At 42.2% G+C, this 1,153,433-nt stretch overlaps 24 protein-coding genes, 4 long non-coding RNA genes, 1 other non-coding gene and 2 pseudogenes across 88 annotated transcripts; 17 read left to right on the top strand and 14 right to left on the bottom strand.

Moving 5' to 3' along the window:
• Positions 1 to 16,101: 16,101 nt before the first annotated feature.
• On the bottom strand, positions 16,102 to 47,195 carry ARL3 (ARF like GTPase 3). The gene is made up of 6 exons (XM_035133534.3): positions 47,050 to 47,195; positions 39,257 to 39,400; positions 37,159 to 37,275; positions 32,396 to 32,446; positions 30,923 to 31,108; positions 16,102 to 19,429 (listed from the first exon to the last, which is right to left on the bottom strand). The coding sequence occupies exons 1-6, from the start codon at positions 47,050 to 47,052 to the stop codon at positions 19,382 to 19,384; spliced, it is 549 nt and encodes a 182-aa protein (XP_034989425.1). The 5' UTR covers positions 47,053 to 47,195; the 3' UTR covers positions 16,102 to 19,381.
• A 72-nt stretch (positions 47,196 to 47,267) lies between these two features.
• Positions 47,268 to 71,236, top strand: SFXN2 (sideroflexin 2). 5 transcript variants are annotated; one of them, XM_088669644.1, is made up of 13 exons: positions 47,268 to 47,385; positions 49,780 to 49,902; positions 52,213 to 52,377; positions 52,864 to 53,014; positions 53,658 to 53,756; positions 54,606 to 54,681; positions 55,059 to 55,144; positions 59,504 to 59,564; positions 62,211 to 62,277; positions 63,998 to 64,047; positions 65,706 to 65,755; positions 66,104 to 66,151; positions 68,276 to 71,236. In XM_088669644.1, the coding sequence occupies exons 3-13, from the start codon at positions 52,338 to 52,340 to the stop codon at positions 68,373 to 68,375; spliced, it is 828 nt and encodes a 275-aa protein (XP_088525770.1). In that variant the 5' UTR covers positions 47,268 to 47,385; positions 49,780 to 49,902; positions 52,213 to 52,337; the 3' UTR covers positions 68,376 to 71,236. The 5 variants fall into 5 exon arrangements, with proteins under 5 accessions (XP_088525770.1, XP_088525768.1, XP_034989369.2 ...); XM_088669642.1 differs by having other exon boundaries at positions 52,844 to 53,014; XM_088669643.1 differs by lacking the exon at positions 47,268 to 47,385 and adding an exon at positions 47,412 to 47,902 and having other exon boundaries at positions 52,844 to 53,014.
• Positions 71,237 to 76,356: 5,120 nt separating this feature from the next.
• Positions 76,357 to 79,387, top strand: LOC148685680 (uncharacterized). The gene is made up of 3 exons (XR_015950007.1): positions 76,357 to 76,482; positions 76,639 to 76,745; positions 78,388 to 79,387. It is a non-coding gene; the product is annotated as an uncharacterized LOC148685680 (long non-coding RNA).
• A 1,848-nt stretch (positions 79,388 to 81,235) lies between these two features.
• Positions 81,236 to 127,446, top strand: WBP1L (WW domain binding protein 1 like). 10 transcript variants are annotated; one of them, XM_088669638.1, is made up of 5 exons: positions 81,965 to 82,099; positions 111,905 to 112,066; positions 113,630 to 113,732; positions 123,836 to 123,997; positions 125,120 to 127,446. In XM_088669638.1, exons 1-5 carry the CDS (start codon positions 82,013 to 82,015, stop codon positions 125,872 to 125,874), a joined length of 1,269 nt encoding a protein of 422 aa, XP_088525764.1. In that variant the 5' UTR covers positions 81,965 to 82,012; the 3' UTR covers positions 125,875 to 127,446. The 10 variants fall into 10 exon arrangements, with proteins under 10 accessions (XP_034989481.1, XP_034989474.2, XP_034989475.1 ...); XM_035133590.3 differs by lacking the exons at positions 81,965 to 82,099; positions 111,905 to 112,066 and adding an exon at positions 81,236 to 81,399; XM_035133583.3 differs by lacking the exons at positions 81,965 to 82,099; positions 111,905 to 112,066 and adding an exon at positions 81,748 to 81,924.
• A 3,049-nt stretch (positions 127,447 to 130,495) lies between these two features.
• On the top strand, positions 130,496 to 148,197 carry LOC148685679 (uncharacterized). 2 transcript variants are annotated; one of them, XR_015950006.1, is made up of 5 exons: positions 130,496 to 130,644; positions 140,765 to 141,023; positions 142,480 to 142,596; positions 144,860 to 144,983; positions 147,604 to 148,197. It is a non-coding gene; the product is annotated as an uncharacterized LOC148685679 (long non-coding RNA). The 2 variants fall into 2 exon arrangements; XR_015950005.1 differs by lacking the exons at positions 130,496 to 130,644; positions 140,765 to 141,023 and having other exon boundaries at positions 142,458 to 142,596.
• CYP17A1 (cytochrome P450 family 17 subfamily A member 1) lies at positions 140,791 to 150,197 on the bottom strand. The gene is made up of 8 exons (XM_060274709.2): positions 149,820 to 150,197; positions 147,930 to 148,068; positions 145,976 to 146,205; positions 145,132 to 145,218; positions 143,674 to 143,889; positions 142,509 to 142,678; positions 142,299 to 142,402; positions 140,791 to 141,068 (listed from the first exon to the last, which is right to left on the bottom strand). The coding sequence occupies exons 1-8, from the start codon at positions 150,126 to 150,128 to the stop codon at positions 140,791 to 140,793; spliced, it is 1,533 nt and encodes a 510-aa protein (XP_060130692.1). The 5' UTR covers positions 150,129 to 150,197.
• Positions 150,198 to 154,041: 3,844 nt separating this feature from the next.
• BORCS7 (BLOC-1 related complex subunit 7) lies at positions 154,042 to 161,712 on the top strand. Of its 2 annotated transcripts, none has more exons than XM_035133591.3 (5): positions 154,042 to 154,215; positions 157,084 to 157,146; positions 158,281 to 158,324; positions 159,049 to 159,069; positions 160,252 to 161,712. In XM_035133591.3, the coding sequence occupies exons 1-5, from the start codon at positions 154,066 to 154,068 to the stop codon at positions 160,301 to 160,303; spliced, it is 330 nt and encodes a 109-aa protein (XP_034989482.1). In that variant the 5' UTR covers positions 154,042 to 154,065; the 3' UTR covers positions 160,304 to 161,712. The 2 variants fall into 2 exon arrangements, with proteins under 2 accessions (XP_034989482.1, XP_088525772.1); XM_088669646.1 differs by having other exon boundaries at positions 160,163 to 160,302.
• Positions 161,713 to 164,380: 2,668 nt separating this feature from the next.
• AS3MT (arsenite methyltransferase) lies at positions 164,381 to 177,904 on the top strand. Its single transcript, XM_088669645.1, has 11 exons — positions 164,381 to 164,548; positions 164,779 to 164,815; positions 166,392 to 166,519; positions 167,689 to 167,839; positions 168,477 to 168,613; positions 169,041 to 169,110; positions 169,627 to 169,708; positions 170,374 to 170,505; positions 171,921 to 172,063; positions 172,222 to 172,356; positions 177,606 to 177,904. Exons 4-11 carry the CDS (start codon positions 167,708 to 167,710, stop codon positions 177,705 to 177,707), a joined length of 933 nt encoding a protein of 310 aa, XP_088525771.1. The 5' UTR covers positions 164,381 to 164,548; positions 164,779 to 164,815; positions 166,392 to 166,519; positions 167,689 to 167,707; the 3' UTR covers positions 177,708 to 177,904.
• A 12,517-nt stretch (positions 177,905 to 190,421) lies between these two features.
• On the top strand, positions 190,422 to 305,598 carry CNNM2 (cyclin and CBS domain divalent metal cation transport mediator 2). 2 transcript variants are annotated; one of them, XM_035132645.3, is made up of 8 exons: positions 190,422 to 193,054; positions 272,052 to 272,195; positions 275,777 to 275,914; positions 279,447 to 279,616; positions 287,773 to 287,866; positions 292,086 to 292,151; positions 299,202 to 299,383; positions 302,130 to 305,598. In XM_035132645.3, exons 1-8 carry the CDS (start codon positions 191,419 to 191,421, stop codon positions 302,337 to 302,339), a joined length of 2,640 nt encoding a protein of 879 aa, XP_034988536.3. In that variant the 5' UTR covers positions 190,422 to 191,418; the 3' UTR covers positions 302,340 to 305,598. The 2 variants fall into 2 exon arrangements, with proteins under 2 accessions (XP_034988536.3, XP_088525756.1); XM_088669630.1 differs by lacking the exon at positions 292,086 to 292,151 and having other exon boundaries at positions 302,130 to 302,756.
• On the bottom strand, positions 294,143 to 379,094 carry NT5C2 (5'-nucleotidase, cytosolic II). 11 transcript variants are annotated; one of them, XM_035132651.3, is made up of 20 exons: positions 378,992 to 379,094; positions 368,694 to 368,826; positions 353,495 to 353,568; positions 333,924 to 334,041; positions 330,710 to 330,805; positions 329,342 to 329,433; positions 329,112 to 329,169; positions 328,245 to 328,338; positions 327,455 to 327,517; positions 326,537 to 326,620; positions 325,316 to 325,357; positions 324,011 to 324,118; positions 323,012 to 323,078; positions 321,747 to 321,917; positions 320,345 to 320,396; positions 320,011 to 320,071; positions 316,082 to 316,258; positions 315,749 to 315,877; positions 313,974 to 314,007; positions 294,143 to 295,297 (listed from the first exon to the last, which is right to left on the bottom strand). In XM_035132651.3, the coding sequence occupies exons 2-19, from the start codon at positions 368,792 to 368,794 to the stop codon at positions 314,005 to 314,007; spliced, it is 1,590 nt and encodes a 529-aa protein (XP_034988542.1). In that variant the 5' UTR covers positions 368,795 to 368,826; positions 378,992 to 379,094; the 3' UTR covers positions 294,143 to 295,297; positions 313,974 to 314,004. The 11 variants fall into 11 exon arrangements, with proteins under 11 accessions (XP_034988542.1, XP_088525760.1, XP_034988540.1 ...); XM_088669634.1 differs by having other exon boundaries at positions 327,464 to 327,517; XM_088669636.1 differs by lacking the exon at positions 294,143 to 295,297 and adding an exon at positions 308,914 to 309,767 and having other exon boundaries at positions 327,464 to 327,517.
• A 6,751-nt stretch (positions 379,095 to 385,845) lies between these two features.
• INA (internexin neuronal intermediate filament protein alpha) lies at positions 385,846 to 396,399 on the top strand. Its single transcript, XM_035133103.3, has 3 exons — positions 385,846 to 390,411; positions 392,661 to 392,785; positions 394,155 to 396,399. The coding sequence occupies exons 1-3, from the start codon at positions 389,401 to 389,403 to the stop codon at positions 394,465 to 394,467; spliced, it is 1,449 nt and encodes a 482-aa protein (XP_034988994.1). The 5' UTR covers positions 385,846 to 389,400; the 3' UTR covers positions 394,468 to 396,399.
• A 3,993-nt stretch (positions 396,400 to 400,392) lies between these two features.
• On the bottom strand, positions 400,393 to 430,258 carry PCGF6 (polycomb group ring finger 6). Its single transcript, XM_035133104.3, has 10 exons — positions 429,771 to 430,258; positions 428,560 to 428,659; positions 426,951 to 427,047; positions 426,368 to 426,423; positions 424,992 to 425,051; positions 423,420 to 423,528; positions 418,737 to 418,764; positions 417,725 to 417,823; positions 407,205 to 407,291; positions 400,393 to 403,688 (listed from the first exon to the last, which is right to left on the bottom strand). Exons 1-10 carry the CDS (start codon positions 430,068 to 430,070, stop codon positions 403,620 to 403,622), a joined length of 1,005 nt encoding a protein of 334 aa, XP_034988995.1. The 5' UTR covers positions 430,071 to 430,258; the 3' UTR covers positions 400,393 to 403,619.
• A 79-nt stretch (positions 430,259 to 430,337) lies between these two features.
• Positions 430,338 to 443,462, top strand: TAF5 (TATA-box binding protein associated factor 5). Its single transcript, XM_035132635.3, has 11 exons — positions 430,338 to 431,591; positions 432,575 to 432,809; positions 433,667 to 433,982; positions 434,663 to 434,826; positions 435,768 to 435,903; positions 436,563 to 436,683; positions 437,488 to 437,617; positions 438,830 to 438,994; positions 440,069 to 440,246; positions 441,074 to 441,251; positions 442,286 to 443,462. The coding sequence occupies exons 1-11, from the start codon at positions 431,018 to 431,020 to the stop codon at positions 442,501 to 442,503; spliced, it is 2,415 nt and encodes an 804-aa protein (XP_034988526.1). The 5' UTR covers positions 430,338 to 431,017; the 3' UTR covers positions 442,504 to 443,462.
• A 1,145-nt stretch (positions 443,463 to 444,607) lies between these two features.
• Positions 444,608 to 448,376, bottom strand: ATP5MK (ATP synthase membrane subunit k). Of its 3 annotated transcripts, none has more exons than XM_088670642.1 (5): positions 448,266 to 448,376; positions 447,597 to 447,665; positions 446,779 to 446,876; positions 446,184 to 446,281; positions 444,608 to 444,893 (listed from the first exon to the last, which is right to left on the bottom strand). In XM_088670642.1, the coding sequence occupies exons 3-4, from the start codon at positions 446,863 to 446,865 to the stop codon at positions 446,189 to 446,191; spliced, it is 180 nt and encodes a 59-aa protein (XP_088526768.1). In that variant the 5' UTR covers positions 446,866 to 446,876; positions 447,597 to 447,665; positions 448,266 to 448,376; the 3' UTR covers positions 444,608 to 444,893; positions 446,184 to 446,188. The 3 variants fall into 3 exon arrangements, with proteins under 3 accessions (XP_088526768.1, XP_034988530.1, XP_060130695.1); XM_035132639.3 differs by having other exon boundaries at positions 448,329 to 448,376; XM_060274712.2 differs by lacking the exon at positions 447,597 to 447,665 and having other exon boundaries at positions 448,329 to 448,376.
• A 166-nt stretch (positions 448,377 to 448,542) lies between these two features.
• Positions 448,543 to 476,933, top strand: PDCD11 (programmed cell death 11). 3 transcript variants are annotated; one of them, XM_035132632.3, is made up of 36 exons: positions 448,543 to 448,689; positions 449,934 to 450,044; positions 451,059 to 451,190; positions 451,526 to 451,693; positions 452,374 to 452,535; positions 453,179 to 453,302; positions 453,657 to 453,838; positions 454,486 to 454,593; positions 454,805 to 455,011; positions 455,466 to 455,590; positions 456,752 to 456,812; positions 457,540 to 457,686; positions 458,880 to 459,131; positions 459,611 to 459,754; positions 460,801 to 460,995; positions 461,572 to 461,742; positions 462,589 to 462,808; positions 463,347 to 463,499; positions 463,879 to 463,994; positions 464,811 to 465,325; positions 465,825 to 465,887; positions 467,019 to 467,127; positions 467,622 to 467,711; positions 468,313 to 468,415; positions 469,600 to 469,777; positions 470,015 to 470,071; positions 470,679 to 470,801; positions 471,119 to 471,241; positions 471,595 to 471,745; positions 471,926 to 472,042; positions 472,141 to 472,284; positions 472,793 to 473,043; positions 473,626 to 473,794; positions 474,208 to 474,361; positions 475,013 to 475,178; positions 476,401 to 476,933. In XM_035132632.3, exons 2-36 carry the CDS (start codon positions 449,940 to 449,942, stop codon positions 476,570 to 476,572), a joined length of 5,457 nt encoding a protein of 1,818 aa, XP_034988523.3. In that variant the 5' UTR covers positions 448,543 to 448,689; positions 449,934 to 449,939; the 3' UTR covers positions 476,573 to 476,933. The 3 variants fall into 3 exon arrangements, with proteins under 3 accessions (XP_034988523.3, XP_034988521.3, XP_034988525.3); XM_035132630.3 differs by having other exon boundaries at positions 448,579 to 448,689; positions 449,930 to 450,044; XM_035132634.3 differs by having other exon boundaries at positions 448,663 to 448,796.
• Positions 476,934 to 478,136: 1,203 nt separating this feature from the next.
• On the bottom strand, positions 478,137 to 488,403 carry CALHM2 (calcium homeostasis modulator family member 2). Of its 2 annotated transcripts, XM_035132638.3 has the most exons (4): positions 488,159 to 488,376; positions 483,740 to 483,926; positions 482,186 to 482,812; positions 478,137 to 480,127 (listed from the first exon to the last, which is right to left on the bottom strand). In XM_035132638.3, exons 3-4 carry the CDS (start codon positions 482,726 to 482,728, stop codon positions 479,711 to 479,713), a joined length of 960 nt encoding a protein of 319 aa, XP_034988529.3. In that variant the 5' UTR covers positions 482,729 to 482,812; positions 483,740 to 483,926; positions 488,159 to 488,376; the 3' UTR covers positions 478,137 to 479,710. The 2 variants fall into 2 exon arrangements, with proteins under 2 accessions (XP_034988529.3, XP_034988527.3); XM_035132636.3 differs by lacking the exon at positions 483,740 to 483,926 and having other exon boundaries at positions 488,159 to 488,403.
• An 8,334-nt stretch (positions 488,404 to 496,737) lies between these two features.
• Positions 496,738 to 503,172, bottom strand: CALHM1 (calcium homeostasis modulator 1). Its single transcript, XM_035132431.3, has 2 exons — positions 502,228 to 503,172; positions 496,738 to 499,867 (listed from the first exon to the last, which is right to left on the bottom strand). The coding sequence occupies exons 1-2, from the start codon at positions 502,774 to 502,776 to the stop codon at positions 499,409 to 499,411; spliced, it is 1,008 nt and encodes a 335-aa protein (XP_034988322.2). The 5' UTR covers positions 502,777 to 503,172; the 3' UTR covers positions 496,738 to 499,408.
• A 7,206-nt stretch (positions 503,173 to 510,378) lies between these two features.
• On the bottom strand, positions 510,379 to 514,433 carry CALHM3 (calcium homeostasis modulator 3). The gene is made up of 4 exons (XM_035133719.2): positions 514,132 to 514,433; positions 513,618 to 514,029; positions 512,580 to 512,841; positions 510,379 to 511,193 (listed from the first exon to the last, which is right to left on the bottom strand). The coding sequence occupies exons 2-4, from the start codon at positions 513,902 to 513,904 to the stop codon at positions 510,717 to 510,719; spliced, it is 1,026 nt and encodes a 341-aa protein (XP_034989610.1). The 5' UTR covers positions 513,905 to 514,029; positions 514,132 to 514,433; the 3' UTR covers positions 510,379 to 510,716.
• Positions 514,434 to 590,740: 76,307 nt separating this feature from the next.
• Positions 590,741 to 687,317, top strand: NEURL1 (neuralized E3 ubiquitin protein ligase 1). Of its 6 annotated transcripts, none has more exons than XR_015950002.1 (7): positions 602,750 to 605,520; positions 608,137 to 608,378; positions 611,347 to 611,668; positions 637,083 to 638,018; positions 647,219 to 647,365; positions 648,761 to 649,022; positions 686,136 to 687,317. XR_015950002.1 is itself a non-coding variant. In XM_088669627.1 (7 exons), exons 1-6 carry the CDS (start codon positions 605,469 to 605,471, stop codon positions 649,000 to 649,002), a joined length of 1,686 nt encoding a protein of 561 aa, XP_088525753.1. In that variant the 5' UTR covers positions 605,300 to 605,468; the 3' UTR covers positions 649,003 to 649,022; positions 686,136 to 687,317. The 6 variants fall into 6 exon arrangements, 4 of the variants coding, with proteins under 4 accessions (XP_034989253.1, XP_060130700.1, XP_088525753.1 ...); XM_088669627.1 differs by having other exon boundaries at positions 605,300 to 605,520; positions 637,083 to 637,763; XR_004693686.3 differs by lacking the exons at positions 602,750 to 605,520; positions 686,136 to 687,317 and adding an exon at positions 590,741 to 591,051 and having other exon boundaries at positions 648,761 to 654,821.
• SH3PXD2A (SH3 and PX domains 2A) lies at positions 658,089 to 925,640 on the bottom strand. Of its 11 annotated transcripts, XM_088669619.1 has the most exons (16): positions 925,244 to 925,571; positions 924,534 to 924,802; positions 893,844 to 893,924; positions 842,446 to 842,521; positions 811,074 to 811,150; positions 803,709 to 803,800; positions 763,221 to 763,249; positions 747,817 to 747,861; positions 733,397 to 733,528; positions 692,273 to 692,386; positions 690,445 to 690,528; positions 680,684 to 680,801; positions 675,620 to 675,954; positions 673,906 to 673,955; positions 672,098 to 672,217; positions 658,089 to 671,949 (listed from the first exon to the last, which is right to left on the bottom strand). In XM_088669619.1, exons 2-16 carry the CDS (start codon positions 924,603 to 924,605, stop codon positions 670,069 to 670,071), a joined length of 3,306 nt encoding a protein of 1,101 aa, XP_088525745.1. In that variant the 5' UTR covers positions 924,606 to 924,802; positions 925,244 to 925,571; the 3' UTR covers positions 658,089 to 670,068. The 11 variants fall into 11 exon arrangements, with proteins under 11 accessions (XP_088525745.1, XP_088525746.1, XP_088525747.1 ...); XM_088669620.1 differs by lacking the exon at positions 747,817 to 747,861 and having other exon boundaries at positions 924,534 to 925,640; XM_088669621.1 differs by lacking the exons at positions 842,446 to 842,521; positions 893,844 to 893,924; positions 924,534 to 924,802; positions 925,244 to 925,571 and adding an exon at positions 833,740 to 833,904.
• Positions 840,300 to 840,374, top strand: TRNAN-GUU (transfer RNA asparagine (anticodon GUU)). The gene has a single exon. It is a non-coding gene; the product is annotated as a tRNA-Asn (tRNA).
• On the top strand, positions 850,050 to 850,116 carry LOC118094106 (U6 spliceosomal RNA; annotated as a pseudogene).
• Positions 854,536 to 864,714, top strand: LOC148685678 (uncharacterized). The gene is made up of 2 exons (XM_088669625.1): positions 854,536 to 854,790; positions 861,342 to 864,714. Exon 2 carries the CDS (start codon positions 861,367 to 861,369, stop codon positions 863,365 to 863,367), a length of 2,001 nt encoding a protein of 666 aa, XP_088525751.1. The 5' UTR covers positions 854,536 to 854,790; positions 861,342 to 861,366; the 3' UTR covers positions 863,368 to 864,714.
• LOC148685677 (uncharacterized) lies at positions 864,366 to 866,103 on the bottom strand. Its single transcript, XR_015950004.1, has 2 exons — positions 864,704 to 866,103; positions 864,366 to 864,440 (listed from the first exon to the last, which is right to left on the bottom strand). It is a non-coding gene; the product is annotated as an uncharacterized LOC148685677 (long non-coding RNA).
• Positions 925,641 to 928,241: 2,601 nt separating the features above from the next.
• Positions 928,242 to 954,180, bottom strand: STN1 (STN1 subunit of CST complex). Of its 2 annotated transcripts, XM_035133365.3 has the most exons (9): positions 954,048 to 954,180; positions 951,308 to 951,403; positions 949,495 to 949,566; positions 944,656 to 944,826; positions 943,751 to 943,862; positions 942,928 to 943,090; positions 936,345 to 936,467; positions 935,287 to 935,359; positions 928,242 to 934,460 (listed from the first exon to the last, which is right to left on the bottom strand). In XM_035133365.3, the coding sequence occupies exons 1-9, from the start codon at positions 954,178 to 954,180 to the stop codon at positions 934,303 to 934,305; spliced, it is 1,101 nt and encodes a 366-aa protein (XP_034989256.3). In that variant the 3' UTR covers positions 928,242 to 934,302. The 2 variants fall into 2 exon arrangements, with proteins under 2 accessions (XP_034989256.3, XP_060130704.2); XM_060274721.2 differs by lacking the exon at positions 949,495 to 949,566.
• On the top strand, positions 951,790 to 955,796 carry LOC148685676 (uncharacterized). The gene is made up of 2 exons (XR_015950003.1): positions 951,790 to 951,929; positions 954,082 to 955,796. It is a non-coding gene; the product is annotated as an uncharacterized LOC148685676 (long non-coding RNA).
• A 1,442-nt stretch (positions 955,797 to 957,238) lies between these two features.
• On the bottom strand, positions 957,239 to 959,644 carry LOC118093724 (ubiquitin-related modifier 1 pseudogene; annotated as a pseudogene).
• A 623-nt stretch (positions 959,645 to 960,267) lies between these two features.
• SLK (STE20 like kinase) lies at positions 960,268 to 1,007,833 on the top strand. 6 transcript variants are annotated; one of them, XM_088669618.1, is made up of 20 exons: positions 960,268 to 960,332; positions 960,772 to 960,912; positions 976,352 to 976,516; positions 977,907 to 977,955; positions 980,078 to 980,227; positions 982,667 to 982,739; positions 983,105 to 983,299; positions 984,358 to 984,439; positions 985,941 to 986,069; positions 987,983 to 989,425; positions 990,935 to 991,065; positions 991,665 to 991,788; positions 992,851 to 993,030; positions 995,484 to 995,576; positions 1,001,394 to 1,001,523; positions 1,001,974 to 1,002,098; positions 1,003,566 to 1,003,754; positions 1,004,373 to 1,004,498; positions 1,005,687 to 1,005,800; positions 1,005,963 to 1,007,833. In XM_088669618.1, the coding sequence occupies exons 2-20, from the start codon at positions 960,910 to 960,912 to the stop codon at positions 1,006,107 to 1,006,109; spliced, it is 3,648 nt and encodes a 1,215-aa protein (XP_088525744.1). In that variant the 5' UTR covers positions 960,268 to 960,332; positions 960,772 to 960,909; the 3' UTR covers positions 1,006,110 to 1,007,833. The 6 variants fall into 6 exon arrangements, with proteins under 6 accessions (XP_088525744.1, XP_088525743.1, XP_034989803.3 ...); XM_088669617.1 differs by having other exon boundaries at positions 987,980 to 989,425; XM_035133912.3 differs by having other exon boundaries at positions 960,772 to 961,607.
• Positions 1,007,834 to 1,014,251: 6,418 nt separating this feature from the next.
• COL17A1 (collagen type XVII alpha 1 chain) lies at positions 1,014,252 to 1,077,791 on the bottom strand. 5 transcript variants are annotated; one of them, XM_088669613.1, is made up of 53 exons: positions 1,077,637 to 1,077,791; positions 1,068,844 to 1,068,905; positions 1,067,827 to 1,067,871; positions 1,065,852 to 1,065,950; positions 1,063,338 to 1,063,469; positions 1,062,475 to 1,062,522; positions 1,060,984 to 1,061,019; positions 1,060,405 to 1,060,452; positions 1,059,579 to 1,059,722; positions 1,058,484 to 1,058,639; positions 1,057,594 to 1,057,665; positions 1,056,797 to 1,056,865; positions 1,055,464 to 1,055,544; positions 1,052,999 to 1,053,163; positions 1,052,190 to 1,052,279; positions 1,051,489 to 1,051,533; positions 1,050,269 to 1,050,418; positions 1,048,637 to 1,048,831; positions 1,047,895 to 1,047,924; positions 1,047,180 to 1,047,197; positions 1,046,054 to 1,046,107; positions 1,045,569 to 1,045,673; positions 1,044,022 to 1,044,084; positions 1,043,081 to 1,043,116; positions 1,042,798 to 1,042,851; positions 1,042,184 to 1,042,219; positions 1,041,977 to 1,042,012; positions 1,041,462 to 1,041,524; positions 1,040,336 to 1,040,371; positions 1,039,879 to 1,039,950; positions 1,039,130 to 1,039,156; positions 1,037,885 to 1,037,920; positions 1,036,941 to 1,036,976; positions 1,036,750 to 1,036,830; positions 1,035,686 to 1,035,721; positions 1,034,035 to 1,034,118; positions 1,032,574 to 1,032,627; positions 1,031,114 to 1,031,155; positions 1,028,966 to 1,028,998; positions 1,028,418 to 1,028,483; positions 1,027,697 to 1,027,738; positions 1,027,203 to 1,027,325; positions 1,026,436 to 1,026,561; positions 1,026,210 to 1,026,347; positions 1,024,349 to 1,024,450; positions 1,023,641 to 1,023,793; positions 1,022,505 to 1,022,761; positions 1,022,423 to 1,022,474; positions 1,022,231 to 1,022,368; positions 1,021,209 to 1,021,349; positions 1,020,419 to 1,020,481; positions 1,016,891 to 1,016,962; positions 1,014,252 to 1,016,272 (listed from the first exon to the last, which is right to left on the bottom strand). In XM_088669613.1, exons 2-53 carry the CDS (start codon positions 1,068,896 to 1,068,898, stop codon positions 1,016,223 to 1,016,225), a joined length of 4,185 nt encoding a protein of 1,394 aa, XP_088525739.1. In that variant the 5' UTR covers positions 1,068,899 to 1,068,905; positions 1,077,637 to 1,077,791; the 3' UTR covers positions 1,014,252 to 1,016,222. The 5 variants fall into 5 exon arrangements, with proteins under 5 accessions (XP_088525739.1, XP_088525738.1, XP_034989806.3 ...); XM_088669612.1 differs by having other exon boundaries at positions 1,022,423 to 1,022,761; XM_035133915.3 differs by having other exon boundaries at positions 1,022,231 to 1,022,761.
• An 18,504-nt stretch (positions 1,077,792 to 1,096,295) lies between these two features.
• Positions 1,096,296 to 1,099,304, top strand: SFR1 (SWI5 dependent homologous recombination repair protein 1). Of its 2 annotated transcripts, none has more exons than XM_035133490.3 (4): positions 1,096,296 to 1,096,538; positions 1,097,001 to 1,097,122; positions 1,097,563 to 1,097,973; positions 1,098,976 to 1,099,304. In XM_035133490.3, exons 2-4 carry the CDS (start codon positions 1,097,021 to 1,097,023, stop codon positions 1,099,165 to 1,099,167), a joined length of 705 nt encoding a protein of 234 aa, XP_034989381.1. In that variant the 5' UTR covers positions 1,096,296 to 1,096,538; positions 1,097,001 to 1,097,020; the 3' UTR covers positions 1,099,168 to 1,099,304. The 2 variants fall into 2 exon arrangements, with proteins under 2 accessions (XP_034989381.1, XP_088526767.1); XM_088670641.1 differs by lacking the exon at positions 1,096,296 to 1,096,538 and adding an exon at positions 1,096,546 to 1,096,695.
• Positions 1,099,305 to 1,099,950: 646 nt separating this feature from the next.
• CFAP43 (cilia and flagella associated protein 43) lies at positions 1,099,951 to 1,152,907 on the bottom strand. 3 transcript variants are annotated; one of them, XM_060274723.2, is made up of 39 exons: positions 1,152,709 to 1,152,907; positions 1,150,853 to 1,151,106; positions 1,148,883 to 1,148,979; positions 1,147,471 to 1,147,638; positions 1,145,805 to 1,145,955; positions 1,145,424 to 1,145,583; positions 1,144,128 to 1,144,178; positions 1,142,585 to 1,142,664; positions 1,141,107 to 1,141,238; positions 1,139,844 to 1,139,960; positions 1,137,046 to 1,137,126; positions 1,136,357 to 1,136,505; positions 1,135,550 to 1,135,653; positions 1,135,176 to 1,135,316; positions 1,134,056 to 1,134,225; positions 1,132,493 to 1,132,645; positions 1,130,160 to 1,130,290; positions 1,129,318 to 1,129,489; positions 1,126,801 to 1,126,899; positions 1,125,449 to 1,125,526; positions 1,121,979 to 1,122,104; positions 1,121,383 to 1,121,487; positions 1,119,873 to 1,119,989; positions 1,118,291 to 1,118,497; positions 1,116,640 to 1,116,846; positions 1,116,016 to 1,116,105; positions 1,115,834 to 1,115,914; positions 1,114,167 to 1,114,292; positions 1,112,137 to 1,112,256; positions 1,111,941 to 1,112,048; positions 1,107,153 to 1,107,239; positions 1,105,565 to 1,105,653; positions 1,104,428 to 1,104,635; positions 1,103,602 to 1,103,714; positions 1,102,994 to 1,103,153; positions 1,102,504 to 1,102,668; positions 1,102,024 to 1,102,104; positions 1,100,841 to 1,100,994; positions 1,099,951 to 1,100,320 (listed from the first exon to the last, which is right to left on the bottom strand). In XM_060274723.2, the coding sequence occupies exons 1-39, from the start codon at positions 1,152,771 to 1,152,773 to the stop codon at positions 1,100,145 to 1,100,147; spliced, it is 5,073 nt and encodes a 1,690-aa protein (XP_060130706.2). In that variant the 5' UTR covers positions 1,152,774 to 1,152,907; the 3' UTR covers positions 1,099,951 to 1,100,144. The 3 variants fall into 3 exon arrangements, with proteins under 3 accessions (XP_060130706.2, XP_088526766.1, XP_034989894.3); XM_088670640.1 differs by lacking the exon at positions 1,132,493 to 1,132,645; XM_035134003.3 differs by lacking the exon at positions 1,139,844 to 1,139,960.
• Between the last annotated feature and the right edge of the window lie 526 nt (positions 1,152,908 to 1,153,433).

Raw genomic sequence — 1,153,433 nt, 5'->3', positions numbered from 1 at the left:
TTTAATGGTTTGGACGAAGTGTCAATGAAGGGCACACATATTTCTTTTAACAGAATAGTGGCTTTTGGTTTTGCGAGTTATCTCACATTTTCTTCAGTACTGCAAAATATAGCTATATTGAACTTGTAGTACAAGAAGATTAAAGTTTAATGAATTGGCTGAAAAATGATAAATAATTATTTAGTTTGTGGACAGCCCAGCTTTTTCCAACCAAATGTTGCAGGAATGAGGGTCTGATTCTTGTGCTCATGCTTGCCCACTTCTGTAGTAATCTATCTGAGCTGCAAATAGTCAGGTTTGTCCTCTGGGGTACCAGAGCTGACTGATCAGTACCTGAGAATAATATCCATGCTGGGGAGAACACCTGGGACTTTGACCTTCATTGTGTGCCTGTGTTCCCAACAGCCTAGCTGCTTTCGTAACGGGGAGTTCTGAGCATCATGCCAGGCCTTGTCCAACAAATGAAATTGCAACTCGGAACGGACGCCAATAAAATGGATGATAAAAAACCGTTAGCCCCCACCATTCCCCTTCACACAGGCATCAAGGGCAATTAGCATCACAAATGAGCCACTTGGCTGGCTGTGCCAGGAAAGTTGTGTTCTGCTTGTGGTGGAGACAAGAGACTCATGGACATACCCTTGGAAATGGCCTGGTGCCATTACAGTGTCCTTCAAAGCCTGCACTAGTTTGTGCCGCTTATCATTCAAAACTAGAACATGATTACCTTGAAGAAAGACTCTGCAGTGTCACTGGTGGCTGTGATGTGATGTGTGAGAAGAGTTGGATGTAAACAAGGGCATATGAGCTTCTCTGGAGATGTCACAAATTAGTGGTGATGGTGAAAAGAGGAGAGTGAGAGGAGATATGATAACCATCTTCAACTCTCTGAAGGGTTGTCACATGGAAGATGGAACAAGCTTGTTTTCACCTGCTCTGGAGGGTAGGATCTGAATCATTCGGTTCAATTTGCAATAAAGGAGATTCTGACTAAACATCAGGAAGAATTTTCTGGCAGTAAGAGCTGTTTGACAGTGGAACAGGCTCTCTTGGAAGATGGTGGACTCTCCGTCACTGGAGGTTTTTAAGCAGAGGTTGGATGGCTATAGATGGCCATCTGTCATGGATGGTTTAACTGAGAATTCTGCGTTTCAGGGGGCTGGACTAGATGATCCCTGGGAACACTTCCAACTCTGCAATTCTATAATTCTATGATATTCTAGTCTGATCTTCCCACCACACTCCTGCAGCAGGACTGATCATGAGAGGATTATTGTTTCTCTCATAAGACATCTAAATTTAGCAGATATGAATTTTCTCCCAAAAAGTCTCCTCAAAAATTCTTCCTTGAAAATTTGAGTTGAATATTCTGTGAATAGTATTTAAGAATCCACAACTTACAATCTAAAGTAACATTTTAAACTTTGTATCACATCTTAGTTTAAGTCTGCCAAAACCAAAATAATCAAGGAGATGCCTACAAGTCTAAAGCATTAGATTTTTTTGTTAAAAATTTCACTGTCAAAATGTGAACATTAATTTTGCTTTGAGATTTCTCCTTCAAAAATGTGTACGGCAAAATTGGAAACATTAGTGATTTCAGACATTTGTAAATAATTTATTTCAGCTCCATATACATATTTGAAGTTAAGTTATGTTTCTTTCCTGATGACCAGTTTTACTCTTCTCTTCTGCCCCCCTGTAGCCATGGGCAATTTCTGGCTTCTGTTCAGTCAATCGACGTCTCTCACATGGCGTGTGCGCGGTTGCTGGTTGCTGGAGAGAATTGTGTTCCAATGGACTGAGACACTTGTCTGGGCATGGTTCAAGTCCTTCTTTAGGCCTAAACCTGTTTGGTGCATTTGGGAAAACATCACTGTCTGAGGTCCTTCATCATGTGCCCCTCCACAAAAATTCCAGGAGGATGGCAACATGATGATGGGCCTTTTCTGCAGTGACTCCTCATTTGTGGAATGCTGTCCCCAGGGAAGCCCATCTGTTGCCTTCATTACATATCTTTAGGCACCAGACAAAAATGTTTCTCTATTACTTGGCCTTTGGCTGATTGAACATTCTATTTGCTTGTAGGAGCAGGGTTATTGGTTTGTTTTCATTCTTGTTTTATTAAGTATTGTGTATTCTCAATTTGTATTTTTATGTTCCAAACCACCCTGTGATCTTTGGATGAAGAGTGGTATGCAAATTTAATAAATAATAATAATAATAATATCAGCTCTCATTAATCACAATGTCCTGCTTCACCACAATGTTGTGAGGACAACAAGACTGAGATTGCAAAGCACTTCAGACGGATGACAACTGGACACTAAATAAGAAATGATGCAGCTACAGGAGGAAACAGTCGACATACGTTTGCAAGAGGAGTGGGAAACCTGATTTTAAGAAATTGTATTAAATGAAAGTTATTTGGTTGGATTTAGAAAAAGAGAGAGAAAGAGAGATTGCAAAGCACTTTAAGGCTCCATAGGCACATGATAAGCAGGTTGTCATTTCTTTTGCAGCTGTAGGAGTAGATCTACTGAACGCACTGAATTTCTCTCGCATTAGAGTTGGTGTGACTTTGGCATGAGGAGCGAGTTTTTCTTTGCATTTTCTAGTGCCCAATATGTTTCAGAACAGGGATACTAAAGGTCCTCACATCTCACCATGCAACTGTCCCGAGTAGAGCTTTCAGCTTATAGAGAAAACACCAGCAATCAATACTGTGGAGAAACATGCCCCAGGAAGATGCTAACTAGCAACTTGCAGATTCCTGTTACTAGTTCCTTGTCTGAGATGTAGTGATTTGTAATCTGACCATGGATGTGCTTTGCCAAAACTATTCTATCATTTTAGTATTGGAGGGGGGAAACTACACAGGGAGGGGTATGTTCTTTGTGCGTAGGAGGGGGAGCCGGTTTTGATCTCCAGAATGAAGTATCAAACAGCAGGTGATGGGAAAGACTTTTTTTGTGCCTTTGATCCCAGAGAGCTGCTGTCGTACTGTGATACACCCATACCATACATCTAAAGCACCATACACTTTTAAAAAAGTTTCTATTGAAAGATTTTCATGGATAACAAAGGTACCTATAGCATCTCTGTTTTCAGTTCATAGAGTCCTTTCTACAGGTCAGTTACATTCGGTGTGAGACATAGCTATCATAGGCATTGTGAAGTTGGGGAGGGGAGAAAGATGTGGGGAAAGAGAAGTGGGGAAAAGAGGAGGGTAATGATTTTCCCTTCTGCATAGTTATGCATGTGGATAGGTTCTTCATCTGTGACATGGCAGGGTGTGTGTGTTGTTGGGTCAAATTAGCCATATCAAATCGTAGGCTGTTGGGGGGGGTGGTTATGTTGTTGTCTTGTCGGGCTGTGTATGCAATAAAAGGGAGCCACACCGGGGTGAAGGCATCCTCTTTTGTTTCTCCCCCAAAGTACCATACATTTAAATGATTCCTTGAAAAAATCCTAGGCGCTCTAGTTGTTTAAAGATACTGGGAATTGTAGCTCTGTGAGGGGTAGAGACTGCAGTTCCCAAGATTCTTTGGGGGAAGTCACATGCTTTAAATGTGTGTTAAATGTATGGCGTGGGTGTGCCTTTTGTGGTCTCAAAAATGGTTTGGTGAATCAGCCTGTAATTTAATGCCAGGAGAGAAGATCCTCCACAAAGGAAAAACAGGAACAAACCTTTTAAATACTTTCCCAAATCTGTGGTAGAAAAAACATTTTTTTGAGGGGAGGGGGTTGTTTCTAAAGTGAGCTGGATGCATGGTGAGTTTTCATCTGATGCCTAAGTAATGACCACTTTGAAGCCAGGAATTTGAGGTGAGGTATTGGGTAGGGCAGACATGTTAAACAGCTAAGAAAATGTTGGCAGAGGCTCAGCCAGCAGGTTTTGCTTTTTTTGCTTAGGAAGGGTTCATATTACTGTATTTGGGATTGGAGAGAAATCCCCCCCCCAAGATCAGATTGGTGGGGGCCTCTTTTCTCCTCCTCCTCCTATGGCATTTGGGACTGCTCCCTTCTTGAGGAATCTAGATTTATTTTATTAAACTTGTCCTGCAAGTATTTCTGGCACCTAGCTGGGGCCTGCTCTCTGCCTTCGTATTATGTCGGCTAATTAATGAAAATATTGCATGTGGAGGATCCTAGCTGCTTTCAGATTATTCAGCACCCATCCTAATTCGTTTGCACAAGGGAGATTATGGAACACCATTTATTAAGCATCATTCGGATTTGATTGGGGAGGGTTATATGACATCACATCAAGCAATTACCTCACACTTTCCAGTGCATCTTCCCACCAATTTCATTTTTGAAGGTGGGCTTGTTGCGCAAGAGACCAAATCCCATTTTAATTGCGCAGCAACCCGCATTTACCAATATGCAATCGAATCGCACACACAAATCAGTGACGACAGTCCAGAAGTGGCCCCAATTACAGCGGCAGGAGGCTCAGCTAGAATATCTTCGTGACCCTTCTAATTAGAAATGGCTGTCTTCATCACCATTGTCTTTATTTCAGTAACCCATCAAAGCAAGAAGAAAAATCAAGATGCACCCCAGCACTTAATTACTTGAAATCCTAAGAGGAGAAGAAACCAGGGCATGTATTTGGCCTCCATCCTGCCAGCTGAAGTTCATGCCTATAATTTTTAATTCGAACTCTGTTCTCTTCCTTGTCTCTTTGCCTCTGTTACTGTGCTGCAGAAGGAAAGTGCTGGGGAGGAGAATAAACAAAGGGACCACTGGAGCAGGTGGTCCTTTCTCATTACTTTCCAGACCTTTTCTTTTTTTTAAAAAAAAAGAAGATAGGAATGGCTTCTGGGGTGCACAGCTGACAGCTCAAGCTGGTACTGTCCCATAGCTTTGCTTAAAAAGCATTTAAACTAATATTATCCTGCCTGTAGCAATTTTTGCTTCAAAACAGATCAAAGGAACACCAGCCCTTCCTTCCTTCTGCTCCCCTCCCCAATAAAAGTATCCAGAATTTCCCCCTCACCCGCTTTCTGGCTAATCCCCCTCCATCTTGCAGCACTTTAAGTTATCACTCAGCTGTCTTCTGCTTCACAGATGGTGGGTGTGACTTTTTGAAATCTACGGGAGTATAAAGCAAAACAGCTGCTGTGGGGCTAGACAGCTTTGGCCCTGTTTGCCCAGCTGCGGAGATGCTCACTCTGCTGGGCATAACTTAAATTCCCCATAGCCTGCACCTGTTTGGAGGCAGCCATATCAGAGGGCAAGAGGAGGGAGAAACGTACCCACGTTCGGTGCTTTCTTGTCCTTCAACACTCCTGCTGCATCTTGAAAGGAGTTGTGAAGAGGTGGCAGTTGTTGACCACTACTGTTGTTGAGCTATCTTCCAGCGTGTTCAGAGGTTTTGTCCAGTTCTAATATGCAATTGTCTCCCCATATAATGCTCATCTGGTGATCCAATCAACATCAGTGCACACAGGGCTGGGCAACCTAAGACCCGGGGGCTGGATGCGACCCAATCGCCTTCTCAATCCGGCCTGCGGACAGCCCGGGAATCAGTGTGTTTTTACATGCGTAGAATGTGTCCTTTTATTTAAAATGCATCTCTGGGTTATTTGTGGGGCGTAGGAATTCGTTCACACACATACCCCCAAATACAGTCTGGCCCACCACATGGTCTGAGGAACGGTGGACCGGCCCACGGCTGAAAAACGTTGCTGAACCCTGGTGCACACCATGCTATATCCTTGCCAAGGCACTAACATTCACTGGACTCCAATCAATGGTTGATTTTGCTCAATGGCAACCCAGCGGCTTTTTTTGTCCATGAGAACTAAGCTGTTTGCCACCACAGATAAAGGTTGCCAACACTGTGACCTGAACTGCCATGCCTTTTAACATGTGCACAACACACAAAACATTCAATCGGTAAAACTTTCTCCATCTACTAGAAGAGTTCAGCTGGCAAACTTTTGTGAGTCACATAGCTATTTTTAGAAAACTTTTAGAAGACATCTGAAGGCAGCCCTGTTTAGGGAAGCTTTTAATGTTTAACAGACCATTGTATTTTAATATTTTGTTGGAAGCCAGATGGGTGGGGTATAAATAAATTGTTGTTGTTGTTGTTGTTAAACTGGCACAATAACTTTGGCAGGGTTTATTATTATTGGCATTGGAAATGGCAACCATTTGGGCTTTGGAAAAAGTGAGAATTTTGAACTAGACAATGCATCCATTTGGCAACCTCAGGGCTGGAAAGGATGGATGCTAAGGTGATACTGTGATGAGGCTCTGGGTCATGTTGACTGAGTGTAGCTACACTTTCTCTTGGCCATTATTGTGCAGCATGGTCATCCCATTGTTCAACAGCAAAAAAGAGAAGGGAATGCAGTGAGAAAAGGAAGTATGTACGCAGGTTCGAGAAGTGCAAAGTGGCCTTTGGCTTATTAACATTTGATGGTCATCTTAAGTGTGTTTGTGGGAGGGGGTTATTGGTTTGTTTTTGTTTTATTATATATTCAGTGTTTTCATTTTGTGTTTTTATGTTGTGAACCACCCTGTGATCTTTGGATGAACGGCAATTTACAAATTTAATAACAAACAAACAAAAGTTGAGTACATCATTTACGGGTCAGACCCCAAAATTGTGTGTTATTCTTTATACTTTGTAAGCCTAAGATAAAATAATACTGAGAAGCACTTTGCATTTAAAAAATTGTAGAGAGATCATCTCCACCTAGTACAAACATGTACGCTAGCACTCATGGTTGAAAGGGATGCCAGTTTGCAACTTTGAGAACATGTACTGTAACTTTAAATTCCTTAATGAACAAGAGAAGCAGCAGCCGTGGCTTCTTGGCACTCCCACCCTGCACCCCCAGTCCTACTGTCCATTACCACCAGCTGCTTGCTACACAGCGTACCTGGAGTCCTAGGAGATCATTGCAGCAGATAGGACACCCAACAGCATACGGTGCGCGGGGGAGATGCTTTTTCTCCTGTTGTTTCATAGACATTATCTGCGTGTGCTCTGGTTGGCACCTTGGGAACCCTACTGGTATACTAAACTGTAGCATATATGGTATATCTACAGCAATTTGATTTCCTGATAGTGCGGGAAACCACTTAACGGCTTCATATTCTCTCACTCCCCCACCCCCAAAGTCCAGTCAATGAGTGATTTTACTACAAGCCAAATCAAGTCTTAGATGTGATTGTTTCCACTCTGGAAGGCAGAGGGTGGAATAATCATTACTCAGCAGCATTCACTTGGTTGGTTCAATAACTTGGATGTGAGGGACAGGGGATATCGCGAAGTCCCTCCCCTCCTGAGTTCAAGCCCATCCCCGAGCACAGGGGAAAGCAGAGAGAGTTCCGATTCCAATGGGGAAGCAGGAAGTCGTGTCCGAGGCTCAGGCAAGGTAGAGGAGCCAGGGTCCCAGGTGGGACAGGAAGGGGCGAATAAGGGGGGGAGACCCATCCCCCCAACTCCGGAATTACGCAGAAAGAGGAGGGGAAAGAGGATGGGTCTGCCAAAGCTTTTGTGTTGGAGAAAGACGCGCCAAAAGCCATTCGGAGGTTCTGGAACCGACTGACCACATCACTCCGTGTAAATAGCAATGACTTCAGCACTGTAAATACGCAGCACCAATAAAAGAATAAAATGCAGAGCTGCGTAGCGTCGTTACTCTGAAGTAGCCCACTCCGGCCACTGTGACAGCAACCTCCGAATCCTTTTTTGGGCTACTTTGGAGTTGCCGGGATGAGCGTGTCAGAGGCGGAGAGATGGCGGCAGATCGCGGAGCAAGCCCAGCAAGAACTGCAGCAGCTGTCGCTGCAGGCGCAGGGGGAATTGAAGGCAGCTAAAGAAGAGACTAAGAAGGTCCAGGACGACCGGCTACAACTTGCGGAACAGGTGAGAGCGCTACAGGAAAGAGAGCAGGAATTAAGGGCGGTGGCGGTAGACCTCCAAAACAAGCTGGATGCAGAGAAAAACAAGGCGGGAGGGGCACCCCAAGTCCAAGTGCTGCCAGGAAGGAGAGCCGGGACCCTAGTAAGCAAGTTCAATGGAGACCCGAGGGAATATCAGGGCTTTGAGACTGAGATTGTGTATGCTCTTGAGCTGCACCACGATGAGTTCCCTGATGATGAGCACAGGGTAGCGTTTATTGTGGAGCACCTTACCGGGGCAGCCAGGGAGTGGCTAAGACCGTTAATCGCAACAAAGAATCCTTGCATGAAGAATGTCAAACTATTTCTAGAAGGTTTGAAAACGATGTATTCGTCCGATAGTCATATGGACCAGACTAAGGAGGAACTTCATAATTTACGCCAAGGAAATATGACAGTTCGCGCGTATTGGGCGAAATTCACCATGCTGGTGCACAGATTGGGGTGGGAACTGGAGTCACCCCCAATGCAAGCGGCGTTCTACTTGGGGTTGCATGAGGAGGTGAAGGATGAGCTCTCGAGAGGTCCCAAGCCCAGTAATATGGATCAGCTGAGCAAAGCGGCTCTGGCGGTGGGGGTGAGACAGGAATCCCGGTGGAGCGACAAGCAAGCAACGCGCGCAAAGCGGGCTTGGTTCCCACGGTCGCAGGAGAAGCCACTCCCCCAACAACCCTTTCAAGCCACGCCTGGGGCCAGCCAGGACCAGGAACCCATGCAGATTGATAGCGCGCGCGCGCGCGGGCTTTTCAAACCCCAGCGGCGCCAAGACGCAAGGAGGGAAGGGGTGGGAATTGCTTTCTCTGCAACTCCCCCCAGCATCTCGTCAGAGACTGCCCACATCGCAGGGAGTGGCAAGGAAAGGCGGGAACGGTTGTGCCCTCCCCCACTGACGCAGCACCACAGCAGGGAAACGGGAAAGCCTGGCTGCAGGAGACAAGGGGCAGCAGCCAGGCACAGTCAGCAGACAACAGCCCCAGCCCACCCACCCGCACAGAGAGGAGCAGAGCCAGCCCACCCCTCCCAGAGCAGGAGTGGTTCTAGAAGTGACGCTCACGCTCCCAAATGGCTATCCCCTGACGGTCCTCGCCCTAATTGACAGTGGGGCGTCAGCGAACTTCTTCTCGAGAAACTTTGCAGAAGAGCACCAGATCCAGCTTCTGCAGCTGGATTTTCCTCTGCACGTGGCGACCATTGACGGCAGAGAGCTGCTGGGAGGGGCCATCACTCATCAAACCCCCCCATGAAAATGACGGTGGGAAGGCACTCAGAGACACTGGCATTCAACGTCACCACCATCTCAGACCCCCCCATCGTCTTGGGCATGAGCTGGCTGGCGCGCCACGACCCCTCCATCAGTTGGCACCAGAGATGCATCACTTTTGGATCGGACTTTTGCCTGGAACATTGCATGCAGCACCAACCAGGGGAGGGGCCTCCGATAGCCACGGTGGCCACCATGCACGTCAAAGGGGGTGAGGCGATACCCAAGCCGTACTGGGACCTGCAGGAGGTCTTCAGCGAAGCGGAGTCCGACCACCTACCCCCACACAGGCCTTTTGACTGCCAGATCAACCTGGTGCCAGGGGCAACTATACCCCCAGCCAAGCTGTACGCCATGTCAGACCAGGAACTGGAGGATCTGCGCGCTTTCATCGACAAGAACCTCAAGTGGGGGTTCATCAGAGAAAGCAAGGCAGCAGGGGGCAGCCCAGTCTTCTGGGTGGACAAGAAAGACACGCAACAGCGCCGTCTTGTGGTGGATTTTAGACGGCTGAATTCAGTGACAGAGCCAGTGGCTTTCCCCATGCCCAGAGTGGACGATCTGTTGACAGCAGCGCGCAGGGGCAAGATTTTCACCAAGCTAGACCTGAGGGGGGCGTACAACTTAATCAGGATCCGGGAAGGCGATGAATGGAAAACCACGATGTTCACGCCTCTGGGCTCTTTTGAATATCTGGTGATGCCCTTCGGGTTGCAAGGGGGCTCAGCATGCTTCCAGGCCTTCATGCACCACGTCCTGGGGTCCCTCCTCTTCAGGAAATGCTTGGTCTTCCTGGATGACATCCTTATCTATTCCGATGACCCAGTGCAGCATGTGAAAGATGTCAGGGAGGTGTTGCAGCGCCTGAAGGAGAACCACCTGTATGTGAAGCTGGAGAAGTGCAAGTTTCACACCAAGGAGGTGGACTTCCTGGGCTACAAGCTGTCAGACAAGGGGCTGGCGATGGACAAGGACAAGGTGCAGGCCATCCTGGACTGGCACAGCCCCAGGACGCGCAAAGATGCCCAACGCCTACTAGGCTTCGCCAACTTCTACAGGAAGTTCATCAAGAACTTCTCTCGCGTTACGGCTCCCATCACTGACTGCCTGAGAGGCAAGCAGAAGTTCAGGTGGACACCAGAGGCGCAAGCAGCGTTCGAAAGCCTCAAGAGGGTGTTCGCCTCAGACCAGAACCTGTTCCACGTGGTTCAGGACGCGCCCCTACGCGTGGAGACAGATGCTTCTGATAAAGCTGTGGGCGCCATTTTGTTGCAACTGGACGCCAACAGAGAGTGGAGACCCTGTGCCTTCTTCTCCAGGAAGTTGACCCAGCCAGAGCGAAACTACACGGTGTTTGATCGGGAACTTCTTGCGATCCACGCTGCGTTCCAGCACTGGAGACACTTCCTGGTGGGCGCCAAGCACCCCATCCAGGTGTGCACAGACCACAAGAACCTGGAGTTCTGGAGAACTGCCAGGGTGCTCAACCAGCGGCAAATACGGTGGGCAGAGTTCTTCTCGAACTTCAACTTCTCCATACACTACATCCCGGGAGAGCAGAATGTCAGGGCGGATGCCCTCTCCCGCAAGCCAGAGTACATGGAGGAGGAGGCGCCACCGGCACCCAGACACATTTTCCCCCCGTCAGCATGGTCCTGCGGAGCAGCAGTGGTGAGCGAGGCGGAACTCACAGCACTGACGGCAGCAGATGAGTTTGCCAACCGCATCTTCAGAGAACTGAGAGGGGGGGGGGAGCAGGCAAAAGACTTTGCAGAACGCAGGGGGCTGCTTTTCTACAAGGGTGCACTGTACCTGCCCACCACCCAGCTTCGACGTACGGTCCTCAAGCAGATGCACGACAACCCAACGGCGGGTCATTTTGGGAGGGACAAAACCGCTCACCTAGTCATGAGACACTTCTGGTGGCCAGGGGTGCGGGAAGATGTTAGAGACTATGTACGGGGCTGTGACACCTGCCAGCGGGCAAAGGTGGTCAGAGCAGCGCCACCGGGATTGCTGGAGCCCTTAGCCACGCCACACAGGCCGTGGGAAGTGGTGTCCATGGACTTCATCACAGATCTGCCTTCTTCCAGGGGCAAGACCGCAGTGTTGGTGGTGGTGGACCTCATGTCCAAAATGTGCCACTTTATACCGTGTGCCAGGGCGGTCTCTGCAGAGGAGACAGCCAAACTGTTTGTGGATCACGTATTCAGACTGCATGGATTACCCTTAAGGGTTATTTCGGATCGTGGCCGCCAATTTGTTTCCAGGTTCTGGCGGCGGCGCATGAACCTCCTGCAGGTGGAGGTCAGCTTGTCGACGGCTAGACACCCGCAGACCAATGGACAGGCGGAGAGGGTCAACGCCATTCTGCAGCAGTACCTGAGATGCTACGTCAGCCAGCGGCAAACGGACTGGGTGGATCGCCTGCCACTGGCAGAATTTGCCTACAACAATGCGGTGCACGTCTCCACAGGGGTGTCGCCCTTTAAGGCCAATTACGGGCGCGACCTCAGATCTTTCCCAGAGAGGGAGGGGGAGGAGGAGGAGGAGGGCCCACAGGCTGAGGATTGGGCAGAGGAACTGGAGACGGTGCACCAGCAGCTTAGAGAACACTTGGAGAGAGCCAAGGAAGCGTACAAGAAGGGGGCAGATCGCCACAGGCGACCGGGGGAGGTCATTAGGGTGGGGGACAAAGTTTGGTTGTCCTCGGAGGGCCTTCCCATCAGAGGGAGGTGCAAAAAGCTGGCGCCCAGAAGGTTGGGCCCCTTCACGGTCACGCAACAGGTCAACCCGGTGGCATACAGGCTGGCACTGCCAGAGGACATGAGGGTGCACCCAGTGTTTCATAGATCGCTGCTGTCGCCGTACAGGGAAAGCAGCAGGCTCCGAGGCAGCGAACAAACCCCTGAGGGAGGGGGGGAGAGAGAAGGCAGGGAGCAACTCAATGAGGCCACGGCCATCCTGGACTCAAGGAGGGGGGTGGGGGGCCTGGAGTACCTCATGGCATGGGAGGATGCTCCACCGTCCCAGAATGAATGGGTCCCAGCCACTCAGATACAGGAGGAATTCCTGGTAGAAGAATTTCACGCCCTCTTTCCCCATAGACCCAAGCCCTGGCACATGGAAAGGGAGGGGGAGGGGGAGGAAGCACGGGAGAGCAGTTCACCATGGCGCTGGGAAGCGGAGTTTGAGGAACCAGAGGATGAGGTATGGGTGTCACCGAGATCCACCCAGTCAGAGGAAGGAGCAGATTGGCAGAACATTTTTACCCCTACCAGCTCTGCCGCCACGGACTTTTTGGGATTCCCGTCCTCCCAGGCGGAAGGGGGGGGGGCTCGCAGGACTGGGGGGAGGTGTTCACACCAATGGGCTCGGAAAGCACTGAGTTCTTAGGCTTCCAGTCGTCACCGACACCTGGGGGGGACCTGGGGAGGGGTGAAGGAGAGCTTGGGAGGGGGGTGGATGTGAGGGACAGGGGATATCACGAAGTCCCTCCCCTCCTGAGTTCAAGCCCATCCCCGAGCACAGGGGAAAGCAGAGAGAGTTCCGATTCCAATGGGGAAGCAGGAAGTCGTGTCCGAGGCTCAGGCAAGGTAGAGGAGCCAGGGTCCCAGGTGGGACAGGAAGGGGCGAATAAGGGGGGGAGACCCATCCCCCCAACTCCGGAATTACGCAGAAAGAGGAGGGGAAAGAGGATGGGTCTGCCAAAGCTTTTGTGTTGGAGAAAGACGCGCCAAAAGCCATTCGGAGGTTCTGGAACCGACTGACCACATCACTCCGTGTAAATAGCAATGACTTCAGCACTGTAAATACGCAGCACCAATAAAAGAATAAAATGCAGAGCTGCGTAGCGTCGTTACTCTGAAGTAGCCCACTCCGGCCACTGTGACAGCAGCCATGAAGGAGGCTTGGCCATTGCAAGAGAATGTCCGTGGCTATGCAGTTTGCAGTACAGTAAGCAGCTATGTGGGAAATGAGACTGCAGAAATGACTACCTAGCAGCTAGGAGGTGGATTTGCAAGGATGGAAACTGACCGTAATGCAGTCTTATGTTGTTTTGAAGGGCTTAGTCAAGGGTAGAAGAATTTTTCAGTCCAAACAATAGAGATGCACCAGCAACCACAGCAATAAAACATGCCTTCGGTTCTTCCTCAATCCTGAGTTTGAACATACAGGGCCAGACCAAATCCTTGTCATTTTAAGAGCACTCAATTTATCATGTAAATGTAAAAGCTTCTGGGTGTAATTCTCCCTACCTGGCACACAAACAAGGTCACACAGCAAACCCCTCGTAAATTACACAGCATTCTACGGGAAAAAGCAACAGGAAAAGAAAATGCAGAAACCTGGAAGCAAACAATAAATAACACCGTGACAAGTTAAACTACTCCCAGGGCATTTGTTTGCCAAAGGGTCATTTTCCATATCCAGTCCATTAGGAAAATTAGAAGTGAAAGAATGTGCTAGTTTGACTTAAAAACATTGAAGAAAGACCACCCTGCTCTCCCCCAAAATTAAGTAGGTCCATCTAATATTTCCTCCAGCGATTTGACATTATGCCAGATGTTGCATGTGTGAAGGAGATGGTCCTGATATATTTTTATAGCTCAGTTTACTGTTCTTCACTTCTTGCCCTGCATGTTTTCCTGTAAAATAATGCAAATTCTTGTACCTCCCTGATAAAAGCCCATGCTAAATAGAGTTTATGGGAATCTTGTGAAACTTGTGTGTGTTTTCCCCTGAGTGGTTATAATAATAAACATTTTAAACAACTGAGACAAATAGGAAGGAAAGCTTAGTGATAGTTAACATTTATATTATATTATGAAGTGTTTGAAGTGCTTCACACATTTTACCTTGGTCAATACTATTGTCCCCCACACTGAGAAAGCACCAGTGAGGCACCTGGTGGAAACAGGTGAGATTTGAAGAAGACATCCTTAGCTGCAGTTTGCCAACTCCGCAACTTGTGACATACCTGTGCTCCAGTCTAATTAGGGAGAGCCTGGATGTACAAGAAAGCTGTTGTGTGTATCACATGCTGGAAAAAGCACTACATGTGTACACTGAACATACATTCAAATATGCATGTAAGTGTGAGGATCATCTGCTCACAGTGCAACGTGTCCTATGTGGGGCTGCCTCTGTAGATGATTCGGAAGCTCCAGCTGGTGCAGAATTCAGAGGCCAAGTTGCTCACTGGGACAAGACAGTTGGAACATGTAACACTGATCCTGGCCAGACTGCACCGGCTTCCAATTGGCTTTCGGACCCAGTTCAAAGTGCTGGCTTTGACCTATAAAGCCTTGAATGGCCCAGGACCACAAGACCTCAAGGGCCGCCTCTCTCCATATAAACTGTCCTGGACTCTGTTCATCCTCCGAGGCCCATCTTCACGTGCCTCCTCCACCTGAGGTCCGGAGGGTGGCAACAAGAGAACAGCCCTTTTCTGTAGTGGCTCCCCATTTGTGCAATGCTCTCCCTAGGGAGGTCTGCTTGGTGCCTTCATTATATATTTTTAGCCACCAGGCGAAAACGTCCCTCTTCAACCAGGCCTTTGACCGATTAATATTCTACAGTCTTTTAAACATGTCTGTGAGAAGGGAGGGTTATTGCTTTGTTGCAATTATTTACTTGTGTTTTGCATTTTATTCTGTGAACTGCCCTGAGATCTTATGATGAAGGGCAGTATTTAAAAGAAGTGTGAAGAATCTGAAGAAGTGTGCATGCACACGAAAGCTCATACCAAAATAAAAACTTAGTTGGTCTTTAAGGTGCTACTGAAGGAATTTTTTTTTATTTTACTTCGATCCAGACCAACACGGCTACCTACCTGTAACTGGCAGTATTTAAATTTAATAATGATTTTTTTTGGGGGGGGGGATATAGACCTTCAAATGTGCATCACTATCCACATTGTGGCACAACTAGTCATTCACAAAACACCATTTTTAAATGGTGGATCATAACACAAGAGATACAAATTTCTTATAACATAATAGGATAGCATAGATGTCATCAGGGGCCCAATCTGAAACCCAGCCATGGTTTTTAAAAAATCATGTCTTCTTGCATGTAGTTCCTGTACAGCAAACCATAGCTCAGTGGTAGAGCACTGGCATTGTATGCAGAAAGTACCAGATTCAATCCCTGGCATCACCAGGTAGAACTGGGAATGTTTCTTGCCTCAAACCATAGAGCAGCTCCCCGTCAGCATAGACAACACTGAGCTGGGTTTGCCTCAGTATAAGGCCTCTTTCTGTGTTCCCTGGCCTCCCATGTACAACGCTATATCAGATTGTTAAAAGATGAGGTTCTAAGAAATCAACGCAGTGACAAGTGAAAGAGGGGCACATTCGCCTCCTGGAGATCGGGCTCTCCCAGTAGCACACACTAAACATTTACCCTGAAAAACAAGTATATCTTACTTAGTGGGATTTACTTCTTACCTACACTTTGCATTATATGATACCTGATACCTGAAGAACAGGATAAACCAATTTGGTACTCTCCATATGTTCTTGGACTACAACTCCCATCATCCCCAGCTATCGTGGCCAATGATTAGGGATCGTGGGGGTTATAGTACAATAAAATCTAGAGGGCACTGCATTGTCTATCCCTGCTACAGGTAAAAAATATTGTGACTCTCAGTACCTAGGGATCTATGGGAAGCAAGTTCCCAGAGATCACATATATTCAATAGCAGAGCCATTACGTTATAAAATCATAAACATACAGAAACAACAAACAGCACTAAATGTTCAAATGAACTGTATAGAGACAGAACATCACAGCATCCTGGAGGAATTATATGTACAGCCGTTTCAAACAGACTATTCAAATGGAGTTCCTTAAAAGAAAATCAAGACTTCATTCTGAAATAAAACAAAATCGTAAAGGCATCATCATTTCTACTAAATTTTATTCAAGTTTGCCAAACAACTAAACATATACACCAAGGCTTAGCATCACCAACTTATCATCACACACATCCTTTTCATGAACGTCAAAAAAAGAGAGAATAAAACTAAGAACTAAAATAATAATAAAAATAATAATAATCAGATGTACCCTATTGAGAGAACGGAAAAGGTGTAATGGATAACATTTGCAGCTATGGCTTTTTATCGCAACTGAGCATCATCTGGTATGTAAGAAAGAGAGCAAACCCTGCTATGTTTAATCAAAGAAACAATTAAACCACATCTGAAACATGCCTTCTTCATTCTAGTATGTTACATGAACAATACTACTCCGGTCTCTCAAGGCTATACTTTATCCATACTTGCTTACCTGTAAATGTAGCACAATATTCAGATAGGAAACATGTACCATATATACAGCAAAACAACTTGTCAAAGAGTCAATGTGGCTGTTGTACTTAAATGAAAACCCTTTCACATACTACATTCAGTGCAGAACTAGCTGAACCGGGGATATTGTGAAAGCCAATAACAGAGCTGGAATAAAATTATTTTTAAAAAAGGATTAGATAAAACAATGAAGATTGGTTTAAGAACTGTGAACTAAACAGTTAGAAGTTGCGAATTTGCCTGCTCAGGGCAGCCTTTTTCTATTTGTTAGAAATAACACAGAGAGATTGTTCTGTAACTGTTCTATGTTTTGCAACTTATTTGCGAAGCATCCATCTGGAAGAGGTCATTTTCAGAGCCAGGATATTGGCCTCTGGGGTCATTGGGTCAGCCCTGTCTTCTAGTTCTTAGAAGATCTAGTTAGGTCAAAATGATTCAAACTTGATGCAGGTATGATAGCTGCTTGTTGAAGTCGATGGACCATGGTAGTTCCTTTTGGCTCAGTGAGCTGCCCTGGTACCAGCGACATCCCATTTCCCACAAAAAATATGCTCAGCAAGAGATGAGAAAGAAACCGAAACAGGACAGCCCTTGGGCAATCTGCATTCACTGTCTGAGATAATAGAGAGCTGTATTTTGTGCTCAAAGATAGCAGAGAAGGCAGCATGGTCAGTTTGCTTCACAGTTCGTCAACTGGGTAGTAAGTATTGGGGGTGCTTCATTAGCTTGCTGCACACTGAAGGAAATGTACTCCTTCCTGAACTGAACAGGCCGACTTAGGCTTGTTGAATTTCAGGGGAGACGCTTCCAGACATTATGGCATGCGCAGACAGGCCTCTCTCTAACATCTGGACTGAATAGTTGCAGACATATTACTTTTAAAATTGGGCTGCAAGTGCTGCCACTTTTGCACACTGGACCTCTAAAGAGTAAAGGCCTTTTCTAAAACGTAAATCAGTATTTGCAACATGTCACCAGCTTCCCCATAGAAAGCAGTGTTGTTTTAGCAGTTTGTACAAGTATGTGTTTTAGCTGTCACACTTTGGGGTTCTCAGTGGATTGATTTGGATGGTTGTCTGTACTTTATTTTATTCTTGCTCATTGTTGCAATGTTTGCTTATGGATTTATTACCCTTACAAATCCGTTGAAGTAGGTGGGCTATAGACTTAATTTATCTAATCTAGAATTTATGTCTGTTGCAAACCACAAATTAAGAGCAAGACAGAATCCAAGTTGAGGTGGACTAGAAATTATTGCCGTTACTATCTTTAGATTAATAAGGGATAATAAAAAAGACAATATAGTGACAGTGGATAATATGGTCAAGAAATGTCTGAAAGCAGCTATTGTGCTCTGGCTCTCCACAATGTATACACATTGCCCAAGGTTTAGCAAGCAAGTTTACTCCCTCCCACTAGGAATGAGAAAGGGCATTATAGTTGCCATGGCATTTTCTGCCCTATACTCTGGTTATAATCTGCATGCTGCGTGCTAAATTCATTGCATGCAAGACTGCCCTCGCCAAATTACTTTGAACTTGGACAAATCTAGCAGATGACCCAGAGGCGAGAAGCAGCCTCCTATGTCATTTCCTGGTGTTGTAGCGATATGCTGAGATTTCGCAATCATACTATATGACTATTCCCTCAAAGGGGATAGTGCATCCTTCATGCATTTTTCTAACAAATATTCTGTATTTAAGAAGTTATAGACTCAGGGCTTTTCTTCTTAGGACTGATGGAGGAATGCTTCTCTATACCTTTCCCTCTAAACTGCAACTTAAATTGGTCTCATATTTCCTGAAGTGAGGGGCATCTCTTTTTGAACACACCCAGACTGTTACTTCCTGCACAGATTGTTCTGAAATGCAGTTCTAAACTAACAGTGCAGTAAGCAGTGCAGACTCACAAAAAAGCGATCCCAGACTATACACCCACATCAGTTCATTTGGATAGAGCCACTACACTGAACCTGTTAATCTCAGTCTATTACCGTTTGGACTACTTGGGAGAAGCACATTTGCTAGATGGCTTATAGGAGGCAGATGCAGCCTACCAAAAGCTCTTCTCAAAACACGCCCCCCTAAATTAACCAGTTCACTGCACTTAAGAGTTAAGAGCACTAAATTGACTACCACTATCTGCTGTTAAACTCCACCCTCATGGAGGGATTTTTACAGTGCAACGAGACTGAATGTCAAAGAGCTCTTGGTCTGTTTACACCAACCATAAAGGCAACACTGCACTGCAGTCTGACACTGTTTTATTTGATAAATGACAGCATCTCTAGCACTCTGATGCTTCTAACATTCAGACTGTTAAGAACATAGGTCTCTGTGAAAGGAAGGGCAGACACCTGGGTATCTCGCTATAATAAAGGCTCCTCATGAGGCCATAGGAGTGTCTTGCCAGCATTCTACAAAGCACAGATGCTAATAAAACATCAGCTCATTTGCTGATGAGAAAAGCTTTGAGTGGCACCAGGTGAGCATCCTGAGTGACTTCAGAACTGAAGCAGGCTCCCGTACACGTTGCTATGATCATCCCACACTCTGCGGAACCCACTGGAAGTCTTTATGGCAGACTTCAATCTGCTCCTGTTTTCAGATCTTATTCTTTAGTCAGATGAATGTGGAGACTCTCAGTACTATTTATGCCAAAAGGGGTAGGGGTGGGGGGAAGAAATGCATATATGTAGGGAAATGATACTAGAGAGAAGGTAAAGTTCCAATTTGGGCAGTAGGCATAGCTGCTGTTCCCATTTCTAACAGCTACAGCTGCACACAGATGGAAAAATATTTGGTCAGATGCTAGCAGCCAGCTAGCGTGTTCGGCTCCTGCAGCCCCTCCAATTCCATGCAACGCAGTTCATTTACTTCTTCTTTGCAATGACATTTCTGCAGACCCAGTTCATGCCATCCTTCAAAAACAAGACAACAAAGAAATGGAACATTAGATGAGAGGAAAGAGTCAGCTTTTGCCCAGCTCACAATAAACTCTCCCCTATCCCATTTTGCAAACACACATTCAAGTTTCGCTTTTCCCTATCCTATATAGTAGCATATGTGAAATGCTTTGTCTTGTTAGTGCAACTATGGTTTGGAAACCTGATCTACAAATGGTCCCTTCTTAATCTTACACCCCTTGTCTTGTTGGTAAAGTTATGGGACTAGGAATTACTGCCTTTTTATCAGGCTTTTTGTCAGCATAACCCTCTTTGGCTTTAATTGTGACATGGATCCACCCACTTACAACTGTGTGGTTGTTATTATCCTGATTTATTTTGAAGGGGATGGACTGTAAAGCTAAATGCGAAGGAATATCAAGGATCCTTTGCTAACTCAGCAGTATACTATCTTAGGATGTAACCACACAGAAACTCTTGTCACATTCAATTTAACTTTTGCACCATACATGTGTGCTTCCTAGTCCTGGGACTGCAGCTTTGAGATTTTCACCGTCTCCTCCCATTTATGAAATGCTAAATTTGCTCAGCTGCATCCATACACACCCTGATAAATATTCTGCAGTTGCCAAAAAAAGGGAGAAGAGAGATATACGCTAAGATGAGATCACGAAATAGCTTCCAAAAAAATAATAATTTTAAATAGATGAAATTAACAAGGTTGGGGGAACCCAGCAAGATGGACAGGGTATAAATAATAAAATCATCATCATCATCATCATCATTATTATGGCAGTGTAGGTGGCAAAATGCAAAGGTATAAAATATTAGCAAAAGAAACTGCACTTAGAAATGCACTAATAATGAAGGAGGCAGGGATGTAGAACTACCAAGAGCATAGCACCTCTGCCCATGTGAGCATATGAAGCTGCCTTAGTGACTAAGACAGCTGGCCCATCTATTAGTGATCCTCCCAAGTCTCAGGATGAAGTCCTCCTAGCCTTGCTGACATCCTTTTCATTTGAGAGCTTGGAGACTGGCCAGTCTAGTCCAATCAGAAATATCCAATGATGTACAAGATTTTGAATAAAGGAGAAAGCCTGGGAAATGACATACAAAGAATGTTGGTTTTCATGCACCTTTACCCAAGTCCCCAGACCTCTCTGATTTAACCTTAATAGCCCACAGTTTTGTGTCAGCAAGAATGAATGGTCGGGGCTGAGCATGTTGCTGTGTATACTGTAATGTCTTCAACATAACTGGAGGGCCTGCAGATTTCAGCTTCCTTTTTTTAATTAAAAAAAAGCACATGGATTAATCTGTTAAAGGATATGCATGCACAGCAAGTTCCAGTACAGTTGACTCATGTTCATTGTAGAAAATACCCCAGAAAAAAGGTTTGGGTGGGGTTCCCAAAAGTAATGGTAGAATGTTTCAGAACTCAACAAGTTGCCTGCTCCTCCCTACAGCTGCTTGTTTGCCCTTACAGCACCCAGGACACGTGCTCCCTTGATATCCAAGACCTTGTGAAGAAATTCTAAATGCTGAAAGAGCCTTACATACATCAGTCAAAATGCTGGAAGTTAATGTTTTGTAAAAATTAAGGGAGTTCTACAGCAATTAGGAAACAAACGTGCCAACTTCCTTTATTGCACCTTTTAGGAATCTGGTTGCATACAGCAGTTTTTAAAAAAATAACAGAGCTTTCTGCAAGAGTTTTTGCTGCTTCTGTTGCCTCTAAAGCAGTAATCGTGTTTGCACACGCAGCATGGAATACAAGGCAAGCAGCACTTCTCATTCATTTTGAATGTAGGTTTATATGCTGAAGCGGAACAGCTGAGACAGCTTAAAGTCATAAATATCTGCTGACACTCCTTTGATATTCAGCACAACAATCCCATAAACAATACATCCCTGCAAAACAACCACCAGGCACCCCATGTCCGAGGTAGAAGCAGACCAGAACCTACCCATACAGAGGGACTCTAACACTGCCCGATGCCACAAGGGAGCTCAGCCAAAGGGAAAGTCAGCTACCTGAACACTGCACAGCAGAGGCTCATAAAGCTGAGTTTATGATGGGATTTACTGTGGCTGTGAGCCTGACTGTATAACAAGGGCAAAAGAATGACAAGGCACTATGCAGGAGGAAAGGTGAACTCCAAATGGCTTTTCAATTCATATCTGGGTCACTTTACTTTGAAGGCAGGAACTCATCCAAAAATCACTTTCATAGCAAGAGCTGGTTCAAAGAGAATTCTGACTGTCCCTAATTGGTTTGTGGGGAATGAGTGTGTGAAATTAACACAGAGACTACAAGGGGGAAAGGATCAATTTCCCTGGATCAAAGAGGATAAAACACACACATATTTTTTTAATCTGCAGGTAAACCGTTTCCCATACTCCACACAAATAATTGTCAGTATCAAGTTCAATGATGGGAAATAAATGTTCTCATCAGATAGCTAAAATGCAGAGATCAGCTTAATGGGATCAAATTCTGGTAAAGAATTGGTGGCTATTTGCCAGCAGGGAAAGAAACAGGAAGCTAGTAATTAGAGAAGCAGAAATTTGAAAATAAAATCAGTAAGGCTGTTGTTACATCTGCCTTAGAATTTTATTTTATTTTATTTAACAGTAAGACGAGCTCAGCTAGATAAGACTAAAACCCTTCTAGACCAACATATTATTTCCAACAATGGAGAACCAGATGCGTTCAGAAAGCCCACAAACAGGGCATGAAAGACAACTACACTTCCCTTTCTGTATGTGCCCAACACCAGATATTCACAAGTGTACTGCCTCTGCATGTAATGGTTCCATTTAGCTCCCTATCCTCCCTGAATTTGTCTGGTTCCTTTTGAAGCCATCTAAACCAATGGCTGTTACCACCCCTTGTAGAGGTTAATAATGTATTATGTGGAATAGTACTTCCTTTTGTTTCTTCTTCTTTTTTGCATAATTTTTAATTGCAACTTTTTCACCATATAGTATAATGAAAAACAAACTAATTTAAGTAAAAATAAAGAAGAAAACAAAGAAAGGGGGCCCTCTCTCAAAGGAAGATCTTAAGCCTTGTCTCACACAGAAGAGGGTGGACCGCTCCCTGAAAGCTTCCCTTTCTTCTCCCAGCCTCCCACCTTGGGAGTTCTTCCCTTCCCTGCCTCTCACAAAGGGTCTTTCACCAGTCATCCATCACCTTTCTGTGTGTACTCTCAGAGTAGAGGACATTGACAAACAAAATAAAACATAAGCAAAGCAAAGTAGATGAAGAAAAAGAAAAAAGACAAGAAAAAGAAAAAGAGAGGACAGAAATAAAACGACTTCAGATTCTCCGTCTGTCAATTATATCTATAAAGATTATTCAAATAAATATCCAAAGTGTTTACTCCAGGATGGTATCCAGCTGTATTCCAGGAAAATATCCAGCTCTTCCTCAATCTGCAAGGCAATGTTTTTCCAATCTTCAGCCGCACACATTTCAAGTTCATTCCTTTTCCTTTTCACACAAAAAGTCTAAAAGGGGCTCTCCAATTGTTACTATCACTAAATGTTAAGAATAGTTTTCCTCCAGTCTGGTATGACAACTTTATCTCCATCAAATTCCAATTTCCATTATTAGAATAATAATCCATAGTTATTTACTTGTAGTATATTCATTGATTCATACCCACTTCCATATATTCCAATCTTGTTTCCTGTTGGCTGTGATTTTCCATCCTAATTTAACAAAAGAAAAATAGGGGGGGGGGGCTCCTTCTACCGGTATTTCCATTTCTTCCATTCTTTTTCCAAGTGCATCACCAGAAGTTTGGTAGATTTTTCCATTAAATTCACTCCAAATTGTACACAGAATACTTTCTGTCAGCCCTATCTCTGTCTCAAGATGTTTCTTAATCTCTTGGTCAATGGTTTCATTCCACTCCTCCAGCATCACACCTCCATCCTTTGTCTATTTTACTCCTCCAGGCACTTATGTGGTGCTCCTCTCCATTTTATCATTTACTGCCTCCAGCTTTACCATCTCACTCTCATGTTCTGGCAGTATTTCCCCGCCCCCAAAGGTTCTGTCTGATCTTTCTCTGGTCCATTTTAATTCAACATTTTATGCATCTCAGCTCTGAGCTCTTTCAATTCCTCACCCAATAATTGACTCATGACATTATAAGTCAATGGCATGTTCAACAGTATTTTTACCAAGTCTCTGCCTTGAAAATTTGTGTCTGTCTCTTTACCAAAGAACATTCCTTTCCCACGGTTAAGGGATTAAGTTTCACTTTTGCAGCCAACACTCCACAAAAGGTACAGAGTTTTGAAGGTAATATAAATGAATTTTTTTAACAACCACAGCTCCCTTATCTGTTTATAATCTTTCTTAGTCGCAAACAGTTAAAATAGGCATTTTGTTTTATTTTCAGCCTGTTAATTAATGCCTCTTCTTATGCCAGCAGTCAGTTCACATTCCAGGTGAAAGTTTAATTGGCAGATAGATCACTTCAGTCATAATTCATCATAGTCTTAGAGGTAATTAAAAGAAGGGAGGTTTAATTGACCTAATGCCCTGAGGGGTAACCTTCAGGGCTACTATGTGATGTCTGGGCATGGTGGCGGTTCCTCACTCCCAAGTTATTCACTGCGTCCGAAAACCTCCTGATCTCTGGAGGGAAGAACAGCTTTCTTTAGAGCATTAGAGCTTAATGCCTTTGATCCCCCTATTTTCAAAGAGAGAATGTGATAACCAAGATTTACGTCTTGGCTATCATTAATCACCATGTAATTATCTCTGTTGATGGCGTGTTGGCAGTAGACAACTAGTCAGCCATCTTTTCTCCCGGAAGTCTCACAAACACCCCTTTTGTTTCTTCTCAATCTACTGCCAATTAATGTCATTTAGGTAGCCCTAAGTAGCAGTGTGTCCACACCAGGGGTCAGCAAACTTTTTCAGCAGGTCCATTGGCCCTCAGACCTTGTGTGGGGCTGGACTATATTAAAAAAAATAATGAACGAATTCCTATGCCCAACAAATAACCCAGATGCATTTTAAATAAAAGGACACATTCTACTCATGTAAAAACACCAGGCAGGCCCCACAAATAACCCAGAGATGCATTTTAAATAAAAGGGCACATTCTACTCATGTAAAAACATGCTGATTGCCGGACCGTCCGCGGGCCAGATTGAGAAGGCGATTGGGCTGCATCCAGCCCCCGGGCCTTAGTTCGGGGACCCCTGGTCCACACTTTCCACAACATACATACTTTGTGAACCTGTATTATGTCCTTCCAGGGGTACTATTTTTTTAAAAAAACTAAAAATCATATAAATAGATTTCAAATAATGTTTATACCATAGCATTTATATTTTTGTGCCTATAGCCTACTCTATATACCACAATTTCAGCATAAGTGTATTTTATATGTGGCTAAACACAACATCACAAGTGCAGTTACAAACTGATAGAAAATATGAAAACAGAAGTAAGGGAATAGGATTGGCAACGTTTTCAGTACAGCCCCTATTCCATTCTGTTTAACCCTATTTAACTTAAATAGCAAGAGGCAGTTGCCTCCTAATAGTGATAGTGCATAAAGATCAAATGACTCCAGGTGTCAGTGTGTGTGTTTCTCAATGGCTGGAATCTGCCTTTACCAACTAGACTAGACGAGTTAAAAATAGTTAGAAAATCCAGTCATCTCCTTTTGTGCCTATTTGTACGATCACTATCCTGTCTTGGTCACCTGATGGCACGGACATCTCTCTGCTATGATACTGGCCTTTCTCTGCCTCTGTTAATATCTAAAACCCCAATAATTCCTTACCTGCTTGCACATTCCTTTGTCTCCTGGAATCGAGCAATCAAGCAGTCTCCCATGATCATAGACTCTTCAAGGCCTTTATACAATATTTGCAAATGTGTCAAGACAAGTGAACAGACTTCCCAATAACTTATTAAAAACAATGTTGAGTGAATTGTGAATTGTGAATTGTGAATTGAGTGAATTGTGCACACAAAGTAGTGGGAAAAGGAAGGACAATGGCTAGGGGATAAAAAGAGGTGAAAAAGTATTTCCCTCCCCCAACTATCATTGCCTGTAATAAAAGGTCACTGCAGTAAGAGTAGTACTAAAAAGGAAATTCAGAATATTCTTTTTTACAGTAAAACCTCCAAATCAGGATATCAGTAATCAGCTGGTGATGTGGAAAACTTCTTTTTAGAAGTTCAAGTTCAAGCTTTACCACTTTTGTAAGATCATAATACAAAAATATAAGCCTATAGATTAAGGCGAAGTAACTGCTCCCATTGCCATTTAGTTTGATTTAATACATGAATGGCAAACAATGAAATGAATGTTGAAATGAAAACACATTGGTAGCATAATTAATAAAATATATTGTGGCCTCCTTTTCTAAAAAAATAAAAAGGGCAGTCTTTTACAGTAACTCTATTTCTCTCTTACAGTGGTACCTCGGGTTACAGATGCTTCAGGTTACAGATTCCGCTAACCCAGAAATAGTACCTCAGGTTAGGAACTTTGCTTCAGGATGAGAACAGCGGCGGCAGCGGGAGGCCCCATTAGCTAAAGTGGTACCTCAGGTTAAGAACAGTTTCAGGTTAAGAACGGACCTCCAGAACGAATTTAGTTCTTAACCCAAGGTACCACTGTATTTCTGTTTAAATAAAACTCCGGAGCCAAATATACTTCAAATTCTATCCTAATTATGAAGGACTTAGATTTAAAAGATATTGGCATTTATTCAGCCGAGTACTGTCAGCTCCAGTTGCTTGTGGCCCTTACTGCTTGGAGGAAAACTACAGTAGCTTCACCCTGAAGACCGGCTCCTGTCCTGGGCTTCCTATCATGTGCCTGCAAACACATTTTCTATAGAATGGTGCTCACGGTGTGTGTGGGTGTCTGTGTGCTAATTGCACATGTGGATGTGGGGGTGGAGAAGCATAAATGCCACAAGTCTCTTTTGTGGCAATTCACATGTCAGCTTATGAACCTGAGTTGCGTACTGGCAAACAGAAGCGCTGAGCTGACTGATCCCTTACTCTGTAGTATGAGGGATATTTCTAGCCAGCCTGCTCCTGTCTCTCTTTAGCTTGTTAAGTGAGGAGAACAAAAGGCCTGGTACAAATCTGGGTATGGTAAAAAATAATCTTCTCTGAACAATGGCAGGAAGCCTGACTGGTGCATTGAAGGAGAGTGAGAGTCAATTATAAACAATGGGGCTGCTCTACATTACTGCTCGTGGAAATAAACCAGGGGCACTCTTTCCATTCAAAGCCTCTTGATCAGAACCTTTCACTGGTATCAAATAGATACAGGGCAAGCTCGCAGCGGATTTCTTTCTTAATTAACATTTTTATTTAAAGAAACCCCTTTCAAATAATAGTTACATTCTCTAAATGTATATAATTTATTAACCATAATGTAATCTCATTAACCTTGAAATCCCTAGCCTTAACTACTGAGTTCTGCAGACTATAGCTTAATCTACGAAACTAATTAAAATGACCTTCAAACCATTTCTCCTTCGTTTGCTGTCATTATTTATTCTTTTTTTGATACTCTGCCCTGGGGCTGTCACAAACCGTTCCCTATTAACTCATTCTCTGTACGTTTCTGTTCCACAGAAAGTCCTATTTTCTTTTCAAATCCACTGTTGCCAACTTGCACTCTTGTTATTCATGCAGCAGCCTCCTGGGTACCTTCCCTCCTCCCAGCTGGCATATTTACTTTCTCTTTATAGCCTTCTAAATAAATATCTGATAACACTTCCATGTTCTGTCACCAGCCTCTAGGGTGGTTCTCTAATGCTGTGAACTAGGACTGAAACACTACATCTCCTTTTCTTGAAGAGCTGAAGCAACAATTCTTCTATATTTACCTCAGCTTCAATGCGCGAATTAACTATTCTTTAAACTTCACATTTAGGGCACACTGGAATCTCTTGATTGCCAGGCCACTGGGCAAAGATGTGCCAGTGATTACTGGCTAAAGCTGTGTCGGAACATTCAACTCACTGCTAATAGTGGCAATACTTGAAAAGTGTACAAAGGCATCAAGAAAGCCTTTGGACCAATAGTCAGGAAAACTGCACCACTAAAAATCTTATCTGGAGAGTATCAGACCGCAGCAAGCAGACGAACCAATGGGCAGAGCACTATCAAGAACTGTACAGTACTGGCAAGAAAACATGGTTGCTAGCACAGCAATTGACAGCATCCAGACTCTGTCTTAGAAGAGCTGGATGCCCTTCCTTCCCTTGACAAGCTGAAGAACACCATCAACTCTCAGGCATGTGGTAAAGCCCCAGGACAGGACAGAATCCCAGAAGTGCTGAGCGCTGGCCTCAACTCCTCCCTCATGATGCACCTCCATGGGCTTCTCTTGCAGTGTTGGGAAACAGGATCTGCACCACAAGACATGCACTGCTCCAGCACTATGACCCTCGACAAGAACAAAGGTGACTGCCATGATTGTAACAACTACCAAGGAATCTTCCTGCTGATTACTAGGAGGAAAGCCTTCGCCCACAAAGTTCTCAACCGATTAAAGTCACTCACTGACAGGGTCTATCCCAAGTTGCAATGCAGCTTTAGAGCTCAGAGGTCAAGACTCAACATGATTTTTTCATTGCATCAGCTGCTGAGAGCAGAGATGTCCCTTTTGTGTCACCTTCATAGACCTGTCAAAGGCCTTTGACCACATCAGCCAAAAATGGTTCTTTACACTGCTCAGTAAGATAGGACACCCACCTAAGCTCCACAAGATGATTATGTCATTTCATAGGAACACATGCAGCACTGTCCAGTATGATGGCTCATCCTCGGACAAAGAATGGTGTGAAACAGGGCTGTGTTCTTGCCCCAACTTCTTCTCTCTGTTGCTCTCATATGCCTTCAGCTTGACTAAAGACGGTATGTAATCCATTCAAGGAGCAACGGGGGTCTGTTCAACCTGGCAAATCTACATGCCAAGACAAAAGTGCAGTGGGTCTTTATCCAAGAGATATTGTTTGCAGATGATGCAGACTTGACAGAGCACTCTGAGGAAGCTCTACAGAGTCTCATCAACTGTTTTGCCTAAGCTTGCATGGAGTGCGGTCTTATCGTTAGCCTGACAAAGAACAACATCCCGAGTCAGGACGTTGCCAACACTCCATGCATCAGCATTGGTGAGCATATGCTTGAGGTGGTAGATTATTTTGTCTACCGGGGGTCCACCATAACTAGCTACTTCTCCACCGATGTGAGCAGGTCAGGCTTATTGGCAAAGCAGCTACGTCAATGGCTTACCACTCCAAAAGAGTATGGGAGAATGTGATGCTAATAACCAGCACCAAGATGAAGGTCTATCAGATTTGCATATTGAGCAACACTGCTTTATGGAAGTGAGTTATGGGCAACTTACAACCACCAGGAGCAACGACATCTCAATGCCTTCTACATGCACCGCATCAGGAAGATTTGGGGCATTACATGGCAGGACAGCTTGTGCTCTCCCAAGCCCTCATTCCCAACATGTTCACATTCCTGTCTCAGTGATGTCTACACTGGATTGGTCCTGTCCACAGAATGGAAGATGGCAGGATCCATTAGGCTGGAAACATTAACCATGCTGCGTGGGAATTCCTTGCAGATGATTGCTGTGCCCGTGGACAATCAGATCATGTATCCACAGCAGTGAACAGAGGAGGAATGACCACTGGAAGGAGCACAGAAAGAAGAAACACCATGGTACACCTGTATCAGTACAACAAGATGCCTCCATCTGACCCAACTGCAACAAAACATGTCTCTCCCGTATCATTCTCTACAGCCACAGCAGGCACTTTAACTCTCCAATGGTTTGACTTCACCCCTGAAGGAGCACTTTCCATTGTCTCTCTAGCTAGATGGATGCCAACCAACAGTTGTAACTCAGCTTCCTTTGTATAAGTTGTTTCCTAAACCAACGAAAGCTCAAAGAGAGGCCCCAGATATCTGAGTGGACAGATGTGTACCATTCCAGCAAGGGATATTTCATGTGCAGAAATAACCTTCCACATGCATGACAGCTGCTCACTGGTCTCCCCATCCACACTGTGGTGCTCATCCAGGCCTCAATGATCTGTCGCGATCTGTGTATAGATCTGTATGCAATTATGCATCCTCATTCTGATTAAGCCACCAGAGTTTATAGTTAATTGCCTATGAATCAACCTGGATGGGGGCCATAGGGTTTAAGTTTTGTATCTGAAGCATAGGCAATGTTTCATTCTACCATCTGTGAGCAGTTTGTATGACTGGCTCACTGTCGGTGTCCAGTTTTCAAAGAAATGAAAGGCTGTCACATTCAAAAACAGAGACCAATTAAAATAGCTTATAGGATACTGCTCTCCATCGCTACCACCACAAGATACACAAAGCTAGCAAAATCCAATTTACTAATCTAATATGACATCAGTGTGGCCTCTTTCTTATTCCTTATCTAGTGATGTATGTGCATGTGTGTATGTAATTTATTTTGAGCAGCTAATGCTCAACTATTTTTGTTTTGATATTTTCTTTACACACTGCATTGAGGGCTTTGCACACTGCACTGATGGCAGCAGTTAAATACTATTATCAAGTTTTCCTATTTTATCAATTTATATACTGCTTAGCTACAATTGTCTCTAAGTGATGTAGATGAAATACAATGCAAAGGAAAGGTAAAATTCAGTTAAAACTCTAAAATCAGCCTACAATCAAAATGCCTGTTGGAACAAAAAAAGTCTTCAGTGGGTGCCAGAAGTTCCACAGTGAGGGGGCCTGTCTAACCTCAACTGGAAGAATGTTCCATTGGGCCCATGATATTATTAATATCAATATAATGCAAGGTATTTTGCCAAACAATACTTTTTTCATAGAAGAGTTTCCCAAAATGAAGTGTTTGTCTCCTCCCTTAAAGTATGTGTGTGTGAGTGAGTGAGAGAGAGAGAGAGACAGAGACAGACAGACAGAGAAACAGAGAGAGACAGAATGCTGCCTGGTGGGAAGTGGTCACTGGAAATAGAAAATTCATGGAAAGTTGTAGCTGACAAGTCAGCCTGACTATGGGTGGTAGTCAATTACCGTACGTTTTACTCAGCAAAGACCCATTGAAGTAAATGAAAATAGCCAAGTTAAGACTATTAATTTTGATTTACTCTGAATAAAACTTAGTTGAATGCCACCCTACAGTATATGTATATAGATCAGGCAAGCAATGTTGAAATAGCATCATGAGACCCTAATGATGTAATGGAGAATCTAAGTTTAAGGAGGAGGGAGAATCTCATGAGAGAGCCTGAGTCTGTGTTAGAAGTCTTTATCTCCCTCCACACACCAATCTACACATTTTTTGCTTTGTTTTGTTGAGTTTCCAGTTTTGCAATAAATACATCATACATTATGATCCAGAATTAGGGGGGGGGGGTGCATTTCTCATTCAGACCAGTGGAAAGGCTATTCTGCCAGAAAAAACATTGCCTCCTCACCGACACACCCTCTCCTGTGAGGGCCGAACAAGACTGAATCTGCCAAACTCTGTCACGAATCGTGTGCAAGTTCAGACCCTCTACAATCTCTGCAGCAGGGGCTGCCGTCAGCAAATCTTGTTTGTTCGCAAAGATGAGCACAGGAACACCACTTAGCTTCTCTTCATCTAAGAGTTCCGCTAGCTCCTGTAAGAATCATAAAGATGCAGCCAGTATTTTTAAAAAGCCTTTGGCAATGGGAGGCTGACTGTTGTATCTAAGTAGTTGTACATGTTTTAGTAACATATAGGACACAAACAGTAAATGCTAATGTTTCAGCAAAGCACAGATGTTATAGTAAAACAAGTAACTGGTACATACAATTACTGAGACAAATATTTAAAAGCAAATCCCTCTGTCTATGGAACGGAGAAAGTTTTAGCTCAGTCCGATATTACCAGTTGTTTTCAAGGCATTGTCAATCCCAACCCTCTAGAGATCAGCACTGATGACACAGCAAAAATACATGCTGGCACAGCTATAACTTGACTTGCCAGTAGAATGGAGTGGCCCTTGAAAACAGGTGGTTTTATCCTACATATGCTTCAAATTCTGCAGGAATGCTAACAGCAAGCTTTGAACTTTGTTCCAGTTTAATCAACTGTAATTCATGCATGGGGACAGCACTGATAAAATCTCTATCCAGAAACAAGCTCATCTTCATAAAAGGCAGCTGTTCTGGCTACTAAAATGGATGCAAAGCGCTCATAAAGACATCATTTGTTGATAATATCAATGAATGCGTTAGGGATTAGTTAGTTAAAGAAAATGGGAAATGGAGGCTGCTAAATCTCATTCTAAACTTGTCATAAGATGGCCTGGGAACTGTAAGGAAACAGGCCTACAATTAATGGGGCTGGTGCCCGGGAATGTAGCACCCTTCAGTCCTAAACTTGTGGTGAAAGGTACCAGAAGGAACAATACTGGCAGAGGTAGCACAGAATTCATAGATCAGTGGTTAGCAAGTCCTTTACAGATGATGTTGAAGATTATCAATGCATGATTATTTCTGATGCACTTTGTAGTCCACCACCACTAGCACATTATTATAGAAGCACATCCATGCTGTGTGTTCTGTAATTGAGCACTATGTCCCTGTGTGCTATACAAACCTCTGTAGTCTTAATTATGGTGGCCAGATAGCTGGAAATGGATATAGCTGTACCAGTCTTAACTGTCCCCGCAGAACAATCCTATTTTGGGGGGTTTTACTTGAGGAAAACAGAAAAGAGCTTAAAAACTCAGAAGAGAAGCCTAAACATTCATTAATTCATTTGGCAGAAAACAATAATTTAAACTTAACAAGGCTTAGCTTGCTTTTAAAATGGCAAACTGCACATCAGTCCATTTTCAAATGTCTGACAGTGTTCTATGTACTTACATACATTATAGAAAAATGCATACAGCCATTTCCTGAAGTTGTGCATTACATACCTGACCTGTTTCTTCAAATCTCTTTCTATCTGCACTATCAATGACATAAATCTAAAACAAAGGCAAAAGAGTTAAGAATGCAACATTAGCCTAGAAATAATCAATGTGAAAAAACAAGTCTTCACACTAGCCCATTTCCAATCACATTGACTTGGCATTACTTCCTTTTTAAGGAACCTGCAGTCAGGAAAACTCTTATTCACCTATACCTGTACATCATGTCTGAAAATTCTCATTATTCTGATAGTGGATGGTTATAGCTTGGCAAGATTCAGCACAGATATTTATTTTGGCGTGTGTGAATACAAACATCCATTTACCAAGTGTAAGTTACTAAAAAGTGTCTATAATAACATAATCTGTGTGCGCGGGGGTGGGGTGGGGGGTGGGGACTTACTGCACTTCCACACCTCAGCAGAAGGGGAAGCAGGGGGTGGGGGTCTTGAAAAATTGTTCATCACATAGCTCTTTATATCCCATCAGCGTTTTCTCACTCCCCATAATGCGGAGTTGTGGGTTGGATGGAAAATTTTCTTACCCCTGGCTATTGTCAGCCATTTACAACTTACAGCCAGTAAGAAGAGATTCCAGAAAACCAATGCATTCAGCCCAGATTTTAGCTCATATTATCCAACTGAAAATAAGATAGACAGTGGCCACATTTGGGTGATCATATCTTAACAAGCTGAAAGAGGAACAAGCCATTTTGAAACAGGCTGTCATTTCTCCCTTCATGTGAGTTGCAACTAAAGCAGGAAGTCTTTAATTCAATTTAAAAAAAAATAGTAGCACCTTATAGACCAACTAAGTTTGTTCTGGGGTAAGCTTTCATGTGCATGCACACTTCTTCAGACGAAAGCTTATACCAGAATAAACTTAGTTGGTCTATACGGTGCTACTGGACAATTTTTTTACTTTTTTATTTTTATTTTGACTGCGTCAGACCAACACGGCTACCTACCTGAATCTTTAATTCAAGGGTAGGCAATGTGGTACCCTCCAGACATTGTGGAGCTACAGCTCCCATCTGTCTCAGCCAGCTAAATGTCAGGAATGATGGAAGCTGCAGTCCAACAACATCTGGAAAACACCATGTTGGCTCCCCTTTTCTAATTAATTGTCTCTTTTTATTTTGTCCAGACTGAGAAATTATGGTTACCATCTTTGTAACAAGCCAGGAATGTAGACCACATATTGAAGTTGGTTTAGAATTATGGGTTTTTCCAAAGATAGGGTTTTTCCATGGTAGGGAGGAAAGGGGCCATGACCTTAGGCAAAAGGCTCACTCACATCTCAGCTTTATTAAGCCAAGATATGCTCATCAAAACTGGGTCACTGTAATACTTGGGCATATAGCCTGGCAACCAGCCTCAACAACTTTGATTCTTAGGATAGTTAGTAGTTACAGAACCAGCCATGGGGCAAAATGGTATATTACCCCAAAGAAGACAATGTTTATAGTAATGGGGCACTTTTGTTGTGCGGGTGAGACACTGGTTTAGTCCTCAGGCAAGAAGGCTGCACTTACAGAAGCATCCACCAGATCCCTGTAGCATCTGGCTGTTCCACAAGGACCTCTTATCTAATCGTAACTTGTGAAAAGCATCTCATTCAGAACTCGAGACTGCAGACCTTATGGCAATGCCACAGCGAACAGCACTGCACCAACCAAGGTAGATACACGTCAAGTGCCTACTTCCCATAACTAGAAGGCTTGATGCCAAATAGCTGCAGGTGTGTGTCTGAATATGCAATCATTCAAATATACACACCTTTATTTGGCTGTGCATAGCTTCCAAATAGCACAGGTGTGGGTAGCTGGAGTATCTCCCATTCAAGCACACCTGCATGTTTATGAATGTGCAATCACTTCATGTGTTAAAAATATTCTTGGACGGGCCTCTCACTTGTGTAATACTCTTCAGTTTAGAGCAGAGACAGGCATCTTAGTTAGCAAGATGTCTTGTTTCCAAGAGTCCCTTCAAGGCACACGGGGCTAGTTTGGATTCTGTGTTTCAGCATTTCCTTCAAAACATTTTTGTAAATGATAGATCAGAAAGGGGGAATGCCCCTGCTCATGGATTTAGGTTTGTTTTTTAAAAAGAAAGAATGCCCATAGGCAATCAAAGTGATGCCAGATAAATCAGATATAAAGGAAATCTGGGCAAATGAGGGCATAAATTATAAAATGGATTGAAGAGATAAAATTTATTTTACATTAATTTGCCTACTCTTGTGTTTGCAAAAGTCAAGGTTTTCTTGTTGAGCTTCCTAGAGTGGAGATGATGGGGGTTCCTAAGTATTCCTTTGCTCTTAGTTTAAACATACACTACTTCCTTTCTTGGGCAGTGGGGCTTTATGGGGATTGTTATATGTATTTTTAGAAACAGAAAAATAAATAAGTTTAAAAAGCACCTTCCTTCTTTGTCTCTATTCAAGAACTGCATAGATATATGAGAGGAATAGTTGATTAAATATTTGAAATCTTCATGAGTTAGCTAAACCTGCCAAGATACAGGATTTACAGACATTCGGTAGCATATGCTACCTCCCCTCAGTAGAAGAGGAGGCAGGGGGACTGGTAAAATGATCTTAATCACTTAGCAGCTAAGTTCTCCATCCCACAATCTTTTATCCTAGCTATAACAGATACTCTGCTTTTAGAATGGATGTGCCTGCAGTACTGCACTGGGAACATGTTCAGTTAATTGCTGCCATCAAAGAAAGGTGCAGAGTCCTGAAGCCTGCAGTTAACTTCCATAGAACCTCCCCAGTAATGTCAGTGATACACTTTTTTTACCAGATTGGAGTGTTTTTAAGATCTACTTTGGAAGTTCTCCTCAAGATTCCCTTGATGGAAGATGTTAAGACAGGTGCCAACCAGAGAGTGCACCTTTTCAGTGATAGTGCCCTGCAGGAGCAGCCAATCCAATGCTCCCACTGCCACACCCTACTTCCCACACCTTGCCATTACCCCCATTCGTAAGTCGAAAAATTCGGTTGTCGAGTCGTTCATAAGTCGAGGTACCACTGTACTACGTGGAACAAACCTGGGGCAGGGCAGCACAACTCGTCTGCTTCTGTGGCTGTGTAGAAAGGGAACTATTCTGCTCCCTTTTCTGCATCTGAATCACTGCTGCTGCCAGAATTATCAAAAGGTAAACTCTTCCTAAGGAGAATTCAACCATCCATCTTCTGGGTCCATTATTGTGCATGTGGACCCACTCTCATGAAAATGTGTTCCCATCATATAGGCCCTGGTATGACTGTATTCTCTGGAGTGTTTTGATGAGTTCCTGTGCAGAAGCATTGTACTCATAATAGGTTTTACCTATCATGGAGAGAGCATGGATTCTTCTCCACTGAGGTTTGGAGTTGGCATGGTGTTATGACTGACACTCCTTTTTCTGTGTGTGGCCCTTGAAAAAAATTTGCTTGTTTGTAGAAAGCCTGTCTTTGGCTCTCTGTTTGCAAGAAGCCCTAGGGTTTGTGATTATGGGTTCCAGTTGCTGCCCTCCACTCCACTGTGCTAATGTGTCTTTCTCTGTATTGGATATGATTACATCATGAGGTTGTTTGGCTATCTTGTTGGCATCTGTCTGTCTCAAGAGACAGTGTGCCTTCAAGGGTGAAGGCCAACCGTGTTATTTTTGCTGTGTTAGCAACACCAAAGTGACCTTTCTGGGGAGCAAGCCTGGGCAGTATGTATGGAGGTCCTGGGCTGCCTAGATGACAAGACCCCCCCCCCCGCCTCGCTGATGTGGCCCAAAGGAAAGCAGAGCAAAACGTTTACAGCAGCTTGGTTGCAAGAGTTGCCAGAAGCAGGCGTACAAGGTGCAGGCGTACAAGGTGCCATCAATCTGCCTTAGGGACTCCACTCTGTGTTCGTGTAGGGTTTACTCCTTAGCCTTTTTTTCTCCTGAAGATGTCCTGCAAGGCTATCACTGCATGTCAGTTGGGGGCATTCCCCCCACGAGTTATGTGGGGGAAATGTCAGTGGGCAACCTTATCATTAGAGGGCCATTAATGAATTTCCAGGGATACTATGGGCTATCTGTACATGTTGGTGTACTGCTGTTTGATTATACACCTGCTGTTATAGCATTGCCTCTGCTGCTGAGAGCAGCATTGCAGCTATGTCACATTGGTGACAGATCTGGCATAGCAGGACAGTTGGATTGCCCAGTTAGGCAGCAGTAATCTCTTAGCATCAGTTCACCACTTGCAACATGGAGATAATACTGATTTATCTTACATGACTGTTGTCATAAATATTACTAAGATAATGAATGTGAAGACTTTTGAACATTCAAAAAGGAAATGGCATCTGGGAGTCATATAAGTGTCCTTCAAAAGATGCCATGGAGGGAAGAGCTCCATAAAATGTTGTTTTAATTGTGCAATGCGGTTGTACTTTGGTGGCACCCTTACTGTGTGTTTTGTATAGTACTGAAGAAGAAAAGCATTTGAGCATTGCACCTAGTAATTTGGTTCATATTTTTCAGCCTGGAACACAGAGCTACTTCAAAGGGAAGGCAACACCAAATGGAACCGTCACATAGCACACTGTTGAGAGACCAGTTAAAAATAAATGTTTCTGCAGATTTCATAATTCAAGTGCACACACTGGCTCTGCAAGAATGTTCAGACTGGCTGACTGCTGCAAAACAAATGACTTTGATATTTATTAAGATTGCAGCATTTCTTAGCTGTTAAAGTCACTATGGTATTTAATGTAGCATTCAGCAGTAGCCAACGCTTACCAGGATATCGGTGTTCTCAAAATAATTCCTCCAGTATGGCCTGATCTTCCTCTGTCCACCAATGTCCCACACATTCAGCTTGAAACCTTGTGCTTGCACGCTTTTGATGTTAAAACCCTGTGGCAAGCAGAGATAAAGTATAACTGGTGTTAACGTGATGCCTGGCTTCAGATTCACAGGCACACATCAGTCACAGTTTATATATCACAACTCTGGAAACCCTAACAAAATAAACCCCGTGCTGCTATTCAGATGGATTGGCTGTGGGCAAGGTGAAGGCTATAGCAGCCTTGCACGGATCAGGGTCTGTTTCTGTCAAAGCTATAAAGATGTATGTTGCAGCTCATAACGAGAAAGGAAGGTGCAGTGGGAGGTGAGAGAACAATGCAGATAAGAAGAAATCACATAGCCTTGCAAGGAGTGATCCTCAGCCAGTGAAAGCTGAGGCCAATGTGCAGGCTAACGAGAAGCAGAAGTCTGTATGTGAGTTGATATGAGAAAACTAGAAGCAACAGCTGCACTTTTGAAGGGCCCATTTCATCATTTAAAGCTCCTACTGAAAGGGGAGTGCAACCGGAAAAACAGGATGTGGTGCAGGCTGGCAATGAGCTGCCACACAATACAGGGGATTGGCTTTAAGCTTGGAATCTGAGGGTGGGCTCTTTCTCTAAAGGCGTGGGAGCATCTCATAGGCAATGTGCTCCGTCTTGAGGACTGGGGGAAGGAGATCCAACCTTGTACAATCTCTAGCACCATCCACTGGCCAACATTGGGATGGTGTCAGCTGAGCAACTAATGAAAGATACTCTTAAAAAGCTCGGGAGAGTTGGTGCATGTAGAGGGGACAGAGGGACACTGTGTATGTTGCAGTTTTTATAAATACACGTGAAATATCTGCACTGTGTATGTGCTGAGCTGCAACACTGAAGGACGTAACAACATGCATCTTGGTTTAATCTTCCGATTCTCTAGTGTGTGTTCATAGCCTGAGAGAAGTTTTAAAGCAAGAAATGGATATACTCTACAATTGTTGCCATCCCATTGGGCACATGCACACCCCTTCAATCTACACACCACTATATTAACATGTGAAGGAAAGAGTCATAGCTCACTTGGAAAGCACATGCTCTGTATGCTAAAGGTCCCAGGTTGAATCCCTGCGATCTCTAGGTAAGGCTGGGAAAGAGTCCTGCCTGAAACCCTAGAGATCTGCTGCCAGTAAGTGTGGACTACAATGTGCGAGATGGAGCAATGGTCCAACTTAGTATACATGGGGTTACCTTTGAAAGTGACCCGGAAACTACAACTAATCCAGAATGTGGCAGCTAAGCTGGTGACTGGGGGTGGCCACCAAGACCATATAACACCGGTCCTGAAAGACCTACATTGGCTCCCAGTACATTTCCAAGCACAATTCAAAGTGCTGGTGCTGACCTTTAAAGCCCTAAACGGCCTCGCCCAGTATACCTGAAGGAGCATATCCCCCCCCCATTGTTCAGCCCGGACACTGAGATCCAGCTCTGAGGGCCTTCTGGCAGTTCCCTCCCTGTGAGAAGTGAGGTTACAGGGAACCAGGCAGAGGGCCTTCTCGGTAGTGGCCCCCATCCTGTGGAACGCCCTCCCATCAGATGTCAAGGAAATAAACAACTATCTGACTTTTAAAAGATATCTGAAGGCAGCCCTGTTTAGGGAAGTTTTTAATGTTTGATGTTTTATCGCTTTATTATTACTAATATTATTCTGTTGGGAGCCGCCCAGAGTGGCTGGGGAAACCCAGCCAGATGGGCATGGTAAAAATAATAAATTATTATTATTATTATTAGTAGAGTAGTAGTAGTAGTATAAGGCCATAGGAAGTGGCTGCATGAGGTAAAAGCTATACGAGTCCTAGAACTGTGGGTATACTACTATTGGAATCAAGGATTTTTTAAAAAAGTACATAGGTGTTGTGGCATCTGTAGCAGCTTTATTTTTTATTTTTATAAAAAAGATTATATTCTACTTTTGGTTGCAAGACAGATTCTGTTTGTAGCCACCCTTCCCTCTCCATCCTGCAGACTTCAAGATTTGGCAGAGCACCAAAAGCCTCTTTCCTTACCTGTGTGGGAGTAATGTGAGTGATGTCTTCAGATGCTAGTTGTTTCAAAAGTGTGGTCTTGCCTGCATTATCCAATCCCAGGAGGAGGATTCTTACCTCCTGGTCTGGTGCACTCTTCAATTTGCGCAGAATTGACAGCAAACCCTGTTAGTGAGAAAGGGCAGGAGATGTTACTTGCTAGATGTTATTTTTATCATTGCTCCCAAAAATCAATGGGAAACAGAAAGAAAGGAGATCATGAATAGCCTTATAACACATGACCAAAATGTACAAGTTGCTGCCTGTAGGTTGATGATCTGTGATACATGAGACAAAAAGAAAGGGGATTTGAAAGGGGGATTTTCCACTTAATGAGTGAGATTAAAAGGAAGCAGGAGAGTAAACACAGAACTATTTGGTAATTAACATAGCACTAAAATAATTATTTTTTAAAAGAACATCAATAAAGAAATGCAAAAGAGAATATAGAAGTTTTAATTTCCTAAAGTAGGATAATGAGGAGGTCAAGTGACTAGATAAAGGAAAAGAGTTCCTTACATTTGGGAGAGTGGAAACATTAAAATAAGAAAGAACACAGGGAGATGGGAGTTTAATACAGTCATTGTTTTTGATGAATGAAGGGGCTGCAGAGGAGACTAGAGTAAAGGGAGAAAGCAAGAAAGGCAGATTACAAGTGACAAGGCCACAAGTGGCTAAAATCACTGAAAGGTACCCCCCCCCCAAAAAAAAGGAAAGGGAAAAGGAAAATAAAGAGACGATAGCATAATCAGAACAATGAAAGAAGAATACAAGCAGCAGAAGGGAGAAGAAGATAAAGATGTTGAAAAATAAGAAAGAAAAATAATCAAAGTGGGTGAATCTATGCAATAACTTTGCAACAGAAGTAACGTATAAATAAAAAGATAGGTCAGAATCTGATAACACACCAGCACTATGAAAAGCAGAAGCAGCAAAATATATCTTTTTTAAATAAACAACAATAAAATTATGTTGTAGAATCCAGAATGAGATTACAGCTAGATAGTACATAACAAGTAAGTACGGTAGTAGAAACTATTTCCAGAAGGGTATCAGTGTTAGTTTGTTGCAACAACTATCATGTGGCACACCTTAAAGACTAACAAGTTAGTGATGGCATAAAACCTCATAGACCAGAATTCATCTCATCAGGTACGTAAGAACAAAAGAGAGCACTGAGGCAGAAAAATAAATGTGAATGCTATGAGCATAAATAGGGCAATTCAAACCAAATAAGTGAATTAAATGTCCAAGTGGGAGGCTGTACAAGGAAAAAAGTAACAAGTCCTAAAACCATGTTGGATGGGACAACAGACAATGGAAATAGAAATATATATGTCTGTAACATGATCAAAGCACAAATAAAGAAAAATTAAGAGAACAGAGAAAATAGGCTTAAGCTGAGAGACAAGAGATTGTCAAGCAAAACATGACAACAACCCATGCAGGATAGAATGAGAGTCTGAAATGAGGATTTTACTAGAATCAGGGTGGATTTTAAGAGATACTGTATATTATACAGAAAGAAATCTTAACTAGAACAGTAATACAAGCTGAGAAAGAAGAATGCCAAATTTCTTAACTTCATTTTCCATGTATGGACCTAACCCTTATTTTGGTGTGTCCATGAACCTATAGCAACAAATGATAGCACCTGCTCAGAGGGGGGTCCTCAGATTTATCACCACCTTCTCATTCTTCCCATTTGAAGGCCATTTTGCCCCCTCACGCAGCTCCCACTAGTGTTAAGAACTGCCATTAATATTAGATCGTATCAGCAGATCTGAAAAAGCACAGCACTAAATCATTCATATCAGAGTGTTAGGTCTCAAGATTTAGGGCAGTAAAGAATTTCAGGCAAGCTGCTGAATTAGTTTTATTACTTTTGCCACCAGCCAATCCTCATTTATACAAAATCCCATAATCCAAATCTTCCCTCTACATTCCGACTAGCCATGGCATGAATTCTTACCTACTAATGATTCGGATTATCCACAGCCCCTTTTATTTATTCTCTGAACCATTCTAGGCAAATGATAGATTCACATGTCAGCGTTTTCAGGATGTATCTATTGCAAACCTCTCAATTGCCTGCATTGTGTAGCTAAGAAAGTTCAGCAGATTTCAAGTGATAGATCCTTGAGCTGAGAGTAGCTTTCAGTGTCTGGGAACAGAAGATCCCTCTGAGTTTATTTGCATTGCAAAAATGCTAGAAATAATTGTGTGCATTGGTGGTGACAGCACTCAAACACCTGTACGGCTTTAAAAGAAGTGTCAGCTGGAAGGGCATGTTGGGCACTGATATGTAAATGTATCTGGGCTGCTTTCTTACATCTATATAAGATGCAGATCAGCCAGATTGGCCACTGGGCGAGAAAAATATTATTAAAGCCAAAAGATGTGCTTTCTAGTTGTCGCTTTGCTAGCAACCTCTTACAGGTTACCTGTGACATCTGCTGTTATTGCTTGCATTTTCCCTGTGCTTGTTTCTCCTCCAGTTTCATATGACTGACTGCAACATGCTTAAAGCCAACAGCATATCTTAGTAAATTACTAGGAAGTGCTCTTGGTCACATCACAGCCAACTATCCACTCTAAACTCTGGTTTTTGGTCTTTGTTTTAGGTACATAATATATTTTTCAAATAATTAATACTTGAGCTTCGTCTCATTGCTAATCCCTCCATAGCATTTAGAAAAAGTTATTCTGCGCCTCACCATGACTCATTTAAGAACCATAGCATATGTTTCTTTGGTCTAGGTGGAGAGCAGTATACACGTGTAAGCGAGGGTACATGGTAACAACTCCATTATTTTAATTTATCAGTTGTGGAAAGATGTTCTTTTCTCTCAAGGATGCATGTACTGTATTAATAATAAGTTCCATGGGATCATTGTTGGTTTTAATTTTAAATAATTAAAGATTTTGAGGGTGGGCAAAAACCAAACATATCTTACATTCCAAATATCCAATAACTGAACATCTTTAATGGCATTTTGTCAGGAAAAACTTTGCTGAAGCAAAATGAATTTTTTAGGCTGAAAACACAGTTATTTTGTTCTGAGCACACACTTGATAAGCAACATAAAAAAATTCCTTCAGTAGCACCTTAAAGACCAACTAAGCGATCTTCAGCCATCTCAACCCTTGCTTTTTCATGCAAAACCATTTGCAGTCGTTTGCGGTCATCAACAGCTATCAGTCAGTCAATCACCCATTTCCACCACCCTTCTGAGTGATCCCCCCTCCCCATCCCCACCCCTCCCCACCCCTTCTCTACATAAGTGCCTGGAAACTTCCATTTCACTGTATCTGAAGAAGTGTGCATGCACACGAAAGCTCATACCAAAATAAAAACTTAGTTGGTCTTTAAGGTGCTACTGAAGGAATTTTTTTATTTTACTTCGATCCAGACCAACACGGCTACCTACCTGTAACCAGAACCTTGATAAGCAACAGTTATTTCACAAAGGCCATAAAGGGAACCACTTAACCAGGGTCATCTCAAGCAGGTCGGGCGCCCTGGCGCTGAGGCGCAGAGATCGGTCCGGCGCCCTCGCAGCGCCCCGCCTACCGGCCCAGCGCCCTGGCACCCCGCACCACTGGGACTATACCTAGAGCCGGGCCTGCCACTAACATATACTTATTAATCTTGGACATGATCCAGCCATACATTTTAAATATTGAGACACTGAGATCTGGCAGAAACACTCTTGATGGTGTTGCATTTATACAGGCCATCCAACCATGGAATTCCCTTCCCCTCCAAATAATATTTGCAGCAACCATTATGAGTTTTTACCACTAGTTAAGAACTCATATTTTTTTGCCCAGGACTTTGGTTGATTTCCCACCACCACCACCTCCGCATTTGTATTTTTATTTGTACCTAGGTGCTCTTTATTTTAACTGTGCAGCATGATTTTAATTTTTTCATAATGCTTTAATTGTTGTTGGAAATCACCCTGGTAGGCATATTGCCTGAAAATTAGTCTATAAACCTAATTAACAACAACAATTATAATACTTTGAAGACATGCACTTATAAACATGTATTTAGTTATCCTGTTGAAATCAGTAGAACTTCAAAATATTTATTTTGGGATGGGTTTTGTCCCCTTTCTGTATAATTTTTAAAGTAGTAAAATATCTCATAGTAAATATTTATTTCAAAACAACAACCCTGTTATGACAAATACACAAACTAGGGCAGAGAGCAATTAAGCTGCCCAAGATCAGCAAGCAAGTTAAATAAGGCCTTGAACTCAGGTTGTCATGATCTAAGTATGTCATGAGCCAAGCCTATCCACTACTAGAGCACTCTGTCCCTTGAGCTCCACAAAATACTCTCCATATCCAAATATAAAGCATAAAGAGGGAGTACTGTACCAGATTGTCGGTTTATTTGAACAGTTACATGTGCTAATACAATGTTAAAGCATAGCATTAAGTAACTATAGTTCTTCTTTAAAACTTGCTACTCTATCAGTTTTCTGGTTGTAATCAGTGTCACATAACTGTTGACATCAAGAATGTATTTAGAGGACAAATGCATAAGATTTCAAATATGTACTTGGGGGAAAGCATCATGGAAAAAAAATACACATTTAAAAAATGCCTGTTATTTTCTACCGAAGTGACCCATATAAAAAATACCACAGAGAAAATTGCCACGCATGCTATTCTAGTAGTAGGGAGGCTTGCCAATCACTAAAGAACAGAGAGTGGAATCCCATTAGAGGAGAGAAAAAAATACCTGCTATTTATCTGGATTAGCCATAAAGCTTTGATAATGAATTTAGAGTGCAAGTACAAAGAAATCTGCCATTGGTAACCAGCAAATGTTTACTTAGTTGATGTGGTATTTCTCTAAAGATCAAGTCAAGTACAGCTGTCCTGTAAAATAGTCACTAAGGTTGCTTCCCCAATAGTAGATTTCTATCTTCTCTTTGTCCCAGAACTATCAGCCTTAGCAGCAATTGTAGTAAGGCAAGGGAGAAGTGTGTGACACAGTAACCAGTATATGGCTGACTCCTGTCTTGGAATGTGGGATTAGGATGGGAGGAAATCTACATGACATCAATCTAACACAGCTCAGGCTGAACTGTAATCTCTGCAAACCTTTCAGTCTGCCCCACCCTGAAATGCTATTTGTCTTTGCACCAACAGCAAAGGGGCAACAGTGTGGCCCTTTAAAAGGCAGCTGGCAGGGGACTACCGGTACTTGGGGAAAATACCCCTTCCTGTCAGCAAAGGAGATCCTCAAAATCTTATGCTCCCTGGTATGTCCTCCTGGAAACCATATAACTATACCCTTCGATGACTTTAAAAGATTAGACAAATTTATGGAAGATAGGTCTATATAGTCATTAATATTCAATGGTCCACTGTGTAATTAGGTTACAAAGTTCTGGGTGGAAGAGTGTGTGGAGTGAATTTGTCATGGCCTTAATAAACTAGCTGATGCCATGAAATGTACCGGTATTTTATTATCTTACTCTTGCATCTTAGGGCTGAGCTGCATACAGTATTAGTACTAGCTGCATTAGTAGCATAACTTTATGTGAACAAGCTGTGAGGGATAACAATTATCATACAGCTACAGTATTTTTCAAAATACTGATGAAGTGCAGAAGTTTCCCCATATTTCTGAAAAATACTATAGAAATTATGAATAATGATTTCGAATATTCATCCTCAGGCAAATCTATGGTACAACTTCAAATTAATTAATTAATTAATTAATTAATTAATGTTATTATCACTACTACTATTGCCTACCCCTCCACCCATAGGTCCCTGGGTGAGCTAATACAATTTAAATAGATTGTATTTCTTAACAAATTTTTAATCACAAAACCAGTGTGGAATCTAAAAATATACAATCTATTTGATATGATACCAAAGAGTAAGCTATCCTGTTAGGCTTAGCTATGTCATTTCCCCTCACCTTGGGAGGAAAGTGGTAAACAATCCCCCCTCCCTTTGTGAACCCAAGAAGCTCAGCATGTGAAGAGGTTTGAGTTGGTTGCTCCAGCAAAATTTCATGGCTCTCACCAGCCACTCTTGAGTTCCTATACCAATAATCTCTAGGCACTTTTATCACTTTGTAACTAAACTAAGTTTTACTGCCTGTGCAACTTTTCTGAATGCACATGAATCTGACCTTTGGAGAGTTTGTAGGTAAACCATTTTTAATTTTCCAAGTGTGTGGTATTTTTTTTGCTGGGGGAAATGGGAAACTTTGTAACTCACTTAGAAGGGGCTATTTTAAAGGTCTAACAGCCTATATTTCCACACTTTATAGGGAAGGAGGCAGTGTTGGAACACTTTGTACACCTCTGAGTCACCTCAAAAAGAATATTGTAACGCTGGAAAAGGTTCAGAAAAAGACAACCAAAAAAACCAAGGGGTTGCAGCAAAACCCCTTTCACCTTACAATGTTTAGGACTTTTTTCATTTACAAAAAAAAGGGGGGAGTAAGGGGTTTATGATACAGGTTTACAAGATTGTGCATACTGTAGATTGTGCAAAAGGCGGTAAACAGTGGTTCCTCAACTCCCTCATAATTCTGGAATCAAAGGTCATGAAATGAAAATGTGTGGTAGGAAACTCAGGAAAGACAAAAGGAAATACTTCTTCACACCATAGTTAAAACTATGGAATTTGCTGCCAAACTGGTTGGCTTTAAAAATGAATGAATACAAACTCATGGCGAGTAAAGTTATCATTGCTTGTTATTCACAATGGCAATTTACTACAGTACCTGAAAAAATCAGAGGCAAGGTGCTTCTAAATACTAGCTGTAGGGGAAAGATAATATGAAAGTGCTATATCATTCATGTTCCACTTGTAGGTTCCCCATGGCCATTTGGTTGGCCACTGACTGTGGGAACAGAATGCTGAATTAGAAGAGTTTTTGCTCTGATCCAGTTTGACTCTTCTTATTAGATAACGCTTGCTGCAGATCAAGTAAACGAGTAAGGAGATGAACACAAAGACCTGTAACACCAGAATTAAACAAACAAACAAACAAACTGCAATGTGTTCTTGCATATATTTAAATCCCTGTAACAAAGTGCATTTGACTTCTATTTCCCATCTTTCTTTGACCATCTGTGGGGAAAACTCCGGGATTCCTCATAACCCAATTCCACTTCGAAAATGAGTTATTTCAACAACCCACCCCACTCTCTTCTCCCCCTAAGGTCCCCCACTGAGAATCCCGCAAATCCCATCTCAACCTGTCCTGTTTACAGCTGCCACGTGTCATTATAAAACAACAACGAAGATATCGCCCCTTGAACAGCAACCTTTCAGTCTGTATCCCATAGCATTCCGGGGTGGGGGATGGGGACCGTGTTGCAATTCTTTACATGCTATTCTCACAGCTTCCCAGAGCACATCCAATAACTCGCAGTTTTGAAATAACAGATGAAGGGGTCCTTATTTCTGATTTTAAATAAATAAATAAAAATAAATTAAAAATAGAAATCTGGCGATCTCAGCCTCTCCGTCCCCATCGTCACCTGAGCGGTTCCTTCAGCTCCAGGTACACGACTCCCGCCCCTCCCTTCAGCCAGGCCCATTCATCGTCTCCTCATCCATCCCTTTAGAGCAGCATCGCCCTCCCTCAACACGGAGCGCTCCGCCGCCACAGGACGTATCCTGCCCCCTACCCAGCACAGGGCGGAGAGCCGGTTCTGCGCTCCCGCTTCCCCCAACGCCCTCCCGGGCCCCCCTCGGCCTTCTCCCCCGCCTAATCTCTCACTCACCATCCTCTACGCGGCTCCCGGTTACCATGGGCAACTGCGTCATGCGCGCGCGCGCACTACATTCCTCTCACGCAGAACGTCCGTCCGGAGTTCGACGCACAAGCTCCGCCCACTACCATATTCTCTCCCTCCCCGCCCCAACCCTCAAAAGAACCCAGCCTCCTTCTTCGTCAGATACATGCGGCCTGAGTCGACGCAGGCACCGACGCGACTAAACCAGCCATTCATTGGCTGACGAGAGCCACGCGTCCTCGGTGGGGCGGGGTTAGAAGCGGTGCCCATGTGCACGAGAAAGGAAGGCGGCGGCATTGCTGATTGGTGCTTGGCGAGCTGCAGGTAGGAGTGAGTGGTAGTCGGGAAGTGCCACTAGGAGTAAGAGAAAACCATAGAGGGGGCCTGGCTTGCTTTCCCGTGGAATGCAGGACACGCCGGGGAGGGAAGGACAACATGTAATAGTAATAATATTAATAATAATGTAGCAGAAGGGGAGAAATTTGGCAAGACGCGAGGCATGTGTGGTGCTGCGCTCTTAGGGCATTAATGACACTGAGGGTTTCTGCATTGTTAGAAGGAAAACCTGTTGTTGGTTATATATATGTGTATGTGTGTGTATGCATATGCAACTGTGAGAATGTTGCTCATTTTTGCGGGGTGTGAAGTGGAAGAGTTCAGCAGTGAAGTTGGGCATTGGCGTGCCAACTTCAGTGGCATGAGAGAAGAGCAGATTCAACAGAGGATGGAAATGTTTGGGGCTGCGTACTCACCATATAGTTAAAGCAGACGCGCACAGCCTCACTGAACTACAGTTCCCAGCAGCCTTCACAAACTGCAGTTCTCAGGAGACGTGTGTGCTGTAAGTGTACAGTGTGTGTACAAACAGTGATCCACAAGTGGTGCATAATGGGAATAGGTATCCCCTGTTGTTTGTGCTCTCATCTGGTAATTAGAGATAAACAGAGTTTTAGTTAATAGGCTTGTTCTACACTTGATACACAATATTTCCACAGAGCAGTAGAGTGAGAAGTCACTGCCAAGTTATGTTTTAAGGTGGTGAATAACAGCTGGCTGCTCCTGATGCGATTGTTGTAATTGTTTTTTAACCATCTGTGGCCCTGTTGATTATGTAGAAATTTAGCAGTTCTGCATCATGTAACAACTGGGTTGCCTCTTCATGCACCTTAAGTATTTACAGCAACTTTTTGTACAGTACTTTGTCAGTTTCTCTGCCCTTTACCTGTCACACTTTCAATCGCCAGGGTGGTTGATATCAAAAGGATTGTGTGTGTGGTAGAGCAATGATTGGTTGATTGGAGGGATATTGCCTGGGTAGTGTGCATAAGGAGGAGTTAGAGTGCCACTGTTATCAGGGTTTGTGGTGGAGGTGGAGGTTATCAGAGGAGTAGAGGACACAAAATATTTACTATCTGCAATTCTTCAGCCTCCCCCCCCCCCGTTTTTCAGTATTGGACTATCATGATAGTTGACCCTTCTACCTGCTGGTGTTTGTGAATGTCAAGCAAGGCTCACATGGCACCTGAAGTAATGAGTATGTATACTCAGTTATGCTTGGTTCATTGTCTACAGCCATTCTTGGACCAGGGTAACCTTGCTACAGTAATCCACGCTCTGTTAACCTCCTAATTGGACTGTACTCTGTACTCCTAATTGGACTCTCCCCTGGGCAGAGTCCAGAGCCTGCAGCTAGTGCAGAATGTGGCTGCTATTTGCTATCCGGAGCAGCAAGTTGGGATCCTATTGTACCAATCCTGAAAACAGTACACTGGCTGTCAGTGAGTTACTAGGCCCAATTCAAAGTGCTGGTACTCATGTATAAACCCCTGAATGGCTTAAAACCGAAATATTTGAATTAACACTTTCCATAGTATCAGCCAAACTAAGTTTTGAGATCTGCAGGGCCCGGGGAGACCCTGTTTATGGTACCCTTAATGAGTATTGTCCAGGAAATCGCTGTACAAAACAGGACCTTCTCAGTGGTGGCACCCCAATTACAGGACTCAACCCAATCTCACTTTGTCTTCATTCAAATGACAATAGTGTTCAGCTGCTCAGGAAACTAACTGGTTTGCAGTCCAACTTCTATGAAGGAACAGAAGGCTATCATTTTGACTGGGTTTTAATGCCACACAGGGGATGGCTAAAGAATGGCAAGATGTCTGTGATGTAGGGAAACAGCCCCCTACCCCAGTGCTTCCCAAACTGTGTGTCGCTACACATTAATGTGTTGGCTGCAGTGAGTAGGTATGTCCTGTGAACACTCCCCACGCTGCTTCTAGGGCTGGAAAGGGGTTAGTTTAACCCCCAGTTTGCTAGTAAAACTGAATTACTGTGTTGCGAAATGATGTATGTCTAAAAAGTGTGAAACCAACACGAAAACTTTGGAAAGCTTTTCCCCACCTATAAAGTACACTTGGAGAGAGGGACCTGAAGATGATGTGGTGAGGAATGGCAGAACTGGAAAGGGCTTAACCAGGGGGGTTATTTTGAACGTGACTTAAGATTTGGGCAGGGGCTGTATGCTATAAAGGGAAGGAGAGGGACCTACTAAGGCAGTTCAAGGAACAGGGACAAAGTAAGCAGTGTCTGAAAAGCAGGAAACTTCATGTTGGAGACATGAAGTTGAGAGAAATATGAGCTAAGTGAAAAGTAGTGTTTATTTGCTTCAGCTGTGAAAACTGTATCTTTTTGTGTGTGTTTTTAATCCAATTACAGTACTGCTCTATAAACAATTGCCCATGATTGCCAAGTATTCCTAGAAGTTCAGCCCAAGAATATACTGTCTACCATTTCAGCCTTGCTTACATCTTCATTGACTACCTCAAAGAATTCTAAAAGGTTGGTGACGCAAAACCTTCCAGTGAGGAAAACTAGACCGATAATTTCTCTGAAAAGTGTGAGACTAACTAGCATGTGACTGGTGTGTGCAGTTGTCTCTTTCTTATAGGTGGGGAGAATCTGACACCTGGAGAAAGGTATAGTTTGCTGAGGTAGTACTCGCATATAAATACTGGAGTTGATGATCCAGTTGATATCATTTTCTAATCCTCTCCTTTAGACAAAATTAGGGTTCAGAATCTGAAACAACCAGAGTTTTGACTGCAGTAGAAGCCTTCTCTACCTTTTCTAGGGATTCTCTCCCTTAATAGTGTGTCTCTTTCAATTTCTGGTAACTAAAAGATAATCAGCACTTGTGTGTTTTTCCTTTTGAGTCTAGCCTCATTTTCCTCAAATCTCCCATTTACAGTCCCAGCATAAATCCATTTAACTATACCGATATCCTCCTGTTTATTCCAGCCACTAGTTAGATTACAATTGCCTAATTGACAGAGACTGCTGCCTATTAACAGAAAGAGTTGAATATTTATCCAGAGGTCAAGGGCAGTTTGTGCCTATACACACTTAATTCTGTTTTGTCTTAGTCATGCCTTTGGAGATCTAATTATTCTGTAGCCACAAGGGTAAGCTATACTCTTGCTGAGCAAGGTATCTTGACTTAAAATATTCTACACATCTTGACTGTCAATGAAATTTTATAAATCTTGGATATCTTTTATTCTCCACACTACCTATCACCCTGTTGTTAGATGTGACTCTCAGAGAGGTTGATATTTTTCCTGTACAGCACAAGATATTTTAAATCTTGCCTGCCTTGTTAAATCTCCATTTCTTGCAGTAATTCTTTTTTTTACTATGTTCATTTAATTTTTCAATACATATATTGTGACTCTGATCCCTAAATAATTAACTTGGGGAATTCTCCAAGAAATTATATGTTGTTTAGTATTAGTTATTTTTCTTCATACTATGTTAAAATCCCATCCATTTCGATTTGGATATTATATATACAGATTTTGCTGAATTCCTTAACCAGAGTCAAAAACTTTCCAAAAGAATTCAAAGGATATACACAAATAGAGCTATAACTGGCACATAAGTTGATTTTAAACTCCTCTTGATCTGCTTCAACCCCAATGATTTCTTTAGTCAGAACACAATACAGTATTTGAAATGGGAACTGTAGTTGCTCCCAAGACTTCCAGATAGTTGGTAATGCCTTATACCTGGTCAGGATGCTGGCCAGGGGCTGTTTGCATAAGAAATTTCTCTTGGTTATGGTTAGTCCTAACCTTTCAATGGTGCTAAGGAGGGCTGCTGTTTAATATTTTAACAGAGTATGCATAGAACTTCTTTGGAATGTATAGCAATTGCCTTAGCAAAGATTGTGCTGCAGATTCCATGCGTGCTGAGTGTACAAAATGTGAACAACAAGGTAATAAAGTCCTCCCTCCCCTCTGTGTATTTCTGTGGCTGAAAATTCACAGTGTGATCCAGTTCATGCCAAAGTTCATAGCATGAACAAATAAATAACTTGTTCTTTGGAGAGTGGGATTTTCACAGAATTTCCCAGCCTCTTTTCTTAGTTGCATTCCTTTGAATCTAATAGTTTCATTTTTCAGGCACACCTTGAATACTCTGTATAACACACACACACCCCACCCCACCAATTTATAGGTTTCTAATTTGTAAAACTTGTGGAGACCACCAAGTTTTACACCAAAAACTGATATCAGTCACCACAATTCCGCCTTGCCATCATGGCTGTCACTTATGTACCAGGCATGTGCCACTCATTCCACACATCTTTATCCTTCCTGGACCTCTGTGTGTTTGTGGCAAAAGAGCCATAGGTGGATGAACTCTGGTTGCCTGGCACACACCATTTAAGCACTGTGCCCCCTCAATCTGTTCTAGCGGTTCCCTCAGTCCTCTGGAGCAGATTTGAGGAGCCCACAGGAGAGTTCTTTTGTGGAAGTGGATATGGTTGTGCTGATGGGGTGCATTATTGCCCTTCCTATGGCAATAGCACCCGTTTATTTAAAAGGAAAGTATTCAGCAGTTGCATTTCCTACCAGTGTCTTGCAGTGGTGGCGGGGCTTCCTCTATTTCACATAGGAGAATGGGCAGGACAGCTAGACCATCAGGGCAAGAGTTAACACAGATGCATCCTTTCTCAAACCTTTGTAGCTTTTAAAAGGGCAGTCGCCACCTCCAGGTGAACACACGTGCCAACCGTAATGCTTGGTTTTATTTGGGTAAACCATGGAGCTCATGCACTGACCTGTGGGTTCCTTTTCTACTCTGCAGTAAAATGGCAGCCAGTGTCGCCACATTTAACGTTGACATCCCTCGCTGGGACCAGAACACTTTTATGGGCCGTGTGAAGCACTTTTTCAACATCACGGACCCTAGGACGCTGCTGGTGTCAGAACATGAACTGGATTCAGCAAAGGCATTGGTGGAGAGCTGCAGGTAGGGTGGGCAACTAACCATGGCCTGTTGTTTGTTGTTGTCTTTTTTTTAAAAAAAACGCATTTGGGACTTGCATGATCCAAGCATAGATCGTATTCAGGTTTATTCACAAAATTGGTGGGTAAGGCACAGTGTCCTTGTTACTCTAGAGTCTATTACAGAAAATGTGAATACCTGGATACATTTTCAAACCTCAATCTGATGAGAGGGGCAACACTCTTTTAACAGAATTTCTCTATCCTGGACCTGGTGTTGAGAAAATACCACAAAGGACATGTAGGGATTTAGACACTGTTAAGAATACGTGTGTGTGTGTGTGTTTGTGTGTCTGCGCGCTCTGTGAGAGTTTCTCCCAGATTCTCAGTGCTTAACTTTGTAGCAGAGGGAGGGTGCTGCTATTCAGCTTGGAGGCTAGAGGTATTAGAAAAATGGTGCTGGAATAGTTACTTCTTTCTCATGCCTGCAGGGCAGGCATTGTGCCTCCAGGAACCAACCAAGAGCAGCTGTTCTATGCCAAGAAGCTTTATGACTCCGCTTTCCACCCTGACTCTGGTGAGAAGATGAATTTGATAGGGAGGATGTCATTTCAAGTCCCCGGGGGAATGGCTATCACAGGCTGCATGCTGCAGTTTTACAGGTATGAAGTGTTGTTTCAGGAAGTTGCTTTTGTGAGACATGGAATACTGGGTGTTTATTCCTTTCAAGCGCTGGTGATCTCAACTGAATTTTGAAATCTGTTCCTTATCGTGCCTGGGCTACTTTCTCCCATTTTTATTCCTGTTGTAGATCTGTCTTCAAGAGTTGCTGTCAGGTGCTACATTAACAATGAAATGTTTTTCAGGCAATTAATCAAAAGCGCTGTGCACCTGCTATTTTATTGCAGAAATTGGTGGCCAACAGTAATTGTAACTAAGGCTGCAATCTTAATCCCACTTGCATGTGAGTAGACGCGGGTAGGATTAAACTGTAAAGGAGACTTCCGAGAGGGTTTGAACACAGGCAGAGTCTATGCATGGGCTGAGCAGACAGACAGTGCTCTCACAAAGTCGTATCCCAAACCATGGTTTAGCTCAACCGAACAACCAGGAGCTTGCACGTTTGCTTGTTCACTGTAAGTCCTGCTTTGGCTTAGCGTTGCATGCAACTAAAGGCCAAGTCTGATAAAGGTGAACACCTTGGGCCAGAAAAACGGTAACCGTGTGTGACTTCTGGTTATTTAAATGGATGCACAATCCTTTTCTGGCTTCCGGATCTTTTCTCTCTCACTCCCTTCCCTACAGGACAGTTCCAGCTGTAGTTTTCTGGCAGTGGGTGAATCAGTCTTTCAATGCCATTGTGAACTACACCAACCGGAATGCTGCCAGCCCCATCTCTCTCAAGTGAGTACCTGTTTAGGGTTACCTGATGGCACGAGGCAGGATTCACCTAACCAACTCCATCAACAGAAGGCCTTCCACTTACACAGTGGTGCTTCCCCCCTCTCTCTTCCCATGTGCAACCCCGGAAATTGGCTCTGGGAAGTGGACAGGAGAATCTCCAGAATAGCATGCAGGGGAGGAAGGGGATGATTCCATCTGGAGAGCAGGTGGAATAACTGGAAGTGAGCAACACTGAATTCCACTCAGTCTTTTAGCATGTCAGGCTTGTTGTCTGGCTAAAGCTAGGATTTGCTCTATCAGCTTGAATAGGTTGACTATATTGGCAGGAAGCGCCCTCTGGGGAAATCGGACAATGCAAGCAAATTGCTGTGCATCCATTTATCATAGTAAACCTATCAAGTTGATAGGGTACTTGGCACTTCTGAAACGGGCTCTAGTGAACAGAGCATGGTGGTACTTTTGGAGTGGCAGAATCCAGATAGATTGCCCCTGTGTGTGATATTCTTAGCTTATTCACACGGATGGCTTAACTTCAGACTGTAGGATGGTAGATTTTTACCAGGCTGAAGTGGGGAAGAGGCTGTTGTTAGGCAACTTGATGCTCTGTCTACAGCAATAGACTTCGTGGTGGTTCTGTTTCCCCTCTCATTGGATCACGGAGCTAGAGTTGGAAAGATTCTTGATGTCTTGTGTCTATTGGAGAGCCACAGTGTAGGGATGGCAGATAGCGAATAAGCCTGCCACAGTAAGACCACACTGGTGGTGTGGAGGAGTCTCTCTGTTGCACAATTCATGAACTGAGATGGACTATCTGTGGACCTAACCTGTTTAACCTTTGGTTGATTCCAGGCAAATTGGAGTTGCTTATTTCACTGCTACCAGCACTGCCTTGGCAACTGCCGTAGGACTCAACCTTTACACCAAGGTACCGTAGGGAAATGCTTAGTTTTTCTAACCACAAAGGGGCAGCAAGACTGCAGGCGGGAGGCAATCTGGCATCTTCCTCCAGTGCCTTTGGAGCTGTGGAAGTGTGATTGTCTGCTTCTTATGCATCAGCCTTGGGAATTGTACAATGAGATAATGGGAAGGCACACCATCCTGGACGCAGCTTATTTTGGCTGTGAGATTGTAAGCAGATGTGTATTCATTATAAGAATTTGGGGGCAGTGGAATAACTCTTGGTGTTAGGCATACAGGGCCTATGGTCTCCGCAGCAATAGGCATTGTGTCCTTCCTGAAAACACACACAGAGTTCTGAAGATCTGGTCCTCCTCCTAATTGCACTCCTAACTTTCATTGCAGAGAGCGCCATCCCTTGTGGCACGCTGGGTCCCCTTTGCAGCGGTAGCTGCTGCCAACTGCGTCAACATCCCCTTGATGAGGCAGCAGTAAGTCTCTAGGTAGAGCTCAAGTGGCCTTTTAAGGTGGGGAGGGGTGAAGGGGTGAGCTGTAATGTAATGTAATGATGCTGTGCTCTGCTTGCCACCCACAACCCAGGCCTTTGCCCCAAAGGAGGAATTCTGCTTTACCTAACAGTAAAGGTATTTGCCTGGGAATAAGGACACTTGAGTTCTCCCCGCTCCTCCAGTATCTAATAATAACTCACTTGCTCGCTCATACAGCTGCTTTCCAAAGTCACTGCTGATAGCAGAAGAGGCAGCAGGGTAAACAAACCAGAAAGGAAGCTCCATTTCCTTCCCAAAGTGTATTTACTTCTCTGGAGCTGAATGGGCCTCCATTTCAACTACTAGTCTTAAAATGCTGGGCATTAGGTATCTAAACACAGACGCATTGAGTGCTGAGTCAAAAACATGATGGGTGGGACCATTTTTGTTGAAGAAAACCAAAGTGATTTCATATAGTGTGTCATGGAGTATGTCCTAAGATGTGGGTGATATGTCCTTGTTGTTCTTTCAACATCCTACTGTTTTTCACCATTTGCACTAAATTTCCGTGTGTGTGTGTGTGTGTGTGTTTTGTGTGTGTATGTGTTTAACCTTCAGATACAAGTTTGTACTCATTGAAGAGCTATAAGCTTTTGCATGATAGGTATGGACAGTGGTCTTCCACTGTTGCTCTTCCACTGTTGCAATGCTTTCCTGTCTCCCCGGACAGTAAACTTGCATCATCCCACTTACTTCCTGTACATTTTGCTAATATTGTATAACTTCTCTTAGCCTCAGCTGAACTTGTATATGTTATGACCCTACGAACCAGTTTCTTTGCAGCAGCATCCCAAGGTCCCTTGCTCCCTGCCCTGCTTCTTTCATGTGTGTGGAAATTAATTAGATTCATGAATTCTCTATATAGGTGCAGTTTCACAAATTCAGCATTTATTAAAAAACAACAGCAAGCCACTGTCCCTGGAGGAAGAAGCATACACATATATAGAACATGTGCAGAGGTTAGGTACCCAGACACAAATGCAACATAAGTGCTGTCTAGATGCATCCTTAAAGCAAAATGCAGGAAAATGACAGCTAATTATGTGGATTTGGCTGGTTGGTTCTAACCTATTCTATGGAAAATCCAGTACTACTGCCATTTTGACCTCTCTGCTCACATTTCCCCAGCCCACAATCCTGTATACTACAATAGTATGTTTTCCTCGTTCACTTACAAAATAAACAGTTGGAATGGTTTAAAACACAATATCAATTAATGTTATTTACCAGTTGTTAAAATGAGAGCAGCAGTAACCAGAGTCAGATACAATTTTAATATATTGCCTAAGGACTAAGTCAGCAGGGTAATTGAGGCATCAGTGATTCAGAGACAAATGGAAAAAAAATCAGTTCTACTAGGCTGAATTCTCATTGCTCTTTATTTTGGATTTGATGAGGTAATCATTATACTCTGGTTACACAAAATATAAATCAAATTTTCCCCATGATTGCCTTTTTACTTTTATGTACAACCAGTGATGGTGAAAGGGAAATAACTTGGCTCGCAATGAACCTAATTGCCATGTGAATGAGATTTCAGCACCCACCCTTAGTGGCATGTCAAAACCAGTTACTTAATTAGACATATGAAATACACAGCAGAGGGCATGCAGAACTGACCTGCCCAGAATAAAGAAATGCAATGATGGACATGAAAACAGGTGGTAGGCCCCAGGTAGAATGCATACAGAAGTCAAACCTTAAGATTACAGAAACATGTTAAAATTCTGCTCTGCTTACTGCTGATTACGCAGTTGTGGTGGGGTTTTAATGGCTGTGTAGTGTGCTACAAAGAGAGGTAGTCTATTCCTGCTCACAGCCACAACCACCTGGCATCCATTTCAAACACAGCTCCTTCTTGGCTCTCTGTGTCACCAGAATACTCTGATACCCCAGCTCCCTTCTGCCTCTGTCTGCAAAAATGAAATGGGCTCACAGTAATGCTTTTTGAGCCAGTAATGTCTTTTTGAACCAGAAACTAGTTGCAAGATGTTTCCTGTGGCTTTTGTTGATAGATTTTGCCCTTAAACCAATAAATGTTGCAGTGATAGGCTTCATTCAAATAGAGGCAACTGGGTTTTTTTTAAAAAAAATATGAACATAGCGGATAAGTGCTTTGTCCAGGCGTTTAATTTGCTGGAGGGGATGCTAGTTGCAGTAGTCCAAATGCTTCCTTTAGTTTTCCAAGTGTGTTCTGTCTTCCATATAAATATTCGGATAATATTTGGAATAAATCAATTTACAGTGGTACCTCGGTTACAGACGCTTTAGGTTACAGACTCCGCTAACCCAGAAATAGTACCTCAGGTTAAGAACTTTGCTTCAGGATGAGAACAGAAATTGTGTGGCGGCGGTGCAGCATCAGTGGGAGGCCCCATTAGCTAAAGTGGTACCTCAGGTTAAGAACAGTTTCAGGTTAAGAACAGACCTCCGGAACGAATTACAGTAAGTTCTTAACCCGAGGTACCACTGTGTTACAGAAATCCTATGACTCTTTGGAGATATGAATGCAGGGTTTTTTTCTCAACGGGGCCACTAGGAGGCAGCAGTGCACCATCAAGTTGGTTTCAGAGGCTCTGTGAGATACACCATTTCAGCAATAGGATGCTCCTCATACTGATGAAGCACAGTAGGCTGCAAGGGATTTAACAGCTTTTAGGGTATATTACCATGAGACCCTGCAATGTTCTGTGAGTGGATTTTTCCTAATTCATTAGTGAACAATGGAGCCTTGAGTTTGCAAAACGAGAAAGCACATCAACACAAAACAAGGCATGTGATTGGGAGGAAGATTGGGGAGAGAGTTCAGATCATGCCCTGCAGCAGGATCAAGTAACTCCACAAAAACCCATTTGGGGCCACAGTTGCTTGGGAGTAGATCTGGGGAGCGGGATATGCTTGGGGGGGGGGAGGTCAAATGTGGGTAGGCCTCTATCCCTTTTCACTTTCTCTTTCTCTCACCCTCTTTTCTCTTCTGGTTGCCCCTCTTTGTCCAGCAGGGTAGGCAAGTTGCAAGATCTACCTTATCTTTTATATAGAACCCCAAGGTCCATGAACTTGAGCGTGGTACAAATGGAGGCTTAGGGGACGTGTGTACACCTAGAACTAATGAACCAGAGTGCCTCTGGGTACGTGTGCAGCTCAAGAATTTGTTTTTGGTACCTGAGCTAAGCTCATACTCCTTTCATACACAAACACGCCCGTTACAGCTTTCTGCCTCAAGTTTTGTTTATTTCAGCAACTTAATTTCGAAGGGGTGAGTGGATTTCTTGCTTTTTGGAGCTGGGACTCACTTGGTGATCTACTGCAAATTGACCGTAGCTGTGCCAGTCGATTCTGACTGTCCTATAACCAACTCTAATGCTTCCCCACCACCGCCCTTATGTCATTTTAAGATGATGGCGGTTTAGGGTTTTCTCGGGATTGGGAATCTGGGTCCTTTTGCTGTTCTAGCCATCCCCTCATGTTTCATTTATTTATTTTATGTATTTATTAAATCGATATACCACCCTTCAACCGAGGATCACAGGCTGGTTTACAATATAAAAACAGGATAATATGTAAAATAATGGCAGACAAAATAATACCCCCTATGTTTAAATTAGCCAAATTACTTAGCTTAATTAGCCAATGGCCTGGGAGAAGAGGAATGATTTTGCCTGGTGCCTAACAATATATAATTGTCATAATTTCATGACATAACCAGAGAGCCTCAGACAATGTCTGAGTCAGTCATGGCCAGTGTCCATTTTTTGCACATACATAAAAAAGTGAAATGTAATGTTCTGAGGATCCACATGTAGCAGAGTCTTGCTATAGGAGTAGTTTCTATCTCCTCTGTTCTCTTTGAGCAGTTCTTTAGAGGGCCTTCTTGGTGGTGGTGCCCACCCTGTGGAACGCCCTCCCATTAGATGTCAAAGAGAAAAACAGTTACCAGATTTTTAAAAGACATCTGAAGGCAGCCCTGTTTAGGGAGGCTTTTAATGTTTAATAGATTATTTTCTTTTATTTTTCTGTTGGAAGCCGCCCAGAGTGGCTGGGGAAGCCCAGCCAGATGGGCAGGGTATAAATAAATTATTATTATTATTATTATTAGAAGGCTCTCTGTTTCAGTGGTTTGCTGTGAGGATCATGAGAATGAAGGCTGAATATCCTGACCAAAGCAGGGGTGTTTGTTGTGCAGAGGGAAGGAAGTAGCGTGCTTTGGATGCTGAGCGTGGTGGTCTCAAAAGTTGTGGGTGTTCTAAAGTTCAGCATGGTCGGTCGCAATGTCTGAGACGGTGTGGTTTTGTTCGCATTTAGGGAACTCATAAATGGGATCACAGTGACTGATGAGAACGACAACCCTCTGGGCAAGTCCAGGGTAAGTACCCCCATCTCAGGAGTTTGGAGATTGTAGTGTTTGGAGGAACAAAGCATTTGGAATTTGTCTTGCCTGTGTGGCTGACAGCCAAAGGAATTGAGAGACCTGGATATGCAGGCACTTCAGGATTTTAGAAGACGCTGCCCTTTTGGGGACTTGTGTTCTCCCCATCCTAGGGAGGATTTGGGAGTCAGGCACAATATCAGCATTTGGGGAGGGGGGAGGAGAGAAAAGGGCAACAGGGAGTTGTGAAAAGATGAAAGCTACTGTTATGTCCTACAGCTGGGCTTCTGGAACCTTTGGCCCCAGGCCTAATTAGGCCTGCCAGACCTCTGCATTTTGCTTCTTAGGCCGCTGCACCCAAGCCATGCCTACCTCTGCTACACCTGTTGTCATATATGGCATCAGATGTGGGGCAGCCAGTGACCTGACTCAGCCAAAATTATTAGTGTCTGCCAAGCACTCTGCAAGACCCGACTGCTGGCTGCTGGGTGGGTCTCGCCGTGCCCCTTTCAAAGTGCTCCACAAGATAGCACTTTTGCAAGGGGCTTTGCCTACCTGTCAATCACAGCCAGCAAGAGATGGAAGAACAGTCTGACCTGCCAGCCGGATCCAGATCCCCACCTCTGACTTTGAGTAGGCAGGGGGAACCTGCAGCTCTCTGGATGTTGTTGAACTCCCAACCTGCATCAGCTCCAACCAACATGACTATTTATCAGGTATAATAATGGGAATTGTAGTTAGTCCATTCTGCATCCTTGCCTTAAAGATGTATTTGTGTGCACGTCCAATAAACTTTCATAGGCAATAACCTTTCACCAGGTGATATTCTTGGGGAAGTGATGGCTGCTTCAAATAAGTGACTTTTGGCATCCCCAGAGAACCAAACCGATCTATCTTGTGGAGTTGGGGTGGTGGTCACTGGCTTTCACTACTGCCTGCTTATGATTTTAAGGGTTCTTGCTTTGAGCTTCTAATCTGCCTTCCGACCCCGAGAGCTGGAGCAGTACTCAAAAATTGCTTTAGCAGGGAACAAGATATGTTTCAGCTTGCATTGGCACACACCATGCATTCTTCATGACACAGATGTCTAAAGAAAGAACCCAGAATGCAGATGCGTTGCAGATTCTTTGTAGGTAGCATTGGACGCTTTGCTATTCCCAGTTCTGATACAAATAAAGCCCAAGCGGCATATTTTTGTATCTCTTGCTCTGCCGAAACAGGAAGCTTGTTGACCTTCAGTTAATACTTTCTAAAAGAAACATCCTTAGAGAACAGGCCCCTACTTGCAGTCTGAAATCTGGCACAGGGAAAACAATGGAGACAAGGGTCAATAGGGGGAGGATGTGCAATGATTTCAGTTAGTTACAGCATTCGGACAGCATTCTTCAGCTGGAACTCTGGTGAGACAATGTAAGCCCAGGCAAGAGATGACCAGGGCATAGTTCAGTTTTTGCTGAGATGCCAGAGAGGAAGGGCTGTGTTCCTGCAGTGTTGTAAATCAGGTGTGGGGAACATCTTTTCTCTGCCAAGGGCCACATTCCCTTGCTGTTTGGAGGTGGGACTCACTTGCTGATCCACTGCAAATTGTCCGAAGCTGTGACAGTCGATTCTGACTGTCCTATAATCAAGACTAATGCCTCCCCACCACTGCCCTTCTGGTGGTTTAGGGCTTTCTTGGGATTGGGCATCTGGGTCCTTTTGCTGTTCTAGCCATCCCCTCATGTTTCATTTATTTATTTTAGCTAAATGTAGTCCTTCTCTCCTTCCCTCTCTTTCTGCCAACCCCTTTTTCTCTTCCTTCTTGTGCAGCGAGCTGCTGGAGCAGGGTCAGGTCACTTGTTTCCCTTGCTTCATCCGTATGAGCTTCTTCCTTCTCTCTCCCACCAAGGGCTGCAGTTTCCCAACCTCTCTTGTAAAAGGGAGAAGTGACATGAGCTGGCTATAGACTGAGAAGTGCCCATCGTTATCTCCCAGTTTAACAGAACAGACAGTGCTGCTGTTGGTGTGGATACAAAGAGAGAATGGATTGGAATGAAAGATCAGAAGTTTGGTGTTGCACGTGTTGAGCTTGAGATGACAATGATGGATCCCTAAAGAAACATAAGTGACTTGGGCAGCAGTGTGGGATTTGATGATGTCACCCAAAGGCCGTATGTCAAGAAGAGCAGAGGGGCAAGAACATAGTCCTGTAGGGCACCAACAGAGAGAGGGAAAGCAGAAGATGGGCCCGCCACTGTAGCAGGAGTAGGAAACCTATGGATGTTGCTGGCCTACATCTTCCGTCATCCCTGACCTATGGTCATCCTGGCTGGGGCAGATAGGAGCTACAGTCCAACAACATCTGGAGGGCCACAGGTTCTGCACTCCTGTCCCATGGGAACATCAAGGTGCACTGGAGCATTTGTAGCTGATCCTCTTGCTGTTGGAGCCATGTTTAATGTATCCCTATTTTCGGTCAGAGGGTTGTGCTCTCTCTGTAGTCCTTCATTTCCCATCCTTTCTCAAAATTTAATAGCCATGAAAGTGCCATTCTGAGTGTTGGAGCCCAGGCATTTCCCCTCTTTGCCTGATGCCAGCCATTCTGAGATGATTGGTCCTCTGTGTATGTCATCATTTGAAGATCAACATGAATCTTTCTTTCAGAGAGCTGCGATCAAGGGGATAACTCAGGTGGTGGTTTCCCGCGTCGCCATGGCTGCTCCTGGCATGAGTAAGGCAAAGCCTTTGAACTATAGCTTGGCAAGTAGATTATGGGATGGGCACCAAAGATGACACATGGATTATTAATGTAAGGTAGCTTCAGCTGAGGAGGAGGAGGAGGAGGATAGGCATGAAGTTTTACCTCCAGTCGATGATCTCTCCTAAGAAGCAGACCAAACTATGGTCTGCAAGCTCCACTCAGGAAGATTGTAGAACACTTGAGAATACCTGTACCTCGGCCCTTTACTCAACTTCCCTCATTGTCCGCCCCAGCTGATTTGTTCTGATCCAGCTGATCAGGGCCATATTTACTGAACAGACTGGCAAGCTCTAGAGCAGGCATCCCCAAACTTCGGCCCTCCAGATGTTTTGGACTACAATTCCCATCTTCCCTGACCACTGGTCCTGTTAGCTAGGGATCATGGGAGTTGTAGGCCAAAACATCTGGAGGGCCGCAGTTTGGGGGTGCCTGCTCTAGAGCTTGTACTGTATTTTGTTTTATTTTCATAACACTGCATTGGTGCAGTGTACTAATCTCCCCCTATAATTTTACCAGTTCTGGGGCCAATGATTTTCATAATATGGTAATTGTTTTGCTAATGTTTTTTTTTGGGGGGGGGGGAGTTTATTTAAGTGAACTGCCACAATTCACAATTGGTCCTCAAGGGTGGGTAGGGGCGAAATTGAGAACCACTGCTCTAGTGAGTAATACTGTGGGCTTTTGAAACTGTATTTCACCTGGCTCTTGCTTTGATGTTCACAAAGCAAACTGCTCTAATGCAAAAGAGAATCATTATGCTAAGACCCCCCCCCCCGAAGTCTCTATAGTAAGGCCTGTCTCTACCTCGGGGAATCTGAGTAATTCCCTTCCCCGTGCCTCTCATCTGTATCTTACATGCTTAAAGCTGCAAGAGAATGCTTTCTGAGCATGTGGCTGTGTGCTGTTTGCTTATTGCACTGCAGGTCTAGGCTGAGGAAGAGTTTTTAAAACTAGTTGTACATGGAAATTTATTCATCATACTTTAATAGATGGTGCGTGCTAAAAAGTCGCCACTAGAGGAACCTTGCCATCTTTATCTCTTTGGGCATTCTAATGTGGCTAAGTCCTTCTGGACTCCCAACATAAAAGCGCTTGAAACCAGAAGAGGTTTGTTGCAGAGTACTTGAAATATCTTCAGTGCCATAAGCATTTGGACGTGTATTGATTATAAACCTTTTAAAGTGCTGTTAATAGGAGCACCTGCAAATGTGGTGAAAAGCTGCTCAGTGAAGAAGCTATTGCCCATTTCTATTACAAAGCAGGGTCTGCCGTTTGTTTGTTTTTTGCATCTTTCATGCCATTAGTTCCCTTGAGCTAGGATACATGGGCATTATCAAGAAAGAAGAGTCTTCCTGGGTGGAATCTAGGGAGAGATATTTTGTGTCTGTGTAGCTTCTTAAAATCAGGCTGCTCTGCTTTTTTTTATAATAATTTTTATTGATTTTTAAAGAAACAAAACATACAAAACATACAAAATAAGCTCAGTCCCTTCATTTGCCCTCCACCCACAAGACCACTTCTGCCACCAATGATACCCATGGGCATTGGGAAACAAAGGGGTTCATTTTAAGCTCTGCTGCTGAAGTTTACATAGCATGTATACATGGAGTGGCGGAGAAGGAGGGGAGGGAAGGCTCTTTAACATCTGACATCTCTTCTTAGAATAAACTGGTGCTCTCTTTTCCTCCAGTTTTGTTGCCCATCATAATGGAGAGACTAGAAAAATATCCTTTCATGAAGGTAAGTAGCTCTAGAAGTATACCTTAACACTATTTTCAGCCCTCTGTATGGAAAATGAGCCCCATTTCCCCAATTTAAAAGAGGGATAGGATGGATCCGGAAAACTATTGGCTGATTGGCTTGCAGGCCAACTTCTCAAAGCTATAGGCATGGTATCGCCTTCAAAAATTATCAGACTGGTTGCAAAGTAACATTATTCATGAATAACAAGCAGGATTCAGAGGAAGACACAGCCCCATTGATGAATGTTTTACTCTGAACCATATTGTAAGGAAATAAACTAAGAACATAAAGAATAATCTTTATTTTGCCTTTATTGATCTTTCTTCTGCATTCAACTCTATTAATTGAGACACACTGTGGAAGAAATTTCAGGTTGCAACCCTAACTGCAGACTTCTGCTATACAGCAATACAGAAAGGAGGGTCAGAGATGGTTTAAATGACTGCTGCTTAAAAAATTTCTTGAAGAGTGAAGCAAGTTGCATTCTGGCTTCCACTCTTTTAAATTTTTATAGTAATGATCTGTTGCCATATTTAGCCAATGCAAACTCCCTCTCTCCAGTACAAGTAATGGAAAGTGGATTAATCTGTTCCAGACGGGTCCGCGGAGTACTCAACCTGAAGCGTACTTAACCCGAAGCATGGGTGTAATTGGTTCCAGAAGTCTGTTCATAAACTGAAGTGTTCATAAACTGAAGCGAACTTTCCCATTGAAAGTAATGGAAAGTGAATTAATCCGTTCCAGATGGGTCTGCGGCGTTCGTAAACTGAAAATTCGTAAACCGAGGTGTTCATACACCGAGGTTCCACTGTAATTAGAAGTAGAAAGCTCTCAATATTGATGTATGCAGATGATTTAGTGCTCCTCTCCCTTTTCCGATTGGACCTCAAAAATCTCTTGGACATGTTCAACACATACTATAAACAGGAAAGCCCATCTGTACATTCCTCTAAGACCAATATTATGATTTTTTTGCAAACACATTTGTAGGTATAAATAGTGCTTAGATCAGCAAACTGTAGAACAAACGTGCTCATTTAGATACCAGGGTATACTCTTGAGTGAAACCTTCTCTTGGATGTGGCATATGGAAGCAATGAAAGTCTTGAAAGGGCCAAGAGAAAATGGATCTAGTTGTAGCAGCACAGAATTAGGTTGAATAGCAGAAAAAGCTTGTTCACCATGAGATCCACCGGGCAATGGAACAAGTTTCCACTGTAATGTGGTGGAGTTGCCAGCCCACTTTTACAGTGAAGTGGGGTAACCTGTGTCAGATTGATTGATGCTAGAGAACCTTTAATCAGTGCAGGATGCTAGATTGGGTCTATGGTTATCCCATTCAACCTAAACAATGTCTGATTTCCCACAAGCCTCTATCCTATAGCTTGTCTGTCTGAATTTTACACTAAAGCAAAACCTAGCCACTTTCTGACTTGCATAGTATGTGTTCAGCATTGTCAGCTCCCAACAGAGAAGAGGGCATAGATGGGGAACATGTGGCCCTCTAGATGTTTGCTGTACTATTGTTCCCATCATCCGTGACCGTTGGCCATGCTTGCTGGGGCAGATGGGAGTTGGCACCCAGCTTCAGGTGGAAGGCCACGGGTTCCCACTGTTTGGTTTCTTACTTTTCTTATCTGTTGCTTTCTTGGCAGAAAATCAAGGTTCTCCATGCTCCATTGCAAACGATACTTGTTGGAGGGTTGTAAGTATTATGTGTGTCATATTGCCTTCATGAGTTCTAACCTAAGACACAGACGGCAAAACTAGAATTGGTGGGTAATGGGTATGGTATAAAACAGCTCTTTGGATACCCACAAGAGACTTTACAGGTTACTTCTGAAGCACAACAGCTGTTTAGTGACCAGGTGATTTCAGATGAGGAAAAGCAATGGGGAGTAGCCAAGATGCAATACTAGTGTTTCTGTGTGAAAAATTCTTCCACGTGTATGGCCTCTGTCTTAGCAGTTTTGAAGGTGGAATAACAATGCTGGGTTTGCTGTCTTGAAAAAAAATTGAACCTTATTCTTAACAGTCTGCCTTTGCCTTGTAGCCTTGTGTTCATGGTCCCGGTTGCCTGTGCACTCTTCCCGCAACGAAGGTACAAGTCTCAGCCCTCTCTCTCTTTTCTTACATTCTCTCTGTTGACTTCCCTATACAATTCTGGTATCTTCCTGGCTTGGGAGGGCAGCATTGCCACATGTCTTCGACCACATGTGCCTTCAGCTAATTGATATTCACTCCTCATTTTGTTGAGCAGGCATAGTATAATTTAATAATTACCTCATCTTTCCCACACAGGAATTATTCACGTTGGTGTGTAGCCAAAATTGCAATTCACTCCTGTGCCATGTTTACTCTTAAAATGAAATCCCACAAGTTCAATAGGACTGGCTTCCTAATTGGTGACACTGAATTTTCTTGATAAAGAAGCCAGCAGAAGGATTCTGGACTAACTAAAGAGGTTCTCTGGCCTCTTAGCTTGGAGTGGGGGGGGCACTATGTGTGTGGCTCTTTAATTCAGGGTGGTCCCTCTGCACATCCATACACAAGCAAAACTGTGGACTCTGTACATAACTAGGTGAAACCATTTACTATGGCGCTGGTTCCCATACATTTTCTAAAGAAATGCACCCACACCATTTTGTCTTTTTTTTTTTAAACATAATTTTTATTGATTTTACAAATTACAAAAGATGGTACATACATATACACCTTTTCCACCTTCTTCCCACCCCCCTCCATGGGTCCTCCCCTGCCACAGAAGTATCCCACGCAGGTGAACAGTCAGAAGTGGTCCATTTTATGATTGGGTTTCTGTCCTCCTCCCCCTCCCCTGCCCCCGAAGCCCCCCCCTGCCACCAGGGAGCTCCAGTGAACCAGGGCAGTACGCAGGAGTTCATCCATCCAACCATCTATTGTCATACCAAAAAAAAAAAGAAAATACAAAAAGAGAAAAAGAGAAAAAAGAGAAGAAAAAAAAGACAAAAAGGAAAAAAGACAAAAAAAAATTCATCATAATTGTTAAATTCATAATTGTTAAACCATATTTTGTGGGCTTCCCCACCCTCCCCCCTTCCCCGGTTTTCCTCCCTTATTTATCATCTTCAACAGTTTCATAGTTCATATTTTATAACATACACCTTTATATCTTGTACCACTTTTAAACTAACTATTATCATTTTCGCCTATTGTCCAATCACTGAGAAATCAAACTCCCATTTTTTCTTCCCGTGCCTAATTTTTACCCCTCTGTAGGCCTCCATATTTTCACCTTTTTCCAGAATCAATTCACTTTTTAAACCTATAATTATTCCCAAACTAACCTTACACCCCCCCGAGTACTGGCTCCACCCCACCAATCCAGCAAGTTCCATAGTCAGCAGTCCAGTTATAGTCCTATTAACCCATCCTTACAATCACAACTTCACTTTCACCATTTTGTCTTTGACTGGGACTTAAGTGTCAGTTTCACTCAGGATGGGTTTTGCAGACAAGCCTTGTGATGCACCCACATAATTATGGAATCTACCATGTGGCCGAGTTTGCAAGAGAGCGTATTAAGTGATTCACTTAATACTGATTTCAATATCTGCCTCCATTTTTCTGTTCTCACTCTTTGGGAAAAGAAAGGCAAAGGCAGTTTTTGCTGCCAGATTGAAATCCACGTTGCCTAGACTCTCCTCTATGCTCTAGAAACGTGACACAAAGAGCCTGGCAGCAAGTGCAGCTGCAGACTGGCTCTCCTAAGCAAGCCTCTGCTTCATCAAACACTTCAGTTAAAATTTACAGCTAGTACCAGGAAAGCCGATTGTGAATGGTTTCTTTACCCATAACAGGTGAGTAGCCAGTCCTTGTCCCACCTGCTAGACTACAGTTCTCACTTCATTCCTTTAGGGCAGGCATGTCAAACCTGTGGCCCTCCAGGTGTTTTGGACTACAATTCCCATCTTCCCCAACCACTGGTCCTGCTAGCTAGGGATCATGGGAGTTGTAGGCCAAAACATCTGGAGGGCCGCAGGTTTGACATGCCTGCTTTAGGGGAAGAAGTGAGACCTGGCAAGATTAAGTGACTTGCCCAGAATTATACAAAAGTAGTGCATGGCAGGGTACAAAATCTTACTTGGCTTTTTTGCACCTAATTGGCTCCCATTCCCATGTCACTTTATACTAGGCCGTCTTGAGCTACATAGAGGACCAAGTATTTTCTTCTTTTCCTTTCCAGCTCCATTGCCCTTTCACATTTGGAGCCTGATCTCAGGCAATCGATTGTAGCCAGGCATGGAGACAATGTGCCTTATGTCTATTTTAACAAGGGATTGTGAATGAAGCCTCTCTTTTGGGAACTGCCTGGACCTGCACTCGTGCTCTGCCTTTGAGCTTCCAAGAAGCGTCTTGTTAGTCATTGTGAGAAATGGAGTGCTGGGCTAGTTGGACCTTTGGCCTGATCCAGTCTGGCTGTTATTAAGCTCTTAGCTGTACAGCACTGCTAATAGGGATAGGTGCTGTAACCTCACTATGGATTTTTCCTCCACCTTCCTGGCCATATAGTTCCTACTCCGTTCTGATACATTATCTGTGTTCTATGCAACTTTGGGATTTCCAACGGGGTGCTGCATTTTGTCTTTCCAATGCAATCTCTGCCAAGCTTATCTTTGTCAAAATCTGTCTTGGTACAAAACCTCCAAATAGATGTGAAATGGGGAAGTTACTGCGGGCTTCACACTGGATGACTCAAAATCAAAATATAGGTCTGTATCACTGTGGTGTTGATTTTCTCATGTGCCTTCAGATGGACCAATTTCCTCTGCTTAATCATTAAGATAAATCATGTAAAGGTAGTTGACTTGGGGTGGTCAACTTGTTGTTAGATTCCAACTCCCACCAGCTGTAGCTGAACCCTGCAACCTTGGTGTTATCAGGACCAAGCTCTAACCAACTGAGCTGTCCACATTCCCTTCTGGTCAACCTGCTGGGGCCCAAGGGCCAGTGGTGGATGGAGCCAGAGGTGAAAGTGGGCAGAGCAACAAATGTAAAGCACACCTTTTCACTGTAGGCTAGGGTCTACACACACACACACACACACACACACACACACACACACACACCCCTCCAACCTCCAACCTCCATCCAGGCATGCAAGAGGCAGTGTAAGAGTTCAAGAACACATTCCAGACAGGCATAAACACTCAAGGAGGGTGGGGAGCAGGGCAGGGGATGGTGTGTGACCTGGGAAGATTCTCAAGGACCAGCTAGAGATCCAGATGGAGGCCTAAGGGCATTTGGCCCTTAGGCTTCAGGTTGCCCATCCCTTTGTCTGGCCTGTACCACTTTAGAGTGTAGGTGAGTGTTCACATAACTGAATGCTTCTCTGTACAAAAAACACAAATACGCACACATATGGCACAGAAAAATAACATGAGAAGTGTAAGGCCTGAAAGGTCCCTAGAAGAACATTCATTATGTGTGTTCCCCCTGTTGGTGTATTTAAACTGAATAGCTGCACAGCAAAAAACATTCTGAGGAGACTGCAAAGTATAATTAGGAGTTGTTTTAATTAAAGAAAAATAACAGAAGTTACATTAACTACAAGAACGTTACAAAAACATAACCCTTCCATGAGTACTCTCTTCCAGAGTACTGAGAGAGGTATGCAGACCTCCTTATATACTGTATCCGATTGCTGACACGCCTTAAATCAGGGGTCCCCCAAACTAAGGCCCGGGGGCCAGATGCGGCCCAATCGCCTTCTCAATCCGGCCCGCGGATGGTCCAGGAATCAGCATGTTTTTACATGAGTAGAATGTGTCCTTTTATTTAAAATGCATCTCTCGGTTATTTGTGGGGCCTGTCTGGTGTTTTTACATGAGTAGAATGTGTCCTTTTATTAAAAATGCATCTCTGGGTTATTTGTGGGGTATAGAAATTCGTTCATATTTTTTTCGAAATATAGTCCGGCCCCCCACAAGGTCTGAGGGACAGTGGACCAGCCCCCTGCTGAAAAAGTTTGCTGATCCCTGCCTTAAATAATACAAACTTAACATCCCTTGCTGTACTGCCCCACAGCTGCAAAACTAGGTCATTACATTTCCTTCTTTCTTTTAAAGAGATACATATTTCTGTGGAACAGTAATGAACCTTAAACTATAAACCACTCAACACCCCCACCTGCACTCTGAAGTAATTTCCAAACACAGGTTTGCCACTTTATTGAGAAGTGCAAGTTACCCAGTTTGCTTAGGTATTAAGACTGACTCTAAATAGTTGACATTTCCCATGCTGATTCTTTGGCAGCACCCGGGGTTAACAGAAAAGCAGCTGTGGGGCCTACGTGCAGACACATGCTATCAGTGCAGCTGGTTAAGGATGCAAATAGCACATATTTTCTACCTCTCCCAAACCAGGGTGTTGCACTATTCTGGAGACAACACACATCTGATGCTCCCACTCTCTCAGGTGTAAGTTGAGCGCAGGTCCTTTACTGAAATCTTCTGTCAGCCACATACTCACCAGGTGGCTTTAGGTGAGCCTTAGTCCTGCATCTCAGCCTTAGACCCCCATCTTCAACCAATAGGTGATAATACGAACCAATCTTGAAGTTAACTGTTGTAATGATTATTGAGATAATGTGTGTGAAGTGTTCTGAAACTTGAAATGTCCTCTTTTAAAATAGTAAATACTGTCATTATGCAAATCAAGTTCTTGCATGCAGAAATTAGAATGCTTGAAGGGCGGGAGGACTCTGATGCAAGGTATTCATTTAAGGTACATGTGCCAAATCATGGTGAGAGGCTGTCCCTTGATGGTACATATTTTAAGCAGCAGTTTATTTTAAGGATCTGATTTGCCTTGCATTGAAAATGACTGTTTGAATCCAGGAGCTTACTGATTTTTAATGTGTTTTATTATTTTTATGTTAAATGTTGCCCAATTGTGTGTGTATGTATGCATGTATGTATGTATGTTTATGCTGGTGCTAGCCAAAGTCTGCCATATTGGATGGCAAAGTACTGGAAGATATTTTGCTTTTAGCCATTCTTGGATTTGGTCAGGAGGAACTGACATTCAGTGTTGCTTATTGGATCAGGAAAAGCTCACACCATTAAACCTGCCAGGGAAAGGCTTTGTTACATGTACAGGAAAGACAACAGAATAAACAGAATAAAACACACTGCAATCTTAGAAACTGTCCCTGGCTCTTCTCTTGTAAACATTTGGAGCCATGTTTTGGAGTGTCCTTTCTGCTTGTGGTATTTATTCAGCTGTGCAGCTAAGGCTTCTATAGACCCTACAAACCCATTAAGCCCACTGTGAGTCTCTCAGATGTCTTAGACTACAATTTCTATCCTCCACAGGATTGGCAAAAGCCTGATCTAAGCATTGGTGTTAAGAACAAATATTCTTAAATTGCTGTTGCTTTCCTTGATACGCACAGCCCAGGCATTCCATGATTTGAACTGGTGACATTCACAGAATCTTCAATGCAATATTCTGAGTCATGCTTAATACTCTACTGCACTGGGATTTCAAAAATGTTGGGGAACCCTGTGTAGATTCATAGCTGGAGCCTTCTGTAAAGCATGAGAAATCTTCCACTTTCCCAAGTAGTGAAATCTGCTGAGTGACAATATGGAAACAATATGGAAATCCCCATTGATTTTACTAGGGTTATTATTAGAGTCATTATCTTGGGCTGCTTGTGATATTGGGGTGGAATAGATTGAACTGGTTGTGTAAAACAGGTGAGTGGGTTGTGGCAAGCATTTCCAGAAGGATGGTGAGGTGATGAGTGTTTCTGCTTCTACTCCAGAACATTTCCCAGCTGCATCTCCCGCAATCTTATTTTATTTTTACTTTACTTAAAGGTAAAGGTACCCCTGACAGTTAGGTCCAATCGCGGACAACTCTGGGGTTGCCTATGCAGCTTCTGGCGAACCAGAGCAGCGCAAGGAAACACCGTTTACCTTCCCGCCGGAGCGGTACCTATTTATCTAGTTGCACTTGATGTGCTTTTGAACTGCTAGGTGGGCAGGAGCTGGGACTGAACAATGGAAGCTCACCCCATCACGGGGATTCGAACTGCCGACCTTCTGATCAGCAAGCCCTAGGCTCTGTGGTTTAGACCACAGCGCCACCCGTGTCCCTTTTGACTTTACTTACAGTAGTTTCCTTATTTTAAGCTACACCTCATGCCACCTTATTTTCCATATGCTTTGTGGACTCACTGTTGCTCCAGCTTTGTGCAGATGACTGTTAGATGCCCCTGTTTCTGTTTGAGGGAGGCCTGGGATGATAGACTGGTGACTCCCCAACCATTTGTCATCTGTTCTAAACTCCAAGGTCAGCCGATCTCGGACCAAGTGCAAACTGATTTCTTTACTCATACAAAAGTACTGCCCATCTATCTGACCCTCCACTGAGCTATACAGTTGGATAAGAGGGTCTGCAATCTGCAGCCTGGAGACCTCAGAAAAGGACAAAGAAGATGGCTGCAACACTCTGCAGTGTACTAGATGGTAAAGGCCATATATACCACTTGACAGCAGAGGTGATAATTTGCAGCATTGCAATTGTTTTCTGAGGAGCTGCTTGTGTTTCTGCTCTGCCTGCCAAATATGCTGTAGATCAGCAATTTTCAGAAGACAGAGCTGTACCTCAAGTCTCAATATTTACCTTGCATTGGCTTGACCGTTGGTCCACTCTGGCTGAATGTTGCAAGAGCTGATGTTCCCTAACTCTGGTAAACAACCTCCACCTCTCTCCGGCCTGATGGCTGAACTGCTTATCTGCTTCTCTATTCTCTTCCTGTCCCCCTTTTGTAATGAGTTGGTTTCCCTTCTCAGGTTTCCTAGATAGGTTTCAAATTCCACCTGACCTCACTGCCTCAGTTTGCAATGCAGCTCAAGAGTTAAGTTTACTCCTGCTGCCCATCTTTCAAATGGGTTATCCTTTATTTGAGTGCCCCCTTAAACATTTTTTGAGGCGGGCATAAAAAAGGCACACCCCAAACCACTTTCCCTACGACAATAAGTACAACTGCATGCCTACATGGTATTGCACAGAAACCCTCATTGTATTCTATCCCTGACCCTTTTCAGATAATTGGACGTAGATCAATCTAAATCCATACTGAGCAAAACACAAATAGAAGTCAATGGAAACTTCCCACCTGGGGCAAACAGAATATTTTTCAGCGGGATGGTAGCGGGGAGGAAGTAAAATGTTCCTCCATGTACACTGTGACTTTGATCTTGCTCGGAGGCCCTCCCTGTGGCTATCTCATAATATTTGAAATGCATATTGGTTGTTTGCATGCAGTCAGCATCATGTACAGTTTGGTTTCTAAAACACATAGCTTTGTTACCTGGGAAGGAGTGGTGTCTCAGGTGGATACATGAAGCAAGGGGCTTCTAAGCAGGTTGCAGAGTCCCATTAATTGAATGATAAAGGAAGTAATTTAGACTCCTTTTGCCTCAGAATTTTCAGAGCAGGCAAAGGTGGATATGGGAGGCAGCCTCATTGTCCCCTCCTCCTGGAAAGTGCTTCAGGTCATTTTGTTGTAAGGCTCTGTATGTGTGCCCTTTTAAAGCACATCCAAAACACATCATTTCCCCCCTCAGAATTCTGGGCACTGTAGTTTACCCCTCAGAGTTAAAATTCCCAGGAACCCTTAGCAAAATAATGCCCAGAACCCTTTGGGGGGAATGTGCTTTAAATGCACTTTAAAGGTATAGTATACCAGGTATAGCAGACTCCCTGAGTCTGCCTGAGAAGCCTTTCAGATATTCAAATCTCTGACTATTCTTTCCATCTGGATCTTTTGTTTTGCAAACATCACCAATCTAAGGGACTCTTGTTTTTTTACACCCACAGTTATGCCATGTTTTCTTTCTTACCTTCCATAATGTCCCCAAACTTGTTATTACTTTGTCTCATTCAGACTTTCCACTCACTAGACTGGGGCAAGGTGAGGAATTGTAGCCTTAGTTTTGCTTCTGGAGTACATTTTAGATTTACAAACCAAGCAGGTTCCATTTCTCTTGGGGGGGGGCAGGGAGATCAGTTGACAGACAAAGCATTTCATTTATTTTCTGGCTTCCTGCAAGTCAAACACAAGAGGTTTTTTTGTTTCTTAAATAGTGCTGATTCCCGTAGGAAAAACACCCAGGCCAAACCAAACCAAGTCTGGCATTGTGCATACAAGCCGTATCTGTACTCGTATCCAAAAGAGCTGTACAGCCTTTCATTAACAAGATAGTACTTGAAACATACACAGTGTGTGCCAATTGTATTTCAAGCTGATGTGCCAATCTCTGGGCTACATGACGTTAATCAGATAGCTTGTTTACAGAAACTTGGCAGGTACTAGTTTCATTGTTGGTAGTTGTAGATGACAGTGACGTTTCCTCAAGAACTGGAAGCTATAGCAGGACAAATTCAATTATGCATCAACTGCAGGAATAAATGTGTAACTACTGAGTCATGTTGAGGAGGGGTCTCTATCCTTTGCAATCTTCTCAATCCCAATGCCCTTCTAAAAAAATCAGGGAGTGGGATTACTAGTCTTGCATAGCTATATACATGTATATCCCTATAAATGTGTTTTAAATCAAAGCAATTGGGGGTGGTGACATCATTCCACCAAGATGGTGGCTTAGACCATAATTCCCTGCTCCCCACAGATGAATCAGTTAATTTGACAGATCCTAGAATTTGATTTGCTTCAGTTCCAGGCATGCCTGACCTAAGATGCATCAAGGATTTCAGTTCATATAAGAATGGGACGCTGCCTCAGTAATAGGCCCTTGAGGTAATTATGTGGGTTCTTCAATGGCGTTAAAAGGAACATTTATGGTAGATTTATGGCTGATTGGTTAAATTCAGGACTGATATAGTGGAAGACTGGTCAAAAGCATCAAAACCGCAACAAACAAAGGAATTGAAATGTTAAAAGATTGCAAAGTGAAGACCCTACGCTTGAAGTTGTTACGGTATTTGGGCCCTGTCAAAGGAGAAGCAAGAAGTCAGGTGGCAAACTGGTGGACCTCGAGGGCAGTAATATCCATAATAATCTTAGGGTGACATGGGGTCCTGGGGAGAAGGTTACTGTGGAGACAATAAAAAGCTTAGTAGCACAGCTTAATTAACTGTTTCCTGGTTTAATTTATTACCAGTACTGCAAGATATAGAGCAAGTCTGTCGAATACCTAACCCCAAGCTAAGAGGAGGAAAGATGCCAGGGGAATCTGATAGTTGGTTTTTATACAATATGGGATGAAGAAAGAAGTGTTTAAAAAAAAAAGCCAGAAGCTTGGAACCACTGGGATGCACACAAGTCTTTATCAGGATTGGAGCCAAAACATGCTACAATGCAGAAAAAGCTTTAAATCCTACATTGAGCAACTAAGAAAAGCAGGACTGGGACTGGAAATTCCACTTAAAATTTATAGTCAGCTTTGATGACCTAGTCTATCTACTCACAAAGAAGCAAACAAACTAATGCTGTTTCTGGGCCTGAAACCAAATAATGAATGAACGGGATGACTCCAGTTGTTTGGAAAATACCAAAGACACATTGAATCTGCTCAGACAAGCCTTTACCTAATAGCCCTGCAAAGGGGGTCAAATTCTAGGATCAGTCAAATTAACTAATTCATCTGTGGGGAGCAGGGAATTATGGTCGAAGACAATTGTGGAGGTAAATTTCCCTTCCCAGATGCATATGCTCATTATTGAAAGCCTGGTAATTTTAAACACAGTGTAACTTGTGAAAGCATGTTTTTAAAAAAGAAAATCACTCTTATACTAAGAATGAAATAGAAAACTATATAGAGGCATGAACTGATAAATTAGAACTCTGTGTGTGCCCAACCAGGTAGGCTTATCTGAGCTTCATCTGTACATCAAAGGAGAAAGATGCCAATTCTCCATCATGTTCAGAGCTACAAATTACCACACTACCTATGGAGAGCTGTATACATGTGCAATTTTATCCTCCTACGATAACCGGAAGTGGATCAGGAAATCTATAACCAGCAAGTCTCGTACACTGAATATTGTAAACCTGGGTGTTTTAGAAAAAGAAATGAGAATGGGCTTCCAACTTGTTGTTTATGAACCTATTTACAGAGTGAAAGGCTTGCTTAAGAATCAACAGTTTGGATTTGGGAATGTTGTCAATACATTGGTGCAAAACAAAGGTGTCCCCTGTCCCCAATATTATTTGCCCTAGTGATGGAGCTTTTAGCAAATGCCTTTCTATCTTTAAAGGGTATTAAAGTAGCTGACTAGATTTACTTGAACTTTTTTTTTTAATACTAATTATATTGCTTTAATGGTTCCAAATCTGAAGGCGCAATACCAGCTTTAATGGAGATTACACAAGAAGAAGAAAAAAGGGGGGCAGGATTGCAAGCGGCCTATTATATAAAGGTGAGGCTCACATCTTTTGCTCCACCCACTTTTGTCTCTGGCCCCAAGCACCATTGGAGTGCAAGCCCTGAAAGGTTGCCTATGTGGGAATGTGGCCCTCGGGCTGAAAAAGGTTCTCCACGCCTGGTGTCCTGGTTGCCTACTCCTGTTTTACAGGCACTGCACAGCTGTGATTGTAAAACCACATGCAAAGCAGATAATTGACTGAAATCAATGTGCCCTGCATCTGCAATCAAGCTACCAGAGTAATAACTAGCTCAAAGGTTAGTTAACACACTGCAACAATCGATGGTTACTAACGTGAAACGAATATGTTTTAATAACATGAATGTACTTCAGTATCGTTTTAGGGATTAACTGAGAGAAATCTGAAGTGCCTGTTGCTATTATTTCATGTTACTTCAATAGCAACCAATTTGGTCAGAGTATGTGCAACTCTGTAGTGAGGCATTTAACTCTACCCACTCCTCCAATAATTTTCCCAGTCTAGGTCAGCACCATGAATTAAAATACATGAATTTCTCCAACGAATCCTGGGAACTGTAGTTAAGAATGCCGGGGATTATTTCTGCGAGGGGAAAGCTATAGTTCCCAGGATTCTTTGGGGGAAGTCATGTGCTTTATATACCGGTATGTGCTAGATGTGCTTTAAATGTATGCTGTGAATTTGACCTAAACCACCTGCCCAGCCCCACCTGTTAGCCCTAGACACACAGAGAGAAACACTTTTGACACTGAACCATCAGCTTCAGTTCTGGAATTTGTCATAGGAACAGGCCATGTTGTTTTAACCATGTCCAGTACCGTACTTGTTGCATTACAAGTAACATGGACTTCCTGTGATGTAGAAGCATGTGCCAATTTTTGCGGAGGAACACAGAGTTCCATTCTGTTTCCCATCTCTTTGTTTGAACAGCAGAATTCAGACACTGATAACATCGTCACTACCTACCAAGTTTAGCAAACTAAACTTGGCTCTAAAATTTCCTTTCGATTAAACAATTGATTTCAAATCATTTCTATACTGATTTGTATCGTAGGATCCTTGCAGAATTCTTGCAAGATGATCACATTCTCAATCTCAAAATCTCTTTGGGCTAAACTGTTGCTGTATCCCTGAACATAAATGCAGAGTAAAGCCTAGGACACTTATCTCTGGCTGTCCATAATCTTATGAATTGGAGGGACTTTAAAATTTAAAATATTATTGACTTTTTATATTTGAAATAGTTTTGAAAGTGGCTTAGAGATCTGCACTAAAAACAGAATAAAAAGGAGCATGGAAAACCAATTAATAAGCAAGATATTTAAATGGTGGGTGGGATTGCCAACATAATTTTCCTGGAACCTCAGAAATTTTTTGAATTTTCTATTATTATTTTTGCCATGCTTGTAAATCTGTGCACAAGTTAAATGTGTGTAAGTTGCAGGCTTACTGTACTATATACAGGAGCAAACAAGAAGGATAACAGAAGCTGACCACTTAAATTCAGGAGTAACTACCGGTAGCTTTCTAAAAACTCGGTGTCACCAGCAAGTCATGGCTATTTTTATATTGTTACACTCACCGCACTGAGCATAACTGAGAAGGTTCAACAACACAGTGCTTTTGGTTTCATTTGGGAAAAGCACCCTAGAAGTTTACTGGTGTTCTGTAATTGTGCTTATTTACAAATATATAATTCGAGCATAGGTGGAGGCACAACTTAAACACTCCAAACAGAGAGCCAAAGTCCACTGTGCCCAAATCAGGTGATCAGGGAGACAGCCAGCACCCTGAAATACTGTTAGCTGGAACTCAAAATGTGAGCCCTCTGTGCCTGTATGTCTTCCTCAAACGGCAGTCTCTCTTCACACACAGGATATTTTGATCACATTATCCCTACTCCGGTTTGGGTATTTCAGGTATTTCCTAGCCACTTGAAAGGCTTGCCGTTGGTAGCAGTCAGCCAATCACTGACAGTGGTCTTTTGGGTCATATCAGCGGGGCCGAGTTGGAGGGGATCGTGTCATCTGGGCAGCCCTGGACCTCCATACACGCTGCCCAAGCTTGCACCCTGGAGAGGTCACTTTGGTGCTACAAATGCAGCAAAAACAATGTGTGAGGCAGCGGTTATGAGTTATGAACTCAATGTGATTGGCGTAAGGTATGAGCACAACAGGTTGCCTTGCCTTCATCGGTGGGAAAGTTCACAGTGTCTCACTGGTCAATGAAGTGCTGATCTGCCACTGTCTACCTGCTACAATGGGTGCTTGGAGCTCAGAGTATCACTCAACAAGCAGAGTGAACAACTGCACCAGGCACCTGCCAAAGAAGAAAAGGAACAACCCTGGTGTGTGGGAATCCCTTGCAGACAACACAGTGCCTGGAGACAGATCGTGTATCCGCAGACCGCAGCAGTGACCAGAGAAGGAAAGACAGCTGCAATAAACACAGAGAAGAAATGTCATGGTGCATCTGCAGTGGCATAACCGGATGCCGTATCTGCTTCAGTTGCAAGAAAACATGTCTCTCCGTATTGGTCTCTACAACCACAGCAGGCGCTGTAACTCCAACAGTTTGACTTCATCCACAAAGGTGTGATCCTCCATTGTCTCCCAAGACAGATGGATGCCCACAAGAAGTCTTCCAAAACAACTACTAGTTTCCTTCTCCTTTTTGACCCCCAATCCCACAACAATAGAATATGCCGTCAGCCCACCTATAAACATCAACTGTTCCTATATGGATTTTTGCATGTGTTAAGACATATTAACTGCCTATGAATTGGACTGTATGGATAAGCCCATTTATATTTCGAAACTGTAAAATGGGGCATCTTTCACTGATGAATTTTTTTCTGTATTGGTTTCATTTCATTTCTGGTATACTTGTATTTTATTTGCATTAAAGTGTGGGGTGTTTTGTTTTTGTAAAACTTCTTAATCCAACCCAGCACATTTTAGAATTTTATTTAGATCCAGGGATAGCAAAAGATTTCATTTCCATTGAAAGATGGAAATCAATAAAAGTTTCCTTTGTCTACAGTCAGTCTTACACACAGGGCAGTCTCGAGCAGGTCGCGCGCCCTGGTGCTGAGGGGCAGAGATCGCTCCGGCGCCCCCGCCCTCGCAGGGCGCAGCATGGTACACAAAGAAAGTGTACTTAAATGCTATTCAGTTACATGCTCAATAGAGCTTGAGCATGTAACTGAATTTGGAACTGCAACCTTTGTGAATTACATAGCAACAAAACAAAAAACAAGGCATTTTTAACTTCTATTTCTCACATATTTCAAGGGGTATGTTCTTGCTTTCCACATATGTGTTTAATCCTCCTTCTACATCCTCTCCCCTTCCCAGAAACACAGCTTTCCAGATCCTTTGAAGTGTTAGTCTGTTAAGATCTGTATTACTGCAGATGACGTCTCTTGTTTTCATACAAAACCTGGCTGGCAAGTGCATATTTGTATCTTTGGCTCACTACATTTCATTGCAGTTGGGATGGGTGTGTGGATGAGGGGGAAAGAAACCCAACAATATACATATGGATATATTTAGTTTGTGATATCTGGAGTGTTAAGGGTAACCAAAGCTGCCAAATACTATTTTGGGTGGGAGTGAGGAATAAAGAAATTGCAAAATGAAATAATAAGTGCCGTGATAAAGGGAAGGCAGAATTGGATAGCTCCAGATAGCTCAGCTGGTAGAACTTTATGTAACTGCAAAATGCTAAACCTGGTCTAATAACGTTTATTACTGTAGTAATCTTATAATAACAAATTTCAGATGCTCACTCCACCCCACCTCCAGTACCTGAAGTCAAGAATGCTACCTGAAGGAGAACAAAAATATTAGACTAAATGGGCTTTTGGCCTCATACAGATGAGCTCTTCTTAATGATGTTCTCATGTGAATACACAGCTCAAAGTGGATATTAGCATATAAAGATTCCAATTTCATAAAAGCTGTACAAATCAGTTACAAATGAGATGGGGCTGACGGTTAACAACAATAAAAAAAAACTTCATTAAAAAAAGACTGTCGGAATAAACAGGTCTTGGCTAACTGACTGAAAGCACCAACAAGGAGGGAGGGGGTTATATACATGGCATGGGAAGATGTGCTCCATAATGCTCATTACCATTTAATGGGGAGGACACAATACCATTTGAAGTAAGTGCAGTAATACATATTACATCTAAAGAGCCTCCCCTGCCCTCATGTGAGACCATTGTCTAATGCCTAAAATTACCTAAATGAACCACTGTTTGGAGGGGGAAGTTAAGGGTTAGATCTGTTGTTGTGAATTTCTAGGACAGCTAGTTCATACATACTGTACTGTACCTTTGTCTCAGTACAAACAGCAAGAGAATGCATTTTCATATCAGTGTATGTGAGCAACTGCCATACTAAAAAAAAAAGTATTGTGAGCATATGAATGGTACAGCATGGCACTGAAGGCTAACGTAGATGTCAGAAAAGGCCCACTTAAGCAGTTGAATGAATTGGATCTTATCTTTTGTTGCCTCCTAGAGTCCTGAGCTTATTTGAATGCACAGTTGGCTGTGCGTTCAGATGATCCCGTTTCTGCTGAATAGGTTAGTTTTCGTTCCTTCAAACCATTCAGAATGGCCACTACATTTTGGGTGGTGAGCTGAGCCACTGGCAGAGCTGTCCCTCAGCTTCCTGGCATGGTGATCAGTGGCCCCGTGCTTTCCTGAAAGGAACGCTGGATGGCTCATGCTCTCGGCCTGACCCGCCTTTCCCTCTCCTTTCTGCACCTCCTCAGTCACTGGAGGCCTCTCTTGCCAAAAACCAAGGTTGCTTCAGAGGCAGGTGCATTGAGACACAGGGCGCATAAAGACAGCCTGCATTCTCTCCAACCAAGAAATGCTGTGATTGTCACCGGCAATGGAAGGGACGGAAGATGCTTGGGTGAGTGTTTGGGTCATGGAGATTCAGGAAGTGAATTGAATGGAGTCGGCTGTGGGAGCTGTGCAGCGTGTGCTGAGAAGCAGAACAAGGATTCATGTTGGGCGTGTGAATGAGCATCTTACTCTAGTTAGAGCAACTGCCTTTTTAATCTTGCCTATCCTTTACTAATACTGTAATGCCAATATGTCTGATGGTCCTGGACCTATCAAAAGATCCCGCCGCGGTGGCGGGAGGCCGAACCCCCCCAAAAGGACCCTGCGCGCTCCTCTGCTCAGCTTTCAATCTGCTGCCCCTTTAAATGTATTTGATACCGGTAGTTGGCGGATTCTCTCGCTTTGCCCAACAGTTTCCGCCACACTTAACATGGCCGCCTCGCGGCTCCTTTCATTGGCCGACGCCCAAGAGGGCGGAACCTACGCCTCATGTCTTCTGCTTCTGCGGCGGTCTTTTAAAGAGCAGCGGAGGCGCCCAATGAAAGAAAAGAAGGCCCTCCTCCTGCCCAATGGGGAGCATGCCGTGGGCGGGGTAAGCCTCCCGGGGTACAGCAGTTCACGGGTCAGACTCCACAGTCGCCGGGTGAAGTGAGCTGGGGAGCGGGGGGTGGGGTGGGGGGATGGAGAGGAGGCTCCTCGGTGCAATGGCTCTGCTCCTCTTCCAGGCCTTGCCCGAGGGGCTCCCGGCCAGCGTGGAGCCCGCGCAGGTAGGAAGGAAGGGGCGAGGAGGAGGGGCCAAAGGGTGGGGAGGGAGGACTCCGGGGTTCGGGCCTCTGAGGTGAGGCGAGTGAAGGGCAGGGCGTGGAAGCCCAAAGGGGGTTGCGGAAGGAGCTGCAGAGAGGCCTCTGCCTCCGCTGCGGGAGGGCTTGAGGGTAGGTCCGGGGTCAGCTGCTCAGAAAGGCCCGCGAGGCGAAGGGAGCGCAAAACGGAGGGCTTGAGGGAGATGAAGGAGCACTCGTGTTGGAAAGGCTGGTGGGGTCATTTGCTGTGGCAAAGTGTGTAATACTTGGGATGTTGTGCTTCTCGCAGTAGAAAATGTCTGGCACATCAAGCCTCTCCTGGGCAAAACGAAATGTGCGTGTTAAGTTGTCATTCCTGATTTCATACATTTGTTTCCCTGAGTGTACAAGTGCAACTAGGGTTCACCCTCTGGCACTCTGTGGGCTGTTTATATCATGTGGAGGTTTTGCACTTTGGTTCACATACATGTACTGTATATACAACACACACACAGCCTCTCTTGTGAAGGATGTACAGGCATAGATAGCATTGCTTGCCACTATAGGGTGCAAGGCTCAGTCCGTATTCAGCTGATCTTACCGTTTACTGTATTTTGAAGGGCTAACCTGCAGCTAATAGACAGTGTCCTTAAGGTGGTGTGTATTCTGTGTGGTTGAGTATAAAGTATGGCATGAAAAGTGGTCCTGAGTAAGAAAAGTGTCATGTGTGAAGCAGTCCTAATTCCAGAATGCTAACTGTTCACATGTGTGGCAGCCAAATATATAGTGGCATCTTTTAAAACAGCAGTCAAACTTGCCATAGATAAGAGTTTTCATCAGATGTAACAAGTATGTAAGCCAAACAGGATAGTTTTTTCCCGGAAGAATGAATGGATGCAACTCAAACTTTGTAAATGGAAACCTACAGAAACTAGTGGGCGAACATTGTGTTCTCCCTAGGCATTTTATCTCTGACCTTAAGGTCGCTAAACCTAAAGTCTAGGACACAGAATTAGAGGCTACATAATGAGTGTCCAAATTTTTAATGAGTGCTCTCTCGTGGTCAAAATAAATGATTATCGCACAAAGGGTAATTTATCTCAAATACTGTTTTAGTGTTTCTCCTCCTATATTCTGCTAAATGCAGTTTATGTTTTTCCCCACTTTAGGAATTTGGGTTTTTTGCATGTTACTTGCTGAAGTAGTTTCTTTTACCCTTTTGTTTTTTTGTTTTCATATGTAGTGTTTATTTTCACTTGTAATAAACTGGTTTTGAAGATACCACAGAGTGCTCTTTTTTGCAAACATATCTCTGGGAAAGAGTGGAACTTTTTTTGGAAAAGGAGGAGAAGAAGGGATTGGCATTATTAGAGAGAGTTCAAAAATCTGAAACAGGGAGGTGGTTTTGTGAAAGAGGCATTTATTTTGTATATGGATTTTGGAAGGCAATTCTCTTATGGAGGAGCTGAATTGTAATCTTTACCATATCAAAGAGGTAAGGGGATTGATGGTCATAGGAGCAAGGCATGTTCAGCTTCATTTGCTTTTGTTAATGTTGTTACCAGTAATTTCATCATATGGGAATGTTGTATATGTGTTTTCTTTTTGTGCTGACTTCCTGTATTTGCATAAACATACTGGGTTTAAATTTGCTTGAACATGCTTTTACCATTCTATCTTTTCAGTTTCAGTGAACAAATAGTTTATGCCATAAACTTTTGGGGCATTACAAATCTTACAGATTTTGCTAAAGTATGTGGAAAGTTTATATGTATGTCCTGATCAAGGGAAGTAATAGTCTGGCTCTAGTCTGCTTTGGTCAGACCACACCTGAAATGCTGTGTCCAGTTCTGGGCACCACAATTGATAAGAAAGATATTGACAAGCTGCAATGTCTGCATAGGAGGGCAGCCAAGGTGATAAAGGGTCTGAAAGCCAAGCCTTAGGAATGGTTGAGGAAGTTGGGTATGTTCAACCTGGTAAAGAGGAGACTGAGAGGATATGTGATAGCCATCTTCAAATATCTAAAGGGCTAACATATGTCAGATGGAGCAAGCTTGTTTTCTTCTGCTCGGGGTGGGGGGTGGGTGGGATTCAAACCAATGGATTCAATTTATAATAAAGGGAGTCTCTGACTAAACATCAGGAAGAAATTTCTGGCAGTAAGAGCTGTTTGACAGTGGAACAGATTCCCATGAGAGGCTATATTCTGGAAGTAATGAAGGACCCCAAGGTATTCCTGGAGAGATTGTCCTAGATGCTATATGAGGGATACAGAGAGGAGGGCTGTTAGGGCAGTTTCTAGGAAGGATGATTGCAGGGTTTTTTTTTCTCTTGTTATTCTTGACCAGTTAGATATTTGAGGTTCTTTGTTTTAGGTAAAAAAAAATTCCTTCAGTAGCACCTTAAAGACCAACTAAGTTTTTATTTTGGTATCAGCTTTCGTGTGCATGCACACTTCATCAGATACACTGAAACAGGTGTTTAACACCTTTGCTGCGTGTCATAGCATTACAGTACTTGAGCACAGACACCTGCCATGTTGTTTTATTATTTACAAAGCACCTAAAATCGCTAAATACTGTATAAAAATGAAAAGTAACGCAGGCCTTTGCATAAGCTCACATTCTACAATCACATTTGTAGAGTCTTACCAACATGTAAGTTCTTGTTTTGAATTGCTGTTTTAGTTTGTTGGAACTTAGCTTAGAGGGGAATGTTCAGAGCCTTGAGTCTTTTGGATGAAATACATACAGTAGGTTCTAGGTAACAGGATGAAAACTGCCTGTCCTGAATAATCGCTCTTTGATGTTTGTTATGATGCGGTAAAACATATGCAAAGGGGGAAGAGAGGCAGCCCACTGCCAAACACTATAACTTTTGTGAGAGAAGTGCCTTGAAAAACATTCACACAGGACTTAGGCTGGGGTCTGTCCTGTTGCTAACAATTTGGGAACAATTTGGGAACAAAGCTCAAGTCAGTATAGTTGGAGGGTGTAGGAAGCTGGAGAGCCAAAGTGGGGACATATTCCTAGAGGCAGCAATATGGTGGGGGTGCAGCAGGTAGAGCTTCCATTGAGGTATGTGATGAAGGATGAATGGATGGGAGAGAAACAGGAGTTCTGTGTTGTTGGTAGGAAACTTTAACAGCTTGAGGCCAGTTTACTTGAAGGACATCCTTACACCATACACTCAGCCACTTCAATCCATGGAACCTGTACTTTTGCAAGTGCCACATTATGTTTGTTCTACGCTTGTAAATAATTGATCTTTTAGTGTGGCAGCTCTTGCACTCTGGAATTACCTGTCCATTGACATTAGGCAGACACCTTCACTGTATTCTTTTCAGCATGTGCTAAAAACTCTCCTGTTTAGGGAAGTCTAGCCAGACAGGTGAAATTAACCTGTATTTAAGCCTGTAATTTTAGCTTATAATGTATAATTTTAACTGCTGATTTTACTCATTTTCAGATTCTTTAAACTTGTTCTTAACTTTGAGTTTTATTATTATTATTATTAATAATAAATTATTTTTCTTTTTCTTTTAGATGTTAGTCACTTGTTACCCAAAAGTCTCTAACTGACTTACAACACTGTTAAAAACACAAATAAATATACCAGAAAACAGAACAAAAAACAACAAAATGTATATTTTTTGTAAATTGGTTGGAGGTTCCATATACAATTAAGCAGTATATAAATTTGATTAGATATATAAATAAAAGGTGTGGACAGAGAAGCAAAGGCCCTGGGGAGGCATAGAGATTGTTCTTGTTTGTGCATGTAGCTAAATTTCACATGCTGGAACTGAAATTTCATTTGTAATAATAATAGTTATTATTATTTCGATGTTTTTGTACCCAACCCTTCTTCCAATCTGGAGCAGAAGGTGCCTTTATGTAGTAAATCATTAAAATAAGCATGTAAATTAAACATAACTGTAAAATCATTACATTGTACAGTGCTAAAAAGTGGTGTGTGCACTGTACCCCAATGTAAAACAGATTTCAGATAAAAAACCTGGTTAAAGATAATTTTCAAATGGTGCTTAAACACGTCAACTGCAGGGTTTCAAGCCTCATAGAATATACTGTTGAAAGAGACTACTTCACATTCATTCTAAAGAGCCAGAATCTACTGTAGTTCAACTTTTGATACTTTCTGAACATGGTTTTGCCATTGTAATGGAAACTGCAGTTGTCTATTTGATGTGGAGATGTACAGTGGTCAGACTCTTTAGATTATCTGGAAGTGCAAATCTGCAAGCACAAAGAGCAACACATGTTAGATTTGATTCAAATTTATTTGCCTTTTTCTCCATGTTCCTTTTTATGGAGGTCGGTGCAGTTTAAGTAGATGACCTTAGTATTGCAATAAATAAGACTTTAGTAAGGCAATAAGTGTTGCGAGTAGCGTAAGCTGGATTCAGAAGGAATGCTTCAGCTGTGGTTGATATTAGAACAATGCAGAGGAAACTACTGATTTCATACAGTTCTAAAGAGGTAGAAAGAAGTTATATGTTTGTAATAATTATCTGACTATGAATTTGTAAATAGAAAAAAAGTTTGGGATATGTTGGTAAAGTATTGACAAAAAACATTGTAATAGGAGTGGGAAAAGGAATGCATGTAGATTGGGATTTTATAGTGGGTAACACCACAAAACTATGTTCCATGCTGGATGTGGCGATGGAAGAAAATATGCTCTTTAATGTGTTTCTTGGAGAAAAGAGGAGCATGTAAAACACAACTTTCCATAACCTCAATAAGACTGGATTGCAGTGTGGCAGCAATTCATAGTACTGACTGAGTGCTACTTCCTCAGGAATGGCTTGGGAGGACAACTGATGTTCTAATATGGAAACTTGAGCTCTAGCCTAGTAGCAACTACCGGTACCTTTGTTGTAGTGTGCATGTGCTGACCAGCGGCAGTTGCCATGAACTCTTGGTGGATGTGCCAGATGTATGTGAAACTTTGGCCCCTTTCTGCAGCTTTCTAAGAGCAATTTGGCATGGAGGAGCAGAGCTCATCAAACATGTTCAGTGCATAGTAAGATCTCATGGTGAGTAAGACAAAGTAAGAGACTTGAAAATCTTTCAAATTAAGTCATAGAAGTTCATTTAAGTTTGTGACTATAGCATCTTCTTCTGTCTGCTTTTGCATTCTTGCATGTAGGGTTGATGAAAGCTCTGGGGCACTAATTTCAAAACTTATTAGGAGTTCTGTATGTGGCAGTTCCATGACATTTTGGCTGAGTCCATCTTTACCTGTTTCCTTGTAGTATGATTTTGCAAAAACTAAATGCCTTTATGTTTTTCTCTCATACTTGTAAAATAAAGCATTAGTGTTAACTGGGTATTCCCCTTTCTCTTGATATCTCTCCAGACATTTTGTGTTGGAGTTAATTCACCTATAACTAATGTGGTTTTCTGATAAGCTGTTATCAGTAGCTAAGAATTCAACATTTTAACTTTTATGTAAGCCTGCATTCCAGCCAAGATAATCCTCCCTTTGACTAGCAGCAATAGTTCCCAGTTCTTTTGATCATGCCTCATCTTGTGAGCCAAAGCAGGGTCAAAACAAGTCAATCTTGAAGCACCAGGAACCAGCAGGTGGCATTCTTACCTCAAACTGAATGCTGAATGTAGTAGTTTTGTCTGATGTTGGGGAATCATATGCCGGTTTCTTTCCCAGCTATTTATTAGAAGTTGCTTTCTGAGAAGCAATGAGACTAGCCGCCATTTACTGAAGAAAATTATACAGTGGAACCTTTTGTTACGACACGTACTGTCCTCCTTGAGAACGCTTCTGGTTACGAGCTCTGCTTACCTGGAAGTAGATGCTCCCGGTTGCGAATTTTGCCCCGGGATGCTAGCAGAAGTCGCGCGCTGGCGGGAGGCGCCATTAGCAAAAGGCGCCTCATGTTAAGAACGGTTTCGACTTAAGAACGGACCTCTGGAACGAGTTAAGTTTGTAACCGGAGGTACCACTGTACCCTTCAGTGTTGCTGTTCTCAGTGCAGCTAACAAATCCTATGAGAATGAAAAGCAACTGTCCATCTGGTGTATAAGTGGAAGTCAGTGCAAGGGCTCCCTTTAATACAAGAGGGCTCTCCTCCTTCCATGTGCCTCCCTCCATCTCCCAAATCTGGTTCAGGAAAACTCCCAGAACAGCATGCAGAGAGAGGGAATCATTCCACCTGGCAGGCAGAAAGCTTGCACTGATTGGGAACGATCAGAATAATCTGATGTTGATTTCATCCCAATAAAATCAGTAGATTGACAAGACACGGTATCACAGCCAGGCCTTTTAAATGTTGTGGGATCAGAGGGTTATTGTTTTGTTTCTGTTATATCTATTTATTTTGTTTTTCTATATTGTATTTTTATCTTGTTAACCGCCCTGAGATCTTCGGATGAAGGATGGTATATTATCATTTATTAATATAAGATACGGAAAAGTCTTTGCCCTGATACCAAAGGGGCTTGAGTGGATTCTAGGCACACCATCTTTATTCCTATTGTGGCACTAATCCTAGTCCAGCATTAGTAGTTTGAAAACTGAACAAGTTGTTTAATGGACAAAAAGGGAAGAAAACGAAGGCATGGGGAAAGGCCTGTTTGCTTCCTCTTAGAAAGTTTCTTCTAGTGACTAGTTACTCCCAAACAAATCAATACAGGTATGGTGTTGAAATTATCCATATAGTATTGCAAGTAGCTTCATGCCAAAGGAAAATTTTCACTTTTTTTAAAAAAAAAAGCTGCATAAGTGCAGGTATGTTTATTGTCCTTTAAGGAAAGTCTGGTGTGTGTGTGTGTGTGTTTAATAGTTTCATACATGCTCTACAGTTAGATTGTGCTATTTCTCATGCGCACTCTCCAGTATTTGTCTGTGACAATCACTCAAATGTAAAGACACTTGCAGCTGGTCATGCTTCTGGGACTTACTTTCAACTTTTTCAAGAGTGTGCTGTGAAAGCCTGCAAAACCAGTTCGACCCAATACCAAACTTGGATGCTCAAATGAGTTTATGTGCTGCAGACATTGGTTCATGTAGTATCAACTGACATAAAAAAATAAGAATGCTGAGATGGTAATCATGCTGCTGTGTCTTATATTGCAGAATGTTCCCATAATGTATATGGGTCCTGGAGTAATAGATATCACCACATTGTTTATCTCTTTCACCATATGTATTTGCAGAATTATATTTACTGTATTGGAAAATGCTCAATTTATTTTTACAGTATATACTCTCCCATTCTGGAGTAATGGGGCATCTCTCATGATTTTATAGCAGCATTACAAAAGACTTGATTCATGTGAACAGTGGATTTGAAATCATCCATAATGTTTACTACAACAGGTCTGTATTAATATTTTGCTGTTCTGGAATGTGACTAAAGTGTTTTTATGTTTAGTCCATAGTGTCTCAGTGCTTTATTCTCTTTGATCATAGATTGAGATTAAATGCCAGTATTACTGGTTGTTGTTGCTGTAGGGCTGCTGAGATCAGGAGTTCTGTAATTCTGTGCCTCACGGTCTCAAACTCTAGACAGACTTGCTTCATTTGGATTATCCATTTTGCTTGTACAATTTGGGGCTTGTTCAGAATTTACAATTTGGTCTGGGATTAGGAGAAAGATTTGGATTTGGTATACAGTATTGTAGAAGGGAAGTTGGTATGTTGTAGAAGGTCAGGGATCTGTGGGAAAGAATTTGAGGACATATTGAAGGGTGGGGTGTAAAACGAAGTAATTTGCAAGATTCTGTACATACAACCTTATGAATTGTAGAAACAGAGTTTTCTAGACTCCCTGGCTGAGAGAATTGAAGCTTGGAATAAGACTGTTCAAGCTCTAGTGTTAAGAAATCTGTTCTGTTTCATTTTACTAATATGCAAGATAAATGAGTGTTTTTCAGTTTTTCATATGGCAACAGCTGTTTCAGTTTGATTTCCCCAAGACATGAGCGTAACTGTGGTTTGAAGCAAGGCCCCGATGTACAAAGTACAGAGTACAGGTCTACTGGCCTTGTACTTTGCCTTGCTTAAACAGTCTTGATCTGGATGAAATAGAGGTCACTTGAAGGCACACTGAATTGTGAAAAGTTTGCTTCTGAGTTCTTCTAGACTGAGAAACAGTAAAACTTGTGAGGTGGTGTGTTGTTTGATAAGAGATTGAGTGTTGGGGGGGGGAGGGAGGCTTGTTTTATTTCATTGTACACAGGTTGTACAATGACAATAAAGATATTATTATTATTATTAGTGCAGGATTTCTTTGCTAAAGACTCCTGTCCTGTTCACAAAACTCAAGTTCTCAGGATTCTTTGGCTAGCAGTCATGGCAATTTAAACAGATTTGAAGGTACAGTAGATTGATTTTGTGGTGTAGACACCCCTTAGCAGATACCGGTATGCTCTATATACTTCAGTGTAGCAAGCTTAATTTTATAGAGAGAGAACTTTTACATGTCTGGAAGGGTCCCAGGGACATAGTGCTCTACTGTAAACAAAAATAAGCATCCCACAGTGCTTTTAAGATCTAATTTGTATGGTCAGCGATTGGACAGCATGTGGTATGTCTTGCATAAAGTAGTAATAAAATCAAGAGTGAAAAATCTTTTTCCTCACAGCAGCTCATGTGTAACCTGATCCTGAAGGCCCATCAGAAAGATAAATTTCTTAGCTCATCAGGTTCTACAATTATAAAAGAGAGAGAGACTTTAAACCAGGCATAGGCAACCTTGGCTCGCCAGATGTTTTGGAACTACAACTCCCATGATCCCTAGCTAACAGGGCCAGTGGTCAGGGATCATGGGAGTTGTAGTTCCAAAACATCTGGAGGGCCAAGTTTGCCTATGCTTGCTTTAAACCAACAGGTTAAATTAGGCCACGGAATGAGAGCAAGTTTACTTAAACTGATAGTGTTATATTTGTACAGTATTTATGTTGGACTGACACAACCTCATCAAGCTGTTTTTATCTTCATTCTGGACATTTTTAAGGCCCAAGACAAATTGCTATAGCTAAACAAGTTGGGACAGGGGAGGGGGAAAGCATTTTGATTATTTGCTGTTCATTTTGACTAGGGTTGCCATATGTCCAGAATTTTCCAGACATATCTGGAATACTGCAGCCGCAAGCAGTACAGCTAAATGTATGGGAAATTTCAGGTGTATGGCAGCCCATGTCGGCAGTGTCAACAACTTTTCTGTCCAGATTTTCACTTTTTGAAATATGGCAACCCTAATTTTGTTGCTTTCTATTAAGAACAAGTTTTCTTCCTAAAACAGCACTGGGAAACCTATGGCTCTCCAGGTATTGGACAGCCAACTCCCATCTACCCTAGCCAGCATGGCCCAGTGGTCAGGGATGATGGAAGTTGTAGTCCAAAAACACCTGGAGGGCTGCAGGTTCTCAAGTGGTGTCATAATAGAAAAGTGGTTTGACTACCTTAACCTCTCATTTTTAATAACCAGCTACGAAAGAGGTGACCAAAATGAATAGGATGTTATTAGAAGAAATGGTGAAACTGACACTGCATTCTTAAAGGTACAGTAGTAAAAAGAAAGTCTTGGAAGAAAGGCAGCAAAACCCATGCGGATATTAACTGTCTCTGCATGCCTTGATGGCCTCTCCTATTTACATTGTGCAGGGTAGGAAAAGAGCAGGGAGAGGATGTCATGCAGTCCCATGCTTTTTCCTAAGGTAAAGGAAATACGTACAAACTATGCATGTGCATTGCAAATTGCTTAACATTTTGTTAAGAGATTGAGTAAGGAGTCAAGTGCAAATCCTTGCAGCTTACAGTTGGGAATGACATGTCCTTTGTACTTGCTGTGATTATTAAAGTGCTGAACAATCCGTACTCTTATTCCACCACTTGCCCTCACTTGTGAAGTATCTAATCTTTATGCTGTTCAATAGAATCCTGGGATACCTATCCTATATAATAATGTCCCTGTGTCCCTGCGTCCAGTTGTCCCGTGTGTCCCTGGGGTACTGCGCATGTGCCCCAGGGATACAGGGATTGGACAGCAGAGACTGCGCGCGCGCACTCTCCCCCCCCCTGCCTCCTCCAACCGCCGCTCCCGCCGGACACTGCCTCACTGCAGGGCACGTCAGGGAAGCGAGGGTGGAGGCCGGCGAAGGCCTCCTCACAACCCTCCCTGGCCCGTGAGAGGAGCGGCGGTTGGAGGAGGCGGGGGGGAGAGTGCACGCGTCCTTCCTGTCGGCGGCTGGGGGAGAGGAAGGAAGGAGGAGAAAGCGCTCCTCCGTTCCTGTCCCCCTGCCGCCGACAGCAAGGACGGGTCCCAGGGTTCGGAGAAGCGCTGCACAAGCGCTTCTCCGAACCGTGGGATGTCTGCTTCCTGTCGGCGGCTGCGGGAGAGGAACGGAGGAGGAGAAAGCAGCGCTTTCTCCTCCTTCGTTCCTGTCCCCCTGCCGCCGACAGCAAGGACAGGTCCCAGGGTTCAGAGAAGCGCTGTGCAAGTGCTTCTCCGAACTCTGGGATGTCTGCTTCCTGTCGGCGGCTGCAGGAGAGGAACGGAGGAGGAGAAAGCAGCGCTTTCTCCTCCTCCGTTCCTGTCCCCCTGCCGCCGACAGCAATGACAGGTCCCAGGGTTCGGAGAAGCGCTGCGCAAGCGCTTCTCCGAACCCTGGGAGGTCTCCTTGCTGTCGGCGGCTGCGGGAGAGGAACGGAGGAGGAGAAAGCAGCGCTTTCTCCTCCTCCGTTCCTGTCCCCTTGCCGCCGACAGCAATGACAGGTCCCAGGGTTCGGAGAAGCGCTGCGCAAGCGCTTCTCCGAACCCCAGGATTATCTAGAGCCCGTTATTGAACGGGCTGAAATACACTAGTAACAAATGATCTCTGATTTAATTATATTTGCCAAGTCTTCTTCTTCTTTGGCGATCACTCGTAGCCGAGTAAGATTGTCTTCCATAAACACGGTTTTAACAATGGGTCTGTAAGTGACTGTGGAGGCCAATTCTGGATCCACACGTCCTTCCTCAGTGGGGACATTGGTTTCCAGGTGGGAGCTGATCACGGTGTGGATTTGCCAAGCGTGCCTTCCTCTTAGCACGTTTCTCCCTTGCGTCCTGAGATCGAGTTTCTTCAAAGCCCATGACACCTTTGGTAAAGGCTGTTCTCCAACTGGAGCGCTCACAGGCCAGTGTTTCCCAGTTGTCAGTGTTTATACTACATTTTTTTAGATTTGCCTTGAGACAGTCTTTAAACCTCTTTTGTTGACCACCAGCATTACACTTTCAATTTTTAAGTTCGGAATAGAGTAGTTGCTTTGGAAGACGATCATCAGGCATCCGCACAACATGACCAGTCCAACGTAGTTGATGTTCTCCAAGTACCGTATTTTTCCGTCTATAAGACGCTTCCATGTATAAGATGCCCCCTCTTTTGGGGGACTCAGATTTAAGAAAATGGGGGGAGATGGCCCCATGTATAAGAAAAAAACAGTCTTATACACAGAAAAATACAGTACAGTATATAGAACCATAGAATCATATTTGCCTCTCTGTTGCAGTCTGAATCCGCTTCTATTCTTTACCGGAAGAAAGTGGCAAAGGGTACTTCTGGCCATGTTTCTCACTCCTGGCTAGTTATGCGGGGAATCTGTAATGAAATTGTAAACATGAACATGGAGTTCTCTTATATGGGAGGATCAAATGACATCTGCCCACTCATGGAAATTCTGACTGTTCTCTGTCTGCCTGGTCATTCCTCCCTCCTGGCAAATCTGATGTTGTGAAATAAAAGGGCGGATCTAAATTTTTCAGGTAACAAGTACTGTATGTTTACTTCCATCCTGCTGAGCTATGAGATGCACATGGTTTGGTTTCACTTCTTGAAGGTACTACTTGTTAGCTGAATATTAGATACCAAAAAACTGAGTTGTTTACAGCTGTGATTTGTCAGATCAATTGCATATTGATGTGGAAGTATGTTGTGTAAATATTACTGGAATTTGAGATGAGCTATGAAGGATGGAGCAAGCTTGGTGTTTATTGACTGGTATTGTTGGAAAGAAAGAGCCAGTTTAGCCACTATGACAATTGTTGTTGTCTGGGTGTACTTCTTTTATTTCTCTTAGAGCAGTGAATGTATGCCTTTCACTCTTATGGAGAAAAGTAAGTTGCTGTGCTTTGGGATGTGGTTGTGGTGAAAGCAAAATATAGCCTCAATCACTTACATTATATGGTACAAAACCTTCTGATGGGTACACTTATAATGCTTGTTCACAATGTGAAAGTGCACTGGACTTCTACCTTGGGATATTTGCTTATATAAATCTTCCTGAAAAATCTTGGTGTTTCTTTGAGCATGCTGATAACTCTCTTTTGTGGGTGTGGTGCCATTTTGCTTACATAAGGATCCATATTAGAATAATTGAGTTTACTATGGAATTCCTGCGAAATACTCTGCCAGTAGAAATTCAGAAGGCACCTTCTGTTTCAACCTTTAAACACCTGCTGAAAACTTTTCTATTTTATCTGGCCTATGCAGGAAATTAAGAATACATCTTTCCATAATTATTACTTGATCTCTGCTTTTATAATTTTATATGGTTTTATGTATGACTGTTGTAAACCACTGCTTTTTAAAAAAATGAATAGTGGTATATTTTATGAATATTTTAATAAAATAAATACAGAGGAAATGATGGGGAGAATCATAGGAGCCAACTACTCCTAGGGGCTTTGGGGGCTTCAGCCCCCTCCTAAAATATTTGAGGGGGCTGGGGGCCCCCAAAGCTTATGACCATTGCCATTCAAATAGAGTGTGTGCACTGCATCGTGTGATTAGTTATGCAGGACGGGGTTTACCTACCCCCCCCCAATATTTTATTCAAGTTGGCACCCCTGGGGAGAACTGAGGGCTGCTTGAATACTAGATGCCAGTTTGTACTGCAAAAGTCGAATTGCTAAGTTGAAAATGTGATATGTATGTGTCTTAAGAATGAAGGTTTATTAGGAAGAGAATTAGTGGAATAATAGTGAAATGAATGAATATCTGAAGAAGTGTATCTGAAGAAGTGTGCATGCACACGAAAGCTCATACCAAAATATAAACTTAGTTGGTCTTTAAGGTGCTACTGAAGGAATTTTTTTATTTTGAATGAATGAATGATAGCTTTGACGTTTTTGCTAGTTTGGAGTAATAGTTGTAGTATTATATCTGTGAAAGATGGCAAGTAAAATGGTTTGAAGTGTACAAATATTAGTTAATGTGGTTTTAATTGTTAAAATATGTTTTGCTATCTATGTACACAGTGATTAATATGAGGGTGAATGAGTTTTTCCTGGTGAAAGCAGCTGTTGGCTTCTTGCCTTAGATTTTGTAAAAACAAAGTAGGCAAGATTGCATGTATATATGCATGGCCCTGATCTTCAGAAGGGCATTTTACTGGTGGTGATAATGTTGGCATTTTATGCATTTATTTAAAAGCTTAATGATTGCAGAGCAGTGGATCAAAGGGTGTTAATGTTCTCTCTTGGGACAGCTGGCTGATAAAAAGGTAGTGGTCTGGACTATATCAGACTATCACTTCTTCACACTCACAGATGCAAAATATTGGAAACCATCCATGACTTGCTACTTTTTAAATTCCTCACAGCTGAGGAATACACTTGCTGATACCACTCTTGCAAAATCTTTGCCATGCATCTTGGACATGTACGGTAATTAGCTGAATATGAATACCCAGGACATTGTCTCTGTTCACGGCTAATATGCCTTCTGTTGCACTCTGTTCAGGTGAGGGACTTTGGAACTTCAGTGATTTAATAGCTATCTAGTAAGTTACCTGTAGTTAAGGAAATAAAAGTTATTTTTGTAAATTTGAGCCTGGTAGAGCATTGACAAGCTGGTTGACCACTAAATAAGCAGATAGGGACAACTTTATAATGGTTTGTATATCACAAGAGAACATTACAGAAAGGTTTGGTCAGTTCCCATTGGCTTTGATCTCAAGGCTTGGGTCCTGTGTACTTTGAAGGTCATGTTTCCTCCTTGCTGTGTGTGCCTTCCTCTCTGGGCCATGTATTTCTAGTTTAAGCAGCAATGGCATATAGGGAATTGTGTGACATGTAGGGAATTGTGTTCAGTGGCTGTCCCAAAGCTACAAAACTCTCTTCTAGTGATTGTCCAAACTTGAACCATAACATTTTCTGAAACAACGGTAAAACAATATTTGAACAGTTTTTAAAAAGTCAAGTGCACTAGAGAAATATGTTCAATGAATGATGCATACATTATGCAGCAGATAAGTATGTCCACAGTGCTTTGTACTGAACACCCATAATTTTGTGAATTCATAGTATAGGGTCGCCATATTCCAAAGAGCAAAAACCTGGAGACACACACACACACCATTGGTGCACCCCCCTCATTGCGCATCTCCATAGCTCGCCCCCTCCCTTAGGGTTGCCGGAGGCGGGGGAGGGACTGCAGGAGCTGGCGCATGAGAGAAAAAGAGAGCAACATCTGAGGGCACTGGGGAGAGCCGACCCCCGCTGCTGGCAGGAAAGGAAAGTGGCCACTCTGAGCTGCTGCTGCTTCCAGGGCACAAAAAACCACCCAGACATTTTTACATATTCTAAAAACAAACAAACCCAGACAGATATTTTTAACCCCCTAAATCCGGACATATGGCAATCCTATCATAGTAGACACTAGAACTCAGTTTTTTGCCTTTCATATTTATCCTGAGGGATCAAAAATGTTTCCTACATGCAGTACACAGGTTAGGAGGGTCAGGCCTGGGAGTCAAATATGGTCCTCCAGACATGCCTATCCAGCCCCTAGGACTCTCCTAGGCCACAAACCCTATTCTGGACCCTTCTTGAGCACTGTGGGCTAACCAAAATTGAACTGAGACTATGTTTCTTGTTTGTCTGATAGGAGGATAGAGATGCAAGTGGGGAGGTGTTTGTGAAGGTAAAATCCACTAGAATATGGTTAGAATATAGCCTCCTGTACAAAGGAAGAGTCACATACGTTCTGCCCAGTTTTGCCAATGGCCCCACCACCTGAGAAGGTTGCCAGTTTGGAAATGCTGCCCTAAGGCTGAAAAAGTTTGCCACGCCTGCATTAAGAACTTCAGAAAAAAATGCTTATAAATTTACTGTCCCAATCACCTGTTATTGGGTACATTAAAAAAAAACTTTATTACGTGATCCCAGCCAATTGAAGATCACATAGTGAATGGGATAACATCATAAAACAAATTGGATTTAAGTGTCCCTGTGGTATCCTTGGAGGTAAATAAAGCATTATTGCTCTCACTCTAGTGTCAGTCAAACCTGAATGGGTGGTTGGCAGAGATGTGCATTTAGATATGCTTGAATGTGAATTCTTATGTACATCACAGTGTGCTTCTATGTGTGAATACTTCCTTTCTTTTCACAGTCCTCTAGATTCTAGAATAGGAAGCAATACAGTACCTCAGTCTCACATGCTTAAAAAAAACCTCTCTCAAAAGTAGAGGGCAGCAAAAACATTTGCTAAATCCCCCCCTTCAATTCAGCTCTTGTTTACTAGCGATACTAAGAGGAATTGGAGAACAGTCTTTACAGCTTTGAAGACACTCGAACTCAGAATGCAAGGGGAAAACGTGGTAAGAGGAAGGCACCTCCCGCCCCAAAACCAATGCCCCCACTGTTGAAGGACGTGTGGATCCAGAATTGGCCTCCACAGTCACTTACAGACTCATTGTTAAAACCGTGTCTCGGCTACCAGTGATCGCCAAAGAAGACGAATAAAACATAAGAGGACAAGGTGACCTGTAGGTGACCTTGGAAGTGAGGGGTGGGGCTTCTGGTGAGTCAGTTGACTAGCTGTGGGCGGAGCTAGTCAGTGTTTGGAGTGCAGCGACTGAGGGGGGAGCACAAGGTGAGCTGAGCTTGAGCTGAACTTTCCAAAAACATGTAGTAATGAAGATGGGGATTCCTGTTCTTTTTAATTCAGTTCTTATTTCATGTGAAAACATGTATTTTCTTCCTTTTTAAACTTCGTAAAAATTGGCAGCTCTGGCAGAGAGCAGTTTACTACAACCCTGCAATGAAGCCCAAATCCTCTGTTAACCCTTCTGCAAGCCTGCAGTAGTGCCGGTTTGCATTTCCACCTTAAAATTTTCCAATCAGAACATCTCTCAGGTTGCAGCAAAGTCAATCTACCTAAATTTCCCCCTTGCACCCAACCCAACTCAGATCTAGCACTAAGTTGCAAACAAACTTACTTGTTTTCTGGTCATGCATGCTAACATATTATGCTTAAAGTTTTTAAAAACTACCTTCGTTTTGGAGTGGTTTTTTTGTGTGTGTGTGCGTGCGCGTGCGTGCGTGCGCGCTTACCAGCGTTATGTTCTCAATTCCGATATGCATCTACTCTTTCAAGAACAAGTCAGAGGAACAAGCAGTGAATCTCCTGTCACTGATCCCTAGCGGCTTATTGGAGGCACAAACAGCTGCCAACAAAGAGGTGACAGTGGCTGGGCATGGAATATACAACTTGGAACACAGCAAATCATATTAGTCTGTGTTTGCTTCCTTGCTCCAACCACTCTGATCATCATTTTTCTATGTTCAGCATTTTCCCCGCTTTCCCTTCAGACAGGAAAAAGAAGAGAAGGGGGGGGGAATATGATCTGAGAGAAATGATAGAAAAATGTGCTTGTAGTATTCTGCCCAAAGGCAAGCAGGCAGTCTTCACTTTGACCTTTGCCTTTTATTGTAAGCAAACTCCAGCCTTTATCTCGTTCTCTCTTATGTACATTGTCCTGATCCTGTGTTCCCTCACCATGGGTGCATTTCAAACACTGTGGGAATTTTCATAGTGAAGATGCAAGGGAGAATAAAAATCATGCCCTATTGTGCAGTAACTGTTCCTCCCTCTCCCCCTTTTTTGTTGTTGCTGTGAGTGTAATTAGAAAGGCTCTGAACAGATAAGGCTGAGGCAACTGGGTTTCTCATTGGAGTTCAAAAAGGATCACTTTGGCAAACAAAAAAACCCCACCAGCTCCATAAAGCAACAGTGAAGTGCCACTGGGCCCAGAGCTGCTGACAGATGGGTAGGAAGGGTCGGGTGGTGTTTCTTTGGGGTTGGGGCAAAGTTGTTAGGGGTTCTAGACTCTTAGCTGCCATTAAAAAAAAACTTTAAAAGTTCTTACGTGCTGTAGATCAAACTACAGTATATAAGCCAAAATGTGAAACCACCCCCCTTTCTGTGAAATGAGCGAACCTGGTTCATAGTCGCCACCTTACAAGGTTCTAGCCAATGAGTGAAGTTAGAGCTGCAATTGGCAAGTAACCATTTTGGAAGAGCTAGGAATTATTAAAGCTATGCTTTCCTGTTTCTGTCTCATTACTGCCCAGACATGGACTACAGTGGTGTGTGTGCGCTCATCATGTGAGTTGAGTGAGTTTGTGGCTTTCAGCAGCAGCATGTCTACCTGGCCGCCCACTGTTCTGTCTGTCCACATTCTTGCTCTGTGCTGGGATTATAATGAGCCCATGAATTGCACACAAGTTCCTAGTATAAAGGAATGTAGCCTATTCCATGGCTAACCATAAAGGATGACTGTAGCCCAACAAGAAAAGACAGAGATAGTACGCATATACTGTGCATTTTGTATATTTGTCTTGTCCTAGTACTTTGAGCAAAACATCTATTGCTGACAGTCCAGTTATGTAGCATTATGCCTTCTGTCTCTTGTCTCCTTTGTGCAGAAATACCAGTACTTAACGAAATGTGTTTTAAGTTTACAGTCAGTGCTAGATTCCCCCATACCTGAGCTTTTCATGCACCTCCCTACCCTTTCCAATTAAAACAAAGTTAGCTGAGGTTGTTTCTCAGGGTGTTGTTGGTTTTGAGGGAATGTTTGATTGGAAGGGGGTGTAACCTTTTCTTTTTGTTTTGTGTTTAGTTTGTTTTGGGGTATATGTAGGTCTTTCCCCTGCTTTTCATACGGGTTTTGAGCATCGTTGTGTTTCACCTGTGAAATGGGTGCATTCGTGGTGCCCATTGCAGTTTCTAAGATTTCCAAATGTGCCTTCATGCCTAAAAAGGTTGGGAACCCCAGATCATACAAAGCTAGATGGAGCAATGATTTTACTCAGTAAAAAATACCTTTCTACCTTCATATGTCTTTGTATGTGAAGTGGTAAAAGAAGGAAAGCTTTGTTACTGTTGCCTCTGTACTCAGCAGGGAGGCATAGAGATAATGTTTTTTGGGGGGGAGGGGGGAGATGCAGAGTAATAAAAAGACAATGGAAAAGAAGGGTGAGAAATTGGAGGGCACAGAGTGGATGAAGAGATTTGTGAGAGAAGGAGGGAGCCTTAAACCATCATTAAGACATCAGCACTGGGATGTGCTTTGGAATAAGTTTTCTTCCCCTTTTCAGTATTGACTAAGCTGTGTAACTGAATTTCCAGCAACTTTCAGGAGACCACTTTTTTTTTAATGGTAGATGAACTTATTGGAGTTCTTATGCAACATTTTTTTGCAACTTTGTAGAACTATTGATTTTTAAAGAGATCTGCAATAGACAAACAAACAAACAGAAAGAAACTTCCCAGTCTGGTAAATATGTATGCAATGTGTCCCGACATGGGGGAGTGGTGAGGCTTCTAGGCTGACATGTGACAGGCGAGAACAGCTGCTGATTTAAGAGAAGCACAAAAAAGATTCCTGAACTTTTAAAGTAGAGGTATAGCAAAAGTTAAATTTAGATCACTTTCTTTCATATCATCTCTATTACTTTGGAACTTGCTGTACCGCTGTACTCTATTGCTTACAAGAAGACAAACAGTTTTTGAGAAACTAGCTACCACTGGCATGAAACCTGAGAAGAGCTCTAAGGCCTAGGCGTAGAATCTCCTTTTGAACCACCTGTTTATGCTTCTGGACAGCAATATTGGGATTCCCTTTACCTCTCCTTTGTATGGGGAAGGTACCGTATTTGGACATTCCAAATTACCTTTCAAAAAAGAGTAAAAGAAGATACACAAATTCTGACAAGTTTATTACTGTATTGAATGAGCATTGCAAGAGAGCTGCCTATGAAACTGAGTGGAGCCTGGCCAGCAGATGTGAGAATCTAGTGGAGGTGTCTGTTGTCGGAGAGAGAGAATGTGTGTCCCAAGAGAGCCAAGGCTTGGGCAATGTGGAGATTTGAAAGTCAAAACCAGCACTTTGCATTAGGCTTGGAAACAAACTGGCAGTCAATGAAGATGTTTCAAAACTGTTCTCAACAGCTCATAAACAAATTGAGGCATTCTGTACCAGCTGATTTCCAGACAAATTATTAAAGTTGGACCCACACAGAACACTGAGGTCACTGGGACATGAATGGCAGTTTCTAAAATGGAAGATATATCTGGGATGCATTTTGCTAAACCTGAATGCAATAGCCAACCTAACCATCATTTTTTTTTATATAGTGTATAAAAAAACCTATGGACTCTAAGACAATCTTACTTGGCTATGAGTGATCACCAAATAATGAATACACACACACACACATTTCCCCCTTTAAAATGGCAGGATACCCTACTATATTCCAAATGGCCTTTAAAAATGACTGTTTCCAAAGACATTTGCCAGTGCAATGCAGGAGCTACAGTTAAAGACACTTTTGCTCAAATTGTCCAGAAAACCAGAGTTAATTCAGACTGGAAGAGGGTGAAAAATTAGCTTGAATTTAGCCTGTTGTTTGTTCAATTAATACTTTTCTAATATAATTGAATATAACTAAAAGTTTATCTTACAATTTTTTTAGAGCATTGAACAACCATAGTACAGTACAGTAGTCCGTAAATACCAGGTTTCCGGTGTAAGTGCTTTCTGTTTGCTAACTACTGTGCATTTTCTTCTATGCAGTAGGCCTCTTTGAGTTGTTAATCAGCAGCTGCCTGAAGCTTTTCCCCCCTCTTGCAGTGCTGCTACTGATGTCACTTCCCCCTTGGCAAACGCCTACGGAGGCTCTGCTGCTTTTGAGATTGGTCACAGGGAGGGGAGAGAGAGAGAGAAGCTGAGTGAGTGCATTCTATGTCCTGGGACCCTGTTTACTTAACATTCCCAGCCAAGGAAGCCCTGGTTTAAACAGGATTGCGGATGCAGCCTGTCCATTACAGATGAGGAAATTATTATTGTGGGATTCTAGAAATTCCTTTGTTTAAGCCCCTAGCGTGGATTATGAGAATGCAGAATGCCTTTCCTTTTGGGCCTGCGGCAGGTAACTTGTTTCTGGTTTGTTTGTTTTTTTACTAGCTAGGGTGGAGAATGTGAGATTTTGTTGGCTTAAAAGAGAAGAAAGAAAATCAGCTCTGCTTGCCTTGTGAAGTGAGCCACTCAAGTAAAATCCAATGTGATCTTTTGTCTTCCTCTGCTGTGTTTATGCTAGGGGGAAAACAAATCTATTTTACTTAACATTGAATAATGCTGCAGATAAAGGGAAGAAACTTTATTCATATTATTTGAAGCAAAAAAATTGTCCGTGTCCCCCCCCCCCTTCACTCTATTTTATGGCTTTCACTTTTGGTTTTTGTGTGCTTTAAGGACTTTTAGGGGTTTAAAGCTGATTTGTGTTTCCTGTTTGTGTTTGGCTAAGTTCTGGTTTAGAGTAAACAAGAAAGTCAACAGCTTCTAATCAGAAACTGTCAGAGCTAACGGTGCACATGCTTTTTAAACCCGTTTCTGATTTTGTGGTGTCTGTGCTGGAGTTTTAAAGTACTCATAATTTTATTACTACTAACCAACATACATACCCTGGAAAGAGTAAAGCTGCTCCCTGGTGGGCTGTAGCCGGCTTCTACCAAATTTGAATCATCTTAGTCCAGGAGCCATTTGTTCCAGGAACAACATCTGATTACTTGTACACATCACCTAGCCTATGTTATTAGGCAAATAAGTGTAGCAGATTAAGTTTGGAGGTATTGCAGGTACAGTATGTGAGCATTAAAGTTTTCTCTCTTACTTTTATTTTTTTGATGGTGAGTGTTGTCAGTTTTACTTTCCAAAAAGCACTCTAAAAAGTGAAAAACAGCTGTTTTGTTTGTAGCTACTGTACCTAGTTTATTTTTAAAAACCAAATCTTTTTTATTTGGGCTTACATAATGCTATTCAAGAATTGAGACAAGAACTACCTCTGGCGCAATGACCTTTTGCCACTGACTGCTCTGCTTACTTGAAGCGGACAGAATAAATTTAGGTTATATGTAAAGTGCTAAATAAAACTTAAGATTCGGTTATGGTTATAGTTCTATTGGAGAAGAGGAAAGTTGTGGGCTGCCAATTTAAGGGCATCAGTTTGGGGAGTTTTCATGTTAAGCCTCCAAAAAAATGTTGAAATTGAACCAATTGACCTTGTTGGAATTACGTCAGCAAAAGATGGCTACGTGTCTTTAGAAATCTTTCAGATCCATGTATATTTCCGTAAAGGAAATTTGGGTACCTTCTGGGCTTCAGTTATGTTAGCTTTGTGAAAGCTTTATTTACTGATGTAGGAAGCCACAAAGGAGGCAATCCAATTTCTGAAACCAGTTTGCTTACCTTTTCTTTGTTTCACTTGATTTTCCTCTTTGTTCCTGCTTAGTTGCTTACTGTTTGCTCCTGTCTGTGGTTCACAGGGCCAGTCTGAGTACTTGCCTTATTCCTTGCTGTCTACTTGAACTAATAGAATAGAGCTGTTTGGAAACTGCTATGTAAATGTAATAAGCTCCCTGTGCTGATTTAGCTACATATCTGCCAGTTTAGTGCATATGTTAGAAATAAAACTGATTTCTGAAGCTGTTTTAGAGCTGTAAACAATAGGATCTTATTTCAGTATGACTAGATCAAATAACTACAGTAAAGCATAGGCCCAGAAATAGTTCACAAGATACACCTTAGGCTGCTTATTATCTTTAAAGCAGCTACTGTATACTTTTTTCTTTCCTGATATTTGTCTTGGGCAAAATTTTCTAAAGTTCATCATTAACAAGTAGATGCTTGTGAAATTTAACTAAACATAATAATAATGAAGAAAATACTGTAAGTTTGAAGTTGTTATAAGAAAGCTCAGGGGAGACTTTTGGAAGTTCACTCCTTGCTCAAGGGACTCACGATCCCTCCCAAAGTCCTCTTGTTGGTCAGAGGTAAGAATCAGGATTGCAACCAAGCATAGAAAAAGCAAAGCAGCTAGGAAGCCTGATCTTTATTGGTCTGTTGAAACAGAGGTACCCCTTTCTAAAACGAGAAGAGGAAGAAGAACCCCAAACAGAAGCGTGTTACAATTTTTAAACGCTTGGACAGCGGCCACCCAACAAAAACACAACACACGGTCACAAAAATGGATGTAGAGTACAGTGGTACCTCGGTTTGCGACCGCAATCCGTTCTGCGGAGGCGGTTGCTCACCGAAGCGGTTTCTCGCTGAAGGCACGCTTCTGTGCATGCGCGAAGCGCCGATAGAGCACTTCTGCGCAGATCGCGTCTGCGCATCCGACGCTGCAGAACCCGGATGTAAACACTTCCGGGTCTGCGGTGGTCGCTCGCTGAAGTGGTCACTCACCAAGGTAGTCATAAACCAAGGTTTGACTGTACATGTAAATCATATCATGCTTAGAGTTCATGTTCAGCATATTTACCAGTCTGTCAATCAAGATGCCTGACAATACCTGATAATTGCCCTTCCTGGCCTATCTGAGACATCTTTTTGAAATGGTGAATGCCTTGATGCCAGAATCCATTGTCACAGTCCTGTCCCCATTCATACACAGGAATCTGTGATCCCTCTTTAAACTGGAAGAGGAGTGCAGATGTTGAGCAGCACAGTTATGCATTAAATTTGTTTTGTTGTAGCTTTTGCAGCTTTAGAGTAATGGCGTTCAGGCTATATGGCCATCAACATTAGCTTTTAAGTGCTCCTGCTGTGAAATGGTTTGTTGGTTTGCTACATTATGTATTTATGTGTTTTTATATTGTAAACTGCCCTGTGATCTTTGGATAAAGGGCAGTATATAAATCAAACAAACAAACAAACAAACAAACAAACAGTCTTTTTATCAACAATGCTCAGTGCAGAGCATTTCTTCCTAGCCCCTCCTCTTCTTCACTTGTGTACCACTTTAGGTCTTACTATCTGTTTGCCCATTATGTCTAAATCTGGGGAACTCTGGTTAAATATAAATTGATCAGCTAAAATCTGATGATTTATGAAGCTCAATCATCCAGCTAGGCCCCTGAGTTTGTTACTATTGGACAATTAAGCAGTTATTTTTAAAGTTGCAATTGAAAGTGTTCTGCTCAGTGTTTGAAACTGGGATAAAAAGCTAGGAACTAAATGGCTTCTGGGACCTGGGTTGTGGGCACCAAAATAGAATGTCTAGTCCAGGCATCCCCAAACTTCGGCCCTCCAAATGTTTTGGACTACAATTCCCATCATCCCTGACCACTGGTCCTCTTAGCTAGGGATCATGGGAGTTGTAGGCCAAAACATCTGGAGGGCCGCAGTTTGGGGATGCCTGGTCTAGTCGCTACTGGAAGGGGGGGAGTCAGCAACACTTTATTATTTTGATAAGCATGAATTAATATGCAATTCATATAAGTCACACATGGTTAATTTTTAGCAGAAATTGTTAATACATGTTTAATTTGGTGTTTACAATAAAAATATTGCTTTCATACTTTGGTTTTCAAAACACTCTACTCTTTATTGTTAAACTCCTCAACATATTGTCTATCCTTAACATATACTTCGAGGCTTCAAAGCACATACAGTGGAACCTCGTGTTACGTACCGTCCTCCTTACGAACGCTTCAGGTTACGAGCTCCACTAACCAGAAAGTAGATGCTCCTGGTAGCGAACTTTGCCCCAGAATGCGAGCGGGAGCCACCATTAACAAAAGCGTGTCTCAGGTTAAGAACGGTTTCGAGTTAAGAACGGATCTCTGGAACGAATTAAGTTCGGAACTGGAGGTACCATTGTACATTTCAGTAATCCTTGAGTGTCAGCCAGGCACAAAAAATGGCCCAAAGGTGCTCGCAAATGGAAAATATATAAGCGCAACATTTTCCTGGTGCCCTGCTAATTTCGAACCCTGGTTCTGCTTCGTTGTTTAACATGTCTCTTTCAGGTGAGATACCACAGTTGTGAAGGTAGTTTTCCCAGGGTGAGGCCCATCCAATGCAATCTGCGTCTGCTGACCCCTGCAATTTTTCCAAATGGAAGAAACGTGATTGCATAATTTCTGGTAATGGGGAACTGTGTTCTTGCTTTGCCTTCATCCTTGAGAAGGGCTGTAGCTCAGTGGTAGAGCAAGTGGTTTGCATGTACTGTAGAAGGTTCCCGGTCCAATCCTCAGCATATACAGGTAGGGCTGGGTGAGAGCCCTGTCTCCAGCCCTGGAAAACGGCTGCCAGTGAGTGTAGACAATAATGAGCTAGGTGGACCAATGGTCTGACATGGATGGTATAGGCAGCTTCCTATGTTCCATCTTCTAAGAAGGTTGGAGTTGAGCATCCTCACCCAAAACTCCCCCCAAAACTTTACCAAGATTGAACATCAATTCACTTGGTTGTGTAGAATATTCTGCAGTCTCTGGACAAGGGTCTACAAATGTACTGGTCACATAGCAGTGGTGAGTCTATCTCTGGGCAAGCTTAGTGGAAAGTGAGTGATGCTCCTGGGCTCGCTGGGTTTTGGAAGCACTTTGAAGCACTTAGGCTTCTCAATGCTTTCTGTGGTAGTTTCTTCTCTACTTTGTTTCTAAACTAAAATCTGTAATTAAAGAGAGAGGGAGAGAGAGAACTGTAACAGTGCATAGTACAAAGAAGAGATTCAGCACAGTCAAGACTCAGAGCACAAAGAAGTCAAGGCCATGAATATGACCTATATGCAATAAACTCTTTCCATAGAGATCTGTCAGGAGATAATAATCATGTAGAAGAGTCACTACTGTTAGCATATGAAATAAAGTGACACCACATAGATTAAATTCACATGGTTATGCCTATTCATTTAGAGCAGGGGTGGGGAATCTGTTGGACTGTTGGATCCCTGACTGTTGGCCATGCTGGGTGGGGCGGGGCTGACAGGGGTTAGGAGTCCGGGGGGGGGGCGGCAAAGATTCACTAACCTTGGTTTATAAAGATAGCTTTCAGGGTTGTGGGAGGAGCCAGAAGGTTGCAAACACTGAATTTCTGAATTTTGGCCTATAGTTGAAAGCAGTTGAGACGATGGAGCAGGAAATAGGCGACTGGGGGAGAAAGGAAATGGGCCTGCTCAAGCCCCTAACTATATCTTAGTGGGGATAGGGGCTGTGTGTCATGAGATATTTTTTTTAAAAGAAGCTTATTTTGAGCAGTTCTTATTCTGTGTTAGCTGGAGCCCTAAACAGAAGGACTGTTCGAGAATTGGGATGTGCTACAACAGGCATCCCCAAACTTCGGCCCTCCAGATGGTTTGGACTACAATTCCCACCATCCCTGGCCACTGGTCTTGTTAGCTAGGGATCATGGGAGTTGTAGGCCAAAACATCTGGAGGGCCGCAGTTTGGGGATGCCTGTGCTACAACATGTTGCAAGTCCATTTTTTCTGCTTTAGATGTAAGGGTAAGCTAGGGAGATAGTATCTTCCCTCAACAGAAAAGTGCACTCCAGGTTTTCCTCTTTTCTTTCCAGCCATCTCTTGTGCTGTTCTTGGGGTTTGTTGACTGTGGGAGTTTTTGCCACCAAACTTCATAGTGCATTTCTATACTAGTTAGTAAATTAAGGGGTTAGGGACTACAGAGCTGTAATTCTATAAAGTACAGCTAGGTCAGGGTCCCTCAACTTCCGGGAAGGAGGAAGTGTCGTCTGTTTTTTGTTCCTCTTTCTCCCTCTCTTCTGTTCAAACCATGTAAGCTGAGCATACATCTGATGCTGGGATTCAGACCACGAATTTGAGACTTAACTTTCTGTATTTTGCGATCAGTAATACCTTGCCTTCTGTATTTTGCAATCAATAATAACTTCTGCTGTAGCATTGAGTGATGTATGAGTGAGACCTGCGTTTCTTGGTCTTTTATAGTATTGCATATGAATAAAGGCAATGCTACTGTAGATAGAATTGCATGTGATTATCCATTTAGGTCTATTTTATGTTGTTTTGTAAAGTTGCACCGCATGACTAAGGAGCAAGACCCAGGATCCTTGCAGAGTCTTGCTGGAGTGCAACTCTGTTGCTGCCTGGAACCTGAAAGCTGAGCCCCAGCATTTTCTGTAACAGATCCTATAAACACTTTTGGATTGTGTGCTGCTTCATTGGCACCCCTAAAAATATTGCCTCCCCAAGCATCTGCTTGGGTTGCTTGTCCAGTCAGGTGTTCTTCCACATAGTACTGTTTAAGCAGTAGCTGAATATAGCCATAAGCCCCCATGAAAAACAAGAGGCCCTTACCCAGAAAGATGTCGCATAGCATCAAACATTTATTATTGATTTAGATTCGTATTGAAGCACATCTGAAAGGTTTGGTACCGTTAAAGCAATAAGATAAACCTTGTACTTCTAGTTAAATATTAACTCTACAGTCATACCTCGGTTTAAGTATGCTTCAATTCGAGTACTTTTAAGTGCTCCACGGAACCGTCTGGAACGGATTAATTCACTTTCCATTACTTTCAATGGGAAAGTTCGCTTCAGGTTAAGTACGCTTCAGTTTAAGTACAGACTTCCAGAACCAATTACACTCATACTTTGGGTTAACTACGCTTCAGGTTGAGTACTCCGTGGACGCGTCTGGAATGGATTAATCCACTTTCCATTACTTTCAATGGGAAAGTTTGCTTCAGGTTAGTACACTTCAGGTTAAGTACAGACTTACGGAACCAATTGTGTACTTAAACCGAGGTACCACTGTAGTAAAATTTATTTCACACTGGCTCATTGTGAATATGAAAAACCAGCTCAAGCTCTACCAGTTCTGCAAAGTGGTCTGAAGTGGATTAAGCTTCAGAGCTTTCTGCTGTAAGATATATTTTCCCAGCTGCACATCATGTCTACAGCTTTGTTGTGAATCAGGTAATCTTTCAACAGCTTTTTATGAAGTATCATAGCATAGAAGTACTCCAGACACAAGTACTCCTACGCAGATATACAAGTGCTTCTGTACATCCTAAGTGTAGTTTTAACTCATTTCTCCATACTTTTAAAGCCATTGTTAATTTTGCATGCAAATTGCCACATCTTTAAAAAAAAGTCTTCTTCAGAATATTTAATCTTCAGAATAAAAGCATCTTCAGAATATGCTATATTCACTAACTGCATCTTAATTTCTTAATTGAAGGTTATAAAACCATAATGTTCAGTTGGGGGCTATTCAGATCTAACACCCTTAATTTTCTCCTCTAGACCTAAAGTAATATGTGATCTGTAAAACTAATTACAGGTCTGGTGTAGTCGAAACAAAAAAATTATAAAAAAATATTTCTTCCAGTAGCACCTTAGATACCAACTAAGTTTGTCAATGACAAACTTAGATGGTCTCTAAGGTGCTACTGGAAGAAAAAAAATTATTATTTTTTATTCTGTAAAACTAAGTTTTAGTTGGTTCAAAAAGGCCCATAGAAATGATATTGAACAGGTTCCATTTTCTAGAAAATCATCCATATATGGACACGGTCATTGTTGGTACATTTCTGAGCATATACCTAAGATGCTTTAATTTCCCAAGGCCATACATTTTTGTAATCTCCCTCTTTGTGAGCGGAGCAGAAAGTCTGCCCATAGAGCAGGCATAGCCAAACTCGGCCCTCCAGATGTTTTGGGACTACAACTCCCATCATCCCTAGCTAACAGGACCAGTGGTCAGGGATAATTGGAGTTGTAGTCCCAAAACATCTGGAGGGCCAGTTTGGCTATGCCTGCCATATAGGACTTATTGTTGCAGCTACATAAATATTTCTATCTTTCCCTCCATCATAAGTACTCTAGTCATAAAGTTGGAATTTGGGGGCAGATCAGGGTAGGCTTTTGATCTGTTGGGATACAAAGGTTTCCCGTTCACCTGACACACCACCAGAACAGGAAAAGTACACCAGCCCTTGAGCTGGCATATTGATTTGCCTTTCCATTTGTTTGTTTATTATTTCAGTTTCTATCCCACCCTTCATCAATGGATGATTCAAGGTTGGGTAATCAAAAAGCTCAAATTAAAAGCACTAAACAAGTAAAATTTAACAACAGTATACTAAATATACTAAACAATATAATAAAATGTCAGGATAGCAAAATCAAATTGTACTTCATACATTAAATCAGCACTCCTTCTCTGCAAGCCTGGGCAAATAGTGACGTTTTCAGGCAGCACTGAAAGTGACCAATGGGAAAGGGAAAACTTTTTTTAAAAACACACACACAAAAACCCCTGAAGAATGGGGAGGAAAAGGGAGGCCTCCCCTGCCTTGTTTTCTCTGCCTTGGGTTCTTCCTTCCCCACTGCCTTCTGATTCACCTGTCCAAATATAAAATGCAAATGCAACAAATACACTCATTGTACAGGCACACTTGTCGGGAAGCTGTAACTGCCTGTGGCTTCATATTGTACTTGCCCCTGCATCATTCATGAATTTTTTATTTTTATTTTTTAGTGTAAGGGAGCCTGCATTTTAGAAATTAAAGGAAGCTGTAGTACGTTGCCATTCTTTGAAGGCTCTTAGGTCTTTATCTATCCTCCCATGACCAGTCCCCTATTCCACAGGCTAGTTTTGGAAAGTGCTTTGTCATACTCCTGGTAGATGTTCCAAGGGATGTCTGGACAGTACAGAATGTGACTACTTTGTTCATTGTTCTGGAAACCTTTTAAATTTTTGGATCTCTAAGAGTAAAATGGAATGCAGCTGTAGATAGCATTTCAGGGACCACAGGCAGCCTTGATGCTTAATTTCAACTGGAGTCTTAGCTCGAACTTCTGCTAAAGGCTACATGATTTCTTTGAACCCTGTTGTGGGTGAAATAGAGGAGTGCCCCTTCTGCTGTGAAAGGATGCAGGAGATGTTTCCTCTTTTAGAAACTATCTTAGCACTTTATGGGCACTTTGAAAATGAAGTCAGGTGTCTGGCTTTTGAGGGAGGGTGCTAACTCTAACTGGGGTAGTGGGTGTTGGTGGGAATGTTAATGCTGATGCCCATGTCTCTAGATCCAAAAATAGAATGTGTCTCCTTTAGGAATAACACAGCATGTAGCTTTATTTACTTGATCCAAAGCCAGGATGGTGGTTTTCAGGGAGGAACTTCAAAATAACAATGGAATGGGTAGGCTTAAACCTTTCAGAGGAATAACAATAACAATAACAATAATAATAGTTTTTAAGTACTTTAGTGGTGATTATGCTATAGCTAACTTGGCTTGGCTTTCATGTTGGGCATTCTGATGCCAAATGTTGTAATTTGGGCTACTCTACAGCTCTGCAGCCACTTGCCTGTATTGTATGTGTGTTTAAGCCACGGAATTTGTGACATTGTTTGACTACACATCCCCCCTTACCCTGCTAGGTAGGCCAGATGGAAGCTGGATACGTGTTCCTGATGACATAAATTGCCTTTCTGGAAGACAGGGGGATCTTCCTAGGCCTGAATCTTTCCAAATTTGATCACGCAACTGCACTTTTTCTCTTACACATAAAGCTTCAGGCATATTGATCCTACTACTGTATAAAAATACACCAACATCTCCTTGTTTTTGCTGTATGTTTTATACTATAACTTAGATTTGCACGGCTTTTCATAGTGCAATGGTTCAGTTGTGCATTTTTCTTTTCAGGACATAAAACAAAGGCTCCAGAAATTACTTCAACACCCATTATATCTCTGCCCTACATTACACTCTGGCAAGAGGGGTCATTGCCATTGGGTGGTAGCTGTTTTCCATCTCTTAACTGTCCACAGAGATGGCCTTCAGGGAGGATTATGTGATGATGAAAAAGTATGACTGACTTGGCTTCTGTCCTAGACTGCAGGAGTATTCCAGGAAGATATTTTGTTGGAATGTTTATTTTATTTTAAAAGTTCTGCAAATTAGGCAAGAATTACTTCAGAGTAGGATTATATGGCAGTAAATGTTATTTTGGTCTAACTGAGCCCAGATTGCCCTCTCTTCAATTATTACATTTTCTGATTCTATAAGTGCAAGACATGAAGCTGAAAAAACCACCCCTGTTAACAACAGTGGAATTGCGGTGTATTTGAAACACACACACCATGAGTGGGTCATAAAATTTTATGCCTCAGTATACCAAAGTTAAAATATCTATGGGTCCCTTCATCTCAGTGCATTAGGCATAAATTCATGTACCTAATCACAAGCCAAAAAACCAAAAATTGTTACATTAAAAATGAAAACCTTATATGATTTTAATGTAAAATATTCCTACTTGCAGAGGGGTGGAAATCTGAATGCTTGATTGCATTGTCTGACCTAAGTATCATTTTCTAAATTCTGATAATTTGGGCCACAATTTTAGCTATAGATTCCCAGGCATGAGGATCAGCAGTGAAGTGCAGAACAGGTGCCTGCATTATGCAAACTGCAAGTGGGAAACTATTTATCAAGGTATGGAAAAGATAGGTGCAGTTATTTAGAGCAACCTAGGAGCTGACAAGTCTAGAGAAAGGTGAAATGAGAACTAATCTAGACATACAGCAATAAGACAGTAAAATTTAGAGCAGAATGGTGCTAGTTCAAATTGAAGAAGGCGGATGCCATTTTTAATGTTTCCTCCAATTGTTCCCATACCCTACTGTGACTGAAATAACTGTAACATATTATCCCCACCCCCTTTACCTCTGCCTCCTCTACATCTGTTGTTTTCCTTGTGTGTCTCCTTTTAGAATGCAGAACCCTGGTTAAACACCATCCTGCATAGATGGCCCTATATAAATAGCATCTTAAGAAACCCCACGGCAGAAGAAAACTAGCGTAGCAGGGAGAAGTGTTCTAGTCCCATTCTCTATATCAGGCACCCCCAAACTGCGGCCCTCCAGATGTTTTGTCCTACAACTCCCATGATCCCTAGCTAACAGGAACAGTGGCTGGGGAAGATGGGAATTGTAGTCCAAAACATCTGGAGGGCCGAAGTTTGGGGATGCCTGCTCTATATGCTGCCCTAACTTTCTACTTAAAGAGCTGGCGGTGGGTAGGTTAATGCAGAGGGGTGTTCAGAACCCTCCCTCGCCCCCCCCCCCGGTAGACTGAAGAGATACAATCCATTCTACCATCTCATCTGTGCTTCTTCAGCATGTAGGAACCTAGCCTGGAAGGTTGATGGCGGATGGTAGGGTGTGGGAGCACCATGGAACTGACTGATATCCGGGAAAGTAGAGATACCTAAACAGCTGCAGGCAATCGGTGACCTTGAGCAGCTGTTTAAGCCCTGGGCCCATGCATGTCTTGCAAGCAACCGGAGGCTTAGTCCAAGTTTAATGTATTTGGGCCTTCCTCACATTTTAAAACGCAGTGTCACTAACCTATTCCTCTCTTACATTCTAGGACAAAGAACCCTGCATAGGAATCAACAATCAAAGCTACATCTGTGAAACAGGCCACTGCTGTGGACAGTCTCAGTGCTGCAATTACTATTATGAACTCTGGTGTAAGTTTCTTGTTTTTATAAATAGAAGTGAAATTCTTTTCATAATCTGAGTCATGGGCATTTCAGTTTCATCCACTTTTGACTTTATCCAGAGACAAGGTGTTAGAGTGGGTGATAGGTGTCCCTCCCCAGACTGAAACTGAAAAGGATTATGTTGACTCACTTCAGCCAGGCTGCCCTTGCCATAACCTTTGCTAGAGATGCACAGGGTGTGTGTGTGTGTGTGTGTGTGTGTGTGTGTGTGTGTGTCCTTGCTAATTCTCTAGTCATCCAGTGTACCTTTCTGCACCACCTGTCAGGTTTAGGGGTGTGCGATTTCCCACCCCAGGGGAATTATACTGTCTGGTGCCTCAAGTTTCTATTCTGTCTCACATGCTATTTAATATCAGCATGAAATTACTGGGAGAGGTTGTGCAAGGTTTAGCTGATGTCATCAGATGCCCACTTTCTTCTTGGATTCGGGTGAGGCAGCAGAGTTCTTGAACAGGTGTCTGGAGCCTGTAGTGGATGAGGGCCAGTAAAATGAAGCTCAAGTCAGAGATGTTCATGGCTGGTGGACCTATCAAGCTGGAGTACAACCGTTTCTGGATGAAGTTGTGCTCCCCCAACACATGGGGTTAATGGTTTAGGTATATTCCCTGAACAGCATTGCTGCTTGATAATCAGGTGATGACCATGGCAAGAATTCTCTCCTTCCAACTATGTGACATGTGCCAGCTATTTACAGTTCTGCAAGATTGACACTTAGCCTCCATCATTCATTCCTTGGGAACCCCAGTTTTAAATTATTTACAATGTGGGTTTGCCTTTGACTGGGACTGATGGGAATTGTAATCCAAAGCTGGGGGGGGGCACCAGGTTGGGAAAGGCTAGGGAAGCATCCAGCTTAATCAGCTGAAAGGAAGTGTGTTTTATCTTCCTGAAAATGTATGCAAAGTGTTTTAGCACATTGAGCAATTGATTAAGCACCAAAGTGGATTTTAGAAGGTGAACAATTCCTGTCGCCATTCTCAGTACCCTAGCACTGAAAGCTCCCTGCCTTTTCATAGGTCTTGCTGTTAATTTTAACTTTATTTACCATCTTAACTTGTGGGAAGGTGTATTGGGTTGAAACAGAGAATCTCTCTTCACCTGACATGCTTCATGAAAGATGATCCCATATATTAGCTGTTGGGAGTGGTTACGGACAACAGAATTTTCCCCTTTTGAAGAGCAAAGCTGATGGGAAACCAAATCAGTGGTGTTTGTTATGGGGTGGAGGGAAGAGTAAAATACATCATATGTCAAGCAGGTGGATTGGGTTTAAAGCTAGATGGTGCTAGCTAGATCCAAGTTCAATTTTGTTTTAAGATGAAGCGGGCATTGAAATATCTTGTTGCCAAAATCTATTGCTAAAACTCTTGAACACTTTGTATTGAGAACTAAAAATTAATAAAATAAACCATCATTTTTCTTTCTATGAGCAGGGCACCGGGGGGGGGGGGGACAAAAAGCCCTCTTGTGCTTGCACTGGCTTCCACTACGTAGCAGGGCTCATTAGTTGGCTCCAGTCCAATCTTTGTATCTGGGTTTCTTGTTTTGTGTCTTTTTCTGAACTCGATGTCTTGGCATGGCGTAGGTTTTTCGTTTGATACTGCTATTGGATAGTTTAGTCTGAAATGGAAAATACTGGGGTGCGGGGGAATCTATTCCTTGTTCATGTTGGAGCGAAATTCCATGTGACTTCCCTTCCTAACTTAATTTATAGCAGTTACAAAAAGATGCACATCTGGTAAAAACTATATTGTTCAGTACCATGCAGGAAAAGTCATCCAAGTAGGAAGGTGGTTCTGTTTTGCCCTCTGCTGTTTTGTCTTTTGTGATAATCTGCTCTGGAAATATTCATTATGTCAAATCTGGGGCATGTTAATCAGTTTGAAAAGTACCAGGAGCAGTTGGCCCACTCTTGCCCTAGACCAGACATCCCCAAACTTCGGCCCTCCAGATGTTTTTGGACTACAATTCCTATCTTCCCCGACCAGTAGTCCTGTTAGCTAGGGATAATGGGAGTTGTAGGCCAAAGCATCTGGAGGGCCACAGTTTGGGGATGCCTGCCCTAGACCCTGCATCCTTCCTAAATCACTGGGATACCTGCCTCACCGATTCCCCTCCCCACTGTGTTCATACACAGAAATGCTTCCCCATCATTGATTGATTATTTGTTTATTAATTTACATCCTGCCCTTCCTCACAAAGGAGCACAACGGCAAGTGATAAAACAACAAAACTTTATAAAATCAATTCCAATACAGATGTAGACTGGGGGAAACCTCAATTTTAAAAGGCTTGTGGAAAGAGGAAGGTCTTCAGGTGGTGCTGAAAACACAACAGAAAACACAGCCTGTCTAATATTAAAGCAGTTTGAGCATTTAACTTGAGGAGAAAAGGTTGTACCTGCTTTGGGGTGTATTTAGCTAAAGGAAAAGAAAAATCTGTGCTTCTCTTGTCCTGCTTACAGGTTACTTCCTCCTTTTGGAGGTAAGTGGGAAAGGGAAGGCAGTTTCCAGTTCACTTAAGCCAGTACAGTAGTTTTTTGGACTTTCTATAACCTTGCTTGGAAGTCCCAAGAGAAACTAGCCAGAGAAGAAACTAGCCAGCTTAAATGTTTCTTTGTTTTATAATTTATTTTTCTCTTGCTCTGACCTTCACACGTTCTCCTGATATTTATTCAGCTTATTTATGTAATAAGTCTGTCTGCAGGGATTAAAGGTTGCATTCTAGCTTCATAAAATAGGCTGCCCAGATGTCTTGGTTTTATGCTTTCTTGGAAAAGGTTGTATGCCCAGATCAGCAAGAAAAATCCAGAATTCTGGCTGGGGAAGATACATATCTTCCTCACATCTGATGCTTCCCCCCTTTCCTTCCTTCCTTCCTTCCTTCCTTCCTTCCTTCCTTCCTTCCTTCCTTCCTTCCTTCCTTCCTTCCTTCCTCCCTTCCTCCCTTCCTCCCTTCCTTCCTCCCTTCCTTCCTCCCTTCCTTCCTTTTGAGTGTCCAGTATACCTAAAAGACTCCTGATGGTTGACAAGTCACGGTCCTTGTTTAAACATAATGCTAAACCAGCTCATGTAGAACTCACACCACTGTTCCTACCCAGCATGGCTACAAGGAAGAATTCAAATATTTTGCTTCTGTTTTAGATTAAACACAGCTTGTTATGATATCTGAATCTGAACCAACTATAGTTAATCTTAACAATGGTATATTGAAACAAGCTAATTTAGAGCAGTAGTTTAGGAACCTGGTTTGTTTAAATAAACTACAGCTGACATTAACCACCTTTTTTGAGGAGAGAAATGTTTTAATGTAATTTAAAATTTAACAGAATACAAAAAAGAAAAAAATACAGTTAATGTCCTTTGTATGCATTCACAAAACAAAGATTTAGAAATTAGAGCATTAAATGTGACTCAAGGATTCTACACAATCTGAATATCAATGAGAGTTCACAAGAATACCTTTATCTTTATACCTGAGTATTTGGGATTATTATTATTATTGATTAAATTTTTATACCGCCTTTCATCTGTAGATCTCAGGGTGGTTCACAGCATAAAAATACAAGATAAAAACACAGAATACCTAATAAAAACAAGAACAAGAATAAAACAAACCAGTAACCCCCACCCCCTCCTGCCAACCTAGCAGTTCGAAAGCACGTCAAAGTGCAAGTAGATAAATAGGCATTTCCGTGTGCTGCTCTGGTTCGCCAGAAGCAGCTTTGTCATGCTGGCCACATGACCTGGAAGCTGTATGCCGGCTCCCTTGGCCAATAATGCGAGATGAGCGCGCAACCCCAGAGTCGGTCACGACTGGACCTAATGGTCAGGGGTCCCTTTAGCTTTACCTTTAACCCCCACCCCTTTTACAAGAACAGATTTACCACCCAGTGATAAACTGTATTTAATCTAAAAGTGAAGCAGATTCTTGCAGCCATGCTGGAGGAGAAGGTGCGTCACGATCCCAAGGTTCATTGAGATTCACAATCTTAATGCTAAATAATGGTTTTTTCATTATCTAGGAACATGGTCAATGTACAGCATTGGACTGCTTACTCCACTGAGAAGGTAGCTGTGGTCTAAACCAGTGTTTCTCAACCAGTGTGCCTCCAGATGTTTTGGGACTACAACTCCCATCATTCCTGACCACTGGTCTTGCTAGCTAGGGATGATGGGAGTTGTAGTCCCAAAACATCTGGAGGCACACTGGTTGAGAAACACTGGTCTAAACCACTCAGCCTCTTGGGGTTGCCGATTAGAAGGTCGGTGGTTCAAATCCACATAACAGGGTGAGATCCTGTTGCTCTGTTCCAGCTTCTGCCAACATAGCAGTTCAAAAGCACACCAGTGCAAGTAGATAAATAGGTACCGCTATGGTGGGAAGGTAAATGGTGTTTCTGTGCACTCTGGCACTCGTCACGGTATCCCGTTGTGCCAGAAGCAGTTTAGTCATGCTGGCCACATGACCCGGAAACCTGTCTGTGGACAAATGCCGGCTCCCTCGGCCTGAATTGAGATGAGCACCATACCCCTTGGTCGCCTTTCACTGGACTTAACCATCCAGGGGTCCTTTACGCTTTTACCTTTCCAATGAGAGCACACCTCATTCAGTTAAAAGCCATATCCCTGGGAGAAACATGTCTTTTGTTGATTCCCATTATTAAATCATGGAGGTTAAATCAATTGGGAGTTGCTGATTTAGAACACCTCATCCCCAGTTCTTATACTATCACGTGCACTGCATGCACAGTTAATTATGTGCAGAATATTTTACTGTCACAGAATTCTGTGGGAAATCATGATTTGATGCATCACATTAACCCTTGCTGAATCTAGATAAAGTTTCAAGCAGGGATTCAAGGAGTCCAGCATTTTCCGTAGCTGTCAGGTTTAGGTGTTTACTGCTGAGGATTCTGTGTTCAAGCCAGCAGTGTTATTAGAGAAAAAAGGAACAGTATTGAAATGCTGCTGTTGGTTTTCCCAACCATTGCACAACATAAATACCAGTGTTGACCAGCCTTTTCCAGACTGGTACCCTTCAGGTGTTTTGGAGTACAACTCTTGTCAATGTCAGTCAGCACAGCTTGCAAAATATCTGGAGGGCATGAGCTTAGCAGAAGATTGTATTGACTCTCCCAGGAAAACTGTTTAATAAAGTGTCCACCTTTCTCCTTCAGTCTCCAATGTGGGCTTCTGTTCCTGGTAACACTTGAGAAACTGAGGTACATCAGAGCTGAAGCATTGGCTTGCTCTTTGAAAGGAAACTATATACAGTACAGCCCTTCCTCCTCCAAGAGCGCTGATCATATTTAGCATTTACTAAGTGTTTCAGAGTATTCAAAGCTCTTCATGATAGATAATCTTAGCTATCTTTGCGACAACATTATAAGAGATAGGCCAGCATTATTCCCCCCATGTTTTAAAGTGGGCTGGGAGTGGTTTGTATAAGGCAGGGGTGGGGTACTTAGGCCTCTTGGGCATCCCCATTTGGCTCATGAAACTTCTGAAAACTGACAGCTGATTGTCAAGGGCTTCTGTGGACCTATCAAAGTGGTGTGCCTAAGATAGTGTAGTGCTTCAGAAGGGGCTTCTGCAAGACCCTTATAAGCAACAAAGCTACCTGATGTCGTGGTCATTTCTGGTGACTGACAGGTGGCATACTCCACCCACCTGTCAAACTTGGCCTGTGAAGGTTCGAGGAGATAATATTCCAGTCCACCAGTCAGATCCAGTTCTCCACCCATGCCCTAAGGCCATAATTAGCTGCATACATTTCTACCTGAGTTGCTTAGCTTAAAAAGGCGGCCTGCAGTTCAGCAGCTAATCACCGAGGAGAGATTTGAACCAGGACCTTTCACAGCTCAGTTCCAAGCACTGGCTCTTAGCAGCTGCCCCACACTTGCTCTACACTATTTCTAAAAAATGTCCTATTTCACCTTCTTTTAGGCCAGATAGCCTGAAGCCAAGGCCATCACCTAGCATGCTTCTAAGGCAGGCGGAGAAATGATTTGCTACATGTTTTGGCTTAGCTGCAATGAGGTTTCCTGCCAATAAAGCAGTGGCATCTACCCAAGTTTACTGTGAACTCTAGGGCAGACTATTCTGTTCCTGCTCTTGAGTGCTAAAGGGGAAAACATGTTTTCCCATTTTGCAAGAGTAAAAGGCACTTTCCTTTGTGAGATCTTGGCTTGGATTCTTGCCACTGGGGAAACATAGAAATATATCCTTCTGGTTGTTATATCCCCAAGGATCTATAGGACTGTTACACATGCAGTTTTGAGCATCATAGACCTTCCCCTGGTCTCCTCAAGAAAGGAGGTATTGTATTACAGTAAAGGCTGAAAAATTCTCATTGACAGTATTGGGAGAAATCACAAAAACTAGGTGGGGATTTGAGACATGGCTTGAGCCCCTGTCTGCCTCCAAATTGCTGCTCCATTGCTCTCCTCCTCACACAGCCTCCCTCCATGTTCCCACCTTGCCCTCCTTTTAGCCTTTCTAAAAAAATTAATGAATTCTGAACTCACTGGAATGCTTCATCTTGGAAGCAGAACAAGCTGTGCAAAATAAATGTATTACAAAGAAATGCTAAATTTCTATTATCTCAGCCTATCAGATGAATTATTTTTCCATAATTTGACTGTTGTTGTTTTGTTGAGATCAGATACTGGTTCCTAAAGCTGACAATATTTTCTGTGTTTGCCAAGGAATTAAACTCCAAGCCAAGGTAGCACTTTACAGTTTAAGTACACAATTGATTCCGGAGGTCTGTACTTAACCTGAAGCGTACTAAAAGCAAACTTTCCCATTGAAAGTAATGGAAAGTGGATTAATCTGTTCCAGACGGGTCCGTGGAGTACTTAAACTGAAAGTACTCAAACCAAAGCGTACTTAAACTGAGGTACGACTGTATTTTTACTTGCAGCCCAAAAGAGTGGAAACTATTTTAGTATCTTCCAGGACAAAGTTATATGGTGATACTAAGGCCTAATGCTACTCTGTGTCCAGAGATGACTACGTAGAGAGCAATGGCAGCTTTCTGTTTCTGCTAGAAACACTAGTTTAACACTAGTTGTTGTTGTCGTCTTCCCAAATCTATGTGCTTTGCACTGTTGCCTTAACATGGAATTGAGAAGGAAAGTAGTGAAAGAAAGTGCTATCAACTGTTATAGGGGTTTTGTGCAACTCTTGCTGATTTGGGCTTGCCACTGGCACTAACCCTGCTCAGGGCCGTCTTAAGCGGGTCGGGCGCCGTTTCTTCCCGCGGCTGGTGGGCGGGCGCAGCGCGGTTTCCGCGCGGCTTCGCCGTGCAGCGCCCCCTGCCGACCTGGCGCCCCGCGCCACCCAGCCTACCCCTAGAGCCGGCCCTGACCCTGCTAGATTATCTAGTTGAGATTCCTGCATTTCAGGAGGGTGGACTAGATGGTCCTCTTGGATCCCTTCCAACTCTACAATCCTATGAGTCTATGATGATTGAACTAGCAGGTTTCAGTACAGAGATTAGCATAACCTCCATGTGGGTAGCAGGTGGGAACGTTTACCCCCCCCCCAAAAAAAACCCAGCATCCCACTGTTTGGAAACACCCTGAGATTGGAAATTGATGGGCAGGGATGATAGAAGTTGTAGTCCAGCTACCTCTGTTGTATATTGTCTTCAGTGGTTTTGATCCTTTTTAATTTGCAAGGTTTCTTTGCAAGGTTTCAGATCCTTGAGGTTTTTTTCCTCTTGATAAGCTAAGCATCTTCTCATTGCCTCACTGCCAGCTGACTGCTGTATTCTCCAGAGACCCTACTGTTAGCACTGTGCAATATCTGCATCCAACCATTCCCAGGAACTTGGAGGTGTTTGTTTTTTCCCCTAGATTTAGCTATTCAACAAATAGGAAATCTTGCTGACTGGACAATATTCATCAGGTGTCTTTTAGCTTAGAGACATCCATGTTAGGATACTGTATTAATCTTTATTATAGACATAAGGGCAGACTAGAACTATGACCGTATTGTTATACAGTCAGTTCAGAATGCTGCACATTTCTTAGATCTGAGATTCCATGGTAGCCGTGATTATAGCATGGCAAACAGGCAGTGTTCTTAGGGTGATGTTAGGAAAAGTTATTGCACACTTTAATGACAATGTATTTTAATAATGTTATGCAATTGGTATTTATATATTGTAAAGCACTTAGAAGCCTGTTTGGCATTGTGGTATGTTAATTAATAAAAGTGAATTCAATTGTTAAAGAATACAGTCATACGCCTGGATATGAATGCTGCAGGTTGCATACAACACGGCTTACGAATGCGCAGAACCCGGAAGTAACGGAACGGGTTACTTTCAGGTTTGGCGGTTTGCGCATGCGCAGAAGCGCCAAATCGCGACCCATACTGCTCATGTTGCGAATGGGGCTTCGGAATGGATTCCGTTCGCAACCAGAGGTACCACTGTACACAACATATTCAGGTATTTAGTGTACGGCTGTGGTCTGGGAGTTTCCTGCATCATACTAGCAAAATCTTTTCTACAACATTGCCTCAGATTCCTCTCTTCTGTATTGTGAATGAAACCAATGTTTGAAAGTGAATGCACACAAAGGTGGAACAATATAACATGTGGAAAGAGTTGAGAAGCTAGCTTCAGTTTGTGCAAATGATCACTTATAGTTTCTCAAGTTAATGAAGCGTGTCTGATTAGATAAATAAACTTTGAGTTATGCTATTTTTTCAATAGATATCTTATTTAGTAGGGTAGACCAGGATATAAATCAATTAAATAAGGGTGAGCAAATTTTAAAGTGTAACATCAATATGTCTTTTAAAAGAGAGAGTAGCAAGTTATTGCTTCTCAGCTCCAATATAGCAGGGATGTAGTGTTAAAACATTGTGGGACTACAACTCCCATCATCCCTCTCCACTGGCTGTGTTGGCTGGAGCTGATGTAAGTTGGAGTCTAACAACATCTGGAATCTTGCAAGTTTCCCATCCCTGCAACATGTAGGCATGTTTATTTTCTGAATGCCTTTATAAAAAAAATATTTATTTTGTTTCTGCATGGTGCTGTTTATAAGTTGATATAGTAAAACTTGAAAATGGAATCAATCAGCATTGTAGCAAAGAAAATGAACTTTCTTCCCAACGAAAATATACTTTGGCTGCAAATCTGTGCACATTTACATGGGATTACTGTGTCCCACTGAACACAGTGAGACTTACATCCAAATAAATATGCATAGCATTTTGCCACATAGCATCTTAAGTACAGCAACTTGCAGAGCTATCTCTAAAATCAGTTATATCTTAAATATTCTAATAAAACAAAAGCATGTGTAAATTTCATAAATATACCCAACAGTACCTCTTGCATATATTTTAGTTTCCATAATATATAAACGTATAAATGTTTGCTTTTTGTATTAAATTGTTTAGAAGATTGGTGATTCCTCTTCATGCCTCCAAAATGTTTGGACACTTTACATCTCTGGGCGGGCTATTCATTTTGTAAGTCAGTCATCCACCAGGTGTCTTGGACTGCAATCCGCCTGCCCCCAGCTGCCATGACTCTACTGGCAGGAGCTAATGAAAATTATTAGTCCAAAACACCTGGAGGGTAATTGGTTCAGAAAGGCTGCTTCAAAGGAAGGTGCTTCTGACCTTTAAAACAGATTTCAGTCCTGCATTGGTAAAAGATGAGAATGCTTCCAATATACCGGGGGGGGGGCACTCAAGGATGGTGTGAAGTACAGTGAGGGACGTGGCCTATGAAGGGTCCCAAGGGCCACATTTGACCTGTGGGCCTGAGGTTCCTAACTTCTGAAGCATATATGGGAGATTAGGGTGAGATCTCCTGAGTCTATGTCTCTGAAAAATGCGTCTGATATCCTGTTACGGTGACCTGTGCCAAGATTGGCAGTAGGCGCACACTTGTTTCAAAAGGCCTTCATAGTGTTGAAACCTCTTTCTCCTGAAGAAGAAACACTGTTAGTAAAATTATTATTATTATTATTCTCTCTCTCTCTCTCTCTCTCTCTCTCCCCCCCCCCCACACCTTTATTACTCTTGGTTTTTCCATAGGGTTCTGGCTAGTATGGACGATCATCATCATACTGAGTTGCTGCTGTGTCTGCCATCACCGGCGTGCCAAACACAGACTTCAGGCACAACAACGACAGCATGAGATTAACCTGATTGCCTATCGTGAAGCTCATAACTACTCCACCCTGCCATTTTATTTCCGTATGTACTGCATGCAAGGAGCAAGCTGCCTTTCAAAGAGCAAGATGTTGGCATATTGGGTGGGGGTCGTGGACGCAACAGAGATTCACAGCAATGATGGTGGGGATGGGGGCAGAGATGTCTGCTGGTGGCTGGAGAGGACTATGTAGTATATTGCAGTATGTTGGGAGACTTCACACGGTCCTTCTTGTCACCTTGGCTACACTAGCTTGAAGCACAATCACAGATAACTCTGTGACTAGTGTGGGCACAATCTAAATCTTGTGGGTAAATTTCTGGGTCGCAGAGAGAGAGAGAGAGAGAGAGAGAGAGAGAGATTTGAATTTGTTTCCCTCTGAACAGTGTAGAGCAGTGCTTTCCTTGGACTTGTTTTCCAGCTCTAGTGGTTGGTTAGGCTGACATAAAAGGAGGAAGTGGATTGACAGATTTCTTCACGTTTTAATCTGCGCAGTGGCAGCAGCAGTGACGAGGCTGAGATATTTTTTTAAATAAAAAAACAACTTCCCACAGCTTTTCCTCTGCAGCTGATACAGCTTAAGAAAGAGGCACCACAGAATAGCTAATATGGTAGTGTGGCAGAGGGGCACCACAAGAATAAATGTGATGATGGGCAATGCTACTTCATTTTGCCCATGTCAATTTTAATTAATACTTTATTACTTTAAAACAAAACAAGACAAAACAAAACAAAACATTAGCCACCCAGTAGAAGGCAATGGAAAAAGGGAAGTATGACACCTGATAAAATGCTATAGAGGAGAGAGAACCAGCTCACTCTCTCTCTCCCTCCCTCTCCCTCTCCCTCCCTCCCTCCTTTTGCACAAAATCAGGGGGAAGACAATTTAAATCCGCTGCCAGTTGACTCTGGGATGTAACATTCCTTAATTTCATAGGTCTCTCTGAATACTACACACTGCTTTACTTTAGTTTCTTCCAGCTGTAACATACGGAAAATCGACTGCTTCCTTAGCCAAATCAGGATGGAATATTTTATTATTATTAATATAATTTGTTGAAAGTGTTGTTAAATTACTTTCAATTGTGCTTTCTGACAACATTTATAAAGTTGGAACTATTTAGGTTAACTAGAGGTTAACTTGTCCTCCCTGCCTCCCCATTTAGGATTTTTGCCAAATTATTTACTACCTCCCTATGAGGAAGTGGTGAACCGACCTCCGACCCCTCCCCCACCATATAGTGCCTTACATCAGCAATGCGTTCCACCTGGCGGCAGCAGCGCAGCACCAGATACAAGAAACCTACAGCCAGCCCAGGCAGGCTCTCTGTCAGGAGCAGGAAGCAATAATGGAAACACGGACAGCACTGCCTCCTCCAGCACCGGGAACTCCGAATCGTCCACCCCGCTAGCTGAGCGATCAACCACCAAAGCAACAAGTGGCGAGCGAAGGAACTCCAGCAGTGGGGCAGAGTTGGAAGAGACGGCCGGCCACGCACCCTGTTCCGACAAAGAGTCGGAGTGCAAGGAGGAATTGCTTAAGGATTACAACTCGGAAAGCTTAGACCACAACAACGCCTTCTCCGATGCTAAAGACAAGACGCCGGGCAGACACCGAAGGTTCACCGGTGACTCGGGCATTGAAATCTGCATCTGCAACCAAGGCCACCACGATGGTGATCTCAAGGAGTTGGATGGGTTCATTGATGATGGGCCCATGGACTTCTGCGATAGCTGCAGTGGTCGCCCTCCCCATGGAGATGAGGAAGAAGGGCTTTTCAATGGTGTTCAGCAGCATCATGATGAACAGCATCAAGAGCACAGCCACCACCACCTCCCTCGGCAGCCTGTTTGTGTGCTCTTGAACACCATAAATGAACAGGACTCACCAAACTCGCATGCCAATACCTCCCCCAGCTAAAATAAGCAAAGCGAGAAGGGATATTCTACAAAAGGATAAACATGACTTCAGCCAAAAACAAGTTGGTTCAGCTTTTTCTTCAGATGTAACTTTGGGAATAACCCCTAAATAATAGGTATGGAAGAGGGGGAAGAAGCTTCCGGGCCTTCCCTGCCTCCCCCCTCCCTTTAATAGCCTCCATCTGGTTAGGGTTTAGGATTAAGAGTGAGATCGTTTTTATACATATAACAAACGAGAGAAAAACTTTTCCTATTGCTGATTTTGGTGACGGTTTACCTGGTTGGTTGTTTTCTTAAAGGTTTTCAATACCTGCTTTATTTTATTATCAGAAAGACTTCACTTGACCCTGTGAGAACAAGGAGGGCTCATGTATCTCTTCCCACTCCCTCTCCTTTCCCAGGCGTCTTCCCAGAAGCCAGTGGCATTTGATGGCGCTGGCGGTTTGCCTAGTCAGTGCCGTTGAGGGGTTAAAATGAATCCACAGAGAGATGTGGGTGGGCTTTGGGGTTTTTTCCTGAATTGATACAGTGCCATACTCTCTGGTGCATTGTTGGTTAGAGCAACCTGTAGGAATTCCCCCCCCCCCTTTGAAGCTGGTGACTATAAAGGACCAGTTTCTTCCAGAGAAAAAAAACTGCTAGCCTGAAACATAGCAGTTTATGCAAAAAGCGGGTTGTGGATGGCGACTTTAGTTTTATTTTTATTTGGGGGGAAAGAAAGGCAAATGTATTCCTTCAGTTGATGACTATGAGTTGAGACTCCTGGCAGAGGACCTGCCTTTTTCCAGTACTGTGGTCTCTAAATCGCATTCAATTGGTGTGCTACAATGCAACAGAACAGGGACTTTGCAACTTTAGGCCAGCACGCTAGTTAAAATGACAAAACCAAACAAAACCAAACACACACAACAGGGCTGTCTTTTTGGCCAGCGTGCCTTCAGGTTTCAGCGATGCTTGTTGAACAAATGGAGGCAAGAACTCCATCCACCGCAGAAAGATAACTTGCAGCTTCAATGTGGAAGACCTGTGCAGTATTTTTCTTTTATCTTTCTTTCTTTATCTCTCTCTCTCTCTTTTTTAGTCCACAAGTTTAGCATGATCCTAATGGTGACCACTTAAAAGGATGGAGTGTCTGTGTTTCTCTCTTTTGATAGCGGCAACAGGCTACTGTATAACGTCTGTGAGTGTGTATGTGTGTCTGACTGCAGTACATGCATGTGTGTTTCCTACTGGTGATACGAAACTTGCTGCTGTAAGACTGCAAAAACAAAACAGAAAAGACTGTTGCTTTGCTTTAAACAAACAGTGGAGCTTTTGTTAGTAACAACCCCAAGGGGGAAGGAAAGGAAACAAACTCAAGCAGCTGAAACTAACATTCCCTGGAGCGTTCCTGTGGAAGAGTGCAAGCCTTGGTTTCTATATTAAGTGTGATAGAGATTTGTTTTCCCATTTCTTTAATTACGGTTGTCTGGGTCATTTATGTCACAAAATAGACTTTCAGATTTGATTGCTTGAAACCAAAATCAGTTTGAAATACGATGTAAGCCCAAATATAATGCCTTTTTTCTGATAATCCGTGGACTGTGTCTCATTTTGTTTGGGGAAAGATAGAGCAGTTGAGATATATCCTGAAGAAAGAAGAGGGTTGGGGCTTTATTTTTTTGCACTTCAAAGTGAACTTAACTCATGTCCAGAATTATACGGATTAACACGGGGTTGGTGAGAGCATATCTTTATGTTTCACTGTATACAAGGGAGGTGTTGGTGCGTGTACATTTCCATGTGAAAATGCAAATAGGAAGGCAGTCTTGCTCCTCTCCACTGACTTCCTTCAAATATCACCTATACTACAGGTAGGGAATCTGTGACTCTTCAGATGTTACTGGACTATAACTCACATCATCCTTGATCATTGGCCATTATGGTTGGTGTGGATGGGACTTGGAGTTCAACAACATCTGGAAGGCTACAGGTTCTCCAGCCCATGACCTGCCAGGGCAAGGTGACATGCTCCCTGCAGAAGATATTAAGGTACGCTTAAAGGGCAGCAACAATCCTGTAAAGACTCCAAGTCACCCAGTGATCTTTATGTCTGAGGAGGGATCTGAACCCAAGTGAAGTTCAGATCATGCTATCCATGACACCACACATTTAGATTTTCTGCTACCCAAATGTCCTGAGCCATCTCTGCCTACAGCTCTTAGGTGAATTCACCTAAAGAAACATAAAAAGAGCAAATTGTTTGAGCAGAGCTCTATCCTAGCAGCTCAGGGAAAAGGTGAATATATTACTGTGCATGTTTACTGCAGACCAAAGCCTGATAACCACTAAAAATGTCACAGTCGGGGATATAACGGCTCTTAGGAACTTAAAGTGGAATCAAACCCCTTTATCCCGAGTCCTCAGCTCTCCTGAGTTTCAACCCCTCTCACAAAACCAACTTCTACTTCGTGGAATGAAGCTCACTTTCAGATGTGGGAAAACCTCACTCTATATCTGCAATCCAGTTGGCACCTTTCTGCATGCCAGATGGAGACAATAAGGCTTTAATTTGATTTTGTTCTTCAGTTGATATTTGGGTTGCTTTTGATGTTTTCAATGCACATGCAGGAGCTGGGTTGAGCACTTGCAAATTGTAGTTGGGGTTTTGAGACACATCTTACCTTGCTGCTGGGTCAAGACACTCCTCAATGGACTTAAAACCTTGGGAACCCCACACATTTCCTTATGCTTACATCTGCAGCACATGGATGGTTTCAGATTTTATAGAACTAGTACATGTGTTCCAAAGCAGATTCAATATGTGCTCAAAGCTTTCCATGGGGCACAAACAGAGAAATGTCAGAGTTCCATGTTACAACAGAAAAATGAAACTTCCTGAAACTCTCTTCATTGTGTATTCAAACCCTGCACTATCAAACTGCTGCAAACACCAGATTCTTTGCCCAGGAAACCCACTTTCTGCACAAAATTACATGGTGGAAATAAAAATAAAGTATGTTTATAGTTCCATCAAGTTGCTGTGTTGTTCCATGTGTCAGAGCTTGTGTTATCTAGCTGAGGTTCCCTGAGACTCAGGGGTGGGATAAGGGTTTGAGTTCTCGTTTTACCAAGCAAGGATAGCAAGCCACTCTCCCTGTATTTTTGCCAGGTTGCTGTAGACGTCATACTGTACGTCAATCATTGGAGCTAATGTTGCACACCCCATATCCTTTCTGCTCCTGACGAAGATAAAAGGGTCAACAGGACGCTGTGCAAAAGTTCCTTCCCCAGATCCTTTAGAAAATGCTACTTGCCTGTTTAAGGATATATTCCGATCCTGGTTAAAGGAAGAAAAATATCCTTATAATACCAGCTTTCACAAAGATGTTTTAAAATGTGTCTGTGTCTTATTATTAGCTTACTTGTTTTTCCATTGCATAAAAAGCCAAACGCAACACACATCAGTTCTTGGTTTACAGGCCTGATTTTGGCAGATTGTCAAACTACATATGCTGAGCATTTTGGCAAGTTTTATCAGCATCTTGGTAAAATCAGCCTGCGTTATGGAGAGCAAGTCAGACAATATCTTTATTTAGGCCAGCAAATGAAATTTTGGAAGCGATCCTGAATCGGATCAAGGCTGCAGCATCTTTTACCCCCACAGCAGCCAGCCATGTGCTTCTAGGCAGCCCTCAAGCTGGCGTTTTAATGCAAGTGGAATGCCCTCCCACTAGAGGTCAAAGAGAACAACAATTACCAGACCTTTAGAAGGCATCTCAAGGCAGCCCTGTTTAGGGAAGCTTTTAATGTTTGATGGATTTCTGTAATTTAGTGTTTTCTTGGAAGCCGCCCAGAGTGGCTGGGGGAACCCGGCCAGATGGGCGGGGTATAAATAATAAATTATTATTATTATTATTATTATTATTATTATTATTATTATTATTATTATTAAGTGCCTTCTTCCATTGTTGCTCCCCAGAAGGTGGTGTTCAGTAGCTTCTTATGGTTTATTTAGGGTGGGAGGATCTCTCTGTTTCTCCTTTTTCCCAATCTTAAATTCAGCTTCTCTTGCAACAATTTGTGATTTTTAAAAAATGAATTAAAAAATCCCAATGAAAATTCACCAGCATTTTACTGCAAATTTCTTGTACGCATTTGTGCAAACAAGTTTCCCCAATATAATGTGCAAGCTGTTCCTCTTTAGGGGGCAATATTGACTTGGAATAATTAACATCTATGCCAATCTACAGTTTTTTAGATCCATAGGAAATTAAGAAATCCAAGATTATGGGGGTTGGATTAGATAACCCTCCGGTCCCTTCCAACTCTACAATTGTATGAATATGTATTTTCTGCACATACTCAGAGAGGTAAGTATGCTGTGGCAGCTTCCTCAGAGCCAGACTGTCAGCAAGACATTTGGAATATGAGAGGGAGAATATTTCTTTCTGGATTTGTTTGTGATTGAAGAGCAGCTGTGCTCTGAGGGTACATGGTTTCCCAGTTCATCTGGCCACATGCCCAGGTTGGAGGGCCCACAGGTATTTTGGTATTAATTCACCATGCTTTATTGCTTTTGTTCAGTGTCCGCTGCAAGAAAGTAACAACCTCCTGCTTACCATTGCTTCATATGTCCCTAGGGTGATTGTGTAACTTGGTATAATTACCTAGGGAGCCAGAAGCACACGAGGACTCAGCATGGGAAGCAACGGGAGAAGTTTATTCCCATCTGAAGGAACAGTAATAAACAGATTCCAGTGAAATCGACAGGCATTGCTCATTGACTTGGGTAGGTTCTCTCAGTGTTAGCAAGTTCAATTGTTGCTGAAGGGGAAGCACACATTCCCACAAATATTCATTAGTTGTTTGTGATGTAAATACATCATATCTTGTAATGCTATCCCCTAGCCATGGTTCTGTAATGCTATCCCCTAGCCTACGCTTTCTCTTTCTTGTTCCCTATCAGGTCCTCTGTAGGTGTGAAACTGCTTCTGGAAACCATTTCAGGTGTTGAATTCTCACTTCTGGCACATATTCAGGGCACTCCCTTGAAGCTGAGTGCTAAAATGAGTGGTGTTGATTTTAAATACAGTAACCCCAGGGCTGTCCATGACATTTTGCTCTTATACCGTCATGAAGAATTGTGTTTAATAAGATGTCTGTAAAGCCCTTAGCAGTAAGAATCAGTAACTCCACTTCTGGAAATTTCTGGTCTTAATTGTTCACCCTTTGGCATGAGGCACAAGGAATGCATTAACATAGTTCTAGTGAAAGGCATTGAGACTGTGAAAGTCAACCAATGTCAGAATGTGGAGACTGGAGAGTATGACAGAAGGTAAAGCATATGAAGGGAGTAAACGGACTCTGTCTCTTAATATAAGCAATAAGAGGACACTTAAAAAGACATGAAGCCAATTAATCAAATTGCATTGCCCCATGCAGCAAGTGGCTGAGGAGACCCAAGAGCTTGAGAAGATTCACAAAAGGAATGTGTTGGCATTGGCCAATGTTGTCAGAACCACCTGTTGTAAAGAGAAGTAATCTCTAATTATTTCAGGATGAGACCTTCCGGGGAAGATTAACCAGCATCTGTTCAGTGTATCTTTGCACCTGTCTCAATAGCAATGACCACTTTCAAACTGGGCTGTAGAATTTTGATGGATCTGTGTAGATGACAAGTTTCTATGCTTTTGTAATATTTCTAAATATATACTGATATAGAAAGTCTTCCCTGGAAAGTGTGTGGGGAGGGGGAGTATTTTGATATTGAAAATCGCTCTCAGTAGCGCAACATTGGATAATGCCCACCATATCCTTTGTAAGAGCTCCAATATGCTAAAATACTCCAATAGTATTTTTTTTTCCCAGGCTGCTTTGAGTGTTCAGGGATTTTCCACTTTTCCTGCTAAGTGTCATCCCAAGATAACACAGAGAAAGCTGGATTGCTTAATCCTGTTTGACATCAGTGACAGTGTAAATGGTACAGCGTATATTTCTGCACAAGGTGAACATGTTTCTCTATAACTGGGCATTCGACTGATTGAACATTCTATGGCCTTTTAAATAGGTTTGTGGGAGGGAAATTATTGGTTCATTTTTGTTCTTGTATTTTGTGTTCTCATTTTGTGTTTTTATGTTGCAAAATGCCCTGTGATCTCCAGATGAAGGGCAGTATACAAATTTAATAAATAATAAAATAATAATAATCTGCTTAGGGTGAGGCCTGGACAATGGCAACAGGAAAATACAAGGTGGCAGTACAACCAATGGCAGAAAGGCAGGGCATATCCCCTTTCACGCCATCCTATGAATCATTATTGACAAAGGAAAGTGTAAGGATACGTTTTCTCCAAGGGATAAGAATATTTTAGCACCTATGGACCTGCAAACAAATAGCTTGCTACTACTGGTTTTCCCAAGTAGTTCCAGGATACTGCAGGGCTGCCTGATCATGATAAATCTCTTATTTTGTTATATCCAGGCTCTACATTTTATAATTATTTTTGAAGCAATGCATTCTACCTTTTCCACCTAGCTAAATAATTTTTAAAAATAATCTTCTGTAACCTAGTATGGAAAGCGGAGAGACTTGATACTATCATCCGGTTTTGTTTCTCCCATTGTGCCCTGGTGATGTTTTAATCTATATATATGTGCCTACACCTATTGCAGGCTGCTAAATCTGAGCTTCAGCAAGCTGGGGTTATGGGACAGAGCCCTCAAGCTAAAATATGGGAATTTAAGCTGTGAGGCAGCTGGTGGGGATATAAATACTGATAGAAGTGATTTCAGAAGGAGTGTTTACCAGCGAATGGGAAATCCAAGGTCATTAAATCATAGGCCAAAGTGGCATCCCAGGTCTTGATATTACATCTGGAAGGATACTTTATTTCATGTCTATCTGGATAGCAAAGGAAGAAGGCAGAATTTAGGTTGAGCAAAAGGATGCAGGCTTCAGTGGGTGACATTTAGTTACCGGTAATACAAACAAAAGCTTGAAAGCAAACAGAGTTTGGCCACCTGGAAGATCATATTGGGGGTACTGAGCATTTTCCTCTTAGTTTAATCAGCAAGAGCCGCTGACCATGTTGCTTTATGTTGAAAACATTCTATACCTAGTCAGAAACTGGTGACTACAGTATATCAAGAGAAGAGCGGGCAAGGAAAGAGTGGAAGAATTTGCCAAAATCTGGTTTGTTTGAGCTTGTAAGGGCATTTGCAAACTGGCATAATTAACATGTGCATATCTCTTTCTGTCTGTCTGTCTGTCTGTCTGTCTGTCTGTCTGTCTCTCTCTCTCTGTGTGTGTGTGTGTGTGTGTGTCTGTCTAGGTGTAACCTTATTTTTGCTACAACAGCATGTTTCTTTGCAGTCTGATTTCAGAGGGAGAAGGGGAGCAAAGAAGGCCCCTGTGGGTGTATGTGTGAGTGCCTTGGTGGTTTTATAGAATGGTGAAAGTGGCATGAGTCTGTTTGGGAAAACTTGATGGCAGTTTTGTTCCTTACATAAAAGACACCCACTCATACACTTCCAGTGTTATTGGACATAATCCAGGTTATGAAACTCACGACTGGTGCTCACTAAAAACTTGCTCAAGTATAAGGACTAATAAGGACACCTTTTCAGAATGGTGGGTTTCATTTCTTAACTTTGTAGTCCCAAAAACCTCGTACACTGGACTGTGCTGTTAGGAGCCCTTGATCAATAAATCTCACACTTTACCAAGGCAAATAGATATTGACTGTGGTACACTCTGAGCTCTTCCTTGCAGTCCTTCCAAGACACACGCACACAGAGAGAGAGAGAGAGAGAGAGAGAGAGAGAGAGAGAGAGAGAGAGAGAGAGAGAGAGCCCTGTACCAGGAACTTCCCTCACAAAGATTGCATGGCTTGAGATTGATTTTTATTTTGCAACAGCCAATGCTTAGAGCTAGAGGTCTGAGGATGATCTCCATCTTGTGGCAATTGTAGAGTATTTATTCTCTTTCTACTCCTTATTTCACTGTGTCGAGCTTTTCTTAAGCTCTCTCTCTTGCTTAACCATTTTCCTTACTATGTACACTTAAAGAAAAAGATAAGAAAATTAAGAGTTTGGGTTTGTTTTTAAGTCAATCCACCATGAGCTATTTATAGGCCATGCATGGTGCACCTTGATAGACATGAGACTAGCATTTTGAACCAAGAGAAGTTAGCCACCACATAACAGGTCCTCAGTCCTCAGACTCCCTCTATATAGCTCAGTCAGTGAAACTTGAGGCTCTTAATCTCAGGGTCATGGGTTTGAGCCTCACATTGGGTGAAAGGTCCCTACATTGCAGGGGGGTTGGACTAGATCAGGCATCCCCAGACTTCGGCCCTCCAGATGTTTTGGACTACATTTCCCATCTTCCCTGACCACTGGTCCTGTTAGCTAGGGATCATGGGAGTTGTAGGCCAAAACATCTGGAGGGCCGCAGTTTGGGGATGCCTGGACTAGATGATCCTCTCTTTTTTTTTGACCAATAAATTTTTATTCAATTCAATTAAACAAGAATACAATAATGCATCTATACAACATAAGTCCAATACATTGTGACTTCCCTCCTCCCACCAAATGGTAAATCCTCTCTCGTATTATCTAACTTAATTACAATCTCAGCGATGTAGGAGTTATGCCATTACCGCTAACGATGTCATTCCCTTGTAATTGTTCTTAGCATAATCAATAAATTTACTCCATTCTAACCAAAATTTCTCATTGTCCTGGTCCCGAACTCTATGGGTTAATTTGGCCATTTCCATATACTCCAATACCTTCATTTGCCACTCTGTAATTGAAGGAATCTCCTGTGATTTCCATTTCTGGGCAATTAATATTCTAGCAGCCACAGTGGCGTACATAAAAAATCTTTGATCCACTTTTAAGATTTCTTTATCTACTAGCCCCAATAGAAAGGCCTCTGGCTTTTTTGGAAAAGTATATCTCAATATATATTTTTAATTCATTGTACACTGATTCCCAATTTTTTTAATCCTATCACACTCCCACCACATGTGATAAAATTCCCCAACTGATGTTTTGCATTTCCAACACAACTTATTTTGGTTCCTGTACATTTTAGCCAGTCTAGACTAGATGATCCTCATGGTCCCTTCCAACTCTACAATTATATTCTATTGACTTATTGCTTTGCACAAGTAATTTCCAGCTTTTCTAGCATAAGGACTACTTTCTCTTATTTCTCTTTTACACCAAACAAGGAGCCAGTGTGGTGTAGTTGTTAGTGTTGGACTAAGACCTGAGAGACCAGGGTTCATATCCTTACTCGATCATGAGGCTCATGTGGTGACCTTGGGCCAGTCACTGTCTACTGTGTTTTCAGAGATGAGGGTTCTGCCTCGTTACCCTTCTGTTTCCCAGCAGGCTTTGGTGCAAACTGACACCTGCACAACAGGCCAAAAATCCCATTTGAATCTCTGCTACCTCCTCCCCCTTTCTATTTTAAGACTTTGACCAGATAGAGAAAACATGTCTTCAGCATCACCCATAAGCTACTTTTCCCTCTCCTCACTGCTGTTTACCATCTAGCCTGATTTAGAGTTCTTAAGAACTCAAAAGCTTGCACATTGTTTTGTGATACGTTTGGTATTTTGGAATCTCTCATTTTTGGAATCTTTTAATATACTGCAACTGCAGCTGAGTGACTTGTATCATAATCACTAGGAACTGTTGTAAATATGTGTGTGCTGGTGCCATCTAGCGAGCTCCCCAGTATATGCAAACTGTTAGCAAGGCAGCTAATGTGCAGAAGAGTTGCTGAAACAGCCAGACTGATGCTCATTCACCCTGGCCAAGTTGACTAATTGTGGTAGACTATGGATGCTCATTCTGTTGAAATGTGCTTGCTGTTGAAAGATGAACAACACCTCTGAATGTGGGTATTGTCCACCTCTCTTGTACTAGTACTGCTTTCAGTGGGATGTGCATGCAGTTGTGGGTCTTCATCCACATTCTGCTTCAACTAGTCCTGCAACCGCATACTGTACACATATAGCTGGCCTGGGAGAGGGGAATGCTAATAGGCAACTAAACCAGGATGGCAAAACAGGAAGTGTTGATCCAGTTGACTGGATAAGGGTTGTGTTCCTTTCTCTCCTGCCCCTTCACATTGAAGGCAGTGTGAGGGTTTTGTTTGCCTCCAGTAATGCCACTGTGTAGCCAAATTTGATCAGTTTTGGAACTGCCGCCCATCAGAGAGACATTTGTTCTCCTGGTTGACGTCTTTTAGACATCAGTTAAAGCCTTCATCTGGCCTTTGGGGACTGAAGAAATGGTAGGATGGTTCCTTGCTTTCTTGGTTGGTTGATTCCTCTATTAGTATATTTGCCACTAGACCTACAGAACCCTTTCTCCATATTCCTTGTATGCATGGATGAACTTGTGTGCATATTTTACCATCATTGCTTCACACATCATTGCTTCACACTTCACACATCACACTGGCGAGAGCCAATGTGGTGTAGTGGTTAAGAGTGGTAGACTTGTAATCTGGGGGACCGGGTTCGCGTCTCCACTCTTCCACATGCAGCTGCTGGGTGACCTTGGGCTAGTCACACTTCTCTGAAGTCTCTCAGCCCCACCCACCTCACAGGTTGTCTGTTGGGGAGGAAGGGAAAGGAGATTGTTAGCCGCTTTGAGACTCCTTCGGATAGTGATAAAGTGGGATATCAAATCCAAACTCTCTTCTTCTCTATTCAGTGTGACTTCTGTTATTGGTGCTATTTTGTATACTGTGAGTTCAAATAATATAAAACAATCTCCAGCTTCTCTGCACACTTGCACCTTTTACCTTTTGCTTTTATGGCCAGGACAAAAGTACATGCTCTCTACTTCAGTGAAATGTGACATCAATTGCTGAGGGTTGTGTTTTAATTCAGCCAGAATCCATAATACATGTAGATCATAAAACCATGGTAAGTGTGAAGCAATGATGGTAAAATATGCACACAAGTTCATCCATGCATACAAGGAATATGGAGAAAGGGTTCTGTAGGTCTAGTAGCAAATATACTAATAAGTAGAGGAATCAACCAACTAAGAAAGCAATTGTGACTGTAGTTCTATAAACCTTTCAGTAACTTTGTAGAATTATACATCATCAACATGGAGTACGTCACGTTGAATATGGTGATCTTTGCTTCCAAGCAATTGTGAGTATGAGTATAGCAAAGATTCCCTTCTGAAATAGCTGAAGTGTCCTAATTTACTAGTTGGTATATTTTAATCATTTATTAGCAAAGTTACACTGCCATTCTATTGGAAGAAATTTCCAGTGTGGTTTGTTCCCAGGTAAATGAGTGTAGGATTGTTGCTTTTAGCGAGAAATCTTAGCATTTTAAAAAAGCAAAATTGGTTTGTGTTAATAAAACTAGGACAACTTTATTGAATCCTTTTTATTGGATCATCATCACCCCCCTCAATTTAAAGTCCCTGCTGCAAATGGTATGCAAACTAACCATGTTTAATCAGAAGCTTAATGGGGTTCACACCCTGTTACCCTTTGGCTGAATAAACAGTTCCCAAATCAGATTTATATATTCCAAAATAAGTACTGTAATAAAAATAAAACCCTTTTAGCATTTTTGGGGAGAATATTCATTTTATTGCTGAGATTCTCCCCATTATGATAATTGCATTCTGCTCCATATATCTAAGTCTTTTTTAATTTCTTTCTAAGTCCTCACATAATTATCTTTATAGATATTATGATTATTTACCCATAGCCACATTCCTAAGTACTCCGCTTTTTTCTCTATTTTCCAGCGGTAATTTCCCCCTCATTTCTTCTAATTCTATTCCTATTCCAAATGATCCCAATACTTAACAATATACGATGTCTGAAAAATTGGTGAAAAGATCTGTCTAAGTTTATCTGGAGGGGGAAGAAAACTAGGATAAAACATAAGATCCTTATCAACATAAAAGACAGAGGAGGTTTCGCATTCCCTGACTTAGAATTGTATTTTGAAGCTGCCTGCCTGTGTTGGATTAAAGACTGGGTATTGCTAAAAAATACACAGTTGCTAGACTTGGAGGACCATGATGTCAAATACGGCTGGCATTTGGTACGGCAAAGCTGAAATAAGTAAAAGCTTCGCCAATCATGTTATTAGAAAAAACTTAATTAGAGTATGGGGAAAATACAAAAAAAGAAAGAAAATGAAACACCAAAGTGGTTATTCCCAATAGAAGCTGAGACAAGGAAAAAAGTTAATATGAATGACAACTGGGATACCAATAATGAATTGCTAGACTTCTCAGAAGGAGAACCAAAAATGAAAATGAAGAGATTAAAGAGTACGTGTTGGACTGACAAAATTATCACCAAATCAATTCAAAATTTAAGATAGATAAGAATTTGGGATTCACAGAAAAACTATCAAAATTTGAAAAAGAAATATTAAGATTTAGAGTTAAAAATTTATCTAAAATGTATAGGATATTACTTGATTGGGAAACGAAAGAAGAATTTGTAAAATCATCTCAAATGGGCACAAGATGTGGGTCATAATATTGATCTGAACCTGTGGGAACAATTGTGGAAAACAAACTTAAAAATTCACTGCTAGTTATGTATTTAAAAAAGAACTACCTAAAAATTATCCACAGGTGCAAGCAAACTAGCCAAAATGTTTACATCGTAAAGTGACCTATGTTGGAAGTGCAAAGAAACAACTGATACATTTTATCAAAACCATGATGGTTTTGTAGAATAATAAAAGAATTCTGGGAGATGGAATACAACAAACTTAAGAAAATGTTTTAAAAACGTATCCCAAAAACCCAGAAGCTTTCCTTCTGGGAATAATAACAGAAATCCCCCCCCCAAAAAAATCAGATTATTCTATGGATGTATGTGGCCACAGCTGCCTGAATTCTGATAGTACTGCATCTGTTCTCTACTTTTGTGCTATCAAGAGAAGAATGGCACCTTAAAATATTAGAATATATAGAATTTGCCAGCCAGACAAATAGATTAAGAAGTAATAAGAATTTAAAAGAAGACTGGACATTATATATAGATTATATGGATAAATATAATCATAACAGGCTGACAAAAACACTCAGCAGTAGGTGTTACAATGTGGGGTAATATAAGGTACCGAAAACAGCTTAGTAGAGTAAGAAAACGCAGTTGAAAAGATAGCAGTTAGGAAACCAAGGAAAGAGTGGAAGGGGAGTAAAAACTAAGGTTTATAAGAGTCAAATAAACTGAAGGAATAAGCTATGTTACCATTATTATTCATATATATGTGTTGTATATATATGTTATTTTTTTCTTTTTTCCAATTGTCCTGTGTCTGACTGTAACACAGTATGCGTTGATGATATGATAAAACAGAAAAGCAAATTAGAAAAAGAAAAAGAAAAGAAAAAACCCTTTTGGCAGTTGTATTGAGCAAAACACCAGGTGGAAAATCAAAAATATGTGGGTGGAAGAAAAGCTGTATGTGAGAGTAATAGGATGCAGGTAACTAAACTCAATGGCATTTCTAGAGGGACGATATAGTGGGGTGGAAGTAAGCTGTACCAGATTTGGAAGTGGGTGAAATTAGTTTCTGGCTTTTTCTCTGTAGTAATATAAGTCAATAGCCCTATAAATCTGAGAAAGCCCTATCCTTGTAGCAGAAGGCTTTTACTGCAAGAATGGGAAGATGTGGCCTTCCAGATATTGTTAGACTCCTAACTCCCATCAGTCCCACCCAGAATGCCCAATGATTAGGGATGGGGCTTGTAGTCCACCAACATCCGGAAGACACAGATTTCTTAACTCTCCTGTACTGCATAGGCCTCAATTTTGAACAAATACATGTTGTGAACAGACTCCAGCTGAGGTATGAGGCTGTTGCTCTTCTCACGCACTGCAAATACAATTCTTTTGTAAAGCCAACTGATCAGACCTCCCTAACTATACCCTGGCTTTAAATGAGAGCTAATTTTCTTCCTTGAAGTAACCCCTTATAATTTGATGTTATATCCACAGCTTCTGCCTGCGCTCACCCTAGATAAGAACCAACCAGTTTGGCTTTTCATCCGACACACTTCCTAAAGCTATTTTAATCCCATCATTGGACAGCTAATGTTCTCCCCTCTCTACAAAAAGTACTAGGACATAAAATGGGTTGCATTCAAAGTTGTGGATTTTTTTCTTGCTGTCCACAGGTACTGGCAAACAACAGAGACATCACAGTAGTCCCATCTGCTTCTGGTGCTCATAGTTAAGTTACATAAGACCCATGGCAATGGTTTTGCAGTGCTCTGTCCTTGTTTTATGCATGCTCTCTCTTCTCAAACCAGTGCTTTCCCTAATGTGTTGTGCTAGTGCTTTGGCTGCTGTCTGTTGATTTCCTAACTAATCATGATCAGATCTTTCAGCACAAGCATTTGAGGACCCTGTGCTAAGGTCAATGGCGGCACCAAAAAAAAAAAAAAAAGAATGGGAGGACACAGAAGGGGCAAAGTACATATCTAAATGGGTGAGCTGTGTTCCACAGGTTAAGATCACTGAAAGAAAATTAACAGTATAGGTTAATGGCAGGAGTCCAGCAATGGGAGACAAGTGGGGTGACCTCTTTGTTTAGAGACACTTCAGAGTTGTCACTGCTCTGCCATGCAAAACATTGCATTCTCAGTTATTCCATTGGAGTCTGAGGGAGAGATGGAAGAAGATGCAACTTTTGATGTCAAGAAGAAGTTTCTTATGAACTGTGGTGTCCTTTCTGCCTTTGTCCAATGTGGCTAATATATTCTACTATGTGGATAGTGACTCGTGTCCTTTACCAAGCAGTTTACTTCCCCTTCTTGACACACTTATCCAGTAAATCTCTTACTGATCCAGCTGAAGTAATTTTTGGTCTCTTTCCATTTAGGGAGGCTGTTTGAGAGCCAAATGATGTCACTCATCTCTTACTTTGGCCTTCCAAGCTTCCCGCAGTGTGGCCTTCACTTTGAACTTTGGTACTTGAAGCACAACTCCAAATTTCCCCTCTGGTTCAGGCAGTGTGTGGCCTTGAGGGACGCTGAGTGTGAATCTCTGCAAGGTCCAAGCTATAAAGAGGAACAGCTCCATCTTGGCCAGGACTTCTCCCAAACAAACCCGGATACCAGCTCCAAAGGGAAGATAACTGGGTGAGGGAGAGGCGATTCTCTTCCCATCCTTATCCAGGAAACGTCCTGTGTGGGAGGAAGAACACACGTAAAACATAAACTGGTATCATACAAGAACTTGGCTGGAATATCTCTATAGTCCAGATGAAGGGAAACTTTGACCCATCATCCCTGGTCCTTGGCCATGCTTGCTGAGGCTGATGGGAGTTGTAGTTCCTATGCTACCAGATCATGTTCATGGTTTCTTGTATTCTTTAATGAGCCCCTTAACAAGTTGGGTCCAGGATACCTCGTACCTGATCCCTTATATCCCTGCTCAGGCTCCGGCTGCCTGGGGGAGTCACTATTAGTGATTCCTCATGGCTCAGATACATGGCTCGTACATTCAGTACTGTGGGTCCAGTTTTGTGGAACTCCTGTCTTCCTGTTGCACTTTTGGCACTTACTGAAGACGTTTTTAATTATTCCAGCAGGCTTTCTGAATGAATTCTGATTTTATTGTTTTAACTCATTTTTAGTCTTATTATAATGGTCCTCCACTATGCCGCTTAGGTATTGCTGTGATCAAACAGTATACAAAGTATTGAAATAAACAAATATTTGGAGGCCGAAGGCTCTTGACACAGACCCTTCCCAAATGTGCCCGTGGACAGTAATTCTATAACACAGGACCAGGGAGTCCCCCACACCTACCAGCCCCCTGTCCCCCCAAAACAGTACTTCTGTCTAGTCAGGGTTCAGCCTCAATCCGTTAGCTGCCATCTATCCTCCAACTGCCTCCAGACACTCACACAGGACATTCACCACCTTCACTGCTTCTGATTTAAAAGAGAGGTAGAGCTGGATATCATCCACATACTGATGAACACCCAGCCCAAACCCCGTGATGATCTCTCCAGCGGCTTCATGTGGATGTTAAAAATCATGAGGGAGAGGATGGAGCTCTGAGGCACCCCACAAGTGAGAGCCCAGAGGTCTGAACACTCATCCCCCAACACCACTTTCTGGACACTGCCCAGGAGGAAGGAGCAGAACCACTGTATAACAGTGTCCCCAGCTCCAGAAGGATGTAACGGTTGATGGTATCAAAGGCCGCTGAGAGATCCAGCAAAACTAGGAAACAGCTTTCACCTTTGTCCCTATCCCACCAGAGATGTGATCAAGGCAGTTTCAGTTACTGGGCTGGAAAAGGAATAGAAAAAGTGTGTTGAAAATCCACCCTGCCCAGACAAAAAGGGAATTTAAGCAACACACACACACACACACACATGCCAGGAGGCAGTGTGGCATACTCACCTGGATTAAATTCCTCTGGCTTGTCCCACTCTTTCTCATCATGGTGAATGGACCACAGGTTAATCATAACGTGAGCTCCCTTTGGAATGTCGTATTTCCCAATGCTGCAGAAAGACAAAGCCCATCAGTGACTTCCTCTTACTGATGCCCTTATGTCTCCTTCCGCACCTCAACTTTGCAGCAGATCTCACTTTTGGAAATGGAATTTACCTTGTATCTGCCAGTGCCTCGTGTGGGATAAGGAGTGGAGCTACAGGCCGGATGCGCAGAGTTTCACTAATGGTAGCGTCCAAATAAGGCAAGTGTTGCCGGTCATCAAGCTGAGGATATCTGTTAAAGCCAAGTTTCTGATCCAGTTCCTCTTGGATCTTTTGCTGCACCTGGGAAGTGTGGAAGAGTTAGACAAATCAGACAATGAGAGCAGCAGGTTAGGAAGTCTGCAATTCAGCTCTCTTCTTCCCCTAATTTCTTTAACTGTCGGCCTTACTCTTTTTCTTACAGTTGGGCGACTCAGCAGTGGAAAGAAAGCTACTGCCTCTTCAAGTACTTTTGAAATAGGGCTTCTTGTATTAATTCCTTTGCTCACGCAGTAGGTGTGAGAAACTACGCCGCTTTTTCTATTTCCCATTTACCAAGACCTCCTGTGCTAACAGAGGGGTGCGGGAAGCTATGGTATTGCTTGTTTGGGGAGGACTGGAACATATGCTGCTACAAGGGAGCCATTTTTAATTACTGTATGTGGTAGGTCAGTGTGTGGATTGGGTGATTTCTTTTTAAAGTCCTCGTGAAAATTCACTAGCATTTTAGCACAAATTTCTCCCAGTGTGCACATTTTTGTATACAATTTTGCCTAAATATACATTTTTTGCAAAGCAATTCCTCCCCCCAAATATAATGAACTTTTCTGTGTTATTTTAACTAATACATACATTTATATGTATACTTTACCCCAGTATATGCCCTTTTGGTACCCATTACTTAGCAGGAGAACTGCATTGCATAAAATTCAGCAAAGTGTTAATTTTGAAGGATGGCTTTCTTTTGGTTCACATATTGTTTCTGAAAGTGTGAATTAGATAGGTTCACCTTTAAATGAGAACTGCATCAAAATTCTCCCCCATCCCTACTTCCAGGTGACCTATTTATTGAGCATTCATCCTGACTTGTTTGCATTAGATGATATTGACTGTTTCATAGAATTGTAGGGTTGGAAGGTACCACGAGGGTCATTTAGCCCAACTCCCTGCAATGCAGGAATTGACGTGGGGCTTGAACCTGCACAGGATTGCACTTTATGCTACTCTTCTTTGTCTTGTTCACATAACACACTGTCAAGAATCCCCAGGAATTCAGGCAGGACTTAGAGGAGCTGTACCTCTGGGTAGTGCAGGAGGTAGAGCACAATCCACTTCAACACAGTTGTGGTCGTCTCCACACCAGCTCCAAAGATGTCAGCCACTGTCATGAGCAGGTGGTCGTCTGTCAGCTCCTGCCCAGGCAACAGATGACTATTGTTGTTTTCCATGTTGAGTTTGGCTCTCAGGAGTACGCTTATTAAACAATTGGCGGAATCCTCATTGCTGAACATTTCCTGGGTAGAAGATGAAAGCAACTGTGGGCTAAGATTGAGCGACAATTTAAGGTCTACGCCATCATCTACCTACCCCCAACCCCCAAAACAACTACTGTCAGTGGTCTTTAAGAACAGTTTAAAATGCCAGCTGCCAGCCACTGTCACTGTCACTGTCAGGCCTCCCCCCAAAACACGCAAGAGGGAAATAAAACATAAAATGCAAATATTGTTTTAAAATTCTGAAGCTGTGACCATATGCCCACTAACTTGAAAGGCTACCCTGAACAGCAATAAAAGATGAGCAAGGATTTGAAACTGTCTTTCCCGCAGCTAACCCCAAAAGTATAACCACTGTCTTGACATGAAGAACACAGTAATGGTTTGAACTCTATGAGGAAAGGCAGAATATACATATTTTAAATAAAGGAAGCTGCTGTCTAGTATTTCTACTTTGCCGTCACCAACTTTTGGGGGAGCAGAGCCAGGCCACACAATCCCATTGTTGATACCACTAACAGCACCTGATATTCCATATCTGTTATAGTGAGGGTAATATGGTTTGCCCATGAGTCTGATTGTTATTGTTGTGAACCATTCTGAGAAAGATTGTGGTTCACAAATGAAATATTGTATTTCTTCTTAAAAGCCTGGGCTTCAAAGGACATGACAGCAAAGCATGTAAGATATTTCTGTTCTATGTGCTCTGTCCACCTTAACATTTCTTACTGTGCCAACATCCCCCCATCTTCCTGATTTAGGAAATCTGGTGATTGAGAGCACCAGAACTGAGGCTGCTTCCCACTTGTGCGCCTATTGTTAAAAAGGTGGGAGAAGGTAAGGCTTAGAGACTTGAAGCAAGATCTTCCTTTATGCACATATCTTTCTCTCCTTCCCTTTTCTCTCATCATCCAAAATTGTGTCCTAATTGTGATTCATATTGGAGTACCATTTTCATTTTTGCTATGATGCTCATTGCTTTTATCCACAGATCCTTCCATCTCCATGAAGCAACTTTCTCTCTTTTGCTGGGTTTGCTACTCTATGCATCTCTTTACCATGGCTTTTGACACTTGAGGTGCATATTTTTAGGAACCAAACTTACTTCTGTGTGTGTAAGTTATTTTTAATTGTTTTTAATATTGTGTTTTAATTGTTGTAACCCACCCTAGGACCTTAGGGCGAAGGACAAGTAATTAACAACAACAACAACAACAACAACAGCAACAACAACAACAACAACAACAAGTGTATTCTACTTACTTTATGTTTTGCAAACTTCTGCTGTAGGAGCTGATCTCTTGCTTCCACACACTTCCTCAGGAGTGCCAAGTCTTTATTGGGAAAGAACTGGAGAAAGAAACAACCATAATGACAATTCCTTTCCTGTCTGCAGAAAATAATCCCTCTCCAGAACTCCTGTGTTAATCCCTGCCACTAAGGCAGGCATCCCCAAACTTCGGCCCTCCAGATGTTTTGGGCTACAATCCCCATCATCCCTGACCACTGGTCCTGTTAGCTAGGGATCATGGGAGTTGTAGGCCAAAACATCTGGAGGGCCGCAGTTTGGGGATGCTTGCACTAAGGTTTATGAAGCAGGCAGATCTGTTCCGTGCAATGTAGACTGTGATCTGACTAGATGCTTCTGGCATCCTGCACATGCCTCAAAATCCCTGTATAACTTAGTGTGATTTCTCTTCCAGTAAAACCTTATGGGTCCCTATTCTGACTTTCTATCCACTGCAAAGATTGACATGATGTGCATGGACATGGAAGTACGGAATATCTGCATCAAAGATATCCTATTGAAACAAGTAACTGTGGATTTTGCCCAATCAAAGTACACATTGTGTTCAATGAACACAAAGTGATTTCCCCCCTACCTCTCATAGAATTCTAGGTCAGGTGATCTATATGCTATTGGCCACTTGAATAACTGGCTACATCTATCTATCTATCTATCTATCTATCTATCTATCTATCTATCTATCTATCTATCTATCGTAAAAGAGTACCTAGCCCTCTCTCTTCAACCTTTCTTAATGAAGAATGGCAAATCAGGTGAATAGGTGTTATTTAGTTGCTAACCCTTCCCACCAGCTCTCACCTGAAGCCATGGGAAGATATCCAACATGCTCTCCTTGGCTACAGTATCCACAATGCCTTGGCTATATTGGAGCATGGACTCAAACTCGGGGTCTCCACGCTGGTAGGAGGAGTTAAAGCAGATGGTGCACACCACATTAGTAACGGCACGTGCCAGTTCAGGTGCCATGTCCAGGGGCAAATCCTGTTTAGCACTCAGAAGTTCACACAAAGTAGCTGCTTCTTGACAGACTAAAAGAAGAAATGCATGAAGGGATGTTAAAACCTTTAGGAACTAGAAGAAGGTGGTTATGCATAAAGATGAAAGTATGAAAGTGAGGGACATTGGCAACCCAGATTTGGAGATGGGGCAACTCTGAAATAGGGTAATCTAGTAGATAAGAATGCTGGTTCCACCTTGGGAGACAAGGGTTCAAAGCCATTTCCTTCACAAACTTGCTAATGGCTTTGTCGGGAGGTCATTATCTTTCTGAAGTGACTACACTACTTCCCTTATTAAGAATTCTTGCTGTCTGGGTAGCTATTCCATTGTTCCTGACATGCGCAGTATAATTTGAGACCTTGACTATTTTTGTTTTACTTTTTTTAAAATAGAAAGAGACTGATAAAGAGTATTTCTTTGGCCACACTGCAAGAAAGTTCTGACCACTACCACTAAGTGACAGTAAAGGGCAAAACAAGACAATGCCCAGTACTAAGAATTTTGTACAGTCTCCTTCCTGCTCCCCTCTTCTCTCATATGATAGTTCCAATCTGATGCAGGCTGAGAAAATTAACTCCTATACGTATAGAAGACAATCAGAATCATAGCTGCTCCTCCCTGCAAAGAGTTTTCTTCTTAACTGACCCCAAAGATTGGCTGCAATATATTAGGGGGTCATAGGGGCATGCCTAGAAGGGATATGGTCCAGTACATTATATCTAATTTTCTTTGGTCCAGTGATCATGTGTTTCCTATAGTTATTCAACTGGGACATCCTGCTTTATATATTTATTTTTGTTGCTCTTTGAGATTATTTGTATTCCATTAGACCTTTTCACATTATATCATACAGGTTAAAAAAACCCAAACACACCATTACACTACAAATCCATGATTCACCTGCACCCCAGTAGTCTGTGTGATGAGAAGAATATATAATACTGTACAAAGAAAATATTTGTAAGGAAATCTGATTGCTACTCCTAAAGTTGCAGATGCCTAATGCATGCCTGAAATTATTCAAAGTGTAGTTCTAGAAAGATAATGCCCACTCTTTCCCCAAAAGAGCACAGTTGCTCCAGCATAAACCAGCATATGGCTATAAGATGGAATTCTATCTTTGAAAGGTTTAGGCAACACAACTGCACCCAAACACTATACCAATGGTTGGAAACAGACTTAACATTCAGAGCAAGTATAGATCTGCTTAGAACTGGGAATGGGTGCAGACTTCCTCTAGTTCTTTTCCCCTGAATGGACACACATAATTTAATTTGGTTGCCACCGCTCTGCGCCCCCCTCCCCCAATGTTTCAGGTGGACTTTCACATTGCTTTATTTTTCAGGTACTTGAATTTATCTGCTAAAAAAAATGTTTTAAACTCTTTAAAAAAATTTTTGCACATAACTATCATTTTTCTATTTCAGTATCTGAGAAGGCAAGGAAGGAGGTGGTTTCAAGAGTGATGGAAGCACCAGTTGATCAGTGAGTGATGGCATAAATCCAGTTCAGCTGCAACCTGGAAAAACAGATTCCTCTCTAAGCTCAACCTGGGATTTGTGGTGTGTGCTTAAATTCTGGGGATGTGTATATATGCACTCTGGCTGGAGGAGAATGAAGATTTTATTCAGTGAAAGAGGAGCAAATTACCCTAATGTTTTGGCTACAAGAGTCATCATTAGGATCTTCTCTCCTCAGCTCCCTTCTTCGCATTCTCTTACAGCAATCCCAACATTTTCCTTTGTTTACTTACTGATTTTCTCCAGGGCCAGAGAACCCTTTCCAAACATGGAAAGTGCAGAATGTGCCAGCTTGCGCTGAACTTTCCAGACTGGGCTGTAATTGGCAAAGGCAATGTCTTTCCCGTTTCGAGTCAGCAAGTCTGTTGTCACCTTTAATCAATGAAGAAGAAAACTTAACAGCATTGTAGTTTTAGTTTACTTGGAAGGAGGAAAACACACACAACTATTTTCATCAGATTCATTCTCCTGCATTTGATTAAAATTTACTTTTTAAAGCCACTTCAGACCGAAAAGTTATTCACAATATCACTGATACAGGTTTGTTATTCCCTAATTACTATGGCATAAAATGGGCAAACATATCCAAACCAGCTTTGTATGTTAAAAGCCTATTTCCCCCCAGAATTGTTCTCTTTTTACAGAAGAGAGGATGTCGCTTGATCCTGGAATTAAAACAGATTTCGGCTGCAGTCCTACACTCGGCTGTAAGTCAGCTCTAGTGAATGTAATGAAACTTACTTCTGAATACAGTGGTACCTCGGTTTATGAACTTAATCTGTTCCAGAAGTCCGTTCTTAAACCAAAACCATTCTTAAACTGAGGTGCGCTTTCCCTAATGAAGCCTCCCGCCACCAGTGCCCTTCCACCATGCAGCTTCCATTTGTAGACGGAGGTAAAGTCCGCAAACCGGGACATTATTTCCGGTTTTGTGGAGTTCTTATACTGAATAGTTCGTAAACGGCTGTTCTTAAACCGAGGTACCACTGTTGACATAATACTGCAACATTAGTGCCTTTTCATCTGTATATTAGAGAACCTGCATTCATGCTGAAGAGGTATGAGGGTGTAATATAAGAGGTGCAGCAATTCATTTATTTATTAAAATTATTTTATTGAATTGTTAAAAAATGCTACCATAACAAGAAAACGAAGAATAAGACACTTTCTGGTTTACATTTCTGATTCTTTGTTTTCTTTATTTTCATTACGGCTGTACTTCCCCCCCCCCTTTTTTTAAAGCAAAACAAAAGGTGCAACAATTTATCTGGGTCATAAAATTGGGAATTTCTTTGAAAGGTTATTAAATGTTGCATATTACTCAAAGGCCAAGACCAATAAAGCATCTCTGGAACCATTCCAGCGCTGCAGATTCTACAATCAGCCTTGTTTTATGGCATAGTCAAGTAGTTTTGCTGTATACACACACACACGTCCCTCTTCAAAGTCAACATCCTAGGAGAAGAACCTAAATGATTCCCTGACATCAGAAAGGTAGGAAAACAAAATATATGAACATACCACTTTGTCTAAGGCCCTTGAGTGCTGCTGCAAATCAGAGTAGAGAATACTGTACTACAGGTATCAATAATCTTATTCAATAAACCAGTTCCAGAAATTTATAACCTGCAGTTAACTCAGCAACCCAAGTAGTAACTCTTCCTTAGGAACAAAATGGGTGATGCTTTTGTTCAAGGAGCACAGAAACCCACTTGTATCATGCTCTGAAGAGCAAGTGCATGAAGATGGAGAGTTCATACGGTAGAATTATAACAGTTTTCGCTGAGGGCAAAATGCAATGATGACTGCTCACCTCATTTCCCATGCAGAATCATTCATATAAATATCAGGTATATTTCTTCTAGCCTAGCTCAATCCTAGTACCCTGTTCTGGGCTGGAGATAATGTTTCTGGGATGACTGAACACAGGAGAGGTTAGAGGACTCAATGCTCATCACCTATATGTCCCTTTTCATGTTAAAACCACCCTGTTTTCTGCTGCAGACAATGGTGCCTCCGGTTACGAGCTTAAAAGAACATACTCGGTTGTTTCATCACCTCTTCCAATCTACCCACCAGATTTCATGGCTTAGAAATAAGGAAGACACTCGTAGCTTGCTTACCTTTTGAGGTCTGCCACCAAAGATCTTCCCTTTCTTAAGCAGCACCTCTTTGGCATGGGTATAGTCGTGGACCACTACTACATAACTGGAGCCCATGTACAAGGAGTAGAGGCTGCCGTACTTCTGCTGCAATCTGTGGAAAAAGAGATGGTACTGGGTATGTCCAATAAAATGAAAAAGGCTTCCGATGACTGGCAGGGATGGCATGCATCTGGGGTAGTTTGCCTTGGGCCCCGGTTTCCCTTTTGCCATCCTCCAGAAGGATAGGAGAGCCAGCACCAAGAGTAAGGCAGACAGTAGAACAGTCATTGCCTCTCAGTTGGTTTGCAGCTTGGTCAGCGATCAAGAAGACAAATGGAAACAATGCCCCTGCAACAGCCAAGTTACAGCTCTTATAACGGTTTGTAGTGGCATGCTTTTGCCTTGGAGGTGTGCCAGGCCTTGCTGGACAATCAATGGGAGATAGCAGTAATCTGAAGCACGAAGGCCAGCCTTGCCTCCTGCCAAAAAAAAAAAAAAAGTAAAGCGCAAAACTCTTTAGCTGATCTGAGCCAAATATACAATCAAAGATATGCATACCTAGTGGGAAACGCAGAAGTAATGGTTATTTGGTTTAATTAAAATGTATAATCTACTTTCCTGTTCCAAAAGCAGTCCTCAATATCCCCATAATATACTCCAATATGGGGTAGCCATATCCCCCCCCCCCAATTTGTTCATGAAAGAGACAAATCTAAGGTGTCAAACTCAATTCTCTATGGAAGTTCTAAACAGGTGTCTAAGGTTTCCTAATGCAAAGCAGAATTTATTAATTATCCCTCTATTTGCTGATATGTTTATACTCACAGCTTACTTTAAGAACAACATAAAGGGCATTAAAAGGTAAAAGATCTAAAAATGCTGCATAAAAATAATTCAATAGGACCAGTTCAAGAAAGGACACAGACATGGAAAATAAAATTACCTGGTGTGGTGAAAGTATCAGAGTGGGTGCTGTGTAAGCCTCTCTGGGACAGCATTCCAAGGCTGTGTGCTGCCACTGATGGCAGGCTAGTCACAGCACTTAATAAGTCCAGAATCCAAATGTTTTGCTAGTGCAAGGAGTTTTAGCTGTGTGATAGAACTCCCCTACGCTCTCATTTCTGCTTGTGGGTCCTGGGGATTTTAGGGGGTGGGTCATGGAAAGAAGAGAAGATGGGAAGGTTCTACTGTACAAATAAAACTTATCATGCTAGCGGAATTGTTGGTTAACACTTCAGTCTTAGCGTTGGCTGCCCTTACACAAAATCCACTACAAAAAGCTAGTCCATTTCTACCAGGTGTGCAGTGAAATTAACCCATTCACAAAGGCTACTTTTTAAGTTTGGAAAACTTGTGCCAGAAGTCCTGCTCCAGCTATCTCCCTCCCTTATCATTCCATCATTACAACATTACAACACCACCTCTCCTTTCAGAAAGGGAGCAGTTTGGGGAGTGGGATAAACATAGGGTTATGGATATATAGTGGATTTATATGGACCCAGGTGGCGCTGTGGGTTAAACCACAGAGTCTAGGGCTTGCTGATCAGAAGGTCGCCGGTTCGAATCCCTGCAATGGGGTGAGCTCCCATTGCTTGGTCCCAGCTCCTGCCCATCTAGCAGTTCGAAAGCACATCAAAGTGCAAGTAGATAAATAGGGACCGCTCTGGCAGGAAGGTAAACTGCGTTTCTGTGCGCTGTTCTGGTTCGCCAGAAGCAGCTTTGTCATGCTGGCCACATGACCCGGAAGCTGTCTGCAGACAAATGCTGGCTCCCTCGGCCTATAGAGCGAGATGAGCACTGCAACCCCAGAGTCGGACACGACTGGACCTGATGGTCAGGGGCCCCTTTACCTTTATAGCAGACCTAAGCAATTGCATGAAGAAATGTTACTAACTTGAAGGACAATAAACTAAACTGGTTTAAAGTCCATCAGATCTAACACATTGTCTCCTGTGCAACAGTTCGAGAACAGGCTAGAACAGTGGTCTTAAACTGGCCCAGACCTGAGAATGACCTGTGGACCCTTATCTGCAACCTAGGACCCACTTGCACGTTTTCACTTTTGATTTATAAATAGTGCTAATAATGCACATTATTAATCCTTAACTGCTCATTCACAGAACAATGTACATAGTGTTACTTTAGCATTACTACTAAATGAACACAAGTGATTTTCACACTTCAACTTAGCCAAAAGGTCAAAAAGTGATAGAAAGGCTCAGTCACAATTTCAGTGAGACTTCTGAGCATGTTTGTTCTTCAAGATTTCATTCCAGGGAGGGGTGATATTAGGAAAAACTAATTTCCTCTAATTCCCTATGGCCAAACAAGCTGTTTGTTTGTTTTGTGGGTCACCATAGTTGAGAATCCTTGATCGCAAAGATAGGTGGCTCCAAATAGCAGCTCATAGAGATGGTAGTTTCACTTGCCAATTCTGGATATTCTTCATGAACCCAAATATAAGACTTTGGCAATGTATGTTGCTGAAATTGCACTTCCAAGCTTGTGTCACAGGAGAGCTCAATGAATTGTTTCTGCAACTCATATCTTGTGGCACCTTAAAGACTTAACACATTTTGAAAAATGGTATAAGCTTTCAGGCACTTTACTTCATTGGATCATCTGATTAAGTGGACAATGGTCCATGGAAGCTTATCCCATAATAAATTTGTGAGTCTTTAAGATGGCACAAAATATCTTCCCCTTGAGACCAGCTTTCTATGACATCCTGATCTCCAGATGTCAGGGTCCATTTTGACAGTTGTGAACACTGCTATCCCTTGGGGGGGGGTGTCATTATTTCTTGATGCTTTTCAAGGTGACAGCTGAGGGACGCTGCCTTCTGAAGATCAAACCTGAATGTTCTGAGACCCCAGATAAGTTATGCATTTGGATACTGCTATGGCTAAGGCCAGTATTATCGTTTTCCCTAATCCATTCTGCCTGATTTTCATTGTAACCTTGAAACAGTCTTAGCTGAATTTGCTTAGGCAGATAAATATATAGCATTTTTATGTGTATTGTTTCTTGTAGATATCCATTTCTCCCATTTAGGCTTCTTAAGTTGGCCAAAATAGCAAATGGAAGCTTGCATGAAATTGAGGATGCAGAGGTGTCGATACCAGTAACAGTTGGTGAGGTGGGGCAGCGTTGCTCACCAGGCTTCCCAACACTGAGTGTCACTCCCAGTTACCAGGAGTGGGGAGGGTGCAGTGGCAGGGAGCTTGGTGCAGTGTGAGCATAGTGGCAGGAGCATCAGATTGATTCTGCCACTGCACTTGCCACTGCACTTGCACTATGCTCCCCACTTTCTCCCCTTCTTGGTTTCGGTAACGGGCAGGGATGCTTGATGTTGGGAAGACAGGTGAGCGGTGCTGCTTCTCCTGCAAGGAGAAAACTAGCCCAGCAAGGAGACTACTGGCACAGAACAGTTCTCCAGGATGTGTTCATTTTCTCCTTACAGGGAGTTTTTATATGCAGGCAAAGACAAAAGTGTTGTTTCCTATCATGAAATGCTGCAGTCCATTCATAGAATCATAGAATCGTAGAGTTGGAAGAGACCACAAGGGCCATCCAGTCCAACCCACTGCCAGCAGGAAACACCATCAAAGCATTCTTGACATATGCCATTCTTTCACCTCAGTGTTCTACCACCTCTGTTCACTGCAGGTTTAGCTGACAACTATTAATATTTTCATACAGTGTCATGTCAGCATTTTACAAAGAATGAGCGGAAAGGTCCCTGCCCCAAGGAGCTTAAAACAGTGGTTCTTGAAGGGTGCGGCACACCACACTGGTGTGATTGTGAGTGCCTCTCTGGGGTTTCTGCTTTGTTGTTTTTAATTTGATTAATCATTTGTACTTTATTGGCTGGGATTGTGATTCTGTTTTCTATTCTCATTTATATCTGAGTATCTTGGTTGAGGGGTGTGTGTGTGCACGCCCGCGCGCGCGCCCGCGCAGATAATAAATCACTTTGTGTGAAGAAGCGGTGATCCTGAGAAATAAAGAATAATAGGGAAGGGCATGTCCCCATTACTTCTTAATGTCTGACTCTGAGGGTATGGCAGACTTGAGAACACAGCATCCGTAAGATCGTGGTCTGGAGCTTCTGGGAGAGCGGCTTCGCCGTCTTGCCTTTTCATCTGGTTTGCCCTTTCTCGCTCGCCGTCGTTGCATCCTTCACGTGGGGGACGCGCTTGTCCGGGAGGGTAACGTTATCAAGATGGCGGCACCCCCAGCCGCGAGCGCCGTGGACGTTCAGGCTCGATTCGGCCACTCGGTGAAGGGACTGTTGACCGAGAAGGTGACCAGCTGCGGCACGGATGTCATAGCCCTCACCAAACAGGTGCTGAAGGGTTCGCGGAGCGCCGAGGTGAGAGAGACTAGAAAGCACTGCGCTGGGGAGCTTTAGACCGGCAGCAGGGGAGCGCAATGCATGGTGGGATTTGTATTCTCTGTGGGTTGCCGGCTGCTTTGGAACTGCTCCAGCTTCCTATCACTTTAAGAGGGGTGTAGTAGTAGTGCCCCAGGCATTTGGGGGCGGGGGTTGGACAGCAGCTGAGTAGTGCTTTCCGTTGTACTCCTTGTTCTGGTTTTAAAAACGGGTATTGAAACGGGGATTTAAAATGAAAACGTCTCAGTTAACACACTTGCTGTTTCCACCTCCTCTTAAAAAGCCGCAGTAGTTCTCTCTCACTAGCTGCCATCATAAAATACTGTGCTCCGCACTGTTCTGCCTGGCAAATGATTGGGAATAGAATCCTGGTCTGCCTTTCTGCTTTGCCTCATGCGAACATAAGAGGAGCTTGCAGGATTGGGCCAGCATCTTTTTCTCACAGTATCTTGCCAGATACCTGTGGGGAAAACCCAAGCTTGACATGAGAACAACCGCCTTCTGCCCACCTGTGATTCCCAGCAACAGACAAGTCTCCAAGTTGAGAAGGGGGTAGGGGTAGGGGTAGGGATTTGATACAAGTTGCTTGCATTTATTAAAGAACATAAGTGATGGTGCTTTTGAAAAGGACAAAATGCCCTTTTGTTTCTGCCTGGGAGGGAGGAAGTATTTTCACAGTAGTCACCTAGGCTTACAGCAACATAGGGACAATAAATTAGCACTAGATATTCTTTCCATTAATATTCTCTGGAATTCATAGAATCATAGGAAGGGATCCAGAGGGTCATCTAGACCAACCCCCTACAATGCAGCGACAAAATCCAGAAATGGAGTAACCTTAATCCAGGGCATTGCAGGGATAATAGCTAGGCACTAAATTTAGCACCTGTAGTTTCTAGATGCACTCTGGTTAAGCCACATGAACAGCATAAGGAAGTTGACATGGGAGTGGAGGTGTGAGAGGATGGGTTTATTTGGGTTTCTGCTCAGTGAGTCTTTTATTACAGCTCTGTCCAGTTGATTTTAAGTAATGCTGCACATTTCAGAATGGTTTGGAACTGTAAGTAATGCTCAGTTTTGCTGAGCATTGCTCCTGCCTGAGAGGCAAAATAGTGTATCCAAGTGTTCTGTTGGCAATTGGGCCTTGTGACTAACAGAGCTAGGAGACAAATCAGAACATTTCCTGACAGGAAGGCTTCCTTTAGATAGGAGGATGAATGGAATTTTAGTTCCTGACATATGAGAGAGAAAGTTTTGAAAAAGCAGACAGACATTCATACTCTATTTATCTGTATTTAATATTTTCTACTCTCAAATCAATGAAGCCTAAGTTCATGTAAATGCAAGTGCTCATCTTCACTTCCTGTGATCTTCCAGTGCCTACAGTTTCTATTGCTTTCTTGTCCTTGACTCCCTGCACTGTTGAAATTTAGATTGCATATGCTATTCTGTAAAGCACTGTGTCCACTGATATGTTTTATAAATAATAATCATTTGTGTATCATAACAGAGTATTGTGTTTGCCTGCTCACTAACCAAAATCCAAAATTTTGATAATATTAGTTGTGTCACAAGAGTGCTGAAGAAATTGTTTCTACAACTCATGTCTTAATTCCAGTGACTGTTGTTCCCACAATGAGTAGTGTTAGCATCTACTATATACCATCACACTAATTTTGGCGTAAATAAGCACTGACTCATTCAATTAATTGTTCTATATGTGCATAACATCTCCTTTGATAGAAGCAACATTTACTGATTGAACTTCCTCAAAAAATTCCACAAGTTGGAAAATTGTCAATGGAATGTTCTAATTAACATCTCAATCAGAGTTTCAGTATTTTTAATGCCTTTTTAACAGTCAAAATTTGTAAAATTTATTCCCTATATTGAGGTATTACATTCAAGTGGCTGAACACATCTGCAAGATATGTTGGCTTTAAAAGCAACGAGTTGTCAAATAAAGAAGCATATGGGTTGGGTGGGTTTGGAAGTACTTTTTATTTAATTTTTCACTGTGTAGCAACATAGTACGCTCTCATACAGAAAACATTAAAATTCCTCCACTCATGAGAATAAGGTATAATAGAGGTTAGCCAAATACATCCTTCCAGAGAACTTCTTCCAGAACGCAGGGAGGCAGTTGCAGCACTCAGTCCAGAAGGACATTTAACCTTGCCTGTGTAAAGGCTACCCTCATTTTAATGCTTGGTAGGTCTACCAGATATCTTAGAAGGTATAAGTTCAATGGAATAAAGGAAGCATACAAATTATTGGATTGTCAAGTCTCAATTTCAGCTGCTCGTGATTGCATTTCAACGTCCCTAAGCCTTTGGAGCAGGGGTCAGCAAACTTTTTCAGCAGTGGGCTGGTTCACTATCCCTCAGACCTTGTTGGGGGTCGGACTATATTTTGAAGGAAATTCCTATGCCCCACAAAATAAGTAAAAGGACACATTCTACTCATGTAAAAACACGCTGATTCCTGGACCATCTGCAGGCCAGATTTAGAAGGCTATTGGGCCGGATCTGGCCCCCGGGCCTTAGTTTGCCTACCCATGCTTTGGAGTATTAATTCTTTAGCTTACTTGAAACCTTGTGTCAAAAGAAAAGAGAATTCCAAACTCATGGCAGCTGACTGCATTTTACGCTTCCATGAGTTTGGGCCCAAATAATTTTTTTAAAAACCTCTGTATGTTAAGCCTGCAATAATTATTACATTTAGATTGCTTAAATGCTATTGCAGTAGTAAGCTCTAAGCAGAATTGCCACCTTTGAGGACCAGTGGAATGCTATATCACATACACAGGAAACTTGTGTATCTTACTGTGGCTTCCATGTGTTTCAGTTCTTAGGACAAGCTGCCAGAAACATGGTGATGCAAGAGGATGCCATTCTGCACTCAGAAGATGTAAGAAATACTTGAGCTACAAAAGTGGGGACTTTATCAGATAACTAGGTCCATCTCTGTGAACTGCAAGATATGCAAAAAAGAGGAGGGGACTCGTAAAGTGCAGGTTTAGGAATTGAAAGGTGTTTGTTTTTTCTTCATTCCTAACACGAGCTGGACTTCATCCCAGAAGCACTATAGGCTACCTGCCTTTACCATTTTCAGACAGTCTACATTAGTGTTCATGCGTTTATCAGAATAGCCTTGACATTAGTATTCATGGTCAGATTTAAGGAGAATTAAACAGTCATTGGCCTTATTGTTATCTGATACCAAGAACATTACCAGCTTTGAGCTAGACAAAAAAACAAACAAACCCACATTCATCTCTAGTTGTTCATCTTTGAAATATGGGACTGTGGACATTGCTACATAAGGCTGGCTTATATATCTGTGCATCCCCCTCCCCAATAATTCCAGTCTTGTGCCTTCATGATTTATGTTGGAATTTCAGTAAGTAATAATTCTTGAACAGTATTGGCAGTCTACAGACTTCTAGGTGAGCCAGTCTGTGTGGCAAGGGAGCTTGCTCAGCTTCTGTGGCTTAGAGGGGAACTCTGCTTCCTATGAAACTTAACCAGAACTAGAAAATGAGATTACATTTTTCCATAATTTATACAGTTGGTGTTGATGAATTTTTGGCCATGGCTGGTGGCAGATGGTGTGGTTGGTTACAGATGGTATGTGAGCTGTATGTTGTCCAACCCAAGCCTGGTAGATTTTTATTATTTATTTTAATCAAGCTTGCCAAATAGGAATTTGAAGGATCTTGCTTGTTGTTCTCAGGATTAGAATTCCAAAATTACTGAACTGAATCTGAAATCTAGTATTAAATAAAATTAAAAGGGAAGCTCCCAAGTGAGATCTAGGAGGGTGTGTCATGATCATAACTGAAAAATTTGGGAGAATGTATGAAGTGGCCAGGTATAGAGCTGAAAAAATAAAATTGTTAAATAAAGTTAATTTCAAAAGCTTTGAGATCATTCAGAACAACAGATACTCTAGGCTAGGAGAGTATAACATAAAATGCCACGAGTAATGATTGAGAAACATAGTGGGGAAAAATTACCATATTTCATATTTTCTCCTTTGCAGAGTTTAAGAAAAATGGCCATTATAACTACTCATCTGCAGTACCAGTAAGTATATGCACTGTGTACGCTTTATTTGATTGACTAGGACTATTAAAATCTCATCCCCTCTAATGTTTCCAGTGTCCAGGCTGTGATGCAACCAAAACTTCACTTCCCAAACACAGGAGTGACGTTTCAGCAAGCTTGGGGGAACTCCATGATTTGCAGAAGCAGAAAAACATTTAGGGGGGTGGAAAACCCTAAGGAGGGAATCTTCCCAAAAAGCTCAATGAGTACTGAACATGCTTATTGTCCAGTGAATGCTGACTGTTGGGGATTGTAGAATGGAACAAAAATTGCTGGAATCTTGAACAGCTACATTCCACACTGCATTATTTTGTTACTCTTGTCCTCTACTACCAGCATTCCAAGATTGCTTCTATTATTAACTACTGTACTAAGATAAAATAGCTAAATTGACTCTTAGGCTGTTTTACCCTACACATCTCTGAGAGACATGGGCATAATAAAAGGAATCTTCGGAAGTAAGATTTACCTTTTTGCAGCTTTACTTCACAAGCTTCTTTGCAACACTGGTAGCAATTTCAGGATGTCAATTAATTTCTATATCATGGCAGTGAAGTCATGATACCTCGTTCATTTATTTAGCCTTCTGAAATCAGGCCTTCTTTTATCAGTTCATAACTCAGTTCTATCTGTTTGTGTTCTTAAGCACCTTGCAGCCAATTTCCTTATAATTTATTTTATATTGACATCTTTTCTTTTCTAGGCAAGAAGCTATTCAGAAAAAGTAAGTTGGTTTGCTCTGCTTTATTTGAGTGGCTTTTACGCTTCCCCTCAACACATCCTTCTTGCTACTTTTGCCAGATGTTAACTCCTTTGTCCTTTTGTTCTGTTCATGTTATTTTGAATGTAAACCAAATAGGTTAGGACTATATCACCTCTGTACAAAACTGTACAAAGCTGGCATACTGCTGGTGCCAAATAAATGTTAAATAATAGTGATATTGCTTGATTTTTAAAGTGTAACATAGTAAAAACAGGTAAAATGTGTGATGAAATAAAAAAATACATAAATAAATAGTAACCCAGAGCCTTTAATTTATTAACTGCTTCCTATGAAGCATCTTGAAGCAGTTTACAATATAATAAAAGCATATATAAAATGTTTCATATATAAAAATGGTTTTAAAAAGGTGAGTGGACTAAGAAGGCTATACTCTTTACTGTTTTGGCTTTTCCCACTATGATTTCTGTTTCCTGCTCTACTGACCTCCATTTGTGAGAGTAAGACTTACTACTGGTGAGCAGTCCGTTTGACATGTTGGGACTTATTTCCAAGTAAACACCCACAGGATTGCACTCTCAAGGTTCCTCTCTCAGGTGACATCCTGATCACTCAAGCTCAGATTCATTCTGCCAATGAGCCTCATGCTTATGGCTTTCACTTTAAATTGTCCCCATTTACACCTCACTTCTTCCTCACCCTCATTTCTCAGTCAGAAAGATGTGCAGTCCAATCCTAGCCATGTTTAGTTGGAAGTAAGTCAGGACTCACTCCAAGGTAAGTATCTAGAATGTTGGATCTTTAGCTACTTGGTTGTTGATGCAATTGAATTGAGTCCTGGGTGTAAAGTAGTTTTGTTAGGTAAAAATTATAAACAAACATTATTTCTATTTTTTAAGCTGCTGCAAGAACCTTTTGGGTCAGTCAGTGGGGTATTAAATGTTAATCTTTAAAATGGAAGCATCTGTTCCCTTGACGGAGGGTGTCCTCTTCTTTCAATCTCTAAAGGATATTTTGGGAGGGGCAATTAGTGGACTAAATCAGCAGATACCTCCCCATTTTATTTTGACAACCCTGGTCCATCTTTGCATTGCAGAGGCAGCCCAGACTGGCCCATTTACAGTCAATATTTAATATATCCTAATATCCTTGAGTGTCTATTGAAGTCTTCCTTCTCATCTTCAGTGTTGAACAGTCTTCAAATTTGCGCGACCAACTGACTCACCTTCTGAAATGAAGAGAGACTGTTGCATGGTGTTAAAGAGCTGATAGAAACCAATGAGAGAATACATGTCTGAGGACTTATGGAGACCCTTCCTCTGTTCCTTCTTCACCAAATGCACTATGGGACTGATCTCATCCCCAAATATTCTGCCAGTTTGTAATGATGCAAAGTGTACATTGCTCAATGTACAAGATTCTGACCTGCAAATAGAGGAAACTCTTGGATTTTTTCCATCACCAATGTTGCAGTTATAAAATGCTGGCTGTTTTAATGTACAGTATTTAATTGCAGACTGCAATCCCATGTGTGCATCTTTTTAATTGATTAATTTTTCCAAGGATTTACACTTCTCATGATCACAAATGAAATATATCTTGTTTTGTTTTAGAGTGCTTTAAAGGATGAAACTCTTCTCTGTTCAGAGCTCAGTCAGATTACTGGTAATCAGTAGGCTGAAATTCCTCATGTTTCAGGGCTGAGGAATGCAATCTTATGTTAGTTGGATGAGCACTAGAAAGCTGTTTTAAAAAGCTGTGTATGGTTATTCTGTGTAGGGTCAACCATCACCTATACTGGCATTTTGCATCCCTGAAAATGAAAATCTATCTACTGTAGTTTTACTACTTAAGTAATTAAAGAAAGAGTTAGAGGACTGGATTTTTCCCCCTCCCAACTTGGTCTTTGTTTAGTGGGAGCTGAGTGTGCAGAGATGAAATTTGACAGCTTTAAAAGACTAAGTCATCCATTCCGCAAATAAATAAATCTATATACATCATTATATATAGCTGCCAATGGTTTCTAATTTAAGCTGCAATTCTGTGCACATTTATCTGGGAATAGTCCCCACTGAACACATGGAACTTAACTTTTGTATTAATATGCATGTGATTATACTTTAAATTTATTTCCCCTTATTTCTCAATGCAGTTTTAGCTACCTGAGTGTGAGGTGTGCTGAAACTACTTGAGTGTGTATATTTCCTTTGCAGAAAGAGTTTGGAAGAGTTTGGTCCCTTAAGTCTGTACATCTGCTGTCAGTTTTGGCCTTGGGCTACATTCCTACACACTCACTGCTGTTATGGCTCTTGATTAAGCAGCCTTGACTTCATTATGTACGGTAATAGCCTACAGAACCAGTAATCTATTCAGATATGCAGCTGCAGAGGTACGTGCAATATCTTATTTGTATAGTGCTGTGCCTTGAACCAATTTTAAGCCCATGGGAAACAGAACTGATCTAACATATGTATTTAAAATGTATTTGCATTTCCTTTTTATTTTTGTATTTTGTTCAGAGAATGGTACTCATGCTTCATTGACAAATTGCAAAAAGCTGAAGGAGTGAAGTATTTTGTACACAAAACCATGCAATATATGTTAAGATTGCTGTACCTCTTGCTAAATACATATCTCTGGATAGGAGTGATGCAGTCACTGTATTTGTGACATTCAGACATGAGTGCTGTTACTTATTTATCCAAAATTTACCCACTCACAAGAAGGAAATATCAGCAGGCTTGGGTTTGCAGAATACAACAATTCTTTATATATAAAAAAACCCAAATGGGGGAATCCTTCCCAAACAACCCAATGAGGACTGAGCATGCTCAGTGGCTATGGAATGCTGAGATGGACAATGGAAAATGGTGTGGGAAGAGATTGAGTGGCTGGCTGACATGAAAAGTGAACAGGAACACTCCATATTACAACAATTCATTGCAAGTCCCATTTACACTGTTCCGATGCTGACCATTCCATTCTTACACAAAAAATGAAATTGTTAAAGGGGGGTAGGGAGCTGTTTCAAAATTATTGTGATTGTTCTAAGATATATGTATGTATTTATAAAAATATTTATATACTGCTAAATCATAAAAAATCAGGGAATTAAAATCAAGCCATCAGCTGACTATTGCATCTGGTAAGTATCATCAGTTTGGGAAGGAGAAGTTCCTGCATATCAGTGGATGGTTTAAAATGTCAAACCTCGGTTGTTGAATGTCTCGGCTGCCAAACGCTTCAGGAGCCGAACGCAAACAACCCAGAAGTGACTAGAGTACTTCTGTTTTTGAACATGCCTTAGAAGCCAAATGGCTACTGAAGCACATTTCTCATTTTTTTAAAAAATAGATTTGCCGGCCGCCCTTTGATCCTTGGTTTTTGAATGTTTCGGAAGTCGAATGGACTTCCGGAATGGATTATGTTTGAAAACCGAGGTTCCACTGTACAGTATACTCTTTCTTTATTTACTCTGCAAGAGAGCATGTGCAGGAATATTTTTTCCAATGGCTCTCTTAACCTCACTAGTGTGTGGTTTAGGCAAGGATGAAAATCAGTGGGTTGAGGGTCTGTACAGTTGGCCTTAAACTGAAAACCCGCAAGGAAGTTAGACCAGCGTTTCTCAACCGCTGTTCCGCGGCACACTAGTGTGCCGCGAGACGCTGGCTGGTGTGCCGCGACGTGCGGTGACGAGAAGGGCGATTTGCATTGTCACGTGCCTGGCGGCCGCCAATAATCTACACTAACCCGCCGGAAAGGAAGCCAGACGGGTCACGATGCGGGGCGAGTGCAGCTCTCAACAGCCACCACCACGGCCTCGGACGTGAGAGGCGGCCGGCGGGTGCTGCTGCTGCTGTTTGTCTCGCTCTTGCTGCTCTTGCTGGCAGCGCCCAGGGCTTGATCGGCGCGAGGCCGCGGGCCGACAAGCAGAACAGCCTCCGGAGGGCAGCCAGCAGCGTCTACGAGGCAGTGAGCGGCCTCTTCGGCGAGGAGCACGTGCTGGCAGAGAAATCAGCGGCTTGTGAAGCTTTATTACAGGAGATTGCAACCAACACAGCAATTGGCAAGTGTTTCTTACAGTTATAATTCACTGAGATTTAGGACTTACCCCACAAACTAAACTGGTCTCTCTCTCTCTCTCTCTCTCTCTCTCTCTCTCTATATATATATATATATTCAATATAGGCACAGAGTTAAATTTTTTAACTTTTTTAATGGTGGTGTGCCTCGTGATTTTTTTCATGGAACAAGTGTGCCTTGGCCCAAAAAAGGTTGAGAAACACTGAGTTAGACTCTGTAAATTAGGTTATGTAAGCTGAGCATTAAATTGCCCTACTCCCACATTTAATGTGAATTGTCTTTTATTTCCAGAGGAGTAGCCACGGTAGTTCTGTGTAGCGAAGGCAACAAAATGCCTTGCTATGCCTCGCTATCTGCAACTCAAAACAACACTTAATGATGTGATGAATGAAACTCTCAAAAGCTTATCCTGTAATAATTTTTTTTTAGTCTGTAACTTTGATATTTGATATAGGCAAACTATTGGCCCTCATAATCTAAGTCAGCTTCCTTTTCAAGACTGGTAGCCATGATGACTATAATGCAACAGCTACAGAAGCAGCATGTTCATGAATACCAGCTGCTGAGAGGAAGGCGCCTTCCAGGAGCGGCAGCACCTCCAGGGTGTCAGGCGGGGAAGATGCTGGGGATTGAATTTGGCACCTCCTGCATACAAGGCAGGTGTTCTGCTTAAAGCTTCTCAGGGGCATCTCCTTAGCTGCTGTGGGAAACAGGATGTTGGACCAGACGGACTTTGGGTCTGATCCAGGGCCGGATTTAGGTTTGAGGAGGCCCTAAGCTACTGAAGGTAATGGGGCCCTTTATATGTCTAGTTGTCCTTTGTCAACAACAAATTGTTGCTGTTTTTTGTATTGAATATATGCTATATGGTAATGTATGGACCAATAGGTATCTAAAGCCATTTGCACATAACAAATAGGAACCCTAAGCTATACTGTAGCTTGTTTAGCTTATACATACGTAAATCCGGCACTTGGGGGGGGGGCGGGAGTTCCTAAATTTCCCAGATTCGTGAGTGGTCTGAGAACAGAACGGGGTCACAGACTGCGAAGCAAAGCCTTCGAAGCCTCTAATTCCAGCAAGGGCTACTTCTGCAGTCTCTTGTCCTATTCGGAAGCCACGAGAGGACCACCTGTACGGAGGAATAGCCGCGAGGCACCGCCTCTTGGCCGTGCGCCCTCTGTAGAAACAAGCCACATCTACTTCCTGTAACACACAATCCAATCGCTCCTCCTCCAATCGTGGCCAAAGGAGCTCTGGCTGCTCGCCGTGTACTGAGCTGCCTATTTTGCCAAACGATTCGAAAACGTTACCAGACCCTTGTCGCTCCGGTGCTTGCGTTGCCAGGGGCTTCGCTGGGGGAGCCAGAGCTTGTGACCGGCTTGAGGCGTCGCTCTAAGTAAGCTTTGCTGCTGGTTTCTTCTCGCGGGGCAGCTTGGGGGCTAGTGAGTCAGCGAGGAGGAGACCCGCCTAGAGTCCGTCTTTGGGGTTAAGCTCCCCCTTGGAGAAGGGCTGCATTTGGCTCTGGTAATCCCGCTGCAAAGCGGCGTCTTACGTCTGCAGCTCCCCCAATAACCCGGGTAAAGTGTGTTTACACGGACCGTGCTGACCTTTCCCTTTTCTTAACAGTGGCTGCGGAGCGGATATATACAGAGGTGCAGGTGAGGTACTGTAATTTGATGCTGAGACGTATCCTTCCTTCACCGGGATCCCAATGATCTGTTCCACATTAATGCACATTATTTTCACTTAATCTTGGCCTTATTATATAACACTTATATACACTTAAGTCTTGCCCACTCAGAACGAAGCCTTTCTGTATCTGATTTCCCTCATTCCTCGCCTGTGATCCATGGCTGCTTATCTTAACGTTGTCCTTATATATTCTCATTTCTCCAGCCTGGTGACCGTGTCCAGTATTACTCAATTAGCCAATCACCTTTTTTCCAATCCCTCATGAAAACAGTGTTTAAAACAGTACGAATTATGTACTATTGAAATGAATTTTGGGTCAAATTTCCTATATTTTAACACTCTGATTAAATACCCTGTTTCTCATATTTTAAGGCATCCCCATAAAATAAGCCATAGCAGGATTTTTAAGCATTCAAGGAATATAAGCCATACCCCGAAAATAAGACATAGTGATAGGAGCAGCAGCAATGCTGGCTGCGGCAGGAGGAGGAGGAAAAAAATAAGACATCCCTTGAAAATAAGCCATAGTGTGTTTTTTTGAGGAAAAAATAAATATAAGACGTGTCTTATAATATGAGAAACACGGTAAGCCCATTCCAAATGGTCAAAGGCTTAAAGAGTCTTTAAAGAGAGAACAGCCAAATGTACTTTACATTATTTGGAAATAATAAATTAAATTTAACAATTTTCTACTAAAAACAGTCATCATGAATAGAAACATTTGTAGAGTCTGCTTAGATTATATCAAGGGGGAGGCTGTTCATATATCCTGGAGCCATCACAGAAGAGGCCTTATCTTTTGTGCCAGTTGACATTGGGGGGGGGGCTCTTGGTATGGTGTTGATGAGGGTCCTCCCCAAATAGGACATGACAGTGGGCATTCTTCCTCTGTTGCCACAACTGTTTTGGTTCAGGAAGCATTTCCTGCCATCCAGGCCCTGGTCCTACTTCAGTGGCAGATGGGCAAAAGTGCTTTTAAATGGAAGCTAAAATTTTCTCCCATCCAAGGTGGCTACCTACCTTCTTCGTCATTGTTTAGTTGTCTTAGTCGTGTCTGACTCTGTGACCCCATGAACCAGAGCATGCCTTGGAAATTTCTTCTCAAAACTTCTCCTTCTTAATGCCCATGGAATTTTCATGGCAAAAATACTGGAGTGGGTTGCCAGTTCCTTCTCCAGGTGGATCACATTTAGTCTAAAAACTCTCGGCTATGACCTGTCCATCTTGGGTAGCCCTGCATGGCATAGCACATAGCTTCTTGAAATTATTCAAGCCCCTTCGCCATGACAAGGCAGTGATCCATGAAGGGGACCTACCCTCTTAAATTACCCCAAATGCCATGCCCCTGACACATAGATCTGTCAAATAAATAGATTTGGTGCCAGACTGCTGGGGGAACCCTGCCAATCCCATTGGACCCTCAGCCAGTTCCTGTCTTGGCCAACTGCTGGTGCCAGACATACCTGCCTTCATCACATGTGTTTCAACCATTCTTTATAAGCTACAAACGTGTTGTATATACCGGTAATTTCTGTTTCCTTTTTTAGGATTACTATGGCAAAGTGTTAAAGAAAAAAGAAGACCTAAAAACCAATGCCTGTTGTACTGTAGCAAGGCCTTTGCCCACATTCGCCAGAGAAGCCCTACAATGTGTGCATGAGGAGGTTTTGGCAAAGTACAGTACAGTACAGTATTGCTTTCTTGAGTGAACTTTGATCTCATGAGTTACTGCCCGTTGCGTTATGGAAAGTGGGGAGGAGATCTAATTTTCCCCTCATCCTTATTTAACCTTTTCCCTCTACGCCATATCAAGTATAAAATAAAGCCAAAAGATTAGGGCAGTTCATTTAACTGGAAGATTAAGCAAGTAAAGCTTTTAGTTGATTAATCAGTGAGGGTAAATTTTGATCAGTTAGTGTAAATTAGGTAGGCTGAATCTAAACAAAATAATAATAATATGAGAATAATATGTGTGTTGTTCTTAAGGTCACACAGTTTCAAGATTAGGGAAGAACTTGCAGTGCAATCCCATACACGGTTGCTCAGAAGTAAGTTCTGCTATATTCAGTGCAATTTACTCCCTAGTAAGTGTGTTTAGGGTTGCAGCATGTACTCATTTATGTAGGAGTAAGGGACCCAGGTGGCGCTGTGGGCTAAACCACAGAGCTTAGGGCTTGCTGATCAGAAGGTTGGCGGTTCGAATCCCTGTGACGGGGTGAGCTCCTGTTGCTTGGTCCCAGCTCCTGCCAATCTAGCAGTTCGAAAGCACATCAAAATGCAAGTAGATAAATAGGAACCGCTATAGCGGGAAGGTAAACGGCGTTTCCATGTGCTGCTATGGTTTGCCAGAAGCGGCTTTGTCATGCTGGCCACATGACCTGGAAGCTATACGCCGGCTCCCTCGGCCAATAATGCGAGATGAGCGTGCAACCCCAGAGTCGGTCACGACTGGACCTAATGGTCAGGGGTCCTTTTACCTTTACCTTTTAAGCACCATTGAACTTGATAGTGCTTATTTCTGAGCAGACATGCCTGGGATTGTGCTGTTAAATTGCAGGGGTCATAGGGCAACTATTGTTTTTCTATGTCCTTCATTGTATTTGTTTTAATTTGTCTGAATATGTAATATTGTGGTGACCCATACAGTGATTTAAAAACCAAAATATTCAGCAGTGGCAGACGTGTTAAAGAACAACAGATGCCAACATAACAGTTGTATTTATCTGATGAAGTGCTACTTGATTAGGATTGGCTCATCTTGCTGCTGATCTGAACCACCAAATCTGATCTGTCTCCATCAAAATGTGTTTCACTTCCACATTGCTTTATCCTTTGTTCCTTTAGGTACTATGGTTGTGGCCTGATGATCCCAGAATGCATAGAAGACTGCTGGATTTTGGATTTGGGCTGTGGGAGTGGAAGAGACTGTTATATGCTCAGTAAGATGGTTGGGGAGAATGGACATGTGACCGGGGTGGACATGACTGAATCCCAGGTAGGAGGTTGTTCTTTGCGTGCTGATTCAAGACTCTGATGTTTACCTTCAGATTGCTAAATGGAGGGCATAACTGTTGAGACTCCTTGGCATGCAGCTTCCTTCATGGCCTACCTTTTTCATACAAGCTCCCATTCTGGCATCTCACCCATGTGCAGCCTCCTCGTTTGCAGTCCTTAACCTAAGGGGTCACCAGCCTTTTCACTCCTGGACACCTTTGCAGACCAGAAAAACTGTCTTAGGCAACACACACACACACACACACTACACCCAAGCAAGACACATGCAACCTCTCAAACCTAATTTCAGTGGGGGGAGGGAGACCCTTTGGGTGCTAGGAAGGTCTCTGTGGGCACATCTGCACCCAGGAAAGATGCTGGGAAATACTTGTACTACTATATGCAATTTGGAACATGTACAGCAAGTCCAACTGGAATGAAATCATGTGTAGAGCAGGTGCACGAAGAGCAAGCTGGTATTCTGGCATAAGGAGAGTAGGTGGGATAGGTTTAATGGCAGAAAATATAAGCAAAGGTATATTTAAGCTTCTCTGCATGTGGTTAGTACTGCTTTATCCTGCACCATATACTTCTGTACTGAATTTCTATCTTTTACATCCTTGCTTTCCTTCCATCAGGTGGAAGTGGCAAAGAAACATATCGATTATCATATGAACAAATTTGGCTACCGGGAGCCCAATGTAAACTTTATCCAGGGCTACATGGAGAAACTGGGTGAAGCAGGCTTGAAGGACGAAAGCTATAACCTTGTAATGTAGGTCCTCTTTCTAGCCTAGCCCCTTTCTCTGCAAGCAGATAGGCTGGAGACTGGGGATTATATTTGAGTTTCTGGATTTAGCGCTGCATGCCATATTCCACACCGTGCTGCGATTGAGGCTTTGTGGATATCAGCAATACCTACATGAAGTGTGTTTGTCCCGTATGTTGCCATCATTTCAGATGTAGCCTGGAAATCTTTCTGTTCACAGGCATTTAGAACTTGAAGGGAGGGAGTGTGTGCAGCAGCTTGCAAATGCCTGTTTATATACACAAACTTGGTTTTAGTTGTTTTGACAGTTTTGCAATGTTTTTAATAACAATGTGTCATTTATGATGATGCACAGTTGCTCTGGGTTCCTTCGGGTGGAAGGGCAGGAGAACAAATAAATCAAATAAATAAGTTGGCTTTATCTCTTGTTTAGCTCCAACTGTGTGATCAATTTGTCCCCTGATAAAAGAGCTGCGCTGCATGAGGCTTATCGAGTATTAAAGGTAAACACTGGGCTGGTTGCAATAAGGCATGTTAGGCCAACTAAGGCCAACAGGGAGGACTCTGGGTGATGGCAGGAAAGGAGAATTTTCTTCTGCAAGTAGCTCTGCCCAGGTGTACACTAAAGAATAGGGGGGAAGTGTAATTGGAGTTGAGAGTTCTGGAATAGGAGAACCTATTCAGATCAGCATCTGGAAAGAAATCGCTAGAAAGTCAAAGACTTTAGAGGAAAAAGATATGTCAGGTCTGCATTTGGATTGCTTCTCCTCAATGTTCTTGAGTTTCCAGCCACTGCTGGGCCCTGTTTATACAAACAAAGGGAGGAGGAGGATTGAATTTACCTAGTAGGAATGGGTTGCCTCCCCAAGATTAGTTTAGGTGGTTGAATTGCTTTGCCTTTGAAGACACAACACATCCATAGCAAGCAACCAAACTGGCAGCAAACAGTGGCTCTCCTTTGCCTATCAAACCATGGAAACAGTAATTATTTGTTTCCTTGTTGTTCCCTGCTCTTTCAGGCAGGCGGGGAGATGTATTTCAGTGACGTCTATGCCAACCATGACCTGCCACAGGAAATCAGGAACCATAAAGTCTTGTGGGGTGAGTGAATTCTTCTCTTCTTCCCCACACTCAGTTGAAAAACGGTAGCCAGCATTGCATCTTCCCATCAGATAAACCATTTGAAGATTAACCCTTTTTTCCCATAGGCCAATGTCTTTCAATACCATACGGGCCTTAGGAGTAACAGAAACAATCAGATCTCATTAACACATTCCAGCTGGGCAGAAGCACTCCATGAGGGTGCATAGCATGTCTGCGGGTGGGATACAGTGTCATGAGAGTCCCAAGGGCCTGATAGAGAGGGATGCATGGCCATGTTCAGTTTTCAAACCTGAAGTTCACCAGCCCAGCTCTAACTTACGGGATCTTCTGGGTGCCTCCAGCATAGAACCAATGGTCAGTTTTATGGATGAGATCCTTGGAGAAGCCTGCTGCCACTTGTAAGGTTCTGTGGATTGGGGCAGCAATCCTACGCTGACACTAAAGAAGGGGTGGGAACCTTAAGTGTGGGGGCCAATCTTAGCCTGTGAGATTATTCCCCCCCCCAAACAAAACTCACCCACTCATCAGCTGATGGCACTTGTAGTGTCAGCTGATGGCTGGGTGGATAGGGTTAAATCCTGCATTAATTAGCTGCATGTGCCTGTTCCCATGCTACATGGAAATGATCATTTTGGTGACTTTTGCCATCCTGCCATCTGTAGGTGAATGCCTAGGGGGAGCCCTGTGGTGGAAGGATCTGTACAAAATTGCTGAGGAAGTTGGATTCTCGCCACCTCGGTTGGTTGCTGCCTCTCGAATAACCATTGCTAACAAGGAGCTGGAAAATACCGTGGGTAAGAGTGCTATTTTTCACCCTTAGTCAGCCTCCTCGGTCAACTTTCAGTGTCATTTTACTGAGCAAGCCATCCTAGCACCACAGCAGCTCTGTCTTGGGTGTGTGTGTGAGGCACTCTGCACGTGTATACGTGTGTGATGGGTACACCTTTGGCATGACTTGTTACATTGAAATGCCCAGATTCCATGTTCAGGGGGTAAAAAAGGTCTCATATATTTGCATAATTTCTGGACCTGGGATTCAGGCTGGTTTGGGTGACTTAGGTAATTAATCTTGCATGGTTTGTTGCTGTTTTCATTAGCCTGCAGAAGAATGTAGACCAGCCTACTCCAAACACCTAGCAGGTGTTTTGGGCTACAATTTCCATCAGACTCCTGGACATCATAGCTGGGAAGTATAGTCCAAAACACCTGTAAGACAGGCATATAAACTTCACATGGCACCATAAAAGAAAAACCAAATGTATTAGGACAAGGAGGCAATTTGAATTAGTCTGGGAGTGGACTGGTGGTGTGTTTGTGTGTGTACTGATATTTACTCCCCTATGCTAACTCTCCAGTGCAAATCCCTCTCCCCTCCCTGGTCAAAAAAAGGCTGCTAGGAACTGGCAACGGGAAACAACATTTTAAAACTGTTTTTAACTTGTTCCAATATATGTAACTGTTTTATATATGTCGTTATAATGTAATTTACTTTGGGACGCCTCATGGGAAGTGATTCATAAATGAAGTAAATAATAACAACAACCCAGAGATACTCACATTGGATTTGTGTTTCCCTCCTCTCCAGCTGAGAGCATCTTTTGGAGGGAGTGGGCAAATTGTACTAAGGAATTTGCATGGGTTGAAGAGTTAATTCTCCTTGTCCCTCCGTACTGCAGCCCCAGTCTAGATTGCCCCTCCTCCTTGCACTTTTTGTTTGTTTGAGGCAAATAAAAGCTGTTGGGAAATCGGATTGTGGTCTTCCCGCTATGCATGTCATTTGGCCCTAAGTCAGGGTTAATTAGTTTCAGATGCTTGCGACTTAGGGGCATGTTCCTGATACACACTTTGGTTGCCTGGTTAAATATTCCTATATTTTCTTCACCTGCATGCATAGCTTCGAGGAAAGCGGGACAAGGAATAAAATGTGCTAACCAAAGCGGGACAAGGAATAAAATGTGCTAACCTGAGAATTCTTGCTTGCAAAAATATTTTGTGAATATTTTGGTCCCTGAATCCACAGGCATGTACATCTTTGGGGGAGAGGGGAATCCAGGTGCATAAAACACAGCTAGTGTTTTAGTTGATGAGAGACTCTGAAAATTACCTACCTGGCTTCCCCTCTCCATGCGTCTGTTAGCCCACATCTGAGGTGGGAATTGTACTGTGACATTGCTCAGGAGTGACACAAGCCCCTCCACTTTGATTATAGGTGACTGCCAATTTGTTTCTGCTACTTTTCGCCTCTTCAAGATCCCCAAGGATGGGTCAGCTCAGCGGTGTGAAGCGATTTACAAAGGAGGGATCCCTGGGCATGAGAAGGAACTAGAGCTTGACATTAACTACAGGTTCAAGGTACAAGCCTGATGAGGCATTGGGGTTGAAGTGAAAGAGGGCTGTAGCCAACAAATGGTAAATATAATAAGCCCTTGCCTATACATACCCATCTGGCTTGTTTGTTGTTTGTTAATTGTGATGTGTCTTGCATTCACCCTCTTCCCCTCCTTTCTCAGCAGGGAGAAGTGGTGGATGTGGATGAGGAGACAGCAGCTATTCTACAGAACTCAAGATTTTCTAGGAAATTCCTGATCCATCCAGTGGGGCAGAAGGTCTCAGCCCCAGAAGGCTATATTCCTGGGAAGCAAAAGGTTGGTTAGACCCTATAGCAATACTAATAGAGCATTATTGTATCCTAAGTCATTTATGGTTTTAAACACTAGCACGAGCACCTTAAATTAAGCACAGAAATGAACTGTCGACCAATGCAACTGTTTTAAAGCAAGGGTTGTATGAGCTCTAAATGGAACCCTGAACAGTACAGTAATCTGGTGGGTGCATTTTGGGTCAGTTGAAGTTTCTGAGTTGTCTTCAAGGGCAGCACATTGCAATAATCCAATCTGGATTAATGCCTACTGAGCCTTATGCCAGACTAGTGATTTTTACTTTACAATGAAATTATAAAAGGAAATTTCTATTCTTAGGATTGTGATAAAACTACCGCACTCCTCATAAGCATGAACTGCACAGTTTATTTACATCTCTGCAGATTTCCAAAGTCTGTTTTCCCTTTAGCATGACATGGAAGTGTGGATTATCAGTGTCAAGTCTTACTCCTGTAGATGAGCAAACTGTGATAGTACTAGGAAAAAATGTGTTTGCCAAGCTTAATTCATTTTGGGGCTTAATCCAAGGTGCTCACTCTAGCGTGGTGCAAAGAGGAAAAACAAGTGAGGGCTCTTGTATGCTGTTTCTGAGCTTCAAAAGCTCCATGTGACAATAGACACAAAATCCTGTCCCTCCATTTGAGTTAGAGATTGAGGGTCAGTTTGGCAACCGGAAGTTTTAGCTGGCTAGCAGTGCCAGACAAAACTTGTAAATTGCTCTATATAGTCACATCCACACCATACATTTAAAGCACATGGCTTCCCCCAAATAATCTTGGGAACTTTAGTTTGTTAAGGGTGCTGGGAATAGTAGTTCTGTAAGGGGACGACAGTTCCTGGGATTCTTTCGGGGAAAGCCATGGCTGTTAAAGTGGTATAAATATGCTTTAGATGTGTAGTGTGGATACAACCTGTGTGCATGTAAATTATTTTGAAATGTGCTTCGTCAAGATTGAATGACTATGTTGATCCTCCCAGAATTAGATTTGGGGTCTCTGGCATCAACTACAAATTGCTAAGTATCTCGGTAGGTGATTCCATTGCAGCAGAGTCTGTGAAGCCATTCCAGCCTTGAAATTAACACATAGGCTGTTCAGAAGAGATGACGTGAACAAGCCCTGAATTAATCTGGTGTCACACCTGTGTAATTTGCACAGTGCATGTACATGGAGACTTAAAATGATTGCCTGCAGTAAGGGAGCCCGTTTGAGCAGTGCAGCACGTTGCAGCGGCAGATGAAAAGAGGACTAGTGCTTTGGATTCCCCAGGGGCTTTTCTGTATATCCAGCATGCTTAACTGAATCTTGATCCTTACCCTGCGGCCCTGACCCTATTTTGGAGCTGGTCTATCTATAAGAAGCCTATTCCCTCCTCCTGATTCATCTGATGACGGCAAACAGCTGTGTGTCCTAGAAAGGATAACCTTTTGCTTATTGGCGTATGGAAGAGGGAGGATGAGGGCACGAGAGGCATTTCTTAGATAAGCAGCAGAGCCCAAGGGGAGGTTTGCAGTCAGGTGCTTCAGGCTTAACTCCACTCCCCCCAACAGAAACAACTAAGTTTGGTTTCTGTAATAAAGATTCAGTGTCGTCACTGCAATGTAACCCAAGTTTATATAACACACCATAGAATTTCTAAGCCAGGACTGGATTAACCAGCAAGTCTAAAGCCAGTTCTTGGTTACTTTCTCCCCAATATCCTGCCTCTCGCTGTAAGCACTGGAAAATGTATGCTTTTTTCAGTCCAAGGTTTAAAATCTGTTTTGGAAGAAACAATGCAAGGATAGACTCTGCTATGCTTAGGAGAGGTTGCTCTCATGTGTGGATGAAAGGATTTCAGGTCAACAAAATACCAAGGTCAGGGGCAGCCTAAGTAAGATATTTTGCTGCTTGAGGCAGAAATATAAATGGTGCCCCCTTCCTCCCAAGTCAAGGTACATGTTACCCAAGACATTATTTGGGCACCTGGGGCAGAAGATCCCACAAGGGCTTCTCCTTCTCTCTGGTTGGGAAAATACAACAATAATATATTAAATAATTGTCCATTTCCTGCTGTCACATGATACTCGGAATTAGCTGCTTTTGCCTGCAGACACACCATCCCTAATGCTAGGGCTGGTCTTGTTGCCTGTGTGTGACCTGCATAGAAATCCCAAGGCTGCATGTGTTTGTGGATGACACTTTAAACTTGCTTGTTCATTTTTAAAAATTAGGTTGTAGGTTATGGTATTTTTTTGTGGGTGGGTGCGCACGCGCGCCCACACACACTTGTTTGTTAATTATTTATTGCTTTTATATCTTACTTTTCTCTCTAAGGAGCTCAGGGTGGTCCTCCCCCTTTTAATCCCCACAACCACCCTGTGAGGTAGGTTAGGCTGAGTGACAGTGACTGGCCCAGAGTCACTCAATGAGCTTAATGGTCAAGTGGGGATTTGCATCCTGCTCTCCCACATTTTAGTCCAGGGGTCCTCAGGCTTTTTCAGCAGGGGGCCGGTTCACTGTCCCTCAGACCTTGTGGGAGAAAAAAATTAACTGCCACCGGGGGGTGGGGGTGGGGAGAGGAAGAAGAAAGGGCCGGAGCCGGGAGCCCCCGCAGCCACAGTCCCCGCTGTGGGAGGAGGGCCCAAGCGCTGCCGCCTCCTTGCTAGCCACAACTCCCCGCTGGCCCCCTTGCTGCTCCCTGCCCCTTTCTCAGGCCTTGCCAATGCCACAGGCCTCAGCCTGGGTAGGGACAGCAGCCACTGCTGTTGCAGAAGCTGCTCCCTCCCGGCTTGCTGGCCCAGGCTAAAAAGGAAGGCGCCCAGGCAGAGAGAAAGAGGGCTTTGGCCTGGTACCTCCGAAGCGGGCAGGTGGCAGGCAGTGAAGGGAGAAGGGCCACCGGCGGGGGTGGGGGGGGCCACCGTCTGGGCGCAGGGACCCCGCCTCTTCCTCTGCCTTCCCTCACCTGGATCCTGTCCCCCCGGGCTGGGCTCTTTGGCACGGGGTGAAAGCAACGACCAGAGCAGCAGCAGCCCCAGGAAGGAGTCGAGCAGCAGCACTGCGCGCAGTGGAAGCACAGCTTCAGCTGCATCCTCGTCGCCAGCCCCAACGAGCTCGCCAAAGCCGCGGCTGACAAAGCCGCCGGCCCCCTTGCTGCTCCCTCCCGCATCACTCTGTGCTCAGCTGCTGTGGGAGCCAGTGGCTTTTCATTTGTTGAGCCGCTGCGTGTTGGCGGCGGCTCAATGAATGAAAGGCTGCGGCGGAGTTTACCTCAGCACGGCTCAGGGACTGACCACTCAGTCCCCGCGCCACTGAAATGCCGTGTCGCATATGCTTGTCACCCCACCCCGCGTTGAGGTAAACACCGACGCAGCCTTTTGGCCTTGGACACTTGGCGGGGGTTTTCAAATGGCCATGCGGGCCGGATTCGCGACCCTTTTGGGCCGCAACCAGCCCCCAGGCCGCAGTTTGCCGACCCCTGTTCTAGTCCAACACTAAAGGAGGAGCAGCACAGTAGTGCCCAGGAGGTGAGTCACTCCAAGGCATCTATCCGTGTTTAATGATAGGACGGTTAATTTCCCTTGAATGAGATAATGACTTTCATGTAAAGAAACCGGAAATTGCAGTTCTTATCGGGCACAGAAGGTGCAAGGACAAAGGATATGGTGCAATTATCCTTTTCAAAGAGAGGTCCTCTAAGAATGAGCTGGTGCAGACATACTTCCAAACTAAGTGGCCAGTCAAAGCCTGTTGTCAAAACCCTTTCAACTCGTTCATTCATTATCTCTGTGCTATATTTCCTTTTCTTTTACGTATCTATAGCATATAGCCTTGTAGCTTTATCTGTACCTACTCTAAATACCGCAAACAATGAGGAAAGACCTTGAGGCCTTCCTTTTGGTTTTGCCTCTTTTGGAAATGAAATGCTGGACTTGGTTGAGCCCTTGAAAGACACCATGTGCACAAGTTCAGAAGTATTTTGTTGCACTTCTTGGTGAACAGCTTGCAGTGATCCCTCTTGTATGCAGTTTGAATCAGTAGAATTGAATTTTTAGAAGCATTGGTTTGGATCCAGGCCACGTTAGTTCAAAATCAATGGAACAAGTTAGTGGCCCAGACTTCTTATTGAAACTGATACAACTTAAGGATGATTGACTTAGTCTGGATTACAACCCCTTTATTTTTACTGTGATAATCTTGCATATTAACCTTATGAAAAACTATGAAAATACTAGAGAAATGCTTAAAAACTTCTTTACTGGGTAGCAAAATTCTTCCTTGATATATAATAACAAGAATAACTTAATATAAAGTGTCTGCAAATGCAGAAATTAGGTAAGTGTAATGTATGCAATAATATGAAGATGTTAAAAACCTTATGAAATCTTAAAGAAGGCAATCCTCTTCTTATCTTGCTGGTGGTAGGAAGCTAAAAATTGGACATTTTTTGTTATTGCCCAGTTATTGGCTGCACCATTTGACAGAAAACATTTGTCTTCTACAGTAATACCTCGGGTTACGAACGCGATCCGTTCCGGATCGCAGTTCGTAACCCGAATAGTTCGCAAACCGAGCGCGATGGGCGCCGCCATTTTGCGCATGCGCAAAGCGCGATTTGCGCGATTTTCGCGCTTTGCGCATGCGCAAATCGCGCGATCGCGCGCGCGCAGCTTATGCGCGTGCGCGCGCGGCGAAAACACTTCCGGGTTTGCGCAGTTCGTAACCCGAACTGTTCGCAAACCGAGGTGGTCGTAACCCGAGGTACGACTGTACTGTAAAAGTGAGCACTTGGAATCAAATTGTAGAAGATTCTGTGCTGTAAAAAGCAGGATGGGGGGCTGAAGATCACTTTTGATGTGAAGATCATTTATTTTCACCACAGATGCCATATCTGATGAAGCCCTGGGTTAAAGTAGAAGCTGGCAAGAAGAATAGCCTCCCTCTCTCGCAGAAATTGCTTTGGTGTAAGGCCTTGGTTTGGGATGGTGTTTATTATCCAAATTGCAATCATACCATCCTGTTCTGACAATTACAAAACTGCCACCTTCTATATATTCATTACTTTCTCTGGTAATTTTACTTGCCGGTTAGTGGTAGTTTTGACACCATTAACTATTAAGTTTGCAAATATGCTAATAGTAGAAAGTAAAAAGAAACAGTGAAAACATGCCCTTTCTAGCTTAGGTAACACAGATCCTCATCACTTTTTTCGCTTTGACCTTGTTCTGTTTTTGCTTGTATTTTTTATTTTTTTAGCAGGAGAAACTCAGGGATCCATTTAAGTTAGCGGAGCAGATGGAGCCAAATGTCCCTGCACAAAATCCCTCAGGATGCTGTGGAGCCAAATCATGCTGCTGAATCTTTCAGTGTAAAGTCAAGAGTCTGAAAAGCTACAGTGGAACAAATCCAAAAATGAAAAGCAAGAAGAGAGATTGCAGTTTCTGAACAGTAGTGAGAGTAAAGGAATAAATTAAGGCATTTAGATGCTCTGCTGTGTTGGTGTATATTGTCTCAAGAGTGAAAATATCTTGTCTTAAAGCATTGGTGGAAAATCAGATGTGGCTGGACTATAATTGTTATCATTCCTGACTCATTTATTTAAGGAATTAGTACACTGTGTTTTGTTTTTTTAAGAAATCCACTGCAAAGCGGATTACAGTATTTTAGAACACAAATTCCGTAAAACTTAAAAAATCCATAGTTAGCAACAATAAACAATAATAACATTAAAATCACCAGCATAAAACAATAACCATAAACTACCCTCATTCATAGGGACGCAGGTGGCGCTGTGGGTTAAACCACAGAGCTTAGGGCTTGCTGATCAGAAGGTCGGCGGTTCGAATCCCCGCGACAGGGTGAGCTCCCGTTGCTTGGTCCCAGCTCCTGCCAACCTAGCAGTTCGAAAGCACATCAAAGTGCAAGTAGATTAATAGGTACCGCTCCGGCGGGAAGGTAAACGGCGTTTTCGTGTGCTGCTCTGGTCACCAGAAGCAGCTTTGTCATGCTGGCCACATGACCTGGAAGCTATACGCCGGCTCCCTCGGCCAATAACACGAGATGAGCGCTGCAACCCCAGAGTCGGTCATGACTGGACCTAATGGTCAGGGGTCCCTTTACCTTTACCTTTACCCTCATTCATACCTCCTCAGATCAAAAGCTATTGAGAAAAAATAGGTTGTTAAGGCCTTCTTTTTAAAAATGTGAGAGATGGGGCTTGCCTAATCTCAAGAGAAATTGCCTTCTAGAATTGAATTCCAAAATTGTGGAGCCACCACTAAGAAGACCTTACATGGCAGTCTAATTGCTTTTACTGGTGGGTATACTGGCTGGGGCTAAAGGAAGTGTAGTCCAACAACATATGGTGGTCCACAGGTTCACTATCCCTGCCTTAAAGAACTGCCAAAGATCCAACAGGAAGACAGTAGTAGTGGCTTATCACATGTGAGAGGTAGCAATACTGTTGCTTGGGACACTGATTCAGATCCTCTGTAAGTGAAGGGTACTGTTCTGTATCTCGGACTCTTGTACTCACAATACTCTTGAATGGCGTCATTGGGAAGTGGACATCCATAAACCTGTTCTTTTAGAAGGGGCTATATATATTAAATAATCTCCCTATGCTCTGTTACAGCCAACTTTGTCCTCTTTCTAAACTGTAGGGAGCTGCTGAGCTGACAAAATAGGAGCTTCAGATAGCGATAGATTGTTGTAGGCTTCAGCATTAGGACTTTGAACCAACATATTTCTGAGCTCGATCTGTATGAACTGAGATTACTGTGGCAGGGTTTGATTAAACAAGCAGCAGGAGGAAAGGCATTCAAAAAGGTATGTAGTATGAACACTAGAGGGAGCTGTAAGGCTTTTGAATGTTGAACTGGATTTAGAATTCCAAGATGAATGGGGACTGTACTTTGCAAATTCCTATAACCAGTTTTTTACCCTTTTATTGGGAGGGGGGTGGGGAAGAGACGATAATGAATGTTGCAGTTTAGCACTAAATTATGGAACCAAAAGTGTAGGCAGATATTTCTGAGGGCCACTGACAGGTCTTGTTCAAGATGGTGTCAAACACACATATTGCCTGCAGGGCAATCTAGACCAGTTGCTCTAGGATTAGGGCCAGCAAACTGTTTCAGCAGGGGGCCGGTCCACAGTCGCTCAGACCTTGTGGGGGGCCGGACTATATTTTGGAAAAAAAATGAATGAATTCCTATGCCCCACAAATAACCCAGAGATGCATTTTAAATAAAAGCACACATTCTACTCATGTGAAAACACCAGGCAGGCAGGCCCCACAAATAACCCAGAGATGGGTGGGGTATAAATAATAAATTATTATTATTATTATTATTACTATTACTATTATTATTTTAAATAAAAGGACACAATCTACTCATGTAAAAACACACTGATTCCCAGACCATCCGCGGGCCAGATTTAGAAGGCTATTGAGCCGGCCCCAGCCCCCAGGCCTTAGTTTGCCTACCCATGCTCTAGGAAGACACCCTCTTGGAGATGCCCCCTTTTCTTCCACAAAAGACCAACTGGATATATAGGGCAGAGCAGACACTAGTGGGTGGCCCAGCAACTTCCAGAATAATCAAGTGATAATGATGACATCAGGTTGCTGCCTGGAAACATCCTTCTTGGTTTTCATTTTGGTTCCTCTTCTTTGGGAATATCCAATGTGAAAAGCAGCAGTTGCCTTTTGTCCTTGTGTAAATATTATCGTTTCCCAGTTCAGTGAAAACATATGCAGTTTGATTGGTAATGCAAGTGTCTTGGCTAGGATTTTAGTAGTCTCTTAAACAGGATTGAGATGCCATTTTTATAATCTGAGAATGTTTAGCCTAAGGATGTTTGTCGAAACAAAATAAAAAAAATTCCTTCCAGCAGCACCTTAAAGACTAAGTTTTTTTTATTTTGGTATGAGCTTTCGTGTGCATGCACACTTCTTCAGGTACACTGAAATAGTATCTAATACACTGAAATAGCTATTTCAGTGTATCTGAAGAAGTGTGCATGCACTAGAAAGCTCATACTAAAATAAAAAACTTGGTCTTTAAGGTGCTGCTGGAAGGAATTTTTTTATTTTGTTTCGACTACGTCAGACCAACACGGCTACCTACCTGTAACTAAGGATGTTTGGTTATTCTGTAGAAATACAGCAATCCTACAATAAAATTATGTGTGTGTGAGTGCACAGTTTCACCATATTTAAATGTTTTAATTTCTAGCCAGAGCTTATGTCAAGGTCTGTCTGTGGATCAGTGAGAAACCAAGTGGCAGATAGAAGAACAAGTTCACATGTATCAGATGATTTTGTTTAAGCATTCATTAGTGGTGGTGGCTGGTAAGTATTTGAGTTGGTGAGATGGTGACCAGGGCAACTAATGGGAGGCAGAGGCAGGCAGTCCCTGGAGGCAGAGCCATACAAATGTAAGAATAGCCTGCTGGATCAGGCCAATGGCCCATCTAGTCCAGCATCCTTTCTCACAGTGGCCAAGCAGATGCCTGTGGGAAACCCACAAGCAGGACCAGGGCACAAGAAAAGCCTCCCCTCCTGTAGCTTCTGAGCAACTAGTATTCAGAAGTATTGCTGCCTTGGCATGTGTAGGCAGAGCATAGGCATCAGGGCTAGAAGCCATTGATAGCCTTATCCTCCATGAATTTGGCCAGTCCTCTTTGAAAGTTAACCAAGTTGGCAACCATCACTGCCTCCTGTGGGAGTGAGTTCCATAGTCTATGTGCTGTGTGAAGTACTTTGTTTTATCTGTCCTGAATCTTCCAACATTCGGCTTCAGACAACTTAATTCTGGTTTTCTCCCCATCCTCCCTTGAAAATATGCAGTGAGTTCTCAGACACAAACATCAGATATTATCATTTCTTTTTTAGTGATATTAATTTATTAATCACTTGCACAAATGTCTCAAGGCAATACATAACAACAACAAAACAGTTAAACCACACAAATCGGCAGGTATATGTGTGTTTGAAAAAGACACTAAAGAAACTAAAGACACATCAGAACAAAAATGTCTTTAGTCGTTTCCAGAAAGTGCAGACAGTGGATGCCTACTATATTTTGACTATATTATTCCACAGAACAAGGGCAATTCTGTGCTCCTGAAAGCCAGCTCTTGAGTTATTGTGGAGTGGACGCCTGAGAACTTTGGAACTTGCAGGACAAGCTCTACCATAGACCGCAGAGACCCACAGGATGAATTAGGGGTAAGGCAGTGTCTCAAGTTACCTAGTTCTGAGCTGGATAGGGCCTTTTGTGCTAGTACCAATACCTTGAGCTTTGTCTGATAGCAGATTGGCAAACGGTGCAAATCCTCAGAGCAAGGTGTTATATGCCAGCAGGAGTTTGACCCCAAAAGCAGCCCAGCCACTGTATTCTGCACCAGCTGCAGTCTCCAGATCAACCTCAAGGGTAGCCACTGCCACACATATAATGCAGTAATCCAACTGTGAAGTTACCAGTATATGGACAACTGTGGCCAAGGAGAAAAGTTGGACACCTAGAAATGTTACGTTTCTCCAAGTCTGCATCAAATGCCTAGATTTACCTGTGATTTTTCAGTTCTGCATATAAAAAGTTGGACAGAAAAGACTCCTGGGAGTCTCTGAATGGTAGAAAAAATTATGAATATGAGGCTATAGGACACAGGACTGCTGAGATTTAGCATTGGATTTTAGAGTGCAGGAAAAAACAATGGTAGGGCTCTGCCGCATTTGCCCTAGGGACCAGCCTCCCCTGTTTAGGGGTTTGGCTAAAAATAAACTCAGCACAGGAGCCCTGTTTGGTGCCAGAAATTACAGATGAAGAATGCAGGTGTCTAAATAGACCTCTTCAGCCATCCCCCCACCCTTTGCTATTATTCATAAATGCTTTTTGAAAACATTCCTGCTGGGATATTTTCTCTAATTAATTTTGGTATCAAAGATGATCTTTAGAGTACGAATGAAAGTGCTGATGGCTGTGAAAACTCTCTTCATTAAAAAGACATGAAATCTTAACCGCAGCTTTTCAAAACCCCTGTGGAGGCTACTAGAGAGTTTCATCAGTATGACTCCCTTTCAAGCGCACATTTGTTAAAAGGCCATTGTTAAATGCCAGGACATTTTGCTTTGCTTTCCTATTCTATTAGCACTTGGCATGTCAGCAAGGGCCAAAAAGTTTAAAAACTTCCTGGATCTTTCCTGGCATCGAAGCTTAGCACTGATTCTATAAACATGGCCTTAGATTTCTTGACGGCTACTGGTTGGTTCACGCATACAACCTTATCCACAATCACTATTACCGTGTAATCATTGCTTGCATGTGTGGATCCAGCACCCCAAGTTGAAGTTTTGCATTATCTGATATAACTTCAAACGTGGTGCATTTCAATTAAGTCAGCTAAAGTGTCAGCTTGCAGTCATGCATGTGTGACTCAGGCTCTGTTCTCCCCATACATTTAAAGACACCCTCCACAAGAATCCTGGGAACTGTAGTTTACCCACAGAGCTACAGTTCTGGCACCCTTAACAAACTACAGTTCTCAGAATTTGTGGAGGGGCAGGTAGAGATGTGCTTTAAATGCGCCTTTAAATTTGTATGCAGCATCAGTCTTTGCTTTTGGAAGAATAAACAGATTAAGGGTTAATATTATACCTTAGAGAACTGTGAAGTTGTTTTCTTTAATGTGTTTCACAACTGTTTTCACCACCTAGCTGTTTACATCAACAAGACTTCATTAGTGTCAGATTCGTTTCTGTGCACATCAAGGGGGTGCTAACAGGGCAGGGATATCTTTACACCTTGGCTAGAGACAAAATAAGAACAGCTTAAGGACTCATGAAGCTGGTTTGAGAAACAATGCATCAAACAGTAGTATTTTATGACAAAGTACAGGATATATATTCATATTTTGGATAGCATAGTGTAAACCAGGATTGAAAACCCAGCACTGGAAATGCCTGGAATGCATGGTAAACACAGCCTAGGCATGATTCCCTCATATATTGGGCTGACATACATTGATTGAGACCTGTAAACTCATTGCTACTGTGGAAACTGGCAGCTTAGTTAACTTTTGTGACATCTTTGCTTTGAAGTAAGTTGCATGTTTTTCACAATTGGCCTGAGAGCAGCAAAAGATGGAGAGATTGCAAGAGGGGGAAGGAAGTAACCAAACAGGTTAGCAACAACAGATTACAAACTGCTGGCTAAGAAATCTTGTGGTATCTCCAAACATCTGAACAGGTTCGCAATACTTTGCTCTTTGGCCCCTCAATTAAATCGAAGCAGTTGTTCCTGCTGCTTTGGTAGTAAAGACAACAAGCTGCGTTCTAAGAAAAAAAAATCTTATATAGCCCTTCAACCCATAACTTGTAGCCTGTGAATGATTTATTCCTAAACTGAGAATTACAAATCGAGTAACAGCATCTAACAATTCCAGAAATCAGTAATGCTGTTTAAATTTATGTGACAGATTTGAATTATATGTTTGCAACAGCAGCTTGATATTATGGATTGGAATTAGCAGGGAACAAATGGGGAATTTGCTCACACCAACCTCCCTGCAACCCCGGGGGCGGGGCTCTCAGAATAATGTGGATTGTGCATTGTTGGAGGTAGGGAATATCTGACACACATGTTGGTATTTGAGGGGCTAGTTGTTGTTTAGTCGTGTCCAACTCTTTGTGACCCCATGGACAAGAGCACGCTAGGCACTCCTGTCTTCTACTGCCTCCCGCAGTTTGGTCTGATTTATGTTGGTAGCTTCGAGAACACTGTCCAACCATCTCGTCCTCTGTCGTCCCCTTCTCCTTGTGCCCTCCATCTTTCCCAACATCAGGGTCTTCTCCAGAGAGTCTTCTCTTCCCTTGAGGTGGCCAAAATATTGGAGCCTTAGCTTCAGGATCTGTCCTTCCAGTGAGCACTCAGGGCTGATTTCCTTCAGAATGGATAGGTTTGATCTTCTTGCAGTCCATGGGACTCTCAAGAGTCTCCTCCAGCACCATAATTCAAAAGCATCAATTCTTCGGCGATCAGCCTTCTTTATGGTCCAGGTCTCACTTCCATACATCACTACTGGAAAAACCATAGGTTTAACTATACGGACCTTTGTCGGCAAGGTAATGTCTCTGCTTTTTAAGATGCTGTCTAGGTTTGTCATTGCTTTTCTCCCAAGAAGCAGGCCTCTCTTAATTTCGTGACTGCTGTCACCATCTGCAGTGATCATGGAACCCAAGAAAGTAAAATCTCTCACTGCCTCCATTTCTTTCTCTTCTATTTGCCAGGAGGTGATGGGACCAGCAGCCATGATCTTAGTTTTTTTTGATGTTGAGCTTCAGACCATATTTTGCACTCTCCTCTTTCACCCTCATTAAAAGGTTTCTTAATTCCTCCTCACTTCCTGCCATCAAGGTTGTGTCATCAGCATATCAGAGGTTGTTGATATTTCTTCCGGCAATCTTAATTCCGGCTTGGGATTCATCCAGTCCAGCCTTTCGCATGATGAATTCTGCGTATGTTAAATAAGCAGGGAGACAATGTACAGCCTTGTCGTACTCCTTTCCCAATTTTGAACCAATCAGTTATTCCATATCCAGTACTAACTGTAGCTTCTTGTCCCACATAGAGATTTCTCAGGAGACAGATGTGGTGATCAGGCACTCCCATTTCTTTAAGAACTTGCCATAGTTTGCTGTGGTCAACACAGTCAAATGCTTTTGCGTAGTCAATGAAGCAGAAGTAGATTTTTTTCTGGAACTCTCTAGCTTTCTCCATAATCCAGCGCATGTTTGCTATTTAGTCTCTGATTCCTCTGCCCCTTCGAAATCCAGCTTGCACTTCTGGGAGTTCTCGGTCCACATACTGCCTAAGCCTGCCTTGTAGAATTTTAAGCATAACCTTGTTAGCGTGTGAAATGAGCACAATTGTACGGTAGTTGGAGCATTCTTTGACACTGCCCTTCTTTGGGATTGGGCTGTAGACTGATCTTCTCCAATCCTCTGGCCACTGCTGAGTTTTCCAAACTTGCTGGCATATTGAGTGTAGCACTTTAACAGCATCATCTTTTAAAAATTTAAATAGTTCAGCTGGTATATCCTCACTTCCACTGGCCTTGTTATTAGCAGTGCTTTCTAAGGCCCATTTGACTTCACTCTCCAGGATGTCTGACCTCCATATCTTTCTGATATAATTCCTCTGCGTATTCTTGCCACCGTTTCTTGATGTCTTCTGCTTCTGTTAGGTCCTTTCTACTTTTGTCCTTTATTAAGGTAATCTTTGTACGAAATGTTCCTTTCACATCTCCAATTTTATAGAACAGATCTCTGTTTTTCCCCATTCTGTTGTTTTCATCTATTTCTTTGCATCGCTCATTTAAGAAGGCCCTCTTGTCTCTCCTTGCTATTTTTTGGAAATCTGCATTCTGTATCTTTCACTATCTCCCTCTCATTTTGCTTGCCTTCTCTCTGCCGCTATTTGTAAGATCTCATTGGACAGCCACTTTGCTTTCTTGCATTTCCTTTTCATTGGGATGGTTTTCTTTGCTGCCTCCTGTATAATGTTACGAGCCTTCATCCATAGTTCTTCAGGCACTCTGTCCACCAAATCTAAATCCTTAAACCTGTTCCTCACTTCTACTGTTTATTCATAAGGGATTTGATTTAGATTGTGTCTTACTGGCCCAGTGGTTTTTCTACTTTCTTCAGTTTAAGCTGGAATTTTGCTATAAGAGGGGCTAGAGACACTTTATTGGAAGGTCTTTCGCATGGGTACCACATGACTGGATAGAGGATATGAGTTCTGTACAAGATGGTTTGGAGAAGCCAGGGACAGATTGCTCCATTATGCCTTGCTTGTGCGCTTTCATGCAGCAAGTGGCTGTTCACTGTTGTCTCATGAACCTTTATCCTGATCCAGCAAGGGAAATCCTGGCATTCTTATGTTGCTTCACTGATGTTCGAAAAACCCAGATGTGGAGCATGTTTGAACAGCCTACTCTGGAAAGCTATTCTTCTCCCTTTAAGAATGGTAGATTAATAAAGATCCATTATAACACTAAAAATTGAAAATTGATGTTTAACTATGAATTATATTCACTCTGAAACTATGTTTATAGAATATCCGTCCATATTTCAGCTAACCCTAGAATTAGGTGTTTTTCTTGGCGAGAGCATTTTGGCCATCTTTTAAATTGGGTGGCAAACCTGTGGCCCTGCAGATGTTGCTGGACTACAGTTCCCAGAATGCCTGTCCATTTGTTATTCTGGCTAGGGCTGATAGGAATTGGAGTTCAACAACATATGGAAGGCCACTGGCTGCTCTTCCCTCCTCCCCACAACCCCTGTTTAAAGCCTTTTCAGATTTAGCACCTAAATCTGTAGCTTCCTCCAATTTGTACATTAATTAAGCCAAATGCTACCTTTAGAAAACAAATGATGGCTTTCATGGTCTCTTACTGCGAGATAAAACAGCAAGTATTATTTATGGTAATTCCTTGCATATCGCTTTTAAGATGCTGTTTTGATCTGGTTAGAACCCTGGGGCTGCCATATGCTAAGAAGTTGCTGTTAAGTGAATTGACCTTATCAATATTAAATGTCCAATCTCCCAGCAAGCAAGAAAAATAAATAAAATGTCAAATCAGGAGCAGGGGGCCAGATATACAGCAGGAAATCATTGAGACTGAAGCCTGTCAGGTTAATTTTTAATTGCTTTATTGTAGGGCCTCATAAAAACTCGGATAAGAAAGCAACAAAGGTGCTCCATATTTTTAGTACTGTTCTGTTCTTAAAAAGCACCAAGCAGTAAACCAGTCTGATTGCATTTTGAAACCAAGGGCTTGTTTGCACAATTGTGTATCAAGAGAGCAGCTTATCCCTTTTCAGTCTTGGAAGGAATGGACAAATGAACGAATGAACAACTGTTGGGATACCAAAAGATTCTGCAGGGGTTGGACTAGATGGCCCTTGTGGTCCCTTCCAACTCTAGAATTCTATGATTTGGAGGAAGGAAGGAAGGAATCAAATGGAGTAGAACTAGACTGAATAAGATAAGCCCCGGATAAACAGGGACATTTCCTGATATTTTAATGAGCAGTAACTCACACATGACAGATGGATAGAATTGATGAGCATTGTGAAGCTGATTCAGGTGTTTATCACTCAAATCTGATTCATGAGAGCGTTGTTTTAAATTGGGTTGATGTTCCAAACATTTCCCCTTCCTCATACTGCCTACAGTGGAAAGGAGAGTCTGAGGAGTGATGCCAGACCACCTGTTTTAAGTAAAAAACCAGGGAGAAACAAACCTCAAGAAATTATCACCACGATATCTCCCCAGTTACAGCTCCTGCCCCCCACTATTCAAGTGTAACCCTCCAATCCTTGTGCTATCTAATTTTGTGACTACAAATGCTCCAAAAGTGTCCAGTGCCCCCTCCCACATCCAAAGGAAACAAAAACTGAAAGGGAAATTCTCACTGCTCAGAGGAGTGGGGTGTGTACAACTAAGGCATTCAATGCTAGAGGCACTAGGCAAAAGAATATTGGACAGCCAACTGCCCTGATCCTGGTCAAGATAGAAAATCTAAATACAAAAACACCATAAAATCCAACTTTAATATTACTTACCTATTACAAATGCCTTGCAAATGCAGGTTACATGACCCACTGGAGAATGTTTTTATATGGCTGGCAAAGCAAAAGGAGCTGAGAGTGAATGAGGCATGACAAACCAGTGGCCTGCCAGATTTTGCTGGACTTCAGGTTCGTTAATCCCTTTCAATTGGTTGTGCTGGCTGGGGCTAATGGAATGTGGACATCTGGAGGTCCACTGGTTAGCCATTTTTGATGTACATGTTTGTACAACTTTAGTTATCTTTCCTATACCCACTTAAAAAGGTAAAGGGGACCCCTGACCATTAGGTCCAGTCGTGACCGACTCTGGGAGTAAATCCCACATATCTCGGTGGTACTTCCTTTTGAGTAGACAAATATAGGATTGTATTGTGATTAGTTTGGTGTTTGATTTTGGCACCAGAGGGAGCTGCACTGCAATAAAAAGAAGACCGAAGAGGTAAAATATCTGATCTAAACCACAGGGAAAAACAATATTAAGCTCCATACAAGTACATTTATGTTGCTAAATGTATGGAGGGGCAGTATATATGGCAGTATATATCATACCATATAAGTTTGTAAACTGCCAAAAGATTGGAATGGAAGGTGCTACATAAATGTTTAATATACTGTACAAATAAAGGAAATAAAAACAGACTTACTAGGTAGTGCTAAGTCTATTTATCAGTGAAGACAATGGGGCATTTCTGAATCAACATAGTTGGGCTATAAGTGTATATAGATCTGAAACAGCAATGATCTGAAGGAATTATATAATCTACACCCCACTGAAATAAATGGCACTGTTACCCCCAACAGACCTGATAGATATTGATTGCAATCTTTGGCCCACCAGATGTTATTGGACTACATCTCCCATCACCCCTGAGCATTTCCATATTGGCTGGGGCTGTCAGGAGTTGGGAGACCAAAAACATCTGGAGGGCCCCATGTTTTTCACCTCTGTGCTTCTGGAAAGATGGCTAGCCTTGAAGATGGTTTGGAAGCTACAGCTTTTGCGGAATGCAATTGTTAAAGTGCTAAATGCTAAGCAGTACAGCTCATTGGAACCACATAATACTGGTTCTTCAGGAGCTGCACCAGTTGCCTGTATTCTACTGAGTCCAGTTCAATGTGTTAATGTTAATTTACAAAGCCTTAAATGGCATAGGATCCAAATAGTTTCCTTATACCACCCTGTTTGGGACAGTCACACTCTCAACTATGGAATTTGCTTTGAGGTATTTTTTGCTGCCATTCTTATTTGGTTTCCAGCACAGCTGAAGATGTTCCCTTTTGTTTAGGCCTTTGTGGGAGTGTAATCGCTTCAAGGCTAGCTGCAATCTGATGAATATCTGTTTGCTACATAATATGGTAGTATTTTAGAGAAGCTTTAAACTGACATGTTGTGTGTTATAGTTATAATATGTAGCTCTTTTTGTTTGTAAACTGCCCTGGGATAAAAATCACTCAATTTTAAAATCACAGAGAGAGAGAGAGAGAGAGAGAGAGAGAGAGAGAGAGAGAGAGAGTGTTTAGCATTCCATTCCATGTGCAGTTTTGTTTGCTCTGTGTTGGAATGTTGGCTTCCATGATACCATAAACTTTGTGCCCTTTGTGTGTGAAAATGTCCCATTTTAGACTATCCTAGTAAACCAGGTGTCTTTAACTATACATTTCCACTTTCTAGATGTTGTCAGAATAGCTTAACTGTGAGTGTGTGCATGAACACAACTCGGTCATGTTTTGATACAGAAGTGTAAAAACATGCAACATTCACACTTTCATCATAACCACACCCTAACTTGCAGCTTTCCATTTAGCTTCAAATAACTATTTAGGTACTTCTTGTCTCCATTCTGAGAGATTTACAGATGTTGGACTTGCAGAGTTTTCTAGTAGCCAGTCTTGGGATTAAAAAGGTAAAGGGACCCCTGACCATTAGGTCCAGTCGTGACCGACTCTGGGGTTGCGCGCTCATCTCGCATTATTGGCCGAGGGAGCCGGCGTATAGCTTCCAGGTCATGTGGCCAGCATGACAAAGCCGCTTCTGGCAAACCAGAGCAGCACATGGAAACGCCGTTTACCTTCCCGCTGTAGCGGTTCCTATTTATCTACTTGCATTTTTACGTGCTTTCGAACTGCTAGGTTGGCAGGAGCTGGGACCGAGCAACGGGAGCTCACCCCGTCACAGGGATTCGAACCGCCGACCTTCTGATCAGCAAGCCCTAGGCTCAGTGGTTTAACCACAGCGCCTGAGTCTTGGGATTATTGTTTGCCAATTTTTATTTTGTGAATGATCTGGAAGTACTTCAGCCATTTTGGGATAGACATCTAGTCCTCAGATATCTGTATACAATACACATGACACTACAATTTATGGCAAAAAATAAAGAAAAAGTAGTTGAGGTTTTAAAAAAAGATTTCCAAACATTCTCATTGTACGTTATCTGTTAAATACACTTTTACCGCACAGTTGAAGACATTTATTACATGGACAATTGGGAGAGCAGGGTTTCACAGACCCATTGTCTCCGCAATCTATGAATGTGATATTTTTATGAGTTTTAATAGCCCGACCAGAACAGCCGCCTTAAAAGAGGAAAAACCGTCAAAGACCGTAAACAAAAATGCCCACAGGGGAAACGTGCCTTTGTGACAGTGAGGTCGAGGAGGGCGGACCTGAGGGAACGAGCGCATCCTTCATGCACGAGCAGTTTCGCGCTTAACATCTCAAGAGGAGCCGGCACAAAGCTCTCGCCTCTATTGGCCACTCTTCCCACCAATCGCCGCTCTCCTCTCTTCCAATTGGCTCGTCGTTCAGGCCGGCAAGTGCTCACACACATACACACAGCAGTCATGCGCTTCTTTAATTTGGGAAAAGGGGGCGGAGCGCACCGCGAACCCGCCCCCTTTTCGCGGACGCGGCTGTAATAAGAGTTACTGAATGAGGACGGAGCGCGCAAGCGGAGTCTCGCTTGCGTTGTTCATTCCCTGCAACATGCGCCGTTCCTCAGGCCTCGTTCCCCGTCCTGCTGGAGCCTCCGCCGGCGAGCCCGTAATCCCAGCGAAGCTCTCCTCCTCCTCCCACTGTGGCTCCCGTGCGCAGGCAGGCGGCCGGCCGGCTCTCTGCCTTTAGCCTCCCCCCCTACCTTATCGCATGCGCGCTCTCCGATTGGACGGTTGTTTTTTCTTCCCCTCCCTACTCCAGCTCGTTGCCCCGCTTGTACTCGCCTGATTGGCTGACGCGCACGCGCGGGCACTGTGCCCCCCTCCCCCCGTTCCCCTCAGGGGTAGGGGTTGGAGTAGCTCCTGGCCGAGGCCCGGCAGTCGCTTGGCATCCCTCGAGGGATTCGCAGCTCGCCGTGGCCGTTGAGCGTCGTCGCGATGGAGCTGCCCCGCTTACTGTGGCCGTGGTAGTGGCGACCTGTCCCTGACGGGAATATGGCCGCACCGCTGCCCGCGGCTGCCGCCTGGCTCCTAGCCGGTCCGGGGGGAGGCGGCGAGAGGGAGACGCGGGTCGCGCTGCGGTCGCCGCTGCTGCTGCCGCTGCTGCTGGGCATCCTCCTCAGCCGCTGCCTGGGAGAGCAGCCGCCGCGCGCCGCCTCAGCCTCAGCTGCCGGCGCCTCCTCCTCCTTACTGCCCGGCGCCTCCGACTCTGAGGAGACGGTGATCATCGGGCTGCGGCTGGAGGACACGAACGACGTGTCGTTCATGGAGAAGGGCGTGCTGCGAGTGAGCGAGAGGAGCCGGGTCAAGCTGCGGGTCTACGGGCAGAACATCAACAACGAGACCTGGTCCCGCATCGCCTTCACCGAGCATGTCCGGTGGAGGGATGGCGAAGGCAGGCGGCCGCCGGCTGAGCAAGAGGACGGCCCGGCCCCCGTGGGCTCTTCCTCCCCGGCCCCGCAACGCTGCGGCATTCGCACCTCGGACATCATCATCCAGCCGCACATCACCCTCAACCGCCGCACGTCGGGGGTCATCGAGATCGTTATCAAGCCGTTGCGAAAAACGGAGAAGAGCAAGTGCTATTACCTGTGCACCTCCGTGTCCTCCCCAGCTATCCTGGGTGGGCCAGGGAGCTCCGCCGGGGGCAGCGGTGGGGGAGGGAGCATTATTGGCCCCGATGGGGGCCCGTGGACCGAGACCACCTGGATCTACCATGATGGTGAGGATACCAGGATGATAGTGGGAGAGGAGAAGAAATTCTTGTTGCCCTTCTGGCTTCAGGTGATATTCATCTCCCTCTTACTGTGCCTCTCTGGCATGTTCAGTGGACTCAACCTGGGACTTATGGCCCTCGACCCTATGGAGTTGCGTATTGTGCAGAACTGTGGGACAGAAAAAGAGAAGAATTACGCTAAGCGTATTGAGCCTGTGCGCCGCCAGGGGAATTACTTGCTCTGCTCTCTGCTGTTGGGCAATGTATTGGTCAACACCACTCTGACCATCCTGCTTGATGATATTGCTGGTTCTGGACTGGTGGCCGTGGTGGCCTCCACTATTGGTATCGTCATCTTCGGTGAGATTGTGCCGCAAGCTATTTGTTCCCGGCACGGCCTTGCCGTAGGCGCCAACACCATCTTCCTCACCAAGTTTTTCATGATGATGACCTTCCCGGCCTCTTACCCGGTCAGCAAGCTTCTAGACTGTGTCTTAGGGCAGGAGATAGGTACTGTCTACAACCGTGAGAAACTACTTGAAATGTTGAGGGTTACTGACCCCTACAATGACCTAGTTAAGGAGGAGCTGAATATAATTCAAGGGGCGCTGGAACTGCGCACAAAGACGGTGGAGGATGTAATGACTCCACTACGGGACTGCTTCATGATTACTGCTGAGGCTGTGCTTGATTTCAACACTATGTCTGAAATCATGGAAAGTGGTTATACCCGTATTCCTGTATTCGAAGGGGAACGCTCCAACATTGTGGACCTCCTTTTTGTCAAGGACTTGGCCTTTGTGGATCCTGATGACTGCACTCCGCTCAAGACCATAACCCGTTTCTATAACCACCCACTGCACTTTGTCTTCAATGACACCAAGCTTGACGCCATGCTTGAGGAATTCAAAAAAGGTGGGATGGTGGTGGTTGGTGATGGGTGTGGGGAAGATGAATGCAAAAAGGAGCTTTAAGGGCTGGAATTTTTTTTTAATGAGAACAGAGATTCTTGGGATGCTGAATATTACTCAAAACAAATTTGCTGCTTGCATGGTGCAATTGTAGAGTAGCAAACAGTTTCTTTCGCCCTCACTTCCCCCCTGGTAATAATAGGATTTCATCTACTGCCCTACTCATTTCTGAGTCTGCATACTTTGTTGAGTATTATTATATTACTAAAGAGGTGATTTAACATTTTTCAGCAGACAACGTGTATAAGCATATGATATGGAATCCTTGCTCCCTCCTCTATGCATCTTTCTTATTTACCTTGTTACATATATTTTATGTGTCCACACTTTGGTTTTTTATATGTACATCTCCCTTTTCTGAAAAAGTGTCTCTCATGACACAAAAGTTGTATATGGGCCAAAGTCACGTGTTTGTGTAAAAAAGAGCATGAACAAATATGTAAGCACAAGATAATGGATCCCAAGATTTGTAGCAGTGTTCTTGGCTTACCATTCATGGTTTGTCTGAGAGAGACATATGACGAGTTCAGATTTGTTGTACCGGTAACACTTAAGAGCTATGGCTTGGCTCTGGGTACTGTGGCAGCAGGAGAATCTGGGGAGGAGTGAAGTAGCTGTGATTTTTGGGGTGAGTAGCTGCATGGTTGCACATTCATGCTTAGCCATGTTTGGCTTAGTATTACGTGCAAACTGAGACTTTGAATAACTCTAAAACAGAGTTCTGTGTTTAAAGCTAAGCGAAGTATTATTTATAGATAAGAATTAATTCTGAACTAAAGTTGTCACATGTTGCAAGATTCTTACCTGGAAGACCTTTGTGTGGGAATCAATAACATGTGGTCTAGATTGGTGCTTTTCACTCCTTGGCTTATACACATACTGAGAAGCTGCAATTGGCTGTGTTCTCCCACTTTCACACCCTGTGAATTTGGAGTAAAAATGTGTACAATACGGTCACATTATGATCAATGTGTAGTTTTTCCATTAAGTCTTGCACAGAAGTGTCTTTTGTATGACAATTCTGTCATAATGTGAAGTGGTCCTTCAGTTAAGGCTACACTATAAAATATTATTGGTATTTATAGTTTCTCTGTGTTTCCTGCTGCTGGTAAACCATGCATGGTAAGTGCTGACTCTAATCATGAACACTTAATGGGCAGCTTGGACCAAATGAGTTCTATGATTTCTGAATTCTGCAATATAGCTCCTTTAATCTTAGTATGATTAGAAAAAACACTTAGAAAACTCTCTAATTATCTGTTTCTCAAGTTCAATAAGAAAGGGCACAAAGGCTTATCTTTTATGGTTACCCATCAGTTGTGGAACTCCTCACTGCAGACTTACCAAGCATGAGCATCTTTGGAAAAACTGTACAACCCACCTGTTTGAGCTGGTCTTTAGCATCAGATATATTGGGAAGGCATAGCAAAAGATGCACATTGTTCTGTTTCACTTATTCATTCATTTTTTTGTTAAGCACCCTGAGCCTTCAAGTTGGAGCAGTCTAGAAATCTAAAGAAACAAATTATTGATTAAAAGTCCACAGATCAAATTTAGTGATCTGTGGCCCAGTGGAACATCTTTAAGAGTTGCATTTGCTATACAGCTGGGCAAACAGGTTACTGCTAGTGTTAACCTTTTCTCAAGGTAATTCCTGCACTGTGGCTGAACTTTTGCACTCAGTTTCTGATTGGTAGACAGTAAACTCTGCTAGTTAAATTACAGCACTATCTTGCAAGGCTTGCAGGAGAGGTTAATAATAATAAGGTTTCTATGCTTGAAGCAACAGAAAGAGCAGGCTAGTAGGTCCCTTGTGTGAAGATTGAGAAATGCTATTGAGTGACAGAAGATGGTACCGCTCAACACCTACTTTGCTTCTGTCTCCATCTAAAAGTAAAGCAGTGCCCGATCTGGTGATAACAGAATAAAGGATGCAAGGGAGGAAGCTGAAGCCCAAGCTAGGAAAACAGGTGGTAAGGGAACACCTGGTTATTTTAAATGAATTCAAATCTCCAGGGTCAGATGAGCTGCACCCAAGGTACTAAAGGAACTTGTGGGTGTGATCTCAGAGCCTCTATCTATAATCTCTTGAGAATTTTTGGAGAACAGGAGAGGTCCCTGCGGACTGGAGGTGGGCAAATGTTGTCCCCATCTTCTAAAAGAGAGAAAAAGAAGACGCAGGTAACTACTGACCTGTGAGCTCAACATCAATACTGGGAAAGGTTCTAGAACAGATATTTAAACAGCCTGTCTGTGAGCACTTAGAAAAGGATGCTGTGATTACTAAAACCCACCATGGTTTTCTCAAAAACAAGTCATGCAGACAAATCTTACTTTTTTTTAAATAGAGTTGCAAATTTGTTGGATCAGGAGAATGCTGTGGACATAGCTTATCTTGATTTCAGTACGGCTTTTGACAAAGTCTCCCATGATAATTTTGAACAGAAACTGGTAAAATGTGGACTGGACAAGATAACTGTTAGGTGATTTTGTAGCTGGTTGACTGACCGAACCCAAAGGGTGCTCACTAAAGGTTCCTTGTCATCCTGGGAAAAAGTGACAAGTGGAGTGCTACAGAGTTCTGTCCTGGGCCTGTTGTTGTTTAACAACTTTATAAACCACTTGGCTGAAGGTATTGAGGGGATGCTCATACAATTTGCAGATGACACCAAATTGGCAATGCCACTGAAGACAGAATCGGGATTCTAGATAATCTTAACAGATTGGCGAACTGGGCCCAAACTACCAAAATGAAATTCAAAACGGACAAATGTAAGGTTCTGCACTTAGATGGGAAGAACTAGCTGCACAAATATAAAATGGGGGGCACCTGGCTCTCCAGTAGTACATGTGAAAAGGATCTACGGGTCTTAGTGGACCACTACCTGAACATTAATCAACAACAGCAAAAAAGATCATAGAATCATAGAATTGGAAGAGACCACAAGGGCCATCCAGTCCAACCCCCTGCCGAGCAGGAAACACCATCAAAGCATTCTTGACATATGCCTGTCAAGCCTCTGCTTAAAGACCTCCAAAGAAGGAGCTACATTGAACACTGCATGACTGATTTCTGAGTAAAAATGTATAGGCTTACTTTTAGTGGTAGTGTAGAAGTGAAATACTGTTGTACCTTGGAAGTCCAAACATTTGGAAACCAAAGTACAGCTTCTGATTGGCTGCAGGAAGCTACTGCAGCCAATCAGAAGCCACAGAAGCCCTGTTGGACATTCGGCTCACAAAAATAGTTCACAAACTGGAACAGTCACTTCCAGGTTTGCGGTGTTTGGGAGCCAATACGTTCAAGAACTAAGCTGTTCGAAAACCAAGGTATGAATGTATGTTGCTATGAAAATGCTAGTACTATATTAAAGGTTTCTTTGTAGTAATCTGCAAGCCTGTCTAAATAGTGATTTGTACACATTTGTTTCGATTGGAGATGGGAATCTGCCTTGATCTGATCTGGTGTGTGTGTGTGTGTGTGAGAGAGAGAGAGAGAGAGAGAGAGAGAGAGAGAGAACTACTATGAAAAGCTGTAGTAAGGGCCTTATTCCATTGTAAAACAAAGCCTTATTGAATCTGGTAGGTTAGTAGTGAGGTATTGTATGGAGGGAGCCCATACCAAAATTGTTTAGGATATGATTTAAGCCATATTGTTTCCACATAACTTCCAGACCTTTTATGGGAACCATAGATGTTCCTGGTTATTGCACCAAAATGTACTTGGACTTGTGTATTAACATACCTCATTTTTGCTATTGTATCTGTATTATAGCAACTGTACTTCTTCATTAGTGATGCCTTATTAGCTTTGAGCTAGTTGGTTGAGCAATAGTTCTCTGATATATAATATCTTTGTAAAATAGCAAATTCCCTTTACTATTTTATCCCACATGCTAATAAGGTATCATGATTCCCGCCCCCACCACCAACAGTAGAAATATGTTGATGTCTATACTTTCCCCCACTTCAAATTAGTTGAGGAATACAGTGTTGGGCTGGCCCTACAGGGTGGATTTTGTAAATGGTGAAAGGGCACATTTTGATTTTGATCAGACTGGAAAGTTTAATCAGACTGCAAGTTTAACATTCAGTGCTTAATAATTAATTAAGGATTAATAATAAGAGCCATTTAAAGTATATTAAAAACTGATTGACATTCAGAGTTGCTGAGTATGTGACCCTGACTAGTTTGGGAAGATGAATTACTGTCTTTGTACTTTACAGCCTGAGGCTGTGGTGTTGTTTTAACTCTAATAATTTGACTGTAACTTAATGTACTGTATTTTCTTGGTAGGAGCTGAAATGACACAAAAGCTGCACTGTACATCCTGTCCATTTAGTCTATCCACTACGCAGAAGCACCATACATTGCCCATTGAAAGCCTTTCTCGCCCTCTCCCTGGCTTTGAACCCTTAACAGAGATAAGAAACATAGAATCATAGAATTGTAGAGTTGGAAGGGATCCCAAGGGTCATCTAGTCCAACTGCCTTCAATGCCTCTTTCAAAACTTTTCTCTGCCAGGTTTTGTTTCCCCTCTCTAATTCTATGTGATGCTCTGGCAGAGGTGCAGAAAATGATCCTCCAGAAAGGATAGAATAAAGACCATTGCCTTGGTTTGAACTTTTTTTGTGACTTCTAGAGGAAGAACTGTGGACATGGGTTATTAGGTTATTAGCACCCTGTAACACCATATACTGTATAATGTGACCATAGGACTAAGTTCTGTGTAAATAGCTTAGTTTTATCTCTAGAAAGAAGCTAGGTGTGCTCATTTGCAAAAAGCTGAGCAACTTGGCTTCAGTTCGACAGCATGGAGTGCATAAAAGCTTTGGTTTGGAAAGAAACTTGTGGGCAGTTCTTTGCTTGCCTCTCTTCCAATTGACAAGTGTGTTTTTAATGATCCTGTTTGCCTGAGCCTTGGCTAAAACCACTGGCATTCCTTCTTGTCGTTTTTCTTCACTGGCTGTTCTCAGCATGTATGATCCTAAATCCAAAGCCTTCTATTTCTAGCTTACTGCAAGAATTCAGCTTGAAATGCCTTGTGTTGTGACACTAATATTGTAAAGCTGGCACACTTAGCACAGACCATTCATTGTACAGCAGCTTTCCCAGTGCCCTTTACAGCCCTACAGTTCAGGAGTTTCTGTGAGTTACTCCTTATCTGCTGCAATAGTAGACCTGGAGAAGTTGAGTTTTGCTTCTTGTTCTTTTTAAAATCTTTCTATTTGCAACTGTATTACACTACAAGATTGCTGAGTTTGAATTAATAACCTGTTCCACAGAAAATGTGCCTGCATCATTCTGCTTTCGTGATCATTTGAGTGCACTAAAGTTTCTTTTCTTTTGAGCTCTACTCAAATCTGGTCAGAGTAGTTTCAAGACTTAAATGTTTCTAAAGTTATGTGATGGCAGGGAATGTTTGTTAGTGTAGATTACAGAAGAAGAAGAAGAAGAAGAAGAAGAAGAAGAAGAAGAAGAAGAAGAAGAAGAAGAAGAAGAAGAAGAAGAAGAAGAAGAAGAAGAAGAAGAAGAAGAAGAAGAAGAAGAAGAAGAAGAAGAAGAAGAAGAAGAAGAAGAAGAAGAAGAAGAAGAAGAAGAAGAAGAGGAAGAAGAAGAAGAAGAAGAAGAGTTTGGATTTGATATCCCGCTTTAACACTACCCGAAGGAGTCTCAAAGCGGCTAACAATCTCCTTTCCCCTCCTCCCCCACAACAAACACTCTGTGAGGTGAGTGAGGATGAGAGACTTCAGAGAAGTGTGACTAGCCCAAGGTCACCCAGCAGCTGCATGTGGAGGAGCGGAGACGCAAACCCGGTTTCCCAGATTACGAGCCTACCGCTCTTAACCACTACACCACACTGGCTCCCATGTCTGTGTTTTGTCTAAGGTGTTGGCCTTTAAAGAAATGGTACCTGTTGGTTGCTCAGAAATTGTGCTTTCATTGGATGTAACTATTATTGAATGGGTGCCCTGTTTCTCAGTTTTTTCATGTTGTAGGAGAAGTGAGTTTCTTGATCCTCCTGTGCCTCTGTTAATCTTGGAGTTCCGCTTTGGAAACTATTTAAATTCATCTGTTTCTTATTTTGGTTTGTGTTAGTTATTGCAAACTGTGTTCTTGTTTACACATTTAATTTCTTCTCTGTCGTTGTGTTGTGGTTTCTGCATGGTGAGGTGCAATTCATCTTAATCAAACCAAGTTTTCCATTTTGTAATTTATCTGTTTCATGAACAAGAAAGCATACCAATTGTTTCAACAGCCAGTTAGCATTTTGCTTTGTAAATAGAGCCTTGCCCATTAACATTATCTAAAACCTTTTGTTATGTTTTCTACTTCAAAATAGCAGAGCAATTCTTCTGGTTCTGGAGAAACCATTGTAGTTGTGGAGCCACCAATTCCAAACCCTTGCTGACTCCTTTGGCTTAAAAAAAATTCTTTCTCATTGACCCCAGTGGAAAGAAGCATTAGTATGCCAGTTTCAGGCTGGTGTGTACTTTTTCTCTATTCTTGGGGAGCTTTGTGGGAGGGCTTTGGGCCTAACATGCCTTTGGTATGCCCCATTTAACCCTTTACAGTTATTATGAGGAGCTTCCAGGCTATTGGTTTAATTCGGCCTGACATGGGTTCCAATTTGGCCTGTGAGACCATTTTCTCCCAAACCCACGTCCACTTGTCCCACACTTGATGTCATATCTGCTGCCAAGTGTGCAGCTGATAAGAATGGAGTAACAGTGGGACAACTGTTGAAGCACCAATGGCAGAAGAAAGCAAGCTGTGAATATTTCTGTAGCTACAAGAGGAGCCCCCGAGAGTGAACTTCCAGCAAAGGGGAAGAACCACAGCATTGTTGTCCCTGGGATGTCTTCTAATGGACTGTAGGATTGCTTCCTTAGTTACCAGGGAGGTAATTATGAAACAAATTAATTAGTTTAGTTCTCTCTCTAGCTATGCAAATACACTAAATAAGATCACTTACATGAAGACAGACTTAGATGTACATACTGCATTTTGGGCAAAAATATTCCAAACTTTTCATAAGCAAAGACAGGGTAACTGTACACAGTAGTATTTCTCTATGACACAGAATATAAATGCCCATGCTGTTTGGTTGATATGGTCATTTTTAATAAAATGGCTACAAAAATATAAAATGGCTACAAAAATATACTCTAGTTTATGATTTGTAGTTATTGTATCTTGGACCAAGCTTTAATTTGGTGTATTTTGATTTTTTGGGGGGGGGGGTCATAATTCATTTTTAAGAAACTATAAATAAAGGGTTATATGCTCAGAGTATACCCATTGAAATTAATGGATTTCAGTTAGTTATGCTTTTTAATTCTAGTGATTCTACCCTCTGACTAATGTTGGATGCAGCCCATAGATTTTAGAATGGATGCTTGTATAAAATGTGGGATCAATTTTTAATCAAGTTATTTTTAGACACGTTCTATTTAGAGTCACTTACAAAACTTTTTAAAACTCAAATTTATATACCCTGTCTTGCTACATAGTATTATTTCAATATCTGCATACATTCTTCTTGTTTATGAATTGGTCTTGCACAAGTTAATCTTCACCTTAACCTAGCCCTGGTTTGTGATATGAAATAAATATATACTGTATATTTCTTTATGCTGCCTTGAAGTAAGCAGCATAAAGAAATCTTCCAGAACCTATTGGCCAAAGCTGTCCAGCAAATTTGAAGCTGAATTCTCCATACCTGAATCTAATATTCTTTTTGCTTCACCATATTGATCCTTTTCCTTGTTTGGAAGGCTTCCCTGGTAATCTTGATAGATTTTTTTCTCAATGGTCTTTGCAATCTACTAAGTTCTTCTGGCTTCAGATATGATAGATGCTGTCAGTATCCTACTGGGCCACTTGCTATTGAAATATAAAGCCCTGAACAGCTTGGGACTAGGTTAGCTCTGGGAATGCCTTGCCTTGTATACCCCTGGCAGTTGCTTTGGTCCTTATGAGAGACACTCTTGGTGGTGCTGTTTGCTTCTGAGGTTTGTCTTATGTATACCGAAGCCAGGGCCATTAGTGGGGTGGCATCTGCTCCTTTGGAAAGTGTTCCCAGGGAGCATTAGGCAGGCACCTACAGTGCTGGAGTGGTATTCAACTAAATAGTTACACTACTGCCACAAACTTTAGCTGTGCAACATAACTTACTCTCTCTTCTCTCTGTGTCCCTTCTAAAACAGCTCTAGAGGGTTGAGGAATTTGTAAAACAATCATATAAATAATCATATTTTACATAATCAGTAAAATATTGTAAATATAACCATAAGGATTAATATCATCAAAAGAGACTTACTGCTCACTACTCATAACAATCAAGTTGTTGGAAAAATATTCACAGCAATTTGATTTTACAGCAACTTGTTATACGTAATGAGTCGTTATGTCAACAATATTTTACTGACTATGTATTACTGTGTATTTCATTTTTCATAGATACTGTAATTTGACCACATCACTTGGGCATATTGGCTAAGAGACCAGATTCATGTGACTAATTATTTGGTACTTCTTTAAACCACTAAGGAAGACCTGTATGGTTTCGATATATATTATTGTTTATCACAAGTTTGTTGGCCTGTTACTTATTGCCTACATTACTTATTGCCTACATTTATTTATTCTTAAGATTTGAGTAATATATGTTCATACAATTTCTACTTGTGTCCTTGCCCTTGTAGTTCATGCTTTGCCTTGAATTTATTCTCCTTTGTTTTGGTTTGTGCATAGGCAGCTATATTTCTACAAACAAGCCTTAAACAGATGCTATGCTGCTAGTGCAGTGACTCTTTCAAAGATGACAGAGAAATTATGTCAAGGATGCCATTAAATTAATTACTTTTCACTTTAGCCCTGTCAGGCCTAGCCATAACAAGTAATGGTTTGTCTTGTTTTGCCTTGTAGTCTAATAAATGAGAAATGTCCAGTTTCTGCCATATAAGCAATTTCTTCTCCCTCACTTCCCCAACAGCATTTAGTCTCATGATATAATTTGAGAGTTTACCAGACCTATAGAGAAGAATATTAATAAACCTCTTCTGAAGATTTGAGAGCTCTGTAAAAGAGTTTATTGAAACTGAAGTATTTTAACATTAATAAGCGGTTCCCCTGTGCTGAGATTGAGAAGCAGGTATAACTTTGTTTTATTGGGAAAAGCACATGTCTAGAGACTTGGAAATTATTCTTCTAATCTAAGCTGTTGTGTAGTTTCTGCCAAGGGCCGGTGTTGTTCCATGCTCTCTCTTGGTTGTAGCAATGCAGTAAATGCTTTGTCTCCAGTCTTTCTCTTTGTGCAACCACCCTTAATATCTGCTGGTTGCCACAGTTCATAGAATGGGGATGTGGGTTGCTCTACATAGCACTTGGTGGCATGAGGTGCGGGCTGGAGGGCAATAATTAGACATCCTTTGTTTCCATCAGAAGAATGAAAACTAAATTATTTGAATAGCCTACCGTACTTATAATTGGGATTCAGATAATACATTTAAATACATTTAAAGTATCTGTGCAAAATGGAAGCAAAACTTAACACAAATAACATCTTTAATTATTATCAACACTCATTCATTAAAACCACCACCACCTCACTGTTAACTTCTGATGGAATACACATCATGGGAAAATAGAGGCTGGAAAACACACTTACCATAAATGGCATCTTCCCATCACTCAGAGCCTTTGCTGCTTTCTCACTTCAGAGGTTCGACTTCCATATGACATAGCATCATTTGTAACTTGAATTTTGAAGAAGGCCAAAAAAGTGTCCACTCCTTTTGTGAGGCCATTAGTCTTAAATTATAGGGTGGTTACAATTTTAGAGATTTTTGGAGAAAGGAGGAATTCTTATACCTATTCCGGCGTATAAGACCCCCCCCCCCCAACTTTTCCAGTTAAAATATAGAGTTTGGGATATACTCGCCGTATAAGAAATACGACTTTTTGAATGGGGCTTACCATGATAGATGGGACGCAGGTGGTGCTGTGGGTTAAAACACAGAGCCTAGGGCTTGCCGATCAGAAGGTCTGCGGTTCGAATCCCCGTGATGGGGTGAGCTTCCGTTGCTCGGTCCCAGCTCCTGCTAACCTAGCAGTTCGAAAGCACATCAAAGTGCAAGTAGATAAATAGGTACCGCTACAGCGGGAAGGTAAATGGTGTTTCCATGTGCTGCTCTGGTTCGCCAGAAGCAGCTTTGTCATGCTGGCCACATGACCTGGAAGCTGTATGCCGGCTCCCTTGGGCAATAATGCGAGATGAGCGCCACAACCCCAGAGTCGGTCATGACTGGACCATTCCCTTTACCTTTACCTACCACGATAGATATGACATGGCAGAATGTTGCAAGCAACCTTCTTTTTAACTGTGGTTTTTGTTTTGTTTTTTAAAAAGCTTTGCCTCTGCTTCAAGGCAGTGGTGGAACTGGAATAAGTAGTATCCTGGCAATGTTCTTCATTGAAAATGGCTTGCGGGGAATAACACTACAAACACAAACCCCTGTGTTGCAAAATGTAACAATCTACAAAAATGCAAATGCAACATGCTGGCTAATAACTGTTAGTGAATATATAATTGGTTATGATGTCATTCAAAATACACAAACAAGCCACTTCAAAATGACGTACGTATCATACAACTCATTTCTCAAAATATATGAGTAACTACAAGTTGTTATATGTATCAGAGTCAAACAAAGAATCAAACAAATCAATGAATAGTGAGGCACGCCAAGCCGTCTCTCAAAGGAAGACGTCTCACAAAAGTCTCAAAAGGACAGTATATCCAGAATTGTTCAACTTTTTCGGAATAAAGTCTTCATCAGCGAATAATTATCAATGAAATATACACACTAGTAGGGATCATGCTAGTAGATCAGTGCTCACTGGTCAGGGATGATCGGTGTAGTAGTCCAAAGCACCTGGAGGTCACTGGGTTGTAGGAAGCTGACTTACAGAAATGCAAGTTAAATCTTTGGTAGAAAGGTATATACATAAGAATGCATTCAAAACAATTGGTATTTAAATGCATTTTTAGCAACCAGAACAAAATAGATTGATTCATAGCATTGTGTAATTTAAGCTGAAATTGAGACCCTGGAATGCTTGGTCCATTAATATATAAGATTTAAAAAAATAGTGCTTTGATGGGTACTTCCAAAGCAGTGTTGCAATTCTTGGTCTACAACCTGCTGATTAAACTTTTAATTTTGAGTCTCTCCCAGTTCCACTAATTAAGCTCATAAAACTAGCCCTTGACACTGGAGGACTGCAGTGCTGTGAACCATGCCGTGTCTAGTGAGCATGACCTGGCACACACACAATGATTTGACAAGGTCCCAAACTGCAGCCTGCCAGCTACAAACAGTAGCGTAAATACTAAACACTAATGAGCTGCAGATACCAGCATATGGCTAATGGCCTCAGATCAGCTGGCCACTGCAGCCTAGCTACTGTCAAGGTCATCTGACCAGCTCAGGTGCATTTGGTGGTGTGTGTTTTATTATTGTGATGCTGTTTAAAGGGGTGTGGAATGGTGCTGTGAATTGCAATTTCTCCTTTAACTTTGAGAGGGAACACTTCAGCTCTGAGATAAAATGGTAAGTTAAAAGTACTGCAATATGAATACAGTACAAGAATAAATAGCTTGTTCTGTATGGGAATTATAGGTAACCTACTCAGTGTATGGGGCAGTTTGTTCAGCGGATTTGTTGACTATTTGTAGGTAAATGAAAAGAAAAAAAGGAATGAAAAGGCCATAACCCGAGAGAGGGAAAATTGTTTGCTGAAATAAATTTGCCTAAAAATAATGAATGGTCATGAATACTAAGATTATATAGTTGTTTGTTTAGCCTAATTTTGTTTGTTTGAGTCTGTAAACTCAGTCTTTCAGATTAACCATATTGTGTATTACAATCTGTTTTAAGGCAGTGTTAAAATGATAAAGCACAGTATTATTAATAAAATACAAGTGATAACCCATTAAGCACCAGATAATAACGTTAAGCACCAGAAAATGCTTGAGTGAACAGGTATGTTTTTAGCATAGATTTAACACAATTTGCGTTGTGTGCACCCTAAATTGCATCTCAAGGTAAGCCAGTAGGGTAGTGGTTAAAATACCGGGTAACTGTTAGACTAGTGTCTAGGAAAATTGGTAGGAACCTCCAAACCAGGCATCCCCAACCTTCAGCCTTCCAGATGTTTTGGAATACAATTCCCATCATCCCTGACCACTGGTCCTGTTACCTAGGGATCATGGGAGTTGTAGGCCAGAACATATTGAGGGCCGCAGGTTGGGGATGCCTGCTTTAAACAGTCCTGAAGCTCCTTGGTGACCTTGGGCTTATACTGTCTTTCAGCCTTTGTAAGGATAATGTGGTGGTAGACCATGTGTACTATGCTTAGTTATTGGCAGAAAGTAGGATAAAAGTGGGATAAAGATGTAATAGTATTCATCGCTTTTTCTACCATATTTCATACTACAAAGGTGGGAATCGTCTGTAGATTTTATAGCGTTCATTTTTGTTGCAGAGGAACAGATACCTTGCAGTTGTAAACCACAAAACTACTAACACTATAGTGATGAGATATACATCCCCTATAGCTGTATATGAACACCTGTTACCTATTTAAAAGAATAGTGTATCCATTACATACATCTTTTTGCCCTTTTGTTCTTGGTGGCATGGCACCAACATGGCAACCCAGGGATATCACAGAATACATGTTTTGTGGAAACTGTTAGTATCAGGCCACTTCGGCTGTTAAGGGCAAACAATGAACAGAGTAGCAGTTGATGAGTACCAGCAGATCTTTGAAATCACAACAGAAATGTTTGCCTCAGGTTACCTGCACATTGCAAAATACAATACTGCTGCCTTTGTTCATACCCCTTGGACTTGCCATTTCTACAAGGTATCTGATTGTATCATGGCCATTTGATGCCAGTATACAGCCTCATGTTATCTAGCACTATGCTTTCCAGAGTATAGAGCAGGTGGAATGTGGTAATGATGTTAAAAAACTATATGTGTGATCATAGGCATGCCGTTTGGCACTGACTATCTCAAAGGTTAATCTTGCAAGTTCCATAATGGAATGCATAACATATGGGTGTGTAGGAATTTATATGTATGGATGGAGGAATTGTTTAAGGGTGGGTAGAAGGAAGGAAGGAAGGAAGCAGGGCCGTCCTGCCCATTGACTCTAGTGGCGTAGGGCGCCAGGGCGCTCAGGGGCACCCCAGCAAGTGGGGGAGCTGCACGGCAGCCTCCATTTTCCCTCCTCCTGTGCGCCCACCAGCCGCACCGCTCAGGGGAGAGCAGGGAGGTAAGCGAGCGGAGCAGGGGCACTAGGACCCTGTTCCGCTCTGCAGTGCCAGGGTCATCCCTCACCCCGGCGCTGCGTTTCATTGGTAGAGGCGACGCCACATGGCAGCAGCTCTACAAATGAAACGCAGCGCCAGGGTCATCCCTGTTGGTGGGAAGGCAGGGGTGTACCGGCCAGCCAGCCAGGGAGGAAGCGGCGCGCTGCGGGACCCGGAATTCGCCACTTGCCAGAGCTGCTGCCCCCTCTTCTTCCTCTTCCTTTTGCTAAGCAGCCTGGACGGGTCGCAAGCGCCTCGCGGTGAAGTCCCCGCCAGGCCCGGAGGAGGAGGCGCGCGCCAGGCGGCTTCCCCTCGCAGCCGCTTTCAAAGGTGGCTCATTGGCGTCGCTGCCCACGAAGCTGCTTGCGCTTGTTTCCTCCAGCGTGGATGGCGCCCGCTGGGCCACGCAGCCTCTGGGCCATGGAGATGGTGAGAGCCGGGGAGCTGCCTGTGCCCCGGCTAGGGCTGAGAGGGGTCAGTGGCATGACCTGGCAGCGGGACACCCCGGGCAACTGGATCTGGCGCCTGGAAGCACAGGTGAGGGACGGTGGGAAGCCTGGGCTGGTGGGCGGGAAGCCAGGGCGAGAGCTGCTCCGCTGCCCGACTTGGTGGCGAAATGAACCCGCCGTGCAGGGTGTCTCCTGCTGGCGCTGCTCTAGCTGCCCGCCTTGCTCTGCCTGGACGCGACACTGCCTTATATGGGCAGTGGCTCCCGGGGCCCCAAGTTCTAAATTTTGGGAAAGGGAGGGGTGCCGGAGGGACCTTTGCACCACGGCGCTGGATGTGCGTAAGACGGCCCTGGAAGGAAGCACTCCCAGCGGGCTCAATTTTCTGAAAGCCCAATGTATTTGAAACAAATGTACAGAGTAGAACAGGTATAGTAGATATTCAAACCTATTAAAACCTCGTTCATTTTGATTGTACCTTATAGGTGTAATGTTGGTGTAACATTAAATCTATTCATCTTTAAATCAGCGATAGAGTAATAAAGATAAAACGTACAATAATGGGTTTACAATGGAGTAGAATTGGAGGGTGCTTGATAGCAGTTTTGTCAGAAAAGGGAGAAAAAGTGAAATTTGAAGTGTTTTCTTTTTATAAAGAGAGAGATAAAAGAAAACCACTTGGGAAGTGGTGGTTCTTCAGTGTCCAGGATTGGGTGATACATGTAAATAAATCAAATGGAGCACTTCATGGAAATGTATGTATAAGGATGTCCCTTTAAAAAATAAAGCATGACTCCCCAGAAGAGTAAATTTTCTCTCTGTTCTTTCAGTTGGAGGATCTAATTGAATATTTCACATATCTATATATACAGTATATTAAAATGTAAAATGTCCATGTTTGTGTGCGATGACTTTTCTCTGAAACCACTTGACTGTTTGCGTTCAAATTTTGACACAATGTTCCATCCCAATATGCGAGTGTTTGCATAACCTTAGATTATACAGATGTCACACCTGTCACAGGTAAAAAGATGATTTTGTCTAAAAAACATAGCACCCTCCAGTGGTTGTCAAAGGAACAGGTGCCATATCCTTTTGTGTAGCAATAGCTCCATCTGTTGGATGCCGCCGACGTCGCGAGAGCCAGGGCAGGCCTCGCCGCGAGAGGCAGGCCGGGTCCCAAACCCAACACCTCATCCGCTGCCAACGTCGTGAGATGCAGGCCAGTCCTCTCATCTCACCCCCACCGCCGGGCAGAGAGAAAGGCCGGCAGGCAGGCCAGGCCTCGCCTACCATCACCTCCGCCGCTCCTCACCTCCCATGCTGACACCACGAGAGCCACAACAACGCATGACTGGGTACAGCTATATAATATATATTATCCTTATAACCCATCAGGATCTGCCGGGGGAACCGCCCAGAACCTCCCCGAAATGTAAATACAGTATGTGAGGGGGGAAAGGAGAGGGGTTGGGGTGGAGGTTGACGTGGCATGGGCAGAAGATGACATCACTCCCCAGGGGCAACAGGGAGAAGGGTGTCATTACGTCATTCACCTCTCCTGGGAAATGGCACTGACTGAGCCACAGCAACGCGTGGCCGGGTACAGCTAGTATTTATTAAATTTCTATACCACCCTTCATCCACGATCACAGGGCAGTTTACAGTTTAATAGAGGTGATACTTGTAGTTCATTCCATGCTGGCTGAATGCCAACCAGCTAATTACATGCTGCATATCTAACTTCAATAGCTTAGATTGCGTTCTTCCTTGAACTATGTGTGATGTGTTTATGTAAGAGGCAGTGCCAAGGTTAAGCTCCACTATGGCAGCTGTTCACTTTTCAGCAGTGTAAAAATGCTGAACAACATACACAACATGATAGGCTGTATGTAATTATATATATATTTTTAAAAAAATTCTTATTTAATTCTTATTTAATTCTTTTTAATTCTTTTTTTCTTTTTCTTTTTTAATTATTTCCCCCCTTTTTTCTTTTCTTTTTTTGATAGTATTTTTTTGGTTTGATAGTGTTTTGAACTTGTATAAATGCTGGCAAACAACTTTATTTTTCTAGAATATTGTGGTTTTTCTAAATACGTAATTTAAAAATGACCAGTAATGATAAATCAAAAGGTTCCCTCCATGCCCTCTATAGCTTTTTATGTCTATAAGGTTTTATCTTAGTAATGTAGAAATATAAACTTAGAAATTAGTCTCTGTTTTGGCAACTGTTAAACCGGGCATCCACAACCTTCGACCCTTCAGATGTTTTGGACTACAATTCCCATCTTCCCTGACCACTGGTCCTGTTAGCTAGGGATCATGGGAGTTGTAGGCCAAACAGGGCTGCAGGTTGGGGATGCCTGTGTTAAACAGAAGTGCTGTCAAGTTGTGGTTGATGTTCTAAATATGCACTCTGCATAATGGGTCAGTTCATGTGTAATGCCAAGCCATAGTTTGAAATTAGTCTTCCATTTGAGTTTGCAGGGCACGTAAAGACTATATCAGGCATAGGCAAACTCGGCCCTCCAGATGTTTTGGGACTACAACTCCCATCACCCCTGACCACTCGTCTTGTTAGCTAGGGATGATGGGAGTTGTAGTCCCAAAACATCTGGAGGGCCGAGTTTGCCTATGCCTGGACTATATGATTTGCTTGGACACACACACACAAACCCAAGGATGCTCAAACAAGTTTAGTGTTGGCTAATAGCGACTAGCCAAATTTAGAGTGGCGGAGCTCCTATATCGGCAGTGAAATGGGAATTATGAGTGAACACTCACCCACTTTACCTGATAGGTAATTCTATAGAAGTCATAATATGATCAAAAAGTATATATAAAAATGGAAAAGGGTTAAAATGTGGATTATTAATATTATTCCCAGGCAGTTCTTCAGGATTGATCCAGTCATCTTTCAGTGCTTTTTTCCTTAAAAAATGTTTTAGGGGTACTCTCATTTTGACTGAAGAAGATCACCATTTTATAGTTCAAATCGGGAGGAAAGTAAATGGACAAAGATTCACAAAATGTTTAGGGGTATGCATCCCCCTGCGTCGCCCCCCCCCGAAAAAAGCACTGTCATCGTTAGTTTATAACTTGTGTGTCCCTTTGTGGGGACAGGAAATCAAGATTTAAATGAGCTATTTAACTTTTTTAAAAAATGCTGGTATAATATTTTACAGAATGTGAAGAGTTGTTTGCTGTCGTCATTAGCTTTTATAAAGATCATGCAAAACTTTATCAATTTGTCTGTCAGCAGTCAGTAGGAAATTGCTGAGAGTGCTCTGATTGTTAACTGGACTGCGCTGGTTGTGAACAGATTTGAGAATGTCGAAGCAATCTAAGGTTGCTGGTTTTTTTTGCTTCCTATGGTGTTCTTTCCCCTCTGCCCCTCCTCCCATACTTTAAGTAGTCGGAGAGAATGTATTCTGTTTAACCTTTGCACTCACAGAGTCAACGCTAGGCTACATTGTCCCAGTTTTCTGATGGCAGCAGTCCCAGGCTAATACTAGTCAGCTAGCAGGCTATTTAAAATTTGTAGTTTGCAATATAAGTTCTGAAAAAGAATCAAGATTTCTGTGTAAATCTGAGACTGTTCCTGAATATTACTCTTCTAGTAATTGGAAGATAATTTTGAACACCTATTCTTATGTTTTGTTTGCATCAGCATGCTTTTGTTGCAGTTGTAAAGGGTTCTAAAAATTCCTATTTGTTTTTCACATGCAGTGTCTTGTAATTTACTGTACAAAATGGCTTTTTCCTGTAATGGGCATTTCTCTGTATTTTTGGGTAAGCTTAACTTCTTTTCAAAAGTCAAATGTTCACATAAAGTATACTTCTATAAACACTGCTAGTTTGGTGGGTATAAGGGGAGTTTTTAATATTTGATGTTTTACTGTGTTTTAATTTGTTGGAAGGTGGGTAGCATATAAAGAATAATAAATAATAATAATAATAATAATAATAATAATAATAATAACAACAACAACAACAACAACAACAACTGAAACATGAGAAATGTCTTAGATCAGGGACAGGAAACCTGTGGTCCTCCAGCTGTAGCTGCATTCCCATCATCTTCTTGACAGTTGCCCAAGCTGGCTGGGGATGGGAATTGGAGACCAACAACACAAGAGGGCCACACACTACCCGCCACTGTAACCACTATTTTACCAATAGCTGGAGTTGTGTGAGATGGAAGGGAAAAGTGAAAATTGTGCACACATTCTTGTATGTGTCAATCTGGTTTACAGGGTGGAAAAAACCAAAATAATGATGGAAAATGTTACATTTGAAGAGAATGTGAAGCATTTGCCCAAAGACCATGGATAATGTTAAGGACAATAATTTTAATAACAATAAATATTATCTCTAGTATTGCTGGAAATGAAACCATAACTGGGACAAACAATTAGCAGCCTTCCTCAGTATAAACTGCTAAGAGATAATCTAAGGGTTATATGAGGGAAAGAGTTCAAAGTGGAGCTGAATCTAGTATTGAGAACATTACCTGTACTGTCCTTTCCTCTTATCAGTTAATAGCAGTTGGGGGTGGGGGAAATGTTCATTGTTCCTCTGTTGCAGGGCCGGCTCTAGGTAGAGTCCCAGTGGTGCGGGGTGCCAGGGCACCGGGCCGGTAGGCAGGGCGCTGCGCAGCGAAGCCATGCTGCGCCCTGCGAGGGCGGGGGTGCCGGAGCGATCTCCGCCCCTCAGCACCAGGGCGCGCGACCTGCTCGAGACTGCCCTGCTCTGTTGTCACAATTCTATCCAGTTCATGCCCCCCCCCCTCATAATGCTTTCAAATGTTGGGGGAGGAGGTCTGATCACAGATCTTGTATGTTGCATTTAGTTTGGCCCCCTTTTTTGAATGGCATAACTTTAATGAACAGCTCATATCTAGTTATTTATTGCTATAGTAGTCTTAAATTCAATAATTCTCTCCATGCTGCCGTGTTAATAGTTCAAAATTGCAATCTAATTTAGTCTTATAAAATAAGCTCATAGAAGTTACTAATCTGCTCTCGGCAAGCTAGTATCAAACATTGTGGATGGGGGATGGAATGATCTGTCCCTCCTTGTTCAGCCTGCTCTTTCACCTGCATGGAATTATTGGTTGTCTAATCAGGTGAGATGTTAAATGCAAGACTGAACAAAATATATAAGCATATTAAAACTATTCTACACTGTGCTTATGTTGATTCTCACATACAAAGGCATTTAAAGAAACCTGCTTTGTTTCTGCCTGCTCTTCAGTGGAGTACTCTCCCCTAGTTCCACAGCTATATTTGCCCCAGTGGGACTGGGAACAGGACCCAAGTATGGTACCCTTCTTCACTAGTTATTCTAATCTTTCTTCTGTTCAATCTCTTCTTCAGGAACAGCCAGTGTTCGAAATTCCCCGTGTGCCAGGCACATTTTGTGACTGGTGCAGGTACAATTACACTCAAATGGAGAAGTCTTGTTGCAGGTTTGGCACCTGACATCTCCACCATCTGGCTAGCAAACAGCAGCGGTTTCTGCTGGCTCATGCACGAGCCAAGTGACATGTGTGGTGGCATGCTGCCCAAGACCGGACAGGAAAGGAGGCTGGAGACCAGTGGTCTCCCACAGCAGTTGAAGTCTGTTCTGAGGAGAGAGACTGAGAAAGAGCTGGGAAGGTAGGGAGCAAGTATGAGGGGCAGGTTGGCTGCTGAGTCTTCGCTGGAGAGGCAGTGTTGGGCACTCCCGCAGCAGGAACTATTGCTGTGGGGGCTTTCAGTGGCCACAACTCTTGACTCTTCTTCCTTTTCGCTCCCCTGTGACAAATTTATGGCCCCTTGCTGGAGCACAGAAGGGTCCCTTGGAGGTCAGTGCAACTCCTGCTCCTCGTCACCTCCTCTTGTGGTAGTATGTGGCCTCACCAAGGAGGATAGGAAGGAAGGAAGGAAGGAAGGAAGGAAGGAAGGAAGGAAGGAAGGAAGGAAGGAAGGAAGGAAGGAAGGAAGGAAGGAAGGAGTGCGTAAAAAAAAGCCAGCTAACCTGATCCATTTCCCCATTCTCTCTCTTTGACCCCACCCTAGCTCTTCCTGTTGGCCTAATAATAAAGTAAAGGTAAAGAACCCCTGAGGGTTAAGTCCAGTTGCAAATGACTCTGGGGTTGCGGCGCTCATCTCGCTTTAATGGCTGAGGGAGCCGACGTTTGTCCACAGACAGTTTTTCCGGGTCATGTGGCCAGCATGACAGCCACTTTTGGCGAAACCAGAGCAGCAGACAGCCTTCACCTCCTTCCCCCTCCCCAGTTTGCTTTTGTAGGAAAAAGGTTGATTTATTTTTCTCTTCACTACCGCCGTTCGCCCTTCTTGGCTTGCCCCCCCCCCACTCTTTCTCTCTCCTTTCTTCTTGGGGGTGGGCAGGAGCCCCCCAAGCAGCCCTTTTCATTCTGCTTATTTTTGTTCTTTTGGCATCAGTGCCATGATATCTTGCGTGGGACTTACTTCCAAGCAAATGAGCCAAGGGAGAAAGAAGGAATCTACAGTACATCCAACTCACCCAAGAAAGTGACTTCAATTAAAATGTTTCAAAAGGCCACAAAAGACACCTGAAATAACCCAAGGGAATCAAAATAGCAGCAAAAAGTGGGAAAACACCACATTATGCTTTTAAAATTTTGCCCAGGCATTCTGTTGCAGGGGCTGCAACCCAGGTTTAAGGGGATATTTGATGTTCACTGATTGTGTGAAAGGAATTAATTGTAGGGTGAAAAGTAAAAAAAAATCTAATTTGGATTGGCAGCCATAACGGTTTGAAAGAAACATAGAACTGAAATCTTTTGAATTTTCTTCACTCCATATATCGTATAAGCCCCATTTTTCGAAGAGTTGTAATATACTGTATGCATTTCTTGTCTTTATCTTTTAAAAAGTTCCTCCAGGTGGCGTCCCTCAGCAAATTTATTGAATTTACCTAATATACGGTATTTTGAATAATGTCAAGTTGCTTCAAGTTTGATGCATATACGGATCCAACAGTTAATTCATTCATTGTTTGTTTAATAAAAACATATCTAATATTCTTGTCTTTAAGTACTGAGTGGATTTTAAAGTTTATTCCTTTGCCAAAAATGACTTCTATCCCCCGGCCTTTACATGAATCTGGTGCTTCCACTTGCTGTTGAAACCAGTTGCCACTGAGGATTTTACCCCTAGGAGGTTCATGTATTTCTTTTAAAAAGGCAATTTTGGCTTCATTGCATGTATATATGAATTGATGTGTTTCTTTTTTATAGGATTACTAATTCCCCTCATGTTCAGGGAGTTGGACTGGATGGCCCTTGTGGTCTCTTCCAACTCTATGATTCTATGACTCTATAATGCTTTGATGGTGTTTCCTGCTTGGCAGGGAGTTGGACTGGATGGCCCTTGTGGTCTCTTCCAACTCTATGATTCTATGACTCAGGGTTATGACTTTTAGACATATCCAAAAGTTATTACTATAATGCATATATGCATCAATTTGGGCAATGCTAATGTTTCCCCTTTGGGGCTACTAACAATTAGTAAATTATAATATATAATAAATGATATAAAAACAGATATCTGACTTCCACTTGGAGTAACACATTTTTTAGGCAGACCTCTGACCCTGACAACTTTGGTAGGGGGAAATCAGTAAAAGACTTACAAACATTTCAACATTCTACATGCAATATAAAGCTGGTGTGGGTGTGGGTTATAAAGCATAATGTTAGAATTAAAGATATCTGGGCTCCACTGTTACCCACTTCACATTACACTTTCAGAGCCATCCTTCCCTTTTTTACTGGCGCATTGTACCAGGGCGCTGGGCACTCAGGGGCGCCCCATCAAGTGGCGGAGCTGCGTGGCTTCACCCAGCAGGGGCACAGAAGGGGTACCTAAGGCTGGGCGCGCGCCCTCCTCCAGTCCTGCGCAGTGGCAGGAAAGGGCTGGAGAAGCGCTCCGGCGACCAATTGCAGCCGAGAGGAGGAGCGCCCTCTGTGGATCGCGCCCGTGCTCGCTGCGGTGCCAAACTCCAGGTGCGAGTGGGCAGTCAGCGCTGCCAGCTGTGCGCGCTCGCTGGTGCGTTGTGCAAGCCGCGCATTCCTGCCTGGGCCATTGCCACTGCCACCACTAGGCTGCTCAGCCTCAGACAATAGAGGCAGGCAGGCAGGGGGAGGGGACAGGAGCACATGGGATCAGCGCCTTCCTGCTGCGCCGCTGGGTCCTAAAGTGCCTCTTGAGACCCTCCTTGATGATGAGCGACCCAGTGCCCCACTAGACGAGCCACTCCGGGAAAGGCTCGAAGCCAGATCCGAACAAGGTGGGGCCAGGGTGCGGCGAGGAAAAGGGGCTGCGGCGGGAGAGGGCGAGTAGCTGAGCGGATCTGGGAGGCCGAGGGCAGCGAGAGCGGCATGCCCAAAACGCGAAGGGGAGGAGGAAATCCAAGAAAGGGGATTCCCGTGAAAGAGCAGTGAGAAGGAAAGGGCGATCGTGGAGGGGACTCTTCCAGGCAGCTGTTTAACTTGAGTGTGCGGCGTTTCATTATCCAATACAGTACAGAACTGTTCGCACACTTCCCTTCTGCTGCTGTTTCCAGTGGTTTCCAATTTTCACCCTTTAAAATAATTGGAAAAGAAAGCCCCGCAAAGATGTCAGCAGCAAAGCTGGGGCGGGGGGGGGGCAGGGTGCTGGACGCTAGAGGAGGCTTAAGACAGCCCTGGCCTTGAGTCCTGTCCTTCAACTATTTCTCCCACATATTGGGTGGGGGGAAAGTATGCATTCAGCCACCTCGGCTCGTCTGCTTATCATTTCTGCAAAAAGCCTTCCACGGCATCTTGCGTGGAAGAAGGCACCGCAGACACCAGAGCCAGCCCTGCGTTCACCTGCCGCTCTGCGAAAGCGTGGCAACAGGTCTGGCACCTCACGAGGCACAGTTGCTTGAATGAAGTGCACGTGAGCCCAAGGCAGTGCGTGGCTCCGGCTTTCCAGCTGGGAAAGGGGGGGGCAGGGCGCCGGAGGGATCTCTGAACCACAGCGCTGGATAGGCTTAAGATGGTCCTCTACACTTTATATGGTTTTGGCTGCAGAAAGCCCATTTCCACTGTGGGAGATGTACTGTATTTTTCGCTCCATAAGACACACTTTTTCCCTCCCAAAAAGGAAGGGGGAAAGTCTGTGCGCCCTATGGAGCGAATGCAAGAGCCAGAGCCCATGCCAGAGCCATGAGCAGCGGGAAACCAGCTCTCAGGCTGCTTCCGTGACAGCGAGTGAGGTGAGAGGAGAGATGGAAGGGAGCCCCTTCCGCCCCTCCTCCCAGCTTCCTTCCTTCCTTCCTTCCTTCCTTCCTTCCTCTTTCTTTTACTCTCTCTCACCGCTTCCTCCCTTCCCTTCCCTTCCCTCCCTCCCTCCCTCTTTTTTCTCTCTCCCACCCCTTCCTTCCCCCCTCTTTCACCCCTTCCTTCCCCCCTCTCTCTTTCACACCTTCCTTCCTTCCTTCCTTCCTTCCTTCCTTCCTTCCTTCCTTCCTTCCTTCCTTCCTTCCTTCTCTCTCTCCCTCTCCCTCTCCCTCTCCCTCTCCCTCTCCCTCTCCCTCTCCCTCTCCCTCTCTCCTTCCTTCCCTCCCTCCCTCTTCCAACTTGAATAAAATATTGGGGGGGGGCAGGTAGGCCCCACCTCACATACCGTATCAGCCTTTCTCAACCTGTGGGTCCCCAGATGTTGTTGAACTACAACTCCCACCGCCCCTAGCTAGCAAGGCCAGAGCTCAGGGATGATGGGAGTTGAGGGATGATGGGAGTTGTAGTCCAACAACATCTGGGGACCCACAGGTTGAGAAATGCTGCAATTGATCTCAAGACAAAGTGCATGCACACTATATGAATGACAATGCCCATCAACATGGGGGGGGGACGACTTCCTCAAATATTTAATGGGGGGCAAAGGCACCTGGGTATCTGGGAGTTGGCTGCTATGCCTAGGACAATTCAAGAAAGCAAAAAAAATTCTCTTGTTTTCCTCCTCTAAAAACTAGCTGTGGTCAGGTGCATCGTATGGAGCGAAAAATATGGCACTTATTTCAGAGTTAAGGGTATTGGTATGATGTATTATACAGTGGTACCTCTGGTTACGAACTGAATTCGTTCCGGAGGTCCGTGCTTAACCTGAAACTGTTCTTAACCTGAGGTACCACTTTAGCTAATGGGGCCTCCCACTGCTGCTGGGTTGCCACTGCACGATTTCTGTTCTCATCCTCAGGTAAAGTTCTTAACCTGAGGTACTACTTCCGGGTTAGTGGAGTCTGTAACACGAAGTGATTATAACCCGAGGTACCATTGTACTGTAGTGCAGTGGTCCTCAACCTTGGGCCTCCAGATGTTTTTGGCCTACAACTCCCATGATCCCTAGCTAGCAGGACCAGTGGTCAGGGATGATGGGAATTGTAGTCTCAAAACATCTGGAGGCCCAAGGTTGAGGACCACTGCTGTAGTGCAATATAGTACAGTATAGCATAGTATGGCTTGAAGGACAGAAAAACAGAATTCCATTTTTTGTGTGAGAGGGGTAGGTGGTTAAGGTGGTGGGAAAGGGAAGGGGAGAGCTGAACTGAATGCAGAAGATAAGGGTTGGAATGTAGGAGAGGGGCTTGGGAGGAGGGGGCTGGGTGAATAGAAGTTAAGGACATGGGGAAGGGGTAGAGAAAGGGCAGAGGTTGGGTTAAAGGCTAACCTGCAACCAGGATACAGTTCTCTTTGAGATTTGGTTAAGAGTATCCATAATATCTGTAAGGTCTAGAATGTAGGAATTTGCTTGGTGTGCTGTAGGGGTCTCATTTGTTATTGTGTGTGAGGTGTTTACCAGATCTTTGCTCCTATTCACATCCTCCCAAGCTCCAATTCTTCCTTGCCTCTCCTTGCTGCCATTCTAGAGGTAGGTCGATTTCAAGATTGTTGAAGAGATCTGTTGCTTCTAGTCTATTTGTTGCTTTGAGCAGTGTTGATCCTCTCATGACAATAAGATGGAAGGGGAAGCCCCAGCAATATTTCATTCCAGCTTCATGCAGTTTCATCATGCATGCATGTAGAATTTTCCTTTTTTTCAGCGTTTCAGGAGCCAGATCCTTTGCTGTTTTTATAAGTTATAGATATTAAGGGGAACGGGTGGTGCTGTGGTCTAAACCAGTGGTCCTCAACCTTGGGCCTCCAGATGTTTTTGGCCTACAACTCCCATGATCCCTAGCTAGCAGGACCAGTGGTCAGGGATGATGGGAATTGTAGTCTCAAAACATCTGGAGGCCCAAGGTTGAGGACCACTGGTCTAAACCACTGAGCCTCTTGGACTTGCTGATTGGAAGGTTGGCAGTTTGAATCCACGCAACGGGGTGAGCTCCTGTTGCTCTGTGCCAGTTTCTGCCAACCTAACAGTTTGAAAGCACACCAGTGCAAGTAGATAAATAGGTACCGCTGTGTTGGTAAGGTAAACAAGTGTTTCCGTGCGCTCTGGCACTCATCACAGTGTCCCGTTGCACCAGAAGTGGTTTAGTTATGCTGGCCACATGACCCGGAAAACTAGTTGTGAACAAATGCCGGCTTCCTTGCCCTGAAAAACGAGATGAGTGCTGCAACCCCAAAGTCACCTTTGACTGGATGTAATCGTCCAGGGATCCTTTACCTTACCTTATAGATATTAGGTTCCTAATATCTCCTACTTCTTCTTGTATTGGGCAAAGCAGACAATTATATCTTGGGAGTGGGGTGGAGGGAAACTACCTCCCTCAGTTTGGGTCCAAGTGCTCTGTGTGCCTGTTATGTATTGGTTTAATATGTGTACATGAGTTTCATTGCTAGTTCTGTAACTGCCTTTCCCGCTCGAGGGTTATTCAAATGGGTGGAGTGACAGTTGCTATTGGTTAACTTGTTAGTACAATTTGGATCTCTGCTCGGATTGGGTCCCTCCCGCCAAAATTTGAATGTATCCTTTCCCCAACTCCTATTCCTGAGAGTATAAAAGGAGCTCGCCCTTTCCCTTTTCCCCAGTTAAGTTCCTACTGCAATAAAGAAGATTGTTCTTGTTACCGGTAGACTTGACTCCTAGTACTGTATATCCTTGCTAGCATGCTGAATCACTACACAGAGCTGATTACACGAAGAGCTGAATCTGCACTCATGACATAACAGTGCCCATTCAAAATCACAGCAAGAGATTATGAGGTTTGGAAGCATTGATTTACGGGTAAACCATGAGGCAATAAATTGTGCAGGATTATTCTCTTCTACCCTCTCCTAAACCCTCTCCCCCCAAAAACCCCAAAAATGGAAATATGAATAAATTCTCCTATTTTGTTTTTCTGCAACTTCAAGCTTGGTGCTTATATCTCTATTTAATTTTTCTGGTTGTTTGATCTTTTTGCTATGAATTTGGCTTAATTCTTTTGTTGCTGTAGTTGTTTCTGTTAAAAGAATCGAGCCTCGTGTTAAGTTCTGTCAGTTTCATTTCCATTGGAAGCGTTAGTTCTTTCCAAGTATTTTTAATAAGCTCCTTTATGGCTTCTTTTTGTGCTGCAAATATCTTCTCTTAAGATATTGTTACCATTTTCTTTCTCCAGCGAGGAAGAGGCTTCTTTTGAGGGCAGTGACATCTTGCTGCATCCTGCATTAGTGTCCTTGTTGAAATGAGCATTCTGTCTCAGAACAGGAAGAACTGAGTGAGGTCTTTTATTTTCCTCTTTTCTGAATCCTTTTGCATTCCCCTCTCCTTTTCAAGGTTAGGGTTGCTGGGGGTTTTTTTAGACAGCAGAAGCTTTTGCTTCAAGCTGTTTTTCTAGGCCTTCCATCATGACCATGCACCACTTATATATTTTGTTTTAAACAAGACAAACTTAATTTAAAAACTTAGGGGCAGATGTGAGAGAGGGACCTAGGAATGGAGGGAGGTGGAAGAAAGGAAAGGTAGATAACACTTGATTTCACAGAATGTGTGTATTTGCAAAAGGCACCCTGCACATGCTCAGAAGCACATAGAACTAGGTGTCATATTATTTTTGAATAAAACTTGGAATCGTACCCAGGACACAATGTATAGGGGTCAAAACTGCTACTGAGTTCTTTTTTAATATAGTTGGGCGCCTTCTGTGCCAACTACTGGCTGAAAATTCTCTATTCCACTAGGCCTATGCCAGCAATTAAGAGCACATCTCCCACAATGGTCTATTGGTGTTTATTTTTTAATTTCTTTTTGCTTTTAATTTCTTTTTAATTTTCTGTGATTTTATTCCGTGGTTTTATGTTTTTATATTGTTGTAAACTGCTATGATATATTTTTATGATAGTGATATATAAACATTTTAATAAATAATGTCAGCCTGTTCTTTGAGTTTACTTTTCAACCATAGTAACATTTTGCCGGCATATATTGAATGCAAATATGGTTAATTGCTCGAATAGCTACTTTAAAGGACCAAACCGAATGTGACAATATTTATGTGAATGCATTACTGATCTTCCCCCCTACCCCTTAGGCTTTTGTAATGATACTGTAAAGTGGGATCTTGGCATGTTGGAGGGCTCAGATGATCACATCTCCATATTCAGTCCAAGTTGATCAGATACACCACCTCCTCCAAATCCCTAGATATGAAGAATAAAACAAAAAAATTGTTACATAAATTTGCCCCAATTGCAGCCAGTATGGACTCAAACCCATCCTGCAGAAGACTACCTTCTTTTTCACTAAGCTTGAAATGCTATTTACTACTTCATTAAATCACTTGAAAATTGTAAATGACAACTGGAACTGTATTGTTTTCTCTAGATGGAGTCCCTTCATATACCAGAAGTTTTTTGATAATCTGCTGATAGCAGAGTGCTTTCCATGCTGCTAGCTGCTTGGGCTGCATTTAGAGAGGATTCCAGTATTTAACACAGTAAAGGTACTTCAATGACTATGTAGTTCTTAAACTTACTGATGATTTTTGGCATGGAAAGTAATGTATTTTGCACATACTGTACCTCTTTGTTTTTTTCTGCGTCCAGTTTTAAGGGTTAAGCTGAAAATATAAATGAATGTTATTGGAAACATAGTGTTACATGCACCACACGTGGTTCAGTTTCCTTGGAATGAAGGTCAGTGCATATATGGTTTTATTTAAACATACAGTGGTACCTTGGTTTACGAACTTTATCGGTTCCAGAAGTCTGCTCTACCCCGAGGCGCGCTTTCCCTAATGAGGCCTCCTGCCGCCGATGCCCTTCCACCATTCGAATTCCGTTCTTAGATCGAGGTAAAGTTCGCAAGCCGGGACACTACTTCCGGTTTTACGGAGTTCTTAAACCAAATACTTTGTAAACAGGACTGTTCTTAGCCGAGGTACCACTGTATGTATATACAACCTGAGCACCGACTGGAAGTGCTCACAGCATTAACAATTCAGTATGGTTTTCTTATTAGGCTTCATAGCTTTGGATCATGCACACAGCAATAAAAGGCAATGTGCTCCTTTTCCACTTCAGCCCAACCCACACACTAACTAGCCCTGGCTATGGTTATCTTGATTATAAGAAGATACTGCCTTGGACAGGTGAGAGAGTGAGGAAAATGCTATCTCCTCCTGGAGAACATCATCCCTCTGTAGGCTCCATGGCAACATGGTCCACTCTTTAGGATGCTAATGTGCTTATCTGGGACATTATCTTACAAAGAGACTAATTTGACCAGTTCAGCAGGCTCTCTCTACTGCAAACCGCTATCTCACAGATACTGCATCACAGGCTTGGTTGGGACCTACATGCATCATCCAAACCAGTCCCAAATCCTATAACAATATTCTTTTACTAGAGAAGAGTTATTCTTTTGCTTTAGAGCTTTGCCATGAAAATGGACATTTGGTAACTGCCTGTGTACTTTGCTTTCTGGGGCTTTTTATTAGATGTGTGCATTTTTGTTCAACTTGAAAATATTTTTCTTAGAAGTAAAGTAGTATAGTTTGAATAGTTATAATGTTTTCACTATTGACAATAGCCTGAAGTGTTAAGTTTGAACTTGTTGCTAAGCTGATGTTTTGAACAAGGTCCAGTTGAAAAGGCTTTGCTACGTTGCTCCCTTCCAAATCTAAATAATCACCCTCATGTTTTTCGCCAGGCTGAAATGCAAGTACAGCTACTAAGAATAACAATCTTGCAAGCTATGGGTCCTTGAAGGAAAAGAGAGGGGGATATCTTAAATGTATTCCTGGCTGCTTTAAATGCATGAAAAAAAGTCATTTGCTAATGAAATGTCTTATTTTTAATATTTTAAAAATAGTGGGTGGGATTCACCTAGCCATCCCCATCAGCAGAGGGGCTTTGCCCTTTCTCCTCTCCCCTGTGTGTACATTGCCCCCTAATTTGCTCTGGGATGTCAGGAGTACTCCCAGAACAGTGCAAATGTGGAGAAGACGGGGAGCTGAAATGCAGGTGAAACGAAGGAAGGAGGCCACAGTGCCACCATTCAAAATAAGCAGTAACAGCCGGAGTAAAGAGAAGAGTCTGCATGGCGCCTAAAAACAGATAACAATGGCACCAGGCATGCCTGCCTGGGGGAGAGTATTCCGCAAGTGGCAGGCCACTGCTATGAAAAGGCTCATTCTTGTATTGCTGCCTTTGAAACCTCCTGTGAAGGGGACAAACCAAGTAGGATCTCAGATGATGATTGCAGAGACCAGGACCAGGTGAGATAGGCAGTCCTTGAGGCACTGGGGTCCTGGGCTGTATAAACTTTTAAAATCACCATTTGAATTGAGCCTTGAAACTACTGTAACTGGTAGTCAGTATAGTCATGTCAGAATTGGTGTTATTTGTTTAGTCTGCCCTGCCCCAATCAACAATTGTGGTTGCCTAATAATAATAATAATAATAATAATAAATTGATTATTTATACCCCTCCCATCTGGCTGGATTTCCCCAGCCACTCTGGGCGGCTTCCAACAAAATATTAAAATACAATACAGTGGTACCTCAACTTCCAAAGGTTTCGACTTTTGGAAGTCTTTTCGCCGCACGTGCATTCTGCGCCTGCGCAGAAGCGGCGCGCGCAGTTGGTGCATGCGCAAAAACGCACTTCGCGCATTTGCAAAATGGGTTCTTCGACAACCGAAGACTTCAACTTACGAAGAGCGCCGTGGAACGGATCGCCTTCATAAGTCGAGGTACCACTGTAATCTGTTAAACATTAAAAGCTTACCTAAACAGGGCTGCCTTCAGATATCTTTTAAAAGTAAGATAGTTGCTTATTGCCTTGACATCTGGTGGGAGGGCATTCCACAGGGCGGGTGCCACTAGTGAGAAGGCCCTCTGCCTGGTTCCCTGTAACTTAGCTTCTCGCAGTGAGGGAATCGCCAGAGGGCCCTTGGTGCTGGACCTCAGTGTCTGGGCAAAACGGCGGGGGTGGAGACACTCCTTCAGGTATACTGGACCAAGGCCGTTTAGGGCTTTAAAGGTCAGCACCAACACTCTGAATTGTGCTCGGAAACATACTGGGATCCAATGTAGGTCTTTCAAGACCAGTGTTATGTGGTTTCGGCGGCCACTCCCAGTCACCAGTCTAGCTGCCGCATTCTGGATTAGTTGTTTCTGGGTCACCTTCAAACGTAGCCCCACATAGAGCGCATTGCAGTAGTCCAAGCGAGAGATAACTAGAGCATGCACCCCTCTGGCGAGACAGTCCGCAGGCAGATAGGGTCTCAGCCTGCATACTAGATGGAGCTGGTAAACAGCTGCCCTGGACACAGAATTGACCTGAGCCTCCATGGACAGCTGTGAGTCCAAAATGACTCCCAGGCTACGCACCTGGTCCTTCAGGGGCACAGTTATCCCATTCAGGACCAGGGAGTCCTCCACACCTGCCCGCCTCCTGTCCCCCCAAAACAGTACTTCTGTCTTGTCAGGATTCAACCTCAATCTGTTAGCCTCCATCCATGCTCCAACCGCCTCCAGACATTCACACAGGACCTTCACCGCCTTCACTGGTTCTGATTTGAAAGAGAGGTAGAGCTGGGTATCATCCGCATACTGATGAACACCCAGCCCAAACCCCCTGATGATCTCTCCCAGCGGCTGCATGTAGATGTTGGAAAGCATGGGGGAGAGGACAGAACCCTGAGACACCCCACAAGTGAGAGCCCAGGGGTCTTATCCCCCACCACCACTTTCTGAACACGGCCCAGGAGGAAGGAGCGGAACCACTGTATAACAGTGCCCCCAGCTCCCAGCCCCTCTAGACGGTCCAGAAGGATGTTATGGTCAATGGTAACAAAAGCCGCTGAGAGATCCAACAGAACTAGGAAACAGCTCTCACCTTTGTCCCTAGCCTGCCGGAGATCATTGACTAGTGCGACCAAGGCAGTTTCAGTCCCATGATGAGGCCTGAATCCTGACTGGAAGGGATCCAAATGGTCCGCTTTTCCAGGCGTGCCTGGAGTTGTTCAGCAACCACTCACTCAATCACCTTGCCCAAGAATGGAAGATTTGAGACAGGTCTAAGGCATGTCTGCGGCTATGAGTTGGGTCAGACTTATTCAGGGACAGCCCCATGGAGGCCATGCTTTCCACAAAGTCCCGAGCGGCCCCTTGTAACGTGTTGGTGTGGATGTTAAAATCCCCTAGGACAACCAAACTAGGTGTCTTCAGGAGAACATCCCCCAAGACCTGAAGCAGCTTGGGCAGGGAATCCTTGGTGCAGCGGGGAGGTCGGTACACCCAAAGGAATCCTGTACTGCCCCTATTGCCCAACTTCCAGAACATGCACTCAAAGAGCTGGGTCTTCCCAGTAGGACACCTGGTGCAAACTAATGATTTCCTAAAAATCACTGCAACCCTCCCTCCCCGACCACAAGGCCAGGGTTGCTGTGCGTAAGAGAAACCTGATGGACAAGCAGCGGCAAGGACAGGCCCATCTGCTTCATCCAATCAAGTCTCTGTTACACATGCCAGGTCAAGTCCTCCATCCATGATCAAGTCATGGATGGCAGTGGTCTTATGAATCATTGACCTGGCATTGCACAGCAGCACCTTCAGGTCATGTGGGTATCCTTTGCCGATTCCAGTATCCGTACGAACAAGACCAGACCCGGAGGCAGGGATAGTCCTCAAACAACAACTAAACCTGCCTCCTCAGTAATGACATGGTCCGGTTTTAGCGTAACTCCTCCTCCTACTGAGATCAGTTGTCCCAGTGTTGTACACGGTTGCAATGTTGCACACGGTTTCTGACATGTCTATCGCAGCCCAATAGTCGGTAGAGAATAAGACTTCATCTCAGAGGCGTGGCTATGAGCCCCACGTTAGGCAAAAGATTCCTGTGTTGCAAGTTGGATTAGGTGATCCTCGTGGGCCCAGCTCTACAATTCTGATACCTGGTACCCTTTATTGTTCTATGATATATAACACACTGTAATAGTCCATCCTGGAGGTTACCAGTGCATAGACAACAGAAAATGACATGATAAATATTTTTTGATGCCTATGGCCACTTAGGCTTATTGTACTACAATGTAGTAGATTGGTTTCCTCTTTATAAGGTGGCTTGTCTATTTAAGCAACAAAATTAACACCATACTAATGACCAAACTGCGGGAGGCAGTGCAAGGCAGGAGTGCCTGGCTTGCTCTGGTCCATGGGGTCACGAAGAGTCGGACACGACTAAACAACAACAAATTCTTCAGAAGTGTCCCATTGTGATTTGGTGCCTTTTTAAGCTTAGAGTTATTTTCACAACTGCCACACTTGGTTTGTGTGGGCAGAAATAAAAGCAGCAAATAAATGATAATAGAACTCAAAGGGTTCAAGATCATGCATAAATACCTTGTAGGGAAACATCCCCACTATTTCCCCCAGATATAGTAAAAACACTGATACAGTCAAGCATCCTTGAATTGAATTCAATAGGCCTTACTCCCGGGTAAGTGGGTATAGGATTACAGTCTTTTTCTAGGGTGCAGGTTAAAATATAGATGAGACCTAAAATTCTTGCACTTAAATGAAGTAGCTGGCTTGGTTTAGTTTAATAATGAGACTTGTGTCTAATACGTTTTACTGATAGCTTGCATAGCAGATGTGATAAATATAGTGTATTTGTGAGTGAGTGTGTGCGCGCATACATATACAGAGACAAAATGATAAAATATAGTCATATTAGAGGATATTAATTAAAATTAAAAATAAAGAGTTGAATGATCTGGTATTAGATTGGATCAGAAACAATTTATCGAAGTCATCTATGTAATATAACTAATAAGAATATTTTCAAATGAACAATTTGTGAATTTGTTAACCGGTGTTTGATTTATCACCTTTATTTCTATGTCATCAATATATACGGTACAGTATAGAAAAACATTCACACAATACAGTAGTTAATTGCATGAATTGCATTATGTCTCATTTGACCCTGAGTGAGTGTAGAATTCTCAGTGTAATGGGTTTCCTGGTGGGCCATTGTGTGTTGCAGCTCACACTTGTTTACTCACATATTCCCAGCATGCAGTGGTTCATGCCAGATCCAAGGAGAAAAAATAAGTGAGGTAACAATAGATAAAAGTTTGGAAATAATTGGAAACATTTAATATAGAACTCTTTCTTCTTGCAGGTCCTATTTCTTGTTTTGCATATCTTTTTCCTCCTCATAATGGTCATGGCTGATTGCAAATTGTTTTGTGTTCTCTAAGTACTTTTGACTTGTTGGGACAGAGTGGGGATCTGCCTAGATCTTTACCTGATTGTTATTTGAAGGTTAAAACTCTTAGGTTCACAAATATCCTGACCAGTATCTCTAGCACCATCTTTGCTGAAGCTGAATAAATTCTACAAATCCTTTCATACAACTAAATACATGATAGCTTTCAGAATATGGTACAGGGAGTCTTATTGCACCTTCGAAATGTATAACTCTTTGACCCTTGTGTGGTTGCCTTTCAGTGTTACAACATAAGCAAAAATATGTTGGAAACAATACTTCCTAGCTCTTTGGCTGAAATGTTGTGATGTCATGGAATATTCACAGGTATTATAATTGCTGTGAAAACGAAACTGTCATCGGTAGAAAGTTTGCCAAGATGAGAAGGTCCAAGATCTAAGGAAATGGGGTGGCCAAGGGCATGGGCGTAGGCAGGGGGGCACTTGCCCCCCTAGAAGCAAAAGGCTGAGGGGTGCAGCGTGGCGGCTCTAGGCTTACGCTCCCCGCGAGAGCCTGGGAACAGCTGGGAGGCGCGGAGGAGGCAGCCACAGGCTCACGCTCCCCACGCGCCTCTGGAGCTTTGCGCAGGGAGTGGGAGCCTGGGGCCGCTTCCTCGGAACAGCTGGGAGGCGCAGGCCACGTAGCCCCGCCCACATTATGACTGTGGCCCCTCCCGTGCCTTGGCCCCTCCCCTTGCCCCCCTAATTTTGATCCTGGGTACGCCCCTGGCCAAGGGAGAGGTAGGAAAGGGGAAAGGGGCAGAAGAGAGAGACCAGGAAGCTGAAACCTAAGTCAAGTGTCAGTTATATATTTATGTATATTTCCCCTTAACTTTGTCAAAGCAGTTTAGGTCAGGCATCCCCAAACTTCGGCCCTCCAGATGTTTTGGACTACAATTCCCATCTTCCCCAACCACTGGTCCTGTTAGCTAGGGATCATGGGAGTTGTAAGTCAAAACATCTTGAGGGCCGCAGTTTGGGGATGCCTGGTTTAGGTCATCATCTGGGTTAAACTGTGAAGTTCTCTATGCAAATATTTTTGCATCAGTAGAACCTATAACACTTGTGAACTAGTATGGTCTGCTTGGGTCCCAACAATGCCCTCACTAGGAAAGTGCCAGAAGGGTAGCCATAATCTTTTGCACCTAAAATGAGTATTGCGACCCCTTTAAAAGACTAGAAATTCATTATGGCATAATAGTCTCATTTCATCAGCTACATGAAGTGTTATCAATGGTTTTCAGGTATGTATACAAGTGCCAGATTGTTGCAAGTCTATGATAAGTAGGGTATAAATGTCTTAAATTAAAAAACACAGAACTTTTAAGACGCTTCTCAGACATTCACCAAAAATGCGAGCTGCCTCAGAAGAGAACTTCTGTGCTCTAATTACAGGCTCTGCTTGCTTTATTACTTAACTAGCTTTTGATCTGGCAGAACTGTTTGAATAGCATTAGTTGTATAGGTGAGTGTTATTTTTAGAAATCCCAATTAAAGCAAATCCTGACTCCTGCTGTTTCTAAAACCCATGAGAGCAAAATTAAAACTTGATATTTAACTTGACCACATGCAGACCTCTTGGCTCCAGACAGCTAACTCCCACTCCTTTCCCCCCTGCTTTCCCCCCAAATTCATTTTTGTTCCTGTTGTGCAAGACTTTAAATTGCTGCAATTTTGTGTTAGAAAAGAATATTTTCCTGGCTCCAAATGAAAAGAATAAAATATTTGTGTGTTGGAGAGGTATTGTTTGGTACTATGATATGTATGTATTTTTGTGCTTTTATATTATAAACTGCCCTGTGATGCTTGGATGATGTGTGGTATAGGAATTTAATTAATAAGTAAATAAATAAATAATTTAAAAAACCCATGTTAAGGGAGGAAAGTCTGTTGCTTTTCTCCACCTTCTTATTAAGATACAACTTAAATGGACAATTTTTACTAAACAACATTTTTTTGTTTAGTTCAATTTAATTTTTTTTAATTGAAGGGATGTCTCAGTGGTTCTTAACATAACAGTGGTTCTTATCAAGATAAACTTCATTTTTCTTACTATAGCCAGCTGGTTTCATGGAAAGGCCTATTTGATCACAAAGACAAATCATGTATGCTATGTTGTCATTAAGAAAGACTTCAAGTATGTATTTTGTATACAGTGGTACCTCGGTTTACGAACTTAATCCGTTCCGGAAGCCTGTTCTTAAACTGAGGCACGCTTTCCGTAATGAGGTCTCCTGCTGCCGGTGCCCTTCCGCCATTCGGCTTCCATTCTAAAGTTTGCAAACTGGGATACTACTTCTGGTTTTGCGGAGTTCTTAAACCGAATCGTTTGTAAACAGGGCTGTTCTTAAACAGAGATACTGCTGTATTTCATACTGAACTGTGTAGCACTTTGAAATTTGGAAGGCAATGCTGTAGCAATCTCATACACCTTCGGTCTGTTTTGGCTGAGTTCTGGTAGATAAATGTCCCTAAAGTGATAGTAACTGCTTTCTAGATGGCATTTACCCTAGTTCATTATTATACTTGCATATCTATTAGTGTAGTGTTAGGTTTACATTATTCTTCTGTTTTCCTTATTCTTTATCCCTTTAATTGATTTGAGTTCAGATACTCTGCTGGATTTTATAGTGTTTTCTTTTGCCTTTTGCCAGTGTTTTTTCCTGCTTCAAGCTATGTCCTCTAACACAGTTAAATATAAACTTGTAAACTGGTGGTCTCTTCAGATAGAATGGAGTCCTCTGTAAAAAGGTAAAGGTAAAGGTACCCCTGACCGTTAGGTCCAGTCGTGGACGACTTTGGGGTTGCGGCGCTCATCTTGCTCTATAGGTCGAGGGATCCGGCGTTTGTCCGCAGACAGCTTCTGGGTCATATGGCCAGCATGACTAGGCCGCTTCTGGCGAACCAGAGCAGCACACGGAAACGCCATTTACCTTCCCGCTGGAGCGGTACCTATTTATCTACTTGCACTTTGAAGTGCTTTCAAACTGTTGGGTTGGCAGGAGCTGGGACCGAACAACGGAAGCTCACCCCGTTGCAGGGATTCGAACTGCCGACTTTCTGATTGGCAAGCCCTAGGCTCAGTGGTTTAGACCACAGCGCCACCCGCGTCCCGGAGTCCTCTGGAACCTGTGCTTAATATTTTGTCTTTGGAGAATCCACGGCATTGACTGTATATTCTTCTCATCTTGTACTGTACTTTGTCTTTCCCATCCAGTGTACTCATGGCAAATAAACAATGTACATGTTTTCCCTCTCCACAGACATATTTGTGTGTGTTTAGGAAAATGTAATTTAGGAAGTGACTCTGCATACCGCATGACTTGAAACAGCCATGCCACTTCCTAATGGATTCTTCTGTTGTGCAGTAGAGCAGTTAGGGCTTTTGTTCCCTCTGTTTCTCATGACATTTCCAGTTGGTGTTTGTGTGACCTGCTTAGCACCTTTTCCTCTGTTTCATCTGATTCATACTTTACCAGAAGTATGGGTTGTACTTCTTTGTGGCTGGATCTTATGCTGCCCTGGTAACATTTGAAGAACAGAATTGCTAAGGATAAGCTGATCATGTGGATTCTAATTATGTGAGCATTTTCCCCACTTCCTATCCAGTAATGATGTGGGTATTATACATACCAACACCATCCTGGTATTCCCATTATTTAAACATTACTTAAAATGGCATATAATCCAACAACAAGGAAGAAGCAACCATGGTAATCCAATAACATCTGAATTAGGATTTATCACAATAGAATTTGTGGTTAGTTTTCCATCTGTGTCGTTCAGAGTTAATTTCATGTTCCCTCTGATTTATCTTTACAAACCTTCTTAACAAGTGGTTTGCAAGCCCGTTGGCTATTAATTTCTACTGAACTATGCAGGTAAGCCATGGTGCCTACGTATATTTGCCAAGCTTTTTGAAGAATACATTGAGATGGGAAAAGGTATTAGCACATTCATTCCTGTTACAAAATACTTGCATCTTTGTGTCTGAATGTGAAACTGTGAGCATGATATGCTCTGTTCTTGAGTTTACAATGAAGTAAATTGGCTCCTGTCTTCTAAGCACCAGCATTTTTAACATGCTCTTGAAATTCTGACCAATGCATCTTTAGGAAATATTTCAAATCCTTCATGAATTAATTGTCATAAATTAATATCTACCCTTTAAAATGACTTTCTGGTCCACCAAAGGGTATTTGAAGAGTGTAGGTGTTGGAGGGTGCAAGCAGATTCCACATTTCTCTTCTTAGTATATGAGATACAGGAGTTGATTCAAGAACCTTGCCATGTGATATATTTTATTTCAACTCTATTGTTCTAGAAAATTCTTCATAGTATTTTACATTTTAAAAAAACCAAACAGCACTTTTGAAGAATAGGGGTGAGGGGAAGCTTCTGTTCCTATGCAGATTCTGACTGTTTTGTAGTACTGTGTACATTTCACACAAGATTAGCTCATTTTTAAAGTCCTGTTAAGCTCTCTTAGAAGATGTAATGACCTAATTGGCTGAAATAAATCTGCAAACTATTGCTTGCATCAAGTACTTTGTGTCACAAGTCCCTAGAGAGAGCTATAAAGTAGGAGTTTCTGATTTATGAGCTGCTTCTCACATCACTACTACCGTGATCTTTGCTCACTGCTGAATTATTTGGGAATCCAAATATATCTTCATTCTAGATGTTCTCATGGAATTTTACAAAATATTTGCAGCAAAAGAAATTCTTAGTTTAGCAGCCAATAGTGAAGTATTCTCTGACTTTTCAGGACAGATGTCACCATGAACATTTCTAGTTTTACAATGTAATATTTGATTTATACTTTATGCAGCATACATGCTTACCATGCAAACACTTTAAAGATTGCTTAAATATGTGGTGGATAAATGCCAGGGACTCATGATCAACTGTAGCATTCTGCTGAAAAAGACCCTTTCTTCTCCTGTCTGCTGAGCCCTCCTGCCTCTAGGTGCAGTGGCTTCTGGAACAGTTGTAACTATGGTTTGTTGATATGGACATCACAGCAAACCACAGTTAGCAAAATAAAGGGTGGGGAAACTCCAGCAAGCTGGTTTAGTCAGGTTTGCCAGGCCTTCCCATTTGGTCTACCAGGCCATGTTGGCTTAACCATTCCTACCTGCCCTACACCTGATGTTATATAAATAGAAACCGCTACAGCGGGAAGGTAAACGGCGTTTCCATGTGCTGCTCTGGTTTGCCAGAAGCGGCTTTGTCATGCTGGCCACATGACCTGAAAGCTATACGCCGGCTCCCTCGGCCAATAATGCGAGATGAGCGCGCAACCCCAGAGTCGGTCACGACTGGACCTAATGGTCAGGGGTCCCTTTACCTTTACCTTTATATCATGTGTATGGCAGGAAACAAAGCATTTGCAGACCAAAAAGGGGGTTGTAGGCAATGTCAATCAGATCAGTGGTACTTGCAAAGCACTTCTTAACTGATTGTCAGGGCTTGAAGAGAACCCTGCACTGTCAAAGTCCTGACAGTCAGCTGGGATTGGCTGCATTAATTTGGGGAACTCCCTAGTGCAGCCAAATGGACCAGAGGAAGTGACTTGGATTCAGAATGCTTCCTCTGGATAGAGAGAAAAATGCTCCATTTAAAAATGAATTATTTTTTCCTTCCAGGGCATTAATGCAGTTTGTTTTTTGAATACAAATTGTTTTTTTTCTGCAGAGGGGGGAAATAGTCAATTTTTAAGAGCATTTTCCCATCTGCAGTGTCTTCAAAGAGGCACCCTGTAACCAAATATCAGCTGATGGACAGTTTAAGAGAGCCTCTTTGAAAGACATATGCCCTGGGCTAATCAGATTATTGGTGCAGAAAATGGATTTTCAAAGGAGTTTGCTGTAGGTGTCATACAGGTGAATTTGTCTTTTTGTTTAGTTGATCCATTACAAGCCATGATTTGTCAATTCTCTGTGCAGAAATGAAGTAGGAAAATTCTTTCTGTAAGATACAATAGTGTAATGAGTAGTTGCATGCCCTTGCCTTATAAATTCTGATTTGCATAGCGTGGAAGGGGGATTGAAAAGCTTTGCTGGTTTAGGAATAGATCACTAAACACCTTGCAGATGGTGCTGTGCAGTTAGTCTGTGGGCTTTCATATGATGCTCTGTAGTCTTACTTGAGGTATCATAGGAGTTGGTGCCATATGAACAGGACACACAAACTGGGATTCTTGTATATCTCAGATTCTTTCCTGGTTCCATGATTGAAACAGCGAAGGCAGTATTATTCCAGCAAACTTTTAGACTTCCCTATAATGATTGCCTCTTTGAAGTTTTGGGTTCATGCTACTGCTTTTTTGCCATTTGTTGTTGGTTTCATTATGTGTATTCTTTGTAATCCGCCTCTAATATATTTTATACAGAAAGGCAGGGTATTTATTCATAAACTAAACTAACTATGAACTAACTGGAGACAGTAACAAAAGTGTCATGCTCTAAACAGTAAAAGAGATGTAACTTCAGACCTTCTACTGAAGAGATCAGGATCAGGATCTAATTTTCCAAATTGAACTGGCACTTTGCCTGGCTCAGGACTTGGAGGGTTCAGTTCCTTAATGCTTAAATTAGGACTGTGAAAGCCTTTTGTTCAATCATCTGTAGAGTTAGACGTTTGTGTACTATAAACTCCAAATGCTGTTATACTTTTTCTGTTTGGAATTATCTGCAAGCTAGCTCTATTTGCATACATATAAATTTCTTCTAGTTTCAAAACTTATCCGCAGAAATTGGAATGTAAAAATATCATCATGAGACAATTTCACAACAAAAACTACAGTGTTTTACATTATTTCATCTGGTATTCAAATGTGTAAGTCAGAGATTTTCAACCTTTTAGAGTCCATGGCTCCCTTGACCAACTGAATTCTTTCTGTGGCACCCCTGGCCCTGTATGGGGTTCAGGAGCCCAGTTATGTCACTCCTTGTCTGCAAAGCTGGCAGCTTCTCACCCATTTTCAAACACCTTCCCTTGTGGAGTATTCCTCGGCCTCCTCTCCTTGAGAGTTCCCCGGGGAGCTGCTACTGCTACCCCTGGTCTCTGAGTTGCCCTCCTATGCAAAAAAGAAAGGTGCTTCCTCACACGGGCAGCAAGGGTTGGTGGATTGGCTGGTGGGCTCCCTTGCCAGCCTGCTTGCTCTGAGGCCACCTCAGCTCCTGGCAATCAGCACCACCTGACTAGCCCCAGAAACACAATTTGCCTGTAAAGCTTGTAGCCAGGGCTGCTGCAACAAACAGTTGTGTGAGCCTTTAGGATGCAGAGATGCAAGAAGGCTTCAGAGGAGGGACGGAAGGAAAGAGGGTCAGAGCCCAGTGTTGCTCACGGCACCCCTGACCATCATTCAAGGTACTCCAGGGTGACATGGCACATTGGTTGAAAACCACTGCCGTAAGTGATGAAATGTAATTAAAACTGAAAGTGAATTAAAGTAAGTTGATATTGTTATGGGGAACAGAGCCTAGGGCTTGCCAATCAGAAGCTTGGCGGTTCGAATCCCCGTGATGGGGTGAGCTCCCATTGCTCGGTCCCAGCTCCTTCCAACCTAGCAGTTCAAATGCACGTCAAAGTGCAAATAGATAAATAGGTACCGCTCCGGCAGGAAGGTAAACGGCATTTCCGTGTGCTGCTCTGGTTCACCAGAAGCGGCTTTGTCATGCTGGCCACATGACCTGGAAGCTGTACGCCGGCTCCCTTGGCCAATAACGCGAGATGAGCACCACAACCCCAGAGTCAGTCACGACTGGACCTAATGGTCAGGGGTCCCTTTACCTTTGCCTAATATTGTTATGAGTTTGGGGCTGCCAGACTCCCCTAAATTTCTGGATCCTGGAAGAGTGAGAATTTAATCAAGATTCCTAAACTTCTGGATCCAGTGAGGGTTAAAATATAAGCCAGGCCAATTTCCTGATGAGGTAATTACCTGGGAGATGAGTCATTAAAACAAAGGACTATTAAGAAAACCAAGGAGGGGGGCTCTATGCCAAATGGCAAATGGATGAGGCCCCTCGTCCAGCTCAGAGTTAGTTAGAAGACAGAGCCAGAGTCTTCAGGGTTGACTGTGATGTGACCTAGAGAAAGAAAAATTGCAGTCTGGGTAAAGGTAGCAAGCTGAAGAGAGGGTTAGAGCATGATGGTTGATTTCTACCGGTATTTGAATCCAAGTCTTCGGCTTTGGGAAAAACAAGACCCTGTTAATGCTGTGAATGCCTCCATCATAGGCTCATTTTCTATATATATGTAATTAAACCAAATATCATAATGACACCACAGTCTCTGCTGTGCCTCATTTCAAAAAGAGAACATGAACCCTGGGTAAGCGCCTGGAATCTGCACTACTCTGAGATTAGGGTGGCATGCAGTAGTATTAAGAATGGGATTTTTTAATTGCCTTCTGAAAAGATTTATCAGAATTTCTAATGTTTATGCTATGGTCACAGGCAGACACCCCCAATGTATAATAATGGCTACATTTCTTTATTGCTGACATTGGGACATACAGTACAAACTGAAAGAAAGTAAGTTAATGCATTGTACTCAGGGGAAGGATTATGGCATAGGTGAGGAACCTGTAGCCCATCAGATGATGATGGACCACACTCCCATCATCCTTGACCACTGCCCATGCCGGCTGGGGCATATGGGAGTCCAACAACTCTGGAGGACCACAGGTTTCCCACCCCTGGATTACAGGCAACTCCCCACTTACATGGGGGTTATGTTCCAGTACCCTGCACACATAAGTGAAAATAACACAAGTGAGGAGCACCCTTTAAATCAGGGGTTGGCAAGGCTTACAGAGCATGGGCTGGATCACTCCCACAGAGATCCTCCGTAGGCCAGACCGGTGCAGCACGAATCATTACTGTCCTTTAAAGTTAACTTCACAACAGTGTAGATTGAAAAAATACCCCAATGATTGGCTGACAGGATTATGATATCATGGTTTACCTTTCCAGTTATTACTGATAAATCAGTATCCTTTTTCATTGGTATTTCGCTCTAGTTTCTGTACCACTATCCACTATTCAGAAGAGGAAATGCCATTTAATCAGTCTCAATAATGACTTCAAACTGGGGAAGAAGGGGAAGGTACATTTTACCATATTGGGTGGGATTACACGATTATTTTAAAAAAGTGGGAAATGATATACAATGAATTGAAAAAAATGTTTAAAATAACATTTGTTTAAAAACCAGAAGCTTTTTTGTTGGGTATTTTAGGACAAGAGCTGCTGAAAGGAAACCAGACATTATTTATGTATGCTGCAACAACAGCAAGAATTTTAATAGCACAAAATTGGAAGATTGGAGAAGTACCATTCAAAGAACAATGGGAAGAAAAGTTGATGAATTATGCAGAGTTAGCAAAATTAACAGACAAGCTGCGTGAAAAGGACAATAGTGACTTTGAAAAAGAATAGGAACCTTTTATAACATATTTGCAGAAACAACAAAAAATATGAACTCCATGCCTGAATTTAAATAAACATTTACAACTTTATTTAAAGAGAACAAGAAGTATAACAATGGGACAACATAGTATTAAATACAAACAGCAGATTGTACAATTTGATGTAACAAACCAGAAATGGAAGCTGAGGGAAGTCAACAGGGAGGGGGGAAATCGGAAAATGGATATTTGTTGTAAGAAAGAATATCAATAAATATTATTTTAAAAACAACAACAAACTATGGTTTAGTAATACTATCATTCATGAACCATCATTTTGTGAGAGTGGGTGAGGACTTGTAATAAATAATAAATTACCTTCATTTTATGAACCAAGGCCAAAATAGATGTAGCTTGGTGTTGCATACCTAATTTTTGTTAAGCAAATAGCTGCTTTCGTGGTGTGTGGGGTGGCTCTAATTGTTGTGTCTCTGCCACTGTGTTTTTAGCTTATGTGTCTAACGTAAAGGCTTGTGAGGATTGGAAGGGGAAGGGAAAATATAAAACTATAGAATATTTACCCAAAAAAAGTCCAGAGGATTTAAACATTGCTCACCATTGGGCTATTTGCTGTGCATAGCGACATTCCCAAAGCTTAACTGAGACTGTAGAGCTTTTATTGGTAATTAGCTAGTTGTGGCTTTAGGGCTTTGACAAAAGTGATTGTTTCTCGTTGGGGGCATTAATTATGAATTACAAACCTGTAAAGGGCTATCATCAAGAATGTGCACGTCTGCAGATATGACTGTTGCCATTCAGCTCTGGGCTAAAACCACATTGCTCTCATTGTTATACTGAAGTGTATGGAAAACATGTTTTTAACCTCAGTTGTGGTCTAGGAAACTATAGAGAAACAAGTTATCCAGTTGCTGTATAAGCACTTTGACTTTGTGTACTGTTTTCAGAACAGGAACTGATAGAACTGATACAAGGTGAAGACTTTAAAAATAGTTTGGAGACCATGGTTTTTAACTACTCACCAGCCTCATAGATAAGTAATTCCACAAAATGTTTACAGTGTCACACATACCCATTTGCTTGTTTGACACACCTCTCTGCCATGATATATCCCTTGGAGGAATTTGCTTGCCTTGGTCAAGTGGATGACTAATGGCAAAGGTAAATTCTGCTTTCAGATACAGTGGTACCTTGTACCTTGAAGGAAAGAAGAGGGCAAGGGCATCCCAGGAAAAGTAGGAAACATGGCAGTAGCAAGGGGAAAATGCTTGGCCTGAGTTGGAGACTCCAAGGGGCTGGGCAAGGCTAATAGGGTCAAGGGGAAGGGCTCCTTCCCCCACTCTGGGGAGCTTTGGTATACGTGGTCCAAATTCTGGGGTAGAGAGTAGGGGCTGGGAAACCTGGAAGAACATTTTTCCCACCCCAAGAAGAGGATGAGATGGTATCCGAGGCAAGGAGCCCCAAGGACCCATGATAGTACCGTAGCACCTTATTCACAGAGATCATAAAATCATAGAATTGTGGAGTTGGAAGGGGCAATGCAGGAATCTTTTGGCCAATGTGGGGCTCAAACTCATGACCCTGAGTCTTACTACTGACAGAGCTATGTATAAGTTGTAGGTGATACAGAAGGAGCTCAAGCTCACACAGTGAAACTGCTATCGGAGGGCCCAATGAATTATAACACAAGTGCCATTAGGACAAAAAGTTCCCTCTAGCTTGAGCCTTTCCCCTCAAGACTTGTTTTCTTCAAGGCTTCCCCAGGTCACCAGAAAGTTCCCTGGGGTGACCTTGGAACCAATCACTGCCTCTCAGCCTAACCACATAGTTTTTAGAACAAACTGGAAAGGGGGAAACTCATGAATGCTACTTTGAGCTTCTTGGAGGAATGGTAATCACTGTGACATAACTAGGAGGAGCCAATAAAGATTTACCTTGTCAAACTGCTCTTCGGCTATTCGTTGAGAACCAACAGCAAAATCAAGTGTACTACTAACTTTAATTTAATGTCCCTGGAGAGCTACTTTATAATGCTAATTTTATGCTTGGTAAATACCTTGTTGCCTGGGTAACCTGTCACTGTACAAATATTCATTACTACATTACTGGTTAATAAGTCTCTAGAGTATGCAAAAATAGCATATTTCTTTAATCTTAAGTCATTCAGCAGCTGAAGAAACTTCATTGATTTTATTATACGTATTACTTTGAAAGTGCTTTGAGGTGCATTGTTTTTATTTCAGTCTTTGTAACAGCCACTTTGAGAAGTTATAATTTTATAGATGTGGAACTGAGGCCAAGAGAGACTTGTGTATCTTAAGCATACCTTAAATGTGATTAAGTCCAGTGCTTAATCTGCTTAATCACAGAAGGTAGGGGTTTAACTTTGGCAAATAAGGGGATTGCATTTACTTGATAAACAGACACAGAATGCAAGTAGCATGTTCTAGTCAGTGCATTGTGGAATGATCTATATTGGGTGGAGTAATGCTGTACTGGGCAAACTTGTAGTAACGTAAAATCATGCAACTTGATAATAAACAGGTGCTATTGGTAGAAGAGTTTTAAAGAACTTCAATTTAAGATGAGACATTACTGAGAGTTGCTTCTTCTACATGCTACCCATCCCTCTCAATTTGTTTTTTCTTATGTCAACTTTTCATTTTTTCTTTCTGAACTTCTTATTTTTTTTCAGGAAAGCAATGGTTCATATGCCAGACAGCACACATAATAATACAGTATAGAAGTTTTCATATTCTATTTTATGTTAGTGTAGCCCCCCAGAAACAGCCCTTGGAATCTGGTGCTTTGACACCCCTGGTTGACATAAGTTGAAAATGGATATTAGAATTTAGGAAATTCATCCTTTTTCACTTAAGCTCATGCTGGCTGAACCTGGTCGTATGTCAGCTTTCCATGCCACTTTCGGTACCTTTAAGTAATATTGTATGAGTCAGCCAATTTGATGTTGGATACAATTCTTTTAGCTGTATTGCTATTGTTTACTAAGAACTCTGTGAGTGGGAGTTTAGCTTGTTGGGTTTCTGTTATGGTTAAGATTGGATACTATGCTTGAAGTATCTGAAGCAAGTTTGGATCAGTATTCTGAACTTCTGCAGAAGGTTATTTACATGGTAACTGTGGCTCCTTTGAACAGATCCTAAAGTTGGTATATTCCCTTTGTGTCACATAACAGAAATTGAGCATATTTTTGTGCCTTGCAGAAAACAGGGTGATCCAGTAGTTTCATCTGGATGATCAGAACTTAGCTTAATAAACTGAGATATGAATGCATTTCACACAGCAGCATGGGTCTGCCTTAGTCCTCCCTTCATACAAGCTGAAATTAACAATAGCTTCTTGTTATGTCTGAATAGGGCACTATGGTTAATGACTTCTAAACAAGATAGGGTGGGGAAGTCAGTGACTTTATATTCTGCCTTGTCTGGATGCAACAATAAGCTATGGTTAACTGCAGCTTTTTGGTCTGTTTTGTAGGCCCAGGCACAGTGAAGCTGTGGTAGGGGGTTCAAGCAGTGAACAAAGACAGTGAGACAGGTGGTTGTAATTAGGTCATATCTTTATTGGTTATAGATGAATTGGCATTGCATAGCATTGGCATTGCATAGCATTGCATTAGCATAGGCATTGGGCAAGTATCCATTGATCAGCTATCCCACCCACTGGTTGATATGCTGTTGTTTGAAAGAAATGGGTTGACTGATGTTGAGGACCTTCATGGAGCGAATTGCTTCTAGGTGAACTTTGTTCAGCTAATAGGTGGTGCTGGGGCCTATTAGCCCACAACTGGGTTTCCAGACAGCAAATGCTGCCCTCCAAGATCTCTTAAAGGGATCACAACTCAGGATCCAGCCCAATGCCTCTTCCACCCTAAAAGTTGTGCCAATTGCTATGAGGTAGGCAAAGCCCCACAGATCTAGGCAATCTGTCTGTTGGCAAAATTCCTACCCAATGCTTCAGATGAAACATAGTATAATACAGAAAAAGATGGTGAAGACTAAAATATGTTTTGCCAGACATATTTTATACAGTGTAACCCCGGTTGTCGGAACATACAGTAATCTGTTCCGTAAGACCGTTCAACTTCCGAAACGTTCAACAGCTGAGGCGCAGTGGGCATTCAGCAATTTCAGTGGAGAAAATGGAGAAACGCCTCGGAAGCTGTTTGACTTCTGAGGAGCATTTGAAAATGTAAGCATTCACTTCCAGGTTTTCAGCGTTCAGGTTCCAAATCATTCAGCTTCCAAGACGCTCGAAAACCAAGGTTCCACTGTATCCCCTGGCATGGACCTGGTTGGGTTATATCCCAGGTCCACTCCGATGCCCCACCCCTTGAAAGCCTAGTACGGTTGCTGATTGTCTCCAAGGTTCTTGTGAGCATTTCTAGCCTCCTGTTCATCTCCCCTACTACACCAGAGGTCATAAATAGCAACAGCACCTCTCCATGCTGCCGAACCACAAAGATCACTTCTGGAGAGATGAGTAATGGTAATTCCCACTCATGAGAAGCATCTGCATGCAGGTGCATGGAACTAATTTATATCTCATCTTATTAAGATAAGATTTGATCAAATGTAGCCTGCATTAGTATGATTGAATACACTGAAAAGTTTTTATGCCGTTTTTAATAGCACATAACTTATGCTCATAACTATGAGAAAGAAAATTTCTATTTCTCTAATTTTACAGAGCAGATCCAAAAGAAAGGGTATTTCTATCTAGCAGAGATGGAGAACCTGCATCCAAACAATGCTTGAATCTAACTCCCATCAGCCCCAACCACCATGGTCAATGGCTAGGGCTGATGGAAGTTTTAGTTCAGCAACATTGAGAGAACCACAAGTTCTCTGCTCCTCCTCTGTAAGAAGGGAAGGGAGGCTACCTTTTTGTGTTCCATAGTGAACAAAGTTGCAAGATATTTACTTGTAATAATGCATTAGTTGCTTCATTTGAAAGATTGCATAATAATGCTTCATATTTCACACTCCTAGGCCACCTAGTTTAGTATTTTGTTATAATATAGCTCTTGAAAGCCAAGGTAAACTGACTTCAGGATAAAGGTATCAGTTAATGCTTGCCGCTTTTTAAAATGCTGAGAGTGGATGTTAAGGGTGATATAGAAATGTTGTTGTTTTTGTTGTTATTTATTATTATTGTAGGTTTGGAATAAGAAGTTAAATATTGGAAGTATTTTTAATCTTAATGGCTTAAGAATCCTAGCAGCTTGATCTAAAGCAAAGTCCGATGGCATAGTATGCCCCAAATTAATTTTCCCTAGGACTTTATTTGAATATATCAGCATAATAACTGGCCCTTTAGTGTGATGACACATATTATAGTCCTTAATTCGTCAAGGTCTAAATTAATTTGTCCCCTTCAAATGTATTCATTTCAGTGATGTATTAATAGCTTGCAAATCTCAGCACCTTCCTTTATGAGAGAGCTGGCTGATTCTCTTTAGATACTTTCTTCTGTGTCTCATAGCAAACTTGCTCTTTTCATTTAAATGTGTATTTCATGTGTGCAAGTGAGTGGATACTAGACTGCATATGATTTGTAGTTCCATGGTTCTTCTTCCCAGGGATCACCTGTATTTTCTGTGTGGAAGAAAGCTGTGTGTGTGTGCCTCTGTGTGTGCTGCTGCTGATTTTTCTGTTGGAAGCCGCCCATAATAATAATAATAATAATAATAATAATAATAATAATAATAATAATAAATTAATTAATTACTGTATACAATTGTCAAGAGAGGGTGCTAAGCAGTGTCTCACTGTTTATCTGTTCATTCTCTTACTGTTTATTTTACTTAAACTCATACATGTGGGTGTGTTGACATGCTGTGAGAAGGTAAGTGCATATTTTCTGTACTGTGTGTGCTTTGGAGAGTGGCAGCTAATTTCTAATCTATGGCATATGTATCCGGTTGTTAAATACAAATTTGTGATGAATTGGGATTATCTTCTTGTTTTAAACTATTTGAAAGTCTTCAATTTACAAAATGAAAATGGAGATTGTTTTTAGTTGACCACATCCATGTGTAGCTTAAAATCTATACAAAGCAATTGGGACATGTCATACAAAAATTGAAGTATGTTCTAGTTCCCAAAGCATAAAGCTAAGCAAAGCACTAAGGATTACATCCTAGTGCATTGTAGTCTTCTATGTCAGGATGAATTATTCACATTGCCACTGTGAGAGAAATGTGACCCTTCAGGAACTGTCCAAAGCTTTGTGTTTGGGAGGGGAAATCTTTCATGTAAAATCTACCAGAGCAAAACTTGAAGGGAGTGAACAAAATTACGGTACCATAGCAAGAGTGGCATAGAGAATGCTGCTGCTTTGTAAGCAGATTAACAGTTTCTGTTCCAAAGTGTACTTTATAAAAGATAAATTCTAGAGTTTAAATGGAGAAAATGGTATTACAAACCTAATCTGTTTATTCCTCTACAAATTCAAAAGCAGTTTTGCATTTTTTACAAAAAATCTGCTGTGCAAAAAATTAGCATACAGATGACTAGTCGTGCAATCTAAGCCAGCAGGTTGGATCACAGTGCAGGTGTAGTGCAATTTTCTTTTAAAGTAAGTGATACTATGTAGGAGTTAATTTGCAGAACATAATGCCTAAGGTATAAGCCATTTGGATGATATAAACTGGAGTATATACTTGATGTCTTATGCACCTTACACTTTCAGGTCAACAATAAGCACTCTCTCTTTCCCAAGTAACTGTATATGCCCTGAAACTGTATATATACAGCTACATAGGGTTTTTCTTCTAGGGCCATATCTTTACTTTGTTGAAAAACAAAACATAACAGGGGGAAAAAACTGGTTCTCTCAACTGGTTCTCTTTCATGGAGGAGAAATTGTCGTGCTTGGGTTTCCATTGTTCTTTAAGATTCAGGATGATGATTTTTACCGAGTGGTGAACTGTATCTTCGATACCTGACAAAATTATTGGTGCTTTTGAAAAACAATTGCATGTTTGTTAAAAGTTATTACAGTAGAATCCTCTTGAGCCTCTCTGCCTTTGTTTGTAATGTCAGTTTAACCTTCTAAGTACCGGTAAGTGCCGAAAGTTTAGACTGATGGAAGGGAGAGCTAGCTGGTCAGTGGCTATCACTCAATTTGTGCAGAATTGAACTAAATTGAACTAAAAAATTATACTGGGCAAATTTCAAACAAAAGAATGACAACTTATCCAGTGATTTGCTGTTTTTCTTTTAGTCCACCAGCCTTCAACTGGTGGGTTGGGCTCCACTATTGGGTCGCAGCCTGATCCAAGGTGGGTTGCAACAGGAGCACTGCCATCATGCAAATATATGGCAGAAGATTAAGGAATGGGCATATTTGGGTTAAAAGTGGGTCCTGGATCGGAAAAGGTTGCGGGTGCCTGTTTTAGATCACTGATGAAGCAGAATATGAAGTTTTGCCTGACCATCTTGCCCCCTCTCATATTTTTCTTTATCCTTCTCCAAGTAACTGTAGCCCTATGGAAAAAAGCAATAACAACATCACTACACAGTATCAGTTATTTTTTAAAAAAACAATTTTATTAGTTTTTAAACAAATACAAATACAATAACCATCAAACACTTATCCAGCAGTACAACAAATGGTGTTTGTTTTATCCATTGTCCACTGTGTCGGTTATGTAGACTTTCCTGGCATGCGAAGACAGGCTCTGGCACATTCAGCGGATCAGACCAATAGTGGGTGCTATGGTTAAGAAGGCGGTTACCGCATGTGTAGTAGAGGGAAATGAGGGGTAGATAGGGCTTGTCAAACTGGGAAGGTAGTCCATCTCAGCGAAGGAACACTCTGATCCTAAACCTCTGCTGCCTTACGACTGTACTCATTCATGAGAAAGGCTTGGTGAGAAAATGCAAGGAAAAATCCATACCTGCTGCCTTGTAGGACATCTTCGTGAGAAGAAAAGGCCAAGGAGTAAACCTTAACACAAATCAGGAGTGGAGTCCCTAAGATGGTTGGATGGTGTCTTGCATGCCTCCTTCTAGCAAACCCCTGCAGCCAAACTGCTGCCAAATGTATTGCTCTGCTTTCCTTTGGGCCACATCAGTGAGGCTGAGAAGGGGGTCCTGTCATCTGGGCAGCCCAGGGCCTTTACACACACTGCCCAAGCTAGCACACCAGAGAGGTCACTTCGGTGCTGCCAATGCAGCAAAAACAAATTTGAAGGCAGCAGTTATGAGTAACGGTTCTCTGCAGCCACAGCAGGTGCTGTGATTCTCTAGCAGTTTGACTTCATCTTGAGACAGACGGATGCCAGCAACTCTTTGATTGCAGTTAGTTATAGACAAATAGAGCTCCACAGTGTCTAGGTGAACACTTCCATAATAGCCGCTGTTCATTAGTATGTTACTTACTCTCCATCTTGTAGTCCAGTATGTTATAATAAGAATTGTTTGCTACTAGCTGCATCAACTTTGATAATAATTCCTCTTGATGTGATCCTTTCCTGGTCTCCTCTCCACCCCCTCCCCCGGACTTGAGAAATCAGGATCCTGAAGACATGTTCAACATTTAAGCTCGAAGAGTGTGCTTGAGGGAAGAAAGCTTGCATGCTGATTTCCCCCCATAAATTTTCTCCCTGAGCATTAATTATGCTAGAAGGCCTGCTGGCTGATAGCTCTTAGAACAAAAAATGTCTGATTGCTTTGCTCCAGCTTTTAGGACTCATTCTCTGCCAATTCCAGGCTGTGTTAGTGTCCTTGAAAATTATGGGTCAGTGGCTGCTTGTTTGAAGTATAAAATTCTAATCAGTATAGATCAATTTAAATATAGTGAGTTTTTTCTTTTTTCTTTTCTTTGGTCCATTTCATAAAAGCTTGATGGCACTTGACCGACTACCAACTTTCACACATTTATGGAATAAAAGTCAGAGACAGCTGAAATAGCAATTTGGAGAGAAATGTTTGTGCAAACACTTCACTGTTAAATATTTTACTTATTTGGGTGGGTGATTGATGATGATATAAACAGGCACTAGCAATTTCTTGGGGGCGGGGGGTTGGACAGACAGTGGTCAATATTGTATCTGTCATTTTTTATAAAACTGGGAAGAGTTCAAAACAACACCAATAACACCACACATGTTATTATATAAAGGTATTGTGTGTGGCGAGCTGACTGAGTAAAGGCCTATGTGGTAAGAGCAGCACTGCCCTTTTGGCTTAGACACTGTCACATGCTCCAAATCTGATCTGCCTGTGGAGCATAAAAGGAAGACTGTCCTGTCTTGGAGCACCAGGAGAGATGAGGGTGGGGTTGCTATGGAATTGCCATCTGTAATAAATCCATCTCCCACCAGGAAACCAGTTCATTCAACTGTTGGATTTGAGTGTTTATCGTCTTCTTCTTTGGCGATCACTCGTAGCCGAATAAGATTGTCTTCCATAAACACAATTTTAACAATGAGTACATAAGTGACTGTGGAGGCCAATTCTGGATCCACGCGTCCTTCCATAGTGGGGACATTGGTTTCTGGGCGGGAGTTGATCACGATGTGGATTTGCCAAGCATGCCTTCCCAGGGGTGTCACAATGAGGGGGTGATGGGGGCGGTGTGCCCCAGGTTCCACTCTGGGGGGTGCCACTTGGCGCCCCACCCTCCTGACTCCCAAGCCGAGCCTCCAGCCTCCCGGTAAAAAGCCCGTTCGCCGTGCCGAGCGGGCTTTTTACCTGGAGTTAAGAGCTGGAGGCGCGCGACTTTGGAGTCGCGGGGGGGCAGCAGCGCATGCGTGTTACGTAGCGATGCCGCGCCCCCGGGGGGGCACGGCAATTTGCCGCCCTGGGTGTCGGAGTGGCTCACTACACTGCTGTGCCTTCCTCTTAGCACGTTTCTCCCTTTCGTCCTGAGTTTGAGTGTCTTCAAAGCCCATGACACCTTTGGTAAAGTCTGTTCTCCAATTAAAGCGCTCGCAGGCAAGTTTTTCCCAATTGTTAGTGTTTATACTACATTTTTAAAGATTTGCCTTGAGACAGTCTTTAAGCCTCTTTTGTTGACCACCAGCATTATGCTTTCCATTTTTAAGTTCGGAATAGAGTAGTTGCTTTGGAAGACGATAATCAGGCACCCGCACAACATGTCCAGTCCAACAAAGTTGATGTTGAAGAATCATTGTTTCAACACAGGTGATCTTTGCTTCTTCCAGTACACTAGTATTAGTTCGCCTGTCTTCCCAAGTGATGTGTAAAAATTTTTGGAGACACCATTGATGGAATATTTTGAGGAGTTGGAGATGGCGTTTATAAATTGTCCATGTTTCACAAGCATACAGTAAGGTTGATAGTACAATAGCTTTGTAAACAATCATTTGGGTTTCCCTGCGAATATCCCTGTCCTTAAGCACTCTGCACTTCAATCGGGAGAAAGCCGCACTCACAGAACTCAAGCGATGCTGGATTTTGGCATCAATGTCAACTGTTGGATTTGAGTGTTTGTACCTTGTGCTGGACCACAGAGACAGATTAGGGATTATGTTTGTGTATTGAGCACCTTGCTAGCTATCATCATGACTGAACCACAGTGGTGGTGTTAGAAAACCCCAGGATGTTAGTCCTGGGGAATTTCAGTATTCATGCTGGGTCCACCTTGAGGCTATCACAGTATCATTTACCCAGTGCATTTTGCAAGACTCGGGGCCTTGTGTTTTTGATTGGAGGGAGGTTGGTGTTCTGGAAATAGGGGTGGCGCTGTGAGTTAAACCATAGAGCCTAGGGCTTGCCGATCAGAAGTTCGGAGGTTCGAATCCCCGTGACAGGGTGAGCTCCCGTTGCTCAGTCCCAGCTCCTGCCAACCCAACAGTTTGAAAGCATGTCAAAGTGCAAGTAGATAAGTAGATACCGCTACAGTGGGAAGGTAAATGGCGTTTCCGTGCGCTGCTCTGGTTCGCCAGAAGTGGCATTGTCATGCTGGCCACATGACCTGGAAGCTGTACGCCGGCTCTCTCGGCCAATAGCGCGAGATGAGTGCTACAACCCCAGACTCAGTCACGACTGGACCTAATGGTCAGGGGTCCCTTTACCTTTAGTAACCCTGTTGCATAGTCTACTTTTTGGTGAGGTTTAGATTGACAGCAGATCCATCTGCAGAGGTGATGGATCTCTTTTAGTTGGTTTGCCCCTGGAATTCCTGAATGCTCTTGAGGATTTTCTGCCTGGCATGTGTTCTTCCCAAAACTCTGGTCTCACTTTGAAATAGCAAGATTAAAAGAGTTCTCAATACAGTTGCGCTGTTGCATTATAGAACTTTTCTGGCTCCTTAGTTTACCCCAGGAGATAACAGATTTAAGTAAAAAATGGTAAAGAGCAGATTATACATTACATAAAAACTGACTGGAATAAGAAACTTTTGGTAACTGCATAAAGATGGGAAAAGGTAGAAGCATTTCCACTGGGAAGCATTTCTTCAATCTCTGTGCCACCACTGAAAAGGTCTTCTCTTGTGCCAAATCTGCCTGATCTCTTACAGATGAGAAAGAGGGTGGGACATCAGAGGCTGGTTCATATGGGGGAGCAGGTGGTTTCTGAGATAACCTGTTTAAGGCTTTAAAGGTTAACATTGGTACTTTAAAATTGGTCATAGAAAGAAATGGGAAACCACTAAGAATGGAATAAAGAGTCTTTGTAGCAAGGCATCTTGCAAAAGGTGTTTGGAGCTCATTCTGCTTGGGAAGGCTGATGTACTTGAGCTGTGAATAGTAGATTCTGAGGATTAGTAGGTGGATTTACTCACATTGCTCAACCCAATCGTTTCTAATCTTATTACAGTGCTCAGATTATTTAAAACAAGTAATGATTCAATTGGGGATATAACTTCTACAGATCATTTGTGGGCTCAGGTTGGCACTCTCTAGTTGAGATGCTTAGTGTCAATTCACTAATTGATGTGGATTGTACTTTTAACAATTACATACATATATGATATTTAGTAAATTTCAATTACTGACTATAAGTAGTAATAGAAATACCAATTCAGTATTGGATTCTCTTGACAATGTTAAATTGATGCCAATAATTCTTGCTTGTGATATGAGTACTACATAATAAATTGTACTGAGAAAAAATTAGCAGATAGAAGCTATTTTGCTTTGATAATTTACAAATAAACTTGACAGTAAATGTTAGGAAAGTGCCTCTATCCAATGTACCAATTATCTCAATTATTTTTTTTTTCTTGCCAGTGAAATAACGTTTTTTATATAGGGGTTGCAGAAGTTCTTTTCCATGTGAGTTAGGCAGTCACACTGACATTTGGAGCCCTGTAAAACAGTCAGCCACATTCCTTCAGGCACAATTGTATGCACACAATTTTATTTATTCAATGGACAGTTCAAAGTTTCTCCTCATAAACTGTGACATGATAAAATCTTCTAGTTGTCACAGTATCCAATTCCCCAGCACACTATGATTTGGTGTAGACTAGGCCTGTTCTAGTCAAGGGTTATATGCAAGTATTTTCCTTTATATGAGTTCTGAGTTTCTGGAGTTGTGCTTCATAGGTCTTGCTGGTTCTGCTTGCTAAAGCAGTGCAGCCTTTGTTACGCAGCTAGCATTGGTGCTGATATATTGGACTGGCTTGCAGGAAACACTCAGCCATGGTTCGGTTAATAAACCATAATTTCAGCTCAAGTTGTCCCATAGACAATCAAGTAAATGATAGCTTGTTATGTTACTGTTTCATTTTTCTCCTCATAGCTTCCTCTACACCTTTCCACCTGATATCCCAAATGCCTTTATGGGCAATAGCAATCCCCTTACCATTACCCAGCTGTATGAATGGGGCAGGGAAACCTCTTCAGAGCTCCTTGAAGCACTGTCAGCAACAGCAACAACATTCCAGAGTTTCCTCACTTTTCCCATTAAAGGAATGTGTGGCATCCACTGTCCAAGAAGCTCATTAATGCGTTTTCCCTATGGCATTTTAGTCTGTTTCACCACAGAAAATCCAAAGCAGCAGTCTTCACCACCATTCCCCTCTTTGCCTCAGTGCAAAATTGTTTTTACTCATATGACTCAAACCTGCATTTCCTAAATCCCTTTCTACATCCCCCTTTAATGGGTGGAGGTAATGTGCAGAGAATAAAAGGAACAGGGTAGAAAGAACAATGTGCAAGCATTCAATCCACTTCCAGTGCTGAAACCACATCTTTACACCTTTTGTCTCAGGAGCCAAATCTTTATCTCCCCCAACTCCATAGGCTAACTTTGACAGGTGGGTAGGATCATGCACATGTCAGATGGAACATCCTGCCCACCTGTCAAAGTCTTCCCACGGTTGGGGGGGGGGGGGAAGATACTGAATTAGCAGGATTGAACTCCTGTGTACGAGCGTCTGCATGGGTAATTCAGTCCTACCTTCTGCATGTGAAAACTGTCTGGTGCACCAAAACCAAACAGATTGAACTGTATGGATGTACATAGGTTTCAGTCCTGTTTTCTATAGCCGCGTTTTTACCTACCCCATACCTGACTTTTACTTAGGCGTGATTGGGGAAAGCAGCCTGGCAGGTCAGACAGGAAAGCCACATGGGCCAGGTTGGCCTGCTGGGCAGAAGTTCCCCACCCCTACTTTACAACCTTGTGTAGTTCTGTTGATGAGAGAAAAGTACACATCCTAAGACCAGACCAGAGTGAAATAAGATTAGTCTCTTTAACTTGGGGTTTTCCAAACCTAATTGACCCCTTGATGAGCTTATAAAGTTGTCATCAACCCAATCACACGGATGAGCCGCGTTGGGGGGGGGAGGGGCCGGGATGTAAAAAGGGGACTCTGGTGAGGGGAGTCTGAAGGGGGACTCTGAGGCTCCATTTAACAGACTGACTGAGCCACAGCAATGCGTGACAGGGCTGGCCAGCTAGTATCCATATATTTTTCCCTTACCACCAGCAATGCCTAGGGCAAGAGTACAGTGGAATTAAGTTGGAAGCATTCTGCCTTTTTATGGTAAGCCAAGTTTATGGCATATGTGTTATCCAAACAGGGCCAATATCTTATATCTTGCTTCTATTTTGTCTGTCTAAGGGCCTTAAAAACATAGCTGCCTCTGATTCCAACAAGCCCACCTGCCCTAAAACAAAGCATATTATACTGTTCAATATGAGGGCATTCAATACTAGGGGTACAGCGTGTGTTGGAAATAACTGTGAAAGAAAAAAGGACTTAAAATAGACACTAGACTTCTGACAACACAACAACATTGTGTTGATTTGTTCTAGCACTGAGATTTGGAAATGTCTTTTGGTTTAGGATTGGACTTCCCTCATTGCCTCTTCTTACAGGCAAGAACGAGCCGTCTCAGAAATAGTTTCTTCTCTAGAGTGATTTTGGCCTTAAATGGAAAGCCTGGACTTTGAATTCATCTTATTTTACTTGTTATTTTGTATTATATTTACTGTTTTTAATTAGGTTTTGTAATTTTGGATTATGCGGAATGCTTTATCTGAGTGGATGTAGCAACCGAGTAATTTCGTTGTTCCCGCAAGGGGACAATGACAATAAAGATATCTTATAAAGATATCTTATCTTACCCATTACCCCATTACTTTTCCTCTCATTATTTCTTAGTTTCACTTTGGGATTTGTTTTGTTTTAGATGTTTGCTTGCTCCTGATTTGCGTGTGTATATATGTTTTGTTTCATTTTTTGAGCCACCTTCCTTATGTAGCTGAAATATGCCCCCCCCCCCCGTAACTTTTTCTTGCTCTTATTTTGGTGAAAATTTCTAGGTTAGGATGGGTGTTTGTATAGTAAAGAATTTCTGTATTTTTTGCTTTTGCTATTGTTAACACCCTTGATCAATAAAAATTCTTGAATAAAAGTGTTAAGTAGGCTTCATTGGCAGTTCATTAAAAACAGTTATGTAACTTGGAAATATTTTCCCTTGTTGCTTGGGTCACTTAAAATTAGACTAGGCAAAGCCTAGAACACGCTGCAGGGTATGAACAATCCTTTCCTGGCGAAGGTGATGGATGGTGTGTACTATGTGGCTTAGTATTTTCTCTCTTTTTGCCTTGCCTGTGTGTGTGTGAGAGAGAGAGAGGGGGGGGGATTTGTCCATCAAATTGAAACTGTTTTTAATTTCTCAATGAACCCCTTTGAATCCATTGAAACAGCTAAGAAAACAATTAGGCAACTGACTATAATTTTGTGGCTGGCTCTTTGCATTTCATTGAATTTTTGTGCAGTATTGTCTAAGGCTTTTAATTATAGTACTGTAACTTAGAAATAATGCAATAAAAATTAAACAGCAGAGATTTAAATGAATTATACCCTATATGTAAGCCATATGTACAAATTGGAGACCTACCTGGTTTCTAGCACATAAATAACTTGTTTTAGATTGCCTACTTTTATTAAGTGCAGCAATTTTTGGAATTCATTGTATCATTTGGAATCATTTTTAAACAGTGATGTGGGCTAGGCACTAAAAGGTTGAATGCACATAATTAATGATGTTCATGAATACAATGACATTCTTATGCCTATAATGTTTTTTGGTTTAGCTCCATAGCTGCAAGATCCCATGCAATCCCATATTTTAAATTTAAAAGTATATAGATACAATAGGGAAAGGAGGAAGGAACAGAGCATGCAGAAAAAAGAGAAACAAAACCCTATACCAGAATGTTGGTCTAACTCAGTGATGGGCAACCTTTTGAGCTTGGTGTGTCAAAATTCGCCAAAAAACCGAGCATAATTCGGGTGGTGTGTCACTTCGAGAAAAAAACAACAATTTCACGATATTTATAGTTTAAATAACAAAAATGTATAATTGTAATATATAACTGTATTTAATCAACCAAAAACTAATTATTCAACCAAACCAAACCAAAAAACCCTTATTTATCACAAAGTGCCCAGAGTTGTTGAGCTTTTTGGGGGGAGCTGCTGACCAAAGTTTTGGAGGTTTTTTTGGGGGGGTGCAAAAGTTGCTTTGCTTTTTTGGTGGGGATGCCCCTAAGCTGCTGCGCTTTTTGGGGGGAAAGAGAACAGAAATAAATGATGGATAATACCTTTGCTGGAACTAACATGCAGCACCAACATAGTCTGCTAAAGCGCCAAAAAATCCAGCACAGAACGGGTTAAAAACGAACACTGTTACACCCAATCATAGTCTGCCAAAGCGCCAGAAAAAACAGCACAGAAAGGGTTAAAAAACCAATCTCTGGCTACCAGCAGCAGCAACAACAACAACAAAAGGAGACAAGCTGTAGGAGGAGCAGGAGAACAAATGGGGGGGGGAAACAAAAACAACAACAGCGCAAATGGGCCGATGGGGCGCGTGCCAGCAGTGAGGGCTCTGCGTGTCACATCTGACACGCGTGTCATAGGTTCGCCATCACTGGTCTAACTGTTCTTACATTCGGCAGAATTAATACACAAAAACTTACTCTCATTCGTCACCTCTGGGGTTGGCAGCTTATAGCTGCCAGTTGCCAGTTGAATGGGATCAAGAGTACCAAAGAATGTCAGTGACAGTCCTACTTTAAGGGCTTTTAACGGGTGATGCTGTCTAGCCCACAGAATGAGTCCTTGTTGCTAGGAAAATGGCCAGGCATGACATAGAGCAGGGATGATTGCAGCAATGAGAGCATTGAACAAAAGAGAAAACAATTAATTATTAAATTTAATAATTTTATTATACTACTGTGAATTGTATATTCAGCTCGAAACTATTTTCCAAACAGACATGCACATCATTAGGAACATTTTCTGGCTTGTTTGTTAACTGATGACAATTATGATTAAATATTTAGACAGATGAGACCCATTTCAGCATTTTCGCTGGGGGATTGATTCAAGTGTTAATAATTCTGGTTCTAGAGCACTTTGTGCTCAGTGTTTAATTGCTTTAGAAAGAGAAACTCTGATGCTTTCCCCAAAAGATCAGAAAGATTATAAGTCACTGGTCTGGTTCATGTGCCACTGTAAACAAGGGGTGAGGAACCATTTCCAGCTGGCAGGCCAGATTCTTAGGTCCCCGAATCCCTATGGGCCATTTTGATAGTTGAGTGGGGCCACTTGCCTGTCAGTCATTGCCATCACAAAGTTGTCAAGTGACACATGTAGATTTCTCTGCATAATTTGAAATTAAACCACGAGGGTAATGGCACGGAGCTTTGCAGACAATGATGATTAGCTGATCGTGTGCCATCTGTGCCCATTTTTGGATAATGTAAATCTGGCTATAATGATCCATGCCATAGTTGTATGTCTAATCATGTCTAGATCATTGCAATGTGTTTTGCGTAGGTCTGCCTTTGAGTACTTGGAAACGTCAGTTGATCATAATGCAGTGGGCAAATATACAAGGGTTGCATACAAGAAGCATATAGGAAATGTAAGCTCCCTTATTGATAAAGCTAAACAAGCTGCTTATTGGTTTCTGGGCACAATTCAACATGCTGGTGATGACCTTTAAATTCATACATGATTTACAACTGAGTTACCTGGAAGGCCAGCTTTCTACCTATTGAAATCATCTTCAGAGGTCCTTCTACTCTGGAATATGCTTGATTGGGACTTTTCTGTGACTGGACTTAGGCTGTGGAACGTCCTCCTGAAGCCCTCATGCTGCCTTCCCTAAGCCAGGTAAGCAAGGTGCTGGGTTTTCAGAATAAGGCGTGAGGGCTGTGACATCCTAATTAGGGCTTTGATAGCTTTGGGAAGGAGGCGGGAGGGCTCTAGGATTCTGCCAAAGTGTCGTGCCTCCTTCCCAAAACCCAGTGCCTTACTTAGTCGGCTTTGGGGAGACAGCAGAGGACTGGGGTGTGTGTGTTTGTCAAATTTTGCCCCTTCCCAGCACAGCATCAGTGTGCAGCCCATGGGTTCTACATTGAAGTTCACTTTTGGCCCACTTTGTATGAATTGTTGGACTGCCCTGAGCTAGATCTTAATCCCATGTAGGCTAGGACACCCTCACTGGGTGGCTGGTGCTGCTGTCTCTCAGCCTCAGCCCTGGTGAGGCTTTTATTTCAGTTCACTCCTATACGTATGTCACTTCTGGCTCTCCCAGGATTGTTAGCTGTTGCATTCTTGCTGCCAGTACCATTGCAACGGCCTCTTTGACTATGCAGCTTGTGTTGTATGAATTTAAGCTTTACGTAGAATTGTCACAGAGTGTACTTCTGCATTTTATGGCCATTTACAGCTGTTGGTTTTGAAAGAATGAAAACGTATTTATGCATACACACACCTTGCCATTGCCAACTGATAGTCTGATGAAATGGACTCTAGTCTACAAACATTTGTGCCGCAATAAACCTGTTAGTCTTTAAGGTGGCACAAGGCTAACAGAGCTGCCTCTCTGAAAGTCGAGCCCCCTTCCCACTCCCCCAATACATTTCAATTCTCCAACATGGCTTTTGGCGCTATCTAAATGGTCAGGGGTCTGTACCTTTTACAGCATTGAAATAAGATTACATGATATGGACTGGAGAGATCTGATATGTACTTCTGTCATCTATCTTGCATGAAAACATAAGTGCACAGCTTGTTTACTATCATAGCTTGGACCTTCAGTGTTGTCTGTAGTAGGGTGGCGTTCCCATTTTATGTGGGCTGTATTCAATTAGGAAATATTATAAAACCAACTAAACCAGGAAACCTTGATGATCAGACACATTAAGACATGTGGGAAAAGTTCACTCATCTCTTGGCAACTTCATGACTTAGTATAGATATGAGGATAGTTAGGGCCAACTAAAAAAAAATCTGTTGTGTGAACAAACCATCACATACTATTATTTAGCAAAGATAGAATTTTCTCATGTAAATACTTCTTGTTCAATCTGTGCTAGTTCTCACACTCAAGTTGCCACTTGATGCTGTAGTCATTGAGTGGCATGCATGTATGAACTAGTTGCTACTAGTTCCTACTACATAAATGTTGGAACATAGTAAGCTGCTACTGAGTCATACCGTGGTTCCATATACCTTAACATTGTCTACACTAACAGTTGGCTACTCTTCAATATTTTACAGGAGTCTTTCTCAGCTCCACCTGTAGATATCAAAACTTGATTTGACTTCTATATGCAAAACATGTATTCTACCACTATGCTATGGCCTTTCTGCATATGATACTACTTCTGTGATAGTATGAGACAATTAATTTTATTCCTAAAAAACTTCAGCCTCCATCCCTGCCTTTGTGCCAGCCCTAGTCCAGTTAAATAGCATTCAGAGTACCTACAGGAAATCTTACTATCGTGTTAGAGAATTACCTTCATAAGTTACTGATCACTTACTTTAGAAACACATTTTCACTATAAACCTAAACTTCCTTGTAACAAGCTTCTTTGCAGTAGGTATATTAAAAGAAAAACTGGTTAGCAACTTAACATTGTCCTTTTTTTCTTAATTCTGGAACATCTGCACTTAACTACAAGAAGCTTTGAAAGGGGTCAAGAAGTTTATTCTGCTACATAGCAGTTTTCCTCATGGCAAACTGCTTGTCACTTACCTACAAGCATGCAGTATACTATAATGATTTTGTACATAGGCATACCTAGTGAAACATTTCAAATGGAAAGTCAACAATACTTGTTCATGGAGTCCATGGTGTAAAACAGGTAGAGCCTGACGCAAGCAGTGCTGCCTAAATTGCTCTGAATGGAACAAACTTGCAGGCAACTTTTTCCACCTGCAGCTTCATGTTGAAGCCATTAAGCCAAATGAACTTAAACTGCTGGAAAATTGCAACAGCAGTGGAAAAGAAAAAGGTCAGTGTGAATTTCAGGGGTTAACAGGTAAATGCTTATTTGACACTTGGGTGCTTTTATTATAAATAGTTTTAAACTTCATATATTATCTCATATTGCTTTGTAACTTACATTCTACATAAGTTTCAGTTACACTATCTTTAAATGGGATGTTTCTATATGTTTCTGCTCGTGCAAGTGAACTTTCTTGTCTCTGATATGCTGTTCCTTGCATCTAGTGAAGAGCTGCTCAAACTTTTCACATTGGTGACACAAGTTTTAGATATGCACCATGACACAGTAATTCAGTTTTACTAGCAAACTGGAGGTTAAACTAACCCCTTATAAGAGATATGGACACATGCATAAATTGTAATAAACTGTATGGGGTCTCAACATATGGTATCTCATGATCTGCCTGCTCCCTTTCTAGCTCAGTGAGGAGTGCAGGGAGTGTTGACACGGTACACCTACATACTGCAGCCAACACACTAATGCAGGCATCCCCAAACTTCGGCCCTCCAGATGTTTTGTACTACAATTCCCATCATCCCTGACCACTGGTCCTGGTAGCTAGGGATCATGGGAGTTGTAGGCCAAAACATCTGGAGGGCCGCAGTTTGGGGATGCCTGCACTAATGCATAGCTGCCAAGTTCTCCCTTTTTTTAAGGGAAATTCCCTTATGCTGAATAGGCTTCCTCACGAGAAAAGGGAAAACTTGGCAGCTATGCTAATGTGGCACGACACACAGTTTGGAAAGCTCTGATGTGAGATGGAGTTGGAGGTAAGAATTAACAAATATCAGAGGTTCACACAACTTTGAACACATATTCCTCTACTTCGCCTTGTGGGATGCCACCAGAAACATGCCATCAGCTACTGTTTTCTGCACATGTAACCTGACATTATTAATAGCACATACATTTTTCCTTTTCTTATTTCACATAAATCATTTCCTGGACTTGTAAAAAAATTTTTTTGAATGATTTTATGTACCGTATTTGTGTGGCTTCAGTGCTGATAAAAGTAAAATGTTGTTTAGTCGTGTCCGACTCTTCGTGACCCCATGGACCAGAGCACGCCAGGCACTCCTGTCTTCCACTGCCTCCTGCAGTTTGGTCAAACTCATGTTCGTAGCTTCGAGAACACTGTCCAACCATCTCGTCCTCTGTCGTCCCCTTCTCCTAGTGCCCTCAATCTTTCCCAACATCGGTGTCTTTTCCATGGAGTCTTCTCTTCTCATGAGGTGGCCAAAGTATTGGAGCCTCAGCTTCAGGATCTGTCCTTCCAGTGAGCACTCAGGGCTGATCTCCTTCAGAATGGATAGGTTTGATCTTCTTGCAGTCCACGGGACTCTCAAGAGTCTCCTCCAGCACCATAATTCAAAAGCATCAATTCTTCGGCGATCAGCCTTCTTTATGGTCCAGCTCTCACTTCCATTCATCACTACTGGGAAAACCATAGCTTTAACTATACGGACCTTTGTTGGCAAGGTGATGTCTCTGCTTTTTAAGTTGCTATCTAGGTTTGTCATTGCTTTTCTCCCAAGCAGCAGGCATCTTTTAATTTCGTGACTGATGTCACCAAAAGGCAATGACACTTCCAGGTGTCAAAAGGCAATGACACTTCCAGGTTGGGCTTCCAACAAATGAATGCAAAATCACTTATCCCCTCATAAAAAGCACATTTCTGTAACTGTTTTACCAAGTCCTAGTATTTTTTCCCCCTTGTAGTATCTCTGAATTGTGGGAATTAAGTCAAGTACGATTTTTTACCTACTTACAATAAACAACTTCCTTAAATAAAGGATAACTTCCTTAAGCTCTGTTACCCACACCCACCCATGCTCACTGTCATAGTATTCTTCAAGTTTCCATGTGACATGAGAAATCTTAGAATTATTGTCAGTGCTGGGCAGATGAGGCGAGTAGAATCTAGACTACTAGCAATTTGGGAGAGCACTACTTAGACTAAAAATAAACTCTTTAAATTGAAGCTGATATGTCAAAGTTTTAAAAGCCTCTCTCACACATGCACAAATGACAGATCAATGCTCCAGTGCCCCACCTTGGTTATAGTGTTTTGTACAACAAATTGTTTGTTTGAATGCCTTTTGGAACTTTTGCTGTTCAAAGTGCAGAAACTGCTACTCTGCAATGATGCAGGTCATCTAGATCAAGTTTTTCCATGTGATGTACAATTGGCATGTGGTCCACACACTCATTTTTTTAGTATTATATTAACATGTAATCCTTTGAATCTTCAATCTTTCATAGGCATTCCACTGTTTCCTATTCACACCAATGGACAGTCCTTGATGGAATGTTTTCATGCTATGTTTTTGGGTCATTTCCCCCACTTTTTGGGGTCGTTTATCACTTTTTTTCATTCTCATGTGAGATCTTTCTGTGCCTTTCTGTACACCTTGAAACAGGGGTTGGCAAGGTTTACCTTGCCTGGGCCAGATTCGTCCCGCGGAGATCCCTCCATGGGCTGGATCGCGCATCCGCGATTTTCTGCGCATGCGCAGATGCAATTTTCGGCGGTGCGGAAGCAAGTGCCCATGACGCGCTGTTCATCTCAGTTCGGGGGCAGCTCATGGGCTGGTCAAATGACCTCCGCGGGCCACTTCTGGTCCATGGGCCTTAGGTTGGTGACCACTGCCTTAAAACAACCCACTCTCCCTCCTAGGATATAAACAAGAACAAAAGTTGTCAGCTCCTAGTTATTATGCTTCACTATGGACAAAATAGGGACGCGGGTGGCACTGTGGTCTAAACCACTGAGCCTAGGGTTTGCCGATTGGAAGGTCGGCAGTTCGAATCCCCGCGACAAGGTGAGCTCCTGTTGCTCGGTTCCAGCTGCTATCAACCTAGAAGTTTGAAAGCACATCAAAGTGTAAGTAGATAAATAGGTACCACTCCAGCGGGAAGGTAAACAGCGTTTCCGTGCACTGCTGTGGTTTCGCCAGAAGTGGCTTAGTCATGCTGGCCACATGACCTGGAAAAACTGTTTGCGGACAAACGTCGGTTCCCTCGGCCAGTAAAGCGAGATGAGCGCTGCAACCCCAGAGTTGGTCGCGATGGACTTAACTGTCAGGGGTCCTTTATGGACAAAATGGAGCTTTGTCCTTTTGGTGGTGGTAGAGCAAACTCCCTGAGAACTATAGGTGTCTAAAATATTGGCCTAATTTGGCAGCTGCCCCGTATCTATCCAATATTACTTATGAATCTTATAGATGGGCCTTCTCCAGAGCTCGATTTGATGTGATGCCTTCAGCTGTGTTACACGGCAAATTCTTGCATGTACCAATCAATGAGCGCTTTTGCCCATGCATGTCCAATAAGGTGGAATCTGTTATTCACATTCTTTTATTTTGTGAACTCTATAGTGAAGAACGAACACGACTCATTTTACCCCTATTATCAAAATTCACACCCTTGCAATATTATCTGGAATTTCCCCCTGAAACATTACGTAAATTCCTTTTGGAAGATTCTCTGAGCTCAGTATCCGTACGCTGTGGCCAAATTTTGCACCTTAACTATTAAAAAATGTAAATCTCTTTTATTGAATAACATATTATAACAATTTGTCCTGCCCGATGATGATATTGCTGATCTTTTGTCTGGAGTTTTGTTGTTTTGTATTGCTGGCTCTTGCTGTAATAAAATTGACTGACTGACTGCAACCCCAGAGTTGTTTGCGACTGGGCTTAACTGTCAGGGGTCCTTTATGGACAAAATGGAGCTTTGTGCTTTTGGTGGTGTTAGAGCAAACATCTATTTCCATTTTATTGTTTTTAAGAAGAGAATTAATACAAAGGTCTTGTGCAAGACTGATATTTAGCAATATTGAATTTCTGATAGTGGACTTTTGCCATACCACTATATTTAATTTTGTTTAAGTCCCAATGCGTATACTACAGCTAAGTGTGACAGATAAATGTACAAGAAGCAGAAACCTCAGAAAGAATTATTTCTAGCAAATTTTATTAATTCATTTACTTAAACCTATTTATTGCACGCACTTAATCCTTAATACTCTTGGGGTGGTGTATAATAAAACCCAACATTCAAGTTGTTAATAAGAATGGAGAGAACAGATAAAACCAACAAATAATGCCAATGTTAGACCTGTAGAACAGCCTCTTTCCAATGTAAGCTGAGCAGCTAATAACAACTCCCAAATGCTTGAGTAAGCAACCATGTTTTTGTTGTTGTCGTTTAGTCGTGTCCGACTCTTCATGACCCCATGGACCAGAGCACGCCAGGCACTCCTGCCTTCCACTGCCCCCTGCAGTTTGCTCAGACTCATGTTCGTAGCTTCGAGAACACTGTCCAACCATCTCGTCCTCTGTCGTCCCCTTCTCCTTGTGCCCTCCATCTTTCCCAGCATCAGGGTCTTTTCCTGGGAGTCTTCTCTTCTCATGAGGTGGCCAAAGTATTGGAGCCTCATCTCACAGATGTGAGATGCTGAGAAGTGTCTTCCCAGAAGAACTTAACATGAAAATCCAGGAGATTGGGGTTTGCCCTATCAATAAAGGTGTACCACCAGTTCGTATAAGCATTTCCTATAATATTTAGATAGTAAGTTACAGAGTGGATCTACTGGATGGTAGATAATCATTGTTGCCATACTTGAATGTCTACACTTCATAGAATTGTAGAGTTGGAAGAGACACTGAGGATCATCTTTTCAAAGCCCCTGCAATGCAGGAATATGCTGCAACCTTGGCATTATCAGCACCATGCTCCATCCAACTGAACTACCATTTGAAATATATATTAAAAATTGTCCAGTAGCACCTTACAGAACAACTATGTTTCTTCTTGGTATAAGCTTTCATCTGCATGCACACTTCTTCAGGTGCTACTGGACATTTTTTTTAAATTTTTAAAATATATTTTATATATTTCAACTGCATCAGACCAACACGGCTACCTACCTGAATCTTGAACTACCATTGTTTCTTCACTGTTTAGTTCTTGGATTCCTTATCAATTATCTGTTGAACTGAGGTCCAGAAGAACTTGATCCTCCACAGAAACTTGATTATAAGACCCTTGAGAGTAAAACTTGTATATTGTAGCATTATTCCACTGTGGTGAGTTTATAAGCAACACACATTTTCCTTTTGAAAGCCTCATATTTAGATTAAGAATACTTTTGGGGGCCCCAAGAGCCATTCTCAGACAGTGTAGTCAGGCTTGCTTATCTACCCCACAAAGACTGCAAGTCTAAAGGAAATGACAGAAATAGATACATTTGTTTCCAAAACACAACCTTTTGGTCTAGAGAAAAGATACCTGTCTCTTGGGAAAGATGAGAAGGCTCCCATCTCCTCTATCTGTCTGGGCTCAAGGCCTTATAATCCTTTGTCTCAAACTGCTTATCATTTACTGTACTAGAAAAACATTCCAGCATGTGTATGTTAGCACCAGAAAAGATGGAAAGATTGATGTCCTATGTAGAATCTTTATTTATAGGAAAATGGAGATGAACCAAAATAAGATGGGAAAATGCAAGTCTTTAAATACTCTGGGAATGATGGAAAATGGGTGGCTTGCATTGTCCCCAGGGTTCAGGAGACTTTCTCATGAACAGCTTGTAGGAACCCAGTGGGTAGTTATTTCTATCAAATTCAAACCATTCTTGAATGTAAAATGTTGTCTTTAAATGGTGTTAAACTTTATCGGACACTTGCATTTCAACTACATTGATTGCTCAGTTTATCAAGCATATATCTATCATCTTTCCTTGGTTATAGTTCAATGTGACCAGCTATAATTTAAGTACCCTGCTTACCTATTTTTATTATGCTATCATTATGTGTTGACTCTTAATTCAAGAAAGGAGAGTTAGAAACTGAATAATTGGTGGTCTGTTTCAAATTTAGGAATTTTGCTTTGCCCTGTGCTTTCCCTCCTAGCTTTTGGAAGGCAGGATTTATTTCTAGTATAGTGCCTCAGCCTTGTGTCTGGGAAGAGAAAGCCTGGGAAGAGAATACCATCCCTCTGCAACAGCAGCCTTGCTAGCAATGGCAGAAGCCTATTTTCCATTCATCACTGAACAATTTTTAATTTTTGTTAGGGCTTCCTTCCATTGGCCTGTGCTTCCCATCAGCCTCTGGTTGGCCACTGTGAGAATAGGATGCTGGACTAGATAGGACCTTTGTAATGTTTGTATGATACTTCTCAAACCATTGCCAGCACTCGGGAAACAGTGGAAGAGATAATTGGAACAGATTTGAGCACTCCTTCCTGTTTATGGAACACTCTCAATCTTCTCTCAGTGGCATTGCTGAACATTTCAAGCTGTAGGGAGTTAGAATACTGAGTTCTTCACAGTTGAAAGTCCTGCGCCATTGAAACCAATGAGTTGGCTTTTGAGCATGAATAATGTAGGATATCACCAGCTATGGGCTACTAGCACAGATAACCATCTAACAGGGTGGGAAATATGGCAAAGCCTTACTACTTCATATGGTGAATATCATATGGTGATGTTATCAGCCTTTATTATACCTTTGAACGCATGATAGAAAAGTTGACCGCATTTGTAGTAATATGACCAGCAGCCACATAGTAGAAAACGCTTGTCACATAGTAATGTGGACTCGTTTTCTGTAAAATTTTAATAGTTCTGCTCTTCAATTTTAAAATCCACTGAATTCCATAGGAGGAGGAAATTGCATTGCTAACAGTGGAGCTTTCCAAACTCTGTGTTGCAACACGTTAGTGTGTCTGCTGCAGTGTGTAGGTGTGTAATGCAAATACTCCTCCCAGGGCTGCAAATGGGTTAGTTTAACCTCTGGTTTGCTAGTAAAACTGAATTACCATGTCGTGAAAAAGAAATGTGTCACGAACATGAAAAGTTTGGAAAGCTCTGGCTAACAGGGTGTGATGTCAGGCTCAAATTACAGAGATGTAGCCCTCAGATCTTCACTTTTGTCCCTGCCCTTCTTAGCTACTGTGTTTAGACCGGGGGGGGGGCATTATCTAGCTAAAAATGAGCAGGTGTAGGACTTGTGGATTTTATTTAGGGATTCCTGCCTTTCCTCATAATTTGAGTATTGTGTGATACAAAGTAGAAAAACATTATTGATGCTATTTGATTTGTGCTTTTGCCTCAAAAATCAATTGAATAAGGCATAATAGAATTTATTTAAGTTCACAATCACATAATTAAGCTCAAGAAATAAATTACAAATTGGAAACACATTCTCTTTCTCTCTGTTTTCATATTTCTGTAAATGACCAAGGGTACTTTGCAATTACTTTTATAGAAACAGTTAGAAACATTTGTCACATTCTCTAGTGGTGGGAAAATATGAGTGGAAAATATGTGTTTTGTTCTGCTTGGACAGTAAGGTAAAATAGCTATCTGTGTAATCTGAATCCTTTTTTTAGTGCGTATAGGCGGGAAGTAGATCATCTTGTCTCGTGGTGCAGCAGGAATAACTTGGTGCTAAATGCCCAAAAGACAGTGGAAATGAGAATTGATTTTAGAAGGCATCCTCCCATCTTGCTGCCAATCTCCACTCTTGGTAACATGGTTGTAGTGGTAGAGTCCTTTAAGTTCTTGGGCTCTATGATCTCTCAAAAATCGAATTGGTCAGATAACATCAATATTATTATTAAAAAGGTACACCAGAAATTGTATTTCTTGTGACAACTAAGGAAATTTAATCTGCCCCAAGAATCACTGGTCCAATTTTATAGAGGTACTATTGAAACTGTTCTCTGTAATTCCATTACTGTCTGGTATGGTACAGCCTCTAAGCTGGATAAGAAGAGGCTCCAATGAGCAGTAAGAACCGCAGAGAGGGTGATTGGTGTTAGTTTGCTTCCAATAGAGACACTTTATGCCACTCAAGTCAGGAAGAGAGCAGAGAGAATTGTTGTAGACCCTTCACATCTTGGTCATCACCTGTTTGATTTACTCCCATCTGGACGTCGGTACAGGACTCTATCTACAAAAACGTCCAGGCACAGGAATAGTTTTTTCCCCTTGTGCCATCAGATTATTGAATCTGTAGTTGTGGGGGAAAGGGAGGTCAGTTGGTGGTATGGGGCTTTTTTCGCTGTGCTATTGTATTGTGAGGGGAATAGTGTTTGTATGAGGTACTTTTTTCTTTACATTGCAATGTAGTCGAAGCAAAAATTTTAAGTATGGTTGATACTTGGCCAATAAATTATTCTATTCTATTCTAAATAAACCATATCCCCACTGTGAACTTGAGAAATATTTCCTATTTCTCAGAATTACTTGGCCTGTTTGTATGACCCATATTAAGGAACTGATGTTGCTTCACCAATCCTTCAGTATGCCTTGACTTGCCTGACAAATATTAAACAATACATAATGAATGTCAGAGGAGCCCTGCTGGATCAGGCCAAAGGCTCATTTAACCTTGACCCATCTAATCCATCATCCTGTTGTCACTGTGGTCAACCAAATGCTTATAAGAAGCTGGCAAGCAGGACCTGAGAGCAACAGCACTCTCCCCATTTGTGATTCCTACCTCCTGGTATTCATACAGATGCAATAAAGCAGCACGTTGTATTTGGTTGTGTGTTCATTGCAGTTGGTGTTGTTTTCATTCCGCTGCAGTTCGGATTCTGCTATAACTTATGTTGTCTATCTTCCTATCTGCTATGGCCTAAACTGATGTAATTAATTGTGGAATCAATTATGGAATAAATATAAATACAGCTCACTGGATAAGAAATTTATAAGATAATGCAGAAAATCATATAATTATTTACAAGCTTGCAGATTAATAATAATAATGTAGTGAATATTGCTTGTATTTGCTTGTGTGATTTCTATTCCTGACCTCCAAACAAGCAATTATGGCAATTTCTGCTGCCATTTCTATTTCTAAAATAATCCACCAACAGCCGTAGGTATTCAGAGGCATAAACCTCTAGCAGTGGAGGTAGAACATAACCAGTGGCTAGTAGCCTGATATAGTTTCATCACCCATGAATTTGTCTAATCTGCTTTTAAAGCCATCCAATTTGGTGACTGTCCCTACACTTTGTGGAAATGAATTCTATATAATGCAGAATTTTATACATCTTTGTCATGTCTCTCTTTATTTGCCTTTTTCCTAAACTAAAAGGTCCCAAATGTTACATCATAGATGAAGAGTAGAAAAATGTAACCATATTAAATGAATATTCTGAGTAGTTTTGAGACATAGATGACAATTTTTATATATACGTATACATCTGATTATTTTCTCTTTCTCCATTTAGTTTGTTAGTCTTACATTACCGAAAACAGTACTATATTTGCTGTTTAGTGCTCCTCTGATTAACTTTATTTTGGTTACCCTTGACCAGATACACAGTTGGAATCCAGCGCTTGGTTGTTTTCAGTCCTTGATAAACACTTCCTTATCTCATTTGCTTTTAATTGTAGCTAAAGTTTTGAACATGTAGTATTCTGACTAATTGTTGACTCACATTTAATTCAAGTTCCTGATGCCAGGTTTAGACCTTACAGCACTTTTTTTGTACTGAGAAAATCAAAAGAAAGCTTCCTGCTCCCTCTACTGGTGATGGTCTTGATTTTTAACCTTGGTCACTTGGTAAATTGATGGCTGATAAGTGAAGAACAACTTGTACAAATATGGAAGTACTAACATGTAAATTCCCAGCAGAGGAAAATGCATCTTTTCTGAACTTACCAAACAATTTAATTTATCTTGGAAATTGAAGGCCATGTGGGAAGATTAGAGCAGTAGTAATAGCCAGCAAGTTTGGGAAACTCAGCAGTGGCCAGAGGATTGGAGAAGATCAGTCTACATCCCAAAGAAGGGCAGTGCCAAAGAATGCTCCAGCTACCGCACAATTGCGCTCCTTTCACACGCTAGCAAGGTTATGCTTAAAATTCTACAAGGCAGGCTTAAGCAGTATGTGGACCGAGAACTCCCAGAAGTGCAAGCTGGATTTCGAAGGGGCAGAGGAACCAGAGACCAAATTGTAAACATGTGCTGGATTGTGGAAAAAACTAGAGAATTGCAGAAAAACATCTACTTCTGCTTCATTGACTACGCAAAAGCTTTTGACTGTGTTGACCACAGCAAACTATGGCAAGTTCTTAAAGAAATGGGAGTGCCTGATCACCTCATCTGTCTCCTGAGAAATCTCTATGTGGGAAAAGAAGCTACAGTTAAAACTTTGATGGCAGAAATATACATTAATACAAATTCAAATACAACCCTATACTATACCTATCTTGCCAGACTGGTTGTACTTTGATTTTTCTGATCACTTGTTACACAGCAGAAGTCTGTAAGTCTTTCTTTATATGAAGCAGTGTTTGACTGTGGCTTGGTTTGCACATCATACCAAACCAAAGGTTACATAGTGTATTCTGCAAACACACAACACATAAACCACAAGTTGCCCCCCAAACAACCGACAAACCTTGGCTTTTTTCATTTTCCTCCTACTTCATATCTGATACTTGTCACCATGCCCTTTCCCATTGTCTGGCTGGAAGGACAAGGGCACGGAACACTTTGAATTCTTTGCCTACTCTTGTCAATAGTCAGTTCCTTCCCCTTCCCTCACTAAAGAGGGTGTTGCCACCCTCCAGACCTCTTGTGGAGGAGGCACACAATGAAAGGTCTCAGATTATGATTTGTGTATAAGCATGAGCACTGAAAGTACTGTGTACCACTGCATAGCCACTGGGCACAGCCATCATTGTAACTTCTGAAGCCAAGTACAAATACTTTTTCTGAGCATCTTTTTAGTGTAAGCATGGAGACCATTTCTTCAAAAAAAAACCTACCTCTTTGATGTTCCTGAGAGATCAGAACCCCAAGACCTGGACAGCTAGCATTGCACTTCTTTACTGGTGGCAACAAGACAGAGAAGGCCAGCACAAGAGACAGCACTGCTCATGCTATTTAACTCCTGGTAAGCAATACTATGTTGTGCTGTTTTACCTTCCATATTTGTCATGAACTACCATTTTGGCAGTTCAGTTGGAAAGGGACATTTGACCACATATAATACATGGCTTTGGGGTGAAATAATTAAAGGAGAGGAAGGGAGGGAGGAATCATAATGACCATAATTCCACATTTATCCTACTTGTTTTTGTGTCTCATTGATATACTCTCACCATTTATTTCCTGAGTTTCTTTTTTACTTGGCTCTCCTTGCCTGTTCTTCCACTTTCACCTCGTGCTTTACATGCACCCCCCCCCCAAGCCCTGCTTCTTCTATCTCCAACCATGAGGACAAGTGTGCGTATGAGTTGCAGAAGGTGTCATGTTGACATCTTTGGTTTTTCATTACTTTTTAGGAGTATGTGAGACAATATATACTGTTCTTTGTCACTTAACTTTCTCTGTGCTTTTTTTCCAGCGAAGTGTCTGACTTGAGGATCACAACCCATCACTCAAGAAATATGGCAAGAGAAGGAAAGGCAGAGGAAAGAAATTATACATAGTCTGCCTGCCAAAGATGTTGTTCATGAAACACCAAAGTGACTATTCAGCCTGAACTCAAAAGAAATGATGAAACAAATATCAGGCCTATGTCCTGGCAAACAGGACAGCTGTCCAGAAATGGGTGCTAAAGTTTATGGGTGGTGTGATAGAGAGTTCTTAATTTGTGCTAAAGTTCTACAGATGTTTCAAACATCCTGGGTGCAACAACAGATACTGATCATTTACTCTGCTATGGTTTTTGAAAATTCAGGCTATATTTTGAATTCAGTCCAAAGACCAGTAGGGAAAGAGACAATTCCCTTTTACTGTGGCTGGCAGTTACTGTTTTAAACACTGCTAAAGATCCATTGTAGTGGTAACTTTATCCACTGGAGCAATCTCCATTGTTCTGTGCCATACTGTACTGTTCAGCGCACTGTTATTAAGCCTTACAAATAAAGTAGCATCAAATTCCATTTGTCTCACTGTTGTTTGTAGCATGTAATGCAGGAGTTAAATTGATGCCTTTGTCTAGTGGAACATATATCAAATACTGGTGATTGCTGGCATACTTTGCGTGGCTACATCCAGATATTTTGGTAGCCAGTGAATCTATAGTCCGCCAAACCTATGTTTGACAAGTATTCAGAACTTGCAAAGATTTGAAGCTGACTTCATAGAATTGTAGAGTTGTGAGGATCATCTAGTCCAAGCCCTTGCAAGGCAATAATATGCAGCTGTCCTTGCTTGGTGATTAACAGTGGTGAACAGCTTTTTATCTAGCATCAAAATGATAATTATCATTGATTAATGTAGAAGACTTGGTGAAGATTCCTTTAATATTGTGATGATCTATGGACCCACACTACTTTCCCCCTTATTGCAGGAAAGCTATGTTGGTATATGTAAAAAGTACGGTAGAAGGAAAGAAGTGCAACACTAAAAGGAAGAGAGAGGCAGAGTGTCAATAGAAAACAATGTGACAAACTTCAAAATGTGTGGATAATTTATTAGAATGCAAATTACAGTTATGTTATATTTGAAGGCAAATGTAGATGTATTATTTATAATAAAGGATTTGCATGTTCTGTTGATCTTCTGATGAAATGAGTGATGTGTTATGTAACATTAGTTTCATTTACTTTGAATGTTGAGGTTCTTTTTAATGAGCACAATTCATGACAGTAATGAATTGCATTATGATTGCATGATTTGTGTTGAACATCAGTTTCCGTGAACATCTTTTCTTGAAGAAATATTTGTGAAAACTCTTTGTGGCATTTGCATTCTAACAAATTATCCATATAACACTCATTTGTACATTTGCTTCTCCCTTTCCCTTGGTTTTCAATGTATATCTTGTGTATATTTATTTGCCTACCTAGCAGGCTAAGGTTGGTTCATATGTGACAATTTTGCTACTTTGAAAGTACTCCTGTATTGAAAACCTTATGTAGATCTAAAGTCACCTTATGACTGGACTGGTTAAACTTAATGGAGCTTGTCTGACATACAGTACTTATTTTACGTATTATATATTATCTAGCCATGTAAAAACCAAAATGTAGATGATATTCAAAACCACCACATCTGTCATTTATAGTCTTCTGTTGGTAAAATATTTTCTGACATTGGTGGCATATAATCAGGCATCTGATTACATCTACAGTCACATAACACTTTGATTAGAACTTCCAATATTTGAAATGTAGATTGGTAATATTATAATTGAGCAAGGAAGTAATTTGTCCATCCTCCATACTTTGGAACTGTTTATTAGCATGTGCATAATTAAAAATACAAATCATTGTTCTAATAATGATCTTCATTGTAAAACAAGGTCTCTTCAAGATAAGTCTTGCTGGTGCTGTGGAGTTGGTATTTGAAGTATGTCCATCTGCATCTAAACGAGTAGCTCCAAGACAATCAGATTATGTAGTAGTTACTTTGGTGAGAATATCGCGTAAGTGGAATGGAAACTTCATTTTGAGTCTAATATTAGACCTTGCTTTGGAAAATTCCTTTTAAATGATCACAAGCTGGGAATAGCAAAAGTATTTAGCTTTCGACAGACAGCATTCACAAAGAATTTGTTTTTAACTGATTATGTTAGGTCCCTGGGAAAGCAGATGTGAAGCTTACCAAGCTGAATTGGTTTGACCTGATGCAGTGTTCATGTCAGTTGTTAGGGTCCCCTCCCTGGTCTATTTTTTTCCAAGATAGCTTCATTCTTTGACCATGAGTGAGTTTGGATGGAATACTTTGAATGCTTGTGAGTTTAGTAAATCTCAGCTTCTTCCACCAATTTCCTATTGTCTACAAATGAGTTTAATAAAACTCAATCAGACTTTTTTGATTACTTCCCAGACTATGGGTATTTTCTCAGAAGTACCACTGAGTTCAGTGAGACTTACTCCTTGGTTAGGTATGTGCAGGATTACAGCCTTACAGCCCTGCAATTGTTTGCACAATGATGTGCAGAGGTTTTGTTTGTTTGTTTTTTAGTCCTTTAATATCTAGGAAATGATGCATCTGATGATCTGAAGTGAGACTAGGTAGACTTTAATTGGTAGTTTAACTGTTTTAGTGAACTCTCTGACACTATAGTTTAGTGCAATAAGCTTTGGATTGACTTTGGTTTACAAGTGATCATTGACAGCTAGGATAGCTCAATCAGTATAGCCTGAGACACAGGGTCATGGGTTTGAGCCCCACATTGGGCAAAAGATACCTGCCTTGCAGAAGGTTGGACTGGATGACCCTTGTGGTCCCTTCCAACTCTGCAATTATATGATTCTATGTTTGTTGTAATAGACCCCCTCCCCTGTAAAAGTTACAGGTAGGTAGCCATGTTGGTCTGACGTAGTCGAAACAAAATAAAAAAAATCCTTCCAGCAGCACCTTGTAAAAGTGTGGCATTAAAATTCCCACCATTTGTATAATCAATGGATTCATTTGAAATATAAAAAATAGGTCTAACAAAAAATGTCTGAGTGTGGTATATCTAAGCTTATTTGTTCAATTATGGTAGTTGACAGTATACTGGCTGTCACTTGCCTGTGTTAAAATAAGTTATTGCACTTCTTTTAATTCTGCATATGACATAGCTGCCAAGTTTTCCCTTTTCTCGTGAGGAAGCCTATTCAGCATAAGGGAAAATCCCTTAAAAAAAGGGATAACTTGGCAGCTATGGCATATGATTGAATTCATCTGTTTGCAAATGAACAGTATAATACAATACATCTGGTGTTTGCTAATGTGGAATATCAGTAAACTAGGAATAATTTACAGTCAGTGAGGTGAGATGAAACATTTTCTATTTCATAAGTTCATTAGTGATAATGAATGGATTGCGGTTGGAAATGTAATATTAGTCAAGCTTGGCAGTTTCAAGATTTCTACCTCTATTTACTAAATACAAGTAAAATAAACATGCTAATGCAGATCACAGGGGCCATCAGAAAATTTCCCAAAGCAAATTGGAAATTTACCTGTTGGCTGTAAATGAGGATGATGACTCCTGCTGGACTTGGCAGGAAGAGCCCAGAAATCTTTTTGCCTTCTCCGTAGTCTGAATCTGCCTGCGGTCAAAGACAGTTAGGGTCCTCTTGGGTACTCAGCTGCCCCATGTATTACCATCACTTTTACTCTCCTTTCATGAGCTTTTTATTGGTTTATCCTCTGTTTCTCAACTTTGTTGGCTATGGTGTTAGGGCGTGTGTGTGAGAGTTTGACTATTGTTCATTCCCTTCTGTTTACGGATGGGGTGGGGGCTCGCATCAGCTGTCAAGTGGTTCAGGAAATGTGGAAAAGTCCCAGAGGAATATCAGCGTCTTGGAGCTTGGTGAACTTTGAGCACTTCAGCTCAGTCTAAGTCTCTTGATGTTGGAGATCAGGGGCATGCACTTGCTGGTTCACACAGACAAAACATTGGCAAAAGCATATGTAAATGAACCGGTGGGACTTGGTCACTGAGGCCAACAGCCTTTTCAATTGTGCTGAATACAACCTCCTCTCTTTGAAAGCTGAACAGTTAGCAGGCCTGAAGTACACCATGGCAGATTGGTTGAGTTGCACAATCATAAATGAAGCACAGTGGCAGCAGAATCTGAGGGCGTTTTAGATGCTGCTGGATAGTTTGGGGCATACAGTCAGTGGTGGTTCTCTTTGCCAGCTGCAGGTCTTTCTCATGTGTCTGCCATGTGCAGCTACCCAGGAGAACAGATGTCTTAAAATCCATTTCACCAGCTAGCCTACTATATGCCTCCCAGCCATTTTGCGAGTTTCAACAAATGGTGAAGAAGGGTCAGAGACTCACAATTGAGGTGATTCTGGTGGCCCCCATTGGCCATGGAGTCCATGATTTCTGGACCTGGTGACTATGACTGCGCCTGGCCGGTGGCCATTGCCACTGTGTCAAGACCTGCTAGTCCAGGGGCCAGTATTTCATCCCTGGCTAGGGCTCTTCCCAGCTGACAGCTTGGAGGCTTAACCCAATACAAGGTTGTTGTAGAATGGTTGAGTTTTTATAAATATCACCTGTTGTAATTTTTGGACCAATACATACATGTCCTACCTGTAAACAACTTTATGCTGATTCTAATAATCGTTATGAAGTTTCAGATATAATTGTTTTTTAGATTGACAGTATTCCTTTAACCATCTGCTGTTTCATTGCAGGATCCATCCATGTCATTTTGACAGCGGCTGGCTAGTGATTCTGCTATAATTTCTAATTTCTTGGTCTACTACTCTGTGCAGGTAAATCTCACTTGGCAATAGTGCAGCGGGTGAACAATGAAGGGGAAGGGGATCCTTTTTATGAAGTCTTGGGCATTGTTACATTGGAAGATGTAATTGAAGAGATCATCAAATCTGAGATTCTAGATGAAACAGATCTGTACAGTGAGTATTAATCCCCATGATTTCCACCCTCAAAATAGTTTGGAGCCTTCCTTCAGATAAAGTTCCCTATATTGTTTTTTTTTTGAGATAAATTGCTTAAGGTCTATGAAGTAGGATTGGAATTTCACTCCAATTAAAAGTGCTTGTCAAACCCTTCTGTCATGACAGGCAGTCTTTTCCAACATTTTCTAAACTTAGCCTATCAGAACATTTTATTACTGACAGGCATTCTCTGGGGTGAATAGTGCTCCAATCAGCAATCTTAACAATCTCTCCCAAACTTCTATACTATAGGCTAGAGACAGACAAGTGTTGTTGTATTGTTACCTCTGGTGAAACAAATTTTGCAGGTATTTGAAACAATTCCAAAGTCTCATTACTAGAGGCAAAAGTGGAGTGAGTGTAAACACCCCTACAGCAATCTCTCTTTTAAACAACCTTCAATTATTTTGGGAAAGAAGAATTTACCTGCAGCATAGGAAGGAGATAGATTCAGAAACACAAATAGAGAGAATAAGTAACAACATTAGAAAAATACAGCAGCAAAATAGGGCAGTTGCCCAATATATAGTTCCTATCACACTTCAAGTAAATGAAGGAAAGTGCTTGTAAAAATAATACAGAATTACACACTATAAAAAGAAAAAACTCAGTGCTAATTTTTAAAAAACGATTTAAACGAATACTACAGCATTTAACTCTAATATACACAAAGCCAATGTATGCAGTGTAAACCCTCAAATTGGGGTGGAAACATTAATGGATATCTGATCTGTGTCAATTTCGCATATGTTTTTTCATAAGTCTATTCCGGCCCATTTCTACATGAATCTGCATTATTATTATTTATTTAAATGTGAATCTACATTTCTAAATTTATTTTTATCCTAAAATACACATTTTTTGTTTCTAATGCATTTTGATGTGTTTCCTGAGCCAAAAACCGCTTTGCCAGAGTCAGAGACATACAAAATTTAAATAATAATTATGCTGCAATCTGTGTATTACTCCTGGAGAAGTAAATTGTGTCACTTTGCTGAAAATGCTGACTAGTTGAACTTATCCTCCATCCCTATACTCTAGACAGCATTAAAACTCACCATAAGAAACTATGTACACAATTATAAATAATTAAAACCATTAGTACTCAAAACATCATTATCACATGAAAACCATTACTTGGGAAAAGCACATAGCATCTCCCCTTTTGCTTTATCACTTTTTAAGTGCATGCGCATCTGCTTGTAATAAAACCTAAAACTTGCTTTAAAACGGTGGCATTGTAATTTGGTCTCTTAAAATTTAATTTAGTAAGAGACAGCTGGTTTAGGGGATAACCAGATATATACCCTGTTGGGTAGATTACTTTTTAATCTGTTTAGGTAAGCAGTGGTAGAAAAGTACCAAACAGCATTTAGTAAGTTTTCCTATGATTGTGATATTTTTATGTTTTTTTCTTTATATTTTTGTGTGTATTTTATTGTATTGGATGTTAAGTATTGTTTAAACTGACTGTTTTAATTTGCATGCACTGTGTGTATACTGTGGCTAGATATTGTAGTCTTTTTAAATATAATCACATTGGGTGTTATCTTTTTAGCATATATAATTTTGTGCTATTTTTACAGACATTTCCCTTAATAAAGAATGTTGAAATAAGACAAGAGATCCATCACACCTCTTCCATCTTTTTCCCATTCCCCTTGGAAGAAAAGGGGTGGGTGGGAAGCAGGTTCATTCTTGTTGGCATGATCTCTTGTCCCTCACCCCACTGTAACTTTAAAAAGGAAGGAAGAAATGAGGGTATAAGGAGAGGAATTGCTCATTTGCTATATCTGAGTTCCAATCATTCAGTGGAACTCTTTACAAGGGAAGTGTAAAAAGCATAAATGGAAATTCACTATCTGTATGATACATAATTCCTGTGTGTGTAGGATGCAGGAAAACATGGAAGCCCTTCTGTGAATTATCATGGGTTTCCACTTGAAAATATGCTAGGTTTGATTTTACCATAAAGAGAAAGCAATTATTCTGTAACTATTTCGATTTTAAAACATTTGCCCGTTACAACTTTCTTCATTTCCTATTTGGTTCATTCTTCATTTCCTATGGGGTGTTAGGGGAGAGGTAGTTCTGGTGGGGAACATGTCATGCTCCTTCTGGGATAGTTTGTCCATCTTTGGTCCTCATCCTGCACTCAGTTCTCATCTGTGGCTCCTGAAAGCTGTCAGCATGTGACAGCAGCACCATGTAAAGGCTTCGACTTCTACCAGGTGAGGGTAGCCATGGGTCTCAAACCCTTAATAAGTTAGGGACATCCCTGTGTATGAAGACAGGCTCTGGTGGATTGAGGAGACAAGACCAATAGTAGGTCCAATGGTCAAGAATGCATTTTCTGCACATGCTGTAGTGAGGGGCAGATGGGGCTCACCAACCTGGGAAGGTAGCCCACCTAGGAGAAGGAAAACTCTGATCCTAAACCTCCACTGCCTTGCAGGATATCTTTGGGAGAAGAAATGCTAAGGAGTAAACCCTACACAAATCCAGAGTGGAGTCCCTAAGATGGTTGGATGGTGCCTTGTATGCCTCCTTCTGGCAAATCCTGTTGCCAAACACATTGCTTTTCTTTCCTTTGTATCACATCAGTGAGGCCGAAAGGGGAGGAGATCTTGTCGTATGGGCAGCCCAGGACCTCCATACACACTGTCTAAGCTTGTGCCCCAGGGAGGTCACTTCGGTCTGCTAATGCAGCAATTTTGGCTTCACCTCCCCGAGGTGCACCCCATTGTCTATCAATGGATGCCAACAACGCTTTTAAAAAATAAAATCGTAGGACTTTTACAATACTTGGCTACTAAGCATTCCTATATTGTTGTAAATATCTCAGTCTTGGCTAGGCATTTAACTGCTGCTGTAGACACTTCTACTAGTTTCACAGTTAATCTAATAGCTTGCACAAGGCAGCAGAGCCAACCTTTCTCCACTTGGTTCATAAAATCTATTAAATTCACCTAGCCTGATACAGTTTTCTTGTTCGCACTAAATATTTATAAGTATGAGAGCAATAAATCCACTCCTGATGATCTTCAAGATCTGTGAGTTGTTTCTTTCACATCAACTCTTTCCCAAAATATTTCCATTGTAGAGTAATTGTGTAATGTATAAGGACATTACAGTGCTGCTTATAGAGCAGCACTGATGACTTCTGGCACAGGGTGTCCCTTTGTGCTGATACAGGAAGTCTTTTGGCTGATTTTTATGTTCTGAGCACAGCATAAAAATAGAGTCATAAGTTTCTTCACTCTATAACTTGAACTTAAATGCTTGCAATTATTCAGGTGTTAGGAGCTAAATAACCCCAAAATATTGTAAGTAGATGAATGGACCTTCACATAGGTACATGAGATTCTTCCTGTGCTGTTGATTGCAGTTTGAAGTGATTGTGCACATAACCTCAAGAGTTTTTATTTTATGAGAATGGCATAATGTACAGTATGTGTGCTTATTCCTGTTTCTAAACAGTGTCACCCAGTGTCATGTTGGACCCTGATTGAATTATTGTTTTATTTCTCCATCTCCAGCTGATAACAAGACCAAAAAGAAAGTAGCCCATCGAGAGAGAAAGCAGGACTTCTCTGCCTTCAAACAGACAGACAGCGAAATGAAGGTTAAAATATCACCACAGTTGCTATTGGCAATGCACCGTTTCCTAGCAACAGGCAAGTGTGGCTTATCACAGTTTGATCACTCCAGGGTCCAAGAGCTGATTTGCTATGGTAGTAGAGTCTTCTGATATGGTGGGTGGGGCAGTGCAAGCTGACACAAAGGCTGGGTCCTAGAGAGTGATACACCATGCCATTGTTCTCAAACCCCCCCCCCCCCATTTTAATTCATTATTCAGTTTTGACTCCCACCAGACTGAAGGCCAAGTTTCATGTCACATTGAACCATCTGTCAGGGATTCTTTAGCTGTGATTCCTGCAATGCAGGGCATTGGACTAGATGACCCTTGGGGTCCCTTCCAACCCTGCAGTTATATAAATCTGTGGAAGTTTTCTGTGACTTTTACTTATTTACTGTATTATTTGCATTATTTGCAGTCCCCCCTTTAGTCAGTTGGGTATGTATGGAGTGTTAGGGGAGTGGGAGTCATTTTAGTGCTGCTGGTGCAGCAGTTAGACTTCACACCCACACTCCATTGTCTCTCGAGACAGACAGAGGCCAACAACATAGCTGCCAAGTTATCCCTTTTTTAAAGGGATTTTCCCTTATGCTGAATAGGCTTCCTTGCGAGAAAAGGGAAAACTTGGCAGCAATGGCCAACAACCCTGCAGTCAAGAATACCAGAGCTGCAAACAATAGCATTAAAATCACTATTAACAATAAAAATTTGAAACAAAATAAACCAATAGGCACCATAAAATTAACAGCAATCAAAAATAAAACTGGCAACAGAAACAATTTAATGAGAAGCTGTTACTGGGTATTGTAAACAGAAGCAGAGGGTGGGTAGGGAAGGGGTTACTGGCTGTTTTCCTTTCAGAATCTCCATCTGTTTTTGCCTCTCTTATCCTGTAGGAAAAAAGGAATTTTGAGAAATAAAATGCCCAGTGGGAATGGAATTAAGCATCCTTTCCTGTCCTTCCTCTTCTTTTGTTCATTAAATAAAAAAGTTGAGCAAGAGTTACACATAACTACAAGTAACAAACACATTTTATAAATAAAATTTATAAATTAGGATCTAATAAATGTTGGAGATGGCAAGAAAAGATTGGAACATATATACATTGCTGGTGGCATTGCAAAAAAATTCAAGAGTTTTGGAATAAGATTTATGAAAAATTGAAAAGTATATTAAAATTAACATTTGATAAAAAGCCAGAGTTATTATTGTTAAGTATGGTTCCTGAAAGCATTCCTAAGGATAGAAGGAATATATTATTATATGCTGGAACGGCAGCGAGGATCTTGATAGCGCAAAAATGGAAGGGGGAAGAGGCACCATCGGTACAGGAATGGGAAGTTAAATTAGTAGAATATATGAATTTGGATAAAATGACAGCTGCTATAAGGAATATATCCAAGCAGAGAACACAAAAAGAGTGGAAACTAGTGGAGGAACACCTTAAAAAGGAAGGTATCAAAACAGATTTGGTAGTTTGCCTAAATTGAATATCGCTTAAAGAGAGAATTTAATTAAATAAGACAACAGAAGATGAATAATAAATGGATAATAAAAAATATATTATATAAATGGATAATAAAACAAATATATTAAGAAAGCAAGGTAAAAAGAGAATCACAGGAAATGGTATGTTATCATTCGGAAGAATTTTTAATTGTTTTAATGTTTGTTGATCTTTTTTTCTTGATGTGTTTTTTTCTTTTTCTTTTTTTCCCTTTCCCTTTTCTTTTTTCCTTCCCTTTCTTTTTTCTTTTTTTTTCTAGATAGGAATTTATGTTGATGTTGTATGGGAATCTTCTTTTTTCTTTTTGTATTTGTTGATTGAAGTATCTGGAATGTTATGTCATTTTTAAAGAAGGATAAATAAAGTTTTTTTTTAAAAAAAGTAACAAACGCACTGGCCCTAACTTCTAGAAAATAGATTCTCAGAAGAAATACGGTAGCTCAGGAAATGATATAATTGTGGACCCTTCATTAAATAGTTTGTGATGCTAAATGTCTTTTATTGGAAGAGCATCTGGAATCAAGAGTGAGAATGCAACCTTCTATCTACAAGCTGTTCCTGGATTTAAAGGTGTTTTTAATTGCCTACTATTCAGGAGATTTGTAATATTAGTTTGTAATTCCTATCAGTGGGTATGATAGTAGCCTATTAGACTAAAAAAGGAATCCTGACCGTCTTTTGAATGGGCGCAGATGTCTGCAGTCTAACATTGTTCAGAGGTTTGGCTGATTCTTGGGCAGCCTTAGTAGTGAGTATGGATTAGAAGAGCTATTGTCTCTGAATATCACTTTCATTCTAGAAAATTATGCTCTAGATAGCAATTCACATGAGAGTATGTTCGCTGAAGTTATACAGTATATCAGTTATGTTCTAGGAGTCTTGTAGTTGGGACCCATTTGCTAATGCAACTTCAAGAGAAAGACTCCCCAGAGGGAGTGTGGAATTTACAGAGAATAAATGTACACTCCAGCAGCACCTTAAAGACCAAATAAGTTTTTTATTTTGGTATGAGCTTTCATGTGCATGCACATACCAAAAAAAAAAACTTAGTTGGTCTTTAAGGTGCTGCTGGAAGGAATGTTTTTATTTTTTTATTTTGTTTCGACTACGTCAGACCAACACGGCTACCTACCTGTAACTAAATGTACACTATCTTTCTTAAACTAATTTGCACAGAATGGTCCATGCCTTACACACGGACTCCAAAAGCAGTCTTTATCATTCTAGTGCTTGTATGCTTTTGTAAGGAGAGATGATGTATTAGACTTGAAATATTAATCCTGCTCAGAGCCATTTAAGATATTATGTTTAGACTGTTGGGGCAATATGAATAAATATATAGCAGAAATGTTGAGATTGGTGCTTTGCATTTCCGTATATTAACTGTGCCCCATATTTTAGTTTTATGCTTGTGGAAGTGTCACATGGGAAGATTTAAAAAGTGAAGAAAGCATTTTGTGACAGCCACTATAATCCTAGTTATTTGAAAATGGTCTCACTTTTGCTATTCTGTTTGGATCACAGACCCTATTTGGATCGGGCTCACTGGCCCCTTTTTCTATTTTGTGTTGTGGCTGTTCTGAAGTAAACACATAGAGGACTTCTAGGCCTATAAAAAGCAAATATTAAAAGCCTCCAGTCATTGCAGAAAATACTTTCATTCACAATTCAAGAAGAAGCTTTCTAAATAGCCTTAATACCATTTTCATATTGTTGCATCTCTCTAAATTGAAACTGCTGTTACCACAATCTGGAAACTAACTTAATTGAAAGAGAAAGTCTGCATTTCTGGGGCTAAAATTAACTATGTGTTTCTTTGAACTTGATGTGCATCACAAAATTGGTCTCTGGGCGGATTTTGTGATTATTTGCTTCATGATAAAAAGAATATTAGGATATGCTCTGAGGTGGTCACTAGACTAACTGTGGGATTACTGAGCAGTTTAATAAGGGGATCACTTTTGTCTGCCAATGTATTTTGTGTAATGGATACAAAGTCGTGATCCACGTGAGTCATCTAATGCACCATGGGGTAAATGTCAAGTTGTGTTTATGTCTTCAGAGGTTGAAGCATTTGGCCCATCCCAGATGTCTGAAAAGATCCTCTTAAGGCTACTGAAGCATCCCAATGTGATTCAGGAGTTGAAGTATGATGAGAAGAACAAGAAAGCCCCTGAATGCTACCTCTATCAGCGGAACAAGCCTGTTGATTACTTCGTTCTAATTTTACAGGTCAGATCTATGAGCAACTTTCTCTCCTGCAGCAAAACTGAGCAACATGTCAGCAACAGTGACTATATTCTATATACTACCTAGAGTAGCCTTTTTCAGTCCTCTGGATGTTGTTGGACTAAGTTCCTGTCAGCTCCAACCAGCTGGGCCAATAGTTGGGGATGGTGGGAGTTGTAGTTCAACATCTAGATCATCATGGGTTGGAAAAGGCTAGCTTAGAGCTTGTAATGGGAAGGGAGCCAGGGTTCCCAGCTTGGCTTGCTTTTTTTCTGCCTGACTGCGATATGCATGTCATGACAAAACTAAATGATGTACACTACGGTAAAATTAGAAACGAGAATGGCTTTAAAAAACCCAACAACAACATGTAGCCTATTTACATTTTAAAAACCATTCAAGCAACTGCTGATTATATTATTAGTGTGTTTTCTAATTTTCCACTTAGCCATCAAGTGAAGCAATTCAACTTTCCTTTAGTACAGTAGTGTTTATGTTCTTATTCTTTTGCTTGGAGTTTCTGATTAAAATTAGTGAAGGCATGTATTAAATATTAGTAAGTTCTGAAGTGAAAAGGGATTTACTGTATGTGTAATTAGAATTTCTCAGGAAATAATGGAAAGCAAACAAATAGTATTTACTAGGGATAAGCTAGATACAGGGTGCTTTTGTGAATTGTTCCAGCAGTGGCAAAAATTAGCTCCCTCTTTTGGCAATTTTGGGTATAGCAATTGGTCAGGCCAAATGACCACGCAGCAACAGAGAATAAAGAAAGTTTTTTTATTGATTGCCAGCACCAAGCAATGGCACGGAGGAATAAGTTCCAGAGTCCGGCCCCTCCCAACAGGGATACATTAGATTCTGCCTAGAGATATGAACTGCTCTAGGTGGAATGTTCCAGATGGATACATTGGATTCAGCCTAGTAATAGGAGAGTGTGTGGATACTGTTCGCTAGATTCTGCCTAGAGATAGCTGGAGAGTGTTCCAGAAGGATACATTAAGTTCTGCCTAGTGATAGGAGTGTGTATACTGTATACACTGTATATCAACAAGAAGGCTTCCTTGCTTAACACTAACTTTTTAAAATTGCTTCCTTGTGCCCGATGCCACATGGGGAGTGCACTGAAAAAGGGTTGTTGGTCCAAATGAAATAAGGGCTAATAGTTATCAACTTGGTTGATCGTGAGGATGTATTAACTGCACTTTTAATTGTCTTTGGTTAGGTTACTGTTAATGACATCATGTAACCAAAGCTTGTAGTTCTAGGATGTAATTACATTCATTCCATGATCCTTGATTTTCCTTGCATGATCCCAGCCAGAGAGTGAAGTCCTACTAGAGTACCTAGACAATGAAAATGGCACCAAAGCAGGGAAGAGATTGGAAATGAGCAAGAAGCAAACAAGCTCAAAGGGAGGTTTTGCAAAATATGCTCCCTACCCAAAAGGTATATTATCACTAAGGCTGGGCAAAAGGTTTTTTTGGTGGTTTGCTACATGTGGTCAGCACTGAAGCCTAGCATTGCCTATTACCATCATTTCTGGACGATTATATTTACTAAGAGAACAGCACCACCTACTGGGCTTGCTAATGTCTTGTTCTGCTTTGCCCTTGGAGTATAAGTCACCCTTAAGTGTATTCACATCTGAAGCAAAGGTCACTTTGCTTTACATGTGAATATATCACTGTAGAAAACTGTAGGTGTGAATGATCATCTCACCTTACAGCTGTAGGAAGGAATGGGAAGCTGGTGCCCGTGCTTGATGCAGCAGCAGGTAGCCTTGGTGGCTCTCTAGTTCTCTTGTCCTGGGCTTTCTTCTTCCACAAGAATTGCAGCTCTCAGCCTATTCCTCCTCCTCCACACTTGCTCGCTCTTTCTTTGGATTCCCGTATTGGTGAGCCAGGTCTGATCTATAGCCACCCTCCTCCTCCAGGCTCCATGTGTGGTGGTTCTTTCGTTTAATGTTGGCCTTTCCCCCGAGCAACTGTTTTGCTCACCATTTCAGTGGTGAAGAGTCCATGGAAATTCTCAGGCTGGATAAAATTAAGTAGGGTTAAGTTTTATTGTTTATTAACTGCAGTACAGTAATCTGCCTTCTGTCTCAGTTGGAACAGCTACTATGCAGAAATTATCTTAACATCATGAATGTGAGCTGAATTTGCAATGCAAAACGGTTTTCCAAGTTTGTTTGGATGCCATGTGGATGGCTGCATAAAAGACTTAACATCTGTACATATATTTTTCTTGGAAAACACTTTGTGTTTGGTAAGTGTTTTAAAATATTTCCAATAACGTTTATAAAACAAAAAAGCAGGGTTAAGCAGGGAGTTTGCATCCAGCTCTTGGATTAGAGGGTCCTCGCTCTTCAGGGTTGCAGTGCAGAATACATGTGTGGTTGTGGCATGTGGTCCCCTCTAGTAGCTGGCATGTGTGTCTCACAACCAGTTGTTGTGAGATTCAATATTGGGACCGGGGGGGGGGGGTCACTGTCCGGGCAAACCTCTTGTTGGAATGGGGGTTCAGTGTGTTTTGGAGGATATTTGTGAGGGGAAATTCAGTGTGTGGCATTCACTGTGGGCTAGAGTGTATATAGAGTTGCAGTGTGATTGGATTACAGTGAAGTGTGTGCATTTGTGGTGTTTCTAAATATGTCTGTGGACCCCCAAAGGTTGATGATTCCTGACCACTGCACCACACTGTCAAATAGGAAGGTGGAGCTGTGGGGGCTGTCTGCATGGCTATGGTATGTAGTCACCCATGCTTTCAAATGCACCCAGAGATCCAACCTGAATTGACAAGCCCTCATCTATCATCTGCACCCCACTGTGATATTTTTTAATTATACTAGCTGGCCCTGCCACGTGTTGCTGTGGGTTATTTGTGTGATTTCCCCTACCCTGTGCCGATCCATGACGTATCCCTGTGATTCCCCCACTCCTCCCCTCACCCCCCGGCTTATCCCTGTGATTCCCCCCTCATCCCTGTGAATCCCCCAGCTCTGTCCTGATCCATGACCTATTATGCCCCCTCTTCCCCCCTCCCCCGGCTTATCCCTGTGATTTCCCTCCTTTCCTCTGTCCAACCCCCCCCCCCTCGGGTTATCCCTGTGACCCATTCATTTTGCACACAATCATTCCCCCAATGCACGTGTTCTGTAAAATTTTGCCCTGTCCCAACCCTGACTCCCCTATCCACGTGTGTTATGTGAAATAAAATTTATTCTACCCAAATGCATGGCCCGCCCCAAGGCAGGCCCCTACCTCCACTTGGCAATGTTGGGCCTTGTTGCTGCAAAAGGCCTGTTTTCAGTTGGTTGGGCCTTGTTGCTGCAAAAGGCCTGTTTTCAGTTGGTTGCTGTGGAATTTTGTGATGTCTTCTGGTGGCGTGGCTTTCGATGCAGCAGTGGGTGATTTGCCTTTCTATTGGATGCTGCTGGAGTCTTCAGAGCTTCTGCTGGTGACGTCTAATTTGGGCACCACTTTTTTGTGTGTTTAATCATTACTTTAGGTATGAAAGTTTTGCTTTTTTGGAAGTTTTTTTATGCCAGATCCCCCACTGATGGGCATGGAACGTCGTGGCCAAATTTGTTACATTACAGTTCAGCGGTTACGGAGAAAGGCTGTGACCTCTGCGCACACAATGCCTACATTTTTTTATATATAGATGAATAGGCATTGCAGGTGGTGGCAAAGTAGGTGCAATGCCTATTAAAATTAGGTGGCTCCCTCTGCAAACACTGCACTTCTGGCAAAATCTTAGCTTCACTTTTGCTTTGTCATGCAGGGTAATAGTTTGCCAGCTGCTGAGGGTTGTAACCGTCAGGGCAAGGGAAGAACAGCCCCCACCCCACCCCCTGAGGCTGTGTCAGGGTTGAGACTGATGAGGGGGAAGAGTGGTGGCACAGCCCCCCTGACGAAGTGGCACCCACAGAGGAATGTGAGGAATTCATGCCGGGGGAAGACTGGTGGAGGCACTCCTCAGAGGAAGAGGAAGAGGAAGAGGGAGAAGTTGAGTCAGAAGCAGGCCCCAGTCAGGGAGGGGACCAGCCAGCCCCCTCACCCCCCCCCATTCACAGCTCTACAACGCCGAGCGGAAAAACGAAAGAGGCAATTAGAAACAGCTGCAGCTCGTAGAAAGCGTGGGAGTGAGTCAGATACTTAAGAGAAGGCAAGATAAGAGTCTATCAGTGTCTGCAACTGCTGTGTTTGACGGCATAAGTTGAAACACTCATAGTGTGTGTATTCCTGTATTCTGACTCCTGACTAACCCTGTTCCCGGCTTCCTGATTTCGGCATTTTGACTCCTGGCTCCCCTGACCTCTGCTTCCTGACTGAACGGACTGTGTACTTCTGCTTTATCTGAACCTGACTGCTGGCTTTGACCTGGACTATGTACTTGTACTTCGGCTTTATCTGACCCTGACTGCTGGCTTTGACCTGGATTGCGTACCTCGGCTGCATCTGGCCCTGACTGCTGCTCTTCAGCGCACTGACTTGTCGGCGTCCTAACAGGCTGTTCCACCCATCACTGCCCTTTCTGTGGCTGGACCAGGAAGTGCTTCCTTCTCCTTTTTGCCCTCCCTGGCTCGGTGGTGGCTCCTGACATGGCAGCTGAAGTGGGTGCGGGGTGTCTGTGTGTGAAAAGACATGCGATATGTTGTAGCTCCCATCCCCTATAGCTAGCTGCTGCTCCAGGGCTCGGGGTGGGTTGGGGGCTGCAGCATCCACACCCTCCAACCCATCTGCCGGATGAGACAGGAATTAAATCTAAAGCGGTTTGGCTTCCCCACCCCACCCCGCCCCGCCCTTCATTCATTCATTCATTCATTTTTCTTTTTGCACCATTCTTACGTTGCATCAACTCCTTTCTATTCTAACTTATATCTGTAGAAATTGCCTTGAATTCTACTGTTTCAGTAAATGGTAGGGAAAGCAGCTTTGCTGAGCCTGTGGGCCTCCTTGAAAGCACTTGGTTGGAAAGGGACAGTACATTAGACTGGAGGGGGGGGGGAATCCTCCAGACTGGCAGTCTTATTTCGTATGTATTCTGCAGCATGTTGTTGACACAATAATAGTGCATTAGTGATGGCTTTATTATGTGATGCTTCTCCAATGCTACTGTATTATTGCTGTCCAGGGGGGTTATTATAATGCAAAAAACTTGAGATTAGCAGCAGTTCACTCTTTATGGAAACTCCTTTATAACAGATGAGCATGGATATGAATCTCATGCCAAATTTAGTAAGCAAAAAAGTATGAACTGACACAGATACTGATCAAGTCCATCATTGTGTTGAACTTTTTGGAATGAAGGTAGCAGGAGAAGTCAGGCATTCTGAATGTCCTCTATGGCTACAGAATGACTAGGACAGCTTAATTTGCTTGTTAGAGAAATGGGGAAAATTCTGGGAAGAACGGAAAATATTATACAACCCTAGCAAAAGGAGAAATATCTGTAACAGTAATTATCTACGGCTGGTTGACTCATGCTTACACATCACCTGATCTCTGTATATTCAGTTTCTAGATACTTGGTGTTAGGTAGCCAATGTTGTGAAGTACCCAGGTTTGAAAAGTTTTGTGCTCAAAGCAATGGAAGGGGTACTCTTATTTTCCTACTCTTATTGAAATACTGCCCCTCAGTGAAGCCAAGCTTAGATTCACAAAATATTTAGGGAGGGGTATGCGTCCCCCCAGGAAAAAAGCACTGCTATTGAGCCATTATAAGGCAATTCTATAAGGCAATGTTACATTTGTAAGCTTTTTTACCTAATAGTTTGTGTTTTAGCTAATATTATTTAACTCCAATTAACATTAAAGTATTTGTTTCTTAACTGCCTTGATCTTCCCTACAAAGATAATTCAAAAAGTATGACACAGGTATTTTGAGTACTCTCTTATTATTATTATTTTTAAGATGTGACTAATGTAACAGACTTGAACTTCAAGAATTTATTTGTAGCTTGGATAAATGTTTCTCTAGGAATCATCCCCACCCCCATATGTGGCAAACGTTTCATGAGCAAGTGTCAAATTCATGATAATGTTTATTGGAAATGGGGGATAAAATGTTTTCTGGCAAATGACCTGTGGCTAATGTAACATGTGAATGCCTCCATAACAGGACCTCCTTCATGTGACATTTTGCTATGCATCATCATCATTGTGGGAAGTTGTAATGCTTACACCTAGCTGTGGCAACACCCTAACGATTTGGTTTTTTCAACCTACATTTATCATTTACAGGCATGACAGATGTAACTGCAGTCTCCATTAAAAAAAAGAGGATTTCATAATGATAAATACCATCTCTCATCACCTGGCTCACAAATTTATTTTCAGAGGGGAACATGGGGGGGGCATGGAGGGATCCGTGCACCACGGCGCCAGATAAGCTTAAGACGGCCCTGGTCACAAAAATTATAATGAGGAATGCATCCTTTGTTCCTTTCAGATACTTTGTTTAATCAGTTAGTATATTAGTTTTTTTTCTCATGTGAAAAACTATTATTCCACTTTTCTTTACATCAGCTAATAGGTGGGCATTCTCCGTCAATAGCAACTTTATCTTGAAATGTGATGTGTAACAGAAAAAGAATTTGTCGGGATAGCAATAGTTCAAACCCTCCCCCCCCCCTGGTGAATTATGTGTTGCTGTTATCTGTTCAGTCATACCCCTTCCTACTGATCTCTTTGGTACTTAGTGGGGAGGTGGAGATGGACATGCACACACTCAAAATATTCTATTAGGGGAGAGGGTAACAAGTATCTGCTTCTTTACTAGAGCATTAAAACATTCATCCAGCTGGGTTGCTGCAGAACTTGTATGTGAGATAGCACAGGTGGCCTTGATTTTCTTTTCTACTAGTCAGTTAAGAACTGTCAAGGCCCTAAATGTTCTTGGAGACAAATTAGAAATGATTATTAAAAGGGAGCATATGTCCAAAAGGGCAACTTTTTGCCAGACTTATCAACGTTGCCCCCACCAGGAACAGTCAGTGGTATAGGACTGGGAACACGCAGCAAGATGACATCATGGCAAAAGTTAGACTACCAAAGCATTAGAGAGAATTGTTGGGTGGGGGAGAGAGAATTGTACTCATTTTGAGTAGCCACACCTATATGTTGAACCTATATGTTGAACCAGTAGCATTGGGTGTTCCTGTGTAGACCTGTCCTTACTGTTTGCATAGGATGCAATGCATATTTCTGAAAATATGCATTCTGAAAAAGTTTAATTCATTAGAATTGTGCTTTTTGTCCGCAGCTAAATAGCATGCCCCTGCATCTAATATTCACCCTTCTCACTTAGGTTAGCTAACTGGACTATTCCTTGCTATGCATGAGTGGTACTTTCTTATTTCTCTCACCCCTCTAGTCTTTCTAAGAAATAATGTATCTGGCAAGAGTTGTACTATTGCTACAGCTTTCAGGAAGCTGCATTCTTATGTGAGTGTGAAAATACTTTGATGTTACATGAGGAAAAAATGTAAATCAATGCATAGTTACATGCAGTACAGTTTTAATTTGGAGATAATGTAAGAAAAATGCACAGCTGGATAACAGTAGGATCTGTTCTGTCTACCTGCAATGGCTCCTACAATAGCAGAATGTTGGTATTAGTTCAAGACTGGTGTTCACCTGTTGTTATGTTACAGGATATTTTATAGGATAGCAATTCTAACCACACCAGTGCCACAAGTGTACATTCTTCCTAGTCATTCATATAAAATGGGGTGATAAGGCAGAAGAACAGGGAACCATCTAGTATTAAATTGAGATGATGGATTATCTGCAATGTGTGTGTGTGGTCGGGGCTCTTCCATGAAATGCCACCCGAAACGTTCTATGACAGTATGTTGCGCAATGAGACTATACAGTACAGAGGCCCTGAAAAGATTATATTATACATGTAGTGTAGCCTTCTTCAAGTATTCAGAATCCTGAAGAATTATTTTTACCCATATACTTGTGCATGATTGAGAAACTGCAGTATCTAGAACACTGAATATGAATGGAAAAAGAAAATGTTTTTTTAAAAAAAGCTTTATTTGCCTCACATGTTGATCTTATTGAACTTCAGATGAGGGATGAATATTAACTCAAAGCAGGAATACTTTTGAACCCACTAGGAACGTTGTCATCTTTTCTCCACAGGGGAAAGTGGAAGTGGAGGCTGGGAAAGAGGGAATGAAGTTTGAGGCTGGTGCTTTCTCTTACTATGGAGTGATGGCTCTCACAGCATCACCAGGTAATTTCTTAATTTCTCTGTTTGAAATTCCTTCCAGAACAAACACCCCCTACTGCTGGGGTGTTGAGGGCTAGAGGAACAAATTTAGTTTTTGATTAAATCTGATGAAGCAGTGCATAACAGTGCCCTGTCAACATAAACAGCTTGACATGGAGGAAACCTTAAGCCATCAGAAGTGTTTAATTAGAATGCCGCAGAATGTTTATTGGCATGAATCTAGCACAGTATGTAGATTTGGTAGCTTAACATTTCTTGTTAATTTTTGTACTGAAAAATTGTCGGGACAAAAGAAGAAAATAAGCTGCTTGGAGATCAGGTCTGCCTACCATTGCAAATCTTTTCTTCAAATCAATAAATTAATCTTCTAAAAATTCAGAAATCCATATTAGAGCAATACCTTTTATTAGGCCAACCAAAACATCACAAAATAGTGTGCAAGCCTTCAAGTTCTCAATAACTCCTCTTCATTTAGATGGCAAAGCAGTGTGGAGAGAGAGAAAAACTTGGCTGACAGGAGTATCATGAAACTGTATTTAGTAAGAGTGTTAAGAAAGAATGTGGGAGGATGTAGCAGACATTCAAATAAGTCTATTTCAGGTTCTATGCCAGTATCAGATTGCTTCAAGGTTAATGGGTGGAAGAAACAGCAATGATTTCTTGTTAAGCTGTCAGAACAATTCTAGCCAAGTAGTTGACACTTCAACAAATAAATAAGAGGTTTGCATTATGTGAGGGGTACAACTGTTCAATAATGATGTAGGCTATCATAAGTTTGATCTCGCTCCTATCAGGTGGTATTGACAGTTGGTTTCTATTTTATTTTATTGTTTAAGCATTTTTAATCTGTTTTTTCACCCAAAAGGCTCCCGAGTCATTTTCAAAATCAGAAAGATCATCCCTGCCCTTAGACTTACAATCTGAAAGACGTGACAGACAAGGGGAAAAGGAATGAGGATAAAAACACTTGGGCACTGTTACAGTTCATATAACAGCTGGGATGAGAACAGTTCAGGTAGCCTGACTACTGCTAGATGACAGCTGGGGAGAGCCACAGACAGCTGATCTCTCAGCAAGAATGCAACAGCACTTCAGATTTTCTGAAGTTCAGATTGTTAGAAGGCTCTTCTAACTCTTTGCCAGAGTTTGATTAGTTCATATTTGTCTTTATAATAAAGCTTTTCTCCATCATGCTGTGGAATTATGCAGTGGTGGCTAGAAGATAGGGAGATGGAACAGTAGGTGGAGCCAGAGCCAATGTTGGGCAGAGCCAAGTAATTCTAGTTTTGTCCCAACCTTCTCCCTGCTGAGTTCTGCAAGGGCAGTGTTGATTCCAAGGAGGAAGATGACATGCAATTTAAAAGTATATAAATTATAAGTAAGAAGGCAAGCAGGTGGGGGCTGGATGAAGGCAGACTGAGTTTGGAGGGACAGTGCCCCTTTCACCCAAATGTATCAGCCACCACTGGGATTATGTGGGCATTTCTATGCCTGTTCCCTGTTGGAAAACTGGCTTTGTTTTAGAGTACTTGCTATGCTTTTTATCTGTGGAAGACAACACATACTTTCTGTAGGCTAAGGTGTACAGTACCTGTAGCGATTTATTTATATTTGTGCTAATATACATATTTACAACTGCCTAGAGTTACAGTGGTACCTTGGTTCTCAAACTTAATCCATTCCAGAAGTCTGTTCTAAAACCAAAGCATTCTAAAACGAAGGTGCGCTTTCCCATAGAAAGTAATGCAAAATGGATTAATCCTTTCCAGACTTTTTAAAGCAACCTCTAACATGATTTTTTAACATGATTTAACATGATTTTTACTATCTAACAAGACCATTTCTGGATTAGGGTTAATTTTAGGATTGGGTTAGTGTTAGGGTAAGGATTAGAATCAGGGTTAGGGTCAGTGTTGTTTCATGTTCTCTTGTGATTTTGATTCATTTGCAGTTTGTTTGCTTTTTTTCAATTTGTTGTGTTGCTGCTTTTTCATGAGTTGAAAGTTTGTTGGCTTTGTGGTTTTCTGGGTAGTTTCAGTTTTAATTTTAAATGCTCAGCAGGGGAGCACGAAGCTTCTGCTTCCCAGCTGAGAGATCCCCTCCCCTGCTCCTGTTTGCACGAGAGTAGGAGCTGGATCGGGGCAGCTCAGCTGGGGAGCGGGAAGCCTCTGCTTCCCAGCTGAGAGATTGCAGCTGGGGGCTCCTTCTCCTCAAGGGAGTAGTTTAAAGGAGCCCCCACCTCAGCATCAGAGCCCCTGCACCACCCGAAGGCAGCCAGGCAGAATAATTGCTTGGGTGGTGAAGGTGGAGGCAGCCCGGCAGCTGCATTTGAGAGCCCCTAAACTGCTGCTGAGGCAGCTGTCGGGCTGTCTCTGCATTGCTACCCTATGCTCCCTTAAACTTCTCTATTCTGAAGGCAGCCCTGTTTAGGGAAGCTTTTAATATCTGAAGGACTATTGTATTTTAATATTTTGTTGGAAGCTGCCCAGAGTGGCTATGGAAACCCAGCCAGATGGATGGAGTATAAATAAATAAATTTATTATTATTATTATTATTATTATTATTATTATTATTATTATTATTATTAACACAGCCCACACTCCTTAATGGAGAAGTGTGAAGGAGCCTGCACCTCTCCAGGTGAGCAGCCCCAATCCAGCTCCTACTCCCTTGCAAGCAGAAGTGGGGGTGGGGATCTCTTAGCTGGAAAGTGGAGGCTTTGCACTCCCCAGCTGAGCTGCCCTGATCCAGCTTCTACTCCCATGCAGGCAGGAGTGGGGGCACTCAAAACGGAAGTGTGGCACTAAAAAAGGAAGTGTAACACTCAAAACAGAACAGTTCGGATTCCGAAAAAAGTTCGCAAAGCGGAACACCTACTTCTGGTTTTGCAGTTGTTCCAAGTTGTTCGTGAACTAAGCTGTTCAGAAACCGAGGTACCACTGTATAGGGCAAAATCCAATGGTGTCTGCCCACTTGTGTAACAGAAATCTACTTGCACAATGAGACTTCCAGTTTCTCTTCTCCCTTCTCCTGTCTCCTGGGTGCCCCCTCAATCTGTTCCAGAGGGTTTCCTAGCCTCTGGAGGTAGACAAGGTGAGACAAGCCCTGGTTTCTTCTGTAGCATTGCTCTTACGCAACTGTTCTACTGGAAAAGAAAGTGTTGCTCTTGCAATATGTTCCATTTCAGATTGATTTAGTATCGCATGCTGGTGTTGCATTCTCATGTTTCTGCATTTGAGGGGATAAATCCCTCTTCCAGATGCCATTTGAACCTTTCCCTTCCAATAATCACTTCTCCAGAGCAATGCCTTTTACATCTTGGAGGAGGTGTGGGGAGAAGCAGGAGGCCTGCCTGGTGTCAGCATGGTCTGGTACTAAAGTGGCTGGTGATGATCCTTGCTGTCTTGCTGCTGTATTTTCCTATTAAATCATTTCAATCTCTGTACTGTCTTGATGCCTGATATCTTCCAGAATGCCTGGAATAGGTTGAAATCTTAAAGGAATTCATAGTTGTAAGAAATAAAAATTGCAGCTCACTCAAAAATAGCTGTCTTTGATGACAGTCAAAATACTTTACAGAACGAAACACTGTTCTTGTCTGGAAAAAATGAGGGCAATGTAGTGTTTTGAACTTTATGAGGCCCATGTTGACTAATGCAGTGGGATGAGCTGGACTTACCATTGCATTTTGTAACATACGATCAAAATGGATAAGCTTGTGAAAATACTACTACTTTTACATTTTATATCTTGACCCCTTGTGCTACACACACCTTATTTTTGGTCATATATTTTTATTTAAAAGCATTAACATAATGATTAATATTTCAAAAATCTCTGAGTTGTGTACAGTCTAACAAACAAACAATATATCATCAAAACATTGCTTTATATCATTGTTAGCAAGTGCTGGGTCCCCAAGAGGACTAATGAACTATCGTTCCTAAATGAAAAACTGTTCATATGTTTGTGGTTAATAAACAGGGAACATGTATAGTTGCACAACTCCTGATTTCTTGTACTATTTTAGTAAGTTTCTGATCAGCTTTTCATTGCTTTATGCCCCTTCATTGTTTTCAACCCCTTTCCCCCCCTCTAATTTTGAATTGTATTTTAGTTCTCTATTATGTGTCAACTGATCCTCTCTCCTGTTTATTATAGATACCAGCATCCTCACTGATCCTGACCTCATCTGTTTTTTTCTTTCCCTCCTTCGTCTAGTTCCCTTGTCCCTGTCTCGTACCTTTGTTGTCAGCAGAACAGAATTATTAGCAGCAGGTACTCCAGGTAAACTTGCACGTTTCTTCTTCACCCTTCTTGTCACTCCACTTACCCTCTATTGAATCAGCAACAGCTTACATTTACCAGATGCCCATTTTGTTGGAGAACTGCAGGCAAGATCATGCCTGACAGGTAGGTGCATGAGCTTATGTTTGCGATTAGTTAATAGCAAAAGGACACTGAAACAAAAACCAGTGCTTCTTTTATAAGAACATAATAAGAGCTTGCTGGATCAGGCCAGTGGCCCATCTAGTCCAGCATCCTGCTATCCCACTGGCCAACCAGATGCCTGTGGGAAGTCCACATAGTATATTCAGTCATGGAGAAGCTTTCCTTGACTACTAACATTGAGGACTTTTTAAAACAACAACTCAGGTATGTTTTTTGTTTCCTATCAATCAAAACATACAGAACCCCCCTGCCACCGCCACCAAATTTGGATTCTGTGCAGTCCTTCTGTATGCGGGATTGTGACTGTACTGACCCCACAGGCATATGGCTAACCTGGGGGAAATTAGAAGCAGTAACCTCTAACAGTAGTGTTCTCTGCATAGGGTGAGTGGGGGAATCAGCACCTTCCTGCCCAGTTTCTTTCTGATTGCACACAGGAGAGAGATATCTCCTTTATAAAGGGATCTGAAAGATGTTTTTGCCAGTCCTTTCCACAGCCACCTCTGACAAGTAAGGCACTCTACAAAAAAGAGTCAGGAATGGGCCAAACTAGATGTGACTATTGCCTTTGTATGGTTGTTTTTTCTTTCACAAATAGCTCACACAGGAGGCCTCAGGCTTTATCAGAACCATAAGATGAGGAAAGGGAGAATTTAACCCACCCCCAGTGCCTTCAATATCCACACACTCCACACAATCTCCCATTGGCTCCAAAAGGGGCTTTCCTTCCATTATGAATAGCAGGTAAATGGAAGACTGATCCAACCTAGGATCACAGCGGGGGCAAAGGATTAAAGGCCCCTCATACCACTATCCTAGTATGATACCCACCCACACTGACACAAAGGTATTTGTGTAGTATTTGTGAAGGAAATTACATGATAAACATGTCTAATCTGGGCCTCAGTCTATCATACAGGCCTTATCTGCAAGCCCGATCAAAAATCTTCTTAAATAGCTAGAGAATTCTAATTCATCATGTGGAAACATGCTTTTGCAGCTACAGGTATTGTTTGAGGCAAGCATCCCTATCCATGCGACCAGTGGAAGTTGCTCTGACCTCCCAAGTTCCAACTCCTGCAGCCTTCTCTCGTTCCCCTTCTCCAGGTGTTTCCTTATTAAGGCTTCCAGGCCTCCCAAGATGCCTGCTGACAATCCACCAACACCTGCCACTGTCAGTCTCAAATATGTCAGCATTTCGTTCTTCCAGTTGTGTTTGTCTTCTAAGGCATCATAACTGAAGTGGACTTTGGGGCACTCAAAGCACTTCCAAGTCCCAAAGCCACCTATTACTCTTGGGAATTTCATTGTACTCTTGCAGTAGGAAGTAGCCCTTAGCTGCACTGAGATTTCTCTAAGCATCTCCTAATCCTGTACAACATACCACTTCAGTCACAGCAGAGATGCTTCCCAAGAAGCAGGACAACCAGCCGGATCAACCAGCCGGATAGAGACATAAAAGCCTTCAATAATGAAGGACTGATTCCTTGGGATCTACTTGTCTCACTCAACGCGATACAATCCCCTTCTCTGTATTGATAGTGATCATCTATGACAGGCATCCCCAAACTTCGGCCCTTCAGATGTTTTGGACTACAATTCCCATCATCCCTGACCACTGGTCCTGTTAGCTAGGGATCATGGGAGCTGTAGGCCAAAACATCTGGAGGGCCGCAGTTTGGGGATGCCTGATCTATGAGATAGAAGCTAAGGTTATCTTTCTGTATTGTGGTTATCTTTCGGTATTGGTTGTGCAAAAGTAGGCATCTTGGAAGGTGAGCAAAATGAATTGTTACCAAGACAGAGTTCTGCAATTTGGAATCCAGTTTTGTTCAGCAATATAACACCCTTTATTGTCTCAGAACAGCTTGAGGTTTTTGAAAGTGCATAGTGGTAATTAGTAATAGTGGTGTCAGTGGACAGGAGAGTTTTCCCCAACATTCAGCTCCACCTCATCTAGAGGAGGTGACTTTGCCACAGTGATCCATGCTCTGGTCATGTCTAGACTAGACACCTCCAATGTGCTTTACATGGGGTTGCCTTTAAAGATGGTTCAAAAACTTCTTCTGGTCCAAAATGCATCTGCCAGAATCCTACAAGGGTCTAGACAGTTGGTGTCTGTGACAGCTTAATTATATTATGGTAGTTGTACTGATTACCAATGTTTCAAGGCTCAATTTAAGGTGCTGGTTTTGACCTTTAAAGCCCTAAATGGTTTGTACCCAGCTGCAGGTTCCTGTAGCATTTTGCCCACACTTTAAAGATCTGCTTTGGAACCTCTCCTGGTGTGTCTTTTCACTAGAGCTGAAAGGTCAGTGGCCAGGGAGAAGTTCTTCTCTGTGGTGGCCTAAAGATTTGGAGTTCCATTCTCTCGTATGTCGGGACCGACATCATCACACTACAGGGTTTTCAGAAGGCCTTGAAAACCTTATCTCTTTCAACGAGCCTTCAAGGCATGATGCTTTACTGGCTGATTGGTTGAAATATGATTTTTAGGGGTTATTTTAAATTATATGAGGGGTGTTGTTTTGTTGTTTCTAGTTTAAAACATTTTTTCTCATTTTCTCTGCTTTATATTGTAACATGTTTGAATGGGCATCTCCCCCCCCCCAAAAGAGTCCTAAAATATTTTACATAATGCATCTCTACAGAATCGTCCAGATTTTTCTGTTCCTATATAACTAGTAGAAATTTGTCCTCTCACTTCCCTACAGAATGGAATGAATTACATAGTATTGCGGCTCCAATACCTTGGGGGGAGGGATCCAATCTGACTTGAATTTATTCAGTCACTTTGATGGGAGCAGCTGTGGTCTTGATCTGCTTTCTTCACAGCACCAGGCCTGGTGTGTCCCTATCTGTCTTAGCCAGCAGTACTGTTTGAGAGACTCTTGGGCCCAAGGGGCTCTTCCACATAGTTGATAAGAATTTCAGGTTGCAGCTATGCTCCCTGCAGTTGTGCTTCCTGAAGGTTTTCTCTCCTATATATTCAAAGAAATTTTAGTTGATTAATCATAGGTCAGTAAATGAAATCATTTACATTTATATTAATTTGCATATGAATCATTTACATTTACATTAATTTGCATATGAATACAACAGTATTTATGGTCCACTATGTTCCTACATGTAGGTGTTAGCTAGCCTAGATAGCTCAGTTGATTAGAGTGTGGTACTGATTATGCCAGGGTTGCAAGTTTGATCCCCATAGGGGACAGCTGCATATTCCTTCATTGCAGGGGGCTGGACTAGATGACCCTCGTGGTACCTTCCAATTCTATGATTCTATGTTATAGCAGGCACCATCTTGGAAGTGACATTTCCTGATGTGTGATAAAAAAGGGGAATAGGTTTTTTTAAGATTGTGCCTTCTACCTATAGATTTTGTAAGTTCTTCTAGTAAATATGTTCAACAGTCTTTTTTAAAGAAATAACTTTGTTACTTAATGACACCTTTTAATTAAATATTGTTAATTTATTTAATCTATCTGAATGTTATAGTCCTGCCTATATGCCACTTTTACGGCATCTTTGTGCTACGGTCAATGGTTTGAACATGAGCAGCAAAGTGCTGGCTTTGTTTCTTCAATACTATGGGTGAGGGATATGTTCAGCAGTTTTCTTTCACATCACCTAAAAAAAATATTTTTCAACAGAAACAGTTTCCCTCTGAGGTGGGTTTTAGGGGGACCATGGGGCAGTAGAGGGGGAGGAGACCAAGGGGGAAATTGGTTGCTTGAGCTGTTTTCCTCTTGCTCAACCTTTGTAACCTTTGGGATACAACTTCATGCTTATTGGTATTTAATAATATGTAGATGAAGAATTTTCATTCAAGTTCTTTCACCTTTAAAACTTTAGTTGTTGGCTAAGAGCAAGATAGAGACATTTTAGCAGGCCCAGCAGCACCACTCTGAATGCTAGGGCAAATGCTGGGGCCTATAGATGCTGCAGCAGCGACTGCCATTTTTACTACCCCAGAAGCTGATCTGCCAGATGCATGCTGCCCCCAATGTGTTGCCTGGTCTGGTAAATATGATTGGGGGGGTCGGGGTAAGGTGCAGGCGTAGGCAGCAGCAAGGACAGAGAAGCAGCAAGTGAAATGTTGGCAGCTCCAGCTACTAACTTTCTTTTCCTTTGTGTGGAGGACACTTGGGTAGAGGACAGTTTGCTCAAAGCTTCCTCAAATTCGACACTAGGCATCAAGCTTAGATTTGAAAACAACTGATTTTGATATTTACAATATTGTCATTTGTTTTAGATTCCCCCCCTAATTCTACACTAACTCTGTATTCATTCTTTGTGTCATGTTTCTAATGGGAGGTAGGTGTGTTGCCTAGAAAGCAACACAGGTGATAGCAATTGCCTAATAGCTAAAACATCACCATGAAGAAGGGGGAGAAGTACAACTGTAACCAGGACTGAGTGAAGGATAAAAAAATTAATGGGTTTAAGTTACAGCAGAACAGATTTAAATTGCACAATGTTTGTAAGTAAAATTTTCATTGCTATGTATCCTTAGATTTGAGTACAGGGAGATTGAGGTATTGGGGTTTTTTATATAAAAAGATGAGATTTATATAACATCTGTCAAGGATAACAAGAAAGTGAATATTTTGAATTATGTATTTGTTAGATGTATTTGACTCTTGAGATAATTTGCAGTTAGAATTCTCTTAAAACCATGTCATCTGCCTTGATAGTGCAGTTAAAGCTTCTGTATAGTTTATTCTTTAGAGAGGAACCAATTTTCCCCAATATTGACAATTTTCTTTTTGTAATTAATCAGCAGGAGGGAAAAAATGTGTGTTTGTTTTGCTTATTTTTCACATATACTTCCTGTCTCCTTACCTCCTGATTTTTTGCTTTACAAACTACAAGGAGATTCTCACTACAGGTTTTAATTGCCTGCTGTTTGTCTTGCAGTCATTTGAGGATTTAGTACCCCCACACCTGTGTTTAGTATACTACCTTGAAATTAAAATGAGACGCATTTTCAACTGCAACGTATTAGCTTTTCAAGTCTTGCTGTCTTTTAGAAGATTAGCATGTTTAAACATAAGGCATGTTTGAGGCAGGCAGTCATGAAGTAGAATAAGTATTGACCTCAGTGCTGAAAAAGTTCAAGGTCCTCAAGCTAGTGGTTCCCAAACTTATTTTTCTCACTGACTACTTGAAAATTGCTGATTGTCTTGGCAGGCCACTGAATAACTTTTCTGCCTATTGTGGCCATTGATATGTGCTGCACCAGAGATCTTATGGTTTTTAATTGTATTTTATCAGACACACCACTGTGAACCACCTGAATGTAGCTTGTGGATCACTGGTGGTCCTCAGATCACTGGCAACCCCTGCTCTAAATTACTTCCCATCAGCCCTTACTTTTGGGTGATGATACAAACCATGTTCATTCCATGCAAGTGAAACCAAGTAGGTTTACAAGGCCCATAATCCGAATTAAATACCCCATGATCAGCTTGAGTTGTTTCCATTAATTAACATTTACCTAATCAACATAGGGTATCAAAGTGGGAGAAGGAAATTGCCTATATTATTGGGGGCAAAAATAAATGTACTTAATTTGTATTATTGCATGCTGTTGTAAGGAAACGAAGGATCCCCACATAATGGTATTTTTAGACACTGAGCTGTTGTGGTGTAAATGTGATAGAGCCTGGATATTTCTCCTTGCCTTCTTCACCTCCTTTTATCATACATGCATTCCTTGCTGCAGCCACTTGTTTATTTGCATTGTTACATGAACTGGCTATTCTGCAAATAAACATAATTGTTCTGATTGATACTTTTGCTTTTGTTTGATAACTCAGTGAGGCTCAGTATTTTGAACATCTGAAATGGTTGTTTCTAGTTTTGGCTTCTTTCATAAATATTGTTTGTGCCTGCTGTTGGGCCCAGAAACATTACAACTCGGACTCCTTGTTCTTAAAGCAGTATTGCTGCATGGCCAGCACAATAGGAGTCTTTCGTACTGTGCTCTGTTTGTGTGTTAAAAATTTCCTGGAATACCCACCACCACCTTGTTTGATGCCTGTTCACAATATTGCACAATGGTGCCTTGAAATCATCTTTGTGAGCATATAGGTTTGTAGAAACTGATCAGTGTTACACTTCTGATGTCATATTCTTAAAATGTGTATAGGGAAATAGTTAAAATTTCCACAGGTTTGTTGTAACGTGGGAATATTCAGATGTTTAAGATGTTTGAACATAGCAGAAGAAAGCTGCGTCTGAAAAGCTTCAAATCTATTCCACTGTACAAAAATGTGTAACTGTGCCTATTTACTAACCACCTTCCTTCATGTATTTTCAAAACTAAGATGGGAAATGTCAGGGAATGGTCATAATTGGGTAAAGAGAAAGGATTGAGAAGTGGTATTAAATATAATGTGTAATGAGTCTTTTGTAGTAGGCTATTAATTTGCAACTGGCTATAATTTAATTGAATCGAAATGAAAGCTGCACTTTTCTTAGACCCTTGTAAAGTGAAAACTATTTTTTATCTGGAAACTCTGATCAGACTTTAATATTATGCTCTTACATTGACTTCTTCTTGGTCTTTGGCCCTATTGCCACAATCTCTTTGATTCTTGATTGTAACTCAGGATACACTACTTATTATACGTACCAGAACAGAATTGCCATGTCTCAATCAGCCTTTATATACAAAGTCACCTGTAATAGGTCTGAAGCTAGACAGATGAAGATAAGAAACCTCAGAGTTGGGGTTTTAGTAGTGAGATCTGTTTGAAAGTGTACACTGCAGTATTATAGCTCTAGCAAAAAGCTGTTTCAGTGGGAAAATTTAACATGTGAGTCTCTTAAGATACGATTTTTTCTGAAGCATCTTTTTCTTTCCTTTCCCCCCAGCTGAAAACAAGTCACCACCTCGTCCTTGTGGCTTGAATCATTCAGACTCTCTAAACAGAGGGGATCGCATTGATGCAGTGACACCAACGATAGGAAATAGCAACAACCAGTTGAACTCATTTCTTCAAGTTTATGTTCCAGACTACTCAGTGAGAGCTATCTCAGACATTCAATATGTCAAGGTAGGAAAAGGGGGAATGGGTAGCTATCTTCTACCAGCAAAATACATTTTTGGTTGGTTGGCTGCCCATAGCCAATAGTTGCCAACTGGTCCTAATGCTACTTTGGTAAAGTATTTAGAACTTGGAAGGAGCTATTTTGGACTGTTGAAACTCTTCATTATTTTTTTCATTATGAGGTACCATATTATTATATTATTCCACCTCTCCCAGGGAGGATCTATTCTGCACCCTACCCAAGGCATATTCCTTAACTGTATTTGCTCATGAATGATATGTGGATGCTGTTATAAAGAAGGGGCAGCAGCCACATCATAGCTACCAAGTCTCCCACATTCCCTGGGAAACCCCCGTTTTTCCAGCCATTTCCCGCTGGCAGCCCAGACTTTTTTTAAAAACCGTAAATCCCCCGGATTCTTACCGGCCCGGGGATGCTCCTTCTGCACATGTCTGAAGTCTGTGGACATGCGCAGAAGTGATTTCTGGCACTGCAGCCATTTTGGAAATGGGCAGAGCATGTGTAGAAGCGACTTCTGGTGCTGCTCTGCCCAGTTCCAAAATGGCTGCAGTGCAACTTCCAATCCCGGACTTTTCAATCTGGGAGTTTGCACCTATGAGCCACATGCTCCCTGTCCACATTCATCACACAATTTGCAATTAATATGTATGCTTCTTAATAGGTATTTTCACTCTAAAGTTCAGCAGCTGTTGATTTTTGGGGGGCTTCTGATGTTTCACATGTGCTTTTAAATTATATTATACATTGTTAATTGACTTTGGGCAGTTTGAATTTGAGATCTTGAATGAATTGATAGCCTTCAATTCTATATGTTCTAATGGGACCCATCTAAATGCATGTCCCATTCATATTCTGAGATGCAGCATCAGTTAGTTTGCCTTCACGAGAGGGGATCTTGTCATCTAGGAAGCCCAGGACCTCCATAAACACTGCCCAGGTCCCCAGGAGATCACTCTGGTGCTGCTAATCCAGCTGTTTGACCACCCCCAGAGGCCCCCACTCCATTATCTCTTGAGACAGATGGAAGCCAACAAATATGCATATTGAAGTTGAAAGTGGTAGTGCTGCATAGCCTAGGGAATATTACACATATTAATAAGCACCTCTGGTCACTTCTCATTTCTTCAGAACATGCTAATGGAGCAAATGCCTATTTACAACCAGGTGGATTGGAAGTAGCCTTCTGGAATACAGCTTAAGGCTCTTTCAAATACTTAGATATTGTGCTGCTCCAGCTTGTTCTTATCCCCAAGTAAAAGAGAAACTCTGTATTCATCTCAGTATCTAGTATGTCTCAGCAATTACCGTATTTACTCAAATCTAATGCTCACCTTTTTTGGCCAAATTATGTTGCAAAAATTAAGGTGTACATTAGATTCGATGGCACATTTACATTCACCAGCAAATACTTTTTTAGGTTTCAAGGTTTTGAAAATTGAGATGTGCATTAGATTCGATGGCACATTAGACTCGAGTAAATACGGTAGAATTTTGCAGACCACATCCATGCAAAGGAACGTGAAATGTGTCGTCGTCTACTACTACTACTAATTTGATATTTATACCCCGCCCATCTGCCTGGGTTTCCCCAGCCACATTTACATAACAACAACAACAACAACAACAATAACAACAACAACAGCATTTAAAAATGTTTAAAAGATCACATATATAATGCAGAAAATAGCTCTAGAATGGTTATTTGTTTTTAAAACGCTGCTGTCCACAGTATATACTAAATTGGCCAAATTCACCAGTTTTTAAAAATTGTATTACTCAAGAAATTGATAGGATAAAGAATCTCCTTGCTGTCTTTACCTTGCTATCCCCAGCATCTAAATTCAATAAGTTGATAAGAACTTGTTGCCTTCCTCGCACTTAACCGTGGTTTGCCTTAGTATTATGTGTGCACCAGGGCTACGTGTGATCGCACAACCATCTGGGTAACTCACATTAAAATTTGTGTCCACTTTGCTCTTGTCCTGGTCCTTCTGCTGCCATGTTAACCTGAGCTAAGCCATGGCTTGGTTTGGTTTGGTTTAGCACTATGTCTGATCCCATGCTCATGGCTTGTCTCCCGCAAACAAGCCACAAATCTTGCCTACAGCTCATGTTTTGACTGGAATGAGACAAGCTTCCTGGCAGCAGCAGCAGGACCAGGTGAGGAGTTAAATAGCCACAACTTTTACTCACTTAATTTTTGTTAGGCTGAACATTATGTGTTAAATGGGCATTTTTGTAAATGAGGTCATTTCAGGTGGTAATTTGTTGTATGGTATAAAGATTCAGATGCAACTAATTGATTTAATTTAGAGTGATAAACTTTGAGCTCTGTTTATATGAGAATTACTGCTCACTTCTTGTTTCCGAATATTTCTATGCCACTTGCTGGAGACCCTGGCTAAAATGAAGACAAGTCTCTTAAAAACTGCATAGTAAGCACTATCAACTAGGGGAATTGGATTACTTGGAGCCTTTTAGAAAACGCATCCGGTCAAAAATATATTTACTGTTCTTATGCACCATGAAACAATTCACTGTTGCTACACTGGAAATGTTGCAGGTCTGCATGCCTTGATTTTGAAGTAACAAGGACAAGTGGGGTTGGGATGAAATGTATGAAAACATTACAGTAGGTATTACTGTACATTACAGTAGATACAGTTGTTCTCTGTATCAACAAATATTAATTTAATTATGGACTTTGTATCTTTCATGTGCTTTGCATAGATCTCAAGGCAGCAGTACCAAAATGCCCTAATGGCATCCCGGATGGATAAAACACCTCAGTCCTCGGACAGTGAAACCACTAAAATAGAACTGACTCTTACAGAACTGCATGATGGTTTGCCGGATGAGACGGCAAATCTTCTGAACGAACAGAACTGTGTAACTCACAACAAGTCCAACCACAGTATGCACAGTGAAGGCGCCATCTAGGAGCTGACACATAGCATCTTCCTCTTCCTCTGCCCTCCATCCCAACCCTTATCTTCATCAGGACCAGGCCTCATTCCTTCCCCTTGCCTTCTACCTGACTGCAAACACCATTATTATGTGCTTATTAAGCTGTGCTGCATCCAGTGCTCTGAGACCAAAGACTTTATGCTGATCCTGAGGGCAGAAAAAGAAGCAAGAACAAGGAGCTCAGAGAGAGAGGTGGATGCAGAGAGGGAAAAGCAACCAACACCGAAGCAAAACTTGGGAACGGTGAGCCACCCTTCTGGGGTGAATGGCAAAATTCTTCCTAGTGGAGTAGAATCACGTTTATTTTTCCAGCTGTATTGATCCTTCTAATGTATGCAACAGTTTAAACCTAAAGCTGTGTTTTATTTTTTCAAAAGAGAGATCATGATTGTTTTTGTTTTAAAAAAGAAGTATTTTGCAGTTTTAAGTGTTGCAGGACCTTCCCAGTTCTTTTGTATTGTTCTTGAATTTGCTCCAGTGTTCCCATTTTCCCCATATTGTTCTGTTTTCCCCTTGTTGAAATGACAGACTGGTACTAGAATGTATTTGTTTTCTAAAGAACAAAGAATGAATGAAACTTAAAGGATTTCTGGCATATCTCAATTGGGAGACTGGGAAAAAGGTGGTATTCTCCCTTGTCTAACCTTTAAGGAAGGAGGTATTTTGGTGTCGTGAATGTAACACCCCCCCCCCCAAGGCCATGTTTTAGAGTTCATAAATGTCAGAAAATGATGTGTGTGCCATATGAAGTTGATTGATTTTTCAGAGGTAATAATTCCCCCCGGAGAATTACATAAGGTTTTTATTTATTATGGGGGGATAATGATGGCAATCCCTACCATCTCCCCTGGGCTGAGTGCATACTTGTTTATATTTTCAGAGTATGGGGTGCCATCATAGTCAATGTGCTCCTTACTTTGAGATGACACAATATAAGCAGGATAGAATGTAAGAGATGTTAGTCCACCAGCGACTTCAAACCTTTTATGTAATGCTGCTGCTGTTACGCTGCTATGCTTGAGAGCCAAAGTAAATCGTCCCAAAGTTTTGCTTCCTGCAAGATGCACTTCACTGTGGATGCTGTCCTCTTTTAGGTTTGGCAAAAGCCTTTCAGTATAAAATCAACCTATAGTTGATGGTATGTGTGGGCGTGATGGTGTCTGTTTCAGTGAAGGTATTGGAGAGGCGCATCTGAAAGCTTTTCTATTCTTCTGCTGGTTCTCCCTTTTAGGAGCCACCTTTTTAACCTACTGTTTTAAATTAGCTCTATGGGACAACTGTTTGAGCATGGAAGATGGACCAGGAATACCTTCAGGACATTCTCAGCTCCTACACCTCAGGACACTGATATTTACTGTGGGAGTATTTGGAGGAATGTTCCTTTAGGGGTTCTCTGAATTTGAACAACCTGCCTTGACATCATTTTGACTCTGGGTTGCCTTTTGTATGTTCTTCTTGCTTAAAAGAAATATGACTGTGAAAACAATATTAATCTGTTGCTGAATGGGCCTGTTCTGCACAACAGTCTCTGATCTAACTTCCAGACTCATGTTACTCGATTTCCCCCCTTCTTCTGCTCCACCCCCATTATTTCTGCTTTGCCAGAATCCTGGGTGATAGGGATGCCTCCAATTCTATGACGCAGAAGTAGTTTTGTGCATGCTGGGATGAGCTTAATGTGAATTCCCCACTGTTCTCCTTATGGAAATGCTCTGGGTAAAGGTATGCACCCCTCCCCACCTTTACCCCTCCGATACCTCCCTGGATGAGTTTATGGAGACAAATATTTCATTCTATTCTTATTCAGCAATTTAGTCTGCGTAAGGCAAATACCTGTACGTGCTTTGTTTCACGGATGCTCATAAAAAGAGGAATGGTAAGGAGGAAATTTAGCTTACCCTACCCCACCTCAAATCCCCATTAAACCTAAGTGAAGAGGAATCTCCAGTTATGACATTCAGTATAATTAGAAAAATTGGACATTTTCATTTATTAGCATACGTCTTTTTAATTGTAGTTGTGTTATTCATGCTGCTCTTTACAGCCAGCTTTAAGGAAGGGCAGACAGGCCTCTGAGACAGAGAGCCCACAATGTGCTATGCTTCCTGCCAAAGCAGTAGAACAAAGGTAAACTCAAGTTTTGGAATGAAATGATGTCATTATAGCTGACACACTTCAACAGTTGGGAAGTGGAGAATGTTCTTGATCAAGAATGGGATTCTCAATTGCTCGTTTCTTCATTTCAAGCAGCAGCTCTTTGTCTTGCAGAATGTTTTATTCCCCATAACACATGTTGGATTCTACAACCACATTGGTGCTGACCCAAATTAATTTTTCTGGCTTATCATGATTGGCTTTTCTAGTTATCTTTAAGGGGTTCAGTGCTTATATTAAATTCATGTAATTATGAATTAGGCCTAGAATAAACCATACAAAGCTTGCAGGGTAAAGGCAATCTTCCATAGCCTAGCCCAGGGGTAGAAAACCTATGGTCATCCAGATGTTGTTTGGGTGGGGTGGGGACTTTCCCGTCAGCCCCACAGAAAGCTCAATGGTCAGGGATAATAGGAGCTGTAGTCCAGTAACATCTGGAGACCCCCAAGTTCCGCACCCGTCCCCGGCCTAGAAGTTGGAAGGCAACATCTCTCCCTGAATATTTTGTAGTACAGAAAAAATGAGGGCCAGGCCATGTGAATTAAAGGTCACCAGCCCATGTCAAGATATAGGAAGATGTTCTCTGTTCAAATATGCCTCTTATTTTGTACAGCATTATGAAACTCTGTTCCTTAGTGCAACATCTACATAGCAGTTGTCCTCTACTTTCTGGCAAGTGATATTCTTCATGGCTCTAGAAATATTATTTATCTTATTTAAACATTGTGCTTCTCATGTTATATTTTAGAACAACTGTTTCACTGGCTTTTACAGGTACATTTGTGGGGAAATGTTATTTGCATTACTTGAGAAAGTGACCTTGAAAAGAACCCTGCTTTCACTGTTTCTGTTTCTTTTGTCAAGTGTAGTCAGCAATTTAGTAGCTGGTAGCAGCCATTCAATCTTCATGTTCTAATGTGAAATTAGATGCAGCTTTTACACAAAATTGATTTTGAGGTGAGGTTTCTGACAATATTTTAAATGTCTTTGAATTAATTTTGTACTCTTTGTTGTGAATTGGAGACCTTGTACCTGTGTGTTGCCAAGCCTTACTAAAGAGAGAATTTGTTCTTGATAACTGTTATGTCTTCAAATACAAGAGTGGTGTTACTGGCCCAGACAGCATGTGAACTGTTGGAGCAAGGGAGGTAGCACCTCCTCCTCCTTTTCCAAGCTTGCTACCTCAAGGAGGCCTGGGACCTGCCATTTAGCTGCCCAGCCAAAACATTCAGAGCCATTAGAATGTGTAAGCACTAATCAGAAAGTATGGCTGGAGCTCAGGGTGAACAAATGAAGATGGAAGTAGTAAAATGTACAATTCACTTCGCAGATTGGCTTTCCCAAGTCCCAAAGGTAATCTTGAGTATGCAAAACTGTCTTTGCACAAATGGGCTCTGTTACACGTCATAGGAAGTCATGTTTTATGGCCCACCAAGAACAAGCAATGTGCTGGTTATTGCTGCTGAATTGCTCCCATTTTTCTGCACCCTACTCAGGAGCATGGGCCTTGGGCATGTGAACTAGCACTTGAGGTTTGGTTTCTCCCAAACAAATAAACCATGAAAGTAAGCCAAGATTTGGACGTCACAATAAATCAAGGCCCATGGTTTGTTGCTCCTGGCACCAGGGAGGTTGGAGACAAGTGTGAGTGATTCAGGACCATGCATTGAGAAGCTGTTAATTCCTGGTAAGTAATGGCTCACAGCGGCTGCAAACGTGCAACGTGGTTAGTGGTTCTTAATGGGTTTGACATTATTCATTAATGTTTCCTGTTTTTCCTATCTAGTTTTCTTTTTAAATGCACCTTCATGCCTAGATATCTATGAATTGCATCCAGACAAAAATATACGGTAGTTATTTGACTATTTCAGGTGAATGGAAAAAGTGGCAAGAGTTTACCTGTTCCCCACCCTCTCCCATGCCCTCACCAATATTTGCCACAGCCTAACACTAGAGGGAGCTCTTGATATTTTAATTGGTAGGAAATGTGTGATAATGTACCTGATGAACACTTCACTTCCATGCAATAATTAAAGATCTTGACTACATCATTCAGTCCGGACTTGGCTATTGTAAGTTGATAGAACCTTTATTGGGGAATCCAGGGAAACGAATGTATTGTCATTGGGTCTGCCCGAATGTCACCTAGACAACAATTTTGCTTTACTTTAGTAACTTTGGCTCCATGTAATCTCTGAGCATTAAGTGTTCTGCTTTTGCTGCCATTGCATTGGAGAATGTGCTGAGGTACGATTGGGTGCTACCTCACATACAAGACCTCCTGCATAGCGAATGCTCTAAAATTGTGCCTGCCATGTGGTGAGCTGCATATGTGCACTGACCACATGGTTTGTCTGCATGCTGCTATAAAACACTGCTGTAGGTTATAATTGACTACATAGTACACCACTGAACATGAAGAACCCACCACATGGAGGGTTTGAAAGCTGTCCATGTATATGCAGTCCTCCTCATGAGTGGGTATTTTGATTTGTCCCCTGGAATATTTGTTCAGAAGAGAATTATACACCTAAAGCTTTGGATGTCTAGAACCCTTTCCGTCGAATGCTTATATGTGGGTGCCAGTGGGGCATGATCTCATTTCCCTCACATATTCAGTCAACATACGAAGGAGATTTGTTTGTTTTTTATCTGAAGACTTCTCTGGCGTCAGGCATGGCTTGATTGAACTGAAGAGCATAGGAACAGTAGCTAGTCTAAGTGGTTGCACTTGACTATAATAATTGCTTTATTCTGTTAGCTCTGATGTCCAGTTGTCAAGATACTCAGAACACTGTGAAAGCTTGCTCTGTACCTTGGTCTGCTGTGATAAAATGAGCTTCAAATTCTTTGAAAACAAGATAAAAAAATTCCTTCAGTAGCACCTTAAAGACCAACTAAGTTTTTATTTTGGTATGAGCTTTTGTGTGCATGCACACTTCTTCAGATAGTATCTGAAGAAGTGTGCATGCACACGAAAGCTCATACCAAAATAAAAACTTAGTTGGTCTTTAAGGTGCTACTGAAGGAATTTTTTTATTTTGCTTCGACTCAGACCAACACGGCTACCTACCTGTAACTTTGAAAACAAGTTTTGTCTTTTGGGCAAAGGTCTGAAATAATTTTGACCAGCTAAATGAACAAGCCACTTAATTTTTCTGGTGAAATCCAATTTAAAGATTAAAACAATTTGCTTGATGTTCTGCTTTCAGGAATGCCTGCTCTCTGGGATAAAGCACTTTCTGGGTTCTTCAAAACACCACATCCTACTTGGACAACTCTAGTAACTGGTGAATAGGTGTTTGTTTATTCTGGCACATGGAACTGCATCCCCTTCTCCTATCATTTTTCTACTGTGGTTCTCTTCTTACCTTCTCCTGGAATGTACACATGATGAGCCTCATATAGCTTCTCCCCACTCCTGGGCTTATTCCAACTGAGGTCTTTTATTATGAGCAGCCACATGGATAGTCTGCAACACCAATGGGAATCAGGTGTTGTTGGACTCCCATCATTTACAATGGTGACTGGGGCTGATGAATGTTTAACAACATCTTGAGGGCCACATGTTCCCTATCCCTGGTGATGTGCAGACTTGCTTGTTTGTCTTTTTCTTTCTATGGACTTGATTATATGCCATTGAATTGGGCTCCTAACCAACTGTAATTTCTGCCAGTAGTTTTGTGAGTCAGTTGCTTCTTAAAATGCATGCATGAATCAAGTTAGCAATGGCATTGTTCCTGCAAAGAAATGGGTCCTCCAGAAGTGCATTTCATTTTGCTTGTACACAAGGCTATTCTACATCCACATAGTCTTCCTCTAACCCTTTCCCACCTATGCCTCAAGTGATTGTCCTCTTTACCTTGTCACAATGCTGGAGGCTGAAATTCTTTCTGCAGAAGTGCCTGTGTAGCCGCTTTGACAGTGCTGGTAATACCAGCAAAGTGCTTGAAGCACAGATAATCTTCTAGAATACATTTTTACAGAATTAGTTTTACAGCAAAAAGCCTCAAGTCCTGAAGATAATGATGTAAGGAATGCAGGATTACGGGTCATTATTGTGTAAATGTTGGGATGAGCTGGGAAGTGGTGGCAGCTGTCACTTGAGGTTTTTGCAGTCTTTCTCTTGTTTCTTTGCTCCTGCATACAGGATTGTACTGATGCTCTCAGTTGTGGTGTCACTGTGAGTAGTAGCTTGTTACTGGAATCTTGGCCATTTTCTCTCCTTTGGTACAAATCACAGTGAGAGGGTAGGGTGTGTTATGACAGTCTGAAAGAGATGCCATAGTTTTGCAAGGGACTCTCAGCAAATTTGGTTTATCTGGTGCAGTTAGGTGAAGTCTACTGTCACTTGTTTTAACTGACCACTTGGGACAAAAGTGTGGCATTTTGTGACTTGTCTTGTTTCCTGGCTTTAATTTATATTGGTTTGACATAACATTGTAGAATTCTGTGTTTATGCTGCCTGGACAAGTTAATATTGTAAGTGGTGGTATTGGACCAGATTCAACAAAATAGTTGCACTTGCTAGCATGACAAGGCTTTCCCTCCCTCTGCCCTCCCAAAAGCTAGCGCTCTCTCTCTCTCTCTGTGTCCCCACCCCTGTGTGTGTGTGTGTGTGTGTTGAGGGACACCCCCCCTAACACGTGGTTGGGGGAGATCATCACGCAAGCAGAAATGCTTGCATTGATGAAGCAATCTCCTTAGCACTACTTTGAATACCATCCAATATTTCTATCTAAAGAACTTGCTGCTCACTGTAACTTGCTGACTTGGACAGAACTACGACACACTTGCAATCCATCAAATCAAGATCTAAACTTTGACACACTTAGATTTACACAAATTGTTGAAGGATGTTTGGAGGTTGAAACTCGAAGCTCTTAATTTCTTAGAGCAATAAAATACTGCTTAAGCTCAGTGTTTGGAAGAGCTCCAATAGTGAACAAAATATATTCTAACTGGTAGGCTACAGAGTTCTCTGTTCTGCTCAGACCAACCAAGGGAATTAGCTGAACCCTGGAATCTTGTCTCAAGCCAAGCTTTTCTACACAGTAAATATTTGTATGCTGCAGAGTTTTTCCAGTACTTATCCTATGCCTTTTTAAGGCCTTACAATCTGTCTTCATATATTGCTGTATTCCAAAGCTTCTATAGATTTGTCTTCTTTTCTGGGATCTTTGTCAAAATCTTCCAAAGTTGTAGTATTCTGACAACAGTATTCTACACTGTTTGTTTGTATAAACCCTGAAAAAGCAAAAATGAAATGTACACATTTCATAAGCCAATTGATATCCTGTTGGAGTATATACTTAGTGGTGTTGCAGATTTCCAATTTCTTCTATTTTGAACCTGATTAATTTTTATATTTTTGTGATTTTATTGGAAAACAGTTTATTTTTATTTCCTTTAGATAAATGATTCTTTCTGTTTAACTTTCATGTTTAAGTGGTCCCTTCCCTTGCATGCTTAATCTTTTCTTTTATTTACAGGGGGGGGATGTGCATTGGTGACATTATTATTATTTTAATTAGCAGTTTTGAGTAAAGGAGCCCTGAAAGGATGTGTGTTCTTTATGTTTTGTTTGGCTTTATTAATTGTTAGCAATGGTCTTGTAGATTATCTATTTTACTTTCCTGTTGTAGGGAGCAGGAATTCTGATGGATATGCACTAATTTTTTCTTGAATAGCTTTGAATAACCAGTGCAAGTGTTTCGTTCCCGACGTGTCATATCCAAAATATACACTAGCATGGTTTCTCTTTATTTTACAGTGGTACCTCTGGTTGTGAACGAGATCCGTTCCGGAGGCCTGTTCACAACATGAAAAGGCCGCATCCTGAAGGGCCATGTCTGCGCACACGCATGATGCAATTCAGCGCTTCTGCGCATGCGCAAAGTGCAATTTAGTGTTTCTGCAGATGTGCACGCCCCGAACCCGGAAGTAACCTGTTCTGGGACTTCCGGCTTCAGCGCATCCGTAACCTGAAAAGACGCATCCTGAAGCGGATGTAACATGAGGTATGACTATACATGGGTTTTGTTTGGTTTTGGGTAGAGGAGTGTATATGGGACAACGTGCCTGGCATCTATTTGTAAAATAGGCTTGTTTGTGGAAGGAAGATGTAAACTTTTGAGATTCATACTACTTATTAGCTAGAATGTAGCTAAGTAGAGACCATCAAAAAACATTTACACACACTAAATACCTGCTTTGTGAGTGTTGTAGCTTACTCGATGATTTATTGCGTAACTCTCATATGTCTCCCCCCCCCTTGCCGAAACAACAATCTATTGACTCTTCTAATCCGAGTGCTCTGACCAAGGGAATGCAGGGAGATGATTGAGAAAGAACAGGGTTGGGGGAAGGGGAAAATATGAAGGCAGCATAACTTACCTTCTGCATGATTGGATGCAAGCATTGCACCTATTGCCCACCCACTGCTGGCATATAGCGCTCTGAGAAGACTGCCTATGAAGGAATGTGCCTCTTGGATTGGACTAAAAAAAGATTCCCCACCAATGGGTCACAGTATTTTTTGCCACACTGTTCATGCAAAAAAGCCAACTTCTGCTGTTTATAGCATTTAGTCTCTGCTCTCAGGCTTACAATATTGTCCGTTAGAGCTGTTTACTTTGTTTGAAAGAATAGCAAAGCATAGTCTGTACACTACTTGGAAAGGCATGTTCTCCATATTATATGGTAAAGGGTCCTTACCACAGTTTGATCCTAAGACGCTGAAAGCAAGTATAGCAGCAGGATTTAGGAAGGCACATTAAGAAAGAAATTTGTAAACAGTGATATTCAGTCAACCAAACAGTTTCCAAAAGATTTGTAAAACTAGTCTTCTACATAAACTTTTTGAGCATGTTGTAGCCTAGGGTGGTAATATACTGCCCTAAAGGCTTACTTGGATTGCCACTGTGTTGGCCCTCCGGCACTGCTCAAAGAAGGAAGATGTTTGAGGTAGAATGGAGTCAGAAAGGGTTTCAGCTGGAGTTGATGTCACAGACCCAAATATTATTGTATGCTGACAAACTTAAGTTAAAGGCGGCAGCAGTGGCAGTTAATATCACTTAAAAATAAGGCAAAGGAAGGATGGTCAAAGAGGCCAGATAAATAATGTTATGCTTAAGAAGTAAAATGTAGTCAACAGTCTTTGCAATGTTCCAAGTGCTCCTTCTGCACAGTCATAAATGAATTCAGTTTTCTTACGGTGTTTGGGAAAGTGTGGCTCTTTGCTTGGCATCTCTGCAAGAGCCTGGAAATACACTTGTATTCTGTCTTCCTTGTCTAAGGAGATTGAAGTGGTATACATACATAATTCCCCCTTTTATCTTCACAACCACCTGGATTGCTGGTAGTACATGTGAAAAGAATCTGTGGGTCTGAGTAGACCACAAGCTTAACATGTGTCTACACTGTGATGCAGCAGCAAAATGGCTAATGCTATTCTAGGCTGCATCAACAGAAGTATAGTGTTCAGATCAAGGGACGTAATAGAATTACTCTATTCTACCTTGGTCAGACCACAGCTGGAGTACTGTGTCCAGTTCTGGGCACCACAGTTTATGCAGGATGTTGATAAGTTGGATTGTGTGCAGAGGAGGGCAACTTAGATGATCAAGGGGCTGGAAACAAAGCCTTATGAGAAGCAGTTGGGTATGTTTAGCCTGGTAAAGAGGAGATGGCCATCTTCAAGTATCTCAAGGGCTGTCACATGGAGAACGCTGGTTTTCTCCTCCTGCTCTGGAGGCTAGGACTTTAACCAATGGATTCAAGTTACAAGAACGGAGATTCTGACTAAACATCTGGAAGAACTTTGACAGTAACAGCTGTTCAACAGTGGAACAGACTCCTACAAGACGTGGTGGGCTCAGCTTCCTTGCAGGGTTTTAAGCACAGGTTGGAGGGCAATCTTTCTTCTATTATCTAGTTGAGATTTCTGCACTTCATGGGGTTGGACTAAATGACCCTCAGGGTCTCCTCCAATTCTGTGAAAAGCAGCAACCCTTTTACAGATTGTTTCCAAAATTCTCCTAAAAGTGCTGCTAGAAATTTAAGATTGACACAATAAAATTCTGCTGATACAAATGTAAGAACTAGGGTATTTTTCTGATGTAGTATGCAAATGCCTCTTCTCATGGTCTTAATTTTGCTTCTTGACTTTCCAGTTCTTTTCCTCACTTATCTGTCACTTGTCGGTGGTCATTTTTCTGTCCATTTTCACTAGCCTCAGCAGAAGGATAAAAGCAAGATAGAAGCCTTCCTATTTCTTAGCTTGGAAGGCCAAGGCCAAGCTGGTTTCAGCTAGGGAGGCCTTCTACTCATTTATGAAAATGCCATATGTTTGTTCTTGTGGCTGGAATTTGTAAGGCTGGACTTGTAGACATCTGAGAACACTGATATCTTGCCTATAGCCAGGATATCTTCCAGTATTGATTAAGAAAAGAGCACTATTTCGCTCTTGCTGTGCCTTACCATTATGTATCCAGCTCAACACCAGATCACTAATTCTGCTGATCACTAATAGAGTTACCAGCTAGACCACAGTCAAGTTAACTAATGGTCTCCAATTCTGCTCCCGTTTTCTGGGCAGGGGACCTTATCCATACAACTCTGATGGAGTCTTGAGCTTACTCTAGTATATTTACTTTTAATGCATATATCTAGATTCTATGGTATCAGGCTGCTGTCTGTCTCCCAGCCATCATTGTTGGGAGAAGATTATAAATCACATTGTATTCCACGCTGTATACAGGCTTTTCTAGTTGTTATAACAAGTGTTAGGCAAGCAGTATGAAGGGAGGTTTAGGAGAAGTAGATTTGTCAGTGTTAGATAGACATTGAAACAGCTTATTATGAAACCTCATGATTTATTTAGTTTGCAGGTCCATCACAGGAGCACCAGCTTCTCCTGCTGATTTACAGTCCATCGTATTTTAATAATGGAATAGAACTAATTACAATCAAGTGATTCAAAATAAAACTTCTAATACTTCAAAATAGGACTCTATTCAGTCTTTCAAACTTCAATGGCACAGAAGTAAGGAACTCTATACCTTGGGGAACAGTTTACTTCCCTGCTTGTTTGAATAAGAAAGAAAACCTGCCCTGCGTTGCAGGATAATTCAGAGGAAAATGTGCTTTAACTTAACAGCCTGCACTTACAGCCAGAATGCTATGCCAGGCCCTCAGAACCATTTACAAACAATATGGATCAGCCCTTCAACCATTTTCATTCTAGGAATGGCAGTAACACAGAGTGGCAGCAATAAGGATGTTTTGCTAAGGGGGGCTTCTTCCTCTACATAAAGGCTCTACCCAATCTCCTATGACTCCATATCGGAGACTAGAACGGCTGCCAGCTGAAACACTGCATCTTACAGGTTGTTATTCCTAATTTGAGCCTAAAGTTAGCCACAGGAAGAGGCTAGGAAAGGTGACACAAACCTTTTCTCTTCACAAACTGTATAGCTCTTGATCACTGTGGGTTAGACAGAAATACAGTATTAATCTTTAACTGAGACCTAATCAAAATACAGCATGACAGTATCTCTTACTAGCAGAGATAAATTCAGAGTGTAGAACAAGCACACGGCATAAGGACCCATTTGAAGGTCATATAATACATGCACCACATGCCAAGACTAGGGATGATAAAAGCTTTGGGATCTCAGCAGGAGAAGAACTAGCTACCATATTTTTCGTTCCATAGGACGCACTTTTTTCCTCTTCAAGAGTAAGGGGAAATCTCTCTGCATCCTATGGAGCGAATGCCATGGCTCCAGCAGCGGGATCCCTCGGCGGCTGCTGCACTCCGAGCAGAGGGATGCCTCTGCCGCCGAGCCAGTGCCTCTCCCAACTGCAGGCTCCGATCCCTGATCTTGCTAGTGGCAGAGGCGGGGGCGCTCCTTTCGGCCCGCCCCCGCCCCCCTGCCCATCGCAAGAGCAGGGAACGGAGCCTGCAGTCAGGAAAGACACTGTCTCTCTACCAAATGCAGGCTCCAATCTCTTGAGAGCGGCAGAGCTGGATGGGCGGACGGAGAAGCGGCCAAAGGAGCCTTTTCTGTTGCATCCAGGGGGGAAAGGAAGAGCAGCCCAAGGGGGGAGGAGATGTTTGACAGGGAGCAGGGAAGCATCTCCTCCGCTACTCCGCGCCACTGCCGCGTTCAGCGAGAAGCGGGGGGCAGCGGAGGGATGCTGCTCGTTCTTCCCCGCCAACCCTGTTTGCAAATACAAGCCTGCTTTCGCAAATGGGGTTGGTAGTGAGCAACCAGCAGCATCTCCGCCCGCCCCTCGCCATGTTCAGCGAGAAAGCTGGTGTTGGAAAGGGGCGGGGGAGGCAGGGGAAGCTGGACTGGTCCCTCCACCGCCGCTGCCTCCTTTGCGACCCCTCCAGCGACCCCCTCCCAGCCTTTTAGAGGAGGAAAACCAGAAAAACATTTTTTTCTTGTTTTCCTCCACTAAAAATGAGGTGTGCCCTATGGTCCGGTGCGCCCTCTGAAGCGAAAAATACGGTATCAGCCAGATCAAGAATTTGTGGCATGATAGTCTTTCTTGAACCAGTCCAAAACAGAAAGAGCAGAAGCAGAACTGCACTAGAAGGAGATTAGAGGAGTAAACCATTTCAAAAACAAAACTTGTGCTTGATGGGGGTCGATTTAACCCTGGAATTGCCACCATTTCCATGCATACAGTATTATATATTAGGATACATCTTTCCCCCAAAGGCGTCAAAGGGTATCAGCTGTGAGGAACTGGTATTGGGCTACTGTGATTGCTGCAGGACCCATGGCAGGCTCACTGCACCAATTCCAAACCATGTCTTGGAGGCAGTTTTGAAATGCACAAGAAAGAGGAGCAAAGACCCACAAGCAGCTCTTCCTTCCCATGTTCTATAGGTAGAGCAAGCAATGCAGTTAGGCATCTGTATGTGGTCCTACCCTCACTCAGTGCAAAATCCTTTACAGTTGGAATAAGTCTGTAAAGAATAAAGGGTTTCTGATTAGTGTTAATTTTGTTGTCGTCCCCACCCCATACCCCAGGACTAGTGGGATTCTGTTCCTGCTAATCACTGCTATAGCCACGCTTTGGCAGGTTGTGTTCAGATTTCATTTCTATTCTTCTTCCTCCTCCTCCTCTTCTTCATCATCATCCTCATCATGGCAATGTGTGATTTCTTGGGGAGTTTGAGGGAAGAGGTTGGGTGGTTTAATCTCACTCACAGAACGGGTCAGCTGGTGTCGTTTGTCAGAATCTTTGAAGTCCCCTGATGTGCGGTTTCGGGTGGCCATAGGTGACTCTGTCTCATTGATATCCACATGAGTGTGCTCTACTGTTGACTCGTGTGGCATCTGCATGGAGACATACATACCATTGTTCAGAGAAGATTAGCATCGTCACCCGAGAAGAGCTGGCTCAGTTAGGCCAGTGCCCCATCTAGTTCTAATGCATTCTAGTGCATTAGAATGTCCCTCACTCTATTCAGACTTGGATAGTGCATGTACTTCTCTGAAAGTTGTTACTGTTCACCTGCAGCTTCATGGATTTCAACTCACCAGCACATGGGCAGCTCTGAAGAGGTAACTGAAGGGATAATACAGAAGGTTGATGAATGATGCTGCATAGAGGTCTGCGTAGCGCATCACTTGGCTGGCAAAGAGTGTCTGTCGGGAGCCGCTTCGAAACAGGCTTCCCATCATTCCATAGCACATGTCCATGTCATGAGTCACTTTCTAAAATCAGAGGGCAAATTAGACATTTGGTCACTTCAGGGAAGGGGCAGTTTTACATACATAAAAACTATTGCAGGTGAGAGAGCACCATGTGTACACTAGAGTACACACAAGTTTCTGAATCACAGGCATTGATTGTAAAGAGGCAAAGCAACTGGAAGACACAGAGAGTGAGAACACCAGCAATATACAGTGCCTTCCAGGAGCATTCCACCATAGAATAGTTTTTTGTTCCTTAGCAACATGACAGATGGGAAAAAAATAGAATTTGACAAACACAAGAGGGCTCCATGAATTCAGGGGTTTATGGCATAAAAACCTCCAAGACAGTATGCATATAAGAAACTAGCTGTCCCAGCTATGCATTGCTGTGGCTCAGTCTGTTAAATGGACCCTCAGAGTCCCCCTTCAGACTCCCCTCACCTTCAGTGTGGGCCATCCCTGTGAGTTCCCCCCAGGGTGTCCCAACTCATGAGGTATCTGGGCCCCTCTTCCCCCCTCCCCTGACTCATCACTTTCTCCCATCCCGACCCATGAGACATCTCAACCCCCTCCCCCCACCCTGGGGTCCAGCCTGTTTCGGACACTGTTGGTGTCGTTGTCAGGGAAACGGTGGGGCGTGGTCTGGTTTTCAGAGTGGCGTGGCGGGGGGGGGGGGGTTCTGACGGTGGGATGTTGGGGTCTAGGGGTAGGATCCCAGCATTGCATTTGTGGAGTAATGGCTGTTGTGGCGGTATCAGCACGTTGGTTGCTGGTGTCACGCTCTTGCCCCGCCCTTGGAGACGTTGATTGTGGGTTCTATTTCCCAGCATGCACTTTAGGGTGAGTTGTGAGTTCTAGAAGACGGAGTTTTGGGGTTTTTATCTTGCCTACACGAACTTTATATGGTCACTCGCATATTCGCATGGGATGTTGTGTCCAAATTTGAATGCAATCAGTCAAGCGGTTTCGGAGAAAAGTGGAGGCACCCCAACATGCCCAGTTTACATTTTTATATATATTGATTAAATGTCAGACTACTTTATTATGTTGGTGATCAAAATACAACTGGAGGTTTAAGGCTGCCATCGCAGCCCATCTGTGAGATGTAGCCCTGAAATAAGTGAGGTAAGGCACTGGATCTTTGTCACCTTGCTTAACATACTCAGCTCTGGCAGCAGCAGCAGCAGCAGCACTTCTCTAAAGATATAGCAGAAGGGAACCAAACCGCAGAGCCACTGCAATGTTCCACTAGGGGGAAAGGGAGAGACCCCCCAACCCAGGATCTGCTCTCCTACCTAGAGATGTGAAGGCCCAGGAAACATTTGGGGGGGGGACGACGAGTGGTTTTTTCCAGCTTTTCCCTGAAGCAATTTTTGTTTTCCCCCAAAAAATTGGAAAAATAAAAAATAGATTATGGAATGTTTTATTTTAACATGATGAATAAAATATTTTAAGATAAGGGGTTCAAATGTTTTATAAATCATTTCTAAAAAATATGTATGGTATCAGATTATTCTAATTTCTATGAGGACAAGCAAGTCCTAGGTTACAAACTGAACTCTCCAATGCAAGAACAAGATACATTTCTTCCTTTAGGACAGGCATCCCCAAACTTCGGCCCTCCAGATGTTTTGGACTACAATTCCCATCTTCCCCGACCACTGGTCCTGTTAGCTAGGGATCACGGGAGTTGTAGGCCAAAACATCTGGAGGGCCGCAGTTTGGGGATGCCTGCTTTAGGAGGTCCTTTAGGAGGGTAGAGAAGCTTGTTTCAATCCGAGCAAACCTTCAGTTTTTAGACGTCCATAGTAACTCTACACAACAGAGTAGATGCAGAAGCAGAGACTGAAACTGCTACTGATCATTACAGCTCAGAAAATGATTCTGATTAAATTTCATGCCCATTCATTGAAACTTAGTCCCACTTCCGTCTTCAGTTCTTTTTATGAGAATGTTTTATTAAATACTGTGGAGAGGAAATATGAATAATTATTACTTCTGGATTTTTAAAAATTGTTTTGTGGAATTTTTTTGTTCCACATAAACTGGTAAACAGTTCAGGAGATTGTTGCTCCATTTGTTATAAATACAAATAAATATTTTAAAAGTAAATTCTGTTTGTAATAATTGTTTGGATACACTATATTTTTAATATGCTAGTTGTGATAATTTTATGCCCATTAAAATTGTTCATATTTAGATTTTATGTTTCTAAAGAACAGAATGACTTTCAATCTGGAAAAGAAAAAGAAGTGCTAATGTACCACTTTTTCCAATTTTTCCGAAAATTTCCATTTCCCCCCGAAAAAAAACGGGTTTTTTTCTGAGCTTCAAAATTCCCAGAAATTTTACATCTCTATTCCTACCACAGTGGCTGGTGAGTTTAAATCACTTCTGAATTTCAACATGCCCACCTGTTCTCAGACCTTTGCCACCACTGTAGGATTTTCAGATGGAGAACTCAAGAGAGTTCAAGCACTACTTACAGTTGCACAGCTGGGAGAATTTCACATAGTTTTAATCTCAGTGCTTCAATGACACAGAAAACCACAGCTACACAATTTTTCTTTCTTTGAATCTCTTATGGTGCAGGAGCTGTCACTGTTGGCCCAAGCAAACCTATTTCCTCCTAGTCTCTGCCTCACTATTGTTTCTCTTGTCTGACCTCTCCTTCCCTGCCATCAGGACATAGCCATTCCAGTCCCTATGCACTAATTGAGGTCACCATGTGCCTCTACTACCCATATTTACCGCAGGGCTCTGTTTTGTGTGTGTGTGTGTAACTAGATATAACACAGTCATGTAACATTTCCCCCTTTTATAGGTGAAAATCAGCCTCGGAGACTGAGTGTTTACATGGAGAGAGAGTATGCAAATGAATGGTGGTGTGGGTTTTGTGTTTGAGCCAACAGCATGAATGCACGCTATGACCCATATAATTCCTCTGCTCAGGACTGCACCCCCCCCAGCTGCTTTTCATTTAAAAGTAGGTTGGGAGACTATTACCTGCATCTGCCATGTAAGCAGCTTCAGTGTGTTTCCTCTGCCTACTGTTTCACCATCTTACGTTTCTCTGACTCAAGTCTATTTGATCAATACAACTGTCCTACACCCCCCTCATTTATTATCAGTACAGCTTTACTCGGCCTTTAGGCCCTATGGAGGTTTTTCAACAACCATCTCACTTCATTAGCTCCTCCTTTTATCAGCTCCCTGTCTTGTATCTTTCTCTTCCAACTTCTCTCATGTTCCTATTTCGGTCCGCTGCCTGTCCAGCTCCTTACCTTCCCTGTCCCCTCAAATCTCCCTCTAATGAAGTTAGCACAGATTGCTGCACTAGAAAGGGGAGCAAAATAGCATTCTATTTTTAAAAAAAGGTATAGGTAAAGGACCTCTGACAATAAAGTCCAGTCACAGACGACTCTGGGGCTGTGGTGCTCATCTCGCTTTGCAGGCCAAGGGAGCCAGCGTTTGTCCGTAGACAGTTATTCCGGGTCATGTGGCCAGCATGACTAAGCCGCTTCTGGCGCAACAGAACACCGAAACCAGAGCAGTGCACAGAAACGCTGTTTACCTTCCCGCTGGAGGTCTCTACTTGCACTTTGACGTGCTTTCAAACTGCTAGGTTGGCAGGAGCTGGGACCGAGCAATGGGAGCTCACCCCGTTGCGGGGATTCGAACCGCCGACCTTCTGATTGGCAAGCCCAAGAGGCTCAAGTGGTTTAGACCACAGCACCACCCATGTTCCCCAGCATTCTATTTACTAGTACCTTAATACGTCTTTGGATGGAACTGATGTCAGGACGCTCATTACTACTGCTATCCAAATGCCTGTTTGAAATAGGAAAGAAAACAATATCAACAGTGCACATGGAAGATAAATGTGAAGGTGGATCTGGGAAAGCAAATACTAATTTTGAAAACCTGATTATATCAGACAAAACTGATAGGCACAACAATACTCTCTTCCCCACCCCCAAATTCTAAGTTAATGTGGAGCCCTTTGACAGAGTGCAGCTGTCCACTAAAAAGGAAGCACTCACTCTAATGAGTTAGTGGATGGAGTATTGGGTTATAGTCTAAAGAAAAAAATCCATTACTTACTTGTATAACTCAGCAAGAAAGATGTCTAAACTCTGAAGTTCTTCAAAAAGGCCTAAGCAGCAAAGGGAAGGCAAAGTAAAAGGATATTATGGCAGTGGATCAGCTGAAACAAATACTATGTAGATTATTACTTATCTCTCACCAATATGGGAAAACAGACCTGGCACCAGACTGAGGATTCTATCTGCTTTCCAAATTGCATTATTATTATTTGTTGATTTATAGAATTATAGAGTTGGAAGGGATCCCCAAGTCATATACTGTAGTCCAAACCCCACAATGCAAGAATCCCAACTAGATCATACATGATGGATGGTCATCTCTGCTTAAAAACTTCCAAGGAGAGTGCACCACCTCTTGTGGGAGTCTGTTCCACTGTAAAACAGCTCTTTAGAATACAATCCTACATTTTTTGCAATATATGCTTTGATAAAACTCATCTGACAACTCAGATGGTGTAGAAGTTTCAGACCTAGCCCTTTATTTCAACTTTGTGAATGGTGAGAGCAGCCATGTGGCTAAAAAGAACAGAATCTATAATCTCATAGTGGAACATGGCAGACAGTCTTTTGAATATGTTTGCAGTGTCTCAAATGCCCTCTCAGTGTCTAGGGCAGCCTCCCCCAACACGGTACCCTCCACATGCTGGACTACAACTCCCACCATCCCTGAACATTGGCCAAGCTAGCTGAGACTGCTAGAAGTTGCAGTCTAAAACATTTGGAGGGCATGAAGTTGGGGGGAATTGCTCTAGGGTTACAGCTTCTATTTCTTGTTCTCCAGTAGATCCTAAAATGTTCATGGAAAGTGCAACTGAAAATATCAGCCTCTTCTACACACTTAGTGCAACTGCTTTTATAATATTTGTTTTAACAGTTCTTGTAGGCAGCCTTGAGCATTTTAATAAAAAGGGTATAAAGAAATAAATGACAGGTGTCAGCAACAGTATTGACAAGTGGTAGCATAGCCACAGGTTTGTAAACTGTTCAAACCAGCAGTCATTGGTGGTAAGTCTCCCAAAAACAGCCTCAGTTCAAAGCAGAAAAAAACAACTATCCATAAATAAGTCACAAAACTATCCGGAGACTTGCTGCTTTCCCAGTCTTTTGATGCACAAAAGCAATGCAAATAATCTTTGGGAAACAAGCCAAGTGATTTTCCAGCTAGCCTCTGTCAAGCCAAGCAACATCACTTAAAAAGTGAAGAATGAACTAGGCCAGTAGTTCCCAATTAAGTATTTCAGATATCTTGTTCTTCAAAAGCCAAGTCATGGACCCCCCTACTTTTTAAAAAAATTGATATCTCTATGGTAGTTTTTGTTGTGCGAATGGTGCCACAAACCACCTGGGTAGTCCACATACCATCAACTGGGAACCATTAAACTACAGAGTTCATTACTTACAGCTTTTGTCTGTCCAGACATGAAGCTCCTGTGCCAGTTCTGGAATCACTAGGAAGGTCCTCCAACCCTGGCGTTTTTTAGACTTCAGGATATCTCCAAAAATGTGATCACCTATGTATAAGATGTCTTTACCCTTGGCCCCCAGAAGGTCACAGATTGTATCAGAGGAGCCTAAGAGGAGGAGGAAAAAAGCAGAAGGGCCAATAATTGTGAATCAGAAAAGGTTTCTCAGCATGAAAACCATGGGTTCAGTGCATAAACCTCCATTATTATCATGTACCTGCTCTCCAAACTGATAGATATAAGGCTTTTTTCAAATGCAGCTTTTGCACACTCAGACATATCAGAGTATAAAATAAACACACTGCAGCATACAAATATATGGTTCACAGGTGGTTTTCCATTCAGGCAAAGCCTGCTATATTGTGTGCTGTCAGAATATTTTTTGAGCTGCAGGTGTCTGAGACCTATCCATTTAAAATGCAGGTGATGATCAAAAGATGATCAAGTCACCTCTTACTTTTTTCCTTTCTTTTTAAAAAGGTATAAGCTGCTAAAATACACAAATCAGGTAGCATGTGGGACGTGCATTTTAGATGCCATCCCAAATACACACACATACACAAAAGTGCCAACACAGCTATATATTATTTGAGTATATAGTTTTGGAACATACCAAGAGGGATCTTAAAACTGGAGGAAGATCTACCATCTACCCATTTACCACCATGGGACTTAACCTTTGGGATTACAAACTTTGGATAGGTGGTACATTCCTTGCAGCTACTAGATTATATTACACTTTTGGCTTCTGCTGACTCTTTACCTAATGTACCACCTACAATTAATTTTCCATCTTACCTAATATAAAGACTCTGCCTCACAAGGGACTCTTATGTTCCACTTACAAACAGATTTGAGCAACTGCTAGTGCATTTTAAAAAAATGGTACAACCACTGTTGCTCTTTTGCTCCAGTAAGCTTTGATACAATCTGAAATCTATTTTGTACCTAAAACATTCTAATCTAGTTACATCTGCATAATATATCTGGCACTTTACTTAAGACAAATTAAACTTCAGACATTGGGTGGGGGGCTTTAAAATCATATCCAGTCTTCTCTCCCTGCTGTTTTTCTTAACATGATGCCTGAAGAACAGTTTTGGAGAAATCAGAAGTTATTCAAACCCCATGTTAAAATAGAATAAAGCGAAAATCTCCATCCCAGCTCCTGATAAGATTCACCAGTCTCATTTCTAGTTTACCTCCAGAGTAAACAATACCATGCTGCAAGGGGCCTGTGTAAGTACCAATCTTCAGTTTACCAGTAACCTGCACAAAAAAAGAAATTCATTTAATGAAACTGTAGGTCTCTCCAGCCCAATTTTCAGTTTTACTATTGACCAATAGATTGATAAATCTGTAGAAAGGCTGTTCAATATATGCCTCAGAGGAAAAAGGACAATTGGTGTTTGCATACTCCAAATGCACTATATTTTTCTGGGCAGCCCCTTTAATTATTAAAAGCAGCATGACATAGGGGCATGCAGCTGGTGCCCTATTCCTAGAGGCCATAAACAGTCTTACACTGGGAATTGTTTCATGCCTCAAACATATCAGGGCCAGGTGAAAACAGTGAAGTTAGTCTCGTAGAAGCATATTCTGTACAATCCTTTTGCATGGCCTGCATACAGATGCTACAAAAACCTGCTTAAAGCTATACTTCCTGTTTTTACAGTTAAAGTGTTTGGTTGCCTTTTACAAGTCAGTTGATTCTGCCTATAGGCCAGGCTTAAGCTAAGAATTTTGTTGGGGCCAACAAGTTATCAATAGCACAGATTCAGCTAAAACCTTAATAGACTCCCAATAAAGACCAGTCCCACAGAATGACAAAGCAGGTAGTCATGTTGCAGCCACAGTGAATTTTTTGGATAACCAGCAGTTACAGTGAAATTGATCTAATGAAACACAGCATTATTAGGCTCCATATATTTTCAATATGATGCTGTTCTTAATTTAATTCCACTCAGTACATAGCTGAAATACTTAATGATGCACTCAAAAAACATGCTGTATTTTTATTTAAAGAACACACCTCCTTCTCATATTTCCTTTCTATGTGATTCAGATAACCCAAAAATAGCTAGAAACACATATTCCAAGTATTCAATTAATTTCAAAGTAGAGAGCTTATGAATTTATGAAAAACTTGTCCCAGGTTTTCTTCCGGTCAAGCCTAACTATATATTCTATGTATCACTCACCGTATCCACCTGTCTCAAGACTGTGCCTTCTCCAAAGAAAAGAGGTTTTCGCGCATCCACAAGGATGAGGTCAAAGTATGATTGCCATGGCCGGTGAGAATTGCCAGGCTAGAGAAAAATTAAGCAGAAGAACATCTTTTTAAAAGGTACAAATTATAATTGTTCACACTGCAACTAGCTTATTTTAGTTCTGCAGGAGAGATTGATAACTGTATTCTATATGTAGCCTGACATCATATACAACACATCTTAGTTCCCCAACACTTCAATTCAGTAAATATACCCGAGAATCCTAACAATGCGGAAAAGGAAAATTAGCAGATATTTTAAAATTTATTTTTGTTTAACTGGATTTATATACTGTTTAATCATAATTTAAATTGAAGTTAGCAATTATATCACTACTACAAATATTAATACAAAGATCCAGGCATTTATCAATTACTGCAGGACATCCAGGGCTTTCAAAGCAGAGGCCACAACTGAGAAAGGGAAAATAGGGAACAGTCTGTGTATTTATATTAAACTTTTGATTTCTACTACATATAGCAAGTACATGAAACCATAACCAAGCCTTAAAATTGAAAAGTACATTTTCTTGTAGCTATGAAAAATTATTAATTATATGTGGAAGGATTTCAGCAGCACTGTTATAATGCATTAGTGCAGGCATCCCCAAACTTTGGCTCTCCAGGTGTTTTGGCCTACAACTCCCATGATGCCTAGCTAACAGGACCAGTGGTCAGGGATGATGGGGATTGTAGTCCAAAACACCTGGAGAGCCAAAGTTTGGGGATGCCTGCATTAGTGGATATGTGGCTAAGCAGCAATTTCTTGTATCTGAGCAAGCAACTTCTACTCAAGCAAGTGCAAACAGGCAAACACCACTGGTGGAAGTAAATGCTTTTGATTTGAAAATTCAGTGGTTTTTTTTTAATCATTAGTGACCTCTAGAAGCTGCATATCAGGCATATCAAAGCTAACTTCAATTATTTCCACCTGTTCTCCAATAAAAATAATAAGGCATTTGACACCATGCCTCCAAAGGCTGAGTTTTACAAATAGAAAATTAAATAACTATCCGGTTTCTTCAGTCCCCATGAACTTGACTCCTATTCTTGATTTATTTAGGAAGGAATAATATACACCATCTAACACAGCGTTCCCCAAACTGGTGCCATCCAGATTTTTGGAATCCAGCTCTCATCCAACCCTAGATGGGAGTTGTAGTCAAAAACATCTGGCCAACACCAAGTTGAGAAAGGCAGATCTATCATTAAAACAACAACTCTTTTCATCACTCACCTTTGGTCCATGTGGAAAATCAAACAGGTATGTCATAATTTTCTGAAAGGCAAATTGGAAGCAAGACTTAATTTCTTTCTGGATAAATTAACTATTTTATTAGTTATGTTTAAACAATACTTTTAAATATACAAACAGTCTTCAGATATACAAATCTAGAGCGGGCATTGTGAGCATTAAAATAACATTGCAGAACCCTTTGACGTTATTTTTAGGATTTTCATGACAACAAAAGGCATGTCTCCAGCTTTGAAAGATATGCAGCTCTGCAAGATACACACTTCAGTTTTATGTACAGTTAATTTGGAAGCTCTTGTTCATAGGATTGGAGAACAAAAGTTCATTGTCACAGAATACAGGCGGGTCCTGCATTCATATTAATATGGCGATTTCCCAGCATAGTTGTTCATGGCTTTCTAAAATAACATGTATTTTATGATAAACAGAAGGTCTTTAAAAAGTATTTCTTCCATATCTCCCACCTCCCCCCCCCAAAAAAAAACTTGGGAGACTAAATTACAGACACATTGCCAGGTACAAGGCATCATTAAATTATCAACCAAGATTCAAGGAGAATCTTAGGTGCCTCCAGCTCATGCTTTCATTATACTGAGCTTATCTAATTCTCTACAGCTGGCTTTGAGAACCTATGGCTCTGTAGATGTTTTTGAACATCAGCCCCAGCCAGCATGCCCAATGGTAAGAAACAATGAGAGTTGTAGTAGTCCAGAACATCTTGAGGAGCCTAAGGTTCCCCAGCTCTGCTTTGAGGCAGGGATGGAAGACTTTTTCAGACTGAGTGCCACATTCATTCATCTGGAAACTTCTGAGGGCTACACACCAGTGGTGGGTGTGGCCAGAAGTAAAAGTGGGCAAAACAATGGATGTAACTTACTGTTCTAATGCTTGCCACATTCCAGTCACACAGATTTCAAGACAAGCAAGAGGCATCATCACAGTTCAAGGGTACCTTCCAGCCAGGCAAAAGCACTTGAGGAGGGTTCAGAGGAAGGGCAGGGAGGGGCATAACCTAGGGAAGGAGGGATGGCCTGGAGAAAGACCAGAGGGCTGGACAGAGGGGCCTACAGAGCTGCATTGAGCTCCCGGGGCTGAGGTTGCTCTCCCTGCTCCAAGGTAGAAGTTCAAAATATGACACCTAACATATATGACACTGAATGAATGAATGATGGAGGAAGATACTTGTGTTACAGGAGTACTTACATCAGTGTACTTATAATCACTGTTTGTGGCAAGAAACACCTTTCCCACCTCATTCATGCGGCTCAAAAGCAGAGGCAGTTTCCCCTAAAATGGCAAAGATTTACATAAAATACAGTTTTCAGTTGAAGTCCATACCTTCAGGGGGTCTATAAATATCTCAGGCTATCTGTACATACTGCCAGTTTGAAAATGCCAAATGAATATTTCAGCCTGATTAAAATGTCTTCTAAAATCCTAGATGCCTCAGCTGTGAACTGAAATCCTGCATCTTAGTCATGTCTTATAATTTGTACTAACGTCCTATTCGACCAAGTATTAAAAAATACTTTTAAAAAACTGAAATGTTGAAACTGTTCAATAATATGTAACCAGAAACCTGATGGTTTGAAAATGAGAAGCTGCAGGCAGTAAGGACTCTTTACTAATTTTAGAACTAAATGCCACTTTGATGTGCTGTGAGTACATAGCATGAGCATTATGTGGAAACAGAAAGTATCCCATACTAGGTGAAAATCAAAGGAATCCCTCTAAAGAAATACAAAATGCACAATTTCAACTTTATGCCCCTCAGGATATCAAGACATAGAAAATGCTTTGGAATATTCACATTTCTATTGTGACATGCACTCTTTTACTACTCCATACATTGTGGGGGTGGGGAAACCAACTTCCCCTGCCTGAAGTTCAGGTGCTTAGAATTCCATTAACAAAAGGGAGATAAAGAGGAAGTGCTAAATTATTTTTCATCAAAAAAGGCAACATTTGCTGAAGCAACAGTAACATCACTTAATGCCTTTAAAAGAAGAAGAAGATGTGAACAAGGGAGTTTGAACTTTCCATTCTCTTTTTTTATCATTTTAAGACTGCATGAAATAAACCAAGACTGGTCCGCTTTCAATAAGGAAAGGCTTGACTTACTGTACTTACATCTTTCACTACATACTTCACCAGATTCTCAACTGTCTTCTCCTTCAGTGATCCCTGAAACAACAGGAGAAACCACATGACACAGCAGAAGCAATGATCTAGCAATCTTACTCAGGTTTCACATTATAGTATCAGCTTCCATGCTGACACTAGAGGCAGAAAGTTATTTGTGGAGTTTTGTGTGTCATGAGATTAGCACTGGGTAGGTTCAACCCGGGGGTGGAGAACCCTGTGGCTCATTCACCATATGAGAAACAAACACACTGGACAAGATGCCATTGAAGCGCTGTAATTAAGTCTATTCTGAAGTAAACTTGAAGTGCAAAACAGAATAGTTCAGAAAACACATGGTGACACACAGTTCAATTGCTGAAGTAAAGGGGTGGTGTGATTCCTGCGCAATGTGCAGATGAGTTATCACATGAAAACACATGAAACTGCTCATTAGAAGGGAAAACAATAGCATAAATATAATAAAGTGAAACAGTGATGACTTTTAAGAGATGGCTTGCAGCAGCAGCCTGTCTCATAAAGAGGGGGGGGAGGAGTGGGGGGGGATGAAAGTAAGCAGCAAGGTGGTGGTGATAGAAGGAATTATCATCCTTGTTTACCCACCCACCCCCCTTTCCAATTATATTGATGGGCATGCTAGCTGGCATTTAATACTTATTCACTGCCTGGCAAAGCAAATATAACAGTGTTCATCTCACATTATAATTTATTCAAAATGTTAAGAATTAAACAGACTACAGTTAAAAATATATCCCAAAGTGCAAGTCACCTTATAGTGAACCCAATCCACAGCATCTCTCACATCTTGGAACATACTTCTGAAGGACATGAAGAGGTCTCCATCTTTAAACCCTGTTTCACAGCTGTGAGAAAAAAGCACGGAATTGTCGTAAAAGTAGGTTAGCAGCTAGTAAGGAGCAGCTAGCAGCATAAGGCCTGGGAATCAACGTACAACTGGAAACAGCAACAGTATTGATAGCTACATAGATAGTATTGAAAGCAACCAAACCTGGATCCCATTAATGTTAGGTGGATTCCTGCTTGTATGTTTTGTGCCAGTTCATGAATAGATATATCATCTCATTTCCTGTCTTATCAGCATAGCATCTGTTCTCAGAGGCCAAACCAGACAGGAAATGGGATGATATAAAGATATAGGCAGGATGTGTATATGTCTGAATCTAGGTTGGTACATGTTTCTGCATGCAAGAGAGAATGAACATACATGGATGATGGCTAGATGAGGTTGAGGGGCTGAAGATTCAGAAGAAGGGATCTGGCTGTGGGAGAGGGACATGTGAATGGATGGACAAATAAAGAGAGAAAAGGAGTAGCTCCACCCACTTTTATGGCTTTGGCTGTATCAATCACCCCAACTTCTAATCCCTGAAAGGTTTCCCCACTCTTGTGCTAAATGGTCATATTCACCTGTGTATGGTGAACCCTATGAGCCCTGCCAGGGTTTAAATCACAAACTTTAACAACATAAACAATCCCTAAAGTACTTGTGGTTGATGTTGTCATCAAGCTACAGATAAGAAGATTTGAATTTGTCCTTGCACACCTGCAATGAGAGACAATGATGGCTATAGCATCACATGTTGGATTTCATATAACACATGAGACACATGCTCACCTTGAATACCTAGCACAATTCGTAAAAAAATCACACAGACAAGCCAACAGGTAAGTCTCTGCAAAGAAGCAAAGAATATACATTAAATGAAGAACTGGATAAAGAGACACTCATGTAATTAATCTAAACCAAAATGACATTCCTAATTTGTCATTTGAAATTAACAGTAATATACCTACGGATTGTTATGACACAATCCCCATCATCCCCATTACAGTTTAAGGTCTCACCTGGTAGGTTGAACAGTGTGTTTAAAATGTAAAACCTGTCAGTGTCATCTCTCTGGATGAATTTATTAGGGTACTGCTCTCGGATATCTGGCCTGAAAAAGGTAAGGGACAAGGGAATATGCCTATTAATGATGTCTAATCATAGTAGTTTCTCTAAACAGCTGTGTTAACTCCTACTGGGTCAATAAGACCAATGAGACCAATGAGAAAGATCTCCTAAAATGTTGTTATTCAAGGAAAGGTTTTAACAAGAACACTGGAATAAATATAATATGGCTTCCTTTCTACTACAGCAAAATGTGATACTTCACACAACTTCATCCATAGAGAGGAGCCTACTCCCTCCAGCTCTTGCTTGCTCAACTCATCCCAGAAGAATTCAAGAACTGGGGTGATCAAAACAAAACAAGAATTGTGTTTCATTTGGACAGCATGCAACTAACCATCAACAACTGTACAATTCACACATAATATTCTACTTAAAAAGCTCAGGACCTCAAAACCTTAAGGACTGCCTCTCCCCATACAAACCAGCCTGGACCCTGCACTTGTCATCTGAGGCCCTTCTCTATGTCTGCCCTCCCAGAAAGGTTCAGAGGGTGGCAACAAGAGAACAGGTCTCTTCTGTGGTGGCTCCCTGATTGTGCTTTTTATTATGTTTTTATCACTGATGTTCTATAATGTGTTTCTAATGTTGTACACCACCCTTAGATCCTTTGATAAAAGGCAGAATAATAATAATAATAATCTCCTCAGTGGTAGAGCATGTGTTTGCATGCAAAAAGGTTCAATCCCCAGCATTTACAGGTAGTGCTGAGAAAAACGTCTGCCTGAAATTCTTGAGAGCAACTGCCAGTCAAGATAGACCACAGTATAATAGGTTCCTATGTTCCTATAGCTGGGCTCAAAATGGCCTGGTCCCAGGTCATATTCTGATTTTTAAACAACATTTAAACCATAGTTGTCCCATTTGGACATCACAATAAATTAATTTAACAAAGTTGTGCTTTCAAGGGCCAAGAAGAAAATATGTGGACACAAGGCTTGTTCTTGGCCCAATAAACTGATGCACTGAGGTGAGGTTGTTACATCTGAACCAGGCCTGTATGCATTTTTTCCATATTCGCTTAAGTTAGTTTCCAAAGGTTAACCAAGTTTCTGAAGTCATTAGAATTTATAAGACTCCAAAGTAAGAAAAACTGGGCTGGCATAAGGATTTGGAAATGTTACAGCATAGGTGATCCCTCAAAGTCCAATCCTATATATGAATTCAGAGTTTCTACCAAGTTCAGTGGAACATACCATCCCCTGTTGTACATATAGATTGCAGTCTTCCTTATGTGAACTGCCTATATTCACAGTACTTACCCCCTCATGAAGTTAAAGCCATGTGCACACACTAGGATGTTCCCATAGGCATCGACTTTCAGCAAATTTCCATAAAGGGAATCAAATACCAGGCCTCTGTTAATAAAGAAGTGCATTGATTGATATAAGCATTGTATACCAAGCAGTGGACAGCAAGACTTTAAAAGATAGTCTATTGGAATGGCATACCTGAGCCAGTTCTATCATGTTCTGTCCAAACTAGAATCTGACCCTAAGGAGGACATTTTGCTGACAGAGTCCCATTGAACTTTTGTTTAGCTGCAGAGGAAAAAATAGTCTGCATTGCCCAGTTCAAATGTACAATTGATCTCTTTTCTTATCATTAGCTCATTTATTTTAATAAGAAAGCTGAATTACACAATCAGCAGGCACAGGTGCATAGCTTAAAAAAATAGAAAAAAAATAAAAACCTTAGTTCTCCCACCTACCCAATTGACAAAGAAGATTAACTATATAACTGGAGCTGATAGAAGTCTCATTGGACAAAAAATTCTGTCAAATCAGACTTGTCTTGTTTAAAACTAAGTACCACCTCAACATCAGATTGTCCACCCTACCTGCTTGTTGGAGGACTACTCTGAGAATGTGTGTGAAGCACTGTGAACTCACAAAAGCACTATACAAGTGTTATATATTTATTACTATTCCTTTAAAGGACTAAAACCTTTTGGACTAAACTTTATAAAAGCTTAGTTGACACCAGATGTGCTTTCACTACAGTAAGTAAGAAAAATTAAACATAACTAAGGCAGTTCTCTGTGTGTAAATGTCATAACTGCATGGAAAGGAGGTGTGGAATGTAGAACTTCTCCTCAGTTAAGCTATATGAAAAGGGTTTGGGGAGAAGGACTGCTGGAACACAAATGGCAGATGGAGGAAGAGTTCATCACTCATGCCTCTAACACCTTAAGACATCACCACCCTTTTCACATAGGGATTATTTAGTTTGGCTCCAAGCAATCCTCTTGCCAGTGAGTAAGTGGCAGTTAAGACGTTCAGTCACCACTTCTCTTTTCCCTTGAGGAAAGTTGTCCGTCCACCAAGTTTGCACAGTGGGTACCTCCTTAGAAAGAGCTTTCCATGTCACATTTCCCCCTCTCTCCCATTTCTTTATAGTTTTCCCACTTACCCACAATGTGACATTGTCACATGCTGTGCTTCTCTGCCCCCACTCCACATCACTAGCTGCTGCTTGGCACAGCAGAGAGGAAATGTGTGGCATTGTTAGTTTCACTTTCAGGTAAGTGAAACTGCACATTCAGAGGAGAGAGGTGAGAACATGATTCAGGGAGACAGTTTTTGGCGGTTGGCCCATGTCTGCAGCAATGTGTAGTTTGGTCCTGAATGTGAGACAGCAAGGAAGCAACAGCCATACCAAGTAACCTCAAATGCTAATACAACCTTGTTCATAAATTTCCAAAAGTTACGAGCTTATAAAAGTTTTTATTCCAAAGAGGGGCTGATTTCCCTTTCACCAGCATTTCTTATCAGTAAAAACTGTTGCTGGCAAGAAATACAGCAGGCTGGTGGATGAGAAATGGAATGATCCCTGGCTACTCTGATAGCCTGATTAGTTTCTATGTTGAGAGTGCAGGAAAATGCTTTTTCTCCTGCATGTGTGATACAGTGGGCTGAAGACAGGGCGATGGATCAATCTGTCACTACTTCCAGCATACCTGATTTCTGTGCTGAACATGCAGAAGGATCCCCCCCCTGCTGTGCATCTATTCCAGTTGCACAGCAGCCTGATAGTGAAAAAATGAATTATGCTCTCCTATCACGTCCAGCACATACTGTTTCTATGCAAGCAGTTTCGACTTATGCACATCTAGCACAGAAGCACAACGAACTAACAGAGAAGTGATAGATAACTTGTTCTTACTCCCTGCCAAGCGAAACTTTTAACTGGGTGGTGCTGCAGCACTCGGCTTGGGAGTCGCAGGGGGGCCACCCCGCGACGCAGCGTTGCACAATGTCTGCGCATGGGCCGAAGATCGTTGTGCTTCTGTGCTAGATGTTCCACCCCTGGGTTTGCCACCCCGGGTGCCGCTCTGGCTTCCTCCGCCAGTGCTCCCTGCCAGATTACTTGGTTTCAATGCTGGCCAGGGAGGAAGGAAGCAGCATGGAACCAGATCAAGATGGCAGGAAAGGAATAGCGCAATCTATCCCTCCTTTGTCAACCCACTCATTCCATCCACTTTCCTACGTGAGTAGTTAAATAAAATGTGCTAATATTCTAACATTTTTGTTCTAAAGTCAGCAAATGCCCTTACAAGTAAGGAGAAACCCAAGTAGATTTAGAACAAGCTTCAAAGTGACTCCGCTTGCCTGTACCAAGATTTATTAGCCAGTTTTGGAAGGGCAAACATACACAGCTCTAAGCATGTTCATCAGTGAAGATAGCCTAAGCTGTCCAAGGTGATGACATAGTAGTGCCAGTGCTTCACAATGAGCCTAGGTCACTTTTTTCCCAACCCTTGCCCACATTCTGCTGTACCACTAATAATTTTCAAAAGCATTTGCAATGACTCAAACAAAAATATACAAAAATTGCATTCCTTTCAGCATTTGCTAAACTCACTGGCATGTTTAAACAATGCTTCTGTTGCAAAAACTGGCCAGAATGCAAGACAGAAGTGTGGAAAGCTCCACATGTGCATCACAACTTCTGTGGGCTCCCTTTTAAAAAGAATCCCAGGGTTGGCAAGTGTGCTTCTCCCAAAACTCAAGAGGAACTTAGGAGCTACCTCTAACATAAATGTGAAGAGGTGCTGCCTTGTGGGCAGAAACACAGGAAATCTTGGTACATATAAGGAACTGCCTAAAGAAAATCTGCCAAGCCTTACGTATTTTATACATATCCAGAAAAATTCTGCTTCAAATAGTTTCATGCAAGACTTTTTAAGCAGCCCAAAATTTAACTGAAATCATGTTTGCATAAATTAGGTGTTGTTTCCCCCAGTTTCTAACTATGTTCAGGTTTTCCTAGTATGCATTTCACTTCCAATACATTTGCCACTGGGTCTCTTAAGACAAATTCTCTGTTGACAAATCCACTTCAACTAGCAAGAACCTCATGCAATTAAATCTGCTTATGTATTACTCAACAACAGCATGCTAAAAATAGGACACTTTAAAAACAAACAAACCAGTAAGTGGCATATACATATTTTTGTAGGTTACAATTATTTACCTGGTAGGGAATGTAGGATCATAGACAAAACTAAGCAGCTCTTGAGGGTATCCAATTGATACTAGCCGTTCAACTGTCAAGTCAAATCCAAGGGATTCATACTCTGGAGATTTATATACTGTGAGAAAATGTGAAGATGATTTTGGTTAGAAAACACAAGCAACACACACATTCTATCTAAGCAAGGCAGAAAATGTATACAGCATTAACTTTGCCATTCTCCTCTGGTTTAATGTACAATTCAGCAGACATACAATGAGAGTGGTATTTAACACTGGTCTGGTTCACATCTCACAGTGAGCCAGAGTATGACATACTGGGACTTTGCAAACATACTGGTTCACAGCTAGGAGTTCACACCTGCTTTGCCTTCTTTGGGTATTTTAGGCCAATGTGGGACAGCAGCTAAGCTGAAGTTTGGCTTGGTGTGTCATATGAATCCAGAAACATGGTTACATTACCTCCTCTTTCATGACAACCTATAACCATAGGACAAATCTTGGAGTTATGCAGAAACCTTTACCAAAATCCTCATTTTGGATACATGCTAAGCTATTGCACTAACCTATGATGCCTGGGGGAAAGCAAAACTGCTGGATCTCCTCCTCAGGAGCCAGCACATTTGCACTGTGGTTTGGCTTAGGGGGCGCTGTGGGTTAAACCACAGAGTCTAGGGCTTGCTGATCAGAAGGTCGGCGGTTCGAATCCCTGCAACAGGGTGAGCTCCCGTTGCTTGGTCCCAGCTCCTGCCCACCTAGCAGTTCGAAAGCACATCAAAGTGCAAGTAGATAAATAGGGACCGCTCCGGCGGGAAGGTAAACGGTGTTTCCGTGCACTGCTCTGGTTCGCCAGAAGCAGCTTTGTCATGCTGGCCACATGACTCGGAAGCTGTCTGCAGACAAACGCTGGCTCTCTCGGCCTATAGAGCGAGATGAGCGCCACAACCCCAGAGTCGGACATGACTGGACCTGATGGTCAGGGGCCCCTTTACCTTTACCTTTTATGATGCCTGGGGGAAAGCAAAACTGCTGGATCTCCTCCTCAGGAGCCAGCACATTTGCACTGTGGTTTGGCTTAGAGCAGTGGTTCCCAATTAGGGGTCAACAGAACACACCCAGGGGGTCCGTGTCCCCATCCCTTGCCTCCCCCCAAAAAACACAATTTTTGTCATTTTGCATGGTAATATCACAAATTTTATGGTCTGTTTTAACACACTGCAATTTTAAATACAGTGGTACCTTGGGTTACAAACGCTTCAGGTTACAAACTCCACTAACCCAGAAATAGTACCTCAGGTTAAGAACTTTGCTTCAGGATGAGAACAGAAATTGTGCTCTGGCGGCAGCAGGAGGCCCCATTAGCTAAAGTGGTGCTTCAGGTTAAGAACAGTTTCAGGTTAAGAATGGACCTCTGGAACGAATTAATCAACCAGAGATACCACTGTATATAGTGGCCAAAATCGATTTTGAAATCATACTGCGACAACTATTTTGAGCCGGCAATACATAGCAATATAAAGGGAGAACAGGGCAGCCGATTGCGAGGCGCTGCCTTCTCCTCACGCTGAGGGAGAACAGGGCAGCTGATCGCCCTCACTTTAAGGCACTACCTTCCCCTGGCACTGAGGGGGAGCAGCTTTTCTCAGTTAGCAGGAAAGCAGCAGTAGCCACAGTGGGCGTGCATCCCCATCCCCTCTCATTCAAACCATGTGGTGGAGGTGACTCACTTCCTCTCTTCTCCCCCCCCCCCCAAATCTCTGTGACTGCTCCTTCCCTCATCCCCATGCCTGATCTCCAATTTCAGACATTGTGATATATAGGAATATTGCAATGTTTAGCTGCTGATATATCATGATGCTGAAAACCAGATATCATTTTGTTCCAAAAATTGCTTTGGAGTAATGGGGTCCTCAGTAATTAGCTAATTGGGAACCATTAGGCAAGCTAGACCTTTGACAGACATAGCCGGCAGGATTCACCAAAGAAACCCCATCAACAGAAAGGCTTTCTGCTTCCACAGCAGGGTTTCACCCTTTCTCTCCCTGAAATTGGCTAGGGCGTATCAGAAGAACCCACAGAACAGTGTGCTGGGGAGGTTGTTCCATCTGGCAAGCTGATAGGCTTGAGCAAGTGGAACATTTAAAATAGCATGATGTTAAATTCCACCCAGTGATTTTAAAATTTAATTCTACCAGGAATGCTCTGCAGAGTGGAAATACAGTTCATATTTCAGCGACAGAATGACAAAATAAAGCATTAGTTAGTGGCTCAGGAGAAATATATTCCAAACAGCATTAACACACTCACCTTATTTCACCTCTACATACAGACATCAAAAGAGCATGAAACTTACTGCCACTGGTGAAAGTCAGAATGCAATTATGAATCCTAATTTTAGATCAAACATCTAGTCAGGAGGTGTTTAAGATAATAATTTAAGTTGCCTTTTTGCTAAAGGCCAGCTATCAGGTTAGCTTGTAGCAGGTTACCACCCTTATGGTAGCCTGCAGCTACTAAGCACCTTCTAACCAATTATAAAGCCATCATCTTCTCCAATTTTGCAACCCCTTGTGTGCCCCCCTTTCATCTTCACCTGCATATCCATGCCTCCTATTCCATATTTGCAACTACTTTTGCACACACTCCATTAGCACCATAATCCCCTTTTTACTACTGACCTTTTTCCAACTGTCCTTTGCACACAGACTACCTCCATTTCCATGTCTCCTCCTTTCTTCTATTCTACAGACACCCTAATATGATATATGTTACTGTCTCTTTAATGTTAGTGTCCATTAGTTTGTTCAGGTAGAGAAAGTTAAGTTCAGTCGATGGATCTTCACATTATCTGGGTGTTTGCTAGTTAATAAAACATCTGTTCTAAATTACTACACTGAATCTGGAATTTCATGTTGAAGACAACACATGGTAGATTGTGGGAGTGCTGTGGAATACATAAGGGCTCCACATCCTTTATCTCTCCCATAGGAGCCTGCTGAGTAATTGAAGAGGGAGAAAAATGAGTATGGTGAGAAGAGAGGGACACTGGCATTTCCCCCTTATTTTCTCCCAATCCTCTTGCTCCACAGCACTGAAAATGCCCCTTTCAACCCAATTTGCTTCCATCTGCCTATTACCAGATTCTTAAAACCATGCGCAGTGCCAGAGGGGGTCAGTGGGGAAAAGACTTTCCCCAAACAAAGTTTCTCCCTCCCTCTACTTCCCTCCCGTTGCTGGACTCCTCTCTTTAACATAAACTGGTATCTTTCAGGTATCTTTACATGTAGGACACAATTTGCCCACCTGGAAATATACTTTGCCCCTCCTGTCCCCATATTTTTTTTCTGGTATTGCCACTGCCTAAAACACACATTCTCTGTCTCTTTCTCTCTCACACGCACCCACCCTACCTTCCTCCCTACTGCCCATACAATTCCTTATTCCTCTGAATGCCATCTTTACTCCCAATTCCACTTGCCCCGTCCTCAGTTCCAACTCTCACTTCTCCCCAATCTGTCACCAAAGGACTAAAACTGTCACACACAGATATACCCTTCCCACACCCCCAGCCTCAAATCTCCCAAAATAATTTACTACAGACACAAGTCCCCCTTTTCTCTTCCTGCCTTCACCTTCCTCCACCCCTGCCTTTAGAACTGAAAACAGTACAATAACAAACTACTGTAGTGCAAAAATAGTACAGAGGGTGATATAAAACTTACATTAGAAATACATACATATTGCATTTGTCTTATTCCAAATACCTTCAGTAGTTCAGTTCCACTTGTGATTCACTATTACTCCTTGGTCTTTCTTTGCAAAATACATGACTATCCAATTACACCTCATTCCATATAAACATATGCACCTTACCTAAGATTTAGTCAAATTACTGATCATTTGCAATTTACTGCCATTAGGAAGCCATCCTGTTTAATGAATGGAAAAAGTTAATTCATTATCCTAAAGTTGTTTCCAATGTAGTATGAAATTATTGTCACAATGTAGTACTAAGTTATTGTAGCACTAGTGGAAAGTTGTTGCACAAAACAAAACACAAGTAGATAACCAAAGACTGTTGTACAATGGATTGCACAACAATAATAAGCTGTTGAGCAACAGAATGCACAACAAGAATCCACTGTTGTGTAACAATTTTCCACTAGTGTAAGTGTTGCATTATCTTATCGTTAAACTCTGTCTTCTGCTGGTGCAAGGGTTCTTGCATTAGTGGACAAGGAAGGCTGCTGTCATGTAACTACCCTTGGTATTGAGAGAGTTAAGGAACAGCAGTCTCTGTCCCAGACACAAGGAGACTGCAGACATGCATAACACACAGCTCTGCTAGTTTTCAAGAGGAGAAACACTATTACAGGGGTAGACAACCTAAGGCCCGGGGGGCTGGATGCAGCCCAATCACCTTCTCAATCCAGCCCGCAGACGGTCCGGGAATCAGCGTGTTTTTACATGAGTAGAATGTGTCCTTTTATTTAAAATGCATCTCTGGCTTATTTGTGGGACATAGGAATTCATTCATCCCCCCCCCCAAAAAAATATACAGTGGTACCTCGACTTACGAACGACTCGAAAACCAAATTTTTCGACTTACGAATGGGGGTAATGGCCGCGCGCTTAGGAATGTCTCGATATCCGGAAAAAAACCGTGGCGGTTTTAGATAGGGATTTTTCAACTGACAAATTTTTAGATAGGGTTGCTTCGACTTACGAATTTTTCCGTTTCCAATGCATTCCTATGGAAAATCGCGTTTCCAATGGCGTTTTTTGACTTACGAATTTTTCAACTTACGAAGGTGCCTTTGGAACGGATTAAATTCGTAAGTCGAGGCACCACTGTAGTCCTGTTTGAGGGATGGTGGACCAGCCCACGGCTGAAAAAGGTTGCTGACCCCTGCCCTATTACTTCTTCCTGAAGTAATACAGCTGAAGGTAATACAGGCAATCCTCATTTTGCGTGGGGAATATGTTCCAGACCCCCTTCACATGTCAGCAGGACCTGTATAAAGCATTCTATTTCACCCTTTTAGTGACATTTTGATTCGCTTCTGGGTTCGGTGCAATGTGCTTGTGAGCAATCGCATGTATATTGGACGTGCGTAAATCAGTCATGGGTGTAAAAGTTATGAAAATAATATGGAAGGAATATGTTGGACACAAAGTAACCCCCATTTAACTATTTTCAGAATCCTATGTAAGAAGCCTTTAATTATGTTGAGGCAACATGTGGGAAGTAAGACCTGCTGACTCATTAGTCTAACATGCAAAATACATACTGTATTCTAAAGAGGGTCCTAGAAAGACACAGCCTAGAATAATCGCTGTTTAAAAAAAGAGAGAGAGAAAATGACTGCAAAGTGAAACCAACAATTATTTTGTATCACACATTGATTTGAGTAGATTAAGAGCATGTATGAGCTTTAGGCAGGTAGAATAAGCTGAACACTCAAAAATACCAAGAAATCTTATAAACATTACTGAAGACTGAATAAACAGCCATGAAACAACTATTAACAATGTCAGAAGAGAAAAGACTATTCTGGCTCGACAAGAAATGAGCACTCTTAAGAAAGAGCCATGAAAAGCTGGCTACAACTGCAAAAAAAAAAACCCTAAATGCTTGCATTCTGTATCTCCCCCCAGCATTCCCTTCCCCCATTAAAACAGTGGTTTTCAAACTGTTGAGGCAACCATGAGGTTTTTTTCTAACAAAACAACTTCCCTGTATATGGGGAGTATCAAATCACAGGCATATCTGGCACTCCTGCTGCATCTTGCTGTCATTGCTTGCCTGTACTCTTTTCTGTGCAGTATCTCAACCCTGATGTTGCAGCGAGTGCTCTACTCCTCCACAGTGATCTAGCCACTGTACCTAGTAAACATACAACCCTCTGTTTCTCTATCTCCAGAAATACTTAGACCACCTCTCTGATAAGGTGACAGTGGCTGATACCGATAACGGTGCACATACGTCCCACCTTACTCTTGTGCATTAGAGCTTGGTGCTTACTTGAAACGCTGGATCAGGGGTCCCCAAACTTACGTCGCCGAGGGCCAGTGCCAGCAGCACCGATTGTGCTGTCGGCCGGAGCATGCAGGAGTGTGTGCGCATACACGTGCGCACACACGATTTCCGGTGCACTTCCGGGTCACCGGAAATAGCTTGTGTGCATGCGCATGGGCCTCCTCCGGCCCGGAAGTGCAGCGGAAATGACGCTTGTGAATGCGCACAAGCTATTTCTGACGCTCCGGTGATCCAGAAGTGGGCAGCCGCACCCCATCGTGCCGTTAAGAGTGGGTGGTGGCAACGGGGGTCACCGGGGGCTGCATAAAAGAGCCTCGCGAGCCGCATCCGGCCCCCAGGCCTTAGTTTGGGGAAGCCTGCGCTGGGTGTTCAAGTCCTACTTTTGTCAAATGCCCGTATATCTACTTCTGTCCTAATTAACTTTACACAGAAACTCCAGTGCCAATTTTCAAAAGGAAACAAATTTAAAAGCCTCAAATACTCTTATTTGTAACTCACTAACTTACTCACTTAGCTTTCTGAGATTTTTAAAAGAAACTTATATTGGATCGCATCTACAAGGTATGTCATATCAATGCAAATTGTTCATGAAGCCAGTTTGGCAACCCTTTGAAACAAACTCAAAGCACCTTTTTATCTGAAATTTGGCAGGCTTCATCTCCTTAAATGGGGCTACTGTGCCTGCAAATTTAATCAACAAAAGGTATAGGAATGAGTTGATATCCCCATTATAATGATAAGGAATACATTCTCTCACTGCTGCTCACCCCTCTAAATGCCCACAACAAGAGGGAGTTATCAGCATGTGTGCGGGGGGAGGGGCAGATTTAAAAGAGAATACATATATTTTTAAAATCCTAAGGCTAACCCATCTAAAATACAGTCCAATAACTGGCAAATAATTACTGGTGTTGAGATCTGCTCTCTGACTCCTTTCATAGAACCATAAAATTGTAGAGTTGGAAAGGACTCTCATGATCATCTAGTCCAACCCCCTGTAATGCAGAAATATCAGCTATCCCATACGGGGATCAAACTTGCAACCTTGGAATTATCAGCACCATGCTCGAACCAACTGACCTTTTTTTAATTCAACTATTTTTTAATGAAATTGCAAATGCATTATGGAGTTATTTCACTCCAAAAATGCAAACTTTTTTTTAAAAAGACCTATCTCTTCCTGAGTCCAAGAGAAGCCATTCTATGTTTCATCAAGGTGATCTTTCAAGCCCACTTTGTGAACATGTACTTCATGTTTGACATCCTCTAGATCACTCAAGTTTTGAAATTTACTGAAATACTGTATATATGACTAATGAAGAGAAGGAAGCATAATTGGGGAAATTTCCTACTTCACTTAAGCAACCCACTTGAGTGAGCATTTTTATTCATGCACATAACATGAATCTGCAGTGTACATTAAACTAAGAAGATGAAAATAGATTATAAACATCACACTCCGGTTACTGTGACATAGTTTAATATAAGTTTTCCTTTAATTAGACAACTGGGAATGGAGCTGGAATTCACAGAGCACATGTCCCTACTTGACAACACTCTGCACAGCAGTCTAGATTAATCAGGATGAGCTACAAGCTCCTGACATTTTCCTGCAAGCTGTACAAGTGCTCATTTAGGTAATATGAGCTCCCAACCAAGCAAATTACTGCCAGTACGAATGACTGGGTGCCAAAATAGGAGTAGCATAATGGAAAAAGCATCCATACCTAATGTACAGGTAAATTGTACATTTGAGTGATAATCAGTGTTTTTTTTCTTTAAAAAATGTTTAGAGGTACTCTCATTTTGACTCAAGGAAATCACCATTTTATAGTTCAAATTGAGGGAAATAAATACATTAAATGGACAAAAGTACAAAGATTCACAAAATGTTTATGGGTATCTGTACCCCCAGAAAAAACACTGGTGATAATAAATGATCAGTTCTTAAACTGCTCAGTTATTGAGACAGCTAATTAACAGTGAGACGAATAACTGCAAACTTTTAGTTACAATAATTAAATTACAGTATTGCATTAAACAACAACATCATCAACAACAACAACAACAACAACAACAACAACAGGCAAGTGAGATGTTGCCATGCATAATCTGTTGTGAAATAAACCAGATTGGTGCAGTTATCCTAAATATACTACTTTCAAACAAATGTAATACAGCTTAAAGACAGTAAGGCAACTGAGAGATGTACTGAAATCATCACATATGGAAACAAATTGTGTTCTCAGGTTTGGGATGGTGTGTGTGTGTGTACCTTGGCAAATGGGGCAAAGCTTTGAAGACAGAAACCTGCTAACAACATACCCATTTTTTGTTCAAATTAACTGCAATACCAAAATAAATGTACTGCCTTCAAAATTACTTTCATCCTACAAAAAGTGAGTTTCCTTAAGAAATAAGCATGTCACGAGAGAAGCTACTCTGCACAGAAAGCTATATTGTAAGGTATAGAATACCCATGCATGCTAGTGTTACCTTTGCTGCCAAGTCCGGTACAGTAGCCTTTTTTATAGTCTTTCTGAAAAAGGAAAAAAAAATCTGCAGCCACTCCAGGTAGTGCAAATTGCTGCTGCCAAGATTTTAACTCACATGAGGCAGATGCAGATGCTGAGTGTCACTCCAGTCTTGAAGGAGTTACACTGGACTCCCCTGTCAAAAAGAAAGAATCAAACTGACTTTAAAACTGCAACAGTGGTGGTGTGCTAACAATGGTGTGCTCGTTCGCTGATGCTATTGGCTTCAGAAAGACCAAATACTGGTTTACCAGACATGGTTTGTCATTATCTACAAATCCAAAAAAAAATCTCTCAGATCAAGATTTCAAAATGGATATTTTGCAAATATCAGGCAGAGGTTGTTGTGTCTGTATATAAGAACGGAGTGGTACAATGTGGATCAGAAATTAGACATCTGATGAAAATCTGGATCTTTTGAAATCTTATTCTAGCAAAAACAGAAATACTTAGAGAAATAGAAATTACAATATTAGATTATAAATTCTGTATCAAATATCTACTTATGTGCTATGGTTTAACTGGCATGTTTAAGCACTCCTTGATCTCCCTGCCAAAATATAACTATTTAAGTGAGGGCTGGTAACAAGGATAGCAGCACTGTGTAGGAAGTAAACATGGCACATTAACAAAATTTAAACACATATCTCCTAAGAAATGTGTTTAAATCAATACTGAAACTTAAACCTAACTTTTTGAACAATTTCTATGAACATCCAATATAATAACGAAATACACCAAGCTATTCCAAGAGTGTATCTACTAATAGCTCTAAGCAGTATATGAGAACAGAGGAGCTGTCTTATACCAAGTATGGTCATTGGTCCATCTAACTCAGTACTGTCACCACTGACTGACAGCAGCTCTCCAGGGTTTCAGACTAGGATCTCTCCCTGCCCTACCTGGAGATGCCAGGAATTGAACCTGGGACCTTCTGCAAGCAAAGCTGATGCTTTACCATTGAGCGACAGCCCTTTTCCTTACACTTTTTGAATTATGTCTACGCATTGGCAACCCCAAGGTGGTAAAGTGTGAAGGGGAGGCAACAGGCTCACATCCACATAAACCATCCAGAGTTCTGAACATGTAATGCGGTTATGGGGTCATGTATATTATAAGGCATATTCTTTAATTTCTGATAGGAACTATTGGTCTGTTAGTGGGCAAATATCTATCTATGTTACACTAAAGGCATGTCTCATGGGGTATGATTCAGCTGAGCTAGTAAGTCTACAAATCTGCACAAATAGCTTGAAAATGGGCAACACTTGCAATCTTATGCCACCTAACTGGGAGTAAGCACCAATTAACTCAATGGAACCTACTTCTAAGTAGACCTGAATAGGGCTGCAATGTTAGAACATAGAAATGTAGAGTTGGAAGAGACCATGAGGGCCATCTAATCCAACCACCTGCAATGCCATGGGGCTCAAACCCATAACCCTGACATTAAGAGACTCATGCTCTACCAACTGAGCTATCTTGCGAAATGCGTATCTGGCATTATTTCTTGATACACAGTGGGGATTACTTCTGGTAAATATGCAATGGATTATATTCTGTAACTAACTAAAATGCAGCTATCAACTATATTCTGAACCACATTTTTGCAATATTAACTACATTCCAATATTCCCATAATAAATCTCCATGTCAGTAAATAAATTATTTACTAGAGAATCTCTAGGTAACACACTGCTGTAAGTATAAAATTCAATGATTAACCAACTTTGAGTTGGGGTCTGAATACTTCTAACTTTACCTTTGGGGAATTGGCTATGATATGATGAAAATATTTCTTAACAAATTTGGGAAGGTCACAATCAAGCACAAGATGTGGGAACTATAGAGATGGTTCTGCTTTGTTTGAAATAATCTACTCTTATACTCACATATGGCCCTTCAAAGATTACAAGGAGCCTTCAGCTATATTTCCACCTCCAGGTTTTCATTGTTTGATTGTAAAAAATCTAATTATATTCCTGCCACATGTTAGTACACATGCATTTAGGTATTTATTCCAAAGTGCCTTACAGAAGCTAAGCACATATACCATGCCATGACAGAAGAAAGGCAAGATACAAAGAAAAGAAATTGTGCTTTTTTCATAAATCTATTTAACAGAGTTCTAAAGATTGAGAAAAAACATGCATATATTCTGTTGCAGACCACTGACTAATTTAAAATTTGCAGCATGACCCATACCCTGTAAAAATGTCTCTTCTGCAACAGACACAATAGGTTTCTTGACAATAACCAGCATAAATAGCTAGATAAACATGACTTATCACTATTAATTGCTTTGATTCAGGCAGAAGAAGCATGTTTAGTAGCTGTTTAGTAGATGTTTAGTAGCTACTGTATGAGAGGAAGACACCTTTGTCAGACAATGCAGCATCTTTCATTTGATACCCTCTTTAGCTGAGCTACATTGGGCTAGAGTAGGCAGGGGTAATTGGTCAAAATTCCCTTTCCCAAGAAGGGATGTTTCCACTAGTCCAATGAGCAGCAATTGGAATCACCCACTGACTTTAAGGTGCTCAATTATCATTAAGCAGATTAAGGAAAGAGAATCCTGCTGCTTTTTCTGCTGTTAGGCTTGCTTGTTGCAGTTTTTTTGGAGTTTCAGTCCAGGTCCAATTCCTCAGCAAACCATGTCTCACATAGAAGGATTTTTTTTGTCATGTCTCACAAATTAGTAGTCTGTTAGTTAATGATTTAATGAGAAGCAACAGTAAGACATACACTCTTGTCTAATGACAGTACAAAATTCATTGGGCACCATCACAAACTTTAAGCATGTTTCCCGCTTAAACTATTGTGAATGAACTATTTTTTTAAAAAAAGCAGAATCATAAAAAACATATATGCATCCAAATCTGTCATCCAAGTAGACTAATCCAGTTTCTAAAAATAGCAAATTAACAACTTCTTAAGAAAAGATTTGATGTACCACTATTTGACCATATGCCCACAAAGAAATGAACATTTTCTCAAAATAAAACAACAATTTTTTTCTGTTCTATCCACACTCTTCAGTCACCATTTGCACTGCTCAGCCAATCCCAAGCCAAAACTACTGTTGTGCTCTGGAGACCCATCCAACCCATCTCAAGGCAGTAGAATATTTAGTATACTTAGTAACTGGTGGGACACCCTCAGGCACTTTTGCTCTTTCCCCCTTCTGGAGGGCTGCAGTTTGGGGATGCCTGCCCTAGTAAGACAAATCAGAATCATTCCTCAATGTTCAGCATGTCCAGAGCTGTTTCTCTGCAAAACCACTAAAACTGTAATGTGTCCTACTTTTACAGAGTTGTTGTGAGGACAAAAAACTATAACACACTTTGGCAAATTTAAAACTCTGATACAAAAAGAAAGAAGCTGCAGGGGATGGGTCAAATGAGAACTAATGCCAGTGTACTGGAAGAAGCAAAGATCACCAGTGTCAAAGCAATGATTCTTCAATATCAACTTCATTGGACTGGTCATGTTGTTCAGATGCCCGATTACCGTCTTTCAAAGCAACTACTCTATTCCCAACTCAAGAATGGAAAGGTTTAAATATGTTCTCAAGGCAAATCTTTAAAAATGTAGCACCAACAACTGGGAAACACTGGCCTGTGAGCGCTCCAATTGGAGAACAGCCTTTTGAAGACGCTCAAACTCAGGATGAAAGGGAGAAACTCAGGATGAAGAGGGAGGCACGCTTGGCAAACCCTCACCATGATCAACTCCCACCCAGAAACCTGTCCTCACTGTGGAAGGACATGTGGATCCAGAATTGCCTCTCCAGTCACTTATGAACCCACTGTTAAAAAAACTGTGTTTATGGAAGACAATCTTACTCGGCAATGAGTGATCGCCAAAGATTATCTCCAAGCATCTCCATCGGCTTCAGTGGGCACCAGCAGCCACTGCTGGTTAGCATAAACATGGTTATGGTTCATCTCAGTATTTTCCTTAACTGCTATTAAGGCAGGCATAGGGAATTACTCAAAGAATAAGGTGAGGGGGGCAGTGTTCCTGATTTCTTAAGGACAGCTAAGAAGGAAATCACTACTCCTCTGGCACATAGTATCTTATAAATATAGCACTAAACATTACCAGCATCTATTCAGGTACAGTATCTGATAGCAACAACAGACAATATTTCTAAACTTGGAATGGATTAGAAAAACATTTTACTTGATACATTTGACACTGTCAACATGACATACCCTTTCCTTTTCTTTGGCACCGCTATATTAAGGGATCAATCTCCTTAACTGACTCCAAATTTAGAGAGTTCATATTCCACAGCATATTTGGTTGTGTTTTTCAGTGTTTGACTCCTGTTTTACCCTTTCCCACCAAAATCTATACTTACATTTTTGCTGGGTGGTTCCTTTATCTGGGAATTGGGAAGGCTGTCTATTCTGGACTGAGTTGTACCCTGCCTGAAGAAATAGGTATGCAGCTTAGGGCTGCCTCTTGATCAAACAACATTGCTGGAGGCCCAGGGGGTTTTGGTAGCATGGAGTGTATTTTCAGCTCTGGTTGATTTGCCAGCCATGGCAATTCCTGGGCTAGGAGAGCATGGCAATGACCGCTTTTGCATGGTCACGCACAGCCCCCCGGATCCCAGTGCGGCTCCTGGTAGTTCAGGCTGGCTTCATCCTCCCCAGGCTGGATACCTGGAGGTCTCCGCCTACCTCAGCCAATAACCCAATCCCGCCTGGGGAGGCATTGGCAGGGGATCAGCAGGGAGGGACTGCCCTGCCCACACAACAGAAGGTGAACATTACCTGCGAAGCGGCAGTTGGCTCCGGTTGATTTGCCAGCCATGGCAATTCCTGGGCTGGGAGAGCATGGCAATAGTAATCCTTGCTCTATTAACTTCAAGATAGACTACTGCAGTGTACTGTAAACTGCTTAGAGGTTTTCTTACAATCAAGCAGTACTGTATATAAATTTTGAGCAAGAATCTTATGCATCTCAACAAGTTTAAACAACAACTCCTCCTAACCCTCATAGCTATAAACACTTGAGAAATCAAAACATTGTAAGATATCAAAACCCCAATATAAGCGATATAATTAATTTTAATTCCAACAGTGACAAAATTATGAATGTTCGGCTCATTCACAGCTTATCTGGAAAGTCAAATAAGAAAAGATCTGTACTATTTTCGAATAGTCTCACAAAAAACATACTGGCTTGGATTCTGAAACAAGTCAACAAGATTGTTCATAGAAGTTTCTTGTCCCCTGCTCCCTTTTGCATTCACACCTGCATCCCCCAAAAGTCTGCCTGGCGGGCGAGGGCTTACCTGAGCAAAGTGGGGTATGGTTCTTTGCTGGCTCCTCATGACCTACCCCACATTGTTCAGGAAGGTCTCTGGCAACCCACAGGAGGTTCAGATGGCTGTAGCAGGAAATAGGAGACAGAAAACTTCTGCCTATTAACTTCCTTAAGTTAGCTTCTTTTAGGATCAGAGCCAGGATGTCAAGAGAAATACAAAATTATGCCAAATACTGGCAGAGTTCCACAGTTCAGTTAGCTTTGCTTCCTAAAAAAATAACATCTACTGCCATACACATAATTTCTACATTACAAATTTGTCCTGAGTCTGCTAAAATGATTTCTGAAGGAAGCATGGTTAAATAAAGTATACTGTGCATACCATACAAGATTGTTATTAGAATTAATAATTAATAATTAGAATTAACAATATACACATACTAATCATCTTCCATTTGCTCCATCTCCTGGAAAGTTTACATATACATTGGTCTTACTGTGCAAATACAGAAAATGAGCAATGAGATACTCAAAATTAAGTCCTCCTGTACCAAAATTATTAAATCCTGTACAAAACCTTTGAAAATTGTATCTGTACTTGCTTGAACATATGTAGAAACTCTTATAGTCAGTTCATTATTCCAAAGAAATCAAATTTCTGGTTAACCAAAAATTTATCAGGTTGTCCAGAATGACAAGGAAACATTGTATTTATCATTCATGCCTGTATCTCACCTTCGTCCAAGTTGCTTATGGAGCGGAGTCCATTTCCCCCCACACTACAACACTGTGACATATGCTCATCAAGTGACTAATGTAAGGTTATCTAATGAATATCATGGTGAATCTGAGATTCAATATAGTTGCTTCCTCAAGCTTATGCAATAAACTTGTGGGTAGGAGAAGAGGAAATATTAGCATATTTCTAGAAAGGCTAACTTATAAGCATGCTTCCACTTAAATACAAACTTAAATACAATGGCCTGCCTGGATCTGTCTACAAGTTAATTCTCATCTATGATCCAGCTCTTCATTAAGAAGCAGAAACTAACCACTGTTTACCAAGATAGAAACACCATTTCCAACTTAGCTCACTGCTATTACCGTACTACAATGTTGGCAAACTGAAGTTTACACAGCAATATCACTAACCCAGTGATGTAGGCTAACAAAATTAAACACAAGGCAAAGCATCTGAAACATGAAGCTAGCTAATATAACACAACTAGTGTCATTCAGCCCGTTAAGTAAACAGGCGCTAGAACGTATGTGAGAGGAGCGGCGGGGCCGCGGCCTTCCCTCTCTCTAACGGGAGCAGCTCCTGCTAAAGAAAATAGCAGCAGGCATTTTCCAGGCGACGGCTGGCTCCTTTCTTTTGGGTGCCCCTGAATAAGCGCCGCTAACAGAAGCAGGTTCCTGGTGCCGACCTGCCCCTTCGGCCCCCCTGGGACTTATTCTGAAGGACTCAGCTTCGGGGTGGCAGGGCAAATCTGAAGGCGGCTTTATGTCCGTGACCCCACAGAAGGCGCGGCCGGCGGCTGCCCCCAAGAGGAGCTCGGGCGGGCGGGCGAGGGGCATTTACCGAGGAGCCAGCCCAGAAGGGGCAGGAGTTCTTCACCTGTGGGGAGCTGCTAAGAGAGAGCGCCCCGAAGCTCAGCGGCACCAGGCAACACCCCAAGATCAGCTGCAGCAGCCCCAGACACAGCAGAGGTCGGGCCAGCAGCAGCCCTGGCCAAGACGCCGGTGGCGGCCTCCCCGCCCAACGGCAGGCCCTGCCAGGGGAGAGCGCGGCCCAGCGGGGCTGAGGCCACTCGGAGCGGGACCATCACGGCCGGGCAGCCGGTGGGGGCGGCGGGACTGAAGATGCGGAGGCAGAGCAAGGTCTAGGCACCTCGGGCGCCGCCGAGAGCCGGGCCAGCGGGCAGCAGGAGTGTGCGCGTGGGCGCTAGAACGTATGTGAGAGGAGCGGCGGGGCTGCGGCCTTCCCTCCCTCTCTGCGCTCGGCTGCGGGGCGCACCAGGAACACAAGTAAACAAACTCACTCTCCCATCATGCCCCGCAGCCGAGCGCAAAGAGGGAGGGAAGGCCGCGGCCCCGCCGCTCCTCTCACAGGCTCCTCCGTCGCTGCTCCGCCTCCTCCGTCCATGCCTAGGCAGGGGAGGGGGGAAGGTAGGGGTGGCCAGGGCCCTCTTTCCTTCCTGCCCTCCCCCTGGGCTCGAGCCCCCTCCTTGTCCGCCGCCTGAGGACCGTGAGGGAAATGGTAGGCAGAGGGGTGGGGGGGAGAGCGTGTGTGTGTGCGCATCCAGTCTCTGCGTCCAATCCCTGTGTCCATGGGGCACATGTGCATTGCGCAGTAGCGTGGACACAGGGACACAGGGACTGGACGCAGAGACACAGGGACTTTATTATATAGGATGATTAAATTTTAAATTACCCACTTGTGTGTTTATATGACTTCCAAATGAGTTACACTTCAGCAACTAGTTGCCATCCAAAGTGACGAGAGCAATTAATGTACAAGGACACCTTCCCAAATGAACCCACCCAAGGTAGATACATATTTTCATATTGACAATGTTGAAGATACAAAATACTCCCTTTTACATTAATTCACTGATATACCTCCCTTTCTAGTTTGTCAGTATTAAAGGACCAAATGAGACATTAGAAGTAGAAATGTTTTCAGTAGTCCGTCCTGGATTGTTTTGGTGTATGTTATAATGAAATGCTGCTATTGAAGGTTCCAATCTCAGTTGGAAGAATAGTGGAACCCTTCTTCCCAGGCAAATTTTGCACACTCAATTGTCTCTAGTACAAGATATATTTAATGGAAAGGCACCCAAGTGAAAATGGCTAAGTCTTCATATTCATCTTCCTCTACAGACTGCAACTGCATTTGGTAAAACAGAAGTTATTATGTATTTGTAGAAATATCCTCTGGTACAGAATTATTGTTTCAGGCTAATATACCCATGTACAGAACATTTGTTAAATATTTTTTAAAAATCCACAGGCCTGGTTTGCTAGGTTCCTGGGATAAGATCCCAAAATGTCTGCCCACTTGGGCAAAATGAACTCCAGTAGCACAATGGTTCTTCCTGTTTCTCTCCTCCATGTTGCAGTACACACATGCCTCCCAAAACTGTTCCAGAGGGTGCCTCAAATCTGCAGAGGAGATTTGGGGAGCTTGAAGATGACCCATTGTACTAGAAGAAGCTATTCATGCAATGCTATATCTCACCCCTAGAAATATGAGGTTGGCACCTATTAATTAGATTGTAGCCAGCTCTATGAGCTACAGGGAGCTCTAGTTGAAAAAGTATCTCTGCCCCAGCTAAAAATATGTTAAGGAAAAGCATAAGAAAGCAATATCAATTTATTTAATTAAAGCAACTGCTCAGATTACTAAGGGCCCTGTGTGCTAGCAGCCAAATCCTGGAATACTGGTAACATAGAAGCTAATTTCTAGGTGCAAGGAAGCCTGTAGATACCTAGGTTTCAGTGCTACCCTATCAGAGAAGCTTGAGGAGCCACAGTACATTAGTCTAAGCCATAGCTGCCAAGTTTTCCCTTTTCTCGCGAGGAAGCCTATTCAGCATAAGGGAAAATCCCTTAAAAAAGGGATAACTTGGCAGCTATGGTCTAAGCTCCAATTTTGGAGAAGGGGGTAAACAGAATACTCCACTATTACATATAGTTCCATAGAATACAAATCTAGCTAGTCGACGCATCAGCTTAGGTTTTTTTGTTTTGTTTTGCTCATGGCAGACCAGTTTTCCTAGGTTAAAAAGCGCTTGGCAGTTTTTGAAGGTGAAAAAAGAATCTGCTGACAATTTAAAGCCAGCAAAAAATTAGGAATGCATCTGGCAGAGGTAATAGCTACAAGGAACAAGACTTTAAAGGATAGGAAGCCTAGCAGGAACGACTTGAGCGGATGAAAAGGAGGTTGTTGTAGAGCCAAAAGGGTAGTATGCAAACCCCCGATGAGGAACTTATGTTGCACTGGAGGGGTGAGAAGTATTGCTCCTTGAAGGAAAATGTGGGAGGAATGGGTGAGTAGATCTGGGTCTTTGGAGAGAATAGATGGAAGTGTCAAGGTCTGACAATGAAAGGTGTTGGGCTTCAGGCCTAGAGATAAAGTGTTTCTGCAGAAAGAGGAGGTCTGAAACTGCTGCTTGTCTTGGAAGTTAATTTATTTGACACCCACTGTGATACCAAAAGGTTTTTTTATCACACTCTAAGGACTGCCCTAAATATGCCCTTTTTATAATAATTATTGTTTTTAGTTTGTTGACTACTCCTGCAAGGGCTGTAATACCAACATCTTTGTGTTCCAAGCCCCTGCTCGCCATTTGTCCCTTTAAAAAAAAATTACCAACTGTTTTCAAGGTTCCTCTGTTGTGATTCTGATTTGTGACCCTCCAAGATACCCACAACTTGTCCTTTAATTTTTATTTCTAAATTTTATAATAAATAAATAAATGATTTAAAAAATGATTTAAAATAGTGTAGTATGGGAAAGTCTTTTGGAAGATAGCCCTGAGAACTGTAGTTCTCACCACACCCAGCTCTACACTTTGGTCTCATCCATGTTGACATGCAGTCTCAATGCGATCCTCAGCCCAAAAAATGTTAGCTACAGCTAGAGGAAGCCAGTGAAATAAACATTGTAAATAAATTAAATTATTGAAGTGACACACAGAAGGCATGGAACACAGGCAAAAGTGGCTTGAAAGAGGAAACAAAGAAACTGCAGTATTCAATAGCAAACAATTTAGTGGTATCAACTGAAAGGGAAAAAAGACATACGGTATCTTAAAGATGTTTAATGGATTATAATGAGACCTTAGGTAAAATTATTCTGGAGGGAGGGGGGGAACTACACAAATATTGCAAATTTGGGAACAAGGGGAAGCAACACTACCCAGAGCAAAGGAAAAAGAAAATACAACGATTAAGCATTAGGAGTATTCAGAAGTAACTCCCACTGTATTCTGGGGGGGCTTACTCCCAGGTATGTGTATAAAGGCCCTAAGGGACTTCATTTATCTATAGTCGCCGGATTCATCAATTAAAGTGAACAGACCTTCGCGAAAATGGGCAGCACACCACCCTTAATGGATCTATGGGCCTTATAGGGACACAGGTGGTGCTGTGGGTTAAACCACTGAGCCTAGGGCTTGCCGATCAGAAGGTCAGCGGTTCGAATCCCCGCGACGGGGTGAACTCCCGTTACTCGGTCCCAGCTCCTGCCAACCTAGCAGTTCGAAAGCACGTCAAAGTGCAAGTAGATAAATAGGTACCGCTACAGCGGGAAGGTAAACGGCATTTCCATGGGCTGCTCTGGTTCGCCAGAAGCAGCTTTGTCATGCTGGCCACATGACCTGGAAGCTGTACACCGGTTCCCTCGGCCAATAACGCAAGATGAGCGCTGCAACCCCAGAGTCTGTCACGACTGGACCTAATGGTCAGGGGCCCCTTTACCTTTACCTATGGGCCTTATGGCACAGACAAGCCAACTTTTCTCTAGATTTTTGTCAAAACTATCAGGACAGCAACATGTCCCCAGCATCTGTGTGCTACTCAGCTCTGCCCTACTCTAAAATGAATGCTACTGAGAAAAACACCTGCTACCATGAGGAATACCAATCTATTTCTGCTTCCTGTAGATGTGAGGTTCAATTATAGATAATATACATATTCATCATATACACTCACCGGCTAATGTATAATCCATATCAAATCCAAAGCACTTTATTTTTTCCATGGCTAGACTTCTGTTCACAAAAACCCTGTAAAAGGAAAGTAAGAAACCCAATGGTAAACATTTTTGACATGAAATCTGAAGGGAGCCTATGTAATAATTAAGTTCCTAAAGTGTCCAAGGATTGCTAAGGAGTTTGCCAATGGACCACATGACTTGACAAGTTGTTGTTATTTATATCCCACCATTCAGGACATGAAATCCTTCCGAGGAAAGCAAGATACATTAACAAAATCACACAATCTATATCAAAACATAACATAACAATATAATACAATAATAATTTATTATTTATTATTTATACCCCGCCCATCTGGTTGGGTTTCCCCAGCCACTCTGGGTGGCTTCCAACTTGGCTTCTCGCAGTGAGGGAACCGCGAGAAGGCCCTTGGTGCTGGACCTCAAGCCATCAGGATCCTTCCCACAGAGCAGTTGGTGGTAGATAGTCCTATTGGGGGCAGAGGGGAAACCCTCTGATATCAGACTTTGTTTCCCTCTTTCTCCTAAAATCCTACTCACAAGATAGCTGGTAGCAGATGGCCCTGCGGAGGTGAGGAAGCATGGCAGACAGTCCAGTGTGGTCATTTACCTAATGGCAAATGCCATTAGGCTCTGTATACTTATGTCAGAGAATTTTTTTTTGAATAAAAAAAATTCATTTATATAGTCATCCCATAGATTTTCTGCATACATCAGAAAACAAATTAAACGACAATTAAAATACAATATAAAACAATAAAAGCTATTCAAAACTTTAAAAACCCAATTAAAACACAGACATTAAAAAAATAAAACTATGAGTAAACATGCATAGAACTGAGCTGTTGATCTGCTACAGAAAACAAATTATTAAACATTGTTAGATGCTATCCATAGTAGTTTTACCTACAGGTTTCCTAACTACACCAGATTTTTTTATTTACATTATATGACATACTATAGAATAATATAATTGTAGAATTGGAAGGAACCCTGAGGGTCATCTAGTCCAATCCCCTGCAAGTCAGGAATCTCAACTAAACCATCCATGACAGATGGTCTTCCAACCTCTGCTTAAAAACTGCAATGAAGGAGAGTCCACCACCACTAACAAAGTCAACCATGCTGAACTGGAACATAAACATAAAAACAAAAAGTATTAACTACTCTGTAAAGCTCCCTAGTGGAAAAAAGAAAGAGGCAGGTGGTGGGATATTAAAAGGGCATTACATTTGCCTTCTAACTGAAGTTAACTATGAAACTGTTAAAAATTACAATTAATCACAAAACCTGAACCTGTATTAATATATCACTGAAGAACTTAAGGAAAAAAACCCTCATTGTAACCTAACCACCATACACAAATGAATTTGTTTCCAATTTTAGAGTCAAAATACTATTTCACTTGAACATTCCAAGAATGTGTGAATTATATATGCAAGATAAAGAGAAAATCTGTCAGATATCATATCTCCTCACTCAAACCCAATCCTTCCTGGATCTGAAGCCAGGGCTCTCACTACATGACCATGCCAAAGCTAGGAATTTTTTTTTAGAGAAATTCCACTATCTGCTCTTCGTTTCCCTCCTCCAGACATCTGTTCTGCCAACAACACAACTCATTTGTTTACATCTGCCTTTGTGCATTGTTATCAGTCTCCCTCAGAATGTCTTCATGTGTTTCTACCTGTCCTTATATTTGATTGGACTCTAAAAACTGCCCTGCTCTTTGGCAATGCATCTCTAATTTCATGGCTCTGATCCATGGTTTGCTGTTTACTTTCCTCTTCATCGCATACCCTAATGACATCTGGATGATATCCAGATTCAGAATGAGGCAAAATTTACAGCACAACAGAGGAGCAGGAAGGAGATTTGATCCTGCAAACAAGTGCTGCTCATCAACTTAACTTGTTAAGCAGAAAACTACAAAGTCAGGTATATTTGATTGTGAATATGGTTACACCAAGTATTTTCATGCATGCAATTCAATAGTAGACAACTAGTGAACCATGGACTATCCACAGACATGCTGACTGGCTCACCACTCACCTGTGCACTACATCACAGCACATTTGTACCTCATCCAGAGCAAGCAGTGCATCAATCTAGGACTTTCAATTATGAATTGTCTGAAAACAGCAAGTACCGTATGGGGTAGCTGGAAGGAAGAGCTTTTGTCCCTCTCCCTTGTGCTCTGCTGTCCCTTGGACAATCAGCTAGATGTCTACTCAATGTAGTAGTTCTGTCACTTCTATCCTCTCTAAAAATCCAGAAACCAAAATTACAACCACCAATGCCCTTTGTGTTAAAAGGTCTTTAATATCCAAAAGGAGAGATTGAATTCACCTAGTTGCATACTTCAAAATACAGATTTAATTTCAGGCTCCACATAAGAAAGCTACACACAATGCCATCAACCATTAAAATCCTTTAATAAGGGAAAGTTGACAAATTGAAGAATCATAGAATTGCAGAGTTGGAAGGGACCAAGAGGGTCATCTAGTCCAACAGCCTGCAATGCAGGAAACTTTTGCCCAATGTGTGGCTCAAACCCATGACCCTGAGATTAAGAGTCTCATACTCTACCGAGTGAGCTGCAAGGCAACAAATTACAATTATTTCTAATATCTGATGAATGGATACATTCAGTACATTCTGAATTTATGCCTTCAGCATTGATAAGAAAATGGTGGTATAAAAGTATAAGTATACGTTATGTCTTAAGGCTTTGCTTGGATGCTCCATTCAGACAGCTAATATGATGTCGATAATTAATCTAACCTTTCATTCAACAGAACTGAGAGAACAGATGTAAAAAGGAAGCAGGCAAATACATACAAAAAGGGAGAGCTATCTATTACAGTACTTATGTTCTAATATATTTTCCTCCCAAAACCAAGCACTGAAAAAGCAATTCACGTCACTAGAAAGAAATTTGAAAAAGTGAACATTTGTATAGCAAACTCTTAACATCCAAGCTCATGCTATCATATTTCTGCACTAGCAATCTTACCTCATCTCACTTGGATGCTCCTCTTGTAAAATGCGTAGCTGTCCAATTCAGAAACTTGCCTAATCACATTACCTAATTTTCTTCATATATACATAATTTTGCTTCAGTCTGACTTGAAGCACGAAGTCTGAAACAAGACTGAAGGTACCACATATCTCCTTAGCCAGTGTTACGTAATAAACATCCGTTGCTAATTTACCAAGTCACTGGATATCACTGTTCTACACAAGTCCATTTGGAATAGAGTTTCTCTGGCTATAGCATGTTTTACCCTTAACTTTCCATGCTTCTTCAGGAGTCACAGTTTCCTGGCAAGCTGCCTTATTTGGCAGTGAAGCATGTAAAGTACAAGGGAGAGGGAGGGCAGTAACAGACGGGGAATTAAAGTTGACAATCTTAAAAGTTACATAATAGCCAGCATCATACTATATTGGGGGGGGGAGAGAAACAGAATAAACATTCTTGCAAATATTTCATGATTCACTGAAGACACTGTCTGGAAATAAAGAGAAAAGCAGCATCACTGAATATCCTGCTTTAAAATTAAGCAAAGATATATAATCTGTCAGCATCCAGAGGGGGTTGAGAGGCCAGCTGGCTAGCCCCCAGCTGGATCATGCCCTTCCATCCGACATGCTGGACGATCCTCCGATCTCTGGTGCAACGTAAATCAGCGACCCAGACTTCAAAAGTCTGAGTACACTATATTAGCAGAGCACGCTGTGTGAACAGAAGTGGCATGAGGAGGCTTGTGAAAGCATATGGTAATAACAAGCAGGTTTATTAAGCATAAATCAGGACAAAGAAAACATATTGTCTCTCCTTCGTCTCCTCAGAGAGTCTTGAAAGCAAAAGCTATACACAACGTAAGTTCCCAGCAATCTGTGCTGGTATGTAAAGAGACATGTGACACGCAACAGTTCCATGTCTGCTCTAAAGGTGGAATGGAATTTCCCAACATAATCATCCTCTTCTCACACAGAATTTGGATCATCTAGTGCCTTTCAGTTTGGCAGAAAAAGAGGGTCACTAAGTAGTGACTTCTGCATACTTGTAGGATTCTCCAGATATACAGAAGTATATTAGTTTGTGTAAGAGAAGGCAAAAAGGCAACCAATCAATCAATATTTCTCCCTATGTATTCTTACATTCATATCCCAGCTTTAATCCCAGCAGCTGAAAGTGGCATGCATACTTATCCCCCTTTTCAATTTATCCTCACAACAACCCTGTGAAGTAGATTAGGTTGTGAGGCTGTGACTGGTGCAAAGCCACCCAGTGAATTTTGTAGGGCTGTGGGGGGATCTGAATCCTGGTCTCCCAGGTTCCAGTCAAACAAGACTCTAGCCACTGTAATAATGTGGCATGATTATTTAATGTGATTAATTCTTTACTACCACCTAGCTTTCACGGCATCACTTTACTCAGGCCTTTGCCAGTCTAAAGTATTTTCTTTAGTGGGACCTACCTCTTTTGCTGAATTTATACTGTTCTGTACCATCTGAAATTGTCTTATGTGTTATATAATTATAATGGTTTTATTTTTAACAAATAATTGAAGCCTCTAATATTGTAACCCACCCTGGGATCTTATGGCATTCCCTAGTGACATCAGCTGATGGACAGGTGGCTGTGATTTGGGCAGATATGATCTTGCAGGTCATCTTGGTAGCTGACCAAGATTGACCCGCGGGCTGCAGATTCGCCACCCTGGGGTCTACAACCGCTAAGCCACAGTAGGGAAGCCACACTCACACACCCTACATCAGACATCATACATGACGTCAGATGTGGGGCAGGCAATAATGGGGTTTCAAAAAGACAATCAGGATCCATCAGCCGATAGGCAGTGGGAGCGCTTCTGGCTCAAGGAGGGGAAAGTAGAAACTGCATCTTCTTCACTGTGCTGCTCTTTGAAGCAGCACCTGCAGCCCCTTTCAACTTCCAAAATCGGAAATTGAAAGGAGCAGTGTGGAGCTGTTTGCAAAAAGATCAGTTTGGCTGGAAGTGCCTGTACCCTCCTGAGAACAGGAATGCACAGCCAAAGCAAGCAACCCCTACTCCCTTCTCCAATAACCGGGGGTGGGGTGGGGTGGCTTGGGAAAACTTTGACTTTGCTCTCAACTCCGACCCCCAATGTTTGAGGTCAGAAAGTTGTTGTTTGCTTAGGCTGCAAATGCTTCCATATGCAACACTGGGAGACAAAAGTGGCTTCTCCTCCCCAGAGGTCTTCTTTAAAGAAGCCCAGCACGGAATGCCACACTAAGAAGGTTACCTCCCCAAGCATTGGTTCCCTTCAGGAAATTCTAATGCACTGAAAAGTGTTTAATTTGGGCTGGGTTTTGGAGTCCCAAAGTCAGGACTTCAAAGCACCTCATCAGCAGCGACGCACTCCTAAAACGTAAGGGAAAACATTTCTTTTTTAAAAAAAATATTATTATTTTTGCATTTTTCCGTTGCATACATTTTCTTTCTCTGTTATTCTAGTTTTTCTGATCACTTCTTTTAAACATCTAGTACAATATCTAATACAATAGTAAGCATCTATTACAACCATAGAACATCTCTAGTCACGTCCTATCATATGAAGACTTCCCAGCCTATCTTTCCTTGACATCCTAGATTTTAATCTGATTTTGCTGCATCTCCTTAGTTTGTATTTCCCAAACTCAAACCCAAATTCTAGTATTAGCAAGACAAGGAGTATATTTAAAGAAACAAAAGCTGATTCAAATCAAGAAAAAGGTTGATTTCAAGTTTCCTACTAACACTTCAAGTATTTCCTAAATAATTGTGCAAATTATAATACTAAAGTCATCTTTAAAAAATGTTTCACAGAAATGAAAGATACATATAGGAAGAAACAAAAAATATTCTCACCCTCATCTTTATTCACAACTACAGTGTTATTTATACTGCTGCTTCATGCTTATAACCACACCTTGTATCTGTTCATCATATGTATGTTTTCCTTTTTTAAACCTATGAAATGAAATTTGTTTTTAAAAATCCTATATGGTCTCTCACTTAAAACCAGCACCCATAACAGTCTGTGAAGTTAGTAGAATACTGTAGTCCTATACATATCCACTGAGAATTAAATCCCACTAAGTTCAATGGGGCTTACTCCCAACCAGTTGGGTATAGGATTGCTGCCTAAATGTAGGAGCATAGGTATGTACACACTGGGCAATTTTGTCTTTTCTTCTTTCCAGTATTGTTTCTTTCTACTTCATTCTGCCTGTGCTAGCTCCATCATTACAAAAACAAAGTAGCAAACAAAAATAAAATGCCCATGACTCATAGGTCAAAGCAATGTTTAATAGTTAATTGGGTAGACTAGATCAGTTTATTTTCATCAGGTGACAATGAAGTATACTCTCCCTACCAAACACTCTACCTACTATACACAGGCATCTAAATATTCGTATCTGATAAATCTCATTTACCTTGATGTATCTAGCAGAAGCAATGGTTCTGTTTAGAGATTAAGGGTTGTATCTATGTTTTACTCAAAGTAAACTCACTGAAATTAATGAGCCTAAGTTTAACATGTTAATTAGCTTCAAAAGGTCTAATGCAGTGGTGTCCAAACTCTTTTCAAAGAGGGCCAGATTTGATGAAGTGAAGGACCGTGAGGGCCGACCAAAGGGCCGACCAAAGTTGTTAACCTTTTCTAAGGATTGAAGTTGTTGAGGTTTTAGGATTTTACCCCAGGAAATAAACTGCCACAGGGGCCACATTTAACCGACCAGCAGGCTGGATTAGGCCCCCAAAATGGACTTTGGACATGCCTGGTGTACTGAGTAGGACTAGCACAAACTACAACTCCAGGGCTGCAATCCTAAAATAAGGGATGCATGAAATCCAAAGGCCTTTCAGCCACTTCTTGCCAGGCTCAAACTTGAAGGGCAGACATGTGGTTGAGGGAAGAAAGGGGTAAGGGGAGGTTTAGACATGCTCAGAAGTGTGGCAGAATTTTCTGCTGGTTTGGGGATGTGACAGGAAACCTAGAGAGCTACTGTATTTGCATTTATATCCCGCTTCTTTCTCCAAGGAGCTCAAGCTGGCAGACATGATTCTTTCGCACCTCATTTAATCCCCACAACACCCTGTGCAATAGGTTAGGTTGAGAGGCAGTGACTGGCCCAAGGTCACCCAGTGAGCTTCATGGCTGAGTGGGGATTTGAACCCTGATCCCCCCCAGGTTTTGGTCCAACATTCTAACCACCACACCACACTGGCTCACATGTTTCCTTTACATCCCAATTGCTTTCTGGCAAGCCCCCAGAGCACTACCTTTTTAGCCCTTCCAATGTCAGTACTGTACTATGATCAATTGATCAATGATCTGAGGACTACAGACTAATAATAGGGCTTTCATGCCTATATTTAATACTGATCTAGTATTTTTAAGAACAACTACATAGTTACAATTTTACACATTTTTAAACAGATGGGGGGCACTTAATAATCTATTTTTAGTCATCCTGCTTCTTTTTGCAATCCAAAAACTATTCCAATTAAAACATTAGCTTGATCCACTTGTGTTTCCACACCTCACATTCTCTTCACAAGCAAAGCATAGCAAAGCAATTCATAATATATTTTTGTGCCTAATTTTAGACCCCAACAGGACACACCACTTTACATCATCATACTGGTTCAGAGAAACCTATGATACAAATATAGGCTATGTCAAAAGTAAAGCTGAAGTAAATATAGAGACAGTATTAGAATTCTAAACTAGAGGCCTAACTTCCAGACCTTTGCGCCTACCCTACGGGTAAAGCTGCCTTTTGAAAGCAGAGAAAGGTGAAGCACTTCAACATCGTTTATGTTACCTGTGTCTTAGTGATCCACAAAAGATTCAGATTTCTAAGGGGGGAAAACAGTTTTGTCCTAATACCTTGAAAAATTGCTACTCATGAATTATAAACATATTGTATAAAATAAATGCAAATACCTGAGTTCTGTTTCTTGGCAGTTGCCAGTATCAGGGGAGAACGGAAATCCAACTTTTTCCATTGTTTAACCTATACTAATCACAGCTGTTAACCAAAGAACTGTATGCAATAGTCCAAAGGGTGACTAGAAGAAGTATTCCCTCAGAGTGAAAAAATAGACATCATAGCAATTTGGTGTCTCATGCTCAACCTCCTTCCTGTCTAACTACAATCACAGTACATGAATGTACTCCTACAATGGGACTAGCCTCACAATTATCACCAAGCCAAATAAATGACTGGAAGAAAGGAAGTAGCACTCTGCTTGTATACAGTGAAGAAGAGCTTCCTAACAATGTTATATCAATGTTATTTACACTTTGAAGATTATGGTATCAATAACTGCTTATAGATAGGCAGCGTCTTATTACAAAATGTTTCAGTAAGAAAGTAGCTGTAATTCAGCCCCTATTTTTGTTTATACCATAGGCATTTCCCACAAATAGGCTAGAAGAAGATATAATAAGATGTGCAGTTGACATCAGCTATTAGTCTAAAGCCTACTAATGCATGATATTGGGGGGGGGGAGTAGGGGGAATCCTTGTACACACTACAAATAAAACACAAATGCAGGCTACGAATGTTTTCCTGGGTCTCATGTTTTATCTTTCTTGAATTTACAGTCAGTATTTGCCATCCTAATTATAATTTATTTTTCCAAATGATATTTTATTCAGTAAGTAAGTAAGCATTACACAGAACTCGCTACAGTAATACAATTATTGTTAAAGAACAGTCAGTTAAACATCTTTCAAAAACTTTGAGGAAATATAAAAGTATGTATCTATGCAGTTTCAGTCTCTGGAACTGAGTCAGTAATCAGCATTCACCACACTGGTTAAACAAGTCTCAGAGAGTGACTGCTCTCAAAATGTTACACACAATACTCCACCCAGTACGGTTCAATAAAAAACATTTATCAACAGAATTCTTCAGTTCCAAGTTTTAGTCATAGCTAAACACATATGGTACTCAAGTATCTAAACCCTGAGGTTGTACAGCATTAAAACATACCAAAGAGCTAACAACATACCACAGATCTAGTATCAGTAAAGTATTCTTGATTTTTTAAAGTAATTATTTTCTCTTGATTGAAACAGTGCCTTTACAGATGTGGTGGTGATACTGTAGCTATCTAACACATGAAATCCAGAACAGGACCTGCACAAGACATTTTGAAGTCTTGGGACAGAATAACAACTACCTAAAACTAATCAGTTGTTCTGGAACTTTAAAAAGATTCCACAATCTCCGCACCCTGGGAGAAAAACTGCAGTAATAAATTAAATATCTAACAATTTGCTGCCCTTTCATGGCATCCAAAATCAGCTGCCTAAAGTGGCTTGTCTCACACTTGCCTAACAGCAGGGCCAGCCCTTAAACAGAAATGGAATGTTTCAACTGACCAATTTGAATGAGGATAATGTGACATCGGACCTCCATGAAGGTCCATTTTCTGCAGGGGATGGAGGGGATCCTTTGATGGGTTTTCCCTCCCACTTGCTCCACAGGCAGGAATATGCAAATTAGACAGATCATGCCTCACTGTGGGGGGAGGACAACACCTCCATCTGACAAGATAATCCAACTCTGAGATTATCATGTTAATCTCAGAGAAAAGCAGTGCATCCCATGGATACAAAATGCCAGCCGAACAAAATGCAAGAACTGCAACTATTGAGAAAGAAGAACATCCAGTAAAAAGCAAAACACCACCACCACCACCACCAAAGAAGGTAAAGGTAAAGGTAAAGGTACCCCTGACTATTAGGTCCAGTCGCGCTGGGGTTGCAGCGCTAATATTGCTTTATTGGCCGAGGGAGCTGGCATTTTTCCACAGACAGCTTCCGGGTCATGTGGCCAGCATGACTAAGCCGTTTCTGGCGAACCAGAGCAGCGCATGAAGACGCTGTTTACCTTCCCGCCGGAGCGGTACCTATTTATCTACTTGCACTTGACGTGCTTTCGAACTGCTAGGTAGGTAGGAGCTGAGACCGAACAACGGGAGCACACCCCATCACTGGGATTTGAACTGCCGACCTTCTGATCAGCAAGCCCTAGGCTCTGTGTGTTAGACCACAGTGTCCCACCAAAGAAACCCACATATAAAAAAGATTTGTCCAACTTATAGCCAATAACCAAAACTAGCTTAGGACAGGTAGTATTCCTCCATCCCCTGCAGAAAATGAACCTTCACAGTTGGTCCAGTTGTCACATTTTCCTGCTGGGTGGAGGGGATCATCCAGTGGGATGTACCAAAGCTACTCAGACAGGCGGGACCAGCTGTGGACCCCCTACCCCTACTGGAGAACCACTGGCTGTAGTACTTGCCAACCAAAAGCAGCTTTGGCAGACGCACAGAAGACATCAATCCTGTAATGTCTCACAAAGGTAGACAAAGAAGAGCAGATGGTTTCCCTACAAATATCCCCCAGAGATGCTGAAGGCAGCCAAAGTAGAGGTACTCCTAGTAGAGTGAGCAGTGACCCCAGCAGACAAGCCAGAACAGAAACCTCACAGCACTTGGAAATGCATCCTCTCAGCCATCTGGAAAGTGTAGCAGTTGAAACCTTCTTTCCCATTGTCTGGGGATGGAAGGAGAGAAACAGGGAATCACACAAGCGGAAGGATACCATTCTCTTTAGATAGACATGCAGTGTGCTTGTCTTAAATCCAAGAGAGTGCCTCTCCCTCTCCTTGTCCAATCTAGGGTGGGGGCAGAAAGAAGGTAACATGACATCCTGGTTCCTATCAAAACTTGAGTTAACTTTAGGAACAAACATAGGGTCCAACTTCAGGATCACTGAATCCTAGTAAAAAAAAGCAGTGTTCCTTATGCACTATTCACCTTGGCATTCTGCTGAGTCATGAATATGTCCATACAGGGCTGACCGAAGTGTAACACTATCTGTTCTAACACCAAGGGCAGATGACTCAATTCTGCTTGAGACATGTCCTGGAGACTCAGCCAATCTGCCCTGGTATTTGAAGCACCTGATACATGTTCCACATTGATAGATGCAAGGTGGTTCTCCGCCCAGTTGAACAGATGTGTTACCTCCCGCAGCAGTGTCAGAGATCTGGATCCACCCTGGTGCAAATATAAGCTTTCACACACACTTGTCACCTGCTTTGCAGCCCTTGCCTGGCACTGCCACCCTGTGGCAGAGAGTGGAGGACTCAGTTTGCCTTCGGGCCTCTGAGCAGCATTGGCGCACTCCCTTCTGGCCTGACGTGTTGGTGGCATCAAGACTTCCTCTTCCAGCTGCCCAGAGATGATCCAATGCCTGTGAAGGCAAGAGTGCCCCTGACCACAGCTGCTGCATCACTAGACCCAGAAGAGGAGGGGGAAAGGAGGCAGTTCCCTGCCCCCTAGAGCAGCAGGAATGAACCTATGCAGGAGAGGCTGGAGTCATTGAGGAGCCCTGAAATCCTGACAAACCACTAAAGTAGACATTGTGCACTCTCTCCCACCCAAACCTGAGGTAAGGCCTGGGACCGAGCCTCAGACCATGGTCGAGGAGAAAAAAGCAGGCCCAGTAAAGGCTATCTGAGGGACCAATCCCCACTCCTTGTACCAAAACCTGCCAGATCCACCAACAGAACTTGGGGTGATGAACTATGCTGTCAATCACTTGAATAGGAAGTGATGCAAGGTCCAGTGGCTGAGGACCCTCCAAAACCGCACTCTCTCGGTGGGATGATCGGAAAGCCGCCGTTTGTCTAAACTGACTTTTCTCCAGGTCATCCAGCTGCTCCTCTGCAGCCTCTGCCAGCTCCTGGGATGAACCAAACTTGAGGATACAAGGAAGGAAACAGGTCTGATGTCACATTATCCTCATTCAGATTGGTCAGTAGAAACATTCAGTTTCTGTTGCAGGACAGAGTGAGAACAAGCTACTTTAGGCACCTTCACTCTGATGCCAACAAGTTATTTGCAGGTTTAGTGATAGCCTATTTTTGAAAATCCCAGGCTGAGCTACATCTTGAGGTATGGATCAACAATACCTAGGATGTGGCTATTTCAGAGCGACTATCTGAGCTTAGTAGAATAGCAAACAGTGTTCTAAAGAGAGGCAACTTTGATGAAACCTACCCCCCACCTTTTCATAAGGAAAGTAGCAATTTCTCCGACCAGTTTTGCAAACATGTTTGTGGAGAGCCTATATTGACCATTAATGCCCAAAGATTATGTAAGATTATGTTACAATCTTAATGCTGTGTTTATTTTTTTGTGGAGATTGTATTAAAATTGATTTAATAAAATTTTAAAATGAAAACAAAATATTTACAGGTCCACAAGGCTTCACAAATCCTCCCCCTGCCCCATATTTTAATGATCATTTGCACACATCCTCTACAGTACTTCTGTGGGGCCAAAGGGTTTCCCCGAATTAGTCCTTTAATGGCTACACCCAATTTTTACACTTTCACTACACATGGGTTAATGCAGTACTTGGCCTGGAAAAGGCTATCATCTTGGGGGCCTTTGTATTTAACCTTTTCCTTGCATTGTGTTAATAGAAAAGAGAAATATTTAGAAAATTGACCTTCACTTTATTTTTACTAATCAAAATTATATTATTTCTTTCACACATCATTGCTACAGCAGGCTCCAGAATTACTCCAATTGCTTATGTTTATTTGGATTGCTTATTGTCCTGGGTGTTGAATGGTGGCCTAAGAAGAGGCATAATTTGATGCAATGTGTTAAGTGCATCATATCTTCTGCACAACCTACCTTGTTGGGTGAGAATTCCACGCATGGTGAAATATGAATTAAAAAGGTGCTTTGAATGCTCGAAAGTTCTATATAAAAACTAATTAATTTAACTATAACCTCTTGCCAAAAGCCTATCAGGTAGTAAAAACTAATTAATTTAACTATAACCTCTTGTCAAAAGCCTATCAGGTAGTCAGTCTATCACTGAAGTACCGTATTTTTCCATGTATAAGATGCCCCCTACTTCTGGGGACCCCAAATTTAGAAAATAGACATATGCACTATAAGGCGCCCCCAGAATTTTAACCTTATTTTAAAGTAAAAAAAACCCTAGTCTTATACACAGAAAAGTTCGGTAAATAAGGACTCCCATTCCCAGGGGTAAGTGGATTCAGGCCAAGAAGCCGTTCCTTCTTTATTCTAAAAATGTTACAGTACAATCTTCTGGGATGTCTACTTAGAAGTATGCCCCACTAAATCCAATGGGACTTACTCCAAAATAAGTGTACATAAGATTGCAGCCTTATTTGTTTAGATTTTTACTATTTTAATTAATTTGTATAATCATGCCACTTTTAAAATCATATTGCCTTTTGCTAGTATGCATATATCACCACTAAAAACAGAAGTGTATTGCCTTTTTCAAAAAGCAATAATACTTACCAACCAGGGTAAGAGATGTGGGAGTAAAGTCTTACTTTTTTTCTCTCCTACAGATTTTTCAAAGTCCCTCATTAGTTACATCCACTTCAGGCTTACCAGAAGCTGGTAGGTTCAAGATCATTATCACCCCAGGGCCTAACATTGGCCACTGAAGGCAAAAGAACCACCAACAGCAAATCTATACCTGGAGAGCCATTCTTGGACATCGTCAGTGGAGTATCTGTGGCAGACAAGCCCCTTCAATGACAAAGTTGGCATCCATCCAACTTTGGCTGCTCCATCCTAACCCCCTTCAGACAGCAAATCTGGAGATTAGGAGTCCTTTGTCAGACTGCAATCCTATACATACTAACCTGAAAGTAAAAACTTATGAGGTCAATGAAACTTACTATGAACATATGTATAGAATTGCACTGTTAGGCTAGTCACCACACTGAGGCTTCAGGAATGTGAAGCTCAGTTTTCAAGAATATTCCAAATGTGAAACTGATCAATGAGACCTAGTGAAGTAACATGGACTACAAGGAAGGAAGAAAAGAGAGGAGGAGCTAGAAAATAGTGTTCAAAAATATGAATTATTGAGATTTTCAACATGACTCCATTCAGGTCATTTGACCACCTCGCTAGTTGGAAATTTTTAAAGCTATAGAAATTATTTCATTCCTTGCCAACTTTTAAAATTCAGAATTCTCTTATACCATATGTGGTACTGTATCTGACACAAGAAGGCGTCCATCAGGGAATGGAACACTGATGATTACTTGATATAAAACTAATTTCTTCTGTTAAAAACCACATGTCCTCAATATGTGTATCTATATTTATGAAACATCCATGGAATATGTAGCAATGTGGCAGGGCTATTATTGTTATCTTGACACCACTGGCACTGGCAAAGCAACAGCTGGAAAAAAATATTTTCCATTACATCCACCGAGTCTGTCATCAAGCTTTCCTCCGCACAAGTAGGGACAGGCTATTTTTAATATTCAGATGAGCCAAAAATAATACAGGGATGACAACCAAGTATAACTATTTCCTCATAACCACCTGTTGACAGTTTTAGGCTTTGTTCAACAACAACTGATTGTTTCTTTTCCATGCTAGCAAAGAATTAAACTTAGGTTTAATCTACTGTCACATTCTCTTAATTCTCCTACTTTCTTCTCCAAGTTAATTAATTCTATTTTATAACATTAGAAGCCCAAACCCTTTCTAATTATGTCAACCTTGATGTTATTCACTCATTTGTAGAGAGTAAAATAACAGGGAATTCTCCTTTTTAACCTTAAAACTTTCTTTCTAATCTTAAAAAGTAGAAAAAGCCTAAATTAATCAATTTAAACATTAAATATATGCCACCTAAATAAAATATATATAAAATAGTTGTCTAGTACTTGGGTCATAACACTGTTGCAATATAGCAAGGGTAACAATACCACAACTGACAAAAACAAAGCATCCCTTCTACCTCCTCTTTGCCTAAGAATGAATAAAACAATGGTGGCAGCAACACAATCCTGCAAACATCAAGTTATGCAATATAAAGAGACAGATTGAATGACACTGCCAGAGACATGTATTGTAAAAAAAGAAGCAGCCACGTCTGAGTTGAGGAGAGAAACCAGCAGTAAGAGATGCAGGGGCCTGTGGAAGGGAAAGCAATGCCAACTGGCTCTCAACCAGATATCTGAATGTCGTCCTTAGGGCTCTGGAACTTTGGTTTTTCCTGCAGTAAAATGCTTTCTTTACATAAAGAGCTTACCGGTGATATGCTTCCCGACGATACTTCTTCATAGCATAGCCATCCATATTTGCAGGAAGATCTGCTGCATTTTGCAGTCTGTCACTCCATGAAGTTGTCATTTTGTTGTTGTTTTGTGCAATTGTCACTTATTCTAAAACAACAAATGAAGACACTTTTTTAGTTTGCAATGTATGTCATAGAATCATAGAATTATAGAGTTGGAAGAGACCACAAGGGCCATCCAGTCCAACCCCCTGCCAAGCAGGAAACACCATCAAAGCATTCTTGACATATGCCTGTCAAGCCTCTGCTTAAAGACCTCCAAAAAAGGAGACTCCACCACACTCCTTGGCAGCAAATTCCACTGTCAAACAGCTCTTACTGTTAGGAAGTTCTTCCTAATGTTTAGGTAGAATCTTCTTTCTTGTAGTTTGAATCCATTGCTCCGTGTCCACTTCTCTGGAGCAGCAGAAAGCACCCTTTCTCCCTCCTCTACATGACATCCTTTTATGTACTGTATTTTAACATGGCTATCATATCACCCCTTAACCTTCTCTTCTCCAGGTTAAACATACCCAGCTCCCTAAGCCGTTCCTCATAAGACATCGTTTCCAGGCCTTTGACCATTTTGGTTGCCCTCCTCTGGACACGTTCCAGCTTTTCAATATCCTTCTTGAACTTTGATGCCCAGAACTGGACACAGTACTCCAGGTGAGGTCTGACCAGAGCAGAATACAGTGGTACTATTACTTCCCTTGACCTAGATGCTATACTCCTATTGATGCAGCCCAGAATTGCATTGGCTTTTTTAGCTGCTGCATCACACTGTTGACTCATGTCAAGTTTGTGGTCTACGAAGACTCCCAGATCCTTTTCACATGTACTGCTCTCAAGCCAGGTGTCCCCCATCCTGTATTTGTGCCTTCCCCCCCCCCAAGTGTAGTACTTTACATTTCTACCTGTTAAAATTCATCTTGTTTGCTTTGACCCAGTTGTCTAATCTGTTAAGGTCATTTTGAAGTGTGATCCTGTCCTCTGGGGTATTAGCCACCCCTCCCAATTTGGTGTCATCTGCAAACCTGATCAGGATGCCCTCAAGCCCATCATCCAAGTCATATAAAGATAAAGATGTTGAATAAGACTGGGCCCTGTGGCACTCCACTAGTCACTTCTCTCCAGGATGAAGAGGAGCCATTGATGAGCACCCATTGGGTTCGGTCAGTCAGCCTGTTACAAATCCACTGAATGGTAGCATTGTCTAGCCCACATTTTATCAGCTTCTTTACAAGAATATCATGGGGCACCTTGTCAAAGGCCTTGCTGAAATCAAGATAGGCTACATCCACAGCGTTCCCTTCATCTACCAGACTTGTAAGTCTGTCAAAAAATGAGATCAGATTAGTCTGACATGACTTATTTTTCAGAAACCCATGCTGACTTTTAGTGTTCACAACATTCCTTTCTAGGTGCTCACAGACCGTTTGCTTAATGATCTGCTCCAGAATCTTTCCTGGTATTGATGTCAGGCTGACTGGGCGGTAATTGTTTGGGTCCTCTCTTTTCCCCTTTATGAAAATAGGGACAACATTTGCCCTCCTCCAGTCTACTGGAACTTCGCCTGTTCTCCGGGAATTCTCAAAGATTACTGCCAGTGTTCTGAAATCACCTCAGCCAGTTCTTTTAATGCTCTTGGATGTAGTTCATCATGTCTCACCACTCCGTTTTTAAAAAGAGTCAAAAATACTTGGGGAAAAGCAAGTAGCTGATAAAAACAGTTATCTTAGTTGTAAAAAAAAAAAGACAAAACCAGAGTCTCTAGCATACTTACGGGGGTATATACTTCAGTATGCATGCTTCAACAAGCTTGCTTCGACAAGCTTGCTTTAACAAGAATGCTGTGGAATCTAAATGAATGCTTCTAGGTTGCATCAACAGAAGTACAGTGTCTAGATCAGGTTTCCTCAAACTCGGCCCTCCAGATGTTTTGAGACTACAATTCCCATAATCCCTGACCACTGGTCCTGCTAGCTAGGGATCATAGCAGTTTGATCATGGGACCAAAAATATCTGGAGGGCCGAGTTTGAGGAAGCCTGGTCTAGATCATGGTAAACAATGGTGCAGCTCTCTTCTGCTCATGTCTAGTTCTGGGAACCAACGTTAAGAAGGATGTGAACAAACTGGAATGCATGCTGAGGTCAATAAAGTAGGTGAGGAATCCTGGAGACCAAGCCATTGGAGAAAAGATTGAAGGAGGTATATGTGGTTAGCCTGAAGAAAAGATTATTAAAAGGCAATAAAATAGCCATCTTCAAATAACTGAGGAGCTATCACACAGACGATGATAGCTGCTCCAGAGGATAGGATACAAGCCATTTAGATTAAAAGGAAAAGGATTTAGACTCAATTTTAGGAAAATCTTTTTGACTTTATGGGCCATTTGACTGTGGAACAGACTGTCTGGGATGTGATAGACTCCCTTTCATTTGAATTTTCAAAGGAAAGACTTGATTGTCACCTAACAAGGATGCTGTAGTAGTGCATACCCTGCATCAAGAGCTGGTTAGGTACATCAGAAGTCATCTGGTCTATGTTTCTATGAGTACTACAGAAAGAGAAAGAACTTACCTAAATTATACCCATTTATTAATGGAATATCAAACTTATTTACACAATTTAACATTTACAATAAAGAATCAACAGTAACAGGCCAACAATTGCAGGTCTCTCGTGTCTTATTCTATGTAACAACACACTTGGAGGGAGTACAGGAGCAAGCAGATAAAGCACTATAAACAAGGCATACTGAAGCAGTCTCTCCAGAAACCAGCACAAGCAGGAAATGGTCTTAAATTGTCAGACAAGGAGTTGATGAAAGGAAGAAACAGGAACCATCAGTTGCAAATGTATCAGGTTTGACTTGGCCTTTGGCCTGTTTGATATTGTGACTTGGCTTCTCCATCAACTGCCTGTTGAAAAGTCTGAGGACATTTTCCAGTCTCCAGCCACCATCATTCTAGCAGCAACTAATAAAAGGATAATATCCTTATAGTATCACAATTATGATTCGTAAAGACTTAAAGTATAAAGTTTTTACAACCATCAATTTAGGTCAGCTGTGCTGACAAATGTGGCCCAAATTGCTCAATTTTCAATCTCTTTGCATTTTGCTGTTTAAAACTTTCCTAAACTGACATATTAATTCCTTGGGGGTGGGGGCAGCCCCAGCCAACAGAGACAATGAATGCATTAAAGGACTGAGGTAAATTTCCTTTCCATTCACCATTTCAGTAGGAGAGATGGTTAGGAATACATATGGGGAGAAGCGAACAGCAGTAATTAAAATTCAGACATCAGTTCCATATATGTAGGGAAGCTCCTTTTTTTCTTATAAGCAATACATAAATTAATAAAAAAAATATATTTCTCAAGAACCTTCCGCTCCCTAGAAGCACAGTTCTTCCATACAAGCATAGTTTACTGCACCCAAAAATCATTTCCCCCCGTGGTAGAGTGCAACAATAGTTGGGCAAGTGCCTCTCCCCCTCCAAACTTAACTTTAAGTCTGACACTGGGATCCAAATAGGAAATACCCAAACACACAGAAGGCTGAATCTCTTCCCATTGTGAATTCAAAGAATCACATGATATGAATCCTTGTGTCAGAGTAAGATATTATAAGTTTACACACATTTTCTCCTTCACCATAGAGAGAAGATCTTCAGCCCTGATAAGTGTCTGAACTGGACCTAAGATTCATCAATGAATCTTGTAATGCTTAGCATGATGGAAAATAATGTGTTTAATGATGCAAAAGAAAATAGGATTAGCCAAGTAACTAAATTGGTGCCTCAAATATGGCAATACCCTTTTAAGTTTGAAGTAGCAAAGAGGATCAGTAAGTACAGAGGTTTCATTCCAGTGATGAAAATGGATTATGACTTCTACCAAAAACTCCATAGGGTCATACTTGAATTCTTACTTCAGTAGATAAAGTGGATCTAATCCCTTAATGTAACTCCATTCCAAGTTATTTAACCACTTTCATCTCTGACATAATGTAATACACAGATTTCAAGCTGCTATGATGAATCAGAAAGGAGGATGCAGGAGCCTTGTACAGATCAAGGGTATACCACCTCTTCCTTTGGGTTAAGGATTTTATTAACTTTAACAAATGTTTCTTTTCAAATGATGCAAAGGGTACAAGTTAAAAATAAGTTGAGCTGAACCCTGACATACTTTTTAAAGTCAGTGGGATAAGTATGTTAACAGCTTAGGCGGCTAGCCAGCTAAAATTCTTAACTATAAAGTCTATGGCACCTTTCTTAAATTACAAAATCTTATTTTAAAGGCCAAGCATCTGTAAATAGCTTCAAATAAATATAGAAACCTGTAAGCATGTTAAGCACTTCAGAAACAACCTTCTGCAATTTATTTCAATTACAGTGCTCCTAATACTATTATAACTAAGCAACTGACTGTTTCTGCTCCAAACATAATTTCAAAGAACTTCTACCATATTGCATGCTCAAGGTATAAAGCCTTTCCCCAGGCTAACATGATGCATATGGGAGGGTGTCTGTGTGCAAGTAATACATTTCAAAAATAGAACACAGCACATATAGGTTATTTTGTTCCTTTTTAACACAGCACTGAACTAAATATTGCTCATGCTGACAAATTAAATAGCTTTCCACAGAGATCTGACAGTTAAAAAGTCGAGAGGTGGAATTGCCAGACAGTTCTCTTGTTTTTTTAACACAGAGCTGGAATATTTTTGTAGCTTGTTATAAATGGATGGGGCTTTTTTTTGTATACATCCTCCTTTCAGTTAGCATGATTTCAGTACTTTGACCTGACCAGCTAACAGAACTGAGTGGTAGAACAAAAGATGTGTGATGACCCTGCTTTTTCTAGTTCCTTCACAATAAGCTTGCATAACAAAAAAAAAACAAAGTTTTAATACCCAGAGCATGCACATATATACACACACACATAAAGATAAACAGCGGAAGGCTTCTAACATTCTATGAAATACTGTGTCTCCAGGTCCCTGTATTAAATTCATCACTAAAAGGCATTCAATTTATTTGTTTATCTTATTGAGATCAGCACCTTACAATCAATGAAACTTCATCACACCAATAGGGGGCAGTAAATGTTCTCTTCCTTAGCTCACAGATAATCCCAACACAGATAATTTATTTTAAAATTTCATCAGCAGAAATGAAAACTTAACTGGGAAATATTGAATATTATTTTACTGATTAAAGGATACAACCTCAAAGTATATTCCTATAATACCCTGCCAACTAACACAAAGGATTCTCACAGCAGCTTACATTAAAAAACAAACGAGCAAAATTCAATGAAACCAACAGTTCTAAGCACCACTAAGTTTAGGGCTTCTGTTTCACAGACAGGTCTTAGCATTATCTTTAAAGATTTTTGCTTATTAACAAGGTGTGTTTTTTTTTATTAGACAAATCAGCAACTATAAAAATGCAAATAAATGTACCTGATAAATTGTCTAGTTTTATTTCGTGCCTTTTTATATCCCACCATGCTATTTGTAGAAATAAAGGGTGTGTTATAATAAATTTTTAATAAATAAGTAAATGTATCCTGTTATATGTAATAAGAGTGGGAAAAGAACAGAGAGGGATCAGCAACTCCTTACATCAGGGGTGACTAACCTTTTTTCCACTGAAGTTTGGACCCGCTATGTTGAATGTACAGCTTCTAGTAGTTGCAAGCTATGCATCTGAGCCATGGGGGACTAACAACAGGGACTCCCCTAAACATCTCAATGATCAGGCATATATCAGGCAGTCCTTAAGATATCCTAGACCCATGTTGTTAAGGACCTTGTACACCTGGCCCAGTAACATATGGGCAGACATTGCAAGCTTTTAAGCACTGGAGCTATGTGCTGGCGGTAATCCTTTCCCATCAGTAGTCCAGCTGCAGCATTTTCCACCTGCTTGAGCTTCTGGACCAGGCACAAGGCCGACATATAGCTCATTGAAATAATTGAGTCATAAAGTTACGAATGCATGAATTACCGTAGCCAGGCTATCCCTGTCCATAAAAGGCTACAGTTGGCGCACTAGCTGTAGCTGGTAAAATACATTCCTAGCCACTGAGGCTACCTGAGCCTCAAGTGACAAAGATGAATCCAAGAGCACCCCCAAACGATGCAACTGTGCTTTCAGAGGTAGAGTAACCCCATTCAGGAATGGAAAATGGCCAACCTCCCAGACATTGGAACCACCCACCAACAGTGTCTCCATATTCTCAGGGTTCACACTCAGTTCATTAGCCACCATCCATTCCACAACTGCATCCAGACAATATTCCAGACCATGCTCAGCCTCTTCTGACTCATATATTATGTTGAAATAGAAGGTGCTGCACTGGACACCTTGACTGGACTTGCAAAAACTGCTGCACCTAAGGCACTATGGAACTGAGCAACTTTATCCTTGAAGTGCCATGCAAGCTGCTCACAGCATATTACCAAGTGCTCCAGAGGGCCAACTACTACTTCTAGTACAGTTAGTCTCCAAACCACCTGAAATAACTTTGCTGGATGGAAAATAAAAAGATTCCTTCAGTAGCACCTTAAAGACCAACTAAGTTTATATTTTGGTATGAGCTTTCGTGTGCATGCACACTTCTTCAGATATCTGAAGAAGTGTGCATGCACACGAAAGCTCATACCAAAATATAAACTTAGTTGGTCTTTAAGGTGCTACTGAAGGAATCTTTTTATTTTGCTTCGACTCAGACCAACACGGCTACCTACCTGTAACTAGAACTATTTGCTGGATGGGTCATCAAGGAAGCAATATTGGCAGCCAAGAACTGTAATTATTCACTGCCTTGCCTGCCACTTTAGTAGGCAGAAGTGTTTGATCAGCTTTGGAGCAGGTTTTCCACCATATATGCTCCAGTCCTCTTCCAGCTTGCTTCACTGACTGCAATTCCTTAGTAAAGCAAGGCAGTGTTAAGGCCCTGCAGCATCTGAGAGAACCCTCAGGAACAATCACATGAACAGCCCTCATCATCTCCCCATGCCACAATGAGAATGGGGCCTCAACAGGATCACTGGGCTCTATCCACAGAGAGCAGTTCCATTAGTCTCCAAGGGCGGACTATCCAAATTGGTCCCCTCCCCTGCAGGAAGGGGCTGCTGCCAAAAGTCCGAATTTCACTAGGAAGTGGTCTAACCGTGACAACAGGGTTACAACCGCCACTCCTATGTCCAGACCATCCCTTTCCCCACCTGAGTATGCCCTGCTCCATGCACTGAGCCAGTGACTATCTGGGACAGCTATCTATGGCTGCTAAGGAGCTAACAAAACTGTTAGCCAGAGCTGAAACAACCTCAGCAGAGGAGAATGTTCCTTAGTTCCTCCAACACCACACCATAAACAACCTCAGTCAGCTTGATCAGGGAGGCAGTAGGATAGGTGGTACAACAGCATCCCCAGGCTATCTCCATGACCCCATAGCAGAAGCAGGCCCTCCAGTCCAGCTCTTAAGTGGAAAGGCTTCCTAGTGAGAGAATGAGCTGCTATGAACTATGGCAATGCCTCCCTGCCAGACGTCTAGTCTGGTTTGGTGATGCAGTGAGTACCCAGCTGAGTAAAGCTGTGTCAGGTCAGACCCACCCAGCTCCCCCACTAGGCCAGCCTGTTCATCCATGATAAGAGCATGGATCAACACAGTCTTACTATGAAGAGACCTGCTGTTCAAGAATGACACCAGGCTATTGGGCACAGTGGATGATATCAGGGATGGGGTGGACACAGCAAGGGACAGGATGCATGCATCTATAAACACTACTACATGTTTATAGTAGTTTATACTACTACTACCCGCAATGCCATGCCATTCCCTCTCCACATTCAACAGGATAACTGATATCCTTGGACCTGCTTATCCTCTCTTCTTCCTACATCCAAAGGATAGCTCAGTGGGTAGAGCATAAATCTCCAAGCATTCCCTACCACAACACACAACTGCTTCAGGCTTTCACAATAATCTCCCATGGCTCATCCTTTTTTCCTGGTAGTATCATAAAAAAGGAAACATGGGGATAACAAACAAACTACAATTTATACCAAAGTTTTATCCTTCTTAGACACTGATCCACCAATTATCAGTGGATCACAAGCTTGCATAAGTATTGAAAGTTTGGGCTGGTTCTAAATCTACCAGTATATACTCAGGTAATCAAGCATTCCCCCCCCCAAATGTTCTAGATGCATGTTTCAGTGCTATATTCTGCTAACATTTAAACACTGTTGTGTCTAGGTGAATACAAAACCAAAAGTGAGCAGGCCAGATGGCATTTTCAGAGTGCACTAAGTTCAACTACTGGAACATCTGAGAGTTTAATTATTTGCAGTTCCAGGAATGGCTGTTAATACTACAAAAATACAAATAAAACATACTTAGTCATTTGGCCAATGCGTGCTTACCGCAGAACTGTTAAATGTTGCAACAAAACACTTATGACAGATATTCTTAAAAGCTTGAATGGATAGAGAAATCTGCCAATTTGGCAGCCATTTCTCTGCTGTAGGTTGGTGGTGCCAAAGCGAACAAAATTTAAATAAAGTGAAAGAAAATTTAATCCCAATCCCTATGGAAGGTTGCCTGAAATATATGACATAATAGTAGACCAACTGCCTCTATCATAATGCCAGGCCAACACTATACTGAATTTGCCCCCTCTTTATTCAGCAGATTTCATGATTGTGTATAATGAAGTGAGACGAAGAAGAAAATGTCAGCAGTCTTTCCAAACTGCTGTTCAATCTCAGGACAAAGGCCAAATGTACTGGATTTTAGCATATATTTCATGGTACATAAGTAACTGCACTACTAAAACCTTGGTTTTAGCAAAATGCCAGTCTATACCCTTACAGTTTGCTATCCTGACTGCATGTTTTCGATTCAATGAGTTTTGCAGATCACTGAGTCAAACATACTCAACAAGTGATATCTACATTTTAAAAAAATCACCTCAAGAACTTTCCCTCTTCGAATTTTGGGAAATGCAGCCCTTCGGGGACAGTGCAAGAGAGATGGAAGTTGCACAGAATATAGTAAGTGAAGACAGCTGCAGTGGAGGAGTAAGAAGAACAATATGTACAAATTAAAGGCTTGCTGTGCAATGCAGCTGGATGCAGCAACCTCTTTCAGGCTGCAGCATGAGATGGAAGGGAATTGATGAAGACAGACACTGGTGTCTGAATGGTGTAGCAATATCTTCTTTTAAAAGTGTTGTTTCTATCAAGAGGTATCAGGTGCCAATCTAGGGAAAGAAAGCCACACAAATCACAGGCCTTTGTGGAGAGAAAGAGAAATTTGATTTCCACAATCACTGCCCACCTTCTTACACTAGAGATGATTTTTATGTCAACATCTGGCTGGGGGTGTGTGGAATGAAAAAAATATTTTCACTAAGATCATTTTTCTGCTGCCATGAGATAGTGTTTCTAATCAATCCTCAACAGGACATAGGAAGGAAGCACCACAATTTCACTCTGTCTCTCTCCCCAAGGTAAGAAAAAGAAGAAGAAGCAAAGTGTCTCATTTCCTGTTATTAACACTGCACTAGTTAAGTGTTATGGATACAATTCAGTAAGGAGAAGAAGATGAGGCAGCACCACTGCACTAGAAATACTGAAGAGAGGAGAAAATACTCAGGAGCCATCCACGGGGTGGGGTGGGAATAAGAACCCTGTTAACTTTAAGCATCACTTAAAAATGAGGAGCGGGTGCTCTCCCAACTCAAATCCTGCCCCTTTCTGCAATGGGAACTTGGGGTTTTTTCTTCTCAAGTCCATCACTCATACTTCACACACTCACAAACACACATACACAGAGAGAAACAGAGAAAGAAAGTTATAATCCTCCCACCCAGCAGGCCAACGTGAGGCACCTTCCCCAGCTCCCTCCTCTCTCCCTCCACGGCCACAGGATGGGATTTCAATCGCTCATTTCCCCGCGGCGCGGAAAACGGCAGTGACGCCAGGTGGAGAACGGAGTCCTCCCTCCCTCGGTGAGGGAAAAGAGAGAGAGAGACCCGTCTCCCGCGTCATTTTGGGGGTTTCGTGACAGAACTACGACGCGCTCTCTTCCTCTTTCCCCTGCCTCAGGATTGGGGGGGGGGGGTTCGCCTCGACTTCCCGCCTCAGCCGCGCCAGTTTCATTGCTCTCTCTTCCCGCCACCCCCTCCCCCGCCGCCACCGGGGCGCGAGAGGCCAGTCCGTTGCTTCCCGGCCTCCGTTCCGCTCACCTCTCCCAGCGCGCGCGGCTCTCACTCTTCCCTCGTTCTCCGCGAAAAAGAAATCGCACACAACTGAACTGCCGCAGCACTGGACCTCACGCACACCGCGCCTGCGCGAGCTAGCCCTTTCGTTGCCTCCCCCTTCCCGCGGTTAGGGATCGAGGAGAACGTGACGCTTTACAGCAATGCCGCAAACTACAGCCAGGAAGCCGGTAGGCCGCACTCAACGGCTGAACGCAAGCGGGGGTGGGGGGTGGGGTGGCGACACCGTTTTTTGTCTTCTACTTGGTGCGATTAGTTGGCATACATTTTGCAGGGTTTACGGATCGGTGACCATCTGACAATGAAGCTGGGGGTAACTAGGAACAAGCGAGCAAATACACTGAACCAGCCGGAAAAACCTTTACCATCGATGTTGGCGCAATAGAAGCGACAGGTGTCAAACATCATATGTCATTATCAGTCCCACCCTCGAACCTTAGGGTGAAGGATGGGGTGGTGATGATGATATCCCTGATACAAAAAGGAAAAAGGACTGGAAAGTGAAGAGGAAAATCAGGGAAATTTCAGCACCAGGGCTTTTGTACTCTTAAAATAATGACCAGGTGGAGTGGAGGAGGTAGTTGGGGGGGGGGGGGAGAGAAATGGAAGTAGTTGGTCCTCATAGCCGGGTGGTGGGAAGGCTATCATTAGGCCAACTAGGCAGGTGCCTAGGGCACAGGCCTCAGAGGGACCTTTGAGGGGTCTTACAGTTCTATACAGCTTATTCAAAATGATTTGTGTGCTAAAACGTTTCCCTTTATTTGAGAAAGATGATCAAAGATTGTTGCAGTAAGCCCGCAATTTATGAGGGGGTTACATTCCGGGGATTGCACCTAAAGCCAAAATCACATATAGTCAAAACACATTGGGTTCAATGGCAAGTGGGGTTGCAAATGTCTTTTTCCCAGGTGTCCACCTGAGTCCTCCACTGCTGCTGTCCTGGCTGCTCTCTTCCTCTCAGGCCCCTACCATCTTGGTCACACCATTACAGTATTCTTCCCACTTACCCAGATCACCAAACAGTGGCAGGAAGGGGGCTTTTTTTCTTTTTGAAAAATGTTTAGCTAGGCAAGTGTACTGTCCTCTTGCTTATAGCATAGCTGTGGCTCTGGTTGCATGTGTGCTGCAGCTAATCAGTGAGGTAGGCCATTGCTGTCCATTTTGGCACCATTGATTATTTAAAGGCATTTAAAACTTTTGTGGACAAATCAGACTGCATTAGCTGTAGTGGTTTGTTTATATTTTCTGTGTTAAAAAACAGAATCAATATTTCCTTCAACCTGTCTCAAAAGCACTCAAACAAACCCTTTCAATTTATTTGGGTTGTGTGGTTGAACCTGTTTTCTCATGCAGTTTCCTTGCCGAAGAGCAGGGAAGAAAAAATGCTGGTAATTTGCTTACGATCCCTGAACAAACTAAAGACTACATGCCATGCGCAAGGGGGAGGAGAAGCGCCTAGCAAATGAAAACGCAAGAAGGAAGTTGACTGACTGAGCATTGGTATAGTTGGTATTGCTCCAGCTGGATCACAGAGTCAGATCTGACAGTTTCTACGATGAATAGCCTCCCACGCGCTTCTCATACTAGTAGCTATTATGAAATAACAGAATAAAGTTCAGGTTTGTGTGATAATACTGGCAAAGATTGAGGGCACTAGGAGAAGGGGACGACAGAGGACGAGATGGTTGGACAGTGTTCTCGAAGCTACGAACATGAGTTTGACCAAACTGCGGGAGGCAGTGCAAGACAGGAGTGCCTGGCGTGCTATGGTCCATGGGGTCACGAAGAGTCGGACACGACTAAACGACTAAACAACAAACAACAACTGGCAAATACTTAGGACCCTCCAGTTAAAAATATTCATATTACAAAAGGTTTTTTTTGTTAAAGCTGTTTCCATCACATTCATTTTTAAAAAGCAACACTTTCCTTATTACATGTATTTATTATATTTATAATCCTGCTTTTTAGGAAAACAAACAAATATATCCCCAAGCAGATTACATAACTTGAAGTACAATACAGTGGTACCTCGGGTTACAGACGCTTCAGGTTACAGACTCCGCTAACCTGGAAGTAGTACCCTGGGTTAAGAACTTTGCTTCAGGATGAGAACAGAAATTGCAGCAGCGGGAGGCCCCATTAGCTAAAGTGGTACCTCAGGTTAAGAACAGTTTAAGGTTAAGAACGAATCAAGTTCTTAAACCGAGGTACCACTGTACTCAGTGCAGTGTTTCTGTTTTTTAAAGAGGAATTCAAGGCACAAAATTGAACTCAACAGTACATTTATGCATTTGTGGGTGCCAGACACTTAATCCATGGACTCAACAAGTGTTAAGAGAACAAAGGGAAAGAACATTAAGAAGGCAAAAGCTCTGGGCCAAATAGCAGCTCTTAGATAGTCAGAAGGACAAAAGCCATAGTTTAGAGTCTGTATGTAATATGAGCTACCGTAGAAGTAAAAGCTGCTGGCTGATTCTGTTTGAATCTAAGGCTGCAGCGGTAACAGAAACCAAGTCCTTTTTGGGTGTTAATGCTGTGAACCCCTCCATTGGGGTATATATGTGTAAATAAACTATATATCATAAACACACAACAATCTCTGCTGTGCCTCATTGGCAAAAGGAAAACATGAACCCTGGGCGAGTGCCTGGAACCCTTAGAATCCCACACTGCAACAATACTAAACAGAGATTGCAGAATGTTAGGAAGATCCATTATACTGGTCCCTGTAGAACGGACTTGCAGGAGTCCTCAGATTAATACACATATTAAAATAAAACAAATCTGGCACTGCTACATAGAATTGCATAATTTCAAAAATGAGTAGTCCCTGAAATATATTTTGAAAGTTCAGGTTCTGAAGGCAGATTAAAGGAAGGTCTCCAGCACACACCTTTTCTAGCCCTGCTAGTAGAGATAATTTCTAAATAGATATGTTGGGTAATGAACTTGAGATGTTCTGCATCCCAAACATGTTACTAAGCCTTTGTAATGCTAGAAGGATATAAAATGTGGCCTTAGTGAAGGACATTGCATGGTGTGTGTGTGTGTGTGTAAAAAATGGTTTGGGAGATACTTGACAAAGCTGAGCAGCTTTTTAAAATAGAGCAGCTGAAGAGATAAGGAGAAACAACTAAGTTGAGTAGCTGAGGAAGAGAAGGAAGCAGATAGACAAAGATTCAGAAAGTAGAGGAACCATGAACATTGGCAACAGACTGACAGAAACAGAAACATGCTTTCTCCTGAGTCAGATCATGGGTCCATCTACCGTGTTTCTCATATTATAAGACACGTCTTATATTTATTTTTTCCTGAAAAACACACAGCATGGCTTATTTTCAAGGGATGTCTTATTTTTTAATTAAGTACCGGTACCGGTATCTGTACAGACCACAGACCTACTCCCACCGGGTCTTCGCACGCGGCAGGCGAAGGCTGCAGCCGGGTCCCGGGGCTGCGCGCGCGGCAGGCGAAGGCTGCAGCCGGGTCCCGGGGCTGCGCGCGCGGCAGGCGAAGGCTGCAGCCGGGTCCCGGGGCTGCGCGCGCGGCAGGCGAAGGCTGCAGCCGGGTCCCGGGGCTGCGCGCGCGGCAGGCGAAGGCTGCAGCCGGGTCCCGGGGCTGCGCGCGCGGCAGGCGAAGGCTGCAGCCGGGTCCCGGGGCTGTGCGCGCGGCAGGCGAAGGCTGCAGCCGGGTCCCGGGGCTGCGCGCTGAGGCTGCAGTCTGGCCCTGGGGCTGCACGCTGAGGCTACAGCCGGGTCCCGGGTGTCCGCGCGCGGTGCGCAAAGGCTGCAGCCGGGTCTTGGGGCTGTGCGCGCTGCGGCTACAGCCGGGTCCCGGATGTCCGCGCGCGGTGTGCAAAGGCTGCAGCCGGGTCCCGGGGGTTAACGCGGCAGCAGCAACCCTTCTTTGCCACAGACCTGCTCCCACCACCCGGTACGGCTTATTTTCGAGGTATGCCTTATATTTTTCCACCTCAGGAAAATCCTGCCATGCCTTATTTTGTAGGGATGCCTTAAAATATGAGAAACACAGTAGATCAGGCATCCCCAAACTTCGGCCCTCCAGATGTTTTGGACTACAATTCCCATCATCCCTGACCACTGGTCCTCTTAGCTAGGGATCAGGGAGTTGTAGGCCAAAACATCTGGAGGGTTGCAGTTTGGGGATGCCTGATCTAGATCAGTACTGTCTATTCTACATTGCCTGCCAGTAATTTATTTTGGAGTTTTCTAGCCCTGCCTGGAGATGCCAGAGGCTGAACCTGTGACATTTTGCATGCAAAGCATTTACAATTGCTTCTTCAATACATTTGTTATAATTAAATTAACTGTTCTGACTTTAAAAGATACATGTGTTTGTGTTAATTAGACTTCAAAGTGATTGTGTTCTGCCTTTCCTCATCCATTGTACTGTGCTCATTACACCTTAATGTCTATCACATGTTCTTTTGGGGCATTCTCCCCTCACACAATTAGTCCTGTGAAAGGAAGAGCAGGGCTGCTCCTGCTGCTTCCACCCCCAATGTTTGCATCCTCACTGGTCCTGTCTTCTGCCATTTATACATTCAACAGGGAATGTCTGAATTGGGAGGTTTTCTATACATAAACAGGTTTCCTATATGATTTAGAACTCAGCAAGCATGGTTGCAATCTCTTTCTCACACAAGTGTACTGTAATTACTTGAAGGTAAAATTCCTGAAAGGACTATTGTTCATAGAGTCCACAATATCTGAAAGGCCACAGTTAATCACCTCTCCTTTATTGGATTTAAGGCTGCAATGTTATACAGAGTTGTTTCAAAAACTGTATTTACCTCCTGCCTACTAAGCCAACTTCTGGAGGCAGCTTGCAATATCCTTATGGGGTTTTTTTAAAATCATATTTCTGTTAATAGACTACCAGTGTGGGTTGGACTTGACAAAGGAGTGTTAATAGCTTGAGATGTTCAGGTGACATGTCTTTATGAGAGCTAATTCCCATATGAAAGATTACTGTGTGACACAGGACTATCCTGGGATATTGCAAATACAGGTAGGGGGAAAATATGAGAGGTAGGCAGGGAGCAATGGGAGCATGCTTCCTTGTCTAGCTACAAATGATGTATTCTAATCTAGGCCTCTGTGTGTGATTGTAAAGGTGAATAAAGGAAGCAGGTTGCAATTTTTGGAGACAGTAGAAAAGATAAACAGAGGACTTGTTAAGCTCCAGAAAGTACTATTTGGAGAGGGAATCTGGATATCTGATATGGTACAGTGGATTTGGCTGACTGTTGGAATGTTAAGTTGTCCCTCTTGCTCAATCTGTGTACTTACAAATAAATTAAAATATTACAAAACAGCAAAAGCCTCCAGTGACCTCATTCCAAAGAAAACTAAATCTGGGTAAGTGTTGTGTCCCTGGAACTTCCACAGCACTTGGAAGCTTCCCAACAGCAAAACAGGCTTGTCCAATTGTCTAGAGGTAGATATTTACATGCATCCAGGGAGTAAGCTAGTGAGTAATTACAAATCTTTCTCCAACATTTAAAAGAGAGAGAGAAAGAATGGTAATATAACATATTCCATTTTATTTTAACAATCAAAAGAGCAATGCTTTGTATGAGGCTTACTATATAGGTATCAACATCCAACGTTTATTTCAGTACATATTTTGAAATACCAGCCTATTTCCTTGAACTCCTAAGTGCTGCTTTGGTTGCTCTTCTGTTTAATTTCTTGAGATATGTGTTCCATGTAAGGTTTTTTTTAAAATCAGTTTTTACTACTTGCATATGCAGTTCCATAGGGTACACATATGAGTGCATTTGTTTTCAGGTATTCAGCTGCAACCATAAATCAGGAGTAAATATGCACAACACCGGAAGCCCTTACCCAAGAATAGTAATATTTCCCAGCAATCGGTAACTTCCAGAGGATATTTGGTCATCAGCTCACAAACTCACAGATGATGCAGGACATGACAGTGCTCCCCAGCTTGTGCCATCTCTATGTCTCCCTTTAAAAAGCTGGGGAGGGGAGATGAAGAAAACCTGTAGCAACTAACAATATCTGACCCAGGTGGAGAAGCAAAGGGTGAGATTAATTTCTTGTTCTCCACACTGTGGACTCTTTAGTTACCAAGACTAGTCTGGATCCCAGGAGCACATATCATAATTGTCATCGTACTCAGATTGTTCTGAAATGTGTTTCAAGTCGAGCAAAAAGGAAACCTTCTTTAGAGAATTCTGATGTAAGTGGTCAGCATGAAGTCAGGTGGTAAAACATGTAGCTGCAGCCCTGGTTTAATAGTGTGCTGAAAAATGCATGAGCTTAACAGAGCCCATTTGCGGTAAAAGATGCTAAGAGAAAGCTTCCATTTTTCATTTGGAAACCAGGCAAAAGCCGTGCCAGGAGAGTAGCAACGTACAGTTTTACCAAGCTTGGCATGAAGGTGGACTGTGTGCAATGTTGATCACAAATATGTCAAAGTTGCCAGCTTAATTTAGTTTAATTGGTAGGTATCATGACCCTCACCCTGAGCAACAGCTTGTTCCTCAATTTTGACTCGGGTGAGTAGGGAACAGCCAGGTAAGGTGGAACAGCAGCACAGGAGGCAGAGGTGGCACATACTTACCCAGGCAGCAACATTACACCAGAGAGCTCATATGCCAGGGACCCATCAATACAAGGACCCCTGAATTTGAATCCCCAGATGAAGAAACTCCTGAGCATGCATGTCCCAGTGATCTACACACACACACAGAGAGACAGACACACACACACACAGAAGGGGGGGAGCTGACAGGAGTGAGCCAGCAGTAAATTACACCGAGCAAGGTGGAGTTAACTTTATTACCAAAAATGGGATTTACACAGGAGTGTCAGGCCTAATGAGCACAGCAACTCAACTCAACTAGGTCTTGCCCCTATGAAGCAGTTGCTGAGACTGAAGGCCCTCGTCTCCCCACAGCTGCTTAAGTCCCTACCTCTCCATGGTTTCCCCAAACAATCTGAGACTGCACCTATGTGAAGCTAACTTCTCCGCCCTCTTCATGCCTATCCTGGTTCTGGGAGACCAGTGGGGAGGAAAGCTTGTTGCAGCAGGAGGGGGAGACATCCATGCTTCCACCAGCCAGATTCATCTCTTCCTCTTGGCCTCCCTCCTCTCCTGCATCAGCTTCTGGACTTCTCTCTGCCACAGATTCCCTCCACTCACTAAGCCCTTTTACCTCTTCAGCTTCCAGCACCTCCTCCCAGTCTTCTCCCTCTGACCACTCACCGTCATCCCACCACCAATCCCATGGCTCTGAGCCTTTTTCTCTTGGGAGTTCCCCAGCTGGTTTCTCCCATCATTCTTCTGTGTCCAACCAGTTCATGACAGAAGCCCATGCCTGGCAGTCAATGCCAACAACAAACCTAGGGAGAACAGAGAGCAGGCAGAGTGCTAAGAACCAGACCACAGGACTGCCACTTTAAGGCCTTCTTATAGTCTGAGAAGTGGTGGGGTGGTGGGAGCCTAGGAGGGGTGATTTGGCACTATCCAGGACAAAGCTCCAGATATTGTTAGAACAAAAGTTGCTCACTTGAGCTTCCCGGGATTCTGTAATGTTGGGCTGCCTTGTTGAATGTCAGACAGGACAGGGTGTTATTCAATTAATGCTTTACTGATTAATTTCATATTCTGATTGGTAATTGCATGCTTAGAATTCATAGTTAGATAGCATTGATTGACTGGGACTAGACTAGGGATCCAGAAGAAGTGTACATACGGCCAAGTGCTGGTCACCAGCAGTTAGTTAGTTGGTTTGGCTGCTCATGTTGGTTGGTGTTTGGTGTTCCTGGTAGTCAGCCAGAAGGAAGAAGACCTGAAAAGAATAGAGGGTGACTGGGAGAACTGCTGGGGTCACTGAATGACTTTGCTTAGGCTTAAAAGTCAGTGGGAGAACTTGAGTTGACAAGGGCAAGTGTGGCAATCACACACACAAGCCTCCCCACATCCTTGGGCACACAAGTTCCCTGTCTGTCAACTTTCCCCATGTTCATGGAGCAAACCAGCACTGGGGCTTCTACTTGTGTTTCCCTGGACACAAGTAGAATCCCTCACAGGATTAGGGAACCTTCTTCATCAGGATCCCAGATAGCACAAAAGCTCTACCCACATTCAAATGAAGTCAAGTAGAAGCTCCATGCAGATGTTTAGAATGGGGGTGGAGGAGGACATGCCTGAGGGTATTGGGGTGGGGCTTCCATGTGAGCCTCTGCTTCCACCTTGACTGGAAGATATCAGTAGCTATGACACTGAACATGCCTATGGTCTACAGCTATCCAGTCTAAAAAGCTGGAAAGAATATGGCCACTGCACCAAAAATAGCCCACAGCCAAAAGCACATAACTCCAGATCCAGAATTAGGGAAGAAATGCAGCTAAATCAAAGGCCAAAACAGAAAGGAAATCAAGTATCCTGGAAGGAACTCAAGGACAATTCTACATAGCAACCAACCAGGTGATTGAAAGAAAGTCAGAATGTTCTGGTAGGAAGCCCTAAATGCCAACATGTAGTCAGAAGACGCTATGCAAGTCTTGGACCAGTGTCTGGATGCAATGGTGGACTAGATAAAGGTTTTAAAAAACTGAGCTTGAATACTGAGAAAAAATGGAGGTTTTGTGGATGAGTGGTCAATTGCCAGCTTTGGATGGGGTTTCTCTCCCTCTGAAGGAGCAGGTATGCAGACTGGGTCTTCCACTTGAGCCATATCTGTCACTAGAGACCCAAGAGACCTGGAGTGCTTTTTGCCAGCTTCAGCTGGTTATGCCACTTGCAACCTTTTCTGGACTACATCCTGACTACAGTGGTCCAGTAAAAGGTTGCCCAAAAGAGAATGTGGCCTAGGGGCAGAAAAAGTTCCTGCAACCCTGCTACAGAGATCTGAATTCCAGGTTTGGGGGTATGGCCTCACCTAGAGAATATGTACATCTCCACAGAGAAATGCCAGACTAAATACCATGTTGAGATGGTAGGATTTAAATCACACATTTTAGTAGTGTATTGTTTTCCGAACACAAACAATAGTTTTAAAAGACTGTTCGTGTTAGGCAGGGGCAATGTGTCATGCAGAATCATGGATGCAAATGTTTTTACCTTCCTTCCTTGGTGCTGTGATCAGGGAAACTGTAGCTGCATGTGTTAATACTGGCACTACAAATAATCTACAGCTAAACACTTCCTCCTAAGAACACTCCTGCAGTACTGTTGAAATTCATTCTAAAAACCACACTTACATATTCTTATCAGACTGAGTTGTTCTAGTGAAATAGCATATTCCCCCAGTTTAAGATTGCAATATGATAATGCAGTATGATAACAGGATGCAACTGCAGTTTTGCAGGATCTACAAGGTCCTACTACACTGCAGTATGTTTAATATACTCTAATCTTCCCACTCTACTCCCTTAGCAAATCTAGGACACTCCTGTCTTTCTCTTCATACCTCATTGCAGCAATCAGTAAGTGTTTTCCTCCAGTCTTCTTTACTGTTTGTGCACAGTACAACAAAGCAAATGTTCTGACTGAACTGCAGGGCTCCATTATTTAACACACACACAGGCCTACCCTGAGAAGGAAACTGGGTCTATGGTTCTTAGAAACAGCATTGGGAAGCTGGTTAAGGGAGACGGAGCCTAGCAGTTACCCTGTTCTGTATATCATAACTGTCTGTCTCCAAGAGCCAAAACAGTTTGCGCTGGGTGGAACCGTCCCCAACCTTCAGTGGCAGCTGATGGGAAGAACTGACATCAGCACTGCGGCAAAATGGACAGCTCCATCAGCATTTCTCCCTGTCATGCTTCCTAGCAAAGTCAGTTGGGAATGCGAGGCTAGGACCGGAAAGATGCAACATCACCACTACCAGGTCCCTCCAAGCCCTCTATCCTTCCTCAGACGTGCGCCCCAAGATTTCAGCCAGCAACGCCAGCTGCTTCTCATTCCCCGATAGGCGTTCTCTGCTCTGCCTTCTTCCGTCATAGTCAAGGGGAGCCCAACTCCCCTTGGGCCCAAGGGGAGCCCAAGTTCCTCAACTCCGCTTACCTCCGCTACTCTGCAAAGCAATGACCACCGCCCCTAAATATTCCAATCTCTATCACCCTGTAGAGGAGCAGTCCTCCTCACACCCGCACCCCAAAATCCGCTGCATTCCCTTCCTGCTTGCGCCCAATTGGACTGCCGGAGCGCCCCAGCATCCTCATTCCCTGCCTGTCCTTTTCATCCCAATCTCCTCCCCTTGACCGCGCCCTAAAAGTGCAGCTTCCCCCCACCCCCGCCTTTCTGCGGCGCACCGGGCGACCCGCCTCCCTATATAAAGCACGGACGGCGCAGGGAGCCTCTCTACTGCCTCCAGGATGAATTTCGGATCGGATCCTCACTACTTGGCCTCTTCCTACAGGAAAATCTTCGGGGAGCCTCCCCGCTACTCCTCCCGCCTGGGCAGCTCAACTGCGGGCAGCAGCTACCGTTCGCAGTCGGTGTCCCGCAGCAGCCATGCTGTCTCGTACCGGCTGGCGCAGGCGGAGAGCCTGGACCTGAGCCAGGCGGCGGCGGTGCACGACGAATTCCGCCTGACGCGCACCAACGAGAAGGAGCAGCTGCAGGGCCTCAACGACCGCTTCGCCGGCTACATTGAGAAAGTGCGGCAGCTGGAGCAGCACAACCGGCTGCTGGAGACCGAGCTGGGCGCGTTGCGGCAGCGCCACGCCGAGCCCAACCGGGTGGCCGAGCTGTTCCAGGCCGAGCTGCGAGAGCTGCGCGCCCAGCTGGAGGAGACAGAGGCCTCCCGGGCGCAGGCGGCGCTCGACCGCGAGCGGCTGGCCGAGGAAGTGCAGCGCTTGAGGGCGCACTGCGAGGACGAGGCCCGCGCCCGGGCCGAGGCCGAGCAGGCGCTGCGGGCGCAGCAGCGCGAGGTGGACGGCGCCACGTTGGCGCGCCTGGCGCTGGAGAAGAAGGTGGAGGCGCTGCTCGACGAGCTGGCCTTCGTGCGCAAAGTGCACTCGGAGGAGCTGGCCGAGCTGAGCGCCTCGCTGCAGGTGCCCGCGCTGGCCGCCGTCGAGACGGACGCCACCAAGGCCGACCTGACGGCGGCCCTCAAGGAGCTGCGCGGCCAGTACGAGGTGCTGGCCGCCAAGAACCTGCAGGCGGCTGAGGAGTGGTACCGCGGCAAGTTCGCCAACCTGAGCGAGCAGGCGGCGCGCAGCAACGAGGCAATCCGCGCCAGCCGCGAGGAGATCGGAGAGTACCGTCGCCAGCTGCAGTCGCGCACCCTAGAGGTGGAGAGCCTGCGCGGCGCCAACGAGTCCCTCGAGCGGCAGCTGCACGAGATGGAGGAGCGCCACCACGCCGAGGCCGTCGGCCTGCAGGTGAGTGCGGGCGAGCGGAGGGGGTCGCCTTTCCGCGCAGGCGCCGCGTCGTCATTCTCCGCACCGTGTCCAAGGACACACCTCGTGGCCAGACGCTGTCGATCGCCTTAGCGCGCTCGCCCCCTATCGCGCACGTAAGCACCGCTTCTCCACCCACCCGTCCCTCGGTGGCTTCCGATCACTATCCGCAAAAAGCTACAGGAAACGGATCTCTGGGTTGGCTCAGGATGACAGTTGTCGCCTGTCATGTGCTGAATCGGACCATTGGTCCATTCACAGCAGACTTAAGTCCAGTGGTTGGAAGCCTCCGGCTGTCCTTAGACCTTTGAGAATCTCGTTTCCAAAAATCTGCTAGCTGGCTGCTAGGAGGGGTGAGGTGAAAGTCTATCAACACATTCAGTCTAGATGGTGTGTTAAAACACGCTAGGAGTTTTGCTTTTGGGGCAGGAGTCTCTTAGAAAAGCCATTCAGTATGCATGGGTATCACTTGGATGCTTACCACTCTGGGCACATTAAAAACGCTTAACAGTTTACCATGGAGCTCCTGAATGTAGTGCAGTTGACCCCATGAAAAGAACCTCTTATGTCATGAAGTGTTTTGATTGTGTGTCCATCCCCCCTAGTCTCATGCTAATTCTTTGTGCACATGGGCGTAGCTGGGGGCGGCAGGGGGCAGCTGCCCCCAAATAAAAAAAATCAAAACAAAGCTGAGGTTCTGCCCCCACCCTAACAAAAGCCTGTCCCCCCTCCAAAAATCCTGGCTATGCCCCTAGTTGTGCACTGGTTTCATATTGAGGAATAACTGACTTCCACTGGATACTGTGCCTGCTTAGTGTTTTCACAGTTCCTGGGTTTGAATAGTGAAAAGGGTGGTGTCAGCCTTGGGACATCCCTCCCTCTAATCTGTGATGAATTATACCTCTCCTAACATCTCCCTGCTTCTTAAGAAGAGTAGGGCTCAGCCTGAATTGAAGCTAAAAGACAGTGGAGGAAACTATGTCTCTCTCCATGGTACTGAACAAGATTCATTGCAATCAATCTACCGCTAGCTAGTGGAGCCCGCAAGAAAATATGGAATGCTTCTGTTCAGGGTGCTAGCCAGACATTGGATCTTCCAGGATAGTCCATTACTTTTGTTACTCCTTGTTTTCCCTCGGACAGTCAGCATCCCTTGGCAACTGAAAATGCTCTGTCATCATTGGGCTGTTGGGGAATTTTTAAAGGATTTTTTTGTCTATAAGTTTCTTTTGCATGGCAGGTACTGTTTTGGCTACATAAAGGATACACACATTCTAAGTTAAGCTTGCAATGTCCCCCCTTTAACATATTGCAGACTGAAGCTGTATTACATTAAAATAGGAATTCTAGGATTGTATCTTATGTAGGTGAATATGTTGTTTAGTTTGAAAGGCATACATATCAACAGCTTCCCCCCAATTATTTGGCAATCTTCTGTAATACATGCATACATAATTTAAACAGGCAAAGCTTTCTTCATTAATATGCAAATTTAATGAGTTAATAATTTACAAGTCCTATGATTAATCAACTAAGAATTCTATAATCAAATGGAAGCCCTAGTTAGCAGCTGCACAGGTGTAGCAGGAGCATTTACTTGGCCAAGATTCTGAATGCAATTTTTTTTGCATGGAAATGTGTAACTTAAGTAATGCAGAAAAACAGCCTCTGATACAGAATCATTGCTGCAAATACTTGACACTGAGCTTTTGGTATATGTGATATAAATGTGTCCTTTATACATTGCTGGTGCAAACCTTTTTACTTAAGCAGATCCCAAATGGCTAGGGTCTTCATCTGAGCTTACAAATTTGGGGAACTATAGTTGTAAGGGTAGCTATCTCTGATCATCACCCACTTCTCCTCCAGCAGTGTGTGCATGTGGAGGGGGGTGGAATCCAGAGAAAGTCCTCCAAGGATAAATAATAATACTTGAATAGCTTCATATAGGAGAGGGTTGTGTCTGTGTTCTGGAACACTGAGAGAAATCCCACCCAGTTTTCCACATAGGATTTCTTGGTGGTCATACCCAGAAAGCTGTCATGTACCCAAAAAGCTGTCATGCAGGCTTATATACGTTTTAATGGTAGACCAGCATTTGCATGTTATGTGCAAATGTATGTACAATGTTGCTGATTGCACTACAGTTCTATTCTAAGAGGTAAAGAAACTACTCAGCATCATCTTTGGCTTTAAAATATCAGTTTTATATATGTCTGTCTGAATTACAGGACACTGTCAACCAGCTGGAGAGTGATCTGAGAGACACAAAAAGTGAAATGGCTCGGCATCTGAGAGAATACCAAGATTTGCTCAATGTCAAAATGGCCCTGGATATAGAGATAGCAGCATACAGGTAACAGTGATGATCAAAGCCCTGCTTGCCTGTTGGTTATGTAAACAGCATAGCACCAAAATAGATTGTGATGAACCACTGTCCTAGTGGTTAATGGAAGTCAATTTAGCGCTGCTGACTAGGAAGCTTTACCATCATTTTGCATTGATGGTAATGCAGTGCATTGAGAGTAGATAAAGTATAGTAAGACTAGGTGTTTTTAGCATACATTTTATAAAACAAATTAACATTTTCTAGTTTATATTGTGACACCTAAAATAATAATGGATTGATTTATTTTTTGTGGAATAAGCTTTAATATAAGTTTTTATAGCTTATACGAAAGGTGAGGCACCCATGGCCTTCTGGGTGTTGGTTCCAGTTCCCATCAGCCCCAGCCAGCATGGCTTATAGTCCAGCAATACCTGGGGGGGGGGGGCATAGGTTCTCCACCTGTGGCTTATATCATAATACATTTGCTGGTTTTTAAGCAGCTACAAGACTCTTAAGTCTGCTGCAGCAAAAAAGAACACCCCTCTGGAAGACGTGGTTGTAAGTAACAGGATAGTTTATGCTCTTAAAAGCTGCTGTGTCTTCCTACAGAATCCCTTAAGTAGAGGAAATGGCATATGTACAGATGCCACAGCATCTGACAACTCTCATTTGATCATGCCTGACAGTAGGTCTTTTACCCAACTCCACACCACACCTGAGTTGTATTCTTCATGATTGCCACTAAATTTGGCAGCAGCTGCACTGCAGTAATCTAACCTCGAGGTTACCAAAGTATGGACAGCATATGTACAGATAGGAGTATAACTGGGCCACCTACTTAAGCTTAGGGAAGGCATTCTACATCACTGAGCTTCAAGCACCAGTGATGGATCCAGAAGCACCCCCAAGCTATGTAACTGCTCCTTCAGAGCGAGTGTAACCCCATTAAGAGCAGGCCAGCTCCAATTCATCCAGTCTAGGGAACCATCCACTAACAGTTCCTCAGTCTTATCTGGATAGAGCTTCAATTGAGTGTCCAGTATTGAGGCAAGACATTGGTCCAGCACATCTACTGCCACACTTGTAGATGTCAAGGAAAAGTAGAGCTCTGCGTCATCAGAATATTCCTGACTATGTGCTCCAAGATTCTAGGTAACCCTATTTAGTGATTTCATATAGATGTTAAACAACATGGGTTGGGTTTTTTTTTTAAATCTGCAAATATTTTCAAATTCTTGTGGGTCTTTGGGGCATGAAAAAATGCTTGGTTGCTCACCCCTCTTTAAGTCTTCTCCTGCTTTTAACCAACATAGGGACTAGAAATGGTCTCTTCATAAATGTGCTTAATCCTGGATTGAACCCGAAATAATAATATCTCCTTCTCTGGTGTTTACAGGAAACTGCTGGAGGGTGAGGAGACACGTTTTAGCACTTCAAGCATCAGCATTTCATCAATGAATCCCCCTTCCAACCCCACTTACTCCTTCCAGCCCAGGTTCTACAGTTCCCCTATGACCAGCAGTTCTAAAATATCCCCCACTTTCTCTTTTAAGAAAGAGGAGAAAGAAGAGGCTAAATTGGCTTCAAAAATCTCATCAAGCCAAGTAGGGGAAGCCTTTGCTGAAATGATTGAGGAGACCATAACATCCACTAAGAAAACTGAACGAACAAATCTGGAAGAGGGGGGTGCTGCAAACCAAAAAGTGTAACCTTTCACCTTAAGTACAATGAGGGAGGGAACACATATAGCTTAGACTTTTAAATTGCCTAAATTGAATTAAGGTGCTTACCAGCTCATGTACACATAAAGTTCTAATGTTTCACACCACCAGTCTAGTTTAGTAAGAGCACCACATCCAGGAGGAAAGAAAGGGGAGAGGGCTCAAGGTTTTCCGGGGGCGAGGAGGGACTCTGTAGGAAAACTAGTTGGCAAATTGCAGAGTTATATAATAGCCAGATCTCACAATTTCTAAATTAAGCAAAGAGGGAAGTCTCAGAAGTGCAGCTAGTAGGAAAAGGTAAAACCTACACATACTAGTTAATGACTCAGGGCTCCTTCATGATGCCTGAATTAATTGCTGAACCTGCTATTCAGAATCAGTTGAAAAGTGAACCCCCTTCACAGGTAAAATACAAAATATCCAGCAATTGCACCTTGTCAGGGAAGTGCAGATTAATCTTCATTACCCGCCTCTTGAAGGCAAGTAATTAGATGATTTATTCTGTTTCCAGTTGTTCTGCACCACAGGGGTAGAGAAAATGGGGCATTTTGTTTGCCTTGCTGTGTGATTGGTGTACTCTAGAAAGAAGCACAATGCATTCAAAAATACTAGGTGGAAGCTACTAAGCCACACAATAATTGTGGATAAACTTTCTGTACCAATGCACATGGGAGCTCTCTGTCATATGATAGCACATAGTGAAGACGCACTTAAATATATCTTTGTTATCTCACTAGCTAAACCTGGTGCATTCTTCCCTTTTAAAAAAACCTACATGGTAAAATAATTTGGAGTATTAGAGCCCCGTTTTTCTGTTAGAAGCACGGACAGTCATTTCTGTGATTACATTGTGAACCATTGTTCTGTCCATTTCACTTTGTGCCATATTTGTAGATTTAAAATAGTAATTGCTTACAATCAGTAGTGCCAGCAAATAAGAATAAAGGAAACAGGTATGCTGTAATCAGTTCCTAGATTTTAGCTTTAGCCTTGTATGAAAATAAGGCTAAAAGAAAAAAAAGATCTACTCTCTTGAGTTTTCTAGAGCACAGATTCCTAACGTCGTTTCAAAAGCTGAGATATCTGCTGTTTCCTATTGCCACAATCGGCAACTCAAAACCATGGATATCCTGGCTTTTGATTCACCATTAGAAAAGGAGTGTAGAATTATGCCAGCAGCTTATTTCTCTATTATGGAAAGCAATATGGGTTCTATGTGCTGTATTAGAGACAAAGTTTGTTAATAACATACTATTAAGGTATTTTTTCTTAATGTATTTTCTTAAATGTACTCACTGCCACATGATAACCTCACCAGTGAATTGTAGTGGTTCTTCTGACTTTTCTCTAATAGACTTAGAGGAGCATATTTGTTAGACTTGGAAATGATGCAGCTGCACACATACACAGAATCACTTTTGCTTGGTAAATAACAACTGGTGCTGTAGACTGATTAATGAAATTCTGACCATTTCAACACACTGGCAGACTGAATCCATGTTTGCAGCAAATGACAAAAACAAGTAGTCACAGGGAGGAAAGTTTCACACCTACTATTTTATCAAAAAGGAATCCTGATAAGATAGAATCCAATCTTCCATCTGGATCTGATAACCTTCAGTGCACCTTTTCAGTCTACCATTTGAATATGTGCCAAGTTGTACATAGAACTTACTAGTGTGAATTTTCTTTCAATGCCTTAAAATTGCCAGCAGAATTTGCTTTCTGCAGAAGCTGAAGATTCTGTGTTATTGTGATGTGTTTGCATTAATGCATCCTGCCACAAGGTTTGATCACACAAAACCATCATGTCCTATCAGTTTCACTGCAATAGTTTCCTGAACTAAGAGAAACCGTTTTGCTCACATTCTTTCCTCTTCTGTAAGGCACAAATAAATAAAGATGACATGTCTTGAGGCAGCCTGTTTGTCCTTGGTGATATTCTGACTTCAAACTTTTCTGGGTTGTAATCTCTTTCCAAATCAATTACATCCAGGCAAATCAATGTTTGATGTTTGGGCAATGTCTAGAGCTGGGTGACCCAACTTTTCATACCAAGTGGGTTGCAAGAGTACTTCAACACAGAACCCACAGGCTGCACACTGCCTTGGAGGTGTGTGTGAATATTTGACACCCCCCCTCAGCCCTTGGGCTGCTTTCCCAGTTAAGCTAGTGAAGCATTGGGCTTTTGGGAAGGAGGTGTGAGGCTCTGGCAGGGTCCTAGAGCTCCCCCCTCCTTTCCAAAGCTGGGAAAGAACTAACTTGGCTTTGGGAAGGAGGCACAAGGACTCAAGGACCCTGACAGAGCCCTCACACCTTCCCAAAGCCCAGCACCTGGCTTACCAGCTTTGGGAAGGTAGCACAAGGGCTGTGGGGGAAGCATCAAATGTTGCGGAGGGCCACCAAAAAGGGACTAATAAGCATGGTTCATTCTCATTATTCCTACAGCTTGGTCCGTTTTTAACATCCCTTCCCGGTAAGATCTTCTTAAACTGGACCATTATTGCCCAACAAGAAAGGAAAGATTGGCTTTGGTAAGTGCTGGGTTGCTCACTGCAAATGTCTCGCAAGTACAGTACCATGAATGTGAGTACCACATAGAGCAAATGCATCTCGTCAGCTAATACAATCTTCAGTGGATGACATTCATTCTGACACAATGACAGGACAGCCCAAAGGAATAGATATCATGCAACATTTACCCTAGCAAGGACCTTGCACTTCTCTAAGCAACTCCTGTCCGAAAGCATAGTTTAATTTCTCTGGTTTTTTAAAATTCCACACCTGAGAACTTCTTCATAGAACAATCAGAACAAGCTGGTCCAAAACCTTGCCCAATAAATAACTCCCTTATGAGGAAGTGCTACAACATTCGGAGCTTTTCAGTTTAGAAAAACAAAACCTAGTAAAGAGAGTATATGATGGAGGTCTATACTATTATGCAGGTGTGGGAAAGGATAAGAGCAGGGATGGCCAAACTTGGCCCTCCAGCTGTTTTGGGACTACAATTCCCATCATCCCTGACCACTTGTCCTGTTTGCTAGGGATGATGGGAGTTGTAGTCCCTAAATAGCTGGAGGGCCAAGTTTGGCCATGCCTGGATAAGAGTTCCCCCCCCCTCCCTCACATCATGCTAAAACCTGATGTCATGTAAAAAAGTTGAATGTTGGAAGATTCAGGACATACAAAAGAAAGTACTCCTTCACACAGCATAGTTAAAATGATGGCATTCACTCCCACAAGGCAATAACACTTCAGAGGACAACAGGGAGCAGAAGAAAAGTGAGATTCTACATCTAGTTTACAACATTCTGAATTTTCAAAGCCCCATTGGAGCCATTCTTTGAGCCCACTTGAGCACACTTAAGCAGCCTAAATACTGTACACAATTCTTTTCCACTTACCGGTAGTGTGTTATTCGAATTTGAAGGAAAAATGCCTGTTCACCAGAATAATCAAATGTCAAAATATACTGCACCTGTGTTCTTTGTAATAATTTATGATCAAAGGACAAACTAACCAATCATCCCTAGCTAACAGGACCAGTGGTCAGGGATGATGGGAATTGTAGTCCCAAAACATCTGGAGGGCTGAGTTTGGGGGTGCCTGGTTTAGGAAGATAATAGGAGTAGCAGGCAGTCTTCACAAACTCACTAGAATCTATAGGAATATAAAGAGATCCTGATAGCAGGAAAGACATAGCTATTTCCCCAACACCCATAGATTTGCAAAATAATTAGCTTATTACTCAAATGACACAAATTTATAATGATTTGCTCAATTGTATTCTGAAGGATTGGGCCTGTGTTTTGCAAAAGGCAGCACTTGTTGAACAGTGGTGGTTAGGTAATTTTAGACTGTCCTTAATGGGCTTTTACCGTTAGATAGTAATGTGTAACATTTCACTGACTTCAACATGTGGTAAGACAGCCCTCCTGTTCATTTTGCCAAGTGGGGCCCTGGACATCTGCCCAGAGGCCTGGCACCACTGTTGTCTAGCTAGCAGATGCTGAAACGTCTTCTGACTTAATCTTTCCTAGCATGGGTCAAGGCTGTATCAGAGGGTTCGTTTTCCTAGAATGTAAAAGCTTAGTTGGGTGCCAAGAGATTTATTTACTTGGTGACTACAGTTTACTTTGAGGCTTCAGCCACAGATTCTGTGGAACAAAGTGTTCCTTTTGGGAGCAACACTCTAGAAAGGGACACATTCCTAGTACTGTACAGCGGTTTGTACTTCCCTTAAAGCCTTTATTTTTGTTGGCCAAGGCTCCCATTATTTTTAGGAGCTTGAGCTAATGGTTAACAAAAACTACACACACACACACTCATTGGGCACAAAGTCTCAAGGCAAGTTACTTTTTTCTGTGTGTGAATGCTCCTTAACACTTTTGCTCAAACAAATCAATAATTGGCAATGCTTAGCTTCAAGGTTACATAGACATCCCAACCAAAAGAAGACCTGTACACATACAGTGGTACCACCGTTTATGACCTCAATTGGTTCCGGGGAGCCGGTCGCTCCCCGAGCAGGTCGTAAATGGAGCGCTTCTTCTGCGTGTGCGCAAAGCGCCGATAGAGCGCTTCTGCACATGCGCGAGCTGGGCAGATCGCTTCTGCGCATCCGCACGCCACGGAACCCGGATGTAAGCACTTCCGGGTCCGCGGTGGTCGCAAACCAATCGATCGCAAGCTACAGCGATCGTAAACTGAAGTATGACTGTAGTAGAGTAAATCTGATACAGTTCACTTGCAAAGTATTTCTGGAAATTGCATATGCATATGTTGTAAGAATTTTGAGGTCATGTATAAAAAATTAAATGTTCATAAACTGTAGATGTAAAACCACATGTCTGAGGCAGTACAGGAAAGCAGTCCTGAAGCCATTTTGACTCTCCCAAACCGACCAAATGTTTCTCTGCAAAAAGGGAGGAAATGAAAAATCTCCCCGTTGTCTGTGTTTACAAATCGTGCCTTGGGAGCACATTTGAGGTGTGGATAGGGTGAGCCTGTGAAGAAAACAGGATTTCACACTAATATGTAGCCATCTCCCAAGCAAATTAATTATACCTCATTGATAAGCCAGGAACTTTAAAGATCCTTCCTGCAGAGGGAAGAGACACAGGATCATTAATCAAAATCTTTAACATGAGGAAACATACCTTTTGGTCATACTCTCCATCAAAGGGTACACTTCAAAACCATACTTTTGGCACGCCCAGCCACCAAGGACACATCAAAAGGTGTACCCAAAATTCACAGAAGAATGTAATTTCCTTATGTAAACCCTCCCTTCCCGCCATTTCTGTACCATTGACTTGCATGTAAACAAAGTGGATAAAAGTCAGGGACGTCTTTTTGTTCGGGGTCTCTCTACGCGATGGGGACCCTGCTGCAGCAGTCTTCTGTTTTCTTTAAAATAAAGATCAGACTTTGCTTTTGAAATTCCTGGTGTGGTCTCTGTCCTTTCTCCCTACCGGGGCAGAGCCTTAGCAAACCTGCTCCTTCCCAGGATTCAGTCCTCCTTAAGAGGCTGAGATCCTTCTTTTGGGAGCATCAATTCCTATTACACATGCATAGACAAAAGAGCTTTGAGATTACAGTCTAGGGTAATTATAGCTGGGGCATTCTCAAAGCACCTCATAAATTTCCTGGCCCGAGAAATCAAGTGACATTGAAGAGCCAATATAAAAACTCCCATATCTGCAGCCTCCCTTCAACATGGACAATTTATTGCTGAACAAAAACATGTGATCTTGTCTCTCTAAAACAGTCTGACACAGGGTATGCTCAGCTGTCCTCAAGCCTGAGGGCCTCATGCATTACAATTTAGTATTGAAATAAATGAAAAAGGGAACTTGGGTTTCTTGACCATATATGTATGAAGTTTCACTCTACAATAAAAGAGAGTAGGAATCCAGGTGTTACCAATTTATTTATTTTAAAATATTTTTAGCCTGCCCTTCATTACAAAGCAACCCCAGGTCAGGATATAACAGTTAATTAAAACCACAATTATAAACATAGATAATAAAACAGGAACAACTGCTGTATCAGTGATAAAGAAACCCAAAACTTAGCCGGGCTATTAACATGCTACAAAGGCTCTTACATCTGCCATAATGATTATACCACTTTATGGTATACTCAGACTGAAGGTAGCAGTATCAAATGGATAGAAACAGTTGGAAAGCACTAGAAAATTCCATTGCATTGTTGATTTGGGTGGGGGAATTGTATCACTATTTATTTTCCAGAAATACTACTGGTGTAAAGCTTTAGCAGCACTGGTACTTACAAAGGTGTACCTAGGGTCCCTTGTGTCCCTGGCAAGGAGCTCTATCAGCGCCCCCCCTCACCCCTCAAAATCACTTAACCACAATAGCAACATTAGAAATTACAACATTATATGGGACCCAATTACTCAAAGCATCCAGAATGAAGGCGAGGCAGAAGGGTGAAAACAAATGCACTGGTTACCCATTTGTTTCCAGGTTCATGTTAAAGCCCAGAGCAGCTGTTTCTAGGTTCAATTTAAAGCCCTTTTGGAGAAGCCATGTTGATTCTCTCTCAACAAGGCATGTTTTTTCTATGTTGCATAATAATAGCTCTAATATATTTAAAGCAATGGCCTTTCCCCTTAAACCCTTTTACAAATCAATCTTTCATTAGTTACCTTCCCGTCAGCTGAATTTTAAACAAATTTAATATTTTTGTAAGAAAATATTCAATTGGACCCAGTGATTTGGAGATAGTTCTACAACTTCAGTTTTCATCACTTCTATTTCAGATACCCTTCTTGGGGTCAGTGGGGGAATCAGACATAGCACCTGCCCACCATCTTCCACAATGAAGTTCAAAGCAAATAGAATTAATTTCTCTACCTTTCTTTAGTAATCCTGTCTTACTGTATCTTTGCTATGTAATGATCCAAATATCACCCTGGCTATTTTCCTGTCTCTAATGTACTTCAGTGTTCATTGTTTTGAGTGGGATTCAACTAACATGTCACACTAGTGGAGGCCCCCACAAGTGGCTAGCTAGCAAAACAGGACTTTTCTGCCTCTTCCACTGCCCCTCCAACTGGCTCAAGGGGAGTGTTGGGAGAAACCCCAGAATATCACGCAGGGGAAAGATAGGGGGTATTGTTCTGTTTGGCAAACTGAAATGTTTGTGCTGACAGAACTATTGCCATAGTGCTTTATTGAATTCCTTCTTTTAGCAATATGTGCCTCAAATTCTTTTTTACTTGCCTGCTAGTTTTACTTTTCCAGCAGGTTTATTATACTTCCTCTTTTTAAAGTTTTGGAAGGCTTCTACTTTTTAACACTTTAAATACTTCATCCCTTAACACATTAGACAAAAATATTTACAAAAATAATCCCCCCCATCTGATGTTTATAGAAATACTGAACACAAACTGGATATTTTGAATATAAAACAAGTAGATATTTATGAATATCCCTACATCAAAAATTTATTGTAACAAAATTGAATTCAAAAGCAAAACCCTTCAACACACATTTGGTCTAAAAACTAGCTTTTCAGGTCACCATAAATGCACATCCAAGCCTCTTTAAGACTATGGAGTAGCAGTTCCACAATAGGACATAATCTTTAAGTGCACAGGTAATGAATTAAGAATTAGCAAAAGAAAATCTGACACCTTCTATAGAGGCACAGGAGTTGCATCAGTAATGTCTTCCATCTATCCCTCCAATTGCATAAACTTTGTTTGCTGCCTTGTGATAATGGATTAAGCCATTGATCTTCAACTGGTGTTTTGGGAACCGCTATCACAGGGGTGGGGAACTTGTGGCCCTCCAGATGTTGCTGGATTACAATTCCCAGGGCCGTCTCAAGCAGGTCGTGCGCCCTGGTGCGGAGATTGCTCCCATGCGCCCGCCGGCCGGCGCCCTAACACCCTGCGCCACAGGGACTAACCCTAGAGCCGGGCCTGACAATTCCCACCATCCCTCTCCACTGGCCACATGGGCTGGGGCTGATGGGAGTTGGAGTCCAAGGTCATCTATATCACAGCCTGGTCTAAGGGAGGTCACAACAGCAGCACTACTAGACAAATTTTTGGCTATGTTACAGGAAATGTTAAAAATGAACTCCTTCATTGTGTTGCTGTTTAACCAGAGCTTTTTTATTGTTCACAGGGCATTGCAACTACTGGCTAGGAAACACAGGGCATTGTCTCAAGCTCATATGCATGGAAAGGGACAGACATAGTCATTTTCTGCAAAGGTGGCAAAACAAAAGCTGGGGGAGGGAGTAGAATATAGTGGAACATCTGCAAGAAGGGGAGCTATGACAGAGGCTGCAAGGGACAAAAGCAAACATGGTAGTGACTGCAAACCAGAAGAAGTGGGCTTAAAGGAAAGTAGCAGGTGATAGAGAAAGATTACTGCCCTCCTTCTGATGGACTTTCATAGAACAAAGTCTGGTTATTGTCTTCAATAGAAATATAATCAGTTGCATGATGCCTTCCAAAGGGACCTCAAGGGCAGCCCTGTGCAGTCTACTGTCACATCCATGCTGTGTGAGTAGCATCGGTATTCTGGTGTCTAGTTAACATGCACACAATTTCTCTCCAATTTTAACTAATTTATAGGATATTGCATATTTTAATGCTATTACTCACATAAACCATGAGATACAATGCTTGCGGTTTTTCGAAAGGTGATTATCCCCCCCATTTTAGGCTCACAACTGAAAGGTTTCCCTTTCCTATTTCTAAACCAAGACCATTAGTGTACAATAAACGTCTCTGAGAAGAATACACCTTTTCCAATAAAACACTGCACACTGGAGATATTCCCTGAGAAAACCAGTGAAACTGTATTTCAGATAAATACTGGTTTCAAGCTTAAGTCCTGGGAGTCAGCTGTGAGTGCTGCCAATACACAAACCGCATTTAAAACAAATCCAGTCATCTTGACACATTTGCTCTTCCCCGACCTAGCTAGGTGTTAATGACATAATAGCACTGCAGTATTTATAGCTGCACTTACTGTACAGCATTCCTTTTTCAGATCCTAACTTACTATGCAGAGTGAAAGCTGTGCATTAATGTTCATTGCGCACTTCCAAGAATGAGGATCATTCGTTTCTTCAAAGCCCCTCCATGTTGGGTTTTAACAAATCCTTGAATATGTGGGCTCTCTGCTAAGAATCAGCCCATAGTGAAGTACAAGTAAGCCATCCTAGAAAGTAGGAAAGAAAAACCACACTTGTAAACAAGTCAAAACGAATGCAAAAACAAAGACTTGCCACACCTAAGTTTCTTTATGCCACCTAATGAAAATTTTCTCTTGATTGTGAATAATAAAATGCAGGATCTCTCAGTGTGCTGAGTATGAAGCCCACTTGTAATTTCTTTGTGAGTACAGTCCCATTCAGAGGTGGTTTGAAAACAACTGAACAAGCCATTCAGTTGTTTGCCTGTGTCTGAACACTGTAATATCCCTTTTAAAGAGAGGCTAACAGTCAGAATCAGGATGCGGGTGGCGCTGTGGTCTAAACCACTGAGCCTAGGGCTTGTCGATTGGAAGGTCAGCGGTTCGAATCCCCGTGATGGGGTGAGCTCTTGTTGCTCGGTCCCAGCTCCTGCCAACCTACAGTAGCAGTTTGAAAGCATGCATAAAAAGAAAAATGCAAGTAGATAAATAGGTACCGCTCTGATGGGAAGGTAAATGGTGTTTCCGTGTGCTGCTCTGGTTTCGCCAGAAGTGGCTTAGTCATGCTGGCCACATGACCTGGGAAAACTGTCTGTGGACAAACGTTGGCTCCCTCGGCCGGTAAAGCGAGATGAGCGCCGCAAGCCCAGAGTTGCTCGCGACTGGACTTAACTGTCAGGGGTGTTTTACCTTTACCTTTGTTAACAGTCAGAAAGGCACAACCCACATAATATTGCAGCCACTTTGTCTTTTGACTCAGCTTCTCCATCAAGCCACAATTATTGCAGAGGCTCCTTGGGATCCAATCATCCCTCCAGTAAGTTTGAGGGCTGCTTTGCACTTTACAAGGCAGGGTTTGCTGCAGTAAAACCAGTGTTTAGCTTAACAAAAATGCCAAGTGTTAATGGCAGATGCATCATCCTGAACACCTGTGTATGTATTGGAGAAACCTGACCGTCTGAAGATTCCTGTTGTATGTACAGTACATGCTTTTTTTGAAGATAACAAACACACTACGAGTCATTCTCCATAAGCAAGTTTCAGCTTTAGATCCCAGGACAAAGTGTTATAGAAGGCAATTTCCCTGAAACAAACTGTTGGAGTAAATGAAAAAGCAGGCACTGCTTTGGGGTTATACCGTGTTTCCCCGAAAATAAGACACTGTCTTATATTTATTTTTCCTCAAGGAGACACACTATGGCTTATTTTCAGGGGATGTCTTATTTTTATTATGCGTCCAGCCTCACCTCTTCCTTGGCGCCCTCCAGAACTGCACCTATTACTATGTCTTATTTTTGGGGTATGGCTTATATTGTGCAAATGCTTAGAAATTCTGCTATGGCTTATTTGATGGGTATGTTTTATTTTTGGGAAAACAGGGTATATAGGGTTGCTCCGTACTCATTGGCAAGTCTGTACAAAAGCCATAGGAGGTCAACTGGCAACCTCCATTTGCCTGCATAATTGGTGTGAACTGAGCCATTGAAATCAACCAAATCACAACAGTTTTATATGCAGCCATAGCATGGAAGCTTTGATATACAGAAATGGTGCCTTATGATAGGTTCAGCCTTGCCATGAGTCTGCCACAATTTCCTGACAGGTTACTATTAGGTGTGAAAGGCAATGCAGTGATTGTGACTTCTTCTGACATATACTGTGTTCAAATGTTGGAGATGTGTTGGCTAGAAAGGATCTACAACATCACACAAAACATCACCTATGAGCAAAATAAAAATAAAAATGTACCGCTGTATAACACCTTTCTCTGTTGATTACACTTCATTCTGACACTTTGTCTAGAATGCAAAGTTAGCACTTATGCACCAAAGTGAGAAATGAACAATTCAACCTGTAAAACAGGTTATTTTAATTCAGTAATTCAGCAAGCTATCCTCAGATTTGATTAAAAGAGCCACCAGATTATAAACTGTATCTTATTTTTTTATTTTCAATTGTCCTTATATTGTACGATGTTAAAAGATCACACATTACTGTTGTGATCAAGCAAAGACAATATGTGTGTAGAAAGAGGCTTCTACAATGACTGCTGTTCTAGATGCGACCAGAGTATGCAAAATAATCCTGCCCTACAATGGGCAGCGGTTGCACCCAGCACCTGCTATCACTATGTGCACAATACTCTTGAATGCTAAAGTACATGATCAGCATTGCCAGTTCTGATTCCAGATGCACACTCTATACCCACCACTGTCCTAACAAATGATTAGTGCATACAAAGCAGACAGAGCCAACCACCTGTTCAGCAGGGTTGATCTGTGAATGCAGAAGCACATGCTCAGCCCGCAGTATGCAAGGATGCCTAGATCAGAGCACATCCATCAAGGATAACAGAGTTGGTGAATTTTCCTTTTCCTCAACCTACTAGGAGATCCATGACATACCCTTTTGTGTCTTTAGACTGGGAGAGAATGCTTTCATTAAAAATAACAAAGCTCTAAACCATAACAGCCTGAAATTTAGATTCAGGTAGGTACCGGTAGCCGTGTTGGTCTGATGCAGTCGAAATATATTAAAAAATTAAAAAATTGTCCAGTAGCACCTTAGAGACCAACTAAGTTTGTTCTGGGTATAAACTTTCGTGTGCATGCACACTTCTTCAGATACCTGAAATTTGTTTATTTTTTTAAAGTAATGTGCCGGTAGAAGCCATTTAAACACTACATGAAGACTCAGCTAGACTTAAGAAACAGTCCTATACTTAAGTTCTGTTGGCTAAGATGCTATAGGATTTGGCTGAAGGCTTGCTATCCTGGCCAGCTTCTAAATATGCCAGCAGCATAATAGAATGCTGTCAGAACAGATAAAATGGGGTGGAGTCATGGGCAAGGCAGAATGGTACAGAGGAGGAGCACACTTGCGCTGTATCCTATAGCCCTTCAATCCTGGTTGTCAGGGAACTTTACATCAGTGCTAGACCTGGCATAAGATTTCCCTCTGTGCCTGAGTCAGTGACCACTCTGTCCACATCAAAAGAGCATTAGATGCATTGGCCTCAGAACACACATGGGAACCTGAACACATATGCTAATGCATATCTCAAAATCCTAATATGTACCTCACCTCGGTACTCCGGACACATACATCCAACCCCATTCCACTTCAATAGCTACACCTCACACAGGTAAGCAAGAGAAGGAGAAACACATGCTATGATGTTTAACTTGTGCACCTGACACCTGTCTCTCTTCACCCCTTTTTGCTATACTTGAATACTCTTGTCCTGCCTCAACAGTGCTTCTGCAACATTCCTCCCCACAACAGTGGGGAGCAGTGTCTTCCACACAAAAGGGAGGTGCTCATCTGTATACACAGGCAAACTTGCTGTTGGTAAAAGCCAGACGCTCCATTTCGGCCATTGCCACTGCTGGACAAAGACTCATGCACACTTTTGCCTTAAAGGTTCATAACTCAGAAGTTTTCCCGGCAAATGCAGTTCTTGGCTATATCCCCAGGGGGCGTATAGGAGACAGAGGCAGGAGCACCAGAGGCAATTCCCTTGTAGCTGTGGCATCAACTTACCTGCACTGCACTCTCCCCTAGAGCTCGTTGGATTTCCCTCAAAGTCTGATAGTGTTCCAGCAGGTGATCACCACATATTATGTCTACCTACAAATAAACAGAAAAAAGTATCAAAATGTGTTTTCTTTAGATGAAACAAGCTAGGGGCTTTAAAGCTTTAATTCAAAGGCTGTTTGAGTACACATTTTATGTATCTATTTCATCTCCAGAAATGTTCTCTAGGACCTCAAAACTACTCTTTTATAGTCCCAAAAAGCAAATTTGAGGATTTGGCAAGAGATCTCTTCAAAACACAAGTTTTTATTGCCATCAAGAACCCATTGCCTGCAATAGCACTGTAAACTAACAAGCAGCTATAAACATGTAAAGCACACTCCTAAACAGATTGAGTTCATTTGAAGACAGCACCCCCTGTACCAGCTTCATAAGACTTATTGCTTCCCCGTTAACTACTTTAAATATCCTTTTCCTGTCTTATTAACTCCAATGACTTTGGACTTTGTTCAAATATTAACTTTATTTTGTACTGTTCAGTGGATGTGTCAATAAATATCTCAAAAAATTCAATGTTCAAAGCAAACATCCCTTCAGAACAGGTGTGGTTAAACGTGTTAACATGAGCAGGTGTCCAAGTATCATTTTAATTAAATAACGCAGGAGCTCCTGGGTGCCAGTTCTCTGTGGACAGTGTGTACATGCCATTTGCAATCTGTATCTCATTTGACACTAACAAGTCCCAGAGATACTGATTATTGGCAACTCTCTGAATGATTCTTTAAAACTAAACAGAGCTGCACAGTCCATTCATGTAAGAATTGCATGTAACTATTGCATGATATTGCTTAAGTCATCCACACCATCAGCAAACAGAAATTTCAAGTGATGCAACTGAAACAAAGATAGGATCAACAAGTCATGATCATGTCCATGTTTAATATCTAAGTTGGTAGAGTTCAGCCTTTCTAGTGTCAATAAATTGTTTCTGTGTTGATCAATGTGCTGTGATTTTGTTACCTACAAAACCCTTTTGCACTACGTGCAGGGGATTTGGGGTTGTGTTCTGGGGTACAATTTTAACTCCTGCAGTTTCAGGAGTTTGCAAGATTTGCAAGAAGCAAATGGCAGCAGCAGACAAGTTGTCTTTAGGTTGTTTTGTTTTTGTTTTATTATGTATTTTTATGTTGTGAACTGCCCTGAGATCTTTGGATGAAGGGTGGTATATTAATTTAATAAACAAGTAAACAATTATTATTTTTACTGACAAATTCACCATCAATCCTTGACAAAAGCTTCCTCAGTGTGAAAATGGCCAACTGGGTTCTTAAACAATGAATTGTGTGTCTTTGACTTATCTCTGGTGCTATTCTGGGTACTAATTTGTTCTGAATAACAGGAGGCAGATTATACTCAAGATATTCCTGGATATTTTCAGAACCACCTCTCTCAGTCAGCAGATGATTTTAAAAAAAAATGCAAAATCAAAACAAAACACATCCTGGAAACCTATAGGGAGTCAGAGATACCTTCACTGTTTGAAGTTACAGTAGTTCTGTTTCCTTCACTGGGGATTGTATTGACTTAGTCTGCTAGAGGATGTTCACCTTCCTAGGTTTCATAATACCTTCCTAGGTTTCATAATTAGGATTGTTCTTGTATTGAAGAGCATGTAGTAGTGTTGGTATTCTCTGATAACTCAATACTCTATAGGTGTGGGAGAGGAGACCTTGAAATTTAAGATTCAGGTAGCCGTGTTGGTCTGACGCAGTTGAAATAAATAAATAAATTAAAATATTGTCCAGTAGCACCTTAGAGATCAACTAAGTTTTTTCTGGGTATAAGCTTTTGTGTGCATGCACGAAGAAAGCTTATACCCAGAACAAACTTAGTTGGTCTCTAAGGTGCTACTGGACAATCTTGAAATTTAAGTGATAGTCTGTTTTGATCGAAAATAGCATCTAGGGGCAGAATTTACCATATTTAGACCTACCAGGCATACATTTCCAAATTATCTGCTTGGCTTGCTCAGTATTGATTCCTACATATTTTCCCACTTTATCACGCTAAATTAGTACAAACATTTCTACAGTAGTAGAAATCTCAAGAATCTTTAAAGGAGTCAACAAAGTTGGCCACCTTTGGCAGAAGCAGAAAAACATCTGATGGGTAGGGAAGCAGAAATCCTAACAGACATTTCAGTTACATCTTTTGAACAGCCTGTCTCCTGTTTGTCAGAGTGGATTACCGCCCTTTATCTAATGACACTAGAGATAACAGCAAGGACCTTGGATATGGATAAAACAGAAAGAGGAGAAAGAGGGAGCAAGTAAGAAAAAAAAGGCAAAACAGAATATGATCAAGTGAAATGTCCTACCGGTAAGTCCAGTCCATAAGAAATTGGACATTAGAGCTGCATTTATTTCTATGTATTTCCCCCACTTCCCCCTCTTTATCTTCCTAACTTATTACAAACATTTAAAAATGGCAAATTAGCATCTAAAAATGGCAAATTGCACTAAGGTGCAAAATACACACATTTTATCTGCATTTCAGACCACCTGCCTGTTTCCTATGGGCAGAATCCTAGGCTGTGCTCACTTTTCTCTCCTCCCCATTGCAGTCCCAAGTGGCCCCAAAATCTGCTCTGCAGAGCCCAACCTTCTAGAACACATTTTGAGGGTGCATGGAAGGCTTCAGAGGATGGTGAAGTCCCTCTGCACAAGTGGAAGCCTGTTCTGCACATACAGACAACACTACATACAACCCTATGTATTCAAAGCCATTAAATGCCATAAATTATGATCAGATGGAACTTATTCCAGTTTATTAACACTGGAAGCAAAATGTTAACCAATCCCATTGCTGTAAAACAGTCCTGAGATAATTCAAAAGTCACTGCCTAGAGATATCCTGATGTGACCTTCACTGCTGCAGTTCTAGACTTCAGATATTAAATGTTTCAGTGGCTTTAAATAAATGATTGCAAAGCTGCTTCCTCTCTACCTCAAAGTGCTTGGAATATTAAATGCCTAATTCTGCTACTTCAGTGCTAAGTCCTAAAGCTTCAATACTAATTTTTCGGGTGGGATTCAGGTGATAGCTGCAGAACTCAAGGGAATAGAAATACAAAGAAAAAAAGCAATTTGTTCTCAACCACCCTTTTAAGAAGCATCTGTAGCATTAGTAATTATATCCATTAATCCCTGTGATGTAAGGAAATATATTACAGATAAGGGGGTAGGAATCCCATCTGCCAGCAGTGTTCTAAATCTATTACAGACTTTTAAGATTGGAACCAAATCAGTGTTACACTAGTGTTTCAACAATGGATATAACCTTTCTGATGTTTTTGAAGAATTACGTGCCTTGATTGGATACATGCAAGTTATTTCTCTGGCAGCCCAATCCAACACATATGTATCTCAGAAGTTCCACAAAGTTCTATGCATCTTACTCCCAAGTAAGCATGCCTGGAATTGGAAGGAAAAATAGATGACAATGAGACATAACTTGTGCATTAAGCACTGGATCTCTCAAGAATTTTTGTCAGGCTCCAGCACCTTGCCCTCCTGACCACCCAGCAGCATCTTTGGCGAAAGAGTTGCACACTAACTTATTACAGGTAACAGGTAGGTAGCCGTGTTGGTCTGGGTCGAAGTAAAATGAAAAAATTCCTTCAGTAGCACCTTAAAGACCGACTAAGTTTTTATTTTGGTATGAGCTTTCGTGTGCATGCACACTTCTTCAGATACAGTGAAATAGGAGTCCCCAGGCACTTATGTAGAGAAGGGGTGGGGAGGGGGTGGGGAGGGGGAGGAGAGGGGGGTCACTCAGAAGGGTGGTGGAAGTGGGTGATTGACTGACTGATAGCTGTTGATGACCGAAAACGACTGCAAATGGTTTTGCATGAAAAAGCAAGGGTTGAGATGGCTGAAGATCGCTTATCATGTATAATGAGATAAGAATCCGATATCTCTGTTCAAACCATGGTTTTGAGCTTGGTGATAAGTTGTAATTCAGCAACTTCTCTTTCCAGTCTATTTCTGAAATTCTTTTGTAGTAAGACAGCTACTTTGAGATCTTGTATAGAATGTCCTGGGAGATTGAAGTGTTCTCCTACTGGTTTTTCTGTCTTCTGGTTCCTGATGTCAGATTTATGTCCATTTATCCTTTGGCATAGGGTTTGGCCTGTTTGTCCAATATAGAGAGCTGAAGGGCACTGTTGGCATTTGATGGCATACACAATGTTAGAAGATGAGCAATTAAATAGTCCTGAGATGGTATGTTGGATGTTGTTGGGGCCAGTAATGATGTTGTCCGGGTGTATGTGGCAGCAAAGTTGGCATCTGGGTTTATTGCAGGCTCTGGTACCAGTGTCCATGTTAAGTCTGGTGGTTGTATTATTGTGGGTGAGGAGTTGTTTAAGATTGGGTGGCTGTCTGTAGGCAATGAAAGGTCTTCCTCCCAGAGCTTGAGAAAGGGAGCTGTCATTGTCCAGGAGAGGCTGTAGATCTCTGATGATGCGTTGTACTGTTTTAACTTGGGAGCTGTATGTGATGACTAGTGGTGTTCTGTTATTTTCTTTTTTGGGTCTGTCTTGCAGCAGGTTCTCTCTAGGTATCAGTCTGGCTCTGTTGATCTGTTGTTTAAATTCATCAGGTGGATATTTTAGTTCTAAAAAGGTTTGCTGTAGATCTCTTAGGTGAGATTCTCTGTCTGTAGAGTTGGAACAGATGCGGTTGTAACGTAGGGCCTGGCTGTATACAATGGATTGTTTGGTATGTTTGGGATGGTAGCTAGAAGCATGTAGATGTGTTTGTCGGTCAGTTGGTTTTCTGTATAAGGTGGTGTCTATACGTCCATCCTGTATTTTTATAGTAGTGTCCAAAAAATGTATTTCTTGCATAGATTGGTTCATTGTTAGGTTGATGGTGGGGTGAAAGTCATTGAATGTCAGGTGGAAGGTTTCCAGGGTCTGTTGTCCATGTGTCCAGATAATAAAAATATTGTCAATGTATCGCAGGTACAAGAGAGGTTTGAGTGGGTAGGAGTTTAGGAAACGTTGTTCTAAATCTGCCATGAAGATGTTGGCATACTGTGGGGCCATGCGGGTGCCCATGGCTGTGCCGCTGATCTGGAGGAACAGGTCATCACCAAATTTGAAGTGGTTGTGGGTAAGGACAAAGTGGCAGAGTTTGGTAGCAAAGTCCGCTGTGGTTTTATCTGAAATGGTGTTCCTTATGGCTTGTAAACCATCATTGTGTGGGATGTTGGTATATAGAGATTCCACATCCATAGTGGCTAGTATAGTATTGTTAGGAAGATTGTTCAAAGATTGTATTTTCCTCAGAAAATCTGTGGTGTCACGTACGTAGCTGGGAGCACTGATAGCATATGGTTTCAGAACAGAGTCCATATAGCCGGAAACACCCACTGTAATGGTGCCAATACCTGAGATGATGGGGCGTCCTGGATTTCCTGGTTTGTGTATTTTGGGTAGAAGATAGAAAGTTCCTGGCCGAGGTTCCGCTGGTGTGTTTGTGAGGATCTGTTCTTGGATGTGTAGGGGTAGCTCCTTGACAATCTTGTTCAGTTCTTTTTTGTATGCTTGTGTGGGGTCTGAGTCCAATTTCATTTATTACAAGTAGGTAGCCGTGTTGGTCTGACGTAGTCGAAACAAAAAACAAAAAACAAACAAAATCCCTTCCAGTAGCACCTTAGAGACCAACTAAGTTTGTCATAGGTATGAGCTTTTGTGTGCATGCACATGTTATCCCGAAGTGTCATCCCGGTTGCATTACAAGCTCCACCAGCTGACACTGTACCGCATTAGATGACTAGGGGGATGAATGCAACTCTATCTGGCTGTATAAAGTCTCAGCCTCAGGGCCTGTTCTTCATTCTGAGCAACTTGTCTCCTTGTAAGCAGATCCTGTCAGGCTGACCTCCTACTCACCAACTGCCCCTGCTGGAACTTTAGTCTGCCTGAGACCATGATGCTTTTCTTTGGCTCCCTGCCTTGAAAACAATTTCTTCTTTCTTGTTTTGGGGGTTCTGATACTGGTTCCGCTTCAGGTGCTGAGCATTAACTTTAGATATACATGGTAAACACAGCTACTGAGGAGCCAGTTAAAAATCTGCATGGGCTATTTATTCAAATTATTGACCCCAATCCTCCCTTGGTTTATAAATTGCTCTCATTGTGCCTTTACCGTGCACCAGATATTATATTGGGCCTAATCACACACTGATTTCTAGCAGGAGATACATCAAACCCATGCTACTTCTAATTATTTCCCCAAAGCCCGTCTTCATTTACAATAAACACTTTCATCTGAGAGATTCCTCTGGCAAGGGAACACTTCTGTAAGCTATATTAGTACATCTAAAGCAGTGAAATAGCAAATTCCTTTATAACTGTCGCTCACTCCCCACACTAATTCTCACTCAAAAGGCAGGCAGAAAGCAGCTTTTGGATGTCCTGATATTAGGATGGCAAGGCACTTACTATTTCAAAAAGATATTTTCCAGACATTACTACAACAGTCTTATCAGGTGAAGACAGCAGCTCACAGGCTGATTTCAATAAGAATATGTGAGTCCAGGGGGCAAGATGGCAACTGAAAGTGGTGGGAAGATGTGGTTTATTCAACAATTTATTTATTTTTTAAATTGCAAATACTTAATACACTTTTCAGTCCAAAGACTTTTAGAGTGCCTCAGCAGATGTCTAAAACAACAGCAGTCATAAAAACTTTAAAACCAGGACAGCTGGGACCACAAAATATAAGCCTAAAATGCAAAAATACGTAGTTTAAAAGGCATGAGCACATAAGGTGTTCACCTGGTGCTGAAAGGACATCTATGCTGGCACCAAGCAAGCTGCCTTGGGGAGAACATCCCAAAGCCAGGGCACAATAGCAGCCAAGGCCCTACCTCTAAAACAGTGGTACCTTCGGTTATGAACTTAATTAATTCTGGAGGTCCATTCTTAACCTGAAACCGTTCTTAATGTGAGGCACACTTTTGATAATGGGGCCTCCCGCTGCCACTCGCATCCTGGGGCAAAGTTCGCTACCAGGAGCATCTACTTCCGGGTTAGGAGAGGTCGTTACCCAAAGCGTTCATAAGGAGGAAGGTACGTAACCCGAGGTTCCACTGTAATAATGGAGCTAATAAATTTACACTCGAAAGTAAGGGTAGCTAACAATTTTTGGGCCAATGGCTGCAATGACCTTTGGCCAACCACTTGGGTCAGGTCACACCCACCCACACCCACACACCCAAACCCAATCCCATCCTCAGTGATCTATGCAGATGGGAAGGGAAAAGATTGGAATCACCACTGCAGTGCTGGGAAGAGAGGTTTAAACTTCTCCTGCCAGCCTAGTATTCTGGTGCAGATGCAAATCATCCCTTCCCTGCTCATCCAATTTGCCTGATGAGCAGGGACAGGGTGATTTGAACCTCCAATGAAGTGCTTCTCCCAGCCCAGCACCATAACTCCTTTTTTCTTTTGCCATTGCCAGAATCAGTGTGGTTGGAAGGACAGCACACAGAAGAAACTACTTGGCAGGCTGTGTCATGCCTTCAGGATACAGGCTTCCTACAGTACAGCAAAACTAAAGAGGAATATGAGAATAGTAACATCAACAATATGTTCTGACAAGTAGTTACTGAAGCTAGACATTCCAGATATACTTCATTGCAATTAGTGAGCAAACAAGTATGTACAGTAAAGGAGAAATATTGTTTTCGGATTGACCATGTTACAATTAAATAACACCTGATAACATTCAAAAATCACGTTGCAATTATGGCTCTATGCTGCAGGCATAAAACTAATCATTCCCTCAGTGACCAAGACCAGGACTTTCAAGCATCATTAACAATAATAAACAAACTGCCAACTTATGGGAAGAGAGAAAATCAAGGCTCTCTAGTGCCGTGTCCTAGCAAAGAACTCCTCTGGACTCAACCACAATTAAGCTGGGAATCCTTAGGGGCCTACTTCCAAGTAATATATCTAGGAAACAAGTGCAACATCAACTTTTATGTTCAGCTGCAGTCTGCAGCATACAAGGCTTTTAAAGAGTGTTGCATGTTCCAGTAACGACGACAGAAGATGGAAGTTTTGCAGTTACTCTTTTAGCATGGGATGGGGTTTAAATATGCATTGCCATATCTTCTATCTGCAAATTAATCTAGGCACACTTTGAAAATGAACAGAAGGTATATCAACAGAAACTAATAAACCTGAACAATCAAAGGCATTTGCAGACACAGTTGAGAACAAAATATGTCTATCCCATCTTTGGAAAACAGATCACAACATATCACAAAATCAATACTGTAGGTTTTACAAATGTGCCCAATGAATTCACTTAGTGTACATTTTCATTACAAGACAGCAACAAACCACACTCTGAAGTCTCAACACATCAGACCATTTGGGCAGATTAATGTTCTTAAAAGGCAGAATCAGAAACCTTTCTTTTAATTACATGTATTAATGCAACTACAAGGATGCATAATCCTTGAATCCTGTATTTTATAAAACATGAAATTCAATATCAAGTTGCACCTGCTGAACAGCTGCACAATTTGGCAAAAGCCATGATACACTCTCAGAACACAAAATATGCCACCACCATGATGACAGATGTACCAGTACAATTTTTCTGCCAGTGAAGATGGACATCAGTGTCATAAGGGAAGAACATACAGCACTTACATTGTCTTATAATATTAAAACAACATGACCACACCCCCATTTATGGTGAAGTTTTAGACTAGACCTAGAGCTGATGATACAGAATTTCTATCCTACTGACCTTCCAGACCACAACAGAGCATAAGGTATGCTGTGATCAATCACAGCATAGAACTAGGTAAAGGGGACCCCTGACCATTAGGTCCAGTCGTGACCGACTCTGGGGTTGCACGCTCATCTCGCATTATTGGCCGAGGGAGCCGGCGTACAGCTTCCGGGTCATGTGGCCAGCATGACAAAGCCACTTCTGGCAAACCAGAGCAGCACACGGAAACGCCGTTTACCTTCCCGCTGTAGCGGTCCCTATTTATCTACTTGCACTTGGCATGCTTTTGAACTGCTAGGTTGGCAGGAGCTGGGACCAAGCAACGGGAGCTCACCCCGTCGCAGGGATTTGAACCGCCGACCTTCTGCTCAGCAAGCCCTAGGCTCTGTGGTTTAACCCACAGCGCCACCCACACCCCCATTTATGGTGAAGTTTTAGACTAGACCTAGAGCTGATGACACAGAATTTTTATCCTACTGACCTTCCAGACCAGAACAGAGCATAAGGTATGCTGTGATCAATCACAGCATAGAACTACCAGTATATAAACCCTGGACAGGGAGACCATAACTCAGACAGACAAGATGCAGGCCTGGGGTTGTACAGAGAGAGTTCCACCTCATTAGCAACAGCAGTGATGAGGATGCTCCTAGCTGTTCCTCTGTAAGAATATCAACCTATTTGCTCCAGGCATGGCTGCTGTATCTTTTGTTCCTACCATGGAACAGAGTGCCACCATGGACACTGCAGCTGATACTCAGCTGCCTTTCAAGCAACGGCCCAAGGTAAAGAGTCTTGGTGGGCTGACTTGTTGGAAACCCTAAACATGTGTAGTTCTTCTTCAGAATCTCCTCCATTTTGGAGGCTGTTCAATAAAGGGTTATGACTTTGCCTCATTTGTTGCTATGGCATGGTAGATAGGGACCCTTTTCTCACACACTAGAAGAGTATGGCTTCATTCAGCTTCGGAATGACACTATAAGGTGGGAAGATGGTGTCAATCTGTTGATGGGCTCAGGACAGTGGTCCCATCTCACTACTCATTTGGGTTCCCTGGACTGAGACGGAGGCAGGATTTTCAAGGTACACAAGTGTATAGCTGTTGCCCCCAGGATGTTAGAGGGAGGGATGCTGAAGGGGAGAAAGGCCAAATCTGAGTGGCTACATGGCAACATGACACCTTCATGTTGCCTATGCGATCCTGAAATGAGATTGCCATAGAAGGAGGCTATTTTGTTTTTTTAAATGGTGCTAAAGCTGCAAATCAGAGACAGCAAACAGCACATGTAAAAGGTAAACAAAAATATGCTGTCAAACATTTCACTGAAAACTCTGTTTTGCCCCTCAAAACATCACAGAGAGAAATATGGGAAAGTTCTATTTAAAAATCTATGTGGAGGAGTGGAAATAACTTTAAAGCTCTTATAATCCAACACCCTGGCTTGCCCTCTTATATTTGACTTATCTTCTTTGGTTTCTTCTTCTGTGCTTGCTTGCTATTGCCTCAGTGTGTGTTACATAAATTCTTCGATGCAACAAGTGTGGCTTTTCCAAGTTACATAATGCCTTGTGAAATATACTGCATGGAGAACGGTAAAAACCTCACTTGCATACTTGCTGCTGGGAAGTGGACTTTCAGTGTGAGCAAGAGAGTAAAGGAGTGTCATAGCCAACTATATGGTGCAAACAATTAGCACAGCATACCTGGCAGCCAGGATCAAGGTCCATCTTTCTTCGGAGAAATTTCTCCACATGTCCAATTGTTGCCTCTCCTGAAACCCGTACAAACTTCTTTTCCAGTGGCTGGAAAGAGGAAACAGATTTCATACTGTAAGACTGGTCAGTAATGCAGGGGGCAATTCTAATCAGGTTCTTTAACAAGGACTCTATCCCACATTATTATTATTATTAGATGGAACCAGTAAGTCATTTTCACAAATTTCCCCCTTAAACAGCTTTTTTCAGCAGAAAGATGATGTTGTTCAGCTGCAACCCACAGTTCAACTATTTTCCCTCTTCCACCCACAATCTCACTGCACATGTATCTTCTGTATTTAGTTCTCCTTCCCATAAGCTAAAAAAGGCATAGACGGTTCTCCCTGTTCCATGTTATCCTCACCACAATGCTGTGAGATGGGCTAGGCTGAGAGTTAGCAACAGGTTCAAGGGTACCAGTGAGCTTCATGGCTGAGTGGTAATTTGAAGCTGGATTGTCTCAGCCTGAGGTTGTAATCACTACACCACATTCACTCTCAAATACATGTATGTACCATTTTTATTTATTTACTGTATTTACAAATTTCTACCCTTCACAAATAGCTCACAGACATAATTAAAAACATGATGTTCTGGGCACTGTTTAACCAGTAGCCAATTTCAATAGAATACTGTCTAGTTGTTCATTCTTTAAAACAGGAGCGACTAACCTGTGATTCTTCAGATGTTGTTTGGCTGCAGCATCTGAAAGGCTACAGGCAGGCCACCATGCTTCAGAGGCAGTCATAATCTCCAGTGTGCTTTACTGCCTGGTCCCTCAAACTAAAATATTACATCCCTGCCTTTGCAATATTCCTTTCTCTATATAAATTGAGGATTTGCAAAAATGCAGTATATACTCCAGGACAGAATCATTGGCTTTCTCAATGAAACATTTAGTTTTACTTATGCATGTCATAACAATGAACCAAAGGAAGATAAATTTCAGCAGTATTTGTACCTTAAATTTCCCAGACAGATCATTAGCTCTGAAAGAAAAAGAGAATTAACATAATAAATATGTCTGAGCTACATCTGGATTTGCAGGCTCAAACTGCTAAATCAATACAATGCCATTAGTTACAGAGTTTTTCTGTGATATATGTGTAATTTATATGCTCATCGGGTCCTTGGATTATGTTTGGAAGGAAGTTTAGAATATTACCAGTTATCGTCATTATCATAATCTCCTGTTAAAGGCAGGCAGCAGCACTCACCACAAGTTGTAGCTATTAGTCAGGAAAAACTGTAGTAGTTTATTCAAGTAGTTCCTAAGGCATGCACCACAGGGGTAAGTTTCCTATCTTCAAGAAAGGGGAAACATTTTCTGAATCAGATGCAACCCACAAGAAAAACTATCATCACAGAAGTTCCTTAGACTGGATTCAGGAACAACCCTAATTAACAAGCCTGCTTAGAGAGTGTGGATGACACTACCAGGAAGAGCCAAGGCCACCTCATTTAAGTCAAGCTGGTCGTTAATCACCACCATTTCAATTCCATCTGCACTCCATAGGTAATCCTCATCCAGTCTGGTACAGCATTTAGATACTGCTTTACACTTGCTATTGCTGCTCTGCTGAGAATGCATATTGGTGTAATTAGAATACTGAGAACACCATTCCTCAAGTTTGAGATTCTTTCAATATTTTAGATCAGTGCAATTTAAGAATTGGTTTCAAGAGAAGACAATGGCCCAGATCAGACAAACATATATTGGCTTCATAAGCACAAATATCCTGGCAGCTTAATATCCTGGCTTGCTTTGATCCTGGTAGGCACAGCTTCCTGGTTCAGGAGCAACTGGAAACTATTGAACTAGGCCGGTGTATTTAAAATATACATGGATATTTTTAAAAGCTTCAGTGACAAACTGCTTTCTTTATACTGACACAGAAACAAACCTTTATATTGCAGAATTTTGTATTAGGAAAAATAGTGAGCTTGACTTTAGTAGAACTAACCATGTAGCTTAAAGTCTACCTTTAGACATCAATCTAAAAGGTATATAGTGTGCAAGATTGTGTGCTGAGCAGAACAATCATACGCACAATCAGCTGTCAAATTGCATTTCAGAAGGACTTCCGGTCTGCCGCGCTGGAAAATGGAGGCGCAGAAACCTCGCGCTGCGAGGTTTCTGGCATCGCGGAGGGGGGGGGAATCCACGGGGGCACGCGGATCCCCGTAAATACCGCTGGTTGAGCGTCCAGGGGGCAAATTTTGCCTGGCGGAGCTCCAGAAGCGACTCCTCAGCTGCCCAGGAAGCCCGCAAGAGCCCCTGAGAGCCAGCCGAGTGGCAGTCGCGGGAGCCATTTTAGGCATACCATCGTTACCTCCAAGAAGCGAAGCTCCGAGCCTCCAACCTGCAGGCGGTGGATTCTTCCTGAAAAAGTTACGATCTGGACGAAGTAAGTTGAAACCAATCAATTTGAAACAAGAATTTGGCAGTGGGAGGCGGAGATTAAAAAGGGAAGTCATCTCCCCCCGATTGAGTAACTAAAGATCGCAGCAAGCTAGAAAACCCAGAAATGCTGTAAAAAGAGCTTTTTCCTGAGGCAGAGTAAAGGAAAAAGTAAGCGGTGTATTTATCTCTGCAAAAGACTGAGATCCAGCATGAGAAAAGCCCCCTGCGAGCCTGGAGTCGGGTCAAAGGAAAGATCAGTCAGTTTGCTGATTAATGTCACAATACAAAGGAATGTGTCTGGCTGAATGTGAGAGACTGAGAGCTGTAAACAGTGAAAGAGGACTTGTTTTGCCTTGAGGCTGCTCAGTATTGACTCTGAGGAAAAGAAGGAGTAAAGAGAGAGATTCTGACCAAGTGGGACTGGATTCTTGGCTTTTTGCCTATTTGTTCACTTTTCATATATATTGGACTAAAATTTCAACTCCACGGCCGGTCTGTACAAAGATGGAGGAGGTTTTAGACAAAGGAATAGGAGAGAAGGTTCCAGAGAGTGGACAGGAAGTCACACAGTGGGACTTAATATTGGCAACAATTTTGGATCTTACTAAGCAAGTGAGCATCTCCAAGCTTGATGTAAACTTTCTGAGAGAAGAGACTGTCGAGACATTTGTTTTTGACTGTAAAACACAGGATCCAACAGATATAGAAGATCAGGAGAAGGGAGAAGAAAAAAGATTGGAAGACCAGGACTGTGCTGGAGTGACGTATGTAAAAAACATAGAAGAGGAGAAAGATAATACTGAAGGACAATATGCTGAACCAATGGATTTATTTCCTGAAAAGAACACTGTTCTACTGGTGGGAGGGGTGGAACAGGGAGGGAAAGTAGGAGAAAACACTGTTTCACTGGTGAGAGAAGTGAAACAGGAGAGGGTAAAAGCAAAAAAGCACCCCAAAAAAGAGGTTGGGAAAATCAGCGCCCCGGTGAGAGAGGGGAGGACACAAACAGTTGGGGGGCAGAAAGAGGATGAAAAGGTGCAAAGATACAAAGTGATGGGATTACAGAAGAGGGGGGCAAGAGTTCGGCAAAAGTTGGTATGGGACAGACTAGGGGTGGGTTGAGAGGTCTTGGATTATTTGGTATTGTCTGAAATAATATGGTCTGATCTCGGAATGTATTAAGGATTGTATGAAGAACCTGGCTGATTCATCTGGAGACTTCGATTCCAGGGAAGGGGGGTGGGAACTTTGTTGTGTGGGTGGAAGTAAATGGGTAATAAATTAGGATGTGAATCTTATATTTTTTTGGGTAAGGGAAAGAGACTAGGGATTAGATAATAATAATTTTGGAGAGAGGATGTTAAGAGAAAAGAGGTTAAAGTACAAGGAGAATGGATAATAGCAATGAAAAAGATGAAAAAGTTGAAATTTAGAAAAAAGAATGTGAAGTTAGAATGGGAAAATGCGAGAACTATTTTTAACAATAAGAACTCAAGAAGGGGAAATGAGGAAGTCTGAATCTGTTTTTTTTTGTTTTTTTTTGTTTTTTTGTCGTTTTTTTATGTATTTTTCTTTTTTGTGCCTTTTTCTTTTTTCTTGTATTTCTTGTTAAAATCTAATAAAAATTATATTAAAAAAAACAAAAACAAATTGCATTTCAGAAGATTGACTGCTTTTCCTTTAGATACATGGACACGAATTCACTTGCAGACAAGAATTTTATCTTTCAAAAAACCTTAAGTCAACTCTTTATCTTCATGAATGTCTAAAAGGTTAACAAAGACAGATGGAAAACCATGTTATTTCCAAGGCAGAAGATATCACAGTTTTTCCATTCCCAGGATTGGGGTCCCTGATACCCTTTTACTACCATAGGAAGAACTGGGCCATTTCACTATATAAACTGAATGATATGGAAGAGGTAATAAACAAAATTGCTCCCAGAAAATGACAAAATGTAAAACAAAACAGACCATGTAATAGATATGCATACACTACTACTACGGCTATTAATACTGTAATTAGTTTTGTAAACAACCCTTCATCCATAGATCTCAGGGCAGTTCACAACATTAAAAGTTGCTCATTAAAAGTATTGTTAATTGGCACACACACCATTACAAACAGCAATTCTAAACCAGGGTGATGCTGGATTAAGGCCCATTGAGACCCACAACGACGCCCTCAATAAGTTTGAGTCTACAACCAACCTCTACCATTGACCAGGCAACTTTGTTGGATGCAAAATAGATATGTTAAAATAGAGAAAAACCATTACTGCACATGTCCAGAAACACATTGCCTTGTCTTTTAGCAATAATCATTTCAATGTTTGCCAGTTGCCACTGCCACCTGGTGGTTAAAAACAGGCAGGGTTTTTTGTTGTTTTTTAATGGTTGAATTCCTCCTGTGCAGTTAATGAAGCTCTAACTCTCTTCCCATGGTTCCTTTTTCACTATGAGTCTCAAAATACATTAACATAAAGAAGTTCACAGAATGAAGTTGCCTATCCTTTCAGCACAATGGGGCAGGAAACAGCATGGGGCAAAGAGGAGAAGAGTGTGGCATGGGTCTGGATGTGTGCACTGGATGTGTATTATATATGAGACAGACAGGGTGCTGTGTGACTGCCAAGTGTGTGTGTGCTATATATGTGACAAGTGCAGTGCAGTGCACATGTGCAAGAGCATGTTTGGCGACCCCGTTAGCCACAATTACTGCTACTATGTGGCCCTCAATAGATTGGTCAACTTTGCATTTATTTAGTTAGATGGCCGTGTGTCTTGGGTCAAAGAAGGTTAGGCACCCTAAGTTACAGAACGCTTGGTCGGGCACAGTTTGATGAAATAGAATTGTCTTTACACATACACCTCATGAGAAATGATATAATGAGGGTTCTACATGTGCCTACTATAGAAAATTGCAATCTGTTTATGTAAGAACTGAACTTTTATTCAATAAATCAATCTGTAGAGGTAAGAAAACCTTTCAGAACAGTTCAGAAATTCAAGATGAATCTACATCCATGGGGAAAGAAGAGATGGTTTTTGTAAGCCAAGAGTTCTACAAATAGAATTGCTAATCTGAATGTCATCCATTAGCTCTCGATCTAATTACTGAAACAAAAAAAAGCTAATGTTGCAAAAGAATGCCAAGGCCAACATATCATTTTACGTCCATGTCTTAAAAACATTGCTTGTAAGTTAAAACTCAATCTACTAAAAGTCTGCTTTCACTTACCCAATGAACTCGAGGAGTAGTGACATGTCAAGCTCCGGAGGGATACGGAAAACCGAGCCTACAACTTTACGGGGCCTCCCCCTGGCTATAGCAATTGGCTGTGGAACAGCTAGGATAGTAGAAGAAAAACAAAACTAGAAAGCAAAAAATATATTTCCCACCTACAATAGGATACATGATGAAATAACAAGTTGCACGTATCTTAGTTCAGAAATGCACTGCCTAATTGCTATCAGGGCTATTTAAATGTTTTTACTAACTCAAGAGTGAGAGCACTGTTTTTTCTGTGATTAATGTAGCATTTTGTTATAATTTTAACCCACATTTTCTTTCAACCCACTGGCCTGGTTCACGTGACATGGTAAGCCAAACCATGCTTACATGGATTACATGACTTTGCTCCTTCCCAATATTTTTTATTTCTGTGCTATGCTGAGCTAAGCCAAGATTTGGCTTAGCACATCATCCAAACTGGACTTTGTGTTTTAGATCTTATCTTATTAAACCACAAGCTACCGGTATAGCCAAGAACCTATAGTTACCACAACGCAAGTTGCTGTCACAAGGAAGATGGAGCAAGCTTGTTTTCTTCTGCTCTGGAGGCTAGGACCTGAACCAATGGATTCAAGTTACAAGAAAGGAGCTTCTGACTAAACATCAGGAAGAACTTTCTGCCAGTAAGACCTGTTCAACAGTGGAACAGTCTCTCTTGGAACTCTCATTCCTTGGAGGTTTTTAAACAGAGATTGGATGGCCATCCACCTGTCATGGATGCTTTAGTTGAGATTGTATTACAGGAAGTTGGACTAGACTCCCATGGTCCCTTCCAACCCTACAATTCTGATTCTATGATACAGCATGAGAACCCTTATATTGCAACCTAAAGCTCAATATAATATGAGACATTCCTCCCCACAGTTCTCTGTCATTTTAACAAGAATCACTGTTAAATTAGTAACTGGCTAGTAAGCCAAAGTTATCGGTGGATGCAAATATTCTCCTATATTTGATGAATTTGGACAGGCCTTGATGTTGTCATAAATGCACAGGAAGATATCCCAAATTCCCAAAGGGTGCCAGAGACAGGAAAGTGGCTACAATTGCTATGATGGTCAGATCTAATCTTATTTATTATGCTGTGCATGTATGATCTAGTAACATTCCTTCTCTATTCTTAACTCCATTTTGAGCCTTAAAACACTAGTTGTCTTTCATAGACATGAACAAAATCACTACACAATTGTTCTTAGCAAAAAATGCTGACTACATAGTTCATTTGGGAATATCACAACTCTAAACTGCCCTGCTATCTTATAGCACATTAATAAGATAATCTTTAAGCTAGTTAATTAAGCTTAATAATACTCTTGTGGGGCAGATAAGTTACTATTATTTTGAACTTTGAACACGTTTCATGATCGTACCTATGGGGCATCCCCTAGCATCAGCCTGACCATAGTCTGTGGTTAGAAAGTTGAGCTATCTGATCCACTGGAATAAAGCGGCATGACAATTCTTACATACATATTTTTAAATAGCAATGCTGCTACTATAGTTGTTATAAAAACTTACCAGGCTTAGGTATTTCCAAACCTCTCTCTTGGTAGAAATCATGCATTTGCTTTTTCTCTCCTAAAAATATGCAATACAATATATTTGGGTTTGCTCCACATAGAAAATACAATGCATAGATGTGTGCAGAATCTGTGGCTCTCAGTATGCTATTGGGCTCCAACCCCCTCCGGCTCCAGCCAGGAAGGCGAACTATCAGGGATGATGGGAGTTGTAGTTCAACAACAGGTGGAGAGCACATGTTGCCCCACCCCCCACCCCAGGATAGATATATTTTCTCAAACTAGTTGGTTAGAGATACAAAATATGCTACCTAAAAAACCATCATTATCATTCAGAAGGATTTTCATACATTTATAGTATTGTGTCATCTAAAGATTCTCAAGTCAGCAAAAAGAGAGGAAAAGTCTTAAAACAGCAGCAGTTAAGATATATAGGAAACTTTAATAGGAGATCTGAAATGCCCAATGCATTCTTCGAGGTAATTACATCTTTAAAAGTTTATTAATGCAATTCTAAGGCTTTGATTTTTCCCACCATCAACACCTCTTAGCTTACTGGTGTTATCCCTCTCCCTTTCTGCATTCAAAATACTAGAGTTTTGTATTCCACAAAGCACTATTTGGCATTCATAAATTTAACTTGTCCCACTGGCATTGATTATGGTAGTCAATCTGTGAGCACACTGGTCTGCAAATGGCAGGTACAGTATATATTCATGAATTCAGTGAGAAGTTTTAGGTCCTTAAAAATATTAAAAAGATTCAGCAAGCCTTGACTTGATCCAGAGCTGACATTAAAAAGGATATAAATATTACACTTTAATGAACCTCAAACTTATTATACAAGTTATTGCCCCCGCCCCGGCTTTTCTGTTTCTTAAATGTATTATTTTCAAGGCATGTGGAATGTTTTGACAAAGACTTTGAGGAAGAAAAAAACAAAAAGTATGGAAATAGAAGCTACATGGGTTCTAGAAAGCGGCCACTAAATGACAGTGACCAGTAGGGGCAAATGGAAAGGAAGAGTGAAAAGGAAAGAGACCCATGTGGAAAAGGAACTATGCAGGTCAAAGAAACCAGCACTAGTAGGAATAAGGCTCCTTTGTCCAGCCACTGTTCACAATATTTAAAGCTCTTCTCCATAACCAAAATGCCTACAAACCTTATAAAATGAAAGTTGAGGATCTCAGATAGTTGTATGACAAACTACATGGCAGGGCTTGTGTTTCTGCAGTCACAGAAAATAGACACAGCCCTTATATCAAGAACCAAGGCAATTTAGGAATTATCATCTAATTCACAGCTAACACATTCTCTGGTGAATCTTATATTTAATTTTTATAAATAGCACCCTGCTCAAAATAAAAGACTTACTTTCTTCCAAGCTGACAACTAATTTATACACTATGTCTTGCAACTGTCGATCCAGCCTGCGGAAGTACAATAAAAAGGTTAATTAAATTAGTGATTGAATATGGGTTGTGGCAGTGAACTGGTGAAGAGCCACAGGGGAGGAACTAGAAGCTATTTTCAATGGCATACCGAGATTTGTAGGTTTCCCTATCTTGGGAAAGATTTGAGGTTCAAGACAACATATCTCAGTTACAAAAGCAACTTTACAACCATCTTTGAAGCAATGCATTGGTGCACCAGAGGAGATAAGAAGTCTCAAACAACCCTTGTGTGGGAAAGTTTCAAGACCAGGGAGGCAAATCTTTTGGATATGCAAAACTTTTGTTGGTAAACAATAAAGGGAATTAAGAATTGTGTGAGGTGCAATACCTTTTATGAGACAGCAACGTTTCCCTCCAGTGCATATAGCAAGTTAGAAGTATTTTTCAAGTTCCAATAATTTATTTTATTCAAAAATAGAAATATCAGTGTTATCTGAAAACCATTGCTTCTTTTACACACATACACAAAATATAGATAAACAATTATAATTAAAGTATATTACCTGATATTATAAAGGGGTTGCGTCTGATGTACTACAATGTTGCATTTTGGGCATCTGTTACTGTAGTAAAAATGTCTTACTATGCAGCTTTTACAGACTGTAGAAGATAAATTTTGCAGTTACAGGCCTATAAAGTAGTAGTACACAAGTTCCAAAGATAATACAGAATATATAGCATGTGTCATCTAAAATGCAGAGCAACTGTAGAAATAAAACGTGTGTGTGTGTGTGTGTGTGTGTGTGTGTGTGTGTAGGATAAAAACTTTGCATAAGATTTTCAATAGATTTCTGCCCTACTTTTCTATACAAAATTTCAAAGGCTTACTAAAAGCTTACTGAAAAAAAGTTATTAAGAATAAGCCTTGAATAGGGGTATGCAATATGTATTTACTTGATCTCAATCTCTCCCTTTCCATACTGAAGGATCCACAACATGTTTACATAAAATAACACAATTTTTATTAAGGCTGATTTTAGCTCAGGCATAGGCAAACTCAGCCCTCCAGATGTTTTGGGACTACAATGTCTATCATCCCTGACCACTGATCCTGTTAGCTAGGGATGATGGGAGTTGTAGTCCCAAAACATCTGGAGGGCCGAGTTTGCCTATGCCTGTTCTAACTGCTCCAACTCCCAATGCTACTCTGAGGTGGTATATAACCCACCCCCTCAAATTACTGCAACTCTTCCCACTGTCTTTTATCTCTTCTTACTCTCCCAGCTGCTGCAAACGGAATGGTCTGTTGCCTAGCTGGACACTCCTTATTCCTTTTCACTGTCAATATGGGTTGTGTTTTATTTTTTTGTCAAAATGCAGATCGTCTCACAGACTAAGAACTGAAAGGGAGGAGCCAGGTGCAGCAGCTGCACCTAAAACAAGCTGTACTTTGAGGTAGAACATGTGCTTTTGTGCAGAAAGACCTGGGTTCAATCTTTTGCATCTATATTGTATGTGTGTTTAGGATCAAATACCAAAGAATGTGAAACACCTCTACCAGAATTTAGAAAGCTGCTATCAGGCAGAGTAGAAAAACAAATACTCTGCCCTGATTAAAGGCAACTTCCTAGGCTCCTAACCAGCAGGCAATATGAAGACTCTGGGCTGGGCAAGTATGGTACATTTCTTGATCTGCACAGCAGTAACATCTGTGTGCAGTACCTCAGGCTTCTGCTGTCACCCAATGACTCCAGGGATTTTTGGATTACAGAACCCACTCTAGATCTGCATATATATGGTCATCTACAGACTAGCCATGACAAACAGGTTAAGGAGCAGCAGAAGCTCAGGTCAGGGTCACTATTTAATGAGAAGAAAATGTGCTAAGATCTATTCAGGAAGCTGAATATGAAAGGCAAATAAAGGAATGATTTATTTTAATTTATTTCAGAACATGATCATGGAGAATTTTGGGGTGGGGTAGTATAATCCAAGACATAGCTGGATTGTTTAGAATTTCCAGGACCCCTCTTAAAGGCATCCACCACCATGCAGTTACCACAATTAATACAACATTGTTTTACATTATCACCAAAACGTACTTAGGCTTGATATTTCTGCATAGATGACATCAAAGCTTCTGCCAAGAAAGAAATTAATATTAGTACTTACATGTATGAAGGCACTCTGTGATAGTTGTGGCATCTATGAAGTACCCTTTGCAGATAGAACACATTATATATGGTATCAGCTCAGAGAGGTTAATCATGCGCTGCAAACGTGAAAAAAGGAGGGAAATAGCCATTTTAAAAGTTTTGCTTGTTACCAATACAAAGATGTGTATTGTTTATTGTTTGATTAAAGCACAGTATTAGAAGTGAAGTGGTGGTTTTCCTGAACACGGTCTTTTTAATTTTGTTGTGAACTGCTTTGGGAACCATTTAAGTGAAAGCATATGTAAACATATACTGTAGAATAAATAAAATAAGAGGATAAGAAGAGCTTCCTGGAACAGGCCAATGGCTCATCTTGTCCAGTATCCTGTTATCACAGTGGCCAACCAGATACTCATGGGAAACCGGCAAACAGAACCTGAGCATCAGAACATTCTCCCTTCCTGCAGTTTCCAGCAACTGGTATTCAGAAACATTACTGTCTCTACCCACGGGAGATGGTGAGGGATTTTTCACTGGGGACACACAATAGAAGTCACATTGTAAGAAAACACAGAGCAAGGAAAACATATATAGGAAAGGGCCATAAACTCTGTGGTAGATCATCTGCTTTGCATGCAGAAAATCCCAGTTCAATCCTTGACATCTTTAGGTAGGGCTTTGGGAGACCATTGCTCAAAACTCTGAAGAGTTGCTGCCAGTCAGTGTGCACAATATTGAGCTAAATGTACCAATAGTCTGACTTTGTATAAGGAAGCTTCCTATGTTCCTGATCCCACCATTTCCAAGGAACTTACAGGGGAAGATTAGGTAAGAGAAAGAAGCCCAAGAGGTATCCAAGGAAAGTCAAAGCTGAGCAAGGCTCTGAATCTGAAATCCCTATCCAGCTCTCTAGCCACTGCACCACATTGGCTATATTTGGCACAGGGCATCATAGGAAGCGCTGTTTACATATTTATATCCCCATCCTTTCATCAGCGAGTTCCAGGAAAAAGTAAATGTGTTGCCTGCTCCCACTTTCATCTTCACAACAAGCCTGTGAGGTAGGCTAGGCTGAAAGATGGTGATTGATCCAAGGCCACGCAAGGAGCTTCACAGCGGAGGGAGGATTTGAACCTGCTTCTTCTCCATCCTAGTCCGACGGAATCTCACCCCATTGTGTCTGTTTCACCCAAGGGTGCCCCTTAAGCGCACTGGCTCTTGTTTTACCTCATCCTCATCTTCGCCTTCCTCCATCCCAAAGCCCCCGAAGGGGTCCGTGGACCCCCCTCCTAGAGGAGCTGCTGCTGCTGCTGCTTCCTCCACCTCTTCTTCCTCTTCCTCTTCTTCCTCATCCTCCTCCATCTCTTCGTTGCTGGACTCAGAGCGGCTTCCCCCTTCGAAGCGGGAGTTTTCCCCAGAGCAGCCAGGGGCTTCCAGGCCCGCTATCGCTTCTTCATCGTCTACGTCCTCCTGCTCTTCCTCGCCCAGCCCCTCGCCGGCCACCTCCACCTCCACCTCTTCGCTCATCGCCCCGGCTTTGAGGGAAACAAATGCACAGGCCGCTTCGACCGACAAGGAGCAACCGAGGAAGCGCCTGGGGGGCGGGGAGGGCGAACGCAGTTCACACCCAAAGGAACTATTCCTGTCCTTTCTTTCCTATGTCTATGAGCCTTCCCTAAATGTGACTACAGATTCAAGACGCGTGCGCAAAGCCTATTGGCGCGCACGCTTCTAGGGCATGTGTCTCGTTCACATACAACCCCTATGTACTCTGGGAAACTGAGTTTTTTTCCCTCTATCGCAACGGTGAGCCAGGACTCTAGGTGTTTTTTTTTACCTGTAAGCCGCCTTGAGTTCCAGTTACGGGAAAGGCGGGGTAAAAATAAATATATAACAACGACATCAATATAGCAGCACTTGGTCTTAAAACTGAATTTTGATTCCTATTATGAAATACATAAAATGGTTTTCTTAAACTTAACGCGGGCTACTGCTTAACAGCAGTTTTGATTAGACAGTTGAAATGGGTGCATAGTGAAATCATTCTGATGCCAGTGTTGGGAAAAGGGTCAGTATTTAGTGCTTGTACAACATCATTATTATTACATATTTGACTTTTTAGTAACTCGCTACGAAAAATCTAAGCAATTTACAGAACGGGGATTATATAATATACCGAGGTCCAGCTAAATAAATTAAAAAAAATAGCAAACACGTTGTTTAGAATTGGCTTTTAAGTGTGTGAGGGTGCAGAAGACGGAAATAAATCACCATTCGAGTTTCACAGAAAAGTTCTTTTATTTTACAGTACTGTATTTTATTTGAAATCATTTCCCTCCAGTGGAACAGGAAGTGCCGTAAAGCGCCGCCCTAATTGTCGCTAGCAGTTCTTGGCCTCACGGCTGGAGACCGTGCCCTCACTGTCGCAAACCCGCGGGCTGCCTGAGTTGGAGGCGAGGCTGTCGGGTTCCATTATGGCGGCTCTGCCGGAGGAGCCGGCCGAAGCAGTCACCGTCAAGCCGGACCCCGACGCTGGAGCGCCGCCGGCACCACCCGCTCCTCCTCCCGCTCTCCCTCAGTCCCCGGCGGCAGCAGCAGCAGCGACGGCGGTAGCGGGAGCCGCTGCTGCTCCCTCTGCCCCCTCGGCCGCCGCTCCTCTAGCGGAAGGGGGCGAGTCGTTGGCGGCAGGAACCGACGCGAAGCCGCCGGTGGCGCCCAGCCCTGCGCCGCCCGCTTCGCAGCTGCCCACCGACCGGCAGACGCTGCTGGCTGTGCTGCAGTTCCTGAGGCGCAGCAACCTCCGCGAGTCCGAGGAGATCCTCCGCAGGGAGGCCCGGCTGCTCGCCGACGAAGTCGCGGCGGATCCCGGCTCCTCGGCGCCCGGAGTCCAGGCGTCCCATGGCGGGGAAGGGCAGGAGCCCGGCGTCGGCGCCACCGGCTCTGGGGAAGCGCTGCTCGGCTCGGTCACCTTTGGCCAGACCGGGGCCACCATCTCTCCGGGCGCTGCCGCGGCGCCTCCCGCAGTGGCCTTGGGGCCGCCTGGGAAAGGTGAGCAAGGGGGTCGCTCGCAGGAGGGACCTTTCATATTTGCACTGGCTCCTTTGTGACAGCTGAGATCAAAATCCAGATTTTAAATTCACATGCTGTTCTACATTGTGGTCACCTAGTGTTATTGCACAGGATTCGTTCTGCGAATGGTAATGACTTGACCAATTTATCTGTTTAGGGAAGCTTTTAATGTTTGACAGGCTATTGTATTTTAATATTTTGTTGGAAGCCATCCAGAGTGGCTGGGGAAACCCAGCCAGATGGGCCGGGTATAAATAATAAATTATTATTATTATTATTTATTATCTTGGAGTACATACTATACGTTAACATATTTTTTTGTTAATCGGCTTGCTCTTTGGGGGCACACCTATAAAGCTGTTGTTTATATTTTATTCTCCCAAGCAATCAAAGTTAAAGTCTACAATAAAACTAGATTTAAAACCACACATAATACAAAAGGAATACAAAGTGTAGGCTACAACTTAAGTTTCAAAATAACTAGGTGAGAGACTTAGTTATCACCTTTTATAACTACATTTTGGGAAGTAGTATAGGAGGAATTGACGCCACTAAAAGAATATTCTGTAGAACAGAACTCCCATCAGCCTTAACTAGCATGGCCATGATACGGTAGGAGTTGTAGGTAAGGGGCTATACTGACTTCATAAACTGCTTATGAATTATATGTGATCCTGAATTGTAATAGTACAATTGAGCTTAGGGTATGATTGAGTGATGTCAATTTTTCATGTAAACATTTAGTTGAAAATGAATTTGTTGCAGCATGTTTCTTAGTCATTTGCTCTGTGCCATTACTTATTAAAAGGGATAGAAATAGCCCTGTTGCTGTACATGACAATTTATGCAGTAGTATAAAGGGGAAGGAGGTTCTTGTCTCAAGAAGCTTACACAGTTTAGAACTGAAATAGTTACAGAGAGTGCAAACATTGATTTATCCTTTGTATGTTAATGCCTTGCAGTTGGAGTCTTTGTGGAAGATCAGCCAGATGTAAGTGCAGTACTGTCTGCCTACAATCAGCAAGGAGACCCAGCGCTTTATGAAGAGTACTACAGTGGACTGAAACACTTCATTGAATGTGCTCTCGACTGTCATCGAGCTGAGTTATCACAGCTTTTTTATCCTCTCTTTGTACATATGTACTTGGAGCTAGTCTACAATGGGCATGAAAATGAAGCAAAGTCCTTCTTTGAAAAGTAATACCATTTTGTCCATTAAGTCTCTATTTTCATGTTCTTACTATTAGGTAGATAAATCTACAAATTTGTTGGTTGCAGATGTTCACAGTTAAAGTGTGTGAACTGGAAGTAGAGTCTGTAGCATTTACGCTAAGGCAGGTATCCAGAGGAGGAACAAAATAATCCTGAGATGCCGAAAGATTTTTAAGTCCCTCTCCTGGCAGTTAGGTCTTTCCTGCAAGTGTGGGCTACTGGATGCCTGCAACCACAAAATATATGCATTCTTTTAGGAGGATATATTGATAGATGCCATATAACATGACTTAAGACATTCCCAGTTATTACATAGATTATTGTATTCCAATGACTAATTATTATCCTTATGAGGCAGCTTTTTATGTGTGTGCTAATTTGTTTAATTATGAGGTTAAATGCCAGTTCTAGTGATGTCTGTGTAAAGTTCTGAAACTTCTAGGTCTGAACCATTTGATAACATTGCTCATTTCAGTGACTTAAGGGAGTTGAACCAATGAAATACTCTGCATTGTCTCCTGTTATGGGCAGCAAGCAAATACATACATGGCCTTTTTGGAGGAAAATTACCTGTGCCCAAGGCTGGGAAATCCTAGGTATCTGGGACTTGAATTCCTAAACATTTATGTGGTTACTTAGGAATCTGAAATGTTTTCCCAGCCTGGTCCATTCTGGTTTTATGGGCTAATATAAAAGGCCGCTGTTTGTAAAAGCTAGCTATTTCTCATAGCACCTGTGCTTCTGTGCTTTAGAATTGTGGCTTTCTTCTGGTATAATGAACTATGTAGTAAGGGTTTACCTTGAAAGTCAAGTACTTTTGTGTGATTCTAACCTTTTTCTAGGTTTCATGGGGATCAAGAGTGTTATTATCAAGATGACTTGCGTGTACTGTCAAGTTTAACCAAAAAAGAGCACATGAGAGGGAATGAAACAATGCTGGATTTTCGAACAAGCAAGTTTGTGCTGCGAATTTCCCGTGATTCTTATCAGCTATTGAAGAGACACCTTCAGGAAAAACAGAACAATCAGATCTGGAATATTGTTCAGGAACATCTTTACATTGATATCTTTGATGGAATGCCTCGCAGTAAACAACAGATTGATGCTATGGTGGGAAGTTTGGCAGGAGAGGCAAAACGGGAGGCTAATAAAGCAAAGGTATGAGGTTGATAAATACGTAACATCATGAACATTTTGTCAGGGATGTATAGATTGTCAGTTCTATGTGAGTTCTCGGCTTCTATAGATCTGCAGTTGGTATAACAGTTTATGCTTCTGGATAAGAATTACAGTAGCTAAACACTCTTACTTATCATTACTACTGACAGCAGCTCCTTGTGCTAAACTAGATGTTGTTCTGGAAAGATAGCCAATTTTCCAGAGCAGTTTACATTTATCTGCCACATATTTGCCAAAATGGCAAGTATCTCTCTGAACATTGTCTTGGCATTAGGGATGACTTATATCAGATGTTTTCATATGTTCTGCCTTTGTTCAATGTATGATACAGAAAGTCTAAGGAGTTGCATTTGTCACTGACATCTGTGACAGATTAGCGGTCCAGTTTACATGTTATTTTAAAGCACAGTTAAAACTTAACTGTTGTTCCCACCCCCACCCCCACCCAAGTACTTGAAAATTGCTGAAAATTTTGATGGACCACTCTTCGTAGAGATGTATGTCTTAAATGAAAGCTATTGTGGTCCACAGAGAAACATTCATATTATTAAAAGTAATTACATTGATCTAATAAAACTTATTATTCTGCTCTACCAGTTCTCTGCTTCATTAAACTTTTCTTTTTTTAATTACATGACTTTTCTTCTTTTGGCTTGTAGGTCTTTTTTGGCCTATTAAAGGAACCAGAAATTGAGTTGCCTTTGGATGATGAAGATGAAGAGGGGGAAAATGAGGAGGGCAAGCCAAAGAAGAAGAAGCCAAAAAAAGACAGCATGGGATCAAAAAGTAAAAAGCAAGATCCAAATGCTCCTCCACAGACTAGGTAATGCTGGAATTTGAAACATCTCAATTCATTTTCCATCTTCCTTTTTTAGTCTGTGCCAGTTCAGACTGAAGTGGACAGCTGACATTGCTGAACGCTCTTCTACATAGAAAACTAGCTGTCACAGAAAAGACTTCTACCCCAGTCTTTTACCTGACATCTAGCTTTGTGTGTGGAGGATAGGATTTTTTCCCCTTCTGCGTGGAGGAGCATTCAACCATGTGAGCACTCATGCTCTCTGATGTGATACAGACCAAAGGAAAGTTTACCATCTAGGACAGGCATCCCCAAACTTCGGCCCTCCAGATGTTTTGGACTACAATTCCCATCTTCCCCAACCACTGGTCCTGTTAGATAAGGATCATGGGAGTTGTAGCCCAAAACATCTGGAGGGACGCAGTTTGGGGATGCCTGATCTAGGAACTAGACTGTAGTCAATATTTCCAGCACTCCCTTTTGATAAGCATTTGCTCAGTTAATTTGATTCTTAAAAAATGTTTTGGAGGTTTTGTTTCCACTAGGAGATGCATTGCACTGATGTAAAAAGCTTGTATCATTTAAAGCAGGGTTCCTCAAACTTGGCCCTCCAGATGTTTTGAGACTACAATTCCCATCATCCCTGGCCACTGGTCCTGCTAGCTAGGGATCATGGGAGTTGTAGGCCAAAAACATCTGGAGGGCTGAGTTCGAGGAAAGCCTTCCTCTATGAATATGGAGGTGTACATAAAAGTAACTTCCCTTATATTGTAAAAGAATTGGTAGAGTTATGATTTTCCTAATTTTGTCATTAGGAAATAAGCTTGTTATCTGCCCCCCCCCCCAGACATTCAAAAGTTGGGTTCTTTTTTGGCCTCTGTTCAGTCACTGCTCATGTGTGATTTCCTGGCATCAATGAATCTTTTGTTTCGTTTTTGGTTTTAAGTATGTTCTTCTGTATACAGAATCCCGCTTCCTGAGCTTAAGGATTCGGATAAGCTGGACAAAATAATGAATATGAAAGAAGCCACTAAACGTGTACGTCTTGGTCCAGACTGCCTGCCTTCCATTTGTTTCTACACATTCCTTAATGCATACCAGGTCAGTTGTGGAATTGGTAGTGATACCAAAGTATGACATTAGGCAGAGGGCAACTGGCGGTGGCTTTGCCAGAATAGCCTCAGCCAAGTGGGGGAGGCCTGGTGGGTTTAATTCTCCACTCCTTGTCTATAGCAGTGGCTCCCCAGTTTCAGACCATTCTCTCCCTGCCCTATCTGCAGATGTTGAGGGTTCTCTGATTTTCACTTATTGGACAAAACTTATGGGCAGGAAGGCTTTGTCTTACTTCAGGTTGGGAGGCAGAGATGGACATCATTCAGAAACAGCAAGGGAGTCTCACTATTTCGAGTGTCTCCACATCCTGGTATAAAGTGGAAAAACAACCTCTTCCCCTTCTCTCAAGTCCTCTGCATTTGCCAGAGGACTCAGGGGGGGTTGGGTAAATGGTGACTACAAAAAATCTGTGCCAGCCAAAAGGTGGATCCTTTCTTAAAAAACAAATAAAACGTCTGCCCAGGTTTAGCAACATTTGCTTTACTTTCTTTTTTTAATGGCTATATAGTTAATTTTGTAATATGGTAATTCTCACCTTTGTGTTCAAAACTAATGGTAGATGGCTAGTTCTTGGGGAACAACACTGTGGTTATTACATTCTCAGCCCACATATAAAACTTCTTCAATGGTGATTTTTGCATGAACAGGGCCTTACAGCAGTGGACATTACAGATGACTCTAGCATGATCGTTGGAGGCTTTGCTGACTCCACTGTCAGAGTATGGTCTGTGACACCCAAAAAGCTACGCAGTGTGAAATCAGCAGCAGGTAATCAGAATGAACTCTCGTCCTAATTTACAGACTCACTTCTGATCGAGGATCACATGGAGGAAGGTTGCTCAGTTTAAATCCTTCCATTGGAATAGCAATCCTGAGCTAATGAGCTGAAATTATTTTGAGTTCATGCATTACAGCTTTAGCATTCATATTTATTTACCAGTAACTGCTGACAATAGAACCTACCAAAATTAATACAAATGGTTTTTGCATGCAACTACTGACATTAGGGGGGGAAACTATACATAAGGATCAATACTCTATTTAGGGGAGATGTTGTGATACTTTGGAAATAAGACAATATTTATTTTGTGTTATTCTACTTCCTTGTTGTAGAGCACTGTGTTTTTTGCTAAGGAAGATATGCTAATGCAGATTTTTTTTCAAAATCAAGTGGTTCCAGGAATGGAGCAGAAAATGCAATTGAAAGTGTTCAGACCTATCAGCTTAGCAAAATGGTTACCAGTGGTACTCTGGTATAAGCATCACAGACTTCAGTGAAGCCTTTCCCAACCACATGCCCTTCAAATATTTGGGACTGCAGCTTGCTTCAGCCATAGCCAGCACATCTCTGTTGGCTGGAGCTGATGGAAGTTACAGACAAGCACATTTTGAGGGCACCATGTCTATATCATTGAAATTGAGAGTTTAACAACAATTTTGAGGTGCGTTATTTGTAGAAAATCATGTTTTAGGCCATTGTGGTATTCTGATACAATCAAAAAGGCATTTGCACTTTGGTAAGCACTACTAGCAATCTACATGAAGATAAACTTTAGGGTTTTTTCTTCACAGATCTCAGTCTCATAGATAAAGAATCAGATGATGTTTTAGAAAGGATCATGGATGAGAGAACAGCAAGTGAGTTGAAGATTTTATATGGTCACAGTGGACCTGTCTATGGTACCAGCTTCAGTCCTGATAGGTAAAACAATAGTTATTTGTGGGGGGATCTCTTAATACAGTATTCTTTAAGCAGAGTATCCACAGTTACAAAAAGTATTTTTCTGGAGACTTTTGTACAATTTGAGTCTACCACCTCAGGATAGATGAATGAGACGTGATCCTGTGGACTATGAAATTTATGTTGCACATCAGAAGGAACCTCATGAGCTAAAATCCTCAAACTGCTACAGGCGGTGGCCATTTTAGGCATGTCCAGTTGACATGTGATTGCCAACATGAGAGTCCTTTTGGACCTGGAAGAGAGCGGAATGAGGGGTGTGGCGTGCTTATGCACATTCAACCAAAGCGTGCAGAGACCAGGAACGAAACCCCCACACAAAATGGTCCATCTGTACGAGCATATTTTTTAATCTGAAGGTCCCATCCTTCAGCTGAGCTATGTACAATATCAAAAAACTTAGAGTTGAAATAGTACTTCACATTTGTTGTTTACAAAAGTGCAATGGGCTAAGCCAATGTCCACTTAATATCTATGAATCTCAAACCCACCTATAGCCCCTGAAGTGTTTTTGTGTATTGGACAATGAAATATATACCTCTTAAAATATTGGTTTTATTTCTTTAAAGCCTGAGCAAGCTTTCTTAGATGCAGGAGGGTGTTCACATATTTTTAAACTAGTAAATGATATATGGAGGAATAGATCTTAACATGCACATGAATAGATGAGTGTTCTATATTTCATATTATATCAGTTTTAAAAATATTGTATGGAAAACATGAATATGAAATAACTTCTAAGAAACAAGGAGGATAGCATTCTGAGGAGCATGTTTCAAAACCCCTCCATAATCTCTGGACAATCCTGTAATTCTCCAGAGCAGTTTGAGGGTGCCGGGGGGGGGGCTTACAGGCAATGTTGGCTACAACCCAGTAGTTTATAATTTTGAGGTTATATTGTTAAATTTTAATTCTTAAAAACAAATCAGGCGTCAGCCAAGCATCGAACAGTAACCAATCAGTGTAATGGCTAAGAGGATGTAAACATAATAAATCCTTAGTTCCTGTGTCATCTCAGCTGTGATCTTATTCTTTTAGCTTCTTATATGCAAAGTGGGGATAATCCTCTCCTGAAGTGTGTTAAAAGCTTTGATGTCTTGAAATGTGTTATTGAGAGGTTTAAGATTGAGTATAGCTTCAAAAATACCTTTTCTGATTTTTCTTTTCTGTCAGGAACTACTTGCTATCATCTTCAGAGGATGGCACTATCAGACTGTGGAGCCTCTTAACCTTTTCTTGTCTAGTCGGATACAAAGGACACAACTACCCTATATGGGATACACAGTTCTCTCCCTATGGATATTACTTTATATCTGGAGGTCATGACAGAGTGGCTCGGTAAGAGTCAGCATGAGTTTCCCATCTCAATGTTAATCTGTAGTTCTGTCTTGTCAGTTGGTGATATCTCCTTGTTGCTGACTGCTATATTTTATTTAGGGCAAGGGTAGGGAACCTCTTACCCACAGGCCAATCTTGGCCTGCAAGGTCCTTTCCCCCAAACTACACCCACTTGTATCTCAACAGATATCACTGGGTGATGTCAGCTGACGAATGGGGGGCGGGCAGGGTTCAATCCTGCAAGAATCTATTTTGCCATTGTGTTCCCTGTGGGAAACATGCTGGTAGATTCCTTCAGCTAGCAGGATTGAACTCTCTGCTTATCAGCTGGTGAATGCAGAGTTCAGTCCTCATAGTTGTTGCTTTGCCAGTAGTTATACTTCCGTTTTCGTAACCCTCTGGTTACGTAAACTGCGGGATGCGTGCATGGCAAACCCGGAAGTATTTTACTGGGTTTCGGTGTGCGCGCATGTGCCGAAACGGTGCTCACGTTGCGGAAACCTTGGGATGTGACCAGACTTCCAGAACGGATCCCATCTGCAACCAGAGATACTACTGTATGTTCCCAGCAGGAAAGGCATTGGTGAAGGAGACCCCTTCCCCCTGCCTCAGAATAACTTTGATAGGTGAATCCACCTATCAGTCATCTGACATTAGATGATTGATAGGTGGGTGGCCCCACCCACTTGCCAAAGGTACCATATTTTGTATATGGTATACGACCCTTTTATATAAGACGACCCCTACTTTTTTAAACCCAAAATTCAGACATCAGGTTTTTGGGAGGACACACACCCCATTGCAGGTCTGGCCTGCTGTGCCAAAAAGGTACCTCATCCCTGTTCTAGGATATATCCCATAAGACATTTAATAAGACTAAAAATAATACTAATCGCCATTTAGGGTTTTTTTTAATACTAGAGAGGGAATTAACCCCCTCCCCCCAATCTCTCTTAACTCCTCAGCTCAGTTTGGAGGCACTTGTGAAGCACACATTCCCTTGCCATCAGGACGTAAGGAGTCTTGTTATGTATTTCTTTCACATTTTTGAAATGTTCTTTGTACCGGTTTAAGCTTGTGGGCTACGGATCACTACCAGCCTTTGCGGATCTTTGCTGGCCATCTTGCTGATGTCACATCGACGCGTTTTCACCCAAACTCCAACTACGTTGCTACAGGCTCAGCAGATAGGACTGTGCGGCTGTGGGATGTCCTGAATGGGAATTGTGTCAGAATTTTCACAGGACATAAGGTAAATTAATGTGAAAATAGCACTGAAATACATTAGTTGCAGAAAAATGGTAACTGTAGATGGCTGAAACCTTTGCACACAGTAGTAGAAAATAGTTAAAAACTGACCTGTTGCTCAGTTTCCTTTTGAACTTATCTTTTAACTTCCCACTGGGAAAGAAGAGGTCATCTAAGAAGAGGTGATACAGAGTGCTCTGAAATGACATTATTTATTTGAAGGGTGCTTGCTAAGTAAAACAAGGCATACTGTTGACAGTTTTGTTTTTGGATTTTATATATAGGATTTTCTGTAGCTTTGAGTTATCATTTCTAGTGTAATTTACCTTCTAGTGTAATTTACCTTGTAGGTGATACATAACGTGTTTCTCATAAAATAAGACGTGCCTATAAAATAAGCCATGGCACGATTTTCTTGAGGCAACAAAATATAAGACATACCCCCAAAATAAGCCGTTATGGGGTAGTGGTGGGAGCAGGTCTGGATGGCGCTTCTGTAAGGAGCCGGCAAAAGCTGCAGCGGGACCCAGCAAGAGCCGCAGCACGCGGCGCGCCCTGACTGAGTGGGAGCCAGCGAGAGCCGCAGCGTGCGCCGAGCCCCGACTGAGCGGGAGCTGGCAAGGGCCGCAGCGTGCGCCGCACCGAGCCACGACCCAGCCGGACCCAGCAAGAGCTGCAGCGGGTACTATACTTAATAAAAAAATAAGACATCCCCTGAAAATAAGCCGTGGTGTGTTTTTTGGAGGAAAAATAAATATAAGACACTGTCTTATTTTAGGAGAAACACGGGAAGTGTTGTTGCTGTTGTTAATAGGCTTATTTTTGTTCCAGGGACCAGTTCATTCATTGGCATTTTCTCCTAATGGAAGATTCTTGGCAACTGGGGCAACAGATGGAAGAGTGCTTTTGTGGGATATTGGGCATGGTTTGATGGTTGGAGAATTAAAAGGACACACAGACACAATCTACACACTCAGATTCAGTAGAGATGGAGAGATTTTAGCATCAGGTATTTAAGTCAATTTCGCTCTGGAATCTATCACCTGGAATCTTAGACTTGCCTCTATTTTGACAGCTCAGTCTTCCATTTAGTGAGGAATTGTTAATGCATAGAATACTCATTTAATACTTTAATTTGCTAGCCTTGTCTGTTAACTAAAAAAACTGAACCTAAAGGACTAGATGGTGCCATATCCAACCAACTTTCCATGTATAGCAGCAGACTGGCAAATGGTGAGGGGAGGTATCATGTACTGCACCTGTGGGAAGCCAGATAGCTTGGGAGCTGCAGGAGAGGCCACATGGCGCACAGCTTTGTCCATAAACACACTGCTTCTACACTGTACCCCCCCAGCATCCACCACCTGAGGCTAACAGGCCATCCCCGAACTTCCTTTTATGCAATTATACACCTTTTGAAACAAAGCTATTATCTACGGTATGTATTTACCAAAGTGGACATGCTAAATTAGGGCAGGCTTTGCAGAATACTTTAAATATTTTTCTCATCAGAATTTGGCTTTTTTTTTAACCTATTATGAACAAGAAGTGAGCCTTTCTGAAAAAGTAAATGGGTTTAGAAGTTTAACCGTCCTTATTCATTCTCACCCACTGTAATTTTATTAGCATCAGCCCCCAATCTACCCAAATATATACTTTTTACTATTGCTGGGGTTTCAGCTTGTATCTTTTAAACTATAAATTATGAGAGTGGGACGTGCATTTTCTGTCCTGTTACTAGAATTTTAGAAACATTGGGTCGTATTCTACAGAGTCCATAGATGAGTGAAATGGGTTCCAACTCATGCATTAGGACTTCCTCTCCTCCTCCTCCTCCCCTGCAAGCAGGTTGGAGGATCTTTGAAATGGCTTTATCTTTGAAAGGCTATTAACTACTACAGAGTACTTAGCAGTGAATATAAGTGATTAGTATTTTTTAAGATCCTCAGCTTGACAAATGGGTTGTGGTGTATAGTGGATGTTTTTTCTTTATATCCAGAATTAAATGTTATGTCCTGTTAAATTAGTTTTCATTTTTCCTAGGTTCAATGGATAACACGGTAAAGCTATGGGATGCTGTGAAAGCCTTTGAGGACTTAGAAACAGATGATTTTACTACAGCCACTGGACATATAAACCTGCCTGAAAGCTCTCAAGACTTGCTGTTGGGTACATACATGTCCAAATCGACCCCTGTCACACACCTTCATTTTACCCGCAGAAATTTGCTTCTTGCTGCTGGGGCATACAGTCCTCAGTGAACCACCAAACTACAAGACTTGATTGTACAAGTATCATGTATATCTTAGAATAACTTGAATTAATGAAGACCACAATGTACATATTATACAAATGAACTGAACTTGTCTGCCAGAACAAACGGTGCAAACTGATGATGATTCAAGCTACACCTTCAGAAACTGCTATTTTAAACACCCCACCCCACCCCCAGTGTAAGTGTTGAGACATTGACATCATAAAAATAGGGGAAGAAACATATACATGTGGTATGGCTTTTTAAAAGAAGTAAACAGTATATGGGAATACCTTGCTTAACCTTGTCCACAAAATGGCAACTGGCACTACAAAACTGTAGTGCCAGTTGCATATGGCAAAGTTGTTTGAACAATTTAAAAGCACTTAGTTTGGCATTAACACAGGTTTAATCAGTACCCAAAATTTTCTTTCCCAGTAAGACTTGTTCATATAAGTTCTTCAAGAGTGGAATTTGTCTCTATGGAGCTGTTACTTAAAAAACTGTGAAGAGGCCTAAGTAGTTATCTGACTTATGTAAGTACGGTAACCTAGTTTCTTCAAAGCTGAAAAGCACAAATTGAACAAGATTGAAAATTTCTAAACGTAATTACCAGTAAATTAAGCAGCATTTTAGGAAATGCAAACAATAATTGAAACCTTTATAACTGAAATTTCGCTTTCCTAACTATTTTGGATACAAAAGGTATACCAACCTCCCCCCACAAGAAACTTGAATCACCCCCCTTAAGTATTTGCCGGGGGGGGGGGAATACGTTTTGAGCCCTTTCCATAATGACAAAGCATAAATGTCATTTATGCTTTCTGTGAAAAATTGTGCCACAGCTATACACCAATTGTTGAAAACTAGTATGGATCCATTAGTTTAAAAACACTGCCATGGTTTTGCATTATGTACAGTTTTATACTTTTGATATTTTATAATAAAATCTATTTTGTGCCTGTCTTTCAGTTTCATTTGCTCACAAGGGCCTTGTTTTTACCTGTCTGAACCTATATTCTATAGTTCCAGCAAAAGCAGCCCTTGTACTACAAGCTTTTATCTTCAAAGACAAAGCAAATGAGAGAATCATGATTTTAAAGAAAAAAATGTGAGGCTGCCGAATACTTCTTGTGGAAGATTCCCACTTACATAATTCCAGAAATGGTGTAATGCTTTGTCAAGTTTACAACTGGATTTTTAAAATGTATGTATAGAAACCAGTGTTTCAGGGAAGCCAGTTAGTCACATCTTTTAAAATGGGGGTGGGGAACCACAGGCCTGAAAGCAGTCATCTGGGCCTCTCTGCCTGGCCTTTGCAAGTCTTCTCAGGCCACAAGCCTACCCCAGCCATATTCTAGTGGCTGTACTTTGTACTCTTGAACAATGATAATGTCTCTTTTGATTCCCTGGATGGAGACTAGAGGGATGTGTGTAGAAATTAGCAAACTGTACAAAAGTAAAAAATGCATTCTTTGACCCTGCTCACTACTAGCCTCTAGGTGACTGATTAGAACATTTGTCCATCAGAAGGGGCCTGCAGGTCACTGGAAGTACAGCATCTGGGATGAAATGTATATGCAGCATCATAAAGGATGTTTACTAAGAGGTAAATTGCAGAAAGTGGTGGAATTTAGGCCTGGTTTGAGTCTCAACACTAAATATGTTTTTGCATTACATAAATAAGCAAGCCACTTCTGGCAGGACTGCAAGATTAGAAGCTTCCCTTTCTACTTTCAATTTAATTATATGTACTGTTGCATTTGAAGCCTTAACAGTAGTTAATCTTTACTATGGATTGGTGAATGATCAGTTCATAAACCAGTTTCACTAAACCATAGGTAAGACTACCCATTTTTTCTCCATTTGGACATAATAACCACAACTGGTTAAGAGCAAGTGAGAGCTTTGTGACCCCACAATGGATGCAACCCACGATCCCGATTATCCATCTGCATTTCACTTCGCTGTGCAGAATGGGGCAGACAGATATTTGCTCAGAAATAAGATCAGTCAAGTATTCTAACACCTATCATTCAGCACCATCCACATGTTTAAGACACAGGAAATAGGATCATGTTCCTCCCCTACTATAAATGGAACACGAATGGTTGTAATGAAAGCCACAATTTACTTTTGGAACAGAATGCAGTGTAACATTTATCCTAGAGATACAGTAATGCCTAAGGATGTATCCATCATTTCTCAACACAGATTGAAAGGGCTCCTTAACTGAACTGTACACACCAGAACTTTGCACACTGTTTATATGTAGGACAGTCACTTCTGTAATGGCAATGTGTACAGATGACAAACTTCATCACTGTTCATGATTTATTGAAGTGTACATCAACTTCTAGTTATATTATGTGCATGGTCCAGTGTCAACATGTCAACCTGTCAAAAAAATAAACATGATTCAGTTACTATATCTTGCACAACTTCTATTTATTAACACACAGTGGCAGTATTTTGCCCAAACCAGGAAAATTCATATACTGGCTTGTTCTGAAGCCATTAACCAGTTTCCTGGCTCAGACAAAATGGGAAATTACAGTGGTACCTCGGTTTATGAACACAATCGGTTCCGGAAGTCTGTTCATAAACTGAAGCGTTCATAAACTGAAGCGAACTTTCCCATTGAAAGTAATGGAAAGTGGATTAATCCGTTCCAGACGGGTCCGCGGAGTACTCAACCTGAAGCGTACTTAACCTGAAGCATGGCCTGCACCTTGTCTGTCTGAGTTATGGTCTCCCTGTCCAGGGTTTATACAGTGGAACCTCGGTTTACGAACACAATCGGTTCCGGAAGTCTGTTCATAAACTGAAGCGTTCATAAACTGAAGTGAACTTTCCCATTGAAAGTAATGGAAAGTGAATTAATCCGTTCCAGATGGGTCTGCGGCGTTCGCAAACCGAAAATTTGTAAACCGAGGTGTTCGTAAACCGAGGTTCCACTGTATAGTTAACAGAAGACTTCCTGGTTGGTTTGCTGGCTCACACATTGGGGGGGGGAAGGTTAAGGCTTATTAAGCAGATACAAATCGGGGATACACTGTACTAACATGAAATAACAGGCTATTTAGTTGGGCAGAACTTAAAGGTATGCTCACAACTGGATGTCAAGAGGATATGAAAGCAACCACTTGCCCTTATTTCTGCATTAATATACTCTTTTGTCATGCCGCTCAGTGAAGAACTGAGTGACATAAAATACTGTAGGATAAAAATGCACATGCTGAGCAATTGCTGCTATCTGAACTATCAACATTTCCTTAGCCAACTCTATTAAGACATCTATGAAATTTAAACTCATGGCAAACATCTCAGGTTTCAAACACAAGCAAATTAACTTTGCATATCCTGTATCAAATTCTGGTACTATGCATCTGCTCCTGGTGTTTGATTAGCTGAAGAATACAGTGTTCTGCAAACTTTGTTATGCCATTTAAGAAAGCAATTCTATGTTCAAGCTGAGATTAGAGACAACAACATATGATACAATATTCTTGGTAAAAAATAACTTCATTCATGTTGCAATCTGCTTAAAGCCCTATGAAAAGATTTACTTGTAACAATACAAGTGCTTAGGATCCTAAACTTGCATTTGACATTTCATGTACAGATACCTGTATTTCTGGAGGTTTTAAGCCCTACTGGCATCAGTAAAATATGGTAGACACTTACCCATCTTATTTCTGTGTCACAGCTGGAGTTTGCTTCTTAGGCCTCAGTTTAAAATACAGGACGATAGTTGCAATCGTTGCATATGTAGCTATAACATACTAAAGACAGAAAATGATAATATTCCTCTGATCAAACACATTTCAAAGGCTTGTTTTTCTGTTATTTAAGTGCAGGAAAAAGAGAAATGGATTATTAAAAGTACCTGAGTTTATTAAAACCCAAATCTGACAGGAGGGCAGGGCTGCCCACCTGTCAAATCACCTAATGTAATAATGCTACCAAGTGACACCACCTTGGATGCAAAAACATCACCTTCTGAAGTGTGTTCCGAGGAGTTTTTATTCAAACTTATTAGAAACGTATTTCAAAGTGAAGGCCACACCTTCACCTGCCTGCCATCTGACATCACAGGATACCAGAGGCAGGGCAAGTGGTTTGTGGTATAGAGCCTTGCAAACCAAATTAAGATCCCTGCCAAGCCTAATTTGGCCTGTGTGCCAGAGGTTCCCACCCCACACATTCCCATATCAATTCAGGAACTTTTGAGAATCAACTTCTTTTTTGTTTCATAGCAGTTATTTAACTGGATACTTACATTTCTTCTGCCTGTTATGGTGTAGGTATTGAAGTATTTCTGAAACCCTGTGAATTGGTGTTGTGACCCAGCATCGTGCCCTGCCATCACTATTAGTCCTAGATTAAAAAAAAGAAGTTAGTACTGCATCTTTTTTTAAAAAAAATCTACCAGCCAAAAGTAGACCAAAAAAATCTTCCAGCCAAAGTAGACCAACTTCATTCCAATTATTTACAGTTCAGCATGAAAGCATTAGCTACTAAAACTAAAACTACATAGGAGGATCTATTCAAAGCTGTTATTCTTAATTGTTTGCTACATCTAATACCAATATATTTTATGGTGCTGACCTTCAAACAATAATGGTTACTTCTGAAGTTGAGAGCAATGCTTCAAGAAACGTAATATGGGCTTGTAAATAACTAATTGTTTAGCCACCTGAGCCTCCATAGAGCAGGTTACGGATTTGCCACTATTCATATGCATGGGTAATAATAATAATAGATAACCTAATAAAAGTTGCATGTATTTTAATTGACATTAGAATACTTCATGCAGTAAATTTATCTTATCATTCCAGACTACAACTTCTGTACCACCTATACTTGGTTGAGTCAATGACCAACAAGACCAACAACTGTAGTTTCCCACCCCAAGGAGTCAGGCCATCGATGTCATAGCTAAAAGCATAAGTCTGGGCAGAAAGCAAGCGCTTTCAAAGAGACCTTCAATCACTGTTGTTCAGCAAGAAGTGGAAGGGAATAGGCACCAACCATTGAAACATTCAAATCAATTCACTGAGGAAAGCTAGTTAGATCTAATATAGCAGACCAACTTACCAAATGTTTCTCAACTGCAATTAACACAGATTATCTCCTCAACAGGTGGATTGATTTTACACTGCAAATCTGGCGGAAAAAGGAGAGACAGCTCATCCTCTTGCAAATTCAGGGACATTATGGAGTCATAAGCAAAGCCAACCAGAGTCTGGTGCTATGCATAACACCAGAACTTCAGAAAAAGGAAACCACTCTGTTTTGCATATTCTCATTAGTATATTTCACTAGACAGAAAGTTATTTTATGCATCATTGTTTACTAGTGAAATAATAACCTTTCAACAGTTCAAACTGCTCAGTACTTTTCAATCAACATAATAGAAGCTCCTTTAGACCTCGGCTAGCTATTACCATTGAGCTAACTTTAGTTATTTCATATGAACAGCAACCTGCATATAAAGAGTATCAAACGCTAAATTACTCTATGTACCAACCAATGAGATTCATAACGAGTTTTGAGGACAACACACAGAATAGAAAATGACAGCCTAGATCCCTCGGCCAGGTCGGAAACAGGAGCACAAAAATGCTGACCCTTTGGACCTATGCAGTAGCTATTGGCTTACTAAACTGAATTTCAATTGCCATGGCAAGGTTACTCCTACCAGGGTGTATGTGTGTGTCACAAGACACTAACAGGGCCTCTACTCCTTTTACCGATGCTACTCACACTCCCCAACAAAATTAACCTTCTGCATAACCGAGCCAAATCAGCGCCCACCGCAGTTATTACCCGTTTCTCCTCCCGATAACAACCATTCAATGTCCTTCGCGTGCAAGATGGCGTCGCTCAAACAGCCGTCCTTTCCGCTTGCCTCTGATTGGCTGAAGCGCGCCGCCCTGCAGAGTAAGGCGGCACTGCTTCAGAAAAGTATGGTGTGATTGGGCAATTTGCGTGTTTGTCAAAGTTACCGGATTCCTTTCGCTCTGTGACGACTAATAAACCGTCCCGCGAGTTCTACCACGGCCCGGTTTCCGTAAAGCCCACTTCCGGTTGCCCTTTGCTGGCCTTCGAATTCGTTTCCGGGTTACGGAGCAGATGGCTGCTCTCACTCGTCAGGCGTGCCAGTGACTTGAAGAAGCGTGGGGGAAAGGTACATAAGCTGAGCTCTCTGGAGAAGAGGGATAATGAAGGAAAGGAGGGTGGGCTAAGGAGAGGGGACCGAATCCGACTGAGCTGGGGATTGAGAAATACGGCAAGGTGGGTTACACGTGTAGAACTAGCGTGGCGGGTTCGCCGCCGGAGTGCCTGCTGTGACGCGTCTCCGCTCTTCTGATTGCAGGATCTCTCACAGAAGACACGGGAGGGGGGCTGTGTGGCTTGATTTAACTTCTATGCAGAAAATTCAATAGTCTGTAACCCTAGAAATCAGGGTGTGGGGTGATCATACGGCTTCCCACCCTCAAACTCTTTATTTTGCTAAGGGGTTGGGGGACGGTGGAGTGTGGAGTATGGACGACCGTCTGTGCCCCACTTTCTTCCCACTAATGCCATCACCCCGTTTGTTGTTATTTATTTTTTAACATCGAAAGCTGCTTTATGGACATAAAAGCAGAGTGAAAATAGTGCTCTTATCTGCCCCAGCTTCCACTTTGTGCCTTCTGAGCTACATAAAAATGTTTATATTTTAAATAAAGCATAGATTGCTAGATTTTTCTGAGTGTATGTGGGGGAAATGATTAAAATCCTGGTATGGTTATGAAGTAAAGTCACTTGGAAGAGTGCATGTTGTTTGTGAAATGCTCTCTTCTTAGTTTGTCATATTTTAAAATGCAAAAGTTCTGGGTCTCTAATAGCTGCACAACAGCCAGAAATCAGCAGGTGAGTTATTTTCTTGGTGCAGTGATAGAATCATAGACTTGGAAGAGTACCCAATCATAGAGTTGGAAGGGACCCTGAGGATCATCTAGTCCAGCCCCTGGGGTGCACCCATGCAGGGATCAAACCTGTGACCTTGGTGTTATTGGTACCATGCTCTAACCAACTGAGCTAATGGTAGAAAAAACTGTTTATTGATCTCAGCTTATGTTGGCATTTGAATACCTAGACTCTTGGTTCATGAAATAGCAATTCTTTGTCACTTAAGAACAAAGGAAGACTAGCTTCTTTTTGCATTCAGTTTTGCATTCAGAGTTTGCACATCAAAGATTAACAACATTTATAAGCTCTTAGCGTCCTGATCCTCTCATGAATGTTACCTTGTTTTAGAGAATCAAATCATCTTCAAAATCTTTTAAAGTCGGTTCTCCTTCTAGAAATGAAAATGTTTGTGTTGATTTTGCCATTTTGAACACAATTTGTATATGCAAATAACTTTGTTGCTTCCATTGGAGAAAGACAACCATGTCATCTGTAGAAGAGAATTTCCCTCGAGGTGGCCCACAAAGGAAAAGTCAAGAAGAAAAAGCGGCCAGACAGTCAACAGTGGACCAGGATACTTTATTCAAAGTATGCAAATTGTGAACATATTTAGTTGCCTTCTACTAAGTCAGATCATAGGTTCATCCTGTAGCTTATTATTGTCTATTCTGCTTTGTAGCAATTCTCTCTAACTGCTTACAGAGGTGTTTCTCAAACCCTCTTACCTGCAGCAATTTTAACTGGAGTTGCCAAGGATTCAGCCCAGACTCCTCAGCATTCAATGCATATGCTTTATCACTGTGCTATAGCTCCAGATTGATGCACTGACATTGTTCTTAAGAATAACACAATAAGTGGTTCTGGGAACCCTTCAGGATAGAATAGAAATGCATGTGCTGTATAAACAAGTTTCCTGCTGATTAAAACTAGTTTCTGATTTTGGTTCATTTCAACAAGCCAGAGTTTGGCCTGGTTTGGGCATATCAACAAATTGTGGTTAGTTTAGTTTAAACTCGAAAGTGAATGTTTCAAATTTCTTCCAGTGATGTGTATCAGTAGGAGAGAGGAGGTGGAGCACTTCAGCCTCAATGTTGAGCTCACTTGCTTCTATAACACTAAACTGGGTTAGTGCAGGAAATTGTAGATCTCAAGATGTTATTTTTATTTATTTATTTATACCCCACCCATCTGGCTGGGTTTCCCCCGTCACACTGGGTGGCTTCCAACAAATACCAGAAAACATTAAAATATCACAGATTAAAAACTTCCCTAAACAGGGCTGCCTTGGGGGGCTGCCTTTATGTTGTTGGTCTCCAACTCCCACCAGCCCTAGCTACTATGGCCATTGGTTAGGAATGATGGAAGTTGTAATCCAGCAATATCTGGAAGGTCACAGGATCTCCATTCTTGTTTAATTTTAGATCTGTACTGCTCCTTTGAGTTTCAGACCAGGCCTTCCTTAAGATTAAACTCTCTTAAACATGCTTTCCTGCAGGTTACATTCATGGGTCCCTTTGCAGCTGTAAAACTAAACTAATGTTTTAGGGAAACAACTGTCTTTTCAAAATCTTGAAACGTCTTTCTTTTTTTTAACTGTCTTAGACGCAACATGAAGAAGTGACCAAGAAAAGAAAGAAAAACCATCAAGATGAACCGAAGCCAAAAAAACTCAAGATTGAGAAGAAAGCTGTTGTAAAAATCGGTGTTAAACATTTTGAATTTTTAACAGTTGAGGTTGGTCTATAATTTGTATTATGGTTTCTTTTCACGCTGTGGCAAATAACTACACAATAATAAGTAGTACCATTTCAAATAGTAGCGTATGGGGCAGGAGTAGATTGTACATCATTGTGGTATTGAGAGATAATTAATAGCATGCAGAAGGAAATGATGTAATTTTCCCTTTCCACTTTTATTTGGATTTTTAAAGGTCTTGTTAAAAAGGGGACTTACAGCTTTTATTAACATTATACCTTTTTCCCCTGTGGGGGACAGTCTAGTTGTGTAAAACACATGAGAAAAAAGTGTTTCTGAAAGTTGCTCATTACATGTCCTTGTTTTTTAAACAGTCCCTCACTGCAGGGGTACTGCTCTTAGGATGCGTGAAAGAGTCTAATCAGTTTGAGCTGGTGATCAGCTTGCCCAATGGGCTCACTGGATTTGTGCAAGTGACACGTATAAGTGATGCCTACAATGAGATGCTGAATGAACAGGTGGCTACAGATGAGCACTTAGAGGTAAGACAAGGTGCATGTGTGTTACGTAGTTGTTTGGTGGGTTCTGCAAGTACCACCAAGCAGCAGGTTTCTTCTGTTTAGGCCATTCTCTTGCCTCCTCTGTTTCCTGCTCTGTCCTGAAGAGGCCTACATTGTAGAAGACCATTTAGAACTGCCTTTAAAACACCTGACTTGCTTTGGTGCCAAGATGGGGAACTTGAGGCCATCCAGATGTTGATGGCTACAGCTAGAGGTGATGTGCCCAACAGCTACAGCTAGAGGTGATGTGAGTTGTAGTCCAACATCTGGAATGCCCTGCTTTGGTGTTTTGCACACTGCAAGAATGGGAGGATGTGCATTGAAATATCTTCAGAACTGAATAAAAACCCAAAAAGTAGACCTTAAAAAAACACTTCTAGATTTTGACTGACGCATCCCATTCCACTCTGGAACAACATAGGCCATTAACATGAATTTCCTTTGGCTTGCCATCTGTATTTTGGAGGAAATAAGATTTGAATAGTTAAATGGCTATATCACAACCCCTTCAGTAATCAACATTCTCCGTAGCATGTTCAAAAATGCAGTTGTATTGCTTACAGCAGAACATTTTGTTTGGTCAAAGTTTCAGAGTCAGTTGCTGTTTCTGTTTTGATATGTTCATTATTTTAGTCTTTACCTATTAAACTATCTTTTTGCAGAATCTGAATTCTCTCTCAGATCTCTTCACCCCAGGAATGCTGGTCAGATGTGCTGTGGTTGGTGTGGAGAAGACTACTACAGGTCGTCAGAGTATACAGCTAACAATCAACCCCAAAGATGTCAACAAGGCTTTGAATGCTGCCACTCTGAGACCAGGCATGGTATGAAACACATGAATTATCTGTTTTTGCCTGCCTCTCCAACATTTTTTCATGTAGCTTAAAAAAATAATAATAAAGCAAAATAAAAAGCACAAAACTACAACAATTAATAACAACAGATTAGCAGAAAAAATAGTTTTGAAATGTAAAGTAACAATTGAAAGAAGCAGTAATAAAAACACAGTGTGATGAATTAAGATGTCTGGGTAAATAAAAATGACTTTACTTGGTGCCAGAAAGTCATCCATGTTGGTGCCAGGTATAGCACCAAGTCATCCATGTTGGTGCCAGGTATACAGACCTAGAGAGGGGCTTCCATGGAAAAGAACCTCTCTGGTATCATCACCTGCCCTAACTTCATTAGCTGGGGAACCTGGCATCAGATGAGTTCAAAACATATCATCTGTTAATTTTTTGTGATTTGATATGGGAAAATGTTATTGTGCCTTTTATAAGAATGCAGGGAATAGAATTTCAGCAGGTGCAGATATCTTGTCCTAATATTGCTGTGAAGGGTATAGGTCTCCTTTGTGGGAGCCCAAAGTCGTTTCTTTTCAGATAAACTTGAGTGCTTGAGGAGGGAGGAACAACAACAACAAGTCTGATAAAATTTCCTTTAAGCTTACGCTTCTTCTCCAAACAGCTGCTCTCTGGCTGCATCTCTAGTGTGGAAGATCACGGCTACCTTATTGACATAGGCATCCAAGCAACAAAAGCATTTCTGCCTCGTCAGAAAGCCAAGGCCTACCTGCAGTCAGCCAACAAAGGTATAACTATACTTAGGAGTACTGGGTTTAAGGCAGGGGGAGAAGCAAATGGGTGGTTTAGAGAACTGTAAAATCTTAGATTTGGGAGTTACCAGAGGCAGAATTTACTGCCGTGTGTACATATCATTGTACAGTAACTTGTAAGTGGCCAGCTGGTGCCTGGCTTCTCTTGTTTAGGAAGCTTTTTATGCAAAGTGGAGTATTTCAGTCTAGGATGAAAAGCCTTTTAATGTGATGAACATGTGAAAGGATTTCAGAAGTAGCTGGTGCCAGGAAATAATGGCCATAGTGACAGAAAGGTAATGTCAAAGCTTTGCTGATAAGTGATGATAGTTGCATGTGTTGGTCTCTTAGGGACTGAGCTGAAGATAGGCCAATACTTCAACTGCCTTATTGAAGAAGTAAAGAATGGTGGGAGGATAATCCGCATGGCCATTGATCAGTCAGAGGTTGCTGCAGCTATTGCCACAGAAGAACAAAACTGGTCCCTTGGCAATTTGCTACCTGGGCTGGTGGTGAAAGCCCAGATTCAGGAGGTAAGCTGTTATTTACGAATTAATGTACTAATCTTATTTTCTTCTCCCTTGGAAGAGTACAGTGAAATTATTAAATTCCCTCACACACCTGCATTTTAAACAAAAGATGCATTCACTTTTACACAGCTGTGAATTGTTCCAGTCTTACTACTGAAGTGGGTTAAAATATAAGGATAATTGCAAAAATAGAGGCTTTTTGCTGGAAACATCTATGACCCTATGTCTGAACCACATGAGGTTTTTGGTTTTTTTTGTCTTCTAACTTAACCTAGATTTTAAAAAATCCCTAAAGTGTGATATTCAACATTAGCCTTACTCAGGGTAATCCACTGGAGTTAATGGATGTGACTTAGGTTCATTAATTTCAATGTGTCTACTCTGAGTATGACTTTGTTGATTACCATCCTAAAATGTTATTAAATCTAGTGATTTACAGCAGTAGAAGACATAATTTGGAACCACCAGCAAGAGAATAATTAATATTGTATACATATAAGCATATAATACATATAAACCATAAAACACACATTTACATTTCATGACAGCCACATTAAGAACTAAATATTCATCTAGATCTGTCGGAGAAATTCTTCTGTTTAATTTTACATCTTGCAGGGCAATTTTTGTTTCCTTTTGAATATTTCCAGGTGACTCCTTTTGGAATTTCTCTAAGTTTTCTGTCTTCCTTCTCTGGACTTGTGGACTACATGCACATGACTTCTACAAAAACAAGAACCTACTCACCAGGTCAGACGGTAAGTGATTTTATAGCAAGTCTTAAATTTTGTTAAGGTGGTGCTGCGGGACTTGTTTAAGATATGAATTGAATGGGTGCATTTCTGTATGGTTTTGCCACAGTCATGGAGGCTAGAATGTTCAAGAGAAGTAAAGCACCATTCTCAGCACATTCCCTATTTTACCTACAAATTTAACAACTTCCCCCCCCTCTTTGTTTCCCCCCCCCAGGTGAAAGCATGCATTCTCTTCAACAATCCTACCTCCAAGGCAATACGCCTATCTCTGCGCCCAGTTTTCCTCCAGCCTGGCACTCAACTTGGCAAGCTGTCTAGTGATCAGATTGGCAGGGTAGTTCCAGACTCCACAGTTGAGACCTTTCTCAAAAAGACTGGTGCCATCTTCAAGCTGGATGGTGGCTGCCTAGCTTTTGCACATGTAAGTAACTCAGTGCTGATTGCATCTTGTAGGAGGGTAGACCCTTTCAACCATCATGGCTGATATTTGGAGAGCAGTACATCAGCACTTTTGCCCGTTACCGATTCAATACATAGATGTGTATTGGCATCTGTTTGTGAATGTGTTATATGATGTCTCAATTTGTTCTGGTGTATTGAGAAGAGCCCAGAGTCTGAAGGTAGCAAAGGGCTTTTCTAGATTCCCTTGTTGTTTGCTCACCCTTGTTAAATGCAATCATAACCTCTGCGGTTACATTGTGATCATAACGTCTGTTGTCACGTTGTGATTCATATTGGAAGGTAGAATCAGACAGGTGCAGCATCTAGGCTTTGCTTTGCTTTCTGGATTACAGCAGGGTTAATCCTAAACTAGAAAACTGCCTGGATTTATAATTCAATCTTCATTTTCTGCACTATCTTTATACCTCTTTCAGATAAAACATCTTTCAGATACTGCCAAATCTTTCAAACCTGCAGCATTCAAGCCTGGAAGCAAGCATAAATGCCGAATTATTGACTACAGCCCAATGGATGATGTGGTGCTGGTGTCTCTCAAACAGTAAGCTTTAGAGTGCAGTTTGAATGAACCAATCTATGAAGTATCTTCATATACAGTACTCGTGTTTCAAGCATATTTCCGTCTCTTAAATTCTATGCATAGATGGAACTTCCTCATGCCTAACAAATAATCAATACATTTCAGTTGGGACACAAGTCCCATTGCTTTCAGAACAGCTGAGATGGAGTGGGCTATCTTTAAGGAATACATCAAAATCTATGTGGAAAAAGTAGAACTTTTGACAGATATTGAAGGAATCCAGAAAATGATTAGAGTGAAAGGAGAGAAAGTTAAGATAGAAGAGATTAAAGAAATAATGAAATGCATCTAAGCTAATTGGAAAAATAAAGTAGCATAACAAGAATGGCTGGAAGTCAAGTCACTTGGTGGGTGTCCGTGTGGGGTAGGCATAGCTGCCAAGTTTTCCCTTTTCTCGCGAGGAAGCCTATTCAGCATAAGGGAAAATCCCTTTAAAAAAGGGATAACTTGGCAGCTATGGGTAGGTGTGTAGGTATGTTGATATGTATAGTTTAGGTAGGTATTATATAGAGTAATGTAGGCATGTTTTATGCTATGAAAATAAGGTAGTGTCTTGTGTATATGTATTGTGTAAATGTATGCATTTTATATGTTAATAAGATTTTTAAAAACTATAAAAAACAGAACAGCTGAGATGGCTACATTATACACACCTGTGTAGTGGATTGCATCTGCACATTTTTAAAATTGGTTCCCTAGGTATCCAAACTTTCTGCCTTCAGGTGATGTTTTGCTCCTTCAGTTGCAAAGGAAAATCTGTTGAGTCCAGACACTTTCTGTCCAGACACATCCATTACCCTACCCTATGTACACCAAGGCCAGTATCGGTCTAGATCATGGCACATAATGTGAATGATATTTAGACCTCATTTAGATAATATATACCAAGTTTCATACTGACAGCACAGATATAAAAAGAGCCAGTATAGTATACAGTGGCAGGCCAGGAACATAGGAGACCAGGGTTCAAATCTCTGCTTGGCCATGAAGCTCACTTGGTGACCTGTTCTGAAGGGCAGGAGGAAGAATTGGAGGTGGGGGCGAATCAGTTCTCTTTACTCTTTCATCTGTTTCTCTTCCACCTCACAGATCAATTTTCACTTCCCTTCTTTTTGTTTGCAGACACATTATTGAGGCTCCATTCCTGAGATACCATGATATTCATCCTGGACAGGTGGTGGAAGTAAGTTCAGGGAGAAAAAAATAATCCTTGAAATCTTGGTTATCTTGCTGAACAAACCTGAGGCGAGGGCTTTGGTCCAATTTTGTCCAGCAATAATTTCCTTCTGACTTGTGTGCTTAATGTCTCTTTGAACCTAAATCCTGCTGTGTGACATTAATGGAACACTATTAATTTCACTTTAGCATAGCAAAGCAGTTGCATTAGTTGTACAGAAATCAGTCTGGTTTCTGCTACATTCCACAAAGTTAGGTGCAATGGATTTGCCTATCATTTAGTTAATGTAATCATGCTTTATTTAGATATTTATATGCTGCTTTTTAGGCAAGCCTTGCCAGGCAGTCTGCATAAAAAGGTTTAAATAATGAACAACAATTAAACTGTATGATAAAACAATAAACATAAGCTTCAAGGGGGAAATGAAATTATTGAAAGCTAGATCTCTCCCCTTCAAGATGGTTCTTAAGTAACGCTGTAGTAGCAGCTGAGGGGAGAGGGACATTTGGGGGCTGGGGTAGCCAATGTGGTGCCCTCCAAATGGTTGCCCAAAGGAGTTGTTGGGCTGCAGCTCCCATCGCCTCTGACTGTTTGTCATGCTGGCTGAGGCTGATGGGAGTTAGAGTCAAACATTTGTCATGGCCCACATTCGCTACCTGAAAGCTAAATGGAGGGCATCTCTTTCTGTACTAGTTTTTCTTGCTTTCTGATCCCTCGTTCTTTTGGACTTTAGTGCACGGTGTTGGCTCTGAAGCCCTTTGGCATGCAAGTAAAGGTGACTCAGCACATCAAGGGCCTGGTTCCCCGACTGCATCTGGCAGATGTGCTTCTGAAACAGCCAGAGAAGAAATACAGTGTGGGGAGCACTGTCCGGTGTCGGGTAAGAACTCTCTGTAAGGGACCACTTTGGACTGCTTTATCGATTTCTCTAGCAAGGAAAGACCAAGGGGGCTTCCTCCATGCAATAATCTGTCTTTATAATGAGAGCTGCTGTGGTTCTGTGGGTAACATTAGGTTGAATGTGCAAAACCTAGGATCAGAATCCCTCTTAGCCATTGTGTTTACTGTGTAATCCTTGGATCAGTTACTATCTCTCAACCTAGCTTATTCAGAATTGTAGTGAATCTAAAATGGGGATGATGACATGTATTCATAATTTCTAATATTTCTATTTTACCTACTCAGAAGTAAGGCTTGCTGAGTTCTGTGGGACTTGCTGGCAGGTGTGTAGGATTACAGCCCCACAGGATGAGATGTAAACAGTGTTTCCGTCTAGGCAGGAGTTTGTGGCAGAATTCTGGGGCCCCACTCAGCAGAATGAGCAGGAGAGGCCCCGATGCAGTCAGACTGGGTTGCTACATATTTAACAAGGTGAAGTAATAAACATTACCAATTAAAGAGGATCCCACGGTAGGACGCTTAAGAGTCTAAAATTACAATCCTTTCTTCCTTTGCACTGACTTCAGCACTGACATCCTTGACTTTAGCACAGACTGCAAGCCCTGCTTTTGGTAGGCAACTTCTGAGTGCAGCTTCTTCCAGCAGGGCTTGAAGTCGGCACCAATCAGATGATTGCTGCTAACTTTAGAAGGGATTGCCTCCACTTGGTATTTTAAAGGTGCCGAATGCAAGCCCTGCTTGCCAAGGAACAGTTGAGAGCTCACTTTAAGGCTCTGAATTGCTCCTTTGCAGATACGTCTTAACCTGTCACACACCTGATATCATCTGACATCAGGTCTTGGGCAAGTGGGTGTGCCTTAGGGAAATAACCTTGTCAGCCACATTAGGACCCATGCAGTGGCCCATTTAGCTTGCAGGCCAGAGATTTCCCATGCCTATTTTGAATAGTTAAAGAAGTATTATTCAAGTCCTGTTACAGGATGAGCTCTGTCTCTGACAGCTACCTCCTAAAATTTCGTAGCCCTTACATTTCTAAGGTGATGGGTTGTGCCAGCCGTATTAGGACTGAGCCCATGAGTTCCAAGCTGACATTTTGGACATTCCTTCATTTTGATTCAATTGCAGTTTCCTGCCAGTTGGCATATATAATTCCAATTTCTTTTTCTTCTCCAGGTGCTTTCCTGCAATCCTGAAGCAAGGAAACTCGCTCTGACGCTTAAGAGAACACTTGTCAATTCTGAACTCCCTGCCGTTTCCAGTTATGAAGATGCAAAGCCAGGCTTGATCACCCATGGTTTTGTTGCATGTGCTAAGGACTTTGGCTGCATTGTGAAATTCTATAACGACATAAAGGGCCTTGTTCCCAAAAATGAGCTCGGTGGGGCACCTTCAATTGTTCCTCAAGAAACATTTTATGCAGGCCAGGTAAAAGCTGGGTAAAAGTAAAAAGTCTGATTATACTTGATATAAATTTTTTAGTTGTTAATAGCTGTACACATTTGCATAACAGATTTGCGTAACATCTTTAATGCACATTTGTCTAGTGATAGAACATGAGTTGCAGATTATTGTTACCGAATTCGACCCTTGATATGCTTATGTAGTAGGACATACCAGTAGCAGTGGTCTCTCTTCCTCTCTTGAAAAACATTTAAGTAAAAGATTTTGAACTACTAGTAAAATGACTTCTGGTACATTTGTTACTTTAACACACAGAGAGGCATAAAGCCAGTGGAAAGTTACAAAACTTCCACATTTTATCCAGGTAAAGTGGAGGAAAATGGGTTAGGACCCAGATAGGATGCAGTAGTGGGATGTTTGGGGACACATTCAGGTGATCCTGTTTTTGAAGTGTGAGAGTGAACATGCCTGCAATATGAAGATTCTTTTGTTTTGCTCATCAGGTGGTCAAAGTGATTGTCTTAAAATGTGAGCCTGAGCAGGAGAGACTGCTGCTGTCATTCAAGCTGACAAATGAAGCACTAGCTGAGGATGGTGGAGGAAAAAAGACTTCAAAGAAGCGAGAAGTAACATATGAAACCGGACAGGTAGTTAATTCTAAAAGATCTCCTTTCCCTGGTAGACCTGTTGACAATCCGTTAGGATGCTAGGAGCAAAGACAGGAATTTATGATATTTCTAACTTGGGTTTTATTTCATACAAAACGATTAGATTATCAGTTCATATACAGTGGTACCTCAGGTTAAGTACTTAATTGGTTCTGGAAGTCCGTACTTAACCTGAAGCGTACTTAACCTGAAGTGAACTTTTCCATTGTAAGTAATGGAAAGTGGATTAATCCGTTCCAGATGGGTCCGCGGAGTACTTAAACTGAAAGTACTCAACCTGAAGTGTACTTAACACTTAAGGTATGACTGTATCTTAAGAAGGACTATGCTATGGGGTCCCAATTATAGTACTACTTCATGCAAACATGGAGCATTTCTGTTGGATTTAAACCACTTATTCTTACTTGAAGTGTTCTGCACATCAGAATAAATGCTCAATCTGGTTGGTCTAGATTTAAATTTAAACATAAATTATTATCTTCACTTTGAACTCCCCTCCCACATTCATCAGTATACCAACACATATTGTTTCATTGATAACCTAAGAGTAATAATGACTATTGCACTTACTGAATCTAAGCACAACCAGAAGGGCTGCTGAATAGGCATTTAGCGATGTAATGATGAATGTTATCTGTCAGCTATATTCTATCCTGTTCCCCACCTCCTTTTTAAAAATCAATTCACAAACCAAGAACTTATACAATGACCACTAATAATGAACTATTTGTTGTAGATATTACTGCAGATTTATTGTGCTATTTTTGTTATAGTCAAATAAGAACTGGTTTGTTTATTTATTTGTATCGATTATTATTCCTATGATCCTTGTTTATAAAACCCAATAAAAAGTTATTCAAAAAAAATAAAATATGCTCCTAGACTTTAACTTTGATTGTTATCATTTCTTTCTTTTATCTTTTAAGTTGCTTGCATTTTGAGAAACCTTGTTATCCTGGGAATATTGCATTTTAGGCGGTCTTCCACGTATTAAAAAAGTGTCGCCTTTTTTCTCTCTTGTTCAGATTGTTGATGTAAAAATTCTGAGGAAAAAAGAAGATGGCCTTGAAGTTACAATCTTGCCGGACAATGTTTTCGCCTACCTTTCCACAAATCATCTCTCTGACTATGTGTCTAATAGCAAGTTGTGGTGGTCCTGCCTTAAAGCAGATGATATACTCCATAGAGTGTTATGCCTCCATGACAAGGGAGGTCATGTTGTATCCTTTTGAAGTCCATCCAAGCTTGATGAAACCATTTAGCCATTTTATGTTGTACAACAGCATTAACTTGCATTGCATTGCATATACTGTCTCCCAGACAAGTGATCTTCAAAGATTCTGTCTGTGTCAGTTTTGCCTCTGTGTCTATGCAGTCTGAAGGAAAGAAATGGTCTTAGAAGATATTTTTTTTAGATGGAGTGAGAGTAGAAGTGAGCAATGGTTTTTGTAGCCTTTAGTGTCTTCACCACCTTGGTTTTTGGATAAAGCAATTATTCCCTTTGCTTTCTTCAGTTGTTTTTTTTTTAATGGCTGTCTGCCAATTGGGATCCAGTGGAATCTTGTTGCTGACAGAACTTTTCTTTCCCCCCTGCAGAATCTGAATGGAATCAGGCAGTTGGTTGGTTGCAACATGATCTTACTTTTTGTCCTATGTCCCCTGTGTCATAACAGTCTGTCTTCCTCCCCCTCTATGTTGAGAGGCTTTGGTGAAATGCTTGTTTTGTGGCTGCCAAATAAAACCAAACTCCCTGTAGGCTCCTCCTCCTCAATTTTATTCCTTGACCCATTGTTTAGACCCTGAGCAGAAAGCCAACAGTGATTTCGGCAATTGAGGAGGAACGGGTGGTGAAGAGCTTTTCAGACATCCAGCCTGGATTGATCCTGACTGGCTTTGTGAGAAACGTCATGCCTTATGGTGTGTTTGTGGAGTTTCCATATGGTCTGACAGGACTGGCACCCAAGTCGGTAAGGCATGTTGCTAGGTTTATTCACAGATGTTGAGGAAGAGGTGCTTTCTAGTTAAAATAATCTCTTATGCTGCACTGCTCAAGGATAAAAATTCCTGCTGAGAGAAGTTCTCTAGGTGGAATTGGGAGTAAGGGCACAAAACAGTACATAGGAATTTCCTGCTTGCAAGTGGTGTGCGAGAAGCTGTTGTCTAGTGGTACGTTTTGAAAGGCAGGCACTCAAGATGGCCCCCATCCAAAGGTAAAGGACCCCTGGACAGTTAAGTCCAGTCAAAGGTGACTAGGGTGCAGCGCTCATCTCGCTTCAGGCCAAGGGAGCCGGCATTAGCCCGCAGACTGCTTTCCAGGTCATGTGACCAGCATGACTAAACCGCTTCTGGCGCAACCATTCATAGCCAGTGCCCCCAGAGAGAGTTCAAGCAGCTGTGCTTGTCCATATACTGTATACACTTGTCACACGCCCCAAAGAGCAGTAGTACATGGCACAATTCCCAATTTATTAGCATCAGCTGACTGTCGAAGAATAGATGTTTATAGAACAAATGCGACTTTTAAAACACATTGAACATTATCCAAAGATCTTCGGCTAGCTGAAAATGCAACCTTTAGTCTTTATTTAGAAAGGCAAACATTCTAGCGATGAAGTGTTAATTAGAATGCTAGCATGAAGTAGCTAATAGAGCTGTCTCTTAACTCAGCCTAGGTAAAAGGTTTCTTGTTTGGAACTGTTTTGTTTGCATTCCTTCCTATCTGGAAGTCTTGAGGCTGATGGTGTTGATAGCTCTCTTGCGAAGACACGCTTAAGGAACAGTATTAATTGGTTCTTATCTCCTAATTGCTATAGGCGATGAGTGACAAGTTTGTGACAGACACCAAAGACCATTATGTGGTAGGTCAGACTGTTGTTGCCAAAGTGACCAGCATTGACGAGGAGAAGCAACGCATCCTGCTGTCCCTGAAGGTGTCTGAGTGCTCCTCCGAGGATTCTGTTTCGGAGAGCTTCTCTTTGCTGCACAAATACTTTAAGGAGCTGCAGGAGATCAAGAGTATCAGGAGTGGAAGAGGTAAAGGCTGTCATGGTGATAGAACATGGCCCATGGAAACCTTGTGTTGGCCACATACACATAGTGGATGCATGTGAGCGTCCTGGTTTTGGGGCACAAGCTGGAATCACCGTTTCTCAAGATTTTGTCTGAAATCAGGAGGAACTGTTCAAAATTTTATTTAAAGAGAGGTTCAAAGATTCAGTTTCAGGTAAAACATCTAGTCACTCGGCGTGGTTTTCTGCTATATGTGATTGCCAAGTGAGTTTCGCTTAACTTGCAGTTGGAGAAAGATTACATTTCTTTGACTGGCACTTTGTTTCTGGGTGACTGGCTCATTTGCTATGAGCTTAAAAGACCCCATTTTTTCCTTCCATTTTCATATTGACTTAAAGATACAGTAAGAAAGTTACTTTCAGGCACCAGTGCATAATCCCTCAAACTAAGGGAATCCACTCATTTTTAATAGTTAATCCTTATTGTACTTACTCTGACTTTCTATAGTTCAGTGATGAAACATCAAGCTGCAAATGGGACTTAGTTCTTTCTTTATCCTCAGATGATGTCGGTGTGGTTCAAAAAGTCTGTGAATTAAAACCTGGGCAGAGGCTGATGCTGACAGCTCGCAAAGTCAACACTGATGGTTCAGCACTATTTGATAGCACCTCTGTTTCTGGCTTGGCTATAATGGCTACTCATAGTCACCTTGGAGGTAGGACATACTTTGTGGTCTCTCTCTCTCTCTCTCTCTCTCTCTCTCTCTCTCTCTCTCTCTCTCTCTCTCTCTCTCTCTCTCTCTCTCTCTCCACCCCCCCCCCGGTCTACTTTGTCCTGATATACTATATTTTGCTCTTCGGGTTGGAAACAAATAATTGATTGCAAAGAGTGGAATCTTTTTGAACAGTCTGAGCAGCAGAAGTGTGTCTGAGACCTGAGTGAATTCTGGTTTTTTTTCCTGACTCAGCTATCAGTGATGTAATGTAAATAAATAGTTTCTCTTACTGAAGTACTGAAGTACAGTTGCTTCATTTTGCCCCAGTTATATCAGGCAATAATCCTAAGGTGCATGTTTTGTTTGTTTGTTTTTAAAGGCAAAAACATTGTCCAGGGTGAAAAAACAAGAGCTGTGGTTCTCTACATTGATTCCCTAGAATCAAAGGTCCATGTGTCGCTTAGAGAGGAGTTGCTGTCCCCCAAACCTAAGAAGGTATGATTAGCCTGAAATGGCTTTTATGCTGGATACCAACCTGTGTAGCTGGTTAATAACAGAGTCATAGAAGAGAGGTTCATAGCATACCATAGAAATGAGCAACATATGAAGATAATTCAATGGAATAACTAGGCCAGGGGTGGTTGACCCACCCTCCAGAGAGCTGTTTTAGCTTCCTAGTCATATTTTTCTGCCTCCAGCAGCAGCAAAGAGAAAATCAAAGTAGACACAGTGTGGGGAGGAGAGATATCTGTGTGCATCCTGTGTGTGTCTGTACAAGAGTGGTGTATAGCCATTATTACCACTTGCATATGACTGCTGGAGGACTGGGCAAAGGTGAATGCAGTCATTGAGACCAAAACAATTGATTAGCTTATATTCAGATGTCAAGGGGCCATAATGAGGAGGAGGGAACAGCTTTCCCTTCCTGTGTCCTAGAAGGAATAACTGGATTAAAGCTACAACTTCTTCAATATTATTTCATCCTTAGGAAAAATTGATCACTTGTTAGGCTCACATCTGAGAAAACCCCAGGGAGTGTTGGCATTTTCTGCTTTTGCGTAGGAATTCAGCTGGGACCTAAAAATGAAAAATAAATGTTGCGTCCTGAGATTTTGAAGTAATTTCCTAGTCTTTCCTGGCAAAACCCTGGAAGGTGCATTACTGGAGTTTTTCTGATGAGGGTAAAACATCTGTCAGGAATGCTTTTAAATAATAGATTTAAGCCTTGGGCCAAATTGGCTGCTGAAGTCTGTACCAGGTTTTTTTTTGGTGTGTGTGACTTTCTCTGGATGTTTTTTCTGTGTTTTCCAGTTAAAACTGAACTCTCAGCACCAAGCCATCGTGCAGCATGTGGCTACAGAGCATGCAGTTGTTTCATTGGTAGGAAATGGTCATCTGGTTGCCATACCTGTGGCTTCCCACTTCAATGACACTTTCCGCTTTGATTCTGAAAAACTGAAAGTGGGACAGTCGGTCCTAGTGGTTCTGAAAACTCTCCAGCCAGGCGACTGTGGGCTCTTACTTGCTGTGCAAGATCAGAAGAAGAGAAAGGCTGTAATCAGGTCACGGCGTGAATCTGAAACACTTGGGGAAACCTCGGCCATTGTGAATCACTCACTGTGCTTGGGAGATGTGGTCAAAGGAACTGTCAAGTCAGTCAAGCCTACCCATGTCCTAGTGGCAATTAATGATCAGCTGATTGGCTCCATTCATGCATCCCAGATCCTGGATAATGTTTCCATAGGCACCTTTCCAACATCAGTGCTAAGAGTTGGGCAGCAGCTGAATGCTCGGGTGATTGGGGGCAAAGACATTAAAAATCACAGGTAAGATCCCTCCAAGCTTCTGAGTGCCTTTTCTGAGTTTTAGCCAATTACTAAATTTTAGTTCAGTGTTCTAGCAGGCACAGAACTTTCCAGATCTGTGTCCTAAGTGCAAGTGTTGTCCTCATGCATTTATTGCTCTGTTACTAATTTTCAGTCCAAGTCAGGCAATTAAAGCATAGTCACTTGTCTCTCTTCCTACCTGGATATAGATCCATTTCCATCTACAGCTGACAAGGAGGCAACTTGCAGTTCTCTGTTGGAGAGACGTTACCCAGAGTGGGTTTTCTCCTCCCACTCACTCTAGAAGAAGGACTTATGCAAATTAAGGAAACACTTTTGTGTGGAAAAGACCTCTTCCAGTTTTAGTCCTGTATGCTCGGAGAGTGATTATTTCTTCCCCTAGAGCAGATAAAGAGGGAACTTTGAGAAACTATCAAATGCTGAAGGGCCACTTACAACTGGAGTAAGGATGATGTGCTAATCTGCTCTTAATTTTTAGGTATTTGCCCATCACCCATCCCCATTTTACCCGTACCTGCCCAGAGCTCAGCATCCGACCAAGGTAAGATAGCCTTTAGATACTTTGTTTGATGAGGTTTTACAACATGTTAAAGGCTAACAGATACACCTATCCAAGCATCTCCTGGTCTGAATGTTAGTCAGTGACAGAGTAGGAGTTCTCTACATTAAATTCTGCATCTAGGAATTAACGTATTTGGAACATATTGCACAAATATGTTAGACCCAAGTAACAATTGGCTTAATTTTAATGATTCTGGCATTATTCTTATTTAATAATATAATTATAATTATACCCTGCCCATCCAGCTGGGTTTCCCCAGCCGCTCTGGGTGGCTCCCAACAGATTAAAAACAGAATAAAACATTCAGATCTTGAAGACGAGAGAAGTTATTGGTGGGTGCTAGGCTTATAGTATACATTGAGGGGAGGCAGCCTGGAGTTTTACAGATAGGAAATCTTGGATTGGTTGGCAAATGCTTGGACCTAGAAATATTGGAAGGGAGCAGGGAGTGGATCTCAAGCTGTTCGCCCTCTAAGGATCTATAGAGACTGCCTAGAACATGTCTGGTGATCAAGCTATTGTAGAATGATGGCTTCAATTTTAAGTTGCTCCTTTCCCCCCAGTTAAGATAGTAGGCAGTTCCCACCACTTTCCCCTCTTTATCTTCAGCCCCCCAACCATATCCCACACCATTCCCAAGGGCCCTACAATGTCCACAAGCAATTTCCTTGGGGTGGGAGTTCATTGAGCTGCAGTAGGAGACATGCAAAAACATGTTCTGTGAACTCTCTTTTACTCAGAGCCAATTTATTCTAAATCATAGGAAATGTCTGTAGATCTCCAGCATTCTTGAGAATTTACCAGTCCTGTAATACACATCCTGGTATGTGTCTTGTGCACTGTGTCCCTTGCTTTTGATTGCCAACTTAAAATTGGGAGTCCTGTGTTCTACGTGAGCATGGATAGGAGACTTCCACTTTGATCAGGGACGGGAAATATTGGCATGTCAAAGCAAAGAAGCTAAGGGTATAACTGGTGTATGTGTGCTATTGGGCTGTTTTTTGTTTTATATCTTGATTTTATTCTGTGAACCACCCTGAGCCCCTGGGTATAGAGCGGCATATAAATTAAATAAATAAATAAATAAAAATAATCTCCACTTATAATCAGTGAGCTGTCTGGAGAAAGCAAAACTGCCCTGGGTCCAGAAGATGGCAATCCAGAAGAAATACTGAAACCCTTTAAGCCTGGGCAGATGGTGACATGCTTTGTTAAGAAGGTGAGGCCTGAAACTTCTCTAACTTTGCGTAGTAAGGGTTTCCCCCTCCCCCTTCATTTTAAAAAGTTGGGCCAGTCTTCACTGTAGATTTGGGAAGCATGACATGCTTCAGAATATTATGGGTTGATGCAGTTTCCCAATGGGTTGATGCATCTATTGGGGTATAGCAGGCATAGGCAAACTCTGCCATCCAGAGGTTTTAGGGACTACAACTCCCATCATCCCTGACCACTGGTCCTGTTAGCTAGGGATGATTGGGGTTGTAGTCCCAAAACATCTGGAGGGCCGAGTTTGCCTATGTCTGGGGTATAGTGTCCAAAGTGTGTAGTTGTATGTGTGTCCATAAGCTCTTGTTTCACTTGGGTTGGGGAGGTTGAGGTAGAAATTCTGGAATAATTTATAGGACATATTACCAGGGAATGCATGATAAAAACTGTATCTGCCTTTTCTAGTGAAGAGTTTTTTTATTTTCTCCTGTTCGCTTCTATTCTTAGTACGCTGCTGCAAATAAATGGCTGGAGGTGGAGGTCACCCCTAACATTAGAGGGAGAATTCAACAGCTGCTACTTTCCCTTCGACCCACGGTAAGTAATTGCCAAGGAATGAAGGGCACAGGACTCTTCTATGCAGGAGGCTACACTAAATAACATGAAAATCTGCAGTAAAGAAACAGAAGCATTAAAATGTTAGAAGTGTGTTGTCCTGGCTATTACCAGAGACATAGCCATGGTAGTCAAACAAAGTCTTAAAGCATTTTTTAAAACGCTAACAAATTTATTATGACATAACCTCTATATGTCATAATAAATTTGTTAGTCTTTGCAAAGCCAAAAGGAAACATCCTTGGGATGCTTTAAGAATTCTACAGCCATATAAAAGCCTGTTTACATAGTCAATAGCAGGCACAACAAGGGTTGCTTCTTTCAGCATAAGAGGAACACAAGGCTTCTTTTTGTTCAGATTTTCACTGGAAAGGTGTAGGAAATGTTCTGGTCTCTCTCAGGGCATTTCCCAAATAAGTACACGATTTGAAACCTTAACTATTTCAAAATGGTTTTTATGAAGAGCTAAACACTAGTCCAGTTCCCCCCCCCCTCCCCAATGCATCACCGCTCTGGGGAATTCTTCACAGGCACAATTAAGTGGTTGGATGATGGTAATGAACAGGTCATTGTCTCCCAACAGATCTTAAAACACGCAGGGAAACACTTCAGAAATGGACAAGCTTTGGCTGCGACGGTGACAGGCTCTGATGTCACTGAAACTAAGCTCCATCTGTCGCTTACAGGTATGATGAGAAGAGAGCGCCACAACATTAAGATCCCAGAAAGAGATAGTCAATGATGGTCACTCTCCATCTAGTCATCAGAGGCTTATAAACCCATTTCCATATGCTCACAATAACTCTGATCCTGTAGTTCCTTGTGTGTGAAAAGCTTCAGGTGTGTCATGGAATTCTTGGGCATAAAAGGGCTTTCCATTTACTCGTGTTGTCTCTCTCACACAGCCCCCTGTTCATATCCACATTGTATGCATGTAAATGCCTCTGGGGCATTGTAATAAATAGGGAAGGCCGTGCTAGGTTGGAACTCTGTGCACGTTAATATGCTTGCAGAAAGCGGGGCCAGGCTGTATGTCAGTCAAAGTGAATGGATGAGTAATCATTTTGTAGCTCTTGATGATGATGCCTTTAGTAGTAGGGGCTTGTTTATGTCATCAAAGTGGCACAGCTAGAGGATGAGCAACCAAATGCTGAGCAGTGGCTGCTGGTCATAGCTCTTGCCTTTATACCAAGTCAGACCAACGGTCCATTTAGCTCAGCATTGTCTACACTGACTGGTAGTGGCTCTCCAGGGTTTCAGGCAGCTGTATGTAATGATGCCAGAACTTGAACCTGAGACCGTCTGTGTACAAAGCACATGCTCTCTACCACTAAACTGCGACCCTTCCCCTGTTGGTTGTGAGCTACCTCCAGCGCTGGAGACAGTATTCCTCCAGATGCCGGCTGCTGGCAGAAACAAGCCAGAGAATGTTGTTGTATTCATATCCTGCTTGCAAGCTTCCCTTAGGCGCCTGGCTCACTACTGGGGGGAATGGGATACTGGACTAGGTAGAGGCTTTCATCTGATCTGACAGGGCTGCTCTTCTTGTTCTGTTTTTGTCTCTCCTGTTGTGGTTCTGACAAAGTTTGAAAGACAGTGTTTTTGTCAGTGTTTATGTGCAAGGCAGGGAGAGTATATTTCCTTGTTACTTTTAGAAATCAAATATAGTCCTCCCCTGTGTGCCAGTTAAGTTCCTGGTGCAATTTGTACTAGGGACTGGATTAGGTCCTCCGTATGCGAGAATTGACCGTAGATGCACTTGGGGTTCAGGATCCAGCCCGACAACCTTTAAGTGTATAAGTAGGCCATAGGGGGGTGTGGTATTATAATATCTGACTTGATCTGTTTGAACCACCTCACGCTTGAACAGGAGTTTACACTCTGGAGAAAGGAACCATCACACTAGGCTATGTGAGCAAGGTGATTCCGCATGTTGGCCTGAATGTTCAGCTTCCCTTTGAAAGGAAGGGGAAAGTCAGCCTTTTCCACCTGAGTGATTCATATGCTGAGCAGCCGCTAGAAATGTTCAGCATTGGGAAAATTGTCAGGTAAGAGTCTCATGCAAAATCATGTCTGTAGACAACGGGGTGAATTTTATTTGATAGTCATTTAACCCCAAATCCTTTCTGGTCCTGAGCTTCATTGATTATCTTGGATCCTTTATGCCCCCATGAAGCCCATGACCAAGAACAGTTATCACATAACTAATTTAATCCCAATATTTTCTGTGGAGAGGGTCTTTTCAAAACGTGCAGAAGTTCCATATTTTCTTTTTCTGCATACAGGTGCTATATCCTTTCCAGTGAAGGTAATAAAATGGAAGTGTCCCTTCGACAATCCAGGTAACGATCTACACCCTAAATTTAGGTGGGAAGAAGATTTAATAATAATAATAATTAATATTTGAAAATACTCTGTATCCTATTGCACAGGTTTTCAAAATTAGCATAAACTGCCCTGCTATTTGGGACATGGGAAGAGGGAACCTAACATTTGGGCCTAAAGTGCAACTATAAAATTTTGTTGCATTTAGAATGGATTCTGCAAACTAGATAAATATGTGTCCTTTGATTCCTTTGCTAAAGTTGCTTGCTGTTTTTGAGTTTTTGGAAATTTTTTAGAATACTGTGGTTTCTTGTTTGTTCTTGACTTTTTTGTGTCCTGTTCTTAAGAACAGGCAAAGTAAAGAAATCCCGTTAGGACTTTGACTACATTCATTGATTTCTAAACTGTAAGCTTTTCGAAGGCAGCTAGAGCTTTTCTTTTTTAACAAAGTGGAGATTTTCAAAGCCCTTGCATATGTTGCAATGGTTTCTGTACTATGGATATGGGGATTTTTTTTACTATATTGTCAGGATTTTCTGCTTTGCACTCACCAGAAGTGTCTTTTCTAATAAAGAGGCCTATCCAGAAATAGGGCATTTCACTACTTCTCCATTTTTGTTATAGGATAAATCCCAAGGGCCATTGTAAAGTGGAAGACCCTGAAATCACATCCCTCGATGATCTTCAGAATGGTCAGCTTGTCAGAGGCTATGTCAAATCCATCACTCCATCGGGCATCTTCTTTGGGTAAGTTTCCCTTGCTGACCATAAAAAAGTGGATTCCATGTTGTGAATGTTTGTTGGAATGGTGCCTAAATAAATTGTAGAGCAGTTTGGAGCCTATAGTTTTAGAAGTCAGGAATGGCCAATGGTTCCATCTCAGATCAACTTTACCTAACCCTGAACAATCTGAATAAATTTTAATCAATTGGGGGTGGAGTTTGTCCACCATTTCACTTATAACTTAAAGACATTTTTCTTTTAAGAAATAAAGCTGGTCTGCAACAGGAGCAAAATAAACCCATGTTACTATATGTCACTATCTTTTTTTTTTTTCTTGGCAGGTTGTCTGACTCAGTCGTGGGTCAAATCCCACCACAATTTATCTCTCCTCTCTTCATTTCGGATCATTCATTGTGTGCAAAATACATACATGCCGGCCAGTTCCTTACTGCCAAGGTTTTCAGGTAGGTGTGATGTTTCCTAATAGAGGGGTGAATCTGGGGTGGAAAATCTTGCGGAGATACATGAGGACAGTATGGTTCACAGGACAACAGAGACCAGAGTTCAGATATCACAACATCTGTGGGCTAACCAAGGTGGCTTTGAGAAAGCATTTCTATATTTTCCTCTGCTCACTATCTTATGAAATGGAAATTATAATGACTACCATAGAGGGCTGGTGTGATGCTCAACAAGTTGAATAATGTTAAAGCCTGTGTTACTATTAAGAAAGTACTGTATAGCGTTAATGTTTATAGCAGTTCCTCATCTCTCCTGCGACTTTCTTTCTGCCCCTTCTCTTTTACTCATTCTGCAGTATAAATAAAGAAAAGAAACTTGCAGAGTTGTCTCTCCTTCCTGAAGACACTGGGAAGCCAAGCATTATCCCAGAGTCCCTGGAACTGCCAGTTGGTGAAAAGGACACACCGCCGAGAAAGCGAAAAAGGGGAAACTCTGAAAGTGAGCAGGTATCTATCCTGGAAAAAGGGGCTTTGAGCCTGAGAGATGGAGATGGGGAGGATTTTTTTTCTTTTTTAACCCCACTGTTGTTGTGAACAGTTATCCAGCGATGCAAACAAACTGCACACACAAAAATGTTTGTTAATGTTTTTTAAAAAATTAAGCTGCTCTACCTGAACTTTTTTTAGGAGGTTCAAGCACGAAAGAAGAAAACTCGTTGCCCTGAAGATGATGATAGTGGTGTTGAGGTCTACTATCGGGAAGAAGAGGAGAGAGAAGAGAAGAAGTGTGCAACAGAATCTAAGGTGGAAAGACTGCCTGGAGCATTGTTCATGCTTTGTGTGGGATGCTTGCTGTGTGTGTTTCTAAATAGATGCTTTTTTCTTGATTGTGTTTTCTGCAGGAAAAGAAAGTTCCAAGGCTGCAGGTTTCAGCCAGCTTTACATGGGAGGAAGGCTTAAGTGTGCTAGATACGACCATGTTGAAACAGAGGGAGCAAAGCTCTGACAGCGAAGAAGAAGAAGAAGACAATGTTACAGAGTCCACGGTAGAGTATCTCACTCACGGTAGAGTATTTTGCTTTGCATAGTGCTTGGTATGCAATCCTGTTTACTTAGGCTTTAATAGAGTACTGTGTTTTATTTTTCTGTTGGAAGCCGCCCAGAGTGGCTGGGGTATTAATAATAATAATATATTATTATTATTATTATTATTATTTATTATAGGCCTCTTAAGAGAAGTACTATCTTGCTGGCCTAGAAAGTACAAAGGCAGTGCTTTGCTTTCTAAAATTAGCTTAGCTAATGTCAGGAATTAATTTGTGCAAAAGGCCTTTTGTGTTTTGGGCTTGCATCTGGGATTCATTGATCACTTATTTATATATACCTAAGTCTATAGAGACTATCCATATATAATTCCTTTTCTCTAAATGTGTTGCTCTGAAAAGAATGTTTTTGTATATGCAGCTGAATTTTGAGCCATGCCCCTACTTGCAAAACTCTCTCTGTCCTTTTCAACTAATTGCCTTCCTCTCCTGTCTTGGCCTTCTGTTTAAGACCAAGAAGCAGACAAAGAAGAAAAAAGAGCTCGAGAAGCAGAAGGCAGAGAAGGAACTCTCCAAACTTGAAGCTGCCCTGATGGATCCCAGCCGGCAACCTCAGACAGCTGACGACTTTGACCGTTTGCTCCTTGGCAACCCTGACAGCTCCATCCTCTGGTTGCAGTATATGGCTTTTCACCTCCAGGCTACGGAGATAGAGAAAGCAAGAGCTGTGGCAGAAAGGGCACTCAAAACCATCTCCTTTAGGTGAACTGCTCCACCTTATCATCTTTTAGTTGATGAGCTGCTATTGCCTATGTATGCTTAAAAAGGTAAAGGGACCACAGACCATTAGGTCCAGTTGCGAACGACTCGAGGGAGCCGGCGTACAGCTTCCGGGTTATGTGGCCAGCATAGCTTGGCAAACCAGAGCAGCACACGGAAACGCCATTTACCTTCCCGCCGGAGCGGTACCTATTTATCTACTTGCACTTTGACGTTCTTTCGAACTGCTAGGTTAGCAGGAGCTGGGACCGAGCAATGCGAGCTCACCCCGTCGCGGGGATTTGAACCGCTGACCTTCTGATTGGCAAGCCCTAGGCTCTGTGGTTTAACCCAAAGCGCCACCTGTGCTTAGCTTGGCTTTATCTCATGGGAGGGGTACCTGCAGAACAAAGTGGACAATTCTGTTACTTTCTCTCCCCTGCCCCTTCACTTCCTTCACAGATGTTGTCCAGTCAGATCACCTGCTTTCTCTTCCAGGTGGCTTGGGGTCAGACTGTTGAGCAAAAGGCTAGCACTGAGCCATGTGAGGTAGGGTGATTATTTGTGGTGCTTTTTTTCTTTCAGAGAGGAGCAAGAAAAGCTGAATGTGTGGGTTGCACTGCTGAACCTGGAGAATATGTATGGCACCGAGGAAGCACTAATGAAAGTCTTCGAAAGAGCCATCCAGTACAACGAGCCTCTGAAGGTATTCCAGCAGCTGGCAGACATCTACAGTGGCTCTGAGAAATATAAGGTAAGGCTGGGTTTACAGTGTTGCTGAGAGAAAGATCACTTCTGCTCACTGAGTCTGGCAGGGAAATTGCTTGTTCATTCTGTTCTTGGGAAGAGCCACCTTGATTGATCCACTTGGATCCTGCGCTTCCGTCTATCATGCTGTGGATTTTCCCTCCATTTTGGACAAGCATCAGGCTGATTCCCTACATGCCTCTTTTTCATCTAAGCAGTACCACCACATTGCCTCTTGCTCTAGCTTGTTGGCTGCATAAATATCTCCTGGGACCCATGAGTTGAGTTCTGTACTCCAAGATTGCATACAGTTGTGAATGAAGATATTGGAATAGCATACAAAGGCAAGGGAGAAACACAGGATTCAAAGTGTGTTTCCATGGTTTGAATGATCCTCTCTCCTCTAATTTTTATTTTCAGCAAGCTGATGATCTGTACAACACAATGCTGAAGCGATTTCGTCAAGAAAAGTCTGTGTGGGTGAAGTACGCCACTTTTCTCCTGAAAAGAGGCTCGGTGGAGGCAGCTCATAGGCTCCTCCCACGTGCACTGAAGTGCCTGCCAGTCAAAGAACGTAAGAACCACTTCGCTCTTCTTTCCTATGATTAGCATCTAAACGTCATGTTGGCTATTTATGCAGTACACAGGTAATATCTAGGAAATGCAGCATATGCAGTGAATCTAAAAATATCTTTAGCCATTGTTAGCAAATTCTCTTTCAGTAATTTTATTGGTACTTTCCTTTAAAAAAACTTTTCAAAGTTTATCAGTTAGGGATTGGGGGGAGCAGAGCATGTTCTGATTGGGGAGATTTCAAAGTAACTATAAAGGATTCCTGGATGCTGCAATTTTACCAATGGCTTGAGAAATTCAGACAGGATTTTCATAGCCTAGATTGACTCTTCAGTCTTCAGCACTAGTGATGTATTGATACCCTTTTGCATTGATTGCATAATTTCATTTCTTTCCCTCCTGATGCACTGAAGCAAACCCAAACAATAAAAAAAATTGCCAACACAATGAACAATACACATTTTTGAAATAAGGGTGTTTCCCCCCCCCATAATTTTAGCTTTGTTGCCTACCCTGGGAATTAGATAGCATGGAACCCCAATTCCTTGCTAATATTATTGCCAAAATAACTACAGAACCCTTGAACCCTATGCAGAGGCAGTGACGACTAGCCAGAAGAACACTTCTAAAATGCACTTTTGCACTTTTGCAGATCTGGATATGATTTCAAAGCTGGCACAGCTGGAGTTCCAGTTTGGTGATCTGGAATATGGCAAGACCGTTTTTGAGAATACCCTGAGCACCTACCCGAAGCGTACGGACATCTGGTCGGTGTACATAGACATGATGATCAAACATGGCAGCCAGAAGGAAGTACGGTGAGTACTAGCATGGGAAAGTGGGCTAGTACTTCTTAACTCGCTAGGAAATGATGTAAATACAACATAAGGGATGCTTATTGGTCTTAAATTCAGGGAAGCTGGGAAGCTTGATTTCATGTGAGCAAATATTGCAACCCTGAAAGGTGCCACAGCAAGTGACTGGATGATAAGCATTAATGACCTGTATTAGGCCTGCTATTTACTAGAGGAACCCATTGGCTTTCTTTCTCAATACTTTCCCTTCTCTCAGCCTAGAAGGTGAGAGTCTAGCATGGGAACCTTCATACTCATAGGCCATGATTCCCAGTTTTCAGGAAAGGCACAAAATGCATTTGTTGTATGTAAATTTTAACTGCAATCTGGTAAAAAAGTATTGTTCCATAGCACAGAAATTTAATGAACTTGCTGGTATGAAAACTGGGGTGGGGTGGGGTATGTGGCTTCAGAGCAACACCATATGGGAACTGCAGAGAGCCTGTCCTTGAAGCACGACTGGTTATACATTTCTGCTCTCTTTTCCAAGTTTCTAGAAATTTCCCTTTTCAGTAGCAAAACAGCCCTTAAAAGGCCACAACACGGTACTTACTTTTTAACAAGAGAAGAAGCAAAGCAAAGAGCAGTCTTGCTGAGGGCTAACTTCAAGAACAGTCAGGCCAATTCTTGCCAGTTCTAGGATATCTGTTGCATCATAACATCCTAGCTGAGTGGGAATTCATAGATCTCCACTATGTGGATGAGCCTTAGCTTGTTCTCTTAGCAGAAAACCATAGTTTTCTGTTATATGTGAACTGTTCCCCAGACTGCTGCAAGCGTGCTCTTAGTTCCCTGCCATGCTTATAAAGAGCAACTGAGATGTGCTTGACATTTGACAGAGCAGGATTTCTCAAAGAGGATGGTATACCTCTCCAAGCATGTGTGTACTGAGCTCTGAAGGAAAACACACAAGCGAAACTTGCTCTAGTTTCAGAAGCTCTGTGAACAGATCCTTATAAATGCTAGGGATCTTAAAATTGCACACAATGTCTGAATTTTCTGGAAACACATGTGGTAGTCACTTCTTGTCTTCTAGGTATCACTTATGTTAAAGTGCTTATGATGGACAAGAAAGATTTGTACCCACAGGATTAGCTAACTCCCAGGTCCATAATTTTTCTGTTGCTTGTTTGTTACCAGTTTGATAGCATTTTTTAAAAAAGTTTTCCTTGTTTTTGCTTTGCAGGGATATTTTTGAACGTGTAATACATCTAAGCCTAGCAGCGAAGAAGATGAAGTTTTTCTTTAAGCGCTATCTGGAATACGAGAAGAAGTATGGCACAGCAGAAACAGTCCAGGCTGTGAAGGCAGCAGCACTGGAATATGTGGAATCCAAGAGCAGTCTTGCTGAGGGCTAACTTCAAGAACAGTCAGGCTTTTTTTGTTCTCACTTGCTGCCTCTGCAGTGCAAGAGGCAGCAGAGAAAGAGAAGCAGACCACAGTTGTATGGAGGAGAGTGTTCCTGCCTGCTCCATTGCCTGATCTCAAAAGCAGATTGGGTTAGCCAGGACCAAATCTGCATGGTTTATCAAGAACTGCGTGAGAGCATAGTTTCAGTAAATGTTTATACCTATTGAACCTTACAAAAAACTTTTGAATATGAGAATTATAGTTGGAGCTTTATTTAAATTTGTTTTGGAGTTTAAAAATAGCAGAAAGTCGCCCACTACTTTGTGCTTTCCTGTTGCTCTGCTCATTAAATGAACTAGGGTTTTTTAACGCTTCCTTTTTCTTCTATTCATTTTCAAAGGTGCAAGGAATATTTCTGGTGTCTTTCTTCTGCCAGTATTCTAGGGTGTGTTTTTTGGCTTGTCTCATTAGATTCATTCTCACATACATACATACATACATACATACATACATACATACATAGTCTACCATAAATCTGACTTAAGAGAGAACTTTTGGCTATGCCAATATGCAAGATTTGGAGTTACTCACTGATGTCGTACTTTATGAATTTATGCCAGGGCTGTTTTCCAGCCCTTATTTAAAAATGGCACATATACTTAACACCTAAACACGATGTAAAAATAGGTGAGAATGGTCCTCTGATATCTGATTTGTCATATAGCCATGACCCAAATAGAAACACTTTCCAAGGCAAAACTCTAATTTTTCTTCTACGCTTTCTGTCCTATATTTGCATTGCACAGAATCCTAAGAATGTAATTTATTTAACTGGTGAACAGAAAAAGTCCTAGCCTCCTAGTGAATAATGTAGGGGTAATGTCTCACATCTATTCTCTTAACGTTTAGCAGCTGTACATCTTGTGTCCCTTCTCTTTTACATCCCAATTGTTACTGCTTCCATCCCTTTTGTGCCTACTTGATCCTTATCAAAAAGCTTTGCAATAATACAATTGGGACAAGCAGAATATATTTTACAAACAACACAGAACTGATGTAAAATCATCAGATCACCGGATTAATTCAAGGGACAAGATCTCTTCTGATCATTTACACAGAACTGACCTGGAAAAGCAGGCCTAGCCCATCCCTTTTTATCCATGCCAGCAGTGGGGTATAGTAAGATGGGGTGAGTGAGTTGCAATGCCTATAGATTTTGGTATGTGACAGACACATGTGAGACTAATGTTAGATTTCTTCACAGAACCATACTGGTTTAATGTTACAATTTCACATAAATCTTGTGAATGTCTTGAATGTCCAAGAAGATGCGGGTGTTAAGACCATAGCTGTCAAGTTCTCCCTTTTTTAAAGGGAAATCCCCTTTTGCTGAATAGGCTTCCTCGCGAGAAAAGGGAAAACTTGACAGCTATGGTTAAGTCACTTGAAAGGTGACTGTTGCAGCATTTACTGGACTTAACCATGAAAAATAACAAAACATACCTTGGATCATGTTGTTTATACAGTCCATGTGTCTGTGCCATATTTGAATAAGGAAGACCATAAAAGCCATGAGAAATTAAAGCAGCGTTTAGAAAAAGCCGTGGAGTGAAAAAACACAAAATCAAATTACATGATACAGGACTTCTTATAGGATCCCTCAGACAGGAAAAGGGAGCTCTTCGGGTCTTCTCTTCATCTTAGTGTGGCTTAAAACTCCAAGCAGGAATCAAATTCTGATTATGGTTTTTGCTGAGGATACTAAATGTTCATAAATTGCCAAAGGTAGAATATGTCATGGATAGGGAACCTGTGCGCTTCTAGATATTGTTAGACTGCAACTCCCATAATCTGACCATTTGCCATGCTGGCTAGAGCTGATTGGAACTGAAGTCCAATATCTGGAGCTCACCTATTAGCCATCCTGGAAATAAATAGAAGTGCTTTTCTGTATAGCAGCAATTCAGGTAATTAGATAAAATCCCTGATTTAATAATGTGGGGAGTCACCCTTTGGATAACAGACCCTTGAAGCAGGACCCTTTACCATAATCTTCAACTCTCACCCACAAACTTTTACTAAGAAAGGATGGTCCCCAAACTAAGATGAACCTTGCAACATTTTGGGAAAAGGATATGAAGATAATTGTAATAAATGGGGAAAGCAATAGTAGCTCTTTGCTGGTAGACAATTGTGCTATCGTCTGAAGTCCAGTACATGGGAAGGCATGTACAAGAGTCATAATGAGAAACGGGATCATAAAAGTGCAAACTGCAGAGTCTTGTCCATTAAATAAAATAATCCAGTCTAGGTTAGTTAGGGGTGGTTTTTTTAATCCTGTGGAGGAAGTACAGGACAGATGCCACTCACAAAAGCAGAATTCAGCCAATCCCATGGGCCCTAGCCCTGAATCTTGATAGGGAAGTAGGTTTCTGAGAGACTCCACTGATAATTTCCTGTACTAGCAATCAGAAATTTGTTGCCTACTTCATGTTTCCAGCTTACAGCATCCTTCATCCCTTGATCATTGGCCATTCTGTGTGGGGTTGATGTGAGTTGGAGTTCTTCAGCCTCTGGGAGGACTACAGGTTCCTATGTTTGAGCCCTTTTGTTTGAGGAAGTCAAACAAAAGTAAGTTAAGGCACAGCTGCATGATGGCATTATATTGTCTCCAAAATGAGGAGGAAAATGATCAGCAATTTTTGAGTAAGCAGAACATCCAGTTCATTTCCTCTTCTTTCCATTGTATGGGAATACGTCAGAGGCCTCTGGGTATCAGACCAGCTGACCCCATCCAAGAGATAAGCTGCAATGTTTTCTTTTAGATTTATGATTCTCTTTGACACGCAGTCCTGTGGTCTTAGTTTAGTAGTCCATAGTTCCAGACAATTCTGCCGCTCCTTCAATTTCTGTTTCGAAATGTAGTCTTTTGGATGAATACTCGCATCAAATCCATTAGCCATCTCTTTTGCTGAGAGCTTAGGTCAACAGATAAAATGAAGGTAGGTTACAGCATGGATGTACCAAGAGCGGTGGTAACTCTTCTAGTGCAGTTCATTCTATGCATGTGTACTCAGAAGTAAACCCTATTGAGTTCAATGGGATTTACTCCCAACAGGGAAATGTATTTAAGTCCACAGCATCTGCTAGGTAGCTAGGAAGGCCATTTCCTGGCTGTCAGGACCTAAGCTGTTTCCTGTCATACCTTTGGCCCATTTATGGAGACGGCTATAGAGGGGGGAGCCATTCTTCTCCCGATAGATATAGACCCCTGTGATGGCTTCCCATTGTGGCCTGGGATGAAGAGTTTCCACAGCAAATTCCTGCACCAACTCCTTCTCCTCCTTATCCAGACACACAAAGCCAAAGAAGTTTTTGACGTTGTTTGCAGCCACAACCTTTGAGTGTATCTGAGCAGTGCGCTGGAAGAGTTTGGCCTCGCTGGATCGGTACAGATCCCAGTAATCCTCCTGGCGGTAGCTGAGTGGTGAGCAGCAGTGTTTGAGGCACTTTGTGAGGAACAGAAGAACTGCAACCACACCAATGAGCATCCACCCAAACAGCTGGAGAGAAAGACAAATAAACCAATTAAAATTTGCATTCCCTTTAGAAGAAAGTAGGGTTCAAAAGGGTATCCTTGGCTACCAAGCACTGATTTGTATATAAATAGAAAAATTCCCCCAGTTGGTAAAACTGGAAATTATATCTTGGAACAGGGACCCACAACCTTTCTGGATGGGGGCACATTTGGGACTCAAACTGTCCTGGGCAGCGAAAAAAACATTTCATGAAGTGATGCTTTCCCAACATCCCCTAAAACAAGCAAAGCACCTATAACATACACACCCCTACCAAATCAGACAACCCCCCTCACAACAGGTATCCTTTCTAACCAAACAAATACCCCAAAACAAAAACAAGGGAGCAGCAGGGGGCCTTTGTGAATGTCAAGGAGTGTGAGGGTGCTATGTTGAAATATAAGAGGATTTAGTTTCCATTGGCCAGACAGAGGCTGAAAATGAAGCAAAAGAGAAGGGACAGTAGATTGTTGACCATTTAAGGTTGCAATCCAGTGTTTTCTTACTGTGCGGTGAGCTTCACTAAATGTATGCGGATGATACCCAGCTCTACCTCTCTTTCAAATCAGAACCAATGAAGGCGGTGAAGGTCCTGTGTGAGTGTCTGGAGGCTGTTGGAGGTTGGATGGCGGCTAACAGATTGAGATTTAATCCTGACAAGACAGAAGTACTGTTCGTGGGGGACAGGAGGCGGGCAGGTGTGGAGGACTCCCTGGTCCTGAATGGGGTAACTGTGCCCCTGAAGGACCAGGTGCGCAGCCTGGGAGTCATTTTGGACTCTCAGCTGTCCATGGAGGCGCAGGTTAATTCTGTATCCAGGGCAGCTGTCTATCAGCACTATTTGGTACACAGGCTGAGACCCTACCTGCCCGCGGACTGTCTCGCCAGAGTGGTGCATGCTGTAGTTATCTCTCGCTTGGACTACTGCAATGTGCTCTATGTGGGGCTACCTTTGAAGGTGACCCGGAAACTACAATTAATCCAGAATGCAGCAGCTAGACTGGTGACTGGGAGCAGCCGCCGAGACCACATGACACTGGTCTTGAAAGATCTACATTGGCTCCCAGTACGTTTCCAAGCACAATTCAAAGTGTTGGTGCTGACCTTTAAAGCCCTAAACTGCCTCGGTCCAGTATACCTGAAGGAGCGTCTCCATCGTTCTGCCCGGACACTGAGGTCCAGTGCCGAGGGCCTTCTGGCGGTTCCCTCGCTGCAAGAAGCCAAGTTACAGGGAACCAGGCAGAGGGCCTTCTCGGTAGTGTCACCCGCCCTGTGGAACACCCTCCCACCAGATGTCAAAGAGAAAAACAACTACCAGACTTTTAGAGGACATCTGAAGGCAGCCCTGTTTAGGGAAGCTTTTAAAGTTTAATAAATTATTGTATTTTAATACTTCTGTTGGAAGCCACCCAGAGTGGCTGGGAAAACCCAGCCAGACGGGCGGGGTATAAATAAATTATTATTATTATTATTATTATTATTATTATTATTATTATTATTATTATTATTATAAATTGAGTGTAGCTGCTTCTCAAGTAACCATGCAAAGGGTTGCAAGAGTTTGTAGATCAGCCCCCACTGGGACAGCCACGGAATAAATTGAACTAACAGCTAAGCCTTGCCCAGAACAGCAGATGGGTGCACAATCACATAGATCTAAAGAAAGCCCAGGGGCATGCTATCATACTATGATATCCTGAAAACCCAAAGTTAATACCATGATATGAATAATAACAGTAACTATGTACAATGATAATGGAGTAAAAGAAAAAGCAAATTCACTAGCAGAAAATAAAAGGAAAATGGTAATCAAGGGAATTACCATTAGTTAATGGTATTAGTTGATGCAGGGGAAGTTAATAAAGACTCTAAAATGAACCTGTTTTAGGAATTTACAGCTTATCAGGTATGTGTCATATCCTAATATACCAAAAGCACACATTTTGGAATAGAAAAATGCATTCTAAGCCCTTAATTATTCTTATTCCAAACAGGAGACAACACTCCTCTGCTTCAGACGAACAAGTAAGTAAAATGCAATACCTGAGACTCATATTTTAATCGCCTTATAACTTCATCCTTAAATCTTGTCATGTTTTGTGGCACATCGTTACAAGGGAACCTGGCCATGGTTTCTGCTCCGTAACCAGGTGGAAAATTATCCAGAGATGTAGGTTCTATGAATTCACTCAAGGCACAGACATAAGGCTCTCCACGAAGCAGTGAGATAACGGACCATGTGACAGGAGCAACGGCAGCCCGTCCCATGACAGAGCCAAAGATCAAGAAGTTGGCTGCTGCTGAAAAGTTCTTGGTTCCTCGTTTGTGGCACTCAGCTACCAAGTTCCAAGTGTGGTGGTTCCAGATGACACCAATGACGAACAGGGCCAGAGCTGGTACACCGATGGCAGCCAGGCCATAGATGTAGTTCCTGGCTGGGGAGCATGGGCAATGGAAAGCAACCACAGAGAAAAGTTCTTGGCTTCCAACAGTGCCCAGAGCCACCAGGCCATTGAAAATCATCACATCTTTGCTCTTGAAGAAAAGCGAAAGGAAGCGGAAGTTTTCAGCAATGAAGGCAGCCATTTTGCTTTCAGTTCAGACTTCAGTGTTCTGATGTGGAGTTGTCTGCAGCATCAAGGAGTCTTGTTCTTCTCACCTTTCCATGGGCTGCAAAACAGAATAGTTACTAAACATTGGAAACTAAGCATTATCATGGTTGCTAAAGGTCAAGATATACAATAATACATACTCTTATCTACTTAATAGCTACAATAACATTCCCATGCACACTATATTATTTGCAATGTCTGCTGGATTTTGGTATACTTGTGGTATTTTCTTTACCTAGTACTATAAATTACATACCAAATGTACCTGGTTGGTAGGTAGAATACTGTCTTATTTGAGCAGTGAATCTATACTTCTAGCAATATTTTGAGATGTAATATCCTAAAAATGGCTAGTATTTTAGGACAGAAATGTGTGTTAATTAAAACATAGGAATTTATGTTGTTTCATTACAAAATGTGCTGTCCAGTACTAGTACTATTCATTTTGGAGGTGATATTTTATAGAATCTTGGGGAAGTCATATTTCATTAGACTCAATGTAATTTTATTTATGGCACAAATGTATATACTGCTTAACATAAAAACAGCATAGTAGTGCACAACATAAAAGCACAATATACCATAAACAGTCTAAAAAATCAGTATGAACAGAAAGGTCTTATGCAAGTGTCTAAAATGGAACACTGTTGATACTTGTCTGAAATCAATAGAGAGTTCCACAAAGCACTGAATCTTCCTTGAAGTTTACCTATTTCTCTGTCAAGTATAAAGGATCTAGTTACAGGTAGGTAGCCGTGTTGGTCTTTAAGGTGCTACTGAAGTATAAAGGATGTATAATAAATGAGACAACCTTCTTCTGATCGCTCTACCACTGTACCAGCTGCTTCCATTAATAATTCTAGAAGATTAGAATGGACTAGGCAGTCATGTACTTTAGTGAACAATCTGACACTCCATTGCCTTTGAATCCGTAGCGGGAGTTCTTTTATATCACCTTGCAAGAGAACACTCAAGAATGGCTTACCTTCACTTCTATGAGGCTTTAATGACTTGCTGTAGTTTGAGTTTTCAGTGAAGAAACACCATTATCAGCAAAGAAAATGTGCTGCTGTTAATCTTAGGTTCTGTCCATGTGTTACTTTGCTACCAAATTTTCTGTGTGATCTTGAGGCAGATGAATCCTCAGTTTTGTTGTACTTCCATTCACTAGACTTGTTACGAACACAGGAATATTTACATGAGTTTACTGTATTAGTATGAACAGGTTGGGCCAAATGAATGGCACTAGATGGATGGAATGATGAGGAATAAATAGTCATTGCCTGACTAATTTGAATCAATGGGAGGTACACGGAGTAATGAATTAATGGGAGCAACAATTCATTACCTTAGGTGACACAGCTGCATATCTTAGCAATTATGGGCACTCAGCAATGTGAATAATCTATCTCCAAGCACCACCTAGTGATAGGTTTACTAAATGCACATTTGGGACATTATACTAAAATTTTAAATCCAGCATGTGCTTGAATCCCTCCTGCAAGATAGGGCCGGTCTGGAGGTACCCTAGGAATAGCAGGGTCTCGGACAAAGACCTTTCCTACCACCTGAGCTACTTAAATTATGGGCTGGCCCTATCATTAGGTAAAGTGAGGCCTAATCTGCCCAAGGTGGCAGATGGAGGATGCAGCAGCAGCTTCCTGGCTGTGCCTCATAAGGCCCCTGGCCAGTTCCTTCTGTCAGGAGGACAGAATTGTGTGTGCTACAAGGCCTGACATGGCCCTCCTAAGTTAGCCTTCTGTCTGAGATTTAGCAGAGCATGCTATTCCATAACCAGCCTTGTGGTAAGATTTGGCTGTCACCTCAAGTGCAAGTAGATAAATAGGTACTGCTCTGATGGGAAGGTAAATGGCATTTTCGTGCACTGCTCTGGTTCGCCAGAAGCGGCTTAGTCGTGCTGGCCACATGACCCAGAAAAACTGTCTGCGGAAGCGGACAAACGCGGCTCCCTCAGCCACTAAAGCGAGATGAGCGCGCAACCCCAGAGTTGTATGCAACTGGACCTAACGGTCAGGGGTACCTTTACCAGTTGGCTTCTGTAATGATTTTTTTCCCTATGGACCCCAATATAAAGTTGCCACAAGACTGGAATTTCCCAGACATACCAGGGATTCGGATGTCGGAAACTGTGTCCAGGCAGAAATCGCTTGAAATTCCAGGAAAATACAGATGTATGGCAACCCATATCGTAAGTGTAGAATTTCCTTTAAAATATCTCAAAAAACTCAACAACATTGCCCCCCCCCCAAAAAAACCAAACCAAAAATCAACAACTTTTGTGCCTGGATCTTTGAAATATGGCAACCCTACCCCAATCTCTCTTTCCATGCCAGTTACAGCCAATTCAGTCCCCAACACTGCAGGCCTGAAGCCTGATCCCTCCTTCCTTTCCTCACCACCCATAAAAGCAGCTTAGGGACAGGAGCAACAAATAAACAAAAAAAAGTTACCCCACAAGTAACAGTCTCTGTTATCCCTTCAGTCCTCCAAATGGATAATTCTAGATTCTCCTTCATACTATGGTAGGATTTGTTTTGTTCCCATATGTGTCACTTTGTATTTACATAGAATAATATCTGCCATTCTGTTGCTCATTTATTCAAAGGTGTCCCTCACCCCCGAGTTGTTCTCACTCTGGTCTGGATTGCAGCATTTTGAAAAATGAATAATTTGAAGTCATTTCTAAATTAGGTTACTACCCTCTTCGCCTTGAACTTCATGTCATTTATAGTTAAATCACTTTTCAACACAGATTCTTAGGGGATGCAGCAGTTTACTTCCCTCCAGTGTAACAACTCTCAATCCATTCATCTGTTTACTGATTTTTAGTGTGTTACAAAGCCACAAAGGACATGGCTGCTAAATTTTATTAAAATAAATTCCCTCTGTTCCTTAAGTATTATTTTGCCACATTTCTGTTATCTAACAGCCCCAGTGTCATCCTAGTTTCTTTCTTCCTAGTTTTTAAATATTTTTTTTTGTGTAATATTGTCCTCAAGTTCTTTATTTGTTTGACTTACACACAGCTTGTCTGTGTGCTTCCCCCGCCCCCCAGGGCAAGACTTCCACTTTTTAAAGGAAGCTTTCTTGCCTTTTATAGCTTCCTTGACTGCTATTTTTAACTATTCTGTGTTCCTTTTGGACTTGTTTGTACCCTGTCTAAGTATTGGTTGCATTCATGGAGTCTCTGTTATAATGTTTTGTTCTGACATAACCTCCACGCTTCCTGAAAAGATATGGCCCTTACGGTAGAACAGTACCCTTTGGGTTTCTTTTACCAGTCCTCTTATTTGGGAAGCATGGGATAAAATTAACTGAATGTGCTGTATTTTCTGATATGTTTTTTAAAACAAAAAAACAAAAAACCACACAAATACATACATGCTTCATTTCCTAGGATTATGTTCCCTGTTCCCAAATAGCTTGATTGTGCTTGTGTTTTGCATCATATAATAATAATAAGCAGGGCTTTTTTCAGCTGGAACTCACTGGCACTCAGTTCCAGCACCTCTCACATGGGTGCCATTGCCATTAAAGGAGAACAAGGGGGTGTTCATGATGAGTTCTGGCACCTCTTTTACTAGAAAAACAGCATTGAGAATAAGCATTAAGTCAAACTACCAGAGGAGGAAAGATGTGGTAGATGTATGGTCTTCCGAGTCACGGACAGTCTCCCAACATGCATTAAAGGTAAAGGTAAAGGGACCCCTGACCATTAGGTCCAGTCGTGACTGACTCTGGGGTTGCACGCTCATCTCGCATTATTGGCCGAGGGAGCCGGCGTATAGCTTCCAGGTCATGTGGCCAGCATGACAAAGCCGCTTCTGGCGAACCAGAGCAGCACATGGAAACGCTGTTTACCTTCCTGCTGTAGTGGTTCCTATTTATCTACTTGCATTTTGACGTGCTTTCGAACTGCTAGGTTGGCAGGAGCTGGGACCAAGCAACGGGAGCTCACCCCATCACAGGGATTCGAACCGCCAACCTTCTGATCAGCAAGCCCTAGGCTCAGAGGTTTAACCCACAGCACCACCTGGGTCGCGCTGTGGGTTAAGTACAGCTAAAACCAATCTGTGGCTGTAGCTTATATTTTTAAAAATATTGTAGGCATTTTTAGATTGCAGTCCTATACCACATACCTGGTGGTAGGCTGTGCTGAATTCTATGGAGCTCACTTTGTGATCCTTGCAGCACCTGGTGCTGCCCAGCTAAATAGAATTTTCTCCTATGGATTTTAATTGGGCCTCATCAATGCAAGTCAACTAACACATTAGTTTGCAAGTCTTATCAATTAAAGGATGTTTGTGGGCTTCCCATATGATTATGGTTGGCCACTGTGAAAACAGGATGTTGAACTTTGGGCAGGGCTTTTCTTATGTAAATGCTTCATGCATCTTCAGCCTGGGTACTTGCAGTACAGATGAAAGCAGAAATTAAAAATGATTATACAAGTGAGAGGAAGAACCAGGAAATTCCTTTCCATTTACTCATATACGGTGCTTGAGTCATGCACTCTTCGGACTGAAGGACGGAATCCACACTCTGAACTGGAATACTCTGAACTGGACTTCTGTGCAGCAATTTTGGCACCTTAAATCTCTAATATATCTGGGAAGAGGCAGGTTGGGGTAGGGAAGTAGACAGGCTTTCCCATTCCTTCTCTTTCCCTCTCTCCATTATAATCTTCAGGAAAATATAAAAACACCATTAACCTCCTGTTAATGCTGATCGAATCTATCACTCTTATACTTTATAGTGTAAGGTCACTTGCAACATAAATGCAAAAGATATATACGGCTGGCATCTCACATGTCATCCTTGTGCTTGAAAGCCGCACCCTTAGACCAAGGCCTGGATGTTAGAAACAGCCACACACATCAGTACATACACAGACCAACTACCCCACCCAGAGATTTGTAGATTCTTTTAACGTTCTTGTGCAGGGCTTGTTGAAATCGAAACAAAATAAAAGCACCACTTGAAATTGAAATATTGATAGAAGATGCGAAAGAACTGCTCACATAGCAGAACAGAGGACTATATAGCGTGTAAGCTATTGGGTGTAAACCAGTTGGGTTTGCTGCCAGTTTGCTTCCGCTGTACAAAAATAGTTTGACAACTTTTTACAGTAGAAGCAAACAGGCGGCAAAACTGATCTTTTCTACTTCTCTAGCTCTGACATCTGGCAGCCCAGCAAACTTCTTTCTTGCTTAAAACAGAGCTAATAATAGGAGAGGGAGTGCTGGGATTGTTTGATTAAAAATAATAATAATCACAAGTAGATATATTTATTGCTGGGGAGACATCATGTATTTGTTTTCAGAAAGCTCCAGGTTTCCCAAAATCAAAATGAAACGATGAGAGAGAGAAAAAAGTCACTTACTTCTGCAGTTCGATGTATCAGTTTCTCAAGACTCTTTTTAGCTGGCCACGTGGGTTTTGAATCTGTTCCAGGAACATCTGGCTACCCTGCACATGAGGATAGCGAATGGGATCAGATGCAGAAATTGCCACTGACAGAAGAAATAGTTAAAAAGTGTGAGTGTGTTGCTATCCAGCAGCTTCCTTTTGCTTGCAAAGGGCCTGGGTGGTTTTTTCTTCTTTTTTTTCTTTTTTTAATTTTCATGTGCAAAGGGAGGGGAGAGGCTTCCGTCTGGGTGGGGATTGTAGAGGGAGGGAGGGAGAAAGAATTGGCCAGATTCATCCTCTTGCTGTCACGCAGAACACTGTGCCTTTAAGGAAAGGAGAAAAGCGTAGGGAAATGATTGGAAAAAAATGGTAGGGAAATTACTGGAAAAAATGAAACTTTTCATAACCAGATCAAGATGACTCATTCACAGAACGGAAAACAAAAAAAACCCCTTTGCCTTCAGCTGTCTGGGCTGTGAAAATAGGCATTGCAGTTTCTTCTCTGGCCCCCCAAATAATGCTTGCTCAAGAACAAATGATGTTTGCCTTTACAAGATGGTGCAGTTGGTGATATAGGTGCTGTTATGGTTACTTCACCATATTTTATAAGCTTTTGCCTAGGAAAGTTCACACTGCTCTAAGTAAGTAATTACGGTGAGATAAAACTCCACTGTCTTTAAAGCAAAGGGTGACTAATAATCCATAATGCTGAGTGACGTCAGAAAGACAAGCAAGTGCTACACTCCTGCCTGGGGTTTTTGTGTGTTGTTGTTGCTGTTTGCTTTGAAGACATTGATTACATGAGCATCACTGGACCCCTTTTGGATCATGCCTGTCATTACCTCCTTTTGCTGAGTCCCCAACGGCTAACTCTCAAGCCCGCAGGCATCTACTAGGGAGCAGGCCTTTTTTAGCTGAGGGGACAATTTCATGGAATGCCTTCTCCACGGAGGCCCATATCAGTTTGGGCCTTCAGCCACCAAGACAAACCCTGCCTCTTTGTTCCTGCTTCCCTGTTTGGTTTGTTTTTGTCCCGTTGTCTTGTTTTATGAGTTCCTGCTGCTGCAAAGTGGTGATACAATAATGATGTAGTATACTTGTGTGAGAGAATCTCAATGGGAGGCGCTGTCTGGCAGCTGCCAAAAGCCAGCAAAGGAAGACTTACCTTCATCCTGGGCTTGAATGATGACACTAAGGAAGACCAATGCCAGGTGGCAGGAAATGCCACCTGAATAATGTGTCAGCACAGGGACATTTCTGTTTCTGATACTACATTCGGTTATCATTTTTATTGTGAGAATTTTTTGTAAGGCTACTTGAGCACCTTTCAGGGCTAAAAAGTGGGCTGTAATACTTCTACCCAAAGTAGCACTCAGTAACTATTCTTATGCTCCTGTAACAGGATTCTCCTCCCTCCTCTCTCTTTTGCATGCACCACCCCCAAATCTGCCTCAAAACAAACTTGGACACACAGAGGGAAGAGAGGGGAGGAAGTCCTTGTGCTGACAGGACAGGTTTTTTGGCACTACATTGGATAAAACTCTAAGTATTCCAAATAAATGATAGATTTTAATGTTTCATGTAAGCCTCTTTGGGTTCATTTCTTTTAAAAAGAAAATCAGGATCTAACATACATTTTAAAATACATATCCATCTCCAACCTAGCTATACATTTCTCTCCTTTTCTCCCTTGCTTTCTATTCTTCATTCTGTATCTTTCGTGGGTTTCTACATAGAGTTCTGATATTTATTTATTTTTACAATGCAGACTTCTAATAGAAAGGTTTTCCATTGGGAGTAAGGCTAGTCCCCTGCCCTTTCTATTAATTGGGGACAGGAGTATCATCCACAGCAGATGGTTAGCCAGAAACCACCACCTGTCTGAAAGGACTATTTGCCTTCCTTGTGGCAACAGACTAACATGGCTACTCTTCTGGAATTTTATTTTAATGGATTGCCTATTATTTCAGCTGGTGTACACAACTATGCCATAGGCAGGAAGCCCTGCTCTATAAATAGAGGGAACTTTGTAATGGCATAACTGCGTAAGAAATATTCGGAAGTCACATACACTTACAATGCACATCTGAGTTCTGAAGTGCAGAAGAGTTAGGAAATGTCATTCTTCCACTCTCTAGTATGACTCAAGCCCCAAGGAAACCAAATAGTTCATCCCAATTTAGCCTGGACTATAAGTGTTTCCAGGTTTGACTGCTTGGGCAGGCTACATGGTTCTCAGCCTTTGTGCTCCATGATAATTCCAATTCAAAGTGTTGGTACTGACCTTTAAAGCCCTAAACGGCCTCGGTCCTGTATACCTGAAGGAGCATCTCCACCCCCATCGTTCTGCCTGGACACTGAGGTCTAGCACCGAGGGCCTTCAGGCGGTTCTCTCACTGCGAGAAGTGAGGTTACAGAGAACCAGGCAGAGGGCCTTCTTTGTAGAGGTGCCTGCCCTATGGAATGCCCTCCCATCAGATGTCAAGGCAATAAGCAACTATCTTACTTTTAAAAGACATCTGAAGGCAGCCCTGTTCAGGGAAGTTTTTAATTGTGGCGTTGATTCAATGTGACATTGAATGCGTGATGTTTAGGGAAGTGTTTAATGTTTAATGCTGTATTGTGTTTTTAATATTCGGTTGGGAGCTGCCCAGAGTTGCTGGGGAAACCCAGCCAGATGGGCATCATCATCATTATTAAATGTGTGGTATAATGGAAATAATTTACAAACCAGCAAGTCTAATTGGAAGTCTGTTCAGAATCTGGCGAAGAAAATGAGAAGACGAAAATAATAGAACATCTGATCTTTTAGTATTAATGTGTGTTTATTTGTTTGTTCAGGTGATGATTTGTAAGGGTGTGGAAATCAGGCAGGTATGTATGTATGTATGAGCTAGTTGTGAAGGTATGTAAGAATTTGTCAAGTGTGAGTATGGAGTGTTGTAATTGTGAAAATAATTGTTTTTGTGTAATTTTTTGTTTTAAACAATAAAGACCTATTTTTTTAAAAAAAATGTGTGGTATAGAATCATAGAATTGTAGATTTGGGACTCAAGCAGTCATCTAGTTCAGGGATGTCCAACTGGTTGACCCTGCAGTGGAGTTAAATTCTCCGCCCCTTGCCGTCGTCACTCTTTTCCTCCGTTGTGTCAAATGCTTATGTAGTCGGCATGTTAGAAAATAAAAGTACCGTAGCTGTTACTGCTGTGCCATTGTTGTAATAGGTGTGCTAAAAATAAAGCTAAAAATGCTAGCTTAGCTTTTCCTCCATAAGAAAAGCTCAACAACTTTGACTTCGCCCCCCCCCCAGGCCAACAACTTTGGCTCCCCACCCCCTTCATGGGTAGATCACTTTCAGAATTTTTATACTGGGAGTAGATTGCAGTCTCTTGAGAGCTGGATGTGCCTGATAGTCCAACTCCCTGCAATGTGTGTTTGGGGACTGTTTACCTGGCCACAACCTCTGCTGAATCAGGTCTTGGTTCCAGTTCTTAGTACTTATAGCCCTGATCTGACTGCTTGCCTGGTTCTGAACCCTGACATACCTTTATTTCTGTCTCAAGTGCCATCTGCAGACTCACTGCAGCTTTGCACCCAGCTCCTGTCCTTATTCTGGAGTTTCAGCTCTTCTTGTGTCCTTGGCTGTGGTCCAGTGTTTACAATGAATAGCAGGACCCATAGGACGATGCTCATCTGGAAACATTTCTGGGAATGGCTGCTTATTTAGCAAAATTTATTTAATGGCATCTTTAGGTAGAGTCCTGTAGACTGCCTCCTCCAAATGATTTCAAAGGGTGGGCAGCTGATTAGGAGGACAGTGACAAGCTATGGAAGCTATGAACCAAAGTGCTCTGCCAGCTGAGTTCCAGCTGTCATTTATCTTAATTTCTGCAGAATTCCCACATGGGACATGGTTTTTGTTAGGGATGGGGAACCTGTGACTCTTCAGACATTGCTGGACTATTGCCATCATCCTGACCATTGGACACGCCCACTGGGACTGATGGGAATTGGAGTCCAACAACATCTGGAGAGCCACATGTCCCCCATCCTTCATTTAGTTCATCTGCTGTACTGTGCCCCGGTTTTGAGTTCCTGTTTACCCTTCAAAATGTACTCAAATATAATCCCTCACGGTGGCTCCTTTTATAACTGAACTAACCAGTTTTCAGACTTCATATGCACAGCTCTCATGCTTGATGCCCACCTCCTTCTGTTGCTTATGCTCTACCCTCTTTCTTTTCTTAGCTACTAATATCTACGTGGCAAGCTTTGAGCCTACAAGTGCAGGAAACAAGACAGGATGTGCATAGTCAAATCTATTAGTGAGTAGTGCCAGAGTGAGCTGTTGGGAGGGAGAAGCTGTCACTGAGAGGACCCACTATTAAGGTCGTGTTCTGGAGACAGAGCATGATGAAGCACAAAACATAACAGAGCTGGCCATACCTTTAGGCAGTTAAAGGCAGCCACTCCAGACGGATTAATGAATCATGAAAGAACAGCAATTGTCATTTTGCTTTTGCTTACTGTCATAGTACTTGTGGGTATTAAGCACTGTGACTAAGGATCGGCAAATCTGTCAGTTTCCTTTTATCTCCCCCTCTCCTAATCTTAAATTCAGTTCTCCACATTTCCACATCCATGCATGATTTTTTTTAAAAAAGGTCCTCATGAAAATTCATCAGCATTTTAGTATAAGTTCATCCTAATATCCATATTAGTGCAATTTTGCCTAATATGCATTTTTTCAAAGCAATTCCCCCTAATGAAATGCTTTTTGAAATTTATTTTCACTAATACATATACGTTTTTATGCACACTTTATGTTAGTATGGGTACATATTTTTGCACATAAAATCTGACTGGAGATGCATTGCAAAATTTGGAGAAGTGTGGATGTTAAGGAGTGACAGTGTTTCATATTGTTTCAGAAAGTGCAAATTAGGTGGGTTCAGCTTTAAATGTGAACTGAATGTGATTTCTCCCCTATCTCCAAATGTGACTTGGGACAGATACCATCTGGTGTTCCACCACAGGCAGCAAAATCTCTTGAGCTGGGCCTGAAGCATTATAACAGGGAATGAAGGGAGTATGAAGGATGCAGTGTGGGGATGAGCAACTCATTGGATGGAGAAGGCAAGGCAACCTGTGTGATGGAAAAAGATGAAATAAAGGGTTGTATCAGGCCAGTGTGTCTCATAAGAAGCACAGGTCTAATTAATTGTTGTCAGTTAGCATTTAATCTCCGTTTGTGACAAAGGAAGCACATAGTAAAGAAAAGGAAATGGTGAGTAAGAAGTGGTTTTCAACTAAATTTAACAGTGCTTACTGAATGGAATCTGGAGTTGTTCTCTAAACCGTATTTATTTTTCTTCAAATATCTGTGCCACACCCTGCTTGCTCCTGAGGGGGGAGGTGTACAGGAAATTCAAGAGCTGTTCCAGCCATTCTGTCAAGTGGAGAACATGCATACTTAGGCAGGGGGGCTTCAGGGTCTGCCCTTGAGTCCTGAGTTCTTTTCAGTGTCTGAACTATTTGTGTGTGTACAATTGAGACCCCTGTTCCCATCGCCTACCGGTAAGCACAATTGTTCTACATAAACAGAGGTACTGAAAAGAGTCAAGGATTTTGGTTTGAAAGAGAGGTTTTCACTACCCTCCAAAACATGTGCTTTCCAGGTCTACAAGTCTCATCATTTCATTGTTCCTGTCTGCATTTCCCATGGCAGCAACTGACAACCAGAGAGAGAACCAAGCACCGTAACAATCAAAGACACAGAGATCCAAAGGACAGCGGGATACAGATAGGATTTACAATGGTGATGGGGAGTCTGTGGTTCTCCAGGCATTGTTTGATGACAACTCCCAGCATCCATAACTGTTGACCAGGGGTTCCCAAACTAAGGTCTGTGGAGCGGATGCAGCCCAATCGCCTTCTCAATCCGGCCCACGAACAATCTGGGAATCAGCATGTTTTTACATGAGTAGAGTGTGTCCTTTTATTTAAAATGCATCTCTGGGTTATTTGTGGGGCCTGCCTGGTGTTTTTACATGAGTAGAATGTGTGCTTTTATTTAAAATGCATCTCTGGGTTATTTGTGTGGCATAGGAATTCGTTCATATTTTAGTTCAAAATATAGTCCGGCCCACCACATGGTCTGAGGGATGGTGGACTGACCCATGGCTGAAAAAGGTTGCTGACCCCTGCTGTTGAACATCTTGGCTGTGGCTGATAAGAGTTGGAGTCCAACAACCTCTGGAAGGTCATAGGCTCTCTGTCCCCGATATACAGGCTCCAGAACACATGGGAATAAATAAGGAAGGCTTTTGGTCCTCAGTTTCAGGACCAAAAGTGGTCTTATACAAAGTGGGCTTATACAAAGGGAACTAGCAGCACAATTGTTTTGTTGTGTGCCACCCCAGTCTCTCAGCAGTGCGAGATTCCGGGGGTTCCGGACACTTACCCAGGGTTTGTGTTCCCTTTTGGAAATGAGGCACAGTGGGGACTGTAGTGTCTTTATGATATATGGTTTAGTTACACATATATACAACCTGAGTCTATGATGGAGGGGGTTCACAGTATTAACACTCCAAAAGGGTCTTGTTTCTCCTGTAGCCACAACCTTAGATTTAAACAGGCTTCAGATATTGCTGTCTTGGTCTTCTCCCAGCTTACTGCTTTACATCTGGCCCTCATCCCTGCAACTTTTCACTCTTTCCAATTATCAAGTTGAGGGAGGGGCCTCACCCATTTGCCCTCTCCCACAAAGCCACTGGAAGAGGAAGAGGAGTGCGGAGGGAGTGCACCTCCCCTGCGGGCGACGCGCCATGCCCCCCGCCCCGCCTGCTCTCCACTCCCCAGTGCCGGAGAATGAAGCTCCGCCACTGCACAGAGCTCCTTCCTTTGTTCTCCTTACACCTCCCAGGAGGCTATTCCAGGAATTAGAAGGCTTGATTATATTTTAACACTTGCTGGATCCAGGGATTAGAAGGATCCGGCATACAGTTCAACACCCCAAACTCATAACACTATACAAATCTTATTCAGACAAATTCATGGGTAAGTGAGCACAGGATTGCAGCCTAAAAGAAAACAAGAACGCCTAGAAATTCTCCATTAAAAAAAACAAAAACAAAAAAACAGGCAAAATATTTATTTATTTTACTAAGTTTATATCCCACCTTTCCTCCCATAGGAGCCCAGATATTGGGAGGGAGAATGTGTTATCACAACTCCCAAAACTGATGCCTGGTTACCGCATGGGGAGCCAACCAGGCAGCAACTGGCACAAATTACTTCCGTTGCAAACAGGAAGAACAGGTTTCCCTAAAACTTGATATTTAACTTAAAGTTGTACACCAAACAGAATGCAGTGAATATGCTTCAAAGTGAACTCACTATTTAAATTTATGTATGTTAGGATGTGCCCTAAATAACAACATGCTGCATTTTTTTCTATTATATGGCCTCGTAGTTTGTTAGGGTATGGTGGATGCCACCTTGAAAAATATTAATTAATATTAATTATTTTTAAGCCTTATAAGTTTAAGATTTAAAAGGTTAACAGTTTTTTTTAAAAAAAATATTATTATTAAGAACAAACTACTGAGAGGCCATAAATTCAAAAGATATTATGGTTAAATTAATATAATTTAGTTTTGCTTGGTAAGTAATTAAAATTCTTTGGTTTTCTGAAAACGGTTTATGTGCTTCTTCATCAGATGTAGATTTACCAAGTTAAACATTATCCAATCACAAAACTAATAGATTTGGATTCCGCACACCCAAAAACATAATTGGGACCCCTCATTGGACACACCCTACTGTGAGGGCTTCCATATCTGCATATTGTCACTTGAAGCTGCAGTCACACATTCTAAATGTGCATGCGTAAACTCACCTTAACATTTCCTGTGCTTTGTGCTTTCCTGTAGTACCTGCTGAACCTGTACAAGTGTAAGCTAGTACTCTTTATAAAGAGTAGAGCTCTTGATAGTCCCGGAACAAAGAAACACACCATCCCATCTGGAAGCCAGAGGAACTAGGGCAGAGCCAGCCATGCGCCCCTGTTGTACTATTAGCCTCTACAAGTTGGGGTTCATGGGGGCAAATCAGATGAGCCATGGGAGATGAATGAGCAGTTTCCCCAACACATTTTAATTAACGGCAGAAGAGACAAGAGGCCCAACTCAGCCATTAGGCAATGGCCTCAGGAGGCAGATACTAGTGGGGGGGGTCAGGAAGAGGAGCAGCCCTCAAAGCCACTCCACTCTATTGGAGATTAGAACTATGTGTGTCATAGGGTTGTTGTACAATCGCTAAACAAGCCAGCTGTCCTCGGTGCATGTGGGGATGTTATCCCGTTGCCAGTGTTGACTATTCAAGTGCCAGAACAGTCAACTTCTGTACTTTGAATGGGATGGGGCAGAAATTTGGTCTGATCCACATTAAGACCCACTCTTTCTGAAACAATATGTGAACCGAAGCGCAGCTATACTCTGAAATTCACACGTCTCCAAATTTTGTGATGCAATCCTCCAAACCGAAATGTGTAGAAAAGTACATATATTAGGGAATAGTGTGTATAAAAATGCATATTTGTAGGGGAAACAGCATACAAAAGTGCATTATATTGCTTGCAAAAATGTATATAGTAGCCAAAATTTCAGACAAAAATGTGTATGTTAGCATTTTAGCGCACATTCCTCCTATCTGATTCTCATGAAGACTATTACGTTTTTTAAAAATGCAAAATAATACAAACTGAATTTGAGAGTGGGGGAAAATGAGACATTGAGAGAAACTGAAATTAACAGGCTCATCCATTGGATGGATGCATCATTCTGTATTTTGCCTCAGGCAGCAACACGTCTTGGGAGCAGCCCTGACGATGAGGCAGCCGTGAAATTGATCAGAGCAGCAGCAGGAGAGGGCATACTTAATCTCTTCCTTCTCTCCAACCAGCCTCGGGTTGGGGTATATGTGGTCCTTTTAGCTTATTCCATACAGAGAAAACAACACCTCGGGGAGGTCAGTTTTAATTGGATAGGGAGGCTATATTGAATGAGTGAAATACCTCATCTCCCCACCATTGCGCTGATCAAAATCGCAACCTCTAGCAGCTGTATTAAAGTAAAACCAAAAACTGTCAGGAGACTTCTCATATACCTCCAGTATCTTACTTAGTTTGACACTCACTGAGATGATAAATCTGTACTACGTAAAAACAGAACAAAAGAAAGCCAAACTAGATGTCTACATTAAAAACAGAGATGTCTGGAAGATGGCAAGGTTATAGCTCTTCTTCCTGATACCCAATCTTCTGTGTCCAGGGATTTATTATTAAATCCCCCCTCTTCTGTTCAAAGTTAGGAGCTGACCTGAGGCATTTTGTTGCCTGAGGTGGAGCAGTAAGGGGCATATACATCCACCCCCACCAGTCCAGTTGCATAATATCCAGGGCTGGTGAAATTATTTTGGCACATGCGGCAGAAAATCTCACCTCTCCTTGGCAGGAAAAATATAACAACAATAAATTAGAAATCGCAGTTTACTGTCATCTCAGAAACAGCTGCCTTGCTGTGCTTGACGATAGGGCTGGCCTTGCTGAATTCTTACAGCTAAGGAACTTACAGTGAGAAGTAAGCCTATGTCCTATCTAGATGATGGAGATTAGCAGGGTGCAAAGTGTGTACAATAGTAGTTAAATAAGCAAGAGCTGCCACCGTCTCCCCTAGAGTCTAGGCCTTTGCCTCTTTCCTCCACCACCACTGGTCACAACAAAAACATAATTCATCATCAAGCTAAAGAAAACTTGCTTTGCAAAGGCTACACTGAGTGAGACATGACTTGACAAAGCAGGAAGCACATAAATATAGACATGCCAGTGATGTCTGACATGTTGGATAGCCCTGCCTTGCATCCTCCTCATTCCGATGCCAAGAGTAAGACTATTTTTTGTGGAATCCATTGAAGCTTCCACTGAACACTAGTTGAGAACATCATGAATGGACACACTGGCCCAGCTTGCACATCACATTAAACCGTACTTATAAACAAACTGGTTTTTAATGTGAAGTGCAAACTGGATCATTAATTGGTCATATGATGCAGAGGGCTCTCTTGTCTATGAAAGCTAAGGTGTCACAAGACACTGAATTATTTTTGCTGCAACGGATCAACATGGCTACCACTCTGAAAATTTTAATTGGTTTCTTAAATGGTTCAGAAGAACCATTCAGGTTAATTCAGCTGCTGTTCTATGCTTATTAAAGGACCAGACACCTTGAAATTACCCCAGATCTGCTGCCAATTCATTTAGTTATGGGGCAGATAGTTAAGATGCTTTTATAATATAATGTGGCTCTTCCTTCTTCCGGTTAGTGGATTTATAATACTGTCCTTAAAACATATTCATCTCTACTTCTGCATACCCTTCAACACATTTTCTTATCCTAATCAGATTTTATCAGAGCATGTTGTACAAGTCAAAGCTAAACAAGTCTTGCTTACTTGATAAGTAGATAAGGGAAGAAACAGAGCTTTATACCTGCTATGGTCAGGTATTTGTTGCTAGTTTATGGTGCCCTCTAGTGTATTCAAAATACTGCCTTTGTGCTTTTGGTATGTGCCTGAAACATTCTTGCAAGTCTTGAAAATGTAGGTTCTGTTTTACTACCAACAGAAATGTACCCCTGTACAGATAGTATTACCTGTTTTTAGTCTTTCTTTTACAATAAAATGAAACATCTGTTTTGTGCCTTTCACATACACTGGAGACTTAGCAGGTGGTTTTCATCTGAAGAAATTGGTAGAGATTTTTAAAATCAAAATGTGATGTTACTTGCTGCTGAGACAAATGTAGATAAATGGTCTATCCTTTAGAGTTTAGCAGGGAATAAATCTCTTATCAAAACCAACAATGAACCACCTAATAGTTTTTGTTATACTATCTGTATCACAGCACTCATCTAATTTAAGGTGCCATCACCATTTAGACTTTCTGACATCTCTTTTCTCCTTGACAAAATCAACAGGTGAGCATTCTCAGTGTTCATTTGTCCTATTCCATGCTAGTGCCCACAGAAAAGCTGGGGGAGAGACCGTTGGACAGGTGTTCTGGATGCTCTCACAATGAAAAGTTGAAGGATCTCCTTGATAAATCTGTGGTTCCCAAGCCGTGATCTAAAGGGATATGTGCTTTCTGATTACTTCCCCTCCATCCTCAGACTTTGCTGTAATAGGTAGCATACTCTCTCCTAGGCGGCTGAGGGTGTGCAATTTCTCCTGCCCAACAATTCCCATTCTGGATCACCTCTTGGCTGAGGCACAAAGGGGGCTTACATTTGTGCCAGTTCTTCAGAATTTTGTTCATGGTCCCTTGATCCATGATGCCCAGCAGTTTTTCCTTCTCTTCTCCTGTTTCGGAAGGTGTCTTTTCCACACACGTTGCATGACCCATGCTTAGGTCCTTATTCGCGCCCTCAAAAAACTGCTGGATGCAAACCTTGGCAAAGCTTTTAGCGTGTTCCGTGCAGGTCTCATCAAAGAGCTTGCGTTCAATGTCGATATAATGAGACCAATACTTGCTCTTCAGGAATGCAGCTTGAGTAAAGCAGGGACGTAAGGAACGAACAAGGAATGCCAGCAAGGTCATCAACAGCACAAAGGTCCAGCCCATTGCCTGAAGGGGAAAACCAAATGTCATACTATTATTAGGGTGGTGGTTGTGGGAGTGGGATAGAGAAATCTATGCAGTACACAATTGCAGTCATGATCATCAGTGGTTTTCCAGAATCTGTGGATCCTGGGGCTAGGAACCTCAAAATATTGTTTTGGGAGTTGGGCTGCTAGGCTCATGTCTCATCCATCAATGAGTGGATGAGTGTGAACTAACATCACAATCTACCTCATTGTAAAATGGCAGTGATGTTCCCATATTTGTTTGCCAGATAGGAATCCAATGAAAGCCCTATGCTGTTGTATTTAAAGTTCCTGAAGTTGGGGGATCAAATGGAACCTGAACCAAAATCTAGACCAAATCTTTTAGTTTTCCTGAACCAGAACACAATTCAATCCATTTTAACAGGGATGTGTTGGGGAGCAACTACGCCAGGAATAAGAAATCTGTAACCTTCCTGATGTTGTTTGACTCAACTCCCATCAGCCCAACATGGCCAATGGTTAGGGATAATGGGAGTTGTAGTCCAACAACATCTAGCGGTCCACAGGTTCTCTATCCCTAAACTACAACACAATATCTCCTATATTGCAGCAGTCTTTGGCCTGTCTGGATAATAATTTTCTAAAATGTATTGCATAAACAAATTATTTCCCCACTCCTAAATCCAGTATTTTTCCTCTTGGCTTTCAGTATTTTTTTTAAAGGAGCACATTTTTGTCTCATGCTGAAACTGGCATGTCATTTCAGTAATGCTAAGTAAAGGTAAAGGTAAAGGGACCCCTGACCATTAGGTCCAGTCGTGACCGACTCTGGGGTTGCGCGCTCATCTCGCATTATTGGCCGAGGGAGTCGGCGTATAGCTTCCAGGTCATGTGGCCAGCATGACAAAGCCACTTCTGGCGAACCAAAGCAGCCGACGGAAACACCGTTTACCTTCCCGCTGTAGTGGTTCCTATTTATCTACTTGCATTTTGACGTGCTTTCGAACTGCTAGGTTGGCAGGAGCTGGGACCAAGCAACGGGAGCTCACCCCGTCGCGGGGATTTGAACTGCCGACCTTCTGATCAGCAAGCCCTAGGCTTAGGGGTTTAACCCACAGCGCCACCTGGGTCCCTAATGCTAAGTAGAATCATTCAAATACAAAAGTATTTAGAATTGGGTTTTTTAATAGAATGAATTGATTATCTGCAATGCCAAATTTAAAAACCGCAACAGTTCAACAAATATTGCATGATTAAAGAAAGATCTGATTAAAGAAAGATCTGAATATTTATTCCAATACATTCTTAATTTTCAATGCTAAGAAAAGCAGTGGCTATCCAATTTATACACAGCAGAGGACGGGCTAACGTTGCCAAGCAATGCCAAGGGGAAACAGAACAGTGGCAGCATCAGATTGGTGAGAATACAAGTGATCAAATCAGATTTTAAAAATGACTTTGACGTTGTACCCAGGTGAAAGCCTGGAGGGAATTTGCATCCTATTTAAGATGCAGAGAACAAATGCAGACTGAACACAGTAAACAACAGGAAAGGACTGTATTGACCTGCCTGTTTTAGGTTGGGATCACTGGATATATTTTGTCTGTATTTGCATTGCAAATGGACTATTTGGAAGCAGGGGAGTTCATCCCTTCTCCCCTCACTTCCTTCTATAATCCATACTTCTTACCAAAAATGATGCATGGAATTATTACAGTAAGGAATCAAGCACTCTGTTTTGCAGGATGCACCCTACATAAGCCTACTCTTTGAATGTGGAACTAGCACACATTGCAGTTCCAAATGTGCTCACACTTACCTGTGATTAAGGCCCACAATTTATGCTGTAAAAAGAATAAACTGCAATTGTAGCATGAGAAGTATATCCATTACATCACATTTACATGTTTTCTATGAAGTGAGACCTCAAGAGAATGAGGACAAGAGAGCCAGTGTGGTGTAGTGGTTAAGAGCAGTAGACTCGTAATCTGGGAAGCGGGTTCGCGTCTCAGCTCCTCCACATGCAGCTGCTGGGTGACCTTGGGCTAGTCACACTTCTTTGAAGTCTCTCAGCCCCACCCACCTCACAGGGTGTCTGTTGTGGGGGAGGAGGGGAAAGGAGATTGTTAGCCGCTTTGAGACTCCTTCGGGTAGTGATAAAGCGGGATATCAAATCCCAACTCTTCTTCTTCTTGTGTTTCTTACCAGTAATAAAGAACTGCAGCATGCTGAAAAATGCTCAGAGTGCTTGCAGTGTATAGGAAATGGTAGTATGATAAGTGCATATGAAGTCATATAAAAAGCCTGCCAGCCTTATAGGGGGTCTCTCCCATTCTCTACACTTAGGCAAATCCTGCAGTCAATCACTTTTTGCTTACCTGTGATATACAGCGCAGATACCTGGTTGCCACCTCTTTGGCAATAAGTTCCTGCCCATTGTAGATGTCTGTGCAGGGAATCCGGGCCAGAATTCTCCTCAGTTCCTTCTCAGGTAGTTGGGTATAGCTGTGGTTCCCCAACTTATCTACAGGCACAGAGGTGCTGAAGGCACATATAAAGCACTCTCCATGCAACAGTGTGACCGAAATCCAAACAGCAGGAGCAATCATAGCCCGTTGTGCCATGGAGCAGAACATGTAACGCAGGACAGCCGGGTCTTTCTGCCGCTTCCCTGTGGGTCTTTTCCACTCTTCAGCCAACATGGAGACATTGTTATTCATCACAAATCCCAGTAGAAACAAGACCAGGGGTGGCACAAACAGGATACCCATCGCATAGGCCAGGTTATAACCTGGTAGGCATGGGCAGTTGAAGTCAAAAGCCACGTACATCTGTGCACTGGCAAGAGCCATGATGCCACATATGCCATTCATGAAGGATTCCTGGTTGGACTGGAGGAACTGGAAGATCATACGGAATTTATCCATCGTTGTCACTTTATGCACGCTCGCTTGCCTGAATGCAATCAGAAATTTGTCCCCCTTTTCACGGGGCAGAATTTAAAAACAACAACAAAACCCCTAATGCGTCTTGCCAATGTCACTTACTTTTTCAGTTTCTGCTCTTTACACCAGCTTTTCAATTGCTCAGGCAACGTGTCCCCTCCCCCATTTATTCCTTGCCACCTCAGTACATTGACTTCGTTATCTTTACCTTATGAGTGAATCTCTACTCCTCCCAGGTTGACTTGGTGTGCATTGTACTCCCTCTTCTGAAAAGTTAATTGTGTGCCGTTGTCAGGTATGTCATGGCTTAATACAGCAAACACTTCTTTCTTTGTGCGAGCCATCACATCTCTTATTAAAAAACCCTTAAATCCCTGAGGTTGCCTATTTGTGGAGGCATGAGTTCTTCTGAGGACTTGCTTGGAATCTCTTCTAGGCACTCTTTATTCATGACAGGAAAAGGATTCCTCTGACTTCTGTTCATGTGCCTGCAAATGCCACATGCTCCTCCCACTGCCCTTAGAAAAATAAGGGAAAGCTGTGCCCCACCTTTGTAGGTTTACCTGGGGGGGGGGGGAGAGAGAGGAGAGTACCTATGCAAATATCACTGTGTGGGATAGGAATGGAGGAGTAAGTCAATTCAGTTCACATTTAAAGTTTATTATATTAATACAAGTTTCTCATGGCTGTTGGCTAGAACAATAAACTTATGAACTGAAGTGAACATTTAAAGATGAGCCTACCTCATTCCCACTTTCCAAAACAATACACACAAAACACAGCCAGCCTTCAAAATTCACACTTCTCTGAATTTTGCAATGTGTTTTCCAGTTAAATGTGTAATGTGTATAAAAATGCATATGCTAGGGTAAAGTGTGCCTAAAATGCACATCTTAGCAAAATAACCTACAAAAATGTGTTATATTAGGGGAAATTGCATTCAAAATATGTGTATTAGGATAATACTAAAATGCTGAGGAATAATTAGGACAGCTTAGCAACAAGCTGATGTGGAAAAATGAACTTAAGGCTGGAAAAACTGAAACTGAGAAGAAGTGAAATTGAGAGATTTGCTCATTCTCAGCGTGGGATCCATTATAAGGATAGGGATTCGGGCAAGAGAAATATAACTCCTGTGTTTTTCCAGCTTCTCTCTCCTTTTGCTGCTCTTTTTGAAATTCTGGAATCCTTCACTACTTTGTACTCTGGGTGGAGCTGTAACATGAATCAGGAGCAGCAGCAATCTTTTCTTTCTTTATAATGTTCTATATCTATGCAGAACACTGCTACTCCCTCTTATTTTGTTCTGCAACAAGCAGCATTTCCTGTTATATTTCTCCCACGTAAATGTGATCTGATGGGCAGAAGTCTGTAAAGAGATTTTGGTTCAACAGAACCCCTTAAACTAGCCACTTGCAATCTCTCAGAATCCATTTCTCTTCTGCAGGATGAGAATGTTTGGTCTCCTTCATCAGGGAGTTGAGAAGGCTTGCAAATAATAATTTAGAAAACTGTCTTATGTTAGGTCTGATGATTTATCTATCTAACATTGTATTTTCTGATAGGCAGCAACTCTCCAGGATCTCAGGTGGGAGAACTGTTCTATTGTCAGTTAAACCTTTAACTGGAAATGCTGGGGGTCAATCTTGGGATTTTCTACCAAAGCATGTCCTCTAATTCTGATCCATGCTTGAAAACAATTAATGGGAATGTGCTGCTAATATAAATGTTGACATATTTGTTAGTTGTTTTAATGCAAAGAAACAGAGAGAACAGAACATGGGATATACTGGGTGAGATCCTGAGAAATATGAGCAGAGTTATTAATGTAAAGTGTGGTTTCCCTACCACTTCCTTCCTGCTAAAGCCCCTTGCGCTCCTGAAAGGCTAATCTCAAGGCTCAAGAGACTCTCTGAAATGGCTGGGGATGTGGTGTGGGGAAGCTGGACTGGAGGGAAGGGGCAGAAATCAAAATCAAGGGGATCTTTCCCCTTTTGTGAGAGTGGAAGTGTCCTTCGCTTGTCCAAGAGGATGAAGAAGAGATTCGAAAAGCAACATCTGATCCTTCTTATCTAAACCCTAAAATGTAAAATGTACAATTGGGGGCACTCTGGTTTAGATTTTTAGCCTCATAGTCAAAACTCCAAGGTTTTGCCTGACAGTTGGCATTACCATGAGCTGACACTAAAATTGTTTTATTTGTTCTTCAGCGGTATGTTCACATTAGGAGCTCAAAATGCACCAAGTGGTCATTTCCCATCGCTGCATTTAATAATTTATTATTTATACCCCGCCCATCTGGCTGAGTCTCCCCAGCCACTCTGGGCGGCTCCCAATCGAATATTAAAACAATACAGTATTAAATATTAAAAGCTTCCCTAAACAGGGTTGCCTTCAGATGTCTTTTAAAATTAGGATAGCTGCTTATTTCCTTGACATCTGATGGCAGAGCGTTCCACAGGGTGGGTGCTGCTACCGAGAAGGCCCTCTGTCTGGTTCCCTGTAACCTCACTTCTCGCAATGAGGGAACCGCCAGAAGGCCCTCGGTGCTGGATCTCAATGTCCGAGCTGAACGGTGGGGGTGGAGACGCTCCTTCAGGTATACTGGGCCGAGGCCGTTTAGGGCTTTAAAGGTCAGCACCAACACTTTGAATTGTGTTCGGAAACGTATGTAGGTCTTTCAAGACCAATGTTATGTGGTCTCGGCAGCTGCTCCCAGTCACCAGTCTAGCTGCCGCATTCTGGATTAGTTGTAGTTTCCGGGTCACCTTCAAAGGTAGCCCTACATAGAGCGCATTGCAGTAGTCCAAGTGAGAGATAACTAGAGCATGCACCACTCTGGCAAGACAGTCCGCGGGCAGGTGGGGTCTCAGCCTGCGTACCAGATGGAGCTGATAGACAGCTGCCCTGGACACAGAATTAACCTGCACCTCCATGGACAGCTGTGAGTCCAAAATGACTCCCAGACTGCGCACCTGGTGCTTCAGGTGCGCAGCCTCCTGGTCCTCCCAGGCTGCGCACCTGGTCCTTCATCTGGTTACCCCATTCAGGACCAGGAAGAAGGCCTGGGGATGTCTTCACCCAACACACATGACCTTTTTGGTTTCTCTGCCCCCACGACAACACCCCCTGCCTAGAACACCTATTCATGAAGCTGCCATATGTCAATGTACATGTGTGATGCACATCTCAAATCTACACACCTTTCTTAAGTATAAAGTAAATTTTGCTTAATTTTTTGAGTCAGATTGAAGCTGGTTTGAGGAAAAACCCATCGGACAACAATATTTCTCAACAAACTACAAGATCAGTACAGATTGTGGCTATTGGTGTGTGCATGCTCACTGGATGTGGAGTAAGTGGCAATGTGAGCATACTCTCCTTTTGGAATACACCTAATAAGCATTAACTGGCACCCCAAATCCCCATTCAGTGGACCAACAGAGCAACATGCTTGGATACTGCTGAGGTCACTTTCTTTCTTCTAGCACTTAATCACATTACCTTGTTGAAAGATTTACATGATCACAGAAGCTTGGAATGGGGAGGGGAGACTACAGAAAGCAACTTCCAGTGAATTGAGGCTAAGCAATGATCTGTGGGCTGGTGATATTAAAGGAGAACGCACATCAAAGGCTTGAGAAAAGGGAACATGTAGTGAAAAGCTTTGTGTATATTTGTAGAGAGCCATTTAATCTGTCGGGGAAAGTTCTGTGTTACCACATTGAAGGCACGCTAACCATTTAACAGAAAGAGACAGCCACCTGAGGCACCTGTCTTTGGCTGTCTTGAAAGCAAATAGTTATTTATTTATTTTTTATTGAATTTCCGGACTTGCTTTTTTGCTGTCAGGAAGGCGTGGGGAGTCCTTGTGGGATTTTCTCCCTCAGATTCCAAAAGAATTCGTCTGACTTTGGATACAACACACCTTGACTGGGGGTGGGGGACCATTTGCTGCTGCCCCTCAGCAAAATGCCTTGGTCTTGATCTGTGGCCAGGGATTGTGTCATGTTCCATACAGTGAGAGAAGGCAGAAGCTTGACTGCGGCCAACTGTCTTATCTCTAGTTGGTTTGCAAGTAGATTGGCAAGGATTTCTGACTCCTAATTAACAATGGTGCAGTGATCACTCTGCCACAACTGCCTTATAAGGTAGGCCAGCTGTCCAGAGTGTGTTCTTGTTTGTGTCACCGCTCCCCCTTTCCTAACTCTTGGCCAAAGAGAGGACTAGAGCTGTGAGCTGGATATCTTGCTGGGAAGGTGGTGAACAGCTAGCTCCCTCCCATCTTCATAGGCTGTGGAGCAGTATGCTTTCTTTGTACTTTCCCTCAGGCACAAGTAGAAAGCATAATGGCAAACAGCTAAGCAGGTGAGGGAAACAAAATCCTTTGGGTGTGTCCCAGAACCACTCTACACCCCAGTGCCAAATTAAAGAAAGTTTTGTCTTTGTGTGCAGGGGTGTTTTTTTTTGAGGAAGAGCTAAGAGACAAAGGGAAAGCAGCCTGGTACTTTATTACAAAATAAAAGACTAATCCAATGGGGGGCTATTGGAAAGAGTCTCAATATTCACATACACACAAGGTCACATAATGTAGATTCAGCATGCAGAGACCTTGGATGGTCAAAAGTTGGGACAAAGGAATGGGTCACCATATTCCATGTTTATGTCATTTGAGTCCAGCTGGCCTTGAGTGACAGGGCAGCAACAAGCCCATCAGCTGAGTTGCACATAACTAGGAAGGTGCTCTTTAGCACCTGTTGGAGCCTAGGTTAGATGGGTGCTGCTCCTGGTGGCCCACTCCTGGCAGATAGGACATATCAATCAGATTGTGTGCTCGAAAGTGGCAGAAGTTATGTGGCTGGGTTCTTGGGAAGAAGGGTGGCTAGAGATATTGTAGTTGCTAAAGACACATACCCTTGCAGGGCAGGCCTATGCCACAAACAGAAATAAATCAGCTACAACATGCTACTTGCTACTCAGCCACATCATTCCTTCCCTGTAAAATAAAAATATTAAATGATTGCCTTTGAGCAACTCCATTGGCCATTTTTAGAGTTTTGTATTAAGAGTTCCTAATTGGGTGGTGCTGGGGGTTAAACCACAGAGCCTAGGGCTTGCTTATCAGAAGGTTGGCGGTTCGAATCCCCGCAAAGGGGTGAGCTCCCATTGCTCTGTCCCTGCTGCTGCCAACCTAGCAGTTTGAAAGCACGTCAAAGTGCAAGTAGATAAATAGGTAGGTAAATGGCATTTCCATGCGCTGCTCTGGTTCAGCAGAAGCAGCTTGGTCATGCTGGCCACATGACCTGGAAGCTGTACTCCGGCTCCCTCGGTCCTAACGGTCAGGGGTCCCTTTACCTTTACCTTTTAATCAGTAGTAAATCAGATGTGTCTTTGTACTTCGGTATGCAGCCTGCAAGATGACGTAGGTATTTGGCTCTGCCTGCTAAGCTAACATTTTGTATCTGGCCCTGCCCTCCAATGGCAGGATTCTAGAGAAAAGCAAAGCAGATCCCACAAGTTGTCTGCTGACTTCTGATGTAAAGTACCAAGCATGTTGTTGGGGCTTCTGTAACTGTTAGGTCTAGGCTTGCACTGTTAATTGTTAACAATATTAAGCAGGGAGTCACCCATAACTATAGGTGCTCCTAGGAAACAATTATCTGTAGCCTGAAAGAAGGGGGGAAGTGTTGGGATATGGTTTCCTTGCCCTTCCTAACTGGCACCTAGGGTACTGCCCTGGTTCAGGCAGAACTGGTTTTGACAGATACTGTTTCAAATATAAATGGACTTTAAGGCAGGCAGGAATGAGCTGCTGTGCCATCAAAACATGATGTGAGTTTCTAACAAAATAGGTACTGTAATCCAAATTCATCACTGAGGTTAGAGTACCAGAAGGAGGAGGTAATGCAAAACATAATGGGCTGCTTTCATCACTGCATACATACCGGTAGTAGCTTCATCAATGTGTTATACAAGACAAACAAATCATATAACCAAAGGCATGACAACGCAATGCTTCCAATGATAGCAGCATCATTGTCAGAAATTGATTTCTGGGCACATAGCTTACTTAGTAATCACACTGTCTTTTCCTTCCTTTGCATTTGTATATTCCTGCTGCGTCTAAAATACTTTTAAAATACCCTTCCATGAAAATCAGTATGCAAAGTAGATAGCTACCCAGTTCATTCCTCAGCAGCTTGCTAAGGCAAATAGTCAATTTGATTAAAACACATGGCAAATATGGAAGGTCAGATATTTAATCTCTTGAGTGTGTCTGCTTAAAATTAAATTAGAGCAGGTCTCTAATATGTGAAGGAGACCAAACATAAATACTCACAGGGGCTTCTATTTAGAAGCCCAGGATTCTGCTGTAATTACATGCCTGGCTCTCTCATCTTTTCTTCTAACCTGAAAATGGATTAATAATTTAATTCTAGAAGGGGGATTCAAGTGTAGCTGTCCAACATATTTCAATTGGATGTTGGGGAAATGATTCTTTCTTATTTTTTAATTTTAATTTTATTTTGTATGCTACCCTTCATCCGAAGATCTCAGGGCAGTTCACACCATAAAAAGACAGAATAAAACCATACACAATAAAAACAAAATATAAACCAAACCAAACTAAACCAATAACACCCCTTCCCACAAACACATTTAAAAGAACATAGACTGTTAATCAGCCAAAGGTCTGGTTGAAAAGGGACATTCACCTGGCGTATAATGAAAGTACCAGACGAACCTTCCTGGGGAGACCATTCCACAAATGGGGAGTCACTGCAGAAAAGGACCGTTCTTGTGTTGCCACTTGCCACCCTCCAGACCACTTGTGGTGGAGGCACACCAGAAAGGGCCTCAGGTGATGGTCACAGAGTCCAGGTCAGTGTATATGGGGAGAGGTGGTCCTTGAGGTATTGCGGTTCTGAGACATTGAAGTCTTTATAGGTCAAACCCAGCACTTTGAGTTGGGCCCAGAATCTAATTGGCAGCCAATACAGTTGGGCCAGAATTTCATATACTGTAGTGCATTATTCATTAGTGATAAGCTGTTGCCTTTGTGATAATTTAGTACACCCATTACTGTCTCCTTGCTGGATAGAGTTGCTAACTTTGGACCTACCTTTTGCCTGCAGTAATAATCTGTAAGATGTGGGCTATGTTGTTAACCATTTTATGTACAGCATATTGAACACATGTTTAAGTACCAGTACCAGTGATCCACCTAGCTATGAATTGGCAGCAGGTCTCCAGAGCTTCAAACCGGGGTCTTTCCCAGCCCTACCTGGAGATGCCAGGGACTGAATCAGGGACCTTCTGCATGAAAACCATATGCTGTACCACAGAGTTGCAGATCCTTTTGCATTTTTGTTATGGCCTATTGCTCATATGGAAATAAATCTGAACTGAATTCGTTGTACAGACATTAGCATGTGATAATGCTTCACTCCATGCCTTTAAAGTTTCTGCTGCTGATTCCATACCCCTCAACTGGTCTGGAAAAACTGGGACATCCCACCCTCACCTCCCCACCGGAGATCATGGTGGCCATTTGGGGCAACCACAATCTTGAGCCCCCAAAAGCACTTTCTTTGCTGCTGTGATCTTGCACCCCCAAAAGTGTGTTTTGGGGCACTATGCCCAAAATAAGCACTTTTTTCAGGTCTGCAATCTTGCGTGGGTCACGTTACTCATGTGGGAGTGTGAACCTGAAAGATGGCATCTGGTTTTTCATCTTGATGTGTTGGTGGGTATGTGATTCCTGCATACTATTCTGTTGTTAAAGATGCAAGAGCAGCCCATTTTTGCTGGTGTGTGTGTGTGTGTGTGTGTGTGTGTGTTTGTGTGTGTGTGTGTGTGCGCGCGCGCGCATGTGCGTGTGTTTTCCCCTAGCTACTGATGTTCTCAATTTCCATTTCCTTCTAAACGTCTGTTTGCCTTGTAATTGTGGTCCCTGGCTCGGGATGCCACCTGTTAATCATACTGCCTAGATATTCCCTCTGTGCCCAGGGGTTGCCTCTGTGTAGCTCCGCTCCGCTCAAATCCAGGGGAGGTTTGCTGTAGCACCATGACTGAAGAAGCTTGTTCACTTGCTCCTGGCTGCTGATTCCTTGCAAGTGATGCTTCTCCCCTTCCTTCCCCTCCTCTTTTCCTGGGTGGGCATGGAACCGCCTTCGTTTAATTTCTTTCTGCATGCTCTCAAAGAAGTGGAGGATGCACTTGTGTGCAAAGTCCCGGGTATGCTCACAGCAGGTTTCATCAAAAATCTTTTGTTCAATATCAATGTAGTTGCTCCAGTAGCGAGTCTGCAAGAAGGTAGCCTGGTTGAAGCAGGGCCTGAGAGAGCGGGCAAGGAAGGCGATCACTATAAGGGCCAGCAGTATGCTCCATCCAAAAGCCTAGAAGGCAAAGGGAATACAAAGGTTAAAGCAATCAAGGCCAGCCACAGGGGAACAAAAAAGCAGGACATCCGTGTTCTATTGCTTGAATATCCCATAATAAAAGGGACTTCTCTGATCTTCTAGTTCAACACCCTGCTGTGGGAGGAGCCCCTGACTTCTGTTAAGTAAATAAAATGGTAATAAATGTTGACCTGCTAATTAATGTCCACTGGGACATTAATTTATTTAGTGCTGGGAAAACAAAAGGAATATGGTCCTTGACTGAAAGCCTTATAGCAAGGATAATCAATATGGTGCCCTTCAGATGTCCCTGAGTTACAACTCCCATCATCCCTAACCATTGGCCATGCAGGCTGGGGCTGATGGAAGTTGGAGCCAACAATATCTGAAAGGCACTGCATTGCCTACCCAGCCTTACAGTGTCTGTTAAAATGGCAGTTGGATAAAATGCCAAAAACTGAAGGAATGGGTACTGAAATCAACAGAAGGACTGCTTCTGTTAGTGGGCATCTGTAATCAGTCAACCCATGAGTCTATCTGTGACTCACTCTTCCTCCTGCAGAGCAGAGCCTGAAACCTGGACTGTGTCATCAACTGCTTGGGGCTTGGAGAGTTTGCCTCCTCACCCCACCCTAACCCAACATGTTCCTGTTACTATTGGTCGGATTTTAATTGTCTTGGTTGAAATTTGACATAGCATGAGGTTATCACAACACAGGGGATGCAGAACTATGGAGCTTTTTTTGCACATAGGACCAGAGGGGCAAAATACATGGAAGCAGAAACAGGAGAAGACAAGAGATTTGGAGGCATAATGAATGGAATATGCTGAATGTAGAAATTAAAGAGGTCTGGGAATCTTCATCATATTTTGCTGGAAGCCACCCAGAGTGGCTGGGGAAACCCAGCCAGATGGGTGGGGTATGAATAATAATAAAATTATTATTACTATTATTACTATTATTAGCATTTCAAAAGAATCTGTAGTTAGCAAATTACTTTGCATTCCTTATCTTGTTCATTCCCGCCATAGCTCTGTTTGGTAGGATAGTTTAAGAGAAGGTGACTTGTCCAAAAGTAGCTCATATAGCAGCTCAATAGCTCATATAGCAGCTCAATACCTTAAGAATTGTTAGTTAATCTGCACATGCTGTAGGGTACATGTGTATTCTATGAATCATCTGTTGCTCCTTCCTGCCATTGACAGCAAAAATCAATTAAAAAATTATGCTTCTTGCATTTAATCAGTGATTATCCAGGAGAATATTCTGAAGATGATCTTGAGAAACAGATTCTACCTATATATATTTCAAGAGCAGGTTGATGTTCCTATAAGGAACTCCTACAGAGCAAGATATTGTACTATAGATGTCTGTTACTTACCTGTGACCAGCATTTGAGGTACCTGGACACAGCCTTGCGGGAAGTATTGTTCCTTATGAGTTCATCATCCTTGCATGGGACCTTGGACAGCAAGCGCTGTACCTCATAATAAGGTGTGGAGTTGGTGACAAAACCTGGAAACTTATCAGGGTCAACAGAACTGCTGAAAGCACAGACAAAGCATTTTCCATCGAGCAGGGTGACAAGGATCCAAACAACAGGTGCAATCATGGCCCGTTGCAGAACGGAGGAACACATGTACCTGTTATTGGATAGAGAAGCAAAAAGCTAAACTGATACTTCTAAAGGCTGGAACTTGCTTAGCTCTGGCAATAACAAGGGAAGGGACAGTAGCATACTCCAGTGATTTCCAAAGGGTTTTTCCAAACTTCTAAGTTCATTGACCCCTTATTGAGCTTATAAACTTGTCACCACCCCAATCCAAATTATCAAAAATTTAAATGAAATAATGTCAAGCAATATTTATTAATCATCAATATTTATATTTCATGTAAAAAATAAGGAAGTATGTTTTGTGCTACAGAACAACTACCAGCTTGGGGAGCAGGGTTTTTCATATGGGAAATACAACACAGGTGGAAATGGTTATAACTGCCCTTCCAGCACCACAGTTCTAATCCAACCCCAACCCCTCTAATCTAAATTTTCTAAAAGAAAGCTGGTGAATCTTCTTCTATTGTCCTGTTTAGTTTGACTCTGGGTAATATTTGTATCTGGAAGCCTGAATTCAAATCTGGCCATATTGTGTACCCTTGGGCATGCCACTATTTGTTAGCTTCAGAGTTAAGTGTTATAATAACTATACATAAGAACTGTAATCTATTTCAGGGGTTATGGTGATAGCATGCTACATAAAGCCTCCTAAGTACTGTTAAGAATTAAAACAATACAATACAAATCCTAAGTAATAATTTGGAGGAAGTTTAGATTCCACCAGCAACCTTGGGAGAGAAGGGTGCAACAAATAAGTAAACTTCATTGTGGAAAGTAATTAGCACCAGCACTGAAATCCCCCACCTGATAATGGCTAGATTCTTCTTCCTGTCCCCAGTAGGTCTTTTCCACTCCTCAAGCATCACCACAAACTGTCTGTTGACAATGAGACCACAGAGGAAAAGTGCCACAGGTGGGATAAACATAATTCCTAAGCCATACACCATGTTGTATTTAGCAAGGCAAGGGCAGTGGAAGTCAAAGGAGCTGTACATCTTTACACTTGCCAATGCTAGCAGTGCACATATTCCATTAGTCACTGACTCTGAATTGGACTGGAAGTACTGGAAGATCATCCGGAATCGATCCATGGTGCTGTGGTGACTGAGCGCCTTTCCTCCTGTAGAGCGCTTGGGTTCGTCTCGGAGATGAAGCACTGGCTGGTCTTCTCTTGGCAGCCTTCTCTGGCACGGTGATTAGGTGAGCTCTGCAAGGCCTGTTTAGTTCAAAGACAGGATGACAATAAGCAAACAAAGCAAACAGTAAAGTAGCTCACATTAACATCATTGCCTTTGTTGTGCCGTTCTTGGCTTCATACCTAGGAGCCTCCTTATTCAGTCCTCGTTGGCATAATTGTTCCAGCTGTGTTCCTTATCCATGTGTTGTTGGATCAGGATGAAACCTAGAGCTTAGTTATCTTGCTTTTATAGCAAGAGAATGAATAGAGTCTTCCTGGTATTATAGTTCCTCCATTAGAAAAATCAAATCACAAAACTCTTTTGTATGTGAAACAGTCATCGCCTGGAGGTATGATGCAGTATTTACTCTCCAGTGTGAAGATAGTAACTGGTGCACCACAGATAATGAAAGTAGCTTTCAAATAATCAAAAGCTAATTTTAATTCCCCTCCCTTTGCCTCTTCCCATGGATGGTTTCCTTCTGTTGTCCAGTAATGAATCATCACTGGTGTTTGTGAGAAACCCGGTCAGTCAAATGAGATAGTTTGCTTACAAGTCTCCTCCCTGTAAGTTGTTTTTCAGCAGAGTTGGCTTTGATTCATCTGCAGCTCTTAAACTGCATGAAAGAGAATACAGGGGGCACAGAACACGAGATTTATTTCCTGCTCTATCTTAGAATTGCTGTATATATGGTCCCATATCTTTGTAAACTTTCATAATCTGCCTGGTGTGGTTGCTTGATATATAAGCTATGTGAGATCCTAGGGAAGGACATCAACTCAGTAGCTGAGCATCTGCCTCCCACTCAGAAGGTCCCAGATTTTATCCCTGGCATCTCCAGGTAGGACAGAATATCCTGAAACCCAGGATAACGTCTGCCAGTCCGTGTAGGTGATATGGAGCTAGTGGGTCCCAGGTTTCTATGTAACATATGAGACTATTCACAGTGTGAGAATCAGGGCTCCGTGGGCTTCTTAGCAATGCTACCCCATACAATTATACCCTGTTCTGTATCCAAGATGAAGTTGTGTGGTGCAGAGTGTGGCATAACTTTGTCATAGACAAGGGTTACTTCTGTTTTATGAAGCAACCTAGAAACATATTATCTCAGCAGAGGCCTATAGATAATTCTGGGGGTACCAGAACGTTAGGAGGCAGACCCAACTCCTCTTCAGCTACCATTGCAGGATCCTTCCCCATGCATTACCAATGGATTTTGGTACTTGTATACATATATTTCCTTAGGAAATGGTTCCCAAAGTCTCTCCTCCCCTTCTGAGTTCCAGATCGTGTTTCAGCTTGAGCTTTCATTTTAAATGTAGTAGACTAAAACAAACAGAATTTGAAAGATGAGTTAATCCAGGATTGTCTTAGTCAGTACAGTAGTTATAATTGCTATTTACATACATGAGGCTGTGCCACAAGGAGGCGGTGTTTAGCTTTCAGTTTTAAAACGGACATTAAGCAGGTCTTGCCAATGCTAGGGGAATACTTGATAGGAATGGGGGAGAAATTCAGTTTTGCTTGTATCTTGATAAGAAACCCCCTAATTCTCACTTCTCAAACCAATGAACCAAAACAGGGTTAACTGTTTCAAACTTATACTTCTCCAATTTTTGTGACGAAATTCTCCAATCAAACAGTGCATACAAAAATTCATATATTCCGGGAAAGTGTCCGCAATAATGTATGGAGTAGCAAAAATAGCATATATAATGCATAAATATTAGGGGAAATTGTGCACAAAAATGCGTAGAGGACAACAGTCTGGCAAAGGCTGTCTCATAGGTAAGCATATATGGCAACATTATCTGGTTCTGGAATGTGTGACATCTGAAAATATTTTTACTAAATGGGAATTCTGAGGGAAGAGCAGAGCTGTCAGACAGATTATTCAAATAAGACACTGCTGAGGACTTGCGACTGTAGCCTGCTCCTGCCTCTACATGGTTTAGTTTAGTGTTTGCATCTCAAGATTACAGTTTGCTTGTCTTGCAATGCACCCAGGCTGTCAAACCAGAATTAAGACTGACATTTGCCTGTAGAGTTAATCTCCATAACCAGGTTATGTACACTTTATTGATGAGGAGGAGTGTGTGGGGGGGAATAAAATGTCACACCTGTTTTCGCTTAGCAAAATTGTAGGCATGAAGCACTTTTCAGTGTAAATAAATCAGATCGTGTCTCTGTAGAATCCAGCAGTTTTATTGTTTGATTAATCTTGGCATTATTTTTAGTTACAGGCAGTTGCTTTGCTGTCTCACTCAGGAAGGCTTTGTGACACTTGCTGAAGAGCTGTGTGGCTGAGAGGATGAGATAAAAATATTGAGTATTTATGTAGCATTTTTGAGCATTAGAGGTGCTTTGCATAATTAAATGAGTAATCCTTACAAGAACCATCGGGCAGAGCAATCCAAACCCCCAATCTTCCGGCACTGGAGGGGGCTTGGATGTGGCGGAGGTGTCCTTCGGTCCCACTCTGCTCTGTGGAGTGCTGTGCTACATCTGCTAAAATCACAGGCAGGCAGCAGCTGCAACCAGCTGTATGCCTGCTGGTAGGTGCCGATGTAAGCCCCTCAAACCAGCTATTTTGGGGAGGAGAGATCGAAGTGGCCAAACCCTCAATGCCAGAACTCCTGCTAGTGGTGTTTTGTATGGAAATTTACACATTTATTCTATTATAGAACCTGAGCTGAAAAAGGAAAGCTGAATGACTGAGCAACTGTTTGGGGATAGGCCCCTGCATGGCATAGGAAGTATTAGTTGCACATGGCTTGAGGATGTGGTGGCAGATTGGAAAGTAAAAAGATTAAAAACAAAGCTGTGCTATAAACATCACAACAGTGGACACAGCACATTTCATTCCTCTTACTGATATGTACTGTACTGGATTCTCTAGGTAGTATCGCTTCAAATATAGATTCTGCAATGGATATGGACGATCTTTTTCATATGTGGACTGAATTAACTCCTGGGTGTTTACTAATTCTTATGTGAAGATCCTGCCTGGTTTGATGGATGACAACATTGCTAATGTAAAGGTCACAATCAAACATTATTGATCCAAAAGACCATGCTGGCAGCAAACATTCCCCTAGGACTAGTTTTCTAAGACTCAACATAATAATGCTGGCAAATTGAAAGTACTGTATAGAAGTGGAGTTAGGATTGTGTATCTCATACGAATCTACAGGAAAACAGATCAAAGGAGAAGGCTGAGAAAATGGATCCTCATACAGCCGAACCATTATAACTTGGTGCAATAATGTTTTATAATAGAAACAAACCAGCAATGGGTTCTAAACAGAGATACAGTAGCAGCAGAAAATAACCTGCAGCTCTGTAAGTGCCTCTGATCTATATGGTTGTGAATATATGGTTTTGTTTTGTGAGTTTCAAACTCTACCTCAAACCATAGATGCCAAGTTATCCCTTTTTTTAAGGGATTTTCCCTTATGCTGAATAGGCTTCCTCGTGAGAAAAGGGAAAACTTGGCAGCTATGCCTCAAACCCTTTCCCTGCATATCGCTGTGAAAGTGAACATTCTGTGACATTACAGCAGTTCACTCACTAACATTCACTGGTCAAGAGTCTTTGCTTTCTATTAAGAGATAATCTACAATTTTATTTTAATTGGTAAAAACAGTTCAAAGACAAACAGGCTGAAATTTGCAATGTTTGCAGCATCCATGAAAAAAAAAAGGAACATTTCACAATGTTCCAGTTCTAACACTTAATGGTTCAGCCTTTTTCAACATTACCTATCTTGAAGCTTGGAATTTCTGAATGTTGAAAATGGGTGTCATATGTGCCACTCCTACAGATTATGTCCTCATGGTACTCCTGTGCATAAAAAAGTCCTGGGCCTGTGTTTCCCTGCATTTTTGCATGTAAAACATGTACTGTATGACTGAGATGTCCAATCCACCATGCCTCACCCTGTATTGACAAGATCTCCAGACCTGTAGGTTGCAGTATGTGTTTGTAGGGATGTGTATGTATGCTAGGAGAGGATATATTTATTAGTTATTATCCTTCTTTTCTCATGTTTTTGAGTTCAGTAGAGTGCATCCCTTTGCAGCTTAAAAGGGAAGTTGGATTTTCCAGGTATTGCCCCCTTTTCTCCCCCTTAAAACAACAATCACACAGTCTGGTGAAAGGTAAAAGTAACATTTACTCACTCAGAATACTTGTTGAAGAATAACCGATACAACAGCTTTGTTCAGGCAGGCTTAAAATGGTAATTCGGTTACAAAGACATGCTTAAGTCTAGCTTAAGATGGTGTCTGAGCAATGGAGCTCAGACATGCAGATTGTCCTCACATTTCTGGCTTGGTGATGAGATGAAAAGGGAGAGGAGAAGATGTGCCCATGCAGGTAAGGGGAATATGGCTATGCCCTCCCCGTCAAGGCACAGTCTGAGTGGCTATCAAGAGTTCTCTCTAGCAAATTTACAGGAAAGCTTTGTGAGCTTCAGCTCCTGTCATGTGCCTGTCTAGAAAACATGCATTGTTGATTTGACTGCACTGTAAATACCCCATGCTGTTGTGTGCAGATTGCAGTACCATTGCATGTGTGCTTTATCTTGCTCTTAGTGCATTGCGGTTTGCAGCCTCACATAGTTTCTGAACTCTTCTGGGCCCTTAAGCTACACTGACTGCATGCAGCATGAAGCCAGTTAACCCTGCATCTGCACTTTTGTGGCTTCCAGCAAGAATGTCAGAACTGTTAACTTATTTTCCTGTGCAGTCAACCAGAGAGAAAATCTGCCTGAACAAGCCTTCTTCTTTAAATTGTTGGAGGACAGTCAGTGTTTGCTGATAATGTGGCATTAGTGACATCAAGTACATGGAGAGACCTCTAAATTTGCTTAGGTCTGGTAAAAATGTTAAGTTCCATCACCAAGTGTCGGTCATTTAAGGTACAAAAGAGTTGCTGTGCCAGAGAAGAGGTAGTTTATGATGGAGCACAACAGATGATGTGCCAGCACAATGTCCCTTGTCCCCTTCTGCAAATGTCATGGGTTTGCTCAAGATGAAGGAGCAGTACAACAGAGTTGGGTCAGCAATGTACCAGTTAACAAGCCACTATCACTGGACAAATGTACATGAAACAGAAATTGAGTAGGCAGGTATGATGAAAGGTTGGAGCAAGATAGAACAATTTCAGAATGATTCAGCAAGACCATGTTGTACGCATATGGTATCTATACATGCCCAGCCAGCCTTGCACAGGATATTACTTTTAACTCGGCAAAAGCATGCTCTTCTGTGTGCTGTTGCTGCTGGGCATATATTTATGGCCAGGGTCCCAGACAATGAAAAATATTAACACTTAAAGCCCACCTTAGCCATTTATCTCAATAAATAGCTAACAGATAAGGGAGCAATGTGCTTCCTCTGCCTCCACAAGGAATGCTTACCACTTGATCAAAGGGGAATAGAGCAAGAATGTGGTGTACATTCAGCACATTAATTTGCCAAGCATCATTGCTTAGGAAAACAAGTTGCTCCAGCATAACTTGTTTAGGAACTAACTGATCACAATATTTGTCACTAAGAAAGAATCCCCCAGGCCTAAGGGACATTCCCTTCCCAGCTTTGATTTTTCTGGGGCTTTTAGATCTTCTATCCATGGGCATAGCCAGGATTTTTTTGGGGGGGGGGCAGCCAAAGTTGTTGAGCTTTATTTAGGAAATCAAAGTTGTTGAGATTTTCAGGGGAAATAACAGGTCAAAATACCCCATGAGTAAGACATTGCAGGGGGGCAGACATCTTCTGGTGGGGGTGGGCATTGAGTACTTTCAATGCTTTTCAATAATATTTGTGGATCTATGCTTCTCTTCCTGTAGGGCAGTGGTGGGGAAATTGCAGTTCACATATATTGCTAGACCGGAGCATCCATCACTCCTGGTTGTGCTGGCTGGAGCTAATGGGGGTTGGGAGTCCAATAACATCCGGCAGACCACAGGTTCCAGAACCCTATTCTAGGGCATAGGGGCTGACTTTCTCATTTTGTACTGGTCTTCCTCCTAACCTTTTTTTCTTTTTTTAAAAATCAATTACTTTAATCTTTACGGTCTCTCCTCTGTGGAAAGCTGGGAGAAAACGGAAAAGGGAAGTAAAGAAATGTGACCCTTGACTAATAATGAAATTCTACAGCTAGAGTATAGCTGCTTTGAAACTGTGTGGCAATGGGTCAAACTCATCACAGGAATCATTCAACAAGCTTCCAAGTACATAATGTTCATAGAAGGCAAAAACAAAATCTGAAGTGAAACCCTGCAGCTGTATCTAGGCCAGAACTGTACCAGTTCTGTCATTATTCACACCTATCCCATTTGTAACCAGTGCAGGAAGAGAAAATCGCAGCTAGGAGATTCAGGGCCAGCTGCACTGTTAGTTTGCCTCACTTGTCACCAGGGCAGAACATAATGGGGAGAGAGCTTCGTAATGTGTGGTTGTTGTCCTTCTCCTGACCTAGTGCATGTTCTGCAGTTCCTGACTGAGTGGACTTCTATTTGGGTGGAGGGTTTTTCTCTTCTTCTTCTTCTTCTTCTTGGCAGAGCTGAAATATAAGATCTGGCTCGGTTTTTATACATAAGGTGGTAACAATTAACACAACACAAAAACATAATAAAATCCCCACTGGATCAGACTTAAGGCCTATTTAATTTAACGTCATGTCTCTTCCAGTGGCCAACCAAATGCCTATGGGAAATGCAAAAGTAGGACACGAGGCATGATCTCACATCTCTCTGATTCTGGAGTTTAATTGGTAGTCTTTTTCTAGACAAACCCTCCACCCTAATCCAGAATACTAAGAAAGCACATGCCAAATGCAAGTGTGGATGGGCCCATTGTTGGCCATCACATCTTGTGCTCCTAAGTCCACCCTGACCTAGTATGAATGCTAGCTCAATTTCCACAGAACTGTAGACAGCTCTGCACATGAGTGAGCTCCATGTCAAAAATGAATGGTTCCCCCCCCCTTTCAGTGCTCCCCACTGCATGTTAAGAAGCACCTTATATCTGACACAACACTTATATGAACATGTCTTTGAAAATTAACCTCTAAACAGAAGATGCAGGCATTTTAACACGTAGATAACTACTTACTTTAAAAAAAACAAAAAACCTTCAGGTAAAATGTAAATATCCTGTAAGTCACAATGTAGAGGATTTGACTAACCAGCTAGCATTTTTGTTCCAGTAACTTACAGCAAAGTTACACATCACATTACAGTTGTTTGTAATGTTAGTTCAATGGTTCAATAGTTCAAAGCTATTCTGCAGCAGAGTCATAGCTGCCAAGTTTTCCCTTTTCTCACGAGGAAGCCTATTCAGCATAAGGGAAAATCCCTTAAAATAAGGGATAACTTGGCAGCTATGGCAGAGTGTTCTTGTTGTTGTTGTTTAGTCGTTTAGTCGTGTCCGACTCTTCGTGACCCCATGGACCATAGCACGCCAGGCGCTCCTGTTTTGCACTGCCTCCCGCAGTTTGGTCAAACTCATGTTCGTAGCTTCGAGAACACTGTCCAACCATCTTGTCCTCTGTCGTCCCCTTCTCCTAGTGGCCTCAATCTTTCCCAAAGAGTGTTCTTGAGAAGGGGCAATTTGCCCCCAAGGAGCAGCAACCTTTTCCCACCCGTTACTTCCCCCTGAAACTCTTCCCCAGTGCTTTTATCCCCGGAACAGAGTTCCAGGCTAATGACTGCTTTACAAATGGGGCTGAAAGTCCACCAAGAGACATAAGTTTGAAGGAGGAATTTTAAAGTCATAAGGCGAAGAACAAAAATGTGATTAGCAAGTTATATTCCTTTCATCATCTGGGAGCAACTTTCCTCCAGTGGATTTAAGTAGTCAATAGCCTCACTAAGAGTTGTCTGCAATATATCCATTTTTGGTTAGGATGCCTTTAAAAGCATAGACCTAAAACAAAATTTAGGACCCTGCTAGTTTAAGAGCCTGTGGCTATATCTTTCACACTTACTTTCCTAATTTGGGACCAAGGGGGCTCAACATAACTGGAAGAGAGATCTTTTAAATCTTAAATGCTAAGATTAAAAACAGAATTATATTCTTACATTATGACTTCTGGATTAAGATAGCATCACTACTGAAGTCCTTTGCATTGGTGGAGTCCAAAGATGTGCTGGTACCGTGGATCTGTTGGTGCAAAGGGGGAAATTAGCAGAGGTGTGTATGGGCGAGGCAGGAGAGTGGAGCTTAATTAGAAACCTTAGTCACAAACCTATGCTTGCCCAGAGGCCATCACTGCTCTATAAGCCTGTATCAAGGTGATGAATCTGTGGCCTCCAGATGTTACTGGACTACCACTCTCATTACTGGCTCTGCTAACTGGGGCTGATGGGAGCTGCAATTCAACATCTGGAGGGCCATAGGGTAGCCTCCCTCAATCTATGTGATTTCTTAAGTTGGTTTTCTTTCAGAATGTTGTTACAAAATGCTTGCTGGTGGCTAGTGTTGTCTCTTCGATCTCCACATGTTTTCTTCCCTCTCTTAGTGGCTTCTTTCTCTGCTACCACTTTATAAAGAAAGGTCAAACTATCACAAGATTAAGCAAATCTGGTGTGATGGCACACAAAGTGAAGCAAAGCCACAGGTGTTATTTTATAGCTCTGGAGCAGGAGACAACACTGTTCTTTTAAAAAAGACCCCCCCCCTTTCATCGCATACATGTAACAGTTTGACAAAGCCTCTTTTTAGAAGCTTCTTGTCATGCTCACCCTATATCCAAATAATAAAGATCTCTCTCTCCACCCCCCCCTCCCTGTGTGTGTGTGTGTGTCTGGAAAGACTGAACTAAATCTCTTCAGTACGTCTTGATTTACAGTGCTAAAGATATACTTATAATATATCCAATGTCAAGTGTTACTTTTCCCTTTTGTCCCAAGCTCAAAGATCTGTCATTCTCAGTAATAAGAAGGTTCATGGCCTAGTTTAAAAGGGGAACCAATGTTCAACAAAAGCCTCCTGCCCCCCAGAAAGATATGTTCTTCTTCAACCAGAAGTTCTGTCCTGAGGACTGAATAAAAATGTTTCTGGGACAAAAAAGGGTTGGTACCAACACTCTGAACTGTGCTTAGAAATGTACTGGGAGCCAAAGTAGATATTTTAGGACCGGTGTTATATGGTCCCAATGGCCACTCCCAGTCACCAATCAGGCAGCTGCATTCTGGATTAATTGGAAATATTTTCTGGACTAGATGGCAGTTTGAATTTTTCATCTGGTCAAGGTGGCTATCCATAGAGCAAAGTCTCCAGGAAACATGTTCTGTAGAAAATGGCAGGAAATATATAAAGACTATTGAGATTTTAAAAATAAAACCCAAATTCTGTTATTTGGTTTTGGCTACCTACACAACCCACTGATTCTTGTTTGTGGAAAATGTTGTGTTGTGCTATGGGTTTAAAAGATATACTTTGGGTTCACACTGCCTGTGGGCATTGGCAAATGCTTTCCCAGGTTTGCACATAAGAATGAATATGTAAATCTACAGGCAGGCATATGTTTAGTGTGGCCCTGTTTCCCAAAGGTCCTAAGGGCTTTCCTTTGGCACAAGCAAGCTTGAGTCATCTGTAATTATTTGCATGCACAGCAAGCACACCTGTTCTCTGCTTGTTGCAGACTGTGGTCTGGCTTTCACGGGCAATTTTTGACAGCTTTGATTAGATGGCTCTCTCACCTTTTCTGACTTCTGGTTCTAAGAGTTAAAGGCATAGAGATTTTCCTTCTGAGAATTTCTGAAATACATGCTTTTTGCAATACATATATATGCAGTGCAATCACACATGTATGGTTGCAATCTCTGTTGCTTACCTGGGAGTTAGTTTCTGGCTGCTGGCACATGCCTTTTATAGCTGATAACATTGACATTGTACTGTGGGCTACTCTCGACCTTTTACCTTCAGGTAACAACTCTACTGTACATACTTTGTATGTCCCACATGAGGGAAGGGCTGTAGCTCAGTAGATCTCCTTGGTTCCACATGCAGAAGGTCCTAGGTTGAATTGCTGATATCTCTAGGTATGGTTGTGAGAGACACTTGCCTGAAATCCTGGAGAATTGCTACCAGTCAGTTGGCAATACTCAGCTAGCATGGTCTGACTTGGTGTAAGGTAGCTTTCTATATTGTTAAGTACAGTACTCAAGAAAGGACAATTGCACCCATGCAGAAACATTCGTGCCCTGGCATATCTGTGTTGCAATTCCAAATCATCCCCAAATCAATGGGAATCTCCCAGTGACTTGGAATGATTCGGAGCTATGCCTGTTGCAGAAGGCAATTCTAAACTATTGAAGATTTATTTCCTACATGGACACTTTACTTAGAAACATATGTCGATGCACCCAGGTATCTACCTACCCACCCTCACTGTACCTCCTTTTCTTTACTGTGCAAATGTTGAAAAGCAATTTTTGAGCTTTTAGTCCTCATATACATGCTTTTGGCAAGACCTGGACAACACATCCCTTGAGGCAGCTAGCGATCCATACCAGCTCTTTCAGTGCATGGTTGCTCATATGTTGCCCACAGATGCTCACAGTACACACCAACATTTTGGGTAGGTAGGGATGATTCAATTAAAAGCAAGCTCTGGAGAGCAAAGGAGTGGCTTCGTTTTAGGAGCAACTGTTTAATCTGTGCCGTTTTTGCTGCTGGTATTTTTATTGCTCTTTAAATTCTAGCCTGTTTTATATTTTTTAAATGTGCATTGTAAACTGCTGGAGATCTAATGGTGTATGAGTAGAATCTATAAATGCATAACACGAAATAAAATAATAAATATATTATAGGACCTATACTCCGACTGAAACCTAGAGGAGCAAATGAGCTAACAGAAAAATGAATGGGGAGAAGCACGCTATCCCTCTTAACTTGTCGAGCCTGGCCCTAGGGCACTTCATGCTTCCAGCGCTGGCTCCCCTTTCTGGGAGTGCGCACACGCGCTTTCCTCTGGAGCGCATTCTACGCGCTCACTCAGCGACTGACCTCTGCACGTGCACCCTCGACAATTTCTTGTTCGTCCCTCCTCTTGCAGAAAGGCGCGCGCATGCAGCCCCAACTTACCCCACCTCAACACACACAAACACACACGCACGCACTGCACGCTCCAGGTCGTACTCATCGCGCTGGGCGCCCGGGAAAGTGGAGCTTCTGCCCCGCACACGCTGCCGGGATCTACAGCCACGTGCCGCCGTCGCCACCCTTCCGGACGCTACCTGTTGGGCCCGGCGTTCGCTGGGCTCTAGAGCCAGAGGCGCCTCTTTGTCCCGCCTCCCGCGCCAGAGGTGGCACATCTGGCTGCTCACATGACTCATCTGGTCCCTTAAGTCACTAGTCTGAGGAGGCAGCTGTCACCATAACAACCAGATCCAAATGGGGAACCGGTCTGCCGCAGCCCCCCAGATAGGGAAGCCGCGGGGGCGGGCGGGGGGCGAAGGAGAAAAGGCCCCCGAAGCGCCATCCTGCTTCAGCAGCTGCGGCTGAAGGGCAGCCGGATGACACCCATCCCCATCCTCTCACATTGCCTAGGCAAGGTAAAATCCACGGAGCGAGTTGGAAGGGAGAAGCGAGAGCGCGCGAGAGAGGTGGCGGGAGGGGGGGGGGAGAAGAGACACAAAGGGAGACGCGAGGAGGAATCCGAGAGAGGAAGAGCGGAGGGGGAGGGATTACCGAGGGAATCAACCTGAGCTCCCCGAGGGAAGAGAGCAGCAGAGATCTCCCATCCTGCTCGCGCAAGAGGCAGCCGCTCCCCAATCATTTTCCTCCACCCCACGATGTAGATCAAGCCCAAGTGAAGGCAGCATCTCTGAGGAAGAGGAGACAAAGGGGGATTCTGGAGCCAAAGTGACTGCGAGAGGGAAGGAGAGGAAGGTCTAGGAGAGAGAGAGGGCGGGGCGAGCCTAGCCCCTAGCCCCTGCTCCCCTCCCTTACCCCGCCCTGGCCGGCGGCACAAACCCACAGATCCCTCCAGCTGTTGTCATCTCCCAGCTGTTGGCTGCTGCCTTCTGATGCCATGGGGAACAGCTTCTCCAGCATCCCAGCGCTGCCGAGAGGCAACTCAAGCCGGTTTCATAGAGTCCATCACCAGCATCTCAATCTCAAAGGTAAGAGAGGCACAGCGGTGTCTTGTGCCTGAATGTGTTCTTTAGAAGTGTGGAAAGAAAGATGATGCTCTTCTTCTTCCTGTAAAGTTTGGACAGCTCATTTTCCTCATCACTGGTGTGTCCTTGGTGTTCACCTGAACATGCCATTTTTTTCTTTGGCATTGTTTTGGTAATTGTTCTCAATCTACTTGAACACCCCACCCCTGCTGGTGAAAAGGGTTGTACTTTCACTCTGGTGATTTTTATGCACATGATGACTCTGAGAGTCCTTTTGTACAATGTGGACTAGTTGCATTGCTTTCATAATACACCCCAGGAGGACAAAGACAAATAGAGAGACCCTCTGAGGAAATAAGAGGGAGGTTGTGATTGCCTACATATTTACTTGAAAGCAAGTCTCACAGCTATCATTGGGATTCACTCTTAAGTAAATGTGGTAAGGATCAAAGTGGTTGATGGATTTAAATCTGAACATCCTTTTGTTGCAATTGTGAATAGGAGAAATAACACACTAATAAGGGCTTGAAGAAGAGGAGGAGGAAGGAGGAGGAGGAGGAGGAGAGGGAAGTGTGTGAGATCTCAGGCAATATAAGTAGCTTCCAGTTTTTTACTTCTGAATGAGTGTGCTGCAGCTGCTGTTGTCTTGGTTACCCCATAAATGTCAGCTTTTGAAGTAGGAGGATCTAGTTTTAAGAAATGACATATTTTATGTGTATATGTGGTACACTGGTCTTGGTAGCTGTAGCTCAGAACTGATTACTATGATAATATTTCCTTATGTTGAAAAATTATTCTGGGTTGTTTGTATGTAGATTAGCAGATTCTCTTGCAAAGTCAGAAGAGGATGAAGATTGAATTGCCTGTATCTGGCCTGCTATAGCTGCCCAACCCACAAACCAGTTAAGCCAGAGTATATTAGGAATGGGACCAACGTGACTCGAATCCAAGCATTCCTGGTTAATAGGTTTTTGAACTTAGCCACAGATTCTTGTTTTAGAAAGCATTCCCATCTGTTTTCTTGAGCCGGTATAAAATAGTGTCATACGTATTCAATGCTAAAACTGAAAGAAGAGTGATGCTTCAATAGCCACAATTGTGTTCTTTTAGATCTTTTTCAGGTGTGTTGCTTCATCCTGCATGCCATAAGATTTGTATCATTTTCAATTTGACAAATGAGAAACACTATACAAGGACTGTGGGTTCCAGATTGTTTTGGAAAACATTTCTTTTATAAATTGTTATATATGGAAATGTGATTTTCCTCTCATCACCTGATAACACTATTTCATGTCCTCAGTATTGTTAGCAATAGTTTTTGTTGCCCATTTCTGCAGATGATGGCTAAGAAGACATACAACCACAGCATAGACTGAGTCAGACAGAAATTCAGGGCAGACAATTGCTGTGTTTAAAATTAGATGTGTAAGGAGGGGGCAGCTGAATCTTACCGAGAGTCCCATCATTCCCTATCAACGCAAATGTGAAAGCACAGACGATGCCGCAGTAGTTGGTATTCAATTGTAAACTGCCAAGAAGGGTTTATCTTAAGAACAAGGCTGTCAGCCAGAAATTTTTCACTGGCACAAACTTAAACAAAATTCAAGATTTGTAGGCAGAGTGAGCACATCCTCATAATTTGTTACAGATAGTTTAAGCCATTATATCACGGGTGTCAAACACAAGGCCCGGGGGCCTAATCCGGCCCGCCAGACCTCGTCATGTGGCCCGCGTAGCCGCCACCGACAATAACCGCTAACAGTAGTTCTGGAGCCTGCGATTGGCCGAGGGTCAAAACCGGGGGCGGGGCTGTAGGCGGAGGCCGGGGCGCTGGAGCCACGCTGACGGCCTTGGCCAGGGAATTTCAGTTTCGAATGAGGCTGAGGGAGGCGGTGGCACAGCGGCCAGACAGGGAAGTGAGATGCAGGAGGAGGAAGAGGAAGCCTGCCGAGGAGGTAGGAAAGCCCTACAGGCGCCGCCGGCAAAGTTGGTGCCGGGACGGAGCAGCGCTGGATTTTTTTTTGGCGGGCTTTGCTGTTGTCTCCGAGAGCGAGTGAGGCGGCACTGGGGAGCCGCCGCCCGCCACTTTCCTTCCTCTCCTCGGCTGCACCCGGGCAAAAGGGACGCGGAGTGAGCCTGAGGGGGAAGTAGGCGAAGCGCAACAGCCGCTCTCTTGATGGAGCCGGGTTTCTCTTCCCTCTTCCCCCGTTTTCTCCTCATAGACACTCAGGAGGGTGCCTGGATTTTGCTCTGCCCCCCACCCCTGAGCCGCCCTTTGGCTTCTCAGTTCCGGCGGAGCTGCTCCCCAGGGGGCGACCGGGAGGGAGGCGGAGACAACGGCACGGGTTCCTGCTCTTCCCGCTCTGCCGCCGCCTCCTCTCAGCCCCTCGTGATGTAGGGCTCCAGATGGAGTCGCCTCGCGGTTTGAGTAGGTGGGAGGGGAATTTGGGGGGGGGGAGTTTTCAAGCCTCCTCTGCCTGCAGTCCCGGTAGGGAGAGGTGGCGGCGAAGACGACAACAGCGCGGGTGGGGGGAAGAGTAGCTCTGAGGCGAAGATGCACGTCCGCTGGGGCTGCCGCCGCCTTCCTCCTCGGGAAATCCGCTGCCCTTCCTCAGCGCGAGGGGAAGGGACTCTAGTGCTGAGGAGGGAGGATGCAAAAGCAAAGCAGGGAGTTGGCGCTGCACCACATGTTCCTGCCCCTCTCCAAAGCATGGGGTGGGTTGCAGCGTGTGGCATCCTACCTAGCGGGGTTTGGGTGTGCACAGGGCGGGAGAGGGAAGCCCTCTTTCCATCTGCAGGCTTTTAATCCCAGCAGTGGCTTTCTCCTTCCTGCCGAAGGTTTAGTTGAGCCCCCCCCCCCGGAAGCCGTCAATCCCCACCTTTTGTTCAAATTTCCCTCGTTTACATGCCCTCCCACACACGCGCCACGACGCAGGAATGTGATCCACGTGGGGGCGGGAATGAGCTTACATTATTACAAAAAACAGTAATAATTGAATGCAGTGACAATCATTTATGATAATAGTGGACACATAGTCCTACAGACACAACCGGCCCTTTGAGGGTGACCAAACTGCTGATGCGGCCCCCGATGAATTTGAGTTTGACACCCCTGCATTATATCAAATATTAAAGATATCAAACCACCTGATTCCACTTTGTTTCATATGGCATGCTTGGTTTTCGTTTTCACACCCCACCCCATTTTAACTGGGTTTGGTTGCTATGCTGTCACTCCTGCTGACAGAATAAACAAAAAGGTTCTTGCGTAGTCTAAATACTATAATGATTGAAATTATTGAAATGAAGAGTTAACTAGGCTTTGCCTTTTGTCCTTAAAAAAAAAACCCACCAAAAACCCCACACTCCATCCTGCCAAGTAACTGCCAGGGACAATATGTGCTTTTCCTGTATTTTTGAAAGAAGATTGCCTCAGGTCCTACATTTACATGCAGAATAAACAAGCTTGATTAGATTTGACAGGTTCCTGTAAAATGCTTTGGAGGCACAGCAGCACAAAAAGTATGAATGTCACACTGTTTTGTTATGTTTTGGGGACGTATATTTTAACTGAAGATTCATTTCACTTTAACCCCTTTCCCTAACAATCTTCCCAATTGCAGAAGAACTCATTGTTTTGGCAGCCTCTGGATCCCTGTTATCTTTAAAGGAAGGTAGCCGTGTGGCTCTGATGCAGTCAGAATAAATAAAATAATAATAATTGTCCAGTAGCACCTTAGCTTTCATGGGCATGCACACTTCAGATACTTCTTCTTAGTTGGTCTCTAAGGTGCTACCAACCTAGCAGTTCGAAAGCACGTCAAAGTGCAAGTAGATGAATAGGTACCACTCCGGCGGAAAGGTAAACGGCATTTCCGTGCACTGCTCTGGTTCACCAGAAGCGGCTTAGTCATGCTGGCCACATGACCTGGAAGCTGTGCGCCGGCTCCCTCGGCTAGTAAAGCAAGATGAGCACCGCAACCCCAGAGTTGTCCACGACTGGACCTAACGGTCAGGGGTCCCTTTACCTTTTAAGGTGCTACTGGACGTTTTTTTTATTTATTTCGATCTGTAAAGGAAGATATTCTTGTTCCTCTGCAGATGACCTCACCATAACTCGGTAGCCATTATTTCTTTTGCACTTACCCTTGTGAATGGTGAAAGAGTTCCATGCCTATAAAAGCTGTATGTAGTGGCCAAGAGATGGAGACACTACAGTCTTTTCAACCTTCCAGGCATTGCACGCTTGATAGAAAGGCTGAGCCCATACAGAATGTTAACGTACCATGTCATTCTTCTTCTACACATCTGCACATGTAGTCAAAGTAGACTCATCACTTGGCAGGATGATACAGATGACCAGACAGCTCACTTCAATGCAATTTGAGCAGCTATATGAACACAAGTGGTGGTCCAGAAATTCACTTACCAGTTTACCATTGGCAAAGACATTTTCCTGTTCTGGTGAGATTCTGTCCATCTTCTTTCAAGTCACTAGGAGAGAGGAGGAATCTCCCTGACCCTTGTACTCAGTGAGAGTTCTGGCCTTTCTCCAGGCTTGGGAGAAGGACAAGGAATGTCATCAACTCTGTCTGAGTCTTTCTGAACTCAGGGAATATAGGGACAACAATCCCGCTTCAGCTCAGATCTAGGAAGGAGGATGGATGGGGCCTGTCTCTGCAGACATGTTGGGTCTTTAGGATCCTCAGAACACTTCCAACCCAGTGCTTTATTACCCTCTCCTCTAAGTAGGGTAAGGATGATGGGGAGTACAAATTTTGGGTGGACCTATGTGTAAGGGTTCTCTTACTCCTCTGCTGAATGTCCAGATGCGAGTAAACATTTTCTGGCTCTTTTTATCACTTTGAACATGGATAAAGAGAGAATGCAATGCATGCCACCAGATCTGTCATTCATGAACAAGAGGTTATTAAAGAAAATATAGGAGGATGTTACTGAGAGGTTATTGTGCAGATAAAAATAAAAAAGCTTTGCAGTCTTGTAATTAATAAGGGTCTTGTATTAAGACCACTGTGGGACACACTGTGGGACCCAGGTGGCGCTGTGGTTAAACCACTGAGCCTAGGGCTTGCCGATCAGAAGGTCGGCGGTTCGAATCCCTGTTGACGGGGTGAGCTCCCGTTGCTTGGTCCCAGCTCCTGCCAACCTAGCAGTTCGAAAGCACGTCAAAATGCAAGTAGATAAATAGGAACCGCTACAGCGGGAAGGTAAACGGCGTTTCCGTGTGCTGCTCTGGTTTGCCAGAAGTGGCTTTGTCATGCTGGCCACATGACCTGGAAGCTATACGCAGGCTCCCTCGGCCAATAATGCGAGATGAGCACGCAACCCCAGAGTCGGTCACGACTGGACCTAATGGTCAGGGGTCCCTTTACCTTTACCTTTATTAAGACCACTAGTCAGCTGGGCCCACTAGTGCTGATGCCCTTTCCAAGCTCCCTGCACTTAACAGCTTAGTATGAAGGCAAAAACTTATATTTCCCACAATGCTCCACAGTGATATTACACCCATAGCATTATAGGAAAATAAAATAGTGACTCCCAGCTGGTGGTGATCAAAGCAGTTTGGTTGCTGCTACACCTATCTGTTGCTACCAGTACAAGATAAGCATTTGAGACCCGCAAAAGTAGGAGGGGAGCTATTGGAAGGCACTGCTGAGGACCCTCTTAAACCTGGAGCAAGACCTCTCATTTCCCTTTAAAAAAAAATCTTTCTCTGGCACCTGAAAGCTCTGGTACAGAATAACAGAATCAGTTTATGCTAGATAAACCAGTAATTGAGTATCCTGAGGGAGAAGGCTGACTATATCTACCAAAACCTGAATCACTCCAGGCCTGACTAGTTATGGAAACCAGCTTTGGCTCAAATGTGCAGGGATGTCTGAGCCATCAAATTCCAAAGATAAGAAGAAATGCTAGACAGATACATATATTAATCTATTTAGGGGTGGGGTTTTTTGTTTTGTTTTGGTTCCCCCCCTCTTTGCCTGCAATTCCACTCTGTTAAAAGTAGTGTAAAGGTAAAGGGACCCCTGACCATTAGGTCCAGTCATGACCGACTCTGGGGTTGCGGCGCTCATCTTGCGTTATTGGCCAAGGGAGCCAGTGTACAGCTTTCAGGTCATGTGGCCAGCATGACAAAGCCGCTTCTGGCGAACCAGAACAGCACATGGAAACGCCATTTACCTTCCCACCAGAGCGGTACCTATTTATCTATTTGCACTTTGACGTGCTTTCGAACTGCTAGGTTGGCAGGAGCTGGGACCGAGCAACGGGAGCATACCCCGTCACAGGGATTCGAACCGCCGACCTTTTGATCAGCAAGCCCTAGTCTCTGTGGTTTAACCCACAGTGCCACCCGCGTAAAAAATGGTGCCTAGACATTCCGTTGTGGTGACCATAGTCTGTGTTTAAGGTGCCATTTGGCAAGTAGCTTATATATCTGAGTTTCTAACACTGGGAGTGTGTGCTATTCTCCCATATATAAAGCTAGATATAGATACATTTATGAATGGCAGGGGCTCTTTTAATGGTACGATGTATCTGTGTTTATGTTTTTAAATGAAAGTCACTCAGAGACCTTTGGAAAAGCGACACTATCATTAATTCTGTAAAAATGTGAGGAAGAAGGGGAAAAAACAGGATGGGGATAAGAAAAAGCAGGGACCAGCAGGCAATTAGACAACTGTTTCTACATCAGGAGGTGATACATAAGTCATCAACAGAAAGGGGGGGGGGAAGTTCCCCGTATATGAGTAAACATGCATAAGATTTGCTTCCAATAGAGGTTGTCTTTGTTCAAAATGAATGTATTAAATATTTGTATTTTACAAGTAGAACAACTCTTCATATTTGCTGTCTCAACTGCTTGAACAGTAACTTTTTTGGTTTTACTTTTGTTCAAACATACAGTGGAACCTCGGTTTATGAACACCTCGGTTTATGAATTTTCGGTTTACGAATGCCGGGGACCCATCTGGAACGGATTAATTCATTTTCCATTACTTTCAATGGGAAAGTTTGCTTCAGTTTATGAACGCTTCAGTTTATGAACAGACTTCCGGAACCAATTACACCGATGCTTCAGTTTATGAACGCTTCAGTTTAAGTACTCCGCGGACCCGTCTGGAACGGATTAATCCACTTTCCATTACTTTCAATGGGAAAGTTTGCTTCAGTTTATGAACGCTTACTCCGCAGACCGTCTGGAACGGATTAATTCACTTTCCATTATTTTCAATGGGAAAGTTCGCTTCAGTTTATGAACGCTTCAGTTTATGAACAGACTTCCGGAACCAATTGTGTTCATAAACCGAGGTACCACTGTACTACAATGTTGGACCCTGCAGCTTGAGATAAGCTATACAACTGGCTGGTTATCGGAATTAAAAGTTTTTAGCCTTTATAAGCAGACCAGAGTAAATGTACAAATCTCAGATCCTGATAATAGCTAATTAACAACATTGCTTGCTTTCCTTCTGTTTAAACATGTTCAGGATTCGGATCAACAGCTTATTAAGATAAGGCTTGCAGGGAGTAAGTTGTCAGAATTAAAAGTTTTTAATTTATAAATTAGTTTTTATAGAACAAATAAACCCATTTAGCACTGAGCACTAGTCCTCTCGTTGCAAAAGGAGAACATTGGGACTAAATGATCTAGGTAAAGTGTAGATGTATCTTCATAGAATCATAGAATTGTAGAGTTGGAAAGGATCCTGAGGGTCATCTAATCCCACCCTATGCAATGCAAGAATCTCAACATGCAGTTTCCCATCCAATTTGAAACCATACTGGACGCTGCTTAGCTTTGCAAATGTGCTAGCAGTTTTATTGTTTCAGTTGCAAACAAACACAATATGGGAGCCTATTCCAATATATTTACTGCTTAAATGATGCAGAGGTTAAGGTGGGAGCCTAAACTTACTACGTATTTTCCTGCTTTTGGGTGCATGAGTTTTGTTTTTTTAAAATCGAAGGTTTTTAGATGCTAGGATTATCTCTCAGGAACCTTGATTTCATAAACATGCTTGTTCTCCTCCTTTTTTTCCAGGGGGAGACCAATTAAATCAGGAGAATCTGGAAATGCTAACAATTTATTAAATAATAGGCTAAAGCTCTTTCTATGTGTTTATGCATGTATGTACACTTTTCTTTTCTCAGTATTTTTAAGTAGAGCAATACTGAGTGGCTCACTGTCCCTTGGGCACATGGGATGGTGTAAAAAACATATGGTCTCTCTTTTCAGTCTGTTCCCAATTTGCCAGCTAAGCTTCTTCTGAACGACTTGCTCTGAAAGTTTGAATAACCGAAATTATATAACTACAGTGTTTCTCTTAATACTGTGGCAGAGGTTATGTTAATTGGGTGATGTATTTTTGTGAGATGGATGGAAACATTGCCAACAGAACCATAGATAACAAGCATATCTCTGCCAACCTCTTGTATCATTTGTGTTAACTACCAAAGAAAATGTATTTAGAGTGGGAAAACTCCAGACATTTCTGATCTTTGAGAATCTGGAGGAAAGGGCTTCTCTGACTCTATCACTGAGCAAGATATCCCCAGATACCATTTTAACAGTTTAGGAGTAGCATAACACAGGCCAAGCAAGGTGGACTTCAGAAGCATCTCTAGGGAAGTTTAGGGGTTTTCCCCATCCTGCAGCTTCTAATCTGAAGAGTCAGTTGACCTTGAACACTAAATCACCAATTGTGTCCAATGCTAGTGGGCATCACACTGTTTTTTTTCCTAATAAGACACTCACTGTGGATCTCTGAATGCAGTGTGATTCTACACTGAACACCTCTATGATCCAGGAGGGCTGGAAGTAGTGTAAGGCCTCTGCTCTGAATGGCAAATCAGACTGCCTAGCTCATGCTTCCTCTGTGATGAAGGGAGGCTTTTTGGACCACACCTGCACATTTTCCAGGAGCGCCTATGTATCTGGCAATTAGGGAGTTATATATGTATAAACAAAAGACTCCACAAATGCTTTTAAATACACTGCTTCATTTGAAATTTAGTTAGGATGGAGGCAACCAAATGGTGCATCTCTGAACTCTTAATTATTTCCTCTAATTATTGAACACTACCACTTTTTCAGACCTTCACAATACTGTGCTGTGGGATAGTCTCATGCTCCATAACAAAGCCTGAACTTCTGATTTATATATGTATATGTTTAATCGGAGTCTCCAACATTGGAGATAATAATCAGAATAATTCTGAAGTAAGTCTTGTGATAGATTGGAAGCTGTTGACTGAAACTAATATCCTGGTCTTGGCTATTTTCCTGTGACTTGATAAAACTAAATGAGAAAAATGAGAAGGGCTGGTGATAAGAATTAAAATGTAGGAGGAATACTGACTCAAGAATAATTACAATTAGATGCAGCTACTCCGCTCTGCCAGCCCAATGCTATGTGCATTTGTAAATCTCACCAAGTCTACTGAGACTTAGTCTGTATACCCACCATTCATTTAAGCACATCCTCTTCCCTGCTCCAAAAGAATTCACAGAGTTACAATCCCAACACTCTTAACAAATTAGTTTCTAGGATTCTTTGGCCGGGGTTGGTGGTGATGTGCTTTAAACGTATGCTGTGTATGCAGCCTAGATCCCAGCCAGCTGTGCAGAAATGACATCTAAAGATGTAGCCTTTAACTTGATTGTCTTTACTATTACCATGTCAGCAAGTTCCAGAAGTGGACTTGCTTGGGGTCTCCTACTGTGGCTGAGTACAGGCTAGATCCCCAGCACTCAAGGTCCAAGTACAGCACTCCAACCTAGGAAAGAAATTCACTGACCTCATACTGGGTTTTGGATTAACTTGGAAGTGGCAAAATAGATTCTGGTAGCTTCTTAGTCCTCCTGTACTCAACAGAGGACTTTGGGGCTTGCCATCCCACACAAAGCCAAGAAACCCTACTGAGTTCTCTGTGAGGTGTAGAGAACTCAAAGAAGAGACAGAGTTTCTTCTTCCTGCATGCTCACAAACCTAATTACCAGGAAGAGATTTCTGGTTCCTGATGATGACATGGCAAATATATTTCCCTTCTATACACCCTCCCTCTTTGTTAACAGGTAGCAGGTAGGAGGTACCAGGCACTATACTGTAGATCCCAAGGCTGCCTCTGGTGGATTCAGGATTCTGCTTGAGTTCCCTCCATAGCTGCCAAGTTATCCCTTTTTTACAGGGATTTTCCCTTATGCTGAATAGGCTTCCTCGCGAGAAAAGGGAAAACTTGGCAGCTATGGTTCCCTCATTTTCCATTAGGGCAGTTTCCATGGTTAGTAAACAGCAGACTCCAAACAAAGGACTGTGAATGTGCAACATGTAATTTACTTTTCTTTTTACACCTGCTTTCAGTGATCTACAGTATTGCTTGTTTCCACCTCTCAGTAATTTATTTCCACCATCAATCTGTAGCTTTGTTTTCTATTCAGGCATCTTACTTGTTACCACCATCAGCTCTGCCCATAGAAAATAATCCCTTTAAGTTGTTATAACTTTCCCACATTTTCTTTTTCCCTCCCCCCCCCTTGCACTACCATGGTCTGCTCTTTATCTTATAAGGGCTCTCCCTAAAACTGCCTCTGTTTCTCAACTCTCATAATTACACTGCTTTTATTTACTCTACTTTCTTGTTCCCTTTCTTCTGCTTCCCTAAAAGCCCTGTTAGTAGGTACTGATTGATTCGGGCAAAAGGTTATTCAGAAAGAGATTGATTCTGTTATTAAACTAACCCAGCACAGGAAAGGCTATATTTGCAAGTCAATATTTGAGTGGTGAAAGCAAAAGGCTGGATAATTCATTCTCCCAGAAACGGGGATAAGAATCTAAGCTAGGTTTATAATGTGTGCACAGTCTGGGGAGACTTGAATATAGAAGATAGCTCCCTGGTGCTGGAAGCCCTTTAGTACAGGGTGAGAAACCTGTTGCTCTCCAGATGTTGGATTTCCAACTGCCTTTACCCCTAGCCAGCATAACCAGTGGTCAGAGGATGAAGAGAGTTATAGTCCAGCCACATCTGGATGGGCAAAGGTACCGCAGTCCAGCTTCAAGCAGGTACTCCAGGACATCTTTTTGTTTTGTAGTCATGAAGGCTAGTGAAGATGGAGGAATTGCAGCCTAATATAACAGAAGCCCTCCTTGCTAATACCTATTTTCCCGAATAAGAGACATCTCCACCCCCATCGTTCTGCCCGGACACTGAGTTCCAGCGCCGAGGTCCTTCTGGCGATTTCCTCACTGCGAGCAGCAAAGCTACAGGGAACCAGGCAGAGGGCCTTCTTGGTAGTGGTGCCCACCCTGTGGAACACCCTCCCATCGGAGGTCAAGGAGATAAACAACTACCTGACATTTAGAAAACATCTGAAGGCAGCCCAGTTTAGGGAAGTTTTTAATCTGTGACATTTAATTGTATTTTAATCTTTGCTGGAAACTGCCCAGAGTGGCTGGGGAGACCCAGCTGGATGGGTGGGGTACAAATATAAATCATCATTATTTATTTATTTATTTATTTATTTATTTATTTATTTATTTATGTCAAGTGTCTTCAAGCCTGAAAGCTAATTAACTGTTTTTGGGGTAGACAATACCAACTCTTTGGAAAGATAAGGGGAAGGTTATTATTTTTGTTTTCATGCTAGGTGCCAAGGATTGATTCACATATGTGAAGGCCTTTGTTTGAAGTCTCAGGACTACCCTCCTTCTCATGTAATTATTTACATTATGCACAGTACTCCAAAGAGCAGCTTAGGAGTTCTTAGGAACTATAGTACAGTATTTTGAAAAGGAAAGTATGTGCAGAATTGGAAGGGGGATCCTGTCCCTCACTTGAAAATACAGGTGTTGAGAACTAGGCACACAATGTGAAAATGATGGGTTTTTTCTGGATTCCTTTCTGCATTTTGCCCCTTTAAACACTGTAGCTCTCACCCTCCAGCCCAGATGAAAGAAGTCTAATCAGATTATGCTCAGTCCTTTTGAATTTACATTGACTTTTCATATGTCAACACATGATTTCAAAACCTTCCTGATCAGCTTTTATCCTCTGATGGGTGTAAGCTCTGCTTGATTTCCCTTGAACTGAAAACATACCTTGTGCTTTATGCTTGGTCACTTATCATCAACAACCTTCTCCTGAAACAGATATTACCTAGGAGATAGGCTTGTTAAACTGAGCCCCAAAACTCAGAACTTATGTGATTTGTTCATCAGCCTTCATCATCTGAAGATAAATTCCAACCTCCTTCTTAAATACCGCAATAGCTGTTTAGTGTCACATTTAATTGTATTTCTATTATTTTGATTTATTTGATTTCTTTATTTAAAAGCATTTCTAAACCGCTTGATATTTTAAAATCTCTTAAGTGTTATAAACTAACAATAAACTGTATATAATAAAAGCAGCATTATAAAAACAGATAAAAACAGACAGGTAGAAACAGAAATTTAGATATAACAGGTTCCAATATTGGAAAAAGCCTGGGCAAAAAGGTTGTGTCTTCGGAAGGCACTTTTGAAGCAAGTAATAGATGATGTTTCACACATGGCAGAAGGAAGAGCACCCAACACTGCAAGGGCTATGGCAGAAAATGACTGTTTTGGGATGACTGCCCTGTTATAGTCTGTAGGACAGGCATAGGCAAACTCGGCCCTCCAGATGTTTTGGGACTACAACTCCCATGATCGCTAGCTAACAGGACCAGTGGTCAGGGATGATGGGAGTTGTAGTCCCAAAACATGCCTGCTGTAGGATATGATGCCACAAGTAAAAGTTTCCCATGTGCTCTAAATGATCTCATGTTTTAAGCTGTTTGCTTGTATTTAACTGTTGCCATTCTATTTTTCAAATATATTCTACAAAGTTGCTTTGTCTTTCTTTCCGTGTAAAGCGTTTAAACTCTTCCTCTTTGAAGAAAAGCAAGGACACTTGGAGCGAGCACCACATGCCATTTTCTCCCAGGTTCATGGTGCGAACCACATGTAAATTTACTTAAGTGGTAGATAATGTAAGAGAAATCAAGGTTGCATTTTTTAAAAAATTATATACCGCTTGATTGTGTGTGTGTGTGTGTGTGGGGGACCTCTAAGCAGATTTACCATATGAAATGCAAGCTGTTTTAAATAAGAGAATGTCTCCAAATGGTCACATCTCCCTGTTATTCTGCTGTCACTGTTCATTCTTTTAAATGCATTCCTGCATATTCTGCTTGAAGTACCTGTACAACCATAAGAAACAACTGGTGGGGATATCTTAGTTTCTTCACCTCCTCTGGCATATTCCTAAGATTATAAATCCCTCCCATGTGATCTCCTCCTCCTTCAGGGTAGGAAAGCCTTGCTAACCCTGGTTCTAAGGTTCTCTTCTTTACATGTTACAGAATAAGTGGACACCACAGGTTCACTTGGCTTCACTTTGTTGTCACCTGGGAAGAAGCTATGATTGGCCATAGCTTTTCGGTGTGTGTATGATACATGTTCACAGTGCTTTCCCCCCTAAAAATGTTTAGGAATACTCTCATTTTCCTACCCATATTGAAATACTGCCCCCCCCATGAAGCCAAACTTAGATTCACAAAATGTTTAGGGGTATGTGTACCCCTGTGCCCCCTCAGAAAAAAGGCACTGCATGTACATATGGCAAAACAGATTGTGTAGATCTTTCAGATATAATCAAATAGATACCCATTTGTTTAGCATACACTTGCTTCTTTAATATAACTTCTGACAAAATTAGGCAGTGCTTGGTGGGTCATTTTAGGGGCAGGATCTGGCCTGCAAGCCGGAGGTTCATCTTCCCTGCTTTAAAAGGTTAGAATGTTGCACATATAGAAGTATTGAAATGTAGCCAAGATGAGCACTTTAAAGAAAACTCTAGGGTAGAAATATTAATAATGTATGCATTATTGATAGAGTGTTCCTAAGGGGGAAATGTCTGGAAACAAAAGGGTTTTGTGATACAGAAGGAATTTTTTGTATGTCTTTTTGCTTTTATGCTACATAGGCAGTCAGCCTAGAGGGCTAAAAATAGCCTTGTTATCTAATCTTCCAACCTGGAATATTACAAGAGGGTTATGAGGAAAAAACAGTTCCGTATAGCTTTCAGCTATATTTCTAATGCTTGCTTTCCTTAGCTTGCCTCTTCTAGTGTGTCACTATTTGGTCGCCTTGTAATTCATAAGAAGGCAGCATTCAAGTGTGTAAAACATCATTGGGAAGAAAAGAGTAGAGATACATGCTAAACATGAGATGAGATTTATGACACATTTGAGATAAGGCCCTGTGGCAGTAGAGAGAAAGATTTGGTGCTAATTTACAGTCTAGCAACGGCAACATTTTCTCACAGCATAGTGAGCATTTAATGATGCCAGAGGCACAGAGTGGAGTCATGTAATAAGATATTTTTAATATCCAGATGCAAGCAGAAGTAATTTCCTTTCTGCAAAGATATCTGAGGCCTGTTAGTCACCATCAACTGAATCTGAACTGAGCTGAGGCCACTTCACAGGGTACCAACATAACTGTATATGCAGACAAATTTGACATAGTTTGCCAATATGTCTAAACAAGGTCAATGTGGAGCTGTGTGGCTGTGGCTTCCAATACAAACCCTGGATATAAAATGGTTGCCACCAGGCAACATGTATTTTCAGGGCATGGATAATGTTTGCCACATACCGTAGTAGGAAATCACGTCTAAACCTAGCACATGCATCTATATAAAAAATATACACCTATATGACCTAAATAGTTGAAAGCATGTTTTGTTACAAGAATGTAATGAGCCTTGGGCTTATGTTCACACTCCCTTTCCCACCAGGCAAGGAAGTTTAACATTTCCTTTTTAAGATTTGGAACAAACTTCTCTTTCTACATTGTCCAAATACAGGATAGTTTGTTCAAACCATAGCTTGTTAACAAACTAGAAAACCATGGTCTGGTTCACACATAATGCTGAACCATGGTTTAACATTCCAGCCGCAGGTAGGAAGAGGCTGCTATGAGCTTCCCCTTACACCCTCCTCTTTTAGCTTGGAAGAGGGCTTTGATAGAGTTTAATGTTACTTTCAATGGATCCTGGCTTGTTATGTATAAACCAGATATAATTATATAAGGAAAAACTCTGACCCATTTCTAAATAAGACAGTTTTAAACCTTGCATTATTATGCTGCCTTGTTTAACTAACCAGAGTTTGTTTTAAGCTTCCTTTATTTGGAGTTCCTCCCCTCCCACCATGAAAATCACTTTTGATTTTGAGAGAACTTTTAATATCTTTTAATTTCTGCCTGCATTTGGTTAATGGGTTATGCTTGGAAAAAAGTGTTAGTTTCTGCTGGCTTTGGAGTTGGTGTTTTTTTAAAAAAAATTGTAATCAGTATTTTTTATGAAGTTTCTGTGTGTTTTTATTTCCTCCCTGTAAACTGCCTTGTGGGGATTCTGAAAGAGTTAGATCCTGATGATGAATCCCATCTGATGCATTATTCTGATGTATTTTTATACAAGTGAAATGAACAATTGTGTTGTTGAGACATATTCCAAAATGCAAGAGAAGTGTCCAGGGCCTTGGGAGGTACTCATTTTTTCACAGTTCCAGAGGCCTCACAAGATCTTTAGGTGATGTTGATAGAAAGCATCACCTGGACGATAAAATGCTATAATGGATATTGTTGCTTAATGTCTGCAGCTTCTTATATATTTCAGGATAATAAAAATCTCCTGCTATAGATGAAGAATACAGTAAAGAGGATCTAAGCAAAGTGAATATTAAATGGAATGGAACTAATGAGCTTTTTAAAGATGTTTTCCAGGAGTTGGGTGACATCATCAACATTTCTGAGATGATAGTCACCTTTGATCTTGTTTCCCTTGGGAAGTTAAAGGGGGTGGTTGAAGACTAGAGATTAAAGGGGGAAAACATCCTCTTATACTCATTATTCTCAAGAAGATGAAAGAAGGCACAATCTATTGGCAACTTTTATACTACTATTGAAATGAATCTGATATGCACAAAATATTTTCCATACCAATCACAGGAGAACTTCCTTTGTAAAAATTATTTAGAAGCATTCTCTCCCCTCTCCTGCATCTCCAAACCAAGAAAAAATTCACGTGTTGATTTTCTGCTTTTCATGTAGCTGATGAAGGCACAGGAGCTGTGGCAGAGAAACGTGGCATTGCTGTTCTTCATGTCTTTTGCAGTGACTACTGGTAAATCCATTCTTATCTGCAGCAGAGCAATCTGTAGTAACTTGATTTTAGACCTGAGTCTTCTGATGTACCAAAGGGTACATCATGTTAAGCATGTGCTTACTATCATGTTAAGCATGTGCTTACAACTATTTTTGTGTTTTGTTTTGTTTTTTACAAAATCAGCTGCGGTAATCCACAGAACTTAAAAAACCTTCAAGAACCCTCAATTTCTTCCTTTGTCGTTTTCCTGCTAAAAATTTCCTCTTGACACTGTTAGTTGCCCCTAGAGGTGGCATATACAGTATATCTTGACTTTACAAGAGACCAAGCCCACTTATAGGCTTTATATGTTATTTATGCATTTTCCAATATCAAGGATCCGAAGCATTAATTAACATTAAGCAAAACAAAGCTGATGAACAGAAAGCATATTATAGGTTGTTGACACTGTTCTAAAGAAGCCTTTGTATGCATTTCTGATGGTTGGGTAGTTTTACTAGTGGGTGCCAAAGATTAACTGTCCTTGTATGAGCCGACCTAATATAATTAAATTGTGTTAAGCTTGAGCTGTCTTGGGATAGGTATAAGGCAAAATAACACAAAAATCAAATCAATGGGGTCTTGTGATATAGTAGGACTAGTTTTCCAGTGATCTGTGTTGCTAAAAGGGACCTGGATGGGGTGACCTGGGACCTGGGCAAACTCTACCGTAGTAAATTATTTAATGGCCAGAATAGCTTTCCTTCCTGTTTTGCTAAATAGAAATACTAGTGTGTAGGAGACTTGATCCATTTTGTGCCTAATATTTGCTTAAGAGGCCTAGTTTGTTGTTGTTTAGTCGTGTCCGACTCTTCGTGACCCCATGGACCAGAGCACGCCAGGCACTCCTGTCTTCCACTGCCTCCCGCAGTTTGGTCAGACTCATGTTGGTAGCTTCGAGAACACTGTCCAACCATCTCGTCCTCTGTCGTCCCCTTCTCCTTGTGCCCTCAATCTTTCCCAACATCAGAGTCTTTTCCAGGACCTAGTTTATTTATTTAATTTATATTCCACTAAGCTGCTCAAAGTAGTGCATGTGGTTCTCCCACTCACAGGGGCGGAGCTAGGGGGGCCTCGGGGGTGGGCCGCCCCGGGTTCCACTATGGGGGGTGACAGTCGGTGCCCCACCCAGCGACTTCCAAGGTGAGCCCCTCCAGCCTCCCGGTAAAAGCCCGCATGGCACGGCACGGCACGGCACACAGTGGGCTATCTACCTGGAGCCTGGATGCTCTGTTTAGGCTCTGTTTAGAAGTTGCGGGGGGGGGGGGACGCAACTCTACGTAGCACGCATGCCTCATTACGTAGCGACGCATGCATCGTTACGTAGCGACGCCTCACCCCCCGGGTGCATGGCAATTTGCCGCCCTGGGTGTCGCGGCGGCTCGCTACGCCCCTGCCCACTCACACACATTATTATATTCACAACAGTCCCGTAAGGTAGATTAGTCTGAGAAATAGTGACGGATCCAAATGTCACCCAGCAAACTTCATGGCTGAGAGGGTTTTTAAACCTGGGTCTCCTCAATCCTAGTCTGGCACTCAAACCACTATGCCACACTGGCTCAGTTGTGGCAGCTGGAACTGTAGGTGAAATCCAGACACACTGCAAGCTGACAAAATACTGACTTTTTGCTAGAGCAGGTTGCTGAAGGACTCTGCACAGAAACAGAACTAGAAACAGGATGGCATCACTTGCACGGTGTGAACCAAGTCATCTTCCACTCATCACTCACTGCTCAGTGTTGGTAGTGGTGAGCGAGTGCATGGGACCTTCCTCTTCCTTGGCTACAGCTTGGTAGTGGTCAAGAATTGAACCATGCACTGCCCAACAGAATGCAGCAGGCAATAACTTAAATACCAAAATCAAAGAAAGAGATTACAACAAAGTTCAGGGGTCACCATTGTCGTGTCTGTGGCTGGAATAATTTCCCTGTGGTCTTCCCCTAGTGCCCATGAAGCCTCTGAGCCCCCACTCTATTCTATGATTCTATGGTAGGAACCCTTTTTTCTCTTAAAAAGTACATAGACCTGAAGGAGAAATTTGGAAGACTGTATTTCCCACTATCTCTGAGTATCAACTCTATGTGCTTTTCAAGGCTCAAATAAATTTTACTGGAATTAACGGGGGGGGGGGGGACACACATGACATTCACTCAAAAATCCAAATGTACTTACAGGCCCCCAAAAGTTGATGACCCTTGTAATAGTTTAAAAACTGTGAATTATGAATGAAGCCAAGAGAAGCAAAATCTAGCAAGATGCTCAAGGGATGTGTATCTGAAGAAGCAAGCTTGAACCTGGTTTGTGAACTGTTTATGTTCCAATCAGAGATAATGAGATGCACATGGAGAAAAAAACTAGGCCCATTTCTATTCAGCATTTGGTAAATAGACACATCCAGTAGATTTTAATGCTGTGACAGTTTAATTTTCTTACAAGTACAAATGCAGTACATGAAGACTTGGTGCCTAATTTAGTCATGTTGCTTTAGCAACACCATGTGGGATGCGAAATGATCTCCTTGGTAACGTTTCCTATCAGTTCAATGAGTGACCGTCATAAACATGGAAGCAAATTGTAAAAACAGCCAGACTCATGGCGGGATCTTTTTATAGCTGCAGAGGTTATGATTTGGTAAAAGAGAGCTGGGAAACTTGTTTAAAGAAGTAATTTTTTACTCAATGAACTAAAGCCATTGTAGGATTTTTTGAATGATGTTTACTATGTGACAGAGCCCTGAGGTCATGTATTTACAATGATTGCCTATTCCTATTTAAATCTGCCTGTAGCTTGGTATCCTTGAGATATGAATTTGTTTCCTTCGTCCTTGTTTCCAGCCACTCCACTTGCTTGACTAAGTTTCATCTGATTTTGCACAGCCGCGCCTCTCTGCTTGTGTCACAAAAGCAATGGCAACATATAGGATTGGGCTCCCCATATTTGCCTTATATGCAGATGCTGGAGAGCATGTGACTAGCTTTTATGCATGTGTTTAGGTGTCACATTCTCCTTGTCCTGCAGCAATTCAACTAGATTTCAGTTTTGCTTCTAGGTTCAAATCAAGAAAATTTAAAGGAGTGGTGGGCAGGGGGTGGGAGAGTGGAAAGAGAAGGGGAACTTGAGGTACAGATACTTGAAATGATGCTTATTCCAGGACTAACACACTTGGAACAAATCTTTCTTTAGGTGCAAGTTTTTTTTAGCAGAAGTTCACAGCAAATGAGTGGGACAGTGTAAAAATGTGTTGCTGATATATATCCCCAGGCAGATATATATCCCCAGAGCTTGTCTAAGGCCTAGGGTGGGAGACTTTGTTAGAAATGTTATAAACTCAAACAAAAACCAGCCAGTCCCTGGCTGCCCCTCCCTCTGCATGGACCTGCCCCCAGGAAATACCCCCCCCTCCAAATGCATAGGACATGGCATAAGTTCATGTCATTTCATACACCTGGAGTTGTTGTTGATTTCTCTCCCCACCTCTATGCTGTTCACCATGCTGGGGGCGGGGACACTTTAAGATGCTTTCCTCTAGGCTACTTCCTGTAGCAGAATGGAAGAGGAGGGCTGAGAGGAAAGCAGGTGAGCACAGCAAGGTAAGGTAGAGGAAGAGGGGCTGGATTACACTCTCTTCTCCTTGTGCTCATATTAAAATAAAAAGTAGTCCCTCCCCAGCAAGCCTGTGTCTCATAAGCTAAACACACAAGTCTGGTTTGGCCCAAATTGGGTGCTGAAGAAGGTCTCTCCCCCCCCCAATTATGTGTAACTCCATTGCTTCAAGGAACTCTTTTGTGTAACTCCATTGCTTCAAGGAAGACAGCCATTCGGCATCCCCGCTACATAGATTTTGCTATCATTTGAACGCTTCATTTTTGGAAGGCCCTGGTGGGGTTTGTTGAAATGCAGCCATTCTGTGTTTTTTATGTCGCAGTTGAAATTAGTTTTTAGTTCTGCTTTCAACTTGAGGGCTTAAAGACTCTGATTAGAGGTCTCCTTGGGTGTTCAGTACTGAGTTGGAAAGGCATATGGTAATTATTGTATATATAAAAATATGTATATATATATACCCTCTCTTTTAGTGATACTTCTTTGCAGAGATGATGTTTTGCTGTTAATTGCTCAGGGAAAAGCACCACAGACTTTGCCTGTTTACTTCTTTCCAGAGTTCTCAAGTAATGCTGTTAATTGCTGCGCATCTCATGGAAATGTTCTTAATTTTTTCCTGTTTAGACAGGCTTCTGACAGCTAGCATTAAGTTGGCAGGAGGTGGGGACATTTTAGTACTTTAAGCTGCTTTTAATTGACATATTTTATACACTTGTTTCCAGTTGCAATACCATGCATTGACCTTGGGCTTGGGATGGGTTACAGATTAAAGTAAATCTGTGAAGACTGGCGATATTATAGGTCTCAAGAGGAGTGCAATAGGGTGTAGCCCATTGTGAAAGGGAAGGAAGGCAAGCAATCAGTTCCTCCTCCTTTTTTTAACTTTACTGCTGCCACCAAGTGGATATCTTTATTTTTTTCTGACTGCCTCCGCTCAACTCTGGACTTTTAAGTGGTTAAGCCTACTCAGAAGACCTCAAACCATATCCCTCCCAAAACAAACTATGCTTTAATCTAAAGGTTTTAGTAAGTAACAATTTAAACAGTTTTTTGAGAACATTATTTTAGAACAAAGGTAATTTGACATTTTGAGCAGTTATCCATAAGACCATATTAAAAATACAGTTGTGCCTTGGGTTATGAACACCTTGGGTTATGAACTCCGCAAACCCAGAAGTTTTTTTGCCACGCGCGTGATCTGCGCATGTGCAGAAGAGGCGTGCACGGTTTGCGCATGTGCAAAGTGCGACAATTGCGCTTTGCGCATGCGTAAAATGGCGCTTTGGGTTATAACCATTTTGGGTTACAAACTGCGTCCCGGAATGGATCATGTTCGTAACCCGAGGTACCACTGTAAGCAGAGTTAAATGCACCTAGCTATACCTATTCTAAACTGTTTCCTTATCTAAGTCAATACTGTACTTGCCAATCTGCATCCCCCAGTTCAGCTTATGGTTCCTTTTTGGTCTATCTCTTAGCTTCCTATGCATCCAGGCTCTCTGACACACTCCAGCTCCCTTACAGTGGTCCAGCCCCCTTTCACTCTTGTTCATCTCTTCAGGTTTCTGACCCCAAACCTTTCAAGCTTTTTTGCTTTTCCAGTTAGCTACCTTGTTTTCTAACTTAGCTTATATGTATACATTTTTACTTTCCCCACCACCTGTCATTGCTGGACCCCAAAGCCATTTTCCTCAAACCATGCCCAGGTCAGCTGATAGGTGGGATGGTGGGGTTCAATCTTCACTGGTGAAGCACATCCCTGCAGCTTACAGGACTGCATTTTCTACTCACTACCTGGTGAGTGGAGAGATCAACCCCGCTGTGGTTTGCTTTGCTAGAGCATTACATGTAGGGAACACACTGGTGAGGCAGACCCCTTCAGCCATCTTCTCTCTTCTTAATGAGTGCTTATCCTATGCTACTTGATGTACCTGTTAGGACCATTTAACTGCTGATGAAGAGTTACTATCAAAACAGTTCATCATCTGGGAGAACTGTTCTGTTTTCTATGATTTGGAGCATCCATTGTCGCACGGTCACAGGATTGTGACTGTTGAAAGGCTTGTTTGCCTCTTTGACACTTATGGCATAGCTGCCAAGTCTCCCGTTTTTTGCAGGAAACCCCCGGATTTTAATCCGTTTCCCGCTGTTATCCCAAATAGAAAAAAACCCCATAAATCCCCCAATTTCCTACCTGCCAGGGAGGCTCCTTCTGCGCATGTCTGGACATGCGCAGAACCAATTTTGGGTGCCGCTCTGCCCATGTCTGGGCACCAGAAATTGGGCAGCGCTGGCACCGGAAGTTGTTTCTACGCATGTCCAGGCATGCGTAGAAGCGACTTCTGGTGCTGCGCCGCTGCTGATCCCGGATTTTTCAACGGGAGACTTGGCAGCTATGACTTATGGACTATATTGCCTTATGTTGGGCATGCAACAAGATAGACTTTCATTATCTGTGATTCTATTACATACTTTCTGTTTAAGAATTGCTACACTTGGAGCTTCCATTATTGCATGGTTACAGTATTGTGACTGTTGAAAGGCTTGTTTGCCTCTGTGACTCCATTATATATTTCCTGTTTAAGAATTGTGAAATAATACATGTTACAATGATTTTGGTTAAAAAATTGTTAGCCGCGTGTTGCCTGTGATTGTTTATAGTTAGTCTGTTGTTGCAACACGGGGTTTCCAGTGTCAGGATGCTGTCAGCGGCTCACGGCTGGTTGCCCAGGAAAGTATAAAGGCAAGGAAAAGTTTCTTGCCATCCTTTTTTATTTCAAACTTTACAAAGAGAGGTTATAGCCAGCAGTAGTTTTCTGGGACATTGTGGTGCATTTAAATGGCAGCTCAGACTTTCATTGTGGGTTAATAAAATGACAGCAATACCGCTGTCTCCCACTGCTGCCAATTTGCTGTGCTGCCAGCTAGACCCTCTGAGTATACTTTTTGAGGGCCCTTCTCAAACCTGGAGCTAGCCCTATATAGTACTCAGTATCCACGTTGCAGATGTTCAGAGTGCTTCATATGCATTTTCTCAGTAATCCTACAAGCCTGTATGAAAACTCAATAGTGGGGGTCTGAGGCTGAAGCAATCATAGCTTGCCATTTACCACTTACTGATTCATGGCTGAGGTGAGATTTGAACTAAGAATGTTCCGGATCACAAGCTACGCTTGGAGCTAGGTAATGTCAGTTCTGTAATAAGATAAAGTCACTTCTCTCTTTAAGGTAAAGGGACCCCTGACCATTAGGTCCAGTTGTGACCGACTCTGGGGTTGCGGTGCTCATATCGCATTACTGGCCGAGGGAGCCGATGTACAGCTTCCAGGTCATGTGGCCAGCATGACAAAGCTGCTTCTGGCGAACCAGAGCAACGCACGGAAACGCTGTTTACCTTCCCGCTTGGAGCAGTACCTATTTATCTACTTGCACTTTGACGTGCTTTCAAACTGCTAGGTTGTCAGGAGCTGGGACCGAGCAATGGGAGCTCACCCTGTCGCAGGGATTCGAACTGCCGACCTTCTGATCAGCAAGCCCTAGGCTCTGTGGTTTAACCCACAGTGCCACCTGTGTTGATAGGAGTGTGTAAAAAGAAAATAACAATACAATTTCCACCCACACATTAAAAATAATTTACAATGTGCTTCTTGGGTGGGGCTGTATTGGTCACCCAGTAGGTGATCTCAGAAGCCCACTCTACAATAACTTGGAGCAGGGTTTTTAGTGTGGCTGCCCCTGTTCTGTGGAATAGCATTCCCATCAAGATATGACAGGTGTCCACTACCTGCGCTTTCTGGAAACAATTGAAGACTTTTTGTTTTGTTTTGTTCTGACAGTGTTTCCCTTCTAGATAAATGGGTTTTTACCATGAGTACTTTGTTAGGCTTTTAGTCTTGTTTTAAATGTATTTGCTTTTTTGTGATCTTTACTGTTTTTAACTATCCTATGCATAAATCGACTTGAGTCAGTTGTTTAAAACAACAACAACAACAACAACAACAACAACAACAACAACAAGCTGTTCTAGCCCATTGTCATGGTTCTGCAATGTAGTGTCAGCACGACCCTTAGTTTGATTAAGATAATGGATACTGTGGGTAATGGAGTTGCAGTAAGCATTTGCTATGACAACCTTGTTTTGGAAGGAAAACAGATGGCCTTATTTGCTTTAAATTGGGGTGCTCAGCTCAGTTTCTCCTTTTGTTGATTTGATCGCTCAGTTTGTATTCTGACTAATTGCCTGACTACATGAGCCAGAGGTAAACCAACTCCTTTGAGTGTGAGCCTGCCTGTTCATGTGTAAAGAAGGGTGTGTGCGCATGCAGTTGAAAAGTTCAAAGGGGTGAATGGGCTGGAGTTGCTGAATGGGCTGGAGATGCCTCTTGCTTTTACCTGCTTCAGGTGCTTGTCAGGCCCAGTATCAGAAGTTAACTTGGCAAAGAGAGAGGTGATGGGGAAGAGGTAGCAGAAGAAAATGGGAGAGATGAGAGAAGATTCAGCCCCCCCCCTTCACACCCACACCTACCCACCCAGCCCAAGCCACCCAGCTAGGTCCAAACTACACATGATAGTAGCAGACACCTGTAATTTAAAAAGTATTTTAAATTGCATATACACTTTATCTGTCTAATCCCAGACATTTTATGGTTTCAATGAACTATTATTTCTGATGAGCATTTGTTCTCAGAGTTTTTGTATATGCGTGCTGGCAATATTTTATGTATCTTTGTTTGCTGGATGTTGTGCTTGGCATGGTTAATTTTTTTTATTTCTTCTTTCTATTATTATGCTCTAAAGTTTGTATTATATTGGATATTGACTTAGGTTCCCTTGAAGCAATTCATCTGTGTAAGATGTCTGTGGAATTCAGTAAATAATTATAGTATCTTTTTGTCATAATCTTATTTTATAACAATTAATTTTCATAGAACAGAATATGTTTTCCCCTTCCAAAACTATTGCAAACAACTCCTGGGCTTTAAAATACTTTTAAAGGAGCAAACAGGGCCTTTAATTCACAGTAAGGCTATTCCCTCCAGAAGTAATGCTCACTCTCTTTCTTATTACTTTGATGGTTATCAAGCCAATAAGTGTGGATTGGAGCAGAACGCAGGAAATTGCTCTGAAAATTTTACAACTGTATACATTAGTTGCTTAGGTGCTTTTGGTTGGCCTGGCTCTTAGTTCAACGGTAGGGAGAGTTATGGGATTCAAGCAAGCAACAAAATCTGATTCTAGCCACTGTCTTGCTGTTAACACAAATGTACCAGTCGGGTTTTATGATATTTCGAGAGATCACAGGAAAAATCCTTTTGAATGTACTATCTGATCTATCTATCTACCATATCTATCTACCGTATCTCTCCGTCCTTGTGTTTTGCATGTCAGTGCTAATTCATTATAATGCTTAACCTCTTCCTCATATATTTTAAAATGTTTGGAAAGTACAATTAATGGATCTGTCTTGAGAGATCAAAACACCAATGGCTTCAGCTTTCCAGAGCAAATTGCTGCAGCTTTATTCCTTTTGCGTGATGTGAAAGGAGAGGCTAGGGTAAATCCTGTAAAAACAACATTAAATTGCAACATTGATTAATAGAGGCCTTGTTTACACTTCTTATCCACTAACGGCTTCACCATTCACCTTACCGATCAGACACAAAGCCGTATTTTTTTTATTGATTCATATTTTTTTTACCTCCCCCTCCTTTGTGTTCCTTTTTACATTACAACATTACATAAATATAACTCTTCCGCTCTGTTCCCTCAGTGAAAATTCTTCACCTCTCCCCTTGACTGTTACAGTCTTCCTCTCTCTGATCTTCCATTGTTTCCCCTTTGTCTAGTCATGTCCATCCAGCACTCTGTTAATATTGTCCACCTCTCTCATTTCTCTGACCATGTGACATCTCACCTTCAACTCTTCTGCTGGCTTGTCCTTCAAAGCCTTGCCCCAATTTAACTCTGCACTCTTACATCCTGACCTTTGCTCACCCAACTCCAGAGTAACTGTGTTCTTTGCTGTCCCGTATGCCTGGAACTTCTTTTGTTCAGCCACTTCCCTTACTCCCTTCAAGTCTTTCCGCAAAAGTCACATTTTCCAGGAAGCTTTTGGAACATTCCCCTGGTCCCAAATGCCATATTGTAAGTAGGAGAAGATACGTGAGATACGTATTCATGTCTGCTTGCCTCCACCCCATCTTTCTCTGATGTTTTCCTGTGTTTGTTTAAGATAGCAAACCCTGGGAGTAGGCATTTGCCAAACCTGTTCTTTGTAAAGCACCATGTACAAAGATGCAATGGCAGACTTTGGGGTGTCAAATTTCAGCCGCACCCTGTGCGACACTAAAATTTGGTGCCCCATGTCTTGCACTGTATTCTACAGCATGGTTGTGGTGCCCCCTGCAATGCGGCAACCAGTGCGGCCACACCGGTTGGGCTTCCTTAAAACTCTGCTAGATGGTGTTATAATAAAAATAATAATGAAGATGCAAATGCAGGGATCATCCAAGGTGATCATAGCCCAATGTTTGTAAGCACCACAAGATGTGACAGTGGCTTGGACTGGAAAATTTATATGGGAGAAATTAGAGATTACAGCTATCTCTTAGATCAGGTGTCAGCAACCGGCTGTGGGCTGGAGCATTCCCACGGACTACTGTCTGTGGGCCGGACATGCACAGAAGTGATTTCTGGCGCCATGCTGCTCATGTCCGGGGCGCCAGAAATAGCTTCTGCGCATGTCGGCAGCGCCGGAAACCGCTTCCGCGGTTGCGCAAACACCGAAAATCACGCCTGCGCAAAAGCGATTTTTGGCATCTGCACAGGCGCAGATGCGATTTCCAGCGCCTGCGCAGGTGCAGGGGCCATTTCTGGCACCGCTTGGCAAGTCCCCGTGCCGTGCTGTGCCGGTTTAGCACAGCACGCGGGGGACTTGCCAAGCAGGTGGCTCGGTGACTGGGTGGCTTGTGGGCCGGATAAACAGCCTCCGTGGGCCACATCCAGCCCATGGGCCGGAGGTTGCCAACCTCTGTCTTAGATCCTCATGTGCTTCCCTTTTCAGTACTGGTGCTTTTATAAGCATATTGCTCAACTATTCATTGAAGCCAATGAGCTACCAAATCGCTTAACAGAAATCCTGCTTCGATCATGTATGCATGTTTCTTGCTTTGTTTTGCTCACAGTGTGACTTTCCCTGGTCCATAGAAATAACACTAAGCATCTTGAGATCTAATCCTCGGATTTGCCTGTGATGGTGGTTCCCTTCACATTCTGTTTTTTTTGTTTTTCCTGCCTTTCTTTTGATCTTAAGAAGATTTATTTTAGAAGCCCAGAAAATCCCAGTGCTTTTGAGACTGTAGGCCTTTTCAGATGGAAAAAATTCTCAAAATACAATACCAAATTAATTATAAAAGACCATATACTACTACTACTACTACTTAATAATAATAGTAATAAGTTGTTACCTAAAAGTTCTTTATGTGACTTACAATTCAATTTTTAAAAAAATGTGTCGGGATTCTTCTTACTTTTTTGTGTCCTCCTGACACTGGCTTGGAAGGTGCACAAATCTGGTACCACAGATTTTAAAAAGTCTCATTTCTATTATTGCTCTGTGGTGCCAAATTTGCACATGCAGCAGATTATCAATATGGTTCAACCACAAGCTTTTTCTAGGGAACTGCCTGCTAGATCACAGTTGCATAAAGAGCACAGCAGCTGACATAATTATTCTTTTGCACCCCTGTTGGACATAATTGTCTCCCTTTCAGTTCCACCTTTCCTTAATTTGCACCAGGATATGTGAATAGCTGTACTTGTTGTACAAGCCAAACACTTTCTGATGCCATTGGCAACCTTTTGCTGTAAATATGACTTCATTGCTTAGATAATCTTTTGCAACATACTCAAATCATTGCACAGGGCAGCTCTCTAGTGTTTTCCTGAATGCAAAAGACCAACCTGTTTAATCTCTAATGGAACACTAATGAAATTGTTTCCGATTGCTTTTAAGCTTTGCAGTTGGGAGCAATAATTTCAGCTAACACACTAGCAATACGTGGGATTGATGTTCATTTAAACACCCTTCATACAATAGCTGGTACTGCATGGGAAAAGGGGACATTTTGGGTAAAAATGAAGGAATCAATCCATTTAATACCAACACAGTGTGGATTACAAATTCTACCTGATTAGGGAACTGACATTTAAATGTTCATTGCAGTGACTCTCCCCTTATGTAACAAGCTGCTTAGAAGCTTCTTTGAGATGAAACCTCAAGGCAACAGATCAATGTGCACAAGGGTTGACTTGCATGGTGTAGCATAAGAAATTTCCAACAGATTTTCTGCAGTGCACTACTGAGTATACTTCTCAGTGGTGAAATCATATACGTAATTATAATGTATTTGCTGCCATGTGTGGAACAGCCCTTGATTGCCAGTAACTATGGTGTTGTCATTGGACTGCAAGCTTTGCTCTGCATCCTGAATTTAGGAGATAGGGCTCAATGCACTGGACTTAATTCATACTTCCTTCAGAGGAAATCAGCTCTTTTATAGTGCATCATTAATCCCATGGAATAAAACCACATTTGTTGCCCTTTCTACTTCTTCATAGCTTGTGACTTCTTTCATTACAGTAGCTCCCAGTACAGCACAGTACTATCTCTGTAAACTAAGTCAAGCAATTTCCCTATGTAGGATTCTCTGGAAGATACGGAAGGGCTGCTTCCACTGAGCTCTGTCAAAGGGCTATTGTGTGAGCTGTTCCATAAAATAAAAATGTCACAGGGGTGGCTGGGGGAGAGGGGGGGGCAGAAACAACATGTCTTTCTATCCGCCTTTCTGTCTTGTGTTCATTTCTTCTCCAGTACACTGGATCAGTTAGATTCGCCTTGCATATTTCATTAAGATTTCTTGAGGCTTGAATGGTCTGATTATAGTGAGCTGGCATGAGTTCCTGCAGCAGGAATACTAGGACAGGTGTTAACCAAGAATTTCTTCCAAGAAACATGCAGAAGGCAAGTGGGAGAATGACACACTCACAACTTGATATGGGGAGACCTTAATGTTTAGGTCAGGAAAATATTTTAAATCAGTGTGATAATGCGTCATTGGTAAAAGTAAGTTTTGCTCATGACTGACAAATGCAAAGATGCCAAATACAAATTGCCACAATAAGACGAAAGAGCATGGCATGTTTCCTTAGTTCTGGCTTTGATGTCATTGGAACACAAGGGGTGGGGGAAGTGAATTGGACAAGCCCAGCCTCATGCATTCATGGTAAGATATGAAAGAGCCTCTGCACATAGAAAGGAGCTTTCCAAGTAATTGGAAAATCCAAAAAAGTAGGTTTTGTTATCCTGTAGTGCATATGCTCTGTGCATACAGTTGGATATACAGTCATACCTCGGTTTAAGTACGCTTCGGTTTGAGTACTTTCAGTTTAAGTACTCTGCGGAACCATCTGGAACAGATTAATCTACTTTCCATTACTTTCAATGGGAAAGTTTGCTTCAGGTTAAGTACACTTCAGGTTGAGTACTCCGCGGACCCGTCTGGAACTGATTAATCCACTTTCCATTACTTTCAATGGGGAAATTCGCTTCAGGTTAAGTAGGCTTCAGGTTAAGTACAGACCTCCGGAACCAATTGTGTACTTAAACCGAAGTACCACTGTACAGCAGCTCTTTCAGACCTTATGATGAATAGTGATCAGATGCATATGATCCTGTTACCACCCTATCGCCCATTCTAATAGTGTCTGGGGGGGTGGGAAAACCAGATTGGAACTCCTTCCTTCAATGTAAAGTTAGAGTGTTGTTGCTTTTTAGTTTAGGGAGGAAGAAGCCTACTAAGGGTGGGAGCTGAAAGAACTTATGGCAGAAATCCTATCCATGCTTACCTGGGAATAAGTCTCAGTTTTCTTTCTGAGTAGGTGTATACAGGGTTGCGCCATAAGAAAATTATGAATGATTCAGAGTGTGTGAGAGTGAATGAACACACTTTCCTAATCATACTAGAACAAATGAAGTCACCCTTAATTGGTTTATAGTGGTGTTTGACTTGCTCTCTCCAATATGTGTTTATTGAGTTCATGAATTTGTTGTATATTGTATTTTTACAAACTTTGCAAGCCACTCTAGAGTTGTTCAAAATAAATATTATACAATCAGGATAGATGAAATAATTGCTTCAGGAATTTTCTACGACAAGATGTATTGAATGGCAGCAAATCTGATTTCTTTCTTTCTTTTTTTTAAAGAAGACATGGAGAATTGATCAGGCAATAGCTACCTCTCATCTGTGATGCCTACTTTGAAACCTCTGGTACAGAGGCAATATATGCTATTTCTTCCTGCACTGTTTTCTCTATCAAAACTGTGTCTCTGAGCTGGTGTTTGCCCCAGGGTAAATACATGTTCTCTATCCTCTCCTGGACAAATAGATGTTTAGGAGTCACTTTTTTTTACTGGGAAAATAGAACAAAGCAGAGGGATGACTATCCCCAACTGATCTGAATAAGTGAGCAGCCACCCAAAGTTACCTATTAGTTAAAAGAAGCAAAAAGAAAGCAAGGGATTGATCACAGAATTTCCACAGAAATATTCTTAGCCATAACATTACAGAAACACCTACATTTGATGGCATTCATGCCAACAGAAAAGTAGTTTATTCTTGTTTGCATAAAACTATTAATTGAATAACACATTTCGTATGCTGCCCAATACCAAAGTGATCTGAGCGGCTTGCAATACCCAACCCTTCTCTCTGTCTCTTTCCTTTGCCAATGTGAACCATCTTAAGAGTCCCTCCCCAGTGTTTCTTATCTGGAAGGCATTTCTGAATAAATGGAACTAATTAGATTGATAAGGACAATATTATTCACAGCTTTCTTGAAAGTATCAGAATGAGCATATTTAAAAGGGGGCTGAGATATATTTGGCAGCACCCTTTGAAACCCTAGCTGTGTTAACTGGGCTATGTTAACAGTAAGACAGTCTGGCGGTCCTGTTAGAATCCTGGATGTGCATTGCTATGGATCTCAACAAATACTGCTGTCTTTCATGTCTTTCTCCTTTGTCAAGCCTTAAATCCCCAAAATCTGAGCCCGACTCTTCAAAGCTTCTCTCTGAGAAAGCAGCTGTTCCTATTTAGCTTGAAGATTATTTTGATACTAGGATCTCACCTCTCATTTTACTGAGGTTTTGGACAAATTTGTGGAGGGTAAGGTTATCAGTGGCTCGCAATCATGGCAGCTATTGTCCTACCTCCCAAGTTCAGTTTTTGGAAAACAACAGAAGGAGAGGGCTTGTGGGTTTCCCATGGGCATCTTCTTAGCCAGTGGGGGATGTTGGAGTAGAATCATAGATTTGGAAGAGACCACAAGGGCCATCCTGTCCAACCCCCTGTCAAGCAGGAAACACCATCAAAGCATTCCTGACAGATGGCTGTCAAGCCTCCGCTTAGTAGATAGGCTTTTGGTCTGGTCCAGTAGGTCTCATATGTTCTTTTGAGTTCTGTCAGCTGGCTGGAATGTTATCACATGATGTTACTTTCCCTCTCCCATCCTGCTTCTTATTCCAGATTGATTCTGTTCCCTTCATACTCACCCAACCTCCAGACTTTGAATATTGATATGTTCTGGACATGCTGCAGAATGGCAGAATCAATCTTTGTGCTCTTTGTACCGGTACTTAGGTGATCTGTTGATGCAGATGTGGAAAGCTGATGGTGGTAATGGCACCAATTGCACATGCTTTGCCAATGGAAACATTTTGTGAGCACCATTTTGATATAGAAGAACTCGCAGTTGACTCTCCTGAGAAAGACACTCATCAAAATGCTTTGGGCAATTTAATTACATCAATACACTTTTTTGGCACCTGTTTGAAGTTCACCTTGTCTCTTAGCTTTGTGGTTAATTACTCCTGAGCCACTTTCTCTTGCAGACTACTGAAATACCAAAGAAAACCATTTTCTTATTTTCTCTGTAAATGTGCACTTCGGGCTAATTTCTTTCACAACATTTATTCATTGCTTTGACTTTCTGTTCTTGGCATCCTCCTAAGGGAAATACACTTCTTGATTTGCTTTTGTTTCAGCTGCCTCTAGTGGGAGGAACAGTAACGGGGGGAAAATATATATAATAACAGCAGTGAACAAATCCTCATTTTGCTTAGCTCTGTTGGTTACCAACTGAGTACACTGAGTACACATGGGGAAAACTTAATATCTCCAAAATCCAGAGGGGTACCTTTCCAGACAGAGTGATAAGGGAGAGATGGAGAATAATATGAAGTTTTGTCAAAAGGTAAAAAATCCAATTAAAATTGGCTTTTTGTTCCATTTGTTTGCCAGCTAATGTGTTTTCAAAATGCAGATCTAGATTAGACAAAATGAATGGAAAAGGGCTAGATGAAGGTTAATGCTAACCTTTGTTTCTTTTGCTGTGATTTAAAATACATGGGGCTATTATTTTGGCATGTAATTGTGGAATATACCATACAGTAAAACTTCCCCAATTGATCTAAATGAGTTACAGACTGGCAAAATATACAAGAGAGAGAAAAAAAACTTGCATGAAATTGATTTTGCACTGCCACCTCAAATGGTTAGAGCAGGGGCTGCCAAGGATATTTTGCCTACCTAGACAAAGGAGAAGATGGTATTCCCTTCAATATACCAACCAGACTTGCAAAAGTACAGTGTCTGCAACCTTGGCTGAGGGCAGCAAGCTAGCTTAGGGGATGCAGGACAGGCCACATGGCATGCACATCTCTACCCCCAATACTTTGCCAATACTCCCTTGTCCCCAGTATTTGCTGCTACCCAAGATAGCAGCTTCATTCTGCCTAAACGTAGGTCTGGCCTTATGGGTGTGGCAACATTTTCTGAGACCAATGGTATACTTACCTAAAAGTGAGATTGTGCTATGTCTTTAAAGGTGTTTCATGCCATGTTATGTCCTTATCAAAGTTTGAGAAATATCTCTTTAAATTACTCAGGCTATAATGAAAGTGGATTACGAGAGACAGAATTAATAGAGTCAGAGTGGTGTACAGTGGATACAGTTTGGAACTAAGACTGAACTGAGTTGAAATCTACACTCAGTTATGGTGCTCACTTAGAGACATTGGAACAATAATTATTTCTTAGCCTAACCTACTTCATATAATAATAATAATAATAATAATAATAATAATAATAATAATAATAATAATTTATTATTTATACCCCGCCCATCTGGCCGGGTTCCCCCAGCCACTCTGGGCGGCTTCCAACAAAACAGAAATTCTAAAATACAGAAATCCATCAAACATTAAAATACAGAAATCCATCAAACATTAAAAGCTTCCCTAAACAGGGCTGCCTTGAGATGCCTTCTAAAGGTCATAGGGCTGTTGTGAGCAGGGCTACACCCGCCACACTGGGAAACGGGGGGGCAGAGGCATCTTCGCACCATGGCGCCAGATATGCTTAAGACGGCCCTGGTTGTGAGGATAACAGAGGTTGGGGAAAAATAGGCTGTGTATGTTGCCCCGAGCTCCCTGGAGGAAGGATGAGATGAAAAAAGAAAGAGAAAACGCAATAATTGTAAAAAAAAAAAGTTCAAAAACACTTATATTTTCACCCATCTAGTTTTAGAATTTAGGGATTGAAAGTGATGACAGTGTGTGAAACAGCCATCACAGCTTTCATATCACCTTGCATCACTTCGGACACAACACTTTCTAGTGGTTTCACAGATTCAACTGCAAGTCATTGGAAGACGTATTATCCCCTAGTGATGTACATGCATGAATCAGCCCCCAGAAGTGGCTATATTCTGTAACACCTGTTATTTGTCATCCCAATAATGTGCGTATGGTTTGTTTGTTTGTTTGCCCAAGGGTGTATGTCATTTATTTTGAGACGCAAAAGAATGAAATTATCTAGAGGGGTAAGGTTGAGTCACATTTATAAGTCATTAACAGAAGGGGGAGGAGATTTTATTTTATGACTCAACAGCAGAAGTTGTACCTTTTGCTCCTCTACTGGTACGGAAATGGTTGCAACATATCTCAGGTACTGTTTTAACTTCAGGTGGTGAAGTTAAGCAGGTGGAATTGCCAGACGGCCCTCAGAGCTGGACCTCTGTGTCTGGGTTGTACAATAGGGGTGGAGATGGGGGTTTGTGATCCTCTGTGAATAGATATTGGTATTCCCTGAATTTGACTGACCCAGGGTTAAGAGTTGCTACTGTGGACCTGTGATGGAAAGTGGATTAATCCGTTCCAGACGGGTCCGCAGAGTACTTAAACTGAAGCGTACTTAACCCAAAGCATGGGTGTAATTGGTTCCGGAAGTCTGTTCATAAACTGAAGCGTTCATAAACTGAAGCAAACTTTCCCATTGAAAGTAATGAAAAATGAATTAATCCGTTCCAGATGGGTCCGTGGCGTTCATAAACCGAAAATTCATAAACCGAGGTGTTCATAAACTGACGTTCCACTGTAGTTAAATAGTAGGTCCATCTTCAATGCACTCCCATAGCTGCCACTAGATGTCAGGGTTGTGCTACCAATTTTTTTTTTCCTGCTACGATTAAGTTTAGGTTAAATTTATACGTATATCACTACCCACGAAAAAGTCCTGAAGCAATTTGCAACCAAGGAAAAAGGAAAACAACAGTGCTAAATCACATAAACATATTAAAAGCAGATTTAACAATGCAATATGTCACTGGCATTGCTCAAATACTTGGTGCTGAAACAATATCAAGGTTGATGCCACATGGGCCTCTTTCGGGAGAGCATTCCATAACCAGGGGCTACTACAGAAAACTTTTCTCTCATCACCTCTCAGCCTCTCAATGGTACTCCCATCGCCTGAGGAGGAGCTTCTCAACATCTTCCAGGGATGCCAACTTGAATAAAATATTGGGAGGGTGGGAAGAGCCAGGTAAGCCCTGCCCTGAAAAATTGATCACAAGACATGGCACACACCCACACCATTTGAATGACAATGCCTATCAAATTTGGGGAGGCCAGCAACCCTCAAATATATTATTGGAGGCGGGGCTGGAGGAACCTCATCCCCTAGTTGGCTCCTATGGCATCTTCCAAGGTGCAACTCTTTAGAACACACTTGCTAAGAACCAGTAACAACTTTTAAGATAAAATTAAAGGATAAGAAGATCTAATAACAGCTGTGGCATGTATAGTTCCAAAATTTTGAATGCACTGGTAAATTAATTTGTGTGTTTCCCCTCTTTTCATTTTAAGCCTGAATTTTCGTGTCATAGGCTTCCTTCTAGCCCATTCATTCCCTGCATCAACAAAATCTTGTTAACCTATGAGTGAGCACTACAGTAAAAGCTTCATCAAGCTACAGTTAAAAATACACTCAGTGCTCTAGATGGGAAAGCGCAAGATTTTAAACTCATGTCAACTGGTCCCAAGAAAACGAGAGTGTGTGAAATTAACCTGACATATTATTTTCATGTTTTATATATGCACAAGTCTGTCACTTGAATCCAAATAATCCTCAAACTTCTGATACTTGATTGGATTGGATCAGCCTGGTATTATTGGGATTAAATCTTAATTTTTATGGAGATTAGGTTGCCGCACAAGAACATCTGAAGTGGAGCCTGGTTTTAGACATCAGTTTTAAGAGATCACTGGTGGTGCTCTCTTTATTGGACCACATTCTGCTCATAGTGTGAATCAGAAATAATTCTACTGGAATCCACAAAGCAGTTCTGGTCTGATCTTACAACAGGGGTCAGGGAAAACAGTATTTGAGTCTGTATGTTTTAGAGTCTGTACGTTTTATTATTCCAGAAGAAGTGGGGAGAAGCTAAAGCTTTCATCCGTTTAGGTTAGATCCTGTGCTGCTTTTAATCAATAAATTTCTAAGTGGAAAGTGAGGGATCAGCAAAGGATCAACAGATGGGCAATTCTGTCACAGACCTTTTCATGTTTATGCACTTTTCCAGGAAGTTGTGTTTTAGGGCTTCAAAATTATCCTGCTTGGTTCCTCGCCATATTTGGAACACTGATTAAAACTGGGAGAAATTGCAGGAAATGTGTAAAGATGCCAGGCTAGAAATGGGATGTCCAGTCTTATTGGGGGGCCGGGGGGCGGAATAGCTGATCTGTAAGCCTTGTTTCTGCTTTTTTAAAAAAACCTATGATCCATCTCTACCCCACTCATGTCCTTAAAAGTTGATCCTTTGTTAGGAATTCTGTGAAACTATGTGAAAAGATTATCTATGTACATTCCACTTGCACTCCTGTTCCTTTGGATAACTAGAACTAGCAGTGATTCAGAAGCTTTGAGTGTGATATCAGGTTACCTTCATAATCTTGAGAAACTTGAGGGTTTGGTACTTTGCTGTTCACAGTGAGCTAGCTTGCCATAGTGCTAAGGCAAACCATGGTTTACCCTGAATATGTGAATGTGAGGGTCCACAGAAAGGAGATCCATGATACACTATGACCCCAGGATCAGAATATATGCTAAGCCAAACCATGTAGCAGTAGCAGAAGGTCCAGGGAGGATCACAGCAGCTGCAATCTCTTTTCTGGGATCCCACAGGATTGCATGCTCATGCAAAGCCAAAGTTATGTGTTCAGTATGTTGCTGGTAATTATATGGGCTTGATATGTTGTTTGTGATAAAATTCACAGCTCTAACCCTTTACAACCCCGAGGGGGTCAATTATGGTTATAGCCATTTGAAAAATCTTGCTGTAATATGAGAGACATGGGGATCAGCAGCAATTTCCACCCTAGGGGAAAAAAAGAAAAGCTTTTTGTGGGAGGGGGAGAGATTTTGTTCTCAATGTTGTATTGGAGGGAAGGTTAATCCCCCTCCATCCAGATTGGGTGGAGGGGGTGACCTGTGGCTACTATTTTTTTTAAAAAAAACACACGTGCAAGTGCAAATTCACTTTTAATTACAATATTTTCCCCAACCCCCCTTTTTCCACCTTGAGCTAATTCACATTGCATCTCTGCACATGGAGAGCTGCATGTAACCCCAGTTCAGGCTGCTCCTTGAATTCAGAGGAACCTAGGAAGCTGCCATATGCTGTGTCAAACCGCTGGTCCATCTAGCTCAGTATTGGCCACATAGACCAGCAGCAACTGTCCAAGGTTTCAGGCATACTTGGAGACAACTGAGATTGAACATGGGATCTTCTGTATGCAAAGTTAGGGCTCTGCCACTTAGCTATGATCCTTCTATAGTGCAATAAATGATCTGAATAATATTCCAGAAACAGCTGTTTGAGAGGGGCAGTATGGTACCCTGTTTCTCATATTTTAAGACATACGCATAAAATAAGCCATAGCAGGATTTTTAAGCATTCAAGGAATATAAGACATACCCCGAAAATAAGACATAGTGATAGGTGCAGCAGCAATGCCGGCCACAGCAGGAGAAGGAAGAAAAAAATAAGACATCCCTTGAAAATAAGCCATAGTGTGTTTTTTTGAGGAAAAAATAAATATAAGACATGTCTTATAATATGAGAAACACGGTATAGTGGCTAGAGTTAGTTCACTCAGCCATGAAACTCATTGTGTGACCTTGGGCCTGTTAGGATATCTTAGGTTAGCATACCTCAGGGGGGTTGCTGCTGTGGTAAAAGAAAGTTGGGGTGGGGTTGGGAAGGCCAGAACCATATGCATCACCCTGAACTCCATGAAGAAGTGGCTGAATTAAGAAAATAATATACTTTTCACAATATGCAAACACTGTCAGCATGTGTGGGAAATGGTGAGAATATACACACAGTCAGGGCTTTTTAAAGGGGGAACTCACAGTGCCATTGCAATTCCAAGAGAAAGAGGGAGGTTTTTATGGTGTGTTCCAGCACCTCTTTTTCTATGAAAATAGCACTGCACACAGTATACAGTGGTCCCTCGACTTACGAACTTAATCCGTTCCGAATACACATTCGTAGGTCGAAAAGTTCAGAAGTCGAAACGCAGTTTCCCATAGGAAAAAAAATATTTGAAAAAATTCGTAAGTCGAAAAAACTGCATTTAAAGCCGCCAACAGTTTCCATTCAGATGTAGAAAAATTCGTAAGCGTGCGGCCATTTGTCCCGTTCGTAAGTCAAAACCTACGGATGTCGAGTAATTCGTAAATCGAGGGGCCACTGTACTATAAATTTGCCTTTAACTGAAGAAAGTATATGCACGTGTACTTTAACAAACTGGAGAAAGAAGAGCTAAAGGAAAAGTACAAAACCTCTAAAAACTAAAGTTTTGGAGACAAAAACACCGGGCCAGTTCACATGATGATTTTGTGTGACTGATTGTGTTTTCTCCACCCCCAGTCGAGATGATACCTCATACAAGGCAAATGGGACTGAATCATTCTTTCCCTCTAGCTTGTCCTAAATTAATTGCTGAAATTGTGACGGGGGGGGGGGAGTCACTTGTTTTTACATGACTGTACTTTGCTGTGCTTTTGCACTGAGCCCACAGGAGAGGGCAGGTGATGCATATAAACATGAGTACGACTCAAAGTCCCACCAATTGGTGTGCCGGAGGAAGTTTTGCCAATAGTGCATCAAATAGCCATTTGTGTTGACAAGGAAAAGTGAGTCTTGTGATACCTTAAAAGACTAGCTGATTTATTCCCTGTGGTATAAACTTTCATGGATTAGCTTTGTCCATGAAAGCTTATGCCACAAATGAAAGTCTGTTGGGGTTGAATTCGATTGTGACCTTCTAGTGTGTTAATGTGTTAATGGTGTGTTCACCTTAGTCCTGGAGCTTCCACTGTTACTTTCCACATTGTTTTGAAGGGCCATTGATTTTGAGTGGGTGGGTAGTTGCAAGGATAAGTGGCAAAAATGGCCTCTCCTCTTGTTCTGTTAACGGAGCTGCCTGCTGGATCAAGGACTCTTCTGCAGATGGAAGGACATCTGCAGAAGAGCACACCTGGACACAATCCTTAGTACTGTTAAGTGCGTCAAGACTACTGCTTTTGTGTTTGCTGTAATATATCAATGTGGGTACTGCTCTGAAATGGTTGAGATAGTTAGTTGTACAGTATTGGGCTTGAGAGGGAAATGCAGCTGTCAGTGCTCAGGGTGGCCCATGTGAATTGGCTGACGCTGAAACAAAAAGGGAGAAGGAGGGAAAATCGGACTCCCACCAGTGTGAGATCAACTCACTTTTCCCTCCTCCTCTGTTTTTGCCAAATTGAATCTATCTGAGTCACTTCTAGGAGAAACCCAGTCGGTTGAATGCTGAAGCACTACAGTGTAGGTTCCAGAAGGAGCTGCTGACTGAATAGAACTTTTTCATCCATCCCCCCCCCCATCCATCCATCCACCCATCCTGGAAACAAACAAACAAACAACTTTTCACTTTTAATGGTTAATACTGAAAATATGAAGGTCTGTTTAGTCTTGTCTCCCTAACATAAACCAGCCAGAACAAGGCAGCTTTGAAGGACGTTTTCAGCAAGTTCCCTTATTTGGAGTAAGAATCATTGTTTGAATGTAACTGGTGTGACTCTCATGATAGGGAGGGCAAGATCTTGGACAAGATCTTACTCTGCTCAAGGAACTGTGATAAGCAAGGGAAGCGAGAGGAGAAAATGCTACTGAGCGCTGAATATTTTTAGAAATAGGAGCAAAATGGACCCCATAGCCTTTTGCGTCAATTTGTTGTGTTTTGCTAGAATTGTCTTGGTGATTATTTTTTTAAAAATTCTTATTCATATATTCTGTTCTAGGGAAGTGTAGGCATCTTGCGGGGTAGCAAAAGGATGATAGCAGAAGAGGGTACTTTATAAAGGACTTAAGGCCTCAACACATCTGGTCTACTTGCTACTTTCACCAGAGGATGCTGGAAATGACCTTTGTATGCTAGCTATTCCAAGGCAAAAATGTAGTGTGATTCTTCTGCCTTTTGTGGTGAGTTTTGCACCCAGTGTCACCCATTCCAAACCTGTTGGAAGATCCATGTGATGTTCCCATTGCTTCTTCTGGGCAATGAACTTAACAGTACTCAGTTTTGTTGGAAATAGTACATGAGTAGAGCCTTCCTGGATCAAACCAAAGCTCCAGCCACATCAGCATCCTATTCTCAGAGTGGCCAACCAGGTACCCATGGAAAATCTGTAAGTAGGACATGAACACAACAGTACTCTCCTACTCATGGTTCACAGCAACTGGTATTCAGAGGAATGCCACCTCCAGCCCTGGAGAAAACACACAGCCACCATGAGTAGTAGCCATTGATTGCCTTATCTTTAATGGAGTTGCCCAATCCCCTTTCAAAATGGTCCATGTGATAGTACGTTTTTGTGGCAATGAGTTCCATAAGATGTAGCTATGCTCTCACAAAGGGCAGCATCAGAGAGGACTGCATAAAAATGGTTTCAGCAGTCTTGGTCCCCTGGACCCTTCTCCCTTGTGCTTTCCCCAGGCTCCCTTCTGATATTAGAGCTCAACTGGGAGAAAATAGATCTCTGGGGACAAGACTGCAGGGATGAGATGAGTGGGTAGGCAGATGCTTCAGCATCTCCCACTTGTGCACCCATACTGATCTTTAAATAAAACCTTCCAGTTTTGACATGCTTAGGAAAGTTCTGTGTTTGAAGATGCAGATTGTCATGTATAATTTGATCCCCAAGTCTTTTCAGGGGGTCAAGGAAAAGGTCTATAGACTCTGTTTCTAAATGGGGGAAGGGAGGAGAACAGCTAGGGGTTAGCAGACGAATGTTTCAAGCACTCATGAACCCAAAAGTTTATGCTGTACAGTGGCTCTTTTACAAATAAGTTAGAGCTTCCAGGAGGCCCTATTATCATGTAAACATTACAGCAAAATGAAGCCAGAGTTACACCACAATGCTTTTATTTATAGCCTATGATGTGAGATCTCTAGCTGACTGGCTCCATGATACGAGGAAGTTCAATTCTTCAACCTTAAGGGCATGTTTTTATTTATTTATGAGTCATCAACTGGTGGCAGTAATATTGTGATTGAGAGTTGCAATAAAGAACCATTCCCTTGTTTGTTCCTGCATAGGCTAAAAAGAAGCAACCAACTACAGGCATGGGGTGACTGGTGTATAAGTGGAAACTGAAACCTGAAGTGGCAAATTGCTACTCAGTGCCTCTGATTCTGGGGGACCTGTCCATGCTTTGGTGACGAATGTTAATCTGCTAAAGGAGAGCACTCAGCATGTGAGGGAGCAGATTAGGAATCTGTTTTTGGCATTTCATAGTTAAGCCGCACACAGCCTCTGCCATCTGTCGCATGTCATCCAAGTCTTCTGGCTGCCTACACTATGAAGCAAGGAAGAGAAGAGTTGGAAGTGATTCTGTACTGCACTGCCTTTCCCCATCACATTTATTTATCTGCAGGGAGAGGATCGTTCTCTAAATAGATGGCAGTAGTCAAAATATGTCTGCTTGACCTAAGTTTTAGAGTGGTGGTTCTCAAATATTTTTGGGTGTGTTTGCAACTGCATAGTGGTGCCAGGTAGACACGGATCAATGGTTCTGATGTCAGATCTCTCCATTTTCTCTATACAGGCTAAGGGAAAGCATACACCTGTATTGACATTTAGGGTCTTCAGTAATGGGGTTTTAGATCAAATCTATTTCAGGGTTCTACCCACATCCTCTGGATGGATCACAGGGCAAAGGCAGATTTAGGGGAGCATAACCAATTTGGTTGCACAGAGCCTTGGAGGCATCACAACTATGAGATCGAATGGAAGGCAAGAAGGGGGTGAGACTTTGGCATCGCACAGGGCACCTCTTATATTTGAGATCCCAAGGTCTGCCACTGACCAGGATGTGTGTATATGGCCCTCCATCGACAGTTCTTCTTTATCTTCTTACTCCTACTTTGGCAATATTCTGCCACTCATGTCTCCCTGTTGTTTCATGTCTCATTTCTTCTTGATTGTCTCCGCATCTGCTTTGCCCCTATGCTGAAAGGCACTCACTTTTTTGTATATGTCTACATCAGTGCGCTAGTCTTCCATTTCTTTTCATTTTAGTTTCCCTTATTTTTCTGGCATCTCTTCGGGCTGAATATGTGCCACTGCAGCAATTTGTCTACTTACTAATATTGATTTATAAATGTGTGTTTGCTATTCTCTCCAATTCCCCACCCCCACCCCATAATACACACCAGGAGCCGTCAATCTTTTTAGACTAACAGTTTGAATTTTGAGAGGGTGCTGAGTCTGGTGACTGAGCTCCTTAGGAACATAGGAAGTTGCCTTATGCTGAGATAGACCCACTGGGCATGGGGGGGACAGAGGGAGCAGCTTCCTCCCCATCAAGTAAATAAATAAAAATACTTAACTAACTAATACTTAACCTACTGGAGATGCTGGGGATTGAATCTGGGACCTTCTGCATGCAAGACCATTCTGTTTCAAGTCATCGCCCATTGACTTGGCCTTCTTGGGCTTACTCTTTGCAAAGTCCTGTGGATCTGTTTACCTTGTGTCGTCTGGCTGCCCCTCTTTTTGCCAATCTCTTCGCACTACAGTTGTTGCTGGATTGTCTTTCTTTTGAAGCCCATTCTAGATAGATAGTCTCTTTTCTCTTTCTTTCATGTATGTGTGTTTGTTTGTGTATGTGCATGCTTGCAGTTCTTTCTCACAGCAGGAAGATGCACTGAACATGAGTGACTACCACCAAGAAGTCCTCAAGCTCCACATCATGGGCTTCTCTTGTGTGACGTGGATCTTCCAGTGGATACTTGGGAAGGGTGTGGCCTGCAGGGACATACATGTTGCAATGATCATGTCAGGAGCTGTTCTAATATACCCAATAGAGAAAAGGATAGCTCACTTTATGTGTGGTATCTAATTAACCCCACTTTTGCTGAGGAAGACAGAAGATGAATCCATATGGTTCCATGGCTGCTGGGAGAGCTCAGCAGTGGAGAAAACCAGGGTTTTGATTTGCAGCTGGCAATTGTAATGCGAAGATATGGTAACTTACTGGAGTGGGCAACATCTTGTGTTTGGTATATGTATCAATGTGTTTTCAAAGATCATGCGCTTCACAATAATTTAATAGCATTACTGCTTCTCCAATCAACTTCTAGACAAATCTATGTTTCTAATGTAGAATTCAGCTAAACTTGGCAACATTCCCAAAAAGGGCTTTCCTACCATTATTTCTAGGTTGTTTTTTTTGAAAGAAACGTTCTCTACAAAGGGAGGCTTTTTCCCTCAGCACAAAAAAAATTCAAAGATTATATCTTCAAAGACATTTTAATGGTGAGCTCAGGCTCCGAGCAGAAATTACTATACACTGAGCCTGTATTGTATTTTCAAATCTCCTATTGGACAAGTGAATCCTGCCTTGTGGGCATGAAAAATGCTAAGCAGAAGCCGAACTAGCCATAAAAGCCACAGATGTTCCCATTGACAACACTTGGAATAACTTTGAAGTAATCATGCCTTTAAGATGATAGCTAGGAGGGCATTTGGCTATGCTGTGGCAAGGAAGTTTCTGTTCTCAGCTTTGCCTTGTTGCACCTTTCATTCAGCCTACCAACTTCTATATAAGAGTCTTTCTCAGATTGGTTACAGTGTTCTAACAGGTCTTCCAAAGCAGGTAGGAATAGGAATCTCCTGATAGGTTTGTTTAGATTTCCTTTGCAAAGGTCTTACTCCACTTTGTGGTGAAGCTTGTCTGGCTTATCAGTTCAGTAGGGCTAGGGTTCATAACAGTGTAGCTCAGGGTTTTGTTTGTTTGTTTTTGATTGCCAACCCATGCATTTAGTGATAATAACTGGGAAGGCACCATATAATTATAGAATTGTGAGGGCCCTGAGGGTCATCTAGTCTATCCCCCACTGCAATGCAGGAATCTCATCTAAAGCATCCATGACAGATGTCCACCCAACCTCTGCTTAAAAACCTCCAATGAATGAGAGTCAGCCACGTTCTGAGGGAGTCTATTCCACTGTTGAAGAATTCTCACTGTCAGGAGGTTCTTCCTGATATTTAGTTGGTATTTCATTTCTTGTAATTTGAATCCAGAGCACCTCCACAAAGAATCATAGGGACTGTAGTTTGCTAACAGTTCCCAGGAGTCTTCTGGGGGTGGTACTTTAAATATATGGAGTGTCTGCTGCAAAATATACCTCTATAAATCAAGATTCTTATAAGTACAGATGACTTCCGCATCCAAAGTTCACCCTTTATCTCATAACGAGTGATGGTGATTGGTAATGGTAGAGCTAGTGTGCTTGTGCCCCCTTCCTTTTGCATGTTTACTTAACTTAGAAGAAGAAGAAGAAGAATATACAAAGAGGTCTTGTTATGAAGGCAGCCCTGTTTAGGGAGGCTTTTAATGTTTAATTGATTATTTTATTTTATTTTTCTGTTGGAAGCCGCCCAGAGTGGCTGGGAAAACCCAGCCAGATGGGTGGGGTATAAATAATAAATTGTTGTTGTTTGTTTGTTATTACCTTCCAGCATACCCAAGGAATTGAATAAATGCTCATTCACCACAGCAATATTTGGTCTTTGAAATAATGTAAAGGTACATAAACATTGTTCCCCAACAGAGTGTTTAACTACCATACTCTCTCCAGTATAGGCTGGGAAAGCCTATACTGTATTCTGACAGCATTAATTTGCAAGAAATGTCAGATTTCTTAAAGAGGTAGAGTCTGAACCCACGAAATGGGTGCTTCCCTATACTGCATGGCCTGAAGGCCATGACATTAGAAACCAGAGGGGACCTTTAGCACTGGGCCTCTTGCAAACTTGGGACCCTGTTCTTTACAATAACTTTTGTTTACAATAACTCTTCATTCCCCAAAGGGAGTCAGACTAGCCACAGACTTAGTGATGGACCTGTTCTGAGTATTGGCATTAACATGGCTGCTATTCTGGAGTGCAGTATGAAGATTTTGTAAATTTCACAGCATCTGCAACTTTATCTGAAAATCTCTTCCACTTGCCTTTAATTGTTCACATTGCTCTAAGCAGTTGTTTTGTTTTTGTTTTTGTGGTGGGGGAAGGATGGAATACAAAGTAATAAATAATTTTTTTCCTGAACATTTGCAAAGGTTTTTCTCCCTCAGACATGATGGGAATAAGTTTGTTTTTAAAGCAAATGGGAGATTCTCTGGATAAGTGGTAATGTTTCAGAAACAGTATTTCATGCTTTGCTGCTTTCCAGTTTCTCAAAACTACAAAGAATGAAAATTAAATATTTTTTGAAAGGACACATGTATAAGCAGCATCATAATTTATAAAGTAATTGGCACAGAAAACTGAAGGCTTCATATAGATGTGTGCAAGTATCTGGCAGGAGATAGCTTAGAAGATCTTTGTTATGAGAAAGGAAAAGATATGTGAGATACAAAATTAAAGAATTGCAAAGAACTAAAGCGATCAGAGGTAGCGCAGATCGCCCTCAGCCAGCTGGTTTCTAAGCTGTCTTAATCATATTCTGAGCGAAATCCTCTTTGACTGTAGTAGTATTACAGTCTTCTCTTTGACAGGTGGTCTGCGGCTTGTCTTCTGTCATCTGCTTTCTGGACTATTTGTATTCCTAGTAGAAAAGAGTGTGTAGGCCAGGAGGGAGAAAAAGGAATAGTATATACAGGTGCTCTGAGAAGAGCACAAGAAACGTGATCAGCCTATCGGATTAGAAGGGCTACAGGGAGACTCACTGAATAATACATCACGTCCAAAGGACAAACACCTGTGTTTGGAGCCCTTCCTTAGGTGGTTTTGTCTTTAAGTCTTACGAGTTGTAGCTCTTCTAACATGCAAAGCACTTGATAAGCCTTCTCTAATTAATCCTGTTTTGTGTTTTGCATCAGGACTCTGCAGCTTGCAGATAGAAATAGTGGCAGATTAAGAGGAAAACAATTGCAAGCAAATAATGCTCTTTTAAGAGTTACTGTTTTCCTTTCATTCACCCCCTCAGTGCTGGGTTCGGCTGTTGGAACATTGACAGGATCAGATTTTATTGCTAAATATGGCAATAGGACACAAGTTCAAAGCAGAAACCATTTAGATAGGAGCTTGCAGCCAGCATACAGTACAATACTGTACTGGCCTCACCAAGAATATTACCGTAAGTATCCATAATATATTCAGAGAACTGCAAATGAGGTACAGCTAACAGATCTAAGGTTGCAATCCTATGCACACTTGAAAGTAAGCAGCACTTTGCGCATGTACACACACACACACACTTCATTCCTGTGTGGATGTAAAGGATGTAAAGAAACTAGTACCTTTCTGAACAGCACCCATAGTTTGTAGCTTAACAACAACAACAAAACAAGCAAAACCTGACTTTTGTCATGAGAGCTTACTCAAGTTTGCTTAATGACTCAAATAGGAAAGCTATTCATGAATGCATTTCCTACAGATCAAGTTCATTAAATATAAAAAAGTAAAAAGATAAAGGACCCCTGGACGGTTAAATCCAGTCAAAGGTGACTCTGGGGTGCGGCACTCATCTCACTTCAGGCCGAGGGAGCTAACCTAGCAGTTTGAAAGCACACTAGTGCAAGTAGATAAATAGGTACCGCTGCGGCGGGAAGGTAAACAGTGTTGAATTAAATATATTAATATACTGAGTCTACATGCTTAGTTTAAAAAACCCTGCAACTAGTCTTGTACTAGGCATTTAACTTTTACTTCATCTTTGCAAATACATTACTGTTTACTCCTCAGTTGACTTACCTTGTCCTATCCATTCCTCCTCTGCTCCATTCAGCCTATGGCTGCCACCATCTTCTTTTTTTAATGACCTCACTCCTAAACCTTTATCAGGCAGACCAGAAATTAAACAGGCAAAGCTTCCACTTCATCTCTGTGCCAGGAAAAGCTTCATTTGCTAAAATTCTGCAACTCAGGAAACTATGAAAAGCATAAGAGCAGGGCCAGTAAAAAGTTAGCGCAGTTACCCTTCTTCTCATAATATATATTTAACACTTCAGCTGTTGCTTCTGTTTTAACAAGTGTCCTTCCCTGAACTAGAATGAGCTCGGCAGCCCCTTTTCATTCTTCCTTTTGACCCTATAAAAGTGACAGAACCACTCCTCAAGCCCTTAGTTGTGCTCTGCAATATACTAATAGCCATGTAGCTCGAAAGGCATCATCCACACAAGAGAATGAGGTATTAAGAGTCTTATTCAAGTCTTTGAACCATTGGATTTCTCTGAACTAAGAAGGACAACATGTCACCAGATGAGGATGTAACATTTGACAGTGATTTTACTGGTAAGAAGAGAATTGCTCCACATTTTTCTTCATGTAATCGACATCGACATCTGGCCCTTGGCTATATCGGCAATGAGTTCTAGGTCTCCCATCTTTGTTGAAAACATGTTGATTTAAACATTCCCCCCCCCTCTTAATTACATAAGCATGGCTGCTAGGCATTATTCTTCCTAGTTAAGCCAAAAATAAATAAATCCTGTTTTGACATTTAACAGCTGGACATTCTAGGAGTGTTTCCACAACAACCTGGGCAATTTGTGTTTAGAACATAACATTTTTGGAAGAAAATGCAGAAGCTCAGCTGGAAGCCAATATATCTGAAAATAAATATCAGTTGAAAGTTCCAAACCTTGGTGCAAAGCTCCCTCCCACCCCGTTTTAAATGAGCAAAGGGAAGCCAGCACTCACCTGAAAGTTTGTTATATTTGCCTCCACAATAAACAAGACCCCTCCTCCACTTTCATGGCAGATGAATGGTCAAATGAAAGTGGAGATAGCCTTAGTAAGCACCATCTGCCTCTAGATGTAAAACTGCTTGGTCAGCTATTTTTCTAAAGTTTTGGTGTCGTACAGCCCTTTCCCAAGAAGGCTACCTAATTCAAGGGATAATCTCTTTTTTTATAAGACATAATGTTTCCATGGCTTTAGCAGAAAATGCAACACACCTTAACTGGAGAGCTGCTTCTGCGACTTTAAAATCGTACATAATCTTGGGCAGTTTGTTTCCTCCTCCTCTCCAGTGTGGTGTGAGAATGGTGGTGACATTATGGGTGTTACTGGCTCATTCTGCAGAGTTCGTGCAAAGTTCAGTCTATTAGCAGTTACTTAGCTTATCTGTATATGTTCCTATTGGAAGGCAACTGTTCATTCTCATCTAAGAGCTCTGTAAACTAGTACCTCCTTCCTGCGATTCTCACAGTTCTCTTGCATTCCCCTCCAACCCACATTTCTCTCTCTTTTTAAAAATCATTGGTTTTCCAATACAAACAGCCAATTATAATATTCCAAATACAATATTCCAATTAAAAACAATAAACTAAAAAAGAAAAGAAAAGAAAGGACAAATTGTAGTCCAAATTGTAAATTATTAATTTTTTCCAGACTCCCCATACTGTAGTCTGGACCTCTGAAGCATATTCCGATGTCTCTGCAAACAAATGCTCTGTATTTTATCTCAAATTATTGTCTCGATTCACTGCAAAGTCAGCCAACAAGCACCTCCCACTTCCCTCAAAACAGGGAGAAATTTTAATTTTTCTGTTTTTGCTGCGTCACAGGTGCCATCTTAATTCTTCTTTGCTTTATCAAGTCTTTCAAACCAAACAAAGTTGCGCAGTTAAGTGCCCAATTATGAATAGAAGTCCATCTGTACTCCTCAAAATAAATTACGGTAGGTTTCTTTTTTAAATTTATCAATATTAAACCAATACAATTCACCAATACTACAATCATCTACATTTCCCCCCTTTCCCCCGTCCCCTCCCTCCCCCTCCCCAGACTTCCTTCAGTTCCCTTATCTGATTTATTTTTTCATATTGTTTCTGCGTGTTATAAAATTGTACATTTCCCTTCCCTGATTATTCCCATTGTTCTAATAGATAGCGTATGTTTATTCAGAAATAAATTAGGTTTCTCAATGAGGCTTGGAATAGAAAACCAATTGTAAGTGTTGAGAAGAAGAAAAAACCAAAACATACTGTCCTCCGTAATCCAAACTCTGTGACTGAGAATCTCTTTGAAGTCTTTTTGAAATCTGAGATGAAATGTCAGGGACTGTACAATTCTGCAGGTTTTTTCTCAGTCTTCTTCGGTCCAGACTATGTCTGTTTATTGTTCAAATCTAATTATTTTATCTAAGCAGATATCCCCGCTATGGGAGTAGCATCGGAAAGTGCCAGCCATGTCGTGCTCTGTGACCCAGCGTCCTGCCTCTTGCGCAATGCAAGCTGGCAATCTCGGACAATCTGTGGGTCTTTGAGACAGTCGTCCCCCATCCTGGGGAGTCTGCCAGGGCTAATTAACCCCATATCAGCGCTGAATTCCTGGCATGGCTGGGGTCTGATCGTATGGGAGCCAGCCATTTCTCACCGCCGGAAACAGGAAGTCCTCAACCCACATTTCTCCTTCACACATTTCTCCTTCACATCTTGCCATCTTTCATTTCCTTGACTTTAAAAAACAATACAAAAACAGATGTTAATCATGGCTGTTTAAATCAGTATTTACTTATTTCATTAAACTGTAGTAATGTCTTATCAGAAAAGTTATAATAGCACCCAATCATAGTACATAGTAGCATGCAGTCATTCAGCTATCAGTAAACATTTGTACTGGTTGTTGGGAGTCTTTTCAGCAAGAGAGCAGCATCTCCTAGTAGACCGGGTTTTTTTGGGGGGGGGAGGGGAGCACTTTCTAGTGGTGGGTGAGGCAAGTAGAAGTGATTCTTATCTTTGAACAGTAGGCTACACTTTGGCCACACAAAAGTCAGAGGTTCCTACATGTACATATCCCCATTGAGTAGGTCTGGCCAAAGACACTTTGCTGCCTGAGATGAACCAGAAAATGGTGTCTCTCTGGGAGCTGTAGTTTATTAAGGGTGCTGGTTTAGAGCATGGATAGGGAATATCAGCCTCGTGGAGGTCGGATTTGCCACCCCTCTCAGGTTTCCAGAGTCTGCTGCCCTGAGGCAACTGCCTCACCTCACCTCACCTCATGGTCCTGCCATTGAGGCAGGTAAGAGGCATTATTACACTTCAAGGACACATCTCAGTTAGGGAAAAGGAGGGCTGTGGAGCAGAGTCCTGAGTTAAAGGGAGAAACTTATTTTAACAGGAGAGAAGCATATGAAAAACTTCATGGATTTCAGCTGCATTGCTTGAGTTTGAATCATAACTATGGGCAGTATTCAACTACCATGTCCACTTGCACAGTTGAACTCCCCCCCTCCTCCCACATGCCCTATGACCTGTCCATATCTGTTCTAGAGGGTTGGGAACAGATTTAAGGGATGTGCAGGGGGAAGAGAATGTTCTATTGCACAAGGAGAAAGCCTTATGCTAATGGAATGACAAGCTTGGAGCTATGCTGAATTCCAACCTATACACTGCAATATCCCATGTTCTCCTTATACGTGAGTATTTTGTGGTTTCCTCCCTTTCCCCTTTTCAATTATGTGCTTTCTGTCTGTGGGTTAAGAGGCTGGCTCATTTAACCAGCCTGGCTGAGAAGCAGGAAGGAGGATAGGGTGTGCATTTGTTGCTCTTAAACTTGGGTACACAATCTCCCTGAGGGGACCATGCTCCTTCAGGACCTCTATGGCTACAGCGTTACAATGGCAAGAAGTAACCCATATGAATCTTAAATTATGGACTTTGAGCAATAGATGACGCATGTAGAGAATATTATTTAAAAGAGCAGGAGCAAAAAGGAAAAGAAATACGTGCCTTGACACATATCCAAGTTATTCAGTTCTGTTCAAGGAATGCCAGTGCAAGTAGTAAACAGTTCACTTGTGACTAGACAGATTTTAAAGTTTCCAGTTTAACAAATCTGTTTCATGCAGTATAGAGCAAAGGAAAATATCAGAGCGTCTCCAGTTGCCTCTAATTTAGATTATGAGACTGAGGCAGCTGTACTTTGTCAACTCACCCAATCTGTGTATTATTGGCTCTAGGGTTTGCAAGTTACAGCTTGCAAGTTTTAAGCTTTAATTGATTCATTTGGTAGGCTAATCAAATAAAATTTTAGTTGATTGATTGGTGAGACCCAACTTAGTTGATATGGAAATTTATTGTGATTATAATTTTTAAAAGGCTATTTTGTTCGGTTATGTTGCTGCAATAGCAACGGGAAAGAAAATATTAACGATGGCTTCTGCTTCTAACCATGGCTTTTAGTTTGTCAAGTTATAAGTTATCTGACATTTCCATCAATGTCTTGGAACAGCATCTATTTTGAGGATTTGGTAATATTTAAATGTATTTAAATTAAACCAATCAAACCGCAGATGGTTAATCAAAACAATAGCCCTAGTTGGAGACTATAATCCGATACCCTGAATTTGGTGGGGTTTGAGAGAGAATAAAAAGGGTAGTAGCAGGCGGGCCGGGGGTGGTGGTGGTTGTGAATGCTGAAGCAGGCCAGAAAAATGGTAAGCCACTTTTCCAAGTGGAGGCAAAATTGATGACACAGTCTGATTCCAGTTGTCCTAAATCTAGAATCCTTTGGAAACAATATTCAAAAGATGAGAAGGCAAAAGCTTGAGAATCTGCCAGCAGCCAAGGATCATCTGACAGCAGAACAAACTCAACTTGGCTTGAAAGCTTTACGCTCAAGATAGTCCTGTTTTCTGAAAATAAGTTTTCTTCTTCTTCTTCATAAAGTATTCACAGAGAATATGAAGAACTTAATGCAGCTTCCTAATGCAGCTCTATCAACAAGTCAAATGTGTTTATTCCCAAGACAACACAGGAACATTCCCCCCCCAAATAAAAATAAAAACCCTACCTAAACAGGTGTACTAATTTTGCTTAATTAATTATTTTGGACCTTGTCCATTGATCCAAAGAAGGTGACCTACATAAACATACAAAACAAAAGTAAAGACATTAACATTTCAAACTAAAATCCAAAGCCCTATACACACCTAAATGTTCAGCCAAAATCACCAATTAGGAATTAACCCTAATTTATTGCTCTATTTTGGTTTATAAATTTTGAACTCAATCTACTATAATGTCATGAATGTAAATAAGTCTGGTGGCAGCAACAAGCAGCTCCGGCTCGCCCAGTCCTACCCATTGCCATCCCACCACTGCACTTACCTGACCTGGGGATTCTGGATCGTGGGTTCTGCTGTTCAAAAAGGGAGCCCCAGCGATTGCCCTCTCCTGCCGGAAACCAACCAGGACTGCTCCAAGAAAATGCATGTGGGGGAAAATAGCGCTGGGTGGGCCGCCCCCTTACCCACTTGTGATTGGCCAAGCGGATAGCCAGCCAATCAGGATTTTTCTTCTTCACTTCTCACTTCCCTCTGTGGCCCCCTAGCCTCATTCTGTGCCCCCCTTTATGCAATACCCGGGGGGGGGCAGGGGGTCATATGGTACCTGGTTGTGAAACACTGCTCTAGACCATTAGCTTTTTGTGTATGCACATGCACACAAGTATTAGCAAACTTGCATGTCTCCTGATACTGAAGCTCTTTTGTTTTCTCTTCAAGCTGTATGTGTTTCATGTGATTTAGGAAATTGCCCTATCAAAGGATATCAGCTAGTAAATTCTTTGTATGTAAACGGCAGCCTCCAGGCACAACAATTTAAAAATAAAAATGAAAATTCTTTCATGTCTTTAAGCATGTTTCTTTGCATGAATCCTTAATGTTTATTGAATCTAAAGAGACCAGCAAGGTAAGGCTGTCCTCACATCAGCTCCCCTCCTCTTTTACAACTCCACGCATTCCAGACCACATTGTACCATGAGAGTAGGAGACTACCACTGCGAGATTTGTGACTCAAGGAGATAGAACAATAAGTAATATCTCTTAACATCTGGGCTGAGATGGATGTGGGATAGTAACTATTCTAGTACTAGCAGTATGTCCAACCAAAAATATGGTATTATATATGGAAACAGGACCAAAAAAGATGGAGAGGTAACTGGATGAGTGCCAGTCCTAACTTGCCCTCTTAGTCACCTGTGCAGCCTCACTTTTCTTTTCTGTGACTTCTGTTCCTTTCCTCTCTCTATCCATTGCGATTTTTGTAATTTCACCGCTTCATTCATAGGCTTACCTTGGGTCACTGCCTCTTCCCTCTTTTCCTTTTTGCCCTGTTCTGCTGTAGACCAATCCTGTGCCTTTGTGACAGTAGCAGCCTTTGCACTATCCCATGCTGTTGCCCCAGGCCTCTTTGCTCCTTCCCTTGAGGTGTGATGTTTGGCAGGTATGCAGTGAAGACTGTTAAATTTGGTTTGGGGGTGATAACTACCAATGTTACAAAAAACCCCACCAAAAACACAACCCCTTCTTTTTTAAAAAACACAGGGAAGATTTCCTATTCTTCTATACATTTTGTAGGGAAGAGGAATATTGATGTGTGTGTGTGTGTGAGAGAGAGAGAGAGAACTTTATTTTGTGTGAAAAGGTATACAGTACTGTATGTTGGTGTAATTTGGAAAAATGAGTGAAATTGCACTAAGTGCTGGAGCCATGTCTTGAGCAGCCTATTCCCCATGTCTGGATTTGGTTTAAAGTTAGCACACCAGCTACACTGGGTGGCTTAGAAACAGTCCAAGGCTAAATGCCTTGTTCATCCACTGTACTTTCTGATTCTCTAAGGGATGTGTGCGTGTACAGAGGCAGGTATAAAGCCAAGGTTGCATTCAGTAGCATTGGCAGGAGTGTGAGGTATTCACTGAGAAGAGGTTTTGCTCAGTGCAAGGGATCAGCAGAGACGCTGAAGGTTACCTGTCGTATAACATGGTGAGCTAGCATGATAAAGTGCTAGAGGATCTCTCTGTAAACTTGTATCTTCCTGGCAACCCTGAGATCACTGGTTTTACTGTAACTGCTTTTATATGTTTTATTTGTGATTGTTTTTAGAATGTTGTAGCTCTATTAGATTGCTTTTGCTTTGCTTTTGTTTTAAATTGTGTATTTGTTTGCCTCTCTGAGCTCCTTGGGGAGAAGAGGCCAAGAGATAAATGTATTATTATTCTCAATAAAAAGACCTCACCATAGCCTTATTTGGAAATTGTAATCATGTTGGAGCAGTGGGGCTGACTGTGTGCACTGGCTCTGCTGCCTCCATGCATAATCTTGCAACGTTCACTGGCAAGGTATGAAGAGGGCTTGTAAGCATGTTCACATGAATACACTTCAAGCCTTCCCGTGATCAAGAACCCTGCTTTATCATGGTTTCCAATCGGAGGCATCAGGGGTGGGGTCAGCATGTTCAAGCAAAAATGCCCTTGTTGGCAAATGTAGCATGTGGCGCTTTTAACATTTCATGAAAGGCATTCTGTACTCTTGAGCATTTGCAGGTTTGCAGAACACAATGGATATCCCCCTTCCCCACCCCCCAGAACTCTTTTACATCTCAAACCCCCACAGAAACAGATCCTTCAGCTGCATTGGGTCCCATGTTTTTATATTGTTATTCTGGCAAATTTGGTCTATTCCAAGGATTTTCTGGTGGAACCAATTTAGTCCAAGCTCTCTGTCAGTCTTGCATGAGTCAGTATGAGGAGCCAGCAGGATTGGGACAAGTCAGGCCAGCAAAAAGAAGTTTCCTCCAATCTGTTAACGTTTACACCACACATTGCTGGTTCTCATGTTTGATTAGAAAACATTTGGCTTGTTGCATTTAGCGTGGAAGGCAGAACATAAAGACTCAGGGTGGACAGGGGTACAGAGTTCTGGTGGAAGCTTTATCAAGTCCCTTGGTTGTGATAGTCTTTCTTCAGTGAGTTTGACCCCTCTCTCTGTTACCTCTAGTGGATAGTGCAGGTTTATTCATACTGAGTTTAACCATTAACAGGAAAAAGCATCCTTTTCTATGTTTTCCCTCTGTTGTAAAACATGATGAACAATGGGGAGCTACCGTATTTTTCACTAATTCATATTTGTTTTGTGTAAGGTAATATAAAAATGTTCCAACAGTAGATTGTCTTGGGGAGGCTCATAGGACAGAGAATAACTTGTCACAGTGTTTTTGTTGTTGTTGTCTGGGTAGTTGCTTTAAACATAGAGTTGGTTTCATATTCTACCTGGAATTCTTGTATTGTCCTGCAAGGAAGTTTTATGAAAAATACTGGTTTTCAAATAATGTGGTGATGTTCCAAGAGCAAGGGACCTTTTTTGTTCTTTTCCTATGTTAATTTCCTTTCTTGATAACCATACATACTTGCTGGGTGACCTTGAATGTTCAGGGCTTTAAAATAGGTTCACTGCAGACCTTAACAGTTATGGCAATCTGACGAAGTAAGCTTGTGTGCAATTAGATGAAGGCTTGTTCAGCTCTCTTGCCTTAGAAATCCTTTTAACTGCTTATCTCAACACTAGTTTACTTCATTCTTCTTTACTCTTTTATCAGCTATGCAGATGGTACCCCAGTAATGGATAAAATAAAGCAATGTTAAGGGTAGGACTTCCAGTATTTGGTGAGAGCGTGATGAAACAATCACACATACCGGTATATTTTTCTTTTAAGAACAGTTTCTACAGGTCAGCAGGAGCCTTGGATAAGTAAGCGGGATAATAGGTCTGATTTTCTGTCCTGTGTGCCTACAGTCACTTTACACACTGCTTTTTAGGCTTATGAGCATAAGAAGCATGTGTTTGTAAAAACAGGTGTATCATGAAGGTATACTAGCAATGGTGCCATGCTCCCTGTGAAGTGACCATTTGGCAAAACTAATCCCAGATTGTGTCAGGCTGCTGAAGCTGCTGATTTCATTTTACTCTGTCTTTGGTTTTAAAGTAGAATAGATGAATTAGGATGTTGAATAGTCCACACGACAGTTTTAGGAACCAAACAAGGTTATCAATGGGTAAATCCCGGAATCAGGTATTTGCGCTGCCAGTTGGTCTCCAACTCTCTTTGCTTTGATACAAAGTGAAAATTCCACTGTACTAGAAACAATGTACTTTTCCATTAACCAGATCACACAATGGTGGTAAAAGAGTAGATATAAAAATAAAATGTAGACAGCTGATGCCCTTATTACCATTTATTCAAACAAATATTTGCAGCTGAGGCACATGCCATTTGCACTGCAAAACCAAATGAAACTGGCATCAGGTTTTTACCAAGTACAAATACCACAAAGATAATTGCTAGCAAAGATTTTCTACCCTTAACTTACCCCATTGTCCCTGTTAATTGATACCTGCTAAGCTCAGTTTCCAACAGCAATTGTTCAGATTTTCCTAATGCATTACCTCCAGAAAAATGGATTGCATTAGCTGACAACTCTATCCTTAAAAGCCTTCCTTTCTAATTCTCCAATACATCTTCTTCATTCCCTTATTGCGCAGACATCTTCTCAATATTTTCTCATCATCCCTTAACCTTTCAGTTGCCCTAGTTGAAGATGGCAGTATCCTGCCACACAGTCATGCTATCTCTAACTCTACTGCTTGATTCACACGTACAATGGGCAAGGAGGATAAATGTGCATGATGGGTAACAGGTTTGCAGCAGCAGACCCCGCCTCTGATGGTTCATACATACTTTTGCAGTGTCCTCAGTCAAGCACACAAGCTTAGGTACATAATAATAATAACAATAACAATAACAATAATGATAATAATAATAATAATAATAATTTATTATTTATACCCCGCCCATCTGGCCAGGTTCCCCCAGCCACTCTGGGCGGCTTCCAAAAAAACAGAAATTCTAAAATACAGAAATCCATCAGACATTAAAAGCTTCCCTAAACAGGGCTGCCTTGAGATGCCTTCTAAAGGTCTGGTAATTGTTCTCTTTGACCTCTAGTGGGAGGGCATTCCACAGGGTGGGTGCCACTACCGAGAAGGCCCTCTGCCTGGTTCCCTGTAACTTGGCTTCTCGTAATGAGGGAACCGCCAGAAGGCCCTCGGAGCTGGACCTCAGTGTCCGGGCAGAACGATGGGGGTGGAGACGCTCCTTCAGGTATACCGGACCGAGGCCGTTTAGGGCTTTAAAGGTCAACACCAACACTTTGAATTGTGCTCGGAAACGTACTGGGAGCCAATGTAGGTCTTTTAGGACCGGTGTAATGTGATCTCGGCGGCCGCTCCCAGTCACCAGTCTAGCTGCTGCATTCTGGATTAGTTGTAGTTTCCGGGTCACCTTCAAAGGTAGCCCCACGTAGAGCGCATTGCAGTAGTCCAAGCGAGAGATAACTAGAGCATGCACCACTCTGGAGAGACAGTCAGTGGGCAGCCTGCGTACCAGGTACATACAGTTTGTATGCATGTAGGCCTGTTGCAGATGTGCAGACACATACATGCATGGCAGGGGGTGGGGCTTGCTGCCCTCATCCTGCTCCCCTTTAGCTTGTTCATTGTGCGGTAGAAGGATTGTGTGAAAGACACTTATATGTGACCAAATTTCATCATTTAGGTATGATTGAGCATACCGTTTTCATCCTTCTGATTCCCACTGCCCAAGCAAGCATAAGAACATAAGAAAAGGCTTGTTGGATCAGACCAAATATCTGTCTAGTTTAGTGGCCAACCTGATCACCCCAGGAAGTGTACAAGCAGGGCTTGAAGGTGGTGCATCTCTCCCACAGTAGCTCCTTAGGAAGAGGTTATCAGCAATGATTAGCCCTAATTATATATTCACTTTGCTTTTATGGGATACTTTGCTCCTCTGAGCAGACAAAATGGAGGTTAATGGAAGGCCATTAGCTGTGGACCCAACTGAGAACTCTGGTATGACTTGAGCTGCTTTGGTCTAGTTCAGAAACGGCAGGTAATGCTCCAGGAAGCATTAACTGTATGTACCTAAGAGCCTCATGAAGATGTTCAGGCTTGAAAAATGAACTTGCTGAGGGTGGTGGAAGAGTCTGCCGACATGATGCTACTTCCTCCAACCATGTGCGATTCCATTCACTGTTTGGAGGAGCCTCCACATGTCTGAATGAGAGTGAAGATGAGACTACTTAGGAAGAAATGAAATCCTTAGGGAAGCAGTAGGAGTTTGGCAGCCACTGGGCCTGTACGTGACTACTTTTCATCTCACATCCGCAGACAGGTATGACCAGGCAAGGAATGGATTCCCTTAATTGCTAACAAAACAAAGATGGAATAATGGGGGCAGGCAATAATTTATGTTGCCTACACATTCCCAAATATTTACCCTTCTGAAATGGGCCCTCTAATGACCAGGATATCCTGCTGTTATCTTTTGGTGAAACACCACAGCATCGTCTCCAGCTCATATGCTCCTCTATGTTATCTTGTTGTCTTAGGTTGTGCGAAGATGCAGAGAGGAAGCTGGGGTTCAGCTGGCAGATGGAGGAAAGAGGGGGTTTCTGGGTTTGGCCAAGTATAAATCTTATAAAGCTTGTTTAAGTCTTGAATAAATCTTGGCCAAGTATAAATCTGATGAAGCTTTAAACAAAACTTGAAATCGGAACATTTTGTGCGAAAATCACATCAGTTTTACTTGAAAGAAACGAGCACACAAAATGGCTTAGTGTGGTGTCAAGAATAAAGCTTAGGAAAGGCATCAAGGCGGCAAAGCAACAATATAACCTCAAGGTTGAGAACTGCTTAGCTGAGAACAATACGAAACAAGTGTGGCAAGGATTGCAGCACCTAACCAACTATAAAGGCAATATGAAGAATATGGTCATGGCCAATGATATGTTGGCAGAGGAGCTGAATATCTACTTCGCCCGCTATGAGGTAAAAAGAGCAGATATTTCGGCTCCTGTCTGCCAGCCTACAAACTCACAGCCACTTGTTTTATATGACCATCAAGTGAAAGCTGCATTGCGGGCGGTGAATCCCAGCAAAGCTGCTGGCCCAGATGGGGTGCTGGGAATAGTGGTAAAAAAATTGCACCGATCAATTTGCAGGGGTCTTGATGAGGATTTTTAACAGCTCTCTGCAAACTGCTTGTGTTCCATCATGTTTGAAAGCGGCTACCATTATCCCAGTCCCAAAGAAAACAGCAATTAACTGCCTAAATGACTATAGACCCAATGCATTAACAACAGTAGTGATGAAATGCTTTGAGAGATTGGTCCTTCAACATCTTAGAACATGTTTTCCACCGGACCTTGATAAACACCAGTTTGCCTATAGGAGAAATAGGTCAATAGATGATGCCATTGCTGCAGCTTTTCACCTTGCAGCGAGTCATTTGGAGAGACCAGGGAATTATGTCAGAATGCTGTTTATTGATTATAGCTCGGCTTTCAATACCATCTTTCCAGACATTCTCATCGGAAAGTTAAGGGACCTGGACCTTTCTTCTAACATCTGTGATTGGATTAAAGACTTTCTGAGAGACTGGACACAAAGAGTGAGGATTGGGCCTGTTACATCTACCTCCCTGAAGCTCAGCACTGGCACTCCACAGGGATGCGTGCTAAGTCCATACCTGTATTCGTTGTATACGTATGATTGCATTGCATCTGACCCATCTACTGCAATTATTAAGTTTGCTGATGACACCACCATAATGGGTTTAATTACAGGCGGAGACGAGTCTGCGCACAGGGGGGAGGTACAAAAGGTACCCACATGGTACTCAGAGAACAATCTGCACCTAAACATTGGCAAAACAAAGGAGATGGGGTTGGACTTTTGGAGGAAGAGGGGAGCTAGCCCCATTGTATATTGGGGGGGGGAGCTCTGTGGAGAGAGTCTCTTCCTTTAAATTCCTGGGAGTCCATCTTAGTGAAGACCTAACTTGGAATGTCAATACAGCCCAGGTGGTTAAGAAGGCCCAACAGAGACTTCATTTCCTTAGGCTCTTGCGAAAGAACAATGTTGGACAACAACTGATGATTTCCTTCTATCGGTCCATGATAGAAAGTGTTCTCTCATACTGTATTACTGTATTATGGTGTGGTACGCTGGTTTGACAGCCATGGACAGAAAGTTCCTACAAAGGGTGTTGAAGACAGCACTGTGGCGAACCTATTTAGGAAGAAGGTTGAGCAAGTAAGGGGTTAAGTTTGGAACCTTAGAACCCTCAGGGGCAGGGTATAAAAAACCCCATTGGCAGTTAGGGCAATTGATGGGAGTTGCAGTTGGGGTTGGAGTTGGAGGTGGGGGAATTGTGGAAGAGAGGTGGAGGTGTCAGTGGGAGTCAGAGAACTAGGTGGATTGTTGGGGGAAAGGAACACACAGGATAGGAGATTGAGGTGAAACTGGTGGCGTGGATTAATTAGAGGTATAGGCTGGTAATTAATTTAGCAGGTATAGGCCGGTATAGGGTAATAGTTATAAGTTTATGTATGACTTTATGCTTTCAGTAACCACATGCTTCTGTACCAACAAATAAAACACACTTGTTATTTAAAACCTATCCTGGTCTGTGTTATCTGAATAAAGTGCAAGCAGCCAGCTGGCAGCCTGAGGGAAACTGCAGCTGCGGATACAAAGTGTCATTGGTGCAGCATCAATCGATCGTAAAACATCCAGTGGTGCTGTACAGGTCCATGCAGGACCGTGACAAGCACATGATACCATGGGCTGACCCCTGAGTCCGCTAGATGTCATCGCGGGAGACCGTTGCCTCAGAAGAGTGAGTGAGGAACATTCTCAGGGATGACTCACACCCTGGCCAACACCTTTTTAATCTCCTGCCCTTGGGCAGAAGATATAGAAGCATGATGGAAGACAGCAACATTGCAGCTGACGTTCGGGGATGTGAGCCAGGAAGTACCTAACTAAAATCTCTGAATTATTTATTTCATAAAATGTATGCACCTCTTGATTGTAAAACAAACAAACAAACAAACAAACAAAACGCAAAGCAGTTTACAAAAAAGATATAACACTAAAATTATCAATTGAAAAATTAACAATTATTGAAAACTCAAAAAAATAGAATAACAATAGACTAATAGGTGTGTGTGTGTGTGTAGAATCATAGAATCATAGAGTTGGAAGGGGCCCCGGGGGTTATCTAGTCCAACCCCCTGCAATGCAGGAATCTCAACTAAAGAATCCATGCCAGATGGCCATCCAACCTCTGCTTAAAAACCTCCACAACCTCACAAGGGAGTCTGTTCCACTGTCAAACAGTTCTTACTGTCAGAAAGTTCATAAATAGATATATATTTCTTTTATAAGGGGAAAATCAGTTATCACTGTATAGTTAGGGGTGATGTCCAATATCAGCCATGAAATTAATGGGCATGATTTTAATGGGTCTGCTCTGAATATGACTTAGTTGGACATCACCCTAGGTATCCTAAATGCTGAAGTTGAAATCTGTGAGCCTGAAGGCATACCGTATGTGCTTAACAAGCCCTCTGTGGGTGACTTTAATAGCTGTCATAAATATTGCTAGTTGTCCTCGTGCTTTCACGAGGGGCTTCTCAAAGAACAGAAGCCTTAAGGAAAACCCAGCGAATGGCGTAATGGGACCAGTTCGAAGAGCAGGGGAAACAAAAAGTTACAAACAAGTGAGAAAGTTAACAGCCAAAGTTGGTACCTTTAAAAATAATTACACTAGTAGTATTGGAGAGAAAAGAAACCCATTAGTAAGTGAGGAAGGAGCAAACTCAGGTTGCTAATTACTCTGGATGTTAAAAGCTAACCTTGAAGCAAATTATTAAATTGCATCCATTGGATAATTGCTTTAATTACTTTACTTAAGAGCTTAGAAAAGTTAGATGTGAACATGGAAAAAGAGAATGGTTGTGTTTGTGAGGAGGAGGCAAAACATTGCATTGTGCATGGCATGCCACCCAATCTCCAAGCAGTGTGAGATTCCAGGGGGTTGAGGTGCTTTCCCAGAGTTTGATTTTCTTGTAATGAGAAACAGCAGAGGCTGTGTTGTCATTACGATATTTGGTTTATTTACACACATATATACAATCCAAGCCTACGACGGCAGGGCTCACAGCATTAACACACCAAGACGTCTTTTCTTCTCCCGTAATCACAGCCTTGGTTTTAAGCAGAAATCAAGCATGGCTGTCACTTTCTGGCTTCTGCCGGCTTCCATTCCAGCTCATGGATGCTCCATCCCAGCTTTTGTCTTTCTCACTACCAGCCAGGTGAGGGAGAGGGCCCACTCATTTATTTATTTATTTTTTAAAAAGGAGTGAAAGGGAAATAGAACTGCTTACAATGTGTATATGCTGATTTATATGTATAGAGTGAAAACATGATTACTGTAATTTAAGTCGAAATAAAATACATTGCACCATAGTGATTAAGACTGACAAGGTGTCTGCTGCCCAGGTGCCCATTCATTCAGCTGCTAGTCATCAATCATGCAGAATTCTGTGATGTACATAAAGGTTTGGTTATTGCTTATAAAATGCCTTTTAATAAACTACTGCAGTGGTAATCTAGTGCTTCTGTACAAGCAAATGTCCACCGAAACATACTTAATTATTTCACATTTTATTATTATTAAAAAATATAGGCAATTTAATTGTGTGTTTAAGGACAGGGAGTTCTTCTTTTACAGATTACCCAGGTTCAGCCTTTGTACTGAAATTTGCTGCTGAGTCTGCAGCTTCAGCAATGCAGCTACAGCACTGCTCTTGCAGTATTGCTAGAAATGCAGCAGCAGAATTAAGCAGGCGCTCTGACTGCCAAGAAACTGCTGCAAAAATGCAAACTGCAGAAGGGAGAGAGTTTCAGGACATATATCTATTACTGGTTCATGAAGAGTAAAGTTATCTCAGGGCTTTTAACGCTAGGAACTATTGCAGCTTCTTAACGTTAGCACCCTGCCTTATTTTCGCAGTGTTTTATAGGGAATGGAATGTGGTAGGGATAGAGAACCTCCATTTGGAATGCAATCCCTCCCAGATGGAGGGAGAATCTGTGACCAGTAGTGTAAATGATTGTCTTAGGACAAGAAACTTCATTTTTTAGGTGCGGAGAAATAGATTTAAGATTAGGGAAGCAGTTAAAAACTCAAACAAGTTGCCCAGGAAGGTTATAGGATCTTTTTTTCTTGGAAGTATCACCATCACCATCATCAATAACAGCAACAGCAGCTGGTCAATTGTCAATGATTTTTTTAAATCCTGGAGTAAAGAGTATTCTGCATATTCTAAAGAGGATTTGTAGCAGCCCTGCATGAATTGAAAAGCTTGCGCAGAAAATGATTTAACCTGATCATATTTCAAACTCATTTTATTCTACAATGCAGAAGATATCTTCAACTCAGGGGCTAAGGAATTGCTTCAGCTGCCACTGACTTTATCAAATAATTGCATGACCGGAAGGCAATTGAAGATGACCTAGTATCACCATCTCAGGAATTTCTATAGCTAAGGATTCCATCCTACCTTAGTGATTTCCAAATTGTTGGCTGTTAGATTATCATCCAGAAGTATGGAGGTCATTTGGTAAGGTGCTTTCGAGGTTGGGTCAAGATGGGTGAGGTAACTACTACAATAGCAAATTGGTTCTTATTACAAAATATCACCCTTACACAAGCAGAGATCAGGATCAACCAAGACTGCACAATGCCAAAAGTATATGTGTAAAGGAATTTAGGCTGTGAACCCCTACCCATTTATCTTGCACTAAGCTCCATTGAATTCAATGGGACTTGTTTCAGAGTTGGCATTTATAGGAGTGCCTCATTCATTATTGCTGTGGCTTAACCAAGCAACCCATTTTGGGGTGATAATGCAAGTTCTTCTTGTTTACACATAATTTATTGTCTGATGCACAGACATTCCACATTTTCCTGGGAGAATTCGTATCTCCTTCAGTCAAGGCATTCTGCTTCCTGCTTCATTACCCAACTCTCCAGATTGCACCTGTTAAATGTGTTCTCCCTCATATTGTTTAATCTAACTCTTCTCTGCCTATACTATCTTATACCTGTGAAGAAACTGGTTGTTACTTGCACTGTCTGCATAACCATGGTTTGACTGTAACCCTTTCTTAGCTAGAGTGTAGGTGGCAAAACACTGTGCTTGTTCTGCAACTTGAAACTTCAGTGTAAAGTTAGTTTGATTTTATGTTCTGGTAGAGCTAGGTTCTCATTTTGTTAATAGAGGTGGGGAAGGTTAACATTCTTACCCCAATGCATTGAGGGGCAGAATGGGGGTTCATGCCTTTGAGCCCTGCCCCGCACCCTGCCCACACCAGCCTGCCTCCACAACTCAGTGCTTTTAATAACGCTCACTGCAGTCAATCAGTGGAGGTAATGGACTGAAGAGCAGGCTGCATTGTGTCTGAGCTGAGCCTGCAGTCATGCCACAAAAGCTAGTCTGAGGGGGGTGGGTGGAGGGTTTTTTCCCCTTGCTATTACAGTCCAGGGGGAACCATTCTGCATTTCAGACACTTCTCCCTTGCTCTTAAATAATTAATAATTAACCAGCAGAGGAATCTGGGCCAATGATTTCTGGTAATGCAACTATTTCAGTTTGGGTTTCTGCCTGCCATACCCACAGATATATGCAGGAGCGATGTACTGAATGGAAGCATTTCTCTTTTTCAAGAAACTTCATTTTTATATTTAAATTGCATAATGATGGAGGTGAAAAGCAAGCTTCATTGACAGCTGGACTCAAGATTTCTAAATAAATCTGTTTTGTGTTTGCAGTGAAATTCACAGAGACAAAGGCTTTGTTTTGCTTACAAGCAAGGGTACCTTGGGGTTTAGAAACAGGCAGGCAGCCACTGCTTTCAACAGCTAAGAAATCAACGATATTTTTCCTAACAATTTATCAGAGTTGCAACCCCAGATTAGAGAAACCAGAATAAAGGCTGAAGGACAGGGCATGTTTAGGTGCCCTTGAGTTTCTTTGGTGCTGCGATACTGTATATGTCTGTAAAATGCTTTGAGTTTTCTCTAGCTATTTTGGAGTCACAAGTCTCCTCCTTATGTAAATAATCATGACATATGCCTCTGCTCATTGCTGAGCCTGTGAGGGTTGGAAAGTGGGTGGAGGCTGATTTCAGGCTTCTGTTGTGTGTTCATGAGTGTGTTATTTATGTGAGAGTCATTAAATCCCTCTGTGTCGGAGTGTGTCTGTGTCTTGCGTGCTGACAATGATCGCACACTTAGAGTTCTGCATCTCTGCCCAGTGAGAGGAGAAACTGCAAGGTAGCCAAGCCACCTTGCGCAGTACGATGGGGGGACAGCTAACCAGAAGCACACTATACGGTAAGGAGCTGGCCAGCAGCACTGATGTTTAGACAGCAAATTCTTAATGTTGGGTAGATTTCATGCCCTTTGCCTAACCCTTCTGCAGCAGGGGACAATATGGCTCAGAAAGGTAAGCGAGCTACAGCAAAGAATCTGTAGTCTCTCCTAACTGATTCTCACTTGGTGCCTTTTCCTTTAAAGAGAATCTTCTTGCTGGAGATGTTTTTTAAAAAAATGCAGAATCGTTAGACGGCTCTGTGTGTGTGTTTTATCTGATCTAATTCCATATGTCGCTTTTGTTTTATTGCTTCGGCCAAATATTTGTCTGCAGAGCACTGCTTCCTGCTCTAACTGATGCCCTGTAGGGAAAAAGACAGAGAGAGAGAGAGAGAGAGAGAGAGAGAGAGAACGAACAGTTTGTGGCGTTGACATGAAGGCAAGACAGTTTGCAAGGCTTTCAGAGGAAACATTCATTTGAGAAAATGGATCAGGGTTTCATCTTTTTAAGATTCCTCCGATAGTGGGATTTTGCACTCTGTGTGTAAAACTGTATTTGCTTTACGGCACAGCTGGAGGCTTGGAAAAGCTGCTTCATTGTAAATCCATTTGGTACAGTACGCTGCATGTCTTTGTAGGATAATGACTGGAATGCATAGGAGAAGAGGGTGCAGTATTGCAGCGTTCCAAGCAGGTTAATGCAGAGAATGTAAAACTTTAGGATGTGGGACAAAATCATATAGCGCCTGCATGCTTTTATATGATTCAGCAAAGGGAACCTATATGGGTGCTATCATGGGCATGATGCTACCATAATTTCAGACACATTGATTTCAGTGAAAGAGTTAAGCGAACGCCTAACTTATTTTCATCAAAGTTGATGGGGACAGACAGGGCTTAACTGTGACTGGATAGTGCATAATAGGGTTCATACAAAACCTCTTTATTCCTTTGGGTTATTATTTCTCTTCAAACTTTTTTATGTTGCGTGATAAAGTGCTTTTTATCTAAAGTATTTGTTCATGGGGGCCCATAACTCAGTTTCAAAACAGGAAAATAACAGAGTTGGTTTATATTGAAACTGCGCCTTTGTACAGAAGTTGTGACAGTGCATATGATATATAATTTTGTTTTCCAATATGAGATGTTGGTAGGATTGTTTTCATTTGTTGTGTTTCCATACTTCATTAGAGTCTTCAAACAGTAAACCAGCCTACTAACTTATTTATTTATCACTTGCAGTGGATTCTGACGACAGTTTTAATAGTTTTGCTTTTCGTTGTCCAACCACGTTTCTGCCCTTTCCCCCCAGTGTATCACATGTCACGTATTGTTTGCAAAATAACGTTTACGTATTGTCATAACAAAAATGAGGAATCCAGCAAGAAGGGTTGGGTTTTCTTCTGCTGTTTAAAACTATTAATCTGTTAGTGAACTTTGCAGGGTGGGGGAATCTTGACTGAATAAATACTCCCACGGGTCCATGTAAATGTATATGATTCTACTTGGATGCAGCAGTCAGTGGCTACTTCTGTGTAGTGTAGTCACCCAACAACTGCACTGCTTTCATTCTCTTGGCTTTATTCATTCTGGGGAGGGGGAAAAACTTAGCTTAGGAAATAGGAGGTACAGAGACATACTAAATCTACCATCATAGAGGAGAAAGAACTATAAAGAAATCTACATACACAAGAAACGATAGCTACAAACTGACCACTTATGGAAAACCATGCTAGAAATAAAAAAACAAGAACTTTTAAGAGTCTTACAGAAGCAAGAGAATGAAGAACCTCACTGGGTTCAAGTTGGATATGTTTCTGAAGGGGGCATCTTTCTTTGGGGCATAAGATACTGCTACAGTTTGAGATAGGAGGTTGGTTGCATGGCATAGAGTGGTGCCCAGCTACAATTGTTTTTCATGGAAGACTCAATAGATAAAATTTACTGGCTGATTTTCATATCTTGGATCAGGAAGAGATTTCCACTAGACTTCATTGCTTTGTAAGTCTGGATTTTGGGGACATGGAGGCTTGCTTTTCCATGTATTTGGGCCTGTGTACTCACTCAATTCATATGGAGCTATCTGTGCTGCAGGAATCTTCCTGCAATGCATCTGCTTTCTGCTTGATTTACAGTACGTTCTGGATTACACAGACTAATCCACTGGGTTAGATGTTGTCCTGGTTTGCCTTTTTCAACTTATCTTGTCTCCTTAACTAATGTTCTGGCACAGAATCCTAGCCCCGGTGCACTCTTTCTTGCGGAACTTACACAGAAGTAGAGCTATAAAATAAGTTCTTCTAGAGCATTGTCACCTACAAAGAAGTAAACAGTGTCCCAAATTTCAGCCATCTTCCAGTTACTAGAAGCAAAAAAAGTCACCTCAAACTTAAACAAAAATACAAAGAAATCTTACTGATTTTTGCCATTGGGTGCTTTTTTGTCCCAGCCAATGGGAAATGTTGGGGTAAAACTAAAAGAGCATGGGACATTTTAAAGAAACCCAAGAAATCTATTTATCTTTGTCAGCGGGGTGCTTTTTTTTTGTCTCAGCCAGTCAGTGGAAAGTCCCTTGGGTTTTTTAAAAGAGAACTTGATTGAAGAAAGTGGATAAGTGACTCTTTTCTTCTGACACCACTAAACGATGCATTTTGCTACTATGAGATACACCTACATTCTGGCAATGGTAGTAAAATATCCCCCAGTTTGTGCTATGTTTCTTTGCAGTGTTGCATAATCAAGAACAGGAATATAGTGGATACTGTACATTAATTTTTTCAGGGTACTCTGGGGCTCCCCTTGTGTTTGACTCAGAAACTGCAGTTAGTTTAGAATGCTGCAAAACAACTGCTAACAGGTGTGAGTCCGTGTCAACATATAACACCTGTGGTCAGATATCTGTACTGTTTGCCGATTTAATACCAAGCCAAATTCAAGCTGCTGATGTTAGTATCTAAAGCCCTTAACTTGGGTCCAGCAAGATTTTACCTGCAAGATTGCCTTACCCCATATATGCCCGCTTGACTGTTTAAATCTGCGGAACTGGCATTGTTACAGGTACGACATAATACCCATTCAGCATTTGTAACAAATCAATCTTTGGAACTCCCTGCTTATTGATATCAGCCAGGCACCTTCACTGTACTCTTTTTGGCATCTGCTAAAAACTTTTTTGTTCAAACAATTTCCCCTGGATATGTAGAATATTGAATTTTGTTTCCAGTTTTCCATTGATTTTAATTATTTTTGGAATGTGACTAGAATAGATCAGGAAGACAGGAGGCGTATTTCAAAAAACCAAAATGCACGACGAAAGGAACACCATGATAATGAAAGGAGTCGGGGCTGATTCTTTTGAACAGCATGAACTTTTGTATCGATATTCAAAAAAAAGAGTTCAACTATATTCAGTAAGGAGTATTCCCTTAGTAAGTATGTTTAGGACTGCTGCCTAAGCCTTGGATCTTGTCATCATATACAGAATAGGTGCACAACAGGCAGAAACTGTTCAGACTATCGCAGGCTAAACTTGGTGCAAACAGTGGTGATGCTTTGCATATGGAAAGTGGAGGAATATCACACGGTATATCATCCGCTAGGGGAACATATACCATTTGTGGAATGGATTGCTCCTCTCCTTGAAGTCCTTACACACCTGAAATCTACTCTGGAGGGTTGTAGGCCCCAATGGAGCAGACTGGGGAGGGGGGCAGAGACTGCCAAGGGGAAGAGAAGAATGGGAAGCCCACTTGCTCAGTGCTGATTATCAAACACTGTTTTTTAAATGCTCAGTCTAAATTACCTAAATAACCTGAACATGACATGGATTTGAAACACAACATACCTACATGAGCATACAATTTGAATATATTGAAATGAGCCTAAGTACATTAGTACGTATGTTACAGCAGCCGTCTTACCAATCACTGATAAACGTAAATCATTTAACTACAAATGAGTGTGCTTTCTGCCTCTTGTCTAATGCTCTTAAAGCAAGTTATTTTGGGCTATAGTTGCATGTTCAAACAACTTTTGTTCCCATTTAAAAAAAATGTGGACAATATGGGGGTTTTGTATATCATGTACTTATGTGTGCTATTTTGCCCTATGTTTCGTTGGAATATACTTGGTGTAAGTAAGAAGAAATAATCAAGGAACTGTTCCCCCCACCCCACTTAGTCCTATCGTATAACTGATTTGGGTTCAGTAAGTAATTGCGGTAGGGTGTATTCATTATGATAGTTTTTTTTTAAAAGGTACCTATATATTTGCACTTCCAATATTAGGGGTAATAGTAAACTTTATCATCTGAAGTTCACTGAAGGTGATCTATTATCCCAATAATAGTTCTTCTTCGGGAGTAGAAGGAGTGGCTGTGACTATGTTTTTAGTAAATTCCCAGTGATGGAATAACATTGGGCTTCTTGTTAGGGTAGACACATTTCCTAATTTGCAGGCGACAATCCTATTTCAAAGGCTTTTAGAAAACGGTCCTCTCTTTGAAGGTGGCCTCTATTTGAAGTCCAAGTCTAGCTTAAAAATAAGGAAACATAAGAAGGTTAATTCATCCCATCAAGAGTTAGCACCTTGACAGCAGGCTTCCCTGCTATGCTGAGATGTATTATATTTCTAATTAAACTATAGTCTTCATTTCTGAATGTGTGCATAAATCAGCACATTAAATATTATGCAAATTGGTGCCTTTTTTGGTGATTGGCTGCCCCTTTTTTGGTGATGCGCAAGTGACCACCTTCGTGTTGTAACTGTGTGGATGAGGCCAAACATGGTAACCAGCTGGAGGAACAAAATGAAGTTGCCCAATAATTGTTTTATGAATAACCCTTTTTTGGATGGTAGAGGAGACTATTTACCTTAACGTGAGATCAGGCGGAAGCAATAGCCATTAGTAGAGTGGAAAGCAGATGACTTGTTTCCCACCCTATAAGCTAACATTTGGTCTTGTAGGGAGGCACACGGTACTGCAATTATACCATTTATGGTAGCGGGTTAAAAGTTATTGTCTAGTATAACAGCTGTTCATAGTAAACATACACTTTATAACATACACTTTCATTGCAGTGCAATGATATTGAAAATAACATACAAGGGAAATGCAGCCAGTCTTCAGCAGAGCCGGGAACAGACACCAAGGGTCTTGTTTCCCAGTTCTGTGTTTCTGATCACAAGACTGTAACATTTCTCTCTGAGTTTAAAAAAATAAGAATCTTTTAAGTACAGTCATACCTCAGTTTAAGTACACCTCGGTTTGAGTACTTTCAGTTTAAGTACTCCGCGGACCCGTCTGGAACAGATTAATCCACTTTCCATTACTTTCAATAGGAAAGTTCACTTCAGGTTAAGTACAGACTTCTGGAACCAATTGTGTACTTAAACTGAGGTACCACTGTATTAGATGTTTCTCTCATTGCATAGGGCACTCCATTTTATGTGTGCTTATTTTGGATGTCTTGTTTTTTTACCAATAAAAAAAATCGGGTAACTATTTTCCACAGAGATTTCTGCTTGCATGACTCTTCATAACATGAAAACAAGCAACAAGACAACCAACCTTTGTGATCAATGTTTCCTGTACAAATTACCTCTCACCTGTGCATAGCATAGTCATTTTGTTTCTACTGGCCAAAAGGATACAAGTGCTCCTATTTCCATCAATTACCATATGCAGAAGCCATGTCAGAATTCCAACAACTCTGTTTGGAGGAAGTATTCTCTCACAATCTGAACACATAAAAAAATTCCTTCAGTAGCACCTTAAAGACCAACTAAGTTTATATTTTGGTATGAGCTTTCGTGTGCATGCACACTTCTTCAGACCAACACTTCTTCAGACCAACACGGCTACCTGATCTGAACACATGTGGGAGATTACCTTGGGACATTTTAAAATCATCACCATATAGAGGTCTTGTGCAAGACCTGCTTATCAGAATTTCACTATAGCAAAATGTCAGTCTTGCCCAAGGCCTCTGTATTGAAGAAACCCACATGCTTCCGTTTTGGCCATTGTGAAACACAATTACGGCAGTCTTGCGTTCTTGTGCACTTCTTGTGTGGTTTTTTGTTTTGTTTTAAGTATGTGGACATAGGTACAAGAATACCTTAGTGCATGCCCAGAATGGTGAAAGGGTGAGGGGGTGACAGTGGAGAGCGAGGGGGGGGGCAGTTATTCAACAGAGAGGCCAGAAAACATCATAGACCTCTGGCTGATGTGCATTGGGGGTGTGTGTCTAAGACTAAAAGTGGAATGTGTAGTTGATCACATGTCAATCATGCACAGAGAGAAACTTGGTCTGAATGACACATTTGCAACATAAAGCCCCTGTATGTAAGCTTCCATAGAATCATAATATTATGGTTAAGGTTTATTTCTAATAAATCTTACATGGGAAACCAAAGAACTTGCTGAATCAGACCCATCTAGTCTACCATCTTGTTTCCAACAGTTGGGAAGCCAGGACTCTTTCTTTTGTCCCCCAGCAACTAATATTCAGAGGCACAGTGTCTTTGATCCTGGAGTTAGGACCCAGCCACGATGACCAGCAGCCTTATGCTTCATGAATTTGTCTAATCACATTTTTAAACCATATGGCCATCACTACATCTTATACTGGCATGTTTCATGGTTTAACTTGGTGCTGTGTGAAGTAAACTGTCCTGAGTCTTCCAGTGTCCAGTTTCATTGGATAAACCCCAGTTCCTTGTATTATAAGAAAGGGAGACCAGCTTCTCTATATATCCACATTCTCCTCACCAAGCATAATTTCATACCTCTCGGTCATATCCCTCCTTACTCACCTTTTCTCTAAACTAAAAGAGCCCCAAACATTGTAATTGTTCCTCATAAGGGAGTTGCTCCAGTCCCCTCATTTTGGCTTCCCTTTTCTGTACCTTTCTCAGCTCTACAGTCTTACATTTGAGATGTGGGGATCAGGGCTTTGCACAGTATTCCAAGTGTGGAATACCACATTCTACAACAAACCAGCCTTTTAGTTTGTTTGCAGAGACATCACAAGACTCCACATAGTGATGATTGAAATGTATACAGCAAACTCTGCCTGGGTAGGGAGCTGCCAAAAGCTACGTTTTGCCATGATCTTTATAACTATGTGAATAGGCCCTCTGGGTTGACTTATGAAGCTTGTAGCAACATTTTAAATGCCACAGTTGGACTGTTGATGTTTTGTTGTCTGAAATAGACAAGAAATCATTTCCCTTCCTACCCCTTTATTAGTTTAGGTAGGAAAAAGCTGCAGCAATATGCATGTATGGATGTGAATAACTTGCACATATCTTCCGGGGATTTTCTTGCCGGTCATGGTTCACAATGAATTAAGATTCTGACAGCAGTGCAATTGGGCATGCATATCCTTCCCACTTGAGCATTAACCTCACTCTGTAAACATGATATCCAGCAACAAAGTATTGGTGACAAACAGCAGATTTTGTTTTTCAGCTACGTTACCAGTTATATCAAACACCTCATTTACAGTTTGGAAACCTATCATTAACAGCAGAAAATCAGTGTACGTGGGGGATGGGGTGGAGGGACGGGACCCCAGGCCAAATTCAGCCCACCAAGGGCAGATGCACACCATACATTGAAAGTGCAGTCAACACTCATTTAAAACACATGATTTCCCCCAAAGGATTCTGGGAACTGTAGTTTGTTAAGGGTGCTGGGAATTGTAGCTCTGTGAAGGGGATACCACATTCCCCGGGATTCTGTGGGGGATGTAATGTGCTTTAAATGTGCACTGGAGATGCTTTATGGTGTGGATCTGCCCCAAGTTTTTCTTTTTTGCTCTCAGGGTCAAATCTCTCTCTAGAACACATACTCTACCCTTACCCCCCAGGCCACATTTAATCTGTTGTGTTTTATTCCCAGCTGCTTTGTGTCTTGCAATTTTTTCCATCTTTCATGTTTGTTACATCATAATATCCTAACCTTTCTGGATTTAAACTGATCCCCATTCCTATTTATTTCAGCATTTGTAGCTCAGACCCCAATTGTCTGCATATTTGTCCACCTCCGAGGCACATTTTCCTAATAATTTGACTTGCAAATGTCTAAAAAGGGAACCACCCAAGTTCAAAACACTGCCTCATTAAAATGAATAATAATAGCTTGATAATGCCAAATGTTAACCTCACTACTGTGGAGATGCAGTTATTTTGCTCTGAATGGGTAAATAATCTACAAACAGAGGACAGCTGAAATAGAGCAATATATATTGTTTCTAGATGCTGCTGCAAATGTGCCAGGATCATCCCTCCCCCCCCCACACACATTTGGTCCACTGAGTGTTGCTGTGAGATGAAGATGCCAAGGCTTTTCTTTAATATCTATATACAGCATGGCCTTTATATAGTCTGAAAGATGGTATTTGTTTGCTTTTCTAAAATCAGTCCATCTTAGGGCTGGATTAACTGATACAGAATACCCTGGGAAGAATGTTAACGTTTACTAAAAAGGGGGTTACCAGTGTTATGCTATAATCCTGTGACTTTGGCAGATTTCAAGTGAACATCTGAGGTTACTTTGAGTTGAATAGTAGAAGCTGCTGGGGGGGGAAGTGTTATGCTGTCCTTGTTTTACTATATATATATACAGAAGGAGTTTACATGCATGTGGTGGTGTTAAAAACCATACTTTATCCGAATGGTTATCAAATATACTTTATTTTGAATACTTGCTGTAATTTAGGGCATATCTGCACACATGTATTTGAAAGTTCCACTCCATTAAATGACTACTATGAGAGGAGAGAAACTCCTTTTGATATTGCAGATGCACAGTTCCCATTTGCTTCCCCAAGCAGCAAGAAGTTCCAGCGATTCTGCTGCCTGCATCTGGCTTCCTTTTGCAGGAAGAGATCACTAGAGACTTTGGTAATTTATAGTATTGAATGTCTCCACAAATATGCAGGTGGAACACAAGTGGGAGGCAAGCACCATGGCCTTTCTAGCAGGCACCAGTCCCTAATACCCCAACACCAGTTCCCTGGAGCAGGGATTAGCCAAGGTGGCACTTCCATACATTGCTGGACTTCCAACTCCCAGCAGTGTCAGCTAGCATGGCCCAATGGTCAGGGATGACAGAGTCAGTCCTACAATACACCACAGAGGCACCCTGAGATCCTTTCATCAGCAGCTCAGCCATCACTCTGTGCATCTCAAAAAAAAGGACAGGTTTTTCACATACAAACCTTCTGACAGCCCCTACCTTCAGTTGTGGGGGATGGAGGGAAATAAAAAACACCTCCTCCAAATAGCTCTCACATTCCTGGGATGTGTGTCAATTCACTATCTAACAACTAGTTCCCAGAAAGATATATGTACCAGTCATCTTGAGCCATTTACCTGGAAATCCCCAGCTAAAGGGGTGGCTGGCTTTACTTGGCCAGTGTTCATAACAATACTTGCACTGTTTTAGTGGGAGAAAGCAGTCTGAGAATCATTTTGAATTGTGGGAACGACTGGGGAGAAACAAACTATCAGGCTCCAGATCAGAAAAGTCCTAAGCTTCTTCCTCCTCCTCTTTGGGCTGTCTTCTGCCAGAGGAGATGCTGTAGAGATTGCTGGGGGAATGGGCTCCCACTATTCCTGCCACCAAGCTTTCCAAACAGAGAGGAAAGGAAGCAAGGAGGGGAAAATGATGTTCTTCTTGTAGGCATAACACACACCTCTCCCAAACACTGCTTCCTTTCCCTTTTCTTCGCTATGTTTGCTGTGTAAATGATGCTATGAATTGCTTTGCTGTTTGTTGTGGTTGCCCTTTGTTTTCAGGAAACAAGTTGAAAGTACTGGGCTGTGCCCCACACCAGTTAATTCTACAGCAAGCTTGTTCTAGTACAGGCTAATCTAGTGATTCTTTAGAGAGAAACTTTAAATAATGTCCGAACCATGACTCTTATGAGGTTCTGGGCATCATATGCACTTTTGTATGAAGCTCTAGGCAACATTGTTTCTTGACTACAGTATTCACATTTTGCACTCACTAACCAAGCTTCTTCTAGAGTATATCAATTCCCAGGTATCGAACGAGGAAGAAGAGAAATTAATAATTACAGCAAGTGAAGTTCTGGCTTCAGACAAGCCCAGTGATTGCACATGGACATAAGGACTCTGCTTATTAATTACCCGATTAGGAAACTAATTGCCAAGGCAATGCAATTTGTCTCAAAATACTTAAAATCAATTGCTTTGGAAATTAACCAGGTGTAACTGTTAATGCAGTATATCACTTCTGAAAGGTGGGAATGGTAAAGCTGGGCATTAGCCACGGCCCCAATTCTAGTAGAAGACCACTCACCAGTTGAGAATCCTGCCATTCCCAGTTTGCATGAAGTATCCATTAAGACTGGATACAAGTTAAGAGAGTTCCTAGTTTCATGTCCTAATTTTTCCAGGTAAGTGGGGCCCCACTGAAGGTACTGTATCAAGGGCACCCCAAATAATGCAGCCAGCACTGACTGTACAACAGGGACTATTTGCTGAGCTTATAGGATGGTGTAGCACACACAGGTTGTGTGTTTATTTTCGCTACACAGGAAAAGCACAGAGGATGTGTGCTGGCAACAATTTGAGAATGGTCAGGTACATTTCTGTTTTACTGCTGGAACACACATCTGGCTTCTATCAGAACTGTGACAATAGATGGCATCTTGACAGAAAAAAAGAAGCATATTCAGCTATTCTGAAGTTTCAGCAGCCAGCCTCTGACCTTCACTTCTCATGACACTGGCCTCAGTTCTTGAATTGGAGAAAAGCACAATCTGCAAGATATTCCATTTGTGCTTCATGTATAGTTTCCTCTTGCTTGCAGCTCATTTGCATTTAATCATGAGAGGGTTGTCCTTTGGGGACGTGAAGGTGGTGTTAATGTTTGCACGCCTTTCAAACATCTTGATCAGTCTCTGGGTTTTTGATCTCTCATGCCATAGCAAAGAAACTGAGCACATGCAAAGCAACCCATATAAAACAAATGAACAAAGGTAGAAGAAAGGAATGAACCAGGAACAGGAGGACACAAGCATATAGTGGGCAGCAGTCACAATTCCTAATGCATTCTTTCAGTGCACAGTAAGGTGAAGCAGGAAAATTGTAGCAATGCCACATCCAAATCAGTTCCTAAGTGCTTTCAGTGGAGAGGCAAGCTGGATGTGTTCTACACATTGCCACTGAGCTGCATTGAATTGTGGATGTAGACATAGCCTGACACCCTTCTTCTTTGAGTGTTTTTTCGGTCTGTCTAAAGATTATGTAGGCTGGGTGAAAGCAGGTGCCATCCCACCCCGTCTTCTAATTCAGTTAAATCCACTAAGGGATAAGTCCTAAGGACTTGTGAAAGGCAGCTAAGGTGCTGTTGGATTCCGTCAATCTCCCTCTCTGCAAATGGAGAAGGAAGTCTGCCATCAGAAGCCTCCATGGTGGTGTTGGAAAGTTCCACCACGCTTCTGCTGTTGACTCTGATGTTAGTATGAAATGAAAAGGCTGTGTTGGGAGAGGATTGGGGGGTGGGGTGGGGTGGGGGGTGGACCTTGAATCCACACAGGGTTCAAAGCCTTCTGGTTTTCCTGCCACACCCTTGCAAAGGGAGTAAAACTGCAGTAGCTCTGGGGCTAGCCTAGTTTTCCCCCCTCCCCATTGACACCAATGTGAGGGATGGGGAAAGAATGATCACTAAGTACAAAAAAAAGGGTGAGGAAAGAAACTGCTCCTACCTTCTGCCCAAGCTGGGATGAGCTGCTTTTGATAGTGCCACCCTACTGCTCACCACCTCAACCTGTGTCCACCACTCCTGTCCCTTCTGGGCACCTTGTTAAGGCACCTTCCTCCCACCAGCAGGGCCTTTCTCCAGGTGAGGTAGTAGGGGTGGGGAGCATGTGCCTGCAGGCTGGAACTGGCCCTGGCAATGCAGCTGAGGCTGAGTGTAGAAAATTTGTTTGCCCTCTCTGGGTGTGCTGAAGGAGGAAGGGTGAGTCGTTTGTGGGTCCTGATGGCAGGCTTCTTGCTCAGGAGGGTGCTGCTGAGAGCTGTCTGGGAAGAGTGGAACCTCCATGTTCTGGAGCAGTCTACCTAAACTGGGCTGTGGGCCATGGGTTAGGGGGCTTCAGAAGGGAGCTGTAATAATAACTGAAAACAAGTTTGAGCACCTTGGGGTGAACCATCACTGCTTCTGCCATTAGCCAGAAATCACTGTTTATTGACTGACTGTTTTTTTAAAAAATTTTTTAAAAAAAGCAATATGTTCCTCAAATTCTTTCCCCACTTGCCTTACTTGTTTTGCCAGAGTTTGTGTTCCTTTTTGTTCTCCTCATTTGGACAAGATGTCCATTATTTTTAAAAAAGAATAATTTTATTGAAACTTTTTGTGACTGTTAAAATGCAAAACAAGCAAACCCACAAGGAATCCTCCTTGCCTTTTATAGTTGCCTCGACTGTGTCTTCATTAACCACACTGGCACCCTCTTGGATTTTTTGCTGTTGCTTTCCTAATCTGCGATCTATCTTAGTTTATATTTCTGTGGTTTTCAATAATCTCCAAGCATCCTGAAAAGATTCACCCCTGTTGACTCTCCCTTTCAGTTGTGTTTCATGTCTCATCCCACAGTATCCCAAAGCAGCATCTCCCCCTGCTCCCTGCTGGCTTTTTCTTGACTTTCAGCTAAACCATACGATTCGGTATGGCTAACTTAAACCAACACACCCTCATGCACAAACCAAGCCCACTGCAGCCAACCAAAGGCAGTCAAACAACCCCTCACCCACCCCAACCTCTCTCACCACGGAGGAAACATAAAAAGCGAATAGAAAGGGAACCTACCCAAGTGATGCCAACACAACCCCCCCACACACTAAGTAAAAAAAGAAAGTTTTACCACCACACCCCCTCTCTCCTGTCCCCCTCTTTCTTCCCAACCCTATACTGCATAGAGCACCAATGTCTCACAACAAATGTAACTGATCTGTAGAAAACACAACCTGAAGATAGAGACAATGCATGTGCTTTTGTAAATGAGGAAAAGCTTTAATAAAAACAAACAGACAGAAAACTCCACAGTTTCTTTTAGGTCAAAAGCATTGTTTTCTTTAGTTAAAGTTGATACTATTGGGGTGCAGGTTCTGCATGGATACAGAGTACCCATAGACCTGCTTATGGAATTGGCCATGGGCTGCTAACTTGCCATGGTGGAAAGTTTTCATCCTTTAACATCACACAACACTCTCTACTTATGTGAAAAGCTGAACCTTTTAAGAGACTGTAGCAGAATTCCTCATAGTTCGTTTCCAGTGACTGAGGGGGAAAAGAAAAGAAGAATCTGCCCTGAAGTGAAGGTTGCACTCACAGGCCAACATACTGATCTCATAAGTGGGAAAAGTCAGGGACCAATGTAATTCTACTTTAATGAGCCAGTGCTTTCTGTGTGGCCCATAACACAAGAAACACCACAATGATTCACAACTGTTCCTGCCCTTTAATCCATTGATATTGCCTTGTGTCATTCACACCCACTGAATTTTAACCATTGTTTTAATTCTTACGATGGTTCCGTATTACTCATTTATTATTCCTGTTCTGACTGTTCCCAGTTTTTTCCAGCTTTTTTGCATATTCAAAAGGCTTGGCTTTTAACAGCTCTGCACCTAATTCTGTCTCATACTCTTACTGGAATTTAATAGGATAGATTCCAAGTTACTGCAGTGTGCATGGAAAATGTGCCCAGGATAGGCTTTCCATTAAAATGTATTTAAACTGGAAGAGAATGCTGGCAGGTTTACAAGTATTCCAGAACTAGATCCCCAAATACTATGACTAGCATTTCTTCTTTCTTTCTTCCAAAAGATTAACTGCTGGTTTATATTTAGCAGCAGGAATGGTTTTTTTAAAGAAGTGTACTCTATCTGAGGCCCACTGAAGGAGAGCAAACAACTTTTACGTTGATTTGTAGACCATGGAAATAAAACATGGCCGTAAAATATTCACAGCTGGAATCTCCTTTTACACAACTGGTGTTTGAAGTGTGAATTGCTATTTACACTCAGTCAGCATGCAATTCTGGTGAAAGCTGCATGTTTAGTATGTCTATATTAAATTTCATTACTCTATATGACAGGAACTGTAGACAAGTATTGATATTCTTCTTTCAAACATACCCTCCATCTTGAATGAAAATAGCATCCAATTGTAACTAAACATAGAGGAAGGTCTGTTTCTTGATTTCAGGGACCATCAAGCAAAATTTGGTTATGATATCTTAAGAGGTATGTGAATGCAGAGGGGAAGAGGTGCAAGGCCAAGAAATATTGCTGTCCAAAGCAGGGCACAGATGGTATCCCTTCCCTAGGGCCAGCACTTTAAAAAGTATTGCTGCACCACTCCGACATCAACTCCTGCCTTCATCTGTGCTGTCCTCATGGTGCCACCTGAGCAGGCCATCTCACTCAGCTGCCTCTGCCACTTTCAAGGTGCAAATATTTATTAATCTATTGTGGAATAAGCTTTTGTGAACTAGTTCCTCAGATGCTTTTGAAGCGTTATCCTCAGTTGACATGTCCTAGTTTGGAGCTTACTGTCAGGTGCCAAATTGTGTAGAACAGTGATTGGCATCTAGGTGTTGGTGAACTCCAACTTCCACGGACAGCAGTCAGTGTGGCTAATGGTCAGGGTTGATGGGAGACATAGTTCAGCAACATCTGGAGGATCACAGGCTCCCCACCACAATGTAGAAAGTTCTTTATATGGGGTTCCCAATGTGAGAGTCCATTCTTAATGGTTTTCCGCCTGCTAAACAGGACCAAATGGAAACTCTTTTCCTTAATGCAGTAAGCAACTGCAGATGAAACCCTAAATGCACTTTTTAGGGCGTAAGCCCCATTTAACAGAATGAAAACTTACCTCCGAGTAGGCATGCATAGAATTGCCCCGAATCTTTACCAGCATTCGTATGATAAACTTTAACCATAGCTCACTGAAGCTGCAGCTCAGTCAGTGAAAATGTTGGCCCAATGTGCAGCTTGCTGTGAAAAGTGTGAATTCTATGTTGGGGATTATTAGGAAAGCAATCAAATTTAAAACTGCCAATATCCTAATAATTTCGTATAAATCTATGATGCAGCCGCACTTGAGTACTATGTACAGTTCTGGTCACTGCATCTCAAAAAGGATATTGTAGAAATGAAAAAGGAGCAGAAAAGGGCAAGCAAAATGATCAGAGAGCTGGAACGACTCCTCAATAAAATTATTGTATAATGTTTGGGGCCTTTTAATTCAGAAAAAAGGCAAATAAAAAGGGAAACATGATACAGGTGTATTAAATTGTGCATGTTGTGGAGAAAGTGGGGAGACAAATGCTTTCTCCTGTTCTCAAAATATTTGTATCTAATGTGCTCTTGTCCTGTTGTGGGCTTCCCATATAGGCATCTGGTCAATGGAGAACCAGCATGGCCTAGATAGGCTTTTGGTCTGATCCAGCAGGGCCCTGCCTTCTTACGTTCTTACATTTTGATATTTGAAAAGGTGATGGTTAGAGTACCGTAATGGCAATTCCTCCTCCTCTCTTTCATAAATTCCTTCTCTCCCCGCACTCCTAAATCGGGAAAACACAGGAATAGAGTAGGATATAACAAAGTCATAGATCAAATTTATGAATGAAAAGTATTTTAGAACACACACACTGCAGTCCTTTGTTATGTTTACTCAGAAGTAGGTATGACTGTGCTTACTGCCAGGGAATTTTGCGCATAGGATTTTATCCTGAATAGTGGAACAGGGAAGGCTAATATAGGGTCTGCTTACAATCTTTAAATCGAGTACTGTTGATATTATATGAGATCATAAGAACAGTTCTGATGGATCAGTGAGGCTCTATTTTAGCCTAGCATTCTTACAAGCATTTGCTGATATCTTTAAGTTATTTCAAATTGTAACATAATTTGTGGATGGACAGCAATAGTTTAAAAGGAGCCTTTGCAGCCTTTCAGAAGAATCGTAAAGCTTGTGTTTGGAAGGTTGCTGAATTGTTGAATTCATCCATTCATTAACAAACTACTGCTCTCTCTTTTTTTATTTCTTTATGCAGTATCTGGTTTTCTGGAAACTATCTCCATACAGCCACTATCTTTTTTGCATCCATGTGGTTAACTACTTTCTGTCATAAAATGATTGTTTTGCATTGCAGCTACTTTGTGTAGCATATTATATGAAGCCTGATCTAGGTAACTGCCTGGAAATGTCAAGAATTGAATCTGGCCCCTTTTGCATGCAAAGCATATATTCTGCCACTGGCTTATGACCTTTCCCCATGGGGAGGTTACACTATGAGCAACACAACAGAGCACCAGGTACAGGGTTATAGACCAAAGCTAAGGCATCCATGTAAGTGATTAAAATGAATAATCAGATAACCAAGAAAGCTATTTAACTGATCTGCACTGAAGTAGGTTTCCTATTAAATCTCTTTGATATATTTGCTTATTTGGTCTTTTCAAAATCTTCAGTGAAGGAGATCCCATAGCTTCTCTCAAAACCTTTAACCATTGTTCCCTTACAAATTTCCCACAGCATTTTAAACCAATACATATCAGCTGGTAATTCAAGGCAATAGCCAATTGCCTACTATTGTTCATTTTAAAAAAGAGATTCAGTTGCTACCTTCCATATTCATATTTGAAGGTTAAAAGCCCTACATGAATGCATAGGGAAGCTGTGTGCAGTGGGAATTTTATTTGTAGCCTTCATCTGTGACCTCCCAAAGTCATAGAAGGCAAACTGCTATTCAGTTTTGGAGTATGAGCTTTGTTCTGCCCTTCATTACTTCCCCCCTCTTTGGCCAAACTGACTCAGTTTCTTCAGGATTGCTTGTACAATTTCTTCCTGCATATGTCCCAAAGTTCTAAATGGGTTTGCAGGACTGTAGATTTAAATGATCTATGTAAAGTGTTTGAAGGAGGTTTTGATGCTACCCCACAGGTCTCTTGTATATTAGTCTCACGGCAGAGCAATAGTAGATTTCATTTTAGGAATTTCATCAGATTTTTTTCCTTTTTAAAGCTCAGTTTCTCTCTTTTTCCTTTCTATCTCAGACCCCATAGGTGGACCATTTCCTGCTTCATCTCACCGATGCCACCACAAGCAAAAGCATTGTCTGCCCATCCCACAGTGTGGAACTCTCTCTGTCAGCCCACTGCTTTTCCACCCCCATACCAAGGGGTCACAGATCATCATGGACACCACACAGAAGGCAGTCAAGCGTCAGGCTAGCTTCTGTAATGCCATCACCTTTAGCAACAGGGCAGTTGTTATCTATGAGCAAGTCAGGCTCAAGGTGAGTTGATGCCTTTCCCATTCACTTCTTTGTAAGAACCGCAATTTGTACAGCATACCAGGACCTCGCAATGGGAGTGTTTGTATGGAGCACAAAACTATGGCTTAGCATTATGCACATGAACTTCTGTAAGCCTGGGTAAAGTGTTCCCCTGCCCTCCTATCATCTCCCCACGTGATCAGGAGGATGAATAAACCAGAATTCAGTTTTGCATTTGGTGGTTCCTGGCTTCTCACTATGTGCAAACCAGGAACCATAAGCTTGTTTGTTAGTTTGAAATTAACACACCTAATCTGCAAGTGAGGACAAGCCGGGAAGTGGCAAAAGTGAAATTGTACCCTGGTTTATTCCTTTTGGGGAGCACATGAGTGTTGTACTATACAGTCTCCTCTCTGCTTGTGCAAACCATAGTTTAGCATTACATGCAAACATAGTCAATGTATTTCCAGGTGTATTTAAATAAACACTCAACTACTTTCTCTGAAGACCCAGAATACAGGTTGAGAATATACCCCAGGGGTCTCTCTGGCACAGCAGAATCCTCTGGCTTATGCTTTTGCTTTGTGCGGTGTTTTCCCTTCCTGTCCTCCAGGGCCCTGTCCTGTGTTGCTTTGCAGGAGTAATAGCTGGAGTGCCTTGTGTGCTGCATTGTTTGAACATTTAACTGGCTATCTCATACAGTTAGTGTAAAGTACAGATAAAATGGTACAAAACCAATAATGATGAAGTACCATTTATCTCCTTCCCATGAGCTCCCGCAGTTCTGCAATAAAATTGCTATGATGAATAATCCCACAGTTTAAAAAAAAAGTGATTAATGAGGCTACTATTATTGCTTCCTTATTACACATTCAGTACAGTTAGCTTGTTTTACTGCATTTTGTTGCAACTTTGAGGATGTGATAGTCTGACAAGTGGTGCGGAGGCAAGTGTGGCTTTTACTATAGCAAGCCTGGACAGTGTCTGTGGAGGTCCTGGAGTGACCAGAAGACAAGACCCCACTCTTCACCTCACTGACGTGGTCCAAAGGAAAGGAAAGGAAAGCAATACCTTTGGCACCACCTTGGCTGTAGCAGTTGATAGAAGCAGGCTTGCAAGATGCCATCCAACCACTTTAGCAAGAGAACTAACCACTTGGAACTCACGTCCTTAAATAAACTGCTTTTAATACCAGTCTTTAGAACTTTTGTAAGGATGAGGGTTGCAAGGATAAGCATAACAGAATCAAAGAACTGTAGAGTTGGAAGAGATTCAAAGGGTCATCTAGTCCAGCCCCCTGCAACTCCCTGCAATATGCAAGCATCACATCTAAGACAAGGTACCAAGGATAAAGGTGGAAAAAGGTAAAGGTAAAGGGACCCCTGACCATTAGGTCCAGTCTTGCATTATTGGTCGAGGGAGCCGGCATACAGCTTCCAGGTCTTATGGCCAGCATGACAAAGCTGCTTCTGGCGAACCAGAGCAGCACACAGAAACGCCGTTTACCTTCCCGCTTGCACTTTGACGTGCCTTCGAACTGGTAGGTGGGCAGGAGCTGGGACTGAGCAATGGGAGCTCACCCCGTCGCAGGGATTCGAATGGCTGACCTTCTGATCGGCAAGCCCTAGGCTCTGTGGTTTAACCCACAGCGCCACCAGCGTCCCTATCCACTATATCCCTATAAAGGTGGATACAGATATGTAATTATCTGAAGAAACAACCCCAATCTGCTTAAATACCAGCAAGTTACTTGTAGCTTCCGCTGGATATCTTTACTGTTAAACTTTATTTTTGCCTTTGAACATTGCTGTTATTGCAGCTATATTCAGAGGAGCCTTAAATCACAAAGATACTGGTGTAGTCTTGCTCCTGTCTTCAAAACTTTACTGCTAGATTTTATTTTATTTTACTGTGATTTTATTTCAGTATTGCATTCCCTTGCACACATACAGAGTGCATGCAGTTTTTCTTTGTAGTAGCCCCCGATTATGGAATTTGTTCCCCTGGAAGAGTGGCTGACACCTATATTACTGGGCTTCTGGTATCCTATAAAGGCCCATCTGTTTACCCGGAAATTTGATGGAAATTCAGTGGTGATGATTTGCTGCTGTATGATATTGTAATGGTTTATATTTTAAATTCCTGATTATTGTTTAAATGCCTTATTTAATCAGTGTGCTGTTGGTTGTATATTTGAATGTTGTTATTATATCTGACCTATTGTAAACCACTTCATTTTAATTGAGGAAAGATGGTTCCATGAGTAATTCAGAGAATGAATAAATGTCACCATTTCCAGGCCTAGAGCTTCTACAATATCTCCTGTTTAGTCTCCAGCCAGCTTTCTGGCGTTGCTTACTTCACAATGGGTTTTAATGCCTTGATTTGTGTAGAGAGTTTGTGTAAAGCTTACTTATTTTACTTATTTTAATCCATTCATCTTTGGAATGATCTATCTAATTGAACTGAATCAAAGAATAGAGACGAAAGAGTACAGCAGAAATCACGTATTCATGTTTGTTACTGCAATCATGAGAATAGGCTACATGGGTGCCTGTTCAGGGACAGTCAGAGTGGTTCATTGTAGACAAAAAATCATTATGTGATCTGGTTGCAGATAACATTGATTCTCCAAGTAATTGCCATCACTTATAACCTTGTGGGGTGAGGATCCCTACACAATATACTGTTGCGTATTTAGGAGTGTTTCCTCACTCCTTCCACCGCTTGCAAAGCAATCATATAGTTCCTAATGCAACCCCTTTTTCTAAAACCCATTAATATCCCGTACCGCTGGAAGCCTCCAACTCCTCCCTCCTCCACATAAATTCAAGCGCTCGTCCCCATCAGCTCAGTAATGCTATTTTTTTTATTCTCCATTTACACATTCTCTATTTACACATTTATTCTCCATCCCTTTAACAATGGCACATTGCTAATGAAAAATTCAAATTGTGCTGATTATGTTGCTGTTCTTCCCCCTCTTCAGATCACAAAGAAGCAGTGCTGTTGGAGTGGGGCTCTTCGGCTCGGATTTACCTCTAAGGACCCCTCTAGGATTAACCCAGAAACCCTGCCCAAGTATGCATGTCCAGACCTCGTTTCTCAGAGTGGATTCTGGGCCAAGGCCCTCCCGGAAGAATTTGCAAATGAGGGAAACATCATCGCGTTCTGGGTGGACAAAAAGGGACGTGTGTTTTACCGGGTTAATAACTCTGCTGCCATGTTGTTCTTCAGTGGAGTGAGGACCACTGAGCCATTGTGGGCTTTGATTGACGTCTATGGACTCACACGTGGAGTGCAGCTGCTAGGTAGGTCCATTTCTGGAAAATATGCTTTGTCATGGGAGGGTAAATTGCCTTATTGCTGAAAGCAAAAGTTTCTATTCTCTGGACACATCTTACCCGGATCAATCCATTATACCTTTTGTTTCTGGTAAAGCCATTTTCTGAAATATGTATGTCACAGTTCCTTATCTCTTTCTAAATATCGTATGTCAGAAAGACCTAGGGTTAAGCTGCTTTGCTTGCGCTGTGATAAATGCTCATCTTTCTTAAGGCCAATAGTTGTACATTCTACAAACAGTATTACAACAAAGGGTCTTGCGACACCTTAAAAACGAACAATTTTTTTGTAGTATAAGCTTTTTATGTGATAGTGTCATGTGTGTGTGAGAGAGAGTGATTTTGTTTATCTTGTGCTTTTATATAGAATTGTCACAGACTGATCATTGCATGTCATTGCCATTTGGCCTCATGTCATCTAGGGACATAGGAACTAGCCCAAGATTGTCCACTATAACTGGCAGCAATTATCCAGTGTTTCAGGCAGACGACTTCCACATTTCTTAATTTATTTATTTTCAATATTTGCACATGGCCCTGTTGCAAAGGAAGCTTGCAAATAAAAAACAGATCACATTCTACTGTTATTGAATTAATTTTTAACCTGCCCTTCATCTAACAAGTGATACCAGAGTAGGCTGCATAATATATAAAATCAACTAACAATACAACAGTACAACATTGAAAGCATAAAAACCAATATAACATTGACATCTTTTTATCTGGAGATGCCAAGGATTAAACCTGGGACTTTCTACATTCAAAGCATGTGCTTTACAACTGAGTCACCTATAATAAATCTGTACATTTCTAAGGTGTCACAGGACTCTCTTGTTTTTGCTGCAACATATAGCTGTCCCTTTGGAAAAAAAATAAAAAAAATCCTTCAGTAGCACCTTAAAGACCAACTAAGTTTTTATTTTGGTATGAGCTTTCATGTGCATGCACACTTCTTCAGATACCAAAATAAAAACTTAGTTGGTCTTTAAGGTGCTACTGAAGGAATTTTTTTATTTTGCTTCGACTACCTACCTGTAACTAGAACCTTTGCTTCGGCTACCTACCTGTAACTAGAACCTTTGGAAACAGTACAACCCTCTGGAAACAGCACAACATGAATAAAGGTTGTGTTCACTACTTTATTATCCAGTCTTGAACAGGATGCAAATGGTAGAAAGAGACTCAGTTCATATGTTTAGTAATCTCAGCCTTAAAATATCTTCTACCTTTGTCCTTTAATTAATAAGCCTGGGCAAAGCTGGAGTGCTAAACAAATTCCAATGGAGTTTCACCCATGAGTTTCACCCATGTCTACATAGCAGAACAAGAATCAGACGACGTTTGTTGTTAGAAAGTGTGCTTGATGCCACCCATGTAAACCTTACATTCCTCACTCTTGTTCATAAGGACGTCAAAGACCAAGCAAACAAAGTGGGGCTGGAAGTAATAAATCATGATGAAAATAAATATCATTAATAGAAGAATTTTGTTATGACAGACTATTGGTGCACATTTTGAAGCATGGAATGCACTCCATAAAAGTTCCCCATTATCTTATTTAACTCTCTTACATCTGACATGGGTAAATGCATTTCGTAGTTTATGCATGGCTCACGTTTTACCTGAAAGAAGGAGTTGCTGGTTGTTACTTCTATTTAAATGAAATCGTTCTTATTAAAAATATTAGGTTTAGAAAATGAAATATGTTTCCTGGGCTCTAGGAGAATCCTTAGTAGATCATTTTATTACGCAATAAAAGTACAGTTATGAAAAATCATTTTATTGTGCTTTAAAAGCTCTGTTGTGAGAGTTCCTGGTGAGCTGAGAGTTCCTGAGCACTTGCACGGCAAAGGTCCAGAATAAATGGAAGTTCAGCTGTGAGGTTCAACTAAAATTCAAGACCAATTAACACAACAATCCTTTTTACACTGAGTTGACATACTTCGCGATTACATGAGTTGTCATACTTAGCAGCTTTTGCATAAGGAGTATTCAAGTGTATGACAGATATCTGTGATATTACTGGTGCTTCATGTAACATTTAAGGTTTATTGAAATCTTTAAGTGAGTTGAAGTTAGTGTAACTGTTCACAAGATTGCTTTAAAATGATCCTCCATTAGAGAAGGTCACATTGTGGTATCTTTAATGTATACAAAATGATGGTATGAATGGCTTATATTCTGATAGAAAGATCAGAATATTGCTGATAAACTAATATTTGTGTTATAGTGTAAACAATGTGTCTAGCATTATATGTGAATTGTTCTGGATTTTTACCCATTTTAGCAAGGCAGGGAAGAAGAGGGCTAATGTACGTCATTGAACTTTGAAGTTATGTGCAATATTCTCATAGCTAACCTTGGCATTAAAATGCAGTTAGCAGAAATAATTTTGAAATCAGTCCCCGGGTTTGAAAGTGGATGGAAGGAATGAATTGTTACATTATTTTAAGGAATGATATTTGAGAGGGAAACATATGGAATTCTCAACCTTGTTAAGTTTGCTAGCAATGCTAACATCTAGTGGACTCATTAGCTCTTCATCCATTTACAGATGTTAAAGTTCCATCAACCTTCCCTAGACCTAAATTCTCTTTGAATTCGAAACATCTCACAGCAAGTTACCTACTTTCGTTATCTTCCTTTCCTTCAGAAAGAGTTAAACCAGGCATCCCCATACTCAGCCCTCCAGATGTTTTGGGACTACAATTCCCATAATCCCTGACCACTGGTCCTGTTAGCTAGGGGTGATGGGAGTTGTAGTCCCAAAATATCTGGAGGGCCGAGTTTGGAGGTGCCTGAGTTAAACTTTTTACTCTGCTACATTACGAGAGCTAACAGACAGAAGTGTCCTGCAGATATCTTGTCTCTGCCAATTAGCTAAATGCAGTTAGTACAAAGCAGCGTAACCAGCACAGAGAGGCACCTGCCACCAGGATTCAGATTCCCCTGCCGCTTAGAATGAGTTTATGCAATTGACATTAATGCTCAGACCTTTTATTTATAGCATGTTCCAATTGCCTTTGGCAGGCTTAATCTTGGCAATTGTCTTGAAGCCTCTTAATCTTGTTTCTTACGCATCTCCATTCTGTATTATGTGGTGTCAAAGCTCAGGTGGTTGTTGACATATAATTCTTCATCATTTCTACACTCGCTTTGGGGCTGCACTCCTGTACCCACCTACCTGGGAGTAAGTCCTATTGAACTTGGTAGGACTTACCTCTGAGTAGACATGCATACAATTGTGGTATTTCTCACCTTTCCTTGTGAATTTTAATCAAAGGCATTGGATGGGAAAACGACAAAAATTAGAGTGGAGGTTCAGGAGTTGTGTTCTGAGAACATTTGGTTGTTTGCTTCTAAAAATAAGCTGAAATAACTACTGAGATATAAATCTAAAACCTGTTCTACACATACTCACTTTTAATGATTGACCTGCTGTTTCTCCAATCTCGCAAAGGATTTTTTTAAAAATAAAAGAAATCAAGATAATGGAGTCAGACATCAACTAGAAAACATTGGCTACTAAAAACAGATTAAATAGGATTACTTTCCTAGTACAGAGAAGTCAACATTGTGAAATCAAATATACAGATGCCATTGAAAATTAAGGGAATGGGCATTTTATTACATTGTTTAGAGGAAAAGGTACATCATCTTAATTGATGGTTATGTAATGTATTTTATTTTGGATGTCATTGTTCCCATTATGATTTCTTAAACCAAGAGCAAAAGTAAACAAAAGGGTTGAAATGCAAATATTCTATTATGGGAATTAATATTTGCAATCTGCCTTAATACTTTTCAAATGATTAAGCAGAGTAGTTTGACCTCAAGAGGTTGCTTTTACCAGCTAAACATGCACTTCTCTACATTTCTTATATATATTGAAACAAACAAACCTGGAAATCACAGTCATGTGAGCAATTTTCTGTTTCAAAGTTTTGACCATTGGTTAGCTCAGCATTCAAGCCTTTTTGTGCCCATTTTTGAGTGGTGTGAATTCATTGGACAGTGTTGCCTGAGGGACTGGATCAACCAGCTCTGCAGGAGGCAGGATAGTGATTCCCCCTTCCAATTACAACTTGGCTCCTCCTTTCCTATAATTGCGTGTGGAGGTCCCCAAACCACCCTTAAATAAATCACAACGGAGACAAGGATTAAGTTTAATGGTTTTTGGCATGAATTTGGCCACAACTTTATTAAATCCAAAACAATGTGAGTGGTTGCGTAGGCATTGGTTCCCAACTGTCACCTAAGGACAGAACTAATAATTGAATAATAACTTGCCTTGTCAACACGGGGAAATCCCCACAGGGAGAGACGGGGACCGGGTGTACAGAACTCTCCCCTCTCCCTTCAGGCTCCCAGAGGCTTCAATATGCTGTCCTGGCCCCTGCCTAGGGGTTACGGACACAGCATAGAGCCACTGAATTCCTGACCAGGACTTCCCCACCACTCAGGCATAAACTTGGGTCCAACTAATCTTTAAAACCCTTAATACAAACAACATAACCAATGCCTAACCGCCAACCTTACAAGTTGTGACTATTTGCTATGCAGTAGGCGAAAACCCAAATGGCAACAGCCAATCAGCCAGATGGGAAAAATTCCTACCGGCCCCTGAATACAGGCGACCAAGAAAAGTCATAGCAATGTCAACACAGAGGCCTAACAAACAGGGAGGGGGGGTGGGGATCAGAAACGCAGCCAAAGAACAGGGTAAGAAGAAATTCAACGTTTCAGCTTAAATACCCCCAAGATTTGATTTACAAAACGATACAAGCAAATATGCCCAACAACAGCCCATATCCAATCAACAGTGGCCACTCATGCCCCCACCTTTGCCCCAGGCGTGGTTTGCCAGCCCCCACCGCAAATCGTGCTCTCTGTAATGGAGAACCCGTCTTGTCTTGTGCTGTGGCCATTTTACTTGATGTGTTTATTTTCTTTTCTCGCCCATGCCCTTTTGTACCATGCCTAATGAGTTGTAACCCTGAATTGTAAACTTGAACATTTCTGAAAAAAAGAATATAGATAAGTAAAAACATATGGGACCTAGAAATGAATTTTGCCTGATGCAGTGTGAAGTACTCCTGTTCAAGATGAAAGATATTCCAGAATACTCCACTCTGCGCCCTCTTTCTATACTCACCTGTTTTCCCTCCCTACCCAGCTGTCAGCCAGCATTTTATGACTACTACTGAGCATGCCCAGTCTTCCTCAGACCCGCCCTCCCATCTGCTCTTCCATCCTAAAGATTTTTTTTTTTTTGCACTTCTGCAAATCTTGGAGTCAATAACATCCAAATCTTAAAGTTTACATCCCTCTTGTGCTAGGATGGCACAGGTCAGGGAAGTGGCTGCCTGGATCTCCCTTGACAATTAATTCCAGAATTTGTGTAGTGCTATTAAAAAGACCTAGGCACACTTCCCTTCTTTCTGCATCTTATTAAGTGGAGGGATGCGTAATAGAGCCTTTCCGTCGGCTGCAGTATTCCTGTAGATTCATGCAGGGAGTGATGTTGTTTCAGATATCCAGGTACCAAACCACAGAGGGCTTAAAATGCAAGATCTAACACCTTGAATTGGGTCAGGAAACATTTTGGGATCTTGATATAATACTAATATACGGTGACATGGCTCCTCTCAGTTGCCACATTTTGTGCTAGTGGTGGTTTCCAAATACTTTTCAAGGGTAGCTCTAGGCAGAATGAATTATAGAAGGAACCAAGGCATTTGTAACTCCATCAACATCAGCCTTATAATGTGCTGAGGGTTTTCTCTTACTTCCCAGTGATGGGGATGGCTCATAGGGTCTTCTCCCACTCTTTCAATAGCCCTATGTATTGTTCAGACAAAAATAAGTCCCTCCCCCATTTATCTATCTTCATAGAACCCACTTTTTATTACTGTATTGCTTTCAGCTTTTCAGTTGGTGGGACAGTACATCTAGGCAGGTCAGATTCAAACATGGATGCTAATTAACTCCAGATATTTTAATTTGTGTTAGTGGATGAAGAAATTAACAACACTAAGAATGTTTACACCAGCAAGCAAACACAACTGACTGGAACGATTCCCTTCACACTAGTTCTATATGTCTATGTAAATAAGCCTTCAGTGTGAACAGATGTGGTATGGTCTTCTTGAAAATGAAGAGAGCCTGAGAAAATATGTTTAGGAATATTGCATGTGCAGTGTCTTGAACTAGATGCTGTGTGTTATTGGACTCTGCAACTTTTTAGCAGTGAGAAGAATGGGAACGGAGGGAAAGTTTATCACTTACCCACCATCAACTCCTAGTAAACCACAGCAACCCTCAAAGTATTACTGATGGTCGCCGTAGAGGAAGGTGGTGACAGACCCTGGACATTGTGAGGCACTTCCACACTAGCGAGATAGGTGGTCCTGCCCTGTGGTGGGCTGTCACCAAAGGGAATTGCCCTTTGGCTCACCATGAGGACAAGAGTGTCATTGCCTTTTCAGTCTGTGTTTGAAGTGAGGGTGGCATGTTTCATGGGTGCTCCTGGGTGAAAGTATCCCTACTCTTGCTGGGCTGCACTGGTGCCCTAAGTAAGAGCTAGGATACCAGGGTGCACAAGGTGAGATAAGAGGCCAACTAGTGACTGCATACCCAGTATTGAGTGTTCGAGAATGAGGATGGTGTGTTTCAGGGGTGCTGCTGGGTTCCCAGTGGTTGATACTGGGGCTTTACTGAGAGCTAGGATACTAGGGGTGTAATATGATTTTGTGAGTGATGGGACAGTGGAGTTGTGCCATCGATACTGGGTGGGTGCTGAGGCTTATCATTTAGATTAGGTTGGTGCCAGAAGTTGTTAAATGGCTCCAGTTTATATAGGTATCTACCGGATTAATATAAACTGGTAATTGGTTGAAGTGGATGCATAATATATATGATAGTGGATGTTTGGATGACTGGTGCTGAGAGTGCCTGGGTGAGTGGAATATCGGTCTAGTGTTTGTCTGGGTGATTGCAGCAGAGGAGCGATCACTAGATGTGCCCCAATATCAGTGGTAACCGGCAGGAGGAATTATAGCATTGGAGCCGAATGAGATATTGATGGAGTAGGGACACTGCATGCATGCTGTACCCCCTTCTATCTCTCCATCTTATCTGATATTTGGTAGCTCGGTTGAAATGTTCCCCAGTCTGGTGGCACTGTTATTTAACATGAAGTCTGTATGCAGTAAGACCATATCTGGTGGGCAAGCTGGCTGGAGTGGATTCGACCCAACTGTGCCTGCCTAGGAATTTGGTGCAGCTTTTCCCATCTGGGTATTGTTGCAGTGATATGTTTAAAAGTGCAGTGAGAGGCGTAACTTGCCATGTTTATCTCCAAGGGCTCTAAGCATAGGATGATCATGGCAGCTTCAGTAGCAATGGTGTTCTTAATCACTCTACTATAAACAACTGGCAGGCTATAGTCCAAACAGTTCCTGTACCTCTACATTCCACTAAATGCCTTTGGACGAAAACATACGTTTAGTTCTTTTGAAAATAATATTTTAATCTTTTAAAATCTTCTTTGTCACAGTTGCTGCTTTCCTGAAAACACTCTCTCCAATTGGCCTATATATCTATATCTATATCTATAATCTGTGGGTGTGAGTGGGTGTGAAGTTGGGAGGCATTTTTCACTACTGGGATGCTTCTTCCTTGTTAATAGGCTGCAGAGACAACTTATAAGTCACTTCCTGGGAAGGAGGGACCTTCCAAGGTCAACAGAGTGATCATGACCTTGGCAGGGTGTGCCTAGGCTTCTGATTTCAAGGTGGGCCCAGTCCTTCATTACAGCCCTAGCAAAAAGTCTCTTCCTGTTTGTTCCACAATTCCAAAAATCTCTGACCTGCCTCCACAGCCTCGTCAACAGGGGCAAGAGCCCATTTCACCTTTCATAGTCCATAGACTATGAAAACTTGAATCCTGTTTGTATCCTAGGTTAACTCACTTCTTAGTCTAACCATAAGTGTGTAAACAAAGAATTTGCCCGAAGCCTGAAGGGTATTGAGAAAAGGAACCTAGGCATAATGACAGAAATTTGTGCAGATTCATGGACACCAGGAACTAGATTGTTGTGTCAGGGGCATGAAGAGTGTGGATCAGATCTGTAGCCCAAGAGTTCCTAGAACAGCTATAAGTGTGGGATAGGTCCTAGGAAAGATGTATTCCTGCTTGGCAGTAAACTAGTCGCAGCTGAGTCCCTTCCACACCAAAGGTTTTTGTTGTTGCTCCAAACTAAGATAAAGCTAAGTGGGCAAATGTGCCACCAACTGATAGACTCCATTTAGTAGTGGAATGAGGAGGACTGGTTTCAGCTGGGTATTCCACTGCCAGAGTTTCCAAGTGCTTACCTAGCTAGGAAGCCCACAACCTGTCCTAGAGCCTAATAGCTTAGAATTAGTGGTCCTCATTGAAGCAAAGCACAATTATCAGCTGGCATTCCTGCAGTTGAAAAACAGACTTCTACAAAAGTATGTTAGGGTGTTCACAAGTAATGCCAAAGTAAAGGTTTGCATCTAATGATGAGGAGTGGTAATGTTTTTAGCTGCTCACAAGGAAATGATAAGCATCATGAAGTAGATTCTAGGCAGAATGACACCTCTAGTATCTAAGAGTACAACATATGACTATAGTAGAAAATACCATGGCTGACTATCTTGACTGCCAAAACATAGATGAAGATGTAGAACTGACCCGTATTCATCCAAAATAAATACTATGCCATCACAAGAATCGTGGAGGCTACCAGTGCATACAGAACACTTTTCTTTTAATCAGAATGGGTTCTGTGGGACAGAAAGTTTCCTAGGCCATTATTACAATGTGACTTTGCAAGTAATATAGAAGCTTATCAGACGCAGCACATCCATCCTTTTTGGAGTGGTGGTCATTCCTTTTGGTAAAGAGCACCAGTGAGGGAGACAAGCAGAATGGCCACAGACCTTTATGCACACGCCCTCCAAATCCTATTAAGTTGCCTTCTTTGCCTTGCTGGAGGATCCTAAAGGAAATGCTACAGCATAACTAGGCCAGGAGTACCCTATCCAGCTTGGTGGGGGTGGAGGTGGAGTAACTTTTCTTGAAATGCAATTGCTGGAGAATGTCTTGTCACCTCATGGGAGACTAACATTTTCTTTACTTTTAATGTTCATTTCAGGTTGGTGTATGGGGAAGAACGTTAGTCCTGTCCTTGCTCTTCTTTCTCTCCCTCTCCCTCTCTCCCCCTTTCAGTTACTCTGTTAATAGTGGATTTTGTTTCCTTCTGTAACGCTTTTATTTAGCAAAGTCATAGAGAGATCCAAGGAGAGAACATCCTCACCTGCCCCCCACTCTTCAAGAAGTAACTTCTAATTTGACTGTCTCTTGTGTTTTTGATGGAAGGGCATCCCAGTGGTGAAGAATGCTCTCATTCTACATCTTGGAATGAAAATTCATTGCATGGAGAACATTACTTTCTGTAGTTTCAGAGCCTTTCCAGTTTTATGCTCAGAATCAATTCATCTTGCTGCGGCCATGAAAATTGGATTTCTTTCCTTTCTGTGTACTTTTAAAGGATATTTATTGATACCTCAGTTGGAGTCCTTGAAACAAAATGAGCATGAGTCAGAAATTTACTGGAATACTATTTTCTCAGGAAGGGGGATCGCTATATAGCCTGCAGATTTAATATCCTTTCTGTGTATCTATGATCAGCCCTTGTGCACAATATCTCCGCTCTTTCGCTTGTGGGTGGTCTGGCTGAGGAGAGAACTGTATGTGAGACCATTTTATACTATTCCAGCCTCATCGTTGCATTTCTCAAAACCCTTGCTGCTGAATACTCAGCAATGTACCAAGATTATCCTGAATGTCTTAGTGTTCAGGAATTGAACATGCAGATAACCAAGCAATCTCATCTTCCAGGTGAATAAATTATTTTTTTTCTGGTAGGGTTTCTCTCAGCTCTGGTTCAGGCATTTGACCCCATGATAGTGTCCTTCACCTGTTGGGAACTGGCCGTGGCAGCAAGGGCATATGTTGCTGCCATCTGACAAATGACACTCTGTGCAAGGTTGACAAGTATATGTGCAATTCACCCAATATATGTCTTCCTCCTACACCTATTGGAAGGGGAAAGGAACATGCAAATCTAGCTGTATGTTAATGATAGCTTAGCTCACATACAGGGCACATTCACCGCCACTGTTTTTTGGGTGGAATTCAATCACATACTGGCAAATTTAGATAGCACTATTATAGTTGATTAGGAGGTCTTGTGCAATAAACCCAAAGATAAAGAAAGGGACAGAGAAATGTGTTGGAAATTGTGGGAAAGCACTTGTTTTGATGAAACATTGTCTAAACTCCCTGCAAAGAAAGCAGGATAAATGCTCAATAAACGGGTCATCTGGAAGTGGCCACATGGTGTTGGGCACATGCTCTGTAATAAAAAGGATATTTGTTGTTTAGTCGTTTAGTCGTGTCCGACTCTTCGTGACCCCATGGACCATAGCACGCCAGGCACTCCTGTCTTGCACTGCCTCCCGCAGTTTGGTCAAACTCATGTTCGTAGCTTCGAGAACACTGTCCAACCATCTTGTCCTCTGACGTCCCCTTCTCCTAGTGCCCTCAATCTTTCCCAACATCAGGGTCTTTTCCAAGGATTCTTCTCTTCTCATGAGGTGGCCAAAGTATTGGAGCCTCAGCTTCACGATCTGTCCTTCCAGGGAGCAGATATTACCATGGGCTGAATGTCTGAATTGGATCTAGTGAAACATTCCAACATTCTCTCCTTAATACAGAAACTGGCACACTAATTCTGCAGTTCTCATCTATGGGAGCCAAGAACATATTGGATGGTATTGTTCCTCTAGGCAGAGGGGAGTGAGAAATATAGGGCAAGAGTGTATTATATAGTATCGGAGGCTGACCCTCCCTCTCCTTTGGCCCTCCAATCAATACTTGCCTAGGGATTGTAGGGGAAAGCCTCATGTATTCTGTGCTGCTGCCTGCTACAAATTGACTCATCTACACTCCTAAAACTGTGTGTGGGTACATCATAATGTTAAAATACTTTGTTTATTGCAAAGCTCATTCGTTAACATGATTTGAACTTGACAGGGTATGTCAAGACCCTGGAGTAATCAGGTCTGATATTTTAAAAATAGTGTATTATGAATAATGGAAGATTCTATTTAACATCGGCAAAAAATGAATAAACAGATTCACAAGCTGTCAGATCTGCAACAGTGATATCTCGGAAAGTTAATTGGACTGTGGCAAAAATATTCATCCCATTGAAATGATAAAACATATTAATGGCTGTGGCTTGTGCAGACTTGTGTGTTTAGCTGTCCCTGATGGATTTTCTTGTCCATTATGAGTGCTGAATTATAGTCACTTAAAGTGAGGCTTATGTAAAACATTAAATCATTATCCTCTTCTCAGTCAAGGAACTACAGAAGAGCAATTCACTCTGTTTAGAAACTAATCAGAATAATGGCTTTCATATGCCTGAAATATGCACCCCTAATCTACAGCATCTAATATGTTTTTTATCAAAACGATTCTAAAACAGGTTTTACATTGTTTACTAAAATCATCTGTCTCCAATGGCTATTTGGTATGTACTGAATGGCTGAAAGGCTGAAAGGCTAATTTCCATAACTTTTGGAAATACTATCAGTGTGATGTTATCCACCTCTCTGTCCTAAGGAAAATCCAGTTTGTTGATAAGAGAGCAATTTATCATGGCACAAAGGCAGGGAATGAGGAATGCTAGTTGACAAAATGGTACCCAGCCAAATTGATGGGCCGAAATGCACAGTTAGCTTTAAAAAAAGATGGAAATAAGTTGAACAACCCATCCAATGGACTCATCTACTTTACTTCTAGTTAGTGAAGAGCTAAAGTTGCACATGCAGCCCTTTTCACGAGTGCCTTTTTGAAATGCTGCAGTGTAGAGGCTGTTCATAGAAAGCAAGGGCATATGTTTATGTGTTTATGTAAACTTAAAGCAACTGCCCATACTATTTCTGCAGTTGTCATCATACCTTCATAGAACAGCTTTTATCGGTGGTGATGGTGTGGGGGAGGGAGCTGTGATGCTATGTGAACATTGTCATAACTGCACAGGGAATTTCTTCAATAATAATAATATAATACAAAATTGCCCTTAGACCTGCGGGGTATAGGGCAGTATAATAATAATAATAATAATAATAATAATAATAATAATAATAATAATAATAATGTGCTTCAAGCACCTGTCTTCCTGACAGGTGACCGGATATATGAATTGGACTTTACTCTGTAAAGCAGAAAATGACCTGGAAATCACTGTGAATGTGTGAATGTTTTCCTGCCATATACAGAAAACTAGAATTCAGCTGACATGCTGATGGGTATGCATATCCAACAAACTGCATGTGGCATGACATAACGATTATCATTAGAGCTGACACGAAGTATTGTCATGCTTAGGTGTCTAACATGATGGATTCTTGAAGTGGCAAAGTCACAACCATAGAGGTGAGGGGTATTTTTGTTCATCCTGTGCTTAGTTCCAGTATTCAGGAATGTAGATGGAATATAGCAACCTTTGCATTTTGCTCTTTGGCATTGATATCCCAAGGTTTTTATGTCTGCCTTTCATGAATTCTTCATATCCTCAGTTTTCCATTTGATCATCTATTTTGCTGTACTGCCAGATTGCAGGACACATAGCAGTTGTGCTACTCTGTCATTATCTCAATGGGTATTGTAACTTGAGCTGGTTTCTCCTCTTTCTGGACTTACTAGGTTGGCATATGCAACCATAGCATCATCATTTCCCCCTTTCAGGCCTGGCAGCTGTATCTTCACTTCCCAACACTAAAACATCATTACAGCCAAACAGTGCTTTGTCTTGCTCAGTGCAGTTTCTTGACAGAATGAGTAGGTATGGCTCAAGAAGCCATGACAGAGGCCTGAGGATTTTGCTGCAGCACATAATTTCCTGGCTTTAACTCAGAAGTGCTTACATTCTTACTTCCTACCACCTAAAAAGTCAAAAGAGCATAGATTGTCCTCAGAAATCCTGACTACCTAATACCCAGGTATGCATGCTTATTCTTCCTAGTGGTAGAAAAAAAGCACATGATCACGATTACTCAAGACAGTAGCATGTTCTTACCTCATTGCTGTTCATATCTGAAAATAGTCCAGAATCCTACCAATGTGTGCAACTACAAAGTAGTCAAGCAGCATCATGAGTTCCTTGCTGTAGACTCCTGACCTACAAGAGCTCAGTTACGTGGGTACTTGTTTCATATGTTACTTTTTCCCAACGTATGTTACTTTTCCCCAACATTAATCCTGCAGTTGGTATAAGTATTCTTCCTAGAGTCCTTGAAGGGATGAGATTTTTCAAAAGCTGCTCAAAATGACTTTGAGGGTTAAGGTTTCTGTTGTAGTATCAGTGTCTATTGATGAGGCTGTAAAACACTGTCTTCAGCTTTTGATGCTCATTCCCTTGGTATACTAAATAGCAGCAGCTACAAGTTATTTGCAAATTCTCCAAAATGCTTAAAACCCATTACTGGATGTTGTTGGTGAATTATTTAATGGGTAATCTAGTAACAAGAGTATAACAATGCAAGAGCTCATAAGGTGCCTTGAATCCACAGCCCATGGGGGATGGGGAAGACTATGAGTTGGATCCAGGCTTAGCTACCGTAGTTGAACCTGGGTTCCACTGAAATCATTGGGACAAGTTAGGAATGACTCAATTTCCATTGATTCCAACAGGGTCCCGATCCAACCCTATGCATTTATTAATTGTTTAAAGTACTTTCCTGTAAGCAAGCCCAGCAACAGCAGCTATATTTTTTAACTTTTCTTTCATACATTTTCTATTTTTTTTTCATACATTGAAAGTGAAATGATCTACAGGATCCTGCAATCAGTCCATGTACTACATGGTGATGCAGCCCACTGCAAGGACAATAAATGCATTGATTCACCTCCATCTAAAAATTAAAGATTGAATTACTTGGTCATTCAGGGGCAAGGTAGTTATTCTTGCACACTGCTACTAATATGGGAGGAATAGTAACATTCTAAAGTGGTGCCTAATGTACGTAGTTTTATGTTCACTGTGAGAGAGGGTGTAGATTTCATACTCTTTGTATCTGGAGCACTTTGCATATTGCACCTTCCCCCCTCCCCCAATAAAGTGGTTGTACAGTGGACACTCGGGTTGTGAACGTGATCCATGCGGGATGCACATTCACAACCCACACCTGCACTCGTGTGGAGTGCAACCCAAAAAGATGTAACCTGCAGCGGACGTAACATGAGGTATGTCTGTAATGGGAATCAGTTCGGGTGGGGGCATTTAAAGAGAAAGAGATCCAATATGTCTGTGATGATTGTCACCGCTAACTGCTTCTGACTTATGCAGCAACTGCTTCTGTTTTAAGGAGGCAAGATGTCACAAGCCAGTGACTCTTAAACATTGTTCCTAAGGTGACGTGTCAGTGGAATGTTGTGGTGGTTCCAGTTGGCTGGGTCAGAACTTTTACCTGGTAAATTTTACCCCCTTCTGACAGTTACAAAATCCATTGCAGCCACAAGGTTACTAGAATTCACTCAAATGTGTTTTTGTGTCTGAATAGTGTAAGGATCGGAGGTGGGGGCAGGGGGAATCCAACTTTTAAAAAGTTTTAACAGTCATGAAAATGGTTGTGGGTGTTCCCAGGTGAAGCAGGTGGTTCTTTAATGTCCAGTATGCTGTGGAGAAGGCGGTTGTTTCTGATCGCCCACTGTTTGAAACAGAGTACTGGACTGGGTAGCCTGTGGTTTTATTCTGCAGCTATACGTCATCTGCTTGAGTTCACAACTGCATGGAGGGGGGGGGAGCTTCACCTTTTGGTTGATACTGGCATCATGTCCTGTTACAGTGATGGAGACGAATCTGCAGATTCAGTTTCATTCTGTCTGTCTCTCTCTCCCTCTCCCCAGAGCTTTCAGGAGACTAGTGAAACACAAGTAGGACCCACAACAAAATGGTACCATGTGGCGGGGCTTGCTCATGTTCAGGGTTACAGCCAACCAATCTGCCAGGAAACTCCCTTCCCTTCTCCCAATCCCACTTTCTGTTTCTCAACCAATAGCTCTCAGCATTCTGTGGACACTGAGTTATCATTGTGCTTAAAAAAATTACCTCCCACCCCATATTTTGCATACTTCTGCAAATCTTGGTATTCTCCCAAGCTTTCTGGTACCCGATGTGTGTGGATGATGTTTTTATTTTATTTTATTTTCAATGCAAAATTACAACAAAAATTACAAACATAAAATCCAAATATAAAACAAATATACAAACTAAAAACCAAGCAGAACAGACAAAACCAAAAGAAAAAAAGAAAAAAACCTACAAAGAAAACCATACTGTCATTATAATCTTTACATACATAAACACATATTGACTCCCTTCCTCTATTTTGAGACCTCAAAATTTCTAATCATTCTGAGTTGTTGTGTCTACTGTGAATTACCTCTATTTTTACATCTTTTTGACCACTTTTCAATTTCTTGAACCCTGCAAAGCTTCATTCGTGACATACCGATATGGTTACTCCAGAACAATGCTTTTTCCTATATTCTTTAACACAATCCCATTCTTTTGCTAGTTTTTGGTCCGATTGTCCCCTTAAGAATGCTGTGAGTCTTGCCAAGTTTATATATTCACAAAGTTTACTTTGCCATTCTTTTATTGATGGGATTTTTCCCCTTTCCAGTTTTTTGCTATAAGCAACCTGGCAGCTGTTGTTGCATAAAGGAATACTTTCCTTTGGTTGCCAGGAATATCTTTTGTAATTATACCTAGAAGTAATGCCTCAGGTTTTTTTTTACTAAAAGTTATTTTGAACATCTTCTTAATTTCTTCATAGATTTCATTCCAAAATTGTTTAATAATTCGGCATTCCCACCACATATGAAACGTGGGGGGGGGTGACAAAAAAATTCCACACCGGGTACCACCTGGGCTTGCTACGCCTCTGCTTATAGCCCATATCCATGAATGGGAGCACTCTTACTGCAGCAGAGCGCTTTCCCTGACCCGTCGCCTGAGCGCACCATGCTGGGAAGTAGTGTGTGGATGATGTTATTGTGTCTATTGGTATTCAGAGAATGAGCTCCTTAATAGTAGATAGGACTGACAGTAGACTGAAGTATTGAAATCGTGATCATTTTATGCCCTTGTTATGTCCTTAACCTTTTCTGACAGATGGCACACACAAAATAATAATTTAAATTGAGTGCAGGTTAATAATTTTTCATAAAGACACCAGTTTGGTATCAAGAAAGGAAAGAATGAAACAATCCCCTTTCCTTTTACATTTTTAGAAACTGGATTTGAAGGGTTAGCCCTAACTATAGTGCAATGCTCACATACCTCATTCTTGCACATGAGCATTAAGAACTTTCTTATTTATTATGAAGTGGTTTACAGTGTAAACAAATTAACAAGTTCCAAGACCCTCTCCTGGCTGCCAGATGGACTTCACATGGAGGATGCTTATGAATTCTGTAAATAATTTCTTAGCACAATATAAATAGGACATTTTTAGAAATCAAGGAATGATGGCATAATGTTTATGCTATTCTTAAGAACATGATTCTTCTAGAACATGAGAAAGAAAACAAATGGTATTTCAGTCATTTTATTGGCTTAATGAAAAATGTTTCCTGAGGAAACTTGTATCAGCTTACTCCTAGGAAACTGTGCATGGGATTGCAGTCATACTGATAATCATAAACTGGATTTTATGCATTGTACCACTGCTCTTTGAGTAGTGTATAATAATGGATCAACATAACACTTCATTTTATGGACTCTCTTGGAGGTATGATGAACTCCTGGGCTCCAGAATTTACCACTACACCACTGATTCTGCTCTTAATTGCCACTTGAGAGAGCAGTATGTCCAAGTGCAGTAGAACTACTATGCTGTTTCTAGTCAGTAATCCTGTGCTTCTGACTCTCCTGTGGACATAACTATTTGTCACACCTAATACAGTGGTACCTCTGGTTAAGAACTTAATTCGTTCTTAACCTGAAACTGTTCTTAACCTGTAGCACCACTTTAGCTAATGGAGCCTCCTGCTGCCACCGGAGCATGATTTCTGTTCTCATCCTGAAGCAAAGTTCTTAACCTGAGGTACTATTTCTGGGTTAGCGGAGTTTGTAACCTGAAGCGTTTGTAACCCGAGGTACCACTGTACTGCTCTGGTCTCCTTGTCGAGAGGCAAATGCCCTTCTACTTGGGTGAATGGGTGGATAGCTAGCAGTAATGTTTTAGTTAATACACTTTTGTGTAAGCAATGCCCCAGTAAGCAAAAGAACTCACATATTTCCAGATCTGTGTTCATGGCAAGGAACTATGTCTCATGCTAAGTTTCACCACTTTGCAAGTTCAACGAAGCTCGGAGTATTATGGTGTTCAACGGTTATGTATCCAGTCACATTCTTCATGCTGACAATTAATACGGGAGTGGGAATCAGCATTCTATTTCACATCAAAAGCAGATACCAACAGTACTTGATAAAAAGTCAGGATTAGTTGCCAAAGAAAGATTTGGGATCACATTTGGGTTGCTGGAGCACATGGAAATCAGCACAGAATAATTGACACCACTTAAAGGATTTCTACTTGCATGATGTTTAATATAATTTTGTACATAGTGTTGGAGCCTCTGGAGGAAAATGGGGGAGTGGGGGAGGATGAATAGCATACTTCAAATACTCTGGCCTTTGATCTGTTTCCATCGTACTGGGATGAGGGAAGCAAACAGCAAATATCAACAGAAGCTATAGGCTGTGTAAATTTGTGCACCAGTGCACTTGAGTCATCTCAGATTCCTGTGTCACACTCTCCATAGCAACCTGCTTTCGGCATTAAACTGTCCATCCATCCAAATAGCTATTAGCGTAGATACTTACTCTGCTGGTGCCCAGGAAACCTGACGCTCATGTATAACTGCTACGAACGAGATTTAAAACGTTCTTCAGTTGAAAAACAAGACAATCAAAAGGCTGGTTCCTACATGGATCACTTCCTTTTGAACAATTCAGAAGTTGAGAATGTGCACACTTGATTTTGTTTGTGCTTTACAACTCTGGAAATTTCCCATGGTTTGATTGCCAGAAAGGCATTGCAGTGGTGTAGCAGTCCAAAAAATGTTTTACACCTCTAAAGTACTGTTGTTCAGTGAATACATGATGTGCTTTTTCTTCTTGTTCGTTTACCTGTGTATTTCTGGTAGTGGCTATGTGATATTGCTTTTGAAATAAGCTCGCTGATCTGGAAAAATTAAATCTAATGAAGGAATGTAGATTAAGTTGAGTGGAGTTCAAGGTTGCTTATGTCCCTTTCACATGTGACAAGGTGGAGGCATACATCGACATTAGATGTTGATATAACTAACTTTGCAGAAACTTTTACAAACTTAAATATCTGTTCATTGTCATTTTTAATGAAATACAAATATCACAAAATGGGCCATTAGGCAAGAGTGGCCCATCCAGTTATATCAGTCATAGCTCCTGAGGTGGAATTTGATATTTGTTAAGAGGATAAGGGACCCAGGTGCCGCTGTGGGTTAAACCACTGAGCCTAGGGCTTGCCGATCAGAAGGTCAGCGGTTCAAATCCCTGTGACGGGGTGAGTTCCCGTTGCTCGGTCCCAGCTCCTGCCAACCTAGCGGTTCGAAAGCACGTCAAAATGCAAGTAGATAAATAGGAACCACTACAGCGGGAAGGTAAACGGCGTTTCCGTGTGCTGCTCTGGTTCACCAGAAGTGGCTTTGTCATGCTGGCCACATGACCTGGAAGCTGTACGCCGGCTCCCTCGGCCAATAATGCGAGATGAGCGCGCAACCCCAGAGTCGGTCACGACTGGACCTAATGGTCGTCCCTTTACCTTTACCTTTAAGAGGATAAGAGGATGGGGCGTAGGATTTACAAGCAGGTGAGAAGCAAGTTCCCTGGATCACACGTGGCTCTTTCTAATCACTAGATCTACAACTGAGATCAAGCATCTTCATCTGTTTTGAATACATTCCATCATTTTCAAGATAAAAACTGGAAAAGTGCTACAAAATGTTTTCATCTTGAGCATGGGGGTTGGAAGTACAGTTTCTTCAACTACATGTCACCTAGGAGATGGTCTCACAGCACAGCAGGCCACCATCTTGCTGAAGCTAAGCTGGTCTGGGTCTGGTTAGTGCCTGGATGGATGTAGATGAAATCCACATTTCTTCTGCTCAAGTCCCATCTTGAAAGGTTACAAACATAAGAAAATACATAATCACAGCAATTTGCCTCTTGGTTTCCTGCACTTCTGCACTTCTTCAGCCTTTGTATATTTATCCTAGAGGTTTGAAATAGCCAGGTGCCTTTTAGCTAGCTTCACAAAGATTATATTTGGCACTGGGAGTAGCAAGGAAGTAGGGATAAACCCCCAAGAGTGACCTACGCAACCCCAACAGATTCCAATAAATAAATGCATATTTCTGTGTTTTTTGTGTTGTTGTTTTTTAGAACACTATTTTATTTGACAAGTGGGCATGAACTTGATCATTTAGCTCCATTGGCTACCTGAACTGCAGCTGCATGCCCATATTTACTGTACCATGGTGAAAGAAGCTTTATAATGTTACAGGATGCTTTTTATAGATTACGTTCTCACACCCCAGTCTGTGTTAACCAAAATGTGTGAGATTATCCACAAAGAATGAGAACTTGTGACAGCCCTGGCAGGTATCGTATGGACATTAAATATGAATATTAAATAGGATATCAAAATATCAAAATATTTTCACTACATGTTCATATTAGCAAGAAAGGTATTAAAATACAAGCTTAAACAAGTTTCCTTCCCTTTGCAATTTTTTTCAGGAATCAGTCAGGTAAAATACCAATGAACAAATACCTAATTATGTTGGCAAATACAGATTAGAAAACACAGCTAAGTGGAAACATTTGGCTGAGAACCAGGTGGAAAAGGCAAACATGAGAAATCACCTATATTAAGTTGAATTTAATATGAATATAACTCATATTTTCATCCTTCCTCTTAACACTTCTATGAGGTTATAGGCAACAATTCAGTCTGAACATGAAGGAAAGATGACTAAATAGGCCGTTTAGGGGGCAAGAAATTTGCAGACTTAAGTGAACTTGTCCAGCAAGCATTCATGCAGAGGCCTCTGAGTGTACAATCAATCTGTAACAACAAGAGCATGCTTCAAGTGCAGTTCCTGTATCAAAAGTATACATACATACATAATTTTATGTGTATCGCTGATGAACAAAAGTTACCAGCTGGGCCTGTCAAGATTCTCTCTCAAGCACTCATCAGCCCAACATACAATGCAAATTCACCAAATTGTTGAGCTTTTCAGACACATCCTTTTGCCTGGATAGCTATAGATGCCCTTCATTGGTTCCCTTCTGCTTTCAACCAGCCCTTGGAGCTAGAGTTACAGATTAGAGCTGCTGTTTCAGCTATTTGTTTTGCAGCTGTTCCTGATGCAAATAACATTTAAATTGACATTAATAGATAAGACTAGCAAATGATTCATCTTAGGTCTTCAGCATTTTATTTTTTACTTTCCTGTAATATAATTTTTACACATAAGCAAAAAGTGCATATCTTAATATAGTTTCCAAATTTTGACTTGTGCGTTTGCAGTAGGTTTGCCTGGGGAATGAGCACTTATTCGGGCAAAAACTGGTATCACTTAAATTGCTCCTGTTACAAGGAAGACATTCTGGGCCACTTGGCTCATGTCCATGAATGTTAATAATCCGACCATCTCTCTTGTGCTTCCTAGTGAATGCTTTTGAGAGTCTCAGATGGTATCTGCAGAAAAGCATTTAAGCACATGTGCAAACTCATTTATTTGTTCCTGAAATGCAGCCAAATTGGCCAAATGGCATGAAGGAAGCTTGAAAATTATGAACATGCCCTTTGGGTTGACATTGGATGCAGAATAAGACTCCTGAGTTAGAACATTGGCATGGAAAACTTGTGTCTTTGAAGTAGCAGTTTGAATCCTTCCTGGTGCCATTAAAAATAATCAGAAGTGCTCACAAACATTTTGGCAACTGGTGTATCTGTTATGAAATGGAAAGTATTCTGCAGTTATTTATTATAGAAAGTACAGTCACCCAATCAGTAGATAGTTTCTGTACTTTAGATGCCCCCATGCTTGAGTATCAATATATTTGCGGTTGCCCTTTACACAGTCAATCTGGTTATTCTATAATAATTGTATAGTTCTCATTATACCAGATCTGACACAAATTGCCAATAATGCTGTTGAATCTGTTAGTTCTGTCTTGCTTCTTTCTAGTAATCATGGCTTTCAACATTCTGGTGTTACATTTCCCTGCATCATTGCTTTTTCTTGTTGTGCTGTAATGTCTTATCTACATTACCAAGGCATTATTTTAATAATCTCAGTGCAGAAGATTGCTTTGCTCCTCCATACATTCTTGTTAACTGAACTGGTTCAAGACAGGGACAATGTTTTAGAGAGTGGCAGGGTCACAGCTCCATTTCTGCAAAGGTCCCACTGTCTCAGTAGCCCTGCCATTCTCACCTTGCATGCAGAGCACTGCAAGCAAAGGCAGAGGGTCATGCAGGGTGTTAGAATACAGTAATTATAATTGCTCCATTCTGAAGGAAATCAGCCCTGAGTGCTCACTGGAAGATCAGATCCTGAAGCTGAGGCTCCAATACTTTGGCCACCTCATGAGAAGAGAAGACTCCCTGGAAAAGACCCTGATGTTGGGAAAGATTGAGGGCAGAAGGAGAAAGGGGACGACAGAGGACGAGATGGTTGGACAGTGTTCTTGAAGCTACGAACATGAGTTTGACCAAACTGCGGGAGGCAGTGCAAGACAGGAGTGCCTGGCGTGCTCTGGTCCATGGGGTCACGAAGAGTCAGACACAACTAAACGACTAAACAACAACAACAATTATAATTGCATGGTTAGCAACCCCATGTGTTGTTGTTAAGAAAAGTGTGGGGGGTGGTGGTGGTGTAATTTTCATGTGCATGGAGAAGGAAGATTTAACTCTCCCTTGCCCAGGCCGGTGGGTCCAGTGATTTTTACATTAGCATTGGATTTTGAACCAGAGAAGTGGTGTCCTTTCTTCTAGCAACCTGTATGCATGGTGCTTCAGAACTCAAATACTGTCTGAATGTGATGTGGGGTAGACAACAATATGCTTTTTCTAGGTGATCACAATATCAAGTGGTAGGATGTATCCTACCCTTTTAAGATTTCTGTCAGTGCCATTGGAAGCTGCTCGGGCACCCGGAGCGGCAAACATTACGCACCCCTGGGGGCGGGGCGTTGCTATGTAGCGTGCATGCGCAGCGTTGCTACATACGACGCATGCGCCCTATGTGCGACGCCTGCAGCACTATGTAGTGATGCTGTGCATGCGTGCTACATAGCGGGGTGCCGTCGCCACTCGTGCTGCCCCCCAAAACACAGAGCTGGGAGCAGCCCGCCCCCCTTGCCCCCACCTTGCTACGCCCCTGATTTCTATCACTTCTTTCTTACCTCATAAAGTGGGAATGAGATTGTAGAATACTGAGCTGACAAAATGGGCTGTTTTAATTACCGGTAATTCATCTCTAAATTTTTAATTACTGAGTCTTTACCCAAGTTTCTAAACTTCAGGTTACAGGTGAGGGCTGCAACTTTTAAATGTTTCCCCGTGTTTAAAGTCCCTGCCGTTATACAACTAGTGCAACAAGGATAAAAATCAGCCCAACCTAGCTCAGTTCCTGATATTTTACAATTTTCTTTATAAAGAGAGTTTTAAAAAGTATCTTTCAAAAATAGCACCCCCACCCCACTTGAAGCAGAACAATACTCCATGCTGCTACATGTGGAAACCAGGTCTCTGAGTGATTAGCCCCAGTGGAGGCTTTTCTTTCTCCTAAGGCTCATTGCAGAGCGTAAGTGTGTGGAGTTTGGCTGAGGAGGAAGGGGTTAAATTGACCCTCACTGGACACTGCCATTACGGATGAAAACAGACCTGGTATTGGGTTTTTAAAAAACAACAACACCCAAATGTGGTTGCTAACTGTTCAATTAGAACGATGTCTAATTTAGGCTTCAGACAACTTCCCTGAGTTGGATAAGGCAGGTTAATCCAAACTTCATACCAGGGGTGGTGGTGGGGAATTGCTAAGGAATTGTGACAGCTGTCCTTGAATGGCTGCATTCATACTTCTGCTTATAGTGAGCAACAGACTAATTACTTAGCCTTAGGAGTAAACCATAAGCGTGAACAAGCCCTGTAGCTGAAATGTTTTTTTATAAACCAAATCAAAGACAGATGGCTTGCCTGTCAGCACTCACTTGAGACACTTTTGTGGTCCTAAGGGAAGTACTTCAGTGAAACAAAAAGGCTGGCAATACAACAACCCTGGTGAGGTGTCTTGCTGACTTCAGTGAGAAGCCTACAAATCAACTGACATCATAGCACGATGGTGTTAATAGTGTCGTGCCTGCCCTTCATTAAAACATACAGCTAGAAAAGAGGTTTTGCTAATGAAAATATTACTTACACAAATAACCAGGGGTCATAAATGATGTTATAGAATCATAGAATTGTAGAGTTGGCCATTGTAAAGGTTATGGCCCCGCCCACAGCAACTATGCCACACACACTAATGTACATATAACCTAGCAGATTGTATACATAGAAAAAGTACTCCTGAAGTGTGGAATGTCAGTTGCAATTCTGCTGAAATAGTGCCCTCCATATGTTATTGGATAGCACTTTCCATCATCCCTGGCCATTGGCTGGTGGGACGTATCCAACAACTTCAGGAGAACATCACATTGGCTATATGATATTTGCCAGGCTCCATCTTTTTTACTGTTTTAGGAAGCTAGTAAAAAAAAAACTGAGTTACAGTATTTTAAAAAGTCTGTTCAAATTTTTTTCCCATGATTTTCTTTAAAAAAAACTTTTGAAGGTTCTTCATTGCATTCTATATGTAGTGCTTTTTGTTGTCGTTTTTCCTGTGCTAATGTGGGATGATGGTGATGATTTAGTTTTTGCTTATTGCTTTCTGTTACTTTTGCAAATATGACAAGATAAAATAAAAATAAAAAGTAGATAAAATGCATGAGAAACTTTACCTGAAATCCAGATAAAATAATGATCCAATCTCACTATCCTCTGTACTAAACTCTAGAACAAATACAGTCTGAAGTATATTGAGGGGGGAAACACAGAGGACATAACATGTGACGTTCATCTTATTGGAGTCAGTGAGATTTATATTAGCCACAATTGAGTCCCACTCCATTACTTTCAGTTGTACTAATCACAACTCAGTTTTGCTGAATGAATGAATCTGAAATGTTTATTCATTTCTTTTATAAATTAATGAGTTGTGTTCTCTGCCACAATGGCACCCAAATGGAACCGATAACAAAAATTTAAAACTATAATAAAAATGCAGTAAAATACTATTTAAAAAACTGGGTTGGACTGCAACTTAGTCCTGCTTAGAGTAGACCCATTAAAATCAGTTGGACTTAAGTAAGTCATAACTGAATTCCCTCATTGATTTCAGTGGATCTACTCTTAAGCGAGATCGTCTAGATCCAACCCTATGTCCCCAGAAGTCGCGTTGAGTGCCATGGAATTTACTCCCAGGTGGTATAGGATTTCAGCCTATGGACAGCAGTAAATTTAAAAGTACATCAACACTGTAAACAACCACCAGTAAACTAGGCATTTCTCACAACTTCTAAGTGGAGTTAGAGCCATTCTTCTAATCTTGGATATGCATTTGCAAGACCACTTTGTGTGAATCAGTTATCCTTTTATATGGCATAACTCCACTTTCCCCACTCAGCTGGAAAGAAAGAGAAGGTGTTTGGACAAGCATAGCTGTGGATTCACCCTCCTCTTTCCAAAATGCTAAAGCCAAATACCTGCTCAGCTGTCCTTTTCATTTTTACCATGAAACTCATTACTTTTCAGGGCTCTCCAGCAATCTGCCAGTGGTTTCTTGATGGATCCTGCTTATTTACCATCTGATTCATTTTTCCAATTGTTGCCCCCCCCCTCAATATCTGATACTGACTCAGAGAGAGTCTGCCTGAAATGGTACTTGAAATGTTTACAGAGACAATTTCACTGGAAAATGGACTGATCTGACTGTAAAAGGGGAAACATATTGGTAACAGCAAAAGCTTGCATTTCTCATAGAGGAACTGATAATGTAAACTAGACGTTCACATTTTCCTCAGGTGATCTCTTCCCTCTCTTGTTCTGATTTTCAGACAGTGAAATTATTCCTCCAGATTGTCTCCGTCCAAGATCCTTCACGGCTATCCGGCGGCCTTCACTACGCAGGGAGACCGAGGACACCCGTCTGTCCGTGAGCCTTTGCGACCTCAACCTCCAGGAGGAGAACTTCCATGTCATGGCTGCCATGTGTCCCATTCCACAGAATTCCCTCAACTCTCAACATTCCCACCTGCTCCCATCCCAGCTTGAAAGTGACCTCCGTTTCCATCAGCTCAGGGGAGCCCATATTAAAATCCTGGATGACCAGACAGTGGCTCGCCTGGAGCATGCTCGAGAAGAGAGAACTTTGGTTTTCACCAGCAGGCCCCTTAGAATCAACGAGACCATATTTGTCAAGATTAATAAATCCAACACTTCACGTACTGGGACACTCTCTTATGGGGTGACCACTTGTGACCCTAGCACCCTGAGGCCCAGCGACCTTCCTTATAATCCAGAGTCTTTGGTTGACCGGAAAGAGTTCTGGGCAGTTTGTAGGGTGCTGGTGCCTCTCCAGAGTGGAGACATTTTGGGATTCATGGTGAATTCAGAAGGCGAACTGCACTTGAGCCACAATGGAGCAAACGCCGGCATGCAGGTGTGCGTGGACTGTTCCCAGCCACTGTGGATGTTCTTTGGTTTACATGGAGCAGTCATGCAAATCCGTGTCCTGGGTATGTGTGCCTCTTTCCACATGCAGTGTTACATAAATGGGTGGATTGGGCTGAGTGGGCTCGTGGTAGCACTAGAATATAGCACTGGGGTGAGCAAAGAAAAGGCAAAGTAGGTTCTGTGGCAAGTCCTGTCTTGTTTGCACTGGATGTTGGAGGTGAGAGAATGGAGAAAGCAGGGTTGCTTCTCAATACCTGCAGTTCCAGCTAGGGCATCCTATCAAGACTGCCAGTGGTGACTTTCCAATGGGGAAAAGGGTAAGTAATTTTTATTTATTGGGGGTTATGGAGACACTCGCATTCTCTTTTTTCCCTATTACCCACAAAATTGAACAGACTGAAAGAAAATAATATAGCTGACCACTGGCTTCATTTAAACAGCATGTGCAGCCAGCATTTCAGCAAAAAAAGAAAAGAAGCAAATGGCTTTATAACATTAAAATCTCACACATTTAACATTGAGGTACGCCGTGCTATAGTTCATGAGCAAGGCTTGTAAGTGTGATAGCATTTGAAGTAAACAGCCTAACTTTTCCTTATGTTGCTATAAAATGTGAAGTTAAGAATTCAGCCATGCAGTTTAATATATTACATAGAAATACTATTATGAGTATTCATTCTTATGGCTTGTTACCAATGTTTGTCTAATATGACTTGAATTCCAGAAAGTAGTTATTTGCTCTGAGAAATCTAGTCCTTACTGCTTTATAGCTTCTCCCAAACACTAATTTTATGCCAAAAAAAGAACAGAGCTAACAAGTGAACTTGCATTTTGGGAATGGTGAATGGCATGTTGTGATGATGATAATGATTTAGACAGTGTATATACTACTTAGTAAAAAATATCATTAAGTCACCAAATGGAAATGTGCTCCCTAGCACTGTAGAAGTAGAGCACACAGCTTTTAAAGAGCCTTTTAAAAATGAGTTAATAAGGAAAGGAAAAGTGTTCATGAAATGGTGGGCCATTTTTCTGCAAAAGGAGGGGGTATCCTTGGTAATGTCATGTCCCTTTTCCTAAAGTAGTTCTGGGATTTTGAGGAGATTCACCAGATTTCGGGGTCTACATGAATGAATACATTCATTCTGATACGTCTGAGATATCTCAGGAATAGTGAGTTTTTATGCCACAGATCAATTATGAGAAGGTGAAACCTGTGTAGTTTTGTTCATCACAGAAGCAGCTTCATTCCTTATATAAAAAACACCCCTCTTAAGACTTGCAACAATTGTGTTATCTTGGAAAAATGCTGTTAGCCAGCAGCTTAAAATGAATACACCACAAGAGAAGTTTGGCAAATGCAAACAATGAATGCACATAAATGTGCCTAATGGGTCTCTTCCGTTATGTAGCATTTGTTCTGGGGTGCCCCCAAGTTTTGTGAGCCATGTATTTAATTTTGTGTTTAGGAAAATGAACTCATTAAATAGGCAGAAATGTAGCAGGCAGATCATCTGAGGCACTTCGTTGCCTAAAGTATTCAGAAAACTGCAGGGCAGACAGCACTTTAGTGTTTTAATAGAAATATGTTTGGAAGCAGCAGCTTTGGGGTTTCTGGTATATGTCTAAAAACATTTTTTATTTTAAAAAAATGCCTCAAGTGCATCTTAGAAAGGCATTAGCTGTGTTAAATGCTGTGTGAGCCATTCCATCAGGCTCAATTTTATTTTTATTTTTCTTCTCTTGTAAGCTAAGTATACATTAGTAATGAAAATGATTAGCAAGCATTTCCCGAGGGGGTCTAATCATCACCTGCTAAAGGGCTGTGCACTGACATTATATAGTACCCTGAGCAGATCTTCATTTTCAGCATCATTTAAAAGTGAAATTAGTGCAAATTGGAATCTGCCCCTTTACAATTTTTGTGACGATGGGGAGCCTTCCTTGAGGAGAAACATGCAATGTGAAGAGACTTAGGGCTGGCTTCCTCAGTATTTCCATTTCCTTCTTAATGTGTTTCCTTAAATTATGCTAAGAATGCCTTTTCATCTGGAATGTCACTTGTGAATATTGCTAGTAAAGGATAGAATGCAAGAGAGAGAGAGAGAGAGAGAGAGAGAGAGAGAGAGAGAGAGAGAGAGAGAGAGAGAGAGAGAGAGAGAGAGAGAGAGTTGCTGCTTCTAAATTGTTTGGAGAACAATGCTTTTTCTATTCAGAAATGGGTTTAGGTATCACCCCTGGAAACATTCATAGTCAGTGGCATTGAAATAACTAAAGTGGGGATTAACAACCTGTGGCCCTCCAGATGTGGTCACAATTGGCCATTCTGGCTGAGGGTGCTGGGAGCTAGAGTCCAACAATATGTGGTGGGCCACAGATTGCTAATCCCCAGACGGCAGGGAAATAATCGTATTAGGACTCAATCCCTGCAACATCTTTATAGTTTATCTGTTCCAGAGGTTTCAGGGGTGTCGTTTTTCTTTGCCACTCTCTCCATTCCTTGCTTCTGATCCTGATTGTGTTGGTGTCTAGTTGTTCTTTCCCCCTAGATAACCTATCCTCTCAAAATAATGGCCTCAATCCAGCTATAAGTACGGGGCCATCAGTTGCATTTAACAACTATTTGCCTCTGATGGGGATGCACATTCTAAGTCAGTGGTGGCCAAACGTGCCCTTCCAGCTGTTTTTGGACTAACTCCCATGATCCCTAGCTAACAGGACCAGTGGTCAGGGATGATGGGAATTGTAGTCCCAAAACAGCTGGAGGGCCAAGTTTGGCCACCACTGAGCTAAGTACATCTAAACCACAAAGCAGATGGACATGTGACTCAACGATGTGCATGGGAGACTGTTTCCTTGCGTGGGTCTCCCTAGAATATTGAGGAAGAGTCATGTGTGCAGAGACAGGAGAAACCAAAGTCTTGTGGTAGAACATAGTCCAATGGTACTTCCATTGAAAGAATCAGGTGGCATGTGATGGGAAAGACCTCTACTTGAGAATATGGAGTACTAACCCCTCTGGGTCCCTTCCAATTCTACACTTCTGTGATTAAATGATGCCTGTCAGAGCACATTATACTGGACTAGGTGTGCAAACATCACACACTGGTATAAGGAATTTCTTCAATTGCCACCTTTGCAAGTACCTGAGGCTGCTGCATGTGGGTGTGATCTAGAAACTCACCCTCCTATCTGAATTTATCCTTGACCCAGGAATTATTGATCACACCAGCTGGTAGAGCACTCTGCAGATGGGGAGGGGAAAATAAATTCTGGTGCCCCTCCCTGCTTCTAGTTGCCCGTCTGCTTGCAGCTGCATGGATGGTGGACAAAATCCACAAGATGATTGAAATGGGGGAGAAAGTCTGTTCAGTTTTCATTTTAATGCAAACTTACTAACAGATGAACTGTAGCTATTCTTTGAAATTCTCTGAATGTTGTGATTCTGTTCTTCAACCAAATAATGTGTATAGAAATTCAAATATTATATTTAAAAAGTGCATATTCCACTTCTGTGGTAATGTGAAGAACTGAACTTAAGGTTGAAAAAGTTAGAAATGAAGAGAAAGCAGAAATTAACAGATTGAGTTTGACAAACAAAAATGATATGAAGTTATAGTCAAGGGACTTACACACCAGGCATAAACTTTATGTTCTCTACTTCTGTGAGACTGAAAATTAATTGTCTTCTCCATCAGAATAATAAAACAGCTCTGGATGAAATAGGATGTTAGCAATAATTATGTATTAGCTCCCTTATGCCTTTGTATATTGAATAAATTGGAAGCAAGATAGTTTATCATCCTCTCTGAATTTTGATGTGCCTGTTCATGGCAGCCAAAGCCTCCCCATTTCTTGCACAAATGCTGGAATACATTTTTCTGCACACATGCAAGTGACAAAATGGACTAAACTTCCTGGTAACAACCAGGTTGATTCTTCCAGCAAAATCTGCACTAAATTTTAAAGCATCATACTTTTTGATGTGCTGTTAGTGAGTTAGTGAGAGTAAAATTAACTCTGAGCAAAGTGCTAGTCCATCCTGATGTTCTGGCTGTCTTAACCTCCTTGGGCTTGTGTTCGACCTAAGGTGGATGTTCTATTAGTGCAAGGATTTCTCCTTGCACAGCAGAATGTCACCCCTCTCTCCTCCTCCCATGCCCCCCCTCTATCTGTTCTGGGGGCTCCCTCAACCTCAAGAGGAGATTCATGGATAGCATAGGGTGCATGCGGGGTGAGAAGAGGTTGTGTTCTGATCCTACCTATGGGACTGAGTTCAGAAAGTAGTATTGGGAAAGTGCTTGTTAGCCCCCTGACAGTTATGATATGGGATTCTGCAGGGCAATGTTTTAACCCCCCCCCCCTTTGAGACTTATGTGAAAGGTTATCCATACATTAATGCTAATCATAATCACACAGTGCATCCCAGTGAACCTGGTCTTGCCACTGTACCAGTGGATTGAATGCTGCCTCAGCAATCAATCTAGCCCCTTCCTTGTGCTGTCAGCAGGTTTACATCTTTTGCATTGAAAAAAATCATGGCCCAAACATCATGCTTTTAGCCATTCATTCATCTCTTACTAACTTTCTCAAAGTGCAAAGTTAATCCAAGGATGGAGGGTTGGGTGGATATTTTTTGTGACAGTGGACGTGAGAGGCTAGCCACCTTGTACTGTGCATAGCCAAGTTCTTATTCAAGCTTGCAGACCTGGTGTGTGTGTGTGTGTTTTCCATGTTTCCTCCCAGAGTTCCACCCTGGAGAAGATACCTGTTTGGACTGAGAGCACAGAGGCCTCGGTGCTCTAAAAATATTACTTGCACCTTCTTGGCCATCATAAATTCTGCCATCTTGGCAGCTTAAGATCTCTCTGAGCAATCAGCCTGGAGCATGGGTTCCAGCTCTTTGTGTGTTCTGATTTGAAAATGTGAACAAACACTTTGACTGCATTTGTATGAATGTGTACAGTACATCTCTAACTGAATCTCGCCAGAGTCTAGGAGGTATGTTCCTGGCAGCAGTGGCAATCACAGCTGCCACTGAACACCATTTTTTCATGAATGCTAGATCAGGACCATTATGAGAGGCAAAAGAAGGAAGCCCTGCTACCCTCCATGCTAGAGTCCCTTTCTGGGATGGGTGTGGGGGCAGAATCAGCGGTTTCTTTTGGGGAATGTGGGAGTGGTTTGCCCTACCAACCTGACAAAACCCACCACTGAGGCCTGTCCTGGGTCTGGGAATCGCTATATTAATTTGCTAGAATTTCCCCCCCTTTTTTTAGGGGAAATGGGCTGCCATTTTTATTTCCCAGAATGCCCTGAAGCAACAGTACATTGGGAGCATTATGGGGAATTAAAATGGAGGCTCCTTGATTCCACTATGTGAAGCTGCCCAGCATTCCTGCTGCTGCCGTCGCCACAAGATAGGCAAATTGGTATCTCTCTGATGCACGGGTATATCACCCATGCTGCTCCCTGCATATGGAGCCTCATTTAGGTCAAAAATATGAGAGGAAGTCTTTTGTTTTGTATACTTCTTGGCTGCTGTTTAATGTCTCTCTCTTTGTTGTGTGTATATGAGATCTGTTCCCTTGCTAGGATGTTTACAATATACAATACAATTCCCTTCATTTGAACAGATTGGAGGAATGGGTGTGGGGTAGGCTGCCTCCAAGAACATTTAGATAGCAGACACTGGTTATGCACAGGGCTGCAGCAGACCATCCCTTTTAGAGAAGAGACTCTAAAATGACTTAGAAAGCCTTGAGTTTCCTAGAAGCAGTAAGCAGGATGCACAGAGAAAAGAAGGAACTGCAGCACCACAGATTGCCCTGAGCTGACCATACTGTCCCATTGTTTTCGTGGTAGGGCACCTACTTTTCATGCAAAAAGTCTCAGGTTCAATCCCTGGGATCTGTAGGTAGCTCTGGAAAATATCTTTGTCTGAGACCCTGGAGAACTGCTGCCACTCATGCTGAACCATATGGGCCAGTGGCTTCCTGTGTTGCTCCTCCCCGTCCCGACGTATTATGAATTGTGGTAGTCTTCCACATTTGTGGCTTCCACATTTTGCTCTAGGCACCTTCAAGAAAGTACTGCATTGATGGGCCTCTCGGGCACATGCCAAAGACCTTCAATGCTCTGAAGCGCCTGGTTAAAACAACAACAACAACAACAACACTGTTCCATTACATAGAAACATAAGGAGGGGCCTCCTGGATCAGACATCACTGTACCGGAGGACCACCAGACTTGAAAAGTGGAGATCTTTTGCAATGTGGAGCCATAATGGGGCTGCACTGCGTATTTGATGGCCTCTGCTGTGAAAACCGGTAGGCAAAAACACTGCTCCCTTTCTGAATTACTTATGATAAGGTATGCGCTAGCATTATAGAGCTGCTCTCCAGAGGGTTGCTAGGATGCTGTCCCACATGTGTGGCCTCTAAAACAGATTTTAAAAATCTGTTTGTAGTGACCCATTTCTGTGGAGTGCTATCAGACATGTTGAGCTTGGGTGCCTACAAGGGCTCAGTGAAATTTCAGGCCTGTGCTAGACCCTTGGATAATGGCTGCAGCTCAGTGGGAGGTAGCCATGAATGGTTGCTCTGACATTAAAGCATTGTCTATCATAGCCATAGGCAAACTCAGCCCTCCAGATGTTTTGGGACTGCAACTCCCATGATCCCTAGCTAACAGGACCAGTGGTCAGTGATGATGGGAATTGTAGTCCCAAAACTTCTGGAGGGCTGAGTTTGCCTATGCCTGGTCTATCAAGTCATTTTGATCAGGTTGTATGGATGGGACAGTTTTCTTTCTACGCTTTGTTTCTTTTCAATTGGAGCAATACAGAATTCATGTAAGTAGTATTTTTTAATGGAGAGCAACAGTTGCCTTCTAATGAAAACAAAATCTGCCTGTGAACTTGGTTTGGAATGGTCAGCCCTGCTCAGCTTTTGAGCCAGAAGCTATCGCTTCCACCTTCCTCTCTGCCCATCCTGCCCACCCGCTTTTCTGAACTTATGCTAATCAGTACACACACACACACACACACACACACACACACACACACACAGCAGAGCTGCATTGGCTGCCAGAACAAAATAGCCAAGGATTCTGCCATGATTAGCCAAAATCTGACATTGAGTAACGGTCCATTAGAAACAGCTGCCTTTCCTCAGAATGTTGTCCTCAATGACCTTGGCATTTTGCAGTGTTACATGGGAAGCATTACTTATTTTATTGCCATTTCTCCCCTTAAAAATGGCAAAATCAACATAGCACATTGCTAAACCAGCAATGGCAAAGAGTTGAAACAGTTACCATAAAGCCTAATATTGTCATAAGCTTTGTTTCCAAAGAACAAATGTTGGAACACAGCTTGGACCCCGTTGCCTCCCCTGGCCTATAAAGTAGGGTTCAGGAATGGATTTGGGACTGCTGCTTTCAGTTCTCTGTTAGGATTGCCAAGCCCAGACTTTTGAGATGCTTCTTTTCCTTTAAAAGGAGTGTAAAAAGGAGAATTTGAATAAGTTTGGGATTTGTTCCACCATAGTAATGTGTTATTATTATGAGTAGTAATAATAGTATTGGTATTATTAATTTCCTGCCTTTTACGCTAAAGTCCCAGGGTGGGCTACAATTAAAACACATTGTTAGAAACAGTGTAAATCAACTTGCAATCACAGAAAAAGGTGGGTCCCAAAAATATACATCTCAGGTGTCAAAAGCCAAGGTAAAGAGGTGCATCTTCAGCATTCACCAAAAGCTGTATAATGAAGGCAGCAGATATGCCTCTGTGGGGGCAGAGGTCCACGGTTTAGGGGCTGCCACTGAGAATGTATTCTCTTGGGCTGCTACATACCCCATAAACCTCTGGAACAACTAAGAGGGACCCTCTTCTGATCTTAACTCCCAGGGCTTCTGTAGGGAAGATCATTTGCACCTGGTGATAAATTTACCCCATGATGCCTCATATGGTCCAGTTTAACACTCACATCTTAGCTGGCTAAGCTCCTGATGCAAGGACATTAGCCTGTGCATCTCCTTGCTGAGACGGAGGCAAAAACTGTACTTTAGGAACATAGGAAGCTGCCTTATACCTGTGCATCTGGTCCAGCATTGCCTATTTATTCTGCCTGCCAATGGCTTTGCAGGGTCACTGACAGAGATCTTCTTCGCGTTACCTTTCACCTGATCCTTTTAAACTGCAGGTACCAGGGACTGAATTTGACTCTTTCTGCGCAAAGAACTTATGTTCTGCCACTGTGCTTTGGAGCCTTCTCTTTGTCAATGTTTCTTCATCACACCTGATGCCATGCTCATTCTGTTCATTTGACTTTTTTTTAAGTATGCAATTACGTGAGGCTTGTGTCATGGCGATTGTTTCCATGTAAACAGAAATAAGTGAGTGCCGGGCAACAGAAGCACAATGTGTGATTGATGTGTTTAGAGCAAACAGAATGCAGATACTGTTCACAGGGTGTTTTGACGCAAACCTCTGGTCTTCTGAACCTTGGGTATGACAGTTATTTCTCACTCCACAGCTCAGATATCTAGAATAACACGCATCTCAATACTTCCAGTTCCACCAGCCCCCTTGTCCCAGCCACAGGGGCTTCTTGGTAGCCAAAAAAGGAGCTGTGCGAAGCAGCATGGGTGGGTATCTTCCCAAATAATAATGGTGCTAGCAGTTCAAATCCCTAGTTAGGATTCCAGGCTCTTGCCCAGAATTGCAAACTAGCTAATGTCAATGCCAAATCTTACTATTTTATATGTATAATGTGTTGGTTTATTTATAACCCACTTCTTTCTCTGTGTAGGTCAGGGTTGCCAACCGTGTGCCCACGGGTTCCATGGTGTCCAGGAAGGCTTTCACTGGTGCCCCTGGGCAGGTGACCAATACTCTGAGCTTTCAGGAAAAGAAAAGTCTCCTGCCCTCCCAGAAAGAAAGTTATGAGATTAAAAAGTACAAATACTTTCTGAAATGAGTCAGTATAGTGTGGTGACCTTGTGTATTTTTTCCTGATACTGAGGAATGCCCCCTGTTGCGGTTAGACAGCAACAGCCTCCGTGTATGTTTCTCTCTCTCTTTCTGTGCACGTCTAAGTTTTGTGTGATTTCCATAGCCATGACCAGCAGGACATAGCTTCTCTTCCCATGGTAAGCATAAGGTTGTCAGAGCTGGTTGTCTCTCGAATTTTATATTAAGCTATGTTCCACCCCTAGTGTAGCCATTTCATGACTGGCTCTCCCAGCACTCTCTAAACATTCAAAACGTGCCCACTAGTCCAAAAAGGTTGGTGACCTATAGGTGGTTCTCTTTCTCCCACTTTCTCCTAATAATAACCCTGTGAGGTAGGATAGGCTGGGAGAGTGAGTGGCTGGTCCAGAAACAACCAGTGAGTTTGTGGCTGAGCAGTTGTTGTGGCAGGGATTTGAACCTGGGCCTCTCCGATCCCTATGTCACACTACCTCTCAGTAAAAAACTGAAACTATACCAGCATCTCCCTTCCTTCTGCAGGTTCTACTCTTCTGGCTGAGCGACTGGGCCCCTCTGCACCAAGCTCACCCACCTCATCTCCAAACTCTCCCTCCATCCTCTGCAGTGGCATTTCTGATCCCATTCTGAGTACATGTGGATCTGGCCCACTTGGCAGCTCAGTCAGTGGTAAGTACTTCTACAGCACCAGACTATACCCCTTCCAGCCTCAATTACTGCACCTTGTAAGAGCCCTTCCTAAATTCATTTTCCTTTCCTGCGCTTTGTTGTTATAATTTTGTAAGCTTCCGAGAAAGCTGTTCAACAGTGGAATGGATTCTCTCAGGTGGTGGTGGACTCTCCTTCCTTGGAGGTGTTTAAGCAGAGGTTGGATGGCTATCTGTTGTGGATGCTTTGGTTGAGACACAAATCTAGATGCAAGCCATGTTGGTTCTTCCTCCACAGTTGGCAGTTTCTGAATACCAGTTGCGGGAAACTGCTTGCAGGTTTCCCACAGTCATCTGGGTGGCCACTGTGAGAACAGGATGCTGGACTAGATGGGCCCTTGCCCTGATCCAGGAGGCTTTTCTTATGATTGTACCTGAATTTTGATTAGTGGACCCCAGTGATCAGACACACTGCCTGCCTTGTTTATCCCTTGCACATAAACAAGGCCTGACTTACACTAAGCTTGTGCTTAGGCTTCTGTGCATTTGGGACACTGGCAAGCAGGTGTTTGGATCGTGTGAAACCCTATAAATGTGCAGCTCCTCCTTCCTTGCAGTCAACTACACTAATCACATTGACATCTATAAGTAGGGTTAGGCCAAATTCCCAGTGTTCATCACTTTGAAGAGATACCCTCCAACCCAATAGACCAATGAGACAGTTGTCTGGAGATGCAGTTTTGTACTTCTGTTCTTACAGACACGGACAGAGAACCAAATCCACTTATGGGAGAAAAGTAACACTTCTGCAATTGCATGTTTGTGTACAGGTGACACATCCAATTTATATGCCCAACAAGCCCCCAGGCTCTGAGACTAGACTACATTGCTCTAATTTGTGTACACCTCTTTCTTTGGCACAAATGGGTTTTGCTTCCAAGATCCAAGCCATTGGTGACACTGGAATATATAATTTGACACTGACCAAGAGGTGGATGGATGAAAAGACTACAGGAGCTAGGGAAATCTACTAGAAATAGGAGGAGGATGCCACGTTCTGAAGTCCTTATTGAGCTTCTGTACTGGTATTGCAGCATCCTATCGAGTCATGGCTGGCCATCACATTTTAGTAGAAACTGCAAGTGGGGGGGGGATAATCTTGATGTCTGCAGGAAATTGAGTACATTGAGTGACATATAGTGGAACCCATGAACGGTCCATCTGGCACAGTATTGGCCATCCTGATAGTGGTCAGACAGCTGCATCTGGGAGTTACAGAAGTGGGGTGTGAGGTGATGTTCTCTCTCATTGTCTTAACCTCTAGAATATGATGTGTTGGACCAGCAATCTTGTTTTTGATATCCCTGGGTAGAGATGACGACATATAAAAAGAGTGACAGCATTTCTTATATTGCAGGCACAGCTCCAAACTCTCCCATCAGCATGCCAGAGTCCCCCCTTTCCCCCTCCATCTCAGGGTCCTGGAATGACGAGTGCACCATCTGCTATGAGAACATGGTGGATACCGTGATTTACTCCTGTGGACATATGTGTCTGTGCTACACCTGCGGGCTGAAACTCAAGAAGATGGCCAATGCCTGTTGTCCTATCTGCAGACGTGCCATCAAGGACATCATCAAGACCTATCGCAGCACCTAGAGCAGCGTGGCAGGAAAAGGGTAGGGGCAGCAGGGGATATGCTCTCTTAAGACAACTCAACAGAACAGGGTGGGAAGGGGCTGTCCAGCTTGCCAAATTTCCCATCCTTCCCTGTGCAGCTAACTCTGAATGTTGCTACATGTGGGCAAATCCCAGAAATTTGAGGTCTAAACATTTCCTTCCTTCCTTGGCATCTAGCAGAGAGCTACTGACAACAATCTGATGTGCACCCGTCAAGAAAGGTTGAATTGCATTCCTCCTCTTTCCCTAGCTCTGGCTCCACTCACCCACCTTCCTGCAAGGATCAAATGATGCAGAATAATCAGATTTTCTTGGGTATGTTAGCAGTTTCATTATGTGAATGAATTCAGCATTTTGGACATTTAAGTGGAATAGAAAAAGAACAAACCATGTGAGCACGGAAACCACTTGCCAGAGCAAGAGGGATGGCCTCCCCCCATAGAAATATCTCTTGCAAGTGTCTATTCCGATGGGGAGGAACTGCCTCTGCTAGCTTTCCTAGTGGCCACAAATGCACATCAGTGGCAGCTGGATCCCAAGGGAATGTGGCATATGCTGGTGCTAAGGAAGGTGATCTTTGGGTGCTTCTTATTGTACTGTGCTGCACACAGGAGTCTCCCTGTTAACTGACAGCCTTCAAGTTCTACTTTCTATAAATGCTCTCTTCCTTTCCACTCCAGTCTGTTCACCCCACCCTTGGAAGCAGCTGCTGATAGTGCTACAGCATGACACTGCATCCTTTATGAGCATTCCCCCCCCCCCTGCTGCTTTCCCAAACCCACTGGTTTCCTTCTTGTTAAAGCATTGCACCAGGAGGCTTTTTCAATGGGGTGCCTTCACACCTGTTTTCTGCAAATGATGGAGTGCATTTTAGAAGCCATAAGGAAGAAGGCACACAAAGGCCTTTTTATCAGGACACTGAACATCGGTCTCTGCTTTTAAGGAAAGTAAAAGCATCGGTGATTTAATAACCTTTGGCCAAGCTGAATGTGAGACACAGAGCTGCATCTATTTTGTTATCATGAAAAAAGAGAGACCTGAAGCAGTTTGTCTTAGTTTTTAAAAAATGTTTATTTGGTTTTATGAAGGATTTTTAAAGTATTCTTCCCAACATGTGAAGGACAATTGTTTTGGCCTTTCTTGCTCCCAGCACTGTGAATCTACCTGGCTTGACTGAATTCTCGGCGTTTCCCTCCATGCCTTGCTGCAGCTGATTGTGCTGTGATGGACAATAACAAGGCCTCATTCTTCAGCAGATCCACTATCTTCTGTGTTCCATCTGACAAATCCCACATGCATCCAAAACTGCAGCTTATCGTCACTTGCCACCAAGTGAGCTAACTACTTCTGAAATGCCACCCAATACCCCAGCTGGGAGAAACCCACCAGGGCCGGCTCTAGGTAGAGTCCCGGTGGCGCGGGGCACTAGGGCGCCAGGCCGGTAGGCAGGGCGCTGCGCGGCGAAGCCGCATGGAAGCCATGCTGCAGCCTGCAAGGGCGACAGAGCGATCTCCGCCCCTCACCGCCAGGGCGCGCGACCTGCTCGAGACTGCCCTGAAACCCACAGCCTAGTTCATCAGCCTCAGCTCCCTATGAACACCAGAGAGAGTTAGGTAAGGAAAGAGGTAGATTAAGAAAGCATTCTGAAAGGGACAGTGGATTGCTGATGCCTGAGACTCTTCATTTCCCCCAATGAAAAGCGTTTCACTTCACCAACTTAGTGGACAGTTTTGCCCTCATCAGGCTAAATGGACAGGCAATTCCCATGTTGTGTGTGTGCCGTTTTTCGCTGTGGGATGCAGCCCCTGTGCAAATGGAGTGATGCCTGTATAGCATTGAGGCTGTAATGCAATGATGGCCAACTCATATCGGGAAGGCAGAAAGCCCTTTAATACAATGTCCTTAAAAAGACACACAAGAGGATTGGGGCACAACATTTCTAAAAGACCCAGTTCCCTGCAACACCTAGCAGCCGCTGCCTGTAAGGAAAAAGTTAGGAGACTCTTGTTTGAAGTATACCCAGCATGGCAGTACTCCTGGACTGGACTGAATCTTCTAGTACTTGCTGCCTGAGCACTTGGAGTGCTTCATCCTGTGCTGGACCCAGCTAATCCCACAGTTTACAATAGGGATGGGGAAATTGTGGCTCTCTAGCTATCATTCAATTTCCATACATCCCACTGAGCATAGCCAAGGGAGAGAAATGTTGGCAACTGTAGTACAGCATCACCTGGAGAGGCACAAGTTCCCCCACCCTTGGTTTATGGGGATCAGCACAGTGGCTGCTGAACCACCTCATTGACACCTGCCTCATGCAGGTGTGGTCCAAAGAATATAGATAACTGGTTTCTCCCCATCCAGGCATTCCTAGTCAGCTTGCCCCTAGAACTCATGATCTGTAAAGACATTGTGATGTGCAATACTATAAGCAATGACACCTCTTGCCATTTAGTGTCCATGTTGCTGGATGTGCAGAAAAGGCCTCAGTTAAAATTGCCTCTGTTTGGGCATATAATCACCTGCACATGTGGTGTTCAAAAGAAAAGCCTGCCTGGTTTGGTCCTCCGTCCATGCTGGCTTGCATGAACTGGATCCAACTGCTGGAATGTTACTGAAAATGCCACTTTGAATATTTGCACACAGCCAACTCCTCACTGGCTGGGAGCCAGGAAGCACTTTGCAGTTGGTTATCAATCTAAGTAGACCCTTATCAAGGCAATGGATATTGTACCATATGATAGGTTACAGGCACTTCAGGATAAAAAAAAATGCAGGTGGATTGTAGCAAACCCTTGCATAAAGGAAAACTGACTCACCTAATCACAAACCAAAAATAGAAGCTATAGTTCCCAAGGGTTTGCTCACTCGCACTAGTCTTGGCCCACATAAATTAGCATTTTTTTCCCTAAACCAAAAACCACTGTCTTGCTTTTTGTCTTGCCACCTCGAGGTGCTCATCTGTGCTCTCTAACTGCACCCGAATCCCTAAACAGCTTTCCATCCCACTAGTAACTTGCATCTGGCCCTCTGCAGTGTCAACCACTTGCAAAGCATTTTTTTTAATGAGCACAAAGCATAGCCATGACATAAGAGAACCAGATGTAGACGGGACAACCATATGATTTATCTCTGCCTTTGGCAAGTAGGACATGAAAAGTTAATTTATGCCCCTCAAGACAGGAGCCCTTCCCTACTGTGGCACCATAAGATCATTTGAACCAGGATCTGGCAATACTATTCTCTCTCTGTGTGTGTTGTCTTCCATTGAGTTCATTGCATCTGTTCCAGTATAACTTGTGTGAAGAGAACATCTGGTATTACCTTTCATGTCCTATAGCAGAGATGGGAACCTTTGGCTCTTCAGAAGTTGCTTAATTTCCATCAGCCACAGCCACCATGACCAGTCTGGGTTAGGGAAGATCAGAATGACAGTTCAGCAACATTTGGAGATTCCCCACAGCTGCCCAATGGCCATAAGTAGAAAAGAAAAAAGAAAATTACAAACTAAGCCTGTAGTCTTTTTGCACAATCATGGCTAGAAACAGACTGCATTCATTCTGCAAGGTTCCTATCAAATCCAGTCTCCTCTACAGCTACAGTATAAAAAAAAGAGATAACATTTGTTTCAGCAGTTGGGGCAATACATAATATGCAGTAAGATAGGGAAGGGATAGGACTGGCATTGTCTGGAGACTTCATGCAAGACACATTCACCTTGATCTGGTTCTGATTCTTTGTGATCAAGGAGGTCCTCTTCCCTGAATAGTTCCCTCCGTTATCTGAAGGGAGGAAGTAGATCTGCGTGTGCATTTTCTTCTCAATACTGCCTCTACTCCGCTGATTGAGTCAGAGTGTAGGGACAGGAGCCACACATGAGCAGATAAGTGAATATATATAGCTTTGGAACACGGTATTTGTGGCTATACATCTTGCTTTCACATAGTATCTAAAATCAGAGGTGAAGCTTTGCATTGTTGCATCCACAATAGCAATGGAGATATCAAAATATGAATCAAGGTATTTTATATTATTATTATTATTATTATTATTATTATTATTATTATTATTATTATGGCATATCGATAGATGAGAAGGGTGGGGTGAGAGGGAGAAAGCAATTCTTTAAAAATAGAGACAGTGGAGTAGGATAGCCAAAGGCTTAAAGTACTGTAACAACACAAACATCTCCTAGGCTCGGCAGATTTTGCCAGTCAGTTTTCACATTTCCCTAGAATGTATTTTAATATGAGAAGGTGCTCTGGGAAACTTCAGCCCAGGGCTTCATATTTTAGGACACTATGCCATAGAAACTAGCAACTTGTCTTCAAATGATGAATTCATAATTAAAATGCTGTATATAGTTGATGCTGCTATTGTGCATGGGGAAAATATTGCCTCTAGAAAAGATGTTTTCTAGAAAATGCATTTAATAATATCCCTTTGGCATCACTTCTGTGGGGAGCACACTCCTTATTTTACAAACAATTGTGGCTAGTAAAAATTACATTGCACACATTTCTAAACACCTGGGGGGGGTGAGGAATAGTTTTGTTTTTTGGTTCATTGTCACTTTTAGTGTTTCTTTTGTTTAATTTTCTATTTGTTTCCCCATTGCTTTCAGTAGAAGACCCAGGCAGTTTTCTGTGTTAACTTGGATGTTTTCTATCCAATTTGTATGCAATCTACTACCTCCCCAGGGCATTAGACCTACTGAATGGGTTCCCATTTTATAGATTCTTAGAAGCATGCTGAGGCACAGGCTAGATCAGGCATCCCCAAACAGCCCTCCAGTTGTTTTGGCCTACAACTCCCATGATCCCAAGCTAACAGGACCAGTGGTCAGGGAAGATGGGAATTGTAGTCCAAAACATCTGGAGGGCCACAGTTTAGGGGTGCCTGGGCTAGATGCTCTGTGAACTGAACACAGCTTTCACTGGTCTCTCTCTTTCCCCCTTACTGTGACATTTCTCTGAACTGTGCATAGACTTCTTCAATGCAAAAGCAATGCCTCTAAAGCAATGCAGCTGAAAACAAAGGAAGAACTTTAGTTTAATTTTCATTCAAATTCCCATTTACCATAAAAACAGATGAGTAAATGAGGGTCGTTTAATTTTTCATTCATGTTTCAAATGACTGCACACACTTATCTAGTAAATTAAATGTCATTAATTTCTGAATAGATGGGTCCTAATCCAGAAATGCACATGTTCAACAGTGGACTTCAGTCACGTGCTGTTCAGGTGAGGAGCTAGAGTAATCAATTTTGTGTTCAAGTCCCGCTTTGGGCAAAAGATTCCTGCACTGCAGGAGGTCGGACTAGATGACCCTTGTGGTCCCTTCCAACTCTACAGTTCTATGGTTGCCCAAATAACCTGTTTGAAATATGAGGCCTGAATTTATTCATTCCATTTTTCCCTTTTGGGAAAGCAAAACTCTGAGCCTGCAGATGTCAGTCACTGGTTGAGAGGAAGTTCACATACAACTCTGAATGTAAGGCTTTTAAAAGGTGAGCCATACTTACAGTCACCTTTTGTGCTTCTGCTGGAATGGGCTCTTGTCTGAAATGCTGTATTCCTTACTGAGTCATTCCTATGAAGTGTCAAAGTAGGGGTAAGGAACTTGTTCAGATTGCAGTGCCTGCTGCTTTATATTCTCCACTTTTAAAATTAATCCTCCCCATGTTAATGAGTAGGAATATTTTGAAGTCGATAAAAAAATGCTTCCTTCATCGCAGCCTATTAAAACAAATAATGGATCTAATTTATGTCCCCTAATAAAGGGCTTGCCTTGACAAAGAATGGTTGGTTGTTGTTGTTTTGCCTAATCTGTTATTGATTGTGATAAACCAAAGTAGCTAAATTACATGCGTTCCTAAGGTGTTGCTAATTTGCAGGAGCTGTATTCTGACACCATAATAATTGGACTGTGGGTGGAAGGAAATATTTTTGTTTTGACTTGAAAATATTCCCCCTCATTAGCTTTTTGGCAACCAGAGAAGTTGGTTCCACTCCAGTAAGGAAAACTGGACCGAAGTGTCTCAAAAGAGAACCCCACACTGTACAAGGGTCGAAAGAGGGTGGATGTCCATACTAATGGGATACATAGTTGTCTGCAAAGTTTTAACTTAAAAACAAAAGCTTTTGGCAACATGTGCTAAGAGCACATAACTAAGGTCAACCATACTCATTGCCAGAGGCAAGCTGTTTCTTTTATCCAAGTAAGCCAAGGGCCCAATTCAAATCCTTACACAACAGCTGAAGAGAAAATCAAATTATGTTGCTGCCAGCTTTGACTTGCTCAGGGTTGTGTCCACGTGTACCTGAGCCAGCTCCTTCCACCTCAAGAGATATTCAGTACTCCCCCTCCCCTCCCCTAGCAGCAGCACCCTTTTGCACATGCAAGTTCAAAGCTTGAAGGCCAATCTGTGCACAAAAATATATTTGGGCATACAGAAATCTGGCTGAAGATGGAATCAAGGGAAGGAAGAGTGTGAAAGGGAGAACATTCTCCTTCCACTCAGTTAGTGTGGGGATATGTATGTATTTATTGAGGACCAAAGATGGAAGTGGCTTACAGAAGCTGAAAAAGAAGTGCAAGGCAGTTTATGCAGAAGAACATTTCAATGGGAGCATTATCACAATCGGTTTCATTTTCCTCTGTAGTTTTGTGTCAGGATCCAGAATTCATGTGAAACAATGTCATGGAAATGAGAATTTTATCTTTTAATTGCTTTATTTAAAAACAAATTTTGTGTTTTCTGTGTGTGTGTGAGAGAGAGAGAGAGAGAGTGTGTGTGTGTACACACACACACACACACAAAATATAAAAAAGACTATTCCATTCAGTGTGAGAATTGGATAACAGTGATTGTGAATAAAGTTGATTTAGGTATGCCATGGAGGTGCTGGTGTGGGATGCTTACATTTTTTTGGCGGGCACAGGAGTCAGTGAAGTATGTGGATCTATTTTCACTTATTGAAAGAAATGCCACTAACCTAAGCACACATAACTTGGAAGCTTGTCTTATTGAACACAGGGGAGCCTTTTCTGCTAGGTAAACTGTCTCAGATCATGCATGAACAAGACATTCCTTCACACAGAATGACATTTCTTAGTGAGAAACTTCTTGGTCCAAAGGGACAGGAAGTAACTGGTCAGCTACATCAGAGTTATTTTCTGTAGAAGCTCAACTGCCCTTCTACCACAAGCTCCTTGGGAATCAGAGGCAGAAGGAGGTGGTCGTAACCAAGTTTTATATATATGCTGGAAGCCACTCAGAGTGGCTGGGACAACCCGAGTTGGGGTACAAATAATAAATTATTATTATTTCACTTCCTTCAATACCTCACGGGTAAATGGCCAGCTATTTATGGGTGAGGCATTCTGTTCTTTTGTCGTGGTATAATCTCCCCCTCTTCTTTAGTTAGCAGGCAGTCTGCATTCTCCAGGGCAGCCTTGTTTTGGACTCTCGTCAGCTCTAGTCAGTATGGCCAATGGTCAGGGCTGACGCAGTGCAACATCTGTAGCACACTAGGTTGAGCAAGCCTGCTCCAGGGTATCAAACACATCTCCACCACCTGTGTTTATGAAAGTACTACCAGAAACACAGCACCCTTTGTGAGTTATTTAGAACCTACCTTTCTCTCCTGAAGCTCACTGCAGCGCATGGAGTTCCCAGGTGGTCTTCCATCCAGGCACTGACCAGTCAGTTACAGACCTGCATAGTTTCAAGAGTTTTGCTGCATTATGTGCCTTCTGACCACATTCCCTCAGAGTTTCTCTTGATCTAGGAAAATTACTGCTCTTATCCTACATGCTGAAATCACCAGGACTGACTGCTCTCCTTTGGACACTTTTAAGGATCGGGGTAGATTTAATTCTGCCATTTAATTGTTGCAGAAACACACCCACCGACTTGACCTCTTTGAAATTCAGTGCCCTGAATGCTTCCTGGAATTAAGTGCAGCCTGTGAAAACAGCCCGACTGGGAAATCAAGCTACAGTAGTGAGAAACTGAGACTAAAACATTAGTGATGGATCATCACCACCACCTAGTGGCTAGTTTAGCAACTGGCACCCTCTACAACCATTGAAGGGTGAAGGGCAAAAAATAAGTGTTGCAAGGGACACCCATAAACATACCAGAAACCAAGGACTGTGTCAGAAGTATACATTACCCTAAAGCTTTACCGGTATATTTTACAAAAAGTGCATTGTGTTTATCAACACCTATTCAAATGAATTCACAACTGTGCACTTTTAGAGAGCACTCTTGATCTCAAGTGCCCATCACATATTACAAACCATATTACTCATACGACACTGATGGGAGTCTTACAAATCTCTTAAATGAAGGGTTGTAGGTCAATGGTGCGGAACATGCTTTGCATGCAAAACAGAACAGGTTCAATCTCCAGCCTTTCTAGGTAGGGCTGGGAATGCCCTGTCTAGAATCTGGGAAGCCAATGGACAATGGCTTGTTTGAGCCTAAAGCAGATTCCCCTCTTTCCACTTCTTCTGCTTATCTCACATTCCAACCCAGAAAAGGCAGTTCTTAAATCATGAGTTCTGGAGTTACCTGAATTACTTAAAAACCAGTGTGCACTGGGTTTTGTTTTGTTTTAAGGATTTCTACCCTTTCTGCCTTAATAGTTTCCTTTCCATATTTATACCTTCATGATAATTCCTTATTTCCTTACCTCCTTTAGTTTCATGGATACAACAAGACCAACATAAGTACTTCTTTTTAAAAAAATAAAATCATTGGGAATTTATTTTTGTGAGGATGCTGACCATTCTGTCCATAAGGGACCACTGTTGTCCTTGCAAGGAAGGACAAGATATGCTGTGCAGACAAGAAGCTACAGTAGAAAGCTGCATATTCAGCAGTTGGCTGAAATAAAGGTTGGTTGTTGAAGCCTACACTCCAGGGATGCCAATTTTAACTGCTTTGGGGTTTCTTTTTCTTTTTCTTCTTAAAATAATGTGGCATATATTTTTTTATGAACTACAATACAATAAATAAAATACAAACTCAATAAAAAGAAACTAAGCAACAATTGGAACACAATTAAAAAGATCAAAAACTTTATTATTTTTTCATAGGACATAGAAGAGACCATGTAAACAAATGGAAATTTAAAAAGCAACAACTTACAATTTGCAAGCATTTGAAGATAAGAGTATCCTTTACCCTTCTCCAAATGTACAATGTCTGAATCCCAAAGGTATTTTGTGGGTTTTTGAAGTGTCTGATGCCCTGGATAAGATCTTTTTAGTTTAACAGGACACTTGCATCTTTGATTTAACACATACACACTAAAAACCCAACAACAACAACATAAATATAAAAATTAAAGTTCATATTATTAGCACCACCTTTGGTCCAAGCAATGAGTAAACTGGGAGATGACTGTGAGGTACAGTTAGTTATCAAGTCCTCTCTGCCTGAGACATTGAATATTATATTGCGGTTTCACATTGCAAAAACCTGGGAGTAAAACAGGCTGCAGCCTAGTCTCTCTTGGCAGTCCCTAAAACAAACATAAAAAGCCTCTGACTAATAATTGGTATGTGTCCCCATATGAGAGTGCGCTTAGAGTGGCAAAATCCCTCAATTCCCTTCCAAGTGTAAGCACTGCGTAGTCCCAAGGATATCTGCTCCACAATGGCTAAGAGTGGTGAGCAGTTTTGTGCTGCTTCACAGGATCTGCCCCAACATGTTCTGGGACATAGTAAGGGATCTTAGGAGAACACATCTCCCTTTGCATGTTGCCCACCTGGCGCTTAAAAAAAGCATCATTAGCCAAAGTGAAAACTTGAGCCCCAACTGTATATTGACAAGCTGTACACACTTAGAACTGTTTTCACTGTATAGAATCTTGCACATCACACAGACATTCTCCTAGTCAGGGGTTCTGATTCAGCCTAATATTAGTACAAAGGCGGACCAGATGGAATTTCAAAAAAGGAACTGCTATTTCCATGGTCATTCTGCTATGCCATCATCTAAGGCACACAGATTCCAACAAGACTGAAGTGAGCACAAGGAGCCTATAGCAGAGAGAGAGCCATAAAATAGAGGACTGCTGGGCCAAAACATGTACAAAGATTTAGTTTCTATATTTAGGGATCAGTTTATCAAGAATCATTAATAGCAGATGGTTGCTGGTGGGGGAAAAAACTGAATATGGAGCAATACGCCTTAAGAGTCTTTACATCTTTTAGTCAAGTATATAGATGACAACTATGCAAGAATCCCGTGCAGCACTCACCTCTCAAATTCCAATGCCAAGAACTCATAAAATCTCCTTATAAAACCTAGATATAAAATGCTCCATCTGGATGGATCTACATTACAAGTGAAACAGTACAATACCTTTTTCCAAATCACATTTCAGAAGATCCAGTTGCCATAACAAAGACAGACAAATCTGTAGAATTTCAGAATTTGAATATCTCAAGAGTGGGACCATAAATCATTATCAGATGAGTTGTGATCATAAAACCACTCTGAATTTGACTACCAGGCCACCTTCTGACTGCACTGCCATCATGACTCCCACTTTACTAACCCCGGTGGGCACCAGACTGAATATTCACATACTTTCATTCTGGCAAAACCTTTTATTCAAACAAGGTGAAACCATGATGGCCAAGAAGGCCATCAACAGTGTAACATGGCCTCAAGTTTTGAAATGAAATCTGGAAATGGCAAAAATCTAACCAGCACACAAATTCTCATTCAATATCACAGGTTACATGAAAAGGCCAACTGTTGTTTTAAATTACTTGACCAAAAATAGTTTTTTTGTTTAAATATAAGAAGGTAATTTACTGCATATAACCTTTAGTTTCCTCTTGTGAATTTGATTGCTGGGACATTCCAAAATCAGTTTAAGAGGGGACCAAGTTAGATCAAACAGTTGCCATCCTTCGTTGTGCTTGTTTTGTACAGAGACTACTAATGTGATATTTTAAAGGTTAACTGTGTTTCTCCAGTCACTATTAAAGAAATGGTGATGTGAGCTAAGGTAATTTCACCACAGTTGTTCTCTGTTGCGAGATGATTTAAGCAAAACTAATACTTGCCCCAAATGGTTTTTGTGAATGTGGCCAACATCCCTTTGCAGAAACCATTTTACTATGCAAACAGATTTATATTATTCCTATAAACTTACTGTCATCTTTGATAATGAGCACAATAACAGTAAAATGCAACAGCTAGTTTTGTTTAACTTCTGCTTTATTCTATTCCATATTTATTAGAGATCCACTAAAGGTCACATGCAACTTTTAACAATAGTGGTCATCTAGGGGTGGAGTAAAAAACACACCCCATTTTTGTTAACAGTACTTAACATTCAACAGTTTGAACAGCTTAGCTAGAGGAAAAATAAATGGACAAGGAATACCCAAATCTATCATAGGACTCTTTATCTTCTCTTTCTCCAAAGTTTGATTCCCTCCTGGATTCTTTCTTATAACAAATCCAACCACAAAAAGATTCAATCTTCAACTTGCTCTCCCAACAGTAACCAGTCCACCTTCAATAATAATAAACCTTCTGAAGAAAACAAACCAAACCAAACCAAAAGCAAACTCTGCTCCCCATCTCTATCACACAGCCCAAGAACCAACCACACATCCCACATCATCTCCTCACCAACATACTCTCTCAGACTTTTGACAATTACATTCACCTTTATGTTAAATAACCATTTCAAGAGGATAATTGAAAGAACAATACTCAGTATCAACTACTTGGAAGATTGGTAACAATCACAAGGCATTCAAATTCTGCTTCACTGTCCTGACTGTTTCTTGCAAAAATGAAACCTTAATCCTTTTTATTGATAACTCTTTTTTTTTAGATTTCAGGCAAAACAGTAATTTGCTGCCTACTTTTGGTTTTCTGCACAGGTCCCTTAATTTCAAACTCATAAACAAGTCTCCAGTTAACTTTTTGCATAGTAAAAGGCTGCGGTTAGAACTTGCTGCACACAATCCCCAATAAAGTTCTGGCTCAAAAGGTGTAGGTGAAGCTTTGCCAAACCAAAAATGCTGAGATGGCAAGTTTAAAAATGCTGCAGAAATGAGATCACCAGCTGGCTCCATCTTTCATTCCTCATCAACAATTGGCTGTTTAAGTGAAGTAGAGCCACTCAGATTAAAGCCGGCTTAAAAACACAACTTGACTATGCTGCCATGCCAGCTCCAGTCATTTCATGAACCTCTAGACTACTTGATATAGAAAACATTACTGCTTCAGATTACGAACTTCAGGATACAGATTCATATATTGCAATAAGTGAATCTGAGCTTTTGGCAATAATGGGAGACACAGATGAAACACAGAGGAGTGATGTATGTTCATGCACAAAGACACAAAAAGCACCCAGAATGTCAGACCAGGCATAAATATATAATTTTTTTAAAAAAAAATGGAAATCCAATCTATTTCTCCTCAGTCATAATCCAGTTACCTCTTTCGACTGTTACCAAAAGATTACAGCCTCCCCTGCCCAGCCAATTTGGTTTAATAGCAAACAGGAGTCTCAGCACAGGACAATAGTGGGAAACGTGTTAAAACGACAGTGTGAAACTTTCAGTCAATTTGGTTTTAAAGAAAGGGGAAATTGCACTCATCAACCATCTAACATACTGCTGTGTGGGGCCAGCCCACCCTGTAAACCTAGACTGAAAGGGGCCCACTTTTACTTGGTCATGTTGGGCCTAAGAGATCTTATCACAATTTAGGAGGAGAAAACCCTGAAAACAGAAATCTGATTCCAAATAGGAGTCTTACTCAAAGCAGGCTTGCAATACCTTCATGGATACAAACCCCACCACACACACCACACTTCCACTTTAACATACACACATGCATACTCAAGCACTCACCATTATTATTATTATTTTTAAAAACCCTTTAAAAAAGTAAAAAGAGGGATCTCTTAAATTGTTATTCCAGAAGGCTCTATACAGTGTTGCAGAGACTTGAGCAACAGCAATTGAAGGGCTGGCTCAAGGAGCTCCAATTACTGACCTCTAAGGATGCTGGGCAAGGTCACATGTACAGTACTTGATTCAAATATCACAAAAATTTAAATTAAAAATAACAACAACCTGTGAACAGATATGGTAAAGGAATTGACCAAGACGCTAACAGGAACCTTGAAGCAAGGACATAAAGCCCATGAGATCACTTTAGGACCCACCTAATGAGTTTTCCGTGTATTTGTCAATGATCTCTACACATCTACAAAAAAATAAAAAAATACCCACATCCTTTAAAAATGCACATATTTACAAAAAAACTAAAAAAAACTTCAGCTCTCCCAATCCGTACCTGCTAAATGCTTAGTTTATGTACAGTACCCCTGATTTAGCTGCAAACGTGTATGCCTAGAGTCTCAAAAAGGAGGCTTAGATTACGCCAGATGGATTATGACTATTTAGCAGCAGAAATCCAGTTGTGATTTAAAATGTATTACAGTCAGCAGTGTAGTTCTTCCTGCCAACTTTGTGTGTGCATGCACAGAGTTCAAATTTCATGAAACTAAACACTGAGACAAGAACCAGGGTCTCCTAAAGCCAAATGCAAATTTATGTTGCTCTCCTGGACTCAGTTGCTTTTTTCTTTTTTCTTTTAAGAACACTGGAGGCGTAAAAGTCACCAAATAATGCTCCTGCACAAGATCCACTGGGATCTGGGAGTAAGTCCCATGGAACACAATAAGGCTTCGCTCCAAATAGGCATATATAGGAATGTGCCATGGGCATAGCCAAGGGGGGCAGGGAGGGGCAGCTGCCCCCTAAACCAATAATATTCAATAATAATACATAGCAAACTGAGGTTCTGCCGCCCCCCCCCCCCCACAAAAAGCCTGGCTACGTCCATGGAATGTGCTGAAAGAGCATTTTATTCTCATGAACATTTAAGCAATATCGCTGTGGAACTGCCTCATCGTGAGTTCAAAGGCTTGAGTACTTGAGTACAAGTGCCCAGCACAAAGATGAAGAGCCTGATCTTGGGCTGCTAAAGGTAGGGACCTTTCCTGTTCTTATCAGTGGAAAGAGATACAGCAGGGCATGCACCAACAAGCACATCTTTTCTTGCAAATGGCCTGATTCTGAAAGGCATGGAGCACTAAGGGATCATGAGGTAGAGATTGATTTGACATGCTGTGCTTCAAGCATACAATTAATCCTCATGTTGTCTCATGAGTGATTTCCCCCCTCAACACATCTATTCCAAGCTCCAGCATGTATTCCATGCTAACTAAAAGCACCCAGCGGCACAACCCTATACATGTCTACTCGGAAGTAAGCCCCACTGACTTGCATGGGACTTCCTCCTAGGTTGAGTATAAGAAAGCAGCCTTAGCTGAACAAACTGAATTCTGTAAGGAATAAAAAAATGTGTATTAGAAAGAAAAAGGGTGTTGAAGAGTCACTGTAACACACACAAACAAGTCACACTTCTATTCAAGTGTGATGCACTTGTGTAACAACCACTGCACTCAGCCACCACAGTAAATTCACACTTACAATCCATTTATACTAGAATTTTTCTGCTGCCTCCTCTCTTTCTCTCAATGGTTCCCTTCCTCTCATTCCTCATTTTCCCCCAAAGAGTGCATGACTGGATAATGACAAGACTTCTAAAAATCACACTGTGCGTTCCACTTTAAATCCTGGATGAGGGGCCTGTTTCATCTCTTTCAATATTGCACATATCCTCCAATGGATTTTATCTTGAAAATGCAAAAAAAGGGGGGGGGACATAACCCAAAAACCCAAACCCAACAACACAACATACACATGAGAAAAATGTAAATGAGCAAACTAGCTAATGAGATCTAAACTTAAATACTAGTATTTCTATTCTGTAAATGCTAGTAGTATGAAACCCAGATTCCCTTCGGTTTCTCATAAATGATAGAAAGCACGTTAACACATTTCTAAACAGAGAAAAGCAATGAGTATAATTTTACAATAAAATATGCCACACTAATATTTGAAAGTAGTTTAAACAAACAATTCTATAATGCCTTCGTCAAAATGTTCAGTGTTGCTACTGAAAGAAACTTTTTTGGAAATTGCTCATCATCAGGGATAAATGCGGACGTTGATACTGCATTGCAAACTCGAAACACGAATGCACTTGTTTGCCTACCTCAGAATCTAGTCCTGAATTAGCCAGTCTGTAATGTTCCTTGCCAGTTACCTGTACAAATGAGCATTTTAAAGAAGAAGTCCCACCCAAATTATTTTGTATTCAATTGGGGCCATGACCCTAAGCAACACTTGTACTGGAGTCAATGGGGTTTAATTCCCTGTAAGGAGTAAGTGCTATTTTTTTCGCACAGAGGGGCTGTTTTGACAAGGACAGCAGTCACTGGAAAGTTGGGCCAGAATCCAAAAAGGGTTTGAAGCTAGTTCCATCAGTCCACGGAACTTTATGCTCATGATTTCAGCAACACCCCTCCCCATATCGGCCCACTGCTACATACCAAAACAGTTCAGAAATTTGGTACTTTCATAAGCTGTTAGTGATATGGCTGGGAGTGGTGTGGTGGTCAAATTCTTGGCTGGTAAAAGCCCCTCACATGAGCCCAGGTGGCTCCAAATTGATATTTTGATCTACGTTAACCAGGCATTCAAATTTTCAGTGAGGCCTATTTCTCAAGAAACAGCCAGGCGGTAAACCTTTATCTGAACTGAACCACTTCAGACTGCAGATAGGGAAATATCTGATTGAAATATCTGCCTCAGAAAAACAAAACAGAACAAAAACAAAAGAATTCCTGCATATAGAAAACAAAATGTTAAGGAAATGGCTTCAAGGCTACACCTTACCTGGCCTGTGCAGGTAAGTTTGTGGATGTGATGGATCATTCAAGCATGGAAGCATCCTTTGCAGACACATGTTTGCTACCTCATCAGAAAAAAAACTAAGTCTCAGCTTGAAAGAAATTACAATAGGCAACAGGTATATGCAGGAAGAGTCAAAGAGAAATAGTGTTCACTAGAATTTAAAAACAAAACAAAACAGAAAGAGTATCTTTTCAGGCATTATATAAAACCGCAATAACGAACTCAGAAGTGCTCATTATTATTAAAGTTGCAGTATACAGCAGAACAAAAAAGTTTCAATTTTTTGTTTTCAAAAAAGATGGTTGGTTGTTGGCTTTTTTTTTTTTACTTTTGCTATCTCAGTCATTCCCATTTCACATATTTTTTTTGAAAGCATGGATGACCAAGGTAATCTCAAATAATCAGGAAAATAACTAGAAAGCCGCTCCTCCTTCCACAAGAGGGCACTCTGACTTCAAAATATTTTTATTCAGTAGCTCCCTGGAGAATTTAAAAAGTGAATTAGTTAACTCTGAAAGTATAATTATTATTAAATTGCAACTTGATTTTTTGATTAGTTTTTAGAAGTATTGTACAAAATACTTTTTTCCAAAAAAAATGCTGCAGGTATTTTACAGACATTTGAATGGGACTATAGTGTTTGTGCAGTGAGATCATGCAGACTTGTCACAAGTAATTGTGAATAGGCCTGGTGCTGCATTTTAATTTTCCAATTCTGAAAATGTTTCCTAGATATGACCTATCAGCTAAAGTGGGAAACGTAAATTGCATACCAGTAACAGTGAAACGGACTAAAGGTGCTTTCTAGTGTCCTTTATTCCACCCCTTTCATACATCATGAAATCGCCTCCAAGCTTGTCCAACACATGTGTGCACGCACAAGCTATATCTTGTGTGCACAAGCATACAAATATATTTGTGTGTGTGTGTGTTGCAGAAAGCACAACATCAGGAACAGCAAGTAGATGCAAAGCTGAGAGCAGCTCAGAAGTTAACTTTGCTACTTGCTCAGAACCTCATCACCATAATCACATATATTATAAAATTGGCTACTGGACCACCTCTGTTGGGCAACTGAGTATTGCTTTCCTTTTTTTATGCACAATACATCCTACTCCTCAAATATTTGTAGACATCTTTCAGTAATTATTGATGAGCAAACTCATCTCATAAAAAGGAGACCTCTGCAAGAAAACAGGGCTTATAGATGCCATGCCTGCTCTGTATCATATTGCTAGCAAATAGATATTGTTTTTGTGGGTAGCAGTTTCCCTTACTGAAATAGTGGACAAGCCACATGCTTAATATGCAGTAAGAAAGGCATATGTCCTCAGGAGAACTTTGCAAAAGCATATTTAGAACAATTTAGCACACAGTGATCTTCTGGACATGGGACTGGAGAATGGTCAACAGTCATCCCTTAAGCACTGGGTGCTAGCAGAATATATTGAAGACATCTAGGGAATCTGGGGGTGGGATGGGGGATTGTTCAATTACTACTTCAGCTCAGCTCCTCACATTTACTCAGGGCTGCATACGTTTAAGGAATATAACTAGCTGATCCACTGCTCTCCAAATCTGAAATATATGTCCCTTTTCCTTAGCAGAAAGTTGACACTTGCTAACTGAATCTACTGTATTTTGAGAGTCCAATGGCTCAATGTAGAAAAGTTGGGAGCTGCACATTTAGCTTTCCCAGGAGATGATGGCATCTTTAGAACAAAACTGTATAGTACAATTTTTAAATAATCATAAATTATTTTAATAAATAGGTGAACTTTTAAAAAAATGACAATTTATACTGCACCTTTAAATAATGCACTTGGTTTTTCTGCATTTTGGTTTAAATTGTTAAAGTGCATTAATTCAAAAATAATGAACCACTTCCTTATCATTATTGTTAAAATATAAATCATAAACATTAATATGAGTTGCTAAATCACTACTATTAGTACTGCAATCTAGCAGATTACTTTATGGTTTTGCTCTATTTAATACTGTCCAGCAGAAGAACATAATACTTCTATTTATAATCTCACAGCAGCTCTGGCAGTTCTTTTAACAATGGCTGCTAAGGTTTCAGCAGACTTTTAAAATGAAGAGAAACTTCTAAGAGGCAGAGCTGCTAGGCCTTAGGAAGAAAAGCTCAGGACAAACAGCTACACCATTTTACTTTGCAGTGTAGTTTATGACCTGCTCTCCATGGGCTCTTCCACTGAGCGCGTCACAGGCCTCTCCATTCCTCCCTGTTTCGCACAAGCCAACCCTTCTTCCATGCTTATTTATCCAATATAAAGCAATAGTATGGAAGGTGGTGGCAGCCAAACTTTAATGGTGTCTCAATCGATCAAACTGAAAGGACAATTGGCACATGAGCTGCAGAAATCAACCCCTCCCCCAACATTTCTCATTGATTCAAGACACGTAACACCAATTTTTTGTTTAAAGAGAAAGAGAAGAATCAAGTGAGAATTATGTAATGTTTCCCAAAGACCAAACATCTCCCCATTATATATTTGATTTTGAATCCTTTGGAAGAAATGTATCCTTTCAGTTCCTTCAAATCTTCCCATTCTTTTATCTTTCACCTAGTGGAAGGCATGAAGTGTTGCTGGAAGATGAAAGAGTTATTCATATTATTTATTCTTGCACAGTAACACAAACACAGCTGGTTTTCTTCTCTTGACACACAAAATGCTGGGCCTCAGGACAGAGACATCAAACTCTCATCTGAGAGTCGGTATTCTTAAGCAAAGGCCTTCTGGTGTTTCCTTTTTTACAATTACAAAGTTTATTTAAGGGCTGGTGTTGAGGCCACGGGGAGGGGATACACTTTGCACCCAAGCCTTTCCCCCCCCGGTGGCTTTTCATTTTTTCCATGCTCTCCCACAAATGTTATATCTTTGAAGTTTCATGATTATAAATATCAAGGGTGGGGTGGTGGTGGGGCGGGGTAGAAACAGAAATGGAGAGATTGCCCATGTGTGCAGGTGCTTGAACAGGTACATTCTCCACTCAATAGTGTTCTCATTCAATTGCTTTGCAGGTTTTGAAAGTATCAGGTGCTTCTCTCCCAACACCAAGTAATGTTCAAGTGAATACAGCAGAAGAGTGATTCCTACTGCTTGCTCTTAAAAAGGGGGAAATAAGAAGTTTAGGACACAGATGGTTCAAAAATAAAAATCACCCCACAAATACACAAATTAAAAACAATTGTGCAGACAGTAAAATGCATGGCTTTTTTTCTCTCTCTCCCCTGCCCAAGCTTTGTAAACACAGATGCTTCTCTGCTGGCTGAGAATGGGCATTCATATCTGGAAGCAACACTTAAATACAGACTGTATGGGTCTCCTTGCTTTGTTTTCATTTGAGGCATTGCCACATGCAATCAGTATTCTTGATCTTAAGCACTGTGAGTGTTCTGACATGCATGCACAATTTCTGCACTGGCACTGTCTGCCTCATTTCCACATGAGGGTGACTCTGACCATGTGCAATGAGGATGCACATGGGGTATCACCCCACTATCAATGAAGAGCATGCAGAAGAGCATGGACACGCAGAAGCTCCATGTTTACATGGACCCGCACCTCAAGTAGCACCTGGAGTGGGCAATCGGCTGTGGTGCAGTGGCTTCAAGGTATCCCTGATACTCCTTACAGAAAAGTAACTCCTCACTCTCTTCTACTGGCAAGGAAATGTTTTTACATCGTGAACAATAGAGAGATCCAATCCCTGTGAACACGAATAGGACATAATGGAAAGCCCCTGCAAAACAAAGGCACATTATGTGGAAGCAAATCCCCTCCACTCAGGGCCAACTCATCTACTTTAAGTTTTCCCAAAGGGATTGGCAGGTGGATCCATGCAGATGACTCTGGAGAAGCCATCACCACTGTGTTACATGACTCATTGGCCTGGTTTTCAAGCCACAGGAGGCCACTGTGCGGCCACCAGAGCTGAAGCCTTGTGGGGCTTTGGGATGGGAGCAGAGTGCATGCACAACTTAAGGAGCTGTGCAGAAGCACTGGTGGAAGCAAGCCTGGTAATTCTGACCTGGGCAAAATGAAGAGGAAGGGAAGAGTTCTTGAGAAATCCCTTTCCCTCTAGCAAAGGCTTATGGATGGCCAAGGAGCCAAACCCATGATGGTCTATGAGCCAACAAATGGGGCTTTGTGGAACAGCAGATTCACCTTTTAAGCTACAGACAACTAATATTCCCTGCATTCAGATGAAACTTTTCTGCTTCATAGTCCAATATGGGGCTCTGGATAGCAAAGTATGTGACAAACCCCTTCAATGGTTGTTCAGAAGACCCTCAAAACAAACATTAAATTTTGAGACCAATAAGTTTGCACAAGAGGTGTGATGCAAACACATAATTTTAGTGTGCATACAAACACCTAGGAGCCACATTAAAGTTTGACTACACATCTAATTCCAATAATAATAGTAAAAAAAAACAAAAAAACTTGACCCCTTCCCCAAACAGTTGACACAGAGATCACCACAGGACAGAAGCATGACCAATGCGATGCCATTGGGGGAAACTGACAATATGCACTTAATGTCAGGTACTAGCAATGCACAGTGAAAAAGCTCCAAGTCTCCAATCTGGAGGCAAGAATGTGATAGCCAAGGGCCAGCACTGGATTTCTTGAGTTTCCACATTTGCTCTGCTGACTTAAAGATATCTTGCTGGTGGTGGAGATTCATCCACAGCTTGGAAATACTTTCACACACTCCATGTGGAAGAAATGAACAAGCTGATTTTTTAACATGTCCAGGCTGGCACCAAACTCCCCACCATTCACAAGCGGATGCGCAGGTCCAAACTATACTGTGGAAGGCACACATTTGGTTTCCTTTTATGACAACCAGGATGGTGGAATAATGAACCGCGTTGCACTCAAAATTATGAAAGTCTTCACCGAAACAGAAAGAGAATGCCATTAGTTCCAGCTGCCTTTTTCCTTGATATTTGCTGAACAAGCCAATTCCTTCACACACCCTCAAAGACGGCAGACTTGCTGGTCATAGCAAAGGTCAGATCAACAGTCCCTTGTATATTAGACAGAATAAAAAGGGAATAAAATCATTGTATTTTCCCCTTCCTTCCGTATGTACACAGTATAAAAGTATAAATAATGGAATTAAAAGACTCTAATTCTTTTTCTCCAAATAATTTGAGGGCACCCAGCCTTTAAATGGTTTCCCTCCATCCATGATCTGACAGTACCACCAACCATTTGGGTTCTTTTCCAGGACCTCCATGCAGACACCTTCCTGAAACCCAGCAGTTTCTTCGTCCCCCTCATAATCTGCAATGGAGATGTAGATATCCTTAAGGTTATTGTGAATGAACTGGGATTTTTCAATGGGCTTGGGCCTGACTGTGGACACTGGGATTCCATTGCGCTCAGAAGGTACGTAGGAACTTGTCTCAGACCCCTCAGAACCCAGCCGATCAGTGTGCTTTATCTTAGAATCACTAGTCTGAGATTGGGCAGTGCTGAAAGAAGAGTTGCGGCGTACTGCCTTCAGGTGGTCTGTGGCAGTAAGAGACTCATTCCTACGCAGGGAACAAGGCAAGTTATTATCCTTGGGTGGTGGGGAGACAAACACTGACTGTGGCCTCACTGCTAGTTGCCTAACCCCATTCCGCAATTTGACAGATGTTTTAGAGAAGCCACCAGGTGGTTTGCTGGGAATGGGAGGTGTTGCTCTCTTGCTCTGGTTGATGGTGTTGAGTGCTTGGACCTTCTTCTCTATCTTCTCCAAGCTGTTGGATTTGTTTTCATTCCTTCTGTTCTTGGCCACTGAGATGTTAGCCTCATTCGAAGTGGTTTCCCGTTGCTGGTTATCAGACAGTACCAGATAGTGAGAAGGAGCCCAGCCTTCTGTGTCTCCGTATCTCAAATACCACCACCCACTTGTTTGCTTTTCGAGAACTTCCACTGTTATCCCTGCTGGGAAGCTGATCTCAGAATCTTGAACTTTCTGGTAAGAATCAGTAGTTACATAGATACATTTTGAGGAGTTGTTTTCATTCTCTGCCTTGTTTGGCTGGCTGGAGTAGAATATGGCATGGGAATGAGTGGGGATGAGATCTGCAGAGCTTCTTCTGAATGACTCGTCTCGGTTTCCAGAAGCTGTCCGAGGTGGACTTTCAGAATCTTCACTTCTTGAACCTTTAAGTCCACCTCTCAGCTGTCCAGTTGGCCTCAGCTGGTGACGTAAAGTGCTGATGTCCATCCTTTCTTGGCTTTGGGAGTCTCCTTTGTTCAGGAAAGGTTTTGGTCTCACCATTGGTTTTGCCCTGCTAGACACTGTATCCCCAATATCTCTCTTTGGGCCAGTTTTGGGCATGCTACTTAAACCAACGTCTGAAGCAGACCTTGGCTTTGTCTCCTCATTCCGGGTGTAGTGCGACTTCCCAAGGTTTGGCTGAATGCTCTTGTCGCTTTTGGGCTTCAGGAGGGAAGACTTGGGAGAAACAGAACACGGAGAATTTCTTTGGATCAGAGACAGTGATGAACTTCTTTGAGAATCAGAGTCCCCACTAGATTCTTTGCTTGACAGAGCATCTTCTATGTATGGCCTGAAGCCTTCATTTTCATAGATGCTCTCCTCTTCATGTGCTACATCTTCAGATGACTCTCCAACTCGGAATTTTGCCCTTTGGAGGGATGACACAGGGGAAGGCTTGAGTAGATGGAACATGCCTCTCTCCAAGCTGCCATCTTCCCCTTGGCTCAGCTCAGACTCAGAGTCAGCACCAAAGGCAGGCACATCATACTCTGGCTCCTCATACGTTTGCTTGTCCTGGGCAACTCCTGAAGATATGGTTCCAGCAACTGTTCCTTCTTCAGAGTCCTTTGATTTATTGGGAGGTGCTGGGGGAGGAACTTTGGGTCTGGTTAAAGTACTTGTTCGCCTGTTTAAATTTGGCTTCTTCCTTTTGTCAATGTATGATGCTGGAGCCCAGCCTTCCTTTTCACCAATCTGCACATACCACCAGCCACCAGAATTCTTGTCAATAACCTGGAGAGGGATTAACATAGAGATTAGTTTGGGAGGAAAAAGACAAAACAATAGCACATTATTTTTTCATCTATGCTACCGCCACATTTCTGCCTAAGGTTTAGCAGCTACCCATCACTCATTAGCTCGTTTCCCTTTCTAGGCTTACCTCCGCCTTTTGTCCCCCATGAAAGCTGATCCCATCAGAGATACAAGACTGGAACTCTGCAATGGTGTAGTATTCAACTTCCACTGATGGTGGCTCAGGAGGTTTAGGCAGCTGGAAGCCCTGCAGTGAGAAAAAGCGATAAGTAGAGTAGTTAAAAGTTGCACTAGGGTGCGGAGGGAAAGAGTGAAAGTTAAGGTTTTATTTTATTTTAAGAAAGCTGCTTGCGTTTTAAGCAAGGAAGTGAGATGAATAAATGTAAGCCCAGATATTAAAAGCTCATAAGCCATTGCATCAGGGGTAGCTACGATGTGGCCCTCCAGATATTGCTGGACTACAATTTCCATCAGATCCAGCCAATATGGCCAATCACCAAGGATAATGGGAACTGCAGTCCAGCTATCCCTTAAACCTGGTGGCCAATCAAGGGGAATGGGTGTTATCAGTGATGCAGCTCTCAGTCAGTTTTACACTTCCTCAATTCAAATACACTAGTGAGATTTCCAGTTGCAATGGGATGGGATGGTGGGAAGAGGAAAACCATTGAAGCTGGAAGACCTGCTGCGCTACCATCTCCATTCCCTGTTTTTAAATGACTGGATAATGTGGATGGATGCACAGGAGCTTAAAACTCACAAGCCTTAAACAACTTCAAATATTAAGTGGGAAATTGCTTCGTAGTAGAAATCCTACAGCAGAGGTGGCTAGGTTTTTGGGTTGTTGTTTTTTTACATTAAGGGCAACACTGAGGGTTCACCCCAGTAATAGTTATAATCACTCAAGCAAGATTGTAAGACCTGAGGGAGGTAGGACGCAGAGAAAACATTCAAATACATACAATGAAAGAATCTATATTCAACCGAACCTTTTAACTATTGCTTAAACCATAAATATGCATGCTTTTGACAGTGTATATTTCTTCTCCCACCTTTTCTTGTGAAGGGAAAAAAGGGCAGATGAGAGAAACAGGATGAAGAGCCTTTCTTCATCAGACAGTTTATATTTGTCGAGATTAAATGCTTTACAAAATGGCATGCCACTGAAATGAGCAAATCCAGGCCTGCATTTGATAGAAGTGGGTGTGGCAGGAAAATAGGTATTTTAAGGACAAACTTGGTCTAGTACATTAAAGAAGTGGAAGCTTGCACGTACATATTCACCACTGTAACCCATGTATGGTACGGTACAACTCAAAATGAAGAGACGGGAGTATGGGGGGGGGAATGGAATAAAACTCAGTTCTATAATACAGCTGTAGCTCATGGATCACTAATAGCTCCAAACAACTTTTGACAAGTTAGAAAGGCTACATCCACAACATATATTTAAGGTACTCAGATATCACTTTTTAAAAGCCACTGCTTTCCCCCCAAGAATCTTGGGAACTGAAGTTTTTAAGGGTGCTGAGAGTTTTTGGAGATTCCCTCAAAGAGCTACAATTCTGAGAGTGGTTTAACGTTCTATCGTTCTTCCCAGGAAACTCTGGAAACTGTAGCTCTGTGAAGGGAATAGGGGCCTCCTAATAACTCTCAGTACCCTTATTAAACTAAACTTCCCATGATTTTTGGGAGAAGCAATGACCATTTAAAATGGTATCATAGTGCTTTAAATGTATGGTGTGGATGTGGCCAAAGACATTATAAAAGTAGCATGTGCACAACTGGGAAAACAAAAGAGGGTAGCTCTTCCTACTTTCTTTCTTCCTTCCTCTTCCACCGGGACCTGAGTGCAACAGATTAAGAGGTGTTGCATTTGTGTAAAGTTAAATATTTGCAAGTGCCATTGGCAGTATAAAAGAAATTGGCACTCACCAAACTAGATTCTCTTCTTGGGGGAGGTCTGGTTCTTAGATTTGGAGAACCTAGTGAGAGAAGAAATATTCCATATTTAAACAGAACAGGCACATGCACATCCAAGCTTCAATGTTCTGCCAGCAATTAAAATAAAAATTAACCTGCCCAAGAAAAATAAAATAATTTGTTACAATAATTTAATAACAATTTTTAAGGCGGAAAGCCTTCCTAGGCACCTTATGTTTTTAAACAAAATACAAATGACATATTTACGAAAACCAACAGAGCAGCAAAGTCAGCATAAAAACAGGACTGACAACTCTCCAAGACTCCCACAAGCTCCAGATGTTTTAGATTACAACTTGTGCTGGCTGGGGCTGATGGAAGTTGGGGTCCAAAACAACTGGAGGGCACCAGGTTGGCAAAGGCTTGTCTACAAGCTCTAGGAGGTCTAGACAAATGAAAAGGTCTTCACCTGCCCCCACCCCAAAAGGGTTACTAGTTACTATGTGCTGAAGCCAGAACTGATCTGCTTTATCTGAGACACGGGAGAATAATAATTATAATAGATGATTATTTTAATCTTACCAAATTATGTTGGACGGAACTGATGGTGGGGGCAAGGTGCAAATAAGTCAAAATAAAACCAGTGGGTTTTTGGAGTTAAGCCAACATAGTATGGGGATTTTGTTTTGTTTCTTATGATGCCCAGAAAGATGGCATGGCTATTCACAACAATGGAACCCCTTTCGTGTGATCTTTGCATGCAGAGAGGGGAACAAGATCACCATATGGTCCCTGTCTTCATTCTGCACACCTTCAGGAAAGAACTGTATGGAGCCTATGAAAACAGGGCTGTAAATACAGATGACTCTCTCCATGGCTTTTGGAATAATCCTGACAGGATTATACTTCTGTGGGCTCTGTTCTGACATTCAAGTGACTGTACTGAAGCAGAGCTTGCTGCCATGATTTCATGCCCCCTCTTTATGTCTGTTCAATCACTCTAGATGTGAACAACTGAAAAGCCCTTGTGCTAATATAGAAATCTAGACTTTTATGAGCAGTTCACCAGAAGGGGGCGTCAGATGTCTTCCCAAAAGATGAGTCTATGCAGGAATCATGTCACATTCAGGATCATAGCAATCAATCACAGACTGGTGGTTGTCAGACTTTTTGCAGACAAACATCAGCCAAGGGGCCTAGCCAGGTGTAGCCTGCACTCCATATTTATATTCCACTCTGCCCTGCAAGACTTGCTATCATATGCATTCATTCATTCATCTATCTATCCTCCCACCTCCTTTGTATATTTCTTGTGCCAACTCCATTTTCACAAACCTCTCGTTTCAATCAGTTTTTCATGGCTTAATTGGTATAATCCTATAACTTTAAATTCACCCATTTTCTAGATTTAAGAATGAGCTGGGGTCCCCATATGTTGTTGGATGACATTTCCCATCATCACTGACCATTTGGCAAGATGGCTGTGGATAATGGGAGTTGGAGTCCAACAACTTTTGGGGGCCCAGGGTAAAAGCACCACCCATCACCCTTGATCACTGGGCCATGCTGGCTGGGGATGATGGGAGTTGTAGTCCCCTAAACATTTGAAGAACTGGGCGGAGGAAGCTGTTCTCAACTAGTATTTTCCTCATTACATCAGAAGTTGTTGACCCTTCCAACCTGCCCCAGCAGTAAATAAGCAGCTAGGAGTCTACTATGGCCTTACTTATTTGAGCCCTTTGTGGTGCAATCCGTGCTATGGCTGGAGAACCCTGTGCCAATTTTGAAATCTGCTTGTCTTGAGTCATCATGGCATTGCCATTAGAGTCATTGCATAAGATGGGCAAACTTATTTCCTTCTTGGTGATGTGGGATTCTGCTGTTTCAATTTCTGACTGGGTTTCCTTGTCACTAGAGGATTTCTTATTCAACAGGTTGCTGATCTCCATGATGTTTCCTATAATTTCCACTGGCCCCGTCAAGTTCTTTTTCCTTGATGGAAGGTCATCTTTTGCTTTTTTCAGGTACGAGGCTGGGGCCCAGCCCTCTTTGCCTAAATACCTAGAAATAGAAAATGCAAATATATTCAGTTTTCTGTTCCTCAAACTCTGACATGGTGTTGCAGGATGATAAACAGGAATAGAATTAGAATCCCCATGCACACCATAAAATGTATGCATAAAAAAAACCACTAATGGAAAGTGACTATAACCACACTGTTGCCGGTCAGTGCTGCCATACTGAAATGAAGCAGAGATGATAAGTCTGTGGTCCTTTAGCTATGGTTAAACTCCAAATCCTATCACCCCTAGCTGCATAGCAACTGGTAAGTGAGCTCCAAGAATCCTACTTTGGAGATACAAAACCCAATAGTCACTGGATCCTGGATGCTTCCAAGCAGTCCTTAATTTGCAAAGAGGTCTTTGAGATATCAGTAAATGGGTAGTTAGAGATGGGGTCTTTAGACTTGGGGATATTCCCTGGAAAGGGAAAAATGGTGGTTGGGTTGGCACTTTTATGCCAACAATTCCATGCGGACATTGAAAGAGGGGGGGGGGAGCATCTTCCCGCATCAGCTTTAAAGGAAGAAAAATGTGATCTGCAGAAAGATAAGCAAATCAGTGTAGAGGCCTTGATGCCAAACAGTTTAAAACAGCATTGCACTTGGGAACAATAGGGGCAGATGATTGGGGGCCAGGCACAAAAGATTCAGCTACCCCAAAACAATCCTTCTCCTAGGAGCTTTACATATGTGTAATCACAACGTGGAAGCCTAGCTCAGCACAAAAAATAGAGAAGTGCTTGGAGTTAGTTGCATCTAAGGACAAGCTCCACGATTAACTCTCTTATGCCTATGCAAGTAGAAACAGGAGTATTAAGCAAGATAAAAAGGACACTGGCTTTGCCAAAATTGGGTAGCAGCAAATTCATAGGGGATAAGTTTATCAGTGCTGTGAGCCATGATGTCTATACTGTGCCTGCACAGTTGGATGCAGTATGCTTCTGAACGCCAGTTGCTGCAAACTGCAGGATGGAAGAATGTCATTGCATTTAGGTCCTGCTTGTGGGCTTCCCATGGGCACCTAGTTGGCCACTGTGAGAATAGCATGCTGGACTACAAGGGCCACTGGCCTGATCCAGGAGGGTTATTCTTATGCACTTACACTCTTACATTCAGATTTCATAGATGCACTAGTTCCCTTGCATGGCACAACCCTAAGACTGGCCCGGGAACTTTTTCCATCCTATGTGATGAAGAAATTGCAGCAAAAATGAAAGCCAAACAAGATCTTGTAGCAAGTATCCACTGAAGCAGTTTCTTGCTCTTTCTCCCAATAACAGTAATAGTTATAACCCACACTTTTAAATAGGGTGCAGTCATTTCATTAAGCCAGAGGCGCCAGCTTTCGAGGGCAATTGGGGGACGGGGCGTCAGGAAAAGCCAGGGGCAGAGTTGAATACAGCAGCAACTCCCCCTCCTCCTGCCACCACTAGCGGGGGGGGGGCATGCTTCAAACCTCCTTCCCTTGCACAGCAGGAGAAGCAGGACCCCCCCCCGATTCTCGTCCCCCATGAGTTGGCACCCATGCAATAAGCACATTATCTGACAGGCTATTTGCTTGCACAGTTTTTCATAGCTGTGGAAGACAACAGTTCAATTAAGAGTTTAGGGTTAGAACTGTAACCAGTAGTGAACCTTCTCAACATTCATAATAAAGGAAGATGGAGCAGGGGAGGGAGGACAACATTCGGATACACTGGAGAGTGGAATGCAACAAGAAGGTGGTAATATATAGAAGTGCTACACTGCAATTCCAAAAAAACAGTTTTAAAAATGCTGAATGAAAAGTTAGCATCCAAACTGTAACAATATTGAAGGGGGGGGGGAGAAAAGGGGGGGAAATGCCTCCATTTGTCTGAGCGTTTTCTTCCCTGTTAACATCTGCTTTCCAGCTCCAGAATACTGGAATTACTCCAGAGGGAAGGAAACCAGGAAGGGAAAAGCAAGGGAGGGGGAAGTAAGAATCAGTACAGAACCATGTATTTTGGAAACTATTATTTAAGGAGGTGAACATTAAAGACTTTAACGTGGAACTTATTACCTAATTATTAGTGCTTATCTTATTCTTGTGACACATACGTCATTAAGATTATGCATTCTTGCAAGCAGTTTTTTTGTGGCAAAAGTTCTGTTAGCTGTAATAGTCCCCACTTTGGTTTATTGAGCATTTCTTCTAATTTGCTTGCACAAACATTACAGGGAGGTTAGACCATGCCTGGCCTTTATTGAGCATTTATCCTGATTTGTTTGCAGCGTTGTTTATAAATCTTTCTATTAATCATTCGGTCATCCTACACTTTTCGGTGCATTTCCCCATTACCTTCATTATTAGAGCCCCCTGAGAGTCAGAGGGCCCAAGTATGTGCACCAACATACACCTACATCCTATGGAATTAGGTGGAGGCATTTTTCAAGTGGAGTGTACCTGCTGTTCTGATGCTGCTGTTACAAGCATGACATTCTTGACCACAGTTCAGAACCAGCCTAAGCACTGTATCTTATCATCTTTCATTCCTTCTTGCCTTCAACTCGATTCATAGGAGTTGAAGAGAGGAGGAAGAGAAAGCAAATTAGGAAATCCCTGTTTCGTATGCAAGGACTCTAAGTTATTGTGGGCCAAAACCCACAACCCATGGAAGGCTGCCATGCCTTAGGTAGATATATTGGCAATGAAGTCTGCAGCTTCTGGTCAGCTATCCACTGTCTAGGAAAATCAGGTTTATTAACCATTGCATTGTAGTGGATCCCATCTAAACATGCACAACGGAGATAGTCTTGCCATGCACAGTAAGGATGAACACTTCCTAGGCTTTTTAAAGGCCTTCTAGTTTGGCTTCAGCCTAGACTGAATCTCCGTGAGCATGCATCAGCAAAGAGAGCTTTTCTCTGCATGTGCAGAATGAGAAGAGTCTCCGGCATGCAAGGTGCCTTCGTCCAACTATGAGATAATCCCAAACAGCCAACACCAGGGGGCAGGAAAACTGAGCCAGGGCAGGGGCTCTAGCCTGCTTTCATTTATGTCTTCCCCATTTGCACAAAATGTAAACACTGCTAAAAATTAGAGGCTTTGGTCTCCCCCTTCAATGAAAATACTGAAGACTGCAAGAGATTCTAGGCCCCTGCAGACCTTAGATAAAAGGAAGGCTGGCAGTGACCAGAAAAAAACTTTTAAAAACAAAAAGGGAGTTCAGTAATAACATCAGGGGGAGTTTGTGATATTGTTCCTCCTTCTGCAAAGAACTGTGCACTCTGCTCCTGAACCCTTGGCTTTGGATTAAAGTCCCATGAATGATTTAAAAAGGGAAGAATGCAGAGCTGACAATGGGCCAGCTATTCCCTGCTCATCTCGCTGGAAATCTTCTCCCCTTCTATCGGCTTTCATTTGTTATTGATGGGAGAGTTAATCAGGAAGATGCAACAGCGAACGTGTTTATAGAACACATAGAACTCTGTGTGGTTCCATTATTCATAGCTCCAGTGCCTTAAAGATGGCCAGACTACAAAGCAAATGACAACCTATGAAAAATATATGTTCCGCATGCAAAAGAAGTGAGCAATAAGGGTGGGATTCCCAGGGTGGAATGGGAATCACCAGAGTTACCCAAAAGAACTCCTTATAATGTGGCAGGATCCAGAGGTTTGTACCCTCCCTTTGACGGTTGTTTATAAAACCACACAAGGAGCAGGATTCCACATCTTCTTTAGGAAACCTGTACATTTGTCCAACCATTCTTTCAATTATGACAGTCCTTTGCCCTCTTACATGAAAGGGAACCCCATTAAATTCAGTAGGATTTGCTTCCAATATTTAACTGACTGCTGCAGTTAAACTTGAATGGCTTTATACACATTGCATCTTTCATCCCTCTCCTATCACCAAGCAACAGGAGTCCATTATGCTGAGAACTGCAAAGACATACTGCTTACGTGGCATTTAATGTATCTGGAGCTGCGCCATTTTTTTAAAAAAAAGAAAATCCGGTTTATGCTTGAAATTAGCCGTTTAAGGGCACCAGAAGAGAAAATTAGACTGCTTCCCACCCCCCAGCGGTTAAAGGCATACCTGCTTTACAGGCTAAGGTGTAGCACCACAGAGACCTAACACACCACTGCTTCCTCATGACTCCCCTAAAAAGTTTCTTCTAAAATAGTCTATCAGCTATTTTTGCAAATAAACAAACACCAAAGCAAAACAAGGTAATTCATTGACCAATCACATATTAACAAGTATTTGAGCTGTTGCTGTCATACAACTTGTGTTGCACTGACGCGCACACACAACAGTAACAACTTTCCAAAGTTATCAAACATCACACCTGCCGACATTAATCCTATGCAAGTTGTCCCACAGTGCTCAGTGGGTCTTACTCAAAGGAAAATGTCCATAGGATTGCATACTGGAAGACCCCAGCTGCTCACCTCAATAATTAATGAAGAGAACAACCACCCACGAGAGAAGATTTGGATTTTTATTTTTTTTGCAATTTGAAGGACACACATCTCTCCCAGAAGCCCTTTTCCTCCCCGTGCCCGTTTCTACATATTGCACTTCATTATTTTAACTACATATTCAATATAATTTTAAGTAGCTGTACAACTTCACCAGCATTTTTGTTTTCAGTATGCTGAGGTCCTTTCTTAGATACAAGCAACTTGTGAGATGCTGTGTTCACAAGACTAGTAAGCAAAAGGCCTGCCAACCCCAGAATGATTTAACTAAACCTTTACCTTATGTACCACCATCCTTCCAGGTTCTTCTGAATGACCTCCACAGTGACTCCTTTGTCAAACCCGATTTCGTCCTTCCCCTGGCTGGTGTATGACTGGATTGTGACATATTTCTCTTCTAGCAAAGAAAGAGAGGGCAACATCAGTTAAGATCAATACTGGCCCCAGCTGTTGCTCTTTCCTGATTGCTATTCAAAATGATTTCACAGCAATTAAAATGTGGCAGCATTGCAGAGGTGGAGTCTTGCTTGTGAGGCCCTGTACCTATTAGCTAAGCATGCCTGTATCAGCTCCTCGCCACCGCCCTGCGCCGTCAATGCCAACAAATGAGACAGGGTCCCTGAGGAGGGGTCTCCCCCATCTCCTACATATGGTATTGACAAAAATCAAGCTCTCTGCCAGAGTAGCAAAGCATCACTGGAGGAACTTGCTCCAGCTGGCTCTATTTAGCACACACATGGTTATGTTAAACATTGCATTACTGGAATCTGAATGCTGAAGCTGGAGTAGGACCAATACTACTCCAGCTCGAAGGAATGGACTGACCTATCGTCTTCACACTCCTAGAAATAATACAAGTTTGCAGCACCAAGCTGCCAGTATTTGTGGTTTTTTACATGATTAGATCATATTGTACCTTCCCTAACCCCACTCCAAACCTCAGTGCTCCCAAGAGAAAGGCAAGTGTCACTTTCTAAGCCTCTTCTAAAATAAAAATAAAAAATCAACGTTGTTAATTTAGTGCTGGAAGTCCTGTTTTACCCACCCACCACAGGTCTTTGCAAAGCCATGGAATCACAAAGCATTTTAGCTACCGGTAACTGTGCACTTGCTATGAACTCTACCCAACTCTACACTAGGTCACAGTTGGGGGACCTGTGGCACTCCAGATGTGACTAGACTCCCAACTCTGTCAGCCCCAGCTAGCACTCACTGATGGGAGTTGTAGTCCAACAACATCTGCAGGGCCGCAAGCTCCCCATCTCAAGCCATAACCACCTCTGTACGAAACAAGAGTCAGGAGAAGAAAATGCCTCCAGGTTACCCAGAGACTCTCATCTGCATATTAAGATGCTAGCTAATTACATAAGCAAAGTTTTAAATTGACATTTCAGTGAATTTGGAAGACCTCTTGGGATAACAGATCAAGTAAAAGACTCACCAATCAATGACTTTTCCACACTAAAGCCAACTCCTCCTCTAATTTTATAGTTGCTGTAACATTCACACTACTCTCTTGTCCGGTACCAGTTTCATAATCTTTCATTTGTTTATTTTCTAGACTGGGACATAGCAGGGTGGTATTTTTTAAAATCTGAACAGCAGCCCCACAGACAGCTATCATGTGAGCAGCATACAGAATCCAGAGACTAAAGAGAGGGGAAATGATTACAAAATGATGTGCTATTTCTTTTTGTGTGTTTGGGGAGGTGATAGGGAGTCTCGTTGCTATTCTCCACAATGCATGAACTCTCTTGTGCTTGAGGATTACAGTAGGGAAATATTCTGTTTCAAAATAAGTAAACGTTTAAATTGTTCACAGGATGGAAGAGATGGGGTTGCATTGCTTATCTGTTGAAGTCTCCCCACCCCACCCCACAAGGGAGTCTGGATACCCATATCCTGCTACTTGATGTTCAGGAGCAAGGGGAGTTTATCCAAAGCAATATATTGACTGCAGTGAATTAGTCCAGGATTCTCATCACAGACATACCACTTTAACCAAGATAGTGGTGAAAATGCTTCTCATGCAAATGCAAGGATTTTATTGGCAGATATTTATGCTGTCAACCTAACTATACCACTTGGGATTGCAGAAACAGAGGGGAGAGGAGAAAGGATCCTTGATGTAGGCAGAGTTTCAGATCCCCAGGGAGTCAATACAGATAGATGGGGTGGAGACAACAGCAAAAGATAAGAGCAGTACTTTTAAACAGAAAGAAAAAGGCTCCCTGCTATCTGGTGCAGGCTGATGCCACCTTATCAGTTAATTGAAGGCTGGTGTCCAGAATATAATATAATGTAAGATAAGGTTGTTTGCCAGAATTCCCAAGATCCCAAGCCAGTTCACACATTATGGTAACTATCTGGTTTGGAGCTCAGTTGCATCAACAGAAGTCTGTGTGGAAACACACTGCCACGTGTATAATTGATTTCCAATCGTACAACTGAATGGCTGAAATTCCTCCCTAACTTGTACAGCAGTAGGTCTGAATTATAGTGTGGCATCATCAGTTCAACTTAAGGGCTGGATATAGCTTGAGGAGTTTTGAAAATCTTATTGGCCAGCCATGAAGTTTTACACACACATTTAAGAAGGCAAATAAAAAAATTCCTTCAGTAGCACCTTAAAGACCAACTAAGTTTTTATTTTGGTATGAGCTTTTGTGTGCATGCACACTTCTTCAGATACAGTGAAATAGAAGTCCCCAGGCACTTATGTAGAGAAGGGGTGGGGAGGGGTGGGGATGGGGAGGGGAGATCACTCAGAAGGGTGGTGGAAGTGGGTGATTGACTGACTGATAGCTGTTGATGACCGAAAACGACTGCAAATGGTTTTGCATGAAAAAGCAAGGGTTGAGATGGCTGAAGATCGCTTATCATGTATAATGAGATAAGAATCCGATATCTCTGTTCAAACCAGGTCCCTCCATGGTTTTGAGCTTGGTGATAAGTTGTAATTCAGCAACTTCTCTTTCCAGTCTATTTCTGAAATTCTTTTGTAGTAAGACAGCTACTTTGAGATCTTGTATAGAATGTCCTGGGAGATTGAAGTGTTCTCCTACTGGTTTTTCTGTCTTCTGGTTCCTGATGTCAGATTTATGTCCATTTATCCTTTGGCGTAGGGTTTGGCCTGTTTGTCCAATATAGAGAGCTGAGGGGCACTGTTGGCATTTGATGGCATACACAATGTTAGAAGATGAGCAATTAAATAGTCCTGAGATGGTATGTTGGATGTTGTTGGGGCCAGTAATGATGTTGTCCGGGTGTATGTGGCAGCAAAGTTGGCATCTGGGTTTATTGCAGGCTCTGGTACCAGTGTCCATGTTAAGTCTGGTGGTTGTGTTATTGTGGGTGAGGAGTTGTTTAAGATTGGGTGGCTGTCTGTAGGCAATGAAAGGTCTTCCTCCCAGAGCTTGAGAAAGGGAGCTGTCATTGTCCAGGAGAGGCTGTAGATCTCTGATGATGCGTTGTACTGTTTTAACTTGGGAGCTGTATGTGATGACTAGTGGTGTTCTGTTATTTTCTTTTTTGGGTCTGTCTTGCAGCAGGTTCTCTCTAGGTTCTCTCTAGGTTCTCTCTAGGTATCAGTCTGGCTCTGTTGATCTGTTGTTTAACTTCATCAGGTGGATATTTTAGTTCTAAAAAGGTTTGCTGTAGATCTCTTAGGTGAGATTCTCTGTCTGTAGAGTTGGAACAGATGCGGTTGTAACGTAGGGCCTGGCTGTTCATTGTTAGGTTGATGGTGGGGTGAAAGTCATTGAATGTCTGGTGGAAGGTTTCCAGGGTCTGTTGTCCATGTGTCCAGATAATAAAAATATCGTCAATGTATCGCAGGTACAAGAGAGGTTTGAGTGGGTAGGAGTTTAGGAAACGTTGTTCTAAATCTGCCATGAAGATGTTGGCATACTGTGGCATAATATTTAAGAAGGCAGGCAGAGGAGATAACAGCAATTCAATAGGGCCATTTTTGCTCCCTGCTCCGGATGCTGATGACATTCAATCTGAATATGCTGTTATCTGCATTAGCTTGTGGCTCAACTGGCACTGAGAAAACTTGAAAGCCTCTGCAGAGAGATCCATACTTCATTTTTTGTTTTCTGGAGATGTTGGCAAGGGACACGACTGCAACACACTCCAACAAAACCACAGCCTTGTTTCATTAGGATTACTGCTTTTGGACTCTTTATCACACTTAGGACATGCTGAGCCATCAAAAACAAAAAGCAAACAAACTACATCACACAATGGGAGAAACTGCATTCCTTTGTGGGGAGACGCAGTCATCACCAAGAACTAAGACTTTTAAGGGACAGCTGAACCACAGAGCTGAACTGGTGTAGTTATGCCCTCTTTTGTGGTAATGGCAGGGGGATAGAAACTGTCTAAGACCATTGTCACACCCTAATTAAACTACAGTGGTACCTCTACTTACAAATAGCTCTACTTATGAATTTTTCTACTTACAAATGGAGCTCCATCTGCCATCTTGGATGCGGTTTAGATAGGATTTTTTCTACTTACGAATTTTAGATAGGGTTGCTTCTACTTACAATTTTTTTCTCCCAATGCATTCCTATGGGATTCGACTTACAAATTTTTTCGACTTACAAATGTGTGTTTGGAACGCATTAAATTCGTAAGTAGAGGTACCACTGTATATTTCCTAAGATTTTTCAGTGCAGTGGTGAGAAAGCTTTTTAACCACAAGGGCAATAGGTGGCAGAGGAAAGGACCAGACCCTGGGATGGGCAGAACCAGCTTTCCCTTTACTCAGGGCTTTTTTTCAGCCAGAACTCAGATGGGTGCCATTGCCATTCTAAGAGAACAAGGAAGGTGTTCGTGGCAAGTTCCAGCACCTTTTTCTAGGAAAATAGCACTGCCTTTACTCCATCTCACTCTTAAACACAAACACACGCCTCTCTTTAACCCTGTCCCCTTGAGACTGCTGGAAAGGTGAATGGCTGAGCAGCAAAAGTGGATGGGGCCCTCTGGGGCTTGGCAGGTCAGCCACAGAGTGTCTAAGTGCCCACTCACGTGTATTTTAGAGGAAGCCGTGACAGTTAAAAGTGTTGTATTGGTTGAAAGTGTAAATATGCCATTAGAAAAGTTGAAAGTGTAAATATGCCATTATAGAAGGTCATATAGTAGTGCAGTGGCTGTGGATGAAACTGACCTATGCAGGAACTTTGCCCTATCATTTCCTGCACTGTTATGGCAGCTGCCAAATTCATGTGCAAGCAGCTACCACCATACTATGGTATGGGCCTAACTTCAAGTTGCTGGGAAAACAGTATGCAGCCATATCTTACTGTTTGTTAACTCAGTTTCAGAATCATGCAATAATTCCTTATCTTTCTACAGGTCTTAACTGCTCTGAGCCCACCTAAGGAGACTCGTTAACAGCCATATTATTTTGAGGCTTTGGAGGTGAAAATATTAAACTGCTAGGCAAAGGATTTCAATGAGATTTGCACTTGACTTTGCAATGATAATGCAATGAGCACAGGCTAGCAAGTGACTTCAGAAACCTCAGCTACACCCCCTCATAGCTAAAACATGCTGAAAAAGTATCCCACTGTGACTATTATAATGAGACAATAAACTAACATCTAAACCCACATATTTATGATTTAAGAGACATAAAGGGGGTGACATCACTATGCAATCAAAGCTCTGCTTTGTGTATCTTGCACATTAAAGCTTCTTTCTTTTTTCTTTCTTTTTAAAGGCTCCTGCTGCAACAGTTGCAAGAAATAGCACCTCTGCTTTTATTGAGGCAAATGAGAGTGTAAGCATTGCATAAAATTAATGAAAACTTTGGAAACACCACCAACGAAGAAGCAGCAGAAGTATTAATGCCTTGTGCTTCCTTGTCCCTGGAATGTATGAAACACAATCTGTGCATCTCTTTCACCCAGGAAATGCTCAAGTTATGATGTTTAATTCTATGTAATAAACACACCCAGCTGACAAATGTCAAGGGGGACTGCTGCATTTACAGGTTCTGCAAAAGATTCAGACACTTCTAATAAGGCCCAGTTTTGAAGCCAAATTTGCAAATGTCGAGCAGATGAAGTTTTGCCCATTACAGACTCTACCCTTTCCAAAGGGTTGCTATTATTTGTTTTGGGTTTTTTTGGTGTAAAACCATCCAAAGTTGAACATGGGTCTTTCTGAAATATTTTATTTGTTCACTTAAGATGAGAAAAGTAAGGCAGAAGAAGAATGAAGGAGAAAAAGAAGACATGCTTGCAGCTGAGTGTTGTCAGATTAAATTCCTACAGATATTAGAGCCCTGGTTATAGATTTGTTCTGCTGTTCTATTTTTAAGCCTTCTGTGCTGCAACAGGAAGCTATCATTAAAGTTTCCCTTTGCAGAGTGCTTTCGCAGCAAAATATTATAGCATTTCCCAAATTACACTCATTTGGTTTCCTTACAGTGGTGGAAAAAGGGAGACCACAAACACACTCACACACAAATGCACACACACACAGTTTATAAATTAAGCTGGCACTCCTTTGAGCATGGGTCCGCTTGTAACCCCAAAAGCAATTTGCAACAGTCTTCAGCTGAGGCTAACCGTAGAAAAAATTACAATATCAAATGTATGCAAGTCGGCATTTATGGGAAACAGCAATGAAATGTTATCATTCAGAAGAATGACTAGTGTTGTATCCAGCTGACCAAGGAGTATTTAAAAGGGGTCCAAGTAAGATAGTATACAATTCAGTTTGCAGAAAAAACTAAAGTGGACAATATGTGGTCTCTTAAGTTTTGTGAGCCATTTCTTGTTTGATATTTTGGTCTTATGGTTTTATTGATTGTAGGTCACTTTGGATCCTTCTTTGAAGGCAAGAGAGATCACTTCTCTCAAATTAAATAAATAAGTTAGTGGACTATCACCATCAATATTCTCTCCCATGTGATATTTCTTGCACCTGTTTTTAAACACTGCATACTATATTTCTAGATCAATCATCTTTTTTAGAAGAAGCTGTGGAAAATAAAGCTATTTCAAGACAGTGCGCAAACCATTGCAAGCGAGATCAGTTTCCTCACTTCAATTAATGTTAAAGTCCAACCATCCTTTGTGTTAGAAAGACCTCTGGTTGTTGGCAGAAGCCACAAACACGCACACTATGCCACCTACAGATGACTTACTCTGACGCACTACTGCAGTATAATACCTTTGAAACCTACAAGATTACTACTCCCTCCAGACGGTGTTCCAGGGATTGTGCCAAAGTTTAGCCAAGTTCAATTTTTCTCCTCCTTAAATCTGCATGTCTGAGACATGGTGCACTCACAAAACAGCTGCCATGTGGCTTCTGTAAGTTGGTCCCTGTGGCAGCTGCTTCAACACAGCTTCTTATGCAGGGATCAAGCAATTTCTCATTGAACAGGATTAACAACTTTTGAGCCTTCCAGAAACATGGAGGAAGAGCTATCAATTTGTGGTTGCTCAATACAAATGGCTTGGTGGTGATTTTCTCCATGCAAGAGAAGCAATTAGAAGCAGCCCTTTCTTGACAGATGTTTTACCAGCAAAGGTAACTCTTTAAGAAAAAAGCCTTGCATGGTATTCAGCTAAATTTTACTCTGAGTACACACATTAAAATTAATTGGCAAAACTTAGTCATGTTCATTTATTTCAATGTTTCTACTCTTGAGTAAAACTTGGTTGAAACTCCTTATGTTTCCACATACCTGAACTAAATGGCAAATGAAAATAGTTATCTAGAAGCTCAAGGGATGGATTTTTCTGTTTTTTTCCTTTTCTCATTTTTTTTTCAATTTTAAAAACTGCACAAGCGTTTGTGCAAGATACACCTTTCAGTTTCTTGAGACTGAGGTGAGATGCAAGTAGAGTAGAACTGTCACACAATTTCCAGTGACTCAATCGCCTTCTGTGACACAGGCAGGAAGGGCCACAGCTCAGTGACAGAGCATCAGCATTGCAAGCAGAGTATCCCAGGTTCAATCCCTGAAATCCCTAGTAAGGCTAGGATAGAACCCTGCCTGAAATCCTGGAAAGCTGCTGCCAGTCAGTGTAGACAACACTGAGGTAGATGGTACATGGTCTGCTCAGCATAGGATGCCTTATTACGTTCTTAACGGCTGAGGCAGGGAAAGCTATCCCAAATGTTTAATTTATGTCTCTCTGTGTATCAGCTATGGACATCACTGTGTGACCTGATCCAGCTTTGAAACACTGGGAGCAGAGGCATGCAGTCTGGGGAATTATCTAATTAAGGCTCCTAAGCAACATGCAATAGCTCAAAATCTTCCAAACCACAAAAGAATTCTCCATAAAAATACTTTCCCTTCAGTCAGCAGTCTCTTTCACGCCATCTCCCTTTGCCTCCTCTGAACCCCTTTGTTCAAATAACCTCTGTCAGGACAAAGTCACTCCATGCCTGAGAACTGAGATAATCTAATAATGTTAAGGTTTTAGAGCATTTTCACATAAGACAAATCCCCACTAACAGTCTCTCACAACCTGGTGCCTTCCAAATGTCTTGAACTACAACTCCAATCAGCTTGGTAAGCCAAAATGTCTGGAGGCACCTGGTTTGGGAAGGCTTGTTTACTACCAGTTCAGAGAATTTCTTATGACAACTGGCACTCCAAATGATAGTAAATCAGTAACTTCAAGCCTGAAAAATGTGCAGTCTCTGTGATGGCCACCTTCCCAAGAGATAGTGTAAGACCCAAGGAGTGGCCTACAAATTTCATGATTCTCAGAAAGAATTAAGAAGATTTCACCACATCCTTAGGCTTCATTCTCCTCCCTTTATGTGCAGCCCAGCTCTGGCAAATGAACAGGGCAGCGTTCTTCCCAACAGGCTGTAAATCAGGAGCATCAAATGTTCCCAGGAAGGTTTACTGTTTTTGTAAACGTTTCCAGTAAGAAGCGGCTTAGAGTCAGGAAAGGCAAAAGTCATTACAAGGATCTCTCTTCTGTGTAGGAAACAGTGTGATCCCCCACATGTGTGCTTTACCATGTGAAGAGTACACAACTACATTCACATGCATGAAATGCCCAGCTTGGCATTATCATCCCATTGCATTTATATGCAGCAAAACCACTGACACATGCCATGACAGCCTCCTGCGCCATTTGGTATAGTATACTGCTATTCTGGTAGTCTGCCACAGGAAGCATGTAGCATTATTTGCAGTGTTCAGGTTCTTCCCCCACCCTGCTTCATGGGAAGCTTTTAATATTTGATGTTTCATTGTATTTTTACATTCCGTTGGAAGCTGCCCAGAGTGGCTGCAGCAACCCAGTCAGATGAGAAGGGTACAAATAAATTACTATTACTATTATTACTACTCTGCTACATGCCGATCAGAGTTGGCTACCCACTCCGAGCTCTGCAGTGGGGGTGGGATACGGCAACGGGGGGTGGGGTGGGAGAATTAAATTTCATGATTTAACTTCATCCACCAACCTAGTCCTTAACCTTCAATACACTATTAGGGGATACAGGCAACATCCTCTTTAAACAGATTTCTAAAACATTCCTTTGCACAACCATTCTCAACTATAAACTTAATTTCTTGGCTTACACTATCAGCCTACTAACTTTAGGTTTTAGGTACATTCCCTTCCCTCCCCATGGTCACAAGAACTACCCACAGGAAATAATTAAGAATGAAAGAGCCATATTTACATCAAATGCAAAAAAGTGATCAAATTGGCCTTTTCCTGCCTTCCCTTTTTCGGTCACCTTAAGGACCTTCAGAAGTGGTGCACAGATTAAAAGATGTGAAGAGTTGCTTGTGAAAGCATACAGTGTCTGCAGAGCTGATTTTTGCAATTGGCTCCCATCTGAACATGCTCAGCAGGTAGCACACCTAAATGCCATCTAATTTTGCTGCAAGCAGGCTTGTTTCTACCGCAGAGAAGACAAGACCCAATAAAATGCAATACACCCGCCAGCAATCTGTAGCAATGTTGAATGGCAAGAGAAGCAGCAGCAGCCACCAGCATGTGCATCCTTCAAGGGACCACGTCCCAGAAGTTATTCACCTCGACTCTGCTGCCTGTTGACCATCCCTCCCAGTGTCCATCGCCGGTCCAGGCGTCTCAGGTGTGCCTTGCGTCTCTTAGAAACTATGTTGGAAAATGGATGAGAACATAAAAAAGGAAATAAAAATAAAATGTGATGGGTGGCTGGGTGGGGTGGGAACCAAACTCAACGTAAAACATGGTAACATTAAGGACTAGTCTTGTGTTAGCGAGGATGAGATGTAATAATAGATTGGGATTAGTTTACAAGAAGTGATAGAATAATAAACTACCTGAGGCCCAGGCACAAACAGGCTTTCTCATGGTTCTTCATTTAGTGGACATAAGATCATATTAAACAATAACAGTAATGGGTTGTATGTATCCAGAATTTTGGGAAGTCTTAAGAAATAGACATCAATAATATCACAGCACCTTTGCTTAGAATGCAGGGTGTTTGGAGCATCTTTTTATGACATCTTTGTGGCATAGGAACATTCAGAGCCTTTGCCAAAGTTGAAGCCTGTTCCTTAGATAACTCTGTACGAGCAGAGGGGAGGTCCAAATCTGTACTAGGCAAGATGGAACCTTTAAAGAGGCCTCTACAGTCCGATGTACACCAATTACACCGTTGGCTTGCTCCCATCAGCCCCAGCCAGCATAGCCAATGATAAAGGATATCTGAAAACATCCGTAGGGCAATGGGTTCGCCATGTCTGTCCTGAGTAAAGATGCTACAAGTGCACCCCAACTGTATCTCCCGTTTGTGGATATGAACTTTTCCTCTGATGCAACCTACACTCTATCATTCCTCTGCACTAGGGCTGAAGGGAGCCTTAATGTCATGCACAACTCTGTTTTGGGACAGCATCCTCTGTGCACAGTTATTTATGAGTTGGATAAAGATGTACATATAATGGAATATGACAAAAAGTTAACACTAAAAGGGGAACAAATACTATGATGGGAGAGGATAGACTTGGTCAGCACTAAGCAAAATAGGGCAGTTAATGGCAACACCTTTTGCTGTACGCAGATTCTGATAGCATCTTAGACAAAAAGACTTGCAAACTGGGACAAAGCCAGAATAATATCAACTATATAATACAGTACTGTATACTATTCGTATACATCAGGAAAAATATATATTATGAATACAATTTCATAGATTATATAAACTCCTCTCCCCCACTGTGGTCTATGAAAGATTCAAGACAAGCTGAAAAAAACAACTCAAATAGCTGTGTTAAATCTCTTATGGAAGAACATGGGTGCATTATTGTATACAAACCACAAGGGTCTAGACCACAATTTCTAGAAATCGTTATAAACTCATAAGCATCGTTATAAACTCAAAAGAATCAGCATTAAAAAAATTTTTATTATGCTTTGGAATGATGCCACAACCCATACAAGTGTTACTTCTATGATATGCTGTAAGCCAGGCACCCCCAAACTTCGGCCCTCCAGATGTTATGGACTACAATTCCCATCTTCCCTGACCACTGGTCCTGCTAGCTAGGGAGCATGGGAGTTGCAGGCCAAAACATCAGGAGGGCCGCAGTTTGGGGATGCATGCTGTAAGCCATCCAGAGTGGCTGGGCGGGGTATAAATTAAATAAATTAATAAATTAATCATTCATTCTATAGCCTCTTTTCCTACCAGATCAAGGTAGCCTAGGAAGGCACTTAAAAGGCTTTATTCTTCCCCTTAAATGGCATAAATAACTGTCAATAGGTAACTACTAGCCTTTGTGGTGGTCTTTAATATAGCTATGCTAATTCCTATAGGGTAAAGGTGGGTTTTAATTATAATTCCTCACCCAGATCAATCACAGCTGTTTCTTACCTTCCCCTCCTTTGGACATGTTAATTTCAGAATCATCTCTAATTCCACTTTGGGATTCCAGGTAAGTGGCAGGGACCCAGCCCTGCTCTTCCGAGGTACTTACAAACCACCAACCTGTGAGGGAAAGCAAAGAATAAGTGTTAATTCACTACAGAATCACTGTCCCCTAATAATTTCAAATTCTTCAAAACCAGTGTGTTAAGTCATCCTGGTTATAATGCTAGCACTTCTGCACCCGTTTCTAAAGTTCCTTTTACACTGTATTCCTTTTACTGTATCATGGTGGAATTGTGGCTTTTTGATAAATATAACAATATGTCATGCTAAATTTCATTCACACTGCTGTGTGTGGCGTGGCACAATAGCAGACACGCATGTTTCTGTTCCCCTGTCATTCGCCCATGAAAACGGAGGGAAAGAACTGTATGCTGGAATTCCACCCAAATTTTGTCACATGGCGTGATCCATGCAAACTACAGAAAAATGACAGCACAAAACTCCTGCATTTACCTGGGTTATCAGGAGTGGAAAATTGGTTTTCCCCCCCCCCCCCCGGAAACAATTAACGCAGAAATGAGTGCTAAACATATGCTGGATTTCCAGAAGTGTGAAAGAGCATATAAATGATCAGGGAAGGAAACACCAGGAAAACAGAGTAAAGTGCTGTCTGAATGCTGTTTAAGAGTTGTACTCCTGTTCAAGACTCCAGCCACCCTGGAACAAGAACCTCTATAGTAGGATGGGGAACACAGCAGAACTAATAGAGGTGTATGTGGTGGTGGGGCAGAAATTAAAATGTCATTTTCTCTCTTTCTCCCGCCCTGTCCAAGGCTTCCCTTGCTGTGCTATCCAGCATTAAAGGGTTCTGAGTTGGGGCCTGATGCCAAACATTTTATAAGTATACAGCAGGAGAGGATGAGTCTGGAAAGGGGGGAAGGGAAACTTTTTGCTTTCCTTTCCCATAAAGTAGGAACTGCAAGAACTGCATTTTTTGTATAGAAGTTGGCATATTGCTGGTGGAAATAAAATCACCTAATTGCCTATGTAGGCACAAAAATGTTCTGCATTCCTGGTAAAATCAGACAGGTTGCACCAATTTCCTATATTAAAATGATTCCACACGCTTTTGTAGCCCCACAATTGGGTCCAATTGTGTTGAATAGCTTTTGTAGCCCCACATAATTGTGTCCAAATGCCGTGGAAAACCCCTGGACTATTCAATTGGAAGTGGGAGTGTCAAACTGGAAATTCAAATACTAAAGTTGCAATTAGAATTGGTTTCTTTTCACAGTGCTGCCAAAAGACATTACCCCAACACACTGTGGGTCACATCATAACTAAGGTTTTGCTGCTGCTGCAAGCGTCTGTGGGCAAAGTTCCACTAACAGGATGCTCCTGCCAGTGGAAGTTTTTGCTTCTCTCCCCTTCTCCCTGTAGCGCCTAGGTTAGGTGGACCCTTGGAGCAGCATGAGGGCCAGGGCAGGGGGAAGGGGCAGATCTCCACTGGATTCCAATTCCCCCTGTAAATGAAAATAGCCCTTCTGATCATGGATAACTAGTTAGGATGTAAGCCAATACAGAACTGCAGACAAAGGACAGAAACTATTAACCAAACTTAGCCAAGGCTGTGTGCTTTGCTTCCACTTTTAAATAAAAACAAAATGCCTGTGTGAATTCTACTTCATAATAAGCTCCCTGTTGGAAGGAAATTGACACTCTGCAAAGTTGGACAATTCCTTTCCTATTGATATTCTTTAGCATATGGGTGATGTTAAACACAACAATTAATGAACTTGTAAATATATAAATTCTCACTGAGGCAAGGAAAGAGACTTGCTTAAAACATAACTTTTAAAATGAAGTGGTTAATGGTCCTTCACAAAGCCCAGGTGTTAAGCGCAAATTAGATGCTTTTACTATTGGCTACTTCTCTCTGCCTCTCCCTAGGCACAGAGGCTGAGAAAAGTCAGCTGAAGTTTGCAAGAGTGAGAGATGGCAGGGAGAATAAGTTGGAGCAAGACCTGAGCCTTCTACGCGTACCCTTGGTTTATGAACTAGATCAGTCATCCCCAAACTTTGGCCCTCCAGATGTTTTGGATGCTCTTGGTTTTTGGAGCTGGGCAACCAAAATGAGGGGAGTAGAGAGGGAAAACCAGGAGCAGGTGTGTGTGTGTGTGTGTGCAGCATGGGCCAGAGCATCTGTACCAAACTCCCAGGGCTAACACCAACCCAGGTACCATGCTTTGAATTTAAAATATGCATGGAGATAGGAGACTACACTTGTACAGTGGTGAAAGAAGAGCACTCTGTACATGCTCACTCCCCACATATTCCAGGACTCATACCTGGTAGTGAAAACAAGACTCAAGATGAACCCCGTAGTCTTGACACGAGTTAACTTGGATAGGGGAAACAGGCAAAACCAGTTGCTTATAGCTACAGCAACAGTGTTGCTAAAAGGAAAGTGAGAATGGGGAAAGTAAATTGTTGTGTAAGGGAAACATACTATAGCCACCATTTGTAGTTTGCTGGCAAGGAAGTGGGGCCCCATTGGATACAGTAGGGCAAACATATGTAGGATTTAGTTGAAAGCTTGTGGAGGAAGAAGAGAGGCTGTAGCTGTTGGAAGTAGCAAGCAAAAAGGCACCCTGCATTTACTCAGAGGAAAACTGCTATTTCAGCATAAGAATTCTCTGGCATGGATTCACCAACTGACATTTGATATTGCTCTAGTTCAGCATTCCTCAGACATAAATGTGGACCAGAGCCTACTGCATGGCATAAAATATAGTGCATTAGTGAGTATGCCTTGTAATCTATGGTTTGCCTCACTGCTTTAGTTATCTAGATTAATCTGCTTACATGCACCTTTAATTCCCATTTTCCACTTGCATTTCATTTGAATCTCAATTGTGATGGCCCCACTGGTTTTCAACAGGGCAGAATCCCAAATCTGCCCCAACCATGCACAGGAGGGTTCCCTATTTTACTGTGCAAATAACAGGAGGATAACATTCAAAGCTCATACTCTATAATCTAATTCTGCATGTGAAAGTGCTCTACTCCAAAAGTGGAGGCATGCATGCATGCATATCAAAGTTAGATATTCTTAAAATAATCTAAGACAATTCTAGGAACCTCTCTCTTGTTCCCCTAAATGTTCCAAAAGGGAATCAAAAATAAAAACAGAGCAGCACCGATGACACCAGAGCCATTACTAGCATCATTTCATCAAGAGGCAGAGATTTCCATTTCCAAGAGAGATTTGGAAAACTTTGCTTCACATTATTCCTGGTCAGGGAATTTAGTTACACTTTTTCACAGCAAGAGGGAGATTCTCCTGACATGACGTTTACCCACAGCAGCCAGCTGCCATAAATAATATTATTATTTAAAAAGAATACCAACACCACCAACTCATTTCAAAAAGGCCTACTGCTGAAAAGGAGGAATAGATAATGGCAGGGCAGGATAGGAGGCATGTTGGAGTTGAACATGCAACTGTAATTATGACGCAGAAGTAAACAGACCAGAAGCTGATACACATCTGATCCTAATTAGATGGAAACGGTCCTATGAATTCTTCTTCAGAAGCAAACGTTAGCCTGAGTGAAAAGAGCTGCACTATAAAGTTAACACTCTAGTAAAAACCATGACCTTTGAAGCATTTCATTTCACCCTGAACTTTGGTTTTGTGCCTTACTATTTCACAAAACAGAAAAGTTGGAAAAGACCTAAAATACTATTTTCAACTCTGCATATAGCTTAAAACAGTTGAGCCAAACCAAGCCATTCCATACCCAAGTACAGCAGGGGGTTCTTGAACTTTCTACCCCCAGGGCCCACTTAAGAAGGCTGAGAATTACTGAGGCCCACTAGTCACAAAATGGTGGCATATGGAAGCAGAGTTTAGCATAACCAGCAGGCAAGTGCTGTCATTTCCTACAGATATCTAATCCATCTTTGGAAATTGCTAAATACTTTGCCACAGTGCTTGCATTGTGGCAGGGAGTTCCATACTTCAGGTTTCCTCAAGCTAAGTACAGATATTAGCTCTGGGGGTATGGTGACTTAGCGTTCCTATTTTAGGCAGAATTTGCTGATCCAGAAGCTCTAAGTGGAGAAGTCTTTGTCCTTCATTTTTTTCTTTCCTAACCTCACATACTTCTCAAAGTATTATTACCCATCTCCTGTAATTTCTTCTTCCATTCTCCTTTCACAATCAACTTGTAACTTATCCCCCCCTTCCCACTGCCAACTGCCAGTTTCTTTCATTCCTCTTCCCTGATCCTTTCACATCCCCATGTCAATGGTTTTCCTCGCCAATATCCTGCCTTCCTGTATGGTCTATATTTGGTGGTGGTCCAGTGGGGGTGTTTGGTCTAGGAAAAACAAAACAAAAACAAAGCAGTGATCTACTTCACCATCTATACCAACTTCCACATTGACAGAAATAAACAAACAAAAATCCACCCAATCATATTGCATTGTGCTCCACTCAGGGTTAGCCCTGCTGGGTGAAGTGATTTAATTCAGGCGCAGCTTGCAAACAGATGGAAAGCAGGGACTAATGTTAAAATGGTGTGCCAAGTTTTAAAAGTGTTGGCTTGAGCAGTTTTAAGGTCCACATGGCAGCCAGGAGACAGAGTTGATTGGGTAGTATAGTGGTACCTTGGTTTGCAACCACTTTGGATTACAACCGTTTCGGATTACAACCACGTCAAACCCAGAAGTGTGTGTCCCCTTTTTTGGATTACAGCCCTTTTTTATTACAACTAATTTTTGGGGGGAGGACCCATTGGCGAAAGTGCGCTTTGGGTTACAACCTGTTTTGGTTTACAACCAGACCTCCAGAACGGATTATGGTTGTAAACCAAGGTACCACTGTATATCAACACATACACACATGTGAATGAATGAATGAATGAATGAATGACCTTGGGCTGGCACTCCATTAGCTCTTCCTTTAATTTCTTTATCAGAAGTGTTATTGTTATTCCCAAGGATCAGCCAGAGATAACTTGTTTTCCTTGCCAACGCATATCTAGCCATTAAGCTCAATGTCTGGCTGTATATAATTACCAGCTTAAAACACAGTAAGGCTGTTTTCCCCGTTTTGTTTAAAATAGCATTTGCATGTTGTTGCACACAGTTGTTTGTGCTTCCAAGTCATCCACTGCCTGTCCACACCAGTGGGCAGAGAGGGGGCATGGATGTTTTTAGATGGCTTACATTTTCAAATCAGATCAACACTGGTTTGGGGGCAAATGCAGCAAAATGCAGTATTTCTCAAGGAACTACAGGATAGATGTGGATTGTTACTACCGGTAATGGCATGTGGATGTGGCTTCACAAACTGGCAGTGGGAGTGCACTGGATTCAGAATATATTGGGAGTGTGTACACAGCCACACTCAAGTCATTGCTTAGATCCAAAGTGATTCTGTAGATAGGATGAAAGTTACCTTAAAGGCGTGAAGTGATAATCAGTATGTTCATCATCCTGGGATGTTAAGGCTACTTTCACAGAGCAGTAAATGCTATGCAATCCTACCTCACACTCTGCTTGTTCACTCCTATTCAGTTGTGAGGAGTGACCAGGTGAAGAGGACAAGGCTCCTGCACTTTTAATTGTGGCCTGAAAGAAGGAAATCCAGCAGGTCTAGCCTGCATGACAACTGCAGCATGGTAAACATACCATGCTGAAGTCAGGTTTCTTACTCAAACGCACCAAAAAAGACACTATTAAATGTATGAAATAACAAGGAAAGGAGAGTGCTGGATTTAACAAAACATAATGCTATGAACCTGCTGAAAAAATTGGGTCAAATATGGTTTGGATTGGGAGGTCCCCAATAAAATATCCACAAGAAGTAAGCCAACCTTCCTTTATGAAATGGGGGTGAAAGACAAAACACTTGCAATAAGATGTTGGGAAATTGGGAGCAACTGTGTGTGAAACTGTTTTACACACATCACCAGTTTCCTTCAAATTATGTTAAAAATAAAGTATTCAAGGCAGTAGTTGATAATATAATTTGAACTTCATGGCTGAAATCCTGTAAACCATTAGGAAAAAATAAGTCCCATGAGACCCAAACTGATCTTATGCACATAGCAAAGCACGAGAATCCAGTCAAACTAGATACGCATTGTGGTCAGCACTTATTTTTCTTACAGATTAGGTCTTCCAGGTGCAAAAAGGCATACAAAACATGTGCATGGAGTATTTATGGACCCAGAGCCTGCTGCTGCATAATTTAAACAAAGAGCACCCTTACTGAAGCTGTGAAATTCCACCCACCATTTTTAACAAACACTTCGGCACAAACAAGGTTTCCATTTTCAAGGAGCTTAAGAATATGATGAAGTTGCATCTTTTGGGTTTCTATCTGCCATGAATTTGTGTGTGCTGAGACATTGATGACACAACCTACATATTTTTTGTATGATGAGATGTGCAGTGGTAGTTAGCCTTTTTGGCAGTTATGCCACAAGTCAAATTCAAGGATGTATGCGTATGTGTTGCTACACTACAATATATAAGCAACTCCTTCTGTACTGGCACGGGAGTGGCAGACAGAAATATAGTACAGACTATGTCATAGCTAGGAACGTAGCCGACCCTCTCCAACTCCTGCATAAGTGTGCCCCAAACTCCAGTTATCTGTGTCACTTTGGCATCCATGCCATAGACTGGACACCTAGTGGCGGCTGTGCCTTTGCCATATTCTGAGATATCTGACTACAAAGAACTCCCTCCAGCTCAAAAAGGGCTCTCAAGGAAGAAACACTTGAGGCAGTTGCCTTAGACTCCATCTTAAGCAAATTGTCTAGCCCTGAAGGGGAAAAAATGTTTAGTCAAGAGCTACATAGAAGGAATCAAGATTGTTGTACTATAAGCCAAAAGCCCCTCTCTTGGCCAGATGGATATACACCCTGTACTGTATACATTTCTTAAGAGACTTCACTTTCAAAAACCAGAATGAAGCAATGTATTCATGGAGCTGCCCCCGCCCTGCATTTATTCCTTTCTCTGTGCAGGAGTTGAGCACAATCCGTTATTACAACTATTCTGCAACAACATCTGCAGAGTATTATGTAAAGTTCTCTCTGCATGCTGCCAAGACAGTATGAGGTTCATTCTGGCTCCTGCACCATTGGTTGTGACTGAGCAGAATAATATTCTTTGCTGTATGTACTTCGTACGACTATCTTACTCCTTTCATCGAAAGGCATCAAAGTTTGAGGGCCACAGCACCAGGCTAACTTCATGCCCCTGCCGCCACCACCACCATTTTCCTTAATTGCATTTTAAAACAAATCTGCAGAACAAAGTCCAAATTCACATGCATTCAATCACTTTGCTTAAGCAAGCTCTAGCAGAATACCCTATCCATTCTGCTTATTTGTCTGTATACATTAGAAGAGATAAACTGACTGGCTTGCCCTTCTGCTTACACTAATTCACCCTTCCTGAAGGACCTACACTGGCTCCCAGTAGTTTCCGAGCACAATTTGAAGTGTTGATGCTGACCTTTAAAGCCCTAAACGGCCTCGGTCCAGTATACCTGAAGAAGTGTCTCCACCCCCATTGTTCAGCCCAGACACTGAGGTCCAGGCGAGGAGTGAGGTTACAGGGAACCAGGCAGAGGGCCGTCTCAGTAGTGGCACCCGCCATGTGGAACACCCTCCCATCAGATGTCAAGGAAATAAACAACTATCCGACTTTTAGAAGACATCTGAAGGCAGCCCTGTTTAGGGAAGTTTTTTATGCCTGATGTTTTACCATTTTTATATACACTGTAAGCCACCCAGAGTGGCTGGGGAAACCCAGCCAGATGGGCAGGATATAAATAATAAAATCTTCTTCTTCTTCTTCTTCTTCTTCTTCTTCTTCTTCTTCTTCATAATAATAATAATAATAATAATAATAATTTATTATTTATACCCCGCCCATCTGGCCGGGTTCCCCCAGCCACTCTGGGCGGCTTCCAAAAAAACAAATTCTAAAATACAGAAATCCATCAAACATTAAAAGCTTCCCTAAACAGGGCTGCCTTGAGATGCCTTCTAAAGGTCTGGTAATTGTTCTCTTTGACCTCTAGTGGGAGGGCATTCCACAGGGTGGGTGCCACTACCGAGAAGGCCCTCTGCCTGGTTCCCTGTAACTTGGCTTCTCGTAATGAGGGAACCGCCAGAAGGCCCTCGGAGCTGGACCTCAGTGTCCGGGCAGAACGATGGGGGTGGAGACGCTCCTTCAGGTATACCGGACCGAGGCCATTTAGGGCTTTAAAGGTCAACACCAACACTTTGAATTGTGCTCGGAAACGTGCTGGGAGCCAATGTAGGTCTTTTAGGACCGGTGTTATGTGATCTCGGCGGCCGCTCCCAGTCACCAGTCTAGCTGCCGCATTCTGGATTAGTTGTAGTTTCCGGGTCACCTTCAAAGGTAGCCCCACGTAGAGCGCATTGCAGTAGTCCAAGCGAGAGATAACTAGAGCATGCACCACTCTGGAGAGACAGTCAGTGGGCAGGTAGGGACTCAGCCTGCGTACCAGATGGAGCTGATAAACAGCTGCCCTGGACACGGAGTTGACCTGTGCCTCCATGGACAGCTGTGAGTCTAAAATGACTCCCAGGCTGCGCACCTGGTCTTTCAGGGGCACAGTTACCCCATTCAGGACCAGAGAGTCCTCCACACCCGCCCGCCTCCTGTCCCCCACAAACAGTACTTCTGTCTTGTCAGGATTCAATCTCAATCTGTTAGCCACCATCCATCCTCCAACCGCCTCCAAGCACTCACACAGGACCTTCACCGCCTTCACTGATTCTGATTTAAAAGAGAGGTAGAGCTGGGTATCATCAGCATACTGATGGACACCCAGCCCAAACCCCCTGATGATCTCTCCCAGCGGCTGCATATAGATGTTAAAAAGCATGGGGGAGAGGACAGAACCCTGAGGCACCCCACAAGTGAGAGCCCAGGGGTCTGAACACTCATCCCCCACCACCACTTTCTGAACACGGCCCAGGAGGAAGGAGCGGAACCACTGCATGACAGTGCCCCCAGCTCCCAAGCCCTCTAGACGGTCCAGAAGGATGTTATGGTCGATGGTGTCAAAAGCCGCTGAGAGATCCAGCAGAACAAGGAAACAGCTCTTACCTTTGTCCCTAGCCCGCCGGAGATCATCGACCAGTGCGACCAAGGCAGTTTCAGTCCCATGATGAGGCCTGAATCCTGACTGGAAGGGATCCAAATGGTCCGCTTCTTCCAGGCGTGCCTGGAGTTGTTCCGCAACCACTCGCTCAATCACCTTGCCCAAGAATGGAAGATTTGAGACTGGGCGATAGTTGGCCATATTGGCCGGATCTAAAGATGGTTTTTTAAGAAGCGGTTTAATAACCGCCTCTTTCAGCGGGTCTGGGAAGGTTCCCTCATGGAGAGAAGCATTTACCAACCCGCGAAGCCCATCGCCCAGCCCTTCCTGGCTAGCTTTTATAAGCCAGGATGGGCAAGGATCAAGGAGACAGGTGGTTGGTTTCATTCGTCTAAGCAGCCTGTCCACATCCTCGGAGGTAACAGATTGAAATTGATCCCACAAAACTTGACTAGACAGGACTCTAGCACTCCCCCGCCCCGGCCCTGCTCCCACGGTGGAGTCTACCTCTTCCCGAATCTGAGCGACTTTATCTGCAAAAAACTTTGCAAAATCATTGCAGGAGATCATGTGGCCCGTACTGGGCCCGGATGGAGCAGGTGGTTCTGCTAAATTGCGAACCACCTGGAAGAGTCTCCTGCTGCTGTTTTCTGCAGATGCGATGGAGACGGTGAAGAAGGTCCTCTTCGCCGTCGCCATTGCCACTTGGTAGGCTCGAAGTTGAGCTCTAGCCCGTGTCCGGTCTGATTCAAAATGAGTTTTCCGCCACCGGCGCTCTAGCCGTCTCAACGACTGTTTCATTGCCCTCAGCGCCGGGGAAAACCACGGGGCTGTCCGGGCTCCATGCAATCTGAGAGGGCGCTTCGGAGCCAGACAGTCAATAGCGCTGGTTAACTCCGCATTCCAGCGGGCCACCAGGGAATCAGCTGAAAGGCCATCGACATGGGATAAAACATCCCCTACCACTCTTTGGAAGCCAATTGGATCCATTAAGTAGCGGGGGCGGACCATCCGAATCGGTCCCACCTCCCTGCAGAGGGGAAGGGTTGCGGAGAAGTCCAGTTGCACCAGAAAGTGATCTGACCATGGCACTTCTTTTGTTTCGCTTTTACTTAATGTCAGATCACCAACATCCATAGAGGTAAACACCAAGTCCAAGGCATGTCCGCGGCTATGAGTTGGGCCAGACTTATTCAGGGACAGCCCCATGGTGGCCATGCTTTCCACGAAGTCCCGAGCGGCTCCTTGTAAGGTCGTGTCGGCATGGATGTTAAAATCCCCTAAGACAACCAAGCTAGGTGTCTCCAGGAGCACATCCGACACGACCTGAAGCAGCTCGGGCAGGGAATCCCGAGGGAATTCTTCTTCTTCTTCTTCTTCTTCTTCTTCTTCTTCTTCTTCTTCTTCTTCTTCTTCTTCTTCTTCTTCTTCTTCTTCTTCTTCTTCTTCTTCTTCTTCTTCTTCTTCCTCCTCCTCCTCCTCCTCCTCCTCTTCCTCTTCCTCTTCCTCTTCCTCTTCACCACTGAATTATCTCTCATTGTAGAATCAGATATGTGTTGTTGGATAACTAGTGGGATAGCCACCTGGTCCACCCAACCTCATACAGAAAAATGAGAGAGATCCAAGGGCTTCCTTACATGAATAGTGCTGTGTGTGTGTGTGTGTGTGTGTGTGTGTAAAGCTGACCTCCCCCCATATCCAGAAGGATTACATCGTAACTCAAGTGAAGAGCAGTGGTGTGTACAATGGCCTGAAAAGGTTTAGAAAAACAGAACTAAGAATCACACAGATGAACCATGCCCCTAGCTACAAAAAGAATTCAGGGTCATTGGCCAAACATTCCTTCCAAAAACATGGTGATCAGTCAGTTCCAAAATGTGAAAACAAAGCCCATCTGCCTAGCCTCACCCAGGAGAAAGCTCTCATAGCTCAAGTCCATCCCACTTGAATATCTGGGATATCTGACATTCAATATTTGCACTTGAAAAGTTCTACATTGATTAAGAATGTATGTAATGTTTTCCATTTTAGAGAAATTAAGAAGATGCACCAAATTCCAGAACACAAACGCTTCAAACAACATAATGGATGTTCCTTGTTCAGAACACCTCTCCTCCATAACTGCCTAAAGAACACTTAGTACTGGTTCAGAATTTTTGGGAGGTTTGATTAGGTGAGCACATACATTACAACTTATGTAATAGATTGGAAGCTGTCAGAACTGTTCAATAGGAGGCAATCCCTCATACCGCTAGTCAGTAATTTCCCTTCAACCGTGCAGAATGCACAACACAACTGATCACTGGGATTTGTGCCAGACATTCTCTGTGTATTGCATACATAGACCAAGAAGCTATGCATAATGTTTTTACCCCACTCCCAGTTTCAGAGTATTTGTTAAAATCTGCTACTAATAATAGTTCCTATAATGAATTCACTGTGTTTTGCCAGCAAAGTCTGCAAAATGACACAGAAGGAACAAAGCTGTATGTTGCTAGCTATAGGTATGATTTGGGGAAAATATTCAGGAGATAGATGGTGTGGCCACAGACAAAAAAGCTTGCAGAGTAGATGTTAACTTTATTAACATATCACACACATGTTCATTTATTTATAGAGGAAAGTGATCTTTTTATCCAGTGGCAAGAAGATCTGCAAAATCAGTTTCCTCCTCATAACAAACTTCAATTCTCTCTGGCTGTCAAGTTCAATGCTTTTTGAAAACAGGACTGAGTACCCAGAGTGGTGTACAGTATAACCATAAAACTGCAGTTTGTTCGATTAAAGGACAACTAAAAAAAACTTTCCAAAGGCAACAAAGAACATAATTCAGCCAAAACCTAAACACAAAAATCTAAAGCAGCAGCAGGAGAATAAAAGGGATTTCCCATAGAAAGTGGCAGCAGAATTAGGTCACTATCAAAATTTCTAGTGAAAGAGATGTAAAAAGAAAGCTTGACAGATTTTAAATGAGAACACTGTGGTACAACCAAATAAAAGGCTCCAACGAATGGATGACCAAAGCCAAGTTACTCCTTTTCAGACTCCAGGAGTGTATCTGTGAAATTTAGAGGGGTTGGTTTTTTGTGTGGTCCAAATGTGAATCCTATCTGTGGACATTGAATTGCATTTACCGTGTTACTGCCCACTCATTTGGTTGGAGAGATCCTTTTAGAGCTCTTCGTAATCCCATTTTGCTTTAACCACCCTGAAACAATTTGGTGAGTCACCACTCACCCCTGACTCTAAATCTTTACGAACAAGTTAAAAAGCACAGGTCCCAATACCAATCCTGGGGGGACTCTTCTTTCTACATCTTCCATTGAGAGAAATCTCAATGCTCTCCGCTTCCTGTGTCGAAATCTTTTTGACAGTCTAAGGACAGAATGTGGACTGGATCACCTCTATCAATAAGCTTGTTGACACTCTCAAAGAATTCTAACAGGTTAGTGAGAATTCTCAGCAGCATTCTTGACTAACAGTACTTCCATCTTGTCTGAATTAAGTTTCAGCTTGTAAACTCCTATCTGCTCCTGAATTCATGCCAGACACTAATTTACCACTTCCACTGCCTCCCTGGCATCAGATGATGGAATCAAGAGGTTATCTGCCTACTGGCAACACCTTAGCCCCGTGAGAATATCCAGTAGGAACTGTCCCCGCAGAAAGTGTAATTTACTTTCTGCTTCAATCCTGTTCATTTTTAATTCAGTTGTATTTCAGATTTAGCCTGAGTTTTCAGTATATACATGGAAAGGCTGTATTTCTGCATCTTTAACTAGAATGAATTATAGCATAGCTGCCAAGTTTTCCCTTTTCTCACGAGGAAGCCTATTCAGCATAAGGCAATTTCCCTTAAAAAAAGGGAGAACTTGGCAGCTATGATTATAGCCACTTTCTAAAACCCTTGTCTGTCCTCCCTTCCCTTTTGTCACCTACTATAGCCTACCTATAGACCTAGCAGTATTATTTTATGCAAGGACATTGCAATGGTAGACCACTCCAGTACCAGCAGAAGCCACACCTTCCCCCTTTTGGAAAATACTTTAACTGGCTGCAAGAGTTTGGCGAGGACAATACAGCCCATGAATCATCATGCGGAGGAGGGAAAGCGTTTCCGTCTTTCTCCACAATGAACTAGAAATTTTCAGCTCAGAGAAATAAAGCTACTTTCAACCCTGAAATTCTATGCATGTGCTCTCAGAAGTGAGGCTCACTGAGTTCAAATGGGACTTGTTTCCAGAGAAATGTGCTAGCCTGAATGTATTGCAGGCTTATACATAACACTGTGAGAAAGAAACGGGTCTTAATTCATTGCACCAGATAAGGATTTCTACAATCACAGCAAGACCCCATATGTTGGGGTCACCACCAAATTTGTTAAGCCAAATAACATTCGTATCTCAGATCTCTGTAATACAGGAACCCCCAAACTTGCCCCCCCCCCAGATGTTTTGGGACTACAATTCCCATCATCCCTGAACACTGGTCCTGTTAGTTAGGGATGATGGGAGTTGTAGGCCAAAACACCTGGAGGGCCACAGTTTGGGGGTGCCTGCTGTAATACATTTAATATTTATGGAATTCAACCATGTCTGGGCAACAGTTCAGTGGTAACACAACTGCTTTGCATGCAGAAGGTCCCAGGATCCATCCAAACATGATCAGGGGATCTGAAAGACCCCTGCCTAAGACCTTGAAGAGTCAGAGTAGACAATACTGTGTTAGATGGACAGTCTGACCTGGCACAAGACAGTTTTCTATGTTCCATTCTCTAGAAGCACTGAAAAAAAGTAAGCATCCTAAATGGTGAGCTAATGCATAGAAATAACAGACAAGTCCTGTTTACGGAGGCATTTAGAGAACACCACTTTTACTCCCATTCCACAGGAAGCAAAACTGAAGGAAGAACAACCACATCCCTGAACAGCTTTGTTCCCACTGGTATTTCATACTGGAATACATATTCCTTCCATGCTCTTGCTATCTTGCCAAATCAGTGGTCTGAATATACATACTATGTGCTAAAGTGGAGCCGGGCACTCTGAAAGCTACTTTGGCAATTGCTGACTTTGTGCCACTATACAAGAACACAGGAGACTGCCTTATACATCGGTCCATCTCAGCATTGTCTGCACCAGGTATCTTCAACCTTCTCCGATCCAGCACCCACTTTTAACCCAAGCATGTCTTTGGGGACCCTTTTCTTAACCTTTTACCGTATATTTGCAGGGCAGTAGTGCTCCTGTTGTGACCCACCTTGGATCTGGCCTTGGATCAGTGGCAGAGCTTCATGCTCCGGCACCAGGGGGCGGAGAGCTGGCGCATGTCCCAGGGATGTGGCGTGATGCGCGTCCTGGGGTGTAGGGCGCTGCCTGCGGGGGTGTGGCGCCCAGTGCAGGTGGGGGTACAGCCGCGATGGCGCCCCACCGGGATCGCGCTGCCAGGGGCGGTGCGCCCCCCCCACACTCCTTTTCCTCCGCCAGTGCTGGCTGTGACCCACCAGTTGAGGACCAGTGTTCTACAATGATTGGCAGTGCTCAAACAGAAACCTTTCCCAGCCCTACCTGGAGATGTTGGGGGATTGAACCAGGGACCTTCTGCATGCAGCACAGCAGCTCTACCATTCAGCTACGACTTCTCCCCATAGTGCAAAAAAGACAAAACAGAACACTTTACAGTGTTACTTAAAAAAAAAAGTCATTGGAACTGGGGATCAAATCTCAGGGGCAATCAGGAATTTACTGTTTTGGACCTTGATTCAATGCAATGTTTACCAATGCCAGTTGTGGTAGATTTCTCCCACATCAGACAGGGCCAGATGGAGGCCGTTAAGAGTATAATTCTGGGAAAAGCTAAAAAGGAACCCTCGTCTGCGACAGGCATTCCGTCCAGATCCTGAAGCCCAGTCCAGCATTTCAAACGTTCCTCTTTTTAAAGCTCTTCCAGGCAATGTTTCAGAAAGCGGCTACTTGAGCCGAAGAGAAAGGTAATGGTGCCAAGCCTGAAGGGAGGGGAAAAGTTTGAGATCACAGAACACTGTCTTGTAATTAGACAAACCGCTGAGTCTGAACGGCAGCAACTCCTCCAAAGCAACTGGTCCACTTCCTGAATTCTACTTGTAATTTGTATCAAGGAACGGTACAAGATCAGCCCAAGTCAGATGCAACCTTTGGTGGTGGTGGAGGGGCACTTGCGAGTAGTGGGTAGAGCAATATATGCAATTCTCACCCATTCTCATTCCTGCCATGCAAGAATCATCTCCCCACTTCTCTCCATATAGCCAAGCAAAGGGCACCATCATGGTACAGGGACGCATTGAGCCCAAGCAGAAGCACTCAAAGAGGGTGAAGAGCATGGCTAACGAGGAGCATGGCCTGGGGAGAGTCACAAGGGCCAGACAGAGAGGCCTGCATTAGGGCTACCTAAATGTAATTCTTTTCCTTCCATCAGAGACACTCGTGGAGTTTGGGAGGGTTAGTTGTCACAGTGCCCGGGGCAAGTGCTTTTGTGGATTCCTGGACACTGGGAATCAAGCCTGCTCCACTTTGCTTCTCCCCTTTCAACAGTATGGGCCTCATTCTGGCTTTGGTTTCCTGGCCGTAGTAGAACATTGCAGGGAATTGGCAGTCTCTCTAGTTAGAAGTCACACTGCACAGGTTGGGCAGGTTTCACAGGTGTGCTGTTATCAGGCATCTAGTTGTTTGTCACAAAGGGTTGCTGAGTTCCCCTTGCCTTTTTTGCAGGAGGGAGACCCAAATAACGTATAAACCTCTCTAAGCAACTACTCAGCAAACATACATGTCAGCACCCTTCATTGATGCACCTTGCTTTGCACAAGGTTTTTACATTGTACATTGTTTTGTTATAATAATGACACCAGAGATACTGTAACCAGAACCAGAGATACTGACAGTTACCAACATGCAGGGGATTGTATTTATTCTGCTTCTGACACAAGGTATAAGTCATTCCACAGACTGAGGTGTGACAGCCATTCTGCCTGAACGAAAATAATTGTGTCATTTCTCACTGCAACTAGTTGCTCACACAGGTGCGACTTCTCTGCCACTAAGCAGGGTCCCCCTTCGCCAAGTTGAGTTAGAGTGAGGGTAGTGGTGGAATACTGCAGATTGAAGAGGTATTTTTTTCTACAATGCAGGAGTTCAAATGACAACAGGACAGGGCACTGCTGCTTCAGAATGCCTCTTATTTTTCAAACCTGGATCAGCAAGGACACAAGAGATGCCCAATTATTCAGAGATGTTAAGAAATCACACCCCAAACCTGTAAGGAATTCACTGTCTTTTAGCCCAGGTTTTCCAGCGTTCTCAATACTAGTTGAGTCTGTTCTCTTGACATAAACTGCATTCCAGATACAAGTAAAACAGCAGAACAGAATAAGAGAAACTCAGGCAGAAGTTGGGGGAAGAAGGTCTGTGTATTTTAGTCATGAAGGAAATATTCCTTCAATCCTGACAGATCACAGAACTATCATTAGCCAGGCATGTTAACCCTTGCAAACAAACGGTCAGCAGCCTATTAGCCTATGAGCTGTAAGTATTGTACAATATGCCTCATAACACCAGAGCCATTCATAGGAAGTGACTGGCAGGAAAACCATTGTACGCTTGCCAGTTTGCTTGTAACAGGCAACCCACAGCACCGCTACCAATAATGCCACTTTGAAAGATGCTTTTTCAGTTCCTCCTGGAAACATTTCCCATCAACCGGGCTCAAGTGGGAGTGCGTTCTTCAATCTGGCATCGTTTTTTTTTTTAAGGATGGCTGCATCAACAGTGCCTCATCATTTTATGGGAGAGCTGCCTGGAACAGCTGCCTGCAACAAGCAACTAGAAGTCTTCCGCCTTGCTAAAGACAGAGGATTCAAAAAGCTGCATGAATCACAGGGGCTGGCTTTCCATCATGGAACTAAGCAGCTTCACGAGAAAGAACTTCATATAGATTTTTAAATAATATAAAGGCAACCTTTTTGGTTTCATGTTTTATGAAAGCAGCACAAAAAAACATGCAAGGCATATCTAGTAAAAGCTTCCAGGAAAGGAATAAGTGTTCTGATCAGAAAGAGAGGGTCCATTCCTTACAGACACAGCTCTTCAAAAACTAGATACCTCGTGCACTGTATCTTAGACTATTTGCCCTGAACTGCCAGCATACTACCAACAAAACATAGGGCTTATCCTTTTTTCTGCTCTTTCCAGGCACTGTCTGTGCATAAATGCTCCATGTCTGAGTGTGGGTTTTTTTGGGGGGGGTGTGTGTGTTGCTTTGGAGTTCCCCCCACATTTTAAAGCTCAGTTGGAGCAAATGGCAATCTGGAAAAAAAAACCACCCAGTTTGATGTTTGCTCTGACCGAGTGCTAAAGGGTTTTCGCAGGGAAAGCTTCATGGCAAACAACACACACACACACACACACACCCAAAAAAACAACACCCGCTCAGACACAGAGCTTTTAATCACGGGCCTATGCCTGGAAAGAGCAGGACAAAATGTAAGTGTGGATAAGCCCCAAAACACAGAGTCACAAATGTTAATTGCAAGACAGGGAACTGGAAGTCCGACGGTACCTGGAGAACACGGCTCCCAGCATGGGCAGTAATCAGAAATTATGAGAGTTGTACTCTAACACCTGGAGAAGTACAGGTTTCCCATACCTGTCATAGGGGAAGCAGCCACAATGTACCGTAATCCATCTTTAACTTCTGTACTTTTAGTGAGGACGTCATTTTAGTGTGGCTTTGAGCTGAGCTTCTAATTGTTTTATTTGTTTTTGCACCAGTAAAGTTTTATTATGGTTTTATTGATTTTGTTTGTTTAAGTTGTATTTTGTATTTTTATATAGGGTATCATTGACTGTAATTTGTAAGCCACCTAGATAATTTTACTGCTAACCAGCCATCAAATTACTAATAAAGATGATGATGATGGTGATGATGATGATGATAGTAATCCACTGCTGGCAGAAATTCTATTCCCCTCCCACTTCACTACCCATACTACCATTTCAAAATAAAAGGCAGAGAAGAATTTATCTGCTCAAAACTTCATTATATGAGAAGAGTTCACAGATGGAAACTGCATTGAAAAAGGAAAGGAAAGAGAATAAGAAAACCTTCACATATGTAAAAATGGACTTCTAAGTACACTTCAAGAAAAAGCAGCCATCCCAGGGTTGAACTAAAGGAGAGTCCTTGTTAGCTAGTACTGTAGGAGTACTTTCATAGTTTGGTTTTGCCCCCAAGATGAGAGGGGCAAAACACACAAAATAACAACTGCTTATAAACACAGCTCCTTATAAAAGACAATTATGTGCTAGCTAGGAGGGATATAGTTTAACAAAATACTTAGCACTCAAGTTGAAAACAGATTTCAAAATCACAGCCTTGTACTGTAAAGCATTTGAAAAATCATTCTTCTTCTCAGTATCTAGCTATGAAACACAGCCAGCAATCCATACCACCTTGGACATATTTTTTGTGTGGAAAACTGAATACAAATGAAATTTAATCATTAAGAATTCTGCAAGTACAATATAAGCTATCAACTTATAAAAACTTGTATAGGGGAGGCTTAATACAGGCATCTCATTCCAACATTCCAAACAGCTTCCTAAATTTGGGGAAAAAACCAGTTGGATATGTCAGCTTGCTTAGTATTAAATGAGTCAGGAGAGCACAGGAAGCAGCACCACAAAACTTCTACTGTGCAGCTGATATTCAGGCAATGTTATGCTATAATCCAATATATTTGTTTCTTTAACATAGGCATCCCCAAACTGCGGCCCTCCAGCTGATTTGGGACTACAACTCCCATCATCCCTAGCTAACAGGACCAGTGGTCAGGGATGATGGGAACTGTAGTCCCAAAACAGCTGGAGGGCTGAGTTTGGGGGTGCCTGCTAACAGAAGCCATAGCAACCACATACAAAATACAACAGTTTATTCATATGCAGCTTTACAATATAGCTCACCATAAAAGCTACAGCATTCATTCATTGCCATTTTGCATCTCAAACAGTTCTACCAACACTGGAAATACTGTTTCACAAGAAGGAAAGTCGAACACAATCCTACCAAACTGCCGACGCCACTTCCTGAAGCATCCAGGTGTTCCTTGAACATCCCCCATCCACATACAGCTCCGATCCTACAACTATTCTTAGCCAGTTAGCTCCAACAAGGCGATGGAAGCAACTGGCGCACTTTTCAATCTGAACAAACTAAACCTGCTCTGGCCGGGCACTGGTTTGGTTTTGGGTGGTTTTTTTTCTTTCCCTCCCAGATGTCCTTCAGGCTCCTCTTCTCAGTCCTATTCAAACAACGTCCCTGGCTTTGAAGCCACGCCTCGAGGAACGGAAACAACAGTCAACCCTCTGGAACATGTTTCCTATAAACTAGAAGCCTGCAGAACAGCCAGCACATTGAGCAAACTGCCAATTAACCAAATACATTGCACTGGAGAGAGAGGGGGGTGGGGGTGGGAAGAGATTGAAGGAGTAGGAGATGGCCGCTCCCAAAGCAACTCAGAAATCTGAATCCACAGTTCTTGCAACTCCTTCCAAGTACATTCTATTTTTCTAGCCCATGGATTATATAGCTGGTAGAACACACAACCAAAACACACCATTATGGAGCATCTACAAATATACAGAGAAAAGAGTATTCAACACAGTCCTTAACTAGAATATGGATCTCATTTAAAACCATAAACATTTTCTTTTACATAGCTTAAGAGCTTCCAGCTCTTCATTAGTCCATTATGACAAGCACAAGATGCACACTATAGAATGCTTCAAATCCCATCAGTTTTATCTGATATCAGCAGCACACACACATATTCATGTATTCAGACAGATGTATATCACAAGCTGTTACATTTTCATGGAAGCTGGCGCAATGAGTTCCACTACTACAATGGGAATTAACCCCCCCCCCCATATCTGCACCCTCCTCATATCTTCCTGGGATGGTCAGCTGAGCACCCAGAACAGGGTGCAGGGAGAGGAGAGGGGAGATTGTTCCTTCAGCACAATAATTTCTGCTTGCCAGGTAAACAATCACCTGCAGGTTGAATTCCATCCTTTGCAACTGGTGGTGTTGCATAATTGGAAAGTATTAAGTTCCAACGCTGAAGCCAGTTGGGGAACCAAACACCTGTAATTCCAGATCTGTGGGAGATGGCTGGCCTTCAAGACTAACTAAGACACTCTGTACACATTCTAAGTTCTTCAACCAGTCAGGAAACAATCAGGAAAATAATAGACCTGTGTGTTAAAACAGTCTACTATAGCTTAAGATTCTTAGTTCTATGGCTGGTTTCCGAAACAAACTGAGCCCCAAATGAATTCAATTCAGTTCAAGGACCAGGCTCCATTCTTGGTAAACTTTCAGAGGCCAAATGTCAATGGTGGGTGGCACCAGAAGCAAAAGTGGCCAGGACAATAAATTTGAGTTTTACCTTTGTAGGGCAGGCTAGTTTCCTCACACTCATCCTTCATCCAGGCAAGCAAAAAGTATTATCAGAGTTCCAAGTACACATTAGTTCAGTTGGTTAGAGCAGTGGTTCCCAACAGGTGGTCCGCGGACCCCCAGGGGTCCACGACCTATGCCAGAGGGGTCCGCAAGATGCTATTAGAATAAAAAATATATTAAATATATTTCGTATGATAACATTTTTTTTGCTTTGGCCGCTTCCTGCATGAGCAGAGTCTAGCGCAAAACTAGAATTCGATAGAGGCAGTAGTTCTGCTGTATGCCGTTAGGTGGCGCTTTACAAACACTACTGTTTTGCAAAGAGGCAGCACGCGCATTCTACTAACGCTCACCTCCCCAAGATGCTTTGCGCGCGTCGGCTTCATTTGTGCGCTACTGCGCAGGTACCCTGTCTTCTCCATTCCCCTCCCTCCTCCCTGGCGCGTGCTGCCTCTTTGCAAAACAGTAATGTTTGTAAACAAAGCGTTGTTTTTCACGGAAGCTACAGTTCGCGTAGTTAAAAATGGACCGTTGGTTAAAAAGTGGTTCGTTAAAACGACAAAGGCCTACAGATGAAGAGGAAGATAATGCATTTGATGTTCAAGCAAGTAAGTCAGTGACTCTCGAACCGATCTTGTCAGTGTCCATTGAACCTAAATCATCGGCGTCCCTTGAACCTAACCCTTCCAAGATCAGTGTTAAGCTTACTGGAAAAATTAGATTAGGAATTAGGAATTAGATTTAGGATTAGGAATTAATGGGGGTCCTTGTCACAATAGCGGCTCGATGAGGGGTCCTCGAGAAAATTTTGTTGGGAACCCCTGGGTTAGAGCATGGTGCTTATAGCACCAAGGTTGCAGGTTTGATCCCTAAACAGGACAGCTGCTCATTTCTGCATTGCAGGGGGTTGGACTAGATGATCCTCAGGGTCCTTTCCAACTCTACAATCCTACACCAAGGAGATGCAAAAGCTGGGCTGGTAGAGTGTGTGGCTTGGGAGAGTTCTGAAGGCCAGATAAAGAGGCCTGAGGACCACATTTGATTCCTTAAGGTTTGGTTCCCCAACCCTTAACTAGATAGCGGTAAACACCAACAAGTTAAAGAGCCATGTGGAGGGAGGGGTACACTTTCAAAGGAGCAGAGGCAAAAAGCAGTGGAGAATCATTGCAAAGCTTTGCTCAAATCCCCATCTCAATAGTTACTGGCATGTTTGGAAAAAACAGCTATGCAATCCAGGTTCTCCGTTGCCACGAGACTCTTGGATATGTATAACAATACTGTTTTAATAGGACCGAAGAGAAACCAGATTATTAGTGTATGGCTGAAAAATGGCTCCAAGTCAATTAAAGGGTGGCCTCCGCTTGCTTACTTCACTGGGCGTGGGGGAGAGGATTAGTCAATGGAACAAGGTCAGCACATTACAGTTGGTGGGCTAGAGAGGTGCAAGATGCATTTCTCTGGGCCAGCTACAGTGTAGCCAAATGGCATGGAAGACAAGTGTGGGAGAGAAAGACCATCAACATTTTCTTTGCATTCACTAAAGGCTTCCAGACACAAATACCCATCTGTTCTCTAGTTCAGAACGGCCGCTCTTCACTATTAACTGAGGCATACTGCTAAATTCTAGTTTCCAATATACAATTTCCATGTTGGAGGACTTTAGAAAGATCACCTGAGCCAAACTATCATGGTGAGCACCTGGATTGAACATGTCACCTGTACTGAGCCCACATTGAATTGACCATGTGACCCCTTAATCAGAGGCGAAACTAGGCTTTATTTCACCAGGGTCAAAGACTCAGTTTGGCACCCCCTACACACATTTGCGTACACACTCACAGGCTGGGAGCCTCAATGATGCCCCTCTGCATGCTTCACCTGGGGCAAAAAAACCTGGTTAGACACACACACACACACACACACGGTACCTACAGCACTGCCTTCATCCAGCACAGTTCATAATCAAGCCCACATTTACCCAATCCTCTTCTGACAGCATTGCAACAGCACAGAAAATCTGGAGTAAATTTCAAGTTCTGCTCAAATCTGCATGTCTTACCATGTTAATTCAGTCATATGGCATAGCCTTTGCTCCACCTCATTACTTTGCAGCTGAAATGTTGCAATGCAGTTCTCCAACCAAAAAAATAGAGATTAGTGAACACAAAATGCATATATTAATGTTCAAAAATTCATTCTATTATGGAACAATGCTTGCAAAAAAGTGCATAATAGGCAGAACTGTGTAAAAAAAATGTTCATATGAGGGGTTAGGATCTCCAATGTTTTCAATCACTATGCAACAATGAAGGTAGCAACAATTTTTTTAAAAAAATTAAGAACACCTGCTTCCCAGCAAGCAACAGAGATTACTGAGATTTTTTTTTTAAAAAAAAAAACACAATCTGATAGTGACTTTTAAAAAAGTACTTCTCTAGTAGAGAGAGAGAGAGACTGAAGCCAAAATAATCACTGGTGGGGAAATCCCCCTCCCCAATGTTTCATGGTAGATAAACCAGAAGGGTCATGTTAGGCTCCTTCAGAACTTTCTAACGTGCAGGACAAGACTATCTGTGGGCACAGGGCTTGAGATATTTACAAAAGGCTCAGCAGAGAACTGATGAATCAACAATGGGTCCTTTGACCCAACTGCAGTTTTTGGTTCTTGCCGCCAGACTCGCCTGCATCCTCTCCTTAACTATGCTACAGTCTGCCAGCGCTTATTTGTTCTCCAACTCAGCTTTCAAATATTCTGAGACCAAGCCAGCAAAAAGTGTAATTGTTTCTCCAGATGATGTCTTTTGAAGTTAACTCTGGAGATGCTGAAAAGAGGAGCTGGCGGGGGGGGGGGGAGGAGGATCTTGTTCATGGAGCGGTTATAACAATGTCAAATGTTGGTTAGACTTCAGCTCCTGAACAGGGAATTCAATGAGTGCCCACAAGTAGAAATGTGTGTTGGTGTTATGGCCTGGGTGTTTCTTTAAGACCCTGAACACTTTCAAGCAAAGGAAGGAGTGCAAATATGATCTACACTCACACAGATTTGAATAGAAGTTTGTTCAATACTTGAGGACACTTATAGTTAAGAGAATTTAGGTGTTCCATATCTAAGCCTAAAGTACTGGCATAATTTCAACCTTGTTTAAGAACGATCTACATCTGCTTTAATTTTAAAATAAACACCTATAGCAGCGGTGGGGGATGAAGCCCAGCATAAGTACCAATTTGGCCCATGAAGCCGTTCCCTCCAAACGACACCCACATACTGTACATTACATCTGACACCATATATGATGTCAGCTATGGGGCAGATATGGATGTGGCCACAAAGGAATGAACTGGGAGCTTAAATTGAGCCCCCAATTGTTTCTTTGCAAGTGGAGATCCTAGTAGGTGTGAGTCAATTATCTGGTGCCAACAAGAAGCCCCTGCTTGGGTTGGTTGTATAGGGGAGAACAGCCAATGGGATTTATCTGCTCAGTTTTGAAGCATTCAGGAATGGAAGAAACTCATTAGATTGATTCAGGGAGCCCTCCTCACAAGTCCAAGTAATCAAACCCCCAAAATCTGGGGAGAAATTTGAATGAGAATTTCTGAAGCAAGCCTAATTCTCTTCTGAAAGTGAGTCCCAGTATCATATAAAGTTATGGGTTTATCTGGTTCCAAGAACTGGAAGATGTCCATAGCCATATCAAGTACTGTAGATCAAAATTAGAAATTCCCGTTACACAGAGTAAGGTTATATCATGCTTTCACTCACGACATGCTGGGCCAAGTCAATAGCATTCCTCTTAGGTGCACAAACATGTACCCCAGAGATTTCATGAAGAAACGGCAAAATTTCAGAGAAAATATCTAATATGCTCAGGCAACTGTGCCTACTCTTTGTCCTAGACCACCCCAGATTCAGATTTAAGTCAGCTAATTTGAGATCGATTCTAACTACTGTATATCTCAGTTTTTCAAACACAACAAAAGAATACAAAGTGCTGCAACTTTAAGAAGAAATGAAACCAGCTGGGCTTTGTTTCGAATTTTGGATGTCTTTGCATTCAGAATTATTTTGTCACAATGGTTTCCTGCTGCCAAGACACACTCTAGTTCCAAGCACAGGGGGTAATTTGATCCAAACAAAACACATGCACTACTCAAGAGACACTCTCTCCAGAAGATCAAATTGCTCTTCTATACAGAAATACATGAAATGTTCCTGGGGAAAAATCTCTTTCTTTCTTAAAGAACAGTAAGTACACATTCCCAAGCCATCCACTTACCTATTCAAACTGCTTGCCTAAGTCAGGTACCGGTAGTACCGTATTCACTTGAATGTAATGGGCACCTTCTTTGGCCAAATTACGTTGTGAAAATTAGGATCCGCATTAGATTTGAAGGCGCATTTACATTTTACTTTTTTGGTTTCAAGGTTTTGAAAACTGAAGTGTGCATTAGATTCGATGGCACACTGGATTTGCATAAATACGATATTTTACACTATTTGATAAATCTCTTACTCTGCCAAAAACACGAGGCAAGAATGGAGAGAGGATTGGAAAACAATGGGAATGAATGAGAGTGTCCCCAAAATGTTGACATTCTGATACACAGAGTCTCTGCATTCCAAAAGGGCTGTTGAATCAATCTACAGTGAAAATTACAAAGATATGCTATACTATTCAAAGTTGCTCTCATAATGGAGATTTTTATTAAGTGAAAAAACAAAAGCAGGACTTTATTTTCTGCTAAAAGCAGGGAAGTGAATAATTGAAGGAATATTTGCACACACAAGCAGGATGCTTCCCCCCGACACCATCATATGATTCCTTCCAACTCAGCCCTATGTAGAGGCTTTCATGGAGAAAAAGGATATACGTTAGCAACACATGGATCATTTATAGTTTTTACAACAGTGTGCTGAATAGCATTTTGAAATCCTAACAAATTCATAATGTATGCACCTGATAAAAGTGTGCTCCAGCACATGAAGCTTTGGGACGGAGTCAGTGTTAGAAACTGAGATATGAAAGCTGGGAGCTAAATGACACCTTAAACCTATGTTATGGGCGCAACAATGGAATGTCTAGGCATGCTTTTTTATAACAAGAATACAGAGCTGAAAATGAATGAATGGCAGCTAAAATATTATGTTCATTTGTCTCATGGTCCAGTCCTTCCTCTGCCCACCCCCCTAATATTCTTAAGAGGGTCTCTTCTCCAGTCTTCAGAGACTAGCTGGAAGTGGGGAGGCAGCAGCGGCGTAGCTAGCTGCCTGGCCGCCCGGGGCAAACCTGAAGTCACGACGCACACGTCACGATGCATGCACGCACAGGAGGGATATGACGGCGACACAGCAGGCAATGGCGTGCGCCGTCCAGCAGGCCTCCCCCTCTCCCTCTGCCCGTCCTTACCACACTCAAGGTGGTTCTCCTCACAGACAGTTTGCGCTGGCTCCGCAGGGGCTGGTCCTGCTCGCCCGCCGCCTGGCTTTCTTCAGGGCCATCACGGAGGTCCTCCTTTCCTTCCACTCAGTAGTTTTAATGTGAAATCTCAGGCACAGAACTGAGCCCAGACCCTCCACTAATGAAATTCCCTGTTGCGCCTAGAACAATGGGAGCTTTGAACACTGGACGAAGTAGCTCAGTATCACCATATTGCACCAGTGCTGAAAGCTGTGTACTGGTTGCCACTACATTACCAAGCTAAATTCAAATTTACTATTAGCAGAGCTGGCTCTGCCATTAGGCAGACTGAGGCAGCTGTCTGAGGCGGCAGGAGCCCCAAAGGTGCCCTGCTGCCTCCACTGGCAGCACAGAAGTGGCACTGGTATCCTCACTAATAATTGCACCCAAATCTGTTGAGCTCTCATCTGAAATTGATGCTAATGCTGGCACTGCTTCTCTGCCAGTGGTGTGAAACAGGATGCACTGCCCTTGACTATTAGTGTATAAAGTCCTATACACCAGCTAGATCACTGCACTCATTAGGCAAAGCCATCCTGTCTGTCCCACATATTAATTTTGGTTCTATGCAGTCTAAGGCTTTCAGCATGGTGGCACCAGTACTTAGGAACATTGTTCCTATTAAAATCAAACTGATATTTCATCTCACCTACCCCAAATGTGTTTCACACATTTATTATATTTTAATAATTTTATTGTACACCACATGGTATTTTGAATGAATTGGTAGTTTAGAAATACCCTTATTAATAAAAGCAAAAATGGCAAAGTTTGCACACCTGAAATATGGTGGCATAAAGCAGGAACATCCCAGGCCATTTATGAAACCTGTCCCAGAAACTAAAACAGGTGAACAGAATCTTAGATTTTAGCAGAGCCCAAATAGGGCATGATACCAGGAATAGGCAGAAATAAAGACTATGGCAGTTAGCAGTTTTAAACCTTGTGCAAAGGACACACCTATTGCTTGAGCTTAATGAGACTCCATGCAATATTGTGCCTGTGAAGGGAGAGGAAACTGATAAAGCACCATTCAACATCTCCAACACTACCTAGTGCCACGAAGGAAGGAATGTCTCAGCATCTTAAAATCTTCAAAAAAGAAACAATGGAATACTGGGCAACACTGCTGAAGGTAAGTTAGGAAACCAAGATACAGTGGTACCTCTACTTACGAATTTAATGTGTTCCGAACACACATTTGTAAGTCGAACAAATTTGTAAGTTGAATCCCATAGGAATGCATTGGGAGAAAAAATTCGTAAGTCGAAGCAACCCTAACTAAAAATTCGTAAGTAGAACAAATCCTATCTAAACTGCATCCAAGATGGCGGACAGAGCTCCATTTGTAAGTAGAAAAATTCGTAAGTAGAGTGATTTGTAAGTAGAGGTACCACTGTACTTATATTGAATCAACCAAAACCATCCAACTGAAACCAAATTATTTGGAAAGGGCATACTAGATTTTGGGACCAAGGAACAACAACAACAACAACAAATCTTGTAGTATAAGGTACCATAGGATGCATGCCCTTTTTTTTTTTTGCTTTTGCTACTTCACACTATCACAACTTGTCATTGCGTGTTCCATAGCTGAAAAAGGAAAGAGTTCCTTGAAAAGCTTTTGAAATGCTGAGATTAATCTGGTAAAAAACACAAAAAAACCCTTGGCTTTCAAAATTCCATAATTCTATTTAAGATTTCAATTAAAACACACTTTTTTGGCACCAATTTCTTTCCCCAGTTCTCAACCAGCTGGCAATAATCTAGCCCCCTAAACTAGAAATACAAATGAATGCCCAAATTATGCAGAGCCAAAAGCTTGCTAGAGAATTTAATCTATTCCAAGTTGAATTTTGGAATTTGTCCTCCATTCTTTCCTACAACATTATACATTTTTTCCCCTGACAGCTTGCAGATTTACAGCTGTTCCCAGATATTGTTCCATCCTTGAATAAAATTGTACCTTCCCTACAAGCAAATGAAAAAGGGTTTTGAAATGGGTGGCAAGCATTAATGCTCACAGAGTGCTCTACTTGACTGTACAGGGGCCCTGAACAGAGCAGAAGCTTCTAAAAACTACATCAGATGGAAACTCAGAATATCAGCAACAGGGTATTTGGAGAAACAGTCCTGACTTTTCTATGACCTATTCCCCATGGGGAAAATTCGAGAAGGCGAAGAGTCAAGCTGTACAAGCCTGATAGCCCACACTAATTCTACAATAGTTCCTCCAGAAACATGAACCAGCAAGAGAGCAATACAGATTAAAACATGCTCTCCAGATTCATGGGGTGGGTAATACAGGGTGTCTACCAAGAGCACCTGCTATCTTCTTGGCACCTCCCCTGCAACAAGCTACTAAACATGCAGAGGAGAGTATTTGCAGCACATCAAAATAGCCCAGCTATGTTTTAATGAAGCTCAAACTGTATTTCAGAAGGACAAGGATTTTTTGAGATGGGCTGGCAGAGAGAAGCAAAAAAGGGACCACACATGGGACTGAGCAATTTCTACTTTCTGAGAGTCTTCTCCCATTAGGCATCTGTGTTATTCTTGACTCCTTAGTCTTAGATTGTTGGATACCTCAAGCATTCCTTCCATGGCACCAGAGCCACAACGGCTGAAGATGTTTTAATGGGCCATGGAATCCCCAACCTTTCTACTGAACCTTTCCAGTTTCCACCAGATTTTCCTAGCTCAAATGTCACTGCATGAAAAGATCCAGCACAAACACAAGGAAATGCCCCCTAGTGGAAGAATTTTAGAAATGAAAACTTAAAAAAAGAAAAGGGGGTCCTGTTATTACTAAAGCTCCTCCAGCAAACTTTCACCCAATTAGCTTGTTGTGTGTAATTGGCAAAGCACCTGCACAACAAACTGACTGAACTGGATAGCAGAAGATGCCATTTTGTCAAAGGAGAAGCTGGGTTTAGACAGGGTAGATCTACTGTAGATCAGAGGTGCATGGATTTGAAGGCAGCATTTGAGTCCATTTTCTGTGTAAGATTTTGGAGGAAATTAGCCTCATCCAATATAGCCAAAAACGCTACTTTTTCTAACTAAAAGTTTGTATAATAATATATGGCTGAAAGCACAATGTATTATAAAGGATATCTTAACAGATCCTGTGCTATCTACCAAAGGGGTTAAGAAGGTTTTGTACAACTATAGGTTTTCACTCTTCTTTAATACGGTTGTTAGCCTAAAGTCTTTATACAAACCCAAACAGGCTCTAGAACTCTTTTCACATAGGAAAAGTCTACACATTGACTTCACATAGTATCACAGCTTTGGAATGGCCACTCCAGAAAAGCCAGCATTTTCACATCATTAGTGCTGAGGAAGGCAAAATTCCAGCCCTATCTATGCAATTTGCAATCTTGGGTTACAGCCCTAGCTATTTCTGAAGGAAGCCAAGAGTAAGGAGAGAGTCCAAATTAAATGATCCAATGATTTTTATTTTTATTTTTTTAAAAAAACTTTAGCTGATTGGGGAAGGGGGGGACTTCAATTGTTCTCATAGGGTTCCCAGGCATGGAATAAAATGCACAAGTCTAGGTGGACTGAACATATGGTTTAAGAATAGATATTTCAAGAAACAACCAGTAAAGGGGATGCATGGCAGATCAGATAGCTGGCAGATGAGAATGGCAAAGTTGGTGAAGGTGAACTCCATCTTATTTCAGCAGTGAAGAGAGGGCAGAACCAGTTTTGCCCTGATTTCGAAAACTCTGCTCCCAGATCTCCCACCTACTCTGCCTGACCTGTTTAGGTGGCTCCTTCCTCAGATGTTCATGTGCAAACATAAAGTCTTTGCCATTTTACAAAGTAAAGCCAGGATGGAAAGCTGCCGAGAACAGACCTTGACAATAAGACTAAAGAGAGAAAGCATTTATTGCCTTTACAGCACAATTTGAGGCCACCCATACAAACACATACTAGGAGAGCTTCATTCCTAAGATGAGAACACTGAGGTTCAAAATGCACCACCCTGCTAGGCTGTACTCTTAGCCCTTAATAAACCTTCATCTGCTAACTCCAAGTGTGGGAAGAGGCTGCAACTTCTCAGTGCTGAGGGCAGGGTGGACACTTCTGCATTGCCCCAAAAGAGAAAATGCACTACAAAAAGAAGAAATCACTTTGCATTAAATTTGCACAATTCTGGCGGTTCCCTCACTGCGAGAAGCAAAGCTACAGGGAACCAGGCAGAGGGCCTTTTTGGTAGTGGCGTCCGCCCTGTGGAACGCCCTTCCATTGGAGGTCAAGGAGATAAACAAATACCTGACATTTAGAAAACACCTAAAGGCAGCCCTGTTTAGAGAAGTTCTTAATCTGTGATATTTTAATGTACAGTGGAACCTCAGTTTATGAACACCTCGGTTTACGAATTTTCGGTTTACAAACGCCGCGGACCCATCTGGAACAGATTAATTCACTTTCCATTACTTTCAATGGGAAAGTTCGCTTCAGTTTATGAACGCTTCAGTTTATGAGCAGACTTCCGGAACCATTTGTGTTCATAAACCGAGGCACCACTGTACTTTGCTATTTGTTGGAAGCCACCCAGAGTGGTGGGGGAAACCCAGCCAGATGGGAGAGGTATAAATAAAGTAATAATAATAATTAAATAATAATAATAAATTCACATTTATAGTGCATAGGTGCGAATTTAGAAAGAACTACTGTATCATAATTAGAAATATAATTCATTACACCGTAATGAGGAAGACTACGTGCTCGCCAACATTTGTCCCACCACTTTTCCCAGGAAAACCCACTGTTTACCACTGTATCGAAACAAACATCAATCGTTTTTTCTGCGGGTTGACATCTGTTCTGATTCAGTGATAAATAGCGGGCTTTCACAGTGAAAGCAGCGGGACAAATGAAAACCCACTCGGACCTGTGCGTAGAAAGCCTGGGACAAGCGGAAGTGTGGACAAGCCCTACAATAGGTTACTCTTGTGCCTGTTCGATCTGATCCCAGGTGCTAACTTCCTTGCTCTCCTTTATCTTTAAACCATGTGGAACTGACAGCTGTTCAAACAAGTGGACTATACTCTGTAAAGGGAAGGGAAAGCAGAGAGGCTTTGCTTTTCATGCACATATTCCAGGGATGAGCTCTAACATGACTGACTTGACAAATCAGTTTGGGCTCATCTTATAAACTCTGCAAACCATAATAAAACTTTACCCACTTTGTTCACTCTACTGTTAAGTCCATCCTCTCCTGTGTTCTGTTGCAACTTGTGATACCAAAAGAAAATAAAAAAACACTGAGGGAGCAGGACATTAGACATAAGCACAGGACTTTCCTGGATTCCTTGTCCTCCCTAATGTTCACCCTGGCGTTTGCTGCATAAGGAATTTGGGAGGTACGCTAAGAGTGGAGCATAGTGATGCATCAGCCATGCTGGTTTGTCTGTCTGTGAGTGATATTAACCATCTGTGCACTAATTTAATAGAAGTAGTATTCCCTGAAGTGGGAGGGGAAGAGGAAGAGAAATCCAAGGAAGATTTTTTTACTGACCACCCCACCCCAGCTATGAAGTTAATAAGCTGTAGCTGTTTAACAAGCATGTGTTTATGTCAAAAAAGAACTAAGTAATTGTGTTGCTGGGAAGACAAAAACCTACCATATAAACCAAGAGAGAGAGAGAGAGAGAAGTACTGGAGAGAAAGGACACATATTTCTGGTTGCAATTGAAACCAGTCTGCTAATGATTGCAGGTTCTTTGACTGCCAGAGCATTATTGAAACTGCTTATTTGCTGTGTTACCCAGGGGAAAATAAAACCAACACAGCACGCTTTATTAATCTTGTCCTCGTCTGACATAAAAATGCACCATCCGTCTTTTATTTGATATTTGCAGACCAATTTGTCAAAACAAGCATGCAGATCAGTCATTAATCATTTCCCCTCATTAAACAGAAGAAAGGGTTGGAAATCAGCTGACATATCTTTTAAATCAGTGAGGAGAATCTTAAGGTTTTAAAAAAACTTTCCTTGAAGGGGAAAGGGGGAACACACCCCCTTGCAAAAAAGCTTTATGATGTAACTAGAGCACATCAAAACAATTATTATTATTATTATTATTATTATTATTATTATTCAAGATTTTCCTTGTTTACAAAAGCTCATTGTCTCTTTCTTCAGGTTGTGTTTTCTACAGATCAGTTACATTTGTTGTGAGACAATAGTTTTTCAGATGCTGTAACTCTAGAAATCTAATCCACAAGGTAATTACCAAAGGGAATGGGAATCCTTTGTAATATCCCTTAGATCTTTCCAGGTCTTGCTCTCTCAACAAAACTGCTGAGCTAGTGACCTATTTGGCGGATATATAAACCCAATCATTATAACATTAGAGTGTTTTAATATAGAAAGCAGATTTTTCCTGGGGAGGTTTCAAGGTCCCCAAGCTGGCAATAGTTCCATAAACAGAGGGGAAAATGTGTAAGGGAGTCTGGTGGGGGGGGGGGGAGAGGCCCAGCATACATTTTTTTTCCCTTTTGAGCTGCCAGCCTGAGCAGTTGTGCATTTCTCCATGAGAAGTAGGAAGAAGGAGCCAAAAAATCCTTGACAATTGGAAAGAGCCAGAAGTGAAAATGAAGGGAGAAATTAAAATTAAGTAATGAAGTTTCCAGTTAGACTTTTCCAACCAAGGGCTGGAAGATGAGAATGTGGAAATATCTGTATGCTGCCACATTGCATAGTGGAGGTCTCATGCCTCTTTGAACATATTTCTTACACAAAAGTCATCTTTGAAATGCATCTACATAAGCCTTTTCTTTAAACAGGGATCAGGTGCAAAACCACATCTTTGGTTCCGTTTACCTATCCCAATTTAACAAGTGGAATGGTTTGTTTCTTGAAATGGGAAGTTTGGGAACATAAGCCTTGGGCAGACTTAGACAAATAGATTATATACGGGATTAACAGTGTGGCACCCATGGTAGCAATGATGGTCTTGAGAATTTTCTGAGTTCTCCTCCCAGCTTGCAGCCCCCTTTGTCATTAGATGGTAAGGGTGGTTAACATCCTCCTCCCCATTTCTTGGACAGTACCTATGTACTAAGTTAGCCTAAACAGAGAAACAGCTATTTGGATTCTGAAGAAGACAATAAAGTGCTCTGTAAAAGAATTGTGGGCTTATAAAAGAGGACATGCTACTAGATCCAGAAAAACTGTTCTCGTTCAATTATTTTTGGGGATTTCTCTCCCCTCCCAAAGTCATATTGGAAGTTTAGTTTTAGGAACAAACTTTTTGATGAGTAACCAAAAAATCAAGGATCTCAAACTTGTTAACCGAAAACACAAAAGAGCTTATCCTGTAATCTCCACCATGCGTTACATCTCCTTCCATCACCTGGATTTCACATCAACTATCAATCGGTTATATGGCCCTAGAGGCCACTATCTCCACTTCACTTCCTGGCTTGGGTGGCTCAGCAATGCCAGAAGACCACTCTTGTATCAGAAACTAAAAACAAAGTTGCACATGAAGTGCATACACAGATCACCAATGAGGAAGGAAAGAGTTTCGCTTTGGACATTATGGAGACATATGAAGCACAGATCATCAATGCTTTTGCCATTTCCCCAGCTTCTCTTCATCAACAAAAGTCACCCCAAATGAGAACTGAAAAATATCAACTGCTTCCAAAAAACATTATCAAATGTATTCACCACTTGGGCACTATGCACGCAACATAGCCTCACTAATCTGAATGTCATATCTTGGCTAGCTGGGAGCAACTATTTGTGCAGAACAAGCAAGTACCACTTGTGACCAACCTAGCCAAATGCAGCCCAGCAGGGACCTAAGCTTGTCTTTCTATCTGTCCAGGACTGCAGACACAGATATGGTTTGGCACCTGTTGGGCCAACGTATGTGGTAGGTGTGCTATGTTCAGCAGATCTGGTACTGATATACCGGTAACATGTAACCAAGTAACATTGTTTCCATGTTCAAAACAGGGCTTTCATTTGATCCAGCTTCAGGCAGGAATGTATTGGATGTGTTTACAAAAGAACAGTGGATGGTGAATCTTCAGGAAGTGTAGCAGAGGTGGGAAAATTGTCTGGCTGTAACTACTGTACCATCATCCCTGACCACTGGCTATGCTGACTGGGGCTGATGGAAGCAGCAGTCCAACGACATCTGGAGGGTACCAGGTTTCCCATCCCTGCTCTTTAGAATAACTAAAGTGCCCTATACTTTATGCATCATTTCCTCATAAAAATAAGCTATAACCTATTATGACTGTAATGACCCAATGTTTACTCCTAGCTCCTAAATATCTGCTTTGTGGACAAAGGAGTCCTTTTCGTATAATTCTTAGTAACTTTCACAAACACTCATCCAAGATAATTTTCATTACTAAAATAACCAAAGACAAAAACAAATTCTCTACTCTCTGGGTGGCACTGGGGAGCTCTGGTCTGCAGCCAAGTCTCTTTCTCCTGTGTGTTTGTATGTTTAAAATGTTCTAACATCCTTCCATGTTCTTCTGAGTTCCAGTAAAAATTGAAACATCCCAAGACGGTTGCATGACACAGTCAAATATGCATGTCCATCTTGAGTAATTTTGGAATGACATTGCCATATGTGCTGCATATGATTAGGATTCGAGTGGAACATAACGCAAGAACATCTAATGAGGCTGTTCCCTTTGGAGAAGTCATGAGAGTAAAGTTGTTTGGAGTGGTGCATGCATGAAAATGGAGCTCTGTTGGGGAGCACAAGCCTGCATTTGAACCCCAGAGAAACCTGATAGCAAAAAGCAAAATGTGTTGAAACCATTTCCATGGGGGTTACGCTCAAGGCCATGACGGTACAATTCAACATAAGGTAAAGGACTCCTGGATGGTTAAGTCCAGTTAAAAACGACTATGGGATGCAACACTCATCTCGCTTCAGACTGTGGGAACCAGCGTTTGTCCACAGACAGCTTTTCAGGTCATGTGGCCAACATGACTAAACCACTTCTGCTGCACGGAGCACCATGACGGGAAACATAGTTTACTTTCCCACCACAGCAGTATCTACTTGCATTGGTATGCTTTCGTACTGCTAGGTTGGCAGGACATGGGTGGTGCTCTGGTCTAAACTACTGAGCCTCTTGGGCTTGCCAATCAGAAGGTCGGCGGTTCAAATCTGCGTAACGGGGTGAGCTCCTGTTGCTCTGTCCTAGCTTCTGCCAACAATTCAGCATACAGCCCTTATGAGACCTAAACTGTCTTGGCATATTCCATTTGCACTGCTCACAATAGGGTTGCTTCTAGACAACCTGTATGTTGAGAATTGACTCTGATTTGTTTGGACAAAGTTTTCATGGAGGTTGAACAATATTAGCTGCTTATCAAGCATTGATTAGAATAGTTTGCGGGGAACATATACAATGTGCATCAAGTAGTTGTTATCTCACACTTCCAGTACATTTCCCCATCATTTTCCTTATTACATTTGAGGTGGGTGGGGAAGCAGGCTTCTTGTGCAGGAGCACCAACTATAATTGTGTAACTTGAGTTTCCCATCATGTGGTTGAATACCACCTGAAAATACCAACAGATTGCAAGTGCCTTAAGGTTATAAAAATTCAGTCCTTATGACAAGCACACTTAGGGAAAGTGGTGAAGGATTCCCAAAATTAATTTATGCTCCCATCTTTCCAAGTTCACCTGCCTTTGTTGCACAAGGCTGAAGTCAGCACACCAATGAGTCTCAAACTTGGTTTAAAGTTTGTGAGGGGCAAAGAACTGTACAATGACACCTCCAGCATATTAATACCTCTGTCGTCATAAACATATTATTTTCCATCAATTACTTGTCCTTGCTCAATAACTCCATGCCAGTGCCAAGCCAGCAAGGCAGGCACATAAGGAAGTTTGTCTGTTAAAAGAGGACAGGGAAAAAGCAAAGCTAGCATCCTGGAGCAGCTATATAATAAGCAGCTTCATATTTTTTGTTAAGCGAGTCTCAAATCAAAGCACTTTCCTGGTAGCTAGATAGCATTTCTTCCTCTGGGACAGGACAGCCAGACAGCTGCCCCACATAACCCACCAGATATAACACCTCATAATCCCTTCTCTACTTTCCTGGCGCAAAGGAATGTCAACAGAATTAACTGTTTGCTGAAGCTTGATCATCTGAAATGTATCAGCTTTCCAGCCACTGTGTTATAGCCTAAGGCACAACTAGAGCAGATCTCTTCCCATCTAGCATCCTCCCAGCCTTCCAGCTGATTGCAGAGTGTGTGTGTGACAGGAGGTTAAAGTGACAAGGAGAGAGAGAAAGGAAAGAGTTAACTTTACATGGCCATACCCAGTGGGCATATAAAGATTCGTTTTACTTCTCATTCACCACTTTTAAAAACTAATCCTCTGGCACAGTACAAGGCAACTTTCCACGCAGATCATCTGTAACCTCTCCGATCTGATCTCAGAAGGAATGAGGTGTGATGAAAACTCAGTTACCTAGCGACTGGTACCAATCATTTCACTTCCAGCTGCAATTAAGAGTATTGCTGTATCCTATAATGGCACTCCCTGCTGCCAGGCAATAACCAACCAAAACAGGAAAACTCTTCCAAAATGAACTGGGGTGGTCTGAATCCGTTACTCAAGAAGTTAGCTCAAATTATTTATATACTAACCAACAGTGTTTTAACTGTATACAAGACTTGTGCAACAAACTGGAAAAGTCAGCAAGACCACTGAAGACTACTTACTATCTATCTCACTTTCTAGACTATCTCAACCAGGTAAGTTGGAAGAGGAGCACATAACAGACCCAGTAGCCAAGAACTTAATGCACCAGTATGGATTTGGCCTTGAGGCAAATCTCTCTCCCCATACTGCACAAACATCAGTGGGAAACCTCCAAAACTCATCCACCTCGCCACTTGCTTCTTTCTTAAGCAAAAGCACTGTGCCAGAAAACACACGCACACCTTCTGAAAGGTCATATCCAGAGAGTACATATATTTCTATACATCTTAATATGTGGAATATGATGCATTAACTGCCTTGAGTGGAAAGAATGCATTTCTTTCCCTTACTTTTAAGGTAAGATGACTTTGAGTACAAGTCCTCTGCAGCCATGAGGAAGAATATTTAAAATAATTATCTCCTACATGCCTATGGAAACAATGCAATGGCCACAAGAAACTCATCCACATCTGCCTGTGCAGTAGCTATCTGCTACTTGGCAGAAAGAGGTAGTGTACAGAAAAAGAAAAAGAAATACGCTGCACCGTAAAATGATAGATCACAACATCTTGACTAGAGTTTCCACTTAGGACCATTGGGGATGTGTGTGTGAATCATGTGACAAATGGTTGGCAGTTTCACTGCAGAGAAACAACCTGAAAGACAGACTTTACATTCTAAAGAAGTGCCAGAGCAAATTCCCTTGTTTGCCTGGAGTCTGACTCTTCTTCTATTACTTGGACATTCTGGATCCTCAGTGTTTCTTCTATGTGAAACAATAGCCAAGACCAGAAGAATAGTGGGAGTCAGACAGTCTCTCTGGAAATGCCCAGTTGGCTGCCAGATGGTCATTCTTTTAAGGGTTCCCCTCACTATAGTGGGAAGATTTCTCCTTCAGATGCTGCCATAACCAGGCTTCCCTCCATCTTTCTCCTTCCATTTTTGTCCTCCTTTATCACTCTGTCCATCAAAGCAAGTGTTTAATTTTAAAGCATTGTGTGCCCGCCTCCCATACCTCTTCCCTAATGTTCCCTTCATTTCACACATGTGCATTTGTAATTGGTCCAGCCTTCTCTCACTTTCACTTCTCTGCTATGATGGGGGTGGAAAATGTTTCACAGCAGAAATTATTCTAGTTTTGTTTTGCTTTTTTGCAGGAAAAAATGTTTTGTAACTTTGTTAAGAACAATAAATGCATGCCCATTTCAAACATAGTATCAAGCTACCTTGGCAATTCCAAAGGTTTTAGCTTTGGTTACTAAACACAAGTAAAAAAACATGCTAAATCTGATCCCTCTCTAGTACAGTACAGTACTAAAAAATTTCCAAGGAAAATTGTCCTGTGCGAATTACCCATGTTTGCATAGGAAACTTTTTGAAATTTTCCAGTTCAAATTTTTCTGGAAAAAACACATCACTACTTCTGTGCCTTTTGCTATGCAGCTTCATAGCAGGGGCAAACTAAGACATTGTGCTTCCTGAGGCAAACGGAAAAGATAGCACCCTCTCTCTGCTCCATGTGCAGAAACTGAGCAGAATGTCACATCCACACCACACATTTAAAGCACACCGCTTCCAGCAAAGAATCCTGAGAACCATAGTTTGCTTCTTACAGAGCTACAATTCAACACCCTTGACAAACTAGTTTCCAGGAGGAGTGGAATGAGACCTTAGCTGAATCTTACTTCAACAGTGGTCATGGGACAACATCCTCCACTGAATCCAAGTGTAGCAGGCTAGCTTGCCGGGGGGGGGCGTTATAGGGCAAGCTGTACATTACGCACAGCTTTTGGCTCCTCCAACATCTTGTTGTCGTCCACCCCCAACAGCATCCACCACCTGAGGTGGTTGCCTCACTCTGCCTCCTGTATGTTTGGAACATAGCCATATGCATCAGTTGTGTTATGGATGGTGGCTAGTACACTCTTGGTTTGCTGATAATGACTCCAATCAATCCTTTATTCTGGAATGTTGTATAATGGTATAGTGGTCACTTTTGAAGTGTAGAAGAGCTCATTATGACAGCCTCCCAAGGATAGTTCGATAATGGAGGCTGCTGTGTGGATCCTATGCATAGGTCCTTGCGGCAAGTATGCTCTATTGCAGTGTTTCTCAACCAGTGTGCCTCCAGATGTTTTGGGACTACAACTCCCATCATTCCTGCCCACTGGTCTTGCTAGCTAGGGATGATGGGAGTTGTAGTCCCAAAACATCTGGAGGCACACTGGTTGAGAAACACTGCTCTATTGGACTGGGGATTACTTCTGACTGCACAGGTTCAACTCATAACACACTGAGCTTTAACAAGAGATCTCAGCCAACTGAAAAGACAGCCTGTAGCTTATAATTAGGAGGGCAAAATATTCCAATGAAGTGTTACCAGTGTTTTTTTTCTCGGGGGGGGGGGGAATGCAGGGGGATGCATACACCTAAACATGAATCTAAGTTTCCCTTATTCTGTTATTTCCTCTGTGCTAGCCTCTTACAAACAAGCTTGTCCCCATTCAAGGTCTGAGCAAGGATGGACCATCAACTACCCTTGAACTCCAGCAGATTAAGTCATCGTTTCTGCACTGGGTGTGTGTGGGGGGGGAGCTGTAGAGCTACACGCCCACCCTCACCACAGTACTGGGACTATAGTCTTCTGTAGAAGATAATGGAAGCCATCTTTTAAACCATGGGTAGGCAAACTAAGGCCCAGGGGCCGGATCTGGCCCAATCGCCTTCTAAATCCGGCCCGCGGATGGTCCGGGAATCAGCGTGTTTTTACATGAGTAGAATGTGCCCTTTTATTTAAACTTCATCTCTGGGTTATTTGTGGGGCATAGGAATTCATTCATTCCCCCCTCCCAAAAAAATATAGTCCGCCGCCCCCCCTCACAAGGTCTGAGGGACAGTGGACCGGCCCCCTGTTCAAAAAGTTTGCTTGGCCAGTGTCTCAACCTACCACAATGCTTAAGCCCTAGATCCAGTTGCCCAATACACTTTCAACCTTTCTCAGAGCTGACCCCAAGGTATTTTATTGTGTGTGGCAAATGACAAAACAGCACACACACCCAGTTCATGTGGAGAAGCTGGCCACACTGGCCACTGAATCTTACTGCAACAGTGGTGATGGGACAACATCATCTACCATACCCAAGAGCAGTCTGTTGGCTTAGGGGCCACAGGGAAGGCTGCCTGGCAGACACAGCTTTGTCCTCCAACAGGGGAAAATGCTGGCAGTGGGGTAAAGTTGGTGTGTGTGTGTGTGTGTGTAAAGTCAGGGGGAGGTCAGAAAGAATGGCCAGTGTGGAGGTGGATGAAGAGACAGAAACTTTACTGAAGGTTAACTCTAAACTGCCAGGTAACATGTATTCAAGTCTTTGGGCATTTTTGTTTTGTCTGATAGCTTATTTAAAACTGCTATGTAGAGAAACAAAATATAGGAATTGCACGAAGAGCTTTGATGCTTTTCTCCCTTAAAATGGAAGTTGAAGAAGTTGATCTTTGGCTTCCAAAATGCCACACATGAACACCAATACTTCCTATCTATTAAAATCTACAATCTTGGATTGATACATTTTATTAATTGGAGACTAGAAGCGTGTATTTTAAAATCCAAGTGGTCTCTTCCTAGAAGGTTTCAGTTCAAACTGCATTGTTCATGGTCTAAACTAGACACATCACGTTACAACATAGAAGACAGATTACTGTTAGCCAGTTAAACACTCAGAATGAATTACTTCATTGAGCAACGATAATACTTATTCGAAAATGAATTATATCAGTTAAAAGCAAATGTTACCCACACAACCACTTTTAAAAGCACTTTAAACCTTTCACTGCCATATAATCTGTAGAAATCCCACACCTCTCAATCCTTTGCGATTGGGTGAAAGGTTGAACTGCCATGCCAGGTTTTCATCCCCAGAGGAATATTTTTAAATAGTCCATCCAATAAATCCTTCAAAAATAGTGGCAAGGAATGGAAATACTGAGATCTTTTCCAGCAGAGAAACGGTATCATTCTTAGTAAATACATAGCATATGCTGTGTACATCCCCCTCCTCCACAACCCAAGACTTTCCATTAATGTATATTGGGTAATTAATGTACAGGCTTAGAAGACATTCTTACAGCAGAAGGCAATATTTTGGCCCCACGCCCAAACCAACTGATGGGGGCAGGGGGAGAGAAGAGAGAAATCCCACCTCTTGAGTCAGGCACTCTACAAGATGCAATACATAAGATGCATGAAGGGTTGGAGGGGGAAATGGAGAAAAGTACATATAAATTTCTTTCAAAGTATGTCTTACCACTTTCATTCTTCTCTATTACATCCACCACCTCTCCAGCTTGCAGGCTGATCTCCGAGTTTTCCTGTTTCTCATAGTTAGACACCACCACATACTGCTCCAGGATCATAGGTTCAGAACTAGCGTCAGCACCTGGGGAAGGGAAAAAGCAAGCTGTGAGCCAGCTTCCAGCCATGGCTCCTCGAGAGCGACCTCTGTCCATCCGACTCATGATAGGCTGATTTGTCACCAATGCCAAGCCAATCAGAATACAACCTTGGCTCGCGGCATATCCCCAAATGGCTGGCCATATAGAAGAAGTTTCCTCTGGCCCACAGCTGAGTAGTACAGAAGAACATCGGAGACTGGTTGAAGAGGGGAAGAAGGGGGAGGGAGAAAAAAACCACCCAAGAGTTTAACACAACAGCATTTTGTTAGATAGCAAGCTGCAGGATGGAGTTTGAAAATAAACCTCTTTCCAACATGGTTGCCACACCATCCTTGTTCCCATTCAGAGAGAAAAATCCATCTCGGTCACAACCAGCATAAAAAAAAAAGGGGGGGGGGAGAAATCCAGGGCGGAAAAACACACAAGTCCACAACTTCTCCCCCTCATAGACTGAGCTCCTGCCTCGCTCTCACAGGCTCAAGCTAAGAGTCAAAAGGGGGGCTGTGGACGCCAATCATATTTGCCTCGCGCTGCAGTCCTTAAATAGAAAACACATGAGCCGTGTTGAATAAGGGAGGTGGGGGTGGAGGAAGGGAAGAGGGGAGGGCGCAAAGGACTGTTTACTTGAAACAGAAGAAGAAGAATTACAGCACCAGATTCCTGCTTACACAGTTCCCCTCTGCTCCGCTGCTCAAGCTCTTTCCAAATAAAACTCCCCCCAGTGTGTCCCGCTGTTAAACCGAGATGTACGTACAGAGTCATCTTTTTGTGTGTGTGTGCAGCCGTAAAAAACACACACAACACTTCGCATAGTAAGAGTCATTCTTCAAAGTTCCCTAAACCAACACAAAATGCTAGCATTGGATTCTTTCTCCCTGCCTCCACTCCCCAGCCACCCAGCTGAGCGATGCACAGGCCTATTTCTTTCCTCCTGTGAAAGTCTTCCCATCTCACCCACCCCATCCATATTTTCTGGTTCATTTTCTCAATCTTAATCATATGGGTGGGTTTTTTCTCTTTCTTTCTTCAAAAAAGCAAAGGAGCAAAAAAAGTGTGTTTTGTCACCAGGGACGAAGGCTCACCCTTCCTGCCTTATAGCAACAAGCTGCTGCAGAAGCATGCCTGCCCCTTCGCTCATAAGTCACTCAGAAGATAAACAAGGCCCTTCCCCACCCACTTCTAAACACCCACAGGAAAATCTGCCCCTGTACATTGCTCCTCGGCGCCTGCAAGAAGAAATATGTGCTACAAAAGCATTTTTTAAGCCAGGGCTCTTCCCCCCATCCAGGACCACTTAAACACACTTACACACTCACACACACACACACACACACAGTCATGAACAAAAGAAAACCCTGAAGGAAGCCAAAACTTATTCTCAAATGAGCTAGCAATCATTAAGCTTCATGAGAGACATTTACAAGATTACATTCAGTTTGATGTGTGCATCAAAAGGGGCATTACCTCCAAGCACAGGATGGCATACTTCTTGAATATCCCCACCTGGGCTCACAAGACACCTCATATCAGTGGTCTGGTCACTTTACTGGCCAGTAGATATCAAAATCCTCCTTACTCCTTGCTAGGGTGGTATCACTGGCTAACAGTGGAAACCTATGCCTGTTTACTAGGAAGTTACATCTGGAAAACCAGCGCATAACTAGCAGTTAGGGTGGTCACAGAGGACAGACCTCCATTTAAAGGTCTGTCCAGTCCTCATCCAGTTTAAAAGAGAATAAACCATACAAGGAGGGAGGGAAGCTGCTGTTAATCCATTATATATATTGCAAATTTTCAAAGTTCATTATATATTTTGCAAATTTTAAAAGTTTTTGACAGAATTACAAGCCTGGTAGATAAAGGGAACGCTGTGGATATAGCCTATCTTGATTTCAGTGGTCAAGGTTTTTGACCACTGCTGGACCAAGACATTTTACTGTCTGAAGTGGTGCCCAAGTGTGCGCACACATGTCGCCTATCAAGATGTAGCCTATCTTGATTTCAGCAAGGCCTTTGACAAGGTGCCCCATGATATTCTTGTAAAGAAGCTGGTAAAATGTGGGCTAGACAATGCTAGCATTCAGTGGATTTGTAACTGGCTGACTGATCGAACCCAAAGGGTGCTCATCAATGGCTCCTCTTCATCCTGGAGAGAAGTGTCTAGTGGGGTGCCACAGGGTTCTGTCTTGCGCCCAGTCTTCTTCTACATCTTTATCAATGACTTGGATGATGGGTTTGAGGGCATCCTGAGCAAGTTTGCAGATGACACCAAATTGGGAGGGGTGGCTAATACCCCAGAGGACAGGATCACACTTCAAAATGACCTTAACAGATTAGACAACTGGGCCAAAGTAAACAAGAAGAATTTTAACAGGGAGAAATGTAAAGTACTACACTTGGGCAAAAAATAATGATGAAAGGCACAAATACAGGATGGGTGACACCTGGCTTGAGAGCAGTACATGTGAAAAGGATCTAGGAGTCTTGGTAGACCACAGTGTGATGTGGCAGCTAAAAAAGCCAATGCAATTCTGGGCTGCATCAATATGAGTATATCATCTAGATCAAGGGAAGTAATAGTATCACTGTATTCTGCTCTGGTCAGACCTCACCTGGAGTACTGTGTCCAGTTCTAGGCACCACAGTTCAAGAAGGATACTGACAAGCTGGAATGTGTCCAGAGGAGGGCAACCAAAATGGTCAAAGGTCTGGAAATGATGCCTTATGAGGAACGGCTTAGGGAGCTGGGTATGTTTAGCCTGGAGAAGAGAAGGTTAAGGGGTGATATGATAGCCATGTTCAAATATATAAAAGGATGTCATATAGAGGAGGGAGAAAGGTTGTTTTCTGCTGCTCCAGAGAAGCGGACACGGAGCAATGGATTCAAACTACAAGAAAGAAAATTCCACCTAAACGTTAGGAAGAACTTCCTGACAGTAAGAGCTGTTCGACAGTGGAATTAGCTGCCAAGGAGTGTGGTGGAGTCTCCTTCTTTGGAGGTCTTTAAGCAGAGGCTTGACAGCCATCTGTCAGGAATGCTTTGATGGTGTTTCATGCTTGGCAGGGGGTTGGACTGGATGGCCCTTGTGGTCTCTTCCAACTCTATGATTCTATGGTAATGGTTTTTAGCTGCTTGGGTGCTCCTTGCATGCCAAAAACTGGGATAAAATGAAAAACAGATATAAATATTGGAAAAAGAATTTAGTTAGGGGCAGCTTGGTGCAAGTAAGTTCCCTGGAGACCTGTAGTTCATGGCATACATCCAAAATGGTACTGTGATGAAAGAGAATTCTCACCTCCAGCCCAAGATCTGGTCAGCTTGGACTGGACAACGAAGTGCCGACTAACTAATATGGGAAGCTGTGCATGTTAATCAGACACTTATACTTTGGTAAAACAAAATAGAGAATAGTTGTAATACACTTTGAAACAGAGACAGGCAAGTTCCTCTCTCAAGCTTGTTCTTTTGCAACATTTTGACTGGTCTAATAAAGGCATTGCATTGTAAAGTATACTCTATAGTATAGTATAGTATGGACCCAGGTGGTGCTGTGGTTAAACCACTGAGCCTAGGGCTTGCTGATCAGAAGGTCGGCGGTTTGAATCCCTGCGACGGGGCGAGCTCCCGTCGCTCGGTCCCAGCTCCTGCCAACCTAGCAGTTCGAAAGCACGTCAAAATGCAAGTAGATAAATAGGAACCGCTACAGCGGGAAGGTAAACGGCGTTTCCATGTGCTGCTCTGGTTTGCCAGAAGCGGCTTTGTCATGCTGGCCACATTACCTGGAAGCTATACGCCGGCTCCCTCGGCCAATAATGCGAGATGAGCGCGCAACCCCAGAGTCGGTCACGACTGGACCTAATGGTCAGGGGTCCCTTTACCTTTTTACCTTTAATAAAGGCATTGCATTGTAAAGTATACTCTATAGTATAGTATGGAGTACTGTATATTAAAGTCAAATAAGGGTAAAGTTAGTTGCAAACCTTCAATATGGTACATATTTAGAGACCAAGTCTGCAAAGATGTATCTATCACACCATCTTAAGCAATATTTATTTTATGACTGGGAAGAAAGAGGCTGCAATCAGAAAACCTTTTCCAGCTATCACAATCCACAATTCTACAGAAAAAGAGGAAAACGAAGCCTTCATTGTTTCAGAGCAGAGAAAAGTATTCTTTCGGGCAGCATTTGTAAAATAAAAATCTTCTCCATAGACGTGTTTAATTGGTTCCATCTATCAAAAGGTTTTATTTATAGGATGGACAGCTTCTAGAGAAAGAGAGAGAAACAGAAAGAGAGAGCGAGAGAGACTTGACTCATCCAAACTGTCTGCTAATTTAACATGGATTGAGTTCCTTCTGACACTTAGCAGGAAGGTTCAGAAGAGACATTTGCCCTTCTTTGACTCTCCCGATTAAAGAAGAGGAAATACAAATGTGGAGGAGGGGGACGAGAATAATTGTGGTATCATTAAGTTCCATTGTCAATCGTGGAAAAAAGACCAGGCTATTTGAGATGGAATTTCTACTGGTTTCTTTTTAAAGAAAGAGTGCTTAGGATTCAAATCAGTCTAGGACAGCGATGGCTTGGACTACAACTCCCATCATCCCTAGCTAACAGGACCAGTGGTCAGGGATGATGGAAATTGTAGTCCCAAAACATCTGGAGGCCCGAGTTTAGCCATCACTGGTCTAGGAGAATTTTCACTCTCCACTCCTCTATGGAAAACGTATGCATGTGTTCATGGCCACCCTTCAACATCACAAAGCTCTTTAAAAATAAGCTATTTAGGAGACGGGATTCCTAACAAAAGATTAAGCCCGACAACCCTCTCTCATTATTAAATGTTTTGAGAGAACATACTTAAAATAATGTCTTCAAAAGGTGGGGGATTTTCTATACAGAAGTCATTTCCATATAGAAAATATAATGCAAGGAATACAGATTATCAAACAAGCAATCATTCTTTTTTATTGTCTTCCCATATACATCTGGTTGGCCACTGAGGCTGCTGGCTAGGGGTGTGTGTGTGTGTGTGTGTGTGTGTGTGTGTGTGTGTGTGTGTGTAAAAGAGAGAGAGAAGCATACACACATACATGAATGCCATGACTGGCTGTAACATAGACATGATTGCCAGCAATCAAATAGTTTCCTCAGATAATATATTTCTTTACATCTAAAATAGCCATTTAGGTTTCTGGATAAATGGGAGCTTTCTCAATTTACCCAGTTTATGTTTCCTATATTACTCCATGAAATCACAATCCACTTAACCTAATTAAACAAAAAATAACTGAAACCAAAAAAATGATTCTTCTGTACTCAAATGGCTACCTTCCTCATGGTCAAGTCAATAGGAGCATGAACTACATTTAGAGCTTTGCTGGCTGCAGAGTTGAGAGGAGAGTTGAAAGGCACTTCCCCTTCAGGCAATTTCTTCAAAAGTGAGCTAAAGCAGCTGCTTATGTAGGAATTGCTCTGAATTGGCTTTATTTGCCTCCAGTGATGTCAGCAACATGCAGCCAAATCAAATTGGCTCATCTTCTTATGCAGTTGATGATTTGGCTAATATCATTATAGAAAAGAGAAAGAGGGAGTATCAGGACAGCAACCAATATGGAAACAACAGCAGTGAACAACTTCTTAAAAATGTAAAAAAAAATCCCGCAAAAGTCCACATCTAGAATATGGGCACTTCCTCAAATTAGGAATTGGGGAACATTGAGCATAGTCCTAGCTACAACACACACCTCAGATTGTTGCTGTTCCTCCATCTATTGCTGAAGTGTCAAGCTATCCTGCAAATAAAAGTTTAACCTGGCTAGTTTTGAGGATGTTCTGACAAAAAAAAAGTAAAGGTAAAGGACCCCTGACAGTTAGGTCCAGTTGCAGACACCTCTGGGGTTGCGGCACTCATCTCACTTTACAGGCTGAGGAGCCAGCGTTTGTCCGCAGACAGTTTCCCCGGGTCTTGTGGCCAGCATGACGGAGCTGCTTCTGGTGCAACGGAACACCGAAACCAGAGCAGCACACAGAAACACCATTAACCTTCCCGCCGGAGCGGTACCTATTTATCTACTTGCACTTTTGGGTGTGCTTTTGAACTGCTAGGTTGGCAGGAGCAACGGGAGCTCACCCCATCGTGGGGATTTGAACCGCCAACCTTCTGATCGGCAAGCCCAAGAGGCTCAGTGGTTTAGACCACAGCACCACCCGCTTTCCTGTTCTGACTAAGGGTATGCAAAAAACCCTATCTAAAGTATGTAATATTTTTAAAGAGGAAGTGGCATTGCTCACTTTCATCCAGCCTTTTTTAAAACGTGGTTCAATAAGCAACACAGAAACAAGGTAACAAGTATTATCCATGGAAGCTGCAAATGGGATCTCTTTCTTGATTCTAGTTCCATCTACTCCATACATTTCTATCCTTATCCATGTCTGCCTGTCCTTTTTCATCTGGTTCTACTGATCTGCCTGCCAAATCTAATGTTTGTTTGTTTTTATTCACAACCAATTTTACAAAGGTTAGCCAATGCTCCATTTTAAATTGCAGCAGGTGCTTTACTGGGGATCTGTCCAATACACAGTTAGCAAGACTAGTAACTTAAAATAAGTGGTGCTTCCCTACTCCCACTGATATTTGACACAATTAGTGCTCATTTCGTATCTCTGGCCTTGCCTTCTTATATGCCTTTTTCTTTTGAAAATCTCTAATCAGAGCAATTCATTAGTTCTCCAGGCTCTACACCCCCAATCACTTTAGATTTGTTTCAGAGATGAAATTCAGCCAAGAAAAAGTTGAGACAGGGGAAAGGGTGAAGTCAGATTCCTTTCCCCAACCACCTCAACTTCTTGGAAAATTGGCTCACAGTCTACGGAGTCCAATCAACTAGGTTACAGGTAGAAAAAGTTAAGGCAATGGTATTCCACACACAGATGTGTGAAACCACTTGGAGGGCATCCAAGAAGCTGCCAGACACAAGTTCCCCAACAGTTGGAGAACACCTAAATACTTTGGCACTTGACCCACTTCAATTGGCCGAAGCAAGTGTGGATTCTTTTAGCTGTGCTTCAAGACAGAAAAGGGATAGAGGCTGATCTTTTAAAGAGAAGGCAGGATTGAAGAGTAGAAGAACATTCCTAAAGGTGGCAGTTTGGTTTAGAGAAGTTTAGGAGCAGGAAACTATTAGACCAGGTGTTCTCTCTATGCTCAGTTCAAGTGTTCTCAAAGTGCACTCAGGGCAGAACTTTTACATCTTGGCAGCCACAGTTCTTCCAAATTACTTTTGCTGAGGTAACATAAATGTGGGGAAAGCTGGAAGGGAGAGATGCTTAACCCCACTATCCCATCTACTGATTCTCTCCAGAAAACAGCTCCCCACAGGCATCTTTCCCCCTAGCCAGAAGGGGGAAAGGAAGGTTGTAAGAACAGCCCAGGGTATATTTGCAGGGGAGAATTGGTGAGCAGAGGCAGGATTAGGGGAGGCGGAGGAAAGACAAGTAAAAAGAACCTTTTTTTTTTTTTGCCTGAGAGCATTAAACACAGAAGAGACCGGGGGTGGGGGGATTGCTTTCTCGAATGGCTTACATAAACTAATTTCCTCCCATTTAACTTTTTTTCCCCTGCAAAAGGTTGCTCATAAACATGGACTTTTACTGAAGCTCCAATTGCCTGCATCTTGCCATCGCAACAAATCCAGCCAGGTAATACTGCATGGTGCCAAACAGAGAATTTGGCTCAGAGTCTTAGCATTTTAGAGCTGCAAGCCTCCCCTTTCTCAACCTCCATCTCACATCTAGGCAGTTGTATGTATTCCCATGGCCATATACACACAAAAATATCCAATGGGCTGCAAACTTTGCTTTCTATTAAACTGCTGAAAGACATAATTTGATACCTGAAAGAGCTTTGAGTTCTCTAAACCAAAGCCACGCCTAATGAGGCACACATGGCCTTCAGTGTTAGCCACACAAAATCCAAGGACAAATCTTCAGAATGTCTTTTCCTTTCCATGCCATCCAGATTGTTTGTTCCCTGCAACCCCCACCCCCAATGTTTCGTAGAACTTAAGACAAGGGGGAATTTGCCTCTTACAGAGTGATCCCAAGACTACTCTTCTCACATCTGTCTTGATCCCTGCAAGATGCACACCCACAAGAGCAGGGTCTAGTGCCAACTGTAAATCCCTAACTTATTATGTTCAGGGCGAGAAAGTATGTGCTATGCAATGGGCAAGGTTAGCACATGCTCTAGGAAGCCATTCTAGCCATCAACACTTCATTGCTTTGGAACATCCCATGGTAGTATCAGCCAGGCTCTAATTCATTAGAACTCAAATGTTTCCAGATTAATCTGGGATGCATGTGCATGAATGGCATACAGGCATTCTAGCCATCAACTGGGTGCCATAAGAATGATGCATATAATACTATGCTAACCTAACCAGAGATCTCATACTGATAAGCTGGAGAGGTAAAAAGAAGTTCATATAACTAAAACAATTGTTATGGCAGACATTGTTTACAGCAAACACTATTGATCAACCAATAAAGGTTAACCATGCTAATATACCATATGGTGCCAGAAATAATTCCTAGTTTATTCCTTATTCCTTATCTACGTGTCCCTTTAGAGGAGAGCAGGTGTGTATGTAATTCTAAGTCAGTCCTAGCAACAACCAGTTGAGTGAATTGTAGTAGTTCCCAACGTTCATCTGTGAGTGACAGGGTAATCAAATGAATGCAAGAAGTTGATCAAGAACTCTTTTTCTTGGCATATGCTGTTTTCATTTTGTGAGCTACACCAAGCAATCCCAAACTGTCATCTGAACTCTGAATACTGGCTCATTCTATGGCTTTTTCCACAAACTGTAACTTCACTTCAATAAACATAAAAGTCACTTCTAACTCTTCTACAGTATCAAATTTTCCATCTACATAACAGCCAAACCAACAATGATAAGGAAGTGAGGGTAGCAAAAATGCTGCCAAGAGTGTAGTCACCAAGGAGAGGTTAGAATTGGATAGGTGTTTATAGTAGTTTGTCGGCCATATTTCCAACATGTGAAGTCTAAAAGCACAAGCACACAAAGACAATTTGAAGTAAGTTTGTTATCAACATTCCTGCTTCTGAAAGCTCCACTCATCACAATGAACACTGGCTGTCAGCAATATCAGGGCTCTTCATCAACACAGCTGGCTTGAAGCTGCAGCTGGTGAGTGAGGAAGGCTGTCACTTTTATACCCTTCAAATGAGACACCATTCAAAACAGTATCAAAGGTGGAGTTGGGGCATAATGCCACATTGTAAAAGCAGGTGCAGAGGAAGGTTATCAAAGGTAACCAAGGTGGTCAGCATGTAGCAATGCACTCTTTCTATAATGGAAAGCAATCAATAGCTCAGATGGCACCTGACATGTGTGAATAATGAAAAGCATGGGTGGATAAACTTCAATTAGAGAAGTAATGAGTATTTGAAGAATATGCAAGCACCCCTGCTCAAATGACTTCAAGCACAATCCACCTCTGGCAGACGCCTTGCTTCCATTCTGTTTGCAGCTTCACCCACCCAAATCCCATTTCCTCAATGCTGTGCTTACTAGGTTTTTTGTAGCTCAAAGTAATTAGTGCCAACGTTGCTGTTTGCACCCATGACCTTGAGCTGCAAGGTCTGTGGCTGCAGAAACAGCTGAAGCAGGCCCAAGGTCAACCCACCTATGTAGACTGATGGGACAAGAGGGTCTTCAGCATAGCTCGCTTTTTACCACACATATACCCAAGCCACTGGCAGGCATTCAGTATTTTAAAATTGTTCTTTTGAAGCACATGAAGAACATTATGTCTCCATGGATTTTTGTTAGTCACATCAGGATTTTTGTGAGCATCCTTCAACCCCGGTACTTGCAAAAGCCCTCAAGCTTCTGCAAGTACAATGAAGAAAAGCTCACAAAACATGGCTGATTTTCGAGCCAAATGAGGGGATGTTGATGCTTCCCTACTTTCAGTCAGACTATGACTATACTCTTAAGTCCATCTCTAAGTACCACACACACAAATACAAATAAAAAAGCAGCTACGGTAGCAATGGGAGGATATGAAATAGTTCCAAGAAAATGGCAAGTTTTCTGGAAGATTAAGCAAACAAAAGCCCTCACACACTGTCAAATCTCAACAAAAACGAGAACTAGAAACATCACACACACACACTTGAAAAGTGGCCATGGTCAGATGTGTCATAATACTAATGAGCAAGTCTTAGCCTCTGTATTAGCCCTCTACTCTTTTTATAGACAGTGGTTTCCAAACTTTTCTAAAAGGCCCTGTTCCCTTTTAAAATTAAAATATGCTCAGTTCTGTCCACACTCTAGTCCACCCACCCTGATGCTCATAACCTCTCTGTATTCTCCAGGTAAGCCTGTGTTTCTTGAAATAAGAAACTGTGGGCAGGTGGCCAGATTCCTTGGTGTCTCAGGACCCAGTATGAAAGCTTCAGATTGAGGCTTCTATTTTATTCCTTATCTAGCTCCCACCCCTCATTGTACACCACCATTATATTTTTCTTACCGGATGGCACTTTATAAGTACTCTCATAAGTAAACAAGTCACTCGGTAGGCAAGTCAGCTCCACACAGGCCTTTAAAAATGGGTTCACCAGGAAGGAAGCACCTATTGCCACACCCTAAATGCTGTTGCTCTTGAGCTTGCTGGTCACCTGAGAGTACCTACCTTTGCAAGATATTAAGAGGCATACAGATACAGTTAACATGACCATTAGCCATTGATATCCTCCATGAATTTGTCTAATCCCCTTTTAAAGAAATTCAAGTTGGTGGGCATTACTACATCTTGTGGTAGGAAATTCCATAGACTATCTGCTGCATGAAGGACTTGCTTTTGTCTTTCCTCCTGAACCTCCCAACATGTAACTTCATTGGAGCACCCTGACTGCTAGTATTATATGAGAGGCAAACATCTGTCTATCCACTTTCTTCACATAATTGTACAAACCTCTATAATCTCCAGACCCTTCACTCCCTCCCCTCCCTTAACCAAGAACCCTCCCCATTACAGTAACTTTATCTCAAAGGGGAGTTGTCCCTGCCCCCAGCACTTTCTTCTGCACATTTTCAAGCTCTATCATCTCAGAATACTGTATTCCAAAAGCAGCTGCATGATTTGGGAAAAGATACTGTCTTAATGTTTATTGTAAGCCGATTTGGATACAGTTTCCTGAAGAAGAGCAGAATAGCTAAATGGTGGTGGTGGTGGTGGTGGAGATTCAAGAGATTTGTCATTGTATTATGGATACGGTGAATATTAATTGCACCATGCTGCAGAACTTACCTAGGGATTGTGGAATCGCTTTAACACTTTTTTCTTGGGAAATGTGCAGTGGATTAGGGAAATTTTGTTCAGGACATTATGAAATAGGTTATGTCAACACTGCTAGGATTCGTGCAGTATAATTTGCAAATTAGGTCCCATTTGTATTTTTTTTAAAAGAAACAGTTGAATATCACATTTACTGTAATTGACTTCTCAGGTGTATCCATGTGGGACGTCATCAAATGCAATTGTCATTAGATGGGTACTCTTTAAAATGACCCTTACAGGTCTGAGGAAGGATTAATACCACTGGTCCACTTTAATTTTGGGTTATATATTTACATAATTGCTTCTAATGCTTCTTTGTCTCCATACAGGCCTCTTGAGGAGTATGATTGCAAAACACAGAAGAATATCAAGAGAAAGCATTGCAGTGGATCATAATACCATTTCTTAATAACTAAACAACTACTGACATAGTAAAATCCAAATACTCAAGAGTACGATGGAAGATAGAAATCACCTTTCACCTAAAGAATTGAGAGGGAGAGGGGGTGGGAGAATGATGGGGAAAGAAGAAAAAGGGAGGGAGAGAAAGAAATCCGAGAATATGTTAGAAGAGACAAAGAGACAAGATGGGAAGCTTAGTGCATAAATGGATACAACAGGCAAGTAAAATACCAAATACAGATTGAGAAAATAATGGATTGACAAGGCTTGTGCTAGCCAGCCTGTAGAAAAACAGAAATGGGAGGCCTGAACAGACAGCAAAACAAAGGGACAAGTTAAAAGGAATAGAACATGAAATAAGGCATAACTTAAAAATGGAACTCGCTGAAATAATTGGAAAGGCTCAAAGAATAGTTGGTCAGTTTTCTTGGTATACAGTAAAACTGTACAACTAACATAATAATAATAATAAATTTTTATTTATACCCCGCCCTCCCCAGTCAAAACCGGGCTCAGGGCAGCTCACACCAATAAAATTACAATAAAACATAAAAAGCAATTGATTAGATTAAAATACAGTATTAAAATTTAAAATTTAAGTTTAAAATGCAGCCTGATTTTAAGTAGTCCATAAATCCAAGCCATGAGGAAGGAAAACACAGGGGTCAGACTAAGTCCAACCCAAAGGCCAGGCGGAACAGCTCTGTCTTGCAGGCACTGCGGAAAGATGACAAATCCCGCAGGGCCCTGGTCTCCTGTGAAAGAGCATTTCACCAAGTTGGGGCCAATACTGAAAAGGCCCTGTCCCTAGTAGAGGCCAATCTAGCCACCTTATGGCTCGGGATCTCCAGAATATTGTTGTTTGTGGACCTTAAGGTCCTCCGCGGGGCATACCAGGAGAGGCGGTCCCGTAGGTACAAGGGTCCCAAGCCGCATAGGGTTTTAAAGGTCAAAACCAGCACCTTAAACCTGATCCTGTACTCCACTGGGAGCCAGTGCAGCTGGTAAAGCACTGGATTAATGTGATCCTGCGGCCGGGACCCCGTAAGGAGCCTCGCCGTGGCATTGTATGTATAAAGGTAAAGGTAAAGGGGCCCCTGACCATCAGGTCCAGTCGTGTCCGACTCTGGGGTTGCGGCGCTCATCTCGCTCTATAGGCCGAGGGAGCCGGCGTTTGTCCGCAGACAGCATCCGGGTCATGTGGCCAGCATGACAAAGCTGCTTCTGGCGAACCAGAGCAGCACACGGAAACGCCGTTTACCTTCCCGCCGGAGCAGTCCCTATTTATCTACTTGCACTTTGATATGCTTTCGAACTGCTAGGTGGGCAGGAGCTGGGACCAAGCAACGGGAGCTCACCCCGTTGCAGGGATTCAAACTGCCGACCTTCTGATCAGCAAGCTCTAGACTCTGTGGTTTAACCCACAGAGCCACCTGGGTCCCTACCTTCCCGCTGTAGCGGTACCTATTTATCTACTTGCACTTTGACATACTTTCGAACTGCTAGGTTGGCAGGAGCTGGGACTGAGCAACGGGAGCTCACCCCATCACGGGGATTCGAACCGCCGACCTTCTGATCGGCAAGCCCTAGGCTCTGTGGTTTAACCCACAGCGCCACTGATATAGGAGGCTGCAAACAGCATTAGTTCTGGAACTCTGAAGCAGGTAAATAAGCCATCGGAGGATCTCCAATATAGGAGCTGAAGATCATCTTGAAGTCAAGGTTGTATGTTTAAGTAGTTTAGAAGACCAGGAACTTAATATAGAAATTTATTTATATCTTGGGCAAAGGCCGCTTCTCAGTGGTCAAATTTGCAGAAGGTTTCATGTTGAATCTCTGACATCTCAAGGGCAAGCTGGGAATGACCCCTGTATGTAACCCTGGAGAGTTGCTGCCAGTCAGTAGACATACAGGCTTAAGAGCAGCCTACCAGATCAGGCCAATGGCCAGTGGTTTTTTTCTAGGAAAATAGGTGCCATGAAGTTGTTAGGGTAAGTGCCACACCTTTTAACAACAAACAGAGGTGCTGGTACTGGAATACCATGGAATACCCGGGTGGGGGGGGCACTGCCAATGGCCAATCTAGTCCAACATCCTTTTCTCACAGTGGTAAATCAGATGCCTATGGGAAACCTGCAAGCATAAGTTGAGCACAAGAGCACCTTCCCCTTGTGTGGTTTTCAGCATTTAGTATTCAGAAGCTTTACTGCCTTCAACTGTGGGTGGAGACATAGCCATCATGGTTCATAGACTTCAATAGCCCTCTCCATGAACTTGTCCAATTATTTTAAATCCATCTACGCTAGTGGCCAAATGGTTGATCCATGCAGTTAGTCAAAGGTCTATCCCAATCTATCCCTGGGTAGGGATGCCATGCCACTTACCTGCCCATAGCCTGCCATTCTCTCCCCACCCCCACCCATTACAGAGATCCTTAATTGACATCCAGGGTACCAGAGAGAGCAAGCACAAATTTGTATATAAAAGCAATATAATACCTGCAATAACCTTCTTTGGAGAATCAGATAAGCTGGACATCCAGACTTCAGAGTCCAAGAAAAGAAGCAGCAGAGAAATAAGAAAAGCAGAAGAAGAGGAATTAGAAATACAGTACAGAGAAGCAGCTTTATGGCCCAGCAAATACTGAACAGCTTTTTCTTTTATGTGCGCGCAGAGAAACTATTTCCATAAACCTCACAGCAAGGAAACAACCAAGGAGGTCGCTAGAAGAAGAGCATCAGAAGGCACAAAGTCATCTCTATGGTAGAGTTTCATTAGTGACAGATATAGGCAGGGGATTATGTAACTTTGGTCTAAATCAGAAAGGCTTTGCTCTGTTTTTGAATAACTTATTAGTAATTTTAACAAGCATAATACAAACAATTGAGACAAATCTGGGGGGGGGGAGTGGGATGTTGGTGACATAGGAATGATTCACAGAAATGGTTCACCCAAGGAATCTCAGGGCCTACATTTAGAGTCCCGCAGCACAGGAGGGTCCTAAATGAACACCCTGGGTGTGCAAAAAAAAAAAAAGGCTCTGTATCAGCACCTGGCCATGGGATGATGCTTTCTTATTTTAAAAACATTCTGTAATCATGGACTACATGACATGTACATGGCACAAATACTTATTATTATTATATTATTTATTTAAAAATGCATTATTCTTTTATACTGTACAACACAATGTTGCATATAGCCAAGAAAATCAGGGAAGTGGAAGCAAACTTCATCTTATTCCAGTCAGTAGTCATGATTATGCTATGATATTTATATAGTCTGACTGTGGTTGCTGTATATCAGTGGAACAGATCCCAGTAGGGCTTGCATTTGGTACCAAATGTTGAAGGTGCCAAACGTAAGCCCTGCTTGAAGAGGAACAATTGGCAGCACACTCTACAACTGCATTTGTTTGGAATACTGTACACAATTCTGGTCCCCTCTCCTGAAAAAGAATATTGCAGAACTGGAAAAAGCTCAGATATGCGCAACCAAAATGCTTCTTAAGTTTCTGATAGAACAAGTATGGGGGACTTCCAGCTCTTTGGTCAGATTAGGCCCATCAGCACCCTGCCCTCACAGTGGCCAACTAGATGCCATGTTTTTAAAATAAGAAAGCATTATCCCATGGCCAGGTGCTGATACAGAGCCTTTTTTTTTTGCACAGCCCCTCGCCCAGAATGTTCATTTAGGACCCTCCTGTGCTGCGGGACTGTAAATGCAGGCCCTGAGGTTCCTTAGGTGAACTATTTCTGTGAATCATTCCTATGTCATCAACTTCCCACTGCCGCCCCCCCCCCCGAGACGCCTCTCGCCGCTCCACCTGAGCAGGAAGAAGCACAAAGCGAGCTATGGAGCGGGTTGCCTGTGCCGCTGCTCTAGTATTGGGATCCTCAGATCCAGGCGCTGGAGCACCGCCCCCCAGCAACCTGCTCCGTAGTGCAACGCATGCGTAATGCATCGCGACACATGCGCACGACGGATGCCCCCCCCCCAGCAGGGTGCCTTCGGGTTTGCCGCCCCGGGCAGCCAGAAGGCTAGCGACGCCGCTGCACACATGGCAAGTTTAAAAACACTAAACCAAATACGTACATACTGTGTCTAGCTATTGAGGTTTCTCTGGATAAAGAGAAACAGAGGTGACAGTATAATGAAATAAAGCCACAGAATAATTCCATCCAGGGAAAATACTCCAGAACTCCCCAACTACCCCAAACAGAGTTTGCACTGACCATGCCAAACCAATTTCGAAAGAGCCAAAAAACAGGCAATGATGAAAAATATCTGGAATAAGAAAATGCATAGAGCTTATGGTTCTATTGGAACCATATGCTCCCGCAGTGGCACAAGATACAGTTTTTAAAATAGTATGCAACTGACCTACTTGGTGAGGGGGGGGGGTGAGATTTCTATCCATGACTGTTTTTTTTTTTTGAAGGAGCAGCTGAAGTGCAACCAAGCTATTCACACAATTGCCATTTAATCAGATTGCCCCGAATGCTAATTGGTTGTAAATTTTTAAAAGAAGCATTTCCCCCCTACACACACACACACACACTTGTCAACAGCAGTTGAGCCAAAGCAGAGCACAGGCGGCAGGGAATGTAGAAGCATGCAAGCAACTGGCAAGCTATATTGTAGATTTCCAAATAAAAAAGATATATGTACATATAGGAAGAACACCAGAGCTCCCTGTGTCTGACAGCAGCTAGACAAAGATGAGAGTGCTTCTGAAAGGGAAGACAGCTAGCATTTTTTTTTTCTGAACATCTGCTTAGCATTACTTTTAAGGGTTTTCTAAAAAGATTAAAAACTGCACGACATTTATATTCTAATTGGTCCCAGCCTCTACAACCTCCCCCCTCCCATCACCAACAATACTATTGCATATAACCATTGAGCCTCATTGTGACAGAGGAGGGGCAGACACTGCAGTAGGGACTGGGAACCTGTGGCCCTCCAGGCATTGTTGAACTCGACTACCATCCTCCCTGACCATTGGCCATGCTGTCTTTGGCTGGTGGAAGCTGAAATCCAACAGCATCTGGAGGCTACAGGATTCTTGCTTGTTATGGATCTCATATAAGCCACCCTGGGTGCCTTTCTGACTGAAAGGCAGGGTAAAAATGGTTTAAATAAATAAAAAGTGATCCCTAAAACTGCTCTAGTGCATTTTTGCTTTGAACAGTCCAACACAGTGCATGTATGTACATTTAACAAAAACTTTCTGCAAGGCATTTCTAGTGGAAGTTGCCTGGCTTGCAGTTTAATTACATGGATAAGCCACTTCAAGGTGTTCGACTTATCATGTGTACGCTCAGACTTGCAAGAGATGGCTAGGGAAGGCTGGCAGTGGGTCCAGGTGGTAGAAAATGCTTATCATGCGAGGGAGTAGTTCCTACTGCCCTAGTGGTATACAACTGCTGCCCAGAGGCAAATATCCCCTTTTGGGGCAAGTTGCTCAAGAAGGTGGTGAGTGTCCAGAAGTGCTTGGAAAAAGTTATTTTTCTGGCTCCATTTCAATCTGGCTTTAGGGTTTGGCTTTGGCACTGAAGGAGCCTTAGCCACGTGACCTGTGCTGGGAGAGGCAAAGAAGGAGTGCAACCCTGTTAGTTTTCCCAGATCTCTCAGCAGCTTTTGATATCATTAACCACAGTATCCTCTTGGACTGGCTCTGTGGGTTGGGAGTTAGGAGCAGAAGCAATGTGTCTATCTCAGGGGTCAGCAACCTAATGCCCATGGGCCACAAGCGGCCTATGGGAGTCGTTTAACTGGCCCACAAGCCACCCCCCCCAACCAAGTCGCCCGCTCAGCGAGTCCCCGCACACTGCAGTAAACCGGTGCAGTGCAGCATGGGGACTCAATTCCGCACCGCCGGAAATTGCGTCTGCACAGATGCTGGAAGTCGTGGGCACGCGCGATCAAACCCATGGAGTGATCTCCGCTGAAGTGGACTGGCCCAGGTGAGGTAAACCTTTCCAACCCCTGGTCTATCTGCAGGGCCATGTTCAGAGACTGACAGTAAGGGGCAGGGATGTTCTTTGGTCCTATGACAAATATGCTGCGGAGTTCTGCAGGGTTTCATATTGTCCCCTATGCTTGACACCATTTTGAAGCCACTAGAGTGCCTCTCTTTGCATTGTTCTACCTAGGCTGCAGGATCTGCCAGGTAGGGTCTTTTTGTCACTCCATGAGCGAGGGAAGCCTGAGATGCTTTATGTTAGGAAAGGGGCTTCTCTGTGGAATGCTCTTCCCCTGGAAGACATTGTTCATTTTTTGGTGCCAGCAGAAAATCCTTCTCTTCCCTAAAGGCCACCTCTGTGTTATAAGGAGGAGGTGAAGCAATTCAGGTTGAGATGATTTTATTGAGTGATTTTATTGTATTTAAATATGACCTTACCCAAGAGTGCTTGCTATTAAGGGCAGGATATAAATTAACAAAATAAAGCAACTGCACATTTATTGATCTTCAAAACCAGGCTGCCTGGAAATCCTTCTCGTTTTATCCGTATCACTTCCACCAGTAACAGGGAATCCCACATGTTGTGTAGTTAAACCCACCTTGTATTAATCTTTGGGATGCCCCTTTCCTTATGGAGCTATGCCAAGGGGCATATTGCTCCCTCTCTACTGACTAAACATAATGTTCTGTTCTCTCTACAAACATAACACATTACCCTTTTAAATACAAATCCAGGGCACACCAGTGTTTTAAGCCTTGTGGTACCTTATCAACGGCAAAAGGTTTTCTAAGCTTTCATGGGCTACAGTCAACTTTATCAAATGCACAAACCTGTGACTCCAAAGGAAGTGAGCTCTAGTCCATGGCATCCTTTTGTCCCTTTCTCATTTTGAAACTGAACCCTCATTTGCATTCTTCTACAAAGAATGAATCTGTCTTTGAGACTTTCGCTTGTTGTTCGCCTGTTATAAGTTGTCAGCTCCTCCCCTGTTCCGTCCCAGACCAATCAGAGCCCGCTTCCATTTGCCACGTAAACAGAACTGCCTCATTTATCATCTCCACGCCAGCAGAGACCAAACTGTTTCGAAATACTCACATCTGGCCTTCATGTGATCAAATCGTGCTTCAGAACTGATCATATAGCACAAGAAAGCTCAAGGGAGGGGGTGAGTGGAGAAGCAAGGCAGGGAAAAAAGCTCAGTAACGCCCTATCCTTCTCCTGCTCCAAAAGCTGTTTTTTTTCTAGACTGTAACCTGAGTAGAGGTATCACACATGCTCCAAATAAACAAGGCATAATTCTACATTTACACAACTGGGCTTCAAACAACATCACAAGTTAACTCTCCCTGGGAAACAGAACCCAATAGTCCAAGGAAATATAGACTGAAAAACTATCGCCGTTGCAGTTCATTTCCAGCATGATATACCTTGTGCTTAATCCTCAAGAAAGAATCCTGATCTCATTTGAGACATTAGGAATCTACAGGATTATTTTGTTTTGTCTGGGCACTTTAGGTCCAGGGGGAAGCTTCTGACTTCAGGGAGTCCAGACAGATTGCACCCCCTACCCCCTTCCCATATGGTTGCTATATTAAGACAGCATGCATGGAGATCCGAAGGAGGTTATAATACTGCTATTTTAGGGTCCAAAACAGTGCAGCTGGCTTCTAAAGAGAGTCTGGATAACTTCATTGCCATCAATAACATTCACAGCTATGCAAGCAAGGAGGAAATGGCAGGAATTTGGGCAAGAGTTGAGTTCCTGCCAAAGATGGGGAGGGAGCTCTGGCTCCCAACCAGACAGTATCACTTAGCTGATTAGATGTATTCACAAGGGCTATAGTGTCCTGATGGAGAAGTATCGATCATTACTGCGACAAAAACCCAGGTTCTTAACCTATTTTAAAATAGGCACACATTTGCTTCCTTCAATCCGAACAGCTGCAGTGAGAGACCTTATCATGTACTACATTGTTTCCCAAACTTCCAATAGCTGAAGCACACTTTTTCCAAATTAAACCTGGCATTGGCACACCTAAGTCTTTCAAGCTTGCATCTGGTGTGTAGGAAGGAGCCCATTCCTTCAGTTTCTGCACACTCTGCTTGGCACTCTTCTTCCAAGGGCAGGTAAATCTGCTGCATCAGAAGCAGTGAAGGTCCAATCTCCCTCATCTCAAATCATAAATAGCTCACTACTTGCAACCAGAATCTGTGAACACCCAATAAAAAGCTTGATTTTTTTATTCAAGAATTCCAGCTTGGCTCACACCTCCTGCATAGTAATAAAAACAAACAGACCTGCTCTGGGAGAGGGGGGGGGAGTGAATGCCTGCTGGTGCTTTTCTGAAAAATGCTTTTCCAAAAACTGATGTCCATTTTCATGAGTGCACATTGTCGCCAGGCAATGCTTTAAAAACTTCATGCATTTCAAAAACCAGCTCATAGAGAACTGTGAATTGGGGAAATAATTGCTGATGAGGAGTGACCAAAAGATCGAAGCACACCTTAACCAGAGATGTGGCAGAATTACCTCCCCACTCAAGCCAGAGCAGTGAATCATGCAAAGAGGCAGCCTCTTCTGCAAAGCTCTCAAGTTTTCCCTTTTTCTCGCGAGGAAGTCTATTCAGCATAAGGGAATTTCCCTTTTAAAAAGGGAGAACTTGACAGCTATGCTCTTCTGTGAGTGGGCCCTTTCACAGGAAGGTTCAATTATTCAATATTATTTCTTAGATCACTTGCAGCACTTTGATTTATTGTGATAAGCACAAGCCTCAGATTTGTATCCCCCCCCCACAACACCCTGGCTAGAAGGAAGATTTCAAAAACCTTTATTAAGCCATGGCTTCCTGAACCCAGGATTGTGGCTTTAAACCAGTGTGGTACCCTCCAGATGTTGAGGCCTGTAGCTCCTCTCATCCTTGACCAGGCATCCCAAACTTCGGCCCTCCAGATGTTTTGGACTACAATTCCCATCATCCCTGACCACTGGTCCTGTTAGCTAGGGATCATGGGAGTTGTAGTTGGGGATGCCTGTCCTTGACCATTGGCCATGCTGGGAGAGGGGGCTGGAGTCCATAACATCTAGGGAGGCACCACACTGGGTACCCTGTTCTACAACAATATGGATAAACAAGCCAGCTTCATATCTTGGAGCTGGCCCATTTTGAGAACTGAGCATAGGTAGTCTTTAAACAAAACAGGAAACTGTTGCTTACTAAAAACCAAATAAAAAGCCCCCCAAAGCCCTCCTGACAGCCACACGAGGAAAGCACACAAACCCAACACTCACTGCAGCTTGTGCATGTCATGATAAAGCCATGGCTTATCATGAGCATCACCAAATGGCCCTCAACATTTAACAGACCATACTGTTGTCCTAAGCTCCTGGTGTATGTAGACATGAGTTTGGGTGAAGGGTATTATCCAAACAAGTTTTCTATACTGCATAAGCACAAGAGATTGCAGCATTTTTTGTGAGCCTGGCAGGGAATGGGGGTTTAAATAACCCAATGCAGATGTTCCATAAATATAAATATATCAACACTAGGAGAAAGGAGATGCATCCACACAGCCGTTTATTCTCTCTCCTCGCCCCCAACATTTCCCTTACTGTCAGGGCTTTTTATCAGCCGGAATTCAGTTCCCAGCACCTCTCTGGTGGGCGCCATTGCCATTGAAAGAGAACAAGGGAGATGTTCGTGGCGATTTGAGACACCTCTTTTTCTAGAAAAAAACCAGCACTGCTTACTGTTAATTTCTGCATTATATTTCAGCTTTCACACCACATAAAAGGCACTAATTGAGATCTAACGGAATATAGTGTAGGTTTAGCACTTATTTTTGTGTCAGTCGATTCCAGAAATAAATCTGTTTGGAGTACCAGCATGCAGTTCTTTCTCTGCCATTCTCATTGGTGAATGATGGGGAACAGAAGTATGCATGTGTGGAAAGGGTAAGGAAGTAGCAACGTTGCCAATAAAGTTTGGTGTTGTGTCACACCATGCCCACTGGTGTGAATGAAATTTAGCACAACATGCTGGTAGATCGGTCAAAAGCCACAGTTCCATAATGCAACAGATACTGCAGTGCAAAAGGAACATTTTAAAAAAGGAACACAAGCATTACAAGACAGGAAAACTAACACAATATTCCCCACATCGGAAATCACCCTCAGTTGTTGAGCATTAGATTGAACATTTGCATCCAAGAACTAGATTCGGCCCTCCAGATGTTTTGGACTACAATTCCCATCATCCCTGACCACTGGTCCTCTTAGTTAGGGATCATGGGAGTTGTAGGCCAAAACATCTGGAGGGCCGCAGTTTGGGGATGCCTGAACTAGATTGAATGCACTGAAAACGACATTCCAAATAACTTTCATTATGGGGAAAAAGCACAACATAGCAACATCAGGTGCTTGGGTCAATTATCGAGTGGAAATTTAGGAAGTGTAAATACTGGGAATTCTCCTGCTGATGCCAGCCAGTTGCCTTGTAGAAGTCATACCAGGCATACTGTAAAATTAGGAATTCCAAACACAGCAAGCCAGACCAGAGCGAGTCACATAGCAAGGAAAATATTTCCAAAGAAAAGAGTTCCAGTAGGTGCTTCAAATGCCAAATCAATATCAAAAACACAAAACCCATCCTCGTAAAAGTTCTCCCAGCAAGTCTAGTCACTTAAAAGAAAAGTGAGATCTAGATTTCTTGGCAAGATTCACGAAACAATAAGCATCCATTTGTTTTATTTCTTAATCTGTCCTGGTGTTTTTCATGGGACTTCTTTCTAGTACAGTAATGATCACAGTGGTTTCAGTTTCTGGTTTGGGGGCGGGGGGAATGCACTACCAGACTGCAGCAAGAATGTTATATGCTGTTGGGTAGGAAATTCTATGCTTTTGTCCAGAAGCAAAACACATTATCATCATCATCATACTTTCACCTTGAACTCCCAGGAAAGATAACAATTCAAAAATACAGTATTAAAATCAGTTAAAACGAATTAGTTAAGATAGTACTTATCCTATCAGGTGTCAAAGGACAGGGTATTTCCCGCATTATTCTTCCAGCTACAACTGATTGAACCACTGAGCACAAGGTGTAGTTCTAATAGCCCTGCACCACCTCAAATGTGTCAGAATTTTTTATTAAAAGTCCTCATATTAAAGTATCTCCGAGTTAGCATGTCCAACCTACCTAAGCCTTCTCCCAGTTCAAGGGTTAGTTCAGATTCTATGGTAGGACTCTGAATACTAGAGACTGACTGCTGTGGCAAGTGCACCATGTGTATTTTGTACCTTTCATACTCACAGCCCATGCCTCCATAGTGGCAAAGAGTTGTGCTTGGCAGCCTGGCAGAGCTAATGCACTGAACATCCTCAATAATATGGGAGCACACTTAGCTTCAAAGAGTGCTGTCGCATCCTTTGCTGCAAGCCAGAATCTTGCACGTTGGCAGAAATTGGGTACTACTTCAACACATTACTCTTCTCTTAGAAAACCCCGATATTTTACTACACCCCATGGCACCAGCTTTTTACGTAGCGAGAAGAGACCAACAGGTAGGTCACACTAGCAAAACCACTATTTTATTTCCTTTTTTGTTTAGGAGGAGAAAGCCCAAATGAGAATGGACCATAACACATGGTTTGCATACAGAAGGTCCCAGGTTCAATCCCAGACATCTTCAGTTAATAGGAACCAGTGACAGGTGATAAGAAACATCTTTACTGAGAACTTGGAGGGCTGCTGCCAGTCAGAATACACAACACTGAGCTAGATGGACAAATAGTCTGAGCTGGTACAAGGATCTCATGCTGCAAGTTATGAGTTAAAGAAAGTTGAAAACTACTGTCCTATGGTCCCCATAACACATGGTGCATGGACATATTTAAACTAGAGATGTCACTAAGTTGCATACAGAAGACAGTATGTCATGCTTCAAATTTAACAAGCAAGTCTTTGCACACAATAGCTGCTGTATTTATGTCCATACACAATCCGATCTGGCAGGAGCCATGGGAATTACATCAGCTTTGCTCTTGGGGAATGTCTCCCCTGCTTCAGGGTACACCGAGATGGGTCCTCCAAAAAATACTTGTCAAATCAACATTAAGGGTGTGTGGATGGGAGTTGGAGTCCATCTGGAGGGTTACAGATGCCCCATACCTGCCTTAGGGCAGAAGAGAGACATGCTGGATTACATCTCCCTGGTACCACCATGCCCCCTCCCTGGTGTGTGTGTGTGTGTGTGTGTGTGTGTGTGTGTGTGTGTGTGTAGCTTCATTTTGTTCTCCCTTTGAAACATCTAGCTGAACATTTAGCTGACGGGTAGCCAAATTGATGCCTTCCAGATGTTTTGGATGACAACTTCCTTCAAGCCCAGCCAGCACAACCGATGATCAGGGATGATGGGAGCTGTAGCCCACAACACCTGAAGGCACCGCATTGGTACCCCAGAACTAGGCAAATGAAACCAGGTAAGAGGGAAGGACAAGACTATTATATCTTTGAAAGGTAATTTCAGTGGGTGGTTTTTAACCACCCACGCATGACAAATTGGAGCTGCCAAATTCTCTCATCTACAATGTAATTCAAAGTAGAGGACCTTTGTCCTTTGCACACAATCACCCTACTGAGCAAACATTAGAAGCAAGTCTCACGCAATAATCTATAATTATGAGATGGCTTCCGAGTACAAACAGCTGTCCCCAACTGTGCCAATGTCAGCCAGAGAGCAAGAGAAAAGAAGAGACTCGCATTGAGCCAGTAACAGCAAGAGAAACCATTTTTGTTGGTTAAAGAATTATTAGAGAACTTCTAGGTTATTGTATTTACTGGGAAACAAATCTTTTGCCACTAACTGTGGGACAGGATGCTATCACTGCACAGTCACACATTCACCATGCTACAAAGCTCCAGCACTAGAAATGCTCTGGGATTATGTCCAGAGCAGACTATGTTTCTAAAGCACAGATGGTATTTTGCAGAGGGTTTTTGTTTGGGGGGCGGAGGTGGAAGAGATAAAGAATTGGCCTAATTTATGAGATGTCTGTACAGAACCATTAATTTTAAGAGGATTTATAAAGACACTTTAAAAGTGAATTTGAATTGTGCAATTAAATCCAACACATGCAGCTCACATGTGGGTATAGTTTGCATGGTTAGTAGCTGAAGTATTAACTCAGCACTGCAAACATATGTCATAGCCATCATAATTTCACATGAGAAAAAGGGAGGAATGCCACATTTAATACAGTAACGGCTTTCTACAGTTTTTATAAAGGACTTGTATTAAAAATAATTACTTTATAAAACATCTGCAGCCAGATCACAGTCAATTTTTAAACAATGCTTTAAAGCTCAGTGAAAATTATCGATACTAGAACTGCAGAGTTTAATCAATCAATGTTTTACTCCAGTACAGTGGTACCTTGGTTCTCAAACTTAATCCATTCCGGGAGTCTGTTCGACTCCCAAAACCATTTGAAAACCAAGGCATGGCTACCAATTGGCTGCAGGAGCTTCCTGCACTCAAGCGGAAGCCGCATCACACATTCGGCTTACGAAAAAATGTTCGCAAACCGGAACACTTACTTCCGGGTTTGCGGCGTTCGGAAGCCAATTTGCTTGACGACTAAGCCATTTGGGAACCAAGGTACCACTGTACTCTAATTCTCATTGATCTGTGGGGTGGGGGTACAGAATCATCATCTTTAAAATATGAATAGCAGAACACTATGCCCCACCTCTGTTCTTGGGGCGAAAGGGGCACTATTATTCCAATGGTATGAGCTGAAAGCATTAACAGATCATGTCCATTTTCTCTTTATGCCAACTTTTTGAAGGCCTGTTTTGAAGAAGCAGGTCTATAGAAGCAGCTCTGGCTTGTTTTGCTCTGGGTTTTCCCAGCCCTAAGAAGAAAAGAAGGCTTGCCAGAAGATATAGTGTTGTTCTCAAAGTGGAGTATATGGTCATGGACTTGGGGCCAAAATAATTTGCCCAGTCACAGTGAGAGAGCCTGTCCAAAATCCCATTATGTTATAACTAGATGAAGCATAATTTGGTGGATTTTGTAAAAATGTAGCAGGTAGTCTTTTTTTATTTATTAAGCAAACCAGGAAGATTGAGAAATGACAAGGTACTGCTTCAAAGTTAGAATATATATAACATATTGATAGATATAAATAACAACGAATAAATATTGTGATAAGTAAGTGGGTTGCAGATTTAAATGAAGATATTCTGGAGATAGTATGAGAATACATGTGGAAGCAATACAGACATAATTCACCACGTGGAAATCTTTTAAAGTAATAGCAAGATAGTACATGACCCCATAGGGACGCAGGTGGCGCTGTGGGTTAAACCACAGAGCCTAGGACTTGCTGATCAGAAGGTCGGGGGTTCAAATCCCTGCGACGGGGTGAGCTCCCATTGCTCGGTCCCAGCTCCTGCCAACCTAGCAGTTCGAAAGCACGTCAAAGTGCAAGTAGATAAATAGGGACCGCTACAGCGGGAAGGTAAACAGCGTTTCCGTGTGCTGCTCTGGTTCACCAGAAGCGGCTTTGTCATGCTGGCCACATGACCTGGAAGCTGTATGCCGGCTCCCTCGGCCAATAATGCGAGATGAGCGTGCAACCCCAGAGTCGGTCACGACTGGACCTAATGGTCAGGGGTCCCTTTACCTTTACATGATGCCACAGAGAATTAAAACGATTTATCTGGAGGAGAAAGCTCAACGCTGGCAATGTAATGTTGCATATTTGATGGAAAGGTCTGGTTCTACGAAAGCTTTCAATACTTATATAAAGACATGGTGCTGTACCCTCTTAGGATTTAACTGGGATATATGGAAGGTGCTAGATCAGAAATGGAAAAAGAAATGTATGGTTTACTGATAGCAGCAAAAATATTCTTTGTGCAAGATTAGGAAAGAAACAGGAGTACAATGAATAGTGGATTGGGAAAATTGAACATTTAGAGAGAGAGAGAACTTGGACTTGATCTAACGATAGTTCTTAATGGGAAATATTAAAAGTACTATGCCTTACCTTGTTATGGTTTACTGTTACTGATATGGCATTGAGTTTGACGTCTGACTGTGAAAGACAGATTCAAATCTACACACTCAGGCATGAAATGCAGCTCATTCATTCGAGTCATAGTCTCAGCCTGATCTACCCAGCAGGGTTAATAAAAGATGAATGAAATGACAACCGTTATGGTTTCTTATGCTATTTACCTCTGGGTTTCATGCTACAGGCTAGGAGCCTTTTTTTCAAATCATCAGGATTTTCAGGAAAGGGGAGGGGGAGATAGACAAAATGCCAACTATCCATTAGAATACCACTTAGTTAAATTGCAAAAATCAAGCATTCCAGCTTAGCTAGCCCATCAATGGAATTAATAAGAGGCACGTGCCAGATAAGTACAACAGCATTAGGGCAAGTCATTCCCAAAGAGAAATAAGAGCTACCGCCCAGGCTCTAATTGAGGTCTCTATACCTCTATCCCCCCTTAATATGTGCACACACGCATGCACGCACGCGCACGCACACACACACACACAGAGGGAGGGAGGGAGAGTGTGTGTTTTGTAAAAAGTCAGACCATTGATGCATCTAGCACAGTAACTTTGACTGGCATGAGCATCTAAGACAGAGAATCAGAGAATGGTCTTTTCTAGTATTCTACCCAAGAACCTTCTAAACAGGTATTGTGGTCAAATTCTTCCTGGGATATCCAACATGGTGCCCTCTCAATTCCGCTGGATTACAACTCTGAATTAACTCCCCTGGGAGGGCGGACTGTTCCATAGTGTAGGGCTACTCCTTGACCCACCACTGTTGCTTGAGGTCCAGGTGGCCTTGTTGACTAGGAGTGCCTATTTCTACCTGTTCAGCAGCTACTACCCTTTTGACAGATGTAGCTTCACCACAGTGATCCATGCTCTGGTAACTTCCAGATTGGACTATTGCCATGAACCCTACACAGGGCTGCCCTTTGAAGACAGTTTGGAAGCTGCAACTCGTGCAGAATGCAGGAATAAAGCAGAGGTGGGCATTTCTGGCTGGACTCAGAATATACTGGTCTTAAAGCATCTGCTCTGGTATCAATTCACCACCAAGCCCACTTTAATGTGTTGATTTTGGCATACAAAACCCTAAGTGACTTGGGCCCAAAATATTTGAAGACTCCTCCCCCCATGTCCACCTGCCTGGACTGACAGGAGGGCGCTGCTGGCAGTACTACCTCCTTGTGTGGTTTGTGGGCTGGTGGCGCATGGGGGCTTTTTCTCTGGTGGTCCCCAGGTTGTGAAATGCTATCTCCTCTGAGGTGCATCTTGCATCAGGTCAAGATGCCCCTCTTTACCAAAGATTTTAAGAAAGTGGGTGTTTTCCCTTGTGCTGTATTGCTGCACACCTGTTACGCTGTTCTCATTATTTTGTCTAGTTCTGCAGCTTTAACTTATGGTTTTCAATTAATTGTACTATTGCCTGCCCTGAGACCATTCAGTGAAGAGAGGGCTATAAGTAGAAACAATAAGTAAATAATATATAAAGTCATCCCTGACCATTGATGTTGCCAGCTGGTGCTAAGGGCAGCTGCAATCCAAAACAATTGGATATTGCTACTTGGGACTAAGTCTCATTTAACTTAATGAGGCTCCCTTCTGAGTAGGCATTAACGGGATTGCATTATGAACCTATTCTCCCATCTGACGCCACAGCTGCACTTTTATTCAGCCCTGCACAATACATTTTGCTGCCTGAGGCAAAGGACAAGCTAGCACTTCCACTTTCCATGTACAGAAGCCACCTCGATTGGCAGCTGGAATTTTGCTTCAATAGCTGCAGCAGGATAACATCATCCACTGCACCTGAGGACAACAGGCTAGTTCATGACAAGCTACATAGCACACACAGCTCTGATCTTCACTGGGAGGGAATGACCAGAGGTTCAGGAGGAATTCGTCACCTGAAGGGACTGCCTTCCTCTGCCTAATGGTAGAGCTGGCCCTGACTTTCATTTCTGAGCCATGTCTGCACTGCACAGTGCACACAAGAGAGTATAACTTGTATTTATACTTTTGACTGGTTAGGAGAGAACTTACTAGTTAGAAATTTAGGCCAATAAAAATTATAGAGAACCTAATCTTAGGGTATCTGGGCATGATGAATCTCTCACTCACACAGCCATTAAGAAAACCCGGTGATGAGTCAAGATTGAATCCATGTGAGGGCAGGTGGGCCAGAAACACATACAGCCAGGGTTCCTGTGCCTTTTTATAGTAGTATGCAAGACGAAGTTTTAGCAGCTGCAGGTTTTTTCACACCACCACAATAAGCTGCATTTACCCTAAAACAACAGCCCTTAGATACAGCTAAAGGTACAGGAACCCCTTCAGGAGCACTAGCTAGACCATGGAGGGATGGAGAAATGTGGTGATACACATGAGGGAATGGGCAATGCATGCACAAACTAAGCTTGCAAGTTCAGTTATACCATTACTATTCCTCCAGAAATAACCATGAACAATCCCTGGGTTGTGACAGAGTCAGGTTAGAGTGATTCTACCTTAGCAAGAAGAACATGAAACTAGAGGTCTTCAGGTAGCTTCCAATGCAATGCAAAATTGCAACATAAAAAGCCTGCTTTTTCTGCATTTAGTACTTGTAAAACATTTCCCCATCAACTAGAGAGGGCAGGGAGAGGCACATTTTCTGCTGAAATATACAACAGCAAAAATGTGCAAGCAACATTTTGCCTACTCGGTTACTAAATATTTTAAATACTCCCTTTCCTGCTAAATGAAATCCATCAAACACCCCCCCCCCAACATTTCACACAACAGGCAATAAAAGAGCAACTGTTAAGAAACATTTTGAGCTTTGTAGACATGATGCTACATATAGAACAAGCATGGTTTCTTACCTGATTTTCTTTTTGAGGATCCATAATCCCTGAAAAAAAGGCAACAACAGATAGACATGGTTAGGTCTTGAAGCACAGGGGAGAAAAAAGGTAGAGCCCACTTGCTTAGAGGCACATTGTGGGCTTCTCCTCTTTTAAACTGGAGCCTGGGACCACAAGGCATTGACACACACACCCAGCCGGTGATGCACTCTCCCTTGATAAGCAGCAGCTGGTGCTTCTGCAGCAGAGCCTAACAAGCCCATGTGATCCACTAGAAAGAGCCGACCATCCACTCAAGGGAGGGGGAGAGCATATCAATTCTCCCTTCTTTAAATCAAGCTTCAGATAGAGCTGTTACTGGCTTAACCTTTTATTGTTTTCATCCAGCACAGAGGCACAAGCATGCCGGCTACTCCTTGCAAGGTTACCGCATTTGCTTCATTAAGCAATATTGTGTGGCGCTTGCAGTACTATGGTTTCCAAAAAGCAGTTTGCCATCTGCATACCCCTGCAGCTTCTTCTAGTTATCTCTGCCTAACACTTGTCTGTGCAAAAGAAGAGTAGAATCGCCTGGCTTCTTTCGCATAAGGAGAATAAATGCTGTTTTCTCACTTTGACTGGAATACACGCAATAGCAAGCTGGTTCTTTTGATTACGGGGCTGATAAGGTTTCTTGATTTCTAGAAAATATTTTATTAATTTGTACATTCACATAGATAGCTGTTAAAGGAGAAGCTCTTGGATTTCCAAAGCAGGATTTTCCCACCAGCACAAAAATTATATGCATGCTTACTTAGAAGTAAATCCCAATAAGTTCAATGGGAGCTAACTCTCCAGTAGGTGTGCATAGGATTTCATTTCACATTTCCCAATAGCCATTTCAATAAATTGCCCATCTATCAGTACAATCCTTTCCCTACTAGAAATGAATAACAACTTGGTGTTCCCCAGATGCTGCTGGACTCCCAACTTCTAGTAGCCCCAGCCAGAATGGCCAACAGTCAGGATTATGGAAGTTGGAGTTCAACATCTGGAAGGCCACAGGTTCCCCAAAGTCAAAAATGACAATAAAGGCATTTCATGAAAACATACGAAGAGGAAATTGGTTAAAGCATTTAAATAATGATTAAGAACCTGTTCCCCACCTCTTGAAGCTACTGACCATTCATAGATGATTGGGGGGGAACTGAAGAGAGAATAGAATACAAAGTATGGGTGTAAACAATACTGTGAGCAGAATACCCAGTGGTGCCAATGCTTCTCTTTGGGGACACAACCCCTGACTAATTATCCCCTTCCTTCTGGAGCTCTGAAATTGTTAAAATTGAGATGTTTGTAATGTTTCTAGCATTCTGACCCCTTTCCTTCTTTCGCGAGACAAATAAACCAATGAAATAAAAGTAATTAGTATCCTATTCATTTACTAAGCTAAATCGTTGCATTGTGGAGCCCTCTTCAACATGAATCTGTTCCTTCACAATCCGGGTCAACTTTTTCCATAGACTTAGAATGCCTCTCATTGTGATGGTATATTAAGTACAAGAGCCCAAAATTCCTTGCCTCCAGCAAAAACAGGGCTTGAAGAAGGCCAAAATTTCTGAAATTCTCTCTGTTCAAGCAGAATAGACAGAAAGAAGGGCCCTGTGTTGAGGAGAATGGGCTGCACAGACTTGAAGCAATACTGTGATGATATTAGAAGAAGCTACAGTCTAGTTCTGCACGTTTACTCAGGAAGACTTCCCATTCGTCAATGGACTAATACCTATACCCATTAAATATGGCATAAGTTCTCCTCAGCTTGCAAATCCCAATGCAGTCATACCTTGGATCCCGAACGCCTTGGTACTCGTCCGTTTTGGCTCCTGAACACCGCAAACCCAGAAGTGAGCATTCCAGTTTGCGAATGTTCTTTGGAACCTGAATATCCGGCGGGGCTTCCATGGCTTCCAGTTGGAAGCTGCACCTTGGTTTCCGAACGTTTTGGAAGTCGAACGGACTTCCGGAATGGATTCTGTTCAATTTCCGAGGTACCATTGTATATTTGCACAACGAGGGACTTGCCACATCCCAATTCCAGAGACTTTCTTTCTTTCTTTCCTCCTTTCTTTCTTTCTTTCACCACGCTGACAGCCCATCAGTACTGTTGGTTGGCCCATTTCAGGAGAATGGCCACACTCACACCACACATTTAAATCACTATGATGCTACTTTAAACAATTTACAGTTCCCTGCAAATAGATTGTCAAGTCAATCTGAAATTGTAGCTCTGTGAGGAGAATACAGGTCTCCTAACAGGAGACTCTTGAGAGTCCCATGGACTGCAATAAGATCAAACCTATCCATTCTTAAGGAAATCAGCCCTGAGTGTTCACTGGAAGGACAGATCCTGAAGCTGAGGCTCCAATACTTTGGCCACCTCATGAGAAGAGAAGACTCCCTGGAAAAGACCCTGATGTTGGGAAAGATGGAAGGCACAAGGAGAAGGGGACGACAGAGGACGAGATGGTTGGACAGTGTTCTTGAAGTATGTGGGGGAAATGCTATAGCTGAAAATGCAATGCCTGGACCAAAATTACTTATTTCTCTCTCTCAGTGGTGGCTAGTGTCAATTGGGGCTGATAGGGCAAAAGGCAGGGAGACCAACTGTAAGTGGAGACCAAGCCAATGAGAGGTAGAGCCAGTGCTATTTTTCTAGAAAAAGAGGTGCCGGAACTCACCATGAACACCTCCCTTTTTCTCTTATAATGCCAGTTCTGATGAGTTCTGGCTGAAAAAGCCCTGGGTAGCCCTGGCCCTAGGAGAAGGGGACGACAGAGGACGAGATGGTTGGACAGTGTTCTCGAAGCTACGAACATGAGTTTGACCAAACTGCAGGAGGCAGTGGAAGACAGGAGTGCCTGGCATGCTCTGGTCCATGGGGTCACGAAGAGTCGGACACGACTAAACGACATAATAACAACAACAACAACAACAACAACAACTCTTAGCACCCTTAAAAAATTACAGCTCCCAGAATTCTTTGGGGGAAGCCATGATTGTTTAAAGTGGTATCACTATACTTTGAATGTGTGAATGTGGCCTAATTCTATCCTTCATCCATCAATGTCATCTCTGGGCAGGATGTCTTCTCCTCCTTCCTGCTGTTACCGCTCCCCATTTGCTTACCCTCTTTCTCTGGACCCAATCCATACTATCAGTTAGAGGGAAAGGGAAAGATAAGTAAGTGGAAGCTGATGCTGTTTGTCCTTGCTCCTGTCACTGCTCTCTTCCTTAGCCTGGTAAAATCAGGGCCAGGAACAAGGGGATAGAAATTCACAAGGACCCAAAAGAGGACATAAAGAAGGGTCCAAGCAGGCACAAAATAAATGAATAATTGGTGATGGAGTCAGGAGGATGACATGCAAATCCATTGAATGGGATAATATATGTGTGTGAAGCTACTTTTTTGTCCTGAATGTTTTGCCTTTGAAATTATTCAACTTTCCCTGATGAAAGATGAACCTTGGGTTTGATGAGTTCATCAGTGCATTAGGATATAATATATGGCAGTGCAGCACCAGGAAAAGACCCATGCCTCGTGGGGAAAGCAGTGGCTATGGAATAACAAAACAGGAGGCTTCAGAGGGCAGGAACAATCAATTAAAACCACATGACCTTCCCCAGAAAAGGTCATCCAGACTGGGATATGCAACACTGATGTTTATTGCTGGCTTTTTCCTGGAAAGTTAAAGACAAAATAGATGTTGCTTAAGAATCATATCCCCCATCTGGTTCTGCTTTGCCTTGTTTATCCCTTCAATTTGTGAAGTTTTTCACAAGAGACAGAATATTTACCTCACAAAGGACCTGCCCAATAAAGCAGCCTGGACCGCCTGCAGTCCAGTCTTTGAGATACATCTTGCATCAGATCAAATTTAATTTTCTCCCATTGTGAAGTTTTCGTTGAGGGTATCTTTTTATAGAATGTAAATACAGTAATGACAAACAGAACTGGAGAAGTTTAAAAAGCACAGTGAGGAACAATACAAAGGTGAGTCATTATTTTGAAATATTCATAGTAGAAATGTCTGCAAGTTTCAAAATAATGCTCATTGCATAAATCATTTAAATGCTTTTAGCATAGCTGGGGTTTCATAGATTCATGACATTACACTACAAGTTTAAGCTTGCTTCACACCCATTGACTGCATAGGTGCTAACCAATGCCCCCCAGAGCTCCCTGAACTCACTCAACTCAGGGGAAGAGCTAAGGTAAAGTTCGACCAAAAGAGATACAAAATATACACATTTTTACAAGCAATTTTCTTCAAAATAATGCATTTTTGTGTTATTTTCATTAATATTGTATGCATTTCTTTGATAACTTTACCTCAAAATATGCATTTTTTGTAAACATTTTTGGCAGGAGAACTGCATTGCAAAATTTGGAGAAGTGAGAATTTGGAAGCATGGCACTGTTTCATTCCTTGTGTTGTTTCAGAAAGTGTGGATTTGGTAGCCTTTGCTTCAAATATGAATTAAAAAAAATTCTCACCCATCCCTAGATCAAAGCAGGAATTGGTGTTTAAATGGTGTAGCCAGACTTTCTAAACAGTTACTCTTCACTGGTACGAGGGTGTGCACACACATAGAATCATAGAATCATAGAGTTGGAAAAGACCACAAGGGCCATCCAGTCCAACCCCCTGCCAAGCAGGAAACACCATCAAAGCATTCCTGACAGATGCCTGTCAAGCCTCTGCTTAAAGACCTCCAAAGAAGGAGACTCCACCACACTCCTTGGCAGCAAATTCCACTGTCGAACAGCTCCTACTGTCAGGAAGTTCTTCCTAATGTTTAGGTGGAATCTTCTTTCTTGTAGTTTGAATCCATTGCTCCATGTCCGCTTCTCTGGAGCAGCAGAAAACAACCTTTCTCCCTCCTCTATATGACATCCTTTTATATATTTGAACATGGCTATCATGTCACCCCTTAACCTTCTCTTCTCCAGCCTTAACATACCCAGCTCCCTAAGCCATTCCTCATAAGGCATCATTACCAGGCCTTTGACCATTTTGGTTGCCCTCCTCTGGACACGTTCCAGCTTGTCAGTATCCTTCTTGAACTGTGGTGCCCAGAACTGGACACACTACTCCAGGTGAGGTCTGACCAGAGCAGACTACAGTGGTACTATTACTTCCCTTGATCTAGATGCTATACTCCTATTAATGCAGCCCAGAATTGCATTGGCTTTTTTAGCTGCTGCATCACATTGTTGACTCATGTCAAGTTTGTGGTCTACCAAGACTCCTAGATCCTTTTCACATGTATTGCTCTCAAGCCAGGTGTCTCCCATCCTGTATTTGTGCCTTTCATTTTTTTTGCCCAAGTGTAGTACTTTGCATTTCTCCTTGTTAAAAATTCATCTTGTTTGCTTTGGCCCAGTTGTCTAATCTGTTAAGGTCATTTTGAAGTGTGATCCTGTCCTCTGGGGTATTAGCCACCCCTCCCAATTTGGTGTCATCTGCAAACTTGATCAGGATGCCCTCAAGCCCATCATCCAAGTCATTGATAAAGATGTTGAATAAGACTGGGCCCAAGACAGAACCCTGTGGCACCCCACTAGTCACTTCTCTCCAGGATGAAGAGGAGTCATTGATGAGCACCCTTTGGGTTCGGTCAGCCAGCCAGTTACAAATCCACTGAATGCTAGCATTGTCTAGCCCACATTTTACCAGCTTCTTTACAAGAATATCATGGGGCACCTTGTCAAAGGCCTTGCTGAAATCAAGATAGGCTACATCTTGATAGGCGACATGTGCGTGCACACTTGGGCACCACTTCAGGCAGTAAAATGTCTTGGTCCAGCAGTGGTCAAAAACCTTGACCAGCACTAGCTGTAGATTTTTAGATCACTTTCATGATGAAAACATAGAATTGTGGTTCTAAAATAGCTGTTTTTTTAGTGCTGAGTCCTAAACCCACTCAAACACATGCTCTGGGATGATTAATATTCTCATGGTTTTCAATTAGTTAAGGTCCCTCATTCATAATTTCAAAGGCAGCCTTGATTTATCAGGTTTCCTAGCACTATAACACCAGGGGCCCATTTCCCTCTGAAATGGCACAATGATTTTTTGCAATGCATAATTACTGGGATTATCCTATATCCTAGAAGACGTGGGTGAGAGAGAAATGAAGCCAATTGTCAAGGTTTACAGTTTCCATTTTTCTTCTTAACAGTCGTACAGTCTCTCTCTTGGTATACTGTTAGTATTTGCGATGTCCCTTTGATCTTGTGCATTTGCTGCTCATTTTTCTCAGCTATACTACTCCAGAAAGAAGCTCTAGTCAAGGGTGTTGGCACTCTATCATTTCTTTATATAAGTTGTTGCCTGATTTAATTTAACACGTGCTTCCTGGTCAGATTCTATTTGCAGTTACAAAAGGAAACACAAAGACAACTCCTTATCCAACATGGCTAAAAGCAGAGTTCATGCACATCAAAATAGATCCTATAAAACTACAAACTGTTGGACTTCCGGTCTGCCGCCATCAGCCGCCGGCGGGGTTTGTCTCGGCTCCCGAGACACCCACCGCTACCGAGGAGGGGGGGAGTCGCGTGGGCGCCGCGACCTCCCGGAGAAGCCTCAGATTGTGCGTTCTGAGGGCTGGGATACCCAGCGGGCTCCAGAAAGCCATGGAAACTGCCCGGAGAGACCCTGTCGGAGCCTCCGAGAGTAGGCTGTACATGGCGGAGCCTTGGGTCCATTGCTACCTCGGTAGCGGAAAGCTCCGAGCCGGAGACAGAGGAGCGGCAGATACCTTCAAATTAAGATTCGGACTGTGAGTAAGACAATTTTATTGGATCTAAAAACAAGAATTTGGACCTGGGAGGGGAATAAAAAACGGAGGTCGTTCCCCCCCCTACCCGGAAGGCTGCGACACAACTAACTTGCCTGCAGCCGATCGAAGAGAAGGGGTGAGGATCCCCCTGAAAAATTGAACTTGTGTACCCCCTTAGAAGGCAGAACTAAGGGGGGGAAATATATGTTTTAGACTGCATCGATAATCATATTATTGTGACAAAGAACCCCCCCCCCGGAAACCGGGGGCAGGAACCTAAAGCCGCGACCAGCTGACAAATATAAGGATTTACAAAGAGTAACTGCTGTGACTCTGTGATATTTTTTGGATTATATCTAAGTTGACCGATGTAATAAAGAGGAGAACTGGAAAAGTTGGACTAAGAATTTAAATTATAAAGGATAAATATGGATGGAAATAAACAAAGGAACTAGTCTGGACATTATAGCACCATCTCTGGCGGATCAAGTCATAATTCCCACGGGAACACAGAAGGACAAAGAAGGCTGCCAGCCAAAACAACCCTCTTACAAATGGAGGAGGTCGAACTGCAGTATATTCTAGACTTTATTAAAGAAATGACAGAGGAAATACGTCATGGGAAAGGAAATATTCAGACCTTAAAAGAAGACCAGCAACAGATATATCCAATGGAGACTTTAGAATTGCAACAAGAAGAAATCATTGAACAACAGGCAGAAAATAAGGAGCAACGGACTGAGAAATCAATGCAACCTGTGAGAGAGGAAGCATTGATCACCTATGTGACTTTGGACGCTAAGGACCAAGATAGACCCTGGGATCTGGTCTGCTCAGTGAGAGAGGGCGACCAGATCCCAGAAGGAAACAAACAAGTTGAGGAGGGAGGAAAGAGTCTGGCCTTTGCCCCCCCAGTGAGAGTGAGGGGACGCAGGCCAGACAGAAGATTGGAAATAGGGGACAGTGGAAATAAATATGAGGGTGGGAGGCTGGTGGAAGAATTAAAACAATGGAAGGGGAAGAAAGAGGAATGGGATGGTCTAGATTGGCTAAGAGTGGGAGTGGGGTAAAGAAGGAATATAAGGTAGAGGAATGGATGGATTAAAAGGTTTGAAATTGGATGATATAAAGACGCTGGCCGGGGAAAAAGGGAAACTGCTACCTGGGGAGGGAGGGGGTAGGTTTGGAGGTTTAGTTAAAAGATTGGATAGAATTTGAATTAGGCAAAGGTATATCTTTTGAGGGGGAAATTATAGGCTAAAGGAAATTATTAGAAATAGTTAAGAGTAATATAGTTCAAAACCTAATAGAATTTATTGTGTGGGGTATAAAAAAGAAGTTGTGAAGTTGGATATGGAATTGACCCGGGAGGGGAGGGACGGGGAAGTCGGGGACAAGATATTGTTAGAGATACTATTTTTCTTTCTTTTTTCCTTTTTTTCCCCTTTTTTTTCTAATTTTTTCTTCTTTTATTTTTCAAGCTTTTGTATTTTTGTGCTGTATTTTTTTATTGTTAAAAACCTCAATAAATATAATTAAAAAAAAAAAACTACAAACTGTTGTGGGGGAAACACCAGAACAGACTTTCTAGAGGTCGAGCACTACCAGCTTTGATACAGCTTTTCCATAAAAGGCTTTGTGTTCACAGTTCTATCAGGCTATAAAATGTAATCCAGACCAGTTCTCATAAGTATTAAGCATGTCAGGACATATGTTGGCATGCTCCAGTATGTGTTAAGCTTATACCAGAGGGCTCCCATAACCTGTTTGGCAGTAATCCTATGAGTTGGCTATCAGGCACTTCACTTTTTGTGTATAGCTATGCATGTCCATCTGAGAAAACACCTTTTTCAAATGGACGTCTTTCTAACTTTCTGAACCAAAAATGCCACCTGCATTTTGCTAGCAGCTTTCCTGGAGACGTGACTCTCTTAGCACTAAGTAGCTACTTTATATTCAATATATTTCACCTGTTATTTCCATAGATATAAAGTCCCCATGTCCCATATGTGTATTGGTTAGGAATAGAGTACTCTTGCCCAGTGGTGGTAGACCGGATTTGTAGGAGCTGCTTTGATTTTTGATTTATTTATTTTTTACTAGCAGTCAAAGAACCTGGTACAAAAGACCTACACTTAGAATGATTGAAAGAATTCTGAACCCAGGAATTTATTCTGCGTGCCCTTCCACACAACAGTCCACTCCTGGGTATCCCAAGCTTTCTGCATTTCAGCAATATGATTTAGGGTGGTGGTAGGAGGGGATCATTTTGCATATCAGCAATCCTTACCTATTTACTGCAAATCATCATGAGATCTACCTGAGGTCCACTCCTGCTCTTGTTCATACACGACCGCTCTATGCTATTCTAAAGCTGCTAGATGCATAAGACTGAAAGCTTGCATCTCTCTCCATAAGCATAACTATGGTACGTTTCCGAGCACAATTCAAAGTGTTGGTGCTGACTTTTAAAGCCCTTAATGGCCTTGGTCCAGTATACATGAAAGAGCGTCTCCACCTCCATCATTCTGCCCGGACACTGAGGTCCAGCACCGAGGGCCTTCTGGCGGTTCCCTTGTTGCGAGAAGCCAAGTTGCAGGGAACTAGGCAGAGGGCCTTCTCGGTGGTGGCGCCTGCCCTGTGGAACGCCCTCCCAACAGATGTAAAAGAGGAAAACAACTACCAGACTTTTAGAAGACATCTGAAGGCAGCCCTGTTCAGGGAGGCTTTTAATGTTTAATAGATTACTGTGTTTTATTTTTCTGCTGGAAGCCACCCAGAGTGGCTGGGGAAACCCAGCCAGATGGGCGGGGTATAAATATTATTATTATTATTATTATTATTGACTACAATGATTAATCATGCATTGATTTATTCTCTCCTTTGCTTCTTGGGTTAGAAACAACAGACCCCCCCAAATCTGAAATTAACTAAAGAAGAGAGCTCAATATCCACTGGGAGACACAGTTGCCTTGTTCAAAGAATTAAGACTGGGACACGAGTCTTGGTTCAGATGTAACACTAAATCATAGGCTGGCACACATGGAATGAGCTGGGCTAGTATTTGCACACAATACCCCCTTCTCTTTCCTCCTCTGGCGCAGCCAACCAGGAACTTCCACCTTCTGGTTTACAATAATCAGAATTTCTCATTATGTCCACATTGATCGTGGCTTATTTCAATAAACCATGGTTGAAACTAACCTCAGTCTGTCTTGTTGAATGTAACAACAAACTATGATTAGTTCAAAATGGTAGCAGATAGTTCTAATGCATATACAATTTACATTAAAAACCCTTAATGCCACAAAATAAGTCACACACAGAACATTTCCTGCATGTAAAAAATTAGTGCCTAAAAGAGAATGCTAATCTAGAACCCTTCTCCCTGTCATGCTAGTTTTCATCACCCTGCAGCCTGAAGCAGTGCAGGACACACACGGATTACAGGCTATAGAAACTCCATATGATCATGTCAAGTGAGTCAAAGAAATGACAAAGTAACTGCGGGGAAAACCAGTTAAATTAAAAACAAAAACCAACACATCATTGAGTAGGAGCCTACATTCTTCTGTGTAAATGCTTATAATGCATATAAATTACCAGCATCCAGAGCGGGATCTTGGCTTCCCCTGTGCATTCGATTCAGCGTTTTAGGCTCCAAACTGTCTTCTGGACAGTGATTTAGAATGGAAAAGCTTTTATCTAATTGTGAAACAGGATTCTTGCCAGACACCTCTAATGGATGAGACATACAGCAGGGCTGCTGCCTCCTCATTGCTTTATTTCCTCCTGTTTGGTGAAATGGGGGAGGGGGACACTTCTCCATTCAACCTCCCTGACTCTGCTTTTCACCATGTAGCAAATGGCCCTCGCTTAATGGCCTTAGTGGTTTTCAATTTGTCAGGCAATTGCTTACAATGAGGAGTGCATACATGTGCACACTTTACTTGTTACTCAAAGCACCTTCATGGTTCCTCTTCTGAATGAGTCCCAGGAGCAAAACGCTGGATTAGAGCCCCGGCTGTAGTAAGTGTAACCGGACATCAAACACAGGCCTGTGGTTTTATTGTCTGGATAGGTAAGGATTAACCTCAATCTTTGTTCAACCTGACACAAAGACAATTCAGGGCATTTTCACACACACGGCTTTACAACACTTCTTGCTTCAATCCATTTTCAATGTAAACAACACAGGCAATTTGTAGAAAAGCAGAGCCAACAGATGGATGTCACTGACAACCAGAAAAGGGGGGGGGGGTTCTTCTCATTGTCATCAACATAATGATGCTGCGTTTGTGCTTCTGGTTAAATACTGCCTCTCTTTTCCAACTGGTATTGATATTTTTCTATTAAAACGGGAAAACACTTTATTTCCTTCTTTAAAGACCACATTAGATCCTGTGTGCACTTCAGGTTTCCAAATGGCCCTACCTGAAGACACAAATCTCTGTGGTTGTTGTGCAGCTGTTGTGGCAACAAGTTTTATCTTCCCAGTTCCTCCTATCATTTTACTTTTCTGTTTCTTACGGAGAGTCACTCAAGGGTGCAGAAGAGTGTTGGGCTCTTGTGCATAAGGATGAAAGGGATCTTGGCATACTTACTGAACTAGTTTGCACTACACAGTAGGTCTAACTTAGTGGGACCGTGAGAAGATTTGTTCCTTGCTCCAGCTTGTGGTAAGAGAGGTGAGAGCTTAACCACGATTCCCTGTTCCACCAAGATGATAAGCCAAGCCTTGGTTTAGCTCAAGTAGCATGACAGTAAATAGGACCAGGGAGGAGCCAAGTGGATGTGAGCTCATCTACAGCAGCCCACAAGTTCACACAGTTTTGCTAAGCCAAAGTTTGGCCTACCATGCCATCTAAACCAACCTGTTGTCTGCATAGCCTGAAAAGGGTAAGCATAATCTTTAGAAAAATTACCAGCTGTAACCACCCTTGTCCGTTACTCCCCGCAATTTTTAAAAAAGAGAAGAGATGAACTATTAAAAATGAATAATAATACGAAATATAGGAAATAAAATAAACATGCATTTTTTAATACTCTCATAACTAACATATCTTGAGATCTGGGTGTGCCAAAGAGGATCACAACACATTTTACACTGGTATTGCTTAAAAGGCAAACTTCATGGGCAGTCATTTGTGGCAAGTACCATAGCTCCCATGTGGTTAAAGCTGTTTTCAAAGTGTGTTCAATCAGCACTCAATCATATTCCTGGCGTTTGTAACCCCAGGGAAAACCCCCTGAAAAAGATGAAAGTTGCTGGTTTGGTTCACATCAGTCCAAACCACATAGGAGTTGCTTCACAGATGGAAAGCTCTGCCCTCTAAGCAACAACTCTGCTGCTGAGAAACATAGGAAGCAAGCCAAAGAAAGCCAATGGGGCCACGAGGACTTCTAGCAACCATCTTTCAGCACCTTACCTCTTGTGCCACCAGCTCTCTCAGCAAGCCAGGCAAATTAGGCTCTGTGGGTTTGAGGGCATCATCTAGCCTACCCCCCACACCTACCCTGTCACATTAAGATTACCTCATGCAAAACTCTCACATCCAAGCCAGTTAAGAACTGAAGAATGTAAGAAGAGTCCTTATGGATTAGGCCAAAGGCCCATCTAGTTCAGCATCCTGTTCTCACAGTGGCCAATCTGCAGGTCCTGAGCACAGCAACAGCCTTCTCACTTGTGCTTCTCAGCACCTGGTATTCAGAGGCATATTGCTTCTGACAGTGAAGGGAGAGCATTGGCTACTAGCCATTGGTGGTGTTCTCCTGCACAAACTCTTCTCATCAAGCAGCTATAAAGACTGCCTCTCCTAAACACAACCTTGCATCCAAACACCAGCCTGTTTTCAAGCAATTGGTTTACCTCTGGGTCTGTGGAACCAGGTCTGCTTGAGACAGAATCTCTCCCCCCCAACTGCAGGCTCTCATGGAGCTCGGTCATGACCTGACAAAAGATGAATCAGATTCCGCTTCTCTTAGGTACACTGATAACAATGCTATAGCCTAGCAAACCATCCACTAGGTCTGCACAACCCACTTAGGAGCCCCAAACCAAGATGTGTAAGTTGGGGACATCTGGCACCCTGGAATGACTTCACATTGTGGATCTGTTGCATGCTTGTGTTGATTCTATGTTTGCACAGATTCTCCTCTGCAAGGAATAAAAGGGCAGCTGCTGCCTCCAGGGAAATAGCTGAGTTTGGAGTCTTTATGTTATGGAAGAAATAATGTTCATCGTGCAGCTCTCCCCTTGTGTTTCTCATTCTTGAAGGTCTGAAAACAGTTTCTCTCTGACTGAGTTGCTTTTAGTGGCATATTTTCCATGCTCCCTTCAAGAACATAACAATAGTTTGCTTTGTAAATTACTGGGGGAGGAAAACAATACAGCCCAAAGATTTTATAGAGATGGGAAGACAATTATACCTTGTATGCTGGTTGGCCTGCAAAAACAGGAGGTGGAAGGTGTAAAGAAAAACAACTAAAAGCCTTGTTCACAAGTCTTTCATGTATCTGCTGAGATAAGGTCCATAACTCAGGGGTTAGAGAAGCTGTTTTGATTGCACAAGGTCTCAACCTCAAGAGAGACCCGAAATCTCAGAAAGCCACTGCCAGTCAGTGGAGACAATACTGAGCTCGATGGACCAATGGTCTGACTCAGTGCAGGGCAGATTCCTGTCCCTATAACCTGAAGTAAGGAACCACATCCAGAAAAATGTCCAGTCTCAACTCCTGACTAAGAAGTTGGCTGTGGTTGCCCATTAACCACAGTCGTCTGTTCTGCCCTGGAATGCTTTTCAGCCATGTGGACAATGCACATAATTTATGTATTTTGTTTCTAAAAATGCTCAACCATTTCATTTATTTATTTGCAACATTTTCAGCGTCACTAAGGACGCAACCCTGAGCCCATTGGGCTCAGGGTTGCGTCCTTAGTGACGCTAAAAATGTTGTGGATGTGGTGGATCTTGAGCTCAGCTGGCTGGTTCCTGGTTCTTGGTTCTGCTGGACTACACCAGCGTAAGTCTCCAACCTTGGCACACTGACTTCAGTCCCTCATCCAGGCTTAGTTGGCTCAGCCAAGCATAGTGGATCTTAAACTGATGCAAGCCCTGAAAAGGGGGCATTCTGGGGCAGTAGTGAGGGTGGGATCACTGGGAGGGGGAGGCTTACACTAGATCCGAAGCCCATTCAGCTTGCCCATTCTGCCGGCAAAAGGAAAGTCAACAGCGAGGGCCCAATCTTCAGAAATCAGGACCAGGCTTACCAGGCAGCTCCGCTCACACTGCTCAGAAAGAGCACCTGGGATGCTGCATCACTCCTGACCAATCTCACAGCTACAGCAGGATATAAACCATGGCTTAGCATGATGCCCCCAACAGGGCCAGTGAATTTCTATTGTCTTATATGTAAGACATTGAAAACCTGGGGGGGGGGAGGCCTTGATCAGAAACAAGACATATTCAAGGCAGGGAAGCTTAGAGGTGCAAGATCCAATTGTGGGAGTAAAATCTAAACATGGAATTGGATTCTTAAGACTGGGGGGGGGGGGTATTAAAAGTATTTCAAGATACTGCACAGAAAGGAGTACTTGTGTGGAACTTAAATATAAGGATCCCTTCTCTTGAAAATAGTCCTGTGAATTATCTGGAAATGAGCAAGATCCTATCCTGCTAATTTCCCCATTAAGGGAGAACAGTATCATCCTGAATTACCATAATGATCACAAATTAATGTCAGCACAAAAATCGCTGCCATGAAAACCTTACTTCAGCCAGCGTTGACCAACATAGCTGCAAAGGCAGCCAGTATATGGCAATCCCCAATCAGACACTTGCAGCCTGCTGGAATTCCTCAAGCTGCTGGAAGAAATGCTGCCCAACAGCTGGTTTCTATCTTCCGTGCTTTGGCCCACGTCATGTCTCCGAAAGAATCTTTTGCAGTCTCAGTGAGATATATACCAGCAACGTATCAGCAAGAATAACGGACTGAAAGCAAAACTGCAGAGCAATCAGGCGCTCCAATGAGCTGCTTGTAAATCTACTAAAACGTGGCATGTTTCCACAATAAACACAGCGCAATCGCTCTTGCTCTCTTCCCACTTCATCTGTTGGGAGGCCAGCTCGGCTGTGAATGTGCCACCATAAAACAAACCTGAAGCAGATACTCCACCTATTGGAGAAAATCTCTTCCTACAGTCCAGCAATCTTTAAAACTTACAACTTTGAAGTTGAGCTGACTTTCTGTAAAATCAGCAATTTTAAATGTGGTACAAGTATGTTAGACCTGAACCCCCAAACTGTGGTTTGCTCTAAAACTGTTTCTACAATGCCAATTTTCTTCCCATGGGGACTTTGAGCCACCTTGGGAGAAAAGCAGCCCAGACAAAGCAACAAACTACTACAACAACAACAACTCTCTTGGGAATCAGAAGGGACCATCCTCTCACTGTAGCCCATCTACATAGGGCTTTATATACCCCCTTTGCTTTATATTATCTTGGCAGCAACTATTGCACGCCACTCTGCTACTGCAATATCCTGTTTGACCCACTCTACTTATTTGAGGTTCAATTGTTTTGCAGAATTCGGCAAAAATAAAAGCAGGGGTTCAGGAATCAGCTCTTCATTCTCCTCTTAGGCCTTGCAATGTTGACATTTAGCAGTTCTGTGTATGACCAGATTTTTCAAGGAAATTAGATGATCCCTTATTTGTTGATCTAAAAATTGTGTGGAAACACTGGTAAGGTCCTTTATCTAATTATGAAAAAAACACCAAATAAAATAAACCAGTGTGTTTTAAGGGCATAAGATCAACAGTGCAATCTCACGCACATTGGCTTGTAAGTATCACTTAATATAGAGGAACTTTTTTCCAAGTAAACACACGCAGGATCAGGCTGTAGAATAAAGGTTGTCTCTCCCCCCCCCCGCCTTTTCCTTTTAAGGAGCTTTTAAAATTAACATGGATCTGGGCAAGAGGGCTAGTGAAATTTCACATAGAGTGGTAGCATTAGTGGGATTATTCACAAGGCTGGATTTGCTATATTTATTCTAGATGCAGTCATAGCTACATCCCACAAACACTTACTCAGCCTATCTTAGCTAGGTTAGAAAGTCAGTGTGGTGTGGTGGCCAGAGTGTTGCACGTAGACCAGGGAAACCAGGATTCCAATGTCTGCTCCCTTGACGCACAGTGGTTAGCCTTAGGGCAGCCACTTTCTTAGGCTTACCAACTGAACATGACTGGTGTGAGGATGTATGATGTACGCCACCGTGAGCTCCTTGGAGGAAGGGCAGGACAATAATAATTTTTAAACCTGTTACATTTAACAATTTGCCTTGTACACACTCCTGCCCCCTCCAATATATTCAGAAGCTCTAAAAGGAGTTCTGCAATAGAAGTCGATGTGGAACAAAATAGTGCAGTGATTCTCTTCATAGTTCCAGTCAGTGATAACCTACAGCAGAGATTTCCAAACATTTCATGCCGGTGACACACTTTTATAGACGTATCATTTTGTGACACAGTAATTCAGTTTTACTAGCAAACTGGAGGTTAAACTAACCCTTTTCCAGCCCCGGGAGGAGCATGGAGACCGTTTGCGCAACATTGCAGAAGACACACTAATGTTTCGTGACTGACCTACAGGCTTCCCGTGGACATCTGGTTGGCCACTATGAGAGCAGGATGCTGAACTAGATGGGCCACTGGCCTGATCCAGCAGAATTATTCTTACATACCACTTCCAAGATACCCCATTCCATCCCTCCCATCCCCAGGAAGCCAGGACTCTGTGACCATTGTGCAATCTCCCTCTTCATTGGACTCTCTTCTAAATCCCCTCCTCTTTGGTTTTTTTTGGTAAAGTTTTTCTTTTTAATCGTGCACTTCTGCAAACCTTGGGCTTTTCCCAATCCAGTTGCTACCTCTACCCTGTGCATGGATGGTGCCATTGTGGCTACATAAGGATCAACAGAGAATGAGTTTGCTTAGTGTAGAGGATTCTTACTCTTCATTCACTGTACAAATAACAGGTTACAACCAGATGTTGTGTCTGTCTACTATATTAATGTTTGCTACTCATTAATTTCTGGGCTCAACTGATGACTCAGCCACACTTTCATGTTTGTTTTTTTAAAATACAGAAGACAAGATAGAATATAATTTGAAATGTCAGAAACCATTATGAGTATCAAATACATTTTCTTATTAAAATGTCTTTTAACATGCATAATAATAGAAAAACTGAGTTATGACAGAACAATGTTTCCCCTCCTGGATTAAATGAAAGAAAACAGATGGGTTTGCTGAGCTTCAGATAAAAAGAAATTTATGGGTATGTGATGAGCTTGAGGCAGACTGAACTTTGCAGACACTAATTCTCCAGCAGGCTCACCCAGAGCCTATCAGTTCAAGATTATTTTTTCCTTCCTAAGGCAAACATGGTATAAATAACATCCAGAGAAGGCAACCTTTTTTCCTGACATACTAGTTTTCTTTGACACCTCCCGCCTTGCATAGGGGGAACAGTCTAACACAAAAACCTCCACCCTAGTTCAGCACAGCCTGATGTGAGACAGTCCAACAAATGTTTTACCATTTGATGGTATAACCTGGCACTAAGACACCATGGCAGGAGTGGGGTTTTTTTTGGTCCTCCAGATGTTGCTGAACTACAACTCCCATCATTCCTGGTTATTGGTCATGCTAGCAGGAACTGATGGGAGTTGCAGTTCAGCAACTTCTAGAGGGCCTTGCACTATAAGTTTATAAATAATTATTAGAACCCCAGTTTGTGTCAAGAGAACAGGAGGCTTCATAGAGGAAGCCAGGCATCTATCATGTGAAGCTGGTATGTCTACACCATCTTCTTCATACCCAAGTCAACTGGAGTCAGGCTGGGTTTCATCTAACCTTTACTGATACGGATTAGCCAGTGTGGTAGTGGTTAATGTGTAGTGATTAGGATTGCGAAGACCCAGGTTCAAATGAGCCCCGAAATTACTGGGTGACCTTGGATCAGTCTATGGGTAATCTAGGCATTCTTATTTGCACAGTTAGATGGGGCAGGGCTCAGTGGCCCCTTCCGTTTCATCACATCCCTGTCAATTTCCACACATTGGGGCAGAGGTTCTGAAGCAGGGAGCCTACTCTATTCCATGTGTTTGAGCAGGGTTCTAAATAACATGGGGAGCAAACACTGGTAGAACAGGCCTCCCTGTTTCAGGCTAGGGCTGTGAGATGTATTAATACAACTGGTCTAACACCAGTTTGTAGACCACATTGTAAGAACCATTTCAAAAATAACTGAGCTGGCAATGCATTGTGAAGCACAGCCTTCAAAACTCCAGGGGGGGGGGAGTATAATTGCAAGCCCTCTGGGGGTTGGCTGACTGCTCTATCTTTCCCATCTGATGGCAGAACAGTCCCACTCCCAGCCTCGGCACCTCCCTTTAACCGCGGTGTCTCTATCCGATGCAGGAATTGTGGCTGGGCTGCTTCCTCCTTCTCCCTCTCTCTGCCTAGAGAGGAGTGGAAGGAGTTCTCTCTCCAAATGTGAGGGCTCACCTGCCTCTAAGAGGAGGAATATGCAGTGCTCATAACACATACCTATTAATCTCCATGACTGCTCCTTCGCCCGACTAGCAGGTGACTAGTACAGTCTTATTGCATGAGATGCCAGATCTGGCTCCAGTGTAGTCTGTGGATCAGTGTTCAAGAGACCACAAAGCAAACAATACTGGACAATAGTACTTGTGGTGGAGGCAGGGCTGCATGAGGGAAGACCAGCAAGTCAAATCATCATGATACTCAGAAAAGAGAACAGGCCTGCCTGGCAACATCTCATATGGAGTTAGGTACTATCATTGGGAGAGTTCCTTCTTAGTGATATTCAATAAGCTTATTGCAGGTTTTGGTGGTCATCCTACAGAAGGAATGACGAACCTGTGGCCTTTTAAATGTTTGTTGCTGGATTACAAATCCCATTATCCCTGACCATTGGCCATGCTGCTTTGGGCTAATGGAATTGCCTCTTTGGCCAGAGGTCGGTGATGATGCACAGGTGGAATCCCGCCAGACATTCTCAAGGTTCACGCCCTGCTTCAGGCTCAAGTCCTAACACTGGGCCTTTTGAGGATCAGGTGGTTGTTCTATTCAAGAGCTGGGGAAAAACATTTCAGGCAGGCATTCCATATGCATAAGGTGGGCTAGCTTTGAACCCCGTGTCAAACATATGCACTGGGCCACTAGAGCCTGAAGAAACACCAGTCCAGGATTCCTTATCTATCTTTCAGGTTCTCTGACTGAACTCTCTCACATCTGGCAACACTTGGCTCACAAGACAGCTCTCAGTTACCTTTTGAATGTGAAGGTATTTAACAGAGATGGTTGCAATTGTAAGATAAATGGGGAAAGGTGGGGCTGTAACACCTAATAAGATGACAGGTGGGAAACATATTTAGAAGCATCTGCTAATATTTTGAGGAAAGATTTGTGTTTGCCAGATTTTCAGGGTCTGATGCAGACATTTTGAGTTGCAGATGCAACAGGGGTTGCAGCAGATCTCTGAACCACATAAGAGTTATGCACTTATAATGAGCTCTGGAAATGACAGCCTTTGAGAAAACCATTATGGGTCTTCCACTCCGAATTTTGGTTGAATTACTCATAATTTTCTCAATTGAAACGAATGGTTTGCTTTTTTAAGCCTGGTGGCCATCCTAACTGCCTATACCTTATTTGATCACGAATGCAGTGCAGCAGGCAGAAACTCACCAATCCTTATGCTTGAAGTCCTTTGGGGCACACCTGAATAGCACTGACTTGTAGAACTCTCATCACACACATACACACATCCCAGGGATGCTGAAAGTGGCTTGAATAATAGTCTACAACCGGTGGGTCCGAACCCACTAGTGAGTCATAACATAAGCACCACCACTATGAAAATATATGGTAAATGATTCAGAAAGGGATCCCCAAAAGTATGTTTGGGTGCAAAGTGGGTCCTGGATCTGAAAAGGTTGAAGACTACAGGTATAGTTCAACCTTTTTGAATCTGGTGCCCCCTAGATGTCACTGGACTCCAACTTTTGTTATCTCTGATCACTGGAATTAGAGCCCAAAACATCTGAAAGGCAGATTGAGGAAAGCTGATATAGTTGATGTGATTGTTGTGTTGAAAAAGTAGAGTGAGTGGGTCAATCTGATCATGCAAACTGGCCTTTATATCACTGCTTTTAAGCCTTAAAAAAGGGGAAAAGGGAATGTATGGTATATAAGAAATTCTACATGTTTAAGTTGGGAGAAAAAGGACAAAGGTTGATAGCTATTTTCACGTTTGAATAACTGCTTAAAGGATAACAGCTTGAGGAGGATAACAAGGATGAGGAATAATGGGTTGAGGTTGAAATGCAGCAGATGTAAGTTCAATATAATGGAAAACCTCCCAAATGCAAGGATAATTGAACAGCAGATTGGATTACTCAGGGAAAGTTGTGGGATCTTTCCATTAGGGACAGCTAGAAGATTTTAAGCAGGAAAGGAGGCTGAGTTAGCAGACTTTCCACTCCAGCTATATCCCTGTAATTATTTTCCCGTGGACCAAAATAAAGTTCTCCCTATATTACTTTCACCTCAGATTTGGGGGCTCCAAATTAACTTGTCTTTTTTGTGGTATGCCACTGATACCTTAGCAATCTGCTAGCCTTCCTTTCCCCCTTCAATAATTGTTTAACAATAAAGCAAAAAAAAAAAAACCTTCTCAAAAGTACATACTGTACATGGCTGATGATCGGATACACACAATAAGTGTGCTTCAGGTGATTCAGAGCCAGACCATGTATATAAGAACCCTGCTCAGGAAAAGAAAAGGACCCGTAGCTCTGTTGTATGGAATGAACACATTCATTCCTCTCTAGAACAAGGCTTGAGTTGTGGGGAGCCCAGGGAGTTCTAATTTTTATTAATAAAGAAGAAAAATAAAAACCACACTCCATCCAATCGGTCTTTGTTTTCAATCCCTCTAACCACTTTCCTATGTTGTCTATCCTTCTGTTTTTTTATTTGTAGACTTGCATTGAAGCCATTTGCCCTAGCCATAAGCCTTTTCCGTTTCTTTGAGTCTTTCCCTGCCCCTGGGCCCCCCAGCATCCAGGTTGCCAGTGTGCACTAATGGTTATGTATGTTAATGAAACAGGGTGCAAAAAAATCATCTTGATGTGATGCTGCACACAACGGCATTGTGATATTTGTGGGTGCGGGCTGTGTTTCCTCAATGCCCATGAGTATTTGCACACCTTAATAATACGCAGCAACAACAACCACAAGCATATGAACAGAAGGATCCTAAAAGCTGAGGCAAACTGTGCTTGGACCAGTTCTGAAACTAAATTTAGCAATTCTCCAAGTTGAAGAAAGGCAGAGCAGAGGCATGGGAGCAGAGCTAACCCACAGGGCAGAATGAGGTAAAGTCTGCCCATCCTTAATATTCTGATATACTGTGTTACCTCGAGTTACAAACGCTTCAAGTTACAAACTCCACTAACCCAGAAATAGTACCTCAGGTTAAGAACTTTGCTTCAGGATGAGAACAGAAATCGTGCTCTGGCGGCGCAACGGCAGCAGGAGGCCCCATTAGCTAAAGTGGTGCTTCAGGTTAAGAACAGTTTCAGGTTAAGAATGGACCTCCGGAACAAATTAAGTTCTTAACTAGAGGTACCACTGTACTTCCATTTGACAAATAAGTATGCTACTCAATTTGATTTCTACTGACTTTTCTTTTATCCTTGTACACACCTTAAAATCAATCTCCACTTTGCCAATAAAAAAACCTGTCATGCTTCTCTTTAATTGAGTTCTCAATCTAACAAGGAATGTTTGTGCTTCACTTAAAGACAGGGACAGATCCAGGTAATGGCTGGATTTTATATTTTAAAAGTGGGAAGTGGAATGGCTGAGCCACTGTGTGTGTTTTGACTCAGCAGGTGCAACCTGCCACCTGTACAGATTCTAGTTGAGCCTGGTTTGATTAAAGTTGCAATCCTGCACGCAAGTCTGTTATTTCCTCCTATATTTCAATATTACAACTGTGACATTTGGGCTACAACCATTTACCCTTTTTCTCCCCCAACCCCCACCACAAACCCATTTTGCTTAGCATCCAGACTGATGGAATATTCTGGGGAACCGAAAAACTTTTTCACAACCCTAAAACAATACTTATTGGAATGCCCCAATCTGAGGATATAAATGTTGATCTTCAAGTAATACAAACTCTACTGATAACAGCAAAATGTTGTATGCCCAATTTTGGAAGTGCAAAAATCCCCCAACAGTTATGGAATGGCTGCAAAAAACAATAGCTTGCAGATAAAGCAAACAAAGGACTAAATTGGTTTTTAAAAATGTATCTAAAGATGGCCCATGTTTACACAATTATAGAATGAAAAAGTAGCAGAGGATATAGCTCCTTATAATTTATTTACAATAAACTAATTTTCTATCACAGTGTATTATTTCTATCTGTTCTTTCCCTCTGCTCCCAATACAAACTTATGAATCACATTTTCTCTTTGTTTTATTATTGTGTACCAAATACTAAAATGAATAAAAATATATTTTTTAAAAAAATGCTCAAAATTTTGCTTGGCGCAAATAAAATTCTTCGCTGAACTGTAGATGATCTGCCCACCCCCTTTATGAACCCAACACAGCTTCCCTTGATTATCTTCTGTCTGCCTCTCTGTGATGCAGATTTTTTAAAGGGCTGCTCACAAATGACAAACAGTAGGAGCAAAGCTGCAAATTCTGCACAGTTTCCTCCACCCCGCACCCCCCATGCTCAGATTAAAAGCGCACCTCTAGACCAGTTGCTGCTATCCATGACTTCACGGTTAAAATGAAAAGCAGAAGGTAAACCATGTAATGCATCATTTGACCTCATGGTGGAGATAGAAACCTATAAGAACCCAATGTACAAACTAGTCTTCCAAGACTTCTGACAGACAAGCAGGGTTAATTAGGGGTTCTTTCACTGCCCCCTCCCAATCAATGCCAGCCAAACCTTTTAGACAATCTGTGTTGATTTCAAATTACATCATACCACAACAAGGCAGAGATGTGCATGTTAGAGTGGTCATGTACCCAATTTTACTATTCTGTTTGAAGGCATCCTCTATGTGAAATGCTGCTCTGGTTTAAATATAAATAACCATAAGAAAGGAGAGTGGAAGCCTTGAACTTGCCTGTCAACATTTAGCTGCTGGACAGCAGCTGGTCACAGTGTTCCGCAGTCTGGTGAGGTGTGCTCTATTTCTATTTGTAATTACATTTTGTGTCTGTACATATAAATCAGCATGTGCATATTTTATACAGATCTGTGCCCTTTTCCTCCCTCCCTCCCTCTCTTTCTCTCTCTTGGCAATATGTAAGTGGCCTCTGTAGTATTGAATAATGCAGCTAGATGGAAAATGGATGCTTGCAGCTCTCACCCCAAAAGCCAACCAAGGTTAATTTCATTTCACCACTCACATCTTCCTGGCCGTGATATGAGATGGGCAGCAGGCAGTAAAGGTTACCTAAAAGAAGGATTCCACCTCCCCCTTTTCTTAAAATCCTTCCTCAAAACCTCACGCTTTGCATGAAGCCTTTAGCACAACCCCCATGCTGTCCTACTGTAAGGAAGCCACATGCTACTGAAGTAATCGTACATTCTTTTCTTGTTTATCCACGGATGCCTCCAGACTGTATTTTGCAGGAGGGATTCCAGTGCATCCTGTAAAATTAGGTTTGCACTATTCAACATTGCTCTGTTGCCCTAGTGCAACAAATCTCTCTATATATATAGATATAGATACAGGTATATATAACACAACAACTGGCTTTTGCAGTTAGGAAACGGATGAGGAAATGCACTGAAAAGTGTGGGACGGTAGAATGATTAATATGTATAAACACCCCTCAATGATATCAGAATGTGCGCTGGTTGTCATATAACTATCCTGCAAGTAAATCAGAACAAATGCTCCATAAAGAACAGCAGGTGGTGGGGAGAGATTTATAACTTCCATGAAAGCTTTGTGAAAGCAATCCACGGAGAATGCTCAATGTCTGGAGGAGTCCCCTGCCTCCCCTTTCCATATTGCTTCCCTGTGTCCAATTTTGGATGAGAAAATCCTTGGGGCAATACTCCGCTTCTGCACTGTGATGTGCCATGAACATTGTTAGCATATATGTGGAAGGCCTTCCAGTTGTTAGCAGAGGTCCTCATTCTGCCCCTTGTCCTAATCTGTTTCCATGACTGCTAACCTCTGCCCCTGCCTGGGCACATGTACTATGAAATTCCCACACTTACCATCATTCTCTCCTGTCATCACCACACTGCAGGACCCTGATGCACAGTCTGCATTGTGCAAGGAAAGCCAGATTTTGCAACTAGAATTTCCCCAAATTGCATCTCTTATTATTCTTGCACAGTCAAGGAACTGTGCTTTCAAAAGCACTAATTATAATCACTTACAGGCACTCTGGTTCTGAGAAATATGATGCAGTACTATCTCCATAAACTGTAATCTGGAATAGGACCCATTGGTAGACCTACCAAGTGCCAGAGAGGCCTAGGAGGAAATTTCTAAGAGGTAAACATTCTGCTTTGCCTTTTCTTTCAGCCAAGTTTTCTGATATTCATCGGCACAGAAAGGTGAGTACATCTGATGTTATAAGTCTAGTGCTTAACAGTGATTGGTATCTGTGATGCTGCCGATTAACACTTGTCTCGCCTCCTTCTAATCATGTTTCCTGGATTGACAAATTTTTTCCTCAGCAGAGGGTTATCTGGAGCACAAAGCAGTGAGTCACAACCACACCATACATTGAAAGCACTCTTCTACCACTTCAAACTGCCATGGCTTCCCCCAGAGAATCCCAGGAACTGTAGTTTGTTAAGAGTGCTGAGTGTTAAGAGACCCCTCACAGAGCTACAATTGCCAGTGCCCTTAACAAACTACAGTTCCCAGAATTCTTTGGCGGGAGAACCATAACTTTTACAGCAGTAGAAGAATGCTTTAAATGTATGGTGTGGATGTGACCATGGACAAGGAAGCAACAGCAGTACATGTGTGGTAGGGCTAAGCTACACTTCTGACACGGGCGTCGCTGTTGTTTATGCAAAGAGGGCTGAGCCAGGGTGACGGCAAGAGCAAGGCCATGAGAGCGCATCTGCTGGACTGCTGCTGCCGTTCCAGTATTCTTGTTGGTGTATTAGCATGGCTTCAACTTGCTAATATTTGCTTTGCCCAGGCAAGCAGCAGGGATTCTGGTATTGGGAGGTGATTCTGGTATTGCACTGCTACAGCAAAAAATCCACCCACAGCAAAACAGAAGCCCCACATCTTCCTGAAATAACGCTCCCCAAACCATTCCAGTGACAACTTATTATGAACACTCAAAAGTGGTTAAGTCTTCCATAGGACGTGTCGCTGCTGCTTTGCTACGACAGCTTCATCACAATGCCTCTGGATTTTTTACGACAGCTTCATCAATGCCTCTGGATTTTATGAACACTCCAGGAACCAAGCAAGACACCCGGTCTGAACTTGCCTCTCCCTTGACATGCCTCAGAAAGCATTTCCCCACAGCATCACCAAGATGTCTGGGATGCTTGGGCAAGGGGAAGGAGCATGTGCTCACAGGCCTGGAAAGCCGACAAGCTGAGTTCTGAAAACCTTCTCGGTGAATCATTGGTACCTGAGCACTGGCCAAGTCAAAGTGAAGCCTCTCAAATGCATGGAGAGACACTATAACCTGCAGTGGTATGGTTAGGTCATTTTAGACTCTAGACTTAATTGTCTGACAAACAGCTTCTCTTTAGAACATAATGTGTATTTACTTCTCTAACTTCAAAATGTGAGGTAAGTCATCCTCTGCATTGTAGGTTGGAGTGTCCCTTCTGTACATTCTCCCTAGACTTCTGTACCAAAGTTTTGCCCTGATGGCACCACTGATATTTCTGCCTCTATAGGTACCAGTGCTTCCTAGCAAAAATTTCTGCACAAGTGATTGGTAAAGCCACCTTTCTAGTCATCGCTGAAAAAATATGGGTCACCTATGGGACTAGTGGACACATAAGGAGGAGCAGGGATGCCACAGATTTCCAACTCACTTCCTCCCCCCCCCTCTCTCTCTCTCTCATCTAGCAGGATTTCAAAGTCAGCCGGCCCAAGAGTGCCTGGAAATCCCTTGGGTGTTGTGACAAGAGCTGGTAATATATTTGGCATTCAAACTATGAATCATGCTTCCATGACTTTCTTGCCACAGAAGGATGTCCAAGAGATACCCTGCTTCTCACTTGTCTACATATTTTCTATATGGTTGATCCGATTATCTTTCCTGTTTCTTGCAAGTTTGGCTCTGTTAAACTTGCTGCAATCTAAGCCAATAATATGCTGTTCTTATGCAACTCTTCTTCACAATTAAATCAACATGATTCTATTTATATTTGAAATAAATTTGATTTTACTTGACAATCTTGCCATTCTTTTAATTTAAAAACTCTCTAGCTCTCACGGTCTCATATGAAAACTAGAAAATGTGTAGCATTTGCTGAAGTTGCAAGAAACCAAAGAAAGTCTCAAGTAGGTAGGACATATATTCTGGTAGGATACTGTATATATTCCCTGCACTAACATGCTGTCCTTTCCCACAATCCACTGTCCTCACCCCTCCCTGATCCTAGGAAAATTGGTTATCCTTGACACCATAAAGATGCTAATCCCAGAAAGGGAACTGTCCCAGGGCCAATTCACATATTCTCCAGGTGAAAGAGCATTCTTATGATTATGGGTGCTATTTATGTTTTTTTCCTTCTTGCTTTATGAATGGGATCGCTGTTTTAAATGAAATTTGTACTCCTCTCCAAGACTGATTTGATATGGGGTGGGATATAAAATACTTTAAACAAGTATTAAATAAAAAATATTTTGCAAACCATTCCTCATCATAGAACTCAGACTGAATCCACTGGGTAACTTACCGTATTTTTCTGTGTATTAGATGAGGTTTTTTGACTCAAAAATCATGTAAAAAAACTGGGGTTGTCGTATACACAGATAGTGGCGTGGGGGGGGAGCTGTGCGCTGCTAGCCAGCTGGATGGCGGGTGCGCAACTCCCCCCCCCCGATGCAGCTGTGGGAGGCGTACGCTCTAGGGAGCAGTGGCTGCCCACCTTGCCAACCCCCTGCAATGGCCCTGCTGGGGTGATGGTGGACGTGCAATTCCCTCTAAAAAAAAGCAGAACAATTTTGGGCCATCTCCCCTCATTTTCTTTAAATTTAGTCCCCCAAAATAGTCTTATACATGGGGGCGTCTTGTACACGGAATAATACAGTTAACTGTGAATGACATTCTTGTTATACTCTAAATTACAAGTTACAGGTAGGTAGCCGTGTTGGTCTGAGTCGAAGCAAAATAAAAAAATTCCTTCAGTAGCACCTTAAAGACCAACTAAGTTTTTATTTTGGTATGAGCTTTCGTGTGCATGCACACTTGTATCTGAAGAAGTGTGCATGCACACGAAAGCTCATACCAAAATAAAAACTTAGTTGGTCTTTAAGGTGCTACTGAAGGAATTTTTTTATTCTAAATTACAAGTATTCATGATACTGTCAGTTCCATAATCACATGACCCTGTTTATGCGAACATTTTTCTTCACTGGATGAGAAAGGAGCAAGTCAGACTCATGCAACTTTGCCCCATCCTCTCTCCTCTCCCCTCCCCTCCCCTCCCCGCACAGAACGCAGTTCTTATGACCCACCATAGTGGTAAAGAGTGGGTTTTCATGGGGAAACAGCTGGGGTGCTTACTCAGACATGGAGCTTTAAAGAGTGGAGCTATGCCTAGAAATAAGGCACAAAAGGAAGTCTGGATGAGCCCCTACTTTCTATGCTGAGCTTACCTATACCTGACAGAAATTGATTGCCATTTCCATATAACTTCCTACATTTATATCCTTATTACAAACAGTGAAGAGCTCAAGGTGCCATTCACCTCCATATTATCCTCACAACAACCCTTTGTGGCAAGTTAGGCTACGGGGTGAATGGGAATTTGACCTGTATTCTCCTCAGTCCTAGTCCAGCACTACACTGCACTGATACCTGTTCTGAAGACTTCATCCAGAGTGATTCAAGGGCCTTGTGCCACTGGCTCCTTAGCTCTACCTATGCAGGTTGGAGTGGATGAGAATTATATTTCAAAACTTGTGGAAATTTATGAAATGCAACACTGCTTCTCCCTTGCTTTTAACACAAATTCTGTGCTACATGCCATTGTGCAGTTCAATAAGAAGTCACACATACAGAATTGCCTGTCTTTATCACACAACATTGGGAGTGGGTGATGCTTGAAAGGTCATTTCTTGCAAGCACACCTCCACATCTGAGCAGATAGTTGATGCAAGATAATGGAGTGATCCCTCCCTTAGCTTGCATAGGAGGAAAGAAGATAGTGGATCTCTATAAATGGTGGTGGTGATGGAGAATCTCACCCCAAGGGTTCTGTTATCCTTGGCAGATAAGATTTCCCCAACCCAGTTTCTAGGTAGCCTTTTCTTTTAGCCCTGCAAGTTAATGGAAGGATCGGGCTCAATTAATTTGCATAGGGGAAAGAAGTATCTGTAGCCCCAGAAATAACTGCAGAGTGTATGTAGTCACCATCACAATTGGTTTTTGTCCCCCCGCCACCCCCGAGAAAAACTGAAGGTTTGGGAGAAAGGGATTTTGAAGGTGTGCACTGAAAAGCAGTGAGCCCCCACATCCTAGTTATGATCAACATTTGAGTTGTAGAGTAAAATAGAGGATAAAACTTCATGCCCACAGATTCACTCCTACCTGCCTAAGATTAAAGATGGGTTGTCATAAAGGCAGTCTGAAACATTACAGAATAAAGGGGTAGAAGTGGCGATATCACAACAGATTGGAAATGCATTATGTGCCTCACAAGCCAGAAAAAAGCTGAGGCGTGGGGAAAACCCTAATTGTGGATTGAACTTAAGTGTGTTAGAAGAGGGGAAGAGACATTGATAAAACAGGGGTGGCTAACCTCCACCTGCCCTTTTCCTGGACTACAACTCCTATAATGATGGGAATCATAGTTCAACAACATCTAGAGATCCTTGAACTAGAAAATGCATACTGTAATTAGAATTTGTGTCACAGCCAGGCACTCCAGTTTGATCATACACAGTCATTCCTATTCTGAAAAGGACAAGTTGCAAAGGGTAAGGGCAGATCTTACAAATACAAGTACCGTATTTTACCAGCTAAATCACTTGTACTAAACATTTTACCAGCATGTCCCCACCCTGCCCAGTACTAATTTGCCACAGCATAACTAGAGGGAGGGATTTACCAAACTACTTACCTTGAAGGAACTGTTGCTTTCCCTAGAGGGCAATAACCAAGTGTGATACTGGGGGAAAGGGGACGCCAAACTTTCAATAACATTTAAATGTCTTAAAGGGCAAAACCAAGGGCAACTGGAACTAACATCTCAAGACATATGGGAGCCCAAGGCTGCAATCCTGTGCACTTACCTGTGAGTAAACCACACTCAACTCAGTCTTTTTTTCTAAGTAGACATACATAGGATTGCACTGTCAACTATCACTGAAGCAGTGCTAAAACTTTTGTAAATGTTTTTCACCCTGAAAACTGCTCACATTTTGCTGGAAATGTAACCTACAAAGCGTTTCACTTTCCATTTTTAAGTACGATCTTTGTTTAAAGCAGCTGGAGCTGAACATTTGCTACAGATTGTGACTTAAAAGTACAACAGGAAAGCCTCAAGAACAGACTAAAGGAGTGCCTGAATCTAATTAAGTGTGATGACAGAGGACAGCCCCCTCACTTCCCACTCAGACCCTCTATGTAGAAGTGTTTATACATGTTTAAGACAAGCCAATGCTTAAAAGCTATGCTAAAGCAGAAGTTGAACACGACAACAGATTTACTTACATGAGGGTTAAAGCATGAAGTTGTCCTTCGTTTAAGGAGCAGCTGGAAAGTGTTCTGCTGTTTAGCTTATGCAAAACACACAAAGCTGCTATTTGTGTTTGCTCGGAGTTATGGGAGGTGGGCCGTGCATCCCAGCACATACACGCAGAGAACAAAGCCTACATGCATACAATATCTCTTACTCCCACCCACTGGTACTTCTCAGAATGAGGGACAGATTTGCATAAGACATCATCTGCAGCTAGTGATAACAGCTGAGGAGCGGAGTGGGACATAGGGGCTTTAATATGTGATAGATGATCGAAGAGTGAGACCACACAGCCAGAAAATAAGGAGGGGGGAAGGGCAGTGCCAGAGAATTCCTAAAACAGAGGGAGAGAAATGCATGTAGAAAAGAGAAAATTTGGAAAACACCCGTGACCTACCAGACCAATGGGAAGCTGCTCACTGGGAAGAGGACTACCCCACACTATCCATGGAGGAGGGGGCAAGGGGGCATTTGCTCCCCCCTCACCAGCTGTGCAGGAAAATGTTCAGGCATTAGCTTCATTTGTTCTATAAGAAATTAGTCTGCACCCAACTTTCACTGGTTTTCGCCAATGAATGGAGGCATAACAATGGTTGACATAAAGGAAAGCAGATCTTACAAACTCCACAAACATGACAAGTCCAGAGCGACACACCCACAGTCTACTAAAGGAACTTTCTGGCTCCTTTATTTTGGTCTTTCCTGGCGGAGAACAGATTATACTCATATTGTAGTGGCTATGAGAAAAAAAGTTACACCAGCCCTGCAAAGGAAACCCAGTTCTCAGAGCTACTGTCTCAGTAGACAGGGTGGCATATTTGTTCCCAGTGGGTCCATGCTTCCTTGCCTTGCCAGCTAGCCCACCACCCGAGCTCTTTCAAAGCTCTACAGAACACCTGCTCCATGCCTGTGCTGCCTGAAGCAAATTTAAACTTCAAATTACTAGTAAAAAAAGAACTTCTAGCCACTACAGAATAATGGTACCAGCAGCACTCTCCTGGCCACCCTTCCTCAGAGCGCAGTAGAGAGGGTGTGTATGTTAACTACCGTATATGTATTTGTGTATTTATTTATTTATTTGGAGTATTTACTTGCCCTGCCCAGGTCAAATAATAAATAAATCTCAAGGAGTCCCATTTATGTACTTACTTATAAAAAATTATTTATATACCGCTGTATCATAAAAATATATCACAGCGGTTTGCAACAATATAAAAACATAAAGCAAACAATAAATTTGTAAAAAGTTAAAAGCAAAAAGAAATTAAAAACAAACATCAATAGACCATTGTGGAGGATGTACTCTTAATACTCTTAATTGCCTGCAAAGGCCTGGAGGAATACAGAAGTTTCCAGCCAGTGTTCAGAAGTTGGCACAGAAGGTGCTCACTGAATCTCTAGAGGCAGGGTGTTGCACAGGAATGGGCCAATTATGTACTAAAGTTCACACTTCGGTATTCCACTTTACTACATTAAAGGAGCTGTTGTTTTCTGTACTTTTCTCTTTTTTTACATGGAGGAGTATTCAAGAATATGATCTCTCCCCCTGGAAGTGGTACACTTCAAAATTCTATCTGTTGCTTTTGAAAAGAAGCATCAAGAGAACCTGAACAGCCTTTACCAAAGGTGTCTAAAGAAGCACAAACTCAGGGCAAAAAGGAGAAAAGAGCTAAGAGGAAGACGTGTTTGGCAAACCCTCACTGTGATCAACTCCCATCCAGAAACCTGTATGTCCCCACTGTGGAAGGATGTGTGGATCCAGAATTGGCCTCCACAGTCACTTACAGATTCACTGTTAAGACCGTGTTCATGGAAGACAATCTTACTTGGCTACGAGTGATTGCCAAAGAAGAAAGAAGACCCTCTTAAGCTTCACCATGCAGAGAATAAACAATCACAACTCACCATGTGCCATTCTTGTCTTTGCTAATTAATTTCTATGACCAAAACTGGGGTAACTCTCTCTCTCTCCTGTTGCTATCCCCTGCCCGCCGGTGCTCTTTGAATGGCTGTTTGAAACAACAACATTAATGGTTCCCAGTTGAACTGAAACTATTAGAAAGACGATGGCTCTCAAGAAAAGAGGCGTGTTATTTCTGTTGTTTCTGCTGCAGCTGTATGAGTCACATCAGGCTTTTTCTCCCCTCCCCACCCCCAGCCTTATTCTATTAGGAAGAATCCCTGGGAAGATTTTGGTTCTAGAGAGGGGAAAAGTTGGCAGAAACAACCCAATTCCCATATGTTCTGCGTGATTTTAAAAAGGAAACTAACTGCCTTTAGTTTTGAAAGCCCAACTCCCAAGAATGGCTTCGACCTAGAAAAAGAAAATCAAGAGGTTTCTTCTCTTTTCTTTAAATTTACCTATGACTTCTCATATTCTGTTCCAGGAATGTCTTGGAAAATTTTCTGGCAACCCTTTTCAGTTGGTGGTTTTCTGCTGGGCACATATAAATTCTGGGTAGTATCCCAAAACTTGCTTGACAGGGATAGCTAGCCATGACACCTTGTGTCCTAGAAACCGGGATTCAAGTAAAGTGACTGTGCACACCTGTGCAGAAGTGCACATTGCCACAGAGCAGAATATAACATGGGCCTATAACTTATTTAAAAGTGAAAATACCACAATCATAGCAATACTTGGTGATAGCTGGGTGAAGTGGAGTCCAACTGCTTCCCCGCTCACAACAAGGCCAACACTTTCTAAAAGCCTTGCTGCACCATTAACACACCATTCCTGCCTTTGGCCCCCACACAGGTGCTGCCTGAGGCAAGTCATTTCACCCTGATGCATGGACTTATTCAACATTTTATCTGCCAGCGCTGGCCTTCACCACTGGCTAAATGTGGGGACCTATGAAAGAGCAACTTTACAGCCTTATCCTATTTCCTGGAAAATACTACGTAGAGAAGTGTGGGGAGTGGAGAGATTGCACTTCTGCAACCTCATTAAGTCTCCACTCGATACTGGATCAGCTCTACAGATGCATGCTGCACCTGTGAAGGAAAGGAAAAGGCATAGCTGGTTATGTGTGTTGCAAAGCTGTGCATGGCTAAGGAAAGGGGATGAAGCAGAAGGGGCATGTTTAGTTGGCATTGTATCCACAATGCCAATATGAGGAAGAATGTTACATGCATCAGTGCAATGGGGTACTTCATATATTTTCTCTCACTAAAGTATGACTCCAACATGGCCAGAAACTCACACTCTCAGACCCAAAAGTAGACACAAAGAAGCAGAGGTTGGAGAAGAGTACAAGCATTTGTTCTTGTCTTAAATCAACTTAGGTAATACGCCTTTGCCTGCATCCAACTAAATTCTACTCAGATAAAATTCATTACAATGAATATACCTATATTAATCATTCTACCTGTAACTATATTAATCATGCCACTTATAAGTAACACTAGATACAACCAAATGCTCTGTTGCATAAAAGGCAGAACGTTAGTCTAGAATTCAGTCCTGATGGGAATGAAAAGCTGTTCGGCAGTGGAATTTGCTACCAAGGAGTGTGATGGAGTCTCCTTCTTCGGAGGTCTTTAAGCAGAGGCTTGACAGGCATATGTCAAGAATGCTTTGGTGGTGTTTCCTGCTTGGCAGGGGGTTGGACTGGATGGCCCTTGTGGTCTCTTCCAACTCTATGTAGAATTCTATGATTCAATCCAAAGTCAAGATTGAAAGTTAAAGATTGAAAGCCAACATTAGCCATACTCTTGAGTACACCCATTGAAAGCAATGGACTTAAGTCCATTAATTTAAAGGCGTGTGCTCTGAGTATGAACTAATGTTGGATTTCACCCCTTAACTTTCAAGCTTGACCTTGGATTGAAGGTGTTTATGTCAGCCTATATTATCAAGGTAAATATTATATTTTCAGCTGGGTTTTTTTTAATTTGGTTTTGTTTGGCTGACAGATACAAAAGCACTAGTTTTCTTGCAGACCAGATGCAACTTTCTTATAGGTCATGTTCAAATGGTGCACACTGTTATTTTCCTGGCTCACCTAGAAACAAAGTGCATCTTGCTTTCTGACAAGTTAAGATCTAACCTTCTGGACAGTTCTGCCAAACCAAACATGAACGCTTAATATTGAAATGTCAAAAGCTCCCCTGTAACATGCAACTGAAATGTTCAGTGCTTGGCTGAGTATCATTCCTCAACCCCCTTTATCATCCTTCTTTTTGTACTCTGGTTGAAAACTTTAAAAGCCCCAGGCATCCCCTATGAAAAATTAAACACCAAATGGTACAAAAGATGTTCATTTTCATACACTGGCCTAGGTAAAGAGCACATTTTTCAATCCTCCTTTTCCCCACTGCCACTCAGAGATGGGCTAGAAGCCAAGTCTGTGCCGGTAAGCTTGTTTTTCTATTTAAAGTGTTCATTTTTATTAATAACCCTTTAATGTCTACACACTGGCACTGTAGGAGTTGTATTTCCATGTTATGTCATCGGGAGCCATTATGTATTTAATTCCTGAGCCCACAAATCCATATGGACATCATTAAACATATATAGCACAGCATTACAACTCTGTTCCACCCCCCCACCCCCAAAAAAGCCCAACCCCCAGCTAAGGTCATGGGAAAGAGAAACAGGCAAGCAGGGTGATTTTAGCATTACATTTTACTACACACAACTTTGGGCAGTTTTTTGTGCACAACAGGTTGCCAGTTGCCCTGAGCTCTTGTTGGAAGGGAGACTAATACCCAAGCCAAATAAATAAAAGTGGGTTTGTGTTAATAAACTTGGCAGAGTTACCCATGTAAGCTTTGCATGTGCACCCAGACATATTCGCCATATTCAATGTCCGGTCTCTGCACAGTATTAGCACACCAGGTGGTGCTGGCCTGGGCATGTTTGCAGCTGGCATGCAAATGTTACACAGAATTGGGTCGGGTTATGTACTAAGTACATCTAAATGCACATAGAAAGTTTACAGTTGAAGCCCTGGTGATGTTCAATGACACTTTTGGTGGGGTTACAGACCATGCATTTAAAGTACAGTTAATACACATTTAAAGCACATGACTTCCTTAAAGAATCTCGGGAACTGTAGTTTCCCCCTCACAGAGCTACAATTCCCAGCACCCTCAACAAACTACAGTACCCAGGTTGCAGGAAGAGTAATGAAAGTGGCAAATCAATCAATGAAATGGGGAAAAACACTTTTAGGTGTAATAGACTGGGGAAATTAATCTAATTAAATTAAAGCTGAAGTTTGAAAAATATTTATTTCCCCCTACATCTAGAAACACCAACACACAAACTTGCAGAATGTCTGCTCCTCATCTGCTGCAAGCATCATAACACACACTTTAGTATCAGGGCCTCTTTGATATTTCCATCTGGAAGAGGCAAGCGCTGCCTCCCTGAAGTCTGAAAACTACCTTTTAATCTCCTATTCTCCTTGATCTACTTTTTTTCCACCACTTGTTCTAGTTCCCCAATGAATTCAAGGATCACTCATCTGTCTAGTTTCTGATGCTCCTTAAAATGCTCGCAAACTTTTCTCAGAAGGGGCTCTCAAATTTAATTCAGGTGATTCCATTCCTTCAAATAGGGCCAGTCACTAGTCTATGAAAGTGAAGAATTTTTTTTAAGGACTGGGAGAAATAAAACTCTTTCGATGGAGCCACTTGTATGTCCAGATTTCATGATCCGTTTCTAGCCTTTTACAGCCTGCTGTGAAGACATGCATTTTAATGGCTTTAGCCTCATCACTATCTGAACAACAGGGCCTTGATCTGTGTACTGTATTGAGATGGAATAAGAGAACAATGGAAGCTTTTCTTTTATGCTTCTGGGCAGCCTAAAGGAAGTTTGCAAGAATGGAGCTCAGCTGTGCTGTGATATATTCACCACCACTCAGTGGTGGAAAAAGATTAACCGATTAAAGGCCTTATCCAACAAGACAAGTGCATATTCAGGTCCCATATCTAAGGGTCTACTGCAAACTCAGGATCATTTGAAGAAGATTAATCACCCTCTTCCACTTCTTTTGATCTCACCATGGCAAGTAGTTGAAGAATCTTAAAAGTGGAAGTGAGAAACTTACCATGCATTTTTTTCTGACTGTACTTATATTGTGATGTTTATTCATTTGGTGTATTGTTGTTTTTGGAGCATATAATTAGGATGTCATAGAGTTTAATGTTACTTAAACTGGGGCAGCTTCACACACACACAGTTAATTAACATATTTTACAATGACCCCAACTTTACACATTGGTAATGAGCATTCTCATGATGAAAGGTTCTCACTTTTCGCTTAACGTTCTTGAATAAAGATGGACCATATTGTCAATATAACCATGCTGTATTTTAAGAACTGTTAAGTTCTTAAAATTCTGCTTTCCAATGTGCCATTCTCTACTCCAAATCAATTGATTCCCCATCATAATTCAACAAAGCAATTGCTTTTGGTTCTAACTTTAAGCCTACAATCTTTTTTAAGTAATAGGGAGGTCAGATTACCAGCAAGTACAGTAGTTTCCAGTGGTTTCCAGACAATTTTTCAGAGAACCCACAAGAGAACCCTCTAATTAAAAGCAAATGCAATTGGACAGATAAAATATCCTGAGGTTCACCACAATGCTTTGATGCCTGCCTTCTGAGGAAGGTGTTGAAATCTCTTGAATATGGGATATATACCACAGTTGACTCTTGCAGTTGCCCTTCATTGGCTTAGGCTAGAATACTTAGTGCCACTTCCAAGGATATGAGAGTCACAAACTGAATGGCTTGAACCCTGGTTTTCACATTCCAAGGAGGTACCTCTGCAAAGTAAACTTTCTTAGTCAGCTCTTCCACAGCTGCCCATGCTTAATAGATCACATGAATTCAACATGGGTACACCAAACTGACCTATGTCACAACATGAAGTATTTATTTAGTGCTTTGGGGATGTTCAAGATGTTTAATAGAATCCTAGTCATGTTCGTCTCTCCCTTCCCTCCTTGATAACTTGAGCACTCATCCTGTTCACCCCATTGTCTCAGCTGCCTCATGCTTTCCTCTCCCTAGCTTCCTCCTTTGCCCCGTGCTTTTAGGCCACCTTCCTCACTCACTGCCATGGCCATTATCTCAATCTTGTGTTCTGCTAGGTAGAACAATCCTTTCTCTAACATGATCACAGTCATAATGGCATTTCCTCTGGTAGCTGAGGCCCCGTTCTGAAAATCAGGTCTAGGGTTATCTGTGAAATTTCAATTAAATCAGAAGCTCTGATAGTTCGATAAGCTGCCTGTCGTTTTGAGTCAAAACATGAGGTTATTTGATCTGCTGTTTGTGTTTCTGGGGGCCAGAGTGCATCAAAGACCATCAGTGCAGACAGGCAGAGAGACTGATGATGTGGTGGTGACTTTACCAAGCAGTTTTTGACATTTATCTCTTGGATACGGTATTCTTTAAAGCACCTAAAAGCTACCTACTTATCTTAAAAGAAATTAAAACTTTTTTTTAAGAAGAATGTGGCCTTGTTTGGATATTTTATTTGAAGAAGAAATAATTTAGAGATACTGGGATGTTTGAAACATAATGCCAAACCACAGCTTAGTGCCACATGAGGGAGACTTGAGCCTCACTCAGAGCTCATCCACAGTGTTGTTTCACCCGTATTTTGATTGTATTGTTATGTGGCTGTCCCTTGCAAAAATACGATCTTACCCACTGAGTTGGATCTTTTCAGATGTGTGGAAAATCTGAAGAGAGATTTTGGTTAACCAAACTTCAATTGAGTGGGTAAGATCAGATTTTTCCAATGCACAGCCTTGGAACAACAAGAGAAGTTCTTGGACCCAGAGGAATTAATACACAATATGATCAAAATACAGGCCAGTCAAGCCAAAGTGTGGATGAGACCTCGGGCTTACAGGCTCTTTCCCCCTTCCCCTTCCTTTCATGACAGGATCCCCTCCTAGCTTCAGGCATTGTTCGCAATTTCATCTGAACCAGCAAACCATGGTTTTCCTTGTCCTACAAACCAGTAAGGAAACTAGGATCAAACCATGGTTTGCAATCCTAGTTTGTGGGGTTAAATTTTGCAGATAGTTTTGCAGATTTGTACAAAATAGCAGACAATGGTTTGCCACAAACGAGGGAGGGAGGGAAGAAATTTCAGCCTGTAGGGCGAAGAGAGAAAGCATGAGCTCAAGGGTCCTTAAAAGCTCATACACATTGCACCAATCATGGTTTGATATTACATCTGAACCAGGCCCACTGAGTGCTTTTCTTACAAACAGTATGTACAGAATATATGAGGAGTTTAACAGATAAACTCAGGTAAAAAATAGGGACATCTTTTCTATTCAATAAATGTTATCAATTAATCATGAATTGTATGAATCAATTAAAACTGTGTAGCTTTACATATGAATAATAATTTTAAAAGCTTTTTTGAAGGATAGGGTTATGTAGGTCACACCTGCAGCAGATCCAGTGGGGTTAAAATGACTCATAACTAACAAGTGCATTGATTTCAGTGGGTTTGCTCTGAGTGTGAGTCAGATACAGCCCAATCTTCCTTTCACTGATGATTATGTATGTTTATGTATCACAGAAATCACCTTCTCAGAAGTGGCATCTCTAACTCACATCAGACAAAAGGGGAAATGCTTCTCGTGAGATGGCACTGGTCACTTGCAGTCTTTATAAACAATACTATATGTGTTTGTTTGTTTGTGTGTGTGTGTGTGTGTGTGTGTGTGTGTGTTTGCGTGTTGCCTGGAAAATCAGTTTTTATTTAGTCACTTAAAAGGTGTGTGTACTTGGAACAGAGAGGGCTCCACTTCCTCCCATTTTTAAACGCATAAATAAATCTTTGCACGTAAGAGGAATGTTAGTGTCTGATAACCTCCTTCTAGCTCTAGGTCAGAATGAGAACATCTGGCTGGACTACCAATATAAATTCAATTATATACCATGGTAAAACTGTTCAGATCTCCAAAGATATCAATTACTTTGCTGGAAACCAGAGAACAGATCAATACGTGCAAAAGCAATTTTCAGAAACAACGTGTTTCTTTTTCTTGAAAGCAGAGTGGATAGGTGAATAGAACTACCTTTCTTATGTAGAACATTATGGAATTAATGATGCAGTGTGACAACCAACTGTAGTGATCTTTTTGCACTGGATTTCAATTTGTGTAAACGGCTCATTCTCCCCCTCTTACTCCAAGAATCTGCCCATGCGCCCCTAAAATATACTCTGAAGGCTTGGAGGACCCCTCTGGAGTAGATTGCGAGGTACGGCAACTGCAGGGAGAAGGGGAAGGAAGGCAATTTCTTGGCATCTTCTGGTGAAATGTCAGATTTCATACACAACTGGATTCCTGTCCAATCACAATATTTTGAATTAGGTATCCCTTTAGATGCATTGTTGTTGTTGTTTAGTCGTTTAGTCGTGTCCGACTCTTCGTGACCCCATGGACCATAGCACGCCAGGCACTGGTTAGATGCATAACATTTTGATTAGTTTGTTTGTTTCTTTGTTTAGCTAGCTAGTTAGCTTCATAGGTGCTCAACCACTTCCAAGGATTTAGGGTTCATTTAAAATCTGATCAAAACAGGGCCCACATACCTGTTCCCAATTGAAATACTCCCAAAGTTGCAGAAAATATATGAGGAGAAAAAAATCCTGTAGAGCTAACCACAGCTTTGCTGGTGAAATTAGGTCAGGAAAACAGCATGAACAAAATAGTTCAAATTTACTCCAGCACTACTGCTCCAATCCCTCCACCCCCACTTACTTACTGCTGCTTTAAAATGAAAATATTTGGACATACATAATGTGTAATTTGGCTTTACATCGCCTGGTAGCTGCATCCCACTAGTAAGCAGCTGCAATACAGAAGAGGCAGAGGAACATTCACAACTCCTTCCTAGGTACATTTGATGCCCTTTTGTTGGGTTGACAGAGTACTAGGAGGCCAGAGAGGATAGCTCATTTGGTAGAGCACGAGACACTTGATCTGAGAGTTGTGAGTTTGAGGCCCACATTGGGAAACTCCCCACCCCCACCCCCGCTAATTGCAGTCTGCTGGGAGGAGAGATATAACACAAATAATATAGTTATTGGTAATTCAGCAGAAAGGCAGGTATATTTCTCTTCTGCATCCAGAAGAATCTGCTCTCTTGGTGTGATTGATTATGCTTCCGACTTCCAAAAAATAGGCTCTCCGGATATTGTATGCGTCACGGATCATAATCAAAGCCTTGCAAATAATCTTTGAGCATGAGTATATCTAGTAAGGTAGACGGTGATTAAAACTTGATATTTTAACTGGCAGGATTTCCTTCAGCTGATAAAGCCAATACTTTTATGACTTTAATTATTCCTTGGAAGAACACAATTAGGCAAACTAACAAAGCGAGAAAAGTTCTGTCCTCTGACCTATGATTAAACAGATGCCAAGTTTGTTTCAATTTTCCCCTTGCATAAGCACACACACACACACAGAGACAGGCTTACATGTGCCAAATTATAGTCTCATTTCCCTGGGAATTAAAAGCTTAAAATAAAACCAAGTGTTCTTCCATCCTCTGGATACGATAAAATGCAATGACCTTTAGCTTCCTTCCTCGCTAACAAAATTGGAGAAGTACAGCAGCAAAAAGCAACAATGGAACTTACTCTTTAGGGGGGTTTAGGTCCTCTGGTCTGGTCTCAAAGAACTGAAAGACTTCATCACATTGTGAAATGTGAGGGGGAAGCTTCACCAATGCCTGTTTTTAAATATATATAAGGGAAAGTCAGTTTTTAAAAATATGCCAAGTAACAAGAATTTTCTCAACCCAGAAATGTTAGTGAATAAAAACAGGATGACATAAAAACACAAATTGAACTTATAAACTTGGTCTTCAAGCAGATTCATATCTGCCGATCCTTGTTCAATATTCCCCAACCTTGGGCCCCAGATGTTGTTACACTACAATCCCCATCATCCCCAGGGAGCATGGCCACAGGTCGGGGTGATCGGAGATGTAGTCCAGCAACACCTTGAGACCAAAGATTGAAAAAGCCTGCTTTAGTTGGTCGTCCCTTTCTAGGTATGGGACAAGCAGAAATGTAGACTAGTCCTTAGTGATGGGGAATTTTTAAAGAGAAAGGCATCATCCCTTGTTATGGTATCATTAGCTGGTACAAAAGGAAGAAGTAATCTTACGCTCTATATTTAAATAAGCACAAAAGCTAGCTGTTCTGGGTCAAAACATACCTATGCTATACCTGTTTAATATTTTGTTAACAAAACAGAGTCCTTGACATTATAATCTCACTCATTTCATAATTCACTTAAAGATGCTTTACTACAACAAAAATGTATTAGGAATACTTCCTTCCAATTTCCAATGGCTGGTGTTTATGCACAGGATCAGACACAACAATCCTGACTTCCCAGATTGCAAAGAGATTTAAACAAATCAGCAAGGATAATGGGTAGGTTTTGTAAAAAAACCCTATTTTTTCTAAGGGCTCGTCCATACTACTGCTTCTCACGTGCCTATAAAGCACATGTCTGAGAGGTTTTCTGTTTGACCAATGCTTTCTAAGTATGGGTCTGAGAGGTTTTCCGCTTACCCTGCTCCTTTCCCAAGGAAAATCTGCTCTTTAGCTCTAAATAGAAACAAATGGAAATCCATGGAAAACCCAACTGCTGTTTGCTCCTACTGAGTGCTAAAGAGTGGTTTTCCCCGGGGGAAAGTATGGGTAAGCCCTCACCAAAGAGTTCAGTATAACCAAATCTTCTCAGACTTGTTATAAACCCATTCACCAGAATGAGGTTGCCCGGCTTATCTGGATGTAAAAGCAGTTTTTTAAAAAAGTGTCCGTCCGTCCCCAGATATGTCTTGGCAATTTGAATATTGTACCAATTAGGACTAGCAAACTTGATCTAACTCATTTACTATGTGCCTGATTTATAGTGCTCTGATACCTTGTTCTGTGATGGTGCATATTTTTTTAAGCAATTGCTTTTCTTTGTTTCTTTATGTTTGTTGATCTTGTTGGTTGCCTTTCATGTTTGAGAAAAAATGAATCCTTTCCATTGTTTAATGCAATTTGATAAGGTTTGTTTATTTATGTCACCTGTATATATACTGTTTAATCACCCAAGCGTCTAAGTGGTACATATACATATTACGGAAAAAACCATATTACGGATAGGATTAATTAAAATTAATCATAAAAACAGAGGATCAGTTTGACCGCAATTATATTGCCATGATGTGATTTGAAAATGTGGGCTTGACTGTGTGAGTATATCCACAATTTATTATATGATTTCCCTGGCACAGGAGTTAAGAAAGTCCATCCCAACGGTTAGAAGACCCCCATATTTCCTTCTTTTTCATGGCTTCCTGCCTGCGCTAGGAGTGGAAATATCCCAGAACCTTTTATGCTGGTGATTAGAGGTAAATACTTTTCATTAATTGTGTGAAATACTGGTATTGTTTCCATATAAACGATAGGAAGGAATTGCTGAATCTATAAAAGCTGGTATGGCCCACAACCATGCAAGGGCACCCTGACATCCCTGTGTTTGCATTCAGGTGCCTGTGTTAATCCAATCCATGGTTTGCAGGATCAGGCACTGTACATACATAATCCCTCCTCTCCTTTCCCCTTCAGTGCTTGGTTTAATGAAACACATCCTGATTGTATGAGCCAAATAAGGATTGCAAGCCAAAGTTTAAACTTGAATTTGCAGATTTGGTCTGGAAATTCAAACCAGTTTGTAGTCTGACAAACCAGTAAGTGTTCCATTAAGCTGGGCTTGCTTATAGGACGAAAGGTGAGGAAAGAGTGAGTTCATACAAAGCTTCTCCCCAATCCTTTGTTGGACGACTGGACAGCATGACATCTGAATAGAACCTGTGTAGAAAGATTGTTTCTACCATTGAGCTAGCCTCACACAGCACCAGTAGTGCAAATTATCCTTACACAATTCAGTGGGGTTGGGCTGCAAGCAATAGCTTTGTTGTAAGCGACAGCTATATCAATTTGCTTCCTTTCCTTCAAAATGGAAGATATATGTACTTTGCGACTGGAGAAGATGAACACACCATTTCAAAGGAGATTTTTTTTCCCCCTAAGGAAAAGGTTAACGAAATGTCAAGACATTGCTGTGAGAGTAAAGGCTACGTAGCCCTGCTCACATTTGCCAATTTTCCAAAAGGCTAAAAGATCCCTGTAGCACTTGAGTGGAGGGAGAGGGAGCAAACAGCCTCTAATGAGTTTGGGGAATATTGTTGTTTTGAAATCTCAAATGCTTTTTAAAAGCTCACAAAACGCAGGAACATCAGAGTGGGAAAATTGTCACTCATCAAGTACTGATTTAATAGGCACTATTGAAAGGTGTCAATGATTCTCATGGAACCACATTCTGCAAGTGCCTCTACATTCTGGGCTCAAGTGGTTTTGGAGTCGTTCCCTTGGGAAGTGTAATTCTATTAGGGAGCAAAGGCTTTTTAATGCTTATTTATTTATCTTGTTAGGGACGTGGGTGGTGCTTAGGGCTTGCCGATCAGAAGGTCGGAGGTTCGAATCCCGGCGAAAGGGTGAGCTCTCGTTGCTCGGTCCCAGCTCCTGCCAACCTAGCAGTTCGAAAGCACATCAAAGTGCAAGCACTGTAGATAAATAGGTACCGCTCCAAGCGGGAAGGGTAAACAGTGTTTCCATGCACTGCTCTGGTTCACCAGAAGCGGCTTAGTCATGCAGGCCACATGACCCAGAAGCTGTCTGTGGACAAACGTCGGCTCCCTTGGCCAGTAAAGTGAGATGAGCGCCGCAACCCCAGAGTCGTCCGCAACTGGACCTAATGGTCAGGGGTCCCGTTACCTTTACCTTTATTTATTTTGTTGGATCAGGATACTGGGCTGAAGAGGCTTTGGTCTGAATGATCCAGCAGGACACCAGAAGGAATTAAGTAGCAGAGGACGGGGGCATGGAGAAGGGGAATGGACAAGGTAGGAAAAGACGCCACTGGGTTAACGAATGGAATTAAATGTTTTGGCAAATAAGAATGGAAAAGGCATTATATGCATTAACGGTGCAAGATACATTGCACACGCATTTAGAGAGGCTTTATGTGACCACAACAGTTACTAAAGAATGAAATGTGTCTGGTATAGAAAGCCTATGAAGTAGCTCATTATTTCAGATTGGGGGAAACTGCAAAGTTGAAAGAAGAAAGCTGCTTCAGATGGGCCCTGGAAGAGTTCAATTCACACAAAAATAATGCCAAGTTTGCTAACAGGAAAATGATCCAGGGAGATAAATTCCAGTGGGCAAGAAATATTTACAAGCGCAGCTCACACAGTCTTGCTGATTACCAGGCAAAAACATTCAGAGTTTGTGTTTATATACATGAAAAGATAGGTCCCTTACTGTGCCTGATCCTCAACTTGCCTCTGGAAAGACTTCCATTACAGTGCCAGAAAGAGCCTAATTATCAAAGCTGAGTTATTTACTTTAGCAGCTGTATGGCTATGAAGCACATCACACGGGTTCTTGGAAGGTCTGCTGAGCAGAGGTAGCCTGGGCATCTCCTGTTCTTCACTTTAAACAGTGTTTCTCAACCTTGGGTCCCCAAATGTTGTTGGACTACAACTCCCATCATCCCTAGCTAGCAGGATCAGTGGTCAGGGATGATGGGAGTTGTAGTCCAACAACATCTGGGGACCCAAGGTTGAGAAAGGTTGCTTTTAAAGACTCCTGTCAGCTATACAGCAGATCTGATTTTGAAAGTAATATTTGCCATGAGTTTCTCTATATGCAGAGATTGGTGTACTTTGATTTGCATTGCTTCTTTCTGCTGAATAAAATAAATTCATTATCTGCTTTTTCTAGGGCATAACTTGGAAAAGTGATTTGATGTGGCCAAATATGGCCTGGTACCAATTTCATGCTACATATATATACACACTGTGTGAGGTAGTGATCTACTGACAGACTGATACCATTGTGGCAGCAGCAATCAAGGATTGCACTGACTAGACTGTTATGGAATTGTCCAATCATCATCTTAAGACAAGTTTGCTATATATTTGCCAAATGCACATGGCATGAAATTGGCTCTAGAGACCATTCACATCTATAACACAGTACAGCAGTTAGGTCCTAACAACTATATCAAGTTATTACCGGTATGTGTTAAACTAGGACCAGAAAGAACCCAGTTAAATCCCTTCTCTGCCACGAAGTCCAATCATCATCCTGCACCTATTTCACAGGATTGTTGTGAGAGTAACCACAAAACTGTCCAATGTGGAGTTTTTTGTGTTTTTTAAATTTTATTTTTCTTATCTACATGTTGCTCATATTTTGGCAGGTTCTAGTTGGATGGAAACTTTCACAGAGATACCCTCACACATTGGTACAAGCCAGTGGTACAGCTGAAGAGTTCTGAGGCTAACCAGAGCAGAGTTACACTGCAAACCTTTTGGCCACCCCTTCAAATTCTCTTCCACTGTCTATGTTCCGGTTTGTTTTCTTTTATTTATTTTGTAAGAGGCACAAATATTTCCTGGCATATTATTCCCTAACTTTGGGTCCAATCATACAAGTCCCAGTGCAAGTTAAGTTAGTTGTACTACAGACCACAGACCACCACTGAAACTGGAGCAGCATCGTGTGTGATAGAAAAAAAGCTGTGTTTGTACATCGTGATAAACCATGTTGCCATGCAAGCTACACCTGCTGAAATTCACAACTATCAGAGGTTCAAGGGGCTCCCTCCTTTTCACCATGCCACCCTAGCTGACTTGTACATTGGGCATAATATGATGTCTCCAATTAGTGGACATTTGCATGATCACATTCCATATCATGTGAGTTCAAAGAATCAACTGTGAATCTCAGTAGATAAGGGACTGCTGCTTTTTAATAACTACAGTGTCGTCGATGGAACAGTCCTACTAACACTCAATCAATATAGGCACAAACATACACACACAATCTTCATCTCAAGATAGAATTTTTAAGAACAAAAGGAGCCTGACTTCACTGCAAGGGGACTTCTTTGGTAGATTCCACTGACACAGATAGTAAAAGGGACCAAGATGAATACTGACTAGCAGTTAAGTAGCCTTCATTATCACAGCCATAAATGATATAAGAATTTCTCAAGCATGTATTTCTTAGACACGTCCTTTGAGCCAGTAAGGGACTGTCTGCTTCTCAAACAATTGCATCTTAGATAAGTACGGTAACCAATGTCTGGTTTCTGGGTGGGGTCAGAGGCCACCTCTACAATCTTGGAGTGAATTCCTGCTTTCTGAGCAGCACGTCTGTTCAGTGAACCCATGACATTATTTCATATGCACATGTTTTGCACAGTTCCTGTCTGAACGATTAATGTGAAGGATACAGTGTGAGTACACGTGGTTACAGCCATTATGCCTTCATTTGCCAGACACTGCATCAATTGTTGCACAAAAGGCTTGATCTCATAAGATAAGGTTTTAGTTCCGTTTTGCCTAGCCAGAGGGTTGAGAATTAATGCTCTCTTTTCTTTGGGTCTTGAGCTCTTAGAACTTTGGAGCATGTTACTATCATTATGCTTCTACCACATTATTTTGCCTAAAACTATACCGGGGGAGAGGGGAGGGGAGCAGAAGCTGAACTAATTTTAGAGACCCTATTTGACCCTCTATTAGTCAGCAAGTGCTAACACCATGGGCATCATGTCTTCGCCTCTGTTTAACCATGCTCAGTGAGGGCATTTATAAGAACAATTAATGTAGACTGGTTACGGTATTTCCTGATACTCTCTGAGTCTTTGTTCATATTGATCAGGATCCAAAAGAATGAGGATACCCGCACACACCCCATTCTAATACAAACAGCATTTACATTAATTGTGTGCATATTTGGCATATTTTACAGTGGAGTAAAAAAAATCCATTCAGTAAATAAATAAATATTATTTTGAAAATACAACACGTTGATTGTGAAAGGGGCCCAATTATGTGTATGGTGACTGAGAAGTAAGCCCCAATGAATTTTATGGAGTTTACTCAAAAGTAAATGTGCATAGGATTTGCAGCCAGAGTGAAGCAAGAGACAGTTTGATTTTAAGGAGCAACGGGCCTTTGTAACTTACTTTGAAATACCACAGCTTCTAGATGTAGCAGCTGGCAACCTCACAGGAGTGAACCTCCAAGGATTCCAGCTCCAGGATCTACAGCGGCTTCCTCTCTGGTCTTTGACCTATAAAGCTCTATGTTGTTGTTTAGTCGTTTAGTCGTGTCCGACTCTTCGTGACCCCATGGACCATAGCACGCCAGGCACTCCTGTCTTGCACTGCCTCCCGCAGTTTGGTCAAACTCATGTTCGTAGCTTCGAGAACACTGTCCAACCATCTCGTCCTCTGTCGTCCCCTTCTCCTAGTGCCCTCAATCTTTCCCAACATCAGGGTCTTTTCCAAGGATTCTTCTCTTCTCATGAGGTGGCCAAAGTAAAGTAAAGCTCTATAGGTCAGGTATATCTATTAAGCGTCCTCCTTTCCTTCTTCCATTAGAAATAATACTGAATGAACATGCCCTGGGTCAAGGTGATCAATCATGTAAATAGTTACTTTTAAGAAGAAAGGAAATACTTTGAAAAATACCATGGGAGTCCTCTGTGGAACTGTGGAACACTGGACGTTCTAGATTATTGATAGGCGGGGGACACATTGCCACGGGAGCTATTTAAGAAATAATTAAATGCCATAGGGATGTTGACATCACTTAAGAGAGAGGACTATATTATATATGGCCCTTTCCACTACACACCTCTGGAACTCAAAGGGTGCATTCTGAAGGGTAAGCACCATTTTCATCTTCCTTTATTTTTCAGATTCAGATTATAGTTAATTCAACTATGCATCTTTTGTTTGTGTGTGAGAGAAACTCTGTAGACATACCAGTAAGCTAAAACAGTCCTGTTCCCCTCTAAATATGCTTGGGTGACCATCTCTCATTGTGCTCTGTCAGATAAGAAGATAAGAATTCTTACCCTGCAATAGTCATCAATGGGCCGTAGCCTCTTCACAGCGACATCTCGAATGTGACTTCTCCGGAATAGGATTTTACCTAGGGAGGGAAGAGGATGTAGAGAATGAGCAGGTGCCTCCCAGAGAACACTTTGACTATTTGAGCCCAGGCGTGAAGAAAAAAAAGTTAGAAAGCTAAATGAGTGGGGCTTGTGGCAGACCAAGAGGTCGGACAGTTTGGAATTGTTACACTTTTTCACACTCTAGGAAATGTGTGAAATGAGGCTGGCTGTCAGATTTTTTTGTACTGCAGGCATCATTACCCAGTCAAAGGTGTACGGAATCAGGGCTCAGAACAGTAAGGTCTGAATGCAGGGCCCTGGTGTCCTACTGTCTGAACCACCCTGCCTGGAAGCAGCTGCACCAGATGGCTGGAGAATAATACATACAGAATCGTCCATTCTGACTAGATCAGGGGTCAGCAAACTTTTTCAGCTGGGGGCCGGTCCATTGTCCCTCAGACCTTGGGGGGGGGGGACTATATTTTGGAAAAAAATATGAACAAATTCCTATGCCCCACAAATAACCCAGAGATGCATTTTAAATAAAAGGACACATTCTACTCATGTAAAAACACCAGGCAGGCACCACAAATAACCCAGAGATGCATTTTAAATAAAAGGACACATTCTACTCATGTAAAAACATGCTGATTCCCGGACCATCAGCAGGCCAGATTTAGAAGGCGATTGGGCCGCATGCGCCCCCGGGGCCTTAGTTTGGGGACCCCTGGACTAGATCCTACAAAGACAGCTTAGTAGGGCCTGAGAAATGAAGCAGGAAAGCCTGATCACAGTTGTCCATGAGCTGGTAACTTCCAGGTTGGATACTGTAATAACCCTGCATCTATTTCAAGGGTTGCACATGTTTGCAGGATCAGGACCAGGTTCTCATCAACAGCTGGCTGGTGCTGTCTGCTCTAACAATACTTGCTGTCTCTTTGGAGGATAAGAGAATGCATTCCAGCACCCCTCAGTAGTTGGCAAAATATCAATTTAGTGGGTCTGGGTGTGATTAAGAAGACCTTTCAGGCTAAATGAATGGAGGATTAAACTGGGGGATTAAACTGCATAAATCATGTGTAAGTTTTGCTTCACTTCTCAGTCTACTACAACAACACAAGGCAACATGGGGTACATGCCTTGGTTTTTTCCTCGCAATGTGAAGCTTAGTTTAGAGCAGGGGTCCCCAGACTTACGGAGCGGCGGGCCGGTGCCCGCCGCGCCGACCGCGCGGTGGGCCGGACTGCAGGGGAGTGCGCGCGCAGCGGGCCGGAGGGCGGGGGAGTGCTCGCCCGTGCGCATGCGCACACGCACACGGGCGGAAAAAAAATCGGCGAAAATCGCTTGTGCGCATGCGTATGGGCCTCCCCCGACCCGGAAGTGCACCAGAAATGACCTCTTCCGGGTCGGGAGAGGCCCGTACGCATGCGCACAAAGGATTTTCGGCGATTTTTTGCCGATTTTTCAGATCGCCGCTGCGCCGCGCGCCGTGAGAGCGGGCGGCGGCAGCGGGCGGCGGGGGTCGTCGCGGGCCGGATTGGAAGGCCGATTGGGCCGCATCCGGCCCGGGGGCCGTAGTTTGGGGACCCCTGGTTTAGAGCAAACATCCTCCTTTCAAACTGCTGCACAGAAGGACACTATACAAACATCCTAATTTTGTGGGGTTGTGGTGGTCATTACTGTTTTTACAATACAACAGCCCCCACCTTTTAAGCATTCCAACTAACTGGTGTGCTGGGCAAGCTAAGCAGAAGTTTTAACAATGTGTCATGTGGAGATAGTGTGGATTGTGAACGACTCCCATTCCCCAGTTTCTAATCCAAGCCACAAAGTGAAAACCAGACTGGTGGTGGCCATATTTTACAAAATATAAAGCAGCCATAGATGTGGAACATATGAAAGGCCTCCTGAAATTGCAATTCAACTTTGCTAAGCGGACAGTTCAAGGAAGCTCATTCCTACCAACAGTTCCAAAGTACCAGAATAGATACAAGGTATGGACATGAGAAACAAGGCAACTGTAATGTTATGTGTGGAATAGAGTAATAAAACAAAACAAAATATATATTTTTTTAAAGGATGGGGTGAGGTCCTAGGATATGCCATATCTGCATTAATTCCTTAAATGCTGCTGCTGCTGCTGCTGCTGCTCTCTAACGGAAGAGAGATTGGAAAGTCAGCTGTAGACCATTCAGGTTGACAAAAAGACCCCACACCATACCCAGTCTGGGAGAAAGGCAGGGATTAATAATGATGATGATTTAACCATTATAGCCTCTGGAGAACTCAGCAGGGAGGAGGAGGAGAAAGATGGGAACAAAACCAGAACTATTTTGCTCTTGTTGTTATTGTTGTTTAGTCGTTTAGTCATGTCCCATTCTTCGTGACCCCATGGACCAGAGCACGCCAGGCACTCCTGTCTTCCACTCTCTCCCGCAGTTTGGTCAAACTCATGTCCGTAGCTTCGAGAACACTGTCCAACCATCTCGTCCTCTGTCGTCCCCTTCTCCTAGTGCCAGGGCTACCCAGGGCTTTTTCAGCCAGAACTCAGCAGAACTCAGTTCTGGCACCTCTCAGATATGTGCCATTGCCATTATAAGAGAAAAAGGGAGGTGTTCATGGTGAGTTCCGGCACCTCTTTTTCTAGAAAAATAGCACTGGCTCTGCCTCTCATTGGCTTGGTCTCCACTTACAGTTGGTCTCCCTGCCTTTTGCCCTATTGGCCCCAATTGACACCAGCCACCACTGAGAGAGAGAAATAAGAAATTTTGGTCCAGGCATTGCATTTTCAGCTATAGCATTTCCCCCACATACTACCCCTTCCTTTCCACAAACATGCACACACAATCTTGCAAAATCTCAATTTTAATTTTTTTTGAAATGTGCCTAATTCAAATGATTTATTCTAGCACAGTTACAGGTAGGTAGCCATGTTGGTCTGAGTCGAAGCAAAATAAAAAAAAATTCCTTCAGTAGCACCTTAAAGACCAACTAAGTTTTTATTTTGGTATGAGCTTTCGTGTGCATGCACACTTCTTCAGATACACTTGAAACAGACAACAACAGGTTTACCACTCTTACAGTCCATCACCCATTCCCATCACCCCCCCCCCACACCCTCTGAATATATATAAGGATCTGGTTGCTTCTGTTTCAAGTGTATCTGAAGAAGTGTGCATGCACATGAAAGCTCATACCAAAATAAAAACTTAGTTGGTCTTTAAGGTGCTACTGAAGGAATTTTTATTATTATTCTAGCACAGAAACCGCTTTGAGTTTTTAGTGCATACATTTTTATGTTAGCCTCTTGCGTACAATCATTTTCTTCACAGGGAAATTCAAGCTACTATTTAAAGATTTCTTGAAGACCTGGGAAGATCAAATATCCCCATTTATTGCCAAGAGATTTATGATGATCTGTATTGGTCCATCATCAGGAAGGGAGTCCATCTGGCACAACTCTAATTGACTTGCTGGTTGAATGCATCTTTAAGCCTTCCTTAGAGCTGTATGATTTGCTCTGATTTTTAAATGGAGAATTGCTCCTAACGTTGTTGCACCATGTCTGCATAGAGCTGGATAAATGAGAGGGGGGAAGCTATAACACCACTACCACCACCCTGCTTTAAAGAAATATATTTCTCCTCTTATCTGTAACTGTCCTTTTTAGGCACTGGAGGAGCACAGATATACAATTGGTACTGGGAAACAAACTTCCTTTATGCTTCTCACCATGAAATTCCTTCCATCACTCTGCAGGAGAACAAACACTCAAGCCTCTGTTACATACAATAAAATTCATAAATGGCCATTATAGGCAAGCTGTCTGAAGCCACTTAGACATCAACAAGAGGAAAGCAGGGGTGGGGAGACACAGAGAGTGTTTTGTTGACAGAATGTCAATTTCATCCTTCTCATCACAGTGTAACCAATGGCCAAGGAGCTGCACAAATATACCAACTGAAATGGCATCCAAAAAGATTCCCTTCTTACAGTTTTACAGGATAAAATAAAGACGTCTTGCATCATCTTTCTGATAACTCCTTGAAGTAAAAAAAAAACCACAAAACCCAAGTTTCGACTGCATGTGCAGTAGACAGGGTAGGGCTGCTGTTATATAAGTCAAGAAATGCTACTCAACAGGCCTTCGCCAGAAACCTGACATGAAGCCTTATAGTCAGGTGAGAATCATAACCTTTGTAGTCACACAACATGTTTTTTACAGTATGTTAGTGACATACACAATTGCAGTATCTTAAATGACACTCACTGAACCTGCTGTTCTCCTATGCCTCTTGCTGTGCCTTCTTGATACTTATTTCTTTAAGAATAGGAAGGAAAGAAGTAACAGTGTCCAGAACTATGGTTGCACCATACACCCTCCCCAAACAGTTCTGGGAACTGTTGATGGTGATGGCAATTGTAGCTCTATGAGGGATGAACCATAAATGTATGGTGCGTATGTTGCATGTGGCAGAGCTGGCCTGTAGAGAACTCTGCTTCAGATGCTGCCCTAGTTGCCCTGCTCAAGGGGGAGACCTCAGCATTCCCAGCCTGAGGATGTGGCTCTTCCATCATCCTTGCAGTCTGAAGATGATTCCCTTGCATCCTCTCCCACACTGCAAAATAGGTTACAGGCCCTTTAAGTATAGCAACTAATGCTTGGGGAGGTGCAGAACCACTCATAGCTGCCAAGTTATCCCTTTTTTAAAGGGAAATCCCCTTATGATGAATAGGCTTCCTCATGAGAAAAGGGAAAACTTGGCAGCTATGAGAACCACTGAAGGTCAAACCCTGATAGCCTTTTCAAGGCTCCAGAGGACCCCAATCCTTTGCTGAGAAAATATATTCCTAAACACAACTAGCATGGACTTCTTACCACATTATTCATTACCTATAGAACCCAAGGATACTTTGAATGCCAAAGGTCCCAGGTTCAATTGCCAGCATTTCCAACCAGGGCTGTGACAGACCCCTGTTGGAGCATAGCTGCCAAGTTATCCCTTATTTTAAGGGATTTTCTCTTATGCTGAATAGGCTTCCTCGCGAGAAAAGGGAAAACTTGGCAGCTATGTGTTGGAGTCTCTGCAGAGCTGCTGCCAGTCACTGTGAACAATGGTCTGGTTTGGTATGAGGCAACTTATCACCTTCTGAAACCTGTTAACAGTTTGCTATGCAGGCTATTCTTACTTCAGCCTCCAAAAGAGGAAAAAAATCAAAATGAAGCTTAACTGCAAAATAACACTTTTATGTGACACTTCAGCTCACATAAGAGAATCTGCTGTCATTAACCAAAGTGCCTGTGTCAGAATGAACCCATTCAGGCCACACAGAGCCGTCACATTTCAACAGCCTTTCCCCCAATGAAAGCAAAAGCATTAAGAAGCTCACTCAGGGATTGTTGTTCTAGCCAATTACTTTCCCCCCCCCTTGAAAGGAAAAGTGTCCTAAGCAAAAATGACAGCAGGATCTGCCTCCTGCTTATTCAATAGTTACAGAATTTTTCACTATACAGGATATATGACAGCTTTTTTATATAAAAATATAAACGAATACTAGTAAAACTTAGGAGGATTGTGAACTGACAAATGTTCTTTTGGATCTTGAATAATTGCATCTGAATTTCAGAGCATAAGGCAGTCGCACTGGACAGGCTGCTAGAAAAACACTAGCCCAAACAAGCTGGGCCTTCTTTCCAAGCACAGCCAAAGAGAAGCAACAACTCCCCAAATACTGCCTGCCTTTGTTCCCTTGTGCTGCTGTGCTACGCAGGCTGGCCATCGTTTACAGAATCCTGACACCAAGAACCTCACATAACCCTCAAAGGGTGGTCAAGTTGGTAGACTTGAGGTCTCCATTTCCATCCTGATGATGGATAGATGCCATCCTCTTCACAGGCCTATGAACAAAGCACACTGAGAGCTCAGCTGAGCACTCTCCTACCTTTCCACATCTGAAGGGTGTGTGGACCGTATGGACCGGATGCACTGTATGAAAGCATTTTAAACCCACAAATAAAGGCAAGCTTGCCCTTGGAATTTATAGGCAGGATTTTCAAGTGGCTTCCATGCAAAGTCAGTGCAGATCTTTTTAGATAAAACTATCCTTTAAGTCCAGCACAAATCAGTCTGTTCGTCTAAGGTTCCAGCAGCTCAGATTTTAGCATCAAACAATGCGGATAGGCCTGCACCGGTGTTTCTTCCATTCAAAAGAGGAAAGGTGCAGACAAGAAGAAATAGGCTGTCCATAGGACTCCAATGCCAGTTGTTTCACTGCCCAAACTGATTTTCTATTTGAAAGTCCCAATGATTAACTTACGTTTTCTTCCTAGATTTTTAAACCAATTTGCTCTTGTTCTTCACATAAGAAAAAATGCAGGGGGGGAAACGTTATCCCCAATCTTAAGACACCCCCCCCCCTGGTGTTTCATCCTTTCCTCTAATTAGCCCTGCTTTACTCTACATTGAGACTGCTGGGGCTGTTTTAGGCTGTGCACACATTAACATTTACTCTGGCTTTTGAATCCATGTTTTCACAACATTACCCACAATGCAGAGCTATCTTGTAGTTACCTGAGAAATACTGCTGTTTGGTGTGTTTCCCCTCAAACCAGCTTCAATCTGAAAGGCAAACTTAAGCCACATTCACTTTGCAGTTAGGCTTAAGTGTGTACATTTGCATGACATATACTGGTATGTACATATGCATGACATATGCATGACATATATTAGCCTCTTGAATAACAGTTGGGGCGGTGGCAGGGATGGAGAAACCAAACAACCATCACCCAAGTCAAAACCTGTCCTGTCTCTGCCTATTGACCACCCCTGACCCCCAAACAGACCACATATTTTGAAAATCACATTTGCAACCCTATCTGCAGATCACCCATAAGGACCTGTCACCATCCTTACCCCTCTATTGGAGCAATTGTTTCATATAGTTGGGAGAAAAAAATATATAGATATGGACTGGTGTTTTTCTTTTTTTTAAAAAAAAGGATATGCATGCTTTAAAATACAGAGGATACACTATTTTGAAGAAAATGGCTATGAAAATGTTGTCATTTTCATTTCAAACAAAGCCTCTGATTTTACGAGATTGCTACCCAAAAATGCCACAGGAAAAAATCATCTAAAGGTGTATGTTGCACTCCTTAATTGGAACAAAACCAGCTTATAGCCTCTGTCAATAATACAGCACAAAATACGCCAAGAAAGGCTGTTAATACAATTATCTTCTTATTGCTATTTTAGGAGACACAGATGGGCTGGTAACAGGATCTCTTATTCCATAATTTATGAGTACATGTGTCTTGAACAATTTTCCACTAGGGATATCAATCGCATCCTGTCCATTTTGAAGAAAATCCCCTCATGGCTTTATTTGGAACTAGCATGGCAAATAAGACATGGTATTCATCTTGAATCCTTCACTGGAATCCGAAGTGTAGAAGTAACCCAGCTGAAATCCTATCCTCCATCTATTTTCTTTCTTTAAAACATTTGGTAGAAACCGTATATGTGTATTTGGGAGTAAGTCCCATTGAACTGGATGGGACTTACTTTCAAACCTGCATAAGCTCATAGGGACATTTGTATCCTGCTTTACACCAATGAGCCCTCTCTTAGAATAACTGTCTGGGGTAAAGTCTTATTACTTCATACGTCTGGTAAAATCAGACATTGGGAAATACTGAGTATTTAACAACATCTTATTTTAATAGTCATACAGACAATATTGCAGCACTTTTGAGGTTCAGGAAACCCTCAACATATACAGATTTAATTTACACACATTCAGGTTTACATGCTTGGCAAAAAATGAATAAAATAAAATAAAATAAGGGGGTGGATGTCTAGAAGAAGAAGAAGACAGACTATGGCAATCCCTCCTGCCATTGAACCCAATGTGTTTTAACTTTATGTGATACTGGCTTTATGCACTATCCCTGGAACGTAACTCCTGCGTAAGTTGAGAGTTGCCCATACTTATTATTAGACAAGAGTGCTTTTATTTATAAATGTGTTACTTAAATTACAAAGCCAAGTTCCAATTTGGCAGCCCTGCAGCTTTGAAACTGTGGAGCTTGACATGCTCCTGGAAACTACACTAAGTGATGGCTTATCATTGAGTCCAGGTGTACTGTACAGAAAAATATATATGCTGCAGTTAGATTTTGTAAATTGAGTGGGGGAGAACAAAGACTGCCACCATACAGCTTGTCTTACAGTAAGCAATCTATGCCGCCCGCCCCCCATGTCCCTGCCCACATATTTAGGTGGGTTTCTCATCCACAAACGTTTTAACATTTAGTGTACTATTTTATGTTTTAGAAACTTATTTTAATCATATCATATATATGGTCATGTACATGAATTATATTCAGCCTGGCTTCTTCTAGTGTCTATAATTCTGCATTCACAATGGTGAGAAACCAACTGGAAGGCAATGCATTTCTGCATTTCAAAAATACAGTAATTATTTCTAAGTCGGCATCCATGCATATAATTGAACCCATGCGAACTTTTTGCACCTCTTTTTTTGGGGGGGAGGGGTAATGCATTAATGGCCGCCCTCAGGCAACAAGCATAAGATCCGCCTGTTGAGTGCTTCCAAATCTTGGCTTCTCCAGCAATAGTAGTTGGAAACCCAGAATCAAAACAGAGACTGCTTCTTTGAAGGGGTATCAGTTATCCCAAGGGTTTGAGGTTGTTTTCACATGGTTGTGGGGAGCCCCATCCTGACATCATTTGGAACAGCAGCGATCAGAACAGGGATTGGCATAGTTGTCATCTGGAATCAGCCTTTGAATGCTTGGTGTGTTTCCCTTTCTGATGCCTAGTTGTAGGGGGCTCTTTATGAAAACAAAGAAGCTGCCCCATTCTCCATCCTGCCCAGGCTCACTGGGAGAAAAATGGCAATAACAAAAAAGGGGTGGGTGGAATGGTATAGTGATCACCATGGAAAAGTTAGGTTGGGATATACTAAATTCCACAATCATATAAATAGAAGCAACGTATGGCCCCTAAGTAGCATGTCTGAGAATAGCGGTGCAGACTAAATACCGAACAGCAGTTGACAGTCAAACCTGACAAAGGAACAATACTTAGTCCATTTTGTGCCTGACTTTGCGGGAATAATGCACTCAAGTCCTATGACAACTGGAGAAAAGTCTCATGGCCAGTTGCAAAAAGATTTTGCAAGTCATGTGGAGTAATCCTATGAATATTTACTCAGAAGAAAGTCCTATTCTTACTGCATAGTATTGAAGCCGAAATAGACACACATATATTCTCATTTCCCCCCTACAAAATTGAGGGGCTGTCTTTTCAACAATTTTGTTGTTATCTCTGAAATATTTAGAACTTCTGCTGCAAGTGCCTTTAAAATTGTAGGGAGATGGGAATGCCATTATTATTTACTTACACACAAACACACACACACACACACACAGTGCCAAAACAGCTGTTGTCCTTTAGTTTAAATATATATTCAAGCTCTTCTCTTTACCCTTTTAAGAATGTCATTGTGGGTATGGATGGGTGTACTAAATGGTGGTAGGCACAAATATTTTATAAAACAAGTACTTTAAAAACCAAAGAAAACTGGAGGAGTTAAAATAAACAAAAAAATTAAAAAGTGTCCAGTAGCACCTTAAAGACTAACTAAGTTTGTTCTGGGTTTTTCTCAGAAGGGTAGTACAAAAACCCACCCCACCCTCCCACTATATATAAGGGTCTGGTGACTTCTGTTTCAGTGTATCTGAAGAAGTGTGCATGCACACGAAAGCTTATACCTGGAACAAACTTAGTTGGTCTCTAAAGTGCTACTGGACAATTTGTTTTTTTATTTCAACTGCATCAGACCAACACGGCTACCTACCTGAATCTGGAGGAGTTAAATTACTTTTAGATATAAAATACTAGCTGTACCCTGCCACGCGTTGCTGTGGCTTAGTGCAAAAAAAGGAAAATTAAGGAAAGAGGAAGTTTACCTTTAAAAGTTGTAGAAGATTACAATACTTGTCGGTAGACAATATTTTGGGTGGGCGGGCGTGAGCTGTGGAGTTGCCTGCTCCCTTGTCAGTCCTGGTCTCTCGGGGCGGCCTGCTCCCTGGTGGAGCTGGCTCCAGGGTGGGCTGGCTCCCGGGGTGGTGGGGGTCGATGGGGAGTGGGTGGGATTGTGGCAGTATTTTTGTCATATGTTTCTTTGATGTCCACTGGAGGGCGCAATTATTATTTTTTACAGAAATCCAGGTTTTACCTGCCCTAGGTGTGTCATTTGTCTAATGTAAGTGCATGGAAACACTCCCACATCTGCATGTGACGTTCTGGCCAAATTTGAGTGCGATTGGGCACGCAGTTTCGGATAAAAGTGTGCTTTAACAAACATGGACCTTCTACATTTTATATATATGTTCTTTTTTAAAAAAAAATACTCTAAAAGCCTTGTTTTCAGCTTGCAGATAGAGGATAGCACTCCTAAATCACTTTTAAAAGCCTTTCTATGACTCTTGGTGTGCTGCAAACATTAGGGTGGCTCATAAGAGTTGTGGTATTTTTTGCTCCTAAAATATTTTACTGGACCTCCTCATGGACCTTTGCACATAAGGCATGTTTTGAGTACTCCTTTTGCAGCTGTGTCAGTGTCACTAAAATCCCCTGATGCAGACAAGCTCTAGGGGGTCTGAATCCCACCCCTCCTTTTGCTTACAAAGCTGATGTTGTCCCTGGAAAGTCTTACAGAATGGGAGTCGCTCAGAATTGCTCCTTTGGCCAGGTATCTTAACAAGAATCAGTGTACTACTGGAGTCGACTCGTCTGGGATCTTTTGCAGGCACAAAGGGCTTACTGATGGCCACCCTGTCAGTTTGGCAGTGTGTCTGTGTGGAAAAGAACTCCACCAAACAACCTGCATAAAGATCCCAGGGCTGGGCACAGTTCTAAGCCCTCCTGAACTCTGGAGTCATTCACTGGCTGGATTTGTGTTCATTTCCCCAACCCAGCCCTGATCCCCTTCCCCTCATCGTAGTGATTTTATATGGACATGGAAAGAAGGATGTTTATGTTTCTGGGAATGGTGACAAGGGAGCCCGCTGGAAACCTGAGTAAGGCTATTTCTAATGCTAAGCTTCGTGCAGCACAATCCTAAGCATATTTACTTCTTACTTGTTAAATGAAATGGGACTTACTTAGTAGTAAATGTGATTAGAATTAGAGTCGCGAAAGTCTTTTGGTTGCCCGCATAGTCACCCCTTTCTCAGGGCTGCCTCACTGTCAAGATCTTAGCAACACAGAAAACTGCATTATACCAAGTCAAAGCACTGGCCCATTTGGCAAAATTGGGTCAGCGCTGACTGGCAAGGACTCTCCTGATGTTCGACCTTGCCCAGCCCCACTTGGCAATGGCAAGGAATGGACCCAGGACCTTTGGCATGCCAAGCAAGAACTACAGCTGTTACCACTGTTATGTGTTACTTTTGAATAGTTCTATCACTGGCATGATCTCATGCAGAGTGCCTCATGCTCCAAAATGTCATTTATCAAAACAGAGCATAGAAAGTTAAAAAGAAAATTCGGGTCCATGACCTAAATAAACAAAAACCTATGTGTGTGTGTTATCTAAATGACCAATTCCATCAGGTCTCCTCTCCCTCAACTGGCAGCAGCCATTCCATCAGGCTGCCTCAGTGGAAGAGTTGGGAAGCAGGGCTCATTTCATCAGCTTTGCCAAAGAACCAGCTCAGGTGCCTCCTTCCCCTGACCTATTTCTATGACAGCTGGCTGTCATCAGCCCTACTATTTAAGAATTGTCTGTTTTGTTTGCTTTTTTCCTCTTCCCTACCCTATCCCCTTTTCCTTTCAGTGTCTTTTTTTTTTTTTACATTGTAAGCCTGCGGAATGGGACTGTTTCGTTTTAGAAGCTATTCTAGGTGCCTTTTTGATTATAAATGCTCAAAATAAATAGAGTTTCTTTTTTAAGATGCAAAGACTGAATGGAAAAGTATGGGGAAATGTAATAGTGTGTTTCCTCCATTGGTAGGGGGTTGGACTAGATGACCTTTGAGAATCCTTCCAACCCCATTACCCTGTAGGTTGCTATTTCTATGCAGTTCTTCTATAAACAGTCAAAGGATTTACACTTCTGCATTTAAAAGCATCAAACTTTCTCAATTACTTAACGAGAGGAAAACACACATACATACATTTTAGCACATGTGCTTTGCATACCACAGTGTTTTGATCTAAAATACAGATACAATATTTGCTAAGAGCACCCATTAATTTACAGCTAAATCTTGCTTTCCAACACTACAGCAACTCTCCAGGAAATGAACTGCTGCAACTGTCCAGGGAATGAAGTGCCCTTGATGGATTTATGGTAGTGTAAATTACACCCTGCCCCACAAGATTGTAATCCTTAAATCTTTAAAATTTAAAATCTTGTTAGAGCTGACGGTACATAAAATAGTGACTAAAAAGATCAGGAAGATGGATCATTGTTCTTGTGAAGAAAAGATTATGTGGCCAGGGAACCTTTTATTTGTGGAATGATGACCAAGGAGGATGAAGGTTTATAGAGTCATGAATAGCTTGGACAGAGTGGAAAGAAACAAAACATTCTATTTCATGATGCTAAAACTGAGGTCAGTTATCCAAAGAAAGCCACTGCCAAAAAGTCGCATTATGCCTGCAGTTCTATGCAATCTTAATTTGGAGTAACCCACATTGAACTCAGCAGGTCTTCTGGATAAATATGGTTAGGGTTGGGCTGCATACCAAGTAATATATAATAACTGGCCTATGGAATTCAATGTCATATGATGTTGTAATGGGTCACTGGTATAGATTCATTTTTAAAAGATTAAAATTCATGGAGAATATCAATGGCTAGAGCAATGGCTAGAATATCAATGGCTAGCTTAGTTAAAAACATGGTTTCCAGATGCAAGAATGAGCTGTGGTGAATCTTAGGCTTGCACACACACCACTTTCTCCTTCACTTCCACACCTGTAAGTAGGAGATAAAAACTTGCATTTTCAGATAAACTAACAGCAGTTCTCTATGATGCCCAGACTTGGAAAATTTGTTTTAAACTATGTTTATTGAAAGCAAGATTTGAAATCATAGTTCAATCTTGGTTTGTTCTCCTAATTAAACAATTCCCATGAGCCCCAGCCAGAATGATCAATGGTCAGGAGGATGGAACTTGTAGTCCAGCAACATCTGGAGGGCCATAGGATTAAACAAACCACAGTTCCCTGAATCTGGATGTCATGAGGAACTGTAGCATAACATAGAAACAAAAGAAGTTGCTGCTTACTGAATCAGGCCATTAGTCCATCTAGCTCAGTATTGTCTATATTGGCTGGCTACAGCTCTCCAGGATTTCATATAGGGTCTCTCCAAATTCTACCTGGATGTGTTGGGGACGGAACCTGGGATCTTCTGCAAAGAAAGCAGATGTTCCACCACTGTATTTCCCTCTCCCTCTCCTTGGCTGGAGTGTATTGCTTCTCATTACTGGTGTGGCCACCAGCACGTGTGAAACTTGGGGCAACTGTCAGAGATTAATAGCTGCAATGGCCAAAAATGGGATGATCAGTTGTAGTACACCCCTGAACCTCCCCCCACCACATCTCTTCATACGCTGAGGAAAGGCAACCATTTATGTCAAAAACAAATTGTCTTATGGCACCTTAAAGCCTAACATGTGCATTATGGCATAAACATTTGTGGACTAGGGTCCAATTTATCAAACACAGCCTTCATTTCACCGCATAAAGCAAAAGCATCTCCTCAGCGTCCGTGGAATAGCTTAGTGCCTCAGCAAGTATGTATCTGTAGCATTCCAGTAACTCCAGGAATAGCATGTAAGATTTCTTCTCCTGTTATCTGAATGGCATGTTAGACATCTAATAATAAAGCAGAGGTGGTAGACCAGAAACAGAAGAGGTAATTAAGCCCAACACTGTTTCAAATTATCAGGAGTTGAGGCAAATCCATGTCTGTCATCTACATAGCAACAAAGTCTGAAATTCCCATGAAGTGGTGTTTTATGAAGGCCCAAAAACAGAAGCAAAGTTACACTGATGTCAAAGCTCCACATTTCTGTGGCAATCTCTGACTAAGGTTTCGTGTTACCCAAGCCCAAAACAAAAATCACTGTGTGGTACTTAATGCAAGACATACATAACTAAATTTCATTTAACAGGGGTGTGTTTGTAAGCCAATATTTTTATTCCTTGGCACTAAGAAGCATCAATCACTTAGCTTTTAAACAAACAAATCTCTAAAGCATTCTAATCAGGACTTGCATTAAAAACATTTGTGATGCTGAGAAAATGACTTTTAACATGACTGTCAGATATGTCTCAAGTATGCACAAATTCTAGGGAAATCAAGCACTTCTGGTTTCAACAGAGCATGAAAATTTGGTGTAGTTCTTTACCTGGTTCTGTATTCCTGAAGTCTCCCAGAATACTATATAATGCCACTGTCTGAATCATTTTGGACATAACACATGACTTATGTAACAACAGCTTAAGGTTTTAAGTTATCAATGTCCCACAGACAGAGAATAAAAAAACTCAAACTTAGAGAGCCACTTTAACGAAAGTTGAGACTAAATGGCAGCAGCACCCCAAAACATTCAACACCTGGTATTACAAGTGTTTCCTAACTTCACCCCAACTTTTTGTTATTTTAGATGCAGGCAAAACTAGGCTGACTGGCAGAGCAGTCCTATGCAATTCTGCTCCTAGGTAAGTGTTATAGAACTGCTGTCTTACAGGTTCTCTAAGCTCAGCAAAAAAAAAAAAACTTGCCCAAGTCACCAGGAGATGTGTGCCTCTTCCCTCCTCCCGGCTTCTTCCAAAGATGATGATAAATTTTCTTGGTTTATGCATGTTTGTACAAGCCCTGTATTTAGGCACCATTGCTACTGTTTATAAAAAGGCGATATGAAAGAATATGGTCTACCCGATGTTGATACACACATTGTCTTGAACATGCTGTTTTCAGAGTGTGTACAAAACAGTAAATTGCAGGACTAACCTAAATTACCAAAGCCTACTCTCCACTTTGTAATGAGCACTGCCAAATTTACAAACCATCTGCATTGCATTATGCCAGTTCTTTGGGCTGATGAGGGCAAACAACATGTATGCTTTTTAACCATGCTTAAACCTTTCAAGGGAGGAGCACAGAAAAAAAGGCTAGAGTGCTTCCCTCTGGCGTGTCAGAGGGAAAACCCTGGCTCTTGGCATCACTACTGAGTAGCAGAAACAGGAGGCTGGGCTACCCTGCCACCAGAAATGCAGACTCATTTCCAGCACCTGTATCCCTACTGGGAAAGTAATGCATTCAGATGAACCAGGATGCATGGATATGGAAAGAGCTGTTGCTTGGTGATTTTAAATGAATACTGATTGGGTCAAACTGTGATTTACTTCAGATGAATAAATTCTGTAACTTGCATGTGAAGTTCCACAAGCACACAGCTAGGCAACCACCCATAATCAATGTTACATGGGGTAGTGTTCACTTTGGCTAGAGCCCCATTTCCAAAATGCCATATGTACAGCAAACATGTAAGAGGGAGTAGGACTGTACTGTACATTGATTATTGCCTTCATTTTATGTATCAATGGTCTTGGTGGTAGACAGTATAATTCGTGTTAAATTGCTGCTTTAGGGGGTGGTTTTTCATCATCTGGAATGGATTAATCCATTACTTTCAATAGGAAAATTCGCTTCAGTTTACGAACGCTTCAGTTTATGAACAGACTTCCGGAACCAATTGTGGCTGTAAACCAAGGTACCACTGTACCCACTAGTTCCACACCGGATGTTGTTGGACTCCAATGACGCCATCCCCACAGGGAGCCAAAAATCTAAAGAGAGATCCATATGTGTACATAACTGTGCATAGATGCTCCACACATTTTTTTATTAAGATTCCTAAGCACCTGCACTGTGTGACTGCTATATGCATAGGTGCCCAAGATCAGATCTTCATATATCCACAGAGAAGTTTGGAGTAGAGCCAATGAGGCATGGCAATGTCGGGGCTGGAACCAACAGCATTTCAGCAATTCCAAAAAACTCTGACTCTTCTTGATGTTCTGCAAATCTCAATATCATAAAACATGCAAATGAGGTTAAATAAGGGCTTCCAGTTCAGTTCAACCACTGTGGCCATCCTGCTCTTATCACCCATTTTTGTGATCACCACATTGCATTTTTGATAATTCTATTGGCTAGATTTTCTGTCAGCCACAAAAGAGTCAGAGGCACTAAAGAGAACGATATTGTTCTATCCTATAGGTTTCCCAACCTGAGGCTAACTAACATGTCCTTATCTCACCAAAGATAGCAGAACTATAATTAATCTCTAATCTCCACCACACTTCTCAGGGTACAAAAAGTATCACAATGGTGCCATTTTTCATCCCAACAACCCAGAAAGCTGCACTCAGCACTGTAAGCTGCTACCTTATACACACTAGACTTGGAAGTTGTGCTTGAGAGTAAACACACATCGGCTCAAGCTATGTGACTCACTTAAGGCTGTGTGATCTATTGTATGTGTGATCTCGGTCAATAATTGGGGTCCTATGCAGGTAAACCTATCCCATGTATCACACTAGTTATCGAGAGAGTCTATACCCCCAGACTGTGAAGAAGTATTATCAATTTTTAAGAACACTTCCCAAACTTAAAATGCAAGTGGTCACAGGGTATTGCATGTAAGAGTTGTCTCTCTCTTTAAACAGAGGCCCCATACCAGGGAAGGATTCAGTTGTTTTTACAGCACAGAGAAGGCTGGAGACTGGTTATTCCCAGCAAACTCTGACAGCTCTAGAGTTAAAACCCAGGAAAGCTGGAGGAGGTGACACTGTTGGAAAGTAAATATTTATGTAGTCAGGGCTTTCCTTCCTTTCCCCCCTTTTCTCTGCCCTGCCTCTTTCCCTTTCTTAAAATGTCACAGATCAGCTGTTTTGATAATTGGACAGGAAGCAAGAGTCCCCCTGATGGTTGGCAGCTTAACACCAGTTTGTTCTGCCTTGCACTCTGAGCATTCATCCTTTCTCGTGCTCACACCTATTATCCTCTTCAAGGGGAGGAGGGCTTAGCAGGTTATTAAGGGCGAAAATATGAAATGGCTCATCACACAATTTAGCATCACACAGTGCATACCCTGCTGGCTCCACCTCTGAACAGAACAGCACCAGCATTAATGCCGATTGAGATCATGCCTATGGAAGTGGCAGTGATATACTATACAGTGGTACCTCTACTTACGAATAACTCTACTTATGAATGTTTCTACTTACGAACAGAGCTCCATCCGCCATCTTGGATGCGGTTTAGATAGGATTTTTTTCTACTTACGAATTTTTAGATAGGGTTGCTTCGACTTACGAATTTTTTCTCCCAATGCATTCCTATGGGATTCAACTTACATTTTTTTCCGACTTATGAATGTGCGTTCGGAACGCATTAAATTCGTAAGTAGAGGTACCACTGTACACAGATCTCAGGAGATCCTGAATGGGTGAACAAGGCAGCCCACATTCTAGGACAGGGGGAGGGTGGTAGCTCAGCGATATCTGAACTGGGGAGGCAGGAAAAAGAAAGGTCTAACTTGAATTGCAAACTAAAGTTTGCAAAAGCTAGCATTTGGGATACATATGGCAGCAAAAATGCATTTTGCTCAGCACTAGGCTATGAGAGAGTTGGGGAAACTCTTTAAGAACCATTTTCAAGTTATTGTTGTTTTTGTTATTATGTTTCCACCCCTTCCTCAGTAATTCAGCTCTAGGCAGCATACACTGGGTTCCCCAGCCCTCTCCCATCCGGGCACTAACCAGATTCAGACTTGCTTAGCTTCAAAAAGGTACTTACACCAGATGCCGTTAAACCGGTCTCAGCCATTAGACTTTCTAGGCAACCTTGGGGCAGACACTATTTCTCATTTTAAGGTTTAGACTCTTAAGAAACTGCACAGGGGATGTGCCCTTTGATCCTTGGCAAAAGGGAGGAGTTACAAAGTAATATATAATTCAAGTTTCACTACTTGCCTTGCCAATTTGCAAGAGGCTGAGGATATATTTTAGCTCTGATCTCATTGTTATTAAAGATCCAAACACTGAAATTTGAATGACTGCATTTTGGAGTACAAAATGGCACACAGAAAGGACAAAATGCAAAACATTTACATACACATCTATTCACCTACAAATTTCCAAAGGCACAGCCCAGTCTTGATTACAGGCCTGGATTGGACTTATTTTTAAATAGTAGTTATAACAGAAGGGCATATTCACTGGACATGGGCACCTCTACATTAGGATCCTCTACAATTCATGCTGCATTTTCAAGAATATAATCTTGTAACTACGGTTAATGTGTATGCCAAAGGCAGAAGTGGGGAAACTTATCAGCTCTTATCAGCTTTATGGGCCAAACCACCAACAATTTAAGTTTGTCAACATTTTTTTTTCCTTTAAAAAACAGCTTTCGCACAGAAATCCATCAGAAAACCTGCTTCATCTCTCATAAACTGAAGTATTAATAAATCATCAGAATACCTAACCTCTATTAAAGATCCTAGCTTATTTCAGCATTATTTTTAGCCACTCAGCTCTGAAATCTGTGTGAATTATTCCAAATAAAATGTGCCCTGTGAATTCTAGGCCAACTTTCTATTTCCAATCCAATATAATTTTTCCACTTCATTTCCTACCGAAATGCTGTGTAATTATTTTTAGTGTATAGATGAACTTCCGGCATGTTATGTGTAGTGGGAAATATGCTTCTGTTTCTTCAGTTACGCAGCAATCCAAACTGTAGGAAGCCAGCGGAATTCATCATGGGGTACCCGATGGTGGTGTAACTTCCACCTTGTAAACACTATTAAGGAGCAGAGCTACTGCAAAATGAGCCAGTCCGAGTCTGGTAGAGGAAAAAGAATCCTTTAAAATAGACTTTGACTTACAACTATTTACTGGATTGCTAGATCATGTGACTGAGCTGAATAGAGTTTGGAATAGAGGTAAGTCTCTACTTGCCCTACTCCACTCCACTCCACCCCACCTCTCCTGAGATGCCACTTTTTCAGGACCTACCCCAACCTTTGGCTGAGCCAGGATGAAGGACTTCTGCAAGCATAATGAGCAAGGATGGGAGATTTCAGCCAGTTCAACCAGAGATCCCCCTTTTCCAAACTCTGCTTGTCACAATGGAACTTGGGTTTGGATTGATCCCTTAGGGCCATATTCAACTAAATCGCTGCACTATTGGGAGCTACCGCAACAAGCCCCTCTAGCACAAGAGGACTTTCTCCCCCCACCCTCCAACCCCAAATCCTGCCCCCCATTTGTTCTGGGGAAGGTTGGTAAGCAGAAATGCTTGTGCTGGCAGAATGATCATATTAGTACAGTGTTGAATCCCACCATTGGTATTTTTGCTATTATTTTAATTGCTGTTATGACATTTCACAAGTCTGTTTGATGTAGCCCAGTGTCAAGAGTGCCTTGAAATGAAAAAGAAATCATATTGCACTCCATGTTAATGCAATGTTTGATTGGAGAGAAAGAAGTGAAAGGAACAGTGGTAATCAGTCCTAGGCAAGCCAAGTCTAAAAATAAGTCCAAAAGGAACAAACTCCAAGGAAATAATTAGTAGATTTATAAAGGTTTTCAGGAATGCTAGCTGTTGGTGAACTGACATACAGTCCTTCTGTTTCATTAGAGTCCTGAGAGAAACATAATGTTTCTGGAAGACAACAAAAGACTTCAGCTAATCTATGTTTAAATATAGTTCTTGGGGAATGTCCATCCAATCTCTCCATTAGGTTTCACTGCCTAGGGCACATCTTTGCAATATTAACACCTTGGGGAGGCTTAACTCTTAAAAGGGGAGTAAAATTGCTTCTCCCTTGCTTATTCCACTCTCCAGGGCAGAACAAATCAAGCAGCTTAAATGTCTTCCAGTTCCACAAGGTCCAAACCTATCTCCTTCCACATTTAAGTAGCCTGGAGACTACACATGGCAATACAAACCATCAGTTTGTCATGTGACACATCAAACAATAATCTGGTCTTTGAAACATACAAGGCCCAAGATCTAAAAATACCTTTTGCAGAGAACTGTTCTACCTAGCCATTCTCTTAGTTTTGCATTCAGACATTTTGTCAACACTAAAGAATAGCCATTCACACCCACCCACCCACCCCACCCCACCAGCATACTAGGCATTCCCTTCATGCTTGGAGGAGCCAGGGAATCCCATTATAGTACTGTTACAGTACACAAGGCAAGAGATTGCATTTTCCTCAAGAGCTCTCTTAACATCACACAGAGTGCTACTTTATCTTACAACAAACACTTCTTAACTAAAATTAAACGAGAGGACATTTCTTTGAAGAGGATCATTTGAAAGCTGCACGTACAAAACATTTTCCAGCTCTGACATCTTCAGCCTTGACTTCTTACTTCACACAAACCATGAATCTTCTAAGATGGCAATTTTCAGATATCGGTTGCTACATCCACTCAGATAAAGCATTCCACATAATCCAAAATTACTACAAAACCTAATTAAAAACAGTAAATACAATACAAAACAACAAGTAAAATAAGATGACTTCAAAGTCTAGACTTTCCATTTAAGGCCAAAATCACTCTAGAGAAGAAACTGTTCCTGAGACAGCTTGTTCTTGCCTGCATTGTTCTATATCTCTATCCCGGTGGCAGGAGCTCAAAGAAATGGTGACCAGGGTGCGGTGGATCTCTTGATATGTCTAGTGATATTTGCACAAAGGATATATGGAATACCGTGTATTTAAGCAAGCTATGCTCAAGTTACAAGTTATAATTCTTTTGGGGGGCAGGGGGAAGATATATAGGGGAAAGTACTGTATTAATATCTGCAATTGCAAACCCAAGAAGTGTGCTGCAGCTGAATGTCATCATTCAGTTAAATTGATACCGGTATGTCATTTTTTCTTTATTTTAAAAGCATAATTGCTGTGCTACTGACAGCACAGTGTACCTCCAAGAACAGAATCCAAGACTATATGAAATTTAGTATCAATAGTAGAAAAATTCTCCTACACTCTCTGTCAATAAGTAAATGATACTAAAATCCTATATAGTCTTATTTGGGAATAAGTCCCAATGAACACAGCAGGACTTACTTTTGGGCAGGCATGTATAGAATTGCCCTCTGAGTAGGGGGGCCAGATGCCAAAAAAAAAATAGAACAGGGCTTCACTACCTTCAATAGCTGCATAGATGAAAGCATTTCAGCAGGGGCAACGCTGGACTGCAGGTTCAGTCTTCTAGCTTAGGGTGTGAACCACATAAGTAACGGGCTCTGCCCTACTCCTTTAAAAGTAGAGCAGGAGGGGAGTGTCAAGTGTTGGGTCAACATCCGTGCTAAAGCCTAGCCATGAATTCTAGCATTTGCTGGTGCCTGTTAAGCTTTGTAACCTGTATCCTGAGCTGATGCAAAGATCATGTAATAAAACTTTCAGGATTTCCCAAGCCAATACAGTTAGATTCTTTCGTCTGAGGGTGGGGACTAAGACACTCAGGATGCTTTGCCTCCTGCCTCCCAGAATCCCTTGGACCCTATCCTGAGTCCTGGCTTGTTCCCCAATTGTCCACCATCATTCCTCAAGAGCAAAGGTGGCAGTAGACTTAGTGGGAAACCCAGAGTGGCTCATCTGGACTCTAGGTGGCTTTCTTGCCAGTGGTCTACTTGGAAGGGGGAAGTAGATCCAGATGGAAGCAATGACCAGCAGTGGACCAGATAGAGCAGGCAGTGGCAGTGATTATACAAGCCTCTCAGCCTCCTCTGAATCATTTGCTGGGTTAACTTTTTGAGTTAATTAGTCTCCAGCCCTTCTTCGCTGTGTTTCTACTCTGGCTCCAGTCTCCAAGCCAGGTGCTGGGAAGTGAAAACTGAAAACTTAAAAAGTGCACATTGAACTTTTCAGCTACACTCCTATACTGTACTCACTTATCTGGGAGCAAGCCCCACTGAATGTAAAGGGATTTATGAGAACACTCCTTTAGAAGTAGAGCAGGAGGTTTGTGCTGTGAAACTCTTTCCATTGCCCATGGAAATGCAGAAATCATGTTAGATATCTGTTGTGTTAACCTGAAAACCAGTCCATTTTAGGAACTTTTGAAAGCTTCCTATCAGATGCCAAATCAGGGTTCTTTGCAGATTTTGGCAGTTATGACTCCTCGCAACTGGGCATTTTGCCTTTTTAAGGTACGGACAAGGGAGTGGAGAAAGGATAATTTGTATGTTGAGTTCTTCAAAACACACAGCAACAGATTTTCTCCCCAGTTCTATCTCTGCAGCTTAAGCGCACATGGAACACACAAACGCACAAACCTCAAACCACCACACTTCAGTGCTTCAGCACACAGAGAGAGCAAGGTCTCAATTCTAGATAATAACTCTAATAACTCTTCAGTTCAGCTATATGTCTGTTTGGTCCCTGAGCCGGTTACGTAGCTGCAGACCAGCCCACATTATTCACCTGAACAGCTCTCCCCACCCCCCTTGCTTTAAATAAATAAATAAATGATATATATCCACCTGAGATGCAATTCATTGGCAGAAGGTCTGTTTTTCTCACGAGGGAGACGCAAATGGAAGCAAAGCCCAGGCACAACTTAGGGGGAAATGCACATAGTGCTGATTCAGGCTATTACAAACTTGCTGAAAAGAAGGCAGTTCCCAGCGTCACTAAACATTCCCCGCCTATTGCTCTCACCAGATGGAAGAATCTGGGTGGAGCCCTAGACAAAAGCTGAGGCAAACACACAGGAGAAAAAATTATTCTGTGAGGGGAGGGATCAGAGGTGTTTCCTCGTTTCCATGGGAATGGGGAGCTTCCAAGATTACTATTCATCCACATACCAGAACCAGGAAAATGGGAAGGTAAAAAGAAAGCTAGAATGCAAGGCAGAGAAACTCATTCAACCTGTATCAGTCACAAGCCACTCCTTCATTTCTCTACCACAATTCTACCTTGTTACTCTCATTTGCTTCACTGTTACTCTCTCTACGCTTTCATTGCCCATTAGAGAAATCTCTTTGGAGCTGCTGTTCATGAAAAACTCCTTCCATATACCCCCGTCCTCTCTACATTCTCACCCATCTCACAGTGACATCACACAGCTTAAGCTGGACTTTTCTTTTCTCTTTAAAAAAATTAACCAAAGCTCTACCCCCCCTTCATGAATATTTTTCACTATTTGACATTTGAGACGGGTGTAGTGGAGAGCACATGGTTTAGATTGCCACTGGCCATGAAACCCATAGCCAGTGATGGCTGGTATCCACTGGGACCAGTAGAGTGGAAAGCAGGGAGACCTTTTGTAGTGGTTAAGAGCAGTGGACTCGTAATCTGGTGAACCACATGCAGCTGCTGGGTGACCTTCTTTGAAGTCTCTCAGCCCCACTCACCTCACAGAGTGTTTGTTGTGGGGGAGGAAGGGAAAGGAGAATGTTAGCTGCTTTGAGACTCCTTAGGGTAGTGATAAAGCGGGATAGCAAATCCAAACTCCTTCTCCTCTTCTTCTTCTTCTTCTTCTTCTTCTTCTTCTTCTTCTTCTTCTTCTTCTTCTTCTTCCCTACTGAATTCTTCAAGGACAACACTGAGGCTAAGGAGGAGGAAGCGGGGAGGCAGCGCCACCTTCTGCACTGGTTGGAAGTAAGATGGCAGGCAGATGGGGGCTGGCTGAGGACAGATTGAGGCTGGTGAGGTCGTGTCCCATTTGGCCTAACAGATCATCCTCCACTGCCCATTGCATGCCTTTGGGAGGATAAAATGGAATGGTAAGCCAGTGAATGCTGAAATTCAATGCAGCTGTTGTGATGGAAGCTTGTGGGCAGCTTTGCCCTTTCGGGGAAGGTAAAATATTCCATGGGACCATGGGCAGGGGGAAGGGGGGGCTGTTGCCCCCCAAAAGTAATTCAATAAAAATTCTTAACTAACTGAGATTCTGCCCCCCCCCAACATAAAGACTTCCCCCTAACATAAATCCTAGCTATGCCCATGCATAGGGCCTTTGGGATACAAAGAACTAGATGCTTCAGGACAGCTGAGGGAATTTCTAGTTAAGAAATCAGGGAGAGAAGAGGTGGGAAAGCTGTGAAAACAGTTTACACATTGCTTAGACACGAGAGGAGTTGTGTACTATTGGTGGAAGAGGGCTATGCAGAGGCAGAAGGTGGGACTAAGCTTTGCATATTTATTCTAAATCCACAGCCAGCTTTTTGCCTGTGGCTCTAGCATATTTACATAAATGAAACCTAGCATTTCACTTCAACCGTAAGCAGCAACTGCATGAATAATTGTGTGGTGTGATCTATCATGACTCAGCATTCTTCTGTTTTAAGGGCAACTCATGTTGACTAACCAGTTTTGGGGAAGGCTGGCTATTCTTTGTGAGACTGGCTGTCTACCTTTAGGCATACCGTGTTATTGTTTCTATTACTAATTTCAGCAGTGTTTTCAGCATCCAAAGCACATTATGATTCTTAACTCACCATCAGCCCAATCCCATGCAGTGCTAGGCATACCTAACTCCAGCCATTTCAGGTGCCGTAGGTGTATGTAACTCCACATAGGATCAAGTCTGTTGGGGCAGTTCCTTAACACCCTCCTCTTTTAGACTGAAGCAGGGAGTGAGCTTCTTGTCTCATGACCAAACACAGGAAGGCTCAATGATGAGCTTTTCTGTGGCCAACCTTCTCTCACACACTTTCCGTATTAACTACCACTAATAATTCAACATGTTGAATTTTTCGCCTCTCTTTAAAGCAGTTGTTCCCAAAGTTTGTGTGTTGGGGCACCTGCATCATTGGATGGGATTCAACATCACACTATGACAACTGTTCTGTCAGCACAAGCATTTCACCTTGTCAAACGGAACAATATCCCTTCTGCTGTTCCAGAGCTCTTCCAGAGCCTTTTTGGGGGGGGGGAGGACACAGGAGTGTGTGGAGAGAGGAGGAGATGAGAAGTTCTGTTGTGCAGGACTTGTTGCACTGGCCCTCGCCAAGAATTGTTAAGAGATCCCTTATTCCTCCCACTGAACTACAATTTCCAGAGTACCCTGGGAAGAGAGATTGATCATTAAACCACTCTATGAATCATCAGAGGGAAACCTCAAGCCTCAACAGTAAGTGGAGCCAAAGCCAATGTGAGACAGAGGCAGTGAATTCTAGTTTTGTCCCCATTCTCCTCCCTGCCAAGTACCAGAAGGACAACACTAAGCCTAAAGTGGAGGAAGACGACAGACTGGGCCTGTCAGTAGAAAGGTAGACAGCTGAAGGCTAGGACAGGAGCAGGCTGAGGATGGAGCCGCCTCCAGTAAGTAAAACATTTGGAGGCTAAGATTAAACATTTTTGTTTGCACATTTTAACACACCCACTTTGGTTTTAAGCATGTGCTTTGGTGGATAGGAAAAGGTGAACTGGCAGGAGTGTCTAGGTAAGAGGAAGTATTTTCTTTCGTTTTCAAGCACATACCAAGGCCTAGTTCTGATACTATTGTCATTGTTGCTGTTGTTGTAATTGCATTCATTATTATTACTAGTCTAAGGAAAACCAGGCCAACTTCTTACAGTGGAAGTGATGTGTATACCAACATTCTTATAGTGAGGGTAAACCAGCTTTTTGAAAAGAACAATGATGATTTTTAGATTATTACACCTCTTATTCATGCCGGTATGGGTGCTTGGAAAACATCCTATTTGTTGAAATGTAAACATTATATTGACATTTGATCTTTGTATTTATTGGACACCAAGTAAGGCATGTAATTATTATACCTTTCTACAGGGATGGAATAATGGCTTCACCTAATTTAAACCCAGAAAAAAACCTGTGCCCTTTTTGAAACACAGTTTCAAAAGAACTCATTAAATTGCATAGATGGGAAGAGCACTGCTTAAACTTTAAAGCATAAAGCTAATAGCCTAAAAAGAAATATTCAAATTAACCACTGACTAAGGAACCTGTGGAAGGACCACAGTAAGTAGAGCAGAACGAAATTAGTGTGGCTTTCACTTTGGAGTCTTATTCCAAATTAATATTGCTCCAGGCAGCCGAAGTTGAAAACAAACAAACACTGGAAGGTTTATTTGAATAAATATGGTGTTTGTGCTGCAGCCAGACTCCAGAGTCAATTATCACCAGCATCCTGAAAGGTTTTGTTAGAGTTGTCCTACCCTTTTTTTTGCAAGCATAACCACCACATGTATTCACCGTTATTTAAACACCCCTGTACACATGCCAGAATGACAGATGCAATTGCCAGTATGGTCTCTGAGAAGATATCACACCAGAACTTCTTTAATTGGAGCTGCCTTCTGATCCATTTCTGAGCACAATTCAAAGTAAAGTTGATTCCTTACAAAGCCCTAAATGGCTTGGGATGACCACCTCCAGCATGGAATCACCTGTTCCATGATGAACCTGCTCACACACTGCATTCAACATCTGAGGCCCTGCTTCATGTTCTACCACCTTCAGAGGTGTGCCTGGTAGGGACATGAGGGCATGTCTTCTCAGTGGTGGCATCTGGACAGTGGAACTACCTGTACATTCCAACAGGTTTGGTTGGTCTCTTCTCTCTGTAAGTTTAATTTGGGTGGCAAAGTAGGACTCTATTGCCTATTGATATCAGGAAAGCATCTTCACTGTATTATTTTCGGCACAGCTTAAAACGTTTTTGTTTAGGCAAACCAATCCAAAAACACAGAAGTATGAAAAATTAGTTTACTGTTTGTTAGTTTACTGCTGATTTTAATGGTTTCTTAAAACATTTTAAATTGTTTTTAACTGGTTTTATTCAGAATTTTAATATTTCTTGTAAACTGCTTAAAGGTTTTGTTACAACCAAGCAGCATATAGTTTTTGATAAATTAATTAATTAATCTAAAAATACATTTTTTATTTCACCATGCCATAATTCTGTTCTAACCTCCTGCTATAGAAATGCACATAAATAATAATAAAAAAGCCCCAGTGGTTTTATATTCCCCTTTTCTCTCATGCAGCTTTCTGAATGTTTTTATCTCATTGCTTATTTGTTTCATTCGATTTGTGAATTGCTCAATTTATGAAACATCTCAAAGCGATTAAAGACATCAGCAATCAAAACATATATAAAATGTCACATATAAAACAATAATTCAAATCCAATACAGATACAGCTTAGAATAAAAATATCACCTAAAAGTGATGTTCTTTAAGGTCTTCAATAAGTGCCAAAGAGACAACAGAGTCAGAGAATATGTGATATTTAAGAGAGGATGAATTCCAAAGCCACCACACTAAAAACCCAATTCCTACGCTGCACAGACAGAATCTTCTGGAAATATTGTATCTACATGAATTATTTCTATTGTGTTTTTGTGTTTTTAATCTGGGAGCTGCCTTGGGGAGCTAACAGGCAGAGTAAGAAAATGTTCCAAAACAAACAAACAAACAAACAAACAAACGCCTGACAACCCCAATTGCCCCAGAGTAATGTTTTCCAGCGGGAAACATAAAGTACAATATATACACATAGCTATCATGTAAACTGTGAGGCTACCATGAGGAAGATTGCAGAGTCAAGTATGAAGCTTCCCTCAGTCAACAACATCCCTTCACAGGAAAGGAGTCTGATGCCTCTCCTAGCAGGAGGATTTCATTACAAGCTTCTTGTTGCTCGGTTTTCAATTAAGGTTTATCGCCAAGCATTTGTTTCAACAAAAGAAAGGCTTTGGCTGTAAAAACTACAGGGTGTTTTCTAATTAAAGTAGCAGGTTAATTCAATATTGTTTGGTGATGTCTGACGTTCAGCCAAGTAATATCTCCACCCCACCCCACCCCACCCCAAGTGGCCTGTTCCTTTTCAAACCTTTACATTGCAGAATTTTGTCTTCTGCAGCTAGAAAAGAAATCTTAAACAGTTGGGAAAGGAGAGAACAGACTGATACTGAGGGGACTGGAAATGAAATATGAACTTTGAAATGTATTGTCATTGAGATAATTTCATCAGCTCATAAACCCAGCACGTGGTCTGAAGTTGTTTAGAGTGAATGGGTAGACAGATTCAAAGCCTGCTTTAAAAAAAAAAGCTAAATAAAACTCTGATGATGAAGGGAGGATGGGACAGTGGTTGACATGGCACACATTGTGGCACATGTGTCTAAATTTGATCAAGAGATCATGCAGCCATAAGGTCTAGAAACATTCCAGTTTTTAGATAAAAAATTGCTTTCAGTAAGGGGAAATTGGGAAAATGATTCACGGCTATGTTATCAGCCAGATGAGAGATTGGATACAAGTTTTGCCAAAATAAGCACCAAGGGTCAATTCTTGAAAGTATCTTCCAGAAGTAAAAAAAAATGAAAACAGTTACGGTACACAGGTGGAAAGGGCAACACTCTGTGAAGTTCCAAAACGTATGTGTTGAACCAACTGAGCATTTGAATATAGGATCCTGTCCCTCCTTCACACACAGGTAATACAAAGGCAGCATACTAACCAGTTGAAAATGCATTATTTCCTAGCTTACACTTTAGAAGTTTTTAGGATGGGGAAGTGTAGAGGGAGTGGACATATTGTAGCTTTTTACGTGACAGGTACCACATGGTGGCTTGACTGTTTACATAGCCCCATATATCCTGGATCATATGTACAGTAGCTATTCTCGCTGCATAAGTGCAGTACAGTAACTGCTTTTCCAAAAGACAAGAGGGCTAAGTGCAAGAATTTATTTTTACAAAGCCACTTCCAGACTGTCGCTGTTTTGTGGGCAGGATTCAATCACATACTGGCAAATTCAGGTTACACATTTAAAGTGGATTTGGTGCTCTTGTGCAACAAACCCCCTCACCCCCCAAAAAATGAAAAGTGACTTTTTGTGAAAAAGAAAGTAACAGGAAAATGTGCTAAAAAAAGGTGGGCTAATGTAATACAACCTTTAACAATTTCCCCACAAACAAAGTACAATTAATGTTCAGTATACAGTAGACATCTGCCATCATGGCAGGGCTGGAGAAAATCTGGAAAACACAATGGCAGCCTTTTGCCAGCAAGTATCACAACTTTATCATCAGTATTTGCTTACACAGAAAAGTGGCATATGTGCACCTCTAGTGGCACAGTGGGTCAGTGCATCTGGCTGTTAACCAGAAGGCTGGTGGTTCAAGCCCACCCAGGGATAGCTGTGGCCAGGATTCCTGCATTGCATGGGGTTGCACTAGATGACCCCTGGGTTCCCTTCCAACTCTACAATTATATGATTCCACCACATAACCTCCCTGCAAACTGTGTGCAAACCAATCAGAACAAGTGCTCAGTAAACAGATTGGCCCATGTCTTATCCCACTCCCTGTAAATTTGCCTTCATGGTCTATTCTTGGAGAAAAGGCTTATTCTTACTCTGCACCTGAAGACAAAGAGCAATCTTTTAATGGGTTTCAAGCCTCCTCCACCTCAATCCACACCATTTATTCTGGAGCACAGTTCAATAAGCCAACCTACAAGGCAGCTGTCATAAAGCATCTAGCAACTAATAAAACAAGAGAAAGATGGTCTCGATCATGTGCACCAGTAATTAACAATGAGCTGGAGTTCCCAGCGTCATCAAAACTCTTCCTCTGTGAGTTCAGCTGGGAGCAGTTTTGTGGAGACAGATGAAAATACTCTCTGCAAAGGAAATCATGGCAATATTTATATACCTCTCTGCTGCACAAATCATGTCGGAGTTGAAAGGCTGTTTTTATTTTTTTGGCCCGGCTCCCTAAAACTCTCATGCACACATAATTTTTCCTCGTACCTAAACAATTAGAGTGGTATTATTTGCTAAGACCCAGAAGTGCACAAGCAAGCAGAAAAGAAAGGCAGACCAGAGGGAGCTAAACCTTTGCCTTTCAGTTTTAATTTATTGACATTGTTATTTCAGCCCCTGGAATACATTTTCAAATACCTTTGAAACATACCTAAAAGGAGCTGAACACTCTGGACAGATTCTACCAGTGTGGGATTTATGCACGAGCTAAGTGAGCCACGGATTAGGGCTTCAGATCATGAGAGACCTCTATATACCCCCCCCCCCAATATAAAGACGTTGAGTCTCCAGTGCTAGTGCTGCTGAGAGGAGACCCAGTGAAGTTAATGGGCATGACTATTAGGCTCATTAATTTCAGCAGGTCTGATCTAATTTACCTGGATACAACCCCAAATTCCAAGTTTTACATAATCATTAAATAAAACCTTTTAAAATTTTATGTCATGTGGAGAACACACATGGTACATGTTGTACTGCCTTTTAGCATATTTATTAAGTGCTAAACTGTGTGCAAAGTTGCTCTTAGAAATCACAATAGTTAGCTGATTTCAAAAAATTCCCAGTCAGTGCCTGACCCCCCCCCCCCGTTTTATTTTTTTTTTTTAAAGCATTATGACAATGACCTATTAAAAAACCCTTCTCTAACAGTCCTTAGTGTGGACTTTGTCATTTTCACCACCAAGTGGAGATTTTAATTGGGCTACCCATTATAACCTCAATACGTCTTTCCTAGTTAGTCACTGCCACTTTGGGCCCTATCAGTGTATAATGAAGTTAAGATTTTTGGCCCAATTGATGCCGGCCCATATTATGGTTCTACATACAAGTGTCATTGGATCTGGCTCTAGCTTTACATTCTAAACAGTTTAATTGTTTTAAATGTTTTTACTGATAATAATTTTAATATCTCTTGGTAACTGTTTTAGAGTTTTTACTACAACCAACCAAAATAAAATTTTTGCTATTTGAGCAAATAAATGAACACATTTTACCCAATCCGTTTCTTAGGGCTCATCCAGACTTTTGTGTCATGTTTCTAGGCACAAGCCTGCATTCCATGCTCCTCACCCCCCCCCCTGCACGCGCTTCCCCCTAAAAATGTGCCCTGTACTGCTAAAAACAATTCTGCAGAAAACCTGAATTGCCATTTGTTCCACTTCAGCATTCAAGAGGGGGTTTTCCTGGGAGAAACAGCAGGGTAAAAAGAGAAAAAGTACTGTAGTGTGTTTGGAGATGGACCAGGCACAAGAGTGGACCTATGCCTAAAAAGCGTGGGGCAAAAGTTATTTGTGGATGAGTCCTCAATTTGTGTAGATTCAGTAAACAACTGAGGCACTAGCATTTCTTCAAAGATCCTGCCTTAAAAAACCTGTGGACGAGCCTACTAATTCCCTCAGAGGCCCTTTAAAGACAAGGTGTCCAAATTTATCAAAAGGTTTGTTACCTGGAAGAAATGGGATGATTCTCTTCTTGGGATCTTTCTGGCCTCCTTCGATAGGGAATTTATCCAGAAGCTGCATCTGCAAAAGAAATATTTAGCGTGAACAAAAGTCCATCACCCCCTTTATCCACTCCCACCTCAACAACAACATGGCCTATTTTCTTGGCTGTAACAGATCTTGAAAGCTGCAGGAGCAGCTGTGATCAAGGGCAGGATTTTTTGATTTTTTTTACAAATACAGTCCAATGAACTTGAAGAGCAGCAAGGTTCCCAAGAGGGCAGGGAGAATTACATCAGAGTTGGGACAGGACCAAAGCCTGGAGTTCCAGCAATTCCCAAATTAACTATTTTGTACTTTCATAATAAATGAACACACAGTTTGACCCTCATCCATGTTCTGGGTAGCAATCCTGCAGGGTCCACCAATCCTCTAAGACAGACCACCCACCTGACGAGAACTGCTGCCTCAGAACCGCCCGAGAGGTTATTTCAATGAAGCATCCAATGTGGTTGTTGGCAGACCTCACCTATCTCCCACACATTGCTGCGCTTCTCCATGCATCTTGATGGACAGGCACACATAGAGCAGAGGAGTTTCCTGGGGATCTGGAAATACTCTCTTATTGTGATCCCTGGGACTTTGTTGGAACAAAATGAGTTCTTACAACGTGGAAGGTTGTATCAACCTCTCTGGAAAGACCCTCCCTTCCCTGCTGACCACACACTGTCTGCACATTTAACTCAGTGTGCGGTCACTGCAAATGGCATCCATTACATTCATAATATATAGAAAATTTGGCAAAGTGATTTAATAATAAGGCAGATAAATATTTAATCTGTAAAAATATTAAATTTGAGATTTTTTAAAAATGCCTGCTTTCAGTTTCAACTACACAGTATAATGAACACAGAAGTTTGTTTGTTTTTTTAAAAAAAGTTGGGCTGCTGCCAGGTTCTTTGGCAGGAATACTCCCATGCTCGTGTGTGCGCATTCACATGCGGGGCCAGGTTCCTCCAGCACTGTAGAAACAGAGGACAGGTTCCTGAAGGATGTGCAGATATGATGGGACCACCTGATTGGCAGAGATCTTGAAACTGGAAAGGCTGCATGGTACTATGAAAGGTGTGCAATGATGCAGAGTCCTATACATCTGGGTTCTAGGTTTGCCATTTGAAGAGCAAAACAGAGGACACATTTTCTGACTTTGCTATAACAACTCTCATTTTACATACCCATGAAAAAGAGGAAGTGTCCTAGAGAAAGAGGACATATGGCAACCCTATTTTTAGCCTTTATTACATACATAGACCTGGACCATTTTTACTCAACATTCAGAAGCTGGCACAGTGAGATTGTTGTTGTTGTTTCATTGTTTAGTCGTGTCCGACTCTTCGTGACCCCATGGACCAGAGCACGCCAGGCACTCCTGTCTTCCACTGCCTCCTGCAGTTTGTCAAACTCATTTCGGTAGCTTCGAGAACACTGTCCAACCATCTCATCCTCTGTCGTCCCCATCTCCTTGTGTCCTCAATCTCTCCCAACATCAGGGTCTTTTCCAGGGAGTCTTCTCTTCTCATGAGGTGACCAAAGTATTGGAGACTCAGCTTCACGATCTGTCCTCCCAGTGAGCACTCAGGGCTGATTTCCTTCAGAATGGATAAGTTTGATCTACTTGCAGTCCATGGGACTCTCAAGAATCTCCTCCAGCACCACAATTCAAAAAGCATCAATTCTTCGGCGATCAGCCTTCTTTATGGTCCAGCTCTCACTTCCATACATCACTACTGGGAAAACCATAGCTTTAACTATACGGACCTTTGTAGGCAAGGTGATGTCTCTGCTTTTTAAGATGCTGTCTAGGTTTGTCATTGCTTTTCTCCCAAGAAGCAGGCGTCTTTTAATTTCGTGACTGCTGTCACCATCTGCAGTGATCAACTCAGCACAACACACAGTGCTAATACATCCCTTCAAGCACCTCCACTAATGTGGATAGGAATCATTGAGATGGAATTCAACTGAAAGTGCTCACAGTGGACAAATGTGCATAAAGTGCACACAAGAAAATCAGATCTGTGCAACCCACGTGTACCTTAATACTCTGGTGTGTACGCAGTCTATGTTGAAAATGGCAAACACTCCCCTTTCAACTCCAGGAACTCCATAGCAAAGAGATAGCATTTCAGAACAAGGAAGGATGGAGGGTGTGTGCACCATCAAACATAACATAAGCCACACTCCAAATTAGGCACAATAGCATTACATCGGTTCACATGTAAAAGAATTGCCCTGTGATTACAAAGGCTTCTTTAAAAAATCACTACAAACCAGCAATTCAAAACATCAGGATAACACCTGGGGAGGGATGTAAATATAAATGTTTGGGAGGACCATTTCTTCCAACTGGATTCCCAGAACAAATGGGTGTGTGGCTGTCAACACAAAAGTGGGGTTAAAACGAAGTATGGAAACACCCTAAACCATCTCCATCAGTTGAGATCCCTATATTTTGCTGGTCCTAATAGATATGTGGGAAGAATGCCCACTGAGATTTTGAGAGCAAACTTTCCTTCAAAGAAAGACACCTAATGTTCTCTCTTGGCAGTCTAACTAACATGGAACACGGGACACTATCTGCTAGCATCAGGCTGGAAGGAAAAAGACCTACCTGCATGGAGAGTTAAGGGGGAGGAAAGAACCATCAGGCTTCCTCATTTCAAGTCACCCTGATGAAGAAACAGATTGTGGCTTTAATGCTTCTTAGACAAATTGTTTCTCTGCTGATTGAAGGTGACTCTTTTTTTTTAGGAGGGTGGGAGTTAAAGGATGTTTTGTTTTCCTGTAGACAGAGTTCAGGCTGTCTGGGGTCAGTCAGGGGTAAGATTACTTTTGTTCAAAGGAGATTGAAGGTATAGTTCAACTCCAGAGTTTGCTGTCATGACATTTTTATCCAGGAAGAGAAGTGTCTCGTTTTACTCTTAAGAGTGACTGACTCAGTGGGCCTACAGCTGAGACAGACACATTCCTAGGGTTATTCTTGGAGGTAATCTTGTTTGGCTGATGTGGGCCTTTCCTAACCACATCAAGATGGTTGTGTGGTATATAACCAAGTACTGTTTATCCACAGGGCTGATATCAGTGGAACAGATGCAGCAAGCTGCAGCTGCAGAATTCCAAGATCTTCCATCACCAGATAATAGAGACACAAGTAGAGCAGGTTGGCCATAAATGTCAGCAGTCCACAGCAACCTGACTGCAGGATGTAAACCAGTCTTCCCCAACCTGACTAAGGGTGATTGGGGTTTGAAGTCAAAAGCATCTGAAAGGCAACAGGTTAGGGAAGGCTGATCTAACCATTTAAAGTGAATGTATGAGTGGCGGGTGGTGAGCTTCACTAACAAGAGGTATCGCATGTGCTGCAGTAACTGTGTGGGAGAAGGGAGTCAACAAAAGGTCAACCAGTGCAGTTAGCTAAATATCCAATCAAATACATGGAGCCTAAACACTGTTGCTCCGTTAAAGGATGCAGAAAGCTTGCAAGTCCACAACTGGTATCAGCTAAGGCTGCTGCCTTATTTTCTCTTATTTAGTCAAAAGGCTTTTTCAACCTATAGTGCAGGCATGTCAAACCTGCGGCCCTCCAGATGTTTTGGCCTACAACTCCCATGATCCCTAGCTAGCAGGACCAGTGGTTGGGGAAGATGGGAATTGTAGTCCAAAACATCTGGAGGGCCACAGGTTAGACATGCCTGCTATAGTGGAACCTCGGTTTACGAACACCTCAGTTTACAAATTTTCGGTTTACAAACGATTGTAACCCGGGAGTAAGTAAACCGAGGTTTCCAAGGTTTCCAAGGCCTACGGAGGCCTCCGCGAAGGCCTGGAGACTGGGCCACAGCTGCGGAGGCGCTCCGATGCCTCCGCGAAGGCCTGGAGCGAAGGCCCGGCCTCTGCGAAGGCATTGTGATTGTGGAAGAGGACCCTGAGCTCCCATCCAAACAAGGACTATCATCAGCCCACGTAAGAAATAAATGTTAATTTTTTTCACCTAAAATACTGTCTGGTTTATTTTATGGTACAGTACATTGATTATTGCCTTCATTTTATGGATCAATGGCCTCATTAGACAGTAAAATTCGTGTTAAATTGCTGTTTTAGGGGGTGTTTTTCATCGTCTGGAACGGATTAATCCACTTTCCATTACTTTCAATGGGAAAGTTCATTTCAGGTTAAGTACGCTTCAGTTTAAGTACAGACATCCAGAACCAATTGTGGTTGTAAACCGAGGTACCAGTACCACTGTAATTATTTTTTACCTTAAACTTTAGCAAAAGGAAATGGAAAATGGTAGCAACATCAAACTTTGTATCAAGCAACCCTGTAAGAATGGATGAATTTTCTGCTGAACATCGTTGGGGGGGGGGAACAGTCTGTTCTTCCTTTTTAAGTAACAAACTGGGTCTCATAAAAAAAGGAAACAACTGCAAATAGCAGTTTTGTTGGGGGTTGGGAGAATTATAATTAGTAGCAATTGTATCAGTACTTTTAATGAAGAGATGGGGTGTCTCTGGTCTTCCAGATGCTGTCGGACTCCAACTCCCATCAGCCGCCCAGAGGTCAGGGATGATGGGAACTGCAGTTCTAACAAAGCCTGGAAGGTCACAGGCTCCCCATCCCTTATTTAATAGGATCAACTGATAGTTATAAGGTAGTGATCTACCATTCAAGAACCATTCATGAAATAACAGAATAATTGTGCTGTCCAAGCGAAAAACAGTGCAAAAGAGGTAATTTAGCACTCCTATGTTTCCATATGCATATGAACATAATAATAACCATCTGAATCAGGTAGGCCCATCTTGTCCAGCATCCTGTTCTCAGAGTGGCCACCCAGATGCCTGGGGAAAACCTGCAAGCAGGACCCGAGTGCAAGAGAACTCTTCCCTCCTGCAGTTTCCAGCAACTGGTATTTAGAAGCATATGGCCTCAACCGAAACAGCTATTGCAGAGGAAATGTGATTATCAGCCAAATCTGCTCATTAGTCATAGAAATAGCCTGTTTTAAAGAGGCCAAGAGCTTTCCCTCTGTGCACTAAACTCTCAATTAACCTGACAAAGATGATTGCAAAACCTTGTACAGTACAGGTTAATTCATTAAAAGTGTTGTATTCAGTGCTGCACAAGTGCAGTGTTCTCCTTGTGCAATGGGACTTCTTCCTCTTCTTTGCCATTGCAACCTCAAAATCTCCTCTGGGGGGGGGGGGTCCCCTCGACCCTCAGGAGCAGATTCTGAGAGTTTTGGGGGGATGCATAGGAGAGGAAAAGAGGAGAAAGTTTTGCTGTGCAAGCAGAACAGCAGCATTTAATCCAACCCATAGTCTTTAAAGACTTCAATCTTCCGCAAATTTATGTAAGCAAAATAAATTTTGCAAAACATGAACTACACCCAACTTTAGATTAAGTGCTTCAAACCAGACAGTTGCAATCTGATGTTCCAGTTTAAACTATTCCTCAAAGCATCTTAGGAACAAATTGTTTTATGGAATAAGGTGTCATCTGAGTGAGTGATCAGACATTTTTTTTTTACCATGCTATTTGCACAGTGTGTGTGTGTTTAATCATGTAGCCATGGTTGCCTAATAAATTAGGATATGCAAACACTTCACTACCACCCAGAGCATTAAAAAATGCAGACATGTTCAAGTAAGCCACAACTTTCCAATTAAAAATGATAAAAATGATTGACCTGTTCTCACATGAAACCAAAGGTATGAAATTCTGTGCTTGAGAACTACAGGCTGAAGTCTTTACAGATCCCTAGGATACAGTGGAAACCCTGCAACAGTGGCACAACTTGTGATATAGCACATTGTGTTTGTTCATTGCTGGAACTCTCCCAATACACTGATGGAACTGTCTACTAATGGAGCTATTCCACTAGTGAAAATACACGAGAGAAGTGGCCAAAATGGGGTGGACATTTGAGTGGGACATCTTTTTCAATCCACAGCCACACCATCATCAACAGTGCAACTTTACATAGGCTCCAGACTATTCAAATCAATGGGAGGGGGGAATTAAAAATGCATCACCATCTTCCATCCTCCCTTGACAACCCCACCAGTTCATAGCACACCACTACCAACAGAACGGGCGGCAACCATTTTAGGCATGTCCAACTGATGGGCGACCGCTGACACACAGGTCTTTTTGGACCTGGAAAATTGAGGAATGGGGGCAGAACGGACTTATGCACACTCCACCAACACACACGGGAGCCAGGAACAGAACCCCCTGCAAAATGGTTGCTGCCTGTATATAAACTCCACACAGGAAGACCATTAAGTAAGGTGATAGTGCTTGTGGCTATACATTTCTGACCTTATGTTGTCTATCTTTAGAGCTTACAAGGGGCAACTCCACTAAGCGAAAACAGAACTTAGCATAAAGATAGTACGGTATCCTACATGCACATAGGTGTTTATGTATGTACCTTTTTTTTGTTTTTTTTGTATTTTGTAAAATTAATAAAAAGTATGTTTAAACCTACATGCACATAGGAATTTTGGCACATTGCTAACATTCCCCTCCTAAAACCTAATGGTCATAAACACCCAACAGCAAACTGCAGTCCCACAATTTGGCATGCCACAGAACAGGTAAACAAGGGAAGACGGAATGCGTGCTGTGACGGATAACAAGTGCAACTGTATCTCTCCCATGTCTTCCGCCATCCCCCTTTCTCTCTCTTTTTTTTTGTTTAAAAAAACTTTATTACTTCATATTAAAATCCATTAAAAAAAAGAAATACACATTTCAATTATACAATAATAAATAAAATAACTTCCAAACTTTAACACATCGCTTTACTTTAAGTTTTCTCCATTACTTGCGTTACTTTCCCCTAAAACAAACCCTAATTTTAAATTCCCTCCTTATCAAATTTTTCAATAAAGTCCCTTGTGGTCAGCTAGTCCAAACAGATCACCAACTCTGTTTTGATATCTTTTTTCTTAAAATATTCCTCTACATATTCCCATTTCTTTTTAGAACTTTGTTTCGAATTATTCCTAATAGCCGCTGTCATTCTATCTAGGTTCATAAATTCAATTAATTTTAACTGCCACTCTTGAATTGTGGGTATCTCTTCATTTTTCCATTTCTGACCTATCAGCAGTCTTGCTGCCGCACAGGAGTAAAGAAAAATATCTATCCTGTCTTCTGGGAGGTTTCCAGGTACCAGACTCAATAGAAAATATTCTGGGTTTTTCTTAAAGGTGATCCTTAACATTTTTTTCAATTCCTCGTAAACTTCTCCCCAAAATTCCTTAATCTTTGCACATCCCCACCAACAATGTATATAGTTTCCCCCTTTATTTTGACATTTCCAACAATTGCTTTCTTCATTTTTATATATTTTGGCTATCCTTTCCGGTGTCAAGTGCCACCTGTAAACCATTTTTAACATATTTTCTTTTATTCCAGTACAGGCCGTAAACTTCATTGTGATTCTCCATAATTTATCCCATTGGGTTTTATAAATTGGCCTTCCTAGGTCTTGGGCCCATTTAACCATTAAACATTTAATTTCTTTGTCCTTCAGCTCCCACTCCCACTTCGGCAGCACATATACTAAAATTGGAACGATACAGAGAAGATTAGCATGGCCCCTGCGCCATCCCCCTTTCTCATATTGCCAAGAGAAGCCAATATTCTTGATCCTTTGGGGGGGGAGTTTCCATCGCTATAACATGCAGCACTTTCGATTTAACGCAGCGCTATAGACAGCATTGCTTGCACTTGCCGCATCATAAAACAAACGCTGCTGCTGCACCGCCAAAGAAAAGAGCTACTACTATGTGATCAACCACAATCAACCACAAACATCAGACAATCTACCTGTTGCACGTTCGACCTGTTGGACATGCCTGATGTAGAAGAACATAATGACAACATAAGTAATTACATCATGTAATATAGCCGCAGCTGAATTGCAAGGGTGGATTGCAGTGGAAGGAAAACAGTGCTGCATGTGATGATCATGGATCAGAAGAAAATTCAATGGCTTCTTGCATCTCTCCAGAAAAGTGCCTTTTCCGAACTGCATTGCTGAACAGTATTTCCCTACAGACACAAATCAATGGCAGGGAGCAATGTCCTGGATTTTGAAACACTGGTAGGCTTGTGCAATACACACTGTCATGTGTGTCAAACAAAGCAGACTTTTGTTTGATCTGTTCCCCGCAAAGAGCACAATGGCCATCAAAAACAGAAAACAATAGCTTCGAACACAACAGCGCATGAGCTTGACATTGTCAACTGAAACAGAATCCAGGATCATAGGGGATTATACTAGCTGGGCAAAGCATAACTAAAAAGAACTTGCCAAAGTAAACAATCACCAATTTTGTTGACAAGGTGGGACAAGCTTGGTCAGTCACTCTTCCCCACTCCCACCCTGCCTCACATTTTTTAAACCTAATAAAAACCTAAAGCTGCCTTGCCCATATCCCCCTCAATCTTCCAAACACACAAAACTCCCCCCAAAGTAAAGGGAATTAAGTAGGAGTCCAGATAAGGAATCTTATCTTTCCTGTGGAGAGATGGGCAGCAGCAAGCCAAACAGATCTCCTGCCTTGTGGGAGTTTCACAAGTACTGCAGTCAACAGGGTGAAAGTTTCACAGAACAGACCTTTTAAGCCTTGGGGACCAGTTTTTATCTTTGCAGTTTTATGTTCTGACTTGGTCTGCTTCTTTAAACTAGTTTAGCAGATTAGGGAGAAGTATAGGAACTTCTTTAAGTTCCAGTTCAGTATGTATAGCCCTGATGTAAACATGCCTATACATATAGAAAACACCACTTTTTGGTAAAACACGCACACATAAGTTTTCTAATGCAGGAGAGACCTTAGCCCAACTGATGTGTTGCTCGCTGTAGAGCGTAAGTGTGCAGTGTGTAGAACAAGGAGTAAGGCTATGCTTTAAGCAGCGCCCCAAATGCCACATTCCCCCCCCCAATCTGCTGTGCATGGTTGTGCGAGAATGCTGCCTTCTGTGAGTATCATTTTTCTCAGCTGAAGGGCACCGTTTGTCACTGTTGACTGCGTACATACACACCCCTCCAAGGCTGTGTATTTGTCAAACGGTCAGGCTGGAGTTAGTTTCAAATGCCTGCTCAGCAACAAAGTTCACTTGGTGATCCTGGATTAGTCACCATCTCCCAACCTAACCTGCCACACAAGGTGGCTGAGAGGACAAACTGTGAGGCGATTATGATTTTGCTTGCACAATTGGCTTTGTATGGCTGTGCCAGAGTTAAGTTGCCTTGCTGCAGCTGTTTTACTGCTGCGCTAAATTGGGATTGGGTGTTTTTATTTGTTTTATCATTTTACTGAACATTGCTTTCATGAGGCAGCCGACAATTGTATCATACAAATAAATGGGAGAGAAGAGAAAACAGGTATGCTGCCTTTAGCTCCTTGAGGGAAAAGTAGCATAGGAACAAAATTAATGTGTGAAGCAAAGTGGCATTCTCCCATCTCCCCACGCTTAGAGGACCTGCCCTTAGTTCTGTTTCATTTGGATTATTTTTTTCCTCAAAGAAACATATATTTTACTGTTAATTTTTCAACAAATAATAATTGTGCACACAAAATATCCATTTACAATCCAGGTGCTGCATTTTCCATTTACAGAACAGGCTAAAGCTTTTACAGATCTACTAGAAACGAGTCTCTCTCTCTCTTTTGCATATGTTCACAATATTCCCCAAAATATATATGATTCAGCATTTTACTGTTTTTTATTACACATAATAAAGGGGATTTAACACACACACACACACACACACACACACACACACACACACACACACACACACACACACACCAGACAACTCTAGCACTCTGCAGGATCAGAAGAGTGCAACCCTCAGAAGTATGTCCAGCTGAACTTACTCCCAAGCAAGGGTGCATATTGATGCAATCTTACACTTTGCACCCAAAGCAAAGGTGGGTCCTGGAAATGAGGAGGAAATTGGAAACAGGACGCCAGCTGCCTTCCACCCAAACAAAGCAAGTTGTTAGGAAAGCATGACAGTGGCTGGGTGTGTCACAACAGAAAAAAAAGATACATTACTTCATGGGTTGGGCTGAGAGCTCAGCTGCTGCAAAGCTATCTTGTTTTATTAGAGGGGAGTGGGAAGATTTGGCTTAGGGAACAAGATAAACAAACACAAGGTCCACAAACCTAAAACCAACCAACCTATTTTCAGCCAGTTTCAGGGGACAGCCTTGCAATCAACCCTCAGGGTCCTAAGAAGGACCTAGGAACATAGCCACGTGCAACTGGCGTTACACAAGCAGGTAAGAAGTCATTTTCCTGAAGCTTACACACTTTAAAAAAAATTATTAAAGATTTCTTGAATTACAAAGGTGTGTAGAGTGCCACTCATATTTTAACATGTATCATTTTTGCAAATCAGTTTCATTTGTTAAGACGCTAAGAAGAGCTTACACACATTTTTAAGCCACACAATTAACTTTAGTGTTCAATTACTAATTAATTAATTCATCAGATTGCCTTGCTTAAGTCAATTCTATTTGACATACTATTTTCGTCATAAATATTGAGTCAGTGAGGTGTAATGGTTCTGTTATAAGGGGCAGGGTAAGAGGAATTTGCCCCCATGCATTACGAGACTACCAATGTACAGAGAGGGGACAGTTTAGCCAGAGAGAAGCCATTTTCTTGACTTCATGGTTCAAAAGTCAAGAGAAGCCTATTCTGCCGTATCAAGGTAAATTAATCCCCTGCTGACCCAGACAGTTCCTCCAGACCTCTTGGAAAACACACGCACCCTTTTACATAACCCATTGCTAAATCCTGTCTCACACCCACATGGAAACTTGCATAATCGCACCTCCAGCCAGATAACCAAAAACGATAACGATCACCCATTCTCGGAACTTCCACCCTCCCAAATCCCCGCCTGAGGTGCCCTCCCTTGTACTTTTCATGACCCAGATTCAGCTGAACCATGGACCTTTTTAAGATATATATATTTATCCCTAATAAACTATTCCGTTGTTCCTTTAGTAATGTTATGGTGTCCTCTATCATGTTACCCGATGCATCTCCCTATTCTCTACTCTGTATGAAACTGTATCTATTTACGAAACCGCAATAATATAACCTTGCACTGATACCTTGAACCTTTCTATCAAATTGTACCTGTTTAAAAAATCCTGCCATCCTGAAGAATTAATTGTTTGACTCTACTATTTGCAAAGGTTTCCACTTATGCACCCTTCTAAGCTTTTAGTTCGTTGTCCTTGATAAAATGTTATAAGCTGTCAAACATCGCTCTGAACTGTGAACGTTTTACCGCTGTTAGAATTGTATCCTCTCTATGTATTATTAGTTACTGTATAATATCTTCTTCTTCTTTAACTTTAAGTGTAGTCTTTTCTCTCTATTGCAAACGTTGAATATTTGTATAAACTTTGTTGCAAGTTAATAGGCACCTCTGTGGCACAACATATTTTACGGACTGTTTCCACTTCTTCTTGATACCACACTGCCACCTAGCCAGTCTAAAAGAGCACGACTCAAATACACACTTTCAGTGAGAACAACAATTTTATTTGATAAACAGGTGTTATCAACAATCTTCCCACATCCGCAGAGTCTTCCTGTCAAACAATAAGGAGACATGCATAATCATTACCTGGACTATCACCATGATATCTTACATCAAGAATTCCATCAACCCCTTTGTCCTCTCGCGATTACCCCCTCCCAGAACCCATTTCCCCACCTTTTATGCAATTCTGTACTATTGGAAATGAAACCTATAAATTTGTGAAGCTTCCTTTGTTCGGGGTCCCTTCACTTCAACTTGCTTGTGTGGACGGATCGCTATTGCAATAGCTTTATTATTTAATTAATAAAGTACCTTGCTTCGTACGTCCTGGTTTGGCCTCTGTTATTTGGTAGGCAGGAGACGCTCAAACTTCGTCTGCCTGCCAGGATACCTGGACTCTTCCTGGGTCAAGGATCCACTTAATTCTAGGACCGTGTAGCTCTACAAATTTTTACAACAGTTTGGCGACCACTTCGGGGACCCAGTTTTGCCTTGAGCTCCGGGTTCACTGAGGAAGGGGAGCCCAGCGCGCCCTTGCCTCTTTTGCAGGGGGGTAAACCAACCTCAGGACCCGAGGCGCTTGGTAGTAATTGAGAGTCCAAGCGGGACCCCCAGGACGAAGCAACGTTTAAAGGGACAAGGCTGTTTTTTCTTCAGGAACCAGTGGGAAGCTGGAGACAACGGGATTCGACTGAAAGGATCGGTCGTGAGTATTAAAAGGGGACACGCGGTGGGCTGATTACTGCAGCAACTAAAATTCTAAAACTTCACTCTTCACTGTTCTCTCCTTTTCTGTTTCTTATCTTGGGCTCTAGTTGCAGCTAAGCTGTAAAGGCATAAGGGATAAAGAAGAATTAGAGCCTTTGGGATCCGTCCTTTCGTTAAACGAAATACCCAGAAGGACGGACCCAGCTCGCTCCTGCCAATCTGCGCAGGAGTTCTGAGCAATCTACCCAACCTTTTTTCCGTATTCCTCTGCTCTTAATCTTCGGGTGAAGCCGCCCCTAGACACCCCCGATCCCCACCGGGAAGTGACGGGGTTGTTCTAGATCGCAAGGTCACCCGTTCTTTTCAAAAAACCTTCCTTCCAAGGCTAACCACCCGGCATTGCGTGGGCAAGCGTCCAGGGCAGGTAGTCTTTCTATTAGATTGTAAGAGGCAGGAAAGTTGCTGCAGGACCCTAGGCAATTGATGACCAGAAGGGGGTCCTTAGGTATCTAGCTGCACCAGGCCGCCTAGTAGTTAGTGCACGCGAATGGCAGGCAGGAACACCACAAGGACGTGGGGGTGAGTCATAGACTCGGGAAGTTAAGAGTGTCCAGGAACAGGGTCGGGGACCCAGAACTGCAGTATAAAGAGCCAGAATAAACATGGGTGCGCATAATTCAAAGGAATTCCTGTCCCAGACTCCCAGCCGTGGCAAAGCTCAATGGAAGCTTCGCCAAAGTGGGGACTCTGAGGATGAAAGCCCATTACAATTCATATTCGAACATTGGCATGAATTACCTGGGGTGGAAAAACTTGACAAAAATCGGCTAAAAAGACTCTGTCAGAAAGACTGGATCCGCGTCACTGCGGACCATCCAGAGGGGGAAAAATGGATCCCGAGAGGTTCCCTTAATGCCCAGCGAATCTCTGCACTAAGAATAACACTGGAAGACCAATACCCCTTGCAAATTCGATATCTCAACTTATTTGAAAAGGCAAAAATCCTTCTTAAAGGGACTGAAGGTCCAACAGCCCCACAAATGCCAGTAATAACGGAAAGGAGTTCAAGACCCCCACCGTACCAGGAAACAATTATAGAAGAGCCGGTAGACCAGCTCTGCAGCCCTGCCGAAGCCCCGGCACCATCTCCTTCTAACGCAAACAGACAACGGGAGGCTGAGGTCCAAGACTCCCGGAGTGCAGTGGAGGGCGGATCTGTAACTCCTGCCATGCCTAGTCTAAGTCCAGCACCTCAGGGCAACCTCGAAGCCCGAATTCCTGCTGAAGTACCCCCCCAGCTAAGTCCTGTTGCTAGCAGAACTCGTAGTCGTGACCCAGAAACCAATTTAGTGGAGCAACTAGTGACAGTTTTATCGGAATTAAAGGGATCGTCCACAAAGGAAAGAGACCCCATAGAAAAGGAACCAGAGGCTACCGAGAAAACCCAGGGACAATATCCCTTAAGGTCAGTCCCAGTTTCAGATGGGACGAACTTCGTCTATTCCCATGTTCCCTTTTTAACCTCAGACCTACTGAATTGGGCTCAGCAGATGTCGACCTTAAAAGACAATCCTGACATGTGCTATCGTAAAATTGCCATTATTTTTTCTACTCATAATCCCTCCTGGGCAGACGTACACATGCTCCTGAATGGTCTTTTTAATGAGCCCGAACGGGAGGAGATTTTAGAGAAAGCAACAGAAGCCCTAAAATTACCTGATGTCCAACTCAATAAACCTGCAGGGATCGAGCCTCTAACTGCAGCCCAACTTAGAACCGAACCAGAATGGGACTATAACACCACGCCTGGGATTTGGTATCTGAAGGCGTTTCGAAAAGCCATCTTACATGGGATAAGGCTCGCGGGAAAAAAATCTACAAATTGGACTAAGATCAGGGAGGTAACCCAAGAACCTGATGAAACTCCCACCGCCTTCTATACCAGGCTAATAACCGCCTTTCGAACATGGGGGGGGATCGATCCTGATACCCCAGACAACCAAGTAGTGGTGAAAAGCTTCTTTAAAGACCAAGCTTGTCCAGACATCAGAAAATTCCTCTCCCTCCGAGTAGCCTATGAAGGGAAACCCATGAGTGAGATCCTCGGGCTTGCGAAAACCATTTATGATGGAAGGGATGAGAAAAAGAAAAAGGAGGCAAGGAAGGAAAAGGAGGACGATGCTAGAGTCCTCGCCTTGGCTTTGAGTGCAGCCAGTACCGCATATAACCCCCAACCTAGTTACCCCTTCAGAAATTCAAAGGCTCCCACACAACCTAGAGGGATGAACGCACATGCAAATCGACAAGCCTCTCCTTACCAAAGGGCTAACAATGTCCAGCATCGAGAGACCACCTCTCAATGCTTTTTCTGCAATCAAATAGGGCATTTCAAGCGAAATTGTCCATTATTCTTAAATACCGTGGCACCAAAACCAGCTCTAGGGATGGGATCCAATGCAGCACAAAACCCTAACCCGATAGCGCCAAACCCTTTCCAGAATCAGCGCCCATTCCAACTACCGCTGGAATTTAACCAGGAGCAAATGCAACCCACTCTTAATTCAGAGACTAACCAATGACAATTAAACGGGGATCCTTCAAACCTTGCCCTGGTATGCCCGACAATTGCCTTATCAGCCCATGACCCCATATGCACAATCACCATAGATGGCCATGAGTATCAGTGTTTACTAGATACAGGGGCAACTTTCTCAACTTTAAACGACAGTCATCTGAGGTCCAGTCAGCAAAAACAACGTATAATGGGCATTGATGGGATCCCCAGGACATGCGCTCTTTCAGAGCCAGCGAAAGTAACGATAGGGCCCCTGACTGCTGAGCACTCATTTCTACTGACCCCGAGCCCTGTCAACCTACTAGGGCGAGACCTACTATGTAAATTACAGGCAACTATAACTTGCAGCACTGAGGGTATCTACCTCCACATGCCAGAAGAGGCGGCAGTCTCCTTTCAAGGCATTTTAAAGGAAGAAAACCTAACTGATTTAGAAATACCAACCCCTCTGATTGACAAGGTACCAGTTCACCTATGGGGAAATACTAATACCTCTGTGGGACTCTTAAAATCGGCAGATCCCGTTGTTATTAAATACCGCACCGATGTCCCATACCCCTCCATCAAACAGTACCCCTTGCCGCAGGAGGCAATAGAAGGATTGAGGCCAATGATACAGGATTTTATGGATCAAGGCATCCTTGTTCCCTGCGTCAGCCCATGCAATAGTCCACTCCTGCCGGTACGCAAGCCATCACCCCCGGGTGCCCCAGTTAAATACAGGCTTGTCCAAGACCTCAGAATTATCAACAACTTTGTGATACCCCGCCACGCCATCACCGCCAACCCTAATACAATTTTGACCGGAATCCCACCAGATAGTACATATTTCAGTGTCATTGATTTATGCTCCGCCTTCTTTTCCATAAGAGTGCATGAGAAAAGCCAATTTCTGTTCGCCTTTACGTGGGAAAAAGGACAGCTGACTTGGACTAGACTCCCACAGGGATATGTAGAGAGCCCAACAATTTTTGCTTGTGCATTGCATAGGGACCTACAAGACCTCTCCTTTCCTGCTGGCTCCTCCCTTTTAATATATGTAGATGACTTGATAATTTGCTCCACCTCCGCAACTAATTGCCACATGGACACCGTCCATCTACTAACCGCCCTTGCCGACAAGGGCCACAAGGTCTCACCAAAAAAACTACAATATTGCCAAACTGAAGTAAAATACTTGGGCCACATAATTGGCCACGGAACAAGAGCTTTGACAACTGAAAGAGTAGATGCTATAGCTAAGGTTCCCCTGCCAAAGACCAAGAAACAGCTCCGCGGGTTTCTAGGAATGAGCGGATTTTGCAGGTCATGGATCCCAGGGTATGGAGAATTAACCAAACCCCTTGTAAAGATGACTAATAAGGACGAACCAGAACCCCTTGAATGGTCCAAAGAAAGCCTACAAAATTTTGAAACTATCAAAAGGGAACTGAGGTCCGCTCCAGCCTTAGGATTGCCAGACTACCGTCTCCCCTTTTCGCTGTTCGTGCATGAACAGAAAGGGGTAGCCTCCGGAGTTCTGACACAAACCTTCAGAGGCCAGGAACGTCCTGTCGCCTACTACAGTATTCAATTAGACCCGGTAGCTAAGGGGACTGTAGGTTGCCTCAGGGCGATTGCTGCCGCTGCGGAATTAGTGGACAGAGCCCTAGAAATCGTTCAAAATCAAGAACTAATCCTAAATGTACCACATGCTGTAGCCACCTTGTTAAACTTACGAAACTGTCAACATTTTAGTAACGAACGACTAAATCAGTACGAAGCTGCCCTGCTCACACCATCCAACGTGCGCATTAAAAGAGTCAATACCCTAAATCCAGCCACCCTACTGCCTCTGCCCGACGACGGGACCCCCCATCACGATTGCACCTTAGCAGTCCGCTTGGCCGAAAGGCCACGGGAAGATTTAGACCACCTTCCCTTGGAAAACCCAGATATCTCAATCTTTACAGATGGAAGTTCCAAGGTCGTGGCTGGAACAAGACAAACTGGGTACGCTGTGGTAACACACGACACCATCCTAGAAGCTGCACCTATAAACCCGCGCTACAGTGCGCAGGCAGCTGAGCTTATTGCCCTTATCAGAGCTTGCGAATTGAGTGAAGGCAAGCGCGTAAATATCTATACTGATTCCAAATATTGTTTCGGACTGGTACACGCTACGGGTACCCTCTGGAAACAGAGGGGATTCCTAACAGCTGCAGGAACACAAATCTCTCACGCACCGCTAGTGAAAAGACTAATGGACTCCATACATTTCCCGAAGGCCATCTCAGTAATACACTGCAAAGCACACACAAATGGCACGGACTTTGTCTCCTTAGGGAATAGTATTGCGGACGCCGCTGCCCAGAAGGCAGCGGCCATGAGAGGGGAAATGTATGAAAATGAATTTCAAGCCATCTTAGTTCCAGCCGATGTAGACTTCAATCGAATGTATCGCACCGCTAGTGTAGAAGAAATAAGCTCATGGCAACAACTGGGGGCACACCAAAGGGACAATGCGTGGGTTTTGCCGGACGGACGTCTAGCAATGCCTAAAGCCTGGGTACCCCGCCACCTCCGGGTTTTACACAATTTCACACACTGGGGAGCAAACCGCCTAGCAGACAGCATCCTTAGGCATTGGTATGCCCCAGGTGCACACCAATTTGCGAAGGCAGTATCCAAAAATTGCACCATCTGCGCCGGATTCAACCCAAAACAAGAACCACGCAAACCACCAGGGTCTAGACCTTGGGCATATATACCCTTTGAAAGCCTACAACTAGATTTTGCAGAACTCCCGAACTGTATGGGGTTTAAACAATTACTTGTCATAACAGACCGACTTTCAGGTTGGCCAGAAGCTTTTCCATGCAAACGAGCAAATGCTCAAACCGTTGCCAAAATCCTCATGCAGGAAATAATTCCCAGATACGGAGTTCCACGTCGATTAGACTCTGACCGTGGGACACATTTCGCTGCAGAGGTAGTTCAGTCTGTCACCAAGGCATTTGGAATTAAATGGGAACTCCACACCCCGTACCATCCGGCCTCTTCAGGTCAGACGGAGCGGATGAATGGACTTATAAAAACCCAATTGGGAAAAATCTGTAAGGCTACCGGGCTAAAATGGATAAATGCTCTTCCGTTAGTCCTACATAATATTCGTAGCCAGCCGAGAGGACTCTTGAAACTATCTCCCTATGAACTCCTGTTCGCCAGACCCTCCCCGACTCATACCACCCAACTCCCCGTCTCTGAGCTAGAGACTGGGGAAAACGAACTGACTGTATATGTTACACAATTACAACGACAACTAAAGAAACTACACCATTATGCAGCGACCTGTCAGAATGTTCCCCTTGATGTCGATGCTCACTCCTTCACGCCTGGACAGTGGATTTGGGTTAAAACTTACAGGCGAGCCACCTTACAACCCCAGTGGGAAGGACCCTACCAGATTCTCCTGACGACCCCAACTGCAATCAAGGTCTCTGAACGTTCTGCCTGGATTCATCACACCTTCTGTAAGTCCGCACCAAACCCCAACGACCTGGGTGACGTTGCAAGGACCTCCCCATCTTCCATCAACTCCACCGAAGACACCGTCCCACTCGACAATCCCGCGCCAGCCATCGAATCCCCCCAAGACCCTCCCGAGGAACCCACCTCGATCCCAATAACAGCCAAGGAAGGTGACCAAGGAGACCTGGAGAAGTGGATGTCAAAGATCCTTGTAGTACCTGAACCAGACGACCCAGATCATCCACCCATACGAATGCAGTTCCGGAAACAGAAATGCCACGACACCGGGAGCGGGACCTGAAACCCCAGTTTTTGTTTTACCTTCCCTTTCTCATACCACCTTCCCAAAACCCAACCCAGTTTTCCCACCCTCCTCCCTTATCTTTCTCAAACCCAAAAACCACCACCCCCTCCCTTCCCTAACTGTATCGTGTCTGTCGAGTTCTTTCTTTATTTTTATACAGATTTTCGCCTCTGCCAACCCGTGAGATGGACCGGACCCTGCTCCTGGGATACTGTCTCGCCTTCATCACCTACGTCGCAGCCCAGCAGCTCAATTGTGGAGAAAATCCTTCTGAGTTCTTCTTCCTGGATCATCGGACCGTCGACTCCTCTGACCCTACTTCCTTGAACAACCTTGGAGACTTCAAATTCTGCCTTCCCGGAACTAAGAGGTGGCTACCACATGCCTTTCGACCCCAACTGCGAGGCACCCAAACCTGGGAATTACTTATAAGGTCTGCCTCCTTCTCTATATTGGGACGTGCTTTCTTTACCCTTGACCATTCCTGGAACCGGTTAACTTGCCACAATGGAACTTCTCATCAGACCCAATGGGGCACCACTATTAAGACTTTTGACCCCGCAGAACAAGGACAAGGACTTTGGGGGGAATACACGGACTCTATGCATTATGACTTTTGGACTTATGGATTCATGTGTACCAATCCATCCACTGCTACGACCATTCAAGGTATCTGCGTTCGAAAATTTTGTTGTATATGGGACATAGGGACGGCATCAACCTGGGAAGGAAATAGGTATGTCGAGGGATGGTTACACTCAGTTGGAGGTGGGGCTAGTACGGAATGGGACCATGTAGGACCCCAGAGATGCGGGGGAGTCTCAACTGACCTACACTTACTCCACCGACAGGACCCTTTACAGCCCCTCGGCACTGCCCCTAGAAACGTCAACCTTACAGGACTTCCCTTGCCCCCGCGCATTTCCGATATCTCTGCATGGCAAAGTAATACGTACGTCCAGCTCCTTCAGCGGGCCGCCCATGCCACGAATTTAACTGACTGCTGGATCTGCACCCATATCCCATCCCACATAGAGCAGGGAGTGCCTTTCGTTGCAAACCCCCTCACCCTCCAACAGTATAAGAGTACCTACCTCCTGAACCGGAACCTTACTTTCTTAAAGCCCACTTCACAGTATATATACCTGAGTGGTGAGTCCCAAGGACCCATTTGTAGAGAATTTACAGGAACTGGAAGCCATGTGGGTTCTAGCAAATGCCCCGTTACGATCTTAATAAACCCCGGAGAGGACCTCACCTTAGTCAGGAATCACACGCATTCCCGTTCTTACCCTGATCTCAAGTCTGCCCTGACAGCCGTCTTGTTCCCGTTCATTCAAGAATCACCCATTGACGGTCTCATAGAAGCCTTTAGCACCGGACGAATTGGGAAACCCCTCAGCGGGCTATTCTGGCTCTGTTCCTCCCGAGGTTATACGTGGGTCAGTATTCACATGAGAGGATCCTGCTTCCTCGGCCACATACACCCAGGGTTCCGGGTAACCCAGGACTTACCTACCGGCCGCTTGAGAAACAGGAGGTCCCCGACTACCCCGTTAAAACCTAAGGCAAAGGCAGAGACCTGGCTCCGCGCAGTGTTCCCAGCCTATGGGGCTTTCTCGAACCATATGGACATCTTAAAACTAACGGATATTTTGTTGCGGTTCATCAATGAATCTGAGGCCGCCACGCTAGCAGTGTTAACAGAACTCACTCAGGTCCGATCCCTCTCTATTCAGAACCGCTTGGCTCTTGATCTCCTCCTGTCAGCGCAGGGCGGGACCTGTAAGCTCATCGGGGCGGAGTGCTGTATGTATGTATCCGATCAGACCCTGAATATAACAGCACACCTCCGAGCCATCGATTCCCTAACAAAAGATCTCCACGAGGTGCAGAATGAAGGGGTCTCAGACTGGGATATCTGGTCGTGGCTTCCCAATGCCTCCTGGCTCAGGGAAATCGTGAAAGGCACCCTTTTTCTAGCTCTATCTTTGATCCTCCTCCTTACCTCCCTTTGCTGTTGCCTCCAATGTTTCCCGGCTATGTTAACTCCCCGCAGACAAAAGCCCTCCCCAACCTCCTTTCAAGCTCCGTTATGTCCTTCCCCTGAGTTCCCCGAGATAGTACCGATGTTCCACCTTGGGAGTGGGGAGTACATTACCCCGGTGTGCGGAAATAATTTTTAATTACTTAAAAATTAATCCGCAGAGAGGGGAAATGTTATAAGGGGCAGGGTAAGAGGAATTTGCCCCCATGCATTACGAGACTACCAATGTACAGAGAGGGGACAGTTTAGCCAGAGAGAAGCCATTTTCTTGACTTCATGGTTCAAAAGTCAAGAGAAGCCTATTCTGCCGTATCAAGGTAAATTAATCCCCTGCTGACCCAGACAGTTCCTCCAGACCTCTTGGAAAACACACGCACCCTTTTACATAACCCATTGCTAAATCCTGTCTCACACCCACATGGAAACTTGCATAATCGCACCTCCAGCCAGATAACCAAAAACGATAACGATCACCCATTCTCGGAACTTCCACCCTCCCAAATCCCCGCCTGAGGTGCCCTCCCTTGTACTTTTCATGACCCAGATTCAGCTGAACCATGGACCTTTTTAAGATATATATATTTATCCCTAATAAACTATTCCGTTGTTCCTTTAGTAATGTTATGGTGTCCTCTATCATGTTACCCGATGCATCTCCCTATTCTCTACTCTGTATGAAACTGTATCTATTTACGAAACCGCAATAATATAACCTTGCACTGATACCTTGAACCTTTCTATCAAATTGTACCTGTTTAAAAAATCCTGCCATCCTGAAGAATTAATTGTTTGACTCTACTATTTGCAAAGGTTTCCACTTATGCACCCTTCTAAGCTTTTAGTTCGTTGTCCTTGATAAAATGTTATAAGCTGTCAAACATCGCTCTGAACTGTGAACGTTTTACCGCTGTTAGAATTGTATCCTCTCTATGTATTATTAGTTACTGTATAATATCTTCTTCTTCTTTAACTTTAAGTGTAGTCTTTTCTCTCTATTGCAAACGTTGAATATTTGTATAAACTTTGTTGCAAGTTAATAGGCACCTCTGTGGCACAACATATTTTACGGACTGTTTCCACTTCTTCTTGATACCACACTGCCACCTAGCCAGTCTAAAAGAGCACGACTCAAATACACACTTTCAGTGAGAACAACAATTTTATTTGATAAACAGGTGTTATCAACAATCTTCCCACATCCGCAGAGTCTTCCTGTCAAACAATAAGGAGACATGCATAATCATTACCTGGACTATCACCATGATATCTTACATCAAGAATTCCATCAACCCCTTTGTCCTCTTGCGATTACCCCCTCCCAGAACCCATTTCCCCACCTTTTATGCAATTCTGTACTATTGGAAATGAAACCTATAAATTTGTGAAGCTTCCTTTGTTCGGGGTCCCTTCACTTCAACTTGCTTGTGTGGACGGATCGCTATTGCAATAGCTTTATTATTTAATTAATAAAGTACCTTGCTTCGTACGTCCTGGTTTGGCCTCTGTTATTTGGTAGGCAGGAGACGCTCAAACTTCGTCTGCCTGCCAGGATACCTGGACTCTTCCTGGGTCAAGGATCCACTTAATTCTAGGACCGTGTAGCTCTACAAATTTTTACAACAGTTCGAGTGTTGGGACTGGGAGAATTCCCACTCAGCCATGAAGCTCAGTGGGTGACCTTGGGCCACCCCAAGTCTCTCCGCCTAACCTACCTTGCAGGGTTGTTGTGAAGAAAAATGGAGATGTGGAGAACCATGTACACCATCTGGCCCTTGAGAGGGCAGTCCCCCCCCAGTCTTTTACTGCCTTAAAACAGACAATCCAAATAACAGACAATCAAACTAAGCAAAGCACAATAGCTATCCCTATTAAAAAGCCATATATAGCCACCAGGCATTTGAAAGGGATCTCGTCCCTGGTTTCAGAGGCACATGGCTAAACTGGCACCAGCCATGGCCCACCTGTGCTTGCGACTCTTTCACTGATGTGGGTTGCTGGGGGAGTGAAAGTCATGTGTGCGCTGTTGAAAGCATTGCATGTTGCTACTGCCAAACTCAGCGAGGAGTGATAAGGGTGACTAAAGAAAGCCAGCCAGGGGAGTGGAGAGGGCAGTGGACAAGAAGAGATCGGAAAGAAAAGACTCAAAAATGTAAATAGGGAGAACCAATGGGACGGGAATGCAATGAGACCTGTATAGGGGGAGGTAACAAAGACATGGTGGCCGTCAGAGTGATTTCAACTCTACACCCCTACTTGTGAGGGTGAGGTTAGGGGACAATGCCAAGGGCCATTTCTGGTGAAAGAAAACAACACTTTATTAACAAGGCACAAACATGAACTCTGGACTCGTATTCACTATAGCTGTGAGCAGTGCTTTTTTTCTGGGGGGACGCAGGGGTACCCATACCCCTAAACATCTTGTGAATCTAAGTTTGGCCTCATTGAGGGGCAGTCTTTCAATATGAGTAGGAAAATGTGAGTACCCCTAAACATTTTTTATAGAAAAAAAGCACTGGCTGTGAGTGTAACTTCGTGGAAGGGGGAGGAAGGGGGGACCCCCACCACCACCAGGCTTGACGCAAAACTCCTTTCTGACAGGTGCTGAAATACAGCACCATTTTTTTCTACACTTAGAGCTTTCTGCAAAATTGAGTGGCAAGCTGAAGATAGCAGGCCAAGAGAGAGAGAGTCTTTGAAATTTCACCCTGGCTTGGAGCCTTGGGGATTAGCACTGGTGTATGAAAACAGAACATGAAAGAGAAGCAGCAGAAGAAGAAGGGTAGAAAGTGTGTGCACTGGGGTATGGGAAGAGGTGGTTCTCTCTACCTTTTCATGTGGAATTATTGATTTCCCAGAGGCACTCCTGACTCTCAGGCAAGAAGAATCCACATCTCCCTGTGGGATTGCTTATTAAACACACACACAAATCAATAACATGACAGACAAGCCAGGGAACCGAAGATGAGAGTGATATTGCCATTCCATTCCATCCATTCCATATGGAGGCAAAATATTAGGCTAGGCAGATTTGGTTTCTGCGTGTCTTGAGGCAAGGTTCTTATACTATCTCTTAGTGAGCCTCTTTAAACTGGAAAAAATACCTTGATCCCTCTCATGAGTGACCAGGGGCAAGTACACATAATAATAATAATAATAATAATAATAATAATAATAATAATAATAATAATTTTATTTATACCCCGCCCTTCCCGGTTCAGAAACCCGGGCTCAGGGTGGCTAACAAAAAATTTAAAACACTTAATTGCAATACAACATAAAAGCAGCATAAAATACAATATAAAAGCATGAATAACAATAAAATTCAAAGTTCAAAAATCAATTTGGGAGAAATCCATCCAATAAACATTAGATAGTCACCAGGGCTAGCTGGGTAAATTAGTCCTACTTGGGCCAGCGAGGAGGCCAGGGGAGAATTAGCTGTGGGGTCCCAGAGCAGGTAATCTTCATAAAAAGGGGAGGGGGGAAGAGAAGGGAGATAAAAGATTAGGCTGAGTTCAAATTAAAGGCCAGGAGGAATAGTTCTGTCTTACAGGCCCGGCAGAAGGAGGTTAAATCCTGTAGGGCCCTAGTCTCATTGGACAGGGCATTCCACCAAGTCGGAGCCATCAATGAAAAGGCCCTTAGGGCCCGGGACCTCTAAACTATGGTTATTCATGGACCTTAAGGTCCTCTGCAGAGCATACTAGGAGAGGCGGTCCCGTAAATACGAGGGCCCAAGCCACCAGATTGAGACCACTTTAAATCATTCCACACAGCAGCTGTTTTCACAGGGTAACCCATTTGTGGGTAGTGGCTTGCCGCTATACTGACTGGAGAAGCATACAAATACGTAGTTGGAAAGCTTTGCAGTGGTATCGAAACTCACTCAAGTCACTGCAAACACACCTGGCAACGTGGTCATAACCAGTTTAAGCAGCCTTCATATATTTGTGTCTATGTGCAGATTATACCAGGGACAACATTCTCTGGGTAAGGTCAGAGACAAATGTTAAGTTCATATGCTCTGTTCTCATGTACAGCTTCACTTTCGGTCTCAGTTTAGTATTACCAGTAGGTTGGAGCAGTGTCTAAACCGGCAAATTATTGTTAACACTTCAAAACTTGATTGCCAGCTGGAATTGGAGAACAAGCTCTAACCATAGTTTGCAGATTTAGATATCACAGCAAACAATGGTTAGCACTAAACTTCAAACCGATCAGGAAGTCATGTGCAAAACGTACAGATGGAGGTAGCTGAGGAGCCAATGGCTCATTTCTAATCCACCAAATCATGCTCTAGTACAGGCACCCCCAAACTTCGGCCCTCCCCTCCAGATGTTTTGGACTACAATTCCCATTTTCCCTGACCAATGGTCCTGTTAGCTAGGGATCATGGGAGTTGTAGGCCAAAACATTTGGAGGGCCGCAGTTTGAGGAAGCCTGCTCTTGTAGTTCAACTGAACCAAGGTATATGGCAAGCTTTGTACATTGCCTGTCCTAGACCAGAAGAAACATAGGAAGCTGCCTTATACCAAATCAGACTCCTTAGTCCATTTAGCTCAGCACTGTCTACACCAGGCATCCCCAAACTGCGGCCCTCCAGATGTTTTGGCCTACAACTCCCATGATCCCTAGCTAACAGGACCAGTGGTCGGGGAGGATGGGAATTGTAGTCCAAAACATCTGGAGGGTCGAAGTTTGGGGATGCCTGGTCTACACTGACTGGCAGCAATTCTCCAAGGTTTCAGACAGGGAAGCAGGTCCCTCTAACTCTATTATTGGCATATACTTGGGAAACAAAAAAACTTATACAAGTGGAAAATCCCTGTATTTGACACTAGAACTACTGATCAACAGAACACAAACTACACAGCAAGTTGTGTTTTGCTGATCAACAGAGAAATGGGTTAGCTGCAATTTTGCAGGAAGAGGATAAGCTTGTCACTTCTCTGTTGATGTTTGGCAGCATACCAGGATTAATGGAACATAGGAAGCTGCCTTATACTAGGCCTGCCTATTTATCAAATTATTTTTATTTTCTTCATAAAATTTATACACCACTGGATTGTAAAAAACAAAACAAAACAAAACCTCAAAGCGTTTGACAAAAAGATAAAATAAAAACTAGTTCAACATTGTCTCCACCGGGTGGCAGTGACCCTTCAGAGTCCAGGACAAAGGTCAGCAGCTTCACTAGAAATACTGGGGGTTGAACTTGGCACCTTCTGCATGCAAAGCATATATTATGTCCCCCTCTAACAATGGATAATCAAATTTTGCACTCCTACTGCCACTTAATTTTTAAAAGTCTTTGTTGGTTCAACGTAACTTGGTCCATCAACAAATATTTTAAAACCTGCATCACAATTTCATTAACATAGCCCATAAGAGGAAAAGTGTGAGCATCACCCCCTCCACATACAGTGGAGCCTGTGTAGAAAAGCTGCCCTGAAAAGTTCACCTAGTAGATGGAGAATAAATATTCCAAATGAATAAATAATGTGACCACATCTCCAGGCTAGGATGACAGCACTCCCATGTTGCCTTCAAAGCATGACAAAACTAGAGTGCAATCCCTTAAACATGAGACAATCAGAAGAATTGTGGAAATTGGACTTGTATATTTGAAAGGGCTATTTGCATCAGGTTACATCAATGTGGAATTTCATTAGAGCAGAAGGAAATAACAGTGTGAAGTTGACTAATTTAGTAATGTTATTTGTTGATTAAAAAAAACTTAAGGGGGAGTGTGCTAGAAAGAAGCTTATAGAAACTAATATTGTATGAAGCAACAAAGTGTAAATGAAGAATGTGTAGCAGATTCTATCAAACAATATGCAACAGATGGAAACTCAGGATAGGAATCACGTATTAAGTATATTTGAAGCCCAGGTGCCTCTCCCGTCCAAGCCATCATTTGTGCTAATTAAAGAAAAGAGCAGCTGCTCTCCTCTGAAAAGCAAAACCAGCTCTGCTGTCTGGGATCAAATGGAATGATTAACACACCCAGTGTGCCTTCCTAGAGCATTGTGGCTTTCCAGGGATCTAACTCAATCAGAAAAGGAAGCTCAGATGTGAAGTGGTGGGTGCTGGAAAAGTTTTGATTGCAACCTTTGATAGGTGAGGGGAATTCAAGAATACATATCAAAGAGATTTTCCCTAGCGGGAAGCATGAATACTGTATAAGATTTATAGAGAGGAAAACCTTGGCTCACCTTAATTTTTGGCCCAGAAAGGTTACTGATACTGATTTTGTTCATAGAAAAAGTAACTAGCTTCTTATCAGGAGAAATGGCTGTATCAGATTATGCTGCCATGGCACTGGACCCAGGTTTCTAATGCTGCTAAGGCTACACCCACAACATACATTAAAAGCATTCTTATACCACTTTAACAGTCATGGCTTCCCCAAAAGAATCCCAGGGTCCATAGTTTGTTAAGGGTGCTAATAACTGTAGCTCTCCAAGGGGGTCTTCTAACAACTCTCAGCACCCTTAACAAACTACAGTTCGCAGGATTCGCAGGGGGAATCACAACTGTTAAAGTAGTAGTAGTATCTATACTGCTTTATATTTTAACAGAAAAAATCTCAAAGCAGTTTACAATCTACATTAAAATATCAAATAAAACAATCCAGAATAAAACATTGCAGAAGAGTGCTTCTCTTGAAGGCAACATGGAAGTGCTGGTGTGGGTGTGACCCCTTGCTAACCAATGCTAAAATGCAAATTTGTAGGGAGAGGGTTGCACTGTGGTCTAAACCACTGAGCCTGCTGATCAGAAGGTGGGCAGTTTGAATCCGCGTGACAGGGTGAGCTCCCGTTGCTCTGTCTCAGCTTCTGCCAGCCTAGCAGTTCGAAAGCACACCAGTGCAAGTAGATAAATAGGTACTGCTGCAGCAGGAAGTTAAACAGGGTTTCTGTGCGCTCTGGCTTCTGTCACAGTGTTGCATTGCACCAGAAACTGTTTAGCCATGCTGGCCGCATGACCCGGAAAGATAGCTGTGGAGATGGAATCAACTGAAAGAGCTAAACTGTAACAAGCTGAAACCTTTAGCACAATTTAGCAGCTTCAACCTGCTAGATTCCTGCATGTAGGACAGTGGTTCATTTACAGCCCCCTGCCAGAAATAAAAAGTTGACAGTGCTAATTTGTCCAGAGCAGTATAAAAACAATAAGGTGTGAGCAAAACACCTTTCTCTGTAAAGCCCAGCTGCTATCTCTCCTACTGGACTGCTATCTCACAGAGAGAGAAGCTCCACCCTAATTCAAAGTGCTTTTGTACCTGGTCTATCATTTAGCCCTATGAGAACAGGGAAAACTCAATGATCTAGTAATTAAACTGCCATAGGAACAAAGTAATTGCAGGCTATCCCTTTCTGAAAATTCAAACAGGACAGCATGTTGTCTATAAAGAGCTGCAACAACTTCAGAACACAACACAGGCACAGAAATTGCAACAGTTAAGCCTTGGAATGTTATAACTTGCAGGAAAGGGCAGTCGAAAGTGATACTACTGCACCATTCCACCCAGCCCTGCTGGTGTTTTTAGAGATTCCAAACACAACTTTCTTGTCATGCTCCTTTCAAAACATGTGTTCTAGAAGGAAGACTAACAGATCTTCATCACCATCATTATCACACCAGCACCATCTAAAGCAGAAGTATCCAATTCAAGTCATGCACACTAATACCAATAGGAGGAAATCTTTTTTTGGCACAAGGTGTGCATTCCTTCACAAGCAACCTCCTGGAGGGAGGATGTCAGCAGCAGGCAGGACCAGAAACAGAAGCCAGTTGAGCAACAGGTATAACTCTTACCTTTGTGCAGCAGGCTCCATTCTAGCCATGCAAAGGCCAGAGGTTTACACACAGAGACAGGGAGGCTGCAGCCTAGGGGGAGGGGCCAGGCAGAGAAGCATGATGAGCCTCCGGTTCTCCACCCTTTCACTGCACAGGATGAAACAGCATGCACTAGCCTGGCACATGTATAATTAGCTGCCCATGCCGTGGTGTGGTTTTGCCTCTAATGTGCTAATTGCCAGGAAGCAGCAAGCACTGGAGATGCAGGCAAAAGCTTCACCTTAATCTGTTCTACATTTAGGTCAGAAGGCCGTCCTGCCCTCTCTAGGTGCATCACAAACTCCCAGTTCCTGTACCATTTGGAAGGCCCATTCCACATGTTAACCACTTTTGGCTAGAAAACAAGTGTTTCCCATTAATCTTCCTGGTATGTTGCTTTTGTTTCATTTGGCAGCTGAGATTAGTAACTGAGCATGTTCCCACAAGCCTCCTGTTCAAACTAAGTTCCTTGAGTTGTTGGTTCTCCTGCCAGGGCTGTTTCTGCATCCATTCTCCCATCTCTGTCCTCTTCTCAGGTTAGGCCTGTGTCATCCTGCCTCACGGCCCTTGGCTGCTTTTAATCATTAGCTCAGTGTTTGCATTGCTCACACTTGCCCAGAACAGGGAGAGGCTTCCAACTGTGTCACCATCACAGCCATACTGTTGACATGTGGAGCCAAATGCTGAAATACGCTGGTGCTGTATAATTATTTTATACTAATCTTGACTATAAAACAATGGACAGAGTGTTGGATTTTGATTGGTGAGACCGATGTGGCTTTCTATTTAACCTTAGCCTACCCTCCTTTACAGGTTTGCTATAAGGACAAATCAGGCTGTGTACACTGTCCTTAACTCCTTGAAGGAAGGCTAGGATATGATTAAAAATACAAATCACCATCTTAGTATGTCAAACTCGCAACAGATCAAAATGTTAGGCTTTCTAAACTAAGTTGCCCTTTGGGCCCACAATGTATGTTAAAGAAAATTTTCACTTATTACTGTATTATGTTTCTCCTTTGATCCACAAACCACTTCTTGCTTTCCTGCAAGACACCTGCATCAGTATCTCTGTTGAGCATGCTAATTGCACTAAGATCCAAAGGAGACACTCCCTTCCTGCCCAACAAACTATAAATTTAGGCACTTGACAAATAATTGTTTACCTGGACTTTTTGTTTACCTGGATTCCCCCCCTCCATGTATCCTCTCCCCTTGCTTACCTGATCAGCCTTACACTTTGTGGAGTTTTTTAATCAGAGCTGAGACAAGGGAGAGTGAATTTCAAAGAGCTTGACTTCAAAGAAACTTGCCACTGTCTGATTAGAGCGGAAAAAGATACCAAGTGCAGAAGGCTCATGCTGCATCTTTACGAATAGGCACTCCCCCATCTGTCCCCCTTCTTATATTTTCTCATCTGTGCCTCACACTCACTACAGTATCCAATTATGCTAAGGAAATTGAGTTTGAATGATCTGTTGACCTAAAATTCACACATTCAAGGGGCATGGGGTTCTTAGTTTTATTAGCCACTTGATCCCAGAACTAGTGTTGTTGCTGTTGTTGTTGTTGTTACGCCATGTCTTTATTTATCAAAATTTATATACCGTTTGATTGTTAGAAAACCTCTAAGCTGCTTACAAAAATACAAAGTGAAACACTACAATGTTCAATTAAAAAGAGTTTGAAGTGGGCATTTTTAAATATTCAAAAGATGGGTTAAACTCAACAGCAGCTAAAAAGAAATACAGTGGTACCTCGGTTTATGAACACAATTGGTTCTGGAAGTCTGTTCATAAACTGAAGCATTCATAAACTGAAGCGAACTTTCCCATTGAAAGTAATGGAAAGTGAATTAATCCGTTCCAGATGGGTCCGTGGCATTCGTAAACCGAAAATTCGTAAACCGAGGTGTTCATAAACCGAGGTTCCACTGTAAAACACATGTAACTTCTACATGTGTGCATATCCTTACCTAGTTCAATTTCAGAGAGTGGTGGTGGTGATTTCTATTCAGCGCTATGACAATTTTGTTTTGGGGACCTACAAGGTGTTGACTCCTATACTTTTTAATATTGATATTGTTATGAATTTGTGGGGTGGAGGCATTCCTCTAAAAGTCCTGGGTACCAGGTTCCCTCCCATAATTTTTAGAGCTAGTAAATGTAGGAGATCACTAAATGCTTCAAGTCTTCACCCAGGTGAGGCAGCTTAGCAATGTAAAAATGCAGGTTGAATCAGCTTCTTTGCCAGGAATCACTTAGGGGGGAAAGAACCATCACGTACTACAAAGGAAGGTAATAAATAGGTGATTGACACAAATGTGATATGATCCTCCAAGGAGGGGATGGTGAGAAGAGACAAAGGTCAGGTTTAGGATTTCAGTGTTCAAATGATGTAAGTTGTGAGGGGAAGGTTGCTAGGATATCAGGGGGCATGATGTCACCACAGGAAAAAAGGTGTCCCTTTAAAATAAAGATCTGGAGGAAGCAGGGAGAACTCCATGTATACTTGCTGGGAAAGGCAGCACACAGAGACCATCGAGCATGGACGGCTTCTGCTCTGGACCCAAGTTTGCTGAAGCTATGAGGGAGCAACAAAGCACATTTTTGAGGGGTTTGCACACCCTCCACCTAAACTCAGGTGCAAATATGTGTAAATAAAGCCTATTTATTAAATACACTACAGTCTACACCGTGCCTCATTCCAAAGGAACACAAACCTGGTTAATGGTGCTGATAATGCCAAGGTTGCCAGTTCGATTCCCCTCTGGTGTATATTCCTGCATTGCAGAGGGTTGGACTGGATGATCCTCAGGGTCCCTTCCAACTCTACAATTGTATGAATCTAAGTGTCAAGATCCTGGAATCTTGCTACTGCTGTGCAGAGATTAGGGTAATGGGTTAATAATATGAAGCTGCTGAGTTAAGTCATCAGGAGGCTAATGAAACTCAGCTGTATCATTCTGTATCATCTGAATCAGGTGAGGCTATGCAGATACTGGACTAATGCCCATGGCGAGAATGGGTTGAATGAGGGCAAACAAAAATGAACCTGAACCTTGACAAGACAGATGTCCTGGATAGAGGTGGATCTCAGAAGTGGAAATGGCTAGAGAGCTTGTTCTGGACAAGGTGTACCCTTGGAAACATCTTTGTCACTGGAAGCTCAAGAGTTGGATGCAATTGTGCCGTGCTGCACATTTCTTCATAAGGTTAATTTTGTTATACTGACCTGAATTGGTGGCAGACAGACCTAACCCTCTTTTTATGCACTTCAAGGACAGCATCACAACATATCCAAACTCCCTAAGGCAGCAACCGTGCACCCACTTTCCTGAGAAGCCCCATCAAACTCAATGGGACTTACTTCTGAGCAGATACATACAGGATTGTGCTGTAAAATCACACATTTGACATGGAGCAACTTCCTGTGGAGAAAACATGGCATTCACTTTGGACTTGGCAGCAAAGGAATAAACAGCCAGATAGAAAGACCGCGGAAGTGTCGGGCACCAACAGCGGGTATCATTAAGTTGCTGTAAACTAGACAAAGCCTAACGAGGTTTGCATTGGTCAAGGATGTGAAACATTCATAATCCCACCCAAAAAAGAAATGTTTGGTTCTGAATCCAAGCAAGGTGGATATTTCCACCCAGCTGCTCACAACTCTTTGGAGAGGCAAAGGTGGATGTAAACAGTGGAGCTCCACAGAAGCTAAATAGCCACAAGAGTATGGAGGAAGAGCAATTTGTCTTGAGTTGTTAAGTTAAACAAACAGTAGCTAAGACCCCCCCCCCTCCTTGGTTCTAGAGAAATGAGCTTGTCTGTCTCAGCAAGTGGATAAGACAAAAACAGACTGCAGAGAGAGAATGGGCATTATTAGACTCACCTTTGCCCTGCGAAACAATCTCTTTCCCTTCATCATTTTCTTTTTCTTAGTAGATGGAGGATGATTTAGAAGCCTTTTCCAGTAGATAAAGTTGCTTCCTGGGTATCTCTCCCTGTCTTCATTTATTTCGTACATGCAAAAAAATTTCTCATCACATTGCTTACCCTGATCTAACTTTCTGCTTCATATACCGAAGGAAAGCTCAAAGACAGTAGCTGTGCAGGTCACACTGGTTTTCTCTACACACCCTCATCAAGAATGAAAACAGGAATTGGGTGTCAGCCTGATCTACAAATGTGAAGGCGCTGGAAGGAGGGGGCACAAAAAGTACACAATAGCTCATCGCCTCAGACATTTGGAGAGCCTCATTTAAGTGACAGATAAACCAAAGAAAATAAAGTTGAATATAGCAAAGATAGAATGTCAAATAAACTAGCCAGCCCTTGAAAATGTTCAGAAGTATAGCTCTGGGACCAAACAGCTGAGGGCTTATATCTACTATATATACTGACTGGTGGTAGCAGGGTTGGGGGTGGAAGTCCATCCTGGATTATTTGAATATTAGTTTTCTTTTGCTTGCAAAACTGCCTTATTCTGAATCAGACCATTGGTCTATCTAGCTCAGTGTTGTCTGCACTGACTGGGAATGGTTCTCCAGGATTTCAGATAAGGGTCCCTCCCAACTCTACCTGGAGAAACCAGGTTTTGAACCTGGGATCTTCTAGATGCAAAGCAGATGCTGTATCACTGAACTAGAGCCCTTTCGTCAGAAAGTTGGCAGAAAAGCAAGAGAGAGAGAGAAGACCACCTGCCCACCTCAAACTAGCATTATTTCATTTTTTGTGGGCTCCAGGCTCCAGCTTGAAGAAGAATGCTCCATACCTAGCCAGACATTCTGCTCCTGAGGAAGGGCCAAGGCAAATCTGACTTGGGGAGTCTCTGATTCAGGCAGGATGCTGTACAGCGCTACCAGCCACACTGTCACTGTCGAGTAGCCACCTGCTATTTCACTATTACGGTAGTTCTCCCTTCTCCAGCTGCTGGAGGACAATGAGGTAAGAGGAGGACTGTCACCCTCTTCTTGCAACAAAAACACCGCCTGGTGTCTCTCTCACACACAGGAACTGCTGTTAGTCCAATATCCCATCCTGACAACAAAGACAATGGTCAATATCCAATGAAGTAGATCCACTAGTGCAATGATTCCACTTGTGCAAGCTAACTCCCCCACCCTCTCCTCTCCTGCTGTTCTGGAGAGTTGAGGAGGAACTCAGAACAGATTTAGGGTGCAAGAGAGACTACAGATTTTTGTAAATGACCTTTGCACAGCCAATAGTCATTGAGCTAGCCTATCTGTTGTTGTTGTTGGCGGCGGCGGCATCCGTCTGTCTCGGGAAACAGTGGAAGAGTGCATCTTTAGGGGTAAAGTCAAACCACTGAAGAGTTACAGTGCCTGCTGTGGCTGTAGAGACTGATACAGGAGAGACATGTTTTATTGCAGATGAGGCAGATGGAGGGGTCCTGTTTTGCTGCTACAGGTGCACCATGGCGTTCCTATCTCTGTGCTCCTCCGAGCAGTCATTCCTTCTCTGGTCACTGCCGTGGGTACAGAACCTGGCTATCTCCAGGCACCACAATTGTCTGCAAGGGATTCCCACACAGTGGGGCTGATGTTGCCAGTCTTCATGTCACATTTGCAGACATCTTTGTAACACAGAGTTGGTCTGCCAATGGGTCATGTGCCTGAAGCCAGCTCCCTGTAGAGCACATCCTTGGGGATCCTGTCATCTTCCATTCTGTGTACATGACCTAGCCAACATAGCCAGAGGTTGTTGGATGGCTTTCTGTCATGGATACTTTAGCTGAGATTCCTGAATGGCAGGGGGTTGGACTAGATGACCATTGGGTCCCTCCCAACACTGCAATTCTATGATTCTACCACCCAAGGCTGGCGTAGACAATACTGAGCTAGATAGACTCAGTCTATGGCAGTTTCCTATGTTCCTACGATGGATGAAAATGTTTCCAATTGGGAATGTTTGGAGGCTGAGAACCTTTTACACCCCACACCCATATGCATGTTTATTCCCCACCCACAGTCATGCAGGCACTCACAAAACCCTGAAAAAGGCTTCAAGACGAGACGTTGCTACCCGGCAGCTTGAAGAAACATGGCACATGGAACCTTGTTGGCAAATGTGACCTTAAAATTAAGAGGTGGGGACGAACTGCAACTGACAGGTCCGTCTGTAACTTTTCCAGTCTTGTTGGGGCAATTTCCCAGCGGCACTTATATACAATAATGTAAATAAACTCCCCATAACCTTATGCTGGATGTTTCTGAAAGCAAAGAGCGTCTCTCATCGCAAGCCAAGGGATGTGAGCACAACAGGCACTTCTCATCTCGTTCTCTGCACCCTTCATAAAAGTGAATGACTACATTCACAGTACAAAAGCAGAATTGTGTTTTAGGGCTGTGGGCGAGAGCGCCATGCCATTTTCTGGTACCATAAATAACTGAGCGCACACAGTAGTTAGCTGAGCAGAGGGGCTTGCGATTGAGGCTTGGGGTGTGTGTTTTGCTCTTTTACTACTCCGTGAAGGAGTTAATACATCATCATAATTCCCTGGCTGGCACCATCATCCTGTGGTCACTAACTACATACATTCATTTCCCATCTGATGTAATTAGCCTTTGGGCCTCTTCCAAAATAACCCTGTGCATTGTTCACTGATTGGATTTTGAAAAGAGACTGCATGAGAGTCTACAAGTGCAAATGTTTCACGGGAATTGGTTGTTTATACAATTTGGATTGTATAGACTTAGGACCACACTGACCTATCAACTAGGGGAAATTTTCGGTTTCCACCTAATATTTCCACATGTAGCTCCTCACAGCATCACTTCAGAAAGCAGATCTTTTGAGTACAAAGTGACAAATCCATTCTCAAGATGTCAGGGATGGGGGAACCTGTGGCTCTCCAGATGTTGTTGGACTTCATCAGCCCTAGAGGTGAAATGCAGCAACATCCAGAGGACCGCAGGTTCCACACCCCTGCAATATGTTTAAGCCCCATACTGGAGTTTGTCCTGTTCATTCAAGAAGTATATGTCTGATACAATGCGCAGTATTTAGGGCAGGAGTAAACCAAAGTGGTGCTCTCCAGAAGTTGCTGGACTCTAGTCCCAGCCCCCCTGTCTAATGGTCAGGGTTGATGGAAATTGTAGCCAAGCAGTATCTTGGAGATTACCACATTGGCTACCCCTGATTTAGGATTTATTTAAGGGTACATCACTAAAATTACAGCCACCTGTTACTGTATCATGCAAGACAGAGGAATATACCTTCAAAACTTCAGCACTTTTGCTTTATCTAGCTGCAAAATGTAGAATATATTAGAGCAGTGAACCAAATACACATACAAATGAGTTTATCATTTGACTACCAACAAGCCTCTAGAGCAACCCAGATTTTAAAATGCAATAGTCCAGGCGCAACCATTAATTCTTACTCAAAAATTGGTGTTTTGGTAAAACTCATCTGCCAGTGATTATACTGGAAAACAGAACAGTCCTGAAAATCATAGCCGTAAACACAATCACATTTTAAAGTCTGAAGATTCCATGCAGCTTTTGCCCAGTGCTAAAAATACTTCCTCATCAATATGTAAAGATTTGCTAATGAGGCCTACTGTGGCAGCATCTTGCTCTGATCTGAAGATGGAGCATGAGCCAAAAGCTACACTTTCCAGCAAGCTTCATATGCAGAGTTCTTTTTATGTGGATCCTTCTTCAAGGTCTCATGCTGCAAAACACTTGTCTCCAAGGCTGCTCCCTTGATAGCTATATCCAGGATTTGACATCATTCTTTCACTCATTTATTTCAGAGAATCCAGACAATGTTACTGCAAAACTGTTGCATTCCAAGACAATTTGTGTTGTCATCTTTAAGAAAAACCACCCTGAATTGTGATATTTTTCTGAACTTGAATGTCATTGTAATGTCATTCATTGTGCCCAGTGAGAACTGACAAAGTACTATTGTTGTACCTGCCTGACAAGCAGAAATTTAACTGATGAAGCTTTCTCCATCCTTGTATCTTCATGCAGAGAAAAGTGGTCACTTGAATTTCCATCTTAGAATCCTGGGAACTGCAACTTTGTGCTCAAGGTTGCTGGGAACTGTAGTGCTGTTAGGGGTGAACTACAGTTCCCAGGATTCTTTGGGGCAAGTGATGTGCTTTAAGTTTGCTTTAAATGTACGCTGTATACAGAGCCCTAAACAGTTCCTACATTCTCGAGACATGGGGCTACAGCTCAGCTGTAGAGCAGTAGTGGCTCATGTGATGATGTGGGTAGCGTACCACTGATCTCTTGGCTTCCAAACACAGCGCGCCACTAGCATTTACTGGAGGCAGAGAGGGAGGTACAGGGAGCTCAGGGCTGTGCAGTGTAGCAGAGCAAATTCGAAGCTCTTGCCATTATGTACCTGCACAGCCAGGGGCTCCCTGTGCCTCACTCCTTACCCCCCAGTAAGCAACACTGAACTGCTGTGTTTGGAAGCTGGGAGTGCAGTGGTGCCCTACCCAACTCTGTCCAGGGAGCTACAGTAGTAAAGCACATGCTATCCATGCAGGCAGCATTGGGTTCATTCTCCAATTAGAGCAGGGGTGGAGAACCTGTGGCCCTCCAGATGTTGTTTACTGGATTCCAACTCCCATCAACACCAGCCAACGTGGCAATGACAGGAAATGTAGTCCAACGACATCTGGAGTTAAAGGATAACAGGCACCAGGACTTGAAAAACATCTGCCCAAGCCCCAGGAGTCAACCGCTCAGAGAGTAGACAGTGATAAACTAAATGTACCAACGAGTTGGCTCAGTATAAGGAAGCGTAATCAATCCATAACCTTCAAGTAGAAGGAAAACATTGTGGCACTGGTTTTTCTGTCATTCCAAAGTCTAAAGGAACCAACAGCCTAATGCTGAAAGTCACCCATCACTTCCTATTGCATAATCGACTTGCCTTTCCGTCTCATCCAGCCTCATAACTGAGTCATTGGTTGCTGCTGCCAGCTCTTCCCTCTTGGCTGGCTAAGTTGCACTACTGTTCAAAACCATTCTATTTTCCATGGGCGTAGCAAAGGGGGCAGCTGCCCCCTAAATCAAGTAAATAAAAATACTTAACCAACCGAGGTTCTGCCCCCATAACATGAAGCCTGCTCCCCTAACATGACACCTGTCCCCCCCCTAACATAAATCCTGGCTGCGCCCATGCGATTTCCATCTTTCAAATGTGAGGTGGGGAATGTGCTGATTTGCATGTTGCATCTCCTGTACAGAGGCTGCCAAAAAGCAGTACTCTTCAAGAGTGCTCCATAGGGCAGGGTGCTCCTTCTCTGCATTGCCCCCCTTTGCCTTTGGAATGCTCTCTCTAGGGAGGTATGCCTGCAGCCAACTTTACTTTCATTTCAGTGTGAGGTAGAACTTGTTTCTTCTGCCAGGCATATGGATAGCTTTAATTATATTTTTGTTTTTACTATTCGTTCCGGTTTGTGTGCTCATATAATTGTTGCTGTACTGATGTTGCACATTGCTTTATATATTTTTGTTATGTTTTATTGTGTTTCTTGTATTTTTTTATGCTTGTTTTATTTACCCATTCCACATATATGGAATTGCTTTGAGACTCTATCAGTATGAAGCTATATACAAGTCTAATACATCCAGTCAAAGCAAGCATAACCTTAAATTATCGATCCTATACCCATTTACCTGGAAGCCCTACTGAACTCAATGGAACATATTGTTGAGTAGAGGGGTATAGAGTTGTGGCCTGTGCATTGACCCAGCAGCATCTCCATTACCAGAACAGGATGAACTCATGTTCACTAACACATTGGATTTTAAATGTTATTGCTTAACTCTCTTTCATCCTCACCCATATGCTGGGGATAACTTTCAAATCAGAAAGAGGGTTTGCTGAGCTGGGAAGAGATTCTATATGGTACACACAGTGTGGCTTTAAGTTTTGAAGAATTCAGGGATCTCTGGAGGTGTAGGGTCTCTTGTGCATCGGGGGCATCACTTCAACATCCTGCTTGAAGGTCTCCTGATTCTCTTATCTACAAGATTACCCGAACTTCTATCTGCCAAGGGACCCAAATTAAGCTGCCTTATCTCAAAACCTTAGATAGCAGTATCTAATAATGGAACTTGCTACATCCTCCCCTATGCAGAAACTGCACGTCCCAGACAGATTTGTTCTTTATGTGCTGCTTTCTTGCTTGAAATCTGAACCAATTTGCAGTTTGTATTTCAGCCCCTCCTAGAGCTCCCCTGCATTTCCTATGGGACCAGATCTTGGCTTCTCTACACAGTCTACCACTCGAGAAGATGGGTTTTCCAGACCCAACATTCTAAAGTGTAAATCCAGAGACCCCAAGAGTGCAATCAAGCAATCAAGCATAATTTGCACCCCTGAGCTTCAGCATGATTGTATATCTCCAAGAACTAGACAAAAGCCAACGCCAACGGATTAGACTTTTACTGGGCTGTTGGAGACTGCTCCATTGATGGGGCTTGGCCTCTCTTTTCAGTGTATAGAATGCAGCACCTGGCCTGCAAATTTAATTTTTCCAGGACTAGTAAACCATTATAAAAACTCATGAGAATTTCAGCTTTTAAAGTTTCGTTGGAATAGACATATCCAGTGCTCATCTGTCTCCTGCAGGTGTCAGTGAGGAGTGGTAACATTTTATTTAGGGTCAGCCTTACAATGAAGCAGCATCATGTACAGGTATAGCTGTTTGGGACAGCTACCCACTGTTCTCCCAATGGTCACGAGACAAGCAGGGAGGGTGAAAGGACGCCCCTCCAGACCACACATCTACTCATCCTGATACGCTTGCACAAGCTAATGCAGCAGTTAGGTTTTCAATGCATTTTCCTGTCACTTTTCAATGCATTTTCCTGTCACTTTCTAAATTGCAAAAATTCAGGTTTTAAGAAGATTTGTTGCGCTAGGGCAGCAGATCCTTTTGTCCCACTTTCATTGCACAAACCTAAAATTCCAGTGTCTGTTTGAATCCTTCCCTTAAAACAGTGATAGTCTGGAGTTTTGCAAAAGTAAGCATGTTGCACTCTTTCACTAGACATGGGGAGGCATGCCTAGTTGGCCATAGTAGATAGTAGGCTGGGGCAGCAGTGCTCACTTGATCTCCAGATGCCCATGTTGTTGTCCCTGCATGGAGAAGGGAAGGGACAAAGCAGCAACAACAGCACAATGCAGACTCACAACCTGGCACTTCTCCCACTGTGTTTGCATGGCCCTTGCCACTGCCTCTCTTCCCAGTCCTGGTATGTAGCAGCAAGGTGGGTGTCAATTCCAGTTTCATCTCACTGCTACACCTCTTTTTGTGCTTGATATTTACATCCTTGGTACTCTCCCGAGGGCAATTGCCACCTTCGCTACCAACCTTAACCTTGAAGCTAAATGGATAGCCATCAGGTAGCCTAAGAGTGCTTTATTAATGTGCTTGTCAAGTAGCTAGAGTTTCGGGAGGTGGAGTAGAGTATAGAATTCCTTGAAACCTGCTGATCATCTTCTCCAGCATAACAAGCCACAAGGGTAGCTCTTTTTGCAGCAGATGACTGAAACACATTTCAAAACCCTTGACAATTGCTAGAAGGTAAGATTTAAATCCCCTACTTCTTAAAGGGGTACGGTACCTTCTAGGATTGGTCTTGTTCTGCAATGCCAATATAGCTATGATTGTTCTTTCCTTCCTCCTGTTATGGGGATAACTGTGTTTAGGTTGTAATTTTATACCCAGGAACAAGAATCACTGGGACTTGATCCCAGGTAAACATGGCTAGGATTACCCATTCAAGAGAGAAGCCTGACAGCGGAAGAAAAAGAGAACAATATTATTGGCCCCACACTTCATGAATCCTTGGGGTCCAAATCCTCAAACTGCTCCATAATACAATTGGAATTTGATTTACAAACTCCATGTTGGCTAGGACCCAGGCATTTGAAGGAACACCTCTCTCTGTGCTATCCTGATGAGGCTTCAAACTATCAAGCTTGGGGTGGTGGTGGATAAAAATTTCTTCCCGCACAGTCCTGCTTAAGATTCTCTCCCAGCTGCTATTTGACCTGGGAGAGAAGTTCCCACTGGATCCAACTGGGGCTTCAAGTCATCCATGAATAGAAATACTCCCCCCCCCCAAGAATAATGTAGTTTGCTAAGCTCTATGAGGTATAAACTACAACTCCCAGGATTCTTTGGGGGAACTCATGTGTTTTGAATGTATGCTACGACCGTACAAAGCCCGGGGATTCCTTCTCACATGCTCAGCCACGACTGGGACTCAGCATCTGTTTTCGAGTAACAGATAAATGCAGAGAACAGAAGTGCTTGCAACTTGCTAGGCCAGAGAGAATTTCATTAGTGGCCAGTGGGGGAAATCAAGGGTTTTCTCCATTATGCCAGGAGTCCTGTGGAAGCGTCTTGGTGGGTTGAATCGGGAGGAGCTCAGGAGGTTGGGAAGTGCCAACCAAAATTCAGGGGAGGGGTTCAGCAGAACAACCTACCACAATGCTACCCGATACCCCAAATGTCATGTCACAGCAGACTCCAGCACAACTCCTGCCACAGAAGAGCCACCCCTGGCCAAGGAGGAGCCTGGGACTGGATCAGACAGTAGGTCAGCTCCTTTGACACTGCTTCATTTGCTGCACTGGCACAAGCAGACTCAACAATCTCAGCTCACCTAGAGGAGTGCCCACTTGCTTTCCCAGTCCTGTTGCTCAGGACACCAAGTGCGCAAAGAATTGCACCCACCCCGCTCTTCAAAAAGGAAGTTTGGGTGGCATGTCAAGTGTTGGGACAAACCTTAGACCTGACTTATTCGGAAAAAAATAAAATAAAAATTCCTTCCAGTAGCACCTTAGAGACCAACTAAGTTTGTCATTGGTATGAGCTTTCGTGTGCATGCACACTTCTTCAGATACACACCTTTTTCTCTAAGGTTCTACTGGAAGGATTTTTTATTTATTTTATTTTTACTACAGCAGACCAACACAGCTACCTACCTGTAACTAGAACCTGACTTATGTATTGCACTAAAGCCTTTGACAAAGACCAAGTACCACAGCTACCAGTGAGACTCTGGGCTGTTCTGTTGCAGCATGGTAGGCAATTTTCTCCTACAGACTTTGCTTTTGTTTGTTTGGTAGAGTTTGCTCAAAAAACAAAAACTGGAAACAAGGCAGACTGTTTTCCAAAGGAGATGTTTAAAACAATGGTGGAAACAGGAATGATAAACAGTTGGGCTTTATGCATAGGAGATAATGATGTTTTCCCAGGGTGGGGTGGTAATCTAAGGTGGTGCTAGAATATCTCAAGGAAAACCAGTATTTAAAACAAACAATTAAACCAGTTAAGATAAGCCCCTTTTTGCTTCTGGCATTAATTGGCTCATTCTTCCCCTCTGCCTTTAATTGCTTAGTCCTCCCTTTCTACAGACCTAGCAGTAAAGGGAGTTTCTTTAGCCCAAGTGTGACACACTTGGGAAAGTTCAGTGCTAAAGCCACTGCAGAAGTACATTCACCAGGCTCTTGGAGGGGAGGGGGTGGGAGAGGGTGGAAAATATGTTATGTATGTGTATGTTCTCTTTATTATGCAAAATCAATAAAAAATTATTTAAAAAACACAGAAGTACATTCACCATAGTTGCACCACATACATGATCTTGCCTGGATGGCTTATGACCACATGCAGAGAAACTGATTGGCTGGCCTTTGCGTCAGGCAGAAGGATTTATTTAAAAGTAGGGCTGTGCACAGCAATTGGTTGGCCTTTGTGCCACTCACAAAGTCACCTCCCCCTCCTTGGAGCCAATTTTAAACTTTAAAAATAAAGCATCCATTTTTAAAGCAGAAAAACCTGCAGAACCAACATAAAATAAAGCAAACAGTCCATCCAGAGCATGGTGCGGGGAGTGGCAATCACCTTTCACTCTGGAACCAGGTGCAGTATATGTATTCAAATCAAAATACTTTATTCGACCGATAGTCAGAAGGAAAAACATTTCTCAATACAAATATAAAAATATAAAATTGAAGGCATCAGAGGGATACATAAATGAAGTATGACCACGCTACTGAACCTCCTACAGGTAACCCACATCAAGGCATTTGATTATACGTTTCCGACACTTGAGCGCCAGGAAGAGGAATTTAGCCACCGAGAAGGTTATTTTCCCAGTGGGCTTGTTTAGCAAATATGCTGCCTACTATTCTCTTAGTCGGGAACTAAACTGAGATAAATATGGGGTTATAAGATATTGCCTTAAATCATTATAAAAGGGACAACTCATTAAAATGTGTTCTGTGGATTCTACCTCACCCAAGGCACAATGGCACGTTCTGTGACTGTATGGGGTATATATATTAGTTAAGGAGTGCATGTAGAAAGTGGGTGAAAGCAAAGCTTGTTCCTACTCCTGCTTCTGTGTGTTAGAATGGTCAGATGCAGGTCAGGACAGGGCTCCTGCGCCTTTAATAGCTGTGCAAAAGAAAATATTTATTTATCTAACAAAATTTATACACTGCTTACTCAATCCAAAGTCCTCTAAGGAGTTTCAAAAGGTGTAGTTTGTCATGCAAAATTCCCTCTTCTATACACATATTAAAAGGTCCAAAAAAATCACCAGGCTTCTTTGACATCTGGCATCCGGGTTCTACGTACAGTATATGCTTAAGCAACCCTTATTGCCCTGCATGTAGCAATATTTCCCTGTGGAGGATAAGAGAACTGCAGTAGGGCAGGCCCTCAACTTTCTTCCATTAGCTGGCTCTGTGTGCACCCCCAGGCATGCTGTGGTTCAACTTCTGGTCCCAGCATCTTCTCAGGTCCTCGGAGTATCAGGCCACAGGCCCACAAGAAGAGTGAAATGAAGAGTTGTGTGCAGGGCTGGCCCCAGGCACTTTGCTATCAGAGGCAGTGTGGCAAACAGCATCCCCAATCCCCAAGGCAATAGACACAGTCCCTAAGGCCGGTGAAGTTGTTTTTGCAACCGAGGCAGGAAATGCAAAAATAATAAATAAATAAATAAACAAACAAACCATTTGCTACCCTTTAATGATGTCCCAAAGCTGCCTGAGGCATCTGCCTCATTCTGTCTAATATCAGGGCCGGTCCTAGCTGCAGGCGATGTTCCACAAGCCTGTGGTTCTTTCCTGACTGAACCAGATTCACCCCCATCCCCACAATGGATCTCATACCACATCACCAGCTGGACAGATGCAATTCATTTATCGTCTGCCTTCCACTCAGGGATGGTGGAAGGACCTAAATGGGAGTGGGTTGGGGTGTCAGAAATGTGAATCCTTCCCCTCCTGGGGGGGGGGAAATACTGCCAACCATATAGTACCATTTCAGACCCTTGCCAGTCTAAATCAATCCTCAAAATTGATTGCAAATATAGGCACGTGCTCCCTTCTCAATAACATCCCTAGTATTCTCCTGCAGTGGAAGCAGGGTAGCAAGTGGCAGGCAAGCTATCTTTCAGAGTTGATTGTTCTCCATGACAAATCTTGGGAGACCTGCACTAAATCTCCAAAAAGCCCCAGGGTGTTCTGGAACACAGTTTGAAACTGTATATAGCAGTGGAGTGCAGAAATAAATAGTATGTTAGGACTGCTGGCTTAAAGAAAGAAACTTAAAAGGTTATTACTCATGGCCATTGAAGACATTCTGAGAAAAAGCTTACGGTGTCACCAACATGGGGTCAAGAGGTTAGCACACTAAAATTAAAGCTGACACCAACTCTTCTGTAGAAAAGGATGGAAGGAAGAAAAGCCTGAGAACACAATCCATAATGTGACAACAAGATTTGCCATGCTGTTTTGTTTTATGATTTATTTTGTCTTCTCATTTTGTATTTTTCTGTTGTGAACCGCCCTGGGATCTTTGAATGAGTGGCAGTATATAATAACATATGGAAGGCCACTGAGTCCCAGGCAGCCAATGTGGTCAAAGGGCAAAAGTATTGGGGGGGGCAGAGGACACCTGGGCTCAAATCTCACCACATCCACAGCTTTGCAGGATCTTTTAGTGGCAGTCCCCCTTATATAAAATGAGAATACGGTTCTGTCTTGCAAGGTTGCCACGTCAATGAAGATTAACACAGTAAAACACTTTTGAAAGTGCTTAATTGCAATGTTAAGGTGTTCTGTAACTAGAATGTGAATGTTTATAACGAGGGCATTGCATAACAAAGATCACCAAGCGTCTGGTGCCATGAAAGCAATGCTTCAAGCTGACTTCGAAGGAAGTACAGCATTATAGCAAGCAATTATAGGTTTTATGGTAACATTTTTTTTTCTTTAATATGTCGTTCAGCACTCAGCTGTTCATCGGAGCTCTATAAATAATCAAGACAATCTTAGGAGCAACATGCAAAGTTTGCAAAGTTTCCTATTCACCCTCCAAAAATCCCTGCAGCACTTTAACCCCTCCTGACACCCTGTAAAATTCTTTATTTTCCAAACATTCTAAGAGGCTGTAGTGAACGACTCTCTTTGCCAATTTAAAGAAAACCCACTTGGAAGAGCAGGCAGAATTGAAAAGGCCGCTCTCCGCAAACTGATACACGGACAGAATGTGCAACAGAAAGCTGTTCGTTTATTTGCCTTTGCAATATTCTGATACTTCAGATGACTCTTTGTGGTCAAAATGTCAACATGGGATAATGTGTTGCATGGTTACATTTCAATTTTCTGCCTACGTAACATTCTTCTAGAAAGTCAGGCTGGCAGAGGAGGCAACTTCATTCCATACACAGAGCAGCTGCCTACTGGCTGACAGAAACCTTTGACTAAAATGCCCCTAAAATGATTCTTCAATCTGCTCTATCAAAGCTGAGTGAACAGGCAGTAAAACAGCACATGGGATTCAATGTAAGCAAGTGTGAAGTGGTGCAAATGTATATATCCTAGCTTCATAACATAAGCTTGTGGGGTTTAAAGTGGCAGTGACTGACCAGGAAAGAGATCCTGGAGTCAATAAAAATGTTGCCATATTGCGTGGCACTTCTGAGAGAGCTGAATTACATGTTAGAGATAATTAAGAAAGGGACTGAAAACCAAACTACCAATATCAAAATATATGGTACAGTCACACTTGGAGGATTGTGTTCCGTTCTGGTCGCCACATCTGAAAAAGGATACTGTGTAGAGCTTTAAAGTGTTCCGAAAGGGGCAGACAAAATGACCATGGGGCTGGAACAACTCTCTTATGAGGAACTCAAGGTGCCAAATAGACTACCTACTACAGATAGCATTGTAGTAGAATACTTCATCAAACCATGTTTTGTTTCAATACCCAGACTAAAACTTCCCTCCCAAGGCTAAATGCAGCTTCAAGGGCATTCCTCGCCCAAATTGGGACTGTAGAAAAGGGCAAAGGCTTAACCTCACTCCCCACATGGCATGGTCCCAGTCCTGCCCCCTTCCCTTCCTGGCAGTTGCTGTTTGACAAACTGGAGTCATATATGCATTTATTGTCACATCTAGTTTATTTGTGACATGTGCATCCTGTTTTCTCTCCAAAAAGCCCAGGGTAGCATACAGAGTTCTCTCTCCCCCCCAACATCCTTAGCTTCATGATGTCCCTTTGGGGTAGATGAGGCTGAGAGAGAGTGACTGGGCTCACCTGGTGAGATTCATGGCTGAATGGGGATTTGAGCCAAGTTTCCCCAACCCTAGCCCAAAACTCTAACCACTATGCCACACAGCACACACACACGCAGTAGTCATTGATGGGCATGTGCCACCTCTCAGCCAAACCACAGGCTGTCCGTGCACAGTGGGGCTTCCCCAATGGAGTGCTGCTCCATTCATTTCTCCAGTGAAGAGGGCTTGCCTCCCTTTCACCCCAATGTTGATTACCGGAACTACTCCAGTGCCATTCCCCTGACCTACACTGGTACACCCAAGAGGAAGCCATGAGAATCGAAGTCCAAAGGACTGGTGGAAAAGCTCTAGCAAAGCATCCAAATACACACACTGACTTTCCAGGCTTTTCCTCTCACACTGCTATTTGATCTCTTCTGCTAGCTTTCCCAACCACCCCTCTCTCCAGGCCATTTGAAATCTACCCAACATAACGGATGCAGCTCCCACGGAAATGGGACACAGCCAAATCTAGCATGGGAAATAATGATGCAATCTACTGACAGTAAAACAAACACACGTGTCTCGGTGTCTTGCAGTGATTGAATATCCAGAGTATATTGACCATCTAAAACTTATTTAGAAGGCCACACCCTGCACTGCCTGGAATAGAAAGACACTGCATGCGAGAGTCAAATTCAGCAGAGGTCCAGTGTGCATATTAACCCATTGCATGCTAAATCGCCATGCAAGCAGAACCACTAGTATGGAAACGCCACTAACAAGTGCAAGGGGTGACTTCCAAACTCCTGGAAACTGGAGAACTCCTCTTCACACTGGACCCTTCCCTAAATATTTCACTCTGTATTTTGCTGAGTGAAGAAGCCAATGGGGCTGTGAAGAAGAAATAACATTGCCGTAAGTGCACTTATGTTAGGGGGTTGGAGCCAAGGTTTCCCCTTCATGAATTACAGTAGTTCTTCTAACTGTCAGAGACTCTGCAGTAGAAAGACACATTTGGACCCAGTCTTCTCATTTGGGTCCACCATATTACTCTATTTATTTAGTATATTTCATATAAGAAACATAGCGGCCTACAACAAAATATACTGATAAGCATTAATCTAAAAATCAGTCATAAGAACAGAAGCAGCTAAACATCTGGAAATTTAAGAAACTGCTTTGGGGACCACCCAAATACCAATTTCACAGGCGAAAATGGAGTAATGCTCCGAACGTCCCCCAAAGCAACAGGCAAAACACCTACGCACCCCCAAAGAAATAAAACATAGACAAAAAAGGAGACCAGACTTTCCCACAAAAGAACAGGCACCCCCCCCCAAAATCTTTTTTTTTTTAGGGTAGGGCAGGGAGTCTCAGCAGGCATGAACATCACATTAGGGATACCAGAATCCAGACCTCTCTGAAATAGGTATGGATAGCTAGTTTTTCAAAAGAGTGCCTGTTTGGGGCATCTGCAGACTTTACAGGTAAATGAGTTCAACAAAATACAGGATGAACAGAGAAAGCCCATTCTACCACATCTGTCACAAAGAGTTTTAAGGGAGCAGATGGAGAGAAGGAAGCAGAAGAAAGCAGACAGCCTAGGCATAGACAGAAAGCCACAGATCCTGCCTTTTTCCTCCACAGAAGGGAAGCGCAGAGCAGAAAGAATCCTATCTTTGTAACACCATCGTTCTGCAGACATTGGAAAGGTAAGTATATACACTAATGTTTGTACCTCTGGGAATATTGCTTTACAGGGACTTAAATTTAAAAGGCCCTACAGAATTTATTTTGAAAGATACAGCCAGATGGTGCTCTTTCCGCCGATGCTCCTCCTGGGCATTAACCCTATCCTTCAATACCTACCAAGTAGTAAGGAAAACTACAGACTATGCAATGTCCTTTGGATACTACCTGCACACCAAGAAGACATTTTTCCTGTTCATTGAGTTTTTGGAGTGGTTTTAAATCTATTGTACTTTTTGTTCAGTAATGTTGTGAGCCGCCTTGAACCATTGTGGAAAGCTGGTATAAAAATGCTTTAAACAGACACATTTAAATGCATGCGTCTCTAATAGTTGTCAAACGTGGATACCTCCCGCTAAACTCTTTCAGGAATGTTGCAGGTCTCTGGGTGCCAGTGTCTTTTTCATTAACCTAGAGGATGAAAGTGCCCAGGGACAAAAGGATAAAAATAAAAGGGTGAATGTGAAGCAGGGGCTGGGGGGCTGCTGTGTTTCCAAATGGGGAGATGGATGCATGTTGTTTGGCAGACACTTTCCACTGGTGGTTGGGTCCCCCTCCTCTCCCACTTATCAATGGGACCTTTCAAGACTCCTTCTCCCCTGATTGGAGACATCATTTCCTGTCCAACACACTAACCCCATTGATAACTTTAGCTTGATGGGAACTTTTCAAACCTAACAGGAAAGTCCGGGAGACTTACAAGAATACAGACAAGTTTTTTGTTTTTGTTTAAACGGAAAGAAAGTGCTTGGAACTAAGCATTGAACTGCAGAGGCAAATTATTTTCTAAACGCTGCTGTTATCAGTCTAGAAGTACTACCAACAAGATGCAGAGGAATCCATTAGCCTGGGGTCAGGGGTGAAGAACATGTGGCCCACTAGCCCTCTGTATCTGATCCTCAGGATTCTCCTCAGGCCACATCCCTCCCCAGTTACAGCCCCTCTCCTATCCCTGGCTCTACTTTGCACCATCTTTGGGGGTTTTTGCCTGACTGGAACATGTCCTCAACTTCTGCTAGTGTTTCTCGCTTGCCTGGAGGGAGTATAGAAAGAGGTGTGTGAGTATGTGTAGAAACTAGTCTACTGTATGAAGATAAAATTTTACATCCATTGTTCTAGTCCCTCTTGCCTCTGGCCCCAGCTACCACTGACATGTGGCCCCTGGAAAGTTGCCCAGATGAGAATGCAACACTTGGGCAGAGAAGGATTCCCAGTCTGTGGCCTTGATTTTTCTTCTCCATATTCAACTGACCACTTCAGCCAATGCGTGCCAACAGGAAGAAATGCAGAGACGGACTTGCTCTCTCAGCCTTTCTATAATTCACAGAAGGCATACAAGATATAATCCTGGGGTCATAAAACTGGCCGGGGGAAAGGCAGCACACATTTATGGGAGAAGATAATGGATGGAGCTGTTCCTGCTCAGATGTTCTTGGGTTCCCAACATTGGACAGCTGCTTCCAAATGGACATCCCTAGATGGGCTCTGAAAGAACAGAGCCTTCTCAGTTTTCAAAATCTGAGCCCATATTAATTCACTCCTTGCAAGCACAGTATGATGAACAGATCTGATACTGTCTATCTTGATATGCCTTTGATGCGCTCATCTAACTATAGAAACACTTGCAAACTACAGCAGTCTGAATTCTGAACAGGCACATCCCTTTACCACAGGCTTTTGACAGAGATCAAAGCTTCCTCCAAACTGTAATCTTACCAACTGTATACTACCAGTACTCCATCACTTCTTTCTCATGAGTCACATCTTAGTTATTTCCTGTTTCCACAGAAAGAAATAGCCACAGTGACCTGATTAGGACATATCGCTACAGATTTCACCAGTGGCAATTGTTCCCTTTCACATGAATGCTGTGGCGGATATGAAGGCAAGCATGTATCTATTGAGAGGGGTTTCCAAGGCTGGTTGTTCTCCCAGCTACCGGTATATGAAATGGGACCGCTGAATATTTCTGCTTCATGGCAGGAAATTGTTTCTTGATATAACTACAATTTTAGGGATGGGTTGTATACTGTATAGAAACAACAACAACAACAACAACAACAACAACAACAACAACAACAACAACAAAACGAACAGCAGCATTACTACTCCAATCATCTTTGAAAAATTAGAATACAAGGAATTGGGGACTCATGTTGCAGCTGCTCAGTTCTCTAGAGTTGCCTTTCAGTTTCTGGCTAGCACAGTCAGGACAGGGGTGGGGAATCTCAGGGCTGGATGTGGCCCTCCAGGCATCTCTGTTTGGCCCTCAGAACTCTCCCCAGACTATGCCCCTCACTGACCCTGCTTTGCACCTAAGCATTTTGCCTGGCTGAATGTACAATTGAAATCTGATTGTGCTTCTTGCTTATCTGAATTAAGGATAGAGAGGTGTGGGTGAATGTGTGCAGAAAGTCGCCTACTGTACAGAGGCAAAAATTTGCATTCATTGCTCCCCCCACCTTTGACTCTGGCCCTGTCCACCACTGGCACATGACCCTTGAAGGGAATGATGACCCTTGGGATGAAAAGGATCTGGTTTAGGAGATATAAAGTGCATAGACTGATGGCCCGAAGCTGATGAACGCCAAGGACCTTGAGTGTGTTGGAGATAACTAAGAAATTACTTCAGTGCACATTGTTCAAGGAAGAGAAACTGCGGGGAAATTAATGAGAAGAGGCAGAACATGACAATGATAAAATGTCAGACAGCTTGTCCAAAAGTACAGGAAGAAACTAAATACAGGCAGCTCCTGCTATCCACCTGCTCTTTATCTGCAAATTCATTTATCTGAACACAAATCATTATGCCCAAACCTCACTAGACACGCAACTGATTCTGATATCTAAACAGCCAAATTTGCCCACTTCCTTACTTGTTTTGCTTTGCTGGTCAACAGAACCTATTTTCAGGCAAAAACCATGGAGAGTTGGAAGGGGGAGAGTGATTGGACAAATCAGAGAGCGGGAGAGATTGGGCAAATCAGTATTTCCTTTGTCTCTCTTTTGCTGGTTGGCTGCAGCCATTTTAGGAGGAACTCAAGGCAGGAGGCAGTGGAGCAAGGATTAGATATGTTTTCATAGGAAATAATGGTAATTGTCAGCTCATTATGCAAACACTCACCTAACAATTTTTGGGGAATGCATTGTGTTTGGAAGGGGGGGGGCTACGTGTACCGCCCAGCAGGGAAGACCAACAGAGCAGCACAATAAACCAAGATCTTCCTCAATGAACACCAGGACAACTTATCTCTTCTTAAGCCCAGAACCACTTCATCTTCTAAATATTTTTGACTGTGATTTCTCTCATAATGTAAAATCTGCCACACCCTCAGAAGGCAATAAATGTATAAAGCATGTTTTATTGGGTGGCACCATTAGACAACATAGGAAATCAATATCATGCATACAATCTCTATAGCCATGAGCAAAATTATTCCATTACCTGTAGGTCAAAGAACTTGCTGTATCTGCGGTAGATTGTCTGGCAACTTGAGTCTGACCATGTTACATTTATGATATATACCTGCAGGGCAGAAAGGAAACAATCTGTTATTCAAATGATCATTCTAGTATGCAAAACAGTGGCTTTAAAGGCAATGTGATTCAGAGGCTAATTCAGATGATGATTGTGTTTGTATATGCAAGGATTGTTTCAAGCTCTGAAATTCTTCATAAGACAAATTCATAATTTTCCTGGTAACTACTTGTAAATTACTTGCTTATTAAGGAGAAACAGAGTTCCTGAGTAATCAGGCAAAGCCACTCACTTGCTAGATGGGAAAGGAATGATGGCACATACCAGTGCTGTGAAAAGACTCCTGAAAACATAATGATGATAATAATTATTATTTATATGCCACTCAGGGTGGCTTCCAACCAATTGGAACACAGTAAAACATCAAACATTAAAAACTCTCCTATACAGTGCTGCCTTCAGATGTCTTCTAAAAGTCAGATATTTATTTTTCTCCTTGACATCTGATTGGATGGCATTGCACAGGGTGAGCACCACTACTAAGAAGGTCCTCTGCCTTACGACCAATCCACACATTCTAAACCCTACACAAAAACCACCAGTCATGTGACTGCTCCACATGCAATTTCTGAAATATAACTTTGATCACATGGGATCTCCAGGCCAGCACATGCCAGAAATGTGTGATCTAATCATAGGTGCCATCTCCTCAGAGCCCTGGGTACCTGAGCACCCACAAAATTTCCCATATAGGGGCTGGGCACCCACAAAAGTGGGGGCAGGTGCACAGGTACCACGCTCTGTGGAAAGAGTGCAGAGTTCGGGGGGGGAGAGATGGCAGAGTTCAGGCGGGGTGGAAGAGAGTGTGGAGTTGAGGGGAGAGAGAGTGCGGAGTTTTGGCAGGAGGGGTCCAGTCACTTCTGCGCCACTGGAGCTCGCGCCCAACCCGGCTATGACATCATGATGCCACAGCGCGTGTCATGACTTTACGGCATGTGTCTCATGATGTCACGGTGTGGGCAGAGCATGCTGGGCGCCCAGAGTATGGGGCCCAAAACAGCGCCATTGGACCTAAAGACCGGTAATCAAACAGTTAATCATATCAGACATTACAGCCTCTGTGTGGAAACCTGTCACAAACAAGCAGATGTAGCAACCATAACCTTCTGTGCCAGGAAGCAGAGCAAGTCTCTTCTAAGATAGCACCTACATGTGTAAATAATAATAATAATAATAATAATAATAATAATAATAATAATAAACATTTTAAAGGGGAATCATGATTGAAATCTTATCATCAATTAAAAGGAGATTGTTAATCTAAGATCAACAATCAGTTGACTAAACAATGCAACTCTAGTTGTTGTTGATATTTAATGAGTTTTCTACACACTATTAAAGGTCTCTTAAATGCTTCCAGATTAAAGCCAGAGCTACTGAAAACTGACTGACTGCTGTGTCCTCGGAATGACTTGTTGGGCTTTCCCAGAGATAACAAAAGATAAGGATCTGGAAGGAGGAAATCAAAAAGGCTGGAGTGCAGGGGGCAAACTTCATCTCTCAGCTTCAAGTGCTGCTTAGCTGCGGAGAGTCACACTCCTCTGCAGGCTATGTAAATGTCAGGCTGCTTTTCTGAGATTGTCTTTCTGGATAAATAGGCTGAGGTTCCCTATCCTCCTGCACACCAGTTGGTCTCTCTGAGCTCTGGGGCAAAGCAATTGCTTGCAGGCTTTGAAAGATAAAAGGCAGTACATTCAATCTCTGCAGCTTAAGGGAGGGGGAAACACCAAGAACACACTTCTTTTCTTTATCTCTTTTCATTGCCCTTAAACTGTTAAGGAGGAAAATGAAGAACTTTCTAATTCAGTATGTGATAACCATCTTCTGGTTTATATAAGTAAAACCACTTACTATTCAAATAGCAAGGGGGAAGGATGACATCTCCCCAGCAGAATCATTATGGCTTTGTCTCTCTTAACCTGCTGTGATTTGGGTAGTCTATATTTCCCAACACTGCCTTAACCAATAGTCTGTGTTTCTATCATAAAAAAACTACAGTTGCTGTTAATAAACATCCCTTCTGGAAGCCTTTTAAGCAGCTTGCCTGGTGAGTAGAAAAATACAGTGAGTGTAGAACTCAGCTGTACATTATGTAATATTCCAACACACACACACACACACTTACTACTGTATCACCTCTCCTGCCCCAAATGTGCTTGGAAGATCACAAGTACTTGAAATCTGCCATTGGTGTACAATGTCTCCAGCATTTACCTCTCACTATTTTACTGTGTGTTTTTTTAAAAAATATATAATGCTTTTATTGTTAACTGTTCCAGCCTATTTCATATGAAACAATTTGTAAACAAGCCACTTCGTGTAGCTCAGTAGCACAGCAAATGCCAGTGCCAGTCAGTATGGACAACACCAAGCTAGATCGACTAGTGCCTATTTTTCCATGGATTCCTGTAACTGAACGTAGGCTATGAAGTAGCTGAAGCAGGTGCCTGAACCCCACCTATCTAGCTGAGTCTCCCCAGCCACTCTGGGCAGCTCCCAATCGAGTAGTAAAACAGTACAGCATTAAATATTTAAAGCTTCCCTAAACAGGGCTGCCTTCAGATGTCATTTAAAAATAGGATAGCTGCTTATTTCCTTCACATTTGATGGAAGGGCGTTCCACAGGGCGGGTGCCACTACCGAGAAGGCCCTCTATCTGGTTCCCTGTAACCTCACTTCACGCAATAAGGGAACCGCCAGAAGGCCCTCGGTGCTGGATCTCAGTGTCGGGGCTGAACGATGGGGGTGGGAACGCTCCTTCAGGTATACAGGACCGAGGCCATTTAGGCCTTTAAAGGCCAACACCAACACTTTGAATTGTGCTCGGAAACGTACTGGGAGCCAATGTAGATCTCTCAGGACTGGTGTTATATGGTCCCGGCAGCCACTCCCAGTCACCAGTCTGGATTAATTGCAGTTTCCGGGTCTTCTTCAAAGATAGCCCCACGTAGAGCGCATTGCAGTAGTCCAAGCGTGCAACTTGCAAGACATTGCTCTTTTCTCTAGGCAACAGCAGAAGGCCATGGGCCTCGTTGTCATTTATCAGACTCAAGCAATTAATAGGGTGACCATGTGGCCTCCTTTGGAGAAGACAGTCCAGTCCTAAGAAGCGATACAAGGAGGAGTCTTGAAGTTTCCCATCAGCAGTTAGCACCAGGAGACCAGACTAAGCAGGTATACATATCACCTGGCCACAGTCTTCCCTACTGTGGTGAGATGAACTGTACTTCTGTTTGAATTATTGTTATTTCTAAATGGCCATCTATACATTAGTGTATGCACAGTTTTATACAGATCTACATCCGCTCCCCCACCTTTTTGGGGTGATGTGTAAGTAGCCACACTAGCAATCAAGAATGCACCATTATTAGAAGCAGAATCTAAGATTAGAAAGCCACTAGCATTGTCAAAACACTAAAACTGCAAAGCAGTACCTCAAGCTCTGAAATTGCCTCGGGAATTTTACTGAAGGGTGGGGTAAAAATCCCTTGCATCAATAAATAAAGCCAAGATGAGAATGAAGTCCTACTGTGTTAAATTGGGCTTAATCCTTAATAAGTATAGGCTTGTAGCTTACCCCCTCACAACCTGCTACTTCAGTGAGCGCTGTAACAGGAAAGGCTTCAGATTCACTGGTTGTATCCAACTCAGTTCTACTCAGAGGCCACATTCACACCATACCATTTAAAGCACCATGAGACTACTTTAAACGGTCATGGCTTTGCCCAAAGGATTCTGGGAGCTGTAGTCTGTTAAGGGAGTTGCTGAGAGCTGTGAGGCGACCTCTGCTCACTTCACAGAGTTAAAATTGTCCTTGTGGTTTAGCAATCAATCCCTCTTCAACACTAACGTCTCACAGTGAATTTAACTGATCTCAAGAAAAGATGCTATGACCCCCCCAAAAAAGAGAGAAAACAGATACGTTTGTATCTTGTCAACTCTCAGAACTGGTGACAGAGGGGAGGGAAGCCATGAGGTAAATGTGGCCGAAGTAGAGCCATTGAAAGTTGGTCATGAATCATTAATTTAAATGGGTCTACTCTGTGTATGGCTAATACACTGCCTGCAAGATTTACTGCATTTTACCATGCAGAAAAGGTATTATCTTGGCAAAATGCTTTCATCTTGTGCACTGCAACTGGAAAACAAATACTCATTTTTTAAAATGGTTGTGCGGAAAGGCCCTTAGAAGGATTCTGAAAGATAGTGTTGAAATATATTAGGAACTAGGATGTCAGTTGCTAAGTATTTGTTTAACAGCGACTCTGCTAATCCCTGAGTGATGTATCAAACACAGTACAAAAGATTTTACTACCAGCCCCTCTTTGCTGGTTGTGTCCCCCTCTTTGCTGTCTACAGAGGGCAACAAGATGAATAAATTATCCTATACAAAATCATAAAAGAATCCATTTAAAGGGCCGTTGGGTGGGAGTTCGTTATAAAAAGCATTGTTTTCTCTGGAAAGTATCCAGCTTTCTTTGACACAGATCCAGAGGGTAATGTGACATCATGTCCTAATGTCAACTTCTGCTCTTTTGAAGACGATACCTTGTTTTTTGCATTAAAAAGGAAGCACTGCATTAGGAGGTGTTATCTGTTCCCCTGGCAAGAGAACATCAAATCCTCCTTCCTCCACTGGGAGACTCTAAAATAATAGTCAATATATAAGCACATATAAGCAATTTGTTGGCTCAACAATTCCATCAGTGGCTAATCCTACTTATAAATAAGCCCAGAACTGTTATATTTCACAAAGGTGTGATTCTTTCGAACAGCATTGAACCTAGGGTCCTCAGTAGCTTGTCGGGTAGTATCAAAATTTCATTTCAGTAATAATGGTTTCAGGGCAAATATGAAGGGTGCATATACGGTATCAATCTTAGTTATAGCTATCAAATGTACAGTTTGTATTTCATGCTCACACATTAAATACTTTTAGTGTGTGCTCTTATCTTTGAAAAATCAAGATGTGTTCACAAGCTTTTCTTGGTTCTCTAGCCAGCCAAATTGTAAGGCCTCATCGTAAAACCAACACACTTAATGTAGTTTATATGAACATGAAAATCTTGCAGCATTGACTCTTAACCTTGCAGCTGACCTCCAGATGCAGTGCCCTATAAGTGGACCCAGGGCCTGGGAAAGAAAAAAAATAACAGTATAGTCTCCAAAGTCCCTCAGGCCTCTGTCAAACAATGCTAAGTCTCTGGGGCCTTCCTTGCTTCAGAAGAGTGAGAATTATTCAAGGGGTGCCTTGGCGAGTGAGGGACTGTTTCCCCCCTTTCTGAGCAGAAAGGAAAAGAAAGTTCATGTAAGCTCCAAGACCCCAAGCTTCACAAAACTCAAAACCGTTGGCTGTGACACTTCTAATTTTGGCTTACAGCAAAGGGAAAATATAGCAGTGCACCCGATTGTTCTTGCTCTCACTATAATGATTTAAATCTGCCACAGCCATAAAAGAGACAAAGCTTCAATCAAGCAGCAAATCACTACGTGTGCCTTTGATCATCTGCCATGCAGGTCATAAATCTAGATGACTAACAAGTGCTAAACTGTTAGACTTTTAACTCATATATCAACAACTCACAGACTATGGATCCAGAGGCGTACAGTATAAGTATTAGTAGAGCAGAAATTCACACATATAAATATATTCACACCTTATATGTCCATAGCTGTCCAGGTATGGCAGGCATCCCCAAACTGTGGCCCTCCAGATGTTTTGGCCTACAACTCCCATGATCCCTAGCTAACAGGACCAGTGGTCGGGGAAGATGGGAATTGTAGTACAAAACATCTGGAGGGTTGAAGTTTGGGGATGCCTGAGGTATGGCAATCACTTCCTGAAATTGCCCCTTGACTAGAAAAGTTCATGTCAAACTATAGGCTGAAATCCCATTAGCAAAGATTTTCTGTCAGCTCCCTCCAGCACAAGGAGGCTAGAATTTGCTACACTGTGTACATCCTGCATGACATAACACAAGGCTGAAGAAAAATACCGTATTCATTCCTGGGTTGTGGTCTTACGGCACATGAGATCACAGCCTTGCTGAAACTAAGCAGGTCTTGTCAGTGGCTGGTTGGGTGTTCACTAGCAACTTCTGGAGGAACTTTAAGTAAAGGGTTTAAAAAAGAGAGGTCTTATCCATGTTCTCCCAATATCTGATCCAAAGAACCCCAACCCTCTGGTGCAGCACACAGTGGACTTTGGAGATGAGGAAGGAGATGTTTTGTTACACAAGCAGAAGTCTCGCGCAAGTGGAACTATAGTACTGGATGCAAACCAATATCCACAGGTCTACTTCTGAAACTGAAACCCAAAGGTTGAATCACTCTTGGGACTTGCTCACAGATTATAAACATAAAAGCAGAAGATGATTTGTGATGATTTGTCATAATATCTGCTTCTGTCTCTGTTTACCACAAACTTCTCCTTTCAGGCATTCACATAGTGAGCACATAGGCACCTCCCAGATCTGAATGGTGTGCCATTCTACATGAATAGCTTACCACTTGAGAACAGCTGCCACACATAGTGCTTTAAACATACCTCCATATGTTTGGAAGATGTATATGCCAATATTAAGGGTGGCTTTTTACCATTTACAAAATATACAAAAGCATGCGGTTAAAAAAAAATCAAACAAAATGCTGCAAACAGGAAATGGTTTGCAGGTAAAACAATAATGTACAAGTAATGAGATAAATATTACAAGAATTCATCCAGGTTAAATGCCAATTGGAATAAACATGTCTTAGTTGGGTGCTGAAAAGCTAAGAGAGAAGAGGCTGACTGGAACTTCCACAGGAGGGAGCTTCATAACATAGGTGGAGAAGGTCCTCACCTATATACAAGAACCTCTGGGGTTGCCTCTCTCTCTTAAGGAAGTTTCTTTGAATAAGCTTCTACATCTACCGGAAATGATCTCTTTTAGCTTCTGCCTTCTGGAAGAAGGTACAGGGTCAAAAAGACCAGGACTAGCCGCCTGAGAAATAGCTTCTATCCAAGAGCGATTTCGGTTTTGAATGCAGTGAAAGGCAGTCTGTGAGGGAGGGTCTGTATTCAGTCATAGGGCATCAGAGTTTTAGGGGGTAAGTCAGGAAGGGTTATTATATTAGAGGTTTTTTTAGGGGTAATTATGCTGATGGTTGTGTAAGTTTGATGTAGATGTTCAATTTCGTTGTTCTGCATGGGACAATGACAATAAAGATTATCGAATCGTATCGTATTGTATCATATCCTACCCAAGCTTTCTCTTTCCAGTAGAGAAAGGCACAAGGTACAATGAAAGTGTGTGTTCTGGGCTTTTTAGAGAAAAGGCAAGTAAGAGGTGGCATGATACAAGTTTATAAACTTAGGTGCAGAACAGAGAAAGTGGGTAACAATATCATCCAGCGAAATAGAACATTGGAAGTTTCAGGACAGATAAAAAGTACTTCTTCGTGCAGTGCAGTTAAACTATGGAACTCGCTCTCACAGGAGGAAGTGATGCCAACCTTTTTGGATGGCTTTATAAGATGATACGACAAATTAATGGAGGTTAATTGGCTATGAGTCATGATGGTTATGTTCTACCTCCAATGCGAAAGGCAGTATTCTTTGAATGTCATTTGCTGGGAATTGCACGTAGGCAGAAAGATCAGCAATGGGCAAACACCATTAACCATTAAATGGTAGATACAGGAGAAGAGATTTCTAATGAAAGAAGGCACAGTTCAGAGAGGAAGATTATAGAGATGGGGAAATAAATGGCCTTGGTGTAGGGGGCTGAATGTAGTCACATAGCAGCCATAGGAGATTGTGTAGCCATCACTTGAGCAAACATTAGCTAGAAGTTCTGATTACTCAAGCTGAAAAAGCACTTCTCTCCCCCCCCCTGCCCCCAGTCATAGAATTTCAACAGATTTGCTATCAAGCTGATAGCAAACAATGAGACTAAAGAGTGATGATCTGTAGGTGACATATTTGCATGCTTTGTTTTGAGTAGGTGCTGCAATTAGTACTTTGTGGGAAACAAAATGTTTGTACACAGGAGGTGGCATGTCACCTTGGAAAGGCCCTTTTATAGCCTTGCTGAAGGATGAGTCTTGCGACTAGAACTGGACTTGGAAGGACAAAAATCAAGTGTTGACATTCCAGGAGGATTTAGAGACATGTGGCCCTTGCCTGGAGCTCCTTATGATTATTTATTTATTTATTTAATGAATTAATTATGAATGATTTTCATTTATAACAAATAAACCTTAAAGAAAGAAAGAAAGAAATAATTATTATACATCAGTCTTCAACTTCCCTCCCCCTCTTTCTGTGGTTCCATAAATTTGTTCTCTTTCTTTTCCCCTGCATATCCCAGTTAACTCTATTTATTTATTTTCTCATCTATTTCATATACGTTTTAGAAACTGCAAGTTTTTACAATAATCTTGTATTAAAGCAGGAATGCTCTTATGACCTTAACTTGTAATGGCCCTGTTCAATTCACTTTACAAATATAACACCAAAATATACTGTCAGACAGTTACAGAAATGTTGTGTCATCTTGACAAAGTCCAAATTGGAGCATGTCCGCCAAAAGCGCTGCAAAGCTTTGTTTGACTTTCGGTGGCTAATGTTAAGCCAGTGCAAGCAAACTCTGGCCCAGAACTGTAATTTGAAAGAGTATCCTATATTAGTGGGAATGTTATTGCCACCAACACCAAGCCATTCAGAGGAGGTGGGTTAGGAGCTGCCAGTGAATGGTGCAATCTTCTCCATCCTAAATTTTCTATGACTGACTAACTAACTACAGAAAACCAGCTTACATGCTATAAAACCACATGCTACTTATTATCTGAGCACACCAAAACAAACACTTTTTCTCTGATAAAGCAACATCTGCTATACCTGTCAGAGCCCTTTGTATCCTTTAGCCTACCTAATTCCTTTTATTTTCTTACTTGAATGCCTATTCAAACACATCATTGACTTGCAAGTGGGTTCTGAAACTCAGGAATGAAGCCAAGGGCGTCAATTTCCCAGTTCCTCAACTTAAAGACACTTAAATGAGGTGTAACATTTGAATGCAACAAACCACAATTTAATACTGTCATAGTTCCTCCACCACCACCACCACCCCAGCAAGACACAAATATGTCCAGTGGCAATCAAAACCTGGGATCACTCTGATCAGCTTGGCAAAGTGCAGTCCTCCATCACTAAGGTGCAGGGTAGATGGCATAACTGCTAGAGCACATGCATGCAGAAGGATCAACCCCTGGCATCTTCAGCCAAAAAGACATGCAGTAGCAAGGACTTGCTGTCCACTGCCAGTCAGAACAGACCAGTGGTCTTCAACTGGTGCCTTGAGACCCACTACTGGGTGAGTTACAGGCTGCATTCACACAGACACTTACTCCATTTGCCTGTTTCCATTACTGTTAATTTCCACATTATATTTGAGCTTTCACATGGTGCAAAAGCCACTTCTGGAAATCTAGCATAATATATAGCACACCTTTCCACATTAATTGCTTCCAGGAAAAAAAAAATCTATTTGCAGCCCCCTTAACCCAGAAAATAATGAGAGCACAGAGATGGGGGCATTATGTCAGCATTCAATTCTTTCCTGCTGTTTTCATGGGGGAGTCACGGGGAAACAGAAGCATATATGTGTGGAAAGGGTGGAGGAGGAGTGGCGGTGTCCAGCTTTGCTTCTAAGTCACAACTCACCCATTGGTGTAAATGAAATTGAAAGAGACAGGCTGGTGTTATCAGTCAAAATGCAATAGGCACTGGAGTGTGTGAAAGGAAGGTTAGAAAATGGGATAGAAGAGCTAGTATTATAACCAGTGAAACTACCACAATATTTCCCAGACCTGATTGCAACCACAGTCTAACCTAAGATAGGTCATAACCACACAAACATTAAAATTAAGGAATGGGTCTTCAAATGCATGTTTCTGCTAAATGGAGGGCCTGGGTCTTAAAAGGTTAAAAACCTCAGTGGTAGACACTGGGCTAGCTGCAACAATGGCATGCCTCAGTGCAAGGCAGCTTCACATCTCACAACAACTTTAGGACACCTCTTCAGAATTTCCAGTTAGTCTCCAGTTTCCAACTGAGTCAGTGTTCTGCAGATTTATCATATTTTAATGCAAAGTTCTGCTACATAAATGTGCATACATAAGGGAAGCAAGGAAATGAGAGACGAGCATTCACTGTGCCTGTCTGTTTTGTGCAAGGACTGAAAAATATCTTCATAGTCCTTCAGTGACTGTGTGACAACTGTTCAAATGTCATTGGGCCGGGTGGGGGGGGGGTGTCCTGTTGGCCACCTTGAGGGCTTCTGTGCGGGGAGGAGAGAAAAAATATGCAATGTTCCCTATATATAGCATCAACAAATTCTCAAATGGTATGCTCCAGAACAGGCATCCCCAACTTCGGCCCTCCAGATTTTTGGACTACAATTCCCATCATCCCTGACCACTGGTCCTGTTAGCTAGGGATCATGGGAGTTGTAGGCCAAAGCATCTGGAGGGCCGCAGGTTGGGGGTGCCTGCTCCTGAATATGCACCCTCTCTAAGCCCCTCATGCAGAGAATGAAGTAAGTGCATTCATTTATATCATATTTCCAAATACAGGTCAGACACAGAAACATAACTAAAAAGACAAATGTGAGGTATGAGACATTCCCATGCGTAGCTTCACCACTGTTTTGTTATATTTTGAAAAACAATATCACAAGTCTGTTCAGTTGGTATCTGTCACAACAGGCTTCCTCAGTTATGGACTATCAAGTCTGTGATCTCTGTTCTCTCGCTTGCATAAAACAACTGAAACACTCCAACAACTTGTAGATTGCAGACTGCATTCTAATGGCTCACTTGAGGCTGAGCAGCAGCAGACTGTTTATCTGGAAATGAAAGGACCTGTCCTTTAATCTTTTTGACTGAGATGAAAATCAAATGTTTCAGAAAATTGTTGCTGTGTGACTTTGGATGCAGAGCAAAGGGGAAATCCATCTGCAGTTCCAGTGTCTATGTGCACAAGGGGGAAGGTTTGCAGCACTTATTTCTGCCTCCACCATGCTTATTATTATTATTATTACAGTTCTGGTGCTCCTGAAGGAGGGCTGGTTGATGGTATTTTCAAGGAATGTCTTACTACAGTAGTATCTCAGGTTAAGTACTTAATTGGTTCTGGAAGTCCGTACTTAACCTGAAGCGTACTTAACCTGAAGCGAACTTTTCCATTGAAAGTAATGGAAAGTGGATTAATCCGTTCCAGACGGGTCCGCGGAGTACTTAAATTGAAAGTACTCAACCTGAAGCGTACTTAACCCGAGGTATGACTGTACTTGGTTCAGAATCATAGCCTTATCTATACCTTCTGAACATGCAAAATTTAGGCTGCAATTCTAAACCTGGGGTTAGGAGCAAAACCGTGGCCTTCCCAATACAGAATAATATCTCTAGGTTAGATTACTGCAATGTGTTATAGGTAGGGCTGCCTCTGAAGATGGTTCGGAAACTGGTTTGTGCAGAATTCGACAACCAGGTTGCACACTAGGGAAAGACGGTTTGAGCATATTACACCTATCCTGGCTCAACTGCATTGGCTGCCAATTTGTTTATGGGCCCAATTCAAAGTGCTAGTTTTGACCTATAAAACCTTAAATGGCTCAGGGGAGCAATATCTCAAGGACCGCCTCTCACCATATGAACCGACCCAGACCCTGCAATCATCATCTTAGGTCTTTCTTCGTGTGCCTCCTCCAAAAGGTCCAGAAGGTGGCAACACAAGAACGGGCCTTTTCTGTGGTGGCTACCTCTTTCTGCAATGTCCTCCCCAGGGTGACTTTCGTGGCACCTTCAATACATATATTTAGGTGCCAGGCCATTTCCCCCCTCTATAACCAGACATTCTATGGCCTTTTAAAAAATAATAAATGGAGGGGGTATTGGTTTTGTTTTATGTATTTTGTGTTCTCATGTTTAATTTTATGTTGTGAACAGCCCCGTGATTTTCAGATGAAGGGCAGTCTACAAATTAAATAAATATAAATAACTAATAATAGACTTGTGTACATTCAACCAAAGTCAACAAACATGCTTTAAATGCATCAGTGAGATCCCTTTTTGAAACCTAGTAGAAGAGAAAACTTATCAGATGAGCACTTTGCCAAAATCAGGTTTCTAAAAGAGCACTTCAACGTGCACAAACCAGTTTGTAGTTCACTTGAATACTTAGTGATATAAAAAGGCAGTTGACCTACATGGCATGTAGAGAAATCAGCTCAATCGTGCCAGAGGATCTTGTTACTTCCCTCTGGCTCTCTTTCCTCTCCAATTCATGGACCTCCCTGCAAACCAATCAGCAATAAACATCCCAGCAGCAACAGAACATTAGATGAAACAAACTCACAGTGCAATCCCATTTGCTTGTGCATATATGTTCCACTATGTTCAATGATGCTTATAGGACTGCAGCCTACAGTTTCCCACAATGCCCTGGAGTACCTGACAAAGTGTCCCCAGCCTGGTGCCCTCTAGATGTTTCAGACTACAACTTCCATAATCCCTTACCATTGACCATGACAGCTGGCGCTGATGGGAGTTGTAGTAGTTAAAACATCTGGAGAGCACCAGATTTGTAAAAGCTGCTCTGGAACACTGTGGGAAACCAAAAATGGCAAACTACTAGGCTCTAACTGGAGGAGAACTACCACTAGGTCAATCCACTAGAGGGCTACCTGCAAGAGAGGAGCTCATTACTGGGTGTTATACTGAGCACCTCTCCATCTTCCAGAAGGTGGCTAACCTTCAAAGCGCTTGTGGCATGGATTAGTTTGCCCTACTCATCTGATCTGCACAAGTCCTCCTCAGCTGACTGTACAGTAGTCCATTATACCCCTCTGTAGGGCGGATATTGCAAACCATTTGCCCAGCACAAAGGAGGAACCAGTCTGGACCATATTCTTCACAAAAAGACCCAATGCGGACACATTATGGCTCATAATAGAAGCTCTCTTGCAGATATGTCTAATCCATGGTTCTCAGCAGGATATCCAAGTACCTGATGTTCTTGCTGAAAGCAAATCCCCCCCCCCAAAAAAAAGTTTTGTGGACTTTGTACTTGCAGGGAGCCCTTGAGAAAGTGCCTTGATGAGAAATCCCATTCTGCTGCAAAGCATTCTGGGCAATATTCTAGGGTCCTAAAGCACATAGTCAAGTTCATTGGAGGAAGGGTATCAGCCTCAGTGCTGTCCTGCTTTAACTGAGAGCATGGCATAGAACGCACCAAACATTTTCACACAATTGCACATGAAGCGTTGAACGAAGCTTGTCTGCCATTCCTTGGATTCTCTCTGAGGAACGCCAATAAGCTTCTGAGGAACCCCTGGTTCCCTGGAACACGGTGCGAAAGTGCCTGTCAGAGAGTGTGAAAGATGAGCCTTGCTTGCCGAGGCAGTCGGCCAGTGTTTTAGTGCCCCAGCTATTTTCTTTCCCATGAGCTGCAAAAACATAAGAGACTGCAGAAACAAATAACATAATCTAAGCCCCTGACTCTACAGTCATCCTCTTCCAAGGTCCAAGAACCAAGTGCATCAGAAACAGGTCCCTCCAAAATGTTGCAGTCTGGTTACTTTCAGTGCAATCCTATGCATGTCTACTCAAAAGGAAATCCCATTGAGCTCAATGAGAGCTCAATCCCAGGTAAGTGTGCTTAGACTTGCATCCTTGTAGCACAATCCTATACATCAAAAGTAGCTAATGTCGTGCCCTCCAGATGTTGTGAACTACAACCCCTGCCAGTCCTTTCCAGCATGGCCAATGCATAGCCAGGGATAATGGGAGTTGTAGTCACAACTTCTGAAGGGCGCCACATTGGCTACCACTGTTTTACATGTTATCTCAGAAGGAAACCCCACTGTATTCAATGGGTCTTACTCCCTAAAAAGCTGGTTTAGGATGCAGTACTATATGCATTTATCTGGGACTAATTTCCTTCTGGGTTCAATGGTGCTTATTTTAGAGTAGACATATATAAAGAATTGCACTGTTAGTCTCTTAGGTGGGTCATTGCCAGGGATATGCTCAAGGGCATCCTGAACCTTTTTCTAAGTGCCCCACATGCTTCTGTGTAGGTGAAGAATTCAGGGGAAACAGAATTGGGGTGATGATATGATTAGGTAGGACAATAATTTGGGGAAATAAATTGATTTACCATTATCATCATCAACTTATTCATCACCTTCTAAACCACCATCTCAAGGCTATTTACATACAAGACAAATATGAATTTATCTAGATACGATGTGGGGGGAAGGGTGGGGGTAATTGAAAGGAACTGAATTGACTTGACATGCAGCAGGATCTCTTAGGAAATTAATTGATTCAAAGAGGAAGCAATCTGGGGCAATCTAGGGAAAGGTGCCAATTTACTGAATAATGTATTGGTTTGTGTGATTTGGATATCAATTTAGTTGCCTTGCTTTCTTGGACATTTAAATTCTATATCTGTCTCTGCACACATGAATTGTTGTTGTTGTTTAGTCGTTTAGTTGTGTCCGACTCTTCGTGACCCCATGGGCCATAGCACCCCATGGACCCCAGCATTGCTTTATCAGCATTGCTTTGGGTTGGCTCTCAAAATTGAAACCCTAGGAGTAGAATTATTATATGTAAATTTTATGCATATTTATGCCCATAGGTCTATGTCCCCCCCCAGTCTTCTTAGCACTTTGCAACAGCCATATGACCTCTCCTAGAAAACACAAGCAAATGAAGTCCCCCCCCCCCCCCGCTCTCTGAAGGTGACAGAACCACTAAGGAAATTGCAGCCTTTTAGAAACAGCATTCTAGACATTGATGTCATCCGAAAGTACAGTTGGAACAAGAACTTCTCTGCTCCACAAAAGTTCAATCAAGACAAAACGGTTTTAGTTACTTTCCCTGCACTTGGCTCCCATCATCTCTACCAACAGGAAACATAGGCCAGGAGAGTTAGGATGCTTTATCAGCATTGCTTTGGGTTGGCTCTCAAAATTGAAACCCTAGGAGTAGAATTTTACTGAGAAGTAAATAAAACTCACAGATGGAAAAGATAAGTGTGTTAGGGGCTCTTGGGAACACTGGACTCTCTTAAAATTAAACATGAAAATGTCAGTCCTCTTGGTTGAAAATTGGCTCAGAAAACATGAGGGTCAAATAGTAGGCCTACAGTGGATTTGTTCTCCAAAAATCTCCCAGGGCAAGAGTATTTCCATTCTAGCATATACCTCTCTATGCGACTGCAGCCATATATTTAAATAGCAATTCAATTTATCTAAATTCCTGATTGTCTGATTAAGCTGTACAGCATTTACACCTTTTCGCTTTCTGGATGCAGCAACTGTACACACAGAGTTCCATTGCAACTTCAAAGGGGAAAGCGGTCCCTGAAGTCTCCCCAGGCACAAACACCCGGGCAGTATCACTCACGCTTCTCCCTTCCTCGCAAACACCTAGTGTGCATGCTGATTCTTGCTCTCCATTGGGTGCAAGAGATGCAAGAGCTGCTCCATATACCGTATTGTTCCATGCAGAACAAGTTCAGTAACCACGTTGCTTACTGGCTGTTTCTATAGAGTTGTTAACCTACTTGTTCCAGGCAAGCTCCATGACGGACAGCTATGCAACACATGAAGTGTTCCTAGCGTGGAGCTGGTATAATAAAGGATGCCACTCTGCCATCTGGTGAGTTCAAGGCACAGGAGCCATGCTGGGGAATGTGATTGGCAACTCCACACATGTGGCTTTCTCTTTCAGTTCTCTCCACTAAAGATTGGCATGTGTTATTCAATTCTTGTTACGAGATTGGTAGATAGGGATCCCTTTCCCCTTCCACCCAAGCAGGATCTGACTTCTCAGGAAAGCATTCTTGACGGGGACAGGCAGGGAGCTTGCTGTGCTGTTTAGAGTTGGCCCATCCTCTCTCTGCTCACTCTGGCACTCTGTACTGCAGTGGTGGGGAACCAGTTGCTCAACTACAATTCCCAGCACCCCTGACTATTAGCTATGCTGGCTGGGGCTGATGGGAGTTCTAGTCCAGCAGCATCTGGAGGCCCACAGGTTACCACCCCTGCTGCAATGTCAAAGAACTGGCCTCTTGGCATGTGAAAGCAGGATGGTGGCCGCGACTGCTGGTATATGAAGCAACTGTCTGAGATGAGGATAAAAAGAAAGAGGAGGAGCAATGTGTCCTGCTGGGATGCTGACCTATCAGGCAAATCAGAAGGTGGTGGGATGAGTCAAATGCGTTGCCAGAGTCTAGATGGCCCACAGAGGAGCCAGACTAATCATTCAGACAGAGGTCCTCTTGATTGACTGCTTGTTTGTTTTTGACCTCCCAAGCTGAGCACACATTGGATACAGCAGCTGTTCTGTTAGCATAGCAGCAGCATATCTCCAGTCTCAGGGCAACAAGAGGATAGAGTTGCTCTGCCCATCATCACCTCCCTTACACATCTATTGTAGTGCAAACACAAGCAAGGTTATAAAACGTTTTGCATATTGAAAGTGCTATACAAACAATAAGTTGGAATACATTGAGATCCTGGTTAAGATGGCTCTGGCTGCCTTTCAAAATGCAGGCTATTCTAACAACAACTGCTTGCTCATATGTTTTAATGCTCCCTGTGGTACCATGCAGGCACTTGAAGAGTAACCGGCATAATAGACTATTACATTTGGAGTTATACGGTCCTGGGGAAACTTGGCAATCATAATTGCTAAAGTAAACAGTAGCTCCTGGCAATCACCTCTGCCCCTCCTGCTAATTCCCATCTGTTGTCTCAAGAAATGGCAAGAGGAACTTCACTGAGTTATTGTTTATATTGTTCTTTCCAGGGGCTGGGTGGGTAATCCCAAACCTGATAAGATGCTGCAGCTAACTAGAAGCCAGGCAGTAGCCAGAATCTGATGCTCCTTAGGTGCTTCTCAGAGATGGAACAAAAGTGTTGAAGAACAAAGAAGTCCATAGCCCAGTGCCCAAGCACATTACATATATACAGTACACATATTTAATACTAGTTGCTGCTGTTGTTATATATTTATTTATACTCCACCTCCCCCCCCCGACAGGGACTCGAGGCAGTTAAAAGTGGGGAAATTCTTTTTAAAGAGGTATGTTGTGATCTGCCAGGGAAATTTGGCTTTTGAAATTTATGTTGCGATTTTATTTGGGTCTGAGTTAACTTCTGCTGGTGTTGCTTTGTGTTGCTTTCACTGATAGAGTATGCAGCGGTACACTAGACTTGATGAACTCATAGCCTGTCTCAGTATAACACAGACACAAAAAGGAGGGCAAAGCTATAAGCACTGACTCTCTGATTCAGTATCAATGGCAGCCATATCAATATGAATTAGCAGGTTGTACAATTAAACAGTCTATGCAAATAAGTAAACTGTGCAGGATCAAATTCAAAAGTTGCAGAAAACCTTCACAATCACAAACATATGATTTCTACAGTGGTATACAGAGGTTTGCTCTGTCAGTCTATTTCAGTTCTTTGCCATTAGAAGAACTGGAGCAAAATTCACATTTAAGTTTAATACTGCATTGGTACTGCAAACTTTCACACTGTCAGTCGACTTGTAATGTCAAACCATGATTTAGTGTTACATGAGTGAGCCTTGGGCTCACAAACTTCCTACTCTCCCCACCAACCTCTTATTTTACCCTAGGAAATCAACACATTCATATTTTCTAACACCCCTGGCACCCGCCCCCCCCCCCCCAAATTCCCACATACTAAAGGGCTCTGGTGGTCAGGTATCCTGAAAAACGTCTGGTTGTATGTACGTCCCTCGCTAGGCACAAAGAAAAGCACATTCATCAGTAAGTCCCTGCCTTGCTTCTTTGCGTCAATATCTCATATGGAAGACACTTTCTTTTAAGAGAAAGAAACATGTGGATGTGTCTCTGGTGCACAGAAGTACTGCCGCATTCTCTGGACTACCTGCATTATTTATTGCATTCAGCTTGATTCTGTAAGCAAGGGCCTTCTTTAACAGAGGGATAGTAGTCTGAGAAAATGATGTGCACATGATACATTTAAAAATCTGTGTTCATTATGCAAAAATATGAATGTAGATTGATAAAAAAGGGGAGGATAAAGCAAGTTAACAAGGTGAGTAATAAAAGAAAGAAAGAAAGAAAGAAAGAAAGAAAGAAAGAAAGAAAGAAAGAAAGAAAGAAAGAAAGAAACAAACAGGTAAGCTGCTTTTGGGCTATAAGCTGGGATATACAATTTAAAATAAATGAATAACCTAGAAATTTGCTACAACAATAAAGCAGGGAGATAAGTGTGTTTGCCCCTACTGTTGGCTTGGGGCAACTGCTTGGTATTGCTGGATCAGGTCATCTAGTCCAGCATCCTGTTCTCACAGAGACCAGCCAAATGCCTGTAGGATACCCCTGAAGCAGGGCCTGAGCACAACAGCCTTCTCTCCTCCTGTGGTTCCTAGCAATTGTTAATCAGAAATCTTCAAACACTCAGCTTTGCTGCTCTGGGAGAGGAAGAAAAACTCTTCTCTATCCATTCTCTCTATGCCATGCAAAAATTTATAAACTTATATTGCTGTAAGCTTACTCTCTAAACTAAAAAGTCCCAAAGGCTGCAACCTTTCCTTATTGGAGTGTTTCTGGCCTTGAAGATTGAGTTCGGGTAGGGGGGACAGTTGCTAACGTCACCAGGTTTGGTGCTATTTTTGAATGTTTGACGATAAATGAGCTTTATGCTCTGCTAAATTTTGCTGTATGGTAAATGAACTGTTAAATTGCTGGGTTTTGTTCTATTGTGTTGCAGTGATATGCTTTTAATATGCATCCATATTGTACTACTTTATTTAGACTATTTTGTTTTGTTCATGAACCACTTTGAACACAGATGTGTGTGTTTTTTTAGAAAATGCAGTATTTGTGTGAAACACAGTATATAAATAAGTTGACTATGACTTAGTCACCATCCCCATCTAGAAATTTGTTTTATGCATAGTAGCTGAAATCGCCAATACTGAAACTTAGCAAGGGGCAGAAGAAAGCAGAGACACAATCACTTGTTAGTTTAACTCAGCCTTTTTCAACCTTGGGTCCCCAGACGTTATTGGACTACAACTCCCACCATCCCTGACCACTTGTCTTGCTAGCTAGGGATGATGGGACTTGTAGTCCAACAACATCTGGGGACCCAAGGTTGAAAAAGGCTGGTTTAACTGATGTGTGTTCACGTACTGATACACCAGCAGTTTTAGAGCTTGGTGAAAAAAGCAGATCCAGAGGTTTGGTTCCAGCACAGAATGTGGAAAAGACCTGGTCCTGATGAATTATTTTTGCCTGTCGGTCACCAACGCATTTCAAGATCTTCTGAGGAGTAGCATGAAGGCAAGAGTGACAGAGGTGACATGGGAAAGTACTGTAGCTGACGTCTTGGATAGTGACATCAGACTCCTGGATGGTCTCCAACAGGGTCTGGCCCTACCCCAGTGATAACAACTCGTAATCTTTTGGCTTGCCAGAAAATGTTATGCGACATTTTCACAGCCACATTTCCAGATGTTCAGACTCCCTTGCTTGTACAAAAGCAGCATGTCTTACTTTTACCAGAAGCCTGGCTTAGAAGCCAGCTCAGCTCGTAGTCGTTGTCAGTGGAAGACTCCTCGCGTGAGGTCATCCATTTTGTGTTCCCAGGCCTCTTGTGCTAAACATTGCCCACATTTTGCACGAAAGGCTATTTTCTTTATTTATAGCAACGGAAAAGCTTAACAAAAGCCTCCTGAGAAAAGTTTGCCAAACCCAAACTAAATGCTGTATCAAGACACCTTGAACAGAACTGGGTTCAGGCTAGAGGGTGCTCCACTGTTTTACAGTATAGTGATCCTGATGTAAATGGAACTTGGAGGTGTTTTGGATTTATTATGAAAAATGGGTGTGGGTGCAAGAAAAAATAACGGTATAACAAAGGAGAATTCCCTGGATGCCAAGATCCAGGTTTGGGGCAAGTACTCTTGGTAGAAAACCCCCAGCAGATATTTAAAATCACAAAATATACAGCAAGTAAAGCATTATACCTTTAAAATATGCCCTTCCATGTTCTTTCCAAAGTTCCCCACTTCCCCTAGCACAGAAAAAGATCACACATTAGGCAAGTTAAAACTGTTTACTTATGAGGTCTCCAAAGGTCAGATTCATGTGCTTTTCCATACAGCATTCGGGAAAGGTTGCACAGGCAGTAAACCTAGGCTTAGTGGTGAAAGTTCCTAAATTATTGGCTTGTCAGAGTCATTTGGTTAAGCTGCAGCAACAAGCTTAGCCGCTTCATATGTTGAGCTTCTCAGGTGGGGGGGGGGGAGAAAGGCTTCATTACCTAGTCCCTCCCAAGGTGAGCTAAGCCTGCGACAGCATAATTGCATTTTAAAATTTACAGATAACATCATCTTTTCTTCTACATTTACGTACATAGTCTATTTATTCTTCTATACATGTTCATATCCTCAATATAATAATTGACTTCCCCCTACCTCTTGACAGCTTCACCATCTCTCTTTATTTCATTTTCTTTTGTACTGTGTTCTAGTATACTTTCAAACTTCTCTTTATATAGGATATCTCCTCTAATTGTCTTTAATTTTGTGAAATGTACTCTAGGCACATCCAAGTTTTGTTTTGGGAACCATGTTTACACATATAATTTTTAAAAACAATCCCATTCTTTTTAAACCCTTATGTTCGAGTGATTTCTTATTGCTTCTGTCATTTTGGCTAGCTCTACATATTCACACAATTTCATTTGCCACTCTTCTTTAGTTGGTTTGTTCCTTAGCGTGTTTGTTATATGAGGCTACTTACTCTGCAATGAGTTCGTGGTATGAAAGATGCCCAGCCCTGCCTCACAGGGTTGTCATGAGGTCATTATGGAGATAGAGGAGAATTGCAACTCGTGTGCATTTGATGTGTGCACATTCAGCTGTACACACATGGTAAAAAAAAAATTAAAAAGAGGGTGGGGTTGCAGGGGAATACTTTTGCAATCCCACCCACCATTGACCCAATGTGCTATGACACTATTAGCGAGTTTGACTTTAGGTGCAATCCCCAGAACGTAACCCCTGTACACCACCTTGAGCTCCCTTAAGGTAAAGGTAAGGTGTAAGCGCAATACTAAATGAATAAAACTTGAATAACTGTTTATAATATTTAAGCTTATAATAATATTCCTCTTGCTGTTTGTTTATTTGTGCGATTTTTAGATTGCCTTTAAGTGACACTATCATTTGAAAAGGTGAACAACTGCACCTGGTATCAAAACTACAATTTTAACATTGTAAGGTTTGCAACTCATGAATAAACACAAAGTGGAAGCACGGCAAACAGGGAAATTGTTTCATTGATTATTAATTAGGTAACAGAATTTTTTTTATTAAAAAAGGGGGGGACAGGAGACAAGAGTGTAATTTAAAAGTGGTTTCATTCTCTACTCCCAAGCTGTTTGTGCCTCACCATAATATTTCTCCATGCCAGTCTAGAAGGAAGCACTCACTTAGGAAAAAATGTTCTGGCTTATTATAACTTTGTTTAACATTAAAGCTAAACATTTACACTAAGCAGAGTGCAACTACAAATGCATTCTTCTATTATTGCCATTCCAAAAAAAAAATGTTTCCCATGTTCCAAGAGAAAGACAATGTAATTGTAACCAATTCCACTTTCTAACTCTGTATACTGTACAGCAAACATGATTTTAAAAAGTTTATCTGCAATTTCAAAATCTACATTCGCCCTATACATTTTCCAGGTAGAAGCATGGAGATGTATCACATGTCAGAGACACTCAAGGTCCAATTTTTAAAAGAAATATCCCCCTAGGGTATTCTTGGCTTTTTCTTTAAAAATTCATTCTCTGAAGTATCGGATTTCTAGAGCGAGAGCTGAAGCACTGAACAAAACATTCGACACAAGCTAAACAAAGGGTTTTATTTCACTATCTTTGCTCTCAGATATATTCCTGTGTTCGTGGTTTAATAAATAGGTTATCTAGATTCTAACTGATCACCACTATAAGCCTAAGGAAGTGAGTTTTATAAAATATGGATGATCAGGAAACCATGGTAACTACAGTTCAGCTCTGAACAGAACTTTAGTTGGGGTTTTTGGGAGGCCATCATTGTGTTAGAAAGAAAGAATAAGTTATTTTAACAAATTTGTCATCTTATATTAGGGTGACCAGATGAGGACAGGAGCCCTATACCTTTAATAGGGAAGGGAATTTAATCAAGTGTGGGTTGTCATGCAAGCTCTGCTTGGTGAAACTCCCTCTTTTGCAAAACCATTAAAGATGCAGCTTCTGGCCAACCTGACTCATCCAACTATGTGACAATAGTAATCTATGTTTGCTACATATCGCCTCCACAACCTGCTTTTGGGGGCAATGGTGTGTAATTGTTTCCACCCTGGTAAGTCATTCTGAATTCAGCTGGGCTTCCTCCCAGGTAAGTAGTGTTAGAACTGAAGTCTTAATGCTTCATTCTCTTTAATCAAATAAATGAAATGTAAATATACTTCCCTTTATCACTGTATTGTGCCTTGTGACTGTAGAAACTGAGTGTCTAGAAACTGAGTGTCACTCTCCAAGGTCTATTTCAGGATCCTTTTTCCATTTAATAGGAATTGTTATTCTTTGGGGGACAGCCTGGCACCAGTCTTGTTCAACTTACATTTGTCTTGCTAAGCCTACTGCACCCTATTCTACTTCTCTGGTTCAGGGGTGGAGAACCTATAGCTTTCAAGATGTTGTTGGGACTCCATTTCCCAACAGCTCCAGCCAGCATGGCCAGGGGTGGGGGTGAAGAGAGATGTAGTCCAACAATGCTTGGACAACCAGAGGTTCTTCATCTCTGCTTTAGATCTCCATCCCTGCCTATAGAATCAGGATTCAAAACGACCTTAACGAATTGGAGAACTAGGCGCAAACAAAATGAATTTCGATAGGGACAAATGTCAGGTTCTACACTTAGACAGGAAGACAATCTGCACAGATATAAAATGGGGACACCTGGCTTGCCAGCTGTACATGTGAAAAGGATCTAGAGGTGTTAGTAGACCACAAGCTTAACATGAATCAATAGTAATGCCATTCTAGTCTGTATCGACAGAAGTACAGTGAGCAGATCAAGGGAAGTTTTCTCCAGCTCCAGAGACTAGGAACTTAATCAATGGCTTCAAGTTTAAGAAAGGAGATTCTGACTAAACATCAAGAAGAACTTTTTGATGGTAAGAGCTGTTTGACAGTGGAGTGGACTCCCTTGGGAGGTGGTGGACTCTCCTTCCTTGGAGGTTTTTATACAGAGGTTGGGTGGTCATCTGTCGTGGATGCTATAGTTGAGATTCCTGTATTGCAGGGGGTTGGGCTAGATGACCCTTGGGGTTCCTTCCAACTCTATAATTCTATGAACACTTGAGTTGGGAAAGACCTGTTTCTGTTACCATGGAAAAAAAGCTGCTGACAATTGACAGTATTGAGCTAGATGGACACAAGGTCTGACTCGCTATAAGGCAGCTTCCTATGTTCACACATAATTGATGCCTGAGGCTAAAAACAAGATGTCAGCTCTGTGGAGACACATCAAAGCACTTGATTACACACACATTCAACACAGCATTGCTAACTGCTTTCCAGCAATCCTGCTTTCCAACTGTGAACTGTTTCCTTTTGAATGGACACTGGGTCGTGAAGAGGAAGCCACATAAAAATGGTTGTTGACAAAGAAACAGCCTATGCAATGTGTAAAAGCCAGCTGTTTCCTCCCAAGACAGCCTATATACATCTCAGCACCAAATGCCATTATTGAAGCTGGTTTCATCATTACCTAATAGGAAATACAATTTTAGATTGCAAATGATATCACTCAAGAGTTGTGACATGAGCTTGAAATGTATCATTTCTTTTAGTCATTAAGCTAGGGAAGAAAAAGAGAGATAAAATTGTTGGTTTTAGTTTTCAGTTGCCGCAAAACAATGAAGGTTTAAAAACACCAGGGCAAAAAATCCCATGTCCTGTCCTGGCCAATCAATATATCTGCAACTAACATGCGTTCATATGATTGTTTGTTTGTTTTTGTGTTTGTTTGTTTGTGTTTGTTAAATTGTAATATTGTAATTTTAAATAATAAAGAATTATTTTAAAAAAACATGCGTTCATATAAGCAAAAGACAGAAAGGCTGGGCGCCATTGTAGGGGTTATTTAAATTTGCCTTAATTAAGAACTATGCACACACATTTAATGTCATTACCAAACAAAGTGGGGAGGGAGGGGTGTCCCCAAATTTTATTCAAATTTTGTTTGTAGAAAAAGAAGTTTTATTTCTCTCTGTGATAGACAGAGGTAGCCTTGGGAGGGATGATAATATTCACATGAAGAAGCAGTTCTGAGCTGGGGAACGCAGCTTGAGTACTCTCTACGCATCAACGTCTCCTTCAGACAGGCTTCCTAATTACTGGCAGTGAGCTGAATCTGGACTAAGTCATAATTAGAGCAAACCCACTGAAATAAGTGGGACTTATGATAGCCAAGGGACGTGGATGGCGCTGTTGGTTAAACCACAGAGCCTAGGGCTTGCCGATCAGAAGGTCGGCGGTTCAAATCCCTGCAACGGGGTGAGTTCCCATTGTTCGGTCCCTGCTGCTGCCAACCTAGCAGTTCGAAAGCACAAAGTGCAAGTAGATAAATAGGTACTGCTCCGGTGGGAAGGTAAACAGCATTTTCGTGCACTGCTCTGGTTTGCCAGAAGCGGTTTAGTCATGCTGGCCACATGATCCAGAAGCTCCCTCGGCCAGTAAAACAAGATGAGCGCAGCAACCCCACAGTCGTCCATGACTGGACCTAACGGTCAGGGGTCCCTTTACCTTTACCTCTATGATAGCCAATGGGACCTAAGTAGGTCATGACTAATTTAAGTCCCATTGATTTCAATGGGCCATATCCAACACTGTAGCTCCACTGGCAGAAGGAACTTCCATGGGTACAATGGAACTTCCTATTCTTTTCCTTTGGACCCTCCAGAGCAGTTGGGGGGGGGGTACTGGAATAGTACTGGAAACGGCTCAATGTTTCTAAGCATGTCTGGATACAACCCAATATATTAATACAAGCCTTTCACACACGCACAGCAAAAATGGAAGCGGCATGCGTGCATAAATCTTGTGTGTGTTTGTATTTAGGTTAACATCTATTCTGTGTTAATTTGTTACAGGGTATATTATTGTTTTCATTCAACGCCATCATCAGGCTGGATACACTTTTCATTCACAGAAGGACCACTTCTGTGAATGGGAGGATTTGAGATCTGTCAGAGGCTCATAGGAAGAGAGGAGGCAATTTTCTGAAGTTCCCCCTCCATCCTTACAGAGCAGTTTAGGGGAGACTGCCCCCCTTCTGTGAGTAGGAGTGTTCCACAAAAAGAGTTCTTATAATGGATCTTTGGATCCAGTCCCATAGGAAAAAGACCTGTCTCAGAGAGATTAGAATCTAAAGTTTGACAATGGAGAAAGAAAAGAGGTAAGTGGCTATGGAACAGGCAAAGGATGAATGTGAACAAATGCAGTTAAGTTACACATACTGTACTTAGGATATGTTAGGGTTGGAGATGTCTCCTGTATCTCCTGGAATCATGGAGCTCAGTGTATAGTTTTGTTAGGTATTGCTGAATCAGACTGACAAATATTTGACCAAGTATGCTCCTCCCTGTATGGTTTCAAACATCTAAGAGAAAGTGAGAGATAAGAGCTGGAAATCAACAAGATGAAAGTAACCCTTTTGCTATGTTGGCCTTGGGTGAAAAATGCCATGGACTGTTTATTTTCCCCACACGGGGGGGGGGGGAATCAAACTTTGCACATTGCAACAGTGAGATATTTAAAACCAGACTGAATAAAGCACATGAAAAAGGCCTGAAAGGAACAATATCATAATGGCAGCTGGATTCACTTAGCCAGCACTAATGCACAGAAAGGAGGAAAAGGCATACATGTACATGCATTTGGCCTGAGGCTGTGGATGGGTTTTGATCACCCATTCTCAATACACATCTGGAAGATCAGGTTAAACATTGCAAATGAAAGCACTCTTGGATGAGTCCAGTCAGCCAATATCGATTTGATATATCAGACAACCTGAGTCTGGGAAATCAAAGAGCATCCTCCAGAGAGTTGGAATGGGAGAAAAAGAGGACCAGAAGCCCTAATTAAGTCATTGCAGTGTTCATTAATTCATGTAGAAGCAAGGAACATTTTTCAACAGAGCACAGCAAATCTCATGTTAGTATTGCACAACCCCATTCTGACTGGCAGTAGTTTAACAATCTGTGTAAGTACTACATCAGAATATTTCTGCTGCCATGGAATTTTGAAAACGAAACTTTTCATTTTGTTAAAAGATCAAGTTTCTGGCCCTCATGGTTACACGGAAATATTTAAAAGATTAATACAATTCTGCACTCTTATTTCCCCCACTTTTTCTTTTTCTTTTTACCCAGACCTCAAACACTGGAATTAAAATCCCAAATTATGAAAACCACTTGGTAACAACTGAAAAATGCATGTAATTTAATCAAGCATTTCTATCTAATTTGCATTTATTAACAAGAGAATTTGACTTTAATATTCAAATGTTGTTGTTTTTTAATAATAATAAAAAGTATAGCATGCAAGTCTAGCAGGCATCACCAACCTTTTTTGGCGAGTGGGCACCTTTGGAATTTGAGAAGGTGCCACGAACACCAGTCACAAAATGACTGCCATGGAGGTATGGCAGGGCCGGCTCTAGGTAGACCCCCGGTGGCGCAGGGCACCACGGCGCTGGCCAGCCAGGAGGGCGCCGCGAGCTGCGCCTCCCGCTGGCTGGCCGGTCCGCCGGTTCGACAACCGCGCTGTGCCCGCCCACCGCGCTGGGAAACGGGGGGGGGCGGAGTGATCCGTCGCTCCACGGCGCCAGGGGCGCTTAAGACGGCCCTGGGGTATGGCATAACACAAATGGTTGCCACATCATCCACCATTATCACTTACAGAGTAGCTCTTTGCACTTCCCCTCAATGGGAGGGTGGGTGTCCAATCAAGGCACCAATAAGATGTTTAAGGGAGTGTCTCCAATACAGGAGAAGCAGAACGAGTGCAAACAAACTGAGCAGGAAGAGCCAATACGTCTCTGGTGCAGTTTTGATTTCTGAAGGAGCATTTATTGCAGTCTTTTGCAGGTGCCATAGGCGGTACTGACAGAGCACACTAGCACCCACAGGGCTTGCATTAGCATCCCCTGATCTAGATTCAATTACTCAGTCTCTATAACTGAGGGTTGTTTGCTTCTTCTACACATGAAAAATACTTGCTTTGAACTTGGAGGATCTCAACTGTAAACATTTTTAAAGTCAGTCCAACTGAGTATTAACATGCTTACTTCCAGGTAAGTATAGATAAGAACACAACTTGACAGCACCCAGTGCGACACAGAACTGTCTCACAGTTATACCCAGATATGTGAATATCACCCACAATACTCTCTGTCTATGGCACAAACTATCAAAGAACTGAACAACTGTATGACAAGAACAATACCACCCTTTGTCCTCAATCGTTCACTTCTACGGCTGGCATTGCATCTTGTATCATAACTGCTGAATATGTTATGCATTTTAGTTCTTAGAGCAAAGAGTAGACAAGTGATAGCCACTGTCTTCAGTTGTTTTAAGGAGGGATCAGTTATATTCCTGGATAATAAGTCTACCAGTAGTGATTTGCCAAGACTAATAGAACAGGCACCCCCAAACTTTGGCCCTCCAGATGTTTTGGACTACAATTCCCATCTTCCCCAACCACTGGTCCTGTTAGCTAGGGATCATGGGAGTTGTAGGCCAAAACATCTGGAGGGCCACAGTTTGGGGATGCCTGCTAATAGAACCTTCAAATTTAGTAGCAGTCTACCGGGAAAGCACAATAGGAGGAGCCAGCTATGGCCTTCAGGCTGTGTTGTAAGTGGGTTTTCTGGTTAATCAATGTGTGAAGCAGAATGCTTGGCTAGATATACTTTTAGCCTATTAATCAGAAAAGCCTTTCCCGTACACCAGCAGTTTTACATTTACTAAGATAACGTCTTCTGAAACACTGGTGCTAATACCAGCCCAATACATTTTGCTGTCAGGAGCAAAGCTGAGCTTTAAAATGAACAAGATTACAAGTAGATCCTGGTTAACTTAGCAAACTGAACCTTGTGAAAAATAATGTCATTTAAGGTTGAATTCGCAAAAAGCAAGCTGCACATCTGATAGGCTACTTCCACAGGGTCATTGGCAGAAATATGAAGAAAGATGCCAATATTAATAATGCTCTTGATATCCACTCTGTCTTGTGCATGACTTGGCTGTCAGGTAGAGGACTGGTAAGGAGGGCTGACGCAATAACTCCTGCCTTTTTGTCCTTCTCCAAGGCTGTGATTACTCCTTGCCTCATCTACTATTTCACTTCTGTTCAAAGTGGATGATGACAACATGACAAAGATTAGTGTTGATATCTGTAGGATTAAACAAATTCCCTTGATACCTGTCAGTGAACAGTTGGAAGGGGAAAGCTATTCTCTGGTGCTCAGCTTGTGTTCAGTAGTCAAAGCTGGTGGGAAATTGTAGGTATGGAACATCAGCAAAATAGCATACAGCTCCAGCAAAACATTCCACCCACATCCAAAACATAGTTTGGAGTTCCATGAAAATACTGTACTATAGGTGGAGTGCAACATGGCATTAAGGCAATTGTTTCATCAGTGCAATTATTTCTGCTTGCATTTCCCACCCCACCCCATCCCCGCATGTCTCCTAAATCTGTTCTAGGGGTTCCCTCAACCCTCTGGAGGAGATTTTGGGAGGCTGTTGGGCGAGCACAGGGTTGGGAAAACATGAAAGTCCTACTGCCCATAAATCCTTGCACTGATGAGATACATTAGTAGAATATGACCCTATGAGAATTAACCTAAAATATATAGTCCTTACCTACTGGCAAGGATAGGATACCAGATTTACCACCCTTGGTACTTTCAAATATTGGGGCCAATGGATCTGAAAGCATATATGGCCCTCAGTTTGTCCCATGTTGTAGCAACTAACATTTCCATCCTCTTTAGATCTTTTCACTGAGGTTTGTCCTGCAGTGACTATGTTCGTGTCCTGGCCTGCACTGCACAGGAGCATAACCAGCACTGCACATTGACTGAGCTGGCTCAGCTAAAGAGAAGAAACCGAGGGTTCATGTACGGTCACTGCCTTGGATCTCTGACGAGAAAGTCAAGCAAAAGAATTTTGCCAATAAAGCGTAACAGAAAAAATGGGACACCCACCTCGGAAAGAGTCAAGGTTCTTAAATAGCTATTCAAAAATGCTCTGGGAAGAAATGTCCTAACCACTGTCTTTCTGCGGGCTTGGATTTGCACCTACCAGTCTCCCCATTAACATAGGTGCACCCACAAGACTTCATCCCCATCCCATTGTTTTCCTGGACCTCTCCCCTCTACATGCAGGTGTTTCTCGATCCTGATCATTTCAGACTTTCCAAGGATTAAAAAAAAAATCTGTATTAAAAGGATGGAAGGTTCAGGGCACCACTGGAATGGGGAGGGCATCATGTGGGCATCCCTGCATTAATGGGGAGATAGGAAAGTGCAAGTCTACATTTTGCTCCAATGTGCAAAAGCCCTGTAAGGCTCAGGTCAGGAGCAGGAGAACGTAAGCAGTCTTCCAGAATAGCAGAGCTGAATGTGTATGAGGAACTGAGGGACACCCCTGCCAAATGTGCATCCAGGTCAAAATAATAAGTTGGGTCAAACAAGCCCAGATGGCTCAAAATAACACAACATGTGCCTCCTGCTCCACGGAAAGGGCAAAGAATGGTCAGCCAATTTGACCAGAGGGCAACATTCTTGTGCATGAATAAACTGGGATTGCCATTATAGACTCAGGGCTGGAGACGAGCTAAGCATCATCTAGCCTAGTTCATGTCTGTCCTGCACCAAACACTCCACCCAAAACCTAGCATGCTACCAATGCTCATCAAAAACAAGCAAGGATGTGGCAGAGGAACTTTGTTTGCAGCAGGACTATTTAAAACAGCCTGCAAAACTGATTTTAAATTGAACGAGAAGAGCTCTTTAAAAACAAAACAAAACTACACCCATATACTCATCCTGTGTGCTTTTCAGACCACCTGGGAAGGTGCAGCCTGTTCCAAACGTTTCTGGTGTCCTTCTTATATAGGCTATGTTACAAAACACTGCACCAGAGAGAGACGATTGCGCCAAATTGAAATGCTTGGAAAAACCCTCCCCCCATGCTCACCTTCTTCCTTGGTGGCAAAGGTGCTTCATAAACTTCATCAGTGGGGCACAGCACACACTCAGAAACCCTATCCCACCCACTTCACTTTCCAAATCATTTCTCTGGCTCTTTGCAAGCCCAAACAGCCAGGACATGCAGCCTTGGCACAATTGGACATTAATGGCACCCCCCCTCCCATACAAGCATTATTCAGCCCCCATCTATATACTCACATAATGCTTGGATGGGTTTCGCCTTTTTTCCACGTCCACCACATTAGCATCCAGCACGCTGTAGGACAGCATCTTCGTCCCCAGGAAAACCAGGAAATGCAAACAGAGTCCAGATGTATCCTTGTATTATGATGAGTGTGCTTATTCTTTCAGGATGGCTCCTTGGCGCTCAAGGAGGATTTCCTAGGAAGCTGGTGCCTTCCCTTCTCTCTCTCCCTTTTTTCTTTTCTTCGTTGCTGGCACCAGAAGAGAAGCAAAACTTCCCCAAGCTTCAACAGAAGGAGATGTTTTTAAATATATATATACTGTATATATATTGGAAACTGCACCAATCTTGGAGCGCCTGGTCACACCGCTCACGATCCTCCCCTTGGCCCTGGGAGGGAGGAAAGGGCAGAAATGGTCTTCGGCCACTTTCAAAAGAGCTCGGCTCTTATATTCTGGTGGAACTAAGGGGATTCCTTCTGGTCCAAGGCTGCGTTTAGATGGATGGGAGGGAGTCTCTATTCAGTCCCCCCTCCCCCCCCCGCCCTAAAGGCGGATCAAGTTTTGCAGTCCCTTTACGGATCCCCGGCGCGGTGTCCCGCGTGCGCGCGTGTCTATATCCCTGCCTGCCTCCTTTTCCCTCGTCCCTACACCCGAGTCGCCGCTGCGCGGTTCTCTTCAGCCCCAGCTTCGTGCCTAACAGCGGCGGATCCTTGGCAACGCACCTTGGTGCAGCTGCTGTTGCTTCTGCTGCAGCCGCCCCGGGGGAAGGAAGGAAGGAGGCAGGCAGGCAGGCAGAAGGCGGCGGGCCGGCTCGGGCAGAGAGGCGAGCGAGCGGCTGGGCGCGAAGCTCCCTTCCCCTGCCTTCTCGGCTTCGCCTCCTGCTGCCGCGATCTGCTCTCCGCGCCGAACAAGGCGAGGGGCTGGAGGAGGAGGAGGGGGAGGGGGCGGCCGGTCGGGAGGCAGGAGGGCTGGGCTCTGCTTGCCGCCCGCGGAGGGGGCCCGGTCTTCCCCCGGACAGGAGATCCGAAAGGGGAGTGGGCGATCACCTCTCCACACCCAAACCCCGAGGGGGCGCTGAGCGGCCGAGGAAGCTTTGCCCGGGCGGCTCCGCCCCCTTCAGAAATAACGACTTTGCGAGCCGCTGGGGGGTGGGGAGAAGTTCCCCGGGGACGGGCAAGAAAAGAAAGGCAGAGGCGATCTCCTCTAGAAACAGATCTCTCCAAGAAGACGGAACCACCGGCTCCCTTTGGGGACTGCTGTTCTTGGGCTGGAGGCAGGCGAGCGGAAGGGAGCATAGGGTTCCTTTGCCCGTGGCCAGTTCTCTCAAATCTACCATCGTGGGTGCAATCAACTCCCATTTACCTGGGAGTAAACCCGGTTGAATTCTTTGGGGCCGACTCCTAATTAGACGTGGTTACCGGTAGGTTAGCAGCCCTAATAAGGGTCTGCAGTTGGACCTGCAATGCCACTGCCCCCCAACCCCTCCCCCCTCCCTTGTTGCTGGCATCCAACTGTCCCGAGAGCCTCTAGGAGTGAAGTCAAAGTTAGCAGCAACGATGTGACCTCCCTGGGGTGCAAGTAGTGTTGTGTGGCAGTGTGTATGGAGGTCCTGGGCTGCTCAAATGACAAGACCCCTGTCTCAGCCACGCTAATGCGGTTCAAACAAAAGCAGAGCAAGATGTTTGGCACCAGCTTAGTTGCAGGCGTTGCTGGAAGGAGACCTATAAGGTGCCATCCTACCACCTTAGAAACTCCACCTTTACTTGCATGTTAATTCACATTCCTAACATGGACTATTTAACTTGCTCATTGCAAGCAACTGGAATCTCAATATGTATTCCTTATGGATTTCAGATGAAATGTTCTGAAGAACCACAGGTAGTAATAAAGGGGATTCATTTCTAATTGCCATATACTCTTTATTCTGATATCAACCTGCTAGCTATTCAGTAGCAGGCTGGCTGCAACATAGCCAAAGTAACTTTCAGGGCTTGGTTTTTTTCAGAAGGCATAGCTGCAGCATGTGAATGTTAGTTCTGCAGGCACACACCCAAATCAATCTTACTGTCTTTATCATCATTGGTGGCTGGTGCCCAGTGGGGCTGGTAGGGCAGAAGGTAGGGAGGCCAGCAGCAGGTGGAGCCAGAGCCAATGGAGGTAGTGATATCTTATTTCAATCTTATCCTCCCTTTTGAGTTCTGCGAGGGCAACACTGAGACCAAGGAGGAGGAAGCTGACAGGCAATGCCACCCTCTAGTCTGGTTGTTAAGTTAGAAGGCAGGGTAGGGTAGGGCTGGCTGAGGGCAGACATAGGCTGGTGGGGCAGTGCCACATCCATCCTAATCGAACAGCTGCCACTGTAGTTCAGACATCGATAACGAGTTGTGCTTGCAAGAGAACAGAAAAATCTCAAGCAGGGCACAATGTTACTAGGACTGAAGTGCTAAGGAATAATATGTTGTCTTAATGACAGAAAGATAGCCAACTCTTGCATATCATGCTGAGCAGGCGAAATTAACTTAAATTAGCAGAAAAAGAAATTTACCATTTTAGCTCCAAAAGGTGGAAATTACAAAAATAAGCAGGTGCACAAGTGTAAGACTGGTGACACTTGGCTTCACAGCAGTAAATTCAGAAAAAGGGAACAAGAGCTTTTAGTAAGCTACTGTCTCTACATGAGCTAGCAATGCTATGCAAGAGTCTAGGGCATTGTTAGGAGGTGATCTGGGAGAGCTGAGCCCTGGGTCTTTTACACACTTCAGGTCTTCTGCCCTTTCCCTTCCCTCTGAAAGTAGACCTAAAATTACATGCATATATATAACTTAGGAAATACAGCTTTTGTGTAAATCTATATCATGGACCTGTGCTTTGAATCTTTCTGAAGACTAATGACCAAACTGCGGGAGGCAGTGCAAGACAGGAGTGCCTGGCGTGCTATGGTCCATGGGGTCACGAAGAGTCGGACACGACTAAACGACTAAACAACAACAACAATGTCCCTTAAGCTGGCGACATAATTGTACTGGACTATGTATTTTAAATGTTTGAAAATGATGTCAATAAAGGTTTTGATTGATTGAAGACCTAATGTCCCTGGCAACAGCTAAAAAGTTGACTGCAATTTAAGCTGTGTCAACAAAAGCATGAAAAGTAATGGCACCACTCTATTCTGCTTTGTTCATACCTCACCTCAACTGTGACCAGTCTAAGGAGGATACCAACAAACTAGGCCATGTCCAGAGAAGGGTGTCAACTATGGTGAGGGACTTGGCCTCTGAGGAGGAGAGTTTGGAGGAGATGTGCATGTTTAGCCTGGAACAAAAGACAAATAAGAGTAATGATGCTCAAGGTGCATGATTCACAGGAGCAAGCTCAACAATTATGTTAATTCTATCAGGAGCACCCAAATAATAGGTCAGGTTGCATCTATTGGGTACTGTGATTTCAAACTCCACTCCATCCACTATCAACTTATATTTACCTTTTATGGGCACTTGGCACTTCTGTGATACATATCAGTGAGGATACTGTGTGTGCAAATAAGTAAAGCGTTCCAGTTGATGCTAATTAGACATGCCCAATGACTGCCACAGAACTCCACTGTATTCTGGAATCTTGCCATTCATGATTTCTGGAAGGAGTCACGCATATAGATTAAAATATTACAATATCTTTTGGAATATACGGAAATTCAAGACTGACTTTAGGGAACCATTTCCCTGAGTGCAAATGTAATTTTATTTAATTAGGTGACTTTAAACCCACTCTTCATTAAATCAATCCCAGAATGGGGGACAACATGAAAAATAAACCCTTATACAGTACTGTATAAAACATCCATGTCTGACATTGAATATAACTGATCTGTAGAAAGGACTTTATGATATGAAAATAGAGACCATGTATGTACTTTTGTAACCCAATAAAATATTTAACATGAAATATAAACAAAGCAATAAAAAAAGCAAACCACAACAACAATAATAAATCAAATAGTGGCATGAGCAGTCCTTACTTCATGGGATGACAGCATCAGTAACATATGCTGTTGGGTGCAAGTGCCTTGCAGAAAATGGCATTGCAATTAGCAATAGGCTGGAATCCCACCCTACATAGGAAATATGTAGCAAGTATCATTGCCAACAGCCAAATTACTATGGCAAATTACAAACAAGGATATACAACTAGTAACAGTGATAATCACACATAGAATAATTTCTGTGGGGAGAAAATGATTACATGGTCTATATTCAAGCATGCATAAACAGAGTTCAAGACATTGATTTTTATGTAGAAGGCTCCTTTGGAATGCTTTTGGTGAAAAGCATTACACAGAGTTGTGCAAATAAAGAGAGGGGTTATACCAAAATTTTCTCCCACATTTTTCTTCATCAATTAGAAAAGAATTTGCATTTGAAATGTATCTAAGGTGAGAGAAAGCTTGTGAAATTTTCGTGGGTAGGGTGCAAGTTTTTTACCCCTATGCTTTTGAGGTGGTCAAGGGATATTTGTGATTGTCCTTTTTTTAATTCAACAAAATAAGCAGTGGTCCGCACTCTACAGACTTCCCAGGTGCCCAAGCTTCAGTTCAAGCCCAGGGGAAGACACCCTCCTATGCATTTTTTTCCTGATCAGGAACTGTGGGCATCCAGGGAGGCTGCAGTGTGTTGGATAAGAGTTTACTGGAAAGAAAAACACACATTGAGACACCTTGCAACAATGTAATACCCTGCATTCATAAAAGGGTACAGAAATTGCAAAAAAAATGGAATGCAGATGTTAAGCACAGCACTAGTCACAAACCACTACAGGATACACAAATGTTCCACTTGGTGCCTTGTTTTAACCAATACTTTTAACCAATACTTTCACAGTTACACAATGTTCAGCCCCCCTGCAAAAAATAAAAATAAAAAATCATGTTCCTATAGCATTGTTTTAAAATCACAAACTATGGATCAAGAAGAATCCCCAGATATCCAAACCAGACCTAAGAATTTGACCACCCCCAATGAGAACAGAGAGAGAGATGGCTACCTTAGATTAACAAAACAAAAGCAAGACACCCATATGAACCTTGGGTCTAAAGTAAACCCGGGATTTGCTTTGAAGGGAAGCCTAGGCTAGAGCTTACTTTAACTGCAGTGAGATCTCATCTCTTTGAAAACTGAGTCTGATGGATCAGACCTCTTCATCTGTAAAATAGGGGAGGAATAACAACAAATGGGAATATTTTAAAAAATAATTGCTATCCGTACAAATTTATTGTGATGCTCAGTTAGATGAGCACCTCTATCCCTTTTTTCAAAGTTCCTCTAGTGTGTGGACATCTTTGCATGCTGGGAGGATGATGCTCATGGCTTTTTCCTCTTATCCTATTAATTTCCTTTGAACATATTGGTAGAGTTTATTAATGAGTGAACTGAAAACCAGAAAAGAGATCCAATGCACAAAGCTTTAGAGAGGAAGGCTAGACACCATGTTCCAATTGTAAACGCTAAGGTACATCTCAACTGCTCACTGCAGGAGGAAACTGCTTATATTATTATAAGGGAAGAAAAACAACACATTTGTAAATGAGGGCAACCCATGGGAGGGAATGTGCTGGTTTATCCAAGCTCCATTCTGATCACAAGCATCTATTGTGTGCCTGTGCCCCCTTCTTTCTATATTTCAGGTGGTCTTTGCAATGCTGGCAGCCTGAAACTTCTTGACTTGTAAATTGAGAACTTGATCAGGAAATAGCTGAAAGAAAACAAAAAAGGACAACCAGGCCTTCACTGTGCTACTTTCAAAGTGGCTATTTTTGTCCAGACATTTTGAAGCCTCCTTATTGTACAGAGGGAGTGAAAGGGACAGATAAACACACACTGTAGCAGCAAAAATCAGGCACAACACAACACGTTCAGGATAACAGCACCTCTCAACCAATGATTTTCAAACTCGTGTGTGTCTGTGTGCGTGTCTTTATACAAACCAGCCAATGATGGTCAGATCATTTCCATATTAGGCCAGCAACGTTTTCTTTTCTTAAACCCATTAATGGAACTGGAACATGTCAAGTACCTTGCCAAGGTGTATATGTTCATAGATCAATATTTAAAATGTACTCCGGCCAGGAAATGAAACTCTGACTCACTATGACAAAAAGGCTCTAATGTCTAATCCCATTCATTTGATATTACACGACTGGGGGTTAGGCTCTGCTATGCAGTAAGAGATAGCATTATCCATAACCTTGGCAGAATGCTTTCTACCTTGGCATGAGATGCCTTGTGTAGAAATCACAATTTCCCATTTCCTTCTTCCCTCTTAATCCGCTGCTGTGTTATCTATGACCGCCACAATCACAATGCTAGACATGCAAGAAACTTGATTCAGTCGAAAGAAGCTCCAAGACTAGGAAAAATTCTGATTCACTAATACTGGGTGCCCCAATCAACAGAGATCACTGCCATAAGGAGGTATTTGTCACACCCAGTCCCCATTCCTGCACTAACTCTACATTATTCCATATAAGGACAGCAAAATCACACTTGTCCCATAGTAATGGTTTCTGTATGATTAAGATATTCCAACAAGTGCTGAGCTTCATAAGATAAAGTGACTCAAAATTTCAACTAAGTGAATAAAACCCCCAAGCCTTTGTGAAGCGGTCTGAAAAATATGCTACGTAATTTGAATACATCCTGCATGCAGAGGTCCTGCTGGCTTAGCATCTGGGCTCAGAGGAGTTGCAGTAGTCTAGTGTTGCAAAAACAAAAAAGAAGTGTCCCCAAGCTTCACGTCCTGTTCTTGTGTTTTCCAAACTACCTGAAGAAAAATGGCATAATACGCCTTTCCTCCATATTTTTGCATGCCATTGCTTGAAGCTGTTGAGTCACATTGTACCTGCCTTGGAGACTAACCTAAGCCGGGCTTCTGAACCTGGCTTATTTGCTTGCCTTAATACAATTTAAGTGCAACTTAATACAACACTGCACATACTGTATTTAAACACACTCCCACAGGAGGCAGTAATGGCCACTAACTTGGGTGCTGCTTATTTCCTTGACATCTGACGGGAGGGTGTTCCACAGGGCGGGCGCCACTACCAAGAAGGCCCTGTCTGGTTCCCTGTAACCTCACTTCTCACAACCAGAAAGCCCTTGGCGCTGGATCTGTGTCCGGACTGAACGATGGGGGTGGAGATGACTCCTTCAGGTATACAGGACATGACTATGAATGGTTACTAGCTGTGATGGCTATGCTCTGCCTCCACAGTGGGAGGCAGTAATGCTTCTGAATAAAAGTTGTTAGGAACTGCAGAAGAGGAGAGTGCTCTTGTGCTTGAGTGCTGCTTGTGGGTTTCCCATGGGCATCTGATTGGCCACTGTGAGAATGGGATGCTGGATTAGATGTGCCATTGGCCTGATCCAGCAGGCTCTTCTTATGTTCGTTTGAATATGCTTTAATAACAGTGACTTGATCACTTCTCCAAGCACTGCCCCTCTCTGGTTTTTTGTTTTTTAAAAAAATCATGGGCCAAATTCAATGTTAACAACTTGTTAATCCATTCAATAAATGTGTGTACAGTATTTGAGGGACACAATTGCAAGTTCCAGCTCATGCTCAAGTTTGCTTCAACAGCACCACACTGTGGCTAGACACATACTAGCATGTCACGTTCTGCCATGCTTCCTGAGACACTAGTACAAGACGAACAAATCAGAACTTGGAAGTTCTGAGCCAGGAGATCTGAGGTCTACTCTATGGATATTATGTTAGTGGAGCCATGAGATAATACATCTATTTCATTCCACGAGACTCCCATTTGTTCCCCTGGAAAGACACTTTAAAATATAGGGCATCAAGAAAACATATTCCATTGCTAACTAAGATGTAAAAAGACATTTCTCCTGGCATCAAGAGAATGTGGGTGAGAGGATAGGGCAGATTTTTAAAATTTTACAGCAAAAATAAAAAATCCCTGCTAAGTAATTTGTAGACTTGGGGTTCAAAAGGCAGAAAAGTAGGTTGACTCCTGTTTTTGTGAATTCCAAAGAAGACCAGAAACAGCTTGAGTTTCCCCCAGCCCAGGTTGGAGGACTAACAGGGGTATGGTGGCAGTTCTACCATGGAAGGCTGGCTTTCACCATGGCGATTTGGCACCCTACTAGAGTTCATGGGGTTGGCATCCCGGCGTTTGGGTACAACAGTCCTGGGGTTTGGGAGCTGGAAGGAAAAAACAAGATCTTGTTTTAAGCTGGGATTCTTTCCACTCCCATCTGATTTTGTGCCTCCCCCTCCTTTATTTACAAGTTGCCTTGAAGTTGCCCATCCACAGTTAGCAGCACATGGTCACCAGGCATACAAGTCAGCTGTTGTCTTTCCCTAATATACCGGTAGTAATTCTTTCTAAATTTTAGGCAGATTGCAATATTTCTGTTTAAATACAGTAATTATTTATAAACTTTCACCTATACATCTAAGTTACCAAATTCAAATTTGCTTCACATTTGTGGACGTGACAGTTATGCATTTATAAAGCAGTCCATGTGGTGGCTGGAACGACACACAAAGACTTCCTATGCCAAAACCACAGCGCACCGGAGCAAACGAGAGGCTCTTGCCAGACAGTACCACTTGGAAAAGGGCTCTTATCTGCTGGATGCCTTCCAAAAAGATGCATGCGCTGAACAAGGGCATTTGTAGATCAACAGGCATTCCAATAGCAGTATGGAATAGGGAAGGAAGAAAGACAGGGCCTAGAAAGTATCTTTATTTTAAAAATGAATGTACTGTAGTCTTACTGGGACCAAGGAATACTTTACTCTTGAGCAGTTTGACGGCGATTTAGAATAGTATAAAACAAAGCTATAACATGCATAACCAAGATATAATATATATATATAATTTCTGTCACTCACTGCAGTCAGGTATAATTCTTCTCTGTGACAGTTCCAGAAATAGTGCTCAAATGGAAGTAGAAGTGCTCTCTGGAATTTTCCCTCCTTCAGTCTTGAGGAAACAAGATTGTCACTCCGTTCATCTACTAATGAGTATTATTTAATACCTGCCACAGTTTGCAAAAGAAGCATGGATGCATGTGCACATTTCAATATTATGGAAGGAAAAACTGCTTTGATTTTTTAATGCCAGTGCACTGTCCACTTTTTAAAAGATCACCTCGTCCACGACTTATGCAACCAACCGCTGTGTTCTGCAGAAGGGCATCTTGCAGATACCACCCTAAATTAAAGCACTGAATAGCCTTTAGTAATCATGGAATCCAGGTTAAAAGTAAACTGGGAGTAGTAACAAAAACAAGGATTCAGAATCCACAGCACTTGTTGTATCTCAAGAGATGACCAAAATTAATGTACCACAAATTATGTATATCAGACTAGGAGTGTGGAAGGGGGTGCATTATTGGAGAGAAGAGTATGGTTAACTTATTCTGATGCCTGTTTCTCAAGTATTTCCTTGAATTCACGCTGCTCATCTTTTTAGGCAGCTCCTGTTTATTGGACTATAAGGTATGAATGCAAAGTTTGTTTTTTCTTCCATCCAGCCACAAGAGGGCATTCACAACATAACTGTTTAAAGAGGTCCCTGTGTTTAGTACCTGGAATATCAGAGGCAGATTGAGCACTTCTGAAACATGGAGAGAAATAAATGAATAGGAATTTTATGATAGAGCATTGTCTAGGAATTCCAGCCAAGTTTTTAGCGTTGAAGTATTCTTACTATTCATGCCCACTGGATACAGTTTGGCTCTAGAAGTCCACAGCATCTCATCTTAAAAGACAGTATAGTATCCTTCCATGGTAGTGACCACGTCACTGTTGGTCTCCATCCAGTCCAGTAGGCAATGGATCACAGCTTTGGAAACAAAAGGGCTGTAGCTCTGCTGAATACAATTGAGGATGTAATTGAGATGGCAGCCCTTTTCAGCATCTACAGATGTAAAGCAGAATTGGAATGGTAAATGGGTGAGCAATTGTTCTATTATTCATACAGATGGGAGACTGGATTTCAGTAGCAAGAGTGAAGCTGCCCCCATGGGCAGGTGGCAGACTTTGGATAGAAGCTTTGAGATAACTTGCCCAGGTGCTGGCTCAGAAACACACCACCACCATTGCCAATGCCATATTTCTTTCTGCAGGTGCCATACCTGAAGGTATTTCCACAAAACTGGTAGATCGTTTCCAAAAGGTTCACTATGCTGAATGAGAACTGGCATGAACCAAAAGCATGACTCTTATTTCATTACAGAAACCAGGAAGGGGGATTAGAACATTACAAGTTATCTGTTCTGTGCTGGAACCAACAGTAGTCAGTTCCACTTTCCTGTGGCAGTTATTTTGCAAATACATATCTAACCGGTTACATTTCAGAATAGTTAGAATGGGATGGTGGTGATGATGAGACCCTTAATTATTCTAGCTGGATTAATCTCCTTTAGTACTTCTTTCTTCAGGTTTCTTCTCATAAGGGAATACAGGGTTTGTGAGAGCACGCTTGAATTCTCTAGTGTGGGAAGGCTTTCTCCTTGTCCTATGTTGTGATTTTCTTTTGGTTTGATTGATTGTATTGTACTGGTATGCTGCTAGCCTTTGGGCCCCAAAGTGCCCCAAAGTGCAGTAATAATAATAATAATAATAATAATAATAATAATAATAATAATAATAATTTGTTATTAAATTAAGTTCTCTTACTCAAATACAATTATTCCTTACTTGTACAGGCCTGTGAATGTGGTTATTTAACTGTTCATACTTACATTTTGGCCTCTTACAATCATCTCTGAGGACTTCAAGGGTCACTTTGTGCAATTCTTTATCTTGCTCAGTCACCTAGAGGATGCAGGAGTGATTCTTAAAATCAAAGCAATGTACATTTATAGTATATCAAAGATAAGAGCCTGGCCTACAATTAGAGACCACTGCATTTTCATGATAACAGAAAGAAACATTTCAGGGCCATTGGATAGACTGTGAGTGGGAGTCACCTAACCAGCCCTGTCAGTGGAAGCCGTATGCAAGGACTTCCACTTACACAAGAGGGCACCCCCTGGACCCCCCTGAAACTGGCTTGGGTGTGTGTGTCAGGAAAACCTATAGAACAGCACACAGTGGGAGGGGGTCTTGTTCTGCTCAGCTAGAATGTTTGTGTATGTGGAATGATTGGAAGAGCACAACATTGGATTCCACCCTGTCTCTGGATTTAATATCAGCTGCCAGAAAACACATGGGGAAAGCACTGCTGCATTCAGGCCCTGATTGTGGGCTTCCCATAAGCATCTGGTTGGCCACTATGAGAACAGGATGCTGGACTAGATGGACCTTTGGCCTGATCCAGCAGGGCTCTTCTTATATTCTTATGTAAAGAAGCATTCTGCATGCATCTGACCATCATAAAACACCTATCACTGGCCCATTTGAAGTGGTGGCTGATGCCCATTGGAACTGGTAAGGTAGCATGGAGGAAGGTAAACAGTGAGCAGATCTAGAGCCAATGACAAGCAGATCCAATCAATTATAGATTTGTCCTCATCCTTTTCTGTTCCGAGTTTTATAAAGACAACCCTGAGACTAAGGAAGTCAGAAAGGTGACAGCCAGCAGCATCCTCAGACTGGATGTCAAAATAAGGCGGCTGGCAGGTGGGTCTGGCTGAGTGGACACAGAGTTGGTGGGGCAGTGCCCCATTTGCCGTAACAGACCAGCCCATTTGTATGTAGAGTTAGCATGCTAGTGGCATGCTTCACATATTAAGCTTATGTAAATGTTGACAGGACATGCTTTACCTACATGCCACCCTTCATATAAAGAGATACTTACAAAATACATATCCTTGGGATTTTTTGATTTCTGGAAAAGAACTCCCTTATTTTGCAACACCTTTATTGCTTCCGTGAAGGAGTCTCTAATCAGTTTGGAGGAGGGACCAGCTTTGGAATCTGTCTGAACAGGAAAAAGACAAAAAAGAGAGGCATATTTGGATAAGGAGGAAAGGAGAAGCATGGGAGTCAAATGCACTTTTAGGTTATTTGGGTCTGCACAAGGAATCAAAGAGAAGTCCTTTCCTTCAAACAGCAGCAGAAAACTGTTGATATTAAAATGGCTGAAACAAACCTTACACTCAGCTCCTGAAAGGAGCTGCTGCCAAAGTAATTACTTCATGACACACCGATCCATTTTTAATAAGAAAAGGGAAATGAACTAAAGTATCTGCAAGTGGAAGGAGCAGAGTCTGATAATTACTTGCTTTGGTATAGAGCATCAATCCTGTCTGAAGATAAGGCCTAATTAAGAACACACTCTGCGTGAGCTAACAGAAGGCTCAACTTGGATAGCTACTGAAAGAGAATTGCTAATGGCAAACTTCTTAAAACTGACAGAAAAAGCAGAAGAAACGGGTGTCAGCTTGAAAGGTACAAGCAATGAGCTACTGAAGAAAACCTATGTTTTATTAACCTTACTCCTTGCCTTACAGGCAGCACTGGCAAATCCTGTGCTTGCTTGCACCTCAGCCCAAAGCACTATGATTTGAATGACTATAACTAAGTTTTCCTATTTTGTTAAGTCTACCAGTATGTTGAGTTTGGAGGATCCTGCTTCAGATTTGGGGAGGGGGTGCCTCTACAATACAGACTCCAAATATATCTTATGTACATACCATGTGCAATAGGGGGGGTCTGCCCTCCTTTATGTTTACTTACAATTAAACAAGACGCAAGATGGAAAAGCAGCTCAGTATCGCCTTGTAAGCTTTATGGTTGAATGGGTTTAAACCTAGAGCTCCCTAGATTAAATCCAACACACTTGATCAGCATTGGATTTGATCCAGGTAGATCTATGTTGAAATCTATTCAGTATGGCCACAGAAGACAATGGTGGAGTGCTTTCTTTGTTACATGCGGCGATCTACAAAGAGATCTGTTCAGGGGGAAAGCATCAGGATGGATGTAGGAAATTCAGATAGGTCATATACAAAAGAAATTGTAAAACAAAGGAAGTCTATCTATGGCCACAGAGATGTTTTTTGTTTGTTTGTTTGTTTCTTCTTCTTCTTCTTCTTCTTCTTCTTCTTCTTCTTCTTCTTCTTCTTCTTCTTCTTCTTCTTCTTCTTCTTCTTCTTCTTCTTTGCATCTTTAAAGTGCACCTCTATTGTACTCTGCATAAAATCCAGGAAGATACTTTGGATGAAACTATAGTGCATGATGAGGTTACTTGCTGGGAAGACCAAATTTTGCAACATACCTTCTCCCCCTCCCTAGGTGAAGCAGTCCAACTTGTTTCCTCTAATACTGCATTTTGCTTTAGAGGCACAGGGATGGCTTGTGAACCTTTGCCATTTCCTACCTTGTACAGAAGCATCTGCTGCTGCTCTAAATTCTTTTCAGCACAGATTGTTCACAGATCCTATCTTTTGCTCTTCACTTCGTTTGTGGGCTATGGCTTTTGATCAGGGATCGTTGAAACTCTTAACCATAAATATGTTCATAAGGCCAATAAATGTAATGCACACATTAAATGTCACTGGGTTCCATCATGAGGGAAAACCTGATGCATGTGTTACATAAACTTTATTACCAACAGTCCCCAGTCACTCCTCCTCAGATTCTCCAAAGCTCTACTATCTTTACCACTGCTATTCCCTTCCCTAGAATGGTCCAGGATCTTTGGAGACACATTTCTCTTCAGTGCAATTTGCTTTATGACACTACATCAATTCCCCTCTGGTGCAACTAAGTGCCAGAATGCAGAGTTGAAAGCTCAGATGTGCATTGCTAATCTTCAAAATTAATGCTGATGAGCATGGAAACTCCTGAGCAATCAGCCTGTGAGAGAAATACTAGTTTATTCCCCTGTTTGTTGACAAGCACTTCTAATTCTTTCTATGAACAGGATTCTGCGGCTCTCCAAGCAACTCAATACAATGCCCATCTGCTTGCATAACAAGGAAGTTTCTCTATTCTATTCTAAAGCCTGCTTTCCTGTGATTTAAAGTTCACTTCCTCATCTGTGGCAGTACAAAATAATTGCTTTTCTAAACATTGCATTTAAAGATTGCAGTTAAGTTAAACCTTCACTTCATTCATCTTTTCTTGAGAATAAAATGACTCAGGCTTATTAAATGGTTTTTCCCTTTTTAAAAAACAAACCAAAACCAACTCTGACCTCCGAATTTTTAATTCATTTCTTTGTTGTTTAGTCGTTTAGTCGTGTCCGACTCTTCGTGACCCCATGGACCATAGCACGCCAGGCACTCCTGTCTTCCACTGCCTCCCGCAGTTTGGTCAAACTCATGTTCGTAGCTTCGAGAACACTGTCCAACCATCTCGTTCTCTGTCGTCCCCTTCTCCTAGTGCCCTCAATCTTTCCCAACATCAAGGTCTTTTCCAAGGATTCTTCTCTTCTCATGAGGTGGCCAAAGTATTGGAGCCTCAGCTTCACGATCTGTCCTTCCAGTGAGCACTCAGGGCTGATTTCCTTAAGAATGGATAGGTTTGATCTTCTTGCAGTCCATGGGACTCTCAAGAGTCTCCTCCAGCACCATAATTCAAAAGCATCAATTCTTCGGCGATCAGCCTTCTTTATGGTCCAGCTCTCACTTCCATACATCACTACTGGGAAAACCATAGCTTTAACTATACGGACCTTTGTCGGCAAGGTGATGTCTCTGCTTTTTAAGATGCTGTCTAGGTTTGTCATTGCTTTTCTCACAAGAAGCAGGCGTCTTTTAATTTCGTGACTGCTGTCACCATCTGCAGTGATCAAGGAGCCCAAGAAAGTAAAATCTCTCACTGCCTCCATTTCTTCCCCTTCTATTTGCCAGGAGGTGATGAGACCAGTGGCCATGATCTTGGTTTTTTTGATGTTGAGCTTCAGACCATATTTTGCGCTCTCCTCTTTCACCCTCATTAAAAGGTTCTTTAATTCCTCCTCACTTTCTGCCATCAAGGATGTGTCATCTGCATATCTGAGGTTGTTGATATTTCTTCCGGCAATCTTAATTCCGGCTTGGGATTCATCTAGTCCAGCTTTTCACATGATCACTGCCTTGTCGTGGTGAAGGGGCTTAAATAACTTAGAGAAGTTATGTTTTGACCAAACGTGATCCACCTGGAGAAGGAATTGGCAAGCCACTCCAGTATCCCTGCCAAGAAAACTCTATGGACAAAGACAATTCATTTCTTAAAAGGTGGCTAATTAAAAATAGTTACAGAATTCCAAATGTGTATTAACCAGAGAGAATGCCATGTTAACTAAACACAAAACAAATACCCTCCTTGCCTATGCAATGGGCCAACACAATAGGTTTTACAAGTGCAACACATTACTTACATACAAAATATTTTGGTCAAATTATTTTTATATATGTGTTGAAAATCTGAGAAATTTTGCAGCAAATCATTAGTTGGTTAAGTGAAGCTGGGTAGTGCTGTGACATACTGGAAAGTGCGAGGAGTTGTGAAGCATTTCTTCCTGCCCCCACCCTCCATAAATCTGCTTTAATGTGAGTTAGTGCTAGCATGCAAGAGTGCATGCTGTCTCCCAGCTGATACTATATAAAGAAAGTAGACATGCAAAAAATAGGGATAATTCTGCTGTATTAGTGTGACTCTGGTCTGCTGGATTTGAAACTCAACAGGAGTCCGGCTTAGTCTATTTCAGGTACATGAAGCTTATCTAAGGAGTAATGAAGAGACTGAAAGAGGTAGACTATCAGCAACAAATGCAGTTCAAAGGATGCAATAGATCAAGGCAAAGACAGAAGTTCTGCCTCTACATGAACTGAACATAAAGTTCTTAGAGGACAGAAACAGACCAATTCCAGAAATTCAAAGAAGAAATTATGTAGACTATTACCTGACCTGAGGATTTTCAGAATTTAAAGTTTTCATTTGGTCCTTACTCTGTAGCTTTATTTTATTCACTAGCAATGTGTTGTACCACTTTATGCCTCTTGACAAACGCAGGGGGGGGGGGGAGATGTTAATCTGGCAATCTAAGAGTGTGATTCTATGCTTGTTTACTCAGAAGCATGCACAGTACTCTGTAGTTAAATTTTAAAAAATCCAGGTAAGTGCATATATACTGGAACACAGGTTAAAATTTGTTTTGTTTGAGAGGGTCCACAACTTAAGGCTTGGAGTAATTCAGGATCCCATTGACAAAAGGAAAATAGTAATAAAAAATATCTGAGCACAGGGTAACGGGCAAAAGCATGAAAAGACTTCATGCTAAATGTGTGTCCGTGCGGTCTTTGAAATGACAAACATAATAGGGAATACATAAAGTGAAAGGTCAAAATTACAGATTTGAAAAGGTCAAAATTACAGATGATAAAGTCGGAAGATATGCTGTAGCTAGCAATTTGATACCCAGTAGAATGGAAATACATAACAGAACTCTGGAGAATGCCACTGCTGCTCATCTCAGGAAATTGCACATAGAATATGATAAGAAAGTGGTTATGCACTTCTATTCAGGAAATGACAGAACTAAAAAAGTCTTCAAGATGGAGCTATTTTTCCAAGCATCCAAGCCTGCAGCATCCCAAGGTTTGCAGATAAATATTTATGACTACAGTACACTGAAGTTCCATAGCTAAGAAGTACACAACCACTATGTTGAAAACAAACATAAAATGAAGGTAAAGGTAAAGGTAAAGGGACCCCTGACCATTAGGTCCAGTCGTGACCGACTCTGGGGTTGCGGCGCTCATCTCGCATTATTGGCAGAGGGAGCTGGCGTACAGCTTGCAGGTCATGTGGCCAGCATGACTAAGCCGCTTCTGGCGAACCAGAGCAGCACACGGAAACGCTGTTTACCTTCCCGCTGTAGGAGGGTAAGTTTGACAGGTTCGAATCCCCGCAATGGGGTGAGCTCCTGTTGCTCGATCCCAGCTCCTGCCAACCTAGCAGTTCAAAAGCACGTCAAAGTGCAAGTAGATAAATAGGTACCATTACAGTGGGAAGGTAAACACCTTTAGTCCAATACATTATCAAGAGATTATACTAACTCTGTTATGATTACTTCATATACTGAGTTGGGGAAATCAAAGGGGACTGGATGCAGTTGAAGCAACGCTATTGCCTTGTGTGACCATAGTAACCCAGAGCCTACTGAGCAGAATAACTTGGAATAGCCTTCAGCTTTTACCAGAATAGCTTATTAGGGCAGCTGGCTTGAGAAACCAATTTTTTCTCTGCTGTTTGGTACTTTTTGTATTATATTCCTGTGCCACAGACCAGCAGGGTTCTTGTTCAAATCCAGGCCTATTACTTTATTAAAATTCAATGACAAGCATTTCTTTTATGAAAACAAGTGGTTGCCAGGAAACAACCACCAGGAAGGAGGCCACAGAACCCACTATGAATGGGAGGTAGGTTTGTTGTTATTGTACAGTTTTGGAAGGAATAAAATATCCTCCTATAGAGCTGGGAATTTAAAGCACATCCTTAACTAAATACATAAATACATAGCTAGACACAAAAGGGAAGCTAGGGGGGGAAATCATCTCCATTTCCATTGTACTGAAAGCGGAAAAAAGTAAGGCAAGCCTGAAGTTAAAGAGAGATAGATTTCCATACTGACATTCAGTTTTAATTGTAATGCTAAAGAAAGGATTTTTAAATTTTATATATATTCAGTCCAGATTCTCAGCTAACATAACTTTATAAGCACTGAAGTTATGCAAATTTGCACCAGGTGGGCGTCTGGCCTATTCTCTGCATGCTAAGAATCTTTTATAAACAAATTCCTATTTAACCAGAAGCACAGAGACAGACAGAAATGTTTTGCTATTGAAAAGCAGTCCAAATCTCAAACAAGCCCTTGCTTTATGTATAACTCTGATTCCAATTAGAGTTTGGGACTTGGAATCTCCGAAAAAAAAACTCAGACCCAAAGTTTGCTCTGAACAGGCTGAAATGTCTAACAAGTAGAATGTGTAATACAGAGCAGATGTCAGCATACTCTTTATAATTTTCTACAGAAGGGCCAACCTTTTTAATGTGTTGGGCCTCATTTATCTTACCCTTGATTAAGTTCAGAACCACCCAGTCCTGTCACTCAACTGATCCATTATCTTCAAGAGACCTCCCAAGCTCCATTATAGCTACCTACACAGTTGTGAAAGTAGTAGGTTAATGGCAGAGGCAAGTCTCAAACTTTAGTTTGCTTTATAGCTTTTTTGTTTTGATCTGTCTTACTTTTATTATCATCAAAAACAGTACATAAACTAACATACTATTAGGCTACCATGCCATTAACTGCAGGAGGCTTTGTTTTTTTCAAACTAGCAGCTATTACACAGTCTAGTGTTTAGTTCAATATTATCATTAAACATTCTTGATTGACCTAGGCTACCCCGCAAATGCACTCAGCTCCCTACAAAGCCACCTTTACTCACTTGCTCAGCAGTTCTTGGTCCATCCTCCTTGACCAAGGATACTAAAGCTTCCACGGTTTCCAGCTCCTGCTGATAGAAACTCTGGATCTTGTTCTTCAATAGGAAGTCTCTTATTTTTTTGCTCAGTTCAGTGATGGAGCCCAACATGTATGCTGCATCTTGGCTATCAGCAGAAAATAAATTTAAAATGGAGAGCAAAAATATTAACCAAATTAAAAGGCCTCCTACAACTAGTTTAAATAGCACCCAACTAAATTTTCAGCAGTGCTGAACAAACTGTCACTATAAGGTCAAGCCTACAATAGCCCAGACTTATGAGCTGGTTTAGAAGAAATGTTACAGAAATCAGAAATGTAACTGGCTTCTATGATCCACACAAAGCTTTACGATCTGGATGACATGTGTGCATGATTACTGTTCATGTTTTTGGAGTGGTGTTTGCACTAGATCTTACTGTGTGGCACCTATCCTGTGCTATGGTATGACACTAGGGTTACTACAGCCATCTCTACAGAATGGTGCAAGCCCCACTTGTGCGCATCCCAGTGATGCACATGGCAGTTTAGAACAGAACCCCCACATAAGTGGGGATTCTTCCGTACATGAACCTGGCTGTCTCATTCTATGGCTCTACCTATTCTAGACATATCATCCTTCCATCTTCTTCTTGTTCCTGCCTTCGAACTTGCCCCAAATTCATGACTTCCCCACCATACAAATTCACTTTTCATAGAAAACCAGTAACTCTGTTTTATATCCTAGTCATGATGCAAAGCCAACACTCCCAAATCACCAGCATCTCCTATCTAGAGCTCTCACTGACCTTTGTGCCTCTTCTTGCAACTGGAACGGCTGATCATAAATATCTCTGTATAGACGGGGGAGTTCCAGCATCCTTGAAATCAGAACTTCACACATAGGGTCATCAACTTTATCTGAAAAGAAATGAAGGCACAAAAAAGGCAGATTCAAACTTGAGCTATTTTGAGCTATAATTATTAGTTATTTACAGCCCACCTTCCAAGATAATGGTTGTTTTATCTGATGTTAATAATAATAATAATAATAATAATAATAATAATAATAATAATAATTTCACTCTGGGCGGCTTCCAACAAAATATAAAGGAACACAACAAAACATTAAACATTGCTTGCCTTCAGATGTCTATGAAAAGCCATATGATTGTTTATCTCTCTGACATCTGATGGGAGGGTGTTACACAGGGCAGGGACAACTACTGAGAAGGCCCTCCGCCTGGTTCCCTGTAACTTCACTTCTCACAGTGAGGGGAACTGCAAGAAGACCCTTGGAGCTGGATCTCAGTTTCCAGGCTGAGTAAATCTCAGACTACATATTCACAACTCCTGAGTATCAGATCTGCTGTATATTCTATTTGGAATTTAGCAGGTTTGTTGTTCTATAGAAGGACAGGGAGAGGCCACCCTACTTCTGCATTTGAGTGCCTGGAACTAGGTTTGGAGGATGGCTTTTAGAAAGCTGAGAAAGCCCAGCTTGAAGAAGAAAAAAACACAACATCCATATGCTGCACAGAGTCATACACAGCAGCTCTCAGCAAGGGGTATGAATCAGAGACACAAAGTGGCCTTGATACAACAGGGGGAAAGCCTGGGCGCAGCTTAAATAAACTAAGTTGTACAGGTTACAATTATGGGAGATTTAAAGGTCAGGATAAAAATGCATACTGCTGAATGAGTAACTACTCACAGTACATGGAGGCCTTGATTTCTCGCTGCTGTCTGAAGATCTGAATGCAACCACGGACTCTGATAGTATCACCAATTTTCAGCCTCGTTTTTTGGCAAATTGCTTCTTGGAGCTTTCTTATTTGTTCAACTAGATCCAGGTCACTTGAGGTACTAGGATGAGATCTAAAATCTGTGGGGAAAGAAACATTCACTACATTTGGAATGGAAAAGCAAAGTAGATTTTCCCAAATATTATGACGGATGTCGCCCAATATAACATGTATGTTAAAAGACCACTTCATAGGCAAGATTACAGCTGCCAACACACACTGTCTTCTCCCCTTAGAAGCTGCCATCCTCCAAAAACTTAGTTGGGTAGATATAACATTAAACAGCACAATTAATGGAAGAAAACACAGCAATTGGAGAGGTGGAAAAAAAATAAAAGGAGACACTGAAATTCTGCTTGACCAGCCTTCCCAAACCTGGTGCCCTCTAAATATGGTTGGGACTACAACTTCAATGATTCCTTAATTCTGGCCATGCTGACTGGGGCTGATGGGAGTTGTAGTCCAACAATACCTGGAAGGCACCAGGCTGGGGAAAGCTCCTCTTGACTAAGACTGTGTGACTCAACAGAATGACACATCATTAATATATATATTCATTGTTCAAATAAAAGTAGAAAGCAGTATTTTTGTCAGACTTGCTTCTTGAAATGTTAACCTATTTTAAAAGTACAAATGTGTGTTAAGTTTGCTGTGATGGTGTGTTCCAAAATTGGAGTATTTCTACCAAATGCATGTATGTAATATGAAAAATAAGTGTTTAATATAGCTGGCAGCATTTTCAAACCTATCTTGTTCCCTACAGCTGACTGATGAATGCAGGAAATGTTCCTTTTAATTTTACCAGCTGTAATAATACATCTTCTTCCTCACAGAGAAACCATGTATATGTAATATCCAACACTGTCCTTAAACATTTAATGCACCTGATGAATACAACTTTGCTCATGCCACAAAATACTTAATAATTTTTAAAGTGCCACCAGACCGTGGCTTAGCCTACAACAGACTAACAGTGCTAATCTTCTGAAGTTCAAAATTGAACAAAAAAGTAAACCCAAGTTCAATCAAAATAAAAAGCAAACCTCACCAGCAAACCTCACTCTTAATAAAAAGGAAACTTATTATCATTAGAAGTAAAACAAAAGCTGCCTCTTTGAGCCGGTCAAGATACAAATGCACTTCGACAGAACTTCAAGTTTATTGGCTCATCAATAAGTTTTTGCTCCAGGGCAGCATAAACTTTAATTGCAGCCATCTGGAAAAGTTGTCTGCTGTGAACAAATTCTCAGAAAAAAGCAGCCTACTAAATATTATGTGTTCCTTTTCTGGAATTCTTCTTACATTTTAGAGCTAAGCCAATACAGAAAAGAAGGTGACTTCTTCGTTAAATATTATCAGTTTTTCCTGGCATAACTGAGCAGCTTTTTCCAGACAGATAGCCATGTTAAACTGTGACATCAAACACAACTAAGAGTCTTGCGACACCTTAAAAATTATTTAATTATGCCATAATGAGCTTGTCTGTCTTTAAGGTGCATCAAGAATTGAGCAGAGCTTCAAGTTTCAGGGTTTTTAGCTATCATTTGGATTTAGTGTTGACAATGTGACCAACTGTATATTAATAAAGGTTTTCCCCAGCTACTTTTAGAGCATCAATAGACAAGGAAAGGCCTGGAACATTTATTTAACATTATTCTCTGCACCCTGAAAGCAATATACTACTGCATATTTTTCCCCTTCATGGATCAATGCCTTGTTGTGGCGAAGGGGCTTGAATAACTGTTAAGTCTCGACCTCAAGACGCCCACACGTTTCAATGTTGAAGAGAAGTTTTATTTACAGTAACAAAATACAACAAGTTACAGTCTCAAGCCACAGCTCTCACTGACTTACGACTAGTCTGATGACTCATCTGAGTGTTCGGCGTTGTTCTGCCTCCCTTTATCCCTCTATGGGAACCACACCTTCTTCCTTCTATTAAGTGACATCAGCCTCCCCCTCTCTTGTAACCCACCCATCCGTCTCTGCTTCACGCCGAGTGGATTATTAAGAGCTTCGGGAAAGCTGTTTCCTGATATCTCTCTAAACTGTTCACTCTGCTCCCCCTCTGCATTCCCCAATTCTGGGCCACCGTCCAAATCAGTCAGCAGTGAGTGTTCACTTGTTGACCCTATGCTGACAATAACTCAGAGAAGCTATGAGCTATGCCATGCAGGGCCACCCAAGATGGACAGGTCATAGTGGAGAGTTTTGACTAAACGTGATCCACCTGGAGAAGGAACTGGCAAGCCACTCCAGTATCCCTGCCAAGAAAACTCCATGGACAAAGACAACAGGCATATAAAAGTTATGACGCTGGAAGATGAGCCCCTCAGGTCGGAAGGCGTCCAACATGCTACTGAGGAAGAGTACAAGTAGATTCAGAGCTGATGAAGCGGCTGGGCCAAAGCCGAAAGGTTGCTCAGTTGCGGATATGCCTGGAAGCGAAAGGAAAGTCCGATGCTGTAAAGAAAAATATTGCATAGGAACCTGGAATGTAAGAACCATGGATGATGGTAAGCTGGATGTGGTCAAAAATGAGATGGCAAGAATAAATATTGACATCCTGGGCATCAGTGAACTAAAATGGAAGGGAATGGGTGAATTCAGTTCGGATGGCTATCATATCTACTACTGTGGGAAAGAATCCCATAGAAGAAATGGAGTGGCCCTCATAGTCAACAAAGGAGTGGCAAAAGCTGTAATGGGATGCAATCTCAAAAATGACAGAATGATCTCGATACGAATCCAAGGCAGACCTTTTAACATCACAGTAATCCAAGTTTATGCACCAACTACCGGTGCTGAAGAAAGTGAAATTGACCAATTCTATGAAGACTTACAACACCTTCTAGAAATGACACCAAAGAAGGATGTTCTTCTCATTACAGGGGATTGGAATGCTAAAGTAGGGAATCAAGAGATAAAAGGAACAACTGGCAAGTTTGGAGCAAACTATGGCAAGTTCTTAAAGAAATGGGAGTGCCTGATCACCTCATCTGTCTCCTGAGAAATCTCTATGTGGGACAAGAAGCTACAGTTAGAACTGGATATGGATCCACTGATTGGTTCAAAATTGGGAATGGAGTACGACAAGGTTGTATATTGTCTCCCTGCTTATTTAACTTATATGCAGAATTCATCATGCGAAAGGCCGGACTAGATGAATCTCAAGCCAGAATTAAGATTGCCGGAAGAAATAGCAACAACCTCAGATATGCAGATGACACAACCTTGATGGCAGAAGTGAGGAGGAATTAAAGAACCTTTTAATGAGGGTGAAAGAGGAGAGTGCAAAATATGGTCTGAAGCTCAACATCAAAAAAACCAAGATCATGGCCACTGGTCCCATCACCTCCTGGCAAATAGAAGGGGAAGAAATGGAGGCAGTGAGAGATTTTACTTTCTTGGGCTCCTTGATCACTGCAGATGGTGACAGCAGTCACGAAATTAAAAGACGCCTGCTTCTTGGGAGAAAAGCAATGACAAACCTAGACAGCATCTTAAGAAACAGAGACATAACCTTGCCGACAAAGGTCCGTATAGTTAAAGCTATGATTTTCCCAGTAGTTATGTATGGAAGTGAGAGCTGGACCATGAAGAAGGCTGATCGCTGAAGAATGGATGCTTTTGAATTATGGTGCTGGAGGAGACTCTTGAGAGTCCCATGGACTGCAAGAAGATCAAACCTATCCATTCTGAAGGAAATCAGCCCTGAGTGCTCACTGCAAGGACAGATCCTGAAGCTGAGGCTCCAATACTTTGGCCACCTCATGAGAAGAGAAGAATCCTTGGAAAAGACCCTGATGTTGGGAAAGATTGAGGGCACTAGGAGAAGGGGACGGCAGAGGAAGAGATGGTTGGACAGTGTTCTCGAAGCTACGAACATGAGTTTGACCAAACTGAGGGAGGCAGTGGAAGACAGGAGTGCCTGGCGTGCTATGGTCCATGGGGTCATGAAGAGTCGGACACGACTAAACGACAACAACAACTGCATATTTTTAATTATGCAGTAGTAATGACTGAGGCAGTAGGGAGTGAACCAAGAATAAAAAAGCAGAGGCCAGAAACTGAGTTCAAAACAGCTGATTCCCAAGATGAAGTCTCTAGGTGACTATATGCTAGTACATTTTTTTTATAATCCATTTTTGTGGCCTGTTTACTCTTCACCCCATTGAAATAGGGAGGTGGAAAGCAAAGAGGAAGGGACAGAAGTCTATGTTATGTGGCAGGTATCTGTGGGTAAGAAGAAAAAGTCATCTGCACTGAAACATGGGAAACATGAGACATTCACATTTTTTAAAATAAACTGTTCAGAATAGGATATAAGATGTGTAAGAGAAAAGAATAATATCTCTGCAAATCAAAATATATGCAAAATGTTAAGAGGCTATTTTGAATTCAACAGGCTAACATATCTCAGATCATTTAGCTCTAATCGGAAAACACTCCTTTAATTTAGCTCTGATTGGAAAACATCACTTTAAACAAAATGGAAAAGTTGCATTGGGAACTACAGTAAGAAGGCTCTTACTGAAACAACAGACCCATCTGTTATGAATGAATGGACCTCAGCACTGCTCTTTTATCAAGTCACAGTAAAACAATATAAAAGTCACAGTAAAACAATATAAAAATGAACAAGGAAAATAACCCTGAAAATAACCCTCACTAATAAAGTATAGAATATATATTAATACATATTCTGAAAAAACTAAAAGGAAAGCAGTTAAGAAGTGGAAAGTTACCTGACAAAGATTTCTGCTGTGCCAAAGGTTTTTTCCAGCAGGTGCAGCTTATAACTCCTGTGCCGTCATCCACTAGACAGTAGCATAACAATTTTAACCAGTTTGGTGGGAGTTTATAGAACACACACCACAAACATTTTTGCTCAGCAACAACCTTTTTGTTCGTACCAGAGAAGCAAAATCTTTCTCAAAGCTCTCCCACCCATTTTACCTGTGCCGATTTCCTGCTGCAGCAAATCAACAGACTAAATGTGACTGACAAACTAATCAAAAGTCAAAAACACAGAATAGCTAATTTTCTGAAATTCTCCCCTACAGCGATTCTTTTCCTAGTGGTGTTGAGGGAATAGTCTGGATAGTGAAAAGATGGAGATGAGGGTCAAAGACAGACAGACACACTATCTGGGACTAAGCTGGGTTATGGGAGTGTGAAAGAAAGAGAAAAATGACTGTTGCATGGGCTACTGTTGTAGAGGCTGGCCAGGCTTTCCTGAAACATCTAACGTTTGTCTCCTGAAACTGATATAAGGGTAAGAATGCTTGCTATTTGATACATACACTGTTGACCAGGGACAGTACAACTTCTGGTATTAGCTGCAGCTTGAACTGAGATCACAAAGGGAGGATGAATGAAGGCAGAAAAGGCATTAGATATCCTCACAGTGAGCTGTCAACTTTTGGCACCAGATATTCACAAGGAGCTGGTCATTCATAATTTCTATCCAAGCCCTTCTGCCACATCAGGGAGACTTCTGGCATTATTGACCTATATTCTTGTCATTTTCCTTTTAAGTCCTTTCAGCAACAGGATACTCAGTCTGAGGGACCACTGGCCTTACTTAAGAGAGTTTAAAAATAGCAGCCCCTTTTAAGTGTGTAAGTGTAAACAAATTCCCATTTTTCAGTGCAGAAACAAGACAACCATCCACATTTCTTCCTTTATGCAGCTTTGCTTCTCAAACAGGAGTGCATCATGCCTCTCTGAACTCAGGCATGAGATCCAGCTGATGCAATACTAGCCAATTAGATCCCCAGCTGGCAGAGCCTTGCTTTTGAACTGGAAAACGCCAATGGAAGTTACGATTTATTTTGGGCGAGTCAGCCTGACTGAGAGAAGGTCAGGGAGGGGCAGCTTGGCAAGGTGCCCAAGAATAAAATTGGGAACAGCTTGAACATGAGGAGAAAGACAGCCATGGACGCAAGGAGGGTAGTCCTCCTCCTAAGTTCACTGGTGTGAACTTGGAAAGTGTTGGTGGTGAAGGGAGGGATGGCTGAGGAAAGCATAGCCTATGTCTTTGTACCAAAGAACAACTGTACAAGGCAAACATGCTAAGAACTAAACAAGCATTTCTTCCCAGGAACAGAAAATTATGCATCTAGCATCTCACTCTCTGCGCTGGGACATTCAAAAGGCTATGCCATTGTTAGTATGCTCTTCGAACCCCATCTCTCTCTGGGCTGTGGAAGTTGTCAATGAAAGTGAACATTCCCCCTGAAGGAACAGTTTCACAGCTTGGGGCATTCCTAAAGCGTCTTACAGGATACAGCAGTGGCCAGGGGTACTTTCTGCCAACTCTCATCTGGTTCCCCCATTTTGCCATTTACTGGAGCAATTAGACCTTGCCTCAACCCTATACCTTGGTCTCTTCCAGACTGGGTTGCATGGGGTTCTCCCCTTGCAGACTGATCAGAAACCTCCAGCTTGTTGTTGTTGTTGTTATACTATATATAAAAGCAAACCTAATTTAAGAAGGCAGTACAAGCTAATGAGAATGGAGAAATTTAAGAGCTATCAGGAATAAGAATTTCTTACCTCCATAAGTATAAAAGACATCTCGTTCTTTGATCAGAACCACAGTTCCAAGAATATCCACCTGCCTTATTGGATGCCTGTTGTAAAAGAATATACCTATGAAAAAAGGAGATCATTATTGATACATACGGTACGTACAGTCTTATTTCAGCTAAGATGAAGAATGGACTGAGGGTGGTGCCTGGCTTATAAATCCTGATGCCCGCCCGTTTGCTATAGGGGTAGAAAGCCCCATGCACCTTCCCTAACGCCTCTTCCATGAAAAACCACTCAAGGCTTCTTAGGAAAGGGATGTGTGACAAATTTGTCCCCCACCAGGTTGGGAGTGGCATTCTGACATTTGGCCAAAAGTGTCAATACAACATTATATGTCAACAAAGCAAAAAGTTGTAAGAGGTATTCATCATGCCAGTTAATGATTAAAGACAGTAATTATTTTCAGTTTACTTAAAAATGCCATGCCCCACTTGTTCAGACTTTGCAAGCAGTAGGCTGGGAAATGCTGCTGTAGGAGTCTCAGGATGGAGATTTTAACTACCAAAGGGTGAAACAGATGAAGAGTTTACTAAGGGAAAGTGGAGTTTGCCAAGCAAGCAAGAAATGTCAGTTTTAATAAATGAAGGTAGGTAAGGTCTGTAAGGAACATGCTGAGGAATGTTCAGCCATGGCTTTTAATTAAAAATCTTTTAAAAGAAAAGAAAGCAATATTTATTCCTTACTTCTGTGACACAAACAGAAGAGATACTAAATATTGACTACACAGTGGGGGTGGGGGAACATTTTCTAAACAGCCTTGTTAAATTCTTTGGTTTCTGCATATCAAAATTCACCACACCTTTTCCTTTAAGCATTTTTGGAAGCAATATGCTCTGTCTTTATTTCCAGTTCTGTTTAACAATTATTGCCTATTTATCTCTTTCAAGGTAGCTTGAGACTCATCTTTTAGTTGCTTATTATTATTCATGAAAATATTATGTTCTTACATAAAGGAATAGGTGATGAGTCTTAAATTGGAACAGACTAAGCAAAAATAATGGTAAAAAATTATAGTTGTTTCCAGTCAGGGCAGTTTTCATCTGGCCAAGCTGCCCTGGTAATAATCATGTGAGAGATGAGCTGACAAGTAGTGGAAAAGGAGCTCTGGTTGAAGTACAGTTATGTTACTAGGGATACAGTATCTTACTGTCAGGACCCAGGATGAATACCCTGCCATACAGAAAGGATCTCACCTCCCTTAAAAACTGACTGAGCGGGAAGGCTGGCGAATATGAAACAAAGAAACACTTCCGCATCAATCCATAATGGGAGCTGTTGATACACAAACATCTTGCCTTTTAAAGTCATCAACCACTGGGCAGAAACTAAATCAATCTCTAAATGTATGGACCAAATGTATGCAGACAAACCAAAAATGTGCTCTACTTCTCACCTGCAAAAAAAATCAAGTAAACAAGGAACATGTTTGTTTACAAAATGCAAACTCAGTCACCCTACAGACACTTGTCAAAAAGGGTTGATCCAAAAAACCTAATACATATTGGTGTCCTTAGGCTGATGGGCAATTTAATTTCTTTCACTCTTTCTGCATGGGCTAAGGCATCATTTACGTGTGATTACACTAATGCAAAGGAGTTTATATCACTTTGCACTTCCTGCATTATTAGCCCTCAAATTAGAAGCCCATAGCTGTAGGACAGTAATAATAGTTTAGGTCCCTACATTCAGGTATTTTTGTGGTTGGTCACCTCTGACCCTCATTGGACTGCTCTGATATTCACCTTAAATATTAAGAAACCAAAACAGCAGACTCATTCAAACAGTCAACAAGAAGAGCAGCAGATAGCAAGGTTTCTCAGCTGGTGGTTTACTCATAAGCATAAATGCAAAGCACAAGGCTGCAAATAGCAACTAAAGAGCAAACTATAATATGTGACAAATACTGTGTGGAAATCTGCAACTCCCACCTGCCTTCAGAACAACTTCTACATGTCTTAAGGGTCACCTTAAGACAGCTTAGCATGTGCAGAAGCCCAGGAAGCAGCAATTGAGCGAGCCTAAGGACATGGAGATGGAAGCATCCCCATTTCCACTCTCCAGCTCCCCCCCATCCTCCCCCCCCCTCCTTCCATGGGCAGCAGTCTGGGCACTGAGACTGAGGCGCAGCTCCAAGTCACCGGCTGCAAGCTCATCCAGGCTGTTGGGATCCTTCTGACACTCCCTCAGCGCCTTTATCGCGACCTCTCCCTCCTGTCTGCAGCTAGTTGTACTAGTATGGCCACTTTGAGGGATAAGCCTGATGGGTCACTCCTTCCCAATGACATACTGACAATTCCAGGGACTGAATTTCTCCCCTCTTCTTTCCCCAATCCAATGACTTTACGCTACATGGGATGGGGTGGAGACATATCCATAAGAGAAGGGACACTCCTCTTGATGGTGGTGCATATTGCATCCACCATTCTATTTCCTTTCCTGCAGGGGAAGATTAGGTGGCAGATCAAGGCCAGGAAACTCAAGCAAGGGTTTGATTCATGGGCTTCCTTGAGGAAGGAAGGCTGGGACTTGGAATATACAGATTGTCTCATTTTCTTTTGCTGTTTTAACTATCCTCAGAGCTTCTTTCAGGCACAGGAGAGAAAAGTTTTATCTGGAGCCAGATTGTCAGTCCATAGCATAGTAATGCTAGGCTTTTCATTAAAACCAGTGATGTTATACATATCATAGCAATCTCATAACTCACCTGGAACCTGTTTTGATTCTTTCATTTCTTGTAGATCTTTAATGTACAGTCTTGCAAAAGCTGAAAAGATAGGATCCAGTCCCCATAACAATGAAGGGACCTCTTCTTCTGATTCTGTGGCTGCGGCGAACATTCAGAAGTGAATGACGTGGCTCCAAGACCATGTATCAACCCAAGACAAGCAGAGCTTCTGACCAAATGTTTGCAAGTCTGTGGGGGGAAATGTGTGTAACATAAACATTATGCTAGCTTGATCAGTTTTTATGATTTTAATTGTTGATGGTATGACAGAAATAGGAAGAGTGCTAAGTGCTCCATGCATTTTATGCAGCACCTAGCCTCTGCTAAAAGGAAAGAAACAAATAGGTTTATCACAAGAGGCGGAATTTCAGCAAGGACTACAGACTGGTCACAGCATGCTTTGCACCCCACTGTCCAAAACCTTGCATCAATTTAGAGTTGCCACCTTCCTTGCTGACAAAATTACACTTTTAGTAGCAATCAGGAATACAATGTCAGTTATTACACAATGACTAGTTTCATTATCTCCAGTGCTTTCCCTTAATTAGTTCCATCCCTGGCATGCACTCCATGTGTTGTGAAATCCTCCTGTGACCCACTGGAAAAGCAGGCATGGCTTGTGCTTGTTTTCTTTTCAAATAGAAGGTTTGCTACTTGTTTATATTTGAAGCTATCAAAAGAAACATATATGAAATGCAAATTTGGGAGTATCATTTCCCCCATTCCATCTTCACCGTCTTTAGATCTTACTTAGTTTGAAATTTTGAGTGAATACTTGATATGGCAGTGGTATATAAACATATTACCTGCCAAATCTCAGCAATGAATTTACACAGGATATGAATGGTAGAAAGTGTTGTTGAATGGATGGGTTGCATACAACTAAGGCATACTCAAGAGTAGTTCCATTTTTGTCAATGGAATTTAGTCAAGTTCTTTAATTTCAATTGTTCTACTTGGAGTATGACTCAGTTGGCTACAACTCATTATGGTTTTAAAAATGTTATTTCTACCTGCCCTGAACTGCATGAGGCTTCGTGCACTTAAAACCAAAATAAATTTTCCCAATAATTAATTTGAAACACAATGTAAATACGAGGATCATTTTGCAATACAAATCAATGTGAATGAAACTTTGTTGTTTAAAGTCACAGGCCACCACAATGTAACATTTCTTCTTAAAGAAAATGTTTAGCAACCCTGAAACACTATTTCCATAGTTCATGTCATCTGTAAATTCACTGTCATGAGTAAACGAAAGCAAAGAAAATGCAGTTGCTAGTGTCCGATTATGGTTCTATCTACATTGAGCTATGCATTTTGATGAATGTAGCATTAGCTGTGACTTTACAAAGCACACAAGTTGCTAAAACAAATGGATTGTTTTGCCTTTAGGTTTACTTCCAAAAAGAATGATGGAGATGATGATGTTGGTGTTGATAAGAGGCCAACCATAACAAGTACTTGCAGTCATTAAAACAGTCAAAAGTGCTACCATTCTATTACTACTAACCACAAACTAGGAATAGTAGCTGTGCTAGGCTGCTAAAACATCAGACAATAAAGAGACTTGTTGCACCTTAACAACAAAGCAGATTTGCTATCCAAGAGTTAGGCAGGAAAAGTGTATGGAGTGATGAAGTGGGTAGAAATTGTGGCACATATTTGATTTTGCAGTTTAATACCAAAAAGTTAGATGCATTAAAAGAAATATTGTGGTTCTTCCTACACATTTCTCATCTTTATTTTCTGAATTCTTAACTGGACTGGAAGTGTTTGACAAGGGCTGTTCACCAGGGGGCTGCTCCTCTTGCTGAGTAAGAAAGCTTGCAACTTATAAGGTCTGTGCAGCTTGACTTTTTCAGCTAAGGGAGGAATTCAATAATGACCTACATAGACCCTGCTATGCATGCAGTAGCGGCAGCAATTAGGCATTATTGAGGACAACGGGATAATAAAGTAGTCTTAAATCCACTAAAGCTTTGAGAACTTTGTATGATTAACAGTCTTATGACTAGATTAATAGAGAACAGTTCTACATAGTCAGAAAATCACAGTGCAATGCATATATACATAACTCTAGGTTAAGAAACCAATTTGTAGAAAGAAAACTAAAAAAATATGAATGTGGTGTATAGATCTGTCTCTCTACCTACTGAGCATGGTTGATGAGATGGAAGCATCCCCATTTCCACTCTCTCCAGCTCCCCCCCCCCCCATCCTTCCATGGGCAGCAGTCTGGGCACTGAGACTGAGGCGCAGCTCCAAGTCACTGGCTGCAAGCTCATCCAGGCTGTTGGGATCCTTCTGACACTCCCTCAGTGCCTTTATCACGACCTCTCCCTCCTGTCTGCAGCTAGTTGTACTAGTATGGCCACTTTGAGGGATAAGCCTGATTGGTCACTCCTTCCCAATGACATAAGGGAGTTGCTGGATCCCTTGATCACTTTGATTGCCCTTATATATAGTGCATAGCTGCACAATAGCCTCTTTGAGGTGCAGTGACCAGAATGGTATACTGTATTCCTAGAGCAATCTCACCATATATTTTAATAAAAGTAATATATTAGAAGTTTTATTTTTTATTCCGTTCCTATCAATTCCCCACATGGAAATTGTCCTTTTCATAGCTGCCACAGAGTGGGCCAATGTTTTCATTAAGCTATCAGTTACTGCTATTTTTGAACCCAACAGTGTATATTTGTCCTAACATGCATCCCTTTACACACTTTCACATTTCAAATTTTGATGCCCATTCCTCAGTTTGGAGATATCTTTTTGGAACTCTTCAATATCCTTTTTTGTTTTATCACCCTAAATAATTTGGTGTCATCAGAAAACTGAGCCACCTCACCCCTATGAACATGTTTTCCCCCTCCAGAAGTGACATCGCAGGGGAGCAGCCACAGCTGTTACTGGATTCCATCTTTCATCAGATCCAGTCATCTTAGCCAATGTAGTTCAGCAACCTCTGGAAGACAAGTTTTTAATCCCTGCCTTAAACAAAAGGTAGAACACTTGTATAACAGCAGTCAATAATATGAATCCAACTTTTTGTCACCATCATGGCGGAACTGTAATAGTGAACACCAAAGATATCAGAGCTTAGCAGGTAAAGGGAAGCATATGAAAAAGATTGGAATGAATAAGAAACAACAGAAACAGAAGGATAAGTGGAAAACATATTTAATCTAGTTCTTTAGTCTGTTAAAATACAAAGGTTTAAGGAATTGGGTACTGTCACACCCCCCATCAAGTCCAGTTAATAAATACCTATTGATAACCTTGCTGGCTCAAGTGGATGTGAGAAAAACTCTATGATGAACTATAGGCTGTGTACATACGTCAAACCATAAGTCTCTCAAAACAGAGACAGACAGGAACAACATCAGTTTTGTGTTTTACTGCCTCCAAATAGATACTGTACCTCCAAGAACAGAGAAGTTAACTGCTTGCATTCCAAGATGAAGATGAGATTGGTTGCCAGAAGAAATAGTGGGAGGGTGAGATACGTCTGTGGATTTTGGAGCCTACAAGGCCAGACTGTGTGAGCCATACACAACAACAGAAGGGAGAAAGTAAACTTGCCAGATGAAAACTATTTTTAAAAATCATTTCACAACTTTTATTGTCACAACCATCCTGCACAGTAGGATTTCAATCTGCAGACAATTTGAAAAGGGGAATCAATTGCATGCATACGTAGCTGCTGCAGCAGAACAGCATCAGGCAGTGCCTCCAGAAGAGTTGGAAGGGACTCTGAGGTCATCTAGTTTCTTTTTCTTCCAAAAAGGCAGGCAAAAGTGCACTTCATAGGCATCAAAATTCAAAGTAACCATTTGTGAGCTGGCTCTAGATGGGTACTTTTTAAAATTGAGTCACAGAACTGAAATCCATGCATGGTAAATCAAGAGCAGATAGGCTGAGGGTGTTTTGCATCTGCCATCTTCCTTGAACGCCCCCCCCCCATATCCCTTAATGACTGTTAATGGCTGCAACTTGATCCAAGGCTTGGATTGGAAGGAAAGGGAGACCCCCCCTCTTTGATCACAGACCTTTCCCTGCTGCTGCCAAGGAGAAGCCAGCAAACAAGTGTGACAGCCAGGGTGAGCTCAGCTGTTCCACGTGCAAAGCGGCTCATTTTCAGCCATTTGTTCCATGGTGTGCACCTCCTGGAGCAAGGAAGAGGGTGACCAAGTGCAGAAATTATTTCAGCCTTCTTGGACAAAGGAGGCGAGAGCTGAACCACTGGGTGGGAGGAGCCAAGTGTCAAAAGGGCAGACTTCATTAACGAAAAGCAGCTAATGAGAAACCAACTCTGATCTGGGGTGACAGCCAAGAAAGCAAGGAATGTTTATGTCTGGGCCAGGAATCCCTTCTGCACACCAGCACAAATATTCTTTTTCATAGTCTAACCACCATGCAAGGTGGAGATGAAAACGACGTTATCCTGGTCTTGGAGCAGATAGTCCAGCTCCCCCATCAACTCCCAATCTGCGTCATTGATCAGCACCAAGATTCCAGGCCGCACAGAATCTCCCTGCACAAACAGTTCTGGCCTCTCTTTCAACAGGTTCTCTTTAATCCACACCAGCAAGTTTCGAACATCCCAAGGTCTTTGCTGGCTGGGCAAAGTCACCTGATGTTTTCTTATCCCATCAAACAAGAGCTCTGCTCCACCTCTGAACTCCAGCTGAAGAGACAAGGGCGCCGCCATCTTTCCACATGAAAACTATTTGAAAAGAGTATACAGTACTACCTCCTGGAACACTGTGAAAAAAGGCTGCACTATTGCCTCTACTTTGAAACTGTGGAATTAATATCTGTGTAGGTCATAATGGGTGCCTTGTGCATTAAACTATTACAGTTCAGCTTCATTAAATGAACTAGAAGCAAACATTTTTTTTCAGGATAGACTAACTTATTGCAGTAAAGTTTGCTTAGTCTGTCAAACTATATTCTGATACAGTATGAACAGCTTGAGAGGATAAGACCCCTGGTAAGACCTTAAATCCATCTTGTCGGCCAGCAGCCCATTTCTATGGAATATCCACAGCTTCCATGCCTTGCAACAGCTTACCCTGTTATCTGGGCTCAGGATTTAGTATTCAGAAGTGGACTGTTCCTGACACATTGCCCTTTGTTTATTTTTTATCCTTTTTTTTTTTTTAAAAAAAAACTACTTTCATTTTAAAGCCAAGGGCCGCAACCATATCTTGTGGCAGTGAATTCCATAAATAATTTGTGTTCTTATGAGCACAAGAACTCTGCTAGACCAAACACATATCTAGTCCACTCCCTAGTTTTCCACAATACAAACCGGACATCCATGGGGCCCTTAGGGCATGAGGGAAAGAGCCTTCTCCCGCTATTGCTCCCTAGCGAGTGACACTCAAGACAACATTGCCTCTAATCCTATATGAACATAACGATCAGTAACTATCCTGTGCCTAAATTCCCCTGTCCAAAAACTCCACATACACAGCCATACATGGAGGGAACAGGAAGCCTACCCTTTTTTCTTTCCCCTTACAACCGAGCACAAAGGAATTGCCAAAAACCACTAAACCAGCACAAAAGAAAGTTGCCCCTTTTAACCGCCCCCCCTTTTTTCAAACTGCTGTAATCTCTCCACCTCCTCAAAACGGTCGACGCTGCCCCACTTACCCGCCAAAGAGCTCGGCGCGCTCCTATTGGTTCTCCGCCGCTAACGGGCGTGTTTCTTACGCGTCACGCGCATGGGACGGGAGAGAGGTGTAGGTGGGTGGCGAAACCGGAAGGAAGTCTACCTCAGGCGGCCACCCTTCTCTTTTAAGCTCCTCCCTCTCCGCCTTCCTCCGCCCCCGTTTCCTTGAAACCCGGCTACGTACAGGGTTGTGTATGAGAAAGAGGCGGGGGGAGTCATAGTCAGCGAGAGTCCGGGAAAGAGGCATCTGGCGGAACTCGAGTGAAACCGCGCATGCGTAGTTTAGTGTCAAAGCGAGGCGGTGAGAGTGGAGCGGGAGGAGAGCGAGATGGGCGTGGCTTTTCTACCAGGCTCTCTGTCGAGAGTGGCTGAGGAGAGAGTGCGCATGCGTGACTGTAGTTGGGAGCGAGCGAGGGAGAGAAGCGAAGTGCAGCCGGGCTTGGGTGGTGGTTGGAGGTGGGGGAGGAGGAGAGGAAATCGGCATAAGGAGGCTTATTGCTCTGCCCCGCCCCCACAGAGGAAGTGGGAACACAGAAGGCGGCGGCGAAGACGAAGACGCCGGATCCGTCTCGGGCCGGGTGAGAGACTGAAATGAGCTTCCCTGTGGGTGGTGGGCTCCTTTATTCGCAGCGCTTTTCCTTTCCCACTTCCTACCCCACCCCTCCATACTAAGAAAAGTGGGGCTTGTTGTCGTTACGACCGTTGGTACTGCTTCTCCTTGGTGAGGGGTGAGGTCTCCTTCAACCCAGACTCCTATGGCTTTTCTTTTCTACACAGAAGTGAAAAGGGGGGCGGGGAGAGAAGAGATTTATTTCACACGCCCCCTGCTTTGTGGGGTAGCTCCACTTTATCCCTCAAAAACTGTGGTGGAGCCCCTCCCTCACGCCTTAAAGCAAAATCCATCATTGACTTTGAACAGTTGTGGAGATTGGTTAAGTGTCTTTCAGGGAGGGACCTGAGAGTTCGTGAGTTGTCAAGGCGGGACGGTCTTTCTCACTTTCCTCTTCTCTCCAACAGGCGAAACTGGCTCCCAACGCCCATTGGATAAGGAGTCTTTTTATTTTATTTTACCCAAAACATGAAGGAGGATGTGCAGTCTTCACAGTGTTGGAGTCCTGAAGCTGTTTCATCAAGGGAAAGGAGGCTTGTCCTGAAATGGTGCCTATAATCCTTGTTGCTAAATAAGTAGTATTGGAGTACTGTAGTAGGATTTGAATACAGCTGTCTGCCCTTTTGTTGTTTGGCACAAGTATCCTCCACCAGATGTTTTACTACACCATCAAAAATATTATGCTGATGTGTTTCTTTCAGCCCCCAGACTGCCACAACTGATGGCTGTAGACCATCAATGTACTTTAGCTAGTAGCATCTTTGGGACCTTGCCATGTACTATGGTATGGTTATTATGAGCAAGAAATTTGCGATCAAATGGTTCTTTGGCTTTTAAAGCTAGCGAGATAGACTTGAAAGTTGTTGTTCTACTTGATATTGGATTATTGTATACTGCCGCTAAAAATTAAGGTCAAAAACTTTTTCTGTTGCTTTGCTGGCAGCATCAAAGCTCTAACGTGACATAACTGCTGCAATTGTGTGCCTTTTATCCCTTTGGATCATAAAGCAAGGAAGAAAGGTGTTGGAAAAAGCCAAACTATTGTCTACTCTGAGGTTTTGATACAGTTTTTGAGTTAGTTTAAAAAGCAAAGATGTCATTCTTCAATTTTCGTAAGATCTTCAAGTTGGGGGGTGAGAAGAAAAAGAAGCAGTATGAGCATGTCAAGAGAGACTTAAACCCAGAGGACTATTGGGAAATTATAGGAGAACTTGGAGATGGTGCTTTTGGAAAAGTATTCAAGGTAAGAAATTTTGTTTTGTCATATTCCTGCTGTAATCCTGAAATATGAACACTGTCTTTTTCTATAACCTGTAACTTGGGAACATCTCACTATATCATAAAGATTTCATTATCCTTAGAAGGATTTTGGTTATTCTGTTTTTAATTATGCGGAAGTATGGAAGGAGATAAAAAAAAAACCTGGAAATTTGGAGTAGACTAAATCTATCGCTATGAGGAAGAATCTCGACTATCAAGATGTCAATGCTGTCAAAAATGCTATTATTCCAAATGATCCCTATAATAATGGGACATGCTGCTTTAAATAGTGGCAGAAAGAACTGGTAAAGTTCATATGACAAGGCAAAAAACCTAGAATTGAGTATAAACTTTTGACGGAGATAAATGACAGAGGGGGCTTTGCATTGCTGGACCTCAAATTATACTATGAGGCTGTATGTCTTTATTCGACAAAGGAATGGATGATTTTGAAAAACACCAATATATTGGACGTAGAGGGGTGAGATAATAGATTCAGCTGGCAGGGGTATTTGGGCTATAACAAAGTGAAAGCACATAGAGGCTTCCTCAATCATATAATTAGAAAATCTTAATACACAGTCTGGGAACGATACCAAAAAGTAATTAGAACCAGATACACCATGGTGGTTATTGCCTTTGGAAGCTATCGCGGTAAAAAAAAGAAAAACATGAATAGCAACTGGGTGACATATAAAGACATATTAGAAGAAGATAATGATCAATTAAAAATCAAAAACTTTGAAGAACTTAATTAGGTTTGGATTGGTTACAGTATTATCAACTAAATGATATATTTAAAGTAGACAAAAAGAATGGATTTGAAACACAGATATCTAAATTAGAGAGAATTATTATTAAACAATAAGAAAATATTGTCAAAACCTATAGATTACTATTAGATTGGGAACTAAAAAATGAAGAAGTGAAGGACGTAATGGTAAAATGAGAACAAGACTTTGGATATCCTATTTTAATGAAAGACGGGGGGAAATTGTGGAAAACAGATTTAAAATTCACCGCTTGTTATTTGATAAAAGAAAAATTGTATGAAAATGATTTACAGGTGGTACCTGATTCCAAGTAAATTGGCTAAAATTTATAAAAATAATAAGAGCACATGTTGGAGGTGTAAACAGGGGGAAGGAACCCTATATCATATGTGGTGGACCTGTCCCCAAATTTTAAAAAATTGGAACATGGTCTATGAAGATTAAAGAAAATGCTCAGACAAACATTTCCCCAAAGACCAGAGGCCTCCTTACTGGGTATAATGACAAAAAGCATCTCAAGAGAAAGCAAAAGAGTTATTTCTTTATGCAACAACTGCGGCTAGAATGTTCATTGCCAAGTACTGTATTGGAAAACGGATTTGATTCCAACTAAGGAAGAGTGGCAAAAGAAAGTGTGTGAGTATATTGAACTAGCCAAAACAACAGAAGCAATAAGCTTAAGGATGAAGAAAGAATGGGATTGTTTTAAAAGTTATATGTGTAAATATGGTTCCCAAATCAAAACTCTGATGTGCCTAGAGTAAATTTTACAAAATTACAAAATATTTAGAGGAGTTATTATGTATAAAGAGAAGTTTGATAGGATTTTGACACGGTACAAAAGAAAATGAAATAAAGTGAGAAGAAGCTGTTAAGAGGTAGAGGGAAGTCAATAATTATTATTTAAAGTATGCAAATATGTCTAGAAGAATAAAGTAGAAGACGCATGTCATTGTAAAGGGAATTGTTGATGAGTATTTTTGATTGCAATAAAAATCATTTTTTTAAAAAGAGATTGCCTTGTTCACCCTCTTGGGTGGCCTATCCAGGAAGATAGTGGGCTGTGATCCTGTTGATTCCCCTGAACCTCTCATTTGTTTTGGTTGGTAGTACTACTGTTCTTGAGATAAATATTTAATCTGTTCTATGCCAGGTTGCACTCCCAGCATCAGGCTCAGATTTGGGGGTGGTTCCTGCATCTGCCCTATTTATGCAGGTGCCTGTGACATAACTATCTGGTCTACCATCTTGAACCCTTTCCTTGAGAAATCAGATCAAGTCTCATTTGTTCATGGTTTAGTCACTCCCAGGTTAGATTATGTAAAGTATCCTGCATGGGGCTCCTCTTGAACACAGTTCAATTGGTTCAGAATACTGCCGCGAAACTGTTACCTGGAGTCACCAGGAATTTTGTTGTACCAACTTAACAGCTTTTGATTTCTTCCCAGGGTCAATTCAAGAGGTTGATTGGGCCTTAAATGCCCTGACAGCCTGGACTGGACAAATCAGCTTGAGGTTTGCTGTCCTCCTGCTGACACAGGTGCAGCTAGTTTGAGTGAGAGAGGCCTTTTCGATGGTTGCCCCCCCCCCCCCGGTTGGGGAATAATTTCTCCAGGGACATGTGCATGCCTCTTCATTACCTGCTTTCAAACATTCCTTGAAAACTGTTGCTTTCAGTGGGCATTTTTTAATTGAGACTTTTTGAATACAGTTGTTTGTTTGCTCTCTGCTGGTTTCATTAGATTCTACTTGATTATATTGTTTTGTTTTTGTATTTAGCCACTTTAACTGTATTTGCATAGAAAGCCAAAGTGTAAATGTTGGAATACACAAAACTAAATCTTTGTCTTAGCTTTTAATTAGCATTAAAAGAGGAAGATAAAACACTACAAAAAATCACTTTTACTTTTGAAAATTATTGTGAAAAGTATAGCCCTTGTTTAGGGAAGTTTTTAATGTTTGATGTTTTAATGTATTTTTAACCTTCTGTTGGAAGCCACCCAGAGTGGCTGGGGAAACCCAGCCGGATGAGCAGGGTAGAAATAATAATAATAATAATAATAATAATAATAATAATAATAATAATAATATATTATTATTATTATTATTATTATTATTATTATTATTATAGCACAAGGACAGGGTGGGAAACCTGTGGCCCTCCAGATATTATAATACTCCATCTTCCAGTAGCCATTGCCAGTATGGTTGGTAGTTGGGGATGATGGGAGTTGTGATTTAGCAACTCCCAGAACACCATAGATTGCACATCGTGTTACAGCATTTCTGTGGAACATGGTTTAAAGTGTGTCTTGTATGACTCATTCATACAGTTATAGATGCCAGTCTCCTGATCTTATTGCATCATGTTAGTTTCTGGAAGTTTTGCACATGCAGTGCTATTCTCTTCAAGTTTAGTAAAAAGTACCGTAATTATTTAAGGCTGTACATTTGATAATTTAATCATTCAATTCCTTGCTTTAATCATGGAATATGCTTTCATCTTCCTGAGCAGCACAGAAATCTTAGATTTAGTATGGGATTAAGATTCATGACAGTAGAAAAGACTAGCTACAGTTATCTATTATTGTGCATCAGACACAACATTCTCAATACCAGCAATGAGTTGAAAATAAAAGCAACTTTATACTAGACTTCCTCTGTTATACATAAGCACAGAAATCTTATTAGTTTACATCCCACCTTTCTTCCCAAAGAAAGATTCCAAAGATGGCGTATCAGTATACTGTACATAATAGTGCAGTTGATATTATCCAGGGTTAATAAATTTTAATTCTTCAAATCAAGAAAGTGTGGTGTGCATGCTGATTCTTGCCATCTTTCATTAGTCACTTAAGAGCTGGGTGTATACCTCATGAGTAATCTGGAGTCTTTCTTTCACACTTCAGTACATGGAGTGTGTATGTAGAATGTATCCACCCATCCCTTTATAGAGCAAGTCATTTTCTCCAAGGTATAAGTTAATTCTTGTTAACCTCAAACATTTATTTTAAGAGGAGGAAGCAAGGTCCCAAAAGGGCATATTAGCTATTCATGTATATATTTTTGCTTAATTATATTTTTATGGTAGAAAAAAACACTCAAGATTTCAGTTTTGTCTTGAACATAGCACTTCCAGGATACTATTTTCTGAGCAGTCTCCTAGTGCCATGGTTTGGGATTCCCTAAAGCCGTTTTAGGGTTTTATTTGCTCAGATTTCAGTTTCTTTTTCATGCTGCATATTTATCTCTGAATTTAATAAGGAATTATGAATAAACTTTATAGATTTCTGCCATCTGTCAGTTTCTGTTTCTCAAGATGTGGAAATGACCATCAGTTGTACAGTTAAGCATTTGTTAAAACAGTAGTTCGTTTTTCCTTCCAGCTGTCTGTTGCTATTCTCCACTTAATTATCCATTTTTAGTTTTGTGCCTTTGACTGGCCTCTAATCTCTGCAAACAATTTCTAGGAGGCTTGTGGAATTCTGCAATAATACGCAGAATGGGTAGAATATGTTTTTCAACATATTGATAGCATTTAATATACTTTCAGGACAGAATGAATATATCTTAAAACATTTTACATTATAAGCCATAATTGAACCTTTTTAAAAACAAAACAAAAAACCCCTGCATTTTGTTGAGTTAAAAAAGCATTCTGTAAACTATTATTTTATGGGATTTGATTTACTGACTAATAAGAGGTGATATCCACGTTATGCTAAGAGTAGATAATTATTTAAAGCCATTGATTTAATGGCTGGGCTCTGAGTGCTACCAATGTTATCCCTCGGTGATTTTATAACAGGATAGAATTAACTGTATCAAGGCTGCATAAAGATATCTCTATAACTATTCATCTTATAACTGTATAAATAGTATAGTGCTTTTCATTTCCTTATAAACAATGTCATTGTATTAGCAATGGGCAGGTTTGAGGTCTGTCTAGATTGGTGTGGGGAACCTCTGCCCTTGGATGTCCTAGTAGACCTATGAGTCCCGTTTCCACCAAAGAACACTGACCTGCCAATCAGTTAACGTCACTGAGTGGTATCAGGTAATGAACTGGGCATGGAGTTCAATTCCCCACAGGGAATGTATTGGCAAAGCAGACCCCACCCCCATGGGTCACCCCACTCACCTGTCAAAGTTGACCCACAAGGTGGGGGGAAATAAAGGTCTGCTCCTCCAGCCAAAAAGATTCCCTACTTCTGGTCTAGATATTCCAAAGAGGAATATGGATTGGATGTGTATTGGGGATGTGGTTTTGTAATACAGGGTATCCAGTCGTTAGCTACTAATTTTGGTGCTTTTGCTTCTGTACTTGGGAATTACAACAAATCATGGAATCCAGGGTTCCAGTAATCCATCTGCTGTGCTAATTTTGACTCTTTAATAGAATAAGATAATCAGTTGAATTTAAAGTGGTAAATTTGATATAATTCATAAAAGTTAATAAAGGAAACCCAACAAAACAAGCTGAAAGTTGTGACATTCATAACTAGGGGAAAGGGCACTGAGACTGCAAATTAAATTCACTATAATTTGAAAAAGTTATATTAAACTAAATCAGGCTTCTGGAAGTTTAGATGTTTGATCTTTCTTGTCTCTTTATTGTTGTGTGATGTCATCTTACACACTATTTCCTGAATTGAAGTGAACAAATGTTTCTAACTTTCATTAAGGCAATTTTTATGCATATGGTTTTTATCAGTAGGAAGAGAAATATTCCTCTGGGGCTTCTAATTGTGTTCTAATGGTAAGGAATCCATTATAATAAAAGCAAAACTTGCTCTTGGTGATCATATTACATGCTTGTACATTGGATAGCAACAAATGTTTGCCTCGGGTTACAGAATTTTCAGCTATTTCCTTTCTCCAGACTGAAAAGCTTTATATTAGCATGTTTTTATTTCTGAAGAAAGCATTATGAATAGCCTGTTCAGTAGACAGTGGCTGCTGTGTTGGTTGGAAATGACAGAAGATGCAAAGCAGATAAATATTGCATCTGACAAAGGGGCTATGATGTATGAAAGCTCATGTGACAATGCAACTGTTAGTCTTTAAGGTGACACAAAACACCCTGCAGGTCAATGATACTGAAGCAACCTAAGGAGGCATTCGTATGCAAAATTCTGAGTTGCATAGAATGCTTTATTAGCAGGTTGTGATGTTGACAGTACTACTTCCAACACTATTTCCCTCTGCTCGCAATTTAGTCAAACAAACAGGTTGTTCCTCAAATTACAATGTACAGTACAGTGGTACCCCGACTTATGAAGACGATCCGTTCCGCGGCTGTCTTTGTAAGTCGAGGTTTTCGGATGTTGAAGCTCTGCTTGTGTGCATGCGCAAAGCACAATTTCGCACTTCTGCGCAGGTGCAGACCAGGCGCGCGCGGTGTTGTCGACTTCAGAAGTCGAAACCTTCGGAAGTCGAAGCGTTCGGATGTCGAGGTATGACTGTATAGTAGTCACAAGGTGCGCACATTTGTATCATGCCAAGTGTATTGCAGTGCATTGTGGAAACAATGTGAGGTTTGTATTCTAATACAGCCAAGAATATAGGATTAATGCTATGTAGATTTCTAGGTTGTTGGTTTAAAATATTAATTTATCTGTATATATGTTACCTGTGAATCTAAGCCATTTTTTAAAAAAATCATTAGTATGATTTATTCTGTTTGTTATGAAGACATTTGTCCTGGGACAGCAAAGCTGGGTACTCCAACTCTGCCTTTTGCAAGGGGGCCAAAGGCCACTGGGAGGATGCACCCTCTCCCTCCTATCATGGTAAGGGGAGACCAGTCTGAACCCATCAGCCAGTGAAGGAGCAGCTATCTCCTTGCCACAAAGAATACTGAACAACGGTCGGTTGCTCAGGGACAGTAAGGAAAGCATGGCCTAGTCCAGGCATGTCAAACCTGCGGCCCTCCAGATGTTTTGGACTACAATTCCCATCTTCCCCAACCACTGGTCCTGCTAGCTAGGGATCATGGGAGTTGTAGGCCAAAACATCTGGAGGGCCGCAGGTTTGACATGCCTGGCCTAGTCTCATCTACTGTTGGGGAACTGACACAGATGAGTGGTGTTGATTATTTCAGTCATTTGTAAGCCGCTGTGAATATCATTTGATCAAATGACAGGGTGTCAATCTTATTGGAACAGGCAAAAGTAGCATTGGGTCTAAATCTCATTTATGTGCATGCATATGTAGAATACATGATTATTAGGCAATAAAGTTTTGCAGTGGTTATAAAGAACCACTAGGAACGTTTGTACTGATTGGCTCTTTGGTATGTGACCAAAATGGCAACATTAGAGACAGCAAAATAGCATTAGAATGGTAGGATGGATGGTAAGGTGATACCGTGTTTCTCTGAAAATAAGACACCGTCTTATATTTATTTTTCCTATTAAAAAACACACACACTATGGCTTATTTTCAGGGGATGTCTTATTTTTTTCCTCCTCCTGCAGTGGCCGGCATTGCTGCTGCGCCTATCACTGTCTTATTTTCAGGGTATGACTTATATTCCTTGAATGCTTAAAAATCCTGCTAAGGCTATAGGGAAACAGCGTAGTGCTTTTTCCATTGCAGCATTTTGATTATGGGATTTTCTTCACAGGGAGGCTTGCCTGAAAAAAGATTAAAATCTGTTTTTGAATGGTCATCTTAAATGGATCAGAAGCTATTGGCAGTCATTTTGAGATTGGCAAGCTTCTTCTACTTTCTCTTTGCCCGTCCTCATTGGGAGCCTAACTGCGGTACTTAATTTTGAACCAGATGCATTGCTTAAAGACAGCCCCATGTATATGTTATATAAATGGAATGTGACCAGAGCATAGATAATTGTAAGTCTTAGCTGCCTGCTAGAAGGCAAGCAGCAATAAGATTAGATTAAATTTCATTAGGCGCAATCCATGTTTGTGTTACCTGAAAAATAGGCAAGAGGGAGGGGACAGTGAGAAAGTTTATGTGGCAGTACATAGTCCACAAAAGTATTAGGCTTTAACCTTTCTGTGCAACAAAATGGAGGTATTTTGACAATTTTTGAAGAGGAGACTAAATTCTTGGGGTGCAAATTTGCTTTTACTGTCCTGAAATGATCCTAGTGCCATCAGTCCCATCCCACCAAGCAATATTGCATCACTCTGAGGGATTTTAGTAAAAATGTCAGCTGCTATGAATAACTGCAGGCAGAAGTTGTACTTTCTCCACTTCCAAATTCTTTTCAGGGAATTCCTTTCTCCTCCACTCACACCCCAATTCCACATAGGAGCTTTTAGCTAAGCCTTACATACTAAAGCAGGATGGTGAATATTTGGTCATTAGTTGTTGTTGGGCTCCAACCTACATTTGTTCCAGCTAGTTGGATTAAAGGAAGTTGTGGATGGCAACCTCTTAATGATCTTAAGTAAATGTCACTCACCCTCATGCTTCTCATTCACTTGGCGCCTTTCCCCTCTGTCTGCCACCCACTAACTATCTTGTCTTGGTTTGCAGTGGAGATGGTGCTTGGCACTGGACAGTGTTTTGGAAAATGCATGCAGCTTCTTTTATCTTTGTTCCAATGTTTTAAAAGTCATGCTTTTAAAGACAAAGGGCAATGCATGCAATCTCCTTGTCATGTGTAACACAGTGTGTCATAGTGAAACAATTGTGTGCATTTGTGTGTGTGCCTGCAACTTCTAACATTGGAGCTACAGTATTGACTTTGAAGCCACAAGGGAGAATAAGCCCAATACATAGTTTCTGTTGCACTGTTGTTTTGGGAAGTACTCTGGAAATGGCATGTAAAGTTCTATCCTGCCTGCGTTAGAGTTGCCTGGATGCCATGGGCAGGAAAGTCTGATAACTGCATTGTATGCCCAGATTTCCTAATCCCTTGGTTCTCAAATCAGATGATTGGTCATGATGCACAAAAGTGTCCCAAGCACTAGCAATATTTACACTAAAGTTATTTTTAGAGTGATGGCAGACGGAAGAGATAAGATGAGGGGAAAGAATAAATAGTTTCTTTGCAGGAAGGGTATTGACCTGGCTCTTGTCACTTTTACTGATAGCATGATTTACCAAATCTTTGACAGATACTGTAATACTAACCAGTGCAGCAGAAGAAAGAAATGTGTGGAAAAATTGAAGAGGCTATTTCCATGTACTTGAGTGATGATGGAAAATCTGCACCTAGTAGGGGCAGACAGTTAAAAGAATATATAAAAGGCAAAAAGTTAATGAATTTGTCCCTACAGTGCAATCCTGTGAACATCAACCCAGACGTATAAGTGTCACTGAACTAAATAGAGCTTCCCCTCAAGTAGAAAACTCTAGGGTTGCAGCTAAGGGTCAGATTCAATCACCCCATTCTACTAGCAATGCAAACACTCCCACTGGTGCAACAGGGCTGGTACTCTCTGTATCTTATTTAAATCTGCTCTGGAGGGTCAGGAAAGCCTGCCCCCAATAGAATTCCATGGGGAGAGATTGTTACCTAAGCAGTCTTCATAATCCTACATAGAATTCCCCAGTCCACTCTTAATGTGTTGCCTGTTTCTTTGTTTTATCATTCCCCATTTGAAAGAAGACATTTTGACCCAAACATAATAGTTACTTTAATATATTCTTAAAGCTTGATAATTATGGATAAAATGTTAACACTTGCAGAATTATGCGTATGTGTGTTGCCTTTATGCATATAGATGCAGTACATTTGGTTACTTACCGTAATTTACATCACACTTAAGTTTAAAACTCAAGACTGGTAGAACACAGTTATCACCTCTTGGAGAAAAATCTTGTCAATTCTGAGTATAATTGTGTTCTGTACTGCCAACAGTAGCTTTTATAAAGGTGCTCTTACATCGGGTCTGTAGCATTCAATCTATGGTCCTATTAAGCTCAACAGACTTTTAATACTGTATTTTTACTATTTGGAAATAATGGAATGTTTTCCAATTCAGCTAATTTCAGATAGGCCATTCAAGGGAGATAAATGCTGTATGAAAACTGTTTAGATAGATGTTTACTCCATTATATTTTTCTTTATAACCTAATATTTACTGGTGTTTTACTAAATTAATTTTCCTTTTGCATGTTGTATGTTGCCTTGATAAACATTTATGAAAGCACAGACTATACATACATATATGCATAATTAAAATATATACTTATGTATTTGTGCCATGAACTATGCTACGTACTTGTAACTTTATAAATTAAAGTCTTGACACTTATTAAACATCAGTGCAGTTTTCAAATTAGACCCTGCTTAAAATTATTTGTACATTCTTGTTTCCCAACTTTCAAAGTTGATTTTAATTCTATGGAAGGAAAAAATGAATCACTGTGTATGATAAATGTGTTTGCTCCTAGTACACATTCTTGTATAAAGCCTCTTTTACAAGTAGTACTTGAAAAGCTAGTCATGCAGTTTTGCTACTTGTTTGTTGGCCTATTAATGAGGAAAGTATGTGAGATGGTCCTGCTGGTAAACTGAGAGTTAGAATGTGAGAGGAATAAAGTGATAACTTATAAAGTTGTATACAGTAATATGCTTGCAGAAACTGTTGAAGTTAGCCTAGTCAGGGTTTTTTTCACTGATAAGATTCACTTCTACATTTATGGTTACAGGTAGGTAGCCGTGTTGGTCTGGATCGAAGTAAAATAAAAAAATTCCTTCAGTAGCACCTTAAAGACCAACTAAGTTTTTATTTTGGTATGAGCTTTCGTGTGCATGCACACTGAAGAAGTGTGCATGCACACGAAAGCTCATACCAAAATAAAAACTTAGTTGGTCTTTAAGGTGCTACTGAAGGAATTTTTTTATTTTACTTCTACATTTATATTAATGCTAGTTACTACTTCATAGTTCAGTAAACTATAGAATAAAAACAACAGTTTTGTTTTATTCCTCAAGCTTTTCTGCAACTCCATTCACAGTTTGACCTCCGTAATCCTTTAGTGGAGATTGTTGTACACGGTTATCTGTACACAGATTTACTCTTTTGGCATAACACAAATATTATTTGCATTCACTGTCCCCATATCTGATCGCTAAGGTACAAGACCCTAGAAATGATAGATGTTCTTGAGTGTTTGAAAATGTTTTGAAAAGCAGGAAGATCTGAGAAAATTCCTAAAACGAAGAGGTTATTGCTTTGTCGTGCTTTACATGTGGACGGTCCCAGGTTAAGTCCTACACACCTCCAGTTTAAAGTATCTTAGCGGGTGGCTGGGTTGGAAAGACTGAGTTCTTGGAAGGCCACTGCCAGTGTGACTGTACAGAAAGCAATTCTCCACAGAAAACATATACTGGCCCTTAAGGCTATGGTCTTTAGATATGCTGGTTTATTTTCAGTAGCTTATAATGATTGTTTTCCCCACATATAGAACAGGGGTAGGGAACTTTCATCTAGACCCTTGTATGAGTATGTGTGTATGATGGTATAAAAAAGATTCACCATTCCTGATATAGACCAGTAGTATGACATGACACCTGGGTCAGTTATTACAGCGTTTCTCAACCGCTGTTCCGTGGCACACTAGTGTGCCGCGAGACGCTGGCTGGTGTGCCGCGACGTGCGGCGATGAGAAGGGCGATTTGCATTGTCACGTGCCTGGCGGCCGCCAATACACAACACTAACCCGCCAGAAAGGAAGCCAGCCGGTTCACGACGCGGGGTGAGCGCAGCTCTCAACAGCCACCACCACGGGAGGGTGGTTTTAGACAAACTTAAAGAAGCTGGCTGGATGAGCTCAACCTGAAACTTGCTGAGCAAAGGATTGTGCTGGCAGAGAAATCAGCGGCTTGTGAAGCCTTATTACAGGAGATTGCAACCAACACAGCAATTGGCAAGTGTTTCTTACAGTCATAATTATATAGTCAATATAGGGCGGCACAGAGTTAATTTTTTTAACTTTTTAAATGGTGGTGTGCCTCGTGATTCTTTTCATGGAACAAGTGTGCCTTGGCCCAAAAAAGGTTGAGAAACACTGAGTTATTAGACCAGCAAAAAAATAATTGCCCATAGCTTACAAAAGCACAATCTGGACTCCATCACAGTAACAAAAATGTAATACCGGTATGAGTGGAGTATTGTCGATTTATTTGGTTTGGTGCATCACTTCCTTTCCCAATACTTTGAGGCTGCGTTGTGAGTATGTTATTCACCCAGTAAAGCATTTACAGTTATTTAGGGAGGCCCACTTACAATCTGGAATGATTTATGCGCAAACCACATTGAACAGCCATTGAAGAGATGTTTTTCTTTTTTAAAAAAAAGTCCAGCATCTCTGAACTATGGTTTCTGCAACATCTCCTCCCCAAAATTAAATTACCAATGTGGTTATACAAACCACCACAAAAAAATAAAATGAGCATTACAAATTGAAGTGATAAAATTCAAGCTGCAGGCATACTAAGTAGTTCGTTCCTTTCTGTGGGCAGCATCTTCCAGTCACAGGGGACTTAAGGTAATGCTACTATAGAACTGTACAATTGGAAGCGACCCCGAGGATCATATAGTTCAATCTCTTGCAATGCAGGAATCTCAACTAACATTCATGACAGATGGTCATACAACCGCTGCTTAACATGAAGGAGAGCCCACCTCCACTGTTCCACTGTCGAACAACTCTTACCATCAGAAACATCTTCCTGAAGTTTAGTTGGAATCTCATTTCTTGTAACTTGAAACCATTTCTCTAGAGCAGGAGAAAGTTATCTTGTTCCCTCTTCCATGTGATAGCTACCTTGAAATATCTCAAGGGCTATCATATCTCCTCTTGGTCTCTTTTCTTGGCTAAACATACCCAGGTCCTTCAACCGTTCTTCATAAGGCTTGGTTTCCAGACCTTTGATAATCTTGGTTGCCTTCCTCTGCATGCGTTCCAGCTTGCCAATATCCTTTTTAAATTGTGGTGCCCAGAACTGGACACAGTACTCCATGTGTGGTCTGACCAAGGCAGAATAAAGCAGGACTTCCCTTGGTCTGGACACTATACTTATGTTGATACAGCCTAGAATAGCATTGCCTTCCCCCCCCCTTTGCTGCTACTGCATCACACTGTTGACTTGTGTTACGTGTGTGGAATTACTATGTCTCCTTCTCTATGTCACCATATTTTCCCATGTATAAGATGCAGCAGCATGGGAGGGGAGTTGCATGCCCGCCAACCAGCTGGCTGGCAGCGCGCAGCTTCCCCCCCATGCCACTATCCGTTTATAGGTCAACCCCCGTTTTTTGACATGATTTTTGAGTCAAAAAACCTCCTCTAATACACAAAAATATGGTATTTTGCTTTGGTGGTTGATCTGTCCCATGTCACAATAGGCCAGGGTTGTGAGAGGACATCTGCCCTGGGTGCCAAACAAGCAAGTAAGCAAATAAGTAAATAAATAGTTTTCCATCCATCCAAACTCACAGCCCAGTTACAGTACAGTAGTCTTTCCAACACTCCAGCTCTCCAAACTCTTAACTTTGCAACTGATGTTAACATTTAAAGGCGAACCTGCAGCTTCCACTCTGAATCATTTGCTGCTATTTTGACAGCTCTTGCAAATGTACAACTTTTGTTTGTTTGTTTCACAGATTTCCTTGATATAAAAGGTAAAAATGAGGTGTGTTTCATTCTGGCTTAGAAAATGTGAATAAGGCCCATGGAACTACTGGAAATGTGAGGGAAATAATATGCTTAACCAGACAAGTGTGTATTTGTTTTAATGATATACATAAATATGCACACTGAAAAACAAGTCAGTATAACAGAATAACATTGTCACATTCAGGAAATTTACATATAAAGATAGGGGAAAGAAGCAGAAGATTCACTTCCATAATAATCAAGGATATGGCAAGGTAAAAGTCAAGTTTATGTCAACAAATCTTTCCAAAAGGAATCCTAGGACACTTTGGCTTAATGCCCTCCTTAGGCAAATTAAATACATGAGATGAAAAAAAAAATCCAAACTGCTTTAAATGCTTCAGGTTATTGCCAGTTTTGTATGCCGTATATAACTTTGTGGGTTGTAAGTAACCATGTCTGGGAGGAAGGAAAAGAACCGCAACAAATACGCTGGGTAGTCTGTTGCTAATGCTGAGATGGTTGATATGGAAACGGCACTCAAAACAGTAGAGGCATGTAATAGCCATGAAGACAGATGAAGCCTGTAAGAGAGCCAAAGCCCACAGAATGCACAATGAAATGCTGCATTTAGCCTGACACCATGTTAATGCCATCATGCTTTACAGTATCCACCCCCTAACAAAATTAAAACCCCTAGGAGTTGAGTATTTCTGATTGTATTGGTGACATTTCTTCCTGGTTGTATCCTCACAACTTTGTTGACTTGTTTCCTGGCCTAAGCATTTTACTTCTGTATTTGGCAACTTGTGTCTTTGTGTGGTTTATCAGTGTGTGGTTTATCACACTAGTTCAGAGTTTTGCCTTCACCTTGTGTGTCACTTTACTTGTGGATGTGTTTAAACTCTAAAGGAGACAAAGGTGTACTTTGTCTCTTAGGTCTTACATATTACAGTATGTGGGTTGTTACTTTCATATGCAATTGGTCTAGGATTAACCAGAAGTAAGAACATACAGTACCTCCACATTCAGATGTGGAAGGCTTAAGGAGTGTGTAATATTACCTTAAAGTTTTCTGCTGTTTATTACCCTCCCCTGCTTTTTGTTGCCTTCATACCAGGGGCAGGTGCTTTAGTAATGCAGGAAGGAATCAACTTGTAGGCTGTTCTCCCCACTCCCCAAAGAGTCCAGTAACAATAAAAGCTGGATGAGAGAATGAGACAATGAATTAGAGGGCAATTGAAACATAGACATTTTGTGATGTTAATACTTCTTTGTAGAGTCTGTTGAAGATGGGGAAGTGCTCATAAAGTTATATAAATTGGAACAAGTAAAACAACTGACCAGAATTTTCTTTTAATGTATTTTCCAGGCTCAGAACAAAGAAACAAATGTGCTTGCTGCTGCAAAGGTGATTGATACTAAATCTGAGGAAGAACTTGAAGACTACATGGTTGAAATTGATATCCTAGCATCCTGTGATCATCCTAACATTGTCAAACTTCTAGATGCCTTTTATTATGAAAACAACCTTTGGGTAGGTATTTGCTGCTGTTCAGAGTCTGTACTTTAGGAGAAGATGTGAAATTAACAGTGTCTTTATGACTTCACAAAACAATACTTCAGTACAATATGGATGTTTAATTAGTACTTTTTATTTGCATATGTACAGTTTGTTGACAGTGGAGGAAAGTATGTTTAAACCTTCTGGAGTGTAACTTTAGACCTAAGATGCTTGCTGTTAATAAGGCAAAAGCTTTTTCTAGAGTTCTCAATTCATAAAATAAGATATTTTATTTTAATTTTATATATTTATTTAAGAGTATTTATATCTCACCCTTTCATTGTAAAAATTCATATGCTCTCAGATGTGATGGATTGGGCTTCTATTTTTGCCAGCTTAGGTGAAAGGAACAGATCATTTTCACCAACTGACAGGTGGTCTAGCATTCTGTTTTGTCCCAGAATAAGTGGGGGAGAGATACACAGAGAAACAGGGAGGAGCCTGACCTATGCTAGGCAGGCCACACTTTGCTTACTGTGGCTTACTACATACAGAAAATCATGGGAGTATAAGCCTCAATCCTGGGTTTCCAGAATTTTTGTGGAATTTCCCCCCTCCAAAGTCTGTTACTTTCTTAAAATTTTAGGTAATGGGGGAGTTGCAGATTATAAGGTCAATTTGTTAAATCTTAGAATTCTAGACCAGTAGGGGAGGGGTGTGAGACCTAGAGAAAGTCCCGAGACCTAGAGAAAGTCCCGAGGCTTGGAGGGCCACATTCAGCTGGTGGGCCTGAGGTTCCCCACCCAGGTGTAGACAGTTCTGCCCATAAGCGTTGGTCAATTTGATTTAAGCATATACTGTAGCCTCCCTTAGAATGAGTGTTTGAGGCTTGGGCAGGGGCAGGAATTGCAGTGTTTTTCATTGTGTGCACACACATTGAAACAGAAACAAAATGCTGGGTTTTCTATTGTCATTGCTTGCTAAATATCAATAAATAAATATTTATATTTCTATAAATGAAAACAAGCAATATGGCCAGTAAAAGCCTGCCACCTTTGCCATCAACAAACATTCACAGCCCAAAGAGGAAAGGAGGGAGTGACTGATTAGTCAAACATCAGAAGCCTAAAATTGTTTGATCCACTTGGGGTGGATCATAGACACATCAAAGAAGTGTTTCAGTTAAATGTATTGTAAATATAAACAGGGAAAACAGGTAGAGAAAATTGCCACTCCCCGGCGCCATCTGGTGGCACAATGTTATATCACATATATATCACATATAAAAATAGCTTTTTCTTTACCCATCTAGCTGAGTCCTTGGTTAGGGGAGTTTTAATTTATCTTCTGTGCTCTGATTAGCCAAAGTTAAATCTCAATACTTGGATGTTTAAAAATAGATTATTTTAATTTTTATATGCAGATCCTGATAGAATTCTGTGCTGGTGGTGCTGTAGATGCCGTAATGTTGGGCAAGTACAATATTATGTTTTGCAAAAGAAAGCTACAATTTTGCATTTTAACAGTTTGGTTATACTGTGTACCAAAATCTATTTGTTTATCTGTTTATCTATCTATCTATTTATCTATTTTCTGCACTGTCCTTCATCTGAGGATCATGGGGTGGTTTACAATATAAAAACACAAAAATACATAACCTAGAAACTAACAACAACAATAACCACACCACACACAGTTTAAAAGGCCACAGATTTTTTTAATAAGCAAAAGGCCTGGGAGAAGGGGAATGTTTTGCCTGATGCCGAAAGGTGTGTACCAAAGACACTAGGTGAGCCTCCCTGGGGAGAGCAATCCACAAGCAGGGAGCCGCTGCAGAAAAGGCCCACTCTGTGTTGCAACCCTTCAGACCTCTCTTGGAAGAAGCACACAAAGAAGGGCCTCAAATGAGGATTCCAGGATTCAGGTTGGTTCATTTGGGGACAGGCGGTCCTTGTGATTTAAAACATTTGTATACATTTAACATTTAACACAAAAGATACTACTTACCAAATCTACCCTAGGAATTAATTTAGTAGTTAAAATCCTTCTAAAAAAAGAGATTTCGTCACTCCTAAGAAAGGCCTTATGGGAAGAGCAGTTTCTGATCTCACTAAAGGAGTTCATTTCAAGACCTCTTGAAAACCACAGAAAACCCCCCAAAAGAGTGTTAATTCGTCCTAGTTACCTGGGCAGCAGGACTTCTTGAATAGGCCATTCTTATCTCTCATTTTAGCTTTGATGAGAAAGCTGGAGCCCAGAGTAATTTATGAAGCTTTAATAGTACTGTTACTTCTGCAGCACCTCCCTTTTTTCACTCTCAGCCACCTGCATTTTGACTGGTGTATAAGATAAAAGAATTCAGGTGTAAAAGAAAGTGTGCTGCCAGTTCTGATCTATGAGAAATGGGCTCCAGATAAAAAATAGTTTGGAAAACAGTGGGGCATAATTTTTCACAGTGTAGGAATTCTGCTAATTTTTAGCATTTTACAGGTAGGTAGCCGTGTTGGTCTGACGTAGTCGAAACAAAATAAAAAAAAAAATCCTTTTAGCATTTTGTTATGCTTGAATCTGATTGAATTTGTACACCTTAAACAAAAAAACCTTTTATTTTATGAGTGCTGTAGCGGCACTTTGAATCTTGGAAGAAACTGATTGCTCACCACAGAGTATGGGGATCCCTTGACCCTCCAAATGTTGCTGAATTACTCATCATTGGCTATTGACCATTCTTGCTGGGATTGATGGGAGTTGTGGTTCAGCAACATTGGGGGGGGGTGAGGGGTAAAGGTTGCACATGCCTGGTTTAATATATTTTCTGGACCCATTTTATATATAAGAATATCCATAGTTAAACTGTTTTATTTTAATGTATTTAGTAGCAAACATACACACAAGTATCATGATTCAGCAATGCTGCAAAATGAAAAACAAGACAGCATTTTAACTATTGTGGATATAAATATCTATGACTTAGCTTTTACAGTGAAACAAAGAAACAGGTTCCACTGCTTACTGTTGCAAGACTTTTATTTTAGCTCTCTGTTTCTGAAATACTCCTTCAGGAACTTGAAAAGCTTGCAAGTACTTTAAGGTACTTGTTTGGAAAGTCTGAACTTAACAACCAACTTTGAACAGGTTTATTCTCTCTGTGTCTGCAATGAATAGGTAGGGTGATAATTTCAGGAGCTTGCAAGTTTTTCAAGTTCCTGAAGGACTATTTCATTCCAAAACACACAGAACTATAATGAACGCCATGTGACCAAGTAAGCACCAGAGCCTGTTCTCATTTTTGTTTTGATTCTTCATGGTGCTTCTTCATATTTCCTCACACTGTGGCTTCTACATTAGCTTTCTCCAACCTCGTACCCTCCTAATGTGTTGAACTACAAGTTGTTCACTCCAGTGGCCAAGGTGACTGGGGGAATGATAGGAGCTGTAGTCAAACACATCTAATCAACACTAGGTTGGAGAATCCCCTTCTGTTTGATCAGCTTTTAAGACTTATCAGGTTGAAGCAATTGTTCATTAAAAATGTGAATCAATGCTATCTGCAAATGATGGTTTTTATATTTTGAGAGTATGCTTTTCTTGTAGAACTTGAGAGGCCACTAACCGAGCCACAGATCAGGGTAGTTTGCAGGCAGACACTTGAGGCACTGCACTATCTGCACGAAAATAAGATCATTCATCGAGATCTAAAAGCTGGCAATATTCTTTTCACATTGGATGGAGACATTAAGCTAGGTGAGTATTCCTCTTTTAAAAATTTAACTTGGATGAAAAGAGATTTCATGATGTATTATTTTCCAGCTGTAATTACACTTGACAAACTTCCTTTGAATTTCAGAGTGAATGGGTGGGCCTGTTGTAATACTTGTACTGTACTGAATACTTTAATTTTTTTAAAGCCTGACATGGTATGTTTTTTGGCAGACACATAGAGACACTTTAAAATGTCTGTACTTGTTCAGATAAATGATCTACATAGCTAGACCATTTCTTCCTATTGTACCAAATGCTTGGGGAAGATTACAATCAAGGCATGCTATCAATATTCATTGCCTGTTTTTAAACCCCCAGCATCTGGCAGTCACAGATAAGGTTCAGTCATATGCTACCCTTACAGTGTGGCTGTTGCTTCTGCATAGTCAGGTGCCATGCCAAGCAACCCCATCATATTGGCTAAGGTTTCCATGTGGAAAAACAAAAACACCAGCTGTCCACTGAATGGGATTCCTTGATCAGTCAGAAGCAACAACCACTGAGATAATATGAATGGCATGCCTCTGAATACCAGTTGCTGGAAATCACAAGTGAGGAGAGCACTGTTACACTCAGTCTCTGTTTGCAGGTTTCTCGTAGGCATCTGGTTGGCCATTGTAAGATGAAAATGCTGTACTACATGGGTCTTTGGTCTTAATCCAGCAGGACTGTTATGTCATTATAGGATCAATATATTTTTAATCCAACTTTTAAACAATTGTTTGTACTTGGCTTTCAATACATACTGAGGGAGTGGAGTCAATATGTAAATTATGCATTGAATGCCGAAGTATTTACTTTAGTCTTAAGGAATAAGATGTGCCTATTGAGTTCCAGCATTTTGAATGTTTGTACCAGCATGCAAATGCCTTCTGTTGTGCTGTAATATGTTTCATTGGATTATTAGGCTCCTTTTATATTATTATATATAACTTTATTTCATTCTCACAATAAATCTTTAAAAATAGTTTGAGCTTAGATCTTCAGGGCAGTGTCTGCCTTTCACCCCTGCTTTTTGTGGTGGCTGCTTGCTGTTTGGTCATAACTTAGCCCGATAAGATGTTTAAAGCCCATTTTAGGAAATCCACATGAATCTGTGTGGGGATTAAGGAATGGACATACATTTCTTTTCTTCCCAGATTGAAACTATTGACTTAAACTGAGGAATAGCTTCCTCCTCAGATCCGTTTACTATTTGCATCTTTACGTTTCAGTATTGGCAAACTGGCTTCTTAAACTCATAGGGCCAGACTCAACTACATTGGTACCTCGGTCTACGAACAGTCCTGTTAACAAATGCTTCGGACAACAAACTCCGCAAAACCAGAAGTAGATGTTCCGGTTAGCACACTTTGCCCCGGAAGATGAACAGAAGCCGAACACTGGCGGCAGGAGGCCTCATTAGGGAAAGTGCGTGCCTCGTTTTAAGAACGTTTTGGTCTAAGAACGGACCTACGGAATGGATTAACTTCATAACCCAAGGTGCCACTGTAGTCCAGTTTATAAGCAGAAGTCAGCACAAGGAATCCTGCTAATGCAGCAGGGCTCGACTTCCCCCACATATCTCCAAGCCTTCCCCAAATCCACTCTGGAGGTTTGGGAGAATGCCCATAATAACCCAGGGTGGAAGGGAAAATAATTCCATCAGGCAAGCAGATTTCCATCAAATTTCCTAAATATTTTTCTAACAGTGTACTGTGAAGTAGCCCATTTCCATTCTGTTGTTTCAGGTGGAACTGCACTGTTGTGTTACGTTTTACTAAACATTCGTGATGTTAGTGGGGACAACAGCTTAGTGCTCATTGGGGATATTCATCTTTGCTACTGGTAACTTGTAGAATGAATTCCCTTCATATTTCTATTGATGTGGACTTTGATGCCCCTTTCCCTCTGAATTTTATATCAAAGTATTAAATGATATAATCAAATAATTAAAATGCATAACTATATCAGTTAAGTGTTCACAGAGCATATTGGTCATTCCATTATAAATATAAACTTCTACAAACCTCATCCATTTTTCTGTCTTCTTGAACCCCAAGAAAATCTTTGTCACTATAGTAACATTTGATTATTTATAACACCAATGCAAATATACATGATTAAAGTGATTCTTTTGGAGAAGAGTGCCCAGGAAGCTCAGTGCTTTTGGAGGTACAAGCTTCCAATTTGGGAGCTCAGCCTGAAGTGAAAAGAAGTCATGCCCCTACCTAGGCCTCACTTGTCACAGATCTACTCACTAGATTAAACTTTGCTCTCATCACTCATGAGTCTCTCATCACTATTAATTCATATGTATTTTTTGTAAACCTGTTGAATATTCTTGACTAATGAGTGGCGTTATACATGTTTTTACATAAATGATGCTGTTTGAAGTATTGGTATGAGTGACTGTAATGTTTTCTCCTCATTTGTTTGAAGCGGATTTTGGAGTGTCTGCTAAAAATACAAGGACAATACAAAGACGAGATTCTTTCATTGGTACTCCATATTGGTATGTGTGCATTTTTTGTACTGTTTTATGCTGAGTGCAGTATATTGCATTTTATATACAATTGTCTATTTTAAAAAATCACGTATAGTAAACAAAATGATAATGTTGTGTTTTTTTGGAGCATTTATTGGTTTTATTAACCTTAATTTATATGTAAGATTAGTCATACTCTGACCCTTTGGAATCAATGGTTTAAAGTAAATTATATACATTTATTTCAGTGGCTCTGCTCTGATAATGTTGATTATTTCATTTAACTTGCTTAGCTATTGCCTCTTGGATATATTTCTTCTTGCTGTTGGAAATACCACTTATTACAGATAAATAGATCTTAATAATCTTTTCTTTTTTGCTTTCTATCCCAGGATGGCTCCTGAAGTAGTAATGTGTGAGACCTCTAAAGACAGACCTTATGATTACAAGGCTGATGTTTGGTCTTTAGGTGTCACTTTAATAGAAATGGCTGAAATAGAACCACCTCATCATGAATTGAATCCAATGCGTGTTCTGCTGAAAATAGCAAAGTCGGAACCACCATCGTTGGCACAACCTTCAAAATGGTGATTATTCTATTTTATTTTATTTTATGGTATATTTTTATTTTTCAAGAATAATACCTAGGTACAGAATAATAAAGCTGTCTTAATTTTTAAGATTGTTAGTTGGCCAAAAAAAAAAAAGCACACTTAAGCCTCAAGAGTTAAATGTTGTTTTCCCCCAGAAGTAAATAGGCATCTCAAGCTTAGCTGGATATTAGTTAGGCTAGCTTTCAGTGAAATATAGGTGTACATCACTGGAGGAGAATGAGTTTGCCTCAAGATGAGGATGCAGATAGTGGTGCTATGGAAATAAAATAGTACAATAGTCTTGGACATAAATCTTAATTAGGGGGACGCGGGTGGTGCTGTGGGTTAAACCACAGAGTCTAGGGCTTGCCGATCAGAAAGTCGGCGGTTCGAATTCTCATGACGGGGTGAGCTCCCGTTGCTCGGTCCCAGCTCCTGCCAACCTAGCAGTTTGAAAGCACGTCAAAGTGCAAGTGGATAAATAGGAACCGCTACAGCGGGAAGGTAAATGGCGTTTCCGTGTGCTGCTGTGGTTCGCCAGAAGCGGCTTTGTCATGCTGGCCACATGACCTGGAAGCTGAAACCGGCTCCCTCGGCCAATAACGCGAGATGAGTGCCGCAACCGCAGAGTAGGTCACGACTGGACCTAGTGGTCAGGGGTCCCTTTACCTTTACCTTCTTCTTTGGCGATCCCTCGTAGCTGAGTAAGATTGTCTTCCATAAACACGGTATTAACAATGAGTCTATAAGTGACTGTGGAGGCCAATTCTGGATCCACACATCCTTCCACAGTTGGGGGCATTGGTTTCCGGGCAGGAGTTGATCATGGTGTTGATTTGCCAAGCGTACCTTCTCTTAGCACGTTTCTCGTATAATAGCTTATTAACAGTGTACTGTGGATCTTACAAGAGGTAGCAGGCAAGAAGTAGACGGTACTGAAATTATTTTTATCTGACAATCATTAGATACTTCTGATGACATGGATGTCATCATTCAATTTGTATGTAGTACTGAATGTATAGCATTTATTGAGTTCAGCTTCTTTTATGCAGGTCTGCTGACTTCAAAGACTTCTTAAGGAAATGTTTGGAAAAAAATGTAGATGCCAGGTGGAACACTGCTGAGCTTCTACAGGTAGGAAGAATGAAGTGTCTATTGAGTCATGATATTTTATTGAGTGCATTTATATAAATAATTTAAAACAGGAACTATTTTAAAAGTCTGCTAAATTTTCAAACTTTGTATGTTTTAACTTTATTTAGAACATTCCCATTTGCCATTGGTCACCAGAGAGTTAGGAGTCGGCACCAACTGGTTAATACCCCACTTTTCTAGCCAGAGATTGATATAAGCATCAAATAACTTGTGTTTTTTTAAAACTGCAGTGCTTGCAATAAAAAAAATTCTAAAAGCAACATAAAATAAATAAAATAACAGTCTTCCAGGAGCCACATGCTAGTGACAAACAGGGCTCCCGTTGCTTGGTCCCAGATCCTCTTTTGCAAACATGCAAACATACACTCTTTTGCAAACATGCATATACATACACCGTAGATACATCCAACATGCACCACAAAGGCACGCAGACAACTATACCCACACAACCTTTCCCAATCAGCAAGATGGAATGAAAGGAATACTGGGAGGAAATTTAAAAACTAACCTCCCTGCAGTCTCTGTCCCCCATCCCCAAACTCAGCTGATCAGAAAGCAGCTAAGCACAAGCAAAGAGGGCTCTGCTCGGGTTCCTTAAACTTTTCCAACAGGAAGGGTAAGGAAAGCCTTTTCAGCCATCAGTTTGAGCAGTGCTCTCCCACCTCCCCTTTCAGCTGCTCCTCGAAGCAGCAGTTCCAAAAGATGACAGGTCTGCAATCCCCTTTGGACTGCTCCCAAGGAAGGGGGATGGTGAGACACTGGGGGCTAGTCCAAACAGCTATGCTTTGGATTTTATAAGTAGCTGGTAATTTAGGCATGCAGATCTTTAGAAGAGGGCATTGGGGAAGTGAGTGAATAGCATGCACCCATTGGTAAACTGTGCTGTTACTCTTCTCCTTTACCACTGGTATTATCATGAGAAGCTCTCATGTCTAAGGGAGCTTGAGAATTTAAAGAGCACTTGGAAGGTTCTAGGGAGAAGACAGACATTCTGACAAAAGTATGTCCAGACCTTGGTTATGCATAGGTCCTCTGGATTCCAGCCCTTGCTTATTACTGCCTGGTATTTCAGAAGCTGCAGTCTCCTTCATAGTTTACAAGGAGCTAACCTAAATAAATGTAATAGGATGAAAATGACTTAGTTTCATGTTACTTCATTTATGTTCCCATATAAAATACATTAGATTTAAAAATAAAGACTTCTGAAATGGGGCCAGGCAAAGATAATCTGCCAGAGAAACACTCCTAGCTTCAGCCATGAAAAATTTCAAAAACAACAACAACAAACCACGTAAATGATCTTAGACTTGAAAATAGAAGAACAAATAACAAAGAAAAAAAGTTGTAAGCAGTATAAATTTTCCTTTAAGTGTTCTGTTTTTTATTTTGAGTTGGATACAAAAAGTACCATAACCTGGCCCTATGTTGCTATTAAATGGTTTTTAATTTTGATTAACTGATATTATGCTTTTTTAAACAGCATCCATTTGTTACTGTAACTTCTAATAAACCAGTCAGAGAACTGATTGCAGAAGCAAAGGCTGAAGTTACAGAGGAAGTAGAAGATGGGAAGGAGGAGGAAGAAGAGGAAGAAACTGAAAATTCTCTGGTAAGTTAAAACAAATATATCAAAAATATTTTAACTTGTGCTGCAGTTTAAAGCTATGAATTGTATTCATTTCCATTGATATGTTATGTAATTGAGCTTAGGGGTACAATGCTAATTGCCTTTTATGAGATGCTTTCTGTTGCATAACACACAATTTTCTTTAAGATGCCAATGTAAAGTGCAAAGTAAGTAAAAGTAAGCTTCCTTAGGATGCCATGGAACTGTTTCCATGGTCAGAGAAGGGAGAACCACAGTCAAAGGCCCCTTTGTGGCAGAAGAAATCTCTGTTGCCATTAGTCCACTCTAGTTAGTGTTCCAGCAGGAGGAGGACCATGGGATCCTCCCATTCCTCCAGCATGTGCCCTGGTCAACACAAGACTTCAGACTGATGGTTTGTCAGCAAAGGATTTCTTATAACACAGTTTAAAGCATGCTAAATATATTCTGCAATATTATAGTAATGGGATAACTTCTCAGTTATCAATGCATATAGATCACAGAACACCATCATTACTCAGACTTAAGTTATAAGTTTACATGTTTGAATAAATTGCCTCCTCAGGCTTCCAGACTTTAAATAAATGTGAAGACTAGATCCAGAGAACCATGAGCTGAGTTCTGTTTGCACTAGCAGATTTAACCTCCTAATACCTCCCAGCTGTAGCAGCTTTATACCCCTTGGAGAACCACTCCACAGGGTCAAGGGACCTTCTAGAATGATAGGGGGTGTGAGTCTGAGGAGACTGAGGACAAGGAACTTGGAAAAAATTGCTTTCCTCACACAAGAGGTTCTCTGTATTTGCCCACTATATTTGCAAAGGGTTAGTGACCAAAAAAAAGTGTTGCTTATATTGCTCTAAATGTAAAAGGGGGAAAGGGGTTGAAGGATTATTACCGTATTTTTCGCTCCATAGGATGCACCTGACCATAGGACGTACCTAGTTTTTAGAGGAGGAAAACAAGATTATTATTATTTTTTGCTTTCTTGAATTGTCCTAGGCATAGCAGCCAACTCCTAGAGGCCTAGGTGCCTTTGCGCCCCCCCCCCCCCATTAAATATTTGAGGAAGCTTCTTTTGCAAAGGGGGAAAGCTCCGTTTTTTTAGGATCAGCTCAAAGTTGTGCAGCTTTTTTTGCAAATGGGAAAAGCCCCGTTTTTTGGGGGGGCTGGGGATCAGCTCAGAGTTGTGCATCTTTTTTCCAAAGGGGGAAAGCTCCATTTTTTAGAATCAGCTCAAAGTTGCTGAGTTTCCTTGCAAAGGAAAAAAAAATTCTGTTTTTATGGGGTTCAACTCAGTTCTGCAGCTTCTTCTATAGGAAAGGAAAGGGACCCATTTCTACAGTTTCCAGACAGATAATCTAATCAGCCAGTCACATGTCTCCCTCTGCAGACAACAATTGAGGCCTAGGCAAGGGACCAGGAAGGGAGCTATCTCGCTTATCTCCCTCCCTGATCTCTTGCAATCAGCTGCTGAGTGGGTTCCTTTAAGCTCATTAGCTCTCGTTAGCCTTTAGCTCTTTCTTTTTCTTTTTTTTAAAAAAGCACAATCTGCCTTTAGCCCCTGGGCAATTCGGCTCCAGGGACCACGCATTTGCTCCATTAGACGCACAGACATTTCCCCTTATTTTTTAGGAGGAAAAAGTGTGTCTTATTGAACGAAAAATACTGTACTATTACAGTGCACCCCAACCTTTTACTACTACTACTACTACATGACTATTGAATATGAAAGGTTCTAAAAACAGGTTAATTTGGAATGGGCAAGATACCTATCAATTTAGTGTGGAAGCTCCTAACTAAATGATCACCATTACAATTAAATTCCCCATTGGTTGATATAAAACTTTGATAGCATTATTTCCTTATTACTGAATTGTATAGATAATTGGTTTTGTGTGTGTCTATTTTAGCAGTTACCAGCAAGTAAACGAGCCTCATCTGACCTCAGCATTGCCAGCTCAGAAGAGGATAAACTTTCACAGAATGCCAGTATTCTGGAATCTGTTTCTGAAAAAACAGAGCGTTCATCCACAGAACAGACTAGTGCTAATGCACTTGAAGGTGAAAAAACAAGTGTGGCTCCTGACAAAAATGAAAAGGAGAAATACACTGCAAGCACAACTGAAACCATACAAGAAAACACTGAAAAACTGAAGAATGGATCTGCATTGCTCCATGAAGATGAGGAAGCGAAGAAGAGTGAGAAGACAACGGAAAATTCAAGATTAAGTAAAAACAGAGAGTCACAGAAAGAAGAAAAGGAAATTGGCCCAATAGTATCTGAAACTAATGTTGAGCCCAGTCTAAAAACAGAGGAGGGAAAGGACTTCACAAATGAATCAACGGTTGAAAACAAACAAGAAACAATTCCTGATGATGGAGGTAGCAGTGCAGAAATTACAGATGCAGTCTCTAAAGGAACTGGTGTGAAAGAAGAAAGTACCACAAACCTCCAAGAAAATGAAATGGAAGAGGCAAAGGCTACCGAAGGAATTAAAGAGGTTGAGGAATTGCAAGGGGATGACAAATGTAAAGAGGGTGACCTGAAAGAGGCTGAAAGTCAGAAAAATGAAGTTACTGCAGGTACTGAGGAATCACAGGTGAAGGTCATATCTGAGACAGCTGATGAACCACAGAAGCAAATAAAAGAAGGTACCAGCAGTCCACAAGAGATGGACAGTGCTGGTAACAATCTGGTCACGGATGTAGATAAAGTGCTTGAAAATGCTCAGGAGCCAGCAGAGTGCCTGGCTGAGGATGCTTCTGAGAAAGTCTCAGAAATGGGAAAAATGGTAGATTCTGATCAGCAGTTAGTTGAGGGATACAATGACGATTCAAAGAAGACAAGCAGCACAAAGGAAACAGAGGTCAGTGTTTCAGAAAGAGCAGACAACATTGAGCATAAGCCAGCAGACAAAAAACATACCGAAGAGGCAAGAACAGAGGAAAGCAATATTGTACCAGGGGATAAAATTGCAGAACCTGATCATAAATTAGAAAACAGAGCTGAGGAGAAGCATGAGAATAATATACAAATGGACACAGACCGACCAGCAGTTTCCATTGGCTTGTCAGTTGAAAATAAGCTTGAAGATTCTGCAGCCAAGAAGATGCATGAACATGAGGTGTCTCCGGTACCCAATATTAGCATTAGCTCTGCAGAAAATGAGGCAGAAGATAAATCTGGCATTCAGGATAGTGTTGAAAACTCGCATCATGTTGATTCTGAAAGCGCTAAAGAAAACGATACAGATTCAGGCAGAGGTTCCACTGCTGACAACAGCAGCATTGATTTGAACTTGTCCATTTCCAGTTTCCTCACTAAAAACAAGGAGAGTGGATCAATATCTTTACAAGTAAGAGCCAACAATTCTATTAGTAACATAGAGATACAGATCAGGATAGCTGGCTTGCAAACTGGCTTTGCCCCACCAACACACAGGAAGTGGCTCCCTAGCCTCCACAGCTTATCTCTGAATCTGATCAGGAGATAAAAATATCTCTACCTGTTCTTTAGATTGGATCTTAAAGGTATAAGATAAAATCAGAAAATTTGGGATTCTGTGTCCATTCTAAGCCCAAGACTAAGATCAGAGTTGAAGCTCTCTGCCTGCTCTTTAAGAACAAAAGGCAGCATGTTCCTCCACTCCAGCACAGGGGTAGGTGCAAAATAAAAGGCTGGGTTTCCAGCCTTTGCTAGACCAGTGCGGAATAAGAAGGCTAGAAATACTGAGTGTTTATGTGTGTGTAAGAGAATGAGAGAGTTGTGTATAGAACTGGTGAGCATGGTATGTGTGTATATGTGGTGGTGCATGTGTGTTTGGTCCATATGTGAGCTGTATGGTAGTGCATGTGTATACCATGACCCTCAGAGGGGTAGTTAAATGTCAGTGTGTCCCTTGAGCAAAAAAATGTTAGCTCGCCTTAATATTGGCAGTGTGTAACATGCACACTAGAGGGACACGGGTGGCATTGTGGTCTAAACCACAGAGCCTAGGGCTTGCCGATCACAAGGTCGGCGGTTCGAATCCCCACAACGGGGTGAGTTCCTGGTGCTCGGTCCCAGCTCCTGCCCACCTAGCAGTTCGAAAGCACGTGAAAGTGCAAGTAGATAAATAGGTACCGCTCTGGCGGGAAGGTAACCGGCATTTCCGTGCACTGATCTGGTTCGCCAGAAGCAGCTTAGTCATGCTGGCCACATGCCCCGGAAGCTGTCTGTGGACAAACACCGGCACCCTCGGCCTATACAGCAATAAGAGCGTGCAACCCCAGAGTCCTCCACAACTGGACCTAACGGTCAGGGGTACCTTTACCTTTTTAACATACACACTATATAATATATTTTATGTTTTTAACTATATGTCTACAAATTTAAGTGAAGTTTCCCGAATTCATGCAGAATAAGAATTTTAAAGCTGTCACCCTAGATGTCCATAGTAGAGAGTAAATTACATTGAAATTATAAGTATATACTTCTGAATTAACAGCTTGAAAATAGGTTTGAATTATCTTTCTGTTCTTGGTTACTTTTGCAAAAGTGAAGGTAGATCACATATGTAGCAGTTATTCAGATGATTACTTTACTTCAATCTTGTCTGTATATTCAGTATTATACTGGTCCAAAATGCCCAGTTGAAGAAATGAATTCTTCTTTAATAACATACCTCATAGCAAACTTGAGTCCATCTTTGCCCATCTTGTGAAAAGAAACAGAATTAAATAAAGAAATTTAGTACAGTATCTAATTCTGTTTATTGGAAACTGAAATCTTTGAACTTGCAAGCTTTGGGTTCTTTCAAAAATAAGTAAAGGTTGGGCAGGTATGCTTTATGGAGCACAGAAATAATGCATAATCTTTTATTCAGGAAACTAAAAGACACAAGAAAACATTAAAGAAAACTCGCAAATTTGTTGTTGATGGCGTGGAAGTAAGTGTGACTACCTCTAAAATTGTAACAGAAAGTGATTCTAAAAGTGAAGAATTACGATATCTTCGGTGAGTTTGAAAATACCCATTCTTAATGACAAAGGAGTTCTTCTCTGAATTAAAAACAACTTTTCTCATGCTTGTTTTTTATAACTTACTGTGGTTTGATTATATCTAGCAAAATTCATGTTGTCCTTTTAAATAATGCATGAATCAATCTGGACCATGATAATATCATCTGAGGCCCTTCTTTGTGTGCCTTCTCCGTGAGAGGTCTGGCGGGTAACAACATGAGAATGGGCCTTTTCTGTGTTGGTTCCCTGCTTGTGGAATGCTCTCCCGATCTCTTACATGGCACCTTCATAACATATTTTTAGATGCCAGGCAAAACTCCCAGGCCTTTGTCTAATTAAACAATCTATGGCCCAGTAGGGGAGTATTGTTTTCGTTTGTTACTATGTGGTGCGTTTTTGTGTTTTTATACTGTAAACTGCTCTGTAATCCTCGGATGAAGGGCAGTATAGAAATTTAATAAATAATATATTAAATGCAGATATTTGTTTCTGCACAACCCCCCAAAGCATCTACACTGTACACTGATGCAGAATTCTGAACTCGGTCTGTTTCTTTCCCCCCTGCAATACTGCTTCCATTCTCCTTACTATCAGCCGTCAAGAATTAAGAGAGTTACGGCTTCTACAAAAAGAAGAGCAGCGAGCTCAACAGCAGCTTAGTAACAAACTTTTACAACAAAGAGAACAGATGTTCAGGCGCTTTGAACAAGAAATGACGGTAAGGTTTGATCCCCCCGCACTCACATTTTGCAGGCCTCTTATTTTGAGTTAATTTACTTAATTTAAACAGCCTAGAAGTCATTCTAGCTGTATCCTTGCCCTTGGTGCCACATTTCAGCTTGCGTACAATGAGTGAAACTTGCATACAAAAGCCTTAACTGAACTGCAAACTACTGCAATAGCAGCCCTGCATGTAGTCACTGGCTGGCAACTGTGGGAAAGCTTGAGATTGTCTTGTTAAGGCATGGTCAGTACTAGAATTGGCAGAATGTGGCCACTTCTTACCTTTGCAGGTTAGAAACATTTATTTTCTACTTGTAGGTAGTGAATGCAGCTTTCCAGGATTGATATACAGAAGAGGAAGCTGTTGCATACTTTGACAACTGTAGAAAATATCTCAAAATAATTTCAGATGCCCAGTCCATGATCTTTGCCTTTCTGTAGTAGACTGTGGTAACCAAAACACTGTGATAGCCCATGTGCAGTTCTTTTTTCCTTGCAGTGGATAATACAATAACTTACAGTACTTGAAAAAAAATTATATGTATTGGGGGGTCTGCTCATTCATTGGGCAGAGAAAAATACTCCCTATTATATCTGAAACAGGCTCTTGTACTAAAGATTTCATACAAAACAAAACTTAACCACTATACCATTAACAAAATAGTTTACATATGTTGAGTTCCAAATATTAGATTCTCGAGCTGAATTTCAAATCACTTCACCATGTGTTTGTGTTCAAGAAGGAAATAAACTTTGTAGTATCAGTCCCAGTGAGAAGATAAGAGTTCTGCCAATATTTTTAAACTGTGTGCAATAACAATTAGTTCCACTTCTGATTCTGAGTGTTGAAGAATTGCTGTGGGGGTTTAAAAGTATTTTTTGTGTGTTTCATAATGGCAGAAAAACCCAGGGAGTGCCTTTTCAATCAATCAAAAAATCTAGGAATTGCAAAGCATAGGCAATTGTTCCTTGTGCAGACTTCCTCTGCCCTGCCTCAAAACCATCAAATTCAACTACTGTATAGGTAAATATAAAATTTAATGGAATTATTTTTCAGAGCAAGAAGCGGCAATATGACCAGGAGATTGAAAACCTGGAAAAACAGCAGAAACAGACAATAGAGCGCTTGGAACAGGAACATACAAATCGCTTACGTGATGAAGCAAAACGCATCAAAGCAGAACAAGAGAAAGAATTGTCCAAATTTCAGAACATGTTGAAAAACAGGAAAAAAGAGGTAAATACTCTTTATTTAGTTGGAGGAAATAAGGTTGGTATTTCTTGGTCTCCAATGATATCTGCAGTCTTACTTTGAAAAAAAGATGTATCACCATAAGAAGCCTCAACAGTAGATGTATTTTTATAATAATATTTAGAGCTGAAAAGTTTTTTTAAATAAAAAAGTCATGTGCCATGAAAATAGTAACCTTAGATAGGAGCAAATGAAATATAATGAAAAAACAATTATGTGGTATAGATGTTTCCACCCTTATGATTATCATCATCATCATTAGCATAGGAGTTTCACCATTTATCTGGAACAGTATCGAATGATATATGTAGTCAAAGCCTATATGTTACAGGCAATATAAAATTGACCTGGGAGTTCAATAAGGAGAACTGCTAGAATCCATTGCACATATACTGTATCTATCACATGTGCCTCTTTGGATATGTCTGACAAGTAAAGATTTTTCTTACTATATTCAGTACATATAAAAGCAGCACAAAGGGGGGGATGAGGATACTTGTGCATGGGTTCATGAAACATTCATAGTAAAATGCAAGGTTTTTTGTTTTTGTTTATACTGTAGTTGAATTGTTAAAAAGGCGAATTAATTAACTTTGTGTGGAAGAATCTAGAACTCTGCTGTGGAAGACTACTCTGTGCCTCCAGAAAAATCTTAAAACTGCAATCTTAAGCAACTTTGTTCTGATAGCAAGATTTGTTGTAGCCAACTTGGTTCTACTCACTGTAAGGCCATTTAAACAAATAATTTAGATTCAACTGATGAACCCCGCTAGCAGAAGCCTGCACATGGACTTTTGCTAATGCAACAGGGTTTTCTTCCTCCCTCCGCACAGCATTAAAGTGGCTTGTATGGAGAAGGATAACCTCCAAAACAGCACACTGGGATAGGAGAGTAGGCTCTTTCCATTTGGCAAGATGAAATACTGGTGCTGCAAGAACGATTACCATGGCACTACTTTGAATTAGTCTACCCTGAATAGGACTAGCATTGGATAAAAACCCTTGAACTTTCAGAATGACTCACATGAGGGATTGATTGGAATACATGTTAAGGGCTAGAAATGACCCAGTCAGTGATAAAGGCTTTTTTATTATTTAATTTGAGTTCAGTTTGAGTTCAGCCTAGAGCATAGATATGTATCAAGTTCAGTTGATTAAAAATCAAACCAAATTGAAATTTATATTCTTTCATTACACTGGATGGGAGAAATACAGCTGTGCAAAATGCAGAAATTCTACCTATGATCTCATTGTTCTGCAGAAAGTGCCTGTAATCTTTTACTTCTCACCTTAACTTTTAATAAAGCAGTTTCAACAATTTCTAGATAATATACCAATTTTGAGGCATATAATATGAACAGGTTGCACAGATTTCTAGATGCTTTCATTTGGTTTTTAAACAACTTTTCATGATTTTTATACTAAGTAATATATGTCATTTAATCTCCAAGATACCATCACTTGTGTTTAATTTGCACAATATTGACTATTACTTCTTCTTTTTGCTGAATTTCTTGCACTCTGAGTCTCTATTGGTAATTGGGCCTCAAAAGGAAATCTGGTGAAGAGGTTTAATGCACTCAGGACCAATCTTTTCATTGAACAGTAGCATGTGGTGATTTGGGCTTTGTTTTCTGTGGGTTCTTTGACTTTTAAACAGCCATATGTTCTTGGATAGTTTGGACCTCCTAGTTCTTTTGTAGGAAATAACATCTAGAGTACTGAATTTCTTCATGAGAGTATGAAAAATATACAACCATACGTTTGATTATCTATATAACATGCATTATTATTTCTTGACAAAATGATCCTTTAAATCCTTTGACATACATTGCTGAAGCATATTTATAAGCTGTTGCCTTCTTTGAATGTCACTAGCTAGATAAGCTATATGAAACTGGACACTTGATTTACACTTTCCTATGCTCTGTAAATGCCCCTTTTGAGGTGGTTTACTTTTATGAAAGTTGTTCTTTAGACAATTGTGTCTCAAATAAGACATAATGTCTACAGTAGCTGTTATTTTTGAGAAATCTAAACATCCTGCTATTTTGGAGCTTTTCCATGACACTAAAATCATTTGTTGTCCCTCCCAATATCATTCTTCCTTTGACAACAGTCTTAAATGCCTTCGTGTATATACTGAATGATTGCATAAAAAGTAAATGTAAAAGCATCCAATCAGTAGTTGCATGCAAAATGAAACTAGTTTCTAGAATACAATTAGCTCATGCACTTCTTTGTAGAATGCAGTCCGCAAATGCTTTGTGCATGTCTGCTTCCATCCACCTTCTGCCAAGCTAACTCTTCTGGCTTCAATGCATGCTCTCTGATAACCTTTTTAATGCCTGACCTGCTCCTCTCGTATTCACCATAAAATGCTTGCTGTGGAGAAAAAGGGTTATCTTCCCCACCTTCTGCATGCTTGTGCACTATAGGTTTTTAATGAAGTGGAGAAAGCACCAAAAGAGCTGAGAAAAGAGCTCATGAAACGCAAGAAAGAGGAACTTTCTCAATCCCAGCATGCTCAGGTAACCGCAGCAGCTTCATGCTTCTAAAAACAACCAAGCAGCTTTGTTCACAATTGCTTTAACCATTCCATAGTGGTTGCTTTTTGTTTTCCCTCTGAGTAAATATGATATTAATTTGTAATGGCTGGCCATTCTTAAAACCGTAGCTCAAATGTGTCATATAAACAGAAGTGCAACTTATTCAGTATTCATTTACTTAGATGTGATTAGTTAGAACGACAGCCAAAGTTATAAAAATGCAATTTATGTAGTTAAAAGTGTGTATTCAGGTGTGGATATGAATGTCTACTTTATTCAGGGCATTTACCATAAAGAATAATGTTATCAAAGTGTAAAAGTAGTAAATAATATTTTTATAAGCAATTTTTCATTATCTCTTACCTTTGAATCTTTTAATCCCGGGCAATGCAGTTGACATGATGGTGTCTATGTTTATTATTTAATGGCTTGCCTGTACTTTCTGCGTTCCAAGCATCCCATTGCAGCAGACATACTATTGGTTACTTTTCCTGTCTGAAACGAAGCGCATCTGAAATATATAAGGATCTGGATGTGTGGCAGTATATATAGTCAATTAAGGCAATGAAGAATTCTTCACTTTTTGTTGACATTCCTTGTCTTGGCATTATATCCCAGACTAAGTACAGATAACTTCTGATATCCATTAATACTTCCTATGTATTCATGTACAATGAGACTGAAGTAATTCTGAAGTAATGCTTCAGGTATAATTTTAAAGTGAACTATAATACAGGTGGAATGTTAGGGGGGTGAAAGTGAGGAAAGAGGGTTAAAATAGAGGCAGTGCCAGACTGTCCAAAGCCAGTTTATCTCATGTATGGAGCAGAATCCTCCTTTTGCAGATATTCATAGTAGTGTATGGTACTTCCTTTTAAAGACAACTGTGCATATTTGAATGTGCTCATCTCTTGGAACTGGATATTTGAGGTGTACCTCCAGCCAATATTGTACTACAGGAAGGCTTATTGAGTAATTACAGTCTTAAATATGTTGGAGAAAATTCATTAATATTTTTTGGGCACAAAGAGTTAAAAATTTGGCTTAGATAGGACTAGGTTGTAGGGCACTATCTTGCAAAATAAAACAAATACTGAAGACATGACATAAAGGTTTTCACTTTGTTTTGCAATTGGTGTCTTCATAAATACAATGTAATTTTTGTTCTCAGTTCAACCCACATCACTGTAGGTATAAACCAGGCATCCCAAAACTGCGGCCCTCCAGATGTTTTGGTCTACAACTCCCATGATCCCTAGCTAACAGGACCAGTGGTCAGGGATGATGGGAATTGTAGTCCAAAACATCTGGAGGGCCGAAGTTTGTGGATGCCTGGTATAAACTATAGCTTCAGAAATTTTACATCTTTTAACAGAAGTAATTCAGTACAACTTCTACTTTTAGGGAGGGAGGTGCTCCACTAATGAGTCATACAGTCTTGCTTATTGCTTATGATTGGTGTTTGAATGCATGGTTTGTGCTTGCATTCTGACCTGGGAAGTACATTGTATTCTGCTCTGCAGGGCGTTGCTCAGGTTATGATTCAGTCTTTTCAGTTGTCCTCATGTACCCTCTTCAATGCAATAATGCAGGATGTAAGTCCAACATGCCAAAAATTGGATGTTTCCTCTGTAGTTCTAGCTTGTTGTTCTGTTTTTTTCTCTGACACATGTGCTGATGAATTCTTTTTAAAAAATCTAAAAATGTGTTCATCTGCACAAAGATTGTGATGGACAAACTGGGCAAATGAGACTTGTTGATTTTCAGCACATGTGTGAAACCAGTTCTATGTTTTGCTTTTCTGTGTGCAGTGAAACAGGCATTTTCCAGAATGCTTCCTGAAACCACCTGACAATGGGTGTTCCCTGCTGTACCATCCTAAGTTTTGACTCATGGGGCAAGGAACACCATTGTGACATTTTTTTCTTCTCTGCCTTGTGCAGTAGTGGTTATTTATTTTTAAACAAACCCGCTTCTACCTTTGTGTTCTCTCTTCTGTTCCACCAGATGCTACTTGGGATTTTAGTAGGAAGGTGGAAAGTTTGCTTTACAAACTTTATTGAAACGGCGTTTTGTTACATGGCTCTAGGAATCTTTACTAATGTAGAACATCTAGGCTCCCCATCAGCACTGTACTGTATACCAAATCTCTCTGTCTCTCTTTTAATTGCGTAACAATGTTAGTAATCACAACCTGACATGGAAGTCAACTTTCATTCACAAAACTACAGAATAGGCTATGGTAATATCTTTTATCTAGGTTATTCTCATGTTTTATGTTCTAAAACATACTCATCTAAACTGAGGAAACCTCAGGACTAAAACACTACTTGTAATAATTCAGCTCCTGCAATTTGACAGAATTGCTGCTCGAGAAGGGCAGGTACATTTGCCATTCGTCTCACTTCATCAAAGCTATTAAGTAGACAGTGGACCTATACCTTTCTTGTTGTTGACATCTGTCTCTACAGATCTGGGTTTTTGGATTTGTCTTTACGAATTTTTGGTTTTTGTTGGAGCTTTCCCCCCTGCTTTTCATTAGAGCTTTGATGGTGGTAACTATGAACTTTTACTCCCTCTCTTCCTCTCACATGCCCCCCCCCCCCGCATCCTCTGAAATTTGCTCTGGGGTTTCCTTCAACTCTCCAGAGCAGATCTGTAGGGTCACAGGGTGTTGAGGCAATTCAATCCCTAATATTGATGTGAAGAAGGTAGCATTTGTAAAAAATTGATTCTGAAAGTAAAGCTTTCAGTTTTGGGGGGGATGTTTAAAATAATGCATATTTTCTATAGTTTTCAGGAAACACGAGCTAACCAAAGTTGAACACATTTCAGTCTTATACACTTATATAATTTATAATTTCCAGAAAATATGTCTGTGCCATTTATCTAATACATATATAATGAGAGTGATATCTGATCTAATACATATATAATGAGAGTGATATCTAAACCGTGGAATCGTGCAGTAGGCTTCCAGGTCCTCCCTTCTGGTTAGTGTTAACTCTGGTTTGGTGTTATGTTTACCTCACTACTAAATATGCTTAGTTTTAAAACTAAGATTTGAACATTGCAGTGAAAATCTATTTTGCAAGTTTCGATTAAAACTAACCATGGTTAGCACTGGTGCAAACTTAATGCTGCATTGTAGTTAATGCTAACCAGGGGTAATTTCCATGCAAAAAGGGAAAGGGACCTTAAGAACCTGGTGTCCCCAAACACAGAGGATCACTACCATTACTGCTGCACTGTTCCATTGTCCATCTCATTTCTTTGCTATATTGTGCTTTTCCTGAAGAGGATGACTAAATAGAATCACATGAGTTCGTTTTGGTGTTGTTGTTTTTGGCAAATTGATTCCTCATTTTCCTCCTCCCCCACCCACTTGATAGAAGCTGCTGTTTAATCCCTTGTAGCTTTTAAAAGTGAGTTAGCATGTGGCACAGAGAAGCTGCTGTTAGGAAAAGAAGTGACAAATTCTGATGGATGTGCAAATCTTCCTATATGGTGCTTTCTGTTGGTTCTTGTGAGACAAGTAGGAACATCAGACATCGGACTTTGATAACATCTCCATCAAATTGGTCAGATGCAATTTGTCTGAGGATTACTAGCAAGTAAAGAATTGCTATCAGGGCAGATGATTTCTGTGCAAGCTGGCCTGGAGGTGAACTTTGCAGATTTGTTATTTATTTTCTCATTTGTGTCCATAAATCACATGTCTTCCTTTTATATGAACCTTTTGAAATACAAGCACATCAGATGTGGCTTACCCAATGCATAAAACATGGGCCTGTCTCAACATGAAGTGTCCCTGTTGTATTTGATACAAGATTTTTGCATAAAATACCATGGAAATAATGTCTAAGTGTTCAGACATTGTTAGATTTCCACACAGCCTTCTTTCCGTTGGTGGAATGATCTGTGTATAGGATTGGATCAACTTCTAGTGTAGGGCCAATATTTCTAGTTATTTTCTGAGCTTGTGACATCTGTTTCCGTAAAGCTCCTTTCCACAAAGTAGGTGATAAATACTTCACATGTAACCACTTCCATTAAAATAGCTACACGTGACTTGTTATGTTAATCTTTGGAAGCCTTTTTCTCGTGTATGTGCACCATTCAAAATGTGCACTGTTCAAAATGTGCATCTGGCCTCATTTCCCCAGCACTTGCTTATCTACCAGCCTCACATTACACGGTATAGATGGTGCAGCTTAATATGTATGTCAGTTTCCTAATGTGAAACTGTTTACAGTGCTATTGAGGAGCCAATATTGTAAATTCTGGATTTTGAATTTTGGAAGTGTTTGGCTATCATGTGTCCTAGTCTACTTGATCTGGGTATCTTGCGCTGAAACATGAAAATACAATGTTGAAAATATAATAGACATCCTCATCTTGGAGAGGATTCATGTGGGCCAGAGGTTCCCCCAGACTTTGCACATGTTCTGTAAAAGACAGATGTGCACATTCTAACCTAAACCTTTTTAGTATCCTTCGCACATAGAGTGAATCAATACAGTTCAGTTGATTCTCAAGAGTAATTTGTCACCCATTGTTAACAGATAGCAAGAGAGAGCTGGATCTGTGCAGCAAATATTATTGTTTATATTAGGGCTTTTTAAAAAACATGGGTTAAATCCCCTCCCCCAGTTTCCATTTCTGCTTGAAAGTAATGATTGAGACAGAAAATAGACATTATTCTCTTCCCACAAAAATACATTAAACCTACCTTAATCACAGTAATATTCAGTCATTTATTTATATTTGCTGTTCCTTGGACTATTCTGACCTTCATCCCACCCTGCTTTCTTCCTCCTTAAGTGATCACAGCCATTTATGGATCATATAATGGACATGTCACAATAGCACTATGTACTGAATCTGATATGGCTATTTGTCAACATCAAGGTCTTTTAGAGTAAAGACAGTGTTTCCTAAACTGGACAGTGATCAATCCTAGCCCCCCAGCTATTTCTGTAACAATCTACCAAAAAGAAAGAAACCAGAAAAAATGGGGGGGGGCTTTCTTTTAATTTTGAACAAGTTTTTTCTGAAGCAGCTCAGCCCAAATCTTGTCATTTGTTGCTTTCCTAAACAGAATTTAGTTGGTAATTTAATATAAATGCAATAAATAATAATTTGCAAGCAAATTTGTATAAGATTTGAACTTAAGGTCCTTAAATTAAAGATTCTCTAAATTGTGTGTGTTTTTCCATATTTGCTGATTAGCATAAAGGCAGTACTGTAATGGCCCGGCATGCAAAGACATAGCACGGTACAGCAACTGATCTGACAAGCTGCTTGCCCAGGAAGAATTAACTCGGGCTGGCATGTGACTGCCCACAAGGCTGTCTCATATATAATTGGCCAAATTATATGTTTGCTGAAAAAACAGTACTTGGTGGAGGGAAAAGAAAGAGAGAGAACTCATAGGGCCCATTAGTTTCCCAGTTTAGGTTTGCTGCTGTTGAGAAATGCATGTTTCCCCTCACACTTTATACTGCTGAGCACTTCAAATGCTGTGGTAAGTACAGCAAGCTCGCTTGCTGTGTAAATGTTTTAATTGACCCTTAGAGAATAATGTTGTGATTTGAATATGGGTTACCCGGTTCAGATCCCTGTTTGAAGTTTGGCTTGTGGAAAAGTGTATGCGTCTTTCGCTCTCCGCATATTGTGCCTTACTTGCTAGTTGTGAGCTAAAAGGCTGCTCTGAGATCCTTTAGAAGAAGGCTGTATACAAATGAAGACACCTGAGACTTGTGCATAATTTACTCAATTTGGCTTAATTTCTGATAGGAGCAAGAGTTTGTACAGAAGCAGCAGCAAGAATTGGATGCATCGTTAAAGAAAATTATTCAGCAGCAAAAAACTGAGCTAGCTACCATTGAGCGGGATTGTCTTAACAATAAGCAACAACTCATGAGAGGTATTTTCCCCTTTCCCCCCAGTGTTGGATTACTGTTCATCAACTTAAAGAAGCATTAAGGGTTCTGGGCACCTAGTACAGCTCACATGCAAGCCCCATGAAACTTGTGGAATGAGTCATGTCCTTAATTTATGTCCTAGTGAGGGCATGAAAATCCAGTGAAGACTGTAGCTGTACATAAGAGTCTTTATTAGGCAAGCAGAAAATGGTGTACAGAATCCATTTTAAAATGGCTTGTCTATTTCTGAAACAAGCCTGCTTGTGTCTATAATTTTGGTGAATTGTTATTGGATAACTTGATGAGGAATAATTTCTTCAATGCATTTCTCCATTAAATATTTCATTGGGGTTATTCTGTTATTGATTGCTTCGTGAAATACATTGTATAATGAATGTTTTGGGGGTGACTCCTCAATAATTTTGACAGAATTTTTCTTCCCTTCTATCTAGCCCGTGAAGCTGCGATATGGGAACTAGAAGAACGACACTTGCAGGAAAAACACCAACTGCTAAAACAGCAACTGAAAGATCAGTACTTCATGCAAAGACACCAGCTGCTTAAACGGCATGAAAAAGTTAGTGCGATCCTAGTTTGTCCTCTTTACTGGCTCCAAATCCTGGTTCAAAAACATCCTGTCCTACTACCTATATTTATTTATTTATTGCCTTTTTTTCTTTAGTGTTTAAAACTTTTATATTTTGTGTAAGTTATTTGATGCACCGATTTTTAGTCCCAATGTTCATAATGACAAAACAGCACCTTAAATTCAGGGAGGGAGATACACACGAACACTTTAGACCACCATTTCCCAAGCTGTTGGTTACGACTCACAAGTGGGTCACAGTACCTGAGCAAGTGAGGTGTGGCCTTTATAAGTAAAACCAAAATAATTATTGCTTTTGCTCCTGAACTGGTATGATGAATACCTCTTGCAGGTTTTTGTTTGCATTTTATAATGTCAGGATGCTGCTCCCATCCTAGCGTGGAGGCAAGTTTGCCCCCCGCATTCCCCAAGAAGGCATGGGTGGTTTCTTCTGTGGAGTGGGCAGGAAAAGGCAAATGTGCCTTTCTACCCCTATAGTGCAAGGGCAGGTGTCAAGCTTTATAGGCTTGGCACCACCCTCAGTCCATCCTTCCTTGCTTAGTAAAAATCATACATAATATCATTATCTTATGTATCAATAACATAGCTGTCAAGTTTTCCCTTTTCTCGCAAGGAAGCCTATTCAGCATAAAGGAATTTCCCTTACAAAAAGGGAGAACTTGACAGCTATAATCAATAATGATCTGAGACCATGTCTAACAACCATCAAAACCTGCATCAACCTACTTGTTACAAAATGCAAGCTCAGCTACCCCATTGATACTCGCCAAAATTGACTTTTTCATGAATAAAACTATTTAAAATATCCATAATTTGTTATATTTAACAAAGCTTTTGAATGAAAGTTGCAGCTTTTGAAGCAATATATTGCAGTCAGATAGCTGGTCTTACATTCCTATAAATAAAACTATGAATAGCATCATAATTTTATAAACATTTACACAAATTTCATATCAATAGGGGTGTTAAGGAAAGTTTTCCTTGGATGCCACAAGTAATGGTTATAAAATAGACAAAATTGCAGTTAAAATATATGAAACAGATGGATGTTGAAGGCCTAAGTTGCAAAATCTATGTGACAATAATGATGGGTCACTATACCAAGTAAATTTGGACTTGTGGGTCATTATACCCAAACGGTAGAGAATTACTGGTTTAGACAATAAATAAGTGAAAAGTATGAGTGATGGTAGTAGGTAAAAGAGCTGCAAATTTTGAAATGATATGATTTAATGACCTTTTCAGTTGGCTGAAATTTGTGTGTTATTACGTCTGGTTGACTAACCAGCTATTTTTTTTAATAAAAAAAAAGATTTATCTTCAGTTTTTCTGATACAGAAAATTTTATTATGAAGTGTTTTGTTTGCACTGGGTAAAATGTATATTAAATATTTTAAATGGATATATAAAATGCATTTCCCCTCATTTTTTAAAAAGGAAACAGAACAGATGCAAAGATATAACCAGCGGCTTATTGAGGAATTAAAAAACAAGCATACCCAGGAAAGAGCTCGATTGCCCAAAATCCAGCGCAGTGAAGCAAAAACTAGGATGGCAATGTTTAAAAAAAGCCTAAGAATTAACTCCTCAAGCACTCCGGAACAGGATCGTGAAAAGATTAAGCAGGTAAAGCAGTGATTTTAGGCAAAGGGGGAATCTGCATACACACATTATGCAGTTCTGTGAAACTCTCAAGTCAAAAATCTGATGAGTCCAAGTCTCTGGAAGTGATGTCTTCAACTTTATGTGTGTGCTTGAAGCTGATTTACTATTAACCTATTGAATCTGTGGGCCAGTTAGAATTAGTTAAGAACCCAGTCATATTGTTGCTTGTGTGTTTTGTGGATCAGCTTCTTCAGGCAGTGGCGGAGCTTCATGCTCGGTCACCGGGGGGGGGGGGCAGAGAGCAGGTGGGGACAGGCTGGCGCGCATACCGGGGGCGTAGCACGCTGTCTGTGGGGGCACAGCCGCGATGGCACCCCACCGGGATCGCACTGCTGGGGACAGTGCGCTCCCCCCGTACCCCTCTTCCTCGGCCAGTGTCTTCAGGTAAGATCTACATTTATCCAGTATATACTAAGAATGAATCAGGAAGGTTTTTGCAAGCCCATCTTTTTTCAAATCATATTTCATATTAGTTATTTCAATATACTCTTTTTGAATGTTACATTGTCATTTAATTATATGTTTGAGTCTATAAACATTTTAAAAATTCTAATTTAAGTCCTCTTGTTTCTCTGAAAGTTTGCTATTCAGGAAGAAAAAAGGCAAAAAAATGAGAGACTGGCTCAACATCAGAAACATGAAAATCAAATGCGAGACCTCCAGCTGCAGTGTGAAGCCAACATTAGAGAATTACATCAGCTACAGGTTAAACAATGTTAATCCAAAATGTGCCCCTTTATGTTATTTATTCATGGGATAGGTCTGTTTGAGTGTGATGGCACTTCATGTGCTGCAGTTACATGTGACACTTTGTAGTTGTGGTACTACACATAGTATTTCTGTTCTTTGTTTTTTTTTTACAAATGAATCTGCACCAGTTTTTCTTTCCAAGGCCCTCCTCTAAGTCTCCACACCTTCTGAAGTCAGGTGGGTGATATCCAGAAAGAGGGCCCTTATCTGTGGTAGTGACCTGCATGTGGAATGCCCTTCTCTGTGAGATTTATGTGCCAATGAGTTTGGTATCTTTTTGGTGTTAGGTGAAATCCTCTTTATTAGTCCAGATCTTCCAGCATGTCTCTTAGCTGGGTTTAGCTGCGGATTTGTACCAGTGTTACAGTTTTGTTACTGCTTTGATCTCTTCTAACCTTTTCAACTGCATGAAGTATATTTGTGTATTAAAATTTTCCTGTGCTAGAAGTAGCTGTGGAAATTTTGGCACACTGAAAACCAGGGAATATTTATACACAAAATGGACTGTGTATAGGGACTGTGTGTGTAGAGAGAAGCAGTGCTTTTTTTCAGGGGGGACGCAGGGGTCCGCATACCCCTAAACATTTTGTGAATCTAAGTTTGGCCTCATTGAGGGGCAGTATTTCAATATGAGTAGGAAAATGGGAGTACCTCTAAACATTTTTTAGGGAAAAAGCACTGGGGAGAAGACAACATGAGGTTTCTGGTTGGGCTGATCTCATAAAAGGTATTACCTCTTTATTGAAATAGAAGAATTTCTGTGTGAGAGAACCAAAAAAAGTAGAATTCTGATAGATTGCATAACACTTTTTACAACTTAAAAAAAAATCGTGGAAAAACCCCTGTCAGTCTGCACTATAAATCTTGTGATTCTAGCTCTGAGATATGTTCCTACTTTTAGCTTCAGATAAAGTTTTTAAAAACCATAATACATATTCTTCATGCCCTGTTTGAAGAATTCAAGTAACAGTTTCTATTGAAAAGCTAAAACCTTGATAGAGAACATTGCTATGTAGGAATTATCTTGGCTGCTATACAGATTAAGCTAATTAAAGAATTAGGTCAGCATATGCTTCTATACAAGTAGCCAAATGTCTAATCTGATTTAGTTTTACTAAGGGATTATCTGTATCCCATTTTCAGAATGAGAAATGCCACCTGCTGGTTGAACACGAGACTCAGAAATTAAAAGAGCTAGATGAGGAACATAGCCAAGAACTTAAAGAATGGCGAGAGAAACTGAGACCAAGGAAAAAGGTAATGCAGATTGACTTTGAATCTCCAATAGAATACTATATTCTATTCTAATACTACATGGGGCAGTTGGTTTTGTAGCTTGTCTCTGATAAATCAGATCAAAAACTAACAACAAGCTCATCATGTTTATTTTGTTTAAATGTTGTTGTTGTTTGTCATTAGACATTAGAAGAGGAATTTGCTCGTAAACTTCAAGAACAGGAGGTTTTCTTTAAAATGTCTGGAGAATCTGAATGCCTTAATCCATCAACACAAAGCCGGATTTCTAAATTCTACCCAGTCCCTAGCCTGCACTCCACTGGATCATAAATTTGGAGCCTCTGTGAGATGGCTTTGGGTGCGTTTTTCAGCTTCTCCTCTTCAGCTTCTGTCACAATGAAATCTACACCCTGCATCCAAGAACCTCAGTGGAACTCCATCCACCTTCAGTGGAGACAATCAGTGATATCAGATATAGAAGCACAAATGTTGGTCTTGAAATCCGATATGATGTATTTCATGTATTTCAAGGATAGCCGTTTGAAAACTGGACTGAAAAAAAATGTATGCAACTGTGTTGGCACTGGAAAGCAAGCCTAAACTATTAAAGGTAATCTGCAATGCCCCAAGAATAATTGTAGAGGATATTTAGGCAGATATACTACTACTCATTTAACCAAATATTTGTTGTGTTATGGCCATTACCTCGTGAGGAAATGGGTCACTAGCCTCATTCAGTGCCTGAAACCTGTAAACATGCTGGGGGGGGGGGTTGTAAGAGGATCGTGTTTCTTTATCACAAAAGAACCCCTCATTATTGATATTACTGTAACAGAAATGCTTGCCGCTTCCACAATTTTTGTCAAATCCTTGCACTACAATATGTAAAGTTTAAAAAAAGAGTACTCCTGTCTACTTTAAAATATACACCTTATTCCTCTACAAACTGAAATAAAACAATATCATTTATTTCTCAAGACAAAGTGCGCAAAATTTGCACCCCCATTCTCACCCCCACAATTAGAGAAACATGAACTGAATGGATTCTCTCAAAGTAGCAGTTTTGAAACTCCAGAGCAGAAAATGGCTGTGACTGTCCCCGTTCTTACAAATCAGTGCTGATGTCTGGATTGCAAGGCATGTTTTCTTTCAAAATGTATGTTGACCTATAGAAGGATTTAAGTTAAATGTATAGACAAATGTTTAATCTGCTTCATTGTTTTGCCATGAAGTAACTAAAGTTAAATGGTTTTATTTCTAAAATTCATAGTTGTATTATAACTTATTTGCTGTGGGGGTGGAATAGAAATATTTATCCGGTTGGCAGGAGATGTGCCTGCATTAAACAGCAGCTGCTGTCTTTTCAGGTTTCAGATCTGAGTCATATCAAAAACAGTATTGTAGACTGTCCTTTTGATATGCCAAAGTTAGATTTGTAATATAAATGTTGGTTGCTTCCTGTTCTTTTGCAGCCTGATTTTTAGTAGGTAGCTTTGAATAATCAACTGTAAGTCTTCACATTTGCAGTCTTTTCATTAAATGTGAATACTGTCCAATTTCTTACAAATTTTATATTATGTCAGCAGCATTCCTGCATGTGAAGGAAGCAGATTATAAAAATATAGAGTACTTTAATCAAGTGTGTTCAATTCTTTGGCTAATGAATCCAGATACTGAAGTTGATCTTATCAGATCAAACTGTTCAATTGTGACGGTATAGTAAACATACTTTGAAGATGCATGTTACAGTTAAATTTTGTTTTCCTTTAATCATAATCTACCTAACAAATATTTCATAGCTAGCCTTAATACTTCACATTTTATTTTATAAATATGTATTGTGTACCAGGTTGTACATTCGCATATACATCACCTAGAATGTGGCATTTTGCTCTTTACAAAGTTCTGAAATCTGTTTATTCTGAATTGTTTTGGTGGGAAAGTTTTCAAAAGCCTTTACTTTTTTTTTAAAGTCACCCTTATGACATAACTAGTATTGATTATAACATTAAATACTATTTCTATCTGTTTAAAAAACTATTTAAAAATCTCAAGTTTGTGGATTCCTTTGGGGAGTTGTGCGTGTTGTGTGCTAGTCTGAAAGGATTCTGTGGTGTTGCTGTTTCTTGAGGCACCAGAACCAAAATGAGGACCAGAACTTAGCCCACTCCGTTTCTTCCTACATTAATGATTGCCTGGTGGCGTTCTTCCATCATCATTGCCCTGTGTTGCATATAAAGTGTTCATTTCTTTGCATGTTTCACATGCTACAAAATCAGACCTTTTATTACATGGTTCCTGGTGTCATGACACAGGATGTTAGGGTCAGGTGCCAAACCATGGTTCAGCTGTCAAAAATGTGCATATGTTTTTTCTCTTGTATTTGCATACTCTGATTCTCTTATTTTCCAATTCATGGTAACCCTAGGTTTCCATGACATCAAAATCAGTGGTGCTATGATTACTATATACCGGGAACTGATATACACTTCAAACCATAGAAGCAACTTGATTTGTATATACATTTGTTGCATTTTGACTGATTTGGTTATCCCTGGAAACCAGGGATAACCAGGTCCTGCAGGAGGAAATTAGAACATAAAAGGGACCCTACAAACAAAGGGCACGTTCTTGAGAGTCAAACCATGCTGTGTGTATGTGATGTCTGAACCTAGCCACAAATAAACAGGGTAAAGGCTGGCAATCAGATAATGCATTAATTAGAGAGGCTCCATGAGAGGGGTCTGCCATTTGTGCCCCCAAGTTCCCCACCATTATAAAAGCAGGTTTAATTGTACAAAAAAGTTGCATTTTTGTTTTGTGTTTGGCTCCCCCTCCCAGCTGAAACTTTGAGCAGCTGCACCTGATTGGTTTCCCTGTGGGGGTACACAGTGGAGTTTATTGAAAATGATATCAAGATATGGCCTTGATTTGATGGCGTGAGAAATGGCTTCCTTCACAGATAATCTGATGAAGGAAAATACCCTGCCATTAATATTGAAGCTCAGTTTTGTTGCTCTACTACGAGGGCACCAAAAAGCCCTTATAATTCTGAGCTAAGCTGATTATGTCAAAGGAGAAAACTTTTCACTGAATTGCTGACTTTTTTTTTTTAGCCTGTCAGTTGCTAGAATCATACCACCTAAGGTCAGTTTGCAATTCCTGTCACCTATGGATGGAAGAGGTCTCCAAGCGGATTGTGTTGCTGCCCTGTGGCTTGGAGACAGGAAATGCCCCAAACTTCTACAGAAGACTTTTCTGCTATCTTTCTGTTGAGGCTCAGTCCATTTCCTGTCTCAACTCGGAGAAACATTATGCTTGGAATCTTTAAGGCTTTTCCCTTATAGCTACCCTGTTGTTTTTTCTCCTTTTTATATTGAGCCTTTTGTTCTTATTTGTTTTCTACAGCTGCTCTTCCTCTCTTTTTCTGTTACTGTGTAAAAAAGGGAAAAAAGAAAAAAAATCCCTTAGCTTTCCTCACTGTTTCCTGCCTTGCTTTTCCTTTTTCTCCCTTTCTAAGCTCCACTATGAGCTGTGAGGCTAAGATTTTCCACTTTCTCATTATGGGGAAGGCAGACAAACCCCTACAGTTCGGGGCTACTTCTTTGAAGGAAAAAAAAAGCTGAGCTTTGGGGTTGGGGCCACACTCGGCAGTAGCTGCAGCAAGCTTCCAGGGTGCCGCTATTTCTGAAGATCCCAGGGAGGGCCCTTGCAAGTGCCGCCTCTTCCTTTGAGTCCTATGCAAGGGACATCCAGTGTTAATTTTCTAGAAAAAGAGGTGCTGGATTCACCATGAACACCTCCCTTGTTTTCTTATAATGACAATGGTGCCCTCCTGAGAGGGGCCAGAACTGAGTCCTGGTGAGTTGCGGATCGGGGAAAAACTGGGGATATCATCCTCTGCTGCTTCATTGAGTCCTAAACCAAACAGCTCTGAGGCTACGACATCTGTGGAGGCAGCAAGGAGTGAAGAAATGGGCAAGCATAACGGTGGCTGTTCCTGAGGAGATACAATCCATACCTGGTAAACAACAGGCACTTTCCTCACTGCAGTCCCCTCAGGCTCAGCATGGGAAAGTAATACATATTCAGTTGTGTTAGTCCTTGTGGATTTTGTTCCAGAATGGTTTTTCTCCCACTTTTTCTGGATCTTTCCTATTTTGTACATACTTTATCACATTTTGTGCTGTTGAGTTTTGTTTTCTCCTAAGCTGTTCCTTGAAATGGGACTGAGCCTCAACAGGAAGCGAGCAGAAAACTTATTGTGAGGGACAGGGGATATCGCGAAGTCCCTCCCCTCCTAAGTTCAAGCCAATCCCCGAGCACAGGGGGAAGCAGAGAGAGTTCCGATTCCAGTGGGGAAGCAGGAAGTCGTGTCCGAGGCTCAGGCAAGGTAGAGGAGCCAGGGTCCCAGGTGGGACAGGAAGGGGCGAATAAGGGCGGGAGACCCATCCCCCCAACTCCGGAATTACGCAGAAAGAGGAGGGGAAAGAGGATGGGTCTGCCAAAGCTTTTGTGTTGGAGAAAGACGCGCCAAAAGCCATTAGGAGGTTCTGAAACCGACTGACCACATCACTCCGTGTAAATAGCAATGACTTGAGCACTGTAAATACGCAGCACCAATAAAAGAATAAAATGCAGAGCTGCGTAGCGTCGTTACTCTGAAGTAGTCCACTCCGGCCACTGTGACAGCAACCTCCTAATCCTTTTTGGGCTACTTTGGAGTTGCCGGGATGAGCGTGTCAGAGGCGGAGAAATGGCGGCAGATCGCGGAGCAAGCCCAGCAAGAACTGCAGCAGCTGTCGCTGCAGGCGCAGGGGGAATTGAAGGCAGCTAAAGAGGAGACTAAGAAGGTCCTCAAGCAGATGCACGACAACCCAACGGCGGGTCATTTTGGGAGGGACAAAACCACTCACCTAGTCATGAGACACTTCTGGTGGCCAGGGGTGCGGGAAGATGTTCGAGACTATGTACGGGGCTGTGACACCTGCCAGCGGGCAAAGGTGGTCAGAGCAGCACCACCGGGATTGCTGGAGCCCTTAGCCACGCCACACAGGCCGTGGGAAGTGGTGTCCATGGACTTCATCACAGATCTGCCTTCTTCCAGGGGCAAGACCGCAGTGTTGGTGGTGGTGGACCTCATGTCCAAAATGTGCCACTTTATACCGTGTGCCAGGGCGGTCTCGGCAGAAGAGACAGCCAAACTGTTTGTGGATCACGTATTCAGACTGCATGGATTACCCTTAAGGGTTATTTCGGATCGTGGCCGCCAATTTGTTTCCAGGTTCTGGCGGCGGCTCATGAACCTCCTGCAGGTGGAGGTCAGCTTGTCGACGGCTAGACACCCGCAGACCAATGGACAGGCGGAGAGGGTCAACGCCATTCTGCAGCAGTACCTGAGATGCTACGTCAGCCAGAGGCAAACGGACTGGGTGGATCGCCTGCCACTGGCAGAATTTGCCTACAACAATGCGGTGCACGTCTCCACAGGGGTGTCGCCCTTTAAGGCCAATTACGGGCGTGACCTCAGATCTTTCCCTGAGAGGGAGGGGGAGGAGGAGGAGGAGGGCCCACAGGCTGAGGATTGGGCAGAGGAACTGGAGACGGTGCACCAGCAGCTCAGAGAACACTTGGAGAGAGCCAAGGAAGCGTACAAGAGGGGGGCAGATCGCCACAGGCGACCGGGGGAGGTCATTAGGGTGGGGGACAAAGTTTGGTTGTCCTCGGAGGGCCTTCCCATCAGAGGGCGATGCAAAAAGCTGGCGCCCAGAAGGTTGGGCCCCTTCACGGTCACGCAACAGGTCAACCCGGTGGCATACAGGCTGGCACTGCCAGAGGACATGAGGGTGCACCCAGTGTTTCATAGATCGCTGCTGTCGCCGTACAGGGAAAGCAGCAGGCTCCGAGACAGCGAACAAACCCCTGAGGGAGGGGGGGAGAGGGAAGGCAGGGAGCAACTCAATGAGGCCACAGCCATCCTGGATTCAAGGTGGGGGGTGGGGGGCCTGGAGTACCTCATGGCATGGGAGGATGCTCCACCGTCCCAGAATGAATGGGTCCCAGCCACTCAGATACAGGAGGAATTCCTGGTAGAAGAATTTCACGCCCTTTTTCCCCATAGACCCAAGCCCTGGCACATGGAAAGGGAGGGGGAGGGGGAGGAAGCACGGGAGAGCAGTTCACCATGGCGCTGGGAAGCGGAGTTTGAGGAACCAGAGGATGAGGTATGGGTGTCACCGAGATCCACCCAGTCAGAGGAAGGAGCAGATTGGCAGAACATTTTTACCCCCACCAGCTCTGACGCCACAGACTTTTTGGGATTCCCGTCCTCCCAGGCGGAAGGGGGGGGCTTGCAGGACTGGGGGGAGGTGTTCACACCAACGGGCTCGGAAAGCACTGAGTTCTTAGGCTTCCAGTCGTCACCGACACCTGGGGGGGACCTGGGGAGGGGTGAAGGAGAGCTTGGGAGGGGGGTGGATGTGAGGGACAGGGGATATCGCGAAGTCCCTCCCCTCCTAAGTTCAAGCCAATCCCCGAGCACAGGGGGAAGCAGAGAGAGTTCCGATTCCAGTGGGGAAGCAGGAAGTCGTGTCCGAGGCTCAGGCAAGGTAGAGGAGCCAGGGTCCCAGGTGGGACAGGAAGGGGCGAATAAGGGCGGGAGACCCATCCCCCCAACTCCGGAATTACGCAGAAAGAGGAGGGGAAAGAGGATGGGTCTGCCAAAGCTTTTGTGTTGGAGAAAGACGCGCCAAAAGCCATTAGGAGGTTCTGAAACCGACTGACCACATCACTCCGTGTAAATAGCAATGACTTGAGCACTGTAAATACGCAGCACCAATAAAAGAATAAAATGCAGAGCTGCGTAGCGTCGTTACTCTGAAGTAGTCCACTCCGGCCACTGTGACACTTATGTAGGCATTTTCTGCCTCCAAGCTGCAGGGTAGGCAACGCAATCCACTTGGAACCCTCTTTGCATCCCCAGTGAAATACCATTTATGGTAAGAACTTTTCCTTTATCCTCCTTTCATTTAGATCAGTGGAACGTAGGAATACAGTTGCATCTTAAGATTCTAAATAATCTCCTTGGAAGTTGATGCTACTGATTTCTTTTAGAGCACAAAATTTTTATTCTTGCTAAGGTGTTACTAATTGTTTTCTTTAGAAAGGCTTCTTGCCAAAGCACAAGTTCTGTCCCCTTGGAAGTGCTATTTTAAGGGTTGGGATGTGGTTTCTTTTATCTTTAGGCAGAGCTACAATAAAATTTCAGAAGGCAGAATTTCAATTCAGTTAGTGCTGTATTTGAAGTATTTGCCTGTGAGCCGCCTACTCTTGGTAGTAAATTTTTATTAATTGGTGAATTAGAATTATATCTGCCCCTGCCCTCACAAACTTTGAAAGTTCATTTTCATTTGAAAGCATGGGAAGTGAAGCCTATATATTTGGTCAGAGAGATGTTAGCCATCTTCAAATATTTAAACACTTTTTTGCCACATAATACCAAAATTCAGATAAATGACTGAAATTATTTTGGTGCTCTTAAGCAGGCATCCCCAAACTGCGGCCCTCCAGATGTTTTGGCCTACAACTCCCATGATACCTAGGACCTAGGTAACAGGACCAGTGGTCGGGGCAGATGCCTGCTCCTAAGGTGAAGGTAAAGGGACCCCTGACAGTTAAGTCCAGTCGTGAACGACTCGTGGGTTGTGGTGCTCATCTCGCTTTACAGGCTGAGGGAGCTGGCGTTTGTCCGCTTCTGCACATAGTGTTTCCGGGTCATGTGGCCAGCATGACTAAGCCGCCTCTGGCAAAACCAGAGCAGCGCACAGAAACGCCGTTTACCTTCCTGCCGGAGTGGTACCTATTAATCTACTTGCATTGTGTGCTTTCAAACTGCTAGGTTGGCAGGAGCTGGGACCGAACAACAGGAGCTCATCCTGTCGTGGGGCCTTGAACTGCCAACCTTCCAATCAGCAAGTCCAAGTGGCACAGTGGTTTAAACCACAATGCCACCTGCGTCCCTTAGCTTGGAAGTAAATCCCACTGAGCTAAACAGGACTTCTCAGCAGATATGTATAGGATTGCACTTAAAAAATACAGTGGTACCTTGGGTTAAGAACATAATTCGTTCTGGAGGTCTGTTCTTAACCTGAGGTACCACTTTAGCTGATGGGGCCTTCCGCTCCCGCGCGATTTATGTTCTCATCCTGAAGCAAAGTTCTTAACCCGAGGTACTATTTCTGGGTTAGCGGAGTCTGTAACCTGAAGCGTCTGTAACCCGAGGTACCACTGTAATGTTAAGAAGAAACATGGGTACTTTGTATCAAAACAAAATCGGGGTTTGAAAGAGGGAAACTAATTCAATTTCTATTCATCTACCAAATGACTCTCACCCTTGCCTACCTATATAATATGCAAGCATATCAGAAAACATAGTGTAATCCATGGGACAGGGGAAGAAAGAAACTTAACACATTGGAAGTACTGTAACTTTATTTTAAAAGTAAATGTCTCAGTAACAGATACAGCTGGTTTAAATGCACAACCAATTGCTTGATAAGTTGAAAATACTATTTAATAGGATGTTTGCTCCGAAGATGCAAAACCAGACAACCAGCATGCCAGTTACAGGAGTTTCATATTACCCTGTTTGGAATCCCTTGACCACAGATCAAGGATCTCAGGTCCAGCGATAATTTGTGCACTCAAGGGCTTGTATGCAGTTCTGAGTCTCTTAGCAAACAGCCCCCAAGCTCAGTACCATGTCACAAACTAGCTACCCAGATATGTTGGGATTGATGGAGAAACAAGTTAAAAGCCCCACTGGACACATTTAGTGGAAGTGCTAGTCTTAGGTCACACCAGAAAGCCATGCAACTATCTACCTCTTTGTATTGTAGAAAACTGGTTTTTATTTCACAAGATGACGAACTGCAGCTATCAATTTCTACTTCTAGGTTTGATAAGGTAGGAGGCAATAGGTAACCTGTCCAGGAAATTTGTATTTCTAGCACTGGTGTTAATTTTTCTATTTTGATCTTCCTTGATCTCTTAGCTACATTCTGAATCTTTTACTATCACTTATGGAACACTAAATTTGTATCTTGAAGCAAATGGAGGAATTAAGGTTGACCTATACCCAGCAATGTTCCGTAACATCTTGAGATGTGTCGCAGCTTCATGATTTAAAATTTTAAAACATGCAATGGATATGTAGAAATGAAACCTTATTAGATTTTACTTAGCTTAACCCTCAAAATATTCCAGAAATGTGTAGATGCTTGTTCATATATTTTGTCTACCTAAGCTGATTTTGTTTTGTTTTTTAATGTCTGTGTAGTGCATTCATAAATTTCCTGTGGCCCAAAAACCTGTCCCTCCAGACTTAACTATCACTTAACTGCTGCCATGATTGCATGTATAATAATGGGATAGAGGATTCACACTGTACAACATTAGTTTCTTGATACATTGATATGATGTAGGACACATGAAAATAAACTTTATTGACTTTGCACAGACTCAGGCTTGTTGCCTAAATTCCCCTTGCTGCACATCATTCTATGCTAATGGGGATTGCAGCACCTTAAAAACATCAGATGGCTTAGGAAATGCTCCCTGCAAACAGGCAGTAGAGGAAGAAATGGTCATAGATCAAACTCCTCACTTTTGAAGGTGGGTGGGCTACTGTACTTAATTCTATGACATATACGCATAAGCTTCTCCCTGTTTTTGAGGCTAGAGTGTAAACAAGCTCTAATTGGGAAGCTTTATATTAAAAAGGCACTTTTATAGTAATTAAAACCACAGCAAACATTTAAAAAATTGTTTCCAACAAAGTGCTTAAATACTAACAGCCCCAAGGTCCTTCACATTTTTGCAATGCAGTTAATAACAGATTAAGTGGATTTAATAATAATAAAACATAGCCTATGGTTATGCATCCTGCTAGCATATATTTTAGCATTATCACAATTGGTACAGCCTTTACTCTTAAATCCAGATTCTTGATAATTTTGGATATGCTTTCTCCTACTTCAAGGGAAGACACATAACTGCTGACTCCAATCCTTTCAACTTTGGTTGAGTTTCTGTTGAAGATTTCTCATGCTAATCTTCCTTCAGAGAAACTGAGGTGTGAGTTTCCTGGGGAGTAAGTTAAAACTTTTGAGGCTATAAAATCCTCGGGTTTAGATGAGGGCTATACTCTGTTCCAGCCAATTCATATGGGGCAACAAGCAAATGAGCCATTAGTTCAATATGTACTACTGGAAGCCACCCATATCTTAGACATAAGATAAAATGTTATGAAAACTATTCCCAAAGTACCAAGTGTTAGTCATCACTTGCTGGAAGTCACTGGAAACTCAGGTTTTGTCTCCACTGAGATAAAAAAAGCAACCATAAGCAATTGAGGAATCTTCTGCTCAAATTTGTGTTCTTAGATTAGACCCCAATGCTTCTCCTTTTCCTTCGGCCAACATACACTGCTTCACCTAAGAGAGATGGAATAAGATGAAGAAACTTTCATGCTACTGTTAGGAACTGCAGAGCTGAAGAGCAGCATGCTTTGGCCTCTGCCATTTGCCAGGGAACAAGAACCACTGTACCTCCAACTGTCCCTCAGGATGGGGAGGCCACGGAAGGAGCTGCCTGAAAGACCACTTGGCTCCAACTGCCCTGGGACTGCAGAAGCAAGCAAGGATACTCTGACTACAGCCACATCAACAGAAGCTATCAGCTGCTATTGAAGCAAGGGAAGTTCAATCTGCCCTTCAAGGACCGATCTACATCCTCAGCCTCTTCCCTCAATTCCCCTTCCATTGTGTGTTGTGTATTTTTCATTTGTAAACTTAATTACAGGGTCTTGCTCTCGGCTCTCATTTACGTAATCCACTTTGGGAGACGCCAGTTGTCTGAGAAGCAGGATAAAATAAACTTTGCTTGTGTTATTGCCTGTGTATGGGTCTCTGAAAAAAGTGGGGGAAGGATGACTTTCACAATACAGGTGGCTACACTAGAACTAGGACAAAAGTGAAGTCTTCATGGTTGGACCCCATCATGGTACTGGTCAAATCCAAAATACACTCCTTTCTAATTTGAAAAACAAATACCTTTCTCGCCTTTTTCACCCCTTGGTCCTCTTGGGCCTTGGCGGCCGGGGGGGCCCATTGGTCCTATGTCACCTAGCAGAAGGAAGATAAATATTTTACTTGATTGAGATTGCTACTCATTTAAAATAGTTCAGCTACAGCACAGGCCCACTTCTTGAATAGTGCATCTTCCAGAGCTGACCCCATGTGTTATACCATCATGCTGCAATCTGGTAAGTATGCCATAGAGAACAATGAAGCATATTTCTCAGATCACACACAACATGGCCAAGTCTGTTGGTTGTTCAGTTGGGCTAGTCCCAGGAAGATAATTTCTCTACAGAACATAAGCTCATTCACTCAGGGGTGCCGAACATCCTTGGCACATGCTACTACTCAAAAAGTAAGGTGAAATGCACACATTTTCACATAGCATTTTTAGACAATCTAGCCATCCAGATAATCAACCATTGTGGCAACAGTTGGGCTTTGTCTGAATCCTCAGTAGACCAAGCCCATAATATCCACCTTATAATGCCTAACAAATGGAATAAGTGAAAGTTTTTTTAAAAATTTCCTGTATATGTAAACTGAATCAGAAGAGAGAGAGAGTGGTTTTAAATGGCGTTCCTACATTTTCTTTCTTTAGCGAACAACCTTAGTGACTATGTTGTGAAAGTGTTCAGAAAACAGCAATCTGGATACATTAATAGGAACCTTAATGATGTGAGCTGAATTCAATTATGTATTCAATTATCTCTTCTATCAAAGAATTATTTGTTTTCTGCAAGTTCAGATTAAAAATTCATGTGTGTGAGAGATATTTTCTATTTCAGTGTTTCCCAAACTGGGGCCTCCAGCTGTTTCTGGACTACAGTTCCCACCATCCCTGACCACTGGTCTTGCTAGCTAGGGATGATGGGAGTTGTAGTCCATAAAACAGCTGGAGACCCGAGTTTCCCGAGCTCTAAACTGAGAAATCCCCAACACTGCAAGCTTTTCTCATAGGGCAGACATCCCCAAACTGCGGCCCTCCAGATGTTTTGGCCTACAACTCCCATGATCCCTAGCTAACAGGACCAGTGGTCAGGGATGATGGCAATTGTAGTCCAAAACCTCTGGAGGGCCGAAGTTTGGGGATGCCTGTTCTATTTCATACAAATAAGGTAAACTTGTTTACAAATGCTAGTTCTGAGATAAATTCATATCTAAGGTGTCCCAAGGCTTTGCCTCCTTTGTAGGAAAAGGATTGAGTTTTAATACAGCAATTAAAGGGTTAAAAACACCCTGTATTATTTTTATTTTTGGGACTTCCAAATGTGGGCTTAACATTGCAAATGGACAGCTGTAAACAATTAAAACAAAAAACTTAACCAGATTTTCCATGGAAAGGCTAAACCAGGCATCCCCAAACTTCGGCCCTCCAGATGTTTAGAACTACAATTCCCATCTTCCCCGACCACTGGTCCTGTTAGCTAGGGATCATGGGAGTTGTAGGCCAAAACATACGGAGGGCCGCAGTTTGGGGATGCCTGGGCTAAACCCAGATTAAGATATGAGGAAGGATACAGACAGGTATTTTTATGCCAACACAGTTGGTGCAAGGGGCAGAAATACACTTAAAGCACATTCAATGCACATTTAAAGTGCATGATTTGCAAAGAATCCTGGAAGCTGCAGTTTGCCAAGCATCTTGAAATCATAGCTTTCTGAGGGCCAAATTATAGTTCCCAGAATTCTTTGGTGTAAGCCTTGCAATTTAAATCTGCTTTAAATGTATGGTATGTGTGCAGCCTGTGTCTTTTAAGATGTCATAAGACTAAGCTGTTTTTGCAGCAACTTATTAACAAGGCTACCACTTTGGAAAAAAATACATAAGAGCTGAGCAGGCACACCTCTGTTATGTAACAAGCATATCAGCATTTAAAAGTTGGAACTCCTGCCTGGGAACAGGCAGGTAGCCAGAATATACAAACTTGTTCACAGGCAGGATTAAACATAGGAAATTCAGCATTTGCCCACACCAGCTGGACAGGGCTGCTTTCCAAGTTCCCAAAATGGATTTTTGCTCTTATGATAGCCATCTTCAAATATCTCAAGGGCTGCCACATGGAAGATGGAGCAAGCTTGTTTTCTCCTGCTCCAGAGGCCAAGACTCAAACCAACGGATTCAAGTTACAAGAAAGGAGATTCTGACTAAGCATCAGGAATAACTTTTTGACAGTTAAGAGCTGTTTGACAGTGTGACAGGTCTCCACAAAAGGTGGTGGACTCCCCCTCCTAGGTTTTTAAGCAGATGTATGATCTAGCTGAGATTCCTGCTTTACAGGGAGTTGGGATCCTTTCCTAATTAGAATTCTATGATTCTATGCCACCAGTGTCAGACTGGCCAAACCTTAACAGGCATGAACAATAAAAAAATTCCTTTAGTAGCACCTTAAAGACCAACTAAGTTTTTATTTTGGTATGAGCTTTCGTGTGCATGCACACTTCGTCAGATACACTGTATATTCAGAGGGTCTGGTTACTTCTGTTTCAGTGTATCTGACGAAGTGTGCATGCACACGAAAGCTCATACCAAAATAAAAACTTAGTTGGTCTTTAAGGTGATACTGAAGGAATTTTTTTATTTTGCTTTGACTCAGACCAACACGGCTACCTACCTATAACGAGGCATGAACAATATATGTCATGATCATCACAACACTTCATTCAAGAATACACCTGAAACAAGTATGTAGCTTAAAGAAATTACGAGAGCAAGGGGGTGGTGGACAGAAACGATTAGATAAACATAGTTGGGATGGTTTAATCAGACAGAGCACAGCCTGCCTTAATGCAAATGTTTAGACCAGGTGATTGCTGAGACCCCTATCCTGTCTAGAGACCAAGAAACAAACCTTGATCTTTCAGTTTCATGGGCAACTACGGTAAATGTCACATTTCCCCCTTTACATTCAGGTGAATGTGATATGATAACAGAGGGGAACAATAGAGTACAGCCCATCACTATTTTATATACCTGTTTATAGTCACTGCAAGTCCCTAATACCATTGGGGAAGTGTGAGTTTCAAAGGATGGCTGTGTATTGTTTGGAAAAGTGTGAATTTAGTAGATTTGCTATGTTGGAGCCCAGGTGAAGCCACTGAGAATCAAAAGAGATATATTAGCCTGCTCAGGGGAACCCAAAGGCTTCTGGTAGCATGTACACACACACACACACACACACCTCTTTCTAAGGACTAAGCATGCTTGGTCACTACAGAACATTTGTGTCAGGAAAGAAAAACTGAAAATGGCAGATGGTGGTGAGATGGAGAATCTAGCTGGCTGGCTAGAACCTTGCACAGGAGCACTGCTATTGGGGGGTGAGGATGCACAGCAACATTTTGTGGCAGGCCCCACTTGCATCCTCTGAAACGGAAGTGCTCTATTGGGTTTCCCTTCAGTGTCTTCAAGAGGAGGAGACTACTTGTACAGGGGGAGGAGCCATCCATCCCCCTGCCTCCCTCCTGGATTCTCAGCAAGTGTGGCATCCAACTTCTTACCTTTGGGTCCTGGGAATCCTATCTCTCCTTTCTGTCCAGGTGCACCTGGGATAGTTCCATAAGCTGTAGAAAACAATCAAACAACATCATGTTTGTGGATATCTGCTCTTGTAAATATAAGAACTTCCATAATGAAAAGCTCTCTGCTTTTGGCCCATTTAGCAAAGTAATTTAACACTGCAAAGCCTGAAGGGCCCAGGTTACGAAATCCATATCTGAGGAACTGTCTCCTCTTCTAATGGGGCAGAAATGCAGGTTGTCACAAGGCTATCTTCTACTACACACTTCTATGGCCTTTTTATTGGGCGTTCATCATGATTTGTACTCATCAAGTTGTTGCAGCAGTTATACACAATCACACTTACAATACCATTTGTGCCTGCAAAAGTTTTGGCGTGTCATACTGCTTCGTTTCCAGGCAGTGCATGTCACATAGCTTCCTGCTGAAACCCTGTAACTTTTTGTACCACAAACATTCCAAGATTATTATTATTTTGTGGTGGCACTATATACGGCAAGAGTGCCCCTTGAGAAGGCACTAATGTGATAACATTGGTGGATCATTTCAAAACAACCAGTAAAGGGGAATGATGTGTAGACGGTCCAGAGTGATTCCAGCATTAACACACTACTATTGCATCAATGATGTGTTGTAGAATGCACCTGCCCCCCAAAAATCCACCAATCTGGAGTGGTCCCTAAACTACTCCCTACCCAGTAAAGCAGCAGCTGCAGTATTTCATTTCATTTAAAATCTCTAAATTAAAATGACAACTGGGATGTGACTTACTTCTGAAGAATTCCATGAGGTCCGCAGTGATATTGCCATAGGATGCAAACACTCTGCTGATGCCTGGAATGCCAGGAGGCCCTGGAGGCCCAGGTGGTCCTTGCACAGCATAAGTCATCATGTCCTGCAGGAGCCCTCGGCCTGGGAAATTTGAACATAAATTTGAAATAGAGTATACGAAGGTTGACATGACCAATTTCACCCCCTGGCTCTTCAAAATGCTTTGTGTCCAGCAGTGAAAATTCCATTCTATAAAGAAGGAGTAGGCAACCCCTCATTCTGATCAGTCCCAGTTAGCATAGTCAATGAACAAAGATGATAGGAGTTGCAGTTCAGAACATCAGGAGGGCCACCGGTTCTACATCCTTGTTGCAAAGTCAGAACTCAAGGAAGCGTCTCTTCCCACCCCCTGCCCTTTGAAGCTGTGGCATTTTCCTATACTACTTTTAAAGCATCCTTAATCCTCCAGAAAAAGATTCAGCCCATAGTTGAAGCACTGTTGAAGCCTTCACCAACCTAGTACCCTCCAGATGTTTTGGCCTACAACTCACATCAGCCCTAGTGCTGGTGAAGGATTCTAACCTGAGTTAGGAAACTGATTTAATGTTTTGATCCTTTGGGAAAACTTTTTGAACCAATCCTGCTGAGCACATATATTAAATGAAACTGTTTTGCTGTGATAATCCAAAATCTAGCAGTCAAGGAAAGAACCTGCTCCTGGGATTGCCCTCAGAGGTACATAAAGGACGTTTCAATTTAACATTTCTCATGTGTGCACTTTTAGGGTCATTTAAAAAAAAAAAGCTTTCCAATGAATGCCAAGTTTCCCCTTTCCCCTTAGAATAGCCCATGGAATCTACACTGCATATATTCAAATGAGTGGAACACAACTTACTTAATGCTCTAAGAATCACATGTCCCAAACTCTCTCTCTCTCACACACACACACACACACTCACACACACACTCTAAACAGTCCACAGCACTTTAGATAGCATGGGATAAAATATGGATATACTTACTTTGTATGTTTTCCGACACTCTGGCTGCCAACTCATTGTAATCCAGTGACCCAGCAAATGATCCACTATAGGATCCTCCTGTACCTGTTGATCTCATCTGTGATCCGCCTGCTCCAGTTGAACCACCATAAGATCCACCTGCTCCAGCTGAACTACCGTAAGATCCACCCGCTCCAGCACCATAAGATCCACCTGCTCCAAGCACTCCACCGTAAGAACCATCAGCTCCAAGAGATCCACCATAAGAGCCATCAGCTCCAAGAGATCCACCGTATGATCCATCAGCTCCAAGTGATCCACCAGCTCCAAGAGATCCACCATATGCTCCATTGCTTCCCATTGAGCTGCTGTATGATCCCCCTGTGGCAATTGATGCATCATAGGATGAGGCAGAACTTACGGACCTGCCATAGGACCCATCTGAATTTAGAGACCTTCTATAAGATTCAGCCATCAAGCTTCCATCTCCTCCTACACCAGGTGGTCCTGGAGGCCCCGGGGGTCCTCTGATGATGCCACGAACATCGTCACCTACAAAGCACAGCAGTGGGTGTTAATGGAGCTGCACCAGTTATAATGGAATCTGGTGACAGATTGTTTTACAGGGGTGCTGACGCCAGCAAAGAGTGCTCTGGGACAGCATCCCAGAGGGTCACATGATACATCAGATCTTCTTCAAGGGAGCTCTGATGCTGAATCCTCCTACCATCTCCACAGCTTCCACAAACCCAGCCCTATCAATTTTGGAACTCTTGGCATCCCCAAACCAAAATGTGTTGGGAGACAGTTTGGGGGCATGCAGAGGGAGCACTGGGATGTGAAGGATCCAGTGCCTTCCCAATTCCACCCATTATTCCTAACAGGAGTGCTTATCCACTGTCAATTCCACTCACAGGCAAGAACCTGGTAGTATGTTAATGATATTGATGTAAGCCTCTAAGTTTACTGAAGCAGGATGCGAATTTTAGTAAAATGAGGGCCATCAGCAGCATGATCCCCCAAAGAGAACCTATTTCTGGAAAGCAAGAAGATGCTACTTGAGCTTGAGTTGATGGTTAGAAGTTATGCCCTATCAGCTAAGGTGCTGTTTTATAGACCTGGTTTCAGTAAAGGAAGCACAAATTAAAGAACAAGTCTCTTCCATAAATGAGACATGTCAAAGATGACCAAACAGAAATAAGTCTTACAATCCACCTTAAGACAAAATCATATTCAATACTTTTGATTTCTTGAGGGACTTTTCAGTCCAGGATAGCAGCTGTAGTAAGCATTTCTCAGCTGCTACAAAAGAGCTATGAGATCAATCCTAGGCATAGTGCCAGGATGAGGCCCAGACTTGAAATTTCAAGAAGTGCAACATCTGGTTATAGCAATCAAAATTGTGGAAGTGGTTTTGTGTGTGTGACTTACTAGTAATGTACTTGATCAAGTCACTTCTGAACTGGTCAGTCCAAAGATCATCACCATAGGAAACAAGGCCACTTCCTGACAAGCCAGGTGGTCCTGGAGGGCCTGGTGGACCTGGTGGTCCAGGGGGTCCAGAAAGTGTGAAGTATCCCAAACCTTGGAAGAAGAAGAAACTGGGTTAATAATGTGCTTTTTAAGAAATTGCAAGCAGACCCTTTGCTTGAATTCTTTCCCCTATGTCGTCCGCCGTCCGCCCCCATTCTAACAGCACAATCATACGCACTTAGCCACCATTACCTTTAAAAACAATTTCATTGGCATGTCAAGATGGCATGCTATTTTATACCTTTGTAATTTTTGATTCAGTATTTTTTCTTTTGACAGCAGGGTGGGGGGGTGGGGGGATGACACCCTTTTACCCTGTTAGCAAGGAAGGTACAAAGTATTACATGGCTTTCATTATAGGGAGCTACCAGCAGAATTTTAGATCAGCTGATTGACCAATCATACCATTTTGTCACTAGCATCCTTTGCTGGCGATGACTAACACACCCAGATCTTATGATATTGGGATTCACTGAATTGCTGCATGTGGAATGTGGCTCAATTTCTTTACTCTGTCCTAGAAAGCCCAGCAACTCCCCACCCTCCACAAGAAATCCCAGGCTCCTACAAGGTACCCTAGCGCAGAGTATGGCAAATCATATTTACTTTGTAAGTAGGAGGAGATGTCCTCGGCAGTGATAGAGGAAAGCGCACTGCCTGGTGGGCCTGGTGGCCCAGGTGGCCCTACAAAGCGATCAAATTCTGAGTCTGAAAGAAGGAAGAATGTGAATAAGTACCTGAGACATGATTTACACACACACTTTTTTTCTGCTATGCAAGCAAATCCCCTCTGTCCCTACCCACATTGCCAGGACAGAATAGCTAAACAAAAGGCAGAAGGACTTTTCTGTCCTACTCTGTTAGCTTGTATAACGGAGTGAGGATTAAGAATGGCAGAATCAGCTATGTCTTGAGGAATAATTAGGACTATGCACCTCACACTTGTAGTCTCTTTGCAAAAGAAATTATAAATCACATACTACTTTTGACAGTGATCTTACAGCTCATTTCTAGAATGTGTCCGTAGGAACATAAGAAGCCGCCTTATACAGAGTCAGACCATTGCCCCATATAGCTCAGTATTGTTATGTATTAAATTTGCATACCACCCTCCTTCATCAGAAGATCACAGGACACTTCACAACATAAAAAATACAAAATGAGAACACAAAATACGTAATAAAACACACACACCTTTAACCCACAAACACCTTTTAAAGACAATAGAATGTTCAATCAGCCAAAGACCTGGTTATAGAGAAACATTTTTGCCTGGTGCCTAAAGATATGTAGTGAAGGCACCAGATGGGCCTCCTTGGGGAGAGTTTTCCACAAATTTATTATCTACAAAGATGGACAGCAGCTCTCCCAGGTTCTAGGCAAGGGATATTCCCAGTTCTATCTGGAGATGCTGGGGATTGAACCTTTGGCATGTATAGCATGTGCTCCGATACTGAGCTACTTCCTCCATTACTCAATCTCAGCTTACTCTCTAGCAATCTACCTCCTGGGAATGAGGTGGAGCCAAACCTTTGCTTCACTGAACTAAATGGAGACCTAGACGTCTCCACTGCATTTCAACTCTTTTTAAAACCCAGAGATGAGCACAGAGAGGCAAATCCAAGTTGGGTGTCAATGAACCATTGGCCATTGTAGGGAAGCCTAAAATCCAATAGTTGTGAGTCCATAAGATGTCCCAAGATGGCTTGACAGGATTGCAAGGCTTACTATAGTTCCAATCACTACTGCAATTCATGACTGTGGTTCTGGCAAGATGCTCACAACCACAACATACATTTAAATCACATAACTTGCCTCAAGGAATCCTGGGAACTGCAATTTACCAATCACAGAGTACCCTTAACCCACTATGGTGTGGCTCTTAGTCTGTGTGTTGAAGCAGTAAATGTGCTAAATACTGGATTATTGAGAGCATCTCTGTAAGATAACCCTTTATTTTCAAAGCACTCCTATAGTATGTAGTGTTTTGTAGAGAAATGTAAGGAAAAAATATTACAGTGCTTCACATCCTAAATTCCTGAAAATGTTCTCTGGACCAACTCTTCAGTTTACTCTGAGAATTCTGTGAACTAACAGCCACCAAAAAATGGATTATTCAATGTAGATGGAAATCAACACTAGTATATTCTTACTGACCACTACAGCATATCATCCAAACATAGTGGGACATGCCCTGATAGCTCTTGTAGCAGAAAAAGGGGTCCACATGAAGTTATTGGGTGGCGACAAACGAGTCAAGAATAAGCATCATATAACCAGAGGTCCCACCTGTGTGTGGCATCCTAAGGGATTTCTATACCAATGAGTGTGTAGCCATACACACACAACATGTGGTTGTAAAATTTATGAAGGGGCCTGCAGCCAACAGGTAGTACCAAATTTGCACCTCACAGTGCTGTTGAGGAAATCACTTAACACAACATAATAGCTATGCATATGACATTACTTGTTATATAGCTGACAACCCGTCTTGTCAATTCATCATAGTCCAGGGACACAGATAAGCTGTCTCCTCCCAGTCCAGGGGGCCCAGGGGGTCCTGGGGGACCTTGGGGTCCAATGAAATACTGGCGGACATCCACTCCTAAGAAAATAAAAGAAAATTAGTCCTGCTTTTCTGGTTTGTCCAGAGATGGGACAAAATTGATGAGCCGTGAAAGCAGGATGCTTACCAGACATGTAGCTCACCACACGGCGGGCCAATTCGGTGTAGTCCAAGGATTCCTCACCAATGGCGGTAATCATTCCTGGTGGTCCCGGAGGACCAGGTGGTCCAACCAGATAGGATGCACTGTCACCTAGTGAAGCAGAAGGGCAGAGTACAATCATTAGTGGAGTGGATGGGTGGGGTGATTACATGGTTTTGTGGTTCTCCTGCAGCTCCACAAGCATAATCCTACGAAATCACACACACTCTTGATTATTATACATTGCCCCTTGGCTGCTCCTACCATAGAATAATTTGTTATCTGCTCTCATACAAAGGTTTAAGTAGGGTAATTTGGGACCCAGAGTCCAAGGTTCTAATGTATTGGTCTGTCTTATTTGTTTAGTGCTAAGGTTCTCTTACTCCCTAGGGAGGAGCCATATACCTGGGCCAAAGGTAGGAAGCCTATGACTCTCCAGATGTTTGACAACTTCCATGAGCCCCTGCCTGTTAATTACAATGGTTTAATTGACATTGAAATGGAAGATGCCTGTATGTATACTGCTGAAAAGGTTTAACTGGAAAATTTCATTGGGGTATATTGAAACTAAGTTTTGCATGGCAGGAGGCATTCCAGCCCCCTTCTACCTGCAATCTGAAATGTCCACAGATATTAGATGATCAGAAGGCAAACAAACTCCAGACTTTCCCCAAACCCCCAAAGGTGTCTGAACTGAGTGCTGTCAGATAGTGACATGATAGTATGACTCTAACAGAAGGTGTGTGACTTACTTTGCAGGTACTCAGCGATCATCAGCTGAATGTCTCGGGCCGAACTGATTCCACTGATTCCTAGGCCTGGAGGTCCAGGAGGACCTGGGGGACCTGGAAGACCCTGAGATGCTCTTGATCCAGCTGCAGGAGTACAAAAGTTGATTTGTTTTTATTGCTATGGAAGCGAGGCACAACCTAAGTGCATTGTACTGACACTTCACATGAAACAGTACATTACAAGGCAAGTGTGTGTGTTTCACAAGCCTGAATTTGCCCCATAACAGGAGAATGACAGGCCTCCATGGCCCCAGACCAGGACTCCTCAGAGACAGAGTCCTTCAGCATCTCTGTGGGATGAGTGGGATTTTCAGCCCTGCTCTGTGAGCTGAATTGCCTTATTTTATTTGCCCAGGAAGGAGACACAATACATTGCAGAAAGCTTTAACACTAGGGATGGCTATGACGATTTATACTATATAGAAAAGTGTGCATTACTTATGCTGTCATCTTACCTCCTCCAGGGATGCCTGGAGCTCCTGGTACACCTGCATCACCTAACAGGAAAATAAAGAAAGAAAAACATGTGCTCATTGACTCCATTCAGCAAGCCTGGGGACTGCATGGGGTCACCTTTCTAATTGCACTCCTGGGGATAAAAGTCCAAGTCACATAAGTGGAAAGCTTTTTCAGAGCGAGGGCCACATTCCCATCAGGACAATTTTCTGGGGGCCATGTGCCAGTGGTGGGTGGAGTCAGAGGCAAAAGTGGGCAAAGCAGTGACCGCAAATACTACCTTTGTTCAGTAGGTTAGTTTTTACACCCTTCCACCCATCCATCTGTCCTCAATACAGGAAACCAATAGGCATTGTCTGAGTTCAAGGACACATTCCAACCACTCAAAGAGGGGATGAAGTAGGGCTGGTAAAGGGCATGGCATGGGGAGTGGAGGGTGGCCTGGAAAGAGTCCTGGGGGCCACACAGAAAAGTCTACTTGGCCTCTAATCCACTCATGGCTTAGGAGAACTGTAACAATCTATTTTGCCCTGTGGGAAGAGGTAAGTAAAGCAGCAAAAGAGCTTTCTCAAGAGGGTCACCCACAATGATTTACATTACATCATAGATGGGCACTTTTACAGCTAGGAGCAAGGCTCATCACAGCATGCCAGAAGCCAAAGATTTTGCCTCTCACACAAAGTTAAAGACGCCAAAGGGTGCTCAGTGCTCTTCACAAACCTTTCTCTCCTTTGGGCCCAGGTGGTCCTGGTAATCCAGGTGGTCCTTGGATGGCAGCTCCAGCACCTGCAAAAAGGAATCAGGGAGATGGTGGTGAGAAATCTGGAGAGGGGGTGGTGGAGAGAACAGGGGCTTCACGTGTGACATTGTATTGTTTAGAGCCTCCAGATGTTTCAGCCTACCTACCATTCCTGATCATTGTAGCCCTGCTGGCTGGGGCTGGCTGAATTGTAATCCAAATTGTATGGAAAGCACCAGGTTAGTGAAGGCTGATTGTCATGGACTGGCTGGATGCAGAGAAGTGGCGGGGGGGGGGAGGCAGCAGCTGGGAAACTCCCAGGGGAAGAAGGCTCAGAGCCAAGGGCCTGGTGGTGGGATGACAATGAGTGGTCAGAGGGAGAAGAAGGAACAGACTAGGGGAAGGTGGGGTCAGAAGCTGAAGGGGAAACAGGGTTTAGTGATCAGGAAGAGGCTGTGGAAGAGGGCAGGAAAGACTCAGAGGCAGGAGAGGAAGGAATTGATAAGAAAGAGAGTGCATTTAGACTCACCTGACACAGAGGCTCCTGGTAGACCTGGTTCACCTGTGAGAAAGATCAGAAACCACACAACCAGGTTATTACAGTGCATCAATAGATCCTGTTTCCCATAAGGAAAAATTTAAAAAGAGAATTATTCAATTATTGCGGGCTGAGTGAGCCGGCAATTAAGAAAGGCCCATTAGATATCCGGTACTTAGTGATGGAGAACACTCAGGGTCTCTTGTCCTCTGATCAGGAGAATGGACTAAGACCGGCACCACAGCTGGTGGATAGGCCATATTTTTTAAATATATGTTCAGGTCTGCACCCACTTAGCTCCAGCAACTTTGCAGCATTAGCTGCTTCCAGACCATTCATTGGGTCAGGTTGTAGCAAAGGGAAAGTTGAGCCTTAGACTTTGGATCTGTTCTCTTTTGCTTTCATGCTACCAGTCTACCTCCATTCATAACCCTCTGAGCAAACTTGGGCTCCTATGCGACTGCACCAGTCTGTAGAGTAAGGCTTCAACCCCCATCACCTCTAACCAGTGGCTATAGTGATTAGGGCTGAGTTGGAGTTCAACATCATTCTAGAGCAAGAGTGGGAACTTTTGTTATCCCAAGGGCCAGATTCTTACCTTGCCAGCCCTCTGAGGGACAGGTGAGTGGGACCTAAAACCAACTGGGTGAGGCCAAAGGACAGTGCTTTATCCTGAAGTAGCATATACCAAGGCTATCACATACCAAAGTCACATTTTAGTTCCCAAGTCACAAGTAATCACACACAAAGACAAAAATGCAAAAGTACAAAATAAAGATCCAAGTCCAGATTCTAGGGGATACCAGGTTGGGAAAGATTAGTCTAAAGCAAAGAAGGCACACAAATCTGTTCTTCCTCTGGAAGTGATTTATTTGCTCCACCACAAGCTAACTCTTCCTTGTAAAATCGGGAGGGTTTTTCCCTATTATTCATGGTTTTGTTCTATGCTGTTCTCTCTTGAAGAGAGAAAGGGACATTGCCCTGTTCTACCATTCTAAAGTTCCAGGGTCTGGGACTTGTCAATTATAACTGAAGGAAGAGAGGGGGAAGTCTGGAAAGCCACTTCTGCGCCTGCGACGGAGGTGGGGTTGTGGGCTGCCCGACTGTACCATCGCGTAGGGGCTGCAAGCTCAGCCCCTACGCAATGGTAGGTTCCCGCCTGCGTCACCCCCCGACCAGCCAATGAGGTCGGGCGGGGCGGGGCCACCAACTTTAAAGCGCTCTGCAGGCGGGAAAAGCTCCCTCTTTCGTCCCTCTTCGCCGGAGCGAACAATTCACGCCTCGGATCATAGTTTTCGCTGGCCTCCGTTCCCCCGCTAGCGTTCCTTGCCTTTGTTGGGATCACCGCTGCTGCCACTCGCTCCCGCTTCGCTCTTTGCCACTAATAACGCAGTATCGTAATTACGGGAATGACAGATTGGTTACGTGTTAGAGAGCTTAACTAGGCGAATAAGAGATTAGGATCACGGCCCCTTAATAATTTAGAAGTGCTTGAATAATTAAATAATTAATTTTCGAATTAGGAAATTAGGGTGGTATTACATGTGAGCGGATTGGCGGCGAGCCTGGGGGGGCTCGAGTGGCGGTTAGGCATTGGAAATTTGCATAACAATTAGATGGAGGAGGGGCAGGTTATGTCATCAGCTGCCCAAATTTGGAGAAGTAATTCCGTTAAAGGATTCCGGGGGCGAGGCTTGGTCCTGAGCCTGGAGTTGCCTGGGCCGTAAGGCACGCCCCTTCGGTGGCCACAGGAGGAGCTCTAGTAGATCTACGTTGCGGGGCTCCTTTCTGGTGGTTAACTTCCCACAGACTTCAACACACGGGTTGGAGTCGGATATAGTCTGTTAGGTTCCAACGCCTAAGCCAATTCCGCTCAACATGCATAATTAATAAAGTTGTGGCCTTAACCACCCAATTAAATCTTAATCACTGTGTCATGAGTCTTTATTACATGGGAAGGAGGGCTATTGCCACACAAATCACACAGGCAGATCAGCTTGTGCTTTCACTGAACAAATTCTTCAGAAATGCTTTGGGGATTAAATCTGTGCATTAAAACTGTGTTTCACCAAAACAATAGAGCAGCTTTTGAAAATCCATAAAATTGAAGTTTTTAAATTGAACAAAAGCCTTTTTTACCTGGGATACCACGAGGTCCTGGTGGGCCTTGAACAGAAGCGCCTGGGGGGGGGGGGAAGAGGGGAAAGTATTATACTGGACTCCCATTTCTTTTCATAATGCTTGGAGTTCTATCCTGCCTCTCTGTTCCCTCCATACCTAACGACTTCCAAAAATAGAGACAGCTTTAGGGCCTATTCACACAGTCACTGGATATGTGGCAGCCATGGATAAGGGACTCAGAGTGTACCACCTACTAGCCCATGGCTGGCTAGGTATGTGCATGAAGTGATAGACTTTGACAGAGATATAAGGCTGTCCACAGGCTAGGATGTAGCACATTGTGTAGGCATTTCCTGCTGCTACCTCAAAATTGTTGCCTGATGAGCTCAGTTTTTTTTCTGTCTGACCTAATATTAAAAGACTATCAAACTTTCCAGGTTTTAAAATCTTTATATTCATTAAGGCACACTTTTGTTCCTAGTCAGAAGTTGTCTTGCAAAGTCCATCTTGTACAGCAGTTTAACTACACAAAACGTGACCTCTTTAAGTACCGTAGCTGCTAATTTCTTACAAAGGTTTTATTCCAACAGAATACGAGGTATTACGTTGTTGTTGTTTAATGGCAGCAGCTCAGTTCTTGCCGAGTTATTGTTTTTCTTGCCACCTGCTAATAAACATGATTTCAGGGCACTCTGTAGAGTGTGTATGTTCTCTCTCTCTTTGTGTCTGTGAAATGCTTCACTTCACTTTGTATCACGCTGATCAGAAAACTGCTGGTTTTCTGCCAAGACTATCAAGGGGACAGATTAGAAGCCATTGGGAATATTTATACAGTGGTACCTCGGTTTAAGTACACAATTGGTTCTGGAAGTCTGTACTTAACCTGAAGCGTACTTAACCTGAAGTGAACTTTCCCATTGAAAGTAATGGAAAGTGGATTAATCCGTTCCAGACGGGTCCACGGAGTACTCAACCTGAAGCGTACTTAACCCGAAGTATGAATGTAATTGGTTCTGGAAGTCCGTACTTAAGCGTGCTTAACCTGAAGCGAACTGTTTAGGGAAGCTTTTAATGTTTAATAAATTATTGTATTTTAATATTTCTGCTGGAAGCTACCCAGAGTGGCTGCGGAAACCCAGCCAGATGGGCGGGGTGTAAATATTATTATTATTATTATTATTATTATTATTATTATTATTATTATTATTACTGGTATTTTCCATTGAAAGTAATGGAAAGTGGATTAATCCGTTCCAGACGGGTCCGCGGAGTACTTAAACTGAAAGTACTCAAACCAAAGTGTACTTAAACCCAGGTATGACTATATAAGAAAGTACACAGAAATATACACTGCAAAGTGGTTGTGTGTGAAATTCCCTTTTTAGTATAGGAAGACCTACAACATGCTTATTCTTTTTCTACTTAGCTTCCTCACCACCATTTTTTTCACTTATATGCTAGTACAGAATAGACTATACCTGGAGGTCCTGGTGGTCCAGGGGGTCCTGGTGGTCCTTGCAGCTCTGGTGCCACTAGACAAAAACAGGAAACAGAAGTATTATATAACTGCTGCTGCAGCAACAACATGTTTTAGAAACAGGAAGAGGCTGCTTTTAATAATAATAATAAATGATCTCACGGGTTAAAATATTAAAGGAAACCAGACAGCAGTTGTATTTGAAAGGATGGCTAAATCATCTCATGTGTCTATAAATCAAAATGAAAGAGGCTCCTTTGACTAGAATGTACACTTTGGGTTCTGTCTTACTAAGACACATTCAGAGGAGATCCACTGAAATCAATAGACTTAACTTATTTTGAGCTGCCTTGGCCTTTCTTCCCAAAATGAAAGGTGGTATATACATTTAGAAGGAGAAGGAGAAGGAGAAGGAGAAGGAGAAGGAGAAGGAGGAGAAGGAGGAGAAGTAACCCAAGTCCCTTGATTTCAAAGTGTCTACTCTGAGCATGACTTAGATTCAACCAACTGTCTTGAAAGTTGTTCACTTCCATACTGAAATCCACACCAACATTCCCAAGTGACATAACCAACACTAAAAAGTAATCAATGCCCAAAGAAACATTCTATCCTGCTTGGAGTGTGGGGCATGGGGCAAAGATTAAGCGTAAAATAACCATGTCGTTTTTCTTTTTTAAAAAGGAATAAAGTTGAGGATGAGGAAAGCTGAGAGGAAAGTGAAAATTATGGCAGGGTAAATCGCAAGCAGAACAAAAAAAAACCCCAATACAATAAATGAAAACTAGATGGGCTAAGTATCTGACTTGGTCTATAGTAAAATGATATTTCAATTAACTCAAGATCCCACTGACTCTAAAACAAACCAGTGACTCCAGATGACCACTCACCCTCTTATTTTATACTAAGAAGTAGGTTTTGGCTTAGTTTGACTTGGTTTTGAATAGGAGAATAAGATAAAAGTTTATTGTTTCAAAGTAAAGATAATGGTCTGGTACATGAGTCACATTAAATTACAGTTAAAATAAACTTGGGGCTCATCCAAGTTTATCTCATATAAGCTGTGCCTAGAAAGCACAGGCCTGCTTCTTTCCAAAATAAAACCCACTCTTTGGCAATAGATTGGAACAAATGGCAATCCAAGGGAAACCTCAACTGCCATTTGCTCTGACTGAGTGCTAAAGAGCAGTTTTCCCTGGGAGAAAGCAGTAAGACAAGAGGAAGTGCCCTTGGTTATACTGCTGAAATTGTGGGTACTTCACTCCTCTCCATTCCTACTGCTGCCACCCTGCCAGAAAAGAAGCCATGGTCTGGCTTGTCACGTCATACAAACCTGGACTTATGGCTTGTTTGGGAGGGCAGAAACAAACCACAAGAACATTTGAAGGCATAAGCCGTCTCTTCGAAAGTGCCAGTATTTTAAGAGTTGACTTCACAAAAGCGTAGAAGAGACAATTTTCTCTACCTTGAGCAGCTGAAGCACCAACTCCCGAACGGACGGTCTCCACAATGGTGGCTTCACCTGGCTCACCTTTCTCACCACGAGGACCTGCATCAGAACATAAGAAATGATAGACTATTTAATTAAGCACAAATTAGCACACTGGTTGAAACTCAAGTTGTCAGGTTCTGGTTCCCACCTAATATGCATGTAGGCATTATGTTTTTTAGCTTAAACCTAATCTAGATAGGACCTGAACTGGTCCTCAGTTTATGTGTCTTGCATGGCAATGATGCTACTGCAGAGTGGGATAAGGCCAGAAAAACCTGGGGATTCCTTAATGTGGACAAATGTGGAAAGACTGCATTGAAGTTTCAATTGGTGTGGGAAACCCGTGGCCCTCCAGATGCAGTTGGACCACAATTCCCATCCTCCCGGGTCATGCTCTTTGGGGCTGATGGAAGTTGGAGAACCAACAATATCTGGAGGGCTGAAGGTTCCCCAATGCTTACTTAAATGAACAGGTCTGCCAAAAGCATTATGGCTGCTTGATGTGCTATAGGTCTCCTGCATGGAAAATGATTCCTTGTAGGAAACAGCATGACACTTGCCCACATATATTGGTCATGTACCAGTATATGCACCAACATATACCCATAGTGTTATCATCACCTTGGCTTTCGTGCCTTGCATGTAGGAGATCTGTGATTTGTATTACATGACAAAGTCCTTAGGCCGTATTCAGATAATCAATTTTCCTCAACACAAAAACTAAACCAATGTTTTTTGAGGTAGTACCAAAAAAGAAAAAGAAAAAAAGTAAGAGATTGCACAAGACTTGTTTTTGGATTGTACTACTTGAGCTAATGCTACCAATCTTCCAGACTACTATACGCAGTGGAAAGGATCCTCTCTACATGGCTTGTAGGTCATTGATAAGCTGTGTCTGGAAATGTATTATTTGCCATCTACACTGTATTTATTTTCATTCATCCTTCCCTTTCTCTGAAACTTACAGTAAATATTAAAACAATAAAGCCTAGCAAACAGAAAAAGATGGAGGGGCAAAAAAGGTGACAAAAAAACCTCAACCATCTCTTTTTCCAGAGTCAATAAAACAATCATCAGCTCAGCAGGCCAAGTGCCTGTCAGAAAATAAAGATCTTCACAAAATAGTGAAAAAACATCAGCGAGTGGGTGAAGCAGACCTCTCTGGGCAGGGTGTTTCAAAGCTTAGACACGGCCCTAGAGAAGGCTCTCCGCCACATCTCCACCAAGCGCACCACAGATGTCAGCAAGACAGAAATAAGCAGGAAAGTTTATGGAAGCTGGTTGTCGAACAAAAGCAATTACAACCCTGCCCAAAGGGTTTACAGTGTGAAAGAAGGAAACACAGCTTGATAGACAAGTAGTAAGGATGGGAGGAAGTAGCAACATGTGTAGGGAAAAAAAAACAAGGTTAGGCTGGTGCAGAAAGACTATGGAGAAAAGCAGAGTTTCAGGGAGGAGGTGTTTTACAGAGTTTCAGGGAGGTGACCTCCCTGAAACTTTCAGAAGAGGCTGAAAGAAGATGAGCTAAAGTGGAGCACAGAGAAAAACACATCATAAGAAGCGATGACAGAGACTGGAAAACAAAGGAAGGAATCCAATTATGGAGTTGCACTGAATGTATTACCTTGAGATCCAGGAAGTCCAGCTGGGCCAATAGGACCTATGGGGGAAAGAGGGGGAAAGTTAGATCACCTTAGTGGACAAAGCAAGCTTAGTGGATGAAACTCCTCTCGAGAAAAGGAGCAGAAACTAGCAAATAATATAACTGCCTGAAAGGCTGAGTTAAATTTTTGACAGATTTTGATAGCCATTGGCATGGTACACAACTGTCACATGGCTGATAGCTTTGAAACTAATGATTTCTCCCTTGTCCTATTCTCTTTGTACTTCCCACCAAAACACCCTTTACTTCTGGAATGCACCCTGTGAGCATTCTCTGTTTCAATGAGTAGAGAAAACAGAAGGTACTGTACTTAAATGTAAAGGTTCTGGTAGGCAATTTCAGCTGCACCAGGTATGCTAGTTTGAGAAGTGAGGCGTGTACTCTTCTCTAGAAAGGGATGGATTCCAGTTGGTGAATAAGTTTGGTGGGGATCACTTCACACACATGTGGATGCTATCATGTGTGAAAACTGTTGTATTCCAATTCCATGTTTGTTTGTTTTAAAGGTCCATATTGAGAGCAATTACTGCAATGAAAGCAGAAAGATCTGTAAATTTCAGTTCTTTCTGTTTTTCACTTTTCTATTCAAAATTTGGTTCCAAACATTTCTGCAGCAATTTGAGAATTTTCTTTTTTAAAATCCTCATAATTCTTCATCAGTTTAGTGCAAATTTCTCCTGATAAACAAATTTGCAGTTTTGACTAACATACACATTTTTGCAAACAATTTATCCTCATATAACGTGTCTTAGGTGTTAGGTATTTTCATGAATATATTGGTTGTTATGCAAACCTTTTTCAAATATATGCATTTTGTGAACGTTAGTTGGTTGAAGAACTGCATCACAAAATTGAAAATTTGGAAGGATGGCTATGTTTCGGTACTCATATTGTTTGGGAAAGCGTATATTTGATAAATTCAGCTTTAAATGTGAACTGAACAGATTTCTCCCTCATCCCTACACATGGAGAAATATTAGGAATAAAGCAGATAAAAAGGGCAAGGAATTAAAAGGGGTTCTCACCTGGGACACCTGGTGGGCCTTGAGGACCAACAGCCCCTGGTGGACCTGGAGGTCCTGGGACAGAAATAGTTGATGCACCATCTGAAACAGCAAAAAGTTCCACAAATCACTTTGTGAGGAAAGATTATGGCACCATGCAGTACAACAATTATCAGGCATGGGACTTTTCCTGCTACAGCAGTGATACATACCTGAAGTAGTAACCCGGCCTGGTGCTCCAGGTTCACCTGAGGAAACAGGAAAAGGAAGGGAAAGATGTTACCATACCTTCAATTATAACAAGTTTATGACCCATTATATATCTGTGCCATTAAATACTTTGTCAAAATGACGATTATTATACCGGTAGTAAGACTGGGAATTGCTGGTATAAGGGCACAAAAGTGGCTCTAATGGCAATTGCCCCAAATGATTGTCAGAATTAGGTGTATGCATCTGTTATCAGAAAAGATAGAGTTGCTGTATGTCCAGAATTTCCTGGACAAAGCCAGGCTTTGCCCTTTGGAAATAGCATCCTGGCGGAGTTTCCGAAAATCGTTTAAAATGTCTGGGAAAACTTGGGTGCATTGTTGATGTTTGGCTCAACAACATTTGTGTTTTTGTGTCCAGATTTTCACTTTTTGAAATATGGCAACCCTAGAAAAGGCCCTGTGAGCAATCAGTAGTACTCCATACTTCTCATCATCCCTATCCAATGCCAGAGGTTGTGAGACTTTTGTAGCTGACAGCAGAGAGTAGGGGCAATTCTTTGCTTCTACTCCTCACCTTTTCCTGATTCATACATTCAAGCTGCATAGAGCTGTAATAGTATGATGAGAAAGGGCATGAGTCCCTCTGTTTGGGCAGATAATAGAGACTTCCACATTAACACCAGAATGCCTAAGGTCCTGAACGGAATGATTTTCCACCTGCTTTTGTTTTGAGGAACAGGGAATCACACAAACAGGAGCTTCTGCAATGATTAAGACAGGAAGTCACAGAGGATGAGCCCAGGGTGCAGGCTAAGTGTGCAGCAGAGGGGGGCAGGGCTTGTGCTGCTCTTACAATGGCTATTGCAATGTTACGCTGGTTTGAATGTATGAACAAGAGCATTTTCTACTGAAAACATGCACATCCAATATTCATCTGTACTCACCTTTAGCTCCTGGTCGGCCTGGATTGCCTGTGAGCCCTACAGAGAGTTAAAAACGAAATTCAGTATACAAAATGCCATACATCACAGTGTATGTGAGAATGGTATCATACTGGACCATAAGGAATCGTGTATTCAAAGTTCCTTCATTGCAAGGCATATCTCTCTCACGCATAGCCTTCCCAGATATTGCAAAAGGCAGCCTGCTTTTGTTTCATTTTCATTTGTTTTCAAAGGACGCAGATTCTTTCATCTTCCTCTCCATCCATATCAGTCTCCCAGTACTTGGGAGTGCAATCTATACACCCATTCTCAGATATTTTGAATGGATCATTTGGAATGCACCACTTGGTAGATGTAACCGCATGTAGCAGCAAAACTGAGTATAGTGCCCTGATCAAAGGAAGTAATAATACCACTCTATTCTGGCTTTAGTCAGGCTACACATGGAGTACTGTGTCCAGTTCAGGGCACCACAATTCAATAAGGATATTGACAAGCTGTAACGTGTGCAGAAGAGGGCAACCAAGATGATAAAGGGCCTGAAAACCAAGCCTTATGAGGAATGGCTGAGGGGATTGGGTATGTTTAGGTGAATGAGAGGAGACATGACAGCCATCTTCAAATATCGAAAGGCCTGTCATATTGAGGCTGGAGCAAGCTTGTTTTTTCCTGCTCCGCAGGCTAGGACCCAAACCATTGGATTAAGTTACAAGAAAGAAGATTCCGACTAAACATCAGGAAGAACTTTCTAACAGGAAGAGCTGTTCGACAGTGGAACACACTCCTACTATCATTCCTTGGAGGTTTTTAAGCAGAGGTTGGATGGCTATCTGTCACATATAAATCTAGTTGAGATACCTGCATTGCAGGGGGTTGGACTAGATGATCCTCAGGATCCCTTCCAACTCTACAATTCTATGAGATGCAGTTGCTTCCTTGCATATTAACGCCATTTAATGTACAACTAAAGAAGATCCTATTAAGATAACATGCAACGGGTAACCTCTAAGTATGTGGTAATCCCAGAATTACCAGGCTCACCACTTATCTAAATTTCCATAGCCAGGTATGACAAGAGACCAGTTCTCCATGTGGTTATTGCCACACTGTAAATGACAACTGTGCATTTAGCAGTTATTGTTTCCCACTAAAATGAACCTTCATTATCTGCTGCACCAAATCCAACGTTTTTCAGTGTTTAGTAGGTACTTAATGCTGATGTCTTTCTATACAAAGTGTATTTACCTGGTGGTCCTTGAAGTCCTGTGAGACCTAGGAAAATAATGGCAAACATTTGAAGAAGTTCGGAATTTACAACCATGGTCTTTAGTTTCAGCAAATAAGAACCTGACCTTTTCAGCTGATTCAATAGCATCCCAAATGGAAGCCACTGCTGCCTAGTCCTTTTCAGTGCATTTATGATCAGCCCTTGCTTTTTAGCACCTACTTGCTTAACTCTTCCTTCATGTGTTTGTCATTTTTAGCTTCAGTACCTGCAATGTCCTCCCTTTTGGCCTCCTTTTTCATTTTGCTGATGTAGAAGTTCTTTACACATCCCCCCCACCTCTTTCCTGCCACCATAATGGTACAGTTCCCTTTCCTAAATCTCTATGCTGAATATGAACCAGCTTGCAAACAGTCTCCGCAGTGAATGATGACTTTGGGTTTATATACGAATATGTGAATGAATTAAGCTTATCCTCCTATCCCAAAACTACCTCCAGGATTTTCACTTTCCCTCATGGGAACCAAGCTACTTGCTTTCCCCTTCTCAATCTTTCTTGCCTCCCTGCTCCTCTTCCTATGGGGAGCCTGATGTTCCATCAAGGCTAAGGCTAAGTCCTGGTGTTCCACCTCTGCTCCTCAGTTTGAAGATTACTACTGAAGAACATTTCAGTGGCAAAGGGCACTCTCCATACGAAAGCAAGAACAACTGCCAGGGGCTGTTCATTTGCTTAACAACCAATAAATGTGTTTGGTGTGACTTTTATTACCTGGTTGCCCTGCATCTCCAGGAGGTCCTGGTGGGCCTCGTGGGCCTGGCAATCCCACCAGACCTTGCTCTCCTAGGAAATAATGAAGATGTTTGGACAATTAGCATTTTCATTTTATGCACCAGCCTTGTTCATTGAAATTCAGAGCTACTCAGACCAATGGAACTGTCCTACTATTTCATTTGTTTACTTATTTTATTTCTGAATTGCTTGCTATGAAACATTAAGTGATACAGTGATAAAAACAGAACTATAACCAACCAAGTGTGCAATGCTATATTCAAGATCTGCAAGCTAAGCGCCATGGGATTTGGTAGAAGCTCTTGCTATGCAAGATACACTACCGTCATAAAAAATTATGGTGGTAGAACATTGTAAATCAATGTCCAGACCCATTTGGTGTTATTTTTTTCGTGTTTTTCTCTATCATGAAAAGAAACAGAAAGCAACCATCTACCTCTGGAGCCTTGCCGTCCATCTGGTCCTGGTGGACCTATACAGACAAAAGAGTTGGTTAGTTACGGTATATCATAGAATCATATGTACCGTGTTTGTTACTTAACACAAAGCCATACAGAGGGACATACTGGTAGCTAATTGTTTAAAGTTCAAGTACATTTGGCTGGAGGTATATTTGTATAATGTATATCATATACTAGGAGCTACATTCCTCGCATTGTTCAGGAATTCTACAAAATCCAAAAATCAGTGCAAGTTTCAGCCTACCACCTTGATTCAAAATGGCATCCAATTATATCCAAACATAGATGAAAACCTGCTCCTTGATCTCAGGAATGATCATGCAAAATTTCACTATAATATCTTAAGAAGTGTTCAAATGCATAATGAACAGGTGCAGAACTTTCAAAAATACATAGTACATAAGTGAACAGGTAGTGTGCTGGTGCACAGTGCTTAAAAGTGCCCATGGCACTCACCCCAAATTTCTGCTGCCGCTTCACTGTGAATAAAGCAAGCTAGAACCCCGCAAGTGGTAGCCACAGTTGGTTCTTGAATTACTACTTAGGATTTGTTTGAGGAAAACAAACCACAAACCTGGATTCAGACTGCATGACAAACTAGACTCTGGCTTCTTTCAATCCAGTGCAGCAGCAGCAGCAGCAAGAGCAGGGGAGCAGCACCAATATAACTTTTGAACAGCATACAACAGCACACTGTTCGTTCAAATTAAACCATGGTTTACTGTGGCATGTGAACTGGGCCAATATAATTTTATCAATGATAAAGTGTACAGAAGACCAGAATACATTTTCATTTCCTTGCTAGCCTTCACTAAGTGACACAAAGAGATCATTCACACATGACTTAAAACATGCACATATGCCAATTACACCTCTTGCATCCCCAAACAGCGAGGAACATGGAATCATGGAATTGTAGAATTGGAAGGGACCCTACACAGAACAGCATTTTTAAAAAATGCTTTCTTTCCTTTGAAGGCAGCTAAATTTCAGTCCCTCAGATTGTCTTTTATTCTGAGTCTTATGATCCAAGAGTCCTAGAGACAGTGGTTTGAAGTAGATTATCTTCCAGAAAGGTCAATATTATATATTTTCACTCACCTACTGATCCTTTAGCTCCTGCTTCACCTTGAGGTCCAGGTAGCCCTCGGGAACCTGGTTCACCTGCAAATTAAACAGGAATGGCTCAGAATGATGTGCATAGTTCTGCTTTAAGGGGTTGCTGCTGGTATAAGAACCAAAGAGGTGAACTATGTAACCGTCTTCAATACCAGATTAAAATACAACATGCAATTCTTGCAGGTGCTTCTCTTGAGATCACATCAGAGCATCAAGACCTGGGTGAGAGCCAGTGGCAAAGTCTTAGTTCCTGTCATAAGCTCCCAGTCTGAACTGCTTCATCACTGATGCTCCCAGAAAAAACCTTCCTGATCTTTCAGGTTTTCTGCTTTTTGAATGGAGGGAGACCATGGTTCTCCTTAGAACTAGGGGAAATCCCCTCACTTCCTGCCTGTCCTCAAGGATGACAACCTTCCAAGCACACCTCTTAGTCATCATGGGCAAGCATGGATGCTCATGTGATGTCCTTTTAAAATCCTTGATAATTTACTACATACCTGTAAGACCACGGGGTCCTTTCTCCCCTTGATCTCCTAAAAAGAAAACACAAAAAGGAAAGTTGATATTATGCAATTAATTCACACTGAAACTTCCCCATCAAAGCAAAAAACATATTCATGGCAAACATATAAGGAACGCCCTAGTGACTAGGGAAATAGGAGTCTGATAGCTATTGAGGAATCACATATTATTATCCAGCATACCTTTGGTTCCAGGTACTCCCGTGGCTCCTCTTTCACCTAAAAACACACAGACACAATGGAATTGGGGGGAAAACATTGGAGAGTCAAATCATTCATCCATATTGGACTGAAAGGAACAGTGAAGGTAGGGCATCTGTCAAACTCCTAAGGGAGGATTCTACACACCCCAAATATCTTTAAAGCTCAATGTAATCTGTATTAGACTGCCTTGTTTTTATTCATTTTATGAAATCCACTCTGGGAGCTTTTTGGGGTAAAGAGAGGGGTAAATAAATAAATGATATCCAAAGGCCTTTTCCTAACACATGTCAATTCACTAGCAAATTAAAAAATACACACAATTTTGAACAACTCTCTCTCTCTCTCTTCTTTATTTTTCCATGAACGCGTGCATGCACCCACTTTTTAAAACTGTTACCCTCACCATTTAAATTACTTATATTCTTCATTTTATTATTTAATTTCAGTCAAGAAGTGCTCCCATGACCTCCTTGGGATAGGGATTCAACTATCTGCTATAGGTACTCAATAGATAGTGGCAGAAAAGAGCCATATATTATTTTCTCTCCTATAATTTGAAACAGATAAATTGGGCTCTGGGCACTGAGTCATACCTTTAACACCTGGGATACCAGCTTCACCTCTAAATCCTTGAAGCCCAGGAGGACCTAAAAAGAAAAGTAAAATCAAGAAGGGTCAAGCACATAATATATGAAGTTTCTGAAAAGCAGAAAATTGAGTGGATGACATATTTTATTTGTAGCTCTCTTTTCTTTCTTTTTCTTTTGTATAGTTTTACTACTTTTGAGGCAGGAGAAGCAATATACCAGATGCTGCCAGTTACAGTACCTGGGTTTACTATATTTTACAACTACATAATGAGAACATGATACTTACCAGGAGGACCATGGGGACCTGGTGAACCCATCATACCTAGAAAAGGAAACATTGCAACTGCTCAGGAATTATGTGATTTAAAGATGAACAAACAATACATTTGCAATCTCATGCATGCAAGTTTTTGTAGCACCAAGACAACATGGATGGCATAGAAAAATGCCAGCCTGTATTTCCCCCCATTTAATCTGGATTTACCATTCATAGGGGAAATCTGATAAAGTAAAGAAACCAGTTGCCAACAGCATGTTTGCAATATCTGAACAACCTGTTTGCAATATTAGATGCATCTAGAAGGACCCTTAGCCTACACTACGGTCTAGGACAAAAATAATTTCTTTTAAAAACACATCAATGACCATACAGAGAATTTGTGTACAGTGGTACCTCGGCTAAGTACACAATTGGTTCTGGAAGTCTGTACTTAACCTGAAGCAAACTTTCCCATTGAAAGTAATGGAAAGTGGATTAATCCATTCCAGACGGGTCCACGGAGTACTTAAACTGAAGCATACTTAACCTGAAGCGAACTTTCCCATTGAAAGTAATGGAAAGTGGATTAATCCATTCCAGACGGGTCTGCGGAGTACTTAAACTGAAAGTACTCAAACCGAAGCATACTTAAACCGAGGTATGACTGCATGTAAATACAACAACAGAGGATAACTAAGAACTACTCCATTGTATTCTAAAATATGCACCCGGTTTATTCTGAATAGCCTCAAATATTTCCTTTGTCACAATAAAGCCAAGGGGTAAAAAGTGAAGTAATATTAATGCGTTCAGCCTCACTGTTGCAACTCATGTTTCCTTCATAGTTAACTATTGAGCTTTTTTATTTGTGTGTTTTTTTATTTGTTACAAGCAAAATAAAAAAATTCCTTCAGTAGCACCTTAAAGACCTTTATTTGTTGTTTGTCCTTGCTAGGGACTAAATTTACCTTTGAGACCAACAGAACCTGGGGCACCGGGGGGACCTTGAGGTCCTGGTTCGCCAGGAGTACCTGCAGAGTAAAATGTGAGAAGAATCCATTAAGTAACCTGCTGAAGCCTAGTAATTGCTTCTGTCATGTTTCTCCTTGGTTTCCTGGCCCTGAACCATGAAGACCAACTACACAGCACTGATGTTTGTTATTATGTTCAGCCTTAGCGGGAAGATGCTTCTTTTCCTGACCCTGATAATGCCAATGTGGTTGGTGGGGTTGGTTACATAGTCTGTCAGGTGACCCCATTCAGAATATAAGGTTACAGTCCAGTAATGTTTGGGGGACAGCAGCTGAGTAGTGTTTTCCAACCCTCTCTTTCATCACCTTACCCCTCAACAACATGAGCAGAGGGACACATTCTGTAGGAACCAAAGTTCGATGGACGCAGATAAGGTATTGTTTTCCCTGCCACAAAACAAACTCCCATTGTAGTTTCATTGTATCCCATTACTCATATGAATGACGAAGGGCTGGTAGCCCCATTCACTTGGCATCTGAAGGGGGTGCAGTTGTGATCCCCAGCCCTGTTTGTATCTCTGAATAATGAGTAATTAAAGTACAAGAGACAGGGACCCAGGTGGCGCTGTGGTTAAACCACTGAGCCTAGGGCTTGCCGATCAGAAGGTCGGTGGTTTGAATCCCTGTTACGGGGTGAGCTCCCGTTGCTTGGTCCCAGCTCCTGCCAACCTAGCAGTTCGAAAGCACGTCAAAATGCAAGTAGATAAATAGGAACCGCTACAGCGGGAAGGTAAACGGCGTTTCCATGTGCTGCTCTGGTTTGCCAGAAGCGGCTTTGTCATGCTGGCCACATGACCTGGAAGCTATACGCCGGCTCCCTCGGCCAATAATGCGAGATGAGCGCGCAACCCCAGAGTCGGTCACGACTGGACCTAATGGTCAGGGCTCCCTTTACCTTTAAAGTACAAGAGACAGTACATTACTGGGAAACAAACTCATCTCTCAGCCCAATCTTTCTTACATTTATGTCATTCGGACAAATACCAGACTGTTACTGCCTTTTCCACAACAGTATTGCTGCCATTTTATGCGACTGTTGAAACTACCCAAGCATCGCTTATGTCACAGTTATTATCATACCCATGCACAATATTAAGGCAGTGTTTTTCAAACTATGGGGTTCCTAGGAATTTTATCTGGGCAAGCTTCCCTTGAAAGGCAACTTGACCACTATTACCGAACTTCCCCAGCAATATATAGTAGACACAGGGGTGTCAAGTGTGTTTTGGGGTTTGTGTGGGGCAACAGAGCTCCAAAAGTCCTAGTCATTGCCAAGTATCACATCCTTTGCAATGCACATAAATTCCTGTCAGACAGCTGAAGTAGCAAGTGTAGCTTGAAAGTATAAGTTTGAAAGCCACTGTCATAAGAAAAAAAACCATCTATTTATTAAGAGGGCCTCCCTTCCCACAATAACTTTGTAATATTAATAGAAGTGATCAACGATGTCAGGTGGGAAAGCAAGACACAAAATTATTGTTTACCTCTGTCACCTTTCTGTCCAAATCCAGGTGGACCAGGCTCTCCACGAGGTCCAGGAAGTCCCTCTCGCCCTCTTTGTCCCGTGGGACCCTCCATACCGGTTTCACCTGAAGAGAACCAGTACCTTAGAAGCCAGGTCCCAACATATGCCACATTCTACTCAGTAGAGCTAACAAATTCCCCTGTGTCAGTAGCTGCTGCCCACTGCCCCATGTGCTGAGCCATTTCTCTGCAGCTTCTCAGGAAAATTTCAGAAACTGCTGGAAGCTACCTAAAAAGGCAAGCAGTGTCACTTTGACTTATTCGGAAAGAACCTTCCAGACTGACTTGGCCATTGGCTCCTCCTGGGCTGGAAGTATAAGAGGGCTTCCTGTCACAGTTGAAGCTTTGCTTGAGCAATAAGGTCTACCTGAGATCTAGCATTTCTGGCTCTGCTTTCTGGCTTGCTCTCTGACTCAAATTGCTCATTATTCTTTGATCTGCTTACCCATGCTGCCTTTCTGTCCTTTTGGCCCTTCACGCCCAGGGATGCCAGGAATACCTGTTAAAACGACATTATTTTTCTTTTTTGAAAGTGAAATAAATGATGTTAAAAAGAGCTGCGCCACTAGCTATGCACTGCTACTTTGTGACAACGCAGGGAAATGTAGAGAAGCTGAAATGAAATCAGCATTAATATCTGAATTCAAGTTTTGATTGTTGCTTCAAATTTCACATTTTCAATGAACTGTGGCAATAACCAGAAGAATTGCTCCGAATCAGCATCAGTTTAAGGGTAAGTTTAAAAAATAAGAATGTGGGGATCAAACACTGAGTTTGGAAAACCACTCCCAGATTTGATTTAAACTATGGAAAACCACTCCCAGATTTGATTTAAAATGAAGTCTAGTATCATATATTAAATTTTCAGTATTTGAGTTCTACAGTTCTGCCTACTCCACTGCAGAGACCAATCTGTCCTTAGTTAAGGAATCAGTCAGTAATCGCTCTTTTTTTCCATCACGTCTTCCAACGAGTATCATCTAATATAAAGGCAATCTACGGTAAGTGCCTTACTGCAAATTGCTGCAAGTCAACTTGAAGGCATCTCTCTCTGTTCTTGTAATGTTCAGACTTGACAAAACAGATCAAGTTGCATAATACGGGTGCAGCAACTGATCACAGTGGGAAGCAGAGAAAATGAACAAGGTGCTCTGTGGTAACAGCTGATATTCTCCTCCCCACTAATTTCAAGCACCCTACCTGCAAAATCCAAATTTCTCTTCTCTTTTTCAGTGCACTTATATATAACTAGCACTCTAATAATATAAGAATTTCTGAACTCTTTTCATCTCAGATAGTACCACAATTGTTAGGCAGGCGTGCCCAATGCTAATCTCTTCCTTAACAACTATTGTTGCTTAATATCAGACGCTAAACAATTCAGCATATAGACTATTGATCCCCCCCCTTTATTTCACATAATGATGGCATGATTAGAGCACCTGTACAGGTTTATTGCCCTGATTCCTAGTGGCCATGGAAACTCCGTTGCAAACACATGTTCACACACAAAGAAAAGTCACTCCAAATAAGATGTCCTAGCACACAGGAACTGAGAATTATAAACTCACCTGGGGTGCCCATATCACCTAAGACAGAACAAAAAGGACAGAAATGCATCAGTTGTGGGATCAAAATAAGGCTTTGCTCATTTTATCAACCTCTCTCTAATTACTGTCACACAAAGGGGTAGTTCTGGGAGCTCATAAAAGACAGTGTCAAGGCTGTCTCTAGGTCAATCAGCTCTTCAGCTCAGCTGAACCGGTTCACTCCTTACACCTTTCTCTGTATTTCCTGTGAATTCTCTCAATTTTAAAGAAATTGACTTGTGTCTAATACTTCCATTCAGCTCATGCAACAGCCTTCCCCAAGCGCAACAAAACTTCCCCCTACTCTCTTCTCCCCTGCAGCCCCTTAAAAATGAGCACCCTCAAAATCTGCTCGAGAAGGTCGGGGGATTCTCTGGAGTAGGTTTTGTGAGGAGCACAGGGAGTGGAGTGGAAGGGGAAGTCTCATTGAGCAAGTAGAATATTGTTTATGTAGTGTTGTATGCAATCCATTTAAACCAGTTTGAAACTGGCTTGAAAGTGGTTTATCTATCATGGCTTCCCATGGAGAATCACAATAAAGGTAGTACTTCAACTTTCTCATAAACCCCATTCTGGGTTGAGAATCATAATTATTGGGGGAGGCAAAACCCATCCTAAACACTTGTTCATTTCTATGACCCGCATTACTGAAACTACCGTAAGAGAAATCCCATATCAAAACAGAGATGCAGCATACCTTTCTGTCCTGGTTCTCCTTGGAAATAACCTGCAAAGGAAACAAAATGCTAGTCATATTTCTGTTGTGCAAACTACTTCTAGCTTAATATAACGACAGAGAGGCAGTGCAATTAAGTGGAACGTATGTGCAGTTTGGAAACCAAAAGCATTTTGTCCTGGAACCCTTTCAGTTGGCTATGGATCTTCTTTAGACTATTTGCCCATTATCACAAAATTAGGCTGCATAGTGTCATCCAGTTTGAAATCTCTTAGAATGTTTAAAGCCAAGGAGTAAACATGGCATCCTGGAGGTGTGCCAATGACAGCCTAATGTGCTTCTAATTATTCCAGCATCATGTCACTTGTTACAGCAGCTTTCTCAAAGATAAGGATCCTCAGTATTGGAGGACAGGAATGAAGGCTCCATCCTCTGGACATCTGGGTATAGCATGATTCCAGATAACGTCCAGAATTACACTTCATTCATCTGATGAAGTGTATTCTAATCCATTAAAATTTAGACCGGAAAAAGTGATAGTCTTTAATTTTAGTTTAGTTTAGTTTAGTCTTTTGCTTTATACAAATGCACAGATTTGTTTGGACGGACCTCAAAGTCCACATAATTCAATTATGCTCCACTCTCTCCCTCCAGTTTAATTGTGTTAGAGGAAATTTAGGAGTGTAGCTAAAGAACACTACACATTTTCTGGCAAATACATTGCTTCATTACCTATCCTTGTGGAATTTTGTGGGCTCCTCACCTTTGCTTCGCTCCACATCCAGCCTCTTCTTCATTAAGAACCACAACTGATCGTCACTAATTTCACCCTGTACTGCTTTATATCTCTCAGAATGTACAGAATGTACGTTTTCAACTGTGTTGGGTTGAACCTGCCAGCGGCTGGCTTGGGATTCAAGGACCTCCACCCGGGATCTCAGCTTCTTCACTTCTTCCGCTGAAAGGAGGTTAAAACAAAGAATTAGATGATCATTGGTTTCACTATTTGCATGTGTGAATACAACTTTAGTCCTCTCCCCCCCCCCACCCCGTGCCTCCATTCTGCTTTTCCAGAACTGAGATGAAACTTAGGGGTCCTCCAGACTGCTGTTTTATCACAGGTGTATTCTTCAACACGTTCTTGATTCAAAAATGGTACATTACTGGTGGGTTTATTCTGCTTTTACTTGCGCTGTGAAGTGTCCCCAATGCTACTACATTAGCACTATCCAAAGGAACTACGGTACAGAACAACAAAAACAGATGAAAACAAACAAAACCCAGACCATTTGTGATAAAAAAAGTTATAGGGTTTCACCAGGAAGTTTGGGATATGCACTGATTGGAAGAGAAGCAATGAGACTGCTCCCATGTTTTTGCAGACACAAACAGTATTGAAAGTGAGGTTTTGTGTGACTGCCCCAATACCATAATAATCACAAATAGTTATGAATGTGGGGAACTTACTGAATACAAAATGCCTAGGGGTAGGGAAAGGGCAACAGGAATCTTTCTTGAATTGTGGGGAAGTTAACTCAATTCTGATAGAGAGAGCTTCTTTCAAAGGAGTGAACAGTCGATTCTCAGAGGAGGATGTATGTGTGATATATATATCAGCTGGTAGAGCATGAGACTCTTAATCTCAGGGTTGTGGGTTCAAGCCCCATGTTAGTTATACATATAGGGTTGCCAGACTCAATAGAGGGCAGGACTCCTGTGCCTTTAATTGCCCTGCTCTCTTTTGAGTCTGGAAACCTTAAAGAGAAACCAGCAGACCCTTTGTTTAATTTCCAAGCAAAGGGTCTGCTGGTTTCTCTTTAAGGTTTCCAGACTCAAAAGAGAGCAGGGCAATTAAAGGCACAGAAGTCCTGTCCTCTATTGAGTCTGGCAACCCTATATACATACCCAGAGCATTTTACCTAGGAAATTCTATATCATCATATGACTGGCCAATCAACTCAGATTGGTCAGTTCTCTAACCGAAGTGAAAATATGTAATTAAGTTGAATTGTTTCTTTTCAGTGAAGGTGTCCTTCCTGCATTGCTCATGGGGAGAAAAAGAGAATGGCACTTGGGGCTTCCCAGGTTCTTCACACTTTGCCTAGATCCCTTCACCCCAGTCCTAAATAATTTAAGACCATGCTCTCATCATAATCAATGGCTTAACTTTCCTACCCATGTTTGTTTTGATTGCTCAGTAGTAATTGCTACAGAGTACTACTTGTGGACGCCTTGCAGACTTTCCATAGGCACCTGGTTGGCCACTGTGACTACAAGATACTGGATTAGATTGGCCTTTAGCCTGATGCTGTTGGGCTCCTCTTGTGTTTTTACTAAGCCATCCCCTTCCTTAGCTGCAACCCATCACTTCTCCTGTTCGCTTGTAATAACTTACCCAGAGCAATAAGCCCAAAGAGTAGACCAAGGAGAAGCAGCAAGGCTAGCAGCAAGCCTAAGAGCCACTTCCACCAGCTGCAACAGGAGGCACAGGGGCACCAGGCTGGAGCAGCTCCTGCTCCACCGCATCCATCATCACCTCGGATTTCTATCGTGAGCAGAGGCATAACAGTAAAAGCAGGTTAGACAAGGGAGTGTAGCTCCACAAAGGTGTAGGCTGGGAAACGTTCCAAGGACGTTTATATATTCTTTGAAGTTCTCTCCATAATGGCTTCATTTGGGAATCATGACAAACCATGGTTGATATAATGACTGGGATGAGCCGAGCCCCCTCCCTTTGGTTCACGAAATCCCCACTATTCCTTTCTCCTCTAGTACAGCTTTAATGAATCACATTTAGCTACCACCTAAACTTAACTATGGGCTTCTGAAACAAGCCAGCTTCAAAACTGCAGTAGTGTGAAGATGGCTTCTTTCAAACAAGCCATAGTTAGGATTAACCATAGTTTGTGGGGCTTGAACAATATGTCGCACTGTGGTTATTTAAAAAGAGATGGAAGCAAATGCTTCCAAACCTCTCCTTATGGCTATGAAAGGAAAAGGGCACACCAAGCAGTGGGAGGTTACTCCTCATTCCCACCATGGATCAGTTATGGTTCATCATGATGTCTGAACACAGCCATTACATTTATCTTTCTCTAAATGTAACATTCCGAACTTGGTGAGTGTTTGTGTCATGAAGTGATTAAAATCACAAGCAATGAACCAGAATCCCCCAGTTTAAGTCTCTGCCAAAATCAATGGGAGTAAGAAAGATTTTAAAGCTTGACAAAAGATTTCAAATAGTGTTACACTTCCTCAGGGGACACTCTCTAGCAACTGAAGTAAGGGAGACATCTGGGATTGATATTCTGGACTCAGTAAAAGTACATGACAACATTAAGTGAGCTCTTGTGCAGCTTCTGTTCACTTGTGAGGCATAGACAGGAGAACTCCCTGGTGGATTGTGATTGCTAGTTGCAATCCCCAGTAGACTGGAACATTTCTACTGGAGTATCATTGACTTTAGTTGGCATGTTAAGGAATATTTGAGCTTTGGGTTGTAGCTCTGTTGTGCCTCTGATATCAGCTGTTAGTAGGGCTACATTTTACCTAGTAACATTTTAAAGCTATAATCACTATAAAACGTTGCTTCCCTTCTAAGGCAGACACACTCACCTGCATAAGTAGCTTTGTCCTTTGTTGAAATAGATCTTAGTCCTCCTATCAGAAAAAACAAGAACAAATGCTAAATAGTCTTCCTACATGCAGCCACACTATTCCTAAATGAAATTCAAGCCAGGGCAACAGCTGCCAATCCAAATAAGCATCATGAGAAAATAGTTGCAGTGTGGCTTCACTGATCAGAGAATAGGGCCACAATTTTGCAATTTTCATCATTAAGGGGGTAAATATTAGACAGGTTTCTGCAACTCACATTGGAATTGTTTTAAAATGAAAAAGGATAAGAAACCCTAAAAAATAATGGTGCAGAAGCATCCGCAAAAATAGAAAGCAACAGTTGCAAACACCCACACACAACCACAAGAAAGGTACCTTTAAAGAAAATGTCTCTCCCCCTCCAAAAAACCCGACTCACCCTAAAGCACTTCTTTCACCTCCAGAATGACTATAGCAACACCTCAATTATTTCCTGCACATGGCACTTTCTAGCAGATGTGTATAGAGGGGAAAACACTATTTTATCATGTGTAGGTGCTAGGAAGCCACAAAGTACAGCCACTTCTCAACACGTGATTCCATGGTACAATAGCCACCTACACAATTTTAATGTATGTTACACAAGTGCACACATTTATTTCTATAGCTATGATGGAAAAATATTATTCCTACTTCAAGGCAGAGAATCAGAGGTTTACCATTTGTTTCTGATTTCAGATAGGAATCTCCAGCATAAGAGGAAGAGAAAGCCTGCTTGTCTTTCTTTAGGGTGTCTTCTGAATAACAGCCTGTAAACAGCCCAAACAAAATACATTTAGCAGTATCTCAAAGTAGGTATCACACCTGGTTTGTCTGAACGGACCAAGTTCCAGTAGCATTGGAACAATCTTCTTCCTCATTCATGCTGACTTAGTTATTATGGGGTAATTACATTGTCCACCCAAAATATGACTCCACTGCTCCCAGGATAACCACATAGCCACTGATTATGTGAATACACAGGGACTGGAAACGAGCTCTCCACACTTCAGATCAGGGGCTTTAGAAGCAAACCAGAAGTGACTGGGAGAACCTTTTGGCAGATGCAAGTTGCACTGCTTCCACAGATGCTCTCAATGGCAGCACAGACAGCTGGGCTAAGAGCCACCACATGCTGGTCACTGGCTGCCTAATGAGATGTAGCACAACCAACCCCTGAAAAATACTTTGCATACATGCACCGTAGGACCAGTTCATATGTTACCACAAGAGTTTTACACAAACTACTTATAGTTTTTGAATATTCAGTGGTCTATGAATCTTGATAAACAAACAAAAACAGCATAGGAGCTGGGAGTCAGTTAACAATTGCAGGGGAAGGCATTATGCTGTTTCCCCATTTAGACCTTACTAGAGTAGTATAAAACTAAACTATAGGAAGGCAGCTTCTACCCCACCAAAGTAATGTCTGAGTTAAGTCTAAAGTCACCAATGGGTGTGAGACATGAGAACGAGGCAGGAAACAAACCTCCACTGAGCCCAGTGCCGGAAGCACTGAAAACTTTTCCACTGTCCTTGGTCATGATCAGCAGCTCCACATCTTTCTTGGGAGCCACATTCTCTTTCTCTAGGAGCAGAAACTTGCAGTCCTTGCGCAGGATGTCATCATTCTGAGAGCCTGTAGTAGTGGCAGCTGGATGCCATTGAAAAAGGTAAAAGAAAATGAAAGCATGCAACTATTGCACAATAGCCCTATGAATATTCAAGCTGTTGGCAGGAATCTGCCATTTCCCTGTTCCAGCCTCATCATATATTTTGGGGACCTGGACATTTGGATTTCCACATTTAGGGGATAACCTTTTAGTGAAGATCTGTCAGCTGCCAGACTACAGAGTTTGGTGGCAGACCATGCTTAAGCGGGTGGCATGCCAGATACACCACAAGCATGGCAAAAATGGCAGGAGAAGGACTCAGACATGCTGGCAAAGTGGCTCCACACAGGGGAGGAGGAAGGGGGTGTGGTGGGGGTGGTCCGCCCCAGGTGTCACCACTGTGGGGGGGTGATAAAATGCAGGGCAGCACTCACCAGTGGCAGGGCCTGCAGCACGCCAGAGCCACACGTCGCTCCTGGCTCCGCACTGCCCCAAATGTTCCGCCCACTGCCTCCCCCTCAGCTGTAGGGTGGCTGAGTGAGAGGATGCAGGCAGACTCCTCAGAGTCCCCCCAGAGTGTCCTGCCCCGGCTTGCCCCGCCCCCGGGCACAGAACATGCGTGCCACCCCAGGCGCCCAATCGGCTTGCTCTGCTGCTGACTACACAGGCAAAAGTTGGTCCAATGTTTGCCAGGAGGATACTGATCAAGTTCTGAGGCTGTACATATGCATAGTGTGTGATATTTGAGCTCTTTGATCCCATCCTGCAGGGGAACCCAAGTTCTCTTGGGAGCAGTGTGTTGCTGCTTGCGCTGGCACTGTGGCATAACTGCACTATGGCCATGCCCCCAGATCAGCTGGCATGGAATGGCTCCCTCTGTTCTCTGGTTGGTGTGAGTGCATAGCATCTGCCACGCCCTGGGATTGGTGGGCAATGCTGCTGTTCTGAGGCATTTACATTCTTTATTCCCAAGTGCTTTCTCTTTCTATACTGGACTGAGCACGTATTGGATAGGGCAGTTGTTCTGCCGGTGTAGCGGCAGCTGATCTCTGGCCTCAGTGTAATTGCAGTAGAGGATTGCTTTGCCCATTTTCAGACAGTTATTTAAAACTCCACAAATGCTGGATTCAGACGAAATGCAAATTGGGTTACAAATTTATGCTGGGTAGAAAGACACTTTTGCTAACACCTTCAGTACATATATAACAGGGGGAAACTCATTCTATTGAATTCCTGCCATAGTTGTTAGAGGCACTGGAACATGCTAGAAATAAAAAAGGTAAAAACCCTGTCCAAAAAGGATGTACTGTATCCAAAATATATTTCTGCTAGGGTCTTTTGGCCCTTTCTTCTGTAGGCTCAAATGTAAATTTAAATATTTGGACTATCAAAATGTCATTTTCAGTATTTGGACTGTATAATGTCAATTTCAGTATCTAGACTTGTAAATGTCTAATTGCATTCTGTGCTTTGACACCCTTGGCAATACTAGCAAAGGCACCAAAAGCACCAGCAAAAGCACAGGGTGGGAAAAGTCTATATGGGTGAGAACAGGGCATAAATCCTATATGGGTGACAGCAGGGTTTTCTGCTGTCTTGATTAAAATATGTTCTTTTTTAGTAATAATGGGTTTGTGGAATTGCCATGCAAGCAACTGCTGTCTTTGATTTATCCAACAAGACTATGAAGAAATGTTTCTGTGAAGGCCGTCTGGTATAAAGTTTGAATTAAGGACAATTATATCGGTTTTGCAATTAGACTTCATGATGTAAATCCAAGTCAGCTCTAGCTCTGCTTTGAGGAAAAATGGCTGCAAAACAGGCACTAGGGAGAATATTAATCTGTTCTCCAAGCGCTTTAGTGCACTAGGCCTTTATTCTTATTTTCAAAATGCAGCAGCTGCATCTAGTGGAAAGTCTGGATAACAACACACATGATGGGAATTTCAGTCCTGTGATATCTGGAGTTCAGTTTAGTTTCCAACATTTCTACATCAGTTTGTAATTCTCATTTTTTTAAAAAAAAAATTGTCAGCATTTTAGTGCAAATTTATCCTAATAGGCATTTTTTGGTATACGATTTTTGCAAGGAATTTCCCCTAATATAATGTATTTTTATATTGTTGTGTGTTTGCGGGGGGTGGTCAGTCTATATGAGGCCCGAGTCCCTTCTAATCCCCTGCATCCAGCAAACATTTCTATACATGAAAAAATAGCCACTAGTGACACAACCCCACCTCCCCATTCCATGGCAGACATGTGTATACTAGATTGCAGAAAAGGTCCCATATAGAGACTGGTTTTCCATATACTGTAATGCAAAATGAAAATGAACATTCACCAGTTGTAGATGAGGTGGACACACCAGTGCTAGTCACGCCATAGCTCTGGGTTGTATTTTTCTTTGCTCCATATGCTGTTGCTAATAAAGGAGAAGAAGAGAAAACTGCTTCAGTTCACAGTTTGTGGAAGCCAAAGAAAGAGATCTAGACATCTGCTTCCCCACCACCACCTTTTTTGGGGGGGGGGAGTAATAAGCAGAGGAAAAGGTACCTCTTTGCAAAGAGTTGCAAGTTACTAATCAATAATATTTTATTTCATTTTATTAAAGTTCAAAGCATTTCAATGCAATAATCCAAACAACCCTTATAACAACCCTGTAAGGCTGGTGAGTATTATTGTGGCAACTTGGCAGTACCGGGTACTTAGTGTTGTGACAACACTTAGGTACAGTGTCTGCTGTCCCATCTCAACTAATCATGTTTGGCTGTTTGTACTCATAGTACTCAGCATGGGTTTAAGCATGGTTCCCAAGTAACCTGCCTGGTCCCTGGTTTTAGTATGCCCTACTCTCACAAACCCCCTCATGACCAAAGGGTGCTTGGCAGTGGAATCCTATACATATGTACTCCCAAGTATGTGTAGCTGTATATGATTGCACTGTGGTTAGCGTATGTGTATAAGTGACTGTTTCATCAATATCTGGAGCATTAAGGAGTTGCTTTGTACTCAGACAGACTCTTAGTCCCTCTAGCCTGGTATTCTCTTCTGCACAGACTAGTAGTTGCTCTCTGGGGCTTCGGGCACGAAAGTCCTAACTAGAGATGCTGCGGCCTTCTGTATCCACAGCTTGTGTTCTATCACTGTCTATGGCCAGGGCCAGCCCACAGCATTTTGCTGTGTGAGATGAAGGACCAGAAAGCACCCCTTTCTCTACTCCATGCACAGAAGCCAGCCAGAGGGGCAGCTGAATCTTGCTTCAACAGTAGAAATGGGACAACTTCTTTCACTGCATCTGAAGCATCAGGCTGTGTGGCATACACAGCTCTGCCCTCCAACAAAGCGAGTGGATACAGGTATCAGGAAGAACAATCAAGGGGCTGTCACTGCTGCCTATCATAATCTACCGCCTGAGGTGTTTATTTCACGTTGCCTAATGCTGGGGCCAGGTTTATAGCCCAGTGCCTCCCTTGGAGCATCCAGTCACAACTGAAGTTAGTGAATATGCACAACATCAAACTGTCTACAAAGGCCTGTCTGAGGCTAATCCATGGCCAACATGTATAGAAATAAGGTTTTAAAAATATTCCATGAGGAGCTGAATTTCTCAAGTACATGTATGTCACCAAAATGGCTACTAAACTAGGTATTTTCATAACGTTCTGTTACCTTACCTGCGGTTGTGGTTGCAGTATTGGCAACACCAAGTGTGCTTGGAGCCAGGTTGTTCTGAACACCAAATACTGCAAATAAAAATATCCTGGGGTGAGGTGCAAGTTTATAAAAAAGCAAACAGCCATAGTGACTCCCCACAGGTAAGAATGGTCTGAAATTAACCATGCCACAAAATTGAAGACTTTCACTATACTGTACCTAATAAACTGAGCTAGTATGTCATGTTTCATATTCATTTCTAACTGTCCTCTCAGAAGTGCACAAATCTCTAACATATTATACAGGAATAAACTTTTATTTTTGGGAAATAGCTTGAAAGTTCTCTTTAATATTTAAAGTTTAGAGGAAGGGTGTGGAAATATCCCTTGCTGATTCCTAGGTTGTGAGAGACTTGCAAGGCAAGGAATTGCCTTGCAAGCCTGGATGCCAGACCTGAAGGCTTTGCCCACTCACCTCCTGGCTTGGGTTACAGGTAAGGACATCCCTCTGACTGGCACCCAGGCTCAGGGACACACTGCAACATTTGTGTTGCTCATTTCACTTGTATTTATTGTATGTATTTATGATTATCTTCAATAAATATTTTTTAAAAATCCTCTGCTGCAAGAGTTCTAAGCTATCCCTCAAACAGGCACTTCTGTTTACAAAGTGGGAGCTTTAAACAAATCCCACAAACTAGTCCAGGTGTGCTGATGCCACTGGCATGAAGAACTGGAGACGAAACCCTTTGCATATCCCTCTCCTGAATGCCACGCATCTTGACAGGTGGGATCAAGGAGGGAGGGAGAAAACGCACCTGTGGAAGAACTGCTGAGACCAGCATGCAGACCTGGGGAACTGGGAGCCAAGTTGTTTGGGACGCCAAACACTGTGGGGGAAGGTAGGGGGGGAAAGGAAGAGAATGTTGACTATGTAGGTGAGGTCAGAAAGCTTCCAACACATCTGGGATGTGACACAAATCACTTGTCCTGTAGCAGAATGATCAGTAAACTTTAAACTTTTCCATTTGAAGTCCACACACTGAAAGAAGTCTCTAAAGCATGGCGGAGGGGTAAACTGTGCCCCTTTATATCTGGACAGCTCCTGCCATCAGTGACCATTGACTATGTTGGCTGGGGCTTATGGGAGCTGGAGTCCAACAACATCTGGAGGGCCATAAGTTTCCCATCCCTAGCCTAAAACCACTGTGCTTCGCCCTTTGCAGACATCTACCCTAATCTTGCAAGCTGTTGTTTAGTTTGTTGCTTCACAAATGTTCTTTTATTGGTATTCAGTTGTACTTAGAGCCATCTAAATTTGCTTTACTCAATTTAACCTTCCATTGAATAATATACATGTCTGAAGTGAATGAGTTCAGTAGAGGGCACACATCCCACCCTGATCCGATATATTGTCCTCAAATTCCAACAGTCACTCAGGCAATTTGGCCTGAAGGGGAAATTCCTTCCCAACTTCCAATATCACTTATACCCAGACGGTGAAGGCAAGTTCTGAAACCAACTGAGGAATGGCAATGAAAATGTAGGAAAGCAATGATGATACAGAATATCCACACTGCATGCTTCCTTCTTGGTCTTTAAGACTTCTGGGATCGGGTAACCACAACTGGCCATCTCATGATTTTCAGAAAAAGTTATCTCAGAGCTTGTCTGCAGAATTGCTATGGCCGCTGCTGTGAACATGTACCTGATCCAGTAGAGTGTGCTGCCGTGTTCATCAAAGAGGAGCTCTGAGTCATGTTGTTGTGGTAGCCACCGAGAGACGACCCTGCAGGCAGGGTGGAGGACCACATGTATGCGGGGAGTGCAGCATTCAAGATGGTCGTGTCGTATGTCCCTGACACTGGAAGAAAAATCAACAAGCAACATTAAAAACCATATTTCTTTATATACAACGCATGATCCTTAGGCAATGTGATTTCTTTTTCTGTTCCTCTCCCCTAAACAGCACCATAAAATATGAAACTTGGTCTGTTTTTGGTGTTTCCCTTTTTTTAAAAAAAACAAGTTTATATAGTCTTCAGAGTTATAGAGAAAAGCATGAATATGTGCTTCAAATTGGTTTTAAAGCAGGCATGGCTAACCTGTGGCTCTCCAGATGTTGTTGGACTCCAACTCCCATCAGCCCCAGCCAGCATGGCCAATAGTCAGGGATAATGGAAGCTGTAGTCCAGCAATATCTGGAGGGATAGAAGTTTCTCATCACTGTTCTAAAACACCATAAAAAACCAATGTGATCCCTAGCACAGTTTTCAGCAGCCATGGAATTGGACATCAGCAGAGATCCCTTGTTTGATTCAAATTTGCTTCCTGCAGTTGCTTCCTATTTGTCAGGAGTCACTCCTGAGTCCTGAACTTCTAGCTTTCAATTAATACCTCTGCCCTGGTCTTTAGTCTAGAACAGGGGTGGGAAACCTATGAACTACCGCTCCTATCACCTGTGATCATTGGCCATGGTGGCTGGGGCTGATGGGAACTGGAGTCCAGCAACCCCTGGAGGGCCATAGCTTCCCCTTACCTAGTGTGAAACTACTTTTGATGAAACTAAAAAAAGTATTGCAATGGTGCCACTCAATCACTGCCAAGAGATTAAGGACTGAAGCCATTATACTTCACTCCACTTTTGGGGTATCAAGAAAAAGCATGCACCTTTGGACAATCCTGTGATCCTTGCACTGTTGGTCTGAAAAGAAGACGTACATTTGCAGCCTCTGCCACCCATTCCACCTTATTCTGTGATTTGATAGATTAGAAATATGCTGGAATTCCAGCAATCAGATACCTGATTGGCTGCTCTCTGTCACCATTTTGGTTTCCACAACAGCTTTTTTAGGTATCGGGAGTGTGCTTGATGGGGACCGAGTTGGGCTAGCACTAGCTGACCGACTTCCCCGAAGTAGTCGTTTGACATCGTCCAATTCTGTCCCTAAAAGAGAAAAGAGATATTGGAGACTTAAGGCCAAAACTTGACAATGTGGGTAGAAAATTAAAAGCATGATGTTGGTAGAAAATTGTATGCTTTATATGTTTTGGTCTTTAAAATGACAGATGCATCTGAAGACGAGCTGAATGGTGCAAGCCAAAGCTACACACACACACACACACACACACACACACACACACACACACACACATTATACCTCTGAAGCATATTCTTTCCCTCAAAGACTTCTGGACACGGTAGTTTACCCCTCGTAGAGCTACAATTCCCAGCAACCCTTAACAAACCAGTGCCCAGAATTCCGGGGGGGGGGGGGAGGAAAGAGAGAGAGAGAGAATGTGCTTCAAACATGCTTCAAAAATATAGTGTGTATGCAACCCTTGTCTCTGTTCTGGCTGGCCCACCTCAACATAAAGGACTCTTCCTCCCTTGAGGCCACAAGTAATTTCTTCATTGGATTATAGTGATCCTTGCTCCTTGTGTATTTTTGTCAGCCCCTATAGAGTTTCCGGCTAACAGATATTAGGAAAATATCAGATGGCATCATGGAAAAAAAGGGCTACCACATGGTCAGAGGAAGAGTTCATCACTACAACTACTGGATTATTAATCAAGGAGATTCAGCTACCCTTTGTTCAGTCCACAAAAAAACAGCTCAAGCACTTACACCTGGTTGATGGAGAAGCACTCTGCAGCCTCACTCGAATTTCACTCTCTGTACAAGACAAAATGAAAGAGGCTTATTGTGAAGGGAGAGGTAATGGTAACTGGATACCCTCTACACACCTTTGGCATGAAGAAGGTTCATTGCTACTGGTTGTTAGCTTGGCATTTGGTATGTTCTGTCAGTATTTAGACCACATGCAGCAAAGTTTGAAAGGAACAGAATACTAATTTTTCCTACACCACGGCTTGTCTAATCATTTATTTTATGAGTTTATTATTAGAATGCAATGGTGACAGCAACTTTTATAAAACTGCACTCTGCTTACATTCCTAGACCTCCCACCAGCCCAATTTTTCTTTTACATAATATGTGCTGACATTTCAAAATGTCGCTTTCCTCAGTAGCAACCTGCAGTGCCTCATCATAGCAAACCAGGTTTTTAAAAAACTTGTGTGACTTGGCATTAAAGAAAAAAGCTTTCAAAACAAACAAACAAAAAACCACTTAGCATGCCCACACACTCTTGGGCATGCCCAAATTAAATATTTGGATCTCTACAAAGTGTATATTATATCTTACCACGAGTTTGGCTTCGCCCCCTGGTAGCAGAGGAACCTGTGAAAACCAAGGAAAATGTTAAATGCAATTGTTTGAAATTTTATTTTGAAAAACTGTGATCAAGATGACAAGGTTGACGAAAACCCATAATTATTTGAGGCAGGGGTTCCCAACAAAATTTTCCCGAGGACCCCTCATCGAGCCGCTATTGTGACAAGGACCCCCATTAATTCCTAATCCTAAATCTAATTCCTAATCTAATTTTTCCAGTAAGCTTAACACTGATCTTGGAAGGGTTAGGTTCAAGGGACGCCGACGATTTAGGTTCAATGGACACTGACAAGATCGGTTCGAGAGTCACTCACTTACTTGCTTGAATATCAAATGCATTATCTTCCTCTTCATCTGTAGGCCTTTGTCATTTTAACGAACCACTTTTTAACCAACGTTCCATTTTTAACTACACAAACTGTAGCTTCCGTGAAAAACAACGCTTTGTTTACAAACACGACTGTTTTGCAAAGAGGCAGCGCGCGCCAGGGAGGAGGGAGGGGAATGGAGAAGACAGGGTACCTGCGCAGTAGCGCACAAATGAAGCCGACGCGCGCAAAGCATCTTGGGGAGGTGAGCGTTAGTAGAATGCGCGCGCTGCCTCTTTGCAAAACAGTAGTGTTTGTAAAGCGCCACCTAACGGCATACAGCAGAACTACTGCCTCTATCTAATTCTAGTTTTGCGCTAGACTCTGCTCATGCAGGAAGCGGACAAAACAAAAAAAATGTTATCATACGAAATATATTTAATATATTTTTTATTCTAATAGCATCTTGCGGACCCCTCTGGCATAGCTCGCGGACCCCTGGGGGTCCACGGACCACCTGTTGGGAACCACTGATTTGAGGGAAAGAAGGTTCTTTGAATAACCTGCTTTAAAGGTATAGGGCAATCCTTAGAAAACATTGGAAGAATGATTTATGCTTCCAGTGACAGGGGAATGAGATCCTATATCACTCTTCATCCCCTCCGATGTCACCCAGATTCCTAGGGCCTTATCTGTAAGAGTCCTGTATTGCAGTAGTTCAGCCAGGAATGGGAAGCACTGGCAGTAGTTCTACAGCTGCGGTAACTGGCTCTTGGGCTTCCTTTCAGCTTCCTGGGACTCGGGTATTCACACTGGCACAACAGAGATGGAGTGGGAAAGGGGTATGCTTGTGCTGTCTGTTACTTTTGTAGATCAGGCACTTCTGCATATTATCCCCAAATATTAGACACATGCATTTCAGCTTCTTGTCTACTAAAGCCAGAGCTATTAGAAAGATCCCATTTCTTTCTAAATGCAAAGCTCTGCACCAGATGGAAACACGACAGCTAACTCAAATCTGAGTTGTTTCCATAATTCATTCTAGTGCAAGTATATAGGGATTTTTTCAACATTTTGAACTCCCAGACCATAAGGCATTTAATGTGCACCTGCCCTCAATTTGGTCTTCATAGTATTAATAAAAGAAATGTACCAAAATCTTTTCTTGGAAACTCTGGAGAGGAATTTGCGCTGGAGCTCCCTGCAGGGAAAAAACAAGAAGATTTCATATTAAAACTTAACTGCATGTGTTATATGGAAAGGGGAATTTCAATAGTATAACGTATCAGCATCGTGGTATATAGAGTATCCTGTAGTTTTCTTTGGAATTAAAAGGTGTCCCAAGGACATATGCGGAAGATCCATTGAATAGTCTGCTTGAGAAGTCAGGAAATGATCTTGGCAAAGTGCAGAGAGAGGGTTATCACTGCTGATGAAAGTGTTATGTTAGACAATGGATTACAGTGCTATAGTCCAAAAAGGCTAAAAGGATCATGAATTGATATGACAATGGGGTGGGACTCATTGGAAGAACAAAAGGATCAAAAGTAGCAGAAGTACTGTAAAGGGCAAGTATACACTGGCCTGGTTCACATGTCTGGGTAAGCCAAACCATGGTGTCTCGAGGCCACATAATTGTGTTGGATCCCAGAGAGGAGCTTGCACCCACTTTGCTTCTCTCTGGTCCTTTAAGCACAGCACTGCAGCTAAACCGAAAGTTTGGCTTAGCGTGTCATTTGAATCTGGGGTTGTGGTTAAGGTCTCTGCTCCTCAAACACCATCTGTAGCCAAGGCTTGTGCTATGATTACAGACAGCGGTTAAGCAAAAGATCAAAATTTGGCTTAGCTAGAAGGACCAGGAAAGATCAGAGTGGATACGAGCTTCTCTGAAGGAATGAGCACATTTGTGAGGTCCCTGAAAGCCAGAGTTTGTGCAAATGAAGCAGGCTTCTAGGATAGTTGCATGATTAGCCAACATAATCTGTGCACCCCTTAGTTTCCTTGAGACTATGATACCTTCATATCCTGCATGGCGAGTGGAATAGGTTTTTCGTTCAAAGGTGGAGCCTGGTGATTTGGTAAGAGTAGAAGAAGGAGTGATGGCTTGCTTGTAGGAGGAAGAGGAGGTATTCGTCCTAGCATTTCCACCTACAGATGAAACAAAACCTCCTAAAATGTATGTACAATCGATCAGACTGTGGTGGAAATGACAGTCCGGTCTTTAATTTAATATTTATTACTTAGAACAGGAACCTTTTTCAGCCCGAGGGTCACATTTGCTTTTGGGCAACTTTTGGGAAGGGGGGGAAACAATGCCAGGGTGGGCTGAGCCAGAGAAAATAGTGGACACAGCAAATGTTTAACCTTTGTATAGCAGGCTGGTTTGTACACATGGTCATAAACCCCTCTCCATCTTCCATTCAGCCAGCAACAGGCTTTCATCTAATATACTGTAGTGCTAAGTAACAATCCCGTCGGTTCAAGGGTTTACACTAGCACAGCAGGCCTGTACCCTGCTCCTCCTCCCACAGACACCCTGAATCTTTTCTGGACTGTTCCCTCAACCCTCCAGAGCAGATTTGGGGTGGTGGTGTGGGGAGTGTGTGAGGAGAGAGGGGGGGAATCCCATGGCACAATTATAAATCCTTCTGCTGGGATGGTTACTTACGAGTTACGTTGAATACAAGCCATAGCCTTTAGAAGTCAATGACATTTGGGGCCTCATATCATCACTTAGGGGCTTTACAGATTATTTCAGTTTCACAAAAGCCTGTGTGGTTTGCTACACATTGCAAAGTTTGTTGAAGTGTATACTGTATTTTGAAGGATGAGTGTGTATCTTGGTTTGCATATTGTTTCAGGAACTGTGAGTTAAATCAGTTTGCCTTTAGATGCAAACTAAACCAAACCCCACCCAAATCCTACTTGGAATAGTGTGGTTAAAATGCGGTTTGTCAAATGTCCTGGTGGTTGCTGCATATATTTCTACCTTTGGATTTTCATGAGGTCTCCAAAAACAGAAGGATAGCTGTGACCTAACATGATGCAGTCATGTGAATACTGGGTGGATGCCATGCTCCAAATTATGAAGAGAGAATGTGCCCTTTGTAATCCCAGGAAGAGGGCTGTTCTCATACATTTGCTTGTACTTCTGAATCTGGTGTCATTTAGTGGCTTCCCGTATTAAAATGTTTGAAGAACAATGAACTTTTGTGAGGAAGCCTTTGCTTCCCTCCTCTGCCCTGCTCTCCAATTTTTACACTGACTTGGAACGCAATGACTTAAGACACAGAATCATCAAGAGTTTATTAACTCAAACTGCTCTGGCTTGTTTAATGTGGCCATGAGCGTCATACTTTCAATATGGATTCCTAAAGTATCTAGGGAAATTTTAAAAAAAGCCATTTCAATCAGGCCCATTACAAGAAAACACACTAATGTGTTCCATGTTAATTAACTAGGAGTGTTACGTCTCCTTCTAGGAGGTGAGCGTGTGGCCTATGGAGAGCTTTACACCTGGAAGGTTTTATAAAGTTTCATGAAGTTGTGTGAGGTCTGTCCTGTCTAGGCTGCTTCCAGTGGTTCTGTTAGGGGCTGGACTTTGGGGCTCCAGGGCCCTACAATCCAGGGGTCTTCAAATGACTGCCAGCAATGATGGCAGAGGGTGCCCTCTGTAGTGAAGAGCTTGCTGAGGCTCCAGCAACAAGCCACCACCTTCATTTCCCCAGAGTGTCTTCAGGAAAAAGAGGAACTCGTGGGAGCCTCTTTAGTAAGGAAAAGGGGGTTTCTTCCTGCTGGAAAGAGAGCAGTGACCAGGGAGTGGGGGAGGTGGGTGAGAAGGTGGCAGAGCAACAAGATTGGCAGAGCACTGGGGGAGAAGGCAGGACAGCAGCCCAGGTGGCATGTTGGGAGAGAAGGGCGTAGCCAGGGTGGGAATCCCTGGAGGTCTCTTTGCCCAGGCCCCCTTGGCAGTGCTGTCGGCCTCATCAGAAGAAACTATCAAGGCACACCCACACAGCCTGTTCGGAGTTATCTAGTGGGCAGTTCCTTGGATGTCTAAATGGATGCCTTCCATGTTCTCTGCCGAAAGGCTATTCCAAGGCAAACCAAATATGTTTATACGAAAAACTAATGTTTATTTGCAGCTGTTTTTATTTGATTCCTCTGTACCCACATGTGCTGAGCCCAAGAAGAAATGCCAAGAAAAGACAGAGAACCACAGAAGATTGCAAGGAAATATAATTGTGCGGTGATATTTCCTGGAAGAATTAAAAAACAACAACAGTTGTATAAACTCCCACCATTTACCACAAAAAGGATGCTGCTTCCAGATTTTAAAGGGCATCTCTGGGCAAGGACTCTTTCCCTCCTCTTGTAGTTCCACAAAAGTTCAGAGGAGGAATGCTTCTCCCACACATACACAAAGCACTTGTCATTTTTGAATTGTAAGCTTCTGCCCTTTCTCCCCACACCTTTTTACGTTCCTCGTTTATGTTGTTTCCCTTTCCCTTCAGTCTGCGAACCACTTACTGGCTGTCACATAACTGCTGCCGTGGGTGTATGTCCTTTTCTCCACTCCACCTCCTCCACTATAAGCCGTTGATTTGAGGCTGCTGGTACTGCCTCCTTCTGTCAAAGTAAACACAACATGAGATTCTGAGGGTGGGAAAAGGCAGGAAAAGAGGACTGAGGAATAATATAGGGGCCTTTCGGTGGGGCCATATACAACATGAGCATGCCTCACATATATGATGTCAAACAACCATACGAATTTTAGAAAGCATCTGAAGGCAGCCCTGTACAGGGAAGTTTTTTACGTTTGATGCTTTATTGTGTTTTATACTTTGCTGGAAGCTGCCCAGAGTGGCTGGAGCAACAGAGTCAGATGGGCATCATTTATTATTATTTATACCCCGCCCATCTGGCTGGGCTTCCCCTGCCACTCTGGGCTGCTTCCAACAAACATTAAAATACATCAAATATCACAGATTAAAAACTTCCCTAAACAAGACTGCCTTTAGGCATTTTCTAAATGTCAGGTAGTTGTTTATCTCTCTGACCTCTGATGGGAGGGGGTTCCACAGGGTGGGTGCCACTACCGAGAAGGCCCTCTGCCTGGTTCCCTGTAGCTTTGCTTCTCGCAATGAGGGAACCGCCAGAAGGCCCTCGGCGCTGGACCTCAGTGTCCGGGCAGAACGATGGGGGTGGAGATGCTCCTTCAGGTATACTGGACCGAAATTGATGATGATCAATTTCACAGAAATAACGTAAGACTAGACTGTTGTTTTGTTGTTTAGTCGTGTCTGACTCTTTGTGACCCCATGGACCAGAGCATGCCAGGCACTCCTGTCTTCCACTGCCTCCCGCAATTTGGTCAAACTCATGTTCGTAGCTTCAAGAACACTGTCCAACCATCTCGTCCTCTGTCATCCCCTAGCCTTCCCCAAACATGCTGGGGCTGATGGGAACTATAGTTCAAAACAGTGCTTTTTTTCTTTAAAAAATGTTTAGGGGTACTCTCATTTTGACTCAAGAAAATCACGATTTTATAGTTCAAATCGGCGGAAATAAATATAGTAAATGGACAAAAGTACAAAGATTTAAAAAAGGTTTAGGGGTATGTGTACCCCTGCGTCCCCCCAGAAAAAAGCACTGGTTCAAAACAACTAGAGAGTATGAGGTTGAGGGAAAGTGGACTGGATTAATTCCTCTCAAGAATAGGGCTGCCGCATGGTCAATCTTGAACTGACTAGGTGGGTCCCCCTGCCTACACTCACATGTCATACTTGCAACACAGCTTCAGTGCTAGAAAACAGACCACTTTAAATCTACTTAGCTGAAATGAGAATTACATTCCAGTGAGAAAGGGAAGGCTAGAACCCTAGTCAGAAGAGTTGTACGATCAAGAGCTATTATCACTGCTTAGCACTCCTTACAATTACTCTGGTAAAGAAACCACAGCACAGATGGTGTGGCTGGCCAAAAGTTACTCAGCAAAGGTGCTTGATATCAAACTCAAACAGCTGTTTTAGTCAACACATCCCACCCAGGTCTTTCCAGGCTGATGCTAGTGTGAAGGGAAGTTACATCATCAAGGACAATGCAGGCCGAGGTCATGCAGAAGCCATGGGAGAATGGGACCAATTGATATTTAGAAACAACAACCCTCTACTGGCAATGTTCCTTGGCTCAGAAATAATATGATCTACAGTAACTGGATTTTTGTTCCATATATTCTTCTGAGCCAAGCCTATGGGCCTAGTGAACTCCCATGCACAGAGAGGCTGTACAAAGACTCTTGCTATTTTTAATCCATGTCTTTCCTATAACTTGGGCAACTTCAGAAGACCAACCATAAGCAGCAGGGTACTTTTGTTATGCTTTGATCTATAAGCTCAGTGGCACAAACGCTTGAGGGGCTTCTGACAAAGAGGCACAAACAAAGCAAACTGAGTTGCATGCATGCAGAAACACGTATGCTGAATTCTGTATAGCAGCCACTTACTTGGGGGAAGAGATGTCAGTCTGGTGGTAACAGTTTCTGTAATAACTGTAAAAAAGAGAGAGAAGAGGAGTATAAACCCATGGGATAGGTTGTCCTCATTTACAGGGGAACCTTGATGCTGCTCATCAATCATTAGCATCTGGACAGCAAATTGAGCAGGTACGCAGGTCACCTGATCACACTATTTCCCACTGTGGTGAGATCAATTGCATTTCCCTTCAAATCACAGCATTATTTCTAAAATTACATCTTTACATAGGCAATTTTAATGCAAATTTGTGCTCACTTTTCTCCCCGTTTGGGGGCGAGAAGTAAGTGGCCACAACTTCTTCTCTTTTTTTCAAAATTGCTAAGCTGAATTTGAGTTGTGAATTAAAACCAACAAATTCCTTTTGAAAGTTGTTTTGAATATTCATTTCTGGCCCATGGAAACCATCTTGGTAATTCTGAGAAGGACTCGATTTTTTACAGGTGAGATATTTATGAAGGCATAGTGAGATATAGCTTTTCAAAGGATGTATACAGCAGGGATAATTGCCTGAGACCCTGTGAAATATATAGCCGAAACCATCTCTGAAGATGGCAATATAATGCTCCTGAAATGGTATATAGTATTAAGCTGCTATTATCCTGGTTTGCAAGGTTGGCTTATTATATCAAAACTTCCATTTGGGAAATAATCAGGAGGTTCCACTTCGTCCCAACCATGGGGCAAATTCACACAAACTTTTCTTCTTTGAAGTGTTACCCTGAGATGACTCCTCCATCCCAATACTCAAGCGCTGAGGGCCTTCACATTTTAAGATCTCATTGCTGCATAATGAACATTTCATTATATATAAGCCTTTTTTAAAAGGATATAAGAGAAGACCACTAAGCCTTTTTAAAAAGGATATAATAGAAGACCACTGAACCACATGGATATTGAAGGGTGAAATGGTACTAACTTTTACCTCTGCAATGTCTGTGGGAATCAACTTAAAGAACCACCGATTCCTAGAAAAGGCTTCAACTTACGTCTCTCTGTGACTTCTGATCCATCTCGCCTGTTTTTCTTTGTTACAGCGGCCATATCATTGCTACATGAAGGCGAAGAGAAAGAGCAAAGGTTAACATATTCCTGACCCCCGGTGGCTTCTTTGCTATACAGTGGTACCTCTGGTTAAGGACTTAATTCGTTCCGGAGGTCCGTTCTTAACCTGAAACTGTTCTTAACCTGAAGCACCACTTTAGCTAATGGGGCCTCCCGTTGCCGCCGGAGCACAATTTCTGTTCTCATCCTGAAGCAAGGTTCTTAACCTCAGGTACTATTTCTGGGTTAGCGAAGTTTGTAACATGAAGCGTTTGTAACCTGAAGCGTTTATAACCCGAGGTACCACTGTAGTGGACCCACACAGGCCCCTCCTCCCTCCTCAGCCAATACTAGGCTAGGAAGCAGCTTAAGAGGTGGAGTTTGCACACTTTCACACAGTCCCTCCTGGACCACTTCACAGGCCTTTTTCTATTTGATGAGAATATGTGTGATTTATAAAGACTGGAAAGTTAGAAGTTTTGGTTTTTTTTCTAGGATAAACCAATTCCTCACAAGAGAAAGGCACTCTGCACATGTTCACAAGTACGGTATTGTGTTCTTTGACCTCTCCCCCGCCTCATAAAATACTCCGAAGTAATCCATCCAGGGTGCTAGAAAGTTTATCCAAAGTTGACCATTATTTCATTGACATTTCTTGGTCAGGGTTCTGGAGAGGTGTCTAATTAAAGTACAGTACTGTAGAAGAAAGGTAGAAACTTGTTTTAAAAACAGCTGCTTCAGTTGGTGAAGCAACAGCGTCATCTAGTGGCAGCTCAGGAATATTTAGCCAGTGTTTATCTCCCCCTGCTCAGATTTAGCTCACAGCTTTATTCTTCAAATGTTTCCAGGCCTCACCTCAAAATTTAAAATATTCCTGTAAAAACATTCTATATTTGTTTGCTTGTACTTTTGGGATATGACTGTCCTTGGGATCCAGCGGTATTGGTGGTGTTCTTTGTTCAACTAGATTCCTGTTTTCAGACATGTAGCTTTTTGAGGTTTTTAAATAACATTTTGACATTGCTGCATTTTAACAATGTTGCACACTACCCCAAACTCCTACAAGAAGCAGGGCAAAATAAAAACAACATAAATCTTTTATTTTAGCTTGCAATTATCTCTAGCGTTTGCCACCCCCTCTGGCACTAAAAGGTAGGAACGTTCAGATTTCTGAATTACAGTGGTTACCTTCCCCCTAATAAACTACAGTGTTTAGCTCAGGGGGGAAAAGAGAGCAGGAAGGTGGAACATATGTTCTGCTGAAGGGTATAATAAAAAGAGGAGTGCTGAACGGGCAAGAAATGGGAGCAAAGTAGTTTATGAAGGGACCAGGGCTGTTGTTGCACATTCACTTTGCACTTACACCTGAGGGCACATATCTGCTATCATCTGCTGAACTTGTGGAGGTAAGGAATATTTAAATCACATGCCTTCCCCCTGCCCCAATTACCCTGGGAACTGTACTTTGCTCCATGTGCTGGGAATTATAGGTCTGTAAGGGGGTAAACTACAGTTCTCATGATTTGTTGCAGAAACTATGACTGTTAAAGTGGTGTAAATGTGCTTTAAATGTATGGTGTGGGTGCAATTTCATTCCGCCCACCTACATACAGCTCAGTGAACTCATGAAGAGGGTTATTTGCCTTTGGGATGACTTTGACAGTGGTTTTACTCATGCTCAGTGATTGGTTGATTGTCACTAAAGGAGGAATTTCCTCTCAAGCCACATTGGCTAAAAGATGCCTAAAGAGGCAGCCTTGCATGAGCTGTGCTCCGTATGGGATTATATTGTGTGTACTTTTTCCTAGACAAATACTGTTCCTGTGTAGGAAAACATTTGCACATGAAGTGAGTCTCATCTCAGGGTAAATCCACCCTAATTGTTTGTCTAAAGTCACCCAAATCTCTTTCTTCACTGCTGTGCCCTCTTCCTCAGGATAATGGATGCCTGAGGCGCTTCAGCAAACCCACAGCACCTTAAACCATGAATCACAGGCAGAGTCATAATTGGCGCGCATGATGAACAAGCTCCAACACTGAAGGAAGATGCTTGAAAGATGAGCTTAGGCGGGTGGAACAATGGAGCCCTGGAGCCAAACCCAACCCAGTCTATGAGAAGATTTTGGCTTGAGGTGCCATCTTGGCCTCACTCTCTCAGCCTCTGTTGTCTCGCTAAAGTTTCTTTTGCATGTTCCTTTCTTTTGCTCGACCTTGGTTTTCAGGATTTGGGAGAGCAGCCAGTGTGGTGTAGAGGTGAGGGTGTCAAACCAGACATGAAGATCAAATCCTCACTCTGTTGTCATGAGCAAGGCTGGCCCTACAATTGGGAACAATAAGGGAATCACCTCAGGCAGCACAGACTGGCAGGCAAAGGCAACAGCTTCTGAGCATGGAAGGTGGAGCCATTGTGTCATTTGCCTCAAGCGGTAAAACATCTTGGGCCAGTCCTGGCCATGAATGTCTTAGGGCAGTCACATTCTCTCGGCCCAAACTACCTCACAGGTTTGTTGTGAAGTTAAAATGGGGAGGAGAAGAACCACAAACATTTCTCCAAGCTCATTAGAGGAGGGTTGGCAGCTTGTGGCCTTCCTGATATTGCTGGACTGCAACTCTCATTGACCATGACCATTGGGCCACACTGGCTGAGGCCAATGGGAATTGGAGTCCAACACTGAGCCTTGCCTTAGGTGACATAAAGGATTAAAATGCAATTAAGTAACCTTCAGATGGCATCTGGTCATGCATGCTGTGAATAGAAACACTGTGCCCCCTCCCTCTAGTCTCCTGCCACAGAGGTCCAAAGAGGACACTTCCAGGTATTTTAATGCTGCCAAGTAATTTAACAACGAAACTCAAGGTGATAGGACTCAAAGCTATCTGAGAAGCATACTCTAACCCAGACAGGGAAAGTGTGGCCCTTCAGATGTTTTGAGCTCCAGCTCCCATCAGCCCAAGCCAGCATGGCTAATGGTCAGGGGTGGTGGTAGTTCAATATGTAGAGGGCCACAGATTTCCCATCTGTGACTTATTCTATGGCATTTTTCTGGTGGTGAATGGTCAGGAATCCCAGGAAATACACAATGCAGTGGTACTGTCCTTTAAATTATTCTTCAACTGGCCCCTGGGTCACAGCAATCAAATCCTAAGACTGTCATTTCACACCATTTAAACTAGGGTTGTCATACGTCCGGAATTTTCCAGACATAGCCAGGATTTGGTGGTCGGAAACAGTGTCCAGGCAGAAATTCCTTAAATTTCCAGGAAAATCCAGACGTATGGCAACTCAATGTTGGAAGTGTAGATTTTTGTGAATTTCCTTAATAGCTTTGGACAAAACTAGAAAAAGCTCAACAACTTTGGCCAAAAAAACAACTTTTATATCTGGATTTAAACTTTATGAAATAAAGGAAAAGGTTTTGCTTTGTTTAGCCAATCTACTAAAAAAAATAAAACGAAACCAGAAATCTCCTCTACGCCATTTATTAAAGTTTCTAATTTATAGGCTGGTTTTTATTGTATTTTATATGCTATATAAGTCGCCTTGATATATTTTATGAAAGTACAGATTATCAATGTTTAAACACACAAATAAATAGTATTTATTAGGTTTGTGACTCACTTGTTATCAAGGTCTCCAAGAGACATTTAAAAGGTCTCCAAGAGACATTTAAAAGCATAAAAATAAATACACTATACCATTAGAAATTCATATAAAACATCAACATTCTCATACAAACACTCAGAATTCATATATACACACATAGGTTGTCCACACTAGAGCAAATGTGGATTTGCCGGTCTCCCCAGTAATGTCCACCCTATCCCAGTGTTGTCTTTGGACCTTTCCCCCTTTAAATGCAGGGTTTTTCAATCCTTGAAAAGTCCAAAAGAGCTAGGACTGAAAAAGTCCACATTTAAAGCTGGAAAGGTCCAGGACAACACTGAGATGGGGTCTACTTTTTGCTCCAGTGTGGACAAGTCTATCATACAGAAACAACCCCCCCTACAGCAGCCGTAGGAAACTTTGGCAGCACTCCAACAGCAGAACAAAATCAGGTCCGTCCATTAATTACCCCTTTGTTCCATAGTCTCCCAGATTTGAAAACAGCAACTTTAGCCACTGAAACTGGTCCAGTTGGCTTTCATGATCTTCCAGCACTGCTGATATCACTTATCAATCAAATTTACCTTCACAGCTAAGCTACTATAGTAGCCTAGCTACTGCTTTGGGGTCCTGTGTACCACTCCTTCACATATCTAAGGCGACAGCAGGGATTTGAAGTCTAGCAAGGCTTTCTTTTTCCTTTTGTTCCATCCTCTGGGGTACAGTGACTAGAAATGAGACAAGCTGGCACATTTGGTTTTGGTGTTTTACATGGATGCCCATCATGTGATAAGACATCAAAGGAGAGGGAATTCCCAAGAAAAAACTATTATATATCCTGCCACTGAAAATGTTCCATTTGCCCAAGGAGCTGATTTAAGGATCATAAGTGAAATTTGGAGGTCTTCCAGGAGTGGCTGCACAGCAATCTGTTGGGGACATTCTAACATTCCTACAGTGAGCAGGAGGTTGGACTAAGGCAGGGGTTGCCAACATTTTTGGACCAGTGGACACATTTCGAATTTTGAGAGTGTGCTTGGGGCGCCAGTCAAAAATATCTGCTATGGAGGGGGGGAGAGGCGTGGCATAACACAAAATGGCTGCCATGGAGAGTGTGGCATAACACAAAAGTAGAGAGATTGCCACCTCTGACAACCTTATGTTAACTTCGGGAAGTAAGCTGTGTATTGGTCCTGATTATGGAGATCACACAATATTGATTTTTTTAAAAACACAAACACAGGTGCTGTTGCTTTCCTCAGTACCAGGAAAAATATACAAGGTAACTACACCACACTCACAGAAATCACTTAAAAGGTACCTGTACATTTCCCCATAACTTTCTTTCTAGGAGGGTTTGAGACTTCTTGCTGTTAATCAAAGCTTAGAGTCTGGAGCACCTGCCCAGGGGCACCAGTGAAAGTCTTCGTTGGCATCATGGCAACTTCAAGTATTGGGCTGGCAACTCCTGGACTAAGATAACCTACTACAATACCTCTACAATTCTATGATTCCAGTGGAAATGTTTCCCATACTCAATATCTAACGCAGTGTTTCCCAACCTTGTGCCTCCAGCTGTTTTCGGACTACAATTCCCATCATTCCTGACCACTGGTCTTGCTAGCTAGGGATGATGGGAATTGTAGTCTCAAAACATCTGGAGGCACAAGGTTGGGAAACACTGATCTAACTGATGCTGGAAGAATTCTGAAAGAGTGGCTAATAAGCCAGGGGGGCATATTGCCTTTATACACCTAAAAACAGTTCTGTTTGTTTGTTTGTTTGTTTGTTTTTAAAAAATATGCCCTGCCTCTTAGTAGGATGGCCTCAAGGCAGTTTCAGTAAAAAAATACTGAAGTATAGGGAAACAGAAACATTATAAAGCAACAAATAAAACAACAGAACCAACAAGTACCAATAAAACAGCAAGTGGTCAATTTGTAAAAAGGACAAAGGTGTAATTAAAAGTCTTTAAGGGCCTGAGATAACAGGGCAGATTTCACCATGTGCCTAAAGAAAAGTAAAGGAAGGCACTAGGCAAACATGTCTTGGGAACCAATGAAAAGGCCCTTTCTCCAATAGCTGAACTGCAAATAGGGTAGTACCTCAAGAAAGGCATCTGACAAGGATCTTAAAAATGGTGGGCAGGCTGAGTAAGGAAAAGGCAGCCCTTCAAGGCCCAACTAAACTAAAGCTGCAATCCTATACTGTACACACTTTCAAGTCGCAACAAATTCATTTTTAAAAAATCGGCAACATTTTTAAAGCAAAAATTAAGTTAAATTATGTTAATTCTAGGTGTTCACAATTATAACTAAATGGGACCAGAACATTATTCTTTTAAGATGGTTTTGCTGATTGTATCATTACTAATACTGGTGTTTTTGTAGCATCAGGGCATACGGTAGCATAAAACAAAAATAAACTATGGAAAAACTATTGAGCAAAAAACTACACCAGGAACTATCTGAATAGGCATAAGATCTAAAAGAAGCAGGGGAAATTATCATTTTATCTTGATAAGAGTTCTTCAAATTGAAATAATTGTTAATGGACATGTGATATAATTATATCCAAAGCAAGTGATTGCTTGCAAAATGCAAGCATACTGCAGTAATGAAGCAGCAATTTAGGGAAGGAGCACAGCTCACAGGTAGAGCTTATTATGCTTTGTGTGCAATCTCTGCCATCTTCGGTCTGTGTGGCTTTCTCTAGATGTCTTGGCCATTGGTTCAGTGAGATAACATGGCCAAAGGACTTAAGCACTGAGGCATAGTGTCCATTACAGTGGGATGGTGAAAAACCCCAGCAGCCCAAAAGGGAAATGCCCTTCCCAATTTCAAATAGTGATTGCTTCTCAGATTATATTCATGCTACATTAAACTGGTTAGGTCCTGCTGTAGTCCCGGTATGTCTCTGCTGAGTGGTGCTTGTCAGGGTTTCAAGTAAGAGTCTTTCCTGGCCCCACCTGGAGATGCCAGGGACTGAACTTGTGACCTTCTGCACGCAACGCATATGGTCTCCCTACTTGTATGATACAGTCTGTGCCAGCTCCTGCCATTCCACCCAGCTACCAGTGAACCCTGGCAGAGAACCAGCCATGGCTGTGTGGTCCCTTCAGCTACTTCTCATGTTCATCATGCAGGCAAAGGGAAGCTGGATTTCTCTCAGACATGTCCTTCCTGCCCTCCCAGTGATGTATTAAAGCACTTGAGCAGGAGCACAGAGAGTCTTCATTTGGTAAGGCATTTAGAACTCAGCTTTAAAAAACCCTAAGTTAAGCAACTTGGAATAGGCCACTCAGGATAGAATCTTCAGAGGCCAGAAAAGGATATGGGGGAATCTGGTCCATGCTTCTAAACAAACCAAAACCACAGTTTCTGCCCTGTTAACATTGGGCGCTTCCATATTGCTGGCATTTGGTGGTGGGATTCAGTCCCTTAGTGGCATCAGGTGCCACAATTTTAGTTGATTCAGAGGTCTTGTGCAACTTTTTATTAACCCCCCCCCCAAACTAGACTTTTTTTGGTATATGAAGCATGGCAAGAAAGTCGGGGAAAACACTTACCGGTAGGTAGTTTGGGCATCAGCTATCTGATCTCCCAGCAAACAAATCAGGATGAATGTTCAGTAGGCAGGTTATGCGGAAGCGAAGCACCCTTAGATTAGTTACATTTTAATATACGCACCACAACTAGGGAGCAGGATCAAGCAAGATGTGTCATGCATGCCTCTAGGAAACAAATGTCCTTAGGATAAGGAATATGTTCAGTACAACACACCCAGCCAGCTCAGAAGAAAGCCAGCTCGCAGAAGAAAGCGGTTTTTTTAAATGCCAGAAGCCAACAGTTAACCTGGCCCTAGGGGATATTTATGCATTTTTCTAAATACAGTAATTGGGCAGAATTTGTGAATGGAAGTAAAATGGTGAATTCCACTTCCTCAATATTTCTCTCAGCTCCCTAACCTGAGATTGTCTCTTCTGATATTCTCTTTTCAGTCATGCCCTTAACATTTCTGAAGAAGGGAATGTTATCCCATAGGTAGAGGAGATTCATTTTGGGCCCTTTAAGACACTATTGAAACACCATAAAAGTCACAATGCTCTTCAGAGGAGCTTAATTTTTAATCATGTTCTTTACTCCTATATTTTCCAGGAGACTAATTCAGCATTTAACTTCAGAAGATTCCTGAAAAGTTTGCCTCTAGAGTAGAATCTAGCAAAGGCTTTTTCAGTGTTGATAAACATATTTAAATACAATTTTGCAGATGGGAGGGACACCTGAAAGCCCACAGTCCAGGTTTGAAACCAAAGTAGTTACAGAGATGAACAAAATAATCATGAAATAACACAATATAAAGAATTACTAATGACCTACAAAACAGCCTTTTAATAATGATGCTAATTTTTGAAAGTCCATAACCCAAGATTAGGTACTTAATTGTATACACAGGAATACATAGGAGTGCAGTGATTCCTGATAATACACTCCTTGCTGATGAGGGTGGCTTGAATCTATTGTTATTTTTCACAGTCAACACAAAATTCCTTTCTGCAAAGGAACTGCAAGCATTTTTTGAGAGATACGGTTCAGTGTACCCAAAAACAGGATCCACACACTTTGTCCACAGAACTAGCACACGATAAGTACATTTTTGTAATGATGGCTATGCAATTCCTCTGCCTTGAGAAATGCATTAGCCAGTCTTTCTTCCAGGGTTCTGACATACCATACTCATCTACAGCTATAACCATAATATTGTGAATCTAATAAGGCTGCAATGCTTTTGTATGCTTACTACGAAGTAAGTCTCATAAAATTTACTTTCAAGTAAATATCCACACGACTGGACCACATCGACCCAGATGTGAGAGGAAATGCTTATTTTGGCTTGTTTTCAGAGTACTGCTATTAAGTTGTATACAGTATTTATAACTTCTCTTTCAATGCCCATTGTACAGTAAAGCTATTTCCCCATAACCAAACTGTCTTAATAATCAGTCTCTACAGCATAATTACTAGACTTCTTAATATAGAATAAGAAGCTATTTCAGCCCGTAATTTGTCTGAGATTTTATCTCCTCACACTTCCCCCCTTTTTAAAAATCAAAGAATCTGATAGCGTTACATACCTGAAGTGCTTCTGTTTGTAATCCTTATTGTTTGCTTTCTACCCAGATCCCAGATGTTGTCCCACAAGTCCTTGAATAAAGCACTCCTTCAGCAGTATGGTGTTTCTGAGACCGAGTGATCCTCAGAGAATGCTGAATTTGACTTGTATTTAATGTCTTTTACCCCACGCCCCCCAAACACGTATGTTCTTTCTTTTCCCCAAAACTTTTTTCCTAAACAAGTCCTGACAAAGGTGTGCGATGGTTTTTTGCCTTACTCCACCCTATCAATTATCTGACACAGTGCGGGTTTTTAAAAAAAAGTCTGCCTCCAGGAATCAAATTTAACTGCTGAAATAAAACACATCAAGCTACAAGCTCAAATACATCCAGTCTAGCCTATTGCAATGTGCTTTATATGAAGCTGCCTTTAAAGACGGCAAGGAAATTTTGGTTGATGCAGAATGCAGCTAGTTGAGGTTAGGTATTTGTTGGCTACTTTTTCCTTTTTAGCCACAATTTGAAGGTATTTAATCCTTATGCCCAAAATAGTATAGGGCCAGGTTATTTGAAGGGAAGACTACACTCATATGAACCCGCCTAGGTAAAGGGACCCCTGACCATTAGGTCCAGTCGTGACCGACTCTGGGGTTGCGCGCTCATCTTGCATTATTGGCCGAGGGAGCCGGCGTATAGCTTCCAGGTCATGTGGCCAGCATGACAAAGCCGCTTCTGGCAAACCAGAGCAGCACATGGAAACGCCGTTTACCTTCCCGCTGTGTTGTTGTTGTTGTTTAGTCGTTTAGTCGTGTCCGACTCTTCGTGACCCCATGGACCATAGCACGCCAGGCACTCCTGTCTTGCACTGCCTCCCGCAGTTTGGTCAAACTCATGTTCGTAGCTTCGAGAACACTGTCCAACCATCTTGTCCTCTGTCGTCCCCTTCTCCTAGTGCCCTCAATCTTTCCCAACATCAGGGTCTTTTCCAAGGATTCTTCTCTTCTCATGAGGTGGCCAAAGTATTGGAGCCTCAGCTTCACGATCTGTCCTTCCAGGGAGCACTCAGGGCTGATTTTCTTAAGAATGGATAGGTTTGATCTTCTAGCAGTCCATGGGACTCTCAAGAGTCTCCTCCAACACCATAATTCAAAAGCATCAATTCTTCGGCGATCAGCCTTCTTTATGGTCCAGCTCTCACTTCCATACATCACTACTGGGAAAACCATAGCTTTAACTATACGGACCTTTGTCGGCAAAGTGATGTCTCTGCTTTTTAAGATGCTGTCTAGGTTTGTCATTGCTTTTCTCCCAAGAAGCAGGCGTCTTTTAATTTCGTGACTGCTGTCACCATCTGCAGTGATCAAGGAGCCCAAGAAAGTAAAATCTCTCACTGCCTCCATTTCTTCCCCTTCTATTTGCCAGGAGGTGATGGGACCAGTGGCCATGATCTTGGTTTTTTTGATGTTGAGCTTCAGACCATATTTTGCGCTCTCCTCTTTCACCCTCATTAAAAGGTTCTTTAATTCCTCCTCGCTTTCTGCCATCAAGGTTGTGTCATCTGCATATCTGAGGTTGTTGATATTTCTTCCGGCAATCTTAATTCCGGCTTGGGATTCATCTAGTCCAGCCTTTCGCATGATGAATTCTGCATATAAGTTAAATAAGCAGGGAGACAATATACAACCTTGTCGTACTCCTTTCCCAATTTTGAACCAATCAGTTGTTCCATATCCAGTTCTAACTGTAGCTTCTTGTCCCACATAGAGATTTCTCAGGAGACAGATGAGGTGATCAGGCACTCCCATTTCTTTAAGAACTTGCCATAGTTTGCTGTGGTCGACACAGTCAAAGGCTTTTGCATAGTCAATGAAGCAGAAGTAGACGTTTTTCTGGAACTCTCTAGCTTTCTCCATAATCCAGCGCATGTTTGCTATTTGGTCTCTGGTTCCTCTGCCCTTTCGAAATCCAGCTTGCACTTCTGGGAGTTCTCGGTCCACATACTGCCTAAGCCTGCCTTGTAGAATTTTAAGCATAACCTTGCTAGCGTGTGAAATGAGCGCAATTGTGCGGTAGTTGGAGCATTCTTTGGCACTGCCCTTCTTTGGAATTGGGATGTAGACTGATCTTCTCCAATCCTCTGGCCATTGCTGAGTTTTCCAAACTTGCTGGCATATTGGGTGTAGCACCTTAACAGCATCATCTTTTAAAATTTTAAATAGTTCAGCTGTAGCGGTACCTATTTATCTACTTGCATTTTGACGTGCTTTCGAACTGCTAGGTTGGCAGGAGCTGGGACCAAGCAACGGGAGCTCACCCCATCACAGGGATTCGAACCGCCGACCTTCTGATCAGCAAGCCCTAGGCTCAGTGGTTTAACCACAGCGCCACCTGGGTCCCTTATGAACCCGCCTAGCCGGCCTCAAGACTGGCTTCAGAGTTGTTAGGACCCTGTGAGACATCTGCAGAGTCGGGACCTCCCCGCTACCTCACCCTCTCCCTCCTAGTAAGAAGCAGTGACTCTGCTGCTGAGAGGTCAGGTACATGGCAGTGTCCCTCATTAGTGACTCCTCCTGACCTGCTATGAAGGTCTGCTATTCGTGATCTGAAGAAACTGGGCCTTTTCTGTAGTGGCTCCATATTTGTAGAACTCCATCTCAAGCCTTGTGCATTTGACCCCTTCTCTATGTGTGTTTTTAAAGATTCCTTGAACACTTTTTTATTTCAATCAGCTTTTAGTTGAAATATGCCGAGCTAATTTTTGAATTGTTGTTACTCTCTGCCTTAAATTGTTTTAACTCTTTCATGGGAATCTGCTGGGCTGTGTTGAGAGGTGTTTTATAAACCGTTCTAGTTTATAACGTTGTATCTTTTTATCATTTTATTTTATTCATTGTGAGTCACCTTGAGAGGGCAAAGAAATACCGAACCATCTGATTAAACAAGCAAACCACTTGAAATTTCAGCCTCCTGTTTCCCAAAGTGGCCAGCCAGGGACCTCTAAGTAGTCTACAAGCATGACTTGAAGACAAAGGCAACTGGTAATAGGGTGCCAAAAAGAGAGGCTACATATCCCCCAAATTCAGGACGAAAGAAGACACAGATTTACAAAAAAAAATTATGCAAATGCTAATTTATATTCAAATATTCAAATTTAGAAATGACTAGAAAATAAATTGAAATACAATATGCCTCACAATACCATAGAAGACTGTGTGCCTGCTCAACGTCCTGTCTTTGTGCTAGCTGTTGATGGCCAACTTCAGCACCCTGTCTTCTCCCTTCATATTGTTCTTTATCTTCTTCCTGTGGTTCTTTACCTTATTGATATTTTTATCAGGCTTGGACTGAACAGCCCTTCCAGCAGAGGACTGACCTCTGCAAATAATTGATATTTGGTGGCATACTATCTCTGAGCCCCAACTGGAATTTCAATGTAGCCATCGTGGCTGGTTGCCACTGATTATAAGAAATGGGAGACATGGTAGAAGGCACCATTATACAGGCACAGGCCTGCAAGGGACCAATTAAGGTCGGTAGTTCAACCAAAAAAAAAAAAGGCACCAAATGCAGGAGAAAAGGGGAGGAAATCCTCCACCTGCAATCTCAATAAACGATTCTGTGCACTTGGGTGTTTCCTCCCCATTTTCCCCCATGTAGCTGAACTCCCTGTGTGGTAGAAGGGAGTCTCATATTTTACAGCATCTTGATGCATTCTTGCTAGAATGTCATAGTGGAGACAATAATTCTGAATGCCCTTTACACAGCTAAACACTTGCAGCAGGTGGGTCTATATCAGGCATCCCCAAACTGCAGCCCTCCAGATGTTTTGGCCTACAACTCCCATGATCCCTAGCTAAGGGGACCAGTGGTCAGGGATGATGGGAATTGTAGTCCAAAACATTTGGAGGGACGAAGTTTGGGGGTGCCTGGTCTATATCATCCATATTATAGCATGCCTGTGTTATTATAAGGGATGCAGGTGGCCTTGTGGTCTAAACCAGAGCCTAGGGCTTGCCGATCAGAAGGTCGGCGGTTCGAATCCCCGCGATGGGGTGAGCTCCTGTTGCTCGGTCCCTGCTCCTGCCAACCTAGTCGAAAGCATGTTAAAGTGCAAGTAGATAAATAGGTACCGCTCCAGCGGGAAGGTAAATGGCATTTCCATGCGCTGCTCCGGTTCGTCAGAAGCGGCTTAGTCATGCTGGTCGCGTGACCTGGAAGCTGTACGCTGGCTCCCTCAGCCAGTAGAGTGAGAAGAACGTCGCAACCCCAGAGTCGTCCGCGACTGGACCTTACAGTCAGAGGTACCTTTACCTATGTTATTATCAGAAGGTACCAAAGTACATTATGCTAGATGTGTCTATAGAACAGTTAATAACTTCAGCATGGTTGCTGGTCATGATAGCTCTCAGTTACCTGCAGTATTGCAGGCAGTTGCTGGGAACTCAGTTGATCTGAACCTCAGTTGCTGGGAAGCTGAAGTGGGGAAAGTGTGGTTGCGTTCATGTTCTGTTTGTGGGCTTCTCATAGGGAAGACACTGGGAGACAAAATGATGGACTAGAGAGACCTCATGTTCTTAATCTACAGTATTTTGCCTAATAAGGAAGCTGTATCAGTTGATGCAGAGTAGGAGGGAAAATCTCAGTGTGAAGACCTTCTTTGTATATAAGAGCAGCTTTTGAACAGTGCCTGTGAATTGAAGGTGGCTGTTTCCATAGCAACTGATTTTTGGGCCTGGGAAAGTTTATACAGGTGTAGGGTAGGCATTTGTAGTAATGAGTTGAGACTGGACTCAGTAACTTTGGGTGAATGCACTTCCTACAGTTAAGTATACACACTAAGTATCAATGATGCAGCTGTCCTTTATTGTTGCCATGTAGACTACCCTTCCTCACACCCTCCAAAATTTCTCTGATGAAAATAGAAACATCCCATTCCATAATGATAATTTTACTATTTATACCCCACACATCTTACTGGGTTGCCCCAGCCACTCTGGGCAGATTCCAACATATCTAAAAACATAATGAAACATTAAATATTTTTTAAAAAAACTTTCCCTACACAAGATTGTCTTCAGAAGGCTCGGAGGTTGGATAACTGCATACTCGCCAACATTTATCCAATGAAAATAGGGACATCCTAAGGAAAAATGAGACATTCCAGGAACAAATCAGAAACAAGGATGGTTTCTCTAAATCAGGGATATACCTGGAAAATAGGGACACTTGGAGGGTCCTTCAAGACGCCTCTTTATTTTATCTTCACAAGGACACTATTAGCTAGGTGAGGCTGAGAGATCACAAAGGGCTCAAAGTTGTCCAATCAACATCATGGCTGAGCGGGGATTTTAATTTAGGTTTCTTCACTCCTAACCACTACAGTCTAACCACTACACCACAATGTCACTGAGAAATATCCCAGGTTTACTCAAACGAAGCTGGCAACCAAGACAGGTTTGGTTGTTTTACACAAAAATACCAATAACCTGCCAAGCCAAAGTTCATCCTGATCAATTAGCAACCCTACCTGTATATTATTCAGCATACATAGGATTCAAAGGTATCACTACAAATTATTATCATGCCAGGAAACACCGGTGTTAAACCAGTGTTTTCTGCAGCAAATTTATCTAGTATGTGGGAGTATTACATGACTGTATGTGAACATTTAAATGCCAGTGCCAATAAATCTAGGAAACCTTATTAGCCCAAGGTTCCCATATGCGTGTGCACAAGTGTATTCAAGGACAGAGATACACACCTAAATTACTTTTGCTTTTGGTTCGTTTGCTGCAGAAGGCACCCTTATGGCAATCAGAACTTGAGTGAGCAAGTACTGTACCTATTAATTGATCCCCAGGGGAAATTATTCATAACATTTTCTCTGTGGTGCTCATCATATCCAATATGCATCCTCAACTACAGACATGTTTGATGTCTCCAAGGAAGAATTGGAGATCATCTTTTGTAGCCCAGTGAGTAAGAAACCGGATAGGTGTTTCTTGGCAACAAACTGTTTAAAGTGCCGATTTTATGAATCACTTTGCCTATTTATTCTTGAACTTCCAAGATTTTTTCAAAGGGAGCAAAGATCCCTTAAAAGGAAATCGGAAGTGTTGAAAATTGATAACTCAGCACTTTAAAAAGAGTATGTTGCTCTCCTCTTTGAATTCACTAATTGTCTCTTCCATTTACACAGTCCCCAAGTTTTTATGGGCAGCTAATTTAATCACCAATAGAAAATTATTTCTAATGAACAAACTACTTGTTACATGCAACAGCAGATGTCCCCCCCCCCCCCGCCAAAATGGGCCTTGAGCAGCTATGGTTTTAAGTAAAGGAACAGAGGTAAAAGGTTACCTTTCCCCATTGATTTTTCTTCACTAAGCATAAACTACCCTAGTTGCTTTTCCCCAAGAGAGTTCCACCTAGAATGCTGCTGAAAGGAAAACATATGGAGATTGGTATGATTTTTATTGGGAAAATGGCTGTTGGAGGAAGATCAAGTACTAATTCCTGCCACAGGAGTGATCATAGAGGAATAGAATTGTAGAGTTGGAAGGGGAACCCCAGGGGTCAAGTTTGTGAGCTCTGATAATAGAGAAGTTGGCCGGGCCCTCTTTACCCAAGGGGATCTATCCATGAGGCAGTTAACCATGGACTCGGTGCTAATCATACCATAGGTGCCCGGCACACACACACGCAACATCACAAGCATGATGCATATGTGTGATGTCACATGGCGGGTAGAGGCTACAAGGACGGACCGCCACAGCCTCAGGGAGGCTTAGCAGGGCCAGCCACAGCCACAAGTAGGCCCGACAAGGCCCAGCCCTTGAGACTGGGGGGCTCTGCCCCATACCAATATATTTGGAGGTGGCTGAGGTATCCTCAGCCCTATAGAGTTGGCACCTATGGATCATACATACGGAGCATACATCCATATAGCATCAAAATTCATTCCCATTCTATTTTTCCATTTAATCCAGACATATGGTTTCTGTAGAAAATCCAACAAAAACCACTTGTGGAAATGGTAAATCCAGATTAAGTGGTGGGTATATGGAAAGACATTGTGATAAGGACAACATAGTGTGGACACTTGGGTGGGGGGACTTGCATGCATGAGCTGCACTAAGTCCACTATAACCTGCTCTGAGGAAGTACCTAGCGATTTTCTCCTGGTATACAAGAATGGCTGCAGACTTGCATACCACACATTAGGTAGGGTATCTTGAAATGTGCCTCTGTGCTTTGCCATAACATGTCTGCATCCTTTATATATGCATATCACACAATGCGGGCTTAAGAGACAGCTTAACTGAACCAACAAGTTTGCCCGTGCAACTTGTTGATCTTGAGTTGCTGAAAATATAAAACCTAAGTGACATGCTAAAACTGAATCCAGGGGCCATGTTACTCCTAGTCACAATTTCAGTGAAGCATGCAGGACTCAGTATATCACTTGCACCAGAATTCTCAAGGATGTTATTGTTCCATGGCTTCAGTCCATGATGTGCAACCGATATCAAACATGCAGCTTCTGACATCTGAAGGCAGCCCTGTTTAGGGAAGTTTTTAAGGTGTGACATTTTAATGTATTTTTAATCTTTGTTGGAAGCAGCCCAGAGTGGCTGGGAAAACCCAGCCAGATGGGCAGGGTACAAATAATATATTATTATTATTATTATTATTATTATTATTATTATTATTATTACCAAATAGGTTCCTACGAAGACCCAAAGGCCACACCTTCAGCATTTCTGCTTTGGAAACTGTCAGCTGTGGCAAACGTTAATAAGCTTGTCTTGAGTTTTTGATTCATCTGGTGACTCAGAAAATCTCTGAACTCCTGTCTCACACACCCTTCTTTATCATCACATGAAAACAACCATGTAGGTGATGAATGATAAACAGAGCTGTGTGTCGCCCATGTGTCCGTGGACTTTTGCTTTATGAAATCTGGATGGAATCTACCACAGAAAGTGCAGGAAATAATTCAAGGTTTATTAAGTAGCAGTGGAGAGTTTCTATCTCTTATGGCTGCAGGCTCAATATGGCAGATGTTTAGAACAGAGGTGGGATAACCCCAGGACCACGTCCCCAATGCAGCTCTGCTTTTAGGCCTCTATATGTGACCCTTGAGAATATGCCTAGGCACATCCTTCTCCCCTAGCCACTTCCTTCACTAGATTTGCTTTCTACCCTTCTCAGGTGCTTCCTGGCTCATTTATCTCCTTGGACTGTGATAATCCATCTGCTCTATTTGGATGGGGGATGGAGAGAGGTGTGTGTGTCATACCCTACAACATTTTCACCCCCCAAATTGGGATGTCAGGAGGTGCGCACCTTCCAGTCTACTGCTCTTCAGCAGGGCCATGCCAGAATTCAGGTGTGATCCTGCTGACTTGTGCCAGAGTGAGCATCTTCGGGTGAGCACCGGACCCAAAATCGGGACATTCCAGGTCCCAAACAGAAGCCGAGATTGGTTTCTGTGATTCTGGATGTCCTGCTTTAAATGGGACACTTTGGGAGGAATGGGATATGTGTGTGTGTGTAGGAATCTCCAACTTGTGGGTGGGTGAAATGCAGCCTTCTGAGCAATGGTGAGTCACATTTATGGCTCCACCCACCTTTGCATCTCACCCCACCCAGTTCTAGCAAGCAACCCTCAGGTGGTTCCCCAAGAAGGAATGGGGGCCTCAGACTGAAAAAGCTGCCCACAACCTGGCTGGTAAGAGGATGTATAAAAACCACCATCATCTTGCCAGAGAGCTGTTGCTTGTTCCTGTCACTCATAGTTCTTGGGCCAAGATCCTAAGCCTCATTATGCTACAGGCAATTCCACAAACAAGGGAAAGAGACATTGTACACACACAGAGAGAGGGGGGGGGGTTAATAGACTAACATAGATTCTGAGCTGGGTACTCATTCGCTCCATGCACTCCCACTACTGGCTTTGGAATCCGTGATGTAATCGGCGAGGCAGAGCTATCTTGTAGTTTCTTGAGAAACACAACTGATTGGTGCATTTCCCCTCAAACCAGCTTCAGACGAAAAGGAAAACATAAGCCATATTCACTTTGCGGTTCAGCTGAGGTGTGTACATGTGAGACAACCATTTGTGCATGCATGGATGACAGCTTTATGGTGGTGCTGCAGGAGTGGGGGGGGGGACACACACAAATCAGGTAATGTGCAGCACCTTGGAAAGATATCTGTGCCCTCTCTGCACAGCAACGAGCAAGTGTGACTTGAAATCCAGCAAGGGGAAACGACTTCGCTGCATTTTAAGCCACTAATACACACACACAGCCCTAGGGTTACGACTAAATCCTAATTTAAGCAGCACTGGTTACAGTTTGGGGAACAGTGATTGCTTTATTTGAAACATACCCTTTCATATAATATATATGGATAGAATCAATATAATATTAATGCATTGTTAAGCAGACTTTTACTATATTAATTTTTAACTCAGATGCAGACAGACGTCTCTGAGGGATTGTAGGAAAGTCACCTATTTTCTTTTTGCCTTTTGTATTTGGTATGTGTGTGGCTGACTACTGTGATTTCTTGGGTGATTATTCCCCTCTAAAGGGCTTGCATTTTCTCCTGCTGGCTCTTGCCTGCCATGACTGCACCTGTTTTTCCTGGGGCATATCTGCCAAGCGCAGACTTGAAACAATGGCAGTCCTTTATGAAAAGGTACATTCCAGAAGCATAAAATATTAGCAGTGAATTCACATGGGCAGATGCTTGTGAACGCTGCTCAGCGCAAGATGAGACATGAAAGCAGAACATCAACAAACTCAGCACCAACAAACTCACTTCCTTGTGCTTGCCTCTCACGTGGCAGCCAAAAACTTCCTGAGCCTACCTTTTCAGTCTCTTACACTGTAATTCTATACATAGCTGCTCAGAAGTAAGTCCCATTGAATTCCCATTGCTGTCCTGGTAGGGATGGTAGGGATGGATGAGAAATACAATTCATAGAATCATAGAGTTGGAAGAGACCACAAGGGCCATCCAGTTCAACCCCCTGCCAAGCAGGAAGCACCATCAAAGCATTCTTGACATATGTCTGTCAAGCCTCTGCTTAAAGACCTCCAAAGAAGGAGACTCCACCACACTCCTTGGTAGCAAATTCCACTGCCGAAATTCAATCCACATTTACAGCTGAATCTATGAAATCTGAACTTTTCAAAACAAGAACCAAAAGACAGCCTTCCATTTAAATTGCACTTAGCCCAATTTTGTAGTTCTCCAACCAGTGAATTCACAGACATGCAGATATTAGGGGGAAGTGTCAATGAAAATGAATATATTAGTGAAAATGAGATACAAAATTGTGCTGTATTAAGATAAATTGCTCAGGGAAATGTGTATGTTAGTTTGCAGGGGCACTTTGGATGGTGCCCTGAGTTCCTTCCAATTATTGGACTCTTGTCCCCAGTGAAGAATTCTATTGATGAACTAGTAGTCAGACATGTTCCTTTGTAGGACAATGACCTTATCTGGCCACATAAGTGGCCTCATCAGCACCCCAAAAGAATAGCTAGGCTATAAGTGATGGTGCCTTCCAGGCTAATAGGTGGACCTTCCCATCCACCCCACCCCCGCTTCACCTGGCTACTAAGTAGGACAGGGGTGAGCAAACTTTTTCAGCAGGGGGCCGGTCCACTGTCCCTCAGACCTTGTGGGGGGCCAGACTATATTTTGAAGGAAAAAAATATGAAGAAATTCCTATGCCCCACAAATAACCCAGAGATGCATTTTAAATAAAAGGACACATTCTACTCATGCAAAAAACATGCTGATTCCGGGACTGTCCGCAGGCCGGATTTAGAAGGCGATTGGGCCGCATCCGGTCCCCGGGCCTTAGTTTGGGGACCCCTGGGGTAGGAGAACAATAGTAAGAGTGTGAGAGAGCTGGGCTGGAAGCAGGAGAGACAGAGACATGCTTGCTCCTTGCTGGATCTAAAGCTGTAACTAATGGAGAAACTGTACTTCGGGATGTTAATGTTATGAGCCCTTCCATTTTACACTCCGGTTGTATATATGTGCAAACAAAACCATATAGCCCAAAGCCACCACGATCTCTGCTGACCTTCATTCCAAGGCAACCAAACCTTGGGTAAGTGCTGGAACTCCTTGATTCTCTCACCACTTGGAGATTGGGGTGACAGGTAAGAACAATGAAGAAAGTTAAAATAAAGGGTGTTCTCCCCCCTCCCACATACCCCTTGTCCCATTCTGTGTACACATGCAGGCATTTCTGCATCTGTAATAAGTTTGGGTCCAGTACCTTCATGCCAGACTTAACACAGTGATTTCATTAGTCAGCAGATACAACAAGAAGTTTTCCGCTGGAACCCCTAAAGCCAGTCAGGCTCCACCCTCTCAAATTATTCTCCAGTCATCATTACTAAGTAAACTCCCATCCCAATGTTTCTTTTAAGGCAGGCATGTCCAACTCCCAAGAGACTGATCTACTCCCAGTATTAAAAAACTGGCAGTGATCTACCCACTGTCTTTGGAGGGAGGAGGAGCGTGCATGGGGTGGGTGGATCGCCCAGTTGTTGAGCTTTTTTTAGGAGGGAAGTGCCCAGAGTTATTGAGATTTTTGGGGAGAGGATTGTACAGAGGTTTTTTTTAGCTTTTCCCCCATAACTTTTTGTACACGAGAAGGATCTCGCAATTTACTAGGATCAGCCGGGGATCTACCGGTAGATCGAGATGCCACAATCAATAGTAATAGGCATGCTCACTTCATTTGGAGCAACAGAAATTAAATGACTACCGGTTGGTCAGTCTGAGGACCACATTTCCTCACTGGCAATTTTCAAGGGGCCGCATGCCCATTTTGGATGGCATGGCCATAGGCAAAAAAAAGTAGGCAGGGCAATGTTACTCTTACCTTTTTATCACTGCAGCCAAACTAAAGTCAGATGTGTCTATACACCTCTCCAGCCAGGCAAGTGCATAGCTGTCAAGTTTTCCCTTTTCTCATGAGGAAGCCTATTCAGCATAAGGGAATTTCCCTTAAAAAAAGGGGAGAACTTGACCGCTATGCAAGTGAGAGGTATTATAATAGTTCAAGAACGCAATTCATCCAGGAGCAGTGTCGTAGTCCTGGGCTGCCAGCCACATCAAAGCTCAGTGGTGGGAGAAGCCAGCCAACCAGCCAAGTATCAGGGGGTTACTTGCCTGGAGGCAGAGTCTGTATACAAGGCTTGTTAGGATCTCTTACTCTCAAGTATGACCCTGGCAGAGACACATGCCCGACTGGCATGTTCTCTCCCTCCTGGTCAATCGTTTGGGAGCTCGGATCTGCAGAGTTTGCGCAATTGCGTAACAGACCTCAGCAACTCAGCATTTGGCTAATGTATTTTATTTATATTACACACGGAGCACTGCAACATGGCTCCCTCTCTCTCTAGCATCAGGCAGCAAAGAGAAATAACAAAGGACAATAGTCCCACTTTACAGAACATAGTATCACAAACATCCTGTCTCTGTCACTTCCCACTCTGTGGAATGTAAACATACACTGCCATGTGATAGAGAACAATCCCATGAATGCAAACATGGGAAATGAATCTCCAACAAGGTTCAGTCCATTCAAGGTCAGGAGTACCTCAGTTCATGTAGTCAGATAATCCAGGGATCAAGAAAGCCAAGAGTCCAAGGTCATGAGAAGCAAGAAGCAGCAAGGTTTGACCAGGAGCAACGAATGTTGTTTCCAGCAACTGACATAGGCTGGAAACCCTGCTTAAGCTGGAGCCAGCTGGTTCTCATCAGGGGCAAGAAGGCTGATCAGCAGCAGGTGGAGTCACTTCGCCTTCAGCTCCTTCAGGCTGCTGCTCAACAGGTGAAGCCGACTCCTGGCCCATGACAAGCAGGGCCAGTGAGACGTGGGCCCTAGGGAGGAGATGCATGCCGAGGATAGTTTCAAGGGCATATAGAGTTGCCTCAGGGCAAGGTGGTGATGGAGGCAGTAGCTCGTCTAACCAATGCTCCAAACTTATAGCTAAGTTTTATTGTTTTACTGCTTTGCTGCTAGTCCTGCTGATGTTATTGCTTTTACTGGTTTTTATCGCTTTTAAACCAAATATTATTCAAATGTTTGAACATTGGTTCACGACTCAAAAGATTGCTGAGCTTTTACTATTTACTGACTGTTGGCTTGAATTGATAATAGGAAAAAGCCCGCTACTGATTTTGTAACCAACTAAGTCTCCACATAACCAAAGAACCTTGCTGCTTCATATAGGAACAGTCTTTGCTTTCCATTATGATCAGAAGGAGGAAAAGGAATGCTTTGTCTTGAAGAATAAGCAGGCAGTTTGATTCCAAACAAAGCAGAGCATTGCTTTCTCTGGATGCCTTCAAGGCATTTGATAGAATTGAATGGAATTTGATAGAATTGAGTGGGGGGGAAATATTCTCTCCAAACTACAATTTGGTACTAAATTCTACATTCAATAAACCAAAATTTATTCCAAATCCCATGCAATCACAGTAGTCAACAGTTCTGATACTCCTCAAATTGACCCATTTATAGGCACGTGGCAGGGTTGTCCCTTGATGCCCCTGCTATTTGTAATAGCGAAAGAGGTCCTAGCCAACCAATTAAGAATGGACTCTTAATCACAATAAGAGGCAGAGAACATAAAATCAACGTGTTTGCCGATGATACACTTCTAATCCAAAATCCAAAGGAAGCTCTTCTTCCTCTTTTCAATCACTTAAATGTATTCCATAGAGATGCAGGTTTGTAAATTAATTACTCAAAATCAACAATACTTTTTATAATATAGACATAACAAATTCATCCTTCACCCTTGCACAAGCAATTAGCACACAGGAATTGCACAAGCAATTAGCACAAAGGTCTATATATGGAAATAGCTCTAAAACTCAAGAAACAGGAAAATGTCAAATTGAGCTGGCTTGGACAAAGAGCACCTATAAAAATGTCTTAAGTTCCTATATTTTTTCCAAGTTCTTTCAGTCATCATCCCCTCACAATTATTTATGCAATTGCAAAATACACTTAATTATGTGTCTAATGGCAAACGTATGTGTTAATATAGTTATATAGTTAATATATAGTTAATATACTATATAGACATACGTCTAAGGGAGGACTGGGAATGCCAAATCTACAACTCTACTACGTGGCATTTCAAATCAAATAATTGATTCTCCTAACCAAAAAGTCTAAGCAATTGAAAAGTCCAGGGAAAAGTAACATTTCAACTGGCAACTGAGCAAATTGATACTCCCACCTCTAAATATAGAACTGCATAGCATAATTTGTAGGACCTATATTAACTGCACCCTTCATCAACTTGGTGTCCTCCAGATGTTTTGGATTACAACTCCCATCAGCCACAGCATGATGTCCTGGTGAGGACTGGTGAGATATACCAGGCATCCCCAAACTGCGGCCCTCCAGATGTTTTGGCCTACAACTCCCATGATCCCTAGCTAACAGGACCAGTGGTCAGGGATGATGGGAATTGTAGTCCAAAACATCTGGAGGGCCGAAGTTTGGGGATGCCTGAGTTATACTGTAGTTAGAAAGACCTAGTGGGCTCCAGATTGGCAAAGGTTGTTTTATGGGATTGGCAACAGTGTCAATGTCAGTTGTGTGTTTGGCTACCAAGTGCAACGGGGACTAACTGGTCTCGTGTTTAGAAGCCGAGCACGTGTTTCATCACCTAAAATCTGAGACTCAAATTGTTGCATTGCCCAAGGCTGCCAAGTTTCATTACTGAACGGTTTAATTGCATGACACTTGGTTCTAATTATTGCTTTGACATTAGGAATCTGGCAGCCTTACAATAGTCTTTAAACTTGTACCTGCAGGTAGCAGATACCCTGTTTTGCTGGTGAAGGACAACCTGGGCCAAGTTTTAGAAGAGTTTGTTTAATTTACTAGCCAACAGTGTTTTCCCCTTCTGAAGTTTGCTTAACATCACAAAGCTGAGTGCTTTGTGAGGTGCTAGATTGAGATGAACTAATTATTCTTGTAAAGAGTGGATCTCCAGAGGCAACCTATTACTAATCTTTATGATAAATCCTCAGAACTATGTTCTCTATTACAGTACAGAGAAAAGAAACCCAAAAGAAGATAACTAAGCTGTCAGGAAGGAGGGGTTTGCCGGGCAAGAGAAGCGAACACCCCATCTGCCATCTTTGCAGCTAATTGTCACACTTCCTGGATGAAATCGGAAGTCAGGAGGCATTCATAACATGCTGGGGTAATCTCATGGTAGCTGGTACGGTAATTCCTAGCCATCATGAGAGTAGGGAGACCTAAATCTTCTGGGAAACACAATCTCCACATCTCACAAAATTTGATAAGGCATATTATACAGCCAGATGGGTGGGGAATTAATAAATTTAATAAATAAATATTATATAAAGCCTCACCCCACGTGGCTCAGCTTCAGGCTGGGATGGAAGTGTGATCCTCCCACCCTGCTTGGCTGATTGGGGACTGGGAACTGTTTTTTTAAAGCTGTCCAAATTGGCTGAAGATGGGCATGATTTCCCCTTCCTTGGGGTAGCACCCAGGGGGTTGCAAATACATTTATACTGTTTGCTATGCTCACAACTTGGGCAAGGGATGGGTAAAAAGTAAAAGGAAAAACAGAGGCACAAGGAAGGTGATGTCAGTCATGCCCATGGCATGGGGGCTGTGGTGGAACCACCCAACAGATTATGTGCAACTGCTGGAAATGGGAACCTCACCTTGCCTGATTGTCAGATTAAGCATAAGACTTCACCAAGGCACAGATGACCTTGGGTAGGAGAGGTTAGGAATTAAGGCTTTCAACCTCCCACTGTGCCACACATATTGTGTTGGTGAAAACCTGCCAGTACATAAAGCTGTGACCTAGCTCAGTACATAAAGCTGTGACTCCAACAGAGGATTTTATAAGAGTGCAAAGCCCTGCATCAGTATGAAAGAGAGAAAAGAACACCTGTGCAATCTCTTATTAGGTGGCACTGGTCAGAGGGATAGCTGCATCCCTCTGTAAGAGCCTGTGACCATTAAATGAAAGCTTTAATACATGCAATTAAATATATGTAAAATAATCTGCTATGTAAAAGATTTACTAGTGATGACACAAACACCCTCAAGTCCCCCTTGACATCCCTTTTATTGTGCATTCATAACAATTTGTATTCATAATGTAATCAGGACAGTTGTTCATGATCCTGCTTTAAATACTGTCTGCATCTGCAAAAAATTGGGGAGGCAATGGATACAACCCCAAGTTTCTTCTGAGCTGTCCTGCTAGCAAACTAGATTAATGGGGACTTTGAGCTTCATACATTTCCCTTTGCATTGTTAGATAAAAATCTCCAGACACTCCCATTGAAACAGCATCCAGGCTTTCATTACAGTGGTACCTCAGGTTAAGAACTTAATTCGTTCTGGAGGTCCGTTGTTAACCTAAAACTGTTCTTAACCTGAGGTACCACTTTAGCTAATGGGGCCTCCCGCTGCCGCCATGCAATTTCTGTTAGCATAGGGAGAGGTAGATTACATCTTCACTTCCACACCATAATAGGAGAGGCACACACCCACACCACATGGCTAAGAGCCAAGGGTGGGACAGGAAATGACCACTGATCAAAGTGATCTATGCTACAGCATATTCATGACTGTGGCCCAGGTTGCATAGCAATTTACAAATAAGAAAATGCTCAAATAGCAAGTGTTATTAAACTAGCAAAACCACAGCCATATACTGTAAGCCCATACTGGAATGGGAATGGCTAAGGAAATTCTGTAACACCAGGTAACTGCATAAGCTTCTCCACCTTAATGCTCCAGGCTATAGAAACATGACTGTATAGTGTCCTTTGTCTGTCAGGGTAAATCATAACTGTTTGGCTTTCAGCTACATCAACAATATAATGTAGAAAATCTCTGAGATGAAAACTGAGATGTATTTCCTAAGTAGGGTGAGTAGCAATGGCATCATCAGGATTTTACGGGAAGGTTCTAGATTTCCTGCCTGGTAATAGGTTGAACTTAACTATACAATATATGACAAATGACTTAGGGAAGCAATTGGAGAGGTCAACTTGAACACCCCCTGCCCCAACTCTAGTGTTCACTACTTATGTCAAATACTGTATTAGCACAAGTACTGTATGTACTATTATAAGTGCTCTCCACAGAATATAGAATGGATTGTGCAATGTGAACCCTGCTGTTGAAATAAAAGCTTAATTGATCAATAAGATGCTGCTTATATAACGCAATAAACATGTTACAGACAGGTTTGGTAATGAATTCCTGTCCCATTAAAGTGGCATGATGTTGGAGAGTGACTCACTCATGTTGATGTTGAGTAACAATTTCAAGAATGACCATCCCTCACTGTAGGCTGTTAACTCGTGTTTGAAACTCCCATTGTTCTAGGCGCATTTTGCGACAGGGAATTTCATTAATGCAAGCAGTTGCTGAGCTCTGGAAGCAGTACTGAGCCTAATATTTTAGATTAAAACTGTCACTGAATGACTTTTTTCTGCCTTCCCACTTCCAGCCACTCTGTGAGGACTGGAGAAGGGACCCTCATTAGAATATTAGGGGGGGGGAGGCATGGGAAGTATAGCTTTTTGTTTGTTTGTGTCTTCAGATGAGGACTAGACCATGTAAAAATGAATATAAGATTTTATTTGCAGTTCATTCATTTTCAGCTTTGTATTCTTGTTATAAAAAAGAGATTTAAGGTGCCATTTAGCTCCTAGCTGCCATATTTCAGTTTCTAACACTGGTTTACTCTGAAGTAAATCTCACATAATTTCACATTTCAGGTAAATATTCACAGTACTGCTGCTCGAATTCATTTAGCACCATACAAGTATCTAGAAAAGGTAAATTATCTTGCTCCTACTTTTTTTTTAGTGAACAAGCAATAAAGTTAAGTGCACAATAAAACTGTTGTTCCAGTTTTATTTTTACCTCACTTTTAAGGCAAATAGTCTCCTAAAGCAGCCCTCACCAGTTCTTAAAGCCCTTTTTTCCTATTCTACATTGTTCAAAATAATAATACTGAAATAAAATGTAAACACCTTCATGTCTTGACTCTCTTAGGCAATTCCTTAAGATAGGAAAAATTGGGTTCGGCTGTTTTTGACAAAATCACAGCTGCATCCTTCCCACAAGGAGCATGTGCACATAACAAGCACCTCCTTATTCATTTGTTCCCTGCAAATCAGTGACTTTATACATCCTTGTGCCTACTCGCCTTTGTTCTTGCATAAAAAACATTGTGGTGTTATAACGTTTCCAAAAAGGACAATTTACCCAACCAACACTGGAGGGTGGGAAGAAGACAGATTCTTAATGTTGTGTGTGCGTGTGTGTCAAGCATACAAGTTTTTCGCAACATCCAAACGACACTTTTGGCAGTCCGCGTCCGCCCCCCCCCGTTTATTCCAGATTCATATTTTCTGTAGAAAATCCAGCGAATTACAAACAAAAAATAGAACACCGTATTTAATTTCTGAGGTGATTTCCTTCCAGCGCCGTCCCTCGCATGTTTACTTCAGAAGGAATCCCGGCCGGTTTCAAGCGAGTTTTAACTTCGAAACGCTGTAACCCAACAGTCACTTTCCTGGGAGTAAGCCCCACTGAACCCCTTAGAACTTTCCTCCGAGTAAGCCTGCACAGAAAGGAGTTTCCTGCTCAGCTCCCCTTGATAAAAGGCGGCGATTCCGCCCCACACCGGCCCGCCCCCTTTCTGAGAGGAGAGCGCAGGGACCGGGAGATCGCGAGACGAGATTTGCCATCGTCTGCTGGTTCCTCCGCTTCCCTCAGAGCGGGAGTTTTTGAGCGGATGTGTTTTCCCTCTCTTCCGCTCTTCGGCCTCGACGTTATCATCTCTGAGGTAAGGAGTTGGTGTGCCTGCGCATAACCGTCCGCGTTCCAGTTCCTACCCGCTCGAATCCACGAGGAGACCCACCCCACCCATTCGCTCCTTCTCACCGGACGCGCCTGCGCGGAACCGGGAATCCCCGATGCCCAGGACGGCGCGCGGGTTTTCGGTGGGCAGTTTCGCTATCAATTGACGAGTCGACGGTTCGCGTCAGTTCTGGGAGTCAGTAGTCAGACTGCTCTCCGCCCAGCAAAGGCAAACGGCCATTGAGGAAGCTGGGAGTCCTTTCATAATAATAATAATTAATTGAAGGTTTTAATATTAAAGCTGCTATTGGCATATCTCCCAGTTGCTCAGAAACTGAGTTAACCCTGGTTTTCCAATTTTGAGAAATTGTAGGCTGACTGGAATAAAAACGATGGTGTCTTAAATGTACAAATGAGGCCTGCCTTCTGAGTTTCTTTCTATCCCCAGCAACTGAGTGCATTTTGAAAATGGAAACGCCTGTATTAAACAAATCTACACTGTTATGCTCCACTCCAAAGAACTGCGAGACATCTGCTCAGAGTAGCAGCAGCAGCAGCTCAGGGAAACAGGTGTGTAGCTTTTATTATGTCTCTCCCTCCTAGCTGCTCCTAAACTGGTGTTATGTCACTGAATCTTTGGAGATTTCTGCAAATGAGATAAAGAAATCTTGGTACAAAATTTGACCCCAAGCTTAAAGTAAGAAACTCACCCCAAACTCACCCCTCAAAGATGTTTTTTGCCTACAACTCCCATGATCCCTAGCTAGCAGGACCAGTGCTCAGGGATGATGGGACTCGTAGTCTCAAATCATCTGGAGGACAGAGTTTGAGGAAGCTTGGTATAATAGATAACATTTGGGTGTTGTTTTTGCCTGTTATATGTATATGCATGCATATATAAAGCAACAAAAATTGGTTCATGCAGGTAGCTTGTTTTTTGTTTCCATATACCATTGTTATTAACAAAAAACTTATTCGTTCTTACTACTCCCATACAACATTCACTCTAGCCAATGAGTGCAACTCTAAGAGAACGATTGAAGAAAGCAAGACGGTCCTTTCATTCAGTTTTCACTGTTGCAAAGCGTCTTAAAATAGACGATGAGAACAATGGTAGTCCTTGTGAAGGAAGGGCTTTATCTAAAGGAGAGACATGTTCTAAGTCACAAAATGAGGGTGAACATTCAGAAAAAGTTCCTGATGCCACCATGTGTTTGAAAAGTGCTTTGCAAGAGAGAGAGCTCTGTGTATTGAAATATACTGGATGTAGTGAAGCTACACAAAGCTCTCCAGAAGTTCGGTCAGAAACAAATTGCGGACAACAGGAACTATTGGATGAAAAGAGAAGGTTAGCAAAGAAGATTCAGGAAAAGGAGGAATTTCTTCGAAGACTTAAACTCGTCAAAATGTACAGATCAAAGGTGAGACGCTAAAATGTTCTTGAAAATGTAATTACTTGAAAATGTTCGTTTTGTTTTAGCCCTATTGAGAGCTTTTAGAAATAAGTACTGCAAGGAAATGTGTGTTCCAATATTTCCTTAGTTCTATTTTAATTCTAGTTCTGTAATTAAGTGAAGTTCTACATTAACCCAAATGCTGCTCCCATCTGGCATTGTGCACTATAGCTATCGTCAACCATAGAAATGACTTACTGTAGACACAGGATGCTGATACAAAAAAAATGCACTTATGTGCAAGTCTTGTTTATTCCTTGTGTCTCTCCTGCTGTCTTTGTTCATTTGTGACTTATCCTGAATAGAAATTATATCTCATTTTAGCTCTGTAAAATTATGGAGGTGATAATTTAATGTTAATCATACTTGGAGTGGACTCATTGAAATCAATGGACACTTAAGCCAATTGCCTTCAGTGATTCAGTTCTGCGCAGTATCCATAGCACTTTTTCTGCTAGCCTAAGGATTTCATTCTGTGTAATAGAATTCCCCCTCCCCCCTTCTTTACCCTCAAGTGCCTTCCCCAGATCTGCTCCAGTGGGTTGGGGGAGAACCCAGAAGAGATTTAGGGGCATGGGAAGGGAGATTCAGTTGCACAGTGAAAAGTACTTGTGCTGACAGAACAAGTAATGCCCTCTATGTACATTGATGGTTCTGTGTAAACAGGAAGCAGTTTTTCAAACAAATGCTGCAGAATGAGGCTAATGTCCAATATGGAAAGTAACCAGATACCAAAGATTGATAAAACACAAGTTTTAAATGCCATTCTTTTAGGTAAATTTTCCACTATAATCTTTTAATGTTTTGTGTTTGTTTTAAGAATTGTTGGGAGGTCTAGCACTTAAGTTTTCAAATATTGCAGGTTTGGAAAAGGGAGAGAACTTGACAAACGTGATGTATGCTTGTTTGTTAAATCAATACTGTGATATTACCAAACAACTTCAGCTTTTTTGTCTTTTCCTCTTTCAGAATAACCCAACAGAGTTGCGGTCCCTAATATCAAAATGGCGGTGCAGTTCCCAAGCAATGCTATATGAGCTACAGTCATCCTTGTCTACAGATAGCAGGAAATTAAGTCTCACTCAACTGATAGACAATTTTGGATTAGATGATAAACTGTTACATTACATTAGAACAGAAGAAGACTTTACAGATGCATGATACGGGTGTTTCTATTTCATTCTTAACACATCAGAAGATAAATATTTTCAAAATTTAAATTTGGTTTTTGAGCTGCATTGCTGAACTGTTGTGAATCCTTGAATCTTTTAAATATTAAAAGACTGCTGCAAAAAGTACCTGATCAGTTCAATCAGTATGTGAAACTCAGCCCCCAACCCATTATCCTTGATTCTCAATGTCCCTTTAGGTCAGGGGTCAGCAACCTTTTCCAACCTTTTTCATCCCCCAGACCATGTGGTGGGCCGGACTATATTTTTTTTGGGAAATGAACGAAGTCCTATGCCCCACAAATAACCCAGAGATGCATTTTAAATAAAAGGACACATTCTACTCATGTCAAAACATACTGATTCCCGGACCGTCCGTGGGCTGCATTGAGAAGGCGACTGGGCCGCATCTGGCCCATGGGCCCTAGGTTGCCTACCCCTGCTTTAGGTCTTAAAGCTGCTGTTAGAATAGAAGACAACTGCCACACTTACACTGCTGCAATTTTAAAAGTCCAGTAGCCCTGTTGTGGTTTATAACTTCCTAACCCTCTGCTCCTCCTTTCCTATAATTTTGCCAATCCACTTTCCATTCTACAGGTGGTGCTTTTCCTGCATCTTAGCTGAAGTTTTCACTCAGTCCTACTTCTTTCACACTCTTCTATATTTAAAGTTCATATCTCCACTGCACAACCTTTGGCTCACTGCTTGTATTGTGCTTTAGACAACTGTCTTTGAATCCTGGCAAGCCTCAAGGTTTCACCACCACCAAGCACAATAAAATATAGTTTTTTTATTATTATTATTCCATTGTAAAATACGGTACATAGTGAATAATATGTCTTTTGATAATCAAAATGAGTGAGTTGCAATGTAATATCTAAAGCTATCTTAAATGTACTTGGGAAAAACCCACTTTTTTATTTAACACGAGAGAAATTTTTTGCTTCTAGTTGTGGACAAATCACCTTGCTAAAACTCTTGCACATCAAAGAAAGCTGGGAATGTTCTCATTCTCAGCCTCTCCACTTCAGCTTGAAGGACTGACAACTCCTGTGCCTGTGCTTTTGCAAGATCCACAAGCTGCTGTCTCTGAACAATGTCCTCATAATGCTCTTTGGAAATCCTTTGGTTAAGCAGCTCTGAGTCTGTAAAAATAAATAAATAGAATGTGTCTGGTCATATAGAATGTGCAGCAGATTGACAAACTGATCCATATGATTTGCTTTCTTCATATGTTTAAAGGGGAGCATTGTGAGAACAACATTGCAACAGTTCTCATTCTGCTGATGGAAACATGAACTAGCTCCAGTTTTGCATTTGATAAAACATTTCCTTTGCATCCTGATGAATATCAAGAGTTGGCTGTATTGAGTAGTGTAATCTACTACCCCCCTCACAGAAGTAACCCAAAATAATCTTGGGAAAAATTGGGGCACAGTTTATCAGTGTCATGGCAATTAGTGATGCCTTTAAGATCTTGTCTCACACTCCTGATTCACAGGTTACTTTTCCACCATTCTAAGATTGATTTGTATGCTCTTAATAACATACACTGGTATGAGTGTTGTAGGATGAAGTTCAGGAGAGAAAAATGATATGAACAGTGGATTAAACTTTGTATCAGAATACATCAAATAACCTGGTAATCCTTCAAATGTGACTCACCGGTAGCCTCATTAATGTGCCGCCTTTCTGACACAGTTACAAGCATTTCTTGTAATTCCTTGCTAAGTTTTCGGTTTGCTATGTCTTTCACACTGATTAGCCTCTCCAGCTCTTTCATGACAGTCTCACATTGTTGTACATTTTTCCTGTGAACCTGGTCATTTGAAAATAAGCAAACATACATACAAGTTGCTTGAGAACTGCTAAGTGAAAAGTTGCTAAAACAAGTTTTATTTCCTTGGTAAAACAGATTTGGGTATTTAGCATACTAACATAAGAGCTCAAAGTAAATTGCATTCATATATTGCATAAAACAGCAACAATAATACTATCATTAAAACACATCCAATATTGATAGCATGAAACTTAACACAAAAATTAAAGAAATTCACAAAAACTTTCCTGCTTCCTGATTTTTTAAAGTTCCACATGAAAAGCAGGAATATAAGAAGATGGTGAAGTGGGGGAAACATTTAGAACTGGAAGATCAGGATTCTAAATTGTTTGTGTAAAAGCCTGTTAAGTCCCACACATTTTAACAGACTTAACTGAAATATGTATGTTCAGTATTGAAGATGATTCATCCTATCCTATATGCCCTTACTGGAGCAAATCTTACTGGAGCCAGTGAGGATAGCTACCATGGAAGTGTTGAAAGAATTGCAGCCCTTTAATAGTTTGGGGATGAAGAAAACTGTAAACACAAGTTTTATTGTATATATAATTGTTGTAAGCTGTTCTGAAATCTTGATGAATTTTTTTATATTTATTAATAAAAAATAGTGGTATAACACAAAGTGATACCACACAAATAAATTGGAAGAGAGAAAGCTGTGTAGGTGTATACAGCAGTTGGAGAAGAAAGCATGAGAAAATCCTTTTACAATTGGACAACATATGCCCAGCACTGCACATAGTAATAGGAGACAGGGCAGATTTTTTGGGTGGTGGTGGTGATTGTACACTGAAGGAGAAGAGAAAGCTGTCAGTATGGTGAAAAGTGAAGACGAGAATAGAGAAGGAAGCAAATTGGATTTATTTCATAATGGCATTAGCCAAAACCCAGAAGGAAGTAGTGCCAAAACTAAGGATGGTGAGAGTGCTTTTATACTTTTGAGCTAAAGGTGGGTGTGTCAAATAGGCAGGACACTCCATACACTCAATATTTCCAAAGGGAGCTTACCTTATCTAGAAAATTTAGTGTTCCTTCCATTACTGAGACTTCATGATTCATTCGGCTGTCATAGTTTAATGCATTTAAGAACTGGGATTAAAAGCAGAGAGAAATCAAGCTAACAGAGTTGAAGTGCCAGACATTAAACATTGCTCCCCAATGCAAACTGAATCCCTCTGTAAGTATTCTTCAATAGTATGTTACGACTGTGCGTACTGCCCAAATCTTTTGGTTTCTCATACAAAGTAGTTCTTACTTAGGTAGCATGCCAATACTAAAGTTATGAAGTACTGATGAACATGCACAAAATACCAGTCACAAACACCATTCCTGGGGTAAGATGTCACTGGAGTAACACCATACTTCATATAGAGTAGAACTCTTAGATGCACCAATTAATGAAGAGTGATAAACAACTGAATAAAAATCACTTTCCTGAAACATACAGTTGGTTCAATTTATAGTAAAATCAGTGGAGCAATAACTTACAATCTGATGATGTTTGGTAACATTCAGCTTTTGAATATCTCGAGCCTTTTGGTTCAGATCTTCCACTTGCATCTGCATTTTTTTATGCTCCCATTCCAGCTGGAATATCCCTTTACGGAAATCTTTGCTTTCCACCATGCTGGCAACTTTCTTTTCTCCTTGAGCCTGGGGGTGAGGGGTGGGAGAGAAATTAACTCTGTATATAGCTTTATTGTTTACTTCAGAAAGAACTTACCGAAGGGAATTCTAAAATCCCAGATGTAATGAGAGAAAACAGAAACTGCAGCCACATTCCAATGAAGGGTCCTTTTTGTGCATTTATTAAATGTGTTGGCTTTTGAGTCACTCGGCCACTATTAAGGCTTACCCTATTAATGGCTACAAGATGGGAAAAGCACAGAGATCATTTACACTACATGGGTGCAGCATACACCATTTAGAATTTCAGTGCAAATCTGTACAGACTCAGTTTTGAAACAAGACCAGTTACCCGGATTACGCTGTTCAGCTCTTCAATTATGGTCCTGCTGATAAGAATAGCATCTGTGTAATCTGGTATTAAATTGGTACCATCTAGTTCTACTTGTCCTTGCTTTAAAAGAAACTGGACCATCAGATCTAGCTGAAATGTCATCTTCTGATCTCGAAGCCTACAATTGCAAAGGAAAAAAACTTTTTCAGTAACTGGTATATATAGTTCTAAATCACATTATGGCAAATGTATTTGGAATACTCCCAGCAATATTCCAAATGTATATGCCAATACATGTCTACTCAGAAATAACTGTGTTTACTCCAAGATGGGTGTAAGATTGCAGTCTAAGCACTCGGCGTACTGGTTAGTCTGGGCCTGAAAATGAATTTAAAGGAGGAATTAATCATAACAGCACCTTATGAACCTTAGTAGCTAAAAATGAGTATTAACCCTTCCAAGGACCAAGCTAGGTGTGGCATTAGTTACATAGTTAGCCTTCACATAGAATATTTTTTAAAGCAAACTAAGCAATAGGAGTCAGTGGAATTGACAGCAGTGTAGCTTTCCTTTGTTAAAGCTGTAATACCACAATATCAGTAAACAAAAAGAAAAAGCAAGCTTACAGATTGAGCTCAGCAAAAACCTGCTCAATGTCATTCCGTAGCCTCTCATCATCTTCAGTCCTCTTCTGAAGGAAAGTCTGCATTTCTGCAAGTATCAGTGCTTTTTGCTTCACCTAAGCAAACAGGGTGGCAGAACATGTTCACATTACCACTCAACATTTCCTTTGCCAAGAATCAGAATTCATGATCCAATTTCTTTAGCAGAACCGCAAGCATCTTGCACCCTTTTGATGGTTTAAACTTAATACTTCGGGATGCTTTCAGAGGTAAGAGTATCTATCACTTAATTCCTCTAACTGAGGCAAACATGTTTAGTATCTCTTGTAGTCTGTTTAGGTTTCTAGTGTGGGGGGTGTAGGATTGCTGAGTGCTCATTAGCTTGGGAAGGTTTTTTTATCCTCATCCCCTTATCTTGTGATTAAGTGTTGAGTGATGATTGATTCATTGTACTTTATTGTATCTTTTGTTGTACTGCGATGCTGCTCACTACTTTGGGAGCCTGTGGGCTAAAAGTGGTGTGTGTTTGTAATATAGCTTGAGAGCATAGCATACTAAACCACTGTTATTCACCCTGTTATTGGAGTGTTTAGGATGTTGTGATGCTGATGACTTGGCACATGTATTCTCTGCATACAAAGCCTAGAGAGGAATAAAAAGGGAGCTTTTTGCCTTGTGGGATCACTTAGATCCTGTCCATACATTTCCTACCAGGTGGGTATTGTGGAACTCTGACACTTGGTATAACATTCAGTTCAGATCAGATTACCATAATGTTGTTCAACTATGAAAATATTTTTCAAAGCACAGTACAAATAACTTTCCCTACCATCTGTTCACTTTCCACCTTGGCTCGCCGAGCTTCACAGAAACGTTCCCAGTTGGGAAGGTCAACACCCTCAGGTCTGTTTTCAGGTTCATCCATTTCGTCAATGCCTTTCATTAAATGGGCAAGTGCAGCCTTTAAAGCCTCTGCAGAGCCTGGCCGTTCACCATAGGGGTTAGCAGAATCCACTGGAACCTTCACCCTGAGAGCCCTTCCGCCATGTAACAGAGCAGACAAATAAGGATTCTGCCACAGGCTGCTTATGCATTCAGAATAAGTATGCTTGTCATTAAGATCACTTTGTTTCTAGCTGTATTTCTTTTGCGAAGTTTGTAGGTATTACTGGCTACCTTCTTGTTTACTTGCTTCCTTTTACAGTTCCACATATTGACCAGCAGTAGAGCCTACATTCCTTTCCATGGAGCAATGGGTTGGCAGTATGGATTGCTCACCTTTATAGTTTGAGGCTTAGTGACTTAATTGTAAATGGCACCCAGGACTTGAAGTAAATTGTATGTGTTGAACTAACTGGGAACAGTGTCCATGGTCCTATCATATTTAACATAGATGAAAGTGGACAATGACCAAGAAAGTCCAATGCAGTCCCATTTTGACTTCAAAAAAGGAAACTTCCCCAAAATGAGGAGACTGATAAAAGGAAAGTTGAAAGGGGAAGTCAAGGAGGTCCTTAGAGTTATTCAAAACTACAATAATATGCCACTGAAAACAAGTTGCTGGAGTGGTAATCCCTAACCACTGTCCATGCTTGTACGGACTGGAAAGAGTTGAAGTCCGAAAATATTACAGAGTCACAGGTTAGCCACTGCTGAGCTACACAGATTCTCAAGTCTTACTAGTTGAGCAAGCTGTAATGTGGAAAAAACTGCAAGGAACAGAGTTTAATAAGGAAAAAGGTGCCAGTTCAGGCAAGAACTATTTGTTTGCCAGGATGAACAATGTAAGCTGATCGTTTATAATAATGGTTCTGGCCTCATTGCTATCCTGTTCTATTTGCTGGTTTTTAAAGCAATTTATACTGTTTCTAATAAAAACTGCTACCCGTGGAAAAGTATTTTCCTTTCTACTGTAACAAAAAACAAAGAGCTCCAGGAAAAGGTTGGGATCAACACGGAAACTTACCTTGGTCGACGTTTGTAGAGTTTGAATAGCTGATCAATCTGATGAGTGGGAAGATCTGAAAATTCCTTTCTAAACCCACGTTCCATAAGCTAACAGTGAAGAGGAAAGCACAACCTTATGTCAGTCCGGACTGAGGTTAACAGTGTTAGTATGCACCATCCTGCTTGAGAAAGATCTACAGAAAACACTGAAGGAGTTGAGAACCTGCATAGATATAGTTGCAAAGTACAGAAGCTGACTTTTTAGTAGAATATATAGTGTTATTAGGGACACGGGTGGCGCTGTGGGTTAAACCACAGAGCCTAGGGCTTGCCAATCAGAAGGTTGGCGGTTCGAATCCCCGCAACGGGGTGAGCTCCTGTTGCTCGGTCCCTGCTCCTGCCAACCTAGCAGTTCAAAAGCACATCAAAGTGCAAGTAGATAAATAGGTACCACTACAGCATGAAGGTAAACGGTGTTTCCGTGTACTGCTCTGGTTCGCCAGAAGCGGCTTTGTCAAGCTGGCCACATGACCTGGAAGCTGTACACCGGCTCCCTTGGCCAATAACGCGAGATGAGCGCCGCAACCCCAGAGTCGGTCACGACTGGACCTAATGGTCAGGGGTCCCTTTACCTTTATACTTTTATTAACAGAATCTAGACATTCACCAAGGCAGCTTTGCAATACACTATAAACAAGATGTGGGGAACCTGAGGCCCAGGTGCTGGCTGGCATAAAGCAAGGCTAACTGTTCACCTTTACCTTGCTATCAGTCTGAAGCAGTGCCCAAATCCTGAGCTCAGTTATGAGTCAGTTAAAGTGTAGGGAAGAGGCATAATTTCGACACTTTATTTCATATATATCAGGCCAACATTGCCCTCATATTTCATTTTTATAACAGCAAGCTTAATTAAAAACAAACAAAAAACAAATAGGTAGCTGTCCTCTTACACATTTTAGAATGTCAAATACAGTGGACGGTCAGGTTGTGAACGTGATCTGTGCGGGAGGCACATTTGCAACCCACAGCATTTGCGACCCGCAGTGCCGCGCCTGCACGCACGGGTTGCGATTCGGTGCTTCTGCGCAAAGCGCGATTTAGCACTTCTGTGCATGCACAAGCGCCGAAACCTAGAAGTAACCCGTTCGGGTACTTCCGGGTTCACACGGTGCGCAACCCGAAAAGATGCAACCTGAAGTGTCTGTAACCAGAGGTATGTACACTGGTGGTGCTTTATAAATAAATAAAGTCTTAAGGAAAGAATGGTGGAGAGAATAAGAAGAAATATCAGGTGGAAACCATTCAGAAGACCATGTAATCTCTAGCTATTTGGATCCTAGTTCATGAATTTTTTTCACAAATATCTAGGCATATTTATTTCCATTTACTCACAAAATATTACAATGACAGTTTAGTATCAAAACACTAGTACTGCTTATAAAACAGTCCATTTCTACATAGGAATGGAACATCTACATGTGACTGACAACTTGAGTTGGATTACTTGAATGTAAAATTAGTTTAGTCCAAGTAATCTCAACAGTTTGTGAGTATTAATCTTACAGCTTCAGCTGAACAGTTTGGAGGTCTGGTTTTAAGGTTCTTACTTTGTCTTCAACAAATAAGATGTCATAGGCTTCTCTGTAGGCGTCCACTTCTGCTCTGGATGTCTTAACTGCTTCATGAGAAATTAACTACACCAAAAAAGTAGGTATGATTGAAATTACTTTTGGAACAGAAAAAGTCAAGTGAGCAATAATGTACATACAACCGTTCCCAGAAAAAAATAGCCCCTTGTCCTTGAAACTCAAGACATTCTTTTTTTTTAATATTAAAAGTATATTTATTTAATACCAAACATAAAATCAATATAGATCAACATAAACCAACACAACACAACGCAGATACAAAATCCAATTTATACAAAATTAAACAAACTTATAATGCAAAAAATTAACAAAACTTATAATACAAACAGAAAAAATAGAAAAAGAAAAAAAAGGAAAAAAGAAAATAACAAACAAACATAAAAACACAATAAACTTCCCAGAACTCCATATCAGTTCCCTACTTACAAATGAAATCAACTATGCTTTCCCCTTGCACATTAAATTCCTTATTTCATATCTCAATTTCTTCCTATATACATAATAAATCCAATAAACTTGTGCGAACTTAATCAAAGCAAATCACCCACCTGGAATTTATGCCCTCATTACAAAGATAATCGTCTACATATTTCCATTCCTTTTTCCATTTTTTCTTAGGGACTTTTCTAACTATTGCTGTTAATCTCGCTAGGTTCATAAACCACCAATTTAATATGCCAATCTTGGATAGTCGGTAATTAGTTTCCCTTCCATTTTTGAGCAAGCAACAATCTGGCCACAGCACATGCGTACAATAGGATATTTCTTCTATCTGTCAGTGTGTTTTCAGGGATTAGGCTTAATAATAATATCTCTGGCTTCTTTTCTAATGTCCATTTTAACATATTTTTCAGGCTCTCATAAACTTCTGTCCAAAACTTACTAACCCTTTTACAGCTCCACCAACAGTGGAAATAATGCCCTACATTTTCATTACATTTCCAGCATTTATCTATATCATTTTTATATATATTTGCTAATTTTACCGGGGTTAAATGCCACCGGAATACTAATTTCCACATGTTTTCCCTTATTCCCATACAAGCTGTAAAATTGATGTCCACCCTCCATAATCTGTCCCACTGGCTACTATATATTACTCTTCCCACATCCTGTGCCCATTTTATCATAACATGTTTTACCTCCTCATCTTTCATATCCCACTCTAATAGAAATTTATAAATTTTTGCTAATGATTTTTGGGGGTTTTCAATTAATAATTCCTGCAATTTCGATCTATTCAGGGAGCCAATTATTTTATGTTTCTTAAAAATGCTTTGCACTTGATGATATTGTAGCCAGCTCATGCAAAATTGTTCCACCTGATGGTATAATTTTAATACATATTCACCATTTATTTTTTCTATTAGGTCTTTGCCAAATAAACCTACTAAGATCCTTTCTCCATGTCTCAAATGTCTCTTTTTTGATTCTAATGGGAAGCATTTGAAATAGGAATAAAATTTTTGGTAAGACCATCATCTTGATCGCTGATATCCTTCCCGCAAACGTCAAATTGAGTCCATTCCATCTATCCAGATCCTCCTTAATTTTAATCCATATTTTGGCATAATTATCCTCAAATAAATTTACATTATTAGGTGTTATTATTATCCCTAAATATTTTACTTTATTTGTCACTTCCCAATCCTTAATTTTGCCTAGTTCTTCTAAATCCACCTTCCTCATATTTTTGGTCATTATTTTGGTCCGTCCCCCCCCCCTTAAGTTACCAATTTCTTATCTAAAATCTTTATTGTTTCTATTGGATCTTCCATCACTACTACAAGATCCTCAGCGAAAGCCTTTATCCTATATTCCCTTCCTCCCACCTTGACTCCTTTGAAGTCCTTATCATTCTTGATATCTCGTATCAAGAATTCTAAGGACCAAATAAACAATAGCGGGGATAGACGCGTCCCTTTAGTTATATCAAATTCCTCTGAAATCCTTCCATTAATGATCAATTTTGCCACCTGCTTATTATAAATTGCATTAATTCCTTCCATAAATCTACCTTCAACCCCTAGTTTTCTCAACGCTCCCTTCATAAATTCCCAATTTAGTTTATCGAAAGCTTTCTCAGCATCCAGGAATGCAAATGCTACTTTTTTTACTGGGACTCCAATCAATATATTCTAATAAATTTAGAATAATTCTAATATTATTTTGCATTCCTCTTTTAGGCAAAAATCCTTGCTGTTCACATCCTACCGCTCTGTTCAATAACCCTTTAATTCTATTTGCTAATATCTCCGCAAATATTTTATAATGAATATTCAACAAGGAAATTGGTCTAAAATTCCCCATATCTTCCTTCACCCCTCTTTCTTTCGGGATTAAGGTTATAAATGTTTCTTGCCATGTTTTAGGTATTGCCCTTCCCAAGAACCTCATTTGCTAATTTCTGGTACACCTCTATCAACTCATTTTTAAAGATCTTATAATGCTTGCCGGAAAGGCCGTCTGTTCAAGGCGATTTCCCTGATTTAAGTTTGGCTATGGCCTCCTCTATTTCCTGTCTCGACACCAACTTGTTTAACATTTCTTTTTCTTCCATATTCATACCAATCCCGTTATGATTATTAAAATATTCTTCCAATTTGCTCTTACTCAAATCTTTCCCCTTATATAATTTTATATAATACTTAACAAAACATTTTTCAATATCCTCCACATTAGTCCATCTCTTTCCCCCTTCCTTTATTGATGTAATTAACCTTTCGCTTTGTTTTGTCTTGAGTTGCCAAGCCAATGACTTCCCTGTTTTGCCACCGTACTCAAAAACTCTTTGTTTGGCCCATTTAATTCTATTCTCTATTTCCTCATCCATCAATTGTTTCAAATTATTTTGTAAAAATTTTATCTGTGTTATTAATTTAATATCTTTTGGTTTTTTCCCTAATTCAACCTCTTTCATCTCAATCTCTTTCTTTATTTTTTCCAATTTTTCTGCCTTTTCCTTTTTCATTCTACCTTTTTGCTGAATATACATTCCCCTGAAATAGGCCTTGCTTGCGTCGCAGATCGTTGATAATTCCATCTCATCTGACAGATTGTTTTGGAAGAACTCATTTACTAGCGCCTTCATCTTTAACAGTGTTAACTGTTAACAGACATTCTTTAACAGTATTTCTATGCTCACACAGATACAGTGGAACCTCGGTTTACAAACGTGATCCGTTCCATGGAGGCGTTCGTAAACGGAGGCATTCACTCCCCAAAGGCAAGCTTTGCGCGTGCGTGAAGCACTGATAGAGCGCTTCTGTGCACGCACACGCTGCGCAGATCAGATCTGCGCATCCAACGCCACGGCATGGGCGTACCCAGGATCAAAACTGGGGGGGGCAAGGGGAGGGGCCAAGGCACGGAAGGGGAGGGGCCACAAAGTGGGCGGGAACAGCGAACTCGCGCTCCGCCGGGCTGTGCCCCTCCCTAGAAGCAGGGCTGGTGGGCGGAGGCGGAGCCCAGCCCAGCGGAGCGCGAGTTCAGCGTTCCCGCCCGCCGCGCCGCGCTCTCTGGTTCCCCGCCGCGCTTGGCCTTGCCAGAGGGCGCGACGGGGAGCTGGAGGGAGGGCGCAGCGCGGCGGGCGGGAACGGCGAACTCGCGCTCCGCCGGGCTGTGCCCCTCCCTAGCAGCAGGGCTGGTGGGCGGAGGCGGAGCCCAGCCCAGCGGAGCGCGAGTTCAGCGTTCCTGCCCGCCGCGCCGCGCTCTCTGGTTCCCCGCCGCGCTTGGCCTTGCCAGAGGGCGCGACGGGGAGCTGGAGGGAGGGCGCAGCGCGGCGGGCGGGAACGGCGAACTCGCGCTACGCCGGGCTGTGCCCCTCCCTAGCAGCAGGGCTGGTGGGCGGAGGCGGAGCCCAGCCCAGCGGAGCGCGAGTTCGGCGTTCCCGCCCACCGCGCCGCGCTCCCTGGTTCCCCGCCGCGCTTGGCCTTGCCTGAGGGCGCGCCAGGGAGCTGGAGGGAGGGTGCGGCGCGGTGCGGCGGGAATGGCGAACTCGCGCTCCGCCGGGCTGTGCTCCGCCTCTGCCCACCAGCTCTGCTTCTAGAGTAGGGCAGCTGCCCTAACTTGCCGCATGGTGGGTACGCCCTTGCGCCACGGAACTCGGATGTAAACACTTCTGGGTCCGTGGCATTCGTAAACAGAGGCGTTCGTAAACAGGACTGTTTGTAAACCGAGGTACTACTGTACTAAATTGCCATCAACAGATAGCAGGAGGGTGTAACATGCACAGCACCAGGGATAAAAAAGGGACACGGGTGGTGCTGTGGTCTAAAAAACTGAGCCTCTTGCGCTTGCTGATCAGAAGGTCAGCAGTTCAAATCAGTGCAACGGGGTGAGCTCCCGTTGCTCTGTCCCAGCTTCTGCCAACCTAGCTGTTCAAAAGCACAGCAGTGCAAGTAGATAAATAGATACTGCTGTGGCAGGAAGGTGAACAGCATTTCCGAGTGCTTTGGCTTCCATCAAGGTGTTACATTGTGTCAGAAGTGGTTTAGTCATGCTGGCCACATGACTTGGAAAGCTGTCTGTGGACAAGCGCCGGCTCCCTTGGACTGAAGTGAGATGAGCGCCGCAGCCCCACAGTCAACTTTGACTGGACTTAACTGTCCAGGGGTCCTTTACATTTTACCTTACCTTTTACGTACCAGGGATATCTTATGTATTTGGTGGTTTATTCAGTTAGAGGAGAGATTTTTAGAGAGAATTAATGTAGAGTGTTGGTCAAATTCCAAAAATTATTTTTACCTTTTCCTTCCTCTTTTTATTAAGGTAGTGATGGAGCCCAGCTTCTCTTGAGCTCAGCTCTTCATCCAAAAGTAGTGAGTAAAGGAGGTTAGTTATTTTGAGTTCTTCCTGGGAAAAGGTTTCAAAAAGGAACAGTCAGACTATAGTTTCTAAGTTTGTAAGGAAGTAGCAGTGGTGAATACATGCAGACGCTCACCTGGTATATAACCATTTCTGAGTTGACTTTTTTCTCAAAGAGCCTTGTCACAATTTCATCAAAGGATTGTGTAGTTTCCTGAATAGAACTTTGAAGTTTCCTCAATTCAGTGTCCAGAATCTAAGGGAGGAAAGGGGAGGGGGAGGTGCTGTGTTTGAATACAGATTATACGAAAGATTGCGGCTCAATGAACTTTTTGTTTGTGCTTCTTTTGTTTGTGCTTCTTTTAAAATCTGATACTTTGTTTTTAAAGCATGTAAAATTTGAGATGTTCAATTTGAGATTGTAAGAACAAGCCCAGCAATAATCAGGTTTGAAACACATGGCATCCTCTCTTATCGTCTTAGTCATTTAGCAGGTAATTAGCCCGGGGTGGGGAATGAACAAAAATAATTAACTAATAAAGAGGTGATAACCAGGGGAAAAACCCAGATTGATGGAGAAAGGTAGCCAGTGGATCTAGCTGACAACTGTCTCCAGTTTTCAAAGGCTAGTGTTTTCAGCAGCCTCAGTTTGGCTTAAATATGCCCATTTCTGATGTGATTAATGTATTCTCTATCCAGGTTACCAATAACCTAAATATATCCCATGCCATATATTTTGATTGAAATTTTCTTTAGTTCTAGGCCTATTTCACAACATTACTTGTTCCTTTGAAATATTCAAGTCAAGCAATATGAGGTTTCTTGGTCATCCCAGCTGACTTGAGAACTTCACTACATTAAGACTTGTTCACTTCCAGTGAGTTAATTTTAATGTGAATTGTCCAGTTGTGAAAACAGGCCATGAATAGCAACTTGATTTTCTCAATCTAAAATTGCAAGGCAAAGATTGTTATTTTTCTTGCTCATCTAATACTGTGGTGCTTATAACTAATTATTCACTCTGTTCAATTACAATCTGAGTAAAAAAACTGACAAGATACAGTATTTTTCGCCCCATAAGACGCACCTGACCATAGGAAGCACTTAGTTTTCCGAGGAGGAAAGGGGAAAAGTCCCGTTTTGGGGGGGGATCAGCTCAAGTTGTGCAGCTTCTTTTGCAAAGAGGAAAAGCCCCATTTTAAAGGATCAGCTCAAAGTTGTTGAGTTTACTTTGCAAAGGGAAGAAATCCTGTTCAACTCACAGTTCTGCAGCTTCTGATAATCTAATCAGCCAGATAATCCAATCAGCCAGTCACATGTTGCTGGGGAAGCAAACAACCTCCCTCTGCAGAACATTCAACAATGGAGGCATGGGCAAGGGGGCGGGGACACTAGTGAGCGAGCATCCCTTATCTCCCTCCCCGATCTCTTGCAATCAGCTGCTGAGCGGCTTCCTCTTTCCCTCTTGTTAGCCTTTAGCTCTTTCTAAAAAAAGAAGAAGCACTATCTGCTTTTCGCCCCTGGGCAATTTGGCTCCAGGGACCACACATTCGCTCCATAAGACGCACAGACATTTCTCCTTACTTTTTAAGGAGGAAAAAAGTGTGTCTTATGGAGCGAAAAATACGGTAGTTTTTAACAACATGACTATACCAAATTCTTGGAAAGCTAGTTAGGGTTTACATTTTCATTTTGCCTCATCAAAGAAACTTTCAAGCTAATCATACTAGATTTGAATTTATCTAAAGTAGGTAGAAATACTTTTCAAAGGCTGATAACCTTGATAAAGGGGACACAGGTGGTGCATAGAGCCCTGGGGCTTGCCGATCAGAAGGTCAGCGGTTCAAATCCCTGTGACGGGGTGAGCTCCTGTTGCTCGGTCCCAGCTCCTGTCAACCTAGCGGTTTGAAAGCATGTCAAAGTGCAAGTAGAAAAATAGGTACTGCTCCAAGCGGGAAGGTAAACAGTGTTTCCGTGTGCTGCTCTGGTTCGCCAGAAGCGGCTTTGCCATGCTGGCCACATGACCTGGAAGCTGTATGCCGGTTCCCTCGGCCAATAACACAAGATGAGCGCCGCAACCCCAGAGTCGGTCACGATTGGACCTAATGGTCAGGGGACCCTTTACCTAACCTTGATAATCCTCCTTCTCATCTTATTTCTGTTTACCTTTCTGTGTTTCTCTCTCTCTTCATTCAGTTCCTTAACTTTCTTCTCATATTCTTTATATTGTTTTATCTCCTCTTCATTCCACAGTCCTTCTGGTTTTACTGTAAAAGCAGGTGCTGGAATCTCCTGAATATATAAAAGGGGGAGAGAGATTCAAAAACAGCACTGGATATTTACTAACATTATAATGCTTAAAGGATTTATACCTTGAATTTCAGAATGTTACTTTCTGGTGACACTCAATATCATGATGGAAAAGATCAATGAACTGCTGCTGTGTAGGCATGAGGTTTGCACAGTTCCTCTCCACTATACTGCACCCTCAAGGAGACTGAAACCTGCTTCTTTTAATTTTAAACTAACAATACTCTCCCATGTGTGTGAACTCAGGGATCTCTGGTTAGATTATACTACAATTTGAGGGGGGAAACCAAGGTTTTGAAACCTCACTTGGATCCTGGTTCGTTCTCACCATAGTTTAAATGAACCACAGTTTTCCAGGTTCAGGTGTCACAGGAAATTCTGGTTGGTTTATGATCAAAAGTGGAAGCATTTTGCCTCTTCAAAGTCATTTTCATTGTTATCAAGCCTACCTATGTCCCTAGTGCACATGTTACACCAACATATCTGGTTTCCTGTAAAAGTATGGGAATGTGAAATATGGGGTCCTTGATCTATTGAGGTCCAGCACCGAGGGCCTTCTGGCGATTCCCTCATTGTGAGAAGTGACGTTACAGGGAACCAGACAGAGGGCCTTCGCAGTAGTGGCACCCACCCTGTGGAACGCCCTCCCAGCAGATGTCAAGGCAATAAGCAACCATTTTACTTTTAGAAGACAACTGAAGGCGGCCCTGTTTAGGAAAGTTTTTAATGTTTGATGCTGTACTGTTTTTAATATTCGGTTAGAAGCCGCCCAAAGTGGCTGGGGAAACCTGGGGAAATAAATGTATAAATAATAAATTATTATTATTATTATTATTATTATTATTATTATTATTATTATTTTGTTAGTTGCATGCCATGGAGGTTATTGTTCTGCCCTTACGTACACTTCGATTACTTGGCGGGGGGGGGGGGGAGAGACAACTGGGGATGCCTTGTGCATCCAGTTATAGGAAAAACTTGCCTTATTGCCGCTACCTGAAGTGAAAGGGACTTTCCCCACACACAGTCTGAGTCTGGACACAAGTGACATTTCATTACAAAAGACATGGGTGGAGAGTTCTTGGGGCATACTGTGTTGAGTGGAGTTAATCCACTATCATGCCACAGGGGGGAAGCCCAGCCAGAGAGTCATAACTACCTCTCCAATCTATTTTTATTGTTTACTTTCTTACAATTACACCCTACCTTTTTCAGTCATAGAACCCAAGGTAGCATGATATATGTGTACAGTGGCAAAATGGATGCTTCAACATCCGAAGGTTTCGACTTACGAAGAGCGCCACAGAACGGATCGCCTTCGTAAGTCGAGGTACCACTGTAGTTCCATGGTGGCCACCTATCTAAGCACTGCTTAACTTAACTTAAGGGCTATTTTTAGTGCTGAATGATATCAGTTTCCTAGAACAAGTGTTTGAGGTCTCTCTCTATGAGATTAATGCTATATTTATTTGTTGTCATGTGAAGTCTTACTTTAGCTATGAGTCGATAAAAACAGGACTCACCTTCTTTAAAATATCTTCCTTTTTTATTTCAAGGACTCCATTCATCATGTCCATAAGGCCACGCTCTCTCGCATTGTCCTCCTGAAAGCAAGAACAAAATAAGACATAACAATGTAGAAATGGAGCATGAGATGAAAGAAGTGAAAAGTGTAGAAAATAAAGCCCTGTTGTCACCAAACTACCTGAGCAGCAAGACGTCGTTTATAGTTAACTCTAGACATAATTTTTTCTTTTGCTTTCTGCAATGGGGTCAAGTACTTTTCCACTTTGATCTGTGAAGACAAAAGGTTCAGATCCAGCTTTTTCAGCAAATAGGCTGTCTGAGAATTCACAGTCCCCGCCCTACCTGCTAAATACCAGTCATTTTCTTAGCATCCCTTTTCAACAGCAATACTGCACTCTCTCACGGCCTTGTAGAGTCTATACCCTAAAATATCCATATTCTAGAGTAAGGGGTGCATCTCCAGGGTCACAATGTTGAAGCAGAACCTCAAGCCAGCTGATCAGTGCTTCAAGCCTTGTTGGGATTGACTACACACTGAGTTGCCAATTGGGCAGACCCACCCATCTGTCCAAGCAGCCTGCTGGGGGAGCTCAGGATCCAGCCTGCATCTGGACCCTGTTCCCCACCCCTGCATTCAAGCAAGTAACCCCATCTGCCTGCCTGGGAATACTAGGGCCAAAGTACATGCCATGACAAATGTCACCAGATGTGTGCAATCCTCTTTGAAGGGATGCAGCTCCCCAGGTGACACATGCACTCTTAGTGTTCAAGGCAAGAAAGATCTGGATTTTGTATACTCGACCTCTGAGTCCTGAATGATCAGTGCTTGATCTGGCTTCTCTTTCTCGGAAAGAACTGGCACCCAAATTTCTTCTTTGAGCTCCAGCTGCATCAGGATCTCTGCGATCCTAACATTTCTTTCTTGCACACGTACAATTTCTAGGTCTTTCATTCGGATGACTGCATCAAACTCCTTATTGAAATGACTCTTGACATTGTAAATGATGTTCTGAAATAACAGGTAAGAAGATGGCATCAATACTGCAAAAGGTATGTAGTATGACTGACAGCACCTTTGAACACTTGTCTCTGGGGTCTTTGCTTAGGTCTTCTGCTGGCATCATTAGATGGAGGAAGATGGAAGTTTCAGAGTAGAAACTTTAACCTTACAAATTTGGGCTGCTCTGGACCACCAGGTGTCCTTCCTTCCCCTCCCCTCATACAGACCAATACGTTATGAACCAAGATGAAACTTGTAGGTTGTATTTTTCTTGAATTAAAATTCAAAATTCTTTCTAAAGTCCTGGGCAGTGCATAATCCCTATACAGTGGTACCTCTGGTTACGAACGTAATTCGTTCCGGAGGTCTGTTCTTAAGCTGAAACCGTTCTTATCCTGAGGTGCGCTTTCGCTAATGGGGCCTCCGGTGCGCGATTTCCGTTCACAACAACAACAACAACAACAAATTATTATTATTTATACCCCAGCCATGTTCGCATCCTGGGACAACCAGGAGCAGCTAATTCCAGGTTAGCGGAGCTCGTAACCAGAAGCGTTTGTAACCAGAGGTACCACTGTAATACACACTCAAAAGCGAATCTTGCATAATTCCCAACAGAGGTTGATTCAACAAAGAATGTCAGCTTTGTTTTATATGCTGGAACAAATGTGGTAATAAAAGTATTTCCTAACAGCATGCCCACTCAACTGTTTCAGTCTATGGGACTAGCACTGTTACAGGTGGCACATAGTATTTGTTCGGCACTTGTAAGAAATCACTCTTTTAGTGAGGCAGTCCCTACACTTTGGAACTCCCTGCCTGTAGATATCAGGCAGGAGCCTTCACTCCACTCAGCCATGAAGCTCACTGGGTGATCTTGGGCCAGTCACTGCCTCTCAGCCTATCCTACTGCAAAGGGTTGATGTGGGGATTAATTATAGGGAGGGGGAGAACCATGTATGCACCTTGAGCTCCCTGGAGAAAAGATGGGTTATTAGATAGATAGAGCTCATTCAAATGCCACATAAATTTCAGCTGACAAGGGATTTCATATTTACTTACTTTCAAAGGATACTATACTATCCTTTGAATAGAATCCTAGAACTACCATAGCTAGAAGACAATCTTCTTCAGTCCTTGTATCAAAGATGGACTCTCCTTAATCAATCCTATTAACTGACTTAAAATATCATTTGGATTCTAGCATGTTCCGAGCAATTGACAGGTTCAGAGTTAAATCTGTTAGAATGGGCAGACACATTTGTTGCTTATGTGGCCTGTATTCTGTCATTCCCTTTTATAAAAAGCGAGTAAATGAAGGATCAAAATTCCAAAGGAATAAGATAGTATGAACAGTTTTGCAGCAAAAAAACCCTATCCCATTAGAGGATACTGAAGAGCAGTTTTGACTATAGTTAATGAAATAATAGAAAAACATCTATGAAAAAGTTACCCGTAGCAATAGAATTTGGTTAATCTTCTCCTCTCGAGTGTGCACTTCTAGCTGGTGGTATAAAGTTGATGTATTTCCACCATAAAGTGAACTCATGCTCCCCACCAGAGCATCTACTTTTTCTTCTTCCTGCTTCTCCCCTTCCTCTGTCCTTTCCCCTTCAATGACTGAAGGTTGAGATTCAAATTCAACGATTTGCCTTCGAAGCTAGATATGTATAAAAGAACGCAGCAGCTTAGAACAATTGAACACATGGTGCCAAAATCAAATGGATCCTACAGAACACATATCCGAGAATTTGGCATGAAACAATTCCATTTATTTCAGATTAAAATATACATATATGCAATGTGAGCGCCTGAAAACAAAATGAACAGGGCATCATCGCCTGAAGGCACATGGCAAGCAAACATTTTGAAGCAAAGCATGTCTGGGTCTGGTGAGTGCTTGGATGGGGGATTCGCTGGAGCCTCTCTTGAGTCTCATGGAAGAAAGAAAGAAAGAAAGAAAGAAAGAAAGAAAGAAAGAAAGAAAGAAAGAAAGAAAGAAAGAAAGAAAGAAAGCCAATGATAGAATAAAAAACCAATGTTTGTGGAAATTTGATTAGTTTACATAGCTCAGGAGTATTTGACAAGCTTACTTCATTAGATGCATGCCTCAGATTACAGGTGTTTGCTACTAGCCTCAGTTGTCTAATTTAGAGTTCTTTGTGCTTGGGGATGGGAAAAGCAGAAGTACAGGAAGGGTATAATGAAGAGGAATTCTGGAGATGAACAGTGAATCCTTAATAATAGTATACGTTGCGCCTTTGGCCTCAAACAGAAATGACATTTCTCATTCAATGACTCTCTGCACGAATTTTCAGAAAGTAAATGGGAGCTGCAGGGGCCCCTGATCTGAATTAGGGCTATAGAATGGGGGAGATTTATTTTAACCCTTTGGCCCCACTTCCACAGTTCTGACCTGGATGCCCCCAGCCCCAACTGATATTTTTATTTGGAGGAAAGCTCTCATGCACAAAGGAGCTGCCAGAGGGGACGGTGGAGGGAGGAAGAGATTCTGATCAGGACAATAGTCCTACTCTCTTCCATCCCACTGTTTTGATCTAGAGTGCCCATCACAGATGCTACTCATGCAATTAATGAGTAACATGAAATCCGTTTTGGCCCCATGTTTATTTAGTAGTCTCAGGGCAGTAATCTCAGGGCAACTACTGTACTAGGAATAACTGGTAAGCACATCAGCTCATGGGAATACTGACATCTGTGCCCCATGTTATATGTTTCCAATGAGATCTACTATTTTAACATGAATTGCTATGTTTCATATGTACTGTTCATAGGAGTTTTCTGTCTGTATTGCTCTACATAGTACTGTAGATGCAATTGTTTTAAATTCATGGTTAAGGATATAGAGCTAATGAGTGAGTATTTCTAAGAGCAAAATTCTAAATTATGAGGTGTAAGGTTTATAATGAACAATATCACTTCATTCAGCATGGGAAACATCTAAGAGGATGGCCTTGAACATTAGGGTTATTATGGATGGGGATTTATTTTTTGAAGTGGTAAAGAGATTCTACCTTTAGATCTATTGATTCAATCTTCTTTAAATAACAAACTCTCTCCAACATGTACTGTTCTTCCGGACTCTGTTCTTTCATTGGGTAATTCTGAACTTCGTAGGATGAGTGGAAGGCCTTTTGGGTGGAGAAGGGGGAAATAAAGATTCTGTGGGTGAGGTTCTTTCATGTTACTTCAAGAAAATGTTCAACACTGACATGTGCAAACTCTGTCCATTCATTTGAAAATTTACACCAACAATCCAAACGTCAGCTCCTGCCAAATTGTAACAAAATTAAGATTTCAAAGTCATAACCTGCTAATATGGAGAAGCCTTACATAGGAAGATGGGAAGTTATCATACTGAGTCAGACCATTGGTCCCCCGATCAGTGTTGTCTACTCTGGCAGCACCTCTCCAGGTTTGTCAGGATACTTCCCTAGCCCCACCTAGCGATAATAGGGATTGAACCTGGGATTTTCTCATTCAACAGCTATGGGCTGTTGGGACTGGGAGACTTTCCACAGTTTGAACAGACAAACTAAGAGACTGCATATGGTAGTTCATTTTTCAACAAGGCCCTGGAGCTTTTCTAGGCTGCTCACAGTTCTCTAGATCCTTAAAAAAGCTCCCCCTTGATCAGTTCTGTTTGAGCTATGATTAGTATCTCTGGCCTGAAAAAAAACATGTCTGAATTTTTAAGTCAACATGATACAATGCAACTAATATTTTGGCTGTGTTTGCACAGCCTGCTAGACTACAATTTAGTGCAATGTGAATGAGCAGGAACAAGCCAAAGCAAGCCCCCTCTTCATGTATGGAGAGGAGGAGTTTGGCAGCTTTTGCTTCCGAGTTATCATAGCTTGCCATGTCATTTGGACCCAGAACTGAGTCCAGTTCTCTCCTAATTAGCATAAGTTTCAAATTTGTTATTATTCATTCATTTATTTTTTTAGCTCCTACTATGTTTATTCTGATTTCTCTCCTTTTATATAAATTTTACTTATAATTTTCCCATTTTACATCAAATTCCAATACCCCATTTCTCCCCCTTTCTGCAGTTGCTTCAATTCATAATGTCTTAACTGCATCTCCTAATTTACACCTAATTATTAATTATCCCATACATTCAAAATTGGTTTTATCTCACTGCATGTCTTTACACTTAATCGTGCTAATGATTGTATCTGTATACAATTTTTTAAAAATATTCAATAAACAATTTCCAGTCTAAATTAAAGACTCTGTCATCTTGGTTTCTTATTCTTCCGGTGAGTTTCACCATTTCTGCATATTCCAATAGTTTTTGCTGCCATTCTTTTATAATTAATATTTTATTGAGTTTGGTCCACGAGATCTTCTGGCTCATGGGACAGTATCCTGCATGTACACTTATGTGGGAGGAAGTGTCATTGAAAGCAAAGGACATTAATTCAAGTAGCCATGTATGGAATTGCTCTGTTAATTATTTTACTTCGGTACTTTAATTACAACAGGACCAAGCTGAAAGAAAAAGTCAATATAAGTTACCTTAACTGAACGCCCTTTAACTGACATGGTATCCCAACACTCTCGTTTGATGATCTCACGTAAATAGCAGTTGGCCAGATTTTCCATCTCTATATCCTTCTTTACCTTTTTTTAGAATAGAAAAAACAAATGAGAAGGATACCAATTCTACTAGGTTACATGAAAATCATATATATATATTAGAATGTGCTAAGCAAACCTACAGGAGGACTAAGTAGGAAAGGGCTGTTTTGCACCATCCTGCCCCCTGCCTGGCGTGATCTCCTAGCCAGCAAGAGCTGGGTGTGTTGTTTGCCTGTGCAGTCTGCTTGTCCTGTTAAGATAACTGCCTGCAGATAAGAATGTGTGCAGATTACAGTGTGGGGTTTTGTCTGATTGGTGGTGGAGTGGATACAGCTGACCACCCGCCAAATGTGGTCATCGGAGGGTAGGGGGATAATGATCTGGCCCATCAACCAAAAAAGGTTCCCCACCCCTGCCTTAGGTAACTTTTAAAATTCATGCCAGCATTTAGTGTTCCTGTGTTCTAGTTCTTTACTCTGTGCCCAATGTTTCTTTCTCTTCTGCAGCAATCTCTCCCCACAAGTTCACCTTACCCTTGCCACTTCTGCTTCACTATGCACTTGCTGTCTCTCTTGTTCTTCTACGTCCAGATTGAATTCGTATTGCTCCAGCATCTCAATTTTTGGTACCATTGCATTTTCAAACATCATATCCTGAATCTGTTTTTTTTAAATGGTAAAGTATTAGAGAGGCAGGCTCAAAATGTGCTTGTAAAAAGTGAAGGTGCAACATGCTTGTCCAAACATACAGCGGACATGGATGAAGAAGCTGCAATCAAACAGCCTTTGAGTGGTTCCACTTTCTGCCTTAGAGTATTTGGGAAGTCTGCGTCTCCATGTTTTAGTATCAGCAAATATCTATCTACTTATGAAACTGTAGGAGGTACATAGTGCCTTTAAAGTTTGGAATGATTCAGACACTGCTCCTTCTTCATGCAGGTGTTGGAAAAGCAGTCCCAATAGCCATCACACAAATGCTGCAGCTAGAACCCATAAAACACACACTTAAATACAGTGGTACTTAAAACATCTTGGTTATCGAACATTTCAGTTTTTGATTGCCTAAAACCCAGAAGTACCGTATTTTTCCGTCTATAAGAAGCCCCCCATGTATTTGGGGGGACTCAGATTTAAGAAAATGGGGAAAATGTATCCATGTATAAGACGCCCCCTAATTTTTGACATTATTTTTAGGAAAGAAACCTAGTCTTATACACAGAAAAATATGGTAAATGCTTCGATTTTCGAATGTGCCTTGGAAGTCAAACATGCTACGCAGCTTCCGTATTGAGTTTTCCATATTGAGGCTTCCGTTTTGAGTTTTTGGTTTTCAAACGTTCTGGAACTCGAACGGTCTTCCAGAACGGATTATGTTTGAAAACCAAGGTACCACTGTACACTGTTAACGGGACAACTGAAAAGTTCATCCTCTTTGCATAATTGTTCTGGAATATCTTAATAAGGAAAAGCGCTGACCGTATTTTTGTTTCTTTGGGATATATGTGACTGTCAGGATCTAGCAGGCTGCTGACTTAGATCAGTGTTTCTCAACCTTTTTTGGGCCACGGCACACTTGTTCCGTGAAAAAAATCACGAGGCACACCACCATTAAAAAAGTTAAAAAATTTAACTCTGTGCCGCCCTATATTGACTATAATTATGACTGTAAGAAACACTTGCCAATTGCTGTGTTGGTTGCTATATCCTGTAATTAGACTTCACAAGCCGTCCGGCGGGTCAGGGTTGTGTATTGGCGGCCGCCAGGCTCGTTTGCACTGAGCTTTGGGAAAGAGGAGGAAAAATATTGCTTTCTGGTGGGTCAGTTTTGGATTATTGGCGGCCGCCAGGCACGTGACAATGTAAATCCGCCCTTCTCGTCGCCGCACGTCGCGGCACACCAGCCAGCGTCTCGCGGCACACTAGTGTGCCGCGGAACAGCGGTTGAGAAACGCTGGCTTAGATAATCAGCACGCAGTAGTTGTATTTACAAGAAGATTTATTGTATACAGTCATTAACCTCAGAACCACTCACACTAGCAACCGTCCATCAAGATGAAGTTGAGGCATCTGAACTCAAATTGGGCCTTCAACAGGAAACACGAAAGCGCCCCCCTCTTCTTATTTGATTGATGCCTTTCCTTGACCTTTGTTCTTCTGCAAGCCCTGGGACTCTCAGGGTTATCTCCTACCTCTTCCTCTGACAAAGAGTTCCCCCTCCCCTGTTAGGTGACTAACGGCTGCTCCTCAGAGAATTGGCCTCCGTCCAGCCTGTTCTCGCTGTACTGATAAAGTACAGCCTCTCCTCCTTCTGAGAAGGGGGACTGTAGTCTACTGCCTTCCATTGGCTGAGAAAGAGGCAAGTCTCTTAGCCCAAAAATGGAAACAAGAATTACCGACGAAAGAGGAGTGGAATATAAAATTGATGGAGTACGCAGAAACGGACAAAATGATGGGAAGAATCCGAGAACAGCGGGACCAGAAGTTCATCAAAGATTGGATAAAATTTACAGAATATTTGAAAGACAGTGGTACAGAATTGAAAATGTTAGTAGGATTGAAAGAATCTTTGTAGATATAAGTAGTAAAAGACATTGCGAAGGGATAGTATAAAATGAAAGGACAATATAAGAATTTGGACAATGTTAGAATTTGGAAATATAGTATTTAGAAATAATGTCTGAAAGTCATTAGAAGGGGGTTGAAGGAAGTAGAGGCTTGGAAAAGCCGCAATGGAAGAAAGATAAAGAAAATAGGATTTAATGTAAAATGTTTATGTATGTAAAACAAATAAAAATGATTTGGCAAAAAAAGAGAGAAAGAAGCAAGTCTCTTTCTTCCTCTTCTGACTACCCCCCCCCCCCCACTGCTCATCTTGACTGTGGGAAGTCATGTCCATGACAGTGACTTAGAGCCTCTGTAAGTTCTAAGGGTTTATTGCACTGCATTGAGTCCAGTATGTGCCATTTGGCTCTGCTCTTACTTGCAGCTTGGACACTCACCCATAAGCCTTGCATGATCTTATTAGTGGGATTAGTGTCTCCCTTTTGAGAAGACAACATTCCCTTTTAAAGACAACCACTGCCATGATCTTATCTCATGGAATGGTTCTAGTTATGTTCACTAGTATAAATAATCATGGGAAGCATGCAAACAGGCCTGAGAACAACAGCCCTCCCTGACTTGTGCTTCCCAGCAACTGGTATTCAGAGGCACATCTCCACCAACAGTGAAGGATATTGTTGCTATCATCACACTTTCCAGCTATAAAACATCCTGGAGAACTGCAGACATTAAAACAAGTGACAGAAACCATTGGAATAATAAATTATATCAATTAATAAAAAGTAGAGCAGCAGAACAACATGGGACACTGGCATAAAGTCTATGTAGTAATCAACACTTTCCCATAGCAGCAACTAAATGGAAACATTTAAAGTGGCATCCAGTTACCTGCTGTAATAAAATCAGCCTTAAAGAGTGCAGTGGTACACATCAAAACTGTTATCTAATCTCATGAAGGCAGAAGGAAACCGAAGTGCAAGACAGTTGGAATAAGCCTCTGACTCTGGCCAAAAGTGTCCTCTCCACATATAAGAGGCAACCTCAGCCTGTTATTGCTGCTGGGTATGCAAGGCTCGCTTTTTGGATGTTCTGATAAAATGCAGAATAAAGATGCAGGCTTTGAAATTCCTCCCCAAATGGCACATTAGATGCGGGTCTGCTCTTAAATGCCCTTTATATGCAGCTGCAACTGAATATGAGCCTCTTTGGGTTTTAACTCTGTGAAAATGACCCGTTTGATCTTTTCTGCCCATATTAGCTCCCAGTCATCAGGGGATATTGGCTCCTACCGGTATTCAGGTTAGGGGTCTCCAGAGAATGGATTTAAAGCTATGTTTAAAAGCTACTATGAAATAGGCAATGTTATCACAATGCCTCTAAAGCTATGGAAAAGCTAAAGGGCAATACCCTGAAAATGCTTCTGACAATCTGTCAACACACACCTTTTTGCGTAGCTGTTTAATTCTGCTTTTTACTTCTTTTTTATTTCCATGAAACTTGCTGGATTCCACATTCATAGCCTAGGATGTAATAGAGAGAAGGACAAGGGGGGGGGGGAAGAGATGTTTATTAATCATTCATTTGATTTCTAATCCATCTTTCTGAATCAGACAGGGTGAGGCCACCACTTAAGGCAGCGGAGCCCCCCTGCAGGTGCCCTTCCACCTCTGCCAGCGGAGAAATGATGCTGACATTAGCTTAATTTTGGGTGAGATCTCTCAAAATTGGTACAGCAGCAGCAGCAGCAGGTACAGTAGTGACGGCAGCACTGCAGCACTTCCTGATTTGCTTCAAGCAGTGAAATGGGCTGCCCCACCCCTGTATTTCTTGATATAGAAAGATCCTCAAGTTGGCTTACATGAAATGTACAATACAAGCACATGAGGGCTGCCTCCCCCACCAAATGACATTGCTCTGGGGGTAGGACTGAGAATTTTTTGGTAATGACCAAGGGCAGAGAAGTAGTAGCCAGGAACAGTTGCTGTGCCTTGAGGGAACTGCTAAGTAACTAACAATATGATTCTAGATACTGTACATGAAATAAAGTACAGGTAAGCTCTAATGGAGATTATAATGTGAAAATCTTACTGCCTATAGTTTCAGTCAAAAACTTGGCTAGAACAGAAATAAGGACAGGTGCCAGAGTGATGTGGTGAGTGATTGGGTGACCAACCAGTAGGTTTGCTTGACAATAAGTGTCCCAATCACTTGTAATCCTGTGATGGTGCAGACTGCAAACTTCCTGAGAGAAGCAAATGAATTTTCTGATACAAAGATCTGGTTCAGACACCACATTCCCATTCCAACAAAACCTGGTTTGTTGGACTGAGAATTTGTTATGAACTTGAGCACCCTCTCCTGCCTTTCCATAGTCCTCTCATGTGCCATATTTAGGAGCAGACTACATGATTTCCTATGGTATCCAAATTGGGAAACTGTGGCTTCGTTTTGCAGGTTTGGATGTCAAAGCAAACAAACAAATCAGGAAGCTAGGCATGCAAAAGGAAAAGTGACTGGGGAGGAGTGGGCTCTCAAGCCTGTTGCTTCTTCCCGGTTCAGAAAACCATGTTTTTTCAACCAGAGTGGTATGTCTAAACTGGTCTAAAGAGGAATCAAACAGAAATGAAAAGAGGGGCATTGGTACATACATAGCCTAGGCTGCTTGGTTTTCACTCCCAAGCAGTTTCTACCAGGTTTTTTTTTATACTGGGGGCAGCTTTAAAAACAGAGCAGCATGACACCAAAACACATTTCAGTTGCCACCGAGACTTTATTACAGTACTGGACAAATTACCGTCTCTGCTTTCTGGTCCAACCATGTAGTCTCTTCAGGTTTTGGTTGAGTCAGAAGAAAGTATTCATCTTGTTCTGTTGTATCAATAAATGATGCCTTCTGCAACATTATATTTAAAAAGACAGGACCTATTATCGATTTATCTTCAGAATTTTCAGCCACCAAAATATGTGAGTACTGTATATTTGATTTCCATTTTATATACTGAATTTTCATCTTAAGATATTTAACATTTGCTCTCTTAATTTTTCTTATAGGATGGGAGAGTGCAAATTTAAATAAATCTGAATAAACGAAATAATTATTATACTGCTTGCTTTGCACAGACTCCCAACAAGATTTGTCAATGCTGGTGGCAGACTACCATGGTTGTTACTATTACCATATAAAAATGATTGTGTACAGAAACTAATCAGCAAACTAAGTTCACTATTACACTGGTTTGGGGCCTGCCTAGCCCTACAAACCTTTGCCACTCATCACATTTCCTTGCTTCTAAAGGGATTAGAACTATACTAAGCATTATATTACATGGGTGGCGCTGTGGTCTAAACCACAGGTCCTAGGGCTTGCCGATCAGAAGGTCAGCGGTTCGAATCCCCGCGAGGGGGTGAGCTCCTGTTGTTTGGTCCCTGCTCCTGCCAACCTAGCAGTTTGAAAGCACGTCAAAGTGCAAGTAGATAAATAGGTACCACTACAGCGGGAAGGTAAACAGTGTTTTCGTGCGCTGCTCTGGTTCGCCACATGCTGGCCACATGACCCGGAAGCTGTCTGCGGGCAAACGCCAGCTCCCTCGGCCAGTAAAGCAAGATGAGCTCCGCAACCCCAGTCATCCGCGACTGGACTTAATGGTCAGGGGTCCCTTTACCTTTTAAGCATTATATTTCCTAAAACATCGCCACAACATTAAACACATAATGCCATGGAGGACAATACAAAGTGGGACTGAATGATGATCCATGGCCTCTATCACTTTTATCTTACCATTCTTTCAAGGAGCTCAGGATGGCTTATAGTTGGGTTACTGCAAGGAGTCAATATCCTTTGGGTGGCCATGTTGGCCAGTCACAAACTTCTCATAATTAGGACATGCCCCTGCCTCATGGGGTGGGGTTTTATCCTTGATACTATGCTGCACACAATGAGATCAGGAACGAACAGAACTCTCAGCCAATCCCCTGCAGTTCAGAGCTTCTGGGGGTTGGGGAAAGTATTCAGGGCTCTATTTCCTCTAGCACATTAGACATTATAACTGCATGAAAGACTCAGAGACAAGCCTCTCCATCGTCCGTCTTTAGTTCAGAACCAGAATATGAAGGTAGCCATTTGTTTTGCTTTCTGCTTTTAAGCGGGAAATGAGTATCTAAAACATACTGCAGACACCTGCTCATGTTTTGGGCTTCCTCCTCTGTAGCTCCAGTATTGGGAGGAAGCTTCAGGCTTATCTCTGACAACAGAACATGGTTGTCACCATAGCAAGGGGGATGAGCAAGAATGTCAAGCCCTGGCTATCTCACATTGTCTTCCCCAATAGCTTGACAATATAGGTCTGGGTCATCCAGTGAGCTGCCAGTCTTCACTAGTTTTCGTCATTCTAATAAACAGAACAGAAAGATGGTCCTAAAATCTAGTGATAGAGAATACAAACACACCCAATTCCCTATGCCCTTTCTGCATATATATATATATATATATATTCATCAATTCTGTATTTTATTCCTACTAAGCTTAGTCTATGGCAACTTCACGCAAGACCTCCACCAATCACATCACTTAGGACCTTAGGACCCTTGTACCTATGGGACTGCCTCTCCTAGTACGCCCCGTGGAGGACCTTAAGGTCCATAAATAACAACACTTTGGAGGTCCTGAGCCTCAAGGAGGTTAGATTGGTTTCAATTAGGGCCAGGGCCTTTTCAGCACTGGCCCCAACGTGGTGGAACGCTCCGTCACAGGAGACTAGGGCGCTGCAGGATTTGACATCTTTCTGCAAGGCCTGCAAGACGGAGCTGTTCCGCCTGGCCTTCGGCTTAGACTCGCTCTGACCCCTTATATGGGATTTAGTACATAAATTTTCCCTTGGCTTTTTTGCTGGCCCATGTAGGACCAGCATGGATAGCTGGCTCGGGTGAATATCTGATGTGTCCGCCCTTTGTGGTCTTGATTTATGGGCTACTATTAAAATGAGGCTGTATTTTAAGCTGTATTTTAATTAACTGTTTGTTTGTTTGCTTGTTTTTGTTGTTGTTTTTCTATTACGTTTTATTGTAATTCATATTTGGCGTTAGCCGCCCAGAGCCCAGCCCTGGCCAGGGAGGGCGGAGTATAAATAATTAAATTATCTATCTATTTATCTATCTACCCAGAGCATTCACCAGTCATTTCTGCAATACATCCTTTAACAACAGATCTAGGATGCACAGTAATTCATCTCCAACTTCCAGACATGCACATCATGGATCTATATAGCACCTATGTTTCAAATACCACACTAGTATATTTAAAAAGTCTTAAAACCTGAGAAGAAATGCTCTCCAAAGATATCTTATATATGGGACTTGATGTCACTGCCCATTCTGGCATGGTCTTTAGGTGTGCGTTTCCTTGGAAAATATAGCTGTCGAGTACGTTGCTAAGAAGGAAAGCCCCAAAGTCAGTGGCCTCCTTTGATTTGCGCTCTCCCAGTTTCCTGCAAAAAAGAGAGAGAGAAATCAAACGACTAGGAGACTGGTACGGTTGTACTATTATAATTAATCGACTGATCAAAAGATTGTTATATCTAAATCCAATGTTTATTTGCTCAAAAATAAATGGTCAGGATAGTAGCCCATGTCAATTAAATTAGAGCCATTCCAGACATCTTTCTTGTTGCAACTCATGGTGATTTGTGCTCATAGTGGTTATATGCATTACCACTTTCAATACTGTTTGCACCTGCAGTTTCCATTTCCATTCACTGCATGTTGCTATACTTCCTTCCAAAATCCTGTAAATTTTTACACCACCTTTACAATTTTTATGCAGGTTTTCTTTTGCTATGGTGCTAGAGTCCCAGCCCCCATCACCACCCAGATAGCAATAATATAATAACATTGGGGAAGCATTGCAGAACACCTAATAAAGCAGGAAAATGTGGGGGAAATCCAGTATAAATGACACATTGGAAAATACACCTACCAAAAAAAGCTGGAAAGACCCTTAGTTGCCCTTCTTTAGCTGATGTAAAACTAGTTGTTTGGGGTCAGATATAAGTATATTAAAATATTTAAATTGCTCTGTTGAATAGGAAATGATAGCCTAATGGAATTGCTAAAAGGATGTTTTATGTCATATACAGGCATTCTTCAGCTTATACATACTTCCATTTCAGACAAACAAGTGCACCGTCCTTCATGCCATTTACAAGAATATGTTGGCCATCCAGTGAGAATGCTAAAGATCTGATTCCCTGTCCATGATACGAATGGCAGTATTCACGAGCCAGAACCTCCTTAGACAGGAAGAGAGAGAAAATACCACTGTTACCTGATAGTCAAGGAATTCCTTCTAGAGAGAGGGACATTGAGATTCTGCAGCCTGTTTTTATTCTCTTAACTATGGTGAAGAGATTGGTTTGGCAGAATCTGGGATATAGCTCTCTCTGAGCATCTCACATATCAAAGAAAAGTAACTAGGAAAGAATCTAAATCAGATATTTTAAAAGCTATTTGGTGTGTATGTACACACACACACACACACACACACACACACACACAGTACATCAATACAACAGAGACGGTACATAGATCCCCAATGATCCAACTCAGTTTTTGGAGAGGATATATTTTAGAAGATTAGGATAAAGTAATTTTCCGATGCCTTGAAAAGTGTTTGAAGATGCAACACATGAATTAATGTAGGGTATTATTTTCCCTTTTCTTCCCCTTCCTCTTATCCAATTCTAGTTTTCCTCCCCCCACCACACCCCAGTTATATCACTATGTTTAATGTTGTTTGCATTTTGTTCTCATTTAAAAAATTTAAAAAGTTTGTGTTTAGAACAAGAGAGATTGGAAACATTATGTCAGTACTTGACCAGTTTATTTAATTGTTGTAATATCAGACCAAAGAGTTTTGGAAGGATTACAACGGAGAAATAAATGCCTCTAAAACACATTCTGCAGCCATGTCCATTTTAATAGGTATGTGGTTCACTATATTCATGTTTAAATGAGCAAAGCTGAATATTAATTTAGAGACAAAGGCCATGATTTAGAGTGTCACATGCACATGAGTTTCTCACGGATGGCTGAGGCAGATGAAGCTCTGAAAGTGCAGGAAACACTTCACTCTTTCATACCTGGAAAGAAGTAAGATCCTAGCTCTGTACAGGCATTATTCTGTGTTTTAACACTGCATAGGGGGTTGTGCACACCAGCCCCATCTTCAATGTCTGTGCTGCATGTTCTGGTGAGACCCATGCCACCCACAAACTTCTCATGTTTCACAAGAAGGTTTGAAGGAGGGCAGGAGGGCTCACAGAATGCTCAGCTGAATGTGCTTAAAAGCCTGCTTGTGACCGGGAACCCTGATAACACTGGGATTCTGATTGTGGGGAAAACCAGGTTTAGAAAACCCAAACTGACCTTTATGCTCAACACGGGAGTGGGAAGCCATGGCCGGGAAGGGGGGGGGGAGCTATAGTGTGCAATCCCCCCCCCCCGGCTTACACAATACCTAAAAAGGCCTCTGATTCCAACAGCTTGCAAGTTATGCATATTTACCATGACAATCTTAATTATGATTAAGGGTTATATCTGCACCATGTTTAATGCTAACTGGAATTTGAAGGAGGTCTGCAAACCCTGGTTAAGAGGGAACCTGATTCTCATTAACTAGGTTGAAACTGATAAATATAGCCCCTTGTCATGGTTAAGGTTATCTGAAATGTTTTGGGGAATTCATACATGACAAAGGAGGAGCTGGGACAAAAAGCACACCATCTCATGGTTAGCTCCAGGTTTCTTAAGCATGGTTCAATGTGGTTCAGGTGGTTCTTCAGCAAAACCATGACAGAGTTCCATAGCTCAACAATGACCTATAGCTTCAGGATGAACTTGAAGAACATCAGCTGAACTCAAAGGCCAGTCTGCACCCACTGATAAGGACCTATAAAGCTCTGACAACAGTCAACTTAGTCTGTACAATGTGCCATTGGAGAAGCTGCTGAACTCGTGCATCCTCCTTTCTCCCATCTGCCATCGTCAGAACTCCTATCTTAGGTTATGTCACCTGCCTCTAGCCCTTTGTGTTCTGGTCTGCCTGAACCAGAGCCAAAACACAAACTAGATCTGCCCAATCCTGCATTGAGCTAAATTAAATTGTACCCAAATAATAGTAACACTATGCACGAATTTTAATGCAAGAATGTTGTTCTCTTATAAAGACTGTTTGTAAACAGATCACTGAATGAAAGGGGGAAAGTGGTATTTTATTTTTAACTGAGGTCAGTGAGATAAAATGCATAGATATTCTTCTGTCAGCAGTCTGCTAAGAATAAGCTGCACTAACAGTGTTACTGGAGGGCTTACAATTGGAATAACACATGCATGAAAGATTAAGCTGCATAGATTATTTTATTACAGTTAGCTTAAGCACCTATTAAATACTTCTGACAAGCAAAGGTTAATGGGAGCCACACTGTGACAAGTACCAGATTTGAAACATCATGGATAAATAAGAGGCCACTCTCTGAAGCTGAAGCTAACCACTTGCCATGAGCTGACAATTCCAGGAAACCCCGTCCAAACTGTTTGCTTGGTGTCGTCTTCTCTGCAAACATGATTGGCTGGTCTTTCCAGGTTAACTGTGAAATGTAACATTACATAGCAGATGTGATTGTGGTAGTATTCAAGAATGCTCATGTAAAATAACTAAGAAAACAAAAGAAAATAAGAGGACTTCAGACAGGGCTATGTTAAATCCTTATGGGGACTGCTGTTTGTAGTAGGTTTTACTGCCACCCCTACATGTAGTTCTCTTGGGCAGAAACCAAGTCGCTTCTGTATTTCATACAATTCACCAGTACTAAATGTAAAGCAGAAATTGGAGCTGCTCTCCAGGACGTTACAATCTTGCTGGCCCTGTGAAGTTCTTGTGAGTACCAGGTTCCCTAGATGCTGAGTGCCAACCCAACAGTCCCACTACAGGTTTTGGCTTTGCAAACAGAGCCTTGGAAGCATGGCATGAAATCTCCTATCTACTATGTGAATGCCAATCAGGAACTGAGACTGACAGGCCCTGACATGTGCCAGTGATGTCATCAGTGCTTGGAATTAAACAGATTGATTTAACAAAGTTTCCTAAATTAGTTAAAGAAATCTCTGAACTACGCCTGAAAGTATTTCCCGTAATTGGCAGGTGAACTGAAGGTGAATTAAATTCATTTTGGTGTAGAACGCTGAACAATTTCTAGTTCATCTTCAAATTCATTCTCCCTTGATGTACAGCCTTAAGTCACTTCCAACTTGATTATTTTACACTTCACCACAGCAGCTTGCAACATTCTGAATGTAGAGGAAAATTACTGAGGACCAATTGGAATAACTTGAACTGTGAAATCAACATGAAGGAACTACTTCATTTTGTATATGAAAGATCATGAACTGGAACTAGTTCCTTTTTGGACATGTTATTAAACTTGGATCACTCCCTGGTGGCGAGCAAGTTCCATCTCCAGCCAAAGAGATGGATAGCACAAAGCAGAAAGTGTGGCCTCAAATCAACACTTCTACAACAGCCACCCCTGAACTTTGTGAATGCTTCTCTGCTATCGCCGAACAAGCACTGGCATTGAAGCAAGGTAGAGCTACATCAAAGAGGCAACCTACAACACAGCTATGTCCTCTTTTAGCAAAAAAGGACAGCAGACTGGTTTGAGGCCAGCATTAAGGGCATAGAGATTGTTATTGTTGCAAACAACGAGGCTCCTGTGAACTAGAAGTGTGCACCCTGCAAGAAGATGTTTGCTGCACTGAGAAAGCCACACCTACATAGCTACTATTCTAGGACAGAGTGTCAGATTTGGGAAACTGGGGAGTGCATAAGGAAAATGGGAGTAGGAGTTAAACCCTCTTCCTACTGCTGTAGGGTCCAGATTGTTAGGTTCCAAGGCTGTGAATTTTAAGAGCTTAAAGAGATGGAAATGCAATTAACAAATTTCACATCTAGGTTGAGCGCCTTAAGTCACCTGATTTATTGTGCAATAGGATCATACCTTTGCCGTAAGATGGTATTTGCAGATGAAAGGTGCCTGGCTAGCATAGCCAAACACTATGCTGTCCTTCCGCTTGACCACAGAACTTAGAGCATATTCTAGTTCATACCCACGGATCTGAATGACACTTTCTTTCAATTGCCCTCTTTCATTGATACACTCATCATTTTCTGCAGAAAAACAAAGGATTCATAGTGGGATGGGGAAGAGAGAAAGATGTTACTTCCATATCAGTAGTTATCTCTCGCTAAAAAATAATAATGTAAAAAGCACACGATAACTGTTAAGTACATAGATCAGGCTCTCAATATAATGTGTAGAATATCTGTACAAAGGACTCATCCACACTTCTGTTTTCCCCTGCGGAAACCCTGTTTACTGCTGAATTGAAGCAAACATCAATCAGGCTTTCTCTGGATTGATGTTTGCTTCAATTTAACACTAAAAGGCTGGTTTTCTAGGGGAAAGTGGCAGGACAATGGATAAACCACTCAGACCCGTGCCTAGAAAGCATGGGAGAAACAGCTGGGACACATGTTTTCTTGGCACTTGACAAGCGGAAGTGTAGACAAGCTCAAACTGTGCATCCTCACACTTCTCCCTATAAATGAGACAATATGGAGATAAGAAGCAAAGGCGTTCTCCATTTTCTTGCTTTTCGTTCCTGGTTCCACTATGCTAGATTCCCTTCATTCTCTGTGATTACCCTACAGAGAAAGAATTTATATATATTAACGGACAAGCAGTACCTGCAACGAAATGTTGCAGAGTGGGTTAGAGTACTCCTGCTTAGCCACGTCCCTTCCTAGGATGTTCCATCCCATTCCATTCCCACCCTCCCAACTCCAGTTTTCTGTTCCCGCCTCCAGTTAGCCAGCATTTCATGATCACAGAATATTGCAAGTCCTGTTCCCCCTCCCCTCTTTGCTTGTACTGCTGTGAACCTTGGGGTTCTCATTAGTCTGCTAATCTCCCCCCCCCCCGGTGTGTAGATGGTCCATTTTGGCAAGGAAGGGCTCCATACCTGGAGAATGGGTTTGCAGTTAGCATATGTGATTTTTAAAAATGACTAATACAGGGCACAACAATAGCAGAACTTCACACAATATTTCAATCTTACCCAGAATAATCTTTGAAGGAAGATTAAATATCTCCACTCGTGCCCTTTTGATCTCCGGTGGACAAAGGAGTACAACCACTTCAGTTGAATCCTTGTCTACATCATAGACTGAAGTTATATCAAGAATCTCACTGGTCATTGCTAAAGTGAAGAGAAATCAGTATTTAAAGCAAGGTAGAGAATCATAATGATATATTCCTTCTATTGGTGTATAATATATTAGGAGCCCTGGGAAGGTAACACCAAGTAAAGTTTCTGGGGAGTGTCATCTTCTTTAAAAATGCTCAGGAAATAATATCTGTTACCATTTGCAGATATTGCAGCTAGCATATGCAGGCAACAAATATCCATGAATTTTGAACGTACTGTATTACCTACGTATCCAAGGACTTGAAATGATTCCATGGGCAGAGCATTTAAAATAAAGATATATCCATTTGTTGTTGATGTTATGAGAAACCGACCACTTTGTTCATAGCTAGAGAGGGAAAAGGAACAAATATAGTACATCAAAAATTATTTATTAACTATTTATTTCACTAAAAGTATACATCACTTGATTGTTAAAAAAAACCTCAAAGCTGTTTACAAAAGATAAAACAGTAAATCAAGAAACAATATAACCCTACTTTAAAACATACATAAGTTAAAATACTAAAACATACTAAAGTTACTCCAATTTTCTAAGCATCTGAGAAGGTGTGTATAAACACAAAAGCTTTTAGCAGGCACCCGAAATAGTACAGTGAAGGTGCCTGCTTGATCTCAATAAGCAGGGAGTTCCAGAGGATAGGGGCTGCCATACATAATTAAGTATTGTTTTTGTCTTGAAATATGGCAACTGATATGGGAGCTTCTAGGTGACCTATTTATTGAGCATCAATACCAATTTCTTTGCAGGAGATTGGAAAACGTTGGTTATTTAATAAGCAGCCATGTTGAATTGTTTTCGGGGAGGATAGATGATGTTGCATCAAAGCAAGTGCTATCCCACAATTTTCAATGAGTTTTTCTGTCACTTTGCTTATCGCAAAAAAGTCTGCTCTTTGATGAAAGTGGGTTTGTTATGCAAGGCCTCCCAATAAACTACAACTGAGCGATCTGAACCGGCCCCTGCAAAAAAAAAAACCTGCTCGTGGTTGAGCCCAGTCTTTTTTGCTCTGCTTTCTTAATATACTTACTGCAAAAATTGAATACGATTCTCAGAAATGGCAACTCGGTGAACTACCCTAGGTGTTTCAATGGTAGTAAGATCTATAAAGTAAAGCTGGCCCTTTTTAGCTCCCACTGTGACACATGAACATGAAAGGCTACAGGCCATTGCAGTGACCTATGGAAAGAACAAATGACAGTGAATTTCACCGTGACAGGGTCTTGAAAAACATTTTATGGTGATGACAAGGATTCTTAGTTTTTCAAGTGTAAGTTACCTTTTATAGGGTTTCGAAAAAGAATCCTACCAATCACGCATGGATCATTATTAGGCCATACTTAGTTAACATAATTCTTCGCTAGGGAATCTCAGAGCGAGAATTCCCTCGTCCGTCCGGAATGGCTGCCAAGCGGAAATCCTCCAGAAATATTTTTTTAAATTCCATAGAAGTTCAAAAGCATGCTTTGTAAAATAGCAAACAGTGAATCCATATATATAATATCATATTCTTCTTCATTTTTCTCATTAAGCACCATCAGAGTACTCTTGGTTTTTCTATTCCAAAAGCCCTATTGGATAAACTGTTTTACTAGGAAAAATAATATTGGTCTCTCTCAAAACTCTAGCTCTCTGCTGGACCAAATGTATTGCTGGCTTGAATAAGACAACAGATAAAATGCCACATTAATTACAAACTCAAATTCTGTTTGTGCATACCAAGGTATGTAGAGATAGCTTGCTGACAAAAGCACCATCTTCCAACTGCCAAACATGTACCTCTCCTGATTCTGCTACAGACTACAATATAAGAGGAAAAAACACTGTAAGCAACAATTGAAAATAAATCAGTTCGGTGACTTGACAAACTAGCTATGCACACCAGTGTGCTCTGAATTTGCACTGAATAAGTTTACTTTAGTTTACTTAAGAGTCAACAGACGCAATGGCAGCAATTCTGTATGCTGGATCCAACTTTGAAAGCAAAAGCAAGTTTGCGAGTGAGAAATTCAGAGCTCCCCACCAGGCTCCTGGGATACCTCCCAGCAGCACTACACTCTAGGCACTTTGATCCTATCTGGGACTCTGAAACCTGAAGCTGATGTTACCCTGGCTCTGAAGAGGGGGAAAGTATTTAGCAAGAGGGGCTAGAAGGTGTTACGCCATAGGAGGAAAGAGGGTTCAGATCCTTGCCTCATGCAACCCATTTGCTTTTAATATCAGATCCTAAACCCCATTTCTATGTTTCTAGAGCGGTTCCAAATTTAAACACAAAGATGTTTAAAAAGGTTTTTTCACCAGGACACTATTATAGACAAAACAAAACAGAGTTCTTAGAGAAAATAAGTTGGCAATCTACTGACATGCAAGCTAACACACCTTGTGACTGAGGGCTACGTGTGGCTACACTATTTCCAGATTTTAGTGATCTCCTTACAGTGGTACCTTGGGTTACAAACACTTTGGGTTACAAATGCTTCAGGTTACAGACTCCGGTAACCTGGAAGTAGTACGTCGGATTAAGAAATTTACTTCAGGATAGGAACAGAAATCGCGTGGCAGTGGCAGCGGGAGGCCCCATTAGCTATAGTGGTACCTCAGGTTATGAACAGTTTCAGGTTAATAATAATAATAATTTATTATTTATACCCCGCCCATCTGGCCGGGTTCTCCCAGCCACTCTGGGCGGCTTCCAACAAAACAGAAATTCTAAAATACAGAAATCCATCAAACATTAAAATACAGAAATCCATCAAACATTAAAAGCTTCCCTAAACAGGGCTGCCTTGAGATGCCTTCTAAAGGTCTGGTAATTGTTGATCTCTTTGACCTCTAGTGGGAGGGCATTCCACAGGGTGGGTGCCACTACCGAGAAGGCCCTCTGCCTGGTTCCCTGTAACTTGGCTTCTCGTAGTGAGGGAACCGCCAGAAGGCCCTCGGAGCTGGACCTCAGTGTCCGGGCAGAACGATGGGGGTGGAGACGCTCCTTCAGGTATACTGGACCAAGGCCGTTTAGGGCTTTAAAGGTCAACACCAACACTTTGAATTGTGCTCGGAAACGTACTGGGAGCCAATGTAGGTTAAGAATGGACCTCCGAAACTAATTAAGTTCTTAACCAGAGGTACCACTGTATTTGTTTACCAGGCAGATATGTAACAATGGGCATTCATTTTGCATTCATCCTGATTTGCTTGTAGCACATTTATATGGCTTCCCGTTAGTAATTCATTTGTCCCGCCATTTTTAATGCATTTCCCCATTACTCGCTAAACCATGAGGCCAGTTTCTTTTGATTTGCTGTGCTAGGAAGGCATAACCCTTTAGTTGAACTGCACAAACCTAACGTTCTCTCTAGTATGCACTTGAATCCCTCTCACAAAACTGTGACAGTCTAGAAGCACCGATTTCAAAAGGGAGTCATGTGAGATTAACTATTAAGAGGCCTGACATCTAAAGGTGGTGCTTAAACTACCTACCACTGCAAAGGGATACAACAACTTTGCACCAAGAGTTTCAGTGTGAAGAGAGTTGGCAGACTTCAACTCCCATCATCCCTGACCACTTGCCATGCTGTCTGGGAATGACAGGAATTGGAGTCCAGCAAGGTCTGGAGAGCACAACCCTGCCTACTCCTATGTTTGGCTTACTAGTGAAATGCCTCATCCTCTTCCTTCTCTAGCAGCAGGACTAAAGCAAGACTCATTAGCACAGCTTCCACTGCATGGCTTATGTGCATTGAAATAAAAATGCCAGTTAGTTACAGTGGAACCTTGGTTCTCGAATGGCTTAGTTGATGAACAAATTGGCTCCCAAACACCAAAAACCCAGAAGTGTTCCCATTTTCGAACGTTTTTCGGAAGCCGAATGTCCGATGCGGCTGTCGGCTATTGTTTCCGGGGCACCTGCGGCAATTGCAAGCTGCACCTTGGTTTTCGAATGTTTCAGGAGTCAAGCAGACTTCCGGAACGGATTAAGTTCGACAACCAAGGTTCCACTGTATTTGTTTGTTACAGGTGGTGACCATTTTGTGCGGGGGGCTTGTTCCCAGCCCCCACGTACATTTGGCAGAGCACGCATAAGCCCACCCTGCCCCATTACACCCCCATTCCGCCCTCTTCTGGGTCCAAAAGGACCCATGCATTGGTGATCACATGTCAATTGGACAAGCCAAAAATGGTCACCGCCTGTATTTAGTTTTTATTTATAGCCTGCCTTATCCAACTGCTTACAGTGCTTTGTAAAATTAATAAGATAAAAACGTCAAAGTAGAACTATCAATATGGAAATAGGTTTTCGGATCTCATTTGGAATCTTGAATTGTAATAGCCTTCACAAGATGATGGTGCAGCCTTTTCCCAACTGGGTGGCCTCTAGCTATTTTAGAGCACAATTCCTATAGCTAAGGGAAGTTGTAGTCCAAAACATCTGGAGGACTGCAAGCTGGCAAAGGTTGTGACAGTGCATTAAAAAATGCTGGTTTCTCTCTTCTGTTATTTGGAAAATAAGAGTTCCTTACCACACAGTGCTTGTTTCCTGGAACAAGAAACCCAGCTCCTACAAAATGGCTTACACTGGAATCCACTATCTCGATAATGTCTTCATTATCATTAGGATTAAAAGCGAAGAGTGATCCCTGTTAAGTGGATATGATAATCTATTATGAGGACAGAAAAAGCATATCCTAAATTTTTTGAGAAAAATGCACCTATCTTTCTCAATTTTCTTTTTTAGAAGTTGAGAAGTATATTTGAACTCAAATTGACAAACATCAGGTTATATGATTCAATTATTTTATGTGTTTTCATAAAGGACTGAAAAACTGGCTGTCACACTAACACCATGCAATTTCATTGACATCTGACTACTTTTTTGATCCTGATTTACTGCTAATATGGCAGAGCACAGTAAGGAAATGCTGGTAGCTATTTTCTCAGAAGAAGAAAGATAGGAGGTGTAAAGTGCCCAGACTCTGAGATCTTTTTAAACAGCCCTTCTCCAGATGTCCCTGCCAGGTGAAGTGTAGTGGGTGGCTATTAAAGGAAGGGACTTTTCCGTGGTGGACTGCCAATATGGTTGTGGAATTCTCAGCCCAGAGAGGCTCAGTGGGTGCCCATGATGTTATATTCTCAGTGCCAGGTAAAGCCATCTTACCTTTCCAGGGCTTTAATACAGAGTGGCTAACCTGAGCGTCACATTGAGGATTTGCCATCCTTCCAGGGGCCAAATGCCATGTGGATGTGACCAAAGTGGGCATAACCAACACATAACCCATATATTAATTCCTACAAAGCACATGTATACACAGACAGACACACACACCCCGCCCATACCATAGATACACACACACTCACTCAGTGGGGGAACAATATATTAGCAGACAAGCACAGATACATTCAAGCAGGCAGAGAAAGATATAAAGAGGTGGGCATATAAGCAAGCAGGCATGCACACATATTCAGGCAAGCAGAGACACACATATACACACTCCACCATGGGTTCCCCCCCAGCCTTTTTGCTCCCAATTACAGAGTTGTGGTAAGTGGTTAAAAGTTTATTTTAGATATATGAATTAATCTTCTGAATTTCATACCTCAATCCTCATTTGCATGTTAAGGCAAATATTAAAATCAGATGCAAAATCAGTATCCAGCACTATTTGATTATTTCCTACATTAGCTGCACTTCTGTTGACTATGATAGACCCCACATTGTACTGATTATGAGCTCACTTTTTAAAATATCCCAATGTAAGGCAGCAACTTTGCCTTTCACAATATACCTTTTCTGTTTCTACTAATAAGTAATAGTAGTCAGGGGAGAAGATAAGATTTGTTATGGGCTCTTCCACTTCCAGACAGTCCTCCATCTGAAAACTGTTGCCTTTGAATTTGTATAAACGCACAACGCCATCCTAGGCAAAAACAGACACAAATCTTAAAAAGCATAATTAGCAAGACAGCATAGCAACCAGCTAGGTGGAATTAAATAGGGACAGTGTTTTCCCGATCCTGTGTTTTCCAATCCTGTTTTCCTAATTATTATCTAAATAATACCCTCCCAACACACTATTAGTGAAAATGTACATGCATTTGCCCCTTATGGGATGGGAAAACAGCAAATTAGAGAGGGGCAATTTAAATTGGGATCATGGTGCAGGGAGAAAGATTAAGCTCTTCCCTGTCAGTGCTCTAGCTCCAACCAAATTTGTTTGCCATCCTGTGGCTACTTAAAAAAGAAGGAAGTAATAATAATTAAGAGGTATTGGCCCGAATATAAGACACACCGACAAATAACCCGCACCTTTAAAATTCAAGGTTTATTCGCGGGTGCAGCACACCTCCCAGCACTACCGACTCCCGGCACTACCTCCCCAAGCTGACGTTGAGGGAGGCTTGGGAGCGGTGGGTGGGCTGCGCACTCCCAGACTGCCCCCAGGGGGGGCACTGCTTTGCGGGCGGCCTCCGGCCTCCCCCCTCCTTACGGCAGGTCACGCACCACTGCCCCACGCTCCCGGGCTGCTCTCTGGAGCGGGGAGCCATGCTGCTTTGCCGGCGGCCTCCCTCTTCTTTCTGGCGCCTGGGCGGGTAGCGTGCCACTGCCCAGCGCTCCTGGGCTGCTTCCTGGTGGTGATGGTGGGTAAGCCGTGCAGTAAGGTGGCAAATATAAGCTGCATTTCAAGTTTTCATGGCCCGAATTTGAGAAAAAAGTGTGGCTTTATATTCGGGCCAATACTCAGTCACCATCTCCAATGCCTTCTATCTAGGTATACGCAACAAGTTTCTGTGTTTATATTTGGTGCAACTCCCAGGATGGCATATTATGGCAGTGGGTGGGGAATTAGCAGAAGGGTGTGGCTGATGCCTGTGAGCCAGTGTAGCATAGCAACTAAGTGACTGAGCTACAGATCAAAGTCCCCATGAGCTTACTATGTGACCTTAGGCAAGTCTCTCTCTCTCTCTCTCTCTCTCTCTCTCTCTCTCTCTCTCTCTCTCTCTCTCTCTCTCTCTCTCATCCTATCACAAATCCTTTGCTCTGGAATGCACATTTTTTCTTGCAGAAATAGCTATTTTTAGAGCTCAAAACAGGTCAGGACTAGGGGGGGGATGGGGGCTTTCACACCCTGACCCTCAATGTTGTTCCAGTCTGAATCCAGCCTGCACACCTGCAATTAGCATAGGACTAAAGCTAACATTGGAGTTTGGCTGGCTGGCACTCACAATGAGGCTACAGTCCTCTACCAAATGGTGCCTTACATACATTTCCAGCTGCATAGAGTCCATCTTTATGAAGTGCCATGGCAAGCAGTCTGACATTCTGAGCTTCCTTCCTTTCTTCAGCTACAAAAATAATTAATAAAATAAAAGAGATTTTTAAAATTTAAAATCTAATCTCCAAAGGCAGTACTGCCATTCAGTACTGTGGAATAATAAGGAACAGGGAAGGAGGGATTTTTCGTCTGTTTCAGTTTTATAAGTCCATTCCAACCCATTTCTGCACCATTCTAAGGTTTTGTTTTAAGAACAATAATACAGTTTTTGGCTCAAAAAATGTATCAAAGGGCACATAAAATGTGTATCAAAACATCTGAAGAAGCACAAAACCCCAAGCCTAACAGCAATCTGAGCTGCATATTAGTCTGGGAAGTGCGGATCAGGCACTGATTCATTTACATATACAGACCTAACAAAATTCCCACGAGTCAAAAATTGTATTTAATGCCAGGATACAGCCTCACAGGCTTATTTATTTCCTTGTAGAGTGTGTCACTTTGTTGAAACAAGGATCACCACAAGTAAAGGATCCTGGACCATCACAAAATGAACCATGGTTATGTCATAGAGGCCATGAACCTTCTATAGCCACTTGGGTTTGCACTTTTTGAAAATTTGCACTGCCACATTTTTCCATAGAGAAATATGTTTAGGATTCCAAGGGCCTGGTCTGCCACAAAGGGATTATGGGCAATAATGAGCCCATAGTAGAAAGCATGGCTGTGACCTTCTTTTTGCAACTGGGGGTGAAGGCCTGAATTAAGAAGATAAACAGAAGGAGGGCTGAAGCTTCTGCTCCCTTCAAAATAAAGCCAAAAATGCAGTTTCGCTTTATCAAGAAACAACTTTAAAAAGTAAAAGTTAACAGAGGGAGCAAAAATGATTTAATCAAAAGTGATAATGAACCTCCCCTGTCACACACCTGCCTGAAACCCTTCAGGATTTGGCCCCTTTGTGATTATTCAGCTTTATTCCTACTATTTTAATCCCTATTGTCCTTCTTAGAACACAAAGCATAACACAAAACCAAATGAGCAATGGGAGCATCAAAAGGGTCTAGTTCTTCCATCAGCATTCCCAATCCTCCAAAAACTATCTACCACCCCTCTTTTCTGATAAAAGTGTGGCAAACACCCATGTTATGGTGTAATCCTTGCTATGGTGTAATGCTTGTTTGTATGCACATATGCTCTCTTTATTACACAGAGTGAGAGAACCTCTCCTTCTTACAGTACTATTCTTCAGTATACCTATTTTTCAGTGTACAATATTTAGTACAGTACTTTGATAATGGATTATCATTCATAAAACTTTTGGAGGAGGAATTTGCATCTGGACAGTTCATTTTTGTTGCCATCCAATTCTACTGCTGACACTGGAGAGTTTTCTGATGAAGTCACCAAATAAAACACCACCCCCTCATTTCAAATATACCACTACTCTGATTAGCTGTTTCCTACCAGACAGAAACATACAATCCCCTTTGCAGATGCTTCCTGCAAAGTCAATTAGCATTAAAAAGTAAATACCTTCTGCTTTCGTACTCTGCGATACCGATCGAAAAGTTGCCCGTTTTTTTGCTGGAAAGGAAACAAGGCTATGTCAGTTGCGGCCTACACAATGTATTGACAAGTGTGTTGGAGGACCAGACATGATATAGTTTAAAAGAAACAAAAGCTTCTCATTACACCAACCTGCTTGTAGATTTTTATAATGTAGTAGCACCTACTGTAGTTTGGGGTTTGGTTTGGGAACTGCATACCTTCATTTTAAGTTGTAATGTGTGGTCTAGGCATATGGGCAATTGGCGATGTTTTGGCTTTTCTTCTATTCAGTTTTGAAGATGGAAAGCATTTATGTGCTCTCAGAAGAAATGTTTGCATTGTAATAATGTCCACAGCAGAATGAAATAACTATTGGGGTGGTTTAACATGTGATGACATTAATTAAAAATAATAAATATGAAGATGAGGAGAGTTCAATGTGGCAGAATATTGGGAGCACTGGTCAAATAGTTTTAAGACCACCAAGTATGAAGCTAGTGGATTCAATTTGTCAATATAAATTTACTGCATTTCAGTGGCCATATGAGACCCACACCATTCCAATCGAAGATGGCTTCCATATTTTTAGAGCATGAATTGTATGATAGAGTCTAAGTTCACAGCTACATTCAAAGGTCCACTCTTAAAACAGTCACCATTTAGAAGAAGAAATGGGATTTTTGTCTTTGGCACTAACATACTAATTTATACTGTAATAGTAGTTACAGTGTGGCTCAATTCTTGAGGGGTGCAGGCTCCTGGAGCAGAGATTGCTGCCGTTCTGCTCTTCCTTCAGTCCTGCTGCTGCTATGGTGCTGCGAGACTAAGACATGGTTTGTCTTGTCATATTGCCTGAATCCAAGCATAAGCCATGTCTCCTCCAGACAAACACAAGCTGTAAATGAAGAAAAAACCTTGGTTACAGCTCATGGTTTGTCTGTAGCCAGACACTTCAAGAACCCAGACTGGGATGGCACATTCAGCCAAACCAGTGTTTAACTCACAGCAGCCACAGCAGCACAATGACTGAAGAAGGAGCAAAGGGGCCATTATCTCTTCTTCGGTACCTTGTACACATGCGAAGTTGTTATTTGGCTTAGCAGTACCAGATCAGCGTGTGTAACCAGTGAATTGTCCGGGTACAGGTGCAGATGAAAAAGAATCACATGTAGTCTAAAACATGGGGAGGCAGTTGTCCCTCTTGTTCTTTGAAAGGGACCCTGGTCATCCTAATGAATCAGAAGAGGCTGGGGACAATCTTTGACTTGAAATTGCACTAACCTTTCGCATCTGCGGAAAGCTTTTGATGGATAACTGTAGCCTTGAATGTGTCTGCACCAATTTTCAAACAATGTCCTTCTTCACAGCCCATATACAGATCAGAGATTTGAGTCCAGCAGTGGGCAGTAGGGTGAACATAAGGTTGAATGTCATCTTTAGGCTTCAATTTTTTAAAAAAACACGTTTCAGTTACTAAAACAAATAGTACTAAAAAAAAAGAAATTACTCATTCAGTGCTGACTGGCATTGATTGCAGTTATCTACCTTTCACAGGGAAAATTGTTCAGTGTATTGTGACAAGTTGTGCTGTCCTATATTAATGATATTGCAATAGATACCTGTATATTGATTACAAGTAGTTATATCCATAGCAGAACTTACCTTAAATGTTTCTGCTTCATCCCCTACCAAGCCAGCAATGGCTGAATTGGGCAGAATAGGGCCAAAGTAAGGATCATTGTACGTGGGATGGGAGAAGAAGCTGTTTTGCTCATGTACTAAATTTCCATCTTCAGCAGGAAGCGTAACTGACCTGAAGCAATGAGAAAAATGGCACAGAAGAAGCATATTTGGAAAATTCAAGTGGGACTGCAACTGTTGAAGTCATGCTCCCAGGATACCCCATTCAGCTTTTTCTTCTCCACCTCCAACAGCAATCTGTAGTCACTGAGCATGCTTAGTTCTCATTAGGCTGTTTCAAGTTTCTTAAGACTCCTTTATTTCCCCCCCCCCATATTTTTTTGTACTTCTGGGTTTTCCCCCAAGCCTGCTGAAACTTCCCTCATATAGCTAGATGGTACAGCTTTGGCAACATAGGATATATTTATTGCTGTCCTGAAATGCAGCAAGGCCATTTCTCCCAGCTGCAATTCAAGCTGCATTTGCATGATGTTGTTCACATTAGAGAGGGGGCAGAGATGTTTTCACCTGACACACATGACCTTTCTGGTTTCCCCACCCCTGCAGGCCCCCTGGAACTCCTACTCATTAAGCTGTCATCTGTTCTTGCACACTCATCTACATCTGTGGAGCGGCTGTTACGGTATGTGCTCCACATTTCTGCTTACTCCACATCCAGTTTTCTAATCAGACTGAAGCTGATTTAAGGAATTTTTTTTAAAAAAAATCATACAGCAGTATTTGTCAAGAAACTACAAGACTAATATGCGGCGGCAGAGGGATCCTGCGGCCTCCGTACAGAGCTCGAGCGATGCCTTGCGTGCTCTGTCTGTACAGCACCCGCACCCGCAGGTGGTTTGCCAACGGCGCCGCTCGAGCGCCGTATGGATGGTGGCAGAGGGTGCAGCCGCGAGCAGAGGATCCTCCGCATGTGGCTGGGGTGGCATGATGGTGGCAGGGCGAGCCCCCCACGGGGTGCCTTCTTGTCACCCCTCAAAGATGGTACCCGGGGTGCTCTGTCCCCCCGCCCCCCACTTCCTCCGCCACTGCTAATATGGACTGTGGCTTATGTCATGTGAATGCGGCTTCAAAAACGAGCAGTGGGAGCACATTGGGAGCGCATTAAGCATAATGTGAACATATGCCTGAGGACTGGCACTCAATCTAAAACATCACTATTAAAGTCCAGGGGCACCGTCTGAAGGCACATGAAGCTGCCACCTTGTGGAAGCAAAGTGAGTCTGGGTCAGGTGAGTGCTTGGATCGGTGACCGTCTGGGAACCACATGTACACTGTGTTGGGTTCCATGATGGAAGACTGGGAAAGTGGGGGCAGGATATAAATGTAAGAAAACAAATAGAAAATGAGTTGGAAAATTTCCTTTTAAAGACAAGGAACCACGAGGGCTACTCCATACAGTATTTCTAAAATACCTTTTTCTAAAATGCAAAGGACAGAACATTTTATTTTGCCCAAGAGACGTGGACTAGGCACCTGATATACATAGCAACTCTTTAATCTGTAGACCCTCACATGAAATCATGCTTTACCATTTATCAGCTGCAAAAATGCTCTTTACCTAGCACAAAAATTAATCTCAGTGTAAAATAAAAGTAACATTTGAAACATCTCTTTCTAAAAACCTTACTTTGACTTCAAAATGTGCTCTTCATTATTGCGCTCAATGGTCCAAAGTGTAACAGAAGTCCCATTATATAAACACAACTGGTGCCAGCTCATGGGGTTGAAACTCATTGCGGTCACTTCTACTCCCATCTGTGATTGACTGCACAAAACAACTTTTTTGTTCCAGTCCCTAATCAAAAATGAAAGAAAGCAAAAATATTAATTTTATTATTCTGAATTTTTTTGGTAAATTTATATTCGGCATCTCTATAACCGAAAACATAAAATCACACCATAAAACAAGCTCTAAATAATACAGTCTAAAACTAAAATAAAAATCAGATAGAATGCCAGCAAAAGAGGATTACAGTGGTACCTCTAGTTACAAACTTAATTCGTTCCGGAGGTCCGTTCTTAACCTGAAACTGTTCTTAACTAGAGGCGTGCTTTTGCTAATGGGGCCTCTTGCTGCCGCCGGCACACGGTTTCCATTCTCATCCTGGGGCAAAGTTCTCAACTCGAGGTAACTCTTCCAGGTTAGCGGAGTTTGTAACCTGAGGCGTTTTAACCTGAGACGTTTGTAACTCGAGGTACCACTGTAATTGAAAGCAATTAACAGTGCAATTATATGCATGTCTATTAGGAAGTACAGTGGTACCTTGGTTCTCGAACAGCTTGGCTCCCAAACAAATTGACTCCCGAACTCCGCAAACCTGGAAGTAAGTGTTCCGGTTTGCAAACGTTTTTCAGAAGTCAAACTTTCGATGCGGCTTCCGCTTGAGTGCAGGAAGATCCTGCAGTCAATCAGATGCCACGCCTTGGTTTTTGAACGGTTTTGGGAGCCAAACGGACTCCCAGAACAGATTAAGTTCAAGAAACAAGGTACCACTGTAAGTCCCAATGAGTTCAAGGGGGCTTGCTCCCAAATAAGTAGGGATAGAATTGTAACCTAAAATGACAAGAAAGTGTCTAACCAATCCCCCTAACTTGTGCACAGTGAATTTAACTTGTGGTTTTCAGGCAAAAGCGTGGTCACTTGAACAAAGTGTTTTGAAAGTCAGAGAGTACTTTTTAAGGCCATAGGCTCACTGCCTGCACCTCTGTTTGCATGAATGGATTTGCATGGGGGTTCCATTCCAAGGCACCACACATGTCAGCGGGACATGTATAAGTCCATGCTGCCCCCTTGAGGTGCCAAAAATGGCACACATGTCAACAGTTGTGCATGTGCCAATCACGTGCAAATGGTGAGTTGCCTGTATTATGCAAAAATGAAGACATTCCTATTTTTGACTTAGGTGTCTAATTAGCTACAGACAGCAAGGGATCTATTAGTAAGTAATATGAATTATTAAGTAGCTAATACTATGATAATATAATATAATATAATATAATATAATACAATACAATATAAACAATCTATCCCACTCTTACCATATTGTAAGGGAAAAGTCTGGGAGTGAGGAGTAACTGGCCAGGTAAGGACCCGTGTAACTGAATGCAAGCAAGGTGTAGTCCAGGCTGGCTTGCCCTGAAACATAAAATAGCATGGATTTAGTCTCTGCAGCTTCATGCTGTTGTGCTATTTCCTATCATACCATATACCATATCATATAGGGCTTTGTCTTGCCAACATAGGAGGAAGTTTATTTTTCTTTCACTAGAGTGTTATAGTAAACATTATGTACAAATCTGTACAACCCTGGTGGTTTTGTTTACCAAGTGTTAAAAGTGTTAAAAGCTAGTCAAGCCAAGATAGCTTTCTGTTGTGATGGGGATTAAGAGGCTGGTGTGAGACACCAAAAGGGTGGGGTGGGGGCCCTCTTTCAACTTACAGATATTGAGAAGGACAAAGCTAGAGTGGAGTGTAGAGTTTTGGGTTGCAATGTAAGCTAGAATAAAGGCAGCAAGCTGGAGAAAGAGTCAGAGCATGGTGTTTGATTTCTGTTAGAATTGAAGGCTACAGCTATGGGAGACACAAGATCATTTCGGGGTGCTGTGAATCCCTCCATCGTAGGCTCAATCAAGTAGTATATACAGTACGTGTAAATAAACCACATATCATAAAGACACCAGAAAGACAGGCACATCCCTGGAATCTCACCCCGCTCAGAGATGGGGGGGCATGAAACAATATGAATTATTTGAACTCTTCTAGCACTTACCGTATTGAAAGTATTTACTGCAGGTGTAGAATCTCTAGAACAGGTGTCCCCAAACTTCGGCCCTCCAGATGTTTTGGACTACAATTCCCGTCTTCCCTGACCACTGGTCCTGCTAGCTAGGAATCGTGGGAGTTGTAGGCCAAAACATCTGGAGGGCCGCAGTTTGGGGATGCCTGCTCTAGAACAATATTATTTTTTATCAATCTGCAATGGTCAGGTTGCATTTGTTCCCCCTCTCTTTAATCAAATGTAACTGGTCTCCAATCCCCTTCTCAACTTGCTCCATTTTTAATGAAATTATACATCACAAAACTAGTCTCTGCAGATCTCATATTGAGTAGATTCGTGGGCTTTTTGTATTTTATCTTGATCCCACTGCATGAATATCATGCAATAACATTCCAAGGTCTCTTTTACCCAGCCTTTCTTTCTTTTAGAGGCTTGCATGGAATAAGCTTTTCATGGGGCTTTAAAAACATTAATGTTTTTAAAGCCCCGTGAAAAGCTTATTCTATGCAAGCTCAAGATCTGCACAATTTCTAAGGAATAAGGCAACACACAAATGTAAATATTCACATGCTACTTAGTTGATCTCTGAACATTTTAATACTATAAAATTATAAGCATCAAGTATCTTATCATAACAGTATGAGTATAATTTGCTACCACAATATGTCGTGGTAGTCTTCAAGTGGGATGAGAATGAGACAAATTCGTGGAAGATATCAATTGCTACTAGTCATATGACCTACAGGTTCCCATGCTATTGCACTCATGTCCAGCTTGTGGACTTCTCAGAGACATATCAATGGCCATTGTAATAAGAGAATGCTGGATTGTATAGAGCAGGGATCAGCAAGGTTTATCTTAACTGGGCCGGATCGGTCCTGTGGAGATCTCTCTGTGGACCGGATTGTGTGCGCGCCCACAATTTTTGGCGTCTGCGGGCCTGTGGTTTTTGGCGTCTGCGCTCACGCAGATGCGGTTTCCGATGCCATGGAAGCGAGTCGCCATGCTGCACTGCGCCGGTTTAGTGCCACACACAAGCGGGCGGCTCGGTTCGGGGGCGGCTCATGGCCCAGTCAAACGACCTCCGTGGGCCGCTTCCGGCCAATGGGCCTCAGGTTGCTGACCCCTGCTATAGACTTTTGGCCTGATCTAGCACAACTCTTATGCCCTCCCCACACTAAATTCCTAAAAAAACATTTCAAGATGGTTTCGATTAACCATCAGACCCACCTTTTAATTTGGCCTGTCTCTTTAGACCTGGATAACTGTGGATGTGAATCACAGGTTTCAGCTGCCTGTCTGAATAAGCAACGACATTCTGCTGTGGGTTCACTGCAAAAGCTTCTACCTTTCCACTGTGACACCGCAAGATGGATCTCTCCAGTGTTTCAATGTTAATAAATATTATGTAATTGCCACAAGGATAGCAGACAGTTCTTTTGGTGACAAAGCCAACATTCCTGTTGGGGAATCCTTGTACCCATCTTGAAGGGGTGGAGAAAGAAAGAAAGAAAGTTAGGATTATATGACATTTTAAAAGAAACAAGAGTTTTGTTTTTTGCAAAGTGGATAATGAGGCAAAAAACAAAGTTTCCACTGAGGAAAACCACTGTTGTTTGTGTTCACTAATTACATACACAACCTGCAACTAGAAAACAGATTTGAAAAAGATGTAACAGCACTTCCCCTCAGTTTAAATTGAATGAATGCAAATATAATTTATTTATGGTTCACCTACTGCAAACAAAAAGCTGCAGAATGGAAAATGCATAACAATATTGAAAGTGAAGAAAAACAGAAAGCAGTAATAGATTGTACGATATTTAGAAATTTTGCAACTTAATTAGTAACTAAAAAAAAATAACCCCCCCTCCAATAAGAACATAAAGACAGACTCTGAAAATAGTACTGGAAAGGACTGTGAAATGGGGTGTATCAGAGTTTATCTAAAGCTTCACTTTAAAAGAACATGGGACACAGAAACCACCTCTTTGTTATTACACTGGCAATATCTTGTTATTTACAGGAGTGTTGTTATATCTGCCTTCATTCATTATATTGAATGAATGACAAGACAGATAGCTGGAATTACTTGGGACTTCAATAGATTTATTTGCTGTGTTAGCACCATCATAAAGAAGAATGAAAAGCAGATTATATACAGGGTTGAGGGAATAAAACCAGACTTCCTTTGTCGTTATCAATAGGCTAGGTAAAGGTAAAGGGGCCCCTGACCATCAGGTCCAGTCGTGTCCGACTCTGGGGTTGTGGCGCTCATCTCGCTCTATAGGCCAAGGGAGCCAGCATTTGTCCGCAGACAGCTTCCGGGTCTTGTGGCCAGCATGACAAAGCTGCTTCTGGAAAACCAGAGCAGCGCACGGAAACGCCGTTTACCTTCCCACCGGAGCGGTCCCTATTTATCTACTTGCACTTTGATGTGCTTTCAAACTGCTAGGTGGGCAGGAGCTGGGACCGAGCAACGGGAGCTCACCGCTGACCTTCTGATCAGCAAGCCCTAGACTCTGTGGTTTAACCCACAGCGCCACCTGGGTCCCATCAATAGGCTACTAACATTTAAAAACCACAGCATATATTTTTACCTCTTAATTCAGATTGGTGTGTCCCCCCCAAGGTCTAGCTAGCTTTCCTGTACCTACATTCCTGAAGAAAGGGACGTTAATGATATGAAACCCAGAGTACTGATTCAAACTGAGGCACAAAGAAGTGTGAGCCACCCTGGGGGAAATAAAGGCTTCGGGAAGGTGGGTGGGAAGCTTTGGAAGACAAGCTACGAGAGGGAAGGACGGGGTCTTACAGAGCAAATCCTCTGCATTATCGTCCGTTTAGGCATCAGCCCCACTGAGCTCAGCAGAACTCTCTTCCAAATAATCGTGCATAGCGGCCTTCGCCAAGGTGGCGCCCGCAGACGCTTTGCACTACAACTCCCATCAGCCCCAGCCGGCGCGTGCGGTCCAAAGCGTGTGGCGTGCGTCACCTTAGCGAAGGCGGCCGTACGCAGAGGGAGGGGTTTTTTTGGACACAAGAAACACCAGGCAAGTCTTCCCCCCGCTCGCTCCCCTTCGCACCTCACTTCGAGTTCAGCTCTGTGACCGGAGCCTGGGCGGCGGCCGCCCAACTTCCCACCGTCCATGGTACCCGCGAGAGAGCTGTCCGGAGCAGTTTGTACCCGTCTCCTAGCAACACCAGGCAGCTCCTACCATTGGCTAAGATGGGCTTTCCGTTCCTGACCCGCCCCGCCCCGCTTGGCGTTTCAGTTCTCGTGTTCCGAGCATGACTGACTCCTTCCGCGCGCGGGGAAGGCGGGATTATTTCCAGAGCCAACCTCTGAGAAGCCTCTTCGCTGGATGACGTAGCGCTCTCTCTCTCTCTCTCTGTCTTCCTGCCCCTCATGCTATGGGGGACCTATGGAGGTCGGCTCCCACGTTGTGGAATTTACTGCCCAGGAAACATGCATGAGATGAGACGACGAAACCAGGAACACTTTTTTAAAATAAATTATTTTCATCTTTAAAATATTCAGGCTGCCCTCGATCTATACACAACTGAGAATCAGTCCTGTCGAAACTTAAGTGGGACTGACTGACCTCTGAGTAAACATGTCTAGCTCTAATCGCGTTTTATTCAAATTGTGTTTATTGTTATGCTAGTGTAATCAAACGACAATAAAAATGACAAATGTTCGGGTGCTTAAACAACAACAACAACACTGGGGGCATTTTCACAAGTGATGCTAATAATGTCTTTTAGTTTGGAATTTTAAACTTCTGAATGTTCTAACATTGAATAGATA

The sequence above is a fragment of the Zootoca vivipara genome, chromosome 5 (assembly GCF_965207765.1).
Source record: "Zootoca vivipara chromosome 5, rZooViv2.hap1.1, whole genome shotgun sequence".
Classification (NCBI taxonomy): Eukaryota; Metazoa; Chordata; class Lepidosauria; order Squamata; family Lacertidae; genus Zootoca; species Zootoca vivipara.
The sequence above is the reverse complement of the archived record's forward strand: the minus strand, read 5'-3'. Positions and strand labels throughout refer to the sequence as shown.

Coding starts and splice junctions, on each gene's coding strand:
- ARL3 (XM_035133534.3), bottom strand. Junction 32,447..37,158: donor TTGAGAACACCGATATCCTG/GTAAGCGTTGGC, acceptor CCTTTGTTTTAG/ATTTATGTCATTGATAGTGC. Junction 31,109..32,395: donor GATTTGAAGAAACAGGTCAG/GTATGTAATGCA, acceptor TGATTCTTACAG/GAGCTAGCGGAACTCTTAGA.
- SFXN2 (XM_035133478.3), top strand. CDS start 47,330: ATGTGCACGAGAAAGGAAGGCGGCGGCATTGCTGATTGGTGCTTGGCG. Junction 47,386..52,212: donor TGGTGCTTGGCGAGCTGCAG/GTAGGAGTGAGT, acceptor TCTACTCTGCAG/TAAAATGGCAGCCAGTGTCG. Junction 64,048..65,705: donor AAAAATATCCTTTCATGAAG/GTAAGTAGCTCT, acceptor CTTTCTTGGCAG/AAAATCAAGGTTCTCCATGC.
- WBP1L (XM_088669638.1), top strand. CDS start 82,013: ATGGAGAGGAGGCTCCTCGGTGCAATGGCTCTGCTCCTCTTCCAGGCC. Junction 82,100..111,904: donor CCAGCGTGGAGCCCGCGCAG/GTAGGAAGGAAG, acceptor TTTTCTTTTCAG/GACATAAAACAAAGGCTCCA. Junction 112,067..113,629: donor GATTATGTGATGATGAAAAA/GTATGACTGACT, acceptor CTTACATTCTAG/GACAAAGAACCCTGCATAGG.
- CYP17A1 (XM_060274709.2), bottom strand. CDS start 150,128: ATGACTGTTCTACTGTCTGCCTTACTCTTGGTGCTGGCTCTCCTATCC. Junction 148,069..149,819: donor TTGGTGGCAGACCTCAAAAG/GTAAGCAAGCTA, acceptor CATTGATTAAAG/GTGACAACAGACTTGCTGAC. Junction 141,069..142,298: donor GCCAGAGGAATTTAATCCAG/GTGAGTATGCCA, acceptor CCTCCCACACAG/GACGTTTCCTGGATAAGGAT.
- BORCS7 (XM_088669646.1), top strand. CDS start 154,066: ATGGCGGCACCCCCAGCCGCGAGCGCCGTGGACGTTCAGGCTCGATTC. Junction 158,325..159,048: donor ACTACTCATCTGCAGTACCA/GTAAGTATATGC, acceptor TTTCTTTTCTAG/GCAAGAAGCTATTCAGAAAA. Junction 159,070..160,162: donor CAAGAAGCTATTCAGAAAAA/GTAAGTTGGTTT, acceptor TTTGCATTGCAG/AGGCAGCCCAGACTGGCCCA.
- AS3MT (XM_088669645.1), top strand. CDS start 167,708: ATGATCCCAGAATGCATAGAAGACTGCTGGATTTTGGATTTGGGCTGT. Junction 170,506..171,920: donor GGAGCTGGAAAATACCGTGG/GTAAGAGTGCTA, acceptor CTTTGATTATAG/GTGACTGCCAATTTGTTTCT. Junction 172,064..172,221: donor ACATTAACTACAGGTTCAAG/GTACAAGCCTGA, acceptor CTCCTTTCTCAG/CAGGGAGAAGTGGTGGATGT.
- CNNM2 (XM_035132645.3), top strand. CDS start 191,419: ATGGCCGCACCGCTGCCCGCGGCTGCCGCCTGGCTCCTAGCCGGTCCG. Junction 275,915..279,446: donor GCACCGTTTCCTAGCAACAG/GCAAGTGTGGCT, acceptor TTATGTCTTCAG/AGGTTGAAGCATTTGGCCCA. Junction 299,384..302,129: donor CAGACATTCAATATGTCAAG/GTAGGAAAAGGG, acceptor TGCTTTGCATAG/ATCTCAAGGCAGCAGTACCA.
- NT5C2 (XM_088669631.1), bottom strand. CDS start 368,794: ATGACAACTTCATGGAGTGACAGACTGCAAAATGCAGCAGATCTTCCT. Junction 330,806..333,923: donor GATCCTACATTCCCTACCAG/GTAAATAATTGT, acceptor CTTTATTAACAG/AGGCCTGGTATTTGATTCCC. Junction 320,397..321,746: donor TGTCTGGACAGACAAAAGCT/GTAAGTAATGAA, acceptor TTTGCTGCTTAG/GCCTTTTTGAAGAACTTCAG.
- INA (XM_035133103.3), top strand. CDS start 389,401: ATGAATTTCGGATCGGATCCTCACTACTTGGCCTCTTCCTACAGGAAA. Junction 390,412..392,660: donor CCGAGGCCGTCGGCCTGCAG/GTGAGTGCGGGC, acceptor TCTGAATTACAG/GACACTGTCAACCAGCTGGA. Junction 392,786..394,154: donor ATAGAGATAGCAGCATACAG/GTAACAGTGATG, acceptor TGGTGTTTACAG/GAAACTGCTGGAGGGTGAGG.
- PCGF6 (XM_035133104.3), bottom strand. CDS start 430,070: ATGAGCGAAGAGGTGGAGGTGGAGGTGGCCGGCGAGGGGCTGGGCGAG. Junction 428,660..429,770: donor AAGGCGAAGATGAGGATGAG/GTAAAACAAGAG, acceptor TCACGTTTGCAG/CGCATGATTAACCTCTCTGA. Junction 423,529..424,991: donor TTTGGAAATACCTAAGCCTG/GTAAGTTTTTAT, acceptor CTACTATCCTAG/CTGTTCCACAGCCAATTGCT.
- TAF5 (XM_035132635.3), top strand. CDS start 431,018: ATGGCGGCTCTGCCGGAGGAGCCGGCCGAAGCAGTCACCGTCAAGCCG. Junction 435,904..436,562: donor CATTCCTTAATGCATACCAG/GTCAGTTGTGGA, acceptor TTGCATGAACAG/GGCCTTACAGCAGTGGACAT. Junction 441,252..442,285: donor TGGAGAGATTTTAGCATCAG/GTATTTAAGTCA, acceptor CATTTTTCCTAG/GTTCAATGGATAACACGGTA.
- ATP5MK (XM_088670642.1), bottom strand. CDS start 446,865: ATGGCAGGGCACGATGCTGGGTCACAACACCAATTCACAGGGTTTCAG. Junction 446,282..446,778: donor CCATAACAGGCAGAAGAAAT/GTAAGTATCCAG, acceptor TTCTGTCTTTAG/TATGTTATAGCTACATATGC.
- PDCD11 (XM_035132632.3), top strand. CDS start 449,940: ATGTCATCTGTAGAAGAGAATTTCCCTCGAGGTGGCCCACAAAGGAAA. Junction 457,687..458,879: donor GGAGCACTGTCCGGTGTCGG/GTAAGAACTCTC, acceptor TTTCTTCTCCAG/GTGCTTTCCTGCAATCCTGA. Junction 465,326..465,824: donor AAAGACATTAAAAATCACAG/GTAAGATCCCTC, acceptor CTTAATTTTTAG/GTATTTGCCCATCACCCATC.
- CALHM2 (XM_035132636.3), bottom strand. CDS start 482,728: ATGGCTGCCTTCATTGCTGAAAACTTCCGCTTCCTTTCGCTTTTCTTC. Junction 480,128..482,185: donor GATTAAAATATGAGTCTCAG/GTATTGCATTTT, acceptor CTTTCTCTCCAG/CTGTTTGGGTGGATGCTCAT.
- CALHM1 (XM_035132431.3), bottom strand. CDS start 502,776: ATGGATAAATTCCGTATGATCTTCCAGTTCCTCCAGTCCAACCAGGAA. Junction 499,868..502,227: donor ATCTGCGCTGTATATCACAG/GTAAGCAAAAAG, acceptor TTTCCCCTTCAG/GCAATGGGCTGGACCTTTGT.
- CALHM3 (XM_035133719.2), bottom strand. CDS start 513,904: ATGGATCGATTCCGGATGATCTTCCAGTACTTCCAGTCCAATTCAGAG. Junction 512,842..513,617: donor AAGAATCTAGCCATTATCAG/GTGGGGGATTTC, acceptor ATCCAATAACAG/GTACATGTGTTCCTCCGTTC. Junction 511,194..512,579: donor ACCTCAAATGCTGGTCACAG/GTAAGTAACAGA, acceptor TTTGCCTTCTAG/GCTTTTGGATGGAGCATACT.
- NEURL1 (XM_088669627.1), top strand. CDS start 605,469: ATGGTGCCACCTGAGCAGGCCATCTCACTCAGCTGCCTCTGCCACTTT. Junction 608,379..611,346: donor ATGAGCAAGTCAGGCTCAAG/GTGAGTTGATGC, acceptor CCCCCTCTTCAG/ATCACAAAGAAGCAGTGCTG. Junction 647,366..648,760: donor ACTTGGCAGCTCAGTCAGTG/GTAAGTACTTCT, acceptor CTTATATTGCAG/GCACAGCTCCAAACTCTCCC.
- LOC148685678 (XM_088669625.1), top strand. CDS start 861,367: ATGGACCGGACCCTGCTCCTGGGATACTGTCTCGCCTTCATCACCTAC.
- SH3PXD2A (XM_088669619.1), bottom strand. CDS start 924,605: ATGCTGTCCTACAGCGTGCTGGATGCTAATGTGGTGGACGTGGAAAAA. Junction 842,522..893,843: donor GCAAGTTCTTTGACCTACAG/GTAATGGAATAA, acceptor TTTCTTTTGCAG/ATGCAGCTTCTGGATAAATT. Junction 675,955..680,683: donor GAAGGATGGTGGTACATAAG/GTAAAGGTTTAG, acceptor TTCTATTTCTAG/GTATTTAGGCAAAGAGGGCT.
- STN1 (XM_035133365.3), bottom strand. CDS start 954,180: ATGTTCGCCGCAGCCACAGAATCAGAAGAAGAGGTCCCTTCATTGTTA. Junction 951,404..954,047: donor AGAATCAAAACAGGTTCCAG/GTGAGTTATGAG, acceptor CTTTTTTCATAG/GTATATTCTTTTACAACAGG. Junction 943,091..943,750: donor TTGCAAGAAGAGGCACAAAG/GTCAGTGAGAGC, acceptor TTCTGCTGATAG/CCAAGATGCAGCATACATGT.
- SLK (XM_035133911.3), top strand. CDS start 961,458: ATGTCATTCTTCAATTTTCGTAAGATCTTCAAGTTGGGGGGTGAGAAG. Junction 982,740..983,104: donor TTCATTGGTACTCCATATTG/GTATGTGTGCAT, acceptor TTTCTATCCCAG/GATGGCTCCTGAAGTAGTAA. Junction 1,004,499..1,005,686: donor GAGAATTACATCAGCTACAG/GTTAAACAATGT, acceptor TCCCATTTTCAG/AATGAGAAATGCCACCTGCT.
- COL17A1 (XM_035133915.3), bottom strand. CDS start 1,068,898: ATGGCCGCTGTAACAAAGAAAAACAGGCGAGATGGATCAGAAGTCACA. Junction 1,058,640..1,059,578: donor GACAGAGAGCAGCCAATCAG/GTATCTGATTGC, acceptor TTTTTCTTCCAG/TGTCAGGGACATACGACACG. Junction 1,056,866..1,057,593: donor TCTCAGCAGTTCTTCCACAG/GTGCGTTTTCTC, acceptor TTTTATTTGCAG/TATTTGGTGTTCAGAACAAC.
- SFR1 (XM_035133490.3), top strand. CDS start 1,097,021: ATGGAAACGCCTGTATTAAACAAATCTACACTGTTATGCTCCACTCCA. Junction 1,097,123..1,097,562: donor GCAGCAGCTCAGGGAAACAG/GTGTGTAGCTTT, acceptor CATTCACTCTAG/CCAATGAGTGCAACTCTAAG. Junction 1,097,974..1,098,975: donor TCAAAATGTACAGATCAAAG/GTGAGACGCTAA, acceptor TTCCTCTTTCAG/AATAACCCAACAGAGTTGCG.
- CFAP43 (XM_060274723.2), bottom strand. CDS start 1,152,773: ATGGACGGTGGGAAGTTGGGCGGCCGCCGCCCAGGCTCCGGTCACAGA. Junction 1,136,506..1,137,045: donor AGCTATCTCTACATACCTTG/GTATGCACAAAC, acceptor TTCTTTCCATAG/GTCACTGCAATGGCCTGTAG. Junction 1,135,317..1,135,549: donor TCAAGTCCTTGGATACGTAG/GTAATACAGTAC, acceptor TCTTCACTTTAG/CAATGACCAGTGAGATTCTT.